Consider the following 1,025,444-nt stretch of genomic DNA (forward strand, 5'->3'; position numbering starts at 1 on the left):
AGGATTCAGGTTATGGAAATCAGTGTGAGGCCGGGGTGGGGGGGTGGGAGCCGGGGCGGGGGGTGGTTTTCGGGAGCCCTAGGTCACATCCACTGCGGGGCAGAGAGTCCGGGGACAAGGAAGACAGAGGCAACAGGGAGGGGCCCCGCTCCGGCGAGGGCTATTTCATACCTCCAAGGTCAAATATAAGAGCTGCTTCGAGAAGGAAAAGAATGATTACGCTCACAAGGTGATTTCACTGGGGCCTCACTGCCTGCTATGGGGTAGCTTCTGCTGTATTTCAGAGCCCAGCAAACAGAACTGGGGAGGGTAAACGATCTTCAGAGGCCGTTCAGCTCCTATCGGCAGACTTGTATGTGTTCTCCACTCATCATCTCACCCTAGTTTCGGACTAAGTGGGTACAGCTTTCTGAATAATGAAGGCAAAACTAGGTATTGCTAATGAATTTTATGTCACATAGGATCATGGCCAGGTTTCCCTTAATGCCACGTGTAGGCTGCCCAATACCCTGATGCTAAAAATGTACTTTAGGGAGGAGGGAAGGGAGACAGAAGAGAAGGAGGGGAGGATAGAGCACTGGAGGGGGGAGGGGCAGCCAGCTGTGAGGCTGACCTGCATTGATGAGCATGAGTGCGGCTCTTTGAGGAAATGCTTTCAGATTTTCACCGAGTATTATGTTAACTGTGGGTTTGTCATATATGGCTTTTATTACGTTGAGGTATGTTTCCTTTTATGTCCACCTTCTGGGGAGTTTTTAATCATAAATGGAGGTTGAATTTTATCAAAAGCTTTTTCTGTATCTATTGAGATGATCCTATGGCTTTTCTCCTTCAGTTTGTTAATGAGGTGTATCACATTGATTGATGTGCAAATATTGAAAAATCCTCGCATCCCTGGGATAAATGCCACTTGATCGTGGTGTCTGATCCTTTTAACGTATTGGATTTGTTTGCTGGTATTTTGTTGAGGGTTTTTGCCTCTATGTTCATCGGCGAGATTGACCTGTAGCTCCCAGCAAACAGGTCCGGGACCGGACGGCGTCACAGGTGAATTCTACTACACATCGAGAGAAGAGCTAACGCCCATCCTTCTGAAACTATTCCCGAAAATTGCAGAGGAAGGAACACTTCCGAACTCATTCTCTGAGGCCAGCATCACCCTGATACCAAGACCAGACAAAGATATCACAAAAACGGAAAATTACAGTGCAGCGCTTTGAAACAAACGTCTCCTCGACTCCGTTCAGGATGCCTTCCTCGTACGTGCTGGTAACTACTCCCCAGCTCAATGCTGCCCTTGAGTTCTATTCCAGTTAAATACCCGACACCCACCCAGCTGCAAGTGAAACCAGGGAGCTCCCTGCTGGCCTCCCTCTGCCCACTGCCCACCCAGGATGCGTGCATATCCGTCAGTTGCCGAGTCCTCGTGCTGCATCCGAAACATCTCCAGACGTTGTCCGCTTCCCCTTGCCCCCGCCTGCCACGACTCCAGACTGCACCCACCAACTTGATGCCCCGCAATCCACCCTGGACAGCAGATCAGGTTCACCCGAAACTGGCACCAGCTCTGCTGAATCCTCTTCAGCAGCTCCCTTTGCCCAGCGGGCATGCAGCCGCAGAGGCCCGGCTGGCACAGCGACCCTGGCCGTGGATGAGGCCGCATCTCGGCGATTTCCCCCGTGCCCACTCCCTCCCCTCCCCTCTTCTCCCCTCCGCAGTGTGAGCCCCCTCCTCAGTAAATCTGCATGCAGCCGGGTCTATCAGGGAATCCTACCTGGCCAGAGGCTGAGGTCACGGGCACAGCTGGGTGCTGGGAGAGGGCAGCAGGTGTGAACCAGAAGCGAGGCTTGGTCCAGTCACTCCGGGACGCCAGTGCGCACGGTTCTCTGCCCTCCCGCCCAGGCCGCAAGCCTTCCTGGGAGGCTGTAGGCGGAGCAACTGGAGGGAAATTAGAATGTGCACCTGTCTTCCTGCCCTCATGCGGCTCTGCCCACAGGACTCCCTCTCCTTGCCTTTGCTCGTTCACCTTCAGGTGTATTCACTTATCTTGTATTTTCTTTTTTTAAAAATTTTATTTATTATTTTTGGCTGTGTTGGGTCTTCGTTTCTGTGCGAGGGCTTTCTCTAGTTGCGGCGAGCGGGGGTCACCCTTCATCGCGATGCGCGGGCCTCTCACTGTTGTGGTCTCTCCCGTTGCGGAGCACAGGCTCCGGACGCTCAGGCTCAGTAGCTGTGGCTCACGGGCCTAGTTGCTCCGCGGCATGTGGGATCCTCCCAGACCAGGGCTCGAACCCGTGTCCCCTGCATCGGCAGGCAGATTCTCAACCACTGTGCCACCAGGGAAGTCCCTAATCTTGTATTTTCTGTGTTCGGATGTTTTCACATCCGGGGCCTGGCTGACCCAGCTGGGACTGCCCCTCTCAGGGCAGCCGGGTCCTAGAGATAATAAATAACTCACCAGTGAGCACACCCTTCCAATGCAAACGATCCAACCCAGAGCCCAGCCCCCGCCGTCTGCTCCATGGGGCTCCCTCACTCCGGGCCACTGTCCCCCTGCCCTCATCACCCAGGGCAGGTACCAGACAGCCAGGGACGGGCCCTGTGCCCCAGAGCCCGCTGGAATGATCCAGACCAGCCGATCTTAAGCCTGCCCGCCCTGCTCATCCTTAAGGGGCGAGCAGGTGTCTGACTGTGCCCGTTAGACCAGCAAGCCAATGACCCACATGGGGCAGCTGTCCCACAGAGGGACGTGGCCTCAGGAGACACAGTTCCCGAAGGGCTCACAGCTAAAGGCTATCTGCCTGCAGCACTGCCGGCAGCTGGAGAGACAAGTTCCTCCCTGAAGGGGCATCTGGGTGACCCATGGCACTCGTCACGGCCCCATTCCCCCTCCCCTCAGATGACTCTTCCATCAGTAACCCTCTATTATTAAAACGTCCCCTTGTTCATTTTATTTTGCTAAATCTTATCTGCATTCACTGCGTACCTTTAACGTTAGTTTGCCGTTTGCTGATATCACAGGGTACGTTAATTGCAATCAAGGAGAGCAGTGCGGTTGAGTGTGCACACACGGCCCCTCGAGCGAGTGCACAGAGTTCAATAATTAGGCTACTGATGGGGTTTTTTCCGTGTTCACCTTTTATTTATTTTTTAACATCTTTATTGGAGTATAATTGCTTTACAATGGTGTGTTAGTTTCTGCTGTATAACAAAGTGAATCAGCTGTATGTATACATATATCCCCATATCCCCTCCCTCTTGCGTCTCCCACCCTCCCTCCCTCCCTATCCCACCCCTCTAGGTGGTCACAAAGCACCGAGCTGATCTCCCTGTGCTATGCGGCTGCTTCCCACTAGCTATCTATTTTACGTTTGGTAGTGTATATATGTCCATGCCTCTCTCTCACTTCGTCCCAGCTTACCCTTCCCCCTTCCCGTGTCCTCAAGTCCATTCTCTACATCTGTGTCTTTATTCCTGTCCTGCCCCTAGGTTCATCAGAACCATTTTTTAGATTCCATATATATGTGTTAGCATACGGTATTCGTTTTTCTCTTTCTGGCTTACTTCACTCTGTACGACAAACTCTAGGTCCATCCACCTCACTACAAATAACTCAATTTCGTTTCTTTTTATGGCTGAGTAATATTCCATCGTGTATATGTGCCACATCTTCCTTATACTGATGGCTTAAATGCCTGATATTATAAATACTCAGTGGATTATTTCATGATTATTGGAGAGAGTTTTAGTAATTTGGGGGACCTTGGGCTTTTCGAATGGGCTGGGAATGCATTATGATATTACACCACTTAAAATAATGGAATATAGTTTCCTATTAGCTAAAATGTTGCTCTCTGACCCATTTTAAGGAGCAGCTTAGGTTGGTTTCTCACTCAGCAATCCAGCACGTAGAGCTGTAATTTGTTCTTTAAACTGTTGCGTGATATTCTGTAATATGGATTATAAAATTTATCCAGCTCCTCTCTATCGATGAAAATTTAGTTTGTTTCCATTCCCCCCCCCATTAAAGACAATCCTTTAACATCCTTGAACTGTTTCCCTTTTTTCTCCATTACAATGTTGTTGGAATCCTTCGTTTTCCCTGCCTTGAACGATGCTGCCACAAACAGCCTTGGACACAACTTTCACGCACTGCTGATCTGACTTGTGTAGGATAGATTCCCCAAAGTGAGGTTGTTTGTTCAAAGGACAAGCATTTTAAACTTTAATAGCTACTGTGAGGTTAATTCCTGTAAAGGTTGCAGCAATTGAACTGTTTCACGTGGTATGTAAACACCTGCTTTCCCACAGTCCGCCAGCATTGGAGGTGATTGCCCTCTTAATCATCTGTTAATCTAATTGATGAAGAACGGCATCTCATGATCAGTTTAATTTGCCTTTCTGTGGCGGCTTGTGAGTCTGGACAGCTTCTCCTGAGCTCGATCGGCAATTTTGATTTCCTCCTCTGTGAATTGTCTGTTTCCGCGTTTTTGGACTACTTTTCCCTAAAGTCTCGGTTTCCTCATCCATAAAATGGGGGAATGATAGTACCTACCTCTCGGGAGTCGTGGAGATTTACTGAGTCAACACACATGCGCAGCTTGGTGAGGCACATTGCAACAGAGGAAGTGCTCTTATTATCACTGCGTGGTGGGCACCAAGCCTGGGTGGCTGTTTTTGTCGCTGTTCTGCTCTCCACCTGGTGGATGGATGAAAGTACATTAGGATTAGGTTAGGATGAAAGTACAGATTAGGATGAAGGTTAGGATGAAAGTCCAGGTTAGGATGAAAGTACATTCGTGGACCGGTGGAAGGCAGGAGCCCGCAGCACTGGGTAGAATAGGAGCCCAGGCTGGAGAATTGAAATGGGGAGCAGCATTGGTGGGAAGTTTTGGGGTCCAGAAAAATGGGGCTGATCCTGAGCAGTAGCCACGGGAAAGAGTGTGCATGGAACATCCACCACGGTCCGAGGACTTTGCCTCAACAGCACCCCAGTGAGATGGGACCAACCGTTTATCCCCATCCTGAGGCTCAGAGGCGCTAAGTGATTTGCCCAAGGTCACACAGCATATGAACAGCAGGGCAGCAACCTAAACTCAAGATTGTCTGGCCCCTGACCCCTGAACTCTCCATTGTCCCAGCTTCAGAGATTGAACTGACTGGTTTCCAAGCAACCCTGCTCTTAGGAGGGACGCCGACCACCTGGGTCTGGCCATAACACCCCTATGGTTGCCTTTTCTTGCTTTCTTGGCTAGAATTTTAGGAAGAAAATCGAAAGCTCCCCAAATCGTTGTGCAGCTTCTGCATTTCTATATCAAGCGGGCGATGCATTTGTTACCACACTAATTGGAGCAGAAATTAACCGAAATGCTGAGTTTTAGTAGAGAGTGATTCTGCTGCAGGTGTCAGTGATTAGCGAAGAATGCGTCATTTGATGTTTGTAGACACAGCCTTCTCAACTTTCTGTTCAAAAATAAACTTCGTGGGAATATTGCTCTGAACGGTTCCTGCTAATGCGTGTGTCTATCTGATGCTGTAATTCAGTATAAATATTTTAAATAAATCAATAATGTTGTCCCCCAGTGGCAGTACACAAATGAAATTTTCAGAAATGAAGGGAGAACGAAATATTTCTTCAGTGAGAAAGACAACACCTGCAAAATAGCAGTATAGAAATTACCGTTTTCTTACTCTTTCTTATTCTCTCTCTCTCTCTCTTTTGGTTTCTTGGGGGTATAAATAATTCATCTCCAATATCCTGTCCTGAGCAGGGGCTGAGCAAATAAAATAAAGAGAATGCCAGTGGGGGTCTGCGGACTTTGGAAATGGCAGAAGAAATTCCACTTAGACTAGACATTCACTGGTAAGTCCAGGTTGTCACTGATTGGCACAGCCCGAGTTCTGAGATGGGAGGAGAAGAAAAGGAAACTTACATAGACATTGAGGTGCCTCTGCCCCTTTATCAAACCGAGCTAGTTGGCCAGCTCCGAGATTTGAGAGCATCTGTGTTTTCAGCAGGTGGAAACGGAGCCTGGAAAGGATTTTCCCTCGTGAGCAGTAGTCCTGTGCCTTTGCTGGGGTGATGTGTGTGCATGTGTATGTGCAGGTGTGGTGCGTGCATTGGCAGGCTTAGAACCAGTGTCTGCATCAAACATAACCCAACAAGGCACACCCCTCACCACGGGCATCTGGGTCCAGGTTTCTCACTCTTGACCACGAATGGTGCCTGCCCCTTCCTACCACCTGGCTGGGTTCTAGAACATTCTTTGCTTACAGCTGCTCTGTGAACCATGCATCTGCACATGGGCAGACCGTGGATGGACCAGGTGGGATGCTACAGCCTGCGGCAAGATGAGGGGATCCCATCCTTCCCCAACCCTGTCAACCCTGATGGCTCTTGCGCTAGAAGGTGCCAAAACTGTAGGGGGAGTTGGTCCAGCGGATCCCCTTCAACAATTCAGCATCGTTAAGGATAACTAGCGCAATGGAGCAAAACACATGGAATGTGTTTAAACCCATGATTCCTGAAGAAACAATATCCCCCACTGACCACCTTTGGAGGATGCTAGTGTACCAACTCATTATTTTTAAAGTTGACCCATGAAGCAGGAAAAACACCAAGAATTTATCCTGCCTTTCCTTAACAACTATACCTCAGGCCAGGTGGCCAAATGGTGGATGAGAGGAGGGTCCTCACTACAGAAGTATTCCAGCAAATTAATGAAGAGGAAGGTAGAATTCAGATATGACCATTCTGCAGCCTCGAATGAATGAATGGATCTAAGCAGTGACCGTTAAAGTCCATGAACACTGCCCCACGCCCCCAAAAGAGACACAAACCGAGGATTCTGTGCCCCAGTTGAAGAGCACGGTACTACATAATGAAATATTCTTGCCCCAAACCCAAACCCGAATCTCATTAACCCTCTAGATCCAGCTACCAATATACATAAAAAACAGAGGACAGAGGGACTCCTTAAATGACACCATGGAGATGCAGTCATCAAAATCTGGACTATGGCAAAGTCTATAGGACAGATGACTCATCTGCATTAAATAACTTAAATAATTATTTAACTAAATAATTGCATGGAAAAGGAGAGGCATATATTGGAAGAGACATAGGAGAAAGGTCAACCAATCACAATGGATGGACCTTAGTTAGATACTAATTTGCATTTAAAAACAACAAAAGAAAAAGTATCTCAGACAATTAGAGGACTTTGATTATTGGTGGGATTTTTGAGGATATTAAGGAATTATTGTGAGTATTTTTAGCTGTGATAATAGTATTGTGTTTACAGTTTTTTTAAGATGCACACTGAAATATTTACCGATTAAATGACAGAATGCCTGGGACCGGCCTCAAGAGAATCCAGGGCCCCCCGGGAATGGGTTGAAGAGTGGGTGAAACGGGATCGGCCGTGAGCTGGAAATTGTTGAAACTGGGTGAGGGGATCACAGGACTTCAGCGAGTGTTCTCTGTACCTTTGTAGATGTTTCACATTTTCCATAATGAAAAGTCTGTCTCTTTGGAAGGTAGTCACTGCTATCATCCAGGACTCCCCCAGGAGGCAGTTGAGCACAGTGGTCGGAACATATATCTCGGCTTCAGAAAGACTGAAGTGTACCCATCTATAAAATGGGTTGGTAACAGACCCTCTCTCACATAACTGTCGGGAAGATTCTGCAAGATAATGTCGGTCTGTGCTTGGCATAGGGAATCAATACATGAGTGCTATATGATCTCTGGATTATTTCACTCCAAAGAGTCCTGTGAAGTTGATCTATTAGGACAGATGTGATGTCTTCCAGCAGCTAGAACGGGCGAGGGGGTGGGTGGAGACAGAGCAGGAAGAAATCTGCTAAGACGGAACAGAAGGAAGAAAAAACCATCCTGTGAGTAAAAGAACTATACTTCTTTTCTGGAAACACACACAGGCAGGTGTGTTCAATGGATCCCACTAACCGGGAGAAGAGGGAGGAGGGATTTCTGCTGTCTGAGATCATTCTGGGTCTCTGGATGTGTGCTCAGCCGTACTGAGCAGCCCTGAGTGGAACTAGAGATTCCGTGTCTTCTAAAGCAGGGACAGGCCAAGTTTTCTGGTAAAGGACCAGATATTTAAGGATTCGTGACAACTACTCGGTGCTATGCTTGGGGCAGGAGAGCAGCCCTAGGCCATGAATAAAGGAATGGGTGTGGCCGTGTTCTGATCAAACATTGTTCACAGAAAACAGTCAGGGACGGCATTTGATTTTTTGCAGTACGCGGGCCTCTCACTTTTGTGGCCTCTCCCGTTGCGGAGCACAGGCTCCGGACGCACAGGCTCAGCGGCCATGGCTCACGGGCCCAGCCGCTCCACGGCATGTGGGATCTTCCCGGACCGGGGCACGAACCCGTGTCCGCTGCATCGGCAGGCGGACTCTCAACCACTGCGCCACCAGGGAAGCCCGCTGCATTTGATTTGAGGGCTGTGGTTTGACCAGCCCTGTTCTCCTGTCCTGTTGCTGTCCAGCAGGACTTTGTGACCATGAAGTGTTCTTTCTGTTCTGTCCAATATGGTAACCACTCCTTGGAGATGGAGACCCGGACTCTGGTCCTAACCACACTTCCCAGGCTGTGGGACTTGGGGAAAAGCCACTGGACCTTATTTGTGTCTTGTTTCTCTATTGGTACAATGGGGCCCTTCACCCTAAGCTCCTGTTACTGGCCTCTCCCATTCGCCCCTAGGGTTGCCCAGAAGTTCGCAGGAGACAAGGTAAGTACAGGCCCTTTGAAAACTTCAAAGCGCCCAGGAATCTAAGGATGTTTTGCATCCATTTACCTCACCCGAGGTAGAAAAGGGAAACGTTGGATATGAAAGGCTGGAGAGGAGCTGGGTGATTCATCACCTCATTGAAACCCTCCCAGGTTAAATCTCTATTTCAGAGAATTTCCTGGGGAGAATTCAGGGCTGTGTTCCAGCTAACAAATTCATTCCTTTGCTTTGACTCTGAACCAAATTCTGGGACAGCATCAAAGCCAGCCTCCCAGGAGCTGGCCTGGGAACCATCTGGGCCCCTTGCCCTCCAAGCCATCCCCAACTTCAGCTCTGCAGATGGTGCTGTTTCCCCCGTCCCCCTGGCAGAGCCTCCCTGTACCCCGCTGTGCTCCCCACAGCTGAGCCTGGCTCGGCTAGGGTGGAATTCTTGCTCATTAAATCAGGGAAGGGAAGCAAGTCCCTTGCCTCATTCTTTAGCCTGGAAGAGGGTGGAGGGGATGGGGGGTGGAGGGGGAAGAGCAGAGAGGCTGTACCTCCTGTCCTGAATTGGGTCCCCTTTAGAAAGAAGAGAGTCAGAGGGAGGGGGAGATGAACTGGGAGTGGTGAAAACATCCCTAAACTAAACAGGACAGTAAAGCCTCAGCAAGCCCCTCAGGCTGCCTCCCCCAGTCAACGGTCAGGCCTGAGGAGTATTCTTAAGAAGCAGGCTTTTATTTCCATTTCTCTAGGAGGTGGGTCAAAAAGGATCTTGCTGGGGCTTCCCTGGTGGCGCAGTGGTTGAGAGTCCGCCTGCCGATGCAGGGGACACGGGTTCGTGCCCTGGTCCGGGAAGATCCCACATGCCGCGGAACGGCTGGGCCCGTGAGCCATGGCCACTGAGCCTGAGCGTCCGGAGCCTGTGCTCCGCAACGGGAGAGGCCACAACAGTGAGAGGCCCGCGTACCACAAAAATAAAAAGGATTTTGCTGTGATTGATGTCATAGAGTGTTCTGCCTATGTTTTCCTCTAAGAGTTTGATAGTTTCTGGCCTTACATTTAGGTCTTTAATCCATTTTGAGTTTATTTTTGTGTATGGTGTTAGGGAGTGTTTTAATTTCATTCTTTTACATGTAGCTGTCCAGTTTTCCCAGCACCACTTATTGAAGAGGCTGTCTTTTCTCCATTGTATATTCTTGCCTCCTTTATCAAAGATAAGGTGACCATATGTGCGTGGGTTTATCTCTGGGCTTTCTATCCTGTTCCATTGATCTATATTTCTGTTTTTGTGCCAGTACCATATTGTCTTGATTACTGTAGCTTTGTAGTATAGTCTGAAGTCAGGGAGCCTGATTCCTCCAGCTCCGTTTTTCTTTCTCAAGATTGCTTTGGCTATTTGGTGTCTTTTGTGTTTCCATGGAAGCAACCTAAGTGTCCATTGACAGATGAATGGATAAAGAAGATGTGGCACATATATACAATGTAATATTACTCAGCCATAAAAAGGAATGAAATTGAGTTATTTGTAGTGAGGTGGATGGACCTAGAGTCTGTCATACAGAGAGAAATAAGTCAGAAAGAGAAAAATAAATACTGTATGCTAACACATATATATGGAATCTAAAAAAAAAAGGTCATGAAGAACCTAGGGGCAAGATGGGAATAAAGACGCAGACCTACTAGAGAATGGACTTGAGGACACGGGGAGGGGGAAGGGTAAGCTGGGACAAAGTGAGAGAGTGGTAGTGTATATATGGACATATATACACTACCAAATGTAAAATAGATAGCTAGTGGGAAGCAGCCGCATAGCACAGGGAGATCAGCTCAGTGCTTTGTGACCAGCTAGAAGGGTGGGATAGGGAGGGTGGGAGGGAGGGAGACGCAAGAGGGAAGAGATATGGGAACATATGTATATGTATAACTGATTCACTTTGTTATACAGCAGAAGCTAACACACCATTGTAAAGCAATTATACTCCAATAAAGATGTTAAAAAAAAAAAGAAGAAGCAGGCTGTGCTTCTTCTTTCGAGATGAGGCTGGTTCTGAGGCGAAAGGGGACTTGTTCAATGGAAGTAGCTAACCCCAGGGGGACCAACCTGTGCCGTTTATACTCGGTCAAGTTCAGTGATGGGGAGATTTCATTTTTTAAAAGGAAGGAAGCTCTGCATTCCACCAGGCTGCTCTGCCCCCTGATGTCATTAAACGAGGAAGAATTGGGACTCTTCAAGGGGCCGAATCAGGGCCATGGTCACAGATGCTGGTCTGGAAATGCTTGGCTAGAAGCCAAGAACCTAATTCAGGTCTAGGCTAGCTTCTAGAGATGATTTGATTAACAAGAGGGGATTAAACTCACCCTGTGGGCGAAGGAATTCTGTCGGATCCCCTGCAGGGAGAGGACTTGGAAATAATGTTGGAGGGATGGGGGGAGCCTCCGGCAAGGGTTTGGGGCTTCTGCGCGAGGACCTTTCTGGATTTTTCCTTCCCTCCCTGCCAACAGGAAGCCGGGATCACCCAGGGGACGGGGTCCAGCTCTGACCTCCTTCTTGGGAGCTGCCAGTTCGGGGGGTCGCTGGTGGGCATCTATGAGACTGGGCCCATCTCCGTAGCCGGCTGCCTGGCTTCCTGCCTCAGAAGCCGAACCTGCCACCTTTGGCTCCAAGACATCGCTGTGGCCAGCGGGCTGTAACAACAGCTCAGACAGGAGAGCAGCTCGGCTTAGAAACGCACCGTGAGCAGGCCACCTGCCACCCGGAGAGGCAGTGGCTGGCCACGGGGTTTCCCGGGTCAGGTGCCAGAGGGAATGGCTCCACGTCCCACTTTCTAGAACTTTCCTGAAGCAGCTGGGGCGGCTGCTGTTATCGCCGCCGGCCTCTTTTTCATTTGAGGTCCATTTATTTCCAGAAGAGTAAGAATGTTTGTGGGTCACGTTTCTCATTTCACAAAGGTTTTTGTTTTTGTTTTTTTGTGGCCACACCGTGCAGCCTGCGTCCCTCAGACCAGGGATGGAACCCGGGCCCTTGGGAGTGAAAGGGCAAAGTCCTAACCACTGGACCACCAGGGAATTCCCCACAAAGTTTATTTTTTTAATTATTTTTAGATATCACAATAAACTGCATTTATACTTCGCCATGTCTATTTCCTTGAAGTAAAACACTAAAGGATTTTAGTTTATTTTTTTTAATTAAAAAAAATTTTTTTTTACTCAAGTGTAGTTGACTTACAATGCTGTGCCGGTCTGCTGTGCAGCAAAGTGACTCAGTTACACACCTAGAGATGTTTTTTTCGGATTATTTTCCATTACGGTTTATCCCAGGATATTGAATATAGTTCCCTGTGCTCTACAGTTAGTTTAATTTAAGTTGGCTAATTACAAAAAGAAAAATACTTACCCCACTGCCTGATGTCCCTAGAGTAGTGGAAGTCATGGCCACAGAAAGTAGAAAATACATCCCCAGGGGCTGGAGGAGGGGGTGGGGAGTTTGTGTTAAATGGGTGCAGAGTCTCGGCTTGGGAAGATGACAGAGCTCTGAAGATGATGTTGGTGACGGTTGTACAACAATGTGTATTAATACCACTGAACTGTACCCTCAAAATGGTTAAAATGGTAAAGTCTATGCCACGTGTTTTGAGTGAACCACAAATGCACGTATTACAATCTTTAAGAGATAATAAAAGTCTCACGGGGGGTTGTGAGAATTAAATGGGTTAGTGTATAAAGACCCTAGAATAGTGCCCAGGACTGAGCTGTCCTCAGGAAATGTTGGCTATTATTATCCTGTCTTTGTTATTGAAATAATTAAGGGGTCTGATGGCTGTCCTAACACAGCTGCCAGTTGTATTTCTCATAGAGCCCAGCAGAGGGCGATAGCTCAAGCTCGTCACAGGCTGGGGCAGGGGGAGTGGTATCCGTACGTGATCAAGGGACCATTTGGTTTCGTCTTGTGTTCTCAGCGCTCTTGGTTTCTCTTCTGGGGTCACCATCTCCTCCCAGAGCTGTGGGGTACACCCTGCAAGAAGCCCAGCTCAAAACGCAGCCCTTTCTTTTCCATGTGCAAGGGAGGCTGTCTTAGTCCGTTCAAGCTGCTGTAATAAAATACCTTGGACTGGGAGGCTTAGAAGGTGCAGACGTTTACTTCTCGTGGTTCTGGAGGCTGGGAAGCCTGAGATCAAGGGGCCAGCAGATTCAGTGTCTGGCGAGGGCCCTCATCCTGGTTCATCTTCTCTCTGTGTCCTCACGTGGTGGCAGGGGCAGGGGAGCTCCCCGGGGTCCCTTTTATAAGGGCACCGATCCCATTATGGGGCTCCACCCTCCCGACCTAATCCCCTCCCCAAAGGCTCCACCTCCCAACACCATCGCACGTGAGTTGCGGGGGAATGCAGACATATCTGATCCGTACAGAGACCACGTCCATGATCGGGTCCTTGCTTTCTGGACTGTTCCTTCAGACTCCATAGACCTGGAGATTTCTTCCCTCCTGCCGTCCAGGTTGGAGCGCCTCAGAGAAGTGCTTCTCAGGCTGTGCCCACAGGGGCGCTGAAGACCTGGGTAAAATGACTGACTCAGTGGGCGTGGGTTTCTGCTGGTCCTTGGAACACCCCTCCAAGTAGCAGGTTCAAGACTCTGAGAACGCCATTGGCAACGGCCCCGGGGAATCGAGTGGCCTGGTGGAGAAAAGACTAAAGCGGGATCTCCCTCCAGACACTATCCACAGGGTTGGTGGGGACACGTCCCCCCTTGCTACAGCTCTGGTCAGCGGAGAGACCTCACTGGCCATGGCAGCCGCATGGCTCTTTTTATGGAGAGAGTGGAGCTGGTAACCAAGGAGGATGGGGTTTAGCTGTCAGCTGGGGAGCAATTAGGAGCTCGCCTCAGATCCCACTGGAATTCATTGCCTGGGGCATCAATAAAGCCCCAGGGAACGCCCGGGGCAGTAGAAGGTTCCAGATGCACCTCACAAAGACCCTTCTGCATCTCCTTCCGTGGAATGTTTTCCCTTCTAACAAGGAAGAAATAACGACTTGCCCTGTCTCTGCCCAGCCCAAGAATCTAACCAGAACTTTCTTAGGCACACTCCCAGGGGGAGCTGGGTGAATTCTTATTTTCTGTGGGGAGGGGGAGGCCTGTGTGCTCAAGCCAAGTTCTGCATGGGCCACACCCCCAGTCCTGTCTCTCAGCCTGTCCCTCCCTGGCTAGAGCGAAATGGTGGATTTACTATGGCAGGTGATCACCACGATGGAGGGTTTGTCTCCCTACCCTTCCTGCACCTCTCAGCATACTCTCCATTGGCTCTTCTAAGAAATCTCTGGAATTCACCGAGACCAGAGTCTAGTCACCGGCTCTGTCTGCCCCAGAGCAGAAGTCCTGCTTCCCTAACATGCAGGGGAGCTGGCTGGAAAGCTGCCACCGTGAGTCAGATATTCCACCCCTGCCCAGGGTGAGGGGTTAAACTCCCCAGGTAGTGAGCGAAAGCAAAGACCTGCACGCTCTCATTATCTCCTAGGGCACAGAGCAGGGTCACAGCTGTCCCCGCCGCTTTACGTGCAGTCCTGTATCATTGTGTTTCCTGAACGCCGGCATCGTGTGCTTTTCTTCCCCCGTATCTGTAACTTGACAGTATAATAGCCGTTTGGTACCAGAAGTTTCCTTAAATGTTTTGCATATTCTCTCCTGTGTGCTGCCTCAAAGGATTTCAATAATTACAGTGTTTAATGGGAAACCCTCCCCTCTTTTAATTCCCTCCTGCAGAGAACTTGGTGGAGGTACCAGCGTGCCTGGGGCTCGTCTGCATCTTGGCAAGGCAGCCCCTTGGCTCGTTTATTTACGACAGGAATGAGCGTGGAGCCCCCCGAAGGGAGAATCCACGTGACCTGAGTGGGCAGGACACATGGGTGGGTTCCTGGCTCTCCAAGACCACCCCTCCCTCTGCCTTCTCCAGCCTCCTCTCTCTGGTTGGCACCGGGAGCTCCACCCTGTGCAGGATGGCCTGGGGTGATGGAGAAAGCCATGGGAGGGTAGGGACTGACCATGGGGGCCCCCAGAAGGCACGTCAGGCCCCTCCCTTCTGGACAAACCCTGAGTGATACCAGGGCGCCTGGGCTGGCGCTCCCGGGCTCAGGACACCAGGAGGGTCTGAGAAGCCCTCTGATCCTGACGTCCTCAGGCCGCAGCCGGGGGAGCATCCCTTTGGCCTCACTTTGTTCTGCCGGCTGCCGCGGGGCCAGGGATGAGCAGGGCAGCTGGGGGATCTGGAGGGAGGGGCTGGCCGTGCCAGGAAGAATCGCCCTGAAAACCTGCCCCTGGAGATTGTTCAAACGTGCAGTGAGCCCTGAAATCCCACAAAACACCAGTGACACACGGAGACGGCAGCGTCCAGGAGAGCAGGGCTGAGGCTTGCTGTAGGCTCTGGCTATGCGTGGCCTGCCCTACCTGGGACACTCCCGGGGTCAGAAGCCCCTGCATGTAAGACCTAGAGTCTCCCCAGACAGCACCGCAGTTGGCTGCCTGGCGCCGAGGTCGGGTCTGGGCTGTAAATCCAGCTGTCACACTTAGCGGCTGTGTGACCTTTGCTCCGAAACCTCTCCCAGTCCTCGTGATGGTTCAACTCGTGTCCCCAACAAGAGATGCTGAGGTCCTCACCCCGGTCCCTGTGACTGTGACCTTATCGGGAGACGAGGTCTTTGCAGAGGTAGTCAAGTTGAGATGATGAGGTCATCGGGGCGGGCCCTGATCCAATAGGACAGGTGTCCTTATAAGAGGGGAAATTCGGACTCAGAGACACACGAAGAGGGAAGAGGATGTGAAGATGGATGTGGGGGACACAGTGTGAAGATTGGCCTGAAGCCACCACAAACCAAAGGACATCTGGGGCTTCCTGAAGCCAGAAGAGGCAAGGAAGGGGTTCTCTGCAGGTTTGGGGGCGAGCAGGGCCCTGTAGGCCCCTGGACTTCAGCCTTCTGGTCTCCAGAGCTGTGAGAACATCAATGTTGTTCTGAGCCACCGAGACTGGTACCTTGTGACGGCGGCCAGAGGACTGGATCCGTCATGGCCAAGGAGGTGATGACACCGACTCTGGGGTTGTCGTGGGATCGTGCGAGACCCTGGAAGACACTTAGCAGCTGCTGGCCAGCGGGGAGGGCTCAGAACCGGCAGCGTCTGTCCCCTGGGAGCCCAGGGGCCTTTTGCCCAACCTGCTGAGTACGAGCTTGACCTTGGAGTTGCACTACTTCAGTTTCATTTCATGATATTTTATTTTGCTGGATGGGAGTGAGAGAAGGGCAGGCAACTCAGAGACCCTGAATGTAAATGCATGCAAACTTCGAAATGCAGTTTAGCTTGCTGAGCCCTGGATCTCTCACTCCATCGCATTCTCACTGTCTCTGCCCCTCTCTCTGTGTCTGCCTGTCTGTCTGTCTCTACATGTGCACACACACACACACACACACAGGCATGCACACGCACAGGGATGTCTCTCTGGGCGAGAACCTGGCTACCCGCCAGAGCTCCTGAGAAAAGGCAGAGGGGCAGGCGAGCTTGCAGAGGCCTTTGTAAATGAACGGTCCACTCTCTTCCTGTCGCTTTCCCCGCGTCTCTCTTCCTTCCGTCACCCCATCCACCTTCCCGTCCTAACAGTCCGGACTCCTGTGTACCTCCTGCAGCCTACTAATTAAATGTTTCAAAGGGTTCTTATCCATAGTGAAGATAAAATTTTAATGATTTAATTAGCGAGCTCAAGGGAAAAAAAATCATAATGAAGTAAGGCGTTTGCAATTGTCCTGGGCTTTGAGTGTTTCTTATGATGCTGCATTTGAGTTGCAGGAGGCTGCGGCCTGAAACGTTCCCGGCCACCCTGCCCTGATGCAGAGATCCCCGCTCGTCCCCCTGACAAGGAGGGCTGTTGAGAGCAGGGCTGGCTCTCATCTGTGTCAAAGGGGCCCCCAGGAGTGCTGGGGAGAGGGCGCCCTGGAGAGGAGGGACAAGCAGCCTCGCTGGGCCCATTAACGTTTTCCAAAGGACACTCTGGAAACCGGTGCATTTTCTCACGGCTTTATGACTTTTTTCCACTTTCCCTTCGGTGTACTGCTCTGTTATTTTCACCCAGGGACTGATTGACTTCCAGTCACGTTAATGTTCCAAGTTCGCTGAAAGACACCTCTCGTAGTTTGGGGATGGGGTTTGAGCAAGAAAACGAATTGCCTTGTTTGAAAATGTTTGATACTTCCTCTCTGGAGGCTCCCATATTTTAATGTGGAATATTTCTTTTAATGCAAAGAAGCCAGCAACGAGAGCCCGCCTCCTAGAAGGATCTTCCTCCAGGAGGTGCGACCCTGTCCTGCCCACACCCATGTCCCCCAGGGCACATTTTATGCCTGCTTTCCCACCTCCCATGCAGACTCCACCGATTCCCCGAATGGCCTTGTAGTGGCCATTCAGCAGAAAACATCGTGTCCTGAAAAGCCAGCGGATGTGTCTCCCTGGCCTCCTCTGGCAGACGGAACGGCAGTGTGTGTGTTCAGCCGCTTTGAGAACTGGCTCTGGAAGTGGACCCCCGGTGCCCACTCCCGGCGCTGACTAGATATAGGCCCACAGGCGTCCTCCCTGGAGCGGACGATGCCTGCACGCACGGGGGCTCACGTTCCACCTGCTCTGAGCTGACGTCCCAGTGTCCACATCGTACGCGTGATGGTGGCAGACACCCAAGTGCTTCCTGGAATTCTTCTGCCTTCAGCACAGGTCTTTATACACAGGAGGTTCTACGAAAAAGTCGCTGTCAGTACATCCTCCCCTTTTGAACCTCTATTCTTCTTCTCTGGTCTCACCATTTATATTAATCGTTTCTTTTATTTTCTATTCTGATGCTTTGACATCTTGGGGTCTTGCTGACTCTGGAAGGACTGTCCCTCCAGGGCTGGCTAATTCCTAAAGATAACAAACAACTCATCCGTGAGCACAACCTTCCAATGCAAACTAGCCAAACCAGAGCCCTCACCACACCCCCTCCTCCATGGGGCTCCCACACTCTGGGCCACTGCCCACCTGCCCTCATCACGCAGGGCAGGTACCAGACAACCAGGGATGGGCCCTGTGGCCCAGAGCCCCCTGGAATTATCCAAAGTAGCCCGTCCCCAGCCTGCCCACCCTGCCTTGTCCATTCTTTCCGCAGAAACCACAGTGAGGTCTCTGGTCCGCACTGCCCCTCCCTCTGCCTCCTGGGAGACCCTGGTGCTTCCCTGCGTGGCGTAAGCCTCCTCCTTCTCGGGATGTGTGAGTATAAAATCTTCCCCTTTCATGACTGGCATTTCCACGTCTGCATATTCCAAGTGCCTTTGAATCCTTCCTAGGATCCTCCGTAAATAAGTACAAAGGATTAAGGATTCCATTGTACGTAAGTACGACAACTGCTTTATCCACTTTTCTCTTTCCTGGGATATTTAAGGTGTAACCAAGTCGAGGTTATTGTAAACAGAGCAGCGCTAAACTTTGGGGTGCCTGTGTCCTGTGGATTTTTGGTTTTCCCAAGATATCCACCCATGAGTGAAAGTGCGGTATGCTTTGTAGCTCTGTTTTTTAGATGTTTTAGGAAACACCGTACCCTTCTCCATACTTTGTGGAGAAATCCTTCTCATACTTTGCGGAGCCCAGCCCTGAATTCGCGGTCCTGGGGTTTGCAGAAGAGCTACAAGTACCCAGATCCACTCTCCACTCTTCTTCCCATCACTCAGCCCAGGAGGCTGGTCCGTGCAGATGATGTCAACGGACTAACCTGTCTTTGGCTTCCCGTTGGGGGTTCTGAGGGACAGAAGAGGGTAAGGCTGGTGTGTCAGTCTCCCCAGCTCCCTCCTGTGTGGTTGCCTTGGGCCAGTTGAGCTCCTCAACTGAAGGTATAAGTCACCTCGAGGTGGCTCTGTACGTGACTCTCTCCTCCTTGGTCCTTGTCGTCAGCTCCTCTCTGCCCCTTTGGGCCTGGACGTGGCGGCAACTCCAGTGTTACTAGCCCTGGGATACTTCATTTCCCCTGTGGCTTCCCAGGAGACGTCTCATCTCTTTCCTTAAGCCTGCCTTGAGTCATCTTAATTGAGCGTGACATCTTTGCTGTGAGGGTCCTGATGGAGACATTCCTTTTCCTCGAGTTACCCTGTGTGAGTCCCTGTTCCTTGCACCCAAATTGCGTCTTTGAGGTTCCACAGACAAACGTGTGTCTGCCTCTGAGACCTCACGCTCTGAAACAACATTGGCGAAACCCGGGATCTTTCCAGGGGGCATTGGTTCTGTTGTGTCTGCTTCACCTCCCCACACAGCCCCATTCCTTCATTTCAGAGAGGAGGATCCAGGGATGAGCTGTTTCTCCCAAAAGTCTTTTCCCGTCGTTAACATGTTAACAAATGCTGTCAAATAACAGTTGCAGCTGACGGAATTTGCTGTTGGCAAGACAAGGCTGCGTCTGTTCCACGAGAGCCCGGCTTCTTCTGCCAGGAGATCTGGCACCGGAGGTCACCAAGCCCGCTGTGGGGCTTACCTACCCCATCAGCGGCGACAGTATCTGGTGTATGAATAATGCCCGCACAGAGTGTTTCTAAACGCCTTCCTGCAAAGAAGGCAGCAGAGATTCCAGGGCGGTGAGCACCTGCCCCGTGCTAGGAGGCCGGGAGAGACGGGGAGAGGAAGAGGGAAGGGCAGGAGTGGACACCCGGTGCAGGGAGAGGAGGGGACCGGGGCAGGACCAGCCAGCTCCGTGCGCCAAAGGTGCTGCAGACCTGAGAAAGATTCAGACATGGAAACATCAATACACGGGAAACAGGTGGACTGCAAAATCAGTGGTGGTGCCGGAGGGTCTCAGGGAGTCGGGATCAGCACGCAGGATGCAGGGCAGCAACTGGTGTGGGAGGTGTGAAGCTGCAGGTGGGCTAAAGTGTGTGGAATGGGGAGGACCGAGCAGTTCCCGGGAGGGAGTGGGTCCATTAGCTATTGACATAAAACGGTGGCGTAACAAAAACACCCCCACTCAGTGGCCCAGAACCCTCGTTATTCATGCTCACGGGGCTGAGGGTCAGCTGAGGAGTGGAGGGCCCAGACTGGGCTTGGCAAGGCTGGCTCTGATCCACAGGTCTCTCATTGTCCTCTGGAGACAGTAGGCTAGCCAGCGTCTCATGACGCTGGCAGAAGGATAAAAGGACAGACGCAAACGTGCAAACACTCGAGGCCCAGGCTGGGAGCTGGCTGGGAAGGAAGCCTCATACCCTCCTCGTTCTGTTGGGCAAAGCAGGTCCCACAGGTGAACCCATGGACGGGGTGTGGGGAAATACTCTCCCCCGCTTTGATGCAAGGAACTGCAGAGTCCCACAGCGAGGGGCAGGGATACAGTGAGGGGCCAGTGGTGGGTGAGTGGCAGAGAGGCAGGCATGAAATAGGACTTGGGGGCTCCCCACCAGAGCGTGGATCTGCCTGGCCAGCTCCGTCCCTCGGTTCCCTTCCTTCCTCACCCTCTCTTTCTTTTTCCAGTCACCGGATTGCCAGTTCTCTGAGAGCAGGACTCAGTGATTTCCTCCATCTGACCGGTTTTGCACTGGGCCGCCACCAGCCAGCGGTTCAGGTGGTCTGCAGATGTTTACTGTGAACCTTCTAGTGTCAGGTCCTGTGGAATGAGAAGACAATTTCTCATTCCTTTATTCACTCAAACATTTGGAATTCCATAAGTTTATAACTGGTCGAAGGAAGAGATGCCTCCTGGAAGACAATTTTAAAATTATTTTAAAATTTGAACAGCAATTTTTAGCCAATCTGATGGTGAACTTTCCTCAGTGTCTGAAAAGGACTCTGATTTTAACAACAAAACAAAAAAACTCTCAGTGTCTTTGGACATTAGGAGGTGGGGGATGTGAATCCAATTTCAAATTTAAACCTTGAGAGTTTTCCAGAAGAGGTTTTTAAAGCTTCTGCAATTTCAGTGAACTCACCTATTACTCTCAGGGTCTCCACGTGACATATCTTGCCCCCAATGTGCATTTTCACAGAAAGCGCGGTTTCCTTTTTAGGGTCCTCTCTGTCACGCCTCTCTGAATTTGCAGTTGTATTCCAAGAACCAGAATGGCTCGAATCAAATTCCAGACCTCACAAGTCCAGAAGCCAGGAGGTGAAAACACTCTCTTCGCCCAGGTCCACACTGCGTACGATGCATTTTTACCAGAATCCCGATGTGACCCGCAAAATGTAACTCAAGTAACCCCCCGTGCCCCACAAGGCTCTGTTCAGTATAGGGTCATGTTGGCAGAAACAAGCCATCAAATAACACTAATTACAAATAATTCCAATATCGGATCACGTTTCTCTTGAAATATTAAAGGAAATAAAATTGTAAGCAGTAATAGCCTTCTTTAAAAAAAAAAAACCTTAAGAAAATCAATAAACAACTTCCCTGATGGGAAACTCTGGCAAATCGAATTCCTCACCTTGGTACATTTATCAGGCACTGGTTGTGAGCCTTGATTACGTTTGGTGTTTGGGAGGAACCTTGAACCCCCAGCGATACATTCTGCAGTGGGAGGACTTTTCTCTCTGGTCGTCTCTCTGGAGCAGGCAACGTGTTCAGGGGATGACCCCCTGTTTTCTGAGCAGCGTTTGGAAGATTTTCACATGGCTTCCAGCCCCATGCCGTTCCGGGTGGGAGACTGTCTGGGAGAAGTAAGTCAATAAATCAAGAAGTGCACACAATGTTTGCATTTGCTCCATGTAAGCTGCCGTGCGCTGGGGAGCCCACCCCGCTCCTCCGTCACAAAGGCGCGTCTTTAAATATCATTTAAATGGAGTCAAACACTTAGGATCCTCGTTAGGAGACAGGATAATCGGATGGAGTGGACAGCGGATTTTCCCAAAGCAAATTCCCTCAGTTCATTACATATTTCTTCGATCGGACGCGGGGTTCTCTACATCTCTGTCAGAGCCCCGGGGAGGCTCTCATTCTTCCTGCTTTTATACTCCCCAAGTCACGGCCATCTTCCTGGATTAGCAAGCAGGGTGGGGTGGGGGAGGATTCCCACAACCCTCCCCCTCACTTTCCCTCGATGTGAAGGTGCTGGCAAGGCTGAGGGACACAGGCTCATCACCAGGGCGCTGGCCCTAGAGAAAATCTTTGTTCCGTTGACAGAAAATGGGAAGAGGGCTAGCAGGACTGCCGAGAGGGTCAGAGGCGCCCTCTGTGTCCCTGGGGTCACCAGTCCGCTTCCGGAACGTTCATCTTGCTGACAGACTGCGGGTGGGGATTCCCTGGGCACTAAGCACTTTCAGATTTTTTCCCTTCAAAGCTCAGCTGAAGGGAAGAGGGAGTCTGAACAGTGCACTTCCTCTCCGGAGGCAGAGTTCAAGGCTTTCCCTGGATGGGAGCATCCTTCCCTGAGTACAGAGAAGAAGCATCCCATCGCCCCGTCATGCATAAGGGGGCCCCAGCCAGACCTTGGCCTCCGTGGACCGTTTTGCATTGCCAAACGCAAAGACAAACAAAAGTTGGGTAGTGGCTTTTGAACATCTCAGGGGCCTTTCCAAGCATAACTTTGACTACATGTCATTTTTACTTTGCAGAACTTTAGAATTTAAGCTCCAATTAAATGTGACTCCACTGGACCAGGCATCAGTATTGGCGAACCTCCCCAGGAGGTCCCAGGTTTCGGAGCTGTGTGGGAACATCTTAGGACAGCACTCCCCATCTCCCCATTCCTCCCACCGCTCTACCCCACCCCACCCAGGAAGGAGCTTCGGCAGACAGAGGACTTCAGGTGTCAATGGCGCTGAAGAGGCAGCCAGAGGGTTAGGTGGAGCAGCTGACTTGTTGGGATTTCCACCACTGACTTGACTCTTTGCCATAAAAATTGCTGGGGGTCTCTCGCAGTATCAAAGACGGAAACATTCCATCATACCTGTGTTGCAGGTTGTCCTCCCAAAAGGTACGTTGAAGTCTTAACCCCTGGTACCTGTGGATGAGACCTTATTTGGAAATAGGGTCTTTGCAGATGTAATCGGTTTATGACATGGTCATACTGGATTAGAGTGGGCTTTAATCCATCAGCTGGTGTTCGTAGAAGGCAAGGGAAATTTGGACACATGACCCATAGGAGAGAGAGGTCGTGTGAAGACAGAAGCAGAGATTGGGGCAATGCATCTACAAGCTACGGCATGTTAGAAATGCCAGCAGCCACCAGAAACTAGGAAAGAGATACGGCACAATGCTCCCTGGGCTTCCGGAAGGAACCAATCCTGCAGACACCTTGAATCTGGACTTCTGACCCCCAGAAATGTGAGAGAATGCATTTCGATGGTTTTAAGCCACAGCTTACCGTCATTTTTTTTCAGCAGCCCCAGGGAACTGATACAACTTCCATCTGAGGAATGATGGCTCTCGTACCCTGGGAGTCGCGGCATAGATACCAGCTCTTGGGAAGGCGATTTGAGGAGACCTATGCAAATGCCTAAAGCCCTTACTTCCTGACCCAGCTTCTCCTCTCCTAGGAATTTATCCCACAGATGTATTCACACAGGTACCAGAGCATTTGTACAGCATATTCTTTCCAACATTGTAGAAATTAGCCAAAAATGGAAAACAGCCCAAGTCAATAGGAGTCTGCTTGACTAAATTATGGTACTTTCACTCTACGAAAAAGAATGTGCAAAATGAAATGAAAAAGAACGAGGAAGTTCTTTTTTAAAAAAAATAAATTTATTTATTTATTTATTCATTTTTGGCTGCGTTGGGTCTTCATTGCTGTGCTCAGGCTTTCTCTAGTTGCGGTGAGCGGGGGCTACTCTTCGTTGCGGTGCGTGGACTTCTCATTGTGGTGGCTTCTCTTGTTGTGGAGCATGGGCTCCAGCAGTTGTGGCTCGTGGGCTCTGGAGCACAGGCTCAGTAGTTGTGGCGCGTGGCCTTAGTTGCTCTGCGGCACGTGGGATCTTGCTGGACCAGGGCTTGAATCCGTGTCCCCTGCGTTGGCAGGCGGATTCTTAACCACTGCGCCATCAGGGAAGCCCATGAATGAGGAAGTTCTTTAAGTGCCAAGCTGGAACAGTATCCAAGTCGTATTGTTAAATGAAAAAAATCAAGGTGCCACAGGAAGTATAATTCACTGTTCATTTTGGAATTAAAGGGATGACATATACGCATGTGTGTATAAAAAGCATTTCAAGGCAGAGTTACAGGTGTGGCTCTCTCTTCTGGAAGGACACGTGAGCGTTGGTAACAGCCTCTGCCTCTGGGGAGGAGGAAGGGGTATCAGGAAGGGTGATGACTGACCTCTCCCTGAACCGCGCCCCCCTGCCTTGTACTGATGAAATCTTTCCTTTCTGTGAGTAGTACCTAATTTTTTTAAACTAACTTTTTTTTTTTTAAGTTCTTGTACTCTCTGGTTGGTAATATTATTCTTGGTCCCTGAGCTGATTTTCAATTTGCACAATTTGAAGATGAATTTGGTGATTGTTAAGTGAAAAAGCAAAAACTATTTCTTGCAAGTTGCTAGCCACAGGGGCTGGGGGGAGGGTTTAGGGTGCTTTAGGGGGAGAGTCCACAGAGACAACACCATGCACGTCATCCTGCTTGTGAGACCTTCCCTGTTTAGCTTGACAGCTCTCCTTGCAGCTCAACTCATGTTCCAGACACAGCCTCGTGAGGGGTTACTCCAGATGCTCTGACACCACACCCTGTCTTGGCTCAAACAAGGAAACATAAGGGCAAGGAGTGTTGGTTTCACTCCTGCCCCCCCGCCCCACCCCCACCAAGAGCTGAAGGGCATCTTTACCTTCAAAGCTTTGCACGTCTGCATTTCTGTAATCTCAGCTCATGCTGGTTACTAGTGAGGCGGGGAGGGCTGCCAGACTGTCCCCATTTCACAGATGGGGAAACAGAGGCAGGGCAATTTAAGGGGCGTGTCCACATCACAGAGTGAGGGCATCTACCTGGGTCCCCTGACTATGACTTTGTGCTTTCTCTACGGGGTCCTAAATGGAATTGGAAAATCAAAGACTAATTTTCCAGCAAGAACTCATGGAGTTCAAAATTTTTTTTTTAAATATTGCTTTACCCTGTTACAGAATATTCTCCACAAGGCAGGCACCCAGGAGGTCAGGTCATGTTGCTGCTTTGCTCTGAACCCCCTCCCCCAAAGGTTCCTCGTCGCCAGGACTGAAAGCCAAGCCCTTCCCATGCTCTGCAGGCACACACGACCAGTCCGCCATAGTTGGTCTGACCTCATCTGTCTTCTCTGAACTTGACTTGCCCATGTGTCCACCTCTCCTGCCAACTGGCCTCCCTGCTGCTCCTTGACATGCACCTGTGCTCTGCACCTGCACTCCTGGTCTCTGCAAGGCTGAGTGGCTTGTTCCATTTAGGTGTCGCTTCTCAGCCAGGCCCATATGACCACTTTCATTAAATGTGCAAACCCACCCTGCCCTCCCCGCTCCCCTCCCCTGCTTCCTTTTTCTTCACAGCAGTTTCCTTCTAATATTCGATGTAATGGACTTACTCTTTCGTGTGTTTCTCTTCCCCTGTTATGGACTAGGTTGTGTCCCCCCTAAGATTTATGTTGAAGCCCCAGCCCCCAATGTGACTGTATCTGGAGATGGGGCCTTTCAGGGGGTAATTAAGGTTAGATGAGGTCGTAAGGGTGGGCCCCTGATCCAATAAGACTGGTGGCCTTATAAGAAGAGGAAGAGACGCCAAATCTCTCTCTCTTTCCTTGCCCAGAGGAAAGGGCACCCAGAGGACACAGCAAGAAGGTAGCCATCTGCAAGCCAGGAAGAGAGGCTTCATCAGAAACCAACCCTGATGCCACCTTGATCTTGCACTCCCAGCCTTGAGAACTGTGAGAAATAAATGTTTGTCGTTTAAGCCGCCAGTCTGTGGTCTCTTGTTATGGCAGCTGGAGCTGACCGATATGTCACTAATAATGCCCATCGCCCCGTAAGAATGTCAGCTCCGTGAAGACAGGAGTTTGGATCTCCTGTCTCTTTTGTATGGATAACTCCTACATGGGTGCTTAATAGATATTTCTCTTTGAGGACATAAGTGAGTTTTTTCTGGCTCTTACAGGGAAAGTAGGGGTAGGTCTTGGGGCTTCTGAGTGTGTCTGGGCACCATGGGTACAGTGAGTCCACACCTGGTTGGTGACAATCACTGCTTTTCCCAATTCCTTCCTGAACAGTGTTCGAGGTCTGGCTTGTGACCCCACATCTGTTGCCACGAATCTGTCTCCCTTCCTCCACCCGTGGGCAGTGGCTGAGTCTCTGGCTAATTCAGATTCTCTAGCTCTGTGTCACCAGATGTACCAGTTACCTTTTTAGCGTTTCGAAGGTGAAAACTGCCGAGGGCTGCCAGTTTCGGAACTGGTGGGTGCCCGTTCCCCGGATTCCAGCAGCCCCACTGTGGGCTCCAGTACGCCCAGATGCAAACCCTGGGGATGCCCCCTCTGAGCTGGGAACCCAGCACATCATGTGAAGCTGAGACAGCAGAGATGCGCAGGCCACCCCCTGCCTGACCCTGGACTGCACACACCTTTTATTTTCTCTGTCTGGTGCCAAAACCTGAGACACACGCCATATGTCCACTAATTTCCAAAGACTCTAGGATTCTAGACACCTGGGCACAGGGAGGTGTGATCATCGCCAGCACACGGAGCCTGTGTGCCAGGAGGCTCCACGATCCTTCGCGGCCACATCAAACAGACACATATGGTGTTGGAGGTGTAACCATTCTAGACACATAGCATATGTCCTTGGAGCAGACAACGCGCTGAATTAATTCTAAACACCGGTTGTAAGTTTCTAGCTGAAACGCTCCCTCACTGTATAAATAGCTTTCGCCTTCCACATCTCCTACCGCGGGCTCTCCGGAAGCCCAGATATGCAATTCTGGCTTTATTTTTATAGCGCTGAGCATTCTTCAAAATAGCCCCATCTCCATAAAGGGAAATTGGAAAAAAAGAGATGAAACGCTAAGCAAAGGGGCATTTGCTGTATCTAGCTTGGAGTCCTTGCCTCCTGCTTTAGCACCTCGGCCCCTGAAAGATGCTCTTCCAAACCTTCTAAGGAGGGACATCTATGTCCTGATTCTTTCCTTCTCTTCTCCAGGAGAGGCTGCATCCTCACTGAAGCCTGGAGTCTGGCCCAAGTCCTGCCTCCTGCTTCTCTTCTGAGTTGAAGGTTTGCTCCATGTTTATGTTGACCCATTGGTGACATCAGGACCTCCTCCATCAACTTGAGGTGCACTGGACTGGGGACCAGGACAAAACTAAAATCCTGACCAGAGGATGACAAAATAAGACGGAAAATGACGTTCTGGGTGTGTGTGTTTGGGGAAGGGTCAGGGGATGATGGCAGAGGAGCGCGGCCCCTGGTCTCAGCCTGGGTCTCCCCTCCCCTCTCCTCACCTCCTGTTCCAGTCTCACCTTCCCCAGGACCCCGGCCGGTCCCTATGATTATCTTATGGGTATTAAGAAAGTGTAACCCCTCCGGGTGCACACAGCTCTGTGGGTGCTCACCTTAGCAAGTGGACGATGCCCTTGGAAAAGGAAAAGTCTGCCCTTCCCCTGAGGAGATGCAGCTTCGTGCGTGAACACAGAGCTCATTGAATGGAGGACTGCATGGATTTCAGCTCCCACTTGCCCTCTCATTTGGGCGCCTTTGTACAGTGCACAACCTGCACGACAGTCCCAGTTGACCCAGGAAACATGTTCCTGGAAACACGTTCCCTTCCCCTTAGTCTAGAGGATACACTTCCTGTTTGCTTTGGCCTTTGTGACAGATTCTATTCCCGCCCCCCCAGTGGCAGCAACGATATCTCCCATTTCACACGATCTTACAATGACAGTTCTTTCATCAAGAGGTGGAGTCTATGTTCCATCCCCTTGAATCTGGGAGAGTGTATGACCACGGCAGAGGTGGTGCTATGTGACTTCTGGGGCTAGGTTGACAAAGGTGATACAGCTCCCTCTTGGTTCTCTTGGGAGGCTCTCTCTTGGGACCCAGTTGCCATGCTATGGGGAAGCCCAACTAGCCCATGTAGAGAAACCACAGAGAGGTCCTGGGTCAGTGTTCCAGCTGACAGGACAGCAAGGTCCCAGCCGACAGCCAGCACCGACTGCCAGACATGTGAGTGAAGATACCTCCAGATGACCCCAAACCCAGCCGTAGAGCCCAGCCTTCACGTATCCCCAGGTGAGGTCCCAGACACAGTGGAGCAGAGATGGCCCGTGGATCTGTGAACACAATGAAATGGTTCTTTTCTGCCACTAAGTTGGGGTGGTTTTTAATTACACAGCAGTGGTAACTGAACAGTCTTCAAAACTCAACTCTCTGCTCCCTCCCTCAAGAAGCCCTCCAGGATGCCTAGGCTGGGTCAAATCATCCTTCTTCTGCGCCCCCTCCTCCCTGGCCCAGACTCCTTGATCACAGCCCTTACACTGTGCATTAATCCTCACAGCGGCTCCTCACAGCCAGGTCTCACTAGCCCCGTTTTACAGATGAGGAAGCTGAAGGTTGGAAGGTTATGGGACGTTGTCCAGGTCGACAGCTGCTAAACGTCAGGGCCGGGTCTTACAGCTGGAGGGGCTGTGAAAAATGTGGAAATACATAAAACAAAATACAGGAGATTACCCGGTACCAGGTTCTGGACCTTCTGACTTGTACCTATGGAACTCTTGGTTAAGGACCCCGGACAGAGGTGAACGAAGCCCACAGCACCCCCTGAATTCAGCACCCCTCCCACAAGGTAAGATGCCCCCCAGAGCTGTCAGGGGCCTCCAAAAGCAAACCTGACAGTGAGAAGGTGGCTCTCCAGCCACGAGGCAGCCAACCAGGAACGTGGCTCAGACACGTGGCTGCGGTGACTGCAGCCTTTGGAGCTGGGGCAGCTGGGTACAGGCTGAGGCCAGAGCTCCATGGGAGACACCAGGTAGGAAGAAATGGGGGGTGGGGGAGTGACTGACGTTTGCTCAGGTGGAGGCCTGGGGGCTGCAGACAACAACTCTGTTTTCAGGCTCCTTGGGGGCCCAGGCTGAGAAATTGGAGGCTCTGGCCTTGCTTTGGTGGCCTTGGAGCTGCTGCAGTTTCCTCACTGGCAGGGAAACGCCCGCATCTGTGAAATGGGGTCAGGCGTCGGAGGAGTAGGGGGCAGGCAGAACCTCCCCGCTTACAATGAAACCCTTTCTTTCCATAACACAACCCTTTTATATATTGCTTTTGAACATCATGAGTGTCTCGCATTTTAAAGAAATCACACAATGCAGCAATACACTGTAAAAAATGTTTTTCAAACAGAACATAGAATGAGAACTTAAAGTTTCTTCTCATTCCCAGCTCTCCACATTCTCTCTACAGAGGAACCATTGTTAACCCTGGAGTCTATTCCTTTATGGCCTTTTCTCTATGACTCTGTGTACGTATACGCACACGTACATACACATGTTCAGCTACAAGGTTTGACCTAAATGCAACTATATTATTTGCATTAGTCTGTGACTTGATTTTCACTGGACTTTAAAAATTGATGGCCTTGGAGGTTTTTCCACGCTTGCACAATTTGTGGAGAAACTCATTCTTTCTACAGCTGCATAGTCTTCCACAGTGTGACTGCGTCATGATTTATTTAACCAAGTTCTTGGAAGCCATTGGACGGTTTCCTGGTTTTTTTCCTATTAGCACTGCTCCAGACCATCTGCTTCTTTCTCCTTACTGCTTTGTGTATTTGTGCTAGTGTTCCTACAAAACAGGCTGGCTTGGCATCGTGAGGTTAAAACGTAGGTGCATTTAAAGTTTTAGTGATCCTGAGCCCAGGGAACTCTTCTCAATACTCTGTAATGACCTATATGGGAAAAGAATCTTGAAAAAAGAGTGGATATATGTTTATGTATAACTGATTGACTTTGCTGTACACCCGAAACTAACACAACGTTGTAAATCAATTATACTCCAATAAATTTTTTTAACATCTTTATTGGAGTGTAATTGCTTTACAATGGTGGGTTAGTTTCTGCTGTATAACAAAGTGAATCAGCTATACGTATACATATATCCCCATATCTCTTCCCTCTGCGTCTCCCTCCCACCCTCCCTATCCCCCCCCCATCTAGGTGGACACAAAGCACCAAGCTGATCTCCCTGTGCTATGCGGCTGCTTCCCACTAGTTACCTATTCAATAAAATTTTTTTAAAAAGATTTTAGTGACACTGAATTCCCCTCCCCAAATGCTGTTCTAGGGGCCACTTTCTCCACTCCTGTGTAAGGGCTCCTACACTACAGCATCACCGATGTTACCAATTATCAATCTTTTTACTCTGTACTAATCTAAAGGGCACAAACTATCGATACATCAGTTATTGCAATTTGCATTTCCTGATGTAACTACTTAGGCCGAGCATATTTTCATATGTTTATTGGCCAATCATACCTCATCTATATGCCTGTTTCTATCTGTAGTGATCAGGGTGTTTGGGGAGCAAGGAACAGAAAATCATGACTCAGCTGGCTTGGGTGATAAGGAATTTATCTTCTTGTATTAAAAGAGCTGGAGATGAGCGAATGTAAAACGGTGCAGGTGCTTTGGAAAACAGTATGTCTGCTCCTCAAAAAAATAAACTGAGAATCACTATATGATGCAGCTACTCCCATTTCTGGGTTTATACCCAGAAGAACTGAAGCAAGGATTTAAAGAGATCTTCGTTCACCCACGTTCATAGCAGAATTATTCCCCGCAGCCAAAAGGTGGAAACAACTCACGTGTCCATCGATGGATGAATGGGTAAACACAATGGGGTCCATCCATACAATGGGATGTTATTCAACCTTAAAAAGGAAGGGAGGGACTTCCCTGGTGGTCCAGTAGTAAAGAATCCACCTTGCGATGCAGGGGACATGGGTTCGATCCCTGGTCAGGGAACTAAGATCCTGCACGCTGTGGGGCAACTAAGCCCATGCGCCACGCGCCCTGGAGCCTGTGCACCACAACTAGAGAAGAGAAAACCCGCACGCCACAACTAGAGAGAAGCCGGCGTGCCGCAACAAAAGATCCCACGTGCTGCAACTAAGACCTGAAGCAGCCAGATAAATAAATAAATGAGTACATAAAACAAATAATTAAAAAAAGAAACAGAAGGGACTTCTGACACGTGACACAACATGGATGAACTTGGAAGGCGTTAAGTGACATACGCCAGTTGTAAAGGGACGAACACTGTATGACGTCACACGAGGTCCTCGGAGGGGTCGGATTCATAGAGACAGGAAGTGGGGGAGGGGGAGGGGAGGGGTGGGGTGGGGGGAGGGGGAGTTAGTGTGTGGTGGGGGCAGAGTTTCCGTTTGGGAAGATGAACAAGTGCTGGAGATGATGGTGAGTGATGATGGCACAACAACGTGAACGTGCTTATTGCCACTGAACTAAACACGTAAAAATGTTACACTTAATTACTACAGTACATTTTATGTTACATGTATTTACCACAGTTAAAAATAATTTTTTAAGTAAAAAAAAGTGCAGACTAAAAGGAGCTCCCAGACTGGCGAGCTCAGCGGTCCAGGGATATCAGGGTTCTTTCCATTTTTCTGCTCTGACATATCCTCAGAGAAATCCTCCTCTTAGCCATTTCCTCTCCGAGTCCAAGATCTCTGCAGCCTCTTCAGGATTTACGTCTTCACGACAGCGACTGCAAGCAGGAAAGGGGCCCTCTCTTTCAGCATCTCTTTTGAAGGTTGAGGAAGACCTTTCCTGGAAGCCCCTTTCCCGTCCTCCCCACGGTGCCCAGCAGACGGGACAGGTGACATCAACAGCCCTTCGCTCCCGTCTGTGGGTCACAGGCAAGGAGCCTAGCCCAGATTCCAGGGCACTGGGGATGGGCCCCGCCCCAAGCACGTGTCCACGTGCAGGTGGTGGCCTGAGCAGACCTGGGCCCTGGCACGGGGACACGGGGGTGGCTGTCCCAGCAGGCGGCCAGCACTGCTTGCAACAATGCTCGTTGTCAATTTTTCTGCTGGGTCATTTGTCTTTTTTGTTTTTGATTGGTAGGAGCTCTTTACATATTATCAAAAGTAATCCTTTTTGTGTGATGGGTGTTGGCAATATTTCTCCTAGTCGGTTGCTTTTCTTTGAGTGGATAGTATACATGTAAGGCCAGAACTCAGCTGGAAGTATTATATGTTTTTTTCTCCCCAAATCTTGACTTCATTAATGTTACAGTTGCTTTTCTTTTGCTGGAAATCAAAGCTGGAGGTAGCTGAGGTCGTGAGGTCCTCATTATTGGCTTTCAGGCTTTAGATGTTTCCCACCAGAGCTGAGCTGAGTCATCTGGGGGCTGCAGGTAGCCTCGCACTCCTGCGTCACCTGCTGAGGCAGGAGGACAGTGTAGTGACAGAGCCATTGCAGCCACACGAGCGGGGCAACACTGGAGAAGAAACTGCCCTGTCGGCCACTGTCTCCATCCCAGGGCTTCTCCTAGAAGTGAGGGGCCCTTTCCTTCCATCCTGGGGGCACAGGTGGCTGAACCCTGTCCTGCACCTGCCCCGGGGCAGTGTCTCCTGCCTGAGTCCAAACCCAGGACCTGGTGGGGGAGTACGCCCTTGGCCCCTCCTTGTGTTGCCGGTTTATTGGCCACAAACAAACCAATTAAATGGAGACTATTAAAGAACTTTAACTGAAAAAGAGAAAAACCAGGTGCAGCTGACATTGTGTTTCTATATGGGGTCCACGTGGAAGGGTCCGCTGGTGAGTTCACTAGAGGGCAAAGCCAACCCCCAGGGGGCTGGTCACAAGTATGCAGACACATCTCAGACCACAGGCGTGACCAGGAGCCACGCAGACCTGTGGCTGGCACGATGGCACGGAGAGCAGTGCCTGACCATGGCCGAGAGAACTGCCCTTCCCCCATCCCGGTCTCCTGGCCTCCCCACACCCCGGGGAGGTGGGGGTGGACTTTAAGTGCATGAAGAATGAAGGGGTTGCTTTGCTGTCTCACTGGTCTCGCTCGACTTGTTCAGAGCCCAGGGGAAGGAGGGGCTGTTATTTAACAGGTATTCCCTTGCAACCCCAGGACCCTGTCTCCTGGTCTCTGTGGACACAAGGGCTGGAGTGACAACAACTCCCGCGTATGTTGTGAGCTCTGTGCACCAGGTGCTGTTCTCCATGCTTTGCAGGTTAATGACCCTCTGGGGTTAGAATTACCATTGCCCCCATTTTACAGATGGGGAAACCGAGGCACGGGAGGCCAAGTAACCACAAACAATGCCGCTGCTTTCTCCCCAAGCCCCAGCTCTCTCCTCCTATTCGTGGAAGGCAGAAGGCCTTTTGCCGAAGCCCAAGTGGGGTCTTGCACGTCCTGGCCCTTCTGCAGCTGGCGGCTTAGCTTCCTTACCAGTTTTCTGAATCAAGGATGTCGACAACCAAGTTGTAGAATGGAAGGTCATGAGAGAGGGTCTGTGGGAAGAGAAGAGAAGCGGTCGTGTGATACCGAGGAGGAAAGGTCCTCTCCCGAGGCTGGGGGGTGACACACAGCCTCCGCTCCCAGGGGCTCACCGAGCAAAGGTGAGGCCAGGTCTAACATGGGGTGGGGAGGGGGCACACCTGGAGGTGGGGGAGTAAGCACATGAAACAAACACGTGACTCTCCGATTCCTTGTCCGGGGTCCCCTGCCCTTTGGTCACACTGTTTCCTCTCACAGTGGTCTATCAGCTCTCGAACCACAGGCGTGCCAACGTATTACCTTGAAGGTGTTTGCAGTATACCAGGCTGGGGAGAAAGTGCTTCACCTGCAGCCCACCAGCTACACTTCCATCCGGGACACCCACAAACACCCTGAAATTGTGGGCGGAACCACGGAGCACGCGCCTGCCTGAGGGTGGGCGCGTTTCTGCAGAAAGAATGTGCAGGTTTGCCAGCCTCCGGATCGCGTCCTCCACGAGGTTAAAGCCATTGTTCTCCGTTAATGGCCATCTCGAAAGTGGGCGATGGGTCTGGAGTGAGATGCCTTAATGTCAAGATCCCAGAGCTGCAGGCTGGTCCTGTCTGTGTAGGACTGCGGCAGGAGAAGGGGCCCTGGCTCAAAATCACCCACTCAAATCCTGTGTGACTCCAGGCTGGTTTCCTACCCCTTCTGAATCTTGCATCCTCATTTGTAAAAATGAGAACCTCCTTCCATTTCTGAAGACTAGATACAATTAAGCACTTAGAGCCTCTGCCCGGGTCTGAACCGCACGTCCGGTTCCTCTCCTGCCTCCAGAAAGGCTCTCTCTTCTCGTCAGCCTTCTCCACCACCCGGTGTATCGCCTCTGTGTCTCCCAGGGCGGGAGAAGGGAGGGGTGGAACCCGCATCATTTTACAACCTCTGGGCAGCTGTAGTTAATATTTGGGAGAGAAGGAAGCTGGAATTATCATGGAATTATCATCTCGTGCAGGTCTGTGCTTTCAAGGATTCCCGATGCCTCTCTCCTCTGCTGACCCCTCCCCGGTCGTGAATGTTCGAGAGTCTGACCATGGTCAGGCTGCTTAATGCAACCACTTAAAGCAAACACCTGGGGGAAACTGGCTTATGGGTCCCAGAGACACACATCCGGAGGATGTCAACAAGACAGGGTGGTGACAGACACACATTTCCTCTTTGCCACATCCCAGCCTAAGCCAGCCGTCCCCAAATGGCCCCCATCTGCTTCTGGCCCACGGAGGTGAGAGCAGGGGAGCTCTCGGGCCTCGGCCCGTTAATCTCACTCACGGCCCTAATGCCGGAGCGCGTTTATGGCCCAATCCGTCCTTTGCTCTATCTCCTTGCGGTCTCTGTTTTTTTAATGTTCAGCTTCCATATTTTCTGGTGACAAACTAGGTCATATCCATGGCAAAGGGTACTCTACAATCGCATCATGTCATCGTCATTAAACGAAATACATACTGACCTTAGATTGCTGATCCGTTCTTTACTTGGAGGGGGAGATCAAGACCAGAAGTGCAGAGAGCAACACCCCCACCCCCAGGTTTCCCAGCCACACCCCCTGTGCCCAAGTGTGACTGGCTCTGGCCGATGGGTGGTGAGCAGGGGTGGCCCGTGCCACTTGCGGGCAGGAGTAAGTAAGAGCTGGCGTGCGACGTCCCTGCTCTCTTTTCCTTGCCACAGAATGTGGGGACCGTGTGACGTGGCGAAGCGGTGGAGCTGTACTGGGAGCACCCCGGAAGGCTGAGTCACTGAACGGAAGACTGTTCTAAAAAGTCGTGCACTGATAGAAAATTCAAGGTACGGGAAGGTCAGCAGATCAGGAGGTGACTGCCTTGGAAGGATCGTTTGTTACTCACAGTTCCCAAGAGGAGGAAGCCCGTGGTACAGGGCAGGGTCACACAGGGCAGCACCAGGGTGGGTCAGGTGTCAGAGGGAGGGGCAGTGTGGACCAGAGACCTCACTGTGGTTTCCGTGGAAGGAGTGGACAAGGCAGGGTGGGCAGGCTGAGGACTGGCTAGTCTGGACCATTCCAGCAAGCTCTGGGGCACAGGCCCGTCCCTGGTTGTCTGGTACCTGCCCTGGGTGATGAGGGCAGGGGGACAGTGGCCCGGAGTGAGGGAGCCCCGTGGAGGTGCCGGGGGGTGGGGCGAGGTTGGGCTCTGCGTTGGCTGGTTTGCATTGGAAAGGTGCTCACAGGTGAGTTGTTCACTATTTCTAGGAAGCAGATAACCTTGGGAGGGACAGTCCCTCGAGAGTCAGCAAGGCCCCAGATGGGACAGCATCAGAACAGAAAATAAAGGACACGGTTAATATAAAGACACTCACATTGGGCTTTGTGGGAGGGAATTAACCTGCGTTACGTTCAGTCATGAAGATCTGAGGTTGGTTTACCACGTCAGCGCACTGTTGTAGGAACAAAAGGAAAAGCACGGAGCGTGGTTGTGGAGCTGAGTCTCTGCCAGTATGACATCTGTGAAGTTTGTTCATTCACTCACTGACTCATTCATATAGTTAGCCAATAGTCATTGCACACCAGCTGTGTGTCAGGCCCAGTGCTGGGTCTGGACTCACAGAAGTCAAACTGTAGCCCTGCCCTCAGTGGAACTCTCAGCCTTATGAGAAAGTGAGACACATTGAAGGATAGGGTGATAGAGGGTGAAGACTGCCAGGAAGAGGCTGGGTCCACAGTAAATAAACAGAGGAGGGAGTGATGACCCAGGTGGAGGAATCAGGGAGGGCTTCTCAGAGGAAGTGATGTTTGCGTCAGATCTTGATGGAGTTACATAAGAGTTCCCCTGCGGAGACAATGGGCAAGGATGTTCTAAGTGGTCTAGGAAAGGCATAGATAAAGGCACATCCTGGCTCTGCAAAGAGTTCAGTGGTGCAAAAAATAAAACCCCAGTTAAAAAATGGGCAAAGAACCTGAATAGATATTTTTCCAAAGAAGACCTACACACGGCCAAGAGGTATGTGAAAAGATGCTCAGAATCACTAACCATTAGGGAAATGCAAACCAAAACCACAATGAGATATCACTTCACACCTGTTAGGATGACGATTATCAAAAAGACAAGAAATAACAGGGTTGGCCAGGATGTGGCAAAAAGAGAACGCTTGTATTCTGTTGATAAGAATGTAAATTGGGGGCTTCCCTGGTGGCGCAGTGGTTGAGGGTCCGCCTGCCGATGCAGGGGACACAGCTTCGTGCCCTGGTACAGGAAGATCCCACATGCCGAGGAGCAGCTGGGTCCGTGAGCCATGGCCGCTGAGCCTGCGCATCCGGAGCCTGTGCTCCGCAACGGGAGAGGCCACAACAGTGAGAGGCCCGCACACCGCAAAAAAAAAAAAAAAAGAACGTAAATTGGTACAGTCATTATGGAAAACAGTACGGATGTTCCTCAAAAAATTCAAAATAGAACTACCATATGATCCAGCAATCCCACTTCTGGGTATACACACCAAAAGGAAGTGAAATTAGTATCTTGAAGAGATCTCTGCACTCCCATGTTCGTGGCAGCATTATTCACACCTTGGCCAAGATATGGAAATACGCTGTGTCCACTGACAGATAAATGTATAGAGAAAGTGTGGACCACCATGTAGCCTTTAAAAAGAAGGAGGCCCTGCCATTCGCAACAGCAGGAGGAACCTGGAGGACACCTGTGCTGAGCAAAACAAACCAGACAGAGAAGGACAATTACTGTAGGGTCTCACTTACTTATATGTAGAATCTGAAAACGTCCAACTCACAGAACCAGAGGGTAGAACGGTGGTTACCACGGGAAATGGGAGAAGTTGGTCAAAGCGTACAAACTTCCAGTTGTAAGATGAGTAGGTTCTGGGGCTCTAATGTACAGCATGGTGAGTATAGTTAATAATACTTGAAAGTTGCTAAGGGAATAGATTTTAAGTGTTCTCACCACACCACCCGCAAAAGGGTAACAATGTAAGGTGAGGGACGCATTAACTTGATTGTGGTAATCAATTCACATTGTGTGTATATATATCAAATCACTGCATTATACACCTTTTAACAATCACGTTGTACAGCCTAAATATTTAACAGTTTAGGTGTGTGTGTCACAAGACATTGAAAAGCTCGGAAAAAAAGAGTTCCATGAGGTTGGAACAGAAAAGCGCCAGGAGTATGGTCAAACACATGGCTGGAAGGCTAGGTGGGTTGACATCTGAGATGGCTCTGAGAGCAGGGACAGGGCTTTGGGCTTCCAGCCGCAGGTTCTGAGAGCCTGGGGCCATGGACAGACCAGGAGGTGACATGATGAGATTAGCAGTCTCAGCCCTTTCTTCTTACAAGCCTCCTCCAGGGGCCCCTGCCATCAGATTTTCCATGTTTGTCCAGCCCCTCCTGTTCCAGCAGGGGAAAAAAAAAAATCCCTTAAGCTCCTCTGCCCTAAGGCAGGGAAAGTAAATACTTTCTCCCCTTCTTGCACCCATGGCAGACATAACTAATCAATGGACATTCTTTGCATCAGAAGCCAGACAGAGCCTCAGAGGCTTTCTCAACACAATGCTTCAGGCAAGTACTACCCATGGGTAGTAGATTGGCCTGACAGATTGGCATGCATGTCAACTTATGTGTCATTTAAGAGATTAAGGGCATGGTATCCTCTTTCTACAAGAATTTTCATTTGGAAAAAAGAACTGGCCTAGGGAGGGCAACGTTTAATCAGAGGAATAAATCTCTAATGGTAGAATTTTAGTCAGCAGAAGTTTGGGGAAGAGAAGGGATGTCTACCTGATACCATCAAATAAGACTTGCCTCTCCCACTCAGAACTTTGTCCTGTGTGGAAACGGAGGATGTCCTTTTTGTTTTCTCACTTTCCTGCCTCCATTGTCACCAAAAACATTCCTTTTGTTTGTTTTCCTGGCCACGGTGAACACCACAGAGCAGACAGGACACGTTTCCATGGTAAGCTCATCCCACGTTGTCTCCCTTTGTGTCCCCACAATGCCCAAGATCTGCAAGCAAACAATACACTCTCAACAAACATGTATTGATTGGATCTAAACTGCAATTTTGTCTACCGCCCTCAGGGAAGCCGAGTGGAAATGAAATTCACCCCCATACCGTGCTGAGATGCATTGATTACCAAGAAACCAACGTATGACAGCCCAGACTGCAAGATGGTGGTTTTCAAAAGCCACACGACTCAGGACTCATGAGGCCCCTCGGGCACTCGGGGATTCACACACTTGTTCATCTGCTCCCCAGCGTGAGCCCCGAGAACAGTAATGGGTCATTTTCCGTGCTCAGCGTCCCATGACCTGACCCAACACAGAGAACGCTCTCGATCAACACTTGTGAATGAATGAGTGAGACTGTTACTAGCACAGCGAGGAATGAGGTGGGGTTCCCACCTCCCACCCTCCTTCCCAGTCAGCAGGGAGGCAGGGACAGTGCAGCAGAGGGGGGGGCACCTGGAAGGGCAGGGGGGAGGGGTGGTAGGGAGAGGGGGATATGAGTTCAGATCTGAGCTCCGTGAACTTGACTCGTGGGACCTACTTGGGGGAGCTCAGGGTTTGTGGGAACAGACATCGCTATCCTGGGAGCAATAGGGGACCCCCAGGGGTGGAGACTAGCCAGGGAAAGAGCGTAAGGAGAGAGAAGGGAGGAAGCCCCGTCTGTTTCTGCGGCAGAGAAGGAAGCAAAGCTGGGGGGAGAGTCAGGGAAGGGACCGCTGGAGGGGAGAACAGGGAGAGGAAAGCAAGGCTTCCAAGGGTGTCTTCATCATAGAGCAGCAAGGAGGAGAGATGCCCACAGGGTGTGGATGCCAAGTGTGGACGGCATGGCCTGTTCACCTGGAGCCCCGGCCGGCCGGTCCTCCCAGGCCAGCCTTCGCAGAGCTGTGCTTTGCACAGTTAAATTTGCTGAATTTCCACAGAGCGCAAGTGCCCGGAGAACCGAAGACTTTCTTCCACTGCCGACCCCTTTCTTGGGGTTGTCCAAGGACCACCCCCTTCCACGTCCCGCCCCCCAGCCCTGGGTCAAACCCTCGTGGTGTAATTTTATCAGAGCCTCTGGCGCCATCACAAACCCAGGCCAGCATGTGTGATTTCGGCTCATGCCTTCTCTCCACCCTGCGGGACCAGGTCAGAGCCCTGCATGTTTTCACCCACGCAGGGCGGGGAGGTAGATCCTGGACATATTAACTCACAGGCACGGGCCCAGCTGTAGCTGATCTGACAGGCTGGATGGCGGTGCCTCCGGGCGATGGGACTGGGGGCAGAGAAGGAGCCCAGGACTCTTCAGCGTGTAGAGATGCGGCTGAGGGCACGGGAGCCTTGACACTGGGCGTCTTGGACCAAAAGCTGCTGAATGTTTCCATCCTTTGTGCTGAGAGCGGGCAAGCAGCCTTCTGCTGGGGACCTGCTTCTCATGCCATCAACGTGGACGGGAACCCGCTCGTGGGGGGTTCTGTCCTCCTAGCCCCGCAGGGAGGTCTGGGAAATGACGCACAGCACCTGCCTCAGATGGTCCTGGGCGTGGAGTGAGGGGCTGGGGTACTTGTACCCCGATGTGGGTGTAAAAATATCCCTGGGGAGATATCGATTCCCAGGTAATCCTGGGAATTTGCTGCCATTTTCCAACAACTATCCAACAGCGATGAGGGTCTGGCCTTTGGAAATCAGGCTGCTGTGCTTGGGACAGATGAGGGAGGTCCAGGGGCTGCTGGAGGTCAGAGAGCGACCCCAAAGCATTGCAAGGGGTCCAGGACAGCTGGGGCTTGAGAGTGGGAAGATTCTGGTAGGAGGCGGGAGAGGCCAGCAAGGGCCAGACCGCGGTGTTTTTTGCAGGCTGTGTGCAGAGGTTTGTCCTGTCTGGCTGGGGAGCCGCAGAGGGTGCAAAGGTGGCCTGTTTGAAAGCTCATTTCAGGCCGTGGTGGGGAAGGTATGGAGGGAGTGTGGAGAGTTTGCAGTTTCCTGGGGGAACTCTGTAGCCCGTTCCCACCCACCCCACCCGCTGGACTCTGGGCTCCAGTTCTGAGCCTGGTGTTACCTTGTGTGACATCCACCTTCTGACCCCGGGGCAGGGGAGGTTCGATTGTTTGCAAAACTGTATGCACCCTTCTTTGCGATGTGACTTTCAGGCTCTTCCCATCCACGGGGGGAATCCATTTCCCCACACCCTGAATCCTCCGGGACTTGCGTTGGCCAATAGAATTTGGTGGAAGTGACACGTGCTGACTCTAAACCTGGACCCGTGAGGTCTTACATGCTTCTGCTCTCAGGGCTCTGCAGCCTCCGTGTGAACAGGCCAGGGCTAGCCCGCTGGATGATGAGAGACGTCACCACCTGTATTGGTTATCGCGTGCTGCGTGACAAATGGCCCCCAAACTAAGCAAGACAACACGCGTTTACGATCTCGCGGTTTCTGTGGTCGGGGAATCGAGGCTCGGCTGAGCTGGGTCCTTTGGCTTGGAGTCTTGTACAGCTGAACTCAAGGAGTCAGGGAAGCCACAGTCATCACGAAGTTCACCTGGGGCAGAAGCCGCCGCCGGCTCAGCTAACAGTTCATGGTAGATTCAGTTCCTCTCGGGCTGTTGGCCAGGGCCAGGGTCCAGATTCTGGCCACATAACTTTGCCATAGGGTGGTTTCACAGCATGGCAGCTGGCTTTGTCAGAAGGAGAAAGTGAGAAAAAGAGAGAGAGGTCAAGATGGCAGTCAGACTTTTGTAACCATCTCAGAAGTGACATCCATCACTTTTTTTTTCTTGCGGTACGCGGGCCTCTCACTGTTGTGGCCTCTCCCGTTGCGGAGCACAGGCTCCGGACGCGCAGTCCCAGCGGCCATGGCTCACGGGCCCAGCCGCTCCACGGCACGTGGGATCTTCCCGGACCGGGGCACGAACGCGTGTCCCCTGCATCGGCAGGCAGACTCTCAACAACTGCGCCACCAGGGAAGCCCGACATCCATCACTTTTGCTGTAATCTAGTCATTAGAAGTGAGTCAGAGGGTCAAGCCCATTCTCACACTTGCTGAGAACTGCCTCTTCCATGAAGCTTCCTTGGGCCTCCCGCCTTGGGGACCTCCCTTTGTCTGACCCCATTGCATCTGGAGCCCGTGTTACCACTTGGCATTTCTCACGTCCCTCCAGGAAGAGCTGATCTTGTGTTTGGCATGGCCCGGTCTCAGTGGCTCCCTCTGTTTCCCGTGAGATCTTCCTTACCGACCAGTCCAGCTCCTCCTTCCCCGTGAAAGACGCTGGAACACAAGTTCTGGGCGTCGTTCCAACTCTGTGTCCGCTGGCTCACCCAGAATCATATCTTCCATTTAGCAGGAACATCAGGAATGACGTAACTTTGGGTTCCCTCTGTGTATTACTCAGGTGTGACCTTTTAAAAAAACTTTATTTTGAGGTCATAGTAAATATGCAGATCGTTGTAAGAAGCAAGCAGAAGGATCCTGTATACCCTTCACTTACTTTCCCCTGATGATACCAACTTGCGTGACTATATTGCAATATCCCAACAGGAAATTGACGTTGGTGTCATCCACCAACACTGTTCAGCTTTGCCAGTTTCACAGGCTCTCATTTGGGTGTGTAAATGAGTGTGTTCAGCTCCATGTGATTTTATAACGTGTGGATTTTGTGACCACTACCAGCTACAGTAGACACAGTCCCATCAGAAGGATCTCTCATGGGACTTCCCTGGCGGTCCAGTGGTTAGGACTCTGCATTCTCACTCCTGAGGGCCCAGGTTCAATCCCCGGTCAGGGAACTTAAGACGTCACAAGCCACACAGTGCAGCCAGAAAAAAAAAAAAAAAATCTCTTGTGGTGCCTTTTTACAGCCAGAGCTACCTCTCCTTCCCCCCCTCCCCTGGAAGTCCTTGGCAACCACTAATCTGTTCTCCACCTCTAATTTTATCATTTCAAGAGGGTTATAAAAATGGAATCTCTTGAGCTATGTAATCTCTTGAGATTTGGCTTTTAGCACTCAGCACAATTCTCTTGAGATCCATCCAAGTTACCGTATGTATCAATAGATTGTTCTTTTTTTTAGATCGCTGAGTAGTATTTCATGGTATAGAGGTATTGCCATTTGTTTAATCATCCACCCTTTGAAGGGCGCTGGGTTTTTTTCCAATTTGGGGCTATTATGAATAAGCCGCTATGACCATTCCTGGAGAGATTTTAGTGTGAACATAAGTTTTAATTTCTCTGGGATAAATGCCCAGGAGTACAATATCTGGGTCGAATGATAAGCACGTGTTTCGTTTTACAAGGAACTGCCGTTCTCTTTTCCAGAAAGGTTGTACTGTTTTACATTCCCACTGGCATTGTATGAGTGCTTTGTCGTCTTCACATCCTCACCAGCACTTCATCTTATCGCTACTTTTCATTCGAACCATCTGATAGGCATGTAGTGATAGGTCATTGTGGCCTTAATTGCATTTCTCTACCAGCTAATGATGGTGAGCATTTTTTCTGTTCTTATCTGCCTTCTGTGTATTCTCTTTGGTGAAATGTTTATCCATCTTTGCCAATTTTCTGATTGGATTGTTTATTTCCTGTGAAGTTTGAGAGATGTTTTTATACTCTAGATATGAGTCCTTTGTCATATACGTGATTTGTAAATATTCCTGCCCCCCGCCCCCATCCAGAGCTTGCCTCTTCACCCTCTTAACAGAGTCTTTCACAGAGCAAAGTTTTTAATTTTGATGAACTCCAATGAACCAATTTTTCCTTCTATTAAATGTGTTTCCGGGGCTTCCCTAGTGGCGCAGTGGTTAAGAATCCGCCTGCCAATGCAGGGGACACGGGTTCGAGCCCTGGTCCGGGAAGATCCCACATGCCGTGGAGCAACTAAGCCCGCACGCCACAACTACTGAGCCCACGTGCCACAACTGCTGAGCCCACGCGCCTAGAGCCCGTGCTCCACAACAAGAGAAGCCAGCACAATGAGAAGTCCACGCACTGCAACGAAGAGTAGCCCCCGCTGGCTGCAACTAGAGAAAGCCTGCACACAGCAACAAAGACCCAATGCAGCCAAAAATAAATAAAAATTACACACGAAAAAGAAGCTTCAAAAAAAATGTGTTTCCAATAAACTCTTTATCTAGCCCTGCATCACAAAGATTTTCTCCTATTTCTTTTCCTAAGTATTGTATACAGTTGACCCTTGGATAACACAGGTTTGAACTGCGTGGGTCCACTTACAAGCAGATTTTTTTCAATGGTAAAAACTACAGGACTACACATCCTTATTTGGTTGACTCCTCGGATGACAAAACCACAGATGGGGAGGAAACTCCTGTACAAAGGGCTGTCTGTAAGTGGATATTCTATACATGGATTTTTAAATACATGGAGGGCTGGTGCCCCTAACTCCCCGCATTGTTCAAGGGTCAACTGTAATTGTATTTTTACATTTAAGTCTGTGGCCCATTTTGAGTTAATTTTTGTATAAAGTGTGAGGCTTAGATAGAGGTTCATTTTGTTGTTGTTATTTATGGGTGTCTAGTTGCTCCAGTACTGTTTGCTGAATGAACTGTCTTTTCTTCCATTGGATTGCTTTTCCTCTTTTTTCTAAAATCAGTTGGGTATTTGTGTGAGTCTATTTCCGGGTTCTCTATTCTGTTCCATTGACGTATGAGTCTAATCCCTCTGGCAAAACTACACTGTTTTGATTACTATAACCATATAGTAAGCCTCAATATTAGAGAAATTTCTCCCAATTTAATCTTTTTCAAGAACGTTTTTAGCTATTGATATTTGAAGTCCTGTGTTTTTCCATAGAAAGTTTAGAATAAGCTTATCTATAAAAGAAAATCTTGCTGGGACATTAATAGTACTTGCACTAAACCTTTAGATCAGTTTGGGAAGAATTGGCATCTTTACTATGTGGAATCTTCCAATCCATGGATGTGGTGTATTTCTCCATTTATTTAGGTCTTTTTCTATTTATTTTATTAGTATTTTGTAACAGTCAAGATACAGATCCTGTACATATTTTGTCAGTTTATACCTAAATATTTCATTTTCTTTGAAGCAATTGTACATGTTTTCAGTTTCACTTTTCGCAGGTTCATTGTTAGTACATTGAAATGTGATCGATTTTTGTGAGTTGATCTTTCACTGTGCAACATTGCTGAACTTCCGTATTAGTTCTGTGAGTTTTTTTTTTTTTTTTTTTTGCGGTACACAGGCCTCTCACTGTTGTGGCCTCTCCCGTTGCGGAGCACAGGCTCCGGACGCGCAGGCTCAGCGGCCATGGCTCACGGGCCCAGCCGCTCCGCAGCATGTGGGATCTTCCTGGACCCGGGCACGAACCCGTGTCCCCTGCATCGGCAGGCGGACGCTCAACCACTGCACCATCAGGGAAGCCCCTCTGTGAGTTTTTTGATAGACCCCTTAGAATTTTCTATAAAGGCAATCATGCCTTTTGTAAATGGTGACAGTTTTATTTTTTCTCTTCCAAGCTATATATCTATTTCCTTTTCTTGCCTTATTGTACTGGCTAGAACTTCCAGTACTAAGTTGAATAAGTGGTGAGAGAAGATATCCTTCTTTTGTTTCCAACCTCAGGGGGGAAGCATTGAGTATTTCAGCATCGACTATGATGTTAGTTGAAAGCTTTTAGTGGATGCTCTTAATCAAGTTGCGGAAGTTCCCTCTAGTCCTAGTTTTCCAAGAGCTTTTATAATGAATAAGTGTTGGATTTTGCCAAATGTGGGGTTTTTTTGCATAAATTGTTAAGATCATATGATCTTTCTTCCTTAGCTTGTCAGTATGGTAGATGACATTGATTTTTGAATATATTGAATGAGCCTTGCATCCCTAGAATAAAATTCCATTTCATTATGGTGTAAAATTCTTTTTTCTATATTACTGAATTCAATTTGCTAAAATTTTTGTTGAGGATTTTTGAATCTAAATTCATGAGAGATACAGGCTTGTGTTTTTCTTTCTTTTAACTATCTTTATCTGGTTTTGGTGTCAGGGTAATATTAGCCTCATAAAATGAGCTGAAAGCATTACTTTCTCTTCTATATTCTGGGAGAGATTGTGTAAAATTGTTGGTTGCTGTAGGGATTACACTATATATAAACAACTTTTTGCAGTCTAGTAGTATTGATGCTTTACCACTTGAGTAAAATGTAACCTTACTTCCATTTAGGTCCCTTTAACCTCCTCATTAAAAAAAATATATATATATATATGTGTGTGTGTGTGTGTGTGTGTGTGTATAATATGTATATATACATATACTCATATATATATAATTGCCTTAAGTATATTCTCTGCATACATGAATATCACTTCAGATGTTATAATTATGCTTCAATTATCAAATACAATTTAAGATATTCATGGGAAGAATAGTCATTATATTTAGCCCTATTTCTATACATTCCATAGTTCTTTTTTTTATCCTTTCTGAAGTTCCAAGCTTTCTTGAAACAACTGAAAAAAAGAGAAATTCTCAGTAAAGAAACAGAAGTTCTATTTTAAAAAGCTTCTGTTTAGACCACTTCTTTTACCCAATCTTTAAGGATATGTTTGCCAACAATATATTCTCTTGGTTTGCCTTCATTTGAGAATGTCTCTCTTTCCCTTCATTTCTGAAAGATATTTTTATCAAATGTAGAATTTGCAGTTGATAGTTCTTTTTACAGCACTTGGAAAATGTTGAACCACTTCTTTTTGGCCTCCATAGTTTCAGATAAGAAATCTGCTATCCTTCCCATATGATGTTTCCCAAATAAGTAATGTGTTGTTTCTGAATGCTTTCAATATTTTTTCTTTGTCTTAATTGGGACCCAGAAGGTATAAACGTTAATTCTTTTCTTTCTGTCTCGAGGTCCCTGAAAATATTTTCTTTTTTTTTTTTCCAGTTTATTTTTCTGTCTGTTATTGAGATTGGGAAATTCTATTGCTCTATCCTCAAGTTTGCTAATTCTCTCCTTTGTCATTGCCACTCTACGGAGCCCATCCTGTGAGGTTTTGGGTTTTTTTCCTGGTTATTGTCATTTTCAGTTTCTAAATTTCCATTTGGTTCTTTTTAATAACTTCTGTTTCTTTACTGAGAGTTTCTATTTTATTTGTTACAAAAGAATTCATAATTGTTTGTTGAAGCATTTTTACCATGGCTGCTTTTAAATTCTTGACCATTCCAAGCTCTGATTCATCTCTATATGATGCCTGTCGACTGTCTTTTTTCATCCAAGTTGTGATTTTCATGGTTCTTGATATGAGGGGTGATTTTTCCATCCTATCCTGGACATTGGGAGTGTTATAGTACGAGACCCTGGATCCTATTCCAGTTTTCTTTTTGAGCAGGCAGTCTCCCTGTTGAGATGTATTGTGTTGGCCAAAAAGTTCATTCGGGGTTTTCCATAAGATTTTATGGTTGAGGGCTGGACGGGTTGCATGATCACTTCCCACTGAGCCCCTGACAGCATCCTAGCAGGAGTGAGTGCTGACTCTACCTCACTGCAGCTGCGTAGGCAGCAGTTCGCTTTTCCCTCAGCTCTGCTGACACCTTTCCAGTGAAAGTGGAGAACCGCCTTGCACCATCTTGTTGTCTCTGAGCACCTCCCCCCAACCCAGGCTCCCCTGACACAGGGACGGGAGAGGTGGAGCTCTGAATCCTACTGCTTTGTTGTTGCAGGGTAGGGGGCAGAAGCCCTGCGGACACAAGGGAAGGGGAGGGGGAACTCTGTGTTCTGCTTCTCTGTTCTGTCATGTCTAGGGATTTTCAGCTGTAGGAAGGAGGACCTGGGAGGTTTGGGGATATGCCATCTCGTCCAGAGCTGGAAGTTCAGCTGTGACATGACCCTTCTATTCCGTTTCTTTATGTGTAAAATGGGTGTAATAATACCTACTCTGCCTGCACTGCGGAACTGTTTTGAGAATTAACGAAGATGTTCAAGTGTATGAAAGTACGCTGGTGAATCTGATGCTAGCAGAGAATGTTATTATAATGATTGTTGTTTCTGAATCTGGGTTCTGGTAAGATGTAGCTTGAGAAGAGACAGGTGACACAGTAGGGCTTCCTCCATCTCCATCTTTCCGTTTAATGTTGGTGAGAGCAAACTTGACAGCCAGAAGTCAGCCTTCTCTTGCCTGTTGCCCTGTTTCTTTCGAGTCTGCGACGACCTTTGTCTTGACGATCGGTAACCCTGGAGGAAGCTAGAGGAAAAGCGAAGATTAGGGGTGTAGCAAGGAGAGCAGCAAAGTAGCTTAAACAGCCTCGTAAACCAGGGTAGCTGCACGCAGTAAGGACCGTGGCTGGGACAAGGGCCGTGTCTGCAGCACTGTTACCAGGAAAACAGTCCCAAAAGGGAAATAACGCCAGACCTGGGAGGGAAGAAACAAGTCATAAAGGGGACCCAGAGTGGGTAGGGATAGCCATTCAGGGTGGCCAGGAATGGCCCTGCCTCACTTAGGGGCATGGGACAGGGCTGGGAGCGGCCCAACATTATCAACCAGGGTGACCTGGGTCTCGTGTGTCCTTGGTCCCCGTCCCAGGCAGGCGAAGAGTTGTGGGCCTCCTGTGTTTGAGTCTCAGCTCTGCCACCTTGTGTCTGTGTGATTTGGGGTAAGTTCCTTAACCTCTCTGAGCCTCAGCTTCTCCTTCCATCAGTCGACGTTGGCAAAGCTGCCAACTCCACCAGGTTGTGTGAGGGTCAAATGTGAGGGAGAGTGTGAGTCATCCAACCTGCCCGTAGTAGGGAACCGACGTACAAGGTAGTTCCCTTCTTGGCTCCAGGCCCAGGAGTTTTGGCCTCAGTCTAGGCTGGGCTCTAGCTCTTGCACCTCTTCAAGAGCTTACCTGCTCTGCCATTGTTTCTTCCATGGGTGGCCCAGATTTCGGAAGGGCAAGCCAAGGTCACCCTTCCCTAATCTCCTCTCCAAAATTCTCTTTGTTCCAGCCTCCTGGTTCCTCTTCCTCCCCTCTCCTGGTGGGTCTCCACTGACCTCACTCTGTGGGGGGCTCCGGCGGCCCGGTCCCTGGGGCTGCACCTGGGGAAGGGGCTTTCCTAGACCAGAGTGGGTGCCAGAGCAAACCGAGGGCCAATTTCATCTCCCACCCTCTGCCTTCAGTCTAAGGGAAGCTGGGTTTAATGCAGCTCAAGATCCCTCACTAAACTGTAAGCTCAGAAGCTGGGGGCCACGTCTGCCCTGTGCGTGGTTAATACCCCTACCCGGTGCTGCATGGGAGCCAGCTCCTACCAGCCTGGGAGAGCCAACTGTTACATTTTAAGGACTATTGTAAGCTGACATTATTAAAAATTAGATCACAAAAACAAATTATGCTGCAAAGATCATGAATACTCAAAACTCATCACTTTCTAATGATTGTACTGTTACCTCTGCTCTTGAGGTCGTTCGCGTCTATTTATCTGTAGAGGGGACACCCTGTGTAGTGGTGTGCTGTGTGACATCGTGTTGGCATCGTGGCCACAGTGGGGGTATTTACACTGCAGGAATCAGCACACACCACAAATCAGAACTTGATTTACTGTTTGGTTGATTGCCTAGATTAAGACAGGTGGAGAAAGGGTTAATAATGTAGATTAAATTATGAACGTAGTATGTCATGTTAAATTGTAAATAGCACAAAGAATGAAAGAGATGTTCTTCCAATATTTGGTAACTGTTATCGGACTCGGCAAAGAAGTCGCTCCGGTCACTGGTGAAGAAGTAAATTTCTAGTACGTGCGTTTGTTGTCTTACTTTCGTCTTAACACAAACGAAGATACTAACACCAATCATGATGGAATTCCTCCCCTAGAGCCAGTTGTTAAACACTAACCAGCACACCACTGTGCCCCGTGCCCACAATAGTACCTCGCTGAAAGGGCACACTCAATAAATACTTTTGGGGTGACTGGAATCAATGAACACCAGCGGCGAAGGACGTGGGGGGCCGTCTCACCCCTTCTGCAGTGGTGGCCCTGCATGTTTAGGATGCTGTGTCCCTCTCCCTCCTTGTTCTCTGCCTCCTTCGCTTGCATTCAACTGTACTCTGTCCCAGGGTTTCTCCAGCTGTAATGTGCGCACAAATCACCCGGGGGTCTCGTGAACGTGCAGGTTCTGACCCAATGGGCCTTTGGCAGGGACCACGCTCTGCGTTTCGGACAAGCTCACAGGTGATGCCAATGCTGGTCACGACCTCTGCACCTTAAAAACTTCCCCAGCAGCACTGCATTTACTAAGTCATAATCCATCTGTTTTCCTCTATTTTATTTATCAAAGACCTCAGGAACTGTCAAGCAGAACTTCTTATCAACAGGAACTGACAAGTGGACAAGTGTTGCCTCCCGGGCCGATTATAAATCGTGGGGAGCCGGGGAGCCCTGGCGTTTTAATTAGCTGGGACATTCTTATCAGCAGTCAATCCTGAACGTGGCATTTCCCATTGTTTGTGAACCCCTAATTGGGAATCTCTGATTTGGTCCCTGCAGGGCCAGTCCTTCACACGGGCTCATCGCGTTATTTCACTCTGGCGGCTGCCTTTATATTATTCAACAGACATACCGCTGACACCATCAGAGTGAGCGGGACCTCCTCCACATCTGTGCACGGTGTAGCATCCTGAGCTGCTGAAACTAAAAAAAGAAAAAAGGGGCTTCTGTTTGCTGCTGCAGCACCAGTGAAAAAGGAAAACAGAATTCTTTTTTTTTTTTTTACGTGAAACAAATAATTACTCCAGACCAAGAAAGCCAGTGGACAGATTTCCTCTTGTTTGGGCTCGTGGTGAAACTGCGGAATTTTGTAGGGGGGGTCCTGTTCCTTGCGAAGTCACTTTCAGTTACTCTTAATGCACCATGTAAAAGAGAAAAGGATGAGACAAGTGGTATCCTGGGAAAGTGGAGAAAGGAGCAAATTAAGCAACTGGGGGTTGAGTTCATGCTCGCTTCCAAAGAATGGTCGGTTTTCAGTTGATAAGAGGCCTGTTGGCTTTCTTGTAGCCTCCTTGCGGAGCTGGAGTGGAAATATCCATCATCTCTGGCCCCGCCTGGGCCCCTTTGAAGAGAAACGCCTCCTGCCACCTGGGGCATGGCTGTCTGAGCATCTGTGGTTTTCGCCAGGTGACCTCACCTGGCTTAGCAGGTGGGACTAGAGGTGAGGACTTGACTGCAGGCAGCCAATCCAGAGGGTGACCAGCAATCTGCCAGGTCGTGTACGTTGATGACAGACCAGAGGGAAGCTGACAGCTGATGGCTCCTCTGAGGAGACTGGGGGGCGGGAGGGACCCTCTGTTTCTTAAAGATTGAGAAAGCCATCAGGAGCAGAGAAAGACCTAAGCCTTCTAGAAAACCAGGGCTCGGGAGGTCCCACGCAAAGGTTTTCCCCTCTGTCCGATGAGAAACAAATCCAGGTTTTGTGAGGCGAGGCTGTATTTGGCAGGATTATTGTGAGCGGGAAGGTGGGGCTCAGGGACCCTTGCAGTTTGGGGAACGCTCTGACCATAGATCTGTGAGTGTGGAAAGGTTAGGCGCAGGGTTTTTCTTTTATGGAAGAGAGTAAACAAGGCTAGGAAGAGTGGGTGTGGGGAAGTCGTCTGAATGGGAGTGGGAGGGAGAGGATGGGCAGCAGATCAGAGAACGTCCTACCCCCAAGGACAGCCTGTTCTCAGGAGGAGCTGTCTGCCCGCTCACCTGCAGGTGGGCCAGGGTTCAGGGACCTGAGGAAGGAGAGACGCTTAACCCGGGTTCTGTTAACAGGGGTTCGTTCTGGTTGATTAGTGGGACGAGCAATCCAGCAAATCATTTATGAAGCAGAGATGGGAATTTGTGGGGGGAGGGTCTGAGTCTGGCCTTGTGTTTGGCAAATAAGGCAGCAGCATCCTTGAGTCTTATCCAAGTCATATTGGGGGAGGGTGTTTCTTTTAAGTAAGCTGTTTCCGGAACACAAGAGGGCGGGGAATTTCTTAATCATGTTGTTTTCCCAGAGCACAGGGCTCAGATAAAAGTCAACATTTCAAAAAAAAAAAAAAAAAAAAGTCAACATTTCCACCCCCAGGGGTTACCGCAAACACTTCATGGCTTACGGATACTCTAGAATACTGTCACCTTTGCCTAAAGCCACATGATGGTCCTCTGGGCCTACCCCTTCTAGAACCTTCCCTCCTACCCTTCCCCCCAAACAAGCTGGTCCCTCAAATTGTGGAAGAGTTTGGCATTAGGAAGCAAGGGCTGAGCAGAGGGGCTGCCCTGGAGTCTGAGGGAGGATCCTCCTGAAGGCCGTCCATCCCTAACTCCATCTCAGGCCCTGGTGTAAGGAGGGAACCCTCGGTCTCTACCCGTCTCCTACCCTCTTTCATCCTAATCTCTCACCAGCTCTTTCCCCAACAGCAGACTCTGACCCTCCCTGCCAGGTTCTGTTGCAAACCTGAAAGCTTCTTGATTGTGCAGATCTGCCTGTAAAAATATTGCCAGGAGCTGGGTTGCCACAGAATGGTGGGGAGTTCAATAAAACTAATATTCATTGTTATCATTATTATGATAAATAATATAACTCCTGGAAGTCCCATGGGCGTGACTACGGGCCAGGCGCTGCTGGAAGCACGTTACACGTGGGAATTGATGCATCAGATCCAAGCAACAGCCCCGCAGAGGTAGGTAGTCTCGTTATTCCCAGTTTACAGAGCAGGAGACTGAGGCACAGGGAGGTTGTTACTGAGCGAGGGTTTCAACCCAGGCAGCCTGACCCCACGGTGGGCTTTTCACCACCACCCTCCACCATGCTCAGGGCTCCAAGGCAGCACCATCTTGTTTCCCATAAATGATTATTTTCCACTGCTCGGCAGCTGGAGCGAAAGGATTACCTGCTGTGAAGTTAGGGCCGGTGTTTGCTGCTGAGGCGAGTGGGCGGGTCTGTTCCCTAAAGCTGGCTGATAACAGAAGTGTCTGGTTACCCAATGCACTCTTTCTAGACCAGAGTTGGGAACCTGGGTGCTTTTCCTTTCAAGAGGCTCTCAGATAGAGTTAAATGAACTGGAGATTTCATTAAGATAGCTATTGTGTAAGGAGACTGGGCAGTCTGGCTGGACAGGTTTTGGTTTGGTTTGGTTTGGTTTAAAAGAAGTACCTATTTTATTTTTTTAAACATCTTTATTGGAGTATAATTGCTTTACAATGGTGTGTTAGTTTCTGCTGTATAGCAAAGTGAATCAGCTAGACGTATACATGTATCCCCATATCCTCTCCCTCTTGCGTCTCCCTCCCACCCTCCCTGTCCCACCCCTCTAGGTGGTCACAAAGCACCGAGCTGATCTCCCTGTGCTATGCGGCTGCTTCCCACCAGCTATCTGTTTTACATTTGGTAGTGTATATATATGTCCATGCCACTGTCTCGCTTCGTCACAGCTTACCCTTCCCCGCCGCACCGTGTCCTCAAGTGCATTCTCTGCGTCTGCGTCTTTATTCCTGTCCTGCCCCTAGGTTCTTCAGAACGATTTTTTTTTTAGATTCCATATATATGTGTTAGCATACTGTTTTAAAATAAGATGAGTTTCAGTCTGGTGACCCTCTCTCTGCAGGCAATTCACCTCTCTCCTAAACCTGGCTAGGAGGGGGTGTCACTGTGGCTGCTGCCTGCAGTGCCATGATCTGGGGTTCGCCCTGGAGATGGGCAGGGCCAGCGTGAGGACAGCAATGATGATGGCAGTGTCTGCACATTGATGATTGAGTCCTACGGTGTAAGCCCTCAACATACATTGTATCTAATTTTTACAATAACCCTGGAGATGTGTTATGATTAAAAGCCTTGCGTTGGAGTCACCCCGAAATTGGTTTAAATCTCTGCTCTACCACTTAATAAGCTGCGGCCTTTGTAGGTTACAATCCCCACTGTAAATTTCAGTTTCCTCATCTAAAGGTGGGCATCCTGATAGAATCTGCCTAACAGGGCTCTTGTGAGAATTAATAAAATCATGCATATAAATAAATCATGCATATAACGTAATGACTAAATAAATAAACATTATTTTTTAAGTGGGCATAGCTATCCTCACGGTGCACAAGAGGACACCAAAGTTCAGAGAAGGGACATGACACGTTCCCAAACCGCAAAGCTAGTCGGTGGCGGAGATGAAATGGGCAGATCTGGATCCGAATTCTGGCCGCAGTAAGCAATTCACAAGTGGGAGAGTACTGGTGGTAATGGTGAGTATTATTATTATGACAGCTGGTGGCTTGGGGTCCCCGGAACCTGAGTTGACACCCCACTGTGACTAACGACCTGGGAGTGAGGCTTACCGCTGACGGTAACAACCACCACTGATGTGCCCATGCGGATGGGGCTTGCAAGGTGATTATTCAAAACAATTTCCTCTCACGCTTTGCTTTGTTCTCTTTATGTGCCAGTGAACCAGAGGGTAGGCTAAAGCTCACCTGACCCCTCAGAGATGACGATGCCCTCCTCGCCTGAAATTTAAAAACCCAGCACGTGTACTCAGGGATACACGTCAGGAATCCATTAGATCTTCCAGAGATGTTGTGGGACCACTTGTCTTGATGATAATAATAATAATAACAACAATGACAGAGGCAGTGTGTGCACTGGTTACAAGTATAGACTGGGAGAGTCAGCTCCAGTCCTGGCTTCAAAACCTGGCTCCATCATTGGCTAGCTGTGCAACTTTGAGTAAGTTCCCTAACCTCTCTGAGCCTCAGTTTCCCCATCCATAAATGGGGACAATAAAAAGTAACTACCACTCAGAGTTGGGGTGAGGATGGAATGACTTACTGCTTGTTAAGTGCCCAGTACATAACAAAACCCACGATAAAGTTTAGCCATTATTTGGAAAGACAGGTTCTTCTCGGCTCCCAGGGAGGCTGAGGTCATATTTGTGTCGGGGGGGTGGGCTGATTCTGAGGCACTGTGTTCGCGTTGTCTTATCTTTGAGCACAGCATGGTGGCAACTTTGGCTTCACGCCCGATCTCTCAGGAGGAAGTAAATAAACGAAGACCTGGCAGGTCCCACAGACAACTGGCCAAATCCACCACCCCTGCCCTTGCTCTCCCCGCTTACCTGCCCCCGACACACATTTGACCCCTCTCTTCGGTGTGTCTGAATTCTACTGCATCCTGGGGAGAAAGCCAAGTTCTTGGTTGTGACATTGGCCTCTTTTCCCTTTTGTTTAAAAAAAAATGGTGAGAAATCTTCCCTTCTTGCATTCCTGCACCGTCTCCTCTTTCTCGCCCTCAATTTCTTAGGAATGAAATCACCCAAGATATAAATAAAATGCTCTAAATAAATCTCTGCTCTACTGCAGCATAAGACATATCTGCGTATGTATGTGACTGTCAGCCAGGATAAATTAACTTCCAATGGAAGTCATTTTCATGTAATTAATTATTCCTATATCAGCTGAAAGAGACAGGTGCACCACTGGCTGCTTTGCCTGGACTTCTCAATGAACTTTTAAAGAAGGTTACACTTAAACACGCTAGATGACTGGTATGCAGCTCTGGCTTTTGTTCTGATACTGGTTCTTGACTTGGAACCTTCACTTCTCAATTACTGCAAATGAAAAACAGAAGAACTGACATCAGAGGCATTTTAAAAAATACATTTATTTATTTGTTTTTGGCTGCGTTGGGTCTTCGTTGCCGCACGCATGCTTTCTCTAGTTGCGGTGAGCGGGGGCTACTCTTCGTTGTGGCACGCAGGCTTCTCATTGCAGTGGTTTCTCTTGTTGCAGAGCATGGGCTCTAGGCGTGTGGGCTTCAGTAGTTGTGGCACGTGGGCTCAGTAGTTGTGGCTCGCGGGCTCTAGAGCACAGGCTCAGTAGTTGTGGTGCATGGGCTTAGTTGCTCCGCGGCATGTGGGATCTTCCCGGGCCAGGGCTTGAACCCGTGTCCCCTGCATTGGCAGGAGGATTCTCAACCACTGCGCCACCGGGGAAGCCCAAGAGGCATTTTGGACGTACAGGATGTGCTAAATTAAGCAGCAGGAATGCAGTATTTTCCATCAGCCGATGTTTTCCTTCTCCAGCTTAAGAAAGGGGTTTGTTTGGGGTTTTACAGCAAAACAGCTTGTGATGTGGTTAAGTCTGTTATTAGCAAAAGTTCTCTCGGTGTCTTGGTGGTCAAAACCCTGGCATATTAAGATATCTGGATGAGCTGGGAAAATAGCAGGATGAATGAGAAGATGACCAGGTGACTTTGCAACTTCTAGAATGAAAGTATCCAGATAAGGACTATCAGGGAGTTGGTATCTCTAGCGGAGTGCCTTAGGGCTCTATCCTTAGCCTTTTTCTGAAACCATTCAAGGCTGATCACAGAGGGACGTGTTATGAAGCGGGACAGAATCGGACCAGTCAACCCCAGCAGACTGGAATGATAAGGCCTGTTGGACAGACTGTTGTTTTCCAAAATAAATAAAATTCTGTGCTGGGGGTAAGAAAAGTAAAAGCAACAGCAGGGTACAAAGAATTAACGGCCACCTTATGGTCTTAACCTTTCTGAGTCATTTGGTTTTAAGTGTGCCTCTTGTTTAGAAGCAGCATAAAACTCTATTTTAAATCCAAGTTGATATTTAATATGTGAGTTTAACCCAATCACATTTATTGTGATTACTGATACGTCAGGATTTAATTCTGTCGTCTTATTTTGTATTTTTTCTATTGGCCTTGTTTCTGCCCCTTCCTTTCCTTTCTGCTATGGATGGATAAGTTTTCTTTATTTTCTTTCATTTCTTTCCCTGTGATGGAAATGATAGCTTATATTTCTGTTCTTTCTAAGTTACTCACAAAAGTTTCTAACACAATTACTTTGTGAATTTTTCTCAAAAGCCTAAAGGTATACAGTGTCTCTGTTCTTCCCTCAAGCAAGAAAAGGGCTTTAGCAAATTCATCCTCTTCCCTCCCACTTTCCATGTTACTGCTCTATAGAAGTTCATATCTATCTTTTGTAAACACAAAAATACCTTTTCTTAGAGGCAATAGTTAACAAGACTTATCAAATTATTTAACGATGTTTTTGTTTGCTCTTGTTTCCTGTGTCCCACTCCTTCATCAGAATGTAATTTTCTTTCTTCTGAAGTACATCCTTTAGTAGCTTTCTTATGGGAGGGTGGGGCCATCTGTGGAAATAAACTCTTTTAATCATTTTGGTGTGTGAAAGTATCTTTATTTTGCCCTCACGCTTGAATGATAGCTTATCCAGGTATATTATTCTAGATTGACATGTTTATTTCCTCAGCAGTTTTATGTTTCTTGGTATCTGGTGTTGCTGATGAGATGTCTTCCTAACTGTGTTTGCTTTGTGGGCAATAAATATCCTCTCCCTGGCAGCTATGAATCTTTTTCTGTTTATCCTTAATACTCTGCAGTTTCACTAAAATTGTCTGTGTGAATTCGTTTGTATTTATCCTACTCAGCGCAAGATGTGAAATTTCTAATTAAGGATCCAATATCTTTCTGCGAAAATAAACTTGGGCAAATGGAAAGACATTTCTTATTCTTGTACAGGTTGGCTCAACGTTATGAAGATGTCAATTCTTCATAAAAATACCAAGTATTGTTTTGTTTTCTGCAGCTAGACAAGTTGATTTGAATGTTCAAATAGAAAGACAAACATGCAAAAAATAGGGAAACCACAAAACGGGCAATAAAGGCTAACTACTCTTCCAGATATTAAAACATTATACAGCCTCTATAACTAAGAATGTAGTGCTGGTGCGTAAACAGGAAGAAAGATCAGTATGAAATCTGGAAATAGACCCAAGAACATATGAATATTTATTATGTGATAAATGTGGTATCTCAGATCACTGGGGATAGGAAAGACTTCTTTTTTTTTTTTGAAGTATAGTTACTGTACAAGATTTTATAAGTTACAGGTGTACGATATAGTGATTCATAATTTTTAAAGGTTATACTCCACTTATAGTTATTATAAAATATTGGATATATTCCCTGTGTTATACAACATATCCTTGTAGCTTATTTTATACTTAAGCTTTAGAGTTTGTACTTTTTATTCCCCTACCTTAATATTGTCCCTTCTCCTTTCCCTCTTTCCACTGGTAACCACTAATTTATTCTCTAGATCTATGAGTCTGCTGGTTTTTTGTTATATTCACTAGTTTGTTGTATTTTTTAGATTTCACATATAAGTGATATCATACAGTATTTGTCTTTCTCAAGACAGACTTTTAACTAAATGGTTTTGTGATAGGTATTTGGACATAGAATCAAAATTTAATCCATTCCTCATACCATAAACTAGAATAAATTCAAAATGGATTAGAAATCTAATGTAAATAATGAAACCACACAAGTGTTTTTTTTTAAATTATGGATGAATTCCTTTACAACTTGGCTGTGGAGAAACCCTTTCTAACCATGATGAAAAAATCTAGATGCAATAAATAAAAAGACTGGTACATTTGATTGCATGAAAAATATACTTTTTATGGTTAACAAATCAATGTAAGCCAAGTAAAAAACAAACAACAAAGAGAAACCAGGGAACAGGAGTATAACCTGTATAACAGATAAAGGGCTAATATTCCTAACATATTAAAAAGCTTTTTTAAAGAGAGGGGTGAAAGACCACAAACTTGACTGAAAAATGAGCAAAAGATATAACCACATACTTCATAAAAATCAATACACAACTAGCCCTTTTAGACATATGAAAAGGTATTCAACTTTACCCTCAATAAGAGAAATAGAAATTAAAACTATACTGAGAAATGGTACTGAGGTACCATTTCTTACCTTTCATTTTAACAAAAATTCAAGAACAACTGAACAACACTCTATGGGAAGATGCAGTGGGGTGCAAAATAACTAAACCTTCCAGAAAGGAATTGGACTATATTCAACCTAATACCAAGCATCTACTCTCTGACCCACCAATCCTACTTCTAGGAATTCGCCCTGAAGACACATCTCCACAAATATGAAATGACATATGATTTAAAACCAGTTATTGCAGCCTTGTTTCTAATATTGGGGACAACCTAATTACCCATCCATAGGAGACTGATTGAATAAATTAGGATATATCCATGCAAAAGATTATTAGGCAGCTGGAAAAAACAATGAGGAAAATCCCCAAGAACTGATAGAGTGATTTCCAGAATATGTTGTTATGTAAAAAAAGCAAAGTGCAAAAGAGTGTTACAATATGCTTAGTTTTGTATGTATGTGTGTATTTGATTTTTTTTTCCTCTATAACAACACAGGAAATATAAACCAGAAATTAATGAAAGCAATTACTTAAAGGGTTTAGGGGACTGGGATAGGAACTGAGACTTCTCTGAGTATAACTTTTTACAGTTGGGTTATGTAACTACCATATTTATAATCGTCTTCTATTCAGAGCCCTTCTTTGTTCCCTCTTTCTTTTTTTTTCTTTTTCTTTTCTTCTTTTTTTTTGGTCTTTGTTTCTTTTTCTGCCTTCGCTGACTTGAATTAAGCATTTTATGTGATTCAATTTACTCTCCTCTATTAGTATGTCAATTATATTTCTTTTAAGAAATGTTTTAGTGGTTTCAATATATATTTACAACTAGTCCAAGTCCACTTTCAAATAACAGTACATTGCTTCCTTATAACAAAGTATTCCCAATTTCTGTTATAACGTTGGTGGCATGCATGTCACTTATCTATTAGATATAATCACCCAGTACATTGTTGCTATTATTATCTTGAACAGTTACCTAGCAGATCAATTAAGAATAAAAAAATAAAATATTTAAAATTTTATCTTCATTTATTCCTTCTCTACGGTTCTTCTCTTCTTTTGCAGATCTGAGTTTCTGCTCTACATCATTTCCTTTCTCTCTGAAGAATTTCTTTTTAGCATTTTTTTACAAGGCAGGTCTACTGGCAACAAGTTCCTCACTTTTTGTTTGTTTGAGAAAGTATTTCTTCTTAACCTTTGAAGGATAACTTTGCTAGATACAATTTCTAGGCTGGAAGTCTCTTTTTTTTTTCCTTTCAACACATTAAACATTCCACTCCACTCTCTTTTTGCTTGCATGGTTTGTGAAGAGAACTCTGATATAAATTCTCATTCTTGCTCCTCTGTGGGTAAGGTGCTTTCTTCCTCTGTCACCTTTCAAGATTTTTCTCTTTGTCTTTGATTTTCTGCAATTTGAATGTGATTTGCTTAGGTGTAGACGTTTTGGTATTTATCCTCCTTGGTGTTCTCCTAATTGTAGTTTGGTGTATATCATTAATTTTGAAAAATTCTCTCAGTCATTATTACTTTAAATGTTCCTTTTTTTTTTCTGTTTCTTTTTCTGTTATTCCCGTTGCACAAATGTTGTACCTTTTGTAATCGTTCCACAGCTCTCGGGTATTCTGTTCCTCATTTCCCCTCATTCTTCTTTCTCTTTGCATTTCAGTTTGGGAAGTGTCTATTGACATTTTTCAAGCTCAATGGTTCTTTCCTCAACCATGTTCAGTCTACTGATTTGCCCATCAAAAGCATCTTTCCTTTCTGTTACAGTTTTTTTTTTTTACAGCATTTCCTTTTGATTCATTATTAGCATTTTCATCTCTCTGCTTACATTACCCATCTTTTATTACATATTATCCACTTTTCCCATTAGATCCCTTAGCATATTTATCATAGTTATTTTAAATCCCCAGCCTGATAATTTCAACATCTGTGTCATACCTGAGTTGGATTCTGGCTCTTGCTTTGTCTCTTCAGACTGTGTTTTTCCTTGCCTTTTTTCATGCCTATAATTTTTTATTGAAAGTCAGACATGGTGTATCAGGCCATAAGAACAGAAGTGAGTAGGCTTTTATTATCAGTTTTCTGTTTACTGGCTGGAGGTTAGGTTGTGTTAATGCTGGCTGCTGCAGCTTCAGTGTCAGAGGCTTCAATGTCCTCTAATGTCTTTGTTTTTTCTTCCTGTTTTCTCTGGATTTCCCTGGAAACTTCTTTTTAAATAGAGTCTGTGTCTTGAAGATTTCTCAGTTGTAATTCCCTATGATTATGCTGGAGCCCTATTGAGGTGGTGGTGAGGTATGGGGGAGGGGAGACATTCTATCATCTTATATTAAATCTCAGGGCTTTTTCAGTTTGGGTTTTGTTTGTTTTTGTTTTTTAATGGACCTGAGTCCCTGAGCTATGATCTTCTCAGAGTTTCTCAGCCTTTTTCCCCTCAATTTCTGTGAGATAGGGAGGCTAGAGTGGGATCCAGTTGTCTAACTGCCCTTCCCTTAGATCAGAGAAGGTTCTGGAAGTTTCCGTTGAGAGCAGGCCCATGTTGCTGAGAACTGAATGTTCTCGGTGTATTTCAAAGTGGTTACTTTCTGCTTCCTCCTGAAGCATGGGGACATTTTTCTCCTTTCTTCACTGGGAGAACCTGGTGATTCTCTTGAAGATAAAACTGTGAAATTGGGGGCCTCCACAAACTGGGCCCCCAGGAGTCTAAATTCTCCAGTGACTTCTATTCTCCAGAAGCTGTGATTCTCTGTATTCACCCATCTCTCCAAATTTCAAGGCAGAGGTTTGCCCTATGACCTCAGTTCTATGAGGGATCTAAGAAGAGTTGTTGATTTTCAGTTTGTTCAGCTCTTTTTCTTCTTGGGAGGATGGGAGCTGAAAGTTGGAAATCAGATTCCTATTTTCTTTTTCTTGCTTTCTTTTCACCACTTTTTCCTAATGCCATTTCTATTTATTTCCAGTGACTTTGATGAATACATCTCTTTTATAGATTTGTTAGTTGTTGCTCTAGGTATTACATTAGGGTCTTTGCGAAACATTTAACAGTCTACTCGTGTCCATATTTTAGCAGATTGAGCAAAATGTAAAAACCTTACTTCTTTTTAATGTCCCTTTACCCTCCCCTATTTATAATATAATTACCATTGAGAATCACATCAGACGGTGTTATAATTTGTGCTTTAACCATCAAACATAATTTACAGATTTCAAGAGGAGAAGTCTATTGTGTTCTTTCTTCTTTCCTTGTGTTCCAAGATTCCTTCTTTTATCATTTCTTTTCTGTTTATAAAACTTCAGTTAGCTATTCCTTTAGCTTATTTCTACTGGTGACAAATTCTCTGAGCTTCTATTCGTTCCAAAAAGCCTTGATTTTTCCTCCATTCCTGAAGGAATTTTCACTGTATATAGAATTCTGGACTGGCAGTTCTTTTAGTTTGGCACTTGAAAAGTGTTGTGTCACCTCCTTCTGGCCTCTGGTTTCTGATGGGAAATCCACTGTTGTATGGATTGTTTTTCCCCTTTAAATAAGATCTCATTTCTCTCTGCTTTCAAGATTTTTTTCTTTTTCTATTTTCTTTTCCAACCAAAGGGTTTTTATAAATTTGATTGTGATATGGATTTCTTTTAGTGTATCCTGTTTAGGGTTTACTCAGCTTCTTGAATCTGTAAATTTGTCCTTTTCCAAACTTAGGAACTTTTTAGCCATTATTTCTTTGAAGACTTTTTCAGTCCCACCCATTTCCTCCTCTTCTTCTGGAACTCAGATAACATGAATATTAGATATTTTGTTATAGTGCTGCAGATTCCTGAGGCTCTGTTCTTTTTTCTTTCTTTTCTTTTCTTTTTTTTTTTTTTTTGGTGTATTTTCTCTCTGTTGTTCAGACAGGGTCATTTTTATTATTCTTTCTTCACGTTCACTATTGTTCTCTCCTCTCCATTCTGCTGTTAAGCCCATCCATTGAGATTTTTATTTTGGTTGTTGTATTTTTCAGTTTTAAAATTTTTATTTTACTTTAAAAAATATTTTCTATTTCTGTGCTGAGACTTTCTATACCTTCATTTGCTTCAGGGGTGTTCATAATTGTTCCCTGAAGCATTTTATGTTGACTGCGTTAAAATCTTTGTCAGATAATTCTAACATCTGCGTCATCTCTGTGTTGGCAACTGTCTTAGTTTTCTAGGACTGCCATAACAAATTACCTTAAACTGGGTGACTTAAAGCAACAATACTTATTCTCTCCCAGTTCTGATGGCTAGAAGTCTCAGATCAAGATGTCAGCGGGGTTGGCTCCTTCTGGAGGTTTGAGGGAGACTCTGCTCCAGGCCTCCCTCTCAGCTCCTGGTGGCTACCAGCATGCTTGTCATTCCCTGGCTTGTCAGTGCACCACTCCAATCTCTGCCTCTGGCTTTCTTTTGGTCTATCTATCTGTGTCATTGTTCCTATAAGAATAGGAGAGGAATCACCTAAATCCATGGTGATTTCATCTTGACCTCCTTAACTGATGACACCTGCAAAGACCCTATTTCCAGATAAGGTCACATTCTGAGGTTCCAGGTGGGCATGGACTTTAGGGGGATGCCCTTCAACACAGTCCAGCATCTGCTGATTCACTTTCCTCATTCAAGCTGAGTTTTGTTGGTTCTTCCTATGGTTAGTAATATTTGATTGAAATGAGCTTTTGAGTATTTGTTATGAGATTCTGGATTTTATTTAAACCTTCTGTTTTAACATTTTTTTCTACACTTCCTCAGCTGAAGGAGGGGATCCTCCCCTTGTTATTTCCAGGGGTTGGGGTTGGGGGAGGGGATGCAGGTTCCCCACTTGGTCTCCAGGGACATGAGAGAGAGCCATGCTCCTCGTCAGTGCTGAGCGGAGGGGTGGCTTCAAGCTCCCCACCAGCCACCACTGATACCACCCTGGCTGGTGGGCACGTGGGTACTTCCTTACTCCTTTCTACATGGTGTCCACCGTTATCATGTGAAGGTTGCCTTGTTTCCACTGGATAATGCTGAGTGGTCTGATTCTCCACTTGGCTCTTCAGACACACTCCAGCAAGGAGGTGGTTGGGCGTGTTATCCTACCAGGTATGGGTGGAAGTCTAGCCCCCCCCCCCACCCCCGCGCTGTGGTCTCCACTGACACCGTTGGGTGGGGCCTCATACCCATTCAGTGGGGATGAAAGTTCTGACTTTCACTCAGCCCTTGCTGGTGGGAGTGTAGGTGGGGTCACAGTATTTTCTGTGATGTCTGCCTGCAGTAGAGCGGCTATTGTCTAAAAGTTTCGTCTTTCTAGGCTGGTGTTTTCTTCGTTCATTAGCTAGAGAAAGCAGGCTTTCCTTGAGACTTTCTTCTTTGTCTGTGCCTCTTGGTATTTCCAAATTGCTAGCTTTTCTGATGGGATGTATGAGGGATAAATGAGGCAAAAGGAAACTAAAGAACTCAGTTCTGTCTCATTTCTCCTTTCCTCGGAACACTGCCATCTCTGCACCTCTCAACATCTTTTCGTGTTTGTTTTATGTATGATCTCCAGGGTTTTTAGGAAAAAGCACATGAGTCCCATCTTTCTGTGAGTGGAAGCTTATTTCCAGGATTTTTAATTTTTTAAAGTCTTGCTTTTTTGTTCATTCTTATCCGCTTTGTTTTTCTTTGTTATCTTGGTCTTGTTCAAGGGGTATTGCTCCTCCTTTTATCTTTGAGAATTGTAATCATGCTTATTTCAAAACCATTTCGGATTACCCTAATGTTTTCATCTCCTTGGGACTGATGAATTTGTTGGTCATCTCATATAACAGCAGTCCCCAGCTTTTTGGCACCAGGGACCTGTTTTGTGGAAGAAGAGTTTTCCATGGACTTGGGGTGGGGATGGTTTGGGGATGATTCAAGTGCATTACATTTATTGTATGCTTTATTTCTATTAGTATTCCATGGTGATATATAATGAAATAATTATACAATTCACAGTAATGCTGACAGGAGGCAGAGCTCAGGTGGTAACGTGAGCAATGGGGAGCAGCTGTAAACACAGATGAAGCTTCGTGTGCTCACCGCTCACCTCCTGCTGTGCAGTCCGCTTCCTAACAGGCCACGGACTGGTACCTGTCCAGTCCCCAGGGTTGGGGAACCTTGTTGTAAAAGATGTGCGTTGGAATTTTAGTTTGAAAACTCATCTTGAAGAGAAGTTCTGCATGTATATGGGTACATTTACCCTCCCTGGGATCGCCCCACTGTGACCAGCAGTTTTGCTGTGGCCTCCACCAAGCCCACTGGGTTTCTGAATAACAAGGGGGCTTATATTGGGGGCTTGGGATTTTTGTCCCACAGGGACATTGACAAGGTGTGATTTGACATAAGTTCTGCAGGTGCCTCTGCTGATTCCTGCCACCTCAGGCAATCACCCTGGGCTACGGTTGCAATGTTTAAGCCTCCATTCATGGGTGGAAGAGTCCTCCCCAGACTGGACCCCATCCTGGGATAGGTGGAAACAATTTGCTGTTTTCTGTACCTTGCAGGATTTAGCTCCCAAAGAATCGATGTGTTTCTCAAAGGAAGTTAAGTCTTAAAACATATGTTTACACTTTATTCATTATTTCTGTGATTTTGGAGATGGAAGGGGGAAGCGTTGTGTGAACGCATGTTTCCATTTTTATGGGAGGTAAACTCCTCTCCCCACCTACAGCTTTGAAAAAGCAGCTCGGCTTCATGGAGCATGGATTGCCTTGATGTTTCCGTTGCTATCTTAACTAGCTTGTAGTCAGGCGTTGGCTTAATAACTATGTTAAGCCTGAATAAAGATAACAATCCTTTTAAAAGATTATTGACGATACTTTAACTTTTTCAATCAAAAACCTTACATTGCAACATGACATATTGCAGGCATGTATTAACTTGGGTAACAAAAGTAAAGAGGCTACCTAGCATCTTTGAACATCACTGAAGTTCCTGCTGTGGTGCACAGTTATAGTATTTTTGTAAAATTACAGAGAAAGTAAGAGGATGTGACATTTCTCTCTGAAAGGCACCTTCTTTTTCCAGCACATCCTCAGGCCCGTAATCCCCAAAGCCGGGCAGGGTTTCTGCTCCCTGGTCTTCCTGTCTGTTCACCTTCAGTCCAGGTGATCAGACATAATGCGTTTGAACAAACATAGCGATTTTGCCCACCCCCGACGCACGTTATTTTCTGTCCCCCATCGCCACTCCAATTTGGCCATAATTGTGCTGTTCCCATAACAACAGCCAAATAACGGGAGCTTCGTGGAGGGCTTATAACAGGGTTGTCCACAAAGCTGCTGGCAATGCCGCGCAGACCCCGCATATCAGCAACTCACAAAAGAGACAGCTATCGGGGCGAACGCTTCCTGGCAGCTCCAAAGCCAACTTGCAGCTGATACCGCTGCTGCATGTCTGAACGGAGGCCCAGCACCCCGTCTCTCTCCTACATTCCTCACATGCGCAAAGCCTTCAGATCGCCATTCCCCTGTCGCCCGCCTGGGACAGTTAAAAATGCACACACAGAGAGAAACACACAACGAAAACCCCTCTGTATATATTTCACCAAACTGTAGCAAAAATCAAAGAATCACATTCTCTGTGAGGTCTCAGGGCCGTGCTTCAGATAATGTGGTAGCGCGACACCAGTGCTCAGAATCAAAACACCTTTATGTGCCTCTCTCTACAGATAGATGGAGACACACACACACACACACACACACACACACACACACACACAGCTTTCCTTTTTGCTGAGCCGCTGTGTGATTTCAGGGAGCAAATTTGTCAATCAAGGTAGAATAGGAAATTTCCTGTCATGGCCGGCGGGTACGTAAAGCTGGGTGAGATGTGTCTCTACCATCAGCTGTCTCGCTCTCTCAGTGATAAACGAGACGACCACTGCTGGTAAACTGGGAGCAGAATCCCACATTGTCTGAACTCAGGGCTGCGACTTTGCAAACTGAAAGCTCCCCGTACCCTTGCTGGCGTGCTGCTGACACTTGAATTGGCTTCATCAAAATCTGGGGTGCGGGGGAGCCGCAAGACGTTGTGAGTCCTGTTCATTTCAACTGCAGACTCTCAGGGTTTGGTTATGATGACGATGACACACCAGGAGCTGCAGGGGTACAAGCCATTGGAGGGCAATTAAACAGACCCCGGGGTCTCCCTCCTACAGAACAAGATTGTGGCTGATGGCCTCTGGTGTCCCTGGGAGCTGGGGTGGGCAGGACTGGGACAGAACCTGACACCTGGCAGCAAGGCGGGCTCTGAGAACTTCAGGTCTCAGGTTGGAACCTTCAGAGGGGGGTTTCAAATGCATCGCTTTAGATGAAAACGAAATCTGTAACCTGACCAGGGGCAATGATTGGCAGGAGCTATCTAACTTTTGAGCAAGTTCTTGTGTTTTGCTCATGATCCAGTCGATCCCATGTGCATCGAAATACGCTCGGATGTTTGATCACAGATCAGCAGCGTTGACATCACCTGGAGCTTGTGAGAAATGCAGACGCCCTGGTCCCACCCCAACTGTCCTGACTCAGCACCTGCCTTTTGACAAGGGGCCCAGGTGGTTCACTGCACATTAGGGTTTGGGAAGCACTATTCTGGGTTCATCCTTGGCAAGTCCTTTCCGATGCTCTTGTATTTGCATTTCCTTGGGAGGCATAAATTTGTTCATTGTCTTTTATAAAACGTATTTTGGAATTGCAGTTGAAAGCTTATCTTGAATAAGTGTGTGCACGCACACGTGTGTGTATGTGCATGTGTGAGCATCCTATGTGCATGTATATGTGTGTGTTTCTTTTTCTCTTGAGGTCCTGGTGACCTCAGCTGAGAAGAGCACAAGGTTCACCATCCACTCTGCTTGAGTGTGGCCCCTGAGTGCAGAACTGAGAAGGTATGTGGCCCCGGACAAATGGCCTTATCTCTTTGAGCCTCAGTTTGCTTAGCTGTTCAGTGGGGGGGATGGTACAAACTCACCCATTTGTTGTGAGGATGAAAGTAATGTCTGTGAGGTCCCTATCCTGGTGCCTTACATGGTGAGTGTTTAATCCATGCTCATCCATTGTTACTGTCTTCAGTTTTTACTGAGGTGGAGTGTGAGATAGTACAGTGGACAAAGCTTCAGAGTAGAGCCCTGTGAGTGTTTACACATGTTCACACCTATGTAACCACCGCCCTGATCAAGTGTTGAATGTTGCCAGCCCACCAGAAAGCTCTCTTATGTCACTGTTATTTAAGAGAAATGAAAGATGCAGTCTTTGTGCTCAGGAAGCTTTAAAATTCCTCTGGGACAAGAAATCTCAAATACCTGAAATTGTTAGTGAGCAGTCATTAGTGAACGTCTACGCAATACTGTTTGGGCTGGTGTCTTAGTGCATTCGGGCTGCTAAAACAAAGTTACCGTAGACAGGGCAACTTACATAACAAATGTTTATTTCTGTCGTGGAGACTGCAGAGTCTAAGGTCAAGGTGCTGGCAGATTCGGTGTCTGGTGAGGACCCAATTCCTGGGTCACAGACAGCTGTCTTCTCCCTGTGTCCTCACATGGTGGAAGGGGTGAGGGAGCTCTGGGGTCTTTTTTATAAGGGCACGGATCCCATTCATGAGGGCTCCACCCTCATGACCTCATCACCTCCCAAATGCTCCACCTTTTTACACCATTGCCTTGGGAGGTGGAATTTCAACATATGAACTTTGGAGTGACATAAATATTCAGTTCATTGCAGCTGGAGTTTTTTAATGATGGAAATGGGGGTTATGAGAAGCTAGAATTTAGGAAGCTTTGAGGAAGGCTATACGGGGTGAGAAGCTGAATTCTCTCCCTGTCAAGGTGAGGCAGGAATTCCTCCCCTTCTCAGATGAAAGCCCTGAGTGTTAAGTTAGGAAAAGACGTGAGATTAGATTTTTTCATCTTCCAGTCCATGGGCATCCTTCTTCTCTGATTTAGGACTAGATAGTCATTAAGCATGGAGGATGGCTCAGAATTTCACGCTTGCTTGTCAGAAGTCCTTTGTAGGATCAACATGAATTTGAGAGGTAGGTAGTTTCACAAATGAGTTCAGGGAAGGCTTCCTGGAGGGGGTGACAGTGACTTGCTTCTTGAGGGATGAGGTAGCAAAAGGAGACATGGGAACAGAAACAGTCTTGGTTCCTACAGAGCAGATCCATCATGCTCAACTCTGGTGAAAACCTTGATTTTGATCTCTATGTGTTTACGAGCTATGGGATGCAATACATTTAAACAGTCTGAAACCCTGGATCGCCCTTAGATGGGTGTTGAGTATTGTGGGTTTGGTAAGCCCTCAGCGCTGTGTGCTGAGAAGACAACATGCCAGCCCGCTCCACATTGCCAACTCCTGACAAAGAGATGATGGCTCTGCTGATGGAACAGTTAGTCCAACTCACTCATGCCTCTGGCAGTGTCACTGCTCCTGAGTTGGACCAGCCAGACCTACACACTAAGAACAGGGACATCTGTTTGAAGGCAAGAGAGGAACTGCCTCTTCCCTTCAGCTTCTCCAAGCCAACCAAGACTGCTGGTTTACTGACAGGGCTCAGACTGAGGAAATGGAGGTCCATTATTTAACGAATGGAATGCCACTAATGCAGACCTGTTCGATTGCATTCCACAAATACTTGGTGAGGGTCTACCTTGTGGTGGGTGGTGTGTCAGGCGGGAATGTCAAAGAGAAGATCTCTGCCCTCATGGACCCTACAGATTTTTCCAATGTTCTTGCTGTAAGAGGCTACCTTGCCAGTGGTTCAGCCATCCTCTGGCTTGTAACACAAGTATTTACTGAGCACCAGCTGTGTTCCAGGCATTGCACTGGAGCGTACTGCCAAAGCAAAGAGAGGCTGGGTGACTTATTTAAAGGAGTGTGAGATGCGAAGCCCAAATCTCCCAGAACTTTAAAAAAAATAATTAATTAATTAATTATTGGCTGCACTGTGTCTTCGTTGTTGTGCGTGGGCTCTCTCTAGTTGTGGCGAGCGGGGGCTACTCTTCATTGCGGTGTGTGGGCTTCTCATTGTGGTGGCTTCTCTTGTTGTGGAGCATGGGCTCTAGGCTCGTGGGCTTCAGTAGTTGTGGCACGTGGGCTCAGTATTTGTGGCACACGGGCTTCAGTAGTTGTGGCACGTGGGCTCAGTAGTTGTGTCTCGCGGACTCTAGAGCGCAGGCTCAGTAATTATGGCGCACGGGCTTAGTTGCCCTGCGGCACGTGGAATCTTCCTGGACCAGGGCTCGAACCCGTGTCCCCTACATTGGCAGGCAGATTCTTAACGACTGCACCACCCGGGAAGTCCACCCCAGAACTTTTTTTAAGGACAAAGATAGTAAATGTTGAGGATTTTGTGACTACTCAACTGGGTTCTTTTAGCATGAAAGCCGCCACACACAGTATATAAATGAATGAGCATGGCTGTGTTCCAGTGAAACATTATTTACAAAAACAGGCATCAGGCTGCATTTTGCGTTCTGGCTATAGTTTGCCAACACCTGATTCAAAAAGATCATACCCGCAATACCTAGAACATACAGAATCAGAAGGAACCAGGTAAGTCTTCAACTCCCTATAGTAATTGTCTCTAAGTTGCCATGTGATCCAACAATCCCACTCCTGGGCATATATCTGGACAAAACTATATTTCAAAAAGATACACACACCCCTATGTTCATAGCAGCACTGTTTACAATAGCCAAGACATGGAGACAATCTAAATGTCCATCAACAGAGGAATGGATAAAGAGGATGTGGTGTATATGTGTATGCAATGGAATACTACTTGGCCATAAAAAAGAATGAAATATGCCATTTGCAGCAACACGGATGGACCTGGAGATTATCATACTATGTGAAGTATGTTAGGAAGAGAAAGACAAATACCATATGATATCACTTATGTGTGGAACCTAAAATGTAACACAAATGAACTTATCTACGAAATAGAAACAGACTCACGGACATAGAGAACAGACTTATGGTTGCCAAGGGGGAAGGGGGTGGGGGAGGGAGGGCTTGGGAGTTTGGGATCAGTAGATGCAAACTATTGTATATAGGATGGATAAACAACAAGGTCCTACTGTATAGCACAAGGAACTATATTCAATATCCTGTAATAAACCATAATGGATTCAGTTATATATATATATATACAGATTATATATATATATATATATATATATATATATAGCAGAAATTAGCACAACATGGCAAATCAACTATACTTCAAAAAATAAAATTTTTAAAAATTGTCTCTAAGACATCTCTAAGGAATAATTGGCCAGCTTCTGCTCAGGCGTGGGGAGTGTAGAGTGTATTCCATGTGAAGCAGCCCATCTCATGTTTGGACAGTTCTACTCATTAGAAAGTGTCTACTGAGTATAATTTGTACCTGACTATAGAGAAACTCTAGTATCTCTGTTCCACGTCTATCCCAACAGTGTTTGCTTAAAGAAAACTTGGAAGTAATCTAAATGACCATCAGTACAAGAGTAGATAAGTAAATGGTAGAATATGCGTAGAATGGAATAGCATAATCAGTTAATAAATAGATCCATGCTTATCAGGATGAATAGATCTCATAAAACAAATACTTCAGAATGATGTGAAATATATGATGCCATTTGAACACAATTGTAAGATACACGAAGCAATACCTACATTATTTATGATTGCACATATATGCAGAAAACTATAAAATCAAGAATTTAATGTATTTATACCAAATTTTTGACGGTGGCTGCCTCCAGAGAGGGGAGGGAAATAATGGAACCAGTAAAGGAGGTAAAGCTAACTTTATTTTCACTTGTAACGCTTTCTTTCTTTATTAACATTTTGAAGAAAATGATAAAAATACAGCTAAGAATGGATTGCTGCTTAATCTGTGTGATCAGCTAAGTACACAGGGATTATAAAAATATTCAGATTCTCCTATTTAGTTGATAAAAATATTCTTTCTTCAAGGGTTGTTTTTAGGAGCGCATCACAATTTAAAGTAAGTTTTTACACGCTTAAAGTAGTTGAGTGTTAATATATATAACAAGTCTTTCAGTGGAGATATGAATACAGCAAGGGGACTGAGATATGCGTCTATGACTGTTTCGAGCCTAAAATGCAGTATATCCTAGCCATTACTTTGTTCCAATTTTAAACCCTCAAACCAACTTCACAACCTGAAAGAGGTAAATGGGACAGTTCCTGGTGAACATAAGGTTCATTCCTTCATTAAGGAAATGTTTATTGAGCAGCTCCTCTGGGCTGCCCCTTCCCAGGCCCGGGGGCCCATGTTGGTGACATTCCTGTTACCAACACGGAACTTACCACTTAGGGTGGTGGATGCTTACTGACCAAACAGTCCCACCAGCGAATGTGAAAGTACACACACGGCAAGCAAAGTAAAGGAGCTGCTCTACGGTTCTACAGTGGGAGCGCTGAGCTTACCTAGAGCAACATTAACTGAGAATTACCTGTTCAAAGAGAGGAGGAAAGGGCATTTTGGCTGGAGGTCAGCATGTGGGTTGAGGAAAGATGGCAAGAACAAAAAACTGAAAAGATTGGTTTGGAGCAAAAGGAGAAGCTGATGAGAGATGAAGCTAGAGAGGTAGGCTGGGCCTTGTGTGCTGTGATAAATAACTTGGTTCTCATCTTGAGAGTGCCAGGAAGCCACTGGAGAGTTATAAGTGGGCTCTGGGACATGATCAGATTTTGAAATGATCACTCTGCAGTGGAACAGCTGAACTGGAAGGAGTCAGGGTGGGTGTGGCTAGAACAGTCAGAGGCTACTGTGGGTAACATGAGGGTAGGTTGGACAAATGTGGTGGAGGTGATGGTGGTGATGGAGGTGATGGTGGTGGAGGTGGTGGTGGTGATGGAGGTGGTGGTGGTGATGGAGGTGGTGGAGGTGATGGAGGTGATGGTGGTGGTTGGAGGTGGTGGTGTGATGGTGGTGGTGGAGGTGATGGAGATGATGGTGGTGGAGGTGATGGTGGTGGAGCTGGTGGAGGTGATGGTGGTGGTGGTGGTGATGATGGTGGAGGTGATGGAGGTGATGGTGGTGGAGCTGATGGTGGCGGTGGTAGAGGTGATGGTGATGGAGGTGGTGGTGGTGGAGCTGGTGGAGGCAATGGTGGTGGTGGTGGTAGAGGTGGTGGATGTGGTGGTTTTGATGGTGATGGTGGTGGTGGTGACAGTGTTTGTGCTGGTGGAGATGGAGAAAACTGGAAATGTGCACAATATTTAGAAGGTAAATTGAACAAGATTTAGTGATTCTTGGAAATCACTTAGAACTGGAGCATGAGAAACACGAACAGATCAAATGTACTTTGTAAAAAGTCTGGTAATGACCTTGAGTTCCTCTTGGTTTAGTTTTTTTTGTAAAAAGTCTGGTAATGACCTTAAGCTCCTCTTGGTTTAGTTGAACATGAGTCTTTGTTAACCTGCTTTTCATAGTGCAGTGTGACAATGTGCCTCAAACAGTAACATTCAGTCTCCAAAACAGCCCCCACGTTGCACGTGTTCTTGATGGCCACGGGGGTTAAAGATGACTGCACATTCTTTGACAATCTTTTCATCGAGAGATGGGACCTCTTTTTCTTCCCCTGAGATCCAGGCTGGCCTTTGACTGTTCTGATGAACAATTTATGGGAGAAGTGATGTGCATAACTTCCTCCTGCAGCATCTTGCCCCTGAAAAGGAGTCAAGACTCCGGTGATCGATGCTCCATCCGATGGCCTGGTCCCTGAGGGTACCATGATGCCTCGTCTAGTCACTGAGCGTATTTAAATTACTCAACTTGAACAGTCCTCCCCATGGAAGAGATTAAATCCCAACGAACAGAAAGATACATGAGAAGCAAGGGGCAAGCATCTGTCAACAGGGCTGTTCCTCACCAACCCTCAGCTCATTAGAGCGATGCCTCTTAAGTGACTGTTCAGATTGTGAAAGCATGTGCAATTTTAGGACTGCACAAAATGGGTAAAATAAGTTGATGATTTCGTGTGGTAACTCTTAAAAAGTCTGAAGAGTTCAGTTACGTTATTTTTGTTAACATTTTCATTGTAAAATGGCATTTCTTCCCAGGATAAAAGCTCATTGAAATGATCCCTTCCTAGGAGCATATGTGCAAAGTGTACACTCTGCTAATTTTATATCTGATTAAAACTTAAATGCATGAAGACATCCTTTGGAATAATTAAAGACACTTCAGTAGAGGCATAGAAATGGGTCCGACTACATCCGAAATCAGCAGAGATGGAGCCAGGGAAATCAGTATGGCATTATGTCATTTTACAGTAATTTGGAAGAAAGCAGAATTTGGCTTTCAAAGGATATACTTTTTCATTTGAGGTAAAATAAGGTGCACTCTCTGTTCAGCATAAGTGCCCCATTTGTGTATAGTTAACGTATGAAGTACAATTCATCTCCAGGTTGTTGAGAGAAAGCAATCACTTAAGGGGCACTGCTGTTCCCTGGGAAGGGAGCCTCCAAGACAGTTTTGATCCATTGAGGAGCGCTGTCTAATATGCTCCCCGAGGTACAGTTTCCCTAAATCTATTAGACTTTTACAGTCTTCCAGGATGTGCGGTCTGGAGGTGCTCCATCACACTGTATTAACTTGACAATGTAATGTACTGCTCTCTTTTTATTTTCATAGGAAGTACTAGGTTTGACCTTGAAACCCTTAACCACACTTTATAATCCTCAGCCCATCCTGGCATAGAGGGCCCCCGAAGAAAAATGCCCTGACGAGATGTGAGACTGGAAAACTTTGGATTTGAAGGACTGAAATAGGGGAGGTATTGGAAAGTGGGGGTCCTGGTAGCTCTGTCTGCATGGACAGGGGCAAGTGAAGTGGGGAATCGAGTCGCAGGTAATCTGACAGCTACGGTTGACTGAGCTCTCGCCTTGTGCCAGACACTCACTTCACAGGATTATCCTATTCACTCCTCATGAAGTTGGCATTATTTTTGTTATACGGATGAGGAAACTGAGGCTCAGTTAAGTAACTTACCCAAGGACACCCAGCTACGAACTGGCAGAGCCTGGATTCAAACTCAGGTCTTTTTTTTTTTTTCCTCATGGAAAGACATTTTATTTTAAATATAGCAGTGTGTACATGTCAATCCCAAACTCCCAATGTATTCCTCCCCCCAGCTCTTTCCCCTGGTTAAGCTCAGTCTCTAAATCTGTGAGACTCCAGGCTTTTTGGCTCAAAAGCTAGAGATCGTAAGCATGATGTTGTAAAGGCTCATGCTGGAATAAAATCTCTGCTTTTGAGGAAGGTAAGGGGGCTTGGGCTGTGCTTGTCCTCTGAGCACCTTTGCATACCATCCCTTAATCTTTCCTTCACTTGTGTCCAAAGCCAATGGCTGAGCAGTTCCTTCCTGGGCTCTTTCCTAGGAAGACAGAGTCCTTCCCTGGGGGCTGGGGACAGTGTGCCAGGTTTTACTTCCTGTGCTGGGGATACCTATATGTCTCCAGAGCAAGAAATTAAAAGGGGTTGAAATGGTACCTCCATGCAAACCTCCAGGATGCTGAGCCCATTCAGGGCCATCGTTTGGCTTCCCTAGACCAATCGGTCCAACTCCAACCCCAGGGGACACCTGAAAGTGCCTGACTCTGCAGAGAGCAGCGCCTTTGGGTGGCTGAACTGAGATCCCAGAGACCACGTCAGAGGTGAGCCGTCAGCAGCCCGTGGTGGACATAGTCTTCGGAGTGCTGCCCAGGCTCATGGTCGGTGCTCCCAAATTTGCTTCCTTCCGCAAGCCATAAAGGCTTTTAATTATTGAAGAATGATTCCTGCGTCTGGCCAATTTATCAGCCTCTGACAAGAATAAAGAGTCAATCAGCTATGAATCCTACATGATTACTTGTAAGAACTACGTAAATGACCCCAGTGCTGAGGAATATTCTCGGCTGGGCACCAGCCAATGCAGTTGTGGGTTGGATGACCCCAGCTGAAGACAGCTACTGCTTTCCCTGGTGGCAGCCCTAAGTGGGTATGGATGGCAGAGGCTCCCCAAAGGCGGATGTTCACAGGGCCAGGCAGGGCTGGGAAACAGACAAAGATGGTTTCCAGTGGGTCCCCAAGTGTCCCCTCCCCATCTCAGGAGCAAGCTCACTCCCTCCAGGCAACAAGGGTAACCCTGAAGCCCTTATTCACCCCAAGGACCAGGCCCTGGCATTCTACAGGGGTCCACGGCAGGGACTTGGAGCCAGGATGCCTGGGCTCAAATCACATGATAAACAGCCCAAATGCCCGTCAATGGATGAATGGACAAACTAATTGTGGTATATCCACACGACAGAGAATTATTCATCACAAAAAGGCATGAGGGTCTGGTACATGCTACCGCGTACGTGGACCTCAAAAACTTTATGCTAAGTGAAGGGTGGCGGAGGCAAAAAGTCATGTATTGTATATGTCCACGTATATGAAATGTGTACAACAGGGAAATCCACAGAGACAGAAAGCGACTGGTGTTACCAGGCGCAGGGGGCGGGGGCAATGAGGAGTAACTGCTTGGTGGTGTGGGGTTTCCTTCTGGGGGGACGAAAATGTTTTGGAACTAGATAGAAGCGAGGGTTGCACAACAGCTGTAATGTACTGAAGGCCACTGAATTTCTCACTTTAAAATGGTTATCTTGTGTTATATGACTTTTAGTCCAAAGAAGGAAAAAAGCAAAACAAATCAGGTCATAACAATCCATGAAACAAGCTGGGGAAAAGGTTTGTCTCCCAGCAACGGCCAGTAAGACACCTTGGTTCAGGTTCAAGACCGGGCTGGGTTCTAGGGAAGCCGTTGCATGCCCGGTCAAAGTTCGGACAGCTGACTTTACGTCTGTTCCCTGTTTCTTCCTGCCTTGAACGTGGCTGCACTGTCTAGAGTCACAGGAGCCAGTATGCGGTGATGGGGCTTCAGCAGGAGGGGAAGCCCAATAGGACCTCGGGGAGGCTGACCCTGCCTCTGTGCTGCTGGATCAGTGCTAGTAAGGACACCTCTTGTCTTTTTGGTGTTGAGAAGAATCAATTCTTATTTGTTTAAGGCACTCTTAAAAAACAACAGAAGTGGGCTTCCCTGGTGGTGCAGTGGTTGGGAGTCCGCCTGCCGATGCAGGGGACACGGGTTCGTGCCCCGGTCTGGGAAGATCCCACGTGCCGCGGAGCAGCTGGGCCCGTGAGCCATGGCCGCTGAGCCTGTGCGTCCAGAGCCTGTGTTCCGCAACGGGAGAGGCCACAACAGTGAGAGGCCCGCGTACCACAAAAAAAACAAAAAAACAAACAAACGAAAACAACCAGAAGCAATTATCTGGAGAGAGCTTGCTGTTGGGCCCCCAAGAAACTCGCAATATGGCAGGAGATGGATCTATAAATGAAATCAGGGGTCCCCCCTCAAACAAGGGGGATATGTTCCAAGACCCCCAGTGATGCCTGAAACTGTGGATAGTACTGAACATTATATAGACTATGTTTTTTCCTATACATACATACCTGTGATAAAGCTGAATTTATAAATTAGGCACAGCAAGAGAATATCCTAATTGCCAGCATCACTACGTTTGCGCTTCGGGGCGATTATTAAATAAAATGAGGGTGACTTGAACACAAGCACTGCGATGCTGTGACGGTAGATCTGATAACAGAGACGGCTACTAAGTGCCTAACAGCAGGATACGCTGGACAAAGAGATGATTCACGTCCCAGGAGGAACTGAGCAGGACAGCGAGAGATTTCATCACGCTACAGAGAACAGGACACAAAGGAAAACTTAGGAATCGGTTATTTCTGGAATTTTCCATTTGGTATTTTTGGATCGTAGTTGACCATGCAGTTGAAGCCAAGGAAAGCGAAACCAAGGAGAAGAGGGGACAGCTGGGTGGCAGTATGGCGTGGTAACCACTATACCTGAGTTATGGTCGGGGATGTTCAGGAGCCCAGAGAAGAGGCCCCTGAGCCTCTTGCCCAGGTGAAGGGGTGGGTCAATCAGAGAAGGCCTCCTCTGAGCGGGCAGTAGGGCTTGAGGAGGAGAGTCACGGGAGAAGTAGGCTGCTTGGGGCAGAGAGGACTGCGTGAGAAAAGACCTTAAGTGGCGTGGCCCCCGCAGGGAAGTTATCAGCTGGAAATGCAGTGTGAATGGGATAAAGACAAAAACTGTCAACATTGCTGTTTGCAATCTTCAGACCTCCCTCCCCACTGGGTTTTGCCGTGCTAACCTGGCAAGGAGTAGAGAGGACAGGGTAGGACGCCAGGGCTGGCCACACTCTTCCCTGGAGAAAGGAGAGCAGGTGCATCGCAGGGGGAGGAGAATAAGGGGGTGACATTTGAGAATTAATGAGGGAGAAAAGGAAATGGGATGAGCAGCTCCCATAAGGATGAGGGCTTGCGGTGAGAGGTAGGGAAAGTGGGTTTTTAGGATTTCCCTCCGTGTGTTAAGACCGTCCATAAGATATTGCCAGTAAAGGCTGTCATTAGAGTTCCGTGCTTTTGGGAGGTTGGATTTTCTGTTGGTTGTGCTGCTGGCCTTTGGAGCTTAGTCTCCCTTAAGGCAGGAAAAAGAAGGCTGGATTTGCCTTGGGTTACAGTGAGGTATAAGGTAGGGGATGGAGATGAGGTGGATGGATAGAGGGTCACACCATGACCCTCTTGGGTCACCTCTTGGGTCTTTATCCCGGTGGCAGAGGGGGACTTTTGGGTCTTGGACCAATTATTTATTTCCCCTAACGCCGTTACTTCTTCTATAAAATGGAGATCATAATGATACCTGTCCTAGAGTTTTGTTTTGGACATAAGAATAGACCTAACAAATTTCCTGGCACAGAGTAGACTCTCAGTTAATGCTTATTGAATCTGGACCTTTATCTGCCCTATGTCCTATTCATCTAAGACCAGCCCTCTCTCTAGAGCTGATCCAAATCTTGGATCACGGTATCCACAGGGTGTGAGTAACGTGGTAATATTGTGTTTCATAGCAGCCTTTGCTCCTTGATCCAAAGGAGGGAGCAAAGTGGACGTTTTCGCGGGCAGAGGAGAAATACACACACGGTCTGCTTCATTCCGAGGCTCTGATCCTTGAGCTGGCTCTTTATGAGATCAAGGGCCCGAAACGAGGAAAAAAAGGCCCAAGGGACAGAGATTAAATCAAAGAATAGCAAACACGCACTGCATGTTTACGTGTCTCTGCGCAGTATCTCCCGTAATTTTTGCCATAGCCCTATGACGTAGATATTTGTTTCAGCTCCTCTTTACTGATAAAGAAGCAGCCCAGAGAGGTAAAGTAATTTGCCCAAGGTCACACAGCCAAGGAAGCAGCAGGCCCAAGACTTGCTGAGTCCAGAGTGTTTGCCATCAGTCTGAGCTCTTGAATCGTCTCTCTCGGGAAAGCCAGGAAGGCTCTATGCAAATCCTGGTGGAGGAGCAAATATCCAAAAGCACATAAAGCACAGTCATAAACTGACCTTGAAGGGCCTGAGGATGAGATTCTATAGCATTACCATTAAAAAAAAGAGGTATTTATATGTTCATCCCCACCCTCATAGCCATTCTCTTCAGATGAATTAACTGTGCTCAGCAATGCAGAGAGGCAGGGACCAGCCCCAAATCAGATGCCTTTTCTCTTGCATGATCAGTCTTGGAGGGGTCTCCTGCAGCCAGATAACTTCGAGTGTGACCGCTGCGAAGTGCAAACAGGATTAAAAGGAAAACATCTGTGTTTTGCAAGGCTGCTCTAACTCAAGACAAACAAGCTGTGTAGATACCCAAACGCTCAGTGACTTTTGCTGACGAGAGGGCTGATGACCGTCTGGGCTGGGCATTGATTAGAAGAGATGCAGATAGTACACTGGCATCCTCATGCCTGAGTCCTTTGGGTGGCCCAGGGCATGAAGACATATGTTCAATTCCATAATGTCAGAGGAACTTGGAGACCACCTTTTTTTTTTTTTTTTTTTTTGGTTAAAGTCAGTGAGTCCTTATTACATTTCCCTCCTAGGATGAAGTCTTTGGGGTTGTAGAAATATTCCAAATATGTGCTACTATTTCATTAATGAGCCTCGGATCCCATACAGACCTCTGAACTTCAAACAAAACTAGCCAGGATTTGATCTTCAAAAGAGGAGAGAGGTCCCTATTAAGAGGCTCACATGCTTCAAGCTATGGGATGGGTCCAAAAGAGTCTAATTTTTGTGGGGGAAAAGAAAACTTAATTACCAGTGAATGACGCAACTCTCAAAACACATGGTTTTCCGTTTTGCCAAGATTCAAAGCCAATTTGTCACTTTATTATTATCATTGTTGTTAATCTTTACTTGAAAGATGTGTTAAGCCACTCAGTAAGTCCCTTTCTCGAGGACGCAGAAGCTGGAGAGTCTCTGGAAGGCAAGGCCTAATGGCGGGCTGCAGATCAAAACAACATCTTCGTCATATATCAGCATTAAAGGGTGACTGTCAAGTATGTCCCAGGATGGCTTTTTTCCCTCCTAACAAAGAAACAGCCACTCTCCTTTGTTTGGAAAACCTACTTTGATGCCTCAAAACCCAATTCGCTCTTCTGATTCTGTTCTTTTCCTTTGGCAGCTGTGTCCTGCCTGCGTCTGCACCACTATGCGGAAGGGGTGTTGTCCTCTGTTTATACTCCCATGTTTCAGAGAAGACGTCATGGCTGAAGGAGACGCAGTTTGAGAAACGGCCTGTTCGGCGAGCCAAGGAACACATGTTTTTAAAATCTCGCTAACACATTAGCTTTGGCGTCTTTAAAACTCATTTTTCTCCTCCTTTGTCTTTCTCCAACATGGCTGTCCGTGAACTGGGTGGTCTTAAGAGTGACCGGGGCAGAGATGTGCACTGGAGGCCTGACACCCGCTGGTAGAGGGTGTCTGTTACAAGATTACTGCCCTCCGATCTAAAGGGGGTGTTTTGAGTGGGACGGGGCGCCGCCTGTGTCTATAGAAACCGCCTGCAGTGGGGACTCTACGTGTGTGAGACTGGACTTTTGAGAACTGTTAGACTTGACCAGAGCGTGGCGAAACACAGCAGCCTGCTTGGGTGTGGTGAGCAGGGTTTTAGGGCCGATGAACGGACTAAAGGCTTTATGAATGACCCTCTTACGCTGTTGACACACAGGTGACCCCTGCGTCCTCAAATGGTGCAGACCAGGCGTCTCTTCCGAGTCCTAATAGATCCTTCTACTTTATAAATGGCCAAATCGAAGTGCATTAGTGCTCTCAGGGGGCTGTCTTTAAATGCCTCCTGTACCATGTCCTCAAAGGCCCCTACCTCCTTCCTAAATGGGCCTTTCTGCAAAATCCTAGTGCACTGGGCGGCACTGTCCTCACTGACACCACAGCAGCAGCTGCTGAATATTTTATTAGCTGCTGTGCCAGTCCGTGCAGTCTGCATCTGGATGTCATCTTTCCTGGTGTGACACCCTTTTCCTTTAAAGGAGCCACCAGTGATGATGCCTTGTAGTCCATTTAGAAAAGAGGACTCAGCTGGGCTCCTAGCTAAGCTGGAGAACATTCTCCTTTCTGTGAATAGATCTTTGAAAGTTTGTGCAGATTTGGTGAAAGGGAACACTCCCTTTCGAAGGAGGGTTTCGCTTTCATGAAATCTCCTCTCTACCCCCAGATCCCTTGCAGCTAACCCCAGAGAAGAAACTTTCAAAAAGAAAATGTGAACCCAGGGGATTCCAAAGATTGCCTTTCAAAAGGCACTAATCTCTAAGACTGCTGTCCTTAGGCTCTTGTTTTAGAACTAGGGTGAATTCATTTATTCCTTCAACAAATGTTTATTTAGTTACTACTGTGTCAGGCACTAAGCAAGGCACTGGGACTCAGCCCTGAAGAAGAAGACACCCACCTTGCTGTCAGAGAACAGAGGGCCCAGTGAAGGATTCATTCATTCACTCATTGCACACTGTTTATTGAGTGACTACTATGTACCTGGCAATGCTCTAGAGACTAGGATACACAGTGGTGGGCAAAAGAAACAAAAATCATTCTGGTGGGAGATAGACATTTTTCAAATAATCCCACAATGTGTATAATTATAAAATGTAATGAACACAATAAAGAAAATTTCTTTAAAATGCCTTCCCTGGGATTCTATACCCAGCTAAACTACTATCCAGTAGTCAAGGCTAAACAGAGACATTTTCAGACATACAACAAATAAGAGAGTTTATTATCAGCAGATTCTCAATACCAGAGGAAGCAAACAAAGAAGAAAGGCATGAAAAATGAGAAACAGCACAAAAATTCATGAAGTACATTGGAAAATGCAATGAACTACTGCTTTTTAAAAAATGCTATTTTTTTTAACAGAGAAAAATTAATAAATTTTTTAATGAAAATAAGTGAAATAGAAAACTGGGATCAAGGAGAAAGTATTGTTTTTAAGCTGCCTTTTTAATCAAACAAAATAGACAAGCCTCTAGCAAGATTTCAAAGTGGATCAAAAAGGCATAAATAAACAATAGGTATAGAAAGGGGTAAACAAACACAGATACACTTGAGATTTTTGTTTTAATCAGGAGGATACAATGAATAACTTATGGCAGCAAATTTGAAAACTGGAATGAAGTGAATCATTTTCTAGAAAAATATAGACTACCAAAATTGATTCAAGAAGGTTTAAATACACCAAAACTATTAAAGAAATGGAATCGACAAACAAGAATACCCCCACAAACAATACCCCAGACACCGTACACAGGCAGAAGGCCTGGATTCTGTTTTCCAGGTGAGTTCTAGCAAAACTTCAAAGAAGAGAGAGCCCTCATCTCATAAAAGCTATTACAGAGGCTAGGAAAAGAAGGTAAGCTACTGAAACAATTTTATAAACTCAGTGTAATCATGATAGGCAAACCAGATCCTCATGGTGTCACAAACAAAGAAGGTTCAAGCACTTTTGTTCTACCAGCCAGTGCCCTGTTTGTTATCCTACAAAGGGAGGTGTCAGTTACCTGGCGTGTAAAAAGAGTCAGGAAAAAAAAGGTGGGTTCTCACTGGTTGTTGCTCACGCTAAACCATGTGTTAAAGTGAGAATTGTGTTTACTGCAGAAAGACCGGGATTTCTCAGACGAGATGTAGGCAAGACCACTGCAGAAGCTGGAATTACAAAGATGAGGTCTACCATGTCCATTCTGGTTCATGTAAATGCAATTGCTAATAATATAACATTAAAAATGAGAGACCTGGGACTAATGCTAAACCTGATGGGATCCCAGGACAACAGGTATAAACCAGAAAACTTAGATCCCATACTAATAAGAGATCAGTAATGTTTGGGATATAAAATCAAAATGCAAAATCAATAGCATTTTGTATAACAATAGAAACCAGTTAGAAATTTCATAGAAGGAAAAGACACACAAAGTGTAATAGAAGGGACTTCCCTGGTGGCGCAGTGCTTAAGAATCTGCCTGCCAATGCAGGGGACACGGGTTCGAGCCCTGGTCCAGGAAAATCCCACATGCCCCGGAGCAACTAAGCCTGTGTGCCACAACTACTGAGCCCGCGTGCTGCAACTACTGAAGCCTGCGCGCCTAGAGCCCATGCTCTGCAACAAGAGAAGCCACCGCAATGAGAAGCCCAGGCACCACAACTAGGAGTAGCCTCCGTGCCGCAATTAGAGAAAGCCCATGTGCAGCAACAAAGACCCAACACAGCCAAAAATAAATTAATTAATAAAAAAAATAGTAATAGAAGAAAAATACAACAGCAAACAAATGACTTACACCAACTGTGAATAGATAAATTTTACAAAAACTTTATGAAGAAAGTACAAAACATGACCAGAGGAAAAAATTTTTTTAAAGCATGGATAAATCATATAAAAGGTTGGGAATCTTTAATGTAATAAAGATATTAATTCTCCTCCAATTTAATTTATAAATTGAATTCAATCCAAACAGGAATTCTCAAGGAACTTTCCCAAACTTATTCAAAATGTCATGTGAAGGAGAAAAGGCCAAGAATAGTCTACAAATTTGTGGATGAAAGGAAACAAATAACACGGAACTTGCCCTACTAGGTATCAAACAGAGCTTTGGGGTTTAAAATAGTGCAATAGTAACACAGAAATAAACTGATAGGGCAACAGAATAGAAAGGAAGAATAGAGACAAACCAACATATGTGGAAACTAACTAATGTTCTCATCAGTGGGGAAAGAATACAGGCCAATTCATAATCCATATAAAAATGAGTTGCCTCTCCACAATGTATACAAAAATAAAATCCTGATGGACTAAAGACTGATATGTAAGAAACAATATTAGAAAACTCTTAATAGAAAATACAGAGAAATATTTTTATGGCTTCCATGTAGGAAAGGATTTCTTAAGCAAGACATGAAAAAGTATAAACTGTAAGGGAAAATGTGGATGGATAAATTTGACTACAATAAAACAAAATCTCTGGACAACAAGAGACAAAGTGAAAATATAAGACACGAATGAAGAGAAGTGATAACTGATTAAGATGAGGTTTCCAGAATATATGAAAAATTCCTACAAGAAAACAAAAAACTCAGTAGAAGGATGGACAAAGAAAATGAACAGATAATTCACTGACGAGGAAAACTGAATAGCACATAAATATATGGGGGGAAAAAAAGGTCAGTCTCACTAGGAATCAGTCAAATGCAAATTAAAACAAGATACTTACAGAGTGAAGTAAGTCAGAAAGAGAAAGACAAATACCGTATGCTAACACATATACATGGGATTTAAGAAAAAAAAATGTCATGAAGAACCTAGGGGTAAGACAGGAATAAAGACACAGACCTACTAGAGAATGGACTTGAGGATGTGGGGAGGGGGAAGGGTAAGCTGTGACAAAGCGAGAGAGAGGCATGGACATATATACACTACCAAATATAAAATAGATAGCTAGTGGGAAGCAGCTGCATAGCACAGGGAGATCAGCTCGGTGCTTTGTGACCGCCTGGAGGGGTGGGATAGGGAGGGTGGGAGGGAGGGAGACGCAAGAGGGAAGAGATATGGGAACATATGTATATGTATAACTGATTCACTTTGTTATAAAGCAGAAACTAACATACCATTGTAAAGCAATTATACTCTAATAAAGATGTAAAAAAAAAAACCCAAGATACTAAATATATATATATATATAAGAATGTTTCACACCCATTAGATAGGCAAAAATTTTTAAGTTTGACAATACTCAGAGCGTCAAGAACGGAGAGAAACACAAACTCTCATATATGCGGTGCAAATATAACTTGGCACAAGCTTTGAAAGAGCATTTGGCGGTGTCTTGTAAAACGGGATACGGGCACGCCCTACCTCCCTCCAGGTCTGTTTCCAGGTGTGTGCCTGAAATGTTTTCACCAAATGTGTGTGTTTTTTTCCCTCATACCAATCAGTTCTCCAACTCTCTGATACCAACTGGGTGTCCTACAGTTCAATTCAGTTCTGACACCAACTACCCAGAGTTAGTGCAGAACCCCACCGGTGAAGGGCTGAGTCCCTCAAGACGGCCCCCACCCACTTCAGATGCCGGTGACAAGTTCCAGGTTACCACCTGTAATTCTGAGCCACTGTCTATAAACCGGGGGTTCCCGTGATCCCCTCCTCAGGTTCAGTAATTCACCAGAATGACTCACAGAACTCAGATAACAGCTTTACTTACTGTAACTGTTTGTTATAAAGGATACAACTCAGAGCAGCCAGATGGAAGAGGTGTACAAGGCAGGGTACGGGGAGCAGAGCTTCCATGTCCCCTCTCTCTCGGTGCACTACCCTCCTCAATGTGTTCCCCGAAGCTCTCTGAACCCCATCATTCAGGGGTTTTATGGAGGTTTCATTACATAGTCATGACTGATTAAATCATGGCTATTGGTGATTTGACTCGATCTCTAGCCCCTCTTCCCTTCCGGGAGGTCCGTATGTAGGGGTGAAAACTCCAACCCTCTAATTACTTGATTGGTCCCTCTGGCAACCAGCCCCCATCCTGGAGTTATCGAGGGACCCACCCTGAGTCCCCTTATTAGTGTAAACTCAGGTATGCTTGAAAGGGGCTTGTTAGGAATGCTAAAAGATGCTCCTATCATCCCTGTCACTTGGGAAATTCTAAGGAGTTTAGAAGATCTGCATCAAGAACCTGGAATGAGACCAAATATATATTTCTTACTGTATCACAATGCCTTACTGAAACTCTCACACAAGAGCACAGTAAGACAGGTCCAAGATCATTCATTGCATTATTGCTTATAGTAACCCCCAAATTCTACCAGTTAGTAACGACAATGAAATGTTCAGCTGGTAGCAATAGAGACCTATCTATGTAAGGGTTTATTTTCTCAGATTGAAAGAAAAGCTCAGGGTTGGGGTGAAGGCTACACAAAGTCACCAGTGACCCAGTTCTCTTGTGTCTTCCTGCTTTGTCAGACTTAGCAAGTGGCTTCCATCCTCACCATCACCACATGGTTTAAGGTGGCTGCTGGAGCTCCGGCTATTAAGTTCACATTCCAAGCAACAAGAAAAGGGAAGGGGAGGAAGAGCAAAAGGGCATGCCCCAGCTTGTCCCTCTTTAAAGGAGTCTTCTCTTAAGTACTACCCAGGAACCCCTGCTTACATTCTAGGGACCAGAACTGGGAGCAAGAAACGTGGGGAAATCTATCCTTTTAACTGGGCACATTGCTACTCTGAATAAATGTGGCGCCTGTTACTAAGAAAGGAAGAAGGGGCATTGGGAAGCAACCAACAGCCTCTGTCACTCAAATGTCTATCTTTAGGAGAATGGACAAACACATCGCAGTATATTTTCACAGTGGAGTACTATATAGTGGTTAAAATGAAGGAAATAGAGCTACATGAATCCATACGGATAATCCCCCAAACAAAACCTCTTGCCTGAAAAGAAAAGATTGCAAAATGATTCAAACTATATGATAACACTTACGTAAAGTTTCAAAGCCTACAGAACAATACAATGCATCTTTTATGGCTATACAAAATACTTATGTTGGGAAGATATAATGAATAACACTACAGGCAGGATGGCGCTTACCTCTGGAGAGGGAGGGAGAGCAGTGGGATTAGAAACAGACACATCAGGGACTTCAGTTCTACCTGTAATGCTTTATTTCTTCAAAAAGAAAAGAAAAAAATTTGGAGGAAACAACAGAATATTAAGTCTTTTTAAAGTTAAATTGTGGGGCTTCCCTGGTGGCGCAGTGGTTGAGAGTCCGCCTGCCGATGCAGGGCACACGGGTTCGTGCCCCGGTCCGGGAGGATCCCACATGCCGCGGAGCGGCTGGGCCCGTGAGCCATGGCCGCTGAGCCTGCGCGTCCGGAGCCTGTGCTCCGCAACGGGAGAGGCCACGGCAGTGAGAGGCCCGCGTACCGCAAAAAAAAAAAAAAAAAGTTAAATTGTGAATACACAGCATTTAAGCTATCGTTCCCCATACAATTCTGTACGTTTGATGTTTTTCATTTTATGTGAACTAGAAGGAGAGAGAAATTATATAAAGGCATAACTAATGAGGTGTAACTAACATACAGTGAATGAACCCATCTCAAGTTTATAGCTTGATAAATCTTTACGAGGTGAATGCATCCAGAGCACAGTATAGAATCCAGCACTGCCGAAGGTCCTCCCAATGACGGACCACCTCAAAGAATAACCACTGTTGTCACTCCCATCACCATCAGTAAATTGTGTGTGATTTTTTACGTTTGTATCAAGGAATCATGCAGAATCCTACAGGATATTCTCTGTAACGGCTGACTTCATTTTCTCAGCGTTATCTGTGAGGTTCATCCCGAGGGCTGTTTTCGAAAATTCCTCGGTGCTGATCCAATTGGAAGGCAGGGGCTCCGTGTTAACGTGAGGAAGAGCCCCACTGTTCACTTCCTGGGCCCTGCAAAGCAGCAGGAGGTAGACCTAAGTTTGGGGTGGTTTTCAGAATCCTTCTGTACCTGTGGCTGTTTAGGGAGCTGGTGTCCCGCCAAAGGCTGTAGGTGGATTTGACCATGCTCCCCAACCCCCTCCCGGCCCTCCGTTTCCTGTTCCCCTTGCCTGATGTCTGCTTTAAATAAAGTAAGAACCAAGTGTCAGGGACTGAGGGAGAGGCTTGGGAGAGCTTCCCATCTCAGCCTTCAGACAGCTCGCCAGGGATGTGAAAAAAATTATAGCTGCAAAGGGAGATGTAGATGTTATTTTTAGACATATGTCCAAGGTTTGCCTCTCTTCAGTGCCCCAATCAGATCCCTCACTCGCAGCCAGAGTTTTTAAACGTTAACCCTTCACGTCATTTTTGTCAAAAATGTTCACTTACACAACAGAACTCGGAGGTATGTTATTTTAAAAGGGAGAGACTTCAGATGCATGCTGGTGGGGTCTCGCAGCTGGACTGGAAGGAGGCAGCACTTTGAAGTTTCCTGACACGTGATCTGTTTCCTGGTGTTGTATGTTGGCGGGCTGTGCTCCATCTACCTGCTTCCAGGTGTGCGAGGACCATCCAGATGCTCCCACTGACTGTTCAGTTCACTGGAATCTGTCATGGAAATTAATGGACTGATGGAAGTCTCTGCTTAAGACTAGAAAAATAATGGAGGTTGGTGTGAAACACACGTACACATACACACACACACACACACGCATGCACGCACTCCACAGAGCCCAGCAGAATTCTACTTCTATTTTAAAGGAGTCATTTTTCACTTCTGTATTATCACTTTGCTTTGTCTGCAGCAGTGAGGTTAATCAGAGTTATGTACACTCTGTGTGGTTTTCCTTGGAAGATGCATCGCCACGATGACAGTCTGAATTTGATCACCAGACCCGTTACCTACGTGTTTAGACCCCATTCCTGACTTACCTAAAGAATCTATACCATAATGGTTTTGTTTTTTGCACCAAACAAGAGCATGGCACTGATTATCTAGGTAAAACGGGGCATCTTAAATCTCAGAAAACTCTCCCGGTGAGGACAAAATTAAGAGCCTCACTGTGAGTGGGAAATGCAGAACTTTGGACCAGGAGAAAAAGGGCAACATTTGTTGCCTTGGTGAAGCCGATTTGCTCTCTGTACAAGGGCGATATTGAGCTTCTCTCAACAAAGCAAAAATGTGGTAGAGTTCATCCCCCATTCGGTTTAACCCAACCTGGATGGTGTCTGTTTGCTTGCTATTCCTCTCCGACTTGAGGGACAGGGAAGAACCACGACTCTGGAGGAAAGTTGGAGGATCAGCAAGGCGCTGATGAGACGCCAGCTGAACTGCGGAGAGTCCGTCCAGAAAAGCGGGGAGTTGGCGTTCTTGAGGATTCAGCCAAGGAGAACAGTGGAAACCAATACATTATTCTGGCTGCTGAGAATGAAAATCTGTTGGTGGCAAAGGCACGGAACAGAGTGACTGGGAAGGAAGGAGAAGAGTGTCGAGTTAGATTTCACTTTGGTGCCAGCACCTCTAAAGTTGTAGGAGATAGCTGGCGCGGTGGCTGTGCACGCATCCTCGTCGGCAGTCCCCTGGGGCCACCCGATGCAGTCCAGCTTTGGCCTTTGCCACCTGGAGTTCAGAGAGGAAAGCTCCTCGTTAACACTTGAGCCACTTGTACATTGATCACATCTCGAATCTTCTGGTTTGTGCCCACACCAGGGATTAACAAACAACAAAATGCCATTAAAAGCTAAAAAAAAATTTCTTTTTAAACCCTCGGAGGGATGCAGGCACCTTTGCAGAGTTCCCTCTGAAGGAAGTCCATGGACTTCCGATCTTGTCAAAACCGCTACTAATTAATACCGTCTCACTTCCAGCTGAAAGAAAAACAATTTACAATTAAGTCAGGCAGCCTAGGCATAATCACTCTAACACCTTCCATGTATGTTTTGAAACGTGCTCTCACATTTCATGATCCGTTTATTTTACAAGATGGGTAAACAGCAGACAATTATGGCGATAATATGGCTGAGGTGTTCGGTTTTTATCTCTTTGCAGTAAATTGTGGTTGTTCAAGCCTTCACGGTAATGGTTTCCAGGCCTCTCTCAATATCTTCCTATCATCTGACAATAAATATGTATTTGTTAAAAAAAAATGTTAGCTTATTATAATCACATCACCTATTCAAATAGCAATACGATTAAAAAAATTTCTGGGTAGGCACGACTGAATTAAATTAATTATACTAACAAAGATATTCTATGGTATAGGCCTCCGAAAATAGAATATTAAGCGTATTAACTCTGTTGTGTCTCCTGTTGCTCTGCATAGGCAGGAAGTGCTATCTGAACAACTGAGCAGGCAATTCTGTTATTGAAAGATGCTATCAAAGGACACAAGGATTTAATTTCAGATATTTTATTGGAAGGCAGCGGTTCCACATGTGATTCTCGGCACAGGATGGGGACTGACAGGCTTCAGAGATTCCCAAGCAGTTGGAATGAACGTTAAAAATCAAAGCCAGGGCAATGGGAAGAATTGGACCGCGGAGAGCTTCACAGCATCTTAGACCTGTTCTCTTTATTGCTCCTTCCCTCTGAAATGTCCTTAAGTCTACCTTTGCCAGAGGCATTCTCAGACTTAAGAAAAAGGAGCCTGGTGAGACTGTTTGCAGAGGTCCAAAAAGGATTAAGGTTTGAAGGTGAAAGCCCTGTTAGGATAACCTCCCTCAAAACTCTCTATAAACAGTTGACAGTGATATCCTCATACCTTTTGCCCGTTGGCTCTCTCCTGGGAGTGGTCTCAAAACGTTCTTGAAAAAAAAGGGTTTCAAGAAAATAGGCAATCTGTTAGTGTGATTTAGAGATTACTTCCCGAGTTCTCCCCTCTGTACAGTGCATCGGGAAACTATGGTGATGTCACAGCGAGCCTTCCTCCACTGCAACACGAGTGCTCTCCCATTAATTAGGTTACAGAAATGCAGAACCAAACTGCCATTTGGGGAGAGTAAAACGAAACACTCCTTTTTTCCCTACGTCCTGTATTTTGAATGCATTGAACATGGCCACAGCCAAAGCCATCCTTTAAGACACTCTGACATTTGAAAGTAAGAAATCTGGGGTTTAACTTTATTCTAAAGCCTGTCTCCCCTGTCCACCAATAGTACTCTAAATTTTACAAAGTGTCTTTGTCAATATTAGCTCAATTGTTTGTGACCAAGATCCTTAGCAGTTGGCAGTGGTGGTGGAGGGTGGGTGGGAGACATGCTGGGCTTGATTTATTTTTTTCCATTGTAACAGGAATTGAAGCAAAGGGAGATCTAATCATTTCGCTTTGTAGAACTGTCTCTGCCCATCTCTCGCCCTCTCCATGAACTTCAAATCTGTGTCCAGCTCCTCAGACCCTCATCATATTTTATTTGGGTGTTAGTCTTTACGGCTAATGAACTTTCCATAGCAGTTCTGAGGGCCCCCTCAGAATGCCAGGAGTTGACCCCTTCTGCGGCTCTGGGGATCGCCCGTTCTGAAATGTGATCTCCAATCGTTAGCACTGATAGGGGAGCAGATTCACGCTGCAAAGCTAGCACAGCTGTTTTGTGACTCATGGGAATATCATATTTAGCATGTTTTCCCCAGTGAAATGTATTTATTTAGATGACATATAATACTGTTGCAAAGCCCAGCCTGCTTTGCTCTTATACTCAGCCTTATGGAAGAGAATGGAGGAGTGAGAAAGGTAGAAGGAGCTCATTTGGGAGAGCCAGCTGGCTGGAGGGTCCTCTCGGGCCATTCATGCAATGAGCTCACACTGGAAATCTAAACAACAGGGAACTCGACACTGGGTACTGAACTCCAGGGCACAAGCTAGAGGAAGTAGCTTTGTAGCCAGCTCATCCTAAGCATTTGCGGCTCACAAATATTGCCACCGGGCCTGGGACATCGCTGGTCACACACAAGCATTCTGGAGAGAAAAACAGTCATCTACCACTTGAGTTGATAGGGCATTTTGAAGGGTGATAGCAGCATTATGGCCTTTTCCTCTCTGTAGGTCATCCTCTGGAAGGTAACAAGGCTGTTAGCACTTGAACAAGCCAGATGGCCCACTCAGCAGATAGCAGACCCCCGCCTTGACCCAGTCCCCCAGTTCAGCTGTTCCCAGCCTTGGTATTACCGTGCTGGAGCTCAGAACGTCCCCCAAGCACAGGGAATGTGGGGGAAATGTGGAAATGAAAATAGCGTGTAAGTGACAGGCAACCTTCCCATGCTGTTTTTAACGTTCCTCTTGGTGATGTCTGCAGCATGGTGACTTCTCCAAAGCAGTCCAAGACCTCCCATTTTATTAAGAGTATCACCTTGAACGTGCTCACATTCCATCTCACCTCCTTCCTTCCTGCTCACCTGCACAGAGTCTTGAGATCTTCCTGTTTTCCTGCCATCAATTTCCAGCCCTTGTCCTTTTATCTGCTAACCCGGAGCTTTCTCTGCCGTACACCCTACCCACTTCCTGCAGGCCTTGCAAAAGAATATTAAACACAACTGGGGCTGGCACTGATCTTCCAGGAGTCCTGCCCTTTACACCTCCCTGTGGAGAAAAGCCTCTGTCCCTTTATTATTGGCATTTGTTCCCTACTCTCCATCATTCCCTGACTGTGTCAATATAGCCCCCATCTCAACTGGTCAGTGGCTCAATTATTTCAAAAGGTCTTTAGTGAATAAAATTCCTTGAAGTCTTGAAAGTTTATGTAGGTGTTTTTCGAACCTTTGTAGCAGCAAAATCCTTAATTACCCTACTGTTGTGCCACCACTGGACATCTAGAAGGGTGTGAGTGTATTGATCAAGACCAGAAAAGGCACTCAGTCAATGGGTAGCTGATTATGAATAGTAACAAGGAGCCCAGGGAACGGTGCAACACAGAAAACAGCCCTTTCCTGCCTGGGTCACCTTTCAGTCTTTGCAGAATTGGCCTCAGATATAGGCTATAGGGGAGCCTATCTTTTTCATAGGTCACCCTCCATCTTCCCTTTTCAACCCACTCCCCAGTCCAGAGTCCTGATCTCCAGCTTCTGGCTCCCTGCACAGTCAAAGTCAGGGAATATGTGTTCTATCCTGTAGGGCAAAAGAAAGCAGCACAGTTTTCTGTGGGTGTAGTGATGATGGTGGTGATAATGACGTTCACGGTGAAGATGGTGGGATGGTGACGATGGTGGTGGTGACAGTGATGATGGAGATGATGATGCTTGTGATAATGAAGATAACCATGGTGATGATGATGATGATAATGACGGTGGTGGTGGTGGTGGAGATAATGTTGATGCTGATGTGATGGTGGCATCAGTAGCTAAGAATGCAAGGCACTATGCTTAGCAGTTTGCATTTATTAACTCGTTCAATCCTCAGGGCAGCCGTATGAGCCAAGTATTTTTTATGATCGATCCCATTTTACAGGTGAGGAAATTGAGGCACAGAGTTGTTAAGTAACTTGCTTAAGGTGACAACAGCCAGCAAAGGCAGAGCTAGGATTTAGACCTAGGCAGTCTGCTCCAGAGCTCCTGCTTTCAGCCACTGCACTAAAGGTATAGACGCTTCAGACTTTGGGGTGGTAAATCTAGAAGCAAATGAACTTGTGTTAGTATTGTGTCGAGCTCTCATTAACTATGTTAAATGACCCCACCAGCAGTGAGGATGCGATGTGAGGAGAGGGGACCGAGAACCCCACTATGCCACACATTTTCTAAGGAAGAACCTTAGGTAGAAAATAAATACAAGCAGAGCTGTTTGGGAGGAACAGGTAAGGAGGCCTGGAGTCTGTTAAAGACCTTCCCAAAGACGCTCCAAAGTGGCTCTGAAGGCTTTGCCCCCAGATACACTAGGCGCTGTAGAACTCAGATGAAAAACCCTTTGGTTCCAGGTGTAGTCAATCTACTGGCCACTGCTTATTACCTACCTGCTACCTGCCAGGTACTTTTGTAAAAATGCAACGTGTCTTGCAGCACAAATTCAATTCTACGGAAGTTGCACTAAATTGTCTTTGGATGTTAAAGAAATCAATTTAAATCCTCAACGCTGCTTTTGGAGTGAGGTGTGATTATCCTCATGTTATAGGTAAGGAAACTGAGGCTCAGCGCAACCAGCCCAAGTTCACCTGGTCTAAATTGGTGGCAGAGCTGGGGTTGGAACCAGGACGGCGTGACTCAGAAAACGTACTCTCCCCCGGCTAAGTGGGCTGCTGGCTGTGCATTCCCCATGGAAACGAGAGCCTTCGGCTCTCCTTGCGCATGCGCCAACTCGCCCCCTCGGCCTCGGAGGGCCGCAGCACAGCCCTCAGGTGTGATTTCTCTGGGCAACACCTGGGTGGCTGCTCTTGCTCCCACACCCCGTTCATTCCTTCCCCTGTGGGTTATTTCCGAGTCCACAGACTTCTCTTCTTTATTCCAGTCGCCACCAGCTTGGTCCAGATGGAGGCTGAGGGCTGACTCCTCTGTGCTGTAATTCCCCGGGCCCTGCCGTGGCGCTCTTAACGGCCGGGGTCACATCTGTGAGCTGACATCCTCTCCAGCTCAGCGGACCCACACTCCTGCCAACCAACCACCCCAATTTCATCCATGAGCTCCTGCAGCTCTCTCAGGTGGACGCCATCTGCTTGCAGTAATTTATCTGCCCTTACTTCTCTCCAATCTGGCTTAGAACATCCTGGTATTGACCACGGTTTGATCTAGTACCTGTCTGCTGTAGAAGTCATTCTAATAGCCTCTGTAGACCAAGGCTGGAAGTCCATTCAACCTGTTAGCTATTTTCTTTTCATCCTTTCCCCTGTCGAGAACATCTATTAGTCATTCCATCATTTTCGGAAACGAAGCAGGCAACGGGGCTGGTGGTTTGTGCCGCCCTCCTAGCAGGGTGCTGACCTTGTCTGTGATCAGGAAGTCGTGTTGCCTAGTGACTGAGAGTATCAACTACGGAGTCACACTGACCGGGGCTGAAGCCCTGGTCCCATCACTTCCCATCTGGGAGCTACTCCTCCACACTCCATCACAGTGGCTGTGCCGGGGTTGCCAATCACAATACACAATCTCCTTGGCTGCAGTGACTGGTCCAGGGATGGGTCAACCAGAATCCTTCCCTGAAGTTTTCTAAGCATGGCCTGTTGGGGAGGCCATTTCTACACGTAGAATCTGGAGCTGCTAAGGTCCTTCTCTCACTTCTCCTGTAGGCGTCTGTTTGAAGCAGGTGAGTGTGCTGCCGACAAGCTCAGAGAATGAGAATCAAGAGATGGGGAGGAATTGGGAAACAGGGAGTGAATAGGAGAGTCTGGCCCCCCTAGAGCTCAGTTTCTGAGGTCTGCAGAGCCAGCAGCGTCACCCACCTTTCAGTTACGTAAGTCAATGGGTCCTTCTTTCCCTCTTGAGCTGTTACGTGTTGGGGTCCTGCTGATTGCAACCCATGTGTCCAGACTAATCCAGCCCCCACATGAGTTTACTGCGTCTCTAGAAGTCTTTCCTCTTTAGTATCATTAAAAGGCCACTTTTCATGGGACTGGGATGAGAGTCTATTGCCAACTACACAACAAAATCCTGGAGGCCCAACTGTGTCTGGCTATGCCTCAGTGGGTTCTCTACTTCCACCTGGGCAAGCTTTTCTTTCTCTTTCTTCTTTTTCTTTCAGTGATCCAAACTACTTACAAAGCACTTTTATACCTTATGCCTCCTTAAAGGCTGTCAGCCACTTTTTGAGACAGAAATCTACTCATTAGGTCAACAAACCTACTACACCCAGTCATTGTTCTTGGCACTGGGAAGACACAGGTGGATAAGACAAAGCTCTCACCTTCATGAACTTCCATTCCAGTGGGAGGGACAAACAAGTGTATAAATACACAATATGGTTTCAGGTGGCAGTAAGTCCTATGAAGACAAAATAGATCAAGTCAGAGAGCGACTGGGGGCTTGGATGCCATTTTAGACAAGGTGTTCCTAGGTGATTGTAGAAGGCCTTTCTGAAGAGTTGACATTAAACCAAAGACATGAATGAAGTCAGGGAGCAAGCCACTGGGAAGAGAATTCCAGGGCTATGTACAGCATGTCCATCGACCCTGAAGCAGGAATGAGATTCCTAATAATCTAAGACAGCAAAGCCAATGGTGTGAAAGTGGGGGGCAAGTCTGGGCCTTTATTAACCCATATAGTACCTTCATGTTATTTAGAAAAAGGCATCCTCTTCTGGGTAGCCTAGCACCAGCCGTCATTGTGTAGGACACAACCTGGACAACTGTACCTGGCAGTCATGAAGAAAGTCTTAGGAGATAAGGTCACAGAGAAACAGGAACCAGATCATGTAGGATATCTCGATACATTGAATTTTACTCCAAGTCAGCACTACTCAAGAGAAATAAAACATGAGCCACATACATAATTCAAAAGTTTCCCATAATCACATTAAAAAAACAAAAAAGAAACAGGTGAAATCACTTTAATGACATTTTATTTAACCAATCATACAGAATATTAACCTTTCAACATGCAATCAATGTAAAAAAATAATGAGATATTTGAAGTTCCTTTTTCATACTATTTAAAAATATCCAGTATACGTTTTACACCTATCCTTGCACGTCTCAACTTAGGTGCTGAATTTTTATCATAAATGCTTGATCAGTGTTTAGATTTCATATGCTTACAGTGAGAACGTGGATGCACATACCCAGGTTGTCCCAAACACGCTGAAAAGGTTTTCTAATAACTGAATTGGGCATCCGTTTTTAAGCTCAAATTAATTAGATTAAATTAAAAATGGACTTTCTCAGTTGCATGAACCCCGCTTCGCGTGCTCAACAGCCGCCTGTGGCTAGCGGCTGCCATACGGGACACGGCAGGTCTAAGTGCTCTGGGAACCACTGTAGGCTGGACAACAGGCAGGGACATGAACTTCCTGACCTTTAAGAAGGATCTTTCCGGAAGCTATGTGAAGAACAGCCCTGTAAAGGGCCTAGAATGGAAACTGGGAGACCAGCTGTAACCGTCCAGGTGGGGGATGAGGGAGCCTTGCTCGAAGGTGGTAAGGCGGTGGTGAGAGTGGGCAGGTTTGGAATACATTCCGAAGGTCGGGCTCACAGACATCACAGGGAGAGACGGAGAATGACTGCAGGGCAGACTTTCTGGGATATTGATGAAGCTCAGCCTTCAGGAGCCTCACTTGTGTGGGCTTCTCTCCAAGGCTCGGGTTTCATGCTGTGTGTGGTATTTGTCAACTTTTTCAAATGCGCTAATTTGTGATGATTTTTTTTCTCATTCTAAATAAATATTCACCTTTGTTCCTGATTTTATTAATAATCTTTTTTCTTTCTTATTCCAGATTGAATAAGCTTCAAATCCATTAAGACCTGGATCAGCCTCTGCTCTAGGATGTACTAGCCCATTTTGAAGATGAGTAAACTGAGCCTTGAAGAGGTAAAAGTGACTTGACTAAAGCAAATTGGTCAGCTCTGATTGCATGTTTTCCTGTAATGAGGCACTTTTCCTCCAGTAAGTTGACTTAAGACAATGCTCTGGATTTATAGAGTTATTCATTCTTTTTAATGCTCCCTTCATGTTTTCTGAAAGACCACTTTTGACCGTATGATCTGTATCCTCTTTCTGAAAGGAGCAGGTAAGTAGGCAAGCTAATTCTTGGGTATGCGCTCCCCCCACTTTCCCTCAGACAATGAATTTGTTCTATGATTAGGAAGTGGTCTAACCTGATGGCTAAAATGGGATTTGCAGTCAGATGCCAGGTGTTTGAACCCTGACTCTACTGCTACCTCACTGTGTGACCCTGGGCAAATCACTGTCCCTCTCTGAGCCTCATGATGGTAAAACGTGGATGGTGGCACCTACTGTACAGGGCAGTTATGAGGGTTAAATGAGATGCTCCGTGTAAAACAGTAGCCATTTGCCTTGCAGGCAGTGTACTCCGTAGTTAATTGCTGCTATTATTATTACTGTTTTTATTAGTCTATTTTTTGGTGCCTTTCCTCCATGGCTTCCTGGTCCAGTCACTGTAATCAAGGCCAGGGTCCTGACCCACCTGTGTCAGAAAAGAGCCAGTCAGCTGGTCATCCCTTATAAAAACTTGATCTTTGCATCACCTTAACCAAGTGGTCAAACTTTGCGTCACCAGCGGTGGGACAGCTTGATGTGTGCCCTGATGAGATGCACTGAGACACCTATATCATCTATGTTCTTGTCAGAGTGTTTCACCTGAATGTCATCATGAGGAAACAAGCAGCAAATCCAGAAAGTTCTAAAGGACAACCGGCTTGAACTTTTCCAAACAGTTTATGTCATGAGGAACAAACAAAAAGGGGTGGGGGACTATTCTAAATTGAAAGAGTCTAAGGACACAGAAGAACCACATACCATAGGCTAACCCTGATTGGTCCAGGTTCGGGTGAAACAAAACGAAACAAAACAGCTGCAAGAAAACATTCAGGGAACAAACAGGGAAATGTACTAGGTAACTGAATTAATGTTAGTTCTTATAGGTGTGAATTGGGATCAGGGCTATTACCAGTAAAACATGGACAGGAATACCTCCTGTACAGGGTGGTGGAGAGGATTAAATGAGATACTCCATGTAAAAAAATTAGGAGAATGTCTTTATTTTTAAGAGATGCATGATGAAGTAATTGGTGGGGGGCTGGGTGATAGGAACGGTTGCTCAAGGAGAGAGACAGAGATGAGATGGGGAGAGAGAGAGAGAGAGAGAAGGAGGGAGGGCAAGGGAGAGAGAGTTAACACAGATAAATCTAGCAGAAAGCTACATGTGTGTTCATCGTACTAGTTTTTCAACTTTGCTGTAAAGTTGAATTGTTTTCCAAAACAGTAAAGCCGCTGACCTTCAAAGCCATTGACCTTTTACTTTCTGTTCAATAAGCTGTTTGGCCTACCTATGCAGGGCAATGGAAGGTTTCCATCAATACCAGGTCTACATTGGCTTCTTTGCTAATACTGTTCATGTTGTTCTCTAATCTTGGTCATCCCCATCCAGGGCATGGCTGTGCGTGGGTGGTGAGTGTCCCAAAGCGTTATCACGCGAGATGGAGTTTCCACTCACTGGGATTCCCTAGCACACCCTTTTCCAGGTGAGTCCGGGGGCCCCGCTGCTATCTGCGTCATCCTTCTCCAAGCAGCTTCTCTACTCCCATCTGCTGTCTCTCTCCTTCTTGTATCATTTTTGGCCTGGAAGCCCATCTCATCAATTGTTTCCCTGCCACCGGGTCTCCGAGATGCCAGCTACATTAAGATCTCCATTTTCTGCCAAGGATCCATATGTGCTGTCTTGTTATTTAGGCTCCTGGCATTGGGATATATAATCTGGCTTTGTTTATCTGGCTGCTCTCTGCCTATATAATGTCTCATTCGATGGGTCAGCTTCTGTCTATGCCATTTATTCTTTTTAAGAAGGCTACAAGGCTTCCCTCCTGGCCTCTATAACAGAAGCTTCATCAATCCTTATCACCTTTTGGCTTCCTCCCATTTTATTTTAAGTTTGGAAAATCCAGTAAAGGAAATGGTGGACCTTTTAAAACTCCTGTAATAGAACCTGTATTAGTTGAGCTGTGATAGCAGGAGAATCATTTGTATTATAATTAATTGTTTCTCTGTATGTATCCTACTCTAAGCTATAAGTTCCTTGAGGCCAGGGGCTGTGTCTTATTCCCTAACCCCAACCCTCAAATTGTGTCTGGTACATAGTAGGAACTCAACAAATGTCTGTTAAATAAAAGAAACATTCCTATAGCTATAATCATAACCGCTTGTTAATTGGACAGTCATTCAGAAGGAACAAGCCATTTTCCCTTAGACATCAAAAGGCTAACAATTCAGAAAGACCTCTCTGCCTCAACGCCATCGTTAAGCAAAGGGAGTGTTTGCAGGGGATTTTTCTGGGCTCAGGGCCTGGGAAAGAAGAGTGAAGGATTCAATACAACGTATGTTTATTGACCTGCTACTGCCCAAGGCCTCTGCTTTCATTCAGTAAACCTTATTGGGAGCCAGTGTTCCAGGAACTCGTGAGGACCAATGAAAAAAACGTGAAGAGCCATTGACTGCTCTCAAGGAGCTCCCAGTATCCTAGAGAAGGAGGACCGAAGTACACAAGCGCTAATCAGACAAGACAAAGAGAAATAAGTGTCATGAGAAGAAAGATGAAAACATGACCCAGAGTCCTGTTTCTGAAATGATCTCAAAGCTCTCGGGATAAGAGGTTGGCGAAACAGTAAGAGCAACAATATTGGTGGTGGTTGTAATTACAGAGCATTTTGACAGGATGTAGATTCTCATCTACCATGAAGCATGAAACAATTCCTCGTTTCCTAGAGGAGGAAACCAAGGCTCACGGAGGGACAGTGACCTGGCCCAGATCTCCCAGCCAGGGGGTGGCCAAGCTTGGACTTCTGCCACTGCTTTTGCTCATTTATCTCTGAGGAATTGGTGTGAGGTGCTGGTTCACAGTAGACTCACCTCTTTCTCCCAAAGTCTGACTCAGTTGGCCTGGGGTCACTGTGTTTCAAAAGCTCCCAGAGTGATACTAATGAGAACCATTGTGTCTTAATCATATATCTTATTCTGTCTTTTTGATGCTTTGCTATCTTGGGAACTTGCAGACCCTGGAGGGACTGCTCTCCCAGGGTTAACCAACTCCTAGCGATGGTAAACAGCTCCCCTGTGAGCGGGCCTTGCATGTGCAAACCAGCCAACCCAGAGCCCAGCCCCCGCCGGCTCCTCCATGGGGCTCCCTCACTCCGGGCCACTGTCCCCCTGCCCTCATCACCCAGGGCAGGTACCAGACAACCAGGGATGGGCCCTGTGCCCCTGAGCCCGCTGGAATGATCCAAACCAGCCGATCCTAAGCCTGCCCACCCTGCCTTACCTGTTTCTTTCCTAGACAATAACGATAAAGGCCTTTGCTACGTTTTCCCCTTCTCCCTCTGCCTCCTGAGCAGCCCTGGTGCTTCCCTGTGCTCCCCCATCCCCCCTTGGCATTGGCGTGCCCCTTCTTTTGGGAACTGTGAGTATCAAAAACTGTCTCTCCAATAGCAGTTGTCTCTGGATCTGTTATTAGCCTTGCCATGCCTAAATAATAGAAACATCTTCTATATTTTAAGAACGTGATCTAAGGAATGGAGCCAATAAGGGCTTTGCAGATCCCCAGGAGGTGGGGATCACCCCATTGAGAGGTCTCTTCTTCCTCTTCCCCCCAGACAGACTGGCTTCCCTATTATCTAGTTTACAAAGTAACCTTTCCAAACATCATTCAGGTCATGGCTCTCTCTGGGTCGAAACACGGCCACGACTCCCCAGAGCCACAGTTGTTATGGCCCCCTCGCCCTGTGGACCAGCTGACCTCGCCCTGGCACACTCTCTTCCACCAAACTGGCCTCTTTGCTGCTCCTGGAAGCCTCCAGGCAGGCTCCCTCTTTATAGCAGTTCCCTCTGCCTGGAATACTTTTCCCCAGATAATCCCCACAGCTAAGCCCTCCCTCCCTGCGGTCTTTGCTGAAATGCCATCTTCAGGGGGGGATACCCTTGAATATACGATGTAATTGATTATGCTTCCTGCTTTGCCTCTCCTCTCCTCCCCTCCCTATACGCTTCTGTGTGTCAGCTCCGCAGACCAGAACTTTGCTGGCTTCTTTGATATATTCCAAGGACTCAGGAAAGGGCCTGGCACAGAGAAGGCACTAAAATGATTATCTGTTGAATGAATACATTTCCACCTAAGATTTTGTTGCACAAACTTCCTTAATTAAAAGAGTTGGCAAATGACTTGCCTAGATCTCTTTGACCATCTTCAGACTGAGAACCCCCTGGATCTGCAGGGCAGGGGTAAAGGGTATTTGTTAAAATGTCAAGGTAGGGGGCGGTCTTCTAGCCAGGACTTTGAGGATGGCCAAGAGAATGTCACTTCTGCTCTGGGCAAGGTGGTGTCTCAGTTATAAATAGTAATAATCTTCGAACACCAACCAAAGGAAATGAAAGATCCTGGGGGGGAAATGTCATTATTTTGATGTAGGAAATCAAGCTGGTGACATCTCTGTTAGGGAGTAAATGAGTAGAAGAGGGTACACATGGAAATAATATTTTAGATTTTCAAAGAGCCCTTGACAGGGTTCTGCACCAACATTTTTTTTTTTTTTTTTTGCGGTACGCGGGCGTCTCACTGTTGCGGCCTCTCCCGTTGCGGAGCACAGGCTCCGGATGCGCAGGCTCAGCGGCCGTGGCTCACGGGCCCAGCGGCTCTGCGGCATGTGGGATCTTCCCGGACCGGGGCACGAGCCCGCGTCCCCTGCATCGGCAGGCGGACCCCCAACCCCTGTGCCACGAGGGAAGCCCCCAACATCTATTTTTAAACCTTTAGTTAGTGTAGGATGGGGTGGGCAGTGTGGGATGAGAAAGTGACTTAGAGACAGGGAAGAAAGAACAGTAATGAAGAGGCAGCTCTGGCAGGAACAGTGTCAACTGCTGGGACCCCGGCGAGGAACCCTGGAAATGGTCCCTTGTGATGTTTTTACAAACGATCTGGAAGAAGACGTGCCCAGTGAAGTCAGCTCTCGGCATGTGACCTTGGACCTTTCTGGGTGGTAGAATGTCAGGCCAATGGAGTTGAACGGCGGGAGGTCTTCAGGGCTGAGTGCGCGGGCAGGGAAGTGGCAAATGAGCTTCAGTGGGGCAAACCCTGGTCATGCATCCAGGGAAAAGTAACGTGGAGCTGTCAGCCAGGGCCCAGGGAAAGGTCCGGGCAGGCACTGTGCACTATTTCTGGAACACATCAGGCAAGACACAAACAATACTGGATCTTCCCAGGAGGGGCATCAGGTCGTTGAAGGACTGCTTCATGAAAGCCCTCATTTCCCGCCGTTCTCCCCGCCGTGCCCTACCCACCTTTGCTGGGGGTACCTTTTAACTTTCCTTGCCCCTCTTCCATAACTCCATGCTTTGGAATGTTGTGTTGCCCTCCGCAGAGAGTATAACACCATCTTGTGAGTTCCTGGTACCCCTGTAATCCTGACACAGATGCCTTGAGACCTCCCCCGACTATGGGTCCCCCTGTCACTGCTCAGAGTTAATCTTGCCTTCTCTGTGTTCATTCCATTCTCTGCTCAGACCCCTGTTGAAAGTGTGTAAAGATGATCTGCCGAACGTTGGCCTCTTGCAAGGTGAGCTCCTTAAAAGTGAGAAATGTTTTATATAGTAGGTGATCAGTGACTATTTATGGGGTGCACAAAAGGAGAGCAGACCTATGCTGTGTATCTCAAGACAGACACATGGAGATGGGAGACGTCCCAAGTCAGCCACTCTGACCCTCGGGGGGGGAGGCACAGTAGGGAGGCAGGTCTCTTCAGCCTGGAAAGATGACGGCAAAAGTGGACACCAGTAACACGTTGAAATCCTTGAAAAGTATAGAGAAGATGAACAGGGCCCTGCTCACCAGATCACAGAATATTGGAAAGGGGAGGCACTTGATGTTTAAGAAAATCTTAAAAAAAATGTTTCACATAAAAGAAAGCTGCCTTAAATCTTTCTGGCTAACGAAGCATCCTATTTTTAAAAAATCAACTTTGTTTTGGTAAAATTTGCGCACAATGAAATACATCCATTGTGACGGCACGGTTCAGTGAGTTTTGACAAATGTATACAACCATGTCACCTATCTGCTTTCTATTACTGTAGACTGGCTTGCCTGTTCTAGAACCTCATACGTATTCTTAGTGTCTAGCTTCTTTCCACCAGCTGTGTGTTTTTGGGATTCATCCCTGCTGTTGCCTGTATCAGTAGCTGCACCTTTTCCATCGCTGTATAGTATTTCATTGTGGGGCTACGGTACAGTTTGTTTATCCATTTGGGTATTGAGGACATTTGAGTTGCTTCTAGTTTGGGTCTATTTTGCACAAAACTGCTGTAAACATTTGTGTCCAAGTCTTTTTGTGGATAAGACACAGGGTTCATAAGTAAAATAAAAGAGACAGAATCCCACAGTTGGGAGGGAAAATTGACAGGAATCTTAACTCTTGCTGGATCCAACCCTCTGCCTGCCGCTTTTCCTTCTCTCTCACATTCCTGAAATCCAGCTGCTTTGTCTTCACTTGCTCCACTGACAGAGAGCTCACTACCTCTCAAGGCAGCTTATTCAGTGTGGGGAGAGCTCCAATTGCTAGAAAGTCCTCCCTTAACTGAATTTCGACTCACCATTGGATAGGCCTCCCCCAATGGGTGCTGAAATTAAGTCCAATAACTTGTCCACACAGTCGGATACTTGAACACAGGCACCAGCTCCACGTCAAGTCCTCCCCATTTTAGTCTCCATGTCCTTTGTTCTGCCAACATTTTCACTGGAGATTTATGGCTCCAGCTTTCGGCCATCCCTCTTCAGCTGCATCACCAAGAAATGAACACATTGCTGCAGCCGTGGCCAGGCTGACCCAGCTCTGGCCAGCTTGTCCTGCTCTCTGCACACCACACTGACCCCACATTAGTCCAGGACCACCACCACATGTTGCACACCTCCCCCATCGTGCTCACAGGCACCCAGAGAGCAGCCTGCGGCCACGTGTTGCTGTTAAACCACGTCCCCACCCTGTCCTCTCCAGTGGGGAGCAGATTTATGGAAACGATACACTTGAAACTACAAATAGCTCTGAAAATGATTCGGACAACTTCATGGCTGAGAGACTCATAATGGCTTATTATGGTAAACTGGGATGTTCTGTTGCACATTTCACGCTTTTCCAGCTGACAACAGGATAAATAACTGTGTTGGACTAGGTGGTTTCTGAGGCCCCTTCCAGCTCTCAAATTCTGTGATTCTTGGTCCTCCCAGCAAACGTTCTTCAGTGCCACTGTTGGCCCCAGAATGAAGCCGACTGGGCCAGGAAGCTGACTCAGTTGTAATGGTTTTTGAAAGGAAAAGAAGGGAGAGGAAAGAGAAAAGATGCAGAGGTAGGAAAAAGCAGCGTTACTAAAAATTCCAAACATCTCCCAGTGTGAGTTGGACAAATGCTGTCCGCCCCTCATGTGGGAGAAGAGAGCTGCGGGTACCAACTCCACATTAAAACACAACTTAAGCGTTCTGTCCTGAGCGTGAAGTTGGCTCTTGGTGTTGTGTTTTGCGACTGCCTTTAGCCGTTGATGATCGTTCTTCTCTTCATTTTGAAGAATAAGAGGGAGATGAACGCAGTCTGAGTGGTAAAAAAAAAAAAAACACAACTTATTTTCTTTTACTTATTATTTAATATAAAGAGAAATGTACTCAGTCTAGAATTCCTAGAATTTTTAATGAAAAAGTCACCTGTAACCCTATACAGGAATGACCACCATTAGTGTTTTAGGGCATTTTCTTCCAATCATTTTTTAGTATTTATCTGTCTTTACAGCCAGCCGGCCATCCATCCAAAGTATACCCGTGTTTTCCACATTTAAAAAGAAAGAAAGAAAAATGACATAAACAATTTCCCCCACGTATCCTGACCATTTTCCCATGTCATTAAATATTCTTTGAAAATATAGATCTAACAATTTCACAGTATCCCACGAAGTAGATAAGCCATAATGTATAATAATTTCTACTTTCAGACATTTAGGGTGCTTCTGATTTTCTTTGCAAACAATGCCAAGATAAGCATTCTTTGTGCATGAATCTCAGCATTTTCAATTATTTTAAAGATATATTTACTGGAATGTAATCTTGGGCCAAAGAATATGAACTCTCTCAAGGATTTTCATATACATGTATCACCAAAGTACTTTCCATAATCTCTAGGCGACCCTGCAGTCACGCACCTCCTTCATTTAATAACTTTTCAGAATGATGGAGTTGATCAACTCTGAGCTTCACTTCCTAACTGAATAGAACACAGGAGAGTGAAAGGTAAAAACACATAATAAATGTCCCATTTGGGGCTGAGATGTCGAGGAGCACAGGTGGGCAATGATGTCTCTGAAGCAGGACTGTGCCCGTAGCCGTGACACCTAGTCATTCACTGTATCAGTTTGCTAGGACTGCCATGACAAAACACCAGGTTGGGTGACTTAGACAACAGAATTGAATCTTCTCACAGTTCTGGAGGCCAGGAGTCCAAGATCATGGCGTTGGCAGCCTCCTTCCGAAGTCTCTCTCCTTGGCTTGCAGATGGCTGCCCACTTGCTACCCCTTCACATGGTCTTCCTTCTGTGTGTGCATGCCAGGTTTCTCTTTGTGTGTCCAAATTTCCACTTCTTATAAGGACACCAGTCAGATTGGAATAGGGCCTGCCCTAATGACCTCATTTTAACTTAATTACCTCTTTAAAAGCCTTATTCTCAAGTACGGTCGCATTCTAAGGTACTGGATGTTAGGGCTTCATGTATGAATTTTGGGGGGACGCATAATGGCTAGTAGTAGAAGGAATGGTTGATGTGGAGGGCTGTGTATTTCTAACCTGAAGCACGGCTTTCTAAGGCAGGACTTCTGACCCTGCGAAGTACCTGTTTTCCAAGTATCTCCCAGAGTCCTCAGGGATTATCTCTGGCAGACTGTATTGTCCCAAATGGCTACAACAGTATTTCCCATCTTGCCTACTCTTCTGCAGTGTGACTCCCCGCCCGCCCCACCCCTGCCACCACCGCCATCAAGAGGGAGCGTCAGAGGGAAGAGATATGGGAACATATGTATATGTATAACTGATTCACTTTGTTATAAAGCAGAAACTAACACACCATTGTAAAGCAATTATACTCCAATAAAGATGTTAAAAAAAAAGAGGGAGCATCTAATTCCCCCTCCTCTTGAATCTGGACAGGGCTTAGTGAATCTCAACCAATAGAGTGCAAGGGAAGTGATGCTGCATGCCTTCCAAGGCTAGGTCATAAGAGGTCATGCAGCTTCCAGACACGTGCTCTCAGATGCTCCCTCTTGGAAGCCAGCTGCCAGGTTGTGAGGAAGCCCAAGTCCTATGGAGGAGCCACATGTATGCAGTCTGGTTAACACACCCAACCGAGCTCAGCCTGCACGTAATCCCGACTCAGGTACAAGACGTCGAGTGAAGAAGTTCCAGATGATTCCAGTCCCCAGCCATTTCCCAGCTGTACCCTGATTAACTTCCTCACCCTCAGAACCTGTGAGCAAAGTGATTTTTTTATACCACATTTTGGGACAACGACACTGAAGCCAAAAGAGGGACTGTGACATATTTGAAGTTATTCCACTGGTAAATGATGGAACTCGACTAAAATCCAGCCTTCACAATTTTCAGTCCAGAACTCCTTCCGCTATTTACTCTTTAACAAATGTTTATTGTTTATGTGAACCACACACATCTTGGGGCACCAGGGAGAGAAAACAGTGACACTTGCATAGAGCTCCCGAGTGCAGAACAAGGACCAGCAGATGGACATCACAGAAAGGCTGATTACAATTCAGGGCAAGTGAGACTAGTAAGCAGAGCTTTCTCCAAATGGAATAATCCTGTGGGTTGACAGAGAAGCACTGAGTCCCTTGGGCAGACGACTCGACTTAATATGTGTTAAGGTCAGTTCCAACTCTCCCATTCAGCTCTGAGATTCCATAACTTCCATGCCTCTTTCCCAGAGGGATTTAAGAGCTTTCTTTTATTTGACTTAAAACTTCCTCTTTTAAACAAGATGCCCTTTAAGGTCCCCTCTAATCAGTTTTCATGATGCTGTCTGTACAGTATTTGTCCTGCCTGCCCCCAAAGCAGGAAACAGCATCAGGACATAGGTTCAAATCCCAGATCTGGGATTTGAACCTGGCTGGGTACCCCGGGGCAAATGATTTAAGTTTACTTGGCCTCAGTAAAGCGCAGAAACACATTTCCTATCACACACGGATTGTTGTGAGGATTAAATATAGTGCTTATGTGAAAACCAGGTGGAAAGATGTCTATTGAAGCTGTTGCTAAAGTCTCTCCCTTTCTCCAAGGTAAATATCTCAAAATTCCTACACTCTGTACTCTCAAAGTCGGCCAATTCCCTCCTCTTTCCATCCCTAAAATAACTAGGTCCCCTGTTGAAGAGAGTGATGAGAGAGAGAGAGAGAGAGAGAAGATATCAACTGTATCTTCCTTAACTTTCTCCAACTGCTCACCAAGTAGGCTGTGCCCACTGCCCCTGTCCCCAGCCTCCATTTACAGTGGACTGGATGACCCTTCCCTGTATAAGATCAAACCTTCACTTGCCAGGACATTCCCAGGGATCTTCAGGACCCTGAGCTATTGATTACCACTCCTTCCTCCTGGGTCTCCCTTTCTACAGAAAAGAAACTTCCCCCAAGCCCAAATCTTCTTGCCATTTTCTGCCCGCACCTTCGCACTAAACCCTTTGAAAATGTCACCTCCATCCCCCACTCACTCCTCTACCACCTGGGGCTGGCAAGGGCTCCCAGTGAAACTGCTGTCACAGGTCTGGGAGAACATCCTTGTCACTACATCCAGGGATCACTGAGCTTCTGGACACTCAGTCGTCTTTGCCATTGTTGATTCCATGAAGTCACCCGTCTCCCCGTCACTCGGACACCACCAACTTCTCCTGCCTTTCCCCCTACCTCTGTTCCCTCCTTCTCAGTTTTACTGCCCAAATCCATGTGTCTAGTGATCGTATCTGTGTGAAGATGTCCCACAGACATCTCGTATCTAACAGATAGAATTGAATCAGGTGTTCCTCCCACCTTCATCCCTGCAATTCTGTTCCTCCACCTGTGTTCGTCACTCTCTTAAGAAGCAAAAGGCTGTTCTTCTAGCTGCCCAAGCCAGAAAACAGGTGTCATCTTTGACACCTCCCTTTCTCAAGTACGGATCCTACCTTCTAAATAGTTCCTTTATCTGCCTCTTCTCTCCCATCCCAACTGTCACTGTCACTTCCTATTTCAATTGCTGCAACGTCTCCTTGCAGGTCTCCTGGCTTCCAATCTTGCCCCACTCCAATCCAACCCACCGCCTGAATGATATTTCTAAAAATGTATCTGATTACGTAGTTGCCTGTTACAAACCTTCAGTAGATGTTCGTTGTTCTCATGCTGAAGTTCACACTCTGGGCTTCTGCACGTGGTGCTCCCTCTGCCTGGAACGCCCTTCCTTCTTCTCCTCGCTGTTGATTCAATTCCCACTTCTCCTTCAGGTCTACATTTAGACTTGCCTTCCCCTGGAAAATTTTCCCTGATTCTCCAAGGTGGTGAGATCTTCTTTTCTCAGCTGTTCCCTTAAGTGCTTTCGCTTATCATACAATTACTGTAATTGTTTGTTTCTCTCTTGCCTGGCACTGGGGCTGGCACAAATCAGGAATTTAATAAATACTTGTTGAGAAGTAAGAATGGATGGAATTACTTTCCAGTGGGTCTCCAACTTGAGCGTGCACCAGCATCACCTGGAGAGCTTGTGAAAACACAGCCTGCTGGGCTCACCCCCAGAGATTCTGATTGGAGTTTGATCCTGTAGTCTGGGATGATGCCCCAGAATTTGCATTTGCAACCAGGTGATGATAATGATGCTGGTTTGGGACCACACATTAAGAACTTCTGCTTCATACAATTTAAAGCAGTCTGAAAAGTGAAGGACAATTACTCTTAAAGAAGGCTGGTAGAAGTTTTTTGGAGGCTTGGTAAATTTCTGGTACCTCTCTTCTTTGCCACTTTCTTTTCTTTTCTTTTCTTTTTTTTTTTTTTGCGGTACGCGGGCCTCTCACTGCCGTGGTCTCTCCCGTTGCGGAGCACAGGCTCCGGACGCGCAGGCTCAGCGGCCATGGCTCACGGGTCCAGCCGCTCCGCGGCATGTGGGATCTTCCCGGACGGGGACACCAACCCATGTCCCCTGAATCGGTAGGCGGACTCTCAACCACTGCGCCACCAGGGAAGCCCATTGCTGCTTTCTTAATAGGGGCATTTCATGAGAGAGTTTAGTCTCTGAACAGATTCTCAGGAAACTGGGTAGGCTCTAAGGTAACCAAAGCACACGCCCTGTAGGGATCAAAGGCAGCACCTGGTGGTTTGTTAATGGGTTGCTAGGCAACGGAACAAAGGTGAGGGTGAGGGTAGGATAAGCAGGTGGTGGAGATTTTCCAGTGATACTAAGACATTCAGAGGGTGTCTGTCAGAAGACCATGGAAACCAGATGTAAGGAATCCCCTTGATCTTTGCCTTGATTTGCACGTGGATGGGCACGGTATCCCCTTGCAGAGAAGTTCGTGCTGTATGTTACAGCCTCTAATAGGATCGGGGAATATTTTTCTCAGAAGAGCCACTGAGAACCCATGAGGGACATTTCTTAATGAATGATAGGAAAGAAATGACTTGGGCTCATCACCTTCTGCTTTGAAAAACTAAGCTCTTTATTTATTATGAAATATATATTCACATTTGATAAATTTTAAAGTAGAGAAAATCATATAATTCCATAACCCCTAAAGGAAACTTATTAAAGTTTGGCATTCATCCTTTCAGAAAAAAAATAAAATGAACATAAAAGGGATTATTCTATTTATACTTGTTTTAGAACCTTATAAGAGAACACTTAACTGAATATTGTGGACATTTCTGTACTGATACTTTTCTTCATGTTTTTAACAGTCACGTGGGATGTTATTGTGTGGATGTACTGTATTGTACTTAACCTTCCCGGATGGGGATTAGGTTGCTTTCCAGTTTTGCTGTTATTAACAATGCTGCAATGGACAACCTTAAACACACACTTGTGCATTTGTGAGGTGGAATGTCTTGACCAAAGACAATTGTTATTTAAAGTTTAGCTAAAGATTGCAGGGTTCTCTCCAGAAAGGCTGTTTAATTTATATTTCCACCCATGACACGAGTACCCATTTTCACATACCTTCACCAACACTTGCCGTTATCAGTCCTTTAACATTGTTATAAGCCCTATTACTCTAATTTTTCATTTCTTTGGGCACTCTTCAAACATTGATTTTCACTTTGTATTTCTCCCAGACTTGCCTGTTCATGTGCTTTGCCCGACTTTATATTACGAATTGTTCATCAATTTTTCATACTGACTTATAAAAGCCATTTGTATAGAGTCTGTTGTTTGTTTCCCTTGACTTTTTTTTTCACGGTGCCATGAGTGTTTTTTGGTTTTTAATTTGTATACAGTTGAGGTTATTAATGTTCTAGGAAGATGCATATTTTCCTTTTAAAATAAAAAGTAAAATTATAATTCCATCTTTAAAAAAAGCTTCCCTTTTATTTCATGGCCCATTATGGGCAAAAGAAGAAGGAAGAGAAAGGACAGAGGAAGCAAAGAAGGAATATAGGAAGATAAAGAGAGCCGTATTCATCATGTTTATTGAATTCCCAAGAGACAGGGAGTGATTCTCAAACTTTAATTTACATGTGAATCACTTGGAGATCTTGTTAAACTGTAGATTCTGATGCAGTAGGTCCAGGAAGGGACTGAGACTTTGCATTTCTCACCAGCTCCCAGGTGAGGCTGATGGACCATGGACCACACCTGGAGGAGCTTTTATTTATGAAGACTGGAAAACATCGGCCGGTCTCAGTGAGCAGTCCTAACTCCACTTAAATTATCATTTGTTTTGAAAACCTCTTCTCTAAGCAAGCAGGGGAAACCCTAACTTCTTGTTCTGGAAAATAGTAAACCACTATAGCTCATTTTTGAAAGAAAAATGACTGCTTTCATGGAGTAACATGCCTCCACTTCATGGCCCTTTAAAATACGTATACGGCTAAAGATTTTTAAACATGTATAAAATGTTCACTTCTTGAGACCTTCTTGTTGGGCTGGATAAAATTAAACTGAGAAATTAACTGGCCCTTTTGGGCAGAAATATTCCAGCTCTGTGCTGGCTACCTCCTCTCCCAGCATTAAAAAGGGGTTTCTCTGTATTATTTTTTTGAGAAAGAATACCTACAGTCCACACATACTCCCTAAGACAGTAACCTAATGGGTCATGTAAGAGGCAACACCATCTGGTGTGGAAGAAGTCTTAGAACTGCACTCAGGAGAGCTGGATTCCTGCTCTGGTTTATCACAGCTACTTTGCATCTATTAAACTTCCCTGGCTTGGTTCCTTCAACTGTAAAATGAGACACCATTAGAGCCTCACTTACCCAAGATGATATTGGAATAAAAAATTTCCCAGAGGTGTCTCCAGACCTTTCGGAGTAACGGTGATGTCAATTCTTCTCTGACAACCTACAGCATACTGGCTTGGCTTTCCAATTTCCAGGCAAGTTTCCATAAAGGTTTCTCTGAACTGCAAAATCAATCCCAGCAAAAGAGGCTCCGGGCATTTTTTGAGTGTCCTGATATCAAGAAGTTGCTTGAGCCATATTCATTCCTATGCTGTAAGGGTATGTGGGCATGGCTTGCCATTTGCAAGGAAAGTAATGGGCATATATTTCTAGATGAAAGGAAAAGGTTAAATGTGGACTGGACTCAACTGGTGGGCATAGCAAGGGTAGTTTGCTTCATAACCAGGTGGTATGAGGAAAGGGAAACTAGCATTTATTGAGTGTGAATTACCTCACTCCTTTGCAACTACCCTGTGAGGTGGGAATTATTCCTAATTTTTTTACAGGAACATAGAGCCAGCAATTTGCCCAGATTTCACAACTAGAAAGAGTGGAGCTAAGATGTCAAAACCCTCATCCACTCCACTGGTGCCTCACCCCCATCTCTGACCAAAGCAGAGGTGCTCAGCAGTGAAGTCACCTCACCCTTTTGTCCTGTTTCCCCCCACTGCACGTGGGACAGCCCCTTTCACACAGCAGGGGTGGGGTGGGGATGAGTGTGATGCTACCGCACAGGGCTGGCCCACAGGAGGGTTCAACACACGGTAGGCATGGCTCATTTCCCCCTCTAGACTCGCATATAACCCTGCGAGTTAGAAGAGGCCAAGGGCTGCTGCCGGGGAAACTGCAAGACCCCTCCCCCCGCCCCCTCGTCCACGTGTCCTTAGGACACCACTGGCCCACAGGGCTCTGCTGTGCTGTTGGAGTTGGTGCGATACGGTCCCAGAAAATACGCTGGCTTTGGGTTGCATGTCACTTCCCACCCTCCTGGCATGGTGTGGGAAGCAGGCAGAGGGCAGGCCCTGGGGTCAGATCCAGTTCAGAATCCACCTCCTCCAACCGGCTGCTGTCCTCGGTCCTCAGTTTCCCCATCTTTCCTCATCTTTCCTTTATAGGGTCATTGTTCAGACTTAGCAGAGGTTGGGTAGCGCACAGTAGGTGCTCTGGAAGCGGGAGCTAGCTCCCACTCAGGAACCTCGGGCCACAGTGACCCGCCGTCCACTCTCCCGCCTGGGGCAATAAACGGAGTAACAGCAAACCGGCACCCAGTGCTTCCTGGGGAGCCAGCGCTGAGCGAGGCGCACGCCCTGACCCGCTGCCATCACCACTTAGTGATCTCACTCAATTATCACACGCCCCAGGGTCAGACTGTGTGTCACCTTCCAGGCCCTCCTCCCACAAAAATGCTGGCCTCCCAGCCTCCAGAGCGCTTAGTTCACTCCATAAACTCCGCTAATGCTTACCACATGCTGCTGAGCTCCGGCGACCGCGTCCACTGCCCTTCGCGGAGGCCCCAGGCCCTGCGCCAGGAGACTCTTCCCACCGGGAGATCCACCTCCTAGAAGACCCTCCCCCAGGGGATCCTCCCCCTAGAAGACCCTCCCCCTAGGGGACCCTTCTCCTAGGAGACCCTTCCCCTAGGGGACACCCCCCAGGAGACACCCCCCATGAGACCCTCCCCCTAGGGGACGCTTCCCCTAGTGCACCCATCCCCTAGGGGACCGGCCCACCCCACGGTATGAAGCGGCCGGCGCTGTGCTCCCCGCAGGCCACCCATGACCTTGGACGCCCCTACAAAGCCTGCGTCCACTCAACAGGCTGCGTATCTGCACCCACAGGTGCCTTTTGTTGTTGGGAATTGAAAACCCGATCAGGCGTGTTTCTCGTTTGCAATCCCCGCAACTTGGCGCATAACCACGCGAACACGGAGCCTGCCGGTGGGAGGGGCGGCCCCCGCGGGCGGCGGGGAGGGCGGGCCAGGGCGCCGGGAGGGGCGCGCCCAGTAGTCCCCGCCCGCAGCCTGCAGTCCGCCGGGCCCTCGGCCGCACGTGCGAGCCCACCTGCGCGCCGGCACTGCTGGGCGGGGCGAGGCCGGAGCCGCCCCAGCGGGAGCCGCTAGGGGCTCGCGTGCCGAGCCGGCGCCGGCCTGCAGTGCCAGCCGCACGTCCCTAGGGGGCGCAGCCGGCGCGGGAAGCCGCCCGAGTCGAGGCCGGGGCCCGGCGCGAAATTCCAGGCGGGCGGGCGCGGCGAGTTTGAAAACAGTCGAGGGCGTGGGGGCGGGACGTGGGGGGGGGCCCGCTAGCCCCCTCCCCTCGGCCAATCAGCGGCGGCGGCGGGCGCGGGCGGGCGGCGCGTGCGGCTGGGCTGTGAATGGGGCGCGGCGGCGGCGGGCGAGCGGCGGCGCGCGGGCGGGAGGGTGCACTTTCTCCTCCGCGCGCGGCGGGGGCGGGGGCGGCGGCGTCTCCTCAGCGCCCGCCCGACCCTTGTTGAGACGCGGCGCGGCAGGGCGCTCCGGCTGTGGGGGTGGCGTGACAGGTTGTCATCTCCCCGCTGACAACTTCTCCCCCGCCGCTCCCCTCAGCGCCCGGCGCCCCTCGTATTTGGCCGCCCGGCCGGGAGGCCACCGCCCGCCGTCCCACTCACGGGGCCCGAGGCCGGGGCCGGGGGCGGCGGCTCCTCGGCATGGCCGGGGGCGTGCGGCTGGCGGCCGGCGGCGGCGCGGCGGGCTCGGGGCGGCCGCGGGGGTCCCTGCCTGGCCCCGAGCGGCGGTGGCGGCGGTCCTGGGGAGCCCGCTCGGCGCCCGGGAGCCCCGGCGAGGACGAGGGGCAGCGCGCCGGGAGGCCAGCGACAAAGTTGAGCACGGGCCGGCGGCGCGGGTGGTGGGCGCTCGCGGCGCTGCAGCTGCACTTGCTCCGGGCGCTGGCTCAAGGTAGGCGCGGGCCGGGGAGCGGGGCGGACCGGGGCTGGGAGCTGGGCGGACGCGGGCCGGGGAGCGGGGCGGACCGGGGCCGGGAGCTGGGCGGACGCGGGCCGGGGAGCGGGAGACGCGGGGAGGCGCGCCCGAGTGCCGCTCGCGGGACCTGAGTGGAGCCGGGCGCCGAGCCTCCGAGTTGGGAGCCCGCCGCTCCTCTGCGGGCTCAGTGGCTGACTCTCGTCGGGTTCCAGGTGCCGGGCACTTGGAGCCGGTGTCCCAGACCCCGCGTCTCTGCGGTCCGGTGCCTGACCCCAGGGGGAGCCCGGTCGTTGCTAGAGCAGAACTTTGGGTGCCCGCGGCCTCTCCCCTAGGCTTTGCCCTCCGCCCCCTGTGGTTTCTGTTGCGTCGGTGCTGGTCTCTGAGTGGGTGCTGTCCCTCTGCCGGTGCCAAATGGCCGTTTGAAAAGGGAGGTGGCATCTCTCCCGAGCCGAGCTGTCCCCGAAATCTGGGTTCTTTTAACGACCCGGCACGTACCCCCTGCCTCGGAGCATACCTCCTCGCTGAAGTTTGCTTGTCTGGAAAGAATAAAGGTGAAAGCAAGCAGCGAAAAGGTGGAAGTAGCTAGCTCCACGCGTCCTTTTGGTGCGGTCTTTTAAGATGCGTGTACCTGCGTGGGTAGCTTCAGGGGAATTGGCTTTGGTGGTATTTAGTGTCGTGGGATATGGAAGGAGACAGGTGGACGGCAGATGGGAGCCCTAAACTTAAATTAGCCGTGTTCAGTGTCCAGGGAAGGTGATGTGTGTGTAGCGACGGATAACGATTTAAGTGGAATCACATCTTAAAGGGCTGAGCTCAAAACTGTCATCGATAGTTTAACAGTTAACTCATCCTTCTTTTGTTAGTGTTAACCTAATCGATGTGCACTGAGGTCCTCCCCGCCCTCTCCCTAAGTGCCCGCTTTCATGTTCTGCTACATGGAAACATATTGCCATATTTCTGGTTAATTTAACTCTCCTCCATTACTTGGACAATTTTCGTTTCGCTTATTTGTGCTTTTTGGCTTACTGGCAGACTTCGGTAGAAAAGCAGTAAGTCGTTTTGTAAACTGGGATCTGTAGATTGCCAGAGAAGCCAGGGCCAAGTGAAGAAATCTCAATCACTTAGGGATGACCTTTAACACAGAAAAGGTGTTTATTAAGTTTTCCTGTTTTGTGTTTTCTAAAACAGTGCCTTGCACTTTGCAATAAGCCCTGTACATTTATACATCTAAAGATTAGTGCACAAATTCAAATGGGGAAAAAATGTGGCTTTGTTTTGAAGTATATTATGCAGATTTCAACTTTTTATCAGTTTGGAGGCTGTCCTGCTTGTTGCTTTTTACGATTGTAGTGTTAATGAAAATTAATTTTAAAAAAGTACTAAGGCAACAAACTTTGTTAGCCAGGAGTATTTTATTCCTTGTTACCAGTATAAAGCATGGGTACCTGTTTTACATTTACATGGTTTACAGAATGAACAGATCTTTTAGTGTAAAATTTCAAATAGGTTGTAACAAGTTCTAAATTCATTGACAGGTTTCTGTTCTCTGTGAAATGCGTAATATATCCATCATTTTTATATTATATTGAAAATTCATGTTACAGGGGAGATGTCACTATTTGACAAAAGCTCATGTATCTTGAAATGAAAATTCTGGTGCTGCTATAGAGATTTCTGATGGGATGATGAGTTGGTCATATGCATGGGGAAGCATTCTCTTGAATCTTATTAGATAAAATGTAACGTTCTAAATGGAATACCTACCACTTGGTTGGAACTGGTCATAAGTACTATATTACTATGTAGCTAGGTGAAGCAATGCCTAATTTCTCTTTAAGTGTTTCCTTCTAATGGCGTTTCATGTGGCTAGGCTTGGGCATGATATCTTGGGAGAAAATAAGTGCAATATAAACCAGTAAAAGTTACATAGAGTTACATAGCCCAAGTTATAAGCAGAGTGCGTGATTGACCATTATGTGAAACAGGTTCACGTCTTCCCAATGTAACTTTAATAGTCCTGGGGTTTCTTTCTACCTGGTAATAGGAATTTGAATTATATACTCTGCTTATTAGTGTGTTTGTAACTTTTCTAGATTGCTTTCTAATTGTGAAAGGCAGGTGGCAATGCATGCTTTCGGTGTGTTGTCCACTAGGAGCCAGACGTGAGTGTTGTAGAAGGTGCCTTTTGAGGCGGAGGATGGCAGGGTTGCAAGTGTCATGTGTGTGAGACCTGTGGTGCCTTAGCTTTACTGCTGGACCTTTACAGGTGTATTGCTTCTGGTAATGTTCAGTACAGCCTCATGTTAAGGTTGTATTCATCAGGTGCAGGGGGTAGGAACGCTCTCAGTTACTGCTTGGGGTGGTTCATAGTTCTTAGTTTCTCCTTTGGAGTTATTTCTAGCCACTTGGAACCATGGTTCTCCAACTTCGGTGTGTATCAGAATTACCTGGGGAATTGGGGGCACCTGTGGAGGGCCAGGCCCCTTTGTTCTTCAGTGAGCCAGGTGGAAGAAATCAGCTTGCTTCCAGGTGATTCTGATAACACCAGAGTTGGAGAACCACCAGCTCCGATTGCCTGGATTTTCCTCATTCCCTTCACCTGCGCATTTCCTGGACCCTCTCTTTCCCAGTGTTTCTCAAACATATTTGCACATTGGAATCACCTGGGAGCTCTAAACAATAGCGGAGCTTGGATCTCATTCCCAGAATTTGTTTTAATTGACTTGCGGTTTGACCTGGGCATCAGGAGATTTAAGAACTCCTCAGGTGGTTCCAGTGTTCAGCCAAGTTTGAGAACCAGTGCTGTGATCCTTTTTACGGAAGATCCCATGACTTGATTTTCCTTTTAACCTTGTTTCTGGCTGGTCTTGTGGTTCTGTAGTGTGTGTACCTCCCCCCCCCCCCAATTCCAGTGAGCTGTCTGCACTTTGAGCTGATTTTCACTTGTTCAATGTTCATGATCTCAAACTTTGAAATTTCTTCCAGACTTAATTAGCTTTTCAGTCGCTCGTTCTATTTATTCCTACTGACATCGTTGAGCTCCTGCTTTGTGCTAGTTTGGGGTTTGCATCAGCATCGCCAGTGCAATTTAAAAATACACTCATCTGGGCTCTACCTCCAACCTGGAGGTCTTTGGAGGGAGAATTTGTGCATTTAAAAACTCCACATGTGATTCTCATATCTTCGTGTTACAGTTTTATCCTTGTTGGCCAATCCCATAATCTCACCCAATTCTCTGTCATCCTTAGCCTGACTTGCTGTGACCTGGACTCCTACCTGGATCCCTCTTCTTGGGCCGATCTCAGCCTTGAGTAAGGTCTACTAATTAGGCTGCTCTGCCACTGGTTTGCTGGAGAAATCTCAAAACAGTGCTAATTGGGTTCAGTAAAAATCTAGCTTCCTTTTGGGCCCTTGTTGCTTCCCATTCTCCCTGAAGTGGTTTGTTTCCCCTGTTCCTCTTACCCCTAGATCCCCTTCTCCTCACATCTTTGTAATTTGAGTTTCAAGTGGAACTTGAGCTCCAGGCTGGCAGCTTCACTAGAGAGTCTTCATAGAGAGTACTACACTTAGTAAGTGTTCAGGTACTTATTAAATTTTATTAGACCACTACATGTTTAACAGATGGCAGCTGGCCACTTGGTTGGTAACCGTCTTGTAAATCTGACGATAAGCGATTATCACCCTCTCTGCAGTCTTACGTATGGCCACCTGTACCTCACCTTCACTGAGCCCTTATTATGTGCCACACACCAAGTGCGTTACAGGTAGGCTCATTTACTCGTCACAACAACCCCTGCGGGGCAAGTAGCGTTTTGTCTGAGAGGAAACTGAGGTACTGGACTGTTAACTGATATGCTTGAGGCCTCAGGACTAGTGGTGGAAGCAGGTTGGAAAGGAGGCTGCCTAATCCACAGTTTATGCTCATAACCAGTGGGCTGGAGTGTCTCCCATGCAGCCTGTGGCTTTATATGGGGAGGGAGAGCAATCTGATCGATACCAGAGGGAAGATGGTGGCTGATGTTTTCCAAATGCTGTATCGAGTTACATGGCCTCAAGGTTCGGGTCACCTAATTTACTGTTACCGTAAAACAATAAAAATTAGGTTAAACAATTTAGAAAATACAGAGGAATATGCATAGCCCCCTGCATATAACTATCCCTCTCCCATAAGAAAATGACTTGCCAGTTTGGTTTTTCTTTTTGAAGAATTTTTTTTCTTGTAATGTAAATGTCAAATAGCAACTTAGAATGGGGTTGTGGCAGTCATTTGGCAGAGTTGAACTCCCCAGAATTGACCACTAGGAGCATACTAACCACTTCTTAGAAGAGCACTTGGAAAGTTCTTTTATCCTCACTCAAGTACATGCATAAGTCCTTTAAATGGAAATAGAGAGGTGGGGTTCATAAGATACTGACCTTTTGTTAACATGCATTTTATCTAACGATAGTTAAGTTTAGCTATATATTGGGATTATATCTAGACAGGAAGTTTCCTTTGTCTTCAAATATTGGAGTAAAACAAAGTCACTCTGAAAAGTTAAGCAGGTGATGGAGTGGAATCAAACAAGATATCGTAGTTAAATTCTACCTCCCAGTTGCCTTTATATTCTATCCTTAAGAGTCCTTGTATTTTTTTTTTTCTTCTTTTTTTGCGGTACGCAGGCCTCTCACTGTTGTGGCCTCTCCCGTTGCGGAGCACAGGCTCCGGAGGCGCAGGCTCAGCGGCCATGGCCCACGGGCCCAGCCGCTCCGCGGCATGTGGGATCTTCCTGGACCGGAGCACGAACCCGTGTCCCCTGCATCGGCAGGCGGACTCTCAACCACTGCGCCACCAGGGAAGCCCCTAGAGTCCTTGTATTGTTTTTGTTGGGAGACTCAGGGCCTTCCTCCAGGTGTCCCTGAGGTCGGAGACCATAATGTCTGCTGACCAAATCTAGAGGATGGAACAGACACAGAGTGAAAACTCAGAAGCTGGATTTTGCCTAGGTCATGACTTAAATTTCTGTAAGAAGTAAAAAAAAAAAAAAAAAAAGCAGTTTTAAGAGTACACCATTTAAGTCCAAATCAGTGAAAGTTGAGTAAAACTGAGGATGGGGAATGAAAATCAGGGTGAAAGGTATAGTATAAAGAGGAGTTAAAGTAGAATTATCTTTAAAAAAAAAAAAAAGTAAAGGTGTCTATGTAAGTTTTATGATCTGGTTAATACAGTAAGCGATGATACGTGTTTACCTAATGTAACTGAGCATTTTAATACGTGTAGAGTCTCTTTCATTCTAATTAGTAATTTGACTTCATCAGTTCTATAAGGCATTTTCTTAAAATTTCTCCTCAATTTGTAAATCTCTTTTAATAAAACAGATTATAAATATTTGTACCTATGATCCCGAGAAGATATTTCGTCATTTGGGACTACAGTGATGGCACCTCGTGTCATCCTTTTGTAGTAACGCATAGAAATTAGTCTTATGTTTTTTAATGATTCCCTGAACTACAGGAGTCTGTCATAGTTTGATCGATGCCTACCTGCCAGTTATTGATCCCATACCTGAGACCTGTTCTGGAGAAATACATTAATAGTCTCACAGCTTCATTATTTTAACATTATTCTTACCATATCCAAATACAAAAATTAAAAATGTAGGGGAGCATTGCTTCAGGAAACTCTTGTTTCTCTGTTTGCTCTTCTAGTATTTAGGTGGTATGGCTTCTGGCAGGCAGCTTCTAAAGCCAGAGACTCACTGCCTTAGCCTGGCTCCAGGCGTCCCATCCCCAGGGTCTCCTGTAGGTGTTGTGGGAATGAGAATGTTTACAAAGCTTTTCTAGAAACAGGGATGAGGTGAATGGAAGAGGCATTGGGATAAGTGTTACTAGACCTGGTTTCGATTTTATTCTGTAACTAACTTGCAATATAAGCAGGTCTGTTAGCTTCTGAGTTGATTTTTCTCAACTGTAAAAGTTGGAGGTTAGACTAGATCTTCAAAATCGTTCTGCTCTGATTCTTTGATCTGTATTTTGTCGTATCCTTTCTGCCCTTCACCAGACTCTCTGTGTCTTCTGTCTGGTGATTCGATAACTCCATATGTCTTGGTTCTTAGAACCTGATTCTCTTCATTTTACCTTTACCGTGATATTTACAATGTCGAAAACAACGAAGATGCAGTATAACATTTCTCCTTAGGGGCTGCCATCTTACACATGATATATTTACTCTAGCCCGAAAGTGGTTCATGCTCAAAATGTTAGGTTCTGTAAAATGAATTAGTGCTGTAATTTATCAGTGTAAGCCTGAAGTTTGGGGAAATAAATTTCTTTAAAATGCAAGATGCTTATTTATTTAAACGGCTGGAAGGGAAAAGGCAAGGCTAATTGAAATGTAGGAGGTACTTAATGCAGTGAGAAATTTTAGAAGATATGAAATAGTGATGTGAGAATGTTTATGTTTACAGGACAGTGACCGTAAGGAATCGAAGAGATTAGTAGGTGGTGTTCTCTTGATGTTTCTGGACGCAACCTAATGTTATGTTGGTTAATTGTCTTCATTAGGGACTTTCAGTAAATCAGAAGGTCCTCAAAATTAACAAAATAACTACACTTTAACAGGCTTAGCTGGCACTCTGTTGATATACAGACAATGTCTAGTGAAGATAGCAGCTATCAATTAAGTGATCCAATTTCTTGATAACAAATATGTCAGCCAGGTAAATCTATTAATTTACTGATCTTTGGAGATTAGCTTGTTGAACATGAGCTAAGACTGTAGTTTCTGCAGTGTTTTGGGGTTTGGTGTGTGTGTGCGCATGTGTGTGTTTAACTTTGGAGATGTGGACTTTAGAGAATTGGACTCCTGGGCCCATATTATTACATAGATAAATTTAGCCTTTGGTGCAATGTTTTGTTGCCTTTTCTCCCTTTCAGAACTCTGCTCTGTATTCTAGACATGATTCTTTACTGTGAGAGTTTTGGAAGCTCTCAAATATGTAAGCTTGATTTTTATGAAGATGAATGATCTCTCCAAGAAAAAGAGCACAGGGAGGGAACTAAAGAATGACTATGGCAACTGGAAGAGGAGTATGGCTTCTCAGAGTGCCGTTAGTTGCCTTTATTAAGAATTTTACCAAACCAAACAGGCTAGTAAGGAAGAAGTTAGATTTGGGGCAAGGAGGTATATCATAGCTTATATCACATAGGTATAACCCATTCATATGTAGATAAGGATGATTATATCCACAGGTGTCTGTGGGTTTTTCTCTTTAGTGTGATCCTTAATTTTGTGTGTGTATTTATGGTTTTGTGAAAGAGGGACTATTTTCAAAGTGAAGGTCTTCTTTCTTGCCTTCCCCCTAGGTGTTAAATGTGATGCAAAAAGAATAGGAGGTTTTAATTTTGTGGACTGAGCCCTTCTGCACAATGAGTGTCAGTGTTGTTTTAATACATGAACCACCAGATGGCAACAGAAAAAGTATTTATATAGGATGTAATCTCTAGTTTCCATAGCTATTTTTTTTCCCCTTCCATGGTACACTGCTTTTCAGCCCTTCATGCAATATATACAATTCTTGTCTATGAGCAAGGTGAGTTTGTAATACCTTACAATGGAAATCACAACCAGGAAATAGAGTAGTGGTAAAGTATTACTAGAAAAAGACATTTTATTTACATGAGTGCATGTATAAACTGTTCCCAGAGGGAGTGGGTTTCCAAGGATGCAACTTTATGATGTATGTTATCGTACAGTCATGTTTTTACTACTAATTTTTAATTCAGCATTTAGCTCTACAGTAAGCTGTGATGATTTGCAGAACATAAAACATGGCTCTTACCCTCCAGCATTTTATGTAACACCTTTAAAAGGAGACGATACATGAGTTTACAAACATTGAACATATTTATGTATTTTCTGGCCAAAGGTATTTTTACTTTATGTGGAATTTGTTTTATTTTTGCTGTGTAGGTATGTCCCCTTTCTCTAAGTGTGTCTTCTTGGCTCTTCTAAGGGTTCCCCCCCCCTCCTTTGCTAAGACTCTCTTGGTTGCAAACTAGAAACTTAGTCTGAATAACGTTTTTTTTTAAAAAAGATTTTATTGGAGGCATCTTGGGGTATCAGTGTAACAAGAAGAATACTTTGAAACTTGGCAGATGTAGGATTCAGCTCCATCTCAGGGATAACTAGAGCCAAGTATTTGAAACCTCTCAGGTGCTGTCCTCTTTGTCATCATCTCTGCTTCTGTTCCTGTGTTGGGGTCCTTCTTGACTCTCACTGAAATTGCCTTTCTCTTTGTGACTAAAATGGGGCTATTGCCAGCCTTTACATTCCTATTGCTTCAGATCCTGAAATAAAGATTGACTTAAAGCTTTGGTTGTGAAATTTGTGAAATGGTCAGGTTTGCATTTTTTTAAAAAATTTTTTAAGAGATGTTGGGGGTAGGAGTTTATTAATTAATTAATTTATTTTTGCTGTGTTGGGTCTTCGTTTCTGTGCGAGGGCTTTCTCTAGTTGTGGCAAGCGGGGGCCACTCTTCATCATGGTGCGCGGGCTTCTCACTGTCACCGCCTCTTTTGTTGTGGAGCACAGGCTGCAGACGCGCAGGCTCAGTAGTTGTAGCTCACGGGCCTAGTTGCTCCGTGGCATGTGGGATCCTCCCAGACCAGGGCTCGAACCTGTGTCCCCTGCATTAGCAGGCAGATTCTCAACCATTGCGCCACCAGGGAAGCCCAGGTTTGCATTTTAAAAGCATTATCTTGAGAAGAAAAGAGCACTTTGATTGCAAAATCGAGAAGGGGATGGGAGAAGCCAGAATGACTGTAGACAAGTTAAACTGTGTCATCTGTTGAGAGAAAGTAGTAGCTTGAGCCAGGGTGGTAGGGTTGGAGGTGGAGAGAGGAGGGCGGATGGGTAGGGAGAGAGACGGGGGAAAAGATGGACAGGACTTGGCAGTAGGTTCGATATGGAGGGTGATTGAGAATATGTCACGAGTGGTATCCAGGCTTCTGACTTGCATGACTGGTTGATTAGGGGAGTCATTCACTGAGGTCAGACCACCTCAGTTTGGGCAGCAAGATCATGATTTTGGTTTTGAATGTATTAATGTGAGGTACCTTTGAGGCATCCAGAGAGACCTGTCAAGATGTTTGGGTATATGGGCTTTGCAATCTGGGCTTTTGGTATAAATACTTGTGGAGATAGTATAGCATGTTTAAGAGGATGGGCTTGGCATAAAATAAAACTGATTCACAAAAGCTAGCTGTGCTTCCTTGGGTGGGCTACTTAATCTTCTTTAGGCATTATTTCTCATCCCTGAAGTATAATTGTACAATTTTACCTTCTTAATAACTGTACCTACTTCATATAGCTATTCTGAGGATCAGTTCATACGATCACAGATAAGGTATGTAGCACCTTACCAAGTACACAGTATGTATCTAGTAAGTGTTAGGTGGTGGTACCGTTGTTTACACTTTTGTGAACGGGAATCGTGCCTCATTCATTTTTTCTTTTCTCGTAGTACTAGGTATTAATAAGCCACTAGGCCAGAAGGGGGAGTGTGAACAGTTGATGTGTAGTCATGTTAATGTAGCAGTGACTTACTGGATAGATTGAAGGAGGAAGACGTTGGATTGATGAGAGTGAATTTGATATGAGGACCAAGGAAAGGCCATTGCGTTTGTTGATAAGGTGGTAAATGTTGATCCTTTTTAGTATAATTTCACTAGAGTTGTAGGACTATAAAGCAGATTGAAGCTGATTAGAGAATGAATGGTCAGTGAGAAAATGGAGTCAACGGGCGTTTTTCTCATACTGTTAAAATTCTCAAGAAAAGAACTGTGAAGGCATTTGAAGTGTGTAGTGACAAAATGATCTTGAAATACCTTGGGAATATTTTAAAAACAATTTAAAAACTGTTCTCGAGACTGAAAAAAAATATGGGCTGTTGTCATCTGGCAAAATTGTGAGTAATCATCACGATTCTCTGAAGTGATCATTTCACAGTTTCCTATTCTGCAACTCCTGGAGCCTCCTAGTGACACTGCTGCCAGAACTGTTAGAGAGGACTTCCACTCCCACCCTGCTGCAGACGCATCGACACTGCGGACAAAATAGAACAAGGGAAAGCAAAAGCATTCCTGAGCCTGATAAACCAGGAAATCCCAGGTGCCACAGGTGAAAAGAGAATTCAAAGCGAGGCTGTAATTGGGAACTCAAGGCCTGTGGTGGTTTCAGATCTGAGTATAGGCCCCAAGGGCACGGACCTGAGGGTCTCATGAAGAAACAGGAGACGTGGTCTTAGGTCTGTGTAAAGAAGGAAGGTGGAGTTGGTGTCCTCCTGTACAAAATCTTGAAGCTGTCCCATCTGTGAAAAGAAGACTAGAAAAGCCTTGCCCACTGGTCTGAGGGAGTGCAAAGAAACGTGCTATCCTCCTGGGACTGTGCATAATTAGGAATAAGAAAAGAGAAAAGCTGTACCTCACACTGGTGGTAGGTTAAAATTTAACACTTCTTACAGTGCAACTAACCCTCAAGCTAAGAAATTAGCATAAAATCTGGTCCAGAACTATGGGAGCCAGTGGAGCCCTCAGACGTAAGTGTACAACTGTCCTGCAGAGCAGATGAGTCTGGGGACTCTAATAGAAGAAACAGCTCATTGTAAGGGTGAACTTGCAATAAAACATTGCAGCCACATGAGAAAATGAATCACTATGGAGGAGCTTTGGCAGATGTTGTAAATAGGAGAAAGGTGCTCCTGGGACGTAGGACAGAAGTCACTTGGTTAAAATTACTAGAGATAAAAGGGGTAAGACTGCAATGAAAAAACACCACAGGTTGTAAAAAGAACACATGGATTTGGAAAGGAACCAAATAGAATTTCTAGAAACCTCAAGTAAACTCAACGGACAGGTTAAAGAGCTGAGTGGATATAAATGAAGAGAAAACTATTGATCTTTGAGGAATTCTGAGGAAATTGCTTGTAATTCAGTACTGAGAGATAGAGGTGGAAAATGAGTGGATAAGACCCACTTTAGTATGAGAAAGTTCACCATTACCGATTTCTGTGAGCTTCCCGAAAGAGGAAATAGAGTGGGAGAGTTACTCTCCAAAGAGATAATTGTTGACAGTTTTCCATCATAAACGCAAGGCTTGAGTTTTTAGGTCCAAGAAGCACAATGAACCCAAGCAGGATAAATAAAAACAAATCCACACCTAGACACGTGGTACGTGAAACATTGGAAACAAGACAGAAGCAACCCGAAGAAAGTCATTGCCTAAATATCTGGAAGACATTTTGTTGGTAGCAGAAGATGATAGAATAATATCTTAAATGCTTTGGGGGAGAAACAAACATCAGCCTGGCATTCTGTATCCATATGAAGTAGTAGTCAAGAGTAGAAGTGAAATGAAAGCTTTGTTGATAAAGACAAAGTTGATCACTTGTAGACTTTTGCTGAAGGAACTACTAAAAGATGTATTTCAAGACGAAAGAAATTGAAAGTCGAAGGAAGGAGTGAAATACAAATAGTGAAGTGCAGACAGGGTTCAGAACCTAGGAGATCAGCTTAAACAGAATCCTAGTAGGGCTACAAGTAGGCAGGCCACGTTAGAGTCTGGGGATTCGGCTTAGCACTTGGGATCGCAAAGATGAAGGATTCAGGTAAAAGAAACTGAGCAATAGGAGTGAGGAATTCATTGTCTAGATAATAGCAAGATTCTTGCCAGATAGAACCAAATATCAAGACCTTCATGTTTAGCCAACACATTCCAAGATGACCTCCTTTACATTCCGAATTGGGGTCTTAGCTGTGGAAAAATAGGACGTGGATCTTAGCTATCAGATTCAGTGCACAAGGGTAAACTACGTTTAACAACATTTGAGGGAAAGCATACATATTGAGGGAGGACAGTGGTTAAGATACGAAAAAGTTCAATGGACGAGGATAAATGGCAGATGAGAATGTAGACGTTTGCTGTTTTGTGTCAACTTGATATGATTGGCTAGTTGTTTTTGACCAACTCCTGGACTTTGAAAATTACTTAAATCTAGTATCACAGTAGTATAGTTAGACAACAGTCATCTGCATCTCTAATTTTACTGTTCTCTGTGGGATCAAAAGTGTGAAATGTAAGTTGTGGTACGATTCTATTTAGATGGATACTTTGTAGCAATTTAAAATCTACAGTTTAGCATTTTATTATCTGAAAATACAGCTTAAGAGGGTTTTTAAAAACTACAGTTCTTTGCATTAAAACTTGCTCTTTCTTGGGCAAATAAACTGAATTTCATCATAGATACTATTGACAATAAAAAACATTAAAAAAAACAAACCCACAGACAGCCAAACCCCATTTGCCTTGTGACTTCTCCCAAATCAGCTATTGAGGAAACATTGGGAGTCTTAACCTGCTCTGACTCCCATTCCCCCCGTTTAGGGGACAAGTTGGTTTGGTTGGAGTCTCTGCCCTGTGTGTAAGAGTTAGCGGCAGGTGACACTGACCAAAATGGTGAGGATCTGAATTTTTCTGACATCTTTTCTAGCGACTGATGTAGCACATGAGAAAACTACTGTACTATGCTGGTATTAAAAAGATGTTGTAGAAGTGGATCTAATTGACATGGAAGGCTGTTCAGAATATACTAGGTGAAAAATGAGGTTATAGCATGATTTGTACAGTGTAATAGTGTGTCTTTATTGAGTGCTTCTCATGCATCAGGCACTGTGCTAGGGACTTTCTATGCAGTATCTTATAATCTTGTGACAACCCTATTTTATAGATGAGGAAATTGTGGTACAGAGAGTTTAAGGTCACCTACTTAGTAAGTGGTGCAGCTGGGTTTTCAATGCAGTGCTGGCTGACTCCAGAGTCCCTGCTCTTGGTCCCTACACTGTGCTGCCCATTGTGCGTGACATGAGCACATGTGGTGGGAAGTTTCTGACATAGGGTCATCCATATATAGGTCAATAGAAAAGGGTCTGGGAGGTGATGCACCAGGATATTGATAGCAGCCGTGTCTTGGTGACTCTTTTTCCTTTTCTCTAATTTCTGATTTTCTGTAATGGGCTTAGATTGCTTTTGAAAAGTGTAATAGATTAAAAAAGTAATGGGGATATCATTTTAAGTCAGAAATGGATAAGAAATTACTGTTTTATAATATATGCAGCAAGTTTGGTTGAAGGAATAGACCAGCCTGCTTAAAGCGCTTATCTCTGTGTTATGGGAAATTTTTCTTTTTTTCTGGAAGTTCTGAGTTTCAAACAACAAGCATTTATAACTTTTAAAAAATTGTGAAAGCAATTGTTATTTACCATAATGTGATATTAGTGGATTTTAGGAGGAATATGGTATTAAAGTAGTTTAGTGGTTCAGACTGAGATTGCAATAATGGGGACTTGAGATTTTGGTGTTTTTTCTGTTTGAGGAAACTTAAATTACTGTTTTGGGCCTTATTTTGTTCATCTACTTGAAAAAGGCATGCAGTATCTAAAATACAGGCTCATTGTAAGAACAAAAACTCCCTTGAAAGATGGGTTGATGAACACATTTGTACCATCGATTTTTAGTTAGTGCTTTAATCTTTGTTTTATGATTCTGGTGTCACATTCTCCCAATAACAACTCTGATATCAAGTAAATTTAATAAGTTCAAGTTTTAATGATATTCTGTACAAAAATTTTGAAGCATATAGTTTATAAATGAAAATTAGTGATTTTAAATAAATTATGAATTATTAATAACTTTATATTAAATATAATGTAAATGCAAATTAGGAGAGTATCATGTATGAATGAATGCAATAGTGTACAAAAGGTGCCATTTTCTGAGAATGACCCTGGTACACAGCAGGGGCCCCCTTTAGCCATTTCTCTGCTATGTCATCTCTTGACTTGCTTTCGTGGAATTCTACCAGTCTTGCAGCCTCAGAGCTTCTCTGGTTCTTGCTGATCCCGAAGTGTGGATGTTCAGCTTTTCCTCAAGTGTGTTTTCCAGTATGTCTCCCTTTTGCTTAAGCTAGCCAGACTAGCTTTTTCTTCGAGCAAACGATATCCAAACCTTTTAAAATGGGAGGGCTTAATAAGCACTGCCAATAATTTTGAACTGTATTATAAATAATAAAAAATTGTAGAAGTTCCAAAAGTAAATATTTCAAGACAAGCAAAGAAACATATATTGATTCCGAATGGGAGTATTATTCTTTGAATTACAACAAAGGGGATTGGTCTCGGCGTGTTTTGATGTTATTTTCATCTTACCACTTTCCAGACTGATTGGGAAGTGAGAATGCCTTTCCCTTACCTTGCTTAAGGTGCTTATGTGCCTTTGTCTTCTTTGCCCATTTCTATGGCTTGGCTTCGTTCTCTGGCTGTGCTTCCCAGGGCTCGTCAGGAGCGGGCTTGCCTCTGCCTATTCCTGTCTCTCTCGGCTTACTGTTTTTGAGTGGCCGTTCTTCCCTTCCTCACCAAGGTTTCCTACCTGCAGTCTCTCCTCCCATGTTCACCAGCATTTCTTTCTATGGGTGGCAACATGTGTGGTCCACATTTAGGATGTGAGCAGTGTTAATAGGTACCCTTTCCTTGTGGAAACATCTAGAAAAGATGCTTTATTACAATAGATGTGGCTTTGTGGTTCTTAAGCCTCTTTATTTTATTTAGCTTTGGTAAGCGGGGAGGCTTAAGGTATCCTTTCATGACAGGATTTTAGTCTACAGTTATATTTTATTATGTAGCACTTATTCTCTATGAAAAAATACATGAGTGGGTTAAAAAGTTGTATCATACCAAAGTATATGTATGAAAGGGATCTACTTTCCTGATCCTCATTCCCCTGGTCCTTTCTACTTGAGGTCATCGCTGTTCGCTGTTTTGAGTATTCTTTCAGTGATACGTGTAATGCAACCATATACGTATATCCTTTAGCTTTATACAGATGGTAGCCTACTGTTACATACTTTGGAGACTGGCCTCAGCATAGTTCTTTTTTACTTAACAATGTATCTTAGATATCATTTTGTATTGGCAAGTACAGATATATCTCGTTTTTAAATACATACATAGAAAATGTGCTTTTAAGCCATTGGCTGTGGTGTATTGGCATTATAACATGATGGTGTCTTGAGTCTTAGAGCTGGGTACAAATCCTGGCTCTGCCATTTGTAAGCTGTGTGACCTTGGGCAAGTTACAGAACCTGTCTGTTTCAGTTGCTCATTTATAAAATGAAAAGTTAATATCTCTTCACAAGGTTTTTGTAAGGATTAGAAGAGATAACGTATGTAAAGCGTTTAGCACAGTGTCTTGCTTAATAAATCATAGCTGCTATTAGGTTCATGAATTTATCAGATCAAATGAACCCCTGATGTGTTTCTCCTTCCTCAGCTAAAATAAAATACACAGAAGGCATTACATGTTTCTTGACCTCATAACTTACCTTGGTTGTCCTTTTCTTCCAGTCTGTTGTTTATAGTCTCTCCTTCTTCCCTCCTCACCCTCTCCCCAATAAATAATATTCTTTTGCTTTTGAGGTTTCTTGGCTCGTTGATGACTTTACTGACCGATCATATCCTCCTGCCATTGCATTGGGTACCATCAGTTATGGTTTAGTATAAACCTCAACAGAGAAGGGATATTTCTGTTGATGATACTCTGGAATGAATTGATACTGGCAATCAAATTTAGTCAAGTCACTAGACAGGATGATTCTTTTTGTGGCTGGGATTTCAGCTGGGATAGAAATGAGATTTGGATACAGATGGCAATTGGCAGAGAGAATTAAGTGTGGGCCCAAGATGCCACAGGAGCACTTCAGCTGTGGGCCTGTCTGGAAGCGGCCCTAGGAGGCTGGTCCACGGGGCTAATTATGAGGGGGCGTGTGTGCGCATAGGTGGGGGGTGTGCAGTGACACATTGTTCATTAAAAACTGTCAGGGTAGAAGACCTCAGACCTCCCAAAAGGCAAGAAACCCCCCACGTACCTGGGTAGGGCAAAAGAAAAAACTAAACAGAGACAAAAGGATAGGGACGGGTCCTGCACCAGCGGGAGAGAGCTGTGAAGGAGGAAAAGTGTCCACACACTAGGAAGCCCCTTCGCGGGTGGAGGCTTCGGGAGGCGGAGTGGGGGAGCTTGGGAGCCGCGGAGGAGAGCACAGCAACAGGGGTGCGGAGGACAAAGCGGACAGATTCCAGCGCAGAGGATCGGGCCGACCGGAACTCGCCAGCCGAGAGGCTTGTCTGCTCGCCCGCCGGGGCGGGCGGGACTGGGAGCTGAGGCTCCGGCTTTTGTCGGAGCGCCGGGAGAGGACTGAGGTTGGCGGCGTGAACACAGCCTGCAGGGCGTTAGTGCACCGCGGCTGGCCGGGAGAGAGTCCGGGGAGAAGTCTGGAACTGCCGAAGAGGCAAGAGACTTTTACGTCCCTCTTTGTTTCCTGGTGCACGAGGAGAGGGGATTAAGAACGCTGCTTGAGAGAGCTCCAGGGACGGGCGCGAGCCGCGGCTAAAAGTGCGGAGCCCAGAGACAGACATGAGACGCTAGGGCCGCTGCTGCCGCCACCGGGAGGCCTGTGTGCGAACACAGGTCACTAGCCACACGCCCTTCCGGGGAGCCTGTGCAGCCCGCCACTGCCAGGGTCCCGGGATCCAGGGACAACTCCCCCGGGAGAACGCACAGGCGCGCCTCAGGCTGCAATTTATCGTCGGCCTCTGCCGCCGCAGGCCCGCCCCACACTCCGTGCCCCTCCCTACCCCCGGACCTGAGTGACCCAGAGCCTCCGAATCAGCGGCTCCTTTAACCCCGTCCTGTCTGAGCAAAGAACAGACGCCCTCCGGCGACCTACACGCACAGGCGGGGCTAAATCCAAAGCTGAGCCCCTGGGAGCTGTGAGAACAAAGAAGAGAAAGGGAAATCTCTCCCAGCAGCATCAGAAGCAGCGGATTAAAGCTCCACAATCAACTTGATGTACCCTGCATCTGTGGAATACCTGAATAGACAACCAATCATCCCAAATTAAGGAGCCCTGTGGATGAAAGGCTCTTGGTGCTGCAGCCAGGAGTCAGTGCTGTGCCTCTGAGGTGGGAGAGCCAACTTCAGGACACTGATCCACAAGAGACCTCCCAGCTGCACATAATATCAAACAGCAAAAATTTCCGAGAGATCTCCATCTCAACGCCAGCACCCAGCTTCACTCAACGACCAGCAAGCTACAGTGCTGGACATCCTATGCCAAACAACTAGCAAGACAGGAACACAACCCCACCCATTAGCAGAGAGGCGGCCCAAAATCATAATAAGTCTACAGACACCCAAAACACACCACCAGACGTGGACCTGCCCACCAGAAAGACAAGATCTAGCCTCATCCACCAGAACACAGGCACTAGTACCCTCCACCAGGAAGCCTACACAACCCACTGAACCAACCTTAGCCACTGGGGACAGACACAAAAAACAACAGGAACTACGAACCTTCAGCCTGCAAAAAAGGAGACCCCAAACACAGTAAGATAAGCAAAATGAGAAGACAGAAAAACACACCGCAGATGAAGGAGCAAGATAAAAACCCATCAGACCTAACAAATGAAGAGGAAATAGGCAGTCTACCTGAAAAAGAATTCAAAATAATGATAGTAAGGTTGATCCGAAATCTTGGAGATAGAATGGACAATAGAATGGACAAAATGCAAGAATCAGTTAACAAGGACCTAGAAGAACTAAAGATGAAACAAGCAACGATGAACAACACAATAAATGAAATTAAAAGTACTCTAGATGGGATCAATAGCAGAATAACTGAGGCAGAAGAACGGATAAGTGACCTGGAAGATAAAATGCTGGAAATAACTACTGCAGAGCAGAATAAAGAAAAAAGAATGAAAAGAACTGAGGACAGTCTCAGAGACCTCTGGGACAACATTAAACGTACCAACATTCGAATTATAGGGGTTCCAGAAGAAGAAGAGAAAAAGAAAGGGACTGAGAAAATATTTGAAGAGATTATAGTTGAAAACTTCCCTAATATGGGAAAGGAAATAGTTAATCAAGTCCAGGAAGCACAGAGAGTCCCATACAGGATAAATCCAAGGAGAAATACGCCAAGACACATATTAATCAAACTGTCAAAAATTAAATACAAAGAAAACATATTAAAAGCAGCAAGGGAAAAACAACAAATAACACACAAGGGAATCCCCATAAGGTTAACAGCTGATCTTTCAGCAGAAACTCTGCAAGCCAGAAGGGAGTGGCAGGACATATTGAAAGTGTTGAAGGAGAAAAACCTGCAACCAAGATTACTCTACCCAGCAAGGATCTCATTCAGATTTGATGGAGAAATTAAAACCTTTAGAGACAAGCAAAAGCTGAGAGAGTTCAGCACCACCAAACCAGCTTTACAACAAATGCTAAAGGAATTTCTCTAGGCAAGAAACACAAAAGAAGGAAAAGACCTACAATAACAAACCCAAAACAATTAAGAAAATGGGAATGGGAACACACATATCGATAATTACCTTAAATGTAAATGGACTAAATGCTCCCACCAAAAGACACAGATTGGCTGAATGGATACAAAAACAAGACCCATATATTTGCTGTCTACAAGAGACCCGTATGCTAACACATATATATGGAATTTAAGAAAAAAAAAATGTCATGAAAAACCTAGGGGTGAAACAGGAATAAAGACACAGACTTACTAGAGAATGGACTTGAGGCTATGGGGAGGGGGAAGGGTAAACGGTGACAAAGCAATAAAGAGGCATGGACATGTATACACTACCAAACGTAAGGTAGATAGCTAGTGGGAAGCAGCCGCATAGCACAGGGAGATCAGCTCGGTGCTGTGTGACCGCCTGGAGGGGTGGGATAGGGAGGGTGGGAGGGAGGGTGACGCAAGCGGGAAGAGATATGGGAACATATGTATATATATAACTGATTCATTTTGTTGTGAAGCTGAAACTAACATACCATTGTAAAGCAATTATGCTCCAATAAAGATGTTTAAAAAAAAAAAAAAAAACTGTCAGGGTAAGTCAGAGGCGGTGGGTCCTCATGGGGAATAGTACGCAGGGTGTGGTGTGTTTAAAAAAAATAAAAAAATTTGGTGTGTATAAACTAGATGAGCTATCTTACTGAGCTGTTTTAATGTTCTTCCTGAGGGTACAAGCAGTCTAGCTGTGGGAAGCCCCAGCCTTTCCCACAGGGTAGGTGTGAGTCTCACTTGATGCGGTCTGCTAAGCTGTGATGCTTGGAGGACTCAGGATTGGTGCACCTGGGAATTCTGGTGTAGGGCCTTTCCAGGGAGTTGAGCGTCTGGAAGAGCATCTGGGGGCTTAGCTGGCTAGTTGAAGGTATTGGTTCATGTCAGTGTGATTTCATCTATACCTACTGGCTGGTGTGGCCTAAGCAAGCTGGCTTACATTTGCAAGGTTTCTTTTATCCTCTCTTCAAGATTGTGTTTTCTGGCTTCTTGGCCTTGATAGGTTTTCACTACTTGGATGATACATATGTGTACTGTTTGATCACCTTAATGTTTTCATCCCTACTGAGTTTCTATCATATGCTGTGGTGATGAGTGAGGATCTATTACCTACTCCCAAGGTATCTGGTGATGGTCTGCATGTCCTTGGTCTGTGTATTGCCAACTGAGCCTCTCTGCCGTAGAACTGTAATCACTGAAGGAAATATATAGAAATGTGGCACATGAGAATACGTTTGAGATGTTCCGTTCAAGGAGTTCGTTTTTGTTACTGTTTCTTTATATTGAAAATCTGATTTCCTCCATTTGTCTAGATATGTCCCGTTCTTACAAGTCCTTTTTTCTTTTCATTTACTTTTCTGAAAGTTTGAACGTTTAAAGAGATGACGGCTCAACTCTGCACCAGCGTTTCCTGAGAAAGTGAGGAAATGAATCCCACCTCAGCCTCGCTCAGAAGTGGTGGAGGGTGTGATGTGGCAGAGCCACAACTCTTCTGCCTTTTGTGGCAGTTACCCCGGGTTCATTTTCCCTGCCACCCAGTTCTGTTCTGAGGTGTGGGCTTAAGAAGCGCCAGAAGGTTCTGCTTCATACAGTTTCCCCTCTCTCCCTCCTCAGCCCTCATAGTTGCACGTGTACACTGGAAGAGTTAGGCGTTCTAGCTCCAGACATCTATGCCCTCCTTTGCAGTTGGAAGTTTGCTCCTATCCCACCTTCTTACTTTACAGGCAGTACCTTGGACTCTATAGAGAAAGCTACAAGTAAAATCAAAAATAGGTATTTTTGGTACACAGAATAAGAACTCATGTTCCTGTAGGTTGCTGCTAAGCATTCAGTGTCAGAGTTCCTTCTTTAAAAAAACTGGCCTTGTTTTTCTGGTTTTTTTTTTTTTTTTGGCCATGAGGTGCGGCATGAGGGATCTTAGCTCCCCAACAGGGGATCGACACTATGCCCCCTGCTTGGGAGCATGGAGTCTTAACCACTGGACCACCAGGGAAGTCCCAAACTGGCCTTGTTTAATATTGATTTTTTTTTTGGGGGGGGGTCTCAGTTGGTGTATGAATAACACCCTAAATATAGAGGAAGCCTTTTGACTAATTTTTGTTCTTTACAAATAAGTCATCAGAAATCTAACCGAATCTGTGGTGCCAGTCTATGGTCTTTGTAGATTTTTGTCAAATATTTTACATATTTTAAGCAATTTCTGTTTAAATAATAATTACAACTATCCCAGAGTAAGTCCTTCTTGAGGTACAGAATTTCTTCAACTACTTATCTTTGTTAAGAGAGGAAATAAGACCTTTCATATATCTTTTGCTGCTTATAGAATAAGACCAAACTTTATATATAGTATTGAACTTGACAAAATATGTTTAAAATAATTTTGATCTCAGGAATTAGAAAAATTAGTACCTTGGTACTGAAAGAACAGTGCGGCTTAAAAATATCAGCTAAGGCTAAGCAGTCTTACTTTTTTTTGTGGTACGCGGGCCTCTCACTGTTGTGGCCTCTCCCGTTGCGGAGCACAGGCTCCGGACGCGCAGGCTCAGCAGCCATGGCTCACGGGCCCAGCCGCTCCGCGGCATGTGGGATCTTCCCGGACCGGGGCACGAACCCATGTCCCCTGCATCGGCAGGTGGACTCTCAACCACTGCGCCACCAGGGAAGCCCTAAGCAGTCTTACTTTAAACCTTGTACTTGATAAAAATTGAATGTAGCTTATAGACTTTGACAGAGAAGATCACAAAGTTCTTGAAGTTTCTCTATTTTTCTTCTGAAATGTAACTTTTGCTAACGTAACATAGGGTATAGGGATATCTTGCTGTGCTAAAATTTTCAGATATATCAGAGCATGTCTACTGATGGCTCTTGAAAACTATTAAGTATTTATTGTACATAAAAAATCTTTTATGAAACTCAAAAATCTTAAAAAAGAAAATCCAGAAGAAAGATGATACTACAGAATTTTCTGACAGATTGCTTAGAAGCCTCAAAATCAAAGTCAAAATGAATTAGAAAATCATCTTTGATTTTCCTGGGTCATTTAATTTGTGTTGATTTCTTTGTCACATGTAAGCTTTCTTACAGTGCAGTTCTAATGATGGGGTCCTGGGTGGTTAGGCTGCAGGCAGTGAGCTTTGGCCTGTTCTGCTACCCCTGGCTCTGGTGGCTCAGCCCAGGAATGTGAATCGATCAGGTGAGGATATCAGAACCTGTTGTTAAGAAGAACTCAAAACCATCTTTTTTTAAAGGTATTATGAAGATCTGTGGTATCTGAAGAAGTTTATGCAAAGAAATACTCTTCATGTTGTGACAAAGGTTATTTTTCAAACCTTAGATTTAATAAAGTGAATGTGGAGTTGTTTTTGACTACTTTGTGAGCATATTACAGGATTCAAAGGTCAAACCGTGCAGGAGTGTAGAGAGGTCTTGCTTATACTCTTGCCCTCCAGCCTGTTTGCCCCCTCCTCCTGTCACAGGAAACCATATTAGCTTCTTTCTTTTAAAGGTAATTTTTAAAATTGAGGTAAAATTTACATAACATAAAATTAACCGTTTAAAAGTGAACAATTCAGTGGCATTTAGTACTTTCACAGTATTGGGCAGTCACCACCTCTACCTAGTTCCAAAACATTTTCATCACCCCCAAAGGAAACCCATACCCATTAGCAGTAGCAAACCCCCAGGCCCCACAGCTGTCCCCTCCCCATTAATCCGCATTCTATCTATATGCATTTACCTATTCTGGGTGTTTCATGTAAATGGAGTCATACAATATGATACCTTTTACATATGGCTTATTTCTCTTAACAGTGTTTTCAGGGTACTCCATTTCTTTTTATGGCTAAATAGTAATCTGTCGTATGTATGTGCCATAACTTGTTTATCCATTCTTCCATTGATGGACATTTGCATTGTTTCCACCTTTTGGCTGTTGTGAATAATGTAGCTATGAAAATGCATGTACATGTGTTTGAGTACTTAACTTTCATTTCTCTGGGGTATATTCCTAGGAGTGGAATTGTTGGATCATGTGATAATCCTATGTTTAACTTTTTGAATATTTGCCAAATTGTTTTCCAGAGTGGCTGAACCATTTTACATTCTCACCAGCAATGTGTGAGTTTTCCCAAATCTTTGCCAATCCTTATTATTCTTTCTTTTCTTTGTTCCTTTCCCTCTTTGAAAGGTCAACTAAGATGTATTCTCCTTGATGAAATCTTCCCTAATTTACCCAATTTAGAATAGTACCCCAACTTTCATAGCATTTTTGGCAACTTCCCTATAGTACCCATAAGCTCCATCCATCTAGTATTGTAGTTATTGTACACATAAATTCGTATTGTATTATGTAGAATCCTTGAGCCTGGAGAGTGTATCTTTCAGAACTTTGAACTTACATCATGCTGAATCAGTTGTAGCTGAGCATTTTGAGTGAATTTATGTATAAGGTTTTATGCTGTTTCCTCTCCTTCCTTCTTAACTGCATAAGTGTAGATGTTCCCCAGGGTTTCATCTTTGGCTTTTTCTTCCTTTTCACCTTATCTACTCTTTGTCAGCTGTCATTCCTAAACAAATGACTTCATCTGTATCTCCCCATTCCAGCCTCTGATCTGAGCTTTGGGTCTGATTCATCCCACCAGAACCTCAAATACAGTAATCCTTTAAGCCAGAGTTGACATGGCATTATCTAGCACCATATCTGACCTGTATATAGCAAGCATTTGTAGTTTTGGAATAAATGCATAACTGAACACATTTTTTCCCTCTTTTCCTGACTTCCTTTTAAAAAATGTTACTCAGACCTTGCTTTGCCTATCTATAAACAAAATAAAAGTGAAAGAGAAATAACAACTGATACCACAGAGATACAAAAAATCGTAAGAGAATACTATGAGCAGTTATATGGCAACAAATTGGACGACCTAGAAGAAATGGACAAATTTCCAGACACATACAACCTTACAAGACTGAACCAGGAAGAAATAGACAGTCTGAACAGACTGATTACTAGCAGTATTAATGAATTTGTAGTTCAAAAAACCTCCCAGCAAACAGAAGTCCAGGATTGGATAGCTTCACAAGGGAATTCTACCAAACATATGAAGAAGAGCTAATATTTGTCCTTCTCAAACTACCAAAAAATTGAAGAGGCTGGAACACTCGCAGATTAATCCTATGAGGCCACCATACCATGATACCAAAACCAGACAAAGACACTATGAAAAAGAAAATTATAGGCCAATATCTCTGAATATAGATGCAAAAATCCTCAAAATGTTAGCAAACAGAATTCAACAATATAGAAAAAGGATCATACACCATGATCTAGTGGGATTTATTCCACAGTTGGAAGGATGGTTCAGTATTCACAAATCAATCAATGTGATACACCACATTAACAAAACAAAGGATAAAAATCACATGATCATCTTGATAGATGCAGAAAAGCATTTGACAAAATTCAACATCCATTTAAGATTAAAAACTCTCATTGAATTTGGTATTGAGGGAGCATAACTCAACATAATAAAGTCCAGTTATGACAAAACCACAGCTAATGTCATTCACATTTTCAGTGCTGAAAATTTTCCCTCTAAAATCGGGAATAAGGCAAGGATGCCTACTCTTGCCACTTATGTTTAACATAATATTGGAATTCATAGCCACAGCAATCAGACAAGAAAAAGAAATAAAAGGCATCCAAATTGGAAGGGAAGAGTGAAAATTGTCACTCTTTGCAGGTGACATACTATATGTAAAAAAACCGTACAGTTGCCACCAAAAAGCTATTAGAACTAATAAATCAGGTAAAGTTGCAGGATACAAAACTAATATACAGAAATCTGTTGCTTTTTATATACACTAATAATGAACTATCAGAGGAAACAAAACAATCCCATTTAAGATTGCATTAAAAAAGAATAAAATACCTAGGGATAAACTTAACCAAGCAGGTGAAAGACCTATATTCTGAAAACTATAAAACATTGAAGGAAATTATAGATGATACAAAGAAATGGAAAGATGTTCTTGGATTGGAAGAATTAATATCTACACTACCCAAAGCAATCTGCGGATTTAATGCAATCCCTATAAAATATCTATGACATTTTTCACAGAACTAGAACAAACAGTCCTAAAATTTATGTGGACCCATAGAAGACGCCAAATAGCCAAAGCAGTCTTGAGAAAAACAGCAAAGCTGGAGGTATTGGTATCCTGCTTCCTGACATCAAACTATACTGCAAAGCTACAGTAATCAAAACAGCATGGTACTGGCACCAAAAACATGTAGATCAATGGAACAGAATAGAGAACCCAGAAATAAATCCACGCACTTATGGTCAATTAATCTATGACAGAGGAGGCAAGATTATACTCTGGAGAAAAGACAGTCCCTTCAATAAGTGGTGCTGGGAAAACTGTACAACTACACGTAAAAGAATGAGATCGGAATGTTTCCTCACACCATATACAAAAATAATACCACTGTTTCTACATGGAAATATTTCATATACATCCCCTGTTTTTCTACTGCCTCAGCATGAATGTGGACTCCACCTACTGTCTGGGCTATTATAATGACTAAGAATTTTTTCAGTAAATACCTTGGGGATTACTTTTTAGTCTTTGAAACTTTATTCGGCTCTCCAAAGCTGACCCAGTTGAGCCTAGTGTTAAAAGCTCTTCACCTCCCTCTAGATGTCACTAAACACCTTTCCAGCCTGTTCTCCTATTCTTCTGTAACCTAGTCAGTGTTTCAGCCAGTATTTTCTGTGTCTTGGTGTCACCATCATCCACTGAGTCACCTCAGCTAGAAACCTGAGACTCATCTTGAGTCTACCTCTTCCTTCCTGACCCTTCCCCTGCCATATCCAGTTAGTCAGTTGTGAAATCCTGAGGGTTTTACTTCTCTAAATATTTCTAAAATCTTTCATCATCCTTACTGAATTTTCTGCCCAATTCTTGGTCAAATCCATCTTCCACATAGCTTCCAAAACATGAATCTCACCATGAGTCTCTGCTTACAGTGGCTCTTATTGAGGCATTTGGAGATCATAATCTGAGCCTTGTTTTCCTCTGCTGTGTAATCTCTTCCTGGGTTTCATTTGGCACTCTCAGAGTACTGAATTGCCAGTAGTTCCACTCCTTTGCTCCCTTCTCCCCAACACACTGTGTTGTTTTTACCTCCTTACTTTATCTTGCAAGTCCCTTTAGCCCTGAATGCTGTCCCCTAAGCCCCCTCTCACCCCACCTTTGGCCAGGCAAACTTCAGCTCATTCCTTGAGTCTCAGCTCAGATATCACGGCCTCCTTGTAGCCTTTTGGATTTCTGTGTCCTCTACACAAAGAATCGTCTTGATTTCCACAGTATCCTGTGCATCTCCCTATCTTTGTACCTTCCTCATTACAGTTTATTATGTCAGTCTCTTTCACCAGTCTGAGAACCTCAGAAGATATGATTGTTTTATTTTATTCATTGTTATATTCCTTGCACCTGGCACAGTGCCCAGTGTATAATAGGAACTTGATAGATACCTGTTGAATGAATGAATACGTTGTGTAATTTTTCCTTTATCACCATTTATGCCTGCGCTTATTGAATTTCCAGAGCTTGCTATAAAAGATAAGAAAAAATATGGTTAACATGGGCCAGCATTTGGGTGGCTCATAATATAGTTGGAGATTCTAGAGGAAAACCCACTTGCAAGTTCATTCGTCTGTTGATCAGGTTCAGGTCCTTGCATTTGTAGGACTGAGGTCCCTATTCCATGTTGGCTAGGGCCACTCTGCTTCTTGAGGCCTGCCTTCTCACAGAGCCCCTCCATCTTCAAACCAGTAACAGCACCCCGCATCCTTCTAATGCTCTGAAAATCTTTGACTACTGTTTTCAGCCAGAGAAACTCCCTGCTTTTAAGGGCTCATGTGCCCAGATCACTGCCTCCTTGCAGGGATAGTCTCCCTGTCTGAAGGTTTAAATGTGCCATATGTCACAGTATTCACAGGTTCCAGAGATTGGGGTGGGACATTTTTGGAATTCTGCCTCCGGCAATGCTCAAAGTTTTGTGATGTTTTGACAGGTTGGGTAAAGGTTCTGCTTTAGCCAGTAAAATACGTCTTTCCCTGCCTTTTTTTTTTTTTTTTTTTTTGCAGTACTCGGGCCTCTCACTGTCCTGGCTTCTCCCGTTGCGGAGCCCAGGCTCTGGACGCACAGGCTCAGTGGCCATAGCTCATGGACCCAGCCGCTCCGCGGCATGTGGGATCTTCCCGGACCAGGGCATGAACCCATGTCCCCTGCATCGGCAGGCGGACTCTCAACCACCGCGCCACCAGGGAAGCCCTTTCCCTGCCTTTTAACTTGAGGGTTTATATGACCTGTTTCCATTTCTTCAAGCCCTTGGTCTCATATTGCTGCATGAGGATTTTAATCATGTGATGTATCTCATAATGTAGAAATAAGCTCGAGAGAAGTGAGTTTAAATGGACTGTTGGTCCCCATAATGAAATCTAGTATGTATTGTTCTGAGGAAATGTGATTCATGTTTCTCTCCTTTCTCCAATTGCAGTTTTAGATTCAGATTGTTTTTCTTGCCTTTCTTCTCCTCTTTTATCTTAGCATTTGAAATCATTGAGGAGATTGTTTTGATTATAAGCATAATATTGATTATAAGCATAACATGGTTTTTCTAAAGTAAGCTTCTTATTGAAATAGACATACAGAAAGGTACACAGATAATAAATATATCACTTGATAAATTTTCACAAATGGAACACATGTAATTAATACCCAAGTCAAAGCATTAGAACATGTATCAGTATTCCAATAAGCCTGACTATCCTATGGCCCCTTTGAAAGCAGTGTTTTATTTGCCTACTAATTTGATGAGCTTTTTGTTTGTTTAATCCTTAAAAAAAACTTATTAAAGAACAGGTATAAAAGATAATCCTTAAACTGCTTGGAGCGTGGAATATGAGTAGTTAGGAGGTAGCTCTTGTAAGTTTGTTTGCTACGGACGATGGGACTTAGTGACCAAAGGTGATGTGGGGCTAGGTTCCTTATCTTCTCAGTAATAGGAAATAAACTCTCATTGTATAACTAACTTTTAGTTATAAAAATGGGCTTTGCACTCAAAGCAGTAGTAGGCTCTTTTGCTGCTAAAATAGAAACTGGAAAACTGTTCTTTAGGAAAGTCAACATAATGGGGTCAATTTGAAGTGGTGGTTTCATATTTTATTTTTAAGACCAGAGATTTTAGTTTTTCTCTTCTATAATTTTGTTAAACCTGTGCCCAGAAAATAGTAAAGGGCAAGATTACAGAATTTATACGTTTGAAAGTTCTTAGGGGCCAGCGTTCAACAGGAAGTCCTTTTTCCATTCTTAATTTTTCTATTTTAATATATGGCAAGTTTTCCATGTTGAACTTTTCTTTTTTAAGAGAACAAGCTTTAGGAAGCTGTATTCAAGCCCCGTATGATGTGGTAGACTTTGCTAATGGGATACCTATTCGTTTGTGTCCTTAGACACCATTACCAAAAGAATTATCATCACCATTACCAAAAGAATCCTGGACCCTTTGGGAAGGACAGCTTCTTAAACTTCTCTACCTATCCACAGTTGGGTGATGCTTGAGTCTTATGGATCCATCTTAAAACACAGATTCTGATGTGGTATTCTTACATAGAAATTTGACAGCTTAAAGCAGTAGACCATGTCATACATACTGATACTCGAGGGTGCATGGTCTGAGCATCAATAGCCTGTTTTTCTAATTACATATATTATAGCATTCACAATCTTATGTACAGTATCCTAACCTTTGTATGTATCATCTTAACCTATTACTCTGTATTTCTCTAACCTCATGAATTATTGCATATATCTATACATAAGTAACTTTACTTATTTTCATTAATACTCAAAGAATACTAACTTTAAAAGGAGAAGAATATGGATACATTTTAAAATGTGAATTTTAACATTACACCTAAAACTCTTTATTAAAATCATACGAAGAAGCTCGTTTTATGTAATCCTGGTTCCCAGGGACCAAAATGATTTTTATTGTAGATGGTAGAATGTGAAAGTAACTATTTCTATCACAAAACCATCTTAAGAGATTAAAGTGCATATCAACAAAATAAACCAGCTTCTCATAAAATTATTAATATTGCTAAATGATATCGTTTTATATATCTTTGAAAGTGTACTAGAACCATTGCTGAGTAAAGTCTTACACATTTTTTTAAAAAACTACATGAATAGTCTTCAGACTGCTTGAATTTCTGTTTTGTTCAACTAATTTTTCGTGAGCAGGAAGATCTTAGAGATGGTGGTTATAATAAAAGTGGCAGGCTTTTAGAAATCATGACTAGATTGCATGAGTCAAGTACATCCCCTTTGAGAGACCTAGGAAAGGCCACCTCACTTGATTGTATCCGTACACATTCTCATTGTGAGAGAGAGCCAACCAAAGAAAAGATTACATATTTAGGCATTTGTATATGTTGTTAAACGTCTCTTAATATAATTCCAATATGGTGATTTGTTTTTCCCTCCCAGTGGCTTAGGATTTGTGAAAATGTTACTCGTTCATTAAAAAACATAGAGTGTAGAAAACTATAAAGAAAGTAAAAACTAAACTGGGAAAGAAATGGGTGGTGATTGGTTCAAGATGGTGGAGAAGAAGGACATGCACTCACTCCCTCTTGTGAGAGCACCGGAATCACAACTAAGTGCTGAACAGTCATTGACAGGAAGACACTGGAACTCAGCAAAAAAGACAGCCCACATCCAAAGACAAAGGAGAAGCCACAATGAGACTGTAGGAAGGGCACAATCGCAGTAAAATCAATTCCCGTAACTGCTGGGTGAGTGACTCACAAACTGGAGAACACTTATACCACAGAAGTCCACCCACTGGAGTGAAGGTTCTGAGCCCCACATCGGGCTTCCCAACCTGGGGGTCCAGCAACGGGAGGAGGAATTCCTAGAGAATCAGACTTTGAAGGCTAGTGGGATTTGATTGCAGGACTTTCACAGGACTGAGGGAAACACTCCACTCTTGGAGGGCACACACAAAGTAGTGTGCACATCAGGACCCAGGGGAAGGAGAAGTGACCCATAGGAGACTGAACCAGACCTACCTGCTAGTGTTGGAGGGTCTCCTGCAGAGGCGGGGGGTGGCTGTGGCTCACCCTGAGAACAAGGACATTGGCAGCAGAAGTTCTGGGAAGTACTCCTTGGCATGAGCCCTCCCAGAGTCCGACATTAGCCCCGCCAAAGAGCCGGGTAGGCTCCAGGGCTGGGTTGCCTCAGGCCAAACAACCAACAGGGAGGAAACCCAGCCCCACCCATCAACAGACAAGCAGATTAAAGTTTTACTGAGCTCTGCCCACCAGAGCAACAGCCAGCTCTACCCACCACCAGTCCCTCCCATCAGGAAACTTGCACAAGCCTCTTAGGTAGCCTCATCCACCAGAGGGCAGACAGCAGAAGCAAGAAGAACTACAATCCTGCAGCCTGTGGAACAAAAAGCACATTCACAGAAAGCAAGATGAAAAGGCAGAGGGCTATGTACCAGATGATAAGGAACCAGATAAAACTCCAGAAAAACAACTAAATGAGGTGTGGAGATAGGAAACCTTCCAGAAAAAGAATTCAGAATAATGATAGTGAAGATGATCCAGGACCTCAGAAAAAGAATGGAGGCAAATATCGAGAAGATGCAAGAAATGTTTAACAAAGACCTAGAAAAATTTAGAACAAACAGAGATGAACAATACAATAACTGAAATGAAAACTACACTAGAGGGAATCAATAGCAGCATAACTGAGGCAGAAGAATGGATAAGTGACCTGGAAGACAGAATGGTGGAATTCACTGCTGCGGAACAGAATAAAGAAAAAAGGATGAAAAGAAATGAAGGCAGCCTAAGAGACCTCTGGGACAAAATTAAACGCAACAACGTTCGCATTATAGGGGTCCCAGAAGGAGAGGAGAGAGAGAGAGGAACCAAGAAAATATTTGATGAAATTATAGTCAAAAACTTCCCTAACATGGGAAAGGAAATAGCCACCCAAGTCCAGGAAGCGCAGAGAGTCCCAGGCAGGAGAAACCCAAGGAGAAACACACCGAGACACTTAGTAATCAAATTGGCAAAAATTAAAGACAAAGAAAAATTCTTGAAAGCAGTAAGGGAAAAATGACAACATACAAGGGAATTCCCATAAGGTTAACAGCTGATTTCTCAGCAGAAACTCTACAAGCCAGAAGGGAGGGCATGACATATTTAAAGTGATGAAAGGGAAGAACCTACAACCAAGATTACTCTACCCAGCAGGGATATCATTCAGATTCGACAGAGAAATCAAAAGCTTTACAGACAAGCAAAAGCTAAGAGAATTCAGCACCACCAAACCAGCTCTACAACAAATGCTAAAGGAACTGCTCTAAGTGGGAAAAACAAGAGAAGAAAAGGACCTACAAAAACAAACACATAACAATTAAGAAGATGGTAATAGGAACATACATATCGATAATTACCTTAAACATGAATGGATTAAATGCTCCAACCAAAAGACACAGGCTCACTGAATGGATACAAAAACAAGGCCCATATATATGCTGTCTACAAGAGACCCACTTCAGACCTAGCGACACATTCAGACTGAAAGTGAGGGGATGGAAAAAGATATTCCATGCAAATGGAAGTCAGAAGAAAGCTGGAGTAGCAATACTCATATCAGATAAACTAGACTTTAAAGAATGTTACAAGAGACAAGGAAGGACACTACATAATGATCAAGGGATCAATCCACGAAGAAGATATAACAATTATAAAAATATATGTACCCAACATAAGAGCACCTTAATATATAAGGCAACTGCTAACAGCTATAAAAGGGGAAATTGACAGTAACACAATAATAGTGGGAGACTTTAATACCTCACACCGATGGACAGATCATCCAGACAGAAAATTAATAAGGAAACACAAGCTTTAAATGACACAGTAGACCAGATAGATTTAATTGATATTTATAGGACATTCCATCTAAAAACAGCAGATTACACTTTCTCAAGTGCGCATGGAACATTCTCCAGGATAGATCACATCTTGGGTCACAAATCATGCCTCAGTAAATTTAAGAAAATTGAAATCATATCAAGCATCTTTTCTGACCACAATGCTATGATATTAGAAATCGATTACAGGGGAAAAAATGTAAAAATACACACAAACACATGGAGGCTAAACATTGTTACTAAATAACCAAGAGATCAGTGAAGAAATCAAAGAGGAAATCAAAAAATACCTAGAGACAAATGACAATGAAAACACAATGATCCAAAACCTATGGGATACAGCAAAAGCAGTTCTAAGCGGGAAGTTTATAGCAATACAAGCCTACTTGAAGAAACAAGAAAAATCTCAAACAATCTAACCTTACACCTAAAGGGACTAGAGAAAGAAGAACAAACAAAACCCAAAGTTAGCAGAAGGAAAGAAATCATAAAGGTCAGAGCAGAAATAAATGAAATAGAAACAAAACAGTAGCAAAGATGAATAAAACTAAAAGCTGGTTCTTTGAGAAGATAAACAAAATTGATAAACCATTAGCCAGACTCATCAAGAAAAAGAGGGAGAGGACTCAAATCAATACAATTAGAAATGAAAAAGAAAAAGTTACAGCAGAAATGCAAAGCATCCTACTACAAGAAACTCTATGCCAATAAAATGGACAACCTGGAAGAAATGGACAAATTCTTAGAAAGGTATAACCTTCCAAGACTGAACCAGGAAGAAATAGAAAATATGAACAGACCAATCACAAGTAATGAAATTGAAACTATAATGAAAAATCTTCCAACAAACAAAAGTCCAGGACCAGATGGCTTCACAGGTGAATTCTATCAAACATTTAGAGAAGAGCTAACACCCATCCTTCTCAAAGTCTTCCAAAAAATTGCAGAGGAAGGAACACTCCCAAACTCATTCTATGAGGCCAACATCACCTTGATAGCAAAACCAGACAAAGATACTACAAAAAAAGAAAATTACAGACCAATATCACTGATGAATATAGATGTAAAAATCCTCAACAAAATACTAGCAAACAGAATCCAACAACACATGAAAAAGATCATACACCACAATCAAGTGGGATTTATCCCAGGGATGCAAGGATTCTTCAATATACGCAAATCAATCAGTGTGATACACCATATTAACAAATGGAAGAAGAAAAACCATGTGATCATCTCAGTAGATGCAGAAAAAGCTTTTGAGAAAATTCAACACCCATTTATGTTAAAAACTCTCCAGAAAGTAGGCATAGAGTGAACCTATCTCAACATAATAAAGGCCATAGAGGACAAACCCACAGCAAACATCATTCTCAATGGTAAAAAACTGAAAGCATTTCCTCTAAGATCGGGAACAAGACAAGGAAGTCCACATTCGCCAGTATTATTCAACATAGTTTTGGAAGTCCTAGCCACGGCCATCAGAGAAGGAAAAAAAGGAATACAAATTGGAAAAGAAGAAATAAAACTGTCACTGTTTGCAGATGACATGATATACATAGAGAATCCTAAAGATGCCACCAGAAAACCACTAGAGCTAATCAATGAATTTGGTAAAGTTGCAGGGTACAAAATTAATACACAGAAATCTGTTGCATTCCTATACACTAATGATGAAAAACCTGAAAGAGAAATTAAGGAAACACTCCCATTTACCATTGCAACAACAAGAATAAAATACCGAGGAATAAACCTACCTAGGGAGACAAAAGACCTGTATGCAAGAAACTATAAGACACTGATGAAAGAAATTAAAGGTGATACAAACAGATGGAGAGAAATACCATGTTCTTGGATTGGAAGAATCAATATTGTGAAAATGACTGTACTACCCAAAGCAATCTACAGATTCAATGCAATCCCTATGAAATTACCAATGACATTTTTTACAGAACTAGAACCAAATGTCTTAAAATTTGTATGGAAACACAAAAGACCCCAAATAGCCAAAACAGTCCTGAGGGAAAACAACAGAGCTGGAGGAATCAGACCCCCTGACTTCAGAGTATACTACAAAGCTACAGTAATCAAGACAATATGGTACTGGCACAAAAACAGAAATATAGACCAATGGAACAGGATAGAAAGCCCAGAGATAAACCCACGCACCTATGGTCAACTAATTTATGACAAAGGAGGCAAGGATATATAATGGAGAAAAGACAGTCTCTTCAATAAGTGGTGCTGGGAAAACTGGACAGCTACGTGTAAAAGAATGAAATTAGAACACTCCCTAACTCCAAACACAAAAATAAACTCACAATGGATTTGAGACCTAAATGTAAGGCCAGACACTATAAGACTCTTAGAGGAAAACATAAGAAGAACACTCTTTGACATAAATCACACCAAGATCTTTTTTGATCCACCTCCTAGAGTAATGAAAATAAAAACAAGAACAAATGGGACCTAATTAAACTTAAAAGCTTTTGCACAGCAAAGGAAACCATAAATGAGACGAAAAGACAACCCTCAGAATGGGAGAAAATATTTGCAAATGAATCAACAGACAAAGGATTATTTTCCAAAATATATAAGCAGCTCATGCAGCTCAAGATTAAAAAAACAAACAACCCAATTAAAAAACGGGCAGAAGACCGTCTGAATAGACACTTCTCCAAAGAAGACATACAGATGGCCAAGATGCACATGAAAGGATGCTCACCATCACTAATTATTAGAGAAATGCAAATCAAAACACAGTGAGGTATCACCTCATACCAGTTAGAATGGGCATCATCAGAAAATCTACAAACAACAAATGCTGCAGAGGGTGTGGAGAAAAGGGAGCCCTCTTGTACTGTTGGTGGGAATGTAAATTGATACAGTCACTATGGAGAGCAGTATGGAGGTTCCTTAAAAAACTAAAAATAGAATTACCATATGACCCAGCAATCCCACTACTGGGCATATACCCAGAGAAAACCGTAATTCAAAAAGACACATGCACCCCAATGTTCATTGCAGCATTATTTACAATAGCCAGGTCATGGAAGCAACCTAAATGCCCATTGACAGGTGAATGGGTAAAGAAGATGTGGTACATATATACAATGGAATATTACTCAGCCATAAAAAGGAACGAAATTGGGTCATTTGTAGAAATGTGGATGGATCTAGAGACTGTCATACAGAGTGAAGTAAGTCAGAAAGAGAAAAACGAATATCGTATATTAACACATATATGTGGGACCTAGAAAATGGTACAGATGAACTGGTTTGCAGGGCAGAAATAGAGACACAGATGTAGAGAACAAACGTATGGACACCAAGGGGGGAAGTGGCGAGGGGGGGTGGGATGAACTGGGAGATTGGGAGTGACATGTATACACTAATATGTATAAAATGGATAACTAATAAGAACCTGCTGTATAAAAAAATAAAATTCTAACATTAAAAAAATAAACTGGGAAAGAAATGAATGTAAACATCAACAGAAATCTTCTTCCGCACAGATAACCGTTGTTAGCATTTTGATGAACTGGTTTCTAGAAATCTCTCTGTACTTCCATTCATATGTAAAAGTATACATATCCCCAATGAAGTGGGATCAAGTTGTGTCCTTTTTTGTTACCTTTCACCCATCAATCTATTTTCAAATCTGTAAATATAGACATGCAACCGTTATTTTCAGTGGATGGATGCATACTCTTCCAGTGTGAGTCAGATTTTCCTTAACTCTCCGATTAATAGACATTGAAGTTGTTATAGTTCTTCATTTTAAATCATGATGTGATGAATATGGTTAGGTATTCATCTCTTCCTACTCGTCTGATAATCACCTTACTTAGGGTAAATACCTTGGAGTAGGTTTGCTGCATCCCAGAGTATTTCCATTTTGTTCCCTATCACCTGGTTGCTCTTGAAAAAGGTAGTGTTAATTTATACGTCACTAAGTGAAGTCCTCATTTCCACATCTTCTCACCAACACTGCTTTGTGGTCTTTTTAAATTATTACAAATCAGAAATAGGCAAACTGACAGCTTCTTCTTTTACACTTTTTCTTTCTTTTTTTATTGCTTTAACTTTTTATCATGAAAAATGTAAATGTGCAACATTAGAATATGCACCCATCATCCAGTTTTTTCACCTAGTGATTTCAGCTCATGGCTAATCTTGTTTCGTCTGCATCCCACCTGTTTCCCTTCTGTCAATTCATTTGAAGCACGTTCCAGACATTATCATTTAATCTGTATCAAATTATTATATAGTACCTCATTTTTATTTACATCTATTACTGAGAATGAGTATCCTTTTATATACATATTGAGTACAAAGTGTTTATACGTTTTTATTTAGTAGTGAATTAGTTGATCACCTCTCTGATTTTATACCAATTGCATTAGTGTGATTTAGCACTTAGGTTTAATAATCTTAAGATGTTAGATGTAACGATAATACTCGGTTCCTGGAAATTAACTAGATTTTGTGCTGGTCAGATAACACCAGCATTTGGTCCTGGGTGTGACATTTTCAGAAGGATATTGACAAATGAGTATATCCACAAGAGAGTGATCAGTGTGGGAAAATTAGGGAATAGTGTCACACAGAGGATGGTTGAAGGAGCCTGGTGGGGATCTTTAGTTTGGAGAAGGCAAAACTGAAGAAAGAGGGTGATGAATGGGGGCAACACGTGTCACGTGGAAGGATTTCAGGGAGATAAAGAGGAAGAAGCTGCTAATTAAGTAGCAATAAATTACATCTCCTCTCTGGGTCTCATACTTAGATTTTACTGATTTTGTTTATATACAGCTGATGAAAGCAAGTGATTAGTTATGTGGCGCAAATGATTCCTGAGGTGATCTTTGTCAGGTTTTACTCCACACACCCATCTCTCCGAAAAAGGATTTAACGTTGAGATTTAAAGTGATTTTTTCATACAAGAAAATACACTTGAGTCGAAAAAAGTAATTTTCCAGCTAGAAAACTGCCCAGTGTAGGCCCAGAATCTAATATCTATCACTTCAGAATAGAAGTTCTAAAATGTTTTTATAACTCATTGGAGGCAAAACTTTAGCTGCACAGATGTGTCTTTCTTTACCCCACTTGGTGTGAATATTCATACATTTCTTTGCAGAAAGAGTAATGTGTTAGAGTATATTGTGCTTTGCCGTACCCTAGGGGGTGTTATGTAGTGCTGTATTACTACTGTTCTAACATCCAGAGAAAGCTGAATTCTCAAACACTTTTGGCCCAAAGAGTTTTTGTACCTATAATATAATGGTTGTTTTTTTATATATTGAATGATATACTGTGTATTTTGATACCTGATCACTATGCATATATAAAAAGAGGATAATAGTATCCCCATTTATCCCTTTGGAGACTGTGAAAATAAGGTTAAGATGTAGATAGAACATTCAGAATAGGATTACCTAAAAATAACATGTTATAAATATAGTATTATTCTGTACATGTTTAACATTCCTTCTGAAAATGGGAAGAATAAAGTTGAAATGTATAGTTGAAATATTACAGGTGTTGAGCAAAGAGACGTCTTCTAGAGGCAAATGACATATTTCAAAATGTTTTCACTTCGTCTTGTTTGACTAGTGCATTATAATGTTATTTTGAATTGTTTGAAATGAAGTAATGTATCATAAAACAGAATCAGGCCTATTTTAAGGTCTACATTTATGAGCTCTTTGAATTTGCTTTTAGGCATATATATTGAAGTTACTTGTAAATGGTGATGATGATTTCATTTTAGATCATGCTAACATCCTAGTTCAAGTAATCTAGCTTGTTTGTATTGTAAGCCACACCCCAGATGTCACACAGAAAGGCAGTATGGTTTAAAAATTTATTTATAAAAACAACAGCTCACTTGGTTGAAAAAAAATCAAACAGCCAAAAAACGTATTACGTAAAAAAATATCTCCTTACCCTAATCTTTCTACCCAAAGGTAACTGCTACTAAAATATTTTGTGTATTTTTAGCCCCGAAAATCTTTATTCATGTTAGATATATGTGTATTTTTTAAAAAAAGATCCAAATAGGATTATATATTCTCTATACTGACCATCACTTTTTCACATGTGTCTTTTAAGATCTTTCTGTAACTGCACACACTGATCTTGTAGTCACTGTGTAGTATTCTGTGTATATCATAACTTCTGTGACCAGTCCTTGAGGGACCTTTAGGTTGTTTCTTTTTTGTTATTAGACATGATCATGCACTGGCTATATGTGTAGTTCAACATATTATTTTTGCAAGAAAATCCAAAAAGGTGACTCCTACCATGGAAATACTAGATATGTACATTTAAACATACTGATAGTGTTGAATTACCCAAACAAAAGGTCTCACCGATGTATCTTCTTATTGTGTTCATGAATGCTATTTATCCCCTCTCGCTGCTGCTAGGTATTATTTACGTAGGTATGTTTTACTTTTTTCATTTAAATTAATTCATATTTTGTTAATGCCAATTTGAAAAAATTTACGTTATGAGCCATGTTGCAGACAGTGGTTGGTACTCATGTAGGTTCTCAGCTCCCATGCCTTTGGACTACCTTCTTGAGGCACTCTTATGACATTGGGGAGAAACAGATTCTTTGTCCTCTCTTCGTTTTGAGCTCCTTGTTCATATACTTCTAAAATTAAATAGCTTTATTGAGATATAATTCACATACCACATAATTCACTCATTCAAAGTGTAAAATTCAACAGCTTTTAGTATTTTCAGAGTTGTGCAACCAATCAACAATCAATCTTAGAACATTTTCATCACCCTTAAAAGAAACCTCACACTCCTTAGCTATAATCCCTTCATCCTTTGAGTCCTGGGGTGGGGGTGGGGTTAATTATTTTAACCCCAATCTCATCTAATTAGTAGTTAGATTAGCCACTAATCTACTTTCTGTCTCTAGATTTGCCTATTCTGGACATTTAATATAAAAGTCATGCAGCATGTGTTTGGCCTTTTGTGTTTGGCTTCTTTCATTTAGTATCGTATTTTCAAGGTTCATGTACCTTGTAACATGTATCAGTACTTTATTCTTTTCTATAGCTGAATAGTATTCCATTTTATGGATATGCCACATTTTATTTATCCATTCATCAGTTGATGGACAAATATTTGGATTGTTTTTACCTTTTGGTGGTTATGAATAATGCTGCCATACAACTTTTTGTATGGCTGTGTTTTTGTTTCTGTTGGGTATATACCTAGAAGTGGAATTGCTGGGTCATATGACTCTGAGGAACTGCCAGACTGTTTCCAAAGTGGCTGCATCATTTTATATTCCCACCAACAGTGTATGAGGGTACTAACTTCTCCAAATCTTTGCGAATACTTATTTTACATTTTTAAAAAATTATAGCCATCCTAGTAAGTGGGAAGTGGTATCTCATTGTGGTTTTGACTTGTGTTTCCTTGATTGCTAATAAGGTTGAGCATCTCTTCATGTGCTTATTGGCCATTTACAAATCTTTAGAGGAATGTGTATTCAGATTCTTTGCACATTTTAAAATTATTTAGTTTTGAATTATAATGTTTCTTAACTAGTATATGATTTCAAAATATTTTTTCCTATGCTTTGGGTTTGTTTTCACTTTCATTTTTTAAACATAAATTTATTTATTTATTTTTGGCTGTGTTGGGTCTTTGTTGCTGTGCACGGGCTTTCTTTAGTTGCAGAGAGTGGGGGCTACTCTGTTGTGGTGTGCGGGCTTCTCATTGTGGTGGCTTCTCTTGTTGCGGAGCACAGGCTCTGGGCGCGTGGGCTTCAGTAGTTGTGTCACGTGGGCTCAGTAGCTGTGGTTTGTGGGCTCTAGAGCGCAGGCTCAGTAGCTGTGGCGCATGGGCTTAGTTGCTCCGCGCCATGTGGGATCTTCCTGGACCAGAGCTTGAACCTGAGTCCCCTGCATTGGCAGGTGGATTCTTAACCACTGCACCACCAGGGAAGTCCTATTTTCACTTTCTTGATGGTGTTCTTCAAAGCACAAAAGTTTTACATTTTGATGTACAATTTCTTTTTCTTTTGTTGCGTGTGCTTTTGGTGTCATATGTCAACACACATTTTTAGATGATGAATTTGCTTGATGAAACACCTTTCCTTTGGATTCTGGTGCAACATGTTATCTCAAACATTCCTTGAACATCTCAGGTGCAGGCTATTTTAAGGCGGCATCAACTAAGTTGACTTAGATATTTTACTTGGGAGTATTTTAAAGGCGTTTTCATAAGAAAATTAATCTAGGTTTTATAATATGTGACCTTGCAATGTAGTTCTGTATATTTATGGTAAAACACTTGTTGTTACTTACTTTATAGGTACTAAAAAAAATCTATTTTCAGCTTAAGAATGTGGCTTTCTCATGCCTTGTCTTGATTAGCAGTAAGCCTCTTTTTTAAGCTAAGATGATGGTGGTTAATTTATTGCAGATTAAAAACCACTTTATCCAAACTATTATGTTTAAAGTTAATATCTCTAACTTTTTTGAGTAACACTAATTGATACTGAAATCGTTTGAGATTTTAAGCTGTTATTTTTGGTCATCCACAGGAAGTTAAAATTTTTTTTCTTTATTGTAGCTTTAAATCTCTTTCTTCTGGATAATTAACGCACAGGGCATGGCTTACCGTTAAGTATGACTAAAGTTGTACAAATTAATGCTAGCAGGGTTCCATCCTTTAATGTCAGTGCTGTAAATTGTTCTCACATTCTTCCTGTTATTCTGACGTTATATCTTATGTAGATATAAATTCTTATTTTGTGGGTATAAAGCGATATGGGTCAATAGGATTCAAGAAGTTGATAATTGCCCTCCTTCACACTTCTAATAAGTAATAACTCTTTTAAAGTGAAGTTAGAGTAATTATAAAGGAATGATAATGTCATCTGTTACCTATTTGGAAAAACAAATTTTATAATAAGTGTAAATGGCTTACCGTTTATTTTAGAAATAATATATTTCTAGGCCCTAGAAAGACTCTGCATTTCATAATTAAAGTTAGTAGAAGCTGGAACAGTTTCTGGGAATGTCATAATAGGCTGTAGAGACAGTAATACTTTTAAAGATTCTGACATTTAGCCAATAAGTTGTTTGTATTTCCAAATAACTCCCCCTCCCCTAAATAGGTAAGAAGTATTTTCGGTAAATCTGTGAAGCTTTTTTGTGGTACTCATTGTATCATTGAAGGTGCCTAAATAATAATAACATTTTAAGTTAAACAGTTAATTCAGCTTACCACTTTGACATGACCACTGATTAGAACTGAAGGCTAAATTGAGGCTGGGGACTGGGTTTCATTGTCCAGAAAAGGCTCTTATATTTCTCCTTGTCAGTATGTCATAATCTTTTTTTTTTTTTTTTTGCGGTACGCGGGCCTCTCACTGCTGTGGCCTCTCCTGCTGCGGAGCAACAGGCTCCGGACGCGCAGGCTCAGTGGCCATGGCTCACGGGCCCAGCCGCTCCGCGGCACGTGGGATCCTCCCGGACCGGGGCACGAACCCGTGTCCCCTGCATCGGCAGGCGGACTCTCAACCACTGCGCCCCCAGGGAAGCCCTGTCATAATCTTTTATAAGAAGAAAAGAAGAGGCTGCTACTTCAGGCAGTATATTTGACTGTGTCATTCTCAGGGGTGGGCTGTCTGTGAATGAGTTCAGATCTCTTGCTTAAGAAATTGGGAGCCTTGGTTCTGTTGCTCTGAGGGTGGCTGATTCCTAATGAAGGTCAAAATGCACTGAGCCGATGGGGCCAGTTACTGGCAGAATCATGATGCTCAGAAACTACTTGTGGGATGTCTGGAATTTCTTACTTTTTAAATCTCTCCGGTCATGCAAATCCCTAACCCAACATAAACTCATGTTATCCGCTCTTGTGGCCATATTGCTCAGCACTTTGGGGTGAATTAGAACAACTTTGAAGACTGTGTTGGTCAGGGTTCAGTTGTAGAAAATAGAATCTAATTCTTTCTACTTTAAACAGAAAGGGATTTATTACAGGGAATTAAGTGTCTTTCTGAATTGTTAGTAAGAAGACTGGAGTAGCTTTGAGTGAGTCGATCTGCAGTATTCTCCGTAGGTGTGTGGTTTCTAACCATAGCTTGTTCTTCAAAATTGCTGTACTGTCCTTTCACTTGTCCTTGATTGGGTGATTCTTCTGTTCCTTAAAGTGGCAATTCCTACTCTACTTCACTCTGGTCCCTTTTAATCTTAGCAGATACTACAGCCCAGGCATGAAAGAAGAAGAAGCTGTGGTGTGAACTCGACTTAATCATTCTTATACCTTCTTTCCTGTCCCTTTCAAATTACTGTGAGTAGCTTGCAGTACTTAAGGAATGTAGGAAAAAGGAAGCAAGAGTCAGCAAAGTTCCTAAGGACACAGAGACTCTTGGAATTGGGGTCCAGGAAGTGAGAAGAGTAAGTATGAGGAGGAAAATAAAAACATTCTAGAGACTCCAAAAACAGCCTCTCAGGAGCATTTGATACCATCAGATTACTCTTTGCTTCTTGAAGACCTGTCTTCAGAGTCTAGGACATCCCACTCTCCTGTCTCACTGACTGAAACCATTTCTCTTCCCTTTGTTGAATCCTCTCCTTGCCTCAGGGCTCAGTCCTTTCTTTTCTTCTCTCTTTGTGGGTAATCACCTGCCTAATTTGTCTCTAGCCTCAATCTTCCCCAGAGGTCTAGATTTATATTTTCAGTGGCCTACACCGATCTCCTCTTAGACATTTAATAGGCTTCTCAAATCCGTCTAAAACCAAACTTTTTTTCCTGCTCCAGCTCTGCCCTTTACCCAGTGTCCTCTGTCTTAATAAATGACATTATAATTTACCCAGTAACTCAGGCCCAGAACCTTGGCATTATCCTTCGTCTTCTCTTTCACATTCAGTCCATTAACAAATTCTGTTGGCTCTACCTTCAAACTAAATCCTGAAACTGACCACTTGTTTTTTTTTAAATTAATTAATTAATTTTTGGTTGTGTTGGGTCTTTGTTGCTGTGCACAGGCTTTCTCTAGTTGTGGCAAGCGGGGGCTACTCTTCGTTGCGGTGCGCAGGCTTCTCATTGTGGTGGCTTCTCTTGTTGCAGAGCATGGGCTCTAGGTGCATGGGCTTCAGTAGTTGTGACACGTGGGCTCAGTAGTTGTGGTTCACGGGCTCTAGAACACAGGCTCAGTACTTGTGGCACATGGGCTAAGTTGCTCTGCAGCTTGTGGGATCTTCCCAGACCAGGGATCGAACCTGTGTCCCGTGCACTGGCAGGCGGATACTTAACCACTGCGCCACCAGGGAAGTCCCTGGCCACATGTAATTGACCCTACTATTGAAACTTTCAAATATGCAATCCAGTATTATTAAATATAGTTACCATGCCATACATTACAACTCCAGGACTTTTGACTGGCATTTTGTATCTTTTGACCACCCTCATGCCTTTCATCTACTCCTTATTCTCATAGATGTGTATTTGTGTGTGTGTGTGTGTGAGATTCCATATACGGTATTTGTCTTTCTCTGATTTATTTCACTTGGGCATAATGCCCTCAAGGTCCATCCGTGCTGTCGCGAACGGCAGCATTTCCTTTTTTTAGTGAACATGGGTGTGCAGATATCTTTTTGAGTTAGTGTTTTCATTTCCTTCAGGTAAATATCCAGAAGTGGAATTTGTGGATCATATGATGGTTCTATTTTTAATTTATTGAGGAACCTCCATACTCTTTTCCATAGTGGCTGCACCAATTTACATTCTTGCCAGTAGTGCACAGGGATTCCCCTTTTTCCACATCCTACCAACATTTATTTCTTATCTTTTTGATAATAGCCATTCTAATAGGTGTGAGGTTATATCTCATTGTGGTTTTATTTGCATTTCCCTAATGATAAGTGATGTTGAGCACATTTTTCATGTACTTGTTGGCTGTCTGGTTGTCTTCTTTGGATATGTCTATTCAAGACTTTTGCCTGTTTTTCAATCTAATTGTTTGGTGTTTTTGTTGTTGAGTTAAATGAGTTCTTTATATATTTTGGATATTAACCCCTTGTCAGATACATGATTTGCAGATATTTTCTACCATTCCATAGGTTGCCTTTTCATTTTGTTGATGGTTTCCTTTGCTGTGCAGAAGCTTTTTGGTTTGATGATATCCCACTTATTCATTTTTGCTTTTGTTGCCTTTGCTTTTGGTGTCAAATTTAAAAAGCCATCATTAAGACCAATGTCAAGGAGCTTACCACCTATGTTTTCTAGGAGATTTACAATTTTAGGTCTTATGTTTAAGTCTTTAATCCATTTTGAGTTGATTTTTGTGTATGATGTAAGATAGTGGTCCAGTTTTATTCTTTTGCATATGGCTGTCTAGTTTTCCCAATATCATTTATTGAAGAGACTGTCCTTTCCCCTTTGTGTATTCTTGGCTCCTTTGTCGTAAATTAATTGTCCATATATGTGCAGGTTTACATCTGGGCTCTCTATTCTGTTCCATAGATCTATGGGTCTGTTTTTGTGCCAGTACCATACTGTTGTGATTACTGTAGCTTTGTAATATAGTTTGAAATCAGGATTCATGATGCCTCCAGCTTTGTTGTTCTTTCTCAAGATTGCTTTGGTTATTTGGGTTCTTTTGTAGTTCTGTACAACTTTTAGGATTATTCGATTTCAGTGAAAAATGCCACTGGAATTTGGGTAGGGGTTGTGTTGAATCTGTAGATTGCTTTGGGTATTATGGACAGTTTAACAATATCCTTCCAGTCCATAAGCATGGAATACTTTTCCGTTTATTTGTGTCTTCAGTTTCTTTCATCGATATCTTAGAATTTTCAGCGTACGTGGCTTTTACTTCCTTTGTTAAATGTATTCGTAGGTATTTTATTTTTTTGATGCAATCGTAGATGGGATTATTTTTTAATTTCTCTTTGTGATACTGTAGTTGATTAGTATATAGAAATGGGACAGAATTTTAATATTTTTGTACCCTGTGACTTTACTGAATTTATTAGTTCTAACAGTTTTTGGTGGAATCTTTAGGATTTTCTATATATAATGTCATCTGCAAATAGAGACAGTTTTATTTCTCCCTTTCTGATTTGGATGCTTTTTATTTTCCTTGCCTCATTGCTCCAGCTGGGACTTCCAATACTATAATGAATGAAGGAGGTGAGAATAGGCACTTGTCTCATTCTCCATCTCAGAGGAAAAAACTTTCAGCTTTTCACTGTTGAGTATATTGTTAGCTGTGGGCATGTAATATATGGCTTTTATTATGTTTCCCGTATACCCAGTTTGAGAGTTTTTATCATAAGTGGATGCTAAATTTTGTCACTTGCTTTTTCTGCATCTATTAGATGATCATGTGATTTTTATCCTTGATTTTGTTAATGTGATGAATCACATTGATTTGCAGATGTTGAACCGTCTTTGCATCCCTGGAATAAACTCCACTTGATCGTGCTTTTAATGTATTGTCGAATTTGGTTTGGTAATATTTTGTTGAGTATTTTTACATCTATGCTCATTAGGGATATTGTATAATTTTCTTGTAGTGTCCTTGTCTGATTTTGGTACTGTATTAGGGTAATGCTGGCCTCGTAAAATGAATTTGGAAGTGTTCCTGCTTCTTCTGTGTTTTTGGAAGAGTTTGAGAAGGATTGGTGTTCTCCTTCAAAAAGTGGAAATCTCCAGTGAAGCCATCTGGTCCTGGACTTTTGTTTGTTGGGAGATTTTTTGATTACTGACCCAATTAGCTTTTGAAACCTCAATCAGAATTTAAAAATTAATAATATTAAAATTTGTGGAAGTTCTGCGTTTCTAGAGATGGAGCCCGAGGTCACCTTTGAGGACAAAATGCTGCTTTGGGAAATGCGCTTAAGTAGGTCTTCTGGTTATGTAGAAGACCACAAGATCGTGTACTGGAATGTGGCTCCAAACTGTTTCGCAGAGTAGAAGCTAAGGGCTTTTCCTCCCAATTCCCCCACTGGAAGAAGTGTTGCCCTTCTAGATTGTTTTCTGAAGGTCTTTAGGGATATCAGAGTACTGGATTTCCGGAATACAAACATTCTTAGAGGTTTGGTAAGACTGGGCTTCCCATAACACGTGGAATGTGGACTCTGAGCAATTGCGTGCCTATGGCAATATTCTGGTCTTTCAGTAGGAGTAGAAGAATTAAAACCATGCGACATATAAGAACGGCAATATTATTGGAGTAAGAGACTGTCTGAAAAGAAAGAAACCTAAGAATAGTGAGTACTGGTAAAGAACAACCAAGCCATACTAAGTAAGGCTGGTTATGTCTTTGTTAGAGATCAGATATGGCAAAAATATTAAAGGAGAACATTGATAAGAACATCGGAATCAGTAAAAAGAGGAAAGCTGGTGAGACCATACATGGAAAGAATTAGGGGTAAAGCTGAGAGAAATCTTTGTTCTTCTTTACTGAAGAAACTAGAGGAAGTTTCACTTTAGATAACGCAGTCTACAGTTAACTCTTTTACTTGCTACTCCCTGAAAGACTGTGAACGCTGAACCTACAAACTAAAAGTTGTCAGCATCTGTGTGTAGTTTTCTTAATGTCCAAATTTTTGATAATTCTGTATTCCAGAGATCTCCAGTATTTTTGAAAATTTTCCTTTCCCTAGTGGCTTGTGATCATCTAAATGGGATTAGGAAGTAAGTCTCTGAGCTAAAGGGGGAAAAGATCATTCCTGCTGGTGGCAGGAGAGTGTACCTTGACCAAGAAATCTGTGGATTTACCAGAAACAGGGTATTTACATGAAGGTTTTAGTTCACAGGCTGTGGTCCCTGTTTTCATTTACTTAGAGCTCTGGAGACCAGCTGAGCCTATAGTGTGACTGTGGGCTGGACATTGAAGGAAATTTGAGGCTCAGACAGGCGGAAGTAGATTATTTCTAGTTCCATATTTAAACGATGGTAGCAGAGGCACCTGTAGGCCTTCAGAGATGCACGAGTTTGGGATTTAACCATCCCTTCCCGTGTCCATTTCTGAGGATAAGAGAGAAGAGGCATTTCAGATTATTACTGATTGTTGGTGATCTGGAGAAACTCCCCCATCCCCCCTTTTCTTTTTAAAAAGAAAAAGAGTAGCATGAAAAGATTCAGGAATTCACTACTTCTTAAAAGGAAATGAGTTCTGGCCTATGTTTTGAAAGAGTAAAGATCTGAAGTAGGACAGACACCAGGTGGAAGAACTAATTTGTCATGTCATGGATGCAGGAACACACTATACATGGAAACAGCTTGTTGAAATAGGATTTGCCTTGAAAAACAAGGCATAGAAGGGTAGGTTAAGTGTCAGGTGGATACATGCGTTTTTCCGGTGATTATATCCCATTGGCTCATTAGTTTTTTGTTTTTAAAAAATTTTCCACATTATCCCAATCTAGAGTTTCTTTTCCTGAGGCAGTTTCTCTAATTTGGATCCTGTTATTGTTACCTTTTTTGAGTGGAGGCTGGATATCTAAGTGATGCAGACGATGGCATGGAAGAATTCAAGACCATGAAGTAGATTACAGTTGACCCTTGAACAACACTGGTTTGAACAGTGCGGGTCCACTTATACGCAGATATTTTTCACTAAATACATACTACATTACTACACAGCCTGTGGTTGGTTGAATCACAGATGCATAGAGGGCCAACTGGACTGTAAAGTTAAACGCAAATTTTCAACTGTTTGGGATTGGTGCCCCTAATCCCTGCATTGTTTAAGGGTCAGCTGTATATCCTCTTTTACTCTTCTTAAGGTGCCTGGCTTAATCTTGGATTGGTGCTTATACATTTTAGTGAATATCTTTCATTTGGGGGTTGTTTTGAAAATTGCTGGCATTTAGAATAAAAGCTGATATAAACTTAGACCACATTTGTATTTATAAAATGTACTGACCATGACTCCCAATTTTTGAAATAATCATAATTTAAAAAATTAAAACACAAATTGAGAGGTTAAATTTTACTACTACTTGGAATTAACAGCTTAACCCATATTCTGTTTCTACTCCATAAAATTCAAAAAGTATGTAGCTCTAATTAGTTGTGCCCTTTGTGTAGTTTCCTTAATGGTTCACCCAAGAATTGGCTATAGTCCATTTCTGAATGCCCAGTGGGGCTGCCCACCACTCCCAGACCTATTGCAAATATTATCACTCTGTCATGAATGGAAACCACAATAACTAGGTTAGCATACACAGACCATGTGATTCGTAGTTACACGGGCCATGTTTGTCATTGTTGGGTGAAGGACCATTCACAGTGGACTCCATACAAATGATGAATGGAAGCATCAGTCTAATGTGCTTGAGCAGATCCTGTGTCAGCCTCTGTGCAGAGTGCTTTTCATAGGGTGGAAAGGGCATAGGGTGCCTTGTGTAGTCCTTACAATGATCCCATGAGGTTGAAGATAGGGAGCCAGCCCACAGCGAGGTTGACCAGTTGCCCAAGTAACACATTCTGTGGTAGAATTGGGTTCTGAATCAACATTTTAGACCACTGTCCATTTCACCAAGGTTCAGATTATTTTTCTAAGACAAAAAACCAGAGCTGTGAACAAATCAGGACAGTATGACTTCATTTTATGTCATGTTTATGCCTGCATAAATGAATATAAGGAAGAGGTCTTTTAAAACAATGTTTTTCATTGGTAATTATCATTTTAGAAATTAATTTTCTGGGGAAAATGTTGGTAAAAGCAACATCATAAAAGTTAAATTTAACAGTCCTCACATTTCATTTGCAGGAACATTTTTTGTATCATTTAATGCTTTAAAAGCTCCTGAAAAGAATTAACTCAAATGATCAATCTGTATTTTTTCATGCATATCAAAACCACACATTAAATCACATACAGTTAATTACATTTCATTGGCTTTCACATTGGCTTTGTAAGCCTGGCTAGACTGTTGAGCTCTGTTAGCTAAGGCATTAACCCTTGCCCTTATGAAAAACATATCCTGAAGGATAAGGGTAAAATATTATTGACTATATTGTGCTTAAATATCTCAAAACGAAATAGACTGGAGCAAAGTTAAATGAAGAAACTGTTGAACTTAACTATATTTAGTTGACTACGTTAAGGAATTCTTTCTGCTATGTAACTATAGATGCTTAAAATAATTAACCAAGCAACACTTAATGTATGTGATAGTGGTTTACTTTCTTGTATCTATTGGGAAGTTCTAATTATATGATTATAACTAAGTTTCAGTTAGTTTATTTCCTCATTTTCTTTGATTTAAATTGGAAGGGACCTATCTGGCCAAATCTAGTCCTTTATCAGTCATGTTATGTGATAAATCCATTGATGTATTTTATTAAGATATAAGGTTTTTAAAAATACTAAGGTAACTGAAGATTTCAGAATATCTCATATCGAAAATTTGATTTTGAATCTTCTCTGAAATTAGGGCTAAAAATCTTTGTTAAAATATAAATGAGTCATTCATATCAATAATGGAGTTCTTTTTTAATTTTATTTTATTCTTAATTTTCATTGGGGTATAGTTGGTTTACCATGTTGTGTTAGTTTCAGGTGTACAGTAAAGTGAATCTGTTATACATATACATTACTATATATAAAATAGATAACTAATAAGGACCTACTGTATAGCACAGGAAACTCCACTCAGTACTCTGTCCTATATGGGAAAAGAATCTCAAAAAAGAGTGGATATATGGATATGGAGTTATTTTTAAAATATAGACATCCATTGGTGAAAATGTACTCTTTGCCATTTGCAAATTTAAATCTTAAAATTTCCACTATGTTTCCAGTCAGCTTTCTCTTCCATTCTCTACATCAACTTTACCCCATCCTTCTCAGTCCCCTGGTGTCTCCCTCCTCACAGGTGTCCTTCATAGAAGAGATAGAAGCCATTAGTGGACACACCCTTGACTTCCTACCCATCTGTCCACATGTTTATACTTTTAGGCATGCATCCTTACCATCTGTATTTTAAGGGCTTCTGGTCCTAATTTCAGAAACTATCCCCTGAATTCATCTATCATGCCCAAATTCATTATCCGTGAAATCTGCTGTTGTATGCCTTCCATATTCTTACCTGCACGTCTTGAGAGGACAGGACATAGACCTTTGCAGCACATCCCAGAGTCCTCCCTCTAGAGTGAATTTGATCCAATAATTAACTCCCTTTATGTCTGGTTCTTCAAAGTTAGGAAATTACACAACAGTTCCAACATTCAGGGCACTTCTCCATCTTACCTTCCCCTACTCCCTTACCATGAGAGCTGCACTGTATGAGTAGGACACCTCATAGCTCTTACAAGCTATAGTTGCTGACAAGTAACATTGTTGTAAAAGGAGGGTTTCATGGCCTTGTAGTGTATGAATTCCCATGACATCTTCATTAGCTTTTACAAACTATTCTCTTAGTTTGTAAGACTCTTGGTAGGGATTCATATTAAATATATCTAGCTATAGTTCTTGAAAGCATTTGCCCTTCCCCAGCCATCTGGTACCTCTTAAATTTTTTAACCTTTATTTTGTGTGAAATACAGCACATAAAATAGTGCATAAAGCTGATGTGTACAGTTCATCCAACTGTAAAATAAACAGCTGTGTAGTTACCACTGAGATCAAGAAGTAGGACATTGCCAGCTCCTAGAAGCACTCACATTTGTTACCTCTCTTGAAAGATTAAGGCAGGTATTCCATGAGCTCATCCATAAGTTCCTACGTTGTAATTCATGCAAGTTAGGAGGCTGCAGTTTATTTAGAGTGTCTAAGATTCACTAATTCACTGTCTTCACCAATCTTTGGATTTTAGTTTTCGTTTTTCCAATGTTTAGTTTTCTGTATGTATTCTGAAGATTATTTTCTTTGACCAAGAAAGTATTTGTAGAGTTACGTTTTCTGTAATTGTTAACAGTGTAGTGTAACTAAATGGAACTTCATTTTTTACAAACCTCATCTTATTCTGAGATTGTTTCCTGATAATAATTCTAGAGATTCATGCTATTCTTTTATACACGACATGTCTTTGTCTTTTGAACATTTCTGAACTTATCAGAAAAATACCTGCTTGATCATGTTAATCTCTTTAAGTATCTCTTCCATTTCTTTCTCCTTGAAATCATGTGTCTGTAGTCAGAATGTAGTCTCTCTTTGAGAGACTCGGGACACTCTTGTAGTTGATGTACATGTGGATACTCGTGGTCCTAGAAAATGTGATGTTTTTAAGTTTTTTTCTCTTGGCTTCCCCTCTTTATCAGGCTCTTTCCTCTTTCTGTTTTTTCCCTCCCTCCATCTCTGTCCACTTTTCTCTCCTACCTCTTTCTTCCTCTTACTTGAACATGATACAGAAACCAGAAAACACAGAACCAAGTTTTAAAATATAATGGCACAGGTGCTAAGATGACATAGGTGTCACATAGCTCTGACCTGAGGGACTGAAGAGAAAGCAAACAGATATCAATGAGTTAAGTGTTAGCACGTTGAGGATGGTCTGAGAGGTGCACATATTATTATCTGACCACTGGGCAGATCTTCTATGATGACAGTACCTTCTTAAAAACAAAAAAGATGAGCTGAACTTTCTCTGCTGCTGTATTTATGATTTGTAATTAAGTGTATCTTTTTTCCTCTTTCACACTCTGTTGTAGTTATGGACAGATGTACTTCTCAATTATATTTGCTTTAAAAACTATATTTAGTAACACAGAATGTAGCTTAATAAAACTTTAAATCATTAGTGATGTTCATAGATTGATGTGTAAGCTGTACCTATTCATTTCTGGTGCTAGAAATGGTGATCTTTGGCAGTGTGTTTCATTAGTAAGTTATTTTAATGAGGGAGGACATTTGGAGCAATTAGCTAATCTGATCATTAAAATGTTCTTTCAGGCTTACGGCATAAGCTAAGGTATGACTCATAAAAATTTTTCTATAAAAGCAATCTCAAAATGTTGTCTGGAAATACTATGCAGCTAGAATTTTCTGTAGGTTTGAACATTCTAGTAGCTCTGAGCACTGATATTGATTTTGAAAATTAAACCAATTGGCAGTCATCCCCTATGAACTATTGTTCATAGTTCTCAATTCTAAGTGGAAAAAAATCACATAGCTTAAACAAAAAAGAGAATGTAGGGCTTCCCTGGTGGCGCAGTGGTTGAGAGTACGCCTGCCGATGCAGGGGAAGCGGGTTCGTGCCCCGGTCCGGGGGAAAAAAAAAAAAAAAGAGAGAATGTACCCACAATGCAAGCAAGTAGCCCTGGAGTGGAAGGCTTTTTTTTTTTTTTTTTTTTTTTTTTTGCGGTACGCGGGTCTCCCACTGCTGTGCTGTGGCCTCTCACATTGCGGAGCACAGGCTCCGGACGCGCAGGCTCAGAGGCCACGGCTCACGGGCCCAGCCGCTCCGCAGCATGTGGGATCTTCCCGGACCGGGGCACGAACCCGCGTCCCCTGCATCGGCAGGCGGACTCTCAACCACTGCGCCACCAGGGAAGCCCTACATTCTCTTTTTTGTTTAAGCTATGTGATTTTTTTCCACTTAGAATTGAGAACTATGAACAATACTAACCTAAGGAAGATGGAAAATTAGGAATGGTACTGTCAGGCCGTTGTTGTTGTTGTTGTTTTATTGAAGTGTGGTTGATTTACAAGGTTGTGTTAGTTTTAGGTGTACAGCAAAGTGATTCAGTTATACATATATCTATTTTTCATATTCTTTTCCCTTATAGATTATTACAAAATATTGAGTATAGTTCCCTGTGCTATATATAGTAGGTCCTTGTTGGTTATCTACTTTATTTTTAGTAGTGTGTATATGTTAATCCCAAACTCCTAATTTATCCCACTTCCCCCTTCCCCTTTGGTAACCAGAAGTTTGTTTTCTCTATCTGTGGGTCTATTTCTGTTTTGTATATAAGTTCATTTGTATCTTTTTTTTAGATTCCACATACAAGCGATATCATATGACATTTGTCTTTCTCTGTAGGGCTTACTTCACTTAGTATGGTAATCTCCAGATCCATCCGTGTTGCTGCAGATGGCATTATTTCATTGTTTTTTTACAGGCCATTGTTATTAAAAGAATCATAATCTAGGCTTTTAGGTTTTAATTTTTAAGTTTATCATTATATATATATATTTTTAAATTTTATTTATTTATTATTTTTGGCTGTGTTGGGTCGTCGTTTCTGTGCATGGGCTTTCTCTAGTTGCGGTGAGCGGGGGCCACTCTTCATCGCGGTGCGCGGGCCTCACACTGTCGTGGCCTCTCTTGTTGCGGAGCACAAGCTCCAGACGCGCAGGCTCAGTAGTTGTGGCTCACGGGCCCAGTTGCTCTGCAGCATGTGGGATCTTCCCAGACCGGGGCTCGAACCCGTGTCCCTTGCACTGGCAGGCAGATTCTCAACCACTGCGCCACCAGGGAAGCCCTATCATTATATTTTCTTTGCTCGTAATGAGTGAATTTACATCTGGCTAGGAATGCATTTAAATAAAACATTTTGGATACCTTCTCAACACAAGATTACTATGTGGTCCCTTAGTGCTGACATTCTACTCCAGAGGATTTGGGGGCTCCCTGTTTGGAATACTGTGAGAACCATAGAGAAGACACACCAGTTCCACAGCAGTTCCTGCTGTCACTCTTCAGTTTATGAACCTCACTTTCAGGAGTTTAGCAATTTCAAGACAGTATCTTGAGGCTTCATGGAACTCTTTGGGGGATGCTACTATTCAGGGCACTCTGGAGGTTACTGTAAAAAGGAATCATACTCAGTAATTAAGCCCTGGAGATAGGAATTTATACTGCAGCCATGACTCTTTGGGTCTTAGGGCAAATCGAGGAAGGCTCTTTGGCTGAATGAATCTTGAGGCTTCCGCTTTGCCTCTGGAACGGTAGATGCTTTCATAAAGATATTTTCTAAGCAAGGTATTACCACACTTTCTCCGTTTTACTTCTGGCTCTGCCATTCTGCTGTCATCTTTGCAGGCCACATAACATCAGGGGCTGGAGGAGAGGTGTTCCTTCCTCTTTCACGGCCTCTTAGAATGAAGCACCCTTTAACATTCCCACCACTTCTGTTAGTTTGTTTCTTCAGTGTTAGAATGTAAACTTCAAGAGGACCGGGGACCAGTTAGTTTTGTTCACGATAACGTTCTTCACTAGATCCAGTGGAGTGCCTGGCACAGCAGGTGCTCATTGTACAATCTGTTGAATAGATGAATGAAGCGCCTCAGTTACCTAAATTTCAGTGGCTGGTGGGGCTGATTCTCATCAGACCGGGTATTTTAAAGCAGTTAGACCTTAGAGGAGCACTGTCATGCAGATGTGTAGCTCCCGGTAGCCTCTCAGATGCCAGGCCCATAATGTTAGTGAATGAAGGGGGGGTGTTCCGGGGCAGAACAGATTTTACTCTCAATTCTTTATCAATATTAGGTCTCCTTAGGGTTACTGACATTCTTCAGTGGGAATAACTGCTGAAGATTCCTGTTGAAACATAAGCTTTTCTTTGCTATGTGTTTTAGAACATGTCAAGAGTATGTGACAAGTCAGTGTTGGGTTGATTGTCCCAAGTTTTGTAACCCTGGCCCAGTGCTCCCTCCACAGCCCCAGTCACTAGGCTGCTCGTTCCTGGAGCAGTGGGAGGAGAAGCTGCCAGGTTAGCTACATGAGAAGCCCCTGAGGAAGGGAAGTCTGTCCTCTGCTGTGAAGCTGTGAGCCCACTGGGAGGAGGGGCAGGTTTTACTTTGGGGAATTTCCATACTGGAAATGGTTCTGCCTATGTGTTACTCCATGTACTTACATGGAGCAGCAATTCAGCACATTCGAATAGTAAGGCCTGCAGTTGCCATTTATAGCAGATGTACTGAAGAAACAAAATGATGAGTTGGCAGTCATATCTGCCACCTTCTCGCTTTGGTTGAATTTTAAAGTGACAAACGTTAAGAAATTTAATAGGATCAAAAGATAATCTTAAACATATAACAAAGTCTTAGAAAATAATATGTGGCCAGGTATCTCTGATACTGTCGTTATTTCCATAATTACTTAATTGAAAAAACCTTTATTGAAACTAGCGCTAATTTTCTGGATGTTTGTGGTAAGAATATTTGTATTTCTTTTGTTGTACCTCTGCGTTACTTATTCTTTGAGTCCATTTTATGTCCCACCTACTAGTAGGTTCTCTTCTCATTTTTTCTACTTCAATGTCCAGGTCTGGTCTTTTCTGCATTTCCATGTATGTCTTCCTTCCTCAGGTTACTTCTCTCACATCCTCATTTCCTCATCTTCTCTGTTTATCTTTTGCTTTTGATTCACTCCATTTAAATCTACAGTTTCACAATCTCTCATTTATTTTTTAAATTATTCATGAGTGTCAGTAGGAGGTTTCAAATAGGCTAAGAGCTAGCTATGCTTCCTGACCACCTACGCTGTGGTTGCTTCCTTCTTAGACTTAACTGTTGGCTAGAATTCTCCTTTGGTCATGCAAAGTATATAGGCCTTTACTTAATATTTATTAGAGGAAAGCTATGTAGCTGGGCAGGTTTCTAATCTCAATCAATTAAAAATAACTAGTGAATTTTTCAGGGTGATTATTTAAAGTGCTATACTGATAATAGATACTGAAACGAAGCCATATGCACAACCTGGCATTTTAAAAAGTCTGTTTTAAGTATTCTAGATCTATACCTTGGAGCAGATTAATTTTTCAATGACAGGCCTCATCTTGTCTACATTGAGTTATGACTTGGTACCACGCTTTATTGCAAAACTCTCAGACCTTTAGGATTTAAAGTTTATTATTGCAATTTTAGAACAGGTTAGAAAGGAAAGAAAAATAACTTTCCTGAGTGAAAGGACCTAGTTCTCACAATAGCATTTTGATCTGAGGACTATACTGTGATAAATAACTCTCACTGTAGAAGCTGGATGAAATTAACCTTGAGAGAACTTATATACCCCTGAGGCATTAGGTGTCTGATTATGACTTTGTATAATCTGTTTTCACACAGCGTAGTACATAAATATGTGTGTGAGCTGAGTGTAAATGCAACCTTCCTTTACCTTTTTTTTTTTTTTTGACTCTTTGGTGACTCCTTTTAGAGAGGATTTATTGAACACTGCTTGAATCTTCTCTTTTTGTCATTGTGGTAATCTTATTTGAGTAGGATTTTGATGACTGTGTTTGAACATAAATATACAGCAGTAGAAAATTTATACACCACCAAATTCATAATCGTGCTTGGATTTATTATATCTAAAGAAATGGCATTTTTAATATTTTCTGGTATCTTTACAAACTCCATTAGAATACTAAGGTTTAAAAAATTAAGTATAATTACTTTTTCCTTTTCAGACTATTGAAGGAATACACAAGATTTAAAATTCATTAATTTTTAGAAAATAAAAAATTTGCATTTATTTTTTAAACTAACACTCTGCAGTGTAAATTATAGTGTTGAAATATATAATTAAGAAAAACAGTACTCATTAACAATTATATGCATACACAACTGGTTTTTCTCCCTGGGAGACTTTTTTTTTTTTTAACTTTTCATTTTGTATTGGAGTACAGTTGATTAACAATGTTGTGTTAGTTTCAGGTGTACAGCACAGTGATTCAGTTATTCATATAAATGTATCTATTCTTTTTCAAATTCTTTTCCCATTTAGGTTGTTACAGAATATTGAGCAGAGTTCCCTGTGCTATACAGTAGGTCCTTGTTGGTTATCCATTTTAAATATAGCTGTGTGTACCTGTCAATCCCCAACTCCTTAACTATCCCTCCCACCCACACACACGCTTTGTAACCATAAGTTCATTCTCTAAGTCTGTGAGTCTTTTTCTGTTTTGTAAATAAGTTCATTTGTATCATTTTTTTTAGATTCCGCATAAAAGCAATATCATATATTTGTCTTTGTCTGACTTACTTCACTCAGTATGGCAGTCACTAGGTCCATCCATGTTGCTGCAAATGACATTATTTTATTCTTTTTATGGCTGAATAATATTCCATTGTATATATATATACACCACATCTTCTTTATCCATTCCTCTGTCAGCAGACATTTAGTTTGCTTCCATGTCTTGTCTATTGTAAACAGTGCTGCAGTGAACATTAGGGTACATGTATCCTTTCAGGCCATGTTTTTCTCCAGACATATGCCCAGGAGTGGGATTGCTGGGTCATATGGTAGTTCCATGTTTAGTTTTTTAAGGAACCTCCATGCTGTTCTCCATAGTGGCTGTACCAATTTACATTCCCACCAGCAGTGTAGGAGGGGTCCCTTCCCTCCATACCTCTCCAGCATGGAAGACATTTTCATGTACTGTCTAAAAGGTACTTTAGGGGATTGTTTATAGTTTATACTTTTCTTTTACAGTTTTCTATGCTTGTTTTACTAGACTTCTAAGAAAAACTTGGGTAATTTTAGGAAATAAACATTTGTGTCTCATTTACTTAATTTTTTATTTTGAGATAATTATAGATTAATATGTTGTTCTAAGATACTGTATAAGGGAGATCCTCTGCCCCTTTTACCAGGTTTCCCTCAGTTGTAGCATCTTGACAACTATAGAACAATATCACATCCAGGATATTGACATTGATACAGTCAAGATACAGAACATTTTCATCACAAGGATCCCTCTTGTTACTCTTTTATAGCCACACCCATTTTCCTCCTGCTGACCTCAATACTACCCCTGGCAACCACTAATTTGTTCATTTCCATAATTTTACTTGAAGAACTATAGAAATGGAATAACACACTATGTAACTTTCGGGATTGCCTTTTTTCACTCAGCATAATTCTCTGGATATTCATCTAGATATCACCAATTCATTTCTTTTTAGAAATAAGTAGATTGTTTGCTAGAGAATGGTGGTAGTAGAAATGCCTCTTGATTTTAAGGACCTTTGAAGACTTTAAATATTTCATTTATTTTCAGTTTGGATATATTCTGTTTTCATCTTGTTCCTTTCCAAGACCTAGAGCCAGCCTTCTCTCCAAGAAGCTCTGGTTTCTTTTAGGGGAGAATGATATTTAGAAACCGAGATCTGGGCTCTATTGTGACAGGTGGCCATTGCTTCAAAATAGCTAGAAAAAACAGTGGTCAGAGCTAGGAAATGAAAATAATTATGAATTCACATTGATATTTCAAAGTCAAATTTAACAGCAGATGGTTTTTAACTTTTTAGCTTCTTTCACTTTATATTTGTCTTTTTTCTCTTACATTGAAAATAATTGTTCCTTAATAATAAGTTATTTGCTTTATCCTACAATATACATAAAGCATTTTAAAATTACAGTACCAATATTATTAAGAATAAAACTACTGAATAAAGTTCAAGATTTTTTGCAGGTGTTTTTTTAAGGTTAGAGTCCTTTCAATGTATACTACCAAGCATGTACAGAGACAGTACTGAGTTGAAAATTTTCTTCAAACAAATCAGTGTGTAGATATTTTACCAATTTGATATAAATATTGGTTTATTTAATTCCATTTCTTTACATATTTGTTTTGATTTAATTTTGTATATATATCTATATGTATACATATATACACAAGTACATAGATGTATATTTGTATATATGTATGTATAGATATATACACATGTATATATCAGTACATTAAGTTCAAAAGTCAAAATTAAATAAAAAGCTATCTTTAGAGATGGCTCACTTGCATCTCTAACCCCTTCACCCATTCCCAGTGTCTCCTCCATTTTTATTAATTTTTGTCATAAAAATAGGGAAGTACATATTTTCTTATACAAAAGGTAGTATTGTATTCTCTCTGTTCTCCATCTTTTTTTAAATTTCACAGTATATCCTGCAGATTACTCCATAATAGTACATAAAGATATTCCTTACTCCTTTTTATGGCAGCATAAGTACTGGATAATTTTGCATGTGTAATTTTATCAGATATTGTAGGCTTCCCCTTTATGGGGATTTTATTTTATTAATCAACAGTGTTTGCCATTTTCAGTTACTTCTCAACCTTGCCAGGAGAGAAGGTTGTTGCCAGGTAGGTTAGAAGTAGTGTTTCAGTGTAGTTTCACTTTACATTTCTCTTATGAGTATAATTGAGCATTTTAAAAATATTTAAGAGCTTTCTTTTCTGTAAACTGTTGGTTCATCTGTTTTGCCTGTTTGTCTATCAGATTTTTGATACTTATTGCTTCTATTTTTGAAGAAAAAGAAAGATTCTCTCTTTGGGAGATGAATTGTGACTGTTGTATTCTGGTTTTCCATTTGTTTTAGGATGTTTTTTTTTGGATGTATAAGGTTTTTTTTAAAGGTTTATTATTTATTTATTTATTTTATTTATTTCGGCTGCGTCGGGTCTTAGTTGTGGCATGTGGGATCTTTGAGGCATGTGGGATCTTTTGTTGCAGTGCGCGGCGTTGCAGTGCATGGGCTTTTCTCTAGTTGTGGCATGTGGGATTTCTCTTCTCTAGTTGTGGCACGTAGGCTCCAGGGCACGTGGGTTCTGTAGTTGTGGTGCGTGGGTTCCAGAGCACGTGGGCTCTGTAGTTTGCGGCACGCAGCCTCTCTGGTTGAGGCCCGCAAGCTCAGTAGTTGTGGCATACGGACTTAGTTGCCCCACGGCACGTGGGATCTTAGTTCCCTGACCAGGAATCAAACCCGTGTCCCCTGCATTGCAAGGTAGATTCTTTACCACTGGACCACCAGGGAAGTCCCATGTGTAAGTTTTGAAAAATATCTCTTTTAAAGTTGTAATTTCATGTGCTCTAGATCTTTATGCGTAGATGGGATGGAGAAGTTACAAATTTCTTTTCATGTCTGCATTCTCTAGCTGCTCACCTTTTGGGGGTATATTTCAAACCACCTTGTCAATAACAGTGCATTATTCCAGCTCCTTTGCTGATTAATCTTCTCACCATATACCAGAAAACCAGAGAAAGCCTCTACTGGCATTTTTCTCTCATAAACTTGTCATTTGTGAAACAGTTGCCTAGTGCTGTTAATTCTTTTTGTGGAACGACATTCATGCCCTTTTCCCCTCTGTATTTGTTATACATTTCCATAGTCTTGTTCTTTGCATCTCTTGCCTAAAACGAGTTTACAGTACCTTTCTGCAAAGGGCCAGAAGTAAGTATTTTAGGCTTTGCAGACTATATAGTCTCAGTCACAATTACTCAAATCTGTTTTTGTTGTGTAAAGGCAACCTTAGACAATATGTAAATGAATGTCATGGCTGTGTTCTAGCAAATTTTTATTTGCAACAACAGGTGATGGTGGAGGGAGAGGGAGAAGAGTGGGCAGATTTGGCCCATGGATTACATTCTGCTGACCCCTGCTCTAGGCCATTATAGTTAAACTCCCCCTCAACGTGTTTAACTGCTCACTTCCTTGCCATCATTTTGAGTAAGTGAAAAGCTATTAAAAAAACTTCACTATAAAATCAGATAGTAGAGTCATCAACCTCCAGGGAATTTGGTATAGTGTTTGGATGATGATGGTGATAAGATTTTATTTATTTTTGATACACTATTATTATAGCACAAATATGCAGAAAAAATTTTAAAGAAAATCAGAATAACTAGAACATGCTTTAATTCCTATTTATTGGACGCTAATGTTGCTGACAGTACTCCCTTTGAGGATGAACTTTGTAGAAAGACAGTGATACCATCACACTGTCAGAACTCTCTGTAGAAGTGATAATTCTAAGAGGAAATGATCTGCATCGGGAAGGAGTCCTGTCACATTATTGCCAGTGTTATTGTCCTCAACTAAAAGTAAACTTAGTAATAATGGCTTCTATGAGTAAAAAAAAAATCTGAAACAGATAAAATACATAAAACTTAGTTAACTATTGAGTCAGTTGTGTAAGTCCTGATCATTTCTAGGTATTACAAAGAAGAAAGTGTCCCCATGCCTCTCCTTTCCTGAAAGAGTGTCTTGTGTACCTGCTATTGACAAAGATATTTGTCCTCTTGTTAGGCTAGTGTTTAAATGAACATTTAAAATCACCTATTTCCCAACTCACTTTTGTGGGAAACATTTATTCAGTTCCAAATCTTATCAGAGGGATTGCAAATCCGGTGTCTCTTACTACCATGTTTCTATCCAGTTTTCATGGTGTTGCAGAAGGGCGGTCAGTAATAGGGTATTAGAGGATTGAGTGAAATTGACAATTTGAGAATTAAAAGCAGTATGTAAGGGCTTGGATCATGGATGGGATGGTAGAGTTGAAGGGATAAAGCAGTAAGGATAGTAGGAGAGAAGACCCACTGGAAACTCTCTAGGACTTTGACAGTCTGTTATTTGAACCCAAAGCATGTGGCATTTGGACCTTGCCATCCCAATCTTCCTTTCTATTCATTTCCACTCCTAGAAGTGAAAAGGAGCCTGGTATGACCTGGCATCTCCTCTATATCATAACACCCCGATTCAAACTTCTTCATGTTTTTATGAGAACCAAATGAGACAGTTAATGCAAAGCACTTAGAACAGTACTTGACATGTAGTAAGAGCCGAATAAAAGTTAGCTATTACATGTAAAATTTGAATAAATAATATAAATATTGCCCCTTGTTTTCTCTGTTTTATATACAAAAGTCAAGAAGTCTGTAATTCTATGAAATCGTGTTGTCCCACATTTTTATACGTCATTGCACTACCTCCTGCCTCCTTTAATAATGGAAACAGTTTGAAGCACACTGATGCTCATTTATTTATGTATTGTCTGCATCTGCTTTCACTCTACAGTGGCAGAGTTGAACAGATGACACAGAGGTTATGTGGTTTGCAAAACAAAAATTATTTACTATCTGTGCGTTATAGGAAAAGCTTGCCAACGCCTGATACATAGGGTATTCTGATCCAAAGTAAAGTAAGTAGAAAGAACTCAATTATAGAACTTTCTGAAACCAGCGTTTAGTCTTCATTTCTCTTAATCTCATATTGAAAGAAATGATGTTGTATAAAAGAGGATAGCACAAAGTAAGATGTTTATTCAGGTTTTCATTTATGTTGCTATCAAAGAGCTGGTCTTGAATTACTGTAAATTATTGAAACATTACCAATTGCAGTAAACTGTGAATTAATTTAAATGCTTGAAGTTCCTTTTCTTTCATAATAGATGAAAACCTGAACCTATAAAATTTGTGGTACATTTCTTTCCACTTACTAAGAATAAATACTTACATTTATGCAGTAGTTTGCTTTCATAAGAATTAGTATTTTCAAGCAGCACTGAGCCTCATCAGCTCACAGTACCAACTCAGAACATTAAACATGGGGAGTCAGTGGTATCACCTTCATCCACAGGAGACAGCATGTTGCTACCCATTGAGAAGGACTTTTAAAACCAAACTTTGTTTTAAAATGTGTCATTACTATTACCTGAATCACTTAGATTCAAGCCATAATAAAGAGTACAAACATAGGCTTAAGATAAAATTTGAATTTAGATCTGACTTTAAATTGAAATGTGTATATGACTTTAGAGAGATGGTTTTGATAGTGTGATCATTAATTTCTCAGAAGTGAATCTGCTTCTTGAATATGTGGGTTTTCAGAGCAGTCTCCTCACTGGCAGGGGAATATCAGACAAGTGGTGTTTTTCAGACAGCAAGGCAGATGGCTGTTTTTCTTCAGTACAGGGTGTGCCAACCAAAGGAGACAGCTACACGAATGTTAACCCCTGAGGGAGTGAGAAAACAGTTGCTGTCAGTTGTTCTTTATAAGTCTGTAGCTTGACTTCAGAATGATGTGAGAAAAGAAATCTTTTAAGAAAAGTATGCGTTAGATGCACAAGTGCAGCCTGTAATCTCAGTTCTCACTAAAACAGTGGAAGATGATATAATTTAAAAAGGAAACAAACTCTTCGGTCTGACGTTTCTGAGATAATGTGGTGGCACACTACTTGAGCCTGATACATCGCTTCCCAATTCCTGTTAAAACATCCATGCAGATGACAAATACGGGCAATTGCACTACAAAGCCAATGCCATATACTAAGATCTGGGTAGAAGCTTCCTAAATGTGGTTGGTGGGATGGATTGAGACTAGTTAGGGATTATATAGCACATGTTCTGCTTCTGAACTGGCATAGGGCATATGGCCCCACCCAACGTAGGACACAGTTTAAAGGTTGATTTGCACAGCATGCCTAACTTCAGGAAGCATGTGGGTTACGCTGAGTGGCAAAAGTTTGCCATTGCTAGACTTTTGTTTTTTGGGGTTTTTTTGGCTTAAAAAAGAGAAATTTATTTTCTCACAATTCTGGAGCCTAGAAGTTTAAGATCAAGGTGTTGGCAGGGCAGGTGGCTGTTTTCTCCCTATGCCTTCACACGATCTTCCCTCTGTATGTCTGTGTCCTCATTTCTTTTTCTTACAGGGACACCAATCATACTGGATTAAGGCCCATCTGAATGACCTTATTTAACCTTAGTCACCTCTTTTTTTTTTTTAACATCTTTATTGGAGTATAATTGCTTTACAATGGTGTGTTAATTTCTGCTTTATAACAAAGTGAATCAGCTATACATATACATATGTCCCCATATCTGTTCCCTCTTGCATCTCCCTCCCTCCCACCCTCCTTATCCCACCCCTCTAGGTGGTCACAAAGCATGGAGCTGATCTCCCTGTGCTATGTGGCTGCTTCCCACTAGCTGTCTGTTTTACGTTTGGTAGTGTATATATGTCCATGCCACTCTCTCACTTTGTCCCAGCTTACCCTTCCCCCTCCGTGTCCTCAAATCCATTCTCTAGTAGATCTATGTCTATTCCCGTCTTGCCCCTAGGTTCATCATGACCATTTTTTTTTAAAGATTCCATATATGTGTGTTAGCGTATGGTATTTGTTTTTCTCTTTCTGACTTACTTCACTCTGTATGACAGACTCTAGGTCCATCCACCTCACTACAAATAACTCAGTTTTGTTTCTTTTTTATGGCTGAGTAATATTCCATTGTATATATGTGCCACATCTTCTTTATCCATTCATCTGTTGATGGACACTTAGGTTGCTTCCATTTCCTGGCTATTGTAAATAGAGCTGCAATGAACATTTTGGTACATGACTCTTTTTGAATTATGGTTTTCTCACGGTATATGCCCAGTAGTGGGATTGCTGGGTCGTATGGGAGTTCTATTTTTAGTTTTTTGAGGAACCTCCATACTGTTCTCCATAGTGGCTGTATCAATTTACATTCCCACCAACAGTGCAAGAGGGTTCCCTTTTCTCTACACCCTCTCCAGAATTTATTGTTTGTAGAGTTTTTGATGTTGGCCGTTCTGACCAGTGTGAGATAATATCTCATTGTAGTTTTGATTTGCATTTCTCTAATGATTAATGATGTTGAGCATTCTTTCACGTGTTTGTTGACAATCTGTATATCTTCTTTGGAGAAATGTCTATTTAGGTCTTCTGCCCATTTATGGATTGGGTTGTTTGTTTTTTTGATATTGAGCTGCATGAGCTGCTTGTAAATTTTGGAGATTAATCCTTTGTCAGTTGCTTCACTTGCAAATATTTTCTCGTATTCTGAGGGTTGTCTTTTTGTCTTGTTTATGGTTTCCTTTGCTGTGCAAAAGCTTTTAAGTTTCATTAGGTTCCATTTGTTTATTTTTGTTTTTATTTCCATTTCTGTAGGAGGTGGGTCAAAAAGGATCTTGCTGTGATTTATGTCATAGAGTGTTCTGCCTATGTTTTCCTCTAAGAGTTTGATAGTGTCTGGCCGTACATTTAGGTCTCTAATCCATTTTGAATTTATTTTTGTGTATGGTGTTAGGGAGTGTTCTCATTTCATTCTTTTACCTGTAGCTGTCCAGTTTTCCCAGCACCACTTATTGAAGAGGCTGTCTTTTCTCCATTGTATATTCTTGCCTCCTTTATCAAAGGTAAGGTGACCATATGTGTGTGGGTTTATCTCTGGCCTTTCTATGCTGTTCCATTGATCTATATTTTTGTTTTTGTGCCAGTACCATACTGTCTTCATTACTGTAGCTTTGTAGTATAGTCTGAAGTCCGGGAGCCTGATTCCTCCAGCTCTGTTTTTCTTTCTCAAGATTGCTTTGACTATTCGGGGTCTTTTGTGTTTCCATACAAATTGTGACATTTTTTGTTCTAGTTCTGTGAAAAATGCCAGGGGTAGTTTGATAGGGATTGCATTGAATCTGTAGATTGCTTTGGGTAGTAGAGTCATTTTCACAATGTTGATTCTTCCAATCCAAGAACATGGTATATCTCTCCATCTATTTGTATCATCTTTAATTTCTTTCATCAGTGTCTTATAATTTTCTGCATACAGGTCTTTTGTCTCCTTCGATAAGTTTATTCCTGGGTATTTTATTCTTTTTGTTGCAATGGTAAATGAGAGTGTTTTCTTAATTTCACTTTCAGATTTTTCATCATTGGTGTATAGGAATGCAAGAGATTTCTGTGCATTAATTTTATATCCTGCTACTTCATTGGTAGACTTTTGAGCCAGTCAGTCAGTGTCCTTAACCTGCCCCCTTTCCCCATCTCCACTGGTTCATTTCCATTCGTTTTCCTCTGAAAGCTAACTCCCAACGTGCAACCCAGTAGCAGGAGCTAGAGGGAGATGGATGAGGGTGCCCTACACCCTTGAATGCATGTCACTTAAAGAAAAGCTTTTTAAGTAGGAAAAGCCGTGGGTGCCCATGTGTTTCATGTATTATGTACAGTGCGTGTGACAGCTGACAGGAGTACCTATCAGAGCAGGAAGAGTTTCTCTCTCCACATGCTCACGTTAGAAGGAATGTCTGTCACACATCAGCAGTTGAGCTGAGAGTAGAATGCATCTCATTTCAATCTGAGTTTCATTCTGAGAGGGAGAACCTGCCAACATTTAGTGGGCATTGAGGAGACTAAAGACAAGTTACCTTGTCTGCAGAAACGTTAGATTTAAATAGCCCTCTCCTCTACAAAACTACGTATAGGGAAGATGTCTATCATGTAGATTTGAAAAGATTCTCGAAAATAAGGGACATGAAATAATGACTTTGAAGACACAGTGTGTCTCTCCAAAAATGATTGCATGTAAGGAACACATTTAGTATAAATTTACAACAAATTTAGTGTAAGTCTCCTGGGATCTTAAAAGATCATGGCCTCGGGCAAAAAGGAAACCAGAGAGCCCTAAGGAGAAACAGGATGAGATGAAAGCAGAAGTGTCAAAGCTGGTTGAAATAAAAGAATGCAAGAGAACCAGAATTGCAATAAAATTTAAAATTAAGGCAATCAAAAGAATACTTGATATGCCAAAACAGGGAAGTGTATCATGGATGACAGGCTTGAGAGCAGAATGCAGAGAAGAAAAGGATAAAGTTATGTAAATATGAAAAGTAGATATGGAGGACAGATAACACCTCTTCAACCCAAGAGGTGTTCCATAGCAGGAAACTAAAGCATTAGGCAGGGAAATCATGAGTGAACTTTCCCATGCCAGAGAGAGTGTGAGTAGAGATCAAAAGGGTGTCCTGAGCACCAGCCAACAGTAATGACTGAAGGTTCTTACTTAGGCCCATTCTGGCAAACTATTTGAACTTTAAGGATAAAGCAAACCCAGGAATAAAGCAGGTTACCTACAAAGGAACATACTAAGTCTGTGGCTCAGTAATTGTGTTCAGCTGAGTTTACATATATATAAAATCTTGTTTGTAAATGACTGTTTTCAGATGTAAAACAACAGCATTCATGTTGCACCCCTTAAAGAGCTGCTTAGATACATATTTCATCCATGGAGGAGACCACTCTTGGGTTTTAGCTTATTTCTCTGACTTTGAAAGGAGAGCATGGAGTTGTATAGCTTCCTGACCTTTTGGGAAGTAGGAATATATTTATGTGTCACGTCCTTTGATTGGAGGTTAGCAGTACAGGCCGTCAGACTAGTCTAGCTCAACTGGAAACCCACCAACCAAACACAAAACCAAAAACAATCCAGCTATATTTCCTTTATAAAAGCTATGTGTCAAAGGCTTTGAGTCATAGCCTATGTGTCAAAGGCTATGACTAAAAGGCTTTAAGGAAAGAAATTGGTAAATGCGAACAAAGAGAATAGAAGTTCTATTACCCTAAGACAAAGCATTAACATGGGACAAAAGTAATCATGAAGATGAAAAGTACAAGCCACAATAAAGTAATGACATTAATTTTTATGGGATAAATTACATCACAATAAACATTTATCACTGGGAATGCAAAGGAAAACAAAGAGTAACGAGACACTAATGTTTATTTTTGACAGATCGTTAGACAAGAAGTCAGGATGATAGAGGGCATGAATATTCTAAGGGTGATCTAAGATACATGTTGAGAGCTTTACCCTGAAAATAGAGATGATTCCTTCTTTTCCCAGGGCCCCAGGGAATTCTTTTTCTAGATCATAAAACCTAAACTTCCAACAAACTGAATATAATAGAAAATGCATTCTCTAACCACAGTGAAATTTCAGAAATGTTGTACATGAAAATTTAAAACAAAAAGCGCCGACTTCCCCTCCCCCCCACTCCAAGCCATCTCATAAATAACTCTTGATTGAGTCAAAGAGAATAGCAAAATTAAGATAAAAAAAAATCTAGAAAAAAGTATAATGGAAAATGCATATTAACACTGAGATTTAGTCAAAGCAGTACATAGAGGAAAATTAATGTCCTTAAATAGTGACATTTCATAGCAAGAGGGAATAAAAAGCATTTCAGCACAGACATAAAAGAAAAAGAAGTTATTAGAAAATATGCGCTAGAAAACAGACAATTGATAAATTTATGTTAGTTCATTGGGAAAAATGCTCCAGTATATAGGTAAGGCTTTAGGTAACCTAATTGAGACAGAACAAAATATGAAAAGGGCAAAAATATATATATTATGACTGTATTAATAAATTTGAAGCCCAAATGAAATGGATGCTTTTCTAGTAAAGTGTAAATTACCCAAATTGACTGAAGTAGAGGAGAAGAACCATAAGGATAACAATATTAATAGCAGTAAGTGAGGGTTGTTGTAGAGTTAGCCCCACGCACTCCCAACGCAGAAATCTATACCCAAATAGTTCCACTGGTGAATTCTTCCAAACAGATCATACCTACAGTACATAAGTTGTTCCTAAACATAAAAAGATGGGAAACTTTTTTTTTTTTGGTGATACGCGGACCTCTCACTGTTGTGGCCTCTCCTGTTGCGGAGCACAGGCTCCAGATGCGCAGGCTCAGCGGCCATGGCTCACGGGCCCAGCCACTCCGCGGCATGTGGGATCCTCCTGGACCGGGGCACGAACCCGTGTCCCCTGCATCAGCAGGCGGACTCTCAACCACTGTACCACCAGGGAAGCCCCGGGAAACTTGTTTTAAACCTCTTCACTGCCCTATTGGTTGCCTTTTCAACGTCTGTTTGTCCTTGCCATCCTTTAAAAAGTTTTCTGATTTTTGTCAGGGATCCATTCCATCTTCAGCTCCATGGGGTGGTCTGTGATTAGTCTAAGAACCAATTGATGGGAAAATAATTGTCCCAGTGCCATTTGTTATAAAGATTGTTCAGTGGGAAAGAAATAGGCTTTTCAACAAGAGGGACGATTGGATATCCACATGCAAAAAGATGAATCCAGAGCTGTGCCTTACACCATACACAAAAGTTAACTCAAAATGTATCACAGACCTAAATGTAAGAGCTCAAATGACAAAACTCTTAGAAGAATACATAGCTAAGAAAGCATTTTCCTAATCCTATGTCATGAAAAGCACAAGAGATAAAAAAATTGATAAATTGAACTCCATTGAAATTGAAAGCTTTTGTGCTTTAAAGCACACCCAGTTGCATCTCACTACCATTTTGCAACTGAGGTTTTTTTTTTCTGCTGGAAATTTTTTTAAATTTAAAAATCTTATATAATTTTTAAAGATTACTTTCCATTTACAGTTATTATAAAATATTGGCTATATTTCCTGTTATACAATACATTCTTGAGCCTCTTACACGCTATGGTTTGTACCTCCCACTCCCCCACACCTGTATTGCCCCTCCCCCTTCTAACTGGTAACCACTAGTTGGTTTTCTATATCTGTGAGTGAGTCTGTTTTGTTATATTCACTAGTTTTATTTTTTTTAGATTCCACATATAAGTGATATCATACTGTATTTGTCTTTCTCTGCCTTACTTTACTTAGCATAACGCCCTCCAAGTCCGTCCATGTTTCTGCAAATGGCAAAATTTCATTTTTTTTATGGCTGAGTAGTAGTCCATTGTGTGTGTGTATGTGTGTGTATGTGTGTGTATGTGTATGATCACATCTTTATCCATTCATATATTGATGCAAACTTAGGTTGCTTCCATATCTTGGCAATTGTAAATAATGCTGCTATGAGCATTGGGGTGCATGTATCTTTTTGAATTATACACCCATATACCCAGGAGTGGAATTGCTGGGTCATATGATAGTTCTATTTTTAGCTTTTTGAGAAATCTCCATACTGTTTTCCAAGAATATGAGTTCTTGAGAAAATCATTTGGCTCCTGGGCAAAAGAACCCTAAAACTAGCTCTGCCTCTGTAGTGATCATTATAGGAGATGGTCAGTTTACTTTTTGTGAAAGTTTGAGTTGGAGTTTTTGTTACTTGCAGCCGAATACATCCTAAGTGATAAACAGTGAAATGAAATAAACTAACCTCTAAAGATAGCAAATGATGTAGGATAGTATACGTTGTGGGCTGTATTGGCAGAATTGCAAATGTATTAAAGAGATGGATTTTATTTCAAAATACAGAATTATCTAAATTCTAACATTCTGGAAATGTCCTTTTATGTTTTGGTTATATTCCCAATTTAAAAATACTATAATAAGAAAACACACGAAAAATAAAATTGCAGGATTTTGATGATGAAAATTAAATTTTAGAAACTAGAATTCAACAGTTAATTTAAAAAATATCAAGTGGAATTTATTATTTGGTATTAAGAATATAATTGAAGTTATGAATGAATCAATGGAGGAAAACCATGTGGTCTAAATAGATATTGTGAAGTTATTTGATAGTTTCACATTTATTCCTTATTTTAAAAAGGAAAATCTTCAGTAATAGGAAAAGAAGGATTGAAGGGTGCTTTCTGATCTTAACGTTGTTAAAGATGTCTCAATAGTTTAACATCATTTATTATAGTGGAAATTCTAGAAACACTTATTTAAAAAACCCAAATCAGGGTGTTATCAATTCCATTAAAAAATGTTTCCTTTTGGAAGTGTGACATAATGTTATTTGACACTGAAAAATAAGTGGTAAATGACAGGAGGAAGCAAAATTATTGTAATTTTGAAGGTATGATTAGGAAAAAAAAGGAAAACTGACAAACTATTAGAAGCACTTTACTGAGGTGCTTATTTACAAATTAAGTGTGTAAATTTCACTAACTTTCTTTTACACCAACGATAACCATTTAGAATAAATGACAGAGAAAACCCCATTCACAATCACAAACCCCAAAACTTGAAATACACTTGCTAAGAATTGTATATGATTTATTTGAAGGAAACCATAAAACTTTTTAAAGGGACAAAAAGACTTGAAAAAAAAAGTCACACCTTGTTTTCACATGAGAATAGCCAACTTTGTAAAATGTCAGTTTTCCCTTGGTCTGTAAATTCAGTGTAATCCCAATTCAAATTGTAGTAGAATTTTTTTTTTTAACTTGATGTTATGATACCCATGGAAATTGGAATGATGGAAGTCTTTAGATTCATGGCCACTTACTGATAGCTAGAGGCTGGATGATTGGGGGAAATTATCTGAGTCTGGTATCAAGAATCCACTATTGCCTTAAGTGGTTCACTGTTTAGGAGCAAGGCCACCTATTAACTGGTCTTAAATTCTCTACTTGGGACTTGTTAACTCTCTGGAAGGTGTATGACCTTTCCCCCCCTAGTTGTGTACAGGACAGATTGTCATCAGCTACTGTGGCTACCCAAAAGATTTTTTTCCACAATTGACTTTCTACCTTTATCCTACTCTCTTTGAGGAGTTTAGCTGCCTTACTTTAATGTCTTAGCCAATCATAGCCCTGGCACCAATACAGTCTCTTTCTCTGAAAGTTGAGGCAGCTTGCCTCAAAATATTACCTGAGGCAATATATGATCTTCCTCTCGCCTACTTCCTTGGCCCCTATACTTCTCAGGTCACCCCACTCTCCCTACACTATAGCTTTACTGCCCTTTTTTTTTTCAGTGCTTGGAACAAGTCAAGTCCTCTCCGCATCCCAGGCCCTTTACATATGGTGTTCCCTCTGTCTGGACCAATTCCTGACCATTCTCCTCTCCCTGTCTCCCCACTCCCTCCACACACATCTGGTCAACTCTAATTCACCCTTCAGGTCTCTGATTAACTCTGCAGAGAGACTTCTCCTGACCTTTTAAAATTGAGTAGGTTCTGTTGTTATGCTCACTGTTTTGGTCCCTGAGCTTTTCTTTCATAGCACTTAACACTTAATCATGTGTTTATTTTGTTTATTATGGTCTGTCACGCTCATCAGAGGACAGAGACTGTGTCTGCTTAGTTCACCATTGTAGGTCCAGCACCTAGATGGTACCTGCCACGTAGTAGACATTCAGTACATATTTGGTGAATGAATAAGTGTACAATAACTTAAAACATGTTTCATGAGTAGCATAACATGTTTAATGATGCTGTATAGGCATTTTACTTACACAGCCTCTACAACAACTCAACACTATTTATCACAGAGGCCAATCTGTCTCTCATGTCTAATAAAGTAAATTGGAAGTTCATTTTCAAGAATAGATATTTGTGAGTTGTTGAAAAAAACTTTAGAAAATGAACAGTAATGAGGGTAGACTTGTCTTTACATGTAATAAAATTATGATAAGGCTGTGATTATTAAATCACTGCAATATTGGCCCAGGAAGAGAGAGAAAAATGAAATAAAGTCTAGAAGTAAACCCAAGTACATATGGGGTTTTAGTATAGGTCCAACATATTTCATTTTAAATTAGTGGAAAACTGAAAGGTGGTAACCAGCTTATAAGATGGCCCCCAGTGATCCTTGTCTCTTAGTATTGTCATCCTTCTTAGACCCTCTGACATTGGATAGGGCTGACCTACATAACCTAAAGAACATTTTAAAAGTGACAGTGTGTGCCCAAGGTTAGGTCATAAAAGACATTGCAACTTCTGTCTTGTGTTCCCTTGGATCATTTGCTCTGGGGGGAGCCAACTACCATGTCATGAGAACACTCAAGCAATGCTATGGAGAGGATCATGTGGAGAGGAGCTGAGACCTTGGTCAACAGCCACCATCAACTTGCCAGCCATATGAGTGGGCTCTCTTGGAAGTGGATCCCACCGCCCCAGTCAAGCCTGTAGATGACTGCAGATCTGGGCGACATCTTGCCCTCAACCCCATGAGGATCACCAAACCAGAACCACAGAGCTAAGCTGCTCCTGAATGCCTGATCTAAAGAAGCTGTGTGAGATAATGTTTATTGTTGTTTTAAGCCAGTGAGTATTGGGGTAATTTGTTATACAGCAATAGGTAGCTGATCAGATGGATTCTTAAATACATGGTGTTGGGATAACCAGTCAGCCAGTATTTGGGGAAAAAGATAAGTTGCATTCTTACTATATTTTTTTTATCAAGAAAATTCCAAGTGGATCAAAGATTTCATTGTAAAAAATGGAACTATTAATGTATTTAGGAGAAAATAAAGCTGAATATTTGTATACTTCTGGGGCAGGAAAGCATTTCCTAATTATGAATGTGAAGTTTCCAAACCATAAGGTAAAATTCAGAACTTTTTTTTATGACAAAGAAACCTTATAAGCAAGGGTAAAAGGTAAACTATGAATTAGGGAAACATGTTAGCAACCTGTATTATGAAAGTTTTTATCTCTTAAATAGTGACAGCTCTTAAAAATCAGCAATGAGAAGATTCTCTCTGTAGATGGGTTGGCCAATAACATGAATGAGCAGTTCACAAAGTAGAAATGCTAATTAATGCATGAGTAGTAGTTATCTGAGAAATATAATTAAGAACAATGAACAATCCCATTTTACCTATCAGATTGGTAGAGATTAAAAAGGTTCCTTTATCTGCAGGAAGGTTAGAAAATGTGGGTGGGGATATAGATTTGTCTGACTTTTTTGAAGGGCAGCCTGACGTGTCTCAAAATGGAAATACAAAACGTTTCTACTTGCATGAGTTTATCCTCAGGTACAGAAGGATGTATATATTATGAAATCCCCAAGCCTGATTTTTGGCCTAGTCAAATTTCCTTCTGCCTTTGTCTCTATCTTCCATCTGTGTGAATTCTGTTTCCTGTTCAGAAATTCCTGTTGAGCCCTCCTGTATCTACTTTCTGCTTCTCAACATTATGCTCTTATTTCTCAAATGTTTCTCCTCTATATTAGTAATTTCCTTAACTTTCAACTTCCATGTTGCCAACTCCTCCTTCTTCCATGTCTATTGTAACATTCAACCCTGCTTTGAAAATTTTATTTAGGCAATTAGTTTTAACTTCCAAAAATACTTCATTGTCCTTGATAAATTCTTTTTTCTAGGAGTCTGTTCTATGATGGGTACAATAGTTCTTGAATGTCTCTGAGGATGCCAGTTAGAACCTTTTTAAGTTCTCTTCAGATTTCTTGATTATGGCTGTTTGTTCCAGAGTTAGTTGTGTGTATTCATCTTGCTCCTTTCTTCCCATGCTATTAGACTATCTCCAAGGCCTGGTGCTTCTTGGCTAACTACTTGTACTTGGGAGTGAAGGACTAGGTGAACTGGTGCTGGAGCTGCTCCAGGTTTCCTCTTCAGGTGAATAGGTCTGTTTTCCTTTGAGTGGGAGGGTTTACTGCAGCCTCCACATGGAGTGGGGACTGTGCTGCTTGGCATGCTTCCCTGTTGGGTGCTGTGTGGGTGGGGAACCAGGCAGCAAGCTGGGTTCCCTCCAAGTTGTCACTGTAGGAAGGGCTTCACTGTGTCATGGGGTGTGTCGGTGTTTATGTTATGAGGCAGAGCTGCTGCTCTCCCTCCCCACTTTTCCTCACTGCCAGTCCCTGTCTTTTCCAGAGGTTCAGAGTTTTCTTTCTCCGTTCTTCCCTCTTACATTGTAACATCCACACTTGGAGCTCTCCCCGGGTAAACCATCTACTTTGAGTTTCTTTTTCACTGCTACACGGAGGGCAGGGGGTTATGGGCGGGGTGCTTATGAGTCCAGCTATTCTCAAGTCTCCTTTGTAATCAACTTATTTGTCGAGCTACTCTTGCTTTTCTGTACTTGTTGACTCTGAGCTGGAAACTTCTCTTGGATACTTTGGGAATCCTCTAGGCTTCTGCTTGGGGCCACAATGAACACTGCTCTGTCTTCCGGGAGTCCCTCATATTTTTGGTCCTGCAGTTTTTCTCATTTCCAGGCATCCTATAAAATATTTAATCTCATGGCACCATTTTTTGTGTCCAGGACTCTTTAATTTTAAAAACAAGAGACTTTTCTGTCAGTGCATGAGGCCTTGGGTGGGAGGGGAAGTAGACACTTTTGCTCAGATGCCCTGGTGTTTGGTGTTTTTATGGGTGTGTTATCTCCTTGAAGTTGTCTAAGTGTGATTATTTAAAAACTTGGTCTGCTTACTGTGTTAACAGTTTAGTGAGGGGTTAGGAGTGTGCACGTCTCCCTCTCACACATGAGGAGACACTGAAGTCACCGTTAGGATTCAGACCAGGCTGGCTGACTTCAAGGCCCATCCTTGTAACTGCTTCACTGTATTTTCTGCGTGTTAGTTAGGTGCCTCTCTTTCATGCTATTTGATTACCTCAAACATCCGGTGTTTCTTGTATTTCTGTTCACATCTCTAGGTAAGGATCTATGATGGAGTGGATTTCTTCAGCTCAAGTGAGAATTCCCCCCTCCGCACTGGCCAGTGTAGGTTCAGTACAGGAGGTAGGGGCAGGTAGGGGCATGTTTTGGGGGCAGGGTATTCACTTAGCTGTCCTGCTGGGGAGGCGGCTCTGCTCCATTTTGTCTGGCGCTTTGTGCGCCTGGCTGTCTTCCCTGTTAGAAAGCTGTGCTCATGCCCACCCACCCCTTCCCTGGAGCAGACGTCAGAGTTCAGCAGTTGAAGTAGGGGGACTAACTCAGCACTCCCACCCTCTAGTTAATTATTTGGCCAATTGTCTGTGGCCAGCTCCCTCCCCTAGCCTGTGCTGTACTGATAATGGGATTATTCTGAGCTTCTGCTGGGGAAACTTGTCAACTGTCACAGGTTCCTTGTATTTCCTTGGATTTGCCATTGTGCTACCATCAATCTTAGTTTTTCCAGAAGTTCACTCATCTATTGCACAAATGTTTATTGTGGAGGGCAGTGTGCTGAGCATTAGAAAATAAAGGTGAACAAAGAGAGAAACAGCGCATCATGATGGAGTTTATACAAGTCATGTGGGGAACGTAGGCATTCAACAACTGCCTCCCAGAAAAGGTCATGCTCTGTGATGAAAAGTCGCATTGTGCTTTGGGGACATATGGAGGGCTACTTAGTGGAGGAGGGATTGTCATGGAATTCTACCTGGAGTAAGTGACAGTTGACCTGAGCAATGGGAAGAGAAAGAAGGACCAGGAGATGAAGAGTGAGGACATGTGGAGGGAACAGGAGGGGAGGAGCCCTTACAGATGAAGGGGAACACGGTCTGCTGGGTATTTACTATTGCTGCCGGTTTGTTTTCATTATATATTTATTCTCCCATTTCATGGAGTTTGGGAGGGAGAAAAAGTTAGGTCAGCTGTCTTGATTGAGCCAAGAAGCCTCAAAGAATAATAACCTGGGAAAAATGTATGATATAAGCAATAAATGAAAAATCATTATAAACTTACATATTATATGTGTTATGCCATATATATATATAAGTATGAAGGCACTATACCAGTACCAAAAATGTTATCCTTGGGAGGTGGGATGGCATGATTTGATGACCTTTTTTATACTTCTATTTGATTTTCAAATTTTCTGTGAGTGTGGATTGCTTTTATAATCAGAAAAAATTTTTCTTAAAAGAAACTAGTGTTTAACTTACGGTTTGGCTTATAATGGTATGTAAAAAAAAATGCAGTTTGTGAATAGGTCAAGGGAACATCAACTGCAGTGTCATGAAGATGTTAAGAAGGGATGACTGAGAGTGGTAGGAGGGTGATCACCTGGTGGGTGTGGTGTTTTCTAAGCCTGAGGAGAGGCAGGAAGACAGTTTATATTGCCCTGTGTGCTGGTGAGTCCAGTATGCCAGGAACTGAGGCAGGGACTTGAGGTTTGGCAAAAGGAAGCCATCGGTGGCCTTGGAGAAAGCAGTTTCAGTGGTGGCGGTGGGCTATGGAGTGAGGAGGGGCTAAGTAGTGACAGTGAAAGTAAATGACACTCAGAGGGTTCTAAGTGAAATGGAGGGGCAGGGAAGGGAGAGGAGTGATTGGAGGGAGGTGTGCATTCGAGAAGTGATGTGATCCTAGAGCATGGTTAAATGCCGAAGATATTTAGAAATATTTTCCATGGAAGAATTATATTTCTCAAGGGACATGGAAGGTGTTGAGATCCAGAGCCCAGGGGAAAGGGTAAGCTTTGAAGGAAGGAAAGGTATATGGACACAGAGGGACTTTCACAGTTTGGTGGCAGGGATATGCGAGAGAACCTTCTGATGGCTTCTGTCTTCTCTAGGAAATGAGAAAAGACATTATCCTTCGCGTTAGGAGAGAGATGGCAGACGTGGAGACTGAGGAGGATGGACAAGACCATTGATAAATGTTGTAGAGAATTTGGGAGAGTGAAATGTGGGGGTAGGTGGGTTGCATTAAGAGCCCAGTCATGGTTAGGGAACATGAATTAAATTGAGTTCAGCAGTACCAACCTGTGCAGTGCTGTTATCTTACAGGGAAAGTATTTTTAAAAATTTAGCTGACATTTCTGACTGATACCTACAAGCACTTTAGAGGTATAGAACCATAGATTTGTACAAAAAGCTGTTAGAACATGTTTAATAGTTTTCTTTGTCTCTAAGACAAGTAATTTTTAATAATAATAACTAACATTTATTGAGGGCTCCACTCTGTCCCACATGAAAAGGTAAGCACGTTACCTGGATGATTTATGCAAACTTCACAAGAAAAACCTAGGAAGCTGGTATATTATTGTCGCCATTTAAAAGATGACAAAACCTAGGCTCAGGTAATTAAATAACATGTCCTAGATCACAAGGCTAGTTAGTAGTAACAACAGGGTTTGACCTGTGTCTCATTGACTCCAGAGTGGTGGTATTAACTAGTGTTGTGTGGATTGAACCACGTAAAATTGCCTGTTTTGTAGGTTAAAAAATGACAGAAGATTGGCAATTTGATGGTTCAACCCAGTACTCAGTACTTACCCAAATAATTGCCAAGGTCACTGGACTGCTTTGTTCCAGGCGTTGCCCTAAGTATTTTAATTGTCATAGTCTGTAACATTCTGAACTATTTATAATCTTAATTATCCTCATTTTTAAAATCATCACATTAGTGCTAATTTTTGAATAACATCCTTAGTTTTACTTTTTTTTTTTTTGGCCACACCACACGGCTTGTGAGATCTCAGTTACCAGACCAGGGATTGAACCTGGGCCACGGCAGTGAAAACACCAAATCCTGACCACTGGACCACCAGGGAACTCCCCAGTTTGTTTTACTTTAAATGAGTACATTTTGTTAGTGATGTTACATAAATGGTATTTTGTGGTGTTGGGGATCTGCTGGGAATATTGGCAAAAGTATGGAAGAAAACAAACATTACAAGTTTAATTTCTCACAACATAAAAATTGACTAAATTGGAATAGGTGTAAGCCTGCTTATTTAGTATTCATTTCTATTATTTATTATCTATATCCATAATTTATCTATTGTATATGAATGCATATAAAATCATTATAAGCCAAATCACAGAATAAATGTCAGTTTAAGACCTTTTTTATTATAAAAGCAATCCATACTCATATAAAAGTTAAAAATCAAATACAAAAATTATATATAATAAAACATATAAATTATATATAATCAGATATTATATATATATAAAAGTCAAATAATTATATATTTGTATTCTCCACAACATCTGATTCAGTGAGTGGCAGTCACTCAAATGTGGATTAGTTTTTAATTCAGTAGGTTTCCGACTTACTACGTATTTGTTGACTGATCAACCTGATTCTTTATGAAGCTTGTTTTGGGTAAAGGGAAGAAATTCCTTCCTAACTTCTCCCTTTGTCTCCAATTTGCAAACACCCACAGGTACCAAATCACCCACTCTCTCATACTAATAAAATATTAGTTCTTAAATTGTATTGTTATACTTCAGTTAAAAATTCCAGTTTAAAATTATGAGCTTAGAAATTGGATGATTCCTTTTTTCAAATTAAAGTCTTAGTTAAAAGGATAAAAAGTTATGCTTGTGGCAGTGTTTGGTTTACCAAGCTGGTGGAGGATATTCGACCTCTTTTACCTGCTTCCATACATAATCAGTTAGATTGCATGCATATCGAAGCACTTTAAGGTACTAATTGTACTCCATGTTGGGGACCTGATCTTAAACTGTATAGTCTTAGTATTTTCATATAACTTTTAGTTCAGGTACAAGAATTTTTTAAAGATGGCATGGGAATTAATTATGTGACTGAGAAAAATAATTTCCCGCAAGTTAATTGCACAAATGACTGTAGCCATAAAAGGTCAATGATTGTCAAATGTCTTTGGTGCATGGAACCTATTAAATGCCATATCATTTGAATAAGTAGCTAGACTAGTCCTTCTTGGGCAAATGGTCTTAGTCAAAGGACAACAATACATAGTGCTTTTTTTTATGTTTTAGAGAAACATTTTTTAAACTTCAGGTAGAGAACTTTATCTTATGAGCCACAATAGATTCTTATATTTCAAATTAAGACAGTTTACATTTCAAAAGGTAATTATGATCATTTATTATCCACACTGTACTTCATAGAACTGCTGAGTTATTACTTGATGTTTATAAATAAATTTATGCAGACTCAGCATAGGCCTTAAAGAATTAGATAGAATTAATGCACAGTTATTACAGTGGATATCTGAAATGAAACTTCTTTTGCAGCTATTTATAGAAGAAAACTTTAATATTATATGGTTAATATTTTAATTTTATTTTAAAATGCCAAACTTCATTATGTGTTTCTCAATCTTTGCCTTTTAATCTTTCCTTTTAATGTATACTTTTTAGTGTTTTGCAGTCATCAGCCAGTTCCAAAGGAGTTAACTGGAATGTATTTTTATTTTCAATAGCAATGTATCCTAAAGGACAGTCTGAAGAATACTAATTCCTTTAAGAGATGCTTTTCCGGAAATGATTCCGTGCTTCAGTAACTTTGGGAAAGACTGCGTACTATATCCTCTCCTTAGAAAGGTCACAGGGTACATTAACATACTGAAATATCTGAGAAAATCTAGAGTAAATAAATAAATAAATTTAGCACTGTCGAATTCAGTGTTTCCTAAACTTGATGACAGAAACTTCTTTTGTAAAAAAAAAAAAAAATTTATTGAAATATAGTTGATTTACAGTGTTGTTAGTTTCAGGTGTACAGTAAAGTGATTCAATTATACATATATATATCTATTCTTTTTCAGATTCTTTTCCTTTATAAGTTTGTTTTCTATGTCTGCGGGTCTATATAAGTTCATTTGTATCATTTTTTTTAGATTCCACGTATAAGTGATATCATGTGATATTTGTCTTACTACACGTAGTATAACAATCTCTAAGTCCATCCATGTTGCTGCAAATGGCATTACTTCATTTTTTGTGGCTGAGTATTATTCCGTTGTATATATGTACCACATCTTTATCCGTCATCTCTCGATGGCTACTTAGGTTTATAAATAAAGATAGAATTTTTAATAGTATGTATGCTACACATATATTTGTATATCATATAAATATTATGTAATATTTATGGAATATAAATATATAATTAAAGGGAATTCTATCATATTCAACAAATATTATTGAATACATACTGTGTGTCAGGCACCATGCTGGATGCTGCAGTAGAGAATGATAAAGAGAAGGTAACTTGCCCAAATGGAGTTTACGTTCCAGTGGAGAAAGCAGACAATCAACAAGTAAACCAATGAGTAAAGAAAATCAGTAGAAGGTGTGATACCTCCTGGGAGAGCAATAGAGCAGCATGCTGTGATAGAGAATCACTGCTGTGGTAGAGATGGTCAACTTTTAGATAGAGCAGTGTGGAAAGGCCTCTCAGAGGAAGTGGCATTTCAACTAAAAGCTAACAGAGGGACAGGAAGGCGCCAACTCTAGGAGAAATGAGGGCAGAGGTAAAGGATCAGGGGAGAAGAGCTAGGTGAGTGTGGAAGGTTGAATAATGGCTCCCAAAGGTATCCAGGTCCTCACCCCTGGAACTTGTGAATGTGTGATTAAGTTGAGGATCTTGAAATGGGGAGATCATCCTGGATTATCTGGGTGGGCCCCAAGTATAGTGTCCTTATAAGAGGCAGATTTGACTTCAAAAGAGAAGAAGGCCACGTGACAGAAGCAGAGAGAAGTAGAATCAGAGACAGAAGACGGTACACCCCTAGCTTTGAAGATGAGTAAAGGGGCAGGAAGCCAAAGAATGCAGATCTAGAAGCTGGAAAAGGCAGGGAAATGGATCCTCCCCAGGAGGCTCCAGAGAGAGTGAGGCTCTGGCTGACTTTTGCCCTTTTTTAAAAAAAAAGTTTATTTTATTATTTTATTTTATTTTTTATTTTTTGGCTGTGTTGGGTCTTTGTTGCGGTGTGCAGGCTTTTCATTGCAGTGGCTTCTCTTGTTGTGGAGCACAGGCTCTAGGTGCGAGGGCTTCGGTAGTTGTGACACGCAGGCTTAGTAGTTGTGGCACGCAGGCTTAGTAGTTGTGGCACGCAGGCTCAGTAGTTGTGGCTTGCGCGTTCTAGAGCGCAGGCTCAGTAGTTGTGGCGCATGGGCTTAGTTGCGCCGTGGCGTGTGGGATCTTCCTGGACCAGGGCTCGAACCCATGTCCCCTGCATTGGCAGGCAGATGCTTAACCACTGTGCCACCACGGAAGCCCGACTTTTGCCCTTTTTTACTCATATATTGGACTTCTGGCCTCCAGGACTGTTAAGAGAATAAATTGCTGCAGTTTTATGGAAAGCAGAACTTGTGATGAACTTGAATATCTAGCTGAGGACATTTCCGAGCAAAGTGTTGAAAGTGCTGTTTGGTTTTTTCTTGCTGCTTATGGTAAAAATACGAGAAGAAATTCTGCCTGTGGACTGCAGCTTCAGTGCATGCCCTAGAGTTCCAGCCTGCCCTTTCTGACAGCCTGCCCTAACGACCATACTTTGAATAGCAAGGTTGTGGAGAACCATGTTTGTTTATTTAGAGTGTCAAACGTGTCATATGTACAAGAGTTTGGATTTGCTCATCAGTTTTCAAAATGTTTACCACTGACAATAACGTAACTGATCTAATTACAGTGATCTAAGCCAGTATATAAAAACTATGCCTTCTCATTTTGAAAAGCTTTTTGACGTCTCTCCTGTACTAGGTGGAATAGCGCTCCTCCCTCCACCCCCCAATTCATGTTTACCATGGAACCTGTGAATGTGACCTTATTTGGAAATAGGGTCTTTGCAAATATAATGAGGTTGAGATGAGGTCATACAGGATTAGGTGGGCCCCAATCTAGTGACATTTCCTTATACAGTGAGGGGAATTTGGACCCCAGGGACACACAGGGAGAGTACCACATGAAGACAGAAGCAGAGATAGAAGTTATGCTGTCACAAGCCAAGGAGCACCAAGGATTGTTGGCAGCCACCAGGAGCTAGGAGAGCGGCATGGAGCAGATTCTTCTTCTGAGCCCCCAAGAAGGAACGGACCCTGCCAACAGTCTTGATCTTGGACTTCTGGTGTCCAGAACTGTGAGAGAATAAATTTCTGTTGTTTTAAGCCATCCGGTTTGTGGTATTTTGTTATGGCAGCTCTCGGGAACGAATTCATCTTCTAACAAGTAAAAATTAGATAAGAGACTCTAGCAAATTAATTAAAAACCCAATAGAAAATGTTACTCTTCCACAGAGCCAGTGCCTACGATGGCTATTTTCCAAATTTGGAATTCTGGAGGTTTAAGTTAGCTATGATAGCTCCTTGGGTACTTCTTAAACCTTTTGTGCCAGGTGAGATTTAGAATGGAGTGAAAAGACCTTGAACACAAAATCAAACTTAATATCAAAGTGAGAAGGGACAAGAAAGAGCTAGAAGGAAGGTTGCATAAAGTGGCACCATGTCTTTTGCAATTTATTTCTTGTAATTTTTGCCCTGGGCTGGCCAGGGAAATAACAGACTCTACGGAAGTCAGCTCTTAAAATGTCTTTCCTGTCATTCTTTTCCTCTGTCCTGTCAACCCCCGCATGACCTTTATTCCTTGTGCAGGACTTAGAAATGCACTTTGAATATAAGCAGTTTGCTTATAGCAATGTTGGAGCTAAAAGGATGCCTCATTTTGTGGAATAAAGTTGTCCCTTGAAATTCTGCTTTTAAGTACATTCTATGAAGTGAAGCTATGTTTTCTTCTTTTTAGTTTTTCTATTGTAGAGTAAAAGATTTCTTCCCACAAGGAAATAATTGTACCCAATATGTATTAAAAAATATTTAAAAGTAGATATGTATCCAATAAAAAAATAGAAATATTTTGTAAAGAATATTCTATATTCAAGATAGCATAATATATATATTACCTAAGGCTAAATTAAAAAGAAAAACACGTAAAGCCTTCACAAAGACATAAAAGGAGACATCAGTAAATGCACTGATGTACCATATTCACCATGGAAAGTATCAATATTACAGAGATGGCAGTTGTCCCCACATTAACCCATAAGTTCAGTTCTAATCGATAACTGAGCAGTTACAACATTTTTCATAGCAGACATTTTCAAACTTCACAGAAGAGAACGGTATAGTGAACCCCCGTGTACCTATCATCCAGCTTTGATAGTTACCGGCATTTTGGCAATATTGTTATAATTGCAGGAATTTGAGGGTAAGAGTGTGTTTTATTTTCCTGGAGAATTTTAAAGCAGGACTAGAAATCATCATGCCATTTTGCCTGTAATTACTTCAGTTTTCATCACTAAGTACTTACTTTTTTAAAAACATAACTACTATTCCATTATCATACCAAAAGAAATGAATAGTAACTCCTTAATAACATTAATTTTCCATCCACATTCAGACGTCTCAGGTTGTATCCAAAGATGGCTTTTTCCACTTGGCTTATTTGAATTAGCACGTAAACAAAAGTCCTTACATTGTATTCAATTATGTCCTTTAAGCCTCTTTGGTTGTATAATGGCTTCCCACTTTTTATTTCCTGTAGTTTATCTGTTGTGTGTGCTTTTGTGTGTGGGGTCGTGGGGATGTGTTTGGCGGGTGTGCGTGTTCCAGTGGTATGTGCCTAATCCTTCTCTTAAAAACCTCGCACCTGAGGTTTCATAGTCCGCTGATGAGTATTGCCTAGAACCACGATTTCCTCAGGGGTTGAAAAACAGTGCATTTCTAATGATATCATTCTTTATGCTTTTATTAGCTAGAATTCTTCCCTCATCAGCTATATGGTTACCCTGAAATAGTTATCCTAGAAGGGTAGGTAAATGCTTGATTTTTTTCCTTTATCAATTTTCAGAGTAATAAGCTGATGCCTGCTTGATTATCTGCTGCTGCATAACAAATTACCCCAAAACTCAAGGGGCATAAAACAACAACTGTTTTATTAAACATCGTTATTTGATAGGTCAGGTATTTTGGAGGGCTTGGCTGGTAGTACTGTTATATGTGGAAGAAGGTGGATGGGCTGATCTGGAGGGTCCAAGACCGATTCACACACATGTCTGGCACCTTGGGATAGGCTCACCTGGGACTACTTATCAGAGAGCCTAAACATGTCCCCTTAGGCATGATGGTCCCAGGGTAGTGTTGGGCTTTTTCCATGGTAGCTCAGAGTTCCCAGAGGGAATGTTCCAAGAGTCCCCTGTGTAAGCTGCAAAGCTTCTTATGTTTTAGCCTTGAAGTCTCAGAATTTTACTTCTATTGCATTCCATCAGTCAAGTAAGTCACTAAGGCCAGTCTGGAATTAAGGGGAGGAGCAGGAAAGAATTTGCAGCCATCTTAATCTACCATAATACCCTAGCAAATTCTACTGGTGAACAGTGATTTTAAGAAATCTAATAAGATTATTGATTCATGAATTTTTATGTACTTGGTGTTTATTCCATGTCACTCATTAGTTTTTACTGACACTCAAATTGTCACATTTTTGGCTAGTTGGGTCCCTTTAAGTTGGATCTTGTGATCCAACTTTTGGCAAGACTCAATTAGTTTTTAAAAAAATTATCTTATGGTTTAAAAAACATATAAAATATAAAATTTGACATCTTAACCATTTTTAAGTGTGTAATTCAGTGGCATTAATTTATATTCACAATGTTGTGCAACCATCATCACTATTTATTTCCAAAACTTTCTCATCACTCCAAACAGAAACTCTGTAGCCAGTACGCACTAACTCACCATTCCCTCCTTCTTCAACTTCTGGCAATCTCTTATCTATTTCCTCTCTCTGTGAATTTGACTATTCTAGATATTTCATGTAAGTGGAATCATACAGTATTTGTCCTTTTATGATTGGACATAGCATAATGTTTTCAAGGTTCATCCATATTGTAGCATATGTCAAAATTTTGTTCCTTCTTTTGGCTGAATAATGTTCCATTGAATGGATATACCACATTTTGTGTATTCATGCATCTGTTGATGGATAATTGGGTTGTTATCGCCTTTTGACTGTTGTGAATAATTCTGTGAATGAATATTGGTGTACAAATATGAGTCTGTTTTCAGTTCTTTTGAGTAAACACCTAGAAGTGAAATTGCTCAGTCATATTGTAATTTGATGTTTAGTTTTATGAAGAACTGCCAAAACTGTTCTCCACAGTGGCTGCACCATGGTAGTACACTCCTACTAGCAATTTCTCCACATCCTCTCCACTTGTTAATTTTCTTTCTTTTGTTTTAAACTGTAGCCATTCTAGTAGATGAAGTGATATCTCATTGTGATTTTTGACTTGCAGTTCCCTAATGACTAATGATATTGAGTATCATTTCATGTACTTATCAGCCATTTGCATATCTTCTTTGGAGAAAAGTCTATTCAAGTCCTTTGCCCATTTTTAAATTAGGTTGTTTGTCATCTTGTTTAGGAGTTGTTTAGATATTGTGGATATTAAACCCTAATCAGATAGTGTATTTGCAAATATTTTCTTCCATTCTGTAGGCGGTTTTTTTGCTCTCTTGATAATATCTTTTGAAGCACAAATTTAAAAAATTTTGATCAAGTCCAGTTTTTTCTTTTGTTGTTTGTGCTTTTGGTGTCATGTCTAAGAATCCATTGTCAAATCTAAGGTCATGAGGATTTACCCTTATGTTTTCTTCTAACAGTTTTATGGTTTTAGCTCCTATACAGTATTTAGGTTGTTGATCCATTTGAGATAATTTTTGTACGTTATGTGAGAGAGAGGTCTAACTTCATTCTTCTGCATGTGGACATCCATTTGTGCCAGCACCATTCGTTGGAGAGAGAGTTCTTTTCCCATTGAATAGGATGTGGAAACCTTGTCAAAACTAACTTGGCTGTGGAGATATGGATTTATTTCTGGACTCTCAGTTCTATCCCATTGGTCTATATGTCTTTTCTCATGCCAGTACCACACTGTTTTAATTGTTGTTGTGTTGTAGTAAGTTTTAAAATTAGGAGTGTGAGTCCTCCAACTTAGTTCTTCTTTTTGAAGATGTTTTGCTATTTTGGGCACCTTGCAATTCCTTATGAATTTGAGGATTGACTTTTCCATTTCTATAAAAGACTCCTGGCATTTAATAGAGATTGCATTGACTCTGCAGATCACTTCAGGTAGTCTTGATACCTTAACAATATTAAGCTTTTTGATCCATGAATATGAGATGTCTTTCCTGTTATTTAAGTCTTCTTTAATTTATTTCAGCAATATTTTATAGTTTTTAGTGTACAGTTCATGCACTTTCTTAATGAAACTTATTCCTAGGTATTTTATTCTTTTAGATGCTATTGTAAATGGAATTGGTTTCTTTTTTTTTTTTTTGCGGTACGCGTGCCTCTCACTGTTGTGGCCTCTCCCGCTGTGGAGCACAGGCTCTGGACGCACAGGCTCAGCGGCCATGGCTCACGGGCCCAGCCGCTCCGCAGCATGTGGGATCTTCCCAGACCGGGGCACGAACCCATGTCCCCTGCATCAGCAGGCGGACTCTCAACCACTGCGCCACCAGCGAAGCCCCTGGAATTGGTTTCTTAATTTCCTTTTCAGATAGGTTATTGCAGATGTATAGGAATGTAACTGATTTTTCCATGTTGATTTTGTACTCTACAACTTTCCCGAATTAATTTATTAAGTTCCAGTAACTTTCTTATGGATTCTTTGGGATGTTCTGTATACAGGATCATGTTATCTTTAAATAGAGAGAGTTTACTTCTTCCTTTCCAATTTGGCTTCCTTTTTTCTTGTCTAAGTGCCCTGGCTAGAACTTCCAGTACCATGTTGAATAACTGTGGTGAGAGTGGGTATCCTTTTCTTATTCCTGATCTTATGTGGAAAGCTTTCAGTCTTTCACCATTTGGAATGATGTTAGCTGTGGGTTTTTTATAAATGCCCTTCATTATTTTGAGGAAGTTTCCTTCTCTTCCTACCTTTTAAAGTATTTTTATCTTGAAAGGATATTAAATTTTGTCAAATGCCTTTTCTTGTCAATTGTGATGATCATGTGGTTTTATTCCTTTGTTCTATTAATATGGTATTACATTGATTTTCTTACGTTGAAGCACCCTTGCATTCCTGGATAAATCCAATTTGATCATGGTGTGTAATCTTAATATGCTGTTGGGTTCGGTTTGCTAGTGTTCATTTTGAGACCCCCGTTAGTTTTTGGTAGTTTTGTGGGTTGCTGGAATAACAAGTGTCTTAGTCTCATGTACATTTCGTCACCTCACTGTGGAATCAAGCATTTTGGAAAGTAGCCCTTGTTCTCTTTAGTGGAAACAATATTTAGAAACCGCAGTTTGGGTTATTGCTTTTTGGTGTTTACAGTGGTTAGAGCTAGGAAATACAAATACATACCTATCTCTGAGGTCATATATACACACATAAGTATTTGTAGTAATATGATAAGCATATATTTATTTTAAAGTGAAAAACTTATGCTTCTAAATCAAATGCAAGAGTACCAGCTCTTCTTTGATTTTATATTGGAAAGTCTGATACTACTCATTTGATTTATCCTATGATATAACTATGATAGTTAAAAAACAATGATACCACAGTATTTCTATTTACAAAAAGACTATAGAATGCTATTTGATAGTTCTTTGCAGTTCTCTTCCTCCCCACACCTGCTCCTTCTCCTCCACCCACCCGCCCCCAACGCCCCACCACTGCCTTAGGCTGTATCCCTCTGGTGAAATGTGTGGTCAACATTCAGCATTTTTTTTTGGCCGCATCACACTGCTTGCAATCGCGCAGCTTGCAGGATCTCAGTTCCCTGACCAGGGATTGAACCTGGGCCACGGCACTAAAAGTGCCGCATCCTAGGCACTAGACCACCAGGGAACTCCCCAAATTCAGCATTTTAAAGTAACTTGAAGGAATTATTTTCTCTGTGTGGTTATGCCACCAACCTGATGTGCAGTTTAGTTCATTTTCTATTCGGTGACAGCCTTTTGCTTATTTTTGTTTAATTTTGTTTTTAAATTACATAATAGGATTACATGGTTTCAGTGTCAACATTGTAAAACAAGACATATCCAAAGAGATCAGCCCATGTTCCCTTCCTGTTTGTATTATTTTTACTTTCTCATCTAAGTTGTTGCATTTGTTGGCATAAAGTTGTTCATAGTATTTCTTCATAATTCTTTTAATTTCTGAAGAGTCAGAGGTGATCTTTCATTCCTGATTTTTGTGGTCTGTATTTTCTCTCCTTTTTCTTGCTAAGGGTTTGTATACTTAAGGGTTTGTCAATTTTGTTGATATTTTTAAAGAACTTACTTTTGGTTCTTTAAATTTATCTTAGAAAATTTATTTTTCTGTTTCATAGTTCTTTAATTTCCATTCTCATCTTTATTATTTCCTTCTTTATGATTGTCTTCAATGTGTTTTCCTTTTTTCCTCCTACATTTTGAAGGGAAGTGCTTAGATTATTGATTTGAGGTCGTCTTCTTTACTAATATAGGCATTTAACACTATAAAGTTTCCTTTAAGTCTTGCATTAACTGTGTCCCATGCATTTTGACCTGATGTGTTTTTATTTCTGCTGATATCAAAATCCTTGCTAATTACCACTCTAATTTTTTTCTTTGACCTATTGTTATTTAGAAATGTGTTGTTTAATTTCCAAATATTTGTGGATTTTTCTAAATTTTCTTTTATTGTTTATATCTAATTTAACTCCATTATGGTTGGTGAATATACTTTGTATAATTTCAATCCTTTTAAATTTATTAATGCTTTTTTTAAAATTGGCCTAGCATGTGGCTTATTTTGGAGAACGTACTATGTGTACTTGAGAAGAATGTCTCTTTTTCTGTTGTTGAGTGGAGTGTGCTATAGATGTTTGTTAAAGTAAGTTGGTTGGTAGTGTTTTTCAAGTCTTCCATTTCCTTGTTGATCTTTCTGCTTGTTTCTATCCATTGTTGAAAGTGGAGTATTGACATGTTCCACTATTATTGTTGAATTGTCTATTTCTCTCTTTAGTTTTGTCAGTTTTAGTTTCGTGTATTTTGGGGTTCTGTTACTAGGTTCATAAACATTTATAATTGTTATCTTTCCTTCTGAATTGACCCTTTTGTTGCAAAATTTCCCTTTTTTTTCTAGTAACATTTTTGTCTTGAAGTCTTTTTTGTCTGATATTGGTATAGCTCTACTTTGCTTACTGTTAGCGTGATTCATCATTATCCTTTTGTTTTCGACTTGTGTCTTTCAATCTAATTTGAGTCTCTTTTGATAGCATATAGTTGAGTCATTTTAAAAAAATCCATACAGTTAATCTGGTTTTTGATTTTAGTGTTTAATACATTTACATTTATTATAATTACTGATAAGGTAAGATAAATATCTACCATTTGTTTTCTACATGTCATCTTTTTGGTTCATCCATTGCTCTCTCATGCCTTTTGTGTTAGGTAGATTGTTTTTTCTCCCATATATATGTTATTTTCTTAGTTGTTATCTTGGGGATTACAATTAACATCTTAATTTAAAACAGCCCGCTTCATATTAATCCTCACATAATTTCAGTAGTACAGAATCTTGCTCTAATATAGCTCTAACCCTTTCCCTCACCCTTATGCTATTTTTATTTTACAAATTACATCTTTATACATTATAAGCCCATTAAAGTCTTTATAATTGTTGTTTTATACAGTTGCCTTTCAAATCAAATAGATGAAAGTTGTTACACCTTTTATCCCCCCAAAATATAATTATTGTCTTTTATATTTACCTTTGTAGTTTCCTTTACTGGTGTTCTTTACTTGGATTTGAGTTTTCATTTAGTTTCATCAATGAAACTGCCATTCCTCCCCCCCCCGCCATATGGGTGAATTTTAATAGCAAGTGAAACAATAAGTCCATGAATATTACATATATCATGTACCCATTTTATAAACTTAGAAACAACTAAAAGAACATAAATGCACATAATATACATAACACACACACACACACACACACACACATACACATATATATAAAATATTTTCATCACCCAGAAATACATGAGTAGTTCCAGATAGTGGTCTCCTAAGGTGGAGGCAGGCCTAGGAATGGGATGGGGGTACATAGGAATATGTATGTTATAAATAAGGGCCAGTTTTATTTTGGAATAATGGGTTCATGGGGTTTTATTACATTATTAAAAACATATACACAACAAAAAATTTTATGGTTGTGGTTACTTTCACACTAACACATGAGATGGGGAATCTATCAATATTATGTAATGGAGTTTTATGAAAGAGTTTGACCTCAGCTTTCAAAGCCATTTTTATGACCAGAGGAATTACTTAGGGAGGATATCTCTGCCCAGTCCCACATGGGGCTGCCTCAGCTTGCCCAGACTCCATTATCAGGACAAGATGGGGTAATGATGAAAGAAGTGATGGCCGTACTGCTGCTTTGAGACAAATGGTTGTCTCACACTGGCCCTCCCTAGGTCCCTGCCACCATCTGCAGTCTCACAGCTCTCATCTCCATAATGTGCTCTGAGGGGTTTAATAAAGATACAGGCGCTGTCAGCAAGAGTCCAATAAATATACAGGAAATGCTGCCCTCATTAAATCCATATTTAAAGCATGATGTTCTCCAGTTGCTCAAGCATTCAAGAGATTTTTTAAATAATCAAGTGGAGATTTTGGGAGAATACCCAAAACTACCATCCAGATGACTTGAGCATAATATCGTGCAGACAGGATCAGAAGGGAAAGGAAACTAAGAAAATGAAAATCTAAGCAGTTGTAGTTTTTCTCTTTTAAAGAATGAGTTTTTAAAATAGAAGTGTCAGCACAGAGTGTTGATAATGGGAGTACCGCCTCTGGGTAGTTTATATGACTGGAAAACGTTTTTGAGAGGCAGTGTTGGTAGAGTCAGGTGGTACTCCCAGACCTTTTCATGTGGGATGCAGAGAAAATGGCAGTTTTATGGTTTGTTGGGGAAAATAGCAAGGCTGCTTATGGCCACAGTAGCTTGAACCAGCCACAGTTCACTGGTTGTGAAGACCCAACTTTGATTTCTGGATTTACTTCTTATACTTTGGACAGTTACATTACTCCTCTGAGCCGTAGTTTACCTATCTGAACTATGGGAATAGTTCTGCCAATTTGTAATGATTTTGTATCTACTAGTTTTAGAATATAACAGTTACCCCTTAGTTTCTCAAATACTTAAAATGTAAAATAACATTTGAATATTGACCTAAGTCAGAGCAAATGGCATTTGTACAAACATGTAGCCATTCAATTTTTATTTAACTATCTGGATTTGAAAACCAGTACACGGTATTTGCTAGGAATTGATACTGATGCTCTCATATATTTGTGTGGCTGTCTTTACCACTTTTGTCAATTAGGAGGTATGAACACCTGCTGTACTTGTACCTTGTACCAGCTATTGTGGGAGATATAAAGAAGCAGAAAACTGGGTCCTACCCTCATGGACCTCAGTCTGGCGCATGATCTATTGCTTTTAGGTGAATCATAAATGACAAAGTTGTGTCATTTACAGAAAATAATATTCAGGAAATAAATGTAAAAAGACCTTAAGGAAGGGAAAACTCCATGTGGCTTAGTGTCTTGCACTCAGTAGGATATGCAGGTGATATGTGTAAGGTCTAGCTGAGATTCTTACGAAAGGATTTAATGAGGACTGAAGAACTGAATGATCAGACATAAAGGATGGTGAAGTCTGCCTATTCAGAGAGTTTTTATTGTGTCTTCCCAAGAAATTTACTTGGAAGCACAATATTCATTTCTGAAGAGACAAAGACTAAGTTTTAGAAAAGAAATTTCTCCTAGATACTATTATAAAGTTTGAGTATTTCTATTATGATTTTATTACTTCCCATCTGTGGTAGATGTTTTATTGAAATTATTTGGATGTTATCAAGCTGTGACAATGATGCTTTAAAGGTCATACGTGAAACACAATTAAATTTTCCAAGTGAAATAAGAATATGCATTGTGAAAGGCAGATAATTTGAAGCAGTTTTTTTTTTTATGGGCCATTTTATGATGACATTTTGAGGTGTTTAAATAGATCACTATGTTGTTTTCTTCTTTGCAATTTTCCCTTCACTATTTGTGTAGCTTAAAAATAGAAACCAATGTGTTTAAGTTTCGACATTATTGAGTCTTATAGTTAATATAAACTATTCTAAATTCAATACTAATTTTCTATTATAACTGGAAACTTACTAAAAGTATTTTGTTCTTATGTAAATGTGATGGCTTCTGATTGATAGAGATAATTATGTACACTTTGGTTTATTATAAATTAGGTAAACCAACATTTCTGTATCTCTGTCATTAGCTTACTCATTAGGAGATCCCTAAGATTCCCTCTAAAATTTTGTGATTTTATTTTACTTTACTTTTTTCCCCATAATAGTAATGAATGATTGTTTCTTTCAAATGTTTGGAAATTAATACTGGAAAATCTTTAGTTATTATTGCCTACTGTAGGTTATTTTAATATTATGACTATTTGACAGTGTTTTCTGTTTGATTTGTGGTGCTGACTCATAAATGCCACTGGAAAAAAGGTATTTCGGTTCTAATATAAAGAGCAATTATTTAGGTAGCAGCAAAATGACTTAGGTAAACAAACATTTCTTTGTACTTATGAGCAAAATGACAGATGACACCTATCTGAGTAAAGTGTGAAAAGAGCACAGGTATATTAAAAAAGGGAGACTCAATATTATATGTTTTTTGATGTAAAATAGCCCAGTGGTTATTATCTGTTAAAATAGTCTGATACTGTTGTGTGTTTCCATATGGAATGCTTACTGGTATGCTCTTGCTGAGAGAGCACGAGTACTACACATCTGTGTGGGTATTGGAGTTGTATATTTCAAGTTGAATTAAGGCGATATGTGTGTATGTATCTATATCTACCTGTTTATCTCAGGTAATAGAGAATTGATAGCATTACTATTAACAGAGTCTGTTGACTTTTGTTTATCTAAACAACTGATTAGGCTGCTCTTAGGCTTGGCATTATTTTAGGGATACAGTAATATTCAGTGGAAAAGGAGTTTGAAATCATTAAAATTATTAAATACTTCTGAACTGGTTTTGAAAGCTTCTCTGGGCTGAAAGCCAGTTGATTCTTGTCAGTGTTTTTACATGACTGAGTTCAGTTACTTCAGAGCTAGAACAATTGCAGCCTTGGTAAATGGTTTAATTCTGCCTGGTTGTACAATATAGGATCCTTTTAAGTGCTGCTGTAATTGGTGTTTAAATAATGTGTTTTGACTGGACAAGAATGGAAGAGCTATTTTGGAGTATTTTCAAAGGTAGAAATTCAAAATAAAGTAACTTGTTAATTTAGTGTTCCGTAATGTATATAATAAGATTGAGGTTTCAATGTTTATCTTAAGTAAATGAAAATATTCAGATGAGCCTTTTATATAAGAGGAATTGCCTATATGTGAAACTTTCTGAGCAAAAACAGTTGGATTTAAAAAATTGAACCAGTTGATAAAAGGCTTGGGTTCTGATCATGGCCTACCTATAAGCAACCTTTATGACTTTGGGAAGTTTTAATATCCTCTTTGTTAAAGGGGATCTGTTCCAACTCTCTCATTTGTAAAACTTTCCTTAGTCCTGGAATTTCTTTTTGAAAGAAATAAGTGTGGTATTAGTGGCTGTATGAGTATTCTGCTATCATGGGAGCTTGAAGTTTGAGGGAGAGGGTAGAGTAAGTAGGAGTAAAACTTGGACATGCCACATCCAGAGGACCCAGAGCCTTATTGCTAAACAAGGCTGTACAGATTTTACACCGTAAGTGCACAAATTAGAAACAAGTAGCCAGTGGGCTGACCACTGGTTTTAATGCTTATCTTGAACATTGTGTATCAAAACACCCTTACAGGTGTATACCCTCTCCATTCCCCACGATTTCTACCTTTTCTTAGGCTCATACTAGACTGTTGTACCTGCCTTTTGCCTTTGAAATTTTTTGAGTTTATCCCATGTTGGGGTAATATGTAGACATAGAAGTGTTTTGAGAGGAGAGTGACATCATCAGATATGCTTATAAGAAAGCTTACTTTAGCAAAACAGTGCAGGGTTGATAGAGCAGACTCAAGGGTAGTGGCTGTGTAGCTAACCCTGTAAGAAAGTTAATAGCAGTATTTTTTATTTTGTTTCATTACTGTTTTCCTCAGAATAGTTTTGAATGTTAAAATTTTTAAACAAAATATAGAACAACTTAATCCAGAATTTTTTTGCTCTCATTTAAAAGCTGATGAATTGAAATACGAACTCAGTCAATTACCATCTCAGTGTGCTTATCTTGGCATAGAACTCGGATGTGTGTATTACACTGGACTCTTGGCTTAAATCTCTATTAAAGATATATGTATAGGGCTTCCTTGGTGGCGCAGTGGTTGAGAGTCCACCTGCCGATGCAGGGGACACGGGTTCGTGCCCCGGTCCGGGAGGATCCCACATGCCGCGGAGCGGCTGGGCCCATAAGCCGTGGCCGCTAAGCCAGCACGTCCGGAGCCTGTGCTCCGCAACGAGAGAGGCCACGACAGTGAGAGGCCCGCGTACCGCAAAAAAAAAAAAAAAAAAAAAAGATATATGTATAGATATATCTATATAGATATATCTGTGGGAAAGTTTTTCAGATAGCCCAGACAATATAAATAACCCTAGATTTGTACTTAAGTAGCAAACGTGTTTCTCTCTCTCTGTACTGCTTGTGTCTGAGGAGAACTTGCTAGGTTATTTTTTCCTCTCCTACTGCACTGCCTTGGTGTGTTATTGTCAAGTCAAGATCAGATACTCCGGAGTCAGACAGACCTTGTTCAGATCTCACCTCTCTCTTCCTTGGGCCAGTTCATTAATGTACCTAAGTTTTGGTTTCGTACTTGATTTGGCTTCTTACTTGATAGATCGTTTTGTGGACATCGTAATAAAAACATTCAGCTTTACCATCCGGCCCAGGGTACTAAACAAGGATATAAGCCAATCTCCTAGTGTTTGGATGTGTTTCATAAGGAGAGGTATTTAAGGGAAAGTCATCAAAGACTTTTTGAATGATTGAGAAACCACACACAACATCCACATATAAACACACACACAGAAACATAAGGAGATTTATGTGTGCATGAATACAAACATTGATATAAACACAAAGAATTTAGAACGTTAGTGAATGGAGGAGTTTCCATTTTGTAGAATAAGAGCAAACAGTACATTTGTAATATAATACTAGCACAGAAAAGCAGAAAATACCCTCTTCTAATTTTACCTCCTTGTGGGCAAGATTGAGTAAACTGCAGAGTTGGTGAGGCACAGAGAATTGGCTGCCAACAGGATCAAGAATCCTAGAGGGAAGGGCAGAGATTATCCTTTCACCTGAAACTGCTCTCTCTCTCTCCATATGGGTAGAAAAAAACAAAAACAAAACACACAATGAACAGAGACAGGGCTTACTGTCTGCACTAATGACGCTCAGGGTGAAAGAAGTCCTTACAAGTTGGCTTTTGTTTCTCCCTTAGTTTATGACCTACTCAGAATTCACTGGACTTCCTGGAACTTCATATTAAAATTTTCGTAGATCACAGAAGGAATTTTCAAACAGCATAATCTTTGCTGATAGCCATTACCAAACACTTGTTCTTTCAATGACTCATTGAAAACAAAGCTTCTTTGAGCCCTTTTGCGCGGTGCCAGTCTGCACAGATTTTTGCATCCTGCTAAGTGGTATTTTTTGTGACCAGTGCCATGGTTGATTGGCCTCAGCAACCTGCTTAAATATCTGTGATTAAAAGATGCGAATGAAAGAACAGATAAATGGAGGAAAAAATAAACATAGCGACAGTATGTTTACATACAGAAATAAGTTTATCCCAGTGTGTGTCAGTCTCCTTTAATAAAGGAGATTTATTTTCAGGAAACCAGCTTTATGTGAGTGATGTATATCATAATAATTTATTTACCTATATTATAAAATTTCAAGCTGGATATAAATTGAAAATGAAGATTCTTCATTTAGCAAACATTTCTTGGGTGTTTATATGTCAGGCACTGTTCTAGCATTGGGTATGCAGGGATCTGTAAGAATTGGTCCTTCCCTTCAAGGAGCTTCTACTTTTGTGGCATAATTGTAACAAATCCTACAACTAGTCCTTATTGAGTGACTACCATGGGCCAGGCATGGTACCAGGCTCTGGAGAAAGGGGCAGACATAGTCGTGCTCTCAGCCAACGCTATCAATGTTCTGAGAAAGGTAGAGGCGAGGTGATGGGAAGCACAGACAGAACCTACAAAGAATCAGCTCAAGGCCAGTGTACTGTGATGACTTGGAGAATGCCGTAGTTCATGTTTTGGCTCAAATAAATTCACTTTATGACTAAAATGTTACTTTTCCTCTATTTAATATTACTACTTATCAATCCTCAGTCTTTAATTATGAGCATTGGCTTTATTGATTTTTTAAAAATATTTACACTCTGGGCTTCCCTGGTGGCGCAGTGGTTGAGGGTCCGCCTGCCGATGCAGGGGACATGGGTTCGTGCCCCAGTCTGGGAAGATCCCATATACCGTGGAGCGGCTGGGCCTGTGGGGCATGGTCGCTGGGCCTGCGCGTCCGGAGCCTGTGCTCCGCAGGGGGAGAGGCCACAGCGATGAGAGGCCCGCGTACCGCAAAAAAAAACCCCCAAAAAACAAACAACAACAACAAATATTTACACTCTGGTTATTTCTAAAGAAATTTATGAACAAATTCCATACAGCATGCCATTTGACAAATTACTGAAAAAATAATATTTAAATAATATATTTGAGTATCTCATTAATCTTGTTATTCAAGGAGGTTTTAGCCAATTACTTTTTGTTTCCTATATGTTGAGTTGATCATTCTTTTTAATTACCTGTTTGTATAAGCTTATCGATTTGACGTGTACTTGAATCAGCTGCTTACATTTAGTATGTTGGACAGACAGTACTATGGATCGCTCTGTTTATGAATTGTAAGTTGTTTTATTTTAATACGCATTTCTAAATTCTGCTTTTAGAACTTTATTTGCTTTTGCATACTCAACTATATTCACTAACATTTGATAATAGTAATGCATTATAGAACGGCAGTGCCATTTATTTACCAAGGCTTTACAGTATTTATTTTGCAGTTTCGAGTTTTGAAATAATTAAGCAGGGCTGATGTACAGTTCCCATTGCATTTCCAAGACCTAGCTAGTTAATTAGCTTAAGTGATTCTGTCAACCCTAGTGGCAGTTGGAGGCACATAGTGCTGGCTTGTCAGGCTGCTAAAATGGAACCTGCAAGAATGGAATTACCGTGGTTAGCTCCGTTCCCTCCCTACCCTTGAGAGATGAGTTGGCTTTCCTTTTCACGACATAAAAACAGAACCAGATAATGTAAGCTGACACTTCTGCCCATGACTGACATAACGTGGGCCTTTTCATTCAGTGTGGGTTGGTGGTTTTCCAGTTCTTTGCCTGGCTGAGGTTTCACCAAACCTCGTGTCCTTCATCCCACCTTTCCCATATGATGGTCTCTTTTAAGATTTTATTATGTGTTTGTTTTGGGTGCGTTCAAGGCCTTTTGGATAATACTCATGGTCACTCTGAGAGCCTGAGTGTTATAATAATATTCAGGGTTACAACCTGATCACATATTTGCCCTGTGTGTGCCGTCTGGTTGCCTGTACAGTCGGGTAGGTGGTCTTGTTCTGCTGCTTCTCCTGCTGCGTTGCCTTTCAGACATCCTTTGTGGGTGGCGTTTGAGGTGTTGCTGCTTCCTGTTTTCATCAAACTTCATATAAATTATGGAATTCCAGAGCATACATTTAGTACAGTTTGATTGGCTTCAGAATTTAGCACTTCGGCAGGACAGAGGTGAAAGAAGTAGAAATGGAGGGAAGAGGAGGGGTACAAGTAGGGAGAAACCCAGACTGGCGCTGGACTGAGACAGAGCGGGACAGCAGAGCGTCAGGGCGACTGTGACTTGAACCCCGGCAGCTGCCGACCTGAGAGGCATGGACAGGAGAAGCAGGCTTTATGTCGGGCTGGGCCGGGACGAGGGGAATGGAATGTGGAGTTTGATTCTTGTTATCCTTAGGTTTATGCTGGTGAGACACGGTGTGGAAGTCCCCTAGCAGAGTTTAAGTGAATGAAGGTACATATTTGGTGGGATGTGTGTTTGAGAGTCACAGCCTAAAGGTAATCATAATAGCAGCCCCTGTTTATTGAATGCTTGTTAGCTACTGTGATAAGGGCTATATAAACATGCTCTCTGAGCCTAAATTTTCTCATCTGTAAAAGGGGTACAATAGCATTCTTGTGAGATTTAAATGAGTTAATATGTGTAAAGTGCTTAACAGTATCTAGCACATAATAACTAATATTTAAATGCTAGTTATCAAAAAAAATGCTAGTTATCATCATCACAATTTAATCCATCATTTGTTTGGAAAGGTATTTTTATATAGTTGACCCTTGAACAATGCGGAGGTTAGGGGAGCTGAACCCCTGCTCAGTCAAAAATCTGCGTATAACTTTTGACACCTCCCCCAAATTAACTACTGATAGCCCACTACTGACTGGAAGGCTTACCAATAACATAAACTAGTCGATTAACATATATTTTGTGTATGTATTAAATATTGTATTCTTACAATAAAGTAAGCTAGAGAAAAGAAAATGTTTTAAGAAAATCATAAGAGGAAATACATTTACAGTACATATATGTACTTACCGAAAAAAAAATCTGTGTATAAGTGTACCCATACAGCTCAAACCCATGTTTAAGGGTCAGCTGTACGTATTGTATAGAAGAGGGATCTGTGGCTCAATCAACTTAACTACTTAACTGCTCTGCTAGAGGCCACGTAATTAGTAAGTGGTAGAAGAATTTGAACCCAGGTCAAACCGTATTCCTAACTTCACTTGTCTCTCTCCTTCCTTTGTGAAAATAAGCTCTTCAGCAGAGGCTGTATGGTGTAGAGAAAAGGTAGAGGACAAAATACCTAATGCACAGAAAGTTGTTTTAAGTATTAAATGGGCAATGCCCTTCCAAAACACTATAAGGAGAGCTTTTTAATAACAGTTATTGTAAGAGAGAAAATCTTACAGAAAAATGGAAATGAAGCTTGGCATTTGAGAACTGCTGGGGAAGAATGAAGGGGAAAAGGGAGAAGATCGTGTAGGACAAAGCAAAGGCAGAGAGAACGAGAGAGTAGAGAAAGGTCATGTAGTTTCTGCATTTAGGGACAAGAGGGCTTAAAAAGTACCTGTTGGTTGACATTGTCAAGTGCTGCATGGAGGTCAAGGAGAATGAGACCTGAGAAAAGGCAGTCTGAATCACTCTTTGGTGATTAAATTTATTTCCCTTTGAGCTATAAACAACTGACTAAAAATACAGTGATAAGAAACAGAAATATAGGATCCAGGGATGTACACGAATCAGCTAAACTTTGGAGTTAGATTTATTCTTTTGACCCCCCTTCCAGTTCATAAGTTTTATCCACAGAATATTCTAGTAGCATACATTGTTTGACATGTATCAGCTTAATTAGAGATCTAGTTGGAAAACTCAGCTATCTCATGCATCTCTGATGCTTCTCCACAAATCTGAAATGCAATAGATACACTGCCATGAAATGATGAACATTGTGCTAATGGTAACCTGGAGAAGCTCCCTTTTAATGCAGTGATTACTCTCATTCATACTAATTCTTCCCATTTTTTCTTAATTCTTTGTGTCTGCTTTCTCCACCATCAAAAAATTGTGAGATGACTTGACCATGTTTTGAGAGCAACAGGCTATGAACTCTGCAGTTTGACTTGTCTCACATCTATGAGGGATTGATGGGGCTGGAGCTTTGCTCACCATGAATGAACCCATTGCCTAGAATAGTGCCCGGAACATAGTAGGTCCTTAATCAATGTAATTTAAATAAGGAATGAATGAACTCTCCTTGGAGCTTCATAGTCACAAAATTTACAAAAAATTTATGACACAATATAATGATGTACATAATTGGTGTGCTTCAAAATTAACCAAAAATAGAAAACAGACTATGTGATTTGCCAGTAAGTGTAATTCCTTTTAATATAATAAAATGAGGCTTTTCTACAGTTGAGATTGTGCATGTGTGTGGGTGGTATGTGGGAGGGTTATGGAGCCAAGCTCAGGACCCTCGGCAGGGCAGGGGTTGTAGACCCCCAGCCTGACTGAGCTCCCTGGGCTCCATTCTTTGCAGATTTTCAGACACTGTTCCTCAAGTATTATAATTTGGCACACTATGACTATTCACTTGACTTATGATAGGATGGCCTCCACCCTCTTTAATAAGAACTACATGTCATCTTACTGAAAGGCAAAGATTAGATAAGAATTGGTATAGTCTAGGGATGAAGTTTCCAATGAACTTTGAGTGATGAGTGCCTGTAATATCCCTGGTGCCCATAATATTGATGTAGCAAATATAACTTGAGAACCTACTGTATGCAAAATATTTTGGGGAATGCAGAGATGTGTAATGCACATTTTGTATCCTGGGAAAGTTTATAGCTTTGAACTTTTTTGAGATATAATTAAAATACCATAAAATTCACCATTTTAAAGTACACAGTTCAGTGATTTTTAACATATTCACAAGTTTATGCCAACATCACCGCTATCTAATTCCATAAGATTTGCATTACCTCAGAAAGAAATCCCATACTGATTAGAAATTACTCTCCATTTCCCCTCCACCTCCCTCACCCAGTCCCTGGGAACTACAAGCGTGCTTCCTGTCTTTGTGAATTTGCCTGTTCTGGGTATTTCATATAAATGGAGTCATACAATGTGTGGCATTTTGTGACTGGCTTTTTTCACTTAATGTAATGTTTTCAAGTTTCATCAGTGTTGCAACATCTTTCGCTACTTTCTCTCATTTTCATTGCTGAATAGTATTCCATTGTATGGATATACCATTCCCCATTTTATTTATTCATCAGTTGAGGGACATTTGGGGTGTTCCTACTTTTTGGACATTATAAACAATACTGCTGTGAATGTTCGTGTACCTGTTTTTGTGTGAACGTATGTTTTCACTTCTCTTGGTTATGTATCTAGGAGTGGAATTGCTGGGTCATATGGTAACCTGTGTTTAACTTTTTGAGGTTATGTAGAACTTTACAAAGTGCTTTGTATCCTTTATTTATCACAGTGACTGAGAAAGGAAACTGAAGATCTGAAAGATTAGGTGGGCTAGAGAAAAGCTTGCATGTGTCACAAAAATATATTTAAAATGAGGTTCAAAATATATTTAAAATGAGGTTACTTTAGGGCAGAACTGAAACCTAAATATTGGTCAGGAAGGGTAAATAAAATGTGTGCTATTCACATAGCAGAAGACTGTTGCAGATGGTTTGTGTGCATAGCATTTATCTATATAGCAGAAGAAGAGTATATACACACATACAGCTCAACAGGAATAGATTTAAAACCATAGAAGAACATAATGCCCAGTGAAAAAATGAGTTGCAGAATGATAGATAGTAAGGTAAGAAAACCATAAAGAAATACTATATATTGTTACCCACATGCAAAAGTATAAAAATGGGTATGGGGGACATTCATCAGTCTGTGTAGCGGTTGCTTTGTGTCCCTACTTCTGAGCTTTAAAATTCCTGCCATTACTCCTTCCTATATATTTAACAAATTACTTCCATTACAAGACTGTCAGTTTCTTTAGAATAGGGGCCATATTTTCTTCACTGTTTTATTTCCATTGTCTAGCACACTGTGCCTAGCACATGGGCATAAAAACATAATTTGGAATGGCTAAGCAATTGAACATGAGGCCACTTAAATTATTTTGGGAAGAAGGTAGGGCAAGACAAATTAAATTCGCCATTCTCCCTTTCTGCTTATTGTCTCTTCTTTACCTTCATATTCCCCTAGTGTTATAAAATGAGGCCTGCAATTACAAGAGTAGTTCTTTGTGACATGACATGCTAATAAAGCAGATGGTGTGTGCAAATAAGCAGGATTACAGATATCTTTGCTGCAGAAGTCACTGCGGTCTCCTTTAAAGGTGGAGTATTTTATGGTATCTCAGTAGATTTTATCTTCCTTGTCAAGGTAATGATTGTGTATCCTATGAATCTCGATGGCTTTGTTGTATCAAGTGTCAGATTACACAGCTTACACAGTCAGGTAGTTGTAGAAAGATAGATATCTGTGATCAGACTTGGATGTAGTATTACTAATATTTTTGCCTTTCAGGAATATGTTGGTTTCACTTCTTTGTGTCTATATGCAGGAAGACAACTCTGCTTCCACTTAGGGTCTGTGCCTCCTTTCTCTTTATTATCTTCTCCCCATGGGAAAAAGAAGGACAAATTGTAAAGTTGGGAGCTTGACAACAATATGGGTGAAGTTTCTGGTCTCCATGTCTCTGTTCTGACTCTCTTTCATGGAGTGCTTCATGGTGGTAAAGGTGTTCTCTTCTCCCTGCCTGCTTCACAGTACTGAAAGCAGAACAAGGGGGTTGGCCCTGTGAGGCCTAGCCTGATCTGCACATGTCTGGTCCTGTCTCAGCTTCCCTGGGTGAGTAAACCAATTAAGGCTCTCTCTGTGAATAGGGAGCCTCATTTTGACCTTAGGCTCAAGCTACATTCTCCAGCACAGTTTACCAGAAGCTGTGAGGGCATTGTAGGTAGCTAACGCTCATGCTTTGATCCCCATCTGTCTATTGGTGGTTATGCTCCATTGTTTAGAACCAGGAAAGGTGGTAGAAGTGAGCCACGTGTTTCCTATGTATCCCCCCCCCCCCGCCCCCGTAATGATGATAGTCTTGATTTTCTCCATCCTTTACAGTTGTTGGAACTTTTTTCTTTATGTCTCACAGAACCTTCAGCCAGCATCTTGGCATTATAGGAATTTACTCAGCTTTTTAGAAGCAATTTGACCTATCTGAACCCATCAAAGCAGTTAAAATCCTAAGGGATCCTGACAGAGCACATTGTTGATAGTTGCTTTTATGGAGGTGAAACCTTTTATTTTTACTTGTGAAAGTACCAAAACAGTCTGTCTTCCTTCAGACAAATACCTACTTAGCACAGGTATATTTTACTTAAAAAATGTAGCTTTTGTATTTAATTAAATCTAAGATGGCACTGATTAAAAAAAATGCACTGTTTTATGTCTCACTAAAAAAGATGCTGCCAATTAGCGGTATGACGCCGCTTGGTGTAAGATGCTCCCCCCACTCCACAGTTACTACAGTACGAAAGGAAAAAGGGGTATGGGATAAATGATTTAAAAATGAGTGACTCTTCATTTGCAGAATAGTTCCGTAGGGGCAGGTTGGTGTGAAGAAACATTGAATGGTGAACTGAATGTCTGGAGACTGAGATTCTAGTTTTGGCTACAGGAGAAAATGTATATAATTTTACTTTTAAAAGGATAGAGCTCATAGAGTTTGGAACAAGTCTGGCCTCTCCCTGCCTCCCCATCATCTTCTCGTGACACTTAGTTTGACCTTCTTTTAGTTTTTCAGGCTCACCAACCTTCTTTCAGCCTGTGTCCTTTGCATATGCTGTTTTCTCTGCCTAACCCGTTTCTGGCTCCTTCCTCTGGTCAAGTCCTACTAACTCTTCAAGCTTGCCCTTAAATATTACCTTTTCTGACCCTCCAGGCTAGGGTTTCCTGCTTTAATACACTAAGGCAAATATACTGAGTATATGTACTAACTGCTCCTTGTATTTCTTGTTAGTCACATTTGTCACGATTGTAATAAAATATCTATGCAGTTATTTTCTTGTTACCTTTCTGCCTTTCATGATAGTCTTGTTCATGCTGTACCCCCATGTGTTTTCAGTGCCTGGCACATGTTCCTGTGCCTAACAGAGATACCTGGAGTGAATAAAAGGGCAGAGTGTCCAACAGTGACATATACTGCTGAGGAGGGCAAGCCAAAGTCTGAAAGGGGTCCGCTGGGTGTGGCAAGTAGAGGTCACCAGATATTTTAGAAGGCATAGTTTTAGTAGAATGGGGGTGGTGGACAGAGGCAAGATTGCAGAATATGTTAAAAAGAAAAGCAAGACTTCACTATAAAACATTGGGACACTTGCAAATAATTTCTCTACTGATGGCACCTTTTCTTGAGTTTTTCTAGTTCAGTAAACACTGTCAGAATTCTCCAAATTATAATAAGATAAAAAATAAATCCCAAGACATCCTACTATGATTTCTTTTCTCAGTGGATAATGGATAGAATGGATGATTCACTTTAGTACAGATAACCACAGCAGGCAGTTCAGAGCATTCTGCTCCAGAAGAGCAGAGGGTAACCCAGATGTTTCTCATCCCCTCTGCTTGTCACTGAGCCAAAAGTACTGTCTTTTTTTTTTTTTCAGTACCACTGGCATTAAAAAACATGTACTCTTTCATTGCTGTGCTCAATAGAACTTGAAACAGAACCTTAGAAGACCAACTCTTCACATAAGCATGAAGTAATTTGAAAATCCTTATATGATGGAAGTGGCCTTGTGAAGACATTTATTGTGAAGATCTTCCAGACTGTATTGTGGAGGGTACTATGGGCAGATCCATGGGCAATGCCGTGCATAGTCCTGGTGTGTTCTACTTCTGAAAAGTAATGAGTAACAAATACATGCAACACTTTGGGCAAGTCACCTGTTCTAAGCACTTTACATATATTTACTCATTTAATCTTCACAACAAATCCTATGAGGAAGCTGCCCTTATTCCTTTTTTTTCTTTTATCCGTCAGGAAACTGAAGCTCAGGGAGCTTCAGTAGCTTGCCCAAGAGGGCAGAATTGGCATTTGAACCCAGGCATTCTGGCTTCCGAATCCACGTTCTCCCCTATCGTAATGTGCCTCTGAGGGCACTAATTATGAAGTCAGGACCTAGGGTTGACTGCCCTTCCCTTTTCTGCCTCAGTCCTGCCCTCTTGCTGAGCACATGTTCCTTCTTCACTTCTAGTGTGAGTGTCTAGAGAAACAGCAATGCAAAGGCTTCCACGCTTTCCCACCAGGGCAGTCGCTGTTTTGGAACGTATCAGGCTCCCCGGACACCGTCACTGACTCTGTATGATTCTTTTGCAGTAGGAGCTTCATTGTGGATTCAGTCGATTTTTGAATGCTGGTCACGAATCCTAGTCAACCTTCACAGTGTTGATCATATGGGAAAATATGTTCCTAGTTCTGTTCCTAGTTTTACATGTACGCTTTTGGAACATAATCTGTTTTGAAGTTGATAACTACCTGGGTATGCATTAAGTACTGAAGTTCCCAGTGTTCAAGAAATGTACTACGCTATTAAAAAAGAATTAACAGCTTTCTCTAAAGAACAGAACTAAGCTCAGTGTGGTCTGGTATTAATCCCTGCCTAGAAGTTCCACAATCAAAAGGGCAAAATGTGGAAAAGCAAAGATAAGTAAATAAAATTGGAAAATATGCAAAGCTGTTAGAGATGTGCCAGTGACTCAGAAGTAGATAATACAAAGAAATGCATCCAACCCCTGGGCTGTGAACGTGCCACCACAGCATTGGGTGTTTGAAGTATTTCTGTGACACTCAGACCTCTTTGTCAGTGGCAAACTGTAGAGCCTTCCAGAGTTATTGCAAAGAAAAGCAATGCCCTAGAGTGAAAACAAAACAGAATGCTAGTTAATATTCAATTTGGTATTCTTTACATTGAAAAGTGTTAGTAGTAATATTATAGCTGGATTAACAGTATTGTCATATTAGTGTTAAAATTTTCCCATTATTTTTTTGGCTTGGTGAATTTGAAAGTATTGTTTAACCTAAGAGATTTTTAAAGGTTAGATGAAATAGCATTTATTTTGCACAGTCTGATGGATTGCCAGCAGCAGGGAAGGCTTTACAGCTCAGATGTTTTCAGCACCCTTCTGATCCTCTTTTTGCGTGTTTCCTTTCTCATTAATTTTTCTTTCAGAGCAGTGACCATGTTTTACTTTATGTAGAAGAGATGCTTAAGTAGTTAGGTGTTAATGAACTTCTGTGTATTTTATGTCTGTGTGTCTGCTTTATCATAGCTCTTAATAGCCTTGCTAATGTTTTGGGGAGGGATGGGAGAGGTTTTGCTTAATTTTGTGATACACTTTGTCTTTTACAGAGTTTGGTATATGGCTCAAGAATAAGGATTATAATAAATTACTGTTTTAGAGAATCTGAATGTTATCTCATTGTATTTGTTCTAATATAAAGAGAATCTTTATGGAAGAATTTACCACATCTCAGGAACAATTATTTTTTAAGCATAATACTTGGATTGCTTTACTGCATTGTTGCTTAAGTGGTAGTCCAAAGGAGAAAGAGTAAAACCTTTTACCAATGATTTTTTTTTTTTTACAAGAAATTTCCTTCTCTGTACTCCCACCTTTAGTTGTTACAATGTTAAATTTACTGTTTGTCACTAAATAATTGTGATGTTCACAATTACTAAAGATATTAAAATTGCATTTTCGTATTTGCTACTTTATGATAGAAAACCTTTTGACCTAAATATTTTACGAATACTTAAAAATTTCATATTATTGATTTTACTTTAGATGTGTAAAGTTTTAATTTTTAGTACTGAGCTACCATATGTAAATTGATTATATTGAGAAATGAAATCAATGGAGAATTGACATCTTCTACTTTACATGAATGTCCAAAACTAAAGAACACCTCTAGGCAATGAGGTGTAGCTTTCCATGTCTACACCTCATTTAAATGTCACCTTTAAATTAGGGGAAGGGAGAGTTGTCTTTTGTTATAACATCCATTGTCAAGTTGTGAGAACCTGCTCTCAACCTTAAGTAATGGAACTGCTCCAGGAGCTTCATCTTTCCTTTCTGATTTCTGGGTACTTGAGACTATTTTGGAAAGTAGGCAAAGTTTTTCTTAAGATAAGTTGACTGAATTGAAAAGTTAAGATCCCTAGGGTAGTGGAGCTTCTCCTGTAGAATCTAAGTACTACTTCCTTGCCTCCATAGAGCTTCCCTAGGTTTTTTATGACTAGCCTAAAATAAAAACTAGATAGCTTAGGTCTTAGTATACAATGTAGATCTAAACTTCAGGAATAACATTTAAGCTGAAACCTGATAACTGAGTTTTTAATGAAATTTTCAATGTGCTAAATCTACAGGAGACTGATATGAAAAATAATCTGAGCATGGAAGAGAATCCTTGGAGATGTAAAGCATGGTTGCAGATTAGAGGAATTAAATAGACTGCATGGTGCTCAAAATCAAATAGTAAATCAGGAGACATAATGCCTGATTAACAGTGGTAGCAGGGATATAATGAGATATATGTATATATCTATGTTAAGATTTCTGAATTTCAAAACAGAAAATTCTACAAGTATCTAATCAGTATAAAACATGTTAACTTCAAGTGGAAGACAGTCAGACAGACCCAAGGATTCTACACCCAGGCAAACTACTATCAATTAAGTGGTTAAAGGATCAATATTGGCAGACATGCTGTTGTTTTAACTATGAATCCTTTCAGAAAAAATTAAGAAAATATTGAAGGCAGTGGCAAAATCAAGGGTGAAAAACGCACACACCATTGTAGAAAAGAAACAGTGGCTTGTATGCAAAGAATACCTAGAAACAAATGACAATGGAGACACGATGACCCAAAACCTATGGGTTGCAGCAAAAGCAGTTCTAAGAGGGAAGTTTATAGCAATACAGTCCTACCTTAAGAAACAGGAAACATCTCGAATAAACAGCCTAACCTTGCACCTAAAGCAATTAGAAGAACAAAATAACTCCAAAGTTAGTAGAAGGAAAGAAATCATAAAGATCAGATCAGAAATAAATGAAAAAGAAACGAAGGAAACGATAGCAAAGATCAATAAAGCTAAAAGCTGGTTCTTTGAGAAGATAAACAAAATTGATAAACCATTAGCCAGACTCATCAAGAAAAAAAGGGAGAAGACTCAGATCAATAGAATTAGAAATGAAAAAGGAGAAGTAACAACTGACACTGCAGAAATACAAAAGATCGTGAGAGATTACTACAAGCAACTCTGTGCCAGTAAAATGGACAACCTGGAAGAAATGGACAAATTCTTAGAAAAGCACAACCTGCCAAGACTGAATCAGGAAGAAATAGAAAATATGAACAGACCAATCACAAGCACTGAAATTGAAACTGTGATTAAAAATCTTCCAACAAACAAAAGCCCACGACCAGATGGCTTCACAGGCGAATTCTATCAAACATTTAGAGAAGAGCTAACACCCATCCTTCTCAGACTCTTCCAAAATATAGCAGAGGGAGGAACACTCCCCAACTCATTCTACGAGGCCACCATCACCCTGATACCAAAACCAGACAAGGATGTCACAAAGAAAGAAAACTACAGGCCAAGATCACTGATGAACATAGATGCAAAAATCCTCAACAAAATACTAGCAAACAGAATCCAACAGCACATTAAAAGGATCAAGCACCACGATCAAGTGGGGTTTATTCCAGGAATGCAAAGATTCTTCAATATACGCAAATCAATCAACGTGATACACCATATTAACAAATTGAAGGAGAAAAACCATACGGTCATCTCAATAGATGCAGAGAAAGCTTTCAACAAAATTCAACACCCATTTATGATAAAAACCCTGCAGAAAGTAGGCATAGAGGGAACTTTCCTCAACCTAATAAAGGCCATATATGACAAACCCACAGCCAACATCGTCCTCAATGGTGAAAAACTAAAAGCATTTCCACTAAGATCAGGAACAAGACGAGGTTGCCCACTCGCACCACTCTTATTCAACATAGTTTTGGAAGTTTTAGCCACAGCAATCAGAGAAGAAAAGGAAATAAAAGGAATCCAAATCGGAAAAGAATCTAAATAATTATTAATAGGTTGTGAAGCTAAGTGGATTCATTGCATGGAAAATACTGTAGAACATAGCCAGTTTTATTTTCTTAATAACACTGGAGTTCTTTTACAAAAGTCAGATTATTCCTTTCTATAGCTCTGAGTTCACATGCATTTCTAATTAATTGACTGAAAAATCTACTCTGGCAAAACCTGGGACCAAGGGGTTGAAAGGTGGGGGTAAAATGGGGATATTTATAATGTGGGAGAGGAAATGATACAAATACGATAGACTGAATTCCAGGGAAAAATACCAGAAACGATCTGACTTTCAAAAGTAATCATAAAAATAGCATTTATTAAGTGTTGCAGGGTCTTGTTTTAAGTACTTCATTTTGTTATCTCTTTTTACCCTGCGTATTATCGGGGATATTAATGGACAGGCCAATCTTATATACCTGCTAAAGTGTAAAAAGCATTCATTAATATTATAGACACCTTAATTTTAAAGTCTTTTTTTTTTTACTCTTTTCCCTTTACTTTTTTCAATTAATTCTTTTTATTGGAAAAAATACATAAAAGATACCATTTTAATCATTTTTAAGTACACAGTTCAGCAGTGTTAGCTATACTTACATTGTTGTCAAACAGATCTCCAGAATTTTTTCATCTTGGAGGAACTAAAATTCTGTACCCATTAAACAACAGTTCTTTTGCTCCCTCCCCCCAGCCCCTGGTAAGCACATTTTACTTTTATTTCTATGAACCTGACTACTTTAGTTACTACATATAAGTGCAATCATGGAATCATACAGTATTTGTCCTTTTGTGACTCAATTCTTTCTCTTTTTTTAAACTGTCAAGAGCTAATCATAATCAATAAGGAATTGAAGGAAACTATTGTAGATGCAGCATGTAAAGACAAAATAAATTGGTTGGTGAGAGCTGTCATCCTTTCCATGAGAAAATTTAAGCACAGATGATGCCAATAATTTACATTTTTTATTATGGCACTATGGTTGGCTTGGTTTACATCAGATGGCAGAGAAGAGTAAACTTTTTATTGAGGAACCAGGAGACCCGAGTTTTCTGCCTTTAGGGAAAAAAGAATATGTAGTTAATCTTCATGATCCCTATCAAAAGAACAATGAACTTTTGAACAGATTGGCTGAGCGAAGGGAGTACAGAGCAAGGCTAATTGAATCTTCAACAGGGAGAATTTCTGGAGATAAGTAGGTTTCTGTGATTTCATATGATGGGTTTTTTTGGGCAATGAGAACATAAAAACAGTAAATTCCGGAATGAAAAGTTAATCGATAAAGACCCTGAATTGTGTTTTAATCATGGAGTCAATCGTTTTCTATACTTTTTTGCTTTTATTTTCCGTACAGAGAATCCCAAATACAAAGGAAATATATTTCTAGGTGGTATTGTATTATAGAACTCAGTAATTTGAATTGAATTTACTTTTGCTTTTGTTATCTGAATGGATTAGGAAAATTCCTTTTGAGCAACCAGGGACCAGATGATCAGACACCATATCATCTTCTTTGCTATGAAAATTATAATTCAGCCTTGTGAAACTTTTCTAATGTTATATTTTCTGTAAATAATATAGAGAGTAAAAGTAAGTAAAACCATTACTCTGTTTTTCTCCCTACACATCCTGAACAATAAACAACTGGTTCTTGGCAAATACATATTAAGTTAATTTTAAGGATGTTATTTTATAGTTCATTTTGATCAGAGGTGTAAAAAGATTCATTATCTTGTGCTCAAACCCGTGCTAACCGAGGTAATTTGCTGTAGATATTTGGTATCTTTTCATAAATACCTATGTTTAGATAAGCCTTCTCTCTGGAATCATGTCCTTAAACATTTAAACCTAGACCACCCTCAAGTATAAGGGATTTATGAACCATGTGGGATATTTCAGGAAATCTTTTCACACTGATGAAAACAAGAGACTAGTATTATTGTGGAAAGGAAAAAAATGGGAGATTTATGAGTATATGTTTCATTTATGCATCAAAATTTAATTTTTCTTTTTTCTGATAGTCTGACTGATAAGCAGTTTAGTTAACCTTTCTAAGAATTTCCCTTCAAAATTAATCAAACCTAAAATATTTAAGATGAACAGAAAAATATTGTTCATTGTTTGAAATGGCCATGGCTGATTAAAACTATTTCTAGCTAAATCAACTGTATATTAATTATTTAATATAGTTATTACATCCTCTATATGGAAAAGGTATCAAAACCTTGAGGTCTTTGATTTTCCATTCTTGTCAGTTGTAAAATTGTCAGCTTTTTGCAAGTGGTGGAAGAGGTGTAGGAACTACGGAACTAAGAATTACCTTTTCTTTTTACACATAAGCTGCTGCTCGGCAGCTGGGTGATCTCGGGGAGGGCTGGCCTGTGTTATCTTCGTGTGGCAATGATGTACGCTTTTATAGAGAGCAAATTTATGGCCCTTATCTGTGGAAGACTTTTATGAATGACTGGTGTAAATCAAGAATTGAATGACTGTTTTTCTCTTTGAGCATAAATCTATGATTTGGAGATTGATTTCTGGGTAACTTTTTTGTAACCCATTTGAATTACCATTTTCGACCAATTTTCTATATTTTGGCATAAACTGAATAACTAAAATATAACAATACCAGTGACAGATCTGTTTTTTTTTCTGTTAGGTGTATGTTTTCTCATATAACTCAATAAATAATCTCTGTTAATAGCGTAGAAAACAAATTTATAATATGTAGTGGGAATCCCATGCATGGGATTGACCAAAGCAACCATGTCCACTGTTTAGGTGGGAGAGGGAGAATGAAATATATGTTGAATTTTAAAGGTACTTATGATAAAATGTGCCATTAATTAGGGAAAATAAGTAGAAAGAAAAAGTCATTTCTGGGACATTTGCAGAGTAAATAACTTCTATTGAAAGTACTAGACAAGTGTAAAAAAATGTTAGCTCACGATCTTTTGAACACACTTTCCCAAGAGGCTTTCCTTCAGGAAGAGTCTTTCTAAAAACAAGATGGGAGACGTAGGAGCTCAGATGGAAGGGAAAGCTAGAAATCAGGTGGGTTAAAAAACAGTTTCATGAACACTATTGTCCTCACAAAAAATTTAGATCTGTAGATGGTAACCTGTAGATGGAGGGATTACAAACTTTGTGAAATTATATTTTCTTCTCAGATAAATGCCCCTTTCTTTATCTTCCTCTTGTTCCATGCAGTTGTATGACTTAAACAGTTAACAACGTGGAAGAAATGGTTGGTCAGGAGATAAGCAGTTGATCTTGGCTGTTTTAAAGGGAACTTTCACTACAGTAAGAAGAGAAGGACAGTGCTAGTCACACAGTGGGTGCTTAATAAGTATTTGATGAAGGACAGAAGGAAGAGAAGCAGCCTGGTGGGAGGGATGACACCAAGAGAGGGCTCTAAGTGCAGTGACGGGGCCCTGGGTGAAAAGAGGGTGACCCACGGGATGAGTGGATTGAGGATATGTTCAGATTGGCTCTGGAGTTGGACAGCCTGACCCCAGTTCCAGCAACATCACTTATTACCTGTGTGACCCTGGGCAAGTTACCTTCTCCATGCCTCATTTTCCTTTCTCTAAATAATGGTAATAAGAGAACTTACCTCCTAAATTTGTTAGGAGGATTGACTGAGTTAATAGGTAGTTGTAAAGCCCCTAGGACAGTACCTGGCATGTGGCATTCAACAAATGGCAGCAGGTATTACCTTGGTTAGACATATGCAGCCGTCCTCAACGCCTGTCTCTAGTTAGTCATCACCTTTGGTCAATTCTACATTTAAATATTTCCTAAAGATGGGTTCTCCATCCAAGGGCCATAGTCTTAGAAACTCTTAATCTCTCATATTAATTCAGTTACTTTTTTTTAGTGAAAATTTCCTAAAATCCATCCTGCTCAATACGACCAGTTAAATGCAGATCTTGCCCTAACAATTCCCTCAGCCCTTTCAGTGGTCCCTTGTCATACTTAAGGAATTTATAATTAATCTTTAGCATGCAAGATTCTTCAGAATTTGCTTTGTTTGCCTTTCCAACCTCATCTCCCAGCAGATACTTTATGAACGTCATATGATTTAATTTTACTACAACCTCCCAAAGGTTGTGCAGGCATCCTCACTTTGCAGGGCAGTGCAGGACTGTAACAACAGCAGTGCAAGCTGGATCCACGCAAAGCATCTTAATAACCAATGGGAGTGTATATATGTCCATTATACACTACCAAACGTAAAACAGATAGCTAGTGGGAAGCAGCCACATAGCACAGGGAGGTCAGCTCCGTGCTTTGTGACCACCTAGAGGGGTGGGATAGGGAGGGTGGGAGGGAGATGCAAGAGGGAGGGGATATGGGGATATATGTATATGTATAGCTGATTCACTTCGTTACAAAGCAGAAACTAACACAACATTGTAAAGCAATTATACTCCAATAAAGATGTTAAAAAAAAATAACCAATGGGAAAACTTACGGTGGTTTCAGGACCCTTAAAACTTTTTGTTAAAGCGCTGACAACTCTTACTCTGTTATAAATGTGTGGGGAAGTGGACAATAGTGGCATGAACATGGATTTAGTGCACTGAGTGCAAAACGCTGAGAAATAGAACTCACCAAGGGCAGTGTGAGCAGTGTCTCCCTTCCTCTTGTGTGACCGTATACGGAGTACCTTCTGTGCCTTGGTGAATTGGTAATACTCCTTTCTAAGTTTGGATCAGCTTCCAATATTTTATCCCTTGTGCTTTCGTGGTTGTGAAGTATCTCCTGGAGTTCCTTCAACCTGAAGTTTTTCACTGGTATTACTTCCTCTTGGGCATCTTCATCCTTTTGCCTGTTTACCTTGATAAGTTGCCTCCCCAACTCCCTGTGGCTGCACATCCAGAATCTTTCAAACAGCAGTGGTGCCAGTACTTCCATGGTCAGCAGCCTCTCTATAACCCCCATTTACGCTAGATTTAAATTTCACTTCCAGCTTTACCACTGTTTGTTTCTCTGCTGCACTTTCATCTTTGTTTTGGCCAATACCCTCGTTGGGTTACCAATTTTTGTAAGATGTCCAGTGCATTTATCATTGGGAGACAAGGAGGCAAAACAGGGACGCACTTTGCTGTCTGTGGTTCAACGAACAGATGCACAGTGACCAGTCACTGACAGGCTTTGAAAGAAGTGACCTAATTGGTCATGGATCATGATACACATCTGGTACTTACTTAACGACTTGTGGACTGAAGAGCTAGTGCAGAAGTTTTTGCTTTATGTAATTATTCATGGTTAACATAGTATGGTAACTGACATTTGAACCCTGTTACTAAGGAAATGGTGTTATTTAACTAAAATGTGGTAACTGAAATGTATGCATCTTAGAACCATGCAAAGCAAGGGCTGTCTGTATGTTATAGTCATTCTGCAAGCAAAGAAACTGAGTTTTGGAAAGATTAGGTAACTGCCTAAGGTCACATAGCTAAGAAGTGTCAGAAACCCATTAACAAAACTTTTTAATGTCTCTGGATTTTAATGCTATAAGGATGCACAACCTGTCTATTGATGTTTCTGTCGACATACTGATGGAGCTTGAGTTACTAATGGATTGTCTTCAAAAACTCATCTGCACATCTAATCAGGCCTGCAGCCCTCTAGGAACTCTGTCCCTGCTTAGCTGGGCTGACCATGTAATATTGCCAGGGCTTGCCTGAAAAATGAAGTATTGTACAGTGATTATGCAAAGCTTCTGCAAGCTAGTGACACACTTGACCTTACATGAGATTGTTTCTTGGAATGAATCAAGAGTCCTTAGTCTTAGAATAAAGGAGAGACCAGCCTAGAACAAATGAAACATCCCTGAGAAGGAAAGGAACATCCCAGTAATTGAGTGGAGAGAAGTGGGCTGAACAGTTAGCAGTTGAGATCCCTGGTTAGGTTGGGAGATGAGCAGGGTGGGTAGGGATGTTAAGTGGCCGACCTCACCTTCAGCTTCTGGGATTCAGGGATGGCTTCAGCGTAGTCTCTGCTTCATTCGTTGGCCAGCTGGTAGTAGGAGTCCACACTGAGTAGTTAAATCTGAGTGAGTCTGATTCTGAGATACAGTCCAGCTTCTAAAACTGAGGAGGTCCCGTTTGGAGCATTTAAAATTATTCAGGGTAGAGGAGAACTATGGTACAGAGATGGACTAAAAGGATTAATACTAGGCCTGGAAAGATGAAGGCTGAGAAAAAATTTGATTAAAGACAAAAAGTGACATTATTTAGTGCCTCTAAAATGCCAGGACTTGTGCATGGCTTTTACTTATTAATTGCATGATTATAAAAATCTTGTCAGTAGGCATTGCAGAGATAAGGAAGCTGAAACTCAAAAAAGTTAAGTAACTTAAGTACTAGGGCTAGTAAGTGGTAAAGCTGAGGTTTTCTTTTTAAACCCAGACCCATTTTAATATATCACATAGTTCTTAAGTAAAAGATACAGACTAAAACATTATTAAAAGTAAGTAAGACATTTAGGGAGTATATGTCTCATCTTTGATCTTTTTTTTTAACATCTTTATTAGAGTATAATTGCTTTACATTGTTGTGTTTCTGCTGTATAACAAACTGAGTCAGCTATATATATACATATATCCCCATGTCCCCTCCCTCTTGCGTCTCCCTCCCACCCTCCCTATCCCACCCTTCTAGGTGGTCACAAAGCACCAAGCTGATCTCCCCATGAGATGCAGCTGCTTCCCACTAGCTATCTATTTTGCATTTGGTAGTGTGTTTATGTCCGTGCCATTCTCTCACTTCATCCCAACTTACGCTTCCCCCTCCCCATGTCCTCAAGTCCCTTCTCTATGTCTGCATCTTTATTCCTGTCCTGCCCCTAGGTTCATCAGAACCTTTTTTTTTTTTTTAAGATTCCATATATATATGTTTCATCTTTGATCTTGAACGAAGTCTGTTGTAGGGACCTCAGAATTCATGTTTCTGTAGAAATAATGTTTTAAATTGTGATGTTACGTGGGCCATACTGCAAAAACCTATTTTATATGCATATCTCTATGTTTCTGTGTCTCAATATGTATATTTCTTTAAATATAGCTTTCTGTGCTATTTAAAATACATGTAATTATTATATAAAACAATACATTTTTGAGGTACAACTTAGGAACCCTAGGAACTCCGCTGCTCATCCGGAGGGCAGCCCTTCCTGTCAACAGCACTGTTGAGGAGTAGGGGCCCTGGTGAGTTGTCAGATGTTTACATCTGTGCAGGAATGGCAGCTGTCTTCACCTCTGTGTTCATAAGAGAAGCAGCATTTCCAGTGAATCACTTCTCAGGTATTCTGAATCGGAGAATAAACGGCACTTACTTGATACATTCTATGTTCCCTTTTTCTTATCATGGGCGTATTCTTTTTTTTTTTTTTTTTGCGGTTCGCGGGCCTCTCACTGCTGTGGCCTCTCCCGTTGCGGAGCACAGGCTCCGGACGCGCAGGCTCAGCGGCCATGGCTCACGGGCCCAGCCGCTCCGCGGCATGTGGGATCTTCCCGGACCGGAGCACGAACCCGCGTCCCCTGCATCGGCAGGCGGACTCTCAATCACTGCGCCACCAGGGAAGGTCCCTGGCGTATTCTTAATAAATTGTTTTTTTGTGTCGGGACTTGTCTTAATTAGTAATTAAAGTTCTTTTGATAGCAAGTAACAAAAACAGACTCTAGCCTACTAAAAAAGACACTAATTCTAAGGCTACAGTGGGTATTTTCACATTTGGAATCGCAAGGTCCCCAAGGACCAGAGACTGGAACTCAGACACACAGGAGCTTCTCTCTTTGTCAGGCTCTGCTCTGTCTCTACCTTTGCCTCTCTGGCTTTAAGGTCACTTGAAGCAGCCTTTCCTTTGCTTGTTGACTTCCTTCTCTCTCCGTTCACTGGCTTGCTAAAGGCCTCTGAGCACACGGTCCTACATGATTGCCTCCCTGCTCATGGTTTCATATCTTCTCAGTTTCAGTGATGAGTAGATTCTAACCAGTCTCTGAGACCTGATTCCAGAATCCCAAAGACAGAGTGACTTTGATTGGCCCACCCTAAGTTAGGTATCCATCACTAGATAGGTATCCACGTGATGCCCATGGTGTGGGGGGCCGAGTCCTGCCCTCCCCAAGTGCTGCTGTGACTCGGTCCTCTACTGGAACACGAGCAGACGGCGACTGGGAGGTGCCTGATATGGTGTGTTACTCATTAATTGTATTTGGCTTTTTTGCTTCTGGCTTTCTGTGTTTTACTACTTTTAAACTAAGGAAACAGTTATCACCACACATTCTGTATTTTCAAATTAAATTTCACATCTGAAGTATACCTAGTAATAAAGGGCTCCCAAAGCACTGTGATAGACGAAGGACCAGGAGCAGACTATTCCGAAAACTAGGGGAGATACTTTAAAGCCAACTTGTCTATTTCACTTAATCACAAACCTACTAGCCTGCTGATTGTTTAGGTGAGTAATCTGAAGACACAGACAGTGGTTTGGTCTGTGAGTAAGACTGTGCCTTTTAGTCACATTCTTTACTGCTTCATTGCAAGGAAAAATACCAAGGTGAACGCCAAGTCACCTTTTCAGTATTATACTTGCAGAGGCAGTCCATGAAGTGGTCAATGGAAGAATCAAACTTTTATGGTAATCTTTTATTGTAATCTATTTTCAGTTCAGTCAGAGAAGCAGCATGGCCCAGTGGGCTAAGGGGAGGACGGGGAATTTGGAGCTCTGAGATGTAATCTGTTTTGCAACTGACTAGCTTTGTGACCTTGAATAAAAAGCACATTAGCCTCTGTCTGTTTCCTCATATGTAAAATGGGATCTACCTGATAGATCAGAATATAGGTACATTCTGATTTGAGCAAACTGAATAATAAGAAAGATTTTATAAAAATCAGGAGGGACTTCTTTTCATATCAGAAGACTGTGGTTTATAAGAAGATTCTCCCTAGAATTCATTTAAGATCCAGCCTTTTCTCAGTCTTTTAAATTGTGATTACCTGACAAAAGTTAAGTTTATATATATGAGTTTAAAAAAAACACCCATTGGATAGAGTGAGAAAAAAAATTCTGGAGGGTTATGATAAAAACTCAGTAAATCCATGTGAAATACTTCAAAAAAATGTTTTGCAGGCAGCAGTAAACAAAGAATATTCTCATAGCTTAGATTTCAGGGTGAATTTTCTTCAGTGTGAGAATGACATTAGTGCCAATTCTGCCATGTTTTTGCTAACTGGCTGACATGGGCATCATCGTATTGGTCTTGGCATTATGATGCTGGTGCTGAGTCGACATTCACACTGGCACCATGTCGTCTTGCTCTAGTCAGGAATGGCTGTAGGCAGTTTTAGTTTATCTGCTGCTACGAGAATTTTGATGTAGCAGGGCTGGAGGTTTGATTTGTACTGTGGCAGTCTTATGCCTGCTTGTGAATTTATTCTCCAGAGGGCAAAGTATCCTATTAGGGTAACATGTAAAACAAGCTCAAAGGATTAAAGTAGTAGGAAGAAATAAATAATAGATTGTTATATATTTATGTTGAATTTACATAACAGTCTTAGTTATTTAGAAGTATATTTTGTAAAAACTTAGTTTGTAGTATCACAAAAGCTTGTATATACTTATTTAAAAGTATATTTTGCCGGGTTTCACATAGAGAAACTCCTGAAGTTGAGAGATTCAGTGGCTAGAGACACAGTATCCGAATCTTATTAAGAACCCAGGTTTGTTACCTTCCCAGTCCAGACTGCACCCTGAACTGCCTGTCATAGAAGAGTGTTGGTGGATTGGTTTGTGAAACAGAATGATGTTTGCATTTGAGTTGCTTTGGAAGGAGTCGCCTCCCCATAGGGTAACAAAATTTGCTTATAACTCCCAAATAAAATTGTTTCCTCCAGCTAAAAGAGACTCTCCCAAACCAGTCTGAATACTGTGCTGCCACCTTTTCCAGAAAGAATTTCATGGCTGAGCCTCACTGTTGTACGGATTCATAGCATGTTATTGCTAATGTGTAAATATTCATTTACAGGAAATAGTGACTAGAATCTTGGAGTTCTTTTATACTGTTGTTGAGATTTCTGAGTTAAAGCTAGTTTTCCATTCATTTTAGAGGAAGGTTTTCTGCAAAGTTTCATCTTGGTTGCAAAACATATCCCCAGAGATTCCAGTTGACGTAACTCATGCTGACCGGTTGATTCCAAGTGTGACAGCACAGTGTTCAGCAAGTCCAAGTGAAACCAGGTGGAGGCCAGAGAATATGTCTGCTTTTGCCTACATTATCTGGTTAACTGCTTTGATTCTCAATTTCAGCTGGCATCAGATGAATGTTAAACCAGAGATAAATTTTGTAGCCTTTTGTGATACTACAAATGTTTTGCCATTGCAGTTACTGGTTCATAGTCACACTTCAGAAGGTGCGTGCCAGTTGATGTTTGGTTTAGTCATTTCAATACTTGGGAGGAAGGGTTAGTTGGATTAGATTTCTGTTATTTCTTTTCTCTCGAGAAAGGTGAGGTAGGTTCTCAGATTATTGTATTCAATTAATAAACTCCCCTCTCCTAAGGATCCCATTGCCATCTCTTTCTCTGTTTCTATCTCTGCCTTCATTTTTATTTTTTAAATTTATTTTTATTTTATTTAATTTTTAAATTTTTGGCTGCATTGGGTCTTCAATGTTGCATATGGCCTTTCTCTAGTTGTGGCGACTGGGGGCTACTCTTTGTTGTGGTGCGTGGACTTCTCATTGCAGTGGCTTCCTGTTGCAGAGCACGGGCTCTAGGTGCGCAGGCTTCAGTAGTTGTGGCTCATGGGCTCTAGAGTGCAGGCTCAGTAGTTGTGGCGCACGGGCTTAGTTGCTCCGCGGCATGTGAGATCTTCCTGGACCAGGGCTCGAACCCGTGTCCCCTGCATTAGCAGGCGGATTCTTAACCACTGCGCCAGCAGGGAAGTCCCAAATATGGAAAGACTTTGAATTGCATCCAAAAAGTAAGACAGATAGATGGAAGGATAGAAGAGCGCGTGGATGAATAGAGGTGTGTTAGAGCAAGTATAGTAAAATGTCCATTGTAGAACTTAGGTAGGGACGCCCTCTGTCTTCATTTTTATCTTCATCGCTGCTTTCTATCTCTTCTTCCCTAGTTCGTCTCCCTTTTCTTTAGGTGTATATTAAACAGAAAAAAAAAATTTCCAGCACAATGGCTGAGCGAATTGCAACATTAAAGATTGCTTGGCCAAGAAACTATTACTCTTTGTATGAAAGCCTTTAGGGACCAACATCAAATACAAACATGTTAGAAATCTTTTTTGCTGTTCCAGCTCAACTGACCCAGAAAAATTTTACGAGCAATAGTCAGTGCTTAGCAGAAAAAAAAGAGATACTATTGTAAATTTGAAAAACTCTCATCTTTAACACGGCTTTTAGGTATCACAAGCTCGACAACCTTATAGATTACATGCATGCTCCAGTTGACTTCAAAAATTTATGTTTTAAACACAATTTTACTCAAAGCTTTCTGTGTACTTAGTGATTTATTAATAAGTTTAACTTTTGTTAAATAGGTTACTTTACATATAAATACTACAGTGCATTAAGGAAGAGTTAAGAATTGTTACTCCACATATCTGACAATTTAAAGTGGTGTTCCTTTTAAGCAGTCAATTGAAGGAAGTTCAATAAAGGAATAATAACAGAAAAGAAGCAAAAACCATAGATGTGGGTCCATCTTATAATTTGTTTTTGCTGGTAATTTTGGCCTATTTTGTGATGGACTTTTTTTTTTTCTCTTTGAAGACCTAGAGTTAGAAACTATGCATGCTGGACTTCCCTGGTGGCGCAGTGGTTGAGAGTCCGCCTGCCGATGCAGGGGACACGGGTTCGTGCCCGGGTCCGGGAAGATCCCACATGCCGCGGAGCGGCTGGGCCCGTGAGCCATGGCCGCTGAGCCTGCGCGTCCGGAGCCTGTGCTCCGCAACGGGAGAGGCCACAGCAGTGAGAGGCCCGCGTACCACAAAAAGAAAAGAAAGAAACTACACATGCTGTGCTACTCACCTTACCAGGAGAGAACCAGCATGATGGAGAGAAGATTAGGAAATCACGTTTTCAAAGACTCATTTAATGAAGATTAGTATGTTAATTTGATTTTTCTTTTATCAAGGATCTGTAAGAGAATTTGCACTTTGTTCCCCTTGATTTTGGTGTATGAGGTGGAATTTTTACTCAAGTCCTCTTTTTGTTAGTTTTGTTGAGGGATGAATGGCCTGGCTGTGCCACCTTGCACTTACCTTGAGGATGTTTGCTTAGCCATGAGTGCCACCCAGTTCTCTTGGAGAGGATGGTGTGCCGTAACTAGAGCTACCATTTATTGAAGATCACATGTTTCCCCATTTTAATTCTTACAACAACAAAAGTATTTCCATTTCATAGATGTCGAGTAGCTCATCCAAGGTCATTTTTTCCAGTCAAGTGACCAAGCTGGGATTCCATCCTAAGTCAGCTGACCCAACACAGATGGTCCTCCCCATGAGGTGTGACTTGCTACCATCAGCAACCCAAACTGACTGCTTTGGGGTTCTGAATTGCAACACCTTCTGGGTGGTAGTTCTGGCAGCAGAGTAGATGGGAATCAAGCACATCCTGGTGGAGCCTCCCATTGCTTCCATGTTGACCCTTGGCAAACTCAGATACAGGTTAGAATTGACCCATTTCATAGCACTGATTATTTTATGTTCTCTTGTTTCATAGCTGATTTTTCTGGAGTAAAGAAGATGGGCTAAAATTATAGATCAATTTTTGAAGGCTTTTCCTAACTGTTAAGTCTCCACTTGGATCCCACTGATAAGATAGGAAGTTATATCCCAAAGAATAAAATACCAAATTATATAATTCTTACTCTGATCAGTTAATTGCAATCTATTTGGCTTCATGTGAATTAAAGATTTCTAACTTATAATCAGTTTATTTTTGTGATTCTTAATATTTTTATAAAAGACTCTGTATTATTATTGACATAAATATTTTGTTTTTCTCACTATTTTATGGAAGACAATGACTGGGAGAAGACCAAAACAGATTACATTAAGAATCTTTTCCAGTTTGAGTTACAATTCCACGTATTTTGACACTTACTAAGGGGGATACTATTCAAAGAGGGACTCAAGGGTAACTGATCTCTGTGCTATTCTACATGCTCCCCACCCTCACCCTTGTCTGTCTTCTGTAGGTGTTTTCTGACTAGTTCTCTGTTTGTTCCCTCCCCTCCCTTAACCTCCCCTCTCTCTATATTCATTCTCTGTGGACCTCATCCTTTCTCATGGATTTATGGTGATTACTCCCAAACATAGATTTCTAGGCTGTCTCCCCTATATTTACTTGTTAACCACAACATTGTGTAGCTAAACTGACAGAGTTTTCTCTCCACTAGAAATATGAAAAAAGGACTGTTGCTCTTGGCTAAATGTTAGCTTTGGAAATTAGGTCTGAATTTTGTTTCAGGTCGTAAATGAGCTTAGCATCATGTGGCTTGCACACTAAGTTATTTTAAAGAGTTAGTCCCGAAGGAATTATAGATGGCGGAGTAGAAGGGCATGCTCTCACTCTCTCTTGCGAGAGCACTGGAATCACAACTAACGGCTGAAGAGTCATCGACAGGAAGACACTGGAGCTCACCCCACATCCAAAGACAAAGGAGAAGCCACAGTGAAATGGTAGGAGGGGTGCAATCACAATAAAATCAAATCCCATAACTGTTGGGTGGGTGACTCACAGACTGGAGAACACTTATACCACAGAAGTCCACCCACTGGAGTGAAGGTTCTGATCCCCACGTCAGGTTTCCCAACCTGGGGGTCTGGCAACAGGAGGAGGAATTCCTAGAGAATCAGACTTTGAAGGCTAGTGGGGTTTGATTACAGGACTTCGACAGGACTAGGGGAAACAGAGACTCCACTGTTAGAGGGCACACACAAAGCAGTGTGTGCATTGGGACCCAGGGGAAGGAGCAGTGACCCCAGGGGAAACTGAACCAGACCTACCTGCTAGTGTTGGAGGGTCTCCTGCAGAGGCGGGGCGTGGCTGTGTCTCACCGTGAGGACGAGGACACTGGCAACAGAAGTTCTGGGAAGTACTCCTTGGCTTGAGCCCTCCCAGAGTCCGCCATTAGCCCCAGCAAAGAGCCCGGGTAGGCTCCAGTGTTGGGTCACCTCAGGCCAAACAACCAACAGGAAGGGAACCCAGCCCCACCCATCAGCAGACAAGTGGATTAAAGTTTTACAGAGCTCTGCCCACCAGAGCAACAGCCAGCTCTACCCACCACCAGTCCCTCCCATCGGGAAACTTCCACAAGCCTCTTAGATAGCCTCATCCACCAGAGGGCAGACAGCAGAAGCAAGAAGAACAACAGTCCTGCAGCCTGTGGAACAAAAGACACATTAACAGAAAGAGAGACACGATGAAAAGGCAGAGGGCTATGTACCAGATGAAGGAACAAGATAAAACCCCAGAAAAACAACTAAATGAAGTGGAGATAGGAAACCTTCCAGAAAAGGGATTCAGAATAATATAGTGAAGATGATCCAGGACCTCGGAAAAAGAATGGAGGCAAAGATTGAGAAGATGCAAGAAATATTTAACAAAGACCTAGAAGAATTAAAGAACAAACAAACAGAGATGAACAATACAATAACTGAAATGAAAACTACACTAGAAGGAATCAATAGCAGAATAACTGAGGCAGAAGAATGGATAAGTGACCTGGAAGACAGAATGGTGGAATTCACTGCTGCGGAACAGAATAAAGAAAAAAGAATGAAAAGAAATGAAGGCAGCCTAAGAGACCTCTGGGACAACATTAAACACAACAACATTCACGTTATAGGGGTCCCAGAAGGAGAAGAGAGAGAGAAAGGACCCGAGAAAATATTTGAAGAGATTATAGTCGAAAACTTCCCTAACATGGGAAAGGAAATAGCCACCCAAGTCCAGGAAGCACAGAGAGTCCCATGCAGGATAAACCCAAGGAGAAACACGCTGAGACACATAGTAATCAGATTGGCAAAAAGTAAAGACAAAGAAAAATTATTGAAAGCAGCAAGGGAAAAACGACAAATATCATATAAGTGAACTCCCATAAGGTTAAGAGCTGATTTCTCAGCAGAAACTCTACAAGCCAGAAAGGAGGGCATGACATATTTAAAGTGATGAAAGGGAAGAACCTCCAACCAAGATTACTGTAAGATTACTCTACCCGGCAAGGATCTCATTCAAATTCAATGGAGAAATCAAAAGCTTTACAGACAAGCAAAAGCTAAGAGAATTCAGCACCACCAAACCAGCTCTACAACAAATGCTAAAGGAACTTCTCTAAGTGGGAAATACAAAAGAAGAAAAGGACCTACAAAAACAAACACATAATAATTAAGAAAATGGTCATAGGCGCATACATATCAATAATTACCTTAAATGTGAATGGATTAAATGCTCCAACCAAAAGACACAGGCTTGCTGAATGGATACAAAAACAAGACCCATATATATGCTGTCTACGAGAGACCCACTTCAGACCTAGGGACACATTCAGACTGAAAGTGAGGGGATGAAAAAATATTCCATGCAAATGGAAATCAAAAGAAAGCTGGAGTAGCAATACTCATCAGATAAAATAAACTGTAAAATAAAGAATGTTACAAGAGACAAGGAAGGACACTACATAATGATCAAGGGATCAATCCAAGAAGAAGATGTAACAATTATAAATATATATGCAGCCAACATAGGAGCACCTCAATACATAAGGCAACTGCTAACAGCTATAAAAGGGGAAATTGGCAGTAACACAATAATAGTGGGGGACGTTAACACCTCACTTACACCGATGGACAGATCATCCAGACAGAAAATTAATAAGGAAACACAAGCTTTAAATGACACAATACACCAGATAGATTTAATTGATATTTATAGGACATTCCATCCCAAAACAGGAAATTACACTTTCTTCTCAAGTGCGCATGGAATATTCTCCAGGATAGATCACATCCTGGGTCACAAATCATGCCTCAGTAAATTTAAGAAAATTGAAATCATATCAAGCATCTTTTCTGACCACCACAATGCTATGAGATTAGAAATCAGTTATAGGGAAAAAAACGTTAAAAACACAAATACATGGTGGCTAAACTATACGTTACTAAATAACCAAGAGGTCACTGAAGAAATCAAAGAGGAAGTCAAAAAATACCTAGAGACAAATGACAATGAAAACACGAAGATCCAAAACCTGTGGGATGCAGCAGAAGCAGTTCTAAGAGGGAAGTTTATAGCTATACAAGCCTACCTCAAGAAACAAGAAAAATCTCAAACAATCTAACCTTACACCTAAAGGAACTAGAGAAAGAAGAAGAAACAAAACCCAAAGTTAGCAGAAGGAAAGAAATCATAAAGATCAGAGCAGAAATAAATGAAATAGAAACAAAGAAAACAATAGCAAAGATCAATAATAAAACTAAAAGCTGGTTTTTTGAGAAGATAAACAAAATTGATAAACCATTAGCCAGACTCATCAAGAAAAAGAGGGAGAGGACTCAAATCAATAAAATTATAAATGGAAAAAGAGAAGTTATAACAAGACACTGCAGAAATACAAAGCATCGTAAGAGACTACTACAAGCAACTCTATGCCAATAAAATGGATAACCTGGAAGAAATGGACAAATTCTTAGAAAGGTATAACCTTCCAAGAGTGAACCAGGAAGAAATAGAAAATATGAACAGACCAATCACAAGTAATGAAATTGAAACTGTGATTAACAATCTTCCAACAAACAAAAGTCCAGGACCAGATGGCTTCACAGGTGAATTCTATCAAACATTTAGAGAAGAGCTAACACCCATCCTTCTCAAAGTCTTCCAAAAAATTGCAGGAGAAGGAACACTCCCAAACTCATTCTATGAGGCCACCATCACCCTGATACCAAAACCAGACAAAGATGCTACAAAAAAAGAAAATTACAGACCAATATCACTGATGAATATAGATGTAAAAATTCTCAACAAAATACTAGCAAACAGAATCCAACAGCACATTAAAAGGATCATACACCATGATCAAGTGAGATTTATTCCCGGGATGCAAGGATTCTTCAGTATATGCAAATCAAGCAATGTGATACACCATATTAACAAATTGAAGAATAAAAACCATAGGATCATCTCAGTAGATGCAGAAAAAGCTTTTGACAAAATTTAACACTGATTGATGATAAAAATTCTCCAGAAAGTGGGCATAGAGGGAACCTACCTCAACATAATAAAGGCCATAGAGGACAAACCCACAGCAAACATCATCTTCAATGTTAAAAAAACTGAAAGCATTTCTGTAAGATCAGGAACAAGACAAGGATGTCCACTCTCATCACTATTGTTCAGCATAGTTTTGGAAGTTCTAGCCATGGCAATCAGAGAAGAAAAAGAAAAGGAATAGAAATTGGAAAAGAAAAAAGAAAACTGTCACTGCAGATGACATGATAGTATACATAGAGAATCCTAAGGATGCCACCTGAAAACCACTAGAGCTAATCAATGAATTTGGTAAAGTTGCAGGGTACAAAATTAATGCACAGAAATCTCTGGCATTCCTATACACTAATGATGAAAAATCTGAAAGAGAAATTAAGGAAACACTCCCACTTACCATTGCAACAAAAAGAATAAAATACCTAGGAATAAACCCACCTAGGGAGACAAAAGACCTGTATGCAGAAAACTGTAAGACACTGATGAAAGAAATTAAAGATGATTCAAACAGATGGAGAGAAATACCATGTTCTTGGATTGGAAGAATCAACATTGTGAAAATGACTATACTACCCAAAACAATCTACAGATTCAATGCAACCCCTATCAAACTACCAATGGCATTTTTCACAGATCTAGAACCAAATGTCTTAAAATTTGTATGGAGGCACAAAAGACCCCAAATAGCCAAAGCAGTCTTGGGGGAAAACAACGGAGCTGTAGGAATCAGACTCCCTGAGTTCACACTATACTACAAAGCTACAGTAATCAAGACAGTATGGTACTGGCACAAAAACAGAAATATAGATCAGTGGAACAGGAGAGAAAGCCCAGAGATAAACCCACGCACATATGGTCACGTAATCTATGACAGGGGATGCAAGGATATACAATGGAGAAAAGACAGTCTCTTCAGTAAGTGGTGCTGGGAAAACTGGACAGCTACATGTAAAAAAATGAAATTAGGGCTTCCCTTGTGGCACAGTGGTTGAGAATCTGCCTGCTGATGCAGGGGACACATGTTCGAGCCTTGGTCTGGGAAGATCCCACATGCCGCAGAGCAACTAGGCCCGTGAGCCACAACTACTGAGCCTGTGCGTCTGGAGCCTGTGCTCTGCAACAAGAGAGGCCACGACAGTGAGAGACCTGTGCACCGTGATGAAGAGTGGCCCCCGCTTGCCACAACTAGAGAAAGCCCTCGCACAGAAATGAAGACCCAACACAGCCAAAAGTAAATAAATAAATTAATTCAAGTACCCTTAATTTTTAAAAAAAAGAAAAAGAATGAAATTAGAACACTCCCTAACTCTAAACACAAAAATAAACTCAAAATGAATTAGAGACCTAAATGTAAGACTGGACACTATAAAACTCTTAGAGGAAAACATAGGAAGAACACTGTTTGACATAAATCACAGCAAGATCTTTTTTGATCCACCACCTAGAGTAATGGAAATAAAAACAAAAATAAACAAATGGGACCTAGTGAAACTTAAAAGCTTTTGCACAGCAAAGGAAACCATAAGAGAAACGATAACCCTCAGAATGGTAGAAAAGATTTGCATACGAATCACCGGACAAAGGACTAATCTCCAAAATACATAAACAGCTCATGCAGCTCAATGTTAGAAAAACAAACAACCCAATCAAAAAAGGGGCAGAAGACCTGAATAGACATTTCTCCAAAGAAGACATACAGATGGCCAAGAAGCACATGAAAAGCTGCTCAACATCACTAATTATTCGAGAAATGCAAATCAAAACTACAATGAGGTATCACCTCACACCAGTTAGAATGGGCATCATCAGAAAATCTACAAACAACAAATGCTGGAGAGGGTGTGGAGAAAAGGGAACCCTCTTGTACTGTTGGTGGGAATGTAAATTAATACAGCCACTATGGAGAACAGTATGGAGGTTCCTTAAAAAGTAAAAGTAGAATTACCATATGATCCAGCAATCCCACTACTGGGCATATACCCAGAGGAAACCATAATTCAAAAAGACACATGCACCCCAGTGTTCACTGCAGCACTATTTATAACAGCTAGGTCATGGAAGCAACCTAAATGCCCATTGACAGATGAATGGGTAACGATGTATACAATGGAATATTACTCAGCCCTAAAAAGGAACGAAATTGGGTCATTTGTAGAGGCGTGGATGAATCTAGAGTCTGTCATATAGAGTGAAGTTAAGTCAGAAAGAGAAAAATATCGTATATTAACGCATATATGTGGAACCTAGAAAAATGGTAGAGATGAACCAGTTTGCAGGGCAGAAATAGAGACACAGATGTAGAGAACAAACGTATGGACACCAAGGGGGGAAAGCGGCAGGGGGCGTGGTGGTGTGATGAATTGGGAGATTGGGATTGACATGTATACATTAATATGTATAAAATGGATAACTAATCAGAACCTGCTGTATAAAAATATTAAATAAAATTCAGAAAATAAAAATAAAGTAAAAATAGAGTCAGTCCCATAATGGTTCCAAGTGATTACATCATTTTATTTTTTGTATAATATGGATTTTAATTGTAACACGAGCACTGAGGACACGTTTTACTCACATTAAGTCATTTGATGAGTTGAAGTGAGGTGACATATGATGGATTCAGTGGAAGTTTAGATCAATTTGCATGTCAGTTGTATTTTATGGCTGACTTTAGAAAACTTTTTTAGATAGGATTTCTTGGTAAGTTAAAGGATTTAGGGGGATGATTATGAAATAATTGATTAAAAAGTATGCAATATTAGTTTTCACTGAACTTAAGCTTGTATGAGTTCAATTTAAAACCTAATTCAGTACATTTAAGGTTTTATATTTCCCTGAACTTCTTTTGAAGTATTAATTTTGTCATGCTTGTCATTCTGATCTAATGATGATTTAATGTTTGCAAACCTGAATAAATTTGTAGGCAAGGAGTTCTGTGGTTTTAATCAATGAAGATTAAAATTTGGCAACTGAGATGATAAAAAATGAAACTTTTTAAATAGAAAATGAAAATAATGATTATACTTTAGCAATTATTTTATTAATATTCTTGTCTGTGACCAACATAATATCTTTCTCTTCTTCTTACTGAGTAACATTTAGAAGGTGATTGAACCTTAAGCGAAGTAATTACTTCTAAATTGTGAAGAATATTTAAATTAGAACAGAATCTTTGTGCTCACATTCTTCCCCTTTCCCTGAAACCTGTCATCTAGAGTTGCAAATAAAAACCAGGAAAATGCTAGACTACTTTAAAAAAGTCAGCTACCCCGCCCAGGAACCTGCACAGACAATAAAATTTTCTCTAAGGAAAGTATATCTTTACTTCATTATTACTTATTGATAAAAAAATGTAGAGCTTAGAATGTCTATTAGATCAGTTACATGAAAAAAGTCCTGGGTTAGATATCCAAGGGGCAGCAGCCCCTCTTCCAGGAGAATCCAGGAAGAGAATCCCCTCGTCCACAGCAATCCGAGAGAGCCCAGTGTGGTTTAACATTGCCTTTCTTTCTCAAAGATCTCATGACACTAAAAGACAATTAATACAATCCTTAAAAATGCATACAAGACATTTTATTGTAGTCCTTCACCTTTATTGCTCAGTGCCCTTCAGGGGTGAAAGGAGATATTCCAATGCAAAAAACAGATCTAAAAACCTAACTGAATAATAAGTAATGATTCTTTTAAAAAAAACTTCTAACGTTGTTATTTTTCAGAATTGAGAGGTGGCTTTGGAGGTGGAATAAAAGATGAATGTGACATTTTCAAGGCTAAAATTTGACTTTTTAAAAAGGATGATTTAGCATAAAAACACAAATGTTTAATAGTATATGAAAAGTAAAACTTAAAAAATATGGAAATTTATGAAACCTGAAGTTCCCTGTCAGATGTCAGCAGTTAAAATTAGATATGATTAATTCAAAGAGAGACATGTACCACAGTGTTCATTGCAGCACTGTTTACAATAGCCAGAGCATGGAAGCAACCTAAATGTCCATCGATAGAAGAGTATGGAATATCACTCAGATGGACTATTACAATGGAATATTACTCAGCCATAAAAAGAAACGAAATTGAGTTTTTTGTACTGAGGTGGATGGACCTAGAATCTGTCATACAGAGTGAAGTAAGTCAGAAAGAGAAAAACAAATATCGTATGCTAACACATATATATGGAATCTAAAAAAAAAAAAAATGGTACTGATGAACCTAGTGGCAGGGCAAGAATAAAGACGTAAACATAGAGCATGGACTTGAGGACCCAGGTGGGGAGGGGGAAGCTGGGGTAAAGTAAGAGTAGCATCGACATATATACACTACCGAATGTAAAATAGATAGCTAGTGGGAAGCAGCAACATAGCACAGGGAGATGAGCTCCGTGCTTTGCGATGACCTAGAGACGTGTGATAGGGAGAGTGGGAGGGAGGCTCAAGAGAGAGGGGCGATATGGGGATATATGTATGCATATGACTGATTCACTTTGTTGTACAACAGAAACTAACACAGTATTGTGAAGCAATTATGCTCCAATAAAGATCTATTTTTTTTAAAAAGTAAAAATTGGATATGATTAAGCAAAACCAAAAATTATTCACATAGGTTTGAGAAGCTTTGCTGAATAGAAGCTTCATCTTTTGTAGTACTGGAAGTTACTAGTGAAGAAACCACATAGTTGACCCCTGAAAGAGGTAATGTGTTGACAGTTGAGAATACCCCCTTACAAATGTGTGAGAGACTTGACAGTTTTCTTTATCATCTCATTTGAAATATTGAAAACAATATTGATTGAAAACAATATTTCAATCCTGAAATATTGTTAGGGCAGGTGGAATTATTCTACATTTTACAGATGAAGAAATAGACTTCGCATAATTGTTATCCAAGGCTACATGGTCAGCATTTGCAACTAACCTTCCCTCCAGATCTTTTGAAAGCCTCCTTTTCCCCACAGTACTTTTAAGGTGCTGCATTGTATAGTCTTTTGATTCCTTTGATTTTATGCGTCATTAACACTAAGCCAAAAATTTGCTACTGAGATCTATGTGGCATTGTTATTTCATTTTCTCAATGAATAATCACTTCTGCCTGAAACATGTAACGAGGGTTATCATTTTATAGTTATCTGTCTTCCAGCTAAATTGGATGCCTTCATTTAAAGACAGAAGATAGAATGTGCCACGTATTCTGAATAATTTCTCTTTCTTTAGTCATAGCATATTCTAGACCCTCAGGTTTCTATATGAAAGAAGCCTCTTAAATGTGTGTGTTTCCTTTTGTTGCTGAGTGTGTCCTTGCTGCCCGTGCCATCTGTACAATGTGGTCAGCTGCAGAGACAGCGCCAGCCTCGTGAAATGTCTGTTGGGAAGGCTGCTAGCCCATATGTTGGTTTAGTGTCGTGATCAAGAGTCTGGCTCTGGAGCAGGCTGTGTCTGGGTTCCACTCCTAGCCTGTCATTTGGTTGGTGTGGGGCCTCTCATCTTCACTGCCAACGCTCATCTTTGATTTTTTATTTCCTCCCTCAAATTCTTAATCTTCCTCTCCAAAGAATCTTCTCCTCTCCCCTCAGACAACCATCATATCCCCGTTCTGAAAAGTTTATTCTTCACTAATTCCCTCATTGGCGGCAGTCCTGTTTCCCCTTTGCAGTAATTGTTGAGCCTTTTGACTGTGTAGTTCATGGTAGTTTTCAGTTGAGCCTCAACTGGTTACATACAATATAGTGAACCCATTTTTTCAAAAGATAAATGACGTTAAATTTCCCCTGAGTAAACATTCCATCCAAAACATATGTCACTTTCTTGCTTAAAAAACGATAAAACTAATGTTTCTGCAGCCATGATTATACGTGAGGAACATGCAAGCTCTGGATCCAGCTTCCCACTAGAGACCACGATTACACTCCTTACAGACCTGTGGGGAAAGTCATGAACAATATCAGATCGTTTGGGGTGTAGTCAGTCTTTCCCAGGACTGACTCGGTGGACAGAAATCAGTTATGTGCCAAGATACGTAAGCGAAATCCAAAATTCCACATGTCAATACTCAAACTGAATCTGTACAGGAATGCTGCTGTGAGTCAGTGTGGCCAGGAATGTCCTGTGTTGGCTTAGTTACTACTTTCCAGTGGGGTAAAAAAAATGTTTATCCTCCTTTTAAATTTGTTTCTTAATGATCTGATACACTTTCGGATGAGTTATCAGAGTTTGCTTTATAGAACAGAAAAAAAATTTTTCATTCATACATTATTTTTATTATCATGACTTAAACCTATCAGTTTTGTGAGAAGAAGACTGTCAGAATGGCCAGCACAGCTCTAACTACACACATGAAGACCTCCTTCCCTACCAGAAGGCCCTTTTCTTACGCCAGAAGCATCTGAGGTGGATCAGAATGGGACATTAATTAAAATAACTCCTAAACCTATAGTGTACATTTTTTTAAGTTACAGCTCTATTGAGGTGTAATTGACATACAGCAATCTGAAAATATTTAAAGTATACAATTTGGTAAGTTTTGATATGTATACATCATGAAATCATCACCACAGTCAAGGTGGTGAACATATATATCCCTCCCCTCAAGTTCCTTTGAGCTGAGTTGTAATCCCTCGAGCAGGTTCTTTGCACATTTCCCCATCATCAGACAATCACTGATCTGCTTTTAGTCACTGTAGTTTGCATTTTGTAGAGTTTTATTTAAAATGAAAGCATGTGGTATGTCTTCTAGCCTGATTGTTTTGAGATTCATCTCGTGTGTGTGTATCAACTGTTCCTTTTTATTGCCGTGTAAATATTACGTTGTGTGGGTATACCACAATCTGTTTATCGGCTCATCTGTTGATGGATATTTGGAGTATTTCCAGGTCTGGGGTAGTACACATAAAGCTGGTATGAACATTTTTGTATAAGTGTTTGTTTGGACTTAGGTTTACATTTTTCTTGGGCAAGACATAGGAGTGGGTGGTGGGATCATATGATAAGTATACTTTTTAAGGTCACCGTTTGCAAAGCCTAGTCTCTTCACATCCACGCCAGCACTTCACATGTGCAGTCTGTTTAAGTTTAGCAATTGTAATAAACATGCAGAGGTACCGTTATGGTCTTAGTGTGAATTTCCTAATGACTAGTGATTTTGAGCATCTTTTCATGTGCTTGTTTGCCATACATATATCTTCTTTGGTGAAGAATCTTTTCAGATCCTTTGTCCAGTTGAAATTGGGTTGTTTGTTGAATTTTGGAAGTTCTTTGTTTATTTTGAAAGCAAGTATATCAGGTATGTACTTTGCAGAAATTTTTTTCCAACCTGCACCTTTTCATGTTCTTAATGTCTTTTGAGGAGTAGAAGTTTTTAATTTTGATGTGGTCCAGTTTTCCAGTTTGTCCTTTATAGATTGTGCTTTTGGTATCATATCTAAGAAACCTTTGTCTAACCCAAGATCACAGATATATTCTCCTAAGTTTTATTTTAGGATTTTTTTAGTTTTCGGCTTATGATCCATTTTGAATTAATTTTTGTATACAGTGTGAGGGATAGATCCTTCCTTCCTTCCTTCCTTCCTTCCTTCCTTCCTTCCTCCCTCCCTCCCTCCCTCCCTCCCTCCCTTCCTCCCTCCCTCCCTTCCTCCCTCCCTTCTTTCTGTCCTTCCATGGCTATCTTCTTGTTCCAGCACCATTTGTTGAAAAGGCTCTCTTTTTCTCCACTGAATTGCCTTTGTACTTTCTGAAAACCATTTGTCCATGTGTGTATGGGCTGATTTTGGGACTCTCTGTTTTGTTCCATTGATCTATTTGTCTCTCTGTATACCAGTACTACAGTGTTTTGGTTACAGTAGTTTTACGATAATTCTTGAAGTTTGGTAGCATTAGCCTTCTGGCTTTGTTCTTCTTTTGTACTCCTTTTCCAGAGTTGTTTTGGCTATTCCATATGAATTTTTAGAACCAGCTTGTCATTTTCTACCTAAAGTTCTGGTAGGATTTTGATTGAGATTACATTGAATTTATAAATCAGTTTGGGGAAGATTGATGTCTTAACAAATATTGAGCCTTTCAAATGATGAACAGGGTCTCTGGCTCTCTGAAATTTAAAACAGGTATCTGAGTTTAAAATGTAAAACACTCAGGATCACTGATCAGGAGACAAAGCAAAGGGATACCTTGGGTGCCTCATAGTTAGATTAAACAGAACATTGGGAATTGGTCTTTTTTCACCTTAGTTTTGTTCAGATATAATTGACATATAGCACTGTATAAGTTTAAGGTGCATAGTATAATGACTTGACTTACATCATGAAATGATTACCACAGTAAATTTAGTGAACATCTATCATTGCATATAGATAAAATTTAAATAATAGAAAAATATATATTTTTTCCTTTTGATGAGAACTCTTAGGATTTACTCTTAACAACTTTCATATGTAACATACAGTAGTGTTAATTATATTTATCATGTTGTACACTATATCCCTGGTACTTATTTATCTTATAACTGGAATTTCATACCTTTTTTTTTTTTTTTGCGGTACGTGGGCTTCTCACTGCTGTGGCCTCTCCCATTGTGGAGCACAGGCTCGGGCCACGCAGGCCCAGTGGCCATGGCTCACAGGCCCAGCTGCTCCACGGCATGTGAGATCTTCCTGGACCGGAGCACGAACCCGTGTCCCCTACATCGGCAGGCGGACTCTCAACCACTGTGCCACCAGGGAAGCCCAGGAAGTTCATACCTTTTGACCACCTTCATCCAATTCCTCCTCCCCACCAGCTTCTGGTAACCACAGATCTGATCTCTTTTTCTATGAATTTGTTTGTTTGTTTTTTGAAGTATAATTGACCTACCTCACTATGTTAGTTCCTGGTACATAACACAGTGATTTGACATCTCTGTACATTTCAAAATGATCACCACGATTAGTTACCACCTGTCACTATGCAGAGATATCACATAATTGACTGTGTTCCCCACACTGTGCATTTCATCCTCATGACTCATTGATTTTATAACTGGAAGTTTGTACTTTTTAATCTCCCTCTCCTCTGGCAACCACTTGTTTGTTCTCTGTATCTGTGACTCTTTCTGTTTTGTTATGTTTGTTCATTTGTTTTATTTTTTTAGATTTCACATGTAAAGCGAAATCATATAGTATTAGTCTTTCTCTGATTTATTTCACTTAGCGTAATGACCTCTAGGTCCATCCGTGTTGTCACAAATGACAAAATTTTGTTCTTTTTTATGGCTGAGTAATATTCCATTCTTTATCCTTTCATCTCTTGATGAGCACTTAGGTTACTTCCATATCTTGGCTATTGTAAATAATGCTGTAGTGAACATGAGGGTGCAGATATCTTTTCAAATTAGTGTTTTCATTTTCTTTGGATAAATGCCAGGAATGGAATTGCTGGATCACATGGTAGTTCTGTTTTTAATTTTTTGAGGAATAGACATACTGTTTTCCATAGTGGCTGCACCAATTTACGTTCATTTATATTTACGTTCCCACCAGCAGTGCATGATGGTTCCCTTTATCCACATCCTCACCAACACTTGTTATTTGTTGTCTTTTTGGTAATAGCTGCTCTGACAGGTGTGAGGTGATATCTCATTGTGGTTTTGATTTATGTGGGAATTGGTCTTTTTGCTTGATTTGCTTGACCAATTCTCCACAGAATTTTCATTTAATGTGAAATGTCTAAATATTCGCTGTCTTACTCAGTAGAAACCTCAAGCCCTCCACAAGCATCCTTGTCCCACAGATGCCAGTCACCCACACATAAATAGGTATATACTCAACTAGCCTGCTGATACCACACCAGATGGTGAGCGTTTTGGGTGAGACTAAGAGGGATTTAAGCCAGAGATCCAAGAATATTCAAATCCTCCCTTGATCAGCTACCTCTCTTGGGAATTTCCTGCAGGAAAGGCAAAGGAATACATGCAGCAAAGATTAATTATTATTAATAAGAGCAACATAATTCTGGTTATGAAAGAAAGAGGTCAGATACCACAAGTATTTAGATAACCGTGCCTTTTATAGAATATAGCTTTTCATATTGGGGCTTCACAGTTTTCTGAAGGAGTGTTGATTATAGTATGAGGCTAAGCTGTGACTCAGGTAGTAGGATTGTTTATCACCACCATAACTGGTACCCACAATCCTGCTTGGTCAGTTATATAAAGGTAACAAATGGAATGGTGACTGGTCGTTGCAAATTAACCACAAGTTCTTCAAGGACAGGTCAGAACCTATCTGTTGTTGAATATGTGCCTATGCTGTCCTCTTACATGTAGAATACATCTCTTCGAACTAGGGTAGTGTTGTGGTTGAGGGCATGAAGTTGGCTTGCCTGGGTTCAAATTACCATTCTGCCTTTGTGCATTGGGGAGTCAGTTTCTCTATGCCTCTTTTCTTTAAAGGATACAGAAAATTGTAATCATAGAATGGAGAGTTTAAAAGTGAATAGTTGGGTTTAGTGTGCTTGGTACATTTTGTGTTTTTAGCACAATATATTTTTTCAACTTTTTATCTTTCATTTTGTATGTTCTTGTTGCCACTGACTACCTGTGAAAATGTGAACTGCGTGTTCTGTGAACGGCTTTTGCTTTACTTTCTGTAAATTATTTGTTTTACTCACCCTGTCTCACCTGTTATATTCCCTCTTCCTTTTTTGATCTTTTCACCTCAGTCAGCCTTCTCTTTCACTTCAAAACTAATTTCTTCCAGGAAGCCTGCCCTCCCGCACCACAAATGACTTATAGATTAGAGTCTATGCTATTACTTACATAGCCACACGAACAACCTATCCATATCCAACCTGTAAAAATAAAAAGCCAAATGCTTTTTTCTACTCCAAAGCAAAGAGAAAAGTTTTAGGGTTCTATCCTTAATATGTAACGTAGAGTTCAAAATATTTTTTGTCCTATATAGTAATGCTGAGAGTATTTAATAAACATTGACAAAAAATTAACCATGTGGTAGATAGTTTTCTGCCAATTAATAATTTATTTAGCTGCAGAATGAATTGTCAGTTTAAGAGCTAACAGTACTTACTTCTGACAATTTTAAAATAGGAATAAGACAAAATACTAAACAGAGGTAAGAATAGCTTGAAACCCCTTGATGTCAAATATGTTAAATTTGAAATAGTTGAAGGCTAGAATCCAAATTCAGAAGTAATTAAGCAAAATAGTTGACAGATAGTCAGCCATGCTAATAAATTTGTATACCCTGAATATTTTCCAGCTGGCAAGTACCTGCACAGATGATGTGATCTGATTTTGTCACTAACTGCTTGTTGATGAAGGAGATAGGGACTAGTTCCAAAATCCGTAGTGCTGGATGAGTACCGAGCTTAAGTATTGCCCGTACAGCTCGCATGAGTAAGAGCCCTGATACTAGTGTGATTTGCGCTTACTTTTTCCTCTGTGATCGTCAAGGGGAAAACTGAATTTGTTAAGTTCAGCTTTGAGTGACCTTGAAGATAGTAAATCTGTTTCTGTTTCTTGCTCAGCAAGCATAATGACTTTTATTTTTAGATTCTTCTTTTATAAATTTAGTGTCATCAGGCTAGGGGTATCACCATTGGAAGTTTAAAAGAAAGTGCAAACAGATAACGTCAAGTTCAATTAAAGCTAAGCAGAACATGATCTGCCAATATGACTTGAAGACCTGAATGCAATTAACATAAATAGTTTAATAACAAAAGAGCATTATTCATTATCTTCATATAATGTGGCATTTACTTTTTTTTTTTTTTTTTTGCGATACGCGGGCCTCTCACTGTTACGGCCTCTCCCGTTGCGGAGCACAGGCTCCAGACGCGCAGGCTCAGCGGCCATGGCTCACGGGCCCAGCCGCTCCGCGACACGTGGGATCTTCCCGGACCGGGGGAAGAACCCGTGTCCCCTGCATCGGCAGGCGGACTCTCAATCACTGCGCCACCAGGGAAGCCTGGCATTTACTTTTAACACAGAAGAGAAATACTATTCGGATGGTGAGTGAAATTCCAAGCATGAACCAAAGGCTGTATTAGGTGTTTCACTTCAGGGCACGTACTCGCTAGCCATCATGAGCCCTTGCTTTGGGTGTCATTCATCTGTTCTATCAGCCAGTGCTTATTGAGAGCTCACTGTATGTGCCAGGCACTAAACTAAGTGCTGGGATGCAGTAGTGAGCCAGAGGGTTCCGTATCTCTAAGCAGCTAATACTCTAGAGGGAGGTGGGCAAGTAGTCACTCCAAAGATGCTCACTGTGGTGGGTGTTGTGAAGGGCTGGGACATTTTATTGTCATTGCTGCTGGAGGTCCAGAAAGGGTTTTTTGAGGATGGACCGCTTAAATTGCAATCTGAAGTGGACCAGGTGAAAAGGGAGGGAAGAGTGTGCAGGAGAGGAACAGCTCACGTGGAGTCCTGTGGTGGGAGAGAGCAGCCAGTGCACTTAGTATCTGAGGCACTCAGAGAAGACCGGTGAAGCTCGGAGCAGAGAGCAGGTCAGGTACACATGGTTCTGGGAAGTTAGGTAAGGCCCTCAGCCTGCAGGGCCCAGAAAGCCAATTTCAGGAGATGTGTCTTTATGCTGTAATAAGGGCAAAGGGAATCCATTGGAAGGGTTAAGGAAAGGAGGGAACATGATCAAACTTGAGTTTTGATAAAAATCTCTATGGCTGCAGCTGGAAAATGGATTGAAATGAGCCAAAGTAGACGTGGACTAGAGCAGTTAGGAAGCAATTACAGTTGTTCCGGCAATAAGCATGGAAGCCTGACAAGAAGCAAAAAGATTCAGGAGATGCCGTTGTGCAGCCTTCCCACCCGTGTCCTCCGTCTCCCTAATAGGCTGCTGTAGCGCTTTCACCTCTGCAGAAATCTTTACCCTGCGCTGCTATTCTCCTACGTACTTTCTCCCCTGGAAAGGACAACTTGGTCTAGTTCTGCCCTGTTTATAAGATGGAGATGATTGATATCTCCTGGGCCCAGGCCCCAGCTCTTTGCTTTTTTCCTTGGGTGGGCTCTCTCTGTCTCTGCAGTAGAGGAGTCCTCCAGTGTTTATGCTTGTCTGCCAGCGAGTTTTGCTTGTTCGACGTCTCCACGTGGATGTCTCCCCGAGCTCTCCAGCTTCACGTGTGCTTAGTGCCCCTTTGATTTTCCTTTTCCCAAACTGATTTCTCTACCTCCTCCTCACCTTTTCTCTCTTACTCATTTGTTTTTTTTCTTACTCATTTTTGTATTCCTGTGTTTAGGGTAATACATATTCATTGACTGAGTGGCTGAATTCAACATATAATTTCAGTAGTAGGTAGTTCTAAGAAGAGGGAAGGCTCTTTTCCTTACTCCATCCAAGAATAAGAAAACCCCATTCATTTTACCAGAAAACTGTAGTTTTCCAAAGTTCTTTTAAAAGTGTGCCACTCAGAACTGGGCACACTCTTATTGTCCCCTGCTCTCCTTGGATAATCCCACTTCCTTGCTCCCCTCCCTAGCTGTGTATATCCCTATTCTACAGTCAGTTGTTAGATTGCTATCCTTGATGGATATTCTATTTTCGATAGGCCAGTATCCAGCTTGATTGGGGGGAGGTGCCTTATGTAAAGCAACGATCCCCATTTGCACAGATGACTCATTGAGGGGAGGCTGGAGCTTGTTACTGCTGAATGGTGAGGAAAGTCTTTTGTCTTCTCTGAGACCACCCCAGAGGGATGGGAGGAATGGTACCACGGTACAGGGCAACAGTGGCAATCTAGGCAGCCCACTTGGCTTCTGCTTACAGGAATGTGGTTTGTGGGTTTTTTTTTTCCTGAGGTATTTTGCCAGAGTAGAGTGGTTATTGTCTAAAGGTTTTCTGTCTTGTTAGGTTGTGTCCTTCCTTGTGCTTTGGTTATTAGAGATAGGATTTTCTTGGAGACTTTTCTAGGTTACCATCTTCAGCGTCTGATCTGGGATGAGGAGAAAAGAAAACCAAAAGAATATACTGCTGTGTCATTCTTTGGGTCCTGGGGTCCCTAGCCAATCTTACTTGTTCTTTCCACCTTTCTGAGGCTTTTATGATTGTTTTCTATATTAGGTTCAGAGTTTTTAGCTGTACTTAGCAGGAGGAATAGGGAAAAGTATGTGTACTCCATCTTGGTTTGGAGCTGGAAGTCAGGAAGCTTTCCTTAATTATATTTCTTTTAAATAAAGTTTGCACATTAAATCAGAATACTCTTAGGGTAAAGGAATGTTCAGCCAGTTTAACTTATACATGTTTTATGCATATTTGTGTGTATTTTTGGAATTTTTAATAGCCTTGGTATAAATCTGAAATTTTGCTAATAATCAAATTTTGCTAATTGCTGATACTCTTTCAGTATCAGTTACTATAATTCATGGTGCACCTGCTATATGCTTGACATGCTGTGTGCTATCTCTAATCTTCTCTAGACCTCCGTGCATTAGGTTGTATTATCTCTGTTTTGTGCATGAAGAGCTGAGGCTCATGGAAGTAGATTAACTTAGCCGAGGTCACAAAATGAAGAAATGGTTGCATTAGGTACAGACCAAAGTTTGTCTAATTCTAAAATATTTGCCCATTGCCTTTATCATACAGTTGCAGAAAATTGGATTAAAATTTTAGAGTTAGCAAAATTTCCACTAGCCTTCCTCCCCCTTGAAATTAAAATTACTTTCTCAGTGCTTTGTTTGACTTACAATTAAAGTAGGATTTAAAAAGGGGTAAAAAAGAGAGTATGAGTGAGAACAACCAACTTTCAGAAACTTTATCAAGTTAAATATTTTGGATCCACTCAAACTCTATCAAGTCTCTGTTTTTAATTTTCTCTAGTAGATTCCTGACACTGTATTGTAAAATAGCATTTGTAGAACAAGTTAACAATGACTTTAAGCAATACCTGTTTTCAAACAAGATTAAACCGTATTTGAACTCAGTCCTTGAGGAATAAATAATATTAAATCAGTGGCACTGTGTAGGATTAGGTTAATATCCCAGGGTATTGTTTAAGCTACAAGTACAATATTTTTGGATGTTAAACTCTACCATCAAGTGCATTTGCTTATGAGATTATTGCTTTACCATGAATGTATTCTCTTCAAATTCTTTTTCAGACTTACGAAAAGTCTCTATGTGGCTCATCTTTTTAGAGACCATGTAATCAATAGAACAGCTTTCAAGAAAAAAGTTGAGAAAAAGATGAATTTCATGAAGGGACAGTTGATGAAGTGATGTGAAATATGAATAAATCTGGTGTGCTGGGTTTTAGGTCCCTTTTTTGTGCAAGTGACAGGTTACAGAGCTCTGAACTTGAAATCTTATTTAAATCTTAGAGGATGGAGATAGACTCAATCTCATTTTAAAAGTGTTCTCAGCACGTTTGTAATTCACTATTAGTTATATCTGTTTTAATATATTAAATATTATACATTAAACTACATTAGAGGGAACAATTTTTATATTTAATATTTTCTTTAATTACAAGAGTGAAATAATTGTAACATTTGAAGCGATTAACATATAATGAAGGAAAAGTTACTTTTCCCCAGCAGCCTCCTCTTCACCCTCTCTCCCTCTCCCCAACTGTTCACATTGGAGGGTTTATCTTTCCATGTCTCTCTCCATGTTCAAGCACACACACACACACACTTACTTTCATACACCCATATACACTTCAAATGTATTCGGCTTCGTTAATAGTAATGTGTGATCCATAGACGGGATCATTCTGTATACACGAGGCTTCAGGTTGCCTTTTTCATCTCCTTCTCCCAGGACAATAGATGTACATCAAAGTTATTTAAAATTAACTACAGTATATAGTGTCTGTAGTATGGATGGCTGGTTGATGCAGTCATTCCCTATTGTTGGACATTTCAGTAGCTTCCTGTGAAATTTTCATTTTTGCTTTAAGTGACATTTTCTGACTGTTCGTCATGTTGAACATCTCCAACATTTTTTATTGGCCACTTTAGTTTGGTCTTCTGTGAATTTCCTCTATGTTATTTGCCTATTTTTACATTGAGTTGTCTTTTTCTTTTCAGTTTGTGGGAGTGCTTTCCGTATCAGGTATTAACTCTTTGATCATTTATTTTGGAAGTATTTTTTACCAGTCTATAAATTTTTGAAGTGGTTTGTTATTATTTTGCTATAGAATAAATACAAAAAATACGTTATAACAGTTATCTATCTGTATTGTGGAGAGTTTCCTGTCTTCCCTAGTTCTACAGATATGCTCCTAAATTCTCCTAGTCTGAACGTTACTGTCTTATTTTTTTGATATGGAAATCTTTAAGTCATCTGGAATTTACTTTTTTTAAAAAAAAATTTATTTTTGGCTGTATTGGGTCTTTGTTGCTGCGTGCAGGCTTTCTCTAGTTGTGGCGAGCGGGGGCTACTCTTGTTGCGGTGCATGGGCTTCTCATTGCCGTGGCTTCTCTTGTTGTGGAGCACAGGCTCTAGGCACACAAGCTTCAGTAGTTGTGGCACGCAGGCTTCAGTAGTTGTGGCTCGTGGACTCTAGAGCGCAGGCTTAGTATCTGTGGCGCACGGGCTTAGTTGCTTCACGGCATGTGGGGTCTTCCCGGGCCAGGGCTCGAACCCATGTGCCCTGCATTGGCAGGCGGATTCTTAACCACTGTGCCACCAGGGAAGTCCTGGAATTTACTTTTATGTATGGTGAGATACAAGGGCCAACCTTTGCCTTTTTCTTGATAGCTAGTCATTTATTATGCTAATGGCTTTTACTAAATAAACCATCCTTTCCCCCTCTAAATTTAAATGCCATCAGTATTCTTTTAAAATACTTAAATGATTACATTTCTTCTCCAGCTTAACCCATTTTCAGAAAGGTAATGACTTTTTAAAAGCAGGATTTAGTAAATTGGAAAGGTTATTTCTCTGTGCTCAAATGTCAAATGCTACCTGATAACTCTTTATTGTTGCTGACTAAAATTGCAGGCACAAGAAGGATTACTGCTGTGAACAAATCCACTAATCAGGATGTAACTTAACAATTTAAAGACCCTGGGTAACAAAGGGAAAATCTGAGGTATTTGTTCAGTGCCTCTACAAAAGCAGTAACATAGAAGCACTGTAAAGAGAATAATTTATTAAATATAAGAATGAAATCTCTTTTTTTCTTTTCACACATACACAGAGAAGTTAGGTTCACGGAAGCCTTTCTCTTCTGTCATGGCGTAAGCTGCGTAGGGATGGCTCTCCAAGAAAGACGGTTGCGGTTTGGGCTCGGGGCACCTCAAAGCTGCTGCTCCAGAGGGTTCTGAAGGCAAACCCTCTACCCCCAGTTCTATTTGGGCTCATCTGCACAGAGAGGTCAAATCTGGGCATCTGTTACTTTCATTCATTGTGGAAATAAGTCCTTGGGCTTGGTGCTACAACATCATGCTTTCTAAAATCTTCCTGCTGAGGAATGCTGATTGGATTTATCCACCATCATACAAGGAATGAAAGAGAGGCAAAGGTGACTTCAGTAGCTCTAATCAGGAGGCAGCAGCAAGAATCATATCAATTACAGATTTGAGAAGATTTGGTTATATATTACATTATTGTGATAGATCATCTTTAATTAGAAGTAGACTGTTGAAGTCTGTTCAGAACACTTTATGAACAGCTTAACTATCTGACAGTAAGGACCTAAGTAAATAGAATACACTATGTTCCTAGATGGAACAGTATGTAAGTATTAAATATTATATTTTCGATGAATATTTATAGTTGATAAATATTCTCACAATATTATTTTTCATGATGAATTAGTATCTACAGTAGGTATCCAGCATTTAAGCTCAAAAGATACCAAGTAGCAAAGAGACTTGTGTGACTAATTTGTTCATTTTCATTTACTAAATAAAACTGACTGAAATGGAATAGTCAGAAAGGTAAGAAAATAGGAGGAGAGCAGTTTTGTGGAAGCCGAAGGAGGAGAAAGTTTTCTGAGGGGAAGCAGTAGTTAGTGTGGTCAGTTGGCTCAGAGAGTTCACGTCAGCTCAGTCCTTAAAGGTGTCTGTTGGATTTGGCAACAAAGAGGTTATCAGTGGTGTAGGCCAGACCAGGTTCCTGAAGTGGCACTGAAAGGTGGTAGCTTAAAGGGACTGAATAGAGGATGGGAGACGAAGTGGAGACAAATGTACTAGTATTTTATTTCAGTAGGTTGGCTATAAGAAAAGTGGACAATACAATAGCTAGAAGGAGATGATGTAGGGCTGAGGGAGGGGTGTGTGTGTGTGTGTGTGTGTGTGTGTGTGTGTGAGAGAGAGAGAGAGAGAGAGAGAGAGAGAGAGAGGGATGAACAAGACTTGAGCAATGTCCTAAGTTTCGGGAATAGAGAGTGAAAATAAAGGAGATGACGGAGGTAACTGACACAAGGTCCCTAAAGACATGAGGGAGCATGGAGCTCTATTAAAAAATAGGGGCCCCTTTCCCACTGTGTCTGCAGAGACAGATGAAAAGATGAGCATGTAAGGTGCAGGCAAGTTTGAGTCAGAGGCGAAGTAGGCAGGAGGAAGAATGAAGACGGCTGCATTTTCTTTTGTGAATTAAGAGATGCCATCTGAGGACAGAGAGAGGAGAGATGGAGGGCTTGGGGACTCTGGGTCAGGGAGGGGAGCTGCCTAGCAAACGTGCCTCAGCACAAGATCCGTCTCCTCGGTCCTGTTGATGTATTGACGTGGAATCGGAATTAAGTAGATTTAATTTAATTTCCATTATCTTTCACTGCATAAGATGTTTGCTAATGAGAATTTATATTTAATGTAGGACTGAGTAATTTACTGAAATTTAAGCTAAAGTAAATATTTGATGAACAAAACACATAAAATTAAATAGTTCCATCAGAGTTCAGGAACTCTGCTCTACCTGGTTACTTTGCGTTTTCCAATATTAACAGTTTTTCTCTCTAACTATGAACCAACTGTATATGGCCAGTCAAACCAGTGCAGTAGGAAAGAAACTTGGGGCAGTATGTGAAGACATTGCTTTGGGCAGTTGCCAAGAAAATGGGCCCCAAGCAGGGGTGTTAACACAGTGTATAGGTGTCTCTGCTTATGAGCTGTGAATAATATTGATTTTTTCATATATAGTAAAAATAATTTGTTCAAAACTCATTACCATTAGTAAACTGGTGTCTTAGAACCAGGAACAGAGGACTAAACATTTTATTGAGTTAAACTGTGTAAATTTGTCAAGGGTCATTGAAATGGACTCACATGATTAAAATTAATTGTTACAGACATTTTTATATCTTATCTGTTTAACATATTTGGGGCCTTTGTCATGTCAACTTTCTTTAGAACAGGTAGAATGTCATCTAAGCTCTTCAGAATAAGTAGTTACTTTCCTAAGGATTCTAGAATGATGTTGCCATCTCAGATTCTTAGATGCTGGCTGTACATTGCTTTTGCTAGGCATCTGGTTTCTTTCTGCCACTTTTTAGAAGCAGGCGATTGATACTAGAAACTGGCAGGTCAGGAGTTATGTACCTACGTATCAATAACATAGATTTATTAATTCATTTTGAATCACAGGGAAGTTCTTACAGTAAACATCCCTGGAATAAAGTTAACCTTGTGATTGTTGTATCAAAAGTAAAAAGCAAGGAAGTTATTTGGAAAATGCATTAATAACAGAACAAAACATTTACTACTAAAATGTCTCATTAAGAAAACTCTTAATTTTGTATATATTTGCTTCAATACTTAGAGCTCATAATGCTGTCTTGCAAATATTAAAATAATGAAAATATTTGCCAACCTGCTGTGTTATATTAGAGAAACACTTCCTACAGTATTGTCCTATTTATGGTGACATTTAGAATTCAAAGGAATACGTGTAGTTATGTGAATTATCCTTCTTGTGGGAATTTCCCTTTCTTCATCCATCACCCTGTTAGAACTTCCCATTGTTTACTTTTTCCAAAAGTCTTGTAAGGTTTCTGATGAATCAGATTTCTGTTGCTGTTCCTGCTGAGATATCCCTTCCTTCTCTCCCTGTTTTTGTTTTCTGGCTATTTCTGTTTCTGTTTTTTCCCAGCACAGAGCACGTTTCATTGTGAAGCCCTTATTGATGTCAGTTGCCTCATTCAACCATGAGAAAACTACACGCGACTGTTATTTTTAATGCCACCACTCCCTTTGTCCCAGCATTGCTTCCTCAGCTCCATCCTGACCCCATTATAGAACTGACCCTGCGTCACTGCCCCTCTGTCCACATCCTACTACTGGTGTCTGGAACTGTGGCAGAGCTTAGACCCAGTGTACTCTGCCCACTTCTTCCAAACTTGCTGAAGCCCCTGTACCAGTGCCTGAGCAGGGTGAGTGCCTTGGTGCTGTGGGAGTCCTCTTTCCTAGTACTTAGGACAGTGGCTCTGAAACTTGACTATGCATGCGATTTGCTGGCATGTAAAGAATGCAGATCCCTGTTCCCCACAGTCAGAGATCCTGATTCAGTAGCTGTGATAGGCTGAAAAATGTCCCCCTGCAAGATATCCCACATCAGATCCCCAGAATCTGTGAATTTTACCTTATTTGGAAAAAGGGTTTTTGCAAATGTGAATAAATTCAGGATCTAGAGATGAGGAGATCACTCTGGATTATGTAGGTGGGCCCTAAATGCCATCACAAGGTACTAATAAGAAAGACATACAGAGAAGACAGAAGAGGGGGGTAGTGTGACCAGGCAGAGGTTAGAATGATGCTACCACGTGTAAAGGGCTGAGAGCCACCAGAAGCTGGAAAGGGCAAGGAGCAAAATTTCCCTTAGAGCCTCCAGAAGGAGGGCAGCCCAGCCAACACTGTGATTTCAGACTTCTGGCCTCCAGAAATCTAAAAGGGTGCATTTCTGTTGTCTTAAGCACCCAGTTTGCGGTATTTGTTACGGTAGCCACAGGAACTGATATGATAGCTTTGGATAGAGCCCAGGAATATGCATTTTTAAGCAAACACCTGGGTAATTTCAATGCAGGTGTTCATCTCACTACACTTGACACACGTTGGCTTAGGAAGGGCTATCAGCTTGTGTTCTTTGACCTTCAGCCAGTGTAAGATGATGCCTTGCATCTCAGGTGGACATTGGGACTGTGGTATTTCTTAATAGAGCTGAGAGACAGTGGTGTACTCTACAGTTCTAGAACTGTAATTCAGGTACATTTGGATTAACGTATTTTGGATTAGTCTAGATCTATAAAGTAATTTCATTCATTATTCAATTTTGCTACAAAGCATGGCTGTGAGATAGGAGAGGAAGAAAGGGAAAATTTAAGAATTTTAGGTTATGTGGCTTTTTTATGTTGAGAACTTTGTCATTTTCATTAAAATGCTAACTTTTTCATTATAATTTACTTCTATTTGTAGTAATTAACAACTGCTTTCTTATTTCTTATATAAACCTGGAGCCAAGGTTGGTTGGTTGTCAATTTATTTATACATGTTTTTCTGCAAAACTTTGAGGCAGTGTGCAATAAGAATATGTAAACACAATATGCATAAGAGAAAACCAAGTCCCAAGATAAAATTGATATAGCCGCGTCATAAAAATTAACTCGCTTTCTAGAGTTTCATCTTTATCATGCTTTTTAATGTTACATTTTACTGTTTTTTCTTTTAATTTTCCCTTTAAAAATGAACTTTTATTGGTATTAATAAATGTATTTAGATTTTTTTCAAGTTTCCCCGGATTTACTTGTCATTTGTGGTGTGTGTGTGTGTGTGTGTGTGTGTGCATGCACGCACATGCGCACATTCTATGCAGTTTTATCACAGATGTAGGTTTGTGTTTCTGTAGTCAAGATACAGAGTAGTTCTGTTACTACAAGGGTCCCTTGTGCTTTCATAACCATCCCCTCCCCAATCCCTAATCCACGGCAATGATGAATTTGTTTTCCATTTCTATAAGTTGTCATTTCAAAAATGTTATAGTATGTAACATTTTAGGAGTTTCTTTTTCAGTCAGCATAATTTTCTTGGAAGTCATCTAAGTTGTTGTGTTTATCAATAGTTCATTCCTTTTTATTGCTGAGGAGTATCCCATGATATTGATCTGCTATGGTATGTTTAACCATTTGCCTGTTGGAGGACATCTGGGTTATTTCTGGTTTTTGGCTATTGCCAATAAAGCTACTGTGAACATTTATGTGCAGGTTTTTGTGTGAACGTAATTTTTCATTTCTCTGGGGCAGTCCCCAAATGTGCAGTTGCTGTGTTGTATAGTAATTGCATATTTAGTTTTATAAGACGCTATCAAACTATTTTCCAAAGTGGCTGTGCCATTTTAGTATTCCACCAGCAATGTATGAATGGCACAGTTTCTCTGCATTCTTGCCAGTACTTGGTGTAATCATTTTTTAAATTTAGACATTCTGGTAAGTGTGTAGTAATATGTTATCGTGATTTCACAGTGCTCTAATGGTTATTGATGTTGAACATCTTTTGATGTCTGTTCATGTTGTTTGCCCATTTTATGATCAGGTTGGCTTTTTTTTCTTTTTATTGTTGAGGTTTTTTTTGTTTTTTTTGGTCCCACCGTTCAGCTTGCCGGATCTTAGTTCCCTGACCAGGGATTGAACCTGCGCTCTCGGCAGTGAAAGCGCAGAGCCCTAACCACTGTGCTGCCAGGGAATTCCCTACTGTTGAGTTTTGATAGTTCTTTATATATTCAGACCCTTGTTCTTTATTGGATATGTGGGTTTACAAATATTTTCTCCCAGTCTGTAGTTTTTTTCATCCTCTTAATGGGGAGGATGCAAACTTTTACAGAGCAAAAGTTTTAAATTTTGATGAAGTCCAATTTACAGGTTTTTCCTGTATGGATTTATGTGTTTTTAGAGTCAAGTCTAAGAATTATTTTCTTACCATTAGTTCTGGAAGATTTTTCCCCTATTTTTTCTAAAAATTGCAGAGTTTTAAGCTTTATACTTACATCTGTGATCCATTTTGAGTTAATTTTAGCATAAGATGTGACACTTTAGGTTGAGGTTCCTCTTTTTTTTTTTTTTTAAACCCATGGTTGCCCAGTTGTTCCAGCTCTGTGTATTGAAAAGACTGTTCATTCTTTCATTGAGTTGTTTTTGCATCTTTGTCAAAAGTAAGTTGGGCATAGTTATGTGTATATATTTCTGGGTTCTCTATTTTGTTCCATTGATCTGTGTATCTGTCCTGCTGCCAATATCACACAGTTTTGATTAATGTAGTATTATAGTACAGCTTAATATTGGGTAATGTGATTCCTTTCATTTTGTTCTTCTCTGTCAAGATTATTGTAGTTATTCGCCTTTTCATGTAACTTTTTGAATAATCTTGTCTATGTCTGCAATGTCTGTTTGTACTGGGATTGTGATAGAAGTCATGTTAGACCAATAGATCAGTTTGGGGGAATGATTGACATTCTTCAAGAAAAGGTTTATTAGTGATGATAAACTAGTGATGATGAAAGGAAACTTTCAGTTTTCCTTTGTCTCAGAATGTTTTTATTTTTTCTTCATTTCTCAAGGATAATTTTGTTGATATAGAAGTTATGGTTGACAGTTTTTTTCTTTCAGCACTTGAAAAATATGTCAGTTCCTTCTGGCCTTCATGGTTTCTGCTGAGAAATCTGTCATTTGAGTTGTTATCCCTCTGTAGGTAAGGTGTTGTTTCTCTCTCACTGATTTCAGTAATTTTTAAGTTTTCATTAATTTGTCTGGATATGGACTTTTTGGCATTTATCCATTTTGGGATTCATTCAGCTTCTTGAATCTGTAGGTTTTACCTTTTTTTGGCTAAATTTGGGAAATAGTCATTATTTCTTCATATACTCTTTCTGCCCCACAAGCTTTCACCTCTCCTTCTGGGATTCCAATGATACAAATTTTGTATCTTGTTATTTCACTACAGGTCCTGAGTCTCTGTCATATTTTTCCCCTGGTGTATTTTTTTTCTCTCTTGTTCTGATTGGTAAATTGTACTGTTTTATTTTCAGGTTCACCAGTTCTATCCTGTGATCTACACTGTCCTATTAAGCACTTGCAGCAAGTTTCTTTTTTCATTTCTATTATTGTATTTTTCAATTCTGTAAATTTTGTTTGGTTTCTTTTTTATAACTTCTATTTTATTTTTTGCTGAGATTATCTTTTCTTTTTTTAAAAAATTTGTTCCAAGAGAATTTGTAATTGCTTATTGATGCATCTTTATGATGGCTACTTAAAAGCTCTTGTTAGGTAATTCTAACAAGTGCATCTTAGCGTTGGCATCAGTCAATAGTCTTTTCTCATTCAAGTTGTGATTTTCCTGGCGTTTGGTGTGATGTATGATTTTTAATTGTGTCTTAGACATTTTGGCTATCATGTTGGGAGAGTCTTGGTCTTGCTTAAACCTTTTATTTTAGCCAACAGTCACCTTGTTTAGGTTCAGCATTCAGATTTTAGTCTACTTTTTTTAGTGGTTCCAGTGGCACCTTAATTTTTAGAGCCTTGGTCTTGCTGTTTCGATCTGTTTTGTTCTTCTGATGCCTGCAGGACTTGCACTGATTCCTGCGGGTGCCTACTGAGGGTACAGAAGGTGTTTCCCCAGTCTGGGCTTCATGGTTGCTTTGGGGAAATTGAGGGGGAAGAGGAGCATTGCTTCTGGCAGCTTATTAGTGAGCTTCTTAGTTGAACCCCTTTCTGGTGTTGCTGTGCTTGCCTGGTGTCATTGCTGAGATTCTTACTGACCAAGGGAAGGAATGAGCCCACCTTAGCTGCCTCCTTTGCTAGTTTAGAGATCGGGAGACACCAGGCCTGGTTTGTTTTTATCCGTTAGGTGGGTGTTCATAACACGTGCTGCCGTTTTGTTGTTCCTCCAGTCCTGGCATCCCTAACCAATTCGTTTCTTTTTATCTTTCACAGTTCTTGTGGGGTGAGGATTTAACTCCTTTAGCTGATTCTTGTGCCTTTCCCCAACCTGTTGCCACACATATTATACACATTGCCCTCTCCCTCCTTTCATCCTCCCAATTTCACGACTTGGTTGAATCTGAACATGGTGCTTACACTGTTATGACTATAATTATTGTCCATAGCTGGCCCACACAGTGTACTAAGGAGGATAGTTCTTTTCTCCACAGGTTTTCTATATACCTGTTACTGGTTTGTCCTTGAACTCTATGAAATTCAGCTTAATACAGTCAAACACATCAGGTGGCTTATCAGTTCCTTTTTCATCTTAGAGATGTTCCCCCAGGAGCCAGACTTCAACCTGAGCTGGTGGTTTTCTGGGCCTTCTGTGCAGCTCCTATCACAGAACTTCACATCACCACCACTCCACCCTCTTCCTTCACCAGTCTCCTTTGTTGTCTCTAGTTCACGGGATTCCATGTCTCCTTTGTTGTTTTGCTTCTTGCTTGTTGAAACATACCCTCTAGGAGTTCCCTGAGAATGCACGTGTGAGATGTTCATTTTTAGACCCTTTTGATCTTTGAAAATACCTGTTTTACACTTGTCTAGGTATGAACTTCTTAATTGAGAATTATTTTCCTTCAGAATTTTCAAAGTGTTGCCATTGCCTTCCAGCCTCCAGTGATTCTCTTGGGAGATCAAATGGTGTTCTGATTCTTGTATTTGACATATAAGAAGATTAATACTTTAAGATGTCTCTTTATCTTTGATGTTTTGAAATTTTGCATTGATATAGCTCAATGTGGTGTTGTGGCATTGGGCTGGGTCTTGGTGGGCTACTTTAATCTGGAAACTGTTTTTCCCTGGGAAAATGTCTAATATTATTTCTTTGGTAATATCTTTCCTCTTGTGTCTCTCTTCTTACTTTATAGAACTCTGCCAGAATATAAGCTCTAAAACTAGAGTGAGTTTTCTCTCTTTTTTTCATTGTTTTATCCCAAGTGCCTAGAACACTGTCTTTACAGTGTAAGTACTCTGTACAATAAATATTTGTTGAATGAAGGAATAAATGAACTTCTTCTATATTTCAGTTAAATCTGGATTTATCTTCTAGCTGTTTTTCCTCTTCTTTTGTACAAGTCTTTTTCTTTTTGTTCTGTATACAGGGGGATTTTCTTAATCCGTCTTCCCACTCACCTGTTCTCTTGTCTGCTAATATAGTATTATTTTCAAGAGCCCTCCCTCCTATTTTCTTCATTTTTGTTTTTGTAGATCACCTTTATGAAGAGTCCTGATGGGAAGTAGGATGACCTACAAGTACACAGTCTATCTGACATTGTTTCCATATGTGGTATGACACAGAGCACAGGATGCATTTTTGCCACATGTATGTCTGTTTGGCGCATCACCATTGTGATCATCTTGTCTCCAGTGCGCTGCAGTGTCAACGTTTGTCCTACATCAAACGACTGTATATGTGTACGACTCTTTCCTTTTGCTCAAGCAAATAGGGATTCTGTTTCATTGTTCTCTTTTGTCTGTTGTTGCACTATTACCCCACTATTTTAATTACTGTAGTTTAATAAATAGGATTTACACTTGAAAATGAAAGTCTCTAAATTTGTTCTTTAGTTCTTTTTTGATCATTATTGACCTTTCTGTATTTTCATGTAAGTTTGTAGAATCAGTGTGTCAAATCACACACACAGAGACACACACACACACACGCACACACACGCAAATACTCTGCAAAGATTTTGAATGGGATTATATTGTCTACAGACCAACTTGGGGACAACTGACGTCTCTACAGTGTTGTATCTTTTAATCCATGACTTTCGTGTGTTACTGATTCTGTTGTAACTTTCGCATCTAATGGTGACTTAGAAACCTGAACTTTGACATATTGCAGGTATGTGGGCCCCATAGTTGCTTTTTTACCCCACTCCTGGCATCCATTTAATGGAGGATGGGAAAGACCCACAAAGGGAGGTGGACCCATTTTTTCTTATCATTCCCTTATCCGACCATTCAGGCACAGGACTTGGAAGGTCTGGAAGGAGTGCCTGGTGAGCCAGCTTAGAGCACTGTGTTGCTGGTTACGGAAGCATTTTACACCCTACGACAGAGCATTTCAGGGAGCCAACACTGAGTTAGCCATAGGCCTAAATACCCAACAAACCATAGGGACATGTTGAGGAGAATTTTGTATTCACCGCACCTGAGACATGTTCACAAGGACCAAGTCCTTCCTGAATAAAAGTTGTTGCAGTAATTTTCCATCACTCTTTTTTTCTTGGACTGATAGTAAAGCATAGACATGGGTCCCTTTGAATGAATTCCATCTTCAGGAGGTGTGGTGGCTTTTCTCTTCTCAAATGGACAACTGTGTTAGAAGGTGAGGGTTTGCTACTGGCTATGCCTTGACTTCTGCCTCATAGAACGGGACTGTTGGACACATTGGCAGTCATGATTTGACGCATGAAAACTCACGGGAAACCAACTTTTGTTTAGTTCTTGGGATACGGAGAGAGCCTGAGGGTCCCCAGGCGGATTCTTAGCTTTATATGCCAGTTCTGAGAGCTGTGTTCTGCAGGGTATGAAACAGACAATGAGATGATCCATCGTGGATGCTGCTTCCCAAAACAGGGAATAATAGGAAGCACGGCAACATCACATTACAGTTTCTCTCTGCTAGTGGATAAATTCTGGGTGCTCACCCGGAGAACAAAGTGAATGTTTTTCTTTCACAGACAGGATTCTTATCTAGCTTGCGTCCTAACCTCAAGAATTCAGTTGGGTTGTGTCTTGTCAGTTGGATTCTTTAGCCTGGGCCATGAGCTCAGCCTTGCACTGTTTCTGGCAGGTTTCTCTTATCTCAGAATGAGTATATCTTTTTTTTTTTTTTTTTTGCGGTACGCAGGCCTCTCACTGTTGTGGCCTCTCCCGTTGCAGAGCACAGGCTCCGGACGCGCAGGCGCAGCGACCATGGTTCACGGGCCCAGCCACTTCGTGGCATGTGGGATCTTCCCGGACCGGGGCACGAACCCGTGTCCCCTGCATCGGCAGGCGGACTCTCAACCACTGCGCCACCAGGGAAGCCCGAGTATATCTATTTTTTGAGCCATGTTCCATATCCACAGTTCATAAGAAATTGCTTGTCATTCTTGCTTATTACATAAAATAATAACTGACTCCTTTTCTATTGTAGCATTTGTAGTAATGGCAGAACGATCCAAACGATTATGATAATCTGTCAAGAGGATTACACAGAGTATCCCCCCAGCCCCGTTCTCCACAGCAGAGTTGAACTGAACAACATAAAGGGAATTTTCATAGTTTAGGATTTTGACTAATGGTTTACTGTGTGTTTAAATTGATGTGAAATGACTGGAGGTGTTGAGTTTTTTAAGTTGGAAATACTTACGAATCATCCATGGTAAACATTATGTACCATTAGTGTCTTTAGTTCCTTTGACAAATATGCTGGTAAAAATATGTCTCTTTCTCTCTCTCTCTCCATATATATGTCTGTGTGTGTGTGTGTGTGTGTGTGTGTGTGTGTATAGTCAGCTATGTGAAAACAACAATACATGTAGTTAGTAAGGAAAGGCACAAAATGTTGATAAATGTGTTTATACCTGGGTGGTAGAATTTAGGCTACTTTTTACTTCTTTATACTTTGATCTATGCTTCATGGAGACCATGTGTTATTTTTAGTGAAATCAGTAAAAAAAATTTTCTATAAGCACATATTACTTTCATGGTAGAAAAAATACTTTAAAAAATTGCCAATAATTGAAAACAGTAAAATTTGTATATTGAGCAACATTTGAATTGAAGCTAAATACCACTTACATTCCCTTAAAAAGGAGAATTTTTTTTTTTTTTTCTGCAGTACGCGGGCCTCTCATTGTTGTGGCCTCTCCCGTTGCGCGGAGCACAGGCTCCGGACGCGCAGGCTCAGCGGCCATGGCTCACAGACCCAGCTGCTCCACAGCATATGGGATCTTCCCGGACCCGGACACAAACATATGTCCCCTGAATCGGCAGGTGGACTCTCAACAACTGCGCCACCAGGGAAGCCCCAAAGGAGAATATTTTTACTCATGAATTTAAGAGCCATATTCACAGGCATTTAAGAATTGTTGCCCACTGTACTTTTGGTATGCATAAAAACTATACCTGGTAAAACAACAATCTTATTGGTGTTTGGAGAGATGGGCTAGATGTTCCTTTCCTTGAGTGAGTTTATTTGCTGTTAGGTAATTCTTTATTATAGTAAGTTTTAAAAAAATTGTTATCTTTACTAAAATACAGTGGAAATCATTGTGCATGTTTTGTAGCTATCAAAGAACAAAGAACAAAGTTTGCTGAAACCTTTAAGAATTTGTCTTATAACCAGTTTCCTTATTAGTGATTTTTTCTACGTTTTTTGGATTTGTAGATAGAGGTAGGATTAAAGATACATCTAATTTTACAGTAAAATTAATTGGACAGTGTTTAATTAAAACTTATTCTCCAAATGAAAACTTAGTTACTTTTCCTTAGTACTAGATTTTGTTTATTAGCAGTGCTTGGAAAAATCTGAAAATGCATCACAGGTTTATTAGAGATCTTGCTTTTGCATAATTTTTAGGCTTCCTGGCTTTCTAACTGTTATACATAGATGACATTATCATTACTGTTACTGTATTTGTTGAGGATTTTAAGCAGTTCTTTGCCTCAGACGTTTATAATGATGTGTATCCAAGAAATGAATAATTATCTTCATATTTTAGAATGGAAAAAATAAAGCATAGAGAATCAGTTCAAGTTGTGAAAAAGTTCAGATAAATGTTCAACATTTCTTTATTCTTACCTCATGTGATATTCATGTTGTCCAAGAGAAGAATGTTTTCCTTTACTACTAGTGAAATATTTTCTCATGCCCAATGATGTGTTTTCTGGAAGGATATAAACAGAAATTAGTTTATGGAATTTTGGGGGCTGTTTACATAATTTGGGCTTCTCTCTAATTACGTGAAGTTATGAAATAGTGAGTAACAATATGTTGTCAGGTTTAAAGACTGATTTTTCTGATTATGTGATTATGTATAGGCTGATTTTAAATTTGGAATTTTGTGTCAATTAAGTGATTCCATCAGAAATTCTTAGAAATTAAGACTTTCAGTAAATAGCATCAGGTTGTGTATACTGCTTCAGTATTTTTAAATATTTATGAAGAGCTCGTCTACTTAATTGTGACTAGTTTTCCAGGTAGGGCTTATTTCTAGGTTGGTTTTCCAAGGAAAGTCTTTTTTGTGTGTGTGAATGCCGTGCTTTTCCTTATCCACTGACATTTCTGAAGAGCTTGTATTCTCTATTTGATGCCTAATTGTTTAAGGATTCTCTGAGCAGTTTGCTTGAAGTCTGTTTTTCCCCCTAGCCATTGACAGCAAAACACATCTGCCTGCGTGAGGCCCCTTTGATCTTCAGAGAGCTTTATCTAAAGGAAGATTAAAAAGAAGTCTGTCAGGCATTTTCCCAAGGAAATTGAAAGTGCTTCCTGAGATTTCAGATCAGGTGAAGCTTCATCCCTGAATTAAGGCCTAGGAAAATAACTGTGCTGATCAGTGGTTTAATCATTGGTTAGAGATTTCAGAGATTTGTTTGACTTGGTATGAGAGAATATTTCAAATTTCACCTCAGGCACAGAATTCATGCAGTAATATTGACGGCCAGAAGCAACTTCTATTCATTAATTTTACCATACTTAACACTACTCATGTCCATGGGGAAGAGACCAGCAAGGTTGCGTTTGTTTTCAGCCTTGTCGGGGCCTGGTGTCTTTGGAAGAATTTGCAGCTGGGCTTTTCTGAACCTGTTGATAATTTTCAAAAATGTGTATGCCAGCCCCGCTCCCTCCTTTTAAACAAATACATGGAGAGTGCTTATTTTGTGCCTGACTCTGGGTTTGTACTATTTACCAGGAGCAAACCCAACAGATATAGGATCTAATAGGCAGTGGGCTTCAGAGAGAGTCAGAGTACTGTCCTCAAAACACTGTGTACGACTATTTAAAGATCTCTTGACGGGCCTCAGTTTTAGTAAAGAAATATAAAGTCTGTTATCAAACTAAATTTAATTTCTGACTTACTGTTAATTTAGCCTTTTAAAAAGTTAGAGCTACGGACAGCTAATGAGCTGTTAATTTATAATATAAAACATGTCCGTAAAAAGAAGTCAGCTTTGAGTCTCTCATTCAGTCAGTAAGAAAACCTTGGGGAGGAAGTTATAACTGTGTATAATGGAAACTTTTTATTGAGCTTAGGATTGTGGAAGGAGAGGAAACAATATGAAAGTCTAATGAACGGTTACAGTCTGATTTCTGAACTGAATGGTTGAAAGGACATGGAAAATAAGGGACTGACAGGAGAAACAAGCCTTCCAAATTTCTTTTCAGAAATTCCAGGCTTTTTATGAACTTTTGAGAAAATGGCTTAGCCGTATGTTCTTCCATTTTGAGCTGCTTGGAAGAAAGTGTCATATAAATGCAAATTTCTACTATAATAATTTGTTCACCTTGTATTATGTGCCTAAACAGTTGGGAGAGTCCAGAAGCTGTTTAATATACAAAGCATTGCCTATAAAATATTCCTTTATCACATAAATAGTTTGCTGTATTTGATAAGCAACTACCTCTGCTTCCTTCTCCTCATTTACACCCCAGGTTAGTCTCTGAGTTGACCAAAAAGAACCTGTCAACATCTGGCAGCTATTACATCTGTTTGAGGACTATTGATATATGGGACTTTAGTTGCTATTAGTTGATAACATTTTGATGTCCTTCATTTCATTAGTTTAGGAAAACAATATGGATTTCATATTCAAGTGCATGCTAATTACTTGAGTCATGAGAAGACTGAGAGAGGTCCAAGTGTCCTGTTAATTCCTTTGAGTCCAAAAATTTCTCATAATTGGTTTGGCAAGAAGAGTAAGTGAGATTAGTTGCTAATGAGGGGACAAGTATGTAATTTTAGCATGGTATAAAGCTGTGATTGTCAGTAAGTGGTATTAGGAATCTAGATTATTTTTATTAGACCTTGTTTCTCTCTACAAAATCATTATCATCTCCTGATATTGTAAATTGGGTTATTTCACACTGTTATTTTTAATATGTGTTAATCCTCAAACTATAGGTACTTAAAACCTTGCTAATTAAGGAGTCATTAATAAAGTTAACAATATGAGCAGTCAGTTTAGATCCTCCAACTAATTCAGATGAAATTCAATTTTACATAGTTACACTTCGTTTTCAATTTGCCTGAAATGTTTGAAGTAAGTCAAGAATAAGAAATGTTGTCAACTTACTTACATAGACCAATTTAGTTTGTGTTCAAGTGAAGGACTGGTAACATTGCTAAGAATCAGATAAAATACTACTTTTCCTAGCCAAGAACAAAATGAGTGTTGTGTGGTTTTACTTTTTATAGTCCCTTTGGCTTTCTGTTTTTAATATAAAACTTCCTGATTATATTATACTAGTTTGAAACACTCTGGGACTTTAAACTTCATTTATAACATAAAATGTCTCTGAAACAAACATTGAAGTGTTTTGCATTTGATTTGTGAAAAAGGCTGTTTTTCCTCTTAAAGAATATCAAGCTCTTCAAATTATTCATAACCACAGTCACTTTTACTTGAAGCATGTGTTGTAGTCTTGGGCATTTTTTCAGCTTTTCACTTTTGTAATCTTTATATCCTTCTTTTGTGTTTCGGCTTATGTAAAAGTAGTGTTACAGTGAACATGAGTGCTTTCTTATCCTTTATCCATGTCTCCTTCTCTACTGTGTTTTGAGTTAGTAAATTCATACTTCCCTCCACTACTTTTTGTTGGCAAAAAGGATTGTAAAAATATTTGCACCTCTTGTTTTTTAGATATACACAGAATTCCATTTTTAGCTATTATGTTTTCACAATTTTGAGACACCTTTTGCTGAGGGAGGAAGGATTGTAAAGAACAGTTGAGTTTCTCCATGTTACACATTTTGCATAAATTTTACTGAGTGTCTAGCATATGCCCAGTGTGTTACTAGGTACTGTGAAGGACATGAGAAGAATTAATAATCTCTCTTGCCTGAAGAGCTTTTTATTATGTAGTTAGAGGGACAAGGCTAGTAAGTTAGAAAACAATACAAGCTAAAGATAATATATGTTTTGAAAGAACAAATAAATAAGATTATTTTTATATCTTAGCAGGATAATTGTAATTGATAATGACTAGTTCTTTATTTAGTTAAAATTGGTTACTTCCCCATCACAGGGCCTTGAAATGAACAGGATACTACCATTTGAAGTTCAAAGAAAATGAATCACTATCTTACTGAAGTGAAGTTTCTGGAGAACCAGAAAGCTTTGAAAATTTAGAACTTTAGCTTAAATTACTCAATTTACATTTGGAGAAATTAAGACCAGTGACTTGCCTAAGTTACACAGCTACCTAATAGTAGTGTCAGCATTAGAACATGGGGTAACATATGAGTTTGAGTTGTTGGCCATACTTAGGGAGGAAACTCTCATAAGCGTTACTGATGTAATAAATGAAAGGTCATTATATTTGACCCTTTCCCTCCCTCCTCCTCTTCTTCTCCTTCTTCCTCTTACTATTGTTCTTTCTCCATCATTATCAACATCAGTGTCATTATGCCTTCTATTTGAATGGCTCCTTAGGGTTTAAAAAATATTTTTATATATACCAGTTTACCTGAGCATAACAGAAACCTGTGAGGTACGTCAAGACTGACTGATCCAAGGTGAGAAAACACACCTGCAAATCAGTGAAATAATTTGTTGAAGCAAGTGAAACAAGACCTCAAACTCAAATGTCCTTCTGCAAGCCTTTCCCACTCCTCCTCAGAAAGCTGGTTCCATCCCCAATCCTTTCCCAAACCAGGGAATCATTTAGAACATGTGGAAAATGAGAAGTGAAATTGTGATTAAATGCTTATTGAAATTACTTGGCTTGTGCCTTTTAAAAATGCTTTATAAATTTACTTCTTTAATAATCCTTGTAGATTTGTATATATGTACTATTAGTAGTTAGATAGTATAAACAAAAATCTAGGCTGGTTTGAAGAATAGCTTTGTGGAGTTTTTAAACCCGAGGGACCATGTATCTCTAGATGGGACTCTTGCATGAAGTGGGATGTTTGCAGTCCTAACTGACTCGAAAAGCCTTTTGAATTCAGCCGTGTGCTTCCATGTGCTTATTGATTACTGCATTTTCCCTCTAGGTTCAGCTGCTAATATATCTTCAATTATTGCTTTTTTTTTCATTTTATCTTTCTAGTTACCTTCATTCTACTTCTAGCTGCTTCTTCTTAAACCCTAGCTCCCAAAATAAGGTGCTAACTTAAAATGTTTAGGAGTGTGATAGAAACTAGGTGATCATTTTAGACCATTGTATTGTCTTCATTTATTTTTCTTAGGCTATTTTTTACAAATTCGTATATGTTCTTAGCACAGCAGTGAAGGGTATTGGAAGGATCTGGTCTTTCAAGTCAGACTGGTTTGGGTTGAAAGATTCTCTCCAACACTTGCTAGCCATGTCATGTAGTCACAGGGTCCCTTGAATGTGGGGTAGGGAGGCAGGAGGAGAGGTCAGAGTGGTGTGGCGTGGGAAACACTCCATCAGCTTTGCTGACTTTGAAGATGGAAGCAGACATGAGTCAAAGGAGGCAGGCAGCCTCTAGAAACTTGAAAAGGCAAGGAAATGTCTTCTTCCTACAGCCTCCAGGAAGGCTGCAGCTCTGCTGATTGTAGCCCAGTGAGACTTGCATCAGGCTTCTAGTTAGTATTTCCCGGGTGTATCTTTTTTCTTTATCTTTCTACATTTCACTATGCTTGTGTTTTGTGTCTCTTGTAAGCATTATGTATGTGGATTCTGAATTTTTTACCTAGTTAGACAATATTTGTTTTTAGTTGGAGAACTCAGTTATACTTACTATGATTACTGATATATTTGGAACCATTTTTACCGCTGTATTTCTATCATTTTATTTTGTCCCCATTTTGATTTAAAAACCTTCTCCTTTTCATATTTTCCTCCACGACTTAAGATTTAATAAATTATATTTATTAAACATCTATTAAACATATTATTACATGTATAAACATATAAAGGTTTAACATGCATATTTAAAGTCTAAAAACTTTGCCCTAACAATCTAAGGACCTCTAAATGACCTCTTAATAATGGTCATTTCTTTTCCACATTCTTATTTTCCAGTATATTTAGTTCTGTCTCTTCTTTCTTAATCCCAAATGCAGTATCCTTATTGTTATTTTATATGGTAATATGTGTTTGGGATTAACCACGTTTACTCTTTCCTGTGGCCAGCTTTTCATCTTGCATTCTCAGACCATCCTTCTGGGTTTGCTTTCTTTTTCAAGTATATATCATTCAGAAGTTCCTCTTCACATTGTTTGGTTTTGTTTTCCTGAAAAAATATTTTTATTTTTGCATTGCATTTGAAAGTTAGTTTTATTTGCTATAGAATTCTAGGTTAACAGTTATTTTCTTTCTGCTTCAAAAGTTCTCTTTTCAGCTATATCTAATTGACTGTTTAGTTAATTCTGTTTATTTTTAGAAGGTGTATTTTTTACTTTGTAAAATACACTTGTTCATACTTTCATTGTCTCTTGGTGCTTTCCTGTGACATTATTAATTGCCTATTATTTTTCAAAACGTATTGAGTACCTTACTTTGTTTTCTATTTCTCAATGTTATGTGTATCTTAAGGTTTTTAATGAGTCTCATCACATTTGCTCTTTCTGTTGACCCTCACTATGAAGCTTTCTTTTCTTATATGTTATCATTTTTATTATGAGCTCATGTGTATGGAGATTTTAATTGTAAAAATTCTGTGAGGGTTGTGTCACGGGGAGACTTTCTCTAGAGGCAGTTATGTTTTCTCTTTCTTTGGAACAGCTACCAAGATGGGACTACTTCACATTAATTTCTCTATTTGGAGTGCTTTGGACTGTACAGATAGGGTGAAATTAAATGTCAGTCATTCATTAAGGTCAGTTTGTGATTAGAATTCAGACTTTTTTCCCTCCTTTATCCAGAATTAAGACCAAAAAACAACAAGCTTTTTTTTTGATCTTTTCACAGTAAACGTAGGGACCTTTAATGACTCTGTCTTTATTTTAGTTTCCCACCTTATATAGGCCCGAGGTCTTGTCCTTGTTTTTTGTGCAGTCATTGAAAACAGAAGCTCTAGTTTCTGGGACCACCAATTTAAGCTCCTTGGCGTCTGTGCTCCATCTTTATGTTTCATCTTTATTTGTTCTATCCTTTGAAAAGGAGTTCCCTCTCTTCTTTGCAAGTTAAGCTATGCACATAAAAGGAGTTCCAAATATTCATCTTTCTTTGTGTATTTTATTGCAACAAAAAGCTTTTGAGGGGTCTAGATTAGTTTATTTTCTATTTTTTATAATATACACACTTTTAGAATGTGAACATTTATGAACAGTGTTCGCTACTTTTTGAATGTGTTATTTAAAAAAATATATAAACAATATACTATGTTCTTAAATGCTGTTTTACTAATCATGTTTTTTAGATTTATCCATGTAAATACATATAGATATAGTATATACCTTTTAACTGCTACATGAAATTCTGTCTTATGATAAACAGTGATGTGTTAGTTATCCATTCCCTATCAATAAGCATTTGGGTTGTTTTCACTTTTCTGCTGTTATAAACAAAAATATTCTCATGCATTTATTTCTTTGTGCATATTTGGGAGAGTTTCTCTAAGGTATGTAATTAAAAATGGAAATGAAATCAGTTAAGTTGGTAAGGTGAGCCATTCCATATTTCAACTGGTTTGGTCTCTTCATCAAGGCTGTCATGAAAAAATATGTTGGTGACTACTTGAGATTAAAATGAGATTAGCTCACACGTAAGAGTGAGCTAATAACTGAATGCATTCTGTTGCCTTTGACTGGATCCTGATTTGAACTAACCAGCTGTAGAAGTAATTTTTTTTAAGCCTCTGTAGAAATTTGAATATGGACAGAGGGTAAGGTGAAATTAAGGAGTATTGTTAATTTTGTTAGCTGTGACAATAGTGTGATCATGTAGGAAAATATTTTTTAAAATGCATGCTGGAGTATGCATGAGGCTGTGTCATGATTTCTAGTATTTACTCGAAAATAATTCAACAAGATATTGATAAGACAAGTATACCAAAATGTTCATATTAAACCTGGATGGTGGGTATATAGATATTCATTAGACTGTTTTTTTAAATACTTTATATTTGAAACTTTCACAATAGGTAAACAAACGAACAAACAAAAACAAATTATTCTTCATTCTGTAGTAGGGGTTGACAAACATAGCCATACTCATTTATGTGTGGTCTGTGGCGGCTTTTGTGCTACATGGGTTGAGTTGAGTTCAGCACACCTCAGAGATATTGCAGGTTCAGTTCCAGACCACTGCAATAGAACGAATATTGCATTAAAGCGAGTCACGTGAAATTTTTTGGGTTCCCAGTGCTTGGAATAGTTGTTTACACTATCATCTATTAAGTGTGCAGTGATACTATGTCTAACAAATGTACATGCCTTGATTAAAAATACTTTATTTTTAAAAAATGCTAATCATCTGAGCCTTCAGAGAGCCGTATCTTTTTGCTGGTTGAAGGTCTTGCCTCAGTGTTGTTGGCTACTGATTAATAAGGGTGGTGGTTGCTAAAGTTTGGGGCGGCCGTGGCAATTTCTTAAAATAAGACCATAATGAAATTTGCTGCATCGATTGACTCTCCCTTTCACAAACGATTTCTCTGTAGTGTACAATGCTGTTTGATAGCATTTTATCCACAGTAGAACTTCTTTCAAAATTTGAGTCAATCCTCAAGTCCTGCCACTCCTTCGTCAGCTAAATTTATGTACTATTCTAAATCCTTTGCTGTCATTTCAGCAATCTTCACAGCACCTTCACTAGGAGTAGATTCCATCTCAGGAAACCACTTTCTTTGCTCATCCATGAGAAGCAGCTTCTCATCCTTCAAGTTTTATCATGAGATCACAGCAATTCAGTCACATCTTCAGATTCCACTTCTAAATCTAATTCTCTTGCTCTTTCTGCCAGATCTGCAGTTACTTCCTCCAATGAAGTCTTGAACCTCTCAAAGTTATTCATGAGGATCGGAATCGACTTCTTCTGAACTCCTGTTAATATTGATTATTTTGACGTCTTCCCATGAATCACAGATGTTCTTAGTGATATCTAGAATGGTGAATCCTTTCCAGAAGGTTTTTTTTTTTTTTTTTTTTGCGATATGCGGACCTCTCACTGTTGTGGCCTCTCCCGTTGCGGAGCACAGGCTCCGGATGCGCAGGCTCAGCGGCCATGGCTCATGGGCCCAGCCGCTCCGTGGCATGTGGGATCCTCCCGGACTGGGGCACGAACCCGTGTCCCCTGCATCGGCAGGCGGACTCTCAACCACTGCGCCACCAGGGAAGCCCTCCAGAAGGTTTTTGATTGACTTTGCTCAGATCCATGAAAGAATCACTGTCAGTGGCAGCTCTAGCCTTATGAAATATATTTCTTAAAGAGTAAAATTAGTTGAAGTTACTCCTTGATCTGTGGGCTGCAGAACACATGCTGTGTTAGCAGGCATGAGACTACATTAATCTCATTGTCCATCTTCATCAGAGCTCTTGGGTGATCAGGAGCATTGTCAGTGAGCTGTCATGGTTTGAAAGGAATCCTTTTTTTCCAAGCAGTAGATCTCAACAATGGACTTAAAATATTTAGTAAACCATGTTGTAAACAGATGCGCTGTCATCTAGGCTTTGTTGTTGCATTAACAGAGCACAGACAGAATAGCTTTAGCATAATTCTGAAAAGCCCTAGGATTTTTGGAAGGGTAAATGAGCACTGGCTTCCACTTAAAGTCACCAGCTGCTAACAAGAGGGTCTGCCTGTGCTTTGAAGCTTTGAAGCCAGAGATTGACTTCTCCTTTCTTGCCAAGAAGGTCCTGGATAGCATCTTCTTCAAATGTAAGGCTGTTTCATCTACATTGAAAATCTGGTGTTTAGTGCGGCGACCTTCGTGAATTCTCTTTTCTGGATCTTCTGGATTACGTGCTGCAGCTTCTACATCAGCACCTGCTGCTTCATCTTGCAATTTAATGTTATGGAGAGGGCTTCTTTCCTTAAACCTCATGAACGAACTTCTGTTAGCTTCAGTCTTTTCTTCTGCATCGTCCTCATCTCTCTCAGCCTTTATAGAATTGAACAGAGTTGAGGCCTCATTCACTGGAGTAGCACTTTTAATTTTCTTCAAGAACTTTTAGTTTGAGCTCACAACTTGGCTAACTGAGGCCTAGCTTTTGGCTTATCTCAGTGTTTGACATGCCTTCCTCACTAAGCTTAATCACTTCTAGCTTTTAATTTAAAATGAGAGAGGTGCCACTCTTCCTTTCACTTGAACTCTTAGAGGCCATTGTAGTGTTATTAATTGGCCTAATTTCAATATTGTTGTGTCTCAGAATAGGGAGGCTCGAAGAGAGGGAGAGGGACGGGGAAATGGCTGGTCACTGGAGCAGTCGGAACACAATGGGCGTTTATAGATGAAGTTTACTGTCTTATATGGGCATGGTTTGTGGCACCCCAAAAGAATTACAGTAGTAACATCAAAGATCACTAATCACAGATCACCCTAACAAATATAATAACGATGAAAATGTTTGAAATATTGTGAGAATTACCAAAATGTGACACAGAGACACAAGATGAGCAAATGCTGTTGGAAAATGGTGTAGATAGACTTGCTTGGCTCAGGGTTGCCATGGAGATTCAATTGTAAAAAATACAGTATCCATGAAGCGCAGTAAAGTGAAGAGCAATAAAATGAGGAATGCCGGTAGTTTCGACTGAGGCCATTTGTCCTGTACATCCTAAAATTTTTTTTTTTTCTTTTTGTGGTACACGGGCCTCTCACTGTTGTGGCCTCTCCCGTTGCGGAGCACAGGCTCCGGACGCGCAGGCTCAGCGGCCATGGCTCACGGGCCCAGCCGCACCGGGGTATGTGGGATCTTCCCGGACTGGGGCACGAACCCGTGTCCCCTGCATCGGCAGGCGGACTCTCAACCACTGCGCCACCAGGGAAGCCCACTATCTGACCTTTTACAGAAAAACTTTGCAGACCTCTGCTCTATATATTTACCCTGATTTATTTTTCTTTATAGCCCTTAACTCTCTGCCCTTCCCTCTCCCCTTAACATATAATTCTTTATTACTTGGCTCTGATCACAGTAATATAAGCTTCAAAACAGACTTTATGTTTTCACCAAAATAATACCAGGTATATATAGGAGCTCAATCAATATTTTGTTGAATAATGAATGAGTTAGCAACATGTGAGAGTTCAGTTTTCCCACATCCTTGTTAGCACCTAATATTATGAGATGTATAAATTTTGCCAATCAAGTGGGTGTGGTGGTATCGTGTTGTGTTTTTATTTGCATATCTCTTGCACCTGGTGAGATGATGCATTTTCTGTGTTCTCTGTTAATTGACGATGTACACTTTATCTTGTGTGAATTGCTTGCTAATCCTTTACCTATTTTTCTTTTTGAATCCCGGGGTTGAAGCTGCCTGCCTCCAGAGGGGATTTGTATTTGCCTTTGCCAGTTGCCTGGGGGCGCAGCTACCTGAAGGGCACATTTAAAAATTGTTAGCTTAAGGTTGCTTTGGACTTCCTGGTGGTGTAGTGGGAATTTGGACCTCAGACCTGCGTGAGGCCCCCTGGTGGTTAGAAATTCTCAGGGAAGAGCCTTCCCTTCTAAACCAGTAAGGCAGACCTGTCCTTGCCTTTTTCTTCTATACAGGGGTTTACTCCTCATTCACCTTTACACTGTGGGTGAAGGACTTTGTGATTCCAACTTTATTCAGAAGTCTCTTTTGAGCTTTCCACCTTGTGGAGCCCGTAGGCTTTAGTGCTTACCTCTGATGCCCCATGCAGTCCTCAAATCAGAGGCTCCCGGCCACCAGAGTTCAGAGACATGGTGAAATCTCACTGCCGTCCTACAGTACAGCTTTCACTTTTTTCCCCTGACAGTTTCTTACCCTCTTGCCTGATCAGACATACATTTTGCAATACCTTTTAAAAGATATTTCCTCTAACATTTTAAATTGCTGTCAGTAGGTACATAGTTTAGGGCGTCTGACCTGTCATAATACTGTAAAATAAAACCTGTCTCTCCTTTACATTTTATGGCCGTGGTTTTATAATATGTCTGGTAGAATATGTTCTTTCACTTTACTATTGTTGGCTCATCATTTTTATGGGTGATTTGACATCCTTTTTATGCCTTAATTATTAATCCTTTCTTACAAGTTCTGACTGTCAACTCTGTTGCTTTTTGGTCACACGAAATATTAATTTCGACGTCATTAATAAGCTTTTCTCTTACGTGTTTCGAGATTTTGTCTTTTTAAAGAAGGAATTCTTACCCAGGGTTATAAAATATTTATTTTCCTGTGCCTTCTATTAATATTTATATAGTTTATTTTGAATATATTGATCTTCAGTTTGTCTGTAATTTTTTTGTGTGACTGATATGAGGTAGGCTTTAACCATTATTCCCCCCAAAGATTAGCTGATTTGATTAACTGATCCTTTCTCAGTGTATCAGTCAGGGTCCTGGCAGAAAACAGATTGGTCAAGTAAACAGGGATAGTTTTTGAAGAGTTTAATAAAAAGACTTTCACAAACGTGTGGCAGTTGAGGGAAACCGAAAGGAATTCTGCCATACTCTGGAGCGAGTAACAACTGCTTTTTCCACCTTAGGCCTTTAGGGATAAGGTCAATGGAAGTGGAAAACAGATGTTGAGAGGGCTGAGTGGAGAGGGCCACCTGATAGGAGCTGTGACATTTTGCCGAGGGATGTAGTGAGCTTTGTGGCAACCCTGTGGAAAGGGAGCTGATGTGTATGTGTGTGTGGCGGCGGGGGGGGGGGGGATGTTGGGGCTCAGGGGCCAGAATAAATATCTTGACCTTATTCCCCATTGGGTGAAACCAACTGGAAGTCATAGGAGCCCACTAATGTAGTCCAAACAGGCCAGCGTCTTGCGCACAGAGCAGGATGCAGAAGGGCGCATCTAGAGAGGTATGTGGAAGACGTTCAGCATGTCCAATGATTGGAAATTTTACCTTTTAAAATTCTCAACCTCCATAAACTATATGGCACTGTACCAGGATAATATGGTGGTTACTGTGGTCAGATATGCTGGATTTGAGTCCCAGTCTGCCAAGCATTAGTTGTGGGACCATAGACAACTTACTTAACCTCTCTGAGTCTTAGTTTCCTCAGCTATAAAGTGGGAATAATAAAAATATAACTACTTACAAGGATTGTTGTAAGAATTAAATGAGCTAATCTATGCAATAAATTTAGAACCATGTCTGGCACTTAACAAGTGCCAAGTAAATGTTAGCTATGATGATGATGACGATGGTGGCAACAATGATGACATTCATGATTTCTAGGCTTTTTAATTCTCTTAATTGCTTTCTCTCTTCCTGTATTACTATCACACTCTTTAATTAAATACAGTGCTATGTTGTTTATTATTTCATATAGCTCAAACTCTTTCATTGTTCTTTCTAAAAATTTTCTTCCATATTTTCGAATTTAATGTAAGTTTTAGGATTAACTTGTCAAGTTCCTGAAAAATCGTGTTTGAATTTTGATAGAGATAGGGATTACATTTATCAATGAATTTGTTAAAAAGTGACATTTTTATAATATTGAGTCTCACCATTTCTTGAACAGAGTGTGTCTTTTCATTTATTCAGGCTTCGTTTATGTCCTTTAGTAAAGTTTTATAGTTGTCTTCATAAAGATCTTGCACATTTCTTTTAGTTTTATATCTACTTTAGTGTTTATGTTGCTTTTTTCTATTAGATTCTTAAACTGGCTGTTTTGGAGGTGGAAGAAAGCTATTGATTTCTGTGTTGACCTTGTATGTGATACACTTGCCAAAATTTCTTATTTTTCTATTGCGTCTGATTTTCTAGGTGAATAATCATACTGTTTATGAATTATGGTAATCTTATCTTTCTCTTTCCAATATTTATAGCTCTAAATTTTTGTTTCTTATTGCAATACCCCAATCAGGTATTGAGATGTGGAATAATGGCAGGTAGAGCCCAGCTCCTTGTTTTACTTTTCCTTTAATGGATGCTTCTAATATTTTACCATTACATATAAAATTTTCTCTAAATTTCTGGTATATACCCTTTATCCGAATTTGCTAAGCATTTTTGTTAGGAATTAGAGTTGGATATCATCAAATGATATTGCAGTGTCTATTTGATAATTATATGATTTTTTCCCCCTTTAATACATTGCTACAGTAAATTCATTGGGACTCTTTATTTCTTTTCCTTTTTGTTTTTATATTATCGAAACATATTTATATACCTTGGAGAAACACCAGATGGTCACAACACTTGCCTAACTTTTATACTTTAAGATAATAATACTTTATTTTAAAAATGTTACATCTATGTTCATAAATGTTATTTCTATCTAAGTTTCTGTTCTCATATTTATTGTGTTTATGAATTCAATTATGTTGGCCTCTTAAAATATGTTAGGTAGCTCTTTAAGAAATCTTTTTCTTCGTCCTAAGACATTTTATATAACATGGGAACTATCTGTTCCTTGAAGATTTGGAAAACTCTTCCCAAAACCATCTGAGCTTAGTGCCTTCAAGAAACTCTTGGTTTAGTTTTCCAATTCAACTCTTTCCCATATTCATCTGTTTTTATCTTTCATCTTTATTTTGCTTGTTTCTTTTTGCTTTCCAATATCCCTATGAATGATTACTTTGTTTTCTACTTCCTCTCCCCCTAGTTTTATGCTGCATCTTTTTTTCTGATAAAAATCGGGTTATATTTCTTTTTTTCCCCATCTTTTCTTTCTCTTTTTGGTATGCAGTATTCTTGAATTATTTTCTAAAGTTTTTATAATTGCATCTTTAGCTTCTCGTTTGTTTGAGAAATGATTTAGTATTTGAGGAGAATTTAAAAATTTTCTTTTCCTTATTTAGCTATTTTTGTTTTATATTTTTGTCATGAATTTCAGTTTTTATTACATTATCTTCAGAGAATGTGATCTCTGTAATTTATGTGCTTTTGAACTGAGGCTTAGTTTGTGGCATAACCATCAAGTTTTATAAGTGTTCTATGATCACAAAACGATTTTTGAAGTCTATCACAATGATCATCAGATAGGGTGCTTTCAGCTACAGGTAATGGAAAACCAGCTGAAAATGGCTTAAGCAGAAAGGAAATCTATTATCTACGTCGGGGTCCCTAACCCCTGGGCCACGGACTGGTACCAGTCCGTGGCCTCATAGGAACTGGCTGCACAGCAGGAGGTGAGCAGCCGGCGAGTGAGAGAAGCTTCATCTGTATTTACAGCCGCTCCCTGTCACTCGCATTACTGCCTGAGCTCCGCCTCCTGTCAGAGCAGCGGTGGCATTAGGTTCTTATAGTAGCACGAACCCTACTGTGAACTGCACATGGAGGGATCTAGGTTCGCGCTTCTTAGGAGAATCTAATGCCTGATGATCTGAGAGGGAGCTGAGGAGGTGATGGTGATGCTAGCGCTGGGGAGGGGCTGCAAATACAGATTATCATTAGCAGAGAGGTTTGACTGCCCAGAGACTATATAAATCAGTTGCTTGCAAACTCATATCAGAACCCTATCAGTGACAATTAAGCTGCATCTGCAGGCTTTATAGTGGCAAATGAGTTGATGTACTTTAATTGTATAGCTGCATCTGGTGCAGGCTTTAAGTCAGAATCCGAAACTTATTTTAGTTCACGAGTGGCCCACCCATTATTTTATTTACCACTTCCATCCGTGCCTCTTTCCCGCACTGCACACTTGTCTCAATCACAGTTTTGGTAAGCCCACAAGCTAACCCTAGACAAAATGAGTAAAAAACAAATGTCGCTGGAGAGCTTCTTTGAAAAAGGGAGAAGGACCCAATGATGAGACAGCAGAAGACTCTAAGACTGCCAACAAAAAGAAAGGTGCATTTAAAAGAAGACACCACGCTTTGTGGGTGGGCTAGGAGGGGTGGGCTAGGGAGGGTGGGAGGGAGGGAGACGCAAGCGGGAAGAGATATGGCAACATATGTATTTATATAACTGATTCATTTTGTTGTGAAGCAGAAACTAACACACCATTGTAAAGCAATTATACTCCAATAAAGATGTAAAAAAAAAAAGAAATATGGGAAAAAAAAGAAGACACCACGAGTCCTACTTAAATTACGGGTTCATTGCAACAGGTGATTCACATTCTCCAAGTCCGCTTTGTGTAACGTGGCGACCGGCTATCCAACAAAGCCAGGAAACCTTCAAAACAGCTTCGCCACATGGAGACCAAGCACTCTGCATCAAAAGACAAGCCCTTGGAGTTTTTCAAAAGAAAGAAACGTGAGCATGAAGAACAGAAGCAATTATTGAGGGCCACCACTTCATCAAATGTGTCTGCACTGAGAGCATGGTTCTTAGTGGCTAACTGCATTGCTAAAGCTAAGAAGCCCTTTACTATTGGTGAAGAGTTGATCCTGCCTGCTGCTAAGCACGTTTGTCATGAACTTTTAGGAGAGGCTGCAGTTCAAAAGGTGGCATGTGTTCCTCTTTCGGCTGGCACCATAACTAGACGATTTGATGAAATAGCAGAGGATATTGAGGCGCAATTGTTAGGATTAATGAGTCACCATGGTACACAATCCAGGTTGGTGAGTCTGCAGATGTTGACAACAAAGCAACAATGCTTGTTTTTGTGTGATATATTTTTCAGGAGGATGTGCATGAGGATATGTTAGGTACACTTTTGTTGCCAACCAACACCACAGTGGCAGAACTATTCAAGCCTTTGAATGATACATATCAGAAAAAATGAATTGGTCGTTCGTGTTGGTGTATGCATGACGCAGCGGCTGCCATGTCTGGACGGCTTTCTGGTTTCACTGCTCGGGTCAAAGAGGTGGCTTCTGAATGTGAATGTATGCACTGTGTCATCCATAGAGAAATGCTGGCTAGCCGAAAAATGTCACCTGAACTTAACAGCGTTTTGCAGGATGTGACTAAAATTATCAACTGCATTAAAGTACATGCCCTTAACTCACGTCTGTTCGTGCAGCTCTGAGGAGATGGACGCAGAGCACACATGTCTTCTCTTATACCCAGAGTGAGATGGCTTTCTAAAGGGAGATCACTGGCCAGAGTTTTTGAGTTACGAGAGCCGCTCCAGAGATTTCTTTTAGAAAGACAGTCACAGCACATTTCAGTGACACAGAACGGGTTGCAAAATTTGCTTACTTATATGACATATTCAACCTGCTCAATGAACTCAATCTGTCACTTCAGGGGAGAACGACAACTGTGTTCACGTTGGCAGGTAAAGTGGCTGCATTCAAAGCCAAACTGGAATTATGGGGGCAACGAGTGACCATTGGGATTTTTGACGTGTTTCAAACATTAGCAGAGGTTTTGAAAGAGACTGAGCCAGGGCCTTCTTTCTCCCAGCTGGTGCATGATCACCTATCTCAGCTTTCAAGAGAGTCTGAGCATTACTTCCCAACCACAAAAGACCCCCGAACTGGGAAGGAATGGATCTGCGGCCCATTTGTGGATAAGCCAGGTGAATCGACTTTGTCCGTGCTAGAAGAGGATCAACTGCTTGAGATCGCAGATGACGGTGGCCTTAAAAGTATATTTGAGACAACTTCAAACCTCCATACGTTCCGGATTAAAGTCAAGGCGGAATATCCTGAGACACAAAAGCACTGAAAAGCCTGCTTCCATTTCCAACATCCTATCTTTGTGAAGCAGGGTTTTCTGCAGTGACAGCAGCCAAAACGAGATCACGGAGTAGATTGGACATAGCAACACACGTCGGGGGTCACTGTCTCCCATCACCCCCAGATGGGACCATCTAGTTGCAGGAAAACAAGCTCAGGGCTCTCACTGATTCTGCATTATGGTGAGTTGTATAAGTATTTCATTATATATCACCATGTAATAATAATAGAAATAAAGTGCACAATAAATGTAATGCACTTGAATCATCCCAAAACCATCCCCCCCTGTGCCCAGTCTGTGGAAAAATTGTCTTCCACAAAACCGGTCCCTGGTGCTGCAAAGGTTGGGGACCGCTGATCTATATAATAAGAAGCCCTGAAGTAGGGTAATTCTAGGGCTTGTTAACTGCGGGCTTCAACAGCATCATCAAAAACCTAAGTTCTTTCCATTTTTCCATTCTCCCCTTCTCAGCTTAGGTTTATCCTCTTAGGCTGGTTCTCCCCATGGTTTCAGGATGGCTCTCCCAGATAACAACCAGATAAAGAATAAATGCCCTCATTTCAGTGCCTGTGGTGGGTGGGTGGGTGGGGGAAGGCCTTCCTAGAAGCGTCCTGTAGCTCCAGCAAGCTCTTTGAACGACCGGAATTGGGTTATAGGCCCATTCCTAAAGCGGTCATCGGGAACTAGACCACCATGGGTAGTAAGTGCAGTAATAATTTGCTGCTGGAGGGTAAGTCCGGATTGGAGGCACAGAAGGACAGCTGCCTTTCCCAAAGAACCTGAGCCAGAGTGAACAAAATCAGGGTTCCACAAGTAAGTTTAAAGGCTGGTGTGGCAGGGAGTGCAGGGATGGTAGTTGGGTGGGAAACCAGTATTATTGTCTACACAGTGCAATACTTTATCAGCCATAAGATTGCACAAACAATCCATACACTTCATGTGGAATTTTTTTTTGGGTGTAACTTAAGCTTTTTTTTTTGCTATAAATAATTGAGTTTATCCTGGAAAGTTTGGTGTGATTTTTTTCTTTAATAAGTAATTGCTGCCCCCAAAAAAGAATTACTATAAAATTCTCTTTCTATTATTATGAGTATGTCAGATATATATATATATATATATATATTTTTTTTTTTTTTGCTATTTTGCTTACAATTCAGAATCTTAGGATTTTGAGCAGACATTGTGTCTTTATTGTTCATCCAGCAGTGAGCACTGGATTTCCAGGAACTCATTATTAGTAATGATAAAAGGTACATATGTGGAGATGGATTGAAATGTAACTCAAGATGTGATTAGCTACCTAGTTTGTTATTATTAAAATGTTATTTTTTCCTGCATATTTGTAATCCAGAGTAAGCTTCTAATATGAAAAACAAAGTAGATTTATTTTAAGGCAACATAAAAAATAATTGGTTTAACAACATTGTGTGAATACAGATGAGAGAGTCCTATTAAAATTTGGTCACAAAGTGTATACGGTAGTGCAGCAAGATTCATGCCAAATAATGACTAGTTCACGTTTGTTGTAAAATGCTGAATTGATGTGAAGTTGTAGTGTCACTAAATGAGTCCTGTCATAAAGAAGTGATGTTGCCAATTACACAAAGTAGTCTAAGGCTAATATATTTGAATAACTAATTGTCAGGATGAGCTTTTTTTACCGCCCTTGTGCTTACTGTTCATTTGTTTATTTTCAGTTTTGTTGAGAGAATACAAAAAATGATATATTGTCACTTGCCTTCAAGCTGGAATTATTTCTCTTGATGTTTAGATGTAGGTACCAATTAAGTAAAAAGAAATCAGTCTTTAGTAAAAATTATTACAACTAGTATAGGTATCTTGTAACTGTTTAATCTTGTAACTGCTAGGTTCTTTACTTTGCATCCAGGTAATTTAATATGAATGATGGATTATTAAATTCTTTTTATTGGAAATAGGCATACTTCAAGTTAATAGTCCTTATCACTGATACCGATTAGGAAAAGAGAAATGAATTCCCAGGATTTATATTTCGTAATAGCTCTTTCAGGATTGTTTTGTTACTCTTGGGGAAGGTGTATGAAGTTTGGCCTAGGAATCATATCTGGCATAGAATAAATTTATATATTAATTCAATTGAGTATCTGTGATTGCCAGTCATTCATGTGTTCTGTACATCATTTGATAGGTTGCTATTCCTCTTCTTCTTATATTTCTTTAGAGATCTTATTTTGTGTTAAGAATTTACCACGTAGAAAGCTAGGACTTCCCGTGCCCTCCATTTAACTCTCTGTCAGGAATACAGTTCACTGTGAACACATGCGTGAAGCCCTGCCTGCTCAGACACTCAGCTGCGTGGAATGGCTGGTGAGGGGAGCACACTGCCTGAGCCCACATCCCTGACTCGGGGCTTCTGTGAGCACTCCTTCTTCAGACAGCCTCAGGATATTGCAGGAACCCTCGTTCCCTACAATTTGGGGGCAGTCTCCCAGACTTTTGCAAGGCATGGAGCTTCCTTTAGGCTTTGATGAAGTGCATTCTCCCTCACTTCTTGGGGCATTCTTGGAACTTCAGGAGAAGACTAGGTGCATAGTGGATTCCCCCTGTCCCTTGCTCCCACAGGCAAATTTTCTTCTCTTTGGCATTTACTCCTGTGTAGCATTCATCCTGGGGCCGCAAATTGCAAATGTGAGAATAGCCACCATCCCCAGGTTGATCAGCTTCTCCACACCTTGTGCTCTATGCACTCTCGCTCTCAGCCTCACATCACCCCGCTTTATAGATTGCAGGACAGAAAGAACAAGGATCTTGTTTGGGTTGCCTCATCGAAGTTCAAGCATACGCTCGTGGAACTTCATCTTACAGGCATATGTGGCCCTCAGTGAGCAGGATGTCTCCCTGGTTGCTAAGGGGCCACGTTGGCTTCTGTTCCTGTTGACACCATACGATGAGACTGCGTCATGGTGGGTCAGTGTATCTTCACATCATAATACCACAATGTGGAGTGCTGTATGTAGATCCCTGTCAGAGCCTCTGGGGTGGAGCCCAGGCCATCAGTATTTTGAAAGTGTCCAGATGGTTTCAGTATGCAGCCAGATATGAGAACCACTGGTTTAGAGCTTTGAATAATGCAGTTGTTGCAGTTTTAGGGTAGATGTTACTGCAAAATGTTGTCTATAAAATGAATTAAAGATTAAAGCGTTTCTTTTTTTCCCCCAGTCATAAACCATTGTGACAGCAGTCTTCTGCAGAATTACCTAATTTTGCCTGATGAGATTTACTTAGAAAAAGAAATAAGCATATAGCTGTCTCTCTCCTGAAGTCTTTTTGCAGCAACTAATTAAGGCAATAATTGGTAATAATTAGGCATTCTTAGCTGAGGTAGAACTTTAGATATTGTCTCATTGTTCTACTGAAAGTTACCTGAGTGTTACGGCTTTTTAAATGAATCAGAGCAATAAATCCAACATTGTTTGCAAGCCAACTACTATATGCCAACAATTATGTAATCGAAGTATAAAGTAGCCATTTAAAGAGTTCTTACTCTTGAACAGAATTTAAATTTAAGAATTAGAAATAGTAATTAGCATAGATAAAAGTATCTTATTGACCACCACTTAGTTGATGCAGTGAATACAGGTCCTCTTATGAAACATATAGGCATTTAAAATCCTCTATCCATATGGAACACACTGCCTTCTGTTCCATTTTACATTGACTCCCTGTTGGTTTCTGGATACAACTCAAGGTGTTGATTTCATTTTCAAAGCCAAATGTGATTTGGACATTTGGCGGGATAAAACTTAAATTTTCTCTAATAGACGCTTTTTAGGAACTTAAGACATGAGGAAACTATAATAACTGCTTATTTAAATCCTGAGCATTTCCAAAAATCTTTTCTGTTCATCTCAGACTTTCTTCCCTGCTAAAATGTATTATACGTGAGGGCAGATTTGTGAGTTAAAGGGTAATGTCTCTAATTAGAAAGCTTGTGTCTGACCAGATGTCTGTGACGTTGGGTAATCTTACCAAAGGAATGGGTGGCCAGCAGGCATGCCTTGGGCAGTTCTTCATCAGAGTTCCTCCCCCTCCTCAACACAGCAAACTTCATCCTGTATCTCAGCAGTCCACATTTAACAAGCGCCCTGTTGCTGTCTGGTTGACTGATGTTCTGTTTGTTATGTAACATCCTGACATCCTTCTAAGACTGTAATTATAAAACTAAGTCCCAACTCGTTGACAGAAAGATGCAGCTGTTTAGCCTTCTCTTCCTTTTTTTTTTTTTTTTTTTCGGTACGCGGGCCTCTCACTGCTGTGGCCTCTCCTGTTGTGGAGCACAGGCTCCGGACGCGCAGGCCCAGCAGCCATGGCTCACGGGCCCAGCCGCTCCGTGGCATGTGGGATCTTCCCGGACCGGGGCACGAACCCGTGTCCCCTGCATCGGCAGGCGGACTCTGAACCACTGCGCCACCAGGGAAGCCCAGCCTGCTCTTCTTGATTGAACATAGAACTTAATTCAGCCTTTAGTTGCCTAATGACTAAAATTTTTATATTTTAGATGAGCCAGGAAAACACTGGGAATTTAATGGGATTCAAATAATAAGTAGTTTATGCATGTGCTGTGTTCCAAGAGAAGATTTAAATATGTATCTGTCTACCTACCTACTTAACATCTATTTATCCATCCTTGACATTACTTGAGAGCTAAAACTGAGTTTTTAGTCTTCAAGTCTAGAGCTCTGTTCATTCAGTTATTGTAATAATCGTATTTTAATGATGCATATGGATTTTGTTCTCAAAAAAGAAAATTAAAAATATTTCTTGGGTAGTGTGCTGTTCTCACTACAGAGTATTGTTTCCTTTATTCCTAATTTATACATATTTACAAGGAAGTGCCCACACAGATAAAATAGTCATAATTAAGAAATTTGATTTTCTTGGGATAATTCTTTTATTTAACTAAAGACAAGGAGGGATTATAGGAAGAATTTTATGAATCTCATCTTCATGAGTCAGGGCTTTTGCATTGTTAGGGCTTTTCAGTTTGTTTCTCTCTTGCAAGTTTAAGAGAATTATTCTTGTGTTAGCTCACAAATCCTGCATTTGATCATCCTTTCTCACTTATGACATGGCCTCTGACTTATGGAACATTGGATTTCCTATAGTAGATCAGTCTGAATCTGTCTGTACACGGAATGACCAGATTGAATTGGCACCAAAGTTCCATTACAAATCCTTCGTCCAGCCTTCTAGTTTGAATTGGAAGTATCAATTCAAGCTTCTGTATTATCCTTAGGTGAGTTTTGAAAAGTTAGATTTTTTACTAAACTTTAATCCCATTTATTTAGAATTCAGATATATTTCAAGGACCTAGGAGAAAGCAAATAAACACCTCCTTCTCACTTCAACATTCAAAATAGCTATTATAAAATCTTTTTTTCGGGCTTTCCTGGTGGCGCAGTGGTTGAGAGTCCGCTGCCGATGCAGGGGTCGCGGGGTCGCGGGTTCGTGCCCCGGTCCGGGAAGATCCCACATGCCGCGGAGCGGCTGGGCCCGTGAGCCGTGACCGCTGAGCCTGCGCGTCCAAAGCCTGTGCTCCGCAACGGGAGAGGCCACAACAGTGAGAGGCCCGCGTATCGCAAAAAACCCCAAAAAACCAAAAAACTTTTTTTCTTATTGCATAAGGAAGACTTTCATGCTTTTTTATCTTGAATCAGTATACTTACCTTTTATACGATTTTAACGAGCTTTGCTATATGTTATTCTATTATAGTCCAGATTAAAGATAGGAATTTGGAGGGAGGTGATAAGTAGTGCAAGATGGGGCAATGAGAAATGAATCATATCTGGAAGAGAGGGAAGGAGTTATAATAGCCCGGGGATATTTAGGGTGGTGCTAAATAACTCCGAGCCAATAATAACTTATAAGGATATCATAACATTATGTTATAGTAATAATATTAGTGTTAGAAATTATAAATTTATGAAAAAGGGTTAAGTTTTATGTACTTTATTAAAGAAGACAATATATTGGGAAGGCCACCAAAGTCATCAAAATTTTAACCTAATGTTTAAAACGATAAGAGAAAATGTTTGTACTGTTCACCTATTTGGATTACCTCATTCACTGATTATGCTGCATAATTCAGAGATTACTCCATATACTTTATTTGGGAAACATTTATCATATGCAGGAAGTGATGTGGGGATTTCTCCTCTCACCAGGTGCCCACTCCTTGGTCCTGTGGTTTCATGTGTGTGTCTCTCTCTCCATCTGCAACCCAACCTCTTGCTTGAGTTCCAGACCGTTGTTTCTTATAGGTTAATGTTTAGCGATGTTTCTCTCTTGTGAGAACCTGAAACCTTAATGTCACTCGAACACATTTGTGTAAAAAGAGATAGAGAATAAGAGTAGTATGTATGGGGAGAATACCAAGGGCCAGTGGGATAGAAAAACTCAGCATCACCTCTGGTGGAAAACTTGGGGACTGATCCAGGAGTGTCTTTTGGAAATAGTTTTTTCCTGTTGAACTATATAAAATGTATCCTTCCTTGTTAAGCGTAGGAATTAACCCATAAATTCTGGATGGTGAGGCAGGCTTACTAGCTTTGGTGCTGTGCACTGCCTGGTAGAAGTTGGACTGATGGCTGTGAGTGTCAGCTTTTATCTATTCATAAGCGATGTTTTAAAATACAGAACTTGCTCTGCTGTCTCTATTTATGAACTCTTTGGGTGGGAAAAAGGGCTTCCCCAGATTTAAAATTTGTAGTAGAGGCACTTAAAACAAAGAACACAAACTTCTTCTCTCTGTGTCCCTGAAGCGCTACTGCTCAGGGGTGTTTCCTGATTTGGTTAATGGGGACACCAGCATCGGTCTCTCAAGTGTGAAGCTTTAGGGTCTCTCAATGCTTTTCTTACTATCCACAGCCTGTTGATCACAACATTATGTTTTCCTCAGAACTATCATCTCAGTGAGACCCCTTTCTCCCTTTCTGTTGCCTTAGTTCAGGCCAGCAGCTGGAACGCGTAACAGTTGTAAATGTTTTCCCTTTGTTTCGGCTTTCCACAGTGTTGACATAACTATTCCCTTTAAAATGATAGTGATGATGTCATGCTTCCCACAGAGACCCCCAGTAACTACTCTGTCATCTGGTTCCTGCATCCCTCTTTCACTCTGGCTCCCTCCACTGCCTTCTCCCGCCATGCAGCACCTTGGTCTCCCCAGTGGGCTGTGTCCTGCCACAAACCTGTGCCTTGGCACGTTCTGTTCTCAGTGCCTGGAGGCTCTTTTACAATACTGAAGCCAAGGAAATAACAGACCACTGCCTCTTGAGTTAACATCTTCTAGTGTGGATCTATTAAGCTATACTTCTCAAAATTTCAATTCATACATTCCAGGAAATTTTTCTACACAATTAGAACATATTTATCACATTTTCTCAGTGGACTGTTGCTGTGAAGATCAAATAGGATCTCAACTGTAAAATAAAGTTATTGATAAACTTTTCCCAAGGAATAGAGACAGTGTAACATAGTGGTTAAGAGCTTGGGCTCTGGAGTCGCACGGCTTGGTTTTGAATTCCTGCTCTAGCACAGAGTAAGTGGCTGCATGACTTCAACCTCTGTTAGACCTGCTTCCTCATCACTAAAGTGGGGGTGATATGGTACGTATCTCACAGGGCTGCTGCAGGAACAAACAAGTTAGCATTTCTGGAGTTTCAAGGATAATGTCTGGTATGCAGTCATGTGCTGTACTGTTTTCATGGTTGTAGCTGTGTTCATAGTTCCCACAGTTTGTTTATGGGAATTCCGAATAAAGCTGTTCTATCTGTTTTCAAACGAACACGTATACATACATACTTTTTAAAAGTTTCTATAACTTGTCAGAGTATCAAGTCCTATTTTTAACATTATATTTTCAGCATTATAGAAGGAAGCTGTCTTACCTACTTTATCTTGTTTTGCTTCCTAATTATAATATATACGGAAAATAATACTGTTTTATATTAATGAATGAGTTAATTGGATATAGGTTGCATGGTGAAGGTGAAAATTTAAAATAGTGAGGATTCAGGTCAAGTATAATACATTGATTTATGCTCAATAAATTTCAAAACAGTGAATTTTCACATGTTGAATTTCTCTGTTTTGTGAAGAATATCTGTGCTTCAAATATTTTGCTTTTCAGTTCTGTTACATTCTGAGCGCATAAAGAGTGGACTGTTGGTTAATTCATTTAGTGTAGTGAAGGTATCCAATCCAAGCTACATGTGGCTAATTTCTCCTACAGGCTGGAAGACAAAAATCCTTTCACCTCTCACAGTTAGGTTAGTAGTGCCTGACCAGACTGCTCTTCAGAGGTCACCTGATCGAATTGTGGGTGTGAAGCAATCTGAGTCCCCGTATTCGTATTTCTGTCCCTTTATGTTCTCAGCATGGAATAATTAAATAATTATTGGTGTTGGTCATGCCATTTTTCCAGTAAAAAATGTCCACAACAAATATGTGAGAGTTGAAATCATTCTAGATAAGAATGTTTATTAACAGACAAGACAGTGCTTATTCTTAAGGCTTTATTTTAATCTGTGACTTAAAAGAGAGATCCTGAATAATGCTCCTGTTGTAAGCACGTTACCTCTACATGAGTGCAGTGGTTACTCTTTTTATTTTTTAGATTGTTTTGCCCCGAAGATAGGCATCCCCAGGGCGGAAATTGTGAAATAGAAACAAAGACAAGGGGAATGGGGCTATAGATCTGTGTGAAAAAATACAGTATTTGTGGGAAATGTCAAGCTACCTACTCTTCTTTGCATTTTATTTTTTGATAGAGGATGTTTAACACTCTATTTGTAACCCTCTGCTATAGACATCATTGCACCTTTATTATGAGAGTGCAGTAGCTTTCCGGTCATTGCTATTCCAGAGTGAGTTTCTGAAGCAGCAGGAGTGAGATGATTTTGCAAATTGCAATATAATAATACTATATATGATCTTGTCTCAACCTGTAACATACATATCCTCACAGAAATAACGCTTAATTATGGTAATATCCTTCCTGATATCAGACACAGTGTGGCGCCTGTTAAGATTATATTGTTTGTAGTAAGATGGAGTAAAAAATGGCTTAAAGATGAAGGAATAAAATCACATACCTTGATAAACGCCTTAGATGCTATTTAGGCTGTGGAGAGCTTTTGATTTTGTTTCCGTTCTTTACTCCCAAAATAAAAATGCAAACAATAATTTGACAAACACTGTCAAACGCTGTAACCTCATCTGATCCCCTCACTGCACATCTTAATCCCTGATGGACTTTTCTCAGATGTATGGGCTGTGAGGTTTTTGAGTTTCTGGATGTGACACTTTTTCCAAAGTCTCCCAGTGACAGATGCAGTGACCTTATCATGCAGACAGCTCTATCCAGTTTGACAGTCCAGCCATCTGGTTTATATCGATCCTAATTGATTTAAAGGAACCAGCTCTCTGAAAGTTGGTCATTTGAAACCCTGAGGCTAAACTGGCCTACATTTAATTTGAAGTTTTAAGTCATTATTCTTGAAACTTGTTTTGAACTGATTTGTAAAATTAAGCCTTGTTTCTTGTCTGTGTGAGGTTTGGGGGTGAAAATACTTGCGGCTGGCCTTGAAAAACATCAGCTTTTGTGAATAATAGTTTGTACTCTGCAGACTGCATATGAATGTGCACTTATAGTTTGAGTTTATGTCTCTTTTTAGATTTTGCAGGAGCTGAAAACATACATGGAGTTTGGTGTTAGGGTCGGCTTCCTTATTTACCAGCTTTCTAGATTTGAGCTCATTACTTAACCTCCCTGAGTCTCTTCAGTCTAGAACGTGGGGTGATGATAGTACCCATTTCACTGCATCGTTGGGAGAATTAAGTGAAGTAATATGTCGTGTGCTTAACGTACTGCGTAGCTCAGTGCGAGGAAAACGTTTACTTTCCTGCTGAGTACCATTACTGATTACTCCTGCCTTTCTTGGACTTCTCCCATCCGTTGCTTCTGAAATCTTCCTCTTACTTTGTTTTCCTCAAGTATCACTGACACAGTGGCTCAGTCTTTTACCTGCCTCTTCATCTGTCTGCCCGTTCAGTGCTGGAATTCCTCCTGTACGCGTTATCTTTTGTTTACAGGCTCTTGATAACTTGAGCCACAGCCAAGACCTCAGCCGTCACTTGTCTGTGTGCTGACAGCTCCCGCATGGTTATCTCCAGCCCAGACCTTTCTCTTGGGCTCCTCTGAAGGGCACTTCTTATCCTGCTTCCAGGGCACGTCAGGGGACCCAGTGGCCATAAGGGCAGGCAGAGATCAATTCGGGAATGAATACCATTGATCTGGAGCCAACTCTTACTGGTTAATTAAGAATATGTGGAAATCGAAAGTTTAATTAAAATGCAGGTGTTTTGTACTTTGTTTTTTAAAATCTGATGTTCGTGTCACACCATAAAATAAGTGAATTTTAGTCAGGTGTTCCATTTCTACAGTTCCTGGTTACGATGATGGCTCTGCGATTATTTTGGAAAACCTGGTTTTCTGAATTGCTAAAATTGTACCCAGTGCAGCACTAAATTGGTTCTTTAAGATGGACATCTTTTCAAATTTATCTTAGGCCTTGATTTAATTCAGTGGTCATATATACAACATTAACCTGGATAAATGCCTTGTCAAGCTACCTCCTCTTTTTTACATTTTGTTTTTTATTTTTTTGATAGATATTTATCACTCTTTTTGTAACTCTGCTACAGACATCATTGCACCTTTATATGAAAGTGCAATAGCTTTCCAGTCATTGTAGCTTTTCAGTGATTTTAATAAAGCACTAACTTGCTTCGTTAAAATGGAGTTTATTAACCAATTATTCTTTAATGTCTTAGCCTTTTTTTCTATTTTTACTTTATTTTTTTAAAATTGTGAGACGTATACTATATGGGGAAACGTGTAAAATGTGTATTATAGTTTAAAGAGTAATAGTAAAATGAACACCTAAGTAATCACCTTCCAGTTTAAGCAAATAACATTATCAGTGTCTTAGAGGCCCACTGTGGACTCATTCCTTGTTTTTTCCCTTTCCTTCACACCCAGAAGTAAACCCAAGGTGTCTCCTTGCTCTTCTTTACAGGTTAACCACCATATGGTTATTTTGCATAAAACAATTTATTGTTGTTTTGAAAAATTGAGTAACGTTTGTACCTCCCGCTGTGTCCGGGAAAGGCAGTGTTGCTGCTGTGGTCTCCGTAATTAGAGGAACTGAACTGAGTCTCTGGGTCACAGCTGCGCTTCATTTTTCCTGGGAGTCTACAGAGCCCCTTCTGGGGAAGTTAATGCTCAAGGTCATGAACGAGTTCTGGGAAACATAAGCTTTACCATAGTCAGAAAAATTGGCAGGGCTGTTGTGTGAGCCATGTGTCAGATGCCTGGCAGAAATATGGTAAGACAGGATGCGTGCTTCTCTCTTTTCTGTTTCTAAGTTCACGATGGCCACCACAGCTCTCCAGAGTAGATGAAAGTAGCCATCATAGGGTGAAAAGAAAGTCCTCAGTGGATAAAGGCTTCAGGGTGGGCTTGGGAGTTGGTGGGGAATTGAGTAGGAACTTCATTAACATGTGGTTAGGATGAGCCAAAGTACAGATGAGAGTCTGGGTCTGGCTCACCTGGGCATTTTGTATTCAGGTTGAAAAGGTGGTTAAAAAAAGGGGGGTTGGGGGTGGGGAGGGAGTGGGGTTTGTGGTGATAGCCCTCAGCATGTCTGTTGCATTAGTCACATTGCTGAAATTGCATCAGGTCTCTGTATATTTGTCTCACAGTTCTGATCCAGTGATCATTCTTCACTGTATTTTGATGATTCCATTTGCTTCTTCTCTATGCCAGATCTTGTGCTTCCTGAAGCCCACATTTCCCTGTTCTTTAGTTACTTTCTTCTGGTGGAACATATACTCCAGTATTTTTTGAGCTAAAGCTGCATGGGAGATGACTTTTTTGAGATCTTATATATCTAAAAACGTCGCTATTCTACCCTCATTCTTAGATGGAAGGATAGAGAATTCTCAGTTGGAAATAATTTTTGTCAGTAACATGAAAGTGTTGCTCCATTGTCTTCCCGCTTCCAGTGTTACTGTTGAGAAGTTAAAAGCCATTCAGTTTCTTAATTCTTTTGATGTGATCCTGTGGTTTTTCTTAGGCTATTTGTAAGAACTTCTCTTTTTTCCCCAGTGAATTGAGATTTCACAATGATATACCTAGGTGGAATCAGTTCTGAGTTTTCTTGAAAAATTTCATTAATGATTTTCTCTCCGTTTTTTTTCTTTCCTGTTCTTTCTTTCTGGGATTCCTGTTATTTGGATGCTGCACCTCCTGGACTGGCCCTCTATGTCTTCTCTTTTCTTTAATTTTGCATTTCTTTGACTTTTTGCTCTACTTTCTGGGAGATTTCTTTAACTTCATTCTCCAACTCTTCCTTTTATCCTGCTATCATGCTGTTAATTTTTAAGAGTTCTTTTTTTGTTCTTTTCCTTTTTATAGCATCCTGTTCTTATCGGTTAGATGTAATATTTTTTTCATATCTCTGAGAATTTTAATGATAGATTTTTAAAGACGTTTTCTTCTTTCTCCATAGCCTTTACTTTCCAAAAGTTGCTTTTCTTTTTTAATGATTGTTTTGATTTCTAACTTTTCTGTTGAAGTCTTTCCTTAGATGACTGTTAATCCTATATGTGTGTTTATAATGCCAAATAGCAGGCTAAAAAAGTTGATTGAAAGTGCTAAGCATGCGGGTGGGCCATTTTAACTTGAAGTTTCATTGCAGGGTGATCTACGTGAGCTCTTTTTGGGTCACCTTTGACATTAGTATCTTTAGAGAATTCCTGTTGGACTAATTAGATTCCCTAGAGAAGATTACTTCAATCACTTGCTTGGATTTTAGCTGTTGCCACTTTTTCTTCCTTTCCCTTTCTCTAATTTGCTGTTTGCAGTTTTCTATAAGCTAGGCAGTCAGGGGGAAGAACCTGACTAGGATTGTTTGAAATTATAACAATTGAATCCTGAGTGACCGCCTAAGGGACTGGCCTGTGCATAAAATGCTTTAAGTGTGTGGATTTTTTGGCATCTGTTTTGGTGACCTAGAAACATGTTTTTGTTTATTTTGTGTTCTTGGATGTATTCGGGAAACATGATGTATTCATGTAACAGAATTCTAAGTAGGTGAAGTGTTAATGCAAATTGTTCTGGAGTAATTTGTTTTTTCTTAGCCATTTCAGTTGATCCAGTATGTGTACTTTTCTAGCTGATTATAAAATGATTTATTTATTAATTTGTTCTCTAATCTTCCTAGTTACTGAAGTAAATACTGCTGGTCCATAATTATCATAATCTTCCTTTTATTTTTGTTGAAGTAGAACAGTCATTTGAATTTTTGCAATTATAAACTATCTACAAGTTCTCAAAAGTAATGGGAGACTGTGTTTGAGAAGGACTTCTTACTTTTGATGTTCTCCAAGGTTCATATTATGATTTCCTTTTGATTTACAGACATTTGGAAATTTCAAGTATTCTGTAACCATTTTAACTTATCCTTATTCTTGCTTGTTGTTTTGCCCTCCCAGGCCAGAGATGTTTTTTCTTTATAACTTCATATGTTTTTATATAGTTGGATTTCTAGTGATAGAAAAACCTTTAGTAAAAATTCCATTTATGCATAAGCTCATTGTCATTTGGTTACTATGAATTAACCAATTAATGTTAAAATTATGGCTTAGTCGCTGCCATTAAAACAAAACTATGAAATGAAAATTCAGGTGTACACAAGGGTCATTAATTGGAGATAGCTGCTTCAGAATTTTAACATTCATTGTTTTAATAAATTTTTTTAACAAAATCTTTCATAAGATGATTTATTTTAATAGTACCTTTAATGCATTTAAACCCTGATTATATATACAAAACTTGGATTCACATGCATTTTCAGGACGGCATATGTTGCATGAGCATACACCTATATTTTTTGACAAATGAAAGGGCTTTTTAAATAGAAACCAGCTCCAGCTGCCGATTTTCTGAGAGGCCCTGAACACATTGTTTATTTGTTCTATAACACACTTCTCTAGGCTATAAAGCTGAGATGAAGATGTTAATCCTGATTCTACCAAATCATTGCAGTATTGTAGGGATTAATGAACTAATGTTTGTGAAATATTTTGCTCTTCTTAGAATTGGAATTACCTAAATAGATGATACTATCATTAATATTATGTATTATGTTCAGTACAGTGGACTAGATAATTGTGTCATCCAATGTTTTGGATTTCTTTTCATTAAAATTACATGGAGATAGTGGCATGCTTGCCGCAGTCTTGTCCTCTGCAAATGGCAAGTGAATATTAACATAAAATATTTAAATTATACATAATTACAAGTTTCTGAAGAATTTATCAGCTGTAGGGAAAAACAAGGAGTAAGAAAATGTTAATTAAGATTCAGGAATTGCAGCAATTGTATTTGGAAAAAGTGGATTATTTGGCCTATGGTATTCATAATATTTCAGTACATTCATTTTCAGCCAGTGATGATTGAATCTTGTCAAACACAGTATACAGCAATGAATAACCCACAAATGAAGTTAAGAAAACAATTACATTTATGATAGCAATAAAGAGTGAAGCACTTAAGAATAAATATAATGAAGTGCAAGACTAGTACACTGAAAATGATAAAGCATTGTTAAAAAGCAATTAAAGAACATCCAAATAAATGGCAAGGCATGACATGTTTATAGATCAGAAGACTTAATATTATTAAAGTGACACTGTTTCCCAAATTGATCTACAGATTAAACACATTCATATCAAAATTCCAGCTGAATCTTTCTGTCAGTGTTGCAGAATTCACAGGCTGATCCTAAAATCACATAGAAATACAGGGGATGCAGAATAACCAAATAATATTGGAAAAAAACAGTTGGAGGATGTGCACTTCCCAGTTTCAAACACTGCAAAGCTACAGTGATCAAGACAGTGTGGGACTGGCATAAAGAAAGACGTGTAGATCAATGGAATAGAATTGAAAGTCCAGAAATAAACCTTTACATTTATAGTCAATTGATTTTTTAAAAAAATAAATTTATTTATTTATTTTTGGCTGTGTTGGATCTTCATTGCTGTGTGTGGGCTTTCTCTAGTTGCGGCGAGCAGGGACCACTCTTCATTGCAGTGCGCAGGCTTCTCATTGTGGTGGCTTCTCTTGTTGCAGAGCACGGGCTCTAGGCGCACAGGCTTCAGTAACTGTGTCTAAAAGGCTCTAGAGCACAGGCTCAGTAGTTGCGGCGCACGGGCTTAGTGGCTCCGCGGCATGTGGGATCTTCCCAGATCAGGGCTTGAACCTGTGTCTCCTGCATTGGCAGGTGGATTCTTAACCACTGCACCACCAGGGAAGCCCTAGTCAATTGATTTTTAACCAAAGTTCTAAGACAATTAAATGGAGGAAAAAATAGTCTTTTCAGGAAACTGTGCTGAGACAGCTGTATACACATGTGTAAAGAACGTTCAGATCCCTGCCTCACACCTGTACAAAAATAATTCAGAGTTTTTCTTATAGCTATAAAACTCTTAGAAGAAAACATAGGAGTAAATCTTGAGACCTTGGGTTAGGCAGTAGTTTCTGAAAGCACAGGAAACAAAAGAAAAACAATCTCTCATGCATTGCTTGTGGGAATGTCACTTTGGAAAACGGTTCAACAGTTCTTCAAAATGTCAAAGATACAGTTTCCATATAACCCAGCAATTGTACTCCTAGATGTGTACCCAAGAAAAATGAAAGTATACATCCATTCAAAAATCTGTGCACAGGTGTTCCTAGCAGTGTTATTCATAATGGCTGGAAAGTGGAATCAATCCTAATGTCCATCAGCTGATGAATTGGTAAATAAAATGTGGTATATCCATACCCTTGAATATTACCCAGCAGTAAAAAGGAGTGAAATACTGGTACATTCTATAACATGGAAGGACCTTGAAAACATTATACTGAGTGTAGAAGATAGACACAAAGACCACATATTGTTTGATTCCGTCTATATAAAAGGTCCAGAACAGGCAAATCTACATAGAGAGAAAGATCTAGTTGCCTGGGGGTGGGAGTGAGGTGGGGAATGGGAATTAATTGTTAATAGAATTGAAGTTTCTTTTGAGGTGATGAAATATCCTAAAATTGCATTGTGATAGTGATACAACTCAGAGAATTTACTAAAATCCATTAAATTGTACCTTTAAGCAGCTAAAATTTATGGTATATAACATATCTCAATAGTCCTTTCTTAAAACCCAGCTATTTCGTAGTTGTCAGTAAAATGATGTAAAACAGAAGTTTTTGGACTGTGCTTCATGGCCCATTTTTGTTTCACAGAGATGTATTTGGGGTTGCCATGGGTGATAGGGAAGATAAGTGACAGGGACCTCAAGTGCCCCCAGGCCTTCTTCCAACTTCTAACAAAGTCCCTCTTTTATTCATTATACGGGTTGTAGTTCCACATATGATTTTGTTTGGAAAATGTATTGTACTGCTTTAAAAAATAAATTAATGGGGAGTAGATATTTAGGGCATGAACCACCATTTATAAGAATTTGATTTATTTGTTCAACTAGTATTAATTGAGCACCTCTTATATGCCTCACATAATAATATAAGTAAATAAACAAACAAGTAAAATATATAACATTTCAAGGGGTGTTACACCTCTAGATGTTTAATTTGGCTCTTTTTCTATATGGTAAGACCTTTGACCATTAGAATAATTTTCTTTAAAAAGCACAGGTTATATGTAGTTGAAACAAATAAAGTAGAAATTTTCCTTTTTGCTTACCTTCCTTTGGTTTCAGAATTTTAAAGTATTACCTGTTCTCTTTTGTCTTATTAACTAACGCTCTTTAATTTTTACTGGTTAATCTAGGGTTTACAGTACACATATTTAATTTATTGTCTATCTTTAAATATTATATCCCTTCATGTAAAAGATAATAAACCAAAGCAGTACACTTTTATTCCCTTTCCTGCCCTTTATGCTATTACCATCACGTATTTTTTACATATGTATAAGCTCTGCAATTATTTTTTTTATTTTTGCTTTTAACTCTGTTTAAAGAAATTAAAAGAATAAGAAAAATTCAATTTAAATTTATCCATATTTACCATTTACAGTGCTTTTTATTCCTTTTTGTAGTTCCAAGCTTTTATTTTATAACATTTTTCTTTTACCTGAAAAACTTCTTTTAGCTTTTCTTGCAGTTCAGGTCTTTGGAAATCAAATTATCTCAACATTTTTTTGGTTCTATTTTTGAATGACATTTTCATTGGATTTAGAACCCCAAGGTCATGGTTTTATTTATTTATTTATTTTTCTGAAAGAGAAGGATTTTCTTCCATTGTCTCTGACCTGTGTTGTCTCTTATGAAAAGTCAGTAATATCTCTTACCTATTTTCTCTTTTTTTCTTCTGGCTGCTTTGTAAGAGTCTGTCTGTCACTAGTTTTCAGAAATATAATTATTAATGCCTTGGTGTGTTTTCCTGGTTTTTATTCTGTTTGGGGTTTATAGGCATTTTGAATATGTGGGTTTATGTTTTTAATTTCCCAAATTTAAATACTTCACCTTCTTCCAGGACTCCAATGACAGGTAGAGCATATTGATTCATTACTGTGACTGTGTCTTTCATTCAGGCTTTGTTTCTCCCCCGTGCTTCAGTCTGTACAGTTTTTAATGCCCTGTCTTCAAATCTACTGTTCTTTTCTTCTCCTAGGTTTATGTGCTTTTAAGCACATTCAGTCACTTTTTCATTTCAGGTGTTGTATTTTTCAACTCTTTTTCCCTATATTTTCATATAAATTATTATGTTTGTTTTCCTCTAAATCCTCATTTGAAGTCCTTGTCTATTAATTTCATCATCTCTGTCATTGCTGCGTCTGTATATACTGTTTGATTTTTCTTCTGGTTAATTACATTTTCATTTAAAAGCATTTATTTATTTCTGGTGGCAAGGTAAATTACACGTGTGTCAACTTGACCTCTTCAAGTTTGGCTTCTGAGTTTTGATTGGTGGGTGAACAGTGGTCTGTACTATAGCAGTGTTTTAGCCCTAATTCTAATTCATGGTCTTCAGAGGTCTCTACTTAATGCCTCTGGTGTTTAAGGAGGTTCCAGTGGGACTCCGATGTCCTCCGACCCTGTGTACACTCCAGTGGTGTCCAGCTTACTCCTTCCCAGTTTTTGTTTTTTGCCTTGTCTCTTCTAACCTTGCCCTACACGTGCACAGTTTAGTATTCAGACACGGAGTCAAGGGGATTGTATGCAGATTTCTGGACTTCTTTCTCTGTAAATCTCCTCCTTTTTAGTGTTCTGCTCCACAGACTCCTCTGATCTCTGTCTCCTCAGCTGACAAGACCAGATTCTTGGGCTCCCATCCCTCATAACATAGTCCAATAAATGTCTCCAGGAAGAAACCTAAGGTGACTCTAGGGCTCACTTCATTTGTTTCCTTTTTCTGGGGCATCATAGTCTGTGACAGAAAACAGTCATTTCTCATATTTTGTTTTGTTTTCTAGTTTTTTTTAACTCCGGGAAGACTTGTCCAATGCTAGTTATTTTGAAATGTTTAGCAGTCCCTTTATTATTATTATTTAACTTGCTAATATCTTGTCACCTTGATTAATGCAGAGACTTTCTCCTGTCTTTCTTGTATCATTGAGTCTGGAACAAAGCCTAGTACATAGTAGGTGCTTAATAAATATTTGCTGAATGTTCTATTGAATAGATGATCTCTCCCTTCTCCTGTATGTTCTGTTTCTCCTACAGGGCTGATGTCCTCCAATTAGCATTTAGATATGCTTTAATTTCCCCTTGTCTTAAACAGCCACATCTGGACCTGCTGTCACCGAATTCTCAACCTGTTTCATTCTTGCATTCACCTAGTAGTTCTCCTGCAGTAGCATTTCACATGCTTACTCATGGCTCCCTTATTGCTTAAACGAGCAGGCTGTCTCAGTACTAATCTCACTTAATTTCTGGTGGCATTTGACACTTCTTGAAATTCTTTCTTCCCTTTTTTTGATATCATAAGTTCCTACTTTTCTTCTTCCCTTTAAGGCTATCCCTATCTTGTCTGATTTACTTTTATCAGGCATAAAATTCTGGTGATTGCTGGAGTATTGCCCATGGTCTTCGTCTTTTCTAATTCTGCACACTCCTCCTTAGCAATGTCACATAGTTCCCTAACTTGAATTATCATCCATAAGCTGGTGTTCTCCGAATATTTTTTTTCTGGCCATACTTTTTTCTGAGCTTAACTGGCTGTTGCCTTCCCTGTCCATCAGACTTTCAAACTTAGTCTACCCCAGATTGAACTAAACATTGCTCTTGCCCCTCTGACATTATCATTCTTGAGATGGCAGCTTAGATATCTAATTCCAGGAATCCTCTCTTAATTCTCCGAAGCATTCTATGCTTTTTCTATCTTAACACACAGAGCTTTTGTATATGGGAATTGCCTTGTATTGCATTGGCCTTTCCCCAAACTTGTTTGTTTCCCAAATTATGTTGTAAGTAAGAACTGATTCTATAAGTAGGCACTTAGTATATATTCAGTGAACAGAGGAAGAAATAAGATTTATAGGAAGTGATTATTTCTTTTATTGAATGTGGCATGTAGTTTATTCTTTTGCTCTTAAAGAGTAAACACATCTAGAATGTTTTAGTAAATCGAATGTTCTAGTAATAGCTGTAGCAGTGATGGCAGTCATAGTAGGCCAGGAGCAGTGATGAACTCAAAATTTTACGGTAGCCTAAGGAATGAGGTCTGTGTGCACGTGTGTACATTGTGTTTGTGTGCACGCTTGTGAGATAATATGCACACATACATACACAACCCATCCTAAGGGAGCAGTCAGTATATCAAGTAAGATTAAGTCGTATTAAGTAATGGAATTGTGCCCAATGACTTGACCCCCAAGGTATCAGCACTGGCACATATGCTTGGGGATGGATTCTCAGGCTTTCCTAATTGTGCTGTATTTCTAATATTAGTGATGGGAGCTTCTCAGGCTGACCCTGGAGCCAGAGCTACTTGGGTTTGAATCCCAGCTCAGCCAGGATGTGACCTGAGGCGTTTCTTCACCTTTTCGTGTTCAGTTTCCTCACATGTAAAACTGGGAATGTTGATTTGTAAAGCACTTAAGGGTGCCTGGCACATAATCATGGCTGTTTAAGGGTTTATTAAATAAAATGCTTAAAACCACAATATTAGGGGTTCTTCTGTCATCTCTGTTTTACAGATCCGAAACCATGAGCCCGTCAGCTGAGTGTTCCCAGGGTTCCTCAAGGAGCAGAGCTGATCCGTCCCCGAGTCCTTTTCCCCACATCACGCCTGCTTCTTCACTCCCCACGTGACCCTCCACTTAACAGTGCGGGCAGGCTCCCACAGCAGCCGTCACACAGGGCATGTGTCCTCTACCGTTGGCCCTGGGTCAGATTTCTGTAAGAAAAGGAACAGGATGGGCAGAGAGCGCCCCCAGTACAACTGGGGAGTGAGACTGTGGAGTCTGAATCTTAGAATGAGTTAGACCAACGCAGGCTGTGTGTGGGGATAGGCACCTCCAGCACTTGTCAGTGCTCCCCAGGTGGCCCCAGGTTCAGGCCTGGTTGAGAAGAGCCACTGATGTAGGCTGCAGGGGGCTCAGTTACAGCTTGTGCCTCCAGGGTTTTCAGGAGACAGCCTTATCAGAAGTAGATCTCACAGTGTTTCTGCAGTGTTTGGACCTGGGGATTTTTTTTTTTTTAACTGCAGCTTGAATTCAACTTTTTGCAGACCACTGTGTGCTGCTAATCACGAGGTGAGAGAAGAGCAGTGTGTGAGGTGGAGAGGAAGCCAGTGTATCAAGGAGTGTAAAATTTCACAAGGAAGCAGGGCCTGAATGCTCAAAGTGTAATCGCTTTGCACAGAAGGCTCTGTTACACCACAGGCGTCACTGGTCATGTCTTGGCTGCTCGAAGTTTACACTTCACCCGTGTTTGCTGACAATGCAGTGCTTGGTTTTTTATGTCCTGTGACAGTATTGAAACTGGGTACTGATATTCTGATGTTTTGCTTAAAAAGCATTAACATGGTAGATGGAGGATTAAGTGAAAAACTGAGTGATTTCCATGCTTATTTGTATGAGTAGTTGAGATTTGGGGTAAATATAATCTTGTGACTATTTTTTTCCCTACTTAGCATCACAATAAAAGCTTCTTTTCCTGTGTTGTTGAAAATGCATCATGTCATTGTAAGAGCTGTGTGATTGTCACGGGATTTAATATTCACCTCTTCTTAGAAATCTTGGTTATCTTCACCTTTTAAAAATAAATAGCATTGACATTAAAATAGTTGTGCATAAAAACCTTTCCTGTATTTTGGATTATTTTCTTAGAGTACATTCCCAGAAATTAAGTAACTGGTTTGGAGAACAGAAACATTTTTGAGGGTCTACATATACATTATGAGGTTGCTTTTCAGTAATTATACTAATAAAAATGATAGCGGTTAACATTGAGCCCTTTTATTCCTAGTCTTTCTGATGTTTTATCTCATTAAATCCTCTTAAACACCCTGTGTGTGGGGGTACCTGTGATAACCCTGTTTCATCCCTGGGGAAACTGGAGCTCAAAAAGATGGCAGAAGCAGAGCCAGGATTCACACCAAGGTGGTCTTTCTCCTCCAGAGCCCTTGCTTTTGCATCCTCTTAGCTGTACTGCTTTGCATGGCAAGAAAACACTGCACTGGTTTTCAACCCTAGACTGCTAATGCTATAAAGTTTCTGTTTTTAAAATCTCACTGATTTTATAGCTGAGACACGGCTTCTTGTTTTGGTGTACTTTGAAAAATTAATGGAAAATTATTCAAATATGTATTATCCATTTGTATTTCTTGTTTCGTTCCTTGTCTTTTCATGTCCTTAATTTGTTACTAACTTGCTATGAAATTAATCTATCTATATTGTGTCATATTTGTTACAAATATTTTGTCTAGGTTTGTGATTTGCTTTTGGATTTTAAGTTGACTTTGCAAATTTTCAGTTTTAAAAAATGTGGTCTGAGTAGATGGACTTGTTTCTTTTTGGCTTCTTCTGTTTCTTTGAAACATAGAAGCATCATCCAGAAAGCTGATAAATACTTACGTCAACATTTTCCCTTAATTCTGGGATTTTGTTTGGAATTGTGTTAATCTTATAAATCAATTTGGGACTGACATTTAAAAAATAGTCTTCCTGTACATAGCAAATCTCTTTATTTAAATCTTTGTCATGTTTAATGTCTCTTAATGAAGACTTAAGACTCATGTGACTGAAACATGAAATTATGGTGTACAATATAAAGAAAATAGTATTTTAGAAATAAGGAAAGAGCAGAAAGACGAGATAGGTTTCAGAGCAAATGTTTATAGACTTACTGTCTGGAGTTTTTTACCAAGTGTGATTTTTTTTTTCTGCAAGAGATTTACAATTGACATTTCTGCATTTTATAAGTTGAATATGTTGTATAATCTTCTGTTGTTTCTGGGACATGTTTTTACATGTTAATGTGTATTTTCTGCTAATGCAACAAGGAAACAAATACAAATATATCTGTAGAAAATTTACATATCAGGTAGATTACCTTTGGTTGCTTTCAATAGACAATCCATGTGGCTTAAACAAGAGAGAGGTTAATTTTCTCTTACACTGTGAGAGGTAGGTCGTCCAGGGCTGGTGTGGTGGGTCCACAGTCATTAGGACTCAGGCTCCATGTGACTCACCACTCTGCCACGAATAGCATATCGTTGTCATAGATGGATGCTCTCATCCAGCCCTCATGCATTTCTGCTTGCAGGAAGGAAGAGAGCCAAGGAAAACAGAGCAAATGGTGTAGGCTCAGCTTTCTGTTGAGGAGGTGTCTGGAAGTTGCTGTACAGTACTTGCACTCTTTCTCACTGGCTGAATGTTAGGCCTGTGGAACAAGATACGGTGTTTTGTGCCCAGATGAAATTCAGAAGCCTGTTATTGCTAAAGAGGAATGGAAGAATGGATATTGGGCTAGATAAGTAGCCATCTCTGTTCCACCTTATTTACGTTTCTCTTCTTACATACATACAAAGAAGCATTTATTTCATGTGTAATAAGAGCAAAGGAAACATTTCTAATCCTTATAAGAAAAATAATCCCTTAGGCCATTTTCACCAGTAAATGTAAAGATTCAGGATGAGACATTATCAGGCTTGGAAGGTACCTTTAACACTGTTGTTCCCTTGACATCTCTGTATATCTGGGGGTTCAGGGGGCAGGTGAGAGAAGGGGCACACTGGACTGGCCAGGAGGAGACTGGAACTAGAGGTGTAGCAACTTCTCGTTCTGCTGTGTTATTGAATGATCTTGGGAAGTTGAGCACATCTTGGACTGAGAGCTGACTCTTATCTCTTGGGACCATCCTGAGAAATAGTCCCATAGGAGGAAAGACTTCTGTATATTAGGAAAAGAAGAAAATTTACTAGTTTTTTGTTGTGTCTAAATTTAATTCAGAAGAGGTACCCCTAATCAGCAAAATTCTGGAGGGCAACAATTGCATCTATGAATTGCTTAGCACAGGTCCATGTGCATAAGGCCCAAATTACCAATTACTTTAAGTTACAAATGCATTATTAAGAAATCCCAGTAGTACAGTCTCAAAGCTATAAATCACAGTATTTTGATCAATTTTTAAAGATTGAAACAAAACTAATGAAAAATAGACTTCACTGAGTATAAGAGACTTAGCTGAAATTTTTCATTTTTGACCTTTGGAAATATTCATGTAGTGTAATTAGAAGGGCTTTCTACACATGTAATTATTTCATTACTCATTGTTATTTTATACCTGTAATTCATTAGATGAGAACTAAAGTATTAAGTCTTCAGTGATAAAAGTTGGAAAAATGTAAGAAAATTTTAGAACTCTCCTTTGTTTTTACCCTTTTCTTAAAAAAATATTTATTTATTATTTATTTTTGGCTGTGTCAGGTCTTAGTTGCGGCACACAGGATCTTTCATTGCAGCACACAGGCTTCTCTCTAGTTGTGGTGTGTGGGCCCCAGAGCATGCGGGCTCAGTAGTTGTGGCGCAAGGACCTAGTTGCCCTGCGTCATGTGGGATCTTAGTTCCCTGACCAGGGATCAAACCCATGTCCTCTGCCCTGGAAGATGGATTCCCAACCACTGGATCACCAGAGAAATCCCTGTTCTTACCCTTTAACTCAAAAGATATATTCTTGTTTTTTGGTCCACTTTCAAAATAGGTATTTGTGTGTATAATGCTTAAGATATATATACAAAGTCTCTCTCTATGTATATATACACCTATATGATATATTTATGCACCTATATACTAAAGTTATATAGCTTATACATATTATATATGTACATATTATGTATACTGTAAAGTATATATATAATGTTTATACATACATGAACCTATAATCTCTCTCTCTCTCTCTCTCTCACACACACACACACACACACACTCACACACACACACACACAATCTACCTATGTCAAACCATCCTACTGGATGATTCTATATTCTTTTAACCCAAAACTGACTTTTATATGTTGGAATTATTTGCCACAGGCTAATAATTGAAAGTACAATAAGAAATTTTAAAGTATTTTACTTAAAAAAGCTATTTTATATTTTAAGAAATAACTGAAGACATATTTGTCAAACCTTTAATGAAAACATTCTCCTGAGTTCTGAATGAAGTATTTTTTAGAGCTTCCCTGACCTCTTAAGGAATTCATTTTTTAGTGTACCAGTAACTACTTTTGCAAAGTGTTCTAAAAATATATTAATTAGGGTGAAATGGCCTTCAAGTGAATTATCGTGGGTTTGTATAAACGATAATTTGGGAAAGTTCATGGAAGACTTTTGTGAAAAACTCTGGTTATCTTCTGACAGTTAACAATTTGAAATATATCCAGTATTATATATTTTTACTTCAAAAGAAATGGATACAAAAATCATTCAAAGAAAAGTGCTTACTTTCTTAAGAATTCATTAGTTGTGACAGACTTCATCACCCATAATTTGGGGACATGAAGAAGTACTCTAAGTAAGAGCTGTGAAATGCTGTGTTGGGTCAGAGCAGCCTGCTAGTAGCTCTTGGATGTTGAGAACCAGACACTGTGTTTTGGTATGTTTGCCAAAAACAAACATATGGATTCTGTCATCTCAGAGGATTAGGGTTATAAGCAAACAGCGCTGATATTTCTCTGTGACCTATATTGTATACATCATTCATAAATGTATGAAAACTCTTACTGAGCCTACTTACATTTTTAGTCTGAACCATTTCTGGAAGAAACTTATTCCTAAGCAGTTGCTTCTGAAAGAATATCAGCAGTTGCTCTGGTGGCCAGGAAATTACAACTTTTAGGTTTATGAGAGCGCCCCGTAATTCAAGCATCTTTACATAAAAACTTCCATTATGCCCAGCTGACTCTTCCATTTTGTAGAGCACTAACGTTTTCAGTCTATCTTTATGTGGGTCTCTTCTGCCCTCTTTATTATTTTAGCTTACTTTTGTTTTATTTCCTACGTCTCCTCTTGAATTGTACCCATGCAAATTCAGTACAGTGTCAGAGACAGAAATGCATCATGGTTCCACAGAAGAGGAAGTCAAGCAATGTTCTGTGTCTCAGATACTCTTCCTGATGATACTCGTCACTTGTACATGCTTCCTGCGGGAACTTACTGAGCCCTTTTCATTATAGGAAATGCCCAGGACAACTTAGGGAGCCACGAATATGTCACCCTCCATGATTCCTAGCTCAGAGCCTATCATCTCTGGAGTAGGTTGTTATTATCTGGTCTGTCTTACCTGCAAGTTGTCCATGTTGATACGCACCACTCTTCTGATAAAGCTGTCAGCTTTTTTATGTTGCATGATCTATTAGCCTGGAACTTTACTACCACCCAGTGCTTTCTCTTCCTAGCTCATCTAGAGAATTTCTTGTGCATTTCTTCTCCTAGGCCATCATTAAATAAGACCACTTTTCTAGCACCTGACACTACAGTTGAGATTGCTCTTTCCAGAAAACAAATTTCTTGTTATTGTGTTACCTTTACCCAGTGACTAAATATTTTTTCTTAATCTAATGGGTAATTCATTTTGTATTTTGTTAGTCTGTTTCAGTGCCCTCACTCTTTGGTGCAGAAGCCTACCAGGGTATTTAAAGAGCCAAATTAAAGTTATAGTTTTAGGCCTTTGCTTTGTCAAAGCATAATTAATTTTTCAAAGTGCTTTAGGGAGGTATTTATGCTTATACTTAGAGTATTGTTTTTGCCTAGAAGATGGGCTGAGTTTATATAGTTTACCCAGTGTTGATATGAGGCAAGAGAATATATTTCTTTAGGTGAATAACATTGCATACTATCCTTTCTGGGAAAAAATTAGTAACACATATTAAGAATTCTTAAAGTGTGAGCCTGTCTACCCAATAATTATGCTTCTTGGGATTTATTGTAGGAAATAACAATAAGAGCTAACATCTCTCTACCACTTGCTGTGTTTTAGATGCTATTTTAAAGCATTTTACATAGATTAACTTATCTAACTCTCCATAACCCTAGGAGGTAGGAACTGTTGTCATATCCATTTCTTAGATTAAAAAGTTGAGGTACAGAAAGTTAAGTAGCTTGTCCAGTATCACTTAGCTAGTGAATGGTGAAGCCACTGTTTTATTTTGCCTCTGTTACTCTCAGAGGTGTGCATTAAAGTGTGTGTAGAAGATGAAAAATTTTGAATCCACTTGTATTTCCACACATAGAGGTTATTATTGAATGAAAGAATCATACAACAGATTTCTATGAGGAGATTAAAAATTCAAGTTGTGGAAAATGCCTTCCATAATGGTAAACCTTAAAGTATGATACTATTTTTATAAAAAGGGTATTAATACACATAAATTTGAATAAAGATATTGTATAAATAAACTGGGAAATCATCTAATAGAATATTAATAATATTGACTACCTCTAGATATTGGGATTATTGATGATTTTATTTGTGCATGTAGTTTTTCTGTTTCCTAAGTTTTTTCCATTGAGCATGTTATTCTGCATTTGGAGAAAAAAAAAAGGTTACTTAAAGTTAAAAAGGTTTTTATTAGATTAAAAGTTACTACCTTTGGTTATATTTTTGCCATTGTGCCAGTTAACTTGATACTTAGCATTTTTATTTAGTTATCAGACTCTTCTCTAGAGCCCTACTGTGGGGGTTATGTTCACACTCTACCTGCCTTTGACACAGTGACCTTGTAAGTTACAGGGTCAGGATTTGACCACCAAGTTCATAGTTTCACTGTCTCTTCCTCTAGGACTTCTAGATAAATGCTTTGTGGTCCCGTTGATTTATCTATATCTATATCCAGTTTGTGTGTTAAGAACATCAAGTGCAGTTACCTGTTTACTCCCTTGAGCCTTTGGAAGGTTATCTCGTTAGTATAGCATTTATAATAACAAAGCTGTGTGAACAGTCTCTCTGTGGGCCATTTAACTTTGCTGTGTTTTGTGTTACAGACTGTACTCCTAATCTTGTCAGAGAAAAGGGTTTTTGCCTTTTCTTTGAAACATTTTGCCTGAATGTTTAGAAATTTTGTATAAACTTCTCACTTTATTTCAAAAGCAATTGGAGCAAATAGCCTTATCATGTACTATAGTTCTAATATATTTGACCCAATTATTTTAAAACCCAGTTTGACTATGGGGATCTCTTCAAGTTTTCCTTAATAGAAACTGGAATGTTGTCTGCTCTTTACTTTTAGCTCTGTTCACATGGGCATGTTTATCTTTAACCAACTTACCAGCATTTAGCTTCTGTTTGGATAGCTTGTCTGAATTTGCATTTTGGCCTGTGTTTGACCTTGCGCTGCCATATTTGTTTGACCTTGCGCTGCCATATTTGTTTGACCTTGTGCTGCCATATTTGACCTTGTGCTGCCATATTTGTGAGCAGATTAGTTTCTTATTGCTACCGTAATAAATTACCACACATTTAACAACCTGAAACAATGCTCATTTATTATTTCACAGTTGTGTAGATTAGAAGTCTGAGTACATCATGGTTCAACTTATTCTTCTGCTTAGAGTCTCACAAGGTCAAAATCAAGGTGTCAGCAGAGCTATGTTTCTTTCTGGATGCTCTGAGGATGAATTTGCTTCCAAGCTCATTCAGGTGTTCCCTGAAATCAATTCCTTGCAGTTGTGGGACCGAAGACCCCGTTTCCTTGCTGGCCCTTAGCCAGGGTCTGATCTCTGCTCCGAGAGAGAGGCCACCCACATTCCCTCTCTTGTTTTCCGTGTGCCTCTCTCCAGGGACAGCAGCTTGAATCTCCTTCAAGGGAATGTTCTACTTCCCTTCTGCTACCCCTCTCTGCTTTAGGAGCTCGTGTGATTAGATTGGGCCCATCCAGATTATAATCCAGGATCATCTTCCCATTAGATCGGTAGAGTCCCTTCTGCCCTGCCTAGTAACATACAGGCTCTAGGGATTTAGGGCGTGAATGTGCTTGGCGGCTGATCTGTTTTCCACAGTGAGCCTGTTTGTTTTCATGGCTGTAAACACATTCCTTCTGTGTGTTAACCATTGTTATCCACAGTAGTGAGCACCCAGAAAATAAGAGGTAGAGTCCTAATACATGAGTTGGTAAAAACTAGTTGAGGATTTGTGATAAACATTTATACTGGTATTTTAGGATTTTAAAGGAAAGTAAATTCAGTGAAGATGAAAATAAGGAAGGCTTTATAGAGGAGGAAGCCGCTGAGTGAGCCTTTAAGACTGTTTGAACGTTCATGCTCTGAGGACTGTGGAGTTGTAGAAGACAGGAAGAACTTGATCAACTTGAACAAATATGATGTCGGATTGGATATGGTGTATTTATGCCACAGCAAAGAGGCTCCATTGACTATGTTAGAAATAGTAGTAAATAATATGTACAAATTGTATAAAGTTTGGAGAGTCATGCAATGGAATTTAGGTATGATTTCTTTTTTTTTTTTTTTTTTTTTTGCGGTACGTGGGCCTCTCACTGTTGTGGCCTCTCCCGTTGCGGAGCACAGGCTCCGGACGCGCAGGCTCAGCGGCCATGGCTCACGGGCCCAGCCGCTCCGCGGCATGTGGGATCTTCCTGGACCGGGGCATGAACCCGTGTCCCCTGCATCGGCAGGCGGACTCTCAACCACTGCACCACCAGGGAAGCCCTAGGTATGATTTCTTAAAATGGGAAACCACTTGGTTTTGAGTGAGAGAGTAGTATAAGGAAATGAGTTTCCGAAAGATTGTTCTGGAGGCAATATGCAGGATGAACTTGACGGTGGAGGAGGTGTTCGGACAAGTGGGGCATAGGGTCTGGACCATCGTCATCAAGCACCTCGCTTACTGAGCACAGCCTTGAATACTGACATCATAAGACTTGTTATGATTTTAAAGCTTTAAGAGACAGCTTCATTAACTCCTTCACTAATGATGCTATCTTTTGGTTTTATTGTGTACAGTAAATCTCCCTATCTCTTTGGCGGCTTTGATGTCAGTCAGTAAGTGATAAACTTTTCTCCTGTGTCAGACTTTTAGTGCTTCACATACTTTTCTGATAATAGTCTTCGGAATGCATATGGGATAGGAAGAATTGCGTTTTCTATTTGAGTATGAAGAGGTGAAATGCAGAAATCTGAGGTTACTTTATCAAGATCATTCAGCATGTCAGTGTCACAAGTAGAAGTAGAATTCTGGGCTTTAATTCTGATCCAGTGCCTTATCCTGCAGCTGTTCTTGGAGATAAGTGGAGAGAATCTTCAGATACACAGTTTGAAGTAAACTGAATAATTTTCCTGCTAAATAAATATATGTATTTAGTTACTGGTTTTTAAGCAGATATCTTAGATGAGGCATATGATAAATACTTAGGAGCTGGTTGGATGCACAGACTTGAGCATCTTGTTGCTTCAGGGCTTATTATGGGGCCTGGCTCATAGAAGGAGCCCTGAGATGCTTATTAAATTAATGATTGATAATTGGGGTCACCTCGGCTCACCTTTGAAAAGCTTCTTATTTCTTTTCTTCCACGTTTCCAGAGGCCTGAAGGCCAGTTGTCAGCCTGGCCAGACCCAACCCCTGAGTGCTCGGTGCATGGGCTCCAGCTTTGAGGCTCACAGCACCCTTTGAAAAACACAGTCTTGTTTTAAAATAATCTCCATGTTGATCCTTCTGGTGGGAAGGGAATTCACAAGTGTTCACATCAGAGAGTATGACTAGCCTTTTCTAAGGAGATCTCATTAGTTTGTTAAATTCAAACTAGCATTTTAGACATGACTTCAGTAAAGGTTACAGGCACCCTTTGGCTCTAAAATTTCATTTCCGAGTAAGAGGTCCCTAAGGGCTAGTTTGACTTATTTAATTATACCGTATAGGACTTGGGTAATAGTTTTATAAAAACCCTCTTCAAGGCAAATTTGTAATTTAATACAAAGTGGTAAATTGGTATACCTTTAACATTTGTATCGTGAGACAGGTGATGTAGGTCAGGATTAAATAAAGGGGAAAAATTTAGGTATCACATTTGAATTAGAAATGACAATATTCGTATATTTTTGTGAAAACTTGGAGTGAAATCTCCTGAAAATCACTAAATGCAATTGACCTGAACGCTGTAATTATTAAAGAGCCACCAAAATTTGCAAAAGCGTTTGTAAATCGTGAATGAAACAGCTTGCTTTCTCCTCTGTTAACAAATGGTTACTACCGTGCTTGGCACTGGGTCCTAGAGATGTAGCCTGTGCTGTCCCAGGGCTTCTAGTCTAGTGGGGAATGAGACACAGACTCAGGCATACGTTTCCAAGGGGGTTCACTGTGGGTGCAGAGCGAGCATGCAGTAAGTACTCAGTACATAGTAGGGTATCACTAAGTATTGGGTTAGTGAATGAAAGTGACCCTTCTTCTAAACGTGTCTGCCTGGTGAATGGCTACTAAGCTTTTGAGGTTTAGCTAAGACCCATAAGTGTCCCTTAGAGGGTCTTTTTTGACCCTTTACCACCTTTATGCAGTGTGTGCTTCTGTCACAGAATTTGTGATACCCCAACAGGTATAGCCACCAGAATGAGTGCAGCATGGGGAGCCCTGAGGGGCCCAGTCTCCCAGAGCAGGAGGAAAACTTGTAACTGTCAGAAAATCAGAATCATCAAATATTAAATAAGCTGTGACAGTTGTTAACAACCAGTCAGACTTTTGATTTGCAGCAATGTGAAAACTTTTTCTTTCTATCAAGCTAGAAAAAACAAGCGAAAATTAGAATCCTTTAGCTCACACAGGAGTCAGCTCTGCTCCAGGGATAACACATCCGCCTCCCCACCCTTCTCCCTCACCCCACCATGCGCTGTGCTTTAGCACGTGCTCAGTAAATGTTCAGGAATATTGTGGGGGGAAAGCATTCCAGTTCGAAGGAAACTTTTTATTGTGCTTATTGTTTGTATCATAAATGATTGGATTTCTTAGTTTTCATTTCCTTTTTTGTATTCTGTTGCAGAAGTCTACTTCTGTTTCACTAGCTTTGTCTGATGGTAGGCATGTGAATTTCTGGAACAAAGCTCATTTACGTGCACCACTCAGAGTGGTGTGTCCATTGTGTTGTGTCCACTTGTTTAGGAAACATGTACTTCTTTCTCCTTTTTTCCAGTTGATGGCCTCCAGATTTTCTGTCACCTATATAGTTCACTTACCTATATAAAATGAATTCATTCATTTATTCAGTAGATGTTTATCGGACAACTGTTGTGAGCCAGGAACTACTGTAGGTACTGGGGATAAAGCTATTCTAGAATTCAGACATAGTGCCTGCCCTTACAGATTTTACAGTCCAATAGAGAAAACAGATAATGAAACTAGTAATTATAGTGTAATGAGATGGGAACTGTCTTAGGGGACATATGGAGTACTGAGGGGTCTGGGAAAAGAAATTATAATGTTATAATAGAAACTCTTTGATACCGGAAATCTCTCTGAGAAATGGTTAGTAGAATCTATATGCCAAAGACAGGATTGTTGATCCCTAAGAAAAATCTTTAGAAAGTAGTCACCAGGGCTTACTTGGTGGCACAGTGGTTGGGAGTCCGCCTGCCAATGCAGGGGACACGGGTTCGTGCCCCGGTCCGGGAAGATCCCACATGCCGTGGAGCCGCTGGGCTCGTGAGCCATGGCCGCTGAGCCTGCGCGTCCGGAGCCTGTGCTCCGCAACGGGAGAGGCCACAACAGTGAGAGGCCCATGTACCGCAAAAAACAAACAAACAAACAAAAAAAGTAGTCACCAGGAAGTAGTAAACCTATCAATACCAGTTAAAAGAAAAATTTTAAATTTCCAAATCGCGATATGTTATGGGTATATGCTGTCAAGAGAAAATTGAATAATTTGATGTAAGGAAAAGAAAAGATGGAATACAAGTATTAATATTTCTGTATATATTTAAAGGAAGAAATATTATCCAGTAGGTAATCAGGCATATGTTATAAAGGCATTCCGTGTAGTGGTGCTTCTTAAGCTATCTGTGGTGAAAGAGCAGTTTTTTCTTTTCTAAAAAGTTCTAATCCATTGCAGACTAATGAGTGGCCTTTCTGCACATGAGCAGGGTGTAGCTCACACCACATGGAACCCAAACGATGTGTACCTTGATCACATTCATCGACAAATCACAGCAAAGTCAAGTTGCCTCAGAGTCTAAGCGCTTGCTCTTTCTGTCCTGACAGTGTGCAGACTGGCAGTGCTGGGTCACGTTTGAGCAGCAATTCTACAGTGTGACTGGATGGTTAATTTTGCCTGTATTCTACTAGATAATTTAAGTCTCTTTGTTGTAATGTTATCATCACCAAGCAGTCTACTGGTTGTGTGTTTAGTTTTCTACTTACCTTAGTGGCAAAATATTACTGTGATTGTGGGTCCAGACCCCGCTTTTGGCTAACGACTTGGTGTCTATGCAAACCTGTCTCCTCTGGGTCTGGATGCTCACCCCTGGCCTGTGAGTCCGTCACTGGGATTAGAATCCTGTAGCTCGTGGCCTGAGTCAGCACATCAGCTTTGGGAACAGCATTGATTCATTCATTCATTCCGTATATATTGCCTGAGAAGATGACATTTGAGCAAAGGCCTGCAGGAAGGAAGGGAGTGAACTAACTGGCTATGTGAGGGAGGGGCTTTCCAGAAGGAAGGAACAGCAAAAGTAATTGCTCCGAGATACGAGAGATGAGGTCGGGGCACCGGATCGCACACGATCCTACAGGGCTTTCTGGAGTACTTTAAAGACTTCGGCTTTTATTTGCAGTGAGTTGGCAAACCATTGGAGAACTTTGAGTAAAGGTCGAAATGACAAGATTCTACTTACATTTTAACGAACTTAACTCTGGTTGCTGTGTTGAGAACAGTTGAAGGGGGCAAGAATGGCAGCAGGGGGATCAGTTGGGAGGTGATTTAAATGATCAAACAAAGGTAATGAGATAACTGCAGTAAGTGGTAGCAGGAGAGATGGTGGGGAGTGTAGGATTTTTGTATATATTTTAAAGGTTGTGCCAGTAAGTTTTGCTGACAGATTGGATGTGGAGAGTGTGTGAGTGTGTGAGCGTCTACGCCCACACGTGCATGCGTATATGTGCCCATAAAAGAAAGGAAAAACGGAAAACAGAGCCAAGGATGACCTCAAAGTCTTTGACCTGAGAAATTATGTTTCTGTCCCCTGAGATGGGGTCACTGAGAGCAGCAGGTTGGAGGGTGGATTTCCGGAGCTTAGTTGTAGGCATGTTCACTTTGAGACGCCAACTACATGTCCACGCGGAGCTGTCGGATAGGCAGCTGGATGTACAAACCTGGAATTGTGCTCCGGAGAGGTCCAGGTTAGAGAAAAATGGGGGCCATCAGTGTAACTAAAGGCCTGAAAGTCATGGGGTTGGATGAGGTCACTGAGGGAGAAAGTGTAAATAGAAAGGAGAAGAGGTTGTGTGAATGGAACGCTGGGTTCTCCAGCATTTAGAGATCTAGGCAACGAAGAGGAAGCAAGCAGAGCAGCAGCAGGAGACCAGGGACCGTGGCGTCCTGGAAGCTGAGGGAGGAAAGGAGGTCAGCTGTGCCAGCTGCTGCTGCTGAGTCCAGCAAGAGGACACACACTTGGGCACAGGGTTCAGCACTTGGATGTTATTGGAGACCCTGGAAGAACAGTTTTGATGAAGGGATACTGGTGAAAACCTACCTGGATATTGATGCAAACGTAAGTCTCTCTCCAGAGAGTCACTGGGAAAAAAGAAATTGGAGAAAGTGAAGATGGAGTTTGTTGTAAAGGAGAGGAGGGAAAAGTTAGTGACAGGGAGAGACAGGGCAGGACGGCTGGAATTAGATCCTTGATCTAGTGTGCAGATGCAGGTTTGGTCTTAGATGGGAGGAGTATGGCCAATAGTAATAGGTGACAGGGCAGAATATACAGGTACAGAGACAGGTGGGAGAGTAGATGAGGTGGTGATGTTTATGTAGCGCTCTTCTGATCACATCTTTTCTTAGAGAAGCAGGAGCAAACTGAAAATGAGGAAGGAGGAGGTGATGTGGGAGGTTTGGGGAAAGGTGTATGAAGTTGTCACGCAGGGGACTGGGAGAGGGGACGGACCAGACAGTGGGACTGCCAGGCTGCAGGAAGGGCCCCGCTTGAGGTTTGCAATCTTGAGTTTAAAGGGAGCCCGGTCAATATGATTGTGTGTCTTTGTCCAAACACAGTCAGTTGCCTGGGAGTAGAAGTGGAGTTCACACATGCAAGAGAGTGGGCTGCTTCTGTAGCGATGGGGGGCCTCTCTCCATGGATTCAAGCCATGAGGAGGGGGTTCTGGGTACAGCGGGTCACTTTCTGCCTCCTGCCCTTTCTTTATCTAGTGAGTTTATATCAGGCTGTTCACTTGTACTTGGGGAAATGCCTTTTCGCTCCTAATTTTGTTTAGACCCCACGTCTCCCTTTTCTTATCTTCTGGAAGGTTGATGGCACAGTACATTCACTACGAGTGTGGCTGGTTAGTAAGAGAGCAGAACCAACTCAGCAGTGTCCCCCGCACCCCAACCTGGAAAATGCTTTTGTAGCTGTTATGTGTACAATATATTTCTGATTGCAAAAACCTCTATCCTTGTATTGGGTCAGGCTGAATTCCTGTCACCTCTGTTTCTCTTAGAGGAACGTTTCTGATGAAGGGATGGCGTGTGGACAGGTGATATCAACGTGGAAGCCATATTTACAGTTGGTCTTCCAAATGGCTTTCCCCACATGCCCTGTTATTTTCTGTCTCAGTTGCTTTGTAGATTTCTTCTGCCTGAAATTCCCTAACTCCCTATTCCCTGACCAATAAAAAACTATCACATTTAAAGTAATAACTTGTCGTGTGTAATTTTGTTCACTTAAATAAAATGCAGATTTTCCCAAGGACTTAAGATGGGGTTGGGATAGAGATTAACGAGGTAATATATCCCTGCTATCAAATAATTCACATTTTGGCCTTTATAGGATTTGTTATTTTTACCATCCAATTTTCCATTGTAGGATTTACCATGGATTTTTATTATGGTACCTGTTTCACTGTAAATTGGCAGTATTTTTCATACATTGGAGAAAATTTTTAAAGTCAGTGTTTTCCCCTATGATTTTGACATAACTTCTATTTAATAATCATTGTTTTTAGATTAAAATTTCTCAGCCACCTTTTTATGTTATATATTTTCCTTATATGTTGTCATGTGAGTGTATATATTCCATATATAGTATATATATATGGAATTATTTTCATTGTCTGCAGATAGTTTTTAGGTTGAATTTTTCTTTTTAGTTGTTATACTTTCCTCCATCACTTTGCTTGGGAATGCTGGATGAAATGGTTACTTTCGTTTCTCTTTTTCACCATGATTGTTGCCTGCAGTCCCATTTATTTTCGTCAGGTTCTCCTTCACGCCATCAGTCTGCCTCGTTTGTGTACCAGTTCAGTTTCTTTTCCTTTTTTCACTGCCACGCAGAGCTATGGATGGTCTTTATTTGCTTGATTTTCATTCTTGATGCATATACAAACCACTGGAGTATGCAGGGTTTTTTTTTTTGCGGTACGCGGGCCTCTCACTGTTGTGGCCTCTCCCGTTGCGGAGCACAGGCTCCGGACGCGCAGGCCCAGCGGCCATGGCTCACGGGCCCAGCCGCTCCGCGGCATGTGGGATCTTCCCGGACCGTGGCACGAACCCGTGTCCCCTGCATCGGCAGGCGGACTCTCAACCACTGCGCCACCAGGGAAGCCCGAGTATGCAGTTTTGAATCCTATGTATGTCTTCCAGATTTAACTTTATATTATTATGAAGATATTTGAGCAGCTCTGAAAGGCTTCTTCCTTGAGACTGTCTCTACTTACCTTTTCTAGTGTTCACATGGCAGGTTGTCAGTTAAATTGCTATAAATCTGTCTTCAGTCTCAGTTTCTATAATCACGTAAATTCTATTATGAACGGCACATCTCTGCTTTGGTGGTCTGTTCCTGGTGTTGCTAGTGGTTAGTGTCACTAACCCTGTTATTTTCCCATTTATAGTGAATCCACATCTTCAGATGATTATATTTCTCTTTTGTAAACATTTGTTATACATATATTTCTGTTAATGTGTCAGTTTAGCAAATATTTATTAAATGCCCACCACGTATTAGGCACGTAAGTAATGGGGATACCATGATGTGTAGGATACCCTTGTAAGAATTACACCCTCACGTAGGAGGCAGACAATAAGCAAGTAAATACAAACCTTATGGAGCAACAGGTAGTGTTAAGTGCTTCAAAGAAAACAGAGCAGGGTGCAGGCGTGGAGCTGAAGACATTTGGTGTGGTCAGGGAAGGCCTCTTGGGAAAGGTGACACTCAAGCCGAGTCCTGACAGATATGATGGAATGAGGGCAGTTTAGAGAAGGGAGCAGCACATGGAAAGGCCCTAAGCAGAGCTAGCTGGATGTCCTAGGGGAGTGGATGGTAGTAGCTGGGGTGAACGGTTGGAGCTGAGGTTGGAGAGGCAGCAGGGGGGATCCAGAGGCTTTAAGAGGCATAGGAGAGAGTTTGGATTTTAAGTGGAGGCTCTGTCCTCCTTAAGTGATGGAGGATTTTTTTGTAGGGAAGGGTGGTGAGCTTGCATTTGTTAAAAACAACAACAACAACAAAAAACCTGAAGCAAGAAACAAGAACACTCACCTCCATAAGCACAATCTAACCACGTGAATCAGGAAGTCAGTGTCAATATAACACTGTCAGTCCTGTCCACAGAACCTGTTCACATTTGACCAACCATCCTGCCATCTCTTTCTGCTTCCTGCTCCAGTAGCCATGTTACCTTTAGGTGCTGTGTCTCCTGTCTTTTAGTCTTTATTGTTTTTTTAGTCTTTTCCCATCTTCATGATGTTGACATTTCTAAAGAGTTCAGGTTTATCATATTCTCTAGGATGTCCCTCAGCCTGAGTCTGTCCAGTGTGTCCTCATATCCAGCCCAGGGCTGGAATTTTGGCAGAAATACCACCTAATTGATACTATTCTCTTTTCAGTACTGCCCATCAGGAGGCACGTGACGTCACCATATCCCACCACTGCCAGTGTTTGCCTCGATCACTTGGTCACCAGTTTTCCCTTTGTAATTTAAGTATTTTGTTGGGAGAAAAGCCAAGACTACACCAATATTCTGTTTCTCATCAAACCTCCCCCACCAACGTTAGCATCCATTGATGACTCCCACCTCAATCAATCACCACTACAGTGGTTGCCAAATGGTGATTTTTTTCTTTTACTTCATTATTCCTTTCTCATTTATTAACAGTCATTCTGCTGTAAGGAAGAACTTTCCTTCTCTCCCATTTATTTATATGTTTATTTGTATCTGTTACCATCATTATTTATTTTGATGCTCAAATTGCCCAAGATTTAGACAGTGAGAGCCCCTTCAGGCTGGGTCCTGTAGCTTTTGGACGTGCCCCAATCATTCGGCGTACTTTCTCACTTTCTGACACAAATACATTTTCCAGGATCATCTTATGTTTATGCTGGAATCAACTATTCCTTCAAGGAGCCGTGGTTTTCTTTTAGTGGAAGATGGAATTTAGAGAATAAAACCTAAGCACTTGGTGTACTCATTGTATTTAAGAATCTAGATTTCTAGAAATTATGGCTGGAAATAATTTTAGGATTTATCATTGCAAAGATGGCATTTAAAGTGAGATTGAGCCAGCTTGGTTTTGTGTTTTTCACAAACCATGTTGCTGTTTGTGTGCAGGTGAGATGGGGGTAGAGCATTTGATTTCATTGATATTGGGGGTTTCCAGCTGTCTGGGATACAGGGCGAGAGGACAGGGAAGTTAGGGGTGCTTATACGGGCATGATTATAGTGACGGACAGTGGGATCTAAACTGTGTAGGGCTGAGGTAGGATGTGAACAGAGGAATGACCAGTAAAGATGTTCTAGAGGTCAGTGGCTTGAAGGTCTTGAGGGAGGTCGGTTGTTTGGCAGTGTGTGTGCAGGACTGCCTTATTGCACAGCTCCAGTTGTACTACAGGAAAGAACTCTCAGGGGCCCTGATAATGAGAAAGTGAGCCTGGGACATAGCAGGATACTTGGGGTTGAGATTTTGTCAAGATCTCTAGAGTATACTCATGGAAGGAGGCGATCAAGTTGGGATGGAGGAAAAGTTCTTCAGATATGATGACAGCAAAGAAATGGGAGATGAGTGTGAAGGATGGATCATCTGTGTGCACGTTGAATGATAACAGAAACTGTGGCAGTATGAAAAAGACAGTTCCTCAGTGCTAGCATTCTCATCATTGGGAGGAAGGGGTGGCCAGGAGGTAAAGTCAGAGAAGGAGATGTGATGATGGGAACAGAGTCTGGGAGGTTGAAGATGCTGTGCTGCTTGCTGGCTTTGAAGATGAAGGAAGGGGCCCCCAGCCAGGAGCACAAGAGGCCTCTAGGAGCTGGAAAGGCGAGGAAATAGATGGGCTGCAGCCCTGCTGACAATCTGATCTTAGCCCAATGAAGCCCTTTTTGAACTTCTAACATCCATGATGGCGAGATAATAAATTTGTGCTGTTTTAAGCCACTGATTTTGTGGCAATTTGTTATAACAGGAATAGGAAAATAATACAAATAATTTAAGGCTAATTCTTTAAATTTGCTGAAAGTTTGAGTGAGGAAAAAATCTGTAACCAGCCATGGCATGTTGCCTTCAGGGCAATGGCATATGGGGTGTGGAGAAGAAAACGGCTGCCACCTACAAGGGGCTTCTGGGGAAGCCTGGTTTCAGTTAAAGGAAGAGGTGATGGGGCTATTCAGAGAAGAAATTGAGGGTGTAGAGGCATGGCAGATGGTGAATTCCAGAGGGCATAGTGGGAGGGTGTGGAGGGCAGCGCAGGTAGAATTTGAATACATTTACTGCATCGAGAGGGTTACGTGGAGTTAAGAACTTGCATAATGTCAGATAACTAGAGTGCCTGAAGTTCTTTTGTGGGCGGAAGTTTACAGCGAAATAAGCAAACCAACCAAGCTAGTAATTTAGGGCATAATGGGATCGCTCCAGAGAAATGTAGGGAATCAGTGCTTAATCTGACCCCCGTGTTGGGATTGGTCTGTCGGGCAGTGCGTGGTGGTGAGCACCTCATCAAGGCCTAGGGCAGCAGCAAGCCCTCCTCCAGCAGTGCTTCATTTGCTCTGACCTGGGGTCTTCACCTTACAGACCTGGAAGGCATTTCGGCGGTTATAGATGCATGAAGGTACTTTTCCTACTCACAGCCATTCAGGTACTCTGTTACACCACCAAAATAGAAAATAAAAGTCACTAATTCTATAGCAATTATCTTTATTTTTTCCCCTAAGTTTAAAAGAAACCGTATAAAGATTATAGTAATGTATGAAGAAGAAAAGAGTGATTCCCTCAAATAATCAGCGTTCCATTTTGGTATACTTCTTTACTTTTTATTTGTAGTTTTACATAGTGGAAATCATGCTATACGTACAACTGTATGTCCTGCTTTTTAAACATAATTTACCTCATAGCTATTTTACCTTCTTTTAAACATTATTTATAAGCAGCTGTTTAATGTCGACATAGTATTCCGTCATATAAATGAGTCATAATTCAACACTGTATAGTTTGAGTTTTAACTTTTCACTATGTGATGAACACTTTTATGGGTAGAATTCTATACCTAAGAGTATTCCTTGGGGTAGAGTTCTGAGAATGTAATAACTAGAAGAAAGAGTAAGAACTTTTAAAGACTCTTAAAAAGTATTATTAAATTATATTCCCAAACGTAGCATCAGTTTATGCTCTCACTAGTGATTTGTATGTAAGTACCAATTGTATCAGCTCAAAATGGCAATGAGTTTATTTGCATGCATTTGAAAATAATAGTACAATAAACCATAGTCTTTTTTTTTAGATTTTTTAAAAAAATTTATTTATTTTGGTTGCACCGGGTCTTAGATGCGGCATGTGGACTCTTAGTTGCAGCATGCATGTGAGATCTAGTTCCCTGACCAGGAATCGAACCCGGGCCCCTGCATTGGGAACGTGGAGTCCTACCCACTGGACCACCAGGGAAGTCCCTAAAAATAATAATACAATAAACCATAGTCTTAGAATGACCATTTTGACTTGCCTAAGAGCAAGGATTAGATCTTTCTGTTTAAAAACATTTTCTATAGTATCCCTTACAGATGTTCATCACCCTCCTGCTTAAACACTTCCAATGAAAGTTCATGGATTTTGTTTCTTTTAAGGCTAAATGCTTATTAAAACTTTAGGCCTTTTCAAGTTACTAAGAGGAAATTTGTCTTTTACCATATTATTAACTTATATTGTAGACATACATAGAAGACGTCTACTAATGACTAGTTCTTAGAATGACTGTGAACCATGAGAGAAATAAGAAAACCAAGTCAGAAAGAATAAAGAAGGGATACATAAAACATGAGTGAATCTTTAAGTTCTACAAAGGAAAATAAATGGATAGAATGAACAATAGAGGGAAATAGTATTTCTGTTGTTTATTTGTGATATTACTGACAGTGTATTACCTGTTTTCAAATAGACAGGTATATAAGGTCAAGCATCTATTTCAAAATTACCTTGAATATGAAGTTAGCATATGTGCATGAATGAGAAATAAAAATGTAAACTATGGTAGCTGAATTCATACGTGGAATATTAGGATTCATTTACTTCATGAGGAGTACTAGTGAGTCTGTGAAATTACATCTATGAACAAATTTGTGTGACAACATAATTTCTGAAAGAATTATTTGCTTGCCTTATTATTTCTCTGTGTGTAAAAACATAGACAGCTATCCAGAAGGTCAAATCTAAATATTACTAAAATTTGTTTCTCAATGAAAAACCTTATCGTACAGTTGATCGTCTCTGTTGGAAATATATGGCTGGTATTTGGAATTATGCCGTTAGAATGTTTTACCCAGATAGCTCTGCTTCGTGTACCAGTGAACGAATGATTCATTTAAGAGTCTAACAAGGTTGGACTAATGTGAACTCTACTCTGCATATTGGATCCGCTCCTGATTGTCAGACCGAAGTGCTTACCCTCAAACTACATGCTTTTCAGTTGGTATTAAATGTGGATCTTTTGATAAGCCCACGTTTTTACTTGAATAATTCAAGGGCACATTTTGGAGTGGTCTTAATCCAGTCCCTATTTTAGTGCTTTGTGTAAGACCTTTATTTACCCTTAATTTTGTATTGAAATGTTCATGATTATTTTGACTTCAGTTACTAAAGGTAGTGAGAAATGTGATGGAGATTTAGTCTTTATTTGAATAATGGGTATTTGGGAAGGCTAAATTGAGGATAAATTTAACTTTTACTTTCTTAAAATTAAAAAAAAGTGAATTTACCAGCTATTTGAGCATTAATCTGTCTTTTGAATTTTTTTCATAGAGACTCAGATTTTCCTAGCCATGTTCTGAGTCTAGCCAAAAGGGAATGTAGGTTAGTTAAAACATACTTAGTGGGTAAGTAATTAAAATTGTCATTATCTGAGTATGTCTCAGTCAAATATAAGTGATTTTAATATATTTAAAATTATTTGGATCATCCATACTATTTTATCCCTGTTAGTGTAGATAATTAAATTAATTTCATTACTTTGGTTCTTCCATTTGTACTGGGTATTGACATTTGTTAGAAGTAATACATGGCAGAGTTTACTCTTGAAAAAGAAATGATTTTGGCTTACTACTTACAATGCTTATCTGAACAATGCCAAGTGTTACACATTAATATTTTAAACATATAAGGAATTCACAGGAAGTACTCTGCAGTTCAGGTAAAATAAGCTGTCTGGAAATTAAGTAGGCTTTTGTTTTAAACGTGATTCATTTATTTGTACTAATGTAGCACCTTCAGTAACACCCCATTTATCTGGTCATTTTCCAGAATAAGGTGGAATTTTCTAGGTAGCTGATCATAAATCAGTTTTCCAGGTAACTGAATCTTACACCTTCAAGGACTAAAATCTTTTAAGTTTAACCATTTTTGATGGAAATCATTATAAAATTTATTATACACTTTCTACCTTCTTCCTTTCTTATGTTTTCTTAGTCAGAGGATACTTAGTGTAATTCAGTCTTTTTTTCTGATGACTCAGGACCAGTATTTAATTTACTTATTATTATTTTTCAAATCTTTATTGTAGTATAGTTGCTTTACAATGGTGTGTAAGTTTTTGCTTTTTTGTTTGTTTGTTTGTTTGTTTTGTTTTTGCTTTTTAACAAAGTGAATCAGCTATACATATACATATATCCCCATATCTCTTCCCTCTTGCATCTCCCTCCCTCCCACCCTCCCTATCCCACCCCTCTAGGTGGTCACAAAGCACTGAGCACTGTGCTATGCGGCTGCTTCCCACTAACTATCGGTTTTACATTTGGTAGTGTATATATGTCCATGCCACTCTCTCACTTTGTCCCAGCTTACCCTTCCCCCTCCCCGTGTCCTCAAGTCCATTCTCTAGTAGGTCTGCGTCTTTATTCCCGTCCTGCCCCTAGGTTCTTAACAACCTTTTTTTTTTTTTTTTTAGATTCCGTATATATATGTGTTAGCATATGATATTTGTTTTTCTCTTTCTGACTTACTTCACCCTGTATGACAGACTCTGGGTCCATCCACCTCACTACAAATAACTCAATTTCGTTTCTTTTTTATGGCTGAGTAATATTCCATGGTATATATGTGCCACATCTTCTTTATCCATTCATCTGTCGATGGACACTTAGGTTGCTTCCATGTCCTGACTGTTGTAAATAGAGCTGCAATGAACATTGTGGTACATGACTCTCTTTGAATTATGGTTTTCTCAGGGTATATGCCCAGTAGTGGGATTGCTGGGTCGTATGGGAGTTCTATTTTTAGTTTTTTGAGGAACCTCCATACTGTTCTCCATAGTGGCTGTACCAATTTACATTCCCACCAGCAGTGCAAGAGTGTTCCCTTTTCTCCACACCCTCTCCAGCATTTATTGTTTGTAGATTTTTTGAGGATGGCCATTCTGACTGGTGTGAGATGATATCTCATTGTAGTTTTGATTTGCATTTCTCTAATGATTAATGATGTTGAGCATTCTTTCATGTGTCTGTTGGCAATCTGTATATCTTCTGTGGAGAAATGTCTTTTAGGTCTTCTGCCCGTTTTTGGATTGGATTGGTTGTTTTTTTGATATTGAGCTGCATGAGCTGTTTGTAAATTTTGGAGATTAATCTTTTGTCAGTTGCTTCATTTGCAAATATTTTCTCACATTCTGAGGGTTGTCTTTTCTTCTTGTTGATGGTTTCCTTTGCTTTGCAAAAGCTTTTAAGTTTCATTAGGTCCCATTTGTTTATTTTTGTTTTTATTTCCATTTCTGTAGGAGGTGGGTCAAAAAGGATCTTGCTGTGATTTATGTCATAGAGTGTTCTGCCTATATTTTACTCTAAGAGTTTTATAGTGTCTGGCCTTATATTTCGGTCTTTAATCCATTTTGAGTTTATTTTTGTGTATGGCGTTAGGGAGTGTTCTAATTTCATTGTTTTACATGTAGCTGTCCAGTTTTCCCAGCACCATTTATTGAAGAGGCTGTCTTTTCTCCATTATATATTCTTGTCTCCTTTATCAAAAATAAGGTGACCATAGGTGTGTGGGTTTACCTCTGGGCTTTCTATCCTGTTCCATTGATCTATCTTTCTGTTTTTGTGCCAGTACCATACTGTCTTGATTACTGTAGCTTTGTAGTATAGTGTGAAGTCAGGGAGCTTGATTCCTGCAGCTCTGTTCTTCTTTCTCAAGATTGCTTTGGCTATTCGGGGTCTTTTGTGTTTCCATACAAATTGTGACATTTTTTGTTCTAGTTCCGTGAAAAATGCCAGTGGTAGTTTGATAGGGATTGCATTGAATCTGTAGATTGCTTTGGGTAGTAGAGTCATTTTCACAATGTTGATTCTTCCAATCCAAGAACATAGTATATCTCTCCATCTATTTGTATCATCTTTAATTTCTTTCATCAGTGTCTTATAGTTTTCTGCATACAGGTCTTTTGTCTCCCTAGGTGGGATTATTCCTAGGTATTTTATTCTTTTTGTTGCAGTGGTAAATGGGAGTGTTTCCTGAATTTCACTTTCAGATTTTTCATTATTAGTGTATAGGAATGCCAGAGATTTCTGTGCATTAATTTTGTATCCTGCTACTTTACCAAATTCATTGATTAGCTCTAGTAGTTTTCTGGTAGCATCTTTAGGATTCTCTATGTATAGTATCATGTCATCTGCAGACAGTGTCAACTTTACTTCTACTTTTCCAATTTGGATTCCTTTTTCTTCTCTGATTGCTGTGGCTAAAACTTCCAAAACTACGTTGAATAATAGTGGTGAGAGTGGGCAACCTTGTCTTGTTCCTGATCTTAGTGGAAATGGTTTCAGTTTTTCACCATTGAGCGCGATGTTGGTGGTGGGTTTGTCATATATGACCTTTATTATGTTGAGGTGAGTTCCCTCTATGCCTACTTTCTGGAGGGTTTTTATCATAAATGGGTGTTGAATTTTGTCAAAAGATTTTCCTGCATCTATTGAAATGACCATATGGTTTTTCTCCTTCAGTTTGTTAATATGGTTTATCACGTTGATTGATTTGTGTATATTGAAGGATCTTTGCATTCCTGGGATAACCCCACTTGATCATGGTGTATGATCTTTTTAATATGCTGTTGGATTCTGTTTGCTAGTATTTTGTTGAGGATTTTTGCATCTATGTTCATCAGTGATATTGCCCTGTAGCTTTCTTTCTTTAAAGACCCCTATTTTAAAGAAATGAGGTTGTCAAGTGTTACTCCCACTTTTAAGTGTTTTCTTCTTGGTTAGATTATTAATAAGCTGCCATTTCCTCTGCTCTTGTATCACATCTAATAACTTTCCTTTTTCTCTTCTTGGTTTTGCTTTTTGTTCTCCACGGCTTGTGAAACCAAAGTTTTTAGGAATTACTGTTGATGGTAAATCAGAATCCAGGAGGATCAGGGTGAGGACCTCAGCTGGTCGGGCATTCACACTTCTGCAGCGCTTCTGGACATGGAGCTCTGTCCTGAAAGGTTGATTACTAAGAGGTCACTGACTCATGGTATGTTAGGTCCTACCTGGTGCCTTCACCTTCCCTTAGAGGTGAGTAAACTGTGCCCTAAGTGAGTATCCTGGGAATCACCCCAGCTTACATACACTAAATAGTAACAGAAACCTGGGTTTAAGTCTCAGACTCTTGTCTCCAAACTCAGTGCTTATGTACTGTAACTACGACCTTAACTCCAGGTAATTAAGAGCATTGTCATCAGTCTTGATAAATAAAAAAGCCTGTGTTCTTTCTTGAAGGGACTCGTATTACTCACCCTCTTACATACACTAGAAACCAGAGAATCATCCTAGACTTTTCTGCACTATCCATTGCAAGAGTTACTGAAACCTTGTTTGGTTTAAATCTCAGTGGAATCGTCCCTCCTCTCCATCTCTGTTATGCAGGCCCGGTCCATGCATTGTCATCTTTTGTCTTTTTTCTCTCTTTGTTCTGCACCCTGCTTCTGGAGGCATTGTCCTCAAAAGCACCATCCATTCAGCCAGTATAAACAGTCAGTAAACGGAGAAAATGTGCGAGAAGGAGGGAGATGGAGAGACTCTGAACAGACATAGGCTGAGGACACCTGGAGGGCAGAGAATGAGTTCCAGTGGGTAGAAAAACAGAAATACCCCAATACAGGTAGAAAATAATTGAACCGTGTATATAGAGGTGTGAGAGGAAATGATTCGCGTGTCCCAGCTAACCAGAACTTTGTGGTAAATATGGGGTAAGACACCATGAAAACCCCGGATGCATGGTGGCACGTAACACTGACCTCTTGCTTATCAGATACAGTACTTAGAGATTAAAGTTACTGCTGCTCAGGCTCTGATTGGAATCCCATTTCCAGTACAGGGTAATGCTAAATGAAAAGTGTAGACAGGGCTGAAGAACGTGAGCTCTAGTAACTAAATTGAAAAGTAGAATAAGAACACCCATTGGTAAAGACTTAAGGAAACGGAATTACTGTGACTTGAAAAGGAATTGTTAAGGGGTGGCTTATAGGTGACTTAAATATATAAACTTTATTATTCTGAGGGTGATGCCAAAATAAATTCTATATATTCCCCAGATAGTAAGGGATTATGGTATAAGCAGTGTTTTGAATTTAAATATTTTTATTTTTATTGGCCTAACATGTACTATAGAAAACCAATTAGTACTGTAAGTCTGTAATGAAAACTAATGGTATCAGGTACCCTGTTCATCCTTAAAATGTGGAAATTCATGTTCTGGGAATTTTTTTTACTTTCGGTATTATTTCTTGGACAGTTTCTCTCTTTTTGTCTTTTATTTCTTTTTAGAAGTCTTAATAGTTTCCTGTTGGACTTGCTGGGGTAGTTATCCTGTTTTCATCTGTTTTTCTTTTCCTGTCGTCCGTCTCTTTGGCTCCATGCCCCCCTCCGCCCCGTCCCGCAGTAGTTTTTCCTTAGCTATCTGAGGATATTCATTTCTTCCTTTGGCTTTTTCTTCATTGCTTCTGCTGCTGCTTGCGTCCTTTCTTACATTTGTTTGTCTTGGTCTCTGTCCTTCGTGTTGGAGGCTTTCCTCAGATGCCTGTTGGTCATAAATTCCTTGCACATGGATGGGACCCAAATGCTTTCTTATAAGGTGATCTGTCTTAACCTCAGTGGAGTTCTCCAGGTGTCAGTGTACATAGTTCTCTTATATAAAGTTCTCCACATTTAACTAGCAAACCTAGAAAGCTATTTGAATTAAGAATAAGAAAAACTTAAATTCTAGGGATATTAGATATTGCATTGAATTATTATGGAAGGCTTTATAACTTCTGAAAGCTTATTGTTTTGGTTTTTAAATATTAATGTTATCTGTTTGCAGTGTGTTTAGTGTGGGAGATTTTGTTGAGGGAATCAGGAGCAGGGTCCTTGTCTTTTTGTGGGTGAGGAGGGTGTTGTTTGCAGGAACATTACAGTTCTACTTCCCCAAAGTTCACTGTAATTCAGTAGTAAAATTGGGTTTACACTAACAAATTACAGCACACACTTCTTCTTCTGGTAGAATTGCTAGCCACTTACGCGGTTCAGAACTCCTCCTAAGTGATACTTTGTTACTATGATCCTTAATTAGGATAAGATAATGTTTTTTTTCATTCTTAAATACTTAGTTGTTGAGAAATTATTTCATGTAAAAATAATTTAAATATTTTAAAACACTGTAAAAAATAGGCAGATATCACAAAGAAAGTTCAGTGTTTTCATAGAAAGAGCAGTGATAGATATTTTCTCAAAATCATTTTACTAATAGTTGCTAAGGGTCTTGTAAAGTGAGAAAAAATGCATTTAGCCTTACAGTTTAAATTAATAAAATGAACCAGTTTATTTCAGAACTATCAAAGCTAATAAAATATAAAAGCTTGCACATTAGTTTTCATTAGTATGAGTGGGTTTAAGTGTGGGTAGTTCTTTTATTACGTTAAAACAAACTATGGTAGGCTATAAAGAGTCCCTTTGCTTATCTCTTCGTTTAATTTAAAAGTAAAACGTATATTATTCTAATTATATGCATTAGTGTTGAATGTTATGTTCATAAATTCATGACTCTCATTCTTAATTTTAAGAACATTTGATTACTTTATACCCTATGGCTGCAGTATGGAAAGAAACCTGGCCTGGGAACCAAGAGAACTGTTCCCCAAGTTCAGTTTGACTACTTATTTAGCTGTGTAACCTTATGCAAGTTACTTAACTTCTCTGCTTTAAAGTTTCCTCAGCTGTGAAATGAGAGCCCTTGGGTTTCCTCTATTTGTAATACTCCCTTATTATATGACAAATTATGTCATTATAGGTCTTCCTTATTAAATTAATGTATAATCAGCTAATGCAAACGACATATTTTTAGATACATACACACGTACATATGTATGTATGTATCATGGTGAAAAATTCGGACGTTATCAAATTCTGTAAAACAAAAAGTGAAAGTCTGATCCCACTGCCACTCAAAACAAAACAGATTAAAAGTCTACATGTAGTGACAGAGCTAATAATTGCTAACAGTCTCTGTACATTATTGCAGAAATTTTTCATGTGTTTGTCAGTGTATATATATATAAATCATAATACAGGTACTATTTAGTACCTTACTTTTTTCCCCATTATATCTTGGATATGATCTTATGTAAACATATTCCTGTACATATTTATTTTTAATCACTATCTGGTAGCTATAATTTATAATTTAATAAGAAATTTAATTTTTAATTGTTTACCTCGTTTCTTAAATCTTAATTTTCCCCCTGCATGTTTGAATTCTAATAACAATAATTTTTAAAAACCTGTATATAGAAAAATGTCTGGAGATAGGAACCAAGATGGTGGAGTAGAAGGACATGCTCTCACTCCCTCTTGCAAGAACACCAGAATCACAACCAGCTGCTGGACAGTCATCGACAGGAAAACACTGGCACTCACCAAAAAATGTACCCCACATCCAAAGACAAAGGAGAAGACACAGTGAGATGGTAGGACGGGCGCAGTCACAGTAACATCAAATCCCATAACTGCTGGGTGGCTGACTCACAGACTGGAGAACGCTTATACCACAGAAGTCCACCCACTGGCATGAAGGTTCTGAGCCCCACGTCAGGCTTCCCAACCTGGGGGTCTGGCAATGGGAGGAAAAATTCCTAGAGAATCAGACTTTGAAGTCTACTGGGATTTGATTGCAGGACTTCAAAAGAACTGGGGGAAACAGAGACTCCACTCTTGGAGGGCACACACAAAGTAGTGTGCACATCAGGACCCAGGGGAAGGAGCAGTGACCTCAGGGGAGCCTGAACCAGACCTACCTGCTAGTGTTGGAGGGTCTCCTGCAGAGGTGGGGCAAGGCTGTGGCTCACCGTGGGGACAGGGACACTGGCAGCAGAAGTTCTGGGAAGTACTCCTTGGCCTAAGCCCTCCCAGAGTCCGCCATTAGCCCAACCAAAGAGCCCAGGTAGGCACCACTGTTGGGTTGCCTCAGGCCAAACAATCAACAGGGAGAGAACCCAGCCCCACCCGTCAGCAGTCAAGCAGATTAAAGTTTTACTGAGCTCTGCCCACCAGAGCAACAGCCAGCTCTACCCACCACCAGTCCCGCCCATCAGGAAAGATGCATAAGCCTCTTAGATACCCTCATCCACCAGAGGGCAGACAGCAGAAGCAAGAAGAACTATCCCACTGCCTGTGGGGGGGTGGGGGGGTGGAAACTCCACACATTCACAGAAAGATAGACAAGATGAAAAGGTAGAGGGCTATGTACCGGATGAAGGAACAAGATAAAACCCCAGAAAAACAACTAAATGAAGTGGAGATAGGAAACCTTCCAGAAAAAGAATTCAGAATAATGATAGGGAAGATGATCCAGGACCTTGGAAAAAGAATGGAGGCAAAGATCGAGAAGATGCCAGAATGTTTAACAAAGACCTAGAAGAATTAAAGAACAAACAAACAGAGATGAACAATACAATAACTGAAATGAAAACTACACTAGAAGGAATCAATAGCAGAATAACTGAGGCAGAAGAATGGATAAGTGACCTGGAAGACAGAATGGTGGAATTCACTGCTGCGGAACAGAATAAAGAAAAAAGAATGAAAAGAAATGAAGGCAGCCTAAGAGACCTCTGGGACAACATTAAACACAACAACATTCACGTTATAGGGGTCCCAGAAGGAGAAGAGAGAGAGAAAGGACCCGAGAAAATATTTGAAGAGATTATAGTCGAAAACTTCCCTAACATGGGAAAGGAAATAGCCACCCAAGTCCAGGAAGCACAGAGAGTCCCATGCAGGATAAACCCAAGGAGAAACACGCTGAGACACATAGTAATCAGATTGGCAAAAAGTAAAGACAAAGAAAAATTATTGAAAGCAGCAAGGGAAAAACGACAAATAACATACAAGGGAACTCCCATAAGGTTAATAGCTGATTTCTCAGCAGAAATTGTACAAGACAGAAGGGGGTGGCATGATATACTTAAAGTGATGAAAGGGAAGAACCTACAACCAAGATTACTCTACCCAGCAGGGATATCATTCAGATTCGACAGAGAAATCAAAAGCTTTACAGACAAGCAAAAGCTAAGAGAATTCAGCACCACCAAACCAGCTCTACAACAAATGCTAAAGGAACTGCTCTAAGTGGGAAACACAAGAGAAGAAAAAGACCTACAAAAACAAACCCAAAACAATTAAGAAAATGGTAAGAGGAACATACATATCGATAATTACCTTAAACATGAATGGATTAAATGCTCCAACCAAAAGACACAGGCTTGCTGAATGAATACAAAAACGAGACCCATATATATGCTGTCTACAAGAGACCCACTTCAGACCTAGGGACACATTCAGACTGAAAGTGAGGGGATGGAAAAAGATATTCCATGCAAATGGAAATGAAAAGAAAGCTGGAGTAGCAGTACTCATATCAGATAAAATAGACTTTAGAATAAAGAATGATACAAGAGACAAGGAAGGACACTACATAATGATCAAGGGATCAATCCAAGAAGAAGATATAACAATTATAAGTATATATGCAGCCAACATAGGAGCACCTCAATACATAAGGCAATTGCTAACAGCTATAAAAGGAAAAATCGACAGTAAAACAATAATAGTGGGGGAGTTAACACCTCACTTACACCAATGGACAGATCATCCAATATGAAAATAAATAAGGAAACAGAAGCTTTAAGTGACACAGTAGACCAGATAGATTTAATTGATATTTATAGGGCATTCCATCCCCAAACAGCAGGTTACACTTTCTGCTCAAGTGCGCATGGAACATTCTCCAGGATAGATCACATCTTGGGTCACAAATCATGCCTCATTAAATTTAAGAAAATTGAAATCATATCAAGCATCTTTTCTGACCACAATGCTATGACATTAGAAATGAATTACAGGGAAAAAAAACATAACACAAATACATGGAGGCTAAACAATACGTTACTAAGTAACCAAGAGATCAGTGAAGAAATCAAAGAGGAAATCAAAAAATACCTAGAGACAAATGACTATGAAAACACGATGATCCAAAACCTGTGGGATGCAGCAAAAGCAGTTCTAAGACGGAAGTTTATAGCTATACAAGCCTACCTCAAGAAATAAGAAAAATCTCAATCTGACCTTACACCTAAAGGAACCAGAGAAAGAAGAAGAAACAAAACCCAAAGTTAGCAGAAGGAAAGAAGTTGTAAAGATCAAGCAGAAATAAATGAAATAGAAACAAAAGAAAGCAATAGCAAAGATGTATAAAACTAAAAGCTGGTTCTTTGAGAAGATAAACAAAATTGATAAACCATTAGCTAGACTCCTCAAGAAAAAGAGGGAGAGGACTCAAATCAATAAAATTATAAATGGAAAAAGAGAAGTTACAACAGACACCACAGAAATATACAGCATCCTAAGAGACTACTAGAAGCAACTCTATGCCAATAAAATGGCCAACTGGAAGAAATGGACAAATTCTTAGAAAGGTATAACCTTCCAAGACTGAACCAGGAGGAAATAGGAAACATGAACAGACCAATCACAAGTAATGAAATTGAAACTGTGATTAAAAATCTTCCAACAGGGGCTTCCCTGGTGGCGCAGTGGTTGAGGGTCTGCCTGCCGATGTGGGGGACGCGGGATCGTGTCCTGGTCCAGAAGGATCCCACATGCCATGGAGCGGCTGGGCCCGTGGGCCATGGCCGCTGGGCCTGCGTGTCCACAGCCTGTGCTCCACGGCGGGAGAGGCCACAGTGGTGAGAAGCCCACATACTGCAAAAAAAAAAAGAAAAAAAAATCTTCCAACAAACAAAAGTCCAGGAGCAGATGGCTTCACAGGTGAATTCTATCAAACATTTAGAGAAGCGCTAACACCCACCCTTCTCAAAGTCTTCCAAAAAATTGCAGAGGAAGGAATACTCCCAAACTCATTCTATGAGGCCACCATCACCCTGATACCAAAACCAGACAGATACTACAAAAAAATAAAATTACAGACCAATATCACTGATGAATATAGATGAAAAATCCTCAACAAAATACTAGCGAACAGAATGCAACAACACATTAAAAGGATCATACACCATAATCAAGTGGGATTTATCCTAGGAATGCAAGGATTCTTCAATATATGCAAATCAATCAATGTGATACACCATATTAAGAAATTGAAGAGTAAAAACCATATGATCATCTCAATAGATGCAGAAAAAGCTTGTGACAAAATTCAACACCCATTTATGATAAAAACTCTCCAGAAAGTGGGCATAGAGGGAACCTACCTCAACATAATAAAACCCACATATGACAAAACCACAGCAAACATCATTGTCAGTGGTGAAAAACTGAAAGCATTTCCTCTAAATCAGGAACAAGACAAGGATGTCCACTCTCACCACTATTTTCAACATAGTTTTGGAAGCCCTAGCCATGGCAATCAGAGAAGAAAAAGAAATAAAACGAATACAAATTGGAAAAGAAGAATTAAAACTGTCACTGTCTGCAGATGACATGATACTATACATAGAGAATCCTAAAGATGCCACCAGAAAACTACTAGAACTAATCAATGAATTTAGTAAAGTTGCAGGATACAAATTTAATGCATGGAAATCTCTTGCATTCCTATACATTAATGATGAAAAATCTGAAAGAGAAATTCAGGAAACACTCCCATTTACCATTGCAACAAAAAGAATAAAAAACCTAGGAATAAACCTACCTAGGTAGACAAAAAACCTGTATGCAGAAAACTATGACACTGATGAAAGAAATGAAAGATGATACCAACAGATGGAGAGATATCACATGTTCTTGGATTGGAAGAATCAACATTGTGAAAATGACTATACTACACAAAGCAATCTACAGATTCAATGCAATCCCTATCAAATTACCAATGGCATTTTTTTACAGAAGTAGAACAAAAAGTATTAAAATTTGTATGGAGTCACAAAAGACCCCGAATAGCCAAAGCAGTCTTGAGGGAAAAAAACGGAGCTGGAGGAATCAGACTCCCTGACTTCAGACTATACTACAAAGCTACAGTAATCAAGACAATGTAGTACTGGCACAAAAACAGAAACATAGATGAATGGAAAAAGATAGAAAGCCCAGAAATAAACCCACGCACCTATGGTTAACTAATCTATGACAAAGGAGGCAAGGATATACAATGGAGAAAAGACAGTCTCTTCAGTAAGTGGTTCTGGGAAAACTGGACAGCTATGTGTAAAAGAATGAAATGAGAACACTCCCTAACACCATACACAAAAATAAACTCAAAATGGATTAGAGACCTAAATGTAAGCCTGGACACTATAAAACTATTAGAGGAAAACATGGGAAGAACACTCTTTGACATAAATCACAGCAAGATCTTTTTTGATCCACCTCCTAGAGTAATGGAAATAAAAACAAAAATAAACAAATGGGACCTAATGAAACTTAAAACCTTTTTCACATCAAAGGAAACCATAAACGAGATGAAAAGACAACCCTCACAATGGGAGAAAATATTTGCAAATGAATCAACAGACAAAGGAGTATTCTCCAAAATATATAAACAGCTCATACAGCTCAATATTAAAAAAAAAAACCCAATCCAAAAATGGGCAGAAGACCTCAATAGACATTTCTCCAAAGAAGACATATAGATGGTCAAGAAGCACATGAAAAGCTGCTCAACATGACTATTATTAGAGAAATGCAAATCAAAAGCACAATGAGATATCACCTCACACCAGTTAGAATGGGCATCAACAGAAAATCTACAAACAATAAATGCTGGAGGGGTGTGGAGAAAAGGGAACTCTCTTGCCCTGTTGGTGGGAATGTAAATTGATATAGCCACAAGGAGAACAGTATGGAGGTTCCTTAAAAAACTAAAAATAGAGCTACCATATGATCCAGCAATCCCACCACTGGGCATATGCGCAGAGAAAACCATAATTCAAAAAGACACATGCACCCCAGTGTTCATTGCAGCACTATTTACAATAGCCAGGTCATGGAAGCAACATAAATGCCCATTGACAGACAAATGCATAGAGAAGTTGTGGTATATATATACAATGGAATATTAGTCAGCCACAAAAAGGAACGAAATTGAGTCATTTGTTGGGATGTGGATGGTTCTAGAGACTGTCATACAGAGTGAAGTAAGTCAGAAAGAGAAAAACAAATATATTTTAATGCATATATGTGGAACCTAGAAAACTGGTACAGATGAACCAGTTTTCAGGGCAGAAATTGCGCCACAGATGTAGAGAACAAAACGTATGGACACCAGGCGGGGAAAGCAGCGGGGGGTGGAGGTGGTGGTGTGATGAATCGGGCGATTGGGGTTGACTTGTGTACACTGATGTGTATGAAAGTGATGACTAATAAAAAAATAAAGCAGACATTAATAATGCTTATGTTGGGTGCTAAATTTGAAGTAATTTTTTCGTTTATGCTTTTCTGTATATTTCATATTTGTAACAATTGACATTTTATTGGGGAAAAAATCTATTTTAATAAAAAGTGCCATGCTATTATGAGGTAGTTATCAATCAGTAGTTGTTTAATTGAATTATAAAACCATATTCTTTATTGACTATTAAATAGCACCTCATTAGAATATTTTATTGTCGTTCTTCCTATTCTTTTTATTTTTAATTGAAGTATAACTTACATGTAATAAAATGCAGAGATTTTAACCGTACATTTTGATGAGTTTTTTATCCACTACACTTAAAATATAAAACATTCCAACAATCCCATAAAAGTCCCTTGAATCCCTCTAAAATCATCCCCTCTCCTCCATCCAGGCAGTCACTGGTCTGGCATTTATTACTATGGATTAGTTTTTTTCTGTTTTGAGCATCATTTGAATGAAATCCCACTCTCTGTACTCTTTTGTGTCTGACTATTCTGTTATACATCATATCTTTATGTGTCTTCATCACTGTTTCAAAACACCTATTCTTTTTCTCAGTGTTCAAGTAACTGGGCTAAAGTTGCAGAGCTAGGAAGTGCTGGAACCAGGGCTTGGTCTCAGGTTTGTGCGACCCCAGAGCTCTTTTCTCTGACCCTATGCTTGTGACTTTCCTAGGCTTGTGATAGGAAATGAAGTTGGAAAGGAGGATGGTGTCAAATTGTGAAGTACCTTGAATGTGATGCTGAGGAATGTGCATTTTATTCCTTATAATGAGTTCTCCACTACAATACCATGATGCTTTGGGACTGTGAAATACAACAAACTGCATTCATTTTATATATATTTTATATATATATTTATATATATTATATATACAATATATAATATATTTATATATTATATATTATATGTAATATATATAATATATATTTATATATATTATATTATATATATTATATATATATAAAATTCCAGTCTTCCTTCAGTAAGGATTCATCAAGTCACTACTGTTCTGAGTAGCTTGCTGACCCCAAGCCCTGGCTGTGGGGTGATGTGGTGACCTGCTGAGTCAGGGAACTTGATTTTAGATGTTGGCATTTTTCTTTCCCCCTTGAGCAGATTAGTTTCTCCAGGGAAGATTCTATTTGTCACCTGCCTAGAGGGTGATAGCCTGGCTGCAGCATTCAGGAAGGTGCGTTGGGGCATATATGCTTAAAATCAGATCATCTCCCTGATTTCAGGAAGGTACTCGGCTGTGTCTGTCCCAGAGTCTGAGTCCATGTACCCTTGTGTTACCCTCTGCAGAGAATAAACCTCCAGTGCTTGCCCAGAATGGCAGAGGGTGGCACCTGATTATGCATAGTGGGAAAGAGCATCGAGATACTGGTTGTTTTTAACTACCTTTCATGTAATCTTCCTTGCCTAGCTCCTTTTCACTCCTTTATGGGGTAGCTCAGGCTACCCAACATCCTTTGGGGATTTTGCCTTGTACATCATCATCTCTGCTGTTCGTTTCCCTCTTGCCGGTTTTGGACTCAGGCTGCTTGTGTCATCGGTAGCATTTCCCACTGCTACAACATTTTCCAGCCGTCTAAATTTTGTATTCTCTCCTGTGTTCCCTTTACTTTTAGAAGAAAATCCTTTTACTGTCATTTCATGAAGTTTCAGAAGAGAGTTAACTATGTACTTTCAATCGGCCATCTTTACCTTGGAAGTCCCTTTTTAAAAAAAATCAGTCTAGGAACAGATCTTTTTTCATTAATTTTTAAATTAATGTTTCCTTCTGTTAATTCTGAGGCAGGTTCAGAAATACTGAATTTTTGTTTTTTCCAAAAATCAATGTAATTTTGACTCCAAGCACCTTCCTGTTGCCCTGTCAGCAAGTTATCTTTATTCATTCTTAAGGTACATGCCCCCTTACCTGGAAAGGAAGATGGTGTTGGACTGTGAAATACTTTGGATGGTGTGCTAAAGAATTTCTGCTTTATTCCTTTTATGTGGGAATCGACTAAGTCCCCATGGTCCCCTCATATCTGCCAGCCCAACTACTTCTGTGCTAGGCTGACGACACAGGAATTTAAGACACTTTTCACCCCAGAATGTGATGAACTTGGAGGAGGGCAAAAAGGCTCGTTCGAGCCTGATGGAGAGGAAATGACTGTGGTGGCTGGATAAGGTTTTAAGGAACAGAAGAGGGGGGAAAGGAGAGAGACCCAGAGTTCATTATCCTGCTGGCATGATTTTATGGTTGTAGGAACCAAGAGACAGAAGGGATTCCTCTAGAGGTGTTTTTGCTGGATTCTTTTTCCTGTTTCTGTCCTGTCTCCCAAATTGGTATCATCTCCCTCTGCCTTTTCAACCTGGTCGCTAACTGGTGTGTCTCAGCTTGTAAGAAATGGCTCTGGGTTTGTTGTTTGTGAGTTGAATACTCCCCACCACCATTAGCGGGACAAGAAGACCCAAGGGAGAGGTTTTTCAGTAGGTCCTTTCTCTTTGTTCAAGTCACCTACTTCCCAGGTTGGTAAGCATCTTTCCACAAGTTAGGGCCTGTGTGGGAGGGGGCCGCTAGGGCATCCTGTTACTTATACTTACCAAGAAGTTGGAGCTTGACTATGAAGACCTTATCCAGTTGGTGTTTCATCTTTAGAAATTGCTTCCAAGACTTGATATATACATGATTTAAAACATCATTTTAGTGTTTGTATGGAATTTTAATGGGAAAGTGAAAGAGGAATTTGGGGCCTTTGCCCTTGCCGCCTGCAATGCTCAGAAGAGGGCTACTTGTGGGAGTTTTAGGCTGGACAAGCAGAGTTTGTGCTGGCTTTGGAGCATCCACGTGAGGGGTCCCTGGGGTCTAGAGACTGTGGGCTGGAGCTCAGCAGAGACTGATTTACTTGCCTGGCTCCCTACCTTGGACTGCAGGCTCATTTAGAGCAGGACCACATCTCATTTGTTGTTGAACTCCTGACAGCTGGCATAGTCATGGCACGTAATAGGTGCTCAGTAAATTATTGTAGCCTGATTGATTAAATGAGGATGTTACCATCACGGTGATCATCCACGCCAAGCTGAGTCCTAGGAATGCGCTAGGTTACAAAGAATCGTTGCGCACGTCTCCCTCACAGGACTCATCAGCTCTGTGCGCACAGCGTCCAGACGAGTGAGTGCAGAGCGGCCACTCTAGGATGACCAGCTGCAGCTACAGCTCAGCTCAGTGTCGGTAGGCAGTGGCCGGCTGGTGAGCACACACCTTATCTGATGGGGACAGTTGCTGCTCAGCTGTAGCCAGTAGATATGATGCCAAACCTCCCAGTTTTTCAGAAGACAACATGAACCATTCTGATTTTTAAATTTAAATTTGTAGTATTTTGAGGAACAAATAAAACACACATGTAGGTCAGATTTGGTCTGTAAGCTTTCACGTTGCGCTCTCCAGAAAACCAAACAAGAAGTGGGCAAGGCGCCAGGAACCCTTAAGGGGCAGGTGGAAGGAAAGGAATTCCCAGCAAGCTTGAGAAGGGCAATTAAAGAGCTAGAGGAGAGCAGTGAACTTGAATCTTAAGAAGGGAAGACTCTCAAGAAATCTGGGCAAGGTTGATGGATATCTGCAATGATATATGCTGTGGAGAAGTCAAGTAATTAGAGAACACAGTGAATCATTCATGAATGCAGGGAGAATGCATATTAATATTATGCAGCTATTTTTGGTCTGCATAAATATGGTCCAGACTGTGACTTAGGTACCAGTTTGACCAAAGTTGTTTTTAAAGTGATTTCCTTAAAGCTTTAACAAAAAATGAGTCCAAGTTCATATAAATTGACATTTTGAAAACCATTATTCATGTATCCATAATATAATACTTTAATGGAGTATTTAAAATATTTCAAGCGATTTACATGAAACTGTCAAAGGAATCATTCTTTTTATATCTTCACCGTGATAGTATGGGCCTTTGTCTTGTCTGTCTGGGTAAGGTTATGACAGTAGATCCTATTCCAGGAGGTTTTATTTTATTGGATGGAAGCCCAGTTAAAATCTCCGTGTTAATTTCCTGTCATGTTATCTACCAAAAACAGATTTCCAAAGTCTCTCAAATATTTGACACAATCATTTCCATTTGTTGAACTTCATCAATGTTCTTCAAGTGATACATGCATTTTAAATCAAAATTGAACAAGGTACATCCTTGAATATAGCAAGGTGTATCCTATCTAAGGTATTGGACTAATAGAAGATGTTTTCATTTTTATTTGTTGAAATAGAAAGTTTATAATTAATTATAAATTACTCTAATGAGTGCTTTGTGCAAGTTGGAAATTGTCTCAGGGAACAAACAAAACCCGTTGACTGAGTTCCCTCCGTGTACTCCCATACGCTCAAAGCCATGCAGGTTGATTCGTTATCATAACGCTAAAGAGGGTGTAGTCTAAGCCACACACTGATCATTCTCTGTACTTCCTTACCTCCATGTCTTTTTCTGATGTGCTGCCCTCTGCCTGGAATGTTCCATCCACTTCCAGTCTCCTGTCCCAATCTTTTTTGTGAATTCCTACTTATGCAGCAGGGACAGTTTAAAATGTCAGTTACTCTAGAGCTATCCTCAGTGCCTCCTTATCATTATTCCCATAACACTTTGTGTAAACTATTTCTGTATCTAGGCATGTATCTGACATGGGGGTACTTTTCAACAAATGATTGTTGACTTGGATTGAATCCATTTATTAGGACAGGTATCACTCCAGTGCATGACTTAGGCAAATAAACCATTAACCCAATGTGTTATTAAATATTTAGCTTAACAGTGTGATGAACTAAATGAGCTCACATATTGTTATTATGTAATTCAAACAAAGGAACAAAAATAAGAATGTTCAAGGAAAGAAGGGCTAGGTATATGTTTAAGCATTCATAAACTAATTAACTCAAAAATCTGGCACTATTTTATTTTAAGATGGTTCACATTGATTTAAACATTTAATTGCTGGTTAAGAAGTCAGTGACAAAGCAAACTCTAGAATTTTCATTCAGAATGATAGAGATTTCTCTAATAATCTGCAATATATTTCTATTATGTCATAGCTTGATATTACATAGTTTAGATATGCCACAAGTAAACTCACCATTCAGAAATCTAATGATTGTGGAGGTCTCACATAAGACAACTTGGAACATTATTTTTCTCCCAATACCAGTGTTGGAAAGGTGATCCAATATATCTAAATGATCCTTTTTAACCTCTGCTTTATGTAGAGATCATGAACATGACTCGTTTTATAGAGACCTGTATAGCCAGCATGGCCGTAGCTCCCACGCTCCAGGGCAGAGCACTGGGTCTATAAGAGAGAAGCATCAGTGTATAGGGGCTGTGCTGGGAAACATCTTGGTTTACCTAGCCTGGCATATATATAGTAGGTTAGCATTTAGTAAGTGTTTATGCAGTATTGCTTGATTAAAATGGCATTGATATGGCAGTCAATAAAAATATTTGAAATATTTAAGGTTTTAAAGTAAAAGATATTTTAATTTATGAAAACACCTTGCAGTAGCTATTGGCAATGTGAAATTGTTTCTCTTTAAACCTCTCTTAGAAATGACGTGGTAGGCTTAGTTTTATTCTTTGTTTACGAGGAGTACCTTCAGAGAAGGCATACAGCTCTGAAAGGGGCCTTTTTTAAGAGTAAATGGAGAAATGAAGAAAAAACATCAAGGACAAAGGAAAATTTCTAAGAAGGAGAGTAAAAATGGATCTACCCTAGCTTCAGAAGCTTCCCAAAAGGGAGGAGCAAGAAGAAAGGGGGGCAGACCTTGCTGAGGGCATCCTTCATTCCCTCTGTTGCTTGTTTTGTCCCCTGATGCCCAGAGCCTCTCTGGGGGAGATTAACCTTCATGGTAAGTTTGCAGCTGTTGCTCTCATCCCCCCATGCTGGGCAAACTCAGGCGTAGTTCCTAGTTGTGTTTCAAAGTTCTCTGCCGAAGTGTGTGTGTCTCCAAGCTAACTGAGCTCATGCTTCATTTTTATTGTCTTTTTAAATTGACAGACTGTTTCTACCACTAGCAAGAAAAAGGTTGAGATATCACCGTAAAGGAATTGTCATTGAGATGGCATTTGTGATAAGATTTGACCTTTGGAAGAAATAGATCCCATTTCCGTTGGCCTCCTCTTCTACCCTGAGTGTTTAATTTGATCATTATCTGTTGTGACTGTGAGGGTAAAGCCACAAGGCCAGACTCCTACCCTGTAGGCGCAGCCATTTTACTGAGGAGATGAGCTCTCCAGTCTGAAAGGAGTCTGGGCAGAAGCGGCCCCAGGCAGGTCAGGTGAGAGGCTACTGCCCTTGACTGTTATAATGTGTTTTAAATTCTATTGATGTTTATTTATATGGTTTGAATTTCATTTTTGGCTTATTCTGTATAAGAGGATGTTTTTTTCAGAACATTTAATAAATATTAGCGTCCATATTACCTCAAAATATTCAATTATTGGTTACCTGATAATAAAGACACCAATAGCAATCTGAGTTTTATAAACTTTTAGTTTTTATCATTAAGATGGGCTTGATTTTATTTTTGAAAAATGATCATTTTTTGAATGAAATAATGGCCATTTGCAGCAGCATGGTTGGACCCAGACACATGGAGTGAAGTTAAGTCAGACAGAGAAAGAGAAATATAGTATGATATCATTTGTGTTCGGAATCTAAAAACAACGGATACAGATGAACTTATTTACAAAACAGAAACAGACTCACAGGCTTAGAGAATGAACTTATGGTTACGAAGCGTGTGTGTGGGTGGGAGGGATAGTTAAGGAGTTGGGGATTGACAGGTACCCACTGCTATATTTAAAATGGATAACCAACAAGGACCTACAGTACAGCCCCGGGGTACTCTGCTCAATATTCTGTAACAACCTAAATGGAAAGAATTGGAAAAAGAATAGATACGTGTATATGTATAACTGAATCACTTTGCTGTACACCTGAAACTAACACAACATTGTTAATCAGCTATACTCCAATATAAAATAAAAAGTTAAAATCGTTGTTTGCTCATAGATTGTTACTACTAGCCATCTGTGCTGCTGTTCAACTTGTTTAATTCCTTCCTCAACCGTAACAATTGTATGGTTTTTATATTTGAATTATTTTCCTCGTAAATTGTGTTATCCTTGGCTAAAGGCTTTTCTCTTTAGTAAATGCTTTTGACTATCTGGCCTTTATAGCATCAGTTTCATTTTTAAATGCCTACGGAGACATGCTTGACTGCTTATAAATTTTCTAGTATAGTTCCGTAAGAATTCTTCACTTTCCAAGGACCATATGTATCCGTCTTGGTTCCCAACAGTTTGACTGCCAGAATAATTTAAAAGACATTTTTCCTTTGCAAGTTAATTTAGAGTAGAGAGCATTTTGTCAGCAAAGGCAGTGCAGGAGGCGGCGTGGATCAAGCAGCACTGGACCTCGAGCGGCCTCAGAGGCAGGTTGGGGTGTCCAGAGAATGTTGCACTGGGAGTCTGGCTTTTAAAAATTTCAGTTTATTTCATGCTTAGGCTACCCACCCAGTGTGGGAAGGCTGGGGAACTACTGCTCAGCACAGTCTAGGCTGGTGGAGGAGCCACCCTCTCAAATGCCGATACCTGCCGGAGTGGGAAGGCAGTGTGGCCCGTGTATGTGTGTACAGCTCACTGGGTCCTGAGCGTCTGCCTGGAAGTGAGCCTCCTGACTTCTGCTTGCATTTCACTGACTGCAGCACAGTGCCATACCCAATTCAGGGGGCAGGGATATGCAGACCCACCAGGACCTGGGAGAACTGGGAATGTTTGCTGGGCAGCAGGATTAAAACCCCACTTTACAGAGGCGAACTTCCGACCAAAGCCAACTTTAGGAGAAAGTTTTGATAGGCAACAGATCTTTGGTCAAGACATTTCCACATTGTACAAAATGAGGATGATGGCTGGTGAAAAAGGCATTAGACAGGAAGCAGAGACGTGTCATGGGATTGATGAAGGGTTAGAAAAATAGTTGTGGTGCACCAAATAAACAGAATGCCCAAAGGGGCTAGTGTTAACAGTCAATTTTAGGCCAACATGACATGGCACATTTGGGGGAAAAAAGATGAATATGGAGTTGTTTCCAGAAAGAGAGGGTTGTAGGCTTCTTCATGGCTGTTTGCTTCAAGAACTCTCAACATCCTTTACTCCTCATCCTACATGGCTTAATTCAAATATTAGTTATTTATTTGCATATATTTTTCCCCACTCAAATATGAATTCCTCAGGGACAAGGGGCCATTTTTGTATACTGTGTTCCTAGCACATGGTTTACAGGCACTGCGAGATTATTGAATGAATGAATTAGAGCCATCTGGCAACCCTCTCCCATGGTGCCAGGTACCTGCGATCCCTTTTGGCTGGCTCAGCATTTCACACACCTACACTGGGGTTGCTGCTGGCGGGAGCGGCTAGGGCAGGATGGCATTTCTGAGCATCCTGGCCTCTGCTCTATTCATCTTGGTGGGGCCAGTGCAAGTAGGAGGGGTAATGAAGTAGTATTTGGAGAGCTGAAAAGGGAAAGGGAAAAAGTAAATTTGTACCTATACGTAATTTTTGTTTCATTTTTGTTTCCTACTTTTGAGTGTATCAAAATGTATTAAAAGGAGGAAAACGTAAATTAATATGATCTAGTCATTTAAAGACTCTATAACTTGTGGTATTCTTGGCTTCACATTCTTTTATTATTACAAAATTACTAAACATAATTAGACGTATAATTTAACCTTTAATCCTTGTGATATAGAACAGCAGTTCTCCAACTTGAGTGCATCAGGGTCACCTGAAGGGCTTGCTAATACCCGGATTGCAGAGCACCATCTCCCGGAGTTTCTGGTCCAGTTAGTCTGGGCTGGGGCCTGAGAATATGTAGTTCCCAGGAGGTGCTGAGACTGCTGCTCTGGAACCACAAGTTGATAAGCACTGATGTTGAGGAAAATGGAGAAAAAAAATGTATGCACTTGAGTCTCTGTGATGCTGCTTAACAAATGTTTGGCTTTGTGTGAGTTACTCAGTCCCTCTATTTCTGTTTCCTTCTTGTGGAAAATGAAGGTCATAATTGACCTCACAGAGGATCAGATAAGATTGTATAACAGAGCCTTTTTTTTTTTTAAAGTAAGGCTCTGTGAAAATACCACCTTAGAATATCCTATATATTATGAACCATAGACATTTAATTTGCAGTCAAATGTATACAGGGCACACTATGCAAGGCAGTAGAGTGTAGGACATAGAAAGAAAAAGAGAACAGCAAAAGTGTGAGCTATCCCAAATGCTAAACGTGTGCAGTGGCTGTTAAGAATTCAGAGAAGGAGAGGTTGCAGTGGGCTGTTGCGGGTGGCCTTTGCCCATAGTTTGCTGTGCAAAGACTGTCATTTCACAGGAAAACACTGGGTGTTCTTTGCTGTAGAACTGTCTTATCGCAGAGGTAATGTCCCGAAACCTAGAAATCTGTAATGTTGGCACATTTTCAGTGAGGTTTATCCTTTCCAAGGACTCAGTCTCAGGTTACCTACTTCTTAGAGTTTGGTGAAATTAAGAGTATAAAATTATTTGTTTTGCCAGCATTTAAAACTCAGTAAGATAGTTGTAAATATAAATATCAGAAAGATATATAGTGTCATTTTCTTAGCCCGTTCAGGCTGCTGTAACAAAATACTGTGGACTGGGTGGCTTATAAACAGCAGACATGCATTTCTCACAGTTCTGAGGCTGCCAAGTCCAAGATCAAGGCACTGGCAGATTCGGTGTCTGGTGAGGAACCCAGTTCTGGTTCATGGGTAGCCACCCTTTGGCCGCCGTCACCTCACATGATGGAGGGTACAAGGGAGTTCTCTGATGTCTCTTTTATAAGGGCACTAAACCTCCACCCTTGTGACCTGTAACCTCCTAACGCCCTCACCTCCTAATACCGTCACACTGAGGCTTAGATTGCAACGGGTGGATTTTGGGGGGATGCACACGTTTAGTCTATAGCAGTCTACCGAAACTCTTGATTTAGCCAAATGGGGTGGGTGAGGAAAACCCCTGAAAATCTCAGTTTAAAAAATGTAGCTCATAATAGTTGATCAGCACTAACATTTTTCTTTTATGATGTGTGACCTTGTCCATTCTTAGAGTTTTACATATCTTTATTATGGTTTAACTCTAATTTTTAAAATTATACTTAATAGTAGGTTTAGAAATTAATATTGAATGCAGAATATTAGCATATTTACTTTAAGTGGTTTAATAGCCTCATCTTTAAGTTTAAAGTGATAATTTATCATTAATAATATTGATTTGAGTAGAAAATATGGACTAATTTTATAGGTCAGAGCAGTTTATCTGGTAAATGAAAATTATTTTTTTGACAATAAAATTGAGATTTTAAAACTTATCTTGGGCAAAGACAGTATCTGAGCAGTCGATTGAGCTCTAGACAGTGAAGCGTAACTATATATGCTGGCTACCATTATGATTAATAGGTTTATCTAAAAGCCTGACTGCAATTGTAGTAGACTTTACTGTGTGTTTTTCAACCAGTGGATGCCAGAAGGCCAGTTACTACCATGTGGGTTCTGTTTAGATCCTTGGCATTAAAAGGGGGATCCTCATACCTGAAAAAGATTGGGAATCCCTGCCCCAGTCCATGATACTATTCTGGCCCTTCATCTTGACTTGCCGTTTGGATCACCTTGTAACATAAGTTTCTTACATATTTCTTAGCCTTTTGGCTAGAACTATATCTTCTCTAAAGGAAGCAAGGATGGAAAACCAAGAATATTAACTTAGGATGTGAGGATACTTCAATACTCTCTTAAGACTCAGATACACCTCAGCCTTAGACGATGGCCTTTTGCCTCCCTCCTTTCCCTCTGCCTGGCTGTCTCCTCTCAGAACCTTTTCTGATCATGTCCACCCACATATTCTTGTTGAAGAACGTATTAGAAAGTGTAACCAATTTTTCCCGCCATCCTCTTTCCTTTTATTCTTTTAAAGATAACTTTTATTTCTAAAGTACCAATGGAAGAATAGATCCAAGAATTTGCCCCCCAGATTCTTAAAACATTTCACTGTGGGGCAACTATAAACCAGGTACTATGAATTTCTCACAGTTAAATCAGTACGAATTAACATTGAAATAGATCTGTAGAATAGATTAGAGGTCTAAGTATATATAAAGATCTGATATATGATAAAGCTGTAAAAATCAGTTCAGAAAATATGGTTTATTTAATAAATGTCATTGACACAACTGACCATACTTCCAGAAGAAAATAATTGTAGACATCCTTCTCCACTATGTGCAAAAATAAATTTCAGTTACATTATTATTCTAAACATTCCAGATACAGAAGTTGTAGAGGCAGGATTTGAACCCAGGTCTGTCTCATGCTTGTGTGCTACATCTTTAATATTGACAGATGTTGTCCTGTTACATTCCCTGAAGGAGAGACGGGGAGAGAAATGTTTTCTGTTGCTCATCATTTATTTTTATAAATAATGCTTATAAATTGTCTAAATTGATAAGTGGATCCATGATTATTTTCTTAGAACCATTTCCTAGATGTGAAGTAGTTCAGTCAAAGGATACTCAGATTTTTGAAGGCTTTTGAAATGAATTTCCAAATTGCTCTTCAGAAACGCCACGCCAATTTAATGATTTGGCTCTTGTGTTGTATTCAATATCTTACTATTTTTCTATTCCTAGGCCATCATTTGTTATAGAGACGTACTTTTCCCCCATCTTCTTTTTATATTGGCAAGTTTTTAATTAACTTAGGGCTTCCTGTGAAATCTGGAGTTAATATTCTTTTATCCTATCATCTATTGCAGAGTAACATATCAATAAGGTCAGGAAGAAAATATCACTTCTTTGACCCCAAATATCTTCTCTAGCATTAATCAGAGACCTCTGTTATGATTCCGTCACGTAGAACAGCAGTAGTAGGGTTTCCTTTGCATAGTATCAATATATAAACCGTGTGGTGGCCAGAAGTCCCTCCTTCCTCGCACTGTCAGTGAATTACATCCCTGGTAGAGCTCGCTGCTGCACGATTTCTGTCACTCTCCATTATCTATTCAGTGGAAGTGCAGTATATTTCTGAACTGTATAAAAACATGTGCTGTATTAAGACTTATTCCTGTGTTTGGTTATCTTTCATGCACACACTTCTTTTTCATGGAATCTAGAATTTACACAGTTAATTCTGAAGGCCATGAAATGTGATTGCTATGAGTTCTGCTCTTCCTGTGTGGATGCATTCTCTTTGTGGAAGCCGCCACAGGGTTGATACAGTATTATTTATTTTTCTTCCGTACACTTTTTGTACCTTTTGTACGAAGTAATGACATCTCACCAATTATTTGGTGACATAAGAATTCCTTGTGTGTTGCCATTTTACTTAAAAATTTTAAATAATATATTGTGCTAAACATTGTCCCTTGTACTGAAGGAAAATAAAGTTCTTTTCAGAGCAGGGAGTTTTACGTCTTAACAGTATTCAATGTGAAATAGGATGGGGATGTGTCATCAATCACAGTGCAGACCAGGCTGAATTTAGAGCATTTGTGTCCTGTGATCAGAGTTACCGGGTCTCCTTGCAGGTAAGAGGGGGTTTTGGTTTTGGTTTTACTTTTTAGCACAGACTTAGATGGTTATACTATAAATAAGGTGAAAATTATAGGAATTGTTTAAGTTGACCCTAGAGAGTGACACTGACATCTTTCTGTAAATGGCTTTACTGACGCACATACAGGCACTGCTCTTTACTCTTGCCCTTCTTTTTACTGCAAATCATTTAATACGTGAGCGGAGATCTGAGTCATGACTCATTTTTCTTTGCATAGTCCGGTTGTTTCCTCCAGCCAGATTTAACCAGAAAGGAAAGAAATCCTATTTTGGTGCATGCAACACTGAAATAGAACAATGCAGCTTCATTACAGTCTCCTTAAATCTGCATCTAAAACATATATTTAGATATATGAAGTATATATGTTTATTAAACATCAGCACAATGATATTGATATTTGTAAAGTCAAGGAGAATTTTTAGCTTTACATATATATATATATATATACACATTCATACGTATATATCTCAATATATTTATATATTTTATATACCTCAACATGTATGAATATCTTAGTATATCTGCATGTATATTGAGATAACACAAATAACAAATGATTTATCAAGGGGGTTACAAATTTTAGGTATCTTGTGATGTTTAAATAAACTCACAGTATTTCAGTTCCTGGAATTTTTTTTAACCTTCACATTTTAGTGATTTGCACTTTCTTCCCTTTTCTCAAGTACTCTTCAGATGAATTAATACACTCAAAATCAAAGTATTATGGCAAAGTGAAAAGGATGGGTATTGCACACATTACCAGGGATTAGATCAGAGTAGTCCCGGCGACCACTTAAAGCGTCTCATCTCCCCTCTACCTTTAAAACCTCCCCTTAGTTATTATTGGATACTTATCGTTATTCCTTCTCTGATTTTATTGGAATAGTATAAATTGGAATACTTCTTTGCCTGTCTATCATATATTAGTTTGGTTTTTCTCCATCCTTAATACTTGATGCAGGACTCCTAAAAGTGGACTTTTAGGACATGTAGAAAACAAGGCAGGAATTTTCTTGTGCTGATTATATCCACTTGACAGATGTACTCTGAAACTTTCTTGTACTCATTAAAATATGAAGTAAAATTTGAAACGCTTTGTGTGATATATTAGTGCTGTGACAAATGATAGCTTAAGAGGGAAAATATTTCTCATAAGAACTCTCGTCATATTTCCTTCTATCTTCATGTTTTGGTATTTCTAGGAAATGTTTTCCTCTATTAAAGATAAGTACTTATAATTTTTTTGCAGTACTGCTCTGGAGCCTAGTTGAAATGCACATATTAGCTTATTTTAAACCTTCCTTTATCATTTGTGATTGTTAAAAGAAGTAAAGGTTAAAATGTGTAAGGGTTGGGTAAACTCAGCCAGCTTTTGATACTATTTTTTAGCAGGATAGCAAGATAGAACAACCTATTTAAGGGCCTCACCTACTTTTAAATCATGCACACTAAATTTTCTTTTTTTTAATTTGTTTAAAAATCTTTTTCCTTTTTATTCTTTTGCATTTTATTAATGTTTATTGTAATGGTAGTTTGCCAGGAGTAGATGTTTTTAGGGGGTACAATCCAGTCAATAAAAAAAACACATCTGTGTTTATAATGCAATATTTATTAATATAGGTCATATTCTTTTAATATATCAGTACCTGATGGGTATGTGAATTATTTAAAATGAGCATCTGTGTACTATTTTATGGTATTTGAAATAAAATGAATTTTTAATGTTCCTATGTAATAAGATCTGCTAAGATTATTCCGGTAAAAGTTTTCAAATCCATATGGGGAATCAGCCGCAGTGTTTCTCCCTCACTTTGTAGCAAAGCGTAAAGTTGGACCCAACCTTCAGTGATGTTTTCCTGCTTTAAGATGGGCTAATTATGTATATATTTATACACTATTACGTTAATAATTTTTGAGTCAGTTAAGCTTCAAGCTTGCTTGCCTGCCTTTTCAGTCTTTTTTTTTTTTGTGGAATTAAAGCTCTCCAAAAATAAAAACAGAAATAGCAGTTTAGCTGATCTCACTTTGCCCCTGAATTTAGTAGTTTTATATAACAGACAACCTTAAAGGTTTTCTTAAAGAAAATTTTTCTCAAGGGAATTATTTAGACCTAGAAATGCTGATTCATGTTATCAATCTTTAAAAAACTATTAACTGTAATCGAGAGCATTAAGTGCTGGTTTCACTGAGGTTTCAGTTTGGCACAGCTGCTAAACGTGAGGTCTTGCCCTTTTGGACCCTCTGCTTGCTGAAGTCATGGTCCCAAGCCTTCAGCTGATGTCTGTTGAAGGAATGCTCACTGAGCAACTCCATCCTCCAGAGGCTGCTAGCTTTTTACCTACCTATGCTCCCCGTACATCAAGGCTGACGTAGTCCAAAAGGAAGGCAGAATTTGCTACTATGTTAGTTTGTGGTACCTATTTTTACGTTGGAAGAAATTATTTTCATTTGGGTGGATCACACTGTAGAGAGCTCCTTGCAGTGAAGTGGATTCCGAGCAATGTTTCTGAGCTGGACTAGCCACAGAGAAGGATCTTACCTTACTCATGGCTGTGAATCGTGTTAAGCCATTTATCTTAGCTGTCATGCAGTTTGCTAATTAAGTCGTTCTAGGGGTTAAGGGAAGTGAAAGATTTTGAAATAATCATCACATTCTCAGAACAAAGCAGCAGCGGTTAGTGCTCTTGCCCAGTCATTTTATTCTGACATCTCATAAACCCGGAAATGAAAGATAAGTTTGGATCTTATTGTTGTATTCATCATCTTCCTCACTTTATCTGAAGAATGTGCAGAAGATATTTAAATAAGAAGTGATAAAGTATAGATCTAGGTTAGTTATTTAAAAACTTTTACCTTGCAAATGAAAACCTGTTAATTGTAGAACACTTAGAAAATACAGAGAAATATAAAAGAAGGAAATTTAAAAATACCCATGATCCTACCATCTAGAGGTATAATTATTTAATGGATTTCATTCTTGGCCTTTCTATTCATATCTTTTCACAAAATTTAATTATTGCTTTATATTTTGTGACATTTTCTGAACGCTTCTTTCATAGAAGGCGGTGAGCTGAGAGCTTTATGTGTGTTATCTATTTAATGTTCACCAGACTATGAGACAGTTAGTTTTTAGGAATGAGTCTGAGACTTAGAGAGATTTTACTCAATGTCAAAAAATTGGAAATTTGAGATTCCCAGTCTGTACAAGATGGCACAGATCTGTTTCTCCCTCCTCCTCCCCACTAAGTACAACTATAAACCTTAGAACTAGTGCAAGAGGCCAAAAAGGAGAACTCTGAAAGGTGGTAAGAAGCAGGCCAGCTGGTTTGGGACCTCTGGAACGGAGGAACCGTATTCTGGTAGGACCTATTATTCATATGTTCCCCAGCCAATACAAGAGCCGGCGAGGCCTGGCGTCTTCTGACTCCCCACACTAGCAACATAAGCAGCTCCAGTAGGCCCTTTCCCTCCCTGGATCAAACAGGAGCAAGTCCGGCATCAGCAGCAAGCGGGATCAGTAGAAGCCCCGCCAACAGTTATCGGCCGGGGTGTGCCCTCTCCTTCCCTGACGGGGCTGAGAGGTGCCTGGGCATTTAGTAGTCCCTGCTGCAGGCATCCTGCCACAACAAATGGCCCAGCCAAGTAGCTCCTTTGTCACTGTGGGTCTGAGACTACCCTCCCCTGTCCAGAGACACAAGGTAGCCAGGACACAGGTAAGGGGGATCCTGCCACAGTAAGTGCTAGGCCTGGGAAGCCCCTTCCAGCCTGTAGGCATTCTCCCTCTTCCACTGAGAGACAGCAGACAGCCATACTTGGGGAAACCCCTTCCATCCTCTCAGCACCACTGGGAGCCTCACTGGCACCAGATAAATGAAGCAGACCAAAAGAACCCTGCAAAGCCTCTGAAAATTAGACTGTCATTGAAGCCACAGCACATAAAGGTAGACCGTGACCTGTATGCTGAACCTAGACAGGGTGACTGCCTAGAGAGAAGATCAGTAAGGGTATAGAAAGGCTGGACAACACAATCAGCCAATGACCTGATTGGCATTTCTAGAACATGCCACCCAACAGTGACAGAATGCAGACTTCTCAAGAGTTCACAGGACATTTGCCAGGATGGGAGACATCCCATGTCTTAGAGCAGACCTCAGCACGTTTAAAACAATTGAACTCATGCAGAGTGTGTTCTCTGACCACAGTGGAGTAAGACAAGGACTCAATAGCAGAAAGACAACAGGAAAACCTCCAGGCAGGTGAAAATGAGACAGCACACTTCTAAGCAATATGTGGATCAAAGACATCTTAGAGGAAATAATAATGTGTAGAATTGAATGGAAATGAAAACAAACTATGTAGGATGCAGCTAATGCAGTTCTGAGAGGGAAGTGTACAGCCCTAAATTTTACATCAAAAATGAAGAAGGGTCTCAAATCAGTAACCTAAGTTCCTACCTCAAGATATTAGAAAAAGAAGAGGAAAAAACCCCTGAAAGCCAGCAGAAAAAAGAAACATTAAAGAGCAGAAGTCAATGAAATTGAAAATAGGAAAATAATAGAGAAAATCAGTAAAGCAAGAAGCTGGTTCTTTGTTAAAAAAAAAAAAGAAAATTGATAAACCATTAGCAAGACTGAGAAAGAAACAAAGACACAAATCACTAATGTCAGGAATGAAATGGGATAACACTACAGATCCTGAAGCCATTAAAAGATGTAAAGGACAACTTTATGCTCATACATTTGCCAACTAAGAAGAAATGGACCAATTTGTCAAAAACTACAAACTACCAAAACTCAATCAAGATGAAGTAGGTAATTTGAAGAGTTTTATAACCATTAAGGAAATTTGATGCAGGGTAGTGGTTGTGGTTACAAAAGGGCAACACCAGGGATCTGTGTGGTGACGGAAATATTCAGTATATTGGCTGTAGTGATGGACACACGAACCTACATATGTGCTGAAATTGTAGAATTACACACACACACACAAGAACAGGTTAAACTGGGGAAATCTGAGAAAGAACAGTGGATTATATCCATGTCAAATCCTGGTCCCAATATTCTATAGTTTTGGAAAATATTACTGTTGCAGAAAACTGAGTGAAAGGTACTAAAAATCTCTATAATTTCTTACAAATGTGTGTGAATGTATAATTATCTCAATATAATTTTCAATTGAAAAAAAAGCTAAGAACTTGTTACTTTGAGTTGACCCCTGGCAGTGTAATTCCAGAACATGTGCCCCCAGTGACACATTTACACTGCCACGTGATTTGAGACATTGCATTACTAGAAGTTTTATGCAATCACATGGATTCATACTATGTGTAAATTTAAAAACGTGTGTGTAGATGTATATAGGTATTTGCATATATATCTTTATCTTTACTAGCAATGGTTAATACTAGATAACGTAGTGGGGTTTTTTTTCTATCACATAGTTTGAAAATTCCATTCAGTATTGGCAGCTGTAGTCACCAAAGACTCTTTAAGTTCCAAGTGGCATAAATTTGACATGACCTGTTAGGCAGAAACAGTTGAAATTGCCAATATGGTTGTCAAATTAGACAATTTTGATTTACAGAAATGGCAGTTTCATATGGTTCAAAGAAATTGCTGGAGCACAGAGGATTTCTTGGAAGGATCTTGTAGGTAATAGGATCACAGGAATTGTGGAGGGGACAAGAGAGCTCTGGGGGTCTCTGAGACTGGAACCTGGGACACAGTCTCTTTACCCATTTCTTATCTTTTCTTCTTAAATATTGGATTCTCTATACCGCCTGCAGTGGGATCATTGGTAGCCTCTAGGGTCTTATCCTAACTCCTTCAGTCAGAAGGAAAGGGAACCTCCCTCTTTGAGGATTTCTTTGAAAAGATCCCAGGGAAGATTGAGATTAGCCTGGTTTGGGTGACATTCCCAGCTTTCTCCAGTCACTGGGGAAGGGGCAGTGATGGGCGAAGCAGCATGGGCAGCGTGGACCAGGAGATAGAGATTGTTGCTGTATGAAGGGGGTGGGAGAGGGGAGGGCACTTGAGGGGCAGCCCAGACATGACCACTGGGAACCAGGAGCTGCTGCAGTCCATGGCGGTAGTTATCAGGGCAAGATACCTAAATGGTAGTTAAATCGTGACTGTAAAAATAATTTTTAAAATATGCTTAATTGTAATAGCTTTTGGGTTCAGTAGACATTTCCCCTTCTGTTAATGACAAACCAATCTATATTAGGGATTATCCAAAAAAATTTTTTTTTTTTGCGGTACACGGGCCTCTCACTGTTGTTTCCTCTCCTGTTGCGGAGCACAGGCTCCGGATGCGCAGGCTTAGCGGCCATGGCTCACGGGCCCAGCTGCTCCGTGGCATGTGGGATCTCGGACCGGGGCATGAACCTGTGTCCCCTGCATTGGCAGGCGGACTCTCAACCACTGCACCACCAGGGAAGCCCTATCAAAAATATTTTTAAAGTAGCATTTAAACAAGGAATATTGGTATGTTTTTAATATGCATTTTATTACGCAAATGTATATTCCACTCTAAATTCATATAATCACTTTTTCCTACTGTACTTGAAGTCACACATCTAAGATTGTTTGAAAGCAGGCTGTTGACTAATGGGTATGAGAAGCAACAGCTGAATGTTTAAAATTTTCCTGATACATACAGGATGTATGTTTTTGAAAACTTAAGAATGAAAATAGAAAGCATGCCCTCTCCAACTGAAGGCGTTTTCTTTGAAGCTTTCAGTCTGTAATTGAGATGCTGAACCTAACTATGATATATAAATAGTTATTTTTAGTAATATTACAAAAGTCAAATGTGTACTTGGAAACAAAACCCCAAACAGTACAGAATAATGACTCTTGCAGGGATAATTTACTATTACGAAGTCTGACTTTATAACTCATCAGCATAGGAAGCATCAATTTGAACAATGCTGTTGTCTCCTTTGTAAAATGGTGGTGGACAGTCTTCTTGTCCACTCTGTTATCCAGTATGGCTTACCTGAAGACCCATGTGAACCCCGCTTCAGTCCATTTCCAGGAAAAATATTTTCTCTGCCAGTGAATTTTTGTGTTTCTTTTGCCAGAAAACGAAAAGATACATGATTTAAGTTTTTCTTTAGTGCCAGGACACTTAGGGGACCGATTTAGTGCCCAGATGTAGTAATCGGCATCCTCAGATGTAAGTCATTTGTACTCCATTCTGATTCATTTCTAAGTGTCTTGCAATAGCTTTTACTTTATCTGTCTGAAGCCCTGTTGTAAAAGAAGTGTCGATTCAATTTACCTGCATATCTGCTTACAGTTTCTAAACTATTTTCACAATCATAAATATTTGAACCTCCAAAATAACCCTGCATAGTTTAAATAGAGATGACACTGTGTTTTCCTTTAAAAACTCAACCAAAACAAAAACAAGCACAGATGAACTTAGTATCAACATAGACTATAGACTTCACAAGGGCAGGGACTCTTGCCTTTGCTGCTGTATCCCTAGTTCCCAGTATAGTTCTTGGCACTCAATAAATGTTTCAAGATGATTGATGTTGAATAAACTTAAAAACTACTGAGCTCCTCAGAACTTGAAAGAACACAGAAAAACCTGTATTGGCAGAAGAGAGAAATGCACAGCCCCAGGGGACCAGAACGTAGCTCACAACAACCTGTCACGAGTACATTTCTTTGAAGTCTGGTGTTTTATCTTGAAAACTCATACACATTTAAAACTCTACTTCATGTTAGGAATGTTTGCTCTGTTGCAAAAATTATTTTAAATGTTATCTATCATAAAATAATATCATGCTTCTGGAAAATGCACTGTGTGTGTCCGAATACCCCTAACTAACACATCTCTGTTGCTTTTGAGAAATACAAATGTCCAATTAATTACATTCTGTTTGAGCACTGTCTGTATGCAGATGACATTCAAATGTATGTCTTTTGTCTTTACCCCTCAGTTCATCTTAGTTAATGGCAACTGTCTTTCCAGTTCATTGGACAAAAAAATTGTTGAGTCATCCATGACTTGCTTCTTTCTCTCACCGTCTACATCCAGTCTATTTGGAATTACTTTTGTCTCTGCCTTGAGTCTATATTCTGAATTAGAGCACTTGTAACCACCCCTACTACTACCGTCATCTGGCACCATTATCTCTTAAATTAATTGAACAAGGAATCCATTAGACTGAAGTGACTCTAATGCTGGTGGCCTTTGTAAGCAAACTAAAACCTAAGCTTGTAAATGCCTCAAGGTTACAAAATCAAAACACTAAGGACAGCTGATCACAACCAACCAGCTTGGCTTTACTGTAGCCAATCAAATGATTTCCTTTGCTTCCACACTTTCTCTATATAAGTTTTTACCCTGGCTCCTTTGGGGTGGCGTGCTTCTAACCACTTCCTGTTTGGGCTGCCTGATTCAAATTGATTTTTGCTCAAATAAACTCTTAACCTTTTAAATATTGGCTCAGTTTGTCTTAGCATCTCTCACCTGGGTTTGTGCAGGAGCCTTGTAACTGGTCTTGCCATGTCTACCCCCCCAGCTCCCTGCCTGCCTTTCCGCCCAGTGTCCATATGGGAACCGCGTGACCCTATAAACACACAGGTCAGGTCATGGCCACACTTGACACATCACTCTCCGGTGGCCGCCCCCTGTCTGGAGTGACCTGCACACCCCTCTGTAACCTCCCTCCTACAGCCTCCCATCCTCCTGGCTCTCTGCCTAAGCCAGTCTGGCCTCCTTGCTGTTCCTCCAGCGTGCCTGAGCTAGTGCTTCTTCAAGGCTTTGCAGTTGCTTTCCCTCTGCCGGACCAGCTCTCCCCCAGATATCCAGATGGCTGGCTCCTGCTTCTCAGTTAGGTCTGTACTCAGAAGTCACATTTGCAGTGAGGTCATCCCATCCATCCTATCTAAAATTTCACACCTACCACGAAGCATATCCCCCTTTCCCACTTTATTTTTTTTATACTTATCATATCAGCATACTATATATATTTTACATGATGAAGGTACTTATTATCTCTTCTTCCCTCTGCTTCCCTCCCCTGCAAAATACAGCCCTGGACTGTAAACTTGGTGAGGGTAGGGTAAGATGGTACCTGCTACATAGAACAGGCAAGCCAGGAAATCTTCATTTAATCCTGATGTGTCTCCAGAGTTAGCAGAATGCGCCCTTTGAACTCTGTCTTGCTCATTTCTTGAGTCAGATCCCTAGCACTCAGCCTCAGAGTCTAAGGCCTGCATCATGTCTTCAGGATAGTAGGCCGGCTTTGGGTCAGAAATGCTTCCGAGCCAGCTGTCTCAGTGTCTGTGCTTGCTGCTTCCTTCAGGCATCAGGGACAGAGCTTCTAGTGGAGAAAGGAAAGACGCTGTCTCCTTTCTGCTCACTTCTTTATTCCCACATGCATATCCCAGTGCGGTTCTATATGTTAGAAACAGTAAGCACGGTTGTGGAAGCTGGAAGTCCCCGAGAGGATAAACATTCTCCTGATGACGTGTTTCCTAGAGAGACTTGCTCATCAGGATGTGTATGTGTTTTCCTAAATGGTAGTTATTGGTCAGACATAATGTCCAGCACATAGTAAGTGCTCAGTACATCATTTATATATCAACACAGGGCCCCTAAATGTGAATTTGATGATTTTAGTTTGTCCCTCTATAGCTGACACGTGGTCTTCACATATTTACATTCTGAAGCTCCAGGAGATATTATCAGAGGCCAGGCTACAAACAGCATGTTTCCTTCCAGAATGCACTGTTTCTAACAAGCAAACTAAATAGGTTTTTCTGAATATGGATATAAACAAGATTCATTGTAGGGCTGGCCTTGCACTGGGAACTTATTTTTATAAGGAACCTGTAAGTTATGAATATTTCACTCTCTTTTCAAAGTTTTCTTCTTAAATTCACATTTGCTTTCATTTTCTTGTTAAAATGGATTGAGAAAGATTAATTTTAACAAAAAATGCCCGTGGGGGGAAATACAGAGAAAATATGCAGTCATAATAAATATTTTAGGTCTCTTTTACCAACCCGCGGCTACGTTTGTGTAGTTGATCTAGGACAGAAAGCAATGCCATGTCTCTACGATATGCTGCCTCAGAGCCAGCGTTCACCTGGGGAATATAATTTTATGTTTGGGAAGCTGCATAGTGCCCTAGTGAAAAATGATTCCAAGTGCGAGGCGGATCCTATCGCCCAGGATTTCAGACCATCGTGTAAAGTTTCCAAAAATAACTTGCCATTATCAGCCTTGACCCTTACCTTTAAAATAACATTTTCTGTTTGTTCAAGTAAAACACGCTCATTGTAGAAAATACTTCGGCATAACCTTCTTTGGGTTTGACATCCAAGAAGCGGTGTATGGGCTTTTAGTGCCAGCCGAAGGGTAAACTAGCACAGAGACTCAGGGAAATCCCGGTGCTGAGAACTAACTAACAACAGAACGTGAGGACCCCCTCGCGGAGATGGAAGGCTGCCTGAACTTTTGTGTAGCTGGGGAGCCTGTGACTGCAGCCTGTGCGGGAGGCAGCCGGAGGTGTCATGGAGGAAAGCTTTCTTAGCTATTCTTTCTAACTGGGGTAAAATATACATAACATAACATTTACCATTTTAACTGTTTTTCAGTGTACGGTTCAGTGGCATTAAGTACATTCACGGTAAGTTTTGCTTTCACCTTTCCCACTGCCTTGAATTATACCTTCAGCTGTACAAGGCCTTATAAAACTTTCCATATGAAGACCCACATTGAAATATTTTGGGAGGAGTATCTGAATATGTGGGGTAACAAACACATGAGCAGCTCCAAGAGATAAGGGAAGTGAGGAGGAATCAGATGCCCTGGAGAGTTTATTGAAGCTGTAAATGACAAAAAATAATATAATTTAATAGTGAGTCGGATATGCTTTGTTCAAGGAAAGACAGTCCTTGGACTCAGGGAGTACAGTGCCTCACAAGCAGGGGAGCATGGTTCCTGAGGGGTACAGGGTAAGAACGAGGTCTTATGGAGTGTTAGAGGCAGCAGAACAGAAAGAGGACAGCTGGCTAGGAGGCTGGAGAGTTCCTGGTAAGGCTAGCAGGCCCTGTTTTCTAGGGTCAGGTGAGCTAGCCAAACTGAGTTGGAGGACTGTGCTGGGTGTGTGTCAGGTTCCTTGACAGGTGTTTCCTGTAAGTGCAGGCTGATTTACGTTTTGATTTGTGACGTGGGCTGGACCAAAGTGAAGGACCAAAATAAAAAGACAGAGAAACAGGCAAAATAACCCAAATTCTAGACATTATCTGCATTATTTGATTGAGAGGAAACCAAAGGGACTTGACAGTAGGGTTAGATAAACATAAGAATGGACCTTAAAAGCAGCCACTGTGCATACAGAAAACAGAAGGTGGTGCAGCTTTTAAACCAGCAGAAGAAAACTTGATTTTCCTAATCAGAAATAGGAAAGGGAGGTGGGATGGGGGAAGAAGACAAAAAGAAAGTACATTAAGTGGGAAATGTGATAAAAGTGATCAGAGTCTAATATGACATTAATCACAATATATATTACTGGCTTATTCATTATAAAGAGAAATCCTTAGACTGAATAGAAAAACAAGATGCAAAAATGAGTTATCTACGAGAAACATACTTCAAAAAAAAGGCAGAGAAAGGTTGAAAATGAAAGGATAGAAAAGAGGTATACTACACAAATATGATCCAAGAGAAAGTAGCAGTAACTTAAAGTAAATATAAGGGAGAAAGGAATGTTATATACTGATAAAAGGAGCATTGGAAAGTCAAGACTACAAGAAGGTATAATCATCAAAAACATAGGTATCTAACAATACAGTCTGAAAATATACCAAGCAGAAATTGACAACTGCTGAGAGAGAGAGAGAAAATCAACAATTGTATTTGAAGATTTTTAACACACTGCTGTCAGAAACTTAAATCCTCAAGTTAAAAAATAAGCAGACATGGAGAAGTCCTGAACAACGCAATTAATAGGCTTGAGCTATTAGAAATATGCCTAAAGCTGTATGCCTAACAGAGAAATGTGATTTTTTTGTGTGGGGGGGCTCATGTGGAATGGGTATATATTATGCTATAAAGGAAGCTCAATAATTTCCAAGAATGGAAGTGATACAAATTAGGTTCCCTGAATATGTGCAGTGTAACAAGAAATTACTCACAGAATGATAGCCCTCCCCCCAATAAAAAAATCCCTTATGATTACAAATTAAACAGCATATTTCTAAATAACCCTTGGGTTAAAAAGGAAATAAAAACAAAATTACGGTATATTTAGAATTGAAAGGTAGTGAAAACATTAAATGTCAGAATTGTGGGCTATAGTTCAAGCCGTGCTTAAAGGGATTTTATAGTCTTAAATACCTTTATCAGTAAACAAGAATGGTTAAAAAATAAGTGAGCCAAGCATTCAACTCAAAAGTTGGTATAAAAAAAAAAGAAAAACAAAGTTCAGGGAAACTAGAAGGAAGGAAGTAAAGTACTGAAGGCAATAAAATACAGAACAATGATAATAATAAATGATAGAGAAGGTTAAGAAAATCCAAAAATGGATCTTTGAAAGATAGACCTCTAAGAGACTAAACATGAAGAAAATAAAATGCAAACAGAAGATTAGGCTATAGACCAAAGACATTTTCAGATGAAAAAAGTATTGGAACAAATATATGCTAATAAATTTGGAGGGGGGAAATTAAATTAAATTGATAAATTTTCAGAAAAAATATAAAAGGTCAAAGTTGTCATGAGAAGAAATAGAGAACATGGTTTGACCAATGTATGATTAAAGCAGGCAAGGAAATAGTAGTCAAAGGCCTTTTCTCCCACAATCTCTAGGGGAAGTTTTATAGGTGATTTCTGTTAAACTGTTAAGAAACAGTCCCTTTTTCTCAGTTGTCTCAGAAACTAGAAGGTAAAGAAAAAAATGCTCAGCTCATTTTATGAAGCTACTGTAATCATTATCAGAAAATCTGTGCATGTAATACTGCACATTTAAAAGAATGGAGGAAAAAAATACTATCTCAGTGCAGCAAAAACATTTGATAAATTTCAACACCTATTTATGATTTTAAAAACACATGCACGTAACAAATTAGTAACGAAAGGGAACTTCTTTAAGGTTACATACCAAAAACTATATCAAAGATTGCACTTAATGAAGAAATATTAGATGCGTTCCCTCTGATACTGGGAACAGGACAAATATACTGCTGTAAGTTACAGTTTAGTGTAGGAAATAATGTGTGGTTCCAGGTTGTCAAGTGGAAGGAGAGGTAGTATTCTGGGTCAGATACCTAAAAAGTTGCTGGAAGGGCTCGGAGGAGCAGGTTTGGGGGAAGGAGTTCAAGATCACATCACTGCATTTACACTCAAAGGACAGAGGACAGGAAGGTCCTGCTGCTACCACCGCGGCCACTGTCATTACATTTGCTCTTGTGCGAGTGTGGGGAATGGGTTGAGGAGGGAATCCGTACATAAATCAACCCATACATATAAACGGTGGTTATATGATACTCCCTTCATGAATGGGGTACAATTTGTGAAAGCTGCCCCTTATTGTTAGGTATTTAGATTGTCTTAGGGTTTTAAAAAAGCAGTGTAATGAGCATCGTTGCAAATACTTATCTGGTCGCACTTGAGGTTATCTACTTAGAAAGAACAGTGCTCTGGCATTTACAGACTGTAACCTCAGCCAAGATATTTCTCCCCTTTGCCTTCCTTTCCTCATGGGTTATTGTGAGACCTGTAACAGGATTAGAAGAGTGTCTGACACATAATAAATGCTTGGTAAATGGTAGCTTATTACCATGGCGTTATTCCTAGAAGCACTGGATTAATTGGTGTTAACTTTTTTTTTTTAAGACTCATCATTCATTTGTTCATTCAATAAATATTTATTAAGTGCCCACAATATGTCTTGGTACTTAGACAAAAGTGGAACTAAATTACCACAGTAACAACAAATATAAATAAAATATAGCATATGTTACATGGTAATAAGTGTCACAGATGACGATAAAGCTGTGGTTGGTTCTCATGGTGCTCTGATTCACGTGTGCTCAGCACTTGGGTCATGTACTCATCACTTCATTCTTCATTTTGTCATTCCACAAGTATCAGCAAGAGATGGTAACCCCCTGAGGTTTTCCTCTTATTCATCATTGTTTCCTAGTCAAGGTGGGGGTTCAAATGCTTGGCCACCTGCCACCTGTATCACATCCTCCAGGGTTCTCAAGAGGGTAAGAGATTTGCTGTTGGAACCAGTGTCATAAATGGCAGCATATGGGCCATTTATTTACTATGTTAATCTTTGCTAGTCAGCGACTTTAGACAGCTCTGATAGACCATTCCTAATTTCTGGCTTCTTTCCAGAAGGAAGTGCATTCCTTCGTGGTGCTTCCATAACTCTTTGTAGCTCTGTTAAAGGGATAATCAGCATTCTTCTTTGTATGTAGTGTAGGTATTTTTTCCCTCACTAGATTTCAGATTCTTCTGGTCAGGGACTATGGGTGGTTCATCACTGAATCCCTCAAGTGGTTAACATTCAAGGAGTTTTTGTTGAATTGAATTTTGACCTTCTCCCTCGGTATCCTTTGGACTTCGTTATGGTAAATGTTCAGCATGTCCCCCAAGGTTATTCATTACCACATTCCAAAGGACCTCAGAAATGATTTGCACCGACAGTTTACGATAAAGAGCAGACCCTTGGCAGACAGAGCCTTTATGATTTATGACTCCACCTCTGGTGACATATAGATGTGGCCTTTGGCAGGCTCCCTGAAAAGAAATGATTTTTTTCCTAAATTTACCTCATCTTGGAGTATCTTTGATGCATACTGTTGGTCACCAGGACCCTTCAAACACCATATTCCAACAGGTTTTGCTTCTGCATAGGAGCATATATCCATTTTATGTTGTTAATAAAATAGAAAATATTTTCCCAAAGAAATTATAGACAGGGCTTCCCTGGTGGCACAGCGGTTAAGAATCTGCCTGCCAATGCAGGGGACATGATTTCGAGCCCTGGTGCGGGAAGATCCCACATGCCGCAGAGCAGCTAAGTCCGTGTGCCACAACTACTGAACCTGCACTCTAGAGCCTGCGAGCCACAACTGCTGAGCCCACGTGCCACAACTACTGAAGCCCATGCGCCTAGAGCCTGTGCTCCGCAGCAAGAGAGGCCGCAACAGTGAGAGACCAGCGCACCACTATGAAGAGTGGCCCCCGCTCGCCGCAACTAGGGAAAGCCCTCGCACAGAAACAAAGACCCAACACGGCCAAAAATAATAAATAAATTTATTTATTAAAAAAAAAAGAAATTATAGACAAATTGATTTATTATCCTTTTTTCACTATACAAACATTTAGTTTAACTTCTCTAATTTATTACTGAATATTTTAGCCTGGCATATGTTTTTCCTAGTACACATTACTGTTGGCAGTTCTTTAGACCTTAATTTTCTTACTGGAAAAATTAATGTTTGTAGTTTTTTTTTTTTTTTGCTGTACGCGGGCCTCTCCCGTTGTGGAGCACAGGCTCCGGACGTGCAGGCTCAGCGGCCATGGCTCACGGGCCCAGCCGCTCCACGATATGTGGGATCTTCCCGGACCGGGGCACGAACCTGTGTCCCCTGCATCAGCAGGCAGACTCTCAACCACTGCGCCACCAGGGAAGCCCTAATGTTTGTATTTTTTATACTTATTTACTCATTTAAAATTTATATCTTGTTTAGTTCTAAAATGCATTTAAAGTTGGTGAAAAGGATACAGAGAGTACAAAAACAAATGTATCAGTTAGAAGCGAAGAAAAGTAGGCCCTTAGACTAGAGCCAGATGTGAGGCTGATAGAAGCACGCAGAGCCTGGGTCCTTCGCCATGACTGTGCCTGGTTTTAGTGATATGCTGTGTTGCAGCCAACAGGAAAAGGGAATTCTAGCCAGCTGCCTGGCTCCCAAGGCTCATCAGATAAAGCAAGCTCTTTGTTTCAAAGAAGCACAGATATTCAGGATGCTAGGACCAGAGGCTGTGTTCCTTGAGAAGCTGGAAGTGGAGGACACTGGGGCAACCTTTCAAAGCCTCGTGAAGAGTCCCAAGGGCATCCAGTGCAGCCTCTCTCCACGTGGGCAGTGAGGTCCCCCTGACACGGGAGCCAGGATGACGAGTGAAGGCTCTTCACTGGATGGTCTCAGGCCTGGCGGTTCTCGGAGATCCTCTGCTAGAGAGGCCAGGGTGCCTGTGCACCCAGGAATCATTGGCTTCTGCTTTGCGCTTATGGAAGGAAATTTCCCCTCTGTCAGCATGCATTACAAAGTTGTTATTTTTGGAGGAACAGTTTTACCTTAGACTTGTTAGGGTCTGTTCTGTTCCTTGTGCCATACAGTTGACTCTTGGTTTACTGTTTTAGTGGGAACTGTGTCCCTTCGTGCGTCTTACGTGCGCTATACCACCATCTTCCTTTGATGCTGCCTCCTTGGGGCTCAGAGTCCTTCTCTGCCTTTGGCCTTAGGACTATTATTTTCTTATCACTGTTTTCTTCACAATTCTAAATCATGGATAACAGCTTCATCATTTGAGAGAGGTGGGGACAGAAACCAATGGCTCTTCATCTTCTGTGTAGCACGAGCATCCAGTTGCTTTGGGAAAAGCCTTAGGCTGCTGCTTCCCTGTTTTGTTTTGTTTTCCCCCAGTATCACTTAATTAATGGTTCTGTTTCCCCAAACTACTCTCTGCCTCTCACTGGATGGCGAGGATTCCCATTTAATCCATCGCTCTTGTGAGGATCTCTCAAATTCTCTCTTATCTGGGGATAGTTCTTGTTTTCGAATGATGGTTTTATTTATAACGACACGGTCATTAACTTATGTCACAGTCACAGATGGCAGTGGCCTGGCCGTATCCTGCAGCATGGCATGCCGTGGCATGTGAGAGCAGTGTGATTTACTGCATCAGTGGGTCCCCAAAGGCATTTAAAGCTTTGCTCCACAAAATGCTGTATTTTAACTCAAATTAATGTTCTTTATTTTGTTCGGTGATTTTTGTTAATACATAAATGCTTAGAATTCATTATAATCACAGTTTGCTTGCTTTTCTTTCATGCTTCTTTAATCTATGGTGATTTATGTGTTTACCATCTGTAGTATGAATTTCTCTGTCAGAATATGTACTGAGATATTTGTACTTACAGTACACTCATTTGTTTTACATTTCCCCAGGGAGCTAATATATTTTTCTCAAATATATTTATTTAATGAAATTAGGATCTTCCCATTGAAATGTTTATTTTTAAAATTCCAGTTAAGTATTCTATGTTATGCAATTTAATTTAGAGTTGGATTATTGAAGTTGATTATTTACTTAAAAGTAATTTCTGGAGTATCTGTAACTCTCTGTCTCTGTATATAGATATATAAACTTATTTTAGATATTTTATATTACTGATCTACAAAATATTGGTTTTGATGGTATTGTTCTTATTCTAGGCTATCTTTGTTGTTAATGAGGTAGCTTTTTGTTTTAGAGTTTGTTATAAGGGAATTCCCAAATTCACATCTTTTAAAAAGTATTAGCTCATTAAGACCCCTTTTTAAAATCAGCTTTGAGGAGTGTCCGGAGCTCACTGAATACAGCATTCTTGGTAGTCAGAGAAAAGGGCCAAATTTTTAGCTTGGACAAGCAATTCCAGCATGAGTTATGAGGAAGTGTAAATTGACCTGTTTTCTTAATGTTGAGTTAAATCTGCTGTCTGCGTTTTTTAAAGCTAATCGGTAAACCTCTACCTACCCCTTAAAAAGTCATCATTCTCTCTTCTCATCCTATTATTCCCTCCTCTTACCCAAGTTACTCCCTTACTATTCTATTAGGAAAATCTTCAAAATCTACTTGTTGAACATCCAAGTACATAGGATTTACTGGCTAACTACCAATGCCTAACCATCAAAGAAAGGGCACTCGACCCATTAAATTAAACCTTTAGATCAGCAAGAAGTGACTGATTTTTTTTTATTCAATTCAACAACCATTTACTAGGTACTTACTATGTTCAAAATACTGTGGATAATAAGAGGACTAATAAGTCAGTAGTTTCTAATTTAAAGTAACTTTCATTCTTGCTTTTTTCTATTCCTTTGCTAGAACTTGTTGACCTAAAACAATAAAACAGCCACTTATTTTTACCAGCAAAATGGGTTCATTCAGGAACAGCGAAGAATTGCTATCAAGGACATGTGATCTCTGGGGAAGCACAGGCAATTCCAGAGACAGAGGAGAGGAACAGTCTTTTATAGAGGAGAAGGGGGAGTTGGGAGGGGCTGTTACAAACAAAAAGGCCATTGGAGGAAACTGGGAATTTTCATTGGCTGAGTTGTGACAGTCTCTCATTGGCAGGGCTGTTGCTGGGCAGGGAGAAATGCTTCCTTCTTCTTGCTGAGTGGTAAAGTAATAACCTTCTTCCTGTTGGAGATGCAAATGTACGTCTCTTCCTGTTGTTCTACATTTGATGTCGAGTAGTAGGGTGTGGCAGCTCTCCCTTATGGTCTCCTGACTCTAATTTAAATGAAGTTTTTGTTTATTAGGTTCTTTAATGGTATTTCATGTATTTTTGTTGTTTTGTTTTGTTTTGTTTTGTTTTTTTGCGGTACGCGGGCCTCTCACTGTCGTGGCCTCTCCCGTTGCGGAGCACAGGCTCCGGACGCGCAGGCCCAGCGGCCATGGCTCACGGGCCCAGCCGCTCCGCGGCATGTGGGATCCTCCCGGACCGGGGCACGAACCCGCGTCCCCTGCATCGGCAGGCGGACCCTCAACCACTGCGCCACCAGGGAAGCCCTCTTGTATTTTTGTAAAGAAGTTTTTTTAATGACAATCCTGGGCAAAAATGCCTCATTGGAGACGATGTGGAGCTTATTTGGGATTAGGACCCCAGACCCTCAGAGGGCAAGATTTTGGGCATAGTGGGTGGGCATCAAGACCTGGGCTTGGTGTAGACATCAGGTCTGACCGGACTGGAGTAATGTCTCCATATGCTCTATAAGGTGCATGGACCACTGAATGAGCATAGGAGAGACAGCTGGAATGTGCCAGAAAGTGCACAGATTAAATGAGACACACATATAAAGGGCCTAGCGCGCTGCCTCACAGCTCAATAAATGGCGGCTCCTATTATTATTCTGCTATTATTACTTTTAATTCTGATGACTATTCTTCGGTGAAGATAGACAGCCATTCATTAATGGCTGCTCATGGAGTGCCTGTTATGTGATAGGCACGGTACCAGGTAAAGAGGATTTCATTGCGAACTACACAGACCAGCTCATTGCCCCCGTAGAACTTGTAGTTCTGTGGGGGATTCAGAAGAGTGCACCGGCTAAACAGCATGTGTGATGGTGGCAAAATACACGGTGCCATTTGGAATGTGTTCTCCTGAAGAGGGGGTACAGGAAGAACTCCCACTGGAAGGGGTGTTTCAGCTGGAAGGTGGGTAGCAGTTGGCGAGAGGAGGAGGTGAGGGGAGCGCTGTTCCAGCAGAGGCAGCGTCCAGCGTGACCACCCAGAAGTGAGGGAGAGTACAGAGCACCCCCGGAACTCGTGTGCAGCCCAGGTCAGGGGCCAGGTGGGCCCTGCGCGGGCAGTGCCTCTAGCTTGCTCCGAAGGAGTCTGTACTTTATCCCAGAGCAGTGGGGGAGCTATAGATTAAATATTGCTGGGATCTGACAAAATGCTTAGAAAAACTTCTCTGGTCTCAAGGTGGAGAATGGTTTGGGCTGATGGAGGAGCTGCTGCAGAACCAGAGGCAGTGGCAGAACTAGGGCTGGAACTGGGCCTGGGGCTGACACTGAGCACCTGTGACCAGGAGGGGCAGAAGGATGCAGTTTGTCCCACAGGGGTGTGGACAGCGGGCAGAGTCAGGACTCAGAAGAGGCTGAGCAGAGGGCCCTTCTCGGTTGGGCTGGTCTTGGGCTTCTGTATACTCTTCAGCAGTGGGAAATGGGGTGGATCTGTTTGCTCGAGGGCCCAGGGAAGAACTGGCCTTAGGGAGCCAGTGTCACTGGACAACAGTAGGTCAGCTGTGCACTGCAGAACGGAGCAGTCGCTGGGCACAGCCCGGAAGAGGTGCAGTCACAGTGCGTCTTTCAGCCCCACCCAGCACCTGGTGAATGAGCGCTTCCTCCAGAGCCAGCCTTTGAATAGGAAGAACAATAATCACATGCTCCTCTCCCCCGGGGATGGTGCGTTATCGCGATTAGCTTAGGGCCAAAGGTAAACCACAAAACCAGAGGCTTTCTGGGAACTGCCTGTTGTTGCTGCGGCCACGAGCACTGTGATCTCTGCTCTTCCTTTTCTCTACGGCAGCCGGGCATCCTTCAAGCCCCTGCAATTCTTCCCGTTGGCCACTCCTTGTTCCAGTGCTCATTGAGAGGAAAAAGAGAGACAGAGAAGAAAGAAAGGAAAGGAGCAGAAACCTGAGTGTGTGACCAGGTCAAACCTAGTCACTGTGTTTTTTATCTTTTATTTTTTTCCTGACGGCTTCAGCAATTCTACATGCATTTATTGAATATTTACTAAAGACAGGCTGTATTTTAGGTGCCATTCTTTGCAGAGTTGGTGTTCTGAAGCTAGGGTGTGTTGCACGATTCCTAACAGTTTACTTTGAAGAGTGAACAGACTTGGCTTCACAGTGAGGGCTCAGCTGTCCTTCCAAAGCAGACTCTGTGGTCCCTGAATTGACCTGGTTTGTGAATTTCTGCCGTGAACTGTTGCCAGAACCTGGGTTTAAGGAACCGTGGGGCCAGTGTGCTGTTGCTGAGAGTAGATGAACCTGGGAAGGTTCCCGGCCTCCTCCCCACAGCCTTGACGCTCACCAGCGCTGGCTCCAGGGTCCTTCCACTTGCAAAGGGCGACCTCCATTCCCCTCCGTACCATCTCCCTCCACGCACACATTCCACGCAGCTAAAGCAGCTTATAAAGTCGTTAGTGCAACACAGTACTGCCTGGTTCCATGAAAATCAGAAGGAAGACATTTCACTTAAAGTTACGAAGCAGACCAATTACTCAACCAAATAAAGGAATAAAGAAGGAACATGTGACAAAAGGTGAAAGAAAGCTGGAAAGAAAGTCTCCTGAGATGAATAAGTTAGAGTTCTAGGACTGAGAAAAGAAGCAGTTACCAGGCTCGCGGATTAATAATGTGAAAGGCACTTTCTCTGGATTATAGAAAACGTCTGAGTGTGAGCTGTCGTGTTGGACCCACTTTATCTCCAAGTGCAGGAGAGTAATTTTCTGAGTTGCTCCTTCCAGCCCCCTCCAGGTTGTTTGAATTATCACTGCTTTACGCTCATGAGGAGCCCAGAAAACGCCCCCTTTGCCTCTCAGAAGACAAATCCTTAAGTTTGAGTTGACATCTGTCTTAGCTCTAGCTCCGTGACACAATACCGTAGATCGGGAGGCTCAAACAACACATTCCTCACAGTTCTGGAGGCTCGCAATCCAAAATCACTTTTCTGGCCAGTGTGGTTCCCAGGGAGAGTTCTCCTCCTGGCTTGCAGACGGTCACCTTCTCGCTGTGTCCTCACGTGGCGGGGAAAGAGAGAGAGCAGAGAAAGCACAGGCTCTCAGCGTCTCTCATGAGGACGCCGCTCTCACGACTTAACCTAATCATAATTACCGCCCAAAGGCCTCATCTCCAAATGCCATTGCATTGGGGGTTAGGGCTTCAACATACGAATTTTGGGGGGACAGAAACATTTAGTCCATAGCAACATCTCATTTAATATGTTTATTTAAGCTAAAAGAATACATTTTCTGGAGGGAAAAAACCCCACATAGGCTATAAATAGTGGTTTCAGCTGGCTTTTGATATTTCAAGATCAAGAAGAATCTAGAGACAAACAATGAAATTCCATTAAGTAGGAGCTTCAAAGGGACCGTCTTAGTAAAGGCAATAACTCTGTTTAGAGAAAATTTGGGGGATCATCTTATTAATAGCATTCAAACCCATCAAGCTTTCTTTGTTCTTTAAAGCTACGGGAATGAATTACAAACAAACTTCCCAGTCTATCATGTATCATTGAAACCCAAAGCACAATAGCATTGTCTTGTTACAAACCAGGAGGCTGTAAATCTATTATTTATTTTCTATTAAAGGTGCAGGCTCCAGAGCTAGGCCTGTGAATAGCCAAGGGAAATAGGAGATGGAGCCTTTCCTCTCTGCTCAGTTGTACCCCGTGTGACCCAGGTCAGCAGTGATTCAGTGTACCTGCTCTTATGAATGTGTTTGTTTACCTGGACCATGTTCAAAGGTAAAGAGAAAAGAAAGGGAAAAATGAGGAAAATCACAAATCTGACTTTACATTTCAGAAGAGAGTTAAAACTGTAATTAGAGACAGGTACCCTACCATTTCCAACTCTCAGCACAATTGTTTATCAAACCAGCTGTACTTTGGATCGCTCACAGGTCATCATGAACAAGGTAGAATGGTCATGCTGTGCTATTCAGGCTTCTCTTTTTATGTCCACCACCCCCAAGTAGGTAGGTTCTTGGGGTCACCACTGTTTACAGAGTAGGTGGTGTCCTGCCTCAGGTGAAGGCTTCTGAAATTACACCGGACACCTGGGGTCTGACTCTGAACTAGCTGGGGGCATCTGGAGCAGGTAGGCAGCCTGTTGCCCGGTTAGAGAAAGCCTGCGTCTTCCTTGGGGAACCAGTGAGCAAGTGCAGAAGACATCGAGCAGAGAATCCCCACTGGGCAGCCGGGTGGCAGTGGTGACAACGGGAGATCCCTGGTGTCTTAATATGGTGGCCTCTGAGGGAACTGATGCAGTTAATGAATACCATGCCCTCAGCTATCCAGCAGATAACTCCCTTACTTGGATACTAGGGTTGCACTGTAGTACAGCAGTCAGGATCTTTTAACTTGCTAGAAAAGAGCAAGTCGTAATCAATTCTACCAGTTTTCTCCCGTGTAGGAGACATGACTTACACCTGTATGAACTGTGCACGGTCACGTATGTGGCTGTGTTTTGTCTGCTTTAAGCCCATGTGAACAAACTAAAAACAGTGTTTCTTTATTGCCCCGGAAACTAGAGCTTCTACATTTTGTTCCTGATGCTTCCTTGATGCAGGCGGAAGGTGTGTACTTAAACTATATACGTAGCATCTGCAAAGCGGAAGTCAGCTGCTGTTTGTTGGGACTGTCTACACCTGCCTCTGGGGAAGCGCACATTAATTTCCCAGGTAGCTGGTGGGCATCTGTTTGCGTGTACCCGCTGCGGACGGACTTCCTCGTCTTTCCTTGGTGCCTTTGTAGCCACCTCCTGACTTGAGTCCTCGTGTCCAGTCCACCTCAGAGACGGGGCCGCGTGTCAGTGCCCCTGGGGACTGGCCTTGTGGGACGGTTTCACCCGCCCCTGAGCCCGTTCCACAGCAAGTCCAGAGGCTCCTGCGTCTGGAAACCTAGCTCCCCTGCAACACCCGCAGACCGGCTTGGCATTTCCCTTCCTTACGCTTCTCTACAAATCATCGTCTAGTCCTAGTAACAGTCACGGCAGTAATAACAGCTGCAAGGCTGGTGCCGTTACTTGCACATTTTACAGACAAGGAGGAGGAGGCTGGGAGAGAAGGGTGCCCAGCCCAGGGTCCCCAACCAGCAGGTCCTGGTGTCAGCCTGATCCAGGCCGTCTGACTGCAGAGCTCTTCGCTGAGGCACGGCACAGGCCCTTGGGCTCCTGGGGCTTGGTGTGCGGGGTAGGGCCCTTCATGCTCTCCCAGCTCCACACTGCAGCCACTCCCACCTCAAGTGTGACCTTCTGTGCGTCAGGTCCTCTCGGAGGTCTCCGTCTCTCTGCGTAGCCCCCACGGGAGTCTCTCATTCTCCTGCTATGTACTGATCTCTCTCTGTGTCAGACCCCGTGCTAAGAGCGTTCCATGTCTGTTGGGTTCAATTGAAATAAACTGAGCATTTCATTCTTGCAGCCGCAGGGAAAGCATATTCCCTATTTTACTAATGAGGGACCTGGCTCACATTAAATTTTCATTTGGTTGTATCGTCCCACAACCATGTTACAAGCTTCTTGAGGGCAGAGTCGGTAATTTCCTCATTTTCCGTGTTCCCAGGCGACCCCTAATATGTCCACACAACAAAGAGGTTTGTGGTGAGTGCCTTGATTAATTCAGTTTAAAGGAAATCTCAGGCTATAGAGAAATGATCAGAGGAAGAAAGAGCAAGAGAAGTGGTCAGATGGATCCTTTTGATTCACCTTATACCGACGAGGGAGGTGGTGAGGTGCCTTTCTTTTCCTTCCCCTCCCTTTTTCTTGGTTTCATCTTATTTTTTTTCCTGTAGTTTGCATTATTTTCCCCTAAAAGGGAGGCTTTATGAAAGTAGTATCAAGGCTAGTCCTTCCATTCTGGTCCTTGATCTGATTGTGCAGTAAAGGAAGCAGAGAGTTCCTTCCGTCTCTGGTAGGCCTTTAGCCGTGCCCAGCCCAGCCCTCCCTCCCATTTTTCCAGCGTCCTCTTTCTCATGTAGCTCTGTGGCCTGAGCGTGGCAAGGACTTTATTATCCAGGACCTCCGCCGCGCTGGGGAGGAAGACACACCTGGCAGGTCGCGGCAGGTAATAAGGGACTTGCAGGGGTAGTGGGTGTGCATTCAGGAATCCAGGAGCCTGAGGGAGACTTACTCCCGAGGTCCCGCTTCTGTTACTGAGGCCTAAGCAGGGCGAGGGGGTGGGAGTGGGGGATCAAAAGCATTTTGATAAAGAAACTCAAGTTGGAGGCTCTGGACAAATGGGTGTAAACGTTCTCCAAGCCTCTGGCTGTTGCTTGCATTTGGTCCCTGACCATAGCCATGTGGGCCATACATCAGCATGACTGTTCACAGCTCTCAGTCTAGTGAGGAGCGTCACTTACGCCTGAGGGTATGTAAACGTGGCAGTTCTCGCCGTCTGTCGGGGAGTAAGCTGCTTTCTCAGTGAACAAGTTTTCAGTTCATTATGTTACCATTTAGGAACTTTGCTCTTCTTGCACCAGATTGCTCTTAAAGGTGACTGATTCATAAAGGATATTTTACTTACCTTGAAATAAGATTCTGTTTAGAACAGTTTTAAAACGCAAGGAGAGTCGGCAGTCCCTTGCTAGAAGTACGCGAGGAGCTTAAAACACTGGAATCCACATCTGTATTTGTCTTTGAGAGGTTGTTTCTATCCAGTTTACGACACTTATTTCTGATTCATTCACTGAGTCGCTATTGTGTGCAAGACCCTCCACTTGGGGGTCTCAAGATACAGAAATGAATAACATACAACCGTTCTCTGGCCCTTGAACCTCTACACTTTGAAAGGGGAAATGAGTACTAAAATGAGAGGCGGAGAGTCCTAAGTGCCCTCTGAGAGGTATGCTTTGCAGAGGAAGGCACAGGTGGGAAGACCACATCTACCTGCAAGATCAGAGGAAATGGCACAGAGAAGGTGGCATCTGGGACAGCAGATTCATGCAGCAGGAGGTAGAAGGCGGGGCAGGCATTTCCGGGGGAGGGGCTGTTGAGGACAGAGGAAAGCATGGGGCCTGTGGAGCCCTGGGAAGTCTAGTCTGGTTGGAGTGAAGGTTAAATGCCAGCAGTCTATTAAGTAATACGCTGGAACCCTGGTTTGGGGTCAGGTACCGGCCATCCTTCACCGTCCCGGGAGGAACCAAATGGTGGTCTGAAGTGGTTGATGGTGGAGAAGTTTCTAAATTTTATAGAGCAAGAAAAGTAAATTGAGTTGAATAATTTTTCCAAAGGATGTTTTTTGAACGTAGTTTGGAGCGTTGTGAGGAAAAAAAGTTTCTGTGCTTTAATTAAGTTTGGGAAATAAGCAGGTCTTTATTATAAGATTGCTTAGTGCCTTCAATATGCTTTGTGACTTTCTGGATGGAGGATGTATTTTGTGCCATTTCAAACGTCTTGGACCATGAACCTGAGTGGGACACAAGCCAGGGGCACCTTGTTGGTTTCCCTTGGCTGCCTCCTCCTGTCTTCTGCCAGGAACTCCCTGCCCCCGCCGCGCCTGGCCCTCTGTCTGGGCTGCATTCTGATTCAGTTGCCCCTCCACTCCTGGCCTTGGGTAAAATGCTTCATGACAGTGTTCCTGATGGGGTGACCAAGGGGTGGGGGTGATGCAACCTGGACTTTCTGGGGGAGTTAGCTTCCCAAGAGGTTAATCTTGATCAATAGGCGTTGGGAGGGAGCTGGGCTGGTGGAGTTCCTGTCCTTTGTCTCTTCACAGTCTGTTCCATGGTATGCTTCTCCTGAGAACTTTTCAGAGAAGTCGCACGTACCCGGACATGTCTGCCAAGTGAGCTGGCGTCTTTGAGTCTGTGCCATCACAGCCTCTGGGGCGACCCAGTGCTTGACATCTCTCCTTGCCTCAGGTCTCTGTTTCTCTACGTCCTCTGACCTAGCTTGCACTGTGCAAATAAAATGTCAGCACTTAATTCTTGCCTCAGGCTCTTCTTTCTGGAGGACCTGGGCAAAGGCAGAATCCTGTTTCTGTTGCGCATTGGAGACCAGTGTTTCACAGGGCTCGCTTTGGGAAAACAGTGTGGTGGCTGCTTGGGCTGGGCTGGGCTGGGGCTCCAAGCACCAAGGATGAGCAGCCTTGCAGTCGTCTAGACCAACAGAGCGCAAGAAGGAGAGAGGAGGAGAGGATATGCCCAGCAGGTAGTTGACGAGGTAACTCAGAACTGGGACTAAAGGAGTCGGAGGAAAGGACTTGGGGGAGGTCTCTCAGAGACGATTAATGAAAAGATGGTGGTATAGACTGCATATGGGGGTGGGTGAGCAGAAGAAGGTGAGAGGTGGGACTGTTTGGGCATGGAAAGGGAGAGGATGAGACACTCTTGAGAGAGAGAGGATGACTGCAGAAGCAGGGGCGGGGTGTGGAGCCCCTGAGAACGCTGAAGAGCACGTGTCCTGACGACGGAGGGGACCAGGGCCCTGGACTCCGGGGGTCACACAGTGGTGGAATCACGGTTCCCGGCGGGTGCAGTGGGTGCTGCCAGGGGTGGCATTAAGCCTGGAAGTTGGGGAGTGGAGGGGAGGAGGATGGTAGCTAGAAGGTACATCTGGGTTGAGGAAAGGGAAGATAGATGAAATGGGGGAAAAAGCAAACTAAAAGCGAAACAGATTATAGCCACTTCTGCCTCTAAAGATGTGGTATAATTTTCGTCATTGGAGAAATCTGTTTTTCTCTACCTTTAGAGATTGGCGGCTCAGGGATTAGAGGGAAAACTGACGTTGCAGGGCCTCTGCCATTCCCTTGTTGCTAAAGGAAACAGTTTGTGGCTCTTTGTTTTAGAAGAAACAAGAAGGAACTTTTGGGTATGCACGTATGGGCTCCACAGCTGATTGGGTGGAAGAGAGCTGTATTGCTGTGCTAAAGAAAGTGGGGGGGATTGACTTTGCGGGTGGGACTGGCCTGGAAGAGAGGCCCGAGTAAAACGGAAGCGGAGTCGTTAGGGAGGGAGACGGCAGAGCCACTGCTCTGCTGCCCTAACCGTCAGTGACGTGTGCCATGCACAGGACACCTTGGGCCAGTGTCTTGGGCAGGATGGAGCAGGGAGAGGAGGAATTTAAGTCACACGGAGAAAAAAGGGCTACTTTCTACTGGGTCAGCACGCATCAGCACAAGAGCCCAGCTGGGGGCCAGCAGCTGTCAGCCGGAGCAAGTGTGCCCAGCTGATGTGACCTTGAGAGCCTGTCTCTTAGAGATTAGCAGCAAAATTGAGGAGGGATTTGGACTTCCCACAGTACGTGGGAGAGGACGGCAGAAGCACTTTGATTACAGTGTCCAAGGACAGAGTAACCTTAGCTGTCATCTGGATGTCATGGGGGATTCTTACTGTTTGTGTAGGCAGCGGGGAAGCACTCAGTGGAGGTGGCAGAGAGGGGCCATGGGCTGGAGAAGCTGCTGGACAGTCAGTGTGATAAGGGTTCCACGGGAGATGTGTTTTTTTAAAGCAATGAGGGTCCAAATAGGGTTAGCTGGCCTTGTGGCGAAGCAGTGGCATAACTGCTGGGTGTAGCAGAAGGAGGTGGAGGAGGAGGAGAGGGTGGGGGGCCCAGTGCAGAGATTTGGGGATTGGCGTGCTGGGCATGGACTGACGTTCCTTCAAGGGGGGATTCTTGGGCGTGTGTGAAATCATGTTGAAAGGGCTGGTTATGGGTCCAGACGCAATGGCTAATCCCTAACACACGCTCTGCTCGTGGACCTAGGTAAGAGGAAGTGATTGAGAATTTAAGTCAGACTGATGCCAAACTTAGAGAAGAAGGGAGGGAGCAGAGGAAGGAGATGACAAGGAATGGGTGTCAGAGGGGCTTTAGGGGGCGTGAGACTTTCAGCATTTGCTGCTCGTATTAGAACTCTTCATAGAAACAGAAACAATGGGATATAACAAGAGGAGAGAGAGAGAGAGAGAGAGAGACGTGAATACGGAGGCTGAGGAGTCCCACAGTGTGCCGTCTGCAGGCTGGAGGCCCAGGAAAGGGCCGATGGTGTCGATTCCAGCCTGAGTCTTAGGGCCTGAGAACTGTAGGAGTGCAGAGGACAGACGATCGATGTCCTGGCTCAGCAGACTGGCAGAGGGAGGCTGAATCCAACCTTCCTCCTCCTTTCTGTTCTATTCAGGCCCTCCATGGATTGGATGATCTCCACCCACAGCAAGAAAGGCCATCTTTACTCAGTCTGCCATTTCAAATGCTCATCTCTTCCCAAAAGACCCTCACAGACACACCCAGGAATAATGTTGAACCCCCTATCTGGGCATCCTTTGGCCCAGTCAAGTTGACACATGAAATTAACTGTCACATTCCTCCATGACCTTCCTTGGATGGTGACCTAGGTTTCCATGTGTGCACATCAGATCTCCACATTCCAGTTAGGAGTGAGCTCCTCCAGAGCAGGGTCCCTGTCTTCTCCTGTGTTCTCTGTAGCTGACACAGTGCTTTCCATGTACTAAATAGTCAATAAAAATGTGTTGGGTGGTTCATTGATCCAATAAACTTATGTCTATGCCAATGTAGAATTGCTCTTAAAAAGCTGTGGGTAAATCAGTTCTTTGTAAATTGAATCTTATTTCAAATGTACGAGGGATCTTCAGCATTTAAAGGAACCTTAAGTCAATTGTTAGGGATCCAGGCGTCCTTTACTCTGTCATTCTCGTTTTACAAATAAGGAAGCTGATTTGCAGAGAAATTAAGTGACTTGTCCCAATCTGATTTGCTGGCCAAATATAAGGTTCCTTCAAGCAAAGTATACCTGTTATTTAGGTAAAGAGAGACTCGGTGAAAAGTCCAACTATGGGATTTATAGCATTAGATTAATAACATCATATTTCCAGCAGTATTTATCTTTAGTCTGCAGATACTTAGTAGATTTGTTTAAGGTAAAACATTATTTCAGTAATACACTAATAAGTGAAGTCTGTATTGAACAGTTTTGTATTTTATGGCAGGTTAATTAGAAAAACAAAACAAAACAAAACAACCCACAGGAAAAGCTTCTATCCAAGAAAATTCACTTATAAAAGGCCCCTGACTCAAAGCACTGAGTTTTTCTTTGGTGACTTGTGTGAGGAGGTGGACGTGCTGGGCAGGTGCATGGCCTGGGTCATGAGCGTGTGTTCCTGGGTTCTCTGTTGAGGTGATGAAAGTCCTTGCAGCCATGACTTCATGCTAAGTGTGAGAAAGATGTTGAAAAAGGTTTAGTGCAACCTTTTGGACACCTCACTGATTGAATTATTCATTTAAAATTGATCAGGTTTTATCAACATCTGTGTTGCGTTGATTTAGTTTCTTCTTGCTGTGTTCTAGAATAAAGTAATTTACTAGATGAGAGAAACTTGAGAAAAAAGCAAAGCTCTTTGGATCGCTATTCGGGATGATCCAAACCAAAGAAATAAAGGAATCAAAGCATGCGTTTGATTTGCTCTCCTTTCTCTTCATGGTCATTTTCCCATGGCTTCTGCTTGTCAGAAATGATTTTGAAGTTGTCACTTAACTACAAAAGAAGCTTCCTCTTCATTTGGGGTTTTAGTTTCCTGACATGGGACAGTGAATCAGATGTGAAGGACAGGAGTTACTTTGTACTGATATTCGATAACAGTTGTTGTGCAGATATCACCTCACTTAATTCTCACAACTCTGCGAGGTGGAAGTTGTTAGCCCCGTTTTGCGGATCCCGAGACTCAGGGATGAACAGACTTGCTCACCGAGTTAGCGTGGCCCTTGGACATCAGTACCTGGACTCTTCTTGGTCATTAACACCGTCTCCACAGCCAGAATGTCTTCTTCCAGTTTTTACGTATATTATTAGTGTCAGCTGCTGTGACCACTGTTTTTGGAAGACAATGTGATATTATTTACATCAAAATCTCTTGAATAACTGTACTATTTGAGCAATACAAAAAGTATGGATAAATGGAATCTTTTGATTCTCCACACCCTCAGTCTGTGCTCATCACAGTCTCCGCTTAGCCAGTGTCATATGCTTCTGGAACTAGTTACATGGTGCTGTGCCAGGATATACACAAAAGTGATACGGAGTGAAAGTTTGTTTTCATGTTGGCGTAAGTATGTTATGGGATAGAGGGTAGATAAACTATGCATGGGTTTATAAAATCGAAGACTAAAGCTGACATGTAGAGCTCGTAGCGGGTAGCTTCAGGCTCTGCTCCCAGAACTGTGAGGGCACTTGCTTCCCCTGTTGTGGGCACTCCTGAGTAAAACTTGAACTTCAGTGGATTTGAAGTAGAAACAAATCCTGTTTCTTGAATTCTGAATTCTGGTTGGTTTGAAGTAAAAAAAAAAAAAAAAGGATCGATTTAGACTTTTTTTACCTCCTTCCCTGTTTCTGTTTCCTTTGCCTTTCTTTTGAATATTTATTATTTTTAAATTATATAACAAATATAATGAAATTTAATGAAACAAATTTAATGAAAGAGTGAATTGATAATTGAAAATATTCTGTTTAGCTTCTAAAAAATGAATATTAATAAGTTTGAAATCACTGAGTCACAGTGATTTCTTGCTTTGAGCAGCAGAGTTCTATTAATTAAAATTGAAAGTCTAAACATATTTTGCGGAAGACCGCTAGTGTCAAATAATGGTGTGTGATACCCTTCACTTCCTTTAAACTGTTCTCAGCCTCAGCTGCACAATAAAATCACAAGGGAAGCTTTGAAAATGCTGATGCCTGGGCCCCACTCCCAGGCATTCAGATTTACTTGGTCTGGGGTGTGGCCTGGGTATCAGCATTTTTGAAAACTCCCCAGGAGATTCTAATGTACTTCCAAAGTTGAGAACCATGGTTGTATTACAATCATTGTTTAATTACATTTGGCCATTTTTTTAAAGTTAGAGCTCTGTATTTTAACATTTTGACTTTAGAGTTGTACAGTTCTGAGGAAGGCAGCTCAGACCAACTTGCAGGCAATGCAAAGTCTTGACCTTTATCCTCAAGGCTTTTATATTTTAGATGACAAATTACCGTAAAGATTACCCGTTTCCTTTTGCAGCGTCATAATACTGAGTGCCAGGACCTAAGTTTTTGAAACCTCCCAATAGACCCTTTTTAAACTGTTCTGAGCTGGGTATGGCAGGACCTGGCTGTTAATTCAGTGCTTTCATCTGATTGACATGGGGAGGATCACTGACCACCTAGGGGAAGCCTTACCGTTACTAATTCCTTTCTGGACGTCCTTTATGTGTTTGCCCAGAGGCCTTGGCATTGGGCACGGTGTGAAAGTCATAAAATTAAAGAAGTATTGTGCACTGGCTGCTCGTACTGACATTCAGAAAAACAAGTCACAGTAATGGCTGGGGCTTCCTCCGTTGAAAGAACATGCACTGAATGCCTTGTTGGTGCATATTTCTTGGTAGAATTTGCAGTGGGCCTACTGTGCGCTGATGGATAAAAAAGGGTGCATGTTCATGATGAGGCCACAGCACTGGAAGCTATTTGTAATCTCTGCACCCATTTGTGTGTGTGTGTGTGTGTGTGTGTGTGTGTGTCCGTGCACACATGGGCATGCTGGGATGTACATATATTGCTGGGTTTTTTAAAAATTTGAAACATGAAGGTCAGTTTTTAAATGTTTGCAAAATGTGTGCAAAAGGAGAGAAACCTTTAAATGGGTGATTCTCAAAATTTTGTAGCATGTCAGGATCAGATTTAGTATCAGATTTGGGGCCCAGAGTTTGAGAGGCAATGATTTAAATCCCCAAAGCTATTTTTCTTAGATGCCCTGACACAGATTACAAACAAGTCTATTGATGGTTTCATATAGAAACAAATGAGTGTATTTTTATCATTTGTGGAAATTATAGTTTTGAAACTGGGAAGGCCTGTGTATCACTCTCTGCTCTATTTTTGGAAGTAATGGAGGAAGTATTTCAACCTGATTACTGCCTGTGGAGTGAGGAACTTCGTATTTGACTGACCACCTGCTGATACTTTATTTCCTTAGAGCTCCTCAAGTCATTATAAGAATCACCCAACAGTTTGAAATCAAAATGATGTCTCACTATAAAATGTCAGCTATCCGTTGTAAAAAGATTACATGCCATTTAAAGTATAACTGCCATCCCCCTCCCCTCCCCCTTACATGCAAACATTTGAGCGTAACAGAATCCTTGCAAAATGAGGAGGAGCATTCAAGGTTCAAGCTTTGGAACTCTGAGAAACTGCCTCTATTTTAAGGCTTTTAATAGTGCAGATAATTATAACTCCACTTACTGTCCCTTTCTTTCTCTCTACCTCCTGGTCATTCTTGCACCATTTTCATGATGCTGGTTGTATATTGCTGCTGCTGAATTCTGCCCAGTGAAGGTTATTTATTTCTTCCTAAGCTGGATTTTTTCCTCTGTTTACTTATCTTGGTATTCTGTTTCCTTTCTGAACTGCTACCAGACGTTCCTTTCCATGCCATTGTGTAATGCACAGCAGGCTGGTGGAGCTTGGGGACTCCTGCTGTGGAAGCCCTGTTTAGGTAAATGTCACTGCTTTAGACAAAGAAGAACTCGGCTAAATCGCACCTCTAGAAACAGCTTAGATTGCCACCATTTAGATGTTTTTATCTGGCAGTTTGAAAGCGTCTGCTTACTGTGTACTTTGAAACACTAGCTGGTTTGGCACGGGGTTTCTAACTCATTGCTTGTAGATATCCTTGGGGTGAAGGTGAAAAGTAGCCAGTGGGGGGCGAGCAATCTAGAGGCTGTTCCCTCCTGCCCGCACTCCATCCACAGGCAGCTGGGGAGTTGAGCCAGGCACCTGGGGAGAGAGAACTCATCTGTAAAACATGGTTGGAAAGCAGTGTGGCAGCTGGAACTTGGTGAGGCCGCGGTAGAGAGTCCTACCTCGGTCTTACTGTTGGGGAGGGTAGTTTAGGTGATTCAGCGTCTGTGACAGCAGGCTAGGGTCTAGGTACTATTTTGAGAAGTCTTACTCATCTTAAGGCTTATCTCTTGACATTAAGAACATTCTTGTGTAGTAATGCTTTTTTCTCAGCACCTCAGGGCTTTTGAAAGGGGCATTTGCCTTCAGTTATTTCTACCTGCCAGCCGTTGCCCCTGGGCCTCCCTGTTGAGTGTAGAGGACTCGGGGACAGTGTAGCCCGTCTCCTCCCTTCTTTTGCCCTTTAGGCCTGGGAATGGCATGTGCTCCCAGTGGGCAATGGCCATGGGTCTGCTGCCCCTTTCCTTGAATCTTGCTTTGTTTACTCAGGGAGCTTGGAGGCTCTGAAAGTACTCAGCTCATGTTTTCATAATTCTACTTGTTTAGAACATGATTATTTTGAAGAAAACTTTGAAGACACCTTCTCATGATGGTTTTCCCTCTTATTCTCAAATTGAATCCATCAGGCTTGCCCAAGATCTTTTTGCAAAGAGGTCCCCCTGTCTGCAGGGGAGATCCTTCTGGTTTTCAAGAATGTATGTCCAGGGCTTCCCTGGTGGCGCAGTGGCTGAGTGTCCGCCTGCCGATGCAGGGGACACGGGTTCATGCCCTGGTCCGGGAAGATCCCACATGCCGCAGAGCGGCTGGGCCCGTGAGCCATGGCCGCTGAGCCTGAGCGTCCGGAGCTCCACGGCGGGAGAGGCCACAACAGTGAGAGGCCCGCGTACTGCAAAAAAAAAAAAAAAAAAAAAGTATGTCCAAACTTAAGCCAACTGTCCTTCGTTCTTCTCCTGTTGTCCTCTCCTATGTCCGCTCCAGTTTCCCTCCCCTTCCTTCTGCGCACTGACCACTGCTGACACCCACAGACAGAAACTGGCTCTTTTTAGGAGACTGTAAGGCAGAGTGGGTGAGAGCACAAACTTTGCATGAAGTTCCCTGGGCACAAGCCCTGCCTCTGCCACTTCCCAGCTGTGTACCTTGGGCACATCCTTGCCCCTTCTGTGCCTCAGTTTCCTCATCTGTAAAGCAGTGAAAATGATAGTACTTAACATGCTTAGCGCAAAGAGCTATTGTTATTATTTCCTAAACATGCTACTTTAACAGCTTCGTTGAGATAATTTAAGGCCATAAAATCCACCTGTTTGAAGTGTAAATTCAAAGTTTTTAATGTGTACAGAGTTGTCCAACCATCACCATACACTAATTTTTGAACCTCCCAAATAAACCTTGTACCTACGAGCGCACTCTTGTCATCCTCTTCCCTCTCCCTGCTCTGCTCATCTGTCCCCAAGTAACCACTGATCTACTTTGTCTGTAAAGATTTGCCTTATTCTGGACATTCATATTAATGCAGTCATAGACCATATGATTCTCTGTGACTAGCCACTCCCACTTAGCTCATGTTTCTAAGGTTCAGCCGCTGTTGCAGCATGTATCATATATTTTTCTTTTTACTGCTGAATAATATTACATCGTTTATCCATCCACACATTGTTTGTCCGTCCATTGCTTGATAGACATTTGTGTTGTTTCCACCTTTTGGCTGTTAGGACTGACGCTGCTCTGAATGTTCATGCACAAGTTTTTGTGTGGACATGTGTCTTTATTTCTCTTGGACGTGTACCTAGGAGTGGAATTACTGGGTCACATGATAATTCTATGTTTATCACTTTGAGGAGCTGATAGACTGTTTCCACTTTATATTCCCACCAGCAATGTATGAGTTCCAGTTTCTCTATATCCTTGCCAACACTTGTTATTATTTGTCTTTTTGATAATAGCCATGATAGTGGGTGGTCTGGGATAGGTTATCTCCTTATGATTTTGGTTTTCATTTTCCTAGTGACTGATGATGTTGAGATTTTTATGTGCAGCTTAAACACATTGACTGTAAGAAAATTGTGCTCACTGCGTTAGAGATAATACAGATATAAGAAATACCAGTTCCTGCTTTAATGAAGTTTGCAACCATGGCGAGAGAGGATAGTTTTTAAGTCACGCGCACTTAAAGAATCATACCTGGATCTCATTAACATTAAGAAAATGTTAGCTCTAGATACAGCAAAGTCGTCATTCATGTTTAGAGTTTAATCATTTCCTAATACGTTTATGTATAGAGAGATCATTTTATTTGGTTTCATCTGTACTTGCATTTGTGTTTTAATTTTAAAAATTGGTGTTTAGTAACTTGGAAAATGCCCTTTTTGCTACCACAGTGAGTTCCAATTTGTGCTCAGCAACTCTTAGAAGATTGGAGTCAGATGCAGCCAGTTTTCTCCCAATTTTTTCTTCATCTTTCCTGAATGATGTAAGTTTTCAATCAGCTACATAATAGTGGTTTTTCTGTAGTATAGATGTGTTAATGTAATTTGGCTTGTAGGAAATCATATATATATTCTTTTCTGTATCTCAATTTACCCTATCCATTGAATGCTCCCTGCAGGGAATATTTAGCTGTGGCACTGATCATCTTTAACTGCTTTTCTATAAATCTTACCTTCACGTAGCTTCATCTCGGGTAAGGGGGATACTTGTCTGTATATTTTACAGATTTTGAAACAGAAACACGAACTACTCCCCTTGATATAAAACTTGCCAACACTAATGTTGATATTTAATTATGCAATTGCATTTCTATTCACTTTTAGTTTACCTTCTGAAACAGGGGCAGTAGGCCAACAGTGTGGTGGTGGAATTAATTAGGGACAGAGGTGTTTGACCTTGACTCTACCACTTAACTATCAATGTGATCTTGAATGAGTTACCTAATCACTTCCTGCCTCAGTTTCTCACCTGTCTAATGGGCATTAAAAAATATGACCTATCTGTTGGGGTTGTCGTGGGAATTCCTGAGATATTATTTATTAAAACATGTCTTCCTTGGTATGCAGTAAGTACTCAATAATTGGTAGGTAGTAGTCCTAGTAGTACAAATAGAAGTATAATCTTGTTGACTCATCCATCTGACTGGGAGATAAGATACACCTGAAGAGTTAAATGGCAATAGAATCAAAAGTTCAGTAGCACATGGGCAATCTCATTAGCATAATAGTAGAGGAGAGTGTGTCTTAAAGTGCCAGTGACCATGCGGTAGACGCCAGTCATTGATCTAAAGCAGCTGGAGGCCGTGACTGACAAAGGAGTGTCTCTGTTTCTGAGACAATGGGCACATGTATGCCTTAAGGACTTTTGGTTGGGGTAAAATTTGTAAACTGTGAAATTCACAGATATTAAGTGTACAATTCAATGAGTTTTGACAAATGTATAAATGCATGCAACTACCACCTCGGTCGGGAAATGGAACGTTTCTCTCACTCCATCAAATTTCTTCATGTCCATTCCAGTCAGTCTCTACCCCTGCAGGCAACCGTTTTTCTGATTTCTTTTCACAAAAATTAGGTTCGCCTGTGTTGAATTTCGTATAAAGGGGATCACATAATACGGGCAAAGTTTCTTTCACCCAGCATAATGTCTGCGAAACTCCTCCACGGTGTTGAGTTTATCAGTTTGTTCATTTTTACTGATGTCGTCTCTGTTGTTTTCAGTTTAGGGTATTAGAATTAATGCCACTGTGACTATTCATGTGAAGTGATTTGCGTGGACATTTGCTTTCTTTTCTCTCAAAGAAACATCTAGGCCTGGAATTTCTGGGTCATTGAGTAGGTGTTTAATTTTATAAGAAATTGCCAAACCTTATTCTCAGGTGGCTGTACTATTTTTACACCCTTACAGTGATGGAGGAGGATGGTTGCAGTTGCAACACATATTTGCCCACATTCAGTGTTGTCTGTCTTTTTCAATTTAGCCATTATAGTCCCTAATGTCAGATGATATTAGCACTTTCCTGTGTGCTTGTTAGCTATTGGTATTTCTTCCTTTGTGAAGTGCATGTTCAAGCCTTTTGCTCATTTTATTTGTTTTCTTTGTCTTATCATTGAATCGTAGGCATTCTTTATATAATCTGACTTCAAATCTTTTCAAGATACATGTAACCAGAATATTTTCTCCCACTTTGTGGCTTTCATATTCATTATCTTAACAGTGCATTTGTTTTAATGAAACTTTTTGAGATAATTTCATTATTTTGTAGGAAACTCAGGTGTAGGAGGTTGAGTTACCCAAGCTCACAGTGCTGGTCAGGGTAGAGCCGGGGTTTGAGCCTGGGCAGTCTGGCTCCTGAGCCTTTGCTCTAAGCTGCTGTGATGTACGAGTACTTCTCTTTGAGAAACCTTTATGGTTTGTAACTTTGCTGAAATCAATAGGCCTTATCTATTTGAATTTAGATATTCTTAAGAAGTTCTTTTCCCATGTAATTTTCCTGGTCTAAAATTAAACCTTCATCATTTAAGTATCTTTTGAGTTCCAGTTTTGTGTTATTTTTTTTTCACAACTCACACACACACACACACACACACACACACACACACACACACACACACACACTGTATTTTATTTTTACAAGAGATGAATAAACTGACACCAAGCATTGTAAATGGATGGCCACAACAAAAGCAACAATGATTGCAATTACCAAACACGAAACACACTCACACTATGTCATAATATTGACATTCAGTCCAGGAATCCTCCACTGTTAACAGCTCCTTTACTCTGCAGTGAAAATTGATTTGTATATTTTTTGCCTCTGAGTCCTTGTGGGATTTTTTTTTTTTTTCCAACAGAAAGTCACAAAAATTATAATCATCCTCATCATGTCACTCAGTCCCATGTAATTACTTTTTTTTCCATCTTGATCTTTTGTTAGCACTTTTATGAATTCATCAGTTTTCCATTAGAGTTCTGAAGATGCTTATTCATTCAGTTCAGCAGTATAGTCAGTTACCAGAAACCTGTACTTGTCAGATGAATCCCAGTTTTTATGTCAGTACACATGTGACAGAAACTCAGCAGTCTGCATTAATCAGGGAAAGATAAATCTCATCTGAGTTTCTTTTCTTTTACCTTTTGGCCTTTTATTTAACCTGAGTTGGAGTTTCAGGATTATTTGAAAGAATATTTGAGAGAAATATTGTACCACAGTCAAGAAAAATGTCGGTTACTTCTGTTAACTCTTCTTATTTTGGTTGGTCATACTTTTTAACGGCAAACCATAGAAATGACGATTCAGTGTGATTGTACTTTGAAATAAAATATTGGAGAGCTGCAAGCTTATTGCAGTTTGGAGAAATAGGGGAATTGCTTTTATTCCACTGCCTCTTATTATTAATTTATATGCTGAAATAGATTAGCACAGTGCAGGATCAAACCAGTACATAAATACAACCATTTATGTTTCTACCATCAGCTTCACTGTAGGTTAATCTCACTGAAAGCTTGAATGGTTTCTTAGGGGAAAATATTGGGAGGGTAGTTTTACCCCATGAGTTCCCTTAAATATGCTGTTAATTCACATTGATTTTAGAGAAAACAGAGATAATCAGTTTGACTTGCCCCTGACTGAATGCATTGGCAAGCTGTTCACAGTACTGTTCAGTGGGAATCTTAGGGACCCCTCCTGCTTTCCTCTTTTCACACACACAGACCAAATACCAAGAGAACACTGCAGACCGGCTACTTGGCCACACTTTCTAGATGCACTTTTGAATAGAAAATGATAACTTTACCGTGAGATCTAGGAATATGCGGTGCATGGTTTGATCTTCTTTCTGCCTCTGATTACGGTGCCCCCCAGAGGACAGGGGGACAGACACTTGCAAGAGGGATGAACAGTAAGTCTTTTCCTTCCTCGTATAGGGTACTCAGGTGTCCTGTCCCCTGGCTTCCCGAACTCCGTCCCTAAGCAGGCTTAGTAGTCGCTGCCACTCCACCAGGCCATTCCTCATCCTCAGAGGCCTCTCCAGGCCTGCGAGGACGGTCCTGCAGCCCTGCTCACCTTTCACAGCTGGGCCCAGGCACAAACAAACAGATGACGCATAGAAGTTTCCTTCTTAGTTGGGATGGAGGAGTGCATTGATCTAAAAAAATTCTCACTTGTCATAAGGGATGAGACAGTTCCTTAACGAGCCTTCAGAAACCTTTGGAAGCCACTGCGTAGCTGCAGCAGCACGGAGATGTACCTGAGCCCTCGTGGCTCCGTACGGCCTTGGGGCCTCAGCCCCTGTGAAGCCCGAGGCTGTCAGCTTGCTCTGGGCACTGGCGCCCCTTCCACTTCTGTCCTGGCTGATATGCGGACCCTCAGCCGGGGAGGTCTTCGGTCCTGAACCTCATCAAGGGCCCTCTCAGGCAATGGCTTCCTGCCTCTGTGCTCTCACCTCCTGTGTTGCCCTTGGCTCGTTGACTAGCCTCTTGCTCCCTGGGCTGTGACCCCTCAGGACAGGGACGAGCTGTATCCCCAGAGCAGCCAGGAGACACTCAGCAAGTGCCTGAGGGATGACGATGAGCCTTGGTGATGTGGTGCGGGAGCCACTGTGGGCCTCAGTCTTGTGTCCCCTCTTCTGTGCGAAGCTCCGCCAGCTGGGAAGGGGTGAGGGCCTGGCTGCTTGTTGGTCGGAGATGCTGCAGCGCAGGGTGGAAGCCTGGCTTACAGCCCAGCCTCCAGTCCTGCCCCATCGGAAGTGCTTACGAGAGAGTGAGAACTGGAGAGCACCGTGTCCCTGTGCTTCGTGGTCATCGTGATAGGTTCTGATGTTTGAAGTCAGACCTGTATATGTTTGTTCAATTGTAGCTACCTTTTGCCCTGAAATTTCTGATTCGCATTCATTTTACAAGGCAGTAGTAGAAATATATAAAGTGACATACAGAGAAGTTGGCTAACTTGTTTAGCCCCAGAATGTGATGGTACATCCTACTATATTTGAAAGTCTATCACTGGAAAATATTTACAAATATTTCTGATAAGCTAGAAGAATGAAGCTTGAGAATTAGCGGGGATGATAGAGCCACCGTCTCTTCCTCTTCCTCCTTTGTCTCCTCCTTTCCTTCTTCATTTCAGCTTAACCACCGAAGGGTTTACATTAGGTGCTCACAGGAAGTGCAGGTTGAAACAGCCTGTCCTAAAGCACATAGAGGACTTTGTCCTGAGACTGTTATCTTCTAGGATCATCCTTCTGCATTGTAGTGAGACCTTTCCAGATTTGCGTAGTTAACTATAAGAGAACATATCTAATCATATATTTAAATTTTACCTCAGAAATACATGTACAATGCACAGCAGTTGTTTTAAAAAGCTTAATACTACTGTTATGAAAAAAGCACAACATACTGTGAGATTAAATTCCTGGCTTCGAAGGGTGTGCATTATGACCTGCCGGCAGCTGAAATCTGAATGACTGTGTTTACCCAAAAGGAGTCCTCTACCCATATTCTTCAGAATAGCTGTTCACAAATGATGCATTATGCCCTGTGCTTTTGTTTTTCACTGGGGTTTGAAAAATAAAACTTTCTGCTAGCGGTAAATTCATAAGCTTGGGGCATGAAAATGTTTGAATTTGATATAAAAGAAGCTCTGAAGGGAAGATGAGTGGTTCAAACCAAAAGATTAGCTGCCCTGGGAAATTCAGCCGTCAAGAAAGCAGAGTTCAGTAGTACAGGGCCCTGCTCCAGCTGAGTGCTGCCCACGTGCTGTGACTCCCAGCCCTTCCCGCTGGACTCTCACCTGGCTGGTGGCACTGATGATGATTGCTTACTAAAGTTTATTGTCACCAGAACATGTGGGGCTGCTCTGCTTTGGACCCCCCCTTGTTTGTGGTAGGTTGATTCCTCTACTAAGTGGAAGTGATTAATATTATTTCTTTACTCGTTATCACTTTAAAATGGGGGAGAAGAGGGGAAGTTACGGAACAGATTACAGTTATTGACGGTCGTGGCTGAAGTTCTCTCATTGGCAGCGTCTCAAGAATCGCTTGAAGTTTGACTTTCCCGGCACCGACTAGGTGATTCCTATCCATTCTGCCACGAAGGAGTATCTGGTAATAAATCCTCCATATTCCACTGGGAGCAGATAATTAAAACCCGTGGCAAGGCCACTCTTCCTCCTGGTAGGAAAGCCTGGAACCCCAGGACGTGGTTCTGCTTCAGAGCATCTTATCCTCTGGCTTCCCCATGGAAATGACTTTTATTGTGGCAAATGGGTCATGGTTCCTTTCTGGATGAGCAGAAGACTATCTTCATATTGGACAGGTAAAGTTAAATACATTTACACCATATCTGAAAACCTTAGAAATCCATTTAGGGAAGTAACTTATACATCATAAAATTATGATGTTGTCTTGAGAGAACACCAAGTCCATTCCTCTCCTTTGGATGGACCTTAAATCTGTATTATCCAGACAGACGAGACTCTTTCTTTCATAAATGATTTATGTTGTATTTAATTGTATGTGAAAATGGAAATTTCACAGTTTTTCTTAGTAATTCATTCAGGGTTCCATGAATGTTCATTGTAAGAATACAGAAGCATACTTAATGTCTGCTCATTTTTCCTATTAGTTATTATTTGGGAGAAACACACACACATACACCTCAAAGAGCATCAGGTGGACCACTGACTTGTCCCCAGGTCAGAGTCTCATAATCTTATCTCAGAGGTACCTCAGTCATTTTTGTCTTTATGGATCTTTTCAAACTCTTTTCTGTTCCATTTAAGATATATAAAGATCACATGCTTTTGTAGGGGTCTGTGCAGACCTGAATACTATTCCTTCTGTTTCTCTTTCTCTCCCCAGAGCTTTTATGTTTTGTTACCTTTAGGCCCTCTTAATTTCATGATCTACTCTGTATATTTCAGTGGTAAATATTTCTGGGCTCAGAGAGCTAACTATGTTATTCTGCACATCGGCTAATCTATGTTAAAACACTTATGGCAGTAATTTTAACTTAGACCCTTAGCATTCCAGAACACTGCCATAGTTACCCTCCCTCCTCCCTATAACTAACGTCAGAGTCAGTGCCAACTGTAATTCTTCACTGTCGCAAGGTATTTGCTCGCCAGCCCTATGAAACCTCTCTTTTTTGAAAATATTTTTTCCTACTAGGTCACAATACCCAGCATAATTTGTACACGGTGTAGGCATGTTTAGTAAACGATGAATTCTAGGAAAAATTGAATTATTATGGTATTATTTACATTCAGAACCATCGTGTATTAAATCAGTGATGCTCTGTCAACTGTAAAACCAAATTCAGCTTCTTAAGCATCTATCTTGAAGCCTTTTTCTTTCAAAAATATCTGTTTTTTTAATGACTCACTCTTGTAGCACACTGGAACCATACGAAGGCATTTCTTTTTCTGTTGTTGAATATAGTGCACATGGCAGGGCATTAATAAAGCCAGTAGCTCAGTCAATCCCGAGGTATCAAAGCCATATCCATCACAGTTCAGCTTTATTAGACTGTGTGGGTCGTGGGAGTGTGTGACTTTAGCACATAGCAAAAAGGGAAATTGGACGCACAGTTGACAATCAAAACCTAAGAATGCACTTGAATTGTAACTTAGAGTAGGTGATGTGCGACAGAAGCAGGTGGAACTTCTGGGGTAGGACGGGGGTGACTACGTCCTGCCTTTGCGTTAGGGTTAGGGTCGCAGCACCTGACACTTTACCGTTTCTATTCCTGTGCCAGATTTAGACTATAACCTCTAAAGGGACAGAAACTCTGTCTTATTCTTGTTGTATTCCCCATGCTGATTACAGAATCAAGGTGTGTTTCTTGAACGGAAAGTCGTGCATGTCAGAGATCTAAGAATCCTTCTTGAACCTCTCAGTCCTTTACGCCCGTATTCAGTCCATCGTTAAGTCTTTTTGCCCCCTAGATCTTGTCTTAGAGCCATCCATTTCTGTCTCCACCACCACAGTCACTACTCTTACCTTGACCCAACCCACTGTCACCTTTCAGAGCATTTCCTTGGGTTACTGCAGCGACCTCCTAACTGGTCTATTCCCACTACTCTGGCCCCTCTTAATTCCTTCTCCATGTTGCAGCCAAAATGAACGTTTAACTACATGGCCCCTTCAAAGCCTTTCTGCCGTCCTTTTATATTAATAGCTAATCATCATTGTAATTATACTGACAGTACTTTTGACCAAGGCCTAGAAATAGGGTGGTCATATAACTTATTATTCACATGAGAAGAACGCTTTTGAATGTGAAGTGGGCACCATTGAAAATCACACAGGGATGACGTGGAAAGACTTGTGTTTGCCTTGCCTGCGAGGCCCTGCTTCCAGTCATTCTCTCTGAACCTACAGAACTGCTGGTGTTTCAGTCTTTTGTGCTTTCCAAGGTTACTCGCCATGTTTGCTACCACCGCAGGGCCTTTGCACGTGGTGTGTTGGAGTATCGACAACTACTGCTCTTTCAGCTCTCAGCTCCTGCCCGGCATCTCATTGAGGCGGTTAAATCTCCTTATTACAGGCTCCTACTACACTCACAGATACGAGTTAACATTTATTTATGTGGATAAATACCAGTAAGAGACTGGTAACATTGCATTACCAATGTACCAATTATGGAATGCAGTGATCAGCACAATGGCAAAATAAACTCTATATTTAAATTCTCTATATTCAGTACAGAAGAAACCAGCTATACGTACAATTTAAGGGAAAAACAGTCTCAATTTTGGCACTGTTAATATGCTATTTGATGATTAATTTGAAAAATACAGTAATTTAAAAGTCCAGTTTAGTAATTCTACAAATTTATCAAAAATTTGAAGTTAAGATAAGGATTCTTTTATTTATTTATTCATTCATTCATTCATTCATTCATTCATTCTATGCTGGGTCTTAGTTGCAACACACAGGATCTTCGTTGCCACGTGCGGGATCTAGTTCCCTGACTTGGGATTAAACCCGGGCCCCCTTGCATTGGGAGCGTGAAGTCTTAACCACTGGACCACCAGGGAAGTCCCATTAAGATAGGGATTCTTGAGAAGAAAATTTCTCTATTGAGAAACCTGTGACATTTAGAGCCATAATATATAGGATATCTGGATTCTGGAACAGATTATCTGGGGTTTAAATCATGATTGTACCACATACTGTCTGGGTGGCCTTGAACAAGTTAGTTTCCCTATGCCTCTCTTTACCCATCTGTAAAATGGGTATAATAATGGCATCTATTTTGTAGGGCTTTCATGAAAATTAAATCAAGTAATACATATAAAGCACTTGGAACAGTTTCCATCATAGTAGATACTCAGTGAACACTAGCTATTACTGTTAATTTTGTTATTATTGTATTTATTCATTGAACGAATATTTATTCAGTATCTACTTTGTTCCTGGCATTGGTTTAGAAATTCAGAAGTGATTGAGATCGTGCATGGGAATCCACTGGGTATAAGTCACGGTTTGTTAGGGCGTGTTGGTGGGAGGAGCTTGGTGAACCTGAAGGATGGGAATGCATCAGCTTTTTGCAGGGAGCTGGGGAGGAGCACTCGGGGTGGAGGAGGAACACAGGCAAGCCCCCCCCCCCCCCCACCAGGGAGAAAGGGCTTAGCCTGGCTTAAGAGTGAAAAGCAGAGTGTGCTGGAGTGTTCATTCCTGAGTCGAGAGGGTAGGAGGCCTGAAGGATAGACACACCGGATTATGTGGGTGTACCCTGGGGATTTTATTAGAAAAATGATAGAGCTAGAACTGCAAATAAGTCTCCTATGTTCATACACTTTTTAAAAATTAAGGAAGCATCATACAAAAATTGCACAAGTCAGGTACAGGATGATTTTCTATGAATTTTCACAAAGTGAATGGCCCCGTGTAACCATGTTGACAAATGGGTCTTGATGTGCTCTCCACGAGCTGCCCTGTTACACACCTGCCACCATCCCCATCCCCCAGAGGTAACAACGCTCACCCTGACTGACCTCTAACACCACAGACTAGTTTCGCCTGGTTTTGAACTTTTCTGAACTTTCGCATGGAAGCATATGCTATAATTTTTTCCTGTCTGGCTTCTCTCACTACACATACGTCTCTATCCGTGGTGTTGTGTGTTGTGTGTAGCAATAGTTGGTTCATTCCTGTTGCTGCAGGCTGTTCCACTGTATGAACACACGTGGGTTTCCAGTGTGCTAGCCCCCTGGATGTCACTGAAGGAGACAGTGTGTGTGTGAGACGAAAACTGGATTGTGATGCATGTCATTTATGTATATGTGTTAATCTGTATGTATATGTATATGTATATGTGCTTATCCTAGTTACTTTTTTTTTTTTATAACTAAGTGAAGGTTATATTTTTCTTTTAGAGCCAAGGTATATACCCTTGATTGTTACTTTGAGAATATAATGCCTAGTTAAAACCAAGGCTTGCATCAGCAGAGATTGCCCAGTATGCCGTAAGTAAGTATTAATCACAAGTGGAAATAACTTGGATGAACTTGTCAGGTGCTTTCACATGGTGCTGTCATAGAGCATTCAGCCTTTTGAAATATTGTCTAGGGTATTGCAGGTTTCTAGGGGGTCAAGGATAATTTGCTACTTAATTGGGCCAAATAGCCATCATTTCTGCTTTTTAAAATTAGGTCTGTTTAAACAAGTGATTGATTAATTGGATGAATGACGTTTTCATGTGTACTTCATTCAGTTTTTTTCCTTTCTTTCTCTTTTTCCTTTAATATTTCAGATGACGTTGTGCCATATTTTAAAACGGAGCCGGGCCTTCCGCAGATTCACCTGGAAGGGAACCGTCTCGTTCTCACTTGCCTTGCTGAAGGGAGCTGGCCCTTGGAATTCAAGTGGATGCACAACGACAGTGAGCTCACCACCTACACCAGCGAATATAAGTAATTGATTGCTTGAAAATAAGATTCTATTTCAGGTTGATGTGTCTAGAATATTTGCCTATTGGCCATAATAGCGCAGGCTGGGGGAATATTGGATTTAATTTGTAAGGCATTAAGGATTGAAGGCATAGATTTGAACATATAATCAGAATGTGATTTACTATTCTGATACAGGTTGTATGCACACTTAGGAAGCCTGTCGTTATATTTGTGAAAGTAAGCCCGGTAGTGAAATCACCAGACCAAAGAAGCTGTAGTTACAGAGGAATGCAAGGAGCAGCTTTAGCCTGGTAGATTTGACTTCTTGTGGCAGCTCTCCTACCCACCAGCATTGTTCCTGTCTGAGGAGCGTGAATGCTTAAACAGATACCTTTAGGTCATAGCTTCTGGAGCTCTGATTAGTCAACAAATGCCTTCCTGGCTAACTTTCAGAGTTGGGGTGGGAAAAAATGGAACTATGGGAGGATGGACATGAGTACAGCGTCTACACTGAGCAGGAAAAATGAATATTTATTGAACACTTGCCATGTGCTAGGTACTGGGGACTGAGTACAGAGGACGGAGATGGGGGAAACTGGAGATCAGGTTATATCTGAGGTGCAGCTTCACCCAGGAAGCATCAGGATCAGCTTCCCAGCCTTACCTCCTTGCAGTGCTTGATGTTTTTCTAGTTTTGTATCTTTTTACCTCCTGTTCTATGTGAGGATTATGCTGGATACTCCAGTTCTGAGTGGGATGGAGAATTAGCAACTGCCTAAACCAGTCCCAGAGGCCCCCAAATCAGCAGAAATCAGCAGTACCTTGCTCTTATTTAAATGAAATAAGAAAGAGAATTGGCTGTCTAGAGATATTTTTATTTATTTATTTAAACATAATCTTCACTCTTGATTTATTTTTGGCTGCGTGGCATGTGGGATCTTAGTTCCCCAACCAGGGATCGAACCCATGCCCCCTGCAGTGGAAGGGCAAAGTCTTAACCACTGGACCTCCAGGGAAGTCTCTAGAGATATTTTATGTAGAGTAATGATCTTCTCAACATGGGGCATAGCCCACCACGCACTCTTTACCTCAGAAGTTATAATATGGTGGTCCATGAACCACATTCAGCCTGCCTGGAACATGGTGTGGGTATTTAAAATATCAGTTTAAAAATATATGTGGATATATGCACAGTAGATATTTCTTAATTGATTGCCAGAATTTAACACTTGTAAGATTTCACATAAAAATCTGCTTTTCAGTCCCTCTTGAACAGTCAGCAGGCATGGCTTCCTGGGTTTGCAGCCCCACACAGAAGCTGGCGCTGGCAGTGCTATCCTGGGGTACAGGCATGGATACCCAGTTCTCAGCACTCTCTGGTCCCCACCTTGTGCCCTGCTTGCTTTGCCCAGTCCCATTATCCACCTGCCCTGTTTAGACAGAGGAGTTTGTGTCCTCCTCTTTCATCATTAGGCCTGTACTGTCAGAGGATCTGCTGTTGTGAGAACAATTTATCATAATAGTTAAGAGCTTGTTGAAATCAAACAGACCTACGTTTGAATCTGAGCTCATCACCAGTTAGGGTTAGCAGTATGACCTCGGGCAAGAAGCCTGTTAGCCCCACTTTCAGTATCTGCAAAATGGGGGTGATCAAACCTCATTTGTGGTGGTGTGAGCATTAAAAGGCTCTAATGTATGTAGAACAACATATTTTCTGGCCCACCAGCAATCAGTTAATACATTCTATTAAATTCTATTTTATCATGATATGACATGGGGCTTGGTTTGTTAGAAGGGGTATTAGAAAGCAAAAAAAAAGTGAGCTTAGAAATGAGAACCATTATGAGCAGTGGGCTTCGATGGCAGAGGACTTGAGTTCAGATACTTCTATTCAACTTATTATCTGTTTGACTTTGGACAAGTTATCTAACCAGTTTGATCTTACTTTTCCCATCTGTAAAATGGGTATAATAAAACTCACCTTAGAGGGTTCTCATAAAAACTAAATGATACCATGTTTCGTATGCCCCAGGAAGAAGGAAGTGAGGTTTCAAAAGAATCCATACTGTTTTTCCTCATAAAAAGAAGTAGTGATGTGGGTGATCTGTAACAGTGGTCTTAAACCTGGGGTATATGCCATGGACAGTGGCAAAGGAACAGTTTTTTAGATCTTCAGTTTCCACGTGCATGTTTTCTGAAATTGAGCTACCTGAGAACATGCTTCTGTGTTGGCACCTGCCAGTTCTCTTTTCATACCTGCTTTGTGTTATCTCTTCCACTTCTCAAAAGAAGGACACGCCTTTCCCAGTGAGTCTTCTTTGAAACCACACCTTCAGGGTGCAAGACAAGCAGAGTTTAAAATATTGGGCTTGAAGAAGCCTCTTTTAAACATCCCATAGAAGAGCTCCTTGCCTTCACTCTATACATACTACTTTTAAGGGCAGAGTATGACACTAGAAATGGGATCTTTTGACCAATCTTGGGGTTTTCTTAATTCAGAAGTATAGGTGGTCAGCAAGAACTGTACCATGTTTTTGTGAACAACCTTCCCTTTTCCCTTCTCCAGCCATCATCAAAGTATATATTGTGCCTCAAGGAACGTTTATGAGAACAAAGCAGAGAAACATCTGCAAGAGTTACCGCGGGCAAGAGGCACCTTGTTTTATCCAGGCTGCAGACTTGGTGGAAGGCGCTGTGGTGTGCACACACTTCCACATAATAGAATTAGAATTTTCAAGATGTGTTAGAAATAAGAAGCCCTTTGAGAAATACTCTTCCCTGAAACACACTTGTCTTCGTTTCACCTACCCAGAAGTGAAAAGAGCTCGGGGAGGCTTCAGTGATAGATCTCAACGAGGAGGGGGTGAAAAGTTCTGTTTATTTTCATCAGATCAATGTGCCCTCCTGATGTAGAAGGACCATGCACTATAGGAAAGTTTGTGCTTTGTATTTTCTCATTCATTCGGAAGACACTTCCGTTAACTTTTGCAAAAAGATATCATTTGCTATTCTAAATCCATATGCATTTTTATCACTTCAGTGTGTTTTGCTTGCTGGTGTGCAGCAGCCTCTTCTCTACTTGTTCATGTCTTCGTGTACTCGTTAGAGTTAAACTAACTGTATGCAGATATGTGGCCAGTACCTTCTTTTCTTTTTGTAGTAAATGTCTACCCAGTTCTGTTCATTCTAATAGTAAATAACTTTACATTCAATAAAATGTGAAGTAATTGAATAAACAGACACTTTCAAGAGACATATCTCCTAAGTTTTTAATGTTTAATAATTATTTTTCAAAATTTGTAATACATTGATGTTGTTTTCATTAGCTGTGTGGTAATAATAATTACAATCCACAAGTAATCCAGATGAAATTTTTTTTAAGTGCTTAGACCATTTTGACAAAAGGAAATTCTTTTTAAATTACCATTTATTTGTATATTTTTATTTCAGAGAAGTATGTTGAGTAATAAATAATATCTTTCAGGCATAGAAAAATGTCACATTAGAATAAAATTCTGTGGGATAAATGGATTTAATACTCAAGTTCAAAGAGTAAAAAGAAACAGTATGAAAGCTCTGTCAGTTCATTTTTTTTTTTTTTTTTTTTTTTTTGCAGTACACGGGCCTCTCACTGTTGTGGCCTCTTCTGTTGCGGAGCACAGGCTCTGGATGCGCAGGCTCCGCGGACATGGCTCACGGGCCCAGCCACTCCGCGGCACGTGGGATCTTCCCGGACCGGGGCACGAACCTGTGTCCCCTGCGTCGGCAGGCGGACTCTCAACCACTGTGCCACCAGGGAAGCCCTCTGTCAGTCCATTTTTAAGAAATAGAAAGTGTGTATATCAAAATCATTATATTAACTTCCATTGGATACATTTAAAACAGTGTGTGACCGTTTTATTTTAAAACATATACTATGCCATTATTATATATGCAACTATTTAAACTTCTATATGATAGAACAATTTTGGTGTCAACTTAAAAATATGCGAGGAGGGCTTCCCTGGTGGCGCAGTGGTTGAGAGTCCGCCTGCCGATGCAGGGGACGCGGGTTCGTGCACCGATCTGGGAAGATCCCACGTGCTGCGGAGCGGCTGGGCCCGTGAGCCATGGCCGCTGAGCCTGCGCGTCCGGAGCCTGTGCTCCGCAACGGGAGAGGCCACAACAGTGAGAGGCCCGCGTACCGCAAAAAAAAAAAAAAAAAAAAAAAAAAAAAGCGAGGAGATTGAGCTCTTTTTTGCCTTGCTCTTTGCATCGGCTAATTTACCTGTTAACCTGACACACCCTGGATAATCCTCAAGAAGACAAAGCATTGTTGCTTGATTGAAGCAGGATTGAGAAGGTGGTTCATTATATATGCACCATTAAAACAGGGTAGATGCTTCACTACCATTTCACCAGAAACTCGTTAGGAAGATATTGGTTATTCTGAAGCAAAAACGGTTTAGGTTAGACGTGATAAATTATATTCTGTTCACTGAAGGCTTCAGACCCTGAGACGGGTTATTAAGGATCCATTGTATTTTGTCATCATTTTTTTCAAGATATAAAACCTGTCTAAAAATCTTAGCTATTTTTTCAAATTACTCTTTCATCTGCTTCCTTCCAATAATCACCTTCAGCTGTCATATGTTAACCTTCAGGAGGCTGCTGTAAGTCTCAAATTGGAAAACATACTCTATAAAAATGGTAGCTGTTTCCTAACTCCACCCTTTGGTGTCAGTTATGAAAGTGCTAACCCTAAAAAAAGCAAATATTTAATATAAATTCAGCTTTTCCATCTTTGACAAAAAATAACATTTTCTTTGCTGCTTGTGTTATAAACTACACAATGAATTTTAGTAAGTTTCAAGTGTTATATTATTCATATTGATGCTTATATCCATGTTTAGGACAGGTGGCTACACTGAGAAAATGAGAGTAGTTCAGTAATTAAACAAAGTTGCTTAAGTGTCATAGGCAGATTTGTACCCATTTTTTCCCCCAGAAAATAGTTACTGTAAATCATTTTTTCTACTTTGGGATAAAAAATATTTTGTAATTATATTCAAAATATATATATGCCCAAAATTTCTAGTGCTAGGCACAATACTCGTTCCAGCAGGAGGAATAATTGGATACTCTAAACTGCAGAAAATCTTATAGTCTCCTTCCGTGATCTGCCTCTGGCTCAATTTCTGTTACAGTAGAAACAGTAGAAATTTGATGGATATTTATCTATTTATTTCAGTAAAAAATAGGAATGGTTAAGGGAAAATTTACTTTTTCTTATGTCCTATAAAAGGACGAAAATTCTACAATATCAGTAAAATTTATTAAGTACCTGGGAATAACCTTTATAAGAAATGAGTAGAACATGAAGAAAAGTAGAAAACCTCACTGAGAGAGTTGAAGGAGAATTCTAGATAGGTCGTCTAAACAGCCGGAACACTGGACAAAGTATATGGAATAATTGTTTTCAAGATACTGGACGTCAGGCAACCGAAGGTGTAATGGCTGAGAGATGGAAAACCAGCAAGGTGAGCCCTGTGATTGCTCGGGTTACTGCCCTGAGAGAATTTCCAGGTGTGGCACAGAGAGGGAGAAAACAGGTGAAACCTGGAGGGATCCCTGCGGTGAAGGGAGCCGAAAGTTCAGAGAGATCAAGGCAGAGTACTGGAGAGGAGAGAGCTGTGGAGAGAGTGAACTCTGGAGATCCTCAGAGGTTCTTTGTCTAGTATTTAGCAGATTATTCACCAGCACGTTCATGTAAAGAGACTGCCCAAGACCAGGGCCGAGGGACCCAAGAAGTGGAGGCAGTAGTTCCCCAGGTTCACACAGCGTGAGGTTCAGTGCCTCTTCTCAGCAGCCAGACTGAAAAACTTTGTAATCCATGGGGTTATTGGATAAGGGTACACAGAAGTGTCCTGGGTCTGTAGTGGGGGTTACTAACCCCGGACCGAATACAGCTCTGGTCCTGCCTAAGAAATCTTAAAAGCAAGACCAGAAAGCATCAGACCATTTCCAGGTATCTTTGCGGCACTGGAGAAGGAAGCTCAGGAATATTTATAGGAATACAGAAATATCCAGCACCAAAATTTACAATGTCTAGAATCCAGTCAGAGATGATCAGGCATGTAAAGAAGGAAAGCGCGACCCCGGTGAGAAAAATCAATCAACTGAAACCAAACCAAAGCTGACACAGATGTTAGGGTTAGCAGAGAAGTGAGTTGAAACGTCGTAACTGTACTCCATGTGATCAGAATGTCTGAGATGAAAAACACATTGGATAGGACTAGCAGCAGATTAGACATGCAGAAGAAAATATGAGTAAACTTTAAAATATAGCAATATAACTCTTCAAAATGAAAGGCAGATAGGAAGAAAAAGAAGTCAAACACAATGAAAAGACCATTAGTGAATTACAGGACAACGTCAAATGGCCTAATATATGTATAACTGGAATACCAAAGGAGGCAGGGGTGGAAAAGTATTTGAATAAATAATACTGAAAAATTTTTACATTTGATGAAAACTACAAACTCATCAATGCAAGAAGCTCAACAACAGATCCCAATGATGGAGTTACTAGCCACTGCAATAAGAAAAAGAAATAAAAAGCATCTAGATTGTAAGAGAAGATGTAAAAATGTATTTTACTGAGGGTTACATGATTGCAGAAAATGTGATATTATCTTTAAAAAGCTGCTAAAATTTATGTGTTTAGCAGTGTTACAGAATACAAGATGAGCATACAAAAATCTGTTATATTTCTGTATACTAGGAAAGAATAATCTGCAATCTATTAAAATTTATAAGTTTTATTAAAAATATCTTATATAATTTTAAAATATCTTCAAAAATCTTAGAGATAAATCTGACATGGAATTTGCAACATTTTTACACTAAAAACTATAAAGCGTTGCCTAAGGAAATAAAAGAAGACCTAAATAAATGGACAGATATTCCCTGTTCATGTGTCTGAAAATTCAGTATTACTGCCGTGTCAGACTTTCCCCGATTGATCCCTTGCCCATATCCTTTAGGCTTGAGACCCTGAGACAGAACTTCATCACTAAGCCATGAGTTAGACTCCTACACCTGTTTTTTTATTTTGTTTTGTTTTGTTTTGAATCTGCTGAGTCCCTACTCATCAGGAAAGGTCCGTTTAATTGAGAACCCTTTTCTTAAGCGAAACGCAACCAGTTGGTTTCTTCATCAACCAGCCAAACTGAGTGCGACTCCCACCTACAGCTTCCCACGAAGGGCTGAGTTCCCCAGGTTGTTGACCTTCAGTTTTCTTAACCTTGTTTACAGTCATTCTTTTCTCCTGGTTCACTCTTCATTGGTCCTGTCCTCTGGGAGCTGCCCAGCTCACAACAACAGGTTGTATTTTGGTTCAAATGAACTAGTCTTGCCCATTTTGACTAAGTATTGGGTTGGCCAAAAAGTGCCTTCAGTTTTTAAGTAAAAATAAAAGACACGTTTTTCATTTTCACCAAGAACTTTATTGAACAACGTATTCACGCATTTGTTCCACTACCTTCTGCCGTTTTTCAGGCAACTTCATAATTCCGTCTTCCCAAAACTTTCTATGTTTTTGAGCAAAGAACTGTTCCAGGTGCTTTTATAGTCTTCCAGGGAATTGAAATTTTTTCCATTAAGAGAATTTTGTAATAGACCTAAATAAATGGAAATCCAAAGGTGCAATGTCTGCTGAATACGGCGGATGAATCAGAACTTCGCAGCCAGGCTTTGGCAGTTTTCGCCTGGTCATCAAAGAAACAAGCAGCCTTGCGTTACCGTGATGGAAGATTATGCGTTTTCTGTGGACTGATTCTGGACGCTTTTCGTCAAGCGCAGCTTTCAGTTGGTCTAATCGCGATCAGTACTTGTTGGAGTTAATCGTTTGGTTTTCCAGAAGGATCTCGTAATAGAGGACTCCCTTCCAATGCCACCATACATACAACATCACCTTCTTCGGATGAAGACCGGCCTTTGGTGTGGTCGGTGGTGGTTCATTTTGCTTGCCCCACGATCTCTTCCATTCCACAGTATTGTACGGTATCCACTTTTCATCGCTCGTCACAATTTGTTTTAAAAATGGAATGTTTTCATTACATTTAAGTAGAGAATCACATGTGGAAATACAGTCAAGAAGGTTTTTTTTCGCTTAGCTTATGTGGAACCCAAACGTCAAAGCGATTAACATCACCAAGCTGGTGCAAATGATTTTCAACGCTTGATTTGGATATTTTGAGTATGTCGGCTGTCTCCTACATGGTATAGCGTTGATTGTTCTCAATTAATGTCTCAATTTGATTGCTATCAACTTCATCTGGTCTACCCGACCGTGGAGCATCTTCCAGCGAGAAATCTCCAGCACGAAACTTCGCAAACCACTTCTGACACGTTCGCTCAGTCACAGCACCTTCTCCATACACTGCACAGATCTTTTTGCATTTCAGTTGCATTTTTACTTTTCTTGAAGTAATAAAGCACAATATGACAAAAATGTTGCTTTTTTCTTCTATCTTCAATATTAAAATGGCTACACAAAAATTCACCAATTTTGATGTCTTTTTTTAAAGTGCATGCTGATATGACAGCTGTCACATACAGTCTAACAAAATTGTTTCAAATGAAGTTAAAGACAACTAAGTGCTACTAGAGCCATCTTGCAAAAAAGACCAAATGAACCTTTTCGCCAGCCCAACCCAGTAGAACCCTTTACAGTCCCAAGCTGCTTAAGGCTTGGGGTAACTTTCTTCTTAGTGCCCAAGACGTGAATGGTTGGGCACTTGGTGTAAAGCTTTCAACCTGATTTTGGCCTTTCTTCTATATCACATGGTTATATTTAGGAGCCCTGGAACTAACAAATGAATGTTCCATTCCTAAGGCATCACGTCCTTTTGTCTATTTGTTTATAAGGAAGGGGAAGATAAACTTCGGCAGGTAAAAGTGTGTGGACTATTCTCATCTCATTCCTAGTCAAAGCATCTGACATTGATTTCCAGGGCTTAAAGTGGTATGATTCTGTGCTCTCTTGTTCGATTTTGATCTCTGATATTAATATGGTGTGTCCCAATGCTTATATCTCTCCCACAGCGTTGTGTATTTGTTTCTGATTTTAATTGACCATCTTTTCAACTCCATGTGGTCATAGCAGATATGATTGTTTCCGGAGAATTTCTGAAGCAGAGTAGCATTGACCTTTTAAAAGTTCTTACTGGAGATGACTTGGATTTGAAGAAGTGATTCCATTTGGGTCATTCATCTCAGGATCATCGTGGGTTCTAAGTGGAGAACTTTAGCCAGAGTGACCAAACAAGTCTGTAACATGATTTCAAGAAGTGCTTCCACGAGACAAGTGAAAGCTTTTTCATTTACGTTTCTAATTCACTTGTGCTAATATTGCAACACTTAATAGCTTAGGTCTTCTTTCCATTGTGTTTTGGTGTGGATCATTTTGACTGTGTAGAAACTAACATTTCCCCTCATATTTTAACCCTTCATATAACGGTTCTAGATGTTTTTTTTTTAATATCTCTAGAGAACCTGGCAATATAAAGAATTAAGTAAACAGAGATGAATAAAGGACTTTTAGCTCTAAAAAAATCTCTGTCTTTCACAAAGATTTTCTGAAACTCCATTCTTACTGACTTGAGAGAGCATTTTCTCCTAATGACAGATCTGACAGACTAGTTCCGGTCATGTGTCCATGTTTACCAAAATGTGAATTTCTCCTTTACTGTCCCTGGTTTGATAATAGAAGGTAGGAATGGAGGAAGAATGAATGATCCCAAAACATTGTTACTGTTAGAGAAAATCACATAAACCACAATCCCAGAAGAAGATTCTTAGTAACTTTTCAATGTTAGCTCTAGAAATTTTGAATTGGTGTTTATAAGTGAATATAAAATTTAAATGTAGTTATTCCTGGTATGTGGATACCCAGCATGCAGTTGATCCCTGGAGGGCTTACAGTCCCCAGATTTATACTCCCAGACAGATTCCATAGATGCTTACTTAGCCCATCCCCAGCAGGGACCTGTTTATTGCCTCTTTCAACTTAATGCAGAATTTTAAGTAAATGAAATAGAGATTAAAGGACTTTTGTGAGGATGATGTTCCTATCGGCTAACTTGCATCTTTATTATGCTGTTTACTTTAACTTCATACTGATTACTGTAACTCTTTGGAAAGGATTCAAAGCATAACCATCAATTTGCTTAATGTCTAAGACCTGTTAGTGAGCTGGACACGTGTCCGTCTCTTTGTTAACAAGTTTCAGTCTGGATGTTTCATTTCACTCTTTGCTTGTGGCAAAAGCCCGCTATGGACTCATTCCACTTTTGACTGTTGCTGTATTTTAAATGTTCATATAGGAAATTTATAAAAATAAAATTGAAAATACAATTATTTGTAATCTTGTTTCCAAAAATAGGATGGAATTAGTTCCAAGAAGGATATAAAGGGCTTAGTTCTGTATTTTTTTTTTTCTTAAACCTTTTTTCACTTTAAAGATAATAATGGGCTTTGGGCCAAGATATGAGAGTTCATTATAGAACTTGGTTGTTTATTTTCGTGCAGAATAGATACTTTCATACCAGATACTTTCATACCAGAATAGATATCTTCATACTTTAATTTTTAAAAAATTAAAGCTGTGGGGAATAGTCTTGTCTGGAGTGGCATAAAATGAATGTAGACCCCCCCCAAAAAGAAAAAAACCTTATATCTAATTTTAATGGGTATGAAAATTCTTTCTCATGGATCGAGTTATGTCCACTGACCTTAGAGGGAGAAGTATGGGTTTTCTCTTCTATATCAAAGATGTGGTTTCGTTTTTCTGAACTGTGACAGGTCTCTGTAGACCTGTGTGCTTAGAGCATTTAACTCTTGTTGGGAAGAACTGCTCAACAGTCACTGTTCCAAAGCAGATAGTATTTTGTGAGACATTTTCTAAAATTTCAGTGGCTCATGGCAGGAATACTCCTTATAAAAGATTAATTAGTCTCAGTTTTGGGGGGACTGTTTACCACTTAATGATTCTTAGTGGTTAGCTGGGAAGCCATGATTTTTTAAAAAGAGATGATTCAGTGAGGCGTTATTTGGGTTTTTCTGTGACCATGGTGAGTACCTAGTAACTTCAGAAGCTTTTTCAACCAAAGTTATTTTGGCTACATTCTGGGGAGTTCTAGGACAAGCCAAACAAGCCCTCTCTCGTTGAAACAAAAAAGGAAGTTGTCACCTGGACATTGGGTTGCTTTTACAGTCACTGGGCTGACTGGACATTGGGCAGGACCAGAGGGAGGCAAGCCCATCAGAGCCAAGTTGCCCCAAGAGCCAGTCCCACAGGGTCCTGCTGCTGGTACTGCTGGACCCTGGTTGCCGCTGCTTGAGCCACTGCCCCTATGGGCCCTGGACACTTGCACCGTTCCCCAGTCCAGGGCTCCATGGCGCCCCACCGCTGCTGCTGTTGGACAGATTCTCCTTTAGCCCTGCCCCTGTGCATCACCAGCCCCAGATCTGAAAGCCCAGCGCACGTGTGTGCAGTGGTCCTGTGGTGTCTCATTCCTGTGCCCTGCTGATGTAGGGGTCCGCCTCCACCAGGACTCATGGTGGAGAACCCTGCAAATATAAGAACATGGTGCAGACCCCAGGCACACAAAAAATGTCAGATATCCTCTCCAGGCAGGGCTAGTCAAGCGATTGTTCACAGACGGAAATGGACCTAAAACTGCTTCTTAGAGAAATTCTAGAGTTGCTCTTGTTGCCCATTCCGAGTGGCAGTTCGGAACTGAGGTAGTCTCCTACGTAGCAGAAATGAGCGTTTAAACCCTTGGGTTTGTTGTGACTTTGTGTTTGATTTTCTTTAATTTGCTCTTCCTGATAATGAACTAGCCCTGGAAAAGGTTCTGTTAGTCTAGTAGATTCTGCCTTGAAACAGTGAATACCAACATTCCCAGCTGTGCTTATTTGAAACAGGAGCAGGCATTTTCTATATTTGAGTGGCATATGGTGCTAGGATTTGATCATACTTATAAGGAGCCAGGAAACTTTCTCTGCTTAAAAATGTGTGTTTATAAACAATAGGCTTCCAGTGAATATTCCCATCTGTTGGGTAAACATAATTTGTGTAGGAATTCCTGTAATAGGTGGAGTACTTTGCCACTTTTTTGTATATTTTTTCCCTGGTGAGACATTAGACTAAAGAGACAGTACAAAACAGCATATGCCTAATATTCAGTTTTGTATCTGTTTCTCCCAGTTGTTTGAAAGCAGTGCTGTTTTTCTGCATTAGTACACAGGATTACTATAGAAATTCATAAGAGTATAAAATCTAGGGCTTCCCTGGTGGCGCAGTGGTTGAGAGTCCACCTGCTGATGCAGGGGGCGCGGGTTCGTGCCCCGGTCCGGGAAGATCCCACGTGCCGTGGAGCGGCTGAGCCCGTGCGCCATGGCCGCTGAGCCTGCACATCCGGAGCCTGTGCTCCGCACCGGGAGAGGCCACAGCAGTGAGAGGCCCTCGTACCACAAAACCAAAACAAACAAAAAACCCAAAACAAACAAACAAAAAGGATATAAAATCTGTTCAGGATACTGCAAAAAAGGAAAAATGAAATGAATAACAATTGTATAAATGTGGTTAGCTTGCAATGATGAAACTGCTCTTGTAGTTTTTCAAATATGTACTCCAATAACTTGTGTTATTTCTTTTCCAAAAGCTTTTATTGACTTTGTTTTAACCTAATCTCAAAACCTCTCCTAATTAAAATCATAGTGTGTAATCAAAGCTGCTCATCCTTCTAGTCTTGATTTGTAATTTAAATAAATGGCATTTTGACTCTTTGTGTTCAGTTTGGTATTGTCCTGATTGTCTGCACTAATTAATTTTTTGTTTGAGATAAACCATTCCTCAGAATAGAATAAAATTTTGAAGACTGAGACTCAGCAGTATTTTTTCATAAAATAGTTTATTAATCTTGCTCGTAAGATCTCAAGATGGTTATCAGAGGGTAAACACGCTCTGATTAATATTTGCTTAATACTGAATTACCTGTATTGTCCAAATGTTTCATTCATTTAAAAATTATGCCTATCAGTTCCTTTTTCCAGTTGACTAATTGGACATACTTGAATAAAAAGAGGCGCAATTAGTTGGATATAAGTGATGTTAAGGTATGTGTAAGATCTGAGCAAATAAACCATACCATACTTGGTGCCTTTTACCTGAGTTTTTTTTTTTTTTTAGGTTTCTCTGATTATACTTTGTAAGAGGAAATATTTTTAACTTGAAGATAACTATTATCAGAACATGTTTTTAGAAAGCATAGCATCACTGTGTTTTCTCTTTTTTTTTGGAAAGTAGGCTCCTATTTGATTGGGTTTTAGCTCTCTTATTCTTTCTTAGGGTAGGCACCCTCCCATGTGTGAAAATCAAGCCTTAGTCTTTTATTGATTGATTGATTGATTGATTGCTGTGTTGGGTCTTCTTTTCTGCGCGAGGGCTTTCTCCAGTTGCGGCAAGTGGGGGCCACTCTTCATCGCGGGCCTCTTACTATCGCGGCCTCTCCTGTTGCGGAGCACAGGCTCCAGACACACAGGCTCAGTAGTTGTGGCTCACGGGCCCAGTTGCTCCGCGGCATGTGGGATCCTCCCAGACCAGGGCTCGAACCCGTGTCCCCTGCATTGGCAGGCAGATTCTCAACCACTGCGCCACCAGGGAAGCCCCTTATTCTTGATTTTTGGTGAATATGGCTTAGAAACCAATTAAATGCACTCTTCTAGGTAGCACGAAAGGTTTGAGCTCCGGAGCTGCAGAACTCACATGAAGTGGTCCTCGGTTGTACCTCCTGCTTGTTCGTGGATTTAAAAATATCCTGAATTATAAAACTAACCATAGGGCTTCCCTGGTGGCGCAGTGGTTGAGAGTCCGCCTGCCGATGCAGGGGACACGAGTTCGTGCCCCGGTCTGGGAAGATCCCACATGCCGTGGAGCGGCTGGGCCCGTGAGCCATGGCCGCTGAGCCTGCGCGTCCGGAGCCTGTGCTCCGCGACGGGAGAGGCCACAACAGAGAGAGGCCCGCGTACCGCAAAAAAAACAAACAAACAAAAAAAACTAACCATAAACCTAAACCAGGGCTTTTATGGAAACTGTATCTTCTAGCTACTTTGTCCCCCCTATAAAATTTACTGACGTTTTTAGAAAGGCATTGATTTGAGGGATGGTTACTTATAGTCATAGGAATGGAAAATACAAATGAAATAACCTCCCAGTCAATCAAAAAAGTTTTAGAAGTTAATGTCAAGCCATATGTGAAGTAAGGAAAGTGTGTAAATGGTGTGGGGAGATGTCTGCTCGCCGTGGGGACTAGAGAGGGGAGTTGTGCCCTGATGTCACTGCTTGCTTTGCCTGAATGACACCTGTGTCTCATCCTGCATTGTTTGAACTTTGATGCCGAATGGCACAACACATTATGTGAAGACCATTGCCAGTTCTAGAAATAATTTTTAGAAATTCTGAGAGATAGAATTATAAAAAAAACATTGAAAGGTCTGGTTTACTTGTAATGATTTTTAGCTATTTAACAGTTCTTATTCATTCAGGCAGTTTTGAGTGATATCTATTGATACTACGTGATGGCACAGGGGTACAATGGTGAACAAGACAGTTCCAGAACCTAGCTTCATGTGATATTTGCAGTCTAGTTGGAGAGACAAATAGCAAGTAAATAATCTCACAAATCAATTGCAGATGCAGTAAGTGTGTAGGTCAGGGAAAGCTTGCATAGATATTAGTTTATCAAAAATTAAATATTTTTGGTACTAGATACCAAAGTATACTAGATGAGATGCCAAGGCTGGCTGCCTAGGTACGGAACCATTAACACTGCTTTTTGGTGTTTGGCAGGTATGTCATTCCGTCTTTACAGAGGCTGGATGCTGGGTTTTACCGCTGTGTGGTTCGAAACAGAATGGGAGCCCTCTTGCAGAGAAGATCAGAAGTTCAAGTTGCATGTATGTGAACACTGAGACGATCTACAAACGTTAAATAACAAAACACTGAGCAAAATCACTTTAACCACGGTGGGAGTCGAGTTTCTATCTTGGGTTCTATTTGGAATAGTATAGTTTCTAAAATCGATTGAGAGAAGTAAATAGCTAATGCAGCTGGTCTGACGATGATCTGGGGCTAATGAGGTAAATGCCACTGTTTTCAATTCAATAGATAAGGCTCTGTTGAGGATTTAGAAAATGAGCAAGATGCCTTCTGTTGTATGAGTTAGCTGCTCTTAGCTTTTATCATATCCAGGTTCAGATATTTTTAAAATAAAAGATTAAATCCAATTAGTTAAATTTTTATCAATTCATATTCAGTTCTTTCCAGTGATTTGTTTAGAAATCCTTCAGCTGCACAACAAAAAGTACGTGGATAGCATGTATTAATGCTGTAGTGAATTAATTCTCTACTGGGCAGGCCATTGTGGAGAATGAAACCTTTAAAAGTAACTGGAGGGGATATCAGAACGCAGGGGCCTTGAATTTTGGTGTAGTCTTTAGGAGGATGTGGAGAGGGAAGTTGGCTGATGCAAAACATTTAATACTTTCCTAGTCCAAACTCTGTGATGGGGAGGGGCCATCTAAAATGGCCTGTAGGCTTTATTATATTTTGAATTTACTACCAAAATGTCTCTTCATTTAAAAGAAAGCAAGAAGTGTTAAGAAATTTTAAATTACATATAAATATGTTATAATAGATTTAGAGAACTCTAAAAAGCTCCTAAATTGGGGTGTGTGAACCAATGATGACAATATTTTCTCATATGTCATTTTGACCCCAGTTAAGGCTTGTGGTTCTCAGTGTTACTGTATAAAATAAAATAATTTCTAGTTATTCTACTTTTCTACGGTAATTACTAGTGACTGGGTAAGGTGCTGTTGCTATACATGTTTAGTTATAGTTTTAATTACTAGGGAGGCTTACATTTTTCTGAACTGTGTTGGTGAAGTCACTCAACTAAACCTGTCTTCAGAATAATTCAGAACTTTTATTCAATTGAATAATTGAAAACATAATTCATAAATAAAAAATTAAGGTCAATACCCAAAACATTTGAATAAGCTTAGAATTTATTATATTTAATAAATTGTTTAATATAATATCCTTGTTTTTATCCTTTACCTCTAGCGCTAGATTTTATCTCTTTTCTCCTTCTCTCTGATAACAAATTTCACTTTACTTTAAAATAACCGTGCCTATTTTCCTAATCTGTTTCATTTGTTTCATCTTTTCCTAGGCTATTAAACACTGCTTGTAACATAGTTAATAATTTCTTCTGGATCACAAATCCGTTGATAATAGAGATCTTTTATGGACTGTTCCAAATTTATATGCGTTCAGACAAAAATGTAGTATATATGCCATATCAATGTGTGTATACATATATCTGTAGCTAATCATAATATGGAAATTTTTAAAAACTATCAAATGGTACTGATTAAAAAATTGGCCACATATACCCACATTCTAAAGACCGGGTTTTTTTTCCTGTGATCTCATTTTTTAAATGTTGTAAACCAGTAGCACAAAGACTGGAACAAAACCTACCTGCCCCCAATTAAGTCAGTAGTATGGGGTTTGGAGAACCCTCTAAAAATTAATCAATGGTTAAATATTTCTCCCAAAAGATCTTTTAGGGAGCATTCACCCCAGAAACAAAGAAAAGGAGAAACTGAGCAGGACAGCGGCGGGTGCCTGGGTAGAACCAGCTGGAGAGATCTGGGAGCCGGGGGATGTCTGAAATCATTTTATTATCATTTCTGGGAAAATGCTTCATGTGGCATGAGGATGCTTTCCCACAATTTATTTCAATATTAAAATTGGTTGCAAACATTTCATTGTATTATCGCCGCGACACAAAGACCATGAAGTTCTGCTGATTCGCGCACTTCGTGGGTACTTTGGAGGCGCATGGCTTTGCCTTATGCTCCACTTTACCACCCAGTCTGCACTCATCAGCATTACTGCTCGCCTCTGGTCTTACTGCTTAATTATAGCAACATTGGTGACTTTGCAATAAAATATAGTTATTTCCATCTTTGACCTCCCACCCCCTCAAAAAAGAATTTTCTGAAACTTAAAAGGTCTGATTTTTCTTTGCAGATATGGGAAATTTCATGGATACAGATCAGAGAGAAATGGTCTCTCAAGGACATGCAGCTGTGCTCAACTTACTGCCCATCGCCAGCTGCCCCAGACCTCAAGTGACTTGGTTCAGAGAAGGGCACAAGATTATTCCAAGCAACAGAATGTAAGTTGTTCCAAACTTTAAAGTTTAAAATACATCTCATTACACTTGTTGGTACCATTTCCATATTAAGTATACCAATTAAACTTTGAAAAGACTAACCTGGTCTAGTAGACCTACCTCAATCCTTAATAAACAGCTATTTGAAGACTGGCTTGGAAATTTTTAAGCAGTTTAAGAAAATTGTCATGTGATATTATTCTTTAATATGCCGCATAGCCTAACTAAAGCACCTTTACATACTCTTTATGGTATTTTTTTTCCTTTTTTGAATGCACTTCTGGGATGTCATTTTCATCCTGAGTTGTGTTTAGCGCCAAGTACTGATTTAATGAGCGCTCGTATTTACTCATAGAGCTGTGGGGTTTTTCCCTCTTACTGAGCCGTGTTTGATGCTACTTTCTCTGACGATAAAACAGTAATTGCTGCTTATTTCTCTCTATCCTTTTATCCTACCATGACAGTTTTATTTCCTTTTGTCTAATTAGTGGTTCACCCATCTACTGCAGAGTAGTTGCCTTGTGATTAGTTAAGCATTATTTCAAGGTGTTCTTGCCTATTTCACATTTAAGATATTTATCTAATGCCAAACAGTTTCTGCATTTGGAGCTTTAAGTGATTAAAAAGAACATTTGGTGTATATTTTATAAGTGGGCATTTTGCAAGGTAATTTAAAGATAATATACCGAATATAAAGACTTTGAGGATGGACGTTTCTGAAAGAATTGTGAAATGCTATAAGCTTGGGCTAAACGTCAAATATTTATGCCATCAGATGGTTGCACTCAGACAAAAAAAAAATTGTGAGAAGAAAATGCGCTTTTTTTCCCCCAAAAAGGATATGTGAAGGCAGTTTGCTGAACAGTTTTCAAATGTGCTTTCTCCCCATCTGAGCATCCGTGCAGTCCCTTCTCTAGGTCCAGTATCGCCGCTCTTCCACTCGGGCGTCAGAGCTCTGCTTGAGCCCACACAGTTCTTAAGCTTATTTAGCAAATGTTTCTGTTTTGGTTATTGGAAACAGGAAAAATATTGAAATATGTAAAATCCATATTTTAAGATTCTAGTAAAAATATAAATTACGTTGGAAAAATGGGATAACTTCTATCCTTTTTCTTTATTTTATTAAAAGTTGCTTATGTATCCACCTTTATATTCATTCCAACTATAATAAATGCCTCTGGAGTTGGGGTGAAACAAAGACGAGGATCAATTTCTCATTCTCTTAGAAGACTGTTAGGCTGAAAAGAAAAAAGCAGCTGAGAGAGATTCTTGTGAAATATTCTGGAAGGTCCTAGTGTTGAGCACAGTGTGGCTGGGCAAAGGTGGGATGAGTGCTGGGGAAGAGTTGGTACAAGGAGGGGTGGGTAGATTGGATTAGGCTTCCTCTCAAACACTGGAGCTTCTAACTAATGTCAACGGTGGAAGGATTATTTTAACTCAGCAGCGTACAACTACAGAGTAATTCATTTGTTAACCTGTGGTCTAGCTATGTTCGTGAGACAACATTTACTCAAGAAGTATAAAAGGATACAGAATGAAATAACTCTTAATTTTATAAGCTGGTTTTTCTTTAACTTGCAAGTTCTTGCTAAAGACTGTTTAATTCCTGGTGAGCTAATAAGGCAAAGACGCTAGTAGGGCTTTAACTTAGTGTCATAGCAAACAAACGGTCTGCTTACAACCATGAAGCTATTGATGAATCTCCAATCTCAGTGGAATAATATGCCTGTATAGCTTTTTTTATTTAAGAGATGAGATGAGGCTGATTATGGATATTTACACTTTCTCAAGGTCCTTTAGTTTCATATTTTCCACCTCATCATCACCCCCATATTTATTTAAGTACCTGCTGTGCAAGATACCATAAATCAGCACTTGCGTGGTTTTCTCCACAAGTTTATGCATCATTCAAAGACGTATTACTTTACACATCTAATAAAGTTCAGCTTGGACATCAGATGGAAGGGCATTTATGCCTCTGCCCAGACGGTTGGCAGACAGAACTCAGATGGCATTAGCTCTGTTCTGTGCCACCAGGTATCATTTCAAAATGGAGCGTCTGGCTCAAAGTGTTCTGCACCTGTCGAAACAGGTCAAGCCTCTCCTCCTGCTTTTAGCCTGGTTATCTGAGGTCAGCTCCCTAACACAGGGGAGAGACGTCCCTTTGTCATGGGGAGGGAGAACCTCATCTTGCCACCCCACCCCTGTATTTTTTAATATTATCTCATGACCTTAAAACTCTGAGCTTTAGGCTTTTTCTTCATTTTCAAGGGAAACAGTAAGTTTAATGTTCCTCAACTTGAAAAATGAGTTGAGTAGTCTATTAATAATTGTAACAGCAGCTGTTATGTATTGAGGACTACTCTAAACATACCTTCTGTAATCCTCACGTTTGCCTTCTGAGGCAGGTATAATTAGCCATCGAAACTGAAGATTGGAGACGTTACATGACCCACCCAAGGGCACACAGCTGACAAATGGCAGAGCTGGGACTCAAACCCATGTCTGTCTGGCTATAAATCTCATGCTCTCTTCTGCATCAGGCTAATTCTTCTTTTCACTTTACTTTGCTGAACCTTCTTCGTGCTTTTGCTGTATTTTCTCCTTACACTGCTTTCAACTTTTTCCTCCCTTTTTAGAACACCAGGTTTCAATTTGAAATGCTATAGGTTAACCTGGGTTTGCCATGAGCCACGGACTCGTGCAAACACACACCCCCTCGTCAACAGTGAGCATCCCTGCATGTGCATTGTTTATCCTTTCTGTATGAGGTCTGTTGCTCCCTGTCTTCAGAAATTTTTGACAAAGAGAAGGCAAATGTGGCCTTCCAGTTAAGGCATGGACTTTATTAAATTCAGAGGTCTAGGGGGAGATGGAGACAGAAATTATCTCGATACAGGGATCATCAGTTACCTTAGCGCAGGGTGGATGGCAGCGAGAGACACAGGGGTGATGACCATGTGCAGAATGCGGCACCCTGTCAGGGGCTCCTTGTTCTTCGGCTGCATATTGTTGAATGAAGAATAGACTGTGGAGGGCTCCCCTGGTGGCGCAGTGGTTGAGAGTCCGCCTGCCGATGCAAGGGACACGGGTTCATGCCCCGGTCTGGGAAGATCCCACATGCCGCGGAGCGGCTGGGCCCGTGAGCCACGGCCGCTGAGCCTGCGCGTCCGGAGCCTGTGCTCCACAACGGGAGAGGCCACAATAGTGAGAGGCCCGCGTACCGCAAAAAAAAAAAAAAAAAAAAGAATAGACTGTGTAGGAAAAATAGCAGAAATTCATCATCATTTCCAGAAGAGTCGCGGCACCTGAGCTGCTTCACATTCATATGAGAAAGGCTGAATGAAAAACTAGCAAAGTTCTGACTGCAATTTGGGCACTGTTTTTCATTCATTCACCAGGTCCTTGTGCAGGGCATACTCTGAATAGACAGCAGTAAACAAAAGAAAGATCCTGTCCTCAGGGAGCCTACGTCCACCTGGAAGGAAACAGATGCCAGCCTGATGAGTGTAGGATATGCCAGCTGATGACACGTAGTGAGGAGAACAAAGAGCAGGGTGACAGAATAGGGTCGCAGGATGGGGTGGTGGCCATTTTAGACATGAAATCTGAGAAGGCCTCTCGGGTACTAGACTATGAGCAGAGCCCTGAATGAATCCAGGGAGTGAGGCACAGGGGTGTATTGGTGAGAAGAGCACGTGTGAAAGCTCTGAGGGAGGACCGTGCCGGTGTGTTTGAGCAGCAGCAGGGAGGCCAGTGGGGCTGGTGTGGAGCCAGGGAGAGGGCTGGAGATGAGGTGATCAGGGCCCTGAGGATCAGATCTAATTCCAGAACCAGATTACTTAGCCATAGTGAGGAGCTGGGCGTTTGCTCTGAGGATCTGAGCAGAGGAGTGATGCAATCTCACTTAGGGTTCTTCTATTAAGAATTATGTTGAGAACAGAGACTTCCCTGGTAGCGCAGTGGTTAAGAGTCCGCCTGCCAACGCAAGGGACACAGGTCCGATCCCTGGTCTGGGAAGATCCCACATGCCGCGGAGCAGCTAAGCCCGTGCGCCACAACTACGGAGCCTGCGAACCACAACTACTGGAACCCACGTGCCTAGATCCCATGCTCCGCAACAAGAGAAGCCACCACAATGAGAAGCCCATGCACCACAACGAAGAGTAGCCCCTACTCGCCGCAACTAGAGAAAGCCCGCATGCAGCAACAAAGACCCAACACAGCCAGAAATAAATAAATAAATTTATTAAATAAAAAAAAAAGAGAATTATGTTAAGAACAGGCTGTAGGGTGACAGAATCAGAAGCCAGGAGGCCTGTGAGGGGTTTCTGCAGTAATTCAGGTGGCTCGGATCAGGGTGGTGAGAAGTGTCAGATGCTGATATAGTTTGAAAGTAGAAACAATGGGATTTCCCATTGGACTGGATGTAGGGTATGAGAGGAGAGAAGCCATGGGTAACTCAAGAATTTTGGCCTCAGCAACTGATAGGATGGAGTTACCATTTTCTGAAATGGGGAGATGATTTGGGGTGAAACAGTGCTGGTCTGTGTGCGGGGGGTTGGTGGTGGTGTCTGAAATTCGTGTCGGACATGTTAAGTGTGATGTGCTAGTAGGTGGCCAACGGGGTCCAGTCGTTAGATAGTTGTATATATCAGACTCAAGGTTAGCCAAGAGATCTTGGTTAAACTTGGGGGTTGTTGCCGTGTTGATATTTATAGGTCTTTAAAGCCGTGTATGGACTACATAAGCCAGTTAGCGAAGCCCAAAGAGTTCTATCGTTTCACTTAAGATGCCCTTAGCTGCAAGTTACAGAGGATGGCTCTGGCTAAGCAAAAAGAAAATATGTTGGCGTATTTAGAGAACTACAGAACCAAACCAGCAGAAGGAGAGGACAGCGTGGTAACCAGGGCTGCTCCCGAGGCCCAGGGAGCAGGGACCGAGGCGGCACTTTCATGGCCTCCCAAGGATATCCAGGCCCTAATGCCTGGAACAGTTGGATTTGTTAGGTAGCATGGCAAAGCGGGTGAAGGTAGCAGACTCCGTAGGGAACTAATAAGTTGGGGAGGTGGGACAACAGCAGTCTCAGGCCAGGAGCAGTTACGCTGAGGGTCTACACCCATGACCTTCACGGGCCAGGCTCAGCAGCTCTTTCTCTCAACATCTCACCTTGAGTCTTTAGCCAGTGAGTCATGAACCCCGTACTGTATGTGTAGGTCCTGTCTCCGCAAGTGGTCTTCACCTCCCCTGGGTATTGACCATCTAAAATGTCTTTGTTTTTATAACTCTGTCTGGCCTGGTGTTATGCAGAGCAGAAATGCAACATTGGAAAGTGAATGAATGAATGAGGGAATGTGAAGAAAAATCATGTAATATCTGTAAAAACATCCTCACGAAAAAAGGGAAAAAAATGGCACAACAAACCTCAGGAGGAAACAGTGCTGATGAAGGAGAAATATATCTTGGGAAAGCAAACAGTATTTTGAAAGAATTGAGAATAAGTTATACTCAGAATTATGAATTGGTAATTATAGGTTTTATTTATCTGAGAAGATGAAAAAAGTGCCTGTTTATTTTTCTGATTTACTGAATCCGAACAGTTAGTTTGCTGTCTTTGGGTATCAAAGATGATTATAGCCTTGTCTTACAAATACAGTCTAATTTGATAATAAAATTGTTCTGTGTTATTTCAGTTTAGATAGATGTTCTTTGTTTCCTTATATTTCTCAAAATATGAAATGTGAATGTTGATGTCATGCAGTATTTCTCTGACCTCCGGGAGGTAATTTGTGTCGGCAGTTATCAGATTAGGACGCAGAAACTCGTCCTGTGCAATTCCATTCTTTTGCTTAATTGCAGGTTCTTGTGCTCAAACTGCATCCTGTAGCCTACCTGACAGGAATGTGTAAGCACAAGTGTACTGGCATGTGTTTTCCTAGGAATGCGTGGTTTATAGATTAAATATTTCAAACCTCCAGTCAGCTTTGTGAGGCGACTTGCCAGGAATGATCTGAATTGTGAAGTATGGGCAGCAAACAGCATCCCAGGTGACTTAGAAACGGTCTGACTCATGATTGTCTATGCTTAAATCCTTGAACATCCATTCACCTATTACCATTTCAATTGCTGCAAGAAAGATTTGTTTAAATTAGCACATGTATTGGAAGTCACAGCTTAATGCTTGAAGGAAGTAGATCTGGTTGTAATGATATTTTTATAGTTAACTGGGTTTTCAAAATAATATGCTTTTAAAATTTTTATATTATGTTTTGTAGGCATTTTGTGAATGTTTATAGAGTATGTCTGTACGTGTGAATTGAGTCATATTTGGTATAAGTAAAAAAGACTAGGAGATAACGGGCTCTAGACCTGCTTCCACCATTAATTCTGACCTTGGGAAACTTACTCTCCTTTGCCTCAATTTTCTCATGTCAAAAATGAGGAAGGTTGGGTTTCCCTGGTGGCGCAGTGGTTGAGAGTCTGCCTGCCGGTGCAGGGGATGCGGGTTCGTGCCCCAGTCTGGGAAGATCCCACATGCCGCGGAGCGGCTGGGCCCGTGAGCCATGGTCGCTGAGCCTGCGCGTCCGGAGCCTGTGCTCCACAACGGGAGAGGCCACAACAGTGAGAGGCCCGCTTACCGCAAAAAAAAAAAACAAAATGAAGAAGGTGACATGAAAGACCTCTGAGGTCCTTTCTGGTGTTCACACCAGCTATGCTCATGGGAGGGTGCTCAGGGCCAGGCCTGTCTCTCCCTCCCCCTCTCTCCTCCTTCCTGCACTCAGTAGACGCTTACTGAGCACTTGTTTTGTGCCAGGCACTGTTGTAGCTGCTCGGGACAGGAAGCAGCATGAGGACATTGAAGCTTCTGCCTTCGCTGAGTTATGGTTCAGTGTGGAAACAGGTTAATAACCAGGGTTCTTTTGGGGATGGTGAAATCTATGAGGGAAATGGAGGGCGGGACAGGAGAGAACTGAGCGGGAGGGGAGGGAGGTGGGCAGTCTGCCTCTCCATGCAGGTGACATTTTAAGGTGACACTTTATTGAGTTGTAACTTACATACAACACAATGTACAGATTTTAAGCACACAGGTTGATGAATTTTAACAGTTGTGTACACGGATGTAATCACTACCCTAAGCAAGTTCCCGAGGGCAGTTCTTACCCCTGGTCCCTGCCCCGCCCCACCTGCTCATCTCGTTCTATTACCATAGGTTAGTTTGCTTATGCTAGAATTGCTTCTAAATAGAATCATGGCACATGAGCTCTTTTGTTTCTGCCTTCTTTCATTCGACATAATTTCTGTGATATTCTCAAGGTGGTATTAATAATGATTGTTATTAAATATTTTTTGAGTACCAGGCACTGTTTTAAGTGTTTTCTCTATAATGATTCGTTGAATCCTCACAGCAGCCCCATGGGTTGTACTGTTATTATCGTCACTTTGCTGACAGGAACGACAGAGAGAGGCCAGCAGCTGGTTAGTGTTAGAGCCTTTGACTCTTGAGCCCACACTTTGCCTCTGTGCTGCCCTGCTCTCTCGGGCTCATGTCTGAAAGATCTAGCCGTGCACACATCTGGAGGACGAATATTCTGAGCACCGGGGCCACATACATGCAAAGGCAAATACTGTGGTCTGGCGCTTAGGGCCTCGTGAACAGCGGGCAAAGAGAGTGGAAAGAGAAGGGGCCGAGAAAGGAAATGGGATCCTGGAGGTGCCAGAATATGGAAAGAAATCTGAGTTTTATTCCACATACAGTGGGACGTCTTTGGAAGAGCTGTGGTTTTAGTTTTTGGAAAATTTTTTGAAATTGTGCTAAGATATGTGTAACATGAAATTTACCATCTTAACTGTTTTTCACGTAAATTCAGCGGCATTAAATGTATTCACATTGTTGCGCAGCCGTCACCACCACCAATCTTTGCAACTCTCTCGTCTTGTGAAACTGCAGCTCTGTCCCCATTAAAGGGTAACTCTCCACTCCCCACTCCCCCTGCTCTTGGCACCCACCCTTCTACTTTCTGTCTCTCTGAATTTGACTCCAGTGGGTCCCTCATATAAGTGAAATCATACAGTATTTGTTTTTTCCTCATTTTTAATTAAACTTAATATTTTGAGCTAATTGTAGATTCACATACAGTTGTTAAGAAGTAATACAGGGAGATCCCATGTGCCCTTTAAACAGTTCCCCTACCTGGTGAGGTCTTGTAGAGCTGTAGTGGAGCATCACAGTCAGGTGAGACCTCGCAGAGCTGTGGTGCAGCATCACAGGTGAGACCTCGTAGAGCTGTGGTGCAGCATCACAGGTGAGACCTCATAGAGCTGTGGTGCAGCATCACAGCCAGGTGAGACCTTGTAGAGCTGTAGTAGAGCATCACAGCAGGTGAGACCTCGTAGAGCTGTGGTGCAGCATCACAGCCAGGTGAGACCTTTAGAGCTGTAGTAGAGCATCACAGCCAGGTGAGACCTCGTAGAGTTGTGGTGCCGCGTCATAGCCAGGATATTGACGTTGATACACTCAAAACACAGAACAGTCCCATCACCACAGGACCCCTCACGTTGCCTGTTTATACCAACAGCTACTTTCCCCCAGCCTTTGTCCCCACCCTAAATCCTGGCAATCATGAATCTGTTCTCCATTTCTATAATTGTATCATTTAGAGGATGTTTGATAAATGGAATTGTGCAGTCTGTAACCTTTTAGGATTGGCGTTTTTCAATCAGCATAATTCTCTGTTCAGGTTACTGCATGTGTGAGTGCTGGGTTCCTTTTTATTGTGTAGTTTTCCATGGTGTGGACATACCACAGCTTGTGTAACCCTTCACCAGGTGAAGGACATTTGGGCTGTGTACAGTTTTTCACCCTTATGAATAAAGCTGCTGTAAATATTCTTGTACATGTTTTGTGTGGACATGTCTTCATTTCTCTGGGATAAATGCCCAGGAGTGCAGTGACTGGTTATATGGTATTTGCATGTTTAGTTTTTTTAAGAAAATGCCAAACTGTTTCCAGAGTTAGTGTACCATTTTATAATCCCACCAACGATGTACAAATGACCCAGTTTCTTTGCTTCCTCACTAGCATTCAATGTTGTCACTATTTTTTTAATTTTAGCCATCTCAATGGATATTTAATTACAACTCATTGTGTTTTTAATTTGCATTTCCCTAATGGCTAATGATGTCGAACATCTTTTAATGTGCTGATTTTAAAAAGAACCAAGGGCTTCCCTGGTGGTGCAGTGGTTGAGAATCTGCCTGCTAATGCAGGGGACACGGGTTCGAGCCCTGGTCTGGGAGGGTCCCACATGCTGCGGAGCAACTAGGCCCGTGAGCCACAACTACTGAGCCTGCGCGTCTGGAGCCTGTGCTCCGCAAAAAGAGAGGCCGCGATAGTGAGAGGCCCGCGCACCACGATGAAGAGTGGCCCCCGCTTGCCACAACTAGAGAAAACCCTCGCACAGAAACGAAGACCCAACACAGCAAAAATAAATTAATTAATAAACTACCCCCAACATCTTAAAAAAAAAACCAAATAGGGAAAAACTAAACTTCTTGAAGTGAAAACTACGATCATTTATTTATAAAATCAATTGAATGGGTGAAAGAGCAGACACTATTGCAGCTAAAGTGAGAAATATTGTTCTGGTAGGTCTGAGAAGAATACTCAGAATCAGGCACAGAGATAAAAAGATGGAAAGTACAGAAGACAGGCAAAGAGATATAGAGGATAATCAGTAGAAACCTAAGACAGGTCCCAGAAAGAAAGAATGGAGAGAGTTGGGGCTAGATCACGTTCAACGGCATAATTGTTACAATATTTCCTAACATGAGGAACTCTCAGAGTCAAGAAGCAGAAAAAGCTGCAAATAGGATAAATAAAACTAAATCCAAATCTAGGCTTATTGTAGTGTAACTGTAGAACCTCAAAGAAGAAACCTTAAAAGCAACAATACATGTAATTCAGATTTCCTCAATGGAACGGCAATTAGATGACAGTTGACAGCAATAATAGGGAAGATGATAGTACCTGAGGATATAACTGTCATCACAGAATTTCATATCCAGCCAAACTAATATCCAAAAGTAAGGGAGAAAGGAAGACATTTTCAGACTGAGAATTTACATTTCTGAGAACTTGCTGGAAGATCTACTAAGAGTGGGCTTGAGGAAAAGGAATATTGAACTAGGAGGAAATAGAATGTTAGAAACATTGGTCTTCATTTTATTATTTTTCTCTAGTTAGGAAATGTTTGGTAATTGCAATTTTAATACATTTAAATAACAGAGAAGAAAGTAAAGACAGCAAGATGAGAACTCTGGGAGTTTTTATCGAGAATGGCTGCAGAGAAATGGTGAGGATCCATGAGGTCAGGGGGTTGTTTTTTTTCCTTCACGTGGGAAATAACAGAGAATACTCATATGCTAATGGAAATTCTCTCCTAGAGAAGGAGAGTGTGAGGATGCAGTAGAGTGTGAGTGAGGGGCAGAGCCCCGGAGAAGGTAGAGGCTGGGTGGCATGGGCACCCGCATCACCAGCACGTGCACGAGGGCCCCAGTGTGGTGTGGTCCACAGGCTTCACCACTCTGTATGCAGCCCATCAAGGGACAGCCTTTGATAGAGTCAAGGGCAGCTTCCATTACAGAACAGGGCCTGATATGGGTTTGGACGCATGTTGTCTGGCAGACATGCTTGTGGAAAACTGAGGGTTTTCTTGTGGATTTTTATTTCCTCTGTGAATGTTGGGATGAGGTTATAAGTTTAGAGTGAAGTGTGACACAAGAAGAGAGGTGAAGTTACTCAGTAATTATCTGGAGAGTCAAAAGCAAATTGAGCAACACGCTAGACTTAGGGACCAGTTGAGTACAGTGGCACCTTTGTGGTTTGTGGTCATGGATTGTCGCGGTAAAGTTGTAGAGAAGGCAGCTCTACAAAGAAGGATGAAGTGTAGCCTGTCACGTGGGACCAAGGAACAAGAACATGGAGGGTTTGCAGATGGGAGGTGGCTCTTGGTTGTCTGGGAGTCGTGTGAGGGAGGAGGTGATGGGTGGTCCAATTCGGCAGAGTCAGGAGACTGCAGCCCGTGAAGTGGAAGGATACCTGAGTGGGGGACTGAGAGGAAGTGGGTGCTCTGGGCACCTCAGACCCTCCTATCCTCACCGTGACTGCTCCAGCCAGTCCCTTCCATTGGAAGGGATCAGGTGATGCAGTCCAGGAGGGTGGCCAAGTTAAATTCTTGGGGGGTAGACTTTGGCCCTTGGTGAGTCAGGATGAGTGTATGCAGGTGAGGGGTGCGGACCAGCAGATCCCAGCTGGACTCTTGAGGGACACAGCTTCGTGCAGCTTCTTGGAAGTCCTCCTGAGGGTCAGGCACAGCTGCACCGCTGGAGTCAGTGGGATCAAGCCCTCCTTGGTCTGTGCTCTCTCCTCCTGTCCCTCCTTCCTGCTTACCTGTGATGACACGCACATCAGGCAGGGCTCTGTTTCCCAGAAAAACTGGGCTGAGACATGGGGCATTTGAGGGCTAGGCTTCAGAATGGAGTTTCTGTAGGGGCTGGCAAGGTTTAGGGGGTGACCGTGAGCACGGGGCTGAGATGGTGTGCAGGAAATGTCCGTGGAGGACTGAGGCCACAGTGTGAGAGTGAACGGAGATGTGGATGCTGAGCCGTGCAGGATGACGGCAGAAGGAGCTGGGGGAGGTGGGAAGCCGGGAGCTTCCTTCCTCAGTCAGTGGGTGGAGGAAGGGGACACATCGGGAATAAACAGTGCTGTAGCTGGGTCACCTGGGCTTCAGAGGAGCTGGGGTTTGCAAGGAGGAAGAGGAGACATGGTTAGCGTGTGCTGGTGGCACGGAGGGGGCTTGCTCTGGGTAGACCAGCACAGCGAACACCTCCTTGGACTGCTCCTCTGGGCGTTTGGCTCCAACATCTGCAGCTTGGAATCCCACCACTGTAGACTGAGCGTTTGGATGTGGGTGTGGGTCCTTTGGGAGGTGCTTAGGTCGTGATGGTGGAGCCCCATACTGGGATGAGTGCCCTATAAAAGAGACCCCAGAGAGCTCCTCGCCCCTTCCACCACTCGAGGACACAGCGAGAAGACGGCCGTCTGTGAACTGGGAAGTGGGTTCTCACCAGTCCCTTGATCTTGGACTTCCCAGCCTCTAGAACTGTGAGAAATAATGTTTTTGCTTATGAATGACTTAATCTATGGTATTTTGTTATAGTGGGCTGAATCGACTAAGACGCCCACCCAGGGGCATCTCTCTATCCTGGGGGCAGGTCCCTTAACCTCACAGCGCCTCTGCTTCCTTTAGGAGAGGGAGAATGGTCTCTTCCTCCTGGAGTTGTCAGGACATTTAACAAGGGATAATGGAGTGAGAAGTAATTTACTACCTAATGTTCGAGGATGTGAAGACAGTACATGCTACATGTCACCCGCATGACATTGCGTGTAGCAATCATGTCTTGATGCTTGCTTCAAAAAGTCCTGTATAGATGTGGCTGAGTGCATGGCTGTGCCTGTAGGTGTCTTCTGGGAGTTAGAGCCAGCTGGGAAGGAGGGACCCAGGGGAAGAGAACGTGCTGGAGCCCTGGGGCACAGCACCTCTGCCTTAGCTCCTATACATGCTCCATGGGCTTTTCCAAGTGCTGATTTCTAAAGCCTAGAAAGTTCTTTTTGTTGTGGTCGTTCTAACCACACCAGGAGGAGTCCCATCCTCTGAGCTGATATTATCCTGGAGACTAGTATTAATGTCCACAGAAGCAGGTAAAAGGTTGGAAGCACTGCATCTCTTTGTTGAATGGTGTACGGAGTGCTGACCAAGGCTCCAGCTCATTGTGCTTTATCCTGGAACCTGCCTGTGCATAGTGAGAGGAGGGCTAAGGTCGTGAGAATTTCACATTTTCTTTCAGGTTGTTAGTCATTGTGACACTGTTGTATGAAGGGTTACCTTATAAACAGTAGGAGACCAGGTTATGGGCTACACCTGGCAGCAGCCGGGTACTTAAGTGTGAGGCCTGCATCATGATGCAATGCAGATGTACGTAATGAAGGTCACTGGGCATGTGCAGGCAGCTGACACTGCACCTGCTGCTTTGGGATTCAGGGTACATCACAGCCAGAGGACCATTCCCGTGCAAAAGGAGTAACCTGAGGGATGGGCCAGGGCATCTTACAATTACTTGGTTCCACTTGAGTTGGCAATATAGTGTTTAACTTTAATGACAAGAGTTTAATATTCTACGTACCGATTTTTCATTTGAAAATAAAATACCACTTCATTTTACATGAGCAGATCTAGCAACAATAATGAATTTCTTTACAAATATTAGCCTATTATACATCTTAAGTCAGTTGCACATAATTGCATCTCACCAACTCTACATAATACTTTAATTAAAACTAGGATAATGAAAATAGTTTCTTTTTAATAAATTTATTTATTTTATTTATTTATTTTTGGCTGCGTTGGGTCCTTGCTGCTGTGCGCGGGCTTTCTCTAGTTGCGGTGAGTGGGGGCCACTCTTCGCCGCACTGCGGTGGCCTCTCGTTGCGGAGCACAGGCTCCGCGTGTGCGGGCTTCAGTAGTTGTGACTTGCGGGCTCCAGAGCGCAGGCTCAGTAGCTGCGGCGCATGGGCCCAGCTGCTCCGCAGCACGTGGGATCCTCCCCGACCAGGGCTGGAACCTGCACTGGCAGGTGGACTCCCAACCACTGTGCCACCAGGGAAGCCTGAAAATACAGTTTTAACGAACAGTAAATGCTGAAGTTGCCAAGCCTAGAATGTGTTAGTTCGAATCATACCTCACTCTGTTTTAGCTCTTAAATCTGTATCTACATTATGTTTTGAAATGGCAACAATCATGAGCAAGAGGCATTTTTTTTGAATTTTATTTTTTTATACAGCAGGTTCTTATTAGTTGTCTGTTTTATACCTATCAGTGTATATATGTCAATCCCAATCTCCCAGTTCATCCCACCCCACCACCCCACCACTTTCCCCGTTGGTGTCCATACATTTGTTCTCTACATCTGTGTCTCTATTTCTGCCTTGCAAACTGGTTCATCTGTACCATTTTCTAGGTTCCACATATATGCATTAATAGACAATATTTGTTTTTCTCTTTCTGATTTACTTCACTCTGTATGACAGTCTCCAGGTCCATCCACATCTCTACAAATGACCCAATTTCGTTCACTTTTATGGCTGAGTAATATTCCATTGTATATATATACCACATCTTCTTTATCCATTCGTCTGTCGATGGGCATTTAGGTTGCTTCCATGACCTGGCTATTGTAAATAGTGCTGCAGTGAACAATGGGGTGCATGTGTCTTTTTGAATTATGGTTTTCTCTGGGTATATGCCCAGTAGTGGGATTGCTGGGTCATTTGGTAATTCTATTTTTAGTTTTTTAAGGAACCTCCATACTGTTCTCCATGGTGGCTGTATCAATTTACATTCCTACCAACAGTGCAAGAGGGTTCCCTTTTCTCCACACCCTCTCCAGCATTTGTTGTTTGTAGATTTTCTGATGATGCCCATTCTGACTGGTGTGAGGTGATACCTCATTGTAGTTTTGATTTGCATTTCTCTAATGATTAGTGATGCTGAGCATTCTTTCATGTGCTGCTTGGCCATCTGTATGTCTTCTTTGGAGAAATGTCTATTTAGATCTTCTGCCCATTTTTTGATTGGGTTTGTTTTTTTAATATTGAGCTGCGTGAGCTATTTATATATTTTGGAGATTAATCCTTTGTCCGTTGATTCACTTGCAAATATTTTCTCCCATTCTGAGGGTTATCTTTTCATCTTGTTTATAGTTTCCTTTGCTGTGCAAAAGCTTTGAAGTTTCATTAGGTCCCATTTGTTTATTTTTGCTTTTATTTCTGTTACTCTAGGAAGTAGGTCTAAAAAGATCTTGCTGTGATTTATGTCAAAGAGTGTTCTTCCTATGTTTTCCTCTAAGAGTTTTATAGTGTCCAGGAGGCATTTTAAAATATGTTTATTAGTATGTACTAGTAAATAATATGCTTCCTTATGGCCGTCATGTATCTGTCTATCCCCCTTGCATATATAGTTGGTTGTTTGCTACTAATTATAATCTGTAGAAGCAGATTAAGGTTTTCTTTGTCTTTTTTCTCCCAGTTTTATTGAGATATAATTGACATATAACACTGTATTATTTTAAGATGCACAACATCATGATTTGATATATATGCATATGTATACTACAAGAAGTTTAGTGAATACTCCTCACAGCACAGTTAAAGTGTTTTTCTTGTGATGAGAACTTTTAGGATATACTCTCTTAACAACTTTCAAATACACAATGTAGTACTGTTAACTGTAGTCCCCATGCTATACATCACATGCTTAGGACTTATTTGTCTTATAACTGGAAGTTCATACTTTTGGACCACCTTCACCCCTTGCCTCCCACTGCCCCACTCTGGTAACCAACAGAATACTAGCAAACAGAATCTAACCATACCTTTGCCCATTTTGTATTGGATTATTTCTTTGTCTTTGAAGGCCCAGCAACTTAGCACAGTGCTTGGCCATACTTACTTAATGTTATTGGATGAATGGATAAGTATTTCTTGGGTGAATAAATAAATAGTAGTACTTGGCTCATTCTGGGGAGATGGTGTGGGACTACGTACACTAGGCTGAGACTCAGAAAATGAAGGTCTCAGTCTCAGCTTTGTCCCTTAGTAGCTGTGTGAGCTTGGGCAAGTCTTTTTTGACTGTTGCCAACAAAGATGATGTAATGGGATATCTCAAATGGAAATAAGGATACCTACACCGCCACGCTCTTGGAATTATTATGGGGAGCATTTATTTGATGGATAGAATTACAGATGTGAAAACACTTTCTAACCTGTAAAGTAAATGTAATGTAGTGGTGTTATTATCATCCCCTCTTCTGCTCGTTATCCTAATTATATAAATGAACATGCATTAGTATTCAAAGGCAACTAACTAATCATCAGCTCATTGGAACTATGGATTTTTTTAATATAAATTTATTTATACATTTATGGCCGCGTTGGGTCTTCCTTGCTGCGCGCAGGCTTTCTCTAGTTGCGGCGAGCGGGGGCTACTCTTCATTGTGGTGCGTGGGCTTCTCATTGCGGTGGCTTGTTGTGGAGCATGGGTTCTAGGCACACGGGCTTCAGTAGTTGTGACACGCGGGCTTCAGTAGTTGTGGCTCGCGGGCTCTAGAGCACAGGCTCAGTAGTTGTGGCACACGGGCTTAGTTGCTCCATGGCATGTGGGATCTTCCCAGACCAGGGCTCGAACCCATGTCCTCTGCATTGGCAGGAGGATTCTTAACCACTGCGCCACCAGGGAAGCCCCATTTAGGTTGTTTTGCAGTGAATTTTCAGTCCTTGGTTAGCGGTACCTGTAGTACAGAATACAAGGAGATACGCCCCTCCCATCTCCCCTTCCTTCCTTCGTCAGTTAAAATGTCCTAGAGTCTGTCATACAGAGTGAAGTAAGTCAGAAAGAGAAAGACACATACTGTATGCTAACACATATATATGGAACTTAAGAAAAAAAAATGTCATGAAGAACCTAGGGGTAAGACAGGAATAAAGACGCAGACCTACTAGAGAATGGACTTGAGGATATGGGGAGGGGGAAGGGTAAGCTGTGACAAAGCGGGAGAGAGGCATGGACATATATACACTACCAAACGTAAGGTAGATAGCTAGTGGGAAGCAGCCACATAGCACAGGGAGATCAGCTCAGTGCTTTGTGACCACCTAAAGGGGTGGGATAGGGAGGGAGGGAGGGAGGGAGACGCAAGAGGGAAGAGATATGGGAACATATGTATATGTAAAGCTGATTCACTTTGTTATAAAGCAGAAACTAACACACCATTGTAAAGCAATTATACTCCAATAAAGTAAAAAAAAAAAAAAAAGTCCTTGGGAAATTTAAGCCAGTCTTAATATTGGCTGGGTAATTAGGGAGGCATTTCTACCTGTGCATCTAATGTATAGTTTATTACACAGTCAAATATAAGTGACTTTTATTAGCTTCTCTTTTAGATTAGCAATATCAGTGTTACTCTTCCTAAATACAGGTCATTTATTCATTCACTTATCTGTTCACTGAACAAGTACCGAATTGCACTGGTGTCATCCATGGAAGCTACTCCTGAAGCACCACATTCCCTGTGAAGGAAATGTGCTCTGGGCTCTGGCCAAGGGGTACTGCCGACGTAAGTCCAGAAGACTTTGTAACACCGTCCCGTTCGTAGCCTACAGGCGGGACCTGGCCTGTGAGGGCAGCTTCTGGTGATGCTCCAGGATGCACATCGCCTGCACGCCCACGGAGAGCCAGCTGTCACGGTGTGATTCAGCTTTCACTTGCACCTGGGGACTCTGTAACCCCGGTAAGCCTGCTCCCATCTGGTCTCATCCCTGGGTCTTTAGGCAGAAATATTGCATACCAACGTGAAGTTCTCCCACACAAAGAAGGAGGGGAAAAGAAGCCCAGGAAGGAAGGGATGTTCTTAGAGCTCAGAGAAAGCCGCAGGACGTGTGTCCCACTCCAGGGCCTTCGTGCACCTCAGGCCTGGTGCCGTAAGGAGCTGAGAACTGGAGAGATCAAGGCAGTGGGGGCATGGAGAGGGTCAGAGGTCACACAGATGGGCAGTGGCCAGCTGAACTTGTCAGAAGGCACTGGTACGGTTGGCAGCCTGCATCCACTGGGTGCCCTCTTTGTGGGAGGAGAGGCAGCGTTGCCGGAGATCCTGTGTATGGAAGTGGTCGAGGAACGTAAGTAGAAGCAGGGGCGGTCCTGTGGGGGTGTATGAGGGGCAGCATGGGCTTTGGAAAGCACTCTGGGTTTAAGCAAGAAGAGCCGACTTTGAGAACCAGCTGTACTCTTTGATCATTTTCTGATTCTCGGCGGGCCTAACTTAACATCTGGGGGACTCAGCTTTTTCGCACACAGAATGGGGTAAAGCCAATCCTGTGAATGTCTGATGTGAAAACGTTTTGCCCCCCCAGTTGTTGGCTGGGGTTCTGACGGGAAGTGGAGGGAGCTGGCTGTCCTTGGGGGTGAAGGTCTGCGGGGCAGGGTAGGTGAAGTACAGCCAGTGCAGATGCTGCAGAGGGTGCCGCACGGCTCTTTTCTTTCTGCAAGACTGCTCTAAATCTCTGCCAGTAAAGAAGGCAGAGGAAGGCTTATCACACCAGTGTTGTGGATGACTGCATGGGGGAGAAAGTGGCTACGTGATCTAAGGTCGAATCTGCTTCAGTGATGGAGCCAAGGACGGAGTTGAGCACCTGAATGATGCCTTTCTGGTTCTTTCTGTGAATGTTGATGGCAGAGTTGAGCTTGTCCAGAAGGGCAGTGGTTTGCAAAGGGGCCCGCAGTGGGCATTTGCCACCCATTCTTTGACTCCACGATGCCACGTGTAGCCAGGTGTCCTAGGGCAAGTCTCTAACTTCTGTGAGGCTCCCTTTGTTCTTCTGGAAAACACAAGTGATGATATAGCAGCCTGCCCACCTCGCAGGACTTTTACTTTTGTGTGTGATATTCAAATATGATAACAGATATAATAGCCTTTTGTGAATTACAAAGTGTCATGTCTGTGTAATGTGGAATCATTTTCTCATGAGGGCTCATTCTTCGCTGTCATCAGACCCGACCAAAGCCTAGTTAGATCTAATTGCTGGAGTTTTTGCATCCAGATGACAGTCCCTAAAGTCAAGGTCATCATTCGTCCATTCAGTCTGTCCACCAGCCAGCACTGTGCTAGGATCTGGGGATAAAAAGATCAATACAATGATTCTGGCTCAAAAGGGTTCACACTCTAGTGAATGGATGGTAGCATTTGATTGTAGTTCATCCTGCATAGTCTTTTTTTTTTTAAAAAAAAAGCTGCATTGAGATGTAACTCACTTATCATTAATTCTTTTTAAAAAATATCTTTTGGGACTTCCCTGGTGGTGCAGTGGTTAAAACTCGGCGCTTCCCCTTCATAGGGTGCGGGTTCAATCCCCGGTCAGGGAACTAACATTCTGCCTGCTGCACAGCGCGGCCAAAAGGTAAAAATTAGAAAAAAGTTGTTTTAAAAGAAAGAGTATATCTTTTGAACTGTATAATCAGTGGTATTTAGGGTGCAGTTGACCCTCCGTACACCTGCTTCCTCTGTATGCATAGTCAGCTGACCATGGACCCTGCGTAGTGTTTACTATTGAATGATATCCACGTATAGGTGGACCTGCGCAATTCAAACCTGTGTTGTTCAAGGGTCAACTGTATTCACAGAGTTGGACAATCATCACCACTGACAGAATATTTCCATCACCACGAAAGAAAGCCCCATACCCAGTAGCTGTCGCGCACCATCCCCCGCTCCCCCCAGACCCTGGCAGCCACTCATCTACTTTCTGTCTCTCTGCACTTGTCTGTTCTGGACGTTTCATATAAGAGGAATCATGTACTCTGTGGCTTTTTGACACCTGACACCATGTATAGTCTTTAGTCAGTTGTTTCTTTTCTTTTTTTTTCTTTTTTGATGTTTCACTGATAATCATTAAATATTTCATTGAATCTTCTTCTTTACTTTCACTGATCATCATTAAATATTTCATTGGATCTTTTTTTTTTTCCGTAACTTTCTTGAGCTAAGTTCTGTGTGGGTAAAGAAAAGACATTCCTTCATTTCTTTAAGAAATATTTACCAGATGCTTCCTTTGTGTCAGACACTCTAGCAGGTTATGATGCCACATGGGTCCCTATTCTCACAGAATTTACAGTCCAGTAAGGGTAAACAGATGCAAAATGGGCAAACGAACAAACACATCAAGAGAATCAACCCTATCCAAGGACATAACATTGAGACCAAAATTTGAAGAGAGAGAAGGAGCCAGTGACATGAAGAAATGGGGCTGGATGTTCTGGGTGCAGCATTGGCCAAGAAGCTGAAGTGGGAAAGAGCCTGGTGGTCTAAGATCTGAAAGGAATCCATCTGCGTGGCGACCGTGGGTGGAATACCCCAGATGACATCAGGGCCCCAGTCATGTGGCTATGGAAAAGGGTTTGGGTTTTATTCTAAGTGCAGTGGAGGGACTTGGAGGGTGTCATGATCTGATTTGCTTTAAGAAAAATCTGGCTGCTTTGTGAAGACTTGATGGTAACAGTGAGAATGGAATCCTTAGGAAGTTTTGGCAAACATCTTATTTTGCAAATGAGGTACTGGTAGCTTGGATTAAGACAGGGCAGAGGAAATGGAGAAAGTGGACAAATTAGAGCTATCGGTCAAAAGTATAATCAACAGTTATATTCAACAGTGTGAATAAGTCATAACAAAATAAGGATTAAAAAAGTAGAATCAGTAGGGCTTACAGATGAATTGGGTATGCAGTGGAGTCAGGCTTTCTGTTTCTGATTTGAGACTTGGGTATATATTTTCTGAAATAATGACAACTGGATAAGATGCTTTTGGGTCATGATAAGTTGGAGAGAGATGCTCATGAAGAATCAGCATAGAAAGATCAACTTTTAGATCAACAGTTGGATGTACACAAGTGTGGAGCTCAAAGGAAAGATCTAAGCTTGAGATACAAAATTGGGAATCATCAGTATACAGGTGGTATTTAAAACCATGAGAAGGGTGAGCTCTTCTGGGGAGAGAGATACTAGACAGAAAAGAAGAGAAGCCAGCTCTGAGAACATTATTTCTCAACATTTAGAGAAATAAAATGCCCACAGAAAGATAGAGAGCAGGAAGGGAAGAGGCAACCAGGAGTGTCTGATGTCATGGAATCACCAAGAAAAGAACATTTTACCTGAATCCAGCCCACACGTAGTCTGAGTCAAGAGAACTTGAATTCCAGGACAAAGAAAATGAGGAGGGGGAGAGGGGATCACAGGAGAAGCTCTAGCAAAGCAGAGGAGGAGAAAAGGCAGTGTGAGGCAGAGAAGGGAAAAGCGGAGGAGGAGGGAAAAGCCTGTCATTTTGTAGCTTTCGTCACCTTTTGGGTAAAACCGCACGTAAGGGACTCAGTTCTGCAGCCTGGTTGGGAAGAGGTCCAGTTTTCCTCTCTGCCGTAGCCATAAATCAGTAGGCCCTCTGGAAGAAGTGTGTTGTGGACAGATTAGAAAGTTTGGGATCAAAACAACCGTAACAGCCTAGTTCATGCTTCACCAGGATGATTTTTCTCAGTGTTTTAGTGCTCAGTCTTTATCATCGCTGGCGGAATTGTACTGTTTTACCTTGGAAGATTATAAATGGGGAGTAATCCTTAGAACTTATTTATCTTTGAAAGCATGAATCTTCTTCAGTCTAGACATGCCCATTCATTATCAGGCAAGGTAAAGTATTATATCCAAGAGATAAATTATGTCCTTTGGTTATATGTACAATGTGTATACTTTATTTCTGTAGTCAGAGTCTATAGTTTAATGCATGAAACAATTTTGTGTATTACCTGTGCTGAGTAATCTTGGGTATTTAGAAATTGCCTATGTGAAGTCTACCCGTTTTAACACATGCCTTTCATTCAGTGAAATCATTGGGAAATCATCATTGCCTACTCCGAAGGTCTAGATCATTCTTTACCTGTGCTCTGTGGAGTTCAGTATTCTGTCTGAAACCTGTGTCACGCCAAGTACTTTACACAACTAATTTACTCTCAATAGTCTTATTAACTTTTTCTTATTTTAAAACTAGATACATATGGAGAAATCATAGTCTGTTTTGAAGCTGCTGTGTATGGGTTAATATTATTGAATTAAATTTTAGTTAAATTTAAGAATTTTGTCTGTGGAAATGGATGTAAAACAGTACTTGTGTTCATTAAAGTTGGAGAGGAAGGAGGAATTGGCAGCCTGCCGATGGCTTATCTCTGGTCTTTAGTTGTGAGCGGAACGTCTAGCTGTTTAGTGCCTGGCTTTCATCTAACACACTCTATATGAATTTAAATAAATTGTAAATGCCCCAGATAAATTTTAGTCATTTCTTTGATCTAATGATGAAATAAGGAATTGTGGCAATGATGGAACATTTGAAAAACATCTAATGATTAAAATTTTTAAAAAGTACTGCTTCTAAATATTTAGTGGAAAATGTCCTTAGCATTTTCTGTTATCTTCCTATTCTTCTTAACATGGTTAGGAAGGATAATCGCTACAACTTGAAAAGAAGCAATATAAAATGGTGGCTAAGATTGTGAACTCTGAAATCACATGGCCTGAGTTCAAACCCTGGTTCTGCCCTTTAATGGTGTGTGACCTTGGGCGCAAACTCAGCTTCTCTGTGACTCAGTTTCCTCTTCTGTGTGGCTGGAATAACTACAAACCCTGCCTCACAGGACTGTGCAAGCACCTGTCCGTTTAGAGGGCTTGGACCAGCTCCTGGATCACGTAAGAGCATCATAACTGTTAGTGGTTCTTATTTCTCTCATTATTATTACTTAATTGAGGGTTTCAAATAGAGGAGGAGGCAGTGGTTGTATTATCCTCTTGGTGTTAATTCCCTTCAAGTAAATCTTGCAAAGCAAAATTGCATTTTGTATTTCTGATTACTTCCATCCCATCTAGGGGTGTGAAAATCATTTCCTTACTCCTTCATGTGAACAAACGTCCAAGTTCTCGATAGCAACAGGCAAGATGGAGCTGATGAAGCAGTGGCGAGGTAGGTCCTGTGGGGTCAGCTGTAACGGAGTAGTGCGGGTAGGGGTGCGATCCAATGTGTCACGGCATCTCCAAGAGGACGTCCTCTTCGGTTGCAGGGAATAGCCCCGGAACGTTTCGCAGGGTGAGACCGGGAGCAAGGGACACGTCTCTTCCTAGCCCCCTTGCCATGCCTTCAGCTTAGTCCTGAAAGGAGCAAAGCCATCGCTGCGGACAGCTCTCTAAGATTCCATTTGTCCTTGGAAAGACCCTATTTCAGCATGGCAGTGGCGCTGCCAGGAGGTACACGCCTCCCGGGCCCTGAGAACAGGGGTGCTGATGTGGACACTCGAGGCCAGGAGCCCGCAGGCTCAGGGTCGGGGCTGGTGCATTCGTGGAGAGACAGCAGAGCGGCAGCCAATGTTTAGGGTCTTGTGTCCTCCAGGTGTGTCTCACAGGTGTAAGGGAATACATGCCTGCATCCACACACACATGCATGCTCACACACGCATATCTAGAGAGACATGCATGTATAAAATAAATATAGAACACGTATAAACGTATCTGTGCGTGGTGGTCGAGATATACATGTGTGTATAACATATACCTTATATATATCAGACAGCTAGTACTATGCATATTTGATTTCATTTTGGACTTTGAAGGAATGCATAATTAGATTATTTGAAGTTAGTATTAATTAATATCTCAGACTAAATATAGTTGAGTCAAATGTTTCCATATTTTTAAATCTATTACAGTGGTAAAAAGATTTCACTTGTCCATATTTGAACTGAGTAAGACTGTGATACTGACATTTAGAGTAAGATTTGTAATGATAGTAAAACATCCTAGAGCAGAGAAATGAACATCCATGTTTCTGTCCTCGAATGGGGTGATTTTAGGGGGATTATATGTGCATTATAACTTTCATTATGCAAAATGAAAGTTTATTTCCTGCATAATGTGTTTTTCTCTTTTGAGTGTTTAAATAAATAAAACATTTAGGGAAGTTGAACTTACGCTTGTAACATCTCTACTTGATTTGGGGCTTGTTCTCATGGGTTCATTTGTTTATTTTCTGTGATGTTCTCTTCTTAGAGGTTTATGCTGGAGTTGAGGGATTTATACAACAAAACACTGGGAAAGTTGAGAAAGTAAACATATTCTTGACACCACATGTCTGGCGGAAGGGTGTGTGTGTGACATGTACGGTGACCAGCTCATGCTGGTTTGCCCAGGTCTGTTCTGGTTTTAGCACCGAGAGTCCGCAGGTCCCCGGGCAAACTAAGATGGTTGGCCACCGACCTGTTGTTTGTGGCTACTGTGGTTATAAAATTTGCCATATTATAATTATGTGTTTTCCCTACTAGTGCCAAAGGCTCCACATCTATAAAGAAGCATGGACAGTAGAAAAAGAAATCTAACGTTAGCTAACTATCCTGTAAATGCTAAGCAAGGCTTATTTTCATGAACGGAACTTACTTTGAAAATAAATTAATAGATCATTGTCACCATGGGAAGAAGTTGATATGCTTCCACAGTATGCTAGGCATTGTCAATTTGAGAAAAATGAACCGTAAGATACTCCCTGACCCCAGCATCTCATTTGAGTCTCACAGAATGACTAAATGACCACTCTTACCTTTTTACAAGCATTTTGGTTTACGTCCCCCTTTGTTCTCTGTCTGAACATCAGTGCTTACAGAAACATACCTGTCCAAATTAGCTTAGTGAGCATTTCCCAGTTTGCCACAGGGAGACATTTTTCCTTCTTCTTGGTGGAATGCTTGCCAAAAACACACGTGCCTTGAAGGGGATGTAAACTACAAGGCGAGTAGGAGGGGTGCCAACCAACTGCGTCACTGGGATACCCTGAGTCATGCCAGTTGTTATAATGAAATGCCAGGCTATTAATTGCTCCCACAACTCAGGGCAACTCCAGCTAAAATGCAGCCGTATTGTGAGAAAGTCTAATGAGAAAATCTGATGTGTGTACTCTTTTCTCCTAGGCACATTTCATTCTGGTCATCTTAACGCCTTTGCTGTTGTGGTATCATGTTCTGGTGTGCTTGAATCTCTTTCTAGGGAAACTTCCTTTTTTTTTTTTGCTCTCTTGAGGAAGTAGAAGCAGTCTGCGAGAGTTCTAACAACTTGGCGTCTTGCTCGTGGCTCTCAGACAAAGGAACACTGCCTCCAGGAAATACAGAGTGTTACCTTCATATCTTCATGTTTGAAAACTAGCAGTGATTTTCAAGGGCGGTTTATCATTTTCAGGAAGAATAGACATGAGCCATATCAACAGTGGGATGACTAAGCCCTTTGTAACGGAGTAGATTCTTTTGACTAACTTGGAGATCTCTGAATTTACATGAAAGTAGAGAAGTGAATTAATGGTATAAACCTCTGAGAAAGAATGGACTTTCTCTCTGACGGCTCTTGTTCTTCTCAAGCCTGTGGGAGCTTGTGGTTGGGCCCTTCCTCTGTGAAGGAGATTCCAGGTATGAGTTCTCTGTGGCTTCCCAACACGAGCCTGTGTGCGTGGACACCCTTTCCGTGCAGCTACAACAGGCTCCAGCGTCTCTTCCGCCTTTTCACCACACTTCATGACTGATGGCCTGACCTTTGGGAACGCTTGAGCAATTTCTGCAAAGCTCTCTTTACCATGAGGGATAGCTCACCTGAATTTGAACATCAACTAAAACAGTGAATAATTCTGCTTTGATTTCTGTTCTAATCCCTGCTACCTTAAATCAAGCTAGGCTGAAATTCTTTGAGGACAGGGACTGATTTTTCTTCACCTTTGCACCTCTTGCATACAGCACAGTTCACCACACATACTCGAGAAATATTTGTTGGTTGAATGAATGAATGGAGCTTGTCTTGTGGTTGGTATCCCAGAGTTAACAAATTGTCCTCCTCCCTCCCCTGACATAATGCGGCAGCCAAAGGCAGCAGGCAGTAGTGTTGGAGGTTGTCCCAGGATGTGCAGTGTGGCCCAGGAGAAGTGGCCCTTCCCTGACGCTCACACCTCAGCCGTCTGCAGTCTGTTTAGTGCCCCCCAGAGTCAGAGAGAAAAGTGGTAAACGGTTTATTCACATTTGAAATATTGAGTATTATTTGTGTTGTTTTTCTCCTCCCTCTATTAACAGGCTTGGATTGATTTTTAGTGATAGAGGCAGTTTCTCAGTTGGTTTCATTAACGCAAGGGCAGAGGAAGTTAGAACACTCTGTGCCGTCTCGCGGGATTCCTCCCTCACCTTGCCCTTCGAATCCCAGGTGTCAAAAAGTTCTCCTCCACGGCCCCTGCCTTCCTTAAGGCCATCGGACTGTGCTGCTTAGGTCCCTGCACCAGCTCTGACCCACGTCCAGGTCTCCAGCTTTGTCCTCCCCAGCTCAGTCTCTACCCTGGAGGGTAGACACCCTCTGCAGGTCACACGCCGCCCCTGCCCCCCACTCCCCGCTTGAGTGGTTTCCCACGGTCTTCGGGATGATGTCTGAGCCGGGGTCCTCCCGGCGGGCGCTGCCCGCCTCGGCCTCCTCCTGCCTCTCCCTTTCCCTCACCAAGACGCCAGCTGGAAAGCTTGCCCCACCTGCGCTGGACCCTCCGTCACAGGACCCTTGCGCGTGCTGTCCCACTGCTTAGAACGCCCCTCCCCAGACTGGCTTCCGCTTCGGGCGTCAGATTTCATCTTTCTCTGAGGACGCCTCCCCGGCCCCTTTCCTCAGCCCAGCTGCCCACTGAGACCAGGTGCAGTGAGGTCTGTGTGGTCCTGCGTCTCCTACGTTTACTTCACGGTCGGTCCTGTCAGCTCTAAGCTGTGACGGCCTGTTTGTTGGGTTCTCTCTGCACTGTGAGTGCCTTGAGGATGGACGCCATGTCTCAGTCACTTGTGTATCCCTGGCCCTAGAGCAGCAGCTGGTGCATAGCAAGCTGTTGGATTTCTTTGAGTGAATTGGTTGACTTATGACTAATTTTAATTTTCTTTTCATACTTATCTGTCTATTAAAGTACATTTGTGGAGATAAAAAGATCCAACGGTGACAGTGTGGTTTAACAGTGTCAGTGGGGCGGTGAGTTGGTTTATTCTTTCCTGGCTCAGGTCTCGTAGGATGAAATGAGGGGTAGATGCTCACACTTACTTTTATCTGGTGGTGCTGGCCGACGTGATCACATCACTCTCTTTTTGAACTTGGAATTGAACTTTCCTCTTTAAGGACTTCTGCTTTGTTACTTTGGGTGCTCTTATAGTTTGGGAAATTGTGTGGTAAGGATTTGTTTTTGCCATTAAGTGCTCTTAGAAGAAAAATAAATGATAGGACAGACCTTCAAGATGGCGGAGGAGTAAGATGTGGAGATCACCTTCCTCCCACAAATACATCAGAATACATCTACACGTGGAACAACTCCTCCAGAACACCTACTGAACGCACAGAAGAACTTAGACTTCCCAAAAGGCAAGAGACTTCCCCACGTACCTGGGTAGGGCAAAAGAAAAAAGGAAAAACAGAGACAAAAGAATAGGGACGGGACCTGCACCCCTGGGAGGGAGCTGTGCAGGAGGAAAAGTTTCCACACACTAGGAAGCCCCTTCACTGGCTGAGACAGGGGTGGCGGGGGGGACGCTTTAGAGCCACGGAGGAGAGCGCAGCAACAGGGGTCCGGAGGGCAAAGCGGAGAGATTCCCGCACAGAGGATCGGTGCTGACCAGCACTCACCAGCCCGAGAGGCTTGTCTGCTCACCGGCCAGGGCGGGTGGGGGCTGGGAGCTGAGGCTTGGGCTTCAGAGGTGAGATCCCAGGGAGAGGACTGGGGTTGGCAGCATGAACACAGCCTGAAGGGGGTTAGTACGCCATGGCTAGCCGGGAGGGAGTCCAGGGAAAAGTCTGGAGCTGCCGAAGAGGCAAGAGACCATTGCTTCTGGGTGCATGAGGAGAGGGGTTCAGAGCACCACCTAAACGAGCTCCAGAGACAGGTGTGAGCCACAGCTATCAGCACAGACCCCAGAGATGGGCATGGACGCTAAGGCTGCTGCTGCCGCCACCAAGAAGCCTGTGTGCGAGCACAGGTCACCGTCCACACCTCCCCTCCCGGGAGCCTGTGCAGCCCGCCACCGCCAGGGTCCCATGATCCAGGGACAACTTCCCCAGGAGAACGCATGGCACACCTCAGGCTGGTGCAACGTCACGCCGGCCTCTGCCGCCGCAGGCTCGCCCCGCACTCCGTGCCCCTCCCTCCCCCCGGCCTGAGTGAGCCAGAGCCCCCTAATCAGCTGCTGATTTAACCCCCTCCTGTCTGCGTTGGGGAACAGATGCCCTCAGGTGACCTACACGCAGAGGCGGGGCCAAACCCAAAGCTGAACCCCAGGAGCTGTGCGAACAAAGAGGAGAAAGGGAAATCTCTCCCAGCAGCCTCAGGAGCAGTGGATTAAATCTCCACAATCAACTTGACATACCCTGCATCTGTGGAATACCTGAACAGACAACGAATCATCCCAAACTGAGGCGGTGGACTTTGGGAGCAACTGTAGACTTGGGGTTTGCTTTCTGCATCTAATTTGTTTCCGGTTTTCTGTTTATCTTAGTTTAGTATTTAGAGCTTATTATCATTGGTAGATTTCTTTATTGATTTGGTTGCTCTCTTCCTTTTATATATATATTTTTTCCTTTTTTTTCTTTTTGTGAGTGTGTATGTATATGCTTCTTAGTGTGATTTTGTCTGTATAGCTTTGCTTTTGCCATTTGTCCTAGGGTTCTGTCTGCCCATTTTGTTTTTTTTTAGTATAGTTTTTAGTGCTTGCTATCATTGGTGGATTTGTTTTTCGGTTTCATTAGTCTCTTCTTACTTTTTTTCCTTTTTTTAAATTACTTCTGGATTTTTAAAATTTTTAATATTTTTTTTATTTTAATAACTTTTATTTTATTTTATTTTTTCTTTCTTTCTTTCTTTTTTTCTCCCTTTTCTTCTGAGCCATGTGGCTGATAGGGTCTTCATGCTCTGGCCAGGTGTCAGGCCTGTGCCTCTGATGTAGGAAAGCCAAGTTCAGGACATTGGTCCCCCAGAGACCTCCTGGCTCCAGGTAATATCAAGCGGCGAAAGCTCTCCCAGAGATCTCCATCTCAATGCTAAGACCCAGTTCCACTCAATGACCAGCAAGCTACAGTGCTGGACACCCCATGCCAAACAACTAGCAAGACAAGAACACAACCCCACCCATTAGCAGAGAGGCTGCTTAAAATCATAATAAGTCCACAGACACCCCAAAACACACCACCGGATGCGGACCTGCCCACCAGAAAGACAAGATCCAGCCTCATCCACCAGAACACAGGCACCAGTCTCCTCCATCAGGAAGCCTACACAACCCACTGAACCAACCTTAGCCCCTGGGGGCAGACAGCAAAAACAACGGGAACTATGAACCTGCAGCCTGTGAAAAGGAAAGCCCAAACACAGTAAGGTAAGCAAAATGAGAAGACAGAGAAACACAGAGCAGATGAAGGAGCAAGGTAAAAACCCACCAGACCTAACAAATGAAGAGGAAATAGGCAGTCTACCTGAAAAAGAATTCAGAATAATGATAGTAAAGATGATCCAAAATCTTGGAAATAGAATGGATAAAATACAAGAAACATTTAACAAGGCCCTAGAAGAACTAAAGAGCAAACAATGTTGAACAACACAATAAATGAAATTAAAAATTCTCTAGAAGGAATCAGTAGCAGAATAACTGAGGCAGAAGAATGGGTATGTGACCTGGAAGATAAAATACTGGAAATAACTACTGCAGAGCAGAATAAAGAAAAAAGAATGAAAAGAATTGAGGACAGTCTCAGAGACCTCTGGGACAACATTAAACACACCAACATTCGAATTATAGAGGTCGCAGAAAAAGAAGAGAAAAAGAAAGGGACTGAGAAAATATTTGAAGAGATTATAGTTGAAAACTTCCCTAATATGGAAAAGGAAATAGTCAATCAAGCCCAGGAAGCACAGAGGGTCCCATACAGGATAAACCCAGGGAGAAACACGCCAAGACACATACTAATCAAACTATCAAAAATTAAATACAAAGAAAACATATTAAAAGCAGCAAGGGAAAAACAACAAATAACATACAATGGAATCCCCATAAGGTTAACAGCTGATCTTCCAGCAGAAACTCTGCAAGCCAGAAGGGAGTCACAGGACATACTTAAAGTGATTAATGGGAAAACCTACAACCAAGATTACTCTTCCCAGCAAGGATCTCATTCAGATTTGATAATTCAGAAAAAGCTTTTAACAAAATTCAACACCCATTTATGATAAAAACCCTCCAGAAAGTAGGCACAGAGGGAACTTACCTCAACATAATAAAGGCCAATGTGACAAAACCACAGCCAACATCGTTCTCAGTGGTGAAAAACTGAAACCATTTCCTCTAAGATCAAGACAAGGTTGCCCACTCTCACCACTGTTATTCAACATAGTTTTGGAAGTTTTAGCCACAGCAGTCAGAGAAGAAAAAGAAATACAAATTGGAAAAGAAGAAGTAAAACTGTCACTGTTTGCAGATGACATGATACTATACATGGAGAATCCTAAACATGCTGCCAGAAAACTACTAGAGCTAATCAATGAATATGGTAAAGTAGCAGGATACAAAATTAATGCACAGAAATCTCTTGCATTCCTATACACTAATGATGAAAAATCTGAAAGAGAAATTAAGGAAACACTCCCATTTATCACTGCAACAAAAAGAATAAAATACCTAGAAATAAACCTACCTAAGGAGACAAAAGACCTGTATGCAGAAAACTGTAAGACACTGATGAAAGAAATTAAAGATGATTCAAACAGATGGAGAGAAATACCATGTTCTTGGATTGGAAGAATCAACATTGTGAAAATGACTCTACTACCCAAAGCAATCTACAGATTCAATGCAATCCCTATCAAACTACCAATGGCATTTTTCACAGAACTAGAACCAAATGTCTTAAAATTTGTATGGAGGCACAAAAGACCCCAAATAACCAAAGCAGTCTTGAGGGAAAACAACGGAGCTGGAGGAATCAGGCTCCCTGACTTCAGACTATACTACAAAGCTACAGTAATCAAGACAATGTAGTACTGGCACAAAAACAGAAATATCGATCAGTGGAACAGGATAGAAAGCCCAGAGATAACCCCATTCACATATGGTCATCTTATCTTTTGGTAAAGGAGGCAAGAATATACAATGGAGAAAAGACAGCCTCTTCAATAAGTGGTGCTGGGAAAACTGGACAGCTACATGTAAAACAGTGAAATTAGAACACTCCCTAACACCATACACAAAAATAAACTCACAATGGATTAAAGACCTAAATGTAAGGCCAGACACTATAAAACTCTTAGAGGAAAACATAGGAAGAACACTCTGTGACATAAATCACAGCAAGATCCTTTTTGACCCACCTCCTAGAGAAATGGAAATAAAAACAAAAATAAACAAGTGGGACCTAGTGAAAATTAAAAGCTTTTGCACAGCAAAGGAAACCATAAACAAGATGAAAAGACAACCCTCAGAATGGGAGAAAATATTTGCAAATGACAAAGGATTAATCTGCAAAATTTACAAGCAACTCAATATCAAAAAAAACAAACAACCCAATCCAAAAATGGGCAGAAGACCTAAATAGACATTTCTCCAAAGAAGACATACAGATGGCCAAGAAGCACATGAAAAACTGCTCAACATCACTAATCATTAGAGAAATGCAAATCAAAACTACAAGGAGGTATCACCTCACACCAGTCAGAATGGCCATCATCAAAAAATCTACAAATAATAAATGCTGGAGAGAGTGTGGAGAAAAGGGAACCCTCCTGCACTGTTGGTGGGAATGTAAATTGATACAGCCACTATGGAGAACAGTATGGAGGTTTCTTAAAAAACTAAAAATAGAACTACTATACCACCCAGCCATCCCACTACTTGGCATATACCCTGAGAAAACCATAATTCAAAAAGAGTCATGTACCACAGTGTTCATTGCAGCTCTGTTTACAACAGCCAGCACATAGAAGCAACCTAAGTGTCCATCGACAGATGAATGGATAAAGATGTGGCACATATATACAATGGAATATAACTCAGCCATAAAAAGAAACGAAATTGAACTATTTGTAGTGAGGTGGATGGACCTAGAGTCTGTCATACAGAGTGAAGTAAGTCAGAAAGGGAAAAGCAAATACCATATGCTAACATATATATGGAATCTAAAAAAAATGGTTCTAATGAACCTAGGGGCTGGACAGGCATAAAGATGCAGATGTAGAGAACGGACTTGAGGACACAGGGAGGGGGAAGAGTAAGCTGTGACAAAGTGAGAGAGTGGCATACACTACCAAATGTAAAATAGATAGCTAGTGGGAAGCAGCAGCATAGCACAGGGAGATCAGCTTGGTGTTTTGTGACCACCTAGAGGGGTGGGATAGGGAGGGTGGGAGGGAGACACAAGAGGGAGGAGATATGGGGGTATATGTATACATACAGCTGATTGACTTTGTTATACAGCAGAAACTAACACACCATTGTAAAGCAATTACACTCCAATAAAGATGTTTAAAAAAATGATAAAAAAACTCAATGAATTATGATACATGCAATTTCTTTTGCATATCTGTACACCCTGCCAGGTTATTCTGACCTCACCATGGGTAAATTCTCATTTGAGAAATGTATATCCATGAAGTTTATATAGTTGTTCAAATGTAATTTTATTATAACTATGTTATTATCAAAAATGCATCCTTGGGACTCTGCAGCTTCTATTTATTCCATTATTAAAATGATAACATTTATTTCTTTTTCATATAAGTAATATGTAGAACAACATTTTGGCCTATGATGATCTTTTAAAGCTAATTTTTGAAAAATTGGGGCTAAATGAAAATCTATCAATAGCTGATTCAGAAGAATTGGTACTTCTGGTTACACAGATGGAGGCAAATGGAAGTGTCACTGACAGTGTAGCAGTCACATACCCTGCATTAACTTTGGGGGTTCCATGTAAGTAAAAGAAGTTTAAGGTTTAATGTTCCAACAAGCTTTAATGCATTACTCTCATTATTGCTTTTTCAGTTCAGATATAAAGGCACATTGCACTGAGATGTTAACAATCAACATATGTAAAGTGTCACTTATCTGCTTAATTTTATATAAACTAATTTATTTTGGAAAACCATCCCTGTGGAATTATGATAAACACAATACAGCAATATTAAGAGAAAAAATTAAACGTGCATACTTTCTAGTGGAACTCCCATATCTACATCTTTGTTTTTCCTTCAGTGTTTCTAAATATCAACAAGTAGTTTACAAAATAAATCACTGTCATCTTGAACTTGTTACTTTGAAATCTGCCTTCTTCTGCAGCCCAGCTATACTATTAATGTCCCTCTTCAACTGATGCCGCCGTATTTAATTATGAAATATACAGAAATGTGGAAAAGTACGTAAATCGTAAATGTTCAGAATAAAACGTTATAAAGCAAACACCCTTGTGCCCACCTCTCATTCCAACACTGAACACAACCTGAACCCTCCTGTGGGCCCCCTTCCAATTCATTTCCCCTCCATTCCTCCCCCAGAAGACTTGACCTTTATGGTAACGCTTTCTTGTTGTTCTTAGTTGTGCTGCTTATATCTTTTCCCGCTTTGGGGGTTTTCTATACACATGGAATCAAACAGAATATATTATTTTGTGTCTTGCTTCTTGAATTCAACGTTATGGTTTTTTTTTTAATTCAGAATTGATTTAATGGTTATTGAAGGTCTTCCTAAAAACATTATCATCATTATCGCCATTGCTTGCTTTTTTCTCTTTTTTTCTTATTAGTCATCTATTTTATCCACATCAGTGTATACATGTCAATCTCAATCTCCCAATTCATCACACCCCCACCCCCACCCCACCCCCGCCACTTTCCCCCCTTGGTGTCCATACGTTTGTTCTCTACATCTGTGTCTCAATTTCTCCCCTGCGCACCGGTTCATCGGTACCATTTTCTAGGTTCCACATATATGCGTTAATATACGATATTTGTTTTTCTCTTTCTGACTTACTTTACTCTGTATGACAGTCTCTAGATGCATCCACGTCTCTACAAATAACCAAATTTCATTCCTTTTTATGTCTGATTAATATTCCATTGTATATATGTACCACATCTTCTTTATCCATTCGTCTGTCGATAGGCATTTAGGTTGCTTCCCTGTCCTGCCTATTGTAAATAGTGCTGCAATGAACATTGGGGTGCATGTGTCTTTTTGAATTAAGGTTTTCTCTGGGTATATGCCCAGTAGTATGATTGCTGGGTCATATGGTAATTCTATTTTCAGTTTTTTAATGAACTTCAATACTGTTCTCCATAGTGGCTGTATCAATTTACATTCCTACCAACACTGCAAGAGGGTTCCCTTTTCTCCACACCCTCTCCAGCATTTGTTGTTTGTAGATTTTCTGAGGATGTCCATTCTTACTGGTGTGAGGTGATACCTCATTGTAGTTTTGATTTGCATTTCTCTAATAATTAGTGATGTTGAGCAGTTTTTCATGTGCTTCTTGGCCATCTGTATGTCTTCTTTGGAGAAATGTCTATTTAGGTCTTCTGCCTATTTTTGGATTGGGTTTTTGTTTTTTTGATATTGAGCTGCATGAGCTGTTTATATATTTTGGAGATTAATCATTTGTCCGTTGATTCGTTGGCAAATATTTTCTCCCATTGTGAGGGTTGTCTTTTCGTCTTGTTTGTAGTTTCCTTTGCTTTGCAAAAGCTTTTAAGTTTCATTAGGTCCCATTCGTTTATTTTTGTTTTTATTTCCATTACTCTAGGAGGTGAATCAAAAAACATCTTGCTGTGATTTATGTCAAAGAGTGTTCTTCCTGTTTTCCTCTAATAGTTTTATAGTGTCCAGTCTTACATTTCGGTCTTTAATCCATTGTGAGTTTATTTTTGTGTATGGTGTTAGGGAGTGTTCTAATTTCACTGTTTTACATGTAGCTGTCCAGTTTTCCCAGCACCATTTATTGAAGAGAGTGTCTTTTGTCCATTTTATATTCTTGCCTCCTTTACCATGATAAGGTGACCATATGTGAATGGGGTTATCTCTGGGCTTTCTATCCTGTTCCATTGATCTATATGTCTGTTTTTGTGCCAGTACCATACTGTCTTGATTACTGTAGCTTTGTAGTATAGTGTGAAGTCAGGGAGCTTGATTCCTGCAGCTCTGTTCTTCTTTCTCAAGATTGCTTTGGTTATTCGGGGTCTTTTGTGTTTCCATACAAATTGTGAAGTGTCTTGTTCTAGTTCTGTGAAAAATGCCATTGGTAGTTTGATAGGGATTGCACTGAATATGTAGATTGCTTTGGGTAGTAGAGTCATTTTCACAATGTTGATTCTTCCAATCCAAGAACATGGTATATCTCTCCATCTGTTTGAATTATCTTTAATTTCTTTCATCAGTGTCTTACAGTTTTCTGCATACAGGTCTTTTGTCTCCTTAGGCAGGTTTATCTCTAGGTATTTTATTCTTTTTGTTGCAGTGGTAAATGGGAGTGTTTCCTTAATTTCTCTTTCAGATTTTTCATCATTAGTGTATAGGAGTGCAAGAGATTTCTGTGCATTAATTTTGTATCCTGCTACTTTACCATATTCATTGATTAGCTCTAGTGGTTTTCTGGTGGCATCTTTAGGATTCTCTATGTATAGTATCATGTCATCTGCAGACAGTGACAGTTTTAATTCTTCTTTTCCAATTTGTATTCCTTTTATTTTTTTTTCTTCTCTGATTGCTGTGGCTAGGACTTGCAAAACTCTGCTGAACAATAATGGTGAGAGTGGACATCCTTGTCTTGTTCCTGATCTTACAGAAATGCTTTCAGTTTTTTAACATTGAAGATGATGTTTGCTATGGGTTTGTCCTCTATGGCCTTTATTATGTTGAGGTAGGTTCCCTCTATGCTCACTTTCTGGAGAATTTTTATCATCAATCAGTGTTAAATTTTGTCAAAAGCTTTTTCTGCATCTACTGAGATGATCCTATGGTTTTTATTCTTCAATTTGTTAGTATGGTGTATCACATTGCTTGATTTGCGTATATTGAAGAATCCTTGCATTCCTAGGATAAATCCCACTTGATCATGGTGTATGATCCTTTCAGTGTGCTGTTGGATTCTGTTTGCTAGTATTTTGTTGAGGATTTCTGCATCTATATTCATCAGTGATATTGGTCTGTAATTTTTTTTGTAGTATCTTTGTCTGGTTTTGGTATCAGGGTGATGGTGGCCTCATAGAATGAGTTTGGGAGTATTCCTTCCTCTGCAATTTTTTGGAAGAGTTTGAGAAGGATGGATGTTAGCTCTTCTCTAAATGTTTGATAGAATTCACCTGTGAAGCCATCTGGTCCTGAACTTTTGTTTGTTGGAAGATTTTTAATCACAGTTTCAATTTCATTACTTGTGATTGGTCTGTTCATATTTTCCATTTCTTTGTGGTTCAGTCTTTGAAGGTTATACCTTTCTAAGAATTTGTCCATTTTTTCCAGGTTGTCCATTTTACTGGCATAAGAGTTGCTTCTAGTAGTCTCTAAGGATGCTTTGTATTTCTAGAGTGTCTGTTGTAATTTCTTTTTCATTTCTAATTTTATTGACTTAAGTTCCTCTGCCTCTTTTTCTTGATGAGTCTGGCTAATGGTTTATCAATTTTGTTTATCTTCTCAAAGAACCAGGTTTAGTTTTATTGATCTTTGCTATTGTTTTCTTTGTTTCTATTTCATTTATTTCTGCTCTGATCTTTATGATTTCTTTCCTTCTGCTAACTTTGGGTTTTGTTTCTTCTTCTTTCTCTAGTTCCTTTAGGTGTAAGGTTAGATTGTTTATTTGAGATTTTTCTTCTTTCTTGAGGTAGGCTTGTATGGCTATAAACTTCGCTCTTAGAGCTGCTTTTGCTGCATCCCACAGGTTTTGGATCATCGTGTTTTCATCGTCATTTGTCTGTAGGTATTTTTTGATTTCTTCAGTGATCTCTTGGTTATTTAGTAACGTATTGTTTAGCCTCCATGTGTTTGTGTTTTTTATGTTTTTTTCCCGTAATTGATTTCTAATCTCACAGCATTGTGGTCAGAAAAGATGCTTGATATGATTTCAATTTTCTTAAATTTACTGAGGCTTGTTTTGTGACCCAAGATGTGATCTATCCTGGAGAAAGTGCCGTGCACACTTCAGAGGCAAGTGTAATCTGCTGTTTTTGGATGGAATGTCCTATAAATATCAATTAAATCTATCTGGTCCATTGTGTCATTTAAAGCTTGTATTTCGTTAGTAATTTTGTTTGGATGATCTGTCCATTGATGTAAGTGAGGTGTTAACTCCCCCACTATTATTGTGTTTCTGTTGATTTCCTCTTTATAGCTGTTAGCAGTTACCTTATGTATTGAGGTGCTCCTGTGTTGGGTGCATATCTATTTATAGTTGTTGTATCTTCTTCTTGGATTGATCCCTTGATCATTATGTAGTGTCCTTCCTTGTCTCTTTTAACATTCTTTATTTTAAAGTCTATTTTATCTGCTATGAGTATTGCCATTCCAGCGTTCTTTTGATTTCCATTTGTGTGGAATATCTTTTTCCATCTCCTCAATTTCAGTCTGATTGTGTCCCTGGGTCTGAAGTGGGTCTCTTGTAGACAGCATATATATGGGTCTTGTTTTTGTATCCATTCAGTGAACCTGTGTCTTTTGGTTGGAGCATTTACTCTATTGACGTCTAAGGTAATCATCGATATGTATGTTCCTATGAGCATTTTCTTAATTGTTTTGGGTTTGCTTTTGTAGCTCCTTGTCTTCTCTTGTGTTTCCCACTTAGACACCATCCTTTAGCATTTGTTGTAGAGCTGGTTTGGTGGTGCTGAATTCTCTTAGCTTTTGCTTGTCTGTAAAGCTTTTGATTTCTCCATCAAATCTGAATGAGATCCTTGCCAGGTAGAGTAATCTTGGCTGTATGTTCTTCCCTTTCATCACTTTAAATATGTCATGCACCTCCCTTCTGGCTTGTAGAGTTTCTGCTGAGAAATCAGCTGTTAACTTTATGGGAGTTCCCTTGTATGTTATTTGTCGTTTTTCCCTTGCTGCTTTCAATAATTTTTCGTTGTCTTTAATTTTTGCCAATTTGATTAATATGTGCCTTGGCGTGTTTCTCCTTGGGTTTATCCTGTATGGGACTCTCTGCGCTTCCTGGACTTGGGTGGCTATTTTCTTTCCCACGTTAGGGAAGTTTTTGACTATAATCTCTTCAAATATTTTCTCGGGTCCTTTCTGTCTCTCTTCTCCTTCTGGGGCCCCTGTAATGTGAACGTTGTTGCATTTAATGTTGTCCCAGAGGTCTCTTAGTCTGTCTTCGTTTCTTTTCATTCTTTTTTCTTTATTCTGCTCCGCAGCAGTGAATCCCCCCATTCTGTCTTCCAGGTCACTTATCCGTTCTTCTGCCTCAGTTATTCTGCTATTGATTCCCTCTAGTGTATTTTTCATTTCAATTATTGTATTGTTCATCTCTGTTTGTTTTTTAATTCTTCGGAGTCTTTGTTAAACATACTTGCATCTTCTCAGTCTTTGCCTCCATTCTTTTTTGCAAGGTCCTGGATCATCTTCAGTATCATTATTCTGAATTCTTTTTTGGAAGGTTTCCTATCTCCACTTCGTTTGGTTGTTTTTCTGGGGTTTTCTCTTGTTCCTTCATCTGGTACATAGCCCTCTGGCTTTTATCTTGTCTGTCTTTCTGTCAGCGTGCTTTTTGTTCCACAGGCTGCAGGACTGTAGTTCTTGCTTCTGCTGTCTGCCCTCTGGTGGATGAGGCTGTCTAAAGCCCCAGTTGTTATCCTTTTCCTTGTTGTGGACTCCTAATATGTAAAATATGATGTTCCCCATTTTTTCTCAATATATATGAGAATATGTAGTCTATATGAATGTGATTATAGCTAATAGAAAAGAAAGTTATCTTTATTTAAAATAAACTTGTCTTTTCTACATAGCCAGTCAAAAACCCTTTTTTGTTGCCGTTGTCCTTCAGAATAAAATATTCCTTGAGGAAACAGTGTTGTGGAAAATCTAAAGCATTTTCACTGAATTTTCTAATGAAATTAAGTAGAAATTAAGAGCAGAAAATAAAATCCATAGTGGGAAATCTTGAAACTATTTTATAAGGTTTTTTTCTTTTAATTTAATTAGGTCTCACAGTATGTCTGTGAGGTTGCTAAACTTTTGTTTGCTTCACTTCTTGCTTGTTATTTGTATTTAATAATATAGGGAAATCGGCTGATCGTAACTGCTCCCTTTCCAGCTCATAAAGGCATACATAGCAATTGCTTAGAGCTAAAACCTGGAAGACCCTGAAAACTGAGAAATAGCTTTGGCTTCTGGGAGGGTTTAACAATGCTTTAGGACCTATGGTCACCTGAGAGCTTCAAGAGTTTTCTTGGTAACTCTGAGGAATGGGGGGTCATGGTTCAGTGACTTTTTTTCTGACCTGTAGGATTGAGGGGCAGGGAGAATTATAAAGAGGGGGTCTGTCTATGAGTGCTGGCGAGAATGGAAGCATCCCCCAAGTGGTTTCCACACCAGTGCTGTTTCCCTAGTGCTGGGCGATCATGAACACCTGCCCTGCATTATTCTATTGTAGCAAAGTAGTTGGTCTACTCCACCCAACCCTCCGAACCTCGAAATATCCTTCTGTTTCTTGGCCTTATTGGAGATAGGCCAACTTGAAAAACTAAATCTAAACTTATCCTTCTACAGAGAACTCGTGAGGAGAATAACTGAGGTATCATCAAAAGAGGTAGGATACACAGATAAAGAAGAGAGATGAACTGGAGACCAGTGCCTAGATAAGTCCAGAAGTAATCCCATTCATAGGCTCTAGAGCTGCCTCAAAGGAGGAGATGATGTGGAGAAGAGAGAAGGATTGAGAAAGCTCTAAGTGTGTAGAGAGTGTACTTGTGTCCAAGCAGGCCCCACCCTGAGGCCCTGCCTTTGGGTGTGTGCAGTGGGTGGGGGTAAGAGCTCTATTCCAGCTCTTGAAACAGTCGAACGTATTTTCTAGGGGCATGTTTCAACATCCCTTTGAAGGATTCCAAATAATTTCCTCTTATTTGCTTTTTTTCCTATCATTTTTAAAGGATAAATATCTTTTTTTTTCCTTCTTTTGGCTCTGGGACTGCTTTTACTGATAGTAATAAATGCTTAATGTACTAAGATAGTTTCTGTAGCATTTGCCCAATTTGAAAAGTAGGGGTTTCTACATTTCAGTGATACACCAAGCTTTTCAGAAAATAAGTTCCAAAGGGAATCGTTTTTATCTGCAAAACTCTCATCCTATGGACAGAATATTGACTACACTTGATAGACTGGACGTGTGAAACTAGAATGAAGCATTGCAGTAACAAATCTTGCGGGAGCAGTTCATGATCAACAGGATCACTCATTAGATGGACGTAGCTGAGAGCTAGACAGTATCGGTAGAGAAAGAAAGATGAAATGAAAGCATTCATTTTCCGAAGGAAGCCTTAGCCTTCTCCCTGGTGTCATGTGCTGTCATGTGGCTCGTCTATTCAGGATGCTCTCTTTTCCTAGTTGCTCCTCAGCTCAAAGGAGAATGTTAAACTCCTAATAATTTATAACCAAATATTTAAACACGTCAAAATAAAAATACTGGCATACCACTGTCCAGCTGGCATGTTACCACATCTGAGTTGATTCACATCATTTGTGAGATGCCTTGGGGTAGCCTTACTCTTTTATCTCTGTCTCATGTGATTTTGAATATTATGTTTGCCTAATGCGTCAAGGTAGTTTTGTCTTACTGTGGGAAGACAGGGAATCTATCGTCAACATGGAGCTTCTCTTCAGGCCCACATTCTCTACTGCCGGCGTAGTCACTGCTTTACATCATGGACGATAGTTTTCACTCCAAGGAGGAAAACATAAATGTTGGTTTCGTTTGAGAAATACCATAAAACTGGGTTCTAAGTACCTCTTCTCAAATACTGATATCATTAACAATAAAATGATTATAAATTATTCTTAGAAACAAGAACAAAGCAAGTTTTATCTCATTAAAACTCACAGTAGAAATGTTATAAAGAATAAGGGATTATTTCAAGGAGGTTTTTTAATAGGTGACAATTCGGAGGTTTGTTTGATCATTGAATTTTTAAGTACTGTTGAAGGTTTGAAATCCATTAAGGCACAGAAGACAGAATGAGAAAATATCTCTGGATAGCACAGACTGATCATATGTTGATTGGAACACTGTCCATGTACATATTGGATTTGTGAATCAAGAGATATATCATCAAGAGTAAGGGAGAGACAGCATCAGAAGTTCACCACAATGATGAAGGGACAGTGGGAAATAAAGTTGGATAACGTGAGATTCAGAATTAGGGATGGAGGCAGTTGCAGAAGAAGGAGGTGGAGTGGCCTGGATGTGGCAGTGAGAAGCCAGGAGGACACCTGCTCCAGCTCGAAGCCCAGTGGTGGGAGAAGTCTGGGGGGTCTAGAGAGAGCTGCAAGGGTCAGAGAGCCAACAGGGGAGAGCCAGGTTTCCAGTGGAGCAAGATGAAGAAAGAAATATTCAGGGAAGACGTTGACAATACAGGGACTTCCGCTGAGGCTGGGCTGTGATTCTCAAAGGCACAGTAAGAGTGGCTAAGGAGTTTGGGATTCCTGAGGGATGCAGTGAAGCAGGAGATGTTCAGAGATGTCTGGGGATTTGAGTATGAGAGATGAGAGATGAATTGAGATTCTGGGACTTTACCCGTAAACAGGAATAAAGACAGTGATGTGCTGTTAAATGTTTAGTTAAGTGGCTCAGGAAATGTCTTCATTTGTGGCATTTGAATTTCCATGTTGTAAATACACCCATCAAAGCAGATTTCACCTACCAACATTGGCATCATTTTATAAGAATTTGGACAGAAAAGCACAAAATTGGTTCCTGTGAGTCAGCAGGCACCAACTTTGGCCCACGCTGGGTAAAGGGCATGCTAGAATTAATCCTGGTGGACAAGGCAAGTAATCGGGCAAGACTGTGAAAGTATAGGGAGCATTTGGTATTCCCTCTTGACTACTGTGGATAGATGCACAGTGACCTCAGTGTTCTTAGCTCGTGGGCCATATAAAAACAGGCTTGGGCTGGATTTGGCCCGCAGGCCATCAGTTGCCGGTCACTGCTATAGACTTTATCATGCGTATGAAACAGCTCCAGTTGGAAATCTAATAAATAACTCACAGTCAATTGAGTTGGATAAGTGATTAATATCCAGAATATATATTTTAAAAATTCCTACAACTCAGAAGTGGGTAAAAGATTTGAATAGATATTTCCCCCAAGAAGATATACAGATGGCCAATAAGCACATGAAAAGATGCTCAACATCATTAGTCATTAGGGAAATGCAAATCAAAACCACAGTGACACATACCACTTCGTGCCCATTGGGATGGCTGTCATTTAAAGACAGAAACTGATGAGGACCTAGAGGAATCGGAGCCCTTGTGTGTGGCTGGTGAGAATGTAGAATGGTGCAGCTGCTGTGGAAGACAGTTTGGTGGTTCGTCAGAATGTTCAACGTAGAATTACCATGCTATCTAGCAGTTCTCCTCCTGGGGACATACCCAAAAGAACTGAAAATAGATACTTTACTTACACACCCACGTTCATGGCAGCATTATTCACAGTAGCCCAAAGATGGAAACAACCCAAGTGTTTATCAGCAGATAAATAATCAACAAAATGTGATGTATATATACATTGGAGTACTATTCAACCATAAAAGGAATACATTTTTGAAAAATGCTACTACATCAATGAACTTTGAAAACATGCTAAATAAAAAAAGCTGAACACGAATATTGTATGATTCCACTTATATCAGGTATTCAGAATAGGCAAATTCATGGAGACAGAAGGTAAAGTAGAATTTATCAGGGGTTAGACGGAGGAGGAATCGAGAGTTATTGTTTAATGAGTTCAGAGTTGCTGTTGGGATAATAAAAAATAGTGGTGATGGTTGTATAACTTTGTGAATGTATTTAATGCTGTTAAACTGTAAACTTAAAAACGGTTCAAATGATAAATTTTAAGTTATATATATAATATAAATATAAATATGTATATATAATCACAATTTTAAAGAAAATTCAGTGGAGGAAGAATAATCTTTTCAACAAATGGTGCTTGACCAATTGGACATCTATAGGCAAAAAAAAAAAAGAACTTTAACCTGAACCTCACACCAAAACAACAACAAAACCCCAAAACTAGAAACACAAAGCTAAAAGCATACCATAGACTTCACTGTCAAGTAGGAGAAAATCTTCAGGGCCTAGGGAGTAGTGAAGAATGCTTAGACGTGGCCACAAAAGCATGAGTCATAGATGAAAAAAAAAAAATCAATAAATTGGGTTTCATGAAAACTGAAAACTTTGCAATGTGAATGATGCTGTGAAGAGGATGAAAAGATAATCTACGGACGGGGAGAAAATATTTGTAAATCACATATCTTTTGAAGGATTGGTATCTGGAATATATAAAGAATTTTCAAAACAACAGTTATAAAATCCAATTACAAAATGAACAAAGGAAATGAATGCACATTTCACCAGAGGACATACAGATGTCAAATAAGCATATAAAAATATTTTCAACATCATTAGCCATTAGGAAAATGCTAATTCAAACCACAGTGAGATTTCATTATACACCTATCAGAACAGCTAAAATTAAAAGTAGTGACAATACGAAATGCTGTCAAGATGTGAAGTTGAATCGCTCCTACATTGCTGGGAGGTGTGCAGACTGGCACAGGCACTCGGCAAACATAAACTTGTCAGAGGACCCAGTGATCATTGGTACTTCTTGGCACTTATTCCAGAGAAATGAAGTCCTATGTTCAAGCAAAAATGTGTACACAAACATTAATTGCAGCTTTATTTGTAATAGCCAAATTTTAGACATTTCTTTGAAATCAGCCAAAAATTAGAAACAAAACCAGTTGTTCTTCAGGGGGTGAATGATTAAACCAACTGTGGTACATCCATAACCGTGGAATATAACTCAGCAATAAAAAGGAATGAGCTGTTTATACAGGCAACAACTTGAGTGGATCTCAAGGACATTATGCTGATAGAAAAGTATCCAGTCTCAAAAGGTTCTATACTGTATGACTTCATTTATATAACATTCTCAATATGGCACAATTATGGGGATGGGGAAGAGGCTAGTGGTTCTGGAGTTAGACATCCAGGAGAGTTTGGGAGGGCAGAGGACAGGAGAGGGAGGGATGTGCGTACAGAGGGTTAGCACAGGGACCTTTGTGGTGACAGAACAGCTCTGTGTCTTGACTGTGGTGGTTACACAAATGATGCACACATGCTCGGGAAATCTAAATAAGTTCTGGAAATTGTACCAATGGCTATTTTGGTTTTGAAATTGTACTATAGTTGTATAAGATTTTTTTGCATCTTCCTATGTATCTATTATTATTTAAAATCTATGATTGGCTTTAAAACATAGTTGTGAAGCTTAATAAATCATTACAAAGTAAACATTTGCAGAAACAATGTTAATAAATAAAATATTGCAGCCCCTGAGAAGCCTAGGCTTGCCCTTTCCCAGTCCTACCCCTTCTCTTCCCTTAAAGGTAACAGCTGTCCTGACTCATAAGTATGTTAACCAGTTCGTAATGCTTTATAACTTATAATAATTAATATGGTTAATAATAAGTGTGCCCCCTAAGTGCTATAATTTAGGTTTTAGACTTTATATAAATGAAATCTTATTGTATATATCCTTTTTGTGTCTGACCTCTTTCACTCAACATTTTATGAAATTCATGCTTGTTCTAAAAAGTAAACATTCATTTTCATTACTTTTTAATTTTCCGTTGTCTGCACACGGCACAGTGTGTTTATCCATTCTAGTGTTAATAGACTTTTGAGTTTTCTCCTGATTAGACTGTTATAAATCATCCTTATACATGTTCCCTGCTATACTTGCACACGTTTCTGTTAGTCTTTGCCTAGGAATGGAATTGCTGAATCACGTTCACGTAGGCATGTTCTCAAATTCACGAAGAAATGCCTATTTTTCAAAATGTTCTTCAAGATACTGTTTTGTGGGACTTCCCTGGCAGTCCAGTGCTTAAGACTCCGCACTTTCAATGCAGGGGATGCAGGTTCAATCCCTGGTCAGGGAACTAAGATCCCACATGCCACACGACCAAAAAAAAAAAAAGATACTGTTTTGTTTTGCTTTTTTTATTTTGTATCCCCAGTATCTGTATCGGAGCCAGAGACATGGCAGGCACAGCAAACACAGCAGATTGTTTGTTGAATGAATAAATTGAATTCATGGGCGTTACATCCCAAAGACAGCTTTTCTTCCCTGATTAACCCTCCCTTCACTTGAAAAAGATTAAAATAGAGGTCCACAGTGTTTTTCTGAACCCCTTGAGACCAGATGTATTTTGAAATTCAGAGTTTAAAATTTTTCCTTTTGTAGAAACGTAATACAGTTCATACGCTGTATATTACCTGATACCCCAAGTAGGCGCTGGGAGCACTGCATAATCAAACATGCTAATGTCTCTGCAGTGAAACTGTGACAGACTAAATGCAATAAGAACAGACTCTAAATAGACTTACAGCAGTTAAAGTAATTGTTTGATTAGTAGTAGAGTTTTAAAGGACCTGTCTGTCAGATCACTTGAAGATTACGATGTTAAAAATTATACAACAGAATTTATGAAACTGTTTTACCTTTCACTACAACTCTGTGAGATGATAGGCCACACAGATAAGATTATACTCACCTCCCAGATGAGATAATTGATTCACTAGAAAAAAGGGATCTTACCCCAGGGTCTGCTAAACAGCGCAGCTGAAACACAAACCTTGTCTTCTGATTCTAATACTTTTCCAGCAATGCCACAGCTGCTTCCCGTGAAAGTGGCAGTTTCTGTGAGTCGTAAGTTAACATTTCCAGAGGGGAAAAAGCTTCTTCATAATGAAGCTGTCATAAATCACGCACAGTTGTACTGAGATTTGGAACAGAACTTATGGCAGTGCTCCCACCGAGGCACAAGTGTGCACTGGACTGTCGGGGTCTGCACTAGTTTGTCTGCTGCAGTGAACGCACTGACCCTCTGCACCCCAGGATGCTTGCCTTCCTGTGCTCCCTCTTCCCTCTGTGGAGAATTATTTTCCCACATCAGCTCCACAGTGCCGCCCGTTACACTCCAGCCTGCTCTCCCCTCTCAGAACAGAGGAGGATCTGAAATCAGCCATCCAGAATTTATAAATTTAACGGCAGATTTTACCGGGAGGGATTTTCAGGCAGGGCATTGCCTGGTGAGGCATTGACACTGAGTGAGCTGAGTGACTGAGTGAGTGGAGATTTCAGTCTTCTTGTGGATTATGGGTATTGTGTTTGTCTACCCCAGCAGCCGGGGAGCTGCGTCAGTGCAAGGCTCTTCGTTATTTTGTTTTCTGATGCTTTTCTGATACCTCTAACAGGACCCAGAACGTGCTCTGCACTTGCTAAATATCTACTTATAAGCAAATGATTTTTGACCCCTTTCATTTTTAATAGCTGTATGCCTTTGAGCTCTGTTAAAAACAATTCAGGCCGGAAGGAGCAGATAGGAGGATTTTTGTGGAGAGTCAGTAGATTTTGACACGCCCTATGGGAGCACTCATCATAAATTATCATGATTCTTGTGTAATCTGCCCATTAAGATTTAGGTAGCTTCATGAGCACAGAAGACTCATCTGTGCCTGGCACACAGTAGCAATTTAGACAGTATTCACTGACTTCAGGTTCTGCCAAGATGGAGTAGCTCCACTGCTCCCAGGGCCTTCCCTTACAACTGAAATTCCCTGGACGTGACGCAACAAAAAAGCATAGGATGTCTCTGACAGGTGGAAAGAAGAGGTAGGCTTCTTGGGGACTTGGCACTCAAGGACCAAGGTGTTGGTCAGTTCCCTGAGCTTCCTCACTGCCACCCATGTATCCCGGACAAGGAGCTGCAGAAAAAAGATTGTTCCTTCTAGCCAGAGCACTGGGAAAAGTCTCCACAAGGGTTATCCTTGTAACTCTCTCCTACTCTAGGCACACAGGGATATGAAAAGTGTCCCCCTCCCCAACCAGCCCCTACTCGTGAGAAAGTTGATGTTTCACCCCAACCCCTGCTCCACCCAAATAGGCAGGTGCTCTCATCCACCCATTGGGTGGTGTTGGCAGGACTGAGCAGGGAGTTGATCCTCCATCCTCTGCCCAGAGGAAAGAGGTGGCGCTCTGATTTCCCCCACCAAGGTGCTGTTAGTGGCCTGGAACAGAGCTGAGCATCCCCTTAACTCAGCAGCCAAGAGACCCTAGGGAGCTGGTGAAGGGGGGGACCAGTCACACTCAACACTTGTTTCATCTGGGCCCAGTGGGAGGGGAGCTCCAGGCCACCCTGCAGAAACAAAGCAGGCAGCCTCGCCTCTCCCTTCCTGGTGGCTGTGGGGCCCACCATGGAGCTGATCTTCACTCTTACTCAGGAAATGAGGTAGTGGGAGTTGGTGCCCCACCTTTGCCAGAGTAGTGTTGGAGGGGCCAGTACAAAGCTAAACATACACAGGTGGTCCTCATGCTACATACCAACCGTGGAACTGCCTGCTAAAAAGATTACATACGCTGCAAAGTCTTAGGCACTTAATCCAGCGTGTCTAGGACATAATTTAAGAGGACTTATACTAAGAACCAGGAAAGTCACAGCTTGAGTGGGAACAGCCAGTCAAGAGACACTGATCCAGAGATAAATCAGCTGCTAGTGTATCTGGAAAGGACCTTAAAGGAGCCGATCGCAAAAGTGATTGAACAAGTAGCTGGCAACTCTCCTCAGATAAACGGAAAACAGAAAAGGAGAAGAGCTCAGCAAATAAGTTGAAGGAACAGAAAAGAACATGGAAATGAAAGAACTGAGAAACATGATAACCAAAATACATAACTCACTGGATGGACTCAGTGGCAGAGATGACAGAATTGAATCAGTGAACTTGAGGACATCAAGAATTTGCCCAATCTGAGCAACAGAGAAAAAATAGAATGAAAAAAAAAAAAAAAAGAACAGACCCACAGGGACCTGTGAACAATGATAAGAGCTATTTGTATCATCAAGGCTCAGAAGGAGAGGAGAATGAAAGTGGGGCTGAAAAGTATTTGAAGGTGTAATGTCTGAAAGCATCCCAAATTGGGCAAAAAACATAAACCTATGAATTCAAGAAGCTGAGGAAACCCCAAATCACATAAATGTAAAAAACAATCACACCCAGCCACATCATAATTAAACTTCTGAACACTAAAGAAAAAGGAAAAAGTCTTGAAAGAATCAGAAATGACACATTACTTATAGGGGAACATAAATTCTAATGACAGCAGTCGTCTGAAATCATGGAGCATAGAAGGAGTTGGCATAACATATTTAAGTACTGAAAGAGAAGCACTGTCAAAAGCAAATTTTATATCTGGTGAAAACATCCGTCAGGAAGAAAGGGAAATCAAGACATACTCGGGTGATGGAAAACTAAGATAATTTGTTGCTAGCAAAAGAACAGCTAAAGGAAATTCTCTAAACAGAATATGATAACAGAAAGAAAGCTTAGAACTCCAGAAAGGAAAGAAGAACATTGGAATGCCTAAGAAGAGAGGTGAATGTTACAGACTATTCTACCTCCCTTAAATGTCTTAAATCATATTTGATGGTTGAAGCAAACACTATAACACCATCTGAAATGGTGTTCAGTATATATAGGGGAAATAATTAAAACAATTGCTTTTTAAAAATGGAGACGGTAAAGGGATCTAAATGGAAGTAAGGTTTCTAAACTTCACTCAGAGTGGTAAGTTTTCTGTATACGTATAGTACCTACATCAACCTCTATGAAAACTACACACGATACTGAAAAACACTAGAAATAAATCATTTAAGAAATGTTTAAATAACCCATAGGGAGATAAGAAAAGTGAAAAACAGTAACAATCAGAGGAACCAAACAAAAAAATAAAATGGCAAATTTAAGCCATAACATATCAATAATTAAATGTAAATGATCTAAGAGATAGATCTGTAGAGGGAATAATAAAAGCATGATCCAGCTATTTGCTGTCTACAAGAAACTCACTTCAAATGCAATGACGTGGGTGGGCTGAAAGGAAAAGAATAGAAAACCATATATGATGGAACCATTAATCAAAAAAAAATTAGGAGTGTCTGTATTAATATCAAACAAAACAGTTACGTTAGGTTACAAGGACTACTGCAAGAAAGTACCATAAACTGGGTGGCTTGAAACAACAGAAGGTTATTTTCTTATACTATGGAGACTAAAAGCCTGAAACGAAAGTGTTGGCATGTCCATGCTTTCTCTGAAAATTGTAGGGGAATCTTTCCTTGCTTCTTCCTAACTTCTAGAGGTTTTTCTGGTATTCCTTGGCATTCCTTGCCTTGCAGCTACATACCTTGAATTTGCCTTTGTCCTCACATAACATTCTTCCATTTGTCACTGTATTCATATGGTTATCTTCTTATAAGAACACCAGTCATATTGGAATATCATACCCTACTCCAGTGTGACCTCATCTCAACTAATTACATCTTCAGTGACCCTATTTCCAAATAAGGTTGCATTCTGAGGCACTGGGAGTTAGAACTTCATTATATGTGTGGGGAGGGGTTGGTGGGGGGGCAGTTAACCCATAAGAGTAGTCTTCAGAGCAAAGAAAATTACTAGAGACAAAAAGGGACATTACATAATGACGAAAGATAAATCCACCAGGAATGAATAATTTTAAATGTGTATGCACCAAACAACAGAGCCTCAACATACATGAGGCAAAAACTGATAGAGTTGAGAGGAGAAATAGACAATCCACCATTATAGTTGTGAATTTAGTCCAATCTCAGTAACTGATAGAACAACCTAGACAGAAAATCAGCAATGATACAGAATAACTAAACAACACAACCAACAGAACTTAGTTAAGATGTATAGAACACTTCAACAGAAACAGAATAAACATTCTTCTCAAGCACACATGGAACATTCACAAAGATAGACATTATCTTGGACCATTAAAACAAACCTCACCAAATTAAAAAAATTGAAATCATACAGAAATCATCTTTGACCATAATGGAATCAAAGTAAAAATCAGTAACAGAAAGATAACAGGAAAATCCCCAAACACTTGGAAATTAAACAACACACTTCTAAATAATCTTTGGGTCAAAAAAGGAAAACTCAGAGGAAGTTAAAATATACAGAAGTAAATGAAAATAAAATACAACACATCAGAATTTGGGGGATGCAGCTAAATCAGGGCTGAGAGGAAAATTTGTAGCATAAAATGCTTACATTAGGAAAAAAAGTCTCAATCAAGCCAACTTCCCATCTCAAGAAACTAAAAACAAGAAACTAGAAAAAAAATCAAAATAAATCCAAAGGAAACAGAAGGGAGTAATAAAGAGCAAAAAACGGTGAAATTGAAAACAGAAATATGAGGAAAAAGTCAATATTAAAGATGTTTTTCAATAGATTATATACTCTGTTTAAAGTTATTATAAAATATTGGCTGTATTCTCTGTTCTGTACATTCCATCCTGTATCTTACTTATTTCATATATAGTAAGAAAAAAGCCAACTTTTAGAATCTTGATACCATTCAAGAGTCTTTGATTAAAGAAAAATAGCTTAGCCACTATGCAGCACGAAACACACCAAAATGTAAGCCTACTAATATAGGGTCTAAATAGGGTCTGTATAGGGTCTGTCTCAAGTTACTATAAATTCTAACAGAAAATAAATTCACAGCTTTTACTCTTGAAAAAAAGAAAACACTTAAAAAAGATTAATAAAATTGACAAACCTGTAGGAAGACCGACAACGAAGAAAGAAAAGGTACAAATCACCAACGTCAGAAATGAAAAATCTGCAAAAGTCATAATGATAATAAGGAATAATAAGTTTGCACATATACGTTTGATTACTGAAACGAAATGCACCTATTCCTCAAAAGGAAAAAAACCATCAAAACTGAATCAAGATGAAATAGATAACCTGAATAGCCCGATAACCATTAAGGAAATTAAATTTGCAATTAAAAAGTTTCTGAATGCAAACTATTATTTATAGAATGGAGAAACAACAAGGTCATACTGTATAGCACAGAGAACTATACTTAATATCCTGTGATAAACCATAATGGAAATGAATTTAAAATAATCTATCTATATATCAATATGTATAACTGAATCACTTTGCTGTACAGCAGAAATTAACACAACATTGTAAATCAAGTATACTTCAATATAAAAAGTTTCTGAAAAAAATTTCCATGCAATCTCTAATGTCGTTGCATTTGAAGTGAGCTTTATTAGAGAATTTAACCAAACTTAAAGAATTAACAGAAATAAATAAATAAAAATAAATAAAAGAATTAACACCAGTTTTACACAGTCTCTTCCAAAGAAATGAAAAGAACACTTCCCAATTCATTTTATGAGGATAGTATTACTTTGATACCCAAACCAAATAAAGAAAACATTAAAAAAAAGACACACTGTACACCAATACCGCTCATAAACTTAGTCATAAAAATTCTTCACTAAAATATTAGCACATCAATTCCAGCAGTGTATACAAAATTCTCATGACTAGGATTTGTCCCAGGTATCAACATTTGAAAATCAGTCTATGTAATCCATCGTATCAATAGGCTAAAGAAGAAAAATGTATCAATTTATGCAGAAAGAACGTTTGACAGAATTCAACACCTATCTATTCCTGGTAAAAACTCTCAGCAAACTAGGAGTAGAGGATGTTGGCCTGCATTTGCCCAGCTTTGAAACCTAGGAAAGAGCCCAGAGTCAGTAACAGATGCATCAGTGGTTTAATAGATGGGGAAGCTCACAGGTCTGAAGCAAGGTCTGAAACAACATCCCACCATGTGAGGCGGACTGTGGGCAGGACAGTTATAGGGGAATTGAAATCAGGTGGGCTCATTAGTTACCAGGGAAACCAGCAGAGGGGCACGCCCCCTCACCAACCCCTTTAAGAACAGTCACCAGCTGAGCCTGGGGCAAGTACTAGGAAGGTCAGTCGGGTGAGCAGGTGCAGGTGAAGCAGGCCCTGGTCGGTCAGGGGATGTACAGAGAGCAAGAGAACAGCCATCTTGAGTGGCCTGACCATACGCTCCACCCCTACACACCCTGCAGGACCCTTACAATTTTGGTCCTCCCATCTTCCGTGATATCCCTGGGGTCAGGTATGTAGGCAGCACTGCAACCAGATACTACAAATACAATACAGACAGGCCAAAAACCCAGAGCAAACCAAGAGCCACTCCCATGGGGAGGGGTGGGCCCTGGCTCTAAAAGAAACATTCTGTTGGCCTAGCCAGGAGTCAGCAGTCACGGTACAGGTCTGCCAACCCATGTTATGTTGAGTGCCATTAGGGGTGAACCCATTAGGTCTTTCCAAACAAAACACAGTTCATCCCACTAGTTGGACTTGTGTGTCCAGAAGCCAGCCTATTCTACTCCACACAGCATAGCCCAGGGGGGCTCAGGGGCAGTCAGTGGTATAGTTAATGTTTCCCGACGGGGTCCTTCTGACCTGTTGGCTTATGGGACAGGAAGATGGTGAGTGTTTTTCCCCCATGGTCAGTTGTCCCCACATAGTCACCGTAGCCCACCCAATTTTTCATGGAAGTCCAGAGGAAGACGACAATGGCATCTCGCTGGGGACCCAGCAATTAGACTCATTCCGCAGAGAGGCCAGCGTTGCTGCTCAGTCCTCACATAGGTTTCCTCCCTCAGGCTAGGGATGAAACGTAAGACACCTAACAGGCACGACACAGGGGAGATCATGACAACTAAGCAAAACACAAGCAGAGACTGCAATCAGAGGTAATACCACACCGACCTGTGGCTTTTATCCTGATCTGCAGTACAGTTCAGAAAACTCACGTTTTCAGTAATACAAGAACATACCCAAAATCACGTCTATAGTGGCCACCAAGTTGTATCTTGGATGTCTGAACCACAGCTACTCCATTTTGACTTTCAAATGCATTCCCGTCCTCAGTGGACAAAGCAGATGTGCAATGCACGTCTGAAAGACCATAAAACAGGCTGCTCTGGTCAGTAAAATTTAAGTTAAACCATAGATAAGCCAGAATGACTTCCCCATACCTCAATCCATGCAGATTTTTCCATCATTTCCCCTTCTGATTGCAAATATTTCAGTAGAAAGCATTGATGATCAAAATGTCCATCCCTCAGTGCTGGGGTGCTGGCTCCTACTGAAACTGCACAGCCTTACAACCCAGATTGGGACTTGAACCCAAGGTCTTTTAATTGAGATCACACACCTGGTCTCAGGACTTAATGAAGCTCAGGTTCTTTATGTCCCGTAGCAGAAAGAATTCAGTGAGAGAAAAAGTGATATGTAAGAAGTGGATTTATTTAGAGAGAAACACACTGCACAGAGTGTGGGTCATCTCAGAAGGTGAGAGGCCCTGAAATATGGGGTGGTTAGTTCTTATGGACTGGGTAATTTCATAGGCTAATGGGTGGGAGGATTATTCCAACTATTTTGGGGAAGGCGTGGGGATTTCCAGGAATTGGGCCACGCCCACTTTTTAACCTTTTATGGTTGGCCTGGGAACTGCCATGGTGCTGGTGGGTGTACTATTTATTTATTTATTTACTTAAACATCTTTATTGGAGTATAATTGCTTTACAATGGTGTGTTTCTGCTTTAGAACAAAGTGAATCAGTTATACATGTACATATATCCCCATATCTCCTCCCCCTCTTGCATCTCCCTCACACCCTCCCTATCCCACCCCTCTAGGTGGTCACAAAGCCCTGAGCTGGTCTCCCTGTGCTATGTGGCTGCTTCCCAATAGCTATCTATTTTGGTAGTATATATAAGTCCATGCTACATCCGCATCTTTATTCCTGTCCTGCCCCAGGTTCTTCATAACCATTTTTTTTTCTTTAGATTCCATATATATGTGTTAGCATACAGTATTTGTTTTTCCCTTTCTGACTTACTTCACTCTGTATGACAGACTCTAGGTCCATCCACCTCACTGCAAATAATTCAATTTCATTTCTTTTTATGGCAGAGTAATATTCTGTTGTATATATGTACCACATCTTCTTTATCCATTCATCTGTTGATGGACACTTAGGTTGCTTCCATGTCCTGGCTGTTGTAAATAGAGCTTCAATGAACATTGTGGTACATGACTCTTTTTTTTTTTTTTTTTTTTTTGCAGTACGTGGGCTGCTCACTGTTGTGGCCTCTCCCATTGCAGAGCACAGGCTCCGGACGCGCAAACTCAGCGGCCATGGCTCAAAGGCCCAGCCGCTCCACGGCATGTGGGATCTTCCCGGACCGGGGCACGAACCCGTGTCCCCTTTATCGGCAGGTGGACTCTCAACCACTGCGCCAACAGGGAAGCCCTACATGACTCTTTTTGAATTATGGTTTTCTCAGGGTATGTGCCCAGTAGTGGGATTTCTGGGTCATATGGTAGTTCTATTTTTAGTTTTTTAAGGAACCTCCATACTGTTCTCCATAGTGGCTGTATCAATTCACATTCCCACCAACAGTGCAAGAGGGTTCCCTTTTCTCCACACCCTCTCCAGCATTTATTGTTTGTAGATTTTTTGATGATGGCCATTCTGACTGCTGTGTGGTGATACCTCATTGTAGTTTTGATTTGCATTTCTCTAATGATTAATGATGTTGACCATCCTTTCATGTGTTTGTTGGCTATCTGTATATATTCTTTGGAGAAATGTCAACTTAGGTCTTCTGCCCATTTTTGGATTGGGTTGTTGGTTTTTTTGATATTGAGCTGCATGAGCTGCTTGTAAGTTTTGAAGATTAGTCCTTTGTCAGTTGCTTCATTGGCAAATATTTTCTCCCATTCTGAGGGTTGTTTTTTCATCTTGTTTATGGTTTCCTTTGCTGTGCAAAAGCTTTAAAGTTTCATTAGGTCCCATTTGTTTATCTTTATTTCCATTTCTCTAGGAGGTGGGTCAAAAAGGATCTTGCTGTGATTTATGTCACAGAGTGTTCTTCCTATGTTTTCCTCTAAGAGTTTTATAGTGTCTGGCCTTACATTTAGGTCTTTAATCCATTTTGAATTTACTTTTGTGTATGGTGTTAAGGAGTGTTTTAATTTCATTCTTTTACATGTAGCTGTCCAGTTTTCCCAGCACCACTTACTGAAGAGGCTGTCTTTTCTCCATTTATCAAAAATAAGTTGACCATATGTGCATGGGTTTATCTCTGGGCTTTCTATCGTGTTCCATTGATCTATATTTCTCTTTTTGTGCCAGTACCATACTGTCTTGATTACTGTAGCTTTGTAGCATAGTCTGAAGTCCAGGAGCCTGATGCCTCCAGCTCCGTTTTTCTGTCTCAAGATTGCTTTGGCTGTTCGGGGTGTTTTGTGTTTCCATACAAATTGTGAAGTGTTTTGTTCTAGTTCTGTAAAAAATGCCATTGGTAATTTGATAGAGATTGCACTGAATCTGTAGATTGCTTTGGGTATTATAGTCATTTTCACAATGTTGATTCTTCCAATCCAAGAACATGGTATATCCCTCCATCTGTTTGTATCATCTTTAATTTCTTTCATCAGTGTCTTATAGTTTTCTGCATACAGGTCTTTTGTCTCCTTAGGTAGGTTTATTCCTAGGTATTTTATTCTTTTTGTTGCAGTGGTAAGTGGGAGTGTTTCCTTAATTTCTCTTTCAGATTTTTCATCATCAATGTATAGGAATGCAAGAGACTTCTGTGCATTAATTTTGTATCCTGCTACTTTACCAAATTCTTGATTAGCTCTAGTAGTTTTCTGGTAGCATCTTTAGGATTCTCTATGTATAGTATCATGTCATCTGCAAATAGTGACAGCTTTACGTCTTCTTTTCCAATTTGGATTCCTTTTATTTCTTTTTCTTCTCTGATTGCTGTGGCTAAAACTTCCAAAACTATGTTGAATAATAGTGGTGAGAGTGGGCAACCTTGTCTTGTTCCTGATCTTAGTGGAAATGGTTTCAGTTGTTCACCATTGAGATCGATGTTGGCTGTGGGTTTGTCATGTATGGCCTTTATTATGTTGAGGTAAGTTCCCTCTATCCCTACTTTCTGGAGGGTTTTCATCATAAATGGGTGTTGAATTTTGTCGAAAGCTTTTTCTGCATCTATTGAGATGATCATATGGTTTTTCTCCTTCAATATGTTAATATATTGTATCACATTGATTAATTTGCATATATTGAAGAATCCTTGCATTCCTGGGATAACCCCACTTTATCATGGTGTATGATCCTTTTAATGTGTTGTTGGATTCTGTTTGCTAGTATTTTGTCGAGGATTTTTGCATCTATGTTCAGCAGTGATATTGGCCTGTAGTTTTGTTTTTTTGTGACATCTTTATCTGGTTTTGGTGTAATGGTGATGGTGGCCTCATAGATTGAGTTTGGCAGTGTTCCTCCCTCTGCTATATTTTGGAAGAGTTTGAGAAGGATAGGTGTTAGCTCTTCTCTAAATGTTTGATAGAATTGGCCTGTAAAGCCATCTGGTCCTGGGCTTTTGTTTGTTGGAAGATTCTTAATCACAGTTTCAGTTTCAGTGCTTGTGATTGGTCTGTTTATATTTTCTATTTCTTCCTGGTTCATTCTCAGAAGGTTGTGCTTTTCTAAGAATTTGTCCAGTTTTTCCAGGTTGTCCATTTTATTGGCATATAGTTGCTTGTAGTAATCTCTCATGATCCTTTATATTTCTGCAGTGTCAGTTGTTACTTCTCTTTTTTAATTTCTAATTCTATTGATTTGAGCCTTCTCCCTTTTTTTCTTGATGAGTTAGCTAATGGTTTATCAATTTTATCTTTTCAAGGAACCAGCTTTTAGTTTTATTGATATTTGCTATTGTTTCCTTCATTTCTTTTTCCTTTATTTCTGATCTGATCTTTATGATTTCTTTCCTTCTGCTAACTTTGGGGGTTTTTTGTTCTTTCTCTAATAGCTTTATGTGTAAGGTTAAGTTGTTTATTTGAGATGTTTCCTGTTTCTTGAGGTAGGCTTGCATTGCTATAAACTTCCCTCTTAGAACTGCGTTTACTGCATCCCATAGGTTTTGCGTCATCGTGTTTTCATCGTCATTTGTTTCTAGATATTTTTTGATTTCCTCTTTGATTTCTTCAGTCATCTCTTGTTTATTAAGTAGTGTGTTGTTTAGCTTCCATGTGTTTAGCCTCATAGTGTTGTGGTTGGAAAAGATACTTGATACAATTTCAATTTTCTTAAATTTACCAAGGCTTGATTTGTGACCTAAGATATGATCTATCCTGGAGAATGTTCCATGAGCATTTGAGAAGATAGTATATTCTGTTGTTTTTGAATGGAATGTCCTATAAATTTCAATTAAGTCCATCTTGTTTAATGTATCATTTAAAGCTTGTGTTTCCTTATTTATTTTCATTTTGGATGATCTTTCCATTGGTGAAAGTGGGGTGTTAAAGTCCCCTACTATGAATGTGTTACTGTCGATTTCCCCTTTTATGGCGGTTAACATTGCCTTATGTATTGAGGTGTTTCTATGTTGGGTGCATAAATATTTACAGTTGTTATATCTTCTTCTTGAATTGATCCCTTGATCATTATGTAGTGTCCTTCTTTGTCTCTTGTAATAGTCTTTATTTTAAAGTCTATTTTGTCTGATATGAGAATTGCTACTCCAGCTTTCTTTTGATTTCCATTTGCATGGAATATCTTTTTCCATCCCCTCACTTTTAGTCTGTATGTGTCTCTAGGTCTAAAGTGGGTCTCTTGTAGACAGCATATGTACGGGTCTTGTTTTTGTATCCATTCAGCCAGTCTGTGTGTCTTTTGGTGGGAACATTTAATCCATTTACATTTAAGGTAATTATTGATATATATGTTCCTATTACCATTTTCTTATTTGTTTTGGGTTTGTTTTTGTAGGTCTTTTCCTTCTCTTGTGTTTCCCGCCTAGAGAAATTCCTTTAGCATTTGTTGTAAAGCTGGTTTGATGGTGCTGAATTTTCTTAGTTTTTGCTTGTCTGTAAAGGTTTTAATTTCTCTGTTGAATCTGAATGAGATCCTTGCTGGGTAGAGTAATGTTGGCTGTAGGTTTTTCCCTTTCATCACTTTAAATATGTCCTGCCACTCCCTTCGGGCTTGCAGAGTTTCTGCTGAAAGATCAGCTGTTAACCTTATGGGGATTCTATTGTATGTTATTTGTTGTTTTTCCTTTGCTGCTTTTAATATTTTTTTCTTTGTATTTAATTTTTGATAGTTTGATTAATATGTGTCTGGGCATGTTTCCCCTTGTATTTATCCTGTATGGGACTCTCTGCGCTTCCTGGACTTGATTGACTATTTCCTTTCCCATATTAGGGAAGTTTTCAACTATAATCTCTTCCAATATTTTCTCAGTCCCTTTCTTTTTCTCTTCTTCTTCTGGGACCCCTATAATTCGAATGTTCATGCATTTAATGTTGTCCCAGAGGTCTCTGAGACTGTCCTCAATTCTTCTCGTTCTTTTTTCTTTATTCTGCTCTGCAGCAGTTATTTCCACTCTTTTATCTTCCAGGTCACTTATCTGTTCTTCTGCCTCAGTTATTCTGCTATTGCTTCCTTCTAGAGAATTTTTAATTTCATTTATTGTGCTGTTCATCATTATTTGTTTGCTCTTTAGTTCTTCTAGGTCCTTGTTAAACGTTTCTTGTATTTTCTCTGTTTCCAAGATTTTGGATCATCTTTACTATCATTCCTCTGAATGGTAGACTGCCTATTTCAGGTAGACTGCCTGTTTCCTCCTCATTTGTTTGGTCTGGTGGGTTTTTCCCTTGCTCCTTCATCTGCTGCATATTTCTCTGTCTTCTCATTTTACTTACCTTACTGTGTAGGGTCTCCTTTTCACAGGCTGCAGGTTTGTAGTTCCCGTTGTTTTTGGTGTCTGCCCCCAGGGGCTAAGGTTGGTTCAGTTGGCTGTGTAGGCTTCCTGGTGGAGGGGACTGGTGCCTGTGTTCTGGTGGCTGAGGCTGTATCTTGTCTTTCTGGTGGGCATGACCACGTCCGGTGGTGTGTTTTGGGGTGTCTGTGACCTTATTATGATTTTAGGCAGCCTCTCTGCTAATGGGAGGGGTTTTGTTCCTGTCTTGCTAGTTGTTTGGCATTGGGTGTCTAGCACTGCAGCTTGCTGGTTGTTGAGTGGAGCTGGGTCTTAGCATTGAGATGGGGATCTCCGGGAGAGCTTTTGCCGTTTGATATTACATGGATCCAGGAGGTCTCTGGTGGAGTAATGTCCTGAACTCAGCTTTCCCACCTCAGAGGCGCAGGCCTGACACCCGGCTGGAGCACCAAGACCCTATCAGCCACACAGCCAGTGAACAGTTTCTTCTGGCCTCACCGTTTCATCACACTCTCCTCTGTGCTCTTGAACTCGGGTATGTCATTTAGATGCTAATGCATTACAATGAGCATATAATGAGGCTCAGGGTCTACTGGAAGTCGAATCTTCCGCTATCCTGGACCTAGTTGGTTCTAGCCAGTTTATGCATGTCCTCAAGGGCTATGTCATTCTTTTAGAGGTTGTGCCCTGCCCCCTTCCCTCCTGTTTTACCACACAGGTTCAGACCTTGTCCCTCGGTTGCTAGGCCTTCTTTACATTCACCTCGTCATTCCGTTGGGAGAAAACTAATCAGATCTCATGAACAGGCTCAGGGTATGTTAATGGGGAAACACTTTATAGGCTATACATTTTATCACTTATACCCAATTGTCACACAAGCATTGTACAAGTACTTTTAGCAGCAGACTTAAAGCAAGCAGTGCCACACTTCATGAGTAGTTATACTCTGGGACAATTTCACTAGATGATTTTCTTTCCATCCAGAACATCAGGGCAGAAGTATGGCTAACATAGTAAATTTCATAAATACAGACCTCAAGAACTAGAATTTAACATCCACTGAAACATAATATTGTTCTCTCTAATATTACCCGCATCTCCACCAAGTATAGCCAAATCAAGACTAATCTGTTTGCAAAACAAGTCTGGTAATTGACCATATAGGCTCCTCCAGACTGGCTGTGGTGGAACTCCTCAGCAGCAGTGAATTCCCAATAGGCCTCTCAAGGCCAGGAAAGCCATGCAAAAGGCCTGCTATCAGGCTCCACCTCAGTGGCCTTCCCTCTTCTAGAGGTCCCCAAAGTATCGAGATTCCTGCAAAAGACAGGAGACAGCTTCTCCCACTCACCTGCTAAGGCTGCTCAGAACCCAAGTCTCTGATTTCTGGAGGGACCAGTCAGAGAGAAAAGAAAAATGCTTCCGTTCTACCCACAGGTGTAGTTTACCAAATTGCCGTAAGTCATAACTAACTTGAAGGGAAGAGCTTCCCTCTGTCTGGAAAACACAGATCAAACCCAGTAACATTCCAGACAAAACCCATAAACATGTAACCACATTCATCAGTTCACTCAGTAGCCAGTCCTTTTGTTAACTTTGTGTGAAGCCGTCAGGTTTTCCGTTAGGATTCTTTCCTTTTTTTTTTTACCCATTTTGGCAGTATGATCTGAAATGTATCAGAGGCCTTACTGGTCACAAAGTTCTTCCTGTGAATCATCTTGAAGATGAAGCACTTTTGCAAAAGCATCAGAGTAAAACAAAAACTCTATAAATGACAAAAACTTAAAAAGTCACAGTTAAACACCTGATCACAATGTGATAAAGAAACTTGGCTACAAGAATAATGACTGATTATAATCTTAACCCTTGAAAACAATCTCTGGCAAAAACCAAGAAGCAAGTAACTGCATTTCCTGATTGAAAACTTAATGCTTTAGTCTTCGTCTCTTAAGCAGGAAAAGGTAGATTAACTTAGACCCACCCAGCAATTAATGTTCTAATATTTTATCCTGTTTGAAATGGCCCATGAATTCTCTTCTTTTGTTACCGAGTCTAAGCTCGTACTGCTCGCCACACGATAGGCCAATAATTGGGAGACGAGTTGTTGGGACAAGGAATGACGACTTTATTCAGAAGCCAGCAAGCCAAGACAGTGGGCTTCTGCCCCAAAGACCCACCTTGCTGAGTTAGAATTCAGGCTCCTGTTATACTAAGAGGGGAGAGAGTAAAGTCAAACACTTCCTGGTTTCCATCGGCCTCGGAGGGGAGGTGTTAATTTCTTCCTCCCTGCAGTTATTCACAGGTGGGCCTGGTCAGGATGTTTCCTGTGAGCTAAACAAGGGTGTTTTAGCTTAATGCTCATTATGTGGGAAGCAGGGTTCCTAGAGAGGGGCCATTATGTATCATTTAAGCTTACAGGCACCATCCCTTCAGTGATTAACTTGTAGTAGAACACAAAAGGTTCTTCCCTATCACACTTTCAGCTTTAGTTTCAAGTTACCAAAATCTGGAGAGACTGTTTTAGATAGAGATTCCCAAAACATAATTATTTCTGTAGAGTTTACCTAAAAGCTCTTTTTTCTCCTTTACTCTTAGAGATCACATAAGATTAAAGTTCCAGAGAGACCAGGTAGATTGTTTATATCTCAGAGGCACAAGAGAAATACCATTCCTTCTAGAAAGCTAGCTTAGCCAATTACAAAGGCTCCTTTGATACAGTAGCAGAGCCATTAGCGACCACTGTTCTCCAGACCTCTTGGCAGTCCCCATTCACAAGGACAGTCGCCACAGGGCCCCACATGCTAGTGGATGGCCACCCTGGGATTACACCTGCAACTAGTGGACGGGCCCCTGAAACTTTCCATTCCCCATCCTGTGTTTCCTGACATCTCTGTGCTCATGGGATTTTCCTCAGTCTCCTGGTTGCTCCACCAATCGTTGGGCTGCACCCCACTGGCCTACAAGGCTTGCACTTGCCCAGCTTTAAAACCGAAGGAAGAGCCTGGAGTCAGTATCAGATACATCAGTGGTTTAATGGATGGGAGCGCTTACCTGTCTGAAGCAAGGTCCTCGAGTGACACCTCACTGTGTGCGGCGGACAGCACAGGGCAGTCTTCGCTCCACAGGGGAGGGGAAGGGGCAATTACCAGTTATAGGGGAATTGATGTCAGGTGGGCTCATTAGTTACCAGGGAAACAAGCAGAGGGGCACGCCCCCTCACTGCCCCTTTAAGAGCAGTCACCAGCTGAGCCTGGGGCAAGTACTAGGAGGGTCAGTCAGGTGAGCAGGTGCAGGTGGAGCAGGCCCTGGTCGGGCAGGGGATGGACCAAGAGTGAGAGAACAGCCATCTTGAGTGGCCTGAACATACAGAGGGGAACTTGTAACTTCCTCAAATTGATCAAAGCATCTGAAAAAAGAACCCAAACCTCCTCCTATCACTAATCCATGCATTGCTGGTGGGAATGTAAAATGTTATGGCCACTAAGGGAATAGGCTGGTAGTTTTTTAAAATCTAAATATGCAATTACATACAACCCATCAAACGTACTCTTGGGCTGTTTCATAAGATTCAAAGATTCGATTCATGGCAGGACACAACACACTGAGCCCGGGATAGGTGAAAGGCAGAGCTCTTTGTTACTTACAGGTCCAAAGGAGAAGGCCACACAGGGAGTCGTAGCCTAGGACGGGGTAGCAGCAAGGGGGAGCTTGAACACGGCAGCTAGGTTTCTTGCTCTCCTTGTGGATTGGTTCATTTGAACAGTTTCAGCGAGCTCTAGGGTCTAGGGACCATCCCTGGTTCATTTGAACAGTTTCAGCGAGCTCTAGGGTCTAGGGACCATCACTGGTGGCTGGTCGTGGAGCAGTTAGGGCTAGTGCAGGGCGGTCTGGCTTGCGAGAGCCCCCCAAGAGAGGTGATGGGATGTGGACTCACCACTGCTCAAGAAATGGGAACTGACTGGCCTTTAGCCACGGCCTCAAAACTAGGTCAAGACAGCATATTTTTAAAAAGAAAACTCTTTCATATGGATGTTTTTTCCATAGAAATGAAAAATTATTTTCACATAAAAATCAGTACATGAATGTTCATAAGCAACAAAAATTGAAAAAAGTCCCAGGACTGGTTAATGAATAATGAAGCTGTGGTACATCCACAACGTGGAATACTATGCAGCAGTAAAAAGAAACAAACTATTGATGTGTGCAGCAACTTGAGTGAATCTTCAGGGAATTAAGGTGAGAAAAATATTCACTCCTAGGAGGTCACATTTATATGAACATTATTGAAATGACAAGGTTACAGGAATGGAGAACAGATTAGAGGTTGCTAGGGGGTCAGGGAAGTAGGGAAGGGAAAGAGGTGGCTGTGATTATGAAAGGCCAGCACAAGGGATGATGGGGCGATGGAAATGCTCTGTACCTGGATGGTAGGTTGGACTGTAGCTTTGCAGGCTGTCGCCACTGGGGGAACTTGGGTAAGAGATGCCCGGGTTTTCTCTGTATTATTTCTTACAATTGCATGGGTGTCTACTATTATCTCAATATGAAAAGGTTGATTCAGGACACTATTTATTGGATGAATAAAGGGAGGAATGCTCATGGAACATACCTCAAGGTATGTTTTGAATCTAATTTGTGTGAAGTGTCTTGCGTCGAGGCATCAGAAAGCCACAGGGAGGAATTCTGCCTTCTAGATGACCCTCCCCTTGGTGACAAAAAGGGGCTTTCTGCGGCTTCTCGAGGTGTATGGAAAAAAGGAAAAAATAGTAATTAAGGTTTCTAGTTTCAAATGCTCTACAGAGACCACCTCTTCTTTCCGTGAACTGGGTCAGCACATTCGTCAGCCGATTAAAAGCTCCTAAGAGCTCAGAGTAAGGCAATGAGAGCGGAGCTGTGGCACCTTCAGAGATTGTTAGAAAAGGTCTTATTTCCAAAGGTTAGAAGGTTCCCGAAAGGAAACTGCTCTGGAAACTGTTCTTTAACTGCCTTCAGGGCAGCCTGTGTATTAGGAGCTTTAAGACAGTCAATGCTTCGTGCAGTCACGATGCGCCCGCTTTCTAACTCCCCCTGAGTGCTGTATACACAAAACTAGTTGCATTATTACTACTTCAGAACAGCTGCGGCTTTCGAAGTGTTTCTTAGGAGCTTTACAAACCTTTCTAAAATCCTGGAGAGCAATGCAGCTCACAGGAGGCTGCCGTCAGTTCAGCCTGGTGGTTTGAGAATCAGACCTGGATTCTCATTCTGGCCCCAGTTCCTGGTTGCGTGACCTTTGGCAAATTGGTTGATCTTTGGGCTTCAGTTCTTACATGCAGAATGAGAACTGAGCAGTGAGTTGTATCCCTATTGAAGGGGTCTTTGAAAGATAAATGAGGTACTTAAAGTAAAGCAGTTCTAACTGCTCTGCAGATGGGAGGTTTGCTGCTGCTATTGCTAGTGTTATTAGAAGCAGGAGCAGTAGTGATGGTGCAAAGGAATCAAGAGACAGATTTCTTCTGTGCTTCTAACTAGTGGTGTGACTTCTAGAAAGTCACTTAACTTTGCAGACCGTAGCTTACTCCTCTATTTATAGAATCTTTGCAGAGCAGAGGAGATAATATGCAAAGTATCTTCCAGTTTTCACCTTCTCGGATTCTAAGGTGAACTTGTGGAGATAAAATGATAAAAACAACATAGTGGTTAAAAAAAACACAACATAGGGGCTTCCCTGGTGGCGCAGTGGTTGAGAGTCCGCCTGCCGATGCAGGGGACACGGGTTCGTGCCCCGGTCCGGGAGGATCCCACATGCCGCGGAGCGGCTGGGCCCGTGAGCCATGGCCGCTGAGCCTGCGCGTCCGGAGCCTGTGCTCCGCAACGGGAGAGGCCACAACAGTGAGAGGCCCACGTACCGCAAAAGAAAAAACCAAAACACAACATAGTGGTTGAAAGCACCGACTGTGGAATCTTCTAGGCCTTAGATTTGAGACTTCGCTCTGTTCTGTATGTGCACTGCTCATGGCCAGACATCGGCTTTCCTGTGATCTTGTTCGAGACAGTGATGCTGTGTGTTTCCCACCCCGACCTGAATCATGATTGCTCTGTGACAGGTCAGCAGACTGCAGCCAACCAGGGGCAAATCTCTGTCCCTCCCCCCACCCCAGCCTGTTTTGTGTTTTTGTAAATATGGTTTTATTGGAATATAGTCACCTATTCATTTGTGTATTGTCTGTGGTCGTTTTCCAGCTGTATGGGCAGGCTTGGGTAGTCGTTACAGAGACCACATGGCCTGCAAACCCTCAGCTGTTTACTCTCTGGTGCTTTGCAGAAAATGTTTGCCAGCCTCTCCTCTAAGAAAGCGATGGTACTTGCAGCCCTCGGTTTCCTAGCTTCGCTTGCAACTATAGAAAGATGGAAGGGCAGAGTTCCTTACGGACTTCGCTGAGCTGCTGGCCGAGTCCTGGACCCTCTTCCCTTTAAAACATTTTTACGGTTGTTGTTCCTGCTTATGACTCAGTGCAATCCAATATGATAGGCTTTTACTATTTGTGAAACTTTGGACAAATTACTTAACTTCTCCAGGCCTCAAATTTCTTATATGTTTCTCACACTTAATAACAACAAAGATTAAATGAGATAATAAGTATAAAGCTCTTGCTCAGCTCCTTCCATAAAATAAGCACATAATTGGAAGTTATTATTTTTATTTCTGATGAATTTATACATAATTTTAAAGACTTTGAGTCTGTGTCTACACAGGCACATATTTGCCAAATTAAATACCTTTTGTAAAAACCATGTTTTATCTAGAAATGTTTTGACAGCCAGAACATGTGTTTCTATTGCAAACAAAAATATTTCCAGTTTAAAAATACTTGTTTTGATCATCTGTGTGGAAATGAATGTTTTGTAATATTTGAGTTAAGCTACAAAATATTTTTGCCAAATGCTTTTGCAAATATATTTGTTCATTTCTTAGAATATTGCCTTGGAGAAGCAGCCAGTGGCAATTACGCTCTTAGATGAGATTTGCAGTTTATAACCCATAGCAGATCTAACCTTTTGAAAAAAGTAGGGAATGGCAGCTGGGACAGCTTGGTTACTGTCAATGCAGTGGTTGGCGTTCTCGCCACGGCTCCAGCATTATCCCCAGTGCTGGCTGGCTGGACTTCCAGTGATGAGTGCCACGAATCCAGAATTAAATGATGTGTTATACTTAGGTCTCAAGCATCATACAATATAGATCTGTTTATTGTAACTATAATTTTTTGAGGGCTGTGAGTAAATAACATTTTTTTTTTTCCTTTGGCCACAATTATAGTAATTCATTTGAGGCTTACTGTTACTGTTCAATGACTGTGGCAAACGTTTATTCTTTTATAATTCTCACATTGTGTCTCTTCCAGATTGTGCATGTAGTAAATGAAAAAGTAAGCCCACTGGATAGCCTGTGCCTTTTGCTGGCATTTAGGATAAAGAGAAATCCAATAAACCATGCATCGAGCAGTTCTGCCAGGATTGGATTATGAGATCATTGTGTGACTTTTACAGATAAATCAGCAAGCAAACGTCACCCAGTCAACCTTGTTTAGAAAGTAGGAAAGCACGTCTTCGTTTTAAGATTCCACGTTAGTTTTAACCCCATATAACATTGTACCAATAGTTTTTCAAGTTGATTATACTTTCCACTGCAAGGTCAAGATAAACTTTACATTAATACAAGCCACATGACTTGTCTTTGAGTTCCAAGAAAATTTAATTTAAAAGTAATACTTTGCATTTATATAACACCTTTCCTAATGGGTAGTCTCGAAACACTTCAGGAAAAAAAACACACTAATATTTTAGCCTGGATTTACAGGCAGTTCCCTGGGCTAATGTTTCCTTACAAGACTCTGTGTGACCCACCAGAAATACTCAAATACAGTGTTTCGTCTTTGTCAGATGATTTTGTTCTTCAAGGAAGATTATTTGGAAGAAAATTTCTTCAACTTCTGTTAGAAAAATACTTCTCTCATTTTCTTATCGTTTAGCAGAAAGCTCACCAGTTTCTCTCAATTACACCAATGTTTCATACCTTAGAATTACCTTTCAGCACGAATAACTTCAAATGTATTTGAAAACCAATTAGAAATTTCCGAATTTCAGGCTTGCGAGGGACAAAAAAACGGCTTGAATTTTCTTAAGGTTTATGATTATCACAAAGCAGAGTAGAAATGCCATGGAAGCAGAATGTCTTCGGACGTGAAGAGGTCAGGCTACTCCTTGGAATGGTTTTGCCCTGGAATGGACAGCTTACCCCACTTGGCTGTGGGAACCCACAAACAGCAGCTTCGCAGAGCTGCCGCATGTTGGAGATGGCTCAGAAGATAGCCTACCTTCTTCTCTTTTCAGGAACCTATGTAAGGAGGCAGTAGTATTCACAGTAAAAAGTAGAAGATAGATGTTCTCTGGTGGTATGATATTTTAAAAAGAAATAAAAAGATTATTATCTGACATGATCCATGGGAACTGATCTCATGGATTTTCCTATTTTGACCTTGGTCACCCAACACTGACCTCGATGCATATCTGTTACTGTCAGGTCTGCTTTCAGTGGTGTTCAGAATGTGTCAGGAAAAAAAGAGGGGCTTGTAGTATTTGTTCTTGCCTTAACTAAGCAGTAAATCTTGGTTTGTCTGCTTACTCGTTTCTTCAGCATGTGTTCGGCATGTGTTACAAGGCAGGTAACATGCTGTGCGGCTGAGACGTCCTTGGGAAGTTGATGGTTAGAGGGGCTCCTTGTCTGCCAGATTCACCGTGACCTGGCTTTCCCTTCCTCCCTTTCCTTCCTTTCGTTCATTCATCAGTATTTTTTTCAGTTCCTACAATGTGCCAGGCCTTCAGACTACAGCTGTTGAGCACCACGGCTGTGGGTCCTACTCTAACTTAACTGCTAATTCAGTGGGGAGACAGACATTAAATGAGTTATTGTGTAAAGAACTTTTGTTGCAATTATACTTCCTGTTCAGAGACCCCAAATAATTTCTGATTTCCTTTTTTTTCTTAAAAAATTATTTCTGATTCTAAAACTTTATAGACAACTTAGAAAATATAAGACTATATCAAAAAAATAACCTAAAATAACCCACCAACCCTAACAGAAGAACAAAACACCTGTTCTTAACATTTTGATGTATTTCCTTCCCCTTATTTCTTCTCTGTGTGTGTGTGTTCGCATGCATATGTGCCCACGTGGGTGTGCGTTTGGGATCACACTGTATGCTCAGTTTTGCTATTTGCTTTAAATGATCAGTAAGTAGTGAGAATTTCTCATATTATTAAATACTCTTTTAAAAATATATTTTAGTTTTGCTGAATAATTTTTTATTTTATTTGTGTACCCTAATTATTTAACTCTTTTTCTTTGGATACATTTTGATGATGTACACTCGATTTTTGTGTTATTTTAACTGATGTGATGATGAAAGTGTAAATCCTTGTCTCATTTCTTGTTGCTAGCCTAGAATAGAATCTAGAATGGGAATTCCTGGGTCAAAGGGTATATTTTTGTAATGCAACATATACGTATCACATCATCTGTGAAGCATTAGAAAAATATTACGCCTTCGGACCCAATTTATGTAATATATAATGTGAAGCACACTCCTATCTTCTAGAATTGTATCAACTTACACACCCCATCAAGGAGTATCTAGTTTACATGTCCTTGGCATTGAGTATTTTGCAGATTTTAGTTATATGTCAATTTGATGGACAAAAGTAGTATCCTAATATTTTACTTTAGTATTCCCAGTTATTTGTCCTCCTGCTGTATTTCATGTGTTTTTGTGTGATTTCCCAATTTTCTTTTATTTCAGTCTTTTTTATTAAATACATGAACATAGTCTAGATAAATAAAATTATTATAGGTGGCATTATATATTACATTAATATGACAGTATATTTCCTATATAGTATATTAATATATATTGTTTCTTAAGGATATTGGCAATTTATTATTTTCTGCTAATAACAAAATACCCCACACTGATTTGTAATGCTACTTATAGATCATGCATTTATGCATGCATCAGAATCTGTTTCTTCATCTGTGTTCTTTTATGACCCTGTCTCCCTTTTACTAATTTCCTTTTTCTGCATAAGAAAATGTCTTAATATTTATTACTGCAAGTTACTTCAATTATTCAATTTTTTTGTATCATAGTGTTGCCTCTTAATTCTTCCGATCAGTTTCAGAATCACAATGGAATGTTTGAAAAATTTTTTGAAAGATTTTGGTTAGAATTCATCAAAAATATAAGTTAAATTTGGGAAGAACTGACATCTTTACAATATTACGTCTTCTCCTCCAGAAATACTGTCTGTCTCTCAACTAATTTCTATTGTCCTTTATGTCTTCCAGTGATGTTTGGTCATTTTTTTTCCTGGGTGCCACACTTTTTCATTTTGCAGGCAATTTTGTATATATTTTTATTGTTAACAGTTTGTTTTTATTTCTTTCCTGACTGTAATTGTTATGTTTCTCTCTTGGAGACCATCTTGAAGTAAGTTGTTCAAGAACGGAACAGCCTCTAGATTCCGGCACTGGCCTGTACTTTTCACCAGCCAGATCTTCACTGCCCCCTCCCCGTAGACCCCAGCCGGGCAGCTGAACTGGACAAACGGCTGGTTTCTGTGAGCATCGCTCTTCCCTTCCCTTCCCTGTCTGTACCTCCTCCTGGTTCCTTCAGTGACCTGCCCCGCCCCCACGTGTGCCTGCCAGCACTCTGTTCATCCCCCACCGCTGGGCTCCCAGGCCCGCCCTCTTGCCGGTCCCACCTGCACAGGATTACTGCTTCCTCTAGGCCTTCATAGCATTTTGTTCATACCTCTCTGGAGCGTAGTTTTCGTATCTGTGTTTGATGATTTATGTGTATACCTATCCTTTCCCCAAAGTGTGACAGCGTGGAAAGCAGGTTGTGAAAGACTAAGCTCTGTGACAGTGCACACGTCGTTTAAATACCCCTTTGCTTCAGTTTTCCGACTTATATGGGAATAGTAAATTACGTCCTGCTTACCTCGCAGGATTGTGCGGAAGCACTTTGCTGTCTGGAAAATGCAAACTTAGGAGTTGATAACCATGCCAGTCATTTCCCTTCCTAGATTGGGAGGTTCCTAAGGCAAAGCCTGTTTTTCACACCAGTATTCTGGGCAGGTTTAGTTTAGCATGATGCTGTCCTCCTATAGACACTCTCAGTTAGACTGACTCAGTGGGTGGCCAACCTTGGCAAATGGGGGATAGCACCTGGGTTCTAGCAGACTTTGGAGTGTGCATAGAAGCTGCCTGGTAAGCAAATTTGAAATTGCAACTAAAGACCTGGGGATTTCTGGTTATCGCTGGCTGTTACATTGGTCCGGAAAGGGTGTGTGTATATTGATGAGAATAGTTGCAAAGGGAAAATCTGAATTTGGAAAAGCACACGATTCTTTAGATGCTCTAAGACACTCTCAGGAAAATAATACTTAGTTCTCAGTGTGTTTGGTGTCCTGGGAAAGTTTTTCAAAATACAGATTTCTAATCCACATCTCTTGAGATTCTGCTGCTGTAGGTTGGGCCCGGGAGCCTACATTTTTACAAACATCCTTGTAAGTCACATCATCAGGCAAGTTTGTGAAACGGTGTGCTAGGAAGAACAAGAGGATTCTTGGGAGTGATACTCAGACCTTGTGGAAAATCATTTCTTCTATGAAACAAAAAAACACATGTACAAATGCAAGCACATACCCTAGAAAACTAGGCATGTCAGGGCTCTGGTGTGTCTCCATGGGTTTTCTTATTGATCCACCAAATTCTGAAATACATTTAGTATATAAATGCCTTGTTCAAGAAAGCAGATACAGAGGTGGCTCGCCGGGAACTGTACATATTAGAGACAAAGGGTTGTTATGTTAACGCAACTTTTCTGTATAACTCACACTTTATTGATTGCTAAAATATTTATCAGCACATGGTCTTAGAGTTCTTAGAAGGCAGCTCTCTTAGAAGGCAGTATGGTCTATATCAGCTTCTTCACACAGCAAATTATATTTCCCTGCAAGAACTTGAATACTAAACATAATTGCGGGAGGATAGGAAGTTGATTGTCTTTATAACAGGATTTAATTATTGCTTTTCATGATTTTTAAAATTATACAAAACACACACTCGTTGTAACAGATAAGTACAGAAGAGATTGAGCAAGCAGAAAAAATCACCCATAACTTTATTAACTTTATTTTATAGAAAATTACAAGCATCTGTCATGTTCCTACTTTCTTTTATGTATGTTTTTCATTATCGAGATCCTACTTGATAAGTTGTTTTATAAACATTTTTAAACTTAGATTATATCATAGATGTTTTCCTTTATCAAAAACCTTGTAAAAATCATTTTAATGGTGGTATAATAGTTTGTCATACTTGGATGTGAGGTACCATACTTGGATGTGAATATTCCTAGAAAATCAGAAATACAAAACATGGAGAAATGCATTGCCAATGCATTAAGTGTTTCAAATAAATACTTTAGTTAACTGAGATTTATATCATGTATACATTTCCCTTGTAAACTGTATTTATTAATCTGTGTAGTATAAAGCCCTGAAAGAGAAGCAAATATGAGGCAGTAGCCAGTCTGTGCAGTGGGGAGCCCTGAAGATGGGATTAGCCCCCAGGAGACACCAGTGGAATTGCTTTCTCTTGGTTCCGCAGTGACAGCCCAGTTATCAAAGCTGATGGACAATTTCCCCCTTTTACATTACCTTGCTTTTTGCAACCTTTGGAGCTGTTATGACTCTCAGCTTCCTGACATGCCTCTTTTGCCTTCCTCAACGCTACTCTTTCCTATTTCTTCCTCTGACCGTTCCTCTTAACTACTTTTTCACCTTGTCGCTAAAACGCTGGTGTTTCTGTGCATTCTCTATTTGACCCTCTTTTTTCCCATTCTAAACAGTCTCCCTGGGTGGTTTCTTCTTGCTCCTGTGTTTGTAACTGCCTCCGAGGAACGATGGCCCTCCATCCTGCATCCCAACCTCCTCTCTCTGCCTTGGGACTCGCTTAACACCTGCCATTCGTTGTGGTCCTGGCTCAAGTCCACACTCCTCTGTGTGATTTTGACTGCCCCTTCTCCTCTCAGATCTATGTGACCACCTACTGGTGATGAAAATCTCCTCTTTTCTATTTCTACGTGCTTCTCCTTTTCTTTACCTAAGATTTCATGATGGCGTTCTCTCTTCCTTTGAATCATCTTCCATGTTTAGGGTTATTCAGAAAGCAAAGATGATTACATTTAATGTAATCATTGTCTACATTTCTAATCCTTTGTAGGTGCTAACTTCTAAAATAACATTAAGAAAATTAATTAAAGAATGCAAGAAATAATATATTTGAATATCTTCTAATTTATTGATTCTCTAGTTATTGTATTAAATAGTATATTGAATTTAGAGACTAAAATATAATTATTGGAAAGTGATTAATTGTAAAGGGAGAGCATTTCACTGCTTCTTATTCCCTAGGGTTTCCAACACTAATAGCTAGGAGACCTCTAATATTTACCATTGTCATTTCTTAAAGAAAACAGAAGTAACATGGTACGTGTGATAAATTCATTTCATATATAGAATGGCAGTGCTGAGTGAACCTTTAGTTTGAAAATCAGTCAAAGACCTTCAAAGGGATATACACTCTCAGGTTCTTGTGAGAGAATCTTTTGTTTTCTAGATTTTCCTTCTCTAGCTGTTTTGACCAGTTCTTATAATAAAACTAGATGGAGTGAGTGAAGGGAACTTAAACCTTTTCTTGCTAGGTCTTTTCTTTTACCTTTAGAAAATAACAATAATGATTCTGTGCAGGGCTCTGGTTTTTAAATTGCTTGTCCGCTAATTATAAGGAAAGCCGAGATCTTGAAATTTGTGTAGTGCTAATTACTCCTTTCTCTCCCGCTGTAATTTACGGTGTGTCTTTAGGATGTCACTGGCTGATTGGAGCTTCTGCCTCTGCTTTTTTTCTCAGCAATTAGGTTTCACCTTCAACTAATGGAACTGAGTGACGTTTGGCTGACATGGAGAATCTCTCTTCAGCTCTGTTTCATTAAAAGTTGACATGAGACATTAAAAAAGGTTTTCTGGTTTTTGTTCCTAAGGCCATGTGTATTAACATAACTTTAATGCTCCCTTCTTTTCTTAAATTATTATTTTCTTCCTACTCTTTGCCCCGTACAGTTTTTGACTGTCCGCATCTCCAAGTCATTATCTTTTGCCATAAAGCAAAACAGACGAGGGCCTTGTTTCTACTTCTGAGGTTGGTGTACAGTTCATAATTTATCCGTTTCTTCTTCCCACTTCCCCCCCGTGGTAGATTTTTCTGTTGTTGTTCTTCCGGCGTTTCTCTGTGTTCATGATCCTTGAATCTTATTTTGCTGATCGTCAGTCTGTGGAAGGGGAAGAAAGACTGTTAAAAGAATCTTCTCAACTCATGCTTCTGGAAACAGGGAACAGATGTACTTTTCCCTATTTTTCCTGCTAAGTACAGCTAACAATCTGTGAACTTTTTATATGAAAAACATAAGAAGAGCCTGAAAGGTGGAAAGCAGAAGGCAGATTGCCTAGGAACCTTGGGACCCAGCGAATGGCAGTGGTGGGTCCCTGAGCTTTCTACTTGCTTCATATATGTTGGGCTGGGTGCTGGAGATGGTGGAAACCCAGATTCCAGTGGGCACAGAGAAAAGAGTCCTCAAGAAACCCTGCCCTTTCTAGGCAAAGGACCACAAGAGGGATAGCCTCGCAGGACAGAACACCTTTAACCAGTCTCCATCCAAATGCCATGGAAAACACTGTGGCCACCCTCACAAACTCCACCAGCAAAGCCAGTGGGGAGCCTGGACTTCCAACATCGCCAGACTGTCACAGGTGGCTCCACTCCCCTACCCCTGACCAGAGTGGCGAGAAAGAAGGCTGAGTGTGTAGCCAAGGCTTACATCCCCTCTGAGTAGTCGTGAGCTCCCTGCTTGGTTTCAGGGGAGACCTCCTGGAGATCCTGGACTTGTATTTGCACCTAGGGCTGTTGAGTTGCCCTTCTGTCTCCTCACTAGGGCCTAGTGGAGAGTTAGGACTTTTCACTTCCACCAGTGGTAACAGGGCCCCCTCCCCGACAGAGTCAGTGGAAGCTCTGTAAGGAGCAGCAAGAGACCCCCTCCACCTCTCAGCAGGGCGGTGTCAGCAGAGGCCCATGGGGAGCCTGGACTCCCACCCCAACCTAGCAGCAACTCCAACTCCCGGTATCCCTAGAGGCCGAGTGGGAGTCCTGGACTTCCCGCCACAGCTGGTGCCAGTGAAGGGCAGTGCTGCCCTTCCTCTGCAGGAGCAGTGTTGGAGGAGGCCTGCTTGAGTAGATCTGCTTAACATCCAGAGTCTCATGGCACGACACTCAAAATGTCCAGGTTCCAACCGAAAGTCATTTGTCATAACAGGAGCCAAGAACACCTCAACTTGAAGGAGAAGAGACAACACACGCTAACAACAACATAACACAGACGTTAGAAATTGACCAACGTTTTAAAGCAACAGTCACAAAAATGCTTCAGTGAACAATTACGAACACACTGGAAACAAATAGGGAAAAAAGAGAACATAAATCTCAGCAAAGAAATGGAAGACACAAAGCAATACCAAATTGAGACTTTTAGAACTGAAAAATATAATAGCTGAAATAAAAATCTCAGTGGATGGGCTCAACAGCAGAGTGAAGACAGAGCAAAGAATCCATGAACCTGAAGACAGAACAACAGACATTACTTCATCTGAACAATAGAGAAAATAGACGGAAACAAAACCAAAACCAGAGCCTCAGAGACTTCTGGGACTACAACAAAGGATCCCACAACTGTGTCATCAGAATCCCAGAAACGGAAAGGGAAGAAGGCTGGGGTTGGGGAAAGTCTTGGATTTGGCAAAACCCGCAAACCCGCAGTTCCAGAGGCTGAGTGCCTCCCAAGCAGCGTGAGTCTGAAGACACACCTACTAAGAAACGCAGCTGCCCAGCTGTTGGAACTAAAGACAAAGGAAAAATCTTAAGAGCAGCCAGGCAGAATACACCTTACTTACAAGGGGAGACAATTCCGACGTCATCCGATTTCTCGTCAGACGCCGTGAAGACCACAGGAAGGTTTCAGAACATTTTTCACGTGCTGAAAGAGAAGAACTGTCAACCACTAATTCTATATCTGGTGAAACTGTCTTTCAGGAATGAAGGGGAAGTTAAGACATTCTTAGCTGAAGGAAAACCGTGAGTCTGTGTTGTTATAATACCTACCCTTAAAGAATGGCTATAGGGAGCAGTTGAAAACCCAGAAATGATAAAGAAAAAAGAGAGAAAGAAAGAAAAGACGAGGGGACGCTTGGAACATCAGGAAGAAAGAACAACAGAAAGAACAAAAATATGGATAAATAGGATAGATTTTTCTTTTCCTTATGAGTTTTCTAAATTATGTTTGATGGTTGAAGTAAAAAGTATAACACTGTAAGATGTGATTCACAGTGAATGTAGAGGAAATATTTAAGATGATTGTATTGTACATGGAGGAGGGGAAGGGATTTAAAGGAGGTGAGATTTCTATACTTCACTCAGACCGCAAAATGTTGGCACTAGCATACCATGATAAATTTATATAGATAAAATGTAATGCCTAAAAAGCTATGCAAAGGGATACACTCAAAAACACTAGATACAGCAGAATAGAATTGCAAAAGAAAAAAAAAATTCAAATGACAATCAGGAAGGAAGGCAGAAAAAGAAATCACAGAAATTAAAGAAACAAACAGAAAACAAACAGCAAATAAAAAATAAATAGTAGACTTAAGCCCTCAAATCGTGTTTACAGGTAAATGGCTTAAATACACCAGGAATGGCTTAAATACACCAGGAAAAAGACAGAGATTGGTAGAGTAGATAAAAAATCATGACCCAAGTCTATGCTGTTTATAAAAAACTAACTTCAAAATAATGATGTAGGTACACTGAAAGTAACTGTAAAGTAAAAGATATGCCACGCAAACAAAAATCAAAAGAATTCAGAACCTGCTATGTTAATATCAGATAAAATAGACTTCAGAGCAAAGAAAATCACTAGAGACACAGGAACATAATGAAAAAGGGTCTGTCTACCAGCAAGACATGGCAATCCTAGAGGACTGAGGTTTTTTCTCTGGGATGAATGCTCAGGAGTGCAATTGCTAAGTCTTCCCATCACTGTATGTTGAATTTTGTTAAGAACCTGCCACACTACTTTCCAGAGTGGCTGGACCCTTTAACCTCGCCACCTGCAGTATATGAGCGACCCAGCTTCTCCAGACCCCATTTTAGCAGTTCTCTTAGCTCCCTCGTGACATGTCAGCATGGTTTTAATGTGCATTTCTCTCAAGGCTAGTGGTGCCGAATATCTTTTCATGTGCTTATCTTCCATCTGCACACCCTCTTTCATAAAACGTCTCCTCTTGTTTTTTGCCCATTTTATAATTCTTTTTTTTTTTTACTGTGGAGACTTAGGAGAATTCTCTATGTATTCTAGAGAATATTGGCTTTCAAGTATTTTATTACAGTCCATAGCTTGTCTTTTCATTCCCTGAACAGGCTCTTCGGCAGAGCAAAAGTTTTAAAAATTTAAGAATTCCAATGTATTGATTTTTATGGACTGTGCCTTTGGGGTCATACCTAGGAACTCTTCACCAAATCCTAAACCCCGGAGATCTCCTTGTATGTTCTCTTCCGTAAGTTTAATAGTTTTAACATTTAATCCAGCACATTTTGAGTGAAGTTTTATATAAGGAGTAGGGTTTAGGTCAAGGCTTATTTTTTTTTCCTCTGGGTGTTTAATCCCTTCAGCACCATGTGTTGAAAAGACTGTTCTTCCTCCGCTGAATTGCTTTTGTGCCTTTGTCAAAAATTAGTTGGCTGTACCTGTGTCGGTCTCTGTTCCACTGATCTATGTGTCTTTCCCTGTGCCAATACCACAGAGTTTTTATTACTTTAGCTATGTAATAAGAATTCAGATCGGGTGGAGTGATTCCTCCGATTTTATCCTTTTTTTTCCAAACTTGTTTCAGCTTCTTTGCTTTTCCACATACGTTTTAGAATAATCTTTTTTAAACTTAAAAATTTTCTTAGGATTTTGGTAGGAATTGCATTAAACTTATACATCAGTTTGAAGAAAATTGATTTCTTTCAATCCATGGAACATATATTTAAATCTTTGATTTCCCTATTCTATTTTGTAGTTTTCTGCAGCAGGCCCAGAACGTGTTTTGAATATTTCTTTTTTTAAAGTAATTATAAAAAGTATTGTAGTTTAAAATTTTAATTTCCATGTTCATCACAAATGCAGTTGATACCGCATGCTGATCTTCTATCCTGTGACCTTGCTAAATTTACTTATTCTATGAGCTTTTCCAAAAATAGATTCCTTGAGATTTTCCAGGTAGATCACCATGCCACCTACAAACAGGAACGGTTACCTTCTTCCTTTCCTGTCTCTATTCCTGTTATTCCTCTTCTGCATTATTGAGCTTGCTAGAAATTCCACTACCATGTTGAAGCAGAGTGGTGAGAGTGGGCATCCCGCCTTGTTGCCGCGCCTACAGGAGAGCAGTTGGTACATCGCCAGGAAGTATGATGTCAGCTGTAGGGTTTCTGTATGCGCTATTTACCCAGTTGAGGAAGTTCCATTCATAGTTTAGTAATAGTTTTGGTCACGAATGGCTATAGAATTTTGCCAGATAATTTTCCCGCATTTGTCATTGGCTTCCCAAGTGGTTTGCTTTAGTTGTTGTCTCATGTTATAGTTTTGTTGTTTTTGTTTATTCATTTGCATCAACAAATGGTTTCCTGTTCTTTAGAGTAAATTCTTTGTCATGAAATTGGTCTTTTGCAAAACTTTTCTTAGCTGCTTTGAAGGGTGAGCTAAACTTCTAATATCAAAGGAGAATTTACAAAGGTTAGAAACTCCAGGCTCTCTCCTCTTGATGTTTGCCATCAAGGACCTTAGTGATGAGCTCCAGCCCAAGCTCAAGGGAGCGAAGCATGTGCCAGATGCCCCAAGACTTAAACCTTCTCCTTAGTTTTGTATTTTCTTTATCTTTTGATACATTGTTTCAAAATCATTTGATATATTGAGTATAGAGAAAGAGATTTTATTAAAACTCTTTAAACATTTCTTATTAAACTTTTGATATTGCCTATAATGCCTTTTACATTTTAAATCCTTTCAGGACAGGTAGAGAATTGATATTTCTCTCATTTTTCAGTGGCAGATTCTGCGATACTTATAGCCCGTAATATGCTGCCATTAGTTGTTCTGCTGTTCCACGTGTATGCATTTTGCTTTCCCACCTGGCTTTCTTAGAGAGGGGTCATATGAAATACCTCTGCATCCTTCAGAATGAGTAGCTTGATGCGAGGTTGTCACATACTGGACACACAGTTAATAACTTGTTTATTCACTGGTTATTCAATTATGCCATGCTGTTTTAATGAGGCAGGAAAAAATCCGTTGCCCAAATCTGATTGTTTTTTATTAAAGTTCTCATGTTAGAATTATTAAGGGCAGAGATCTGACTGGAGTTGTTTCTAATTTTCATATAGGAACAAGCTGTTAGGGAAAATCTTTCTCTTCTGTCTTAGTGCTTCACAGTGTACTTTTTCTTAAACAGAGTCTTTATACACTTACTGTTTTTTCTCACCTCCTAAAACAGAGCAGTAGCATCTAAGGCAAATATTGTGAGAGTGCTTACACACCCCAGTTTAACTACAGCTGTGTCACTGCTTGAACTAAAGGGGCTCCCAGGTGATTAGGAAAGCAACAGAGAGGCGAATGCTTCCACAGTCTTAGCAGCCAACCCCCATCTACCTTTTAGAAAATATCCCAGTAATGTTTGCACACTTGATTATTTCTATTTTCAAATTACCGTATACTATTACACAACATAGTGAATACTGCATCGTTAATAAGTACCTGGTTGGTATCTTTATTACTGTGGCTTCATGTAGTAACACAGACGTTTGCCTCTAAAATATAAAGTGCATTTTAAAACTGTTCTACATTTACGTCAGTTTCAAACTTTAACTTTTATTTCCAGGGAACTCTCAGGAAGTACTTTAGTGAATTCATGACCTATAATTTGATAGCAATTAATATTATTGTTCAGAAGGTAGAATAGCTTTATGTTGAGAAGTCCGAATTATGTAATTTAAGAAAGTTGATACACTTTCTCTTTTATCACAAGAAACAGTATGATTTGAATTTTTAAAACAAAGAGATATTTCTATATATCTTTGCAGATTTCCTTTTTTTCTTTAAAGTGAGAATAATCTCCATTAATTTAGGAGACTGTGCTATCCATCATCTTTGCTATTAAGGACTCACTTATTCTGTCATTAAATATTTATTGAGTACTGGACTTACACTCCAGGGATACATCAGAGAGTAGACAAGTAAGGTCCCTGACCTTGTAAAGTTTACATGGGAGAGACAGGGAGTTAACAAGTAAGCAAATGAATAAACAAGATGATTCTAGATAGCTATAAATTATATGAAGGGAATTAAGTGATTGATGTACTAGGGGTGGTGGGTAACTTTGGTTGGTGGTCAAGGAAGTCTTCTGTAAGAAGTTGACATTTGCACTGATTCCTAAAGTGCAAGAGTGAGCCCGCAAATACCTGTGGTTAGAGCATTTCTGGCTGTGGGGATGGCGGGCTCAGAGAGCCCGAAGGGGAAAAGCTGGGTGCATTGAAGAAGCAGGAAGAAAATGCGCGTGGTGGGAAGAGTCTCAGGATGCGGAAGGAGGGTTCAGCAGGGACCAGCTCCTGCAGGGCTCTTCAGACCATTTCCGTCCTTGGGAATTTTATCCTGAGCACAGAGGGACACCTTTGAACTCCTCTGAGCAGGGTGCGACCTGGTCTTCTGTGCATTTGTATGGAAGCCAAGGCCAGGAAGAGGAGACCTGCCATGGCTGATCCTCTAGAAAAGTTCTCCTGGGCTGTTGTCTTGTGTGAGTCTGGCTAAAGTTCAGTTCCCTCATTTGTAAATGAGAGTAATGGCAGCATCTGTGTAATAAGGTTATCGTAAGGGTTCTATCAGAAAATGTATGTGAAAGTCTTACGGTTAAACAATGTCAGTGCTCAGTAATATGGTAGCAGTTGTTATAATGCATCGTCATAAAGATGAGTAAGACACTTCACTGCCTTTGTGAAGCACACGGCAGTGGGCACACAGACAGACATGTAGAGTACAGTAGTTCCATCGTTCGAAATACATATCCAGGGCACACCTGGACACAAAGGAAAGAAGTTTATTCTGGGGGAAAATTCAGAAAAGGCTACATAAAACTGTTGTCTAAACATGGCTAAATATATGGTGACTGGCTCTGTGATTTGGCCCAGGTGCCTTACAACTTCTCCCCCATGGACCTTCCCTGGTACCATTGGATTCCCTCCTTTGGGTTAGAGCACCATTTCCCAAAAGCCCCTGTGAAGGTGCAAACCCACACACTGGACTATCTGTTAGTCTTGAGCCTGTCTTAAGGGGATTGAACCAACCAAGGGGATATCATGTAGCTGGGGTGAAAGGACGCCGTGGCACAGGCTGCGTTCCCTGGGATGGTGGCAGGGGTCCAGGTCTGGAGGAGGAGGAGATCTTGGACTACCAGAGGGTGCAGGGAACCCTCCAGCAGTCTTGGGAGAGGTGAGTGCCTCCCCGAGATAAACACCTACTTTCAAAGCCGAATCCGGCTGGTCGACAGGCTGATGCTGAAGACCTTGTCTTCCTCTGTTAGGTTAAGAAAGATCATGACCTTCTCACTTCAGAATCCTCTGGGAGCTGAGGTTCTGTGTAAAGTACAGCTGGGGGTGTTATCTCTCCACGCCTAGAGAAATCCAATTCCTCAATAAAAAGGGTTTCCAAAGAGTTTGAAGTAAGAAAGGACCTGCGTGGGGGATAGATGGACTGTCACACGTCTTCTCTTTGCTTCCCCTCAGGCGTTGCTTCATTCATTGCTCTCGTCATCTTAGATATCTCCTATTGGTTTCTTCCCAGCGCAGTCTTCTACCATTGAATTGGGCCTCGTCTAGGCTTTAGTATTTGTAACAAAAAGGGCCAAAAAGAATCTTTTCAAACATATGTCAACTCCATTAGAATAAGATCCCATATGTCATCAGAATCTTTCAGCAGCTTTCTGTCCCACTATTTGGTCATTGATCATGGAATCTGGACTAGAGCTTTCATCTGGAGAATGTACTAGCTTTGAAAGCAAAGCCAATCAACAATTTAATTATTGTGTAATTTGTTTATGCTAAGGTATTATAGTCACAACCTGTCACTTGTCGACGAGTCATATATCTAGTAACCTTTGTGATTAAGAACTAAACTGAGACCTAGGAATCAGCAAAGCAGGCTTTACACAGCCAAAATAGACATAACGTTAATTCCTGGCTGGATTTAAAGGAGAGAGCTCTGCGGACCCTAATTCAAAGGCTGCTTCGTTCATCTCAGTCCACAAACGTATTTGAAATATCAGATTAGAAACCGTGAGAGGCAGGCGTACAGGCAGCAGCAAAGAGAGAGCCAGCAGCCTAGCAGCCATGGAGGAGGCAGAGGAATGCAAACTGTGGAACGAGAATCACAGCACCAGCCATGTGAAGCCAAGTCACGAAGGTGTAAAGAACCCTGCCAAGCCGGTGCTTCAGGGATAGCTCTGGACTCAGATTCAGGAGGGCTTTAAAAACCCACGAGCTACAGAGAGCACAGGACCCAGAGGCAGAGGCCTTGACTGTGCCATCTGTGAACAGACAGTTGCTTCAGGTCTCTGAGCTGCAGTTTCCTCGCTGTGAAGTACGAAGGATAATAATTGCCGTTCTTAGGGTTCAGTGACATAACGTGTGAAGAGGGCTTTGGCACTATAAAAGTACAATGAGAAGTTTCGCGCTTTCAAGTCCTTTTTCTTTTGATTAGCTATTTAATTATTGACTAGTCGTTCAACCTCCCTGAGACTCAGTTTCCTCCTAAATTGAGAAAATAATTATACTTTACTTGCCCATTTCATACGAGTAAAATAATGTCCGTAAAGTGCTTTGCATTCTGTAAGCCTTACAGAATTAGAGAATTTTGCAATGCTGTAAGCTTTGCATTCTTATGTAAGTGGCTGATATTGTCATTACTACGTTACAGAACGATATACAAATTGTGAAAATGGTCCTGAGGCCTCAACAAAAGGTTAAATGTCGTTCGGTATGCTTTATTTAAGAAGGAAAAGAGCTACTGTATAATTAATTCCAGAAAATTTTCTCTAAAATATGACTCTAAAACAAGTTACCATGCTTGAAGCATTGAGCATCAAATGTCTGGGAAATTTGCTTTCGTAGGACATCTCATTTCCCAGTTATGCTAGAATGAGTTGTTTTGTGTATGTCTCAAATACGGAGAGGTTCTAATTAAGTGCAAATTACAATGAAATTAATAAATGACACCAAATTTTTAGACTATAAAATGGGCTTTGAGAGACTGCAGTGCAGGCTTAGATTGATTATAATTCTAATCTTTTACGTTTTGAATCAATATTATGTAGCATTAAAAGTCAATTAAATAAAAAATAAAGGAAGAATCAAGTAGAGAGCACTCATCTCTCAGTTGGTTCAACCTCTCAAATGATGACTTAAATGCTAAGATTGTAATTGCCCTTATTGTTCACTGTATACCAAAATAATTGCATGTATAATTAGCACCATTAATGAGAGATATTAAACTACCCTAATCACAAATATACTAGATTGTCATAAATTGTTCAAATATAATTGTAAACTTAAGGTTTTATTTCACTTTTTGCAGATGAACTGCAGACTATAAGTGAATTAATGACATAACTACTTATCAGAAATTTTGTTAAAAACTATTTGACCCAGCATTTTCTTTCTTTTTTTTTTAATTAAAAAATACCTTATTGCTGAAAAATGCTACCCATCCTCTGAGCCTTCAGCGAGTCGTAGTAGTAACATCAAAGACCACTGATCACAGATCACCATGACAAATATAATAATGAAAAAGTTTAAAATATTGCAGAAATTACCAGAACGTGACATAGAGACGCAAAGTGGGCAAATGCTGTTGGAAAATTGGCGCCGATAGACTTGCTCAGCACGGGGTTTCCACAAACCTGCAATATGTAAAAAAAACACGGTATCTGCAAAGTGCAGTACAAAGAGGTCTGCCTCTTATTCATTGTACCACTATTGACACCTCAAAATCAGCTGAAGAGTCATTCATCCTGATTCCTCAGAAAGTCCTCTGCGGAATAGAAGTACGTTGAGGGCAGAGACCAAGTCCTGAGGTTTGAAACTCACAGAGAAATTGCTCCATAATCGTTTGCTAATTTATTTAAAGATATTATGTCCCACCCATGGCTTTGCTACTGAGTTCTCACAGGCGTCCTGATTAAAGTCAGCCTTGAGGCACCGAAGTCCCACGCTTGAGGGCCTCCAGTTTCATTTGTTTGTTTATGGTGTCATGGTCAAGTGCTTGGTCTCAAGCTGTCTGGAGCGTGTTGCTACAAGAAGGAGGAGGGGACTCAGGCTGACTCCACTGTCCAGCCTACTTGTACTAAGGGAAATATTTAAAGAGCTACCCCTCTACTATGTATGTTATTTTGGTTTGGATCATTCAAACTGTAGCAAGCAAGCCCAGAATGTAACACTTGGAAGCTTGTAAGTGGAAAAAGTGGTGACGCAGCATTTTCTGATCCATTCCCAGCATTTTCTGATTTTCTGGTCCTGGAAGATAGACCAGGTAGGTGCTTCCCTCCTTGCATGGCACCAGCCAAGACTGAGCAGGAACCTCACCAGTACCTGATGGCCCAGAGAAACTCTCTCGGTCCAGAGGGCCAGGCGTCCCTCACCTCATACCCAGTGACACAGGAGGCCTGCCTAGGGAAGTCCTTCTGTCCCCACAGGGTTACAGAGCAAGAGCTCCAGCATACCCTGCAGAACAAAGGAGACCAGAATAGTTCTGAAAAATAAATTGTCGTTGGAACCACAGCCCACAAAAGTAGGCTACATCCTATACATGAAATTTACCAGACAACTGCCTGCTAAAATGAAAGATTTAAATAGGGTTAGGAGCCTCAACATGATATCCAAAATGTCCAGGATACAACTGAAAATCACTTGCCGTACCTAGAACCAGGAAAATCACAACTTGAATGAGAAAATCAGCTGGGACAACATTGCAATGAATCAGGTGTTGGAATTATCTGACAAGGGCTTTACAGCAGCCAGTATAAAAGTGTTTCAACAGCACATTCTTATTTATGTTTAAATGAAGGAAGAAATAGAAAATCTCAGCAAAGAAGAAATTTTAAAAAATATATCAAGTGGAAATTAGCCAATTGAAACACACAGTAACTGAAACGAGAAGCTAGGTGGACGAGCTCAGTAGCAGAGTGGAGGTGATGAGGTTGGAACCACTGAATATGAGAACAAAGCAACAGAATTTACTCACTTTGAACAATAAAGAAAAAATGTACTTAAAGGAAAGAAAGAGAACAGAGCCTCAGGGACCTGTGAGACTATAACCAAACATCTAACATTCATGTCATTGGAATGCCCAGGAGGAGAGAAGAAAGAGAAGAGGGCTGAAAAAGCATTCAAAGAAATAATGGCTGGAAAATTCCCAGCTTAGGAAACAAACAAACAGCAACAACAACAACAAAAAACCAAACCTGGAGATTCAAGCAGCTGAGTGAATCCCAAATAAGAAAAAGAAACCTATTCAAAGCTACATCATACTTAACCTTATAAAAAGTAAAGAAAAGTGAAAACTCTTCAAACTAAAAAAGGGAAAAAAAAACCTGTCAGCTGCTAATTCTATATCTATATCTATATCTGGCAAAAATGTCATTCAGGAATGAAGGGGAAAACTTAGAGTAAGGGGAACTGAGAGAATGTTGCTACAACACCTACACTTGGAGAATAACCGAAGGAGCCCCTCCAAACAGAAAGAAAGTGATTAAAGAAGAAGGTTCAGAACTACAGAAAGGAAAGAACAAAGAACTGGAAAATGAAAGTAACTAAAATAGACTATCCTTCTCAACGAATTTCTTAAATAATATTTGAAATTGGAAGGAAAAAACCTGTAAAACCATCTGAAGTGGTGCTAGCTATGTGTAGAGGGAATACTTAAGACAATTATATTTAAAACATGGGGAAGGGAAAGGGGACTCTCAGGACATCATTTGCAGGAGTAGAATATTGATATTGTGGTAAGTTATAAATGTATATTGTAACGTTAGAGCAACCACTAAGAAAACTATACAAAACGAGTCACTAAAAAACACCATAACTAAATCAACATGGAATCCTGAAAACCTTCAAGTAACCCACAAGAAGGCAATAAAAGAGAACAGAAGAACAAGAAACAGAATAAATTAAAAGAGTCTAAATACACCCATTAAAAGAGAGAGAGATTGGTGGAGTGGATTTAAGAAACCTACAAAACTCGCTTCAAACATAATGACATATATAGGTTGAAAGTAGAAGGACAAAAAGTTACATCATACAAGCATTAATTTTTTAAAAAGCAGGACTGACTGCATTAATATCAGACAAAGTAGACTTCAGAGCTAAGATAACTACAAGGGCTGGGTTTGGGTGTACAGAAGTGGCTGGAGGGAGTTAGGTGATGGTGGAACAGTTTCGCATCTTGGTGGTTACACAAAGCTGCTCATGTGATAAAATTGCAAAGTGTATTTACACACACACGCAGATGAGTGCACACCATACTGGTAGAATCTGAATAAGCTCTGTGGATTGTACCGTGTCAGTTTCCTGATTTTGATGTTGTGCTGTGGTTATGCTGAAGATGCCAGCCTTGGGAGAGGCTGGGTGAAGGATGCTCAACTTCTGTGAATCTATAATTATTTCAGAATCAGAGTTTTTAAAAAATTAATCAAAAATACAATTAGAATGTGCAGAAACCAAATAGTGATCAAGCTTTCCAAGCATAAGCTTCTGACTTCTGGAAAGAGGGCCTTGCAGTGGTTTGGTAACACTTCTATTGAGATTCCCTTAAGATGCAAACGACTCCGTTGTCTGTTCTGCCCTAACATCGGCCACAAAGGGTGTCTGGTGTTTCCAGAGGAAGATAGGATATGGTTTGGGGTGTATTGTGTTCTACCTGAGGGGGAGAATGGGAGGAGAAATAGACCATAAGGAGAGAGAATCCAGAGCTGGAAGCTACTAGAAACGTATTCGGCGTCGTTTTGCTAGGACTTAAGGGCAGGTAGCACAGTAACATCATAAACTGTCTGCCATCCTTTAAACTCTCCCTCTGTGTCAATTATCTGCTGATTTTCTCATCATTCTTAGCAATAAATCTTGCCAAGAGGATTTACACAGAAAGAATCTCTGGCTGGTAGACTTCCTGGAAGAAGAGGAGGCCTGGGGACCACATCCCATGCCATCACCACCCTTAGGGAGACGGGGACCCCAAGAACAGAGAAGGTAGCCGAGCTGAAGAAACAAAGCAATCTCTGTCCCCTGGCAAGTCAGCCACAGGAAAGCGGCTCCCTGGGGAGTCAGCCCAGGGCAGAGAAGCACATACAAAGCTTTTAGTACAAGGGCCACCTGCCTGTCCAGCTCACCACAGGGGACAGCACCCGGGGTGGGCACACAGGAGCAGTCGGCCTGTGCATTCCTCCAGTCCTTCATCTCCGTCCACGTGCTCTCTCAGAATCGGGAGCCCCTTATGGGCACTCAGTGTACACTCCACAGCACACCACACGCTTCTGGACACACAGGAGGTGCTTATAGGGGGCCAAAGTGTGTTCACGAGCACCCCACCCCAAGATGCCCAGACACACAGTGATATCAAGTACCCTTCACCCCTGGTTCAGGGTCCTCGGAGGCAGGGACTGAGCTGTGGTAGGTCAGCACACACCCCTGCCTGTTCTTTGGGCCATGCCCAGCACTGGAGCAGAGTGGGCTTCTAACCTACAGGGCCACACACACGTTCCCCTCCTGGACTTTCCCTTCCACTCTCAGAAGATACTTGCCAAGGTAGAGTGGAAAATCAGCCTAAGTACTTAGTATTGATAAACTCCTTTCACCTTGAAATTGCATTACAAATTTTAAACTTCACATGACTCTGGGGGAAAAGAAAGAAGTAACATGTAATATTCAATTTCACACTTGGGAAACAAACAGTGAGGTTAAGTAACTTTTGCAAGGCCAGATAGCATATCTGTGTTAAGAAGGAATTTGTGACTATATAATTCCGTTCTCAGACCTTTCTCAAGTGAAAAGCTTCCATGCTCAAGATTTAGCTTTGTCCCTATTGAGTAATAAATTAAGCATTCAAAATGAGAGTAGATAAGACCAAATAAGTAAGTTGTCTCTGTACCAAGATGTAGACGTAAATTCAGATGATTACTATAGAACTCAGCGCTTTCCTAAAATATTAGAATAACAGTTTTTACATCTTAAATACAAGCTTTTGAAAAATATGTTTGTTGAAAAAAGGAAACTTCTAGGTGCTGCTACATGTCTTCATGATTTAACAAATAAGGAAGTTGAAAGAGGTACGTCTTCAGTTTTCTTTATTCACACGTTAGTAACAAAATTAGGAAAATCAGTGAGAGAATTTTACCTGTTTTTGACCTAATGATAATACGTTTCATTGTAAAACCTGAATGTCAAACATAGATGCTTTTCATGAATGAAATTTGAAGAACTGGAAGAAGATAATTCATGCATTTAGAAAGAAAAACGTGGCAAACTAAGTAATTGTCATTCTACTGCGCCATCTGCTTATTACGCCTGAGCAAAATTTGATTGTTGTGTGTTGAGGGGTGAGATTAAGAGAAAACTTTTTTATTGAAGTATAGTTGATTTACAATATTGCATTAGTCTCAAGTGTAAAGCAAAGTGACTAAGTTATACATATATATATATATATATATAAAATGATTTCAGATGATTTTCCGTTATAGGTTATTACAAGATATTGAATATTGTTCCCTTTGTTACATAGTAAATCCTTGTTGCTTATCTATTTTATATATAGTAGTGTATAGCTGTTAATCCCATACTCCTAACCAACTGTAAGTTTGTTTTCTATGTCTGTGAGTCTGTTTCTGTTCTGTAAATCAATTCATTGGTATTATTTTTTAGGTTCCACATATAAGAGATGTCCTACAATATTTGTCTTTTCTGTCTGACTTACTTCACTTGGTGTGATAATCTCTAGGTCCATCCATGTTGCTGCAAATGGCATTATTTCATTCCTTTTTATGGCTGAATAATATTCCACTGTGTATGACATCTTCTTTATTCATCTGTCAGTGGACACTTAGGTTGCTTCCATGTCTCGGCTATTATAAATCGTGCTGCTATGAGTGTTGGGGTATGTGTATCTTTTTGAATTAGAGTGTTCATCCTTTCTGGATATATGCCCAGGAGTAGGAATCCTGGATCATACGGTAGCTCTATTTTTAGCTTTTTAAGGAACCTCCATACTGTTTTCCGTGGTGGCTGCACCAGTTTACATTCCTACCAACAGTGCAGGAGGGTTCCCTGTTCTCCACACCCTCTCCAGCATTTTTATTTGCAGACTTTTCTATGATGGACATTTGGTTTTGATTTGCATTAAGGGAAAACTTTTTATGTGGTTGTGTTTATACCTTCTGAGAGTCCTAATAGTGCACTGTGTAAGACGAAGCTAGGGTAACAAACAGACTCAAACACAACAGAAGTGGTTTTCATTCCCAGAAGAGCCCAGGATGGGTGCTCCTGAGCTCCTGATCCTGGAATTGCTGTCTTCCTTTGGGGATTCAGAGACACAGGCTTTCGCTTTCCTGTCATCCTGCCGGCCACCACTGCTCTGCGTCTGGTCGGAAGGAGGAAAGAGCAAGGAGGATACACACCTCGCCAGCCAGAGCCTGGCCTGGAAGTAGCACACGTCATTCCTAACAGCGTTCCACTGAGGGAGCTTGGGGCCAGGCCACACCTGCAGAGGGGTGGGGAATACAGTTCTGGCCGGGGGGCTGCTTCCCAGGCATAGCTGTGCATTTTAGAGACAGAAGGTGGATTTGGGTGGACAGTCCACCCAACTGCTGGAAGCTTGCTTTCTTCAGCTGTATTGGCTTAGACGTCCCTCCTTAGCCACATTCCGTTTCCAGATATTTGGGCCTCGACAGGTACTTTTTTTTTTTTTTTTGCGGTACGTGGGCCTCTCACTGCTGCGGCCTCTCCCGTTGCGGAGCACAGGCTCTGGATGCGCAGGCTCAGTGGCCATGGCTCACGGGCCCAGCCGCTCCGCAGCATGTGGGATCTTCCCGGACCGAGGCACAAACCCGCGTCCCCTGCATCGGCAGGCGGACTCTCAACCACTGCGCCACCAGGGAAGCCCGACATCTGATTTGAAACCACAGTTTACTACTGTAGTAAAGTTTCTAAGATTTACTGCAGTCGGAATTCAATTGTATCGAACAGTCAATTGATTCTGGGCTAAAACATGCTTACATTACAAAATAATGGCTGGTCTGATAACAATAAGGTTGTGTGCAGGCACCGGTATCTCAGAGCAAGAGGGACACTATTAAAATTCTTTAGGGGAAAATAAATTGCAGATTTGCTAAGTATGCTTGGCGTCACATCACCTTGCGTTTGCCTGATGCTCGGTCCTCCCAGAATCCCAATGAGATGAGGGGAGCAGGAATTCCCACTTGATAGAGGAAGAGTCTCCAGATGGGGGAAGTCCTTGCCGAAGAGCGTTTTCGCCTAGTGCTGGAACCCAGTTTGTAAGACTCTTCAGCCCGCTCCAGGCAGGATATGATAGCCGCGGAGTTGACAGATACTTTCTTTTAAAGAGTGGGTTTAGGGGCGTTGTGCTTACTAAACTCCATTAACTCTGACCAGCCTGAAGAACAAAGTCAATGCTTTTGGTTATTAAGGTAGATGATACATACAGGCTGTGAAATCGGGGGCAGTAACTCAGCTGTAGATATTTCTCACATATAGGAAATTAATTTTTTGTAGCCTTAATGGCGAGTTTTGAGGCCCAACTGTCATCCCTTTGCGTGTTTTCCTTTAAGGGAGTAAATGAATTCTTTGTCTTAGTAAGAGGTTTCTAAAATATTTGATTTGCGATTTGGTTTTATCCATTGCAATGCAATTGTTTCTGAGTTTACTCTTTGTCATTGAATCTGCTCCAAGATTACGAATCAATTTTTTTTTAAATCTAAACCTTTAATGCTTCAAAAACTTTAAAATGTGGATAGGGGGGCACATCAGACTCTGGGTTCTCTCACATAGTCAGGAGCTGGGGGAAATCACAGCTCACGACAGCAGATTTCAGCAGTGACGGCAGAGCCAGCTGACCTTCTGGTTTCCACTTTCCTAGTAAATTTTCTACTACCAGCTCAATTCTTCCCTTTATTCAGTCCACTGTGTAGTCTGTAGGGGTGTAAATCCCACCAAAAGGTTTTTGCTCACCCACTTTGCTAGATACATTGGAAAGAAACAGCGTTTATACATGCTGACCAAACTGTAATTGCCTGTCTCCATGATAAACAGATCATGAATAAGGTAGGTCTCTGAGCAATGCTCTGGAGAATGTACCTTTCAGTCTTTACCGGCATGATGTGCTTGTGACCAGAAAGCAAGCTTGCGTTAGAGAGACAACAATGTTTCCCCCTATTAAAGGGAATTAATTTTTAAAATTTCACTTGCATCATAAGTAGGCATTGGAAAGAGTGTCCCTCACTGATTGTTTACATGGCAGATAGAGGAGCAAGTTACTTTTAGTTGTAAAAGCAACCTTGTTGCCATATTGATTTAATCAGAGTTCTGTTTGTTTGTGTCTGCTGATCCAGTGTGTAATCAGAATCCCTAAGTAGGAAATGGTTTCATTCCGTTGCTCTCTATTCTGGAAAGAAAGTGTGATGTTGGATTTACCACTGATGTTTGCCAGACACCGTCCTCACCAGACACCATTATTTCTGTGCTCTCATAAGCCTGGTTCTGCCCCACCCATCCTTCTCCTTTTGCCAAGGACAACAGTTTAAAAATGGCTCATTGAGAATAAAATGCATTAACTGAAGTCCATACTTTATTCACATTTCCTTAGTTTTTACTTAGTCTCTTTTCTGTCCCAGGACCTCATCCGGGGTCCCACATCACCTTAGTCACCACGCATGTCTCCTTTAGGCTTCTGCAGTCTGTGACAGTTTCTTAGACTTTCCTTGTTTGTGATGACCTTGACGGTTTTGAGGGGGGTGCTGGTAACTATTTTGTAGATTTCCCTTCAATTTGGGTTTTCCTCATATTTTTCTCACCATTAAACAAGGGTTAGGATTCTTGGGGAGGAGTAGTGCAGAGGTAAAACGCCGTTCTCATCACAGCATATCCAGGGTACACGCTCTCAACGTGATCTGTCACTGTTGATACTGACCTGTTCACCTGGCTGAGGTGTGTTTTCAGGTTTCTCCACTGGAAAGTTAGTCTTTTCTGCCCTTTCCATACTACTTCTATTTTAATTCTGCGTATACAGCAAAGACTGCCTCAGGGTCCACCTCCTTCTAGATATCTTCCCTTAAACCTGACCAATCTTGTGGATTATTAGACCATAGGCTTACTATTTGAGACAAGACTTATTTGTCGAGAGCTGCACTAGGAAGGCAGGTGAGAAGTGCTCACCACCTCTTAGCTGAGCGACCCAACTACAATTCCATAATATATCAGAATTATAGTTTGTCTTTTATACATGGGTAAAACCTCAGAACTCCTCTAAGAATGGCTTTGTGGTCAACCGTGGAGAAGGGTCTGGTGACACTGAGGTGAGGGGCGAGGACACCACATAGTCGTGAGTTAACAAACCGCGATGGCTGTTTCTAAGAGTGAAAATACATACTTGAGGGGAAGACAGCGTTTCCAGAAGAACATCCTGGATCTGTCACTTTGCTGGGATTTGAGCTGCCGTTGCCAGCTGGCAGGATACGTGAACGTAGCTCTGTCTGCCGTAAAGCTTGACTTCCCTGGAATCCCTCTCCTTACGACTCTGAGCTTTTAATTATTCTTAACCTCTGGTGTTCACTCTTATTTTATCTGAAAAATTTCCCCTAGTATTAACTTTCAGTCAGAGACCGTGTATTTTATGTCTTCTGTAACTTCCAAGCCTTAGCACAGAGCTGAGCTCTCACGTATATGTTCCTAAAGCTCTCTCTTCTTTTCCCACCACGTGTCATATTATATTTCCTTAGTTCTGCCTGTGCATGAAGGACTGAGTATTCTTGACCCCTTGAACCAGCAAAACAGGCATTGTAAACAGAAACAAAAATCCTTATAGCTCATAGAAGAAATTCAGTATAAAACAACCACAAGTTCCCTTTGAAATGAATACATTCAGTAATTAGTGTCAGAAAGATACAAAGAAAATTTTGATTTAAAAATTATGAAGGAAACTGACTTGAGGGAGAACATAGGGTGCCGCTGGACCTCTTGACCTCAGCCTTTGGGATTAGCTGCTGACAGCATGGATCCCACCTGACAACTGAATTGAGCCTCTGTTGGCATCACTCTCCTTGCCTGGGTGGTGTTTGTACTTACTTTAACATGACATCACCCTACTTTGGGTATTAATGAAAGTTTGTTTGTAAGGTCCAATGAAATAAAGTGTTTTTTATCTTAGTAAATCACTTACTATTTTGTTTTCAATTTTGAAGCAAAATTAATTTGTATATATTCAGGTGTAAAATTGTTCATTGACCCAAATGAAAACAGACTTTCACAAAGGAACAGTTTAATGGCTTGACATTGGAAGTGTTCACTCTAGCACTGCATTCAGATGCTCACAATAGCCTCGATTAATGGTTCCAGGGTCGGGGGAGGAGTGTATCCCTTGGGAGACACTTGACAATGTCTGGGGACGTTGATTTATGGTTGTCACAACTGGGTGGAAGGGTGCTACTGATATCTTGTGGGTGAAGCCAGGGATGCCGCTAAACACCCGGCAATGCACAGATGCCCCCACTCCCCCAGCAAAGAGCTGTCTTACCCACAGCGCCAGCAGTGCCAGGGTGAGAAGCTCACATGACTGACTGTGCCGTCTCCAGTTCTTGTCTGGGGCACGCCTCCCTAGGCCCTGAGACATATTGTGTGTTTGGTTTGGTCCGAATGGTGTTAAATAACCCCAGAGAACATCTGTGACCCTAGGTCCACCTAAGAATGAGCCTTCTAGAATGTTCTAGAATGACTTCTAGAACAGTGGTTTCCACTCAGCCCGTTTAAATATGAAGACCTTTTTTAATGACCAGAGCTTTCAAGGAGTCTCACATAATTGTTGACCCATTATTACTCAGTAATGGAGAAAATGTATCATAATGCTAGCACACACATTCACACTCACAAAGTGGCTGTAGGTTAGTGAGATACTTACAGTAACTTCTGTCTTGGCAGCACGACATTTGAAAAGCAATTATAGCTGTGTGTCTGTGTGGGACCCATTATGTGTTCCGTCTCCAGCTAGTGCTTGGGTGCATGTGGATTTGATGGCTCCCAGAAGGAAACCTTTGTCCTCATGGGGGAAAATGGCCCACAACCTGGGGAACCATCGTTAATGAGTATTCCTTTGAGACAGAGACGACTTGGAGAATCCTTACATTTGGAGCTGAACAAACGGTCAGTCTAGGACAGAGGAGGAGTGTCTTAGCCCCACATACAGTGACCACTCATTAACTGTCTGCTAATGATAGGGGGCGCTCTGCCCTACTTTTCATGCCTTATCACCTATCATTAAAGGACTCTGACAGCTGAGGCACCAGGCTGCTTTCTCTAGCCCCAGTGAGGATAGGAGCCCTGGAATGAAGCCAGTGGATAGAAGAGACTGTTGCCAAGACACTGAATCTTCTGGGACTGTCTGTGTCCACTTTTTCAAAGAGCAGATTGTGAAATGACAGGAGGGTAGAACCTGGAGTTAACAGAGATGTGAAGGAGACAGTTCTAAGAAGGCAGCAAGAGGACTGGTGCCAGTGGGAAGAGCCCCTCCAAAGAGTAGGTGTGCTGGCAGCAGGTCTGAGAGGATGAGGTGACAAATGTCCTTTTGCTCTGGGAAGGAAGCCAAAGACATGCAAGAGTTGTGGCTTGGGTTCCAGATCTTAGATCACCTTTTCTTACTCACAAAATTAATAGGTCCACATTCCTTCCAGGAGACTAGCTAAAGCAAACAGATCAAGAGGCGTCCAGTTGGAAGAGCCTCAGATGTAGTAAGAGGGTGGAGGGGTGGGAGAGGACGCATAATCGGCTATTTTGGCAGCTGTACCGTACCAAACTCTGGCCTTGAAGATTTTGCTTTGTCTCCCAAACTAGAGGCCTTTTCATGGCTGCCATCAGTCTTTGAAATACAGCATCAGGTTTAAGGTCTTAGGTGAACCTCAGGACAGGTTTTATTTTGATGATTTTGGTTCTCAGTTCATATTCTCTACATTTCCATCATGTAGTGTGTCAGTTAGCTACTGCTGTGTAACAAACCACCTCCAGACTTAGGGGTTTCAAAGAGTAACTTTTTATTATTTCTCACAAGTCTATGGATTGGCTAGGGTGGTTCTGCTGATCTGGGCTCACTTATGCATCCATGGTTGCGGATGGGGGATGACTGAGAGCGGCTGGTCAGGGGTGGCCTCAGACGGGGGCCTCATTTCTCTCCCACATGTCACCAGCATCCTTCTGTAAGGCTCAAGGGGCACATTTTCCTAGCAGTGTGTCCAGGAGAGAAAGAAATTCACAAGTGCTTTTTCAAGCTGCTGCTTGTGTTATGTTTCCTATGGAACCACTGTCAAGCAGGTCACACAGCCAAGCTCAGAGTCAACGTGGGAGGACGTTACTCCAGAAAGTGGATACAGGCAGGTGGATATGGGACTAGTGATGCCATCACTCTACCCGAACTGGTGACATACAAGTAAGTCAGTTGATAGGTACCAGGTGTCAGAATGACTTTCCTCCTGCGTATTCTTTTATGTTTGGTATTGCTGCTTTGGAGCTAAACATGTCATGTATTTTAATCTACTTTGTGGTTGAGATCCACCTCGGCAGGCATCTTGACTAGGCGGTTTAAGTAGATAATTTTTCTATCTGTGAGTTATTCTGTCAGCTACACGATGATGATAGAAACCCCGGGAATACAAATACCACTCTAACAGGGCGTGTTCAGAGGAACTAAATAAAAGAAGTGTGTAGATTTAAGAAGAAATAGAATGGAATCCCCATGGAGAAAAACTTCCTGGTAATTTTATTTTTAAGATAAAATGATGAAGGAAGACGTGTTTGTTAGCTGTGACTACATAAAGCTCCAGCTGGCCTCCTCTTTTTTTTGGAGTAGATGGTGCAGAACAGTGAAGTACGGCCCTCTAGCCACGTGTGAGTTTTGTCAGTAGGGCATGTAACTGCTGGATTTCGAATTGTCATGATCAAATGCATATAGGAATATTTATAAACATATATGAATAATAAGAATGCATTTTTGCACTTTGTCAGGAGAGAGCTGCCGTATTATTTGGAGCTTATTTAGATAGAATAAAGTGGAACTTTCTAAAATTCCAAGAAACGATAGGGAAGATTTTTCTAAAGCTTTGTACACTAAGTTTTTGCTTTATACAGTTTGTACTTACAGCATTGCCATCGGTCTTCTCTCAATCTTAACTATTTCTATTCATATATTGCCCTTTGTTCAGTGCTCATAATTACACTTTTGTTTTCTTTTTGGCAACATTTCTCTGCTTTCTCCATGTGACGCATTCAGAGAGACTAAGTGGCGAACACTAATCAATCTTGGCAACGTGTCTTTTTATTTGATTGGTTGAGGCACGGAGTGTCTAGGAACACCCTCAGTGACATGGAATCTAGTGGCGGACGGGATGGGAAACCTTCAGTTCAGGCTCCACAGCTGCTGCAATAAGCATAAGGCAATGCTCATGCGGCTGTTCAAAGCTTACATTTTACTGGAACGTAGATGTGGGAATTAGTGTATCTCCACGTGATAGTCACCTTTTCTTAAAATGTCCTTCCTTACTTGCATGGGGAATGAGTTTATCTCCATTGGAAGTTTTCCTAGAGTCTAGGGAGGCAACCAGTTTCTAGCAAGTAATCTCAGAGGTTCCAGGCTTGCATTTTGGTCATTTGTCTGCACATTGGCAAGTGAATCCATCCCTTGAGCGCTGTGTTTTTTTCCCAATTAATAAAACAGACATTAGGCAGTTCAGTGATAAGCATAAAAGAGTTTGACAGATTTCTTGAAAAGGGGGCTTATATGACTGGGAACAGCTCCCTATGTAATGTGTTGGGTCTTTAAGGGATATGCTGATTTATCACCTTGTGTCTTTCAGTGGGCCACTTGAGTCAAATTCAGTTTCCAAGAAGATACTTCCCTTGAAGAACTGTAACAGGTTGACATGAAAATAGTTGCTACCTTGGGAAGACATCTAAGTGTGTGCAGTGACAGCCATTGTAGATTATAGTATTTCATTCAGGAGAGGCTGTCTTACGAGTTATTTTTCATGATTGATACATAGAAACTACAAGTAATAGAAGCGCCCTCTTTGCTTTGATTCGATTCACTGGGTCTTCCCTCCAGAGCTGGAGGGTCTCAGTTTCCCTGCTCTGGAGGTCAGAGCGCTGAGCGGTGAGTGACTGCGATGGCAGGCCTTCCTGGGTGCCTTCTCTAGCTCCTCCCCCTTTAATTTGCTTAAGACCTGTGCTCACCTCTACCGGTGAGTTCCGAAAGCTGCATCTGTCTCCTGTGCCTCTCAGCCCCTAGTACAGCAAGTGGCAGTGAGGTGACCAGTCCATACGGTACTTGGACGGGAAGGAACGAAGGAAGGCATAGTGGGGACTGGAGGTGACTTCTCTCTGAGGCATTTCAGTGGCCTGTCATGTCCCTAGCCTTCCCTGTGAGAGGTTTGTTCCATCCTGATTTTCACAACCTGTAGTGACTGTTCTCAGGACAGACATCTCTCAAATCTGAAGGCACATCGGAATCCCCCAGGGCACTTGTTCTGGAGTCCCAGCCCTGAGCTACTGACTCAGGATCTCCAAGGAGTAGCCCCCAAATTTTCTTTTCTAAAGGTTCCAAGGCGTTTCCAATAAAACTGCCCTGAGAATCCATGCCGGGAACTATTGGTCCAGACCTGCTACCAGCCTTGGGTGTGTCCTTACTGAAAGCTCCTTCCTCTTGCCCAGGTTCCCAGTAAGATGAAGGTTCCTACAACCCATTTCATCTTCTTCATGGAGAGTAACTGGAATTAAGGGGCAATAGCTCTCTTCCTCACCTATAGTATCGGGCTGATATTTAGCTATAGTTGTTTTTAAGTTCAGTTATATCATTGGACACTCTACTGCTCCTGGAGCAGAGGCCTTAATGCTTAACTGGTGCACTGTGATCAACAGAGGGAGGATACCCACATTCTGTGACCTGTGCAAGAATGACATAAACCTTGGCATGACTAGGTCAAAGGAATGTGAAGGTTCTCTCTACACAAATCAGCATGAGGAAATGCATCTATCCACCTTAATCACAGGTCATGAAATCTGTATTCAGACTTTGACTCACCTATAGATGATGTTAAAGATGGTAACTCGAATAGACGTACATTTTAGAATTTGTCTGTAAGCAAGCTTCTCCTTAAGTATTAAGTCAGTAATTTGGTAAGAGGGCCAAACATTTCAGCTAAAGATATTATCTGAGATTAGTTACCATTTGCAGCTCAAATAATGTTTCCCTTCCAAAACTTGGTCAAATGAAACAGCCATTAATTAAACACCACTTCCTTTCCAATTGGAGGAGGTGAACGTAAATAGCAAAGGCTGGAGGCCGAAGTGTTTTGGAGATGTGTGGGGTATCTGTTACGAGTGCGGCTGAGGTATATCTAAGCCCCTTCATCTCCTACTGCATACTTTTTTAGTTGAATAGCCTCTCTCTTAAAAACAAATTATAATATCTTTAGGATCAGCCTTATTCGGGGGGACAGTATTTCCCATGCCCCGTATTCTTGGTTTTCTGAGTTCAGCATGCAGCAAGTTCTTGCAGAATTATGAAGTAAGCCGTGTGTCTTCAGTGACTGTGTCCCTCATTCTCCTTTCTGTGTGCGTGCTGGCTAGGGCTCTGGTAGTTGCATGACACACTCTCAAGCTGGTTTAAGCCCAATGGAGACTTTGTAATTAAGACTATTGAGGTATCTTTGGAGGCATAGGGCAGGAGTCCAGCTGGGACTCGGGAGGGCTTGGAATCAGAAACATCTAGATTTTTCTCTCTTTTCTCTTTGCGTCTCTTTATAAATTTGCTTCATTCATTTCTTTCAGTCAATATCGGCTTTTGTTTCTTTTTCATTTATTTTTTAAATTGTGGTAAAAACCACATAACATAAAATTTACTATCTTAACCATTTTTAAGTGTATAGTTCACATTGCTGTGTATCCAGTCTCCAGAACTGTTTTGTCTTGCAAAACTGGAACTTCGTACCTGTTAAACAACTACCTGCTTCCCCATCCCGTCAGCCCCTGGCACCCACCATTGTACTTTCTGTCTCTATGGATGTGATGCTCTAGGCGCCTCATATAAGTGGGATCCTACAGTATCTGTCTTTTTGTGACTGGCCTATTTCATTTGGCATGATAGTCTAAAGTTTCATCTGTGTAACAGCATGTCTCATAGTTTCCTTCCTTCTTAAGGGTGAATAATATCCCACTGTATGCATGTACTACGTTTTGTTGATCTATTCGTCAGTCAGTGGATACTTGGGTTGCTTCCACCTTTGGGCTACCGTGAATAATGCTGCTATGGACATGAATGTACAAATATTTCTTCAAGACCTTGCTTTCAGTTTTGGGGGGATACATACCCATATGTTTGGGTCATATGATAATTCAATTTTTAATTTTTGAGGAATTGCCATACTGCTTTCCATAATGGCCACACCATTTTACATTCCCATCAACAGTGTACAGGGTTCCAATGTCTTCACATCACCACAACACTTGTGAGTTTCTCTTTTTTTGATAGCAGCCATTCTCCTGGGCGTGAAGTGATCTCATTGTGGTTTTGATTTGCATTTCCCTAATGATTAGTGATGCTGAGCATCTTTTCATATGTTGTTGGCCATTTGTATATCTTCTTTGGAGAAATGTCTGTTCAAATCCTTTGCCCATTTTAAAATTGGGTTATTTGATTTGTTGTTGTTGTTGAGTTCTTTATATATTCTAAATATTAACCCCTTATCAAATATAGATTTGCAAATATTTTTCCCATTCTGTGGGGTGCCTTTTAACCCTATTCATTGTGTCCTTTGGTGCACAGAAATTTTTAATTTTGATGTAGGCCGATTTATCTATTTTCACTATTTTTGCCTGTGCTTCTTGTGTCATATACAAGAAATAATTACTAAATCCAATTTCATGAGGCATTTCTTCTATTTCTTCTAAGATTTTTACAGTTTTAGGTCTTACAATTAGGTCTGAGATCCATTTTGAGTTAATTTTTTTATGTGATATAAGGTAAGGGTCCAACTTCATTCTTTTGCACATGGATATCTGGTTTTCCCAACATGATTTGTTGAAAAGACTGCCCTTTCCCTAGTGAATGGTCTTGGCACCCTTATCAAAAATCATTTGATTACAAATGCAAGGATTTATTTCTGGGCCCTCTATTATATTCCATTGGTATATATATGTCTGTCTTTATGCCAGTACCAAACTGTTTTGATTATTGCAGTTTTGTAATAAATTTTGAAATCAGGAAGTGTGACACCTCCAACTTTGTTCTTTCTTTTCAAGATTGTTTTTACTATTTGAGGTGCATTATTCTTTCTTTTCAAGATTGTTTTTACTATTTGGGGTGCAGTGAGAGTCCATCTGCATTTTAGGATGGATTTTTCTATTTCTGCAGAAACAGCATGGGGAATTTCATAGTGATTGCATTAAATCTGTAGATCCCTTTGGGTAGTATTGACATTGTAATAAGAAGTCCTCCAATCCATGAACATGGAATATCTTTCCATTCACTTGTGTGTTCTTTAGTTTCTTTTAGCAGTATTTTGTAGTTTTCAGTGAAGAAGTCTTTCACCTCCTTGGTTAAGTTTACTCCTAAGTATTTTATTCTTTTTTGATTCTATTTTAAATGGAATTGTTTTCTTAATTTCCTTTTTAGATTGTTCATTGTTAGTGTATAGAAATGCAACAGATTTTTGTGTGTTGATTTTCTTTGCAGCCTTGCTGGATTTGTTTATTAGTCCTAACAGTTTTATTTTTGGAATCTTTCTACTTAGAAGATTATGTTTGCAAATAGAGATCATTTTACTTCTTCCTTTTCTATTTGGATGCCTTCTATTTCTTTTTCTTACCTGATTGCTCTGGCTAGGACTTCCAAGACTGTATTGAATAGAAGTGGCTAATGTGGGCATCCTTGTTCTGTTTCAGCCTATCACAGTTAAGCATGATGTTAGCTGTAGGCTTTTCATATATGGTCTTTACTATGTTGGGACAGCTTCCTTCCATTCCTACTTTGTTTAGTGTTTTCATCATGACTTTCGACACAGAGTGAGCTCTGAGTCAGGTCAAATAAAGGCAGATACTAAGAATGAAGCTTTTTAAGGGAGCTCCTTGACAGACCAAATAATAACAATCCTGTTTTATCCCACTTAGTGGCTTCAAGGCGACTTGGTTTTCATGGCTACTGTAGTTGCAAGGCTGTTCAAGAATCCTGTGGAACTGAGGAGAGGGATATGGGAATAGGCCAAGTTAACACACCCGAAGTTTTCTGTTCTTAACAAGAGTCACCTGTTTTTCTTTAATAAACACTCCTTGGATTGTTGGAAGCCTCTGACTAATTCCCAGAGTTCTGAAAAAGTTGACATTACAGTTTTTGCCAATGTTCTCAGTTGATTTTATGGAGGAGTTGAATGTCTGAGGGTTTTACTCTGCCATTCCAGAGGTGCTTCTCTTCTCAGGCAGTGTCCTGTGGTTCTGTCAGATGTGGACACGGGGAGAGGCCCCTTTGTGTAGCAAAGCCGTCAGGGACCGACCCTGTGGTTCGTGTGCCTGGTGCTCCTCCGCAGACCTCCCAGAGTGGAGCGAGGCTTATGGAGGAACACTGGCTGCTTCGGCCACATCTCCCTGAACACCCACCCCACCCTGCCACCTCCTACATGTCACGTGGGTGTGCGAGGTACTTGCTGAGCTGCTGAGGAAGGTGTGACAGAGTTTCTGGGACAGTCCTCCCCCCACCAGCCATGGGACTGTCTGCAGGGTTTTAAGTTTATCCAGTCAGAATCTTAGAGCACCCAGAACTCTAGGGAGACCCTGTCAGCCCCCCTGCCTCACTGGAGCCCTGAAAGGTGCGGCAGGAATGTGCAGCTCCTGGGAGCTCCCCCTCTTCCCCTGCTTCCCTGCAGTGGTGTGTGTGGGCTGTGCACCCCACTGGCAGTGCCATAGGTGTGCGGAGCTTATTTTAGCTGTCCTAATCAGGAAATGATTCAAACAACTGTTTTTTTTAAAAACTACTCTCTATTTCATCTGTGTTATTCTTGAACATTGGATTTATATTAAATAGTAGTTTGCCCTTATTAACTTTAATATTACAGATCTGTGCCTTTTGAACTCAGCATGCAGATTTATGCAAATTACATGAAGCTTTTAAGCTAGGAGTCCTAACATTTACATTTATAATCCCACTTATCCGGGACTTCCCTGGTGGTCCAGTGGCGAAGACTCCGCGCTCCCAATGCAGGAGCCCCGGGCTCCATCCCTGGTCAGGGAACTAGATCCCACATACCTCAACTAAGAGTTCGCATGCCACAACTAAAAGATCCCGCATGCCACAGTGAAGATCCCGTGGGCTGCAACAAAGACCCGGCACAGCCAAAAAAATATCCCATTTGTACCGTGTCACTATATTACTAACTCACCAAAGAAAGAGATGAACTATGGCGATGGCCACGCTTGATTAATTTTACTACTGTGTAAACCGGAAAACATACAGTAAATGACTTTCCAAAGGTACATGTACATAGAGCTATTGACTTAGAGAACCCAGCAATATCCAGGCCCAATACCCCATCCACCTTCTTGAGCTGTAGTTTGTATACCTGTACTCTAGTGTGCATACATGTGTGCTGTATTTATAGTGATTTAAGAATTAGTGCTTTAAATACAAGGGACAGAACACTAATCTGGGGGCAGTTCTCATTATGTTTTCATATATCTGGTTTCATTAAATCTTCCGACCCTGGCTTCTTTCCCTTTCCTTTTCTTCCTCTTCTTTCCTTCTCAATCTCTTCTGTATTTGTCAAAGTTCATGACATAGAAGATCAACGCCCTTTTGATCAGAGTTCACAGGGATTGGTTAATGGCAAGAGATCCCTGGAGAAATAGTCTAGAAAAAAATTTGTTGTAAACAAACAAAAAAATACCAGCAAACTGTGTGCATTAAACTGAGATTGGTTTTCTACAGGATGATTTGTCTTCATCAACATTAGTAATTTGTATTGAGCTTGGGTATGACATGACTTTTACTTATCGAAAGGCATAGATTTGATTGTACAGGATCAGTTGATCCCACATCAGTGCACATGGTTGTGTCAGGAAAGGCTCTATTCAAGAATAAGAAAAGTCCTGGGTGCCTTGAATAGGAGAGGAGTACTTAGACACACAGATGGGGAAAATCTCAGTGTAAGGGTGAGGGGGGAACTCCTGTGAGGGATAGTTTAAAAGCGGTCCTTTGTTAAGTCTATGCCTGGAGGTGACAGCGGGTGCATTCGCAGTTGCAGGCTGTCTGGCCTTCTGGGTGAGCTTTGACTCAGCTTCCGTAGCCGGGCACACCTGACTGATGGGGACCCCACTCAGGGCTCTCTGAACATTCAGCCTGTCCTCCCTGCCACATTCCCTCCACCTTTTTCCTTTTGTGGCCTTCTGTTTACAGAGCTGGAATTTTCAGAGCAATTAGAGTTGACCTTTTAATTTATTTAATTAACGGAGAGGGGCCAGGCAGCCCCGGAGAAGGCAGAAGCCTTCTTAAAACAAACACTCACACCCCCCAGTCTTGCTTTATTTTACTAGAACGGATGTGCTGGGATACAAAATACCCGAATACCTCAAAATAACCTCAACTATAAACAGCTAAAATAGTTAACATTTAAGAAACAATTACCATGCACCAGGGACGTGCTTAGTGCTTGCTGTGTACCAGCCATTGTAATTAGATGGAGAAGGAGAAGGAAGAGCGGATACCTGCCCCCTGTGTGTCGTACAAAGAGATGAAGACAATGACAGATAAGGAAACCGTGCCACTTGGATATTACTGTATGTGGCACAATGCCTGGAACTGTAGTAGCCATAACTTAGGAGCCATCTGTAGCCATGAGTGGATCATAAGATGCGTCTCCCAAACGGTGACGTTGTTCAGCAACAGCACCAACTCTGGAATCAGTTCCTCCATATTTATTACTCTGTGTGATTAGTAAAACAGTGACACTAAAACTATTCATTAAGCACCTTTCTTCAAGTATTCTGTAACTTGCATCCAAAAATCATCCTACTGGATGTCTTGAATCATTGCCATCTCTTACCTTGTTTATTGCAGTGGCCTCCTAATTTGTTGCTGCCTCAGGGTCCTTCCTACCGTTTCTCTGCTTTGGGTGCTGTTCCAAGATTTTTCCATAGCTCGGTCCCTCACTTAATTCAGTTGTGTTCTCAAATGTCATCTCCTCAGAAAGTTCCTCCTTATCCAAAACAGGTCCCTTTCATTTCTGTAATTGCTGCTAAACCCCTTACCTTACCCTGCTTTGCTTTTCTTTGTAGCACTTGTCACTGCGTGCCCTTATGTTTGTCTCCAGTGTCTGCTCTATTAGAATGTAAGTCTCACTTGGGCATGGGCTTCACCTGCCAAACGTTTAATAGGCATCCAGTACATCTGCTAAATGAACTAATAGTGTAAATGCAATGAAGAGTCAGTTTCCTTTTGGTGGTTGCATTTTCTCCTCCTGAAGGCTAAATCCTCTGGCATGCTTCCCTAGCAGTCAGCGACAAGGAAGCAGTGTCAGGTGTCAAGCTAAGTAATAAGCCTTCTAATTAGGGTTGTTGGCTTTACTGTTGTCTTAAAAGCAAAACTTTTAACAAATCATTGATTCTCCTCTTTGCTCTGAAGTTCCCTGCCATTGCTAAATATAACCTTGGGAATTTTTTTTATCCAGTATATAAATTATATCAGATTAACTTAGATGAAGATCTTGTGGTATCTTGACGTCTCTCAGTTCTGTTTCTCTGTTTTGTTGGAATATTACTCTTTAGGTACATAAATAATATGTATCTTAAACCAAAGTTATGCTATCAGTAAAATCCTAAAGCATTACTGTTAATGTCCAGAATAAGATGAAGATATCTGCTTCTGCCACTACTCTTTATTTTAAAATAGTCATAGACTCACAAGAAGTTGCAAAAATAATAGAGTCCAGCTTCTCCCATGGTGACATCTTGTATAACTGTAGTAAAATAGCAAGACCAAGAAACTGACGTTCATGCAATACTGTGAACTAGGCTACAAACTTTATTCAGTTTTCACCAGTTTTTTTTTTTTTTTTTTTTTTTTTTTTTTTGCGGTACGCGAGCCTCTCACTGTTGTGGCCTCTCCCGTTGCGGAGCACAGGCTCCGGACGCGCAGGCTCAGCGGCCATGGCTTATGGGCCCAGCCGCTCCGTGGCATGTGGGATCTTCCCGGACCGCGGCACGAACCCGTGTCCCCTGCATCGACAGGCGGACCCTCAACCACTGCGCCACCAGGAAAGCCCCAGTTTTCACCAGTTTTAATGCCCTCTTTGTTTTAAAATTTCTAGCCAATGTAATTAGACCTGATAAGTAGTAATAACACTATTGGAAAAGAAAAGAGAAAAGAAAAAAACATATTGTTGTTTGGAAATGATATATTTTTCTTTTCAGAAAAATCCAAAGTAAATGGTTGAAAACTATTAATTTGGAAGCTGGTAGGTTGTGGTGATTAAGAACATATACTCTGCAGCCTGGCTGTGTGGGTTTGGATCTCAGCTCCACTGCAAACTAGCTGTCATTCTTTTAGCAAACTACTTAACCTCTCTGTAAAGGTTCTCTTCATCCGTAGAATAGGAACACAATAGCTGCCTCACTGAATTGTTGTGAGGATTAAAGAAGATAATATCTGTAAAGCATTTAGAACTACACTCAACACATAATAGGTTAAATTATATGAAATAGCTTTCTCTGGAGATCAGAATGGCCAGATATTGGCAACGTCATATAGTTTGACCTAAAAGTAACATATAAATGTTTTTTCTTATTAGTGTTATTACCACCATTAAGAGAAGTCAGTAACGGCAACTAGTCAAAAATTAGATATGAAAAAAATCAGAGGATATCAACTTCTAACATCACAGTATGAAGAGCTCCACTGACCCTCTCCCCAGTGAAACTGATAAAATTATTACGTTTTTTAAATGTAGTTTCTAGAAATGGTCATAAGGGCAAGGGACAAATGTAGAAACATCTATTCAAGAAAATCTACAAAAACTCTGTAAGAAAGGTGAGAGTCTGTGGAATTTGAACCAAGATTGCTCCTTCCTGCTCCCTCCCAGCTAAACAAGGTAGAGAGTCCGTTCGAGACCCCTCAGCCTAGAACAGAGCTCCTTATGCCTCTACCTCCCCGGTGAAGGGCTTTCTTCCTGTGAGAGAGCATCGGTGTTTCTCATCCTGCCTCAACTACCTGTTGCTGAGTCTCAGCTCCAGCAACTGCAGTAGAGAGGTGGAGGCTGCCTTCTTCCACCAGCCTCCACTTGTGGATGGGACGCTCTACCTTGGATTCAGCACGTGAAGAATACTGGGGTCCTGACCATCTTTGCTTCAACTCCTGAGGCAGTGGTTCCAGGCCAAGAGAGGCGAGCTGAGAGGACCTCAGGCTTCTCCCCTGCGCCCCCAGCACAGAGCTCGGCTCCTGGAGGAGCAGGTGAGGTGTGACACTCAGAGAAACTTGCCTTTGTCCCCACCCACAGCTCCAGAGCCCTGGCTCAAAGATTTTTGCCTGGGCGGGGGAGGGGGAGTCCTCCTGAGGTTAGAACAAGTATCAAACACTGGCCTCAAAAACCACTCCTTCAAAGGAGGCAGGATTTGATTGCATTCACTTGTAGAACAACTTGTGCCTCAGAGCATTATTGAAAACAATAGAGCAGTTAGTGGGCAGTTAGCGGAGTTTAACAGCTGGGCGTGTTCAGGGAAAGAAAGGAAGAGAGCTCTGCCGAAACCAGTCACCCCAGGTGACTGTGAACATGTCCAAAGAGCAATACTGGAGGCTTAACGTTCTGGAGGAGAAATACACTTTACTAAGATAATCCAGCCAGTCGATAAGCAAACAAACAAGCAAATAACAGAAGCTCCATAGTTGGGGGAACCAATACCCAGAATTGTTACAATATATGTCCCGTTTCCAGAAGAAAAGTATGAGGCATGAAAAGAAACAGGAAAGTATGAGCCAGACACTGGAGGTGGGGGTGTGGGGTGGGGGGGAAGCAGGCAACAGAAACGGCTTCTGAGAGTGACCAGATGTCACATTTATCAGGAAAAGTCTCGAAGTAGCTATTAGGAATATATTCACAGAACTAATGGAAACCATGATGAAAGGAGTAAAGGAAAGTGTGATGAAAATGTTGCATAGAGAATGTCGGTAAACAGAAGTTATAAACAAGAACCACATGGAAACTCTGAAGTTAAAGAATATAATAACTTAAATTTAAAAACTTACTAGAGAAGCTCAACAGTAGATGTGAACTGGCAGGAGACGGAATGAGCAACCTTGAAAATCCATTGATAGGGTTGTGCAAGCTGAGGAACAGAGAGAAGAAAGAAAGAAAATGAGGAGAGCTGAGAAGCGTCAGACACGATGAAACACAGCAACATGTGCATAGTGGGAACACCAGAGAGAAAGAGCGGGAGATGGGGCAGAAAACGTGTTTGAGGAAACAGTGGCTGAAAACACCCCACATTTATTGAGGAACAGTAACCTACCCAGCCAGCATGCTCAGTGAACTCAAAGTAGGATAATTGCAAAGAAACCCATTATATCTTTATAAACATACATCGTAGTAAACATGCTGAACATCAAAGGCAGGGAGGAAATCTTGAAAGCAGCCAGAAAGAGAAATGGCTCATTACTTGCCAGGAGACCTAAATAAGGTGAGCCGTTGATTCTCAACAGACACAGCAGAGGCCTGAGGGCAGTGGGGTCACACGTTCACACTCTGCTCAGAGGAAAACACAACCCTGCCAACCAAGAATCCTATATCCCACAAAACCACCTTTCAAAAATGAAGGTGAAGTAAAGACTTCCCCAGATAAAAACTGAGAGAATTTGTGACTAGCAGATCCTTATAAGAAACACTGAAGGAAATTCTTCCAGCCAGAAGCACATGACTAGGTGAGTTGAATCCACATGAAAAAGCAAAGAACACTGGTAAAAACCCATCAGAGAATGAAGGTCACAGGGCAAACCTCAGTCCCAGAAGCTGGAGAGAGAGGTGAATACAGACAGTCATAGCTGAGATCAACTACCTAAAACAGAAGCCGCTGACCCGCTCATTCACAGGAACATTTGAATCGTAATTCTGAGGCATTGCTGGAGGCTAAGTGTAGACTACCTGAGACTTAGAACTCCTGGATGCCCAGTCTTGGGAGGACTCCCACAATTTTGTGAGTTTTATCTCCTGGAATCCCACAAGATTCTTACTGTAAAAATGTGGGGGAAATCCTTCTTGTCCTTGGCAGGGAAAAGGAAAGTAACCATTTTGAATAATATACCCAGAGCATTCTTCATACAAAGGCCAGCCCTCCATGGGAAACTCACTCACCAGAGCCTTATCTGACCTGAGAGCAGGGCAGCTGGCCAGCTTTAGCCCCATCTAGCCTTCCTGTCTCATCTAAGGGAAGGAAAATTGGCCAAGATGTGCTTCTGAAGGTCTCTTCATAATCAGATGTAACTGATCAAATCTGTTTTTTAGGCCCACTAAAAAATTGAGATTTCATCGGAAGATTATAGAATGTGTTCCCTCCCAGACACCTTACCACCAGGTCAGTAGGGCTCCAGTATAATAATAGTGGATGGCAACTGAGAGGGCTTCAGGACACAGACTCTATTTAAGGAGGAGTTCTTAGGGAAACCCAGAGAAAACAGGGGAGGAAGAGAAACCAACAAGGGAACTGAAGTTTCTGGTACCTGCAGCTACAGCAAACATTAAACACAGCCCAGCTTTTAGCCAAACTAACAAAACCTCACACTAAATGCCTACCTACATCAGTTTCTATTACCCCATACATCATGCCTGGTTCTCAAAAAACAGAAAAAAAAAAATTACAAGGCACGCCAACAGGCAAGAAAAATCAGAGTCAGAACCAGAATCAGGAATGACACAGATTTTGGAATTATCAGATAGGGAATTTAAAGTAACTATGATTGATATATTAAGGGCTCTAATGAAAAAAAGACAACTTGCAACAGCAGATGGATAATATAAGCAGAGAGATAGAAACTCCAAGAAAGAATCAAAGAGAATAACAGGAACAAAAAGTTCTTAAAAAAATAAAAGTGTCTTTGATGGGCTCATTAGTAATCTGGACATAGACAAAGAATAAATCAGTGAGCTTGAAAGTATGTCAATAGAAACTTTCCAGACTGAAGCGTCAGGAGAAAAAACAATGAAAACGGTGGAACAGAATATTCAAGAACTATGGGACAATTACAAAAGATGTAAATATGCATAATACGTATACGAGAAGGAGAAGAAAGAAAAGAAGAAATATTTGAAGTAATAATGGCTGAGAATTCTCCAAAATTAACTACAAACACCACACTAATCTTCCAGGAAACTCTTAGAACACCAGGGTAAATGGTGTTCTAAGGGTAAATGATAGAAATCTGCTAGTAGGCAAATCATATTCAAACTGCAGAAAACCCAAAGGCGGGGAGAAGATCTTGGAAAAAAGCAAGAATAGGGAAAACACCACGCTCAGCAGGGAACTAGAATAAGAAATACATCAGATTTCTTGCTGAAAATAACGCAAGCAAGGAGAGAGTGGAGTGAAATATTTAAAGCATTAAATAAAAAAACCCACCAACCTAGAATTTTGTATCTGGTAAAAATTACCCTTGAAACCTGAAGGAGAAAAAGTGAAGGAGAAAGACTTTCTCAGCCAAAAACTGAAGAATTTGTTGCCAGTAGACCTGCCTGGCAAGAAGTGTTAAAGGAAGCTCTTCAAAGAGAAGGAAAGTGATACAGGTCAGAAACTCTGACCCACATAAGGAAAGGAAGAGCATTATAGAGGGGACAGAGTAACATGAAATATTTTACTTTTTGTACTCATAATGTAAAAAATCAGTATCTTAGAATAGTTACTCTGTAATTCCATTTTTACAAAGTTCGAAATATAGGCAACCTAAATTATGGCGTGTAGAGATGAGCACATAGGTGGTGAATGTTCATTGTGGTGTGAAGACAGGTGATGACGCCAGGAGGCACCAGGCAGGAAAGTGTCCAAGGCTCTGTATTTTGATCTGGGTGATAGTTTATATGAGTGTTTGTTTTTGTTCCATATATATGTGTGTTATTTCACAATTAAAAAATTCTTTTAGATAGCTTCCCTATATAATTAGCAGTAACCATATAGAAAACATCATGAAAAGAAATTCTCAAAACAACCTAATATTTGGAACAAATATAACAAGAAGTGTAGAAGACCTTTATGAGACAAACTAAAACTTTACAAACAAATATAAATAATACCTTGACCATGTGATCAGTCGTACCTTCTTCCTGAATGGGAAAACTTGACATTGTGAGAACATCATTTCTCTCTAAATTGATTCACAGGTTGACTTAATGCAATTTCAGTCACATTCCTGGAAGATACATGTGGAACGTTGACAAAATAATACTCAAGTCCTAAAGATGATGAATAAACTAGAAATAGTAAGAAAAAAGTTGAACGTAAAGTTATCACTGGTGTTCAGAGAGGACGGTGTAGAGGGATGAGTGCCTTCCCTGGAGGATTTCACCTGGACTGGGTGTGGGTGCTTGTGTGTGTGTGTCGGGGTGTGGGGGACAGTGAATGGGAAGCTTTCCCTGGGGAAGTGGTAGAGGCTAAACGAGTCCACAGTAAGCGTCAGGGAGAAGAGGATGGGGGAGTGGCGTGTGCGAAGGCCAGCAGGACTGGTACCAGGGAACAAGAGGATGAAACAGAGACACAGGAGAGGAGCTTGTGGTGACGCTGGTAAGGTAGGAAGGGAAACAGCATGCCAGACCTGTCAGGCAGTTTAAGGTTTGAACCAGGAAAGTGATAGGAAAATAACGTTTCCAAAGAAGACAGTGATACAATGTTAAATTATATAATTTATGATACAGTATTAGTATGTCATAATTATATTGTATATCATGACTATATGATTATACTGTGTATCATTATTACTTATGCAATCATTAATATTAAATAATGTAATTTTAATGACATGATACAATATTTAATGATATGAAATTATAAAAATGGGGGCACAAAACAGCATGTACAGTTTAATCTTAATTTTGAAAAAGAAAAACTGTATGTATATACATGCAGAAACTGAGAAATTACTCCAAATTGTTACTCCAGTGGCTTTCTGGGCGGTAGGATGAAGGGTGCTTTTCATATTCTCCTTTATTTTCTAAATTCTCTAAAATGAATAGGTGTTACCATTTACTTAGGAAAAATATGTATTATTTCAGAAAAATAGATTCAGTTTTATCTTGGAACACTTAAATGAATATATATATTAAAATGGGCTTATGACATGACATGAGAAATACCCATTAAATGGGATGGAGTCAGGGCTAATGCTGGCTTTGTCCCTTTGAGACGTTCTGTGTACACTTTTCCTCTAAGGACCCTTAAGCTTCAGTGTTTTTTATTGAAATATATTATTCAAACATATGGACTGGGGGGAGGAACTGAAACCAGCTAGCCTTGGGCAATTGTTTGCGAAATTCTACTACATGTTCAGCTTCTTCATGCGTCATGTATTGAGCTGTAAAAATTCCAGTTCTGTTACCATAGGGTATCATAGGGTGAATTAAATCTCATCCCTGCTTTATTTGACTGTGAGCAAAAACAAATCTTAGAAATTCAAAAGTCTTGATGCAACCATATAACGACTTTATATAAACTTAGAATCTCAGCTACTGTGTGCTTTTATTTTCAGTATTATCCACAGTACCACAATTGTTTGGGTATATATGATTTGTCATATCTAGACTTTTTTTTCTGTTCTATAGAAATTCATTAATAATAATAATATTCTGGTTTAAAATAAGTTTCAGTATAGCAGGGAACAAAAAAATCAAGCCACAGATAGATGGAAACATACCAGTAATGAGAATATTTTAGCAGATCATGTTTTCACTGTTTCTGAGAATCTAATCAGATGGTCTGATAGATGAATGCATTAAAGAAGGTTAAGGGGACCACCACCTCTTAAACTGAAATAGGAAAAAGAAATAAAAGTCCTTTCCCCTTTCCGTGCTTGCTCATAGCTAAACCCTGGTTCCGGCAGAGAAAAAGTACCTTGTATTCTTCTTTCCTCCTTGCTGGACCAGGAGCTGGGGATAAGGTTCCTCTTTGGCTTCTGCATTGGGCGGAGTTCCAGTCTCCCATTTCCCTCCCGGTGGTGGTAATGTACCCTACAGCTCCCAAGGCTGGAGCTGTCCTGGTGTGAAATAACAGCAGTGCAGATTACTTTGGACCAAGTCAGTACTACAAGGGAGAAACAAAACTGAAAACAAAACCCCACCTCTCCCAGCTGTACACACTGTACAATGGTTCGACTTTCATTCTTGTTAGCATCCAGGCATTTTTCACACTTTTTAGTACAAAGCTAACGCAGGCTTACAGACCATGGTAATGTGTGTTTAGGGACCAAGACGCGATTTATTTGCCTACCACAAAATTGACTAAGTTATTGAACAAAATTGGCAAAAATGTTTTACTCCCAAAATACATGGTGATTTTGACTGCTTCAATTAAAAATCACTTAAGAGTATCAGTTTATCATTGCCAAGGGGGACCAGAGGTTTAATAAGATCTTACAGCCTTCTCTAAGAGCAGGTGCTTGATTCAAGTGATTAGATAGACAACAATGAATGAGAAAGAGGTGTTCATTGCGTCGCAGAAGAGTGAAAAGTAAGGTGAACCACTTAACTTTGACATCTACTATCATGTCAAATCAACAAGTACAAAAATATTTAAATATATGATTTATAGGTAATGCTGTCTATAAATAAACACTAGTGAAATAAAAGATACTCCATAGGGTCATGCCACGTGGGATAAAAGATTTCAGTTTTTACCATCTATTCACACCTTTCTCTTCTGTACTTTTTTCTGCTTAAATTGTGGGAAGATGCCTGAATGTGGTGATGACAGCAGAGCAGAGGAGATACATGTCAAGGCTGCCCTTCTTTGTGTAATAATCTCACGTACCTGCATGTGCAGAGCCTTTCGCTTCTGAGAATTTGCTTTTTCCTTCCAGAGCAGGCCTGCCACCCACAGCGATACCTGGGGATCCACCTTGCAGCTGTGGTTCCAGAGGAAGGCTGGGGGACCCTTGCTGTCTTGGTCCGTAGCCCCCCCTCTGGGCCCTGTGTGGCTACCAGCCTGAGGGCTTGGCTTCTGATATAATGGGACATTTAGGCTCTCACTAACGTGGAACTTAAATTTCAGCAGGTGGTTTTCACGCGCACTTCAGTCTTCTGAAGGTCTGATAGTTGTCAAGGTATCGAAGAAGAGGGCTATAAAACTATGTACTTCCTGTCCCAGAAACCTTGAAGTCAGCGCCTGCATTCATCACTGCTGCACATTCACTCAGCCCCAGACGCTGCATGTAGCAAGCAGAGCGTGAGAGTAGGGCCAGAGATGCCGGCTACAAGAAGGGGGCCGTGGGGGAGGGGGTTGTGGTCAAGTCCCTGAAAGCCTGGGTGCTGTTCAGTCATTAATTGTTCAGGTGGACTATTTGCAAAGGACTGAGCCTCAGTGATGGTTCTCTGAGCCATACAGACTTCCTCTTGAAAGGTCCTTTTTCCCCCAAGAAATTGTTCAACATTTCCTTGCCGGCAGTGCTAAGCTCTGATCAGACGCAGCTGACAGGAGCTGGGAAGGGGCTGAGACAGGACATTGACTGTGGCCCCTGAAGCGGCCTTACCCAGCGCTGGGCTTGGGCTCTGGACAGCTCTCCTCCTAAGTTTCCTCTGAGGACCGCTGTCTTCTGAAACCCTGGGAAAATTGTTTTCTGCTTCCGTTTCCTTTCCTGGTTCAGCTGCTAACTTTGTGTGGTTATGTCTAATTTTTAAAAACATCACTAATGATGGTCTAGAGACTAAAGATAGTGTTTCATATGGGGCATATGTCCAGTGAGCAGAGAATGAAATGAGCTCTCTACCAGTGGAAAAAGTATTTCTTTTGCCTTCTGTGATTTACATTTCAAAACAACATTTTGGGAGAAAGTTAACTAATAAACACTTTCTAAGTCTCTGCCTGCATGATTGAACATATGTCACAGTTTTTGTTTTCATCTTGCCCAGTCTGATGGTTGAGGCTGAAATGGACTCTATTAACTTGTCTTCCATATGCTGTTATTCACTGTTATTAAGGACTGCAATCTATGTGATGAAGTTTTTAGATCAATTATTTTAATCTTAATGCATGTTTAGGACTTCAAAGACCCTTTTCTTTTGATTTTCATTCACTTAAATAGTTTCCTGAACATCACAGTTTCCGTGCCTTCACTTTGATATATAATTACTATTCTGCAAGAGCTCCCAATACTTTTAATGTCATTTGACCTTAGGATTTTAATAGAATTAAATGCAAACAAGATGAGAAAACAAGGGTCATGGAGAAACTTTGTTACTGAGCATTCAAAGAAGTTTTAAATTCTTGGTCAAAGTGTGATTCTGTGTTTAAGGGAGATGCCTTCAGAAACATCTATAGAAACTGTTCTGATTTTAGAATTCTAGCATGCATTTATATCATCTGGGACTGTAGTCATCCCTCAGTATCCACAGTGGATGGGGTCCAGAACCCCCTCCCTAACCTACCCCTGACTGCACAGATACCAAAATCCAAGGATGCCCAAGCCCCTTATATAAAATGGTGTAATATGTGCACGTAACTTACGCGAATCCTCGCTTATGCTTTAAGTCATCTCTAGATCACTTATAATACTTAATACAATGTAAATGCTGTGTAAATAGTTGCCAGTGTGTGGCAAACTCAAGTGTTGCTTTTTAGAACTTTATGGAATGTTTTTCTTCTGAATATTTTTGGTCCACAGTTGGTTGAATCTGTGGGTGCGGAATCAGCAGATATGGAGGGCTGACTGTATGGTATACTCTTTTCCTCTCATCCCCAATTCTTAAAACTCTGTGAATCCATTTCTTTCCTTGCATATTTATTACTATGAGTCATGAGACCCATCTTCCAAGGTCAGAACCTTATTGAGAAACAATGTACAAAAAATTCAGATTTGTAACTTGTAAATAAGTAGTGAGTCTGTTATCTTTGCTGGAAGTCCCAACAATTTTTTTCTATCTAGTTTTTGTTATTATCGCAGCTTTAAATTCTGGCTTTCCCTAATTGCTCTCTCCCCCGGTCTAAAAGGGTAGTAGTTCTGTAACCAAATAAAAGGAGAGGCACTGAACTCCCAAGGAGTCTTTGAATTCTGTTACTTTCAGATCAATAAGATGTCAGGGGTGATGATCAAAAATGGAAAGAATTAGAGGGTGTGGGGCAGTATTTCCAGATATGGTAATTTATAAACTAGTTATGATATCAAGCTTATGAATTACTATATCTAGAAATATTAGAATTTCAATATTAATTTCATAGTAATTTCTTTACTATTTTTATAATCTGAATTTATGAGAATGAAAAACTCCAAACTCTGTCATCTTGTGAACTTGGTTTCTGAATTCTCCTTAGAAACTTTGACTGTTCAAATCATATTTCATTATAGTAAATCATCATCATCAATAAAAAGGAAAAAAAATCACCATCAGTATTAGAGAAACAAGGAATGCAGAGTCAGAGTTGGTGCCACTTAAAGTATCTTTATTGCAGGAGAGAAAGCAGGAATGAGCCTGGCCAGGTTGCAGTGACCCAAGGCAGGAATGCTCTTGCAGGTTACTGCAGTTGGCTCTGGAAAGCTGGGGCATTAAGCGTGAGCGGCCATCCTGTAGACCTGTTCATCACAGGGAAAGTCTGAGAAGCTTGACTGCACGCAGTTTTCTCATTAATGAAATGCATGAGGTGACACTCATCAGTTGGTGAAGTGGCATTTGGGGGCTGAACAGGCTGTGATCTGCAAATAAAACATTTAAAAAGACATGTTTTGAAGTAGCTAGAACTGGGCCCTTTGGTACTTATTGTCCGTTTTGTTTTTCTTTTTACTATATTTAATAAAATATGTTGATGAGAATTCAGTATCACCTATAAAATAAAATGTTGAAGGAAAGTAAAATACAAAAAAAATTAATGATTTGATGAGGAAAATCTTTCTAAAAGAGACTTGATATTTCTAGGCATTGCTCTTGGCTTTCCATTTAAGACTTCTGTCCAAACCGTAAACATAAATGACTAGGCCACTTGGAAATGGTTGTAAAAGTTGTTTTAAATTAGCTGGTCACTCCAAGAGCCTTGGACGTTACGCTGGCTAATGAAGTTGGCCCTTGGAGAGTTTTTATTCAACCAACCTGAAGTTCTTTTTCCGAGAAATTCATATTACTTTTTAATACAATTGTCTTGGTTCGTACCCCAGGATTTATTTAAGTTATAATTGAATATTGCTTTTTTTTTTTTTGCGGTACGCGGGCCTCTCACTGTTGTGGCCTCTCCCGTTGCGGAGCACAGGCTCCGGACGCGCAGGCTCAGGGGCGTGGCTCACCGGCCCAGCCGCTCCGCGGCATGCGGGATCCTCCCGGACCGGGGCACGAACCCACGCCCCCTGCATCGGCAGGCGGACTCCCAACCACTGCACCACCAGGGAAACCCGAATATTGAATTTTTAAGGTTTCTTAATTTATTAATTCCTTCATCAAACTTTGCTTGGTGTTGTTCTGTCAGAATAATTTAATTTTGCACCATCTAATTTAGCCTATATAACATTTCTCCTGAAATTCAAATAGCTTGGCAAGCTGTTACAGGTAGTAAGAAAGAAAACACTTTTATAGGAAGCATTAAAATGTTAAATTGTGGAGTGCAATCATTTTATCAGTCCTTGGAAGCATTCCATTACTAATTCTACTGTATCCTTAAAAGAAAACTTATCTTTTACTAAAAAAGCCAGTCTTTTCTTAGTTTCCCCTCTTCCCCTGCATTCCCTAACGCCCCTCCTTCCTTCCTGTCTCCTCCTATCCCAGGAAGTTCTTCCAGGATTGCTGACTGAAGTAACAGCAGGACCTGGTTTCTGAATAACCAAGAAAAAAGAAAAGAAAAAAAAAAATCCCTTGTCAGTGGTAACAATACGCAGTGAATAATTCAGACATGATGAAAGAAAGTCTCATTTGACAAGATTGTACCTGTTTCACTGAACAGCTAGTGTACAGTAATGATGGCGGTAGCTAGGGGAGTACAAGGAGTGCAGAAGTGGTTTGGTGGTTCTGAGAGAGCCTCGCAGCACAGGGAGCCCTCAGCAGCTTCCCTGCTACTGTTCGTTTGTTCAGCGCAGAGCTTCTTACCTTGCTGATTACGTAGCACTTGGGCAACGTTTTATCTAACGTCTGATAAGGCTTTGTTTTATAAAGTAGGTTTGCTTCTGTGGAAATAAACGCAAAGCAAAGGAGAGCAGACGGAGGCTACGGATTCGGAGCTCGCTCTAGCGAGGGGGCCTTGCTTTTGGCAGAGACTCAAAGGCAGGCCGAGGAGTGTGGGAGACCTTCACAGGGAAAGAAGAGAGGGCTTCGGGTGGGCCCTGATTGGAGGCCATTGCCCGGGCAGGCTGAAGCAGTTCACGAGTCTGGTCCTGCGCTGGGAAGGGTGTGGGAGCCGTCAGTGCCTCTCCAGGCCGATGGCGCAGAGGATGAGCGTGGCTTGTCTCCCCAGGCTTCTCATGTGGGTGGGAGCTCTGTTGTCATCCATGGTCTCTCTGTGTATTGTCTCTCATTTTGTACTGAGGGATTTATCTAGCCATGTGTGAACTGAATATAGTTAAGTGGGAAATTTTAAATTGAGAAGGCTATTGGGATATTTTTTAAATTTGCTTTTTAATTTGTATATAGTAAAATTCACTCTTTTTGAAGGACATAGAATCTGATCACCAACACCACAATCAAGATACAGAACGTCACCTCCCAGCGTCCTTGTGCTTTCGCTTTGTGGCCAGCCCCTTCCCTCACCCCTTGACCCCAAGCAACCACTCATCTACCTTCTGACCCTATGGTTTTGCCTTTTCCAAAATGTCATATGAATGGATGTACACAGTATGGAGCTTTTGATCTGGCTTTTTTCACGTCTCGTAAAGTGTATGACACATTCATATTGTTTTATGTGTATCAGTTGTTTATTCTCTTTAAAAAAAAATCTAAACGTTAGGCTTTATGTGCATCCCACCAGCTTTTCCTGATGTCCTTTTCCCGCTCCAGGATCCCATCCAGGGTCCCACATTGCATTTAGTCCTCGTGTCTTCTCAGTCTCCTCCAGTCTGTGATAACTTCTTGGTCTTTCCTTATTTTCTTGACTTTGACACTTTTGAAGAGTACTGGCCCGATGTTTTGTGGAGTGTCCCTCCATGTTATGTCTGTTTCCTTGTGATTAGCCTGGGGTTGTGGATTTGGAGGAAAACCACAAGAGGTGAAGTGCCCCTTCTGTGACATCATATCTGGGGCTACATGATATCAACGTGCCTTATTCCTGATGATGGGGACCTTGATCACGTGGTGCAGGTGGTGCTTGACAAGTTTCTCCAAGGTACAGTTCCTAGTTCTTTTTCCGTCACTCTACTCCTGAAAGGTTTTTTCGCATACTAACCAAATATGTGATGTTTTTCCGCACCAGTTCTCCAATTCTCTGACACCAAAAGGGTGTCCAGCAGTTCAATTCGGGGAGCCGAGCTTCCGGTGCACCACCTCCCAGCACTCGCACATGTTCAGCAACCTGGAAGATCTACAAAACCCTCAGTTTAGGGTTTTATGGGTGTTTCATAACACAAGCACGATTGAGTAAATCCTTGGTCATCAGTGATTAACTCAATCCCCAAACCCCTTCCCTCCCCAGAGACTGGGGGAATGGAACTGAACATTGCAAGTTTCTGATCAAGGCTTGGTCTTTTTGCAACCAGCCCCCATCTCTGAAGCTATATAGGAGCCCACCAACAATCCCATCTTTAGAACAAAAGACACTCCTACCATCCTTATCACTCAGGAAATCCCAAGTGTTTCAGGAACTCTTTTGCCAGGACCCCAGACAGAGACCAGATGTGTATTTGCTATTGGATTCCGGTTCCTTAGAAGTAAGTCAGTCCTCTGTCCAGCCCACACTCGGGAGGGGAATTAAACTCCACTTCCTGAGGGAAGAGTATCAAATAATATGTGGGCATGTGTTAAAACCACCACAGCAATCCGCTGATATTCTGGGGGAGACACTTTGAAGCTACACAAATAACCTGCTTCTCCTTAAATTTTATCATCAGGGGATCTTGCTTGTAGCAGTTATTGTGCTGAAGTTCTGTTTCCCTCATTCCTTCTACATTTATTATTTGGAATTCTTCTGTAACAAAGATTTGTCCCTTCTCCCCATGTTTTTTTTGTTTTTTTTTTCTTCTAGTTATACGCCATCTTTATTTTTTTTAATATCTTTATTGGAGTATAATTGCTTTACAATGTTGTGTTAGTTTCTGCTGTACAACAAAGTGAATCAGCTATATGCACACATATATCCCCATATCTCCTCCCTCTTGCATCTCCTTCCCTCCCACCCTCCCTATCCCACCCCTCTGGATCATCACAAAGCACCGAGCTGATCTCCCTGTGCCATGCAGCTGCTTCCCACTAGCCATCCATTTTACATTTGGTAGTGTGTATATGTCAGTACTATTATCCAGTCATTTATTATATCATTATGGACATGGGTATTTATGTCATCTCTTGGGTTATAATCTATTTTTAATTTGCAGCTTAGATTGTTCCAACTTTGGCCTTGGGAGCTTTTTCAGGTTGGCTTCTGTGTATCGCTTCAATTTTTTTGCTTAGCACTTCCTTCCTCCCTGGCACCATGAGATGCTCCGGGCTCATTTTGTGTATTACCTGCACTGGCCCCAGAATCAGCCATTTCTTAAAAGATCCCTGGTTTCTTTTATTGGAAATGGGATTAGAAAGATCTGGGTACTGGGTATGCTTGTTGCTGCTAGATTGTCACACTTCTAGGCCTCTCAGTGGACAGAGCTAGGAAATCAACACAAATATTCTAACCCATATATACACCCAAGTCTATATTCCTGTATCTGTCTGTCTGTATACATTCTAAAATAAGCATGGGGCTTCCCTGGTGGCGCAGTGGTTAAGAATCCGCCTGCTAATGCAGGGGACATGGGTTCGAGCCCTGGTCCGGGAAGATCCCACATGCCGTGGAGCAACTAGAGTGCCTACGCTCTAGAGCCCCTGTGCCACAACTACTGAGCCCGTGCACCTAGAGCCCGTGCTCTGCAACAAGAGAAGCCACCGCAATGAGAAGCCCGTGTACCGCAACGAAGAGTAGCCCCTGCTCGCCACAACTAGAGAAAGCCCGCCTGCAGCAAAGAAAACTTAATGCAGCCAAAAATTAATTAATTAATTAATTTTTAAAAAACCCCAGTGATTCTAAAAAATAATAATAATAAAATAAGCATGAGTTCACGCAGGCATCTCTGACCGTAATCCGGGACCGTGGGTTCATGTCATTTTCTTCCGTTCCTTATTTGTAGTCTCTCTTTCTCTAACGGCGAGAAACCTAACTTCCATTACCTACAGTTTACTTACTTATTTAACCCCAGTGTACACGTTTGCTAGTTTCATAATTAACTCACGTCCCTGTGAGAAACAAATTCACCAACTGAGCACTGTTTATGTACGGCTCCCTTACCTTTAGCCTTGAAATAACAGTCAAAACACTGTTTTCCGAGGCTAGTTAGGGCGCCTTCTTTTTCCTCGCTCCTTTCAGTGAGGTTACGTCACACATTTGTACTTCGTTCATCAGTCATTCATTTATCACAGTCTGAACCCCATTCTGGGATCTTCCAGTATCCTGGCTAATTTTTTTTTTTTTTTTTGGCTGCGTTGGGTCTTCGTTGCTGCGTGCGGGCTTTCTCTAGTCACAGCGAGCGGGGGCTACTCTTTGTTGCAGTGTGCGGGCTTCTCATTGCAGTGGCTTCTCTTTGTTGCAGGCTCTAGGCACGTGGGCTTCAGTACTTGTGGGCTCAGTAGTTGTGGCTCAGTAGTTGGCTCAGTAGTTGTGGCTCAGTAGTTGTGGCTACTGAGTACCACGTGGCTCAGTAGTTGTGGCTCGCGGGCTCTAGAGCGCAGGCTCAGTAGTTGTGGCACACGGGCTTAGTTGCTCCGTGGCATGTGGGATCTTCCCGGACCAGGGCTCGAACCCGTGTCCCCTGCATTGGCAGGTGGATTCTCAACCACTTCCCCACCAGGGAAGTCCCCTGGTTTTTGTTTGTTTCTTTTTAGTTTGCAAACGGTGAACCTTTCTGTGGGAGCCACAGAAGCCCAGAGCGGTGTATCCACCACCGTAGTACCTACAGCACAGGTCCCTGTGTGATCCCTTTGTGCTCAGACCTTCCCTCCAGCCCCTGGCAACCACTGAGCTCTTTCCGACCCCACAGTTTTGCCATTTTCAGTATGTCACGTAAGTGGGATCCTTAGGGCTCGCCTAGCAAAATGCATTTAAAATTTGTTCATGCTGTTGTGTGAATCAACAGTTCATTCCTTTTAATGCTGAGGCATCTTCCGTTGTTTGAATGTATCACAATTTGTGTATCCATTCAACTGTTGAAGGGCGTTTTGGTTGTTGGGGTGATTATGAGTAAAGCTGGTATATACATTGCCTACCTAATCTTTTGTAAATACACATTTTCAATTCCCTTGGGTAGGTACCTGGGAGTGGGTCAGCTATTACATGTTTAATTTTTATGTAAGTGTTTGCAAAATGTTCGTTTACGTAGAACATAGAGTGAACAGCACCTTTCCTTTGTCAGCATTTTCATTGCCCAATTACATTTGACTTTTTAAAGTTGACTGATTTTTTCCCCCTTAATTTCTTTGAAAAATTCAGTATCTATTCTATTGATCAAGAACACTTTTCCTTCAGTCCATACCTAGTGATCTGTTTAATTATGTGGTGGCGCCTCTTCTAAACAAACAAATTCACGTGTCATTTCATCTTTTCCTGCTTAAAAAAAAATAGGCCTAATCTTTGTATAGGATTGATGGGGAAAAACAAAAAAAAGAAAAAGAGAGAAAGGAGGCAGCAAAGGCAGAAGGACATCTAGGATGCTGGGGAGAATGGGGAGGACACAGGAAAGCCTCGGGAGTGTTGGTGACACCAGCCTGATTAGGGTAAAAACACACAAGTACTGCAGTGGCCAGGTGACGCTTGGAAGTGGAGACAAAAAAGTCATGACGTTACACACCACTGGAACACCGAGTTTGGATAACCTGGAAATTGATTAAAAAATCACAAGAGTAATATTTAAGAACAAGTATGAAGTTTTTGTATTTGCTTCGAGTTTTAAATAGCAGAATGTGGAGCTTTTCACTTCTGGCTCAGCGGTTTAAATCCAGCCCTAGGCAGGAATAAGCAAATATTGTTTCCATATGGCAAGTCTTTAGCCACTATTTGAAATGCTTTCTTTGTAGTGAAACTATAGTCACGAAACATCAGCAGAGGACTGTGTATCTGAATATATCTTTGTGGGGTTGTGTTATTTTTAACCACAACTTGGCCATGAATTGTTTAAAGAAATTGAAAATATTTTTGCACTGAATAGTTTAGGAATGAACACGTAATAGTCTGCTAATTCTGTTTCGGGGAATATATTTCTGCTGTTAAAATATAAAATGTTCCTCAAACAATCCTTTAATCACCTTAGATCTGTGGCTTCTAGTGGATGTGGGACTGCCTCCTAGGGGATGTTTGTGGGGCATTTCTGGTCCCAAGGACGGCAGCCAGTCCCAGAAAGGGCAGGGGCCAGGCAAGACTGCCTGCGGTGCTGGGGGTGGCCCAGCATGAGGAAGAACGGCTGTGTGCCCTCACGTGTCTTTCCCACGCCTCCCTGGATGTTTACATGGGGTAAAAAAAAAAAACAAACATTATGATCTGAGCCTGGTACTCCATTTTTTAAATAAACACATAGTATTTTTGCAGGGTTTTAACGTACACTGAAATTTTCCACAAATGCAATTACTGAGTAAATTGAGGGGAAATAGTGCTTTGTTTTGTTGGGAACTTTACCAAGAGCTGTTCACCATTTCGGCAATGCCCTTGTGGTGTCCGAGCTGCTCGTAGGGCATGCCTGTATCAGTCTTCATTTGTAGCCACGGCATGCAAGTATATAACAGAGGGAATTGGGGATTCATTGCAAGAGACTTAGAACCAAATGTTTTTTAATTAGTAGAGGAACATTAAATGTGAAACTATCATGCTTTAATAATACAAGGTTTTTTTTAACGTCATTTATTGTCATCCTCTCTCTATTCTTTATTTTTGTAATAGGACCCTGTGAAATATAATATAAGATTACACATTTAATTACTGATGTGGAGGGTCGCCTGCTGCTTTTTAGTCTTACTCTGATCCTACCCCCAGTGTTCCGCAACCTGTGTTACAGCCTCTTGGTTCTCTCCCTCTTGAGTTTCGGAGGCCGCGTCTATCACTTGGCACGTGATGGCCGTTTGAGACCCAAGGTGTGTTTCTGGGACCCTTTGTCAGTACCCGATCCCATGTCAAGGTAGCACATTATTTTGATACAACATTTAAAAATCAGCCTCATTATTCCTAAGAATGTCATATATTTCTTTTTCTTCACTTTAATCATGTGTAATTTGTCTTGAAACTTTATTTCAATAAATATTATTTCCTCTTTCTCTTATCATTTACCAATAAGCCATCTGTTACTATTTAGCCTAAATTGTGTAATAGTTTAAATTTTTTATTGAGGTATAACTTATATATAGTAGAGTATGCAGATCTTAAGTGTACAACTCAATGAACTTTTCCAACATTTTATTATGAACATTTTCAAACGTAGAAAAAATAAAAAGTGAACAGCCTTATACCCACCGCTAGTTTCTACAGTTAATGTCTTGCTGTATTTGCTTCATCAGGTGTCTCTCCATTGACCCATCCCTCTCTTTTCCCACCAGCCCATCTTATTGCTTGATGCTTTACAAAGTTGCAGACATCAGTACACTTACCCCTAAACACTTCACCATGTATATCATTAACTAGATTTCAATATCCCTTTACTTTCTTTATGTAAAACTTGCATACAATGAACTACATAAATTGTGAGTGTACCACGTGATTTCTTTTTACAAATGCATACATCTGTGTGCAAGCCCGGACACGGGAAATCACCATCACCCTGAACAGTTCCCTGGTGACCCTCCCCAGTCAAACCTGACCTCCACCCCTAGAGGAAACCACTCTTCTGGGTTTTTTTTGACATAGATTAGTTTAGCCCTGGTCTAGGATTCATGGGTGACCTTGGAAACCTTCAAGGGGGACCATGGGGCCAAAACTATTTTTGTAAAACTACATAGATCTTATTTGCCCTTTTCCATTTCATTCTCTTAGGAGTCTGCTGGGATTTTTCCAGTTATACATTAACTTTTTGCATTGTAGCGTTACTGCTGCTTGGTTTCATATTTCAGTGAGGATGATGAGATAGGAAGGAAAGAATAAATACTTTAAAACATGTTTTAAGGCAGTGTTATTCTCAATCCTACTGGACAAAATCACCCTCCCCCCTTTTTTTTTCTTTTAAACATCTTTACTGGAGTATAATTGCTTTACAATGGTGTGTTAGTTTCTGCTTTATAACAAAGTGAATCAGCTGTACATATACATATGTTCCCATATCTCTTCCCTCTTGCGTCTCCCTCCCTCCCACCCTCCCTATCCCACCCCTCCAGGCGGTCACAAAGCACCGAGCTGATCTCCCTGTGCTATGCGGCTGCTTCCCACTAGCTATCTATTTTACGTTTGGTAGTGTATATATGTCCATGCCTCTCTCTCGCTTTGTCCCAGCTTACCCTTCCCCCTCCCCATATCCTCAAGTCCATTGTCTACTAGGTCTGTGTCTTTATTCCTGTCTTGCCCCTAGGTTCTTCATGACCATTTTTTTTTCTTTTTTAGATTCCATATATATGTGTTAGCATACGGTATTTGTTTTTCTCTTTCTGACTTACTTCACTCTGTATGACAGACTCTAGGTCCATCCACCTCACTACAAATAACTCAATTTCTTTTTATGGCTGAGTAATATTCCATTGTATATATGTGCCACATCTTCTTTATCCACTCATCTGTTGATGGACACTTAGGTTGCTTCCATGTCCTGGCTATTGTAAATAGAGCTTCAACGAACATTTTGGTACATGACTCTTTGAATTATGGTTTTCTCAGGGTATATGCCCAGTAGTGGGATTGCTGGGTCATATGGTAGTTCTATTTGTAGTTTTTTAAGGAACCTCCATACTGTTCTCCAGAGTGGCTGTATCAATTTACATTCTACCCTCCCCTTTTATTACAACAAATATTTAATCATGCCCCCTTACTCTTCTGCAATGAAATTCATAGATTAAAAAACCAGCCTACACATATAATTTCAGAAAATCAATATAATGCCCTAGTGCTGCTATAAAGGAGAAATAAAGGAAAGTAATTCATAATGAGTAAGTATTTTAATATGAAAATTGAATGCAGAAGTGGCTATTTAGAATCCAGCTGTCTTCTATTAAGTCAGACATTAAAGAGATTTTCGGATATGAAAACTGCCATTCTTTTGACTTTTTTTTGGCAAATATTACTTTTCATAAAATATGTTATATATGTTAATATGTAAGGCTTGCTATTACCATTTTTAATGAATTGATGAATATTTTAAGTGTCTCGGTTTAAAATTTAATATGAGAAATAGAAATTGATATAATCAACATAAATCAAAGCTTTTGGGGGTTCTCAGTAATTATAGTGTTAAGATTGTACGAGGTTACTGAGACTAAAATCCTTGAGAGCCACAGGTTTAGCCTGTACTGGAACTTCATATAAGTGGAATCATACAGAAGGTGGATTTTTTTGTCTAAGGTTTATTTGACTCAAAATAGTGGTTTTGAGATTCATCCATGTTGTTTGGTTTACCAGTAGTTTCTTCCTTTTTATTGATAAATAATAGTCCATCCTATGAATATACCACAGTCAGTGAGTTTTTTTAACATATATGTACCCATCCGGATGGGGATATAAAATATTTCCATCATTACTGCCCCCCTAAAGGTAACTGTGATTCTGACATCTACAAATCTTGTGTAAACAGTCCATTAAGAGTACCCACTTTTATGCCCGGCTGCTTTCACACACCATTATGCCTGTGAGAGTCTACTGTGTCGTGTGTGATAGCAATTTGTTCTTTTTCTTCACTTCTAACACCAGTTCTTGTTCTGGTGTCCACTTACACCTATACTCTTCCATTTTCCTATATCGTCTGTGGAATGGCTTTTAAGCCTGTATTTCCACATCCAGACCTGTTGATCTAACAACTTCATTATGCCTCCAGTGTAGTCAGACTTAAGCATCTACGTACTGAAATGCATGTCTTTATAAACTGTTTTCTTTATTTCTCCTCTATATCGTTGATTTTTTGAACTTGTATGTAAAGTGTGGTTATTTCATCTATGAATTTCACTTCAGAAGAGTGAAGCGGGCATTATTAAATATTTGTTGTTTAAAAGGGGCTTAGATCCCAAGGGGTTGAGAATACTTCCTGGCTCATGTTTTAACGTTGTTATTTTCTTCTTAGCTCATCATTCTTGCTGAAATATAGAACCTAGTAGCAATAAGGTTACAATGCGAAGAATTAATCATTTGTTTCATAAGAACATGTTTTTATTAAGTGTATCATTTACTAAAAAATGGCGTTTTTCCAAGAGATGACATTTCTGGCCAGTTGGCCAAGATTTGCAGTGATGGATAGAAACATCATGTTTAAGGATCGGCATCCTGAATTCTATGCAAGATTCTAATATTGATTTATGGAGGGCATTATTCCTGTTGTATATAATTATATTTATCTCCTTGGTATCTGATTTGCATTGGTTAATGTAAAATAAGCCAACTAGCTATTCATTTTTTTCTCAGTCTGAACACTTTCTAAATTCATGCCTCAGGAAGATCTTTTATTCCAAGAAAATAACCTAGCCACCATGAATTGCAAAGTATATTATCTTATTTTTCACCTTGGGAAGTAAGTAGAATGGTAGCTACAAGTGAAGTCTCTGCTGAAGTCAGACTACCTTGATTTTAGTCCTGGCTCTACCAGACAAGTCATTTCTCTATCTGCCTCGGTTTTCTTATCCATTAAATGGGATAAATTATACCTACTTCGTAGCAATTGTACCTACTTAATAGGGTTATTGTAATTATTAAATGGAATAATAGAATGTGAAACATTTAGAATACTGCCTGACTTTTAGTAGTGATCAATAAAAAATAACTTTTGGTTATTATTAGTTTTTATTATGAATACTAATAAATGGTGAAATTAGGAATTGTGTTCCTCTAATGAATATTTTGTTATTAGTTTTCTCAGTAGACAACAAATATAGATTAACCTGTTATGTGTAGACACTTGGGAATTAAAGATATGAACGAGGGATGATTACCCCTCAGAGCAAGCTCACGCCACTGCCTTCACAGTAACATACCCAGAGGTGGTTGTATCTGACGCCCAGAAGCCCAGTAGCCACATGAGGGGGCACCTTGGGTTCCAGCTGCTGTTCGGATTTGGATTCCAGGATCCTATTACTAGTCTAAGTAGGAAAACCCAGAGCAGTGCAGGGGTAGAAAGGAAGTAGAAACAGTGTGTATCCTTTTTGGGAAAGTCTGGATAGGATGGAAGGGAAGGGGCATCAGAGAGGTCCTTTCTTAAGGATGGGAGAGGAGGGGCCTGGACTGCACAGGCTGGCGGGATGGCCTGGGGAGACAATGTGGAGAGGAGGTTGGGGGGCTTGCCGGTGGACTCAGGGGACCACTCGTAGCTGCAGATGGATACCTGGGGTTTCCGAGCCTGGCTTCGAGAAGCTGACCTGGGGTCTGGGTGGAGAAGGTTTAAGATTATTGCTGAGAATGAGAACAGCCCAGAAAGGTGTTTGAAAGAAAGTGCCCAGTGGTGCTGAGACCCCTGGGATGGGAGACTGACGAGGGTGAGAATTAAGGCTTTTTCTCTTTTTTATTTTTCATTATTTTATTGCAATTACTTGTTTTAACACAAAATGAAATCCATACTTGCTAGCAGGTACTTAGTGCTTACTGTATGCAGGCTCAGTTCTGGTCTAAGTACTTTACGTGTACCAACTCATTTCAACGCCTGGCCACCCGGAGAGGCAGGTAACATCCTTCTTGTCACTTTACTGAGATGTGAGATGACAGACCCAAGGAAACATGGTCAGGAGGAGGGGCTAGGATCTGACCCGGGCAGATTGAGTCTTGACTCTCTGTTCTTAATTATGATGTGTTGCCTCATAAAACGAAACAAAACAAGAAAACAAACTTTAGAATTTTCTAGAAGGCAACAAAAAATAGAGCAAGACAAAGTTATAGTTTTCCTCCTTTCAGGTCATTGATTGTCATGAATGACTTCTTATCAAAGAAAGGAGAGGTGATTTTATTGAACACTTATTTTCAGCCAGTTACTAATTTAAGTCGTCTGTGTTGCTTGCCCCCTTTTAATCCTCACAACCCTAAAAGGTGGGTATTCTGTGCCTAACTTGCCTGAGGTCACACAGCAAGGAAGAGCGGAAGGCCTGGGGCCTTCTCAAGCTCTGGATGGCCATTCTGACCGTCACTGATGTCCCATTTATTCTTTGGGCTGGTTGTCAGTTTAACAACCAGCTTTTTAACTGCATTCACTGTTCTCTTTAAAACAGCTGTGAATGTAGAAGCAAAAATTCCTCTCCTCTCTCAGCTGTGTTTCAACTGGAAAACTGTAGCTTTGAAGGATTTGTAGCAGTCCAGATTTACTCTACAGAAAGCAGAGGGTAGAGGCCCCTGAATTCAGGAGGACATTGTACTGGGCAAAGGCAGTCGATTTAGCATGCTGATGACGTATTTCACTATCACTCCTGAACCTTAAATTTCAAGGAAACTAAATAAAAATCAATAACTTCAAAGACAGCATTTCATCAACTAGCAAGTCTTTATTATTAGACTCTCGGTACTTCTTGGCCCAGCAGCAGTTTGGGCGGCTGAGTCTAATAATTTGATTAGATCATGCAGGCATGTGCCATACATTTGGAACGTCTAGAGTTGCTTCTTGAAAAGCCCAGCGCCACTGGAAGTCTGGAGTGAATCATACACCTGTTCTCACATGCTGACAGAAGTTTTCACACTTTGCACTGCCTAGAGCCTAAAGCCCTAGCACACAGCTGTAGGAGTGCTGAGAAGTCGACCAGAAACAGTCACCAGTGCCTGCTCGTCCCTCACAGTCTCTTCTTCCCTCTTCTGTGCTACCGGCTCCATGACCCAAATTGTCCTTGTCTGCTTTTTCCACTCAATTTTCCCTTCCCCCTCCCTTGGATCCTGTTTGGTTGGCAGAACTGCTGTGGGAATACAGGACAGAGTGAAGCACTTTGTCAGAGGCCATACCTTCCTCATGGGTTTGTTATGTCATGACCACAACTTGTGTGTATGCTGAGTAACATCTGCAAAATGGTTACAGTAATACTGCTTTCTCTTGTGCCCTAATGTGGCTTCCATTGAATTTTGAACAGTACAGCTTTTTAAATGAAACTTTTAATTTTGAAATAATGGTAGTTTCACATGCACTTGTAAGGAACAATACAGAGAAATGCCACCTACCCAGCTCCCACAGCGGTGAGATCTTGCGAAGTGCACTGCAGTGTCACATCTCGGTTACTGACATTGATTAAAACAACACAACAACTCCCCCGTCCTGTTCAGATTTCCCAGTTTACTTGTACTCATCCTGTGTGTGTGTCTGTGTATTTAGATCCATGTAATTTTATCACGTGTAGGTTCATGTATCTCTACCACAGTCAGGATACAGAGGAGTCCCATCACCACAAGGGACCATCCTGTTGCCCTTCTGTAGCTGCACTCACCTGCATTGACTCTACCTCATCACCCCGACCTCCACCCCCGTGACAACCACTAACCTGTTCTCCGTTTCTGTGATTATTTCAAAAAGGTTATATAAATAGAATCAGACAGTATATAACCTTTAGATATTAGTTTTGAGATTGGACCTCAGCATAATTCCCTTGAAGTCCATCCTAGCTGTTGTGTGTATCCGTGGTTCACTCATTTTTATGGCTAAGTAACGTTCCATGGTGTGGATGTACCACAGTAAGTTTAATCATTCACCCATCTGGGTTATCTACAGCTATTGGCTATTACGAATAAAGCTGCTATGAACATTTGTGTACAGGTTTTTGTGTGAACGCAAGCTTTCATTTCTCGGAGATAAATGTCTGAGTGCAGTTGCTGCCTGGTGTGATAGCTTATGTTTAGTTTTACAAGAAGTTGCCAGACTGCTTTACAGAATGGTTGTGCTGTTTCACTTTCCAGCCAGCAATGTACGAGTGATCCACTTCTCTGCATCCTCATCAGCATTTGGTGTTGTCCCTCTTTTATTTTAGCCATCCTAGGTCTGTAGTGGTATCGCAGTGTGGTTTTAGCTTGCATTTCCCTGATGGCTAATGATGTTGCACATATTTTCATCCGCTTATTTGCCATCTGTATATTCCCTTCAAATATCTCTTCACAGCATTCGCCCATCTCCTAACTGAATTTTTGTTGTTGAGCTTTGAGACCTTTTATATATTCTAGATACTGGTCCTTTGTTGGATATGTGGGTTGCAAATATTTTCTCCCAGTCTGTATCTTGTCTTTTCAACCTCCTAACAAGCTTTTTTGCAGACAAAGGTTTTAAATTCTGATGAGTTCTCATTTATCAGTTTTTCCTTTTATGGATCTTGCTATCAGAATCAAGTCTAAAAATGCTTTTTTTTTTTAATTCTAGTTTTGAGGTGGGTTTTTTTTTTTTTTTTTTGGCTACACCTCGGCTTGCGGGATCTTGGTTCCCCAGCTAGGGATTGCACCCAGGGCTCCGGCAGTGAAAGTACTGAGTCCTAACCACTGGACTGCCAGGGAATTCCCAAGTCTAAAAACTCTTCAACAAGCCCTAGGTCCCAAAGAATTTTTCCTGTATCTTTTTCTAATAGTTTTGTAGTTTTACATTTTATATTTAAGTCCATGATCATTTGAGTTAATTGTGTATAGATGTGAGGATTAGGTCAAGGTTAATTTTCTTTTTCCCTATGAATGTCCAATTCTTAAAAACACTGTCCTTCCTCTATTCAGCTTTTGTGCCTTTGTCAAAAATCAGTTGTTCATATTTCTATATTTCTGGGTTCTCTTTTCTGTTTCATTGATCTGTGTGTCTGTCCATCTGCCAGTACCATATTGTCTTGATTACTGTAGCTTTACGGTAAGTCTTAACATAGGGTAAAGTGATTTCTCTTATTTCAGTGTTCTTTTTCAAAATTGTTTTAGCTATCCTAGTGCCATTAAATCCCATATAAATTTTATAATAATCTTCTCTCTGTATAGAAAGAATTTTGCTGGGATTTTGATAGGAGTTGCACTAACCCTATAGACCTGTTTGAGAGAACTGACATCTTTACTATGTTGAATCTTGCAGTCCTTGAACAGTACGTCTCTCCATCTATTTAGGTTGTGTCTGATTTCTTTCATCAACACTTTGTAATTTCAGCATACAGAGTCTATATATGCTAAGTTTTTAGTTACTTATTTCATTTTGTTTGGAGTAAGTGTAAATGGTATTATGCTTTTAATTTGTCATTCCCACATGTTTGTTAGTACATGGAAATAAATTTTATTTATTTATGTTTTTGCATGTGTTTATCTTGTTTTCTTAATTTTATTTTTGGATGCTTTGGGTCTTCATTGCGTGTGGGCTTTCCCTAGTTGTGCTGAGCGGGGGCTACTCTTCGTTGTGGTGTGTGGGCTTCTCATTGCGATGGCTTCTCTTGTTGTGGAGCACGGACTCTAGGCGTGGGCGCTTCAGTAGTTGCAGCACGTGGGCTCAGTAGTTGTGACGCATGGGCTTAGTTGCTCTGAGGCGTGTGGGATCTTCCTGGACCAGGGATCAAACCTGTGCCCCCTGCATTGGCAGGCAGATTCTTAACCACTGCCCCACCAGGGAAGTCCCTGCATGTGTTTATCTTGTATTCTGTGACTTTACTCAACTCATTTATTGGTTCCAGGAGGTTTTTCTTTGTAGATTCCTTATGATTGTCTACATAGTCAATCATATCACCTGAAAATAGGAACGATTTTGCTTCTTCCTTTCCAATTTTTCCTTATTCTTTCCTTATTCTTTCCTTGTGTGGTGGTTGGAACGTCCAGTACTATATTGAATAAGAGTGGTGAGAGCAGATATCCTTGCCTTATTCTGAACCTTAGGGATAAAACATTGGCTTCCATGCTTAACTATGATGTTAGATGTAGGTTTGTTGTAAATATTCCTTATCAAGTTGAGGTAATTGCACTCTATGCTAACTCAGAGTTTTTATCATGAATGTTAGACTTTTGTCATAGACTTTTCTGTATCAATTGATATGATTGTGTGACTTTTCTTCTTCAGCCTGTTTTTATGATGGATTACGTGGAGTGATTTTCAAATGTTGAACCGGCTTTGCACACCTGGTATAAATCCGACCTGGTCATAGTGTGTATAATTCTTTTTCTCCATTGTTGGGCCCAATCTGCTAATATTTTATTGAGGATGTGTACCTCTGAGTCTATGAGAGGTACGTACCTGTAGCTTACGTTTTTGTGCCATCTTTGGTTTTGGTATCAGGGTAATCTGACCTCATAAAGTCAGTTTGGAAGTGTTCCCTTCTCCGCTCTCTGATGAGATTACATAGAATTGGTGTTAATTACTCTTTAAATGTTTGGTAAAATTCTCCAGCGAAGTCACCTCGTCTGGGAGCTTCCTATTGGGGAGCATTTTTTTTTTTTTCCAAATTGGATTTCTTTAATGATAGGACTATTCAGGTTATCTGTTTCATCTTGGTTGCGTTTTGGCAAGTTTGTAATTCAAAGAATTGGGCCATTTCATTTGCATCGTCTGATTTACGACACTGACAATTCTCAGAGGCTCTTTAATGCCATTTAGGCCTGCTCTGTTTACCTGGTGCGGTTGGGTTTCCTTCCAGTCCTCTGTTGCTCTTGAAGGGGGCAGAAGTTTCCACAGGCAGAGGTGCCTGGTGCCTCCGGGGAGGGAGGGCATCCTCAGGCTTGAGGGGAAGGACAGAGCTTCTGGTTCTGGGCTTTTGGCTGGATTCCCCTGCCTGTGGGGAGTAGAAAGCACGTCCCAGGTTAGTGACACCTGGCTGCCTAGTGAAGTCTCAGGCCTGCAGAAACAGGCTTCCCGGCCCGGGCACTTGCAGAGAGATCCCCTTTGCCACGGCTGCGTGGCATCTCTTGGTGAGGAGAGGAGTCTCAGGCCAGTGGGGAAAGAAACCCCTTCTTCTGGCTGCTTGTGTGTAGCGGACCCTGGATTGATGAGCCCCCTTGTCTGTGCTGCCGGGCTCACGTCTTGTTGTTCAGTTCAGGTGAGGAAGGAGCCTGCCTTGACTCTCCTGCTGCTGTGGTGGGCCCGAGTCCTTCCTTCTGTTGGTTGGGGGTGGTCATGAATACCCGGTGCCGTGTTCCTCCAGTTCTGGGGTCCCTGACCCGTTTGCCTGTTCACAGTAATCAGTTATTATTGCTCATCAGTCTCTGGGTCAGCTGGGTGCTTTTCCTGGTCTTGGGTGGGCCCAGCCATGTGTTTGTGATCAGCTAAGTGTCTCTGTTGAGCCAGACGGGCCTCTCTCACATTTGGGGACCAGCTTTCTCTGGGCTGAACAAGGATGGCCTCAGCTTGGACCACCGTGCTCTCCTCCTTGTGGCCTCTGCCCCGTCAGCAGGCCAGCCTGGGCTTGTCTGTGTGTCAGTTGCAATGTTCCAGGAGAGTGGGGAAGGGCACAGGGCCCCTGGGACCTCGGCTGGGAGCTGCTATGCCATCCCTTCCGTCAGAGCGAGACATCTGTGTCATTTCTCTTTGCTTCATAGGACGGATTTGGTTTTTGAACAAACCCGGCTTAAGCCAAGCCCCTTGGAAAGCAATGTGCTTCAACGTCTCAGAAATTTGTGTCTTTGCCAGATTATTTCTTGACATTTTTCTGCATTTTCCAAGTTTCCTAAGAAAAGTGTGTATTGTTTTTATAATCTAAAAACAATTATAAAATTTGGAGGTTTTTTTCAGGATTTATGATCTTCTTCTGAATTCTACCCTTTGTCTACCTTTTCTAAATAATTTGTGGTGTTAGTCTTCAAGTAACTGATTCTCAGAGTCTGGCAAACCATCATGGGACTCCTAGATGAGATTGTTAATTACCAAACTCATGTTTTCTTCTCTGAGGGACACCTTTACCTCCGTGGTCCATCCTCTCTGGAGGGTCCACTGGTTGAGGACTCGGGGAGGCTGGGCGCCCAGGTGCTGGTGGGCAGCAGGGTCAGCTCCTCCAGGAGCCCTGCCCGTTCTCTTCCACTGCCGTTCCTGGAGAAGGTCACCTCCACCAATCTTCAGTCGCAGTTGTTTTGGGATCAGCTGGGGTTTTGCTCTGCACGTGCTGGTTTTCAGTGAATACAGGTCACCTAAGAGGTTTGGAAGTAGTTCGAGGCGTTTGTTTTCATGAGCTCCCCGTGGTCTGTCTTCACTGCTTTTGCCTTTTTCAGGCCGTCCTGACTTCTGTCGGGTTGAACCTTGTGCCGTTGCCATTTGGTAGGTCAGAGCAGTTCCGCCCTGGCAACAGCGCGCGGCGGCCGTCCCTACTCCCGGGCGGCCTTCCTTCCTGTCTGCAGAGCAGACGGCCTGAGGGTCTTCCATCCGTGACACGCACACGTTTGTCCTGCTCGTGCAGGCCGATGTTTTTAAAGTAATTTTCAGCCTTGCATAACATTTTTACTCTTTTCGTGTTTTCCTGTTTAATTCTTGTGCTCAGTCATTACTGCCTCTTTAAATGTTATAATCTTTTGGTTAATGCCTCTGACTCTCCCTCTCCTACAGCTTCATTGCTCGCCGCCAGTATTTGCACCCGTTCACTAAGGGAGTTCCCGTTTGATGTCCTACTCAAGTGTGATCTGTTTCCCACCCTGTGTCCTCCACAGCACCCTTCATTCAGCACCTGCTGTGCCCCGGGCTGAGTGCCAGGCCCTCGGGTCACGGGTATGATGGTGGAGCCCATAGAATGTGTGTTCAGTAAATGTTTGTTGAGTGAATACGTAGGAGAGAGAGACCGAGAGAGTGAGTGGTGTTAGCTTTGGTGGAGCTTCCCGTCTTCGGGAGACAGAGTTTCAGTGTGCGGAGGACAGTCGTGGATGTATGTATCGAGGGGCTTTGGGAAAACCAGGGAGACTTTTGTTTTTCATACGTGCTGTGTCCACATTCTGCTTCCCAACTGCATCCTGAAAAGGTGTTCTGTCAGATTTATGTGTGGGCAATTCAGGGCCTGTTATCACTACCACCGGAGCAAATGGTGCTGGTTTCTACACTTCATCCGACGTGTCTCGCTCCGTGTAATGAACCCGGCCAGGCCCGTTGCTGTGTAACGTTTCTCTGCTGGATGCTCTCCTCACCCGTATCGCAGAGGTGTTGCAAGGCTTAAATGGGAATAATATGTGACTGTATATAACCACTATGCAAGCAGCATGGATTTTTTTTTTTTAAGAAGATGTTGGGGGTAGGAGTTTATTAATTAGTTTATTTATTTTTGCTGTGTTGGGTCTTCGTTTCTGTGTGAGGGCTTTCTCTAGTTGCAGCGAGCGGGGGCCACTCTTCATCGCGGTGTGCGGGCCTCACTGTCGCGGCCTCTCTTGTTGCGGAGCACAGGCTCCAGACGCACAGGCTCAGTAGTTGTGGCTCACGGGCCTAGTTGCTCCGCGGCATGTGGGATCCTCCCAGACCAGGGCTCGAACCCGTGTCCCCTGCACTGGCAGGCAGATTCTCAACCACTGCGCCACCAGGGAAGCCCCAGCAGCATGGATTTTAAACATGCAGTCACCATGTACCATAGTTAATAATCATTGCAAAATATGTGAACGGCCCACAGTAAATTACCTGAGAAACAATCACTGGAAAAGGAGATATTTTGCTAAGATTTTTTTCTAGAAGAATTAAAGCAGAGACCTAAATCATGTACCAGTAAGGTGGTTTCCTGGAAAAGGATGAATCTGGAAAGGACATATGACAGAAATTGACCTTGATTTTGTTACAGAGACTTAAGGATGCCATGCAGTAGCCTTTCCTAATCTGCCGTAGAGTGAAACTTCTCGAAGTCTCCATGGTAACATGCAGAGAACGGTAGCACGTAGAGCAGTGTATACCTGCATGAGCTCTGATCCAGCAAGAGATCTGCATCCTTCCCCACATCCCACTGGCCGTTTCACCTCCGTGCTTTCCCAGTGCCTCAGCCACCTGCTTCTTCATTGCTAATCATGATGATCTTTTCCTCCAAAACCTACTTCATAACTCACCCTTTCTGCTTCTCCTCTTTACCCCCCTCGGCACTTACACGGGAGGAGATGAAGGTGTCTCTGTAAGGGGGCAAACTCTGCGTTATGGTAAAGACACTCAAGACACAGAATGAATGTTTTAACTGCAGACCTGAACGAAACACGAGTTTGATCTTCAGGTGACTTTTGTCCCACCCTTTATATTCAGATGGCCGTGCACTAATTTGCCCTCATTCGTATGCTGCTTAATAGATATCCCTAAGCCTTTTTACCAATAGTCTAATGTTTGAGTAAGACGTTACGGCTGTCAAAGTGTTTACTCATATAATCCGACTTGTTCCTCACCTTGTGAGGTAGCCAAGGCAGGTAGCAAGACGGTCATTTTACAGACGAGGAAACATCCTCTCATGTGATATTTAGCCTGAGCTCAGAGTGGACTTTCGGAGATTTTTGATTGACCACCAGCTTGCAGCTTTTCATGCCATATTGCAAAGTGCATTTACATGTTATTTTGCACTAATTATCTTAATCTTAGGGACTTTGCAGAAAGTTGTTCTAAAAGCATTGTGGTGATTATGAAAGGAGATGTGGTCTCCTCCCCAGTTCCCACCCCAATTCTAAGCATTAATTCTATAGCACCAGCTTCCTGTAGAGAAAGGATCAGCAGGGAATGACGGACATTGTTATTTGGTAGCTGACTTTTCCTAACATGATTTTACTTCACATAAGTAGCTTGAAGTCTTTCTTGATTATTCTCTCATCTACCTTTAGGCAAAAGAGGTGCTTTTGATCTGTGCATATAGAAATCAACGGGTGCCGTGCATTTTCCCTGCCATTATGACTGTCATCTTGGTAACAACCAGTGGTGTATAATATGAAAGTCTTTCTACTTTAAGCAAATTTTGTTTTCCCTATTAAGAACAAAGGTTAACAAGAAGCTGGAATTTTCTGTACTAACATTAGTCCATATTTTTATAGCATTTGCCTAAAGAAAATCATGAAAAAACAAGGTGATAATATATTTTAGAACAAGCCCTCATGACTTAGATTTTTAAAATAATGCCTTGTTAAGTGTTTTGGACTTCGGACAAAAAGTCTCCTTGAGAAACTCCATTTCCCATTGCATCATGGTTCTTTACATGACTGGGCTGCAGTTCACATTTTTATATCTGGAAAATACAGTCAGAGAATGTTTTTGTTTCATCTAACAGTTATTTCTACACATGAGCAGATGACCCGCCTGCATCTGTATTTATGCTCTGACGCTGTGAGTGTGTTTTGTATTTCATCATAGTCAAGTACATCACGTGTTTTCAGCCAGTTGAAGTGTATTTAGAGCAACCATGAAGCTAGCATGATCCATGAACTCAAATACATTTCATCTTAACAGAACAGACTTGGCAGAATGGCTGACTTTAAAAGTGAGCTCAAGCAAAATGATGAGTTCATAATCATTTAATGTGAACTGAATAAGGTTGAAGGGCCCAGTGGGGTCCATTACTTCAAAGTGCTTCTGTGATTACACATTACAGACTGCCTTCCTGGTAAAACACCGTTCAGGTGGGAGGCAAGCTGGTTTCAGACTAAGGAATCTGTTCGTTTTCTAGGTTTAACATCCTTGACACTTGATAGGATTTGGGAATCCAGCGTAGCTGCAGCTTTTATTGCAGACACTTAATTGAGTGCCTCAGAGCAAAATGAAATTAACAAAGACAGTGTTAAATGATGGATGTTCCTTTTTTATCTTTTGGCCAACAGTTGTGCCCAGTTTCTTCCCTAATTGTATTATTTCAAACTGATTGATATAAAAAATAAACACGCTATCTTTAATACTAGGTATATACCATCTGGTCCAAGAAACTCGGAATAGAATGCGTGTGAAGTTGAAGTTGCCCAGGCTGCCTCTCCCAGGCTTCAGAAAGGAGTCCCCTTAGGGCTGGCGTAGTTTAATAACGGCCTGCAGTAAATCCCCATTCCTGAGTGGGCAAGGACAGGCAGATCCATCTTCTGTGTCGCAGCTACCAGAGCTACAAATGATTCTAAAGACAGATGGGAGGCACTGAGCAGTGGTCGGTGTTGGTTGGTGAAGTCATGCTCTTTTTTGTGTGGCAAAAGCAAGCACCCTGTATATTTTAGAATCACGGACAGAGTCAGCCGCATCAGACCTGATTTTTTTTAAACAGTCTGTGAGTGAAAAATAGTTTTTGAATTTGGTCTTGATACTGCATCTCTTTCTTTGAAATGCCATTTAAGATGAAAGGAATCTTCTAACTGAAACAGAATCTGGGGGAAACAGTATATAGTTAAGAAGGTGAGGCCAGTCTGCTTAGAAAATGTGAAAACAGAAAACAAAATGCAGGAAAACATTGCAAATGAGATTATCTTTTTAACAGACTGTTGATGTAAATGCTTCATAAAGTAGTTGTCTCCTGGAGGGAAAAGGGAGAAGAAGACAGAACACAAATGGGAAATCACCCAGTAAGTACAGGCGTTTAACTTGAAAAATACAATTGCCCATGGTTGTAAATGCCCTTCCAAGCTCTAAGTCTGCAGAGTGTAAGGAGGGAGGAGACGGTCTCTTAAAAATTTCCCAAAGCATTGCAAATTCAGACGCTGCTGTCCACAGTTGTCGTGCCTTCACCCTGTTAGTCACGTCACAACCCTGTGGGGAGTGCCCTTATCTTATGTCCCCACGCAAAATTGCGAGATAAATACGTATTGAGTAAATAAGGTGTATGTTTCAGGTACACACAGTTTTAGAGAACTGCTTACTTGTATTAGGTCATGGGTCTCGTCATCTGTGTCAGATGGTACAGTCGTGGTCATGTATGTTATACGCGAATGTGATCTCTTTCAGAACAGGACAAGCTGGTACCACAGTGGAGCAGAGAAGGCAGGTTGCTCTCTTTAAGCACCTCTCGTCTTTGTCTTGTTTCTCTTCCTTTGAGTTCTGTCTGTTGGCTTCTGCCTCTCTCCTTCCTTCCTTCCCGCCTCCTAGTAAACAGCGCTCACGTGCTGGACAGAGCATCTCCAGCTGACTCAGGCACGGTCCTCTTTTACAACTGCCGTCATTATGCGTAATCAATAACCGGTGCTGTCGACTTGCTGCAGGTTAGACGGGCTTTTCCAGTGAGTGCTGTCGTGCTCGGATAAGGGAAGCGACACTGACATGGGCCGCTTCTTCCAAAGCCACCACTTTGGAGTCTTTCTCCTCTCTCCCACCTAAAAACATACCAGATAGTTCTGGATTCAGGGTCTTAAATTCTGGCCTAGTGACAGTCATGTATGTGAAACACAAAAGAAGGAGAGAGGGTTCTATAAGCCTGTCCATATGAAAGAATGCAACTAGAAATGCAAAGGGTACCATCAGATGTCTTCCAAGGGGCAAAGCTATTTCCGGGTCAAGTTTTGGGGTCCATGACCACCTATTTTCCCTGATGACAATGAATTTTATACAATAAATACTTTACTGGTCTTTATCTCTCTCACGTAGTGAATGTTTGCTTGCATTAGGGGTGGAAGGACAGAAGAGGGAAGTTTAATGGTGCCTGAGTGCTTTACAGTTTGCTTTCCCTTAAAAGAAAATTTTGTTTTGAACGCACGTGAGTCCTGCCACCCTATGACTAGTACCCTGCAGCTCCTGGGGCTCTTTTTGCTCTCCTCCACCCCGACAAACATGCTAGTTCATTAAAGGTAACATCACTGGAACGTCACGTCAACTTATTTAAAAAATAACAAAGAAGGTAGAAGAAACGGGACAAACCTTGTTCTCTTCCGTTGCTCAAAGCGAACAGGTTGATGCCGTTTCCCTTACGCTTTAGTGGTGCTTGGCATAAACATTGCTTTTGTTTGCAGGTTGCAAATAAGAAGCGCGACTCCTATTGACAGTATATTCATTATCATTAAAATTCTTTCATCCCAGGAAAGACTTATTATCGAAATCATTTTTTTTAAATCCCATAAGGAGGGCTTCCCTGGTGGCGCAGTGGTTGGGAATCTGCCTGCCATTGCAGGGGACACGGATTCCAGCCCTGGTCCGGGAAGATCCCACATGCCGCGGAGCACCGAAGCCCGTGTGCCACAGCTACTGAGACTAGCACTAGAGCCCATGAGCCACAACTACTGAGCCCGAGTGCCGCAACTACTGAAGCCCACGTGCCTGGAGCCTGTGCTCTGCAACAAGAGAAGCCACCGCAATGAGAAGCCCGTGCACCACAACAAAGAGTAGCCCCCGCTCGCCACAACTGGAGAAAAGCCCGCGTGCAGCAACAAAGACCCAAGGCAGCCCAAAATAAAAATAAATAAAATAAATAAATTTTTTTAAAAATCCCATAAGGAAAACTTTTGTGCCATAGAGTATAGTCCTTAATCTTTGTTCTTCTTTTGCCCACTTAATTTTAATTTTCTGGCATTGTTTGAATGCTAATTATGATTGAAAGAATTCCTTTTTCTAAATATATTCATCTAAATTCTGATTAACTAGGGAAAAGAAAATAGTTATTTCAGTCGCAGAAGTGAAGTATTTATTTCATTTGTAAAAAGGCAAAGGTGACAAAGCACAACAACAGAGTAAAAATGATCACATTGAAGACAGACCTTGTGCTCCTCCTGCTCTTTCACTGGTTTGAAGAGCATCTTCTAACGCTAGAGATGAACCTATGTAAGAAGAAGAAATAAATACCTGTAGAAACTAGTTTTAAAACATTCGTTTTTCTAAGGCATTGTTGCAAAATCTCTTCTAGTTCCCTCAATTTCTGTATCTCAGGGATTCCTAAAGTACCTTTGTATAAATAGTAAGAATCATTCCTCTAGATGATGTGTCCTTTTTTTAAATGTAACATTGGCCAGCTCACCATAATACAGTTCACTCAGAGATTCACTCTTAAAACCCCTGTGTATTTGACCCACTGGCAGAAAAGTAACATATCTGCTCTCTCTGCTGTCCCTTGTACGTTTAGTAGCTTTGTGAACCACTGCATCAAAGCATTCCTAAACAGAAGAGGTCATTTCATTGGGGCCTGCCTACACCTCAGGAGCAGTGGAGTTCTTTCTGCCATCAGTGTCAGAGGCAGATGGCACAGGGCCTGCTCTCTCAGCAAGTCTGCAGACGCAGGAGTGGAATGTGAGCTGTTGCTCACAGAGCCATCGGGAGAAACGCAGGGCGGCTCTGCACCGAGCTGGGGAATGACTCCCCGAATACTGCAGAGGAACTGGCCCACTCTTAGGAGCAGGGTCCCTGGTACAAGCAGGAGGGCAGGAGGTGGGCAGTCTCAAAGCTTCACCACCAGTGCTGGCCCCAGGACCACACCCCCTCTGCGGGGAGCGGAAGCAGGAAGCCACCTGTGTGACTGTTGGCTTCCGGTAGAGCATCACTTGTGCTATCACAGGTAGCGACATACCCTGCCACTTGGCACTTGGGAAGTAGAGGACGTGGTCACCGGAACCCCTGTGATCACTGCTGCCCACACACCAGACACCCCCGTGCCTCTGCTTGACAGGAGAAATGGCAGAACGTGGACCCTCAGCTCTCCCTCCCCTGCCTCAACAGTGCATGCAGTCGATGTGTGAAACCCCATGCGGGGTCTGCAGACATGGCCGTGAGCTTTCTAGCTTCTGCCGTCCAGGATGGTCTACCACAAGGGGGATGGATGGAGGTGAGCAGGCCATGCTGTGGTGTCAGCCACCCTGTCTGCATTTGCATGCAGTTTGCTCCTGCAGGCAAATGTGTCATATTTTGTAACGTTTTCTTTTTTTTAAATTAATTAATTTATTATTATTATTATTATTTTGGCTGCATTGGGTCCTCGGTGCTGCGCGCGGGCTTTCTCTAGTTGCGGTGAGTGGGAGCTGCTCTTTATTGTGGTGCGTCGGCTTCTCAGTGCGGTGGCTTCTCTTGTTGCAGAGCACAGGCTCTAGGCGCGCGGGCCTCAGTAGTTGTGGCGCGCGGGCTCGGTAGTTGTGGCTCGCAGGCTGTAGAGCGCAGGCTCAGTAGTTGTGGCGCACGGGCTTAGTTGCTCCGCGGCATGTGGGATCTTCCCGGACCAGGGCTCGAACCCATGTCCCCTGCATTGGCAGGTGGATTCTTAACCACTGCGCCACCAGGGAAGTCCCTGTAATGTTTTCTGTTAGAATTCTGTATGCTGCACTGTTCTAATGTCATTATTTCTATACCTTTAGATCAATTATATGGTGTATCAAACAGTCCTCCCCAAGGGCCCCTCAGGAAGCATCGCTTTATAAGGACATGGCATCTCCCAGTGTGAGGTGAGGAGTTGGAACTCAGGCCTGAATCCTTAGGCTACTTGGGTCTCCTGGTCTGTCCTTGGAACAAGGCCTGGGCTCTGGCAGGGTTGGAGGTAGAGCGGAGCTATTGCCAAGGCTTCCTCTCTGCTCTCTGAACATGGCTTGTCACCGGTCGGCTGTGTACCACGAGGTCTTCTCTGAGGGAGACAGAGCTTGGCCCTACACTGGATGTGATGGTACTGTTTTGTAGGGGCGGATCCTGAAGGAATGACATTGATTGACCCTTGAGAAGGCTGTTGACCCTGGAAGCTAATTCTGCTTCTGTCTGCTTTTACTAGTTTACATGACGTGCGAATAAGTGTTCTTAGGAAATCCCTTTCAAAGCTAATCATTTTAATAGTACTTTTTGTGTTGAGTATTTTAGAAGTGTTGATGAAGCCATTTGTATGTACTTTCTGAATTATAAAGGAAAGTGATAATGGATTGAAAAAATGTACCATCTAGCTTCTGGTTAAACAAGGAACATTAACTTTATCTCTCCTCTTCCTCTTGAAAGCCCAAGAAAATGTCAGTGAGAGAATAAGAAAGTATAAACTACAAGGGAAGGAGTGAGAGAGACGGCAGTGTTCCGCAGATGTGGGAGCTGCAAAGACCTTTGCAGGATAGAAAGCGTTTGGAGGAGCCAGAGCTGGATTAGCAAAACTGAGGCAGTTACAACAGACTGAGATCAGTTTGTCCACACACCCTGTAAAGACTGCAGGACAGGTCTTGTGGATGCCAGGAGGTGCAGGACGGAAGTGGCGGAATTGGTGGAAAGTTCATAAGTAGGCTTTTTACTAATTTTCCCACCACTGCCCACCCCACTACCCAGGACCAGTTGTCTTTTCAGAGGGAGGTTGACCTAGAGAGAGACCCGCACATGGGGATACTAGGTGTAGCAGAGGGTGGGGTGAGGGGAGATGGAGTGACAGTCTGCATGCTGAATGCTGGACCCACTGCCCGTTTTCTGCCCTGTTCCCCCAAATACCAGCAACCAGACATTACATCACAGTCTAGAAGCCGGGGGTGGGAGGGTGGTTGTCTCTGAAGAAGCCAGATGAACTCAGGGGAAAGACTTTCAGATATTGCTATCTGTCAGTCAGGAAAATAGACGTCATGCCAGGTATCTCAGCAGAGGGGATTTAACATGTGCTATTGATTGTTGCATAGGTGTTGGAAGGCTGAAAGCAGAAAGGTGGTAACCCAGAGCTGGCAACTGTAGGAGCAGCTGCCACTGCTAGGGCTGGGGGGACACGAGGGACAAGGCTGAGACCATGGAACCCAGGCGCTGCGAAGACCACCCCTCAGAGCTGGCTCAGAGGGCTGAGGGGGAGGCGCCATCTGGCGGCTGCTGGGGGCTTGGACCTGCCCTGAGCGCGCGAGGAAGGGGGAGGCTGGAGCAAAGCGTGCTGCTCGGCACACGGCCGCAGCCAGCAGCCCGGTATCTTGGCACAGGGTAGGACAGTGGCTTTGGAGCTCGGTGCATGGCCCACGCAGAGGCAAAGGTCAGGTAACAAGCCTCAAAGATGTGAAAGTGATTGCGTCTGGGAGTGGGGCTGGGGAGATGCGCAGGGGTGGCCTTTGGAGAGAAATTTAAGCACGGTAGACGCCCCTCAGCAGTGACTTCACTTTGCTCAGTTTCAGTTAACCTGTGGTCGGTTGTGGTCTGAAAATATTAAATGGAAAATTCTGGAAATAAATAATTCATAAGTTTTAAATTGAGTGTTCTTCTGCGTAGTGTGCTGGAATCTTGTGCTGTCCTACTCTGTCCCACCTGAGACAGGAGTCATTCTTTTGTCCAGCAATATCCCAACCAATAGTCAGTCACTTAGTAGCCATCTTGATCATCAGATCAACGGTCATGGTGTCGCAGTGCTTGTGTTCAAGTCACCCTTATTTTATTTAATAATCGCCCCAAAGCGCAAGGGTAGTGATGCTGGCAATTTTGACGTTCTCTTGCTGTGTCTAATTTATAAATTCAGCTTTATCATAGGTGTGTAAGTATAGGAAAAAACATAGTACATGTAGGGCTTTGTACTGTCCGCAGTTTCAGGCATCACTGGGGGTCTTGGAACATATCCCCCGCGGATAAGGGAGGACCACCGTGTGGGTACGTTAGCTTGAGCTTTCACAGTCGTCAAAAGAGCTTTGATTCTGGAGTCCCCCTGCTTACGTTTCAATCACAGCTTCACTCTCACTAGCTGTGTGACCTTGGACAAGTTACTTAACCTTTCTGTGCCTCAGTCTCTAATAACAGTGCCTAGCTCCCAGGGTGTTAGAAGGATTATTTAGTAGTTGTAAATTGTAAAGTTGAACAGTGTCTGGCCTACAGTAAACATTAGATAAGTGCTTGTTAAACAAAAACACCTGGACTGTGGCTTGTGCCATTCATGGCTGAGCTGGTGAGCAAAACCAGAATTTAGTTGAGTAGGAACATAATGTTGTGAGATCCAGCCATCTAGTGGAGCTGTAGCTGGTGAAATAGGAGTCCAGAAGCAGATTTAACCCCGGGGAACTGGCTGGAATGATTTAGACGCCAGAGCTTCAGATATTACAAGGGAACTGTTGCAGAAACCATGTCATGTGGGCCAAGTCATGGTACAGACATGAGGAAAGTCTGACTTGGTGGCAGCTGGTTGTTCTAAAGCTTCCCCAAGCCCATGGGTCATGAGCCCAAAGCAGTGCAATGTTCCAGATCCTACTAGCTAGTGGGAAAAGGCTGCTGGTATGATTCCTGCCTGGTCTTCATTCCTTCAGGACCCAATCCGAGGCTGAGCGGGGTGATGCCAGGAGCTCTCCTGGGTGGGAAGGGAACCTGGGGAAGGGGTGGCTCACACCAAGTGCCCTCTCCGATGCAGGAAGCCTCCAATTCTCTACCTCTGAAAGGGGGATCGATTTTGAAATAGACCTTAATCAAGGGTGATCAGCCCGGGATGTCCTCTAGGGGCGCAATTCAATCTGGGCTCCTTTGGCCAAATATGGAACAAAGCTTCCCGATACACTGGCGTTGCTTGGAAACTCTCATGGACCCTAAAGCAGGGTCCAGACCGTCCTAGACACCCACTTCCACATCCCTAGTGGCCAGATCCTGACGGGCAGCAGCCTGTGACTGTGCGAGTCCTGCTTCCCTTAGCCACAGAGCACCTGAGTACGGGCCTGCGTATGTGTTTATTCCTCCCCTTTTGGCTTTCTTTTTTCCTTTCTTCTTCAGTCATTTCCAGTGAACACTGAAGAATTAATTTTTAAATTTTCCTAAGATGTATGTTCTTGAATGTATGCAGTGTATCTTATATATCTTTACATTCACTGTTCCCCTGCCAAGCAGGCCCCGCAAAGAGCTGACCCTTGTTAGCTGACAAATAAATGAATCACACAAATCAGGCCTTTTATGCTCTCGCTTTCTTTCCCACTGCCTCACTGAACGTCTTTCATCAGGGGCCTGAATATCTCTTCTCTCTCTCCCATCCATCCACCATGCATTCATCCACCCACTCAGCCATCCATGCATCAGTTTATCCATCCACCCATCCACCCATCCATCCATCCATCCATCCATCCATCCATCCATCCATCCATCCATCCACCCATCCACCCATCCACCCATCCATCCATCCACCCATCCACCCATCCATCCATCCATCCATCCATCCACCCATCCATCCATCCATCCATCCATCCACCCATCCATCCATCCATCCAACCACCCATCCATCCATCCATCCACCCATCCATCCACCCATCCATCCATCCATCCATCCATCCACTGGGGGTCTCTGTACATCTCACCCTAAGCTCGTTTACTTAACGTCAGGGCCACTGCTGGCTCCTGCTCAGGCTCTGATCCTCTGTAACGTCTAGCACACATACCAGCCTAGCTTTTAACACACAAAGCTTAAGTGCACTTATTGTAGCTTCGACACAATGAAATGTTAACATTGTAATAACTCAAGGCTTTTATACATGGGAGGGAAAAAGATTCATTTCACAGGGATACATAGAATTGTGAGGGTGATAATGGGAAGAAAAAAAAAAAGGTCAAAGGATTTCAGAATCCTCCAAATGGGACGATGATAAAATTAGCACCATTAAGAAGAGTGATGTGCTGTTATGAAAAGTATCTACCCAAATGTCCCTTTTAAAAAAATTATAGTAAATGTAAGGGTTATAAGTTCAATATTTTGGTCTGTTTCTATAAAAGACAAATAATACATTTCTAAATTTGAAGGCAACCACTCCACTATTATAAGATCCTATAAATGATTCATTTACTTGACTTTAAACCACGTCTTCTTGTATTCCTCTGAAAAGACATGATCATTATTAATAATGAAGCTACACATAAGATGTATTTTCTAATGGACAGAAAAGCTGTGTATTTGAAGATCTTCATGCCCCACAAAGAAAAGCCTGCCCAGTGATCGACATGACTAACCCTGAATATTCCACACAGTGCTGGTCACGTTAGATCAGGGAAGGCTCCTGGACCTCGGGTAGTGTTCCGGTCTCTTTCTCTGCTCAGGCTTTCAGCAGACCCTCCAGCCTCCGTCTGCCCTTTCCAGCTTTTGCATCCTTCTTGTCAGTCATTTCTATGGCTACTGTCAGCAACTAAGCAATCTTGTTCTTTCTTTAGGTTTGGGAAGCCATAAATTGCACCTTTTCTAACCTTCCACTCCTCTGCCACTTAGCTATTGGAAGTGAGATTTAAAGACTAAATGGGGTGTCAGCGTTCAGAATACTGATTCTTTAATGGCTGTGCAGTGGGGTTATTCTGGAATCACAGGAAGGGATGTGCTGAGCCTGGGCGGGGATTGGGGAGTAGGGAGCAGCATTTTTGCACAATTGCAGTCACCTTGGAAAAGGCAGCTGGATCTGCCTGAGCCTGATCAGGGTCCATCCCCATGTCTTTAAAGGGGTATCTGGGAACAGAGTCCTCCTTGCCTTCTCTCTGGAGAGTCCTAAAATCCTCTATTTCCGAAGTCCTCTTGCTCTGAGGGTGTTCCCCCCATCCCATTGTTTGGGAGTGGTGTCCCCCGACTTAGCACAAGCCAAATTTGTCTTATTTTTAATAAACCCACTATCTTTATAAAATTACTCTAATATGTTCTTTGAGTTCACTTGACATTTCATAATTTTTACCTCCTTTTTAAAAAAAAGTATAGGGACTTCCTTGGTGGTGCAGTGGATAAGAATCCGCCCGCCAATGCAGGGGACACGGGTTCGAGCCCTGGTCTGGGAAGATCTCACATGCCGCGGAGCAACTAAGCCTGTGTGCCACAACTACTGAGCCTGCGCTCTAGAGCCCGCGAGCCACAACTACTGAGCCCGCGTGCTGTAGCTACTGAAGCCCGCGCGCCTAGAGCCCGTGCTCCGCAACAAGAGAAGCCACCGTAATGAGAAGCCCGCGCACTGCAATGAAGAGTGGCCCCTGCTCGCCGCAACTAGAGAAAGCCCGCGTGCAGCAACAAAAACCCAACACAGCCAAGAATAAATGAATAAATAAATTTATTTTTTTAAAGTATAAATTATTTCATATATACAAAAATGTTTAAAGGAGAGTGTCCTGAATGCCTTAACTACCCAGCTTGCAGCTGAAGGCTTAGCATATTACCTGTGTGCTTGAAGGGCTCTTCCTGCCTATCCCTTCCCTCAAGTTGTAGACAGTGTCCTGAATTTTATATTTCACATTCCCATTTTAGCTGCTGTTGCTTTTTTTTTTTATTTTAGTATGATTTTTCAAAATAAAAAGAAAGACTTTTTGTTGTTGTTGTTTTCCGCGGTACGCAGGCTTCTCACTGCTGTGGCCTATCCCGTTGCGGAGCACAGGCTCCGGACGCGCAGGCTCAGCAGCTGTGGCTCACGGACCCAGCTGCTCCGCGACATGTGGGATCTTCCCAGACCGGGGCACGAACCCGTGTCCCCTGCATCGGCAGGCGGACTCTCAACCACTGCGCCATCAGGGAAGCCCAAAAGGAAGATTTTAATATACCAATCAGATATCAGTAAGGCTGGAAATTTTAAAAAATAAAAACAAAGTAAGTTATCAAAGCAAGAAAATAATACCCAGCAGGGGGACTGGCTTTGGGTGCACCCATGCTCTATTTCAGAAGTCAACGTCGTCCTCTCCCCCACTTGACTGGCCAGACATCTGCTTTAGAACTTCTGTCTGTTGCCTACATGAATTCTTGGACACTAAATGTGTCCTTTAAGAAAAGATTAATGGGTTTATTATAAAAAATTATGATAGATATTGCTATTGTCGTTACTGTTACACCATTAAGAGTGGACTCTGCCGGGGAGCCTACTAGAAACTTTTCGCGTGTTCCCTCTTTCACTTGCTGTGTCCGTCCTGTAAGGCATCGTTCTTCCTCTTCTCCCATGGGGGATGGAGCTGCCGTTAGGTCAGGGAGCTTGTCCAAGGTTAGTGGCATAGCTGACTGACCCCAGAATCCGTCAACCACGCTGTACCGTCCTAGCACACGAGGTGGGATTTCTTAGCCGGGACTTGGCTAGCTCAGTCCTGCACCGTCCTTCAATGGGACAGTGTCCTCTGGCTGTGTGTTTTTTTTTTTTTTTTTTTTTTCCTGTCCAGGAGTGCTGGCTGTGGTCATCTTGTAAATGGATGCCACCTCGCACGCCAAGCCAAACAAGACTTGGCTCTCCGTGTACTGCTAGCATCTCCTGTGGTGCTGCCGGAAGGGGTCAGGTCTTACAGGTTATTTTGTGAGTTTATGACAGAGAGGGGAATAGAAACAAATACAAAGTGAACAGAACTCCTTCAGAAACGGGACCTGAGAGGAGTGCTGGGGTCTGTAAAGTGCAAACGGAGGAGGGTTGGCTGCACTCGGGACGTTTTTCTTTTGTGCCTCACCATATCTGGTTGTTAAATGTCTGTCTCTCAGCTGGCATTCTCTCCCTTCATGAAAAGTTAAATTACATTAGATTGAAAAGTGACACTGATGTGTTACAACCCATCATGTTAGATTGAGAGCTGAGATCTAACCTCACGTGTGCCCTTTCGGAAGCATCCACTCTAGAAAGCAGTCTGTGTTCTCCCCATGTTATATAGCTATAGGATAAAGTCACAAGAATGGGTACGTACCCATCTGTATTCTTCCTTGAGTCAGGTAGTAACATCTGTGAAATTGACTGATTATGCTCAGAATAACGTCAGTGAGGACAGTAAATCTAACTTTAGCTCTCGTAAACTGTGTTTCTGGGCAGGTGATGATTCATGGTCAGCTGCACACAGACATCACGAGAGAGCTAAGAAATAGAAGTCATAACCTTTGGCTTCAGAAATCATGGACTGTTCTGTGAGCTCAACCAGCTGCTCTGGAAACCAGTAGGATGGAGCCCTACGGTTGGGTGCAGTCTTTTTCTTTGCCTCTCTCGATTTTCTTAGAGGTGTAAGTTCTGCTTCTAGTGTTTCGGAGAGGAAATTTAAAAAAGAAAAAAAGAAAAGATAAAAGGGATAGGACATAGTTCTGTAAAATGAAAGGGAGACTTGAGTTTGTACAGGCTAATAGAGGGAAGACTAATGAGGTCTTTAATTGTGAGTGAAGGGGATGTCTGAAGAGTTTCTACCAGCGCCCACAGATGGCCAGATAAAAACGGAAGAGGCTTAAATAGAGAGAGGCTTCCTCGACCGTGAAAAAGAATTGCTTAAACAAGAAGGTAACAGAACGTAGAAGTGGGTCTCAGACGGAGGCTTGGAGGCTGTTTTCCTTTTGCTCTGCAAGTTGCCGTCCTTGCCTGGAAGCAGAGCTCCCTTTTAAAGACCGCTGCACCTTTATGCCTCCTGTCCTGTGTGGTGCAGGTTCCCTTCATCCTTGACACCCAGCACAGAGGTCTCCCGTCGACCGTGCCTGCTGTAAATATCCAGGGTGCAACCCCTTCTCGCTGTCTCCCCGTGACCACCGTGGTCCAAGCGCTTGGGTTACTCTCCGCACCTCTGGCTTTGATAAAAACAGCCTTCATTGCTTTTGTTTGTTTCCCTTTGGCTATTAATAATGCTGAGCTTTTTTCAAATGTGCATTATTCAGTTTTAATTCTTAAATGAATTTTATGGGTTTTTTTTTTTTTTACGTTTTTGCCAGTTTGCCTTTCAGTTTTCTTGTTTTTTAGGTAAACTAAAATTATAAACATTATGTAGTCGTTTATTAATCTTTATTAACCTTTGTTATTTATTACATAGTTTTCACATTTAGGAGAGCACATTTACATTTAGCAATTAGATATATACTGACCTAAATTTTATTTTTGTTTTATAATGTTTAATTCTTAAGACTTAATTTCTTTAAACATATATTCACATTTACTGTCATTTTAAATATGTGTAAATGTGATCATATACATCTTTTTTTTTTTTTTTTTGCGGTACGCGGGCCTCTCACTGCTGTGGCCTCTCCCGTTGCGGAGCACAGGCTCCGGACGCGCAGGCCCAGCGGCCATGGCTCACGGGCCCAGCCGCTCCGCGGCACGTGGGATCTTCCCGGACCGGGGCACGAACCCGTGTCCCCTGCATCGGCAGGCGGACTCTCAACCACTGCGCCACCAGGGAAGCCCATATACATCTTTTTTTAAAGCTCCTCTTTTCAACTTTTTCCTTTTTGCTTCCTTCTTTTTAACTTTTCATCCAAGCCATGTTAGTAGCCTAATATGTATCTTTTCTTATTCTTTTTTGTGTAGTCACGTGGCTCCATGTAGACAGGTACAAACACACACGCACAGTTTTTATTGCCACCATTTGTAAAAACTGGATCACACTTTATATGATTTTCTATATCACTTTTCATATTCAACGATACGTACACAAAACCGTTGAACTCAACTTCTGGGCTCTAATTCATTCTTTTAAGCAGTTGTGTGATATCCCATGTGTGTTTGTCATCATTTATAGTCTTTTCCATTGGAGAATCTCATTGGAATTTTATATTGCTGTGTGGCATGCAATAAGGATCTAAATTTTTTTTTTTCTGACAGGCTAGCCAGTATTTCCCTGATGTTCTGTTGAATTATCCCTTCCTGTCCTATGATTTATAGCTCTCCTTTTATTTCATATTAATCATATATATTCCATGGTATGTCTCGAGGCTCTCTGTTCAGTACAGATGTCAATTTCTTGCTGTTGTCTTTGTTCAATTTCTTTTTAAAACACTTTGTATTTAGGAATAACTTTAGAATTGTGAAAGAGTTGTAAGAGTGTGCCGGTGTTCCCGTCACTCAGCTTCCCCAAGTGTTAACATCTCGTATGACCACAGTACATTTATCAAAACTAAGAAATTAATGTCGCTTCAGTGCTATTTACTAAGCTAGAGACTTTATTCACATTTTCCCAGCTTTTCTCCTAATGCCCTTTTTCTGCTCCAGGATCCCACATTTCATTTACCCGTCACATCTCCTTAGTCTCCTGCAACCTCTGACAGTTTCTCAGTCTTTCCTTGTGTTTCATGACCTCTACACTCTTGAAGGGCCCTGGTTACTTGTTTTGTAACGTGCCCCAAAATTTGGGCTTGTCTGATGTTTTCTCATGATTAGGTTGGGGTTATAGATTTGGGGGGAAAAATCCCAGGGAGGTGAACTTCTCCTCATCCTATCAGGGCCTTGTAATGTCAACATCAGTCACGAGGTGACATTAGTCTTGGTCAGTTGGTTAAGGTGCTGTCAGCGGGTTTGTCCACTGGGAAGTTAGGATTCTTCCTTTTCCTTGTTCTGTTCTTAGAGGCCAATTACAGCCTAGCCCACACCCAAGAGAAGAGTAAGCTTCACCTACTGGAGAGAAGAGAATCAAAGGATTTGTGGACATAAGTTAAAACCACCACAAAAAGTTGATAAGTATTTGGGGTACACACTTTGAGGTTTTACAAATACCCTGTTTCTTCTTAAGGTTTTGCTCACTAATTTTAGCTATTTTCCATTTTCAGAAGGTTCGATTGGGGTGTTCTTTAGAATTTTGTTAAACTCTACAACTAAACCTGGAAAGAAATGTTATATCTTTAGGACCCAGTAATTCTCTTACGTGGAAGTGTGGCATTCCCCTCCGTTTTCCTAATCACTGTATTCGCTTGGCTTCTCCATGCTAATGGCATATGAATATGTCAGATACCATTTATTCTGAAATTGACAGATGGACCCTGAATTTCTCTCTACCCTTGCCTTTTACATGTTCTTCAAAATGGAAAATTTGGAATTCTTTGCTTTTGGTATTTGTTTTAAAATTTACTTTACTAAGTTACTATAACCTGGATGCTTGGTTCTTTTTCTTTTCTTTTTTTTTCCTAGTTAATTCTACACTTTCTTCCTTTTCTAGGTTAGGTTTGGTCTCTTGTCTGGATGTGATGGAACAATATACCTTTCCAGAACTATGTAACTATTTTGGTCCGTGCACAGGATTCATTGTAACCTTCAAATATATACAATAAAAACCAGATGTTTCTTGTTTAGCACCCCGTCCCCAACCTTTCAGTTGATCAGGCCTTCTACTTTATAGCCTAGTGGACTCTATTAGAAAACTTCTAGCCTGTGTGTCTAATCTTAGAAGGGAATGAAGCAATTCTGTTTTCTTATTGCTTTAAATCTCTTGGTATTTGGATAATGTCATTGTGTGTGTGTGTGTGTGTGTGTGTGTGTGTGTGTATAAAATTCATCGAGGACAACTTCTAGCTGTATTGATGTGCTCTTCACTATACTTGTAGTTTTCTTCACATCCCAAATGACTCAAAAAGTACAGCAGCATTCAATTTTTCACGTGTGTCTTTCCTACATACACGATCGCCCTATTCCTGCGTCCAAAGAGCAGAGTCCTTGGTACCATTTGAGTTATCTTACAGACCTGCACAGGCGTGTCGGAAGCCTGGCTATACCAGCAGGCCAGCCTGGTCGTTCTTGCTTCAGCAGGGTTGTTACTGTCAGAATTCTTGGTTCTCGTTGAGCTAACGCCCTTCAACTTTCTTTTCGTATTAACTGACCGCTTTGTTCCTAGCTAACTGAAATGGCCCAAAGTCAGATATTTGCACAATGAAATCTAGTTTTTAGCAAATTCCTTTTATTTTACTACCACCTCCCAAGGCACAGTTAAACTAGCCACACCAATCATATAAGACACATTACTGTTTCATTTATGAGGCATTATTATGTAGTTAGCTGTTTCATGCAACAGGTTATTTTTTATAGCTTGAAGTAATATTTTATCACCATAACCTTTTTTGTTTGTTTGCTTCTTGCTTTTTACACTGTGGTAGCTTTAATGGAAACTTTTCTTAAACGTCTCTACTTTTATTTTAGAGAATAGGGTATGTAATTTATTCTCTTCTCAGTATCACTGCAAGGTTATAACTAAAAGCATAAATTCCTGTTCCCTGATCCTTAGCGTCCACTGAGTTGTTTCATCCTTCTTTGCAGAATCCCCTGCCTGGCCTCAGCTCTGCATTTGAGTTCTTGGAGCTACACTTATAGAGCTTATTTATTCCCACTGCGCATCGTCAGTGTGTCGTCAGTATCCCCGTCTCCTTCCTCCTTCCTCCTCAACCCTGAGGCTCTGGTCACCAAGCTTGACCAAAGGACGAAGAAGGACCTCAGAGCAATAAACTGCAGGCCCTTCCCATTGATAAGCTTTCCTGAGTAAGGAAGGTCTGCAAAGTTCCAGACAGCATGGCTGCTCCCATCGCGTCTCCTTCCCTGTCTCCTTGCTGTGTCTGCTCCCGCCTTCATGGCTTCCTTTGCCGTGTGGTAACACAACACGCCTGTCCCCTCCCAGGGCCTTTGCACGTGGTGCCCCTGTCTGTATCCTCTTGATCTATGTGTCTTTTCATCTGTCAATACCACACTGTTCCGATAACTGTGTTATATAGTAAATCTTAACATCAGGTAGAGTGATCCTTCATACTTTTTCGAAATTGTTTTAACCATTTTAATTTCTTTACCTTCCGTATTAATTTTAAAAATATCTTTCCTACATCCACAAAAAATATTTCTGGGGTTTTGGTAGGAATCATGTTAAATCTATAGACCTGTTTGGAGAACATTAAAATCTTTACTTTGTTGAGTTTTCCAGTCTATGAACTCCGTATGTCTTTTCATTTATTTAGAGTTTTGTTTTCTTTCTTTGGTGTTTTTTGTAGTTTTTCACATAGGAATCCTGTTTCTATTTTCACCTGAGTATTTCTGTTGAGCCATTATAAATGGTATTGTATTTTTAATTTTGATTTTTGCATGCTTGTTGCTGCTATATAGAAATACAGTTGGTTTTTGTATACCTATCTTGTATCCTGAAACCTTTGCAGAACTCACTTACTAGTTCCATGAGTTGTTTGGGGGTTTGTTTTTGGTAGATTTCTCGGTATTTTCTATGGAGACTATGTTATCCAGAGGTTGAGACAGTTTATTTCTTTTTATCTGATTTGTGGGACGTCTTATTGATGCCAAATTGTGCCCTTTTAGGGCACTGGGAGCTTCTTCAGGTTGATTCCTGAGTCCTTTTGATGTGACCTTGTCTTTGATTGTTTCCCCCTATGTGATACCAGATGTTCAAGGCTCATCTTGTACATTTCCTGCCCCAGACCCATAATTAATCATTTCTCCAAAAGGCCCTGGTTCCTTTTTGTGGAAACAGCATTTAGAGACCACAGTCTGGGGTTAGGGTTGGAGCCAACACTTTAAGCCATTGTGATAGACGCCTGAGCACACAGCCCCCACTGGAGTGTGGAGACCGATGAACCCCCCCTTATACTCTCTGATTGGTCAGAACACTTTCCAATAAGGACTCAGTAGTTGTTTGTCACATGATTAAATGAATGAATGAGCGAATGAATGAACACGTGAATGGAACAGATCTTGTGCTATCCCTGCTTGATGGCAAAGCCAAAAAACATAATACAGCCCATCCAAAAAAGAAACATTGTCAAAGCAGTTGAAATCACTACCAGTCTCTCCAAGAATTACAAAATTCAGATGAACCACAGTCGTCACTTCACATCCTCTCTCCTCGTAGCCAGCCTGGCCTCTTCGCCCCTCCCCTTCCTCTCTGGGTCAGTTCTGGATTTCAGTTTCTCTTCTCAGTGTGAGTCCCCGAGGCCCTCCTCCTTCCTAGATCTCTGCTGTTACCCCAGACTGCTCACTAGGGCCCCAAAGTACAGGAACAGGAAGATTATGAATGCTTTTGATTAAAAATCTTCTCTTTTATTCTTATCACAAATAACTGAATAAATGCTGCCCAGAGTCTGTCAGAGGAAGCTCTGAATCAGTTTGGCCATAAGTTTGGATTTGTGTCATATTGGGAAGAACATTGTTGAATATTTATAGTGTCAGGTCCTATGCTTAGCACATAGACATACCTTCCACTGATTTTTTTCAGTACACACAACTCTATGAGCTAGGTAGGGAATCTCTCATTTCAGAGGTGAAGAAACGGGGGCCCAGAAAACTGAAGTCTTTCAGGAGTAGTAGTTTTCCATTATTGCTATAATATACTACCACAAACATAGGGACTTAACACAGATTTGCTATCTTACAGTTCTGGCTGGGTGTCAGAAGTCCGAAATTGGTCTCACTGGGCTAAAATCAAGGTGTCAGTAGGGCTGTGTTTTCTGGAAGGTGCGGGGAGAACCTGTTTCCGGGCCTTTTGCAGCCTCCTGGGGCACCTGCACCCCTTGGCTCTGGCCCTTCCTCCACGCCCACCCAGCACCTTCAGACGTCTCCCAGGTTCTGACTCCTGTTGTGGCCTCTCCCGTTGCAGAGCACAGGCTCTGGACGCGCAGGCTCAGCGGCCATGGCTCACGGGCCCAGTTGCTCCGCGGCATGTGGGATCTTCCCGGACCGGAGCACGAACCCGTGTCCCCTGCATGGGCAGGCGGACTCTCAACCACTGCGCCACCAGGGAAGCCCTTCTTCACTTGCTTTTAAAGTGTTCTTCTTGGACTTCCCTGGTGGCGCAGTGGTTCAATCCGCCTGCCAATGCAGGGGACATGGGTTCGAGCCCTGGTCCGGGAAGATCTCACATGCCATGGAGCAGCTAAGCCCGTGCACCATAACTACTGAGCCTGTGCTCTAGAGCCCGTGAGCCGCAACTACTGAGCCCACGAGCCACAACTAATGAAGCCCGCATGCCTGGAGCCCGTGCTCCGCAACAAGAGAAGCCACCGCAATGAGAAGCCCGTGCACCGCGACAAAGAGTAGTCCCTGCTCGCCGTAACTAGAGAAAGCCCGCGTGCAGCAATGAAGACCCAATGCAGCCAAAAATAAATAAATAGATAGATAGATAGATAGATAGATAGATAAAATGTTCTTCTTGCACCCAGAACAAATGGTCAGCAACAAGTGTTTACTTCTTGACTAAGTAAACATGTCATTCCGGTGCCTTAACATTTATTGAGTATCCAGAGACTCATTATGGCCAGAACTACTGGGAAGCAATTTGAGATCTCCTAATTGCACAAGTAAGGGAAGCTCATCAATTTTGAAGTTGTCTGCTTTGACCTTTGCTATTAAACTGCGAGGCCTGAGATCCTGATTATCCTCAGAGCACTAAACCTTAGAACCAGCCCATTAAAAAGTTGTTTAATTAAAATGGGGAATATTTTAAATGTTTTGTTTTTATTTTTAAGGGCTTAAGAACTAACGTTCTGCATTTTTCTGCACTCTGATTTTTTAAAAGATGTAATCAAATGACAATTCAAACTAATCAAATGCTGCTTTAACATTTGTAATAGTAAAACCACAGACCCAAATTATACTTTTATATTCTATGGGCAAAGCCCTTATTTTACTGAACCCTTCACTGAATTTTCATCATAATGTATGTATCCATGTTTGTATTACCATCCTGCTGTGTGTTAAAAGTGTCACAGATAGGGACTTCCCTGGTGGCACAGTGGTTGAGAATCCACCTGCCAGTGGTGGGCACACGGGCTCGAGCCCTGGTCTGGGAAGATCCCACATGCCACAGAGCAACTAAGCCCGTGCGCCACAACTACTGAGCCTGTGCTCTAGAGCCCGCAAGCCACAACTACTGAGCCTGTGAGCCACAGCTACTGAAGCCCGTGATCCTAGAGCACGTGCTCTGCAACGAGAGAAGCCACCGCAATGAGAAGCCCGCACACCACAACGAAGAGTAGCCCCCGCTCGCGGCAACTAGAGAAAGCCTGCGCAGCAACTAAGACCCAACATGGCCAAAAATAAACAAATAAATAAAAACTTAAAAAAAAAAAGTGTCAAAGATTAAATATCAAAGACACTTTATTTTTTTACGAAAGCAGAAGGATGGGTTACATTGAAAGTTTTGATGTACATCATGGAAATTTTGGGTGGTACCCCCTGGAACTCCTCCCTTTGGGCCCAAAACTGCTCTTAAGGGAAAGTTATTGTTTCCTGTTACTTCTCATGGTTTGTAAACATATCACATCTAAGCGCCATGGAACATGGGCGGTGTGTACCTGGTTTCAGGTTGTATTCCCGCCACGCAAGTCAGGCCTGGGGATGCAGATAGTTGCTAAATAGTGAATACGGGTATTTGGTCCAGTCCCCATGGCAATCCAAGGGAACATATACCCTGACTTTCCCTTCATCATCTGAGCAGGCACACCCTGGGCTGTTTTCATCAACCGTAAATCTGGTGCTTCAAGAATTAATATGTCAGTGTCACAGCTCTGAAAGTAGATGCTCTGTATGGCGCGGGGAATGCCTTGTCTCCTCAGTGTTGGCTAGTGTTGGGGAAAGCACGCTTGACCATATCCCAGCTGGGTGCCCACTCCCCTCCCCCCAGCCCCGTACACGAAGTGCATAAGCTTTGGGGGTAGGAACCCAGTTCCCAGGGGTCTTTTCCCCCACAGGTGTTGTTGATCGATGCTGATGGTCAAAGACCCCCAGTAGCTCCTAGGAGGTTTCATCTTTTCCGAAACGGAGAGTTCTTATTTAGCCCACTGTCTCAAGAAAGTGCTGCGAGAATCAAGTGTTAACCCAAAGCACTTAGAGAATGTCCATTCGAACGAGTCTTCTTCTGTGGAACTGCAGTGTTTCCTTGGTCAGGAATCCCCACCATTAAGGGCAACTGGCCACATGGCCCCCCACCCCCCACCCCGCGCTCACAGTCCGTAGCTGGTAACCCTCTAACTTCCTCTTTATGGATCCAGCATTCTGGTTTCCTGAGCTGAGGTACATTTCACCCATACTGGACTAAGTGCTTTCATTTTTTTTTCTTATTTTCTTTATTATTATTCCATGGAATTAGAAGTTAGAATTATAAGACTTCATTTGGAAATGTAGAATTAAGATGGGAAATACTAAGGAAATAATTTTGCATAAAACAATACATAGTTATTTTAATAAAGTTAAAAGAAAATCTCTGGCTTAATACTGTAATTTTCCTATAAAACCAGTGTAAGTTTTAAATTAGTACTTTGGAATTGCATTATAGTAAAAGCCACATAGTTCATAAATACGGACAAATTATTAAACTTTGCTACCATAATTACTTAGCATACCCTTACATTCAATTTGAAAATTTTTCGTTGGATAACTAAAGTGATATTTCTTATGGAAAAATTGGAAAAATATTTTAAAAAACAAATTGAAAGAAAATAACTTGGAATCTTTCTACTCAGAGCTGGCCACTGTTAACATTTCATGTATACATATAGATAGACTGATATATGGGATTGTTTTTCTATGCACTCTAGAGTATACACGTTTTAGGTTTTCTTTGGGTTTTTTTTTTTAACCCTAAATTGATGCTATTGTGTATGCTGTTTTGAATCTGTATCAGGATGTATTTCACTTCTAGTAACAGAAGCCCTAACTTAACACGTTTAAGCACTAGTAACGTACATTACCTCATGAAATGAGAAGTCCAGAGACAAGAAGGCCTGCAGGACAGTTCACTGATCCCACCAGGTTCTCCAGGTCAAGGACCTGGGTGCTTTCCATTCTCTTTGTCCTGCCACTAACATGGTCAGCTTCATATTAAGGTTGTTACCCTCACAGCCATAAAATTGTCACCTTGAACATCTGGGGCAACATGCTTCCTTGTTCACATCTAGTGGAGGGAGAAAAAGCGTGAGCCCCAGCCGTGGGATGGAGATCCTGCCCATTGATCTGATGAACTAACCTAGCTGTGGCCACCCCAGACCAATGACAGTCCCCAGGTATATGCTGTAGGCTGACTGGCTTAAGCCTTGTTTCCTCTGTTAGTCACTAGCAGGAGGGATTGGATAACCTTCACCCCCAGGTGGGGTCAGTTCTCACACCACAGTGCTGCTGTCAAAGGGTGGAATGTGGAGTAGACGTTGGAAGTCAGCCCCAACGTAGTAACCTAAAGTTATCACTGAATATTTTATGAACAAATATAAGGGTCATCTTAAAGGATCTCTTAGCTTGCTTCTCATCATTACATTCAGACTGTGGTCTAATTTGTTCTGATTCTCAAAATTTTGTCCTTCCTCCTCCTTTTGTTTACACACTGCTTGGTACCTACTTCATTATCTTTAAAACTTGTTCTTCTTCTTAAGCATTACAACAGAATCATTAATACATTACATTACAGTCTTCTTAATACATTGCAATCAGAATCATTACAATCACCAGAATTTTGAATTTGATGAATGTTTTTAGATATTTTAGTTTTCTTTAAGAAAATCTGTTTCTTTTGTAGGAATGCCCTGTTCAGAAAGAGATGGATAGGAAAAAAGAATAAGGTCTTCTGGGGAATTGATCCTCATTAATCTAATGTTCTCTAAAGTTTGGGCATTTTTGTGGTGTTCTTTTTGGCAATAGATAGGTTTTTCTTCATGACTTTTGACTTTACTACTGAAATTTAAAAGCAAAAATGAGCTTAAATCTATAAATTATAACAGATGTAAACTTTAATATTTCTATTCTTTATGTACTTTTTAATTTTCAATACCCTTGAAACAACGTCATAAATAATACAGAGAATTAATGGACTTTTTGGAGAATAATTCTGAGGAATAATAGGCATATTTGAAATTAGTATGGCAAAAATCAGATGTTAAAGAAATAAGTTATGATATATTCAGTTTTTAAATTGTACTATTAAATGTGTAACTTCATGTGTAATAAATATTCATGTTTAATTTTAGGTGCCAGTGTAACATATACTAAAATAAAATGGAACAATTTCTATGGTTCTATAAAGGAATCATAAATAATTATAGTAAAGCTCTTTTGAAATATTTTTATGGGACTAAAAATTGAAAACTTCTTAATAGGGAAATTTTCCTAAATGAGAAATGAGGTAAGTTAGTCGTAGAGACCTCAAAATGTAATATATCCTGAGGGAACCCTGAATAAGCAGTAACTTCTTAAGATAATCTTATAAAATGTCTGAAAATCAAGAGGTTTTGAAAAAGGTTTTAGGAGGTAGCAGGAAGAAAAAGTTTTATTATGCTAAAATTTCTTATGGGAAGTTATTTATTTTACATGTTTTTTTTTTAACATCTTTATTTGAGTATAAATGCTTTACGATGTTGTGTTAGTTTCTGCTGTATAACAAAGTTAATCAGCTATATGCATATACATGTCCCCATATGCCCTCCCTCTTCCGTCTCCCTCCCACCCTCGTTATCCCACACCTCCAGGTGGTCACAAGCACTGAGCTGATCTCCCTGTGCTATGCAGCTGCTGCCACTAGCTATCTATTTTACATTTGGTAGTGTATATATGTCCATGCCGCTCTCTCACTTCAACCCAGTTAACCCTGCCCCCTCTCCATGTCCTCAACTTCATTCTCCATGTCTGTGTCTTTATTCCTGTCCTGCCCTTACGTTCATCGGAACCATTTTTTTAGATTCCATATATATGTGTGTTAGCATACAGTATTTGTTTTTCTCTTTGTGGCTTACTTCACTCAGTATGACAGACTCTGGGTCCATCCACCTCACTACAAATAACTCAATTTCGTTTCTTTCTAGGGGCTGAGTAATATTCCATTGTATATATGTGCCACATCTTCTTTATCCATTTCATCTGTTGATGGACGCTTAGGTTGCTTCCGTGTCCTGGCTGTTGTAAATAGTGTTGCAATGAACATTGTGGTACATGACTCTTTTTGACTCTTTTTTATGGTTTTCTCAGGGTATATGCCCAGTAGTGGGATTGCTGGGTCATATGGTAGTTCTATTTTTAGTTTCTTAAGGAACCTCCATACTGTTCTCCATAGTGGCTGTATCAATTTACATTCCCACCAACAGTGCAAGAGGGTTCCCTTTTCTCCACACCCTCTCCAGCATTTATTATTTCTAGATTTTTTGATGATGGCCATTCTGACTGGTGTGAAGTGATACCTCATTGTGGTTTTGATTTGCATTTCTCTAATGATTAGTGATGCTGAACATCTTTTCTTGTGTTTGTTGGCCATCTGTATATCTTCTTTGGAGAAATGTCAATTTAGGTCTTCTGCCCATTTTTGGATTGGGTTGTCTGTTTCTTTGATATTGAGCTGCATGAGCTGCTTGTATATTTTGGAGATTAATCCTTTGTCACTTGCTTCGTTTGCAAATATTCTCTCCCATTCTGAGGGTTGTCCTTTCGTCTTTTTTTATGGTTTCCTTTGTTGTGCAAAAGCTTTTCAGTTTCATTAGGTCCTATTTGTTTATTTTAGTTTTTATTTCCATTTCTCTAGGAGGTGGGTCAAAAGGATCTTGCTGTGATTTATGTCATAGAGTGTTCTGCCTATGATTTCCTCTAAGAGTTTTATAGTCTCTGGCCTTACATTTCGGTCTTTAATCCATTTTGAGTGTATTTTTGTGTATGGTGGTAGGAAGTGATATAATTTCATTCTTTTACATGTAGCTGTCCAGTTTTCCCAACACTACTTATTGAAGAGGGTGTCTTTTCTCCATTGTATACTCTTGCCTCCTTTATCAAACATAAGGTGACCATATGTGCATGGGTTTATCTCTGGGCTTTCTATCCTGTTCCATTGATCTGTATTTCTGTTTTTGTGCCAGTACCATACTGTCTTGATTACTGTAGCTTTGTAGTATAGTCTGAAGTCAGGGAGCCTGATTCCTCCAGCTCTGTTTTTCGTTCTCAAGATTGCTATGGCTATTCGGGGTCTTTTGTGTTTCCAGTTCTGTGAAAATGCCATTGGTAACTTGATAGGTATTGCATTGAATCTGTAGATTGCTTTGGGTAGCATAGTCATTTTCACAGTGTTGATTCTTCCAATCCAAGAACATGGTATATCTCTCCATCTGTCTGTATCATCTTTAATTTCTTTCATCAGTGTCTTATAGTTTTCTGCATACAGGTCTTTTGTCTCCTTCATAGGTAGGTTCGGTATTTTATGCTTTTTGTTGCAATGGTAAATGGGAGTGTTTCCTTAATTTCTCTTTCAAATTTTTCATAATTAGTGTATAGGAATGCAAAAGATTTCTGTGCATTAATGTTGTATCCTGCTACTCTACCAAGTTCATTGATTAGCTCTAGTAGTTTTCTGGTAGCATCTTTAGGATTATCTGTGTATAGTATCATGTCATCTGCAAACAGTGACAGTTTTACTTCTTTTCCGATTTGGATTCCTTTTATTTCTTTTTCATCTCTGATTGCTGTGGCTAAAACTTCCAAAACTATGTTGAAAAATAGTGGTGAGAGTGGGCAACCTTGTCTTGTTCCTGATCTTAGAGGAAGTGGTTTCAATTTTTCACCATTGAAAGTGATGTTGGCTGTGGGTTTGTCGCATATGGCCTTTATTATGTTGAGGTAGGTTCCCTCCATGCCTACTTTCCGGAGAGTTTTTATCATAAATGGGTGTTGAATTTTTTCAAAAGCTTTTTCTCCATCTATTGAGATGATCATATGGTTTCTATCCTTCGATTTGTTAATATGGTGTATCACATTGATTGATTTGTGTATATTGAAGAATCCTTGCATTTCTGGGATAAATCCCACTTGATCATGGTGTATGATCCTTTTAATGTGTTGTTGGATTCTGTTTGCTAGTACTTTGTTGAGGATTTTTGCATCTGTGTTCATCAGTGATATTGGCCTATAATTTCTTTTTTTATGACATCTTTGTCTGGTTTTGGTATAATGGTGATGATGGTCTTGTAGAATGAGTTTGGCAGTGTTCCTCCCTCTGCTATATTTTGGAAGAGTTTCAGAAGGATAGGTGTTACTCTTCTCTAAATGTTTGGTAGAATTCACCTGTGAAGCCATCTGGTCCTGGGCTTTGGTTTGTTGGAAGATTTTTAATCACAGTTTCAATTTCAGTGCTTGTGATTGGTCTGCTTATATTTTCTATTTCTTCCTGGTTCAGTCTCAGAAGGCTGTGCTTTTCTAAGAATTTGTCCATTTCTTCCAGGTTGTCCATTTTATTGGCATATAGTTGCTTGTAGTAATCTCTCCTTTGTATTTCTTCAGTGTCAGTTGTTACTTCTCCTTTTTCATTTCTAATTCTGTTGATTTGAGTCTTCTCCCTTTTTTTCTTGATGAGTCTGGCTAAAGGTTTATCAATTTTGCTTATCTTCTCAAAGAACAAGCTTTTAGTTTTATTGATCTTTGCTATCATTTACTTCATTTCTTTTTCATTTATTTCTGATCTGATCTTTATGATTTTTTTTCCTTCTGCTATCTTTGGAGGTTTTTTGTTCTTCTTTCTTTAATTGCTTTAGGTGTAAGGTTAGGTTGTTTATTTGAGATTTTTCTTGTTTCTTGAGGTAGGATTGTATTGCTATAAACTTCCCTCTTAGAACTGCTTTTGCTGCATCCCATAGGTTTTGGATCTTTGTGTTTTCATTGTCATTTGTTTCTAGGTAGTTTTTGATTTCCTCTTTGATTTCTTCAGTGATCTCTTGGTTATTTAGTAGTGTATTGTTTAGCCTCCATGTGTTTGTATTTTTTACAGTTTTTTTCCTGTAATTGATATCTAGTCTCATAGCATTGTGGTCGGAAAAGATACTTGATACAATTTCAATTTTCTTAAATTTACCAAGGCTTGATTTGTGACCCAAGATATGGTCTATCCTGGACAGTGTTCCATGAGCACTTGAGAAGAAAGTGTATTCTATTGTTTTTGGATGGAATGTCCTAAAAATTTCAATTAAGTCCATCTTGTTTAATGTGTCATTTAAAGCTTGTGTTTCCTTATTTTCATTTTGGATGATCTGTCCATTGGTGGATGTGGGCTGTTAAAGTCCCTGACTATTATTGTGTTACTGTTGATTTCCCCTTTTATGGCTGTTAGCATTTGCCTTATGTATTGAGGTGCTCCTATGTTGGGTGCATAAATATTTACAATTGTTATATCTTCTTCTTGGATTGATCCCTTGATCATTATGTAGTGTTCTTCTTTGTCTCTTGTAATAGTCTTTATCTTAAAGTCTATTTTGCCTGATATGAGAATTGCTTCTCCAGCTTTCTTTTGATTTCCATTTGCATAGAATATCTTTTTCCCTCCCCTAACTTTCAGTCGGTATGTGTCCCTAGGTCTGAAGTGGGTCTCTTGTAGACAGCATATGTACAGGTCTTGTTTTTGTATCCATTCAGCCAGTCTGTGTCTTTTGGTTGGAGTATTTAATCTATTTACATTTAAGGTAATTATCAATATGTAGGTTCCTATTACCATTTTTTAACTGTTTTGGGTTTGTTATTGTAGGTCTTTTCCTTCTCTTGTGTTTCCTTCCTTTAGCATTTGTTGTAAAGCTGGTTTGGTGGTGCTGAGTTCTCTTTAATTTTTGCTTATCTGTAAAGGTTTTAATTTCTCCATCGAATGTGAATGACATCCTTGCTGGGTGGAGTAATCTTGGTTGTAGGTTTTTCCCTTTCATCACTTTAAATATGTCCTGCCACTCCCTTCTGGCTTGCAGAGTTTCTGCTGAAAAATCAGCTGTTAACCTTATGTTATTTGTTGCTTTTCCCTTGCTGCTTTTAATACTTTTTCTTTGTATTTAATTTTTGATAGTTTGATTAATATGTGTCTCAGCTTGTTTCTCTTTGGGTTTATCCTGTATGGGACTTTGTGCTTCCTGGACTCGATTGACTGTTTCCTTTCCCGTGTTAGGGAAGTTTTCGACTCTAATCTCTTCAAATATTTTCTCAGACCCTTTCTTTTTCTCTTCTTCTTCTGGGACCCCTATTATTCGAATGTTGGTTGTTTAATGTCCCAGAGGGTCTGAGACTGTCCTCAGTTCTCTTCATTCTTTTTTCCTTATTCTGCTTCCTGGCAGTTATTCCCACCATTTTAGCTTCCAGCTCACTTCTCCGTTCTTCTGCCTCAGTTGTTCTGTTATTGATTCGTTCTAGAGTATTTTCAATTTCAGTAGTTGTGTTGTTCATCACTGTTTGTTTGCTCTTTAGTTCTTCTAGATCCTTGCTAAATGTTTCTCGTGTTTTCTCCATTCTGTTTCTGAGCTTTTGGATCATCTTTACTATCATCACTCTGAATTCTTTTTCAGGTAGGTTGCCTGTTTCATCTTCATTTATTTGGTCTTGTAGGTTTTTATCTTGCTCCTTCATCTGTAACATATTTTTTTGTTCTTTCATTTTTTTTTTTTTGATGGGTGGTGCTATATTCCTGTCTTACTGGTTGTTTGGCCTGAGACGTCCAGCAGTGGAGTTTGCAGGCAGTTGGATAGAGCTGGATCTTGGTGCTGAGAGGAGGACCTCTGGGCAGCCTCACTCCGATTGATATTCCCTGGGGTCTGAGGTTCTCTGTTAGTCCAGCAGTTTGGACTTGGAGCTCCCACCACAGAAGCTCGGGCCCGACCTCTGGCCTGGGAACCAAGATCCCACAAGCATGTGGCAGGCGAAGTAATGGTCCCCCAAAGACACGGACATCCAGATCCCTGGAACCACCTGGCTGGTGTGTGGCAATGGGGACCCGGAGCTGCCGGAGGGGCAGAGTGGCGGACTGGTGTCCTCAGGGTCAGAGCCGGGCCATCTGTGCCGCCCACACCGCCCAGCGCTCCAGGGACTCCGCCTGGGCTTGACAGGCATCTGCGTCCCAGATTCACATCCGAGGTCACGGATTTACATCAGTGACCCCAGTTTTACGTCTGAGACACCGAATTTACATCTGAGGCCCCGGTTTTACATCCTGCGTGTTTTTTTATGTTACTAGAATAGAGATCTTAGTGTAGCTGACTCTAGAAGGGCTATGACTATCTAGCATTAAAAATGAACAAATAAAACTGTTCATCCATAGAGTGACGCAGTTGTGGGCTCCAGGGTCCCAGGAGTTTCCTAGTGTTTTGAGCATGAGAGTGTAGGCTGAATGACATTTTGGTGCTCAGAATGTGTCTGACCCTCAAAGTGCACTTCACCGGCCAAGGAGAAGATCACTTACCTTTGTTTTTTTTGTTTTTGATTTTTAGCAGGTTCTACCTTGCAACCTCCTTAACTAGTAAAAAGAATATAGAACTATAACATGAGCAAAGGATACTGGGACACCCATTTACTGAAAGATTATTTGCATTTATGGAATTTGTGTCTTTGCTGTTCTTCTTCTTCTTCTTTTAAGTAAGTAAGGGCGAGAGTCTGTGTATGGTATGGTTGGCAGAGCACCAGTCTACATGTGAGAAGACCTAGTCCTCCCTCTGGTATTGTTACCTTGCTGTTTTACCTTGGAAAAACAACTTAACCTCTCTGATCCTCTGTTTTCTCATTTTTTAAGAGAAGGAGGGTGGGCCAAATGTGTCTCAGAGATTCCTTTACACAGTAGAATTGGAATATATGAGAAGGGTTCAGGGATGATCACCTAGACTGTTGGTCAGCACCTGAGGTTGTGGAGAGATAGCAGAGGTGGAGAATATGCAGCCCTGGGGTTAGTAATTATGGGGAAATTGAGTTGAAGAGGTCAGCACTGTGCCCACTAACAAATTTTCTTCTACCCGTTAGTCTATAAATAGATGTACAAAATCTCTAATGAGGCTCCCTGGGAGTGGAGAAATCACAATAAATTTCATCACCCCCGGTCCAGGGTTTGGCGGTCCAGTGTGATCACAGAGCCCTGCCTGAAAGAAAAAGGCCAGCTCTTCCAGAGTTTCTTCTAACCTGTCTTGTTACGAATTCCCAGAGGAACCTTTGAGTTGCAACAAACTCTGGATGTGTATGTTCCAAAAGGCCATCTTCTGCACAAGGTTGGTACGGACGTGGTGCCTGGGGCTCCCAGGCCCCTGGCAGAAGCCAGCACAGCGTTGGACCTCAGCAGGCTCAGCCGGCACCTCTTTCCTCAGGTCGGCCTGGGGATTTGTTTTTGTCCTTCCAGATCTTTTTTTAACCTTTAAAACAAGAACAACAACAACAGTAACAACTCTGGACATTGCCTTATGGTCGGCCTGGTAAATTAATCTGTCTTACAAGTACGAAGCTCCATGGACCGGCCTTGACACTGTCTCTTTTCTTCCCTGACGCAGAGCCATCACGCTGGAGAACCAGCTGGTGATCCTGGCAGCGACGGCCAGCGACGCAGGGGCTTACTACGTGCAGGCCGTCAACGAGAGGAACGGGGAGAACAAGACCAGCCCGCTCATTCACCTGAGCGTAGCAGGTGAGTGCCCAAATCCCACATGGTCGTTGTGAAAGCAGTGAATTCTGGATTTAATTAATAACCACCATCTCAAGGGGCATTTTGCAATAAATCTTACCTCTCTGGGTTAGTGGTTATGGTTCAGTATTGATCCAATGTCTATAGTTGCTTTCTTTGAACTGATAGGCAGAAAATGTGAATCTGACCAGTCATTCTAAATACAGGATCTTATTTGTTTGGGGGAATTTAAAATAACATTTTTGCTTTTGTACTCTGTTAATGTGTATGGTTTTTAACAACAACAAAACATCTTTTGGCTTATAAGGAGTTGTGTCCATGAAACTTGAGACTAGATTAGGCCACAGGTTATGTTCTTTTACTTTAATTAAAAAAAAAATCCTTGAGAAAATATATATATACTAAGTTGTGTTAAAATTAGGAGTATATCTTAAGAGTAACTAAAAGCCCGGATCATGAAGAAAATACACACACATCACAGTTAAATGTTCAGTTGATTTAAGGATGTTTTGGTTTAGGCAACTTAGTTTAAATATTTGGCCTTTGAAAGAAGGCTCCAGAAATTCTACTAGGAAGAGTTGATTGCCGTAGAAGGGGGAAATGACCAGAAGCAAGAACTCGGAGCTAAAAGAGAGCAAAAGGTGCGTCTCAGAGATGCCACCAAATGTCTGCAGCGTGCAGCTTCATGGTATGAAATGCAGTGATTATGCTGTTGAGAAAATACAGTTGGGAAATGGTCATGGTAGATTTCAAAATATTATGACCATGTCATACAAGAGTGAGCTAAGTGGATTTGTCTGCATAGTGGTAGATGTCATGTTTTTAAAAACCACCTTGAAAGAATGGCTTTCCCCTTCGGGTAGTTTGAAAAGTTTTGTTTCATAGGTGGGATAGACCATAGTGTTTGCTTCTCCTGGTCCTTGAGGGATACAGTTGCTTTAGGCCTAATAGAGTTTACTGGGTTAACAGCACCACGGTCAGGAGACGGTGGGCATTAACTGCGTGTGCTCCCACATGCCCCGCACCTGCCCGGCAAGTGCTCCTAGGTGGCCACCACCCTGCCACCAGCTCCTAATTTCTAGGAGTTGAGTCCTCAGCCCCAGACCACGGGCGGTACAGATCTGGCCATCAGCGGGGCCTTTGCGGTACTTCAGAGAGTTGTGTCCACTGATTAGGTGTAGGGCTCACACAGTCCAGTGCATGTTGTACTGCTGTTTGAAGGACCCTATGAATCAAGAATCATAGTAGAAAAAGAATGTGATTTATGGAGATTTTTCAGTATTAATAATAAAAGATGGAAATTTTGTTATTAAATATATTGTGATAATTTTAATGACTTCCAACTTTTATAATTAGAGCCATTTATTCTGTTTAGCAAATCTGATTCAGCACTCAGTTGTAATATACATACGAGGATAATAATAGGTCAAATTGGTGGAATTCTGAGTCAGAAACACAAAAATTGACCTTAGTCTATTAGAAGAGGGGGAAAAAATTCCACAAATATTCTGGTTAACTTGATGCTAACATCGCGAAGGTATGAAATAGTCTGCACCTGGTAGTTTCCTACATGCCTACTCTACAAAGCCAGTAGAAAATAAAACGAATACAGTGAATTTGTAAGTTGCCGTACGAACGCCGTGCCATGCGTTAGATAATTGGAATATGTAAATGTTTTAATAGTTTCAGCATCTAACCAAGAAGCATCTTGGAAGCAGCTCATAAATATTATAATTAACTGCGTTGCCTTTCTTTCCCTTGCGTGGTTTCATCGGCACCGGGTGAAACGTGTAGAAGGTGAGACATGAAGAGGCTGATGGCGCGCACGGCTTACTTTAACCCTTAGGAGAAAACCTGCATTCTGTCCCCGTCTGTGTTCTCTGCTTTCTATGGGGCCCAGGTAAAACGCGACAAGTAAGAAGGTTGAGGGAACGGCCTTACTTTACTCCTTGGGTGAACCTCGCTGTTGATGTGTTAGATTTACCTAAAATTCAAAGGGCGCCCAATCCTGCATTTTCTCACTGAAATTCTATTTTGAAAACTCTAAAGATCAGAAGTCTTGATAAATCTGCAGAAGACCCCAGAATCGATTGTTTATTTATTTTAAATAGTCTCTTTTTTTAAACTTTATTTATTGATTTTTGGCTGCGTTGGGTCTTTGTTGCTGTGCACAGGCTTTCTCTAGTTGCGGCGAGCGGGGGCTGCTCTTTGTTGCGGTGCGCGGGCTTCTCATTGCGGTGGCTTCTCTTGTTGTGGAGCACAGGCTCTAGGGCGCAGGCTCAGTAATTGTGGCGCACAGGCTTAGTTGCTCCGCGACGTGTGGGACCTTCCTGGACCAGGGATCGAACCCTGGCAGGCGGATTCTTAACCACTGTGCCACCAGGGAAGTCCCTGTTTATTTATTTTCATTTTTATTTACTTATGTTTTCATCTTTTTGGCCATGCTACTCGGTTTGTGGGATGTTAGTTCCTCCACCAGGGATTGAACCCTTGCACCCTGCAGTGGAAGCTCGAGTCCTAACCACCGGACTGCTAGGGAATTCCCCAGAATTAATTGTTTAAATTTGCTCCTTTCTGGACTGCAACGAATGCTATAAGGGGGGAAACTGCAGTTCAGGACTTCCCTGCCAGCGCCGTGTGAGGCTGTGAAATAGGGAGGGTGCACAACCCCACCAGATTTATTACGAAGTTAGATACTCTCAGGACCTATTCACGCAGGTAGTAAGATGCAGTGTGTTCTGCAGGCTTAGACATCTTTTTTTTTTCTAATGTAGGCTTTGTAAAAACACCAAACAAGATTGATGAAAAATTTTAAAAACTTGCCAGCCAGCAATTCTGAAGAATCTAAAGATATTACAGCCAATTATCATTTAACGATGATAAATTTTCCCTTGGCATCAGGAGAATAAAGTAGGGAACATTTCTGTAGTGAATACGATCAAGGTGGTAGGGTACTGGAAATTAAATTCCTGGTGGATTGCACTGTAATTAATTTAGAAGTGGAAAGTGCTGTCCGGCCCACCTCTTGTTTGCAGTCGTCGTAATAAACTGTTCCTCCTGCAGGGACAGCCTAGTGTCGAGGTGGAGTAGCACCCAGGGCCAGCCTTGCCTCGAAACATCAAAGTGCGTGATGCGCTGTCCCGCAGCTGACGGGAGGAGATGACAGATTTTCCCAATCACCTGTGTACTTGAGAGTTCAGAACCTCACCACCTTTTCAGTTGCTGAATATTCTGGCTGCACTTGAAGCTTATGGGAAGCAAAAGATAAAGACGGTTGAGATAAAAATAAATAAAATTTTTAAAATGCATGACAATTAGAAGTGAAATGCAGCCCCGCCATGGTACCGCCTGCCGTTTTGTGCATTATTATCCCTTAACTTCCCCCCCCACCCCCGCCCTTTTATATGGTTAAGAGGGTAAGTTACAGCATGTTCTGCACAGGTATTTCCTGTCGGGAAGGAGAGGACTTCTCTGAGCTATCCGTTCTCCTGCTCCCAATGAAAGCTTGCCACCATCGCGGGGGTGGATTCACTTTGAAGTTTTAATGTGACGTGAAGCCAGCAGATGTTAAGGCCATAGGTGGGACTGCTGAAGCACCCTGCATGAATTTTTCATCGCTGGCTCCCGTGGCTCAGCTGCACACCAGAAAAAGAATGGGATGAACTCGCCTGAGAGTACACATTTCCATTGTGAGGTCAAACTCAGGGAAGCTCTATGCACCTGCCAACCTGGTTTTGGTTTTCACTTTAAAGCTTTTACATTGAGTTAACTTGTGTGGATCAGGTCTTCCGAACTGAATTAATATGTAAATGAGAGTTTCCTTTTGAAGATGAGAAGAATTCTGTACAGGGATTAACTAATTATTGTTTAAATGCCATTGTACATAACTTAGACACATCATCAGCTCTGGCCCAATCTTCGGAATGTCCAGCATAATGAGATTCTCTGCTGGAGATGAAGCTTGAATTAGAAAAGAAATGACTGCTCAAATGTCTGCTCCTCAAACAACATTTGCAGATGGGGTATCACTTCAACTGATCCTCCTTCAGGCTGGCAAACTTTTGCTTTCAATTCTGACGACCACTTAACATTCTTTTGTCCTCTATAATTCTAATTTAACTGCAGACCTCATGTATGGTTAGTAGTTGAAAGTGAATTCCTGAGAATAATGTCTAGGAACAGTCGTCCAAGAGGACTGCCCTGTAAAACATGGCTTTTGTGTGCCCGGATAAAATTCTGTCTTATTTTCTTCATGCTTATAACATTATAGGGAGAGAAGGGCCAGGCATAAGCCTTTCAGTTGTTCTCTGACATGAATTGGATGGCCAAAGCCGTAGGAACGGTTTGAAATGTTATTAAAGAGCAATCCTGAGGCAGTGTCTATATTACAAATGACCGATTTCAGATCCAGCTATGGCTTTATAGGGTAAGTGGTACTTTACTGCCAGAATTTTCAGAAACATAAACAGAGGTGTACTTTGCGTAGAATGATGAGTTTAATCGTTTAGCATGTGTTGACCTGCTAAGTAGGGTATGTAATGAAGCGTAAGACGTGCTCTGCCCAGACCTCCCGGAGCTGGTTGTGGAAGGAGCTAAGTCTAGGCTGTGGTCTCTGAAGCCTTTTTATAGGCACACCATCAGTAAGGAGGCCTTGACCTTCACCCCTGGTATATGCATACTGAGCTGTTTATAAAGTGTGAGTGTTTAGCTATCACACAAAAAGGTGAAATAAACGGTATCTTGTTAATCATGAGAGTTTCATTCTGTCTTTAGTTCATGTCTCACAGCACAACATACAGTTTGTGAATGAAAATCCATACTTTACTTGGTCTTCCTGATAGTTTTTCTCTGGACAAGTTCTTCCAGCATCTGATTACAGAGGACCGTTTGTCCTGGAACGTGGTTGATAAAGAGCACAGGTGTCAGTGTTGCCATTCGTGTCTGTGTCGCTCATTTGTGCTGGACTTGTGAGTAACTCACATCTGTGATTTCTTCCCAGGTGTACTTCTGTATCCAGTTATCTACCCTGTGAGAGTTAGTTTAGTCAAAACTAAGTACACAAATACGTAAATCCACCTACCGGGCAAACGTGAAACCACAGCCCATTGGAAAGTTCTGAAAGCAAACAGATGCAGGAAGGCATCCTATGTACCTTGAAAATGAGGATTTTTAGATGTCCCTTGGGGCAGCTTGCATGCACAGTGTGACGGAGCCATCCCACCGATAGACCCCATCTGCATTAGGGATTTGTTTTCTTCTCATGGTTTCAGTTCAAAGACAGAAATGAAAATGCCAGTCCTAATAGTTTGTTTCCGAACCCAGTGTATGTATAAATGGTGGTGAATGAGGTTCAGAAGAAGAGTACAGCTGGGGATTCTCAACCAGACTTGAGAAAAAAAGGACAAAGTGATTAAAAAATAATGAGGCCCTAATTCTCTTCCCACCTCCACAAGACAAAACTGGGTTATTTTTGTTTTCTACTCATGTTCTTTCCATGGAATTCCCATCTCTCCTCATCCCAGTCTGTCTTTCTTTTCCCCTCTGTGACTTATTTCAGCCTGATTTCACCCTTGGTAAATCTTAGGGCATCGGGTTAAACCATGAATTGTGATTTGCCCTCAACTTTTGAACACATTTGAGATGCCCAACGTCCTCACTCTCCCAAAGCAACACTCTTCAGATCGGGCTATGAGTACCCCTCAGGGTGCACACAGGTCTCCAAGAGGGTGAGCAGGCATGTATAATTCTCAGGACATCTGTTTCCAGGTGATTTCTTATACGCTTTCTAAAATCAGATCATCCTGGGAATTTCCTGGCGATCCAGCGGTTAGGACTTGACGCTCTCGCTGCCGAGGTCCAGGTTCAATCCCAGGTTGGGGAACTAAGATCCTGCAAGCTGCAGCGAGGCCAAAAATAATAATAATAAACTAAAAAGTTAAAGAAATTAAAATCAGATCATCCTGAGGATGCCTGTGTGGCAGGGGGCTCCTCTCTTATGGTCACAGGTCACATCCATCCCGAATCTTTAGTACAGGCATTATCTGAGGCTCCAAACTTCCAGGTGCCAAACAAAGGGATAATTCTAAATATCAGTGTCAGAGCTGGGAAAGTGAAGTGCTCTAGTAACTGGGAAATAAATCATTTTATAAATCGGGAGTTTTCAATTCCCTGTTGTCTACCAGATGAGGCAACACCCAAATGCATTGTCAGCTGACATTTTATTACAGATAATTTCTGGTGATTGATTGCTAAGTGATAGAAAGTCCCCTTGCTCTTAGGAGAAGAAGACATTTCCAGCCCACCTGCAGTTTGGAGCCACTGACTAACTCCACTCAATGTGGAGTAGAAGGGAGTGTGTCACTTCCAGGCCATGTGTTTAAGAGCCAGCAAGTCACCTTCATGCTCTGCCTTCCCCCTGGGGCCCACAGTGGCCGGGCCACGCATGGAGATGGTAGGCCGCCAGGTAGAAGCTGCCCAGAGGCTGAATTAGTGCATGGAAAGAACAGCCCTGGAGAATCAGCCCGGCTGAAAGGGACTCAATATAAGTGGGAAATAAAACTTGGTGTGCTAAGCACTGAGATTTCAGGGTTTATTTGTTATTGGAACAGAAAGTGGTCTATCCTAACTAATAAATTACCCTGTGACTTTTGGTATACTCAGAGGTGTTTAAACAATTATGAGCAAAATTTCCCAGCAGTTATTTCTACAAAAAAGAAAAGTAGGATTAGAATTAGGGTAGACTTTGCATTCGTCTCATGGAGAGATGCATTTCCAGTGATTTTTTTTCTTTTATATATAATATTCATGAAAATTTGTTATACATGTATTTATCTTTTACAGACTGCAAATAATAATTGTAGCAATAACTCAATCCAAGTAGGTTTTTTTTTTTTTAACCCCAGCCCAGAGTCATATGGTTGCTGGGAATTTTTAATTTATATACATATTTTTTTCAGAGGCTATGATAGGGTGATCAATAAAATACTTCGAATCCTTAAATATAGTAAATTAAGATAAAATTCTGTGGGAGGAGTAGAATGGAAATACCAGTTCCGGAAGAAAAATAGAAATGATGTAAACTTTCTGATATTAAAAATGAGTGCTTGTTCATGTATTGTTTAAACGGGTGATGCGGGTACCAAATCCTTAGACCTACTCTATCAAATATTTAGGTTCCTTTGGACACATATAAAAGAATGCTGCAGTAGTTTATATGACTAAAATGTACTAGAATATTAAAATACACTGGAAGTTGTATTCTTTGCAGTTCTTCAAATCTGTGTGGAAAACCTTTATATGTCACCTTGAACTGTGGAAGTGATAGTTTTAGGTGATATAAGAGCAAAGCTGTTCTAAGCTATATCAGATTTGATGAGAATTTACAAATAAGCTGTTAAGTGATTCCCCAAGGGCATAGGTAGAGGAAGGGCACTGGTGCTCTTTGAGCTGGTGACAGGCGTTCATGTGCACCTTCCTTCCACCTTAGCCCTGTGCCTTAATGACCAACCTGTTTCAGAGCTGAGGGCACCAAGGCCCTAAGTTAGGTTAGTGATGGAGATCCCAAGAATAGTAAACGGGGAGCTGAGAATTCAGGTCAAGGTTTATTTGCCTCCCAAACCCCCTCGTTTCTCCTGGAAGGAGGCTGGGTGAGCCCTTGGTGCCAATATGTGTACAGATGAGGGAAGCCCAAGGAAAAGGCCAAACTCGGGAAGAGTAGCCGTCCCCCGAGTCAGCCCTCCTTTTGCGCTGGAGATTCTCCATCAAGAGCTCTTACACACCCGGCCTCAGAGGAGCTTGGCTGTGCTTTAAAAAGCGAGAGCTTCTGTTTTGATGCCAGAACTCAACTTTCATAATTTCTCCAGACCACCTCTCCTCCTGCCCCTGTGTTAACCATACCAATTTAAACGATTATATTCAGATGTTTAAACACAGGACTCTTTTACTTGTGGCGGTTTTAGAACCGTAAATAGAAGTGACCCTAACGACTCTTACCCTTGGCTCTGGGTCCAGTCTTCAGCCACATCCTGAATTTAGGTGCCTGAGAATTTAAGATCATTTCACTCTAGGCTCATGATATGGAAGCGTAACATTTCAAACCCCATATGGAGAGGGACTCAACATTTTAACTTACTCATGCAGTGAGTATCTTCCTAGCTCTGATCACTTTGGATATTACGTTCACTGAAGTACTTTGTCTGATTTCTCTGACACTATAATTGATATGGAAAGATAAGAAATATTTACAGGGCACAGACAAAGGGGATAGAAAACTGAATTTTCCTTACAATCATTTTATGAACTTTAACATCTATTCTTTTTACATCTTGTTTGGGGAAACCTCAAGCAAAGTAATGGTTATCGGCTAAGATGAGAGCACAGAACTAGCTGTTAGTTGTAAATACGATTTTCTCAGTCATTGAATACAAGTGACGCACACTTCCCAGTACTCTTTCCTTTTATGAACGAGTTCAATGTTCTGAATCTGTTAATTCAGAGACATCTGGTTAGCTTCTCTTCCTTAAGAGTTTTTGAGGTTTTCGAACTCCAGCTTGTAGATTATTTTAGTGCAGAATTGTTTTCAATCTTTAAAATCATGTTGAAAGTCCTCAATCTGCTTTGTGTATGCAGCCTAACATTTGGTCACCTTCTGATAACGGCTCAGATCTACCTTTACCACTTAGTCATAATGTTTTATTACTGATCACAATAAATGATGTTCTAGAAGGCTCTTATAGAAGGCAATTACAGCACATAAGTAAAATTGGAGATCTTTGCACGGTAGCTGAGAATATTAAATCAAGCCTTAAGAAAATTGTTTAAAGTATTGTTAACGTGAAAGTCCACTTAGCTCCTGTGAAGACCATTACCAGATCCAAAGTGCTGGATTCCCCACTTTTCCAAGAACACTTTGATTCTGAGATGTAGAGGGGGGGGATAAGGGAGGGTGGGAAGGAGACACAAGAGGGAAGAGATATGGGGATATATGTATATGTATAGCTGATTCACTTTGTTATACAGCAGAAACTAACACACCATTGTAAAGCAATTATACTCCAATAAAGATGTTAAAAAAAGATGGAATTTATATCAGAAATAATAGAAGCCAGGAATTTATCTTAAGATGTAGACTCTCTGTGCTCCGATCAGTGAGTTCTTAGCAATGGTCTCTGCCTGTGAGCCTCTGTTATTTCAGGTGACTATTCTGCTTATACCCTCTTACCTTTTGTGATCTTCAGAAATATCCTCCTGGGCACAAAATCAGTTCCCACACTCAGAGCCTGGTGCAGCTCTATACGTGGCAAAGCAGGTCGTCAGAGAGCGTAAGAAATGTGACTTCTGATTGTCAGTGTAACTTGCTGTTGGCCCAGGAGTATCTGGCAAGTGTAGCTTCTTAAGGTGGATTCTGAGGACTCTTATTTTGCATAGTTTTATAAAATCATAAAAAAGTGATCTGGGAATTTTCTGGTTCACCTTAGTCATAGACATGAACGACCCTCTGGCGAGTCTGAAGGCCGCACTGTGTGATTTTCCAAGGGAACAAGATACAAGCAAAAACCCAGAAGTACATAAACTCTAGTGAAAGACTTGAAAGAACGGCTATTTTTTCATTTTGGTCCCCAACTTGGACTTCGGAGTAGGAGTTAGAACTTGAAAAGAAATGTCGGTGGCGGCAGCGCGTTCAGCTGACCCCGTGGAGCGGGTTGGTCGTTTGTTTGCCTGTTTTACTGATAATGGAGTTTGTTGAGCTGCATCCCATCTGGTATTAAGTGTCCCACACTATGCTTCTCCTTTCACTTTCCTTGAAAGATTGTTGCACACGCTAGTATATCTCCCTGTCAGTGTGTCACTCCATGGCTATATTAATTCAGACAGGGCTGAATCGCACAAAGATTTACTCTCATTTGGGAAGGTTTCCAGCACAAATGTGCTCCAGGATTCAGCCTTCTGCCTTTCCATTCCTTACGACTTTGGGACGCACACTGATTAGTCAGAATGACTTATGTAGAAAAACCATACAAAGAGGTTGACCTTTGGTTATTAGCTCATTTAAGAGAGTTTCAGGGGTTTCACATGTCTTTGGTCTACTCAGGAAGACCAAATCGAATAGAGAAAACAGCCTCAGAAAAAATTTGTGCAGAAATATTACTATCATAAAGAAATATAAAATGAATAGGAAATATTTAGAGCCTTTCATTTCTTTGTTCATTTGAGTTACAACATTTAAAAAAATTATGACAGAAAGCATGTTCTTGATGAAAATCAGGGCAACAGTTCTGCTTCCCTGAACTCTGTACTGGCATTGAGATTAGCTGGATCGTATCCACCTCTGAAGTCTGCACCCGAAGGACTGGATATGAAACCATTGTGCCTCCACTGGCTTCTGTGTTAGTTGGTTGGTACCACTACCATGTGGGCATGGTGGTCATTAAGTATTTTGAATATCACCCTAGCCTGGAAGAACACTCAAGGACGCATAGAAAAGTAGCCTTATCATCATTATGGGAACAGCTTGCATGCTTCTCTGTTCTGGGGTCACCCCTACACCATTTCTGTGTTCATCCCTGTACATCTGAGGAAAAGCAGTCAGAAGTGCTGCAGGGTCGTTTCCTTTGACTTTTAGGGTCTTCGTGTCTCATTTTTGTTCCAAAATGTATAACCCCCCCATTTAAAAAAATTCAGATTTCCTTTCTGGTATTTTGTTCAGAAACACTGAGCATCTCATATCTACCAGACATTGTGCTTGACACTGAGGAGACTAAATGAATGAGACACATGGTTCTTGCCTTTCCTGAGCTTGCTTTTTCTTGAGGAGAGGCAGATCCATGAACAAATGACAAGAATACAGTGTGTTAAATGCCACATGAAATGGACTTCGGTAGAAAATGTGGAAGCACAGGCGAGGGAGCAATTAGTTTTGCTTCCGAGGTCAGAAGAGCATTGTTAGCAGAACTTTCACCTCCCCTTTCATGTATGGAGAGATGCGACACCAGTGAGATAATTAAGAGGAGATTTGGCGTAGGACGATGCTCAGTGTGACTGAGGACCATTGTAACTTCTGTCCTGTTGTCTGGTCCCCTGGTCTCCGCTTTGAGTGTCGCCCAGCAAGTCGGCATCTCCTACAACCTCATCTCTTTATGTGTACTGTCTTATCTCCACCAGAACGGAAGTTCCACGAGGCCAGGGATTTTTGTCTGTTTTCCCACGCAGCTAGAAGGATACATGAAAAGTACTAGGGACTCCGTAAAGACTCATTCAGTGAATGAATGAAGCAATTAGGAACCAAATGCATTGCTTTTTTTCCCGTCTTCATTCTTCGCCCTGTGCAATGGGCCACTATTTGTACTCTCCTTTCCTTCATCTCTCCCCACCTTTGGCTTCTCAGGTACCTTCTCACTGACTGTGTTCTTGTTCTCCCTCCAGCTCCTTTTCTTTGGGTGTTTCTAGCTCTTTTTGGTTCTTCTTACCCCCACGTGTGAGGACTCTCCATTGTCTAGTCCTTGGGTGCAATGTTTTATTTGTTTTTCTGCTGTTTACTTCTCCTTGGAGGACTCATTGATTCTGTGACTTTAAGTATCACCTTTGGTCAAATGTTCTCTCCAGACATTTCTCGGTGTTCAGTCTTTGCGAAGTAGAAAGTTGGATGAATCATTTCAAGTCCACTGTGACTCTAAAATCCTGATTATCTTCTAAGTTTTTAACTTCTTTGCCTGATTTAGCAAAGATGCCCTAAAATGGGAGCCTTGCCCCTGTGCATCTCTTCAATTATTGACTTTTCTCTGTTTAGTGACTTTGTTTGGTTCACTGGTCTCCAGCTTCCCTCTGTGTCTGTCTCTCCCTCATCCAAGAGATTATGCAGCTCCTGGTGACAGGGGACAAAGCTTGCCCGTCTGACCCAGTGATCGGGACGTCGGGCCCTGAGAACAGAATCCGTGGTGTTGCTGGACATTTTCACTTGGAAATTAAATTAGCCTGTGTGCTTGTACTCCCTGCCCCAAGGCAGGTTCTTCTTCTCAATTCCATACAAAGTCATCTCACTGCCTTTCTGTGTTCCCAGCTCTCACCCATCCCAAAACATGTACTAAGTCCCGGATTCTTCCAGAATGTTCATCCCTCCATCATCCGTTATTTCCTTCACTCAACATATACTTATTGAGCACTTGGTAAGTGCCAGCACTGTGCTGGGCATTGAGAATACACTGATGGTCAAGGCAGACCGGTTTCTGCCGTCAGAGCCTACTTTGGTGGGACGAGAAGACAAGCAAGCACTTTTAACATGGGGAAGTTGGGGAATGGATGTCTTCCCACACACCCTGAGTTTCTGCCACTTCCATTTCTAATCCTTCGCCTGCTATAAAAATAGGGGTGGTAAAGATGAAGTTAATATATTGCAAAATGTGTGTTGAAACAACACTTTAAAAAAATAATTTTATTTATTTATTTATCTTTGGCTGCATTGGGTCTTCGTTGCTGTGCGCAGGCTTTCTCTAGTTGCAGCGAGCAGGGGGTTACTCTTCGTTGGGGTGCACGGGCTTCTCATTGTGGTGGTTTCTCTTGTTGCGGAGCACAGGCTCCAGTAGTTGCAGGATGCGGGCTCAGTGGTTGTGGCTCGCGGGCTCTAGAGCGCAGGCTCAGTAGTTGTGGCGCACGGGCTTAGTTGCTCCGTGGCATGTGGGATCTTCCCAGACCAGAGCTCGAACCTGTGTCCCCTGCATTGGCAGGTGGATTCTTAACCACTGCACCACCAGGGAAGTCTCTGAAGCAACTTTTGAAAAGAGTTCACAATGGTTCTTATTTATATGACTATTAGTGTGAGCTTTTATAGAGAAAATATGGAAAATTTTCAAGAGATGGATTATGTCGGAAATAAATACAACAAGTCAGTGAAATTATAGCCTTCAAGCCATAGGCGTCATTATTCTCATGAGTGGGGCCCTTCTGCGGGCAAAACTGACTGAGCCATGTGAAATAATGCAGTGCTCGTTTTCTGCGAGCCCCGTATGTCAGATGGTAATTTTAAAAACGAGTTGCTTTACCAATGGACTATTAAAATAAGTTCTTCATCTCTAAGCCATTCAATATGTGATTTGTAGAAATTGATTTCCTCACAACTTACGTATAAGTTATATACATAACTTATATACATAAAGTAACTTAGATATATAAGTTAAGACTCTTGTATTAGCTCAGGCTGCCATAACAAGATACCGCAGACAAGGCAGCTTAAATAACTTTTATTTTCTCATAGTTCTGGAGGCTGGAACTCCAAGAGCCAGGTGCCAGAGGTTGCTTTCTGGTGAGACCTCTCTCCCTGCTTGCAGAGGGCCGTGTTCTCTGTGTCCTCTGGGCACCCATGGGGAGAGCGGGAAAGGGAGGAGAGTAGAGAGAGAAAGGGATGGAGAGATGGCTGGCGTCTTTTCCTTCTCTAATAAGAACACCAGTCCTGTCAAATTGAGGCCCAACCTTATTACCTCATTGAACCTTAATTACCTCCTTAGAGGCTCTGTCTACAAATCCAGTCACAAGGGGGTTAGGGCTTCCACATGTGGATTTTAGGGGGACACAGTTCAGTCCGTAACCACTCCCCATTCCTTCCTCCTCTGTGGCTCTTTTCCTAGGGTATTACTCTAGATCAGAAGTCCAAACCAGCCATTCGTGGGATATGTTTACTCCTTGACTGCGTTGCCTTTAGCCTGCACAATACCTTAAAAGTACATGAGCCGTATTTAAAAGTGGAGGGAAACTTTTCTGGCTTCAAAACCTATTTGACGAATTGGCCACCTCCCCAGCTTGAACAGTTTGTTTAGTTGAGCGCACCCTCCTGAGGCAGAGGCTCTAGTCTTCCTGTGGAGCACACTGATCTTTGTTTTGGGAAAACATTCACTGTGGAATGTTAAATTGTTGCAGATTTAGAGCTATGTGAGGGGCAGGTGTTTTAGAGGAGAGATTAAGGTTCTTCGTTCTTGAGGTAATTGGGTGTTTGTGTTGACGGCCCTCTTCTTTGGAGAGAAATGTTTCTGAATCTTATGTTGGTTCTTTCGCATTAGCTGCTGAGCCAGGAGCATTTGCGCTGTGGCCTATGAGCCAGTAGGAGTTTCTGTGATGATGGGGATCTTCTCTGTTTGAACTGTACAGTGTGGTGGCCAGTACCTGCATGGGGCTATTGAGTACTTGAAATGTGACTAGTGTGATCGAGAAAGTGGATTTTTAATTTTATTAATTTCAATTTATTTTAATTTTAGTACCCCATGTGTCCAGAGACTACCATATTAAACAGGACAGTTCTGTACGAATGCCTAACACTCTGTGTACAAAAAGAATTGCCGTTGAAACTACCCACATGACCCATCTTTGATCTCTGTGTGCTCCTGGACTTGTCTAGAAGTGGTGAGGGCTGGTCATGACCAGTAAGACTTTGACTCCAGGCCCCGTTGTTCATATGAGCGGGATACATACCTAAGGTTCAGTTACCGAAGGTCTGTGGCTGTGCAGCAGTTCATAGGGGGAGAATTTCCTTTAGCAAATGTAATTGGTCAGTCATTCCTTTGGGGCAGCTGCACTGCACATCTCCAGGGTCTATAATAATCTATAGTAATGGTGCCCGAAAGACGTGCTCAACGCAAGGCCTGCGTGGTGTACACGGCAAATGCTAATGACCATTCCACAGTGATTTATAGAATATCTCTTATGCACCAAGCCTTGTGCTAGGCAATGGACAGTTAGGGAAGCCAAGGATGAGAGGGTCATCTCATTAAATAAATGATTTAAACAAGCATGTGAGCCATGATAGAGAGAAGCACAGGTCACTATGGAAACCCCAGGGTGGGGCACCCAGCCACGTCTGGGGGCACTGGGAAGGTTTTTCCTGAGGGTCTGATGCTGAACTGAGACCTACATGTTGAATAAGACTTAGATGGCTGAAGAGCTGGGGAGGAGGCCGCCCTGAGGGGGGAACAGCAGCGCCTGGAGTCAGCAGACGCTGCTCTGTTCACAGACTGAATATAGCAACTTCCAAGACAAGAGCAAGGCTCTGCCCTGGCAGAGGCCCAGATGGGACGGTTCAGGAAATGTGAACAGCCTTTTAGAAACCAGGAGATCCCATGTAAATACTGAAGGGCTGGTGGCACGGGACGCACATCCCCCTCAGGACCACGGTGAGCTGAAGCTAAGTAGCGGTTGCTAACGCCCCGTGTGCCTTTACTCCCCTGGCCAGGGTCCCAACTGCCCCGGACTGTGGCCCCAACAAGGACACCAGCCAGGTGCCATTTATTATAGTGTTTGCCCTGTTCCCTTTCTTATAGCAGAGAAATCTTTTGCTATGCCCAGTCTCTACCAAAAAGAAGTGAATGAAAGGCAGACAGAGAAGTTGGAGAGCATCTCACACTGCTCAGTGAAGTCGTTTTTGCTGCCTGGTCCCTGCAGGCATTAGTTGGGCAAAGGCACATCCCCTCTGCTCACCACTAACAGATGGGGTTAATCTAGATCCGGGATCTTCAGCTCAGGGTTCAGTTACTCCAGGGACCCTCAGAGGTGGATGCTTTTCGGGGAATCAGTTTCTACCCCCAAACGCACACACGTGCTGTCTCCTGGACTGATCTGCCTGAGGAGCGTCAGCAATAGAGGGGCAGACCCTTCACCTTCCTTTCTCAGTTGCAAAAGGAAAGCATCCCTCCCGCCAAACGCTAATAACCTTTCTTTGGTGCCTTGCTCTGGACTATCAAGCCCTCCACCTGCCAGACAAAGGATCGTTTCAAACATTGGGGTCAGTGCTGAGAAAGTGGATGACTTTAATAACTGGGTAAGAAATCCTCTTGCAAGTCAGGCGGCTTGCAGTTCGTAACTTTCAACAAAATGGAAGGAGGACCTAATCAAGTTGCAAGCCCGTAGATAATTAAAAATAATGTTTGATGATAAATTACTATGTGACTTTGGGCATAACCATAGGAATAATGTCAAAGAAGTGACTGACATTGTTACGAAAAAACTTCCATTCCCATCTACTTGTTTATGAAAATAAGTTTTCTCAGTGCATACATTTATAAAAACAAAACTAGAAATAAAACTGATGCTGAACACTTTCTCATTTTAGCTAGAAGTAATATTCAGCCATGAATACATGAACTAATTAAAAAGAGAACAGTCTCATTCATCTCGTTGAGATGCATTTCCAGTAGAATTTTACTTTTTATATTCAATATTTTTCAAAATTTGTAATGATGTATATTGGCTCGATTATTAAGTATTAATAATAATTAGAATGGATAACCAACTCAGAATTTTTTTTTAACATTTACAGTTTTAGGATCACAGGAATTTGAAAAAATGAACTAGCTCTCCTTTCTTATGTAGAGAAGTGTGGAACAGTGATAAAAGGCTTTCAGACATAACACATATTACAGTGGAAAACAATTCTGCCGTGGATTGAAGGATGTAAAATTTCTAGGTATTAAAAGCAGATTTTTAAACGAGTGACGGTGGGTATCATTTCACAGTAGAATCCAGGTCTCTTTACATTCATTGAAAATAGTGATCTGAAGTTTTGTTTGAAATACACTAGGGGCTTCCCTGGTGGCGCAGGGGTTGAGAGTCCGCCTGCCGATGCAGGGGACATGGGTTCGTGCCCCGGTCCGGGAAGATCCCACGTGCCGCGGAGCGGCTGGGCCCGTGAGCCATGGCCGCTGAGCCTGCGCATACGGAGCCTGTGCTTCGCATCGGGAGAGGCCACAACAGTGACAGGCCCGCGTACCGCAAAAAAAATAAATAAATAAAATAAAATACACTAGAGGCTTCCCTGCTGGCCCAGTGGTTAAGAATCCGCCTGCCAATGCAGGGGACACAGGTTCGAGCCCTGGTCCAGGAAGATCCCACATGCCGCGGAGCAACTAAGCCCGTGCGCCACAACTACTGAACTCACACGCCTAGAGCCCCTGCTGTGCAACAAGAGAAGCCACCGCAATAAGAAGCCCACGCACCACAACAAAGAGTAGCCCCCGCTCGCTGCAATTAGAGAAAAGCCAGTGCACAGCAACACAGCCAAAAATAAATAAATAAATTTATAAAATACACTAGAAATTAAATTTACCTATTTAAATGTAAACTTAAAATATGTGAAGGGGATATGGTTTTTCAAAATTCTTTTATGGTTGATATGGGCAAAAATATATAAAGCCCATGTTCAGTGAAAGTGGTAATGAGAGGTCTATGCTTAGTTTGGAAATGAAAGTTGAAACAGGGAAGGAGGTGGCAGAGGGGTGGAGATGAGGACCCCTGGCTGCCCTACTGAGGGTGCCTGGACTGTGGGAAAATGGGAGATACACTGGCAGAGGGCAAGTAGCATGAAACTCGGGAAAGTGCTGGGCAATATACGTAACATAACCATGGGAAAAGTAACGACATAGAGCAAAGATATTTTAAGTATATGACACTGTTTCTTAACCCTAGATGCCCATGTAAATCACCCAGGCTGGTTCAGGACTTTTTTTTAAAGCACCAGATGATGTTACTATATAGCTGCAGATGATTGGGCCAGACCTGAAGTGTGGTCCTCGGTCCAGTAATTGTCACATCATCTTGGGAGCTTGTTAGAGATGCAAAATTTTGAGCTCCATCTCATTGCTACTTTATCAAATTCTGCATCTTAACAAGATACTTAGGTGATTCAGATGCACAGAGAAAACCAAGATTTCTAACAAGTTCCCAGTTGCTGCTTCTGGTTGAACAGCGGAGTTAGAGAGTAGCGCTCTTCAGAGGCTCTAGAGCAAAGCCGCTCAAAGTATTGTCTGGGGACCAGCAGTATCGGCATCACCTGGGCACCCGTTAGATGCTCAGAGCCTCAGAGTCTTAATGCTGACCTACTGAGCGGGGTCTCTGGGAATGGGGTCCCTGAGCCTGTGGTTCAGCCAGCTCCCCAGGTGATTCTGATGCTAAACTGGCGAAGGACTGCCCTAGAGAGAACCCACATGGACCTCAGTAGCTGTGAGCCTCCAGTTAATTCAGGGGGCCGGCTGGGAGTTTGTGCCGCTTAATGAGAGACCTGCTGCTGAAACTGGGATCACAAGCTTCACCTGTGATCACAAGCCCATGGGCACCTGTGCTGCCATGGGCCCTGAGTGTATGTGTTATAGACAACAAGCAGGGAAAGTCACCTAAACACTTTGAGGAAGGTCTCGGTTACCCCACCAGACCAGCAACCCAGTCCAGCTGACGTGCTGGCCAAGGGTGAGGAATGCACCCCTGTCTTCCTCACTCTGCATCATTGGAATCAACCCCCGGACAGCCCTTAACCCTGGCTCAGACAGGGTGTCTGAGTCTACATGGCAAAGAGAACGTGGTATCACCACAGGTACAGCCAAGAAATTACTGCGGTATTTGTGGAGGCCCAACTCAGAAGAGCGTGTGTCAGCAAGGGGAGGAAGGTGGCCCAGCTCGCATACCTACGGGGTGAAGATGCGTGAGCCCCTCATCAGTCCCTGGGGACTTCGGAAAGCAGGGGTCCACCCGGGAGCAGCCTGTGGGACTCGGCAGTGAAGGAACTTGTGCAGCTCGGTGCAGCCGGGCCGTCCCGGCTCTTGCCTTCTGGGACGTTGGGCTTAGCATGGGGCGTGGGGCCAACCCAAGAAGGGAGAACTGAGCCACTTTCCTGCACGTTCTGTTGACTTACGTTTACTTCAGAATCCTGCATAGCGTGGGCTCATCTTGCTTTGTGTTCCGGACCAGGTTGAATACTCTGGCTTCCAATTGTCTTCTTTATGACTACAGATGGGATGGGATTTATTAACGTTGCCTCTAGCTATTTTGTAAAAAAGGAGCTTTTATTGTGGAGAAGAAATTGTTAAAATTCTGCAAAATAGTACTTGGCTCTTTCTTCTCCAAATTAACTAAAATCAACCTGTTTTCAATTGGTGATATTCCTTCATTAGTTTTAATTCATTTTTCAGCACATCTGATTTTTTTATTCATAATGCTTTTGATGAAAATTAATTAGTTTCTTTTAGAACTGAAACAATATTATCACAGGCACTCAGACACTGTTATACCAAAAAGGCCTTATTATAAAGCTGGCCTCCGGCCTGAGGACGTGAGTCTGTTTCATAGAGGACCCACCTCACGATGAAGCTGTGCGGGCTTTTTGGCTTTTTCACTGCTGAGCATCTGGGCCTCAGTTTTTCCATCTGTAAAATGAGAAGGAGTTTGAACCAGGTGAACTCTAAACTTTTGTTTTATGAGCCCAACACAACTAAGTGAACTTTATTATAGAATAGATAAGGGAGGAATATATACAAAGGTTTATGTAAGTGTTATGCTGATTAAACATTTTCTTAGTTCAGTGTAGAATACCAATCAAAATTCTAACTAGTACCGCCCTAGGGAAAGGGGGAACTCCTCAGACAGAGGGGGAGGAGATGGGAGGGAGGAGGGGACCCCGTCAGGTGTCAGGTCCTAGACCTCGGCAGCCTCGCACGTGCTGACCTGGCTCTCGGGACACTGAAGCTTGGCGTCTATGCCTTTGCTGAGCTTCCGCAGATATTCAGCTTCCTACGCTGACTGTCTTTTGCAACAGAATACCGTGAAACCAAATTTCACCAAACCAAAGAAAAATCCACTTCTTCAACTATAATTTCAACAGTGAAGAATTTGGAGGGAATCACTTTTGAAAGACCACTTAATGCCAACAGCAGCTCCACAGCATGAGTTCCACACGTAGGACATCGCTGTCTGTCTAAAGCCTTAGAGACAAAAGCCAAACCTACTTACCTACCATGTTTCTGATTTGGTCTGATTAAACAAGAGCCTTAACTCATGTAAAATATGCAATTGTGTGTTCAAAATCTATTAAGAGTAAAACCTCCTGAATGAATCCAATTTTTACTCAACAAATAAGTGTGCTTTTTTTCCCTCAAGAAAAGGGCTTTTAACATAATACTTTATTAGCCAGGATATGTGTTTCAGCAGAACATCTGCTGTCACACAAGATACAGAGAATGAATACCTGGGCTTAGCGGCCTGGCCCAGGGATGCAGGGCAGCTGCCAGTGCAGCTTCAGAGGAGGGAAGTCCGAGAGCCGGGGGATGGCAAGAGAGGTAGCCCATCAAGTTCTCGTGGATGTGCCCAGCTGGGGACAGCTGGGGGGGGGGGGGCTGGGGGGCAAAGCTACTACAGGCTGCCGGGTGCACGAGAGTGAAAATGTCATCTGAGACTGTAAGTTGTTGGCCAGACCCTTCAAAAGAAAGGAGGGAAGCTCGAGCTCTGGAGCTGGTCAGATGGCCTGAAATTTGGTTGTGCAGAAAACAGGTCACAAACTTGCCCGACAAGAAACTAGTTCTTGACTGTGTTCCCTAGGCAATGGGCCTCCCTTCAGCACTCAGATGCCATTCTCTCCATGCACAATTTTTTCTTCTTAATTTTTTTTACAAGTGTAGACTAGTCAATTAAAAAGAAATTCCATTTGCAGTGAATATTTATTTAACACCGAACAGGCTGCTTGCTGTACGAGCCCCAAAATAATAAAAGTAAAATAACGTATTTGAATGAATAGGTAAAATTACTGGCTAGGTTCAGAAAGTGACCAGATCATCAGTATAAACAAACTGAAATTGTGGTTTCTGGAATAAGTTCAGTGGAAATGATGTTTTGTTTGACGTGCTCCCCTATATACAACTTTACAGAAATCCAATTTAATAATTTTAGACCATATTCCCAGTTACTTGAAGAAGGTTGCGTTTGCATTTCTTGATAACGCGTATGTATTTCTGTTTGAAGTAAATGAGAATAACTTGCACATAGCAGGAAGAAAGCAAGCCTCAGAAATTTTAACCTAGGTTTAGGTTGCTGATAAATGACACTTTCTTATTTCCATGAACTGAATAATAAAAGGCTCATGGGGGACACACACCCAGCCACACGTGTGTGCGTGCGTGCACACAGAGGGAACGAAATATACACTGGCACCCCTTAGGGTATGCAGTTAATCTACTGTTCAAAGGGGTCTCATAAGGATTTCCTATACACTATGTTTATTGCGTAAAGTAAGTAGAGTATACGGGGTGAATTCTAAATGTGCCCAGGGAATTCTGGCCTCGGATTTTAAAGAGACAAGGAATTCGTTTAAGGAATTTGATTCCCTACTGATAGGTCATTTCGGAAAGTTACATAACATGTTCATCTTGGATCGCGGCCGATGTTTTCAGCGAACCGCCCTCCCCAAGCCCCAGCTCCCTGCATGCCTCACTCTCAACACACTCCTGCCTCTTTGAGGGAAAGGAAGCCAGCTACCACTCTAAATTCCCTCCAAATCGGTGCATGTCGACTTGCTCTTAGCTTGCCTCCCTCCTGTTCAGAAGGGTCTGCCTGCTTCTGTTCGAGCCTGAAATCCCCCCGCTTCCCGGGGCCCATCTTCTGCGGAGGCTTGGCCCTCTTTTCTCCTTTCCCCCTCGGGGGCCTCTCATGTCTAGTGCCGCTACCACGCCCCGATCAGCTCACCTGGATGGGGCTCTGCGGAGGCTTTTGATACTCTTCCTATGGAAAGAAGTTTAGAAAGCTGGGTACCTCCTTGCGTACATTTTTTAAAGATATTAAAATGTTCATAAGTGTAAACAGTTTCAAGAAATATCTATTATAAGTACTGACATTTAAAAATAGAATGGTCACATCATTCTTCTGAATGGATCCACTTGATTATATAAATACCATAGTGATTTAATCTTGTCATCTGTTTCAAAAGGATGTGAAAAATATTTTCTTTACTATTTGGAGGTAGTGCTGGTACATTTTTGAATTCTGCTTCCCTGCCCCTCCCTGCCACCACACACACACAGAATTTTATCCTAATGGAATATTCTTTTACGCTTCAAAAGTTTTCACGATTACCCTGTCATACTTTCCTGCAACATACATACATATAGTCACCCATACATGTGCACATGTGTGTACACACATGCGCACAAACACGCGTGCGCATATTTATAAATCGCATTCGAAACTTTTATTGCCAGTGACCGTAAACTTTGTTTAAAAAACTAATTCTGTATTGAGTTATTCTTATGGTTGGATTATTGGAATATGACTATTATGATTATTTAATTGGAAACACATCTCTTAATGAGATGGATTCAGGGGCATTTTTGTTTTGGTGCCCTGATGAAATGAACTCAAACTGTGTTTTCATTTTGACATCAAAAGGGTTTTTTGGTTTTTTTGTTTTACATCTTTATTGGAGTATAATTGCTTTACAATGGTGTGTTAGTTTCTGCTTTATAACAAAGTGAATCAGCTATACATATACATATGTTCCCATATCTCTTCCCTCTTGCATCTCCCTCCCTCTCACCCTCCCTATCCCACCCCTCTAGGTGGTCACAAAGCACGGAGCTGACCTCCCTGTGCTATGCGGCTGCTTCCCACTAGCTATCTATTTTACATTTGGTAGTACATATATGTCCATGCCACTCTCTCACTTTGTCACAGCTTACCCTTCCCCCTCCCCATATCCTCAAGTCCATTGTCTACTAGGTCTGTGTCTTTATTCCTGTCTTACCCCTAGATCTTCATGACATTTTTTTTTCTTAAATTCCATATATATGTGTTAGCATACGGTATTTGTCTTTCTCTTTCTGACTTACTTCACTCTGTATGACAGACTCTAGGTCCATCCACCTCATTACAAATAGCTCAATTTCGTTTCTTTTTATGTCTGAGTAATATTCCATTGTATATATGTGCCACATCTTCTTTATCCATTCATCCGATGATGGACACTTAGGTTGTTTCCATCTCCTGGCTATTGTAAATAGAGCTGCAATGAACATTTTGGTACATGTCTCTTTTTGAATTATGCTTTTCTCAGGGTATATGCCCAGTAGTGGGATTGCTGGGTCATATGGTAGTTCTATTTGTAGTTTTTTAAGGAATCTCCATACTGTTCTCCATAGTGGCTGTACCAATTCACATTCCTACCAGCAGTGCAAGAGTGTTCCCTTTTCTCCACACCCTCTCCAGCATTTATTGTTTCTAGATTTTTTGATGATGGCCATTCTGACCCATGTGAGATGATATCTCATTGTAGTTTTCATTTGCATTTCTCTAATGATCAATGATGTTGAGCATTCTTTCATGTGTTTGTTGGCAGTCTGTATATCTTCTTTGGAGAAATGTCTATGTAGGTCTTCTGCCCATTTTCGGTTTGGGTTGTTTGTTTTTTTGTTATTGAGCTGCATGAGCTGCTTATAAATTTTAGAGATTAATCCTTTGTCAGTTGCTTCATTTGCAAATATTCTCTCCCATTCTGAAGATTGTCTTTTGGTCTTGTTTATGGTTTCCTTTCCTGTGCAAAAACTTTGCAGTTTCATTAGGCCCCATTTGTTTATTTTTGTTTTTATTTCCATTTCTCTAGGAGGTGGGTCAAAAAGGATCTTGCTGTGATTTATGTCATAGAGTGTTCTGCCTATGTTTTCCTCTAAGAGTTTTATAGTGTCTGGCCTTACATTTAAGTCTTTAATCCATTTTGAGCTTATTTTTGTGTATGGGGTTAGGGAGTGATCTAATCTCATACTTTTATATGTACCTGTCCAGTTTTCCCAGCACCACTTATTGAAGAGGCTGTCCTTTCTCCACTGTACATTCCTGCCTCCTTTATCAAAGATAAGGTGACCATATGTGTGGGGGTTTATCTCTGGGTTTTCTATCCTGTTCCATTGATCTATCTTTCTGTTTTTGTGCCAGTACCATACTGTCTTGATTACTGTAGCTTTGTAGTATAGTCTGAAGTCAGGGAGCCCGATAACCTCCAGCTCCATTTTTCGTTCTCAAGATTGCTTTGGCTATTCGGGGTCTTTTGTGTTTCATTACAAATTGTGAAATTTTTTGTTCTAGTTCTGTGAAAAATGCCAGTGGTAGTTTGATAGGGATTGCATTGAATCTGTAGATTACTTTGGATAGTAGAGTCATTTTCACAATATTGATTCTTCCAATCCAAGAACATGGTATATCTCTCCATCTATTTGTATCATCCTTAATTTCTTTCATCAGTGTCTTTTAATATTCTGCATACAGGTCTTTTGTCTCCTTAGGTAGGTTTATTCCTAGATATTTTATTCTTTTTATTGCAATGGTAAATGGGAGTGTTTTCTTGATTTCACTTTCAGATTTTTCATCATTAGTGTATAGGAATGCCAGAGATTGCTTTGCATTAATTTTGTATCCTGCTACTTTACCAAATTCATTGATTAGCTCTAGTAGTTTTCTGGTAGCATCTTTAGGATTCTCTGTGTATAGTATCATGTCATCTGCAAACAGTGACAGCTTTACTTCTTTTTTTCCAATTTGGATTCATTTTATTTCCTTTTCTTCTCTTGTTGCTGTGGCTAAAACTTCCAAAACTATGTTGAATAAGAGTGGTGAGAGTGGGCAACCTTGTCTTGTTCCTGATCTTAGTGGAAATGGTTTCAGTTTTTCACCATTGAGGACAATGTTGGCTGTGGGTTTGCCATATATGGCCTTTATTATGTTGAGGAAAGTTCCCTCTGTGCCTACTTTCTGCAGGGTTTTTATCATAAATGGGTGTTGAATTTTGTCGAAAGCTTTCTCTGCATCTATTGAGATGACCATATGGTTTTTCTCCTTCAATCTGTTAATATGGTGTATCACGTTGATTGATTTGCATGTATTGAAGAATCCTTGCATTCCTGGAATAAACCCCACTTGATCATGGTGTATGATCCTTTTAATGTGCTGTTGGATTCTGTTTGCTAGTATTTTGTTGAGGATTTTTGCATCTATGTTCATCAGTGATATTGGCCTGTAGTATTCTTTCTTTGTGACATCCTTGTCTGGTTTTGGTATCAGGGTGATGGTGGCCTCGTAGAATGAGTTTGGGAGTGTTCCTTCCTCTGCTATATTTTGGAAGAGCTTCAGAAGGATAGGTGTTAGCTCTTCTCTAAATGTTTGATAGAATTCACCTGTGAATCCATCTGGTCCTGGGCTTTTGTTTGTTGGAAGATTTTTAATCACAGTTTCCATTTCAGTGCTTATGATTGGTCTGTTCATATTTTCTATTTCTTCCTGATTCAGTCTTGGCAGGTTGTGCGTTTCTAAGAATTTGTCCATTTCTTCCAGGTTGTCCATTTTATTGGCATAGAGCTGCTTGTAGTAACCTCTCATGATCTTTTGTATTTCTACAGCGTCAGTTGTTACTTCTCCTTTTTCATTTCTAATTCTATTGATTTGAGTCTTCTCCCTTTTTGTCTTGATGAGTCTGGCTAATGGTTTATCAATTTTGTTTATCTTCTCAAAGAACCAGCTTTTAGTTTTATTGATCTTTGCTATCGTTTCCTTTGTTTCTTTTTCATTTATTTCTGATCTGATCTTTATGATTTCTTTCCTTCTGTTAACTTTGGGGTTTTTTGGTTCTTCTTTCTCTAATTGCTTTAGGTGCAAGGTTAGGTTGTTTATTCGAGATGTTTCCTGTTTTATAAGGTAGGATTGTATTGCTATAAACTTCCCTCTTAGAACTGCCTTTGCTGCATCCCATAGGTTTTGGGTCGTCGTGTCTCCATTGTCATTTGTTTCTAGGTATTTTTTGATTTCCTCTTTGGGTTTTATCCAGTGTGGAGAGTCCTTAAGATTCAGCATGGTGAGAGGTATGCCATTCCTGTTTAAAGCAGGAGAAGGAGGATTGTGCAAGGGAAGGCGGGGCAGGGAGACCTGGAGCTTGGGAGGCGTCTCAGGAAGACAGTGCTGGGGAAGAGCATGCCTGGAAGTTGAGGGTCTGGACATTGATTCCTTACCCTGTGCGTGCTCAGAGCAGCCCTCCTTTGGTAGCCCTTCCCCAGCACACAGGTAGCCCCCTCAGGTCTGCTGCAGGCATCTCCTCTGCAGTCCCTGGCAGGTACCTGAGCCACCACGTCCCCCGCAGGGGACTTTCAGTAATGACAGTAGAGTCCTCATGCTAAAACGTGCCGCTCCCCTTCAGAACTTAAAATCCTCACTGCTTGGCCTCCTATTTAAGACATTTCACACCTGTCCCAGCCTATGTTTAGAGTTTCAGTTTTCCATCCCAACTTTTCCCCCCACCGCTCCCCCGCTGTCCTAATCTGAACAAATCCCCTGGCCGGGAGTGCCCTCAACTCCCCTTACTTCTGCCTCTCCATCTGCAGGGTGGTTTTCTGAAGCCATTTCGGGTCCCTGGGACTTTGGGTGCCTCTGCCCTGGTGCCTGGCTCACGCTGTCGGTGCTTCCGCCTCACCGGAATAGGTTTAGAGCCCCTTCCAGAGAGCACTTCCCTCTGACCCTGTATCCTCAGGTCGAGCACAGTGCCCGGATAGAGCTGGGAGTGGAACCCAGAGTTTCAGATGCTGAGAAATTAAACTTCTTGGATATTTGCAGGAAATTGGCTTATTAGTCTTTAGAACGATCATTTTTGAGGAAGATTTGTTTTGTTTAGTTTGATATTATATTCATTTACTGAGAGTAAATTTTGACTTCAGAAAATATCACAAGAAAATATGAATTTGGAAGATCTTTGAGTCTTAGGCTGACGGGTGAATATCAGTTTAAAGCAGGATGCAGAATTCATTTTGATGGACGATTCTGACAGGGCAGCACATTTTGATAATAGATAGGAATGTTCTGATAGCGGCCATTACCTGTATCACAACGCACAGCCCTTTGGGTAGCGGGATCATTTGTTTCTCTCCTTTTCTTGTTATTGTACCAATCTACGTAGCTTTCAAATATCATAAATAAATATTTTTTAAAAGATTTATTTTAAAAATAGGGAGTATATAATAGAAAAGCCGACAGACTAGCTGTGAATGCAGCGCTTGGCACCATGGTGACATATTAGCTTTAGTAGAGGGAGAATTCAGACGTTTGGAATGATAATGTGTATTTAATTCACAAGCTGACAAGGGCCTAGAGGCAGATGAGAATTTCTGGGATGTTGTCTAGCAGTTTAAAATACGGAGGCACATCCTTCCACATATGTGTGTTGCTGTCCTGTGACAAAAGCCAGTTAGAGCTGGCCCTTGCGGAGTGAGGAGCGCCAGCCTGGGCACGGCCGCCTGCCCTGGCGTCTGGCAGCACCGAGGGCTGGGGCGGCCCCGAGCCAGCCCCTGAGTCTCCCCCTGCTCTAATGGAAGCAGCAATGACACCTAGCTCGCCGGAAGCTTTTAAGTATTAAATAAATACATGTGAAGTATGTATAAGAGAGTGCCTGGCATGTTGTAAGGTGATACTTATTTTAATTATTATGGTTATTTAATTATTATTGCCTTATTTTTTTTATTTTTTACTTTTTATAAATTTATTTATTTTTGGCTGCGTTGGGTCTTTGTGGCTGCGCGTGGGCTTTCTCTAATTGCCATGAGCGGGGGCTACTCTTTGTTGCGGCGCTCAGGCTTCTCATTGCGGTGGCTTCTCTTGTTGTGGAGCATGGTCTAGGCACGCAGGCTCAGTAGCTGTGGCTCACGGGCTCTAGAGCGCAGGCTCAGCAGTTGTGGCGCACGGCCTTTGTTGCTCCACAACATGTGGGATCTTCCTGGACCAGGGTTTGAACCTGTGTCCCCTGCATTGGCAGGCAGATTCTTAACCACTGTGCCACCGGGGAAGTCCCTATTGCCTCATTTAATAATTAATTAAGTAAAGTGACACTTATTATATTATTGTCTTAATTGATTATCACATATTTTTATTATTAATAAGAACAAGACATCTTTTTTAATTTCTGAAAAGTGTCTGAGTTCTTGACCAAATCTGATGGACTAACTGAGAAAAATCCCGCATGTGCATGATTATAATTCAAAATTATGCATCTTGGAATTTTCACTTGTTAGAGTGAAAATTATCATTTTATTAAAATGCATTTAAAGCTTGATAAAAGCAGACAAAGATACTGTCTACCACAAATAATAAGCTTTTAGGAGACAATGTCTCTCTTGAAGACATGATATCGTCGTTTGTTAATTGAATTATTTGATGATATTAACATTGCAATGAAGGACTTATCCTAGTTTCATATTCCTTAAGAAGTTGGCGGGTGATGTCTGCGTCATGTTAGCAATGAGTGTCTGACCTTAAGAAGTTGGCGGGTGATGTCTGCGTCATGTTAGCAATGAGTGTCCGACCTAGTTTCAGTCTCAGTTAGAACTAACTCCTGCTTCGTATTTCCGTAAAGACACAAGCACAGTATGCTTCATTGTATTATGTGTCTGTATGCTTTCTTTGTCACCAGCATTCCCTTTAATGGGGCTGTAGTTTGAAAATACTAATCCCTAGAGCATAATAATTTAGATAAGTAATATCTTTTTTTGTTGTTTTGCGGTACGCGGGCCTCCCACTGCTGTGGCCTCTCCCGTTGCGGAGCACAGGCTCTGGATGCGCAGGCTCAGCGGCCATGGCTCACGGGCCCAGCCGCTCCGCGGCACGTGGGATCTTCCCGGACCGGGGCATGAACCCGCGTCCCCTGCATCGGCAGGCGGACTCTCGACCCCTGCGCCACCAGGGAAGCCCTAGATAAGTAATATCTTTGATGTAAGAACTTGCTAATCATACAGGTGTCGTGAGGATGCGTGTTTTAAAAAATGAGCCTCATTTACTAGGTGAGCTTTGCTGGCGTTAGGCACTTGGTACAGGTAATTTATGGGAAAGTCTCAGAGTGATTGCCCACAGCCCACCAGTAAACCCTCGTCACAGGGAGCCGCTGTGAACACAGAGGATGTGCCCTTTGGAGAAAGACTGGACATTGAAGCAAAATGGCTAAATGGCTTTGGACACCCCCTGGAGGAAGAAAAATAGATTTAAATTATAATTGTTAAAGAATGCGACCTGTAAATGAGGTAGCACATTCTCATATCCCTGACAGATTTTGACAAATAAGAGAAATATGTGTTCCTCATAGGAATTATGTGTTTGAAGTGTATTTTAAACCATTTAATGCTGCCAGTGCGTTGAGAGGTTGCTTGTGGGGTTGAAGGTGAGTTAATCTGAGTGAACGAAATGAGAAGGAAGGGTTGGATCAGAGTCTGCCTTTTGATAGACAAAGTAGAGGTCGGGCCCCACTGCTGGTCCCCAGGCCTCATGTTCATGATGAACTGTGTGCAAGGGTGTGGGTCTACTCTTGTTTGTTCTTGGGATTGTCTTGGGATAGAAAGCTGGCCAGCCCCGAGGGCTGGACGGTATAAAGTCTTTGAGGGCCAGTGCCTGTGTTTGGAAGATGTGCTTGTGGTGCTGTCATCAGCCATCCCAACTGGAAACACATCCATTTCATGGGTCTGGCAAAATGTGAGAGAGGTGCTATTGGTTTAAAAAATACGTTTCTTGAAATTTACTTCAAAACATGCTATTTAAGGAAAGAAAAACATGTATTTTCTTAGTCGTTAAATACCATGTGCCTTTGTCATAGAAGTCACCCACCCCCAGAGGGTCAGCCCCTGTGAAGGCAGAATGTTCACTTGTGGTCATACTGATTGGGTCTGTCTTCCTACATAGCAGCCTGGATGAGGGCGTGTTTCCATTTGGGTGACGCCCAGTGTGCATGTTGATTTTGCTGATTGGAACGATGGAAGGAAATCTCTTCTTCAGACTAATCTTGCGAACAGTTTGCAGCTCTGAGGGTAGATTCTGGAGTTTGCTCATTTATTTAACAATTCCGATGGCATTTATGAAGTGTCAGCTGTTGAGGATATAGCAATAAATATGACTGTCCTTCAAAACCTCACTATCTAGTCTGTCTGATGTTTTACAATCCTTAGATTTTTTTTAATCAACTGAATTTAAATATTGAAAACTATGCTATAAAATTTTTGTAATTAGATTTTGAATATATGCATGTGTATATATGCATTCCTTTTTTTAAAAAATAAAGCTTAACAAATTTCTTAATTTGAGAATATGGAATAGGGATTATAACTGAGGAATAAAGTACTTCAGGATGATATAGTAAATCTCACTTTCTTAGAAAACTTGTTGGAGCCAAATATGATACATGATACATGATATGCTGGGAGCAGGGGTTCAAATCTCAACTCTGTTCCTTCCTCATCTTGTGACTGTGGGAAGATTACCTTCAGACTCCTGCTAAGCTAGTAGGAAAGGCAAGAATTCTCTCCAGAGGTTATCTAGATAAGCGTCCCGGTCAGCAGCAGACTCATTCCCTTCTCTCACTGCAGTGAACAGATACAGCCTATATTCTAGCATGAATTCTCAGATACTAAGATGAGCACACCACCAAGAGATGCCTCATCTGTAGGATGTGAATAAACACAACAGTCTGTACCTTACGGAGGGTTTGTGCAACTTAGATCAGATAATATAAAAAGAGCTCCTAGAACATGGCAGACACTCAGTAAATGTTAATTCTTTCCCCTCCTTCTTTCCTTACCCACATCCTCAGTATGTACTTATTACCCGTATCTGTTATTAGCTGCTAGAGATGATCTGATTACTATAGGGAACATAGCGACCATATTCCATAATGCTGACAAGAAGATCTTTCCATGAGAATGGAATGCAAATTCAAGAAACATTTTGCTCATGAAATTTTATAAAGAGTCACACAGCTGTACGTGAGGGCCTGTATTTATTAGAATACATGAAAGTGACAATTTGGATTTATTCTACAATATTTTCTTCTGAAAATATAAGAAGAATATTTGAGGGGTTTCTGATCAAATGGCAGACTAAGATCCTGCCATAGCCTTTTCCTCTCACTGTAAGTAATAGAAACAAGAACAGAGATGGATAGATGATAGATAGATGGATGGTAGATAGATAAATGCATGATAAATACATAGGTAATAGATAAATAAATAGGTAGACAACACAGAAAAGAGGAAAAGGGATATATTATGAGGAATTCCTAAAGAGGAAGAGCAACCAAGTGTGGGTTGACAGGAAACTTACAGAAGGTGGGAGCAGTGCTAGAGGTGGGTGACACTGAGAGCAAGACGGCCCAGGTGCAAACGGAGGGTGATCTCTAACAGCTCCATCTATGGTATGCACGTGGTACTTCCTCACTGCTCCTCTGCTGTGGCTGCAGACGTATTTGCCTACAGGTGAGAGCTATGAGTACTGGGATTCGAGTGAAAGAGAGAGGTCAGTCCTCTAGAAAGCCAGGAGGAAAGGTGAGAACTCACTCCCAGAAGACTATCTAGACAACCATCCTGGTCAGCAGCACTTGCCTCCCTCCTCTCACTGCAGTGAGTAGATGCTACTGTGGAATCTCAAATACAAAGATGAGCACAACACCAAGAGTCACTAGACAGCCAGGAAACACCATGAAAGAGAGATGCCAGACTCCACAAAGGATATTTATGCAAGGAAACATTGAAGAGAACAAGTGAAAAAGAAGATAAATGTATTACTTTAGGAAAGATACAAGAAAACTTTCATCAGTAAAAAACTAGAGATCCAGGAAAGTAAAGATTGACTGCTGAAATAAAAATTCAATAGACTGAAGAAAAAAGTGAACACAACTGGGAAACAAGCTTAAGGACCCTCCTAGAATATATCAATAACAAACTATGAGATATTGGGCGGGGGGTGGGAGTTAATGGTTATAGAAGATAAAGCCAGCATTTATTCAATAACAGGAGTTTTATAATAAGATAATTTGGTGTAGTTATGTGTAAAGAAATCTTAGGGAACTTTCATAACTGTAGAAAGACAAAGGAGTCATTGGGTGCCAATAAAAACAGAAACAGACAAACCTCCCAACACAATATCCTAAAATATCCCATAAAGAAAAATAAAATACTTCTAGTCAAGGTTCCAAGGGAAAATAACTTTGGCTGTAGAACTCTATACTGTCTTTTAACTGTCAAAATAAAAAGACATTGCAAACATTCAATGTCTCAGAAATTCCCCACCTACACAGACTATGAAAGAATTAATAAAGGATATACTCCAGCAGGAAGAAAACTATATACAAATGAAGTAATAATGAATAAAGAATTTCCCAAATCTTAAGTCTAAATAATGTTTATTGTTGATACTATCAACATAGAACTAAGATTCTAAGAGTTATCAACACTGAGAGGTATTGGGAGTTTGGGCCCCAGAAGCAAGATGGAGTAGGGGAGAAATAAAGAAAAAGTATAATAATTCTTTAATCTTATTCATGAGAAGGAGATTCTTACTGATTTAGTCCAGATATAAGGGAAAAGTAAGTTTAAGTAAATGTTAAAATTTTAAGGACAGTCACTAGAAGAATAGAAATTGAATGCATAGCTTTTCCAGGAGAAAAAAATACTGGAATCAATTGGGTCAATCCAAGAAAGGACAGAAAAGAGAATTTTTTTTAAAAAACAAGCAACTAAGAATCCTGGCAAAATAAATATGTAAAACATCAGGATTAGTCCAAAGATTAGTAATCTCAGTGACTAATTTAAACCCACCTGTTATAAAAGACAAAGCCTTTCAGATTGGGTTTTGAAAAAACAGTAGCATATATATATATGCTACTTACAGGAACTATTTTCTCAAATAATGTTAAGAAGCTTAAGATAAAAAATATAAAAACATATCAGACAAATGTTAACCATAGTCAATTAGGTTTAGCAATATTAACTAGAATATATGAGATATTAGATAAATTAGAATTCAAGGCAAATTGTATTATAAAGGACAAAGGGGGATATTTCATGTTGAAAAGGGAAGCATCTACCCAGACATTATGACAATCACAGTTAATATACCATCACCAAGTAGTGATGTAAGAATATAAAAATGTAAGGAAAGTTTAGAATTACACTGTGAAAAAAACTCAGCCCCCATTCACTGTAAAAAATATTCTTAGCCAACTGGGAATAGAAAAAGAAAATATTTTTAAATGATTGATATGCAGATGTAAACTTTCTTAATGATCAAAATTACTCAAACCAGAGTTCTTTCTTTAATCAAAAAAATAAAATGTATCTAACAAAAATCTACTAGAAACAACCTATTGGTATATTATGAGATACTTTGGGTTTAAAGTCTGGATCTGGACAAGGATGCCCACTGTTACATTATATCAATACTAAGGGCACAGTAAATGAAATAAGACCAGAGAGAGAGAGAGAGAGAGAGAGGGAGAGAGATGAATGGAGGGAGAAAAGAGTTATAGATATTGGAAAGAGGTCAAAGTATCATTTCAGGCAATGTAATTGCTTACACAGAAAATCTGAGGTAATCAATTGACTATTAGGATTTATAGGAGAGTTCTGAAAGATGGCTGGATACAAGATCAACATGGAAAAAATTAGCAGTTTTTCTGTTCATTGGGAGTAACTACATAGAAAAATATAGAAATGTAATAAAAATTAACATATACCATTCGCTATAGCAAGCTAAACTTTTAAATATTTTGAATAAACCCAATAAAAGATACACAAGAATCTGTAGAACTTTACTGAAGATTCTAAAAATAGGAACAAATGGAGTTATGTACCATGTTCATGGATGGAAAGACTCAATTATGTGAAGATATCAACTGTCCTCAAATTTATAAATTCAATACAATCATGAAACAGATCAAATTGATTTTATAATTAATATGTAAGCCTTCAATGAGGAAATGACTTAATAAATCTTAGTATATTCATACTGTGGAATGCAAGGGATCAGTTAAGGATAATGAGGTAGATTTGTGCATGTGAGTATAGCTGGACCCCCAAAACATATTTCTGTGTGGGGAAAAAAGAAAGTTTCAGAGCAATACATATAGTATGATACCACTTCATTAGAAAACACAAAACAATACTTTATACATTTTATTAGTACACGAATATACAGCTAATTCATTTGAAAAACATACAAAAAAGAATCACATTGAACTGTTTATTAACCATGGCTTTCTCAGGAGAGGGAGGATTGGGACAGAATGTAGAAAAATGTCCTAAGGTTCATTTCACCTACCTTTCAGAGTCTTATGTTTGCTTTATATATAAAACCCAGAGGGGTTAGTTGTGCTTAAGTGGAGGAACAAGGAAAATTATGTCTATGCCATCTTCTGGAAATGGAAGTTCAAAACACAAGTTTTATAAGGACTAAAAAAAGAGGAAAATTTTTCCCTGGAGTCTCAAAGCATATCATAAAGATAAAGTAATAAATTCTCAATATTGGAGCAGGAATGAACAAATGTACTATTTTTGGTTATCTAGTGTAACAACTACCCCCAAATTTACTTGCTAAATACAACCATTTTCTCTCTCTCCCTCTCTCCCTCTCCCTCCCTCCCTCCCTCCCCCTCCCTCCCTCCCTCCCTCCCTCCCTCTCCCTCTCTCTCCTTCTCCCTCCCTCTCCCTCCCTCTCCCTCCCTCTCCCTCCCTCTCCCTCCCTCTCCCTTCCTCTCCCTCCCTCTCTCTCTCTCTCTCCCTCTCTCTCCCTCTCTCTCCCTCTCTCTCTCTCCCTCTCTCTCCCTCTCTCTCCCTCTCTCTCCCTCTCTCTCCCTCTCCCTCCCTCTCTCTCCCTCTCTCTCCCTCTCTCTCCCTCTCTCTCCCTCTCTCTCTCTCTCTCTCTCTCTCTCTCTCTCTCTCTCTCTGTGTCTTTTGCTCATGATTTTGTGGGTCGTGAACTGGGGAAGGACTCAGCTAGAGGATTTATCTCTGGCCCACCCGTGGTCAAGCTAGGTCCTGGGCTACAAGTCTCCTTCCAAGGTGGCTTTTCCTCGTGGTGACTCATTCTCCAGGACCTTTACTTATGGTGTCTTCAGGGTAGTGGCACTCTTATGTGGTGAAATCCACTAATCAGTTAGGTTACTTTGGACTTCAGGGAGCAGAAAAATCTCAACTCAAACTGGCTTTTAACAGTTAGGTGATTTATTATCACACGTGAAGTCCAAAAGCAGAGCAGTGTCCGGTGTGGCCCATGATGTCATCAGGGCCTCAGATTCCTCCTGCCTTTCTCAGCATCCTCAGCATCACCTTCATTCCGCATCTGGTTTTCCTTGAAGTTGCAAGGTGACTGCTGGTGGCAGTTTGGGCTTCGTGCTTCCTTGTTACGTTATCAGGAGAGAAAGAGAGTCACACCATGAAAATTCCTTCCCTTTTGTCTCATTCAGTCAACTGCAATTACAGCCGCCAGGGGAGAGCTCATTGGCTTGGACCCATTTCCAGGGGTCGAATCAGCATTGATGAGTCAACCACAGTGTCCATGACACGTCTTACACTGTACTTACCAAAATTCCAAATTGACCAAGCACATAAAGGTAAAATATAAAACTGTTAAAGCCTTAGGAAATGTTGGTGTAGGGAAGGCCTTTGTAAGAGCTAAAACTTAAAGCAATAAGAGAACGGATAAAATACTTTATTGCATCAAAATTTAAAATCTCTGTGTAACAAAGGGCCCAATAAACAAAGTTAAGAGACAAGAGACAGACTGGAAGAAAATGTTTGCAACGTAGTTAATCTTCAAAGGTTTAATATCCTAGAGGTAATCAATATTAAAAAAAAAAGACAACTCAGTGGAAAGAATGGACAAAGCATATGACAAGGCAGTTGGGAGAAAATGAATACATACTGCCAGTAAACTTAGGAAAACATGGGCAAGCTCACTTTTAATTAGGAAATCCAAATGAAAACAAAATATAAGTTTTCACTCATCAAACTGCCGAACGTTTGAAAAATTGGATAGTATCCAGTGTTGAGCACGGTGTAGAATAATGGAATTTTACAAATGCTGTTAACTAATGTATAAGTTAATATAGCACTTTGGAGAGGAGGTCGCTGATATCTGTTAAAATGACTAAGCCCCTGCTCTGTAACGCTTCTTTTCACTGCTCTGAGAGAGACTTGCTCGTGATGACGAGGAAGTACACAGGGGGATGTTTGTACTGGTGTAAACTGGAAACAGTCCTGACACGGGCTGGTTAAGCACCCTCTGTGTGTCCAGTGTGCCGTGTTATGCATAGAGGTCAAGGCAGCACCCTGCATCAGGATCAGGAAAGAAGACTGATTCAATGTCTTTCCACTAGCTACTTAAGTCATTTTTTGTTTGTTTACATGGGATCCACCCATTGTTTGATGTCTTTGTAAAATCGGACCGTCTCCTGTACGTCGTGTTGCTCCCATGCTTACAGCGGGGTAGTGATACCACACAGGCGTTTTTGTGTTTGGGGAGTGGTTGTGTGCTTCAAACTGAAGAGTTTTAGTTGCCCCCCTGCTCTTGGGTGCCGCCAAAAGCAATGGAATGAGTAATTTGAACACAAATGGGAGAAAGCAAGACTCATTTCCATCCCATGGAGAACTTGACTGTCTTCGCCAGAAGGGCTGTCTCTGTTAACTTGGTGCTGGTTCAAGACCTTATTTGGGGCTAACGCTTTTTTATAAGATGCCTTCATGTGCCTGAAGTAATTCACAGAGATTGATTTGGAAAACATTCTGAATCAGTTAAGGCTTTAATCAGCAAAGAAGGAAACTTCACGGGGCTTGTGGACTAATTTTACCCTCTCCCGTCAAAGTGAACCTAAGCTGAAAAAAGAAGACAATTAGAGGGTGCAATTATCTGTCCTGATTACTGAGTCAGAAGAGTGTGTGTTTATCGTCCCAGTGTAAAGGTGGGCATCTTCCGTGGAAAACAGTCCCAGCAGCTGCTGGGGCACAGGAGCCTCGCTGTGGAGGAGCCTCTCCTTTATGCAGACCTACTGGGAGTGAGGATTGACTTGCTATCCAGGACACTCAAGCTCTCAGCACAAAACAAAGGCTCCTGGGTATTGCTTTGTATAAACGTTTTTGAGAGCAAGTTTCCAAAAACTCCTTGCCAATGGTGGGGCGAGTTTCCTGCACAGACATCTCATTTGAATGACTACATCTGCAGCTCTATCTGCTTATGCAATGATTAGGAAATTGGTTTCCTTTATTTAGACAAGCGCTCAGCTGTCGTCTGCATATTAGAACCACATGGGGAGCTTTGGAAAGTCCCAGAACCCACCCAGACCTATTCCATCAGAGTGTGAGGGGAGGACGCTAGGCATAGGCACTTTTTGAAGCTCCCCAGGCAATTCCAGTCTGCAGCCGAGATCGAGAACCCCTGATTGAGACAGCGTTCGCTCGCCGGGCAGTGCAGTCTCAGTCTGCGTCGCTCTGACATAGCGGCCGTGTCTTTTTAGAGTAGAATAATTTTTGACAGTTCTTTTCCGTAAAGGGTGTGTGTTAAATATATAACGAAAGGTAACTTTTGTGACCTTATCAGGCTTCTTTCCCCCATATTTACGAATGAGAGATTCCTTTCTCAGATACTTTCTAATTCTGGATTAGGAAAATGTGGTCCCCTGAATTATTTGTTAGGTAAAGCTTGGATAATCGGTGACTTTCATTTAGTCTCTTCCTCGTATTTACCAGAAATGTCATCCTTTTTCTGACAAAACTAGGATCTGGGATACTGGTGGCTCCTTTGGGGCGTCTGCTCTTAGCTCCGTGTTCCAGAGCTCCTTGGGGGTGGGGCAGGGAAGTGCTGGTGAGAACACCCAGCCAGTTCGTTGTCATTCTCAACCACTCACCTCTGTCTCAAACTGGAATGTTCCCCTTGGCAGTGTGACCCAGACACCTTAGGAGGAATGCAGGGAGTAGATAGTGTCACTCCTGCTCGTCTGCAGGGCGCCTTGCCTCTCACATCAGTGCACTTAGCAGACAACTTCCTCTGAGAGAAGTTCTGGTAGAAACTTTTCTCAACATTTCCATCGATGTCTTAGTGCCCCTTTCGGCACCCCATGGCCAGCAGGCCCTTTTGTTAAAAATTGGGATAAAGTATGCATAGCCTAAAGTTTACCATTTTACTGGGTTTTCAGTGTGCAGTTAGTGGCGTTGGGTATATTCGCATTGTTGTGCAAACACCACCACTATCCATTTCCAGAGCTTTCCCATCTTCCCAGACTGAAACTTTGTACCCATTACACACTAGCCCCTGTTACTGCCTCCACCCATAGCTTCTATTCCACTTTCTGTCTCTGTGAATAGGGTTACTTCAGGCACCTCTTCTACATGGAATTATACCATGTTTGTCCTTTTGTGTTAGACTTCTTTTGCTCAGCATAATGTTTCCAAGCTTCGTCCATGTTGCAGCAGGTGTCAGAATTTCCTTCCTTTTCAAGGCTGATTAATATTCCAGTGTGTGGATGGACCACATTTTGTTATCCATTCATCCGTCAATGGACACTCGGACTGTTTTCACCTTTTGGCTACTGTGAATAATGCTGTATCGACATGGATGTGCAAATATCTGCTCAGGTCTCTGCTTTCAGTTCTTTTGGTCACATACCAAGGAATGGAATTTCTGAATCATATGAGAATTCTATGTTTAACTTTTCGAGGAATGCCGTCTTGTCCTCCACAGTGGCTGCACCATATCACATTCCCAACAGCAAGGCCCGAAGGATCCAGTTTCTCCACATCCTTGCCAACACTTATTTTCTGTTTTGTTTTTTATCCCAGTAGACATTCTAATGGGTGTGAAGCAGTTGGCTGTCCCATTTTTAGTACAACTGTGTCTGGAATGGGCTTACTTCTAAAATTTTCACACACAAAAATGATACTCTTTTTAGGTGAAATTTGGGGAGGGGTTCCAATAGCTCTGTATAGAGATAGGCAACATTCTCCATTTGCACCCTTAAACTCAACCGAACTTCCTGTGATACCTGCAGCCTCCAGGGCCTACCTCTTTTTCTGGGTTCTACAGTATTCACTTTTTAAAGGTATATTTTTAATAAACAGGCACTTAAGTTGTAACTCGCTATCAATTCCTTTCTTCTAAGAATTTGTTGTATCTCCTCTTCCGTTTGCCTTGTACTTAGAGAGCAATAATTTTTAAAAAATCTTTTACTGTCATTTAAGAAGCATTTGGGGAGAGAGAGAGAGTAAATATACGCTAACATCTGTTACGGTTTGAGGAACCCAATAAACAATAACCCCCTTTCCTGCCTGAGTTCTCAACCTGTGGAGTCAGACAAAAGGGGAAGGCAGACAGGAGGTGAAAGTCGTATCTTTATGACTAATAAAGCAGAGTTTGGAGGTGTGGCTGGGATCTGCAGGAAGGTGGGCTTGCTAACACCAAAACCAGAGTGGAATTTAGCCACTCAGTCCTGGGCGGCCCTGGGCAGCACGCGTGAAGCTCCAGGAGGAGCAGGAAGGAGCGGGGCAGGCGCAGCTCTGTGGGCTGGGTAGCCTGCCCAGGAAAGAGGAAGAGGGGGTGCTGAGCTGAGCACACCCTGTCTATGTATTTTTCCCCAATCCACTAATTAGCGAAGTCACACGTCTCCCCAGTGAGGGAGAGAATGACAGGGCAGAAAGAGACAGAGGAAGAGATGAGGATGGATGTCTCTCTACAAACAAGGAAGCGGAAGTGAGCCAGAGCATCCTCCCCAGAAGGAACCCTCCAGGTTTAGCCGTCTCCTTGGCTCCTACTTGAACTTCCTCTCCTGCTGCTGGGGTTGCTAGCGTTTCCAGACATTTATTCAGCTTTCCATCATTCAAACCCCTTCCCCTAGACATCAGACAGGAATAGAAAGAACATACCCTGGCCGCTGGTCTTGGGGAGTGAAGTATGTCCATGGAGATGAGATTTACAGGAGCCATGTTGGAGCCACTGTGAAGCGGGCAGAGAGAGAGGGGAGGAAAAAGGGGGGGTGAAAGTGGGGTTTGGGTGGACAGAGCCTCCTGACAAAGGGAGGCTGGAATTAGCCTTAAGGGAGTGAGTCTGACAAAGAGAGAGAATGGGGTAGGGCAGTGCACCCTTCTCCCTTTGAAGGGATGTCGGAAGGTGGTAGTAGTATGACCACAGGCTCAGAAATTTTTCTTACATGTGATGTGCCTTTTACCAAAATTCTGTCTGCATGAAGAAATGATGGGACAGCCCCCAGCTAGAAGCCAGGTGACTAGTCACCTCAGTTCTCAACACATCAGTTTTATGGGTTTTCTTCTGTGTAACCCACATACAACCCAAGATCCCTACCACTAATGTCTTTCCAGAAAGTATTTTGAGGTTCACACAGAAAGGAAGCCTTTGCAGTCATAAGTCAGCAAGCTTTAAATATGCATTTGGAAAAACAGAGAGAAGAGCTGCAAACACGGCACTACATACACCTGAAAGGAGATTTGATCCCTGCCTGAAGGGAAAGGGGACCACGGTAACAGAGCGGAAGGCAAAGGGAACAGAACATCATGGTTATACTGTATTAGTTGAGTCAGATGGTTTACAATGAATGACGCAGAGCCCTTTTGAGTATTGGGAAGCTGATTGCCCTCATCTAGTTCAGCCACATCAGAAGCTCTGTTAGGTCTCAAACCACTTCGAAAGGCTGATTCATTCACATATGCATTAATTCAGCAAATATCGATTGGGCCTCCCTCTCTCTCTCTCTCTCTCTCTCTCTCTCTCTCTCTCTCTATCTCTATCTCTATCTCTGTCTCTGTCTCTGTCTCTATCTCTCTCTCTCTCTCTCTCTCTCTGCCTAGACCTGTTCCAGGCTCTGGGAGTTCAGTTGTGACCCTGCTCTGATGAGCCCCATTCCGAGAGGAAGACAGACAGCAAACAGGTGCCTCTCTGCAGCCCTTCCAGCGGCTGATGTGTGCTTTGAATGATGAAAGGGGCACAGAACAAGCACAAAAGGTTTAGGAAGGAAGGGATTTGTTAGTTTTAGGAGAAGGAGGCCAGAGTAACTGGAGCGTCACTATCAAGGGGGAGTGTAGCGTGAGATGGTGAACGCCGCAGACCAGCTCTCCGAAACAACGCGCACACTCACACAACAGTTCACACGATCCCAGGGAGCTTATGATGCCCCACACCTCCCCCCCAGAATCCATGGACCACAGGTTAGTGCAGGAGAGAGACTGGGGGCATGCAGAAACCAAGCTGGTTAGAGGGAGGAAGCATACCGGCCCCTGCGTGGGAACCACGTGATGCGTTTTAAGGGCGGTGACGATGGAGAAACAGTGTGAGAGAAAGAGTCAGGACCCACCGTGAAGGACTCAGTTTCCCAGCTGAAGAGTTGGGATTGGACCCCATTGGTCACGGGAGCTGGGTTGCCAAGAGAGTGAACGGCCTTGAGCCCACAGCACTCAGCTCAGTGGCCCGTGTGGTGGCGAGGCTGTGGGTTCCCTGAAGGGTTCAGGCTGGAGGACGCAGCCATCCCCTTTCCTCTGCCCTCGTGGCGAATTAACAAGGAACAGTGGAGATTGTAGAGCTGGCTGTTGTAAGTGGGTTTTCATCCCTGGCACTGATGGAAATGTCCTACTTCTCCAAGTGATGACCTGAGAACTAAGGGAAATTAAGTTTCAACCAAACACGGAAAAAGCTTGTTTGGTGATTTTATTGTGTTGGATTAAGATGAAATAAGAATTGGTCTTGGCCGATCAGTCTGAGGAGATGAGCTCAAACTGGCTGAAGGAAAAAGAGGGGCCTTTAACACAGGAGAGAAAAAAAAAAGGAACTCTTAATTGAAAGCATATTTTCCCCAATCACGTTAAGAAATTAGACTTTGTTTTTTTGGTGTGAAGATATATGAAAACGTGGGTCCTTTTGATTAAAACATGTTAAAGAAAACCCTTAAAATACACTTTTGGGTCTCTAGGTTATTTTCCACCTTTGAGATAGTGGGGTCTTTATAATCAGCATTTTCTTCGGAAATAACAGCGTGTTTTATTTCTAGCTGTCATCTGTTGGCTGTTCATGGTTTTCCACTGCACTGTGTGTTCTCTTTTGTGTTTGTTTTTCTTTCATGGAAGAGATAAATGCTTTCTGGCAGACCATTACTTATCCTTTATATCTTCCTAGAGATGATTGGAGTTCACAGATTACATAAAATGTCTCATAAAAACCCTATTTCATAACTCGAGAGTCATTTTGGTTTGAATGTTTAGCAGAATGTTAATTCCGGCATATTTAGCTTCCGTGACGAAGGATTGCAACTCTGTGGTGTGTGAAGTTTAGAAGAAATGCCCAAACTGATAAGTCACAGGTCAGCCTCATAAATCGGAAGGAAATATAATCAAGTAACCTGACCACTACCCACTAGGAATGTTATCATTTGTTGTTTATGAATGAACAGTAAACAAACCTGTCACCAATCATTGATTCTGAAAAAAACACACTGCTTGGTTTATTTCAGTGACTGGTCTCATCTGAGCAAGGAGGTTTGTCTCAGGGAAGCGCTGCGGTTATTAAATACCATCAAGAAGGCCTTTGATATAATGAGATTAAAACTGTCTGTACAGGGGAACTAGACTTTATTAATAAAGAAATAGGAAAAGAAAGCCACCTTATCAAAGTTGGCTTTACAGACTGGGTGGCATCTGGTTAATAAATTTGCTCTTTTTGTGGAAAACACAATTTGCATTACTATTAGATGAAATAAAATATGTGGAAGTCTTCACAACCAGGTAATGTCATATGCTCTGCTACTCTGGTCAAACCCTGTTCTTTCCTCTATATTTTCCTTCCACAAAAATGTACCAGTATTTTAATACTGCATTCTACCATGGTAAACAGCCTAGACTTTCATTCTAATTTTAGAATTAGCACGAATATAAATCTATACTCTTGTTTATTCTGTTGCTTCAGAAACTAAGGGCACCTCTAAGGGCACGCAAGTTACACGTAGTATAGCATATACCTTTTTCTCCATAACAGAATTTAAATTGCAAACATTTCTGTTAATGTATGTTCAAGAGCTACTGTTTATAAAAAAGGTATCCTTTTAGCCTTCAGAGTGAGAAACATCTACATTGCTTTTGTTGCCTAGTATCCTGAGATGAATAAATGATGTGTACAGTATCATTGCTCTGTTCAAGAAAATGTAAATTACTGTATTACATTGTCGAAAGGCAGTAATACAGAAGGGAAGTATGAGGGTGATTGACATTTCTCGTTGGGGAAAAGCAAAGCTAACTCTGGTGGTTCTTGTAGGGGATTCTGATCGGCTGCAGAGCATTTTCAGTTGAAGATTTCTTTAAAAAACATAAATGGGAACTAACACGGTGTGCATTTTGGCACAGCTGTGTTTTTCATTTGTCTAAGATTTCCACCGGGGGAGCAAAGCCCAGAGGGAAGTGGGGCGGCAGGAAGTCAGCGTCGGCTCTGAGCTTTTCAAAGCCCCACCTCCTCTCCTGGAGAACTCCTCCAACTTCTCGTGCATGCTCCGCGCTCCACAGGCCAGGTGCGTTTTCCTTGCCAATGAGAAGATGTAGGCGCGCTGCTTTTGACTCTTTGAAATTGAAGATTTTGAGACCTCACCAGGAGAAGGACATGGGCTGTCTCGGGCAGTCACCTGGACCTGGGAGTGCCATGCTGCCCAGCAGAAGGGAGGAGGGCTCACATGGACAGTTCAGACCAGAAGCTAACATAGCTCATCGCGTGCAACCTTTAACAAATCATACGTGGATTCCTTTGGTCCCACAGGGTAGAAGAAGAAAATGCTGTTTAAATAATTTTATTTGAAAGAAATGCCATCGGATATTTATCATTCCCTGAGTATTACAACTTAAGTGTCTCACGGATTTATTCCGGATCATCCATCTGAGTGTAACGTGAAAGGTTCAGTGTAAATGGAGTACATACTGTCGTTGTGTCATTAGAAGTAAAAATGATCAAAATAATAGAGGGCATTTAAAAATGCATTATTCTTTAATACAGAGCCTTTGTCAGCGCTCAGAAAAGTTTATGTAAAGCTGTATAATGCTTTGCTTTGAAGATTCCATAAAGATATTACAATCTAGAGGCCAGAGTTTCTATGAGTTTTTGATATGTTAAACTTAACTCTCTTATTCTATAAATGTATTCTAATATATCAATTGATTGCCACCTCTCATTTTTACAGCTCTTTGCCCCGTTTAAGCTAAGGCAGCTGACCTTATGTGCCAATCTCTGGGGGAAGTTGACAGCTATCAGGAATAAAATAAGTGCTCAGTGAGGGCGTATCTGTTACACTGGACAAGTTGGACATAGAAGGATGCAATAGCTTTTAAATAAATATCTTTAATTCTTGTCTCTCACTGTCATTTCAAGACATTCTCCTTAGACCAGTCTTTCCCTGACCCCTTGGGAGAAATCTCCAGCAGGTGCTATTACCTTTTTTTAAAAGAAACTAAACTTTTAATTTTAAATAATATTAGATTTATAGAAGAATTACATAGTACAGAAAGTTTTGTGTACATTTCATCTAGTTTCCCGTAACATTAACATTTTTTGTAACCATAATACATTTATCAAGACTAAGAAATTAACATTAGTACAGTACCATTAACTAACCTACAGAGTTTATTCAGATTTCACCTGTTTTCCCACTTAGGTCCTTTTTCTGCTGCAGTATCCACTCCAGGCTGTCATGTTGCATTTAGTTGTTATGTCTCCTTATTCTCCAATCTGTAAAAGTTTCTCATTCTTTCCTTGTTTTTCATGACCTTGACATTTTGGAAGGGTCAGGTATTTTGAAGAGATTATTTGGTATTGAATTGAATCTATAGGTGAAACTTGAGAGACTTTGACATCTTCACCACGTTGATCTTCCATGAATATGGTATACCTCTCCATTTATCTAGGTGTTCTTTGAGTTCCTTCATCAGTGTTTTATAGCTTTTAGCATACAGATCCTGCACAAGTTTTGTTAGATTTATACCTATGTATTTCTTTTCTTTTCTGTCCGTTTTTGGTACTAGGGTAAGTGGTGCGTTCTTTTTTCCCCACAAATTCCTGTTGTTTATTGCTGATATACAGGTATACAATTGACTTTCACAAATTGATCTGGTACCTTGTCATCTTGTGAAACTCACTTATTCTAGGAGCTTTTTCATAAATTCTTTAAGAGTTTCCACATAGACAGGTCATCTCATTTGTAAATAGAGACAGTTTTCTCTCCTTCTCTTCAAACTGTATTATGTCCTTTTCTTGCCTTCCTGTATAGGTTAGGATTGAATGGGCTGTTGAATAGGAGTGGTGGAGAAGACATCCCTTCCTTATTTCTGACCGTAAATGTCCTCAGTCTTTCTCTGTTAAGTACGATGTTAGCTGTAGGTTTTTTGTGGATATCCTATGTTTGGTTAAGAAACTTTCCTTTTTTTTTTTTTTTTTTACCATTTTTTGAGAGTTTTATCATGAATGAACGTTGAATTTTATTAAATTCTTTTTTTCTGCATCTATTGAGACGTTCATATGGTTTTTCTTATCTAATCTGTTAAGATGAATTACATTGACTGTTTTTCTTCAACATTGAACCCACCTTCCAATCCTGGGATAAACTCCACTTGGTAATGATGTATGTTTCTTTCGTACACTTTTTATATTCCTGTATTCAAGTTTTAAATATTTTGTTGAGAATATATACATGTATATTCATGAAGGGTATTCATCTGTAGTTTTCTTTGCTTGTAATGTGTTTATCTAGCTTTGGTATTGGGGTGATGCTGGCCTCATACAATGAGTTGAGAAGTATTCCCTTCCCTTCTGTTTTTTGTAGAGTTGGTGCGTTTGGAAGATTTCACCACTGGTACTATCTGGGACTGGAATTTTCTTTCATTTTATTTTTAAATGTTTCAACTACAAATATGATTTTGTTAATACATATATGACTTTTTTGATGAATTAATACTTTTGTCATCATAAAATGTCCACCTTTATTTGTGATAATATGCCGTGCCGTGTTTTGAAGTACGCTTTGTTTTAAGTTTTAAATGAAATTAATATGATAAGCATTAAAAAAATAGATATATGACTATTCAGGTTATGTTTTTCTTCTTGAGTGAGCTTTGGTAACTTGTTTCTTTCAAGGAGTTAGTCCTTGTCATCTGAGTTATCAAATTTATTGGTGTAGAATTGTTTGTGGCATTTCTTTATTATCTTTTTAGTATATATGGTATCAGTAGTAACGTTCCCTCTCTCTTTTCAGTATTTGTAATTTGTGTCTTCTCTCTTTTCTCAATCATCCTGCCTAGACGTTTATTACTTTTTTAATATATTTTTTTAAAAAAACAACTTTTGGTTTCATTGACTCTGTACCTCTTTTCTGAAAACTCTTATCGTGACTGCTATGGAGTTTATAATATACATTTGAAAATAATTTGAATCTACCTTCAAACAGTGTTATACTGTTTCATGTATAGTATAAAGATCTTTTGACAGTATATTTCCAATTCTTCTCTCTCATCTCTTTTACTATTATCATCATAATATTACTTTTAAATATGCTACAACACACAATACATTCTTACCATTACACCTTTAAACAGTCAGTAGTCTTTTACATAATTTAAAAATAAGAAAAGTATTTTAGGACTTCCCTGGTGGCGCAGTGGTTAAGAATCCGCCTGCCAATTCAGGGGACACAGGTTCAAGCCCTGGTCCAGGAAGATCCCACATACCGCGAGCAACTAAGCCCGTGAGCCACAGCTACTGAGCCTGCGCTCTGGAGCCCGTGAACCACAGCTACTGAGCCTGTGCTCTAGAGCCGGCAAGTCACAACTACTGAGCCTGTGAGCCACAACTACTGAAGCCCGCACGCCTAGAGCCCGTGCTCCACAACAAGAGAAGCCACCGCAATGAGAAGCCCGCGCACCGCAACAAAGAGTAGCCCCCGCTCGCCGCAACTAGAGAAAGCCCACATGCAGCAATGAAGACCGAACACAGCCAAAAATATTTAATTAATTAATTTTAAAGAAAGAAAAGTATTTTAATTGACCTTCATTTATTTCTTTGCTGATGCTCTTTGTTTCTTTGTGTGTATTCAAGTTCCAGAGAACTGAAGCTGCAGGGCAAACAACTAACTCCAAATCTAGAAAGAGACAGGCACCTCCAGGGAGAAACAGTACCCGAGCATTGCAGTGCTTACCTGGGACAGACGCCACTGGACAGGACTGAAGCCCACAGGAAGATTCAGCTGCAAGTTGTGATAAATTGTTTACGGTCAAGTGTGGCCTGGTGCGACTGTGCAGCCCTAAGGGCCACAGGCGTGCAGGCGCTCACAGCCTAGCGCAGAGTTTCCTCCAGAGCCCTGCAGGGCGCTCACAGGGAAGGTCGACGGGAGTCTTAAGAAAGCTCCCCTCCTGGGGCTGGCGGGAGGAGAAGAATAGCAGGCGCTGCTGAAACTCTGCCCAGACCCATCTCTTCTATTCCCGCAAGAACAAAACCCCTCACCTGCAGGGGGAAGGACGGCACAACCACAGCCTTTAGGCACTGGTGGAAACCTACAGCAGCCGGAAGAGGCAAATGGCAGTCACCGTCAATGCTTCCCATACCCATCTCCTCTAATCCCCCTAAAAAACAAAAGCCTTACTATTCATGTGAAAGAGCAACGAAACTGTAGCAGGAGAACACTGTGGAACCTAGTCGGGTCAGGGGCTCTGCCTCTGGGGGAGAGACAGAAACACATGCCAGGCCAGCATGGCACATAGGGGAGGAACAGGGACACCTGTTAGGGCCACAACCCTGAGCCCCAGGTTCACAGGGCCCTGCAGCTTCAGCTCTCTGGCAGTTTCAAGAAAAGTCATTAGTTTGCGCTTTGTCCAGCATTTTTCTTGTTCTAATCGTGGAGGTGGCGCTCTTTACGTGTGGGAGCTAACACCAGAGTTGTACGATATCCAGTTTCTACCATTTACCTTCCAAGTCACTCTCAGAAAAATAAATACTCCTTCCCTCCCTTTAATACCGCAGATAATCTCCAGTTCAGAAATTACACTGACAGAACACACAGGAAACGCTCTGGAAGCTCTTCGTTCCCCCTGCTCTTTTCAGGCTTGTGTGGAACAGGCAGCCTGCCGTGGGAAAGGGGTTCGTGGCTGGCTTCCCCACTTCTGCTTCTCCTCTGTCTGTCTCCCAGCTAGCTCAACCCTCCCCGTCTGTGGACTTGCGGACAGAGGAAGGAAAGATTGACTAGAGGTTGGGTTGGGGAAGGGATATAAAGAGGGTGCAGGAAAGTTCTTATTTGACTAGTACTTTCTTGAACGTGCATAGGTGTTTAAAAAAGCGAAGTTCTCCCGTGAGAGCCCTTGTGAATCCTGAGACCAATTCATGTTGGGAATCTTCAGCTATAGATCCTTTAATATGGAAGAATGCACCTCCTCCAGGCTGCAAGTCCTTGTGTTCCCTTCCTTAGCCCCTAGGTACCCGCTGCTACCTTCTTTCACTTTCCAGGCAGTTCTCTTGGGCAAGGTCCAAGACGCTGCCACACTGGCTCATACACGATCCATGGGAAACTTCCACACTGCCAGGAGTGGGAGGGTAGTTACATTCCCGGGGCAGCTCTTGCACTGTAGGCACTTTCTCCAGTCCTTTTGCCTGGTCTGATGTGAGCTGGACACCAGCTTGTTGTTCACCCTCAAATTGCCAGGGACGCATGACCAAACTCTGCCGGGGGTCTGCTGCAGCCCCAGTCGCTTGACTTGAGGTGAACTGGGATAAAGGTTAGATTCCCGGCATTCTGATAACTTTCTCCAAAATTTTTTTCTAATCTCCAGCTTTTTTGGTGCTACTTTCCCCAGTCTCCTTTAGGTTGCAAATTTGCAGAACAGGTTTCTGCAGCTGAAAGTTGCAGAACAGATTTTTTACATCCAATGTTGCAGGTCTGGTTTTGAGATCTCACACTGTGGGATACGGAAGGAATCATTACTTCAATTTCTTGGGGCCTCAATAGAACTAAGACAGGAAGAATCCAATATTATCATCCTCTTATCATCACTTATTCTATTTAAGAGAATGGATGCTTTTAGTAACTGGTTGCAGGACATTACCTTTCCTCTGGATGTTATTTTTACAATTTTAAAATGTGAAATAGATGACTCGTAGCATCCTAAGGTACTTCAACTTTAAGATACTAAAGATTACATTTCGGATTTCAAAACTCAAAATACAATGCTATAGTGGATCTGCAGTGGCCAAAGGAAAGGTTTTTTTAAAGGAACATGGATACTTCCTTTCTCTTGACATGGTGGTGCTTCTAATCAAGATAAGTGACCATGCTTCCATGTGAAGTAGCTAAGGTGGGATATAGATACTGAGCTGCATTCAGCAAACCTTAGCATTTTAATACTTTACTCTGTGTCCCCAAAACAATTTTGGGGGGTTGAAATATATCTTAATATTAACAGGGATTGGTAAAAATAAATTATACATTGTTCTTTCTGTAACACAAAGACTTATTGGATAAGGTAAATAACCTCTCTCTCTGTCCTCCCATTGGTCTTATGTGTAAATTTTAATTCTTAGATTGAGAGGTAGCATGTTCCTAGATGAAACGGCACAGTTAAAAGATCCAGCTTCAGAATTAGAGAGAACTAGATTCCAATTCCAGCCAGGAACAGATCCTAACCAATCAGAATGAACTCTGACTAATCAGAATGGTCACCTGACCTATCAGAGAGCCCCTAACCCTTAGGCTGTTGTGGCCTCAAGCCACTGGGCATCATCCCTTCTCTACTGTCCTTGCACTCAGCCTCTCTGAGCCTTGGTTTCTTCCAGATGTGGGGACAGTAATCTCTGTCTGGCAGAGCTGTTATGAGGATTAACCGAGGGACAGTGGCTCCCTGCACACAGTAGGCCCTCAGCAGAAGGTAGCTGTTATGGCGTTGTTAGATGTCAGATATCCAAAGAGGTAAAGAGCAAATGCTCCTCAGCTACCTCCGACCCCTGTGTGCCTGCCCTGCGTCCATGGCATTTGGGGGCTGGTTAATCCATTAGAGATGTGAATTATATCTGATGGAGACTTCTCTCTGTTTTCCAATTAGGAATCTTTAGGTGATTTTCCCATTTTAATTATGGCTATAAAAGTATGAAAAAGTGAGAGAATACAGAAAAAGTAAGAAAAAGAAATGTGAAATCACCTGTATGCTATCATAGAGAATCAGCCACTGTCAACTTTGGAGGTATAGCCTTCCAGATTTTTTTTGAAAATATGCAAATAGGTACAGGGATGGTATTATATGAAATACAATGTTTTCTAATCTCCTTTTCACTTAATGCTATATCATAGACGTGTTTCCACGTCAGTATATAACATCATCATAGAATGTCATTATATGGATTTTCCAAATTAAATAAATTTGGAATAATGTCCGTCAGTGGACATTTAGCTTACTTCCAGTGAACTGCAGTGATCTCCCTTATCCGTATGTCTTTTCATACGTATATGGTTATTTTCTTAGAAAACAGTTTTAGAAGTGGATTTGCCGGACAGAAGGAAAGCATATTTTAAATGTGACATATTATCAAGTTCACTTGGAAAGGCTGTTGTAAGTTATACTCCCATTAAACATATGTAGCATTCAGATCTCCACATTTGAGAGTTTTAGAATAAAATAAAATATTTCTATATTCTTCGATAAGTGAGAGCATTTTCTTCACATTTTCTCCCTAAAATCAAATAGCATATTTTAAAAAATTTTTTTCATATTAAAGTTTTTAAAAATTCACTTATCTAAAAAATAAAAGCTTTTAACTGCAAACCGAATCCTTTGGTCGTTGTGACTATTAAAACTGTGCTCATCGGAATCATAGTGGGGTCTTAAATTCCGTCCTGGAGAAGCATCTCTCTTTAGAGATGAGCAAAGTGAGATCTGAAGTCAGAGGGTTGGACAGTGTCCTAAATCCTCCTTGTCACTTCCTGTCACCTGCCTCCTCATCTTGGAATAGTCATCATTTCTACTCCTAGATGAAATATTATTTTTCTCTTAACCTCAGGGCTGCCCTGTGACATTTAAGTTGTTTTAATAGAAGAGTATAACATGCATACAGAAAAGTATAAAAATCTCAGCTGAATGAATTGTTACAGAGTAAACACACCTGTGTAATCACCACCCAGGTCAAGAACAAAAAAAACTTTTATTAACATTTTCTAATACAGGTGACCATAATGAAAAATGTATAATTGTCCTGCGTATTCCTTAAACTGTGACCTTTACATCAGACAGTCAATAATTTCTCTTTGAGAGGATGTACCCAATTGGTCTCCCCTCCTCTATGCTTCTCTGGGGGCGATTAATTCTCAGTATTCTGTGTGTAGTAACTTGCCTGGTTTTTAGATTATCCACAGCACTGAAAAAGCTCTCAATATTCTTACTCTTTGACAGTGAAACCAGACCACGAAATTGTAAGGGCAAAACACGGCAGTATGCAAAAGCATGTAATTGAAGGTACGTTGCTGTACATGCTGGCCAGAAACCAGATATGAACCGTTTAGCAGAAGTTATTATTTGGTTAAAGGTGGAGGTACAATAAGGAATTGTGCACTTTGCATCAGGGAACGTGGCAGGGAATTAGAAGTGCCTGTGAGATTATATGGTGCAGCAGCCAGCAACACAGGCCTGGGAGCTCAGCCGTTTGCCTGCAGCCGCAGTGCTCGATGGGTGCAGAGGCCGTAGCCTGCCTCCTGGACCAGGTGCCAGGCTGTGCCTCACGACTGGAGCGGAGAAGATTCGAAGTCGGCCTCACCTCCCAGCCCCTCCAGCCTCCCTTCACCCTTCCCTGCCTGTTAAGGATGGACACCCGCCTTAATCTTGTTGTTCAGTCAGTAGCTTTTGCATCATGTTTCTTTTTTGTGGTGAAGGTACCCTTTTTCTTCTCTTTTTTCCTGCACGAACACCGCCTTGCCTGCGCTGCTTCCCCTGCCTGTAGAAAAGTTACAGCCTGGTCTGTAGCGGAACAGTGCTCTGATTAAAGTGATTAAAACTATATACAGCATGCATAATTAACCTTTGCGCGGCTGTCACCGAGAGCTGATGCAGGGAGCTGATACTGTATCTGTCTGTGGCAGCCGGCGTATGCCACATGACCGTTTTTTTTTTTTCCTGCAGAATTTTAATCACTTGAGATAAAGAGCCAGGAGAGAGAGAGATCGAGGCTGTATTAATCCTCTCAATGGCTTTATAATTTCCCTTCTATTCTGCTGCTGGTAATCAAGAAAAATAACGCCGCCTTAATCCCAGATGCCAAGGTCAATCACCTCCGTGCCCTCTGGTAGCAAGGATGTCATTATGAAAAGATTTTAATGAACGTAATTCTTGCCGTGCTTCGCAGAGAGAAGGGTGTGTTCTGAGACCCCAGGATGGTGAGGTGGGCCTTCATTTCTGGCAAAAATAATTGTTAAGTGTTAGCCCTATTAGAAATGAATGCCTAATAGCTGGTCAGGGCTGCAGCCCAGCCACACGCAGCAGCGGGCGAGTGAAGAACTGGGGGGTGAGTGGCACCGGCTGCTAGGCGAAGAGGGCCTGACCGGGTGATGCGCAGTCGGGCCGCACTGCTGGCTGGCGGCAGGCGCAGGGCAGCAGGGACCCGGCCCTGCGTGCGCTCTGCCACCTCCCTGGGGGGCTGCCAAGAGCAAAATACAAGTGCAGCAACGCACAGATGTGTGGTGACATCTTAAAACAATGCCCTGTTGTTCTTTTTAAGAACATGCAGACAGGTGAAAATCAGAAATCCTTCCAGCTCAGAAGCACCCGAGCTAAATTCCCAGACGGCTGCCTGCTGCTACTTCACCCACGCCCCCTCTTATTTGGTTTTCCCCAAAACCCGTCCCCTCGGTCGAGGCGGCCCAAAGGGAGCTGACAGGGCCTCGACAGGAAGTCACACCGCAGGCTGCTGAGCGCAAGGCCAGCGCCAAGGCCAGCTCAGGCCGCAGGGCGGGTCATTTATCCTGCTGAGAAAAGGCGGAGGGAGGCCGAGCGCAGACTGGGAGGGGATCGGAAGGACATGAGGAACTGGCTGCATCCACCCTCGAGAATAAAAGAGAGCGGCACCTTGGCTGCAGACGCCAGGATCCCAGCGCGGCTCGGGGAGGTTCTGAAGGGATCCACCACCAGCGTGGTTAATCCACACGGCTTTTCAACGTGTCTCTACAAACGTTAGCTTCACCTTCTCCTGAGAGGTCGCTGTGCAGTTTCCCTCCACGTTAGGGGTGGGCCGCGGACCCAGGCGGCACAGGGGGCAGCAGAAGACCCTTCCTGGGGTGGTGCAGGCAGGTTGACCGGCCAGCGTTGACCAAGAAACACCGTCCTGTCAGGGCTCTCGTCTTTCTTCTCTCCTTCGTAATCTGACCCCAAACCCTGATTCTGTCCTCCTGGAATTTGTGCTCAGACTCCGTAAGCCTCACGTTTGGGGTTTATGGTCACCTGGCCTGGCCTGGGGTGACCCTTGCCCTTGCCCCATCTGTGAGACAGAGAGCCAGTTTGGACTGTAAATAGCGTTGCAGGGGCACCTGTTGCCTGCTTACCGGAACAGACTCTTCTTAAGGGCTTAGGCGCCACTGATGTCACTCCTACTGCTGAACTTCCTCTTTATTCAAGTGGCCTCAGCAGGGCCTCTTTCTGGAACCACTTCGTTAGCAATTCATTTGAGCCGTTAAAATGAATGAAACTAATTCAAAAGAAAATATTCTGTGATTTAGACTTCCTCTGCGTCCTCTGAGTTACCGTACTGTACTGATGCAGAAAACAATTTAGTCACGCATTCCCAAGAGATGGTTCCGGCTTTTGTTCTCTTCAAGTGCAATTTCGGTAATGCAGCTTTTGCCCCATTCCCATAGGTCAGTGCAAGTGCTGCCTGGAGGAGCCACAAGATGTGGCCCTCATGTGAGCTAGTGGCGTGACTGATGGAGCCCAGGGGCTTTTCTGCGGGGTGCTGCAGAGCCCAGGGGTCCTGGGAAGGCGCCAAGAGGCCCCCAGGCATAAAGCAGATTTCCCGGGCGGCATCGGGCAGGGCTTCAGGCATGTCCAGCACACACACTTCGTCCAGCGTGGCCCCCGTGTTCCTCTGTTTTCTACGTTGAAGTTCCTCCTAAGATTTTTGTAGGAAGAAAAACAATGTTTCTTACAAGTTTAAGAGCATGCACAGCCCTTTTTGTATAGTCCTTTGCTCTGTCTCAAAGGAATTTATAAAGGACAGGGCGGTCTCCTTCCTGAGAGCCTTGAGGAAGGGGCGTATGCAAAGGACAAAGTTCTTTGGGTAGACTCCCACAGGTTGATCCAGGTGTGTGGGGGGTGGGTGGGGGGGGACTGGTGTGGTGTGAAGGGTGTGTGAAGCTCTGCTGTCCGAGGCTGTCTCATTGCAAAAGTGAGTTTCAGAAATTCACCCTGAAGGCTAACCAGGGCTCCTGGGGGCCAGTGGAAGACTTTGAGGACCCCAGGGTACGAAGCCCTTTCATCTCCCTGCTGAGAAGTGTAGACTTTACCATGAAGACGGAGCCAGACGCCTGAGAGTTATTCCCCGGGCCCCATTCTCATTGTCAGCCCCCGTGGTAGTCACTCTGCCCAGTGATTCAAGGCGCTGGGTCTAGAACCTGGCCCCTCCTCTCTGCTCCAGACGCCCTGAATCTAATCTTCCTCAGGATGTGAGCTGCTCATGCTTCTACTGTCCCGGCCTCTTCCCTCTGCTCAAGCTCCACGTGGCCTCAAGAATCCTACGTTAAAAATAGATGCGATCAAGTCCCCACCCTTAAAAATAATATTTCCAGGTACTGTCCAAGCCTCCTAACCAGGTGTGCAAGTCCCCACCCTTAAAAATAATACTGCCGGATACTGTCCAAGCCTCTTAACCAGGTGTGCAAGGCTCCTCCCAAGGCACGCAGTCTTCTTCTGAGGGCTTCCTTTGTGGACAGCTTTTGTTGGCCTTGCGTCTTTTATATCCCACTAGGCGGAGGCTCCCTGAGGGCCTCCTGCATTTGAATCCCTGTGCCATGCGCATAAAAGGTGTTCAGTGTGTTTGAAGGGGATTCCCCAGTGCTTTGCTGTTGCTGCTGTTCCCTGGCATTGCTGTGTGCTGGCCTCTGACTTAGGGACCTGGGCCTCTTTTTAACTCCTCTCAAGAACCCTGCGCAGTGGAGTGGCTAACTCCAACTCCGTCTCTTAGATGAGGAAACATCAGTGCCTGCCTGACTATATTTATTTAACATCCTTTCATTGAGCCATTTGGGAGCACCGATTGGGTGCCAGGCCCCTGCTGGGGACACAGGAGGCTCACAGGCTGGTGGGGGGACAGAGGGAGAAGCTCTGAGGCAGGGGAAGTACGGGGCACGTGGGGCAGCCTGTGCTGCGGCTCCTTCAGACTTGCAGAGGGAAAGGCGACCCCACCCCAGGTAGGTCATTACAGATGGGGTGGAGGCTTCCGTACTCATGAGCAGGCCTGGGCTCAAGGCCTGGGTTTGGGTAGGTGAGAGCTTGTCCCCTCTCCTTGCCATTGGCCCCTGTCACTGCAGGTGGGAAAATCAGAAAGGGCGGGAAGGAAGGTGCTCTCCTCGACCTCCTGCTCCCCCAGGCTTCTCCGACAGCAACCCCAGGGGCGGCCCTGGGGGTGGTGGGAGGGGCGGGTCAGGTATACCTGAACCTGACGTGCCTGAGCCTGAACCTGCCCGCAGGTGAGACGGCTGCAGCTGGCCGGAGTGCAGTGCGTGTGCGGCACAGGGAGAGCTGGAGATGCAAACGAGCGGCAGGTCCTCAGGGCTGGCCACTTCCTGAGTTAACACATGCAAACCGGCCGGTGCCCTTCGGGCTGGTCCCCCAGTGCAGCTAACTGGGGCCGACAGCACCGGTGTGGGGCTGGAAGTATGGCACGCCCTCGCATTCTGTAGAGGATGCAGTGCAGACCTCTGACGGTTGTCCCCTTCACGCTGGGTGTTTCTTATTCATAAGCTTTCTGTGCATGTGTCACTTTTATATCGAGTCAGCACGTGCCTCGCACCCTGGCCATCGTTTTGGCAGCCGCGCCCAGCCCTCCGCGGAGCTGGGGCGTGTTTGTGTGCCTGTTGTCTCTCCTACGTTGGTGAAGCCTGTAGCATATGTATTATCATGTCTTCCAATAAACAGGATGGATGCTGCTGGCCTACTTCCTCCCCCATCATTCCACAGTGCCGGCCTTCTTTGGTTGTACAGTTTCATTGGAGCCTTTCCTCTCTCTTATTTCCTCCCAGAGTTCATAGTAAATAACGATGACAGTGATAAACGCTAGCATCTAGTAAGCACTTTCTGCAGACAGGACACAGGACCGTGCGTTTTGTGTGTCGTTTTATTTTGAATTCTCCCTCTTCTACCCTAAGCTGAGTTCTGAGTTTTGATTTCAGTGCAAGTGGTTTATCCAAGAGGCAGTCCTAGGACAGGGGTGACATGTGACACAGCTAAGGGAAGGCGGCCCAGCGGAGGCTTATTATCAGGCACGGTAGCGGTAGTGCCGTAGACGAGCAGAGCTTAATCCCTCTGGGGGACTCTGGAGTCAGTGCAGAACGTGTACGGGGGAGGGGGAGGGGGCCGAGGTGTGTATACAGCTCATGATCGTCGGTTTGACAGTGGTGCGTGGGGGGAGCGAATTCTCTGGCATGTCTGGCCACTGTGGGTGAAGGCAGAGCAGGCTCCGGCCCCCAGAGAAAGCTGTCAGGGAGGGATACAGACACCGGCCTTGGGAGGTTGCCAGTGGGCACTGCCGCGGGGGGCGGAGGGGATGGATGCAGGCAGGGGTCCACAGCATCAGCTGCATGAGGCCGTCATGTCACTTTCACTTAACAGATATAGTGAGTCCCCTACACACAGTCCTTCAAGTCGCGAACTTTCAAACGTGCGCACGTGCATTCCATCTACGGCAGGCGTGAGTGACATTGCAGCTTGCCCTCCATCTCCTACTGCTGACGACCCTTCAGCTCTACCATCTCCCACCTCCTCTCCCCACTGCAGTCAGTACCTCTTCTTGCCTGTTCCCTTGATGCCAGCCCCTGTGTGCCAGCTGTTGTGCTGCACTGCTGTACTGTAAGGTACTGTACTGTAAGATGAAAAACGTTTACTTTTTGTGTATGTTTTTTATGTATGATTTGTGTGGAAAGTATTATCGGCCTCTTACAGTACAGTACTGTGTAGCCGATTTTCTTATGTGGGTACCTAGGCTCACTTTGTTGGACTTCACAAACGCGCTCTTGGAACGGAACTCGTTCGTATGTACGGGACTTACTGTAATAAAACTGAGTCTTCATGGCCTAAGTGACTGGCTTTAGGTGACACTTGCAGGTCGTTCATGTTCTTTTCTCTGTGGAAACTCCCCTTGCTTCCTGCCAACCCAAGGATTTAACTAGCAGTTCAGCTCAACAGTGGCTTCATGGGCTTGGTACCTCCTCCATCTGGGTTGGGGGTCTTCTCCACCTGACTCTGACCCAAAAGTTGACTCTTGAGATGCTGAGCCTACTTGCTTCAGTGAAGGACTTGCCTACTCTGAAGAGAAATGGATGAGGCTGGGGAAATACTTCTGTTGGAGTGACATGTGTTTAATTTAAACTTCGAGTAGTGAGTAGACTAGGTTCCACGGCTGTCACAAACAACCCCGTGGTCTCAGTGGCTTGACAGCAACACTGGTTTATCGCTCACCCACACAGAGTCCACTGCGGGTCCACGTGGTGACTCGGGGAGCTGGGCGGTGTTGATCCTGTGGCTCCCCTGCCCCGAGCCCATCGGGCCTTTGCAGGTCACAGGAATGAATGGGCGCTCCCACTGGGGCCTCTCACTGATTCAGCCCTGAAATGAAGATGCCGCTTCTAGTTCCATTGTATTCACCACATCTTGTCACATGGCCCAACTAGTTACGAGAAGGCTGGGGAGTGCAGTCTTCCGAGTGCCCAGCAAGGGCAGGGGAGGGACTGCTGGGTCTTAGTGAACCCCAGAAACCCAGAAACGTCTTCCCCAGTAGGAGAAGTACCATTAAGTAAGCAGTCATGATCAAGGCCCGCCTACGGCCTTTTCTGGGGATTTCTGAAAGGCTGGAAGAATTTTGCTTTGGGTGTGTCAGTTGCTCATTAATTCCTCAGAAATGCCCAGAGACAAGGTTGCTCTTGCTCATAAGATATATTTGTTTGGTTATTTAACAAATCAAGAAAAGCATGTTGTTATTTAAAAATTCAAAAGAGCATGTTGTCATTTCCCTCGTCCTGATGGTTCTTTAAGCAGATGTGTTCTCTTCACTTTATACATCGTATCAGTTGTAACATCTTTTTCTCTCCTATCCCTCCGAGTTATGCTTGGAAATAAATCTTCTTGGCATGAAATATCATCGTGGGGTAGTAATAAACCATTGTTCTCACAGCTGTTTTGAAACCTAAACAACTAAAAAATGCATTTTTAAAATTTTTTTTGTTGGAATGTAGTTGATTTACAATGTTGTGTTAGTTTCAGGTGTACAGCAAAGTGAATCAGTTATGCATATCCACGTATCCACTCTCTTTTAGATTCTTTTCCCATAGAAGCCATTACAGAGTACTGAGTAGAGTTCCCTGTGCTACACAGTAGGTCCTTGCTGATGATCTATTTTACGTATAGTAGTGTGTGTATGTCCATTCCAATCTCCCAGTTTATCCCCCCGCCCCCCCCCACCCCCGGTAACCGTAAGTTTCTCTTCTACATCTGCGGCCCTACTTCTCTTTCCCGCGGACATGCACAGATTCTGTCTGCTGAGGGAGGAAACTGTATTTTTGCAGCTGTTCCCAGGCTGTCCTCGCTCAGCGATTTGTTGTGAAAACCGTGGAAATAACTTCTTGCTCTGAGTGAGAAGGGCTCCTCCCACAGTCCGATGCTGTTTTCATAAGTGTGCCCCATCCTACAGCCTGGTCTCTGGCCCCTGAGAGCAGGACAGGACAGGAACCCCACTCTGCTCTGGAGGGTTTGTGCTGTTACTCGCCCTGCTGTAGAGTGGATTTACAAAGGCTTTTGAGGACCCAAAGAGAAAATGTGTCCAATAAATCAATGGTAATGCATTAACAGACTGCTACTGAATTCATTGTTCACAGAATGTAATTCCTTGATAATAGCATTTTGTACATATATCATCACAAAACAATGGTAGTGGAAATGACTCTGATAAATTATACACTAATAGGACTTAGAATTCTAGTGTGGATCTAATTTGGGGTTATCAGGATTTGGGGAGCGGAAGGCTTCATTTCTGCACTGTACAGAGGCAAAACAACCTTGTGCATATTGTGAGAGGCCAGTGTTTTCCATAAGAAGGTATTGGTGCAGGATCGGCAAGGTTTTCATATCTTTTGAATCATTCTCTTCGTATTCTATATGATAAGCTATGTTCACTTTAGTTCTTTCATTTTATCAAAAATGAATCTGTGAGCACTTCTGATAATTGCAAGAATTTTAAAAGGAACAATGAAATTTGATTTTTTTAAAGTGGCGATATGGGAATAGCATAATCTTGTTGCTCTTAATTTTTTAATGAGATGCATTGAGACGACTTCAGGGATCCTGACAAAATTGCCCATAGCACTGTTGTCCTCTAGGACCTGGAAATTCAAAAACCCACTAAAGTGATGTCTAATCAATGCCACCAGGATCCTTGAGGATAGAAAATATGTAATTGAATTATTGCATACTTCCTAATACTCAGACAAGTGCCTTATGTCCAAAAGCACTTGCATTGGTAAAGATGGCAGTGAGACCCTGTAGGGACGTGATGCTCCCGTCCTGCCACCTGGCACCCAGGAACCCGGATCTCCCAGGACACGGGATAGCCTGGGTGACACAAAGACAAAGGGAGGGCTGGGTTCCTCTACCTAAGGCGCTGTAGCTGCTTTAGAACTCCCCGTGGCTGTGCCCAAAGGTGGCAAGTCCTACAGCAGTGCCACTGACATCCTCTCCAGACCGTGCCCACTAGAAGGTGTTGACTGTAGGCTGTCTTAGACATACCTTAGCTCCTGTTTGTCTGTCTTCTAAGACTGCCTGGCCAGCCTCTTACTGGTTTTGTGAACTCCTGAGAACCTTCCTGGGAACCTCCCACCCCTTGCTTTACATAAGTTAGCCTGAGTTGCTTTCTATCGTTTATAACCAAGAACTCCCGAGTGATTGAGCAGTCAGTATTGGTTTGACATTTCCTAAGTGCCCAAAGCAGAGAGAAACTCGGGAAATGGTCTCATCTCTCATTTTAAGATGACTCCCAGACATATTCCTTGCTCAGAGTTCTGTAGAGAGTTGGCAGCTGGAGCTGGTGCTGGCGTTCTCTCCCTTTCACTCGTGGAAGTTCTAATAAGGAAGAAGAGTCATTCTGGAGACCTGTACTGTTTAGTGTGGCAGCCCCCAGCCACGTGTGGCTATCGAGTACTTAAAATGTGGCTCACACAAGTTGTGACGTGCTGTACCAAAACGCTGTCAGGTCTTGAAGGCTTAGTATCAAAACTAGGAGACTATCTCAAGTTTACGTTTTTGTATCGATCACATTTTGTTTTGTTTTGTTTTGTTTTGTTTGCGGTACGGGGGCCTCTCACTGTTGTGGCCTCTCCCATTGCAGAGCACAGGCTCCAGACGCGCAGGCTCAGCGGCCATGGCTGACGGGCCCAGCCGCTCCGCGGCACGTGGGATCTTCCAGGACCGGGGCACAAACCCGCGTCCTCTGCATCGGCAGGCGGACTCTCAATCACTGCGCCACCAGGGAAGCCCCTCGATCACATTTTGAATGATTATATTTTAGACATACTGGATGAGATAGAATATATTTTTAAACTTCTTACCGTTTAATTTTTTCAGTGTGGCTGCCAGTAGAACTAAAGATACACGTGTGAGCTGGAGTATATTCCTCTTGAGCAAAGCTGCTGAATACAGCCATGAGAGAAGATGACGTGCGATTCTCTGGGGGTGCCCTTGGGTCTGTGCTTATTATGCTTGAACACTAGTCAGCTTTTGCTGCGGTAACGAATATTGCAGCAATTTCGGGGCTTACAGCAGCGCACACTTGTTTCTCACTGGTCTCCCAGTCAGCTGTGGCTTGGCCGGGCTGGGCCAGGCTGGGCACCTCTAGCCCGGGCTGCACGTGCTCTTCGCTTGGGACCCAGGCTCTCGTGGAGCAGCTGCTCGCGGGGGCACGTTCTCCACACTGTAGAAGCTCCAGCACGGGAGCAGCAACACCCAGTGCCTCTTGAAGCCTCTGCTGGGAACTGGTGCGCCGTCACTTCTCTCACGTTCCCTTGGTCAAAGCAGCTCGCGTGCCCAAGTCCGCAGTAGATGTGGCAGGGCTGTGTACCTGCCTGCTGGAAAAACACAGCCAGAGCAGGGAGGTCACGAGCGGTTGTGAGCATGTGATGTGCCGTGCCGCATTCCGCCCTGCCGGTCACACGTGTGCACTCTCCCCCCACACGAAAGACTCTCACACAGTTATGGCGTCACGCGGTCAAGGTCCACACTGTGTCCAGTCAGCCCCTCCTGACGCGGAGTCTCGTGAACCAAAAGGCAGGACCACTGCTTCCCCACTTTGGAAAGAGGAAGGGCAGGAGACCCACCACAGCCCACGCCAGTCCTGATATCCTGCTGGGCAAATACTTCAGACCCGAGGCAAGGGTTCGGGTGTTCCTTGATTAGGAGAGCGCCCCAGTCTGCCGTTTGCATGACTCTGGATCACCCTCTGCAAGTTACACTCTTCTCTCATCCTCCCCGCCTCCCTCTGAGGAAGGCGCTAGAAGAAATGCCCTCCCCGATGGCAAGCAGACTTCTTAACTTGTCTCCTACCCATAGGAAAGGTGGAAGCTGAGGATCATTTGAGACGGCAAATGGTCACAGTCTGTTTTCATTCAGGTTCAAAGTGTGTTTGGCGCTTCGTGAAACCATTGTTTGTTTTTAATCTTTGATCCCAGGTCCTCTCTCTACGCTCAGTCACAAGTACTTTGAGCTTTTGGTGCTTCCAAGAGACCAAATTCCGGGTCTTTCTCCCGGGGCCATTTTGTGCAACTGAGAAGATTCCACTGGGGGATTTCGATAAAGGGAGTTAACAGTCATACGTTTGATTTAGTCTTTACCAGGAGGCTGTGCCTTAATGGCCAGCCTCAATTTGGTGAGAAGTATAATAGTTCCATTTGCAAATCCTTCAAGTCCTGGAATTTTTGGATTTTCTATATTCCCTTTCAGTTGCAAAGCAGTGGGTTGTTTTTTTTGTTTTTGTTTTGGGGTGGGGGGCTTCCTTCCCTGCATAGGATATAAAGGTATCCTGTAACAATCAATTCACACTGGTAACATTCTGAAAACAAGTTTAGTGGGTGCATTTTTTACCTTCTGAGTTATCACAGGTGCTATTTGTTGGCAGGTGTGTCAGTGCCGCATACCTTGGGTTGCCATTTTGCCAACTTCCTGCAGGAGTTTTCTGGCACCCTATCACTTAGACCCAGACCAATGCCACCGGTTTCAGCTTTCTGTCATGGCAGCCCCTCCTTCTGTGCACCGGTTTCTGCATTAGTCAGCTTTTGCTACAGTAACTAACAGCCCCCAAATCTCTGTGGCATCCAACAGCCAACATTTATTTTTCACTTAAGAATCCTGCAAGTCAGCTGCAGCTCTGCTGAGCCTGGCCTAAGGTACGCTTGTAAGTGGTGGTGTCGCAACTCCCCACAGGGTTCTCCCCACACGCTTCCCATGTCTTTTTTGCGTGAGCACTGCAACGAAGAGTAGCCCCCGCTCGACGCAACTAGAGAAAGTCCACGCACAGCAACAAAGACCCAGTGCAACCAAAAATAAATAAAAAAATAAAAATTTAAAAAAAAACGATTCGGGAATGAATTCACTAAAAGACAGGGGAACTTTCTTAAGCCATGTCTCCTGAGATTCCTCTCTAGATAGGGCCAGGCGTGTTTTAAGTACTTTAAGCTGGGAACTTTCCATGCTTTCCACCATTGGAGTTGGACCAGTTTGGGAAAATACGTGTCATAAATCATCTTCAGAACATTTTAATATACTGCCGATAGTATTAAAAGTCAAAGCTTTCATAAAACTTAGTTTACTTCTCCCTGTAACTTAAATCTGGAGCAGGTTTAAAAACGTTCATGGCTCCAGCTAAATTACGGACTCCGCTTTAGCCTTCTGGGGCTGGGGGCTGCCCGGCCTGGGCCTGGAAGCTTGCTGGCTCCGGCCCCGTGAAGCTCTGTGCTCTACGCTGGACCGACACCTCCTCACAGCCCTGGCAGAGCCGGTGGCTCCCGGCCCCGCCCCTCACCACTTCCCGCTGCTGACCTTCGTGTACTCCGTTTCTGAACTTGCGTAAAGTGGATTCTTAGGTCACGGATTTGAGACCTTTCTTCTTTTGTAACGTAAACCTTTGATGGTGTGAATAGCTCTCTAAGCACTGATTTAGGTGCATCCCAGGTTTTTGATATGTTCGGTTTTCATTTTCATTCATGACAAAATATTTTCTAATAGCCTTTGTAATTTCTCCTTTGACCTGTGGGTTGTTTATGTGTGTTGTTAAGTTCCAACTGTTTGGAGAGTGTCCAGATTGTCTTTCTGTTACTGATTGCTGATTTAATTCTGTTGTGGTCAGAGAACATACTTTGCATGATTTCAGTCCTTTTAAATTTATTGACATTTGTTTTATGGCCCACAATATTTTGGCAAATGTTCTGTGTGCACTTGAAAAGACTTTGTATTTTGCTGTTGTTGTGTGGAATGTTCTATAAATATCAATTAGGTCAAGTAGGTTATAATGTTGTTGAAGTCTTCTATATCTTTACTGCTTCTCTAACTTTTCTTTCAAAGAAATATTTTTAAATGAGAAACAAAAGTCTTTTATATCTACTCACATTCTTACTGTCTGGGGGCTCTTTATTCTCTTGCGTACATCCAGCTTTCTGTCTGGCATCCTTTTCCTTCTCCCTGAGGCATTGCTTTAACCTTTCTGTTGGAGCTGGTCTGCTGGTGATAAGTCTGTCCAATGCCGGCTGTCATGGAGCACAAACTCCTTCTGGCCTTGTTGGGCTCCTGGGGGTGTACTGCCTACTCCTCGCCCCTGCCCCACCCTGGCCTGGATGGCCTCCTTACCCGGACCACGGATGCACAGGCCAGCACTCAGCAGAAGACGGGAGGGGACTCCCCTTCAGATCTCTGGATGTTGTGTCTGTGCTCTTACCTCCTCTCTGGGGTTCGGGCCCACAAGCTTTAGCCTCCTTGCCTCCCCAAAGTCTGAAGTCTGTCTTGTCAACTCAGGAGGCCCAAAGGGATGTGTTTGGGTCCTTCGCCCTGGGATGGACACTCTGGAAGCAGTGAGCTGGGGCAGCCGCACACCGTCTCTCCCAGGGATCAGTGCTCTTCGCTGCCTGTGGGCCAACATCTGAAAATCATTGTTTCATACGTTTCATTCGGTTTTCTAGCTGTCTAAGGTGAGGAAATAAATTTGATTCCTCTAAGTCCTTCACAGCTGAAAGCAAAAGTCCTTTCCATCTACTTTTTCAATAAAAGAATTTTAATTGTGGTAAAATACACATGACATAAAATTTACCATCTTAACCATTTCAAGTGTACAGTTCAGTAGTGTTAACTGCATTCACGTTGCTGTGCAGCTATCACCAGCATCACCTCCAGAACTTTTTCATCTTCCCAAATTGAAACTCTGTCCCCACTAAACACTAACTCCCCATTCCGCCTTCCCCCGCCCCTGGCACCCACCCTTCTACTCTCTGCCTCTATGAGTTCGATAACTTCTAGATCCCTCATATGAGTAGAATCATATCCCATGTGTCTGACTCACTTTGCGCCGCGTAACGTCCTGAAGGTTCATCCATGTTGTAGCACGTGTTAGATTTACCTTCCTTTCAAAGGCTGAATTTCCGTTGTACGGATGGAGCACATTTTGTTCATTCGCTGATCTGTCAGCAAACACTTGGGCTGCTTCCACCTTTTGGCCATTGTGGACAATGCTGCTGTTCTCTAGGGACCCGTAACATGCCACAAGCTTGTTAAGGCTCTTCGAGTATTGATAGCCATCTCACCAGATCGTCCAGTTTGTTTTTACAGGTGCATGTGAGTGTGCATATTTTCTTATATAAAATGCTCATGGGAAAAAGAAGAGATAAATGGATATAGTTCATTAGCCAACTTTGATCAAGTCCCCTTTCCTTGCCATTTTCAGTTTCTTTTTTTCTCTCCTTTCCATTTTCTCTTTATCACCTTCTCCCCTTTCTCCCTCCTTTTTCTCTTTTTCTTTTTCCCTCATTCTGGGTTTTTCCTTTCCTCTTCTTAGCCCATCTCTTTGCCCTCTCTTCCTTCGGTGGAGGTGTGGCTACATGAAGCCGCTTTGTGTGCGGAGACCAGTCAACACAGTTGACAGGCCGACGTGCCAACGGGAAGCAGCTCACATTCCAGGAGGGAACAGGAGGCATGAGCATCAGTGACTGCAGCCTGAAATGAAAAGAAGTACAGATGTAGCAGTTCAGTTATTCAGTGAGGGAGGTTATTTTTGACTTTCGATGATCCAGGAAGGCTTCACTGAAGTACTGATAGTTGACTTGGGTCCTAGGAATTGGGCGCAGTCAGGCTTACCGACGATGGCAGAGCCGTTCTAGGTCGAAGAAATGATGTGAGCCAAAGCTGAAAACCTTCTGCCTTCTCGTACAATGTTCTTGTCATTATGTCATTCAGCTCTCTTATCCCAAGAATTCTTTTCAGCTAACTTTTTAAATTTCAAAGCAATATATGGAAAATTATATATGTATGTGATAATTTAAATTGGACAATGAAAATTAAGTTGTTTCTTCTTCATGCACTTTGCCGATTTTTTGAATGGTTTTAGATGTTGTGCATTGCACATATTTGTTCAGTTTTATCATTTGTCTTTTGCTTTTTACATCCTGTTGTTCTGAAGAAAATAATTGCTTCTGAAGCCAAAGAACAGCCTCGCAGTAATTCTGACTAACGATAAGTCATCTGAATTAGTAAAAAATTAGAATGACTAATTTAGGGTTCTGGTTTTATTATTTTGAAGGCGTTTTGTCATCCTTGGTTGTCAAACTAAGTCTTAGCAATTAGAGCTCTTTGGGAACATGTTTTATTAAATAGATGGTAATTTTATCACAGCGAACATCTTTCATTTGTAAGTGCAAAGAGGTTATTCCCGACATCTTGTTTATATTGTTGATTTGCTGAGAAAAGTTTTTATCTTTAAACAAATGTCGATTTTTTAACCCAATCCCTACTAAATGAGTTATCATCAATTCTGAATTAACGGTTTTCCAATAATATAGTGAGATAAAACAGCCCATATGTACCTCATTTTATTATTATATCAGTATAGTTCTAGGTTTCTTTTTGATTTCAACTTTAATCATGAGAAATTTATTAAAATCTATTTCCTGCAATCCTCCCAGATTTACTGTCAATGTCAAGTGGGCCAGTGTGTGAAAATTGTCTTGGAAAACAAAGACACTTACCTCCTTGGTCTGGCGTTGAGAGACCTCCAGACTAGCCTTGATTTTTTAACAGCTCACCCTCAGTTCCCCTACAGTGATGTTCTGCTTTAAAACTTTCACAGGGCTGTTCCCATGGCACATCTGTCCATGCCCTCCTCTGTTTGAGGTTCTCTCATATCTCCCCATCACCTACAGGTTAACATCTTTTTAAGAACGGAGCTCCGAAGTCAAAAAGACCTGTGTGCAAATCCTGTGCCTACCCCGTACTATGTGACTTACAGGAATGCTCATCTTCTCGAAGCATCAGTTTCCTTGTCTGTAAGATGGGAGTAACTGAGGTTCCCATAGAGGATCGTCGGGGAGAATGAATGAGAATGCAGGTGAAGCCGTCAGCTCATCTGGTCCAGACGTGGTGTCACTGCCTCCACACTCCCTCACAGGCCGGCAGCAACATCCTCCCCTCTGCACCAGCACTTCCGTCACGCTCAGCCGCGCCGTGGTCCAAACGCCCGGCTCTGTTGCATCTTTGTGTTTTTGCCACCCTGTTTCTCTGTCCTGGACACCCTTGTCTTCAATGTCAGTGTTTTCAGGCGGCAGTGCAGGCTGACACAGCTGCAGGGGGAGCTCCCTGACCCCGAGCGCCCCTGCCCCAGACTTTGTGCACATCTCAGCTGCAGGAGTTGTCACAGCAAAGTGCAGTTCTTCCCTTGGCTTTTGGTTCCCTCACTCACATGGTGCCTCACCATATAAACTGTTATGTGTTCGAATGGATTCTCTTATAAAAAAATTAACTGTAAATATCACTCTCCCCTGCCCCCTCTTCCTCTCTTTCCTGAGGGAACCAGTAACTTGAACTTGGTGTTACTCCTTCTAATCCGTGTTTTCCTATTTTCTTACACATTTACTTCCCCCCAGATTCTATAAAATGTGTGTGTTTTTAAATTTACATAAAGATTTCCATTTTATAGTGGTTACCCTCAAATGTCTGTCATGCATAACTGACCTAATGGAGATCAGGCAGCATGTTCTGAACAGAAAGGGACCGACTTCAGTACTGGCCAGCTTCTCCTCCACATCTCACGTCTGCGGGGCCTCCCGTATGGGTTCTGTCCTGTTTTTAATCCCCACGTTAGTTACAATAATGACACAAAATTCCTTTTCCCGGTTAGTGCTTATTCAGATTACGCATCATTTCTTCTGCCCCCCCGCTCCTCCTGGGTTTGGTATCCTTCTTACACAAGTACCGTCTTCGGAAGTCATTTTCTACTGAAAGTCTGAAAATATCTTTATTTCGCTTCACTCTTTGGTTCTCCCACTTTCATTTGGGAAAATTGTGACCTGCAGAAATGTAAGATGATAAGATGTGTATCTTACGGCCTTCGCCGAGATTTACAGATTCTCAGTGTTTCCCACTTACGCTCACTCACACACACACACACACCCATGTTAGACTAACGCATCTGGAAATTTGTCGCGCTGTTCCCCCTAAGTACTCCGACACCTATCAACCGTAAGTAGGAGCATTCTCCTCCATAATCACGGTAGAAATGTCGCTCTTTAAATTTTAACATTATTTAGCACTATTATCTGGTACCTAGTTCATATCCAAATGTCCCTTATTATAACAATAAAGAACTTCATAGCTTTTTTCTGTTCTGGCATCCAGTTAATGATTATTCATTGCATTAGTTCTCATGTCCTCTTCATCCCCTTATCCTTAATCTAAGAGTTCCTGGCCTTTTGTTCGACTTAACATTGACATTTTCGAAACCTCCAGACTAGCTGTTTTCTAGAATGTTCTTCAGTCTTGAGTTTGTCTGATTGTTTTATCTTCATTAGATTCAGGTTAAACATTTTGGTGATACTGTGCCCTTCTCAGTGCACCACATCAGAGGCCACTGGATGTCTGTTTGTTCATTATTGATGATTTTTGATTAAGGGATTATTTGGTTAAATGGAGGCCAACAGATTTTTCCACATGTAAAGATGCATTTCTTTTCCTTTGTGATTAGTTAAAAATCTGTGTGGCAATACTTTGAAACTATGTGACTATTCTGTTTCCCAATGGTTTTAACATTTATTGATGACTCTTGCTTCAGTCAAATGCCAGTGATTTTCTAAATGTCTACCATTCTATGTTTTTAAAGTTAGCATTCTTCTGTAAAGAACTGCTTTTCCTTCTCCATACCTCCGCCCTTTAAAAAAATGTTTAGAACGGACTCATGTGCTCTCTGTGTTAGTTCAACATGTTATAATATAATCCTTCAGTTATTCATTCTGATGCTCAAATTGTTCCACATTTGGCTGGCGAGGGTCCATTCAAAGTGTGTCCTATAGCCTTTCAACATGTTCTCATCTGATTTTGAGAACTTCTCACCTTCTGGCACAAGAAGGTGCTCACCTTGTATTTTCCCTGCCCACGGCCCTGGAATCAGCCAAGATTCCAAGAGGCCATGGTTCCTTTAAGTAGAGTATGGTATTTAGAAACCAAGATCTGGGAACTGGGTGTGCTCATTACTACTGAGGTATTATTGCTTTTAAGCTCTTTCAGTGGACAGAGCAAGGAGATATATAAGATATACATAGTAAGATAATATAAGATATATAAGACATATTATATAAGATATATATATATCTCCTTCCTCTATCCACTGAAAAATATATTTATATTTTTATATATTATATATATAAGTTATATAAAAATTCATGCACTTACACTGGCACTTCTGAATTCCATTTAGTACTGATATCACAGGGTTCTTTCTCCCCTCCCTGCATTACGTATTTGTATCTCCCTTATTCCACAGTGAGAACACTGATTTCCAACAAAATTAATATATTTATTTATTTTCTCAATTCTATAATTCACACTAAATTGTTTGCAATTGCTATACTAATACCACTACCTACTATAAAGTCATTAAGTACAATTCAGGATTTCTTTCTAGGTTTTTGTGTGTGTGTGTGTGCATAAAAGACGTCCCACTGAGGAGGGAGGGATACATTGGGAGACTGGGATTGACATATACACACTACTGTAGATAAAATAGGTAACTAATAAGAACCTGCTGCACAGCACAGGGAACTCTACTCAATACTCTGTAATGGCCTACATGAGAAAAGAATCTAAAACAAAAATAGAGTGAATATATGTATATGTATAACTGATTCATTTTGCTCTACACCCGAAACTAGCACAACATTGTAAATCAACCCCACTCCATAAAAATTAAAAAAAAAAAAAGATATCCCATTGAGAGTTACAATCAGTTACTGGGTTCCAAACGTTCTTGGATTAATTCTTTTTTTTCTTATGCATATTATAATTATCTATTTGATGTAGAATTAGGTTGATTAGTTTCTGTCTGAATCAACTGTAGGAAAATTTCCTATCTCTGTTGATTTAGTAATGTAGTTTTGGATATGTAAATCATTAGCATAGTTCAAAAGTTAAAACTCCATGAAAAGACACACTCAGAGAAGCCCAGTCCTGTTTCCTATCTCTACATCGTACTCCATTCTCAGCCATGCCCCATAAACAGCCATTTTTCTAAGTTTCTGTTATATCCTTTCTGTGTTTCTTTTTGCAATAACAAGCGTGTACCACAGAATAGGAGGAAATATTTGCAAGTCATATATCTGGTAAAGTGTGTCATCCAGAATAGGTAAAGAAGTCTTACAATTCAACAGTAAAAATACAAATAACCTAATTTTAAAAGGGACAAAGTGTTTGTTTTTTTGGTTATATCAAAATATAATTGACCTGCCATGGTGTGAGCTCCGGGACCACAGCATGGCGATTCGATGTTTCTATATGTTACCAAATGACCACCACCATAAGTCTAGTTAGTCCGTCACCACAAAAAGTTCTTGCAATATTATTGACTAGACCCCCCATGCTGGACATTTCACCCCCATGACACATTTATTTCATAACTGGAAGTTTGCTCCTCTTAATCTCCCTGGCCTATTTCACTCATGCCCCAAGCCCCTCCCTTCTGGCAACCACCTGTTTGTTCTCTGTATCTGTGAGTTTGTTTCTCTTTTGTTGATTTGTTTTATTTTTTTAATTTCATGTCTGAGTGAAATCGTACGGTAGTTGTCATTCTCTGTCTGACTTATTTCACTCAGTATAATACCCTCTGAGTGCATCCACATTGTGGCAACTGGCAGGATTTCACCCCTTTTATGACTAATATTCCATTTTACATAAATAACACATCTTCTTAGTCCATTTGTCTATTAGTGGATGCTTAGGTTGCTTTCACATCTTGGCTGTTGTAAATAATGTTGAAGTGAACATAGGTGTACATACATCTTTTCAAATTAGTGGCTTTTTTTTCTTCAGAAAAATACCCAGAAGTGGAACTGCTGGATCGTGTGGTGGTTGTATTTTTAATTTTTTGAGGAACCTCCATACCAATTTCCACAGAGGCTGTACCACTTTATGTTCCCACCAATATACATGACAGATCCCTTGTCTCCACACCCTCTGCAACAATTATTCTCTGTCGTCTTTTTGGTAATAGCTGTTCTGACAAGTGTGAGGTGATACCTCCTTGTGGGTTTTATTGCATTTCCATGAAGACTAGGGATGTTGAACACCTTTTCATGTGTCTGTTGGCCATCTGTATATCTTCTTTGGAAAAATGTCTATTCAGGTCCTCTGCCCATTTTTAAATTGGGTTATTTGTTATTTTGAAGTTGCATCCTCTGAGTTCTTTGCATATTTTGAATATTAACCCCTTATCAGATATATAGTTTGCATATACCTTCTCCTATTCGGTAGGTGGCCTTTTCATTTTATTGATAGTTTTCTTTGCTGTACAAAAGCGTTCTAGTAGTTAGATGTAGTCCCATTTGTTTATTTTTGCTTTTGTTTCCCTTGCCTGAGGAGATATATGCAAAATAATATTGCTAAGACCAATGCTGAAGAGCTTACTGCCTATGTTTTCTTCTAGGAGTTTTGTGGTTTCTGGGATTAGGTAGTATTGATTGTTGCAGAACCTTGTGATAATAAAAACCACTCAATTGTGCACTTTAAAATGGTGACTTTTATGGTATACGAATTATATCAATATATCAATATTGATATATAAATTATATCAATTATATCAATTGATATACCAATATATATCAATTATATCAATATATCAATATATATCAATATATCAATAAAATATATCAATAAAAATCTAAACGTTTTTTATATATTAATGAGCACCTTGCTTTGTTTTCAGTTAATATCCTGGAAATCAGTTCATAAAAACCTTCATTCCTTTTTAACAGCAGCTGCAAATTCATTGTACCATAGTTTATTCTACAGTCTCTTGTATATTGACATTTAAATTATTTTCATTATTTTTCTATTATAAGTAATGCCACAATGAATATTTGTGCATATGTTTGGGTATCGTTAGGGGTGATTTTCCCTTCAGTCTTGAATGAAGTCTGGATGTGTATAAAGTTCTAGGCTGATAGTTTATTTTCTTTCAACCCCTTGATGCTAGTATTCCATTTTCTTTAGCCACCTTATTTTTCCGATAAGGAAACTCCTGCCAGTTCAATTATTCTTTTGTGGGTAATCTTTCTCTATGGTTGTTTTTAAGATCTTTCCCGTCACCTTTGCTGTCTGCAGTTTCACTAGGTAGTTTATTTCCTCCTGTTTAAGAGACACTACGTTTCATAAGTCTGAAGAATCGCATCTTTGATCAGTTCCAAAATTCTTCGGGTTCTTCTTTTCATGGCCATTGTTTTTCTTCTTCTTATTGCAGTCTCTCTTTCTAGAATCCTATTTAAGCATAGATTGAACCTTCTTCTTTTACCTTACTTTCTCTTAAGCCTCATTTTCATCGTTTCTATCTCTTCTGTCTTTGCTATATTCTGGGAAATTTTCTTGATCTCTCTTCCATTTGATTATTTTCACTTTAGCTCTGTCTTACTAATATTTATCCTCACCTCTGAATTTTTAATTTCAATGACAGTATTTTTCATTTGGAGAAGTTCTATTTGCTGCTTTTTAAATCTGCCTTTTCTTTTCATAGTATTTTATTATTTTGTTAGAATTTCCATTTTTTCTTTTATGTTTAATCATCTGAAGCTTTCTTATTTTATAGGCTCTCTGAAATTACTCTCTTGCCGCATGTTCAGGGGGTTTAAAGCTTATTTTTGAATATACTGACTCTTCCTGCTGGTGGCTGTATTTTGTGTGTGTGAGAGCTCATCTTCATTAGTACTTCATTCTCCTATTCATGAATTCTACGAAGTGTTATTATGGAATGTTTTTGCATTGTGTGTGTCATTGTCCCACTGGTTTCATTGTTCTGGAAATGGTTTAAATTAATCTTTCAGGTTAAGGAGCCCTACAAAACACAAGTAACATTTCTTCGTCTTTTTGATATTTCTTATTTTCTGGCATATACTAATTGTCTTCTTTTTTTCTGTCAGGCTTAGCTCTGCATTTTAAATTTCTTTCTTATATTTCACCTAGAACTTTATGTGCTTATAGCAGGAATGGGTCCATGATAGCTCATTCTGCCAGGTAGCTAAAATCAGAAATCTTTAAATCGGTATTTTTAAATTTTTATTTTACATTGGCGCATAGTCTATTAACAATGTTGTGTTAGTTTCAGGTGTACAGCACAGTGATTCAGTTATACGTGTACATGTACTATTCTTTTTCAAATTCTTTTCCCATTTAGATTATTACAAATACTGAGCAGAGTTCCCTGTGCTCCACAGTAGGACCTTGTTTGTTATCTATTTTAAATACAACAGTGTGTGCACGTCAATCCCCAACTCCCAAGGTATCCCTCTCCCCCACCCTTCCCCCCAGTAAGCATAACTTCTGTTCTCTAAGTCTGTGAGTCTGTTTCTGTTTTGTAAATAAGTTCATTTGTATCCTTTTTTTTTTAAGATTACGCACATAAGCGATATCATATGATATTTGTCTTTCTCTGTCTGACTTACTTCACTTAGTATGATAATCTCCAGGTCCATCCATGTTGCTGCAAATGGCATTATTTCATCCTTTGTTATGGCTGAGTGGTATTCCATCACATATATGTACCACATCTTCCTTATGCATTCATCTGTTGATGGACATTTAGGTTGCTTCCATGACTCGGCTGTTGTAAACAGTGCTGCAGTGAACATTGTGTGCGTGTATCCTTTGAAGCCATGTTTTTCTCTGGATGTGTGCCCAGGAGTGGGATTGCTGGATCTTTCAAATAGATCTTAAAAAAAATAGATCTTTAAAAAAAACTTTAAATAGATTTTTTATTGTAGTAAAATATGTATAACATAAAACTTGCTATTTTAACCATTTTTAAGTGTACCATTCAGTGGCATTAATTATATTCACAGTGTTGTCCAGCCATCACCAATACCTATTTCCAAAATATTTTCATCACCCCAGACAGACACTTTATACCTGTTAAGCATTAACTCCCCATTCCGTCCTCCCCCACCACCCCTGGTAACCTCTAATCTACCTTCTATCTCAGTGAATGTTCATAGTTTAGATATTTCATCAAAGTGGAATCATACAGTATTTGTCATTTTGTATCTGGCTTATCTCACTTAGCATAATGTTTTCAAGGTTCTTCCACACCGTAGCGTACATCAGAACTTCATTCCTTTTCCTGGCTGAATACTATTCCATTGAATGAACGTCCCACAACTTGTCTATTCATTCACCTGTCAATACGCTTTGGGGTTGTTTCCACCTTTCTGCTGTTGTGAACAGTGCTACAGTGAACACTCACTGTATGTTTTAGTCCCTGTTTTCGATCCTTTGGGGTATACACCTAGGAGTGGAAATGCTGCATCATATGGTAATTTTATGTTTTTTAAATATATTCTTAGCAAAATAAAATAAATCACAAAAGATGTAGCACTCAAACAGCAGAGATAGTGAGGGTCTTCTATCAAGTTTCCTCTGTCTAGGTTAACATTTATGATATTCAGAGTTAAGACCATACTTTTTAGCTCTGGAACTGCCCAGTTATTGTTACATATTGCCGTGTGCATCCAATGTGATTCTCTGGGGAACTACAGTAATTTGATTGAGCGAGTGCTTGTGTACATACTGCTCGGTTTTTTATTCTTATTTCAGGAGGGGTGGTTTGTTTGTTTAGGGCTTGGGGTGATGCTGAATTAGTGCTATATTCATTCCTGCTTCACAGTTATCCCCTGGCCTTTCTCATCACTTCTCTGCTGCTTAGCTTTCCTTTACTTAAACATGTATTAGTGTCTACAATACACTCGATTCTGTGATAGCAGTGAGTTAAGACGTGGATCCTAAAACAGAGACAGAGAGAGAAGATTATAGTGCAGTGTGGTGAAGGCGGTGATAGAAGCAGCATGGCATGTCCGCAGAACTGGATTTCTAACCCAGATGATGCCTGCTGTGTGTCTAACGCAGTCCACACATGGGGCTGCAGAAAAAGCAAACACTCATTTGGGTTCCAGAGAGTGACAGAGAATTCACTGCTCAGGTCCGTGTGGAAATAAGGAAGGCAGGGTTTGAGGGAAGTCACCCAATCCAGGTGAAGATCTTCTTGGTCTAGGTCCCCACCGTGACCTCGTGCCCAGGTGTCACTGGCAGATCCCTTCACAGACTGCTGGCCAGATGCCCACCCACGGCCCAGTCAGCTGTGAGCAGAAAGGGTGGGTCACATGGAAACAACATCATGACTTTAGGGGAGCGACCCCTAAAGCGTGTGGTGGACGTGTCAGGGTGTTCTGACCCTTGGTCCGTCTGCTACAACTGGCCATTAGCAAGCCCTTCCTTCCTTTAAGTACCCTGGCATCTGGTCAGCTCAGCTGCTTATCACCCCGAGGTTTATAGTGGCGGCTGTCTTCTTCCTCCAAATCACTTTTAAGGTATTTTTGATGTCAAAGAGGAAATCATGCTCTTTTGTAAGAGAAAACATAGTTGTGTTTTACCTGTGTCTTCCCTGGTCTCTAGAGCAGGGGTGAGGGAAAGGCAGCATTCTTTGGGGGATTCAGGAGGAAAAGAAATCATTTTTTGGATGCCTTCGAATAAAGAAGGAATGAGCCATATTTGAAAGGCACGGGTTGAAGTGCCCTGCATCTGTAGGTGTCCTTTCCACCAACACAGGTAATCTTGGGGTTCTAAGACGGTGCGTCAGGAGATGAGAGTGAGGCCACATCTAGATGGTCTTTCTCTACTCAGGTGGACAGGGGGGCGGGAAGGAGATCAGGAAGGGGGCCCCTTTGACTGTGCCTCTTGGCCCATTTTCCTCCTGGTTCCCCTGAAGGTTATTTATTCCTGGAACTGGCTTTACAAATGAATAGGGAATTTCTTGGCACAGGTAATGGGGGGGTCCAGGGGCAGACTGTCTTCAGACACAGCTGTACCTGCATGCTTGACTTCCTCGGACTGGGTTTCTTTCCATGTCTGCCTCTGCTGTCCTCCAGTTTGGCTGCATTCTCAAGCTCTCAGGTGGTGGCCCAACGGCCACCAGAAACTCTAGTCTTAACTCCTGCCTCGGCCCTGGGCCCGCGCTCCATCTACTCTGTGGGTGGCGCTGTGGACTGGTGTTAGGTGCAGCTGGTGGAGCGGGCATGGGCCTGGATCCTCCTGTGTGGCCTCTCCTGAGGGTGGTGTGGCCACTGACAGCGCTGACTGACCCTTAAGACTTTAGTGTGTCCCTAGCCCTCCCAGAGATGATAGGCCTGGGAAACGCCGGGAGGCCAGGGACCATCTGCGTGGTCCCCACAGGGCCTGGTGCAGTGTCTTCCAGGCATCAAGCGTGTGCAGATGGATTTGTTCTATATGCGCTATGCAATATGAGGTTTCAAACAAATACACACTTTCCAAGTACAAATATTTTAAAATTTACTACAGAGAAGCTCAATGATTAAAGAATCCTCTCAATTCACATGATCTGTGGCTTTATCTTTTTGTATACCTCACTTGCTTAAAGTAAAGTCCCTCTTAATACATAAATCAGCCTCTTTTGGATAAACGTTAAATGCAACAGGCTTGAAACACAGCCTTGAAAACATAAATGAGCAGTAAGGATCATTACGCATCGACACCCCCGGGGAAGTAAATCTTTTATAGCAGAAGTAGAAGCCGAGAGTAAGGTTCGTTTAAAATGTATAAAAATAATAAAAACGCCCATGGATTGAAAGGCCATCTGAAGGGACTGCTGACTTTTTGGTGATGCCGATGTGGAAGCATTGTGTTTCTCTGCAGGGAAAACAATGACCTAGTGTACGATGCTTCCCCTCTTGCTGCGTCAGCAGACAGTCGCATTATTTTCCGGTGGAATGTGCAGAGCTCGGTACCTCTGTTCTCTCTGCAGCTCACAGAGCCTCAGCAGAGAGACAATCGGAACATTTCAAAGAGAGACGAGACAAAAACAGATTATTCTGCTGTGCTGCCACATTGCCACAGCACAATACTCTGTTCAGAATTGTCTCTTGTACATTTTACAAGCCATACTCTGTCTATGAAGGCTCTCTGTGTTGGAGAATTCGCCTGTGCAGGAAAAACAGCTGCATGTTGCAGACTATTGCCTCAAGAGGCCAGATTCTTCTGGCCAGGGAATGTTTCCTTAGCATTCTGCAAGGGGCCTGAGCTTTCCAAGGTCACGAGAAAGTATTAACTGACTGCACTGTTCTGTCACACTGGTGCTACCATCCTGGTCTGAAGCCTCCCTGGGCCACTATGAAGGTCTGCCCCAACGGTGTTTTCTGCACACACACACACACACACACACACACACACACACCTCTTCCTGCACTCAGGGTATATGGTCACCATTAGAAGATGAGAAGATTTAGGGCTCAGGGATTCTAAGCAAAGTCTCAATAAAGCAGAAGCAGCTTCTTTTTGAATTCTAGTTTTCTGTTTCAGGGCCCAAGAAACTCAGTTTCACGGGCCTCCTAAGGAATCCATAGTTTCGTAGGAGTTCCCGTCTAGGCAGAGATCACGGCAATACTTTCCTTGCCTGGGTGTCGGATCAGCTGCTCCAGGCGCTGCCTTCCCAGCCCAAACTCAGGGGACGACTGGGAACCCCAGAAGTAGCGGGAGCCCCTGTGTCCCCCATCTCCACACCATGCTGACTGGGAACACTCGGGAAGCACCTGTGGGTTACTCAAGTTCGTCTGTAGGAAAGGACATTGGATATCAGTTCTACCTAAAGCCTTCCTTTTTTAGCTGGCCCAATCTATCCTCTAATAATCTTCCACATACGTGGTTTCTCACACCCTTTTTCTCATGAGTACATCTGTACCACTTATGGTGTTGTATTCTACTTCTTTTCAGATTGATCTGTTAGCATAGAATTATTCTTCTATCCATTATTATTACAACATTCAATGCAATCATCATTAGCCCATGAGTTCATAACTATTACTATCAATGCTAATATAACGACTATTAACTAAATATGAATAATTCAAGCTATCACTAATATAATTACTATTATTAACTATATCCCATCTCACACGATCTGTCTTTGGTGCCTCACCTCCCTCTACCCCCTTTTACCTTCTCCCTGCCTTGCCTGACAGACCAGACCACCTAGGGTTCCTGGCACATCCTGAGATCCAGCCTTCCGTCCCCGGGACATAACGATGTGTGTCACTGACCAGTGGACGGTTAGTTCGTCCGCAGAGGCAAGACCTAGGGTGAACGCTGGCTGTGCGGCCCAGAGGTGTGCACCAGTACTTGCCCTTGCCTTCACGTCGGATTTTGTCTTTGCTGAGGCCAGGGGGCCCACCTGAAGGTGCAGGTCAAGAAGCAGAGATGGGTCACGTGCCCGGCCCTCCGCACCCATCCAGTGAGGATGGAACGGAGGGCAGCTGGAGGGGGAGGTGGGGGGGCAGAGGCGCTAGAGTGGCTTTCTCACTCTCGCTGGTGAACGGAGACAGTTAGCAGGGAGCACTGATCACATCAAGGCGTTGACCATCCCCATGTGTTTCTCACCGTGGAGTCAGCCTCTGAGCACAGCATCGGCCTTCAGGGCACTTAAAGTTCTGAGTGATCACCTGACGGCGAGCGTGCTGTCGCAATGGGCCCTGTGGGGTGGCTAGGGGCTGCTGACTTGACGGAACGTACAGTCTAGTCGAGGACCTCACGGTGTAATTCACTGGGACCCACTGCACGTCAGAGACTGCACGAGACCCGGGCTGCGCACACGCCTCACATCCCAGATGCAGACTGGACCTCAGAGAGGCCTCAGTCCTCCCGGGAAGAGACCAAGCAGAACCACAGTTAGGCAGGTGATCAGCGCTACTGACCCCTAGAGTAAGCCCCAGGGGCTCTGAGGTCACAGGGGGGGCCCCAGTTAGCCTGAGGGGGTGCCAGTTCTGAGGAAGCTTTACCGAGGAGAGGACAATTCGCTGAGCCTTTCGGGATGAAAAGGAAGCAGTGGGGAGGACCAAGTGAAAGGACAGTGCCGGCAGGGAGCCGCCTGCAGAGGCGGGAAAGACACCCCGGGAATGGCAGTCACTCCGCCGTAGCTGGCGGCCAGCTTGTGTTCAGGGAGGTGATGGAATACGGGCCTGGGGCTCAATATGGGAAGATCCTGCTGTGCATGCTGGGACTTTTGGACTTTCCTCCGTGGGTCATGGTAACTCATTCAGGGCTACAGACCTGTGCATGTCTTAAGACCATGCTGGCTGCAGCACTTGGGCGAACTGGAAGAAGGCTTTTGCAGCATGTCGGGTGAGATAGCAGCAGGGCTTGAGCTACGAGTGGCAGAGAGGGTAGAGGGAACGGATCACACTTGTGAGTCTGGGGGAGAATGTCGAGTCAGCAGGATTTATCATACCCTAATTTATGGGGCTAAAGAGAGGGAAGTGTCTGGTATGACTTTCTAGCTTGATTTCTCATTATTATTAATGTGTTATGGTGGTCTGCCATCAGTGATCTTGGTTTTTTTACATCTTTATTGAAGTATAATTGCTTTACAGTGGTGTGTTAGTTTCTCGTTTATAACAAAGTGAATCAGTTATACGTATACATATGTTCCCATATCCCCTCCCTCTTGCGTCTCCCTCCCTCCCACCCTCCCTATCCCACCCCTCTAGGTGGTCACAAAGCACCGAGCTGATCTCCCTGAGCTATGCGGCTGCTTCCCACTAGCTATCTATTTTACGTTTGGTAGTGTATATATGTCCATGCCACTCTCTCACTTTGTCCCAGCTTACCCCTCCCCCTCCCCATACCCTCAAGTCCATTCTCTAGTAGGTCTGCGTCTTTATTCCTTTCTTACCCCTAGGTTCTTTATGACATTTATTCTCTTATATTCCATATATATGTGTTAGCATACAGTATTTGTTTTTCTCTTTCTGACTTACTTCACTCTGTATGACAGACTCTAGGTCCATCCACCTCACTACAAATAACTCAATTTCTTTTCCTTTTACGGCTATACTAAATAGAGCTGCAATGAACATTTTGGTACATGACTCTTTTTGAATTATGGTTTTCTCAGGGTATATGCCCAGTAGTGGGATTGCTGGGTCATATGGTGGTTCTATTTGTAGTTTTTTAAGGAACCTCCATACTGTTCTCCATAGTGGCTGTACCAATTCACATTCCCACCAGCAGTACAAGAGTGTTCCCTTTTCTCCACATCCTCTCCAGCATTTATTGTTTCTAGATTTTTTGATGATGGCCATTCTGACCCGTGTGAGATGATATCTCATTGTAGTTTTCATTTGCATTTCTCTAATGATTAATGATGTTGAGCATTCTTTCATGTGTTTGTTGACAATCTGTATATCTTCTTTGGAGAAATGTCTATTTAGCTCTTCTGCCCATTTTCGGATTGGGTTGTTTGTTTTTTTTGTTATTGAGCTGCATGAGCTGCTTATAAATTTTAGAGATTAATCCTTTGTCAGTTGCTTCATTTGAAAATATTTTCTCCCATTCTTAAGGTTGTCTTTTTGTCTTGTTTATGGTTTCCTTTGCTGTGCAAAAGCTTTGCAGTTTCATTAGGTCCCATTTGTTTATTTTTGTTCTTATTTCCATTTCTCTAGGAGGTGAGTCAAAAAGGATCTTGCTGTGATTTATGTCATAGAGTGTTCTGCCTGTTTTCCTCTAAGAGTTTGATAGTTTCTGGCCTTATATTTAGGTCTTTAATCCATTTTGAGTTTATTTTTGTGTATGGTGTTAGGGAGTGTTCTAGAGTCATACTTTTACATGTACCTGTCCATTTCCCCAGCACCACTTATTGAAGAGGCTGTCCTTTCTCCACTGTACATTCCTGCCTCCTTTATCAAAGATAAGGTGACGATATGTGTGTGCGTTTATCTCTGGGCTTTCTATCCTGTTCCATTGATCTATCTTTCTGTTTTTGTGCCAGTACCATACTGTCTTGATTACTGTAGCTTTGTAGTATAGTCTGAAGTCAGGGAGCCTGATAACCTCCAGCTTCATTTTTCGTTCTCAAGATTGCTTTGGCTATTCGGGGTCTTTTGTGTTTCATTACAAATTGTGAAATTTTTTGTTCTAGTTCTGTGAAAAATGCCAGTGGTAGTTTGATAGCGATTGCATTGAATCTGTAGATTGCTTTGGGTAGCAGAGTCATTTTCACATTGTTGATTCTTCCGATCCAAGAATATGGTATATCTCTCCATCTATTTGTATCATCTTTAATTTCTTTCATCAGTGTCTTACAATTTTCTGCATACAGGTCTTTTGTCTCCTTAGGTAGATTTATTCCTAGATGTTTTATTCTTTTTGTTGTAATGGTAAATGGGAGTGTTTTCTTGATTTCACTTTCAGATTTTTCATCATTAGTATATAGGAATGCCAGAGATTGCTGTGCATTAATTTTGTATCCTGCTACTTTACCAAATTCATTGATTAGCTCTAGTAGTTTTCTGGTAGCATCTTTAGGATTCTCTGTGTATAGTATCATGTCATCTGCAAACAGTGACAGCTTTACTTCTTCTTTTCCGATTTGGATTCCTTTTATTTCTTTTTCTTCTCTGATTGCTGTGGTTAAAACTTCCAAAACTATGTTGAATAAGAGTGGTGAGACTGGGCAACCTTGTCTTGTTCCTGATCTTAGTGGAAATGGTTTCAGTTTTTCACCATTGAGGATGCTGTTGGCTGTGGGTTTGTCATATATGGCCTTTATTATGTTGAGGAAAGTTCCCTCTATGCCTACTTTCTGCAGGGTTTTTATCATAAATGGGTGTTGAATTTTGTCAAAAGCTTTCTCTGCATCTATTGAGATGATCATGTGGTTTTTCTCCTTCAATCTGTTAATATGGTTTATCACGTTGATTGATTTGCATATATTGAAGAATCCTTGCATTCCTGGAATAAACCCCATTTGATCATGGTGTTTGATCCTTTTAATGTGCTATTGGATTCTGTTTGCTAGTATTTTGTTGAGGATTTTTGCATCTATGTTCATCAGTGATCTTGGCCTGTAGTTTTCTTTCTTTGTGACATCCTTGTCTGGTTTTGGTATCAGGGTGATGGTGGCCTCGTAGAATGAGTTTGGGAGTGGTCCTCCCTCTGCTATATTTTGGAAGAGTTTGAGAAGGATAGGTGTTAGCTCTTCTCTAAATGTTTGATAGAATTCGCCTGTGAATCCATCTGGTCCTGGGCTTTTGTTTGTTGGAAGATTTTTAATCACAGTTTCAATTTCAGTGCTTGTGATTGGTCTGTTCATATTTTCTATTTCTTCCTGATTCAGTCTTGGCAGGTTGTGCTTTTCTAAGAATTTGTCCATTTCTTCCAGGTTGTCCATTTTATTGGCATAGAGTTGCTTGTAGTAATCTCTCATGATCTTTTGTATTTCTGCAGTGTCAGTTGTTACTTCTCCTTTTTCATTTCTAATTCTATTGATTTGAGTCTTCTCCCTTTTTGTCTTGATGACTCTGGCTAATGGTTTATCAATTTTGTTTATCTTCTCAAAGAACCAGCTTTTAGTTTTATTGATCTTTGCTATCGTTCCCTTCATTTCTTTTTCATTTATTTCTGATCTGATCTTTATGATTTCTTTCCTTCTGCTAACTTTGGGTTTTTTTTGTTCTTCTTTCTCTAATTGCTTTAGGTGCAAGGTTAGGTTGTTTATTCGAGATGTTTCCTGTTTCTTAAGGTAGGATTGTATTGCTATAAACTTCCCTCTTAGAACTGCTTTTGCTTTTGCATCCCATAGGTTTTGGGTCGTCGTGTCTCCATTGTCATTTGTTTCTAGGTATTTTTTGATTTACTCTTTGACTTCTTCAGTGCTCACTTCGTTATTAAGTAGTGTATTGTTTAGCCTCCATGCATTTGTATTTTTTACAGATCTTTTCCTGTAATTGATATCTAGTCTCATAGCGTTGTGGTCGGAAAAGATACTTGATACAATTTCAATTTTCTTAAATTTACCAAGGCTTGATTTGTGACCCAAGATATGATCTATCCGGGAGAATGTTCCATAAGCACTTGAGAAAAATGTGTATTCTGTTGTTTTTGGATGGAATGTCCTATAAATATCAATTAAGTCTATCTTGTTTAATGTATCATTTAAAGCTTGTGCTTCCTTTTTTATTTTCATTTTGGATGATCTGTCCATTGGTGAAAGTGGGGTGTTAAAGTCCCCTTCTATGAATGTGTTACTGTCGATTTCCCCTTTTATGGCTGTTAGTATTTGTCTGATGTATTGAGGTGCTCCTATGTTGGGTGCATTAATATTTACAATTGTTATATCTTCTTCTTGGATCGATCCCTTGATCATTATGTAGTGTTCTTTGTCTCTTCTAATAGTCTTTATTTTAAAGTCTATTTTGTCTGATATGAGAATTGCTACTCCAGCTTTCTTTGGGTTTCCATTTGCATGGAATATCTTTTTCCCTCCTCTCACTTTCAGTCTGTATGTGTCTCTAGGTCTGAAGTGGGTCTCCTGTAGACAGCATATATACGGGTCTTGTTTTTGTATCCATTCAGCCAGTCTGTGTCTTTTGGTGGGAGCATTTAATCCATTTACATTTAAGGTAATTATCGATATGTACGTTCCTATTCTCATTTTCTTAATTGTTTTGGGTTTGTTATTGTAGGTCTTTTCCTTCTCTTGTGTTTCTTGCCTAGAGAAGTTCCTTTAGCTTTTTTTGTAAAGCTGGTGTGGTGGTGCTGAACTCTCTCAGCTTTTTCTTGTCTGTAAAGGTTTTAATTTCTCCATCAAATCTGAATGAGATCCTTGCTGGGTAGAGTAATCTTGGTTGTAGGTTTTTCCCTTTCATCACTTTAAATACGTCCTGCCAATCCCTTCTGGCTTGCAGAGTTTCTGCTGAAAGATCAGCTGTTAACCTTATGGGGATTCCCTTGTGTGTTATTTGTTGGTTTTCCCTTGCTGCTTTTAATATGTTTTCTTTGTATTTAATATTTGACAGTTTGATTAATATGTCTTGGCGTGTTTCTCCTTGGATTTACCCTGTATGGGACTCTCTATGCTTCCTGGACTTGATTAACTATTTCCTTTCCCATATTAGGGAAGTTTTCAACTATAATCTCTTCAAATATTTTCTCAGTCCCTCTCTTTTTCTCTTCTTCTTCTGGAACCCCTATAATTCAAATGTTGGTACGTTTAATGTTGTCCCAGAGGTCTCTGAGGCTGTCCTCAGTTCTTTTCATTCTTTTTTCTTTATTCTGCTCTGCAGTAGTTATTTCCACTATTTTATCTTCCAGGTCACTTATCCGTTCTTCTGCCTCAGTTATTCTGCTATTGATCCCATCTAGAGTATTTTTCATTTCATTTATTGTGTTGTTCATCATTGCTTGTTTCCTCTTTAGTTCTTCTAGGTCCTTGTTAAATGTTTCTTGCATTTTCTCTATTCTATTTCCAAGATTTTGGATCATCTTTACTATCATTATTCTGAATTCTTTTTCAGGTAGACTGCCTGTTTCCTCTTCATTTGTTAGGTCTGGTGGGTTTCTATCTTGCTCCTTCATCTGCTGTGTGTTTTTCTGTCTTTTCATTTTGCTTATCCTACTGTGTTTGGGGTCTCCTTTTCACAGGCTGCAGGTTCGTAGTTCCCATTGTTTTTGGTGTCTGTACCCAGTGGCTAAGGTTGGTTCAGTGGGTTGTGTAGGCTTCCTGGTGGAGGGGACTGGTGCCTGTGTTCTGGTGGATGAGGCTGGATCTTGTCTTTCTGGTGGGCAGGTCCACATCTGGTGGTGTGTTTTGGGGTGTCTGTGGCCTTATTATGATTTTAGGCAGCCTCTCTGCTAATGGATGGGGTTGTGTCCCTGTCTTGCTAGTTGTTTGGCATAGGGTGTCCAGCACTATAGCTTGCTGGTCATTGAGTGAGGCTGGGTCTTGGCGTTGAGATGGAGATCTCTGGGAGATTTTCACTGTTTGATATTACGTGGAGCTGGGAGGTCTCTTGTGGACCAGTGTCCTGAAGTTGGCTCTCCCACCTCAGAGGCACAGCACTGACTCCTGGCTGCAACACCAAGAGCCTTTCATCCACACGGCTCAGAATAAAAGGGAGAAAAAGTAGAAAGAAAGAAAGAAAGAAAGAGGATAAAATAAAATAAAGTAAGATAAAATAAAATAAAATAATTAAAATAAAAAATGATTATTAAGAAAAAAAATTTTTTAAGAAAAACAAACCAAAAACAAACAAACAAAAAAAAAACGGACCGATAGAACCCTAGGACAAATGGTGAAAGCAAAGCTATACAGACAAAACCACGAACCACACCCACATAAGACAACAAACTTAACTGATAAACGCTGTGTGTGTTCTGACTGTTCCACTGACTGCTGTTCCCCCATCTCTCTCCCTCTCCTTGGGTTTCCCTGTTCTCCGAGACACAACAGTATTGAAATTAGGCCACTTAATAATCTTACAGTCACTTCTAAGAGTTCAAGTGAAAGGAAGAGTGGCACCTCTGTCACTTTAAATCAAAAGCTAGACGTGATTAAGCTCAGTGAGGAAGGCATGTCAGACACTGAGACAGGCCGAAAGCTAGGCCTCTTGCACCTCTTGGCTTTAATTTGAAAGTCAATTCAAAGTGCTACTCCAGTGAACACGACTGATAAGGAAGCAAAACAGCCTTACGACTGATGTGGAGAAAGTTTTAGTGGTCTGGACAGAAGATCAAACCAGCCACGACATTCCCTTAATGCCAATGCCAAATCCAGAGGAAGGCCCTAACTCTCTTCAATTCTATAAAGGCTGAGAGAGGTGAGGAAGCTGCAGAAGAAAAGTTTGAAGACAGCAGAGGTTGGTTTAATGAGATTTAAGGAAAGAAGTCATATCCATAACATAAAAGTGCAAGGTGGGGCTTCGCTGGTGGAGCAGTGGTTGAGAGTCCACCTGCCGATGCAGGGGCCATGGGTTCGTGCCCTGGTCTGGGAAGATCCCACATGCCACAGAGCGGCCCGTGAGCCATGGCCGCTGAGCCTGCGCGTCCGGAGCCTGTGCTCCGCAACGGGAGAGGCCACAGCAGTGAGAGGCCCGCGTACCGCAAAAAAAAAAAAAAAAAAAAAAAAAAAGTGCAAGGTGAAGCAGCAGGTGCGGACGTAGAAGCTGCAGCAGGTAATCCAGAAGATCCAGGTAAGATAATTCATGAAGCTGGCCACAGGAAACAACAGATTTTCAGTGTAGATGAAACAGCCTTATATTGGAAGTAGATGCCATCTAGGACTTTCATAGCAAGAGAGGAAAAGTCAATGCCTGGCTTCAAAGCTTAAAAGGACAGGCTGACTCTCTTGTTAGGGGCTAAAGCAGCTGGTGACTTTAAGTTGAAGACATTTACCATCCGAAAGTCCTAGGGCCCTTAAGAATTATAATTAATCTACTCTGCACGTGCTCTATAAGTGGAAGAACAAAGCTTGGATGATAGCACATCTGTTTAGAATGTGATGTGCTGAATATCTCAAGCCCAGTGTTGAGACCTACTGCTCAGAAAAAAAGAATCCTTTCAAAATATTCCTGCTCAGACAATGCACCTGGTCACCCAAGAGCTCTGATGGAGATGTGCAATGAGATTAATGCTTTCATGGCAGTTTCATGCACAACATCCATTCTGCAGTCCATGGATCAAGGAGTCATTTCAAATTTCAAGTCTTATTATTTAAGAAATACATTTCATAAGGCTGTAGCCGCCATAGATAGTGATTCCTCTGATGGATCTGGACAAAGTCAATTGAACACCTCCTGGAAAGGAGTCACCATTCTAGATGCCATTAAGAACATTCCTGGTTCATGGGATGATGTCAAGATATCAACAGTAACAGGAGTTTAGAAGAAGTTGATACCAACCCTCATGGATGACATTGAGAGGTTCGAGATTACAGTGGAGGAAATAACTGCATATGCAGTGGAAACAGCAAGAGAACCAGAATTAGAAATGGAGCCTGAAGATGGGACTGAATTGCTATAATCTCACGACAAAACTTTCACGGATAAGAGGTGTTCCTTATGGATGAGCCAAGAAAGTGGTTTCTTGAGCTGGAATCTACTAGTGAAGATGCTGTGAAGATTGTTGCAGTGAAACAAAGGATTTAGAATAGTACACACTCTTAGTTGATAAAGGAGCAACAGGGTTTGAGAGGATTGACTCCAATTTTGAAAGAAGTTCTGCTCTGAGTAAAATGCTGTCATACAGCACTGCAGGCTACAGAGAAATCCTTCGTGGAAGGAGATCAGTCAGTGCAGCAGACTTCTTAGCTGTCTCATTTTGAGATCGCCACCCACCTGCAGCAGTCATAACCCTGATCAGTCAGCAGCCGTCCACATCGAGGCAGGACCTTCCACCGGCAAAAAGATTGCAACTTGCTGACGGCTCAGATGATGATTAGCATTTTTAAGCAATAAAGTATTTTCTTATTAAGATATTACATTGTTTTTAAGACATAATGCTATTGCGCACTTAATAGACTGCAGCATAGCGTAAACATAACTATGTTCCATATGCTCTGGGAAACCAGAAGATTCATGTGACTTGCTTTATTGTGATATTCCCTTTATAGTGGTGGTCTGGAACCAAACCAGCAATATCTCCAAGGTCTGCCTGTATATGTTTCATACAAATAAAAAATAGACATTTCTAGTGAAATTCGATCATACTGTATGTACTATTTTGTAAACTTGTTCACTTAATATCTTATTACTTATGCAGTATTAGCTATCTACCTTATCATTTTAAATAGCTGCGTAGTGTTCTTTATTTAAGTAAGCATCATGATTCATCAGCCTAATTCTCAATCGTTGGACATTTAGGTGGTTTCCAGATTTTCACCATTATAGACAGAATGATGAATAGCCTTTTAGCTGCATCTGTGTGAACATCAAAATTATTTCTTCACACTAAATTCCTAGAAGTGGAGCTGTTGTTTTAAGGGTGTTCTAGTAGAGCTTTTTTTTTTTTTTTTTTTTTGCGGTATGCGGGCCTCTCACTGCTGTGGCCTCTCCAGTTGCGGAGCACAGGCTCCGGACGCGTGGGCCCAGCCGCTCCGCGGCATGTGGGATCTTCCCGGACCAGGGCACGAATCCGTGTCCCCTGCATCGGCAGGCGGACTCTCAACCACTGCGCCACCAGGGAAGCCCTAGTAGAGCTTTTTGATCGCAAGAAATAGATACCCATAAAAACCTGCTGGCTCCAGTGTGAAAACGGGGTTCATATGAACAAAAGGAATGAGGGAATCTCATGGAGCTCGGAACAAGATACCTGCAGGCCTCTTGAGAAACTGAAAGTACAAACTCCCTGGACCCAAAGCACTTCCCAGCTCCTCGGGAGCCGGGCGGCCTCATCTCTGCTCCTCTGTGCCTCTTGGCACCCTCCTCTGGTTCACCAGCCTGTTTTGCCTACTTCTGCCACCAGCCTCAGTTTTACATCATAACCACTCAGATTCAGTGGCTGACAGTCGTCTCTGTTTCTTTGCTAAAATTCCTGAGAAGGTAAGTCTGATTGCTAGATTCCTGCCCATTGTAGTCCTGGCCTGGTAACTTTGGGCAGCCTTGGGTTGGGGGCTTGAGGGTGGGGTTTCAGTCAGTCTTGTGCTGGTGAGTACTGACTGTAGGCGTACATGTAGCCTGAGATATGCCAGGGTGGGAGTCATTGGCGAATACTGCAGATCCGGGCCGGCTGCTAAATGTTTATCACAAAACCACTGGGTGTGACATGGGATAAAACTGTCAGATTCCTTGAGAAGGGATGGCCCGTGATTGACATCTTTAGGATATTTGTGATACAATTTAACTCCATTAAAGCTCTGTAGATGTCACTTCATCCTCTTTTAGCATTTAATGTTGTAGAGGAGAAGTTTGGAGGTTTTCGGTTTTCGTTTTTGTTTCCTTTGGGTTGATACCTTGCTTTATCTATCTTGACTCTTGTAAGTTTTATTTCTCCATGAAGCTCCAACATTCTACTGGGACATGACTGTAGTGGCTCTGTCTTTCCTGGTACTCCGGAAGCCCTTTTGTTTTTTTTTTTTTTGACGACGCAGATCTTCTGTGTTCATGTCAGGGAATTTCTCCACATTGTTAATGTGATTAACATTTTTCTTTCACTGGCTCTACTTCTCCCATCTGGAATTCCTGTTGTGCTTATAGTGGACCAGTCTTCCATTTTGCTTATCCTCTCCTCGTAGCTCGTTTAATCTATCTTCTCTGAATTCTAGGAAGAGCTCTCAATCCCAGCCAAATTCACTGATTTGATTTTATGCACTATTTTGATCTGTTCTTCTGGGCTTCTGTTGCATTTTTCATTATGGCAATTGTATTCTCATCTAAAAACAATCTTTCCTGATCTCCGATTATTCCGTTTTCAAATTTATAGTATATTATTGACTCTTCTCAATGAGTTTTTTATTCGATTCAGATTTTCTGCCTCATCTGAATCAGTGTGATTCAGAAATTTCCTGAAGTGTTCCGTTTCATAAAGGAGATGTTCCTCCACATGCTTTAAAATGAAGACTGCTCATTCTGACCTTGGCCACACTTATGCGGTTCCCCAGGGGGTGAGGTGGGAGTCCCTTTGACTTTTCTTCTGCAGATGGGAATTCAGATCAGTAAGCCTTTGCCCCCTCAGGGCTCATTCCTACCACCTTGCAAAAGCTCTCCTGTGGATGGAAGCAATCCTGATTTTCAGTATTGATACAGTTATTTCCCTATTTTGTTCCTTTGGAAATTTCTATAGGGATTTAAGAAGCACAAAATGGGTGAGTTCACATCACCTAGGGGCAGGAGTTTGATTCTTTTTAACGGCAGCATTCAGGGTGACCCAAGGGCGTGTAACCACAGAGACTCACAGGACCCGGGAAGCTGCCGTATCCGCCAGGTGGTCAGTGAGACCGGCCTTTGCGGCAGTGAGCGATGCTGGTGGCGGGGAGAAGTTGGGCTCCCACGTGTTTCTGAGCAACAGTGGCTCAACTTGATGGCAGTGGCCTGTGAGGAGTGTGAGAGAGGATGGAGCTGAGGACAGCTCCGTGTGCTAGAAAGTGCAGTTTGGCTCCTGGATGATTTCTTGGAAGACATTCAGTTGTACCTGGCTTGGACAGAATGATGCTCTGCATGTGGGAACGGGAAAAGGAGGCCCTTCCTGACCAGGGGTGCCATAGCCAGGACAGCAGGATAGGCATCCGCTGGGCGTGGTGACGGGTGCAGCCTCCCCAGCCAGCAGTGCATCCCGGGCCACCCTGGCCACGCGCACAGTCGCTGTCGGACAGCAAGCGGGATGCAAGCAGGACGCAGGCCGATGCCGGCACATCCCCTTCAGTTCTATTACGTTCAGCCTGTTGCTGAGGAGAAGAGTGCTCAGAACATTTCTCCAGGGGCGCTGACAGGTGACCGAGGAGGGGCAGCCCTTTTCCTTAGGCGCGCGGACCCTCCACTCTGTGGATTAGTTTGCAGTGTCCCACCAGCCATCCGCAGGGAGCTGTGGCGTGTTAATTTTCAGGTTTACCAAGTGGCACTAAAGATAATAATGAATTTCTCCACCCATCGCCCTCCTCCTGTCTGTCATAACTCTTCCCGCTCAAAATGTTTGTTTTCTTGTTGCCGTGTTTGTGACAGTTTATGGTGAAGGGGCCACAGCCTTCACCGTAAACAGCCCACCTGTCTGGGACCTCAGGTCCTGGACTCTCACTCCTCATTACGGCCGTTGTCGTTTCCCCGCTGGTCTTGTGGGGACGGGAGCTGGAGTCTGTCACTCGCTCCACGACGTGCCACATGCTGCCCTCCAGACTGACCCTCGAGGTCTGGTCTGCCAGCGCCGTCCCCTTCTCCCTGTCCCGCTGTAGCTCGGAGGCCACCCGCTCTTCCTGAGCGTATGACGGACCAAAGCAAGCAGCCCAGTGTCGCGGCGCAGGGCTGGGAGGCTTCAGACCCACGTGAGAACGGGAGGCACCACCCCCTTGCCGTGGGGACGGTGACATCACTGCAGCAGAGGACTGAGACCTCGAGGTCGGTTCACCCTCTCACGCTCTGCTGGGCGGGATGGCGGCCAGTGATGCTACAGCGCCCCAAGACTCGGCGTGTCCCCTGCGCGGAAGCCACCGCGGCCCAACTCCGGTCGCCGAGGCGGCGGTGCTGGTCGCGGTGGAGCGGAGGGGGCCTCCCTGCGCCCCGCGGGTCCCACCCCGCAGACCTCGGAAGGGCCGGCCCGCGCTCCTCGCAGGGACTCTTCGGGCGCGAGGACCTCGCTTCTGTCTTCAGCCGAGGGCAGGTGTCCTGAGGGTCGCCGCTGTCTCGGAATAGAAGGTGACCAGGCGGAGCGCCTGCTGGGAAAGGCCGCGCGTGCCGCCCCGTCTGCTGAGGGGCCCCCAGCGCAGCCTCCCTGTGCGCGGACACGTCACCTGCACTCCCTGTCTTCCGGGCCATCATCGCGCCACCTCTTCCCATTCATGATGTGGAAGTCCTCCTTTAGGAATCGTGTTTTCAGCAGTCCTTTGTGTTTCCGCGGTTTTAGAGGTTTGTACGGTAATAAGCGGTACGAACACTTTACCCCTTTCCGCGTCCTGAAGCACAGGGGCCCGAGGCGAGCCTGTGACGAGTGTTTGGAGCTTCTGCAGGGGGGGGTGGATCAGCTCTGCCCAGGCACAGCCACGGTGTCTTTTCTAATCCTCCAGACCCCGAATAAGCGCCTCTTTAAACACACACGAATGGAGGTCACAGGAGCGTGAGTTACAGCAGAAAGAACACTGGCCGCGGTGCTGAGCAGACCTGTAGATGGCACTCCTTCCTCGCCATGAGAGGACCCTCGGAGGCGCGAGAAGGCAGTTGATGTCAACAGTGACTGGGTGATGTGTGAATAGACACATAGCCTAAGGCCTGGCAGAGAGTAGGTGCTCTGCAAACGGTGCTCTGGGGCTGGTTCCAGGGACGTGGCACTAAATTGTTTTGACTTCACAGTCACCCCTCAGAGCACAGGCTGTCACATACCAGCCATGTGTGTCTCAGGGGCAGCGAGGCGTGGTGGTCAGGGACACGGGCTGGGGCGTCACACAGATCTGGGTTCACCTTCCGTCCCAGCCACCTCGTAACTCGGTGACTAGGCCAACTTGCCTGACTTCTCCCCTTATGTCAAGCAGGAGCAATAATCCTTTCAGGATTAATCCGTTTAGGGAGCGAGCAGGCAGAAGCCCCATTTCCCACAGGACATGTGGGGACCTGAACTTACATAGAGGTCAGTCTCGATAGCCTGGTCATTCCTAGGACTTAAGCGGGGTCCTCACTCCTGGGCTTCAGGCCTCAGACCGGCTCCTGATCCGTCCACCGACGGCTCTCCATCGGCTCACGCTGTGCGTGAGGGGCAGGTAGGGGCCGACCCCGTTCTGTTCCTCAGATTTCATAGTTTGGACTTGGGAGGCTCAGAAACTGAGGTCTTAATGAACCAGGTCTGACTAAACATTATACGGAAAAGGTGATAAACATGTTGGTATTTGAGAATCTTTTAAAAAATATATGACGTTCTAAAGCAGTCACATGACTTAGCGGAAAAAACCTCCTTTAATCCAGCAAATGTTGGGTCCTGTAGTTTTTCTCCTGCCTTGTAGTTAGGTATTTTGAGGCGCTCACTTTATTGAGCACCTACCGCATGCTAGCCGCCGTTAGAAGCACCTACATGCGTGCTTTCACTTAGTCCTCACAGCAGCGCAGCCCCATTTCTCCCGTAGTAAGAGGAAGCTGGAGGGGAACAAGCTTGCCAGGGTCAGAGAGTGGGCAGCAAAGCCAGAACAAACCACAAGGCCCTCGGAGGCCAAGCTGGGCTCTTTCTGTGACACCGTCATTCAGCGGGCGTGTGGTGTACCAGGGCTCTGGATGAAGTTCAGCCACTGGCTGGCACAGGAAGTGCCCCATCTGCGCCCTCTTCTGCTGTCCTGTCCAGCTTGCCTGTCTGGACGTGCCTTAGGTCACTGTAGAGAGATCTGCTCGGCAGTAAAAACAATACCCTCTAATGTCATAAGTAGATGGGATTTTGAGGTGTATTTCTTTGCAGGAATCTAGCTTCATTGAATGTCTTTAGATGGTGGACATCGTGGTTGTGACTGAGGCTCGTACCTGAGTTAACAAATGACTGTTCCTCACCGCAGACCTACAGCAATGACCCTTCTAAGCGAACACATGCTCTGTGTGTCCTCGATTGCTGACAGCAGCTGCTGTGAGTCCTGAGGAGAAGCGTATTTAGTGACAAAAGCCAGCCTAGTGTTGCAGCAGAGGGAAAAAATAGGGAATTGATGAATTATCTTTCTATTTGCACCTTCAGAAATAGGTTAATTGTTTCAGTGACTGGCTCTGTCTTGATTAGGAAGCATTAATAGCCATTCATGATATAACTTCAAAAAGGTATAGGAAAATTAATAGAATTCTCCACTAACATAAACTATAGTCATTATCTACCGTATCCAGAGCCATTAGGGCTGCTAGGCTAGTTGATTAAAGTGCACGTGGGTTTTTTGGTCGAATTCTCTAGATTGTTGAACAGATCTTTTCTTCACTTTTTCAGTATAGAATTCCATGTCGTGAGCTAATACTGTTACTTAGTTTAAGTGCCTCAATTCTACGACTTAATTAAAAACCTTTCACAAGATAATTTTATCAGTAAATGCACATTTTATCTACATGTGCAAATATTACTTGATTATGATGATTAAACTTTTTTTTAGTAAAAAAAAAAAAGAAACTGCTCAAAAGTGGCAAAGAACAGGTCAGGTCCAAAAATACCAAGCTGCAAGACAGTTTTATGCACCTTTGGTTCTACCCAGCAGCAGAAGTGGACACTTTGGAAAGGCCAATAATACAGAGAATGACGGCAGCAGCAACAGCAGATAGAAACGCAGAAAGTAACACTGAAAACACCCTCAGTCCGTACCTGGGATCGGATCCCATGCTTCACATGCCCTCTCATCTTCACATTTACGGCAACCTTTGAGGCAGGAGCTATTGTTCCACTTTCCAGATGAGGAAACTGGGACTTGGAGACGGTCGGGAATGTGTCCACGTTCGCACAGCCGAGTGGGAAGCCAAGAGTTAGACTCAGGTGGGGTGTCCCCAGCTCCCCCCGCATGCCCTCTCAGCCACTGGGCCAGACTGCCGTGTGGAGGGTGACTTCTTTTTTTTTTTTTTTAAGTAATAATACGTTGCTTTTATTTATTGATTTATTTATGGCTGCGTTGGGTCTTCGTTGCTGCGCGCGGGCTGTCTCTAGTTGCGGCGAGCGGGGGCTACTCTTCGTTGCGGTGCGCGGGCTTCTCATTGCGGTCGCTTCTCTTTGTTGTGGAGCACGGGCTCTAGGCGCGCAGACTTCAGTAGTTGTGGCATGTGGGCTCAGTAGTTGTGGCGCACTGGCTTAGTTGTTACGCGGCATGTGGGATCTTCCCGGGCCAGGGCCCGAACCTGTGTCCCCTGCATTGGCAGGTGGATTCTTAACCACTGCACCACCAGGGAAGCCCTGACTTCTTTCAAGAAGATAAAATTTACCTTGCTGGACCCAACTCTCTGTCCCATCTGATGCTCAGTCTCAGTGTCATCAGGAGACATTAGATATAGCTGTCCTTGCCAGTGTCAGCTCTAGACACACAGGAGTCTTCCTCAAAGGGGTCTAAGCTGCCTTAAAAGTTTATTATGGGCTAGGAACCACTGTGTTTATCTTCACTCCTGGTCAAGCTATGATCTGGGCAGAGTTGGCCCCTACTTGCCCTCTTATGTGTCCTTAAAGTCCAGACTTGCCCCTGACTTCTGTCCCTCGTTGCTGAGACTCGATGGTGCCGTCCCTGTTGACCCTGGACACAGGCTTCAGGGGTTTATGGACGGTGACCATCTGCCCAGCCTGCATCTGCCAGATGGAACGCAGTGCCCTTCACAGACCAGACGACCCCGCCTGTGCCGTCGCCCTGGCTGTTTTGTGTCCTTCTCAAACCTTTCTGCCCTTCTTTCCTGGAGACCAGCAACCAGAAGGCCATTCCAGATTTGTGCCTTAACCTACAAGGAACATACAAGCAGTGCCGTGTTTCCCCCACTCCCAGGGGTGTTCTGAAGGTTAATCTCAGGATTCTGTTGGCATTTTTAGACAAGGCAGCAGAGCTGGTCTTCTAAATTCCTTTGAACAAAATGTTTATTGAAGTGTTACCTTGTGTAATGGGTTCTGTGAGGGTCTTATGGATTTGGAAGAAGGGTCAGAGTGATTAGGGAAAATTTCAGAGGTGGGGGAGTTTGGTCTGGCCCTTGAAGGATGTCTGTGGAACTAGATGGCCTATGAGGTCATTCGTAGATCGGTTGGGAGGGGTGGAGGGGCGGATACGGGCCAGGAGCAGAGCAGCAGACGTGGGCCAGGTGCGAGGAAACCAGCATGACCAGAGTTGAGGAGGGATGCTGGGGAGAAGTGGAGAACACAGTCGGATTATTTGGGGGGAATGGACTAGAGGGGTTCTTGGAAGCCGAGTGAATCCGTCAGGGTAGACAGAGGAACACTGCAATAAAGACAACCTGAAGGTCTCAGGGGCCTAAACAGCACAGTTTATTTCTCACTCACGTTGCATGTGCAGCAGAGGTTCTGTGTGGGAGAGGAGTCTGCGCACTGTACAGTGCTCAGACCCAGGCTGTCAAGTGTGTCACTGTTCTAAGATGTGACGTGCCCGCAGGTTCACTGCAGGGGCACAGGGGGTCGCACAGAGGCACTTGAATGCATCTGCTTGGAAATGACATAGATCCCTTCCAGTCACATTTCATGGGCCAAAACCAGTTATCGATACACGGCTACCTGGTACCTACACCTAACTCATTGGGAAAAGAGAAGGATCCTCCCCTCATATCTAGAAGGAGCAGAGAGCTCAACATACTGTGAACCATGATAATGTCTCCCACCCAAGGTAGGGGTGTGTAGACTCAAAGTGGCGGGTCCTGGAGCAGTTATCAGGGTCTGAGTGTGACAAGCCTGGGTTCTAGGAAGACTGGCCTGAGTTCAGCATTTGAAATGACCACTCTGGCTACAGGATTTCTCAGCCTTCTCTCTGTGGACTTTTATCTCTGCTACTTGTGTGTGACCACACCTGGGACCTCCTCATTGGGGTTAGGATGGGGTAGGAGTTAAGAGCACAGATTCTAGTCATAAAGCCCTGGGTATATATCCAGCTCTGTGCTGTGACATTGGGCAGGAAAGCTACCTTGTGAGTCTGTTTCCTTATCTGTCAAAATGTGAACCACAGAAACAGACACGATCATGGACACACAGTGAGTAGCACAGTGAGTCTGGCCCACACTCAGCAGTTCATAAATGGCTGTAATCCTTATAATCTCTGAAAATGTTCTGCCTTTGGGATCTTTAATTCTGTTCGTGGTCATCCTTCCCTTCCACTCTTCCTGCCCTTTGTCCTTGTTACTTCATCAATCCCTAGCTCATCTCTCCTGCCCAGTTTGTTAGCCCTCTCCTAGCCTCCTTTCCTTCCTCCACACCACGGTGTCCGCATTCTAATCGTTCCCGTGTGGTGTCAGTCCTCTCCTGACCTTCCAGCACACCCAGATCGCCGAGGCTCAGCCCACCTTCCACCTGCTTCCTCCTCCGCAGGACTGAAGTTCCAGCAGACTGGTAGCTTCTAGAATCTCTGGAGATGGCAGCGCTGCGCAGAAATCCTCGGACTCACCCCAAGCTTCCTCCTGCCTTTTCCCCAGTGGTTGTCCCAGACCTTGCATCCTTCCACCCCCAGCAGGACTACTTCCTGCTGAGTCACATTCATGAATACAGAGTATTTTTATATGTTTTCTTTTATGTAATTGATAAACATGGGAAAATAATCCTAATTGAAGAGTAAGATCACCTAGCACAGAGCTTCTCAAATTGAATGAGCTTACACATCACTCAGAGAGTTTAACATTTAGGTCCTGATTCAGTAGGCCCAGGGTATGGCCCAAGACTCTGCCCCTCTAACCGGCTCCCAGAAGAGGTCTGTACTGCAGGTCCCAGCACCGCTCTGAGGAGCAATGAGTCGGTTGATATGTATTGAAAACTCACCATGTGCTGAAAAGCATGATCTTTTCCTTCTGAGTAGTGAGAGCTCTGCTGTCAGAGCACAGGCAGCAGGACAGGCTTCACCTGGGAGCTGAGTGATGTGGAAACTAGCTCTGCCCAGACGTGCTGCTTTGGAGTCTGCTTTGGAACAGGCTCCCAGGTGACTTGTGTGCGTATGAAGGTTTGAGAAGCACCAGTTTAGAAGATATAAATAAAAAGGTCTGAAGAATGTTTGTAAAACTGTACGTGGTTTTTTGGTGTTTTGGAAACTGAAAATATTGATGTCAAATTAAGCTAATTAGTGAGTGGGTTGAAATTAATTAATCAGAAAAGACACTCTGAGGAAAATAAATTCTGTACTAGGTTTAGAAGAAGAAAAGTATGTTTATAAATATATTTGATTTGTATTTTTATCATCATTTAGAAGGTCTTATCTCTAGCCATTTCTTAGAAAAGCCTAGTTGTAAAAGAAAAATGATTCCTGCATCTGTCTTACTGAATTATTTTTATTTTTATTCCATTATTTTTCTTTATGTAAATAACAGCAAATATGCATACATAGTCTTATTTCTTCCTTCTCTCCTACCCCAAAAGGAACGTGTCATATTTGCTGTTCAGCACTTTGCTTTTTCATTTATCAGTGCATCTTAGAGGTCTTTCTACATCAGTCTATAAAGAGCTTCCTTGGCGTTGTTTACTGCTGGGTAGCATCCAACAGCGTGGATGTACCACATTAACATTTTGCTTTTCCAAATGATATTTAAATGCCTTTCAGAACAATAACCAACACTTATAAGTGGGAGCAAATTACTAACCCTATGTTAAATTTCTACATCTTTCTAAAAACTGATTCCTTCCAGGTAACCACCACATGTTTCAATTGGGGTTATTTTAGGCTAATGTGTCTTTCCCAAGCAGTACTTAATTTTCAAAACAAAGAAATAAAGGGAGCATTTGTCATCTGAGAGACTTTTAAAGGACTCAACCAAAGGCAGCTCCCACTTTGGGGGGAAGTAATTTGGGGGAAGATTCTTGCCTCTATCCAGGCATGTGGGGTGGATTCTAAGTTCCTTAAGCTCCCCTCTGCCTTCCTCGGTGAGTTCCACCCACATCTGTGTGCGGACTGATCCCATGCTGGTTAAAGAGACACTGTCCTAGCTCCAGTTCCGTTCTGTCTCCCCCTCTGTGCAAGCTTCTGGGGGCATTTCACTGCCAATAAATGAGCAGTTCCATGGATTGACCAGACACTAAGGTAGTTTTAAATAAACAGATGGATCGTCTTATTGGAAGCTTTGGGAGAGGTCTGGTGGAAGTGCCTGTTGTTTAAAGATTTGCCATAATTACTTTTGGATCTCCTATAAATTCTCTCTAAATCTGTTATTCGTGCTGTCACGCAGAAAGCTGAGTGGCCATGCTGCTTTAAAACTACAGCAGACTGCTAAGTGTGTGAAACACGCTAAGCGCTTACTTGTTTGAATTGATAGTTTGCACTGTCCAGGTTTGCTGAGTAATCATCAACCTTCCACGTTTTAAACAGGCCCACAATGGCCAGCTTCTTTCTTAGTATATTTGAACAATCCCATACATGGGATTAGGAGTTCATGTTTTATTCACCTGCCTTCCAGGTTATGTGAACAGACGTCCTATGTTTCTACCAGCAGCACACTCCCCTCTCATAACACCTGCAATAATTAATTTTAAGTAGGCATCTTAAGCGGGATCCTGGCTGCGTTTGGTGGGCTTAGTTCTTCATATCCACAGCTTCTGCTCTTCATATGCTCTCCCTCTTTCTGTCATCGGCCTTAGATTTATTGTTGGTGTTGATTTTAGACCAAAATATAAATGAGATTGTGTTGACATTTAAAAAAAAGAAAAAAACTTGCTTCCTAGCAGATTGAGTAGGGGAGCAGTTGGCTTAAATAGATAACCTCGGGTCATATCAGAAAACGTCTTTTTCTTGCTGAGGACTCTATTCTTGCGCTGTGGGACTGACTTTATTCATTTGAAGGAAGCTAGGGCAGACAGGAAGAGAAATATTTTCTTCTCGTAAGATTTCCTGATTTCTTTGTACCTCTGTTGTGACACCCAAGGGTAATTCTGATATAGCAACACTAGCAAAAAGAAAAGAGATGGGAGAACAGAAGGGGAGATGCCTCCACAGTTACGAGCTCTCATCCGTCACTATCGAAGCCTCCCTGTGCCCCGGCTCATTCTGTGGTCTTGTCTGCTGTGCTCCCCATCAAGGACAAGGACCTACCAAATTTCCGGAGACGGGGAGAGAGAGCGCACACGTGAGCAGGAGCGAGAGGGAGAGAGAGTTAGACCAAGACACAAGCCAAGCCCCCCACTCCTGTCTCACCTGTGCGCTCAGATTGTGTGTGGCGCTGCTCTCTAGTGAATGTCCCCAGCCTGATTATTTATTCTTCTTGGGGCCAGCGCTCTCCAGTCAGAATGATGAATCTCCAAATAGACCGAGCCCAGAACCTGCGCTGGTACGTTGGGAGCGGTCAGCCCCGCCATGTTGGTAGAGATACAGCCCTGCCTGGCCCACCTAGAGATGAGCTGGGGTAAAGTCCTCACTCCATCCTCCAGAGAGAAATGCTCCTTGATCCTAATGTGAGGAAACAGATACGGTTCTATTCCTGGAATTAGCTTGGAATGAATATGGTTGGTGGGCATGGTTATCCATCAGGTTGTTTACTTACCGTTTATTGCTTCGGAACATGTAGTACTCTCGGTTGCTCTGTGCTGGTTAGGACACCTGCAAGATTTCCTGCCTCAGAGTTTGCTCTCCTCTAAGATGGAATAAATAAGAAATTGATTACCTAAAAACACAGCAGAGGAAGTGTTCATCAATATATTTGTATGAACACTTGCATTTAAGGTGGGGAACAGAAGAAAATACCACACGCTCGATAAAATACTTCTCCAGTTCTGGGTATAACCACCTTGCGGCATTGCAGTTTTATGAAACACTAAATATGTAAGTGAGAGGTTTTATTGGTCTTGGATTTCTCATTTGAGAAGCTCTGGTTTTATTTAGGATATCAGTCTTACATGAAAAAATAAAAAGAAGGTCATCTGTTGGTCTGTGGGGTGCCCCTCCTGGGAAGGAGCTGAAACATTGAGAAACCTGTTTCTCAAACTATTGGCCCCTCAGCTCTTTGTGTTTTCACGTGGCTGGGGGAGCTGTAGAATACAAAGCTTTCAGTTGTATGTTGTTCCAGTCAAACAGAGTCTTCCAAAAGTAACAGCCCTGGGAGTGTTCACCTGCGGTCTGGCTTCCCGAGCAGGCGTCTTTATAACTAGACCATGAATTTACTTTCAGCTTCAATTGCCGTAATTCCTAGTCTGTGAGTTGAACAATGGTATCCGTAGCAAGGAAAATAACTTCAATTTAGTCTGGTTTTCTAAAGATCTTTATTGTATTTTAAGGAGGAGGGCACAACTGTGGTTTTCCTGATATATTCTGCTTAACATACTGTGGCCCCTTTCTCTCTTATTTATCTCCTTTTTTTTCTTTTTTCTTTCTCTCACGTGCTCACAGCGTTTGTTAAGATAATTTTCTGTTTTCTCCAGGGACTCAGGATTGCATTTCTTTGTTCTTGGTTTTATCTGTGAGGCACTTTTCTAGTTACAGATTCTGTTTGTGATTCACGCTATGTAAAGACAATCTGACGTTCAGCAGGACTGGAGCCTGACAGAGGGTCATAAACATGTCTCAGGAGCAGAGCTGTGCTACTCTCCAGAAACTTACATGCAAAACTCTGGTCTTGGGAAGAGATTTGATTATTTTAGGAACAGATATTGGTGTCTGTTCGGAAATTCGATTTGGCAAGCATCTGTTAGGCACTGACTGTTTCCAGAGGCTCTGGAGACTAAGAATCGCACACCTTAAGGAGATTACAGTGGATGGGGCAGATGTGTGCTTGTACAGGTGCCCTGGTCTGAAGGAGACCAAGGTTTGTCTCACTTTCCCCCAGAAGCAGAGCGTGTGGGTTCAGTGAAAATGTGGGTCCAGGCGTTTAGTTAGAGGTGGTCCCAGGAACTATGGGCAAAGGAGTGGGCAAAGGAGACAGAGAAGGGGAAGACACCAGTGCAGGTGCATCAGTGAGTGAGCCCATCCCCTCAGTGAACATCTGTCCTGGGTCCCCCAGGAGCCTCGGGGAGACTGCATAGAAGCCACCGTAGTGTCGCTGACTGAGGGAGAAAGTGCAGGGATTTATTCATCAGCTCCCATGCTTTATTCCTTGAGAACGACTTCCAGGGACATTAACGTCCAGGCATGCAGGCTTATCTCTCCACCTCACCCTTGTAGGCCAGTCATACCCCTGGCCAGAGAATGACCTCAGGTAGGAACTGGCAGGTGTTTGCAGAAAGTCGTGGGTTTGTAAGTAAGCGGCAGGTGACAGAGACTGTGGGCAGGGTGTGGGCAACACCAGCTCCAGAGCGATAGTAACCAAGCGTGGAAAGTGCACTGCGTGCCTTACACCGCGTACCCCAGGTCCAGGGTCAGAGTGGGTCAAAGGACCGACAGCTGAGACCGAGAACTGTCAAACTCCTTGAAGAAAACATAGGGGGAAAGCTTGATGACATTGGATTTGTCAGTGATTTCTTAGATATAACACCAAAATCACAGGCAAAGAAAAAATAGATGAATTGGACTTCATCAAAATTAAACACTTCTGCGCATCAAAGGACACTATCAACAGAGTGAAAAGGCAACCCATGGAATGGGGGAAGTACTTGTAAATCCTACACCTGATAAGGGATTAATGTTCAGAAAATATAAAGGACTCCTGCAACTCAACAACCAAACAAACAACCTGATTTAAGAACTGAGCAAAGGGGCTTCCCTGGTGGCACAGTGGTTGAGAGTCCGCCTGCCGATGCAGGGGACGCGGGTTCGTGCCCCGGTCCCGGAAGATCCCACAGGCCGCGGAGCGGCTGGGCCCGTGAGCCATGGCCGCTGAGCCTGCGCGTCCGGAGCCTGTGCTCCACAACGGGAGAGGCCACAGCAGTGAGAGGCCCATGTACCACAAAAAAAAAAAAAAAAAAAAAAAAAAAACTGAGCAAAGGACTGGAATAGATGTTTCTCCAAAGATGATATACAAATGGCTAATTGAGCACATGGGAAAATGCTCTACTCCACTAATCAGTAGGGAAATCTAATCAAATGATACACCACTCCCACCCATTAGGACGGCTACTTTGAAGACAGTCTACACAAAGAGAAAACAACAGGTGTTGGTGAGGGTGTGGAGAAGTTGGAACTCTTTTTTGCCTTGCTGGTGGGAGTGTATAATTGCACAGCCACTGTGGAAAATGGTATGATGTGTCCTTAAACACTTAATCGCAGAATTACCATCTGATTCAGCAGTTCTACTTCTGGATATATACCCAAAAGAACTGAAAACAGAGACTGAAACAGATACTCACACACCCATGTTCATAACAGCAGTGTTCATAACAGCAGTATTCACAACAGCCAAAAGGCGGAAGCAACAACCTAAGTGTCTATCCGCTGATGAATGGATAAATGAAATGTGGTCCGTCCAAACAAGGGACCGTTATTCAGCCTTAAAAAAGAATGAAATTCTGATCCATGTTACCACATACATGAACGTTGAAGGCATTACGCTCTGTGAACTGAGCCAGTCATGAAAGAACAAATCCCGTGTGATTCCATTTACGTGAGGTACCTGGAGTCAAACTCACAGATACTGTGTGATTCCATTTACGTGAGGTACCTGGAGTCAAACTCACAGAGACAGAGAGCAGGAGAGGGGGAGGGGGCTGGGGAGGAAGGAATGAGGAGCAGGTGTCTGATGGGGACAGAGTCTCAGTCTGGGGAGATGAAGTTCCGGAAAGGGATGCTGGGGACGGTTGCACAACGGTGTCAATTGATGCCACAGCACTGTACACTTACAAATGGTTAAAATTTCATGGTATGTATATTTAGCCACAACTTTTAAAAAGCATGCAGCAGGTACCGAGAGGGAAGGGCACTTTAACTGAGGGCCTGGGAAGCCTTCCTGGAGGAGGTGGCATGCTCCCTGGTCCCGATGGATGGGTGGACTTCGGCAGGCTGCAGTGCAGGCGGGGGTAGGAATGGGGAAAGTTGTCGCAGGCGGAGGCGCCCAGGTCAGAGGAGGGCGGCTGGGATGTTTCAGAGAGCGCCTGCCACACGGCGGGTGAAGCACAGGAACCCAAGCCCTGCTCTCCGTGTTCAGTCAACAGATACTTACTGGATACCTGCTGTGCACGAGGCACTGTGTAGGCCTGGAGAGAGTGGCTAAAACAGAACAGACGACAGTGCCTGTGCTCCTGGTCTCCTGCGGGGAGAGACAGACACAAACCAAACAAGCATAGTGAGTGGAGGGTCCCGTGGAGCGCGGAGCAAGGGAAGAGCTCGGCTGGGAGGGGTGGGCTCGCCATTGTCAGAGGGCCCCCCAGCCTGCGGAGGCAGAGGCCCCCATCAGCGTAGCTCCGGTCCTCCAAATGATGGCTTTATGGTCACTAAAGAAACCAGATGTGGTTTTGATTTCTCTGCTCGAGGTTGCTCAAGGCAGTGGTGTTCTTCCTGCAGATCTACCAACCTCTAAATACTTTGTGTCTCATGGGAACTTTGAGAAAAACTTTTTCCTTGGAACTCCTCCAGCTGCAGCTGGAAGGGACCAAGGCTTCAGAGGGCCCTGCCAGGGGATCCTGCAGTTCCCCGTTGTCCTTGCTAATAGCCTCAGACGGGCATCAGTTGCCCCGGTGGGCTTGGGCTCCACGCCCAGGTTGGCACGTTTGGCAAAATTATTCAAGGGCATTTCTCACTGAAGCTACAAGTGATCTGCTGTTGTGCCTAGGTACCTTCTCAATAACTTCAGTAGGCCGTTTGGAAAATTGACCTAACTTCCTGAAGAACACCCTCTTACTTCTCTGTCCCACCCAAACTACACGTGGCCCCAGTTTCTCCGTTGGTTGTGGTTCTTTTGCATTAAACGGTAGGTTATGCGTTTATATGCTTGAATGGAAAGCTGGTGTCTCTGTTCGTTTGGATCGCTCCAGGGTCCAGCCATGCAGTTCCTAAATCCACACTCCTGTTCTGTGTTTTATCAATAAATAAATAAACGAATAAGCCTGCTGCAGAGTTGCCTTTTATCACCTTCATTTTTCTCTGCTGATGAAAATACATTCTTGGTAACATTCCATTGATTTCCAAATGTGCAGGTTTTCAAACATGTTATAAATGAGAAGAAAAGAAACTGCTGGATTGTTTGTCAAGCTGTCACATTATTTTATTTATCCTCTCTCGTCAATAGAAAAGTCCAGAAGTGTATTGAGATAAAAATGGGAGTACACGTAAAGATAAAATTGTGAATGGGGTATACGGCTGTGTTCCCTCCCGCCGTTGCACAGTAAACAAGGAGTGAGTCGGCGGTGCAGACTCTCCTCGGAGGGAGCAGCAGGGCTTCTGGGACGGGGCTCGCCCAGCGGCACTGCCCAGCGCCTTCGCGGCCGTGAGCGGGTTCTCGCTCACTGAGCGACTAAGCACACAGCGTTTGGGATAGGAGAGTCTGCTTCGGCAGCTCCACACACCAGGGATTATTAACGCAGGAATTTACACGCCTGCCTCGCCCGTTCAGGAGCCAGGGGCGCAGAAACTAAAAAGTGGGTTTGGGGAAAGTGAAAGGTGGGAGGGACTTTCTATTTGGTGAACAGGAGTTTTCCAATCAGGAGAAAATTCATGCTGTTTATTTCACTTTTCACAATAAAGTGCATCTTAAAATTGCCCAGGTTCTGCCTTGAGAAACTCACCTCTTGGAATCTGAGGGAATGACCTGGTTTGCCTGTTGCCTATACACCTTTTACTGTAGCACATGTTAACAGCAACAAAAATAATAATTGCTATGGGTTCTTGGAGATTATATATATAATATACACACACACACACACATCTCTCTCTCCTAGTCTCTTAAAACGTACGTGCCCTGGAGGGTTCAGCTCTACAGGATCTGAGCTCTCAAGACGCCAGCTCCCATGGTGGCAAGCGGTCAGACACACCTGTTGAGATGCTTTGCAGGCAGGAGAGCACTTAATCCCTTTGCCAGGCCGTTTTAATAATTCCGAGAAGGATGACAGACTCCGAAGGGTTGCAAAAGCAACTGATGAGTGGAAAAGCCACTGGAGCCCAACCACCGCCCCCCCCCCCCGCAACGAAAGCCGGACTCCCAGGTGCGCACTCGCCCTCCTTGCGCCACGTACTTGGTGGAGGGCGGTGCCGGGGGGCCGAGCCGAAAAGATGCTCTTGCTGCCTCTTCCGGCTGCCGCGAGAGTCGCCCGTCCGACATCTGAGCGGGAAGCGCTTCTGGGGACCCGGTCCAGCCGCCGCAGACAAGACGAAGGGCCTTGTTTTAGGAATCTGTGGCAAAGAAAAAGAAGATGATGTGCCCCAGTTTATAAGCGCAGGAGAGAATTTTAATAAATTGGTGTCTGGAAAGCTGAGAGATCTCTTGAACATATCTGGACCACCCCTGAAGGCAGGCAAAACCCAAACCGTTTATGGTCTGCATGAGGGCTTCTCCAGCATGGTGTGGTTGGCCTCGGCAAAAAGACGGCCGGAGTTGATGACCAGGAAAACTGGCACGAAGGCAAAGAGAACATCAGAGCCGCTGTTGCAGCGGGGTGCAGACAGGTTCAGGACCCGGAGATCCCGTCCGTGGAGGTGGACCCCTGCGGAGACGCCCATGCGCGAGGAGTGGTGCCTGGGCTCTACGAGTATGACGACCTGAAGCAGGAAAAGAAGGTGGCTCCATGGAAGTGGGTGTCAGGAGGCCTGGCAGAGGGGAGTCCTCTTTGCTTCTGGGCAGAACCTGGCGTGCCACTTGGTGAGACGCCCGCCAATGAGATGACGCCAACCAGATTTTCCGGCATTACTGAGAAGAATCTCAGAAGTGCTGGTAGTAAAACAGACGTCCACGTCAGACCCAAGCCTTGGATTCAGGAACAGGAAATGGGATCATCCTCAGTGTGGCCAAAGGGTCCGAAGAGCCTCCAGTCTTCCTGGAAATTCACGACGAAGGCAATGCAGGCGACCCTCCTTTGGTGTTTGTTGGGAAGGGGATTACCTTTGACAGTGGTGGCATCTCCCTCAAGGCGGCTGCAAACATGGACCTCATGAGGGCTGACATGGGAGGAGCCGCCAATGTCTGTTCAGCCATCGTGCCTGCTGCCAAGCTCGACCTGCCCTTCAGCGTCGTAGGTTTGGCCCCTCTTCGTGAAAATATGCCCAGCGGGAAGGCCAACAAGCCTGGGGATGTTGTTAGAGCCAAGAACGGGAAGACCATACAGGTGGATGACACTGCTGCTGAGGGGAGACTCCTCCTGGCCGATGTACTCTGCTACGCGCACACTTTTAACCCAAAGGTCGTCATCAGTGCCGCCACCCTGACAGGTGCCATGGATGCAGCTTCGGGGTCCGGTGCCACTGGGGTCTTTACCAGTTCTTCCTGGCTGTGGAACAAACTATTTGAGGCCAGCATTGAAACGGGAGACCGTGTCTGGAGGATGCCTGTCTTTGAACCTTACACGACACAGATTGTAGGTTGCCAACTAGCTGATGTTAATAGCCTTGGAAAATACAGATCTGCAGGAGCATGGACGGCTGCAGCATTTCGGAAAGAATTTGTGACTATCCTAAGTGGGCGCATGTAGACATAGCAGGAGTGATGACCAACAAAGATGGTTCCTTATCTGTGCAAAGGCGTGGCTGGGAGGCCCGCGAGGACCCTGATGGAGTTCCTGCTTCGGTTCCGTCAAGACAGCACTCAGTTCAGATGCTCTAGAATGCCTTCATTCTGTCTTAAACGGGCAGTGGAGCTTCAGAATACTTCTGAATGAATAGATCAAAACCTCTCAAGGGAAACAAAGGATGGTATTTAAAAACATAGAACAAAATGAAATCTGTATGCCTTGATTGGTTTTTCACTTTATGCAGAGGTTTATAAAGGTAAAGCTAATATCTTGCCTGGCAAAGATTTTTAAGATGTTCTATCTTAAATGAATAATGATGATTTTTTAAAAGCTACCTAATCACTTTTCAGAGTATTTGTTTGTAACTGAGGAGCAAAATTGTATTTCAGATTTGTGATGCTGGGAATAATGAACAAACTAAAAGTCGCTATGCAGTTGTCAGAAACAATAAATCTAACTTTTTGTGCTCCCTGGTGTGGCTCTGATATTTACTTATATATTATCATAAACCCAGTGATGCTATAATATAACTTGTCTCTTCTGGCTGTGTTATATGAACTAAGTAATTAGGTTGGGTCTCAATGTTAATAATCACTTTGGGGCACTCAGTGATGAGCTTGAGTAGGTGAGGCGGTACTATTATCCCCACATTACAGATGAGGAAAATGAGGCACAGGAGAGGGTTAGTAACATGCCTGCGATGTCACCAAGTAATAAGTGGGAGAGCAGAAAGCAGTAGAGCTTTCTTCTTCTTCTTTTTTTTTTTAAATAAATTTATTTATTTTAAAAGAAAAGAAAAGCCACTTGATTTTCTTTAAGTAAAACGTCTTGGAGCTGTTTTCGCCCATCCCCCAAAAGGGCACGCGTGTACCTTGCTGTGCATGGAAGAAGGTCAAGAATCATAAGAGACTGACCAATTAAATTGTGCTTCTTATTGCCAGAAAGCGGTTGAGAATGGCCCTAGGCAGCCTGTTTGTAGAAGCTGAGCTATAGAACCGAACAAAAGAGTGACTCGAGCTCTGCAGTGTCTACTAGTGTGCTCCGTGGCACAATGAAACGCTTTTTGGGGAAGGTCAGGATTTTTACTTATATATAGCTCCGCCTTCCTTAGTAATTGTCCTAGGAGGGAAACTCAAAGATTCATCTTCAGAAACTGGGCAGAAGCAACCTTGATTGTCCGTGTGAGAATTCCTGTTCATTTGGAAGGAACAGCAGCCTCTTTCCTTAGTGTCATCATGTCTTTCTCCTCCTTCTTCCGCTGCCCCGACCGCCAATTATCCCATCCATGTGCACTTCCTGTGCCTGCCCTTTAAGACTCCAGCCGCCTGGGGGCCCTCCAAGCCCTGTCTTCCGTGCTCATCCCCGAGCTCTCGTGCCGCTGACCAGCCAGTGCTCCTGTCCACGTGGACACCCCCAGGCCTCCTTGTCCGCCAGTTTCACATGCCCACATCATCACCCCAACCCTTCTTGCTCCTGAGCTTTCACTCTTATGAGCTGCTCCACCATCCACCCAAACCACCGGAGCCAGAAGCCGGGAGAGCTTCCCTGCGCACACCCAGCTGCCGTCGGCCCCTCTTCTCCCCCCACCGACGCCCGCAACAGCCCCGCACGGTCTCCATCACCACTTTCCTCCTCAAGGGCCTTCAGTGGCTCTCCATTCCCTACTGGATAAAGTCCAAACTTGGTAGCATGGCCCCCGTCCCCTGACAGCCTCCTCTGGGGTCACTCCCAGGCCCCAGTTTCCCCTCAACCTTCAAGAACCACTTGACAGTTTTCCAAACAAGCCAACCCGGTTTCCACTTTCTTTTTTCCCTGTTCCTGGAATGCCTTTCCTTCCCTCCTCTGCCTGGTGAATACTGTCCATCTTCCAAGGGCCGGGCTCAAGCCCTTCCTAATTCCCCTGGAAGAATCAATCTCGCAGCACTCCCGACCCTGCGTCCTGCCGCGTCCCTCCCCTCGGCTCTCCTGACCCCACCACCAGCTGCTTGCTCTTCAGACGTGACTCTCTTCCTCTGCTAAACCCAGACCTCCGTGACGTCGCTGACCTCTGACCCCCTGCAGTTAACTCTCCTATTCCCCACGCTCGCGCAGTGCCTGGAAATAAGAGGTACTTGCTCCTGTCGTTATCATCCTGTAGCGATAAAGAGCTGGTAATGATAACCAGCCGTGCTCTATTTGGACAAGACTTAATTCTTCCTTCAACAAGCGCTCACAGAAGGGCTCTTATAGCCCAGGCACTTTGCTCCGTGCAAAGATGAATAACACATCCGCCCCTCCTTATTCCAGAGGTGGACAGATCTCCGCGCAAATCGGGACACTGCAGTGAGGTGAGAGCCGGCACCCGTGGCCCTGGCTCGAGACGGTCACTTCTTGCTCTGCCCAGATAGCCAGTTGCCTGAATTTTAAAGCATGTCTGTAATTGTTTACGTCATCTGGTCAATGCAACCAATAAATACCATCATTATTGGATGTTGGAAAAAGCTGTCAGAAAACACCGAGGAACCTATAGCTCAGCACTGAGGGCTTTCCTAAGGCCTTTCACTCCCGTGTGTGTTCTCAACCTTATTTTTCTCTTTTGTTCCTACAAGTTTTAGACCACTTGTTTTGGAGCAGGAACACTTGGAGGTTTCGAAAGGTCCTGGAGGCGCCACTAGCTGCTGCTTCTGGACGGGACCCTCTTCTGACCTAAGTGAGAACCCTGTAGATCTGGACCCACTAGGAACTGGAGAGCCGAGGTTCTTTGGAGTCTTGGGGGCCGTGGCCTTTGCCGCCGCCCCGTCGTTCCCGGAACGGGGTTGCCCCTCGTTGAATACGTGTGCCCGTGTGGTTGGCTCGCCTTGCACGCTTGTGTGTCTCCGGGCAGATGTGCCTCAGCATCTCCCGGTGGAGGGGGCCTTTGAGCTCGTTATTTTCCGGGCGGCCAGGGCGACACCCGGCTCCACGGAGGGAACAGAGCGGGGAGCCGCAGCCTCGCTGGTTTGGCCGCGGAGATCCCCTGAGGCGCGTGGCCGGTAGCGCTCACCTAGGAAGCAGGACAGGCAAGATGACAGTTCTGACAGAGGAAGCCCAAACGAGGGATTTGCTTTCTCAGATGTTCTGGAAAATTCCACTTTCAGGGCATAGGCTCTTTTTTTGAAAGAAAGAGGCTATGTTTTGAGTGAGCTGTGGAGACCTTCATGAGGAGGCGTGTGGGGACGTGTGGGCCCCAAGCCTGCAGGCGGGCTCGCTCCTCCCGGGCCGTGAGCAGGGCTGCGGGCCTTCCCTCGAGGTCCAGCACCCCGCAGCCTCACATCCAGGGCGCACGGGCCTTCAGAGCGTCTGCGGGGAGGCCGTCCTGGCAGAGACAGGAAGCCCTGGGGCAGAGCAGGCACTGAGGGCCTCAGTCTCCCCTTCACCGCGGTGCTGCGGCCTCGAGTTCCGAAGCACGTCCTGTGTGCCACACGCTGTCTGATGTGCGTCGTGTAACATACAAACGTACGTCGAAAGTGAGAGTGTCAAAAGTATACTCTTGTTTTGAATGGCCCTGTGAGACGGGCATCATTTTACAAATTAGGAAGATAAGGCTCGGAGAAGTTGAGTCACTTGCTTCCCGCTGGGAGCCAGGGTATTTCCACTGGATTCTCAATACAGTTCTCTTACTCCCAACCCCCAGGCTCCTGCCATCACTTGGCTGAGCTCCTGTGTCCTCCTTTGCCCACCTCCGTCTCCAGAGCTTGACTTTCTGACTCTGCGCCCAGATGACCGCGGGGCTGGCTCCTTCCTTCCAGGTCTCAGTCACCACCTCCCGCCTGTCCCTGTGCTTCTGACCCTGGGTCCAGGTGACACGCCCTTCATCCTCACGCTGCTGTCCCACCACCGGCACTGTGTTGACTGCAGGGAAGCAGGCTGTGTGCCATTCGTCCTACTTTATCTGCAGTAATTCCACAGCTTAGCAGTTCTGGTAGACTTTGAACGTTTTGTTTTTTTTTTTCTGTCTGAGAGATTTGATATTCTTTAAATGTACTTTTTAATTAAATGCAACCTGGACAGCTCCTCTCTACTCAGCCTCTCCAGTGATTAAGGGGTTCATGTGGGAGAAACTGACTAGGAGTAGACCCCATTTCCCTCTGCCTGGAGCCTTTCTTCCCATAACTACAAAGCACTCGCCTTTCTGCCTTTGAAGCTACCTAGCACCCACGGTTGCTGACCTCGGCAGAAATCCTCTTTTGCTTCGATGTCTGCACCTCCCAGCCACCTAAACCAACCTGGGAAATGCTCAGTTGAAAACGCTACAGTAAAGTCTCAATTAAGGAAATGCTCAGGGGAAGGAGTGTTCTAGTTAATTTAATTTCTGGTTAACTGAGCACAACCAAAGTTTTTATTAGGAGGAAACATCGTTATGTAAAAGAAGGCTTATGAACTTTGGATGAAGACATTCCTCTATTTAAAACCCATTCTCTACCATGTTTAGTCATGTGACTTTGACTAAAAGGGGGATGCTAATAGCTATAAAAGGGGGATGCTAGTAGCTATCTTATAAAAGGGGAATGCTAATAGCTATCTTAAAAGCTTGTTGTTAGACTAAATTGGGCAACATTTGTAAATGTAAACACGTAACAGAATGTTGAGCGGCTGTGTGGGGACTTGGTGAAGTACAGTTTCCCTCCCACTTCCATTTTGTTTTCGTTCTTCTTGGAAATAATTCTTAATACGTTGGCATATGGTATTTTAAAAATGTTTTCTAATGCGGAACCCTGAAGGAGAGGGTAATTTTCCTGGTGGTGGTAGTAGTGGCTCATTACTGTAGAATATTTATGAAAAATTAACCAATCGTTGAGTATTTGTTCAGTGCGTATTACATCTTGGCCGCCGTGCGAGTACCAGAAATGAAGAGGCCATTTTATTCTTTTAAAAATGCCCAGATAGTCTTCTTTGCATTTCTCTTCTAAAAATTGAACGTGGGAAAAAAATTGGTAGAAAAGTCAGCTTGGCAGTTTAAAAATACACATCCATGACCTCCTCTCACTTAAAAAAGAAGTAAAAACCCACTAAAATGTGTAAGGTCGGATCTTACCAAACGGCACCGCGAAACAGAGGAAAGCTTCGAGTGAGCTGTAATAGGGAGCGCTCCCGGGCGAGGTTCACTGGTCCGAGAGAAAGGGGCCAGAGAAGTCGCGCCCGGGCGAGGGTCGGGCAAGACTTTATAGGGGAAGAAGGGAAAGGGGTGTGGTGAATCCGGGAGGGCGCAGGGTATTCCTTATTTGGCGGTCTTTTCGGGTATCCTGGGGGAACGTTAGTCCCGCCCCTCGAAAGGCGGGAAGGCTGGGCTGGGTTCAAAGTCCCCAGGTCAGTTCCTGGAACTGGGTGGTCCGGAATGTCTCCAGGGCAGTTTCTGGAACTGGGTGGTCCGGAGAATTTCGGTCTGATGCAACCTGTGAATCTGATTGCGTTCCCCTGCCTCGGGCCAGTTGGCCTTACAAAATGCAGTACAGGAGAAGAGACCGAGGGCCACAGGACAAGAAGGCGCTGTTAGTGACTGAGAGATGCAACAAGGGTCTGGATGGAGGAATGATTACCATGGGGGTGGGCGGAGGAGGTCTCGGCTTGGGGAGCGTCCTTGGCCACCTTGGGACTAGTTATGACCCAGAGCTAGAGCCGGGGTAGTTAATGGTTTGTGTCTGGGACAGTCTGCTGCCTACCTCCCACTGTAGAGTACTCGGCAGCTAAGGCAAGTAGACAGAGATACAGACAGACAGGTAAGGACACCACCCCACCCCCCCCACCCCACCCCCCCGCGCATCAGAATGAATGGCCCCAGAGGAAAGAGCCCTGCACTCTGGGGTTCAGGGTCCCTTCGGGACAACACTGAACTTCCCACCTGATGGAGGCAAAGTTGCCCACTGACAAGTTAAAAGTCACATTTGGGGGAGGGGGTGGGTTGTCACATTTCGTTTTAAGCCTCTCTTTGCTATTCTTTTTAATCCATGTGCTCATACGAATTTGACTGAAATTTTAAAACTTTTTTTTTTGAATGAAGCAAGTGTGCCAGCATCGTGTGCTACTGCGAGCACCGTCCTTGCTACCGAGGGATGTGGATTCCGGGAGCTTACGTAAAAGTTTACTGAAACGTTAAGTTTCAGTAGAAAACGCACAGACTCCTCAATCACAAGACCTTGCCTTGATCTTCCTGTTGTAGTTTCCATAAGTCAAGGTCACTTTGCCGGCATGTGTGTGCCTTGTGTGTGTGTGTTAGAAATGCACGTTTTAGGAACCGTCACATTTTATCTGCATCTCTGGGACCTACTTCTCCAAGCGTCATGTGTGATTCGCGCATCACCAGAAAGAACAAAGTGGTCGGGTTTGCGGGCAGGCTGACATTTACCAGCCCCGAGTCGAGCTGCTCGCTCGACTTGTCCCGTCGACCCCATGGGTGAGGGTCCTTGAAATCAGGCAACAGTCTGGGCCACGAGAGCAATACAGACGGAAGTTGCTGTTCCGTATGAATCACAATTACGAACGACTTCCTCTTTCCTCGGGGCGGCTGGAATCTCCGCAGGCGCATCCTCCCATTCGCTCGTCCCTGGGCTGTGAACTCGGGCCTGGCGCTGACCTGTCTGTCGCCTGCGGGTCTCTCGGGGTCAGCGCGCAGGCGAGGCTGATCCGCCCGCCCAGGGGGGGGGGCGGGGGGCGAGGGGAATTGCCCTCGGGGCGGCGACAAGCGCTGAGCACCGGCTTCCTCTCCGGCGCCAGGCGGAGCGCTGATTCATGACAAATTAGCACCTTGCTCGGCGACCTCTGCGCGCCCCGCTGCTTTCCTTCACTTCACATGACTGTTTGCAAATATTAGCAGCTCAGGTCATTTCTGCTCACCAGCGACTTTCACAGATGACAGGCAGGCATTCAGCCTTTGTCACGAACGTGTCTGTACTCCGGCATCCTCCGAGGCTTGATAACCAGCCCCGCGATCCCCAGTCTCACAAGCCGAGGGTGTCGGGCGTTGGGAAGGTCCCGGGGAGGCCCTGCCGGGCGTGGGGAGGGGAAGGCTGCCCGGCGCTTGCCCGGAGCCCCGAGGGCCTGAAACGACCTCGCAATAACTAGTCGATACACAGGGTTAAAAAATTGATTTGTTGGCTCTGCCCGCTTCAAGCTTTTTTTTTTTTTAATTCACGTGAACCTTTAATTCCAGAATCTCATACTGCTTAGGCAGTGAAAGCCGGACTGAGAGCTGTGGGAAGTTGACTAGAGGCCAGTCCTCTTTTCTCCCCCTGCTCTCTCGCGATGCCCTGACCGCATTGCCCACAGCTGGAACCTTCCATGGTTCTCCTCAGCTGCTCTCACGGGTGGCGGGTCTCTGCAGCATGAGGTCCTCCAGGAAGCACTGGGCATTTGCTGTGATGTCAGTTCAGTTTTATTTCCAGCCTCTTCCATCTCCGCCCTTTATTGAAAGTCCTGTTCTCGAAATGTGCGATCAGTCCTCATTCTCCCTAAATAAACAGTCGTAATGCGCACGTAGTTTAATTTTGATATTACTTGTATTTGAGAGAAAAGTGGCAAAAACATCTCGTGTTTTTTTTCTCCCTTGTCACCAGAGGTATGAGCTACGTTATTTATAGTTTGATACTCACACAACAGAGACGGAGTCGGAATAGTTACTTTTCAGAGAGAAGGGATTAAACATGCACGCACAGAACCGAGCACTTGGTTCATGGGATGTCTTTGCTCCGGGGACCACGTTCGGGCCCAAGTCAGAGAGCAGCCGCCTCCCAAACACACGCGTGCCCAGCAGAGGGTCTGATGCATGAAATATTTGTGGAATTCAACGGATTTGAAAGTAGTGGGTAGACCAGGTAACTCAATCAGCAAAGTCTAAAATTGATAAAGTCAGCAAGCATTTTGGAAAATGCACAACAGTCTGAAGCCCTTTATGGGCACGATGTGTGGAGAAGCAGCAGGAGCTCTCTGTTCCCGTGGTTCCTGGGCGGGACATGTGTTTATGGACCAGGACCACACCGAGTGCCCCTCGAGGGCTGGGGTCGGGTCCCGAGGCGCTGGGTGTCCTGTCGGAGCAGCTGGACGGGACTCTCGTGTCACGTTCCAATCCTCACACCTTCTGTACTTCAGAGAGTTCCATGGGCTTCTGCTTTCTCTGCCGCAGGAGATGTTGGCACGCCTGAAGCCGTGGCCCCCGTCATCGTGATCCCCCCGAGCAACAGAAGCGTGGTGGCCGGGTCCAGTGAGACCACCTTGGAATGCATAGCCAATGCCAGGTGCGTGCCAGTCCCCCACGCGGGGAGTGACAACCCATGACAACCCCTCCTGCGTGTGGCTGGCTCTCCCAGCAACGGTGGTCTTGTTCATCCAGCTGGGCTGTGGGCACAGCGCGTATGGGAAGCTAGGACTCGGGTGTGCTGACCTTTCCCGGGCCTTGTTCTGCAGTATTTACATTGAATGTAATATCTATATTGGAAAGCAGCGCTTTCCACTTTAGCTCTGGGTCATGGTACAGGGTCTCTTCTTAGGTTCTGGCTGAGGAGCAGAGGGGAGCTTTGCTCTCCTTTGGGTGCAAAGGAAAGAGTTAATTCTCTTCTCCTCTGTCGTCGTAGGTGTTCTCAGCCCCATTAGTGGTCGCTCCAGGATGGAGTGCCCGTGATCACGCCTCCCATGTAGCGCGTCCCCTAGCAGTATTTGTTTTATGCATTCTTTTCCTGAGCAAATGGAATCATTAGCACTTATGGTCCATTGCTGCTGCAATTAGCTATCCCTGCTCAATAGCCCTTGAGCAGACTGTGTTGCTGACGCGTGCCTTAAGGGAGTAGAGTAATATCTGGATTGAGTTTTAAATGTCCACTGTTCAACCCACCATGGTTCCTGGTAGAATGATTATTATTGCCGTCTACATGATCCACAATTGTTGTCACTAAAGCCCTTCGTTCTCACAGGCCCATCGAGGAGCTGAGTGTGACCTGGAAGAGAAACGGGGTGAGAGTCACCCGTGGGCTCCACAGCTTCGGGAGACGCCTCACCATCAGCACCCCGACCTCCTCGGACATCGGGGAGTACGCCTGCGAGGCAGCGCTGCCAGGGAGTGCTTTCGAGCCCGCCAGAGCCAGAGCCTTCCTTTCCATCATAGGTGAGGCTCAAACTGGGACGCGGTGTCCTTTCTACCACAGGCGAGGCTCAGGCTGGGACGCGGTGTCCTTTCTACCATAGGTGGGGCTCAGGCTGGGACGCGGTGTCCTTCCCATCATAGGTGGGGCTCAGGCTGGGACGCGGTGTCCTTTCCATCATAGGTGAGGCTCAGGCTGGGACGCGGTGTCCTTTCTACCATAGGTGGGGCTCAGGTGGGACGCGGTGTCCTTTCTACCATAGGTGGGGCTCAGGCTGGGACGCGGTGTCCTTCCCATCATAGGTGGGGCTCAGGCTGGGACGCGGTGTTCTTCCCATCATAGGTGGGGCTCAGGCTGGGACGCGGTGTCCTTTCTACCATAGGTGGGGCTCAGGTGGGACGCGGTGTCCTTTCTACCATAGGTGGGGCTCAGGTGGGACGCGGTGTCCTTTCTACCATAGGTGAGGCTCAGGCTGGGACGCGGTGTCCTTTCTACCATAGGTGGGGCTCAGGTGGGACGCGGTGTCCTTTCTACCATAGGTGGGGCTCAGGTGGGACGCGGTGTCCTTTCCATCATAGGTGGGGCTCAGGCTGGGACGCGGTGTCCTTCCCATCATAGGTGGGGCTCAGGCTGGGACGCGGTGTCCTTTCCATCATAGGTGGGGCTCAGGCTGGGACGCGGTGTCCTTTCCATCATAGGTGGGGCTCAGGCTGGGACGCGGTGTCCTTTCTACCATAGGTGGGGCTCAGGTGGGACGTGGTGTCCTTTCTACCATAGGTGGGGCTCAGGTGGGACGCGGTGTCCTTTCTACCATAGGTGGGGCTCAGGTGGGACGCGGTGTCCTTCCCATCATAGGTGGGGCTCAGGCTGGGACGCGGTGTCCTTTCCATCATAGGTGGGGCTCAGGCTGGGACGCGGTGTCCTTTCTACCATAGGTGGGGCTCAGGTGGGACGCGGTGTCCTTTCTACCATAGGTGAGGCTCAGGCTGGGACGCGGTGTCCTTTCTACCATAGGTGGGGCTCAGGTGGGACGCGGTGTCCTTTCTACCATAGGTGGGGCTCAGGTGGGACGCGGTGTCCTTTCTACCATAGGTGGGGCTCAGGTGGGACGCGGTGTCCTTTCTACCATAGGTGAGGCTCAGGTGGGACGCGGTGGGTGGCGTCGGCATCCTCGCAGGGCGGTGGCACACCCCAGGCCATGGAAACAACGTAGCTAACACCTGTGTTCCACCGCCTATTTTTAACCCAGCACATGGAAGTGAAGTTGAGTTTATCTCCCAGACTCAGCCTAGTCTTCTTTCCCAGGAATATCAATGCGTTAAGTCCAAAGAGTTGATGTTCTGAATACTCCCAAGAAACGTCCTTCTGAAAACCTCCAGTCGTGAAGCTTGGGAAACAGAGTCGAAATCCTTGGCACGTGTATCACCTCCCTGTGCTGGCCTTTCTGCCACGAGCCTTTTCTATAACTCTTATTTGGCCGTTACGATCAATGTTCAGAGATTAATCTATGACCATTATGTTTTATTCTGTGACCCAGAAGAAAGTCAGAAAGTCTTGGGTGTTAACCTTTTGTTAAATTAGAAAGTGAGAACAGAGAGGCTTCCTAGAATCATGTGTTATTCTTAAACCAGGGAGAAGGGAGACAAAATTAGGCACATCTGAGCTGCTCTAAACGCTGGGAAATCTCGATGTTTAGGAAGGTGCACTGTACACAGACTAAGGGAATCCTCAGTCTATTTTCAGATTATGATAAGATTACATTAAATTGTGAGGCAAAGGCCTTTATTTCTCTCGTCTCTTCAGCTCCTGTAATGTGTTTAGGCCTCTTCAGCGGCTGTGGTCACTGTCGCAGTGACCCATCTAGTGGCCACTGCTGATAAGAGGTGCTTCAGGGTCCACTCCAAGTGGGAGAATCTCTGCCTCTCTCCTCTCCATGCAAACAAGGCAGACTGAGACCAGGAAGGATCCCATGAGCAGAAAGCCCTTTGAGAGCAATCGCCCCTCACATAACATATTTTGCAGTTTGCCACTTTGCAAACTAAGGAAAAATAAAAGCTTGTGTTTTCATAAAAAATTAGCAAGAGTGTGAAGAAATGCTGCATAAAAGGTGGTTTGCCTTGAGTGTGTCACATTCCTTTAAATCATTAGGAAGTGGCTCTGTGGCCTGAAAATAACTGCCAAACTCACGTGATGCAAAGCTGTCAGCCCCTCTGAAAGATGTGCACGAATTTTAAAAGTGTCAGAGAAGGCAGGTTTTGAGTCACAAATCATTGCTGATTCTCCACTAGGGATCTGAGCTGATTCTCTGCTCCCTTTCTCAGCCACGCTTTAGAGATGTCAGTACCCCATCCCCATTCCCGGCAAGGACCTTTCTGTCGGGGGTGATCTACAGCTACATGAGCACAGCGCATTATAGACTGAACCCAAATTAAAATTGTAAACATGTAAATCTCCAGCAGACAGGACTCTATTGTGTTAAAACATTTCAAGGTAATTTAAGCAAGAGAAGAAATCTATCTCCCTGTAAACTAGAACGTTTGTTTCCATTATAATTCCCTTTTTAAAATATTTAAGGGCTTCCCTGGTGGCGCAGTGGTTACGAATCCCGCTGCCAATGCAGGGGACACGGGTTCGAGCCCTGGTCCGGGAAGATCCCACATGCCGCAGAGCAACTAAGCCCGTGCGCCACAGCTACTGAGCCTGCACTCTAGAGCCCACGAGCCACAACTACTGAGCCCGCGTGCCACAACTACTGAAGCCTGGGCACCTAGAGCCCATGCTCTGCAAGCCACCGCAATGAGAAGTCCTGTGCACCGCAACGAGGAGTAGCCCCTGCTCGCCGCAACTAGAGAAAAGCCCACATGCAGCAACGAAGACCCAACACAGCCAAAAATAAATAAATAAATTTACTGAAAAAAATCATTTTTAAATCTGTCACGTGAACTTGGGTTTTGCACTTCCACCTGGATTCCAGAGCAGATTGTTTCTGTATTCTCCTGAGTTGCCATCTCTCCGTGTTCTGGCTTTTAAAGGTACACAGACACACTCGTGTACCTTGATGATGTTCCTTTAAATCCCCTTTATTCATAAGAATTCGCTGTGACAGGTAGGATTTTGTGGTTGAATCATCCTGGGAAAGCCCTCAAGAGCCTCTGTCAATTTGGAGTGATTTGGGAGATTATAGCCCCGAGCCCAGCGATCGTGGAGGGAGGGATCCCCAGGAAACCCTGGTCCCGGTTCCACGGCCCCGTCGCTGGTGGAACCGTGCGGCGAATATCGACATGAACGTGCAGATGAAAGAAAGCAGACACAGACTGGCTTCCGTTTCCTCCTGTTTCTTGCTGATGAGACAAGACAGGCTGTCCAGCCCACCTGTCCAGTCGGCTACCGCGTTGCTTAATTTCTGAGGTCTCCGCACGGCAGGGCAAGCGGCCTCCTGGGCTTGGCGGTCCACGGTCTCCTCCACCTGCCCTGCAGGGAGTCTGCGGCTGTTGCTTCGCCGCTTGTTTGCTTACCTGCCCACACACCGCACACCCCACGCGATGGGACAGACGCCTCAGGGCCCGTTTCCTGACTGCGTTCTCTGGCCACTGGAGCCAGGGCTGCCCCTGGGTGAGGCCAGGGCACCCACCATGTGGCAGGCTGGAAGTGCTGGCATCCACACCCCCCGGCGTGCGTCAGTCCAGCGCCACGTGGACCGGAGGGTCCTCAGCCCCGAGGTGGGGATGTGATTTGGAGGTTGGGGTCTTCGCTGGCCTCCAGAGTCTCCCCGCGGGGTAAACCCAGCCACCCACAGCAGGGGCCGCCTTGGCGACGCGCTCGTTTACAGCCAGCCTCCCGTCCTCCCGATGGTGTCCCCATCACCTCCCAGATAAACCACTGGCAGGGAGCCCTGTCTCAGATCTGCCTCTCAAGGAGGCCCACCCAAGACGTGGACCATCGCCCTTCAGACCCCCGAGCACCTGTGCTTAGGATGAATGGCCTTTCCCGCCCGGGTCCCTCCTTACCTGCCTTGTGGGTCTGCGTGTCCCTCAGGACTCCCTCAGTCGTCACCACTTGCCTCTGTGACCTCTCAGACTTTTCACCGGGCAGAGGAGTGACGCTGTCCCAGCTCTTGTCCTACAGAGAGCGGACACTCTAGTGGGTCATTGATGCTGCATGCATGACGGAACAGGCTGTGGAGACGGGACTGGGCCCAGGTTCTCACTGCACCACTCGCTGGCCTCTGCGGGCCTCAGCGTCCACGGCTGTGAAATGTGGGTGCTGCAGAAGATGATTCCGGCTCGTGTTGTGAGGACGATATGAAGTAACGGGCACGGAAGGACTGAAATGGCAGCTTTGGGAGCCGTGGGTAGGACTCCGCGGTGACACACGTCACCCTTAGTGCTTTACCTGCAGCGGTGACATGATGCATCTTCCACGCCTGCAGCCTCTGAAGTCAGCACGTGTCTCACGACCCACGGAAGCATTTCTTCTTTCTTGGGTGGAAACAAAACGATGCCTCTTACCGATGCTGCAACGTCTCAACCTCAGTGAAACACGGCGGGTCCATCTCCCGTCCAGACTGACGGATCTGGTCCCACGCACAGCGCGGCCATGCATACACGTGTCCTGCCCGAGGCGCAATGCCTTCTTCACCCCCGCTCAGAAACTCGGGTGAGTGGGCATGACAGTTGTACAGAGCTTTCTCTGTAAACCTCAAGTCTATTCTGATTTTTTATACATACATCATGCAGAAACTCCAATATCTGAACTACTATTAAAATAACAAGTTACCTGTAACACCTGTCTGCTGATAGCAGCACCGTGACTGAGAAGTTGTTCCCCTAGAGCTGAGACCGAGCATCTCTTAGACGTTTGTTTGCAACCCAGATTCCTTCCTTCCTTCCTTCCTGTTCTCTTCCTTCCTTCTCTCCACTTGACACGGAGGTCTTTACTGAGTCGGCCTCCCCGAAGCTCTGCTGGTCCCGGCGTCCAGGGTCTTATGCGGAAGGCAGTCCCTTCACGCGGCAGCTATAGTTGCACACAGCGAGTGCTTAGACACTCAGCAAGGCGGGGGCTGAGGGGGCTCCCCTGGGGTTGGCAGGAGAGGGGCTTTCACAGCAATTCGGGCCAGAAGAGAATCTTGCAGGGAGCATATAGTCCTCTCCTCATGGAGATTCACAGAGCACCTGCCTGCTCACTTGTTCACATCGGTTTAAGAAAAGCCTGAGATGTCTTTTTTTATAGTTTTCACATACGACCCCTAGTAAAGCACCCAAATTCATTATTGGCATCCTGTCACCAACTGGAGAGCTTATCCGCATGGCATCTTACCACTGATTAAAGCTCAGAAAAGAGCTATCACAGAGCTGTTCCTTAAAACCAGAGGAAGCATGAGACAGACCTCAGACGATGCTGGCGTGACTTGCCCCTGGATGCAGCACCGGCAGCTCCTGGTGCCCCGAGATGAGCAGGAATTCTGTCTGGGGAGCAGGGTGTGAACTCTCGCACACGCCGTCCAATTCCAGGCTCCCCCGCCATCCTCTGCTTCTCCGCTCACCCACCTGTCATTCACCAGCGCAGAGCGTGTGCCAGGAACCCAGCGGGAGTACCAGCCTGGGTGGCATGAAGACGAGTTAGATGCGTCTCCACCCCGAAGGAGTTTCAGGGTCCTGAAGTCTGTGGGCGTCTCCTCTCTCTCTTCTCCAGTGGGCGGTTTCTAAGTGTCTTCTCAGAAATGATGGCAGGTGCTAAGACGCAGAGATGACCAAGACACGCTCTTCCCTGAAGCAGCCTCCAGCATGGTGGGCGCATCACACAGACGTGGGTCATCGGTCCCAAGGGGTACGTGGGTGGGGCAGACCCAGCCCGGCTGCAGGAGAAGGAACACGAGGACTGGCCTTGCAGATCGGTGTGAATTTGCCAACGAGGCAACTTGAGAAAGGCTGGTCCACGGGGAGGAGCCAGGACCAGTGACGGCCTTTGTGTTGCTCTTGTGAGAAAGGACCACAAACTCAACAGCTTAAAATAATACAGATGTGTCGCCTCACGGTTCCCGGCCTCCCGAGGCTGCAGCCGAGGCTGTGGCTGGGCTGGGCTCTTCTCCCGAGGCCCCGGGAGGATCCACCTCCCGGCTCACCCAGGGGCTGCAGAATCCAGTTCATGCGGTTGTGGGACTGGCCTGTTTCCTTTCTGGCTGTTGGGGGGTCTTTCTCAGGTTCTCGAGACAACCGGCATCCCTGGCTGTGGCCACCTTCATCTTCAGAGCCAGCAGCAGGCCGAGTCCTCACACCGCGGATCTCTGGCCTCCCCTCCTGCCGTCGCTCCCGCTGCCAGCTGGAGAAAGTTCTCTGCTGTTAGGGGTCCCTGTGATGAGACTGGGCCCACCCCGCTGCTCTGAAATCATCTCCCCGTTTTTAGGTCGATGACCTCGGTCACGTCGGCAGAGTTCCCCTGCCGCGTAGCGTAGCATGTTCACAGGTACCGGTGACTGGGGGTGGACATCTCCTGGGGGCATTCTGCCCACCCCAGTGGACAAAGGCATGCAAGCGTGGACGACAGTGGTGAGTCAAGGGCACACCACGGGCCCTGCCGCTTCCCGAGACGGCCGCTCTGGGAGAAGGGCAGACGGCAGAGGGGGCATCTCTGGGCTGTGCCGTGAGCCGGGGTTGCGGGGTGGATGGTGCAGGAGCCAGAGCCCAGCATCAAGGGCAGGAGAGCCTGAGGGATCCTAATTTGGGGGCCGCCTGGGAGGTATCCCTGCGTCAGGCTCTGAGGTCAGGGGACTGGAGGCTTGCTGTGCTGCCTGGAGGAGCTGCCCGTGGCCCCTGGGGGACGTGTGGAGGACAGCCCGCGTGGCTGGCCTCTTCTTAACACGCCGGTGTCACACGGGATGAGAACGTTTTCCTGACGGCTTCACATTGTTTCAAAAGAGATGAAAGTGTTAGTTTCAGTCCCTGGTTTTATTGGCCTCCATTGCGATAAATTTTTAAAAGTCTAGTGTGCACCTGCGTTGGCAGGGTACCCTTTCTAGACAGAGTTGTTGCTGATTAGCTAAGACGCGCACTTGCCCTTTGAAGATTAAGTGGTTGAAAAGTCCGTGGCGGGGATGACTCGTTCACAGCAGGTTCTCCCCACCAGTCACCTCAGTCTTTCTTGGGTGAACCGCCCAGTGCTTTCCCCCACTGTTCTCCTTATAGACAAGTGTACGCGGAAGTAGCCGAGGGCACTGCTGAGCTGGGCTGGAATGCGGGGTCAGCAGGGAGAGAAGTGGTAAGTGCGGACGTGGGAGAGATGACGTTACCGTCGGAAGCCGCGTGCGTCTGGGAGGGCTTCGGCCGCCTCACGGCTGCGCTGAGGGCTCAGCACCTGGAAGGCTTCCCGGAAGAGGCGGGGGAACCAGTAAGTGAGTGAGCAGCCCCGGCCTCCCTGGCCACTAAAGCTTGCCTGGGTGTCGGCTGCGGAGGAGACACACAGCGCTCGGCCAGCTCTGGCAGACCGCCCGGCGGGACGTGCCCAGGAGCCTGGCGGCTCTGAGCTCGGGGCCACAGAGGATATGGAGCCGTGAGCCCGTGGAACTGGCCAGGCGGGGATGACGGCGCTCGCAGAGGAGCCGCCCCGAGCAGGCCCGGGGGTCCCTAAGGCACCTGCAGGCCCAGAGCCAGGCCTTCAGTCAGCTCGGTCCAGCCTCAGGTCACTGTTGTCTCTGACCCTGGGGGCTTCCCCCCCAGCACTTGGGGAAGACCTGGGCACTGCAGGGCGAGGGACGGCAGCACCGGGACATCGGCCAGGGTGCCAGACAGCCTCTGTAATCAGTGCCTCGGGGATTGTCTGGTCCTGTAGATGTTGAGCATATCTATAGGTATGGGTTCTTCCCACCAAAGTGTGACTCTTGGAAGAATCTCGAGGGAAGTATGCTGCGTGGAAAAAGCCAGTTCCAAAGGTTACATACTGTATCATTTGATTTATATAACGTTCTTGAAAGGACAGAATTATAGAGATGGAGAGCAGATGCATGGCTGCCAGAGGTTCAAGATGGGACCTTGGGGTGGGCATGGTTACAGAAGGGCAGCGTGGAGGACCCCGGTGGTGGCGAGCCCGTTCTGCATCTTGATGGTGGTGTGGATGCACAGACCTGCACTGAGTCGTCCACACGAATACAACCGAGACTGGGGGGCCGGGAACGTTGAATACAATAGGCTACACGTTTCACTGTCAGTATCTTGGTTGGACTATAGTTTCTGCAAGATGTCCCTGCTGAGGGGACACAAGGGATCTTTATTATGTATTACAAACGCGTGGGACTCTCCAGTGATCTCAAAATAAAAATGTTTAAGAAAGGAAAACTGTAATCCGTCATAGCAGATGTTGATGTTTTAACTTAGTTCTTTTCCATTCCCCGCACATCCCTTTAACCAGACCACAGGGGTAGATATCAGCTTCAGCATTTGCTGATGAGAATGGAGCGTGACCTGCACACCGGGGCCTTGGTAGGGTGCAGCTGCTGTGTAGTTAGAGCGTAAGCAACGCTGTTGTCATTGTTAGGGATGAAGGAGACGCGGCTGAATGTGCACGCGTGAGTGTGCACGCAGGAGTGTGCAGTGAAGACCAGCTTGAGAAAGAGACATGGGATCTCTGCAGTATTTCTTGAGGCCTGGTCTCTGCACACACACAACTCAGTGGCGAATCTGCCTCCGTCTAGTGAATTTGCAGCCGTGGCCTCAGCCAGACTGGTTCCTTCAGCAGATTGTTTCCGCTTGAGCGATGCAGGTAATTGCAGGATTGATACCTGACTGCTTCCGGCGAGGAACCTTCAGCCTTGTCTCCTTAATCATCTCCTTGGAATGCTAAGTTTTCATTTCTCTTTTTGGTCTTTTAGGTCCCACCCTGTTTTAACGATACAGTCCATACAAGATATAGCCAAGCTATAGTATCCACATTCAACACAATTACAGTGGAAATAAACCACTCTGGAAGACAGCGCCCAGAAATTATCACACAGAAAGTGAATACAACGGCCCTTTGTTATCATGATAATGAAATCACTACTACCTTAATACTCCTCGAACCTGGCCTTGCCACCGTTGAATTCCTGCTGAATAAACTGAGAAAAATACTGCAGTTTAGTCTCCAAGGAGATTCATCGTTTAATACAAACAACCGCTGCTTGTCTTGCTGTTGAGCAGGAAGGCGAGCAGGGTGTCTGGAGCTATGCGAGTGGTTGGGTTTCCTTTGCTACTGAAGATGGACGAGGGGCCCATTTTCTTCTTCTCTTAGCTATTACTTTGCATTCCGCTGAAGTATTAAATCTATATTTTGGAGAAGAAGAACTGCTAAGACTTTAAAAAATATGTTAATAGGCTGCCCCGTTCCCTGAAACAGGCCGGGCGCCTGTCTGCCGTGCTTTATTTAACATGCTTCACGAGTTGTTGTTTAGTTTAGATACTGAAGCAAACTAGACTATAAAATACTGTGCTGTAAATATAAACCTTTATGAACCTCACGGGATAGTCCTTCTAAAATATGACTTAAGACATTCCATTATTCAAGCCCATGAACTGAAATGTAGCCAGTGCCCTGAGTAGTAATTTGCCTTCCAGAACCTTAGACTGTAAATTGCCTTTGGCCTCTGCGCACCGAATTCTGAGTCTGGGTGCACGATGGTAACTAATGAAGTTTTCAAAAATAGTTTTTAAAAGGAGCTCAAACTCTTGCAGGCTGTGAGGGTCTTCTGAAATACACCTCTTTGGCTTACGGGCTGTTTTGGTTTTTTCTTGTTTAAAGAGCCACCGTATTTTACTGCGGAACCTGAGAGTCGGATTTTAGTGGAAGTGGAAGAAACCGTGGACATCGTGTGTGGAGCCGTGGGTGAGTGCGGGAGCCGCAGGGCAAGCAGCGACGTGGTGGAGGAACAGAAACGGCGTCTCCAGGGAGAGCCGTCCTCTGGACAGCGACAGGTTGACTGTGGTGATTAGAAACGGGGCCGTTGGCGTGGAGTGGAACTCAGTTGCTGGGCATGTAACCTGCAAAGCGGGGATAATACTCCTTACCCAAGGGAACAGCAAGGAAGCCTTCACCCTGTCCGTCCCAACAGAGAGAGATGAAGTCCTGTCCCTTTGCCTCCCTTCAGAGGCTCTGATTCTGCAAGAGCCCTAAGACTCGGGGCAGGAAGTTCATTCTCATCCGTGGGGTGAGCGGGACTGGTGACCACGCCCACTTGAGAGAAGAGAGATCGTTCCAACTTCTCAGATAGGAAATCTTCTGTTTTTCCACCCTCTCAGCTTGGAGTCGACTTTTCCTTTGTTACTCAGGGAATTCTACCTCTCGCCCCGAGCCTCCACCCCCCTCGTTGTCCCTGTGTTCCCATTACTTGTCCAGCACACAAGTAGTTACGCTAAACGCCCCGACAGAGACGGGCTGTCTGTGGCAATTTCACAAACAAAACTTCACGAGTCCTCTGGAGGTTGTCAAGTAAGGAAAAGGACCCTTTATGTTAACACCTGTTCATCTTAAGGGTGGGGTTTTTCTTCTAAGAGTTTGGCGGGCGAGGATTCCTAACAATTCTGTAAATCTTCATGACAGCTGCGTAAGGGAGCGATCGTTACGTCCCTCTATACATGGGAAAACACCCCTTAAGAAGCAAAGCTAAGTAACTCGCTCGAAGCGCAGTCAGGACCATGAAGGAGACACCTTCAGCTCCGCCCGCGGTCTGGCGCCGGGGCGTGGCTCACTGAGCCCCGGACAGGCAGCCTGCCTCGGGCCACGGGTTGGTGGAGACGGGATCGAAACCCACAGGCACCAGCTCCAAAGCCAGTGCTTAGGCCTGGACCCTGAGAGCCAAGGCCCTGGGACTCGGAACAGATACCACCGATCTGCAGGTCACTTTCCATTTCTGGGAAGGAGTGGGAGTGCCACTCAGGACAGTGTTGAGTGTCAGCGTAGAGAGGGGCGTCCGGCCAAGAGTCCCCTCCCGTCCCCTCCCCTCCCCTCCATCCACTGAGCCTCTGCCACAGCTGCTCCCGCCCAGAAGAGTCATTTCCTTACCGGTTCTGGTTCCCAGTCCCGCCAGCTCCCAGGGTGCAGTCTCCATCCCTGCTCTGCTTCTCTTCTCCGATGCTGGGGCTCAGGGCGGGAGAAGACAGGAATGAGAAGAGTCCTGTGAAGTTCAAGTGGAGATCTTTGCTGCATTGTTCTCTCTTCTCTATGAACACCAGCTTTTTACGGCCAGCAACTCTGTGAAAGTGAAGCTACAAAATATTTAGAGTGCTTATGTTTTAGAAACGAGAATCTACAATACTGTGGGGATAAGATTTCTGTTTATGACATTAAATCGCCCCAAAATAGATATACTCCTAGTTCCCCTATATACTAACAATTATTTTTCAATAAATGACAATGTTAGGCTCTCCCCTTGACAAGAGGTTGCTTTTCTGGCCTGATATCTGCAGAGTAAACTGCTTGTTAAGTACACGCTGATGAACATACGCTGAACGGGTCTTTCAGCCTTGCATGGCCATCATATAATTTACTTCTTCCTTTTGACAATGCAACTATAGCAGCATGTGAAGTGGTTATTCTTTATGAAAACTACATCATGTAATTGCTATTATGAGAGTTTACGTGGATTGCTTATGCTTTCACCTTGCAATGGATTTTTTTTTAATTTCCTGATTTAATGAAAAGTGACAGGAAGCATAATTTAGGCAAAGAACAGAATCTGAGAATACCTTCTCTTGAAATATTCCACGACATTAACTTTATTTATTAAGGAAGACATCTTATACCTACATAGCATCTTAAGGCAAGGGATTTGGGTGTGCCTTTCAGCATGAATCACATCAAGATATTTTATTTAAATTCATTTTCTATTTAGGGAGACTGAGGCACAGCGCCATCTGAGATCTAGAAATAAGCCCAGACGTTCTGCACTTCCCGCAGGGCCACAAGAAACACACTGTGCCCCCCGGAGCCCAGAACTCTTGTCTTGAGGGCCATGGTCTCGTTCCCTGGACGGGCTCCCTTGTCTACCCTCCCTGGATAACCTGACCCTGCTCAGGTCCAGGAAGAAGGAGAACAGAAGCAGTCTTCCTTCAGCTGGTTCCCCGAGGCTCCCGGAAAAGCCACCAAGAGGAGGAGCCCGGTGTGTCCCACGCAGCGAGGCCGCCAGGAAATAGTGCATCATCGCCTGGTTACCTGCACTGACCACACCCATTTGGGGGACGAGCAACAGAGGTCCTCGTGCTCCCGGGCTAAGGACAGTCCCTTCATCGACAACCTGGGTTCTTCCCCAGTGACCTTGTCCGCCGCATACGCCCCATCCGACCCTAGCCTCAACCTCCTTCCAGGTGGCGAGACCGCGAGCAACTCCAGTCTCACGGCCTGGAGGCCTAGGTCTGCCCCGTAACATCATCAGGATGAGGAAGGGACACCCAGGAGGGGCAGCTGGGCCCCGAGCCCCAGCGTGGCCCTCGCCCTCTTGGTCGAAGTCTTGGCTGTGATCTCAGCTCACTCCGCTCTTGGGTACAGGGTCGGGGGCCAAGGTGACTTCCTGCAGCCACAGCGTGGACCTCTCGTGTCTCCCCAGCCTGAACCAGATGCACCTCCTGTGCTTATCCCTTTACCTAACCGATCACTGCCCCGGCACGGCGCGCTAGCGGGTGGTCAGCGATATCCCGCTCCTTAGACAGAGCTGTTGCCAAGCCGGTGCGCGCTGGCACTGGCCTTAGTTGTGACGACGAGCAGCGAGCGGCTCTGTCCGCGCGCGCCATGGGCCGGGCCCCAGGAGGTACTCGTGTACTGACCCAATTAACCTTCACAGCCACCTTTGAGGTCGCTGTGACCCTTGTTCCCTGCGGGGACAAGGCGGGGTTAAGTGTTCTGCCGGGTGGCACAGTCTCCGCCCTGGTGACCCTTCCCCGAGCCCGCGAGGCAGAGACAGAGACCTTCCTCCCAGCCCTGCCCGAGGTCAGTCGTGGCCAGAACCATCTGGACAAGAGCACAGGCCGTGGGAAGAGCCGGAAGGGGCTGCAGCTGCCCCACACCGCCCCCTTCGCGCCTCTCCCTCCCCGTCTTCACATACGATGAGAAAAATGACGCCTCACAGGGCGCTTGGAGGGACGACTAGATGAGAAAATGCCCGTTGAAATACTGCCATTTAGCCCTCACGTAAGGAATTCTTGAAGCTTAACGATTTTTGTTTCCCTTCTGCACAGGGGCCCCTCTTCCCACCCTCCGGTGGTTCAAGGACGCGGTCTCCATCAACAAGCTCCAGAGCCCTCGATACCACGTGCTGTCGAGTGGAGGCCTGCGCGTCCAGAAGCTGCGTCCGGAGGACTCAGGAATCTTCCAGTGCTTCGCCAGTAACGAGGGCGGGGAGGTCCAGACCTACACCTACCTGGACGTCACCAGTGAGTACTACCCGCTGCAGAGCCGGCCTCCCCAGTCCTCGCCCCATGGACATGTCAGAAAACGCCAGTGTCTGTTCAGCCCGAGCACCCCCATCCCGGCGCTCCCCCCGGCCCTCTGGAGCCTTGACCTTCCCAGCCCTTGAATACACCGCTTTGCTGAGACATAGGAACACACTCCCCGTTTTTCTGGACAGAACTGGAAAGACGGTTAGTGAACAGCAGCTCATCCCGCGTCTTTCTCTTTGGATCTTTTTTCCATTTTTTTATATTCATTCTCTATTTTAGTTTTATTGAACAATTATAGTTCTTTTGTGACTTTCTTTTATTGTCCCAATAACAAATACTTTGGCACTCTGAAAAGTGAAGTAAAGGTAAAGGTTTTTATTATATTTGCGGGCTTTCTCTTTAACCTCCCATAGTTGCAATGTTGTTCTTCTAAAACGAAGTAGGATTTAGGGATTAGGGAACCCTGCCTTTCACGTCTGCCCTTTGGAAGCAAAATGCTGAGAGCCGCCGGAGAAAGCAGACTGGTCAGCGTGTGCGTGGCCAGTGGCTCTCATCAGCCAGAAGTAGGAAGGGACCGACGCGATCCTGAAATATTCACGCATATGTTTTGGTAAACTAGGGGTCATTTCCTCCAGCCTTGGCCGGGGGTCAAATTTCCCCTCCGTTGTGGAGCATAGGAAACCAGTATCACTTCAAGCAGCAGAGATAATACTGGGGACTTAAGCCAAAAACTGTGTTTTGATCCATTAGAATGATTTCAGCCTGTTTGGAATAGTGGATGTTGTAGGGCAGGGATGGGCAAGCTTTTTCTGTACAAAGCCAGATGGTGCCTGTTTTCGCCTTTGAAGGACGTGGCTTCCGTTGCTGCTCCTCACCTTGCTGTCGTAGCCTGCAGGCAGCGCAGACAGTTCTGAGCAGACGTGGCTGTTCCACAGAACTCCGTTTACGAAAGCAGGGACAGGCTGGATTAGGCCCAGGCTGGTGGTTTGCAGACGCTGCTCTCGGGAGAGACCCAGGGCAGATCACCCGATTTCTCTCAGACTCAGTTTTCTTTTCAAAATGGAACCCACCAGCCCAGTTCACAGGGTTCTTAGGAGGATCGGTTTGGAAATTTAAATGAAAGTGCTACTTCACCTGGTTACCATGACAACTGGAGAGTGAACAAATAAATGTGTGATAATGGTAACGCTGCGTGTCTGTTTTGTAAGTACAGCGTTTGGCAAAAGGGATTTTTTTTTAATTAAAGTACTTTTAGTGAAAGAACAATAGTGTGTAAAACAATCAATATTTATTCGTTCACTTAACAAACGTTTAGTGAGCACCTGTGTCAGCTACTCTGGGCCCGTGAGGCGCGGGGACAGAGCTAAGAGGATGCTGTGAAGAACAGGTTCTCGTGCTTCCAGGACAAGGGGTCCTGGGGGAGGGGAGAGACGGCAGAGGGCGCTGGGGGCCCTACAGAGGAAGACTAGGCGAGGCCCAGAGCGGCCAGGGAAGCTCGTTAGAGGGCGGGCGCAGGGGGCTGGGTTCTCTGAGATGAGAGGGTTATTACTGGAGCTGAGGCCTGCAGGTGGGGAGGACGCTGCCCTGCAGAGCCTTGGAGAGGTGCGTGCCACGGTGCAGGTGGGAGCTGCAGGGGCCCGACAGATGCGTGGAGGGACAGGCCGGCCCAGGTGTGTGCGGGCACAGAGGGGGCGAGTGGGGCCTCGCGGCTCTGAGGTGGGCACTGGCCGGGCGTCGTCTGAAGCTTTCAGAGGGCCTCCGCACCTGGTGTGGGGGCACAGTGAGGGGACGAGCGGAAGAGACCAGTCGGGGGGCCCCCACGTCATCCAGGGGTTCGCACCAGAGGTGGACGCCCAGCGGGGAGGGAGGGCAGAGGCGGGCGGCTGCCCCAGGGTCCACTGGGCCTGCCCGCTTCTGCCCCGGGGGCATTGGCCCAGGCACCCCAGGGACCCCGACACAGGATTTGGGCGCTGCAGGTCACGGCTGGGACTCAGGGGTTCTGGCTTAATCTTTTGCAAAGTAGTGCAGAGTCAGCGGAGTCCTCCCCGAAGCCGGCCCGAGCTGCCGCTGTCTTCCTGGGTCTGACTCAGGGCTGCTGGGAGCTGGAGGCCCGGGCGGCCCCCCGTGAACAGGAAGACCCAACGCTCCCCCCAGGGATTCTTCTCTGAAGCCCTTGGAATCTGGTCGTTTTAACTTTCAGAACGGATCCTAGGAAGTGTCAAAGTGTCATCTTCAGGACGATGTAGGATATTCAGAAACTAGCTTTTTCCTTTTTCTTTACCTAATGAAAGCAGCTTGTTTGATTTATCTAAATAAACATCTCTCTTCTCTTTAACGTCGGTCAAAAACAGTTCTTCCTGCTCTTCCCCACTTGTGTGTCCATTACGTCACGAGGCCGTATTTCTCTTCAGGCTGTAAACAAAGATGGTGATGCCTGGGAGACGGGTAGTGGAGGGCTGTAGTCCTCCTGAAAGGTTTTCATTTTTCATCGCTCAGTTATCTCTGTGATTAGCTCTGTAAAAGCCCAGGTGGATGACTCCACCAGGCTGGCTTGAGCGTTTCCGAGGGACGACGCACTGAATATTTCACTGTTCACCTCCTCTGCCTAGATGTCGCCCCAGCCTTCACCCAGCTTCCGGCGGACACCACGGTTACTGACGGGACGACAGCCGTCCTGAGCTGTGAGGTGTCCGGGGCTCCCAGGCCGGCCATCGCGTGGAGGAGAGGTAGGCGCTCGCACCTGCTGCAGGGCGCGGCCGACGCAGCAAGTGAGCCCAGCGGCCCCGCGTTGTGTTGGTCATTCTCACTCATTCGTTCGGTAAAGAGTAAAAATCCATTGACTGAGCACCCACCGGGGCCGATGCTAGGGGCACGGGGAGGGGTCAGACGAGCAAGACCCCTTAAGCTCTGTGCAGCTCACAGCCTAGAAGAGGAAGCACGTGTCTGTACGCCGTGTGAATGGTGCTGTCCTCCGTCAAGCCCTTCACCGGGTGCCCCGGGCCCGACGGGCTCTGGATTTCAGCTGCAGCTTCCCCTTTGTGAATGAAGGAGTGCTTCCTTGGTAATAGTCACAGTTACGACTACATCCGCCTTCATTTCTAAGAAAGTTGCTCTAGCACAGGATCGCCTGCGTCCTCCGCAGCTTGACGTGTGTGGCTCTCTTAATCCGACTGTAGTTTCAGCTCCTGTGAGGAGTCGTGTCACATCTTGGGCTCTTTGCAGCTCGTCTGCAGCCCTGTCCACACATTCAGCACACCTGCCACTAAACGAACAGCGCACATAGTCTGTCCTTAACGAACCGCGGCTGAGTTGGGTTCGTCCTCATCGATTAACTGGTCATGCTTAGGGGACTGTATCTGGGAGAAACGTCAAAACTTACATCTTTTTTCACTCCCAGAAAACCAGTCGGTGGCTTCCCAGCTCTCAGGTATGACTCGTGCACTGGGGCCGTGGCTTATGAAGATCCGGGAACCTACAGATTAATCAGAAAGAGGGGTTCTTTCATTTTATATATTTTCTTTTTGTCTTTCCTGATTTAGAAGGTAATAATGGCTTCATAGAGAAAGTTTTCAAATGCATACACGTATAAAGAAAACTCAGAATCAGTCACCCAAAGGAAACAATCGCATACATGGTTCATAACTTGTGTAACCAAATCTCTCAACATTGGACGAGTAGGATGCTCTTGGTTTCTGTTATTCTAAAGAACGCTAAAGCGAACTGCTTTGGTTACTTTTGTGCATCACGTTTCCACTTCCTTCTGATTATTTCCTCGCATTATCTTCTTGGGTGCGGCCAGAGCACTACCTTCTCTCGAACGTTGCAGTTCTCACGTTGCTGTTTTGTCTGTCGTCCCCAGGAAACCACATTCTGGCCAGTGGCTCTGTGCGAATTCCCAGGTTCACGCTCCTTGAGTCTGGGGGTCTGCAGATCACCCCTGTCCTAATCCAGGATGCCGGCAACTACACGTGCTGTGCAGCCAACTCCGAGGGCTCCCTGAACGCGTCTGCCACGCTCACCGTGTGGAGTAAGGACCACAGCCCGTGTGCAGCTCTCTGTTAATAATGGTTTAATCGGCGTGTCATCTGTGCTCGGGGATGTCAATATATGCCCTTGGACTCGCTAATCCAATCAAAGGAGAATCATTATTTTTACAACTAATTTGGAGAAATCTGTTGAGTAATTAATTTTCCAGCTTCTAAAAGAATAATTAGAAAATGTCTGCAAAGATTTAATGGGGACGTTTCAGGAGAGAGAAAAGATTAACTTTTTAACCTCAGTAGAGTAGGGATATTACCCCCAAAACTAGCTCAAATAAAAAAAAACCTGATAGGTTGGCTAATCTTATAAGCATCACGTAAGAAAAGTGGACCCAGGTTGAAAATCCCAGAGAAAGCATTTTTTCTATACTGTCATTATAGCCAACTAAAACATTCCTCGTCTATTAAATGTGGATGTTTCCTCTATGTTAGGAGAGAACTGAAGGATCTTTGTGGTTCCTCCAGCTTTTCTTTCTCTTTATTTTATCTATAACACGGGTTTCTGAAATGCAGAATAAATTGTCTTCCAGAACATAAGGATTGGATTACCAGGTGTTTAGCTTCACTGGCTGATAAACTTTTCTCTCTCTGCTTCATCCATACCTGTATCACTAAAAAATTATTGTTCAAAGAAGCAAGAGACAGTCAGTGCTCACTAATAGGTTTTTGTAAAGCCATCTATACGAGGAGAGAAATTTTTAACTTGCCTGAGTGACTAACTTGTTAAAATGCCATCCTTGAGGAAAACCTAAATTGTGCTTTGTTTCATGTCTGCTTAGCGTTTCCTATGATATAGTTGGTCCGCTTCGATAAATGACCCTTTCTCATTTATTAGGTGTTCTAAAAATATCACAAGTTTAAAAGGAATGAATCCAAATCCTCCAATATTGTTAAGCACTGAAAAAGAGCTTTTGTTCCATTTGGTGGTCTATTCTATCAACCACATCTGGTTCATCCAGTGTTCCCAAAAATTAACCATAAATTTAAAAGCTTGTGGAAAACTGATGTCTGCATCTCTGTAGGTCCCTCACCGGAAAATTTTGTGGATCTGCTGAGATTCAAAATTATAACAGCACTAGACTGGTTGGTGCAGTGCTGTGTGGGCTGCAGGGGTCTTCCCAGGCGTCCCCTACTCTGTTCTGTCCCAGCGTGAGTGTAGCAGCACCCCCTTTCATAGACAAGAAAACTAATAAGCTCAGAGCGTTTCTCTGGATGCCCCCCTGGTAAGCCGTCGGGCTGGGCTCTGAACCCAGTCTCATGGCTCCAAGTTCTGTCTCCTTTCCTGGTGCCCGAGCGGCGCCCTCCCGAAGGTGTGCAGCGTGGGGACACACACCCCAGGGCCGTCTCCAGGGCCTTGGCCCTGGCAGCTGTGGAGTGTCGGGCGGCCACAGGTCCGGACGATCTTGCAGGCCTGCACCTGGCACCAGGCCCCACTGCTTACTGGCCCCGTGGCATCAGGCAAGACCCTGTACTTGTATCAGTTTTCCTTCCTGATGACTGGGAAAAGGATTATCACAACCCTCACAAGACTGTTGTGAGGACCAAGCGAAACAGCATAAATGAAAGCACTTTGCAAAGTCATGACGTGCTGTGTAGACAGTAGAAATTACCAGAATGTTGACAATCTTGGGAAGGAATCCAGGTTGTAGAACCCGCTAACCGTCTGCATACGATCTTCCTTCTTGTTTCCTTCCGGAGTGTCTGAGGTCCGGGAGTGACCTGAGACGGGCTGGGGGAGGCGGACAGGCTTGGTTTCAATTCTCTGAACGTTTCTGGGTGCTTTCCATGTGCACTGGTTTTGCCAAGCTAAGAGAAAACTAGGAGGTTTTGATGTCAGATGACCAATTCGTCACCCCCGAGGGAGGAAACGCTTAGGCACATAATCTTGTCTGAGTCGCGACTTGTGTCTTTCCAGATCGAACGTCCATCGTGAACCCTCCGGAGGACCGCGTGGTGATTAAGGGGACCACGGCCACGCTGCACTGTGGGACCACCCACGACCCCCGCACTTCTCTCCGGTCAGCTCGGTCAATTACAACGTTTGGGGCTCATTAGTATTCTGGGAGCTGGGGAACTGAAGTAGAGATGAGAAGGGAGAATTTCAGAAACTTTGATTCCAGCCACAGATCCCTGATTAGAGCATCTTACAGTTCTGGGCTCCATCATTAATCACACAAACCCCATTTTCCACTCCAGCCTTATGTATTATTTACAGTGAGCTATGTTCCACTTCATGACTTCAATACAGCTTTTCATGATTTTTCTGCCAAGGTTAATACACTATCTGTAAAACGTACTTGTCAGAGGCCGATACTTAATGAGAGAAAAATCCAGAGGGATCGAATGGGATTTCAGCAGTGTTTGTGCTGGGGCTGTGCTAGCCTCGAGGGGTTTTCTCTACTCCAAGGATGGCGCCACTGTGTCATGGGGAGAGGGAGTTCCGCATGGAAGAAAGGCACCTGCGGTTATCTAACACACTTAGAGGAAACTGCGGGGAACCAGGGGACCCAGAGGACGTGAAGGGCCACGAAGTGGGTGGTGACACCTGTCTTTGTTTGACTCAGACGGGGACGGTCGTGATGAAGAACGTGACAGCCCAGGTAGACACGCGGCAGCAGACACAGCTGGCTGTCGGTGGCGAGCTTCTTCCCAAAGGGCTGCCACTTTCAGAATAGTTTTTAATTTTCAGAACCAGCCTTGAAAATGAATCTAGAAAGAAAGATGCAGTCATCCTAGTATTTTCACTCTGGCCTTAGCCCCAAAGGCATGCAGTTAGCCAAATGATAGAATCAAGATGCCCTCCTTCCTTCTGGAACATTTCACACTGAGCAGAGGGAGGTGGCTGTCGACGTTTACATACGTTACTCACCGGATTCGGAGACTAAGCTGTTTCCTCACTCTTCCTGGGCAGGTGTTTGACAAATCGTGAATTTCCACATCTCTACCTGTCTCTCTGGAGTTTCCCCAGAGCTCAGAAACCAAGTTTGCTTTCGTTACAAGAATGTTGAATGCAAAACGAAGAAACGAAAGCCAACAAGTTAGAGATTACCTGGAGAAATCTAGGGTTCCAGGAAGGAAGGAATTCGTTTCTAAAGGACTTGGGAGTGTCACCGAACGAAGGACAAATGAGCCAGTTTTCTGCTACCCTAAGGGCACACCAGAAACCCCCCTCAGACCTTTGTGGTTTTCTTGTAACTTCTTTAGTGTGATTAAACAGACAAAATCGGAGCTTCCCTCCTGAGAAGGAAGTAGGCGGCTTCCTCTGGGGCACCCCTTGTCCTGGGTTCCTTTGCCCCAAGGAGCACCTGGCCCTAAGGGACACTGGCCGCCGAATGCTGCTCCCCAAGTGAGCAGCTGATTCACTTCCTTCTGGTGGAGACAGTCCTGCTCTGTCTGGGGGTAATTGCAGAGGAGCAGTTTGTAAATGTCTGTGCTCTGTGTGCATTAAGCCTTTAAAGAACGGGGTGCATTCTGGAAATCCAATCCAGGACTTTGGAAAGGAAAGCCAGCACTTTAATTTCATCCAGCCATGACTAGTGAGGGGCTGGACAGGCTCTTAGTGGAGTCTACATTTGAAAAGAAAAATGTGCTAAAATGTCATAAGGAATTAAAAGAGAAAGAAATGCAGTTTTAAGGACAGTCTGCCAGAATGGTTGGATTTTTTTTAACATTTTTATTTATATTATATTATTTATTTATGGTTGCACCGGCTCTTAGTTGCAGCACGTGTGCTCCTTAGTTGCAGCTGGCAGGCTCATTAGTTGTGGCATGCGAACTCTTAGTTGCGGCATGTGGGATCTAATTTCCTGATCAGGGATCGAACTCACGTCCCCTGCATTGGAAGGCAGATTCTTAACCACTCTGCGACCATGGAAGTCCCCAGAATGGTTGGATTTTAAGAAAACGTGTACGGGGACACCCTGGGGACCTTGCCCCCTGCCCAGGCCACACTCTTGTCCCCCAGAGACCTTCCTGCAGGAGCGGGAGGTACAGTTGCAGTGGTGACACGGGTGGTCAGGAGCCCTCAGGCTCCCCGTCCTGAGCCCAAAGACAGACGAATGTCTGCACTTGTCTTTTTGTCCTGTTTTAACTTCAGCATCTGTCTTTGTATTGTGACAAGACATCTGGTCACTTTTCCTTTTTTTTTTAAGATGTAATTCACATAGTATTAAATATCACCCTTTTAAGAGCACAGTTTGGCGGTTTTTACTGTACTCACAAGGTCATCAGTTGCTTGCTTTTTTTTTTTTTAATAAATTTATTTATTTATGGCTGTGTTGGGTCTTTGTTGCTGTGCACAGGCTTCTCTAGTTGTAGCGAGTGGGAGCTACTCTTCCTTGCGGTGCGCGGGCTTCTCATCGTGGTGGCTTCTCTTGTTGTGGAGCACGGGCTCTATGCACGCGGGCTTCAGTTGTGGCGCGTGGGCTCAGTAGTTGTGGCTCACGGGCTCTAGAGCGCAGGCTCAGTAGTTGTGGCGCTCGGGCTTAGTAGTTGCTCTGCGGCATGTGGGATCTTCCCGGACCAGGGCTCGAACCCGTGTCTCCTGCATTTGCAGGCGGATTCTTAACCACTGCGCCACCAGGGAAGCCCCAGCTGCTTGCTTTTTAACAGACAGGGAAGGATCAGCGACGGGGGTCCTAACTCAGGACTCTCTGCTTGACCCACAGCTACGTGTGGAAGAAGGACAACGTGATCATCACCCCATCTGGCAGCTCCAGGATTGTGGTGGAGAAGGACGGGTCCCTCCTCATTAGCCAGACGTGGTCGGGCGACATTGGAGACTACACCTGTGGAGTCATCTCTGAGGGCGGGAACGACTCCAGGACAGCCCGCCTGGAGGTGATGTGAGTATCGCGGCTGCTCCGTGTTCACAGTGTCAACCCTCCCCCATGTGACCATCACGTAACACGCGTGATGGGTCGCAAGCCAACAGTCAGAGGCCACCGCCTTGGGCCTCAGGCACGTACACTTACAGGGTTGGGGTGTTTTGGTAACCTTAAAATGATAATATGTTCAGCTTCGGTTTAGACGGTTTAATTATTGGTTTTCCTCCTCATTGATCCCTTTTATCACATTCTCTGCATTGAGCCCATATCGTTGTAGACTGTTTACCACACCGTGTGTAAGTGACAGCAGGTCCACTTTTCCAAGTGATGCCCGTCAGAAGCTTCCGGTCAGTGTCGGGTTGGCCCAGGTCCCAGGAAAGCCAGCGGCCTCTCCGTGAGCCCCGTTCCCTCTCCCTGGGCCTTCCTGGGGGTGGGGGCCGTGGGAGCCCTGGTTGCGTCCACCTCCGTGCTCCGAGCTCATCCTCCCACAGCTCCCTCTCCGCACGGGCAGGAAGCTGAAAAGCCTGCTGACCCGGTGTGTTTTTCCGACATGTATTTATCTGCTTTTTAAAAATGTTGCCCCCCAGAGATGCTCCCCCAGCCCATACGCACAGAAGTCAAACCGGAAACTAGAGAAGCGGGGCAGGGCTGGCCGGCAGCAGCCCCTCTGGTCGACGGGCACGCTGGCCGTCAGGAAGGGCCTGTGAGAGGATTGAGAGGTCTTTCTCACGGGACTCTGCCCACTGTGATCCAGGAAGGCTTCTATAGGCAAAATTCATTCCCTGAAATAGGCTGTGAACCCTGAGTACAGGGGCATGTCTCATTTGCCTTTGAATCCCCAGGCCCTGGCCGAGGGAATTAAAAAGGAAAGACGCTTGCTCAGTGCTGCACCCAGGGCCCCCATGTTGGCTGCACGCAGACCTGAACAAGCAGCTCTCCGCCAGCCTGCGCGTGGGATTTGACGCGTTAATGACGGGCAGCTGCTAGTCCAGAAAGGCCGGCTGTTGGATCTGCGGCACCTGGGAAAGCGCCGTTCTACCTCCAGGCTGGCCTCCCCAGGATGACCTTGTGCTCCGCAGAGGTTAGTCACCTGTTGTGATCAAAGATCACCCAGTTGCCTTTCAGCCCTAGAGGACCAGTGGGGGTCTCCCCACCCTGCCTCTCGCCACTGGACCCGCTGACCCTGGGCTCTTCCTGCCCTCCTGGGCCCCCGGGCCCCCATCCAGGGCACCTCAGCCTCTGCTGCCTCCACGGCTTGGCCTGGCTCTTCTGTCACCTCCCCTGAAGGGTGCGCCCCTCCTCTGGGAATCAGCGCAGGATCCCTTCCTGCCCCCGGGATGCAGGCTGTCTCTCCCGTGCTTCCCAGCACCTGCTCCGCCCTCGTCAGCACCGATCACGCGGGCGACTTCTTCCCTCTTGAAGTAGAAGGGTGGCACGGCTCTGCATTGTGAGTGCCTGGCAGTGCTTGGCATACCGTAGGCGCTCAATAAATACACGTTGGTTGGTTGAATGAATGTGTGTTTGTTGCAGGCCCCCGGCGATCCTCCCGGATCACCTTCCCTTAGATGCTCATGTGCCCTGGGCTCCCCCCACCGGCGAGAGCTGGACGGCCAAGCCTTGCTCAGCTCTGATCGGCGGGCTTTCCTCCTCCACCCATAGCTCACGTGGGGATCTTTTTAAAAATTGTTGATGACGTTGGCATCCATGACCAGTGAATTCACATAATGCGCTGTGCTATTCCCAATTTTTAAACTACCTTTGAGAACTCTCAGATCATCCATCATTGGTGCCACATAAATAAGTGTTAGCATTTCATAAAGACTCTGTCAGCAGAAGCCAAATTGTGTGCTTCCAGTGCAGTGAACTCTTCCTATTCTGCACAACGTTTATGTTCTCCTGATTTGCACAGCTCCCCTCGTATTTGCTTATTTGATTTCCTCTAAGTAAAATACATTTTTCAGCCAATGTTGCTGTATCTATAAAATAATAGGCTTTGTGTGATGGTAAAACACCTCATCTCTATATATAGAAATACTTGCGGATTCGTGATTCAAACCAATTTAGGTACAGCTGGTTACAGAGCTGATTTGGAAGACGGTGGTTCCTTGTGAATTGTTGGTGTAATAAGCGCTCCACTCTTCCAAATCAAAATGAATGGGGAAGGTTGTAGGTAAGAGCGTGGTGTATCTTTACATCCAGTAAGGTCTTAACTCTGAGACATCAGTGATGACGAGAGCAAGAATGACAATCACAGCTCGGGATTGTAGGGTCTTCTGCGCTTCTCGGAGAACTTACAAACCCAGCCCATAACATTTTCCTGACTCACTCAGATGACAACAGAATCTCCCGTTGCAGGAGTGACTGAGAGGTACTTGTGGCTGAATAGTGTCCTTCCGAAGGACCTGAAAGCCTGCTTCCCCAGCCTCCCCACTTGAGTTAAAAGCTACTTTGTTAAATGGAGAAATTAGGAGCGTCACAAGTGGGCTTTTCAGAAGCAGGCCGCCTGCTGGCAGCTCTCCTGTTGGTTTGCTCGGTAGTTGGTGCCGTGCCAGCCGGGGGCGGGGTGGGGGGGAGGGCACCGTGCGGGCAGAAGCCACAGTCCCCGCAGGGTCACCGGCTCTCTGGAGCGAGGCTGGCCTGGAGACCCCTCCCCAGTTCTCCCTGACTGTGTGACTTCGGGCAGGTCACCTCGCACCTCAGTCTCAGTTTTCTCACCTGTAAACTGGGCACGTTGCCACTGACCTTAAAGGGTGGCCGTGAGGTTTGAGTGGACCGCTGTTTGTAAATCCTGGCCGGGAGCCTAGCTTAGGGCAGACAGTCAGTCACAGCTCTTACCGTTCCTCGCCATCTTATAAAAAAAAATGTTCCTCTTTTCATCCGCGGCACCCTCCCCGTCACCCGGGGCCAGGAAGTTTCTCTCTTTTATCCTCTGACACACTAGGTGTGTCTGTCTGCTGCGGAGCCAGCCCACCGTGCATGGAACGGCGCCAGGGGCATAGCAGGTGCCCCATCAGTGTCTGAGGAAGCCCTGCTCCACTTACCAGGTTGAAATGGGTTTGGGATTTGGTACTGCCGAGGAGGTACTAATTTCTGAGGCGTCTGCCTCATCCTCTCCCCGAGAGGAGAGGCGTCTGCAATCCCAGAGGGTCTCCTTATGCGTCTGGTAAATTAACAACACACGGTCATCGTTAATGCCAGTCACCAGTTGTGTTAGCTGTGTCTCTCCTGCTAGTTTGCTAGGGCCTTACAGGAAGGAACTGGTTCTGGGGTGACTCCGGACCCCCAAAGCTTCTTGCTGTGAGGGACCAGGCGCGAAGGCTTTTTGGATTGATTGTTAATCATTTGAAGACCCAATTAGCATTGCATCATTCCTTCTGAGATCAGAGACTAATTCTTCTGAGCCGGGAGTACAGAGAAAAACCTGACTTACAGAGTGACTGGAAGACTCGGACCCCGAGGCAGTGGGAGAGGTTTCTTTCAATAAAACCACTTCCGACAAAGCCATAATAGGGAGCGAACGATTTAATACCATCTCTCGAGAGTTATCAGGCCCCCATCGCCTTCATCCTCAGAGTGAAGCCAGAGGAGATGGGTTTGACCAAGGTGTCATTTGTGCGTTAGAGGGACAGCGCTTTTGCGCAGGAAATGCTTACCCAATCCTCTCCCACCAGAGCAGCTCCCCATGGCCACCACTGTCCCAACCGCCTTCTCTCGAGCCTCTCCCCAAGCCGTTCCTCTCAAGCACACCTCGCTCATCGCCGTCCCCTGCGGCCCAGGCTTTGTTGTTAATTTCTGATGTTATGGCGGCGTCATCTTCCTGATGATGATTTCTCTTTAACTCACTTAAGTGACAGCACTGGCCTCGTCCCCGTTGTCCCTGTTGTTCTCAGAGCCTTTCAGCTGCCGCCCTGCCTGCAAATCACTGTCTGTGAGTCATGGCTGATCATTTATCTCCTTTCAGACTTGGCGGAGAAGGTGCAGGACACAGTCTCCCGCTATTAGATGAGCTTCTCTGAGATGGATTCAGCATATATTAAAGCCTCATTTATCGGCTATTGATGGGTTAGTCGAGTATCTCGCAAAGCTTGATTTTCCAGGTAACCGAAACATCATTTAAAGAAATAGTGTACGTTTCCAATGCGTATTAAAAAGCTCTTTGCATTAGGAAACAGGTCATATTGGACGCGAGGTGCGCTAGAGGGAGTTTCCATGGAGGGGCGAGGCTGGAACTAGGGGGAAAATCTAAATTGCCTTCCAACTCTGAGTCCTGTGATGTCTGTAAAGAAGACACTTTGCGGGGGCCACCCTCCAGGGGCGACCGTGGACTCTTTTGGGGCAGCAGTGGACGAGGGCTCGTTATTTCTAGCTGCATCACGGACAGTGATGTCCTTGGGCACCACTGGGCTTTAGATCTCGGTTCCTGTTCTAAATGCCTCAAGGCCACCTTGCCTTTTAAGTTCCGGAGTCTCGTCAGTCTTTTTAAGTCTTTTCTCACCCCTCCACACCAAGCTCAGGGCTGCCGTTGTTGCTGTTCGGGTGCCTACTTCTGGACGCCCTGTGGCATTCTCCTGGGAGGCTTTTCAGCGCTGGGAGGGGGGGCATCGGAAGCCACTCTTCCCAGACTCACACCTGGTGAGCATCCAGCTCTGGGGCTGGACAGAGGGACTTGCCTGAGCTGCTCCAAGGGCTTCCTCAGCTGAAAGAGCTACGAACTGCAGAGGGCGTCAAGGGGTAGACGTGATCAGTTCTGCTCCAGAGTGTGTCGAGGGCAAGAGGGAGGCCCAGGAAGTCTTCACAGAGGAGAGACTGAGCTCGGAGCTTTGGAGGCTGAGCTGGATTCTCCGGCACAGGTGGGAACGGCCTGGCTCAGGGAGCTGCGAGTCATTGGTGATGGCCTTGGTCGCGGCCGGGCGGTTCCACGCACCCAGTGTGGGGACGGAGCTCATGAGCATGGAGGGGGAGCTGCAGAGGGTGCAGGGGTGTGGCGTGACCCCGACAGTGCAGAAGGTTCCATGCGGCCTGAGTGCGACGGCTCTGGGAGGGCTGGTGGGTGGGCGGAGCAGAGGGTCCGGCACGTGGGCCTTTCTAAGGTCCAGCAGGTAGGACTCGGTGACTCACGAGATGCCCGTGTGCAGGGTGGACAGTGGATGGAGTGGAGATCCTGGAGCGTCACCACGGACGGGAAGGAGGGACGGGCAGAGAAGATCGCTAGTCCCGGCGGGAGGAAAGACTCGTGACTCGCTGCCAACCCGGAGGCGGAGCCCCTGGCATGTTTTCCTGGAGCCTCTTCCTGTGGCCGCTGTAAGGTGCCACTCAGGACCCGCAGCGCCCCGTCCACGCCACGGAGGTCTTTTCAGGCCCGTGGGTTCTGCATCTGCTTCCAAGGCCTCAGGCCGCCTGCACGCCTCTCCTCCTGACTTAGAAGTGAGACCGTGGTGGCCATCAGGGGGCCTCTTTGAGCACGGCCAGTGTCCGCATGTAGAAAACGGCCCGGACCCCAACCACCCTAGTCAGCCTGCTAAGTTAACCCTCCTCATGTCAGAAAATCTTCCATTTCAGGGCAAGTCCTTAGAGCGCAGTTCTGACACTGAGTGCCTGGAGTTAGCAGAGACCCCACAGGTGGAGGGCACTGTCCCCAGCAAGACTGTCCTCGCTCCAGCGCCAGCCGCTCGCTCCAGGGCTCACAGGCCCCCGTGCTCCTGACAGACTCACTCCCCTGTCAGCTCAGTAGCTCCCTAGAGAGACCCCCAGAGCTCAGCTAAACGCTTATTTACTATCTCAGTTTTATCATAAAAAGTAAAAGTCAGGACCAGACAAATGAGGAGATGCACAGGGCATGGAATGGGAGGGTCCCAAGCATAAAACTCGTATCCTCAGGACACGCCACCCTCCCGGCACATACGTGTCTGATCACCGACCAGGACACTCATCTGAGCTTGGTGTCCAGTTCTTATGGGGTTTTATTACGTGGTCATGACTGAATCCTTGGCCACATGATTGAACTCCGTCTCCAGCGCCCACCCCTCCACTTCCTGGGGGATCAGAAGGTCAGGCTGATGTCACTGTCTCAGAGCCCCAGCCCTCTGATACATGGTTGGTCTCTCCAGCGTGTATACCCCCCTCCTGGAACTATGCAGGGGCCCCCCAATTAGCACAAACTCAGATGTGGCCTGAGGGGCCCACCATGAATAGCAAAGACACCCCTGTCACTCAGGAAATTCCAAGGGTTTACTTCCATCCCGGGACAAAGAAGAAACTTGTCTTATTTGGAAAATTTATCCACGTTTATTCTTAGTTTGTCTTCAGGTGGGACTGTTTCAACTACTTCGGTTTGGTTTGGTTTCAGAACAAACCAATTCCAGCAGGAAATGGGGAGAAGCAGAAAAGACGTTTTCATCCTGGCATTTTCTTCATCTTGGCCTTCGTTGGAAATCCAAGGGAGGTTCCATTATTGGAGAAGTCAGATAGAAATAACAGCTCAGGACTTCCCTGGTGGCGCAGTGGTTAAGAATCCACCTGCCAATGCAAGGGTCACGGGTTCGAGCCCTGGTCCGGGATGATCCCACATGCTACAGAGCAGCTAAGCCCATGTGCCACAACTACTGAGCCTGCATGCTACAGCTACTGAAGCCTGTGCCTAGAAGCCCATGCTCCGCAACAAGAGAAGCCACCGCAATGAGAAGCTGGCACACACAACGAAGAGTAGCCCCCGCTCGCCGCAACTAGAGGAAGCCTGCACACAGCAACGAAGACCCAACACAGCCAATAAATAAATAAATAATAAATAAATAAATATTTTAAAAAATACATACAGTAAACTGATTTTTTTAAAAGCCACTAAAAAAAAAGAAAGAAAAGTTCCTTTTCTGATTTAAAGCTTAATTCACAAAGAGAAAACAAGACAACATTTCAAGCTCAAGTTTAATCTTCATTGTACTGATTTATGATTTAAAGTTGCAGTCTGGCTGAATGGATACAAACACAAGACCCACATATATGCTGTGTACAAGAGACCCACTTCAGACGTAGGGACACATACAGACTGAAAGTGAGGGGATGGAAAAAGATATTCCATGCAAATGGAAATCAAAAGAAAGCTGGAGTAGCAATTCTCATATCAGTGCAAAATAGACTTTAAAATAAAGACTATTACAAGAGACAAAGAAGGACACTGCATAATAATCAAGCGATCAAGAAGAAGATATAACAATTGTAAATATTTATGTACCGGGCTCCCTGCTGGCACAGAGGTGGAGAGTCCACCTGCCGATGCAGGGGACATGGGTTCGTGCCCCAGTCCGGGAAGATCCCACATGCCGCGGAGCGGCTGGGCCCGTGAGCCATGGCCGCTGAGCCTGCGCGTCTGGAGCCTGTGCTCCGCAATGGGAGAGGCCACAGCAGTGAGAGGCCCGCGTACCCCGAAAAAATAAAAAATAAAAAAAATATTTATGTACCAACATAGGAGCACCTCAATATATAAGGCAAATGCTAACAGCCATAAAAGGGGAAATCGACAATAACACAATCATAGTAGGGGACTTTAACACCCTACTTTCACCAATGGGCAGATCAACCAAAATGAAAATAAATAAGGAAACACAAGCTTTAAATGATACATTAAACAAGATGGACTTAATTGATATTTATAGGACATTCCATCCAAAAACAACAGAATACACTTTCTTCTCAAGAGCTCATGGAACATTCTCCAGGATACTTCGTATCTTGGGTCACAAATCAAGCCTTGGTAAATTTAAGAAAACTGAAATTGTATCAAGTATCTTTTCCAACCACAACGCTATGAGACTAGATATCAATTACAGGAAAAAAACTGTAAGAAATACAAACACATGGAGGCTAAACAGTATGCTACTAAATAACCAAGAGATCACTGAAGAAATCAAAGAGGAAATCAAAAAATACCTAGAAACAAATGACAATGAAAACACGATGGCCCAAAACCTATGGGATGCAGCAAAAGCAATTCTAAGAGGGAAGTTTATAGCAATACAATCCTACCTCAAGAAACAAGAAAAATCTCAAACAACCTAACCTTACACCTAAAGCCATTAGAGAAAGAACAACCAAAGAAAAAACAAAACCCAAAGTTAGCAGAAGGAAAGAAATCATAAAGATCAGATCAGAAATAAATGAAAAAGAAATGAAGGAAACGATAGCAAAGATCAATAAAACTAAAAGCTGGTTCTTTGAGAAGGTAAACAAAATTGATAAACCTTTAGCCAGTTCATCAAGAAAAACAGGGAGAAGACTCAAATCAACAGAATTAGAAATGAAAAAGGAGAAGTAACAACTGACACTGAAGAAATACAAAGGAGAGATTACTACAAGCAACTATATCCCAATAAAATGGACAACCTGAAAAAAATGGACAAATTCTTAGAAAAGCACAACCTTCCGAGACTGAACCAGGAAGAAATAGAAAATATAAACAGACCAATCACAAGTGCTGAAATTGAAACTGTGATTAAAAATCTTCCAACAAACAAAAGCCCAGGACCAGACGGCTTCACAGGCGAATGCTATCAAACAATTACAGAAGAGCTCACACCTATCCTTCTCAAACTCTTCCAAAATATAGCAGAGGGAGGAACCCTCCCAAACTCTTCTACGAGGCCACCATCACCCTGATACCAAAACCAGACAAAGAGTCACAAAGAAAGAAAACTACAGGCCAATATCACTGCTGAACATAGATGCAAAAATCCTCAACAAAATACTAGCAAACAATCCAACAGCACATTAAAAGGATCATACACCACGATCAAGTGGGGTTTATCCCAGGAATGCAAGGATTCTTCAATATATGCAAATCAATCAATGTGATAAACCATATTAACAGATTGAAGGAGAAAAACCACATGATCATCTCAATAGATGCAGAAAAAGCTTTCGACAAAATTCAACACCCTTTTACGATAAAAACCCTGCGGAAAGTAGGCATAGAGGGAACTTACTTCAACATAATAAAGGCCATATATGACAAACCCACAGCCAACATCGTTCTCAATTGTGAAAAACTGAAACCATTTCCACTAAGATCAGGAACAAGACAAGGTTGCCCACTCTCACCACTATCATTCAACATAGTTTTGAAAGTTTTAGCCACAGCAATCAGAGAAGAAAAACAAATAAAAGGAATACAAATCGGAAAAGAAGAGGTAAAACTGTCACTGTCTGCAGTTGACACGATACTATACATAGAGAATCCTAAAGATGCCACCAGAAAACTACTAGGTCTAATCAATGAATTTGGTAAAGTAGCAGGATACAAAATTAATGCACAGAAATCTCTTGCATTCCTACGCACTAATGATGAAAAATCTGAAAGAGGAATTAAGGAAACACTCCCATTTACCATTGCAACTAAAAGAATAAAATACCTAGCAATAAACCTACCTAAGGAGACAAAAGACCTGTATGCAGAAAACTTTATGACACTGATGAAAGAAATTAAAGATGATACAAACAGGTGGAGAGATATATCAGTGTCTTGGATTGAAAGAATCAACACTGTGAAAATAACTATACTACCCAAAGCAATCTACAGATTCAATGCAATCCCTATCAAACTACCAATGGCATTTTACACAGAACTAGAACAAACAATTTCACAATTTGTGTGGAAACACAAAAGACCCCGAATAGCCAAAGCAATCTTGAGAACGAAAAATGGAGCTGGAGGAATCAGGCTCCCTGACTTCAGACTATACTACAAAGCTACAGTAATCAAGACAGTATGGTACTGGCACAAAAACAGACATATAGATCAATGGAACAGGATAGAAAGCCCAGAGATAAACCCACGCACATATGGTCACCTTATCTTTGATAAAGGAGGCAGGAATATACAATTGGGAAAAGACACCCTCTTCAATAAGTGGTGCTGGGAAAACTGGACAGCTACATGTAAAAGAATGAAATTAGAACACTCCCTAACATGATACTCAAAAATAAATCTCAAAATGGATTAAAGACCTAAATGTAAGGCTAGACACTATAAAACTCTTAGAGGAAAACATAGGCAGAAGACTCTGTGACATAAATCACAGCAAGATCCTTTTTGACCCACCTCCTAGAGAAATGGAAATAAAAACAAAAATAAACAAATGGGACCTAATGAAAGTTAAAATCTTTCGCACAGCAAAGGAAACCATAAACAAGACGAAAGGACAACCCTCTGAATGGGAGAAAATATTTGCAAACGAAGCAAGTGACAAAGGATTAATCTCCAAAATATACAAGCAGCTCATGCAGCTCAATATCGAAAAAACAAACAACCCAATCCAAAAATGGGCAGAAGCCCTAAATTGACCTTTCTCCAAAGAAGATATACAGATTGTCAACAAACACATGAAAGGATGCTCAACATCACTAATCATTAGAGAAATGCAAATCAAACCTACAGCAAGGTATCACCACACAGCAGTCAGAATGGCCATCATCAAAAAATCTACAGACGATAAATTCTGGAGAGAGTGTGGAGAAAAGGGAACCCTCTTGCCCTGTTGGTGGGAATGTAAATTGATACAGCCACTATGGAGAACAGTATGGAGGTTCCTTAAAACACTAAAAATAGAACTACCATATGACCCAGGAATCCCACTACTGGGCATATACCCAGAGAAAACCATAATTCAAAAAGAGTCATGTACCACAGTGTTCATTGCAACATTATTTACAGTAGCCAGGACATGGAAGCAACCTAAGTGTCCATCGACAGATGAATGGATAAAGAAGATGTGGCACATATATACAATGGAATATTACTCAGCCATAAAAAGAAACGAAATTTAGTTGTTTGTAGTGAGGTGGATGGACCTAGAGTCTGTCATACAGGGTGAAGTAAGTCAGAAAGAGAGAAACAAATACCGTATGCTAACACATATATATGGAATCTAAAAAAAGAAAAATCGTTCTGAAGAACCTAGGGGCAGGACAGGAATAAAGATGCAGACGTAGAGAATGGACTTGAGGACACGGGGAGGGGGAAGGGTAAGCTGGGACGAAGCCAGAGAGTGGCATGGACATATATACACTACCAAATGTAAAATAGATAGCTAGTGGGAAGCAGCTGCATAGCACAGGGAGATCAGCTCAGTGCTTTGTGACCACCTAGAGGGGTGGGATAGGGAGGGTGGGAGGGAGACGCAAGAGGGAGGGAATATGGGTATATATGTATACATACAGCTGATTCACTGTTATACAGCAGCAACTAACACAACACTGCAAACCAATTATACTCCAATAAAGATGTTAAATAAATAAAGTCACAGTCTATGTTAGAAATATTGGTTTGTTTATAAATGGTGTGGTGGGTTAGAGAGAGCTGTGTTTCTTAGGTAGCTGCAAGCACATAACAGCTTAATAAATTTCAAAGTGAAATGAGTACATTTTTTAAATTAAAAATATCAAGGATAATTATGGCTTTTTGTGCTGACCTATGTGGGTTAGCAATAATTGATGTCTAAGGGAGACCAGAAGCCGTTAGTGGGTGAAGCGGGTGATACCCGGCCTCCCCTTTCCCAGCACTCCTTGTAGGAGAAGAAGTCATTCTCAATGGCCACAGAACAGGATCCTGCTCCCGGAGCGTGAGATGTAAAGGTTAAATATGGGCTGGGCAGCTCACGATTGCAAGGTTGCTGACCCGTCGGTGGTAGAAACCACGCAGCTGGATTTTGACGCTTCGTCACCAGTAAATCCCAGTGAAGACCCTTTGTGTTAGTAACTTCTCTCCAGAATTTATTTGCTTTGTGTTTCCATTTTATAACCTTGCTGATGCATTGTTTTCTATTTCCATGGGGTTCCAGTTAGTGTTTTTACCACATTTCCCTTCCAGTGCTTTCCCCAAATCTCCATTATCCAACAGAAGACAGAACAACAATATAACCTCGCAAGCTCAGTAATGAGGCTGCTCCGTTGTCCAAGAATACATATGGGCATTTTGGCTGGTAACTCCAGATGGCTGGTGTCGGAAACTTCCACAGTAAATTATATTTCCCAGGCCTTTTCCTAGTCTATGGCTTGCTGCCTTCCCACTAACAGCCTCTAGCTGTAAAAACAAACTGTTGACCAAGTTTTCTCGATTAAATAGTCTACTGTATAAAATCGGCGCTCCCCACTCAATTTAAGTGAGAGTCATTAGTTGTTTAATCCCTACCAGAGGGATTAAATCAAATTACGTTTGGAAAATAAAACACATTGTGAATGCTGAAGGGTTTTCCGGGGGCAGGGAGTAGTTAGCATTTGTGTTCGGGGCGTGTTTGATGTTCTCCATTTTCAAAACATTGCACACAAGGACCAGGCAACATAAGAACGAGGAGGCTGACCTGCAATTCTAACTTGCGTTTTCTTTTCTTTTCTTTTTTTTGTTCTTTTGTATCCAAGTGAACTGCCTCATTCACCCCAGAACCTCCTGGCCAGCCTGAATTCTTCCCACAGCCATACCGTGATGCTCTCCTGGGTCCGACCCTTTGATGGAAACAGCCCTGTTCTCTACTACGTCGTGGAGCTCTCTGAAAACAGTAAGTAACGAAGCAACACTGTCGCCATGGACAATAATCAGATTTCTCCCTGTGCTCTTAACGTCCTTAACCTTTACTTCTGGCCCAGTCCCAGAACAGCTAGTGAAACGTTACGATGCTTTACGGAGTTTCCAATGAAAACCGCAGCTCGGGCTTCGGGAAAATTAAAGGGCGGCGTGGGAGCCTAGGCGGGCAGCGGGCGGAGTGGCTGGAGGGCCTCCAGTGGGAGCCTGGGTTTGGGCCGAGGCCCCAGATGGCTGTGCCCATGGGGCCGCCCTGAGCAAGGCTACCCAGTTCAGCATGGGACGAACTTGGAAACGCATGAACAGTGCCTCCACCTGGGGCTGGTCTGAGGGTCAGCAACAACGAGAGTTAACCTGTGTTGGTGGTTTGGGCGCAGACGTCATGCTAAGGGCTAGTGGGCCGTCTCCTTCCTCACCTTCCTCGGCCTCTCAGCAGCGGTCACCACCATCCTTCACCAGACAGTCTCCTCCTTCATTGGACTCCCCTCCAGCCCCACTGGCCACCTCCCCTCCTCTCTCCTGCTGGCCTCTCCTCTCCGCTCTCCCAGAACCTCTTCCTAGGACATCTCGTGCATCCCTGTGATTTCCAGTGGCGTCTTTTCCTCATCTCTGGCCTCCGGGACCACAGATGGGACCCACATAAGCCGTTGGCATCTCTAATCTGGTGTCTCACAGATGCCTCCAACTGAGGTTCTTCAAACTCTGTCTTTGGACATTTTAACCCTAGCTGTTCCCGCCGCATCACTGCAGCCATTCTAATCTCAGTGTGTGCCCCCTTGGTGACTCCTGTATCACTCAAGCCAGAAGCCCAGGAATAGTCCTGGGTTTCTTTTTCCCTCTCCCGACCCCACTCCCACCCCAATGCATCAGCAGCCCTGCCCGTCTGTGTTCTAGGACGTAGCAGGAACCTGCGCTCCTCTCTCTGTCTCTCCAGGGCACAGTTCCCTCTCACCAGCACAAGTGCCACAACCTCTTCCAAACTGTTCTCACACAGGCCGAAACATCAACCTTCCTAAAATATAACTGGACTATATCCTCCCTCCCCCGTACGAATTCAGCAGGGCCTGGAGCAGAACCCACCCCGCCTCGGCCCCCGGGCAGCCTCCCAGGCCACTGCTTTTTGCTCTGTGCCACCCACCGTGTTTCACGATGTCTCCCTAAGGGCCAGGCTCCCCCTGTCCCGGCCCCTTGCCTGGAGGCTCCACACACGAGCTCCGTTGAACCGCTTCCTGCCGAAGCTGGCTTCCTGCCTTTGTCATCCCACTGTTACTCCAGGCTCCTTTCTGGGGCCTCCCCCAGGGAGGAGCTGGCCAGACCATAGGTCACTGGGCTCTTGTGATGGTCAGCTTCCCTGGGCTGGCAGCCGGTCTCATCGTGACGTTATTATAAGTGGGTCTCAGTTTCAGGACAGCTGGGAGTGGTGGTGTCCCCCCAGCCAAAGGGGGCTGTCCTGCTGAGACCCCACAGGCACTGGGCACCGCCCACTCCCTCAGGCAGGACAGCCTACGGTTCTGCCACAGCTCTTCCCAAGCTCGCTCGCCCTGTACACTCTCCCACTGGCTGTTGACTGAACTCACGGGTTTCCCCTAATTACCTTTGGTTCTTCCACCTCCTCTCACACGATGGATCCCCTTCTGATCTTTGCATGCTCAGACCGCAGCAGGCCCTGTCACTCAGTGACGTGCGAGTGTAAAACCCTGGCCCAAGGTCGCAGGTGGTGATGGGCGAGGAGGGGACTCCGCCCAGCCGTCAGCCTCTGGAGCCTGTGCTCTTCCTGGTGGCCAGGCCACTGCAGAGAAGCCTTAGGGGCAGACCCCTCCCTCTCGTGCTTTAGCGGCGACTGTGGTGAAAGTGGACCCAGGATAGCACTTGGGTGTCAGTCTCTGCGGAGATTAAGGGAAGCCGCTCTGTGGACCTGCCTTTATTTGCATTGGGCTCCCCCAACCCCTTCAGTATGCTGCTTCCATGTCCTGCCTTTCTAAATGTTCACCCTTGACTACAATGGCTCCGGTTCCAAGCACATCCTAGACTGAGGTGCCGGGGCCCAGGCCCTCGCTCCCTCTCCGCGGTCCTCTGCGTTGCCTGATCTGGTCTCTTTCCTCAAGGAGAGCGTAGGGTGTGAATGGAAATCAGCCAACACCCATCTTAGTTTTAGTTCAACAGCTCTGATCAAAGAGGGGAGGGATTGGCAGTACTTATTGACATACCTTTCTGGGCGGTTAAGGTTTTCCCAAAGATGTCTGGGCCGCGTGGCCTGTAAGCAAAACGGGACCCGACAGGGATCTGCACGGAGAGAAGTGTCAGAAGCAGGCTCCCCATCAGAGCCCTGGCAGAGGCGACCCCCGCTGGGTGTCACCTCCTTGATTGAGATCAGGACTGTGTTTTACTCATCTGTCTTTGTGCCCTTCAGAGGCGCTCACCAGATGAACTGGGTCAGTCCCTGGCAGAGTCCCCAGTGGTGGACTCAAGTTATAGTCGCAGACCGTCTGCCAAAAGGGAAGTGCTCTATGGCAGCCCGGTTACGTAAAATAAGGCATTGTTTCAAAATGCCGCACCAACTATTTTCTTAACAACTTGCATGATCGGCCGGTTCTTTGTCAGACATCCTGCCTAAATAAGAAGCAGGTCTTACGTGCAGTCATTTATTCCATCCATCCATCCATCCGTCCGTCCATTCAGCACCAAGTCCTGATTGGGCATCTGCTCTGCACCAGGCACTCTGCTGGGTGCTGGGCCGCAGAGCTGAAATGGTCAGTCTCAACCCACCGACAGCAGAGACCTGGTCAGACACGTCAACACATCCTGCCACGTACGGCGCTCCCGCTGAGGTACGTCCCGAGTTCAGTAGGGGGACGGCGTGTGGAGGCCCCAGCTGGGAGGGGACAGCGCCCTCAGAGGGGCAGGCATGCAGGAGACCGGGGCCAGCAGACGACAAGGGGCAGCGTCAGCAAAGGTCCCAGAGCGTGTCTCGAGGCGTTTAAAACCAGCCGGCTTTCAAGGGGACGCCAATGCGGGGAACCAGGCCAGGATGCTGAGAAGGTGACCGAGGGCGTCGTTAGTCCCTCCTCAGCCTCTGGCTGTCCTACTGGACCCCCCTGGAGCTGGCTGATACCCAGACGCTTTTGCTTCAGAGGAAGAGTAGTGTAGAAAAATCCGGAGTCCTCTCCACTATTGTTATGATCGCACCCAGTATGATTATTACACAGAGAATCTGAAGTGGGTAGCATGGGTGTCTCCGGGTCGATACTGATTTCAATTGTATAAAACACGTCTGCGGCCTTGTGTGAATCACTTTGCGCTGCTCTCGGTGGATTAGCCGCACTGATGAAGCAGCTGAACATGCTGGCTGATTATGGTCAGAAAAAACAGCTTCGCTGCAAGGACACTAACATGGAGATGGTATTTGGCCTGCACTCAGTGGTGTGCAAGTGGACAGTTCTAAATAGCTCCGCCCAACAGCCCACTCGTCCGGCGGCTCAGGGTACCCGCTGCCGCCAGCGCCTCCTGGCAGGCTGAGTAGGACGCCGTTCTCCTGGAAACCCTGGATCCTGCAGGGACCAAACTGGAGGGCTTTAGTGGCGGAGGCAGGCGCTTTGTAACACCTGCCCCACAACATGCCAGCCGTTAAGAAAGGGCTTCTTTAGAGCTTTTATGGAGCAGAACTCCGGAGCTGTGCCGAGTGTCTGTGCCCTGGACTGGAGCTGAAGCCCTTTATGGAGCGTACGGGCCCCTGCAGGTGTCCTGCAGTTCTGTCTGTGGAGCCGGTAGTTCTCTGGGCCCAGGCGTCTCTGTGGGAGGCCAGGGGCTGGAGAGCGCAGCACTGTCCCAAGGCCTGGCCCGAGGTCCAAGCCTGCTGGGCTGAGAGCAGGGGTCAGTGCCCCAAGGGACTGCCTTGGGGCACCCCTGTGTTAAGAGAGAGCAGGGATTCTTGATGTCTCCATAGCAGGGACCCTGTAAACAGGCTGAAAACTCTGTTGCATAGCAAAAGGATTTGGCCCATTCTCTAAAATATTTGTTGAGTTTAATTAAGAATAATCTTTCTTTAAGATTATTATGATCACAAGGGGGAGATTGCCAGAAAAAACTTGTGATGGACTCTGAAGTGGACCCAAAAGCAGGTCACTGGGTGTCTCATCGAGCAGCCTTCAGGGTTCCCTGATGCTTTGGGGGCCTGCACTTTTCACCGTTTTTGAGCTGTTTTTACAACTCTAGATTATAGAAAACTTGTAGTGCTGCAAATCATTCTTGTCCATAGAAATGCAAATGAATCGTGTCCTGGTTATAAGCGGTTACTGCAGTACTTAGTTACTGCTCTGTAGCTATTGGTCAGTTTTGCATCTATTTGTAAATTCATTTTAGCATTCCTCACTGTCAGTATGTGTGTGTGTGTGGTTCAGATTCTCTTTGGATACATTGTAACATCTTACTGGTTCCCTCATTAATTAATGACAACTAAAATCTTTGACACATGCTCATTTTATATTTGGATGAGAACCGTGATTTTCCCTTTTTAAAAATGTATCCTTTAACACGAGTGCATTGGCATCCTATAGTGTTAGGAACGCACAGACTCATCTAAGGCAGCACGTGCCACAAGCTTCCGTGATACCTGACGTTCGGGGAAGGCCATCTCTGTATCTCAGACTAATTCCCAAACCGAGCCCTTCCCTGTTTTCATGAGTTTAACTAAGGCATTTTACTGCTAAAATAGAATAAGCTTGGTCTTTGACCACTTAGAAAAAGTAAGTCTTTTCCGCATTAATTTATTTAAATCTTAGCACGTGACTCCTGTTAAGTCATTGCAGGTAACAAGCATACTTACATGAAAATTTCAGAATATTTCATCGTGTTTAGTTCTCCTGTTAGTTTTTAACAGATATGAGTGTTCATAGCTTTATACCTTACAATATTTAAATTTGATTAAAATGTTAAAAATACCTTTGTAATTTGTTATTAAAGTTACATATGCTCATTAATAAAAAATTTAGAAATTACTTACAGCACAAAGAATACACATAATCCCTACGATCCCACATGTGTGGAGAGCAACCCACCCGCCGTGTGCTCGGTCCCTCTGCGGCCGCGTCCTCCAGGACTCGGCTCCATCACTGAATCCCTCGGCCCTCCGTCTTCAAGCTCCCCCTGTCTCCTGGCTCCTTCTGCCTCAGAGGAGAATCATCTCCACCCCCTCATGCCATCTGCTCCCCTCTGCCCAAGCCGTGGCATCATTTCCACAGCACAGACCCAGCGAGCACTTTTCGGTCCCCTCCTCCCCGACGTCTCTGCATCCCATGCTCTCTTTACCCCTCCACTTACAACTCTGCTCCCTGGGCTTGACTTCCATCTCCCTCCTCATTCTCACGTCTCAGTCTTTTGTCTCTTGGACCATTTTCTCTGACTTACCTGACTTCATTTCCAGTCCTGCCCTTACAGTGTTGGTGTCCCTTGGTTTTCCTTGCTCAGGACGCTGGTCTTCTCTCCCCACGTTTCCCCCAGTGATCCCTTCCCCGAGGGTCACCTCCCACCACGGGCTGCAGCTCCCCGTCATGTGCTTCCAGCCCAGACCTCAGATTCATGCAGACGTCCCCACCTAGACGTCCCCAGGTTCACCAAACGCAAACTGTCAAAGGAGACCTCATCACCCTCCAGGTTAGAAACAGAGACGTCATTCCTGTCCCCTCACCACTCCCCGCCCCCCTCAAAGGCATCAGTACGTCCCTCTGGGTTGGTTTTACCTCGTAAGCGTCTTGTCTCATCCACTGCCCCTCTGCATTTCAGCAGCCCTGTCCCTGACTGGCTCTGGCCCGCCGTACAACCCCACCCATCTGGCCTCCCCTCTCCGCCCAGGAGTCCCCACGTTCTCTGCGTGTCTGTGGAGTGCACACCCCGCTTGAAGCGCTGCAGAGGCCCCCAGAGCAGGCGTCGCATCCGGGCTGGGCAGGGAGCCTCGGGTTCCCCCAAGTGTGCTTGTGCTTCTAGCAGCCCGGAGACTTAGTCCCAGGCCACCTTCTAACCAGATTGCCAGCCCTAATTCCTTCTTGTATAGAAACCCTTATTGCTTAGAGAGCAGATTCCAGGCTTATTAGCACATTAATAGCGCCATTGATCACCTGACCCCCGCCTGCCTCTCCAGATTTATCTCCAGCCACTCGTTGCTGTGCTTTTCAGCTTCAGCGTCAGGGCTCTGCTCGAAGCTCCCTGAGCGCCCCCAGCGGCGCCTTTGCTCAGCTCCCCAGTCCTGCCCTTCCGTCTTCCGCCGGCTCCTTCGTAGCACCTCCTCTGGGAACTGTCCTCTCCGGGAAGTGCTGTCCCCAGACTCCTGCCCCCACATGCAGGGCAGGCAAAGTAGGCCCTTAGAGCATCAGCACAGGCAAGATAGCAAAACTAAGCAAAATGTCTGGAAGGAAACTCTTTCATAATTTTTTCCTACTCGGAGTTTGCGAAGATACTTCCCCGTGTTTTCACTGAGAAGATCTATGGCTCTGAGCGTTGAGCTCAGGGCTTGTAGTTACTTTACTTTCATTCTTTGATTTCTGGTCGTGCTGAACACATTTTTCCAAGTTGGCTGCTTTTCGTGCTTCCCCTGCTACGATCTGTCAGTTTCCTTTCCCCTATTTTTCTATCAAGGCCTTAGGGTTTTTCCTGTCATTTGTGACAAGAATGTTTTCAATTTGTTTTTTTACCCTTAATTTTTGTGTCTTACTTTTTGACATACAGAGGGGTTTATTATGTAGTAAATCTATTGATGTTTTCCTTTATGACTTCTTTCGTCCCTTTTATGTTTGGATATTTCAACGCTATCAAGCATAACATATATATATATATTTTTTTTTTTTTTTTTTTTTTGCGGTACACGGGCCTCTCACTGTTGTGGCCTCTCCCGCTGCAGAGCACAGGCCCCAGACGCGCAGGCTTAGCGGCCATGGCTCACGGGTCCAGCCGCTCCGCGGCACATGGGATCTTCCCGGACCGGGGCACGAACCCATGTCCCCTGCATCAGCAGGCGGACTCTCAACCACTGCGCCACCAGGGAAGCCCCACATTGACTTTTTAATCATAAACCTATGATAAGTTTTATGAGAACTGACTTCTTGGTGATTCTGTCTTCCCATCCAGAAAAATAATATGCTTCTCCGTTTCTTCAGCTATTTTTTTATACTGCTTAGTGAAGTTTGCAGGTTTATACCCATAGGTTCTATACTTTATTTGTTACAGTCGCCCTAAGATTTTGTCTTATTGCTGCTGTAAATAGGATTTTCTTCCCATTTCATCTTCTGAAGAGTTATTCATTGTTGAAACAAAGGAAAGCTATTGATGTTTAGGTATTTGTTTATTATTATTATAAATATTTTTCAGTTGATCCTTTTAGTTTTCAAGGTAGACAGTCATATCTTCTCCAAATAGTAAAACTGTTTTGTTTGCTTTTTTTTTAATAATTTATGTTAATCCTCTTATTTATGTACTTTTTTTGGCTGCGTTGAGTCTTCGTTGCTGTGCGTGGGCTTTCTCTAGTTGCAGTGAGCGGGGGCTACTTTTCGTTGCAGTCTGAGGGCTTCTCATTGCGGTGGCTTCTCTTGTTGCGGAGCACGGGCTCTAGCCGCGCGGGCTTCAGTACCTGTGGCACGTGGGCTCAGTAGTTGTGGCTCACGGGCTCTAGAGCACAGGCTCAGTAGTTGTGGCACACAGGCTTTGTTGCCTCACGGCATGTGGGATCTTCCCAGACCAGGGCTCGAACCCGTGTCCCCTACATTGGCAGGCAGATTCTTAACCACTGCCCCACCAGGGAAGCCCTCCTTTTGCTTTTATATCTTACTGGGTCGGTCAAAATAATTTTAAAAAGTAAAGGTGATTGGCATAGTCGTTGTTTATCTGATCTCAGTGGGACGTCTACGAGAATTTTACTGTTGTGTATAATGTTGATATTCTTGTTGTTTATTGAGTTTTGACAAATATATCTACAGCACGTAGCTCATACCTTAAACAAGATACAACACACTTTCAACATTTCAGAAAGTTCCCTGTGTCCCTTTCCAGTCTTCCTCCTTCAAAGGCAAGCACTCTTCCGACTTCCATCTGAAACTCATATAAATGAACATGACACTGATTTGAAACAGCCGTTTCTCATCCTGTAATACGTTCCACCCATTCCTGGTTCTTAGGGTTTTAAAAATATATGTTTCTTCTTTCTAAGCAAGTTTGTTTTGTTTTGTTTTTTTAATTCCATTTAGCAATACCCTACAATTTATGCAGGAGAATTCACTATATGAATACCCTGTAGGCTCGCAGCTCTGCCGTGAACTCCCAAGGTCCTGCCTCTGGACAGGTTTCCGAGCTGACTCTGAGGGCTTGGTCATCATTATGAGGTTCCTGAGCCTCAGACTTGAAATCAGTGTATTTTTCCTTAACTTGGAAAGAAACACTGTCTTCCGTAAGTTAATACCTTTCTTGGTCTTTTCCAAAGGTGTGCGAGAACTGTCAGGTTGGAAGGACGTTTCTACGTCCCATGCACCTTCGCCGCCTCTGACGCGTGGAGAAGTCCACACGGCAGGCAGCTGCTGTCAGGAGGCTGCTGGTTCTCCCGGGCGGCTTAGCGGCTTCCTTCTGAAACCCCACATCCAGAGTGTTGCTTTGTTCCCTTAGTCAACAGGGAACCCAAAGCTAGACCGAGTGCTTAGCTGAGCTCCCTAAGTCCCCCGGGTGTTAGAACATCTCTCTGGCTTCTTCTGCTTAGTGATTTTGGATTTGTTTATCTTTAATTTTCATTTCATCATCCAGTTTCATGCATATTTCACTTTAGCAGGTCTTTAACAGCAGGAGATCTCTCTTTCTGTCTCTCCACACACACACATACACACTCACGCAGGATAGAATGATGCCAGACTGAGGGGCGAGCCGCAGAGGGCCGTGCAGCGCCGCTGAGCGGCACGGCGTGGACGCAGAGCCTGGCAGCTTGCCCCGCGGAGCTGGGCCGGCGGTGCTGTGCGGGCAGCTCTCGTCCCGGCGGCAGAGGGCAGGGGCCCAGGGCCCGGCGCAGGAAGGGCCCTTATTCTGAACTGGTGAGTGAATTTCCGGGAAGAGGGGGCCGAGGATGGCCAGGAAGCCGGGCGCGGGAACGGAAAGCACCCCGCGAGGTCGTGGTCCGGGCGCTTGCTGAGTCTGAGATGGTGTTTGGGGGTTCAGGTAGCGACGGCCCAGGGCAGTTTGTCTTTCCTGGAGCGTGGAACGTTCTGGCGCCGATACCTTTCTCGAGCAGGGCTTCTTGTGTCACCTGCTGGCCCAAGACTGGCTTTTGGAGAAGGTTCTGGGAGGCCCCGACGCCTGCGCCCCCGGGCGTCCTCGGGGAGGTGAGGAGACCCCGTGCGGCTCTGCTGGCTCTCCTGCCGCCTGCCCGCCAGCCCCTCCCCGCGAGCATGGGACACCCTCTCCTGCCTCGCTGTTAGCTGCTCCAGAGCTGACGCTGGGCTTTGCGCGGCTCTGCTTGCCGGAATGGCAAAGAGACTGTTCTTTACCCTTCAAATCGTTTTCATCCGTCTGTGACACACGTCTCACACGGGTACTTGCTAAAAGCCTCGGAGTGTGAGGAAGTGGTTTCGGCCTTCGCTCACTTTTCTGTGGGTTTTTTCACGTTGAACCTCACATTAAAAGCACTTGCTCCCATTTTAAAATCCATCCAGGAGGACAGCACGCATCACAGTCGTTCCCTGTCGCGTTGCTGTGTCGTAGGCCCAGAGAGGGGCTGAGGAGGGGGGGTTGGGGTCCTGTCCCCTTGGCTCCCTGCCCTTGGGCAAGATGAGGAGGTGGGCAGGGCAGCCGAGGGGCCGCACAGCCCCTGCGGGTCCTTGCCTTCCCAAGCCCGGCCCCCAGACGGACGCGGCTTCCCGTGCAGGGACACCCGGTGCAGAGCAGAGTGGCCCCTGCCGCGTGTCTTCCCCGAGGCCGGCTCAGCTGCTTCCACCGGGTCGCCGGCCAGCCGAGGTCGGACCTGTCCCCAGCCCATCGTGTGGGGCTCCCTGCGACCAAGACTTGTCTCCTGCCCCAGGCTGAGTTGCCCTCCGCTTCTGCATTTGTCCAGTGCCCATGTCCAACCTCTCTGGCCAGTGTCTCCTCTGATGCAAACGGCTTCTCCAGTTCAGGGACCACACTCTTCCCAGGACTGTGTCGCCCCATGAACCCACGCCTGGGGCACATTTGGTGTCTTACCAACAGCTCAGGAGGCCCAGTCCCTTAGATGTGAACAGCCGAAGGTCTCAAAGCCTGTTCTTGGCATCGCTCTGGCCGTAGTCCTTAGCAGAGAAGTTCATTTAGTTCCTTAAATGCTCAACTCTTTTGTTCTTAACTCTTAAGGCAAAACTTGGTACATTGTAAGTCTAACCCCACAGACTTTTATTGCTCCTCTAAAGACAGATACGGCAGAGAAAGCCTTCCCCAAGTGAAAGATGTGCAACTATTTTAGCCTGTGCTCTTTGGGCTTTTGTCTTAGGCAGAAAGTACCCGTCCACCTCTGCTCTTTCTCCTGGTCCAGTGACGATGTCTGACTAGTCTGAGTCTCTCACCCCATCCATCCTTAGGGGAGTGGCCCGGCCCTCCTGTGACCTCAGACTTATCCCCCATGGTTCCATGAGTAGCTCTGGGTCACAACATCCTTTCAAAATTGTGCTTCGATTCGCTCGTTTTAGGTATGTTTAATGCCTCGACAGAATCGTGGAAGACCTCGTGGCCTTCTCTCAAGATTACGGTCTGTTCTAAAAATGGTATTTCTGCCAGCTCAGGCTTGAAATTCTAAAGTGTCACTACAAATTATATGCCTTTCATTCTTTTAATAATTTTTTGTCCAGAATCCTGCAGAAGGATCTCACTTAACCTCGCAGAGCTTGCTATTATCTGGGCTGTGAATAAACAAGAGAGGCTGCTCCGTAGCCCTGGGGTGCTTGCCCCTGAGTTTTCCCGTCCGCCCGGAGCAGATGAGCGGCTTGGAGTGGGGATCCATTCCACAGCACCCCCACCCCCGAGAGGCCTCACTCTGTGGAGGGTGAGATTATTTGTGTGTCTGGGCTTTGACACTGTGCCTCTGTCGACACGGTGACCATGATCTGAGGGTGCTGTAATATAGACAAGCGAATGTGATTCATCCTGCCAAACTCACGTCAGTAACTCATTCAGCCGAACACTGACGTATAGGTCAGAGTCTCTGAAAAACTTGACAAGAATTACACAAAGCACTTGAAAAATCATGAGAATGGCTTAGAAAACGACGGTAATGTTGACCTCTACTTGTTTTGTTTCATGTTTTTCTCCTACTCTTTATTTTCCAGAGAAAATTTTTGTTAATGAACTTCTATTGCTTTTTTCGTGAGATACATACATATATTTACCTTTTTGTATTACTCTATGGATGTGCAGTTCTACAGGATAGACCCAGGGTTTATAGCTTATGTAATTTTGGAGCTTTGGTTAAGAAAAACCATTCAAAGCTGCAAGTACCCCTGCTGGGACCTTGGGCAGGGCCAGCACAGATGGGGGCCAAACTCAAGTCTCACTGGAGGGGGCACAGGGTCCACCGTGAGGGCACTGGGTGACCGCTATTTGCAGCGCGTGGAGGGCCCGGCCCCTTGTTTTCACTCCACCCAAAGGCAGCAGGTCCTCAAACACGAGAGGTTCCCGTGAGCCACGTCTGGGACAGCCCTCCCTCCAGAGCTCTGACCCCAGAAGAATCCCAGTGGCTTAAATCCGGGCTTTCCGCACGCAGCGGTGAGCCCCGTGCCTGCTGGTGTCCTCATACACCAGCCCCGACCTCTCCTCGCGCAGGACACCCGGGTCTCCAGTGCAGGCCCCGCACCTGCCCCTCTCCTCCTGGCCCTGTCGACCCATTAACTGACTGGCCTTGTCCCCCCTCGGTAAACGTTTTATTTAGAACACGTTTTGGTTTACGGGATAATTGTGGAGATAGAGGGCTCCCTGGACCCCATGCTCAGTTGCCCCTCTTATTAACATCTTGCCTTTGTGGGGGACATTTGTCACAATCAGTGAACTAATATTGGCATATGGTTATTACCTGAAGGCCGTGCTTTACTCGGGTTTCCTCAGCATTTTGCAGATGCCTTTTTCTGTCCCAGGATCCCATCCAGCACCACGTCACACTGAGGGCCCGCGTCTCCTTGGGCTGCTCTTGGCCGGGCAGTTTCTCAGACTTACCCGGGTTTTGATGATGGTGGCAGCTCGAGAAGGCAGGTCAGGCGTCTTGCAGGATGCCACTCCACTGGGGTTTGTCAGAGTGTCCTCTTGTGGTTGGACTGGAGTTGGGGCTCTGGGGGAGGAGCCCACGGAGGCAAAGCGCCTCTCCTCACGCCCCCCCCCACCTCGTGGTTGGACTGGAGTTGGGGCTCTGGGGGAGGAGCCCACGGAGGCAAAGCGCCCTCTCCTCACGCCCCCCCCCCCACCTCGTGGTTGGACTGGAGTTGGGACTCTGGGGAAGGAGCCCACGGAGGCAAAGCGCCCTCTCCTCACGCCCCCCCCCCCCCCAGGCGCCTGTTCTCAGCTGACTGCTGTTCATGTGGGTCAGGCTTTGGAAACGTCGGGGGCTGTGACGGAGTTTGTGCTACGGTCGCCTTCTCTGTGGCCCCTGTCCTGAGTGGGCACTGTCGGCCTCAGAAGCCCAGAGCACTTGCATTCAGCGTCTACACAGCCAGCCCGGGGCGGGAAAGGAGAGTGTCTGATCAGCGTGACCGTGCTGGACCCTCGAAGGCGACGGTCCAAGAGAATAGCTCCTCTTCTGAATCATCTCTGTGACCGAGCCCTCGGCTTCTTTGCTTTAATGCTAAGCAGCTACAAGAAGTCAAAAGAACAACATTGGGCTTATCCGGGAGTCTCCACGAGGTGGAAAGATCAGGCCATAGTCCGTGCCTCCGCTTCTTGGGTGTGAACGGGGAAGCTCGTACCTGCCGCAGGTAACTGTGGAGGTTGGATGCGCCCCGATGAAGGCATCGCCAGTGCCTGGGGCACAGCAGGTGCTTCCCCAGAACAGGGAGGAATCCAGTTCCTACAGTGGGTCACGCACTCTTCTAGGTACTGAGGATCCAACAGTGAATTAAATGCATTCGAATGGAGTTTATCTCATGGGTAGCCATTACTATTATAATACTTACGATATTTATATTTCAGGAGACACAGTATGTAGACAGTTGTAGCCAAATCAGCAGTGGAATTACAATTAAAAAAATAAATTTGCATCTTAATTTTCCACTTAACTCACGCTGTAACCTGGGGGAAGTTATTTTAATGAAAGAATGTTCATTCTCATCCACGTAAAACAATACAAGGTACAGCGTCAGTGAAATCATATATTTTCAGCTATCAAATGTACAATTTAAGCAGTTACAATGCTCACTGCTGGCAATGTAGTGACAAGAGTCACTTTCTAAAAACTTTTTGTTAGGAAAAGTACGAAATACGCGCAAAGGTACAGAGTTTTCTTGTATTTGGTTTCAAAAACCATTAAGATTTTACCACAGTTGTTTCATCAGTTCCCCACCTTTTTTGCTAAAGTATTTTAAAAGAAATCCCAGAGATTTTGTCATTTCATCCTTAAGTGATTCAGTAAATAGCTCGAAAGAGGACATTGTATACCAATGACAGAATTAATGGAATCTTTAATATCATCTTATACTCAGTCCACATTTAAGCGTCCCTCATCGTTTTTCTAAAAACGTCTTTTCACAGTTGATTTGCTGGAATCAGGATCCAGACAAGGTCCATCTGTTGTGTTGGTGGTTTTGTCTCTTCCGTCTCTTAACCGACTTTCCCTGCTTTTAGCCCCTGCCTGCCTTCCTACCCGCTCTCGCCTGGGGTACAGCCCAGGGCGCTTGCCTGCTGAAGGTCCCAAGTCCGGGGTTTGGCTCTCCGCTTCCTCCTGGTGTCACTTAACTGGTTCCTGCATCTTCTTCATTGCCCAGACACATTCAGCTTTTGGTTTTCTGTGCTTTCTTGGGGGGGGTGTGAGTGTCAGCACTGCCCGGGTGCTTCTGGGTACCCCGTACCTCATCTCGCAGGGCAACGCTGGAGGCCCGGCTGCTCTGTTCTCAGTGATGTTGGACCATCCAGGAGCCTAGGCGGTGACAGCCCGTAAGGCTTGGGAGGAGTTATTTAAACCTCCTGAGTCTTGATTTCTCCATCTGTTAAGAGGAGAGATAATACCTCCTTCCCAAGAGGACTCCTGTGGTTACAGATGTGAAAGTACTTCCAGACTTCAAACAGCTGCACAAATGTTAGGTATTAATAATAATAGTGGTTCTTTTGGCAATTAAGAAAATTTTCTTTGAAAAGTATTCTCCTTCCTCAAGTACCTTTAATTGAGAAAATGGTGATGCTCTTTTTTTTTTTTTTTTAAATCGAAAAAAGCTTCCAGTATATTTGGGAAGAGGGAAAGGCACCAGCTTTTTAACCAACAGGCAGAGTGGAGGAGTGATTAACGCCTCGTGGTTTCTGGGCGCCTGAAGCCAAGAGAAAGATTAGTGATGCCTGTCTGTGGAGCAGAGCTTTGTTTAATAGCCTGGCCGGGGAAGACTAAAATCCCTTAGTCTTCTAGATTAGAGGAGCAAGGGGCATCCCCAAAGGGGTGCAAAAAAGCTATTGAAACTTTTATGGGATGGGTTCCTTTACAAAAGACTCTTCTATGTTCCAGCCCTGAGACAAGCATCTTGTAATACTCTTTTGTGAGGGCTGGAAGAATCTCTCAGAGCGATTTTGCCTGTTGACTGTCAGGAGCAGACTCGCTATTTAAATTTTAACGCTTCTCAGCAGGTCTGCAATTCCAAAGTCTGTTGGTGAGCAAGTCCTTCCTAGACCACTTTTTTTTTTTTAATTTGGTACAAGTCAGAGTGCCCATGACATGATTGGGTTCATTTATTTTAGTTTTCAGTTTAATCTCTCTTCCTGCCAGATCTTTTATCTTCTAGTAGGAGAGGAAAAAGAATAAGTAAAAATTCCTATCGATACAATCAGAGAACTGAGCAGAGCCCCAGGGTCTAGAGCAGATTAATAGGCCCCGTCATCGAATCGAACTGGGCAGCAGCTCCTACTACTCAGGCTACACTTTCAGGAGCTGTTTACACTCTGCGTGAACAAATGGCTGAGAGTCAGGGAATCGCGTGGGGCTGAGTTTCGGTGGGAGGGAGGGAGGGCGCTTGCGGCGGGAAGGAGGCGTCCGGGGCGCTTCTCTGCCCCTTCCCTGTGCGACTAATCGTTTCAGTCCACGGGCTCGACCACCGTCCTCCTGACTTTGCCTCTTTCTGAAATTGCCGCGGTTCACTCTGTACCTGACTGAGCAGGTGAGCGGCGTGCGCTTACAGACCCTGTAATCTGCAGGAAGAGGGGGGTGGAAGACGTGTTTCCTTCAGCGCGTGTGGCAGGGCCCCCGCAGGAGCAGGCAGCACTCGCGACTCAGAATAATCAAGGCGGGAGTTTAGGAGGGGAAGTGGCAGAGCCGGGATCACCCGTGGTCACAGGGGTGAGGCGAGCCGCAGAGCCGGGGAGAGAGATTATGCGGGGCTGCGCCGTGAGAAGAGCAGGGGCCTTTGGGTGAAGCATGCAGGCAGTCTGGGGCAACCTCCAGTGAGTAGGGAAGAGCCCTCCCTGCCAGGCAGGCCCTCCAGGGCACAGGCAGGGTGGGCAGGGTGGAGAGGGGGCCTGCGGTGAAAACAGGAGCGCCCGGCAGAGTCTCTGCCGGAGCCGGGCCTACACCAGACGCATCGGCGCCCTTCCCTTGTTTCACACTCATCGGTCTCAGGAGTCGTGTGTTATCCCCCTCGTGTTATGTGCAGTTCCCACCATTTAAACTCTTTAATTGTGGTAAAAATACACACAGCATGAGCTTTTCCGTCTCAGCCACTTCGGCGTGTCCAGTTCGGTAGCGTTAAGTACAATCACCCCGTCGTGCAGCCATTGCCACCATCATTTCCAGAAGTCTTTTCATCTCGCAAAACTGAAACTCTGTCCCCATCAAACACTAACTCCCGTCCCCCCTCCCCCAGCCCCCGGTGTACTCCAGGTGTCTCATTTACGTGGAATTATACTACATTATCTGTCCTTCGAGGACTGGCTTACTCCACTCAGCGTCATGTCCTCGAGGTTCATCCACGTTGGAGCGTGTGTCGGAATTTCTGTTCGTTTCAAGGCTGCATAATAGGTCGTTGTATGGATGGACCATATTCTGGTTGTCCATTCACCTGTCGATGGACACTTGGGTTGCATTGCCTTTTGGCTGTTATGAATAATGCTGTTATGTTCATAATGCTTAGCACCACTTCCAAGAAATAAGAAAGACAGCTCGATTTCCTACGGGTCAGTCCCCAGCACCCACATTTCACTTCACTGATAACTTGAGAATGTAGTTCAGGGTCATAGCAATTCTGAGCGGAACTGACACGGGGCACTTGTTCATCCCAGGGCATCACTGCACGAAACGATTGGGCCAAAAAGCCTGTTTAAACTCTATAGAGAAATTCCCACTAAAGTGTAGGAGCCGACAGAACCTTCTGAAGCCTTGCAGGCAAGAGCCCGCTTGGCTGACAGAGTCCCTCTTCCACGCCTGCCGGAAAGCTGGGAGCACAGATATTCTAAACTCGCTGTGAATTTCATTCCATGTCTCTCCAGCCAGAGCCGCTCAGGGGTGTGGCAGTATAATGAGTTGCCACGCAGATGGGTTGCAGGATGCACAGCCCATCTGTCTTTATCATGCTCATTTCCTCTTTTATTAAAATGTTAATGACTATCGGTTTTATTTATCATTTGGTGACATGTGCAGCATCCTTTTCTGGGAGACAAATCTGCGGTCTGCCATGTGAGCTGACAGAGAACTTCTTCCCATTACATATTGAACACAGGCATGAGGAATATTGGGTTCCATTAAACTGCCGTCTGCAGGTTGAACCAAAAAATCCCTTTACTTGTTGACAACAGCATGGGGTTAATAGGCACACTGGACTCTGCGTGGGAAACCCGAGTTCAAAGCCAGGCCCGCTGGTTACTCACCACGGGACCGTGAGCCTCGGTTTGCCCATCTGTTCAGTGGAGCCAACCACTCCACCTGCCTTGGTAAGCAAATGAGCTAATCTGTGGGAACGCACTTTGCATTCACTTACTGTCATTCAGACATGTGCTTGTAGAGGCCTGACCTTGTTTTGCTCCTTCTTTCAGACTCTCCGTGGAAAGTGCATCTGTCACACGTTGGCCCCGAGATGACAGGCGTCACCGTGCGTGGCCTGACCCCGGCTCGTACCTATCAATTCAGGGTGTGCGCCGTGAACCAAGTGGGCAAGGGCCAGTACAGCGCAGAGACGAGCAGGTGTGTGACACGCACCCTTGGAGAGGCACAGGGAGCCCAGGACGCATCGGGTTAGGCCATCAGCCACCACCCCTTAGTCACACTGGGGGAAGCAGAGAGGAGGCACAGTGGCTCGCCGGGCTCGCCAGGGGGGCCTTACCTGCCGAGGGGAGTTTCTTAGCTTCTGCGGTGCTCTGGCTGTGCCGACATAAACCATTCCCAACCGCACAGCCCTCGGTTTACGTGAGATTAAGAGCTTGCGGTGTTTCCACGCCCTTTGTGTACCTGACTGCCAGCAAGGCGGGAGCTGGTGCCACCGTCTTGACAGGTAAACACTGAGCAGGTGTCGGCAGGAAGCCAGGTGAGCTCTGGCGTTTCCCTGGTGGTCCTGATGCTGTCCCCCGCACCAGCCCCACCTCCCCAGGCCAGGCGGCTGCTTTCAAGCCTGTTCAGATGTGACGTGGGGAACGGGCTTCGTCCTGTTTCAGTGTGCCCTCCCCAGCGCACCTGAGCTCTCAGTGGGCTTGTGCTATAGAAGAGTTGAGAGATCTAAATGACTCTTTTCAAAATGTGGGAGTTTGATATGAGAAATATTGAAAGAGCCGAAGGAAACAATCGGGAAGGAGCCTCGGACTACGGCCTGTGAGCTGCCTCACTCACGCCTGTGATCCTTCGAGGAGCGGAGGTACCACGGGCCGTTCAAGCAGCAGCAGGTCGCCTCCCGCGCCTTTCTTGTTGCTTGCTGAACTGATTTTCTGTTACGTTGGTTTTTTGTAACTGTTTCGTGCACGTCCTTTCAGTTTGATCAGCTGTGCGTTTTGCTGTATTCATTGCTCGATGTGAGTAACTAGTTAGGCTCAAGCTTCAGCAAGGCAGAGAATGCGAGCGAGGACCCTTCGCCTCCGGGGCTGACCTCTCTTCCCCTCCCGGACTTCTTTTTCTTAGGTTGATGCTCCCTGAAGAGCCACCCAGCGCTCCCCCGAAAAATATAGTGGCCAGCGGGCGCACCAATCAGTCCATCATGGTCCAGTGGCAGCCGCCCCCGGAAACAGAGCACAACGGGGTGCTGCGTGGGTACATCCTCAGGCAAGTAGCCAGTGGTCGGCCATTTTCAGACCGTCCTTATAGAGAGTCAAGGGTCTGTTTTGCTCAGGTCGCAAACTCAAATGTCTGTAGGAGCCCAACAGTAATCGAGAGACTCAGGCCAGCAGCGAGACTCTAGGGACTGGTGGAGACGGCGGCAGACCAATGAGAACAGGCGCCCGTGGGCAGCCTCACCGGACAGTCTCTGCAGTCAGCCGTGACGCGCACATGCAAGAAACCGCTATCAGGGGTCGCATTTTGGCAGAAGGATGGAGGGGAAATATTATGGGTTGGGAGCAAGGTGTGCTTATTCACTGTAAATGCTTTCACTCTTAAGTTTTTACCAGGGGCATGCATTAAGTATAATAATTTTTAATTAGTAATAATGCGGTTGATTTAATTATAAGCCAGTTTTTGCCATGCTAGTGCGTTGTTCAGAATTGCCAGGTTTTCCACTGTTACAAAGAAATTTTTAAATCCAGCTTTTTACACACATTCTCACCGTTTTTAAAAATTGGGAATGAAATCAATGTATTTTGAAACACAGGGCAGGCCAGACCCTCACAGCTGCAGAACAGATGTGGCCCAAGAGTGGCCGGTTTGCTGTCTCTGCCCCCGTGGGGAGGGGTGTCAGGCTTCTGAGCACACTGAGTGAACTGTACCACCACCGACTGGGTTGACAGAAGGCACCTGCTTTGCCAAAACCACTGCTAATTTTAAGATTGCAGCGAAAGTGATCATTTGAGAGGTTTGTTGACACAAGTAAAAAGAAAACAGTAAAGCAGTATTAAAAGGATAACTATTAAACCTCTTCTAATGGACCGTGCAGCTGTGGCCGTATCTGTTACCAGCCTTATGGGGCAGGGGCCATGGGTGTCCGTCATTACCGTCCTCCAGATGCCCAGCCCATGCCCTTTCTAAAAGTGTGATCAGAAAATACCGGGTTAACAAAGGTCTTAAGTGGAGAAATATAGTCTCTTAGATCAATGTAAGAAATTATGGAAGAGTTGCTTCTTTAACGCCGCATCTTTGCGTGTGGGAGATAGCTCATTGCTATGTATTTACATAATCACCCACTCATGGTTTCATACGTGTTTATCTTTATGCCTGTAATATTTACCCGTCCCAACCATTTCACCGCTATTTTGGAGTTTTTCCTCGAGCGTATGAAGTATCCTCTGAACACAAGCCAGATCATTATCTGCCTGAAGCGGTTCAAGTGCGGCCCTCCCCTGGGGTGCACGAGGGCTGGAGGACTGATAGCACTCAGGGCCCCCTCGGTCTCCGCGCCCCTGGCCGTCCTTCCCCGTTTCAAAGGGGACACCGCGGATCTGTCCCCTGCGGGCAGGGGGCGCCTGTGGACTCTGGTTCTGTGGGTGCTTCCAGACAATCCCGTTTCCCTGGGGAAAGCAGCCCGGTGCTCCCCCCTGCTTGAGGCTGGGGTTTTCTGTCACGTTCCTGCCCCTCACTGCTCACCCCAGCTGTCGCCCTTGTTCCGTGCTTATCAACTAATGAAAATAATTGGCCTCCCCTCCCAGACCAGCCCTTCCTTCCCGTGCTTGTCATCCAGGCCGCCTCTGTCTTTTTTTGAGCACATGGAGGGAGAAGTTTCCTTGCGCTCCAGCTGCCAAGTAAGGACTTTAAAAGTCAGCCCACAGAACCAGAACCCGGGGCATGGAGTTTAATAATGAAATCTCTCTGATGTTACAAGGCCCCATCGGGGACTGCACGTTTTTCTATTTTGCGGGATTACGACTGTTAAAAGGATTTTCTGTGATGGTATCCGTCGAGTCGAGCACTGGAAAAGAGGGCATCTGTGTTTGCAGGGGCTTGAATCAAGAAAGCCCCAAGATGAGGGTACGCTACCCAAGGCCTGTGAATATCCAAGTTTTCAGAAATTGAAGACCCGTGCCAAAATGAATTTGCTTGGAAACATTTCCGAATAATCCTCCCATCTGCAGATGAGCTCTGTCTGCAAGTGTGGACCCTCTGGGGCACAAGTCTCCGTGTCAGATAAACAGCACAGCCCACGGAAGAACAAAATGGAAACAAATAACTGTTGTCGCCCTGGCCATAAGAATTAGTTAGAGTGTGTTCACAGCAATAAAATATTTATAATAATGGGCAGGGTGTTGCTTTGAGAGGAGCATAGGGGTTACGTCCTTTAAAAACATTCTCCTGTTTATTTCTGTGTGAAAAATCATCTCGTTCTCTCTGAGATGGTCTCCTGGGCAACGTATCCGGCCAGTCAGAGGACGATGCCCTGCACTTCTGTTATTAATTATGACCTTCCCAGACATCCCATGAATGTTACAAAAGCACCCTGAGCCGCCGGTCAGAGTGGACCAAGCTGCCTGCCTCGAAGGGAGAGCTGCCGTCTCCAAGACGTGGAGTCTGCAGCGCGTCACACACAACCTCACACAGAGGGGCCTGGGAGAAGGTGTGCAGCACGCTTGTTTCTCATAGCTCAGCGTTCTCTCTTAGGATGCTTCCTACAAGAGCAGTGTTTCCGAAGGAGAAATGTGTGGGGGTGCTTTGCACTGTCACACCTCCTGTGCACCCACTGTTTCATTTTATTCTTACAACAAGCCTGTGAGATGCCATCATTATTATGTCCGTTTAGGGAGGAGGGAAGAAAGGCTCAGGGACGTTAAGAATTTGCTTGAGGCCACCCAGCTCCTAAGGCTTCTTCCCAGCCTAAGTCTTCTGAGCTGATTGCTTTGCTTTTCCCTGGAATGTGTAGCAGACAGTGGAGTGAGCTCTTCAGTAGCCGTGCCCGGCTTGTGCCACATTGGTTACCCATGATCCTGGGCACCAGTCACGTGCCACATTACTCTGGGGTCTGGAGCCAATATTTACCTGTTTCAAAATGGCTGTCTAATTGTCTCAGTGCCATTTATTTTAAAAGTTTACGTTTCGTAGATGGGAAGTATCTGGTACGCGGGTTATTCCACACCAAGCCTTCCTCCTGTTGTCCCCTGCCTGGAAGACAGACCATCCCGTTATACGGATGAACTTAACGTGCTGTGAATGGCGCCTACACTTGGTGCAGGTAGTTCAGAAAAGGAGTGTCAGCTGAGTACGATCGGAAGTTGATGGGCTATGAAGCACAAATGGGGTTTGATACCCTAACTTCCATCTTGGCCCGTCGCGGAGCGCCACTGACCGTCGCCAGGGCCCTGCAGGGCCCGCATCCTGCTGCTCCTTTCAGGCGGGAGTCGGGGAGGCCTTGGGCCTTTGTGCTTTTCACAGCTGGCCTGCTCTCCAGCATTTCTGCCTCCTCTCCACAGTCCTCACCGCGTACAAGTGGCCTGTAGCGGGAAGGGACAAAAGACTAGTCTCAGAAAATCCTGATTTTCATGGACTGCCTTTTCAGCCATTGTTCCCTTTGGAGGGCTGTTTTCCATTCCAGGCCTGAACTCCGGGGCTCCTCCTGCTGGTCCGCCTGCGTCCAGACGCTCCGCCCCTGGTGACAGCGCAGATGACTGAGCGGGACTCCGCAGGCTTGCTCAGTGTCCGGGAGGGGCCTGGAGACCCCGGCCCTCTGCGGAGAGTGGACGGTCTCCTGCTGCCGCTCTGGGCTCGTGCTCTCTTCCCTCCCCCACTGAGCATCAGAGCCACGTCTTCCTGAGGCAAGAACCAGCTCTTGGATAGAAATTCGTGCTTTTGGAAGCTGCCCAATGACTGAGGAAGTTACGCCCACTGCACATGCCCCTCGGTTTACCCAGGGCAACTGATTCACTTCTACACATGCAGTCGTGGAAAACACTCGCTACTCAAAACAACACTACAGCAGCCCTCTCATTGTACAAATAGCAATGTCCTAGCTAATACGCTTTCTGTGTCCAGAGCCGTGTATATGTCGCTGTTTTAAATAAATACAACTTTAAATCTCTGCCGTTAGTCCACTGAAGAGCATACACACCACGATCTTACAGGTCCCCTAAAAAGCCATTTGTCACACTTAGCGCCAGCCTAGTATTTTAGGAGGGTGAATGCCTTTGGAAAGCACTCATTCTGACTCCAGGACTTGGTGAGCAAACCCAGCGGGGAGCTCAGCCCAGGGACACCGAGAGACCGCACACTGCTCTCTTCCTTCCCTCCCTCATCGCAGTCACAGGAGGAAGGGCTCGCTCAGACGGATTTATAGCCACACCCGCTAGAAATCATGTCTGGAATTTTGGGCCTTAAGTCACTGTACTCCCTGGACAACTGGCACTTAAAAAGCAACCATCTTCCCTGAACCCTAACATAGTTGGAATGTCAGTTCTGTTGGCCCAGAGCTTATAATCACTGTGAGATTAGGTTATACCTTTTTTAGCGGTTGAAGTAGAAGCAGTGTCGTCTGACGCTGACCTCTGGCTTTACTCTTGTTTTTACTTCCGCTTTCCTCTGACCGTGTGGAGTGACTTCAGGTAAAGCCAGTTCCTTGCTCAAGTATCTCCCCTGGGTCCGCCGCAGGTACCGCCTGGCTGGCCTGCCCGGAGAGTACCAGCAGAGGAACATCAGCAGCCCCGAGGTCAGCTACTGCCTGGTGACGGAGCTCATCGTCTGGACGCAGTATGAGATACAGGTGGCCGCCTACAATGGAGCTGGCCTGGGCGTCTTCAGCAGGGCGGTGACCGAGTACACCTTACAAGGAGGTAAGCTTGCTTTCCCCCGAGGCTGCAGAATCGTCGCTAGGGAGCAGGATTTGCAAAGTTCAACTGGGGCATGTTTGGAATAAAGAGAGCGTCCAGTCCTCTAGGGAGTGGTTAGAGGAGAGTGATCACGTATTTAATTTCATCTCTCTGTCTATTCCAAAACTATAGCAAAACCACAGAAGGGAAACAGATACGATTCTAACTGCTTTTTTCTGGTTACTAAGGACAGGGTGTATCTACACACATCCTTTAACTGGTCCACTTATTCTGTAAAAGGTCCGTGGGATTGTCTTTTCCTAAATGGAATAACAGTATATTTTGCAGTGAAGCTGGCCGTGGAGTCCTGTGTGAAACTGTGAATGTTTTTCAAAGAGGATGAGTATTTAGTATTTTGCTTTTAATGGTGTAATACAATTATTAGTAATGGAATTTGCAACTTGGTGCTCTCCACCCCCCCCCCCGCTTTGGTTTACTTTTTCAGTTACACAAGCAAACAATTTACTAAATCGATAAAAACTCTTCCCCACACCCACCCCCCAAAATGACCAGGCAGAATGTCATAAAGCCAGTGGGTCTTACGTTTATGTGCTAAGACCCAACCCCGTTATTTTCAGTGATTTCCACTGGTTTTCTGGAGGATCCGGGTCTCGGCGCCAGGAAGGGCTGGGCACTCAGAAACCTCCTCCGTGTCTGCATTTCGCTTTCAAAGCTCTTAGCGGTAATAAATAGACCGTCTCTCGACACAGCCAGGTGTGCCCCACAGCAGCCCAGAGCCTTGCCCGGGGAAGCCGTTCTCCCACAGGATCTGAAACGCTTTTTCGCTCAGCCGTTTTACCCTCTCCTGACTCACAGGTGTGATTTTATTTGCTTAGGCGTTTTTATTGCTACCAGGCCTTGACCTTTTTCAAACGGTAAGGTTTCTAACTGCCCACCTCTCTCCCCAAATCATTCCTGGGACCTCACGTTCCTTGATATTACATGCTGTCATTGCCGTCCCTTATTGATCGGCTGTCTGTTGTCATCCGAAAGTCCATAAATCCCCCTTTATGAGTTAAGCGCCGTCACCTCTGCGTTCACAGTGAACAGGAGAAATGTTTAACGTGCAGGACGACCGGGAAGGGGCTGTTTATCTGCTGGTGATCCTTGCTCACTCACTGAAAAATGAAAGTAGCTGAAACCCTGCACAGTCCATGCTTGCTTTAATTAGTCTACTTCATAAAATAACAATAAATTTGGAAACACTTAACGTGACAGATATTGCTGTTAGTAATCCCCACGGCTCTTCACTGTGACTCTGCTTCCTCGGGTTACCGGGGCGTTTGCATCCTGTGCTGCCGCAGGCTCCGCTGGATGGAGAAGGGCTGGGAGGCTGTGGAGTCTGCCCTGGGGACCCGTGGAAGGTTGAGGGCTGTGAGTGACGTGATCAAAGTGCCGCATTAGAAGAGGGGCCTGTCGGTGGGTGCGGGTGAGGCGGAGGGGAGCTGAGGAGGAGGCGGCGGCTCCAGAGACAAAAGAGCGATAGCGTGGCTGTGAAGTGATGAATTCCCCCGTCTCTGGCGCTGGCCTGAGGGGGGCGAGGGGCGTGTTCGGGTGCTGCTTCATGGTTTTCAGAGCAGCTCCACACGCCTTCCCTCTGCAGTGCCCCCGGAACCCCACCCAGACTGCAAGGGGCCCCGCGGGCCCTCCCCCAAGCGACCTGTCCGGTAGGACCGGGGCCAGCCCCTCCCTCAGCTTGCTTGCAGTTTATGGCATAGGACAGGACACGTTCTGCTCGAATTGAGCTGGTCTAAGGTCGCTCGGCTAACACACGGTGGAGCAGCGCTAACGCTGGGTCTTCTGAGTCGAGAGCTCTGTTTTCTGGGCGCCGTCAACAGCCTCTGCTGTCAGTGGGACCCACGCTCGCACGGGGCTCACGCGGGACACAGGCGCACTCGCACGGGGCTCATCGTCCATGCTCCTTGTGAGCCTTCCAGGCACCCACAGCCCAACAAGAGGGAGCAAAGCACGTTAACTCTGTCCTTGAATCCGCGCTGCCGCCCAGGACAGGACAGTCACAAGAGAGCTTTAGACACAAGGTCGGGAAGAATGGGGGCAAGTGCGGGGGGACGTGCGGCTGGCCTGGCTCTGGAGCAAATGACTTGGTAAGCCGGGTGAGGAGCCTCTGACTAGAAGGTGGGACGTTGGGAAGAAAACGGCACCATCGAGGGGCCTTGAGTAACTTAGGGAGACGGAGATGAGGCTGGGGCGCTTGTGAGATGTCTGCACACGCACGTGCACACACAGGCACGTGCACCACATGCACGCATACTCACATGCACACACGCACATGCACACACACAGGCACGCACGCACAGGCACGCACACACAGGCACACGCACTGCACACGCACGCGCACAACGCACACACATGCATACACACGCACGCAAGCTTGCGCACACACATGCATACACACGCACGCAGGCTCGCGTACACACCCCTTTCTGTACACGTGGCCCCAGAAACGGCCCTTTTCTGGAGTCTGTAAGGCCTGATTCTTACTATTTACTCCTTATCTGCCTTCGAGAAACACAGTAACTTTTTTGAGCCTCTGCTGTTTTCATTTGTAAAGCTGTGACGTGTCTACCTGCCCTGACTGCTTTAAGGGCAGTTGTGAAGCAAAAACAAGGCAATGCACGTGAAAAGGCTTTGAAAACGCTGAGCTATGGTACAAACACCCGTGTTGTTGTCTGTATTCCTCCTTCCACCGTGACAATGACCAGTATGTACTGCGGTATTTGAATGTTTCTGTACTGGTAGTTGTACAGAAAGAAATTTGGGGTTATTCTCTCTGCTAATAGTAAAATCGAGAGCACACATTCAGGAATTGATGTGAGCACCTACTGTGTGCTCAAGGTTGGGCGATGGGCCAGGGCAACGAGAGTGGAGGGGATACCTGTCTCGTTGTCAAACCTGCGGGCTTGCAGCCTCGCTCGGGAGCAAAGACTGACATTTGTGAGACAAGATCAAGAACTAGAACAGAATCCGGCCTCATTCACAGGCAGTGACTCCCCATTTGCCCACAAGATAGGCATTACTAACGTGCTGTAAAGGCTTTCCAGCCGAGATGCCCTGAGGAGTATGCCTTGGTGGGAAGGCATCCCTGAGAAGGGGCTTTGCTGGGACTGCACCAGGGAAGTAAGCGTAGCCGTCTGATTTGGTTAGGAATGGAGTCCAGCCGCTAGACTCAGACCCAAGAGAACAGTAGCTTAACTGAGGTGGAGGTGTGTTTTTATCTCTCTCAGGGTCATAGTGGCACCTTTATGGTCAGCAGAGAGTCAGGCTCCTTCCTTTTGCTTTGCCATCATTAGCATCTGCCTCATGGTTACAAGCTGACTCCTGCGATGCCAGCTATCACGTCCACATCCCAGTAGGAGGAAGGCATGGGGTGTGCCTTGTGGCCTAGTAATCAAGTGTGCTCACCTCTGAAGAGCTTTCTTAGAAGTCCCATCTGCCACAGACGTATGCTTACAATTCATGGACTGTCTCTGTGCCAGAGAGCCTGGAAAGGGTCTTTCAGCTGGGTGCATTTCTGTCCATTATGAAGGAAGGAAGGGGGAGGGGAAAGTGGAGGGCAGCTAGCAGTTTCGGCCCCACTTTGTATGGTGACTCCTGCTGGGGAGTCAAACCCAGAGGATGTATTTATGCTTTCTAGATATAAAGTTGTGGGACAACCTGTCTCATGGCTGCTGCATGAAGAGCGTCTCATGATCCTTCATAATCGCGCACATTGGAATTAGCAGAAACTGCAAACCCGCAGCCCCTCCGGACCCCTCGGCCTCAGCCCTCAGCTCGGCGGGTCTGCTCGGCCAACAGCCGAACACGTGGATCCGCCACCGGGGACCCTTCCCAGCACCTCGCGTGTCCCAGTGCTGTTAGCGGCCATTGCTGAGAAAGCCTGGGGGCTGAGTTGGCCCTTGGAGCTGAAAAGGGAATAATTAAAATGCTTGTATATTAAGGAGAAAAAAATAACTCATAAGATTAATTGTCAGCCTAATTTGGGAAATTACTGGAATGTATATAAACATAATTCTGGAGTCCATCAGGAGTCAATCACGGAGGATCAGGAAGTACTGGCCTTGGGAAGAGTGAAGCTGCAGTCCAGCCAGACTCATTGTCGCTGTCCCTGTACCGCGTGGCAGGCTTGATCCATCAGGCGAGATGAGATGTCATTTATCTTGACTTCAGTAAGGCTCCTCTCGAGAAGGTATGGGAACGCCAGGAGAGCTGGTGCGGCTCCCCCTGCCATTAGCGGGGCGTGTGGCCTGTTAGACCATCACTCGCAAAGAGAACTTATAAATAATGCACTGTCGGCCCGGGTGCAGGCACACAGCGGCAGGAACGCGGGGACGGGAAGGCTGCTGCCCAGGAGACGCAGTGGCCTCGTGCTCCTGGAGCACATGGGCTTGGCCTCAGAGGCACCTTTTTCCAGGAAGCTCCTAAAGGAAGATAAGTGAGTTACTCCTCCCTTGAGTTCAGCCGCATGTGATATTGATCCCTGAAGTGATTTGAACCCCCTGTGCCACCTGTCACACACCCCGTGTTTCTCTTCAGTCCCAGTCATTGTTAAGATACAATAAAAACGTCTGCTTTGTCTGCTTTCGTCCTTTAAGGTTTGGACACACAGGGATTATTTAACACAAACTTTCTCACCTCCCAACTTTTCATATCCCCCCCCCTCATCCCCCACCCACCATGATCTTGCCTGCCAATCCCATTTGATAGATTTTATTAGCAGGGCCTCATGACCTTCTCTGCTCTAGAGAAGAATTTTTAAATGCCAGAGATTAATTCACACACGGAGCAGCAAAACTCTAATAACAGCTCCAGCCATGCGAACTTTCCGGGCGGGGTCGGGGGAAGACGGGGCGTGGTGCGTTCGTCGCAGTGGCCGTGGCCTCAAGTTCACAATACGGCAACCCACTCGTCAAATTTCCATTGTGATTACCCAAAATGAATGAAAGACAGCTTAAGTTTACTCGAGAATTTACTTCAGACCCCTTCCAGAAAGCAATATGCTGTTAGTTTCAAGTAGGAAAAGCCATAGAGCCTACGTTCTGCATGACTAAACGTGCAGTGAATTACAATCTACGTTCTGCATGACTAAACGTGCAGTGAATTACAGGCATTTTTCTCGTGGCCAGTGTCTGTTTCAGCAGCTTCCTGATCGTCTAGTGTGGGAGGGCAAAGCACTGCAGTCATCTGCAGCAGTCAGTCGTTCAGATTTGATGCTGATGCAGTGTTTGCTTCCAGTCAGTTTCTGTTAAAAACTGTTCGACTAATGGTGAAAGACACATGAAGAAGTAAGGTGACCACAGAGGTCTGAGGTGAGCCTCAGTGTGGAATCCTACATACTGTTAGGATACGGATGTAATAGGTGATGGTTCCATCCTAAAATAAGCCAGTGAGGTTAGCAAACTCCTATCCCTTCCTTAAATGTATCCATAAAAATGCAGATGTTGGTTTTTCTAGAAAGGGTCCAAAGACAAATTATACTATAAATCATCATTTTTGAGCATGCCAAGGTTTTAATTTTTTCTGGTTTTATTTCTTTATCATTTTTCTTCTTGTCACAGGTATTTTTGTGCTGTAATGATTTATTCTGGTTTCAGAACATTACCTTCTAATGAAAGAGAAATATTTCATATTTAAAGAGAAATGGAAAAAAACATTTGGTTATCCACATTTCTAAAACATTAGTAAAAGCCCTTAAATGTTCACTTGGGCTTTGCAAGGTTTTCTAAAGTAAGGATTATAAATGAACACTCCGTTTGCCAGCTCCATTCTTATCTCCTCTTGGGAAATTCTCAATGTGGCATAAATGACGTTGCACAAAAGATTTGTGCAAAATCCTTAAGACCTTCTAGACCTCAAGCTGCGCCTACAGAACAGGATGATGTTCAGAATCTCCCAGCATCACCTAAAACACTACTGAACAGAGTGATATGGGATATTCCATTAGGTATGGGCTTCATTTGGCCTTTTAGAACTCTCAGGAAAGGAAAGGATAGGAAACGAGCATTTTAGGGGAAGCCACTCTATGCCAGTTTTGCTGTGCTGTGCTCCCCACTTACACTCATTATCATTTCGTCAGTCATCCCCCAGCCATCACGTGAGAAAAGCACCCCTGTCCCTATTTTACAGAGAAAAAATGGAAGCTCAGAGAGGTAACTAACTTTCCAAAGGTCACATAGTTCGAAAAGGCTGGAAAATGCTAGAATGTATGCTTTTGCTTTTCATTCTGCATATAGCAAACACGGACATAAATTACTTCCAGGTTTTTGGTGCTTATGTTCACATGGCAAGTGGGCTTGCAGTAGCTCGTGGACATTTTTTACTGCCATCCACAATAAGAGGTCTGTTTTACATGGACACCCAGGACACACACACACACACACACACACACACACACACACACACACACACACACACACACACACACACACACACACACACACACCTGAAACAAAAGGCTCATAGAACAATAGTTGCCCTGACGGTCTGTGAAGTTCTTTAATATTTTCTATTGTATTCCATTCTGTTTCACTCTCTCCTCCTTTAACAGATGCAGGCTGTGATCACAAAATTGACTTCCTGGGCTGCTGCTAATGCATTTATAACCTGCAGTTTTGAAAAACACTGAATTTAAGCAATACAGGATGTTTGGTTCAGCTGATCATGAATCCCTTTCAGAACAGGCTTCTGCTGGCCTGTAGGACACATCAGGCTTCGCAAGGGAGATACTGCTAAAACCAACACTGAAAGACCAAACAAGGGTCTGAGTGGGGCTTTGGGCAGGGGTGACAGGCCTGGGCACAGAGCTGAGATCTGGGGGATGGAGGAAGCTGAGTCCAGCACCTGTATCTGTGCAGACGACCTCATGGGAGAGAAGGGGTTTCCGGGGTAGGACTTGCCCTTCCGCTGCTGCTGGCAGATACAAGGAACGATCAAACCCATCTTAAATTACTGTGACCAGCACATTACGGACTGGGCTTCGCTACAAGCCTGTGGATGCCTCAAGGGCAGGGGCCACGTCTGATTTGTCTTATTTACATCTGTATCCCTAAATCCAAGCACAATGCCTGATGCGTAAGTAAACAGAATGTAAATAGCTGTCTGATTACAGACAGACCCTTGCTGTTCCTATTTCGGTTCCCAACACTGCACCGATTGAATGTCCGCGTGCAGCACAATGCCTGCCCTTCTCCCCCGAGTCTTCTGCTTGTCTTAGAAGGAGAGCCGGGTCCCTGCTTGCCCTGCCCCACACATTGTACCTCCGCAGCCTAAAAGCTGGTCCCAGATGCTTTCTCCTCAATGCCTGGAGCAGGAAGAATTGGGAAAAATAAGTTCAGAAAAGGACGCACAACACTTTTTAAGTGTTAAGCTGTTTTCTTACGCTGGCCGTTAAAAAAAGATCCTTGAGCTGCTTTGTCCAGGATTTGCTATCCTAATAATGTGTTAGGAATGTTTAATGCAGTTAGACATTTACGGGTATCAAAACCCCAAGAACCGTCACAACACGAGAACTCAGCCGTCACCTGTAACGATCTGGAATTAACAGTAACGCCCAACGCACAAACTGTAATATATTCGTGCCCACAGCAAAGTGTAGCCCGTGATTCTTCCACATGATGATCTGCTTCTCCCCTCTCTGAAAGGCATTTAATTCTGTGGGGTCACCTGGAGAGGGAGATGCCTGGGAATTCTGGGTAGATACTTCAGTCCCTGATACTAGCAATCATATGCTTTTAGGGTAAGGAAAATCAGGGTGTGTGGTTTGTGGTGGAGACCTGAGGACCCACGCTCCCGTCTGTGGTGTGGACGTTGTTGGGAGCAGCTGTCCTGCCAGCGGCTCCGTTCCCAGTGAGTGGAATTTGAGCAGAAGTGAGGAGATGCTCTTCTAGGCAAGGGGGGTGCCCTGAATGCTCGCCTGCCAGGCTGCTCACACCCAGGAAGACTGACCTTGCCCTGTAGGGCGATGAGAGATGAACTGCTATTGTGTAGGACACTGAGATTGCACAGTTTACCTGTACCAGATAAGGTAGATAAGGTATCTCGGGGAGATGCAGCTGAGCATGTTAGCATATAGAAATTTTGTCGGGCAATGCGCTGTAATTTCGTTCTGTGCTAAATTCAGCTAATTTTACAGCATTATCAGTGGGCCGTTAGCATCTTTAGGTTGGGTTTGCACCCGTTGATACGGGAAACAAGCAGGAAGCGGAAGTCAATCACTTTCCTGCTACAGAGGCCACGCCCACCTGCCCCATGAGACGTTGTGAATTCCCTGCGGGCACGTCCCAGCCTCAGTTTACTAATTTTATTTGGCATGTTGTGACTCTCCCAGACGCCAGGTAGCTCCATGGTCAGTGTAGGTTTCTTTCAATTAACTCCTACTTTAAACTGTTTCTGCCGTTTACGTAGATTACAGAGAAGATGCATTTTAATGATCAGCTAGAATTTACTCGGGGATCCTGCAAATAAGCTTTACGTAATCTGCATGATGTTGTTTGAGTACTTGAACGAAAGAGCAAACATGAAAACCACTGGTGTCTCTCTTTTCAGCTGCAGAGACTGGTTCAGGAAAGGCGCTGGCCTGGCGGAGTCTCAAATTCTGTGCACCGTAAATAGCAGTAGACGTTCCTGGAAGAAAAGGTGGAAAAGAGTCACTAGGAGTCACCTTTGGTCACTCAGAAGGGGCCACAGGCTACCAAACTCATTTCCTTTTGGGGGAGGGTTACCGAGTCGATGGATCCAAATAGTGTATTCATTCGGTGGCTTGATTTCCACTCGTTCGTTCATTCATTTATTGACTCAGTCAGCACCCCGTGGCTAAGAGGGGGAATGTGGATTGGGTGATAAAGTAATTAGATGGACTCCAAGAGCTCAGCTTTGCCCGAAGAGTGTCATTCACTTGATGGACCGCCACTGTGAGGGTGACTCCAGTTGCAAAACCCATCAGTCTTCTGGGCTTTTCTTGGTCAGCACTTCTGTCAGTGACTTGGAGGGGGTGGAGAGGACATGCCGATCAAACATGCAGGTGTCACAGCTGAGACGGGCCATTCAGATATTCTGTCCCCGAATCAGAAATAAAAATAAACTGCTGTGTTAGATTGATGGCTGAAACCAGGCTGAAACATAAAAGGGATAAGCCAGACACTGCATTTACATGCACACAACCAGCCATGTGACAGAGGGAGGGAAGACGGGACTTGCCAACGGTTACCATAAAAAGAGTCAGGGAGGTGAGTTGAGCACAGATCCGGGGAGAGCGTTGACCGTCACCTTGTAGATGACACACTTCCAAATCAAGGCAGATCGTAATGCCACAGAATCCTGTTTGGGCTGGATGCCACCCTGAGGGATGGTGAGAACTCGGGGCCTCTGCAGACGGGGATGACCAGCACGGGCAGTGCTCTGTCAATCATGTCATGTGGGAAACGGGAGGGAAGCGGGGTGTTTACTTGGCCCGTGGGAGCAAAGCCCAGCTGGATATTTTTGTGATTTTCATTTAGTCTAACAGCTCTGTGGGCAAGGAGACAGACAGGCATCAACAGGCAGCAATTGCGGAAGGAAGGGTTTCAGTTCCGAGTAAGGAAAGTCCCTTTACAGCGTACGGCCAGGGCGCAAGTTGACTAAAGAGCAGGGAAGGCGTCTAAGAAGCTCTGCGGGCAGCAGCTGAGTGGCTGCCTGCCGGAGGAGTGGCAGGTGGGCTCCCGCAAGGACAGGTTGGTGAACCCCAGGACCTCACGGTGCTGGAAGTATACCTACAGGAAAAGGAGGGTACAGAAATAGAAATTAGGCTTCTCATTGACTTTGAAACCATGTAAATATTGGGTTGGCCAAAAAGTTCATTCAGGTTTTTCCGTAAGATGTTACTAAATTACTTTAAAACATTTATAAAAGAAATTCTAAAAAACTGAAGGCAAAATGAAACGAATGATCATAGCGGTATTTTGAATTGGTGACTTAGCCAAATGGAAAGTCACTATTTCAAGGAACTTTAAAACATGACAGTTTGATTGACAATCCCTAGCACAAAACCAAAATCAAAAGCTGGAGGAAAAAGATAAAGGTCCAAAGCTGTTTTCAGCAATCGTGTTGGTAATGGTAGGGCTGGGTTTGGTCTCCTAAGGTGCAGTTGTATGAGTGTCGTGACATAAAGCAAATAAGGGTTATGTGGATGTTAGGAACTGAGATTTTTGGCAAAGTTGAAGCCCTACATTGTAATTGGCAGTACGATGATTTTATCTTCAAAGAAAAAAGAATTTCTTGTAAAAAGGCCTGGAAATAAGAACCAACCTAGTGGCACTGAGCTTCCCAGTAACCCCCCAAAATAAACAGGCTTCCTTGGGTAAATGGATGACTCCAAGTCAGGGACAGGCAATAGATAATATATCATGTAATATGTAATTCCAAAAAGTAAAGAAGCTTCTCAGACACTCGTGAGGGCTTGTCAGGAAGACTCCTGTGCCCCTTGAAGAGGCTCCCACTCGTTAAAGGTGGGATAATGTGAAAATCAATAGTAATAACTGCAGTGAATTGAAGTGTTCCAAATACATTTCAGTCCATGGATTCATAACAGTATATATGTTAAAAGCCTCATTAGGGCTTCCCTGGTGGCGCGGTGGTTGAGGGTCCGCCCACCGATGCAGAGGACACAGGTTCGTGCCCCGGTCTGGGAAGATCCCACATGCCGCGGAGCGGCTGGGCCCGTGAGCCATGGCCAATGAGCCTGCGTGTCCAGAGCCTGTGCTCCGCACTGTGAGAGGCCACAACAGTGAGAGGCCCGCGTACCACAAAAAAAAAAAAAAAAAAAAAAGCCTCATTAGTCATCTTTGGAGAATGCTAGGGAAACTATTACATACTGAATTTGTATAAAACTTTCCAATCAAAATCCCAAAATTTTTAGTGAGAAACTTGACCTTGATGGGTAAACACAACTTACTCACTGTCTGGTTTTATTCTTGAGATGGTCCCATGCAGATACCATCAAGACTTTTCATGATAACCTCTTCAAATATTTGAAAGTAACCATTGACAAGAAAGTATTTGCACAGGTGGTCACAAATGCCTGAAGATTATTTATTGCCTTTTCCACAGTTGAGAGAAACTTCTTCCTTGCCATTAACCAGAACGTAGGTAATGCAGCCTCTTTAAATTATACTTTAAGGGTGGTGTTAACGGTTCTTCCTTCTATTCCTTTGACAGATGTAATGTCAAACGGTTTTTGTGATAATGTGAATGGATTTGGAATCTGATCAAATGTTTTTCATATCAAATGGCATTTCTGTATATCTACACAGATAACTGCTGCGAGTCCTAATAATTTTTCTTTAGAGTTCAAACACTGATTCCTTTAGAATTATAAAGCTGATTAGATGTCACTAGTGAACAATTTTTAACCCTATAAGGAAGTTGAAGGTTTGCTTTGAATCCATCCATTTTGCACATACGTGTTAGTAGACAGTCACAAGGCCTGGGGAGTTCTCTGTTGTGTCCATTCAGGTGCTGAAAATGTCACTTAATGACCATTTTTGGTACCAGTAACTTTTCCTTCAACAACCCTTCAAAGTGAGACCCATTCACTAAAAACACTAAGAACAATGGCAATAATAATGCTTTGTTCAGTTCACAGACTCTTGCAAAAGGTCTCGTAGACTTCAATTTGAAACTGAAATCGGAAATAGGGAAGTTCCATTTATGAATAATACTGTTAGAAGATAAATGGTTGGCATGGCAGGTGATCCAGAGACAGACCCAGTTGAGATCATTAAATCAACATTTCCACTGCAGGCCGATGAGTACTGACTAATGTATAGCTCCAGCTGGAATCCCTCCAACGAAATTCTTTTGTCAGAGTGGTACATTCTGATTCCATTTCTTGCACAAAGCGAAAGACAGGCGGGACTACAGTGGCTTGGACTTTGTTAGATTTTCCTCCTGATAACGTCATCTAATGAGGAGTTCAGGTGCACAGGCTACCCCTTACAGACGAGAACTTCTCTGTGACTAAAACAATGGATTTCTTCAATCTCAGGCTTTTCAGATTGAATTTCGCCATAAAGCCGTTTTTTTATGCTTTGCGTTTTTTGATGTCACTATAATTGGTTTACAGTATTGTGTTGGCTTCAGGTGTAGAGCTTCAGATTCTTTTCTGTTATAGGTTATTCCAGGATACCTGTATTGAATATAGTTCCCTGTGCTATACAATAAATACTTGTTTATCAATTTTATGTTTAGTGGGGTGTTCCTGTTAATCCCATACTCCTAATTTATCCCTCCTCCCCGCCTTTCCCCTTTGGTAACCATAAGTTTGTTTTCTATGTCTGTGAGTCTGTTTCTGTTTTGTAAATAAGTTGACTTGTATTATTTTTTTAGATTCCACATGTGAGTAATAGCATATTATATTTGTCTTTCTCTGTCTGATTTACTTAATATGATAATTTCTAGGTCCCTCCATGTTGCTGCAAGTGGTGTTAGTTCATTCTTGTTTATGGCTGAGTAATATTCCTTTGTGTATATGTACCACATCTTCTTTATCCATCGGCGGACACTTAGGTTGCTTTTGTCTCGGCTCTTGTGAAGACTGCTGCAGTGAACATTGGGGTGCCTGTATCTTTTTGAATTAGCGTTTTCTTCTTTTCAGGATATATGCCCAGGAATGAGATTGCTAGATCATATGGTAATTCTCTTTTTAGGTTTTTAAGGCATCTCCAGACTGTTTTCCGCAGTGGCTGCACCAATTTACATTCTCACCGCAGTGTAGAGGGTTCCTTTTTCTCCACACCCTCTCCAGCATTGATTATTTGTAGACTTTCATGATGGCCTTTCTGACTGGTTTGAGGTGATATCTCATTGTAGTTTGATTTGCATTTCTCTGACAATTAGTGATGTTGAGCATCTTTTCATGTGCCTGTTGGCCATCTACATGACTTCTTTGGAGAAATGCCTATCTAGGTCTTCTGCCCATTTTTTGATTGGATTGTTTGTGTTTTTTTGATATTGAGTTGCATGAGCTGTTTATATATTTTGGAAATTAAGCCTTTGTTGGCTGCATCATTTGTGAACATTTTCTCTCCATAGGTTGTCTTTTCATTCTGTTTATGGTTTCCTCTGCTGTGCAAAAGCTTATGGGTTTGGAGTTCGGGGTTTTTGGAGCACGAGCCACGCATCTCGTTGCGTGGCCCTGCACCTTGCGTGGCCCTGCAATAAACCTTCCTCTGCTCCGAAAAAAAGCTTATGGGTTTATTAGGTCCCATTTGTTTATTTCTGCTTTTATTTCTTTTGACTTGGGAGACTAATTGAAGAAAATATTACTACAATTTATGTACGCAAATGTTTCACCTGTGTTCTCTTCTAGGAGTTTTATGGTGTCATGTCTTATGTTCAGGTCTCTAAGCCATTTTGAGTTTAATTTTGTGTACGGTGTTAGGGAGTGTTCTAATTTCATTGATCTACATGAGACTCTCCAGCTTTTCTCCATTGTATATTCTTGCCTCCTTTGTTGAAAGTTAATTGACCATAGGTGCGTAGGTATATTTCTAGGCTGTCTATTCTGTTCCCATTGATCCATATGTCTGGTTTTATGCCAGTACCATGCTATTTTGATTACTGTAGCTTTGTGGCATTGTCTGAAGTCTGGGAGGATTATGCCTCCTGCTTTGTTCTTTTTCCTCAGGATTGCTTTGGCACTTCTGGGTCTTTTGTGCCTCCATATAAATTTCAGGATTATTTGTTCTAGCTCTGTGAAAAATGTCATGGGTAATTTGATAAGGGTCACATTAAATTGGTAAATTGCTTTGGGTAGTATGGCCACTTTAGCAATATTAATTCTTCCAACCCAAGTCTTTATACCTTTCTGTCAGCATTGGTATACAAAACTTATAAATTTGTTCTCTAGTGTCTTGTTTATTCCCAGTGTCCATTTAGCTTTGATGATTTCATCCTTAGCAGCCTGTCTGGTATGGGGTACACTGTGGTGCCCCTGTCCAGAACAGTTCCTCTAGGTGACACACCCATCCCCAATGCCAACACCTGGTCTGTTGAGGCTCAGAGCGGTGGCCCTCCTGGGCACTGCTACTGACAAGGGGACGTGCCCCTCCCAAGGGGACCCCCTCCCATGGGTCAGTCTATGACCAATGGCTGGTTGCTGTGGGCACAGAAAAGTCCAGTCCCTTGGCTTCAGTTTAGGACAACTCGAAGGGGCATCCCTGCTCTGGAACTCCCTGTGGGATCAATGAGGCATCACTGGAAGCCTCTCCTTCTGCCCAGCCCTGGCCTCTTCTCTTCCTTGGCAGTGTGTCTACGGAGCACCCGTAAACCTTATACAGAAAACTCTTCGTGACCAGAGTCTGTTTCCAGGGCACTCGGTCTAATACACGTATGTTTTTGAAACAATGTTGTATGCATTTCTTCTGAGGCAGTCAAACTGCTACATATCAAGTGCAGTTACCAACATCAGTACCCATCAGTCGGCAGTGGAAGCTTTTCTGATTTCATAATCTTCCAGACTGAGTGTGTCTCCGGGTCATCTGACATGTCATCCGTGCAGCTTCTAACCGTGTTCTTCAGAAATGGTACCTTGCCTGTTTCCTGGGTTTCACTGGTCTCAGACTCATTGCTGACAGTTTCTACACAGCCTGGCAATGGGAGTGATTCCACAATTGCAGGAGGAGTTTGGCTTTAGCTATTAAATGCAGGACTTTGTAACTAGCTTCTTGTACTCAGACTGGTACAGTTGTAACCAGACTCACAAATACTTGTCCTTCTTACTTTGTACCTGCAGACAATTTTCCCAGTTCTAATATTTTTGTGTAAGAGTGATGTTTTGGGGAAAGGTGCTGGCACAATTTTCCTGGTATCTTTGCTTCCATCAAATACTACATTTAGGCTGAAGAAGAAGATTATCGGAACACACAAGTCTGAATTCTAGATCAGCCTCGTCATAGTCCCTGATTAGAAAATGTTTCTACTATTCTGACTCGGTATACCTGGTGATGTTCCTTTAATCAAAAAGTTGTTCATTATGGTGAGAAAATATGTCTTTATAAATACAAAATAGTATTAATAATATTGACCTAAATAATTTTAGTAAAGATTTACATATTTAAATATCAAGTACAATAAAGTGGACTATATGTATGTATGTAGTAACTTCAGAAATCAACTTTTCAAAAAGTTTTGGTTGAACAAATTCTTAAGAAAGTTTTCAAATAAATCGGGTTGGAAAATCCAAAAAAAATGCATGCAGTAAGCAATATTGATACATTCCTTTTTTATTTAATTAAAGGATTAAAATTCTGAAATGCTCATGACATATATAAGTTGTGTAATCTCTTATCCAAAATATTTCAAAAAGTAAATTATTTGAAGCTGTAAAGCCCTGTAGTCTTTTCTAATGAGTTGATTTCATTAAGTAGGTTATTTTTTTTCCTTTTTTTTAATTTGAAGTATAGCTGATTTACAATGCTACGTTAGTTTCAGATGTATAGCAAAGTGATTCAGTTATGCATATATATACACATATATATACACATATATAGATAATCTTTTTCAGACTCTTTTCCATTATGGGTTATTACAAGATATAGAATATAGTTCCCTGTGCTATATAGTAGGTCCTTGTTGTTTATCTGTTTTATATACAGTAGTGTGTCTCTGACACCAAGTTCTTAAAGGGCAATCTTAAAGGTGAGAAGAAGTGGCTCATGGGATTGACAAGGTGTACCACACAGAAATCTTCCTAGAATCCTTTAGACTCTCTCTTTATCAGACTTTTTTCGCTATCTGCAACTGCCAAAAATCATTCTCTCTCCCTCTCTCTCCTCACACACACACGTACACACACATGTACACACACATGCACACACACATGTACACACACGTGCACACACGTACACGTGCACACACGTACACACACAGTTCCCTACCTCCCTGCCACACCGCTTTCTCTGCCCTTCCTCCTTCATCCCTGGCTGTCACCTCTGTGGCCAGTGGCCCTCACTGCCTTCCAAAGCCCCCTGGGAAGCATACCCTTGCTTCCTTCTCTGACTCCTCTTCTTCCGTGGGAAGCAGCCGCTCGGAGTTCAGAGGGACCCATTCATTCTCCACTTCGTGACTTGCTAAGCCGCGATGGCCACCCTTGCCAAGCCCAGTACCACGTACCTTCACATATTTGCTTCCTTTTCCTCAGATTCTACAGTTGAGCACCAAGGAATCCTCTTTTTTTTCTTTTAATAGACCTTTACTGGAGTATAATTGCTTCACAATACTGCGTTAGTTTCTGTTGCACAACAAAGCGAACCAGCCATAGGCATACACACGTCCCCAGATCCCCTCCCTCTGGAGCCTCCCTCCCACCCTCCCTATCCCACCCCTCTAGGTCATCGCAAAGCACCGAGCCGATCTCCCTGTGCTGTGCTGCTGCTTCCCACCAGCTGTCTTACGTTCAGTAGTGTATATATGTCGATGCTACTGTCACTTCACCCTAGCTTCGCCCTCCCACCCCATGTCCTCAAGTCCATTTTCTATGTCTTCTGTAGGTTATTATTTTTAAACATGTTTTTAAATTTCAAAAAAATGATTCATTTTGAAATTTCATCAAGAATCAGATCTTGCTGAGTTTACATCACTATCCAAGATGAAAGGAAGGGAATGAGGGAGAAGAACAGATTTTATTTAAATCATTCATGTTTTATCGGGGAGCACTTAATACCAGAAAATAATCGTAAGCATAATCACACATGCCCTGTATGTATGACTAGGTGAAAATACTAACCAAATTAATTGAAACAAATACCCCCCCACCCTGAACAACAGCAACGATTCACTGATGAGAAGCAACTTGCAGCTAAAGTAAAGCTCAGCTTGACACGCTGGACGAGTGGGCGTCAGGGAAGGCGTGGCTTAGCCACTCGCAGCCCCCCTGGCCGCAGATACCATATATTGTAGAAAGTGCAAAATAGTGACGGATTCAGGAGCTTTACGGAGCAAGTCTATGTGTAGTTTCACTTTTTAAATAGACTGTAGAGGGATTTTAGGTTCACAGCAAACTCGAACAGCGGGCACAGAGATTTCCCATCTCCCCCTGCCCTTCCCACGGCGTCCGTCGCTGTCAGCGTCCCCCTCCAGACGGTAATTCTGTTACCGCTGATGAACCTCTTCTGACGCCTGTTTATCACCCAGGATTTACGCTTGGTGTTGGACATTCTGTGGGCTTGGACAAATGTAGAATGGCACGTGTCCGCCATTACAGTATCACACAGAGTCGTTTCCTTGCCCTAGAAATCCCGTGTTCCATCTGTTCATCCCTCCCTCCCCAGCCCTGACAACACTGATCTTTTTCTGTCTTCCGTTTCGCCTTTCTCAGCATGTCATATCGTTGGACTCCTAAGGGATGGAGCCTTTCCGGATTGCCTTTCTTCGCTTAGCGATGTGTGTAATGCACACATAGAGTTTTCAGATGTAGTTTCAACAGTTGTACATTTTTGAGTGGCTGTAAACAGCGGTTTACTACTGTGAAAAGTTGACAGACGTGAGAATCTCCCAGCCCCGGTGCACCCCGTGGACAGCACCCTGATGGGACCACTCTACCCTGCAGTGCCCCCTACTCGCCACTCTCTAAGAAATCCATTCTCAGCTCCCAGAAATGGCCCTCGTTTTAGGTTGCAAAGTTTTCCATAAGGAAAAGGACTCCTGTGTCTGAAACCACTCCTGTGGTTTTCCTTTCACGTAACCTAGTTGTCAGGTGCCCTCGCGTGCTGGGTGCTTCACCACGGAGCTCCTTGTCCTTGGCTGTGAGAATTGAGACAGTAGCCAGTGAGCTAATGCTGTATCCAGCTTAAGACCGAGGACACACTGGGGTCTGTGCTGTGGGGGAATTACCTGGTGAAAATGGATTTTTTTTTTTTGAGCAATGAAAATCACAGAAAAGCATAACACCTGTCACTTCACCAGGCCTCTTCAAGGCCTGCAGCTAGAGGCCTGGAAAGAAAGGTACTTCAAATGCTAATTACCTGGGGAGAAAAGGTCCCTGGAGGCCTTACTCCCAGCAGCAGGAGGCCACAGCTTCCAGCTAGGATCCTGGTGAAGGCTGAACCCGGCTCTGGACACGTGGGCCTCCACCTTTCTGCAGACCGGTGGCAGCTCAGAGCCTAAGCCCGGCCTTCCCCAGAAGGGCAGGGTTACCTAACTGTTTCAGCCACAGTGACTCGTGTGTTTGAAGCACTGTCAAGAAGGATCTATGGGCTGTAGGTCTTCTCACCTGAGGGAATTTTTAATCCCGTTGTTCGCAAATCTGAGTCGCTTTTGATGACAATAATTAGGAAAAAGAGACGCTGAAGGATCTGAGAGAGAAGAGTGCTGAGAAAAGTTGGCGATTTTTGGAGTAAAACCCAGGATGGGTAAGAGAAAGGAATCTGAGGCTTCAGAACCTCTATCCTGTGACTTTGGGGTGGAGAGTGTGTGCAAAAGGGCCGGACCCCGTGAGCTTTGATGTGAGGACGGCACAGACAGTGGTTCTCAAGTCTCATGGTTGTGTGCCGTCTTGGGTAATGAGAAGGGAGGGGGAATTGCCTTCTTAACCGGGTCAGCCAGGGCTGGAGGCCTGGGTCCTGGGGTGCGGTGAGGGGCCAGAGCCAGGCAAATGAGCGCCTCTCGGCGTGGCTGTTACGTGGCACCAACGCAGCCTCTCGGTGTGGCTGTTACGTGGCACCAACGCAGAGCAAAGCAAAGAACAGCAGGAGATTACTGCTCATTTCGTTTATGCAAAATGCCATTTTAGTAAAGTGTTTGATCCGTATGGTCTTAGTTTAGAGAAATGTAACAACATTTGACTGGAAAGTTGTGCGGAATTTCAGAGTCAGTGATTGGAAATGAAATCCCAGAACTAAGCCTGCGAAGAATGAGAGCGTGGGTTCTAAGAGAAAACGCCACAGCTCTTTTCAGTCCTTTCCCAAACAGCCCTTGATAGTTTTCCTTCCCCGTCCCTTTCCCTCTTTTTCTCCTTCCTCCCCTTTCCCTCTTTTCCTTCTCTCTTCCAGGGGAGATCGTCCCGGTTATCCATTGCTGTAGGATAAACTTAGAGGCTGAAGGCGTCGTATCTCATGGTTGGGTGGGCTGGGAATTGGAGCCCGGAGGGGCAGTGCCTTGTGCCCGGTCAGTTGGCAGATGGGCTGGGCTGGCGGGTGGGTGTCGGGGGAGGGGAGATGGGTTCACTCACAGCAGGGAAGGCTGTGAGGCCGGGCTCCCTGGGACCGTCCACGTGCGCACCTGCACACAGCCTCTCCAGCATGGTGGCTGCAGGGTCACCAGACTCCTGCCATGGCCTCTCGGGGTTCCCAGAAAGGACGGTTCTAGAGATAAGGAGTAGAAGCTTCTAGTTCATTAAGGCCTGGGTTGTATTCTCTTGGTCAAAATAGTCACAGAGCCTGCATTCAGGGGGTCCAGACACAGACACCACCTCTAGGTGAGAGAAAAGCGTCAAAGAACCTGCAGCATTTTTAAACTCAGATTTGTCGCGGTATAACTGACGTACAGTAAAATTCTACCTCGAGGGTAGAGCTCTGCGCCTACCCTCAGCCCTTGGCAACCATCCGCGTTTTCTCTCCTTTAGCTTTTCCTTTTACAGAATATCATAAACATGGGAAAACCTGGCATGTAGCCTTTTGGGTCAGGCCCCTTTCCCTAGTGTAATGCATTCGAGGCCCACCTATGTTGTTGGTGAGCGTGAGACGTTCCTTCCCGCTCACTGCTGAGCAGTGTTCCATCCCATGGACGGACCATAGTTCGTTCTCCTCTCCACCAGTCGAAGGGCTTTGGGATGTTTCCAGTTTATGATGGTTATTACTAAAGCTGCTATAAACGTGGCACACGGATTTTTATGTGAACTGAAGTTTTCGCTTCTGTTGCATACATACTTAGGGGTAGGACTGCTGGATTCTGTGGCAAGAGCGTGTTTAACTCCGTAAGAAACTACCAAAGTGTTTCCCAAGTACCTGTTACCATTCCGCATTCCCGTTAAAAGTATGCGACTTCCAGTAGCTTTGCATCTTCACTAAAATCTGGTCACTGTTTTATTTTAACTCTTCTAGTAGGTATATAGCGGTATCGCATCACGATTTAATTTCCCTGGTGGCCAGTGATGTCGATTGAGGGCCTTTTCATGTGCTTATTTCTATCGTTATATTTTCTTTGTTGAAGTAACTGTTTAATTAGTTTTGGCAATTTTTTGAGTTTCTGGTTTTCTTATTATTGAGTTTTGGAAGTTTTTTGTATATATTCTGAACAAAAGTCCTTTATTGGATATGTGTCTTACAAGTATTTTCTCCCAATCTGAGGCCTCTCCTTTCATTTCCTCAGCAGGTGTCTTTCATAGAGCAGAAGTTTACAGTTTTCTTCTTTTGTGGGTTGTACCCTTGCTGTCATATCCAGAAATCTTTGCCTAACCCGACATCAAAACTATTTTTTCCTAGAATTTTTATAATTACAGATTTACACTTAAGCCTGTGATCCGTATCCATTTTGAGTTAGTTCTCATGTACGGTGTAAGGTATGGACCCAGATTGGTTTTTGTGGGGTTTTTTGGCATATGGGTGTCCGGTTCGTTCCAGCACCGTCTGTTGAAAAGACTCTCTTTTTGCACAGTTGGCCTTTGTGCTTTTGTTAAAAACCAGCTGATACGCATGTGAATAATTTCTGAACTCTGTTTTGCTGATCGATGTGTTCCTCCTTTCTCCAGTAACACTTTGTTTTAATTACTGTAGATTGATAGTTAGTTTTGACATCATGTAGTAAAGGTTGTCCAATTTTGTTCTTCTTTTTGGAAATTGATTTTGCTATTCTAATTTCTTTGTTTTTCCATATAAATTTTAAAGTCAACTTTTCAATTTCTAAAAACTGCTAGCTGCAGTTTTGGTTGGGATTGCATTCAACCTATAGATCAGTTGGGGGAGAGTTGACACCTTTGTTATGTTGTCTTCCAATCCATTAATATGCGACTCTTCATTTACTTGGGGCTTTAATTTCTTTCATCAGTTTTCAGCATACAGATCGTGCATACAGTTTGTTAAATTTATATCTATTTCATGTTTTAACTGCCATGTAAATGGTACTGACTTTTTTATTTTATTTTATTTTATTTATTTATTTTTGGCTGCGTGGAGTCTTCATTGCTGCGCGCGGGCTTTCTCTAGTTGCGGCGAGCGGGGGCTTCTCTTCGTTGCGGTGCGCAGGCTTCTCGTTGTGGGGGCTTCTCTTGTTGCAGAGCATGGGCTCTAGGCGCAAGGGCTTCAGTAGTTGCAGCACGTGGGCTCGGTAGTTGTGGCTCGCGGGCTCTAGAGCGCAGGCTCAGTAGTTGTGGCGCACGGGCTTAGTTGCTCCGCGGCATGTGGGATCTTCCCAGACCAGGGCTCGAACCCATGTCCCCTGCATTGGCAGGTGGATTCTTAACCACTGTGCCACCAGGGAAGCCCCAGTACTAAATTTTTAATTTCAATTTCCAGTTGTCCATTGCTCATGTTTCAAAATATAATTGACTTCTGTCTTTTGATCTTGCTAATTTCAGTTCTAGGAGTATATAATTGGTAGACTGAGGAATTTTCTACATGGATGATCATATTGTCTGTGAATAGAGAGAGGTTGTTTTGTTTTGTTTTGTTTTCCTTTTCGATCTGTGTGCCTTTGATTTCTGTTTCTTGGATTACTGCACCAGCTTGCCCTTCCAGAGTAGGAATGGCAAGAAAGACACCTTTGCTTTGTTGCTGATCTTAGGGGAAAGCGTTCAGTTTTTCATTTTAAATAAGTTGTTGGTTGTAGGTGATTTACAGATGCTCCTTAGCAAGTTTAGTACGTTCCTTTTAATTCCTAGTTTGAGGGGTTTTTTTAAATCACTAGTGGAGGTTGAATTTTGTCAAATTCTTTTTCTAAATCTATTAAGATGATTCTATTTTTAAAATTCTATTGATAATGTTGAATTACCCTGATTGATATTCAGGTATTGAGCCAGCCTTATGTTTATAAGATAAACCCCACTTGATTAGGATAAATTGTGATTTTTACATATTGCTGAGTTTGACTTTCTAATATTTTATTAAGGGTTTTTGCACCTGTGTTCTCAGGGATATTTGGCCTGTAGTTTTCTTTTTTTTTTTTTTCAACATCTGTTTCTTATTTTGGTGTTAGGATAATGCTTTACAATGTCTTTTATTTCATTCTTCAAATGCTTGGTAGAATTAACCAGTGAACCTTATATGCTTAGAGTTTTTTTTGTTGCAAGGGTTTAATTTTGTATTCAAATATTTGATAGCTCTTTGACTACTCAGGTCATCTATTTCTTCTTGAGTAGATTGGAAGTGTGTTTCTTTTAAAGAATTTGTTCATTTCATCTAAGTTGTTGAATTAATGAGCATAAAGATACTCAAAATGCTCTTCTATTCTTTTAATCTCAGTAGGGTTTATAGAGGCCTCTCCTGATACTGGTGATGTTGGTAATTTGTGATTTCTGTGTATTCTTGATCAGTCTGGCTAAGAGTTTATTGATATTTAAAAGAACCAGCTTTTGGATTCATTGATTTCCTCAATTATTGTTTATTTTTATTTCATTGATTTCTGCTCTTTTTCTTTACTGTTTCTTTCCATAGGTTTAATTTACTCTCATAGATTCTTAAGATAGAAGTTTAGATTCTAATATAAACATCTAAATGCTATAAATTCCCCTCTAACACTTCTGCATCCCCAAATTTTGATATGTTGTGTTTTTCACTTCCATTAAACTGAAAATGCTTTCTAACTTTCCATGTGATTTCCTCTTTAACTCATGGCATATTTTGAAATGTGCTCCTTAATCTTGAAGTTTTTAGGGATTTTCCACATATCTTTCTGTCGTTAATTTCAAGTTTAATTCTGTTAGGTCATAAAACATACTTTTTGATTTCAGTTATTTTTAACTTGTTTAGGTTTGTTTTACATGACATGTATATTTCAAATATGTCCACCTCAGTTAAGGTCCATATGTGCTTGAAAAGAACGTGTAGTATGTTGTTATTGGGTAGATTTCAAAAGAAATATTATGTAGGTCAAGTTACTTGATGATGTGGTTCTTGTAGATCCTTACTGATATCCTTTGTCTACCTCTTTTTTTTTAAATAAAGGAGTGTTGAAGTCGCCAACTATACTAATAGATTTGTCTAGTTTTTACTTTCAGTTTTTTCAGTTTTGCCTTTTGTACTTTGAAGCTCTGTTGCACCTGCATTTAGGATTGCTGAGTCTTCTTGGTGAATAGATCACGTCATCATTACATAATATCCCTCTTTATCATTGGTTTTTTTCCTTGGTAGGGTATTTACTTTGACTGATATTAATATAACCACTCCAGGTTCATTTTAATGAGCGTTTCATGTATTTTTTTCATGTATTTTTTTCTGTTCTCTTACTTTTAAGCTATTTGTGTCCTCATAGTCAAAGTGGGGTTGTTTTAAACACCGTGTAGTTGGGTCTCACTCTTCATCCAACTGATAATCTCTCTTTTATTGGCTTATACAATAAAATATATTGACAATATATTACATTATATATTTAATGTAACTGTCGATATGATGGGATTAAAACCTGCCGTCTCGCTAATTGTTTTCTATTTGTTCTCTTATCTTTTTCCTTTTTTCTTCCTTTTGCCTGCCTGCTTTCTGATTCATTAGATATTTTTACAATTACATTATTTTTTCTACTCTTGCCTTATTTATATCTCTTTTTCAAATCTGTTTAGTGATTACTCTGGAGTTTAAATATATATATCATTCATTAACTACAATGTATCTTGAAATCCATTGTGTGAGTAATGTAGGGACCTTGTAACAGTATACCTTCAATCCCTTCTTCCCACCTTTTGTGCGATTGTGGTCAGTCATTTTATTCTTACCTATGTTATAAGCCCACAATAAATTGCTACTATTTTTTGAGAGCCAAAATAAGAAAAAAGTACATTACATTTACGTCATTTTAACTGTTTCCAGAAGTCATCAATTCTTTGCATAGATCTAAAGTTTTGGTGTCTGATATCATATTCCTTTAACATTTGTCATAGTGCATGCAGGTCTGCCAGTAATGAATTCTCTCAGTTTTTGTCTTTCTGAAAATGTCTTTTTTTTTGCTTTCATATTTAGAAGATATTTTCACAGAATGTAGAATTCCGGGGTGATAGATTTTTCTATCAGTACTTTAAAGATATCACCCCATTACCTTCTGGCTCACATAGTTTCTGATGAGAAGGGCTGTTATTCTTGTTTTTGTGTCTTACATGCATTGTACCTTTTTGTGTATCTGCAGCACAGACTTTCTATGTACTCCCTTGCTAGCCCACATTCAGCCTTTAGCAATTCATTAAGAATTTCGCTGAATTTTCCCAATTGTGTGGTGTCCATTGCTCTTTCTCTCGTGCTCTGTCACAGGCGAGCCCATGTTCACATTCCTACTCCTTGGGGAGGTCTGTCTTTTCTTATATTTTAGACACTTGGTTGCCCTGTGACCTCAGCTTCCTTATGGGCTCAAGAAAAGTTCGGACTCTATCGTTTGTTCAGCTTTTTCTCATGCTTAATGGCTGCGATGTTCTTTCCAACTTTCTACAGCCTAGGCAAAGCAATCCCCGTGGCCATTTTTAGTCCACAAATTTTGGATGGGTGCTGAGTGAGAAGTGGGGCAGTCTTCTTGGTGACTTACTGAGGGAGGGACCCAGAGATAGCGCAGCCAGAGCAGATGGGAAAAGACAGGTGACCTGGAGCGTGACTGGAGGGGCCTGGATGAATTCTATGTTTTTCACCTCTTCCTAATGAGATGAGCTTCTGAAGAAGAGTGTAATGAAAGGTGTATAGTAATTTTTAACAGGACCATGCTCTGTCCTCACGTGTTTTGTGCCAAGAGACCCTTGTCTTTGTTTCTGTGCCTTAAGCCAAAGGGTCCTTTGGGATTCAGCGTCTTTCTTTTGAAACAAGCTTCTGAAGAACCAGGACCCTCGTTTGCATCCTGCAAAAAGTTGCCGTGGCACGGCCAGTGGACTAGTACCCTCTGCAGGGGCCACTGACGTTATCGTCCTTAAGAAGCTGGCCATGTCACGTCACTGCTGTTTTCCAAGGCTTTTGATTCCCCATTGCCCGTATACACTGTTGTCCACTGCGTTCGGCATGTGAGGCAATCCCCACAGCGACCTGTCTACTTCCTCCGCCCCTCTTACCCCCGGGCCCCACGTCCAGCCACGCTCACTGTTTTCTCGCCATTCACCAGGTTTTTCATAAGACCACGCCTTTGCTCACTCTGTTTTCCCAGGTGCGAATGCCTCTCGCAAGGCCTTTCCCTCCTCAGAGTTCTATCCCAGACCTAGTGCAGGTGTCTTCTGATGAGAGGCCTTCCATGCTTCCCTAGGGCAGAGGCTCTGCCCCACGTGTTTTCTAGAATCGCTTGCCTGTTTCAATTCTGTGAGTGCCTGCCCTAGAATATGACTTCCTTGCAGACAGGCCACTGGGCAGGTGTATAATTGGGCTCAGTAGCTGTTGAAATCAATAAAAGAAGTGGAAAGTGGAAATTGTTTAAATGATAATTTCTATGGCAGACAAAGAGAAATTTAGCCTACAAATGAATAAATAACAATACCTATGAAAAACGATTTTTTTTTCATGTGAAGGATAATTGGGCTTGAAACATATAATAATTGGGCTGTGACATATAACAGGGAAGGCAGATTTCTGGATGAAAGCTTGCCTTGATCTCAAATATTGGGTAACTGAAAAAAAAATCAGAGAACGCTTTTGTTTGCTATCCATCCTGGGATCCCTAGGAAAGGCTCGCCCACGGGGCTCAGGTGATACGGTCCACTTTTCTGCGTGTGCCTTAAAGAATTCCCCAGCAGAAAATGAGAAGTCGCCCAGTTCTTCTTCTTTGTAACGTCACGATTAGCTTCCCAAAACGTCCATCACCCTCCCCGTTCTCAGTGCTGGGATCGCCGGGGAATCCTGAGCAGCAGCTAAGCGTCTCTTCTCCCCTCCCCTGCCCCGCGCCTCCTGCCGCGTGTCCTGCTGTCTCCCTCCGCTGCCCTGGAGCAGTGCCGACCTCGCCCCCGCAGAACGTGCAGGTGGAAGCCGTGAACTCCACAACCATCCAGTTCCTGTGGAACCCTCCACCCCAGCAGTTCATCAACGGCATCAACCAGGGCTACAAGGTAGGCGCCTTGGGCCACAGCCTCCGGGCGGCTGCCGTGGTGTGTCACGGTCTTGTGATGAGTGAGGGGGCTGCCCGCCCCTCATTTCATCAGGAACCCACGGCATCCGGTTACAGAGTGTGTTGACCTTCTGGGGTCACCTTTTATCCAGGGTCTTTTCATCAGCTATACTGGTTCAGAAACTCAAATTATTGGTTATCAAGAGGGTGGTGCACGGGAATTCCCTGGCGGTCCAGTGGTTAGGACTCGGTGCTTTCACTGCCGAGGGCGCAGGTTCAGCCCCTGGTGGGGGAACTAAGATCCCGCAAGCCGCGCAGCATGGCCAAAAAACAAAAAGAAAGAAAAAAAGAGGACGGTTCATATAGAACTGAGCAATGTTACGAGAAGAGCCGTCCATTTTCAAAATGCCCAGTCGGAGACTTATCCCTGTTGATTGGAATCGGCACGTGTACAAACCACTTCTTCCTGGAAGGGCGTTCTCTCAAAGCGCACTGGGTGCAACTGAGTGATGTTTCTACCAAGTAAGGATAAGTAGGTCCCCCTCTCGCTACTTTAGGGAAAGTTCTGTTTGTAGAACTGGGACCAGCTGACTCGGGGCACCTATTCGGACTGAATTGGAGACAAGGACAGACTCCTATCTGCCCTTCGTCTGAGTACCATAATATGTTACCTTCAGAGATGTACCTGGATGCAGTTTCCAAAAGTACAGGTTACGTTTCCTTTTAGATCAGCATCTCCTGGCTGGCCTGGGAGACCATCTGCATGTTACCTGCAGCATGTTCGCAAATCTTCTGTGACAGCAGGTGAACTCAGGGAGTATCTTTATAGAGAGTTTGCTTGAAAACTTGGTCATTTCAGATTCAGAGAGTGTTACTGCCTCAGACACACAGTTAATTTTTTTTCCAATTTTTTTTCCATTTGGATTCAACTTACTAAAACACTTGCTTTTCACTAGAAAGGCAGACGTAGCTGGAAATTTGTCCTGCCTTTTTTTCCCCCCAGAGGTATCTACAGTCAGAAGCTCCTTAGAAAGGAAATCATGTTGATCAACGAAGTGGATTCTGCCTTCCTGACTCTCCTGTCAGGTCTTATTGGCAAGACTGGGGTGTTCATTCGATGGCTTGGTTGTCGGCCTAAAATCTATATAAATATGCTCCTTGTTCTGCACAGTGTCCGTTTTCAGACCTAATTAACCCTAGAAATGTTTGGTGTCAGAGGAATTAAAAGTCACACTCATACATAATGTTGCCAAAACATTAAAACAACTCCCCTTGGAACGTGTATATGTACTACATTTCTTTAAAAGTATAATGTCTCCTAAAATCCTTTTTAGAAAACTGGTGTCATGTGAGTTATAAATAATTACCATGGTTCCCATTGAACCAGGGGCTTCTTTTTGAATCAGCGGGTGCCTAACTAGAAAAATGTTTGTACTGATGTTTGATTGCACTGATGCAGTTGAATAACAGTAATGTCATCATTATTTCTAAATGTTCAAAAATAAATATGTTCTGTAACATGTTTAAGTGAACAGAAGGTGAAGGTTTGAGGAGTGTCCATTTTCCCAGTATGAGTTAGAGTAGATATTTTATTTATGTGCACATGTATAAAAATATATATAAATATACATTTGTACTCAATAATCCATGAGAGATCTTTTAAACTCAATATTTTTCAGTGAGATTATAAAATGTAGGCTGTATGGGGTTCCTTAATTACAACTTTGCTTTCTTTGAAGACATTTTAATCGTGAAATAAAATTCTGGTGCAGACTTGAGGGTGAAGACATGCAATTAAAAGGATCTCTTTTTCACCCTGTTCCATCCCAGCTTCTGGCGTGGCCAGCCGACGTCCCCGAGGCCGTCACTGTCGTCACCATTGCTCCAGATTTCCATGGAGTCCACCACGGGTACATAACGAACTTGAAGAAGTTTACTGCTTACTTCACATCAGTTCTGTGTTTCACCACTCCGGGGGACGGGCCTCCAAGCCCGCCTCAGCTCATACAGACACATGAAGACAGTGAGTACTCCTTTCCAAGTTCTTATCGGTAGCCTTTAGCCAATTGTCAAAGAGGTTTGGGCCACTGTCGTATCCAGCACAGGGGAGGAGCCAGGGTGGGTCTCTAGCAAGCTCCGTGTTCTCAGTGTGTTCACAGTCTGCTCACCCTGGAGAGGTAAGTCATTGAAAGTAGTAATAATGTTTGGCAGAGGTGGTCTGTGGAGTATGGAAGGAAGCCTGGCTAGAGGAAGGAGCTGTGAGGACAAGAGGGACAGTCCAGTCCCAGCTGTACAGTCAGCCTTTGGTCTTGTCTTGCTAGACTACTCTTCACTCAGATTTCAACTTCAATCCCCTTACCTTCTTCTTGAGTCTCCCCTTAAAGCCTCCCAGCCCATGTCTTCCCTGACCTTCCCTAGGGGAATCTCACCTGCGCCTCTCTAAGACCGTGGACTTTCCATTGTCTCCAGCTGGTCAATTCAGATCAGCTGTTTCTCTGCTCCTAGGCCAGCTGATGCTTCTGGAAAACATTTTCTGAGAAAATGATCACAGATGTGCATAAAGATTTATGTACAATGAGGTTAGTTACAATTATTAGTAATTGAAAAAAAATGAAAAACATTCAAATGTTCCAAAGGGGGATAATTGAAAACCTATGGAATGACAATATGCTAAATATTTTGTAGTTATTAAAAAGAAGTTTTGCGAGGAAACGGTCTTGATCTCATGTTACATGGTTAAAAAAAAAACAGTATACAAAACTATATGAGTTACAAATTTTACGCAAATACACTTGTATAAGACCCTATTAGCTGAGAAAAGACCTTGAAGGAAATATATCACAATTCCGACAGTTGTTATCTCCATATGACATGATTATGGGTATCTTTTACTATTTTCTTCTTATTTCTCTGCATATTCTCTTTGCTACAATGAGTGTGTACTCTTTTATACGGAGAATTAAAACTTAAATAAGTTTAAAAAGGCTGCCACTTGTCTCTCCTCCAGCTTCCTCCTCTCCCATCTCAGCTGGGCTCTGGGTGTGGTCTGACCTTCTGTACTTATCTCTGCTCGGTGCTGTCATCCACTGCTCCGCTCTGTCCTGCCCCCTGAGACCCAGCTTCACTGTCCTCCCAGCAATGACACTTACAGAGGTCAAGGCCGTGCAAGTTGAGCTTCCTCGCTTCCCCCCCTTCCACCTGAGTTTCCCTATGTTCTCACTCTTGGTCCTCTTCCCTCCTCTCTCAGAGGATGAAGAGTCTGACCTTTCCTCAGCCCACAAATGTGCTCAGGTCTCCCTCACCCAGAAGTGCCAACTCCCTGACCGTGCTGCCCGCTGAGTCACCCAGCTCTCAGTATAAACGATTACTCTGCCTCCTAACCTCTCCCACTCCCCATAACCCCTAGCCACCTGGCTTTCACTCCACTACTCTGCTGTAACCGCCTTGAATTGACTCAAGGTCTGTGTCAAATTAGTGACACAGGAAGAATAGAAATGGATTTCTTGACCCTCTGAGACCACTGATATTCCTCCCATTAAAAAGATAAAAAGTAACTCTGCCACTATTAACTGATCCCTGATGTTCTTTCCATACTCTGACTTTGATCTGCTATCTGCTTTTTGTTTAACTGAAATTTTATTGAGATAGTTATAGATTCACAAGAACTTGTAAGAAATAATACTAAGATCCCATGTACACTTTGCCCAGTTTCCATCAATGGTAACGCTTGCAAAAGTATAGTACATCACAACCAGGATATCTACATTGATGCAACCCATCGATCCAATTTAGATCTCTGCAGTTTTACTTGTTCTCGTGTGTGTGTGCGTGCGCGCATGCGCGCATGTGTGTTTAGTTCTATGCAACTTATCACATGTATAGATTTGTGTATCTACCATCACAATCAAGATACTGCATGGTTCCAATACCACAAAGATTCTTCTTTTATAGACATATCCATGTCCTTCCCTTTCTTCCTTTCTAATCTATATGTCCTTTATTTCTTTTTCTTGCCATATTGCAATGACTAGAATTTCTAGTACTATGTTGAATAAGAGTGGTGAGAGCAGACATTCTTGCCTTGTTCTTGATCTTAGAGAGAAAACATTTGGTCTTCCACTGTTAAGTATGATATTTCTCATAGCTGTTCTTTATCAAGTTGAGGTAATTCCCCTCTGATATTAACTTGCTGAGAGTTTTTTGTCATGAATAAATGTTGAATTTTTTCAACTGCTTTTACAGCATCAATTGATATGACCATATGATTTTTCTTTTTAGTTTGTTAATTAGTTAATTAACTAATTAATTTAGTTTGTTAATTGATAAGGTTGATGGTTCAAATGTTGAACCAACCTTGCATGCTTGGAATAAATCCCACTTGGTCATGGTGTATAATTATTGTTCATGTTGTGGGATTCAGTTTGCTAATACCTTTTGGAAGATGTTTTACATCTAAGTTCATGAGAGATATTGGTCTGAAATTTTACTTTACTGGATTTATTGTCTTTGTCTGGTTTTGGTATCAGCATAATACTGGCCTCATAAAATAAGTTCGTACTCTTCTGTTTTCTGGAAGAGATCGTGTAAAATTGGTATTCATTCTTCTTTAAATGTTTGGTAGAATTTTTCAGTGAAATCCTCTGTTCCTGGAGAGTTCTTTTTTGGGAGTTTTTAAGTTATAACTTCAGACTCTTTAATGGTTACAGTACTGCTCAGTCGTCTGTTTCATTTTGGTAGTGTGTGATTTTCAAGGAATCAATCCACAAAGTTGTTGAATTTCTGAGTGTAAAGTTGTTGGTAGTACTTCCTTATTGTTTTTCTAGTGGCTGCAAAATATGTAGTCAGATTCCCTATTTCATTCTTTCTTCTGTTTTTTGTGGAGGTTTTTGGTCATTCTTCCTAGAAATTTATCAATTTTATTGATTTTTTTTGAAGAACCGCTATCTTGTTTCATTAACTTTTCTCTGTTGTTTTCTTATTTTCAATTTCATGGATTTCTGCTCTTATATTTCCTTCTGCTTGATTTGGTTTATTTTGCTTTTCTGTTTTTAATTTCTTGGGGTAAGCACTTAGGTGATTGATTTGAGGTCTGTCCTCATTTCTGATGTAAGCATTTAGTGTTATAAATTTTCCTCTTCACACTGCTCTAGTTGCATCCCACATATTTTGGTACGTTCTGTTTCATCTTCACTGAGCTCTATACATTTTTATTTCCTCTGAGGCTTCCTCGTTGACCCATGGATTATTTAGAAGTGTGGCATTTAATTTCCATGTGTTGGAGATGTTCCTGCTGTCTTTCTGCCTTTGACTTCTAGCTTGGCTCCATTACAGTCAAAGAACACACTTTGCATAATTTCACTTCTTTTAAATTTATTGAGGTTTGCCTTATGGCCCAGAACATGATCAGTCTCAGTTAAGGTTTCATGAGTTCTTGAAAATATAATGTGTATTCTGCTTTGGAATCTGCCTTATAATTATAAACTTTCTATAGCCCTCATCAGATTTTAGGATTAAAAGAGACAGTTGGTCAGGTGTAGCCTTCTCTTTTTTCAAAAAAAAATATTAAGGCTACCTCATCAAGTTCTGTGTGTACTGGGCCTGTCATAATTACAGGGGATTCATTCATCCATCTGTCCAACATACAAACGTGTATACGTACTTCCATTCCGAGGTTTGTAGAATACCTATTATGTGAGAGGTAGCCAGCTGCGTGTTGAAGGGGGAGCAGAGATGAGTAAGCACAGCCTCTGCCTTTAGAGCTCCCAGCCTAATCAGATCTGAGGTGGACAGGACTGAGGTCAGTGCCACTGAGGAAGGAGGTTGTTAGCAGTGGCTGCGGCAGCCCAGGGAGGAGTGACAGAAAATACCTGGGGGGGCCAGGTCAGTCTTGTGGAGGAGCTGAGAACCGAGGTCAGCCCTGATGGATGAGCTTTTGATGCCAAGAATGGTTGAGAAGAAACAGAACCCGTAAAGGCAAAGGGAGTAGAAGAGAGTGTGAGAGGGTATGAGGTATTCAGCTCAGCTTCAGTGTAGCCTGGGGGGTGGGGGTGACCCTAGAGAACAAGTTGGGAGCCGACCCAGGAGAGTCTCAACTGCTAAGTTAAGACGCTTGGACAGAGATAGTCTAGGCATTGGGGAACCACAGAGGGATTTCCCTTAGGGCTGTGACTTGAGTGTTTCAGCAGCTCTGTCTGGAGGTTTTGTGATGATGGGCTAGAGAAAAAGGTGATGCAATCTGGGAAGAAGGCAAGTAATTATGTGCACCTCTACACCAGCGGTGGAGCCAGCAGTAGGGGAGACGCTAGAGGCATGTCACAGAGAACTGGGGGCTGGTTAGACTTAGGGGGTGGGAAGAAGGGGTTCTGCAGATCACTCCACATACTTCAGCGTAGGTGACGGGGCAGATGGTGATGCCCGTGACTGAAAGGAGGGAAACAGGTCCAGGGTTAGGACGCTGGGTTTGGTCGGATCACACTCACATGGAGGCAGGTGTGGCCTGTGGGCAGCAGAGAGTCTGAAGCCGTAGGTTTGGGAGTCCTAGCGATGAGCGATCATGACCTTATTTTCCGAGGAAAATAATTGAGGGAATATAATTGAGCCCGTGGTCTAACCGCAGATGGAAATATCTGACATCAGTGCCATCCACCTAAGCGGATGCAGTCGCTTTGGGAATCAGGTGGGCGTAAGAGGAACGGGAGGCTCCCTGGGCGCTGGCCCTGTCGTGTGAGGGGAGGCTGGTCTGGGGACAGTGCAGGGGGTGGCGAGCAGAGGGACCTCTGGAAGAAGAAGGGACGTTCTCCTTGCTCGGAGGCTCCGTGCTCCACTGTTCTGTGGGAAAACACAGCCTAACAGCTTTACGTTTGCAAGCGGAGTGGGAGGGGAGAGTCCCCATAACTAAGGAAGGTGGTGGTGAACTCTAGGAGCGGCTATCAAGCCCCCTCACGGCCCTTCATCATTTGGACATTTTCCTCTATTTCATTATTGAAAGAAGAGGCCAGGGCCGCGTCTCAGCAACAACCATGGCCAGGTCCAACCGGATGTCAGGTTTCACTTTCCAGAGGACATTTGTTAAAAATAAAAAGTGGCAAAAAGCAGAGAACTTCTTCAGATAAATGAGAGAAGACTCCTGGCTGAATTCTTTACTAAAAAAGCCCTATTGTTGCCGGTTAAACAGACAGACACTGACTATGGGGAAACATCTCACAGTGCTGTGCAGCCAGGAAACAGAGCCTTAAGGGCCGCCAGGCCCGCCGTTCGTAAGGAAGAGAGAAATCAGGAATGTCTGGGGAATTGAGAAAAATGGCAGTGATGTCATATTTTTAGAATTTTCTAACTGAACCACCATTTTTTTGATAGGCAGGGAGCCTGTTCATCCTACTTAGAAAGATAGAGCATCCTTGTAAGTAGGGACGATCTCACTGAAACGGGGGAGGTAGGGCTGCTGTCCGCTCTTGGGGGGGGGGGCGCGGCCTTTAAGAGAGGACTTGGGACTCTGGGTGCTGGAGAAATGGCCACCATCGCTCTGTAGTGACGGCGCGGACGGCGCCATGGTTAGCCCCACGTCCAGCTGGCCTCCTTCTCCAAAGCTCTGATGAAATAAGAACTTGGGGCCAGGGTGTGTGGAGTGGGAAGCTCAGTAGAGAGGAAACAGAATATAAACGTAAGCCTGGACATTGCCAGCTGGTTCCAGCAGAGCTAGAGGACAGGACTATTTGGGCAGGAATCCAGGAAGCAGAAACACTGAGAATAGAAAAGGAACCAAAAGCTTTCTTTGCTGCTCTATCGATTGAAAAAAGAACAAGTCAGTGCAAAAATCCGTCAGACTGTCTTTCTGGAAACTCACAGTTGGAGGAGGATGAGATGGTCCTGACAGCCGTTCTCCTTTACCACGTTCCACACTTAGAGAGTGAAATGTGGGCTTCCCCGGTGGCGCGGTGGTCAGGAATCCGCCTGCCATGCAGGGGACACGGGTTCGAGCCCTGGCCCGGGAAGATCCCACGTGCCGCGGAGCAACTAAGCCCGTGCGCCACAAGTACTGAGCCCGCGGACGGCCCTGCGGTCCCCCCAGAGCAAGCAGGAGGCCCCCGTGCCAGGCCCAGCTCTGGGCTTGGTAGCTGTGCATCCTCGGGCAGTTGCTTCACTGCCCCGGGCCTGGCGTTGAACTTTACGGCCGCAAAGCCGGGGAGGGATCCGAGCAGATTCGTAATGTCCCTCCGGCTCTGAGAATCCGTGATCTTGGATCTGTTGAACTCCTGTTGTGGCCTCTCAGGCCTTTTCTCTCTGGTGTTCTTCAAAGTGACAGCAAGTTCATCTTAGAAATGACTTTATATTCTGATGGTCCGATAACTGACAACTAGTAACGATAGCAGCCAACGTCCATCAGCATTTCTGTGGTGTCAGGACACGCTAAGCGCTTCCGTGTTTTATTCCATTCCTTCTCACGATTACCTTGCGGAGTGAGTCATTTTTATTTCCCCATTTCACAGATGAGCAAACTAAGGCTTAGAGAGCTTAAGTAATGCACAACCAGCAAGCAGAGGGGCCAGGCTTGAACCCCGCTGAGCCCAGCGTTCAATCGCAGCTCCGCCACTCTGCCCTCCTGCACTAGGAGGGGCTACGGTCAGGGAAACTCCAGGGAAACGTGCCGTTTTGCTGGAAATTTCTCACGCCCGCCCTGCCCCTGGGGCCCCTGGGAAGAGTGAGTAAGGGTTGCGGCCTGGAATTCTGGATCAGGTCGGCAGGCATCGCCCTGCAGCCAGGTGTGGCCGGGACTGCCTCCGGGCCAGGGCTCCGGGCTCTGTCCCCACACAAGCCAGACACATGACACAGCTGCAAAGGCCTCTGGGGATGCCGGTGCACGCGGTTGCTTTCAGGATCCAGCCACCTGGTTGTTCCAATTAGATCAGATCAGGAGAAAGACAGAGAAGGGATTGTGTCTGCCTCTCCTGCTGCTGGTCTCTGCAGTTCTTGGTGAGGCCAGGATGAGGCCGAGTGAAATAATTTATGTGACCATAGCCGGGTCACCTCCAACACCTCGGACTCCCTGTCCCTTCTGGGTTTTCTCTGACATTTCCTGCGGGCTCTGGCCCAGCTCCCTGCCCCCTTCCACAGTGAGAACGTTCCACACAAATCTGACCAGAGAGTATTGGGCTGTCTTGCTAACAGACGTCTTTGTGTTTAATTGCTAGAACCCGGAGCTGTGGGACACCTGAGTTTCACGGAGATCCTGGACACGTCTCTGAAGGTCAGCTGGCAGGAGCCCCTGGAGAAAAATGGCATCATTACAGGTAAGGGTCTCAGTCTTCAGGTAGAGGAGGAACACGTTTGCCCCAACACGGAGCGATGGACCCAGCCCCAAGCAGCGCGGCTGGCAGCGCACGGGTGCCTGCGGCCCCTGCAGGGTGACTAGCCGCAGGGCGGAGGGCAGAGGGCTCGCTCGCCATCCCCCAGGCGGTGCCCTTTCCCGCCTGGGCTGCAGCCTCAGAGTTTGGAGATTGGCCTCCGCGCCTTATCTGAACAAGCCTCTAGCGCCTCCGGTCGGCAGGAATCCGTGTTTCTGGTGCGTCCTCTCGTGGGCCTTTCTCTCCCTTAGTTCTCACGGCAACTCGGTGAGGCGACTGCTGAGATTACGACTGTTTACAGCTGAGGAGGCTGAGGCCAGGCGGGTGGGGTGACCTTTCCTAGGCAGCTGTGCCCTGGGCGCCCCGGCCTGCGAGTGGCCAGGCCACGCCCCCGGTGCCAGTGCCAGGCCGCCAGCCCCCTCGGGACCCTCGGGGGACCTCAGGGTGAGCAGCGCCCGGGGACCCAGGGGCGCGGGGCTGGGCACCGGCCGCCTCTCCTCTCCTGCGGCGGGGTCTCTGGGGAACAGCTCACCTTGTAGGGCTTTTAATGATTTTATGTTGTAGAAGAGGTTTCTGAGAAACCTCTCAGGTTAAAGCTGAATTTAAATCCTAGTTTGGGGAAAAGAATCGCAGACTTGATAAAATCCGCATGGGCTTCGGCCTCGGGGGAGGCTGGGGAGGACCGTGTTCCAGCAGGTCAGGGCTCCCCTCGCACGCCCCTTCCCCCCGCCCACGCACGGGCATCGAAACACCCTCACGGGGCTGCGGGCGACCCCCGGGGGCTGCCTGGCGTGATCTGCCCCGGGCGGCCCTTTCCATTCAGTAGACAGCACTTGAAACGTCCCGCCAGCCACGAAGCGTTCTCACAGCGCAGGCCCCACCGCTCTGGCAGCCCTTCCTGGGGACTTCACGTCCGTCCGCTGGTGACCCCTCGGGAGCCGGAGCTGTGCCCGCCCCTCAGCGACTGGCCAGGTGGTCCAGCCGACCACCAATGCCCCTGGGGTCCCTCGTGAGCCCCGTGGCCCAGGAAGCGTGCTCACGCCGGCTGTGTGGTCAAGAAAACTGTCCGGGAATGAGCCGTGTGGACCAGGGGCGATCGGCTGTCCCCGGCCTGGCCACAGGGCCAGGGTCCCCTTCCTCCCGCCCTGTGTCCTGGGTGGCAGCACCACCTGTGGGCGCCTCCCGCGTGCAGGCCCCCTTAGCGTTCCAGCTCTTGTTTACTTTCTGAATGACCCGGCAAGGCGCGTCTCCTAACCCCGTCTGAGACCTTGAGCGATAATGTCCCAGGGTCACGCGGCCAGCAGGTGGCCGAGCCAGGACAGGGATGCCGCGTCCTCTCCTCCACGTCATCAACCCCTGGACGCGGGTTCGACCCACGCTGCTCACCCCAGCCCAGAGCGTCCCTGTCTCGGGTCCTTGCTCTCGGTGACTCGCTGGGTCCCTGGCCACGCCGCAGGCCAGAGAAACACCCAGCAGTTCTGCTTGCCAGGTGGTCAGGTGCACACAACTTAGTAAGTATTTCTATCCTAGCTCCTTAATAGCCGTTTGAAAAGAGAAGACACATTAATTGAAAGGAAAGAATATTTGCATTTCCTTCTCAAATAACCAGTTAGTTCCTGATGGGACGTGTGCGCCCCCAGGTCCTGCCCAGCTTCTCCAGCTTGGAATCAGAGTGGACCTGCCTGCCGAAGTTCCTGTTCCACGTCGGTTTTCACATTGTTCCTGTGTCCTTATCACAGCAACCACCAAAAACTCAGCTTTGCAAACACAGGGTGCATCCAGAGGAGTGCGGCACGCTCTGATCCTGAATTGTGGCTCGCTCGAGCTGGAGGGCTGCGGGGGCCCACAGACACGGGCGGGGGGCAGCACCACTCTCCCTGCAGTGCCCGGGGGACCGTGTTCCTGCACAAAACTCCCCCTTTCTCTCCCGTTACTCAGGAAACCTCCCAGCGTCAGCCCCGCCCACTCTTACCTGCTGGGTGCCCTCTACTCACCTGGACTCGACCAGACCCCCTCACAGGGTGGAGTCCTCGGGTCCAGATGGTACCTGAGAACTGACGCCGCCTCTGACCCTCACTGTTAAATGAAGTAAATTTACGAATCTAGTTCTGCCCTCAAGAAGCTGATGTTTTGAAATACCCACTTTAAATAATGTTAAGTCCAGGAATGGGGAAAAGTCACTATTGAAACTGGACCTCAAAACCCCACTCTGTTGCACGTTCTGAGGTCTCCTTAGTAGAGGACTGCGGTGCTGAGTACGTAATGAAGAAGCCCTCCTGTGGCCAGGAGCGGAAGGAATTAAACCAGGCGGGTGCCGGGGCGGAGGAGGGAGGTTGCAGACAGCAGGATGTCACTTTAAGGTACACAAAGGGAGGAAAAACAGACTAGTGAGAGGGAAGGCAAACCCAGAAGCAAATGCTTAGCAGGAAGCCCTACCACCTGGAAGAAGAAGGCCTTCGAGCTCAGGCCCCTCGGGGACCATCTGTGGCTGAATTAGAGTGAATTAGAGCCGTACCTACTGCTGATTTCAGAGGGGGCTGAGGTGGGGAGAGGCAGACCGTTCACCTCCGTCAGCTCAGGCTTCAGGGTTCACCTAAGTGTGCTGCGTTTCAGAAATCTGGCCAGGACCCCTCGGTGGACGCACTCCCCGGGCGGCAGGCAGGCCTCGCCCCCTTACAGACACACCCTCAGCCCCACCCTGCCCTTGGGGAGCACCGAGGTCTCCCCTCCAGTTTCCAGTCTTGAAGGAGCCCGCCGGGCGTCATCACCCGAGGGGAGCCGACCTCCCCAGGCTGAGCGGCGGGCACCAGAACTCCCGATGGGTGGTCACCCGTCACACCAGCTAATAGAGCTTAACGAACCCAATTTCGTGTTTTATTAAACAAATAATACAGGCAGCAGCTATATGTTTATTGTGGAACTCGGCCTTCGCAGCGCCGGCTGTTCGGAGCTGGGTCGCGCTGCCCCTGGGCCGGGAGCGAGTACGCAGTGGCGGCGCTGAGGGTCTGGGCCGGAGCTGCAGGCAGACGCTCTGCTCTCCTGTCTCGGGGCCGCGTTGTCCCACCACGTCTGGCCTGTGCCGTCGCCTTTCCCGCCCACCCTGTACGATGGGCTGCGGGGGAAGAGGGCCTCCCCAGAGGGGGGAGCCCGGCGGTGGTCACCTGCCAGGGACCCCTGCCCTCCGTGGGGCTCTCCCTGCCCTGGACGCTCTGCCCGGACACGCAGGGCGGCGCTCCCCAGGTTGACTGGGTTTCCCGTGGGGCACGCCGGCAGCACCCCAGAGGCCTTTTCCAGGCTGGAGGGAGAGAATTTTACCAAGTATAGCAAAAGAAAAACCGTGTTTGTGGGCAGACCTGGCCTCCAAAAGCCCCTTTCAGGAAACGTCTGCAGGAGACCAGCGACCGTCCCTCTGCGCCCGAGGCTGTTAGAGCAGCTGCCGGCAGCATGACGTCGGTCCCGCGTGCGGACCGCTCTGTGTGCAGACGGCCCTCAGGAAACTGGGTGCCAGGAGCTCCCCTGTGCTGCCGGAAGGAGAGGCGAGCGGCAGGGCCACCGGGCTCGCGCGCGAATTGCCCACGAGCGCTCCCTGTAAATTCCAGCGTCCTCCTGTCTCCCTGCGTGAGCTCTGGTCTGTGAGGGCCGGGATGCAGGCAGACAGCCTGGGGTTGGATGCACTGCCCTCTCGCAGAGAGTTCACGCCGGATCCACGCAGAATTAGTTCTGAAGCTCCTCCGGTCGCTAGTCTCAGTTGGGCAGCTGTTTGGAGCAGGTAGGGCGCCAGCTGGAGGCCCGGCCCCTGGCTGGGGGCCCCCCGTTCCTGCACCGGAGCCAGAGGGACACTCACGGCCAGGACGGCCCGCTCGGGGCCTTGCCCACCACACGCCCACGTGGTCCCTCTGTGCGCGGCCTCCAGGCCAGCTCCCTCTCTGTGCTGTGTTTGTCACACCCTTTCCTGAGCACACGGGCGTCTTCAGTCGTCCGTTTGGTGGTGTTTGTAGCCATGACGGCAGCACACTGGAGTGTCAGTTTTGATGCCAGGAGATCCTAGTAGTTCTCTTCTGCTAAGGTGTTGTAATTGCTGTGCTTGGGCTCCAGGTTGCCGTGCAGAACAAAAGGCTATATTTTAGGAAATTTTGATGAAGAACAGCTTTTAAACAAATAAAATTGTCCGACAGACAAGGTTGTGACATTAACAACATACATAACGGCAAGCGTGTATGACAACATAACGACAGCCTTCTCCTCCTGTGCGTTCAGGGAAGACCCCGAGTGTCGTCACTCCATGTAGAGATTTATCAGGCTAACCTACCAAGGCCGGGACTGGTTTCCAGGTTTGCACGTCAGGACTTCGGAGGGCAGGTCGTGTGGAAGGAGGCTCCGTGGAGGGTGAAGAGCCTGGGCCGCTTCCAGCCAGTCCAGGAACCTCTGGTGGCACAGGCTTGCTCCTTTGTAAGGTAGGGGTCGTGATGGTCCAGCCTCAGGGCTCTGGCACGAGGTTGAGCGAATTAATGCAGGTGAAGTGCTCAGAGCATCACAGGAACATCATAAACACTCTGTGGATTTGAAGTTATTAATCCTCACTGCCCTGAAGGTTTCTCTTTTTTTAATTGCACAATCAGTTCCAAAAATCTGAACTGGCCAAAAAGACAGAACGGGTTGATTTTAGGGCACCGTGGTGTTCGTGCCGGCCCACTGAGAATGCGGGAAGCCAGAGGTCAGGATGGTCCCCGGGAGGAGGGAGTTTCTAAGGTCCGGAGTCGGGAGATGGTGAGTGGTTGGCCCCCTGAGAGGCCGCTGGAGCCGCGGGCCTAGTGGTCCCCACGGGCCAGGAGCGCAGCTAGGGGCTTCCGACGTGTGGCAGGGCCCCCTTCTTCCTCCACTGCCGGGTGCCCCGTCCGCCCCACCCTAGCACAGGAGCCCCCCAGCACACAGAGGTCGCCAGGCTGTGGGGCAGCAGACGGGCAGCGGCTTCTGACATTAAAATTTTATTGTTTTCAAAACACTGAGGTCCCGGGATGCTCTCCTCTAAATTCTTGTTTACCTGCGAGTGAGAGTTTCTCACTCTGTTTATTGCTTTCATCAGAGAGAGAGGAACAAGAAGACGCCTCCCAGTGTCTCTGTCTCCCCAGTTTATCGGCCGGGAAGACGGAAGAACAGGCGTTTTCAGCGCTCTGCCTTTGGCCCCGGGAGCGCCCTCCATCTCCACCTCCCTCTTCAGGAGACACTCTTAAATGTTCTCTAATCACAGAAGCCCCCTCTAAGGGGGCTGACCCAGGGGCTGGCGGGGTCTTTTTTCTCTGAGCCCCAAACTGCAATGGCTGAATCAATTGTGATCATGAGGCCCCACCGGACGATCCGAGTGCAGAGGAGACCAGATGTCGCTCGGAAAACAGGCTCGAAGGGGAAGGCAGAGCTGGAAGCGACACTCGTGCCCTGGGGGAGAGAAACTTTAAAGCAAAAAGTGTTTTCTCAATCATTTTGTAAAGGGAAAAGTGGCAGTGTTTCCACAAGTTAGTTGCAAGCCAGGAGCAAGCTGCTGATTTAGGGACCGTGTAGTGAAAATATCAGCTTCTAAAGATGGAAATGCAGATGAAGCTCGTCTATCATTTGACAAGAGAAGCTTGCACCGAGCACCGCAGGCTGCCAGCCAGCCCTCAGCCCCCTCCGTCCACGCGCCGGGGAGCGAGCTCGCCGAGATCCCAGCCCCGTCCTCCTGCCGCCCCTGTGGATCCAGCGGCTGGATGGAGGGGCCCGGCCCGGGGTCTCGTTTCCGGGGGCTGTGGACTCGCAGTGGACTTCAGTGGGCCCGGCTGAGCTCCGGGCTCTTGCTCAGATTCTCCGAGACAAACGGGTGGCCCAGCCTCTGTCCCCGGGACCCCGGGACTCACCCTGTGCCCTCGCTTGTTTTCCAGGCTACCAGATCTCCTGGGAGGTATACGGGAAGAGCGACTCGCGGATGGAGCGCACTCTCAACAGCTCGACGCACGAGTATAAGATCCAAGGGCTGTCCTCTCTCACCACCTACACCATCGACGTGGCGGCCCTCACCGCCGTGGGCGCTGGCCTGGCCACCTCGTCCACTATCTCTTCCGGGGTGCCCCCAGGTCAGTGCGCTCGGGCCCTGGCGTCCCTGCTGCCGCGTTTCCCTGGGCCGTTTCTCACGCTCGGAGTTGATGGGCATCTTTTGTGCAGAAGTCCCTGGGGGCCTTTAAGAGGGGTGTCAGCTCCTGGCTCGGATGGCCGGGGGTCAGTGAACGTTACACTTAAGACCAGGAAGCACAAAACTGCATTCACGCAACAAAAGAGTGAAAATGTGGGTTTGAGGGAAGGAGTGAAGAGAAGGTAGGTGGCGGGGAAAGGCACAGGGGGGAGGGGAGCGAGGAAGGGGCGTGAAGGGTGAAGAGTCTGTCCACACACAGCAGGGCCGAGGGGACCCTGCTCGCGGGGCTTTCTGGAAGTCAGAGTCTCCTCCTAAACGTTCACCCTCATCCAGCTTTGGAAATTGCACTCAACTTTTTCTCTCCACAGTTTATGTTTAAAATGAAAGTGTTTTTCCAAGGAATTTACAAAATACGTGTGGGTGTGAGAGGATGTCATGGGGCCATCCGTTCAGTCCTGTAATTAAAGCCAGAGGGCTCTTGCTCTTTGAAAAGGTCAGTTGGCCTCGTTTTGGTCTTTGAGAAAAAAGCACAACGGCTTTGCTCATCAGGCCCGGAAAGGCTGAAGCCGGCATTTACCCCCATCGCACCCTCCACGCCCAGTTAGGGTTTTGTAACCTAATTATTTTCTTGGAAGCGTGGCACACCACACGGGACCCGAAGAGAATACAAAACAAATAAACTGTATACAGTTTTTAAAACTCCCCAGAGGAATAACCGCCTCTCCGCACAGGGGCTGTGTTTCAGGAGAAGCCGTGGGGTGGTAGAGAAGGAGGGAGTGTATCCTGTCCTCTGAGCGCTGTGACCCCACGGGGCCCTTTCTGCCTTCCTGGCCGTCAGGGGAGCCTGGAGCCCGCAGCGTCCCGAAGCAAGGCTTCCTGTCTACTGACAAGCAGTCACCACTGCCCTCCCTCGCAGGCAGTGATGCTTCTAGCGCTGTGCAGAGCATCAGATGAGGGCCTCCCCCGATCAGTGCTGGCTCCACTCCCGCATGGCCGACTCCTGGGTCTGGGGTGAGGCTGCAGAGCTTGCAGTGGAACAAGCCCCAGGTGGCACCCACACTGCTGGTCGGGGGCCACACCTGAGGCAATCCGATGTTTTTTTAAAGATATTTTCAAAATACACGTATCCTTTCTTAAGAAAGAAGTCCTTGGCTTCCAGAGAGATGCAGTTATTCTGCGTAAACAGCCAGCTGCCAAGCACACATTTAAAATGTTGTTAGTGCTTAATAACCAGTGACGAGGAGATGACGACGGCACGTGATTTCATCTGTTAGACACGGCTGACGTACAGCGGCCGCGGTAACGCCGGGGGCACGTCCCTGTGCGTGACCAGGTTGTTCCCTGGACGGCTTGGACACCGTCCAACCGGGGCTGGGAAGTGGGCGAGCTGACTTCACCTCCGCCCCCAGCGTGACCGTGACCAGCTCTGTCCTGGACGCAGCGAAGCGCTGGAGGGGACACGGGCCCGGCTGTGCCGAGTGAACCTGATACCCAGGCTCGGGCGAGGCCGCGGGGCTGCTGTTGCTTCCCTGACGGTTCGGGTCACCTGTAGCCGGGGGTCCACCCTGGGGCAGGCCGAGCAAAATCACGTGATGACGATCCCTTTGGGGGCTGTGTTCCGTTTGCCGTGCTTAAAGTTTACATCCATCAACGACTGAAGAACCAGCTAAAGAATGCAGAGAGCGGAGAAATTTGCAAAAAAGGGTCACTTGTCCTTCGATTTAAATATTTTCCTCTTCAAATTCATTAGACGTGATGTGGAAAGGACCCTCGAGAGCCTAGCGATGCTGCCTGTGCAAATACTGAACTGATCACCAAAGAGGCCTTATTGTCCCTGTGTGAGACCTGGTCTTAAATACCCCAAACACGGGCGAGTTCAGAAGCTGTTCCTCAGATACGGCGCGGCCTGAGAGCCTTTCTCCTGCTCGCACTGCATCTTTTTCGCTTTCATTTCATCCTGCTGTCTTTCTCTAGAGTTTTTGCATCGCCCAATAACGTAAGAGCTCTCATATTGAACTCACAGTATCTTACTTCTGAGTGGGACGGGCTCCTTGTGGGGAGTGGGCAACCCGCCTGTGTTCAGCAAGGAGGCTTAGCCGCAGGCAGCCTGAGACGGGGGAGCCTCGTGCAGAGCCCACCCGCCCCTCGTTTAGCTGCCAGAGCAACCGAGCACCCGCAGAGCGGGAAGAGTTCTGCGCTCTCACCTGAATCCAGTTGTCTTGGAAACCAGAGCCAGGAAGCCTACAGCTCAGGACCTGCACACCTCCCCACGTCAAGCTGCCTGGAGACGCACGGGGTGCACGCTCCCCCCGCCTCTTTCGAAGGCGTCAAGGTCATTGTCAGAGGGAGGAGGGACGGTCGGTCCTTTGGGTTCTTTGAGGATCCTGGAAGAACCACCTTCGTCCATCCGCTCTTCACTCAACAAGTGTCTACTGTTGAACAGTCCCCTGCTGTTCAGGGAGATGATGAGTGAGACGTGACCCGACCTTCATGGTTTGTCATCTGGGAGCCACATTCACAGGTCTCCAGTGACACGGCACGTGGCCTGGGGCCTGACGGGCCACCCCGTTGGAGTGGCAGTCATGCTGTGAGCACATTCCTGGAGAGCTGTGCTTCTCACCTTCGTGGTTGTGAAAACAAGCCCTGTTCTGATATAAAGGCGTCTTGGAGCTGTTTACTTGCTGATATGTTGATACCCTTCCTACGCTGTGACGGAATTTAAACCTCCACCTTTCCCCTCTCGTTTATCTCCAGAGCTCCCTGGTGCCCCATCCAATCTGGTCATTTCCAACATCAGCCCTCGCTCAGCCACCCTGCAGTTCCGACCCGGCTACGACGGGAAGACGTCCATCTCCAGGTGGATCGTGGAGGGACAGGTATGGTCTCCTTGAAGCCGAGAGTTGCAGTTTCCACAGAGTAACACTGGGGCCTAAAGTTGAGAGACGGTTGACTGATGCCTTTGCAGAGTGATGAGTCCGTAGCTGGAGCTGCCTCTGGGTAGTTTGGGAGGTGGTGATGTTTGGAGGAGGAGAACCAGAGACTGGAGGCGGCTGGGATGCCGGGGTTAGGGTGTGGGAAGATGGGGGAAAGCGGGATGTTAGGCTGGGCTCTTACTGGAGGGTGGGAGAAGTGATCATGGGGTGAGCATTCAAGTTGTGGTTCAGTATATGGTAAGTTCCCCCAATTTGATGGCATTGTTGGTTGAGATTCTTCTTTTAATTCTGTATCACAATTCGCTACCGAACAGACTAAGAGGATCGTTTGGTACAACTTTTCTCTCGGATGAATGAATGAATGAATATGCATTTGCTCAGCAATGTTAGTAGAGCGTGTTTATTTCCAGGCACTATGCTAGGCACGAGGGGCACAGTGGTAAACAAAAACAGACAAAGTCTGTGCCGTAAAGGAGGAAGGTCCTCTCTCAGGAGAAGGACCCTCAGGTTGCTGGGAGAGGAACATGCGCTTTACCTGTGAGGACGGCAGGGGTGCCGGATGGCTGGAGTGAGGGCGTGTAGGGAAGAGCCGGGGGCAGGTCACGGGGAGCCTGAGGGTCGACCTTAGGGAGAACTTTGCCTCTGACTCAAAGCACGATAGCAAGATAGCAAGCCCCACAGGGCTCGCGCGTCAGAGGGAGGGTCACAGGGGCCTCGGTGAAGCCCACCCACCCAGAAGCGCCTTGTTCTAAGAGCTGAGAAAACAGACAAAGACCCGCACGATGGGGGTGGTAAAGTTTCCAAACAGTTATTGTCCGTAGGAAAACCCTAGCGATTTTCGTGACTGTGCTTGTGCTCTACTGCAAGACAATTCGCTTGGAAACTGGCCATAAATCAGGGCACGGATTCCATCTACATCTTCAAAACTTTCATTAAGCAACTGTTTCCAGAAACCTCTGCAGGATTCTGACAATGGGAACCAGCTATTTGGAACTGATCAATCAATGGGGCTGCAACAATTATTTACGTAGAAAAAAATCACCGTATGCCCCTACCTCCCATCAAACTGAAGAAATAAATCCCCTGGAAATGAAAACCAAAAGAATAAAAGCGAACTTTAAAACGCATCGAAGAAAATCAAGGAGAAAAATTGTGGGATCTCCTGGAAACCAGTCCTGGCGTCTCAGAGTCGGCCAGATGGAGCCGGGCGAGTGCTCGGAGGGACACAGAAGCCGAGAGTCTGTCCTTGGCGTCACTGGACAGCAGTACAGCTGGGCACGGTGAACGCCAAGGACACAAACTCCGAGGGCTTCCGAGTGGGAGTCAGGCCAGGCGGGGCCACAGGAGTGGAGATGCCCACCCCTCCGTGGCTCGACTCAAGATCTGCGTCTTGTGCTTCCAGAGCCGGACCTGGGAGCGTCCACACTCCTTCTGCCCTGGGTTCTGTTCGCCAGGACAGTCGCGGGCTCCAGGCAGCCGCAGGGGGTCTGGGAAGGGTCCTTCCTTCTGTCTGTCCGAGGAGAGGAAGCGATGGGGGAACACATAGCACTTCTCTGCACACTACGTTTGCTTCGTGCTTCTGTCCCACAACTGACCTATTTATATTTTTAATCTAAAACATTTTAAACATACCCAAAAGGAAGCAGCATGATCTAATGAGCTCCCACACACACCCATCACCCAGGCTCGTCTCTTCTCTTATCCAGATCCATCTAGTCCTACTTTTTATTGTGGCTGGAGTGTTTGGGGGTTTTGTTTTCAATTAAAAGAAATTTTACTGATGTATCGTCTATTCATACTATTACATTATTTTCAATTGTACAACATAGCGATTCAATGTTTTTATAGATTATACTCCATTTAAAGTTATTACAAAATATTGGTTATATTCACTGTGCTATGCATTAAATCCTTATATCTTATTTATTTCATGCCTATTAGTTTGCACCTTTTCTTTTTAAATTGAAGTATAGCTGCTGTACAATATTATATGAGTTACAGGTGTACAGTATAGTTATTCACAATCTTTAAAGGTTGTCCTCCATTTACAGTTATTATAAAATAGTGGCTCTATTCCCCGTGTGGTGCAACACATCCTGTAGCTTAGTTTGTGCCTCGTACTCCCCTGCCCCACGTGCCCCCCGCTTCCCTCTCTCCACTGGTGACCGCTGCGTATCTCAGACCACACGTCATTTTATTCCCACGTATTCAGCACTGAATGGGCACAAATTTCACAAGCACAGTGTTGAGCGAGAGAAGCCACACTCGTGATGTGAGTCCACAGGTACAAAGTCCCAGAGAAGAAAACATAATCTTGGGCGTTAGAGGGCTGGTCCCCTCTGGGGTCTTGTACGGGAAGGCTCTGGAATGTTAGGAATGTTGTCTCTCGGTCTGGATCTGTGTTGCACACCTGTTCTCATCCTGTGCACTTGTCTTCCTTCGATACCTTTACGTTAAACTACGGATGTATTTTCTCATAACGAGAATGCCATTATCACACCTGACAAAATTCATAAACATTCCTTCATATCATCTAATAAATAATCAGGACCATTCACATTTCCCCAGATTTTCCGAAAGCGTCTCTTTACTGTGGCTTTGATGAGAACAGGGTCCACACAGAGTTCACATTATGCATTTGGTTGTCGTGTCTCTTAAATCATTTTTTAAAAAATTTTAACAGCTTTTTCAAGGTGTAGTTGGCGTATCATAAACTTGACATTTCTCGAGTATACAGTCTGTTAAGTTTCGACACAGGCGTGCATGTCTGTATACCTGTAAGGCCCTCGCCACAGTCTAGATAGTGAGCAAGCCCATCGGCCCCACAAGCTAGCTCCCTTGCGCCCTTTGCAATCCTCCCTAGCACCCCCTCAAGCCCACCCTGTCCCCGCCCACCACTCAGCTGCCTTCTGCCACTAGAGATGTTGCCCTTTTCACCCAGAGCCCCTTCTGTTCCCCTGCCACTGCCTTGTTACAAACCCCAGTCCCCTGTCCCGTGGAACGCCCTCCATCGGAGAAGCATCTCCCATCTGCATCCTTGTAGTGTCACTTCACGTGTCCCCCTGCCCCCGTGTTTCCTGTAAACAGGAAGTTCATTCTAAAACCTCCATTGGATCGTTCCCACGTTGTCGTGGTCACTGTGGTGGAGAGTGATTCCGGGGCGGGGCTGGGGGCTTCATACGGCGGCACATCAGGACACATGGGGTCTCGGGACCCCCCTCTAGGGAACGTAGGGACACCACACGATCGGCAGCCTGGTCCCTGCCTTGTCCTCTCGTCAGCTTCGTATCCAGTGGTCTCACCCATCGGTGACCCTTGCCTGAATTCAGTGTTATCTACAGATACTCAAAAGGGCAACTTTCTATCCGTCTTTCCGCATTTAGTAGCTGGAGCTCTGAGAAGCAGTGCTACCCTCCTCCCTCAGGTCAGGTTGTTACCCTGAACACAGGAAGGCAGGGCGTTGCAGTGAGGAACCGGCTCCCAGTCACTCCCAACGTGAACAGGTTTTTCTTTCTTCCTTTTCTGCCCTGCTCTCTCTTTTCCTGAGTGTCAGTAGGACAGGACGGGTTTTCTTGTGTATTCAGTCTGTTTCAGTCACCTACAGTCGTCATTCTTTTTGAACCTAACGCTGACCCATCTTGGCCCGTGGGCAGCCCTTCATGTTCTAGGTGTTCTGACCTCACGATGACTGATCTTGGACGATTTCCTTGTTTCCTGATGCAGGGGGATTTCCCGGGAGCATCTTGCGCCCTCGAGCGCCGAGCTGAAGCTCAAACTGAGCCGCCGCTGCCTGGTTTCGTTCAGCGTCAAATCGTATTTAAAGGCCGTAACCTGGGCACTAAGGGGAGGGGAGGGTGCTCATTGCTGCTGACTGGTCATTGCTTCTAGAATTTTCCAGCGGATAGAGAGAGGAAACCCATGTGTTTGGAAACATCGTGAGTTCGTACTGATATTTCCAATTCAAATTTAAGATTACTTCACTTTGAATTTACGTTTTCAGTAACTTTTATACTGAAAGTGTGCTTTCTAGAAATATTAACAAAATTACTTATTTTCTTTATCCTGTTATTCTATAAAGAGTTTCAAAATTGCCATGTCCATGATATTGCCAAGGAGCCTGCTGAATGCCACTTACTTGTCCTTAGACCGTGTTACACTGTGACCGTACAGTCAAAACAGTCTGAATTCTTCTCTGTGTGTTTCTGTCACCAGCCTAATACAGATTAGCTTCATTCATTTCAGTGTCTTTGTTTTGTTCTTTTGCTTCAATTTTTAGAGATTGCTTTCTTTAAATATCATTTGTACTTTTTTTTTTTTTTTTTTTTTTTCCGGTACGCGGGCCTCTCACTGCTGTGGCCTCTCCCGTTGCGGAGCACAGGCTCCAGACGCGCAGGCTCAGTGGCCACGGCTCACGGGCCCAGCCGCTCCGCGGCACGTGGGATCTTCCCGGACCGGGGCACGAACCCGCGTCCCCTGCATCGGCAGGCGGACTCTCAACCACTGCGCCACCAGGGAAGCCCTTAAAATTTAATTTACTTTTGAGCACGTAACTCATTTGCATGATCTCAAAGTCAGAACTACTAGTTGTGTTCAGGGAAGTTTGTGTTCGTCATTCTCCCTTCACGCTGTTGCCTCTCTCCCCAGAAGCCCCACAGTAGGTTTCTGGCTGGTCCTCTTTTGTCTTTTGCAGCGTTAGCAATACACGTACCCGTGTCCCCCTTCCGTATGCAGAAGGTGCTTTGCTTTCTTCAGTTGAAGACACGTGAACATCACGTGCCTGGCGTGTGGTCTTCCCTTGTGTGGACGTGCAAGTCTGTGTGTTCAGCTGGTCCTCTGGACACCTGGGGTGTGCGTTCCTCTCCTGCTGCTGCCACAACGAACAGCCAAAGCCCAGTGGCTGGAACAACACAAGTGTGTTATCTCACAGCTTTGGGCTCCGTGGGCTGAAGTCCAGGTGTGGGCAGGCTGCGTTCCTGTCCGGAGGCTCTGGAAGGCCACCGTCTCCTGCTCATTCAGGCTGTTGCCAGTGGTCCTAGGACCGAGCTGGCTGTCACCATCCCCAGCTTCTACGACCACCACGTCCCTCCCTCCACCTTCAGAGCCAGGCATGGCGGGTAGGTCCTTCCCAGGTTTCAACTGTCTCCTTCTGTCTCATCCCTCTGACCCACTCTGCTGCCCCACTCTCGCACTTTCCAGGACCCACCCCCGTAATCCAGGATGATCTCCCTATTTCAAGGCTCTTGACCTTAATCACGTCTGCAGAATCCCTTCTGTGTGGAGTAACTACCCACAGGTCCCAGGGATTAAGGTGTGGACACCTGGGGGGTGGTTGGGAGGATGCCTGCAGGGGGCATTATTCTACCTAAAGGTGCTTTCAGCCTTTTGCATACGCAGTTTGTACTTTTGCCACTGAATCTTTGGGATAGATTCCTAGGAACGGGATTTCAAGATCAAGCAATGAATGTATATGTAAATTTCCTAGACATTACCAAATCCCTCTGCTATAGGTTGTATATTTTGCATTTCCATCAGCAATATATATAATTTGTTGCCATGCCAGAAAAAATTGAAGTCTAATTTATCAATCTTTTCTTGCAAGGTTTTGCACTTCAAGTCTTAGATAGAAAGATTTTCCTCCTTCTCAGGTTAAAAAGGAATTCACCCAATTTTTTTACTACCAGTTCTGTGGTTTCATGTTTGCATTTAGGTCTCCATCCATTTGGAATTTGTTCTTCTGTATGGAGTGAGGTATGAGTCCATCTTTTATCACTTTGCAAATAGCTGTGCAATTGTCCCCAGAACATCTATTAAAAAGTCCGTTCTCTCCTCCTGATCTGTAGTATTAAATCCCCACGTGCACTTGGGTCTGTTTCTGAACTGTTTATTCTGTTCTATTCGTCAGGCTGTTCGTGCTCTAACTCTACACTGTTTAATTAGAGAGGCTTTAAAATTTGTTTTAATGTCTGGTAAGGTCTTCCCAATCCCCACCAACATACATGCATGCACACGCACACTCACGCACACACGCATGCGCACACACGCACGCGTGCGCACACGCACACGCATGCGTGCACACTGCTTTACTCTCCTTGCTGTTGTCTTATGATATCGTCTTTCTATCCAGGAACATGATACATCTTTCCATTTGTTTAAACCTACTTCTGTCAGCTCTTTTCTTCCTGGCAAAAGCACTGGGCTGTCTATTCCCACCTTCACCCTGCTCCCAAAAAGGCAGGCAAACTGAGGGGCCATCAGCGTGCCTCAAAAACTGTGATCGGAAAAGTATGGACTGTGCACCAGCGGCCCCGGCCCCCCTTTTTCTTGCCCTCCTTTCCTAGCTCTGTGGTCCTGGACGTAATTTAACTTCTGCGCAAGCCCCGGCGTCCTCGTCTGTAAAACAGGGTCAGTAGTGCTGTTGCAAGATGGTCAGGAGGATTAATCAATGTATATACATTTTGTTACATTTTCTGACTCTGTTGCTGGCATATAAGATCACAGTTGATTTTTGATTTTTTTTTTTTAATTTAATGACCTCTTCTGTGTTCTAAGTGCTTTTACAAACATTAACTCATTTAAACCTCATACTGACCGAGAGGAGGCTGCTGTGACCCACTCCTGCAGACAAGACCCGAGGGACTCAGTTACGTCCCCGGACCACACGGCTCAGCCTGGGAGGGGATCCGGCTTGAGCGGCCTGGCCCCTGGCCCACACCTGAGGCTGCAGCTGTACCACCACCCGGCCTGGTGTGAGGGCCTCAGGGCCAGAAGTGGAGAATGTCTTGTTAGTCTGTTAATTCTTCTGTAGTTTTCTGTAAAGAAGTCACGTCACCTGCTGCTAGTTTTACTTCTTCCTTTGAAACCTTTCTTTCTCTTTTCTGTTTCTTGTTATTTATTGTTCTTAATGGGAGGGCTAGATCGTCCGGGATCATAGTGAACTGGAGCAGCGTTAGGACAACCTTTGTTTTATTACTAACTTCAAAGAAATTCTTTTAAGATTTTATTATCAAGTGTGACATTTACAAGACTTACGGGAGGTTTTGTGTGGGATTCTTGAGGCTTTGTTTTTGCAGGTAGTTTGTATTGGGTTCAGACGATGCTTTTCTAATCCTGGTTTGCTAGGAGGGGTGTTTTTTTGTGTGTTTTTTTAGGATTAAAAAAATCATGAAGAAGTTTAATTTTGTCAAACTGTTTTCTGCATCTACTGAGTTGTTCATGTTTTTTCTTCTTTCATCTGTTGCTGAGATGATTTATGTTGATATTCTAATGTTCGCCCGTCCCAGTGTTCCTGAGATAAACACAACGCGATGTTCATTTGGTTTGCTTTAGTTTGGGTTTAAGATTTTTGTATTCATGTTCGTAGGTGAACTTGGCTTTTCTGGTTGTTGGTTTGGCTTTCAAGACCAAGAGTTCGCTTTCTCACCAGTTTTCATAAATTCGGTTGTGATTGCTCTGAGGGGAGCTGAGAGGGAGCGTGCTGACGCCCTGGCCTTGCTGGTACAGACAGGAGCCTCGTGACCATCTTCCTAAGGTAGCCGGCGTTCTTCATCCCAGCCGCGGGTCAGCGCAGATTCCAGGACACACCAGCGCTCAGACCCCACCTCAGATCAATTCGTCAGCGTTTCCGGCCGTGGGGTCCATCCTGTTTGTATGGAACTTCCCAGGTGACACGGGGGGTTGAAAAGGTACCACGTTTGCTGCTCTGGTCCTGCCTCGGGGGCCCCGTGCATGGGGCCTGGAGTAGGACGTGTCAGCGATCCGGCCTCTGCCCACGTCTCTTTCCAGAGGTTCCGAGGCTCCGTTCCCCAGGGGGGATGATCTGGGCAGGCTCCGTGCCTTTCCCCAGAGGTGGCCGTGCCCCTCCAGGCCTGCACCTGGTGTCTCAGAGTGGCCAGGGCAGTGCAGGTCCATGGCACGGGGCCCGTGGGTGATGACACAGACCCCCCGTCTGTGCAGCTCCCGGGCCGCCGTGCTCACAGCTAGCTCACCGCCAGCCTGTGGCCGTTTCTTAAAAGTTTGAGACTGCCCTGAAGTTCATTTTTACCTCTCACCTTGAAAGTATTTCAAAAGCACAGAAAACCACGGTCTCTCCAGCCCTCACCTGGATTAGCTCCTCGGCCATTCCTGTCATTTCGTGACCCCGACAGTTTCAGAGATCACAGGCCGTTCATCGCCCAGGATATCCCTCAATGCGGGTGCGTCTATTTCTTCACGATTAGACCCAGAGTATGTGAAAATCTCATTCTCCTTTCCACTCACATCCCTCGTTTGTCATTCACCGATTATGTTTTGCCAGAACTAGTTAGTATAATGCGGCACGCACTTGTGACCTTTCTAATTCGACCATTTCTTCTACATTTATTGATTGGACTTTTATCGTTAAAAAACAAAAGCGCTTTCTCTTCTCACTTATTCATTCATTTATTTGTTTATATCAGTGTGGACTCACGGATTCCTATTTTATGTAACAGGTTGTAATCCGTTGCTGTCATTGTTTATGGTGATGCTCAAACTTTCCTACATTTGACCCGTGGGGGGCCCTCCAGCCAGCATCTGTGTTCTTTTCACGTGTTCCAGTTACTGGGAGTACCTCCTTACTTTCTGGCACAAGATGTTCCTGGATTATCTTATTCTTTTACCTTCCTTCCCAGCCATTCTCCAAGGAAACTTGGATCCTTTCAGTGGAGAGTGAAAGCAAGATCTGGGCACTAGATGTGCTCCTTGCTCCTGGGGTGTCGTAGCTCCCAGGCCCTCTCAGCGCACAGAGCTAGGAGACACACGTGCCCACGTGCATGCAGGTCTACCTCCAGGTCTGTCTCTATATCTGTCTGCACACGCTGAGAAGCAGTAGTTGACAGCAGCACCTCCAAATACAATTCAGTAGCATCCATTTACTCAGGCTACCCCCCTTTCCACATTTATACTAGCCCTGCTTTGCTCCCAGTATCCTCCTTCTGTTTACTTACTTGCTGAGCCCCCCATATGCGGCCAGTCCTCTGAGCCGGGTGGACACCTTCTCTGCACAGGTCCGGATAAGCTCCTTTGCCTTGACCTTCTGGAAGGAAGGATGAAGGCTGCCCTAAGACTTTTAACTTGCAAACTTAAGTTATCAAAATCTAAAGTTAACCATTATCTCTGTCTTCCTCGCAGTGGTACAGGATTCTAAAATTCCTTCATTCCACGTCATACTTGTGGCTGTGTCCAGTGTCCACGTCTTCCTTGTTTGCTACGTCCGCGAAGGCTCTGATGACAATTACCATCTTTTCTTACAGTCAGTGCTTGCTTAGCTTTCACGGCGAGTTTAGCTGCAGCTTCACTTCCCACCCTGTTGGCCTCCAGGCACGGACCTTGCTTCCCCTTGCGCCCAGCCATGCATCTGTTATGCATCTGTTACACCCTGTCCAGCTCTGCTCTGGCTTTGGGGCCGGAGGCTTTTCGGGTTAGCTAGTCTGCCATATCTCCAGAACTGGAAGTCCCTTTGAAATAGTCTTTCTAAAATATTTTAACGTTAGCTCAGCACGTCTAAAAATTCTGGTAGTGGTGCAGACAGTTGGAACTTCAAAACCGAAAAGGTAATTTTTTCTCCTGAAACTTGTTATTTGAACCATTTGTGTTTCAATATTCCTAGAGAGTAAATGTTCATCTATAAAAAGCAGCTTAGTGCCAAACCCCAGGGGTGAGGGTTACAGACGTTTCCTGGCCAAGAGGAGACTAGAGGATGTGTCGAGCATTTTGTCACTCGGTGGGTAGGGGCCCAAGCCGATCCCACCCCAGAGCTGACACGCACGCGGCCCCTGTAACGACTCCTCCTGCCACGTGGACGAGGTGCCCCTTTCCTCCATCCTCTGCCCTGACTCCACCAGCAGGCTGCTACCTGGTTTACGTTGTACTAATCCATTCGCTCGGGCAAGTTCGTTGGAACTGGTTTTCAATCATATACTAAGTTATCCCAAGAAAATATCACAGTGATGTGGCAAAGGTTAGCGTGAACATCCATCCTGGGGCAAACGAATCCTGCTTTTATCTGTGAACGGTTCCTACTAACCTCGAAGGCATATTACAGCAGGGTGTCCATTCAAATATCAATGAATGGGGGGCTTCCCTGGGGACGCAGTGGTTGAGAGTCCGCCCGCCGATGCAGGGGACACGGGTTCGTGCCCCGGTCCGGGGGGATCCCACATGCCGTGGAGCGGCTAAGGCCCGTGAGCCATGGCCGCTGAGCCTGCGCATCTGGAGCCTGTGCTCCGCAACGGGAGAGGCCACAATAGTGAGAGGCCCGCGTACCGCAAAAAAAAAAAAAACAAAACAAAAAAAAACAAATCAATGAATGGGCGTCTCTTTAAAGGCCTTGAAAGCCACTTCATTGCTAGGCCAGTGTTCAGTCATCTGCAGACTCAAGGCAGAGCATACTTCGACCCGCCCCCATCATCTCCTAAAACGCACATGGCCCCGTCCAGGTAGAGAACAGACCTGCAGCCTCTGAGAGATCTTTCCTTGTGCCACCCTCCTGGCCTCATCACATTCCATGCATCATCCTCTGACTCACCCCCAGGAGGGGCCACACACAAGGTCCCTGAGGACATGTGGCACGAAGAACGACACTGTCAGTGACACAGACAGTGCAGGCTTTGGGGCCAGAGAGCCCGGGCCTTGAACCCCAGCTCTGCCCCTCCCATTCGGGTCCTTCAGCTGTAGAACAGGAATGACGGCACCTGTCGTGCAGGCTGCTGGAGGACTAGAACATCTGTTTATGTCTATGTGTCTAAGATGTGCGTGGCTCTGCGTTCTATAGGCACGAGGTACTTTACAAGGAAAATCTCCTCTGAGAAGCCCGTCAGCCCCTCAGGGCAGTGGGAGGCCATGTCCATGTCATGTTGTCCCCCAGGAAGCCTCAGTGCACCACCGCTACTTCTCTGAGGGTGTCTTGGCACATTGCTGGTCCAGGCAGGCTCCAACTTTCCTGGACTCAACATGATGGGACCCTAGAGACCGTGATTGGCACAGGTGATGTCTTCTGGAATATTCCACACCCAATTCCCTTCAAATGGATGCAGGCCACACCCAGGCAGGCGCTCTGTGCTGCAGTGCAGCCCCAGCGTTCGCTCACCCAGTGTCTCACCCAAGAAGCGGTTGTCGCCTCCTGCCCTGTGCCTGGCCGCAGGCTGGGATCCTCGGAGGAGTGAGGCTTGGGGACACGCAGGCCAGCAAGAAGTCGGCCGCTTAGCGATTAATCACGTAGAAAGTGGGCAGGTGATTATAGAGGTTCGCTCAGGGTGCTGGTGGACGCCGAGGAGGGAGGAACGGAGTCCTTCAGGTGGCCGTAGAGGCCCACGAAGGGGGTGACATCTGAGCCCCGTCCCCAGGGACCTCGACAGTTAGCCAGGGCAGAGGACAGCTGAGCAGCCCCCGGGAGCAAGGACTGGGCTCCTGCCAAAACGTTCTGTGACAGGACGGCGCTTGCTTTCCTCCCCTCTGATCCACGTCTTTGCAGAAAAGTTTCCTTTGAATTCTGACCGTTTGTCGAAGTGCGCTGAGCAGGCTGTGTTCCTGGAGCTGTCATCAGTGAATTATGGAACCAAAGATCCTCATCACTGGAGGAGCCCCTTGAAAGGCCCTGTAATTAGCTGATGCTCAGACGTGGGTTAAAATCTTAAATACCAGCGCTTCCCTGGTGGCGCAGCGGTTGAGAGTCCGCCTGCCGCTGCAGGGGACGCGGGTTCGTGCCCCAGTCCGGGAGGATCCCACATGCCGCGGAGCGGCTGGGCCCGTGAGCCATGGCCGCTGAGCCTGCGCGTCCGGAGCCTGTGCTCCGCAACGGGAGAGGCCACAGCAGTGAGAGGCCCGCGTACCGCAAAAAAAAAAAAAAAAAAAAAATTAAATAGCAGCTTTTATGGGTATTTCTGGTTCCGTAATGCTTTGCTTAATTAGTAACCTTTGACTGTAGAGTGAGCACAACATCTCCTCCCACACTTTCACGGCGTGCGGTAAAAGGGGCAATTGCAAATGTGACGTCTTTCCCTTTGATCCTGCTTGCCGGCCCGGTGCGTCTGGGAGCCCCGCCGTTCGCAGCTGTTGGCTGTGTCTAATAGCCAAGATAACACCCGGGCTTCTCCAAAGGCTGCTCTGAGCAAGGTTTTCTGTAACGAAGATGCTGGTGGTAGCACTTGGGTGCAGACAAAACTGGTTCCATCCGAAAATGTAAAGAAAAAGCCCATTTAGTGCTTATTTGTGCATAATAGTAGCCATTTTCTTAACAGCCACTGTTTCAGGGAGTGTTATGGGCTAATAAAACGCAGCGTGGGCTGCTAAGTGCTGGTCTCTAGATAACTACAGAGCAGCGGAGGTGGCGGGCCAGTGCCCAGGAGCCGCGGGCGAGGCGCTCACAGATGTCCGAGGTGGCCGAGCAGGGTCTGCGGCGGTGGCATTTGGAGACACACCTTCCGCGGAGAACTTGGGGTGCGGGGTGGAGTGACGCTCTGTCTCCCAAGTACACGTCCCCCCAAGGGACCGGATCAGGGGCTGAAGAGTGGAAGGCCGGGCTTTGTTTCCTTTTCCTTTTGCTGACGTGCTCCCCCGAGAGAAAGCTTTCGGGGCGTACGGGGCCCCGTGTTTCCCCATCATACCTGGTCCAGGCCTCTCCCAGTAAATCTCTCCTGGCGTCGAGTTCTCGGGAAAAACACTTTGTTATGTCACAGTTGAGGCCCAGGCTGCTGGGCTTGCAGCCAGCACGCTGCCTGGGAGTTCCAGATTGGGAGCCTTCCTGCCCGTCCAAGGCCTCATCTGTCCCCTCCACGCCTGCACCCACTCCGCACATGCCGAGGACCGGTGGGTTCCAGCCCCGAGCTGACCTCTGGGTGCCCCCATCTCCAGCGCGGAGGGAAGAGGGACTCACGGAAGAAACAGGGCACCGGGACCTCACGGCAAGTGAGGGAGAAGCAGACAGCCGTGGGCCTCCGGGAGGCTCTTCACGACCCTCCTTTAGAACGAGGACGGGGAGGTGTGCCCACGTCGGGGGAGCAGCTCTCTGAAATGTTGCTCTCAACGGTCTGCTTTGCTGCGGATGATTCCCAGTGATTTCTTCTCTTTAACAGTCCATCAAAGTGTTAAATAGCAAGCTGGGAAACATCCAGGCTTAGGAAGACCGGAGGTTCCCTGGAACAAGACACTCAGATGCCCGGCTCTGCCCGGGGCCGTCCAGTGTTCCATCCTCAGCTGGGCCCGGCTGTTCGCAGGATGGGACCAGCTGGGACCTGCCAGGAAGTACGTGGCCCCAGGAAGGCCGGGGAGGGACAGGCTGACCAGCGAAGACGGTGCCAGAGCGGAAACCGGGCACGTCAGAGAGGAGCCGTCCTCGGCACGAGGCTGCCGGGGGTGTAGGAGACCCGTCGCGCTGCCAAGGGCCACAGGGACGGGGACCTGGCACACAGAACGAGTCCTGCGGCCTCTCCTGGCCTCGCTCCCTCGGGAAGACGTTGGGAGAGTACCAACGCCTTAGAGCCTCAGCGTCGGACTCACACTTATTAAGCACTTAGTAAACACAGCACATAATGAAAATATTAAAGCCAAGGCAAGTGTTTGGACTCAAAGAGCTGCTCGAGTGGCTGTGGCTCCGAGGAAGGACCGTCCTTGCACTGGGGGTGTTCCTGGCACAGGCCCGTGGGACAGCGCAGGGTTCAGCCCCGGGAAACACTGCAGAGTCAAGCCAACCGCCAGGCCAGCCCCAGGCTGGGCCCACCAAGGTCAGCGACCTGCAGTGCTCAGGACAGGAGGTGCTGGAGTTCCACGCGGGCCTCCGGTCAGAGGAGCAGGTGGGCCGCGTCCCCGGTGGGGGCAGTGTGGGTGCAGCTGGGAAGGAGCAGCTCGTGCAGCCGGAAGCCAGCTGGGCGTCCAGCTGCTGGTGGGAGAGCGTAGTCACAGGGAGCCAAAGCCATCCCGCGTCCAGCCGTCCCCGGTCCCCTTTCCCAGCAGAGACCTTCCATCCTTTGTCTGTGTGTCTTCTGCCTCCGACGGTGTGCTCTGTCTCTGGCAGGGTCTCTGGCAGGGTCACAGGCCAGACGCTTTCTATCTCATCACTTCAAGGTCTGGAGTTGGGGGTTCCTGATCGCTAATTCTCTCTCCTCCTTCCCTCCATGTGGGTGGGCAGTAGGGCTGTTTGTGGCCCTTTTGATAAGCATCTGTCACCATTTCAACTGTAATACGCCTTGGCTGTGGTTGAATTTCTTTTTCATAATAGGAAGAAAAAGAGTGACATTTTTTCTGAACAGTCTGTCACAGATGCGTAAGAAGGCTGTCACTCCTCTGATGGCTTCTTCAACGATGGCCCAGCCATCTGGGTAGATTTGCCGAGACGGGCCTCAGCTCTGTTCTGGTGTAACGCCTCTGTCTGAGCGCTTAGGTACTGAGGGGTTAGGTGACGGTGAAATATACACTCGGATATTTCAAAATGTTTATTGTTTGCTTGACTGTCCATAATAACACCCTTACGATGACTTTTCTCTTTTATTTCTCAACTTGCATAGGAAATCTGTACAAGATGAACGGTTTGAAGTGGCTTTTTTGTTCATTAGTCTGTCAGATCCTTTTAGGTCCTATTATGGGACTTTTAAAAATAAGACAGGAGAAGAAAATACTGCAGCGTAAGTGACAACTCAAGTACAACTGAGGGACGCGTTTTACTACAAATGTCATTTCCAAAAAATAGAGGTCAATGCACATGTAAATCACAAGGGTCCAACTAAATTAAATTTTACGAGAGTCATAGTTTCCTGTTCTTTTTGAGGACCGCTAAAATTCTTCCATCCTAATTCTCTTGTTGGAATTTTAGATTTGCCTGTATGTTTCATTTTTCTGGTCATTAGGTTTTATACTTGTTTCATGTAGTCATACATTCATCCAGCAAACATTTATTAAGCATCTACTGTCATACAGGTTTCAGGATTCATGCTACGTACTAGATTACAAAGATGGAAAAGTTTTAGTCCCCACCTCCAGAAACTCACAATCTGGGCGGAAATGTGGGAGGGATGATTGAGATGTAATGTAATAATCAATAAAAATGAGGCTTGTGAGAATTGTTATAAAAAATGTTGCCAAGACAGTAGCAGAAAGAAAATGGGTAACAGAATAGGGTAATCAAGGAGGGCTGCATGTAGGAGGTGAACTCTAAGTTGGGCCTTGAAGGGTGGATGCACAGTATTTTGATGGGGAGCAGGGCATCCCAAACAGAGAGAATAGCGGAGTGAAAGGCGTGGCAGCCGCCGTTTTAAAATGTGAATTTCACTTCTATTCAGGTAGAGTGAGGCCAATGGATCAGGAGACAACTCCCTGAAAAGACCATTTGTTTCTCACAGATCCCAAGAGAAGGGAGCACATGATGCCGGGCAGGGCCACACAGGGAAGCACCAGGGTCTCCCAGGAGGCAGAGGGGGGCAGTGTGGACCAGAGACCTCACTGTGGTTTCCGTGGAAGGAGTGGACAAGGCAGGGTGGGCAGGCTGGGGACGGGCTAGTCTGGACCATTCCAGCAGGCTGTGGGGCACAGGCCCGTCCCTGGTTGTCTGGTACCTGCCCTGGGTGATGAGGGCAGGGGGACAGTGGTCCAGAGTGTGGGAGCCCCGTGGAGGAGGGGGTGGGGTGAGGGCTCTGGGTTGGCTGGTTTGCATTGGAAAGGTGTGCTCACAGGTGAGTTGCTTGTTATCTCTAGGACCCGGCTGCCCTGGGAGGGGCAGTCCCAGCTGGGTCAGCCAGGCCCTGGATGTCAGGGCATGAGATACAGAAACTAGAACTGTGGCTGATACACACGTGGTGAGGGCTGAGCAGCTGCGTGGTCGGGCCCCGTGTGAGCAGGTGGTGATGGGAGGCGAGACCGGAGGGGAGGCAGGAGCCGGTGTGAGCAGCCTGCAGCACCTTTACTAAGGGTGGAGGTTGTTTGTGTCTGAAAACGTCGGCAAGAGCCTGCATCTCCTGGTCTCTGAGCACGGGCCAGGGTGTCTCGGCGCTCCCCACGCTTCACCCCAGCAGAGTCTCCTGATGGACCTTCACTTCGGAGCCCCAAGGCCAGGTCCCCGCATCACACGAGCATGTGTCGGGCCGGTTCCGGTGTTCCGGTCCCTTTCCCAACCCTCCACACACACCCCACTCCGTGAGCGATGGGGCCCAATCCTCGCCGGCACTGCAGGATCTTAGAAAGTGGCACCAAATCCTGCCCCGGGGTGCAGGACGGCGTGGGCAGTCCTGTTTGTCCTTGAGAGGCTCTGTGTCTGACGGGAGAGAAGGGACAGACACAGATGCCGTCCCCCACACACTTGTGACAGACATGGAGGAGGCCAGCCTCGCTGTCGAGGCAGGGAGGAGAGGAGCCAGGGGTCCGGGGTCCCACGGCAGGACAGACGGAGACAGCGGCTGGAGGGCGGGCGGGGTGCCGAGACCGGTCCTGAGCCGCCCGGCGGCGTGGAGCCGCTCTTGTGTGCGGGGCTTGGGCCAGGCACAGGGGGCCCACAGACTCAAGGGAGGCAGGCCCCCAGGGGCCCCCAGTGCAGGGACAGTCGTGCGTGCACACGTGGCTTCCAGGAGAAGCCTCTTCTTGGGTAGGGGAGGACTTGATGGAAAAACTGGTTCCTAGAAGGGTATTTCAGAGGAGATGTGAATAAGGTGGCAAAAACCCAGGCACGCATGGGGGGAGGTAAGACTGGGGGGGCCGGCCTCGAGTCTGCGGACAGTGAAGGCCGTTCAGTGGAGCCCGGGCCAGCGGGTAAAGCCGTGTGCCGTCCGAACTGGATGACGACCCGGTCTCTCACTTTATGGCCGCAACAGGTGAGGCCCAGAAATTTCTGAGGCCTGAGTGTTGTGGGCATTGTAGGCTGGGCTGTGTAGGGTGACCGATGGGGAAGGGGGGCCTTCCCGAGATCAACAGCCAGGGGCTCCATCTGACCTGTGACTTTCTAGCTGCTCATCAGGGAAGCAGGCTCGCGAGGCCAGTGGCCATGACCGGACACGAGGGCAGGCTAGCCGGCAGCCCTGAACTTTGGTCTGTTTTGAGGAAGAGAGGCTTTTCTAAGAGATGTCATTCTTTTCTTTTAAGTCACTGAGCTTGACTATCCAAATAGTTCAAGCGACCGGTCAGGAGCTTCTAAACTGGGGTCCTGTCAGTGAAATCAAGTGAAGGTAAGAGAGGCCGAGGGGCCTCCCAGCATCGGGCAGACGGAGGGGGGTGGGCAGCAGGCGTCGGGGGTGAGGCCCTGGCTCAGAGGCTGGAAGCAGGAACGTCCTCCCGGCGGTCAAGAGGCACGAAGGCCACGCCGGGGTCTGAGCCGTCCTCATGGAGGGACGCCAAATGCCAGGAGGAAGGAGGACACTGCTGAGGGGAGAAAGGAGGGGCCGGGACAGACCCGGGAGAGATGTTGTTTCGGGGTCACTGCGGGCAAAGGAGGAAGCAGAGGAGAGGTGGCTGGGAAGCCAGACGGGGCCAGGAGTACCCAGGGTCACAGACCCAGGAGAGCAGCATTTGAGATCGAGGGACATTTAAGGCAGAGGACCAAATGGTCATTTCACAGCCCTCCTGCTTCCGAAGATAAGAAGAGTGTTAAAGGGCTTCCCTGGTGGCGCAGTGGTTGAGAGTCCGCCTGCCGATGCAGGGGACACGGGTTCGTGCCCCGGTCCGGGAGGATCCCACATGCCGCGGAGCGGCTGGGCCCGTGAGCCATGGCCGCTGAGCCTGCGCGTCCGGAGCCTGTGCTCCACAACGGGAGGGGCCGCAACAGTGAGAGGCCCGCGTACCGCCAAAAAAAAAAGAGTGTTAAATAGTTAAAAAGTAAATGAATAAGCAACTAGCAAGGTACTGGGGAGGAGCGGGGAGGGTGGGGACCCTGCTTCTGGCTGTTTCGGAGCAGGAAAACTCAGTCAGTGCCAGAGGCGCCCCGCCCCGCCCCCACCAGCTCACGAGGGCTGCAGGCTGTCCAGACTCTTCGGGAACCGGCCTCGAGCCCTGTCCACCCTGAGTCCCCTCCTGGCTGTGCTGCCATCTGCCAGCAGTGCCGCGCGGAGGGGCTGCAGCTGTCTGGGGCTCCCTGGGAGGCTCCACTGGCTCAGGCACGGGGACACAGCTCGGAGCCCGAGGGGACTCGGGAGCTGTGCAGGTTGCTTGGCCGGCAGGTTTCCCTCCTGACACCGGGGTTTGGCAGGTTTCCATAGAGTGGATTCTTCGAGCATCTTTTCCCCTCTCCTTAGCTCTGGGTGAAAGGAGAGCTGCTGCCTCCCGCCCTCCCCGTCCGGCTCGCCTCTCCCTGCGCAGCTGCAGGTCCACGTGCTTCCTCTCCACGTGCAGTTACCTTGTGGGCCAGTTAATGCCTGTTCTCTGAGTGGCCACTGATCCCTGGCCCCCGGGTGCCGAGCTCATCATGGCAACGGCGGCCCCGGCAACTAGGGCTCTGATGGGAAAACCACATGGCAAAGCTGGCGGGATCTGGGACCCCAGGAACTAAAGGAGCAGGTGTGTCTGAAGGCGCCAAGTGCAGGCGGGCCGTGGGAGCAGCGGCCCAGGGCCCTCCCGTGGAGGTGAGCAGCCTCCCCTGGGGCTTTAGCAGAGGACAGCGGGCTCCCTGTGGGCCCTAATGACCACCCCCGCTGAGTGGCATTTGAAACGCGTGGCATTTCTGTAAAGTGCTGTTTGTTAGCATTAAAAGAAAAGGAAAAAATTGTTAAAATCCCAGCCTCCCCACGGAGCTCTGGTTGGTTTTATCCTTAAAGAATCCTGCCACACTCTCTGCCTAGCCGCTTGCTAGGCAGAGAGCGGCCGCTTGCTTCTAGAAAGTCCATCGTAGTGATGGTCTTGAAATCCAGCCAGAGCCCAAGGAGCCCAGCAGGGACCAGAGGACTCCCCTTCCGCACTGAGAAGGCTCCTGTCTCTTTAGATCCAAATGTAAACCTTTTATTGTAGAAATTTAACCCCCGCCGCCGCCGAGGTCTAGAACTACAATCGTGTTTTCGGTAATAATTTGTTTCTGGAGCTCAGTGCCAGGCGGCCCGTTTTCAATACTGCCCTGGAAGTCACACACACGTTTGTCTGTGTGTTAAACCAACGGGTCGGGCCCCGAGTTTGGGCTGGACCCTGGGGGAGGTGCTGGGGCTTCAGTGGCAAGTCAGACCCTGAACCCACGTTGGGGGCTCGTGGGACAAGTGGCAGCAAGTGTGGAAGACGCCTCGGGAGGAGGCGGGAGACACACCGCGTGCCCTGTGGCGGGACGCAGGCAGGGTAGGTCGCGTGGTAAACACATAGGTTCGGGGGCCAGGGGGTCTCCGCTGCAGCTTTGCGGCTCCACCGTGAGAGCATGAACGTGGGGCCGGCCGTACACGAACCGGTGAGCGAGGCCGTGCACCAGTGAAACTTTATTTACAAAGCAGGAGGTGGGCCGGGTTCGGCCTGCGGGTCGGAGGTTGCAGGCGCCAGCCAGAACTAGAGCCTTGCTGAGTAAGTCTGCCTAAGGCTCTTCTGCCTTAAGGACTCTGACTGTGTTTGACTTACTATTTAGGATTTGGCCCAGACCCTGTAAAGTGAGCTGCAAACCTGTAGAGGCCGCAAACCCAGAGGTTGCCGCTGTGCTGCTCTTCTAACCGGTTTCACGTCGCATGTTGCCGTCTCCTTGCGGCTTCCTTCCCCCCACTGACTCAGACTCCACCTCGGGTGCTCTCCCCTGAACCACCTTCGCACCTGCTGCTTCCCTCATCCGTGAGCAGCATAGATCTTCGACACGCCGCACTGCGTCTGAGCGAGAACTGGGTGTGATCAGCCCTGCGCCGGGTCACGTGGAAGGTGCCGGCACAGCACGGAATTAGAACATCGCCTTCTGGCGGCCTGTGGTGGGGGGATAGTGGGGGGCGAGGGGGTCCCGTTCATGGGGGCTTCCCAAAGGCCTGGTGCTACCCAGACCCGAAGGAGCTCGCCGGCCGCGTGAAGGAGCGGAGGGCTGGGTGCGCTTGGGACTATATGATGCCATTAGGTCGTGACGGCTGGGCCCGCAGGGAGAGCGGCAGGCGGGGTCCGCGGAGACATGCGGCACCCACCTGAGCCCCCAGAATGCGGCCTCCATTCAAATCCAGGTCTTTTAAAAAGGAGCCAGAGCGCTGCTGGGAGCGGGGGGCGGGTGACCTCTGGTGTCCCCACCCGACACTTGTAGGTTACACTCATCAGAGCGAAAGCCCCACAGCCAACCCGCAGCCCCTTCTGTGGGGTCCCGCGCTGCAGACGCGGAGGGCTGGCCGCCTCAGTGCAGGGCCCCGGACTCCGGCCGCGTCCTCCCGATGTCCCTTCAGCGGCTCGCTGCTGTGCTGCCTCCCGGGCTCGTTACCCGCTCTGGCCTCCTGCCCTTTCCCCGCCATACGTTTGTGGCTGGTCATCCCATGTTTTATTTTGACGCTTTCTAACCGAGGTGAAATCGTGATAAACATAAAGTGAACCGTGTTAGCCTGTACGGTTCACGAGTTAGCGCCTCTGCAGCATCACCCACCACCTCCATCTGGTTCCGAAACCTTTGCCGGGCTCCACCCAGCCCCCCATGCCCGTCAGGCCGCCGCTCCCCTTCCCCTGGCGCCCACCAGTCTGCATTCTGTGTCTGTGGGTTTACCTGTTCTGCATATCTTATGCAATGGGATCATGCAGTGCGTGGCCTTTGGGGTCTGGCCGCTCTCAGCACCACGCTTTTGAGGCCCGCCCACGCTGTAGCAGGTGTCAGGGCCCCTCCCTTCCCCGGCTGAGCAGTGTCCGTCCTGTGGCCGCACCGCGGTGAGGCCTGCCCGCGCTGTAGCAGGTGTCAGGGCCCCTCCCTTCCTCCGCTGAGCAGTGTCCGTCCTGTGGCTGCACCGCGGTGAGGCCTGCCCGCGCTGTAGCAGGTGTCAGGCCCCTCCCTTCCTCCGCTGAGCAGTGTCCGTCCTGTGGCTGCACCGCGGTGAGGCCCGCCCGCGCTGTAGCAGGTGTCAGGGCCCCTCCCTTCCCCGGCTGAGCAGTGTCCGTCCTGTGGCCGCACCACGCTTTGCTTCTCCGTCATCCCTTGATGGACACTCGCGCTGCTTCTTCCCTTGGCCGCTGTGAGCAGAGCGGCCGTGAACGTGTGTGTACGAGGACCTGCGGAAGAACCAGTTTGCACTTCTTCTGGGTGTAGACCCAGCGGTGGAAGCGCTGGGTCACGTGGTGATTCTAGGTTTCTGAGGAGGTGCCAAGCCACTTTCACGTGTTTACTCAAGGGTATTTGGAGTTTTGCGCTCAGTTTCTTGGGGACTCATGCCGCGCGGCCCCGTGTTTGCTGTCCCCCCTCATCCTCCGCGTCCGTTTCTCCAGTTTACCAAGGTCGTTTGAATTCTCCTGCCACCCTCCCATGACCACCTGCCAGCCTGCCTGGGACAGGGATGCAGGGACATGAAGAGAACTCAGAGGCTTCCCTGGCTCGTGGTGACTCGGGTCCCCCCGTTGTTCTCTCGCGGAGACAGGCCCTGGGGCTCTGCAAGGCGGCGCGAGTGGGGCAGAGAGACTGGGGCAGGCAGAATTCGACGCTGCCTCAGAAGGTGGCGAGAATCACGAGATGTGTGGCTCGGGGGCAGGCTGGGTGGTCCTGGGAGGGTCAGAGCCACGTGAAAATACCTCCAGGGCAGCCGACTGGACGGGAAGTTCATGGACGGGGAATAAATCAGCAGGAATGGGTCCCTGGGCAGGACCAGAGGGCGGGCAGGGTGCCCCACTTGGAAAGGGCTCAGCTGTGCCCCGAGGCGGGTCCTTACCACCTCAGCAGCGAGTCCCCTGCGGAAGGACCTCTGGTGTCCCGGCCAGCGGCGGTGTCTTTGGTGTGTGTTTGGGCAGAAGGGGTCAGGGTGGGAGCGGGAAAGGCTGAGGCCGCTGCTCGGCTGCAGTGGAAGTGGCTCTGAACCCTCCGTGAGGACACCCAGCCACCCAGGTCCCGTGGGGTCCTGGGCAGGTCTTCTCTGACGAGTTATCCCCTCAGCAGGAATGAAGGACCCGACAGCCAGGTCCTCTCCTGCACCCGCGGCCTCAGAGCGCTCGGGCAGTTGTGCCCAGGTCCTGACTGTGAGCTGGTGACCGAAACCCCCCCAGACCCAGTGGCAGGGACAGAGGAGCCCACGTCTCAGAGGCACGGGTTGGGGGTGTGCACACACAGGACTCAACTCGCCCCACTCGTGGGGGACACTGGGCGGCCGCACGTACATGAATGGCAGCCTCCGCCCTGTGTCGTCCAGCTGGTCCCAAGACCTCCCTTCCCCAGGTTGGAGCCGTCGGCGACGAGGAAGAGTGGGTTACCCTCTACGAGGAGGAGAATGAACCTGACGCCCAGACGCTGCAGATCCCGAACCTCACGCCCTACACTCATTACAGGTGAGAGCAGCGGGCCGTGAACCCCGCACGAGGAGGGGGTGCCCCCACCCACAGGTGGCCCCATCTGCAGTAGTGAAACCTGGCTGCATGAGTGTAGGCGAGACACTTCCAGGTGGACCTAACAGTAAATTCAACCTTTCGGGGCACGAGACACGGTCGAGTGTTATTCCAGGGAGGTGGTACCCGATGCTAGGTCAGCCACGCCCCCTACCACCAACGCCGCTGACCAGGCAGCCAGCAGCACGGCTGGTACATTAGGCTTAGTAGCCAAGGCCCACGTGGTTGGAGATGTGGTGCTTTTCTTTACAAGACTCCACGACCTCCGGGGACTGTTACCGTGCTGTGTGTACACAGAGCAGGCGTCCTCAGAGCACCCTTCTGCTTCCCCCTCCCCGCCCAGGACTAGCAGTGATCAAGCACTTAATGTGCCATTTAACCTTTGCTCCTTGATCCTGAAACCTGTCCAGGCAGTACATCCTTGGCCTTAACAAAGGGTAGGCTGGTCATGGGCTGGTAGAGACATCGTGACTCCCCCATAAGGTCACTGAAGGAGGTGGAATTTCCAGTTATCACCAGATGCTGAGTTTGATAAAGTCGCTGTTCTGCCAGGATGGATACATTTCATAAGATCGGGGAACAAAAGACTAAGAATGACTAATTCAGGGAGTAAAAGGTGAGATGTTACGTCTTTTTGCGAAGGACACTTTCAGTACGATACAGCAGGCTTAGGGGTTTTGGAAAAAACCTGATGAGAGATGCTGTTTAACTTACATTCATTTTACCATCCTTCCTAAGATTAGAGCAGATAAATCAAGATACACTTGTTTTTAGAGAAAAACATTCAGCATAAAATGACCTGTTGGGATGCAAGACTTGCCGTGGGAAATTAGTATAAGCTATACAGTTATTTCCAAGATCAGAAAGTGTGATTAGAGATCAGTGAACCTGTCTTAAAATCACGTAAACTTAGGAAGCCCCTCTAATTAATATGTGTGTCCACTTAGGATATTTATCTGGTATATAAGTTCAATTCGAATAGTTGTACATTTTAATAGAGAAGAGATAAAAACTGAGAACATTAACATCGACTTTAAAGAACATCTAATTCCACCCTCGTTTTATAGACAAGGAAAAAGGCAAGTCAGCGATGGGGTGAGAGTCGCAGGGTGTGGAGTCTGGGGCCGTTGCTCGTCTCCTGAACCAACAGAGGATGGGTTGCAGGGCACCCTTGGTCATTAAGAGACGCTGGAATTTCAAAGCTGTCATCTGGTAGCGACGTTGTGGCATTCCACTTCCGTTAAAGAGCTACTTGAGCTCTAATCCCCTGGTCTCGCCCTGAACTTGAACCAGCCAAGGGCATCTGACGGCACAGGTTCTGGCCACGTAACCCATCCAGTCACGCTTCCCTCGGAACGGGAAACTGCTGAGTTGCGGTGCCTTTACCATTCTGTGGAGGCTTTTAGGGCAAGAGGCCATATATGTATTTCACATTTTTAATGAAACTAGGTGGAAAAAGCGCGGCCTTGAGCAATGGCCTCTGTGATGCGGGCAGACACAGATCTGCCCCCGCCCACCTCGTACCCCTGGAGTTGTGGGCGGGTTTCCATCCTTCCACATTACCTCTTGTGCAGAGTAACTCCGGTCGTGGGCTTTGCTTCCAGGTTCCGAATGAGGCAGGTGAACGTCGTCGGTGCCAGCCCCTTCAGTCAGTCCTCCCGGGTCATCCAGACCCTGCAGGCCCCCCCGGACGTGGCCCCCACCAGCATCACCGTCCGAACCGCAAGCGAGACCAGCCTGCGGCTCCGCTGGGTGGTGAGTTGGGAGGTGGGGGGCCTGCGTGGGAGCCCAGAGCTTAGTCATTTCCTAGTCTTGCCTTGTCCCGGTCCAAACTAATCTCATCGTTAAACCAGGAAGTATTGCATTTTGCAGTCGGTGTTGGATCTCAGAGCAGCCCCCGCTTCTTATTAATTAGTAGCATGACTCACTGGCTTCTTGGAACCGAGGAATATCTTTGGGGAGGAAAGCCGCTGGCCCTGCAGGCTGAACCTGCTAAGTCCTTAAGCCAGGTTGACACGGAACCAATACTCAGTATTTGTAAGAGAGCCAGGTTGATATTGAATCAGAACATTTCCCCACAAAATTAAGCTGAAATGTATGAAAAGAAATTATGTCCAGCCAAAGTTACTGAAAGGACTTCATTTAATTAACAGAAGAAAAGTTCCAGGGGAAAGTAGAATAAAGGTCATAAGAATATTCACCCCAGAACATCTCTTCCGGGGACTTGGCCCCCTAAGACAGGCCCGTGCATGGAGACCCTCACGGGGGGCGGCCCCAAGACCTTGGCTCACCGCGGACTGTTGTCCACTTCCAGCCGCTGCCCGACTCGCAGTACAATGGGAACCCCGAGTCCGTGGGCTACAGAGTTACGTGCTGGCGTCCCGACCTCCCGTCCACTGCGCTGGCCCAAGTCATCAGCGACCGGCTGGAGAGGGAGCTCACAGTCGAGGGGCTGGAGGAGTGGACAGAGTACGAGCTGCAGATGCAGGCCTTCAACGCCATCGGGGCCGGGCCCTGGAGCGAGTCCGTGCGGGGCCGGACACGGGAGTCAGGTGAGATGAGGGCTGGCCGGGCCCTCCCCGTGTCTCCCTGGAGACCGAGCAGAGCGTCCGCAGTGTCACTGGCATCTCGCTGGTTCATCCCCCACTCCCCTGCCATGTCTATGTTGACACTTTCCTGAGTAATTAGGTCCAACTGCATTAGAGCCCATGACGCTGCTTTGAAATTGATGATGAATTCTACCAGGGGCTAGACTCGCATTATTACCTTTTTAATTAGGGGTAATTCTCACCACCAATGATGAAAAGTAGGCGTGTACAGAGACTCTAAGGAGATCTTTATAATACAAGGTGTTCGGGACCTCCTCCTGATAAAGTCATGCGTGTGATGTGCTGAGCCTCCCCTGCGCTAGAAAATAGACCCTCAAAAGCTCGATTGCTTTAGCACAATGGCAGTTTATTTCTCTCTCATTACAGCCTAAGATGGGTGTTCTTGTTGTTGGGTGGCTCTCGTCCATGAGGTGATTCAAGGACCCAGGCTCTGCTGTCCTGTAAATTAACCACCATCTGCATGCAGCTGCCAGAGGGGAAGAATGAGCAAAGGGTGGGCGCACCTGTGTCTTAACACCTGCGCAGAAATGGCACACACCCCTCTGCTCACGTCCGCGGGGCTCGGGGCGCCGCTCATGGTCAGGAAGGAAAGGAAAACTTTCAGGGGTCTCTCTGGAGAATGCTCTTCTTCTAGGCTTCGTGGTCAACATGGTTTGCAGGACCCTTACTGGCCTGGTTCGAGTTTGTAGAAACACAGAAAAGTGTTGCTAACACTTTAAGGACGCACAGGACAGCTCTTTCCACTAGTCTGAAATAGTGAGGTTTTCTCCTGAAAAGGCAGAACGTCTCTGCTCCTCTCACCATCCCCTTACCCCGTGATGCTCTCCCAGTGCTTGATGTATCCTGTGGGGGGCAGGGGCGGGGGGGGGGGGTGGGCACTGTTCAATACCTTCCTGACCTCCACCCAACGAGGGGTGAGAAGAAGGTAGAAAGTCTGAGACGGTGAACTAGCTCCATTGTGACTTAGCTGTTTCCTCGGAGGCTTCCTGAGCCCAGGGTGTGTCCTGTCTTCTCAAGGCTCCACAGGTACAAAAGCAGAGAGGTCACCCTGGAAGCCCGTGTGGGACGCAAGGGCAGCCAGGGGAAGCCAGCACCTCCCAGCAGCTGTTTCCACGCTGGATACCTCCAAATGTAATAAGTACATTTAAATTAATTAAAGACTTTTAGTAGGAAGATGAATAAGTTCTGAGTAACCTTATGTACAGCATAGTGATTATAGAAAGTTGTTAAGAACTGAATCACTGTGTTGTACACCTGGAACCAGTATAATACTGTATGTCGGTTATAATTCAAAAAAAAAAAAGAGAGAGTCACTAAGAGAGTAGATCTTAAACATTGTCACCACAAAAAAGAAAAATAAACAGTAATTATGTGACCTAATGGAGGCGTTAGCAAATGCTATGGTGGTAATCATCTTGCAGTGTATGAGATTAAAATGTGCAACATTTTAATGTTGTATGTTGTACACCTCAGTCTTACACAATGTTATATACAAATCATATCTCAGTAAAACTGGAAATAAATATTAAAGTATTTAATTATTAAAGGAAAGCATGAATGCTTTAAGTAAAGATTATAATACCATTTTAAACAGTATTTTTTTTTTAGGAAAAACACAGTCATTGAATAAACCACTCTGATTGAGGTAAAAAGTAGGTTAGACACTGATAAAGAGGGAATTACCAAACTGGAAGCTGGAAATGAGTAAAAAAACCTCAAAATACAGTGCTAAGACATCAAGATTGAAAGTATGATAGAGAGGTTAAGAGACATAAAGAACAGAATGAGAAGGTCCAACATACATTTAATGAGACTCAGAAGAGAAAGGTGGGGGGGAATGAGAGGGAGGAAATATGTGGAGATTATGGCCGAGAAATTCCAGAACTGATATGAGACATTATGTATCTGACTGAAGTCGTGAATCCTGAACAGAATAAATAAAAATAAGTCTGCACCAAGATGCACTGCACTACACCTGCAAATGCAGAAGCCACAGAGCATCTTAAAGACATCTGGAGCAAAGGCATCTCACCTACAAAGACCATTGGAAGCCAACTTCTCCAGAACAAGAGAGGCCAGAAGACAATGGAATGATGGTCTTGAAGGAGCTGAAAGTAAATAACTGTCAACCTTAAATTGTACGCCTGGCTACACCTTCCAAGGATATTGTTCAGAAAACAACAAACTACATGTTATGTAAAGATGAAGAAAGTGTCATTCAAAACAGAAAATAATACTTTGGGGTAAGTTTTCAAAGAACAAAGTAAACCAGTGGCAAAACTGCTGCACTGAGACTCTGGTTTTGTAAAAATCCTTCCAGCTGCTGCACGGCCATCTTTCCAGTGGTCAGAGGCCATCGCTCTATGTGTGAACTCACTCCAGTGTTTTCTTCTACCTCTGCTCTCCTCAGACGATCTTGGATCGTCTCTTACGTGGACTCTGAAAAGACTTTGCCGAGCAGTGTCATTGTCTGAGGTATAGATTTTGTATCCAGCAAAGCACTGTGGGCTCGCTTTCGTCTCGGTTGACAGCTGTGTGTGCGTGTGGCCAGAAGAGGACCGCGTGCAGGCCAGCGGGGCTGACTGTGGCCAGGCTCATAGTTCGCTTGCTGAGAAAGCTTCTGATCTCAAGGGAGAATTGTTCCTACAGCTTACACTTTGCTTTGCCAGCTATCCCGTTCTTTCTTCTTTTGAGGGTTATGGCTTACAGAAAATTATCTTTCGTTTTTAACTGAATGTTTGTTCAGTGAGAAATTTTGGTTCAACACATATCTCTTGGAGAAGAAGAGAACAGTTTTGGTTCAGCAGGTGTTTCCATTACAACTTGATAATAGGGTTATTGATCTTCATTTCAAGATATGGGTGGTTCAGATTTCAGATTTTTTTTTTTTTTTTTTTTGTGATACACGGGCCTCTCACTGTTGTGGCCTCTCCCATCGTGGAGCACAGGCTCCAGACACGCAGGCTCCGCGGCCATGGCTCACGGGCCCAGCCGCTCCGTGGCATGTGGGATCTTCCCAGACCGGGGCACGAACCCGTGTCCCCTGCATCAGCAGGCGGACTCTCAACCACTGCGCCACCAGGGAAGCCCTCAGATATTTTTAATACCAGAAGAGTGGGCTCCTTGGGACCCCTTATGGGCTGTTCTCTCCTCTAGGGAAACTGGTGCTGTCATGTTGGCCCCTCCATCTGGGGCTGGTCCTGGAGGGGTTCAGTACCCCCACCTCCAAATGGAGCTTCCAGAACCTTCTGCTGCAGGAAGCTTCTCACCTCTGACCCACAAGCCCCTCCCAGCTGTGGCAGCTCTGATATCTTGCCTTCCCTGGTGCTGCCGAGGTTGGGCAGGTAGCCTCCCCAGCAGAGAAATCAGCCCCTTCAGATGACTTGTCCTGCCAGTCACTGCTCAGCATTGGGCAAAGAGGGTGAAGGGGCTACACGGGCCCACTGGCGGAGTGCTACCACCACCACTGATGAGGACGGAGAGGGGTTGGAGAGAACTGGTGGGGAGAGGAGAGCTGCACTCCCACCTCTGGAACCCAGCGTCACCTCAGTGAAGATAGCCATCCATCAGTGCTTAGAAACAGCACGGTGCGCAGACGCGCTGAAAGCCAGCAATGGAGGTACCGAGCAGAACGTCTTGAACCACATTTAAATGAGGTTTCCAGTTTTGAAGTGCAGTCAAGCTGGTTTCATGACACCTTATGATATATTATAATATATTATAAGGGTAAATGAGGCCCTAAAAATCAAAGAGACTACATGAGGAGTAGCTGTGAGCTGAGGGGTGGGAAACCCTGTAGAGGAGAGAGAACAACTGAAGGAAAAACGCATTTTAAATGGTATTGTTTTTAATGAAAGGGGAGATTCTAGGATGGTCTCAAAACTCAAGATATCAGGTTGGGAAAGAAGTTGAATCTCCTTCAAGTTAGGTAATGAGTAAGATTTGTTTTTCAAATCTTAGAAACACAAATACTTAGTAATTAGATGGCAGAGTTCATCCTGGTGGGACTCGAAGCAGCTGAAATGTTCATCCTGAACACTGCGATTTTCTCTGCCTGTCTTCTCATTAGGAAACCAGCTGTGTTCTAGGCGCCGGGGCTGCGTTGCTGTGATCACAGGGTTGCCCTCATTCTCTGGAGATGTGGATGGCCTGCCAGTAAATGGTTTCACATGTCACTGCATCTTAGGAAATCAGCTCTTATTTGTAGATCTACAGTGAGAATTGGGCATTCATGGTTTCAAAAATTAACCCGAAGGAAGCAGTTAAGGATTGAGAGGTTGACCGTTTGTGTTGCTATGACAATGGCTTCTCTCTTCACAGACAGGGATGGGAGTTTAGAACATAGCGCTAGTATCTTGGGCATAGAGTATATTTTCTGCTCTCACCTGATTCTAAATAAAGTCAGAAAACGAAGTTAGGTAAATGGGAGGCTTACCTTCTCTTTGAATGATCATGGCTCCTTTAATTCACAGCTGATTCCAGGTGCCAGCTTATCCCTCAGTTTTTTAGAAACTAAGCACGGGTGTAAACAGTGTCCTGGTAACTGCCTCGGAAGTTACGACACCCGGTGGGGCCCCCAAGGCACAGAGAGCACAGGTGACGCCATGGGAGCCACCGCCAGAGGCAGGGGGACACAGGGCGGCATGTGTGGCAAGCATGCTCCCCTTCAGGGGGCTGAGTTAACCGGAAACCGTGAAGATTCTTTTCCTGTGACCCTTATCTGCTCAAATAAATTAATATTCTTTTGTTGAATGACTGAATAACGGAATGAATGACTCTCAACTGACATATTTGGGAAGAAAAAATTTTTATCGGCCCAGTGGGCTGACTTGCATCTTCTCTCTCCAGAAATGCCAGGAGGGCCCCTGTGCTTGGGACTAACAGGCACCGACAGTGGCATCTCTGTTTTGTGGGCACTGGCAGCCGGTCTGGTGCCTGAGTTCTGAGGACAGTCAGTCAGTGTAGCAAGTGGACAAAGGGAGGGGGGCCACTGCCTCCTGGGCATCGAGCCAGGGAAGTCGCCCTTTCCTGGGGCTTGCAGCCCTCCCAGGACAGAGGTGGCTGAGCCCAGGTTCAGTGTCCCCCAGAAGCTCGCCCTGTGAGGTGGCAGCCTGTTGCTGGGCCTCCTCTTCTCTCCATCTCAGACCTGCCGGTCGTGGGAACGACCAGGTCAAGCTTGCGACGACGGAGCAGCACCTCTTCCAGGCCCAGCATGAATCCTGGCATGTTTTTCTTAAAGCCTGTGTTCATTTCCTGGGGCTGCAGTAACAAAGGACCCAAACTGTTGGCTTCAAACAACAGATATATGTTCTCTCGTAGTTCTGGAGGCCAGAAGGTGGAGACCGAGGCGTCAGCAGAGCCGTACTCCCCCTCTGGAGGGGCCGGGAGGGCCTGTCACAGCCAGCCCCCAGCTTCCAGAAGCTCCTGGGCTGTGGCAGCACAAGCCTAGTCCTGCCAGGGGGTTCTCCCCACGTGCACATCTGTTTCTTCTCATACGGACACCAGTCCTATTGGATTAGGACCTACACTACCCCTGTGTGACCTCATGTTATTAATTACATCTGTAACAACCCTGTTTCCAAATAAGGTCACATTCTGGGTAGTGGGGTCAGGACTCCAGCATAGGAGCTTGAGGGGACACAATTCAACCCACAACAAAGACCAAATCACTTCAGTGTAGGAACTCTAGGAATCATAGGTTGGGAGCACTGTCGTCGTGCAAACACACATTACTTTCCGGATTCAGACTAACTGACTAACAGAGTCACCTTCACAGTGGCTGTGCCATGAGGAGGAAGTACTTACGCGTGAGTGAGCGAATGGATGGATGGGTGAATGGATGAGTGAGCAAATGGATGGATGAGCGAATGGATGGATGAGTGAGCAAATGGATGAGTGAGCGAATGGATGGATAAGTGAGTGAATGGATGGATGAGTGAGCAAATGGATGAGTGAGCGAATGGATGAGTGAGCGAATGGATGGGTGAGCCAATGGATGGGTGAGCCAATGGATGGGTGAGCCAATGGATGGATAAGTGAGTGAATGGATGGGTGAGTGAGCGAATGGATGGGTGAGCGAATGGATGGGTGAGCGAATGGATGGGTGAGTGAGCAAGTGAATGAATCAGTGAGTGAATGAATGAAAGAGTGAACCAGCCCACAGGGCGGTCCTGGGGGTGACTGAGAAGACGCCAAAGCCCCATCACGTGTTATGTACCCATGAGATTCGTGAACTTGACGTGTTCTCCTTTTCGACCGTGGAGGCTCTGGGGGTGCTGAGAGCTGCCCTTTTCTTGGTGCCTGTTACTCCCACACAGGGATGTGCACTTGGTAACCCTCCCCTCCCCTCCCCTCCCCTCTCCACCCACGTGCCCCCCCCAAAGTGCCCCGTTTGCAGATGTCAGTAAACTGGTGTGTGACGGTGAGGATTTCCGTCTAGGATGAAAGTCACAGTTCTCACAAGTTAATATAAGACTCAGGCGAAGCTTGTTTTCTTGCTGGGTGGACTCAGGTAAAACTGAGCTCCTAAATACCCAGGATTCATGGAATTTGTTGCTAATATTAAAGAGATTTACATTTCTGTGCAGGTTTAATCTGATCACTGCAAAATGTTCAGAATACACTGCTGTTTCAAGGACTTGATTATGTGGGTAAAAATTAGACCTTTATTAGTAGAAGCCTTTAGACTTTGGGTGCCAATCTATTTAACTCATTCTCTGCAGTTCCTTCAGCCGCCCCTGAAAACGTGTCAGCCGAGGCCGTCAGCTCCACCCAGATTTTACTGACGTGGGCTTCGGTGCCCGAGCAGGACCAGAATGGGCTCATACTGGGCTACAAGGTATGTGCTCAGGTGACCGTCCTCCGCCCACGCTGTGACGGTGCTGTCACCTGTCTCCCCAAATGCGTGAGCCCACGTTTTCCTGCCGATCTGCAGCTCTGGCCTGTCTCCTGATCCCACGTCACTTGTCTCGTCTACCTTCATCACCGGCTGGAGATGAGGCATCGGTGTTCCCTCTTCCTGTGGGCCAAGACAAGGCACTAAAAGCTCTGAGCCCGTTTCCTCTCTTGTAAAGTGGGAGGAGTGATGGTAGCTCCCTCCCAGGGTTGGTGTGGGAAGTGGCTTTTTCTGTGAAATGCTAAGGACGTATCATTAGATCCCTGCGCGTGTGTCTGCACGTGTGTCATCAGCGGTGAGGGTTGGACACCTTCCAGCTTCTCTGGAAGGCGTTTCTGGGTTTAGTCTTGTGTGTGTTTACCCAGACCCTTAAAAACCTACTCTGTTTTTGTTCCGCCCCCTCCCCCAAGAAGCAGGACAGATCTTCCTGGATTTGGCCACAAGGCCACGCTTGTCTCGTGCACTGCCGCCTTCTCCTCCCCGCTCTCCATCATTTAGATCCTATTCTGTCTCCCCACCTGTTCTCATGCCCTCCCCCGACCCCGGCACCCTGATGGCTCCCTTCTGGCCCCTTTAGACATGGCGACCCCACTGAGGGGGTTCAGTGACCAGCACTCCACGCCCCCTACCCGGACCCTGGAGAAGAGCGCTCGCCAAGCCCTTTTCAAAGTCCCCCCTGATGACCCCCTCTTTTACGGCCCTCTGGTCACTGATCTGAGGGACCAGTTCCGAGAGGGTGAGCTTAGGGGATAAGGGGGAGCAGGCGGGCCGTGGAGGGGGCATCTCAGCGTGCTGTGTCTGCAGCGTGGGCAGTAACTAGCCCAGGGGTGGGGCCTCGGGTTCAGGGGGAGAGCACAGGTGTCCTGAGGCAGGAGCCTAATGTCCCGATAAGCCGGGCACACGAGTGGCTGCTGGCCCCTTGCACGGAAAAAGCACGTCTCTGTGTTCCTAGCGAGCCCTGGTTTCAGTGGCTGCCGCTGGGCACCTGAAACCCTGTGAATTACAGCAGGGCGTCTGGCTCTCCCAGTCTGGCCATGGCTGGGGCACATCTCCAGCTGCCTTCCAGTCTGGAGTCCAGCTGCTTCATCTCCATCTTTCCCCCAAAATGCCAGCAGATAGGAATTAGATCGCTAAGCCCTCAACACAGCTGCCCAGGGGGAGGACCCTCAGTTGCCTGGTCCTTGCCGCGTGGTCCAGGCCCGCGAGGCCCCGCCTTGCACACCGTCCTCCTGACCACCCCCCCCCCCCCGGTGTGTCACGCTCAGATCCTGTACCGCGCCAGAGATCTGGATCCGGAGCCCAGGAGCCACGTGGTCCGAGGGAACCACACGCAGTCCGCGCTCCTGGCGGGTCTGGGCAAGTTCGTGCTGTACGAGCTCCAGGTGCTGGCCTTCACCCGCATCGGGAACGGGGTCCCCAGCTCGCCCCCCATCCTGGAGCGGACCAAAGACGACGGTACGTCGACGGCTTGCCTTTGCCCGTCTCCCAGGTTTGCTGTCGCCATCCAAACCCTTTGGATGGTTGTCATTTTTAACTTACTTTTCAAAACACTCTTTTTTCTTCGTTTCAGCACAGGAAAACAAAACAAAGTTGTTTTCTGGTCACTGAGCGCTTCTATGGCCAGTTTCAGCCGGAGTGAATGTTCACAGCCTAATTAACAGCCTGAGCACAATTTCATCGTAGCTCTGCTGTAGGCAGTGCAGTAAAGGCTGGGCAGCTGGGCCAGAAAAACCTAAGGCCTGGTGGTGTTGGCACAAACCTGGCTGAAAAACCCCACTGCAAACCCCGTGCCTCGATTCTAGATTCCCTGGGCTTCCCGCTCGCGTTTGCATAGTAAGGGGTCATTAGAGGCCCCACAGAGTGCAGTGTGTGATGGGTTCCCAGGATACCCGGGGTTCGCAGCCTCTGTAACAAGTACATCTTGACGGCATTGTCTAAATCATCAGGAAATACGTTTCTCCACTTTGCAGATGTCAAACACTTAAAGGTTAGCTGCTTTACATGATCTGTGTTAAATAGACCATGATGAATATTCTGGGGGAAAATGCCAGTATCCCCCCAAAAAACCCAGGCTCAGAAGCAGCTGACAGAAGTGAAACACCCATAGATTTTCTTAAGCATCTTTACTGAAGTAATTAAATCAAGCCCCCATCGCACTCTGACCGCTGAGTTGACAACGTTCTCTCCGTGTTCCTGGGAGACACCCGTAGCTGGGCCTCCCCTGGGTCAGAAGAGGGGCGCCTTGAACCTGGTCCTTCCCTGGGAGCTGGTCTCAGGGCGGCTGGAGTCTGAGAGGGACCGTGTAACCTCAAGGTCATGTCTTTGCAAAACTATATGCTCTGTCGAGGGCCACACCCATAAAAAGTAACAGGAGCTTTTAGGAACTGTTCCTCAGACTCGGGCAGTTATCACGGTTTCTTCCCAAAGTATAGGCTGGGGAGAGTCATGGCCTGATTTCTCTTTCTCTCTCACAATCCCGATATAAACGTGTTTCTCCTTCCCCTCATTTCATTGTGATGCAAATGATCAGCCTTGGGGACAGTGAGGGGGCAGAAACCACAGAGTGCAGGCGTCAGAGTTTCCTATTCGTGAATTGGTCCTGGTGTGCGAGCCCGTGGCCTCCTTCATTCATTTGTTTTACCTGAACACGGGTCATGACACATGTTTATAATTTAAAATACTGTTCTCAACCTAATAGCTTGAGGCAGAATCCAGCAGCCCTGGAATGACTGTAACGCACGTCGCTTTATGTGTGTATTGATTGCTGCATGCTCATGGCCTCTCACCTGGGAGCCAATCATTCTTAAGTTCCAACAAGAAGTTCCCACGCTGGCCACACGCTTACTCACCTCTCCATTTAAGTAAATATATTTTACGACGGCCGTGACGCTATTATCCAATGGTGCCGGGATACATAGCTGGTTTTTGAATTACTGCTGCACCAGACCGCACAGAAGCGCTATTCCGTGTGTTTGTGGACATCAACTCTTAATTTTCTGGGATAGTGCGGGAGAGGGGTCGTGTGCCTAAGAGAAAAATCATTGGTTACAGCCATGTTACTTGGTCAGTAATTGTAACCTCCATTTGGAGGTGGGAGGCACCTTCGGCCACCTTATTTATCTGACACCTGCTTGGTGGATGTCCAGCCCAGGAGAGGAATCAGCTCAGATTGGTGAAGTCTCTCCTGTGACGTGACGTACCCTCTACGATGCCGTTTAGCGACTGGGCCGCCAGCTTTAGGTAACACGCTCACAGGACTCACAGCATAGCTCATGAGCACTGCTTACGCCGCTTGGAAAGCAGATGAGCTGGATTCAAAATGAGACATTTCTCAAAATCATTAGGGAGACACAGAGATTCCAAAAGTCACTTTCCCAGAACTGAGAGTAACTCACCCATGAACGGTGTCATCGGCAGTCATGACTGTCCTCGGCCAGCCCACAGAACCCTCCCCCATGAGGCCCCGTCGTGTACCCACGTGACATCCCAGCGGCGCCTGAGTCACCGGTCTTTTTCTCCCTTCAGCCCCAGGCCCACCCGTGAGGCTTGTGTTCCCAGAGGTGAGACTCACGTCTGTGCGGATCGTGTGGCAGCCACCGGAGGAGCCCAACGGCGTTATTCTGGGTAAGGGAGCGGCAGTGACTAAAGAGATCACAGCTCAGAGACAGATCACAGCTTAGAGGGAGATAACAAACAGATCGATTTCATCTATTTTTATTAGATGTCTAAGAGGTTAAAAAAAAAATCCTGTCTACAGCAGCCTGGCGTCTTCTGAACTGAGAGACTGCAGCCCTCTAACTGTGTCCTGCACTAAGGTTCCTTTGCAGAATGAAATTTACATTTTGTTAGCCCAGAATTTCGTGTTCGTTCGTGGTTCGTGGCAGTCTGTACTTGACCTTCTGTCCGCTCTGAAATAACCCAGCTATTTTGATGTGTGTTTGGAAAACCACGGGCTTGTTTTTCATGGAAGATTCACTCCCAGGCTTTGATCCGATGTCCCGGAAACGTCTGTCTTCTGCTGCAGGGCCTGCACCTAACCCTTTGAGGAAGTTTCCCAAGTGAACTGCATGCTTAGGTCTCAGGGAAATGGTTTACTCTGAACTTTTCACTCAGAGCAGCAGCTCTGATAACTTTGATGAACAGCCTTAATTTGTCCTAGTTTCCTAAAGGCAGCAAATTTAATTTTGAAAACTCATCAGCCCCTTTATTTGTTCGCCCTTTTTCACCAGGACAAATTAAGGGCCTCAGATATGCCAGGCCTCAATGCTCAGAGAGGTAGGTAAGGAGTGGATGAGATGTAGGTGGGCCGTCCTCGCAGGGTAGACACCAGCGACACTACCACGTGGTCGCGATGCGGTAGGGGTTCCAGGAAACGCCCTGCAAGCCACGCCTCCTGGGCCAGGGGGCTCAGTGGGCAGAAGGCATTGTCGGGCTTTATCTTGAGGATGAGTGGTAGCAAACCACAACTTGGGTCCGCTAGCCCGCGCCCAGTAAAGCCAATCTACTGACATCGGGTTGCAGTGAAGGAAAGCGCGGCCTTCATTGCAGGGCAACAAGCAAGGCGTCCAGGGCAGCTGGTGCTCAAAACACCCCAACTCCCCGAAGCGTTTCAGCAGAGCATTTTTAAAGGCCAGGCGAGGGAGGGGGGTCGCGGGGTGTGCGATCAGCTCACGCGCAGCTCTCTGAGTGGTTGACGGTGAGGTCACAGGGCAGTGGCACAGGGGTTCACGTGATCAATCCTCAGGCTCCAGTAGGTCTGGGGACTACGTTTCGTGCTCAGGGTCATTGAGTAGTTAACGTCTTCCACGTGGCGGAGGTTTTAGCATCTGTAAAACAGCTCAGGGTAAGGGCATCAGATACTGTTATCTGGGTACCTCAGAGAGGAGCTACAGCAGAGGATGTGGGGAGGGTCCATGCTGGGAAGGCCCATAGGGTCCCGCTCGGTTGCATAAGTGGTTTCCAAATCCTTGAATGGAGCGCTGCCTTTTGCCTGTGGGAGCACAGACCTCCCAGAGGGAGACGCGGGCTGGGCCGGGCTGTGAACCACTGGGAAGGCCGTGCTTCGCGTGCAGGAGGGGCCAGAGGCCCAGACCTTTCAAAGTGGGCCTTTAAAGGCCAGGCACGAGGCCCGGTGTAAGCTCCAGACGCAGGCAGCCCTGAGATGCGGTGTTAACCTCCTCACCCACGGCAGACCCCACATAGCCTGCTTGGGTTATCGGGGACTGACGGTAGGACCATAAACACGGCTTACAATCAGCAGTAAAATGCACCACTTAGACCTGCTTTTGAGCTGAGGGTTATAAGATTTGGTCTAGAAAAGGGTTACACTTAATTTTTTTTAAAAAAATTTGAAAATCTGTGCTGAGGACCTTGAGAAGCGAAGTGACACGATCGGATGTGTCTTTTGGATAATGTCGGGCAGCCGTGAAAAGGGTGGACAGAAAGGCAGATACTTATTGAGTTCTGACTTCATTAAGACGGAGCCTGGGGCTCCCAAGTCATCTGCACAGCAGGCCAGGGGCCCTTCGGCTCCACTCTTTCCTTCTGCAGTTCCTGCAGCCACTTGGCGGTGACGACAGTGTTTCTGAACTAGGGGACCTCTGGAACCGCAGGTTCTTGCTGTTAAAATCACAACAAACAGCCGGAGAAGCCTCTGTTGCCGTGTGCGTTTCAGATCCCGTCCAGCTGAGGAGCCATCGCAGGCCAGTCTCAGGCCCTGGGGCGGCAGTGGTCTGCAGAGCTGGCTGCTACCCTCCAGCTTTCCTGGAGCCCGCACGCCGGCAGGGCCTGCCCCCGACTCAGTGCCCAGCCTACAGCCTTTCCCGGAACAAGCAGGGCGAACACGCAGGGCGAACCGTCTGTTTACCCAGGGCACGCCCCAGCACGCTGTGGAACAGGAAACGTTTCCAGAGCACAAGATGCGAAATTCCACCTGTCACTTCCAGCCCTAGGAGCCTTCCAGAGCGGTGTTCTCTGTGAGGATCGGGGGCCCCGGCTGCTGGGGAAGGAGGCCCCAGGCCCCAGGCCCCCGCCACCGCCTCTGCTGATAGCCCGGCTCGTCCCGATTCTGGAATCATCTCTGTGCTCTCCTCAGCTTTCCGGGCCGATAAGAATTAGTTCTGACAGCAGGACTCCACGGGGATGTGCAGAAGGCAAGTGTGCCCTTCACGTGGGATTCCCTCTTCGCGCAGACCGCCGTGTGCTCTGGTTTTGTTGCCGTGACTTTGAACTGCTCATCCGAGGGCTTCCCTGCCAACGCGGTGAGGCTCTGGCCCCAGCCAGCTCTGAGCCGTGGTACTCGCCTAGTGCTTTGCCAGGAGAGACCCCCTACCCCGGGCCGCTGCTCTTCCTTTGACGGTCACATCAGATGGCGTCTCTGCCTGCGGCTTACCCCCTCGCCCATCCCGACCTGGGCTCGGCTCTTCTCCTCTTTGCTCCCAGAGCACCTGCGCTCACAGTCACAGCACGAATCCTCCGTCCACAGGAGACCGGCGGCTCGCTTTAGAATCGTGCCACCTGCTTTTAAGGGTGTCTTCAACATCAGTTTTTCTGATCATAAAAGCACGTGTACAATGCAGGTAATTTAGATAGCGTTTCACATTCATCCAGTTTAGAACCACAGAAAGTCTGACGATCCCCAGCAGAGGAGAGGATTTGGGGGTGCAGCATCACACACTCTTGTTGGGGGCGTGACCTGGCACAGCCGCGGTGGGGCGATCCGGGCATGGGTGCACCCCACACCCCAGGTCTTAACCCTGGAGAAATCCTCACGCCTGTTCACAGGAAGAAACGCACAAGGAGATCCACTGCAGGGCTGCTTTAAAGAACAGAAAATTTTAAAAAAGAAAGAACTGGAGACAATCCGAATGTCCATCAATAAGGCGATGAAAAGGTAAAGTGCGGGCCATTCATTACCGCAGAAATCACGGTAGCAACTGAAGTAACGAACAAGACCTACATGTGTCAACGTGAATAAGGCTCACCAGCATCTGTTGAGTGAAGAAAAGCAAGTTGCGGAAGAGTAGATGCAGCTGAAGAACGTCTCTGTACATCTGAGCGCTCCACAGACATTGCCGTGTATCATTTATGGCCACACGTATACAGTAAAAGCGTAAAACCGTGGCAGGAATTTGCAATAAGTTGAGGATAGGCGTTACCTTTGAGGAAGAGGATCCAATAAGACCACCAGAATAGCTTCAACTTTTTTCTGTCATGTTTTCTCTCTTACAAAAATAAAAACAAAAACCATAAAAATTAGGCAAAATCACAAGGTTTGTTCAGTGTGTGATGAATACATGGGTGTGTGATCTATGTTATTCCAAGCATTTTTCTGCATGTTTGAAGTACTTTAGAGTACAGCTGAAGTATTAGTTTAGAGCGGCCCCCGCTCACCGCAACTAGAGAAAGCCTGCGCGCAGCAACGAAGACCCAACGCAGCCGAAGATTAGTTAATTAATTAATTAATTTAAAAAGTGACGACGGCCCTCCCCTCTCCTCCCCACCCTGGACCCACAGGGACATGGCCTGAAGTCCCACCACGGGCGCTGGCCGGGCGTCATGTCCGCGGGAACGTCAGGGCAGGTGTGGCACAACAGAGGGTCGCACGCGGCCCAGCCTCTTCGGGCTGCAGAGGGTGTGATGCAGAGACAGGAACCAGGCCCAGAACTGCTCGTCTCTCAGGATGTGGCCCCACGTACACAGCCCTGAGCAGCGGGCCTCATCCTCCGTGGATCCCCAGGCAGGCGCGGTCTGCACGACCTCTCCGGCAGGACCACGGGCTGCCCCCTTTGGGCCTCCCCTGTGTTTTAAACCCTGCGTGGCGGACAGGCTGGGTGGAGGGGGCAACCCCGCAGCCACGTGGCCGGGCGCCGACCTCGGCGAGTGAATTCACACCAGTCACTTAGTCCCTGTGTGCCTGGGCTTCCCCACCCTCCAGGGGGGCGGCATGTCCCTCCCTGGTCGGGCCAGTACGCGGTGCACAGAGAACCCAGAACAGGGCCAGCCTCCCAGCGAGTGCCCGGTCAGCGCCAGCTGGAGCGCTGTGGCCATTCGGTATCTCACCCCTTCTCTTGGGCCGGGGAGTGTTCTGCATCACTGTGTATTTACACGCAGTGTTTACTCCTACCCACCAAGGGCGTGTTGCACAGCTTCGCTCTCCGCTACCCTGGCGGCTGGAGTGGAGGCTTTATGCTGGAAGGCAGCATGGGGCCAGGTCACAGGACTCCCCCGAGGCACTGAGAAGCTTGGGTGTGGATCTGTAGTCCCTGGGGGTCGCTGAAAAATCACAAAACTCCAAATAAGGAGGGGGTCGTACTTTAATCCCTTGACAGTTACAACCGTGGCCAGACAGAGTGAGACAGTGCTCTGTGTCCCTCCAAAGTGGGAGACAGCACACTGGAGCCTCTGTGGCTGCAATGGCGTTGAGGGGTCATTGTAACGAACGCTGTCTTGGGTAACCTGTCACCTGGATATCGTTACAGCCAGCGCACTAAATGGCAGGTGCCGTAGGAAAGACGGGAAAACAGGTTCTAAAGATTCGGACTGGTGTCCACAGGGAACAAAGGAAGACATCTTTCTTCGAGACTCACTTTGCATCCGGGGGCCTTGAATCAGCGTTCCTACTCCGGCGGCGCAGCCTTCTGAGTATATAACCACCTCTGAAGCCAGTGCTTTTGTAATCTGTACCAAAACGTGTTCTTACATTTCCAAAAGAGATTAACAGCGGGAAACGCTGGAGGCGCCTGGAAGGAAAAACACTTGCTTATTTGTGTAAATATTTTACCAGGGAGAGCTGGCGGCATTCAGAGCCTCCCTCTGGGGGGCACGGTGGGAGCCACCGGAGAGTGGCCATCCCCCCACCACTTGCCAACTGCTCCACAGTCCCTTAAATGCTGTTACACTCAAGTGATGCATGTGATCTTCAAATCCACGCGAGTCTGCCCTGCCGGACACGCCAGATCCCCCCCCCACCCGGTTAGAGGTCAGCTTGCCCACGAGGGCTGAACCTTGACCTTTAGCTTGTCACACAAGGGTGTGCGAGGACTCTGCTGGGAAGTAGAGGCTCGACTATGATCCGAGTTTGCAAATGCATCGTTTCCTCCACTGTTGCATTTGTCAGCCCCCAGCCCTCGAACGGATAAGCCATAAACCCAGCGAGCCAGCTGGCATCTGGGCTAGGCTGACGCTTGCCCGCAGGGAGACTCAGCTGCTGTGGGTTCCACGAACCAGGAATGGGCGCTGGGGGGGCTGTCACCAGCCACACCCCCCGACAGTGCCTGCAGAGGGGTCGGCAGCACCGGACCCCTCTCGTGGCCTTGGCCTCGGGGCCCCGGGGATGGTCACCGCACAGACGACTCTCAGATCGACGCCATTGTTTGCCCGGGAAGCATCCAGTCTTGATAAAAGCCTGCCACCACCTAAACTGTCTACACGATTCTCTCAAAATAAATCTGGGGCCCTTCGACAGCCAGATCATTGAACCGAGGCAGCCGAGACCCCCCGCCGACCCCCCGCAAAGCCCTCCTGTCCTCAGCGGCACCTCTCAGACTCTCCTGTTTGCGCCTCCCCCTCGCGTGGCCCGGAACCTGTCTCCTGCTTGGAGCCTCGACCTCTTTGGGTCCTGATTTTCTGGATGAGCCACGTCTCCCCATCTCCTGGGCACTTCTGAGCTGCTCAGGCTTCTCTCACCCACAGTTTTCGTCTTCGCCGTGGGGCCCCGCGGCTCGTACGTGGCCTGGCTTCTCCGAATGCCTGTGTCACCGCGATTCACTGTGACCTTCAGGAGCGGCTGCTCTGGGCGCCTCTCCTCCCGCCGTGGACCCCGCCCCCTGTTCCTTCCTTGCGTGGCTGCGGCCTCTGACCTCACGTCGCTGAGATTCTGCTCGTGTTTCTGAGCTCCCTGGGCCCAGAGTCACATACGAGCCTCGTCCCGCGACGCCATCCTCGTTCCTGACGCGCGAGCCCGCGCTCGGCGTTTGCTCCCGGCCGTCTCTGTATAGAAGCCTCTTCCGTTGTTCATCACGTCCGTGTCAAGGTGAGGTGCGAGCATTCATCTTCATCAGCGCACCACAGAACGGGGACAGTAGGGGTATTGTCTCTCTTTTAGGGCAAATAACAGGAAGATACAAACATATCCCTCGGGCCGAGGAATTTTCTCCCAGTGGCTCCATGTGGGACCTGGATCAGAGAGAACAGCCCAGATTTCACGCAGTTCTCTGGGCAGCCGGGAGCCCTCGGGGCTCAGGCAGAAAGAGCCATTGAATGGGAAGCGTCTCGTGTGGGGCAGAGCCCCGGCCTCTCCACCTGCCCACCCTGCTCGGGAGCTCAGAGCGCATCTCCTGGCAGCCTGGCCTCGGTGACCCACAGCAGGCCTGTGGACTGGGACATCCACTTTGCCGTCCCGCTGCACACCTTACTGTCCTCGTGCCCTGCCTTTACAGCCGGCACAGCGCCCTGGCTGCGGCCGGGCCGAAGGCTGGTCTCCGCAGCCGTGGGTGAGCCCACCTGCTCCTTGCTGCCTGTCTGTCCCCCCCTCAGACGTGGCATGGCTTTGGCTCCAGGCCCTGCCGCAGGGGACCTGACCCGCCCCTCGCCTGAGCCCCTCCCTGCACAGGCACCCCAAGGCTCTTCCAGGCACCCCATCTCTTGGGCTGCTTTCTGAAACAACGCGTCCCCTCCAGATGGAACGTCGCCCACGGAGGTTCGCGCTTGAGTCCAGCCTCAGGCCGGGCACCGTGCCTCTCGCTGCGTCTAGATGCTCTTCCTCAGTCACCCTGAAAATATCCTGTTGAGTGGCCAAGTTGTTTTCTATTTTGTCCCCCTTTCCGTGACGTCATCAGGATCCTATCATTTTAGAGCAGGAGGGAGCTCTGTCCTGTTTACTGGGTGCCCCGCGCGCCCGTCCTCGGGTGTGACACAGAGACGCTGTCATGTGGACCGTGGACCACCGCGAGGTCCGCACGTGGCAGGAGTGACACGCCTGGAGGACAGGGGCCCTGATGAGCGGGGCTGGTGTTTTTCTTTATTTGTAGCTAGAAACAAAAAGTCGAGAGTTGAAACTTGCCCGAGGTGAGAAAAGCTAGGCTGGGTTAGGACCCGGGTCTCCTGACGACATCCTGCTACGTGGTCAGGGGCTTCTGAGAGACAGACAGACAGACAGACAAGAGACCATCTAGAAGCATACAACATGCCATCCAATGCCAGGATGGTGAGGCCGGCAAGAGACAGGACAGGGAGTGAGCGAGGGACCATGTGAAGGAACCGCCCAGGTGGAGGCGAGGTCAAGGGCCACCCTAGCGTCGTGCTCTGGGGGCGGGGGAGGGCAGAGGTGGAGCCTTCGATGGAGAGCAGACCTGAGCCAGCCCAGGAAGGGGAAGGGAGGGGAGGACCTTCAGGGAGACCGGTTCCCATTGCGTTCCCAAATCCCAGCTCACAAAGATGTGCCTTTGAACAAAATCTGAGTTTCATCCCAGGATTTTTAATTCCAGCGGCAGATAATCTGAGAAGAGATGAAACATCATAAGAATAAAGGATAAAGAAAGCACAGCTGTAATCACGTCCTGTTCCTAAAAGTGTACAAATCCTCCTTAATTCAGGCTTGCCAGGTGAAAGGTGATCTGAATTAATGCAGCGTCTTAATCTCTCACACACACGACTCCCCGAAACACGCAGGGACAAGTTAAGGGACCGAACACTGGCTGGTGGGGGTCGTGAGGGGAGCTCCCTGACGGACGTCGGGAGCCCCCGGGACGCCACGTGTTAACCACACGGCAGCGGCCGCCCCGGTGTTCCGGCGCCTGGGCGTGCCGGTCAGGTGGTTTCTGCGCCTCCCGCCGTCTCAGCTGTAGGCACACCGTCTCACACTCTGAAAAACAAACCTGGTCAGCGCAATCCTATGCAGAAATTCAGTGTGTACGCAGACCAGGCCCGGGTCTCAGACATACATACATTCATCTGTTTTTAACGCAGTTACTTGTTTGTTCTTTGGGGAGGGTTGGTATCTCTTCTTCACTAGGAGTGGTATTCGAGTGGCCGTACTCACTCACCCTGGGCCACACCTCCCTCTTGACGTTTTTAAGGTATTGTGTTTGATCATGTTCTTATGGGTGGTCTGTGTCTGCCTGTGCAGTCTTTGTGCTGGATGGTAAAGTTCGGATTGTCTGTGCAAGATATCTTTCCTTAGTTCCCTGCTTTAGTTTGGGAATGTGCGTGCGATAATGACGTTGGTCAGTTGCTTTCGTACGGGGCACAGACAGACTTTCCTCCGGTGGCCAGGGGGACATAGAGGCCCCCAGTCCCCCGTGAGGCGTGCTGCAGGCTCTGTGGATGAACCACATGCCCACGCGGACCACGCCGCCCTCGGACAGAGGCTGCCTCCAGGCCGTCTGATCTCCCCCTGTGCCCCTCGAAATCTGCCGAACATGGGCGTCGCTTTTCACCTGCAAATCCTGACAACATAAAAATAACAATACGCCACCTAAAAGCCGGCGTAGATGTACTGAGGTTAGAGCTGGTGTAAAAACATGGATTTACGTCACTCTCGTAGCAGTGGGTGAGTTTCAGAAGAGAGCTGGGGCTTGATACATCAAATAACGGAGAGAGAAATGGACCTAAAGTGTAAAGGCCCAGGCCAGGGAAGAATACAAGCAATAATGTAGCTAATCAGGACAGATGGTGTGACAGGCAAGGGGGAGGCGAGCAGAATGGGAGTCTCGTGCTTCCACCACGGTCATGGTGAGGGGCCAGCGGGTGCTGTCGGAAGTCGGAGGACCGAGTTCATCGCATCACCTGGGACTAGCAGGGGTGAGGACCAGAAGGGCCGGGGATTGGAAGGGAAACCGACTCTGACAAAGCAGATGCCCACCGCAGAGGTGTTAGTGGTGACGCAGAAATGAGCGGGCTACAGGGAGCGGCACGTTCTCCCGGAGCCGGGAGCACAGAGGGACACAAGCTCCCGCACCTTGTGGCTGCCGGGGCACCATCGTCCCTGGGAGACATGCTCTTCTCGTGGGGCAGGACGCCAAGGGCCCCACTCCCTTTGCTGGGAGCCTGGGGCGGATGCTTTCGCTTCTCGAGACAGTGTGACTCCGTGGAGAGTGAAGGCTTTGGAGCCGGACAGATGCAGGGCTCAGGCCAGCTCTGCTGGTGACTTTCTGTGTGACCTCAGGCAGACTGCTTACCTCTCTGAGTTCTGCTGCTCCCTGGCAGGACCACCGGAGGCTCAGGAGGTGCGGACCATCAGGCGTGCAGCAGGAGGGCGCTGCTGCGGTGGCCACACTGACCACATTGCCCTCGTTTTCAGGACGCTAGGTGTCCGGGAGTCTCAGAGCTTGGGCTTGGGCTCCCGATGCACCCGAACTCCAGGCGCCCCCTCCTCCAGGACCAGGCAGGGGCGAGGGAGGTGCTAGGGGAGGTCCAGGAGAAGAGCCGCCGGTCGTCGGTCAGTGGGTGGGAAAGGACATGTGTCCAGCAGGACACCCCGGGACAGCTGGCCGCCACGGCGGGGAGGATGGCCACTGGAGGCAGAACAGAGCTGTGCGAGCCTGTCCAGGGTCCGGCAGACAGGCTGTGACGGTGGTCACTGTGGACAGGGCTGGGCTGCCGGCCCCCGTCTGCGTGGCCATGGTAGTGACCCGCAGTGGTTAGGGGCTGAGCGCTAGGGCACACTCTGCGTCTGACCCCACGGGATCGTCCTCCTGGCCCCCCACGTGGCGGGCGGGCTGAGGCTCCTTATGCAGGCGGCAGGTGCCAGGAAGCTTGGCCACTGATGGGGCCAAAGGCTGTGTGAGTGGGAGGACCGAAGGAGCCCAAGGAGATGCCCGAAGGAGCAGAGATGCCCACCCGGGGCAGGGAAGCCACGGAGACGCAAGCTGCTTGAGGCCCGGAGGGCCTGTCCCGAGGGCCAGCAGCCCATCTCCACAGGGGCCGTCACACCCACGGGACGCCCTGCGAAGGCAGAGCTGGGTTCAGTGCTGCTGGCCTGGTCCCCTGAGGGTCCCCGTTGAACTGAGTGGCTTGGCTGTCATTAGCGGTGTGGAGGTCACGGCACCGCCACTTCTGGTCTTAGCGCAGGACTCAGCGGCTGGACCACAGTTGTCTGGGAGCCCAGGAGGCTCGGGCCGGGTCTGCAAGTCCGCTCTGCCTCTTCAGATGCGGGCGGAGGGGCCCCAGCAGGGCCTGGTGGGGGAGGCCTGGTTCTTAATGCAGCCCGATCAACCGTGAACCCTTGATGATCAGGGGACTTTGAGAGACGGTCAGAGCCGGGGGCCTGCCCCGAGCTGATGTACCCGCTTCTGCGTCCTCGACAGTGGGGCGAGCTGTTTCAGGGGAGCCCCTGGCTCAGAGCCACAGAGGTGGGGCTTCTGGGAGGGGCGGGAGCGCTGGGCTGGCGGGAGGAAGCGGGGTGTGCAGACAGACAGACATACATGGTCTGAGCACAGGTGTGAGAGCCTCCGGGGCAGCCGGCTCCAGGGAGAAGGGCGTTCCAGGCAAGAAGACCCTTGGGGGTTGAGGGCAGGGCCACTGGAAGGCGGGCGAGGGCAGGGACAGAGGACGCAGCCGCCATCCGCGCTGCTCCCTGGGTCCTCCGGGCGCCGAGGACCACGGGGAAGAGGAAGCTGTTTTCACATCTAGTTCCGTGAAGGAAGAAGAGGGGGCCTGGCGCCCCGAGCCCCTCCCTTCATCACTGAGCCTGGCTTCACTCCCAAGAGCCCCAGCCTGCTGCTCAGATGCTGGCCTGGGAGAGGGAAACAGCGCAGAAACACGTGGCTCTGTAGGGTTTCCCGGGTGGCGGGACTGGGGGCTTCCCCGTGAGTGAGGGCACAGCTGACCAGCAGCCCTCGTGCCCCCCCGCAGGGTACCAGATCGCCTACCGCCTGGCCAGCAGCAGCCCTAACACGTTCACCACCGTGGAGGTCGGCGCCACCGTGAGGCAGTTCACGGCCACTGAGCTGGCCCCGGAGTCTGCGTACGTCTTCCGGCTGTCGGCCAAGACCCGGCAGGGCTGGGGGGAGCCGCTGGAGGCCACCGTCATCACCACCGAGAAGAGAGGTAAGACCGGGAGGCCCAGTTCCCTGCCGGGCCGGGGGAGGGGAGGTCACGCGTGCCTGGGGAGGGTGGCTGCCCGAACTGCTCGTTCTTTAAGCACCGCTGAGCCTACCTGGAGCTGGACGCACAGCGGGTCTCACAGCCCAGCACTCGCCCCAGGCTGGGCTCTCAGGCCTGATCCTCCCAGCTCCAAAGATAGAGAGCTCTTCTCCTCCCCAGCGATGCCAGAGCTTCCTGCAGGTTCCCCCACCGGGACTCGGTCGGGCCGGCACTCTCAGTGTGCGGGGAGCAGCAGGGCTGCGTTTCTCCCCCAGGCAGCTCAGAGCCGCAGGCCTTGTTTCTTGCCATCCTCCTTAGACTCCGTGCAGCCCCTCTGAAGGAGGGGGAAAGAGTTTTGCTCACGGTTTGATGTGACTTGAACCAAACCCGAGTGCAAGTACTGACATGAGCTCCCCTAAGGGGGCAGCCCTGTCCCCTGCCCGCCACGTGCCCCCGCCTGCACCCTGCCCCACAGCTGGAACACCTGCCCCGCCAGGGCCTGCAGGGCCTCGGTCCACGTGGCTCAGGGAGAGGGGTCCCAGGAGAGCTTTGTCCCTTCCAGTGGGTCCGGGAGGGGCCTGAGAAGCAGGGGCAGGACCCAGGCTGCTGGGGGCGAGAAGAAACCGCCCGGCCGAAGGGTGCGCTTCAGCAAAGGTTGCTGATTAAGTTAGATGCCAGGGCCCCTGGCAGCCCATCACCTGGGGCCGGCAATGACTTGCTGCTTTATTTCACGCCACACGTTCTAATCAGAATCGATACTCTTCCTGATAAACAGTGAAAGAATGATTCCTCCCTCTGGGGAGCTTCTCTGTTGAAATCATTGGGGCGAGGAGACAGAGCGACGGGCAGACGACCCCCACTCAGAAGCCAGGTCCCGGCCCCGCTGCCCGCATCCCAGTCTCCATCCTGCAGGCACGGAGTGGCCAGTGAGAGCCCCCAGGCACCCCTGCTCCACAGGCCTTTATGGTTTCAGGCCCAGGTCGACTTCCAGGGAGAGGAGATCAGTGTTAAAGATGTACTCGTCCCAAATCAGAGAGTGGGAGCGAGTCCTCGGGGCGCCCAGGTGTTGCTCACGATGCCTTGCATGGCGGTGCCGTCGGGGAGCATGAGGGGGTTCACCTCCAGTCTGTCTGTCTGCTCTGAGGATGGAACATTCCAAGGGCAAGCAGGGGTCTCCAGTCAGATCCGAGCTGGGCCCCGGCCGAAGTCAGAGACCCTCACAGCCCCGCGGAGCCAGGAACAGTCTGAAGGTCATCTAATCCATGCATCCGACTCTCGGGGCCGCCACAGTGCCCCCCCCCCCCCCGCGTAATTTCACTGCGAGCCTCTCACACGTCCCTGATCTGTCCTCTTTGGGTTGCAGAGCGGCCGGCGCCCCCCAGGGAACTCCTGGTGCCCCAAGCGGAAGTGACCGCGCGCAGCCTGTGGCTCCAGTGGGTCCCGGGCAGCGATGGGGCCTCACCCATCCGGTACTTCACGGTGCAGCTGCGCGAGCTGCCCCGGGGACAGTGGCAGACCTACTCCTCGTCCATCAGCCACGAGGCCACAGCCTGTGCCGTTGAAAGGTACCCAGAGGGCCAGGGGGACCCTCTCCCGGGGTACGGGGGCCCTGCCCTCCCCAGCCAGCTCCTGCCCACTGAGTAAGGAGTCTGTGCAGGACGCGGAGACGCACCACTGAAAGCCCACGTCTCCTCTCCTAGTCAGCGCTCCTGTGCCGGGACCCGGTAGTCCTTGCATCCCGCGTCCGCTTCCAGACGCCCACCCGGGCCGCTTCCCCGCCAGTCCTTGCGAGCGGCCCGGCACAGATGGTCCGCCCGCCCCAGGCCCCGGGGACTGACGAGGCTCAGATGAACGGGCGGTGGGGCCCTGAGCCCGGGAGGGGGACTGAGGCTCCCCAGTGCCCGAGAGGCACGGAGTGGGGGGCGGCGGGGAGGGCAGCCCAGCCTGCCCCTGTCACCGTGTCACAGGCCGGAGAGAGGCCCTTCTCTGTGCTGTCTCTGCGTCAGCGAGGTGGACAGATTCCGCCTGGGGGCCGCCCTTCCTTAGTGACAGTGACGGCTGATGGGGCAGGAGCAGAGCCCCGCCCCCGAGCCAGCTGTTTGGTGAACTGCTGGGCAGGAGGGAGGGGCTGCACCGCCGGCCGCAGCTGGACCCGCTGTGTCGTGATCCCACCTGGGCCTCTTCTCTCGGCCGCCCCCCTCCTTACGGTGAGGAGACTAGGGCTGGGAGGGGTTACGTCACCCGCCAGAATCCTACAGATGGAGCAGTCTAGACGGGCAGGTCTACGAAGTGGCCTCGGGCCCTGCGTCCTCACGTCCGCCCGCGTGGAAGCCCCCCGCCTGGGAGGGTGACGGCAGCAGCCCGGGGAGACGCCTTGGCATCGTCACTGTACTTCCCACCCGGCCCTGGCGTTGTCACTTTCTGCCAGGCTCACGCTCCAGGGCTGGGGAGGGGCCACTAAGTACTGGGTCCCACTGTCCCCCGTGGGTGGTAGTACCCTTGCCAGGACCTCCTGGGAGGACGGAGGAGGCCAGGACCATGGTTTCCTAGGTGGGCCAAGGTCCGCTTATCATTCAGAACGAGCCCCGTGCCGGGTACCGTGCCGCACTGACATCCACCTGCTCGTGGAATCCCCACGACAGCTCCGGGCACTGCCGTCCCAGTTCCGTGGGTGAGGAACAGGGTCAGAGGTCGGTTTGGTACCTTGCCTGCAGCCCTGCCCAGCCAGCAGGGAGCACGTGTGGGCCTCCCTGGGCACCCCGCCCTCCCCGTCGCAAGGCCGCCAGTCTGCTGCCCACTGAGCAGAGACCCTGAGCTGTGCACCATCAGAGAGCCCCGGGGGCACAGCTCAGGGCTGGGCGTGGAGCGCGGCGCTGTCGCTCTCTCCTACACGAGCCAGCAGCGGGGCTGAAGGAGAGGGGCCACGCCCCCGGTCCAAGGAGCCGGCACCCACGGCAGGTGCTGTCGGCTCCGGGTGGCTGTGCGGCCGGCCTGCACCCTGACGGGATGAGCGTAGCAGCCCGGGCGGCTCGCAGGGACCTTCCGGCAGCTCTGCTTTGGCGCACAGAACGGGCGCCCCCTTTGGAGGTGACTTCAGAGGCAGCCCCAGGCCAAGAAGGAAGGCAGCTCACCACTTATAGCTGCGGCCTCCTGGGACCCCAAGCGATATACCTGGTCTGAGTGACTCCCTCATCCCATGATCCAGAAAGCTCTCAGCTCTGTCTGGAGATGAGGGATGGACGGTCCCCACGCACACGTTCTGCTTCCGGAAGAGCCGAGGTCCCTGCCTGCTACTTAGAGGCGACATTTGTTCAGGTCCGTCTGCTGGCGAGTAGGGCTTTAGAACACTAGTGACAGTCACGGCAGCTGTAGCCGCCCTCCTCGTGGTGGGGAGATGCGGCTGGAATGGCATCAGTGTGGACGCGCACCTCCGAGACGCGCCCCACGGCGACCTGGTGGTGAAGCCTCCCGCGCCATCTTCCTGCTGTCATTGTCATCGCCACCGTCACCATCTCAGCATCACCCAGCCCTCCATCAGTTCCAGAACAATTCCCACGTGTTGTCCCACAGGTCGTCCACGTGGAGAGAGAGGCCTGTGGGGTACAGACCAGGCTTTTTATCATTCCCGTTGTGCAGACGAGGACACGGGGCAGCAGACGCGTCTTAAGCAACGAAGGGGCCTCAGCTTCTCTGAATGGGGGAGGGGATCCCTTTGTGGTTCGGACATTCCCTGGGCCTGTAGCTCAAAGCTTCACGGATGCAAACCAGCACCCAGCTAATTTACACGGGTCCAGATGTAGCAAACAGTGTTTATCATCTACACCCCAAGCTCTCAGCAGTCCGTCCACCCCTGAGTGGCCAGGGGGCCTTGGAGGAGTGAAACACGGGGCTGGAGGAACCATCCCGTGGTTCCTCTCAGCTGCGGGCCGAAGATTTGCCTCGGTGACTGTCAGCAGTGAACGGACGGCCAAGTAACAAGGCCCCCAGAATAGTCAAAGCCTGTCCCCGCGGAGCCTGCCAGCCTTACGACAGCCGTGGGACCCGCAAGGCACAGCTCCCCCTGCAGAGGAAGGCACTCTGCTGCGGACACACCCCGCGGGCCAGGATTCTCCTGTGCAGCCCGGGGCTTGGGGGTCGGGCGAGCGCGGCAGGGATGCCCAGCTTACTTGGTACAGCACAGTCCGGTGCGCTGGGCGCCCGGCCGTAAATAACCCCACCTCCTCGTGTAACCGTGTGAAAGAAAGAAGAGCGATAAAATCCAACTGCCTCTCCTGTCGTGGAGCCTCCAACAGACCAATGGTGTGCTCGGGACCTTGCGTTGGAAAGGAGAGGTCCGTGCTTCAGGACAGACAGTTTAATTTGGTGCGGGACAGACTGTTGTCAGTTTCCTAATGGGCATAACCAGGACACGTGGTTCCTCCCCTATCAGTAGAAAACATGTCGCGGGCGGGATCCCGGGAAGGCGACGTCTTGTGCGCTGCCACCGCGTCATCCCCCTTCCCGCCTCATGGTGCTGGCAGCTACATTTTCTCCTTTTTTTTTTAAACATTCTTTTTACATTTTACTTTTTCCAGTTGCACGAAGTCTGCTAGTGGCCAAAACAACATAAAACATTTAAACAAAAGTTTAAAACAAAACATTGAACGACCCACATCTCGTGCCTGTACCTACGCTGGTGGATGTGGGTCCAGGGCACTGGGAGGGGCTGGGTCTGAGGGACCTACTGCAGCATCACCGGTTTCTGGTTGATGGCTGCGTCCCACAGAAATGCAGGGTAGCTGAAGAGAGGAGCTCCGAGCACAGAGCCACGTGGACGTCCTGGACGTCCCTTTAGGACAGAGCAGTGATGGCGTGGGCTCCGGTGCTGGCTGTGTGTCCAGTAACCGCGGGCCCTGCTGTTCCTCCGAGCCTGCCCTCTCCGGCGCCTTTGGGAAGGCGGGAGAGGGAAAGTAACATTTAGGAAGCGCCTACTGTGTGACCGATTGCCAGACCTCATGAGGTGGGTTGTGTCATGTAACTTCCCCTGGAAGCGTGGGTATCATTACCTCTGTTTTCATAGATGAACTGAGTGAGACTCAGAGAAATTAAACGGCGGGCCCCAGTTAGGAGTGGCGGGGCCAGAATTTAAATTCCTGCTGGGCCGACTCCAAAGTAGGGGCTCAGGGAGGCCTGGAAGAGTGAACAGGGGGCAGAACTGGCGGGAATCGGAGGGCTTGTTCCTTATTCATTTATCAAGTAGTCGTGAAGTCCTGCTGTGCCCGGAGGGAGCGAGGGGCTGGGATGGATGGGGCGATGAGGGTGTGCTCAGGGGAGGAGGTAGACCAGTAATCCAAAGGAGCAGCTCCGCAGAGATGAGGAACCTGCGGAGGACGGAGACCAGGAGGCGGACACGGTAACCGTGGTCACGTCTCCAGGGCGATGGCCGCTCCCTTCACGGCCTCCCAGTCTCTCTGCCTGTTTTCAGGCTCCTGGCAGGGCTTCCTACTGAGAGGCTAAGTCCTGCAGCTCAGACGCCCTCCTGTCCCCTGCGACTCCCAGGGACAGTCATCGGTCCTGTGAAGGGGGAGAGCTCGCACGGCGCAGGTCTGATGCCGGGAGCTCTGCTTCCCAGTCTCCTCGTCCCAGCCCATCTGTCACAGGCCTGTCTTCAGATGTCATCCCGTCATCAGACATCCTTTACTGCTCCCCTGCTGTGCCCCCGACTCCTGGAGACCCCGGAGGTCAGGAAAGAAAGGGTGGTCTTCAAAGAGCTAGACCTCTGGCCTCAGATTCTGAAATCATTGGAGAGCAGTGAGGTACTGAATATAATGCAATAAATCACGTGACTACCGTGTTCTAAATGGCAGTGCACTAGCTGATAAAAGCGCTACACGTGAAGACAAGGGTCATTTCCGGGGCACCTACCATGTGCCGGACGTGTCCTCTTATTCCACCCTCCCAAGAAACTTCAGAGACAGATAATGTCACCCCAGCCATTCATCCCTTGTGTGGGTACTCACTGAGCACCTCCTGGGTGCCAGGCGCTGCCATTGGTGCTCGGGACAAGGCAATAAATGGGACCTCGGTCCCTGTCCCCAAGGAGTCCTGCGTCTTGTAAATAAGACAGACAGTCATCAAGGAAACAGTTAATTACAAATTGCGATGGAGGAGACGAGGAAGTGAACGGGGTGTAGGGGACGGTGGGCAGGGACAGGCATCGCCTGGAGCTGGTGAAGCTGACACCTGCAGGACGAGAACGCTACGGCCACTTCTCAGTTCTGAGCGCCGGCTGTGGGCCAGACTCCCCGCCGCCCGTCTCCCCGAACTCATCCCAGCAACAGCCTCACGGTGTGGGCGCTGCTATCAGCCCAGATGGGGAGACGGGGGGAGACGGAGGCCGGGGGAGGAAAGACATGGTTACCTCCGCCATTCATGAAATCCCTCCTAGGAAGCTGGGAACAGATGGGAACTTACTTGTCTATTTTAACTGAATAAAGATGTCACCCAAAAACCAGATCGTCCTTCAGGTGGGACTTTGGAAGCGTCTCCACTAAAGCCAGCCCGAGGCAGGGCTGCCCGTCACCGCTGCTCCTGGCTGTGGAATCGGGGCGCCGATGGACTAGCGAGCAGCAGGGTGCAGTCGGCTCTGGGGGGCTGGGAAGCAACAGCATCCCTCGAGGTGTCGGCTCACAGAGAGCCACTGCCGTCCGTCTTACGCAGGAGGCGATTTGAAAACAGAGGTAGAGAAAACTTCTCTGATCATGCTTTCCAAAAATGGTTGTCAGTGTTTCAAAACGCAGAATCCCTTCTCTAAACAGAGTGTCACCCAGAACCAGTTACAGACCGGGTGGAAGTGGAGCTGCTGTTGGTTGGTGCAGGGGGAACGGAGGCCCTGGACGCCCGGAGGGTCCCTCGGGGTCTCAGGGGTTCCTCAGTTTGAAAACCACGGGAAGGGTTGGTCAGAGGCAGGGAGGGCTGTGCTTAGACCAAGTTGAGGAAACTTGGGGATGGTTTGGACTCGAGGGACGGGGAGGGAGCGTCTAGAATCACTTCGGATCTTCGGGTCCGGGAAACGGAGAGGACAGCGGGGCCGCTGCCTGAGACACAGCCGCTGAAGGGAGGATGCAGGGCCCTCATCTGCTCCTCTGGAAATAAACCCTGAAGGGTGGTGACAGCGGCCGGCCAGCCAGCCGGGTGCCGAGCGGGGCTGAGCTAGGGGAGCGTCGCCGGGGACCTGGGTGAAGGTCTGTGTGTCGTCCACACGGCGGAGTTTGTCTGAAGCCTCAGTCATCAGTGTGGCTCTGCGCTGGGCACACGGACCGTCTGGGCGTGGGGGGGATGGATGGATGGATGGATGGTAGGGAGGAAGGATGGAAGGGAGGGAGGAAGGATGGAAGGGAGAGAGGAAGGATGGAAGGGAGAGAGGAAGGATGGAAGGGAGGGAGGAAGGATGGAAGGGAGGGAGGAAGGATGGAAGGGAGGGAGGAAGGATGGAAGGGAGGGAGGAAGGATGGAAGGGAGGGAGGAAGGATGGAAGGGAGGGAGGAAGGATGGAAGGGAGGGAGGAAGGATGGAAGGGAGGGAGGAAGGATGGAAGGGAGGGAGGAAAGATGGAAGGGAAGGAGGAAGGATGGGAGGGAGGGAGGAAGGATGGGAGGGAGGGAGGAAGGATGGAAGGGAAGGAGGAAGGATGGAAGGGAGGGAGGAAGGATGGGAGGGAGGGAGGAAGGATGGAAGGGAGGGAGGAAGGATGGGAGGGAGGGAGGAAGGATGGAAGGGAGGGAGGAAGGATGGAAGGGAAGGAGGAAGGATGGAAGGGAGGGAGGAAGGATGGGAGGGAGGGAGGAAGGATGGAAGGGAGGGAGGAAGGATGGAAGGGAAGGAGGAAGGATGGAAGGGAGGGAGGAAGGATGGGAGGGAGGGAGGAAGGATGGAAGGGAGGGAGGAAGCCTGCAGTGGTGGCACCAAGGAGAGCGTTCATGTCCCGGAAGTCTCATCCGTGGGCCGAGGGGACATCTTTTCACATGGACAGCCAACATTGTCTTGGCCTTACTTAAGGTGGGAGGCAGTGTTACTTCAGGGCGAGACCCCTCTTCCAGCCTCCGCCCCCAGCCACTGACCAGTCCTCCGGCGGAGGGTGGGGGCCTCTGTCCGCTCGCCGTGAAGCAGGAATCCTGACGGCTCTACCCTGCAGAGCCGCCCTGCGGCTTAGACGGGGCTGTGCTGCTGGAGTCTCGCTCAGTCGGCGGGAGGGGGCGGGGCAGGGGCAGCCCCTGGAGCCAGGCCCCGGCTGGGCTGGCACGGAGCTCCGCGAAGGAGCGCTGGGCTGCGGGAGGAGGGGAGTGCCTGCTCTCCGTGCTCCGAGGCCCCGTGCCTGCGCCGTGTGAGATCAGCTCCTGCTGAGAAGTCCTCCGGAGCTGCTCGGAGAGCAGAGATTTGCTGCGCACAGGTGTCTCTGACTGCAGGAAGTGGTAGTCCCTCCCCAGGAGCCCTAGGCGAGCGCTCCGTTCCCCCTGCTGGGAAGTTCTGGGCTCCCCCCGCCCCGGGAATCTCCTGTCGCCCTAGACCGGCCAGTGAGCCAGGGCTGGGTGCTGGGAGCTGCTCCAGACAGTCCCGCGCGCCCGGGGATTCAGCCGCAGCCCCAGAATGCCCGCTCCTCGCCGCCGCCCGGGCCCGCGGACAGGCGGCGGTCTCTGCGGTCACGGGTCCCTTCCGTGTTTCAGGCTGAGGCCCTTCACCTCCTACAAGCTGCGCCTGAAGGCCACCAATGACATTGGGGACAGTGACTTCAGTGCGGAGACAGAGGCGGTAACCACGCTGCAGGACGGTGAGCAAGGGGCCCACTTCCCGCTGCCGCCTTTGCGCCCCGGAACCCCAGCTCCTAGAGAGACCCACTCTCGTCTTGAGCCAGGAAGGGGAGTGGAGGGAGTGGCCGTGGGCAGTGGAGCTCAACTAGCAGCAGAAGCTGGGCGCTCCTGTACAGCCCAGGGCCGTAAATCAAGACTTCAAGGGCTTCCAAATGGAGGAAGTTTCTTTGATTGGCTTCCAAACCCTGACCATCCCTTAGCATCCCTGAGACTGAATAATTTATAGGGTCATTAAAGATAGATGTCGTGGGGTAGCTGTGTTTTAAGAGGTTTTCCCCATTTTTCTCATTCACGAGCCACCCAGTTTTGTCACTTGACAAAAGCCCAGTTGAGTGATGGAAGTGAGACCCCCTAACAGCTCCAGGTGACTTTTCACCCGCCCTGTCCTGCTCAGAGGAATTGGGCCCGGAGATCCGTTGTGAGTTTGTTTGGCAATCGATGATCAAAGCAGGCTCGGAGGGAGCTGGGAGACGGTGTCCTCAAGTCCGCCCAGCGGACAGACAGGTGCTTGGGTAGGAAGGGAACGCTGCTGCGTAGCAGTGCTGGGCTCTGATCCCGGACTGCAGACCCCAACCCTTAGCCCGCCCAGCGGTGCTTTACGATAATCCCCAGACCTGCCCCGAGCACGCTCTCCCCCAGTTAACGCAGCAGGGGAGCGAGGCTCAAACCAGCCCACGTCCGCCTGCTCGCCCCAGGACCCCCCCACCTTCAGCTCTGCTCTTTCTGTAACCTGGGAGGGCGGCTTCTCCAACACCAGGCTGCCAGTGACCTGAAGGACCAGCTAAGGGGTTCCGGGGACCCTTGTAGCTCTTCAGGGGCACGCAGAGACTATTTGCAACAGAGCAGAAGCCACCAGGGCCCCCTGGTGGTCCTGACCGGGGACATGCCGCCGAGCTCATGGGAGGCTGCAGTCCCAGCTGAGCTCCCGGGGAGGAGGGGCGTGACCTGGCCCTGGAGAAACTGAGGTTGTCTTTTGTGGCTCCCACTTTAATCCCACGTTTAACACAACCAAGGTTCCACTTCAGCTAAGCACTGATTGTTAGAAGAAAGAAAATGCAGCACGCTGGTTTGGGGGGGAGTCTCTGAGAAGGACTGTGGAAGCAGGACGCCTCCCCCAGCCTCCCTCTGCCCCTCAGGGGCTCAGTCAGAAGAGGGCCTCTCTCACCCCTTTCATATTCAGATCACTCCTTTGGATGCGTTTATCGTGTCATCTTCCTTTTTGGCGATCTGTGATCTCTCTGCCCTGGAACAGCCTTGTGTTGTCGTTGCATCGTCTCCAAGTCCAGCTCTAGGCAGAGGCTGACTCCAGGGGTGGGCAGCCTTGTGCTGGGGGAGGGACCTGGGAGCCTGTGGATGGCTTGCTAATAAACGTTTCCTTATAACAGTGTTTAGGGTACTGAGACCACCCCGTAATAGTAATCCTTTGTGATCAGGAAAGCTGGACCAGGGTCTTAAGATAGAACAGCAGGAGGTCGGAGGGCGCAGGGTGGAGAGCTATCCCTGGGAGGGACGGGGAGGCCTGACAGGTGCAGGGGAGACTCACAGAGCAGAGACCCGGGGCCGCGTCGGGACAGTGTGCCAGATACACCCTGGGGCGGGGCGGGGCGGGGAGAACTCCTCAGTCATTCTGCTCAAAGCCCACTTCTGAACCTTAACTGTGTGTCGGGTGTCAGGATGTCCCAGTGGGGCAGCCGTAAGGAGGCCAATCCGACTGCTGAGACAGGGCCGCACGGGCCCAGCGGGAGCAGAGGTGGGGAAGGGATGTCAGGAAGGCCTGCTGGGCATGGCAGGCACTCCAGAGAGCAGGGCGGGGCTGTGGGCAGGGGTCAAACCGACCTTGTCCCCCAGGGAGTAGAGCAGAGCCACCACCGAGACCCAGACCAGGGCAGGCGTCCCTCCGGCCCCCAGAAGCCAGCCTCTGTCCCTGACAGTCACGTCCGTGTTTAAAGCCAAGGGCACCGTTGCCTGGCTTGATCACTCGTCCTGTTCGGGAGTCGCTCTGACCTGAGTACCTCAAAACACTGATGCTCCCCCTCTGGGGGAGGGGAGGCCCCCGGGGAGATCTGGGAAGCGCAGGGGCTCCACGGGCACCTCCTCTGGTGTGAGCAGCTCCCCGTGGAGAGACCCAGACTCGCGTGTCTGTCTTGGGGTCCGCCTGAGGGGGAAGGTCAGGGACGTGAGCTGTGATCGCCCGACCAGGATTAGGTTCCTTGTCTCCTGGACACAGGCTGGCGGGTGGGGGCAGGGCATCCCCAGGGAAGAGGGGGGCTGGATGCTGGCTGGCCAGCTTTCCCCGGCTCTCGGGGGCTGGGCCCGGCCCTGCCTCCTGACCGGGGCGGGAGAGAGCTTTGGCCCAAGCAGCCGCGGGGCACAGGCAGAGCCGCCAATCCTTGCCTTCTTTCTGGTGTTGCAGTTCCAGGAGAGCCTCCGAGCTCTGTCTCTGTGACGCCGCACACCACCTCGTCTGTTCTGATCCAGTGGCAGGTAAGCGCCCCAGCATCCCACGGTGTTTGGTAAAACCGTTCATGCGACCGCGTGGTCAGCCAGCACCTGCCGGGTCCCGGATCGGGGTGGAGTGGGACAAAGGGGACACGCCAGTCGGGCTTGCACACTGTGCGGGGAAATGGTGAGTGTAACTTCCAAGTCTGGAAATGCAGGACTGTCGTGGCAGGCGTAATGGACTCGTGCCCAGCGCACTGAGGGGACCAGCAGGATGGCAAGGGGGGAGCCCAGAGCGCAGACGGACTGAGCTTTGGAGAAGGACGCAGATGGAGCAAGGCTTCTGTGGCAAGACTGGTTCGCGTCCTACTGGGTTATCGATAGTACAGGAATTATTTCCAACCAGACAAAACATCAACAGGATGACATGAATCTTTGTTAGTTCCAGGTCTTTAGTCAAACCAAGGAACCTTCTCCTAAATAATCAAATAGCCCTTGGTGAGCTGTTAGCAGTGCTCTAATACGGCATGGAAAGGACCTGCTGCCCTCTCTGCCTTACTTCCACTTCTGGATCATTTCTGCTAACAGTGAGGTGCCTTGAGGGCAGAAATAATGAGGGGCAGAACCGCCAAGGAAGGCTGCCCTGCCCGAGGGCGAGCCCAGCGGAGGGCGATGTATCCAGCCAGGGCATGGGGGGCTAATTCAGGAGCAGGGCTGGAGCTGGGCTGGGCAGGCGCGCAGACCCATGGGCAGGGGCCAAGGGCAGTGATGAGCGTGGGCACAGCATCTGGCCAACAAGGGAAGATCCTGAGTCCAGAATGGGGGCTGCCGTCCTGGGCGGGGGCAGTGCCTACAGCCAGCAGGCCGTGGCGAGGGCAGACAGAGGGCAGGCGCTGTGGTCTGGGTTCAGAGCCACGGGGAGCTGAGGTCTGCCTAGGAGTGGCCTCTGTGGGCTGGGGGTCCAGGGAGTGGTCTGTGTGGGCACGAGAGGCTCCCTCCGGGTGGATGGTAATCGTCCAGATAATGGCGGAATCACACCCAGAACCAGCGGGAACCAGGCACAAATGATGGTCTGGACGTGGCCTTGGAGAGTGGGGAGGGCTTATCCTGGCCGGGGGCACTGCACCGCCACAGGAGGAAAGGGCGGGGCAGAAAGGGGCAGGGAGCCCCAGGAGAGGACCAGGGAGCCCCAGGAGAGGACCAGGGAGCCCCGGGAGAGGACCAGGGCCTGGGCTCAGGCCCCAGTGTGTCATTGCGTGACTGTGATCCCCAGAGGCCTCTCGGGCTCCAGCTTCCTCCTGCATAAAAACAGGAGGTCAAAGGTGACCTCTGACGTCACCGCAAGGTCTCCGGTCCAAGGCCCGTTAGACCTCCACAGCCCTGACTTCCATCAGGGTCCCAGGCACTTGTGTTTCCCGCCCTCCACTACCGTGATCCACCCAGAGCAGGCAGGTCCCTCGGGCTGTGCTTGACCCGGCCAGGTCTGTGCTTTGTCTGTAGGCGTGGGGCCTGTCTGTCCAGGGACTAGGTGGGCTTTTCTGCGAAGGCGGCGGCTCGGGGCTATGTCACCTCATTGCCTCCGAACACGTGGCTGTGGACGAGGTGCTGGCTGTCAGCCCGGCCATCCCGCCTCTGGCCACTGGGCCGCAAGCCCTCAGTTGCGGTTAGAACACTCTGTGGAGTGGCGAGAGCCGCACCAAAGGCGCTCGGCGCGTGTGTGTGTGTCAGCTGTCCCCCTTCAGACCCCAGCAGAACAAACTAATGCCAGGAAGCCTGCACAGGAGGTGGTCAGTATGATGCACTGTGGAAATAACTGCCCGTCAACTGCTGGGCAATTGAAGTATAATTAAAATCACGAGTAATTCACTAAATCAGAGTGAGCAGAACAAAGGAACTACGGTTAAATATAGATTTGCATTCCAGATGAAATGTTTCACCTGTAAACTTTTTTGTTTTTGTAATTTGTTTAAAAATGCAAACACTGCCTGTAATTTCAAGGCCGTTGACCCATTTGAATGGGCTTGTCTGTCAGATTTCATTCCTCTTAGTAGGATGATCAAACTGTGCCTTTCACGGGTCCAGTGCTGTTTGGAATCTAAGGATTTGAGTGTAGGTTCTAGACAGTGGTGGCTTTGTGTCCACACTGAGTGCAGCTCATACTGGGCATTCACGTCTCTGCATTGATCCCAACGTTTAAGCTGGCTCTTCTGAAACCTCCAGCGGGTCACACAGTCTGTCACCCAAAGGCGTTTCCCCTCGTGTGGCTGCAGTGGATCAAAGAAAACGTCCTAAGGGACAGATCCCATCATGCACGATGGACTCGGGGGAGGGGGGACTCAGCGCTGTATGGGACGCCTTCCTAAGAGGAGTGCTGCAGCTGCCTGGGCAGAGGGGGCAGGGCGGCGGGGCCTCCTCAGGACAGCTCTCGGCCTTTGTTGCTTTCCTCACCACGTGCTCTGTTGTCTGCAGAGGACCAGCTCCGGCTTGGAGGGCTGAGCGCCTCGAGGTGAGCAGGACACATTCCATTTAGTGCATTGAGCTCTACACGCCTTAGTGCGAAGCCAGTGGAGGGGAACAGCTGACTCGGGCCAGAGGGAGGTGGGAGGTGACAGGATGAGCGGTCCTCCTGATCTCAGGGGGCCTCGGCCTGCGGCGGCCTGAAGCAGCATTTCCGTTCCCCGGCCAGAGATTGAAGTCAGGTTGCAACAGTGAGAGTCCTGAATCCTATAGCCACTAGACCAGTGGCCGGGGACAAGGCCCTGGCCCATCGGCTTTATAGAAATGAATCCCACAAAGAGATGGAAAGTTGTGAAACAAGTGAAGTGTTTATTAGGAGGAAAAAGGATACGTGTGAATAGACTCACACGGGTGGACTCAGAGAGAGAGTTGCGCCCTCGTGGTAGTTTGAGTCACTTATATGGGGCATTTCTTCCGGGTTTCCTTCAGCCAGTCATCTTGCTTTGCCTGGTTCTGGGTCCGTGTTTGGTTTATCTCGGAGTCCTCCCACGTGTGCGCGCACATCTCTTAGCCAAGATGGATTCTAGTGAAGAGGCCTCTGGGAGGGTTGACATCACCTACTGTGGGGTGGCACCCCGTCCCTTTTGACCTCCGAGGGGCCTTTCTGCACATGTGTAGTCGGGGCAGGTCTCCTTGACCTCAAGAATGAGAAATACGTGGTCTCTTTATCTTTTATCTGGGCAGGGCTCAGCTTCTCTCTGCCCTTGTCCCCCCACAGGGGACACACTCCAGCTGCTCAGCCTGGGGCCCATCTGTCTCCTGCCTCACCCCCCCAGTAAAAGGCGGGGAGACGACTATACAAGCATCACGCACAGCCAGAGCAAAGGCTGCTGGGCTTTGGTGCTACGTTTCAAGGGAAGGCACGACGGAGCCGGGTTCTCTAGGGCCTTCTGTGCTCCGCTGCACCATCGGGACTTAATCCCACAGGTGTCAGAGGGCATCCCTGTTCTGTGCTCCAGGAAACAGAAGTCATGGGAAGTCATGGTCTCAGGCCTCAGGACGACAGCAGCTGAGTTCCAGCTCTGTCTCATTCTCACTGTGAGGCCTCAGACTCCATGTGGACCCTCCCCACCCCAGACCTGCCCGGTCTGGGAAAGCCCGCTGCACCGGCTCCAGCCCATCCCTGAGTGCTTGGCCAGGACTGAGGCTCGTGGTGGGAGTCCTGCCCCCTCCCCACCCGGGCCCTTCCCTCCGCTCAACGCTGCCGCCTACAAGATGCCCGCCCTCATCCTCCCGGCCGTCCCCAGCTCTCGGTTCCCTTCCCTTCCCACTCCACCCGCTGGAGTGGGCCGTCAAGGCCAGGGCACGCTGACCAGCTCATCTGCATTTTAACGGGGGCTTCGAAAACTGAAGAACTGCCCTGGACCCCCAGAAAGCCTGCTGGTAGAATTTCTGACATGCAAAAGGCAGAGTGAAGGTGTTTTTAGAGGGGACCCCGGTCCCTTCAAGTGTCTGCCCGTGCAGATGGCTGATCCAGGATGAATCCAGCCAGAGGTGGTGTCGCCTTCACTTGAGCAAACCCAGCACACCTCCACCAGCACTGACTAAGCACTGGCTGTGTCCCAGGCCTGGCAGAGCAGCTGTGGGAAGATAGACGCGAACACGACACAGACAAGGCCCGGCCTCCACGGGCACGTGCTAAGTCAGACACCACAGGAACCGCGTCGTCAGGGCCAAGGGCTGGGAGAAAGGTCTGCACGTGCGAAGGGAGACTTCTGTTCAGAAACCCCCTAGAGACCACCTAGGCCGGCTTCCACATGTAGCAGGTACAGGGTTGAGCCCCAGAGGTTGGGCACCAGCCTGAGCCTGCCCTGCAAGGCCATCGCAGAGCCAGGACTTGAACTGGTCCCACTGCTTCTGGAACTCTCTCTGGGTCACGTGGAGCTGCCCTACCGGGACCTCCCAGGACACCCAGAGTCGCAGAGGCCTCTCACCAATGACAGATGGTTTATTCCAAGCTCGAGGAATAGAAAGTGTGGTTACGCCCTGTTCAGGATCCCGCGAAGGCAGGCAGGCCTCGTGCGTCGCCATGGGTCACGAGAGCCTCACTAGTGAGGCCTTCAGAGAGGCCGCCCTCCAGGCTGTGCGACCACCTGCCCCTCCTCCCCGGGCTGGTACGGCTCCTGCTGGGAGGGCATCACGGGGGGCGCGGTTTCTGGTGTGGCCAGATGTGGACCTGCCCGCAGCTGCAGCAGGTGTGCCTGGGACCTGGGGCTCGGCCTCTCCTCACACCCCTGCCGCATCTTCTCCTCCTCGGCTGGAAGGGTTTGAGCCTGGGATTGGCAGCCTCCGTCCCTTCCCCCGTCCCCCGCACCGCCCCCCCCCCAGGTGTGGACGCAGGCTGGGGACCGGGTGTTGGCCGCTGGTTCCAGAGCCACGTTTGGTCCCCAGGGAGGACGTTGTTATTTTCGCAAACTCCCAGCATCCTGCCTGTTTGATATTTTGGGTGAGTTGAATCCAGTCCTTCCCATTCCTCCCAAGCTTCCCACTCCCTGAAAGTCAGGTGGGCGGAGCCTGGACAGGCTCCTCAAGGAGATGTGCTCGGGGCCATTGGCGGCTCTGCCGCGGCCCTCCTGGTGGCTCTCTGCCCCTGAGCTCACGCTGGGGTCTGTCGCCCCTCAGCCAAGAGGACTGTCGTTTGATTGGATTTGCTGGGCTCCTCCAACAAGATGGACACGCGTGGCGAGTCCACTCAAGTTTCCCAGGCACGCATGTCTGTGTCTGATGGGGAAAATGACCTGCCGAGGTGCTTGTCATGAGGCGAGGGCGTCACCGAGGACCCGGGAGGCACCATGAGGATCAGGGCTGCAGCAGAGCCGCAGTGCAGCGCCCGGGCTCGAGGGAGCATGCGGCAGCTCTCGCTGGTGACAACGTGGTGACTCTGGCACGTACGCGAGCGTGTGCAGGGCCCCCTGTGTCTCGGGAACTACCCTTGCTGTCTGCGCTGTCCTGCTGGAGAGTTTGGGGAGCAGAGGAGCCTGCACTGTCCACATCCGCTTGGTTCCTGGGTTTGGGACTGAGTAGCAAGAAGTCACAGAGAAACAGACTCATCCGAACATCCAGGTCCTCGTGGCGCCTGGGTTCAGGGACCAGGATTGAAGGGTGAGAGTTTGGACAGCAAAGCAGGCGGGTGTCCTGGGGCTGCCGTGACAGGTCACCGCAAACTGGGCGCCTTAGCACAACAGGGATCTACGCTCCCACAGTTCTGAAGGCCAGAGTCCAAGATCAAGGTGTCGGTTAACTCTGAAGACACAGGGAGGCACCTTCCCTGCTCTCCCCAGCTTCTGGTGGCCACGGCAGTCCTTGGTGCTCCTTGGCTTCTAGACGCGTCCCTCCACCTTCTGCCTGTGCCTCCACATGACGGCCTCCCTGTGTCCAAATGTCCTCATCTTATAAGAATCTTTGGGTCTCTTTATAGTCTCAGTATTTGTCAGATAATTGCTAGATTGTATATTGCCTCTTAGAATGTGCTTTGTCTTCATGGATCCATCACGTTGAACATTTAGGTGCCTGTGCGAATTAGCTATTATAACACCCGATGGCGTTCACAAGTCCAAAGTCTGCGATTGCGTTTGCAAGCAATTTTGCTGTCGGTGCCCTTCAAGCTGGAAGGCCGTCCTGTCGTCTTCGTGTCATTGGAAAGACCCAGAGAGGATTGGTTTAGGCGTTGGGTTTTTTTTTGGGGGGGGTGGGCGTGGGGGTTAGTCCCGCGCTTGTATTTGTGGGACTCAGGACTGCACACCTGCAAATGTTTGTGTAGCATCGGTTTCCAGACGTGTACCTGTAACTGCTGGGTTAAAAGGCAAGTGCGTTAAAGACTTAGACAAATAAAACGGAGTTGCCTCCAAGAAGCCGGTCACTTCCTCAGGGCCTCCCTACCACCGTGTGACCGCTTCCTAACTTGATTACATCTGCAGAGACCCTGTTTCCAGACAAGGTCTCACGTCCACAGGTACCCGGGGTTAAGATGTCAGCATATCTCTTGGGGGGACACAGTTCAGCCAACAACAGAGGGGCTTTCCTGCCAAAGCTGTGGCCTCCATTCAGGCACCAGGACGCTGTGTACCAAGGCGCAGTGGCATCACTTAGGCGGTGGCCTTGCAGAGTCACAGGAGTCCAGGGAGCGTCCCTGTCCCCGGGCAGGGCCTCGTGACCCCTCCAGCCAGGATCACGGGCGTGCTCTCGGCCCGTCTGTCTGCTCACAGTTTGGGAGGTTTGATCCTGTACTCGCTGAGGATCCCAGAGGGGAAACTGGACCCCGAAGCCCCTCAGACCGGGGTCGGTGCTGCGGCCTCACTGGGATTCCGTGTGGAACGAGACGACCTTTCTTCTCCTGACACATCTGTCAGCCACAGGGAAAGGGACAGCCGGCTGGGCCCTGCCTGACCAGGCGCTGCACCCAGTGTGGGTTTGCACGGGTCCTGGGCTTACACTCACGGGGCTCACATTCTCCCTCGAGCTAAGCCTCATCACCGAGCTACCCGTCACCTGGCTTCCACCGGGTTCTTAGGAGTCAGACGAGCCCCGCCGTCACGCGCTGACGCGGAAGAGGGAAGTGTGGCTTCCAGCCTGCGCCTGGGTCGGGCAGAGTGGGGGTGACCGGGCAGGCGGAGGGGTCGGTGAGGGTCCCAGTGAGACGGCCACAGCCTGGGTGGACAGAAGGGACAGGGACTGAGGGGACGGGGTGAGGCCAGCGGCGGACGATGCAGAGCCAGGCCACATCCCCGGTTCCCTTCAGGTCCTGGGTTGGCCCGCTACGGGCAGCGTCCTCGCCCGTCTGTGACCTGGGCCGTGGTCTCCGGCCTCAGCCCTGGGGCTCGGGGGTTTGGGCTGGACGTGGATGAGACGCCCGTGCCGCACTCCGGCCCCAGGAGCCCCAGGCTGCAGGGAGACAGCCGCAGAGCAGGCTCTGTCCCCGAGTTCCGTCATCGGTGTGACACCTGCCTGTTTCCTCGCAAACAGCTGAGGGCCCTCCGTGTGGACTGACGAATCCCGCCTAGCCAGGCGGCCACACGTGAATCCAGGTCCCCTGACTGTGGTGTCTTTGCAGCCCCCGAGGGACGAGAGCCTGAACGGCCTCCTGCAGGGTTACAGGATCTACTACCGGGAGCTAGAGTACGAGGCGGCCTCGGCCACTGAGTCCAAGACGCTCAAGACCCCCTCCGCTCTGCGGGCCGAGCTCACAGGTGAGCCCTCTCCTCCCCCTGCACGGGCCCGGCAGCAGGGAGGTTCCTGTGACCACGGTGCATCCGCCCCCAGGCCTGGGCCTCGGGGGCTGGAGGAGGTGCGGCTCTGCCCCCTCCCACTGCCGGTGCGCACGGCCCAGGGCGTGGCGAGGTGCCGTGAGCAGAGGCCCCCGGCCGCTGGGGGACCGGGGAGGCTGCCCGGAGGAGGACCCATCTGCGGTGACTGTCGGGGTAAAAGGGTGTCACCGAGGATGTGACGGGAAGCGGGGTACGCAGGGCCCAGCACAGCTCGGTGCGGGTAGGCAAGCAGGGCGGCAGGGGCTCGGGTGGGCCAGGGGTCAGCCGGCCAGTGCAGGGCGTGTGCCGCGCGGGGCCGCCCCGAGTGGAGCAGGTTTGGGGTGCGCCGGGGTGGCTGCAGGGAGCCCCGGCTTCTGTCCCGGCTCATGTGTCTGCTCGCCTGCACCCCGCCAGACCCCTCCGCGGACTCTGGCAGTCCTTCCAGCAGCCGTTGAGGAAGCTCTGGAGCCGCTGGGCAGGCGCCGCGCTCCCCGCTCCTCTCTTCCTGGCGTCCCACACACTGTCAGAGGACATACTTGAGCCTTAACCCCTGCGCGCCGGCGTCGGGGCGGGCCGGCCAGGGAGCCCGGGCCTGCTCGGGCCCCACGTCTCGGCGAGGCTCACGCGTGCTATGGGCAGCTCCCGTGCTCCCTCCCCAGCCCACCTTCTGGGGCCTCGGGGCTGCAGCTCAGCCCCGGCCCCGCCAGGAGGACTGGCTCAGTCGTGGGCCCCAGTCTCAGCGTCACCCTGGGTGTCCTTTGCTGATGTCCAGACCGCAGCGAGCGTCTCCCTGGGCTGTGTCACAAAATCATATCCGTGGAATGAGAGGGTGCGGTGGGGTCTGCTCGTCCCCTTCAGCCCGGGGCTCTACCTGAGCGCAGGTAGCCCGACGAGGCGTTGCCCGGGAGACGCCGACCTCCATCTCCCCCTGTGCTGCTTCCGCTACCTCGCGCCAGATGCGAGCTTGACCCGTTTAACCTGAGGGGTGAGCACACGCCACCCCCTCGCGGGCCGGGGGGCCTGGCAGGTTCTCCAGGCAGCGCGGGGGCCCCGGCGAGCGGACCCCTCCACGCGGGGCGTGGAGAGACTTCCCGGCCAGGCCCCGGCTCCGCGCTCGCAGCCCGTCACGCGAGAGCTGCTCCCTGTGCGCTGACCGCCTTTCTGCTCTGCTTGCCCCTAACAGCCCAGAGCAGCTTCCAGAGCGTGAACAGCAGCTCCACGTTAACGACATACGAGCTAATACGTAAGTGGCAGCGCCCTCAGCGGGAGCCGTGTGGCGGCGTGACCGCAAGCCGCCAGGCAGCGCCGCGTGGCCTCTCAGGGGCCCAGTGGAAGCAGCTTGGATTCGAGGCTCTCGTTTCTGGGGTTCCCCCTCAAACGCTGCTTCGCAGTATGCCGGAACCACCCGGGAGACAGGAAAGGAAACTTCTAGAAGCAGAGGCTGGGAGTGCGGGGTACCGGCAGCTGGTCTTCGAGTTTGGGACAGGAGGAAAGGCAGAGTGGGCAGATCTCCTCTCTGGCTCCTTCGACGTAGTTTTTAAGCCCCTTTCTTATTGTGGTAAAATACACGTAACACACAATTGCCGTCTTCACCATTTTTAAGGGTCCGGTTCAGGGGCATTAAGTGCATTCACACTGTTGGGCAGCCCTCCCCACCGTCCGCCTCCAGAACTTTCTCATCTTCCCAGGCTGAGACTCTGTCCCCGTGAAACACGGACGCCCCGTCCCCTCCCCCAGCCCTGGCCCCCACCCCCTACTTTCCACCGCTGTGACCCTGGCTCCTCCGGGGGGGACCTCACAGAAGTGGAATCGCACAGCGTTGGTCCCTCTGTGCCTGCTGGGTTCGCTTCTAGTTTCACCCGTGCTGTAGCGTCGGGGTCTCCTTCCTTCTCAAGGCTGAGGGACCGTCCACCGCATGCACACACCCCATTTATTTATCCACCCGTCCTCCATTCCTCTTTAACCAAACTGCTTCCCCTCGGATTCCTGTCTGGGGATGGGTTTCAGCAACCAAGTGCAAGGCTAAGGGGCCCCGATGCGATTCACTCCAGCACAGAGAAGTGGCTGGATTAGAAAGAGGATAAGTGGGGGAGGGGGAGCCGGCCCTCCCCCGGCCCCAGGTGTGCGGGCACTGGCTGCCAGCCCGTGCTCTTTCATCCCGCCACCACCTGACCAACCTGGCAGCCGGGGCGGGGCTCACAGAGCTGTCCCACCTCCCCAGCGTCACCTCATCCGTCCATCCGTCGTGTGCTCGCTCACCCCCCCCCACCGCCCCCTGGTTATTTCCTGGTCTCTCCGCCAAGTCCCTCCTGGGCCGGGTGCTCCCCCAGATGTGACCTCCCCGAGCAGCCAGATGAGGCGTCCAGCGCAGGCCCGGCCCCAGTGAGGAGGGCTCCCTCCCGGGGTCTCGTCCAGGCCCTCCAATCGTGGTTATGCAGTGCGGGAGGGGCGGCCCCGACCACGCAGCAGCGTCCACTCTGGTGTGTCTCCGTGGATTCCCAGGCCACACGAGTCCCGGGGTTGAGACGAAGCCTAGTTGTTTGTCTGGCAGCACGGCTGGACCACGTGGACAGAACCTTGGCCATGAAATGTACACATATCGGCAAACAGAGGCCTTTGAGGTGTTAATGGCCGTGTCCTGGGAAGAAAATGACATGTGAATCCAGGCCCCGTAGCCAGGCACGAGCTCTGTACTAGCCAACGTGGTGAGAGAGCTGACCTCTAAGCCAAAACATTCTGGAAGGTTCTCCCCGTTGCGTGGCTTTCCCGAGGCCCCAGGTGCGTGCCGGACCACCTGGGTGCATGGTTCCTGCAAATCGTGCCTCCCAGCGAGCGGCTAGCTCAGCAGAGGTGCCGCGGATCCGACCTCCAGGCCCTCCCTTGAAGGTGGTCAAGGTTCTGCCTGCCCTACTGGGCCAGGGTCTCACTCCGTCGGTTCCTACGCTTACGGAGAGATTCTGGACCAAAAGGCAAGCCCGGGTCAGGCCCTGTATCCTAGCTTCTTTCCCTCAGAAGACGAGCCTGCTGCCGCCTTCCCCTGAGCGCAGGATGGGTTGCGTCTTTGCCTCACGAGTGTCACTAATGCCGGGACAGAGGGTGGCAGGCCCCTCGCAGACCTCTCTCTGCAAGAAAGAGCTCTTCCCCCGCGTCTTCTCAAGGGGCACTGGTCCCTCAGCGTGGCTCATGGAGGGAGTTTTCTAAGAAAGGGAGGGGGTCCCGCCAGCTGACCCCTGTCCCCTGGCCCTTGCAGATCTGAAGAAATACCGGCGCTATGAAGTGGTCATGACAGCCTACAACGTCATCGGCGAGAGCCCGGCCAGCGCGCCCGTGGAGGTCTTCGTCGGCGAGGCCGGTAGGTCCCGCGTTTCCACCCCCAGCCCGGAGCTCAGGCGCCAGCAGCGTCCCCCTCGATGAAGGTCATTTTGCTGGTGGGGCAGGAGGCTTCCGGTCATGGCTGGAAAGAGGCCAAGGGCTGGGTGTCCCGACGGGGACAGCGGCCAGGTCTTGCTTTTGATATTCAGGGTGTTTAACGTCTGGATTTATCAGGACCTGCTCTAGGGGAGCGATGCTGTTGCCTCCATGGGAACCTAGGTGTGCGGGAACCTCCGTGTGTGGAGGGGGGATGTTTGTCAGCTGCCGTCTCTGGCTGGGCCGGGCAGTGGCCCCGGCACTGAGTCAGCCCGACTGTCTGTAACAGGCCCTTCCCAGGTCTCGAAAAGCCACGTGGATCCATGTTTGTACCCCTTTTAGGTGAGAGGTGGCCCTGGGTATGTTTCAAGGACCGTCCCTTCTGTGGGGCTAACCCACAGGGAGACGTCGTGTCCTGTGTGGAGGCCTTGCTGCGAGCTGTGCCGCCTGCCCTCTGGCCCACAGGGCGACCCCTCCCCCCGACGCCCACCGCCCCGCCGACGGCCGTCTCCTCTGAGCCTGACAGCTGGCCTGAGGGCTCTGCTCAGATCTGCTGGTGCGGAGTTGGGAGGGTGAAGGATTCTTGGAATCCCTCTGTGGACAGAGACCCAGGCTTGCCGGAGGACAGAGGGGTTCTGGTCACTCGGCCGGTGCACAGAACACATCAGGTGACCTTTTGCTATTTGGAGAGGTTATCGTCGTAAACCAATCAGCACTGAGGGCCTAACTCAGCAGGATTTTTCTGGACCGGTCCCACAGTATTTTCGTGTGAGCGAGGATAACCAAGTGCGCCACCAGGAGGTCGCATCGGCCTCTACACAAAAGTCTGTCTGGGGGGAGGTGGAGGTTCCTTGGAGCAGGTGGGGCAGGGGCCAAGCGTTCCAGGAGGACATGGGCCTGGCCACAGAAGAGCCCACGCGGGCAGACGGGGGACGTGGCAGGGAGGGGACATTTCAGGGAGGGGACGTGGCGCGTGCCATCCGTCAGAGCAGGAGCTCTGGGACCTCGCTGGGCATCAGTGCGGGCCTTCGTACCGCTGGGTTGAGGGGCGCACGGCCGGCCAGCTGCGACCTGCAGAGCTGACCCGCCCACCGCCAGCCTGCACTCCAGGGAAAGGACCCAGCCTGCGGGGGCCCAGGCACTCTGGACAGGGCCTCAGGCCCAGGACCAGAGCAGACGTCCAGAGAACAGGGCTGGAGCCCGGGCGGGAGACCCGGCCGGCACTGGGGCCGCAGCCAGCCAGCGGGCGACCGTGGGGTGTGCGCAGTTCATGGGTCTCGTTTGTTGTTTGTTTGTTTTGTGGTAAAGCACAGTTAACGTGAAACGTGCCGACCTCATCACTGGTAAGCGTCCAGCTCAGGGGCGTGAAGCACATTCACCTGTTGTGCGGCCACTGCCCGCCGTCTCCTCTGGGGTCCTTCATCTTCCCAAACAGGAGCCCCTCGCCCGTCAGCAGACCCTTCCCTCTCCCCTCCCCCCCGCCCCGGACGGCCTCTAATTTACTTTCTGTCTGTGAATTTGCCTAGTCTAGGTACTTCCTAGGCATGGACTCCCCACATTCGTCCTTTGCACCCGCCTCCTCTCACTCAGCGTGTTTCCTTGGTTCATCCGTGTTGGAGCAGGTGTCAGACTCTGTTTCTTCTCATGCAGTAGGCATGTTCACTGTGGGCAGACACCCCATTTTCTTTACCTGTGGGCCCATCAGTGGACACCTGGGTTGTTTCCACCTCTCGGGTTTGTGGTGGAGCCGCTGTGAACGCGGGTGGACCAGGTGTTTTTCCCAAGTGCTGAGCTGAGGCTGAGCCCGTGTGGCCTGGCCGTGATGCAGGGTGCTGGCCGCTCCCGCCCCCTCCACGGGGGCCCCTCTGCCAACACACACCTGCCCCCATGCGGACTCTCCCGGGGCGGGGGGGTCGCAGAGAGGGATGGAAGGAGGCTGTCCATCGGCTCTGCCACCGCGGCGTGGGCGGCAGCCTCCAAACAGACTCCATCAGGAACACGGAAAGCAGGGGCCGGGGCACAGAGGCGGATGTTCCGCCCTCAGCGCGTTGCTCTGCCGTCTGTGTTTACGCTGCAGAGAATGTTCTGAAAGGAGGATGCCAGTACTTCCAGCGTGGCTGCCAGTTACCCTTTGCCCTCCCAGTCTCCGCCTCTCACAGCCCAAGGGCCCCTTATAATGGTTTCGTTCCGATGCTGAGCAGTGCTGCTAACCAGGCCTGCAGAAAATAAAGTTCACTGGGGCCAATTTCCACTCCCCTGGCCAGACGCTTCATCATGTCGCAGACTGGTCGGCATGAAACACTCAGACTTGTGTGAAAACAGCCTGGAAACAACACGGTTTCCCGAGTTAGGCTGCCCTGAGCATCTGAGTGTCAGCTCGGCCGGTTTCCGGCTGTGGGATGTGGGGCCAGTTACTTCACCTCTCTGAGCCCTGGCCCTGAGGACCGTGGTGCAGAGGGGAAAGCTTTGGGCTCGGGGTGAGGAGACTGGGGTCCTTGTCCCAAGTCTGCCCCCAACTTGCCTGTCCCACCTGCAGGATAAATGTCCAGGACATGCCTGGACTGGTCAGTCAGTAAGTGGTGCGTGAATGACTGAGACCCTGTGTGGTTACTGGATCGGTCTGGCCCATCTACAGGACAATGAGAGTTGAGAGTTACTGACCTTTGGGCCCCTCCAGTCCCAATGCGTAATATTTAAACCCTTTGAACCGCAGAGAGAAGGCGTAATCTTGAGGAGATTTCTCATTGAGATTGATTTCTGAGTCCAGGCATTTCAAATTGGTAAAAATAATACATTAGTAAGGACTCCAGTTTGCAAGAGACAGAAACCCAAACAGCTTAAACGGAAAAAATCAATTATCAATTCACATAACAGAAGAGTTGAAGAGCCTGGGTACAGCTTCAGGCATGGCTGGATCCAGCACCCTAACAGGCTGGTCCCACGTCCCCTCTTGGTTGCACTATCCTCTCAGCTCACTCCTGTCTGGGGCGGGCTCTTCATCAAGGTGGCCCTGTAGCTTCAGGCGGCAGAAAGAGAGTTTCCTTTTTCTACGGTGCCTCCAGTGGCAGTCCACTGGCCCCCGTTAGCCTGCCTTACACGCCCATCTGCTGCAGCCAATGGCCTGAGGTCCCAAAGCCAGGGGATGATGTCATCTCTGCCTGGACCACATGGACCGAATGGGAGGAAGGATCCCCAGATCCGCAGGGGAGATCTGAATGCTGCTGCCAGAAGGGGACTGGGTGTTTGCTCAGCTGTCAGTGCGGCACTCATGGCAGAGTTTTCCAAGGGGCCAGAGCTGCTTCTGGGAGATGTGTCTGTGGGCTCCTCAGCAGGACTGCTGTGCCAGTCACCCCCGCCCCCGCCCCTGTGAAACCTCCAGGCCCAGCTCTGTGTTCTCGGGGTTCTACAGCTGAAAGGAGCCCATATCCTGGCCTTCAGGACACTTACTACTGGAGGACAAGCCCCACCTTCAGGATAAGGCTGCCTTCCTGCCTGGGACACGTCTGTGGTTCCAGACCTCCCAGACTGCTCCCCCGGAACATACGCCATCCCGCCCACACCGCGCTGCATCTGCCCGGAACCCCTGCTCTTCACTCCAGTCCCTGGAAGACCCTCCAATCTTCCGCTCAGCCCACCTTCAAGGCCAGCCCCTCAAGGCCTGGCCGCCCTGTCCCCGGCCTGGGCAGAACTAGGGACCCCTCTGCTCCGGAACACGCCACCCGTTCTGCTCTCTGCACCTCCTGTCTGTGATGCAAAGACGCCTCTGATTCACCCCAGTGTCCAGGGTGCTCGGGGCTTTCTGGTTGCCTGGAGCACTGCAAACACTGTAATGTTGGGGGAGTGAAGGTGGGGGAGAGCAGATTTGGACAGGAAGGAGGGGAGCCACGCAGCCTGCCCGACCCCCCGGGGCCCGGGGAGGGGAGGGGAGACCCCTGAGGGAGGAGACCCCCAGGGCCCGGGGAGGTGAGGGGAGACCCCAGAGGGAGGAGACCCCCTGGGGCCCGGGGAGGTGAGGGGAGACCCCAGAGGGAGGAGACCCCCTGGGGCCCGGGGAGGTGAGGGGAGACCCCAGAGGGAGGAGACCCCCAGGGCCCGGGGAGGTGAGGGGAGACCCCAGAGGGAGGAGACCCCCTGGGGCCCGGGGAGGTGAGGGGAGACCCCAGAGGGAGGGATCCTGCCCGAGGCGCCTACAGCCCCAGCTCCCGCCTGCCCTGCAGCCTCTGCCCTTTCAGGGGGCCTGGTGGCTGAGAATCCCCAGGGGCTCTGACACCACGAGGGGCCCTGACAGCAGCAGAGCAGACCCAGCCCCTCCTAACAAAGCCTGAGGCTCTGACCTGACGCCCATACGCACCTGACATTCACAGACTGTCGCGGGACCAGGCTGCGGGTCTGGGGTGTAGGGAGGGGGAGCTCCGCACAGCCCAGCAAAGCGTGCGTGGGCTCCGTGGCCCGGTGTGCGGCTGCGTGGCTGCGTCGGGCTCCAGCTCTCACTGGACACACGGGAAGAGGGGTCCGGGGGCCACGGCGGGCTGCTAGTGGGGGTGCCTGTGTGCGAGCCTCACAGGGAAACAGCCTCGCTCCAGAGGGGGAGACCCAGGCCAGTCTCGGCCATCACCTTCCTGCCGTGGGAAGTCACCATCACAAAGGTCCCCATGCAGGGACTTTGGCATTGCGCCGGCCTGTCTCTCCCTTTGCATCTCTTGCTGGAGTCGGTGGGTCCCTCGGTGCAGGTCTGAGCCACAGCCTGCAGTTTCCTTGTGTTGTTCTGTGATCCCAGATGTCGCAACAGCTCACCCCTGATTAGACCCGGGGCCGAGGTCCGCCCTGTCCCTGACCCAACAGGAGGAAGAACGTTGTTGGTTCTTCAGTGAAGGAGCCAGGGCTCGCTCTGCGTCCAGTGGGCCGTGCCCGTGAAAGCTCAGGTCGGCGGTGAGGCGTCTGCAGCCCCCGACCCGGGGCCACGGGGCCCGGAGGTGGAGTGGGTGCAGAGTTCGCCCGTCCCCTCGCCGTGCCGGGGAGAATAGCAAGATACCGCTGGGCCTTTGCCGCCCCTCCGGGCTCTCTCCCCTGCACCCCTGGCCCCAGGATGCCTGCTCTGAGGCCCGCGTGGGGAAGGAGACAACGAGCCCAGCGTCCGCGTTGGTTTTCAAGCACCCTGCAAGCGCAGTGGGGGCGGGGTAACAGGAGCAGATGCGCTGAGAACTCGGGGTGCCCCCGGGACTAGGCCAGTAGAGCAGTCAGACGCGGCCCGGGGGGCGGGGAAGAGGGGAAGCGGCCGGCGCTGCGAGCGCCTCGTTAACGCTGGGACAGAGGGCGGGGCAGGGCCCCCGGGGTGAGCGGGCCCCCAGGCCCCTCCTCTGGAGCCACCCTCCACCCGTCCTCCATGCCCCGCTGGACTGACCCTTCCTGGGCCCGAACCCCATCCCATCGCTTTTCCGGTTCCTCCCCTCAGTGCATCCCCGTGTCTGTAGGGAAGCATGATGTGCTCCCGAGAGGGGCCCATGGGAGCCTCCGGCCCCGCCCCAGTCTGCCCCTCAGCAGCACCTCAGCTGCACCAGGCCCACCCTGCATTCTTCCCGCCACGGTGGGGTCAGCCCCTCCCCCAAACCCGGGCATCGCTCTCACGCTCCCCGGGCTCCCCACGTCGCCCTGCCTGGGTTCCGGCCTTCCCTAGCAGGCACGGGAGCCCAGGAAGCACTGGTAGAGAAATGACACTATTCATAACTTTATTTCCGTCAGTGTAGGAAGGTTATAGAGAACATTCTAACGCATAGCTCTTTACTTGGAAAGGATCGCAAACGCCACACCATTCGGAGTCCACGTCCTCGGCCGGAGCCTCCAGAGAACCCCGCGGTTCACCCGACCGCTGGCTCGCAGCCCACCCCTCGCTAGGCCCCTGAAGGCGGGGAGACCCCAGTCCTGCCCCGGACGAGGGCGCCCTCTGGGCAGAAGGGAAATGGCCTCCCATGGGTCCTGGAAGGGGCTGAGGCCATCCAGGGTCAAGCCACACGGGGCGGGCCTCTGGGTGTCACAGAGCTTGGGGCGGACAGGAGCGGGGCTGCAGCTGAGCTTCGCAGGCAGAGCGGACGCTGGATCGTCCACACCAAGGAGGCACCGCCTCCATGTGGGCAGCTAGGGAGACGGCCACCCAGGGTCGGTATTGACGCTGCCCGCTGGGCTCCAGACGTGCCGTGACCCTGTGTCTCACCCCAAACACTGGCCCAGCTCTTGCCTCTCCTTCCCAGTCAAGCTCTTCGTGAGAGAACCTGCTTGCTTTCGTTTGTCTTATGTTGTTTAACTTGGGGAAATGAGGGAAGTTTCAAGTAGACAGACTAGGATACAGAGGCTGAGCGCTCAACCACCAGGCACCACGACCATCTTCCCCCGTCTCGCCACCCACCTGCGTCTCTGCTCCCCTGTTCCCAGACGCGTGTCTGGCCCTTTATGGAAAGCTTCCCAACTCTGCCCTTGGGAAGTAGCTTGGGCCCTAGAGTCAGCAGACCCAAGTTCAAATCTAGTCCCTCCTGGGACAAGTGACTTAACTCCTCTACGCCTCAGTTTTCTAAGGGGGAAAATGAGAATAAGATCCTTTCCCTACAGCTTGAATTTTGTGCATACAAACCACGTGGGATGCAGTTGGTTAATTAGGGGCCGTGAGTTGCGTTATGCGGACCAGGTCGGCTACAATACGGTCGTGGTCTGTCAGGACCTGGATCTTGCCGTGATGGGAAACTCACTCTACAGGCAAAGAGGAAAAAAAGAAAACCCACCACAGTCGCAAGCAACGTAGCTGGTTTGCTTGAGCGGCTTCTAATTTTGCGTCTCGCGACGGCGGTAGCAGTGATGAAGCTGATAAGATGGTGTGAGCGGTGGTGATGATGGGAAAGCAAAGGTCATTGCTGGATGAAACCAAATGCTGGATTTGCTCGCCACTAACCTTTATCACGGAAACATCTGTAGGAAAAATGTGCTTGTTCTTATGAGTCTGGAGCTCTCTGGCCTCCACCTCCTTTCAGATTGAAACCACTGTTTTTTTTTAAATACTCTTTGGACACTCGGAGTCCTAGGGCTGCCGCTGCCTGGTCCGCAGCTGGAGCACCCCTAATTCTGTCCACACGTGTGAACGTGCTCTGTCAGAGCTAAGAGCCCTCGTTAACTCACCCCGTCCTTGGTCCGAGGCACCTGTAATCAGAACCGCTCCAGCTCCTGCACTGCTCCAGAGCTCTGCAGTTCTGCCAGGATGTCCAGCAGTGGAAAGGCCGGGAGCTTACCCTAGATTTCCTGTGCAAACTCATGGGGCCAAGGCCACAGCTGGGTCTGGGCTGGTTAAGAGGACATGTTGGCCTTAACAGAGGGTGTTTCGCTGGAACACCATGAAATCCTGCATTTACAACAGGGGCCGCACCAAACTCCAGCCAGCCCCTGGCAGCCCAGAGCGTGCGGTCTGGCCTTGGGCTGGGTGCTTTCCCTGAGGAGCTCACACTGGTCGGGGTGTATTAGTCATCTGCTGCTGGGTAACAAATTGTCCCAACATAGCTGCTCAGACAGCACACACCTGCTACCTCGCAGAGTCTGTGGGTCAGGAATCCAGGCTCAACTTAGCTGGGTCCTCTACCTTGGGCTCTCACAAGGTGTCGCCAGGCCTGCAGCGCTGTCCAAGGGCTTGACCAGGGAGGGCCCCTTTCTGAGCTCACGGGTGCTTGTGCACAGGACCCCATTTCCTGGGCTGATGGGCAGAGGCCTCCCCGAGGTCCTCGCCTGGCCACCTCTCCGTGGAGCGTCACCATACGGGCTGGCTTCCTTAGAGGGAGCTGGGGGGGGGGGGGCGAGAGGAGCCAGGAGGGAGCACCAGCAGGAGGGGCAGCTCAGGCTCCCTGACCTGCCTGCAGGAGACTGCCCACCCCACCGCGTCTGCCATATCCTATGTGTCAGAAGGATCGCGTGAGGCTGTGAGCACCAGGAGTGGGGTCCCTGGAGCTGCGACCAGGATCCATGGTGACACACCTGGGCTGCTCTCGGTTCATACGGGAACCACCAGGGAGACGGACATCTACACGCGTCAGCATGTGGTGACTCGATTACCTACCGTCTCTACGGGGACAGAGCCCGCACAGAGCAGTGCCCTAGGTGCCCAGCGCCCAGATAAGCCCTCGGGCGATTATCAGGACAGAGAAGTCACCTCGGGGACGAGCTTGGGGCCACCACGCCCCCCTGGCCGGGCCTTGCTCTGCTCTCACGCCACCCATTTCGTTTCAGCTCGAAAACCCTTTACGTCTGGTATTTTCTCCAATCTTACAAACAATGGAACTGCAGCGCAGAGATCGAGCGGAGTCCCAAGTCCCACCAGCTGAGCCCAGACCTTCAACTCGCCAGCCAGGGCCTCTTCCACCGCCTCCCAGCTATGTTTTCTGTAGCCTGGGGTACACGGCATTGAGTTTTTTGAAAATAGTTTTTGTGACCAGTTTGCTGATTCTTCTTGCTAAGCTTCCTTGGAGTTGTTTTTGGTCCTGGCTCAGCAGTGAGGTGATGGACGACAGGCTGGGGGCCGGAGCTCGGAGGGGAGGACGGCAGCAGCGGGGAGACGTGCTGGTCCGAGGGGGCTGCTCCAGGAACCCAGGCACGGCACGTGGGGCCGAATTCCCTGCCCCCACTACCCATCCCCCCCACCCACTACCCCTGCCCCGGCCCCAGGAATTCCCCTGGGAGGGAGGGAGGGAGCGAGGCTCAGAGCCAGGCTGCCTGGGTTTGTACGGCCAGATCCACACGGTTGCTGAGTGTGTGGCCTCGGGCAGGTTCCCGGATCTCTCTGGGCCTTAGTGTTTCCATCTGTGTAATGGGCAGTGACTTGTACCCACCTCCCCAGGTTATGAGGATGAAGTGAGGCCAGATGAAGGGTTTGCAAGAGATGCCTGATCCCCTGGTATGAAGGGCGCACCGTCGATACCGGCCTCAGTGCTGTTCACACCCCACTGACGGGTCCCTGCGTTAACCGGAAGTTAAAGCAGACGTTAGCACCACTGTATTTGTCTCCACGAGTCCTGGGGGTGCTGGAGAAGTGGGGGCTGTCGGTTGAGAGAAGGGTGGTGCGTGTCCCTCATGTGCGTTACAGATTTATCAGATATGATCTCACTTTGTCTGTCGTAAGCTCTGTTAAAAATTACTTTGTAATGTCAGTGGAAATGCTCATTTACGGGCCTGACTTCCTGCGGGCGGGGCTCACAGCTGCCCGGCGTCCTGGGTGACCAGGCATCGGACATCCCGTTTGGTGGCAGCAGTGACTCACGGCCTTCTTCTGGAGGAGGAGGGGCTGCACGCCTGCCCGGACGTGGCTCCTTCCTGGATCCTAGCGATCTGCCCCTCCTTCCTTCCTGGGCCGAGTCGCTGCTTGTCCCTCGGGGCCAAAGCCCCGCCACCCATGCAAACCTCCTTTATGGACTGAGGGGGCCCAGAGGCCACACAGTTACCCACACCTGGAGTCCCTCCCCGCCGGTTATCCCTGCTTAGGGGAACAGATGTATTGGCAAAGTTTGCTGAGAAGGTGAAAATACATTCGAGAATTGTTTCCTACTCATTTTTTTTTTTTTTTTTTTTGTGGTACGCAGGCCTCTCACTGTTTTTGCCTCTCCCGTTGTGGAGCACAGGCTCCGGACGCGCAGGCTCAGCGGCCATGGCTCACGGGCCCAGCCGCTCCGCGGCATGTGGGATCTTCCCGGACCGGGGCACGAACCCGCGTCCCCTGCATCGGCAGGTGGACTCCCAACCACTGCGCCACCAGGGAAGCCCCTCCTACTCATTTTGACAGGAAATGAGAAACAGTGTTTGACCAGAGAAATATTGGTGTAATTAAAGTGAACTGATGAATGTACAATTTTTGAAAGATCACGTAAAGAAATTCTTATTTCCTTATATTAAAACATTAACAGTGATCCTCAGATTATCAGTTAAAAACTTGCTCTACCCAAGTAATAAATCACGGGCTTACAAAGAGGGAAAGTCAAAACCGAGCATGGTCTGGCCTGGTCCAGCAGCAGCAGCTCCAGCCCCCAGACGCCCGTCAGTCCTGACGCCGGCAGCCGCCCCGCCCCGCAGCTCTCCACTGCTCCATCCCCGCCTCCCCGGCCCACGGCCCCGTGTGAAATCCCCCCCATTCCTGAAGAGCCAGCTGGGTGTTCTGTTTCCAGGAAGGCCCCACGTCCCCCAGCCACAGCGGTAACCCGTCGTGGCCCTTTGACCCTGTCCTCACTTTCTGCCTGGTGCTGTGACTGCTGTGAATTATGTCTCCTGTTGAACCTGTCCTGCCCGTCCTCGTGTCCACTCGCCCCGCAAGCTAAGCTGAGGGCCTGGTTGATGTCCAGGAAAACGTCAGCGAAGTTGCTCCGTGGCGACAAATCACCCCCAAGTCTCGGCGCCTGAAACGCCCCGTGTTTCCTCTCACGCGTCCCTGTCCTTTACGGTCAGCTACGCCTCTTGTGCTCCCAGACACAGATGGGGATCTGGGGGCCCCGCTGGTCTGGGGGTGGGGAGAGGTCGGCGCCGTGGAACGCTCTGGAAGCTCCTGCTGGGAAGTGCCCTGCATGTAACTACTGCTCCCCCGTCGTCGGCCAGGCCGGTGTCGGAGGCATGCAGCTCCCTCGGGGGGGGACTCTGCAGGGTGGGTGGGCGCCCCCTGCCGCGCCACGGGGGCAGAGTGAGCGGGCGAGCGGGGGCCGGATGGTGAACGGTCCCAGCCGAGCCACTGACAAGCCCCTGCCCTCCAGCTTCGGCTGTTTACCAAATGCCTTTGAGGCGTTGTTTCCTCTCCTTGCCGTGGTTCAGCACATGGGTGCCTGTCCAGCTGCCTCCCTGGAGCAGAGGTTCTGAAAAGTTGACGTGGGAGGCCCCGATGAGCCCACGGCCGCCCAGGGTCTGCGGGACGCAGAGCCAGGAGCCCGTGGGCCAGCGCTCCCTGTCAGCAGGAAGTCTACACCGGGTCAGGGCAGCCACCGTGTATCCCTGATGCCTGGTGGCCACGTCGGGGCCGAGCAAGCCGGCCAAAGTGCTGCCCTCCCTGCTCCGTGGGTCCCGCCCGCCGAGTCCAGCCCACAGCACCCAGCTGTGCAGGGCCTCTCCCAGCGCTCAGCCAGAATCCCAGAAGATTCCAGAAGTCGCTGGGATTCCACTACTGCTGTCAGGTGCAAGGAGCCCCCAGAAGTCCAGGAAGCTTCTCTATCACTGCCCTGCCCGGACCTCTCTCCGGGGCTGGGGTGGCGGGAGCGATCCCTCAAGGCCGGTGGGTGACAGCTGTGGGAAAGCGTCGTCTGCCTGGGCCGAGACGCCGGATGGAGAGAATCTCCGCTCTGTGCCCTAACCCTGCACCCGCCCTCCAGCGCTGTCCGTGGGCCATCTGCGTATCAGCAAACGCCAGGGACTGCCAGGCCAGGCCAGCGTGCTTTTAAAAACGAATTTCATGCATTTTAACACAGCATTCTGAGCCGATGTTCACGAGCGCCGTACTCCACAGATGCTAAGGTTGGAGAACAAGGGGCTCGCGATCCATCAGACGCTCCATTGGTTTCCAAACTGAGCACCTTCCTGACAGGAAAGGATTGCGCTGGGGGTGTAGACAGACGGCCTTCCTGCACGTCAGGGGCTCCCGTCAGGGTGGAGACCCTGAGGATCTCAGGAACCAAAAAAATAAGTCCTGAAACTGGGGTGCTTTGCTCGATGTTCACCTGGGTTTCTCCCTCCCCTGCTGTGTTAGCATCACAAAAGGCCTTGTCACCTGCAGCATTCATTTGGCAGGAAGGGGCTGTGCTGTAGGACAGCTGGGGGGCGTGGAGACAGCTCAGCCTGGGGACAGCAGCGCCTGGGGCTCAGCCGCCCGGGACGGGACCAGGGGTGGCGGTGGAGGGAGGCTTTGTCCAGCCCGTGTCGACCCCAGCGCCGTCGTGGGCCCTGGGCTTGGCTGTGCTTGGAGAGGGAAACTTGGGGGACTGGGGCGGCCACGCACAGATGGTCCTAACCCGCCACCAGGGTAATGGCTGTGCTCCATTTTGCCTTTCGCGTTTTAATCATACGACAGTGATTTTGTGATAGAGTCGCCCATGGCAAACACGCAGAAGACATTAACTTTATTTATGTTTTGGATTATTAATGTGGCTGTTAAAATTCCTCCGGTTAGTTTTGATTGAATTGTTTTTTTGTGCGATTCTGTTGTTTAATGGGGCGGTAAATAAGCATTTCTGATAATGAGGCTGAGCGTCTGTCACAGCCACCTGGTGGGGGCTATTAACATTTCCATTAGCGGCGGGTGGGCAGTGACAATACAGGAGCCACGCGGTTAGAGCAGAATAAACAGTCGGTGTCAGGCTGAGTGGGCGTTAATTACTATTTTATTCTGCACTGGTGGTGGGGAAGCAGGGAGGGGTAGAAGCGGGGGAGGGGCGCCTCAAGGAGGTCATCCTCTCCCCAGGAGGCCTCTCCAGAGAGACTGTGAGCTGGGCGGTCTCCCTCCGGCGCTGACCGCTGACGCGTGGTCCTTTCCATTCATGGCCCTAAATAGACTCGAGTCAAGAGGCAGCACCCTGGCCGCAGGCAGGGCCGTGGAACGTGAGGGTGCTGGGTTGGCGCCCTGGCCCTGCAGCAATGTCCCCGACAGCTCCATGGAGCTCCCCAGGGTCCAGCCCAGCGTGAAGTTCACTGGGGGAGGAGTCACCCAGGTGGGAGGAAGGAGTAGCTCCTGGGAGGCAGAGGACAGACGGGCCAGAGGGGAGAAATGTCCCCAAATGTACACGTGCGTCCTCCGCGTCATTCCCAACTTACCCGCGGCTGCCTGCAAGGCCACGAGGCCACGGCCATGGCGCCCTGTCAGTCACCTTTCACCTTTGATCTGCACAGTGTGGCCCTGCTGACACCAACACAGCACCCGGGGGCCCTCGGGGTTGGGAGGGAAGGAGTGGGACCGGGTCCTCCTGGGGGGCACGGAGCTGTGGCCTCTGTGCTCCGTCCCTGAGAAGGGGCAGCCCCGGGTCTGCAGACATCAGCTCCACCTGGAGCACGGCTTCCTACCCAGGATCCGGGACTCGTGGTGGGAACACAGATGCCTTTCTTTATTTATTTTTGACCGCGAGGCCTGTGGGATCGTAGTTCCCTGACCAGGGATCGAACCCAGGCCCTCAGCAGTGAAAGCGCAGAGTCCTAACCACTGGGCCGCCAGGGAGCTCCCATAAATGCCCTTATATTCTCCGAGTTCCACCTGGAACTGAGCATCTCCCTCAGTTATGAATGTGGCGACGTACCAGTGCCGCATCCCTGGGGCCTGGGACTCTCTCAGCAGCAGGGCCCCCGGGTGTGCCCCCGGGTGTGCCCCCGTCCTGGCGAGGTTGGAGGTTGCTGCGCCGTCTCTGCTCATCCCACCTGACCTCAGAGGTGTCGCGCGAGCAGCTCCTAAGCCTGGCTTCAGGGCTCAGTCACAAGCACAAGCACGTGGGTTACCGTGTCACACCTTCGTTTCCAAAGCTCTGCTGTGTCTCGATATAATCGGTTTTCTTTGGGATTCTCCAGGTTTTATTTCATGCATTTAAAGGCGCGGTTCTGAGGAGGGTGTGTGGTCATGCTGGCAGACAAGCTGGGTGGTCCAGGGCAGGGTCTCGGGACTTCTCAGCGGACCCCGCTGCTCTCTCCGCAGCCCCGGCCATGGCTCCGCAGCACGTGCAGGTGAACCCACTCACGGCCAGCCAGCTGGAGGTCACGTGGGAGCCGCCGCCGCCCGAGAGCCAGAACGGAAACATCCAGGGCTACAAGGCAAGGCGCCCTCTCGCCTGGTTTGCCTCTTCCTTCCAGGTCACTTGCGGGCCAGGGTCGGTGGCCTGAATCCCCAGATCTCCCGAGGGCTCCGCTGGGACCCTGGCCGCTTCTGCTTCCCGTCCTGACTCAGGCCGACAGACCCTCGGCCCCCAGCCGGGCGGCTGGAACGGGCTCAGCCTGACCTTGCCTCTGGCCTGGGAGAGCGGAGCCCAGTTCCCCGCGCGACCAGCAGCGCCTCCCGCCCCCTGCACCCCCTCTGGGAGTCTCCACCGCCTTTGCCGACAGTAAAAGGGAAGCCCTCAGGAGAACAGGTTCCCCCCGCGCCAAGCCCTGCCCTGGGTCCGAGTCTCTTGTTCGGTAGGTCCAGGATGGGGTCCAAGGATTTGCGTGCTCCTGGGAACCTCACTTTGAGAACCCTTACACTGCACTGTCATGATTCCACGTTCAATATCCCAGAGGGGGGATCCAAGAAAGGCAGCAGCCCGTTGCAGTCCGAGCATCAGGTGATGAACAATGGCACAGAGTTGGTGGGGGCAGGAAGCCCCCGCAGTGTTCCACCTCCAACATCACCCCTGCGTAGGGGGCTCGGACCCCGTGAGGTCAGCTAGAACCGTCCGGATCACCTCTGCGTAGGGGGCTCGGACCCCGTGAGGTCAGCTAGAACCGTCCGGAAGTGCAGTCCCTTGAGAGTTCCCCGCCTTCCTCCAGAGTGAGGCTGGGCTGTTGAGCCCACGTCGAGCAGCCATCAGACTCCATGGTAGCCTCCCCTGAAGACTATTGGGCCAATTCAACGTCCCTTTAAAAATGACGTTTGTAGGTGTTTTGTGAAAATAAATACCGTCCTCCACGGCAGGGCACCTGCAGTGATTAATGAGGTAACGGAAAGTCCCCTGAGCCCGGAGCCAAGGTGCTATTTATGTATGTCCAAAACATGTTTCCTAATTTCCTAATGACAGAGACATTGAACCTGGATATTGAGTTCAGGCTAGTAAGGCCTGTTCAAGCAGAGCGTCTCATCTGGCCAGTTCAGAGCAGCAGCTGAACTGCGTCTTGCAGGTGGATACGGCGAGGCTCCCCCGCCAGCTCAGCTCCGGCCTGGCCGGGCATGGGGGCGCGGGAGAGCAGGCCCCGGGCCTCGGCTGCCCTGCGCGTGGGCCAGCGGCTCTCACGGCCCGGCCTGTTGTAGGCCCACAGAGCCGAGGTGGATCCGTGGATGGGGGCTGTCTGTGGGTGGCCTGGCTGGCACTGGCTTGGGCAGCGGTTCTCAGCCAGCTGTCTAGGGAAGCAGTTCTGATGACCTTAGTAAACCTTTGGACGCGGGCATCATGTTCGCCCACGGGCGCATTAAAAGCTAGACGAGAAGAAACGGAACCCAGGAGAAACAAGGGCTGCTCCAGCAGGGCTGAGCCCTACGTGGTTCGTCTCCAAGTTATTTTTGGCTGTTTTAATATCCGGAGTATGGGGTCACATTGATCCAAGCCTTCGATCTCAGCCTTAAAGAAAACGTGGGAGCGTAGGGTAGAAGCTGGGGACTTGTTCTACCCACAGGCTGGAGCAGGGGGTAGATTGGTCTCCCTTCTGTCCAGAAGCTTGGGGGAAGGGGCAGGGCCCCCACAGCCAGCCCTGTGAGAGAAAAGGCACTTTCCTGGCAGCAGAAGGAGATGCCACCGAAATGCCACCTCCATCCTCAGGCCCCGTCCACCCTGGCCTGGCCTCAGCCACCCCCGACTCTGCAGAGCACAGCTCGGCCCCCGGGAGCACTCAGGTCCCCTCTGGCTCAGTGGCCACCCGCCCCCAGGCTGAGGAACAGAGGGGGCGCCACCCCTTCCCCCCCGCGCTGGCCTCCAGCCTCCGGCTCTTTCTGGCAGATCTACTACTGGGAGGCGGACAGCCGGAACGAGACGGAGAAGATGAGGGTGCTGTTCCTGCCCGAGACCACGGCGAAGCTGAAGAACCTCACCAGCCACACCCAGTACCTGGTCAGCATCTCGGCCTTCAACGCCGCTGGAGACGGGCCCAGGAGTGACCCCCGGCAGGGCCGGACCCACCAGGCCGGTAGGAGGACACGGGCTTCCTTCCCACAGCCTGGGGCACCTCCCTGCCCTGGCGCTGTTCCCCGACCCTCCCTCTCCATTCCCTCGGCTCTCCGCTCTGCCCGTCCTGTAAGTCAGATCCCGCGTAGCTGGGAATTTCTGGGTCCGATTCGTGTGGTGTCCCCAGCGCCCAGCCCAGGCCTGCTGCGTGGAGCTGCCCCGTGAACATTCACCAGCGTGAGCAGCGTGGGCAATGGGGGGCCGGGCTTCCATCTGCACAAGGCCTCATCTGTCACCGGCAGGACTTGCTCCAGGCCTCCGGGGGATTCTCTCAGGGTCCAGATCCCGGGGCAGGGGGAGCTCCTTGTATGTTGATGTGCTGAGCCCAGGCCGCAGTGTTGGCCTTCCCGGGCCTCTGGGCCACAGAGTCCCCTGGAAGCAGCTGGCAGGCCATCTCTCAGACACATGCCCCGCGCAGGTCCTAGGGCGTGGCCGGGCTGCCCTGCCAGGGGTCACACTGCCCGTGACCTCCTCTCCTGATCTGGGGTACGTTCTGAGCCGCTCACTCACTCTCCTGGCGACTCGCAGAGTCCCTAGTGGTTTGGGGCGCTTCCTGAGGCTGACCAGGCTTCCCGAGGGAACAGCGGCTGGGCCCTGGGTCCCGGGAGCTCTGGGGCCTTCTTGAGATGCAGGGAGTGGAAGGCTGGCAGTGTAAGTTAGGGAGCCTGTGGGGCACAGACCCACCGGCTCCGGGCTCCCCAAACCTCTGTGGGTTCAGCCTTCCTGGGAACAGGGGCTCCTGAGCGTCAGGCCCCCTGGGAGATGACCATGACTGCATTGCAGGGCCTGCGTCCTCGGGGCCCGTCCAGCAGCCCGGGAGGAGCTGTCTGTGGACTGTGGGCTCTGAGCGGGAAGGGTATGGGCGGACCTGTGGGGCCGAGGGTAGGAGGTGGAGGCCCTCGGGCGCTGCGGGCCTGGCGGGTCACAGGGCCAAAGGGCCCCCAGGGACGGGGGAGGACGGAAGGGGGGCAAGTGGGGGCCGATTCAGTGGGCATTTCTGAGCACGGAGGGGAACCCAGCTAGGGGGGCGTCAGTGCCCACTGGGGTAGGGGCAGCTCTGGGTGCCAGCACCCACCCGGCCCTCCCACGGGGCCCAGGCAGACGGGAGCCGCGGGCGGGGTCGGCGTCCTCCCCGGCCACACAGCCTGCCTCTGCGTCTGCCAGGAGCTTCTTCCAGCTCAGGGTGGCGCGTGAGCTCCCCCATCTCCAGACCAAGGGGGACAGGGAGATGGCCGGGCGCCCGTGGGATTTCAGATGAGGACCCGTGCGCGGGGATGTCCTCAGAGGCTCTGGGCCCCCCAGGAGGGGAGGGGAGGGGAGAGCCCACCCCCCCCACCCCCGCGGAGGAGCAGAACTGGAGCCCGTGGAATCCTCCAGCAGGTGCTAGAAGAGGGCGCTGTCTGCACCGCATTTTCTGTTTCCATCCATTATTCGTGTTTATGCCTTTGTCATTGCACCTCTCAGGCTCCTTTGTGTTTAAACACCGCCGTTTTCTCCGCTCTTCTCGGGAGGCTCTGAGTTTCTGATTTTGACCCTGGGAAGTTCGGAGATGACCGATAAATCTCCTTTTCATCCACGGCACTGAGACTTCACTAAGTTGGAGATTCCATCTAATAAGGTCCCTATTCCACGCGGAGGCGTAGACGCGTATGTAGACGACGTAAAGGGGCTTTGGTGACGTCCTCTCTGTCCTGTCCTCCAGCTCCCGGGACGCCCAGCTTCCTGGCATTCTCGGAAGTAACCTCCACCACGCTGAACGTTTCGTGGGGGGAGCCCACGGCAGCCAATGGCGTCCTGCAGGGCTACCGAGTGGTGTACGAGCCCTTAGCACCCGTCCAAGGTAAGCCTCTTGGCTGCGTGACACCCACCGTCCACACGGCATGGCGCCGGGAGGGGCGGGTGAACCGACTGAGCGCGTCCGGGGCTCCACACGGCCCCTCCGCAGGGCCCCTGACCCGGCCTCTTTATCACCCAAGACCCGCCTCTCCTGCTGCGCCTGAGATCTCAGCGCTCGTCCCACCCTGGGTGCCGCAGGCTGGAGCCACGTGGGCAGCTGGGCCCGGACGCTTCCCTCGGGTGCTTCTCTGGGGCTGCCCTCATTCTTCTGTTTACTCAGCGAGGTTTTTGTTTGTTTTTGGTGTCGGGGGTGGGGGTTTTGGGCCCGCACCTTGCGGGATGTTTCCCCACCGGGGATTGAACCGGGCCACTGCAGTGAAGGTGCCATGCCCTAACCACTAGACTGCCGGGGAACTCCACTCAGCACGTCTTTCTTAAGCACCTGCTGTGTGCCAGGTGCCGTTCAGGGAAGCTGGGATCTGAGCTGACCTGTTCATCGAGATCCTTGCTTTCCTGAGTGCAGTGAGCTGCGCTCCAAGGAGGAGAGAGCAACACACGAACACACACACACACACACACACACACACACACACAAGTCTGATAGCGATCAGCGCCACGAGGAGGAGAGTGGGACTGCGTGAGAGCCTCGGGCGTGGAGCGGGGACAGGCGCTGAGGGACAGGAAGGGCCCAGGCGCCCAGCGTCCGAGACAAGACTGGCCCACAGAGGCTCGGTCACGCGGGGCCTGCAGGGAGGGGGCAATGCCAGTCGTCCGGGCGGCCGCAGAGCCAGTGACACGGGGCCGAGGTGGAGCCAGAGGCGCCGGGTCTGAGTTACAGGAGACCGGGATCCGCGGTTGAATCAACCCCGGCGCCACCAGGGGGGCTGGCAGGGGGCTCCGGGCGGGGATGATGGACGGGAGAGGAGAGGACAGGTGCAGGGGTGGACAGGGCGGGGGGGAAGGAGCTGGGCCGTGACGGCATGGCTCTGTCCCTGCGCCCCTGCTGTAGTTAGTGCCGCCAGCTCTGTGTTGATTTGATCTCTTATCCACTCATCTCTGCCCGCTGCCCCACTCCCGGAGCGCACACTGAGGGCCGAGCGGGCATTCCTCTCTGTCCCCACTGTGTGCCCGGCACTGTGGTGCAGAGAAGGGAGGTGAGGCCCTGGTCATAGACACAGACAGACTGTAGAAATTATGGATTATTTAATGTCTGGGAGGAAAAGATATCACCAACACATCAAATGATATTGGCTCTCCATTTAAAGCCATGATAAAAGTTTCCTTTTAAAACAAGCACATTCAAGTAAAACAGGGAGTTGATTCGAAGAAGAAAAGTTAAGCCCAGATTTTATTTCATCGAATCCACACCGCCACGGCCTGGGAGGTTCATTGTTATTTTATGAAGTGCTGAGAACGAAGAAATGCTTCCACTAAACCACGGCCCAGTCCTCCTGAAGCATCAGTTCCGAGCTGCATCCCAAATCAGAGATGTAAAAATGTGAGCGGGAGAAAGCGCGTCTCAGAAAATCGATGAGCTTAGGTAAATAGCAGTAGAGGTGGCAGAGGGTCCTTCCTGTCTCTCACGTGAACTTAGGTAAATAACAGCAGAGGCGACGTGTGGAAACGGTTTGTAGAACAGCCGAGAGGCTGGGGACCAGCACTGATTCAGCGCGCTCTGCTGTGTCTTTCCAGGACCCAGCGCCTGTCTGCGGACAGGTGGCCTGGGCGTGGCTTGGGTCAAGGTCCGGAAGGAGACGGGCCACGTTCCCGCCCGTTAGGTAGGGAGGGAGGGCCGAGAATTGCTGGAGACTTCCATTTTGCTCACCGGCGTTCCCTGCACACGCACGTGCGCACAGATTCCACGAGCCCAGGTCCCAAACACCTTTTCAAGGATATTAACCCACTGGTGCCGTCCAGATGAGAAAGGGTTGCCGAGAACGGTGCCTGACTGGCCTCCGCCTCCGTCCTCACCCCAGGCCGTGAGTGAGGTTTCCCGCGCTTCCTCCGGCAAGTGACTGAGTGCTGAGCAGAGCGTCTTTGGGGCGGGGTTTGCACAGTCTTTCCAGAAACTCCACTGCCCACAGCTGTCTCCTTGGCCTCCCGGCGAGGCCACCGCCCGGCCGGATTCCGCAGCGGGGCCTGGCTGTGCCCCCCGTTACCCTCCTCTGCACGGTCAGGCGCTAGAATTGCTGCAGAGCTTCCCCACGCCTAACCCCCGCCCCCGCCTCATCGCCGGGGGGCAGCAGCAGCTCCAGTTCCCAGTGTCCCCGGGGCTGCTTGTTTGTTTCACGTTGTTTGGACACTCAGGTTCGCCACGAGCAGCTCACAGGGTTCTCCCGGTGCCCCCGTCAACGCGACCCCACCGAGCACGCCGACCGGTAGGCGCTGCCCCTCCGGCACTGGCTACACAGCAGGCCGCACCCACCGCTCTCCTGCGTTCTCTCCTCATGCTCAGCACAGCCCTGCGGGGCGCGCCGCATCTGTCCTCACGCCACAGACAAAGCGGGCGGGCTGGGCTTCCCTGGTGGCGCAGTGGTTGGGGGTCCGCCTGCCGATGCAGGGGACACGGGTTCATGCCCCGGTCCGGGAAGATCCCACATGCCGCGGAGCGGCTGGGCCCGTGAGCCATGGCCGCTGAGCCTGCGCATCCAGAGCCTGTGCTCCGCAATGGGAGAGGCCACAGGAGTGAGAGGCCCGCATACCGCAAAAAAAAAAAAAAAAGCAGTCGGGCTTCGGGCCTTTAAGACGTTGTCCCCAGCCTACGGTTGGGGAACAGGGAAGAGGAGGGATTCGAACCCAGGCGGGCAGGTTCAAGAGCCGAGGTCTTATCTGTCGCGTGATGGGGAACGAACGTCCGGAGCTTGTGTCTCTGAACGTAAACGTGATGCTGAGCGGCAGAGACGGAGCCCGAGGGGCAGTCAGGAAATCATCTTGCTTTCCGGCCGCAGGTGGGGCTTGCCGTTCCCTGGAGTGACAACAGGTGGAGTCACTTCGGTCACAGCCATCTTCGCCTCTTTTCACAAGTAGCGAGACGCCCGCCGTCCGCAGCAGCGTCCCTTGTCTGTGGGGAGGCCCGCTGCTCTCAGCCTGGGTCTCCAGCCAGTGTGCCAGCCCTGCCATTGGAGCAGGGACGGGGGCTCAGCCCTGCGCTCACTCAGCCGCCGCCCCGGCTCCTGCGCCCTCAGCAGCAAACTGTCCAGACGCCAGGCTCTGGCTGTGCACATCCCAGACCCACTGACGCCTGCTTGCCTGTCGAGTGGCCGGTCCAGGGCTGGGGCTACCCCATGTGACGGTGACGGTGACGGGAAGCGTCCAGTCCCGCCTGAGGTGTCGCAGGGCTGCCTCTAGCACCAGGCCGTCACTAAGCCGGGCCGCCAACCGCAGGCCACCCTGCCCCCCGACAGCTCGGGCCCTGCTCCCGCTGGAGTGAGGCTGGCCACAGGCCTCGAGCCTCCCCCGGCCTCCGTGGCAACCAGCAAACACCCCTTCCCCAGGAGCAGAGCTCACCGACCCACTGCCCTGGTGCCGCCCTGGTGACCCTGTGACCTTCCCGAAGTGCCCCGCTCACCGCCAACCCGGCATCACGTCCCAGGATCCCACCGCGAGCCCGCCTGGACCACGGCCTCAGCCAGAACCCCTGACTTAGCCAGATGTACACTAGTCCTGGGCCCTTCCGGCGGCCACGGCTGGCAGCCAGAGAGGAGCACGGCCCGGCCGAAGTGGGGCCGTAAGGAGGCCGTCACCGGGGCGTGGGCAGCGGCTGCTGGTGGCGGTCCTCCTGCTGGTGGGTGTCGTGGGTCGAGCACAGGAAGGCCCCAGATCGAGCCCCATTGCGTTCCTCCGGACTCAGCTGCATGACTCGCAGTGGCCACTGGAGCAGTAACCGCCGTGGGGCGGGCGGAGGCGTGGAGAGCATTTGCATGCGGGAGGCACCCTGTCCTCTCGTGGACACGCCTGAGCCGGCCCTCGGGGAGATGCTGGGGACGTGACCTATCCGTCCTCTTGCCTTGGCGGACAGCCGGCCACCTGCCGGGCACGTGAGGACCAGCTGCACGCAGGAGCCCGGCCACGATCGGCCACGCCAGCTGCCTCCCAAGGCCTGACCAGCAGGATGGCGAGCTGAGCTCCACGGTGGCCGCCATAAGCCCTGGGTGGCGAGCTGAGCTCCGCGGTGGCCGCCATAAGCCCTGGGTGCTGGGGCAGCGTGGCCACCGCGGAGCGGGAGAGCTGCAGCCGGGGACGCAGGTGGATCGCAGCGCCCGGAGCTTGACGTGCTTTCGAACAGTCACTGCAGGGTCTGGGATCCGGCCCTCCTGACACTGCTGTGAGGTGGGCACTGCCCACTCAGGACCGACGGGAAACGGAGGCCTGCAGAGGTCCAGTGTGTCGCCCGGCGTCTCACGGGGAAGAAGTAACAGGCCTGGGACAGGCTCCAGATCCAGGGGCGTCCGCACTCCCCGTCCCTCTGGCCGACCCTGCGAGTTTCAGAGGGAACCCGCCCTCGGCCGATCGTGGAGCAGCGGCGCTCGCCCTGGGCGCCTCTGCCGGGGCTCTTTGGGGCGTTCTCACCTAAGACCGCGCCGTTGCCTAGCTGAGCAGGCCCGACACCGTGGACAGAGTCGTGGGCGAGAACAGAGAGGCTGAACGCCAGGCCGTGGCTGTGAAAGCACCGCACAGCTTCCCGGACCCGCTGAGGGCAGGCTGCCCGGCACCTCGGGCCTCGGTCCAGCCCTGGCTGCCCTGCGTCCCCACACCTGGGCCCATCCCTCCCCAGCGGCCCCCAGTGCCCCGATGCTATGTCTCCTCCCCTCAGGGCGGCTGGCTGACCTGATGGGTGCGCAGGCCTCTTGGAGGGCGTCTCCTGGAGAAGCCTGGCCCTCACCCCCTTCGCGGTTGGATCTGGGATTTAGGCAGGGAACCATGAAAGTAGAAAGCGGGACTCCGGACCATTTCGGTACTCTCATATGCCTCAGAGGACCCGTGCAGCTCCCAGAGATATGGCTGCAAACGTAGGGAGAAGCTCGAGCATCTTTATATGAACTCTCTGTGGTAACGCCGCTTCCCTTGTGAAGATCACCGAGGATATGATATTTATGTTGATATGCACATGCACAAGTTTGTGGTAAAGAGAGTAAAAAGCAGTTGTAAAACAGTGACCTCTGCCTGGGGTGACCCTTCTTCATGCCCCCTCCCCCAGGCCCGGGCAGCGTCTGGAGGGACACCTGCAGACCCTGGTCGGGCAGCCTGCAGCCCAGGCCCCGGGAACAGGGGCGTCGATGTGGTACTGCAGTGCTGTGGACCCCGGGTCCCTCCACCAGGAAAGTAGGCCTGGCTGCGTGGAGAGCCCCCAGGCCCTCGGAACACTGAGCCGTGTTCTTGGGACTCTGATTCCATAGAAGAGCTATTTTTATGTTTTCTTACGTGTTTGAAATGGAAGTATTTCAGGCGACTGCACCCTGAGGTTTGGAGTGCAGGGCATGGTTTTAAAGTTGACTGAATAAATAAGACGCTGATGTGGTTGGGATGGGGGAGGGGGAGGGAAGCAGACCAGCTCCACCTCTTGGCGGGACAGAGGTCACAAGATCTGTGCACAGGGTTGGTTTTGCTCTGAGGAGAAGGAGGGCATTTTTTAACAAAAGAAGGGGCTGCTCTCCAGGAAAACTATGTCTGGCAGGATCCCGCGTGTGTTCACTGGTGACAGTCAACCGTGGGTGTGGACTCATCCCTGAAACCCCGTTCTGGAGCGATGCAGCTGAGGGGCGGCCTCTCTGTGCAGAAGCGGCCCTGCTTCTCTACCGAAAAGCTCCAATCACACAAGAGCAGCCCAGATTGCTCCAAAACAGCTTGGAAGAGAATCATGTCGCTGAGCAAATGTTTCATAAAAGGCGCAGTGTGAAGACAGTAAGCCAACTAGAAGGGCTTCTGGAGGCCTGGAGGGTCAGAGGGGTTTGCTGTGATGACTCTGAAAGCTGGACCCACTTTGTAGCGAGGACGCACGTTGTTGGGCTCTTCTGAGATCGAGGCCACCCTAAGATTCAAGGTGCAGATAACACCGGCCGGTCGCAGCAAGGGCAGGTGGCCCCTTGTTCTTGGGAAGCACGGCTGTTCTCTGTGTACGGGACACGGTGGCGCAGACGCCGGACCCAGGACAGCAGGCCCCCAGCGCGGCTCTTCTGCACGACCTCTGCTGACTCACAAGTCCTGGAATTGCCCCAGCCTGACACCCTCCTCCAAGAGGTGCCCGACAGACATCGGTGTGTTGAAGGCTCTGAGAAGTCCCGCAGTCTAGAACTTAGGTAGCTTTTTTTGTTTGAATGCTTCATTTTCAGACTTGTTTTACCAAAGAACCCTATTTTCCCTTCTGGAAAATGCTGCGTTTGTGTACTTTTCAGTTTGTATCCCCCTGCCAAAGTGTCCAACCTCTATTTTCTAATTAAACCTAGTACAGCCAGCATCACATCTGCTCAATGTCTGTGTTTGAGGGAAGCGTCTCTGTGCTGGCACAGGTCTGTGGGGCTGCGTCACTACCACTCTCTGTGGTGACAGGTTCGTCATGTTTCAGGGTCTGTGGATGAAGCTGTCATGCGTTGCCAAAGCCTTTAGGCCGCAGAGTGGACCCCGTGGGGGGGCCGCCTGCAGCCCACGCAGAGCCTTCCTCCATCTTCCTCCTCCACGTTCTGTCCCCCGACTAAGTTGGGAAGCCCGAGGTCGCCTTCGACGTGACACAGGGCTTTGTGCAGCTCCCAGCCAAGTGGGGAGGGACCCTCCAGACGTCGGGGGCCTGCCCCCACCTTGGTGCCTGTCGCCGGGGTTCTCTCCCCCGCCCCAACGTGGCCAGTGAGCCGGGGCCTCCTCCCACGTGCTGTGGGTGGTTCTTCCCCGTGTCAGCACCCACTTACCACGCTTAGACTCTAAGGGCACTTACGTGTGCTGGAAATCGGCCATTGCCACCACTTACAGTCCCGGTGGTAAGAAACGCTTCCTCAGCAAACCTCGCGGCCTCCTGGTCATTAGAGCTGAAGAGGCGGTGCTCAGGGCCCCTCTCGCCCTTCCCTGCGGCTCTAGGGGTGAGCAAGGTGGTGACGGTGGACGTGAAGGGGAACTGGCAGCGCTGGCTGAAGGTGCGCGACCTCACCAAGGGGGTGACCTACTTCTTCCGAGTGCAAGCGCGGACCATCGCCTACGGGCCCGAGCTGCGGGCCAGCGTCACGGCCGGGCCGGCCGAGGGTGAGTATCGGGCCTCCTTCGTCCGGTCAGGGCTTGGTCTGCACTCCCGACGAGCCGTGCTGGACGCTCAGAGCTGGCGTCAGCTCAGGACTCCTTTGGCCCCGCCTTCCAAGGCGTGTGTTACCTGAACGTCTGCACGCGGATGCATTCAGTGTGGGTGAGCAAGTTCTTAGGTGTTGAGCGTGTCCAGTTCGTATTTGTCTTCTGGAAAAAAAGCGAAAAGAAGTGCATTCGATTTTTGAAATAAGATACGTAAGAAAAATTTGAAGTTTTCCTGGCATGAAGAGGAACTGCGTGGTTCCCGCTGCACAAATGCCCTTGGCCTCTGTTTAAGTGCTTTTGGAGGAGGGGGCAGTGGATCGAGAGGACACCTCCACGGCTCAGCTCTCTTGATGCTCTGATGGACCCTGTGAGGCCAGTGTCAGCCCCACCCCGACTTTCAAGATGAGGGACCGGGACTGACCCAGGGTGAGCCCTGCCTGGAGACCTAGCAGCAGAGCCGGCCCCTCTGCAGGCCCAGGAGTCCCGGGCCAAAGCCCACCCGCTCTTTTCTCCTCTGTCCACAGGTTCCCCGGGCTCCCCTCGAGACGTCTCGGTCACCAGATCCGCCTCTGAGCTCACCCTGCAGTGGACGGAGGGCCGCGCGGGCAGGACGCCCACCACGGGCTACGTCATCGAGGCCAGGCCCTCAGGTAGGGCGGGCGAAACCTCGAAACGGTGTCTCTGCATCTGTAAAAGAGGGGACGTGTCAGAGCTTGGGGCCTCCCCGGCCCAGCATCTCCCTGATGACGTGGAGACGGAGGGCATTGACTTGAAATGAGAGGTGCCCTCTCACTCCCCCACCCCCCGTTGTTTTTTTTAAATATTTATTTTTTATTTATTTATTTATTTTGGCTGCGCCGGGTCTCCAATGCGGCACACGGGATCTTTGTTGCGGCCTGCGGACTCTTAGTTGCGGCCTGCGGGATCTAGTTCCCTGACCAGGGATGGAACCCCATTGGGAGTGCGGAGCCCTACCCACTGGACCACCGGGGAAGCCCCCACCCCCCCATTCTCATAACCACGGCTGCGCTAGCGACCTCACGGGCATCAGACCCATGGTGTTCCGGCCACGTTACCTGGGCTTGGGGGAGGATGACTGTCACTCAGATACACGTGCGAGAGAACTTAGGGTCACTTAAGGATGTTCTCAGCTCAGCGGTAAGACCCACGAGTGTTTTCAGAGGCTCCGCTCGAGATCTCGGTGGAGAGTGTCCTGCTCATTTCGGATCGTCATGAACCTTCCTGTTAGTAGTGAAACCCACACGTCATCCGCGGGGAGCGAGGTTGAGATCCGCCCCAACCCCATCCACCCTAAGAGGGTTTCCGCCTTCTCTCTGTTCAAGTAATACCTAAGGGCAGGCACCACTGGAAAGTGAGGGATGGTTTGAGTCGGATGTTACGGCTGGAGCTGGGGGGGCATCACCCTCGCAGGAGCCCCGGGCACGTTCACCGCGACCTTCAGACGGCCGTACGGCTCAGCAGGAACATCCGAGCGTGAAAATACACGGCGTGCCAGGGACGCACTTGGAAAGTGATCGCCAGGCCCCGCCTCCAGGTGGACTACAGCGCTGTGAGCACTTCAGTGTGATGTTTAAAGAAGCTCTTAGACCAAGAGGGAAGAGCCCCAAAGTCGCAGACGTCACGGGCGTCCCTCCTCCCCACCAAACGGCTTTTGAAAGATTACTTAGAAGTGCCTTCTAGAAACTTCTAAGGAGAAACCTAGTACATAAAACCAAAACAGTTTCTACACAAAGGCGATGTGAATACTTCTTTGGCTCAAGAATGCCCATGTTCAGCCCCCGGGCCTGGGGGATCCCGACAGTTTCTGATAAGCAGGGCATCTGGCCTTTTCTGGAAATGGAGGGTCCCAAATCCGTGACGGGGCTGGACTCGCCAGAGGCCTCTGTGGTCACTTGTTCCCCCCGTACCTCTGAAAGCAGTGGACCCAGAAGAGCCAGCCAGCTCTCTGCTGGCGACATCTGACCCGGGGCACTTTCGGAGATCAACAAGTGCCGCGGGCTTCCCTGGTGGCGCAGTGGTTGAGAGTCCGCCTGCCGATGCAGGGGACACGGGTTCGTGCCCCGGTCCGGGAAGATCCCACATGCCGTGGAGCGGCTGGGCCCGTGAGCCACGGCCGCTGAGCCTGCGCGTCCAGAGCCTGTGCTCCGCAACGGGAGAGGCCACAACAGTGAGAGGCCCGCGTACCGCAAAAAAAACAAACAAAAAAACCCAAATGCCGTGGCTGAAAGGCCCTGTGAGGTCTGTGCCCAGACTGAGGCAGTGGAGGCTGCACTGGCCTCAGGAGGCAAAGCTGCTTGCTCCCCAAATCCAAGGAGAGCGTTTGTTGCAAAGGTTGCCTTGCTCGGGTCCACCAAGGGGCTCCGTCAGCTTCGACGGGAAAAAACACGTGTTTATCTTCACTAGCCCTCTAACTGATTAGCTTTCCTTCACTTATAAACACGTGTTAGTTTGCTCGGCTACTGTAACCGAGTACCAAACACTGGGTGGCTTAGAAAATAGAAACGTGTTCTCTCTCAGGTCTGGAGGCCTGAGGCCTCTCTCTCAGGTCTGGAGGCCAGGTCGAGGTGTCGGCACGGTTGGTTCCCTCTGGGGGCCATCGGGGAGGATCTGGTCCAGGCCTCTCCCCTGGCTTCTGGCGTGTCACTGACAACCTTTGCGGGTCCTTGGCCTGTAGCAGAACGTCAGCCAGACCCCTACCTTCCTCTTCACGTGCCTCCTCCCTGCGTTCCTGTGTCCAAACTTCCCCGTTTTAGAAGAACCCCAGTCATACTGGATTAGGGCCCACCGTCATGACCTCATCTTAACTAATTATGTCTGCAGAGACCCTGTTTCCAAATAAGGTCGCATTCTGATATACCAAGGATTAGGCCTTGAAGGTATGAACGATGAGGGGACCCAGTTCAACCCATAACCGTAGGTGAGAACCCACGTAAGTAGCTGCAGTACCTGTGACACCACCAGCAGTAGAAATCACAGCTCCGTTCACGTCACGTGCCAGGTGTGCAGCGATTTCCCGAGATCGTTCCTGCTCACCACGGCGTTGACATTCCGGTCGTCTGCAGACCCTGCTAGACCTCCTCATCGAAAGCATTCGTGAAGAAGCGAAGGCTTCTGGGTTCCCTGGGATGAGGGTGTCACCTCCGTGCACGTCTCTCCACCACATCTTCCAAAGACCACGTGGCTTAACCAGGGTGCCAAGAAAACCCACGCGACCCAGACCTTCCGCGCTAACCGGGAGACGGACGTGACTGTGAACTTGCGGTTGCTGCCAGGCGTTTAGGAGCGCCACCAGTGTAACTGGTTTCCTTTTCAGTTTTATTTTATGCATGAAAACCATTCTGAGATGGGGTCCTTCAGAGTCAGCAGGTTGGCAGAGGGTCCACGGCACCAAGAAAAGGTTAGGAAGCCTTGCTCTAGAGGACACGCGGAGTCGTTTCCTTCTACCTGAAAGCTTGTCTCCCCGACAAGAGTTAAGGATCCCAGTGGACACGTGGCTGCAAAAGGGCCACACGAGGCACCCTTGAGGCGATGGAAACGCTGTGGATCAGTGTTACCCACCAGGGTTCTCGGCCTCCTTCCTCAATAGAAATGGATCAGAGGCCAGACAGGAAATTCAGGCAAGGCTTTACTGAGGCCCCTGCTGCAGCAGGGGGCGCTCGAGAGCAAGCAACAGCCTCCCTTGCTTCACGCCCTGACAGGGGCGGGGCAGGGGGTGGAGCGAGTGTGTTCCTCACGTGGGGTGAGGGTAGGGGTGTATCCAGGAGTCGGGCCAGAGGGGAGACTTAGGTGTTTTGCCCACCTCTTGGGTGGTGTAGTGTGCAGGGGGCGCGCTCAGTACCTTGCTTTTGCTCCCAACCCCCTGCTTTTGCTCCAGTCTCTTCAAAAGTGGCAGTTGGGTTTTTGGGTCTCTGTATCTTTGGGGTCCAGAATTTGTCCCAACTGGGCATGCACGTAGTTATTTTTAGTCTCATACAGTTTCTTTGGTTTTTGTTTCTCGAGGAGAGACGTGTCCAGGTGCAAGCATTGCAGCAAAGGGTCCCATCAGGACTGCGTCAGCATCAGTTTCCCGGTTGCGCTGTACTGTAGTTTCCCTTGCGGGGGGACGGGGGGTTGGAACACTGGATAAAGGACACAGTGGGGTGCCTGTGCTATTTCCCACAGCTGCGTGGGAATCCACAATTATCTCAAAAGAAAAAGCTGAGCTTAAATTTTTTTTTTTTAATCTCCACGGATGGTCTCCTCACCCTGGTCAGTCAGGTGCACCGTCTCTCTGAAACGAGCACCTTCATGTCAGCGATCGGCCTGCGGGGAACGGAGGCCCCCACCAGCCAGACGCAGGCACGTGGGAATCCTAGCCCTAGTGAGCACTCGGGCCGCCCCGGGGTTGGAGGGTGCGTTCTCAGGCTCCCTGGGGAGCTGGTTCATTTCCCCTCATGCTGCCCCTGCTCATCCATCTGCTGCGATGAAGGAAACAGGGTGCTTGGTGGTTACAAGTGCAGCTTCTGGGAATCTGGACGGTGGTGCAGCACTAATGGGGTGGCGCCCCACACCCGAGGGCCTCGCCCAGACACGAGCCTTCTGCCGGCAGCTGGCAGTCTGACTCCCCGGGTCACTACCAGAAGGTGGAAGCTGACCCACGGGGACCAAGACATGCCAGGAAGCTGACCCGGAGGACGCTGTCGTTTCCCGCGAGCCCCGAGGGCTCTGCTTCACCTTCTCAACATTGGAGAGCAGGTCGCCAGCGATTTCGACTGGGCCAGAGCAGGCCGCCGGCCTCGCCGTCCAGCCGCTGAAAGTTGAGAGACGCCCTCCCCCCTTAACGGAGGCCTGCAGCTGCCTGGAGTCGGATGAAATGCATTTACGGATTGTCAATATTTAAACGCCGTGCCAGTACCTGGGGCTTTGGATCTCAGCTGTCATCTATTACAGGCCTCATTACACGGAACAGTAATGCTGCATCGTCTCACTCTCTCCCCGAGGCTCTTTGGCGAGACACCCTCTCCGGGCAGGGCAGTGGTGTCTGAAGGGAGCTTGGTAGTGGTGTTGGGCCCTGGGAGGGGTAGTTTTTAATAGGGGGCCACCCGGGTTCCCGTCACCGCGGGCGTCTGGAAAGACTGAGCCCCTTTGTCGGGTGGCCCTGGGGGCCCCGGGCTGCCTGCCGTCTCCCCACCAGGCCTCATCTGCATCTTGCCCTTGGAAGGCATGGAGCTCGTCCACTTGGCTGGCGCGGGGACGGTGGCCAGCAGGCTCCAGCGGCCCGGGCAGGTGGCCCTGCAGCCTTGTGCCTCTTCACTTGAACCCCTGCAAATTCTGCTGATGTCCTAACGTGAAAACACCGAATTGAACGGCAGCTGGTGAAATTCACATCGGACTAGGACACACACCCCCGTCACTCCTGGAGAAGGGCAGTCAGCGAGTGTGGACGCGGCCCCGGACGCCACAGGACAGCCTTGCCGAAGGTTCATTTCTCCGGTTGGGCGAAGGTTTCCTCCCAGTCGGAGTTGCTAAGCTCCCAGGAAGGCAGTGGAAACTATGCAGCGGGCATATGCAGATGATCTATTTACACAAATTGTCCCGAGGCATTTTACTGTATAGATCGGGAAACCTAATTTACATATTTACACAATAGACCAGAATGGCACTAAAGGAACTATAAATATATTTTCCTCTCCACAGCAGCCGTGAAATACATATTTAGGATGGACCCAACGCCGGGCAGACGTTGTGTTGCTTTTTTCACGCGTAATGTGTTTAGCCCAGAGAGGAGAGGGGGTTACATGGAGCAGGGCCCCTGTCCCCGTGGGCCCCTCCCTGCCCACTTGCGGTCCTCCTGGGGGCCCCCCAGGCCCCTCCCCACTCACTCTGTCCCCTTCTGATCTTTGCCTGTGGGACTTTTCAACTGAACAAAGAAAAACAATCAGTGCTTTTCAGAAGGTTTAAAATCCACGGAAGTTGCGAAGTCAGCGCCTCAGCCCAAGGGCTGCAGCTGCAGTTCTGACTCTGTCACTGGCCTGTGTTCACTTCTCTCCTGCATGACCCCGAATTGACAGCCTGTCGGGCTCTGCAGCCGTTTCTCTCTGGGCTGGGTCCTGGTCCCAGGCCATCCTCTGCGTTCATCTCATTGGTGTCCTGCCTTCAACAAGGATCGGATAACATACAATTATTTTATCATCAGATGTATTTAGCCTCGGGTGTAAGCCCCACCTGTTTCAGCTCAATTTCCGACCCAGCCCAGTTACACCAAGAGAAATGGCAGCGTTTAAGCCATAAGCAGCTCCCAGGCTCAGAGCTGCAAGCCGACGTCATGGCGCTGGTTATGAGCTTAGTGGAACCAGAACCCTTGGGCCGTGAATGACAGTTTCACTCAGCGTGGAGACCCTGCTGGGTCGTCCACGAGGTCAAACGTCTTTCTTGGCGCCTGCCTTGAAACCTGCCATAGACACACGCTTCTGGGCGTCGGCAGGGTAAGTGGAGCGTGGACCCTGGGATTCGAGAGGGCGGTGTCCCTGCTCCCCGGTTACGAGGGCACGGCCGGGAGCAGATGTGCCTGGGCGGCAAGGTGCCGGCCCCGCAGGAGAGAAGCTGCCTTGCGCCAAGCGCCGGAAACAAGTACGGTCGGGGCAGTGACCCGCGTGGACTGGAAGCGCTTGCTTTCCTCGAGGATGTTCAGTATTAGCCGTTCTCCTTCTTTAGTAAGCAAATACTGCCACAGGGCAGCCGGGACCCAGAGCTTATATCTTCAAAGGAAAAGCAGCCGGTGGGACGCACGTGCGTGTGTGGACCCTCACGCAGCTTTCCTTCCGAGCCCGGCAGGGATGGAGGTGTGTGACCGGAGTGCGGCCTATCGAGCAGCATTCTGCCACGTGTATTTCTCCACGGTTCCCCCACCTTCATACCTCGAGGTGGCGTTTCCCCAGCAGTGTCACAGTAAGGAGAGGCCGAGAAGGTGCTGGGAGTCCAAGAAGGGGAACCGAGCCCAGCAAGATGCCACGGACACCCCGCCACAGACATCAGGAGGCCCTGGCCTGAAGGTCGACGTGACTCCCAGGAAGGTCGAAGTCCGGGCACCGCCCGCAGGGCTGGTCCTCAGGCCTCTGGCATCGGCCATCCAGGGATGTGGCTTTGGGAAACACGAGCGACTGCTCTCCTCGGGCCAATCACGAGTTCCCCACACGAGGGTGATGTAGGGGTAGGAGCGCCCCCAGTGGGCAGGGAAAGCAGGCTGGGGTCTGCTGAGAACCCGGCGGGGTGACCTCGCCTGGAGTCTGACAGCCGGCTGAATGCATCCCCAGAAAAGCACGAGGGCCCGCACCCCCCTCAGGTATTGATTGAGAATGTAAGTCCAGGCCCGGGGATCATCCTGGTGCGTGGAAAATCAGTTGCGCAAATCTCATTATGCTTAATAGTTCTGTAATGTTATTTCTCCCCCTAATTTGTAGACATGCTTTTCTCCGTCATTGATTTATTGAGATATTTAACAACATAATACAAGCGAGGGAACAATGCACAGTGGAGAGACTGAGCGGAGGCGTCGGCAGCCGCCGGGGTTTTCTGCCTGCCGTGATCGCGGTGTGAATGTTAGTGTGGATAGATAGCCCAGGGGACCACAAGTGCAGCCTAAAACGCTGAGGACGCTCATTCTGGAAAGGCAGAATTAAGCAGAATAAAAGTGCGAGCTTCCTTCCGCAGGAAGTTCTCTTGGCGTGACTCCGCCCCTCGCAGCGTTTTTCAGTGTAAAGTAAATCGTGTGTTGCGATTCTGTATCAATATTTTTAAATGTTTTTATGAAAAATGCACATAATTCCTGGAGCTATGACAGAGCGCTTAAAATAAAATGTGACAGTAGAGGCAGGGGAAGTAATTCTTTTTCCGCAGAAGCAGGAAAGCATTACAGAAACAGTCGTGCAAAAGCCATCCAGAGAGCCCACTGCAGCAGTGTTCAGGCCTGCAGATGGTCTGGGAATGCCTTCCACACTCTTAAGTCCCTTAATTTCAACGGCTTTAAGCAGTATCCAGTTTCCAAGAGTCTGTATTTTTTCTTCAGTCTCCTTCACAGCATAAAATGATCTGTCCTTTCAGAGGGAAAATATTGCACAGTTTATTCAATGGTTAAAGCCCTTGGCACAGTGAATTGCTCATAGTAAGTGCTAAATTAAATGGTGGTGGTTATTATTTACTGAAAGCTTGCCAGTGCCAGGCCCTGTGAAAGGCTGTGGGGGCACAAAGATGAATGGATGGGAGGACAGATGGAGGGATGGAGGGAGGATGGATGGATGGGTAGATGGAAGGATGCATGGAAGGAGGGAAGGGAAGGAGTAAGGAAGGGGAGATGAATCAGGTCAACTGATATTTACTGAACTCTTGAAAAATTCAAGAGCCCAGTGGTGCAAACAGACAGGTGAATGTGAAGAAGCGTTCTGGAGGCGCATTGGCAGAAGGGGTGTAGGGGAGGGTCACGGCTGGCCTCAAAAAGCGGAGTCTGAAAAGGTGCAATGAGCTGGTTGATTTTCCTCCATCACCCCCCTCCCCCATAGACTTATAAACAGCCCACTGAGAGCAGAAATCTCATCTGATCCCCTGTTGGCTGGAACAGGGCCTGACCGAAGAGGGAGCATTAAGTGTTTGTGGATCGAATGCGTGGATGAGTGAGAGGGGGCGGAGGGGAAGGATGCCCGCCACCGCGCCGGGGACTTCAGGCAGAGGGAGTGGCACGTGCAGAGAAAACGCACCCTCCGTGCCTAGTATTCCCCGATCTTTCCTGCCAAACCAGAAATAAATCACATATGACAAGCATGAGTGTAAACCTTAATATTTTTAGAAGGAAAAGAAAGGCTTAAGCTATGACTTGCCATTTGGACATTATTAGTGGTAATGGGTGGCTTGGTGAGAAACTACGATCAATGTGAATATTTAGAAATAAATAATCAGCGTACTCCCTTTTTGCCTGTACAGAGATTTATGCCTTTCAGGTCTCATTCACATCCATTCCTTCATTAACCCGTGACTACAAGGGCTTAATCGGTGCAAACTCTAAACCCTATGCAAATGCAACTTACACACTAGCTGTCTCTTTCTGTTTACTGTGATCCTCTCAAACATATCTGGTGTTCCAGGGTGTGTGATAAGGTTGGTTTCCAGATAACCGCCCCCCCCCCCCGTAAAGCTGTCTGCACGTATGTATGCATATTCAAATGTGCATGGAGATTCCTCTCCAGATCTCCTGCTGTTTTTAAAAGATCACAAACCTGTGCCTATAAAAGAATTTATAATTCATGAAGGATCACTATTTCAAATGAACATTTTGGGCCCTGAGCCCACTTTTTACTGAAAGACCTCCTCAGAGTTTGGATTTATATTTTATTTTGCAGACACTCACGGAGTGTACTGCTTACTAAGCACTTTATCAATATTAACTTGTTTAACCCTTGCAACACACCTGTGTTGTAGGTGCCCTTTGTTGTCACCGTTTTACAGATGAGGCACAGAGAGGTTAAGTCCTCTCCCTGAGGTCACACAGCTAACGTGCGGTGAGGCAGGCTTCACACCAAGGCTGTCTAGCTTCTTCCTTTTTCTCTGCACCTGATTTTCTGGCTTCAATTTCAATTTTATTAATGTTTTCCTACACGTCAGGGCTTAAAGAAATTCGATATGTATTTTTATTGTGGTAAAATACATAACATAAAATTTACCATTTTAACCGTTTGTAGGTGTACAGTTCAGTAGCATTAAGTATATCCACGTTGTTGCACAACCATCACCACCGTCCACCTCCAGAACTTGTCCATCTTCCCAAACTGAATCTCTGTCCCCGTCAAACCCTAACCCCCCTCCCCCTCCCCCGGCACCCACCCTGCTACTTTCTGTCTCTATGAATTTGCTCTAGGGACCTCCTATAAGTGGAATCATACGGTATTTATCCTTTTTGTTTCTGACTTACTGAGCATCCTGTCCTTGGGTTCACCCACGTTGTAGCAGGTATCAGAGTTTCCTTCCCTTTTAAGGCTGAATCATATTTCATTGTATGGATGGACCACTTTTCTTTATCCACTCCTGTGTTGATGGACATCTGCGTTGCCTCCACCTTCTGGCCACTGTGAATAATGCTCTATGAACATAGATGTGTCGGCGCCTGTTCAAAATTCAGTATATTTTTTAAAATTTATACCTGTATTCGGTAGCACCTGGGCATAGATTAAATAACTGCTGGTCTTAGGGCAGGTCTGATGCTGCAGCGCTTCCAAACGATGCTCGAACTCAAGGGCGGCACTTCGGGAGTTCGGTTTGGCAGGTTAAGGCAGGGTCCCAGGTGAGGGAACTAGTTGTCCCAGAGCACGTGCACCGCCATGCCAGCTGCCACTCGGCGCCTTCGCCCCGCGAGAGCACACGACCCGTTATCGATGACGGAAAGTTGCGCCGAGCACGCTGCAGCGGCCACCCCAGGCGGTGGGGACAGCGTGGCAGCATCACCGCGAGGCTGGCGGCTGGCTGGTACAAGAGGCGTTGTTCAAAGTTTTCTCCTTGAGCCGCCGGCGGGATTGTCGTTTCCAGTTAGAAAGCAGTGGGACTGAGAACTCAGGTCAGTGGCTGGTGCGCGCAGGCGCCACTGGGCCAGCGGGTGTCCTCGGTGAGTCTGGAAGGTGGGCTTAGGGACACACGGCAGGAGGTGGTCGGTAGGCAGCCGGAACTCTACACCAAAGGTGAGATCCAGTCAGAAACCAGAGGCCCAGGGAGCACCGGGGGAAATGCTTCTGCCCAGCTCGCAGGCTTAGCAGAGTCTGGTCACCAGGGGGAGGCCCCTCTCCTGCCTGTGCCCCCGGCCCCCGCAGCTCACCCAGCCTCCGGCTCACATCCGTTCTCAGGGGAGGGAGCTGGGAGCTGAGGGCAGGGTGGGCATCCACGCGCAGGCGCCCTGACCTCTGCTCTCGCTGCCCTGCAGATGAAGGCCTGTGGGACATGTTTGTGAAGGACATTCCGCGGGGCGCCACGTCCTACACCGCCAGCCTGGACAAGCTCAGGCAAGGAGTGACCTACGAGTTCCGGGTGGTGGCCGTGAACCAGGTGGGCTACGGGGAGCCCAGCAGCCCCCCTGCTGCCGTGTCAGGTAGGAGCCCTGCGGGAATCCCGGGGCGATGCCCCTCCTTCGGGGGCAGGGAGGGTGACCTGGAGCCACGGTGACGGAAGGAGGACCGGCGCGCGCCTCGCGAGGAGCTGGGAGGACGGCGCGGGCCCCGCGCGCTCCGCACTCCCGACCATGCTGTGCGCCAGCCGTTCTGAATTCTCCTCTCTCCCTGAGCACCGGAGCCACCAGCTCCAGCCAGGCAGGGTCCCCCCAGGGAGGAGGCTTCCCAGGCAAAGTGGAGCCCAAGACCCTCCATGAGGGGACGCGACCTCACTGTAGAGCCATGGGCTGGTTTTGAAAAGCAAAGCTCGCCCCCAGCAGCCACCGGGGAGTGTGTTAGCCCTTGACACGCGGTCGTGTCCTACGGGGGCCCCGGTGAGCCCTGTGCCTGAAGTGGGAGGTGCCCGCCCCCCGCCCTGCTCTGGGCGGAGCAGGGCACACGGGGAGGCCGGGCTCCCTTTCCCAGAGCTCGAGTGTCAGCGGCGACAGACTCTGTCCTCACCAGTGACGTGGCAAGGGGTGTGGCAGCTGGGGGTCAAAGTGACTGCCCGAAAATCAGGAAGGGCTTCTCGGAGGAGGGAGCCCGGGTCTGGGTCTTGAAGGGTGCAGTGGGGCGGCTGCAGGGAAGGAGAGCCTGGGACGAGGCAGAGGAAGTAGCAGGTGAGGAGCCCAGTGAGGACCAGCGGGCGGGGAGGGGAGGGCAGGTGAGGCTGGTCCCAGGTACGCGTGAGAAGCGGGTCTCCACCCCGCCTGCACCTTAGGGTCACCCCTCGGGAATGCTTAGAAAACAGCCACGCAGGGCCCCACCCTGGACAGCAACTGCATCGCCGGGGGCACAGGTCTGGGCTTGATGATTGTCTAGCTCCGCAGCGGTCCTTCCGTGCAGCCAGGATTGCGAGCCGGGCTGTAGAGGGGTTGAGTGAGGGCTGGCCACTGGAGGTCATCTGGACAAGGGAGCAGGCCAAGTCCGGGCCAGAAGCCACGAGAGCTTTCCTTCCAATCAAGACAAATCTGTTTCCCTTCTCTGCAGTCACATTTGTTCAAGCCGCTGACTGCACTTGTTCAGATTGAAAGCATCCTTCATCCTTTCCTGGTCGTGAGCCTGGGGAAAGGGTAGCGTCTTGGGCGCTCAGGCCCCTGGTCTAGGGGCAACATGAATCCCAGGGGCGCTCAGTGAGAGGGGTCGCAGGAAGGACCCGGGCACCACTCGCTTGTTTAACGAACAGTACGTAGAAAAGTCAAATTTTCCTCGCTTCCTTCATCTTTATTAAGAAAATTGTAAACACACCCCAAAGTAGAGAGAATAGAATAAGGCACCCCCAGCACCCATCACCCCAGTTCAGCAATTCAGGATATGCCTCCCTTGGTCCATGAGCAAGAAATCATTAGAAAGCAATTCCAAACGCACAGAGCTTTTCATTGCACACGCGCGTCGCCGGTGGCAAAGGCTAGTTCCTACGTGAGCATGCGGATCCGGCCCTTGAGGTCACGGGGCGCCGTGGCTGGACCGTTCCTCTGAAATCCGTCGCATCCCCGCGCTGGCCTCGGCTTCCAGCTGGTCGGCGGTCCGCTCATCTCATGGTTTCGAGAAGCCAGCAGGCCGTCCGTCCCCTGCCGGCACCCCTCAGGCCCCGCTGTGCAGACCGGGGTTGGGGAGCCCGGCCTGGGGCTGGAGTCCTGTAGCCGCCCAGGCCTTTCTGCCCAGGCCTGCTCTGCGCCACTGCCCAGAGGTCGGCTTGGACGTGTTGGCCTTATTAGATGGAAGACTTAACGTACAGCCTGAAATCCAGCTCATGTATTTTGGATTTAAAGTGCTCCCTGGGCTGTTACGTGATCCAGAGCAGACGTCCCCCTCGCTCCCAGGGTGCACACGCTTCGCGTCCACCCAGTGAGGTATTTAGCATAAGGGAGAGGTCTTTTCTGGGGGTTTCTGCTCCTGGGAGCCAGACCTTGGGCTCCACCTGTAATGGGCTTCCTGTTCCGTCCCTCACGTCCGATGCCCTGAAACAGGGAAGCTCGTGGAAGGCACGAGTGGGACCCCAGGGCCATCCGACACCTACCGAGAAGCAATTCCCATTTTTCTCGTCTTAGTAAACAGAATAAAACATGAGGAAGACGATCCTTCTTCAAAGCAACTTTCAAGTGAAACCTTTTCTGTTCGTTCTGGGAAAACGTTATCTAAGGGGGGCCCGTTGTTCGGCTCAGCTTTGCTGGAGGATCGAAATAGATAAAACACAGCCCAGCCTCCGGGGCTGGGGGCCCTGATGCAGCGGAGAGGCCGACAGGTGGTCAGGCAGGCCCACCCAGCCGGAGGGTGCGAGCAGAGGTTCCTGGGCAGGTGTGGGAGGGTCCAGTGCTCGGCACGGGCAGGGCTCGGGTCACGGGGTTCCCAGGCTTAGACTGACCGCACCCCGAGGCCAGTAGGGGCAGCACTGAGGCCTTTTAGGAGGGGCCGACTTCCCACCTGAGAACGCTCTCTGTGATGTCAAGGGTTTGAGCACAACGGGAAGAGGCGACACAGTTGAGCAGTGGTTCCGGTGGCCCAGGCGGCGGTGGTGGTGGCCCGGGGGGTGGCAGCGGGGATGGAGGTGGCCGGGGGACTTGGGGGCTGTCTGGGAGGGAAGCCCCAGCACTGGGAGAGACGAGCAAACCCAGGCGCTTTTGTTCCTCCCTCCCTTTAACCCAGACGACATTTGTAAGCAGATGAAATTGAGAGAATATAAACACGATGGCCAGGGTCCAGGACAGTGAAGTCTCTGGGGTGGGAGCGGCGGGGTGGGGGTGGGGGGGTGACAGGACCCTGGGCCCAAAAGAGACGGTGGAACCAGAGCCTTGTCTCTGGGTCGGTCTGCCCGTGACAACCCAGCCCAGGCAGGGGGGTTTACCCTCCCCGTGCCCGGGGCTGCCTCCGAGCCCTCCCCTCCCCCGCTCACGGCAGGGACGGAGCTTCTGTCCCACGTGACCGTGCCCGTGTCGCCCTTCAGCTCAGATGGAGGCCCCGTTCTACGAGCAGTGGTGGTTCCTCCTGGTGATGGCGCTGTCCAGCCTGCTCGGCATCCTGCTGGTGGCGTTCACCCTGGTCCTGCACGGCCAGAACAAGAAGTACGGGAGCTGCGGCCCAGGTGGGACGGCGCCTGCCTTTCCCCGTCTCCCCACGGGGGAGCTCTGGAGCTGAAACGTTTGGGGCTTCCCTCCTGGATCCGGGGTGCCCACATCCACATTCCATTTCATTCGATGAAACAGGCACAACAGACATCCCTTCGGAGGCAGCAGGTGCAGGGAAACAGGAGCTCTGGACCTCGGCCACCAGATTCTGTCCCAGCTCCGCCCTCAAGTGGGCCTTTGGGTCATTTGGCCTCTGTGAGTCTGTTTCCTCATCTGCACTGTTGCTCAAATGCAGGAGTATTTTGTTAAGCGATGATTAGAGAGCGGAAAGCGTTAAACAGATGAAAAATCTCACTCCAGTATCATGAGGACAGTGAGTGGGGCACGTCTCAGGCATTCGGTGTGGCTCGGGGATGGTACAGAATCGTGTCTGTGGCCCAGCGCTTCTCCCTAACACAGGGTGAGCACCTGCCTTAGGTCCCGCATCGCAGCTCTGAGGCCTCTGTGGGCCGGGTCCCCGGTGTTCCCAGCACAGCCTGGCGTGGCGTTGCTAAAGGAATCACCGTCATTAGAGAAATGGACAAACCTGGGCAAAGCCGACCGCGAAAGGGCCCATACAGTGTGACTCCGTTTACAGAGAGGTCAGGAACAACCTAGTGAATGGATGTTTCTAGAAGGCAGGATGGTGGGTGTTCTTAGTGGAGAAGTATAAGCAGCGAAGGTCCGTGAGGGAACCTCACGGGGTGCTGGGAACACTCTGATACCTCTGTGAAGCGGGGGCCAGCAGATCCCCCGACCCCAGCCCCCAGCACCATTGTCACGGCACCAGAAGGGTTCATCAAACCAGGCACCTAAAGTGCCTGCCATTTGCTTTTGTAACGTTAAACCATTCACCCCTCCAAGAAAGGATTTATTTTTTCTGTATACATTCACTTCTAACAAGTGTTCGTAAGTCAGATTTTATTCCTGCGGGATTTACAGAGTATGAATGGCATGTCACTTTACTGAGCTAATGCTATTACAGAATCCTATGTCTGGCGCAGAGAAAATCTCCCCGCTTTCACTCTTCTTCTCCGTCTGGGAAACAGACCTGAAAAGTCCGATCTGACCCGCAGCTTCTGATACTCAGCCTCACCCTGGAGCATTCATTTAATGTCATCATTGAAGCCCAGGGGGAAAGAAAACAGAAAAGAAACACTTGTCTACCAGCATGTCCCCCTGCCTGCCCAGGAGACGCACAGAACCTAAACCTTTGCCGCTGCAGCCTCGTTCTAACCCTGCTGCACGATCCTGCTGCCTCGTACGACGTCAGTCCCCTTCCGATAACAGTTTCCACCTGCTCTCCTCCCATCAACCCAAATCCCTACTCACAAGCAGCTTCATCCTTCATTCACCACTCTCTGTGTTCTGCTGGCTTTTCCCCGTTGCACACGAGTAGAACATTAAGGTGAGGTGAGGGCTGTGGGATCCCCAGCAGAGAGGACCCTTGCGGTTCAGAAAGGCTGGTGAATTTTACAGACACACAGGGTGCCCCTGGTGTGTGCTCGGGCAGCGTCCCGGGGGCTGGGATGTAACTAAGAGCGTTATTGTGCGAGCGTAACTGGGTCTGTGCTCCAAGAGTTTATAGTCCGGTAGGAAGACAGACAGATGACCACAGAGAACAAGCCAGCACAGGAGAAATGCAGACGTGGTGACGGCACCACGGAGAGGAAAAACACAGGGCGAAGACTTCAGGGTCCAAAAGTTCTCTCTGGTCTCACGACCCTTGAGCTGTGACCTGAAGGAGGCGGTGAGCGATAAGTCAGGAAGATGGCTGGGGGAGGGGCTCCCAAGGTGGGGGAGGGAGAAGGGGGCTAGACCAGCCCGAGCAGAGGGACAGCCGTGAGGACACACCAACTCTCATGCCAAACGAGGTCGGAGCCACCGGGACCTCTTCCTGTCCTCGAGTTACTTGTAACTTTGGCCGGCTAATGTATTTTAGAATATGTTTTGATATGTATTTATAGACTTATTTTAAGTAGTTTTCAGTTACATTCACAGACACGTGTGACCATCATCACCACAGTCAGTTCTGGAGCATTTTCACGACCGCAGCAAGAAACCCCGCACCCTCTAGCTGTCACCCCGTATACGGTTACTCTCCACTTGCTGTCTTGTCCTATGACTGTGAGGCTTGTATTTTGAAATGTATTGAATCTTTAATGTCCTCAATGGTTTACAGAGTTCACCGTATTCTGAGTGCTCTTTAATAAAATACTGATCAAAATACTCGGAGTTTGGTGTCGAGCAGAATAAACACCAAAATGCGAACGTCGTTTTGCTGCGGGGTTGACGTGCAGCCTCTCTCCGCAGCCTGACTCTGCCTGTCTGGTGGGCTGACGCAGGCTGGCCGGGCCCTGGGCTCCGTCCAGCAGGCCATCGGGGAGCAGCTTACTGAAGCATCTGTGCTCGTTTCCCCGTCCGGCTTTAGGTAAGAGCATCTCCAACATGGAGGAGTCCGTGACCCTGGACAACGGGGGATTTGCCACCTTGGAGCTCAGTAGCCGCCACCTCAACGTGAAGAACACCTTCTCGAAGAAGAACGGGACCAGGTAGGGCTGCGACAGCTCCAGCCCCCGTGCTGCCTCCACCTGAGGACCCGCTCGGCTGGGCCCACGCCCACGGGCCCCCCAGTGGGGCAGCGCCGAGCCGGGGGGGGGGCAGCGTGGTGGGGAGTTAAGGACGTTTTAAAGACATTTCCAGAGACAGAAAAAAAGGGCAGGTCTCAGGTGCAGGGACGCGGTCTCGGGAGGTCTCCCGGCCCCAGACGGGGCGGGCGTCACGCGAAGCTGCAGGGGGACTGCGAACTGTTTGCATTGGTGGCCAGAATGATGCCAGAGGCGGTGGATTTCTCCCACTCAGCCTCGAAGCAGGCCAGAGGGTGGGTCAGGAGGCCTCAGTGCGGGGGTAACTGGTGTCCCCGTCCCGCCCAGGTCCCCGCCTCGGCCCAGCCCCGGCGGACTACACTACTCAGATGAGGACATCTGCAACAAGTACAACGGTGCCGCGCTGACCGAGGGCGGGACCCTCCAGGAGAAGTCAGGGGATGCCACGGAGTCTGAGGTGGGTGCCTGTTACACGGGGCCCCCGCCCTCCCCAGGGGCCCCGCTTCCCCCACAAGCGCCCCAGTCAGTCTCTCACGTTCACGAACAAAACCAGTTGAAGCAGCCGGTAGAGAGCTGGGGCCCGGTCAGTCCTAGACTGTTTGGTTTCAGCAGTGCTGAGCCTTGACAGGGATGAAACTCACCAAGCTCTTTGATGGACGCGCAGGCCCGCCCCACCCCTTGGCATTCATGCTCTAAATCAATATTTAATCTAAAATAAGTCTCACCTTCCTTCTGATCTGAACTCAGGCCTTATTGAGCCCTGAGGCTCCATAGAATGGCGTCTTTTAAATGGTGGCTTGTGTACGCGCTCACGGTGGGACCGGGACAGCAGGGCATGGCAGGGTGGTACAGCTCGCTCCGTCGGCCCCATGTGCTCTGTTCACAAGGACGCCGGGCCCCCCGTCTGTACCGTAGGCGTGGGCACGGGGAAAACAGCAGAAGCAGCGCTGCACACGTTCAGAAGGAACATCTGTCTACGGTTGAGGGGCTGTAGATTTTCCAGTGAAACGCTGCAGACACCGACCTGCCTCTTCCTGATACGGAAGCCGCAGCTTGTACCAAAAGCAGCACATCGGGAAGGGGCAGCTCCGCCGTCCAGCACGTTCTGGCTCAGCGATTAGAGACAGTCACCAGCACGTGCCTTGATCTGTCCTCGGTTCCTGGGCCTGCTGCGCTTAGACCGTCAGGCCTCGCGGATGGTGTTCACAGTGACCGGGCGTCAGCTCTGCGGGCTGCACTCTTCACGGTTCCGCGTGTGCTGAGCACTAACTGGGCGCCTGCTCTGGGCCGGGCACGTGCGTTCAACGCTCACACCAGCCCTGCGAGGTAGAGCGGTTCTCGTCCTTGTTCACACAACAAGCCTGAGGCCAAGGTCGTCCCACATGCAGGTGCTGAGGCTGGACACACACCCACACAACCACACCCCCCCCGAATGTGTCCAGAGCTTACTGACCCCCGCCCTCACCATCTCCTGCAGCCCAGCTCCCAGGCACCTGTGGCCGTTCCCAGCGCTGTCAGGACTGGATTCATCAGTTCTGGATTCTTTGTTCATGAAAGCATTCTCAGAACGGGCTGATAAGAGGCATTCAGTCTGCTGCTCCTCTCACACATGCGGGTGTTTTCAGATGCAGATTTCAGCTGATTTGCGTGGAGGACTATTAAACGCGTGCAGGCACCGAGCTAGGCATATGCACACACGCATACGTGCACACGTACACGCATTCCTAAGTACATACACGTGGACACACGTGGAGGAAGGAGGCAGGGAGGGAGGACGGCGGGGGGAGGGGAGGAGAGGGACGTGGAATCCACAGTACGTCCTGCCAGGAGGTTGTTCGGGTCCTCACGTAATAGATCAGAGCCGAGGCTTGACGAGGCTGTGTGTGTGTGTGTGTGTGTGTGGTGCACGGGCCTCTCACCGCCGTGGCCTCTCCCGTTGCGGAGCACAGCCTCCGGACGCACAGGCTCAGTGGCCATGGCTGACGGGCCCAGCCGCTCCGCGGCATGTGGGATTCTCCTGGACCGGGGCACGAACCCGTGTCCCCTGCATCGGCAGGCGGACTCTCAACCACTGCGCCACCAGGGAAGCCCTTGACGAGGCTTTAGAACGTCTTCCCCAGACACACACTGATGGGCCTCGGGCTCGCAGTTCCATCTCTCCTGCCAGACCTGCTGTGCAGAGCTGAGCTGTCGTAGCCCCTGGACGTGTGGCTGAGTGAAGGAGGGGCCTTGACAAGCCCTGTGCCTGGAGGAAGGGGTTCCTTCTGTGAGTCCCACAGATGCTTTTTGGTTCAAGAAAGTTGATCAGAGCTGTGGATGCTCTCTCCACCCAGGATTTTCACCTTGAATCTGGGGCTCCAGGCCCCCCTGAAGCCTGTGGTAGTCGCCTCCAGCGAAGGCCCCGTGGAGTCCAGGCTAAGAACTCGCACGTCTGGGCTCTCTGTGCGCTCCTGGGTTCTCAGGTAGATAGGATGAGGCCCATCTTTCTTCCAGAATTCTGTGCTCCATAATCTTGCTGGGTCCCGACGTTGACCCTTATGATTTGGGAGAGTTGTAGGCAGATGCGTGGGATCCCAACAGAGGGATCTTGGGAGTGCCAGCTCCAATGGGAGCACTTCCTTTGAACCACATCTTTTAAACAACCAGACTGAGATGTAATTCACATACCACACAAGTCACCCATTCGCCATATTGGTTATTTAGGGGTGTGTGTGTTTTAGTTTCCTCAGATTTATGAGCTTCTCAAATCTTCTTCTGTTACTGATTTTTAATTTTATTCCATTGTGGTCAAAGAACATACTTTGTATATTTTCAGTCCTTTCACATGTATTGAGCCCTGTTTTATGGCATAGCATCTGGTCTGTGCTGCGAGAATTCACTTGAAAAGGTGTGTTGCTCTGCTGTTGCTGTGTGGTGAGTTTCGTGTGTGTCTGTTATGCCTGGTTGGTTTATAGTGCTGTTCAAGTCTGCTACACTCTTACCTTCTGCCATCTGCTGTACTGAAGTCTCCAACTATCATTGTTAACATTGTCTATTTCTCACTTCATTTCTGTCCGTTTTAATTTCATGTATTTGCAGGCTCTGTTTCTAGGTGCATATATGTTTATAACTGTTGTATCTTCATGATGGATAGACCCTTTTTATTAGTACAGAGTGTCCCTCATTGTCTCTAGTAACAATTTTGTCTTAAAGTCTATTTGGTCTGATATTAGTACAGCCAACTCCAGTTCTCTTTTGGTTCCCGTTCACATAGTGTATCACTTCCATCCTTTCACTTTCAACCTATTTGAAACTTTGCATCTAAAATGTGTCTCCTGCACGCAGCATATAGTTGGATCATGTTATTTTATTCATTCTGCCAATCTCTACCCATTCACCAGGTTGTTTAATCCATTCACATTTAATGTAATTACTGCTAAGGCAGAATTTACCTCTGCCATTTTGGTGTTTGCCTTCTATAAGTCTCATCTCTCTATTTCTCTCTTTTTCCTTTGCTGTCATCTTCTCTTTTGAGTGGGTATTTTCTAGTGCTCCATTTATAGTGATTGCCCTAGTATCCGTATTCGCTTCAGATTTATACTAAATCTCTATATTTCTGTATAGATCCATTCCCTCCTCCCCTCTTTGTGTTATTATTATACATATTAAGTCCATATATGTGGCAACCCCAAGAATGCATTTTTATAGGTATCCTTTGATAGAATTTTGTGTCTTTTAAAGAAGTTGAGAGAAGAAAGGTGAGCAAGTATCTATTTAAAGTTTACCATTTTAACCTTTTTATTTACTATTTCTGGTTCTCTTCATTTCTTTATGCCTCTTTGCACAGCTGTTGTTAAGTATGTTACATTTCTATATATTACAGGCCCAACAATACAATTATATACATATTATTTTATGAAATTCCTATTTAAATCAGATAAGAGAAGAAAGGAGAACAAATAGGTAATTATACTGTCTTTCATAATTCCCTATGTAATCACCTTTGTTGGTGCTTTTTGTTTTTTCATGTGGATTTGAATTACTCTCTGGTGTCACTTGCTTTCGACCTGACAATCTTCCTTTAGTGTTTCCTGTGAGGCAGGTCAGCTAGCAATGAATTTTCCTGTTTTTGTTTATCTCAGAATGTCTTTATTTCACCTTCATTTTCAAAATAGTTTGTTGAATGTAAGATTCTTGGTTGACAGTTTTCTTTCAACACTTTGAATGTGTGACCCCATTGTCTTCTGTCCTCCATTTTTTCTGATTAGAAGTCAGCTGTTAATATTATTTGAGTTCGGTTGTTCTGGTTAAGTCATTTTTCTCTTGCTGACTTCAAGAGTTTCCTTCTGTCTTTGTCTTTCAGAATTTTAACTATGATGTGTCTGGGTGTGAATCTTGTTCCGTTTATCTTACTTGTGGTTTATTGAGCTTGTCAGGTGTGTAGACTTTTTTTTACCAAGTTTGGGGTGTTTTAAGTCATTACTTCCAGTATTTTCTCTGCTTCTTTCTTTCTCTTCTCATCCTGGTACTCTCACTATGCTTATGTTGGTACACTCGGTGTATTCTCACATTTGGTGGGTGCTCTGTTCTTTTTTTTTTCTTATTCTTTTTTCTGTTTGTTTTTCAGATTGCATAATCTCTATCATTCTATCTTAAAGTGCACTGAGCCTTTCCTCTGTCAGCTCAAATCTACCATTGAGTCCCCCTAGTGAATTTTTAAATTTTGGTTATGGTATTTTTCAACTCTAGAATTTCTCATTAGGTTCTTTTTAAGTCATTTCTGTCTCTTTATTGATATTCTCTACTTGGTGTGGTAGTGTCAGCATACTTTAATTCTTTACACATGGTCTCCTTCAGTTCTTTGTTAAAGTCCCCTACTATGAATGTGTTACTGTCGATTTCCCCTTTTATGGCTGTTAGTATTTGCCTTATGTATTGAGGTGCTCCTGTGTTGGGTGCATAAATATTTACAATTGTTATATCTTCTTCTTGGATTGATCCCTTGATCATTATGTAGTGTCCTTCTTTGTCTCCTGTAATAGTCTTTATCTTAAAGTCTATTTTGTCTGATATGAGAATTGCTACTCCAGCTTTCTTCTGATTTCCATTTGCATGGAATATCTTTTTCCATCCCCTCACTTTCAGTCTGTATGTGTGCCTAGGTCTGAAGTGGTCTTGTTTTTGTATCCATTCATCCAGTCTGTGTCTTTTGGTGGGAGCATTTAATCCATTTACATTTAAGGTAATTATTGATATGTATGTTCCTATTCCCATTTACTTAATTGTTTTGGGTTTGTCATTGTAGGTCTTTTCCTTCTCTTGTGTTTCTTGCCTAGAGAAGTTCCTTTAGCATTTGTTGTAAAGCTGGTGTGGTGGTGCTGAACTCTCAGCTTTTTCTTGTCTGTGAAGGTTTTAATTTCTCCATCAAATCTGAATGAGATCCTTGCTGGGTAGAGTAATCTTGGTTGTAGGTTTTTCTCCTTCATCACTTTAAATATGTCCTGCCACTCCCTTCTGGCTTGCAGAGTTTCTGCTGAAAGATCAGCTGTTAACCTTATGGAGAGTCCCTTGTGTGTTATTTGTTGTTTTTCCCTTGCTGCTTTTAATATGTTTTCTTTGTATTTAATTTTTGATAGTTTGATTAATATGTGTCTTGGCATGTTTCTCCTTGGATTTATCCTGTATGGGACTCTCTGCGCTTCCTGGACTTGACTAACTATTTCCTTTCCCATATTAGGGACGTTTTCAACTATAATCTCTTCAAATATTTTCTCAGTCCCTTTCTTTTTCTCTTCTTCTGGGACCCCTATAATTCAAATGTTGGTACATTTAATGTCCCAGAGGTCTCTGAGACTGTCCTCAGTTCTTTTCATTCTTTTTTCTTTATTCTGCTCTGCAGTAATTATTTCCACTATTTTATCTTCCAGGTCACTTATCCGTTCTTCTGCCTCAGTTATTCCACTATTGATCCCTTCTAGAGTATTTTTAATTTCATTTATTGTGTTGTTCATCATTGCTTGCTTCCTCTTTAGATCTTCTAGGTCCTTGTTAAATGTTTCTTGCATTTTCTCGATTCTATTTCCAAGATTTTGGATCATCTTTACTATCATTATTCTGAATTCTTTTTCAGGTAGACTGCCTATTTCCTCTTCATTTGTTAGGTCTGGTGGATTTTTACCTTGCTCCTTCATCTGCTGTGTGTTTTTCTGTCTTTTCATTTTGCTTATCCTACTGTGTTTGGGGTCTCCTTTTCGCAGGCTGCAGGTTCATAGTTCCCATTGTTTTTGGTGTCTGTCCCCAGTGGCTAAGGTTGGTTCAGTGGGTTGTGTAGGTTTCCTGGTGGAGGGGACTAGTGCCTGTGTTCTGGTGGATGAGGCTGTGTCTTGTCTTTCTGGTGGGCAGGTCCACATCTGGTGGTGTGTTTTGGGGTGTCTGTAGCCTTATTATGATTTTAGGCAGCCTCTCTGCTAATGGATGGGGCTGTGTTCCTGTCTTGCTAGTTGTTTGGCATAGGGTGTCCAGCACTGTAGCTTGCTGATCATTGAGTGAAGCTGGGTGCTGGTGGTGAGATGGAGATCTCTGGGAGATTTTCGCCATTTGATATTACATGGAGCTGGGAGGTCTCTTGTGGACCAGTGTCCTAAAGTTGGCTCTCCCACCTCACAGGCACAGCAGTGACTCCTGGCTTGACCACCAAGAGCCTTTCATCCACAAGGCTCAGAATAAAAGGGAGAAAAAATAGAATAGAAAAGAAAGAAAGGAAGGAAGGAAGGAAGAGAATAAAATAAAATAAAGTTATTAAAATAAAAAATAATTATTAGGATGGGGTTAAAGGAGCCGCTGATTGGGGGCTCTGGCTCACTCAGGCCAGGGGGGAGGGAGGGGCACGGAGTGCGGGACGAGCCTGCGGCGGCAGAGGCCGGCATGACGTCGCACCAGCCTGAGGCGCGCCCTGCGTTCTCCCGGGGAAGTTGTCCCGGTATCCCGGGACCCTGGCAGTGGCGGGCTGCACAGGCTCCCCGGAAGGGAGGTGTGGATCATGACCTGTGCTCGCACACAGGCCCCTTGGTGGCGGCAGCAGCAGCCTTAGCGTCTCATGCCCGTCTCTGGGATCCGCGCTTTTAGCCGCGGCTCGCGCCCGTCTCTGGAGCTCCTTTAAGCAGCGCTCTTAATCCCCTCTCCTCGCGCACCAGGAAACAAAGAGGGAAGAAAAAGTCTCTTGCCTCTTTGGCAGGTCCAGACTTTTCCCCTGACTCCCTCCCGGGCAGCCGTGGCGCACTAACCCCCCGCAGGCTGTGTTCACGCCACCAACCCCAGTCCTCTCCCTGCGCTCCGACCGAAGCCCGAGCCTCAGCTCCCAGCCCCGCCCGCCGCAGAGGGGGAGCAGACAAGCCTCTCGGCCTGGTGAGTGCCGGTCGGCCCTGATCCTCTGTGCGGGAATCTGTCCGCTTTGCCCTCCACACCCCTGTTGTTGTGCTCTTCTCCGCGGCTCCGAAGCTTCACCCCTCCGCCACCCGCAGTCTCCACCCGAGAAGGGGCTTCCTAGTGTGTGGAAACATTTCCTCCTTCACAGCTGCCTCCCACTGGTGCAGGGCCCGTCCCTATCCTTTTGTCTCTGTTTATTCTTTTTTCTTTTGCCCTACCCAGGTACGTGGGGAGTTTCTTGCCTTTTGGGAGGTCTGAGGTCTTCTGCCAGCGTTCAGTAGGTGTTCTGTAGGAGTTGCTCCACGTGTAGATGTATTTCTGGTGTATCTGTGGGGAGGAAGGTGATCGCGTCCTACTCTTCCGCCATTTTCTCTCGAAAACCTCCTTCAGTTCTTTGAACATATTATAATAGCTACTTTCAAAGTCTTTGCCAATATTTGGGGCTCCCCAGAGGCTGCCTGCTTTTTTTTCCTCTGTATGGATCACACGTTCCTGTTTTTTGAAAACAGCTCACTTGTGATAATATATCGTATCAACTCAGAATACTGATATTCAGCCCCCGCTGGTTGTTGTCATTGTTGTTCGCTTATCTGCTTATTTGTTTAGTGACTTGCCTGGACCAGTTCAGGGACGTCCGTTTCTTCAGCAGTGTATACCCTCCGATGTCACCCCTCAGAGCTGCAGCCTTGGGCACACGTGCAGTTTCCCTGACAACCAGGGATGACCGGTCTTAGCCAGGGTCCCCTTGTCTCTCGTTCTTGCCTCCCTATTAGGATTCTGGGTTGTCTCCCACCACGGGTATCACACCCAGCTGTTAACCTCCACTACCTGCTAGCTCTATCATTTTTGACAAAGCTCCAGGGTATAAATTACTCCATAGTTTGATCCAGTTACAGCCCAGCCCTTTTGCAGTGGCAGGATGTTGTTAACCTTTGAATTTTTCTCTAACCCCCGAGAGGGCTCTCCTTCGCTGTCTCTTTGCCTGGTTCTGCTGCTAAACTTCTTGGCCGGTTTATTATTACTTCACTTGTTGCTATCGTGGAGCTGCCAGCTTCCTCTCAATTTCTCACCCCTGTGGCCGCCATTGTTTCCAACAATGCCCTTAGGCCTGCTCTGGTCCAAATACAGACATTCCCCTCGGGCAGAGCAGGGGAGCTCTCTATCCTTAAGGACTGACTCTCCCCCTAGCAGGACCTCTGTGTCACAGCACCAAAGCTGGAGTGGGGCCAACAGCCCTCTTCTCCATAGTGACGCACTTGCTGAACCAGTGGGGTGCTGGGTGGAGACGGTAGCCCCTGGTCTTCTGGGCAGTGTGGAACTTCTTCCGTCCTAGCCAGCTGGGGTGGGGGCGATCAGGGCTCAGTATTCTCGACCTGCTGTGCCTGACGCACATCGTCCAGCCTCCCAGCGAAGGCTGCGTGAGGGAAGGAAGCCCGTTCTCTTGGCCATACCTGCCCGGCATAGAGTTCTGCACTGCGGAGCTGGGGGCGGGCAGTTGGATGAGAAATGCCAGCAGCTTCAGGTCGAACCAAATTGCTGGACTAGGGGCTGGGTCTTCTTGGCCACATGTGCTCAGAGTGGAGCTTCTGTCACCCTGGGCTGAGGGGCGGGGGGGGGGGGGGTGCAAATCATAGGTCAAGTGGCTCAGACGCTTGCTAGTTTTAGTGATTTTAGATTTTCTGCAGTAAGTCTTCCCCCCTTTGCTATATGCCCTTGGCACCAATTCCAGGGACTCTAAACGTTTATAAGATCATTTTCCCCAGTTAAATCATTGTTCCACTAGGGAGAGGACCTGCTGGCTCCTGTGACCGTCCTGGAAGGATCTTTGTATTGATGATTGGTTGACTGGGGCGGGGTCTCCTGACCTCCCTTCCTGTCCACCCGCTCCTCCAGAGCCAGAAACCCTATGAGGTCTTGGCCGGAAGAGCTCTTTTGCAAAGCTAATATTTCACTAAAAAAAAAATAGTGATGCCATCCTTTTCTCCCAATTTTCAGAAATATTGCTCAAGTGAAAATTCTAAGAATCCGTTCACAGGTGCACACCAACCTGACTGATCAGAGTTGCTCTGAATTAGGCCATCAGCGTCACATGACACGTGCTGTGGCTCTCTGTGTACCTCTGTTTAGGAAGAAGAGGCTCTGTCTCTGTCTTATCGCACAGATGCTTCTGAATTACATCAGGGCTACGGTTCAAATCGCATCTTAAAAATTGTTTTCGAAATCCAAAGAAACAGTTTTCAAGATCTCTCCTCCAACCAACTTAGACCAACCCCCTCCTGCTTAATTAATTCCCTAATAATGTTTGAGCCTTTCATCTCGCCCATATAGTGCCCACAGTGCTGAGATTATCTCTATTAGCAGCTTGCCAGGCGTCCATGCACCTTTAGAAACTCTCACAGCCCGTCTGCCAGCACATCCAATCACAGGCTGGCCTTCTACGGTTTCCTGGGAAACCAACACACAACGCTATTTCATTATCACACAGGAAACTTAAAAAAAAGACCCTGCAGTGTTTCCTTTGTGTCAATAATTCTAAATCACTAAAATACATCCTCATGAAAAAATAATAATGTCATATAAACAATAAGCAGGGCAGGCAGCAGAAGGACGAATGGCATTTTAATTCAGTGCCTTCTTGTGAAGGCAAAGGCAAGACCTGAGCAGGAGCCAGGAGGCCCCGCCCCCGCCCCGCCTCCGCCCTCACCCCCGCCCCCGCCCCCGCCCTCGTGTGTCATGAGACCTGGGTACCTCTCACTCCCCCTAAATGAACAGGAAGAAGCTAAAGGAGCAGCTCTTAGTCTCTCCTCTCCTTTCTGCACGATGGTTATCAAAACCATCTCTCACAGTGGCTTTTGGGACCACTCGGCTGGACCTGCAGCCCTGCCGCTCAAGGCTGCCAGCCGCCCAGCTTGGTCCCCACGTGAAGCACTCTGCCCTTCCAGATGCAGTGGGAAAAATCCCAGGGCAGGTTCTGACTGGCTCAGCTTAAGCCGCATGCCCACCCATTAGCCAGTCACTGCTTTCTGAGGGTCAAGCCCTTCAGCCCATGTCACAGGGAAAGGTGGGACAAGGGTCACTTCCTTCAAAGGGTCACACTTCAGACGCAAACACTGGGACATCACTGTGAGCTGGACAGCCGACCCCGACTGTCTCCTGCCAGGGCCTCTTAGTGCCCACATTTGTCACAGGCCTAGAGGACACATCGCTACTAGAGGTCTCCAGTGGAACTACATTTTGTTAATCACGTGGACATACACATGAGTGTGGGACACGTGATGTGTTCATTCCCGAAGCAGCGCTGGACATACTCTGAGAAGTGCTGGCTCCTGCAGGAACGCAGAGCCCCCTTCCAGGCCGCACCTCGGTCCCTCGGTGACTGTGAACCCGGCTTCCCCACATCCTGAACAGCTGCAGGAGGGGGGACAAGGGTAGAAAGAGGGGAGAGAAGTGCCCCGGGACACCCCCTGGGTGTGGGACGTGTTTATAAAACGAGTGACCGCCGCATATGATGGCCTTTCCATCACTGGAGAGACCTGGTGTGAGACCCACCCATGGAAGTGTCTCTAACCTTTTATACAGCTGGGGTTGAAGGCGGCCCCGAAGGGTTACTGAGAAGCCTCTGTCTCTGCCACCTGGGCTGCGATGCCAGAGCTGGGTCTGCCCCCACTCTGTCCCCAGCCAGTATGACCCTGACATGGTCACTGCCTCTGTGGGCCTCCATTCTCTCCAACACAAAATGAGATGGAACCCAATCGCGACTTCTCACGTTCGTCCTCACGTGGTTGGGACGGTGGGTGGGGAGGACCCCAAACACTGAAGGGTGAGATCTTGAATCTTAACGTTCAGCCTTCAGCTCATCATAAACCCTGACCCCGTCTGTGAAACCAGGAGCCACATTGCTGTCGTCCAACCCTGAACATCCCGTGAATTCCTCGTGAGGAAAGAGGGCTTCGGTGTCTTCCTTCCCGAGCTTCAGGAAATTTAGAACCAAAATCAGTGTCTGAAGAAGTGACAGACCCAGCTCAGGGACTGATAACAGATTGCTCAGCTTCTCTCCACGAGCTCTGTCCTCCTTTCTCTGAGTTTACACAGAGCTTGGCCTCGTAAGCCCCGCAAGGCCTCTAGGAAACAGATGAAGATGAATCTTAACCACCCGCCACCCATGCAGGTGCCTGACCTCTTATCTGGAAAAGATGCACTTTCGAGAACTGCGCGTTTCTCAGGTTGGGGCTGAGTCCCGTATCGGGTCACATCCCCAGCGGGGCCGGGGGGCACTCTCGCGGAACCCACTCGTGTTTCTGCAGCAACCCCTGAGGACATCCACACCGGACGGCCTCCCAGCAGTTCAGCTCGGGGTCCGCGGCACTTGAGCTCGACGCAGGTCAGGCTCTGCCTCCAAACAAGTTGCAAAAACAGCCTTTGGTTTTCAGTGCATCATGGGCTTGGGACTGACGTCTAGGGGGTGGTGAGCCTGTTCAGCTGCTGTGCAGGAGGGGCTTGGAGCCGGGAGCCCCGAGGCCTGGGTGGCCAGGATCAGGGGAGGCTCCCACGCCGCCCAGGGCCCACACAGCCCTTTTTCATCCATAAGCCGGAATCCTCACTCCCACCTCGCAGGGTCATGGTGCAGCGACAGAGGTGGCACGAGGCTACTCTGTTGTGAGCAGTGTCCACAGGAAAGAAGCCTGTGCTGCCTCTCGGCATCGCTGTCCAGTGATGGAGGAGCTGTCCTCCACCTCTGGGATGTGTTGGGAGGGCGTTTTTGTCAGCCCCCGTTTCCAGGAGCTCTGCCTCAGCCATGTATGATGTCACAACACAGATGGTTTACATTTAACGTCCTGAGAATTCCCAGATCTGTGACCCACCGTTGCTACTTTATGTAAATATTCCATTTAGAGCAAGGGTTTCAGTCTGTGTCTGAAAAATCCCAAAAGTCTCTGGCTGCACCGTATGTACACGAGGAGTGTCTGCACAGCCAAGAGGCCGCCCACTCTCACAGCACAGAATGCTGCTCCCCAGGTGAAGGCCAGAAGGCAACTGTCCCCTCCTCCCCTGCCCGCACCCCAGCCTGGCCACTGCTCAGAATCCTCCCAGAGCCTCCAGGGAATACACGTTCCAGGGCCCCATCCCAGACCCACTGAGTCAGGAGAGCAGAGCGGGAGCCGCCGCCCAGGAAGCTGTGCTCTTCCAAGACTTCCCCGGAGATTCTGAGCCAGCATTAGGGGGACACGCAGTCCTTTATACCACCCAGGCCTCCGTCACCCTGCGGGGAGAGGAAAAAGGGCAGGTGTGACTGAGCCCTTGACGGCTCGGCCCTGGAGCCCAGCGGGGAGGCGCCCTGCCCGTGGGCGGCTGGAGTGTGAGGGACCAGCCAGTCACCCGCCCACTGCCCACGGCGACCTTCACCTGGCAGGGTGCCCCGCGAGGGGAGGGGCTTTACTCGGCCACGATTCCTGTCCCCTCCCTGAACTTGAAAGGCCGGAAGCCACCGTGCCTGCAGACCCATTTTTGGCACATGGAAGGTGGCCTCTGTGAGGTCCGGGGTAGCAGGCGCGGGGAGGAACCCCTGTGCTTTCAGGGTCTGGGGAGCGTCTTGGGTGCGGGTCCTCACAGCAGAGCCCGGCCAGCCTGGGTACCATCCCCACCCACCAGGGGGCAGGAAGCTCCCAGGAGTCAGGGGAGGGGCCCCGGGACCGCCTGGCAGGTCTGGGACAGGGGAACCGGGAGCCCTCCCTGCTCTGGGAAAACACTTCGGCCTCCACTGTCTGGATCAGCCGACCTTCCAGCACTGAAAATCCACTCCCAAGACCACACAGCACACGGCACAGAGTTTTACTTCAAGAAAATGAACATAGAAACGGTGCGGGCTAAATGCTCTTACTAGAAACTGCTGCTTTGTTTTGTAGAAAGAAAAGGGGGGAAAGACCCTCAGAGGGACTGATCTTGAGCCGTCAATGGGTGGCCCACTTCCTCCACCAGCTGCTCGGGGGCCGCATGGTGAGGGGTCAGGTCCCTCAGTGCCTGGAGAGGGAGGGGCCCGTAGCACTTCAGACACCACGACGCCACGTTCATTTACGGCGTCCTTTCTTGGCAACCTCCCCGCGGAGATCGGCATGGACGTGACATTCCCTGGAAATGTGTGTCCCATGAAGGACAGACCTCCTCCTCACCCCCTCTCAAGCTCAGGATGGGATCCCATTGGTCTGTGGGAGCCTGCGTCACGGCCTTGGGCAGGCTATGGCCCCTAGGCCTTCCACATTCCCGTGCTCTTCTGTACTCTGCACTGCGAGGAAACACACCATCCCCTTGAGGCTGTGTACACCTCTCCTGGGTGGGAGACGGGGTGTAGACCTCTCCTGGGTGGGCGATGGGGTGTAGACCTCTCCTGGAGCACGAGTGCAGTGCAGACCCTCCGGGGACGGGCTCAGGCACAGTGATGGGTTGGGGAGCAGAGGCTCAAGGGCAGTGAGACAGCACATTGCCTGGCTTGGCGCAAGCTCAGCCCGGGTCTCTCGGGGGGTGGTCCGGGGGCTCCGTGCGCGGCTTGTGTGGAGTGTAGGAGGTCTGGGGTGGGGGAAGTGGGAGGAAACAGGTGACCGGCACCATCCCACCGTGGGCGGCCAGTACTGGTCCCCTTCCTGGCCCTTCCTGTTCCCCGCTCAGCCCTGCTGCCCACGGCCACGCTCCCGCATAGCTCCCCCCGTCTGTGACCGCCCCAGTGTCCACGGGCCCCCTGAGCTCCCCCCAGCCCCCCGGCCGCCTGGCTGACGCCTCGCTGTCCATCCGTCTATCCGCAGGGCACCGAGTCCGAGTCCGAGGACGCGCTCCCCCAGCACTCCTTCGTCAACCACTACCTGAGCGACCCCACCTACTACAACTCGTGGAAGCGGCGCGCGGGCGCGGCCCCGCACAGGTACGAGGCGGTGGCGGGGGCCGAGGCCGGGCCAGCCCCGCGCGCGGTGGTCACCACGCAGAGCGCCGTGTTCGCGCCCGCCGCCCACGGCGCCCGGACTCCGCTCACCGGCTTCTCGTCCTTCGTGTGAGCGGCACCGACCCCGCGGCGACCCTTGTTAAGACAGTCAGCTCTGGGAACTGGGCTCCAGCTTGGGTTTAAGAGGATCTGACGCCTGATGATTGATTTTACCCACTTGCGAACGCGAGATTGCAATTAGGAAAGTTTTTTTTTACTGGCTTTTTGTAACATCGCTGCAGGAAGCGGGTTTCTTTGTTTTTCTTTTCTTTTTACGAGAAGGTGTGTTTCACTGGTGCAAGGGCTCGTCACCCCGACCTGAGAAGACCTGAGCCCTCGGGACCCGGGCTTCTCCATTCTGCGCCGACTAGGAAGGCTGGGGGGTGGGAGACGGGGGTCCAGGGAGGCCGCGCCTCTTGCAGGCCGCTCCCTTCTCTTCTCTAACCCCTGCCTGAGAACCAGCGGCCCGCCTGGGGCTCCATCCCACCGTCTCCATCTCCGGCGTGCGAAGAGCATGTGTGTGACCCAGGCTCAGGGCCTCCGGACCCAAGGGCGTCCATCTCTGAAATGTTCTCACTCGGCAGTTTGTAGGCGAGGAATCGGCTTTAAGGTTCCAGGCCGCGGGGCCACAGATTCCAAGGTTCCGTTCGGCGTCCTTCCAGGGGTGAAATATTCGGGGCTCCCCCTTCCTTTCTTCCTTTCGACCTCGCAGCACAGGAGCAGGAAGCACCCCTGCTGGGAGCCACCGCCGTGGCCCTCGGCAAGCTCGCTCCTTCCCTGACAGCACAGCACACGGCCAGCCCGCCAACCCGAGCGAACGAGGCAGCGGCTGCAGAATCGCTCGCTGTGTTAAGAGGTGTGCATTGTTAACCAGAGTATTTTTAAAATCTTTTTATCTTTTTTTAAAATATGTCACATGAAATGAATGAGTCTCAGCTGTCTCCAGGTGCCTTTTTATTAATTGTTTAGCTTTGTACATGGGAAAGACGAAGAGCGACTGTCTCCAAGTATAGCAAAACGGCTCTGAGAAGACGGGGTCCCCAGCCCCTCCCCCCGCCCCCCGTGCCTGCCAGGCCCTGCCGTGCGCGTGGCCCGCGGCTTTCCTTGGAGCGCGCGCGGCCTGGGGCCTCCGGGTTCCCGCCGCTGCCACGACTGGTGTGGCTGTCCCTTTCCCGACCCCAGGCCAGCTCTTAGCCTTAATGGATTTTCTGGAAACCGTTTTTTACTTTAATTGTTACTGTTTTGTTTTCGTTTCTTAGCTAAATGGAAATAGCGTGAACTATTTTGAAACTCCAAACCGTAGCTCTGCCTCTAGCCCATCACATCATTTTTTGCAAAAGGTGTGTGAGGTACACGTGGTCAAGCCGTGGTCCCAGGGCCAGATGTACCGGGAGCGCTGCTGCTGTCAGCGGGGGGTGTGCCCCACCCCTCCGGGGGGGGCACTGCAGAAGGACCCTGCCGCCGGCAGCCCGGTCAGCCGGAGCCTGTCCACACCCCCCAGGGCACAGGACGGGCCTGCAGGTCCCCAAGGGGGGAAGGGCTGGGCCAGCCACCCACGCCACAGGGAGCCAGTCTCGTGGCCACCCGCGGGTCACGTGGTCTGCGGGGTCCCTTCTTCCCACGCCTCCTCCGGGCAGAGGGCTGTCTTAACCCTCTGATTTCAGAGTTGCTGGGTGCGGTATCCCCAGGAGACCAAGGAGAGTTTTGTGTTGCTGAAAAAAGGCCTCTTCTGTTTGAGAGTTTGTGTTGGGTAAAAAAAACCCTTTCAGTTTCTCCAAAAGTAGAAGTAGGAAGTGTGGAAAGGTTCCTTTCTCTCTCTCCTCCTCCTTCCTTCTCTCTTTTCTTCTTCCCTTCCTTCCTTCCTACCTCCCTCCCTCCCTCCGTTCCTTCCTTCCTTTTCTGTGTAGAGGGGAAACGTTCTAAACCAAAAATCCTAGACGCTCTGCCCAAAGGCTCTCCTGCATGAGAATCGCTCCCTGGACGGGACCCACCCAGGGCACAGGACCAGCCACCTCGGTCCTCTCGGTCCCAGACGGGGAAGTGGACAGGAAGCCCCAAGGCTGCAGCTCGAATTTCTCGGAAGACAAGCGACGGACAGAGAACGTGGAGAAACACTGCCTTCCGCGCTCTGCTCTCTAAGCCATACGTCCATTGCTTTATATACGGGAAAGTGCTGAAACGTCCTAGCGTGGGGACGGCTTGGTTTGAGGCGTGTTTTTGGCTTTTGGGCTTTTGTGACAACATGATGCCTTTTTCCCCAGGGTCATTATACTTCCTGTGTTCTCTCTGCTCTGAGCGAACTTCTTTGGGACGGAACAGGCGGTCCGAGGCGGCGGTGGGCATTGGCGTCCGCACTCCGACCGGTGGCACCGGCACTGTGGGCTGTGGGAGCTACTGGACCAGAGGAAGAGTGGGGTGTCTCTGGTTAGGTTTCAGCCTCCAGGTAGTGTGGGCGTTGAGAAGCGTCGATTCCTAACCTCTCATCTTTAGGGAGGAAAAAAGAAAATCACAGGATAGGAAAATGGATACTGGATTTTAATCTCGGCTCTGAAAAAAAGAACGAGCACCGTTTCTCTAACCGAGGCAAGGAGGAGTGTTCTATCCTGGCGCCTTCCAAGCCATGGTGCCCTTCAGGTGTCTCGCGCTCAGCTGTCGCTGAGTCCCCCGACGAAGGCCCCGTGATGGGCAGGCGAGCTGCCCCTTCCGCGTGAGGACCCGCAGCGAAGCAGCCGCAGGGCCGCGCTCTCTGTCTGAGCGGCAGGGATGGGTTTGCGCGGGGCTCCCGTCCCCACTGGGGACTCCGGGCACAGGTTTCCAGACCAGTGAGCGGCCGGGCGGGGCTGTGGGCCGTCCCTGTGGTTAGCGGGCCGCGGGGCACATCTCCTGGACTGCATCTCCTCCTCTGAATAAATGGGTCCAAACCAAGGCCTCCCCTCCTTGGCCATGCTTTCAAGGAGCGCTCGGTAAATGTCGTCGCGGAAGAGACGTGATGTGGGGCAGCTTCGGGGGAGACCGCGGAGGGTGGCGCGCGCTCCGTAAACCCCTTGTGGCGCTGTGCCTGCCCTGGACCGCGACGGGACTGAAGCATGGTGTTTGCATAATGTTTCTAAGGGTTTGTAGCATGGTTTTCCGTTTTTACGAATTCCTGGCACACTGTAGTCCTGGTGCCAGTGAGCGGTCGTATCCACGTATCCAGATGCGGCCCTTTGATTCAGCATCCCTGTAGCGGGGACCCTCCGAAAGGTGGGAGCAGGTAGAAATCCAGGAACTGCGCTGGTCTGCTGTGCGTGCCTCACCTGCTGGTTTATCGGGGGCTTAGGTCAGTCCTGAAGTCTTCCCGGCGATTTCTGGAATTGTGCAGAAACCAGACCTCCTTAAAAAAAAAAAATTGTAGGAAGACAGGGAGGTGCTATGGGTACGGTTTTTAATAAAAGCATCATTTTGTTCCTTATGCGCCTGTGATTTTCTTCAGCAAGTGTTGGTGAAGTGACTCATGAATTCTAGGGCTGTAGGATCGAACATTGAAACGTCAGCCCAGTGCCGCGCTGGCCCCTCCTGGAGATGCAGGTGTGGACGCACAGCGGAGGTGAGGTCAGAGGGGTTCAGTTTTAGATCTCCCGGGGAGAGGCACGCCCGGGGAGCAGCCCGGCCAGGCGGCCAGGGGCCTGAGGCGAGCAGCCTGGGGCCCGCACACCCCGGCATGGCCAGCAGCCATCCTCAGTAGCAGCCCCCCACCGCCTGGAGCACCCCACAAAGACTCCACAGCTGCCTGGAGGGGAGACTGATCATTGCCAAACTTAGCCTTGACTGGGAGGAGGCTGCCCGCTCCGATGGACCCTCCCCTCCCCTCTCCATGAAGGCCCAGCAGGTTCCGGGAACCTGAGGCCCTTCCCGCCCCTTCCAGCTGGGCCCATGTGCCCTGGGGCCAAGGTGCCGTGGGTGCCAGCGTCCAGGAGGGGCGTGGCTTTGCCCTCAGCCTCAGGTCCTCCCAGCCTCAGAGCGCGGCTCTCCACGTGGCGCTTAAAAATCCCAGTGCCCGGCCACACCCAGGCCCAGGAAGACAGAACCTCTGGGGGTTGGGCCCAGGCATCCAATTTTTGGGGGAAACGCTGCCCGAGTGATTCCAGGTACCACCAAGGAGGACATGCGCTGCGAGGACGGGGCCCGGGGGCTGGGTCGAAGGAGGGACAAGGGGGCCTGTGCAAACACTGACAAGCCAGAGGTGAGAACATTTCATTTTCTCTCTGTTCTCCACATTGTCTGCCTACATTCCGCCCCCATAAATATGCACTTAAGGTCAGCCCACGTCGCAGTATTTTGGACGCCGCAGCTGCCGTGTGAAGGGTACCATTTCCGGGTGGCGCAGTGCGCTCTGCTTTCGTCCATCTGCAGGGTCCATCGTGCCCTGTGGGTCTGTCAGGATCCCGTTTTGCAGGCGAGGAAACACGCCCAGGGTGAAGCCATTTGCCCCAGGTGGACACGGGGCAGAGGCAGGGTCCAGACCAAGCAGTCAGGGGCTGCAGAGCAGGTAGAACTGCTGCACGGCCCGCCTTCCCAGAGGGCATCTGCCTTCCCCAAGCTTTCCTCCCGTCGGGGACAGCTGGCCTCGGGGAGGCAGGGCCCCCTGCACACAGCGCAGGGTCCAGCGTGGCGACCACACCTGCACAAAAAGGCACCTGGAGCTCAGAAGTTATTCTCCCCCCCGCCATGGATCTCTCCTTTGTTAGTAAAGAGAAAATGCAGCAGTTCACTTGCGCAATCTGGCCTGTTCTAGGCAAAGCCTGGCCGTTGTTACTGTTACTGTTGTTATTACTGAAAAGTTCATTTAAAAACTTTAGAAATGCAACCAGTGATCACAGAGAAAAGAAATCTCTATTACCTTGTTGGGTGACAGTTAGATGGACCTCCCCAAGAAGGAAAAATGGCTCGGGGGGGAGCCCTCACTGCACCCAGCCGGCTGGGTGAGCTCAGTGTGACCTCTCCGTTCTCTGCAGGAGGGGAGGGAGTCATCACCTCGATGCCTACACCTTCCTGGGAGAAGCACGTTGTTCCCGGGCTTTGAGTCCCGCGGAGCCCGGCCCAGACTGTGGAAGGTGGGCGTCACGGGCTGGTGGGCCCTGCGTCTCCGCGAGGTCGGATTTCTTCTGGAAGGAGCTGGGGGTCTGGGTCCTCTCCTCCACAGAGAGCCCAGTGCATGAGCAGGTGAAGACCCCGGCATTGCCCTCAGCAGGGCAACTCTGAGACGAGCTGGGCCCCCAGGGCAAGCTCGGGGCTGAGGGGGCCCTAGAACGTGTCTCTCCTGCCCCACGCACCCTCGCCGCTCCTGGGGCGTTGCCTGTCCCCCGAGCGATACTGTTGGGGCAGGACGACCTCCCAGGAGACAGGTGAGCCAAGCGGGGCTGAGGGGGCAGGTGCCCCTCCTGGGAATGAGGCCCCCAAGCAGGGGAAGAAGCAGAGGCGCCTCTGAGGTTCCTCCCGGCTGCAGCAGCAGCCTTGCTTCCTGCCAATTCCAGGGCTCCCAACAGCCTCTCAGTAAGTTCCCCTGTTTAACTTAGCTGGAGACCACGCCCCCGCTGGCAGCTGGAGGGGTCCTGGTCCCCAGGCCGAGCTCTGGGCGCCTGTAAGGCCACCCCGGGGGCTCCTGCAGCAACGCCTGGGGGCCCTCAGCCCCAGGGGAGCAGTCACATCCTGGGCTGCCTGGGCTCAGGAGCAAATCAGAACGGCCTGGTTTCCAGCTGGGACAAAGGGACGGTCCACATTATAGACAGGATGTGCCAAGCGGGCAAGGGCTAGGGCACAGCGAGCTGTGGATGTCGCCTTACGTGTGTTTCCACAAAACAAGGCATTTCTGGGGGGGGGAAAGCACTCTGTGAAAATCATGAACTACATTTTATCCTTTTTTTTTTTGGTTGATTGATGTTCTTTACTTTTTTTTTTACATTCCTTTTTTATAATATTCTTTTCCATTATGGTGTATCAAATACTGAATACTAATACTGAATATAGTTCTCTGGGCTATATAGTAGGACCTTGTCGGTTATCCATTCTATATATAAAAGCTTACATCTGCTCATCCCAACCTCCCACTCCATCCCTCCCCCAACCCCCTCCCCCTTGGCAACCACCAGGCTGTTCTCTACGTCCGTGATTCTGTTTCTGTTTCATAGATAGGTTCATTTGTGTCATATTTTAGATTCCACATATAAGTGATATCATATGGTATTTGTCTTTCTCTGTCTGACTTACTTCACTTAGTATGATAATCTCTAGTTGCATCCATGTTGCTGCGAATTGCATTATTTTATTCTTTTTTCCGGCTGAGTAGTATTCCATTGTATATATGTACCACGTCTTCCTTATCCGTTCCTCTGTTGATGGACATTTAGGTTGCTTCCATGTCTTGGCTGTTGTGAATAGGGCTGCTATGACATAGGGGTGCATGTCTCTTTTTGAATTAGAGTTTTGTCTGGATATATGCCCAGGAGTGGGATTGCTGGATCATACGGTAGCTCTGTTTTTAGTTTTCATGAACTACTTTTAAATGGCCCAGCCCGAAGTGTCCTCTAAGTCAGCATCGCTGTGCCCACCCACCCAGAACATCAGGTAAATGGTTAACAGGGACCAGTTGCCCCCTGTGTACACGTGCCCCTTCCTCCACCACAGCCGAACCCTTCTCCCCGGACGGAGGCAGTGATTCTCTCTGCCTCCAACAGTGATGATCTCCCAGAGCACCCGCCTGTGGGCACCGGAGACCCCAGCACCAAGAACAGGCAGAGCGACGAGGGGCTCTGAGGTTGGTGGCGAGGCCTCCCCGGACGTCCCGGGAGAAAACTGAAGCTTGACATGGTTGTTGCCAATTTCTGTGACATTGGCACGTAAGTTTTAGAGGTTTAGTTTTGTCGTGAAGTGAAACCATTTTCGGATACTTTATTTGGGAGCCGCAGAAGCTCTTGCAAACCTTCTGATCAACCGGCCTGTTTTCCGAACACGATCGGTTCGCCAGACGCCTATTTTAAAATGATTTGAACATGTCCATGGCTTTGCTCGTACAAGGACCTTAGGGTTTGCCAAAGTCTCTTTCCCTTTAATAGCTGGAGTCAGTTAACAGCCAGCATGGGCGAAAATTCCAAGCTGTTAATTTTGGGCTCTGCAGTCTTAAAAATGTCCTGCTTCTCCTCAGATAAGACAATATTCTGCAGTCGTAAGCAAATAACGACATTATGGGGTTGAATCTAATCCAGACTCAAATATTTTAATTAAAAAATGCAAATTTCTAAGGCATCCTGAAAATGTTTCTGTGGGATTCTCCAACCAGCAAACAGCATAATTGGTCTGCTGACTTGGGGGTCCAGACAGCCCCAGGGGGCCCCAAAGGAGCCCAAGAAGAAACCTGATGGAGCCCCGGAGCCTGTGGGGGATAGTCCTGTACCCCTCTTGGTCTTCGGGAACATTTTTTCGAGAACGTCGAAGAAGGTTCGGGGACTTGCAGCTCCAGAGATGAGGGGTGACAGAAACCAGAAAGAAACCCAGCAAGCCCTCCAGGGGCATCTGTGATGGATAAAGGGGGCCACACAGCCTCGTGGGGACCCCAGCGAGGGGGACCTTGTCTGCATCTCAGGGAGCCCCCCTTTCATCATCCACCTCAGTGGCGCCCACTCACCCAAGCAGGGAAAGAATCCTGCTACGTCCACACACTGGAGCCTACGCAGCTGTTTCAACAAGATGAAATTACACACACAGGTGCAAGGCAATCTCCAAGTTATGCCATGCTGTGCAAAAATAAGTATGCTCCCACCTGTGTGTGTGTGTGTGTGTTTGCACACGTGCAGATGTGCACATAGGCCAGTGCAGAATGTGGAGAGACTGTCTCTGGAAAGATGGACAGGAACTTGGTAACAGTTACCTCTAGAGAGAGGACAAAAATGGGGGGGACCAGGGTGGATTGAGATTAACCTTGGCACCCTCTGTATTTTTCACCAGGTACATATATTATCTTTTCATGTAAAAAAGAGAACAATGGAGCAGTGCTGGAGCTCTGAGTTGACTGGGCCTCTCCCCATCCCCGCTCCCCAGAGCCCATCCTCTCTCTCGGCATCCAGGGCACTAGACGTCAACAGGCATTGAAGACAACGGGCCACTTCCTAGCTGTGTGCTCTTGGGAAACTCACTAATCCTCTCTGTTTTTTTGCTTTTGTTTTTTCCTAATATAACTAGGTTATTTTGAGGCTTAAGTGAAGAATGGGTGGGAAGATGGTTTGCGGACTCCAAAGATATGTTAGGTCGGTTTATTCCTGTGGTCACCACCGCCACCATCTCAGGGCACCTTGAGTGAGAAATGGAGGCCAACCCCAGGATGTGCGAGCCATCCCGGCCTGGCCGCCCAGTGTTCACAGGGGGACCGAAGCAGAAGACAGGCCCAGGCTCCCCACCTCAAGCACGCCATTCCTGCTCGTAGGTATTAGAGAAAAGTAGCCCCGTTCAAAACAGAATTCACTACGCTGGTTTCAGCCAGTTCCCACTGAAACTGAACCGTGGTCAGTGTTTCATTTCGGGGCAACTTACAGTCTTTTGGCCAAGAAATTGTGCCTTGGGTCAGTCCCATCTTCCATTCAGAATCCTGTCTGTACTGGGGAGTGTCATACATTTTTTAAAATTATTTTTGAAGTTTTGGAAATACATACTTATCTAACTCGTGAGTTGAAAACTAGCTCATGAGTTGAAAACTTAAGGGGCTAAGCCCCTGTCTCTTCTCTTGCCCCATCACATCCTGGCTTCCTGAGTGGCCTTTCATTCTGATTGTCTTTCATCATGTCAAGGACAATCACCACTGAATTCGTTGTCTGAATTTTCTGTTGCCTTCGGGTGAATCAGAATCCAGCTTGTACTAACACTGGAAACGCACTGGAATCACAATGAGACTACAGAGAGTCTGGGTGGCTGTCAGCAGAGATGACTGGAAAGGAGGAAGATGAACGTCGGGCAGGAGAACGCCCACGTTCGATGAGTTCACGGTCATCACAGCTCCCGATGCCCGTGTCTGCTCTCAGAAAGGCGGCTGTTCCGCCAGCTCTACCACCCGCCAGTGTGTCTGCCCTCGCTGACGTGCCGCTTCCATCCAGCCGACGGGAAGAGAGACTGATCGCCGTGCCAGGGCTTAGGAAAGAGCTGAACAGGAGGTAGCTAGACAGAGGACGGTGGCACGGCGGGCTGTGCGGGACTGTCTGTGTCCCTGAGAGGCACGGGCTTTGCATGGCTGTCTTCCCAGTTTACGGATCTCCTGGAGCTAAAATCCCACATCAGATGCTATCAGAACCCCCCAGGCTTGCACCAGATGATTATGAGGGTAGACTGTGAGCATGTAGATTATGTGTTTACATTTCTCTAAATCGAAATGCACCTGCACGTTAAGCTCTGTTTTCCGCAGCCGTATACTCTCACCTTCCAGTAGAGCTTCTGGAAGCTCTACTCACCAGTCTGTCCAGGGGTCCAAAGAGGTACCATGAGGGGATTTCGCAAGATATTTTCAATATGCCCAACAAAAAGTCATCTATTTTCCCTACCTTCGGCTGTACAGTCTCTCTGCTTTCCACTGAAATAACATCGGTGTGAAATTACAGCCCCGAGCTGGGGCCGCTGCCTTGGGGCCTGCAGAGGCCACTGTCCGGATTCACACCCAGGACCCATCCTTACTGGCTGCATGACCTGGGGTCAGTTCTCCCATCTGTAAAACACTTACAATATTCAAGAGATGGTAGCTATTGTTACTGTACCCGATTCTTAAAATATTCATGAAAGGAAAGCTAAGTATTTCTTAGTAATCATTCCTTCATTCAAGAGATCAGTGTTGAGCTCTTTACAATGGTCCATGTACTTGGGATCCATCGGTGAACAAACAAGACCAACCCGCCCCCCTCTCGGAATTGACTTTGAAGTAAGGGGAGCGAAGAGTAAGCAGTAGATACAATTAAAAGTGAAGCGTGTAGGCTGCTGCGTGGTGGTAAGATAAGCAGAAATAGAGCGGGGAGGGGAGTGGGGGCAGGCGGGGGCAGTTGTCACTTGAACTAAGGCGGTGAGTGTAGGCCTCAGTGAAGGAGTGGTTTCCCACCAACAATCTGAAGGAGCTAAGCCTGCTGTTCTTGGAGGAAAGGTAAATGAATCTACTACCTAGATACAGTCTTCCAGAATACAGAGTTCAGGAGCGGGGAAAAGATAAATACGGCTCTTTCGAGAAAACCTTTGAAAATCCGGGGCATGGTTCATTGTGCAACAAGCCCTGAGAATTTAAGAGACAGAGGTTTCTTCCAGGAAGAATGGGACACAGGCTGGACCACTGCCCAGTGGGGTCAGGGTGGTCCCAGGAGGTGCAGACAGCAGGCACAGGCCACGTGCTGCCCGCTGCCGCTTAATGTTTTTCTAAGGGCTTTATGGAGAAATAATTCACGTGGGTTTAAAGTGTGGAAGTCAGCGATTCTGACTTGTCCCTTTACAGAGCCACAACTATCACCTTACTCAAATTTTAGAACGTTCACCTCATCCCCAGAGGAAATCTCGTGCCATTAGCCGTCAGCCGCCATTTCCCTGAGCCCGCCCCCCTCCCGGCCTGGCCACCACAAGTCTATCTTCCGTCTCCACAGAGCTGCCTATTCTGAACATTTCATGTCAATGAAATCATACCGTACATGGAATTTTGTGACCGGTTTCTTCTGCTGAGCAGAACGTTTTCAGGATCCCATGCTGTAGCATGTATTAGTACTTCATTCCCTCTCTTTGGTCAAATGATATTCCACTGTATGGATATCCACATTTTGCTTATCCACGCAGCAGTTAAGGGACAATTGGATTGTTTCGGGGTTTGTCCATTATGAATAATGCTGCTATGACCGTTTGTTTGCAAGGGTTTGTGTGGACATAGGTTTTCACTTCTTTTGAGTGTATACCTAGAGGTAGAATTGCTGGGTCATACGGTACCTCTACATTTAACATTTTGAGGAACTGACAAGACTGTTTTCCAACGTGGCTGCACATTTTTACATTCCCATCACCAAAATATGAGGGTTCCAATTTCTCCACATCCTTGTCAACACTTATGATTGTATGTCTTTTTCATTCTGGCCATCTTAGTGGGTATAACGTGGTATCTTGTGGTTTAATTTGCATTTCTCTAAAGACTGATGGTTGAACACCTTTTCATGTGCTTGTTAGACATTCATACGTCTTCTTTTGAGAAATGGTTATTGAAATGCTTTGCCCAACTTTAAATTCAGCAATTTCTCCTTCTATCGCTGAGTTTTAAGGGTTCTTCATGTTTTCTGGATACAAGTCCCTTATTAGATATAGGATTTGTAAATGTTTTCTCCCAGTCTGGGGTTGTATTTTCACTTTCTTGATGGTGTCCTTTGAAGCACAAACATTTTTAGTTTTGATAAAGTCCTATTACCTATCTTCCCTTTATCATTTGTGGTTTTGGTGTCTTATATAAGAACTCGTTGCCCAGGGACTTCCCTGGTGGCGCAGGGGTTAAGAACCCGCCTGCCAATGCAAGGGACACGGGTTCGAGCCCTGGTCCGGGAGGATCCCACATGCCACAGGGCAACTAAGCCCGTGTGCCACAATTACTGAGCCTGTGCTCTAGGGCCTGTGAGTCACAACTGCTGAGCCCGCACGCCACAAGTACTGAAGCCCATGCGCCTAGAGCCCGTGCTCCGCAACAAGAGAAGCCACCGCAATGAGAAGCCCATGCACCGCAACGGAGAGTAGCCCCCGCTGCCGCAACTAGAGAAAGCCCGTGCACAGCAACGAAGACCCAATGCAGCCAAAAATAAATAAATAAATGACTAAAAAAATTTTTTAAAATACTCGTTGCCCAGCCCCAGATCACAAAGTTTCTGAAAAAGAGTAAACAGGAAGAGCCAGTTTAGGTGTCCTCAAGACATTATGTAGCTGCAGTAATCAAGATGGCATGCTACCCTGGTGGTCCAGTGGTCAGGACTCTGCACTCTCACTGCCGAGGACCCAGATTCAATTCCTGGTAGGGGAACTAAGACCCTGCAAGCTACACAGGCATGGCCAAAACAAGACAGTGTACTATTGACAGAGGTTTAGATACATAGATCCATGGCACCCAATAAAGAACCCGTAAATACCTCCACATTTGTACGGCCAACTGATTTTTGACAAAGTGCAAAAGCAATTCAATGGAGAAAGGAAATTCTTTTCAGGAAATGGTGCTGGAGCCATTAGACATCCACACGCCAAAATGAACTTCAACCTCCCTCATCCCCACTCTCGCCTTCCTTCCCTCCCTGGGGGTGTCCCCTTGGCATCAGCATGGGTCTTCAAAAGTTAAACGTACACCTACAGTGTAATTTAGCTCTTACACTCGAGGTATGTACCCCAGAGAAATGGAAGGTGGTGTCTATCCAAAGACTTAAATATAAATGTTAATCGTGGCTTTATTCGCAGTTGCCAGAGTAGGAGACAACCTGAATGTCCATCGCAGGGGAATTGATAGAGCAAATTATGGTCCATTCATACCGTGGAAGACTCCACAGCAACAACAAAAACAACAAAATGGACTCTGCTGACACAGGGGACCTCACAAACGAATCGCAAAAGCACCGTGAATGAAGAAGCCGGACAGAGCAAGGAACAGACCATATGGTTTCATCTTATATAAAATCCTAGGACATGCAGGCGAGTGACAGAGGCAGGTCCTTGGTTGTGGAGGGCGGGTATGAGACACTTGGCGGCAGGCAGAAGGGAGTGATCAGAGAAAAGTTTGGGGGGCAACATTTTGATTGTGGTGATGGTTTCCTGGGTATGTGTGTATATCTCTTAATTGTCCTCTTTAAATACGTGCAGTTTATTGTATGTCAATTATACCTCAATAAAGCTGCTGAATGTTGAAAAAAAGAAAATCTATTTCTGGATTATATGTGTCATGGTAAAAAGTGGGGGAAGAAGATATGTTTTAGGGAGAATGGATGCTAGATCAGAGTTCAAGGTGGCCTCCACCTACCCCCTGCTCCCACCCAGGCTGCCCACCACAATTCTGTGGCCCGAGGCGTGGCCCTGAGGTCACTGGCAAATTGTAAATTGGGTAGAGGTTTGAACCTCACGGTGGCAGCTGGAAAGGACGGGGGCCACCGTGGACCTTTATTCTCTGTAACTGAATGGAAGCCTCAGCGCCGTTCCTCCTAATGATGGGCTGGGTGGCCGCCCCTGTGTGAGCTCCGCCTGTCACGGGCCACTTCCACGGCTCTCAGGTCCGTGGTGCATCTCTCTCCCCTGTTTTCCGGGAGCCAGTCCCATGTGGCCAGAGCCCTGATCCCTCTTGAAACCTCCCCACCTCTGAGAGCCACTCTCCCCACGGACATTCTGCCCACCCAGCTCTTGTGTCACGATTGGCAGCCGCTGTGAAAACGGGAGAAGGTGGAAGGTAAGGAGGGCGCATTTATGTGTAAAAACGTCATTCTTAACCGCACAGACCCGTGCTGATGCCCCGGGGACACCCCCAGGGAGGGAAGGAAGGTGAGAGTGGGAACGAGGGAGGTGGGTACCACGCTGCCCACGAGATGCTGTATGTGGTCCTGTTAGCGGAGAACCAGCAGCAGCGGGTCTGTGCAAAGCCTGGTCCGCAGGGCCCTGTGACCTGCGGGCCGGCAGGAGGCGTGTGGTCCTCACGGGACTCAGGGGTGTCCCTGGGGTGGGCTGTTGGCATCGAGCGCTTCCTGGCTCGGGGACAAGCCCAGCATATTGAAACCAGAGCACACATCCCGCCTGTGAGAGGGTGCAAACCCTCCCCCTCTTCTTGTTCGGCAGGGAGATTGTGCAAGAGATGCCCTTTTTCATGGTTTTTTCTTTTGTCGCCCCAACATTCCAATTTTTAAGTGATGTGGCTGAAGTTCATCTCGCTCCCCAGCCCTAGATCATGTCAAGAAGTCGGGAACTTCCAGCCCATCGGGGAATTTTCATTCCTACCATATTCTTAATTCACAGTCCAGGCCTCAGCAGACCCCAGCCCTTCCTTCCAGCTCCCGGCCCCGGAGGGACCACAGCAATCACGGGGTCCTGATTTTCAGAGCCCGTGACCCACCCACCTCCAGAGAAGTGGACCAAATCCCTCCCTGGGAATGGTTACCTGCCGGGGAAGAAGGAGGACGGCCGAGCCCAGGAGACCTCGAGGGACGCGCCTCTCTTTCAACACACAAGTAATTTCCCAGTTTCTCATCGATGGGGCCGAAAACACAGATGAAGGCGGAACGCCTCTTTCTTCAAAGGACGTCTGAGAGGCAGTTTCAGTTGAAAGATGAGACACATTCTGTCTTTGAAACAGAAAAGATGATCAAACTTTGAATGTGGCTTTAGATGTGCGAGAGACCGCCGTTCTCAGGGGACAAAACACCTGAAAACATTCACCTGCCTCTGCGTCCCGCGCCTCCCAGGCACCAGCTGGACAGCGGCACGTCTTCACCTCCACGTTCATCTTTCTAATGTGACATCTTAGGGGTTTTTCTCTGTCAGGTGAACGTGGGCTTCACTGAGGGCTGAGAAAACCTGATCGTCGTGGGCAGGCTGATGAGTGTTGACAGCTGACCGTACCCCTCCCTACTTTTGGTTTCATGCCCCCTTCCCCACGCACCCACCGCCTAGACAGAACTGGCTCTCCTCCCTCAAATCCCACTCTGTCTCTGCAACCATATGACACTACCATGTCCACAAATCCCCCTGATTCCTCACTGCTGAGGAAGGAAGGGGGCAGATGGACGGAGGGGTGTCTTGAGTCATTTCACTATTTCACTAGCCCTTAAATGCATTCAGTCTGGAGCTGTGCTCTCCAGTACAGAAGCCACCAGTCACATGGGGCTGCTTAAATTTAAATTAATTAAAATTTAAAATGTACTTCCTCGGTCACACTAGTCACTGTTCGAGGGTTCAGTATCACGTGTGGGTAAAGGCCACCGTATTAGCACAGATGATGGTACATTTCCATCACTGGGGAAATTCTGTTGGACCGAACACCTTTTATACAGCCTCGCTCTCCATCACAGGTGTGGGATATGGGCGAATAATTTTTTTAAGAAACTGGGTATTCCTAGACCCAGGCCTCTATCATTCACTGGGACATTTTTGGAACATTGAAAGGTGAGTGTGTTTCAGAGTCATTTTCCCCCAGTGGTTGGGACCCTTTGGCCTGTCCACCTAATTCTAATGGGGAGGTGGGGTTAGGAAGGCAAAGAGGAGAGAAGCCATAACTGGGACCCGAGGCGGTTCTTGGGTCTCCGCAGGGGAAGGAGGTTTGACCAGCTGGAGATGGAAACGTGATGCCTTTCCAAGCCCTTGGCCCAGGTGGATTCACACCCTGGAATTCCAGGGTTTGTTTTTTCTAATTTTCTGAAAGCAATGTCTGTCCTCTGTGCTCTGGGGAGACAGCATTTTGTTTCCATCCAAAGCTGTGTCAGCACCAAGAATGGAGAGGCACAGCCAGGAGTGTGGAGATTGTTTCTAAGATAAATCCATCCACTGCAGCTCAGTTCCACTTCTTGGACTAGTTTGCAAATGCAGATGCCAACTGGTGCTAATTTTTCAGGTTGAAAAGTGGCCAGACCTCACAGAGAACTGTTGGAGAACACTTCCTTTCTAGTCCCTGGGTGGGAATCTGATGATTTCCATTAATGCCTGAGCTCCTTGTGGGCATGACAGGGGCTTTGGATAGTCCAGTGTTTTTCCAAATTTTTGACATTCACCTACTATCGTCACTATTTTTGCCCATCTCCAAATACTATCTGTACTATAATTCACTACATGATTTTCTTTAAGTCAACCTTTAATTTTTTAAACCTAAATCAATGTAACTTTATCTTATGAAATACTAGCTTGGAAATTCTGGACTACATGTACTAGCTGTATGTTTTTCTAACTTACCTTAAAATAGTTACTATTAACCTAACGGATGTTAGTCCATGTACCACCCAAATCATCTTGCGGCCACTTTGGGAAACAGTGGATTGGGAGGTGGAGGAGGGTCCCCGAGTGTCTGAGCCATGTGGACTCAGCAGAGGATCACCTGTCTAACAGGTCTTTCTTCTTCTGTGGGGGATTTTGGAATCTGAACTGTTTTAAGAAATACGGCAAAATATGGGGTAAGCCTCTCACCATGACTCCTTCTCCCTCCATTGCAGCAAGATAAGGCGGGCGGGGCCTTGTCCAACTTGCAGTGCAAGCGCAGTGGCCACTGTCGTCTCTGCTATGGAACACCCTGGTCTCACTCATACAGGGGATTCAGAGGCATTGCTGTGTCCTCCTCAGTTTGAAAATTAATCAGCCAGTATTTGGACCACAACTGCATGCAGAGCCCTGAATCAGGTACAGGGCAAGGGCTCATATTTCCAGAATCTTCTTGGACTGGGTGATATCTGAGTAAGATCTTGAGAAGTTCGTAGGAGTGAGTAGAAGCTGGTTACGTAGAAAATCTTGGAGTCCATTGGGGAAGATGGCCCGATGCAAATACAACACTCGGAGGCGGGATACAGAGGGTGCTGAGTGAGCCAGGAGCCCAGCTGGCCCCGGGTGACCTCAAGGATGAGCAGAAGCCGCCACTCCCTGCAGCCGAGAGGACCCCCCTTCTCCAGTGTGCGTGCCCAGGTCCCGACAGAAAGGTCCTTATGCAGGTTGATTTCTTCTTTAAAATCCTTCCCTGTGAGAGCCACAACCGAGGCAGCGTTTCGTATGCTGTGGCTGGTTCTGCCCCAGTTTCCCTTTCTCCCTCTATCCTCTCAGGATTCAAGCAAAACAAATTTTAGTGCTGCTGCCCGATGTCCTCTGCTAAGAAATTTGAGGGCAGGGGACATGATATAGGACACCATCCATCAGTGTCTTGATAACACTTTTATGCGGTTTGACCTCGACGTCTCTTGAAATTCCCATTTTAAAAGAATCAGAAATGCCAAGATTTCAAAACCAGAAATCAGCTTCGAACCCCTTCTCTGCTTCTCATTCATTCATCAGACTCTGGGGGCTTTTGCTGTGGGTCAGACACAGTGCCAGGCACTAGAGGGGCAGAGACATACGACGCACCACTTCTGTCGTTAGGGATCTCATGGTTCTGTGAAGGAAAGATGATTCAAAGTCCACACGAAGCCCATTCTAGTTCTACAGGGAACACAGACAAAGCCGGAAAGCCACATAGAAAAGGTGGTGTCTGAGCACTTGAAGGGCAAATAGAAGTTGGTTAAACAGAAAAGGAGAGAACCCATTTCTCACCCATTAGAATGGCTAAAAATAGAAAAGATTGGCATCGTCACATGTTGGTGGGTATGTGGAGCAACTGGAACGCTCACATTATTGGTCAGAGTGTAGAATGGCTCCACCACTTTGAAGAACAGCATCTTATAAAGTTAATCCTACATTTCCTCTGTAACCTGGCAGTTCTTCACCTAGGTATCCACCCAAGAGAAATGAAAACGTGTCAAGAACAAACAACTCGCTCAGGAATGTTCACAGCAGGCTCCTTCATAATCCAAATGTTCATCAATACAAAATGGATCAACAAATTATGGATTAGTTTGGAAAACGGACACATTCCGTTCAATGGAATCCTACTCAACAATGAGAAGAAATGAACTATGGTTACACTCACCAACGTGCATGCATCCCACAAACATCACGCTGGGCAGAGGAGGCCAGACACAGTAGAATACGTATAATATGATGTCAGCCTTTTGAAGTCCAAGAACAGACAAAAAAATGAATCTATGGTGGTCGAAATCAGAAGGTGGTTTGGGGGTAGGAAGCTGAGTGGCAAATTGACCGTAACTTTCTAGATGGTGGACACGTCCGCGTCTTATTTTGGGTGGTGGTGATCACAGCTGCCAAAAGTCTCAAAACTGAACTCTTCCGATTACATGTCCCAAAACAGAATGGGGGGGGGGGAAATCCCAGGAATATTCTGGATACAGCAAAGACTAAAGATTTCAACACGACTGGAGACATGATGCTTGATAAAGCACTGGGGAGGTGAGTGGAGGTAAGATCGTGGAAGAAATCCTATCGGGCTGTGCCCTTGAAATTCATACTCGGGTTTTTTATACTGTAAGGGGGAAAGGAAATGAGGGACTTGCTTAATCGTAGAATTCTCAGAGAGGAAATGCCAGACTCGCTAACCGGGACATCTCGGCTTCTTAAATAGCCATTGCCATTTTGTGTTGTCTTGGTCTTGGATCTGCAGCAGCATCTGTGAAGGCAGACAGCCCGTCCTGGTCGTCCTGGGTCCTGTCCTCATCAAGTAAGTTCTCGTGCAGGAGTTTCGCACCCTTTGTACCAACCGAAGGGTAGTTTCCAATGTGCAGTGGCTCCTTCCCTTCGTGTTCTTGACCAGAAGTGAGTTCAACACGGGCTTTGTGAGCTGGCAACTTCCTTTCCCTCCCTCTAGACCCGAGACAGGAATGAAGCATCAGCTAATAGGCTTAAAGCCCTTTTTCATATTCATTGTTCACGTCATACTCAGATGGCTTTGAAAAATACGGTTTGTCTCGCTGCGATCATGCCAGCATCTAAGATGTGGAAAATTTGCCTGTGAATTGGCGATCATTTTCGGAAAGTAAAGGCAAGTTAATGTGGAAATGACTGCACCCAATGGTGGCACCCAAAGTAACACGATTTATCTCTTTGCTGAAGTTAAAATAGTCATATGTCAAGGCAGCTAGGATCTGAGTGGGTTCCACGTGTAAGATTACAGGCCTTCACCAGTGGGCAGCCTCCTATATAGGGGATGTGAGAGGTCCCAGGCAGACCTGTCCCCAAGCGCTCTCTCCTGTCCACTGGTCATGATAATGACATTTCTACCTTTGGCTATTAATTTGTCCCATTTCCCACCCACCCCCCAGCAGGGACATGGGGAAGTGGCGTCTTGGGAACCCTGCCGGCGGGTCCCAGTGACACGGAGCCTGGCAGTGGGAGGCCCCACGTGGGACCTTCTCATCCCTCAATTTTTCACCTGCACTTGCCTTTTAGGCAAAAGGGGCCAAAGATAGCAGAGTAAACACACAGCTGAAATTTTTTAAAAGTAAAACTAAAAGGTCTCCTGGGAGTATAACCGCTGGCTTGTACCCCCTGTCAGAGCCAATTGTGCCAAACTCGCCCCCATGTCACATTCAGGGATGTCACACTGCAGCCGGAGGTCATTCCCGAAGGAGGACTCACACCATGGAAACTGGTGAACACTCCAAACCAGAGCTTGTTCCCTGGAGAGTCAGTACCTGCCCAGCAACAATATCCCTCCACCTAGAATTCAAGCCAGTCTCCTCTCCTGCACGGTGATGACTTCAACTATCATGATCTTTAAGTCCTAGAAAGATTTATATTCCGAGGCCGGACCTGCAAAAACAGGAAAGTCAATTCAAGCTTCAGAAACATTTTTAGAACCATCGTGAAATGCAAGTCCTTTTCTTGTTCAATTTAAGTGATCAGAGTATCTCCTGCCTCTTTCGGTTCGCCCGAACCCCAGCCCCTACCCCAGTCCCCGCCCCCCATGCTTCGGCAATTCTGGTCGACAGAGGTTTTGTATTAGGTGCACCCAAATGTCTTTTGGGCGCTGGTTGCACCAATGGCTGAACACCGAATGGCTGTGACTGTGCTTCAGGCGTTTCCCCTTGTCCAATGCCAGGGAGACTTTCTGGTGCAAAACATTGGGAAGGAAGGGGCTTGGAACGAGTTGGAGAGGGTGAAGGGTCGTGTGACCACTGGGGCGGAGAGAGGCAGCATCTGGGTCTTTCCAGAGTCCTAGAGCTGGAGCACGTGGATGGAAGGGGCTCTGGTCCAGGAGCCCGGGCATACATGGTCACGATTTTCTCTTCCTCTTTTTATAGACTATCATGGGAAGCCAGATGAGCCCCATTTGCCTCTTCCCAGGCCCGCACATTATTAGGATGGCCTAAAAGGCCCAGAGCCCACGTGAATTGAGAACCGGTATGAAAATATGGAGCTGGAAGTTACGACCCGAGGCCTCAGTCATCTGCGGCTCCAGGCACCTGCAGGCCAGGCCGCGAAGCGTGATGACACGTCCAGCTGTGCAGATGGGCGTCGTGGGCGACTGCGGGAAAGCTGGGGGGGTCGGGGCTGGGAGACCCCGGGGGACTGACTGAACATTTAGGGATCATGTCACAGGGCTGGATCCCGCTCCGGCTGCCACACTGCGCTAGGGGTCTCCCGATCGTGTCCTTTTTCCATTCCTTCCAGGGTGTTCCCTTGCCTTGTGCCGCCATTGGTCCAGCGGTGGACAAGCAGGGCGAGAGCTGTAACCTCAGGATGCTCCCCTTCCAGGTGTGATGGGCGGAGACGGGCTGGCTTCCGGGTGGGAGGCCTGAGCAGGCACACAGGGCCACACGCTTGATTTGCTGTGTTGCTTAAAATTCTTATTAATTTTTGAACAAGGAGACCTGCGTTTCCATTGTGCCCTGAGCCCTGCAAATTGTGTAAATGCTCCCGGGTGGGGGGTGGCAGAAGGGCAGCAAACAAGTCGACCCACAAAGAAGCCAGATTAATGCAGACAGTGAGCCGTTCGGTGAAGGCAGCACGGAGGACCGCAGGCTAGGGACTGGGGGCCGGGGAGGGGGTGGGGATGGGCTTGGCTGGAGGTTACACTTGGGGTCACATGTTCTGGGAGGCATCTCCAAGGAGGCAGCCTTAGGATAGAGCGTCCCGGGTGGAGGGGCAGGTGGTGCAGAGGCCTTGGGGCAGCGATGGGCTCCGTGAGCCCAGGGTGAAGGCCAGGGTGACTGGAGTATAGAAAATTCAGGGGAGGCCGGGGAGGAGGGCAGGGTCCAGATCCTATAGGGCTTTGTGGATGGGATAGAGCTGGGCTTTTGATCTCTCTGCAGCGGGAAACCACCGAGCGGTGGGGGGGGATGGGATGGGACACATGCACGGGGCAAAAATGGAGGCAGGGAGGCCAGTGAGGATGTTGAGGTCCAGGTGGAAAAGAGGACAGCAGTGGACACTGAGAAGTTGATTGGATTTGAGAGATTTGGGAGGTGACATGGATGAGACTTGCTGTTGGACTGGACAGGGTGTGTTTAAAAATAAAGAACCAAGGGCATGTTTAGGGTTTGTGTCTGAGCAAGTGGGTGGAGGGCAGGACCATTGACAGAAAGACAGGAGGGGAGTCGAGAGGAACCGTCTGGTGGGGAAGGAGAATTTTGTTTGACCATGTTGAGTTAGCCGTCCCAGGGAGACACTGAGTAGACTTCAGATATCCATACACATATAGGCACAGTCTGTTCTGAGAAAGGAAAGGTTATACCAATGCTAAAAGAAGCCTAAAAGTAACCGCCCCTAACCCAGTGCAAGACGCACGGTGGTAAATACATGATGACAGCCAATGACGTACGGGACGGTCCAGCCCCATCTCACTGCAGCTCACAGCATCTTCTCTTGTGCAGTCATTCCATGGGCCCTGCGCAAGCAGAGGTGCCTAGTAGAATTCTGAAAGACAGTTATTTTTCTTAGCGTCCAGCATTGGACGCATTCTGTAACCACTTACTAAACACCTTTCTTTCCAGCAGGTGGACCCCTGGAGGTGAATGAGTTCTTCAGGCTCTACTCCTCCGCGGACGTCTCAAGAGGGTCTGCAAGAAAAGATCCCCGGGGTGACCCTCCCCAAGGGAACACTTGTTAATGACCCCCATCTGCATCTTCACCCCGATCCCAAGCACTGGCCGGAGCCTGGGGAGTTCCATTCTGAAAGGTAAGCGGGCTGGACACGCAAAGTTCTGGTAACTCTCGGGGGTGCATCATCTTGGAACTTTTTTTGATTATGAGATAACACTTACATACAGTGACATGCCCAGGCCATAAGCGCAAACTTGGATGCACTTTGATAAACATATAGACCGATGGGACGACTGCACCACTCAAGGTGTGGAATATTTTCATCACCCTGGAAAGTTCCCTTGTGCTACTTCCAAGCCAGGCTGCGCACCCCCATGAGGAACCACTGTTCTGATTTCTGTGACTATAGATTAGTCTTACTGGCCGTTGAATGTCAAAAAATGGAATCATGCAGTATGTACTTCTCGTGTCGTTTGTTCCCGTTTACTATTGAGCAATAGTCCCTTGTATGGACGTAACACAGTGTGCTTATCCGGCCTCCTGTGGGCAGACATTCGTGTTTTCTCCCGTTTGGGACTAAAACCAATGATGCTGCTATCATCATTCTTGAAAAAAGCCTTTTGTGGACCTATGTCTCCATTTCTCTTGCATTGATCTCTAAAAGTGGACACATCATAGAATTTTTTTAAAGGAACATACAAGCACCACTTTCCACCCAACCCCAGATGGCCTCTGGCCACTCTGTGTTGACACCATTGTAAAAAGATAATTCGAATGTTCGCCCAGATGCATGCAGCCCACTCTCTCCAGCCAGGGAGTTTTATCATCTCCATTTGCACGCTGTGCTCGCAATTAACTGTGTCGAGGAAAGTGACACCAGGACCGACTCAGAGCGGCTGTAACACTGAGGGGTTTATCGCCACATATTAAAGCCAAAGCCATGGGGAGATTGGCTCGGAGCCAGACACATCAGGCAGCAGAAGTGTAAAGGTGTGTCGAAAATAAAATTTAAATTTCCAGCTGTGGTTACGGGCAAGCCATTTTCCGGATTCACTATGGGGTCACAGCCTAACGAATGAGGCCGGCCTGGAGGATGCGTCAGAGCGGGAAGGACGCAGCGGCCCCCGCGTGGCTGGATCTGTACGGAGCACAGCCCCCAAGAAGTCTGCGTCCTTTGCGTAAATCCTCACGGGCACTATCAAGGGAATCAGAATCACCTGGAACCTATTTGACTAGCTGGCTTTTCACCACAGCTCAGGCACAGCAGGAATCAATCCTGTGTCCACCTGGAGTAAGGATGGAGCAGAGCCTGTCCCTGGTCAGGGCAGCCATGCAGTCGAGCACGTGGCCCCTGCAGGACGCAGCCTGACCCCGCTGCAGCCTGTTCCTGGACGCGTACCCACTTCTGTCAGCTCCGTGGCCCAGGCAAGTCTACACGTGAGTTCTGCCTCATTTGTAGTTGAGGCCAAGACTCATGGTGAAGACAGAATGGCTAAGTGTGGTCTTTGGCAAACATGGCTCTCCTCCCTCTGTGCTCCTGGGCAATAACGGGTCAGGACAGGTAGAGAGACATTCCTCCTCTCTACCTTGAACCCCAGGTTGGAGACTTCTCTTTACAGCTCTAGTGAAAAGAGGACAGGCCCAGGAATTCCCTGGCGGTCCAGTGATTAGGACTCTGGGCTTTCACTGCCAAGGACCGGGGTTCAATCCCTGCTCGGGGAACTAACATCCCGCAGGCCACACGGCGTGCCCAAAAAGAACAGAATAAAAAAAATAAAAAGCACATTTAAAAAAGAAAAGAAAAGAAAAGAGGAGAGGCCCAGAAGTCTTGAGTATATACCTAGGAGTGGAACGGCTGGGTCACATGGTAACTCTGTGTTTAATTGTCTGACCAACCACCAGACTGTTTTCCACAGCACCTGCGCCACTCCCACCAGCGGTGTATGAGGGTCCTGACTTCTCCACATCGTTGCCAGCTCTTGTTTTTTAGGATCTGACTTTCTGATCCCAGCCATCCTACCTGGTGTGAAGCGGTACCTCGTGGTTGTGATTTGCATTTCCCTGATGGCTAATAATGTTGGTTTCTAAAGTTCTTCCCAAATTCCAAAGTCCTACGATTAGGGGCATGATATATCCGGATTCTAGACCGTATTTCGTAACAGGTTTACCTTGCGATGTGGCGTATGAGACAGGAGTCTTCCAGGTTCATTTCTAGGAAATCTGTATGTGTCACTGTGTCATAAAGACTTTAGCCTTGCCCCCAAAGAAGTCTGGCCCTTGCCCTCAGCTTTGGGAAGTGATCGCAAAGCCCTTGGAATGTCACGGCTGATAGAAGTGTTTGTGTTGCTGGGGTCTTGGGTCACAGCAAGTAGTCAGAATGTGAATTAGGCCTGGGGCTTTGGGTTTTGGGATGTCAGTCCAAGCTCCAGAGGGGGTGGAGGCTGAGCTCGGCCACACGGGGAGTCGCAAGCCCACGTGCTGGCATCCGGTGAAAACCCTGGCTCAGGGGAGCCTCCCGGGCTGGCAGTGCTCTGTGTGTGTTGTCACAGGAAAGTAATGCTGGCGTTCCTCGAAGGGCCATGTGGGAACTCCCCTGGCCTCTGCCCTGGGCACCTCTTCCCCTGGCTGATGTCAGTCCGCATCCTGTCACTGCTACACCATGACCATAACCAGAGCTCAGCTTTCATCGAGTCCTGTGAGTCCTAGAGAATCATGGAACCCGAAGGTGGTCTTAGAGACTCCTGAACTTACAACTGATGTCAAAAGTGAGGGTGTCTTAGGGACTCTTCCCTAACCTGCATCTCCAAAGTGGCTGGCTTCTTGCAGACACAACCCAAAGACCATGGTTCTTTTGAATCAAACTGGGTTGAAAGTGGAGAGAATGCTTCTCCCCAGAGCACTCAAAACATATGCCCAGGCCGATGCAGGGGACACAGGTTCATGCCCCGGTCTGGGGGGATCCTACATGCCGCAGAGCGGCTGGGCCTGTGGGCCGTGGCCACTGGGCCTGCGCGTCCGGAGCCTGTGCTCCGCAATGGGAGAGGCCACAACAGTGAGAGGCCCGCATACCAAAAAAAAAAAAAAAAACGTATGCCCACACAAAAATTGTCAGGAATGTTCACAGCAGCATAATTTATAAGAGCCAAAAAGTAGGAACAACTCAAAGGTCCATCAGCTGGTGAATAGATAAATGAAACGTGGTCTGTTCACGGAATGAAATGTTGCTCAGCCATGAAAAGGAATGAAATACTGATATACGCTAGAACCTGCGCGAACCTTGAAGACGTGCTTCGTAAAGAAACTCATCAAAAAGACCACCTCCTGTGTGATTCCATCTATATGAACTCTCCACAACGGGCGATGCTATAGAGACAGAAAGCAGGTCAGTGGTTGCCTAAGGGGTGTAGGGTTTCTTTTTGGGGTGATAAAAATGTTCATGGCGCTGGGCGCACAGCAATGTGAATATACTTAAAAACCATTGAATGGTACGCTGTAAGCCAGTGAATTACATCTGAAAGTAGAACTGTTTAAAAATAGTAATTGAATGCTTAAAACAAGTTAACTATTCTCTGCACTTTAGAGGTGGGGAAACCCAAGCACAGAGAAGTTTCAGGACGTGAAGCCCAGATTCTGCTTCATAATTTCTGTTTCTCCAAGAGCATGTCACACCACCCACTCCTCATTGAGGAATGAAGCAAGATTATTAACTAATTGGATAAAAAGAGTTTCCTCCCTTGCATTATATATTAAAAAAAACTGCATGCTTTAAAGAGTTAAAGCTAAACAGCAAGCCAACAACTAGAAAGAAATACAAGGAGTCCCAAGGTAGAAAGGACTTTCTAGGCATAAAAACGTGAAAGAAATGGCAACAGAGATAAATGAAATTATACTAATATACTGAAAATAGAAAAAAAACCTCACAAGCAAAATTAAAAGTGGAAAGGCAGAGTAGGAAAAATATTTGCAATGTGTACGAAAAACTGGCTTTGAAAGCAAGTTCTGACACTGGAAAAATAACTAGCTATCAAACATACACAATAGCTGACTTATTCATCAAAAATTTAAAACATTGCAAAATAAGGTATTAAAAATCCAATATTTGAGCCCCACCCCCCGCAAATAGCGTAAGTGTTGGTATAAGAACTATGAACTAGACATTTCCATTCAACTTTTCATAGAAGAGAAAATCTCCCAATATTTCTGGAGCACCATTTAGAAATCAGCATCTAAAACTTACATAATATTTATACCTTTGACTACAAATCTTACTTCGCAATTCATTCTCAAAGAGCAGTTAAATAAACACACAAAGAATTATATACAGATATTCATTTATAACAGCCAGAAACCTCCTAAATACGTACAAATAAGTAAACAGTTAAATAAACCATGATAAATTTGTATAACAAATTATATGTGCCAGTTAGAGAACTACTGAATGGCATGGGGAAATGCAAGAACTAAAACATTAGGTAACAAAAGCAAGATACAAAATTAAAAGTGCAGAGTACGTCTTAATTCTGAACTACGTAAATACAGAGACATATAATCACAGGAAAAAATACTGAAAGGAACAGTACTCGACATATAGTCAGCTCTCAGTCATACAGTGGAACATTTGAAAATTCTAATGAGACAAATACATCGAGATACGAGGCCCGGCTTTGGGGAGGTGTGATTTGGGGTAGTACTTGTTTTGTCCATGATTTTTGTGCATTTCCCAAAGTTACTACAATCCACGTGAAAATAGCAGTAATTCAAGTACAAAAGCCTGTAGAGATGTCAAGTGAAGTATTTGACAGCGCGTTTAACGAGGAGGTGAACACAGTCAAAAGTTCAAACGAAACAAAAGCGGAACGAAGAGAGGATGCAGTAGAGGAAGGACACTCGCTCTTTGTATCTCTACCCTTTAGATTTATAATAAATTAGTTTCGAGTGAATTTTCAGTCCATCGTCCCTGTGTGGAGTAAAAGCCAAAACTGTTACCCACAACAAAAACATTTCAGTGGGTTTTCTTTACTGTTTGAGGCCCAGTCCATAACTGACTGTCCCTTTCATCAGAACAGGTTGTCACTAGTGGCTCCTAAGAGGTGGGAGATTGCAGTTGCTTTGTCAGAAATCACAGGAGTGTTTCAGAGGCAGGTGTGCCCCTGTGTCAAACACGGCGCAGGTGCTGGCGCTCCAAGGCCAATTATCTTGGACAGAGACCTCTTCCGCCACCTGTGAATTTGGCTGGATTCCTTTGACCACCAGCATAATCACAGCAAATGAACACGGACAGTGAAAGTCCTTAGTAATGCCCAAAATGACCCAAATTTCCAGGGAGTAGAGATATAAACATGTAACAGTGAAATCCTAAAACCCTCTTAGGTAGGAGAGCCAGGCTCTCATAATCTGTCTGTAAGAGCAGCTAAAACGTCTCTGGAGAGCAGCTGAGGCACAGATAATGAAGAAGATCTGGGATCATTTTTGAGCCAAACAAAATAATGGGATTCCTACTAACAGCTGCTTCATGAACCCAGAGTCATTCTGGCTCGTTTATCCCGATACCTGCTCCAGAAGATTCTTCTTTCCACTCAGATTTACATTCATGGTCCTAAAACTACGGTTTCAAAGTCGAGATATTTGGGGAAATGTAAAATAGCACAGCAACGGCAGCCTTCTTCCTAGGGGGTGACAAATCAGGGTCATTCGCGAGACCCACCCTGGGGGAGGGCTGTGTCAGAATTAAACTTCAGAGAGATGCTTGGTAGACCGCTGGCATCTCACCTCTTTGTGGCTCCCAGCGAGGCTCGCTGGTGGGTTGCAATCTCTTTGCAAGGTGGCATTTTTCCTTCCGCTCCAGGTGCAGCTTTGTGCCCCTGAAGATCAGGACCTTGAGCCAGATTTGACACAAATACTGGTGCTGAAGTAGGGGTTCCCTACGTCCCTTTGCGCACATCTCCCCAGGAGGAGCCCCGTATGACATCCGGAACAGGACATTGCAAACTGGCCACCCAAATGTGGCTGTGGACCCTTCACCTGCAGTTCCCCTGGGCCCTGGTCTTCCGTCCGCCTGCTTCCCACATTCACACACTCGGTCCAGCCCCGAAGGCATTGGTGAGATACCTGGTGGGGACCGGAGCTCCCCCAGAGGGAGACGCGCTCAGTACGTTTCATGCTGTCCATTCTTTGCGCAGATGAGGACCTTTCACGGAGGAGCCCCCAGCACTGCGGGGTGACGGCAATCTGAGGAGTCGTCCTCAGGAATCGTCCGTTTGGAGAGGTTCCATGAGCATTCGTATAGTCTCCTGTCTTCCTTTTTTCAGTGTGGAATGGCCACCAGCATATCAGGAATAAGTAAGTGTGCCCCGTTGCTGGCTGTGAGAATTCGTGGAGAGTGTGTAAGAGCACGGCGCGTGAGCTTCCACGCCTGGCACCATTCCGGGGGGAATTATTCACACAAGAGGGCACCCTCTGCATAGATCACACTGTGAACACTGCCCCCTGGAGTTGTGCCTCAGGACAGCCCGAAGATGTGACTCCTGTATTCCAGCTGGCGTCTGTGCTCACGTCCATCTCCAGGGGTGGCACGTCAAACCAGGGTAGGGTTTGGGGGTGTTTGGGGCTTGACTCTGGCTCTCAAATTGATCGAGGCTTCCACTCTGATGAGTACATTGGGCCAAAGCCAACGTCACACACACCAAACTACAAGCTGACCAAGAAGAACTTACCCCAGAACATCACAACCTTTCAACACTCACAAACAACAGTGTCAGAGATGACAGCAGTAGAGTGATCACGTGAATCAGCTAGAATCATGTGCTGTCTTTTTTTTTTTTTAGGAGCCTTATTGAGATATAATTTATGTGCTATATAAGTCACCCTTTAAAGTGCACAATTCGATGGGGTTTTTTTAACATTTTTATTGAAATATTGTGACTCACTATGTCGTGTTAGTTTCAGGTGTCCAGCAAAGTGACTCAGTTATACATACATATATTCTTTTTTTAATTCTCTTCCATTATAGGTTATTACAAGATATTGAGTAGAGTTCCCTGTGCTCTACAGTAGGTCCTTGTTGGTTATGTATTTTATATATAGTAGTGTGTGTATTTGAATCCCAAACTCCTAATTTATCCCTCTCCTCTCCGCTTTCAATGGTTTTGAATAGAGGCACAGTTTTGCAACCATCAACAGATCTAACTGTAGAACAGTCGCATCAGCCCCAAAAGGAACACTGTGCCCGTCGGCAACCACCCCCGTTTCCCTTCCAATCCCACCCCTAGGCAAACACTAATCTACTTTCCGACTCCATAGATTTGCCTGTTCTGGGCCTTTCATATAAATGGAATCACAATATGTGGTATTTTGTGACTGAATTCTTTCATTTATTATAATGATTTCAAGGTTCACCCGTACTGTAGCACGCTTCAGTAATTCATTCCATTTTATTGCTGAAAATTACTCCACTGCATGACTATAGCACACATTGTTAAACACATCGTCCGTTGATGTACTTATCAGCTATTACAAATGATTCTCCTATTAGCATTTATGGACTAGTTTTTGTGTTTTTCATTTCTATTGGGACTGTATCCAGGAGTAGAACGTCTGAGCTATAGGATAGTCACATGTTTAGCATTTTGAGGATATGCCAGGGTGTTTTCCAAAGTGATGGGAATATTTTATGTTCCCACCAGCAATGCATGAGGGTTCCAGTTTCTCCACATCTTCATCAACACTCGTTACTGTCGGTCTTTTTGATCACCGCCATCGTAGAGGGTGAGAACTGGTGTCTTGTTGTGGTTACGAATTGCATTTCCCTGACGGTAAGCATCATCACGTCATGTGTTTTTTGGCCACTTATATATCTTCTTTGGAGAAATGTCTATTCAGATGCTTTGTGCATTTTTTTCAAATTGTGTTATTTTTTTAAAGCATTATCACTGAGTTGTAAGAGGTTTGCGTATTTGGGATACAATTTCTTTTTCAGATGTAGATTTACAAAGATTTTCTCTCAGCCTATCGGTTGCCTTTGCACTTTCTGGATGGTTTCATTTAAAGCACAGAGGTTTCTAATTTTGACGAAGTCCAATTTATCTCTTTTTCCTGTTATTGTTTGTGCTTTTGGTGTCACGTCTAAGAAATCATTGCCTAACCAAAGGTCATGAAGATTTACTCCTGTGCCTTCCTCCAAGAGTTTCATAATTTTAGCTCTTACATTTAGGTTTACAATCCATTTGGTTTAATATTTATGTATGATGGTGAGCAAGGGTCCACTTCATTCTCCAGCTTGTGGCTATTTACCTCTCCCAGCGTTGTTCATTGAAAAGACTATTATTTCCCGTTGCAATAATGGGGCACCCTTTTCAAACATCAAGTGATCATAAATGTAAGGATTCGCTTCTGTACTCTCAGTTCTATTCCATTGAGTTATGTCTATCCTTATGCCAATACGTTATCTTGATGACTGTAACTCTGTAGTAAGCTTTGAGATGAAAAAGTGTTACTACTCATTTTTATTCTTTTTTTTTCAAGAGTGTTTTGACTATTTGGGGTCCCTTGAATTTCCATATGAATTTTAGGATTAGTGTGTTTATTTCTGCAAAACAAAGTAACTGGGATTTCAATAGGGATGGCACTGAATGTGGAAATCAGTTGGGGGGGTACTGCCATCATAACAACATGTCTTCCGGTCCATGAATATGGGATGTCTTTAGATCTATTTAGATCTTTAAAACTTTTTTCAACAATGTTTTATGGTTTAAAGTGTACACGTTTTGCACTTCTTTTACTAAATTTATTCATGTGTTTTATTCTTTTTGTGCTATTGTAAACGGAAATGTTTTCTTAATTTTATTTTAGAATTGTTCATTGCTAGTATATAGAAATACAAGTGAGAAAGTGGAATAGGGCAGAAAACTCATTCAGGTGATTATTGCAGTAACTGGAGGAAAGTGGTAAGAATATGAATTAAGGCTGAAGTAACACTAATAAAAAACAATAGACTGACATATTTAGAAAGTGGCCAGTTCTACGATGGAAATTTTTAAAAATGAAATGATTCAGAGGCTTGTTTGGGCAACTGAAGGAATAGTCACAACATAGAAGTACAAGTGACTTTTTGTGTGTTGATTTTTATCCTGAATCTTTGCTAACTTCATCACTCATTCTAATAGGTCTCTCGTTTTTTTTAAGTGCATTTTTTGAGATTTTGTAAATACAAGATTATATCTCTGCAAATAGAGATACTTTAACTTCTTACTTTCCAACATGAATGCTTTTGGTATCTTTTTGTTGCTTAATTGCCCTGCCTAAAACTTCCAGTACAAAATGGTACAAAAGTGGTGAAAGCAGGCATCCATGTCTTGTTACTGATCTTAGTGGGAAATCATTAAATTTTCACCATTAATTATGATGTTACTTGTAGGTTTTTCATAGATGTTCTGCATCAGATTGAGGAAGTTCCCTTCTATTCCTAGTTTGTTGAGTTTTTTCATCATGAAAGCGTGTTGGATTTTGTCAAATGCCTTTTCTGTGTCTATTGAGATAATCATGTGGTTTATGTCCTTGACTCTATTAATATTTTTATTATGTTGATTTATTTTCACTTATTAAACTACCTTGCATTCCTGGGGGTAAATCCCAGTTGGTGAAGGTATATCATCTTCTTCATATGTTATTAGACTTTATTTACTAATATTTTGTTAAGGACTTTTGCGTCCCTACCCATAAAGAATATCAGTCTGTAGCGTTGGTCTCCTTTTGTGATGTCTTTGTCTGGTTTTGGTATCAGGGTAATACTGGCCTCACAGAATTAGTAAGTGTCCTTCCTCTTCTGTTTCTTGGAAGAGCTTGTTAAGCATTAGTGTACATTCTTCTTTAAGTGTTTGATAGAGTTAATCAGTGAAGCTATTTGGTTAGGAGCTTTTCTTCATGGGAAATGTTTTTATTGCTTAATTCAATCTCTTTACTTGTTATAGGTCTATTCAGATTTTCTGTTTCTTCCTGAGGCAGTTTTGGTAGTTTGTGTCTTTCTAGGAATTTTCTATTTCACCTGTTATCTAGGTTATTTATATAATTATTCATAGAATTCCCTGTAATCCTTTTCATTTCTGTGAGGAACGAATTATATCCCCTTCTTCATTCCTGATTTTAGGAATTTGACTTCTTTTTTCCTTGGTCAGCCTAGCTAAAGTTTTGTCCATTTTGTTGACCTTTTCAAAGAACCCACTTTTGTTCCATTGGTAAATCTGTATTGATGTCTAGTCTTTATCATACTTCGACTCTAATCTTTATAGTTTCCTTATTTCTATTCGCCTTGGGTTTTGTTTGCTTTTCTTTTTCTTGTTTCTTGAGGTTGAAAAGTTAGTGATTGATTTGAATCTTTCTTCTCCCCCCGACCCGCCCACTCCTGTAAATTTCCTTAAACACTGCTTTAGCTGCATTTCATACATTTTGGCTGGTTGTACTTTTTTCTCATTCATGTTAACGTATTTTCTAATTTTGCTTTTAATTTCTTCTTTCACCCATTGGTTATTTAGGCGTATGTTTTTAATTTCTAAGTCTTTGTGAGTTTCCCAAATTTTCTTCTGCTATTGATTTCTAGTTTGATTCTATTGTTGTTGGAGAGTGTACTCTGTATGAGTGCAACTTTTAAATGTATTGGGGTTTGTTTTATGCCCTAGAACAGGGTCTATCCTGGATACTGCTCCATGTGAACTTGGGAAGGATGTCTATTCTGCTGCTATTGGGTGCAGTGTTCTATAGATATCTGTCAAGTCTTGTTGATTTATGGTGTTTTTCAAGTCTTACAGATCCTTGATCTTCTGTCTAGTTTTCTATCCATTTTTGAAAGCAGAGTATTGAAATCTCCAACTATTATTGTTGAATTATCTATTTCTCCCTTCTTTTTTTTTGGATCTTCATTGCTGCACGCGGGGGCTACTCTTCGTTATGGTGTGTGGGCTTCTCATTGCGGTGGCTTCTCTTGTGGTGGAGCACGGGCTCTAAGTGTGCGGGCTTCAGTAGTTGTGGCGCAGGGGCTCTAGAGCGCAGGCTCTAGAGCACAGGCTCAGTAGTCGTGGCGCACGGGCTTAGTTGCTCCACGGCATGTGGGATCTTACCAGATCAGGGTTCGAACCCATGTCCCCTGCATTGGCAGGCAGATTCTTAACCACTGTGCCACCAGGGAAGTCCCTCTCCCTTCAATTCTATCATTTTTTGCTTCATATATTTTAGGACTCTGTCTTGTTAGAAGCATATATGTTTATAATTTTATGTATCTTTCTAGTGGATTGATCATTTTATCATTATAATACGTCCCTATTTATCTTTAGTAACATTTTTGGTTTTAAAGTCTATCTTGTCTATTAGGATAGCCACTCCAGCTCTCGTGCTTGCTGTTTGCATGGTATTACTATTTCTATCCTTTCATTCTCATTCTACTCACATCTTTGGATTTGGAATATGTCTCCTGTCGAGCACACAGCTTGTTGTTTGTTGGTTTGTATATTAGTCTGACAAGCTCTGCCTTGTGACTGGCTTGCGTCATCTGTTAACAGTCAACATTATCATTGATATGATTGGGATACATCTGCCATTTTGATTTTTGTTTTCTATATATCTGTATTTTTGTTCCCCTAAACTCCTTTACTCCTCCCCCCCTTTTTTGTGTTAAGTGAATATTTTCAAAAATAATATTTTAATTCCTTTGAGAAATTTTTACCCAATTTTTAAAGTTATTTTCATATTGATTTCTCATGGGCTTACATCTTAACCTATCAGAATCTACTTCCGATTTATACTGACAATTCCACGGAGATACAGAAATGTTACTCTTACGCAGTTCTAATCTCTCTGCCCTCTTTTTGCGCTGTTATTACATACACCATGTCTATATGTGTTATAAACTCCACAGAACATTGTCATAATTTTTACTTTCTGTGGTTGTATGTCTTTTAAAGAAACTTCGAGAATCAACAATATATTTATGGAGTTTGTGACAGTAACCTCCTTATTTACCACTTATGAGTCTTCATTTCTTCTGCAGTCTCATGGTGTCACCTGGTGTCATTTCCTTACCCCAGTACAGCATGGTTCCCACTGCTTCCCCTGTGCTGCTCTTGTTAAATACACCATATTCATCTATATTGTAGGCTCAGCAATATGCCTTAAAGGTGTTGAACCTTTCTCCTGGCCTCCATGTTTTCTTATGAGAAACCTGTAATCATTCAAATCCTTCTTCCTCTATAGGTATTGCATTGTTTTTTTTATTGTTGTTGTTTTGTTTTTGTTTTTTTGTGGTACACGGGCCTCTCACTGTTGCGGCCTCTCCCGTTGCGGAGCACAGGCTCCGGACGCGCAGGCTCAGCGGCCATGGCTCACGGGCCCAGCCGCTCCGTGGCATGTGGGATCTTCCCAGACCGGGGCACGAACCCGTGTCCCCCGCATCGGCAGGCAGACTCTCAACCACTGCGCCACCAGGGAATCCCTGCATTGTTTTATTGTTGGCTTTCCTGGCTATGTTCAACATGTCTTCTTGTTTTTAGTTTTCAGGGGTTTTAAAATTATGATGTGTCTGAATTCTTCAGGTTAATCCTGTTTGGGGCTCACATAGCCTTTGAATCTGTAGGTGTTTGTCTTTCTCCAAAATTAGGAAATTTTCAACCATTAGTTCTTTAACTATTTCTTCAGCACCAACCCCCCTCTTTCTCCTTTCCTTCTGAGACTCTGATGACGTGAGTGTTAAACATGTTACTATCCCAGAGGTCCCTGAGGCTGTATTCATTTCTTTTTCAACCCTTTATTTTGTCCATTGTTGGGACTGGATTATTTCTATTGACCTATCTTCAGTTCATTAAGCCCTCCGTCATCTCCATTCTGCCACTGGGTTCACCCAGTGAAATTATTTCAATGATTGTAACTTTTTCATTTCTAAAATTTCCATTTTTTAAAATGTCTTCTATTTCTTTACTGAGACTTTCTATTTCAATATATATTCCAAGAATCCTTGCGATCGCTCATTTGATCATCATGAGAGTTGAACTTTCTGTGGTTCTTCATACTCTAAATAACTCTGGATTATATCCCAGACATTTTTAACCGTAAGCTGTGAGACTCTGGGTTCGTTCAAACCCTATGGAGAATGTTGATATCTTCGCTCAGTGAATAACCAGCCTCGTGAGGTTCAAGATGCAAGTTCCGGGGACCACAGCTCCGATGTCGTTCAGCTTTCAAAGCCTTCACCACGCTCTTCACGTCGTCTGTCTGTCCTGGGTGTGTTCCCCCCGGGTGGTCAGTCTGGGGCCTGAAAGGTGGCTTATCCACCAGTTCACGTCTCAGGTTTTGGGGTATGCTAATTAGGACCAGGCATCCCCCCACAGACTCCGAGGGGAGCCTGGGGCTCACAGTGTACTGGAGACACTTCCCGGCTCCTACCTCTGCCTGCTGCTGCCTTTGTAGGTCCTCTGTCCAGAGCTTAAGGCTCCAGGCACAACCGTCTGCTGGGCAGTCTGCATCTGAGCCCAAGTGGTGGGATGACAGAGAGAGAAACACATAATCCCGGTTGGTTCCTCCTCTTAGGATCACACCTCCATGTAGAGGAAAGTGAAGCGAAAGCCGAATCATTAGCCAAATCCATCGCACCCGCCTCCGCCAATCAAGGTCTTCCCGATGCACGTCCTCCAAGCAGCACGGAGCCTAAACGATAAGGCGTTTCCCCCAGTTGTGGTCCAGGAGCTCGGAGTCAGCTGTGTCTACTTCCAGCTGGGCGGGTTAAGACTGGATAGGACCACCGATCCTCCAACTGGGCATGCGCGAGTGTCCGCTCCGTGACCTTTTGACGTCAGAGGACCGAAAACTCCACCCTCAGGTCGTGCTGAGGGCCGTGGCTTAGTTACGCCTGCGCAGAACGACCTCGACCCCACCTTTTCCCATCCCCTCTCCGCAGGCTCTCCACGCCCCCACTGCCCTGCTGCTTCATTCTTCATCCCACAGACACCCCAGCCCCTCACCTTCGGGGCGCTGATCTGAGACCTGTTCTGTCTCCTCGCTTGGCTGCTTTGCCAAGAGCCCGTCTCTTTGCTGCAAACGTGGGCATCTTGGCATCGGGCAAAACGAAGCTGGTTCTGTAACAGAAGCTCCCCTCTCCGGGAGTCTCGGCTCCCGCTGGGGCTGTCTGAGAGCTGGGGTGTGAGAGGATGGAGAAAACAAGGGAGAAGGAAGGAAAGGAAACCCCGGGGGTTGATGTTCTCTCTCTGTCTGAGGATGAGTTCCTGTTTTGTCTTTGAGCTGGAACCAGCCACTTTCCCTGGGTTCTCTCCCTCCCTCTCCCTCTCTCTCTCTCTTTCTCCCTCCCTCCGTCTCTCCCCTACCCCCATCCCCCTCTCCCCACAGCTGCATTAAATTCAGGCTGGGGACACTGGAGGGGGAAAATGGTGAATCCACCACCCCTTTGGTGGTGCTTTAAATTCTGGTCTTCTTCCCCAATCTGACGGCTACTGCTTTCTCTTCAAAGTCCTCCAGTAGCTGCTCTGCCTTCTGTCCAGGTTTTATAATTACATACAGTGGAAAATAGGGGTGAGATATTATTCCGTCTTATCCAGAACTGGAATCCGAATTGGATTTTAGAAACCAAAACTAAAAAAAACACAGATTAGCACAAATCCACTAGTTTTACTAGAAAGATAATCAAGTGCATTGTTTCCTGGTGGTAGTTTAACAACGTCATCTTCACCTGCAAAGGACAGCTTCGTTAACCACCTAAATCTTATGCCCCAAGCATATCTTCATCTAGTTTTGCCTTATTTGAAAGAATATTCAAATTCATTGAAATTTCCAGCTGCTCCTAGACTAGGTTGAATAAATAAATAAATGACTCTTGGAGACTTTCTTTTAAAAGATATTTCGTAGCCCGCATACTCTAGGATTCTTCTGATTTCTACGGCGGGGGTTCTTCAGGGATGATCTCAACCCACTGTCTTAAATATTGAGCTCCATGATTGATAAAGTTGATGGCAAGGCTAACTCCAAACACGTGAATTTAAAACACTAAATCACATCGATTAGAGGCATGTGGGTGATACCCCCTGTTGATTCTTTAAGAGTTGACCCAGCAAGACGCAAGGAGAGCTCGCTCCCCTCGCTCAGCCCTCACCTCGCCGAAATGCAGAATTCATATGACGGAGACCATAGTTCCCCCAGTCAAACGTCAGAGAATATTGTTTAAAAGACTGATTTTCTCCCCGTATTGATGCTATCAGCATCGGAAGATTTGGGGCAGGGAGGGAGACAGGAGGTGTTTGCCACATACTTTCTCTCTGTACCTGGTTTAGTTTCAAAAGCTTAAGCTCATCGATAGTATAGTTTGAAGAGAGAAGTGAGTTTCTGGGGGAAACACAGAAGCAGAGGGAGAGTTTCAGATAAAAAAGCAGCATCTCCTGGGCATGTGCAGGAGTGGCTACAGTTCCCCTCAACAGCGGGGGCCTGTGTCAGACCTTTATACCCCAAATGGTGCCCAGACCCCAGAGGCATGGCCTCACGATGTCCCTGGGGTGTGGATCTCAGCCTGGACCCCCAGCTTCCCCAAACCTGGTTCAGAGGCAGCAAAGAGAGCTCCAGATTTGGAGGGTCCATAGGAGCTGGTACTTGGGGGTCTCTCTTCTCACCCGTCTCTGACCCAAGCAACACCCCAGCTGTCTTTGCCCCACCTGGAACTCCAAATCCTAGGCTCAATTTCCAAAAGAAGCCAGGGTGGGAGCGTGTCATCAAAGCGCCTCTTGTATTCCCACCCAGCCAAGCAGGACGGAGACTCAGAGACAAAATTAAGTTGATGTAAAGACCCTGAAGGCATAGACATTTCTGGCACACCCGAGCGGTGGACGGAGATTCCCCTCCACCCGACTCCCACTCCCAGCCCCACCTGCACAATAATAAATAGTAAACAGAGACATAACCTTTGTGGAAAGAAGAATTTTTAGCAGAGGTACAAGGCTGCTAAAGCCAACGGAGTCTTATTCGGCCAAATGGCTACAGCCTGGGTTTTATTTCTAAGCGTCTTTTTAGCATTATTCTGTCACCTATAATAAGTGGCTTTGCTTGCGCAAACAGTGGAGGATCCTAATTGGCCCCGGCGAAGGGATTTTTCATACGTTTCAGGAGGGGAAGGATGAGCAACATAGGCAGTTACACTAATGGTTTCATTTTTTAAGAGACTGAGTATTGTTTATGTGTGGTTCTTATTTTATTGCGTGCAGATGAACAACTGCTCTCCCGAGTGGAGGGCCGCATATGGGGGCGCTGGAGGCTCCCTGCACTTGCTGGCTGCTCCCAGCCTCTCTGATTGTTTTTCTCTCCCCTTATGAGGTCAGTAACCAGCTCTGATTTCTGCTGAATCGTTTTGCTGTGATCTGTCTTGTCCTCCCTCGCAATGTTAATTATGTCTCCAGAGGAGGGCGGGACTAAAATACAGAGCAGCAAAATGTATTTCTCCTTCTTGGACCTTCCTTCATTTTGACTCTCAGCTCCCTCCTCGTCTGGCCAAGGTCTGTAATCCATAGTCAGGCGGTTCCCGGTCCTTTATCTGGGAGAGATGGGGAGACCTTGGCGGTACTTTCTTTTCAGACTTCAGAATCTAGAGTTAATGTACGGATAAAAGGACTTTATTCTCCATCCCTTTTCGTGAAATGCCCTCCTCGTTTTAAAATAGCCCTCCCTTCCGGAAATCTGCTACGTGTCTTCCATCTTCTGGGAATTTATATAGTTCATCTTATGGAAATAGAACGTTGCCTCCAGGTGCCCAAAAGTAAGAGTCAAGTTCAAACAAATAACTTCCCCCCCAAACCCCTTTTCTTAAAGAGAAAATAAGTTTTTGTCCGATTTAGAAAGAGAGTAGGTGTCGGGTGCCTCCACATTCCCAGAACTTTGGGTGTTTATTCCCCAAATGTACTGTGTGGTGCTGTGGGTTCGTGGCCACCTGAAAATGAAGATGTGCCCGGCTCCAGCCTGGCACAAGGGTTATCCTCCACTAATGGTCATTAAGAGAAAATGAAGGCCACTAGGTAAGCCCAAAATGTTGGTCATGGGCCTTAGACTCCATGGGGAGGAAGGGGAAGTTACCATCTCCATTGTCCGTGGCCGTGAAGAAGGGCTGATGAAATCACCACACAAACGGGAGTCACGAGATGCCCCTTGATCCCTTTTCTAATCCTATCTCCACCTTTGGAGGCCCAACTCCCAAAAAACCATTAAGCAGAAGCACCCCTAAGGTGCCCCGCAAACCCTTGCCCCGTTAGCGTCTTACCAACTTAGCCTAGAAGCATCTACAGCTGATTCTCATCATTCCCAGTAATTACGTCCTGTAAAGTCTCCGCCAGTATGGAACCATGGCTCCCAGGGGCAATACGCCATCCCCAGGGAGCCTCTGGACACAGCATACGCAAAACAGATCAATGCAAAACCTAGTGTAGGGGCTTCCCTGGTGGAGCAGTGGTTGAGAGTCCGCCTGCCGATGCAGCAGACACGGGTTCGTGTCCCGGTCCGGGAAGATCCCACGTGCCGCGGAACGGCTAGGCCCGTGAGCCATGGCCGCTGAGCCTGCACGTCCGGAGCCTGTGCTCCGCAACGGGAGAGGCCGCAGCAGAGGCCCGCGTACCACAAAAAAAAAAAAAAAGAATGCCTTTGGAGTTCCCTGGTAGCTCAGTGGTTAAGAATCCGAGAATCCGCCTGCCAATGCAGGAGACACGAGTTCGAGCCCTAGTCTGGGAAGATGCCACGTGCCATGGAGCAACTAAGCCCGTGCGCCACAACTACTGAAGCCCAAGCCCCTAGAGCCCGCGAGCCACAACAAAAGAAAGTCCACGCGCAGCAACGAAGACTCAATGCAGCCAAAAATAAAATATAAATAAATTTATAAAAACAAAAAACCTAGTGTAGGTGCATTTCCGTTTAAAGACACCTTATTTAATCCGCGTGTATTGTTTATTCTTTAACCCTGAATAGAGGGCCAACAGCCCTCTATCTCATGCCTGGACGAAGCTCACCTAACATATGCAACTTGCGTTTAGGAACACGGGACAGGCACCAAGGTTGGGGCCGTTTATGACGCCACGAATGTGCCGCAAGTGTGGGCTTTGGGGTTACAGATAAATTTTAAGGAGTCGGTGAATTTGTAACTGTAGAATCCGTGAATAATGAGGAGGAATTCTACATCCTAAACCTCTTTATACCTTTCTTACCCAAATCTCTCCATCTTGAGTCTCCGTATTGGTTTGCTGGGGACACCATGACAAAGCACCACAGACTGGGTGGCTTCACAACAGAAATCTATGTTCTCACAGTTCTGGAGGCTAGAGATCTACGATCAAGGTACCGGCAGGGCGGATGCATTCCGAAGCCATCCTCCTCGGCTGTACACGACTGTCGTCAACCTGAGTCTGCACGCCATCTTCTCTCTGTGTATCCGTGTCCTAATCTTCTCTTCTAAGGACACCCGTGTTACTGGTTTAGGGCCCTCCCAATGACTTCATTTTACCTTAATGACCTCTTTTAAGGCCCCATCTCCAAATACCAGTGCATTTTGTGATACTGGGGGATTCAGACCATAAAATGTGAATTTGGGGAGGACAAAGTTAAACCCATAACAGTCCCTTCCCTCAAGTCCCTGCTAAGCCACATGGATTTACCGTCTCAATTGAAGATGTCAGGATCTTAATATTCCCCCTCCCAGAGCTACTGTGTTGAATTTTAAGTGTGAGCAGAACAGACTTCCTTCTCATCAGGGTTGGGATCAGGGTACCAGGTTTGGGCCCATAATGAAGATGACGATCTCAAGCAAAGCAGACAAAACAAACCTCCAAGCAAAGCGTCGGGCATCTTCTCCCATGCAAGGCAGTCACTGGGGAGACCAGGAAAAGCAGCCTCATCCCAGGCTGGACCAGAGCAAGGCCACGTCCGCTCGGAAGACCTGGACCCCGGGTCCTTGGGCGCCCCTGCAGGGGATGGATATCGACCTTTACAGGCCCGATCTGCTCGCAGGAGCCTCGTAACCTCAGCCTGGGGGCGAGGGCGCCATGGGGATGCCCACAGCCTAGGGCAGGGACTCCACCCACCTCTGGGCCTCAGACCCTGGAGGAAGGGCGGAGAACTTTCTCCGTGAGCTCAGTCAGTAGTTCTGCCTTCCACTCTTGGTCCCAAACTCACCTACCAGGCAGCCCCGATGTTACAGGTTGAATTGTGCTTTCCTCCTCAAAAGACGTTACCGTCCTAACCCCGGTGCATTTCCTTATTTGGAAACGGGTTCTTTGCAGAGGATCCAGTTAAGATGAAGTCATTAGGGTGGGGCCCCAATCCGATATGACTGGTGTCCTCATAAAATGGGGAAATTTGGACTCAGATTCACACACAGGGAGAATTCCACGTGAAGATGAAGGTGGAGAGCAGGGTGATGCCTCTACAGGAATGCCAAAGGCTGCGAGCAAAATCCCAGAAGCTCAGGGAGGGGCCTGCAACAGACGGTCCCTCACAGCCTCAGAAGGAACCCACCCCGCCCATACCTTGATCTTGGACTTGCAGCCTCCAGAACTGGGGGAGATTAAATTTCTGTTACTAAGCCACACAATTTGTGGTATTTTGTGACAGCAGCCCTAGCAAACTAATACACCCAGAGAAACGGTTTTTAAATCAGATCCCTTCTCCCTGCCGCTTCAAACTTACCATTTTACTTAGGAATTAATTCACCCTCCCTACAAAGGCAGACAAGCCCCGCAAAGCCTGCTCTTTGCTGACATCTACCCCATTTTATGTCTCTCCCTGAAATTCAGTGTACTCCAGGCTCACCAGACGCCCTATTCATCCACAGCCATACCAGATCCTTTGCTATCTCAGGGCCTTTGCACCAGCTCACACCTTCCTCTGGACCGCTCTTTCCCCAAGTCCTTTGCCATTTTTGGTTTCAGTAAAAACATCACCCCCTCTGGGAGTCCTCTCTGACAACCCCATCTAAGCCAGTGCATCCCAAGACCCCAGGCCTGTTCTAGCCCTTATCCTGTTCCATTTCTTGCACAGAACTAAGTGCGATCTGAAACTAAAAGAACTGAAATACAACCACTGATAACATGGTGGCTTATCTCGGATGGGATGATATATGGCATGATTTCAAGTTTCTCTCTGCTTTCCAGAGCTCCTACCATTAACATGTATTATTTTCTAATCAGCAAAGAGGCAACAGCTGCTCAAAAAATGGTCAACAATTTACTGGCATCTGTGCCTTCAACACAGCACTGGTGGCTGGCAGAACGCTGCCCTTCTAGGTGGTTCTCTAGCAGGATTTCCTTCCAGATGATTGTGGTGGCTTTAAAACACTTCACTAGAATTCTTTGATTCTTGTCCCTCCAGTACAAACGAGGCTGACCTTGGTGAGTTCTTTGTGACGGAACAGAAGTGATGCTGGGTGACTTCCAAGGTCAGGGCAGAAAAAGACCATTCTCTTCGAACGTTTGCTCTGGAGGCATCTAGAGGAAACCAGATGCCATGTTAGGACAAACTCCACCAGGCTGAAGAGGCCACCGGCCCCGACGACCACCAGACCATGGGCGAGCCACTTGGGTGTGCCATCTTGGAAGTCCATCCCAATCCGGTCCCCAGACAACTGAACATCCCCACCGTCTGATGGCAGCACGTGAGCAGAAAGGGCGCAGATAACTCTCGCGCAGCGAGGTGAGACTCAGCGTCACGCGTGTGAATCCTTATGCCCGACCTCATTGCATGACGTGTTTGCCATATTCCATTGGATTTGGGGACCCTGTTTCAGAGGCTTTTGCCAAGGAGCTTCCATGGTAAGGTGACAACCACAGGACTTTGGAGGCACACAGCTCTGAAAACATTTCAGCTCTGCTCTGCTACTTTATCAGGCATGCATTTTGGCTGCAGTTAAGAGAAAATTTGAATAACCAGGGTTTTTAAAAGAGGGAGTTATTTTTCTCACAGAAATCTGGAGGTAGGCTTTTGCTGGCATTGCTTCAGCTGCTTTAATAGCGTCATCAGGGGCTCAGGCTATGTTAGCTCCTAGACTCGTGATTTTTTTTTTTTGCCTCAGGGTCACAAAATGGCTGCAGTAGCACCAGATATCAGTTCTGCTAACAAGGCAGTGAGAAGGGAGGAAGCCTGAGAATTCATGCTAGCCACATCTTTCCTTTTTTTTTTTTCTCTTTAACAAAAAAGCAAAAGGTTTCCCAGATGTCCATGTAGCAGTCCTCTCCTTAGGTTTCATGGGTCAGAATTGGATCACATGGCTTCCCCTAGCTGCAGGAGAGGCTGGGGGATTGGGAAATAGCTGATTCCCACGATCATCTTAGCTAATCATGTCTCATAAGTCATCACTTGGGGCTGGGTGCATTGCAGTATTAAACTGAAGTTCCTCTTAGCAAGGAAGCATGGGATGACAAGTTTTAGGTGTCCAGTGAGCAGTGTCCACTCGAGCCACCTGACCAGGTTATGGCTTAGTGACGTAGAGCAAGACCCTTGAGCCCTGTGAGCCTGTTCTTTGTCCATGAAACGGAACAACACCATGTCCTCAGCCTCCAACAGGGTGGCTGGGTTTCGAAGGATGTCCTGAATGAAGGCATCCCTGGAAGAAAGCCTGGCCGTGTCCTCTATCCAAATACATCACACACTGTCCAGAATTAACCTGGTGATGGGTTACATTGTGGGGACACAGAAATGTTCACAGTTTTGGCTCTGAGACCAGCAATCTGCTTCAAAAGGGAAAAAACAACAAAATTGGATGCTCCAGAGAAACCTTAGTGCTGCAAGTCACAATCACGTAAGGAGATGAAGTGAGCTGCACTTTCTCCGTCTTTATCGGGCTGGAGACCCCAGATGGAGGCAGACTTACAGCCCTAACAGCACTTCTGTCAGCTCTCTGTGCTCAGTTCATTTGCCTCCCGTGGTTACAATGCCCAGCAGGGGGCGGCTGTGCCCACCGACATCCCTCTTTGCGTTTACTCAGTGGCACCTGCACATTGATTTCCTGGGAGTTTTTCCTTCTTTTGTAGAATCAGTACCTACCTCCAGAGTGCGTCTGGGCCATTGTCTGTGGAGAGCCCAGGCTTATATTTTGCCCAGAGCAATATTATCAAGGCTGTGCCTGGGGCTGGCAGTCAGGGAGGCACAAACCCAGACGCATCCTGTCCTCCTCATCTGCTCTTGTTGTCGTCAGTCAAGCTGATTCTCAGTCACCAGCCTAAATTGCTACTTGCCACCGTCTCTTTGCTCTCCAGAGAAATCCCTTCTACTGCCGTTTCTCAAGAGGCCAAGACCTTGGCTCCTTCGAACCAGAATAAAGTGACTCGTTAAACTATCCCATTGCCTTTCAGAATGAACATGGCTGCATAAGAACATTTTTCTGCGTCTCCTCCTGGAAATCATGCGTAAGGAGCAAGGAGAATTATAAAACCCCATAAACTTCATGTTCAGAGAAACCAGAAAATAGATATAGTCCACAGACTTCAAAGTACGTGTACAGACTGACAAAGCAGCCGGGGTTGAGCAGGACCTGACAGGAGGGAAGGAAGTGAAGAAGTGTGGGGGCACCAGGGGCAGTGGAGGAATGCACCAGTTGTGCAGAATGCACCCCTAAGATGAGGGGTTCGCCCTGAAACACAACAGCTGCACTGATGTCAGCAACAGTGAGCATGGGAGCTGGGGCAGGAGGCGGTGGAGGAAGCTCCCTCAGCCCCAGTTTGGTTCAGAGAAGCAGAGGAGGCAGGGCTGTAAAGGATGGGTGAGAAGCAGGGAAATGCAAACCAAAACCACAGCGAGACGGGATCTCCCACCGGTCAGAATGGCCATGATCAAAAAGAACACAAATAACAAATGCTGGAGAGGATGCGGCAAAAAGAGAACCCTCCTGCACTGTTGGTGGGAATGTAAACTGGTGCAGCCACTGTGGAAAACAGTATGGAGGGTCCTCAAAAAACTAAAAATAGAGTTACCATATGACCCAGCAATTCCACTCCTGGGTATATATCCGAAAACAAAAAACAAAAACTCTAATTTGAGATGATACATGCACCCCAATGTTCACTGTAGCATTATTCACAATTGCCAAGATGGAAACAACCTAAGTGTCCATCAACAGATGAATGGATAAAGAAGGTGTGGGACATACACACAATGGAATATTACTCAGCCATAAAAAAGAATGAAATGTTGCCACTTGCAGCAACATGGATGGACTTGGAGGGCGTTATACTTAGTGAAATAAGTCAGACAAAGACAAATACTGTATGATCTCGCTCATAGGTGGAATCTAAAAAATACAACCAACCAGTGAATAAAACAAGAAACAGGCTCACAGAGAGAAAAAACTAGTGGTTACTAGTGAGGAGAGGGAAGGGGGAGGAGCAGTATACGGGTAGAAGGAAAAAGGGGTTATTATGAGATTATACGAAATCATCTGGGTGAAACTTCTGAAAATTGTAAAGCACTGTAGAATTTAAAGAATCTTTCGTTCAATTAAAAAAAAAAAAGAATGGATGAGAAGTAGCCTCACTCTGGCAGGAGAGAAGAAACACCTGCCTGGGGCTGACATCGTTCAGCCGTCCCTCAAGGACCTCCTGCAAAGACCGCTGCCTGTCTCCCCAGATTCTCTCTCCTTTTCCCGTGTAAACGGAGCTTTAGCCATGAGCACATGGCCACCCGCGGAGACTACACCTCCCAGCCTCCCTTTCAGCTCCATGTGGTCATGTGACTCTGAGGGACCAATGGGGTGTGAGCAGAAGGGGCGTGCAGGGCTCCGGCCTAAGGCAAAGCGCCTGTTTCGGAGGTTGGCGTTTTTCCTTCCTCTCCAAATGCAGGAAGGCGGACGTGGGAGTAGTGCCGCTTCCACGGTATTGGATGTGGACGGAATCTGAGGGGAAGGGAGCAACGAAACGGAAGGACCTTGGGTCCCGAGTGACGTCGTGGAGCATGGAGAACCCTCCCACCCCGCAGCAGCAGCCAGGACTGAGAGCCGCGGACGCTCGTGTAAGAGAGACCCTCACGGGAGCCATGCTTCCTGTATCCTCAGCCCACACCCTACGTGATACATCCTTAATATAAATGTGCCAGAAGTGGGGTGCGGCCATGGCGAAAACCTCGGAGAGTGCCTGGGAGGGGCCCCAGGGGCGTGGGGCGAGCCGGGTCCTCTTTCCAGCCCTGCTGCATGGAATCCCCCCTCCAGGGGCCATGGAAGCCCAGCGTCTCCAGGTCCTGGAGCCCGCCTCTTCGCCCTGCACGATTAGGGGAACCTCTCACCCTCTACACAGTTGCCAGTTAACTTCCAAAGCTTGTTCTTAATCAGGATCCCATGTTTCAGAGATGTTTGCCCAGAAAGCCTCAAAATTGTTTAGAAACGCGCAAGTGTTTCCTCTGCAACAACCCCGCTGTGAACACTGCACTGTCAACTGCCTCTAATCTCCCCGCCTTTCCTATCTCACAGCTCCGGGAGGGCTCCTCAGGCTTCTGGAATGTTCCACGAGACATGAGCTCTCTGAGCAGGACGAGTGCAGCTCGCCAGGGACAAGCAGCAGTATTCCGGGCAGCGGCGTCACCGGCCGGACCGCGGCCCCTGCAGGTACAGCCTTGTGCCGGGGTCTGGGGGACCTTCCGCTGAGTCTCACGGGCTTCTGCGCCCACGCTGCGCGGCCAAACGTTTGTTCGTTGATTTTCTAAAATCTCAAGCTCTTGACTGTGAAATGGTTTCTAGCTGGAGGATGTGCTCGGTTCAGAGAAAAAGAGTTGACCTGACGTTTCCAGTCCGTGTTTCTCAAATGATGTTCTGGAGGAGGAACTCTTCTTTTTCTACCGAAACACAGCCTTAGCCAAAGCGTCACTGTGTAAAAAGAGACGAAAGGGGGTCTGACTGTAATGGGTTTGGAGGGCACAATGGCCCCCATCCCCCGTTCCTCAGCCAGTCTCCGGGATCAGAAAAATCCTTGTTCAAAGCAGTGAATTTCCCAGGCTCTCTGTGGGTCCATTATGGACCCCTTGATCCTGCCGCAGTGAGTAGAAGTCACAGACGAGCTGCTAATGCGCACAGCAGCAGCGATGAATGTCACGAACGTCTTGCTAAGTGACGGAAGCTAGGCACCAAAAGTGCATACTGTCGCATCCACTGATGTGAGATTCCGGAACGGGCCAAACAAATCCTAAGTGACGGAAGTAAATCAGTACTTGCTTCTGGGGGTGGATGGAGACGGGGAGGGACCTGAGAGAATAACTGGGTGATGGAAAGTGCTATGTCTTGAGAGGGGTTTGGCTGACACAGGTGTGTGCACTTGTCAATGCTCTTCAGATCCTAACACTTAAGACTTGTGCATTTCACTGTATGTAAATTTTACCTAAAAAAGAAGCAGCAGCAGCAAACAGGGAGCTGAGGGTGGGAGGTGCCAGGGCGAGCTGCGCCCCGGCAGACCGGCTGGAGCCCGCCAGCGAGCCGTCACCAGGGGACGGGACTCTGGTTTGCATTGCAAGCGATGCGCTGAGTTTTAGCGTAAGAGCGTGACGCCACCGACGCTGCGCAGGCGCACCCCGTCCTATTGGGCTTTGCTTCATTGCACTTTGCAGATACTGTGGGTTTCTACACATCGAAGGTCTGTGGCCACCCCAAGTCCCGACGGTCTGTGGGCGCCATTCCTCCAATGGCGTGGGCTCACTGCGTGCCTCTGCGTCACATGGCGGTAAATCTGGCAGTACTTCAAACTTTTTATTATTATTATACTTACGGTGATCTGTGGTCCGTCTTTGATGTTACTATCGTCGTAGTTGTGGGGCGCCAGGAACTGTGCCCGTGTAAGACGCTGAACTTAATCCGTTGTTGAGGTGACAGCTGAGGATTTAGAATATTACATAAACTTAGCTGGTCAGGCAGCAGCAGGGTTTGAGAGGATTGAATTTTGAAAGTAGTTCTGCTGTGGGTAAAATGCTCTCAAACGGCACTGCAGGCTACAGAGAAATGGTTCGTAAACGGAAGAGTCAATCTATGCGGCGAACTTCATTGTTGTCCTATTTTAAGAAATTTCCGCAGCCACCCCAGCCGTCAGCAACCCCCCGACCCCAATCAGTCAGCAGCCACCAATGCAGAGGCAAGACCCCCCCCCCCACCAGCAAAAACTTTAGGACTCGCTGAAAGCTCAGATGAGGGCTGGCATTTTTTAGCAGTATTTTTTTTAATTAAGGTATGCCTATTGTTTTTCTAGACGTAATGCTCTTGCACACTTAATAGACTCCAGTGTAGTGTAAACATCACTTTTCTATGCCCTGGGAAACCGCAAAGTCCATGAGACTTGCTCCACGGCAGGGGTCTGGAACGGACCGCAGTCTCTGCAGGGTCTGCCTGTAGTTGAGGAAGATAGTTGTTGTGTTTGTCACTATGTCACATGGGCGCATCCCGCTTCTCGCGGTGAACATGGCCGTGAACTCTGGTCGCCCCACCTGCGCCTCTCCTGTGTGTCTGGGGAACTGGGCACGGGGCCTCGACCTCCCGCAGACAGACTGGAAAGCGGGCGAGGGCTTGTGGCCTGGGCTCCAGTTTCTCTAGTCTTGGAGTCGATGCCAGGAGGCCAAGGAAAAGGGACGTCCTGGGTCCCTCCTGCCAAGAGTGGCCGTGGCAGGGCAGCTTTGTCCGGTGTCCAGAGCCACCCACAGAGGCAACCCCAGCGTGTGGGATCCAGGCGGTGCCCCAGGGTGGGGACTTCGGCGTCTTCCAGTGTGAGTTGGGGGCGTTGTTTTTTTGTTTTTAATTTATTTATTTATTTTTGTTTTTATTTTTCTGCATTGGGTCTTCATTGCTGCGTGCGCAGGCTTTCTCTAGTTGCGGCGAGCGGGGGCTACTGTTCATTGTGGTGCGCAGGCTTCTCTTGTTGCAGAGCACGGGCTCTAGGAGCACGGGCTTCAGTAGTTGTGGCACGTGGGCTCAGTAGTTGTGGCTCGCGAGCTCTAGAGCGCGGGCTCGGTAGTTGTGGCGCATGGGCTTACTTGCTCCGCGGCATGTGGGATCTTCCCGGACCAGGGCTGGAACCCGTGTCCCCTGCATCGGCAGGCGGATTCTTAACCACTGCACCACCAGGGAAGCCCTGTTTTTGTTTTTGTTTTTTAATGGAAGTAGAGTTAATTGACAGTGTTGTGTTAGTTTCAAGTGTACAGCAAAGTGATTCAGTTATATATACGTATATTCTTTTTCAGAGTCTTTTCCATTATAGGTTCTTACAAGATATTGAATATAGTTCCCTGTGCTGTCAGGAGGTCCTTGCTGTTTAGAGTTTGAGGTGCTGTTATCGGCAAAGCGGCCTCCGGGGCGTGAACCAGATTCCGTCTCTGTTGCTTGTGAGTCAAACCCCTCACCCAGAACACTCTTCTGCTTTGAGGGTTGGTCCGTTGGGTTTGAAGGTAGGCGTGGCAGAGATGTCAATAACGAGATGTCAATAAGGAGATCCTTGTCAATAAGGAGATGTCAATAACGAGATCCTTGTCAATAACGAGATGTCAATAACGAGATCCTTGTTCTTATGTCTCTGGGCCTCCTCACCTAAGAATGCGGGAGTTCTAGCAAGTGATCTGAAGGTCTCGTCTGGCGTTACAGACGTGAAAGTCATTCCTAATAGCACTTGAAGCCTTCAGTTGGATGGCTGCACTGGGTTGAATGGTGATGTCATTGCCCACCTGCCACAGGGCCCCTGCATTGAGGGGCTGGGGGACCCCTGGGAGAAGCAGTATTGCCGAGGGTCCCAACAGCGGTGCCACAAAGGCTGTCTGTCACCAGCCTTCTCTTTGTCTAACATGCCCACCTCCACCCCCCGCCGAGACTTTGGCCCAGAGAAGGGAGGCCGGGGCTGCCCATCTTGCCCCTGTGAGGGCGGAGTCCATCTCTAGGCCCCTGGCTGAAGTATCAGAACCAAGAACTGGGACTTCCTGCTCAGCTGTGTGGCTGTGATGCAATAAAGGACCTCATCACTCGCTTCAGGAACTTCTTCAGAATCGACTTATCCGAACCACAGATTCCCCAACAGACCCCTTCCAGGACATGCGACTGCTCAAGTGGGCAGAGCATTTGCCCACCAAACAACTGTGTCTTTATCAAAACTCCTCCTAGATCCTTGCCTTACTGTGCCCGTCAAACCTGTGCTGTTACAGTGAGAGCTTTACCTGATCCCGGTATGATCTCCCCACTGAAAGACCCACCTTAAACCACTGGTGACACATAGTGGGCTGAAGGGTGCCCCCCCCCAAAGATATGTCCATGTCCTAACCTCTGGACTCTGTGATTGTGGCCTTATTTGGAAAAAGGGCTTGGTAGCTGTTACTAAGGATCTGGAGATGAGGAGATCATCCTGGATTATCCCAATGGGCCCCAAATCCAATGACGAGCGTCCTTCCAAGACACACAAAGGAGAGACACACAGACAGAAGAAGAGGAAGCAATGTGACCACAGAGGCAGCGACAGGTGTGGGACCGGCACCTGCCCAGAAACGCTGGCGCCACCAGAGTCAGAAGGGGCCTGGAACAGATCCACCCCCAGAGGGGGCGTGGCCCCCCTGGACTTGGACTTCTGGTCCCCAGGACTGTGACGGAAGAAATTTCTGTTGTCTTAAACCTCCTAGTTTGTGGAAATTTGTTAGGGAAGCCACAAGAGACAAGTATAACAGCTAACGGTCAACTCATGTTGACGTGTCCAAAACTGAGCCCCAGGTCTTCCTCCGAGGCCCCGGCACCCAGACCCGTCCCCTCTGCGTTGATGTCGTCTCCTGTTTGCAGCTGCTCAGGATAAAACGTTGGAGACACTCTTGACTCTTTCTCTAAGATTTCACAGCCAAACCATCAGGAAATCTTGTAGCTCCAGCTTGGAAAATACGAACCCAGAATCGGAGAGGCAGGATCTCTGCCTCCACCTGCTGGATTAGCGGGTCCTCCCGGTGGTCTGTCTCTCTCTCTCTCTGCCCTTTTTCTGCCACGTGCTCTCATTCGTCCCATTCCAGCCTCTTTGCCGTCCCTCTAGCACCCCAGGGCCTTTGCACAGACCACGTCATCTGCTTAGCGCACACTTCCGTGACAGCTGGATGGCTCAGCATCTCTCCCCCTTCAAATCTTTGCTCAAATGTCACCTCTCTCAATAAATTCTCTCTTGACCACTCATTCCAAATACCAACCCTGCCGCCAGCGTCCCCCATCATTTTTATCCTGCCCTGTTTTCCCCGTAGCCTGTAACACCTTCCGTCGTGCTCTGCCCTTTATTTACGTGCTGTGTTTGTGTATTGTCTGTGTCTCCCCTGCTAGAATGTGAACTCAGGACCAGCAGGCATTTTCACTTTCTTTATTCTCCCATCTATCACCCAGAAGTGTGCCAGACTCAGTGAATATTTGTTGAATAAATAAGTAGGGGGGAAACAGTGTCACCTGTTTCTTTCGTAATAGAGTACATTTGTGGGGATGACAGAATAGATGGCAGTCGTGTGGTCACCAAGACGAGTTGTCTGCGGTGTGTTTGAAATATGAAGGTCCCCAGCGTTGCTTAGCTGGTCGCCCCCCCCATCAGCTGCCTTGAGAAGCCTCTGCAGCTTGTAGAGCAGCAGCATGTTCCTCCCGAGCGTGGGCCAGGATAACCACTGTCAAAGGCGAGAACGTCTGTAGCCCCTGCACACACTCCCGAGAACAGGCCAGGTTAGGCTGCGGCAACACACAGCCCCAAAACTTCAGTGGCTGAAGATGGAAAGGGCTGGTGTCTTAGTTGCCCCAGAGTGCCTGGGGGCCTCGGTGACCGTCCAGGCAGCTGCCCTCCGTGTGATGGCCCGTTCTTGTGCCTCCATGGTGAGTGCTGCCACGGCCACATGGGTGGGGAAGAGGGCCCTGGAGCCCCTCCTACAGGCATTTAAATACTGCCACCAGCAAGTGACATGTTTCACTTCTGCCAGAGCCTGTCCCGTGACCTCAGAGGCACCTGGGCCAGAAAGGAGGGGACCCAAAGGCCGACGGGCCGCAGCGCCCATCCCACGGCGAGTGAAGCTGAGTGTCACGTAAACGATGTTTTAACTCTGTCTTCGTATAGTTTGTCAATTTTTCTAATAAACAGCTGCTCTGTTTCTTACTAACCTGGAAGAACTCTTTATACAATCCGTCAGCCCTTTGCTTCTGATATAAGTGGCCAACACAGTGTCACAATCTGACTTCGACGTTTGACGTGCGTGCTGTTTTATGCCATGCAGATTTTAACACTTTTATTGTAATATAAAACATGGGCGCAGAAAAACACACAAAAGAGACACACAGCTTCATGAGTGATTTTAAGGCAGACGCCCTTGTACAGGACACCCGGGTCGTGAATGGCCTCCGAAACCCTCCATCTACATGGGCTGCAAGTCCTCTCTCACCCCACAAAGGGACCACCCTTCTGGCTTGTACGGCCATCACTTCCGTGCAGTCCTTCCTTTTTTTTTGATCTCTGTCAAATCCTTTTTGCTGTGTATATTTCAGGTCTTTTCATTTTTAAAGAGATAACATCGTATGCCTGTAACCAAAGCCCCCCACATCTTCCCCCGACCCTTCTCCCTTCCCCTCCCCATAGGCAGATGCTCTCAGAAATTGGTATGCGTCATTCGGGGGCCTGTTTTTATGTTTTTTTGCTATTAACACACAGAGGTATTTCCATGACTTTTATAGGGTATTCTTTTCCATTTCTGCAGCCCCATAGATTGAAGGCAGCCTTCTGTACACATCTTTCTGCACGTTTCTTCATTCTGTCCTGTTTCTCAGATTCATCCACATTGACATGTGTGGCTCTAGTTCCTCCGTTTAATTGCTACGTAATATTCCTCTGGGTGAAGAAGCAATCTGTTTATCGGTTCTCCCACTGATGGGCACTTAGCTCGTTTGCAGTTTGAGGCACTCACCAGCAACACGGCAGGCGGTACCCCCATACACGTCTGTCTCCTGGGCTCGTGGGCAAGGGTTTCTTGGCCGTGTTCCTAGGGCTTCCTTGCATTTCTAGAAAAGACTGATTCACCCAGAGTGCGTCCCCAGGACCCTATAACTCAGTCTTGTCCACTTTAAAAATTATGTTTAAGTCTCAGTTCATCTCGGGATTTCCCTTCGCTCCCTTTTTCTTGCAGTTTCACTGTGGAAACTCCAGGGTGTTTTTGGCCGACGGCATGCCCTTCAGCAGGTTGCTCCAGTCTCTGTGTTTCCTGCAAAGTGGCATCTGGATCCAGAGGCTTGATTAGACCCGCATTCGATCTCTTTGGCAAGACTCTAGGTGGTGTCTCCCCCTCCACTTGCACGGGCTGGAATCTCCAGTGCATTGTGAAATCACAGCAACAGTGAGAGCAGCCATCATTAATATGTTACCGACTTCAGTGGAAATGCTTCTGGGGGATTGCTGTTAAGAATGACCCTGGAGAAACTACAAATAGAACTACCATACGACCCAGCAATCCCACTACTGGGCACATGCCCTGAGAAAACCATAATTCAAAAAGAGGCATGAAAAAAAAAAAAAAAAAAAAAAAGAGGCATGTACCACAATGTTCATTGCAGCTCTATTTACAATAGCCAGGACATGGAAGCAACTTAAGTGTCCATCGACAGATGAATGGATAAAGAAGATGTGGCACATATATACAATGGAATATTACTCAGCCATAAAAAAGAAACGAAATTGAGTTATTTGTAGTGAGGTGGATGGACCCAGAGTCTGTCATACTGAGTGAAGTAAGCCACAAAGAGAAAAACAAATACTGTATGCTAACACATATATATGGAATCTAAAAAAATGGTTCCGATGAACGTAAGGGCAGGACAGGAATAAAGACACAGACATGGAGAATGAAGTTGAGGACATGGAGAGGGGGCAGGGTTAACTGGGTTGAAGTGAGAGAGCGGCATGGACATATATACACTACCAAACGTAAAATAGATAGCTAGTGGCAGCAACCGCATAGCACAGGGAGATCAGCTCGGTGCTTGTGACCACCTGGAGGTGTGGGATAGGGAGGGTGGGAGGGAAACGCAAGAGAGAAGGGATATGGGGACATATGTGTATGTATAGCTGATTCACTTTTTTATACAGCAGAAATTAACACAACAATGTAAAGCAATTATACTCCAATAAAGATGTTTTTAAAAAAAAAGTATACCTCCCGGCATACATGTGTCAAAAAAAAAAAAAAATTCTGCTTTTCTAGAGCAGGGGTTGGCAAACTTGTATAATGGGCCAGAGAGTAAATATTTTAGATTTGCCATATGATGTCTATTGTATCTACTCAGCTCAGTCATTGTAGCCAAAAAGCAGCCACAGTAAAATGTAAAGGAGTGTAACTGTGTTTCAATAAAACATTATTTATAGACAAGGAAAAAATAAAAATAATAAAATAAAACATCTTCTTGCTATTTAAAAAAAGAAAGAATGACCCTGGATTTTTTTATTATTATTATTATTGGCTGCGTTGGGTATGCGTTGCTGCGTGTGGGCTTTCTCTAGTTGCGGTGAGCAGAGGCTACTCTTTGTTTTGGTGCGCAGGCTTCTCATTGCGGTGGCTTCTCTTGTTTCAGAGCACTGGCTCTAGGTACGCGGGCTTCAGTTGCGGCACACGGGCTTAGTTGCTCCGCAGCATGTGCGATCTTCCCGGACCAGGGCTTGAACCTGTGTCCCCTGCATTGGCAGGCAGATTCTTAACCACTGCACCACCAGGGAAGTCCCTGACCCTGGATTTTGAGCTGGGGTAAATATGTTTTAATAGGTGCCTGTGGTGGATAAGGTAGTATCCAGCTATCCCTATTTCTTTGGATGCCTTTTATAAAATTAGAATGGATGTTGAAAATGTTTAAATACCCTTTTAGCATAAAATGAAGTTGAACTTTTCCTTTCCCTTTAAATTATATTATTTTATTAGATTTCTTCTAATTGGATTTTTTTTATATTCCATAATAAAGTACTTGGTCATGATGTATTTGAAAATGTTAGTAGATTCATTCACTCGTATGATATTTTATTTAGAAATTTTGCATCTACATTCATGAGTGAAAGTAGCTGACAGTTTATTATTGTTGTTACTATTATCATTCGTGGTAACTAGTGATGGTTGTATCCTGTCTGCTACTATTGCAGTCTGTTGGGTATTAATATCAAGCTTATGCTCTTTTCATGAAAAGAATTTGAAACATTTCCTTCTTTTTCTGGTCACAAGCTGCTTGGCTAAAGTAGATCTGGTAATTGCCCCAAGAAGGACTCATAGAATGACATTTCCTTAGCAAGAGGCATTTTCGTGGTAGTGTTTACACTTCAAGGATGGTTTGGCTGGATGTAAAATCATGGCGCACACCCTCTTTCCATGAGAATATTGTAAGGATTTCTCTCTCTCTCCGTCTCTGTCTCTGTCTCTCTGTCTCTGTCTCTCCCTCTCTCCCCCGTCCCTCCCTCCCTCCCTCCCTCCCTCCCTCCCTCCCTCCCTCCCTCTCTCTCTCTCTCTCTCTCTCTCTCTCTCTCTCTCTCTCTCTCTCTCTCTCTCTCGGCTTTGAGTGTTACTGTGAAAACATCTGAGACCTACTTGGACTTTTTCCTTCTAAGAGTCTTCCTTTACTTGCATGGCTGCCCAAAGGAATTTTTTCTTTATCTTTGAAGTTTAGTAACAAACTAGAAACGTTTCAGTGTTGAATGCTTTGAGTCATGTAGTACGTTCTTTCGTTACATAGATTCACGTCTTCTTTTACTTCAAAGAAGTTTTCTTGAATTGTATCTTCTAATAGTTCTTGTGTTCCTGTCTGGGTTTCTTCCTCAGGGACTCCAATTACCTGGATGTAGCAGTCACCTTTCATAGCTTGTGCACCGTTCCCTCCATACCCTGTTTTAAAATGGTCTCTTTTTGGTTTTTCCTTTTTTTTTTTTTCTGCTTCTTATGTCAGCTGTAGACCACAGCTTTATTATTTTTTATTACCTTTATCTTGGGCAGTATTTACTGTGGCAGTCTCGCCTTTCTCCTTCCAACTCCATCTACGTTTCCAAGATGGTTTAACTCTTTTCTTCTGCTTCTTTCCCAAGTGCTGTCAGCTTTTGCTTTATCCCTCTTTCTCTCTCACTTGAGATTTTGAATATTTTACTTATCGTCTTCCTTAGTTGCAGTTGTTTCATTAATTTTTTGAAAAAAAAAATGCCTAGTGAAACGTTTGTTTGCAATTTTCTCGTGTCTACTCTGGTGTGGTCGGCAGGATAATGACCCCAGTCCCCGCCAAAGGTAGTCACGTCCTAATTAGTGGAAACTGTGCATACGTTACGTTATATAATAAAGGGGAGTGAATGTTGCAAATGGATTCGTGTTGCTAATCCGATGACCTTAAAACGGGGAGACTACCCTAGATTATCTGGTGGGGCTTAATGTACTCACAGGGGTCCTTAAATGTGGAAGCAGGAGGTAGAAGAGGTCAGGGTGATGCAACATGATAAAAAACTCAACGGGCCATTGCTGGCTTTAAATGTGGAGAAAGAGGCCGTGAACTAAGGAAAGCAGGCAGCCTCTAGAAGCTGGAAAAGACAAGAAAACACTTCTCCCCTCAGCCCTCCAGAAAGGAACACAGCCGTACTGGCATCTCCATGTTAGCCCATTTTGTGACTCCTGGCCTTCAAAATAAGCCACTTGTTTTGTGGTAAGTTGTTACAGCAGCAACAGGAAACTGATGCACCTTGCAGAGTATCTGAGTGACTCTTTGTGGAACGTTTGGCTGCTGTCTTTCTCACTTTTTCCTCTTAGTCTGTTTAGGTAGATGTTGTGCTGCTTCTATATATTTTTATGACTCATTACCGAATGAGTTAGGGCTCTGTACCAACCACCGTCCAGACAGTCCTGTAGGTGGGAAGGGACGTTCAGGTAGCCTTCTAGCCTTGCAGGGTCTCGTGACGCAAAGTCTTGCCTTCTGTCCACTGCAGCAAGAACAGACTTTTTCCTGTCGTGTGGCGTGTCTTCATGATCCTTTGTGTAGACTTCTGTACGTTGGAATGGTTCCAGGGGAGCATTTGTCACCCTCCATTTCTCTGGCCACATTGCAGCAGCAGGTGAAAAGCTTTTGCTCATCAGTTCTCTTACCTTACAGAACTGCATTTTTGCTGGTATTTTCCGAGACTTGCAGCACCTGGACTGTCGCCATTTGGGTCTCTCCTCAGCGTCTCCGTCTCCTCCTGCTCTAGGAGGAGCTCCATTGCTTTTGTCAGCATTTTACCTCTATGCTAGAGTTTATCTTCACTGGCTGAAAATGAAGTGTGCATTTTTTACTTTTTTTTTTTTGAACTATGGGGGAAATTGAGTTTCATAGATATGTTCATAAGATAATTCTCCTCTGAATTTTTAACAAGTGTCTCAATTGACTGAAAGAAATCTTTGGGCCACACTTTGAGAAACATCTAGAGATTTTTCATCATTGAAGGGAGAGACTTGATCTGGAATCAAAGATAAGTTCCAGCCCAGCTAGCACCTTGCACCATGCTTGGCAAATACAAATGGCTCCATAAACTGCGTGGACCAAATGGGGTTTTTTTTTTCTAGTTCTTCTGCAAAGGAAAATCCTACAGGCAAAATTTTTTGTTTGTTTGTTAAATCAAAAACTAACAAAAGGGCTTCCCTGGTGGTGCAGTGGTTAAGAAACCACCTGCCAATGCAGGGGACATGGGTTCAAGCCCTGGTCCGGGAAGATCCCACATGCCACGGAGCAACTAAGCCTGTGTGCCACAACTACTGAGCCCGCGCTCTAGACCCTGCGAGCCACAACTACTGAGCTTGTGAGCCACAACTACTGAAGCCTGCGCACCTAGAGCCCATGCTCCACAACAAGAGAAGCCACCGCAGTGAGAAGCCCGCGCACCGCAATGAAGAGTAGCCCCTGCTCGCCACAACTAGAGAAAGCCCACGTGCAGCAACAAAGACCCAATGCAGCCAAAAATAAAATTAATTATTTTAGAAAAAGAACAATTATTATTAAAAAACAACTAATAACATGTCAAGTAAGGTAGTTTAGCCCCAGCCACTAGCCAGATGAAGCGCTATTTATGAAGGCAGCTCTTAGGATCCTGGTGAGAAAAGATCAAAGGCAAGTGCAATGGCCCTGTTTGCCCAAAAATATCTCTTAGTCAATCTTCAGGGCTTGAAAACTCTCACCACTCAGTGGGCTAAAAAGTAAGGAGGGAGGAATTGTCTCTAAAAGTACATGAGAGGGGCTTCCCTGGTGGCGCAGTGGTTGAGAGTCCGCCTGCCAATGCAGGGGACGCGGGTTCGTGCCCCGGTCCAGGAAGATCCCACATGCCACAGAGCGGCTGGGCCCGTGAGCCATGGCCGCTGAGCCTGCGCGTCCGGAGCCTGTGCTCCGCAACGGGAGAGGCCACAGCAGTGAGAGGCCCGCATACCGCAAAAAAAAAAAAAAAAAAATATATATATATATATAGTACATGAGAATGCCTGATGAAAAAGAACAGCCCTGCATCAAGCCCTACCGTGAGATGAGGGAGGAGCAGTCTTTGTTTATAATAGCAGGAAACAGCTGCTGATGAAAAACATCTTTGATTAATTCGTTAAAGGACCAAAGACTGACATGTAAGACTTGATACCATAAAGCTCCTAGAAGAAAATGTAGGGAAGAGCTCATCAATATTGGTCTTGGGAATGAGTTTCTTTAACATGATTCCAAGAGCACAAGCAGCAAAAGCAAAAATCCACACAGGGGACTACATCCAACTCCAAAGCTTCTGCCCAGCAAAAGAAACCATTAACAAAATGAAAAGAGAGCTTACAGAATGGGATACTTTTGAAAACCATGTATCAGGTAAGGAGTTAATAGATAACTATATCCAAAATAGATAAAGAACTTACAGAACAATAACAAAAAACAAAGTCTGATTAAAAATGGGCAGGAGGGGCTTCCCTGATGGCACAGTGGTTAAGAATCCACCTGCCAATGCAGGGGACACGGGTTCCAGCCCTGGTCCAGGAAGATCCCACATGCCGTGGAGCAACTAAGCCCCTGTGCCCCAACTACTGAGCCCGTAAGCCACAACTACTGAGCCTGTGCTCTAGAGCCCGTGAGCCACAACTACTGAACCCACGTGCCACAACTACTGAAGCCCGCACACCTGGAGCCCGTGCTCCGCAACAAGAGAAGCCACTGCAATGAGAAGGCCACGCACCCCAGCGAAGAGTAACCCCCGCTCGCCACAACTAGAGAAAGCCCGCGCGCAGCAACGAAGACCCCATGCAGCCAAAAATAAATAAATAAATTTTTTTAATTTTAAATTAAAAAAAAAATGGGCAGGAGAATGAAATCAATAGACATTTTTCCAAAGAGGACATCCAGATGGCCACATGCATATTGAAAGACGCTCAGCATCACTAATCACCAGGGAAATGCAAATCACAACCACAAGGAGGTGTCACCTCACTCCTGCTGGAGTGGCTGTCATCACTAAGCATCTGTGTTGTGCCAGGACTATGTGGTCAGATTTACCAAAACTGTGAGAGCTAGTCTCAAATCTGTTTAGACAGTAAGTAAACGTGATACTGATAAGAGAGCGTGTGCCTTGTGAGTAACGGTGGTTTTTCTCTACTTTTGATCAGAATATCATTCATGGAATAGCTAATGTTGGCATTACTACTCTGGAAAGAGTTACAAATGCTGAGTCCTCCCGAACTTGTCCTTTATTCACATGGCTGGTGTGATGTGCTGAATTGTGTGCCGCTCCCACCTCAACATTAATATGTTGGCGTCCTAACCCCCAGTTCCTTAGAATATGACTGTATTTGGAGACGGGGTCTCTAGAGAGGCAATGATGGTACAATTAGGTCACTAGGATGGGCCCTAACCCACTATGACTGGTTATAAGAAGAGATTAGGACACAGACACAAAGAGGGGTGACCACGTGAGGACACAAGGAAAAGACGGCCATCTGCAAGCCAAGGAGAGAGGCCTCAGAAGGAACCAACCCTGCTTACACCTTGACCCTGGACTTCCAGGCTCCCGAACTGTGAGGAAATCAATTTCTGTTGGCTCAGCCACCAGTCTGAGCCCGAACAAACAGGCGGGGCCCCCGTCACAGAACATCATTGCTAAGCATCACCTGACTGCATCCTTGGAAAATCTTGTTCTCCTCACATCAGTCTCCCACTGTCATGCTCTTCTTTGACCTTCTTGTAACAAACCCCTAAAGAAATAATAAATATCTTGAAACCCAAGACTGACATGAGCGGACAACTTGGATAAATTTATGTCAAGATACCGACAGAGGCCTGCCTTGCAGACAGGATAATGAAGGTGGATATTCCCAAGTTCTGTCTGGGTTTCTACGAAGCTTCTGACTTACTCCTCCCCCTCCCGCCAACAGCAGGGGTTTATAGACGAAAGGTCAGCTGGGATTATGGGCTTTTTAACCTAATGCAATCAATGACAGCGACCTCTCCAAGTTTACTTCCAACTCAAAAAAGATGGGCAATTATGCAAAATTTATGCTCAGCTAAGAAGAAAAGCAATTATAATGATTTTTGCATGCATTTGAATATTGATGCATTCCCCACAGGTGTATGGAAGCTAATTAGCATTTCCATTAATATTAGTTAACGTGATTAATATTTACTTCTCTGTGCCAGGCACCGTGCTCGGTGCTGCAGACAGAAGAGATCTGGTGCGGGGCTTAGTGGAGCTTAGGGTCTCGTGAGAGAACCAGACGCTGATGAAACAAAAACAAAGATGCTTCACAAACTGTGATAAGCCTGATGAAGGAAAAGGCGGGGCACCCTGAGAGGGTGGGGCTGGGGGAGGGGCAGACCCGAGCGGAGACCCACGTGAGCTGCATCTGAGAGAAAGTCTGAGCACAGAAAAGCATCGCAGTGGGGAGACAGCCTCCCCTGGGTCACTCTGTAGCCATTCAGGGCTCCGTAGCCTGCTGGAAAGACTCCTAACTTGAGAGTAAAAGCAATGGGATGGAGTGTGTGTGTGTGTGTGTGTGTGTGTGTGTGTGTGTGTATAAATTCATCTATTTATTTTTGGCTGCATTGGGTCTTCGTAGCTGTGCGCAGGCTTTCTCTAGTTGTGGTGAGCGCGGGCTTCTCATTGCGGTGGCTTCTCATTGCAGCGGATTCTCGTTGCGGAGCCTGGGCTCTAGGCGCGTGGGCTTCAGTAGTTGTGGCTCGTGGGCCCTAGAGCGCAGGTTCAGTACTTGTGGCGCACAGGCTTAGTTGCTCCGTGGTATGTGGGATCTTCCCGGACCGGGTCTCGAACCCGTGTCCTCTGCATTGGCAGGCGGATTCTTAACCACTGTGCCACCAGGGAATCCCTGTGTGTTTTTTAAAGCAGCTTTATTGGGCTACAATTCATCCACTTAAAGTGTACAGGATCAATGGCTTCCCCGCCCCCATCGTAGCCCCTGGCAACCACTAATCTACTTGCCATCTCTATGGATTTCCTTATTCTGAACATTACCTGCAAATGAAATCATACAGTGCGTGGTCCTTTATGACCAGTTTCCTTCGGTGAGCATCACGTTTTCAAGGTTCATCCATGTTGTAGCAGGTGTGTCAGTTCTTCATTCCTTTTTATGGCTGAATAATATTCCATCGTATGAACAGACCACATTTTGTGTATCCTTTCATCCATCAGTGGACACTTGGGTTGCGTCTACCTTTAGGCCACTGTGAATAATGCTGTGTGAACACGGGTGTGCGAGTTTTCATGTGGATGTACATTTTCATTTCTTATGGGTATACAGGAGTGGAACTGCTGGGTCGTACGGTACCTGTGGTCAGTGCTACAGCCACCAGACTGTCTCCCTCAGCGGCTGCACCGTGGTCCGTTCCCACCAGCAGTGGATGAGGGTTCCAGCCTCTTCGCATCCTCGTGGACACTTATTGTCGGACTGTTCGATCTACCTGTTCTGGAGGGTGTGAGGGGTATCCCACTATCTTTGAGTGCTTTTAAGCTCAGAGATGCCAGGACCGTCCAGGGCTGCGGTTTAGTGCTACCCTTCTCAAACTTGAATGCTTGTCAGCATCACGCAGGGAGATTAAAATGCAGAAGACGGGCTCTGCTCCACTGTCTGACTCGGCAGGTCTGGGGTGGCCGGGAACTGCATTTCTAATGAGTTCTCAGGTGACGCTGCGGCTCCAGAGACCACACTTTGAGAACCACTTTGCCAAACTACTGACGCTGTGGGTAATCATTACTCAAATCCATTTCCCCCGCCTTCAGTAATTAAGGTCGTCTACCGAAGACTTGCACGTCCTCCAAGCAGCACGGAGCCTAAACAATAAGGTGTTTGCCGGAATTGTGGTCCAGGAGGTCGGAGTCAGCTGTATCTGGTTCCAGCTGAGCCGGTTAAGACCCTCCAACTGGGCATGCGCGAGTGTCCGCTCCGTGACCTTTTGACGTCAGAGGACCGAAAACTCCACCCTCAGGTCGTGCTGAGGGCCGTGGTTAGTTACGCCTGCGCAGAACGACCTCGACCCCACCTTTTCCCATCCCCTCTCCCCAGGCTCCCCACGCCTCCACTGCCCTGCTGCTTCATTCTTCATCCCACAGACACCCCAGCCCCACACCTTCGGGGCGCTGATCTGAGACCTGTTCTGTCCCCTCGCTTGGCTGCCTTGCCGAGAACCCTGTCTGTGCTGCAAACCCGGGCACCGCGGCGTTTGGGCTTGCTGTGCGCGGGCAAAACAAACCTAGTTGGCTAACAGCTTTGAGAAAGGAAGCGAGAGTGGGTTGAGTTGAGAAGCGAGTGGGAGGTGAGGGAAGAAAGGCAGAGACAAGGAAGGAAATGGAGAAGGAGCCGCAGGGAACGGAATGAGGCGTCGAGACTTGCCTGCGTCAAATGCAAAGACCTGCCCCTGGATGCTCGCAGCAGCTTCACCGAAGTCGCCAAGAATTGGAAGCAGCCACGGTGCCCTCAGCAGGTGCATGGATACGCATGGTTCATGCAACCCACGCATTATTATTCAGCACAGAAAAGAAACGAGCTGTCACGCCGTGGACAGGCGCGGCGGAACCTTCAGTGCGTATCACTGAGCCAAAGCAGCCGGACTGAAAGGGCCACAGACGGTGAGGCCAAGCGCATGGCATTCCGGAAAAAGTGAAACTCTGTAGACAGTCGAAAGATCAGCGGTTGCCAGGGGTTGGGAGCAGGAGGGAGGGAGGGAGGGATAAGTGAGCACAGAGGAACTTCAGGGCGGGGAGAGGACTCTGACGCAGGCCCGGTGGATGCATTTGTCGAAACCCATGGATTGTTTGACGCACAGTGAAACTGCACTCAGTTAATGGCAAGGCAGCAGTATTGGTCCATCAGCCGTAGCACACATCTCGCACAGATAAGATGTAAACAACGGGGGAATGTAGGAGGGGCTCAAGGGCACAGGGGAGGGTCAGGCCCTGATCTGGGCCTCCCCCCACCACCAGGGGCAGCAGCTGGAAAGGAGGAGGCAGCCCAGGCGTAGGGCCCTTGTGGGCACAGCCTGGGAAAGTGAAGGAGTCTCGCATGGGCCGCTTCCGTTTTCTAGGTGGAGAAGGATGCAAAGTTATTGTCTTAAAATGGGACGGGGTGGTGGGGAGGGAAGGATGCGGGGCTTGAGAGTCACAGACACGGGAGCTGATGAGAGGACCTGGTGGGCGTGCTGGGGGCACGCAGGGCCTGGCCCTTAGCCGGTCATGCTGGCCACGTGCAGACGCAGGAAGTCTGTACCTCACACCCTCTGCATCTGTTTTTGTTGGTTTTTGGCCGTGCCGTGTGGCATGTGGGATCTTAGTTTCCCGACCAGGGATCGAACCCAGGCCCCCTGCATTAGGAGCGCAGAGTCTTAACCACTGGACACCCGGGAAGCCCTTTATCTGCATCTTAAAGGTGCCTTTGGGCTCCTTCCTCCTGAGCTCCCCTCCCCTGTCGGGGGGTGGGGCCGGAAAGACCCGCCATCCCAGGGATGTGCTTCTTCCCTTCCTCGTGTTCTCCCCAAATGGTGAGCGTCCTTCTGGCACTGATTCACCACATATTAATGATCTGTTTTGGGGCCCGTTTCGACTCCGAGAGGCCCTGGAGGCCAGCTCAGTGCTGCCTTCATGTTTTTCTACCAAGTGTCTGGCGGAGTTGACTTGTTACCTTAGCGTTTTGTCTCAGATCCAAGTATTTGACTTTTGTCAATTAGGAGTGAACATTCTCCCACGTCCTTGACGGCAGACACGCACTTCGTCAAGGGGTCATCCTGGCCCTGGTGTCATGACGAAGAGTCGTTTCTGGAGGAACAGATCTGGGCAGTTGTGCTCACGTTTGATTCTGCCTGGTTCTCAGAATAAGTGCTGCCCTACTTTATTTATTTATTTATTTATTTATTTATTTATTTATTTATTTATTTATTTATTTTGCGGTTCGCGGGCCTCTCACTGTCGTGGCCTCTCCCGCTGCAGAGCACAGGCTCCGACGCGCAGGCTTAGCGGCCATGGCTCACGGGCCCAGCTGCCCCGCGGCATGTGGGATCTTCCCGGACCGGGGCACGAACCCGCGTCCCCTGCATCGGCAGGCGGACTCTCAACCCCTGCGCCACCAGGGAAGCCCTAAAATTTATTTTTTATTGAGGTGAAATTCGTATCATATAAAATTGCCCACTTTAAAATGAACAGTTCAGTGGTATTTAGTACGTCCGCAGGGTTGGGTAGCCACCACCTCTAATTCTAGAACTTATCTCAGAAGGAGACCCTGTCCCCTTAAGCAGTTGCTCCCCGTTCCCCCACCCCCGAGCCCTCCGCCAGCGGATCATGACAGATGCTAGTCTGCTTTCTATCTCTATGGATTTGCCGACTCTGGACCTTTCATATAAATGGAATCATATAATATGTGGCCTTTTGTGTCTGGCCTCTCTCACCTAATATGTCTTCAAGGTTCATCCATGCTGTAGTGTGAAGCAGTATTTTTTTTTTTTTGGTATGAATGATTAATATTCCATTGGGTGTGTAACTATACCATCCATTCATCTGTTGGACACTTGGGTTTATCTACCTTTGGGGTTGTAACTAACGATGCTGTGAACACCCGTGTAGATGCCCTGCTTTTGAACAGACACGGGCCTGTGCCACTTCTCCACTCACCTCCACCCCGTCCTTCTATCCCCTCCAGACTCCCAGCCCAGTTACCACCAACGCCCCCGCCAAGCCCTGAGAAAGGGAGAATGGAGTCACGGTGGCCCTGCCGCTCGCAGAGAGCGTTTCCAGACCTTTTTCTATGTACTTCTGTTTACATACACAAACGTGCAACTGAAAGAAACACTGTGTTTATATGAGAGAGAGGGAGTGAGAGGGAAACGTGGATGAAATGATTCTGGACCTTTCATATGGTAATTTGCTTTTTATTTTCCTAACGCTTTGTCTCGGTGGTCTGTCCACAGTAGTACACACAGATGCACTTAATTATTTTTAGCTGCTGCAAAATCGCCCCGCGTCCCAGTCACTGCTGCTTAATGAGCTCCTCTCCTGTTGATGGGCACATAGGAGGTTTTCCATTTTTCACTCTGCCAAGTCATTTTGCTACAGACATCGTTTAAACGCTTCCTCTTGTAAAAGTGCCACGATTTCTGCTGGGTTGACTCTGAAAGAGGTCTCGGTCACTGGGAATGTGCATTTTTAGTTTGAATAGAATCTAACAATTGCCCCCCTCCTCCCCAGTGCTTGTCCCAACACGCCCCTAGGAGAACCTGTCTCCCTGTTCTTTTGTCAACACCCTGCGTTCTCCAACTTGATGCTATTGCAAATCTCGTGAGGAAAACAGTTCTGAATTGTTTTCATCTCCATCTCCCTGGATGACAAGCCACATAATTGTTTGTGGATTGGATGAAGGCAGTGGTTCTCAAGCAGGGGCGATTGTATCCCCTCCAGCAACAACGTAGCAAAGTCTGGAGACATATTCGGTTATCATGCTGGAGGAGCAGTGCTCCTGGCATCTAGCGGGCAGAGACCAGGGATGCAGCTGAACATCCTACAGTGTACGGGACACCCCACAGCAAAGAAGGTCAGTGAGGCCAAACCTGAGAAACCAGAGAGAAGGCAAGTACAGTGTACGAAACCTGTCACTGTAACCGAGCGCGCCCTAGAACAAAATGTGCGGTTTTTATAGAAAACGATGATGATGAGACATTTCTCAGCAAAAGCTCATCTCCATACACGAGCGTCGGAGAGCTGCCCTCTAGTATGAAGTACACAGCCACAATGGCAGTGAGGACTTCCTCTCCACGGTGATTAGCCGTGCGATTGCCCACGTGTAATTCAGCATCTCCAGCCTTGAGTGATAAGAACCAGGTCCGTGGGACTTGCAGACCACAGCCCCTCACTGAGTCACAGTGCCCGTCTGTCATTTCCTGTTGCTCTCCTGCCCCCTCTGCGCTGGGCGCGTGTCCCTACCTGGACGATTCCAAGCATCCCTTCACTTTTTGTGCCTCGCCTTTATTTCACAGGCAGGTATTCGAAAATGCCCATTAAATGATTCAACGTTTTCTGCTACATAATGAAAATGTTTTCCCCTCCACTTTCCCAAATCATCTTAAGGGAAGGAATTAACTGTTTAGGAAACAAATATTTATGCATATGATTCCTGACCTCTGCCTCTCTTCAGATGTTAAAGGGAAGTTCTGCACCAACCTGACAAAGACGAACCTTAAAAACAAATTTCACTGCATAAAAATCCCCAGGATTAACTTCCATGGGCAAGAGCTTGGAAAGGGCCCAAGGGTTCCTGTAATGAAATTCAGAAAATAATCAAAAGAACAAACATTAGGAACAATAATGGGCCAAAATATTTCCTCCTTCATAAGCTGTGTTAATAATTCCCGTATATACGCCCACACTCTTCCTACAGTGCTGGTTCAATAAAACACGACGGTCGACAAGCATTTCATAAGGTTTCAGCCTTTTGCTCCCTTTTGACGCGTGAGTGAATGTTAATACAGCAGACGGGGACGGGGACCGGAGGTGGGTTCACCCAGATGGCCCCGTGTTGCCTCAGTTCACGAGGGAACTGAACATCCCAGTCAAGGCTGCTGTCCGTTTATGACATGGACCCTCCAGGTGGATTTGAAACAGTCAGTGCTGCTTTTAAAAACGGGCGGGGTGAGGTAGAGGCCCATGTGGGAAGCAGCCTCCCAAAGTGCGTTCTCACGTGTGAGTTAATGTGCAGTTGCTGAATTCCACACGGTTGACGAGGAATCTTTCATAATTTCTCGAATAGACCCTATTCGCTGATTGCACAGATATTTGCATACCCTGGGGTAGACTGAATTACTGGTGTGAATTCTTCCCTCCCTTGTATTGTACATCCAAACGTTCGTGGTGGGCAGGGTATTTCCCCACCACCGGACACTGGCCTTGGCCGTATGTCATGCTTTGGCTAATAGGGTGTTAGCAGGCGAGATGCTAAGGCTTCAAATGTGCTCATCCAGTTGGGCTACGTGCTGCATGCCTCTGGTGTCCCACGAATCCCAAAATAAGAAGCACAGAGCAGGCAAGCTCTGGCGGAGCAGAGCCAAACCCAGCCTAGATCAGCCAAATCCCCACCAGCCGGCAGACATGGGAGCCAGAAATAAGCGCTTGTTATTGCTAAACGCTTGCCATTGTTCACCAGTGAGTTTGGGGTTGATTTGTTACACAGCGTTATTGTAGCAATAGCTGACCAATACACTCCTATAGTACTCTCAAACTCAGGGTGCAAAGATGAAAAAAGTCTTATAACAGAAGATCCCAGTGTTTAAGGGGCTTGAAGTCGAGTGAGGGGTGCAGACTTGTAAACTGATGCAAAACTGACAGAGGTGCTGTTACAAATGTATGAGCCAGGGTCGTAGGAACCTAGAGGCAGGGCAGGGTGCTGTGCTCCTTCTAAGAGATCATGTTACCGTGTCCAAGCTCGTACTACTCACCACACGACAGGCCAGTAAATCAAGATACGAGTTGCTGGGGCGAGGAAGAGCGACTTTATCTGGAAGATAAAGAACCATCTTAGCCAAGTCAGAATTCAGGCTCCTTTTATACTAAAAAGGGAAGGTGATGTGGCTGGTCGCGGCAGACTTCTTGGTGTCAAGAATCCTTTGTTCCTGCAGCTGTGCACGTAGGTCAGGTCACCGTGTTCCTGTAAACCTCCAACAGGACGAATGTCTTTCTCTGTTCTGCAACTTTTTATCTCGATCTAAATGGAAAAGTGTTATACCCTTAAAGGTCAGAGCCTTGAGAATGGGCTCTCCTGTGTATTTCAGGCTATAGGCAACATTCTTAACTGGAAGCTAAAGCAATAGGGTACAAAGGTTAAAGTAAAAGAAACAGGTCCAGTATGGAGTCAGATTGATTCTTCCCTGTTACAATCAGGGTACCCTTCCTTGGGAGGGCGGCGCAAACTGACACTTATCAGGCAACTAAGGGAGGGGAAAGAGCTTTTAAGCAAAAAGTGGGTGCAGTGTCCGTGGGTCTGCTGGCGTTCAGTCTGGCCAGAGTATGGGATGTTAGGAGCAGGTAGATTGACAAATGGGGCCAGAACTGGGGCCCTGTACCCCACACTGCACCCCATTGCAACCAGACCAGTAGCCACTTCTAAAGTCCTGTGGAAAAAATCTGATGTAAAGACCTGAAAATGATTAAAAAGAGACTTTGAAATAGTGAAAGAAAAATTCAGTGTGAAATGAGTATAATAAAAAATGAAATAGCAACCTTAGACAATGCTGGCATCTCCAGATGAGACTTGATTTTTCAGCTATGCCTGATGATGGACAAACTGAGGGTCATGGAAGCAGAAAATGTCATCCAGACCTACAGGCTGTGAAAGTCAACAGAGAATTGGAGCAAAACACCGAAAGGATAAAAAGCTTATAAGTGGGCTGAAATCTCCCAGACAGAAAAAGTGTCAGTTGACCGAAATCTAAGCTTCTGCACGCTGGGTGCGATGTCCCCTGCTCACCCTGTCTCGTCGATGACAGCAGTAAGTATCTGAAGAGCTCCCAGGGCTGGTGGCAGGACAGCGTGTTGAAGGATCCTGCAGCCCCAGAAGAGCACCTTGCAGTTCACTACGTCCAGGGTCAACGCCTGGAAGGGTGCCCATGGGAAGGACCGAGGCACAGACTCACCACCCACCAGGGGAGCCCGGCAGCCAGAATAAATGCAGGGAGCAGGCTCAGGTTAGGACAACAGGGCTTGGTGGGGACTGGGGCTCACAGCCCAGAAGGGCAGCTGCTGCTCAAACCCACCCACCTGTGGGCAGGCGGGCTTGAGGACCCTGTAGTGCTGCATCTTCTGATTGTTTTCGAAGGGGTCCGAAATCAAGATTCACTTAAAAGCTGTGTAAAAGCTGTTAACAATTCAAATTAAAACAAACAGAAAACAGATAAGTACTGCATGTGTCCAATTAAAAACCCGGAAAGATTAAGTCCCAACTGCTGGCCAGCAGTTGAAAGTTTTCATTTAAATCCCAAGGGGTGTGGAAGGGCTCGCCACCAGCGTAGGATTTCGGAAAGAGCCAGACTTTACCTGGAATCCCGGAGCCTCCTTTGCATTAAGGGTCAGACTAGGAAAGGCTTTGTAAAACCTTGGGAGGGAGAACACGAAAGGCAAGAGCAGAAGGTACCAGCTGGCTTCAAAGTATTCGTGAAGCATCTGTGCCAGGTCTTGAGAATAAAATACAGGTACGGTGACCATGTTTTCCTCCAAATGTGGCTTTGTGGGATCTGGGGGGCGGGGGTGTTGTTGCTTTGGGGTTTGTAGAAGTATCATACAAAGGAATAAAAACAAAATCGCATTTAGTTATGAATTTACCTGAGGGCTTCCCTGTGTGTTCTGAATACCGGCCTTTTTCACAGTATTATGTCACCGTGAGAACCACTGCAGGGGTCTTAACCATTTCAGAACTTTTTCTTGGTGTATCTGTCAGGGTTCAGTCAGGGAAGCAGGGCCACTATGAGAATTTTGGAACTAGGGGTTTATTCTAGACGTTGGACCTTTACACACCCGGGAAGTGAAGGCTTGGAAGGTGCTTCTGGGAGATCACAGAAAAGTCATTCAGCAGTTTCCCCGGAACATGGAGCAGTGGGCAAGGTGGGTCCTTGGGGGAAATAAGTCAAACACACGCGGCAACTTCAGCAGACTTGGCTGGGAATTCCATGGAGAGGATGGTGGGACGCACACCTGGGTGGCTACTGTCCCTCTGGACCATGGCCAAGGGTCTGCAGGTGAAAAGAGTAGAGGATGCTGTGACATGGAGCCCAAAGGATGTCCGCATCCGCCCCGGGCAGAGTGCAGAGTGTAAGGACCACTGGCCCCGGGGGCACCTTGCGTCTGCCCATTCTGACGTCTGACCGGCAGCTGCTGCTCGTCCCTCCCTCAGATCTCCCATAAATTCTTCTTCCCACCAGCTCTAACCAGAAGCTTATAGGGCGGAGACTGGGAAATGTAGTTCTCAGCCTCGGCCAAGGTGATAGGTAATTCTGCATGCATGGTGAATGCTAAAGTGAAGTTAAAACACTTTATCTAGGTCAGTATAATTTTGAAAGCATATTTAGCACAAGTTATTTTATAAACATTTATTTCATAAAATATAGGGAAATAGGTGGGGTTTTCCAGTAAGCTATACAAAAAGCTTGATTTGTTTACTTAAAATTTTAAAATAAAAAATGAATATTGAAATCTACCTTGAATTTCAACTACCTGTTACATCCTAAAAATGGACAAAAGTTGGCGAGATGTTTGAAATTCTTGAATCTTGGATTTCAAAATCGTTAACGGTTTTAAAAACAAGTTTCGTGTTTTATTTATTTATTTTTTGGGGGGGTGGCTTTTTTTTTTTTTTTACATCTTTATTGGAGTGTAATTCCTTTACAATGGTGTGTTAGTTTCTGCTTTATAACAAAGTGAATCAGTTATACATATGCATACGTTCCCATATCTCTTCCCTCTTGCATCTCCCTCCCTCCCACCCTCCCTATCCCACCCCTCTAGGTGGTCACAAAGCACCGAGCTGATCTCCCTGTGCTATGCGCTGCTTCCCACTAGCTATCTATTTTACATTTGGTAGTGTATATATGTCCATGCCACTCTCTCTCTTTGTCACAGCTTACCCTTCCCCCTCCCCATATCCTCAAGTCCATTCTCTAGTAGGTCTGCATCTTTATTCCCGTCTTACCCCTAGGTTCTTCATGACATTTTTTTTCTTAAGTTACATATATATGTGTTAGCATACGGTATTTGTCTCTCTCTTTCTGACTTACTTCACTCTGTATGACAGACTCTAGGTCCATCCATCTCACTACAAGTAACTCAATTCCGTTTCTTTTTATGGCTGAGTAGTATTCCATTGTATATATGTGCCACAGCTTCTTTATCCATTCATCCGATGATGGACACTTAGGTTGCTTCCATGTCCTGGCTATTGTAAATAGAGCTGCAATGAACATTTTGGTACATGACTCTTTTTGAATTATGGTTTTCTCAGGGTAGATGCCCAGTAGTGGAATTGCTGGGTCATATGGTAGTTCTATTTGTAGTTTTTTAAGGAACCTCCATACTGTTCTCCATAGTGGCTGTACCAATTCACATTCCCACCAGCAGTGCAAGAGGGTTCCCTTTGCTCCAAGTGAAAAGATGAGAGAGATGGTTTCAAGTGCTTGCTGCTGGCATCTCATCACAAAGAGCACAGCGGAGAGAGATGGGTAGACTCTCCCGGGAAGAGTCAAGTCAGGCGGGACTCTTGCTTCACTCTTTGTGACACGTTTTTGAAAGAGAAAGGAATCTCACTGTGTCATTTTCGATACAAAGACAGCGATTTATGGCTCCTGTACGGAGCTACTGAGTGTCATCTAGAGACAGATCTGAAGTCTCCCTATTGCTTTTTTATTCTCCTATTTAACTTGTGTTTAAAATTGAGCATCCAGTGTGCACCCCATCTTTGAACAGTGGTCTGGTCCACGTATGCTCTAAGCTGTGGCTAAGGACGACAGCCATGTAAAATTACACAATTAAAACGTTTAAAACCATTTAAAACTTTATAGTGGTCAAGACTGCCTTGGCGGCCTGAGTCATTCCACGACTGACAAAGCAGACGGGGGAGAGATGGCCACAGTCATTCGAGCTCCGGTTGCCCGTCAGGGAACCTGAGGGGCCGGTTTCTACCTTGCCTCATACGGGGCACTGGCCGAGCTGGCAGTCGGACACCAACCAGAACGAGAGATTATAGCCTCCCCTGCCTCAAAAAAAAAGACGGAACATCTGGGCAGTGAGGAACAAAGGCCCAGATCTCTACCAGGCTGACCGGTAAAGGTCTTTCCAGTCAAAGCCAGTCCTTAACACCTGAGGTAGGCGGCTGTTTCTTCAAACACGCAGACACCGATTCAAAGCTACAAGCAACACAAAGAATCAGGAAAACAAGAGAACAAAATAAATCTCCAGTATCTGACCATGGATGTCCGTGGGCCGTGACACGTGCCCGTCATGAAGTGGCACTCAGTGAATGGGGACTGAGAAGATAGAGGGGGCCCATTCCCTGAGTACAGGGGAAGATTTGGGGCCTGATGACTCAAGTCAAACTGGTTTCTTACAAGACAGCATCTATTGCTTTGTATAACCAAAAATCCAAGGGGAGACCTCACCTTGATCCAGGGCTGGTGCCATCAGGCCCAGCCCGGCTCCATTGCTAAGCTCTGCTTTCACCATGTTATCTTCTCTATTGACTAGAATCGTCTTTGACTGCAAATAACAAGACATCTGAGCAACAGCTGCTGCATAGCACAGGAGGAGCCTCCGAGAACACTTCTGGCAAAAGCGGGGCCTTCCCTTGTTTGCAGCAACATAAATCAGGTACCTGCCCTGGAGACAGAGGTCCCCCTGAAAGGGAAGGTTGAACGCGAGAAGCAGGGCAGGTGGGACAAAGTGGAAATCACAAAGAGAAGAGAGACTTTTGCTTTGTATAAAACTGCAGGCAAAAAGAAAAGAAAAAATATTAATACATAAAAAATGTCTTAACATATAAAACAACTAATTAGAATATATAACAGAAGAAGTAATTCCCTAAAAAAAGCAGGAACGTCAACAGCGAAGATAAAATACCTAAGGATAAAATATGCAAGGTCATTATGAAGAAAACTTTAATATGCTCCTGAGGGGCACAAAATAAGCCTAGAATACGTGGGAAAATATATCACATTCTTACATTGGAAGATCTACATAATAAGATGCCCATACTTCCAAAATTAGTGTGTAAATCTACCATAACCCCAATAACAATACCAAGAAGGTGCGTGTGTGTGTGTCCAATATACACCGCTGATGTCAAGTTGATGTGGAAAACCAGGTAAGAACAGACAGGAACATCTGAAAAAGAAGGGGAAAATCAGTCCTACCAGATATTAAAACAGATTTTAAACTTACCTTCCCTAAAATCGTGTGGCACTAACACGTGAATGGACAGAAAAATCAATGGGACAGAATAAAAAGTCCAGAAATAGACTCAAACATTTATGAGAATTTCATTTATGACAAGGTTGGCATCTCGATCAGTGGTTTTAGAACAACCGGACAGCCATTCTCACATCCACATAAATAATACGTTAGAACAAAGGTTTAAATTATTTTTTAAAAGGAAACCACAAAAGTAATAAAGAATAATACTCTAGGTTTAAAAAATAATCTTGGATTTGGGGAGCTGTATATCTATGATACAGACCCAGAAACTGTACGAGAAAAAACCAGATTTGATCACATAGTAACAATAATAATCACAACTTCTGTGTGACAAGCCACCCTAAGCAGACTCATGACACAAACAACAAACTTAGAAATATATTTGCAAGTTGTATCACAAGGGTCTAAATTCCCTAATAAGAAGACACCAGTCACAAAAACCTTAAAAGGACAAAGGCTACGAAGAGACAGTTCAAAGAGGAAACTTAGTGAGAGAAACCAGTAGACACTTTTGCCATTCTGCCTGGAAATCTTAGCCAGATCCATCTGTTCATTACAGACAGTTCCTGTTTCCCATGTTACCACAGCAACCATTCAGCTAAGCTTTCTGCCACCCCGGAGCCAGGGTCTCCTTCCCACCAGCTCCCACCAGCACGTTCTCAATGGCAGCCCAACCCCTCTGCCCACCACTATATGCACACGTGTGTGCATGTGTATATATATCTCCATGCACATACGTGGATACACACATATATATGTATACACATGTACACACACACATGCACCTGGTTGGTTGTACATAGAAAATATGTCTGGAAATCTATACAGTTGTCCCTCAGTATCCACGGGGCAGGGGTTCCAGGACCCCCGGAGGATACCAAAATCCACGGATGTTCAAGTCCCTTGTATAAGTGATGTTGTATCTGTAGTTCTGCATCTGCAGATACGGAGAGCTGACCATACACGTGTATGATGACAAACAAGATAAGTTGCCTCTGGAGAAAAGAACTAAGTAACATGAGACGGGCATAGAAGGAAGATTTTCACTATGTCCTATTTTGTAGCTTGTGAAGTTTGAACCACGTAAATGTATTATCTATTCAAAAAGGTGTTATCGGGCTTCCCTGGTGGCGCAGTGGTTGAGAGTCCACCTGCCGATGCAGGGGACATGGGTTCATGCCCCGGTCCAGGAAGATCCCACACGCCGCGGAGCGGCTGGGCCCGTGAGCCATGGCCGCTGAAAAAAGAAAGCTGTTATCAACTTTGAAGAGGAAAAAGTTTTAACTTTAAAATATATATTTAAGGCTGTTGTATGTCCATGATTGTGAAACAATTATTGTTCATAATGATTTCCGTAAAAGAGACCCTCACTGAATGGATGGGAACCCACAAACTTCCCTGAAATGCACACTAATCAATTAAAACATTAGGTACCATTCTATCAAAAACTGGTGTTAAGAGGTGTTGTCAGGAGGAGTAAAGGAAACGCCTCTTCACTTTCTCGGGACATGTAATGGTCAGTTTTTGCTGAGGAGGGATTCTGTCTGGGCCACACCCTTGGTTTTACGGCATGCTGCTAATGAGGCCAGTGTCACGAGGTCAGTATTTCGGGGAGTTGTAAGAAGGACTGCTCACCCCTTCCAGCCATCCTTTAAATCCCAGCCAGTGATCCAAGGGGTTGCCCATTAAGAGGGTAAATGTCTCAGTGTAAATCGTTGGTCATTACTGGCAAAAGAACAGAGGCTCTGGGTCCCACTGATGTGGGTCAGTGGCGTCACGGTTTTAATGGGCTTTGCTTCATCCTGCGACGGCAACACTGATCTGTCACAGGGCACCGGTTCACACAGGGAGGCAGCAAAGCCCGGGCAGCCCCAGTGGCTTCCGGTCATCCTCCCTGCTTCCGTCAGCCTCTGCAACGTGTTTGGCGCTAAAACCAGGAGTCAGTGAAACTTGTGTAAGGGATTTGAGGTACAACTGAGTTGGGAAAACGTCGGCCCACAGCGCATGGACAGAGCTGGGTTCTTGGTGAGACATCTCTCTCCTCAGTCTGTTTTACGCACTTATGCCTCGGAGATCCAGGGCCTGTTCTCTGCAGGGTGGGGCTGTGATTCGATCAAAATCCGGATGTTTGATTGTAGATGTGAGGAAAAGACCAGACGCTGGGTTTGGTGACAGTCTAGTCACCCTCCACGTCATGGATTCAGTATTTGGGAATTTGCCTACTCGCTAAGATGCATGTGAAACCCCAGGCCAGTACTGGCAGTGCTTTCATGGCCATCGTGGACACGCGCAGAGCAGCAAAAACTTGAGTCTCCATATTAGTTTACTAGGGCTGCAAGAACCAAATACCGTAGACTGGGGGCTGAAACGACAGAAGTCTGTTGTCTCACAGTCCTGGAGGCTGGAAGTCCAAGATCAAGGTGTTGGCGGGGTTGTTTTGTACTGAGGCCTCTCTCCCTGGCTTGCAGACGGCCGCCTTCTCCCTGTGTCCTCACCTGGCCTTTCCTCTGGGCACAAGTGCCCCTGGAGTCTCTCTGCATACTAATCTCCCGCTCTTATAGGGACACCAGTCCTGTTGGATTAGGGCCACCCTAATGACCTCATTTTAACTCGGTCACCTCTTTAGAGACCCCATCTCAAAATACAGTCACGCTCTGAGGCCCCAGGGGTTAGAGCTTCAACACGTGGATTGGAGAGGACACAGTTCAGCCCAGGCTGGTTACCTGGTGACACGTTTCCAGATGAGGTTGAACAGGTGGTGCCGTGCCTTCTCAGTTCAGCTCACGCTTCAAACAAGCTTGCTTCCCGTGGTCTACCTAGTGAAGCTTGTTCACCTTTCTGTGCTTTCTGGTGGCGATTTTGCTGTTGAAAAAGGCCCCAAGCCTGCTGCTGAAGGGCTGGCTGGTATTCCCAAGCCCAGGAAGGCTGTGATGGGCCCCGTGGAGGAAACACACGTGTTACATGAGCTATGTTCAGGTGCATGTTGCAGCACTGCTGGTCGTGAGTCCGATGTGAATGAATCAGAAATATCATTGAATTAGGTGTCCTGAAAGAGAAACACGCATAAAACCAAGGAACGTGTTGATTGTTTGGCAAGAGTGTTGCGACCGGAGGCTCACAGGAACCTGACCCTGTACTTCCCCTGTGAGAAATGGTTCCACAGTCACTAATTGCACGTTCGCGGCGAGTTTATAGGACGTAACTACCATGAGTAGCTAAAATCAACTGAAGCTTGATCCCAGTTTGGTCTGAAGGAGATGCGTTGGCCTGTCTTTAGCTTGTTTGTTCTATTCGTTGTTTCCTCCCCCGCCCCCTGAGGTAATTCTCCTCACCGTGGGGCGGCCTGGACGTCCAGATGTTTTCATAACTCTCTTCATGGAGCTTGGAAAGCCTTCTCTACCGTCATTCAGGTACAGGTCGTTTCTTCAGAAGAGGGACCACCAAGGAAAGATGGGGCTTTAATTCTAGATATTTTGGAATCTGTCTCTTGAGCTCATGGTAATTATGCATCAAGTTGTCACTCAGATTGGAAGATCTGTATTTATGTACTATTTCTTCCATAGAAAGAAAAAGTACATGATGTATTTGAGAAGAAAGAGAAAGAAAGAAAAAGGAAGAAGGGGAGGGAGGGAGGGAGGGAGGAAAAAGGAAGGAAGGAAAGAAGGAAGGAAGACTGTGTCCAACAAATAACCCATAACTAAGCCTCCTGTGGATGAAGCACCTCTGAACGAGGTATTTCAACAAGTTCTCACTGCAAGTCTCCTGGAAGAGGAGGCACCTCAGTGCATCAGGTTGGCCACCCAGAAGCCGACTTAGTTGATATTATCCCGGTCTTAGTTCAGATTGTCCCTAAAGCAAACCTTGAGACAAGGACGTGGGTACAGGCATCGTCCTTGAGAGCCATCCCAGGGAGCATAGTGAGGTCGTGGGAGGATGAGACAGGGAAGGGAGGAAGGGAAGTGAAGGGTATCACCACGAGAGACAGTGTAGGATACTCAGAACTACCCTCTCACATGGGCGCGGGAGCTGGGGTATCTGTCCTCCTAGCCCCTTTCTGCACTGGTGGAGGGTCTCTCCTCGGGTACCAACTCCTTGGCGCTTCCAGCCTGGCCTCCACGCTCGGGCCAGGGATGCTCCCGTGGCCAGAGAACGGACTCCGGCAGGAGACGTGGGGAGCTGCTGGTGTGTATAAGACCCCCCTTTCAGGGATCTCTGGAAGAATCAAGGGGATGGGAGTGGGCACTGACTGCCCAGTCCCCGTCTTACAGATGAAAAACGGGAAGCAAGGTGCCCAAGGTTACCGAACAGTACCTGGGAGAGATGGTGTAGTGGTCACGTAGCAAATTAGCCCCCAACCTTGAGGCTTTAAGCGTCGTGCGTTGATTATCTCACACGGTTTCTAAGGGTCAGAAATCTGGGAGTGGCTCAGCTGCTTGGTTCTTGCTTGGGGGGGGAGTCTCATGAGATGCAGTCAAGCTGTCAGCTAGGGCTGAAGTTGTCTGAAGGCTTGACTGGGTTGGCGGATGGGCTTCCAAGTTCTTGGTCATGGCTGTTGGCAGGAGGCCTCAGCACCTCACCAGGTGGGACCCTCCAAAGGGCTGCTCAAGACAAGGCAGCTGGCTTCCCCCGGCGTGTGGGATCTGAGAGGGGTAGATCACGATGGAAAAGGCAGTGTCTTCTATAACCTGATCTAGACAGTGACAAGCCATCACTTCTGCTGTGTTCTAATCCCCCAGGCCAGCTTGGTGCAGTCTCTCTCTCTACTGCAGATAGAATTTGAGCCCAAATTTTCCTGACTGCAATGACCATATTCTTTTTGTTATATGTGGTCAGTGTTCCCGCGGTGGGGTGGGGTAAGCCCTTTGAAAAGGCAGTATCTAAAATGCAAATCTCCGTGCTCTGAGGGAGTTTTTAATAAGATAGGATGGTGTGTCCTCTTTCTTTGCTGAGCTCACACGTGCAGACCCTCCGCCCACTTCCTGCAGCCTTCACCTGGTGAGGGGCAGGGGGCAGGAATCTCGCCAGCATCTAAATTTCTGCTGTCTTTCCAAGTGTCTCCTCCTCCACAAATGCAGGGAAGATTTATTTCCTCTGGAGTGACATGAAGTTTGGGGGTGTTGATGCCACAGTGCTTATACCAAATCTCTCCGTCTTATATCTAAGCCCTGGTTCTTTCAAACTTAAAATTCAGTAATTTGATTTGATGTTCCTGCCCCCCCCCCCACCTTGGACTGAGGGCTGCAAGGGAAGCCCTCTAGTTACAAGTGACACCACTGAGGGTTTAACAGAAGAAGAAAAAGAACATGGTATATTCTTCACAATATCGCCCCCAAACTTGGATGATCTCCTTTCCTCCCTACTAGTTACCATCCTTACTTTACAGGTGAAGAAATGGGTGCAGAGATTGGTGAAGGGACTTGCCCAAGGCCACGGGCATTGTGGTACCTGAGTCCAAACTCTGTGATTTTCCACTTTGTGTCACTCAGCTATTTCTTGAAGAGATGAACAGATAGCTTTCATGGTTGACTGGTCTTGTCCCTGTAGCTCAGTGCTCAAATTACAACATAGAATCTGAGCGAAAACCAGAATATTTGAAATCAGAGCTGTCCTGTAAACTCTGGGGCACGTGGGTGCCACGCTGGTGTTATCAATACTAATACAATTGCATCCACGTTGAGTACTATTAAATGTGACTTTTCTTCCTTTTCTGTGTATTTTTAAGCATGCTGTAATTCTTTTGTTGTTTGGAGTGACTGCTGTTAGCAGGAACTGGCTCCGTCCTGGGTAGAGCGTCAACACTAATACAGTAGTAGGGCATTAAACACTCGTAATACACATTTTAGATGTGTATCTTCTTCCCACTTAATCTGTTTTATTTCAGTATTCCCCACTCTACGCGCTATCGACCATTTTTCTGCACTAACTCTTGTTTCCCAAGGACCTTGGTAAAAATACTATGTAAACAAAAAAGTATACGGCAAGTGCATGAAGAACAGACAAACGAATGAATTCATCAGTTTGCTGGGCCAAGATGCCACAGAACAAATGCAGCATATTCCAAGAAGAGAATCCTTATGAAAAAGTGTGACCCTGAGGCATTCGTGCTTGCTGGAGAGAGAGAGATGAAGAAAGATAGAGAGACAGCGACAGAGAAGGAGGAAGGGAGAGAGAGAGCCCTTCACACCGCTGTTGGGTATTTTCTTTGCAGAATCTGGGGAGACACTATAACACAGTGCTGAAGAGGAGTCTGACACAAGAGCAGAGAGGTATTGACTGTCACCTCCCCGGAAGACGACTTACCCATTGACCAAGCAGAGCTGGGCTTCTCACCCACAGCGGTTAAGTCTGACCCCAGCTCGTCGGAGTCTCACTGCTTCTCAGGGGAGAGGGTCAAGGGTGGACGTGTGTACGGTTTTGAGGTCCAGGCTTGTGTCAGTTTCCTGTGGGTGCTATAAACCAGCCACCACACACTGAGCAGCTCAAAACAACCGAAATTTCTCCGCTCACGGTTGTGGAGGCCAGAAGCCCCAAGTTCAATGTTGGTAGGACCGCACTCCCTCCAGAGGCGCCAGGGGAGCGTCCGTTCTTTGCCTCTGCCAGCCTCCGGTGGCTGTCGGTGCTCCTTGGCTTATGGCCACATCACTCCAGTCTCTGACTCGTGTCCCACTGCTCCCGCCTCTTCTGTCTCTGTGTCTCTTGGAGTTGGGGGCCCCCAGGCTAACCCGGGATGATCTCCTCACCTCAAGATCCTTCATAAACCTACGAAGACCTTTTTTCCGAACAAGGCCACACTCACAGAGTCCAGGGGTTAGGACATGGACATATCTTTGTGGAGGGGCACCCTTCAGCCCACTACGTGTCACCGGTGGTTTAAGGTGGGTCTTTCAGTGGGGAGATCATAGCGGGATAGGGCAAAGGTCTCACTATAACAGCTTAGGTTTGACGGGCACAGTAAGGCAAGGATCTAGGAGGAGTTTTGATAAAGACACAGTTGTCTGGTGGGCAGATGCTCCGCCCACTTGAGCAGTCGCGTGTCCTAGAAGGGGTCTGTTGGGGAAATCCATGGTTCGGATAAGTTGATTTTGAAGAAGTTCCCGGAGCAAGTGATGTCAAAGGGAGATGCTGTTAGGATCCAACATCTGGTGGGGGGTCTCGGCCACACGTCTGGGGTCCTCGGCACCAACGCCACCAAGGCGGGACCCTGCTAGTAATGGCCAAGCTTCCTGGGGACAAGAAAACAAACCATGGCTGTCCTAATAGGAAGGAGCTTCACACACCCAGGAATGGGACGAGGAACCCCACTTCTCAGTGGGCGGCAGCCAGAGGACCCACAAAGGACAAAGCAGCCCCTCTTCTTGGAGACCAGCAGGTGTGAGGCCAGGGGCTCTCCCGGACCCAGTGCCCTAAGGACGTGGATGCCCCTGGACCCACAGCTGCCTCCTTGGCGAGGAGATTGAGTGCTGGGAGATTGAATGTTTGGCCCAAAGATGGTATTTGGGGTGGCAGAGGCTGACTGGGCAAATATGTCTCCTTCCCACCCTTCCATCCTCCAGGGGGCACCTAATAAGGAAAATGAGACCCGTGGTAGGAAACAAAGACGCTGCATCTCATTTCCACATCTGAGAGGGGTCACACCTGAGACGCTGCAGGTTTCACATGGTAACAGTCCATCTGAAAAGGGTGAGAGGAAGGGATGGGGGCACCCAGAGTCAGGGACAGGGGACTGTCCGAGTGCCCACTGGGCTGGGCGGGTCAGCGAAGCAGCTTTGACCCAATGGTTCCTTGAAGGCCGCTTCCAGGGGGCACTCAGCATTCGTACTGCAGATGGAGGTCTGCGGGGGAAGCTGCCTTTACGGTGTGTAACTGTTCCCGCCTACGTTCATTTCCCCTCGGACTTCTTTTCTTTTTTTGTGGGATAACCGAGGTTGGGGGATACCACATAACCAGAGCAAGAAGAAGAGAGATCCGAGCCCCAAGCCCTGGGCAACACCAGTGTCTAAGGGATGCACTGCAGAGGAGGGACGGGCAAAGGCAGAGAGATGCGGTGGGAGATGCTGTGGAAGATGCTACTGAGAAGCCAACAGACAAGGAAGCTTCCAGGAGAAAATGTCTCTGTTGTTCGGCCACGGTTGCCATCGCTCCAAGGAGCACTTCTGCAGGGGGGTTGGAAACACTGTGCTCTTGCTGAGGGATGAGTGGGTCAGCATGCCCTCTGTGCTCATGGGCACCGGCCCCCAGCATCCGTCCTCTGCCACCTCCCATGAAGGACTCTCTGTCTTCGTCCTCTCGGATGTTCAAGACCAGCTCACGACGCCTCTGTCTTCCGAGCATCAGAGCTTCCCTGGCCTTTCCAAGTCCATTTTCCCCGGCTCATCGGCGAAGGGGTTTCTTCCTGGAAATGCAGGATGGCATTACCACTGCCCACTGAGCTTTATCTTGCGAAGCGGATGGTGGTGTCGCCCTGGCTGCTTCTGGAAACCAGAGGGCAGAAGGGAGGGCTGGCGACATCCTTTGCCCCCCGTGTCTGAAGCTGGAGTGGTCCTGCGCATCTCATCAGACTGTGCTCCCAGATGAGGCGGCACACTCAGCCCCGGGGGTAGGGAGTGTTCTCGCTGGTCTCCCCGACAGCTGCACCGCATCCTCTCTCCATGTCTCTCCCTTCCAGCAGGTGGAGGGGCCACGCAGGCAGAGTCTCGACAGCATCACTTGGGTTCCTACCTCGGAGGTAGGATTCCAACACCTGAAAGGTAAGTCAGTGACCAGTAGATTCATCTCTTCACCCGAAGCAACTAAAAGTTTCCACCTAGACTCACACCTCCTGACGCTGCCAATCTCTCGACAAAGATTAATTTACCGCAATGGGGCTTTGTTCACAGTAACGACTTCTCCTGCAGAGGCAGCCAACGGAGCAAGGCTGGGTGTCCAAGCATCAGCGTCTGTCAGCATTGCAAGAATAGTTACCTTGTCAGTGGGAGGGCTCTCACGAGAACTGTGTTTCAAGTGCAACGCTTCCTCGTAAACCTAAACGTTCAAAGCAGCATTAGTCACAATAGACAAAAGGTTGAAACAACCCAAGTAACCAAGCCACAGATGAATGGATAACCGAAATGTGGTCTATACGTTTTATATATGGTATTTTATTAATAGTGTATTCCATTTACACATAAAGGTATACATAAATGGAATATTACGCAGCCTTAAAAAGCAGTGAAATTCTGCCACCTGCTACAGCATGGATGAACCATGAGGACGTGATGCTCAGTGAAATAAACCAGACACAACAGACAAATCTTGCAGGATTCCACTTCTGTGAGGTCCCCAGAGGAGTCAGATTCAGAGAGGCAGAAAGTAGAAGGGTGGGTGCCAGGGGCTGGGAGGGCAGGGGCAGTCAGTGTGTAATGGGGGGCAGAGTCTCATTTGGGAAGATGAAATGAGTTCTGGAGATGGACGGTGGTGATGGTTACACAACAGTATGAATGTGCTTAATGCCACAGAACTGTTCACTTAAAAGTGGTTAAAATGGGGCTTCCCTGGTGGCGCAGTGGTTGAGAGTCCACCTGCCGATGCAGGGGATGCGGGTTCGTGCCCCGGTCCGGGAAGATCCCACGTGCCGCGGAGCAGCTGGGCCCGTGAGCCATGGCCGCTGAGCCTGCCCGTCCGGAGCCTGTGCTCCGCAACGGGAGAGGCCACAGCGGTGAGAGGCCCGCGTACCGCCAAAAAAAAAAAAAAAAGTGGTTAAAATGATAAATTTTGTGGTGCATATATTTTACCCCCATTTAAAAAAAGTTAAAAGCAATTATCTGTGAAGAGTAGGACTTCGGGATGGGAGGACTGATTTTCCTTATAAGCCTTGTGATACTATTTGATTTTTTAATACATGCACATGATACTTTGATACATATTTTTAATTAAAAAATCAAACACAATAAGTGATACCTTTTAGTTGGAAGAAAAGAAAATCTATATAAGAATATAAACTATCATCACTATTCCACATCTCTTATCTCGCCAGAAGAAGAAATAACGTAGTTTTCTTCCCTGGTGGAACCGGCAGAAACTTGGAAGCAGTTTGGAATGACTTGAGTTTAACATCAGAGATCCTTCTCTAATGAAAAGACGGTGCTTTTAGTTCACATTTTTCAAAGTGTGCTCACAGATACCACCTTATTCAATATCACACGTTTGTATTATGAGCCAGAAGTGCTTGTTACCCTCATTTTTTAAATAAGGAAACTAAAACTTAGATTAATTCTAAGTTCCCGGAGTAGAAGGCTTCCCAGTACACAGTCAAACCACGCTGCGCCTAACATTTCACAAAATAGTAAATTTGCCAAATATTAGTGGTCAGCCTGAGCATAGTTGGCTCTAAAATTCATTGACAATTAGCAAAACAGTCTATCATCACCTATCATCTATCTACCTGTCATCCATCACCTAACTATCATCTATCTATTGTATATATGTGTCATCTATGAATCATGTATTTATCATCTATCATCTATGTGTTATCTATTATTTACGTACCTATCGTCTATCATTTCTCATCTCTCTCTACCTATCACCTGTCTGTCTATATATCTATCATTTATCTGTGTGTCATCTGTGTATCGTTGTTGTTGAACCCAAGTTCATGTGCCTGATGCACAGTGAAGCCAAACAAACGGAAACATCAGGGTTTGGAGCAGAGAAGGGTTTATTGCAGGACCAAGCAAGGAGAACGGGTAGCTCATGCTCAAAAGACTCGAAATCCCTGATGAGTTCAGGGAAGAAGTTTTTATAGACAAAATTTGGGGGGGGAGGGCTGCAGGGTGTGTAACCCTCCTCTGGTTGGTCGGTGGTGAGGTAACAGGGATCTCAACCATCAGCCTTCTGGTTCCAGCCAGTCTGGGGTCCCCGTCTTTGTGCTCAGCCTGAAGCAACGTCCTCCACCTGGGTGAGGGCCTTTGTTGCTGTGTAAGAGCTCAGAGACATCTATCAGACTGGTATGCATGTGCCCACAGGAGGAACCAGGAAGTGCATCTTTCTGCATTTCCCTAATTGGTAACTGAATCTGCCCTTTGGAGCTCAGAGAAGGTCTAGGAGGCTGAAAGTCTGTTCCCTACAAACAAGAAACGGGGGGACGTGGAAAGGTTTTTATGCCAGGGAGGGCCCCACAGGGTCCTGCTCAATTTCAGTCCCCCGTTTTCTTTGACTCTCCTCTATCTAGAGGGGAACAGGTGTTGGACGAGAAAGAGAAGAACATTTTGGATAGAGAGGTTCATCACAACCTCAGCAGAGGAGCTGGGCTCTAGAGGGACTTGGTTTCATTATCTGTCATCTGTGTATATATCCTCTATCACTTATCTATTTATCATAGATATAGAGATACAGATATAGATCAGTCTCTTATCGATCATCACTAGAGTGACCCAACTTCCCGACTTGCCTGAAATAGTATCAGTTTATGCCTGTGTTCCAGGTCAGCGCTTGTCTAGATCTCTCATTTCTGAGCACCCAGGGCTGTAAGCGCTTGTCTAGATCTCTCATTTCTGAGCACCCAGGGCTGTAATCGCCACATTAGCGTAAGCCCAGATGGAAAGCACTCTGTGTACGTGGCGCTTCAGCCCTCACCTCGTCTGGTGGTGTGTGTGAGGTACATGCAGGAGATGGAGTTTTCACTCTCACATGTGACGAAATCTGAAAGCTAAACTGAGATCATCCATCCCTTGTTTCCCCATATTTCCAACAGAAACGGATCCCTGTCTTTCAAGGATAGCATGTAGGGGACCCACTGAGAAGACAAACCAGGCTTGCTGACCAATGGAGTGAAGTCAGGAGAGGCTGGACACGGCTAACTCCTTCCAGTTGGGAATGAGGGGGAAGTATTCAGTACAGCGGCCTGTGCTTTGACCTGCAAAATGTATGAAACTACCAGGCCAGTGGTTGGTGAGGCTGGTAAGCAACGGGGGAAAATATATGTAGGTGCGTGTGGAATTTACGTGGGAAATAGAGACTGAGCCCCTGCTGGTGAGTGTGTTAGAACCATCTGAACACTCTTGCTGTAGTAGTACGGACATTTATTGCATAGAGTAAATCAACAACTAGTTATGTATTTTATGGCTAGATAATGCCTTTTTATTTCACAACAAACTCCTACAGTAGTAATAAACTGGAAATGAAAAGCAAAAGTGCATGTTTAATAAAAACTAAGGACTGAATTTCCATTTCTCCAGAAAATTGATGACAAATGCATAATTGACACAAAATGCTTGTTGACATTTACCACTCACCCGGGGGCCATGGGGATAGCACTCCCCCCAACGAAAACCAGAAAAAGGCCAACCTCCTGAAGATGCTTCAGTATCTACTTCAAAAGTTAACTGAGGGACTTCCCTGGTGGTCCAGCGGTTAAGACTTCGTGCTCCCAATGCAGGGGGCCGGGGTTTGATCCCTGGTCAGGGAACTAGATCCCGCATGCCGCAACTAAGAGCCCGCATGCCGCAACTGAGAGCCCACACACCACACATAAAGATTCCACATGCCGCAACGAAGATCCCAGGTGCTGCATCTAAGACCTGGCACAGCCAAATAATAAAATTTTTTTAAAGTTAATTGAGGGACTTCCCTGGTGGCGCAGTGGTTGGAAATCCGCCTGCCAATGCAGGGGACATGGGTTCAAGCCGTGGTCCGGGAAGATCCCACATGCCATGGAGCAACTAAGCCCGTGCGCTGCAACTACTGAGCCTGCGCTCTAGAGCCCGCGAGCCACAACTACTGAAGCCCGCGTGCCTAGAGCCCGTGCTCTGCAACAAGAGAAGCCACCATGATGAGAAGCCCACACTCCACAACAAAGGGTAGCCCCCGCTCGCTGCAACTAGAGAAAAGCCCGCGTGCAGCAACAAAGACCCAACATAGCCAAAAATAAATAAAAATGGCCATGATTTTTTAAAAAATTTTTTAATAAAGTTAATTGAGCACAGCCTTCTTCTTTTTTTTTTTTTTTGCAGTACGTAGGCCTCTCACTGTTGTGGCCTCTCCCGTTGCGGAGCACAGGCTCCGTGGCCATGGCTCACGGGCCTAGCCGCTCCGCGGCATGTGTGATCTTCCCGGACCGGGGCACGAACCCGTGTCCTCTGCATCAACAGGCGGACTCTCAAGCACTGCACCACCAGGGAAGCCCGAGCACAGCCTTCTTAAAATGACAAAGATGACAACGAAACGTGCAGCTGCAGAAGGTTCATTTCTATGGCACTCCATGGAGCATGACTTTTCATTTAGATCAAATGACTGTTCTTCTAAATCAGTGTTGCTAATGTTACTCCCAAATTTTACTGCATATGTATAAAACGTGAAGGAATTAGCTGTTAAGTTGTCAACTTCATTGGCAGAAGAATTTCACAAACAGTTAAATGATGCCAGTATTGTATCAACATCATGAAATGTTTCTGATAGAAAATCAGTTCATTCCAGTAATAGTGTGATCTTTTTCATCCAATTCACATTATCAAAGTAAAGCCTTTGAAAATTCATCTATTTGAAGGTGAAACCTCTAAAAGTATTATAAATACTATTGAAAATTCAGTTTAAAAGTTCAGTATTGAAGATAAAATAATTTAGGGGACTGTAATCATACAGTACAAAATTTTATGAAGAAAAATGTTGAGATAAAAATAGCATTCTTACTAAATTATTAAAATCTGTGGAGCAAAAACATACTTGGAACTGGTTGTGGTACCCACATAATTGTTCCCAAATATGAAGTAAGATTCTAACAGTAGAAACAGAAACTGTGCCTGTCACCATTTACAGATGGCTTTTTATGCACAGAGTAACTGAACTACAAAATTATTTAAATGATGTTGATGCTAAATTCAAAAGAAAAAATTTCAACACTTTCTATCTTTGCTTCCCATCATCAATGCATTTTAGAAATATTTCCACTGTTAGAAAAAACTATCTCATTTAAGCATCCTGCAATGGTAGTGATATTTTTTGTTTGTTTTGCCTTTTTATAAATGAATCTTCCAAATTTGGGGCCCATTTTTTCCCAGATACGTTGGAAATTTTAAAGTAATCATGGAATGCCAAGAGATCTTCAGCACTTGAAGATCTTAGCCAAATGCAATTATTGGAAATAAAGTCTGCAATCAGGAAGGTATTGAAATTTGTTGCCGCAAAAGTAAGCGAGGAAATAAATGATGTGAGAATTCAAACCATGTACAGGATTTAATTTTAAAATTCTAAAATTGTGATTGGGAATATCTAGACTTGCAGAAAGAATCTTCTGATGGAGCTTCTATTTTTCATTTGATAAAGTGACAGTACTTACAATTTCTCAACATTTTTGATTAGTGACATGCTTAAGAGAGTCATAAATAGAATAAACTTCACAGAAATTTTTTTAATTTTTATTTTATATTGGAGTAGAGTTGATTTACAATGTTGTGTTAGTTTTTGGTGTACAGCAAAGGGATTCCATTATACACATACATATGTCCATTCTTTTTCAGATTCTTATCCCATGTAAGCTATTACAGATTATTGGGTAGAGTTCCCTGTGCTATACAGTAGGACCTTGTTGAATATCTATTTTATATATATTAGTGTTTATATGTTGATCTCAAACTCCTAATTTATCCCTCCACCAGCCTTTCCCCTTTGGTAACCGTAAGTTTTCTATGTCTGTGAGTCTGTTTCTGTTTTATAAATAAGTTCATTTCTATCTGTTTTTAGATTCCACATATAAGTGATATATGATACTTGTTTTTCTCTGTCTGACTTACTTCACTTAGTATAATAATCTCTAGGCCCATTTATGTTGCTGCAAATGGCATTGTTTCATTCTTTTTCATGGCTGAGTAATATTCCATTGTATATATACAGCACATCTTTATCCATTCGTCTGTCCATGGGCATTTAGGTTGCTTCCATGTCTTGGCTATTGTAAATAGTGCTGCAGTGAACATTGTGGTGCATGTATCTTTTCGAAGAATGGTTTTCTCTGGATATATGCTCAGGAGTGGGATTGCTGGATCATATGTTAGCTCTGTTTTTAGTTTTTTAAGGAACCTCCATACTGTCTTCATAACGGTTGTACCAATTTACATTCCCACCAACAGTATAGGAGGGTTCCCTTTTCTCCACACCCTCTCCAGTATTTATTGTTTGTAGACATTTTGATGATGGCCATTCTGACTGGTGTGAGGTGATACCTCATTGTAGTTTTGAGTTTCATTTCTCTAATAATTAGCCATGCTGAGCATCTTTTCATGTGCCATTTGGCCATCTGTATGTTTTCTTTGGAGAAATGTCTATTTAGATCTCCAACCATTTTTTGATTGGGTTGTCTGTTTGTTTGGTGGTTTTTTATTGAGCTGCATGAGCTGTTTTGTATATTTTGGAGATTAATTCCTTGTTGGTTGCATAGTTTGCAAATATTTTCTCCCATTCTGTGTGTTGTCTTTTCATTTTATTTATGGTTTTCTTTGCTGTGCAAAAGCTTTTATGCTTAATTAGGTCCCATTTGTTTATTTTTGCTTTTATTTTTATTCCTCTAGGAGTGGATCCAAGAAGATATTGCTTTGATCTATGTCAAAGAGCGTTACGCCAGTATTTTCCTCTGAGAGTTTTATAGTATCTGGTCTTACATTTAGGTCTTTAATCCATTTCAAGTTTATTTTCATGTATGTTTTTAGAGAATGTTCTAATTTAATTCTTTCACATATAACTATCCAGTTTTCCCAGCACCACTTATTGAAGAGACTGTCTTTTCTCCATTGTACATTCTTGCCTCCTTTGTTGTAGATTAATTGACCGTAGGTGCATAGGTTTATTTCTAGGCTTTCTATCCTGGTCCATTGATCTATAAGTCTGTCTTTGTGCAAGTACCATATTGTTTTGATTACTGTAGCTTTGTAGTATAGTCAGGTCAGGGAGCCTGATTCCTCCAGCTCCGTTTTTCTTTCTCAGGATTGCTTTGGCTATTCAGGGTCTTTTGTGTTTCCATACAAATATTAAGATTTTTTGTTCTAGATCTGCAAAAAAAAAAAAAGTTCTGTTGGTAATTTGATAAGGATTGCATTGAATCTGTAGATTGCCTTGGGTAAAATAGTCATCTGACAATATTGATTCTTCCAATCCAAGAACATGGTATATCTCTCCATCTGTGTCATCTTTGATTTCTTTCATCAGCATCTTATAGTTTTCAGGGCATAGGTTTTTGCCTCCTTAGGTAGGTTTATATCTAGACCTTTTATTCTTCTTGATGTGATGGTAAATGGGATTGTTTCCTTAATTTCTCCTTCTGGTCTTTTGTTGTTAGTGTATAGAGATGCAACAGCTCTCTGTGTATTAATTTTGTATCCTGCAACTTTACCAAATTCGTTGAAAACTCTAGTAGTTTTCTGGTAGTGTCTTTAGGATTTTCTATGTATAGTATCATGTCATCTGCAAACACTGACAGTTTTACTTCTTCTTTTCCAATTTGGATTCCTTTTATTTCCTTTTCTTCTCTGATTGCCATGACTAGGACTTCCAAAACTAGGTTGCATAGAAGTGGTGAGGGTGGTCATCCTTGTCTTGTTCCTGATCTTAGAGGAAATGCTTTCAGCTTTTCACCGTTCAATAACAGAAGGTATTCTGAATGGAAGCAAAAAAGACAGGCTCTGTAAAATTTTGGACTGAAATATTTACACATTTTAACACAAAAATAACAAAATTGATAATAACCTCCATTTATCAGAATTGTTCTGAGCCTACCAGATACCTCAGCACCTGTAGAGAAAAATGTTTTTGTAACTTAAAATATTATGATTGACTGAGAAAAATCGATGGAAGGTGTCAGCGATTTCAAATGCATTAGTCATAAAAACCACTTTGAGGAAGATTGCAGGCAATTTTATAAAAAATAAAATAGAACAATATTGAAAAACTTTTCTTTTTAGAAAAATACCAGTGAGATGGTGTTAGAAGTAGAGATGGCTAAAAAGACTGAGGGAGGTCTTCCCTTGTGGCACAGTTGTTGAGAGTCCGCCTGCCGATGCAGGGGACACGGGTTCGTGCCCCGGTCCGGGAGGATCCCACATGCCGCGGAGCGGCTGGGCCCGTGAGCCATGGCCGCTGAGCCTGCGCGTCCGGAGCCTGTGCTCCGCAACGGGAGAGGCCACAACAGTGAGAGGCCCGCGTACCGCAAAAAAAAAAAAAAAGAAAAAAGAAAAACAACTGAGGGAATACGTGAATAGCCGCCAGGAATAATTATTCTTCCCATGTTGTTATCTAGTGTTCAGATGATTAATATAAACATTTTAAAATTCTTTTTTCTTTAATGCGTGTAGATTTTGATTTTGGTTACTTTTTAAAAATATTTATTTTTGAAAGAACTACTGTAAAGCTGTACCAATATCATGAAACCAACTTGTAAGTCAATAAACAAATAATTTTAAAATTATTTATATTTTAGCATCACTTTTTAGCTTCAGAATTTTTCCAGTTGGGACAAAAAAAAACTATATGGTAACCCCATCTTGTAACCTTTCTTGTTCTGGAAGAGATTTAAGGCAACATAAAAAGAGATGGAACGTCCCACCTTTTAACTTTACTAAATCACTAAGCCTCACTAAAGATTTTGGGAGCTTAAATTCAGGATTTATCCTGCTTTTAGTTAAAGTAACCAGTTTCAAGCTAGAATGATTTTACCTTGATTAGCTTTTATGGTAAATAAAATTAGGGTGACTAAATAGTTTTTATGTTATTTCGTATTTAATCATTTATCTGACTACTCCTTCCTACCAAGAAGCAAATTACAAATATGGCATAGAGAACGTCCACCTTCAGGTGCTATTCAGGTAGCTTACTTTATACATTTTTAATTTGACAATCAATCAACCCAGCAGTTACTGGAACCCCACCCCGATTTGTAGGGTAGCATGACCTTCCAGAATACAACGATGGGGGAGACAAGTGTATAACAAAGTCCTTTATCAAAACGGTTGGGTAGAATTGTGTGCTTTTGTTCAGAAATAAGTCCAATTTGTTCTAAGGTAACTCAGAGTCTGAGAGTGGGAAAGGGAATCTTGTCTCTCATTGTCCTCTGGCATGAGGACAGGAGCAGGAGCTCCTGAGATTTAGAAGAGGCATTTTATGGGGATAAACTTTGTTCTGCGTGGTCAGCGAGTGAGTTAGCCAGGCCATTGGGAAACCGATGAGAACATATCCCAGAGGTCAGAGCCTTGCTTTCTTTCCCGTGAGCCACAGAGAAGAGGGTACAGGGAGTCAGCTGAGAGAAATGAGTGAATTAAAGGGACAATTCATGCTTCTTGCTACCACTGGAGGGATGGCAAGCCTGCTGGGGCACTTACAAAGAATTTGGGGACTGTTCCCAAAGATGGCTTGTTTCAAGCCAGGTCTTACAGTTGGTTTCCCCCAAAGGCTAGCCCTGAGGCAAGGACTGGGCCCACATCATCTTCCTGGAAGGAAATGTGAAAATAATAATAATAGTAGATAATAAATATTAAATAATCTTATAATATTATATTATATTATTGTATAATAATAATTTAATATTTAATATATATAATATATAATAATTTAATAATATTAAATTAAATAATAAATATTAAATAAATAATAAATAATTATTATTAAATAATAATTAAATATTAAATATTAAATATTAAATAAAGCAAATATCCCTTTGCTTCTTCTGGCCACCTCCAAATAGTGGAAAGGAAAGCAGCTTACATCATGGACCCTGGGGCTCCATCCCACTGGAGGACTCTGGGAGACTGCCTGGAGGGGAGTGTCCTCTCCTCCTGGCTCTGAGAGAGGCCTCAGAGGGATCATGGAGCCAGAGTGAGTTACCCACCAGCTTCCACCAGTCAGTTTGAAGATGGCTCTCAGGGGCTGGGGGCTGTTAACACCCCAGAACTTCCAGCCTTGCTGGACAAGGGTTGATTAGGCTCCCATCACAGGTTCAGTCGGAAGCTGGGGGTCCATGCCCACAAGATGGCATCTGTTGTGTGGCATAGTGCATTCATCTGGTCTCCTGGTGACCGTTGTTTACGTTATTCCCATCATTTTGTTTTTATAGACGCTGCTGCTATGAACGTTCTCAACCAAGTCCTTGTGAATTTCTGTGCAAGGTTTTCTCTAGGATCTGTACCTGGGATTGGAATTGCTCTCTGGCAGAGTGTGGGTGTCATTAACAGCACCAGATATTGCCAGATCGCTTTCCAGGATCGTTGTGTCTTACTGTCATCGTCTTGGCAGTATACGAGTATTCCTACTGATTCACATTCTCACCAACGTTTCCTAGAGTCAACCTTTCTAAGTACTGCTAACCTGGTTAACTGTGGCTTTGATTTGCATTTGCATGATTACTAATGAGGTTGATCATGTTTTCATACGCTTTTTGTCTAGCAGATGCCTTTTCTTTTTTTTTAAGTCTGGTGTTGACAAAAATAAACTCAAAATGGATTAAGGACCTAAATGTAAGGGCAGACACTATAAAATTCTTAGAGGAAAACATAGGAAGAACACTCTGACATTAATCACAGCAAGATCCTTTTTGACCCACCTCCTAGAGAAATGGAAATAAAAACAAAAATAAACAAATGGGACCTAATGAAACTTAAAAGCTTTTGCACAGCAAAGGAAACTGTAAACAAGACAAAAAGACAGCCCTCAGAATGGGAGAAAATATTTGCAAATGAAGCAACTGACAAAGAATTAATCTCCAAAATATACAAGCAGCTCATGCAGCTCAATATCAAAAAACCAAACAACCCAATCCAAAAATGGGCAGAAGACCTAAATAGACATTTCTCCAAAGAAGATATACAGATGGCCAACAAACACATGAAAGGATGCTCAACATCACTAATCATTAGAGAAATGCAAATCAAACCTACAGTGAGGTATCACCGCACACCAGTCAGAATGGCCATCATCAAAAAATCTACAAACAGTAAATGCTGGAGAGGGTGTGGAGAAAAGGGAACCCTCTTGCACTGTTAGTGGGAATGTACATTGATACAGCCACTATGGAGAACAGTATGGAGGTTCCTTAAAAAACTAAAAATAGAACTACCATGTGACCCAGCAATCCCACTACTGGGTATATACCCTGAGAAAACCATAATTCAAAAAGAGGCATGTACCACAATGTTCATTACAGCACTATTTACAATAGCCAGGACATGGAAGCAACCTAAGTGTCCATCGACAGACGAATGGATAAAGAAGATGTGGCACATATATACAACGGAATATTACTCAGCCATAAAAAGAAACGAAATTGAGTTATTTATAGTGAGGTGGATGGACCTAGAGTCTGTCATATGGAGTAAAGTAAGTCAGAAAGAGAAAAACAAATACCGGATGCTAACACATATATATATGGAATCTAAAAAAAAAATGGTTCCGATGAACCTAGGGGCAGGACAGGAATAAAGACGCAGACGTAGAGAATGGAGTTGAGGACACGGGGTTGGAGAAGGGTAAGCTGGGATGAAGTGAGAGAGTGGCATGGACATATATACACTACCAAATGTAAAATAGATAGCTAGTGGGAAGCAGCTGCATCGCACAGGGAGATCAATTCAGTGCTTTATGACCACCTAGAGGGGTGGGATAGGGAGGGTGGGAGGGAGACGCAAGAGGGAGGGGATATGGGGATATATGTATATATATAGCTGACTCACTTTGTTATACAGCAGAAACTAACACAACATTGTAAAGCAATTAAACTCCGATAAAGATGTTAAATAAATAAAGTCTGTTGTTGAATGCTTAATTCCTTAAGCCCCTGTGTCCATGTGTGTGGTCTAGGAAGGTGTGTGTTGGTTTGGGGGAGTCTTTGTTCACTCTCAGGATTTTTGTCAAGCAAAATTCTTCAAGCTCCCTAGGGAAGCTATTTGTGACAGTTATTAAATAGTGTTTTTATGGAGAACCTCATAATGACTTGAGCCACTGTAATACTAAAGTTATAAATAATAACATCCTGATAAAAATAGTCATATCCCCCAATACCACCATCACAATTCCTTGACATTTACTGAAATCTCATTGTTATTAAATATTAACCTACTTTTGTATTCGTTAAACCATGCAATTACCTAGGGAGTCTAAACAGTACCGGTTCTACATGGTTCCATCAGATTCTGAATGGTTACCTTATACTTTGATCACAATCCAAGATTTTTCTTGTCATATGTAGCTAGCATTCCCTTTTAATCCATCTCTTCTTCCACTGTCAACATATCAGGAAGAACATCACCATCTGTCATAAATAAACCCCTTCTTAGTTTCTTAATTAGATTTAAGAGCAAGATAAGAGAAGCAGCTGAGCAGGAGGGAATCCAGGTAAGGACATTCTTCTTTGTCATCTCAGCCCCGGAATGAACTTCAGATCAAGGGCACAAATGGCACAGCAGAGTTTAAATCACAGTTTAAAGGAATAGGTAACTGTTGGTGAAAGGGAGTCTGGGCAGCAAAGGGTTAAATCAGCAGGTCCAAGTTGTCTAAACCTGCACATTAAAGGTTTGGCTCTTGATTGGCTCCTGGGATGTGGTCTAAGCCCTTAGCATGTTCTATCTGATATGAGTGCCTTTGTTTATCTGGGGCCTTAAATTGTGCCAGAGAGTCTACGCTAGTGATGTGATTTAGGGTGGGACTTCAGGCCACACAGTATCCGCTTGACCACTGGAAGGACTGGAGACCAGGTTCAGCCACACGAGTGGTCAGCCACACCTCTGCAACTGACCCCCAGTAAGAATTCTGGACACCAAGGCGTGGGTGAGCTTCCCTGGTTGGCCATGCTCCATATGTACTGTCACGCGTCCTTGCTGCCTCCATGGGGATGGAGCTCTACCCAACACACCTCTTCCCTTTGCTCACTCCAACCTCTATTTTTTTTTTTTTTTTGCTATAATAAACCGTAACTGTGAGCATAACATCTTTTCTGGTTCGTGAGCCCTTCTAGTGAGTCACTGGACCTCACACCATGCAGTGCACACATACGAAGCATGAATGCAGGCTACAGATGCACTGAGGTCCCGTTACTCCTACATAACCTTTGTTACCACTGTCTTAGTCAGTTCAGGCTGCTGTAACAAAAATACGATAGACTGGATGGCTTAAACAACAAACGTTGGTTTCTCACTGTCCTGGAGGCTGAAGCCAGAGATTGGGGTGCCAGCATGGTTGGGTTCTTGGGGAGAGCCCTCTCCTTGTTTTGCAGATGGATGCCTTCCTGGTGTGTCCTTACATGGCAGAGAGAGAGAGAGAGAGAGAGAGAGAGAGAGATTGAGGAAACAGACTATCTCCTGTTCTTCTTATAAGGGCACTAATCCCATTCATGAGGGTTCCACCCCATGACCTACTCACCTCCCAAAGACACCATCTCCAAATTCCATCACATTCCAGACCTCAACATATGAATTGGGAGGAACACATATTCAATCCATAGCAACCACTAATCATGGATGTCCCTCACCCCCACCCCCAAATGCCAGGGTCTAAACCCCATGGGAGCCAGCCAGAATTTCCTAAATTGCAATAAAGAGATCCTGGAGATAACATTTACTATAAATAGACTGCCTTTTGCTTCCATCAGCTAAATTCATGACTCTTGGTTAATTTCAAAGAGTCATTTTAGAATTGGCCCAGCCTCACAGATAACATCCTTCAGAAACACACATTGTCAATTCTTTCTCTTGCTTAACCTATTTAAATCCTCTAACTAACAACACCTTTTCAGGCAATAGGTTTGTATCCTGTGACACTCACCTAAGAGGCCATAAATTCAAAAATTTCAACCAGCAAATACACATAAATTACACTGATAATTCATCCTCTTTTCTTCAGCTCAGGTTAGAAAGTTCATTTGAATTAGAAGAAAATTGCGTGGAAAGTAGAATATATATTTAAGCGAGAGAGATTGCAGAACTAGATATGGAGTATGATCCTAATTTTGTAAAAACCACCTAAATATCTGCATGGAAATAAGCATGGAAGGAAAAGCCTTCAGATGTTAACTGTGGGCATGTGGCCTTTGAGAACTTGAGATGGGGCTAATGCAACTGAGGAGCTGAATTTTAAACTTTATTTAATTCCAGTTAATTTCAGTGTAAATGGCCACCCTATTGCATAGCACAGATACAGAGTCGACTTTGCTCATGCGTCTGGCAGTTGGCGCCGGCTGTCAGCTGGAACCTCAGCTGGGCTGGTGGCTGGAATGCCTGTGTGACCTCTCCATGGGGTCTCTCTGCATGGGCTAGTTGGGCTTCCTCATGGCATGGCAGCGGGCTTCCAAGACTGAGCACCCCCAGAAGAGCAACAGGAAGCTGTGTCACTTTTCAGGACTTAGGCTCCGGAGTCACGTAGTGTCACTCATGCCGTGGTCACAAGCAGACCCAGATTCAAGGGGAGGGAACATAGATCCTGTGACCTGATGGAAGAGCCTCAATGTCAAACTGTAAGATGAGGACATGGAGTGAGGGATGATGTTGTAGCAAGAGGGAGGTTAATTTCACAGTCAGTTATCTGTTACTGCCCACAAGCCACCCCATGCTTAACACCTTAACAATTGTTTATTTTGCTCACAATCCACAGGGTTCAGAGGAGACAGCTCATCTGGGCTCCAAATAGCTTCAGCTAGGCCAGCTCAACTGGGGACCATAGGATCCACTTTCAAGATGGCGCAGTCACATGGCTGTCAAGGTGCTGGCTGGTGGTTGGCAGGGAGCTCAGCCAGAGCTGTTTGTTGGGGAGTGGGGGGCGGGGTGGTCCTGGTTCCTCTCCATGTGTGCTCTTCCCCCCTCCCCCCTCCCTCCCCCCTCCTCCCCCCCCCCTCCCTCCCCTCCCGCCCCCCTCCCCTCCCCCTCTCCCTCCCTCCCCTCCCCCTCTCCCTCCCTCCCCTCCCCCTCTCCCTCCCTCCCCTCCCCTCCCCCTCCCCTCCCTCCCCTCCCCTCCCCCTCCCCTCCCCTCCCCCTCTCCCTCCCCCCTCCCCTCCCCCTCTCCCTCCCTCCCCTCCCCCTCCCCTCCCCTCTCCCTCCCCTCCCTCTCTCCTTCCCCTCCCCTCCCC

The 1,025,444-nt window shown here is 45.1% G+C and overlaps 1 protein-coding gene and 1 pseudogene across 2 annotated transcripts; both read left to right on the forward strand.

Annotated features, from left to right (window-relative positions):
• Positions 1-113,504: 113,504 nt before the first annotated feature.
• On the forward strand, positions 113,505-928,422 carry SDK1 (sidekick cell adhesion molecule 1; the record flags this gene model as incomplete). The annotated part of the gene is made up of 45 exons (XM_082671251.1): positions 113,505-113,751; positions 399,880-400,039; positions 414,915-415,021; positions 417,168-417,315; positions 584,639-584,772; positions 699,148-699,259; positions 699,932-700,122; positions 709,865-709,948; positions 713,293-713,487; positions 716,103-716,219; positions 717,353-717,520; positions 719,449-719,551; positions 722,201-722,377; positions 734,765-734,901; positions 752,115-752,262; positions 753,187-753,327; positions 757,786-757,967; positions 784,088-784,203; positions 786,033-786,225; positions 793,391-793,489; positions 799,456-799,647; positions 802,458-802,579; positions 824,898-825,007; positions 826,669-826,819; positions 827,379-827,616; positions 834,396-834,511; positions 835,834-836,023; positions 838,094-838,192; positions 849,422-849,616; positions 851,016-851,217; positions 858,355-858,458; positions 860,912-860,982; positions 868,505-868,640; positions 869,881-869,940; positions 871,948-872,049; positions 885,772-885,887; positions 887,759-887,945; positions 889,686-889,823; positions 896,885-897,046; positions 897,613-897,738; positions 908,046-908,210; positions 911,213-911,350; positions 913,804-913,924; positions 914,306-914,435; positions 928,177-928,422. 45 exons carry the CDS (start codon positions 113,505-113,507, stop codon positions 928,420-928,422), a joined length of 6,576 nt encoding a protein of 2,191 aa, XP_082527377.1.
• LOC309832199 (cytosol aminopeptidase-like) lies at positions 689,563-691,160 on the forward strand (annotated as a pseudogene). Its single transcript has one exon. The product of its transcript is annotated as a cytosol aminopeptidase-like (transcript).
• Positions 928,423-1,025,444: the final 97,022 nt, after the last annotated feature.

The sequence above is a fragment of the Grampus griseus genome (assembly GCF_964374135.1).
Source record: "Grampus griseus genome assembly, chromosome: 14".
Classification (NCBI taxonomy): domain Eukaryota; kingdom Metazoa; phylum Chordata; class Mammalia; order Artiodactyla; family Delphinidae; genus Grampus; species Grampus griseus.